The 1,129,863-nt window shown below is 41.9% G+C and overlaps 2 protein-coding genes across 2 annotated transcripts in view; both read right to left on the bottom strand.

Moving 5' to 3' along the window:
• LOC141128089 (pinopsin-like) overlaps positions 1–118,103 on the bottom strand; it is a 130,941-nt gene extending 12,838 nt beyond the window's left edge. Inside the window, exons 1-3 of the mRNA XM_073615158.1 lie at positions 117,715–118,103; positions 44,166–44,348; positions 37,386–37,531 (exon numbers count right to left, since the gene is read on the bottom strand). Of these exons, the coding sequence (XP_073471259.1) occupies positions 37,386–37,531; positions 44,166–44,348; positions 117,715–118,051 (666 nt within the window). The 5' untranslated portion in view covers positions 118,052–118,103. The remainder of the gene's footprint in view (positions 1–37,385; positions 37,532–44,165; positions 44,349–117,714) is intronic.
• Positions 118,104–155,604: 37,501 nt separating this feature from the next.
• DOC2B (double C2 domain beta) lies at positions 155,605–984,925 on the bottom strand. Its single transcript, XM_073615151.1, has 9 exons — positions 984,116–984,925; positions 741,976–742,055; positions 541,584–541,658; positions 489,319–489,428; positions 316,442–316,568; positions 305,132–305,289; positions 167,142–167,223; positions 160,407–160,503; positions 155,605–159,124 (listed from the first exon to the last, which is right to left on the bottom strand). Exons 1-9 carry the CDS (start codon positions 984,450–984,452, stop codon positions 158,985–158,987), a joined length of 1,206 nt encoding a protein of 401 aa, XP_073471252.1. The 5' UTR covers positions 984,453–984,925; the 3' UTR covers positions 155,605–158,984.
• Positions 984,926–1,129,863: the final 144,938 nt, after the last annotated feature.

Here is a 1,129,863-nt window from a genome sequence, read left to right as displayed (position 1 = left end):
TTTCATATACATCTCAAGCGATACCTTGTTTTAACATTTATTAATTATAGTGTTTGTTCCTATATGTTTTTAATTATAGGTGGTTTTATTTTTAATTTTAATTTTAATTTTATTTTTATTTTAATTATTAAATATTTTTCCTTTTTTCTATATGTTGTTGTGTAAAACCGTTATAACGAACCCTGGCTATGATATGCGGTCTTTCATTAAAAACTGTTTTGCGCAAACAACTACACCGATTAAAAACATATTAAAAGAACGGAGTCCCCAACCCAGTTTTGAGGAATAAGATCTGCGGAGTCACCAATTTGAATTTAAACCACACCTAGTGGGAATAAACTCCTAAATTGCAGTAGATAAGTAATTGACAGGGACTTCGGTCTGCAAAAACCACAGGCAAAATGGCCACCGTTAAACTGAATGAGCATGTGCAGCATGAACACCGCACACTATATAAGGGTAGGAGATGTAGCAAGCGGCACGCTCCCGTAGACGTCCAACGACGAAACGCGTAGGGCGCGGCCTGACCAACGTCTTGCGTCATCTCCTAAACAGATCGTACCTAGGATTTTTGACGGTTCAAATTCAGATCTTTCATGCTATATTGACATTTTCATAATGTGAGTACCATTCTATTTATCTTTTTTATGTTAACATAAACGCGATCCGGCAAGCCAGAGACTGCTGCACAGTGGCACAAACTGTGAACGCGCAATACCCCTGGGTGACAGTATCCGGTGAGTGTTTGCACAGTAGGAGCACGTTTTAACCACTTCAGCCCCGGAAGGATTTACCCCCTTCCTGACCAGAGCACTTTTTACAATTTGGCACTGCGTCGCTTTAACTGCTAATTGCGCGGTCATGCAATGCTGTAACCAAACGAAATTTGCGTCCTTTTCTTCCCACAAATAGAGCTTTCTTTTGATGGTATTTGATCACCTCTGCCGTTTTTATTTTTTGCGCTATACACAGAAAAAGACCGAAAATTTTGAAAAAAAATGATATTTTCTACTTTTTGTTCTAAAAAAAATCCAATAAACTCAATTTTAGTCATACATTTAGGCCAAAATGTATTTGGCCACATGTCTTTGGTAAAAAAAATGTCAATAAGTGTATATTTATTGGTTTGCGCAAAAGTTATAGCGCCTACAAACTAGGGTACATTTTCTGGAATTTATGACTGCCTATGTCATTTCTTGAGGTGCTAAAATGACAGGGCAGTACAAAACCCCCACAAATGACCCCATTTTGGAAAGTAGACACCCCAAGGAAATTGCTGAGAGGCATGTTGAGCCCATTGAATATTCATTTTTTTTGTCCCAAGTGATTGAATAATGAAAAAAAAAATTACAAAAAGTTGTCACTAAATGATATATTGCTCACACAGGCCATGGGCATATGTGGAATTGCACCCCAAAATACATTCTGCTGCTTCTCTTGAGTACGGGGATACCACATGTGTGGGACTTTTTAGGAGCCTAGCCGCGTACGGGACCCCGAAAACCAATCACCGCCTTCAGGATTTCTAAGGGTGTACATTTTTGATTTCACTCTTCACTGCCTATCACAGTTTCGGAGGCCATGGAATGCCCAGGTGGCACAAACCCCCCCCAAATGACCCCATTTTGGAAAGTAGACACCCCAAGCTATTTGCTGAGAGGCATGGTGAGTATTTTGCAGCTCTCATTTGTTTTTGAAAATGAAGAAAGACAAAAAAAAAAATTTTTTTTTCTTTTTTTAATTTTCAAAACTTTGTGACAAAAAGTGAGGTCTGCAAAATACTCACTATACCTCTCAGCAAATAGCTTGGGGTGTCTACTTTCCAAAATGGGGTCATTTGGGGGGGGGTTTGTGCCACCTGGGCATTCCATGGCCTCCGAGACTGTGATAGGCAGTGAAGAGTGAAATCAAAAATTTACGCCCTTAGAAAGCCTGAAGGCGGTGCTTGGTTTTCGGGGTCCCATACGTGGCTAGGCTCCCAAAAGGTCTCACACATGTGGTATCCCCGTACTCAGGAGAAGCAACAGAATGTATTTTGGGGTGTAATTTCACATATTCCCATGGCATGTTTGAGCAATATATCATTTAGTGACAACTTTGTGCAAAAAAAAAAAAAAAAATAATAATTTGTCTCTTTCCCGCAACTTGTGTCACTTTCCAAAATGGGGTCATTTGGGGGGGTTTGAACTGTCCTGGCATTTTATGCACAACATTTAGAAGCTTATGTCACACATCACCCACTCTTCTAACCACTTGAAGACAAAGCCCTTTCTGACACTTTTTGATTACATGAAAAAATTATTTTTTTTTGCAAGAAAATTACTTTGAACCCCCACACATTATATATTTTTTTAAAGCAAATGCCCTACAGATTAAAATGGTGGGTGTTTAATTTTTTTTTTTCACACAGTATTTGCGCAGCGATTTTTCAAACGCATTTTTTGGGGAAAAAACACACTTTTTTACATTTTAATGCACTAAAACACACTATATTGCCCAAATGTTTGATGAAATAAAAAAGATGATCTTAGGCCGAGTACATGGATACCAAACATGACATGCTTTACAATTGCGCACAAACGTGCAGTGACAACAAAATAAATACATTTTTAAAAGCCTTTACAGGTTACCACTTTAGATTTACAGAGGAGGTCTACTGCTAAAATTACTGCCCTCGATCTGACCGTCGCGGTGATACCTCACATGCATGGTGCAATTGCTGTTTACATTTGACGCCAGACCGACGCTTGCGTTCGCCTTAGCGCGAGAGCAGGGGGGACAGGGGTGCTTTTTTTTTTTTTTTTTTTCTTTATTATTTTTTTGCTTTTTTATCTTATTTTAAAACTGTTCCTTTCATTTTTTTTTTTTTTTAATCATTTTTATTGTTATCTCAGGGAATGTAAATATCCCCTATGATAGCAATAGGTAGTGACAGGTACTCTTTTTTGAAAAAATTGGGGTCTATTAGACCCTAGATTTCTCCTCTGCCCTCAAAGCATCTGACCACACCAAGATCGGTATGATAAAATGCTTTCCCAATTTCCCAATGGCGCTATACATCCGGCGAAATCTAAGTCATAAAATGCTCGTAGCTTCCGGTTTCTTAGGCCATAGAGATGTTTGGAGCCACTCTGGTCTCTAATCAGCTCTATGGTCAGCTGGCTGAATCACCGGCTGCATTCTCAGGTTCCCTGTTGAGACAGGAGAGCCAGAGAAAAACACGGAAGACGGTGGGGGCATTCTCTCCCACTGCTTGTAAAAGCAGTCTAGAGGCTAATTAGCCGCTAGGATTGCTTCTACATGAAAGCCGACCGCTGGCTGAAAAGAATGATACCAAGATGATACCTAAACCTGCAAGCATCATTCTGGTATAACCACTCAAAGTCGTGAATGCTGTACCTGAAGACAAAAATATGGTTAACAATAAAGCACAGTAAACGGTAAAGTATAAAAAATTGCAGACCTGAAAAGCAAACATGATAAAACATAATAACAATAAAACATTGCAGAATAGAATACAGTAAAAAAGAGCAGAACAATAGAGAGAATAGAGAAAGAGAGAATAGAGAGAGAACAATAAAACGACAACTATTATTTTTTATTTTATATTTTTGTTTGTGTTTTTTTTTTTTTTTTTTTTTGCACTTTTTTTGTAACTGTAACTTTTATAACTGTAACCAGTTCCAGGTTCGGGTCTCTCAAAATGCGATGGCATCTTGGGAGACCCTGTGAAAGTGTGTCCTAGTCTGTGCAATGCTGTACCCTACGCTAATACTCAGCTAGTGAATGGTAGCGTTCAAAACATTCACCAATGCAAAGACCAGGATTGTCAGGACAGGAGGGACAATAATAGTGGGTGTCACGCCTATATCCGCGCTTGCTGCAGACACAACATCTTTTTTGGGGGGTTCGTTGGGTAGGGGTACTCGGGAGGACATAAAAATGCCTCTCATGCAGCCGACTGCATTTGGTTGGGGATGTGAATGGGGGAAGTACGGGCGCTGCAGAAGTGGTGGGTTCCCAATTAGGATTGGCGAATGCAGCAGGAAGGGCACTATGGGCATGACGGGCCTGTGTTTGTCTTCTTGGTGGCAGCGGGACACTATTTGTGCTTGCCACCTCACCAGCTTGAACTGCACTTATGGGACTCGCCACGTCACCAAGTGTTACTGCAGTGCTGGTTTGACTACGACCGGGGTGTACTAGGCCGCTGGCGCTTGCCAGTTCACCAAAACGCTACCAAAAAAACTGTTAACGATCGCAGGGATCAGGCCTGACTCTGCGAACGCTGCAGTTATGCATTTAGTGTTTTGTAAGTGTCAGTGATCAATCGATACTGCACTTGGGTGGGCTGGGCTGGGCCGGGCGGAGGGGCAAAACGCAGGTGCTAGCAGGTATCTGGGCTGATCCCGCTAACACTGCGTTTTTGGGAACCCTAAACTGCTGGGGACGCCAGTATAGATCTGATCGGATCAGATATTGATCAGTTCAGATACTATACCACTAAGGGAGGTGTACAGTGCGTGCGTGGGTGTTAGCGCTACTGGCACTAACCTGACGCTGCCTGGGGCTGGTGCTTGCCAGTTCACCAAAACGCTACAAAAAAAACTGTTAGCGATCGCAGGGATCAGGCCTGACTCTGCGAACGCTGCAGTTATGCGTTTAGTGTTTTGTAAGTGACAGTGATCGATCGATACTGCACTTGGGTGGGCTGGGCGGAGGGGTAAAACGCAGTTGCTAGCAGGTATCTGGGTTGATCCCGCTAACACTGCGTTTTTGGGAACCCTAAACTGCTGGGGACGCTAGTATAGATCTGATCGGATCAGATATTGATGCGTTCAGATACTATACCACTAAGGGAGGTGTACGGTGCGTGGGTGTTAGCGGTACTGGCACTAACCTGACGCTGCCTGGGGCTGGTGCTTGCCATTTCACCAAAATGCTACCAAAAAAACTGTTAGCGATCGCAGGGATCAGGCCTGACTCTGCGAACGCTGCAGTTATGCGTTTAGTGTTTTGTAAGTGACAGTGATCGATCGATACTGCACTTGGGTGGGCTGGGCCGAGCTGGGCGGAGGGGCAAAACGCAGGTGCTAGCAGGTATCTGGGCTGATCCCGCTAACACTGTGTTTTTGGGAACCCTAAACTGCTGGGGACGCTAGTATAGATCTGATCGGATCAGATATTGATCTGTACAGATACTATACCACTAAGGGAGGCGTATGCTGCGTGCGTGGGTGTTAGCGGTACTGGTGCTAATCTGACGCTGCCTGGGGCGACGCATATCACCGCCGGGCGATCAGGGGGCTAAATCTTTATTCGGTAATAAACGGCGGGTGCCCTGACACTATAAAAAATAAACAAACTAACCAGCGTCACCCGTAACGGTTATACAGTGATCAGTGGTGAAAGGGTTAACTAGGGGGCAATCAAGGGGTTAAAACATTTATTAGATAGTATATGGGGGTCCCTGTCGCTATAAAACTCTGACGGCGAACCTAAATATTTACGTCCCTAACTAGCATCACCAGCGACACTAATACAGCGATCAGAAAAATGATCGCTTAGCGACACTGGTGACAGGGGGTGATCAAGGGGTTAAAACTTTATTAGGGGGGGTTAGGGGGGTACCCTAGACCTACAGGGGGCCTAACACTCACTGCCCTGACACTGTAACTGTCACAAACTGACACCAATACAGTAATCAGAAAAAAAAAAAAAAAAAAAAACCTGCTTGGTGTCAGTTTGTGACAGGGGGGGGGGGGTGATTGGGGGGGGATCGGGGGGCGATCGGGGGGGGGATCGGGGTGTTTAGTGTGCCTGGCATGTTCTACTGTGTGTAGTGTGTTGGTGCACTTACATTGCAGTCTTCTCTCCTCGGCCCGGAACGGAAAATACCGAGCCGAGGAGAGATGACATCATTTCCTCTGCCTCTGTGTACAATACAGAGGCAGGGAAATGATCCCATTGGCTGAGAGCGATCGCGAGGGGGGGGCCACGAATGGATGGCCTCCCCCTCACCTCCGATCGCCGGGGGAGATTTGCCGACCGCCGCAGGCACCGGGGGGGGGTCCGATCGGACCCCCCACCCGCGGGCAGGCAAGGACGTACATATACGTCCTTTTGCCTGCCCGTGCCGCTCTGTCGACGTATATAGTCGTGCGGCGGTCGGCAAGTGGTTAAAGGCACAGTCACAAAAGCACACTGGAATAAGAAGATTGTTTTTCACAATATTGTTTTACCAAGAGGAAAAAGTTTGCAGGCACAGCATAAGCTGGGCCTTTCGAATTTGGACTATTTAAAACAATATTTTTTTTTTTTGTTTTTTGGATCACCACCTGTTTTTAAGCACAAGTCACTTTATCACTGCCTGGACCTCATATTCCTTCTTCTCCCTTCCCCTCCATTTTTCCTCCACCCCCCCCCCCCCTCCACCCCCCCCCTCCCTCATGGACATTTTGATGAATGTATGTAACAATTGTACACTTTGCTCAGTAGTGCCACTTGGTAGATGGTGAGCAGGATTAGTCAGCCAGTATCTAAAGGAAATCATTCACGCAATATTTTCCTATATTTTTTATTAATATTATTTATGGTTTTGTTTTTTCGGGATAAAGTGTTTCAGGAATTCAAGTCATCCCAAAAACCTCACATTGGTCTATTAGCAGGTGATAAGCACAGAGGTATGGTACCTTGCCTGATACCAGAATAGCGCCACACCCACATCTGACTTTCTTCCAGTGTAGTGTTGTGCAACTCACGGTTAATATTGTCTCTCCTCTCACTGAAATCGAAAAGACTCCACGAGGAGAGATGACATCACTTCCTCCTGTCTGTGTTTACACTTACACAGACAGGGAAAGGTTTCCATTCGTTAGGAGCGATCACCAGGTCCAGACTATAAATCACTGGTCTGGCCCTGGGGACTGATCGGTCTTCTAACTAATCCGACCGCCACGGGCACCGGGAGGGGGGGGGCGTGATCGCTCCCCCCCACCCATGGGGAGGGAGGGACGTACAGGTTTGCCCACCCGTGCCATTCTGCCGACCTACAACGGTGTGCGGCGGTCGGGAACTGATTAAAAAAAAATTCTGATCACTTTTATTGCTGTCACAAGGGATATAAACACGCCTTGTGACAGTAATAGGTGGTGACAGGTACTCTTTATGGAGGGATCGGGGGGTCTAAAATACCCCAAATCCCTCCTTTGCACTTAAAAGTATTCAGATAGCCAAAAACTGCAATTCTGAATACTGTAATTTTTTTTAAATGGGCGCCATTGGCAGCCGAGTAATCCGGAAGTGACATTGTGACATCACTTACGTGTTTTTACATTGGAGACTAGATCTAAGCCATTTCCGGCTTCGTTCCAGTCTCAGCCTAGCCGGCAGCAGTGCCAAATGGTGGATCTGGTCTTCCGGTGGGACAGGAGGCTCGGGAAGAGTGGCAGAAGGCAGCGGGGGGGCGATCTTTTAGGATAACAGCCGAGCGGCTTTTAGCCACATCGGTTGTTATCACTAAAAAGCCGACCACCAGCTCTAAAAAACTGTACCGGGTTAATGCCTGCAGCTGCAGGCATCACTCCGGTATAACCCCTTCAAGACGAGGCCGCATATGCGTGTACGGTCGGCGCTGAGGGGTTAAGGCCCTGTTCACATCAGCAGCTGCACTAGAACACAGTTGCTGCTGTGCTGTAGAATAACCACAGTGCCAATAAGCTGATGACAGCGTATCACACTTACGTTTTTTAAACAAATTATTGAAAGGTCACAAAATGGCATTTTATTGACTTCTATTGGGTGCAGAGGGGTGCGAGATCCTGGATTGCCCCGCACTGTGCTGCGCTGAATAAAAGCATTGCATGCTGAAATTTTTTTCAGCACACACCGCTGCAATGTGGTGGTGTACACTGGCCAGGTAGAAGACATAGCATTTTGCCTTGTGTTGTGTTTGGGCTGTGCTGGAAAAGCTGCTCTTGCAGTTCTACTGCACCTGGTGTGAACAGACCCTTAAACAGGCCTGAAGCACTCACATGCTTTCAGATACACCATTCTTAACCAGAGTGGCCATCTTGACCTGCCTATGTGTGACAAGTATGCTACAATTCACACAATGGCACATTTATTATAAAAAAAAAATTGAAAAAGTGTGAAAAAATTTAGACAGTTTTTCAATGCTAATCATGCACAAATTCATTCAAAATACATATATCTGTTTATAACTTCAGGTCATTGGACACTGACTTGCCCTTTAGTGCCTCCCCTATAACCTTATCCCACTCTCCTAAGTTTTTTGCTAGCGCCCTAATGTGATAGATCTCTTCTTCTTTGCATTGAAATCACTCTTAGCTTAACTAGTTTATTATTTAATCTTTGGAATTTTCAATCATCTCTTCAGTCATCTCCATCACTGCCTTTAATTACCACAAACAGAAGCAGTGCATCTGGATTGGTACCACCTCGGTAAAACCTTAAGAGCAATACCCAGACCCCACTCTGTGGAGACAGCCTGTAATGTTGCCTTGTGCAATGCAAGTAGTTAGCTCTGAAGGCCCCTTTGTGGGTATGCCAACTGTGACAGACAAAGCCTGGACCCTATAAACAGTCTAATGTTGTTGTGAACAAGTAAGACAGACAGGGTCTCTCTGTATCTCTGACCATTACTGTAAAAGCAGGGGCTATATTTGGAATGTATTCACTTTACAGTGTAAACTTTTCAAACTTGGCACCAAAACTTAACCAGCTTATTCTTAGGTGCATGACCAGGCGTTACATAACACCACTGGTCACACACTTTACTGTCACTTCCGCTTAGAGCCCTTATAAGGTACTCAGTTGCTTCCCCCCATCCTTTTGCCTCAAGGACTTCGCTACATGATGGTCTACACCCAGATTGCGGTTGCTACATATGCCTTCCGGATACACTTATCCTATATTCAGCAATCTACTCTCTTTGCCCCACAGGATAATACCGTTGCCCGTAGCTATGGTGGAAGGAGAAAAGTAGCCATGGGAAAATCTCAGGAGAACATTCACTCTGCCAAAGGTCTGCACATCCCAATGAAGGGGCACCCTCACTTCCAAGCGTCTGTTATGCTGCGTACACACAATCGGAATTTCCGTCAGAAAAAACTTGGATGGTTTTTCTGACGGAATTCCGCTCAAGCTTGCCTTGCATACACACGGTCACACAAAAGTTCTCTGAACTTTCGACCGTCAAGAACGCGGTGACATACAACACTATGACGAGCTGAGAAAATGAAGTTCAACGCTTCCGAGTATGCATCAAATTGTTTCTGAGCATGCGTGATTTTTGCGCATCCGAATTGCATACAGACTAATGCATTTTCGGATAGGAATTTTCCCGACCGAAAAATAAAGAACATGCTCTCAATCTTTTGCTGGCTGGAATTCCGCCAGCAAAAGACCGATGGAGCATACACACGGTCACACTTGCCGACAAATAGCTCTCATCTGAGTTTTGCTGGCGGCATTTTCGATCGTGTGTACGCGGCATTACAGTTTGCCTCTCTCTGGATCACAGACCTCTCAAACCTGCGGGTTCAATCATTGGTTTCAAAATGGTACAAAATAGAGTTTAAACTCTACCTCCTCAACACTTTCTTCTCTCAAATCAGCTAAAAACTACCCAAGGACAGTCAGATTTGCAGAATGCCATGAACCATCTCTTGTACTGGGCAGTTATGATGCCAATACCCCCACAAGACAGGTTTAACCAGTTGCCGACCGCCTAACGCATATATACTGCGGCAGAATGGCACAGGCAGGCAAAATGACGTACCTGGTACGTGATTGCCTTCCCAGGGGGCGGGGGGTCCGATTGAACCCCCCCCCGGTGCCCGAGGCGGTCGGCTTTGGTCTGGCAGCGATCAGAGATGAGGGGGAGGCCATCCATTCGTGGCCCTCCCCTCGCGATCGCTCCCAGTCAATGGGAATCGTCCCCTGCCTCTGTGTAGTACACAGAGGCAGAGGATGTGATGTCATCTCTCCTCGGCTCGGCAGTTTCCGTTCCGGCGCCGAGGAGAGAAGACATCTGAGTGAGTTGCACAACACAACACACACACAGTAGAACTTGCCAGGCATACTTTACACCCCCGATGACCCCCCAATCACGCCCCTGTCACACTGACACCAAGCAGTTTTTTTTTTTTTTCCTGATTACTGCATGGTGTCAGTTTGTGACAGTTAGTGTGTTAGGGCAGTGAGTGTTAGCCCCCTTTAGGTCTAGGGTACCCCCCTAACCCCCCCTAATAAAGTTTTAACCCCTTGATCACCCCCCGTCACCAGTGTCGCTAAGCGATCATTTTTCTGATCGCTGTATTAGTGTTGCTGGTGACGCTAGTTAGGGAGGTAAATATTAAGGTTCGCCGTCAGCGTTTTATAGCGACAGGGACCCCCATATACTACCTAATAAATGTTTTAACCCCTTGATTGCCCCCTAGTTAACCCTTTCACCACTGATCACCGTATAACCGTTACGGGTGACGCTGGTTAGTTCGTTTATTTTTTATAGTGTCAGGGCACCCGCCGTTTATTACCGAATAAAGGTTTAGCCCCCTGATCGCCCGGCGGTGATATGCGTCGCCCCAGGCAGCGTCAGATTAGCGCCAGTACCGCTAACACCCACGCACGCAGCATACGCCTCCCTTAGTGGTATAGTATCTGAACAGATCAATATCTGATCCGAACAGATCTATACTAGCGTCCCCAGCAGTTTAGGGTTCCCAAAAACGCAGTGTTAGCGGGATCAGCCCAGATACCTGCTAGCACCTGCGTTTTGCCCCTCCGCCCGGCCCAGCCCACCCAAGTGCAGTATCGATCGATCACTGTCACTTACAAAACACTAAACGCATAACTGCAGCGTTCGCAGAGTCAGGCCTGATCCCTGCGATCGCTAACAGTTTTTTTGGTAGCATTTTGGTGAACTGGCAAGCACCAGCCCCAGGCAGCGTCAGGTTAGCACCAGTACCGCTAACACCCACGCACGCACCGTACACCTCCCTTAGTGGTATAGTATCTGAACGGATCAATATCTGATCCGATCAGATCTATACTAGCATCCCCAGCAGTTTAGGGTTCCCAAAAACGCAGTGTTAGCAGGATCAGCCCAGATACCTGCTAGCACCTGCGTTTTGCCCCTCCGCCCGGCCCAGCCCACCCAAGTGCAGTATCGATCGATCACTGTCACTTACAAAACACTAAACGCATAACTGCAGCGTTCGCAGAGTCAGGCCTGATCCCTGCGATCGCTAACAGTTTTTTTGGTAGGGTTTTGGTGAACTGGCAAGCACCAGCGGCCTAGTACACCCCGGTCGTAGTCAAACCAGCACTGCAGTAACACTTGGTGACGTGGCGAGTCCCATAAGTGCAGTTCAAGCTGGTGAGATGGCAAGCACAAGTAGTGTCCCGCTGCCACCAAAAAGACAAACACAGGCTCGTCGTGCCCATAATGCCCTTCCTGCTGCATTCGCCAATCCTAATTGGGAACCCATCACTTCTGCAGCGCCCGTACTTCCCCCATTCACATCCCCAACCAAATGCAGTTGGCTGCATGAGAGGCATTTTCTTTATGTCCTCCCGAGTACTCCTACCCAACGAACCTCCCCAAAAAAGATGTTGTGTCTGCAGCAAGCGCGGATATAGGCGTGACACCCGCTATTATTGTCCCTCCCATCCTGACAATTCTGGTCTTTGCATTGGTGAATGTTTTGAACGCTACCATACACTAGTTGAGTATTAGCGTACTGCATTGCACAGATTAGGCACACTTTCACAGGGTCTCCCAGGATGCCATCGTATTTTGAGAGATCCGAACCTGGAACCAGTTACAGTTATAAAAGTTAGTTACAAAAAAAGTGTAAAAAAAAAAAAAAAAAAAACACAAACAAAAATATAAAATAAAAAAAAAATAGTTGTCGTTTTATTGTTTTCTCTCTCTCTATTCTCTCTCTATTGTTCTGCTCTTTTTTACTGTATTCTATTCTGCAATGTTTTATTGTTATTATGTTTTATCATGTTTGCTTTTCAGGTATGCAATTTTTTTATACTTTACCGTTTACTGTGCTTTATTGTTAACCATTTTTTTGTCTTCAGGTACGCCATTCACGACTTTGAGTGGTTATACCAGAATGATGCCTGCAGGTTTAGGTATCATGTTGGTATCATTCTTTTCAGCCAGCGGTCGGCTTTCATGTAAAAGCAATCCTAGCAGCTAATTAGCCTCTAGACTGCTTTTACAAACAGTGGGAGGGAATGCCCCCCCCCCACCGTCTTCCGTGTTTTTCTCTGGCTCTCCTGTCTCAACAGGGAACCTGAGAATGCAGCCGGTGATTCAGCCAGCTGACCATAGAGCTGATCAAAGACCAGAGTGGCTCCAAACATCTCTATGGCCTAAGAAACCGGAAGCTACGAGCATTTTATGACTTAGATTTCGCTGGATGTAAACAGCGCCATTGGGAAATTGGGGAAGCATTTTATCACACCAATCTTGGTGTGGTCAGATGCTTTGAGGGCAGAGGAGAAATCTAGGGTAGACCCCAATTTTTTCAAAAAAGAGTACCTGTCACTACCTATTGCTATCATAGGGGATATTTACATTCCCTGAGATAACAATAAAAATGATTAAAAAAAAAAAAAAATGAAAGGAACAGTTTAAAAATAAGATAAAAAAGCAAAAAAATAATAAAGAAAAAAAAAAAAACACCCCTGTCCCCCCTGCTCTCACGCTAAGGCGAACGCAAGCGTCGGTCTGGCGTCAAATGTAAACAGCAATTGCACCATGCATGTGAGGTATCACCGCGAAGGTCAGATCAAGGGCAGTAATTTTAGCAGTAGACCTCCTCTGTAAATCTAAAGTGGTAACCTGTAAAGGCTTTTAAAAATGTATTAATTTTGTTACCACTGCACGTTTGTGCGCAATTTTAAAGCATGTCATGTTTGGTATCCATGTACTCGGCCTAAGATCATCTTTTTTATTTCATCAAACATTTGGGCAATATAGTGTGTTTTAGTGCATTAAAATGTAAAAAAGTGTGTTTTTTCCCAAAAAAATGCGTTTGAAAAATCGCTGCGCAAATACTGTGTGAAAAAAAAATGAAACACCCACCATTTTAATCTGTAGGGCATTTGCTTTAAAAAATATATATAATGTTTGGGGGTTCAAAGTGATTTTCTTGCAAAAAAAAAAATTTTTTCATGTAATCAAAAAGTGTCAAAGGGCTTTGTCTTCAAGTGGTTAGAAGAGTGGGTAATGTGTGACATAAGCTTCTAAATGTTGTGCATAAAATGCCAGGACAGTTCAAACCCCCCCAAATGACCCCATTTTGGAAAGTAGACACCCCAAGCTATTTGCTGAGAGGCATGTCGAGTCCATGGAATATTTTATATTGTGACACAAGTTGCGGGAAAGAGACAATTTTTTTTTTTTTTTTTTTTTTTGCACAAAGTTGTCGCTAAATGATATATTGCTCAAACGTGCCATGGAAATATGTGAAATTACACCCCAAAATACATTCTGTTGCTTCTCCTGAGTATGGGGATACCACATGTGTGAGACTTTTTGGGAGCCTAGCCTCGTACGGGACCCCGAAAACCAAGCACCGCCTTCAGGCTTTCTAAGGGCGTACATTTTTTATTTCACTCTTCACTGCCTATCACAGTTTCGGAGGCCATGGAATGCCCAGGTGACAAAAAAAAAACCAAATGACCCCATTTTGGAAAGTAGACACCCCAAGCTATTTGCTGAGAGGTATAGTGAGTATTTTGCAGACCTCACTTTTTGTCACAAAGTTTTGAAATTTGAAAAAAGAAAAAAAAAATGTTTTTTCTTGTCTTTCTTCATTTTCAAAAACAAATGAGAGCTGCAAAATACTCACCATGCCTCTGAGCAAATAGCTTGGGGTGTCTACTTTCCAAAAAGGGGTCATTTGGGGGTCGGTTTATGCCACCTGGGCATTCCATGGCCTCCGAAACTGTGATAGGCAGTGAAGAGTGAAATCAAAAATTTACATCCTTAGAAATCCTGAAGGCGGTGATTGGTTTTCGGGGCCCCGTACGCGGCTAGGCTCCTAAAAAGTTCCACACATGTGGTATCCCCATACTCAGGAGAAGCAGCTAAATGTATTTTGGGGTGCAATTCCACATATGCCCATGGCCTGTGTGAGCAATATATCATTTAGTGACAACTTTTTGTAATTTTTTTTTTTTTTGTCATTAAATCACTTGGGACAAAAAAAAATGAATATTCAATGAGCTCAACATGCCTCTCAGCAATTTCCTTGGGGTGTCTACTTTCCAAAATGGGGTCATTTGTGGGGGTTTTGTACTGCCCTGCCATTTTAGCACCTCAAGAAATGTCAAATTAAAGGCTGTGTAAATTCCAGAAAATGTACCCTAGTTTGTAGGCGCTATAACTTTTGCGCAAACCAATAAATATACACTTATTGACATTTTTTTTACCAAAGACATGTGGCCGAATACATTTTGGCCTAAATGTATGACTAAAATTGAGTTTATTGGATTTTTTTTATAACAAAAAGTAGAAAATATCATTTTTTTTCAAAATTTTCGGTCTTTTTCCGTGTATAGCGCAAAAAATAAAAATGGCAGAGGTGATCAAATACCATCAAAAGAAAGCTCTATTTGTGGGAAGAAATGGACGCAAATTTCGTTTGGGTACAGCATTGCATGACCGCGCAATTAGCAGTTAAAGAGACGCAGTGCCAAATTGTAAAAAGTGCTCTGGTCAGGAAGGGGGTAAATCCTTCCGGGGCTGAAGTGGTTAAAGGACTCTATTTTAATCTGTTCACAGTACGAAAGTCCAATGGGGGTATTTGTCCTATTCTGGGCCTAAAATCCCTCAACAAATACCTATAGATTCCAAAATGTCACATAGAATCCTCAGAGTTGGTTATTGCCTCTCTGGGACAAGTGGAATACCTGACATCCATAGAAATGCAAGATGGATATATTTTTTTTTTTTTTTTTTAAACAAAGTTTTTTATTGAATGTTCAGTGCATACAATAAGAAAAATTAAAGATTACGTTGTCATGTTAGTACTATGCCAGTATTGTAATTGTTGTCATTGAAAATAAATAAAAGAAAAATAAATACAGGCCAAAAAAAAAAATTCTATATATCATTGAATTTAAACATTTATGGCGTATCTCGACTTTCAAAGTATACATATTTTGTTTTTAATATTATCTATCCATACTTATATCTATATATCACTGTACGTTCTTGCAATTGCATTAGACACAGGTAGCAGATTCTTGAAGCCATCTATCCCAGATCTTATTGTATTTTGCTGGGCAACCTCTATTGATATATATACATTTCTTGTATGGTAATGTATTGTTTATCTCCACCTTCCATTCCACAATTTTGGGGGCCTCTTGTCTCATCCACTTTTTGGCTATAACCTTTCTTGCTGCAAAAAGTGTTTCGTGCAAGAAGGTTTTCATATATTTGTCTGTTATATCTGAGAAAATTGAGTACTGTCCGTGATACTTTTTTTATTTGCACTAACATACAATTTTTCAGGACAAGCTTTCGGGGTATGTCCCCTTCTTCAAGGTCCAAGCAGTCAATTGAGTATTGACAGTACTCAATTTTCTCTGTCACAATTGCACTAATACGGCTACAACAAATCAAGTCTGTTATATCTGGAACTGTACCCCAGAGACACTGTTTGGGGTCTATGGTTAACAAGATGGATATATTTATATTCACATTTATCCACCTTATCAGCACTTTCTGCACTTTGCAGTCACAGACAGTTTTTTCTAGCTCAGTGCACTGCCTTTTGGCTTCCCTTTCAATCTGAGAGCATTGTTTTTCTCAGAACTCAGGGCATCCAGGTCAAATGTTATCTAGACCAGCTTTTTTCATGGGTGCATTGGAAAAATGCCTAAACATTGCCCAAGAATTGTATACAAGCCAGCAAGTGGATGAAACCTGCCTTTTAGTTACACAAAGCCACAGGTTTTCATTTTGCACCATTACAACCTTCCAGCCCTTCTCTGCAACACTGTACCCCCCTTCTGCATAGAACCCCAATCAGGGTGAAGTCAGTCAGTGCCCTGGCCGTGGCATACATCAACCATCAAAGGGGAACCCATAGTCATGCAGACTTTGAAGCAAGCAAGACAGACAATCTCATGAATGAAGACTCACTATCCAGCGATCCCTGCAGTCCACATCCCAGGAGTGGACAGCTGGAAAGAGGATTACCTCAGCCACCACTGCCTGGATCAGGGGAAATGGACCATTCATCCAGATATCCTTAACCAGCCGTTGTTTGTAGCCAGGACTGAGGAACCTGTAGCACTGGCATCATATTTCTTGATAATCTCCTGGTCTCTGTTCAGACTGATTTGTGCCTTCCACAAGTGTGAATTCTACCTCTTCTGCTCCACAAGTTACAGCAAAAGAAGAAGCTGGTCATTCTCATTGCACTAAACCGGCCCAGAAGAACGTAATAAACCGACATACTCAAACTACTAGGAGGCAACCCCTGGCCTCTTCCCAAAAGGCAATACAATCTGCCCCAGGGCCCTCTTTTCCAGTCTGCTTTTATTAAAGCATGGATGTTTTGAAGCCCATGTCTTGAGAGACAGAGGGGTCTGAGTCTGTCTTTGCTAAAGACAAGAAAGGCCACTTTCATTAATATCTACTATCGTACTTGGAAATCCTTCTTTGCCTGACGGGCACTTCAGTCCCAGCGGTTACTTTGTGCTGTGCATTCTGGCCTTCCTACATCCAGATCTTGACCAGAACTTGGCCTTAAGCACTCTGAAAAAAGAGGCTTTAGCCTTGTCCATTCTTTTTCAAAATCCTATGGCTTTGCTCTCCCTTGTCGAAAACCTTTACCCAAAGTGTGTCAAACACAATCCTTTGTAGAACCCTACTTTCCTTGTGATCCTTACTCGGTTCTCTCTGTCCTGCAGAAACCACTGTTTGAACCAGGGCTGCTATTAGAAATCATGGCGCCCCTGTACAGCCGACCTGAAAGCCCGCCACCCTCCCAAAAAAAATCTTAAATTACATATTTGCTAAAAATACACTAACATCATTATTATCGGATGCAAAAACAAAACTCCTGCTAAAGCTGTCAGAACCTGAATCTGAACCTGGGACCTCGTTTGTGTCTGGCAGTAACTCTTGCTGAGACACCTAAGATCCTGGGCATCTCCCTGTCTGATCTCATAAGACAACAATTGCCTTGTGAATTGTTTGTCTTGAACCTTGAACCCTTTGATTCTTCCATAAACTTCCTATTAAAGCCATGCCTTTGCACTTCCTATTTTCCAGATAATTGTGCTCTCTCCCCAGCTAATATCTGTATGATCTCTTAAAGGCTAAGTTCACTTTTTTTTCTAAATTCCAGCTTCGCTATGTACCAATATAGCAATAATGTACTTGCAGAGAAGAAAAAGCTTTCTATTTTTCCGACACCAGCCCTTACATCAGCATCCAGTTTGTTGTATGGAAAACTTCTACATTACTTCCTGGGCGTACCTTAGGTTGCGAAACCCAGTAAGACACAAGAAGGAGTTCACTAGCTGACTTCTAAGACACAGGAAGTTGTTCCTCAGCTGTCCTCATTAACACACATCCTGCACCTGCCCTCAACCCTCCAGGAGATTGTTCTCACCCACCTCTGCAGGTGCAGGCATTTTCAATGCAAGTAGCGATCACCGTTCTCACTGAATACACAACCAGGGTCTTACTCGTTTTGTAGTTCTCCTTCTCCCTGCATCGATCGCTCAATTGGCAGAGTGGGCAGATGTTGAGAAATTAGATAACAGCCTGTGGATAGAGCTGTAGTATTGAAAACAGGAGAAGTGTGTCTTGGAAGTATGTAAAGCTCACCATACATTATACAATCTGATTGTACAATTTCCTTTAGATCTACCATCAACTATGTAGTGCAAGGGTTTGCCGGAGTTGATACAGAGTGATTGGATGTCTCATGAGCTACTTTGCCACATGTTGACACCAATAGGATGCCCTATGCGTGTCACGGTTAAAACAACCTAAAAAATTTGCGCTCCCACTACACTAGGTGTGAAAGGGGCCTGAAAGTGAAATTGGTGTGTTTACACAAGAACAAAGAGGCTCCATTCGCATCTGCGCATCTCTGAACACACAGAAAACTGCATAGAAAGTGCAAACGCACATTGCACTTGCATTGCTGTTGATTGTTAATAGCAGCCTATGTGCAGGTAGCAGGCATGCATTTGCCGTGTGACAAATGAGATGCAACTGCACAAAAAAGCGAGGTAAAAGCAGCACCACACTCCGCTCCTAAAGAAGCAGTGGAGCTTATTTGGGGCGATTGTCACGCGTAGGGCGGCCCATTCAAGTGAATGGCTGCCCTATGCATAATGAGTGAAAATGCTCCAAAACGCCCAAACCGCGTGCAGTTCCCACTATACAGAAATGTGAATGGGGCCTGAGAGCTGAGTGTCTCATTCCACTCCCATGTATGTACTTGTATAAAGATGGCCGCCATATACTATGCAATCTGATTGTACAATCTCCTTTAGATGTACCAATATTATGGAATAGGAGGACAGACCTGAACAATACATTCAATTTGTATCAAATCAGACAGGCCCTTGCACTTTATAGCTGATGTAGCTTTAAAGGAGATTGTACAATCAGATCGTACAGAAAGTGGGTGGAAGGTGGTTTAGTAATGAGGGATCTGTGGTCCAGAGTGGTGAACACGCAAGGATTCAAAGCTTCCAGGATGTCACGTGATCTACAGGAAGTGATGGAAGCAAAAAATATTGTTCAAATACTGGACTAAACAGATCAAATTCCAAAGCTGCTATAGACGATGTAAGAGAAAAGCACGTTGGCATGGGTGGGGCAGAAAAGAGATTACAAAAGGCTTCTAGTTATTATTAAAAGTGAAATTCTGTTAAAAAAGATGATCCTAGCTTCTTTGAGGTGCTTTAGGAGCGGGGTATACCCCGCTCCTAAAGTGCCCCTGCCCATTGAAATCAGTGGGCAGCGCCACCGAAGTGCCAGCTGCTGCGGCGCTTTGCCAGCATTTTAAACCTTTTTTCGGCTGCTAGCGGGGGTTAAAAGCTCCCCACTAGCGGATGAAAAGTGTTGCTAAAACGACAGTAAAGCACTGCACTGCGAGTGTGAAAAGGGGCTGCGAGTGTGAAAGGGTTCTTAAACCCTTTGCTTCTCTCATGAACTTCCTATTACAGCCATGACTTTGCACTTCCTGTTTGTCAGAATAATGTACTTTCTCCAGTCACCAACCTTTGGCTTGTTCCTTGGTTATGCTTCTGCTTGATCCCAACCTACAACCACTTGTTACTGACCTTCAGCTTGTTTACTGACTACACTTCTGCTTGATCTCTACCTGCTGTATCTGCTAATAGACCCCAGCTTGCTCATCACCTGGTAGGGAGATCCTGAGGACCACATCCTGGTACTAACATGCAACAAAACCCATCTCCACCATTAGGAGCTCCGGTAAATACAGGTTAGTACTTAGACCATGCACCTCAAGTGACCCCACGCCATCCACCATGGTGACCTGCTTGTATACCTATCCTACTGGTCAGTGGGATTTTCTCCACTGCAGTAGCTACTGGTCTCCAAGTCTGGCCCTGGACAAAAACTCTGTGTGTGAATGAGATCTTGGGGCTTATTCACATGGGTGCTGTGGCCTGTACAGTGTAATTTAGAGGTTTGCTGGAGCTGTGTGCAGGCAGCCTATTTTTCTCTACAGGGTCACAGCATCTGCACGAAAACAGCCACAGGTCCTAATTTGACAGGCATGTGGGTGCAGGTGTACATCCCCTAACAAAGACAGTGTGCATTCAGGGCAGCTCACTTATGCCTGCACACCTGTCAATTAGGACCTGCATCTGTGTTCATACTAATGCTGGCCATACACTATACAGAAAATCGGCCGAACCCATTTTCGAAAAAAGAACGTTCGACCGTGACCGCAAACGATCGTGCCATCATATAATGACCGATAAATTGTTCAGTGGACATGAATAAATAATTTTTTGTTCGTTTTTTTACATATACCTAGTGCAGACAGTTCGGACGGGAAACACATTAACCTTGCAATTTATCGTACGTTCGGCAGAAATTTTCCAAACTTCCCGTTCGTTTTTTCCCCACAAAAACGTCACAAACGATTATCGATTTGTGCCCATTAACTTGCCGAAAAACGAACGAAGTGTCTATACGAACGATTTTTCGGCCGATTTTTCGTATAGTGTATGGCCAGCAAAACACTGTGTCCCCTTAGAGCAGTGTTTCTCAACCTTTTTTACTGTGGAGGAAACCTTGGCAAAACGTTTGAGATCTCAGAGAACCCCTAAAAAAAATTGCAGATCTACAGCTCACGGAACATTGGATCTGATTAGCAAGCTGTAGATATAACCACAATTATTGTAGAAATATCTTTAAATATTGTAATAAATATTAGAACTCACCTGACACCAACATTATAGTGTGAACAGGGAACATAGAAATCGTTTTATTTATGTCCTTACAGAGACCTACATTAGAACAAGCCCAAAATTTTCTATGCAAGTCAAATCTACACATATTTTTCATCAGTTTTTTTGCACATATGCTGTGAACGAGGTCTTGCTGAACTTGAACAAAACTCCCAAATATTGTGATCCATAAATAAGACAGCAGACTACGGGAACAGTTTGGCCTTGTTCACAACATACATGCATAATTGATGGGATTGATAGAAAATTGTGCAGATTTGACCTGCATAGAATACTTTGGTCTTGTCCACATCAGGAGACATGCATTTTCCTAACATAGTTCTCTGCAAAGACATAAAGAAAACAATTGGTTACTATGTGCTGTTCACACCACAATGTTGGTGTCATTTGAGTATATTTCTCTGCAGAAAAATGCATACATGTTGCATATTTCTGTGCAGAAAAAACGCACAATACCAATGTTGTTTTCAATGCACACTGTTAATGCGCATTGATACCTGGTGCCTCCTCTATAGTTCCAGCTCCACTGAACCTGAAAGGGTGGTGCCAGGAGGAATGCTGACGGTGGAAGCACATGGCTGATTGTTGCAGGAGGTGAGATCCTGTGTATGGTAGTGCCTGAATGCAGACTGCACAAGGGGGAGCAGAGAGTAAGGGCACACAGCTGGATCAGCCTGAATGTAGCAGGAGGTGCGATTATAATAGCATTATGCAGAGCTGCTGATAGAAATCATGGGGCCCCGTGCAGCCTACGTGATGGGGCCCCCTTTAGCCCCACCCCTGGTCCCTCCATCAGCCCCACCCATGGCCCTGCCCCTATACCGAGAGGCTAGGGTATATAGACAGGCTAGAGTATATAGACAGGCTAGAGTATACAGAGAGGCTAGGGTACACAGAGAGACTAGGGTATACAGACAGGTTAGGGTATACAGTCAGCACCCCCCCCCCACACCAATTTAACACAACTATAGGATGATTGAATGAGATGGAATCAGTATACACTGATTTACTTCTTCTGAGAGATATTAAAGGAACACTCTAACCACCATGACCACTTCAGTGATTTGAAGTGATCAAGGTGGTAAGAGTCAGTATGTGGGATGGCATGAATATACTAAGGTGGTCTAATGATTGGCTTCTAACAGGGAGGGCTACACAGAGATCAAAATTTGGCCGATCACTGCTAAACTGAATTCTGATGTGTGTGTACCCAGCTTTATCTAATTCCTTGCTTTAGCTGGCTTCTTCCAGCGCTGACTGGTTCCCCAAAGTGCCCATGTATGTTTTACTGACTATTCTCAGTTGCTCACACTTCATCCCCCTTATCATACCATACAGAGTTAATGTTCCTGTATGGTATATTATGAGGCTGAGGTTTTGGTGGAGGAAGAGGGCTCTGCAGCTGGATGGAGCATGCAAACAGGTAGGTGAAAGAGTGTATTCTCCACCTCCACACACACATACACACATACTGCAAGATTGGGCTTTATTTAATTTCCTGGAGATGGGCTGTATCTCATATATATATATATATATATATATATATATATATATAAATATATATACACATTCTTTGCTGTTAATGCCATACACATATATTAAAAAGAATGATTTTGTGAAATGCATCTGTGTGTAGTACCTGAAAAGTTCCATTATATTCCTAACATATTCAGGAATTTTACTTTCACTTTCACCAGACCTGTCCTGCTAAGGTACAGTGCAAGTTTACAGCACACATTTGTATGGAGGCAGAACAATGGTGACTCACAGGAGAAGAATACAATCTGTCACCTGTTATCTTGCCTTGAGGAGAGCTCCAGTGTGTTGTCCTGCCTGCTCTGTCCTTCCCGAGGAGGGGGGAGGGAGGCTCGGGTTCTGACAGGAATACAAGTCCACTCTTCTCTTATCCATAGACCCGAGGGGTGTCTTATCTGAGCAGTGGCTATGTCCATGCTCCTGGGGTGACACTCTCCTCCACCCTCAGTCAGCCCTGTGCAGTCACAGACTTTTTTTTTTATTCCAAACTCTGTTCAGATTGCCGGGCCTGGTACAACAGGGCCAGTTGTACTGGCTTATCAGCGGCCCTGGCATTATGTACAATTATGGCATAACATAAAGCTATTATATTCTCATCTTCTGCGACATATAGGGCTGATCCAACTGTGTGCTCCTGTTTTCTGCAGTCTGCATTCAGTGCTGAAATATATACACATAGGATGTCACCTCCTGTTCTCCGTCCTCTGCTCCACCCCCCCCCCCCCCGCAGTCTACATTTCTCCTTTCTGTACACAGGGACTCACATTCCAATCCAGCCATGTGCTCCTTTTCTCTGCTCCCCTTCTACAGTGTGCAGCACTGCTACTGTACAGACAGGATCTCACCTTCTGATCTGGTGCTTCCTTCCTCCATTCTTGGCTCTTGTCACGACTTCCCCTCTGTGCTCCCCGCCTCCTCGGTCTTTTATCACAGCTCCCACTCTGCAAACCATGGAGGTAGGAGCACAATCTCGGTTCCCTCACGGCTCCCTGCCTCCACAGTCTGCATTCTCAGCTCCATGCTCTGCCATTTCAGAACTCCTGCTTAGACGCTCTGCATTCCTCTTGACCCCGCCTTCTGAGTTCTCTGAGCCGGAACTACAGAGAAGGCATCGGGTATCAATGCGCGGTGACAGTACTCACTGTCAGCGCACATTGGGAACAATGGAAACAACATTGGGCGGATATACATCCACGGAACCCCGGTTGAGAAACACTGCCTTAGAGTAGCAGGTGGCTTCAGCCACATGAACAGTCCACTCATTCACACAGCCAACATATCTTGGGGATAGGGGTGGTTAAACCCCATGGTCGAGCTGCACTTTTATTGCCCACCAATAATTACCCCTTTAGCAACAGAGGCAGTGGCTAGGGGTGTACACATGCCACAGGTGTGATGCTATGCTTCACAGCCATGGCAGAGATTATAGAGAGCAAAGCATATGTAAAGGGGTCCTTCATTTTTTTAAATAATTTTTTTGAATTTTATTTTTTCTACTTTTTTTTACAATTTTACTTTTGTTTTAAATTTTTTGACTGCCCTTTTACGGGAGCTTTGGCAAAATATCAGGGGTCTAAATAGACCCCTGATATCTCACATTTGAGACTGAGGACATAAATTCATCAGTCCCTTTCATCAGTCCCTTTCTCTACAGCCTCCAATAAACATCAAAATAGCAAGAAATGCTAGCAACTCGACTGCTTCTTCATAAATCTTTTTTGAGCACTAACAGCAGTGCGACATCTATGCTTTACTATGCTTCAGTCATGAATAGACACAGGAGTGATTGCTCACTGTGTTCATTCAGGAAATGAAGAGGCTGGTAAATATGACATATTTACTGCCCCCCGCCGCTCTCCATCCTGAAATGTCTCCTGTGTGCCCGCAGCAGCTGCCAGTGGGAGGGACGAGAAGGAAAGCTGTCAGCGCTGCTGAGGAAAGGGGCACATTGGGGGGCCTTGGACAGTAGGGGGATGGGATGAAGATGCTAGAACCAATCCCCCTGCAGCGCAGCCAGAAAGGGAAAGAGGAGGAAAAGCTGGAAGCATTGCAGGGAGAAGCACAAGAGAATTTGTAAATACAAAGAAAAAACTGTGCTTGGAAAAAAAAGAAGAACAAGCTGCGATTACAAGTGTGGCACACCAAAATGAAATAAAAAAAACAAAAACCGCGCTGAAAAATGATGTGAACAATAGTCCAACTATGAAGTCCCATATATAAAATAAATAGTCCAAAATGTGATCCAAACAAAAAGAAGAAGGTAAGTTTATCTTAGGTGAATGACGTGAACTTCATCCAGAGAAAAAACAGTGATAATAGACATATTTATCCGGAACACACCAATAAGTATTGCGCTTACCAGAAGTAAGCCAAAAAGGGGCGAGTGGCTTGAACCCAGCCAGGGCCTTTTGGTGAGCAATCCAGGTGAGACAGGATGAACGCCCTCGTCCCGTAAATCCACAGAATATGATCCGAAAATATATGACAAAAATATAGCGTAATACTGTTGACATAAAACACTCCAAACCAAAAAATTATATGTGACACTCAACTTACCATAAATCATATGTGATCATATAAAATCCCGTGCCAGTAGCCAGGGTATTATAGTGAGTATCATGCAATCATGCAAAATATAAGGTGAATAGGTAAAGGCCTGAACGACACCCAAAATCTGCTTACCAGATATAAATGGACAGTCAGCGTATATCGATCACCCCACAAAATGTGTGAAGAAGATCCCACAGAGTGCTGTAAACTAATAGTGCAAACTGCTTACCAGATGGCAAACCCTTGTGAGCAGACTAAATACAGCCAGGGACCACCAAGTGGGCAAACACAGATAACAACGAACCTTAGGGAAGACCTCCTTACCAGATATGCAAACAAAGTGGGCAGATGTATTGGGGTACAAGCCGGACTCCTGACTGGAACGTCAACGTATGACGAAACGCGTCTGGGAGGGGCGTGCTGACATCACCACATTGTTCTGTTGAGGACAGGAGTGTGTCCGGAGGACGGCTGGCTTCGTTTTACTTTTCCTTCAGCTTTTAATCTCCATATATATGTAAGTGTTACTCTTAATAAATAAATAAGATTTATGCAGTATTACACTATTGGCTCTTTCATCATATATGCACCGCTGAGTTCGGGTTGAGTGGTCAAGATGTATTTACACCGTTCGTGTCAGGAGTCCGGCTTGTAGCCCAATACATCTGCCCACTTTGTTTGCATATCTGGTAAGGAGGTCTTCCCTAAGGTTCGTTGTTATCTGTGTTTGCCCACTTGGTGATTGGTCCCTGGCTGTATTGAGTCTGCTCACAAGGGTTTGCCATCTGGTAAGCAGTTTGCACTATTAGTTTACAGCACTCTGTGGGATCTTCTTCACACATTTTGTGGGGTGATCGATATACGCTGACTGTCCATTTATATCTGGTAAGCAGATTTTGGGTGTCGTTCAGGCCTTTACCTATTCACCTTATATTTTGCATAATACTCACTATAATACCCTGGCTACTGGCATGGGATTTTATATGATCACATATGATTTATTGTTAGTTGAGTGTCACATATAATTTTTTGGTTTGGAGTGTTTTATGTCAACAGTATTACGCTATATTTTTGTCATATATTTTCAGATCATATTCTGTGGATTTATGGGACGAGGGAGTTCATCCTGTCTCACTTGGATTGCTCACCAAAAGGCCCTGGCTGGGTTCAAGCCACTCGCCCCTTTTTGGCTTACTTCTGGTAAGCGCAATACTTGGTGTGTTCCGGATAAATATGTCTATTATCACTGTTTTTTCTCTGGATGAAGTTCACGTCATTCACCTAAGATAAACTTACCTTCTTCTTTTTGTTTGGATCACATTTTGGACTATTTATTTTATATATGGGACTTCATAGTTGGACTATTGTTCACATCATTTTTTAGCGCGGTTTTTGTTTTTTTGATTACAAGAGAATTTGTGTCTGCAATAACGCAGTACAGCTAGCCCTCTTGCTAGGCAAGCGCACGAGCCCCCCTTTTGAACCAATGGGGCCCAGTACAGGAGGGCCGGCTGTACTACCTTATCAGCAGCCCTGCTTTGAATCCATCAGGGATATTCCCTTATATCAGCCCTCAAAATGAATGGAGTGGAAATAAGCTAAGGGTGAGAGTAGCACCACATCGGAGAGGGCAGTGGGTGCTGCCCAGGGCCGTCTTAATGATCAGGAACCCCTGTGCACTACCCAGGGGCCCCAGCTGCTTGGGGAGCCCCTGCACTGTCCCTGTCCTCTTGCATCTTGGCCAAGTCGATCAGGTCAGCTGGCGGCTCAACAGTGTGGGAGAGGCTACCTGTAACACTCCCCTGTCATCCAAAGAAATTAGGCTGTCCCTAGGGGATCTTCAATATCTCCCGAGGCAGCTAGAGTTGGTGGGTGGAGCTCCTCCCAAAGTCTCGTTCATTTAAGCTGAAGAGGAGAAACCACAGCAGCGAGTGTGTTCATATTATAAGTGACTGAGCAAATTGTCACGACATACAGCCCTAACGTGCCACTATTTCACCCTATACTATCCAAACCTGCCACTATACTACCCAAACTGCCACTATACCACCCTAACCTGCCACTATACCGCCCTATACTACCCAAACCTGCCACTATACCATCCTATACTACCCAAACCTGCCATTATACTACCAAACCTGCCACTATACCGCCCTGTACTACCAAAACCTGCCACTATACTACCCAACCCTGCCACTATACCACCCTACACTACCCAGATCTGCCACTATACCACCCTATACTACCTAAACCTGCCACTATACCGTCCTATACTACCCAAACTTGCCACTATACCGCCCTATACTACAAAAACCTTTCGCTATACTACCCAAACCTGCCACTATACCACCCTATACTACCCAAAGTTGCCATTATACCACTCTATGCTACCCAAACCTGCCACTATACCATCCTATACTACCCAAACCTGCCATTATACTACCAAACCTGCCACTATACCGCCCTGTACTACCAAAACCTGCCACTATACTACCCAACCCTGCCACTATACCACCCTACACTACCCAGATCTGCCACTATACCACCCTATACTACCTAAACCTGCCACTATACCGTCCTATACTACCCAAACCTGCCACTATACCGCCCTATACTACAAAAACCTTTCGCTATACTACCCAAACCTGCCACTATACCACCCTATACTACCCAAAGTTGCCATTATACCACTCTATGCTACCCAAACCTGCCACTATACTACCTAAACTTTCCACTATACCGCCCTATACTACCCAAACCTGCCAAACAGTGCCTACAGTAGGCAATCATATTTTATCCTTATTTTATTTATCACAGTTGTTAATATTTATTTTCATTTTGCATAAAAAATTTAACAGTGTCATTTCGTGAGATCATTTACGAGGGCGTGTTTAGGGGCAGAATTAGGGGTGGGGCAGGATAGGGGGTTGGTTTGGGCAACTGGTGGCGAGTTACTCTTAAGGCCTGGCTAGTAGCTCAGGATTTAAAATTTTGAGCCCTTCCTTAGATGACCTCTTTTGCAAAGTGGCCTTTTTGGTTGTTATCATGTGTCAGGGTTGGTGGCTGTCTCTTAAAAGAAGATGTTTTTCATTTTTTACAAAGACAAGGTAGCCTTATGCCCAAGACCTTCCCTTCTTCCTAAGGTGATATTGGTCTTCCACCTCAATGAAGACTTTGGGGTTAATTCACTAAAGGTTACCGCATGCGATATGAAGGTCACGTGGCCCTATTTTTTAGAAATATTGCATGAGAAATATCAAATGTGAGGTACATTTTGCACATTTGTTAAAAATGTGAGATAAATACCACAAAAAAGATAAATCATTAAAGTCAATTCACTAAAGAACACACATTTGTTATTTATCACCTGCCAGTAGGGAGTCGGCATTCCATCAAAGTACAAAATAACAATAAGGGTAACTGCACTTGCCAGTAAATTAAAAGTATACAATGTATTAGTGTGGAAATATTTTGCCCTGAGCTCAGAACTGAAAATAGATTGTAACATTTCACAAGAGGAAGATCCTTCTGTGAATGAAAGCACACTAGAATGTTTTCACAGTTAGGCCCCTTTCACACAGGCGTGTCCGTGTGCAGACTCCGCCTTGCTCAGCGGGGATCGCTCCATTGATCCCCGCTGAGCAGGCAGATAACAGGTCCGTCTCTGCATACTGTGCAGAGATGTTCCTGTCAGAGCTCCGCTCTCCTCTATGGGGGATCGGATGAAAACAGACCGCCTGTCCATATTCATCTGATCTGCCAGACGGATAGAAAATAGGGTTTCCATCCGTCTCCGTCTCTGTACGGTACAATTAAAGAGGAGTTCCACCCAAAAGTGGGTTATACGCCCCCCCCGTGCCACATTTAGCACCTTTCAAGGGGGAAAGGGGACCTGTTTATGACAGGTTCCCTTCCCCACTTCTGGAGGGGGTGCCACGGTCCGATCTCCCGGAAGTTTGGCCCCCCTCCTCCTTACCCCACCGCCGGGCCAAGTAGAAAGTGCAGCGATCCGAAGATCGACTGGGGTGCAGAAAACATTGTGGGCTCCCTGGACAGGTAAGTGTCCTAATATTAAAAGTCAGCTGCTACAGTATTTGTAGCTGTGGACATTACATTTTTTTTCACCCAGGCTGGACCCCCTCTTTAGGATAAGAGAAATTTTGCCTTACCTGTAAATTCCATATCTGGAAGTACAGTACCGGACACTGGTCACCCTTCCTATCAATCCCTTGGTTACTCTGCACTGCTTGCTACAAAACTGAGGACTCATGGATTGGGGTAAGGTTATAGAGGAGGCGCCCAGAGGCATGTCCAGGTAATACCTTTGTGTCAGCTGTGGCGACCCAGACAGGAGTGGGTACCTGTCAAAGCCAGGTACCTGCTCCCACCCCAAAAAAAAAATTATACCAAAAATGGCAGAGGACATGGGAGAAGTAGGGGATCGAAACTTCCCCCATTTGGGTAAAGTTCTGCTTTCAGTACAAGGTATTCTGACCAGTAATATGCACAGTTCTAAAATTAGTATAAGCCTCTGTAAATCTCTATAGAAAGTAAAATCTGATTTTTTTTTTAAAAACCAGTGCAAAACACACCCAAAAACTTCCACCCGGTGCCAAAAAAAGTGCACACACATAAAGAGTGACACACAAAAACTTGAAATGGGTGTTACACTGATCCTCCACTAGGGAAGGACCTTACCCTGATCTCCCGGGGCGTTAGGCTCCAGACGGGGCATGAGGTACTTCACATGGGTCCATCTGGCCGAAACCAGACAGACCCCCGTTCTCTGGAAGGTCTGCCGAAACAGACCCACCCAAGTACTAGGTGGGACTCCCCCGAAGGGATACCCCATGAGAGAGGGCGAACCAAGCCAGAAGGCCTATATCCACCCCCTCCCAAGACTTTCAGAGTAGGCTCGAGGACCCACACCCTACTCATCACACTGTGACAACACCAAACAAAAAAATACAAAAAAGTAAAATCTGAATGAAATGATGTAAAGACAAATAGGGTGTCAGGACATGTCTTGTCATTGGAGGAGAGCAGGCTGAGTACGCAGTTAGAGAACTGACCACTGTGTGTTCTGCCTAGTGTGATCAGCTTTTAATTGGGAAGCAGAGGAACTGGCAGAAACACCAGAGATTTCACACAAAGGAAGCAATGCAAAAAAAAACAAGATACTTTTTCATACAAGTACATGGTACAACAGGCACATACCAGGTATATGAAATGTTGGGTTTACATATTCTTTAAAGTTGAACTTCACTCTCCCAATCACAATTGATTATTTTTAATCCTCATTGTGCTAGCATTAGTAAATAGGAAAACACATCATGATTTCTTATGACGTCCTCCCAAAACACACCTCGCTTGCACCCTATGGGCCACGTTGCGGCACGATCTGTCACACAACAGATGACTGTTCAGTGTACCAGCTGCTGCTATTACCATGTGATTGCTGTGACCAATCACAGCAGATCACATGACAATTGTACACAATAGATGGCTTTCATTTATACCATCCATTGTCCATTATTGTGTTGATTTTTGTAATTGGTCGCAGTGATCACATGGTACAGACAAAGCCAATCATATCCCATCTGTATCATCTGATTAGCTTTGGCCAATCACAGCTAACCATAATAGTAAACACTGAATGAATCAATTTAATTCAGTTAAATGGTTAACCCCTTCCCGCCGACCGTACGCAGATATGCGTACTCGGCTTTTCTTTTAGACCCCCGATCCCTCCATAAAGAGTACCTGTCACCACCTATTACTGTCACAAGGGATGTTTACATTCCTTGTGACAGCAATAAAAGTAAAAAAAAAAATTTTTTTTTAAAACACAATTTATAAAGTAAAAAAATAAATAAAAAAAATGTTTAAGTGCCCCTGTCCCCGCGAGCTCGCGCATCGAAGAAAACGCATACGGAAGTCGCGCCCGCGTATGTAAACGGTGTTCAAATCACACATGTGAGGTATCGCCGCGATCATCAGAGCGAGAGCAATAATTCTAGTCCTAGACCTCCTCTGTAACTCAAACCTGGTAACTGTAAAAAAATTTTAAAGCGTCGCCTATGGAAATTCATAGGTACCGTAGTTTGTCGCCATTCCACGAGTGCGTGCAATTATAAAGGGTGACATGTTTGGTATCTATTTACTCGGCGTAACATCATCTTTCACATTATACAAAAAAATTGGGGTAACCTTACTGTTTGGATTTTTTTTAATTCATGAAAGTGTCCCTTTTCCAAAAATTTGCGTTTAAAACACCACTGCACAAATACCGTGTGATAAAAAATATTGCAACAATCACCATTTTATTCTCTAGATTCTCTGCTAAAAAAAATATATATAATGTTTGGGAACTCTAAGTAATTTTCTAGCAAAAAATACGGATTTTAACTTGTAAACACCAAATTTCAAAAATAGGCTTAGTCATGAGGGGTATTTTAGAACTGTGCCACAGTGTGTATAGTTCAAAAATGTGATTAATAAATAAATACAAAAAGCAATTAATGCACTGCTGCTATCTTGCTGGAGCATAACCCAACTTAAATCTGAAATGTCAAAAGGACAGTGCTGTGCTCAAATATATGTTTTTTCTATTCTCAGTGCTTTATTCCTATAACTAAAAATCAATACACCATAGTGTGATATATCCACATATGTTAAAGTGCCATTGTGCAAAACATATTCAAATCAATAATCAGTTTAAACAGTTTGTGCAATAATTAAAATAAAAGTGAAAAAGACCATATAATTCATATATATTTTAAAATGTCTTAATATGATAAATTCAAGTGAAAATGTTCTCCTTTTAAATCTTCTTTCTTCCACCACACCACAAGTGAAATTTACCACCAAATGTACTAAGTTAACTCACCAGAGGTAGATGCTGGTAATATAAACCAGCTAGCAACTCAATCCCCTGTGGGAGCAATAATCTGCAGGCTCAGCAAATTTCTCTTTAGACTCTCACAGCCATCAAGCAATAATCTGCAGGCTCAGCAATTTCCTCCTTAAACTCTCATAGCCATCATTGTGTAAATCCCAAAGGAAAGGAAATCCTTAAAACCTTTATACATAAAACTAAGTTTTATAAACTCACATTTCGGTGTGTCTCCACTGACACAGTATGATGCGCATAGATATAAACCCAGGGTCGCTCCGACCAACAATTCATGTCCAAGAGTGTAGTCCTACCATACGTGGTGATGTCACGCCCAAGCCCCGCCCTACGTGTTTCGTCATCCAACTTCCTCCAGGGGTGGTAGGACGTACACCACCAACCATGCAGGTTATTTACACACATCATCAAACCTTATCCACAAAAACATATATAAAACAGAGTGGTATTGAAATAAAATATAAAACCAACTAAAATAGAAGCTGAAAGGCTGATATTACTATGTATATATCACAGCTTTCTAGTTCCTGCTATCCTCACATTCTCCAACAAAATGGAGGAACATTTATAGGGGCAGTACTCAACAAAAACCTAAAGGGACACTCTCCGTTATCCCAAAAAATATATATAACCAATATATATAATTCTTTGGTATCAAAAATATGTTAGAAAACAATTCAAATCTATATCAATATTAAAACCTATTTGCTGTAATGTGTCCATCTCAAATATCATTTTTCTTTTAGATACCTCTATTACTTTATCTGTTCCTCTCCAATGGGGACAATTTTTTCTATCCCATAAAGAGTCAACAAACTGAGATCTTTATTGCGTTTTAATTTAAAATGTTTAGATACGCTGTGATTCTCAAAACTCTTTTTTATATATTATTTATATGTTCCCCTGTTCTGTTATTTAATTTTCTAGTGGTTCTCCCAACATGCTGTGTATGGCAAGGACATTCCAGCACATACACAATGTGGGAAGCATCACAATTAACACATTGTTTTATGTCATACTTTTTCATTTTTAATTTTTATTGTGTTAAAATAAAATGTGTCCTCTTCGTCTCTTTCTTAGTGATCTTACAAGCTTTACATCTGTTGCATTTATGAAATCCTTTCATCTCAAAGAACATTTTGGGTTTTTTGGAGGGGTTCAATAACATTATGGTCAATTTTATACCTCAGGTAGTGATTTTTCCTATAGATAAAATTTTTTCTTTTTTAGAAAAAAATCCTTTTATGACATCATCTATCGATAAGATTGGGAAAATATTTTTAAATTATTTTTCTCAGTTTTCTAGACTGTATTATAATCTGTTATAAAACCACAAGGTATATCATTCTTTTTTTTTTTTTTTTTTTTTAATTTTCTCTTTAAAAACATTTTTTATTGAATCTTCAAAAGTAGCAGTTGTACATTAAATAGAGAAATTATAGTAAATAACAAAACATTTATCGTGTCAAATAGCACATTAATCATGCCATAAAACAGAATCTTTTTCTGTTTTCTAGCAGAGAGTATCTATCCTTTTCAAAACATGTTTTTCTTTCTTCTTCTAGAAACAACTTTTCATACCCTTTTTCTCAAAATCTATCTATTAATATGCTAGTTTGTTCTAAGAAATTGGAATCAGCATCACAATTTCTTCTCTTAAATTGTCTTCTAGGTGTATTGTAAATCCATCTTGGATGATGACAGCTGGTGGCTGGAATGTAACTGTTATGCCCTGTACACGCGGTCGGATTTTCCGACAGAAAATGTGTGATAGGACCTTGTTGTCGGAAATTCCGACCGTGTGTAGGCTCCATCACACATTTTCCATCGGATTTTCCGATGCGCAAAGTTTGAGAGCAGGCTATAAAATTTTCCGACAACAAAATCCGTTGTCGGAATTTCCGATCGTGTGTACACAAATCCGACGCACAAAGTGCCACGCATGCTCAGAATAAATAAAGAGATGAAAGCTATTGGCTACTGCCCCGTTTATAGTCCCGACGTACATGTTTTACGTCACCGCATTCAGAATAATCGGATTTTCCGACAACTTTGTTTGACCGTGTGTATGCAAGACAAGTTTGAGCCAACATCCGTCAAAAAAAATCCTAGGATTTTGTTGTCAGAATGTCCGATCAATGTCCGACCGTGTATACGGGGCATTACAGTCATTATCTTTAAAATGAATTTTTGTGCACATCCTACCTTTTTTTAAAAAAGAGTATGATCTTAATAATTGACCTGTTTACAGTCTCCGTATAAATTTTAGGCTATACTTATTATGGTTAATGTTGTTTAAAAGCTAATCCAAATTGGTTTGTGGCCCCTCCAACACCACCAGGATGTCATAAATACAACTTTTATTTAACGCCATCTTTGGCCATTTACCATATACATTTTCCTCCTCCAATCTTGCCATTGGTGATTCGTCAGACTGGGAGCAAATTGTTCTCCCATGGCTATGCCCTTGAGTTGTTGTAAAAAATCTTTATTGTAGCAGAAGAAATTATTCTTCATAGCAAATTCTAAAAACCCAAGGATGAAATCTCTCTGCTACTTTTTTTAAGTTAAACTTTTTTTTCTAATCTTACGATTTCTTGTAAAAAAATAATCTATGTATTCCCCCACTCTAGAAAACAAGGAATCAATCCCACTTACAATGGGTCTTCCCAGGGGTTTCACTTTATTTTTTTAAATCCTAGGAAGGTAATACATTGTGGGAATCTTTAGCGTTTTTGGAAGAAAAAATCTTGCTTTCTTTTCTGTTAATATTTTTGATCCTTTTTATTTCCCTTTGTTATGATTTTCTTCAGCTTATGTTTTAAATTTATAGTAGGGTTCCCAGATAATTTTTTATATGTATTCTCTATGGATAACAATCTTTCCATTTCCTCTCCATAATCTTTCTTATCTGGAATTACAACCCCCCCCCCCCCCCCCCCCCTCCTTATCTGCCGCTCTCACTTCTATGTTCTTTTTCTTTTCTAGCTCTTTAATACCCTGTTATATATGATCAAGATATCTCTTGCCCTGCTTGGTATTTATTTTTCTTATATCAATTTCAACCATAGTTGTGAACACTTTTAAAAATAAATTCCCTTTATTTTTCGGTTTAAATATGGAAGTATTTCTAAGATTACTATGTTGGTATTCTGTATCATTCTATTTGTATTTCTTTACATAATTTTTTTTCAGTTCAAAAAACATTTTAATATTTAACTTTCGTACAGATTTATGTAAATTAATGTATGTGTACATTTGTTAATATTTACATGAGGTATATACACTTGGCTACTTTATTAGGTAGTCATAAAGGATGCACATGGTCAGCAACAATACTCAGGTAAGCTGTGGCATTTAAACAATGCTTAACTGGTACTAAGGGGCCCAAAGTGTGCCAAGAAAATATCCCCCACACCATTACACCACCACCACCAGCCTGAACTGTTGATACAAGGCATGATGGATCCATGCTTTCATGTTGTTTATGCCAAATTCTGACCCTACCATCTGAATGTCGCAGCTGTAATCGAGACTCATAAGACCAGGCAATGTTTTTCCAATCTTCTATTGTTTAATTTTGGTGAGCCTGTGCAAATTTTAACCTCAGTTTTCTGTTGTTAGCTGACAGGAGAGGCACCCGGTGTGGTCCTCTGCTGCTGTAACCCGTCTGCTTCAAGGCTTGATGTGTTGTTTATTCAGAAATGGTCTTCTGCATACCTTGGTTGTAACGAGTGGTTATTTGAGTTACTGTTGCCTTTCTATCATCTCAAACCCATTCTCCTCTGACCTCTGACATCATCAAGGCATTTTCTTCCACACAACTGCCGCTCACTGGATATTTTCTCTTTTTTGGACCATTCTCTGTAAACTCTAGAGATGGTTGTGTGTGAAAATCCCAGTACATCAGCAGTTTTTGAAATACTCAGAGCAGCCCATCTGGCACCTATAACCATGTTCAAAGTCACTTAAATCTCCTTTCTTCCCCATTCTGATGCTAGGTTTGAACTTCAGCAAGTCATCTTCACCACGTCTAGATGCCTAAATGGATTGAGTTGCTGCCATAGAATTGGCTAATTAGCAGTTTGTGTTACCAAGCAACTGAACATGTGTACCTAATAAAGTGGTCGGTGAGTGTATTTCAGCCCTAAATCTAAAACCTTAATTTCAGCTTCTGATAAAATAACACTGCTCAAATTAAAAATGCAAGCTTCTAATTTTCTCTCTTCCTTTTTCCTTCTAATTCTCCTTCCTCCTCTCTTTCCTCTTCTCTTTCATTTTCCCTGCTCTCTGCATATGTTCTCCATCCCAAAATCTCTCCCTTTGGTTCTGTATAATGGTGGACATGAATTCCATCCCCCCTGTAATACCCTTGACAGCCTACCCTGTGATTGTTCCCCGGGTATCTTCCTCTGTTCTGTAGGCCTCCCCTTTGGCAGTAGGTGGCCCTGTTTCTCTGAAAAGCTCTTGGCGGATGACCTTGTAGTTCCATTTGAAATAAATGAACTCTCTGATATCTATAGGGTGATTTTTCTGGGGTCCTAGTTCCTACATGTCTATTTGTTGTGGATGCTTTTGGTTCTTTCTGAAACTGAACTTTATATGTATTCTTCCGAGGTGCTTCTTTCTTTTTATGTTCTCTATATTTGTAGTCATGTTCCCAAGACTTAATAAAGATATCTATGGACTCGCCAAAGAGTAAAGCCTCGTACACACGATCAGATTTTCCAACGGGAAATGTGTGATGACAGGCTGTTGGCAGAAAATCGGACCGAATGTGTGATGACAGGGTGTTGGCAGAAAATCTTCCCTAACTCTTCTCCCTAACTTCCATCTCCGGAGTGGATTCTTTCGAATCGCAATCTTCGAATGAGAGATTTCACTTTTATTTAAATTATTGCATGAACTGTTTACACTGATTATTGATTTGAAAATATTTTGCACAATGGCACTTTAACTTATGTGGGTATATCAAACTATAATGTATTGATTTTTAGTTATAGGTTTAGAGCACAGAGAATAGAAAAGACATATATTTGAGCACAGTGCTGTCCTTTTGACATTTCAAAAAAATAAAAATGGTTGTTTATAACAGTGAAATCCACTGGTATAAGCAATCATAATGTGTAAAAAAAAAAAAAAAAAAATCTGATCGTTTCCCCAGAGTAATACTATGGTAACATTGTATTGCTCTGGTCACAGTGTATCGAAAAGGATTATTAAAATTTGTTTTGTTTTTACATACTGTCTCCTGTCAGTGTCCTTGATCACCGCCACACCAGTTATATAATGACGCTGTACCGCACTAGTGACAATGTATAAAAAAAAAAATTGTGAAAAATATATATTTTTTTTAATTTCTTCTTTTTGCCAAAAATTGTGACAAAAAATTACAACTTCAAAAAACTCTTATTAATTACCTTGGACAGTCTGCTTTCCAAAAAGGGGGCATTTGGGGAGATAGCCATGGCCAGAAATGCTAGGGGGTTGTTTTTCAAAGTGATCTCCCAGCAAAATAAAGCATGGAGACATGGATGGATGGGAGAGTTTGCTTTGAATATTAAAAATTAATTAAATAGTGTTTTTGGTTTGTGGTACTCAAATGCAGTGAAGATTTGCTTTAAGATCTTCAGGCTTAGTAGCCTTTATTTGTGTTTTTTCATTATGATTTTTAATTGGAGCTGTGCTATGTAATTTAAACAAAATGACAATATGGCACATTATATTATTTTAAAATATTGTAAATGAAACTCTTTTAAAACAAGATCCCCCTTAATATTACATTGAGCAAACATAAATCAGTATGAAAGTACATGGTAGTAACTTGATATGGGAAAAGTGTATTTTCAATACTTACAGCCCGTAGTGCCATTAGAAGGTTAGAATAGGAGAATATGATGGTACAAAGAGGCATAACGAAGCAAGTCATAAATAAAGCCATTATATAACTGTTATTGTTTGTACCTCCGGAGTACCAGTTGGGTCCACATGACGTCCTCAGACCTAGGTAAGAAATACTAAAAGTATTAAGATGTGAGAAAATAAGATCTGCAGATTTGTAAAGACAAAATCATTGAGCATATTAAATGCTACCTAATACCAAAATAAAAATGAAGACTGGTTCTTTAAAATCCAACTCCAGCAGCGATAGTGTACATTAAATAATTTTTTCTTTTTAAATATAGAACCTCTGTCAGGTTTCAGTTCCTTTCATTGCTTGTTCACGGGTCACTAGGACATGAAGTAAGGGGAAATCTCAACCAGGTGGGACAGAGACAACAAAATGCATCTGGCAAAATTTTAGCTTTTCCCCACTGTATGTTAGTAACTCTTTTGCTATTTCTTAATAGTACAGTACAGAACACAGGCTTCCATCAATCAAAACCATGAGTTATGTGCTGCCACCTCTAGGTGAGTACTCTCATGAACAAAGTTGTTAAAGCCCATATAACCTCTTCAGTTATCAGCAATACTCCCATTTTTTATTGCTTTTGTCCTTAGGTGATAGACAACCCACCCAATTTCTTCCTGGAAGATTGGGAAGCCTACACACTATTCTTCACACAGAGAAGTCCTTTATCCCCCTAGATGTATCTATAGCCACTGGAAGTCTTGCAGCTTCCAGATCGATGACCCCTGCTGCATTGAAGATGCAAGGCTGTACCTCCGGTACTGGACTCTGAGTTTGGCACGCACCCTTGGTACAGCGTCACAATATAGTACTATTAGGTGCTCTACAGGTCCAGTCACTGGCAGGTCCAATCCAGTGATGATTCACACTGGTGTGATCCAATCCATGAAGACTCCCTTCATATAAGAGGAGGTATTCCTTCTTGAAGAGGCCCTCCTAAAAGCTTTTCTGCCCTGTCAAGCTTGGCCATGCAACCAATGGTGTATTATGTGACCGTTTACAAATGTAGCAATCTGGGCCAAGCACATGGCACGTAACCCTGGACTGATCCTGATGGATCTCTCATTACGTTGGGGCTCCTCCCAGTAGCTCTATAGATGGTTTGGTGAACTCCCTTGGTCAAAATTCTTGCCTGTTCCTTATGTCAGTCTAGATGTGCAGGATTCTCTAAACTGGTCTTTGAAGGCTGTCTGTAAGAATCATTTGAAAGGAATTCCATTTGATGGAGAATTAAGCCTCGTACACACAATCGGAATTTTGTCCGAAGGGCATTGGCCCAAACTTGTCTTGCATACACACGGCACAGAATTGTTGGCCAACAAATACGAACGTAGTGACGTACTACGTTGTTTTTCAGCTCTTTAGCGCCACCCTTTGGGCTCCTTCTGCTAATTTCGTGTTAGTAGAAATTTGGTGAGTGTTGATTTGCGCTTTTCATTTCGCGCTTTTCATTTCGCGCTTTTCAGTTAGTTTCTGAGCGGCCGTTCATCAACCAGACATGTTGCGGAATCAGAGGAGATAACGTGTTATTTATTATTGGCCTTGGAGTTATTGCTTTCACATTTTTTTAGTTGAATAATGATTTGATTTGGTATATTTTCTATATTTTTGGATGCATAGAATACACTTTTTGGTTAAGTTCTATTGGCAGATAGCATGTTTAATTTTGTTTGATTTTGTTTTTTAATGCACAATAAAAAAATTGTGTAAAATAATACTTGGCTATGTGTTTTACTTCAAATGACATTTTGGGAGTAGGCAGTTGCATTTTAAAAAATACAATGTAAAATTAACAGGGGACACCAAGATAGTTGTCCTGGACTTATCCTGGACTCTGAACTTATCCTGGACTCTGAAATCTCCTTTCAGCCCCACATCCAATCACTTTCCAAATCTTGCCGCCTCAACTTCCGCAACATCTCTAAACTACGTCCCTTTATAACCAATGAAACCACAAAGCTCCTGATTCACTCCCTGGTTATCTCTCGCCTTGACTACTGCAACTCACTCCTCATTGGCTTACCTTTAAATAGACTATCCCCCCTTCAGTCCATCATGAATGCTGCTGCCAGACTCATCCACCTTACAAACCGCTCAGTGTCTGCTACCCCTCTCTGCCAATCCCTCCACTGGCTACCACTCGCCCAACGAATTAAATTCAAAATACTAACAATAAGTTACAAAGCCATCCACAACTCTGCCCCCAGCTACATTACTAACCTAGTCTCAAAATACCAACCTAATCGCCATCTCCGTTCCTCCCAAGACCTCCTGCTCTCTAGCTCCCTCATCACCTCCTCCCATATCCGCCTCCAAGACTTCTCCCGAGCCTCGCCCATCCTCTGGAATTCCCTACCCCAATCTGTCAGACTGTCTCTAAATTTATCCACTTTTAGGCGATCCATGAAAACTTTCCTCTTCAGAGAAGCCTATCCTGCCTCCATCTAACAACTGCACTATTTTCTCCATGAGCTCATCCCCCACAGCTATTACCCTTTTGTATAACTGGACCCTCCCTCCTAGATTGTAAGCTCTAACGAGCAGGGCCCTCTGATTCCTCCTGTATTGAATTGTATTGTACTTGTATTGTCTGCCCTAATGTTGTAAAGCGCTGCGTAAACTGTTGGTGCTATATAAATCCTGTATAATAATAATAATAATAGTTGTATCTTTGATACACACTCAGAAAACCCGACAACAGACATTTGTCCGCAGAAAATTTATAAACCTGCCATCCAACATTTGTCCGTGGAAAGTTGGCCAACAATTGTCTGATGGAGCATACACACGGTCGGATTTTCTGCCAACAGCCTGTCATCACACATTTCCCGTCGGAAAATCTGATCGTGTGTACGAGGCTTTACTCTTTGGCGAGTCCATAGATATCTTTATTAAGTCTTGGAAGTAACGCGCAAACTCATACTCACAGGAAAGCTAAGGTGCCTGCACAAAATTGGCCTCTTCTATAATTTGTAAATATTCTGTTTATCCCTCCCACACCTTGTCTTCTAAATTAAAGTACTTTACTCAGTTTCACTGCAAGTCCTAAATGTCCAAGCCAGCCAAGTCTTCCTCACAATCAAGGAGTGCTCCCACTTCTACATGTGTGGGGAATCTATTGGCCTTTTAGCACGCTTGGACTCAGGACATTTGGGATTTTTGCATCCTAGACATGGTGTCTCAGGTGTACAGGCTCGTAATTTTATCTTTGCCTTCTCCTCCCTGCTTTATGCCCCCAACACTTCTCCAGAGCGATTGCAGGCCCTTCAGACTGCCTTGCAGCAACTGCACTCTTCAGAAGTGACTGTTCCAGTTCCCTAGGAGGATCGATTTTGGGGCTTTTATTCACTGCAACAAGGGGAATTTCTAGCATCAAGGATTTGGATTTATACATCCCCTCCAATAAGTGGTTACTTTGATTTGCAGTGGGTGAGCAGCATTTCCATTTTTTGCTCTTCCCTTTGGCTTGCAGCTCAGTTTGCTGACTGCATTGGACCTTAGTAGCTGGACTGGCTCATGCGCCTGTCTCCCCAGACCAGGATATTACTGACCTGGTGGCTGAACAGCCCTGCACTGGAATCGAGGAAGTCCTTTCTCTTGTTAACCTTGGCAGCTCCCACAATGGACGCCAGCCTGTTGGGCTGTGGTGGAGTCCCAGGAATGGAAACCGTCTAAGCACCATGGTCATTGGGAAAATCCAGACTTCCCATTAATACTCTCAAGCTAAAGGACATTTGGCTATCCATTGTGGTGAACCAATCAACTTCAGAGATGACCAAGGAGAGTTCAGTTAAACAAAACCATAGCCGTGCAAAAAAGTACAATCCAGCCTCATCTACAGTCCATATACCAAAAGTAAACAGTTGGCAGGCAGGCTTCCTCAGTCATCAGTGCCTGAAAATGGGGAAATAGTCTCTTCTCCTCTAAGTGTTTCAGGACATCTGTCACGGTTGGAGGATGCAGGACATGGAGCTGTTGGCACCCACTTTAACAACAAGGTGGAAAGGTTCATTGCCTGGGATCCAAGAGCCTTCTCAGTGGATGTGCTGGTGACCCCATGGGATCAGTTTCAGCTAATATTTGCCTTCCCTCCACTATAAATTCTTTGTCAGCTGTTTTGCAGGGTCAAGATGGAGAACATGCTGGTGACCTTAGCACCAAATTAGCTCAGAAGCACTTGGTACTCCTCAGAGACACTCTGGCACTTCCTAACCAACACAACCTGTTGCCTCAAGGGCCACTCTACCATCCTGCTTCAAGTTTGCTGGCTTTGATGGCTTGGCTGTTGAAGCCCAAGTCCTGAAGGATTGGGTTCTCTTTAACTCCAATATTCCAACACTGCTTTCAGCTATTAAATTGACCTCTCGGAATGTCAATCATTACACTTGGAAGGCTTAATTGGCAAAGCACAGAAGTTTTACCCTAGACTCTGTGCGGTCTGTCCTTTCTTCAGTTTAGGCTGGATCAGTACTTGGCCTTGAGCACCCTAAAGGGTCAAGTTTCAGTCTTGGCTGTTCTCATTCAGAGACCTCTGACTACTTTTTTGCTGGTAAACGCCTTTGTTCAGGGGGTGGCTTATATAGTGTCCCTCATTCATTCACTAGTCTCAGTATGAGATCTTAATGTGGTTTTGTCACTTTCACAGAAACCTCCTTTATAGCCCATTTGGAATACTCCTTTGGCTGACCTTACCTGTATCTCGTCAGTGAGGCAGGTCTTGAAACCGACAGCCTTATCTTGTACAAAGTCCTTTATTGTTCTTCATAAGGACAAGGTGGTTTTGAAGCAGCGGGCCTCCTTTCTTCCCAAGGGGGTTTCTCCCTTCCATCTTAATCAGGACATCATCCTGCCCTAGGGTTAGGATCAGCATGAGTTTTCTTCTCGACCACTGCTTCAATATTCAAATTCTTTATTTTCAGCCTGTCTGCTCCCGCAAGGGCTGTCCTGCATTGCCTCCCACTATTTGTAGGTGGATTAGACATATTTTCGCTAAGGAGTCTTTTTCCTGGTAAAACTCATTAGGCTCATTCAGCTGGTACTTCTTGGGCTTTCAGAACCAGTTGTCTATTTCTCAGTTTTGCAAAGCCACCACCTGGTTCTCCTTTCACATGTTTAAGTTTTACCAGGTGGGTGTTCAGGCCTCTATTAATGCCAGCTTCAGTCGTAAGGTGCTTCAAGCCACTTTTTCAGTTTGGAATATGATTCCCTTATTTTGGGCCTGTTGGCATTGTTTACCCACCCTTTAGTTGTATTGCTGGGAGGCATTCCATGGTCTTGATTCATCACTTGCCCTACCAGGGCATTTTTTTATATTTTTTTCACACATGTTAAAATCAGCATTTTTTGCTCAATATTACTTAGTAGTTGCAATTTTTAATGTCATATGATATTTGTATAGCTAATTATCAAATGCATATTTTCAGGAAAAATACACAAAGATAAGTTTTAGTGCAAACAAACACAATATTGTACCCAATTTTTAGTAAAATATAAAAGATGGGGTTGTGTTAAGTAAATAGATACCAAACATGTCAAGCCCATGAAATTTCAAAAAATTATGGTACCCAAAATTCTCCATAAATTATATTTTAATAGCTTTTTACTGGTTACCAGTTTTGAGTTAATAAAGGCCTATATCCAGCAATGTATGATTAATAAATAATGATTTTTGTAATTGATTTTGCACCTGTAAAATCCTTTTCTTATAGGATATTACTTAAAAAAAAAAAATCTGAAAAATGCTGGTAATGGGAGGGGTTATATGGGCTGTCCTTACAGCTTTGTTGGGTAGTGTCCTCCCCTGAAGGTGGCATGATATAATCCATGGTCTTGATTAATGTAAGCCTGTGTGCAATATTGTACTCCAAGAGAAGTATTTTACAGATAGGATAGGAAAAAATAGGAAAAAAAAATCTCTTTGCATTACCTTATAGAATAAACCTACGTATTGTAAGAGACTTTTATGCAAAGTAATATTAAGTGTCACTAGTAAGGCTTAATTAACAAAGTCATTGTGCAAAGTATAAAGTGCATGTAATCTAGAACAACCATACAGCAGTCATTTGTAATTGCAATGATTTACAAAAGGTGAAAGCTGATTGGATGTAATAGGTTACTGCACTGTACATGTCGACAGTGATCTTTGTATTATTTGTTTTCAAGTTCTCTAAACAGAGTACAATATTAGGCTTAATGTACAAGGGACGTTTTAAAACCTCTCCTGAACGATTTAACTTGACAGATAGTAACCAACGTGTAAAAAAGTCAGTTTTGCCATGTTTACATGACACGTTTAGCCGTATTTGCGTTTAAAACAAAAATATATATATTTCTACTCCAAAGATCCTCTCAAAAATGCGAGTTTGGTGGGCTTTTTTTCTGCCTGTAAGAGCATATGCCTGTAAACTTCTGAAAAGGCCATAATGTGCATGGACACGTGGGCTAACATGGAGGGGAGTTTCCAGGCAGAAAAAAATGAGAGCTCAAAAAAGCTCAAAAGCCTGTAGAAGCCGCTTCTTTGAGCTGCAGTGTGCATGAGCCCGTAGGGATCATCTGTCATATACTTGATACAAAGTTTTCAGCAGCCTAAAAGCAGTTGAGATTCAGTGTTTGCGTTACACAGTTAAAACAAAGATGTTTTGCACTGTGGTTATTTTTAAATGGTGCCAGATTGCAAGAAATAAATATTAATTTACCTTTATTGGTAAGAAGAAGAAAAAAACTTACCTTCAGGAACATAGCTGCACCAGCCAAACAAAGGTGGAGATGTCCATATGCTAGCCCAAATCCAGGTAAAGGAACACCCCATAACAGCATGTTTCTTCTGAAATCGGAAATCCCCCATGGGTTTACAGATTACTAGGTATCTCTCAAAGGCTAATATTGCCAGTGACCAAAGGCCCACAATACCTACAACACAATATAGAATACTGTGCATTACTGATGCAATAGAAAGACTAGCTTCTCACTTTGTGTTAATCCATATCACTGGACAATAACATTTTTCTTACTGAACTCTTTTGTGTGTATATATAGATTTTTGACTGCTAATCACAAATAATCTGTAATTTAACCTATCATGTACTATTTTATAGAAATCTTCTGTTTTGCAACTTCTTCTATATATTTTAAGTTTACTTTTTGCTTGCGTTAGAAGATGCTTTGTGTAACTCATGCATGTCCAGGCATTAATTCAGGGCATGTTCTATAACCCTTGTGGAACTGGTACAGTTTGAACATGCCTACCTAGGTAGGGATTAATGGATGCTGCGTGGAAAGGCTAATAAAAACGTCTTGCATGCTCAGATGCTACTCATTTAATTGATGTCAGTTTCCATGTATTTTGACATAAAGTGTTTCAAGGCATAGCATTGACTATGTAAATGTAATTTACCGTACAAGTAAGCCAGTTATAAATTTACTATAGGACGATTGGTGACAGCAGAAATGTCTCGCCAATGTCTGATACCATCATGATGCTTTCTGATACATTTGTGTACACACTCAAAGTTGCACCATGACTGGACTTAGTAAGGAAGCATATAAACTGTACTTTGTTTATAGGATCAGTGGTCAAGACGAGGTCTCCTCACTTTTGTTGTGTAGATGTACTGCAAATTTTAAAGCTTGGCTCAGAGGAACTCGGAAGCCAGTGCCATTTGCTTTCCTGATGATATGGTGTGAACAGAATGATCACTTGACAGACTGTTACTTCTGTCTAATGTCACTGGTTTCTATGAGAAAAATCAATTGAATACCCACCCCAATCCACCTTCAATCATGAGATCAGTGTCACATGATGACAATCTGACAGTTCAAAAGCCACTAGATAAATGAAGCTTGGACAAAGCAGGTGAATATGCTGCAATACAACAGTCAGGCATGGACAGTGACAATTATCAGGATTTTGAACTGTGTATGTCTGGTAAGCCTTATCTCATAACACAGTAAGCATTAAATGTACCTGGACCCAATCAATACTTGAATAGATGTCGACCTAAATTGTTTCTTAACGAACGATTAGTTTGTGATCTATTCTTTTATCCATTAGATCTGCCCATATATTAAAATAGGTAGACTTGAATGGTATTGTACCGTATAACACCTATTCAAGTATTGATTGGGTCCAGGTACTATATATGGTTTTACACAAATAACACAGTATATGCCCAATCCTAGTTATTGGGCATATTATTTAGCAGCAATACAATATTTAGTTACTAAAGTTATTGATGTTGTACAAATCGAGGTAGTTAATATTTTTATAGTTACTAGTTCACTTAATACATTTTTATTCATTGTTTAGACAATTGTTGCCATCTATTTACAGATTGTCTATTATTAAAGCAAGCCAGGTCAATTGCGAACAGCGATGCCTATTGGTTTTGCTTGAGGCGGTAGTGTTCTTCTTTTTTATCCACTAAATGGCACCAGCAATAGGATGCTATTTAGTTATTACAAACAATCTTATTGCGCCAATAGAGGTAGTTTAATATTTATTTTGTTTATAATTCGACCTAATAGTTCATATCAAAACATATATATTTTACCTATAGTCAAATTGTTGTCATCAATTTCTATTATGTTTAATATCAACGTTGTAGCCAGGTGAAGAGTGAACAGCAGTGCTCACTTTTGCTTGAGGCGGGAGTATTTCTTATCACCCACTAGATGGCATCAGTCCTTTAACACCTATTTGACTGATTCCATCGAATCTGGGAAAATAAAAACTTACCCACTAGATGGCATCAGTCCTCTAGCACTCATTCGACCAATCCCATTGAATCTGGGGAAATAAAAACGCAACCCATTCAGTGACTGGGACGCTTCCTGACGACATCATCATGACGAAACGTACGTCGAGGCACATCCCGGTCACATTATCATTTCCGGCCACTTCCGAGTTTAGCTTTCCAGGAGGTGGAACGCGCGCCGATCTACAACAAGCGCGAGCAAGCGAGGCAGCTGTTTCCCAACACACCTGACAGTGCTAAGCCTGTACCTTCAGTGCCAAGGAAAGGCACTTTTAAAGTAAGCAGCCTGTTGTTTTTATATTTTTCTTTTAAATAAACGGAATTACGCTATGGTATTGCCTTTTTCCATTTTTCTCTGAACTTCATTTTGGCGGAGCTTCTCCTGGCTTATCCATTTGGTACCAGTACATATCACAGATCATTATCATATATATACTCTGCATTCAGTGTGGCCTATATCTACATTGCATTCTGTGGTGTACAGTTGCTAATACAGTGCAGGCGGTGCACACAGTATCTAATACAGTGTGTACAGTTTCTAATACACTTCTGGTGGTGTACACAGTATATAATACAGTGCAGCCATTGTACAGTTGCTAATACAGTGCAGGCGGTGTACACAGTATCTAATACAGCGAGTACAGTTTCTAATATACTGCTAGTGGTGTACACAGTATATAATACGGTGCAGCCGTTGTACAGTTGCTAATACAGTGTAGGAGGTGCACACAGTATCTAATACAGCGTGTACAGTTTCTAATAGACGTCAGGCAGTGTATTAATATATATATACAGTCTAGTATATACAGTGGGGACGGAAAGTATTCAGACCCCCTTAAATTTTTCACTTTTTATTATATTGCAGCCATTTGCTAAAATCATTTCAGTTAATTTTTTTTCCTCATTAATGTATACACAGCACCCCATATTGACAGAAAAACACAGAATTGTTGACATTTTTGCAGATTTATTAAAAAAGAAAAACTGAAATATCACATGCTCCTATGTATTCAGACCCTTTGTCCAGTATTTAGTAGAAGCACCCTTTTGATCTAATACAGCCATGAGTCTTTTTGGGAAAGATGCAACAAGTTTTTCACACCTGGATTTGGGGATCCTCTGCCATTCCTCCTTGCAGATCCTCTCCAGTTCTGTCAGGTTGGATGGTAAACGTTGGTGGACAGCCATTTTTATGTCTCTCCAGAGATGCTCAATTGGGTTTAAGTCAGGGCTCTGGCTGGGCCATTCAAGAACAGTCACGGAGTTGTTGTGAAGCCACTCCTTCCTTATTTTAGCTGTGTGCTTAGGGTCATTGTCTTGTTGGAAAGTAAACCTTCGGCCCAGTCTGAGGTCCTGAGCACTCTGGAGAAGGTTTTCATCCAGGATATCCCTGTACTTGGCCGCATTCATCTTTCCCTCGATTGCAACCAGTCGTCCTGTCCCTGTAGCTGAAAAACACCCCCACAGCATGATGCTGCCACCACCATGCTTCACTGTTGGGACTGTATTGGACAGGTGATGAGCAGTGCCTGGTTTTCTCCACACATACCGCTTAGAATTAAGGCCAAAAAGTTCTATCCTGGTCTCATCAGACCAAAGAATCTTATTTCTCACCATCTTAGAGTCCTTCAGGTGTTTTGTTTTTTTTTTCTTAATCAAAAACAACGTTTATTGAGCATAAAACATAAAAGTATACAAACATTCAGATAGACGGTGCAACCGGCACCACAGTGTCAAATCAATCCAATTGACATTGTTTGTGATCTTATCATATACATTATGGTACTCTACAATTCAGGATGAGAAATTACTTGTGGGAACAAAAGGCTTTTTCCAAGAAGAGGAAGATATCAGGAATTAGGGTTTATGCGGTTACCTTCTGTGAGTGCAGCTATACCTCCGCATCACAGGAGGAAGCGTCCTCCACCCATCTGTCCCAGATTTTATGGTGTTTGTCAGGGCAACCCCTATGAATATAGAGCAGTTTTTTTATAGGGGAGGGTGATGTTGACGGCCCTGATCCACTGTTCAATTGTAGGAGGGGTCCTCTCATCCATGTCCTGGCTATCTGCATTCTAGCAAGGAATAGGGTTTCCTGCAAGAGGGTGTTCAAGTATTTTTCGTTTTCAGGGAGTGAGAGGAGTCCCAATACACATTGACGGGGGCAGAGGGACACCGGAGAACCCATGCGGTCATGAAGGAACTGAACCACCTGGGTCCAGAACCCCTGTACCGACGGGCAGGCCCATATTAGATGGTAGAATGCCGCATTAGGGTGGTTACAACTGGGGCAGTTGGGATTATGGCCTGGTCTGTATTTAGAGATGCGATAGGGCGTTAAGTATGTTCTGTGGAGGATATAGAGGTTGGTGAGGCGATCGGATAGTTTGGGGGACACTGTTTTACAGTTGGCAAGGGCTTCTTTCCAATCCTCATCGGACAGTGCACCCAGATCTGACTCCCACCGGGACTTCAACTGATGAGCTGTGGACTCTGCTGTGGGTGTCATGAGGTATGTATATAAGAGAGATATCAGTTTTTGAGAGTCTTTACCCATAACAATATCCACTAGGAGCGGAGTCTCAAGATGCGGGAGTGAGCCCCTGAACTGCGTACAGAGTGCATGTCTGAGTTGGATCCTTCAGGTGTTTTTTAGCAAACTCCATGCAGGCTTTCATGTGTCTTGCACTGAGGAGAGGCTTCCGTCGGGCCACTCTGCCATAAAGCCACAACTGGTGGAGGGCTGCAGTGTTGGTTGACTTTCTACAACTTTCTCCAATCTCCCGACTGCATCTCTGGAGCTCAGCCACAGTGATCTTTGGGTTCTTCTTTACCTCTCTCACCAAGGCTCTTCTCCCCCGATAGCTCAGTTTGGCCGGACAGCCAGTTCTAGGAAGGGTTCTGGTCTTCCCAAACGTCTTCCATTTAAGGATTATGGAGGCCACTGTGCTCTTAGGAACCTTAAGTGCAGCAGAATTTTTTGTAACCTTGGCCAGATCTGTGCCTTGCCACAATTCTGTCTCTGAGCTCTTCAGGCAGTTCCTTTGACCTCATGATTCTCATTTGCTCTGACATGCACTGTGAGCTGTAAGGTCTTATATAGACCGGTGTGTGGCTTTCCTAATCAAGTCTAATCAGTATAATCAAACACAGCTGGACTCAAATGAAGGTGTAGAACCATCTCAAGGATGATCAGAAGAAATGGACAGCACCTGAGTTAAATATATGAGTGTCACAGCAAAGGGTCTGACTACTTAGGACCATGTGATATTTCAGTTTTTCTTTTTTAATCAATCTGCAAAAATGTCAACAATTCTGTGTTTTTGTGTACATTAATGAGGAAAAAAAATTACCTTAAATGTTTTTAGCAAATGGCTGCAATATAACAAAGAGTGAAAAATTTAAGGGGGTCTGAATACTTTCCGTTCCCACTGTGTATATATATATATATATATATATATATATATATATATATATACCATGTATATATTCTTTGCATTCAGTGTAGCCTATATCTACAGTGCATTCCGTGTTGTACTGTTTCTAATACACTTCAGGCAGTGTACAGTTTCTACTACACTTCTGGTGGTGTACACAGTATACAATACAGTGCAGACGTTGTACACTTTCTAATACACTTCAGGCAGTGTACACAGTATCTAATACAGTGTAGTTTGGTGTAGCAAAACAAAATATACATCATGTCCGGAAGGCCACCAAGGAGAGGCAGACAGGCCACTAAAAGAGGGCAAGCAGCCTCTGTGTCTACAGTCAACAGTGGTGGTCGTGGACATGGTGCTTCCTCTGCAGGTGGCAGTGTGGCACGCTTGTCCTTTTTTGCTGCTGGCCTTGTTATTGAGCCACAACATGCAGAAGAGTTGGTGGAGTGGATAACTAAGCCGTCCTCATCCTCCTCATCCTCTGTCACCCAGGCTCAGAGTAGTTTGCCTTCCAACGCAGCTACCAAAGTGGCCTATTACACCGTCTCCTTGTCCACAATCACTCCTTCTGTAGCCCCACCATCATGCACGGAGGAGTCCCCAGAATTATTCAACCACAGTGTCGGTTATATGCTGCTGGAGGATGCGCAGCAATTTGAAGGCTTCCTGGTTCCCAGGTTGAGGAAGGGAGTAACGTGAGCCTGGAGAGAGGGGGTGCCACAGACGGACAAGAAACTGGCAGTCATGTTTCATAGCAGGGCCCGTTCCTGCGCCCAACAAAAGTATCTGTGAGGGGTTACAGTGTTGTGGCACCACCACCACCCAAGGCCCAATTTTTCTGCCTCTGTTTAACAGGGGCATGTAATTACAACTTTTGATATAATATTTCACATCAGGGCCCGTTCCAGCACCCAACAGGAGTATCTGAGTATGTCATTTTGCTGTGGCACTGTTATAAACATGGGAAAGATGCACTACTTTACAGGCATACTAAGGACACCCCCAGGCACGATATTTAAAGGAATATTTAACCACTTACCAACCGGCCCATAGCCGAATGACGGCTGCAGGGTGGTTGGATAACTCTTCGAGGGCGTACTATGACGTCCTCCCAGAATTCCCCTCTCGCGCACCCCCTGGGGCGCTCACCCGAACACATCCATGACCGCCGGGTCCAGAGGACCCGGCGCATCACGGATCCCGGTAAATGGCCGCTGATCTAATGACGGCGCGATCATCTGATGACGCCGGTTCCTCTCCTCCCCTCCTGTGTACCGATCGGTACACAGTGAGCGGGGAGGGGGATGGATGGATGTCTGCAGCGCTGTGGGCTGTATGTGTAGTGCCCATAGCGCTGCACAGAGACATCCAACCATCCATCCATCCATGCTCAGCCATCCCTCACTACTCTGCAATGGCCTGCAATGCTGTGCAATACTCTGCAATACCCCCACAATACTCTGCAATGCTGTGCAATACTCTGCAATGCTGTGCAATACTCTGCAATACCCCCACAATACTCTGCAATGCTGTGCAATACTCTGCAATACCCCTACAATACTCTGCAATGCTGTGCAATACTCTGCAATGCTGTGCAATACTCTGCAATGCCCCCACAATACTCTACAATGCTGTGCAATACTCTGCAATGCCCCCACAATACTCTGCAATGCTGTGCAATACTCTGCAATGCCCCCACAATACTCTGCAATGCTGTGCAATACTCTGCAATGCCCCCACAATACTCTGCAATGCTGTGCAATACCCCCACAATACTCTGCAATGCCCCCACAATACTCTGCAATGCCCCCACAATACTCTGCAATGCTGTGCAATACTCTGCAATGCCCCCGCCATACTCTGCAATGCCCCCGCCATACTCTGCCATGCCCCCGCCATACTCTGCCATGCCCCCGCCATACTCTGCCATACCCCGCCATACTCTGCCATACCCCGCCATACTCTGCCATACCCCGCCATACTCCGCAATACCCCGCCATACTCCACAATACCCCGCCGTACCCCGCAATACTCCGCAATACCCCGCCATACTCCGCAATATCCCGCCATACCCTGCCATGCTGAGCCATGCTCAGCTGTACTCGCCCTCTGTATGTGGCCAGGCTGTGGAAGTCTCACACATGTGGTATCGCCGTACTCAGGAGGAGCACGAGAATCTGGGGGGTCATTTGGGGGGTATTTGTACTTTTCTGGAATGTTAGGGTCTCAAGAAATTAGATAGGCCGTCAGTACTTCAGGTGTGATCAATTTTCAGATATTCGCACCATAGCTTTTGGACGCTATAACTTTCACAAAGACCAAATAATATCCACCGATTTGGGTTAATTTTACCAAAGATATGTAGCGGTATAAATTTTGGCCAAAATATATGAAGAAAAATTACTAATTTGCAAAATATTGTAACAGAAATGAAGAAAAATGTATTTTTTTACAGATTTTTCGGTCTTTTTTCTTTTACGGCGCAAAAAATAAAGAACCCAGCGGTGATTAAATACCACCAAAAGAAAGCTCCATTTGTGTGAAAAAAAGGACAAAAATTTCATATAGATACAGTGTTGCATGACTGAGTAATTGTCATTCAAAATGTGAGAGCACCAAAAGCTGAAAATTGGTCTGGTTAGGAAGGGGGTTTAAGTGCCCAGTTGTCAAGTGGTTAATTTTTATTGTTTCACTTTAAGCATTATTAAAATCACTGCTCCCGAAAAAACGTGCGTTTTTAAAACCTTTTTTTGCATTGATAGGACCCAGGTCCCCAAACACTTTTTATGGCAATTACTTGCATATAAGATTTTTAAATGAGCACTTTTGATTTTTCACATCCGTGTCCCATAGATTTTAATGGTATTCGCGTGTTCGAAAAAATGTTTTGCCTGTTCGCATGTTCTGCTGCGAACCGAACCGGGGGGGTGTTCGGCTCATCCCTAATAACCAACTTGGAACTTTAGTTAGTCTTATCCTTCTTATTTAAATGTAATCATTCTTCCTTATGAACACTCCAGTTTGACTGCAACAAATGTATTCATTGAAAATTCTGTATGAGTTGCATTCTGGATTACATCAAGTGATGGACAGTTTGCATCGCTCATGCCGCGTACACACGATCGGACATTCCGACAACAAAATCTATGTTTTTTTTCCGACGGATGTTGGCTCAAACTTGTCTTGCATACACACGGTCACACAAATCTTGACGTAAATTCCGAACGTCAAGAACGCGGTGACGTACAACACGTATGACGGCACTAGAAAAGGTACGTTCAATACCAAGTGTGCCACCCTTTGGGCTCCTTCTTCTAATCTCGTGTTAGTAGAAGTTTGGTGAGAGATGATTCGCTCTTTTCAGCCTCGTGCTTTTCCAATCGTTACTGCTCTTCAGTTTGTGCTTGTGGGTTTGTTTCTGGTTTTCAGTGCTTGCCCCCCCAAAGCGCATGCGAGGTCTATATAAAATATATGGAGTACTTTGCGGGTAGGGGGGCCATTGATATGACATAAAATGTTTAATAAACATTTTAAAAATATTTTTTTTTATTTAAACTGAAATAATATTTCCTTTGATTTACTGCTTGTGTTTCTTTTAGCTGTCTCCTAGGTTCTCCAATGGGCTTTTATTTTTTGACAATTTCTTCAATAGTGCAAATGTAATTTATTTGATACATGAGACAATCTCTTCTTCAGCAAACTATTATTATGTTGTGGGTCTGCTACACACACACCTTGTTTTTGTTGTTAATGTATGTAATGCATTACTGTTAAAAATATACATAATTTTCAGCACCATGAATTAATTTTGCAGACTCACGAAAATGGCATGTTTATGGCAAATTATAAAGCACTGTGGGAGTTATTTAATAAAGAAAAATCCACTTTTGCACTCCAAGTGCACTGCAAAACTGCACTTGGATTTGCCTTTAGTAAATAACCCCCATTTCAGTGTAAACACCAACTTAGTCCAAAAAATGATATTGAGCATTGATGGTAGAAGGCACACATTGTTGAGTAGAAAACTTTTTACTCTGTGCACATTCACATGTGCGTTAGAAAAGGGTTTTTGAACAAACCAACATATTTTAGTAATAACATTTTTGTTTTTGAGAGTACAAAAAGCCTTTTTTGTGTTAAAACAGGCATGTTTAAAACCATAAAACAATACACAACTCAAGACATTACAAAGTTCAACGTTGACAAAGTGAAGCTAATATCAGACATTAGTATGTCTAAACTGTGTTGATATTGCCTTCATCAGATGAGGTGATGTCACCCCTGTGAAAGCCAAATTTTGAATATGCACACAAATTGAGAGTCAAAATGGGGATTTCCCTCCTGATCCCATACCTAATGTCAACATGTGCTAGCTCGCATCATGAGGGATCAATGGACGTGTTTCGGGGGTGCAACCCCTTCCTCTCAGCTACTTTGGTTGTGAGGAAGGGGTTGCACCCACCAAATGCATACATTGATATCCCGTGAGGGCAGATAGCACATGTTGACACACTGTGTGCATCTTCAAATTTTGGCTTTCAAGATACTTAAAAACTGGTGAAAAATATCAACAAAATTAAGACATTAGATGTTTTTTTAGATTCGACCTAAAACATCAATGATGCTTTTGAGCCTTTTTTCAATATCATTGATGACTTCCTCGATCTTTTGTAAATCACGATTGCACACCATGATATCCCCGATGAGGACGTGTGCACTTGCACTTGTGAAATGCGAATCTTCTTCCACAACATCCACATCACCTAAAATTAAAAATCACACCATGTATTAAAAATATGCAGGCATCCATCTATTACTTGAACCTGAGGTCGCTCACTCACCTGTTGTGGTCACTATTTCGCCCACTTCATAAACCTCTCCTTCCTCCACATCTTCTGGTTGGGGTGTGGGGATTTGCTTTTCTTTCGGAGGTGGGGGGTCCCTGGTGTCCTCAGATGTCCCGAGTCTTTTCTCCCCTATGTGAATAAAAAAAAGGTATACTTAGCACACAGATATTTGAATGCCAGAAATAGTAATATGTAACATTGCTTGGAGGTGTTGTACAATTGTCTTTTTTTGGCAGAGTTCCAAGCTGAAGACATAATTTTTTACCCTTTCTAAAGCTGGAATACTTACTTTTTTTGTACAATTTTCACACATGGAGACACCCCTAGTATCCACTGGAGCACCTGTGTGGCACACCCTAAAAAGTTTGTTCTGGTGTCCCACACTAGTGCTCCTGCGTCCAGATGTGTAAACAGCTGCTGAGTGTCCACTCCTTACACTGAATCAAGCTTGCATTTCATTCTAGTCCAAACTCATCTAGACAACAATGTACTAAACTTCTTTAAATACAAACAGGCCTGAACAAATGTAGTTAACCTGTATCTGCCAAAAACATTGTGTTAGTGAGCGAACGAACGATTACTGTGCCCACGAACCTGAAAGTTGCAATTATAAACTGTACAACAGTAAAGAAAAGCACATGGAGCAGCATGCAAGTAATATTAATAATAGGAACTCACGACAACTACTTACTTACTACTTTATCTTTCTGTACTGATCCTGCTCCCTCAACTTCAGGTCTGACCAGCGTTTCCTCAGTTGATCCTTGGATCGTTGTACCCCAAAAATCCTGCGCAGACTTTTCATAACTTTAGTCATGATCTTGGCCTTTCTGACATTTGGGTTTTGGTAAGGTCCATCCTTCCCATTATAGTCGGCCCTCTTCAAGATGTCCACCATCTCTACAAAAGACATATTTGAGGCCTTAAATCTCCTCCAGGATCGGGACGTTTGTGGCTCCGGGCTTTCGTCGTTGCTGCTCTCCTCTGCATGCACTTGCTCTTTCTCTGCCATGTGCTCTCCCACTGTGCCGAAAGACAAGGGGCAGGGAATAGACTAGAAAGAACGTCAGGGGCGGGCAGAGTTTCACACATGCACAGTGTGTATAAAGCGTAACACGCATGCATCGCACGTACGATCTGTGAGAGGATGAAGGAGTATCAGAAGCGCCGATCGTTTGAACAAAGGTACAATTTTAACTTGGTGCATCAGTGGCCTATACTGCTTATAGATTGAGGCCTATATTGGGACAAGATTAGGAGAGCTTAGCCTGACATTAGAGTTTGTCTTGTGTTGTGTCTTGCAGAGAAAATGGATCTATTGAATGATCAGGACTTTATCCACATATTCATTGATATGTACAGGGAGCTGCCATGTTTGTGGCAGGTAAACCACCCCTTTTATAACAATAGAACAAAGAGGAAGGCAGCGCTGGATCAATTGCTGCAATTTGTGAAGCCGGTGATCCCCATGGCAGACATCCCCTATTTGAAGGCCCTAATTGGTGGCATGAGGAGCACTTATAATAGGGAGCGCAAGAAGGTCCAGGATTCCCAGAGATCACGTGCTGCAGCAGATGACATTTATGTACCCAGGCTTTGGTACTAGGACAGACTGCATTTTCTGGCAGGCCAGACTGAACCCAGGCCAGCACTCTCCAGTCTTCCTTCAAGGCTTCCCTCCACCTCAGCTGAGGCTTCCGACGTCCAACCTGGGCCTTCAAGCCAGGAAGAAGTGGAGGAGCCCAGCTTGAGCCAGGTATAGCATTGTTCAACATATTTCTTGTCAAATAATTAATGATGTTAACTAGATGTTATGTAATGATCAGTAATTTCACAAAGTGTTTTACATATCAATAGACAGTAGTGGCCACAAATGATTGGGACAAGAATGAAAAATGCTGGGGTCAGAATGATAGTCTTTTCTATTTATTAACATTCAATTTGCAACAGTCATGAGCTGAAAATTGTGTGTGATTGATAAACCAAAAACTAAAACTATGTCCCTTTTTCATACACAGGAATGTCTCAGCCAGGAGGAGGCTGTAGAAAGTGGCAGCCAGGAGGTGGCCGGGCCCAGTAGCCTGCCCGAATCCCAGGTCCTTCCCTTCTGCTTTCCAAAAAAAAAGTTCCAGGAAGAGGAGTAACCTGGAGGAGGCAGCACTTGGCCTATTTCGGAATACTACTGTGGCCCTCAGAACCCCCCCAATATTCAAGAGGACTATGCCTACATAGCAGCCTGCAAAATGCAGGAAATGGAGGAGGGCCAACGCCTCCTTTGTAAGGAAGTTAACTTACAAGCCCTAAATAAGGGGTTGAGGGGTGAAGTCACAAGCCAAAGCCACGTTTGTGAGTTCAACCATGGTCCTCCTCCTCCACCTCCTGCCACAACTACAACACCAGAGCCACAGCCTGGAAGCACGTGTGGAAGGACGCATGGAAGGAAGACAAGAAAGTGATGGCCTGGGTTCAGTCTGGTCTGACAAAAGATGCAGGCTGTGGTAAGACCACAGCCTGGGGACAGATATGTCACCTGCTGCTGTTCCTGATCTCTTGTAGTCCTGGACCGGATTGTTCTCACTATTATAAGGACTTCTCAGGACACCCATTTTGACTGTAAAATAATTGATGTGTGCCCTGGGGTACAAAGGCTTCGCAAATTTCACCAGTTTCTCCAGTGTTGCCTTCCTCTTTATTTTGTTATGACCCATAATAAATGGCTATTTATTTTTCAAAAATACTTGGCTATGTGTTTTACTTCAAAAGGGATAGTTTGTTTGTGAGTAGGCAGGTACATTTCAAAAATACGTCAAATTAACAAGGGACACCAACACCAACCTCCTTGAGGTTAAAAAATGCAAGCTAATAATGGTGTTGTGGTAACTTGACACAAAACGAAAGAAAACAATTATGGAGATCACTATAAAAAAAAACTAAATAAAAATAGGAGATCTGGATAAAAAAAAAAAAAAATTAAAAAAATATAAACAAAAATTCTAACTTATTATGGAGATCTGACGAAAAAAAAAAATTATTCATGAGATCACGAAAAATAATAAAGAAATCAGTTTGTCAGAACTCTGTGTGAATATCAGCAGCAAAACAACTTAATTATTCTAGCATTATAAAGAAGAAGAGAATGCGCTGCATTAAAAGATTTTAAAATTTGCAGCATGACAAATGTGCTATCTCCATTACAAATGCTAGTTTTACCAGAACGAGCGCTTCCGTCTCGTACTTGATTGAGAGTATGCGTGGAACTTTGTGCGCCGGAATTGTGTACACACGATCGGAATTTACGAGAACGGATTTTGTTGTCGGAAAATTTGAGATCCAGATCTCAAATTTTGTGTGACGGAAATTCCGATGGAAAATGTCTGATGGAGCCTACGCACGGTCGGAAATTCTGGCAACAAGCTCCCATCAAACATTTTCCGTCGGAAAATCCGACTGTGCATACGGGGCATCAGAGTAAAGACAGCCTGTGGTTCTACGAGTAAACTCCTTGGACCACTTTAGCAGTTCGCATTAGCAAATCAGGTTCATTTGTGAAGCATATTGGTGCTTCCTGTCTACTCTGGATTGGAGTGAACCAGGCAGATTTTATGCAAGTTTTACCCCGTGCAAATCAATTTGCTCATTTGTGTAAAGGAGTCTTATAAAATGATACATGAAGACACTAAACTAAACCCCATGCTCCAGAGTAGTGGATTAAGTTAACGGAGATAGTATTTTCATGTCCTTCTCCTTATAGCACCAGTGGAGCATGACAAAGTTCTTAGGTTTGTGGGATTTGGATGGAACGAACATAGTTCTTGTCTGCCCTGTGTGATCTCACTTAGTGCTTAAGTGACATACTGTCCAAACACTGCCAGGAAGGACGCCAGTGGGCACTTGCAAATATTGACTTTCAGAGAGTTGTAATTATTTGTAGAAGGCTACAGAGACAATATGATGAGGGGTATAGTACATTAGACCTGTAGATATCATGTAATATCTAATGCTGATAGCTATCCTTGGTCAAAGGCTCAGCTTAACTGCTTGAGGTTCTGCACCTGTGTACCATTTATGGATCGCAGCAATTTATACACTTCAGCTATGGGCCTGTTTATTTGTAGAACTAAAGAGAAACAAGAAAAAAAGGAGGGTGCACCGACCTAGTGCATTACCGATATAAAAGTTTTATTAAAAGTATGTAAAAGTAATGGTATTACTCACAAACGAGCATAAATACAGGCTTTTCTTATCAGTCAAACTGCATCCCTTGGCACCTGCAGACAGGACCTGATGACGGGAGGTATCAGATGGCACCCCAGTAGTACCATTGCTTTTACATACTTTTAATAAAACTTTTATATCGGTAATGCACTAGGTCGGTGCGCCCTCCTTTTTTTCTTGTTTCTCTTTAGTTGTATGAATACCCATTGTTCTGAGGAGGGCGCAAGATTATAGACTTTGCCTTATACCAAAGAATGGATCACACCACCCGTGTATAGCGAAACACTGGAGTGCAGGAGACTATTGTTTTGCTGTCCTGTTTATTTGGCAATAATGATAGAATTACTCATCAAATTGATGTTTTCTAGACAAAAAAATGCTTTCTTTTGAAAATATTGTATTAGAAATATATTTTATTTTATATGTATTTCAAAGATGAAAAAACAAAAAGTCTGCTGTGCTACTTTTGGAGTATCTTTTACTTTTACTGCTGCAATTTGATTATATTGAAAATAAAGCAATTTGTTGCATCAACAAAGTGCAAGCCCTCTGTGCAAATCACCTTGCTGGAGAAAGAATGCCATTACAGCCCTAATAGTGCCAGTGAGAAACTTTTTAAAGAAAGACAGAGCTATCTTTTGGTGGTATTTTCTCACTACTGTTTTTTTTTCTTCATATTTTAGTATATAAAGGATAAAAAGGCAGACAATTTAAAAATAAAACACGTTTTTCTTAGTTTCAGTTATAAAACTTTGCAAATATAACTTTCTAAAATTTAGGCAACATTTACTCTGCTACATTTCCAACAAAAAAAAAATTGGTTTCAAAGCTTTAGTCTGCGTAAAAGGTATAGCGTCGTCTACAAACTATGGTGTACACCAGGGGTAGACAACTTTGAGAGTTGGAGATCTGAACAACATTATTATTATTATTATGCACAATTTATATAGCGCCAACAGTTTACGCAGCGCTTTACAATGTAGAGGGGGGACAGCACAATTGCAGTACAGTTCAATACAGAAGGGACAAGAGGGCCCTGCTCGTAGAGCTTACACTCTAAATGGAGGGGATGGTGATACAAAAGGTAATAGATGCGGGGAATGATTTCATGGGGGTGGCTCGGGAACAGTTGTTAGGTGGGTGTGGGATAGGCTTCCCTGAATAAGTGAGTTTTCAGGGATCTCCTAAAGGTGGGCAGGTTAAGGGCTGATCGGATATACCGGGGCAAGGAGTTCCAGAGGATGGGAGAGGCTCTGGAGAAGTCCTGAAGCCGAGCATAACAAGGGAGCTAGAGAGCAAGAGGTCCTGGGAGGAGTGGAGGGGACGATTAGGGCGATATCTGCAGATGAGGTTGGAGATGTAACTGGGGGCGATGTTGTGGATGGCCTTGTATGTTGTGGTTAGCATTTTGAATTTTATACGGTGGGGTAGGGGAAGCCAGTGAAGGGATTGGCAGAGAGGGGCAGCAGTCAGGGATTGGTCAATGAGGTGTATTAGTCTAGCAGCAGCATTCATAATAGACTGAAGGGGGGATAGCCTGCATAAGGGTAGGACATTAAGGAGAGAGTTGCGGTAGTCAAGGCGGGAAGTAATCAAGGAGTGAATAAGTTGCTCTGTGGTGTCATTGGTCAGGAAGGGTCGAATTCTGGAGATGTTGCGGAGGTTAAGGCGGCAGGATTTAGCCAGTGATTGGATGTGGGGGCTGAAGGAGAGGTCAGAGTCAAGGATAAGATTACACCCAGCACCCTGGCATGTGTGGAGGGACCAATGATTGTGCTGTTGATCTTAATGGTAAAGTCATGGGGGGGCGGGAAGGAGGAAATATAACAAGCTCAGTTTTGGAAAGATTGAGTTTGAGAAAGTGGTGTGACATCCATACCGATAAGTCAATCAGTAAGTTTGAGATCCGTGAGGAGATCAAGGGGATGAGTTGAGGAGTGTAGAGATAGATCTGGGTATCATCGGCGTAGAGGTGGTATTGGAAGCCATGGGAGGTTATCAACTGACCCAGGGAAGAGGTATAGAGCGAGAATAGGAGGGGCCCAAGGACGGAGCCTTGGGGTACCCCAAGAGAGAGAGGAAGAGGAGCGGAAGAGATGGAGTTGTAAGTGACACTTGGAGGCAAATGGTAGCAGGGAGATGGGTCTTAAGTTATTCAAACAGGTGGGGTCTAGTGAGGGTTTTTTAAGTATGGGGGTAACCAGTGCTTGTTTGAGCGGGGAAGGAAAGGTGCCAGAGGAGAGGGAGAGGTTGAAGATATGGGTTAGGGAGTTTAGGATAGTGTGGGGAGGTTGTCGCAGTAATTGTGAGGGGACAGGGTCCAGGGGACAGGGGGTGAGGTGGGCCATGGAGAGGAGTTTATCAACTTCATCGGTGGTAACTGGGCAGAAGGAGGAGAGTATTGAGCGTGGTGTTGGACCGGATGTGTTGGGTCAGGGAGGAAGTTGAGTGCTGGATATCTCCTTGTGAATTGTGTCGATTTTGCTTTTGAAATGGTTGGCAACCTGTTGAGCGGTAAGCAAGTTGGTGGGTGGGGGCAGTAGGGGCTGAAGTAAGGAATTAAGGGTAGAAAAGAGTTGACGAGGTTTGAATGAGATGGTTTTAATGAGAGTGTTTGTTAGCAGTGTGGAGGCAGGAGATGTATTTGAGAAGGGTGGATTTGTAGAGGGTAAAGTCTTGCAGGGATTTAGATTTACGCCATGCTTGCTCAAGAGCACGGCTGCGTCTCTTGAGACTTCTGGTGTCGTCTGTTTGCTAGGGTTGTGGCAGATGGAGCCTGGTTCTGCGTGTAGAAAGAGGAGCAAGTACATCTAGGGAGGGTGACATTGTGTTGTTGTAGATGGAAGTGGTTAGGTCTGGGAAGGACAGGGGTGCAATTTTGTTGTAAAGGCCATCAGTAGCAGAATGAAGAAGGGAAGGGTTGAGGTTGCAAAGGTTTCTGTGGGTAATGGTTTGTGGGTTGGCAGCATGGGAGGTAGGAGACAAGGAGAGTGTGAAACGGATAAGGTTGTGATCAGAGAGAGGAAAGGGGGTGTTAGAGAGGTTGCAGGGAGTGCAGTGATGGGAGAATACGAGGTTGAGAGTATTACTTTGCGCAAGGAGTGGCCAGCCCAAACCCTCGCCAGCTGTCCCAAGAAATGAACTACATTTATACAGGTATGGTGTGGGGGAAGATTCACAATTTTTCAGTTAGGAGCTGATAAAACCAGGCTTGTGGGTGGGGTTTACAACTGGCCTGGACGGAGTGCAATGCAACATGAAACAACATGAAAGAGATCAAAGATCTAGTAGTAATAGTAAGGAAAACTTGTAAAAATGTAAACCTACCCTACCTTAAAAGTGGACAGTGTCAGTCAGTAGAGCAGTGTGCAGTATCAGTAGGGAAGTGGACAGTGTGTGGGCAGTGTCAGTAGGGGAGTGGACAGTGTGGAAAGTGTCAGTAGGGCAGTGGTTGTTGAGAGGACAGTTTTAGTAGGGAAGAGGTTGGTACCTGTAGGGCAGAGGAGGGAGTCAGTAGGTCAGTGGACAGTGTCAGTAGAGCAGTTGACAATGTCAGCAGAGCGGTGAACGTGTCAGTAGGGCAGAAGTGTATGTCAGTAGGACAGTGGATGGTGTCAGTCAGTAGAGCAGCATATGTGTCAGTAAGGCAGAGGTTGATGCCAGTAGGACAGTGGTGTAATGGATGTGGCTGGAATATCATGATGAAATGTCTATTCCAATATATATATAAGTACATGCTTTATATGCCTGACATATATCAGCTTCTGCTTATCAGCCTTAAAACATATTCAGTAGATATCAAAGCTTACCCCTCCCATACTGTGGTACTGAACTGCAAGAGTTAAAAGAAGATCGCACCTCCTTTCCGAGAATACACCCGAGAAATATCTCAGAAGGAAGCTACCCTAAAATAGCTATGATTAATTGCTACTCCCTTTTATGGATATGAAGCTTATACATCGTCATACGATATATACATTTTGTGGTTGTTTTGTAGTTTGCATATGCCTGCCTTATCTGATAACGAAATGTCCAGCTGTTAGTACATAAGTTTTGAAAAGAGGAAATAATAAACAGAAAGTAATTTTACACTGAACTAAGTGTCTCAGCATGAGTTGCTTCAACGTGCACACTTCACATTAAAAATCAATTTGGCCAGGAGGCAGATATAAGAATACTGGACCTTGGTTCCGGTCCAAAACATCTGGCACCCAATGTGGGGCTATTTGGGTTCTGTAACGAGGGATAGCCGATCGAGAAGAAACCGGGACAAACCAACACGGGCAGGACGGAGACTGATCACCTCTGAGAAAACGGTAAGACACTTTTTGATATCTCGTCTACTGTTTATCCTGTACCCGTGATTGGCTAATCTCTGTGTCTATATTGGCTCTCCATGGTCAGCAAAGACAGGTATATATCTTGCCCATAGCCTATTGAACCTGTACTAACTATATCTGCCGCCTGTTTTGTTCTGTTCTTTTTTGTTGATCGATCTTGTGTCTTGTCGCGGCTGCTGGGAATGAGGGATTGATTGTATAGTCACGGATGGAAATAGTTGACATGGTTAAACTCCTCCTGGGGGTATAAATAATTGTATTGTGCAAGGAAGCACGGGCGATGACCAGGAGGATGCCTCAGGAATATACCCAGTGGCGTGGGGATCCTGTGAGGATCTGAGCAATCCTGTATTTCACTGTGACCGTTACACATTTCTGTAATGTCATGTCCTAAGTGTGTTTGTGGACTGTTGCTTGGCATACATGAAGAAGGTTGGGGTCTGATCGAAGTGGTAGAGCCAGGATATAGGACTGAGTCTCTTGGTTATAAACCCCTATGCCCGGAGATCACACATTCCCGGAGGTGTTCAGATTAAATGTACATTATCCAGTCAAATTTGTTTGTGGTAAATCATTGAAAGTCATAGAAGCTGAAGCTAGAATAAGAGGACAGGGAGACGAGAGGTGCCCCTTACAACTTGAACAACCAGAAGGACTTGAAGAGGTGGAAAAAGACAGAGTGAAAAATTTGGGCTTTGAGTTGGGACATGTAGATGACATTTAAAGTGGTGCATTATTGAATTTTTTTTTTCTGTTTTATCTGTTATGTCTTGTTGAGAGTAATAAGTGGTCACATATTACTCGGCTCCCCTACCTGCGGCCACCTCGGGTGGACAGGGCTGTGACTAGTCTATGTTTTGGGAAGGCGCATGCAAGGAGGCTTGCGTGGCAGCCGAACACTGTAGATGTTCCTTTCTCTCTTTCTCTCTCTCTCTCTCTCTCTCTCTATATCCTTTTGTCCTTGTTAACTTGAGATTGTGATATAGTCTGAACCGGTACCAGGTGACAAATAGAGGAATTGCCAAAACCCTGTCAGAATTTAAGGCAACCTTGTGACCCATCTAAAATCCTGAGCAGACACATAAATATCACAATCATCAAGACAGAACGTAGTAAGACAGCGTTATATATTGGAAAGTGGTCCGAACGAGGACAGGTGTCGGTCAGAGGATTGTCGGACCCTTGAGTCCAATACAGCTTCATAAAACCGCCATACAAACCCTGAGCCCGGACACATACATTTTCCAATAGCTAACGATGGGGCAGAGGTTAGAGTGACCTAAGGAGGGTAGCCTAGCTTGTGACTTGGTGTTGGAGCGAGAGGGAGAGGACGCTGTAAAAAAGGGAAAGGAATTGGCAAAAGTGTGTGGGGTTGATATGCATTTGGGTGGACAGCTACAGCCAGATGTATGGCGCACTATTTTGAAACGGAAAAAGGGTCTATTGTTAGACCACGGACTGCTACGAGCAGCAGATGCTTGGTTCAATGTTGCAAAGGCTATTCATGAGGAAGGGTGGACAGAGCAGGAAACCAATCAAGATGGTCGTATTGTATATGTGTATAAAAAAACAGAAAAGAGGAAGCTAAGTAGTCAGCCACCGCCCGATAATGGCATCTGTTCCCCAGGAAGTAGGTACTGCCCTTCATCTACCGCCCCGCCCCTCTGTTCCAAGAAACACCTCCCCCTACTGCCCCTCTGCTACAAGTGACAGAGGAGCCTCTGACACCTCCCCCGCAGTGCCTAACAGTAGACAAGGCACACTTGTCTTTGTACAGCCCTGTCAGGGTACCCGGAGCTGACATACATGCCGGAACAGGTACAATCCCAAAATGACAGACTGTTACATTTCAAACCACACCCTGCATTGAATCCATTCCCCTGTATGACTCACAAGCTGAAGGCCCACTGTCCGGTAACCTGTTTGACAGCTTGCCACTTGACAACCCACTCTGGCCATTTAGTAGTGACTCACTTCCCCAGTTACGTCCCTCACAGCAGCCCATGGGCCTTTGAGCCAGAAATGAACCACCTCTCACGCCATCGAGACCATCACACCACCAAAGACAATGGCCCCAATACGGCCCCTTCATTTCACCACCATTTCACCACCGAGAGGAATGCCTACGGCACAAGGGGCTCCCCTGATGTATGTAAATTTCACCCCCTCTCAGGCTGCATCTCTTGTCGCGAGCCTACCAGACCCTGAAAAACAGCCCATGCCATTTTACAGAAGGATCACCCAAATCCAAAAGACATACGCGGCTGCGTGGCGGAATTTGGTGAGCCTGTGTGATATAAAGGCAGGAGATGCCTACTGGCCAGTGATGGAGAAACGCTTTGATCAGTAGTACTGTGACGATACTTATGATTCAGGATGTGGCTTCGTGAATCAATTAAAAAAGTGGGCTCAAGAGCGCTTGGCAGACCAAGCGACTAGTATACAAGAGGTCACACAAGAAAAAGATGAATCCGTTGAGAAATATCACAATAGAATAGCACAAATGTTTACTGATTTGGGTTTTAGCACACTGACCAAAGCACATAGACACATGCTAGCTGCCGCATTTGTCTCAGGTCTTAAAGAATCAATCCGAAAGGGTCTGAACCTATCATGCCCAGAGTATAGAGTAATGGATCTTGAGACGTTGTTAGTGACAAAAGGCCTAGAATCTGCACAGGGCAGCAAAAAGATAGCTCCTCTCATGATGGCCTCTGACACACCATATCTGCGTCCACTGATACCAACTCCGCATGTCTGTTACAACTGCAGAAGACCTGGTCACTTTAAAAGGGAATGCCGAAGCCCCCGGAAGTTCACCCACAATCAACCAGCCCCCAACCGTGGTCCACATGAGAATGCTCAGTATCCAACTCATGACACCCCACCTCGCCCCCCGGATCACATGAACCTCCTCCGCTAGGATTCAGGCAAGCCTGTGTCACCTGCCCCTACCATGATATCCTTTGGAGACTCAGGAGGCCCTCTTGCAAAAATAACCCTGCCCATCGAGGGCCACCCCACCACTTTTCTATGTGACACAGACGCGGCCAGATCCGTGATTAGGGCAGAAGAACTACTCCTGTACTTTGCACATCCCCGTGTAATACACCACTGTTTCCGGTTAAGAAACGAACCGCAAAAGGTGAGCCAGAGAAATACAGACTGGTACAGGACCCCCGATTCAGTGAATGAAGCTTCCGTACTGGAAACGTCCATCGTGTCCAACCCCCACACCTTGCTGGCAGGGATACCGCCCACAGCGAAGTACTTTACAGTGGTGGAATTAGTGAACGCTTTCTTTTGTCCCCCTCGACCCCTGTTGCCAGTACCTGTTTGCCTTCACCCACGAGCGGCGGAGCTACACTTGGACTGTTATGCAACAAGGGGCCCAGAACTCCCCCTCCCAATTCGCCAAGACAATGGCCCTCATTCTGGACACCTGGATGAAGTTACACCCAGACATTGTACTCCTTCAGTATGTAGATGACCTCTTGCTTTGTGCAGATACCCTTGGTGAAGCCTCAATATTCTCTGAAAGCCTCCTCCACTACTTGGCTGAGCAAGGATGCAAGGCCTCAAAGCAAAAGGTTCAGTGGTGCAGAGAAAAGGTGGTTTTCTTAGGCCACTGCATCTCCCAAGGCACCTGACATCTCACTGAAGAAAGAGTTGCTGCAATCAAGGCCATCCCTTTACCTCAAGGTCAGAAGCCCCTTCATGCCTTTCTAGGGTTGATCTTCTACTGCCGTTCTTGGATCCCAGGAGCCTCCCTCTAGATGCAACCCCTTTATGATGCCCTGAAATCTGATCCTTTCTCGCTTTCCCCAGAAGCTGTGGACAGTTTTGAAACTCTGAAGGAGATCCTCTCAACAGCCCCTGCTTTGGGCCTTCCAGACTATGAAAAGACTTTCAAACTGTTTGTCTCAGAGAGACAAGGGCATGCTACAGGAGTTTTGGCTCAGGCCCATGGCAACAGACTCAGACCCATTGGGTATTACTCCTGTCGGCTGGACTCAGTGGCCAGGGGGGGACCCTCCTGCCTCAGAGCCGTCTTTGCAGCCCAAGCCCTTTTGGACAAGACCGCTGACCTCATGTTGGGCCATCCTTTGATCCTCCCTGTCCCTCATGACATAACTGCCATACTAAACCAAGTACGGACCGAACACCTGTCCTTGCAGGGGCACCTCAGACTCCAGTGTGCATGGCTTCTTCCCGATAACATCACCATCCTCCGATGTGATACCTTTAACCCATCCGCTCTGCTTCCTCTTCTTGAGGGGGGAACCTCTTTGGAGAAGAATGACCCTCATCTCACCGCTCATGACTGCTTTGAAGTGATGAAGATGGAAACAACACACCTACCGACAGTCAGCGAAACAGCCCTTGAGAATCCTGACCTGACAATTTTTGTGGATGGCTCCAGGTATGCAGACAGCGCTGGACAGTACCACAAAGGATACGCAGTCACCACCGAAGATACAGTTCTTCAGGCTTCAGCATTACCTTCCTCCATGTCTGCCCAGGAAGCAGAACTCCAGGCCCTAACCATGGCATACAAGTTGGCAGAAGGAAAAAGAGCCAACATTTATACAGATTCAAGATATGCTCTTGGCGTTGCCTGTGATTTCGGTAACATCTGGAAAACCAGAGGGTTCCTAAGAGCAGCAGGTACACCTGTACAACACAGTGCAGCTATCAAGGACCTAATGGATGCCTTACTCCTCCCAACCCAAGTGGCTATACTTAAGGTGAAGGCACACAGCAAATTAATATCCCAAGAAGCACGGGGCAATCACCTGGCAGATACCACTGCAAAACAAGCTGCAAATGGAATGTGAGAAGTGGTCAGTAGAGTGAATGCACCCATCCTGGATGACCCAATAGATACCCCTGAAGAGACTGTGCAAATCACCATGATTCTACAAAACCCTCCTGTGGACAGGACTCACCTCAAAGAGCAACAGGAGGTAGCTGACAAAGAAGAAAAACAAGTGTGGATCAAAAAAGGAGCCACAGAAGTTGAAGGAATCATGGAATTAAACAAGAGACCGTGTCTGCCATGATCAATGTTTCCTGTAGTGGTACAGTGGGCCTATGGTGCCTCTCATCTGTCAAAAACCTTGATGAACGCCCTGATCAACAAATACTACTTGGCTCCGGGGATCACCCCACTCACCAACAACTTCTGCAAGTCGTGCACTATCTGTGCTAAGTGCAATCCAGGAAGGACAGAGAAGGTACCTTTGAAGCATCTAGCAAAAGCCCAGTACCTCTTCCAAAGGATACAGATCGACCACATCCAGATGCTGAAGAGTGGCCGATATGAATATGCATTGATTATCATTGACATGTTCTCCGCATGGCCGGAAGGCTATCCCGTTACCAACATGATGGCAAAGACCATGGCTAAAAGGCTTCTAACAGAAATAGTGTGCAGATATGGTGTCCCAGCGGCAGGCCTGTGCTGGCCATCGGGACTACCGGGAGATTCCCGGTGGGCCGATTGGCAGCGGGCCACTACACCAATGACTCTCTCTCTGACTGTGTCACTGTCTCTCTCTGTCCGAGCGTCGCCGAGCGGCTCCGCTCCAGCACTCGGCGGGCGGGCGGGCTGGCCGCCGGCGTCACAAAAGAACAGGCATTGACACTCCCCCAGGCACTCCCCCTAACAGCTATCAATATAGCCATTTGGGCGGCCTCTTTGTCCCGGCACCGTGACGTCACTCACGGACGGAGGGCGGAGGCGGCCCGGGGACATAGGAGGAGGCGGAGCCAGGGCGATGTCACAAGCAAATGGAGATGGACAAGAAAAGAGGAGGAGGAGGGGCCGCCGGGGGGAGCAGCAGCAGCGTGACATGAGAAAGAACTTACTACAGAGGCTGCCTGTGCTACTCTGCATGTGAAGAAAACAACAAGTAAACGCTGTGCCCTGATGTGCCCTGATTGTACCCCATGTGCCCTGAATGTACCCCATGTGCCCTGAATGTGCCCTGATGTTCCCTGAATGTGCCCTGATGTTCCCTGAATGTGCCCTGATTGTACCCCATGTGCCCTGAATGTACCCCATGTGCCCTGAATGTGCCCTCATGTGCCCTGTTGTTCCCTGATGTTCCCTGAATGTGCCCTGATGTACCCCATGTGCCTGATGTGCCCCATGTGCCCTGATGTTCCCTGAATGTGCCCTGATGTGCCCTGAATATACCCTGATGTACCCTATGTGCCTGATGTTCCCTGATGTACCCCATGTGCCTGATGTGCCCTGAATGTACCCTGATGTTCCCTGAATGTGCCCTGATGTGCCCCATGTGCCCCATGTGCCCTGATGTTCCCTGAATGTGCCCCATGTGCCCTGATGTTCTCTGAATGTGCCTGATGTGCCCTGATGTGCCCTGAATGTGCCCTGATGTGCCCCATGTGCCCGAATATGCCCTGAATCTGCTCTGATGTGCCCTGCATGTGCCCTGATGTGCCCCATGTGCCCTATGTACCCTCATGTGCCCCATGTACCCTCATGTGCCCCATGTACCCTGATGTGCTGTACCCTGATCTTGCTGTGTTGTGTTGCCCCGATGTGTGCTGTTCCCCGATGTGCAATGTACCCTGATGTGCTGTGCCCTGATGTGCTGTGTTGTGTTGCCCCGAAGTGCGCTGTGCCCCGATGTGCGATGTACCCTGATGTGCTGTGCCCTCATGTGCTTTTACCCTGATGTGCACTGTGCCCTGATGTGCTGTGCCCTGGGCCATTCTGGATAAAGTCCAGGGCCACATTTTTGTCCCAGTCCAGCCCTGCCCAGCGGTCATAGAGAGCGATCAGGGGTCGACTTTCACGGCCTCAGTGACCAAGGAAATATGGGCAGCTTTAGGGGTCACACTAGCTTTCCACACCCCATACCATCCTCAGATCAGTGGGAAGGTGGAAAGATTGAATGGCACAATACAATCTAGGATGCTAAAAATGTCTCAGGAAACAGGAATGAGTTGGCCAGACAGCCTACCCATTGCTTTATTCAGTGTTAGGTACACTCCAAGGGGAAACCATGGTCTGTCACCCTATGAGATATTGTTTGGTTCAGCCCTCAGACTGGGTTGTTACTTCCCACAGCAATTACAGCTCCAATCTGAAGTATTGACTGATTATGTGACTGCTTTATCTTGAGAATTAACCCGTATCCATTCGCAAGTGTTTTCTTCTATTCCAGATCCTGAGCTAGATACAGGAACACACAAGCTGGTCCCCGGTGATTAGGTCCTGATGAAGAAGTTCGTGAGAAAACATACTCTTGAACCCAGATATGGTGGTCCTTTCTAGGTTCTCCTAACAACTGCCACATCAGTCAAGGTGGCCGGGAAGAACATGTGGATACACGCCTCCCACTGCAAGAAAGTCCCTGTACCCGAGGAAGAGGCAGAGGGGACCAAACCATGATTCTGTATATCCTTTTCATTGTAAACATTGTTCAGGCACAGGAGGTAGCCATCAGACAGAAAGATGGTATAACACAATTCTGGTATAATTCATCCAATACACATGTTGCCACCTTTATATCCTCTTATGAAAAGATAATACCAGGTACTGAGTACATGGTTCGATCCAATGAAAGAACATTGGGCCCCATGACTGTGTATGTATGTGTTGCTGATTCCTATTGGGGTAACAACAGTGATTGCTGGGGAGCAGTGGGTTGGAACACTGGAACAAACTGGGGGTACAAACCTGAGAGTGCCCAGGATAGAAAGGATAAAAATGGGAAGTCACTCTTAGATAGAATGACAATCAACAAACACACAGATCAATATTTCATCAAGGAGTTCAGGCTGACCATTGAAAATCCTAGCCCAGGAGACAGTGGGACCTATGTTTTGGGCCTATGATGGGGGAGTGGGTATTACAGTTTTAGAAAGCCTTTCCAACTGAAAGATATGTGCAATAATCCAGAGTGGGGAGTTCCCCAATCTACATCTAGCTCCAACCCCCTGAGGCCCCATATACAGACATTAAAGTATATGGTAGCCATAGCAGGCCCTACCTTTGAGGACACTATGGCTGCAGAAATCTGGTTCTCAGATGTCAACTTGTGGCTCGAGTGGATGAGGTACAGTGCAGGAAAGCACAATAAAACCAATTGTTATGTGTGTGTGGGGGGGCTAGACCACATTTAGGAACAGTACCCCTAAACATACCCCCAGAACATGAGACATGTTTTCTTAGCCTGTTTACCAACACAACCACTAACCACTCCCTGTGTGAACATTGGAAAAAGGAGTATCCCATAGTTACCAAGACCCCCAAGCCAGGAGAGGGTATTACCATATACCCTGGCAATTACACATGTTATGGACAGTATCAAGGATGGGAACATTTCTGGGGAACTTTACCACAGGTTACTGTGGATCTTATAGTGAGGCCTCTGCAATCAAGTCCAGTCTTTGGGAGACGTGTACTGGATCTGCGGAGGCATGAAAATCAGAAGCAGATTGACAGGACATTGGACAGGGGAATGTGCATTGGCTAAGGCCATAATGCCTGCATATTTTCTCAGAGGCCACTCCACAGTTAGAACCAGAAGCAAACAACACACCCAGGCCTTATAGGAAATGTAGGAGTGCCCCAGCAGGGAGCTTTGACCCTCATGTATACATAGATGCCATAGGGGTCACAAGGGGGTTACCAGATGAGTTCAAAGCAAGAGACCAAGTAGCGTCAGGATTCGAATATCTGATCCCCATCATCACCATAAACAAGAATGTAGACTGGATAAATTACATCTACTATAACCAGCAGAGGTTTGTCAACTACACTAGAGATGCACTCCAAAGTTTAGCCGAACAATTAGAAGCCGCTTCACACATGACCTTCCAAAACCACATGGCCTTAGACATGGTCCTAGCTGAAAAGGGGGGTGTGTGTAAGATGATACCCGAAACAAGTACATGCTGTACCTATATCGTAGACAACACAGGCCCAAATGGTAAAGTGACCTTAGCCATCCAGAAACTTGAGGATTTGTCCAAAGAACTAAAAAGGAATTCAGGGCTCTCCAACCCCTAGGATCAGTACTTCACCTGTATCAAGGGGGGATGGCAGGGAATTTTAACACAGATCGGAATAGCCATTCTGATAATTTTAGTGACCCTAGCTGTCATGGTCTGCTGTGTTCTTCCCTGCCTTAAAAAATTGTGTAGAAAAAGCTGTTGACCAATCTACTCCCATGTTTGTGAACCAAGAAATACCAGAAGATGATGATGATTATGTAAGATTTACTGGTAATTACTGTGGAACTGAACTGCAAGAGTTAAAAGAAGATCGCACCTCCTTACCGAGAATACACCCGAGAGACAAGTCGATATCTCAGAAGGAAGCTATCCCAAAATAGCTATAATTAATTGCTACTCCCTTTTGTGGATATGAAGCTTATACATCGTCATAAGATATATACATTTTGTGGTTGTTTTGTAGTTTGCATATGCCTGCCTTATCTGATAACGAAACGTCCGGCTGTTAGTATATAAGTCTTGAAAAGAGGAAATAATAAACAGAAAGTAATTTTACACTGAACTAAGTGTCTCAGCGTGAGTTGCTTCAGTGTGCACGCTTCACATTAAAAATCAATTTGGCCAGGAGGCAGATATAAGAATACCGGACCTTGGTTCCGGTCCAAAACAGTGGATGGTGTCAGCAGAGCCATGGATGTGTCAGTAGGGCAGTGGACTTTTACTGGTACTGATCTCCTTTCCCCCTACGGCAGCTGAATGCCGAGAGAGAGAAGAGGAGAGGCGGCTTTCAACGTCTACAGATAGGTAACAGTAAATGCTGCCCCTCCTGTCCAGGTTCCAAGGGGTCGGCAAGAAAGGAACCTGGTCTACCCATCACCTACCTGCGATCGACGGGTTGCTGACCCCCAGTATACAGTATATATATATATGGAAATTTATCAACCCTGATATACTGGCAGCCTATCTCATTTCTCAAGGCCCTAAAATGCCAGGACAATAGAAACAGCCCCAAAATGACCCATTTTTGGAAAGTAGTTAGACTTTAATAAATATTTAAATTGTACTTAATAAGAGACATGGTGAGTTTTTTGAATTTGTCATGTTTGCCACTATTTTTTGGAAAATGAAGAAAGTAAATAAAATGTTATTTTATTTCACAAAGTTGTCATTTTAACATTTTTTTTGGCCCCTTCAATCTTTCAAAGGGTGCAAATTAGGCAATTTCCAGAATACCTATCATGTATCATGGAGAGCCAGGACAATAGAAATCCTACAAATGGCCACATTTTTTAAAGTAAACACTCCATGGAATTCTTTGTGAGGCATGGCGAGTCTTTTCAAAATTAAATTTTTTACCACAAGCTTTTCAAAAATGCGGAAAGAAATTTTTTTTTTTTTTTTTTACACAAAGTTGTAAATTAGTAAGATTTTTCTACCAAGCAGCATAGGCATCCTCAGAATTACACCCCAAAAAACTTTCTGTTACTCCTCCTAAATATAGGGCTACCATATGTGTTATGCACTGTACACACGGTCTGACATTGATCGGACATTCCGACAACAAAATCTATCGTTTTTTTCTGACGGATGTTGGCTCAAACTTGTCTTGCATACACACGGTTGCACAAAGTTGTCGGAATTTCCGAACGTCGAGAATGCGGTGGCGTATACCACGTACGACGAGACTATAAAAGGGCAGCTCAATACCAAGCACTCCACCCTTTGGGCTCCTTTTGCTAATCTCGTGTTAGTAAAAGTTTGGTGAGAGACGATTTGCGCTTTTTCAGACTCGTGGTTTTCAGATCGTATTTCTGGTGTTCAGTTTGTGCTTGTGGGTTTGTATCTGTTCTTCAGTGCGTGCAGTGAGTTCCCATTGATTTATCATTGTGTTCTTGTCCGTTCGTTACTGATTTTCAGGTCGCTCTTCACAGGCCTTGCTGTTCTTCAGTGCGTTCTGTTACTTCGTTCTGACCAGCCGACCGTTTTCTAGCCATGTTGCGTGTACGTACTCATCGTAGAGTTTGTGCTGTGCGGGGGCTTGGTGTTGGGGTTCTTATTTTGACACAAGCCCAGTCCATAAACAGGGCAAGGAGGAGTTCATGGACCAAGAATTGGTTGCTCCAGCATGACCAATTCTGTCACATGCCTTTGCTCCGTGAGATCCGTGAGAATAATCCTGACGATTTCAGGAACTTTCTCCAGATGATGGACCCCGTTTTTCACCGTTTGTTGGCTTTACTGACCCCTTATATCAGCAGGCAGGATACCTGCATGAGGCAAGCCATCACTCTGGAACAGAGGCTAGTTGCCATGTTGCGGTACATGGCGACAGGAAGAAGCCTGCAGGACCACAGGCATCTCCCCCCAGGCTCTGGGGATCACTATCCCGGAGACCTGTTCTGCCATCATCCAGGTCCTGCAGAAGGACTATATTAAGGTAAGATTTTTATCCTTTAACATCACATTTTTTTGTATTTAATGTTTGATAATATATTGTATGTGTTTCCTCATTCCCTAAGTACCATGATTGTAATATGCTGTGAATGTCCCCTTTGTCCTCATGCATGCTGGATTTAAAAAAAAAAAAAAATTGTCCTTCATACATATTTTCCTTCACTAACCTCCCCAGGATGCTCTCCTGGGCCTATATCCACCTCGTCTAGTCACTTAACAATGTATTTTGTCAGCTCCGTAGTAGTGCTTTACCCTAAAGAACCCCTAAAATGTGTAAAAATGTTATTTGTGCTTTAAATTCAGGCAGAGTGCCAGAGGTTTTTTTGGGGGGTCCCAAAATCATTTGGAACCCTCCCTCCCCCCCAACTGCTAAGTCAGCTGATACCAATCCTGCTGTCTTTGCCAAACCCATACACACTATACCTACCTCTTTTGTGGTCAGATATTATGAATTCCCCAAAGCATTTAGTGCAAGGGCCTGCCTGATTATTTTAAAATGGTACTGTTTAAAGTTTTTGTATCCTATTATTATCTTGATAGGTAATAGCAGAATGTAAAAATGTGCTAAAATGTGTACAGTGTGTATTTATATCTTTGTATTATGATGCTTCTTACCTGTCCAGTGAGCTGCCAATAGTGTAAGTAAGGAGGGGCTGGCCAAAGTAATACACATTATTTAGGCATTCATCTCTCAATGAAGTGGAGAAGGTTACCTGTCCAAAACATCTCCCTCCCCTAAAATTTTTAAAGTGGCCCATGAGAGGGGGGGATCTGATGGGTGGACCTTTTGTCTTTAAATACTCCCTAAAATAAATGTTATACTGATGTTTTCCAAGAATGTTTGTGTCTAATCTGCTTTCAATGTTTCTGTGCAAAATGATTTTTTTTTTCTTGTTTGACTCCACAGATTCCTTCCAACCCTCAGGAATGAGAGACTGTGGCCTCCCACTTTGCTCAGTGGTGGGACTTTCCCAACTGCGTCGGGGCAATTGATGGGAAACACGTCCACATCGTCCCACCCCCCAACTTGGGGTCATACTATTACAACTACAAGGGGTTCAATAGTATTGTGATGTTGGCGGTGGTGTCGGCTACTTACGAGTTCCTGTATGTGGACGTGGGGAAGAATGGCCGGATGTCAGATGGTGGAGTCATCACCCAGACGGAGTTCTACAGGCGTCTCCAGGATGGCAGCTTGGGCTTGCCACCTCCAGAAGACAATGCGGAAGGACTCCCATTCGTCTTCGTTGCGGATGAAGCGTTTGCGCTGGGGGACCATCTTATGTGGCCATTCCCTATTAGGACCCTCACCCCGGAGCAGAGCAGAAGAGTGGTGGAGAACACGTTTGGAATAATGACCAGCCGGTTCGGAATATAAACTCAATCACATCATCTTGGCTTGCTGTGTTCTCCACAACTTTTTAAGGAGAAATTCTTGGAACTATGCTGGCTCAGTTGGGCCTGAGGCCGGAATTAATATTAATGAACCAACCCTGACGGCGCTTGAAGCTGGCCTTCCTGGCTTGCCCCCCCAGAGTGCCCGCGAGGTCTGTATAAGATACATGGAATACTTTGCGGGTAGGGGGGCCATCTATATGCTAGACAATGTCTGAGACATTTTTTAAATAAAAATATATTTTAAACTGAAAAAATATTTGCTTAGATTTACTGCTTGGCTTTCTTTTAGCTGACCATGACCGAAATTTGGGGAGTCATGAAAATGGCGTGATTGTGTAAAATTGTAAAGCACTGTTGGGTGTTATTTACTAAAGGAAAATACACTTTGCACTACAAGTGCACTTGAGACTGCGCTGATGCTGCACTTGTAGTGCAAAATGGATTTGCCTTTAGTAAATAACCCCCATTGTCACTGAAAACAACAACTTTACTCCAAAAACTGCTTTTGAGCATTGAAAGAAGAAGCCACACATTATTGATTATCAATTTTTTAATCAAAGCACAATCACATGTGCGTTTCTAAAAGGGTTTTTGAACAATCCAACATGTTTATTATATAACAATTTTTTAGGTCACATTAATAATAAGTAGTAATTGCCTTTTAAGGTAAAACAGGCATGTTTTAAACCATAAAAAATACACAACTCTTGAACTTACAAAGTTCAAATTTTATAGAAAGTGAAGGCAATATCAGACATGAGTATTTATAAACTGTGTTTGATATTCCGTTCAGCAGATGGGGTGATGTCACCCCTGGAAAAGCCAAATTTTGAAGATGCACACAAATTGCCTAATGTCAACATGTGCTAGCTGCCATCATGGGGGATCAAGGGATGTGTTTTGTGGGTGCAACCCCTTCCTCTCAGCTACTTTATTATTGAGTAAGGGGTTGCACCCACAAAATGCATACATTGATCTCCCGTGATGGCAGATAGCACATGTTGACACACTGTGTGCATCTTAAAAATTTGGCTTTTCTATAATATGTCAAAAATTTGTCATAAAAACAACAATAAACCTGCAATAAGTTAGGGATTTCTGGGTGTTTTATATTCGCCCTAAAACAACAATGATGTTCTTCATTTTGTTTTGAACATCATTGATGTTTTGCTTTATGTTTTCTAAATCCCTATTACACCCCATTATCTCCCGATGAGGATCTGGGCACTTTCACTTGTGAAATTACATTCTTCTTCCACAACATCATGATCACCTAAAAAAAAAAACACCATGTAGACTGACATTAGGGTTTGTCTTGTGTATTGCAGATAAAATGGATGGCTTCAATTATCACAACTTCCTCCCCCTGTTCATAGACAAGTACAGGGAGCTGCCCTGTCTGTGGCTGGTCAAACACCCGCATTATAATCATAAACAAAAGAGGCAGGCAGCGCTGGAGAATCTGCTGGAGTTGGTGAAGCCGGTGGTCCCCACGGCAACCATCCTCTATTTAAAAGCCAAAATTGGTGGCCTGAGGAGCACTTATCTTAGGGAGCGCAAGAAGGTCCAGGATTCCCAGAGATCCGGAGCTGCAGCAGATGACGTTTATGTCCCCAGGCTGTGGTACTGTGAGAGACTGCGATTTCTGACAGACCAGACTGAAGTCAGGGAATCCCTCTCAACCCTTCCTTCCACTCTTCCTTCCACCCTATCTTCCACCCCAGCTGAGGCTTCCGATGTCCAACCTGTGACTTCCAGCTGGGAAGAAATGGAGGAGCCCAGCTTGAGTCAGGTATAGCATTGTTCTACATATTTCTGGTCAATAAATAAATTATGTTTACTAGATTTTAATATTGATCACTAATTGCTGATTTAATAAAGTGTTTTACATATCAATAGACAGTGGTGGGCAAAAATAATTGGGACAAGAATGAAAAATGCTGGGCTCAGAATGATAGTCTTTTATATTTGTTAACATTCAATTTGCAACAGTCATGAGATGAAAATTGTATGTGATTGATGAAGAAAAAACTAAAACTATGTCCCTTTTTCATACACAGGAAGACCTCAACCAGGAGGAGGCTGTGGAATGTGGCAGCCAGGAGGAGGCTGTGGAATGTGGCAGCCAGGAGGAGGCGGGGGTTAGTGGCAGCCAGGAGGAGGCGGGGGTTAGTGGCAGCCAGAAGGTGGCCGGGGTAAGTGGCAGCCAGGAAGTGGCAGGGCTCAGTAGGAGCCTCACAGGTTCCTCCCCTCTGCCTTCCAAACAAAAGACCTAGGAAGGGGAGTAACGTGAAGGATTCAGCACACTGGCTGATTCAGGAGGCTTCTGCGTCCCTCAGAGCCACCCCCACTCGTGAAGAGGCCTTTGCCTGCATGGCTGCCACCAAACTGCAGGACATGTAGGAGGGCCAACGCCTCATGTTTGAGGAAATCCTTTATAAAACATTAACTAAGGGGGTGAGGGGCGAAATCACACCCAATACCCATCTGTGTGAGTTACATCATCCTCCTCCTCCTGCCACAACTCCGACACCACAGACACAGCGTGGAAGGAAGAGTGGAAGGAAGACAAGAAAGTGATGGCCTGGGTTCAATCTGGTCTGACAAAAGATGCAGGCTCTTGTATGACCACAGCCTGGGGACATGTATGTCATCTGCTGCTGTTCATGATCTCTTGGACTTCTGGACCAGATTGTACTCCCTTATATATGGACTCCTCAGGCCAACAATTTTGCATTAAAATAGTTGATGTGTGCCCTGGGGGCTAAAGGCTTTGCTAATTTCTGCTATTTCTTCAGCGTTGCCTCCATCTTTATTTGGTTATGACCCCTTAATAATTTTTTTAATAATACTCGCCTGTGTGTGTTTTCCTTCAAAAAGGACAGTTTGTTTGTGAGGAGGCAGGTACATTTCAAAAATACAATGTGAAATGAACAAGAGACACCAACAACAACCAACCTCTTTGAGTTTAGGTAGGATAAAAACACGATTAGAACTAGAAGAAATCAACGGGTGGAAGATAAACAAATGGAATTTTTGTCAACTAAGGCATTTAGTAAATACATTACCAGATCTACTAAGAGAAGAAGAGAAGTTAAGCCCCTTGGAAAAACTCTGTTTCACCCGAACGCCACTGAAAAATGGAATATCAAAAATCTATGGAATATTGACAGACTTATGCCCTGTACACACGGTCGGATTTTCCGATGGAAAATGTCCAATCGGAGCGTGTTGTCGGAAATTCCGACCGTGTGTGGGCTCCATCGGACATTTTCCCTCGGATTTTCCAACACACAAAGTTGGAGAGCAGGAGATAAAATTTTCCGACAACAAAATGTGTGGCCTGTTCCGACGCACAAAGTGCCACGCATGCTCAGAAGAAGTTCCAAGACGGAACAGCTCGTTCTGGTAAACTTAGCGTTCGCAATGGATACAGCACTTTCGTCACGCTGCAATGTTAAAAATGGTTTAATACAGCGCAATCTCTTCTTCTTTATAATGTGACAAGAATTAAGTAGTTTTGCTGCTCATATTCACACACACTTCTCACAAACTTATTTCGTTACTATTTATCGTGATTCCCTCAATATATTTTGATTTCTCACATCTGACAACATATTTTTGTATATTTTTTATATATTTTTTGGCTTTAATGTAGATTTTTTTTTGTGTTTGTATTTTTTTTATTTTTTTTATTTTTTTTGGGGATTTTGATTTGTACTCCTGAAAATGTTTGTGTGTGTTTTTTGTGACAAGTTCCCACAACACCATTGATATGTTGTTCTATTTAATCTGTAGGAGATTGTTTGGTGTTGTTGTCCCTTGTTAATTTCACATTTTATGTTAGAAATGTACCTGAATCGTCACCAACAAACTGTCTTTTTTGGCTGAAAACACACACAGGAGAGTATAATTTCCCATAAAAATTTTTATTAAGGGCTCACAACTAAACAAAGAGGGAGGCAACGCTGGAGAAACTGCAGAAGTGGGTGAAGCCTTGGACCCCCAGGGCAGACATCAATTATTTAAAAGCAAAATTGGTGGCCTGAGGAGTCCTTATCTAAGGGAGTGCAGTCTGGTCCAGAAGTCCCAGAGATCATGAACAGCAGCAGATGACATCTGTGTCCCCAGGCTGTGGTCATACAAGAGACTGCAGCTTTTGTCAGACCAGACTGAACCCAGGGCCATCACTCTCTGGTCTTCCTTCCACGCTTCCTTCCACGCGGTGGCTCTGGTGGTGGAGTTGTGGCAGCAGGAGGAGGAGGAGGATGGTCCAACTCAACCACGTCGGTCTTGGGTGTTAGTTCACCACTCACCCCCTTACGTAGGACTTTGTACATAAGGTCCTCACAGAGCTTGCGTTGACCCTCCTGCATGCCCTGCAATTTGGTGGCAGCCATGCAGGCAAAGGCCTCTTCAGGAGTTGGTAAGGCTAGTAGGGACGCCGAAGCCTCCTGGATCAGCCTGAGTGCAGAATCCTGCACGGGACTCGGAGTGGCCTTCCTGGCTCGTTTATATGGCAGGCGGAGGGGAGGGACCTGAGACTCAGTCAGGCTGCGACTGGTCCCTGGCTTCTCCTGGCTGACACTTAGCCCCGCCTCCTCCTGGCTGCAACTAATCCCCGCCTCCTCCTGACTGCCACATTCCACAGCCTCCTTCTGGCTGAGGTCTTCCTGTGTATGAAAAAGGGACATAGTTTTATTTTTTTTTCATCAATCACACACAATTTTCACCTCCTGACTGTTGCAAATTGAATGTTAACAAATATAACAGACTATCCTTCTGAGCCCAGCAGTTTTCATTCTTGTCCCAATTTTGGGTGCCCACTACTGTCTATTGATATGTAAAACACTTTCAAGCAGCAATTAGTGATCAATAATAACATCTAGTAAACATTATTTCTTTATTGACCAGAAATCTGTAGAAGAATGCTATACCTGACTCCAGCTGGGCTCCTCCACTTCTTCCTGGCTGGAAGGCCCAGGTTGGACATCAGAAGCCTCAGCTGGGGTGGAAGGAAGTGTGGAAGGAAGAGTAGAGAGGGATTCCCTGAATTCAGTGTGGTCTGACAGAAATCGCAGTCTCTCATAGTACCACAGCCTGGGGACATAAATGTCATCTGCTGCAGCTCCGGATCTCTGGGAATCCGTGACCTTCTTGCGTTCCCTAAGATATGTGCTCCTCAGGCCACCAATTTTGGCTTTTAAATAAGGGATGGTTGCTGTGGGGACCACCGGCTTCACCAACTCCAGCAGTTTCTCCAGCACTGCCTGCCTCTTCTGTTTGTGATTATAGTGGGGGTGTCTCACCTGCCACAGACAGGGCAGCTCCCTGTATTTGTCAATGAACAGGGGCAGGAAATTGTGGTCGTTGAACCCATCCATTTTCTCTGCAAGACACAACACAAGACAAACCCTAATGTCAGGCCAAACTCCCCTAATCTTGTTACAATATAGGCTTCCATTTTGAAGCAGTATAGGCGCAAGTTTAGATCTTACCTTCGTTATCACGATCGACGTCTCCGATGCTCCTTCCTCTGCTCACAGATCGTATGTAATACGCACGTGTGTTAGGCTTTATACACGCTGCGCATGCGTATAACTCCGCCCGCCCCGACGTTCTTTTTAGTCTATTCCCCGCCCCTTTTCGTTCGGCGCAGTGGGGGAAGAGCACATGGCGGATAGACAGCAGGTGTGTGCTAATTGTAGCAACGAGGAGGATGAGGAGGAAAGGCCGGATCCGGACACGTCCCAATCCAGAAGGAGATTTAAGGACTCAAATATGTCCTTTGGGGAGATGTTGGAGATGGTGGACATCCTGAAGAGGGCCGACTATGATGGAAAGTATGGGCCTTACCCCAACCCCAATGTCCGAAAGGCCAAGATCATGGCGAAAGTGGTCAGGAGTCTGCACCGGAATTTCGGGGTACGACGATCGAAAGATCAGCTCAGGAAGCGGTGGTCAGACCTCAAATTACGAGAACATGAGCAGTACAAAAGACCTGGAGAGTGCTGCAAAAAAGTAAGTAGTTGTGCTGTGTTCCTATTCTTTATGTTTATTACGTTCGTGCTGCTCCATGTGCTTTAAGGAACTGTTGTACAATTTAAAATGGCAACTTTCATGTTCATGGGCACAATATTCGTTCGGATCAAACATTTTTCTTTCCAACTATAAAATACCATTGTTTAGCCCATATGCATTTGGCCACCATTTTGACGCCCTATACTTGTCTTCAAAGAATTGGGTTGTGTAGATGGCTTTGTTACTAGAATGAAATGCAAACTAGATTCTGTGTAAGGAGAGGACACTCAGCAGCTGTTTACACATCTGGACACTGGAGCACTAGTGTGGGACAAAAGAACACCATTTTTATTAGGGGGCCACACAGGTGCTCCAGTGTATACTATGGGGGGGGGGCTACATCTGTGAAGCTTGTACAAAACAGGTAAAGTATTGCATGTTGACAAAGGACACTAAAAAAGCTACATCTTGGAACTCTGCTAAAATTGCCAATTGTACCCCACTTCCAAGCCATGTTTCATCTTTATAGTTCTGCCATCAAATATCTGTGTGCTAATTATACCATTTTGTTTTACATAGGGGATAAAAGACTCGGAGGACACCCCTCATCTGAGAAGACCAGAGCCCCCCCCCTGGAAGAAGGGGAAATCCCCCCAACACAAGCTGAGCAGGAGGAAGAAGATGTGGTGGAACTAGTCACCACAACAGGTGAGTGTCTGCGACCACAGGCTCAGATAAGAGATGGATGGCGGCATTTTTATGAAACCTAATTTATTTTGGGGTTCCTCTCTTTTTAGGTGATCGTGAGAGTGTGGATCCAGATCCTTTCACATCCGAAAGTGCCCAGATCCTGATCAGGGAGATCATGGGGTGTAATTTTCAATTGGAAATCATCAAGCAAAACATCAATGATGTTATTCCAAAAAATAAAAACATCATTGATGTTTTGGGGCGAGTTTAAAGCCCCTCCAAATCACTTTCTTCTTTTGTGTGCTACAATGTGCTAAATGTTTTTGTGATTTTTCCCAAAGCCAAATTTGGAGGATGCACACAGTGTGTCAACATGTGCTATCTGCCATCACGGGAGATCAATGGACGCGTTTTGGGGATGCAACCCCTTCCTCAATTATAAAGTAGCTGAGAGGAAGGGCTTGCTCCCCCAAAACACGTCCCTTGATCCCCCGTGATGGCAGCTAGCACATGTTGACATTGGTAAATTGGCGTGCATCTTCCAAATTTGGCTTTTCCTGGGGTGACTTCACCCCATCTGAACGCTATATCAAGCACAGTTCCTAAATACTCATGTGTGATATTGCCTTCAAATGCGACCAAATGTGACGTGTGTAAGTTCAAAATGTGTGTCTTTTCTTGTTGGTTTTACACATGCCTGTTTTATCTAAAATGGACATTTTGAGTTTTGATAATGCCACCACAAAAATTGGTATACAACAAACATGTTGGTTTGTTTGAAAAACCTTTGGTAAATGCACATGTGATTGTGCAGGTATTAAAAAGATTGTTAATCAAGAATGTGTGGATTATTGTCTCAACGCTACAACACTTTTGGGGTGATGTAATTGTTGTTTTCTGAGAAAATGGGGGTTATTTCCTAAGGGCAAATCCACTTTGCACTACAAGTGCAGGTTCAGTGCAGTTGCAAGTGCACTTGTAGTGAAATGTGTTTTTTTGCATTTAGTAAATAACAGCCAACAGTGCTTTGTATAAGGTTACACAATCACGCCATTTTCTGCACTCAAAACATTTCTGTCAGGGTCAGCTAAAACAAACACAAGCAGTAAATGTCCACAAAGAATTTTTTTTTTTTTTATTATAAAAAGGCTTCACAGATTTGCTGGCATATTGATAGCCCCCCTACCCGCAAAGAACTCCAGGTAGCGTAACCGGACATCACGGGCACTCAGGGAGGGCAAGCCAGGACGGCCACTTTCAAGCGCCGTCAGTGTGGTTTGATGTATCATTCTGGCCTCAGGCCCAACTGAGCCAGCATAGTTGGCCGAATGTTTCCTTAAAAAGTTATGGAGAACACAGCACGCAAGTATAATATGGTTCAGTTTATACTCCGCCATATGGATGGGTGTCATAAATAGGCGGAACCGGCTGGCCATGATTCCAAATGTGTTCTCTACCACTCTTCGGGCTCTGGCCAGCCGGTAATTAAAAACCCTCTGTTCCGGGTTGAGGGTCCTCATTGGGAATGGCCGCATCAGGTGGTCCCCCAGCGCAAACGCTTCATCAGCAATGAACACAAATGGGAGTCCTTCAACATTGTCCTCTGGAGCTGGCAAGTCCAAGCTGCCATTCTGGAGACGCCTGTAAAACTCCGTCTGGGCGATGACTCCACCATCGGACATCCGGCCATTCTTCCCCACGTCCACATACAGGAAGTCTTAATTAGCCGACACCACCGCCAACATCACTATACTATTGAACCCCTTGTAATTATAATAGTACGACCCCGAGTTGGGTGGTGGGACGATGTGGACGTGTTTCCCATCAATTGCCCCTCCGCAGTTAGGAAAGTCCCACCGCTGGGCAAAGTGGGAGGCCACAGTCTGCCATTCCTGTGGCGTGGAAGGAAACTGTTGAGGAAAAAACAATAAACATTACTATTTTTTCACAGAAACATGGCAAGCAGATTAAACACAAACATTATGGGGCAACCTCCAGATAGCATTTAGTAAGGGGAATTTAACAAGGCCAAAGTATAAGGTACACCTATCATATCCCCCCTCCCCCCTCTCATGGGCCATTTCTAACATTATAGGGGGGAACTCTTGGACAGGTAACCCTCTTCACTTCATTGAGAGATGAATGCCTAAATAATGGGTATTACTTGGAACAGCCCCTATTGGCAGACCACTGGACAGGTAAGAAGTGTCATAATACAAAGATATAAATACACATTGTACACATTTGAGGACATTTGGACATTCTGCTATTACCTATCAAGATAATAATAGAATACAAAAACTTGAAACAGTACCATTTGAAAGTATACAGGCAGGCCCTTGCACTACATGCTTTGGGCAATTCATCCATAAATCTGACCAGTAAAGAGGTGGGTATAGTGTGTATGGGTTTGGCAAAGTCAGCAGATAACGTATATGGTGGTGTTCTGCGCTTAGGACGGGCTTGTGACTGAACTGCAGCCCCCCAGATAAAGAAAGCCCCAAAGGTGCGATCCAGTAGTTATAAAATCTGAATTAGGGGATTGGCGCTGTTCACTAGTATGAGATAAAGAGATCCACTATAAACAAACTGCTACTCCCAGGAAAACATTTTACCCCAATTATAAATGAATGAAAAATGTAGCACAGTATAAATGCTGTTAGAAAAATAAAAATAAGTGCTAGGAATGGTCACCAAAATGTGCAGACTACCCAAAGTAAAAAAGAATATAATACATAAAAGATATGTAAAAAATGGAACTCCAAACAATGAGTGATCGGTCAAGTGTGTGTAGAAAGTGGTTGTCAGAGTCCACTGAGAATGAATGATGTTTATGCAATAAAAAGTGCGATAAAAAATATAAGTGAGTTATACCTAAGAGTGGGGGCAAACACACTGTTGCCCACTATAAATAAGTGTGTATACTGGTGTAGCCAAATATTAAAAAATTATATTGTTTGGAAAAAATGTGTTGAAAAAAAGTGAAAAAACACAAAACAAAAATAAAAAACAAAAAAATAAAAAACAAAAAAAATAGGAAAAAAACAAAGTCCAGGTAACCACAAAATTGTTATCAAAAAGCAACACAAAAACTACAAGTGCCGTAAATATTAGTTCTGTCGTTCAGTAAAACAGTTCTAGTGCAACAGGCTAGTGCATCTTCAGAGGTTACAGGTAAGTCCGTCCCAATAGTTGTATACTGTCCAGGGTGGAGTCCCCTCTAGTGCCCCCACTCACCAGAGTGCCCAACCCCTGCAGGGGTAATGAGCATGTAGATCCAAATCTGATGATCCAATCGGTCGGTGTCCCCCTCACCACCTTTTATCACTTGTGTCACCAGATCGTTCTCAGAGGACATCCATCCGGAACAGTTATCATGTGCAGGGAGAAGAGAAGAGCCTCATAGTGTAATTCCGAAAGTAAATTTATTAAACTTAAGCTCACAACAGGAATAAATAAAATCCGAAGATTAAAACAAATAGAAACAAATGGCACTCTGCCGGCTGACTCCACGTGAGAAGCCGCAGACAGAGCAGTGTGAGCGGCGTGCGTTCCACAGCCGTCTGCCGATGCCGGAAGTGCAGGACAACAACGAAAGGATAAAAAGACGTATGCGTACCAAGAGACCACGCCTTACGCGTTTCGTCATCAAGACGTCATCTGAGGCGCGGCCATCTTGGTACACCATACGTCTATAAATACTGCACGGAGGCGCCACGGAAACCAATCGAAAAAAGCGGTGTATGACGAGCACATCCGCCCTGTTAATAAAAAATGGGAGGATTCGATGTAGTGCAAAATGGGGGATATGCTGTCGGACACCCCCTAGTGGGAGTTAAAGCAATAGATAATAGGTTCCAGGTAAAGTGAGAAAGAGCGCCTCCGTGTGTACCAATAACTTAATGCCACCATTTTAACAAAACAATTCATACTACAATGAAATAGATATCTAATATATAGTACAGAAATCCATGTAGCAGAAGGGAAATGAAAAAAGGAAGGGCCTTATCGATACAAACAATATAATGTCATATACACCAGATCATATATAATGCCATAATGTAAAGACTGGCCTATTAATGAGATGCCTGTATATAAATACTCATGAGTAAATACATATATAAATATTCATAAAAAACACATATAAATGGTCATCAAAAACTATCTTAAACATTTTTTCAGAAAATTCTCTCAAAAGATTCTTTGATACAAAAAGATTATTCTAAATATCCCTAGTTCCACAATAAGTTAGACAATTAAGTAGATTATAAAAATAAAAAGGCCGAATAAAACAAGAATAAAAATAGAAAGTTAAAAACGGATACCATATAAGATAAAAATCCAAAAAAATTTTTTTTAAGATAAAAAACCGGAGAGAATATGGTCGAAAATGATTGTAATATTTCTAATGTGAGGCCTGGGACATGCCCTATGGAAAGTGTGCAACCAGGCTCCGGATACCAAGGGATGTGCCCTTAGATCCAAGTCTGGGATCATATATACAGCAACATTACCATCCACATCCAAAAACATATTTAGTGTATGAGTAAAGGAAAGGTACTATAGCTTAAAAAATATATGAATGGGATACACCATAGAGTAAAATTTAGTTAGGAAGGGGGAACATAGGTGCCCAAAGTACACTAGCTATCCCACGTGACATATATTGTACTATAATAAGAACCAGAAGGGGGGAATATAGTCATGGACCCTATATAATTATATACATGTCATACTGTATGCCGTAAACGGAGGGGATGAAGTGGAGTCCCTATGTGCGTATGGATATTAAAAATTAGATAAAAAACAGTTAAGATCAATGTCCACATTAAGTCCTTTAGGGACCAGACTGTCCAAACGGTATATCCATCTAGTTTCGTTTTGGGATATCAATACCTTCTTACTCCCCCCCCTCCAATTATCCTTGATCGTGTCTATACCGTAAAACACCAAACCCGATGGATCTCTATGATGGAACTCGTCAAAGTGCCTGGAAAGGTTATGCTTAGGAAACCCCTTTCTTATATTAGTAATGTGCTCCCTAATACGCACACGTAGGGGTCTCGTGGTCCTGCCCACATATTGTTTCCGACAGGGACACTCAATGACGTAGGTCACATGGGTGGTGTTACACGTGATCAATTCTCTAATGTCAAACTCTGTACCTTTTCTAGAAAAGAAAGAGGACCTTTTCTTCGGTTGCTTTTTGCTAACCCGACATCCCAGACAATTCTGGCATCTATAAAAGCCTTTAAGGCCTGAGAACAGCTTAATGTTTTTTGGAGGGTCTATAACATTATGTACCAATTGGTTCCTGAGGGTAGGGGCCCTTCTGTAAATAAACCGTGGTTTTCTGGTAAGAATGTTCCCCAGCGTTCTGTCAGATTTTAAAATGGGCCAGTATTTCCTCACTATATGTTCTATATTCCTGTATTGAGTGTTAAAACCCGTGATAAAAGCTATGTCCCCTGGCGAGTCCCTTTGCGTGTTGTTTCCCTTAGTGACTAAGAGGGAATCCCGGTCCAGATTCATTATCTCATTTTTCAGTTGCCGTAGGGAATCGATATGGTAACCCTTATCAGTGAATTTTTTAATCAACATATCAGATTGTTCACAATAATCCTCAACATTCCGACAATTCCTCCTTATTCTCAACAGCTGTCCCTTAGGGATGTTATCTTTCCATTTGGGGTGGTGACAGCTGGAGATGGGTATATACCCATTACGATCGGTGGTTTTGAAGTATGTTTTCGTGAACAATTCATCCCCTTCCTTAAAAATTTGAAGGTCCAGATAATCAATCGTGTAAAAGTCCGATTTTCCAGTAAGCGAGATGCCAAAAGTGTTCTGATTAAGTTCATCAAGAAATTTTTGAAATGTGTCCGGGTTGCCTTCCCATAGAATGATGACATCATCGATGCAGCGGCGGTAAAATTTAATTTCTGGTCTCGAAATCCCATATATGTAGCGTTCTTCCAACATGTCCATAAATAAATTCGCCACACTGGGGGCGTATTTAGCCCCCATGGCTACCCCTTTTTTCTGAACATAGAACTCTTTCTTATACCAGAAATAGTTGCTCTCCATGGCCAGCTCCAATCCTTCCAGAATAAATTCAATCTGTTCATGTCTTAATTTAGATCTTTCATGCAAAGCTTTTTTTACCCCTCTCAGTCCGTCTTTCTGAGAAATACTCGTATACAGGGAATTCACATCTATGGTGGCCAATAGCCATTGGCCACTCCCTGAAATAGTTTTTAATTCATTAATCAACTGGGTGCTATCCCTAAGATAAGACTTCCCTTCCACCACTAGGGGTTTCAGGAATTGATCGATATATTCCCCCAGTCTAGAGAATAGGGAGTCCACTCCACTTATAATAGGCCTCCCCGGTGGTTTGTTCAGTCTTTTATGTATTTTGGGCAGATGGTATATGACCGGGGTTTTGGTGGATTCGGGAATCAAATATTGAGCCTCTTTCTTATTAAGAATACCTGTTTCCAACCCTTTCTTTACGAATTTCTTCAGTTTCTTCTTATATTGTAACTTAGGGTTATGTTTCAGTTTGTTGTAGGTATTTTCTACTTTCAGTAGGTTTTCCATCTCTTCCTCATAATCCTCTTTCTTCAAAATGACTAGTCCACCCCCCTTGTCGGCAGGTCGTATCACCACTTGCTTCTTTTGACCGATTTCTTTAATGGTTTTCCAAATGTGGATGCTTCTTGACTTCTTAGTTTTCATTTTGGCCAGGTCACTCTCCACCATACGCTTAAAAGCCCCTATACACTGATCCCCTGGAACTTTGGGATTAAAAATTGAATTATTTTTAAGATGGGTATGGCTGTAGACTTCTGGTTCGGGTGGGGGGGTGGGCTTATTGTTCAGAGCAAAGTGCTTTTTTATCTTCAGTTTTCTGATAAATTTCTGTAGGTCAATATATACCTCAAATTTATCGATGCTTTTCTCGGGTGCGTACTTAAGTCCAAGATCCAATATCTTGAGTTCCTCCCTTGAAAAAACTACCTCACTAAGATTTTCAGTGGACTCTGACAACCACTTTCTACACACACTTGACCGATCACTCATTGTTTGGAGTTCCATTTTTTACATATCTTTTATGTATTATATTCTTTTACTTTGGGTAGTCTGCACATTTTGGTGACCATTCCTAGCACTTATTTTTATTTTTCTAACAGCATTTATACTGTGCTACATTTTTCATTCATTTATAATTGGGGTAAAATGTTTTCCTGGGAGTAGCAGTTTGTTTATAGTGGATCTCTTTATCTCATACTAGTGAACAGCGCCAATCCCCTAATTCAGATTTTATAAAGTCAGCAGATAGATGATTGAGGATACATAGAGAATTGGGATCAGCTGAGTTAGCAGTTGGGGGAGGGAGGGTTACTAAAAATTATTTGGGGACACCAACAAAAAAAAGCCTCTGGCACTCTGCCAGAATTTAAATCAAAAATAACATTTCCAAACATTTTAGGGGGTGTTTGGGGTAAAGCACTACTATGGAGCTGATAAAATACATTGTTAAGTGACTACATGAGGTGAATATAGGGCCAGGAGACACCATGCTGGGGAGGTTATTGAAGGCAAATATGTATGAAGGACCTAAAATAATAATTACATAAAAATCCTGCATGCATGAGGACAAAGGGGACATTCACAGCATATTCCAATCATGGTAATTAGGGAACGAGGAAAGAAATACAAGATATTAGCAAACATTCAATACAATAAAATGTGATATAAAAGGATAAAAATCTTACCTTCATATACTCCTTCTGCAGGACCTGTATGATGGCAGAACAGGTCTCTGGGATAATGATCCCCAGAGCCTGGGGGGAGATGCCTGTCGAGAACTTCAAGTCCTGCAGGCTTCTCCCTGTTGCCAAGTACCGCAGGGTAGCGACCAACCTCTGCTCCGGAGTGATGGCTTGCCTCATGCAGGTATCCTGCCTGCTGATATAGGGGGTCAGCGAAGCCAACAAACGGTGAAATACGGGGTCTGTCATCCTGAGAAAGTTCCTGAAATCATCAGGATTATTCTCACGGATCTCACGGAGCAAAGGCATATGACAGAACTGGTCACGCTGAAGCAACCAATTCTTGGTCCATGAACTCCTCCCCACCCTGTTCATGAACTGGACTTGTGTCAAGGTCAGGACCCCAACACCAAGTCCCCGCACAGCACGAACTCTACGAGGAGTACGCATACGAAACATGGCTAGAAAACGGTCGGCTGCTCAGAACGAAGTAACAGAACGCACTGAAGAACAGCAAGGCCTGTGAAGAGCGACCTGAAAAACAGTAACGAACGAACAAGAATACAATGACTACTTAAAGTCACGCGGAACTTGCTTGCATGCACTGAAGAGCAGATATAAACCCACAAGCACAAACTGAACGGCAGAAAACGATCTGAAAGCCACGAGTCTGAAAAAGCGCGAATCGTCTCTCACCAAACTTTTACTAACACGAGATTAGCAAAAGGAGCCCAAAGGGTGCCGCGCTTGGTTCTGAACCGGCCTTTTCTAGTCTCGTCGTACGTGGTGTACGTGACCGCGTGGTTGGCGATCGGAAATTCCGACAATTTTGTGCGACTGTGTGTAGACAAAAAAAGTTTGAGCCAACATCCGTCGGAAAAAATCCTAGGATTTTGTTGTCGGAATGTCCGAACAAAGTCCGACCGTGTGTACGCCCTATTAGATGGATAAGAAAGACACGATTACATCGAATAATGGGAAAGAGAACTGGACTTAAAATTTGAAATCAGAAAGTGGAAAGGATGATAGAAATGGGATATAATAATGCCTGGGATATGAATACCATCGAAATTAATTACAAATTCTTAGCAAGATGGTGCTTGACACCAGTGAGAACTCATAGACATCAATAAGAGAAAACATCTTTGTGTTGAAGAAACTGCAATCAGAGAGCAACAATGACACATATATGGTGGGAGTGTCCAATAAAAAAGGTCTACTGGCAAGAAGTATTAAAGAATATAAGGGAGATAACTGGCGAGAGACTGGAACAAAACATATGGACCTGCTTGTTCCATGATCATAAAACTCCAAAGAAACAATATCAATGATCAATGGTCCCAAAACTCCTGAATGCCGCAAAAGGTCTGATCCCCAAAAAAATGGTTAAAAAGTGAAAAACCAGATATAAGAGAGTGGTATGAAAAAATAGATTATTATTGTAAAATGGATTTGTTGAGAAGTAGGGAGAGAGGACATTATAATAAGTGTATTAGCCTCTGGGAGGGTTGGAAAAGATTTAAAACCTTGGACATATATTTAGACAAGATGAAGGAAGGAGTAGGTACTGAGTCAGAATGTTAAGGGATTTGAGGGAAAACAAACCAGATAGAAGAGGGGGGAGGGAGGGATGAAGGGGATGACAGATAGAGAGACTAGGAATGGATAGAGTAACAAGGGGTAGTTTTATATATATTAACTCTTTTGCAATTAAAATAAACTAAATATTTGGAAGAATTAATAAAGATAATTTTGAATAAAAGCACGATGATGTGAAAAATGAGATGGGACAAAATTTGAACTGTGAAGTTAAAATAACGTCTCTATGAAAAATATCGCTGAAGTGGAAAAAAAGAAAAAAAAAAAACAACCTCCTTGAGATTAAATAATACAAGATAATAATGGTGTTGTGGTAACTTGACACACAAAACAGATGTGACTAATCCAAATATTATATTATTATTATATATTATTTAATAAAGAAAGAAGTTTGTGAGACGTCTGTGTGAATATAAGCAGCAAAACAACTTCATTCTTCTAGCATTATAAAGAAGAAGAGAGAGCGCTGCATTAAACAATTTAAAACATTGCAGCGTGACAAAAGTGCTATATCCATTAGGAGCGCTAATTTTACCAGACCGAGCAGTTCCGTCTCGGAATTTATTCTGAGCATGCGTGGCACTTTGTGCGTTGGAATTGTCCACACACGTTCGGAAATTCCGCGAACGGATTTTGTTGTCAGAAAATTTTATAGCCTGCTCTCAAACTTTGTGTGTCAGAAATTCTGATGGAAAAAGTCCGGTGGAGCCCACACACGGTCGGAAATTCCAACAACAAGCTCTGATCGCACATTTTCCGTCGGAAAATCCGACCATGTGTACAGGGCATAAGACTTTTTAGGAGCCTAGCTGCATAGAGGGGCCCAAAATTCCAAGCAGCACACAAGAGGCATAAAGTACTCATCTAATTTTCTGATCCTTTCACAATTTGCAGGCCCTGGAGCACCAGGCTAGTCGAAACACCCAAAAAATGACCACATTTTGCATTTTGGAGAGCAAACACGCAAAAAAAAAAATTTTAAGTTGCATGGTGAGTCTTTTGAACATTTTAATGTTTGCCACATGTTTTTGGAAAAATTTTAAAAATGTTTTTTTTTTTTACACAAAGTTGTCAATTAATAAGAAATTCCTAACAAGCAATATGGGCATGCTTAAAATTACACACCAAAACACATTCTGATACTCCTCCTGAGTATAGGGATACCACATATGTAAGCCTTTTTTGCAGTCTAGTCACATAGAGGGACCCACATATCAAGGAAAACCTTTAGGCTATCAAGGGACATGAATTACACATCTAAATTCTTGACTAAATGTTTTTGGAAGCCCTGGAACACCAGGATAGTAGAAACCACATTTTGGAGAGTGAACACCCCAAAGTATTTTTTTTTAAGACTTCATTTTTTGCCACAAGATTTTGGAAAATGTGGAAAGAAAATAAAAACGATTTTTTTTTTGTCAGTTTAACAAGATATTTTCACACACAGCATTTCACCCCAAAACACATTCTTCTACTCCTCCTGAGTATGGGTGTACCAGTTTTTTATTGTTCAGCCTGACTATGTACCGGACATTATACCTTGTGCATTACAAACATCAACCAATTGTGTCAAAACCAGTGTACTGTAATAGTCCAATCTATATGAATGGTCAGGGAATATAGCCTAATGTTGCGTCACCTATAGCAGTCTCCGATCTTATAAGCCAAGCAAGCTTCGCCTACTGGTACATGGCTGCCCCCCCAGGAATGCCATCTTTACTGGCCAGGAGGTACAGGAGGCTGAAGAAAGGAATAACAAAAGAGTTCCTGTATTTCCAGGAGTGCAGGTGTCTGCAGGGGATGCCTGGGACTGTAGGAATGTAGTCAGTGGGATGTGCAGATGGGTCAGTTCAGGCAAAAGAGTGTTCCAGACAGCAGACAGGAATGTGGTCAATAAAAATGGCAGTGTCAATACAAGGTAGCAGGCAGAGGCAACACTGCATTGATGTGGTGGTGATCAGGGCCAATACCGATGGCTGCATTGGCTCTGGTAACACTGGCACTATGGTGGCTTGCAGTCAAGAACATTTTTGCTGGCTACCCTGGTCTGTGACATTTTCACAGATGTGGCAGATATCAGGAACACTGCTGATCGCTTACACTGGTCTGGTGACACTGAGACTGGTGTGCCAGCAAACAGGAACATTATTGATGGCTGCACTGGTTTGGTGACACTGGGACTGGTGTAGCAGCAATCAGGAACACTATTGATGGCTGCACTGGTTTGGTGACACTGGGACTGGTGTAGCAGCAATCAGAAACACCGTTGCTGGCTTACACTGGTCTGGCAACACTAGGACTGGTGTGACAGCAATCAAAACATTGGCTTGCACTGATCTGGTCAAACTGGGACTGATGTGTTGGTGATCAGGGACGATATTGCTGGTTTCACTGGCTGTGGTGAAACTGGTATACACTGGCCTGTTGACACTGGGACTAGTGTGGTGGCAATCAGGAACACTTGCTGGCATACACTGGGCTGGTGACACTGGGACTGGTGTGGCGCAATCAGGAACACATTTGGTGGCTTATACTGGTCTGGCAACACTGGAGACTGGAGTGGCAGCAATCAGAAACACTGTTGCAGGCATGTACTGGTCTGGTGAAACTGGTGTGATGGAGATCGGGACATTGTTGATGGCGTACGCTGGTCTGGTAACACTGGGACTGATGTGGCAGTGATCAGGAACACTTTTGCTGGCTTACACTGGTCTTGTGACACTGCAGCTGGTGTAGCAGTGATCAGGAACAGTGTTGTTGGCTTACACTTGTCTGGTGATACTGGGACTGGTGTGGCGACGAGCAAAAACACTGCTGATGGCATACACTGGTCTGGTTACACAGGGACTGGTGTGGTGGCAACCAGGAACAGTTTTGATGGTTTACATTGATCTGGTGACAGTGGGACAGGTGTGGCAGGGACCAAAAAAGCTGTCGCTGGCTGCATTGGTCTGGGGATACTGTGACTAGTGCGGTGGTGATTGGGGACACTGTAACTGGCTGCACTATTATGGTGATACTGTGGTGCAGTGATGATTGGGAACACTGTGACTGGTGCAGTAATAAATGGAGACATTCTGACTGGCTGCTTTGGTCTAGTAACATTGTACTGCTGTGTCAAAGACAATGGCTGGCTGCACTAACATTCAGTGATATAAGAGCAGCCAGCCATTGTATATGATCACCGCCACAGCACTACAATGTCACCATAGTGACACTACACTGCTCTGATGACATTGTGTTAAAAAATATATACAGTGGGGATGGAAAGTATTCAGACCCCCTTAAATGTTTCACTCTTTGTTATATTGCAGCCATTTGCTAAAATCATTTAAGTTCACTTTTTTCCTCATTAATGTACACACAGCACCCCATATTGACAGAAAAACACAGAATTGTTGACATTTTTGCAGATTTATTAAAAAAGAAAAACTGAAATATCACATGGTCCTAAGTATTCAGACCCTTTGCTGTGACACTCATATATTTAACTCAGGTGCTGTCCATTTCTTCTGATCATCCTTGAGATGGTTCTACACCTTCATTTGAGTCCAGCTGTGTTTGATTATACTGATTGAACTTGATTAGGAAAGCCACACACCTGTCTATATAAGACCTTACAGCTCACAGTGCATGTCTGAGCAAATGAGAATCATGAGGTCAAAGGAACTGCCTGAAAAGCTCAGAGAAGGAATTGTGGCAAGGCACAGATCTGGCCAAGGTTACAAAAAAATTTCTGCTGCACTTAAGGTTCCTAAGAGCACAGTGGCCTCCATAATCCTTAAATGGAAGACGTTTGGGACGATCAGAACCCTTCCTAGAGCTGGCCATCCGGCCAAACTGAGCTATCAGGGGAGAAGAGCCTTGGTGAGAGAAGTAAAGAAGAACCCAAAGATCACTGTGGCTGAGCTCCAGAGATGCAGCCGGGAGATAGGAGAAAGTTGTAGAAAGTCAACCATCACTGCAGCCCTCCACCAGTCAGGGCTTTATGGCAGAGTGGCCTAACAGGAGCCTCTCCTCAGTGCAAGACACACGAAAGCCCGCATGGAGTTTGCTAAAAAAACCTGAAGGACTCCAAGATGGTGAGAAATAAGATTCTCTGGTCTCATGAGACCAAGATAGAACTTTTTGGCCTTAATTCTAAGCGGTATGTGTGGAGAAAACCAGGCACTGCTCATCACCTGTCCAATACAGTCCCAACAGTGAAGCATGGTGGTGGCAGCATCATGCTGTGGGGTGTTTTTCAGCTGCAGGGACAGGACAACTGGTTGCAATTGAGGGAAAGATGAATGCGGCCAAATACAGGGATATCCTGGGCGAAAACCTTCTCCGGAGTGCTCAGGACATCAGACTGGGCCGAAGGTTTACCTTCCAACAAGACAATGACCCTAAGCACACAGCTAAAATGTCTTCACAACAACTCCGTGACTGTTCTTGAATGGCCCAGCCAGAGCCCTGACTTAAACCCAATTGAGCATCTCTGGAGAGACCTAAAAATGTCTGTCCACCAACGTTTACCATCCAACCTGACAGAACTGGAGAGGATCTGCAAGGAGGAATGGCAGAGGATCCCCAAATCCAGGTGTGAAAAACTTGTTGCATCTTTCCCAAAAAGACTCTGGCTGTATTAGATCAAAAGGGGGCTTCTACTAAATACTGAGCAATACTGAATACTTAGGACCATGTGATATTTCAGTTTTTCTTTTTAAAAAATCAGCAAAAATGGCATCAATTCTGTGTTTTTCTGTCAATATGGGGTGCTGTGTGTACATTAATGAGGAAAAAAAATGAACTTAAATGATTTTAGCAAATGGCTGCAATATAACAAAGAGTGAAAAATGTAAGGGGGTCTGAATACTTTCCGTCCCCACTGTATATCACAGTCACCACAGCAGTGCAGTGTCACTATGGTGACATTGTACTGCTGTGGCTATTGATCATAGACACTGGCTGTTACACTGGCATACAGTGTCATCAGTTCTGCCTCCTGGAATATGTACGTCACATATCCCTAGAGGCTTAGTCCTTCATTGAGAAAGGAGGAGGGGGCCTAATGGCATGTCATCAGGAGAGTCTCTGGCTGAACCCGGAAGAGGTGGCAGCTTCTCAATGACATCACCGAAGAAGATGAAAGTGTGGGGCTGAACCGGGCAGAAGAGAGGTGGATTTCAGCAGGACAATGCTGGGCCGGTGAGTGCCTTAAACTGTGAACGACTGGCAAGAAGGTAAGTGTGAGTTTAAAAAAAAAATTGTGTGTGGGGGGGGGGCAGAGTAAAGAGCTGTATTAATGCTGAGATTAAATTACACACAGGTGGACTCTATTTACTAATTTGGTGACTTCTGAAGGCAATTGGTTCCACTAGATTTTTCTGTCATTTTTATGCATGAGGTATTTAACAAGAAGTGGAATGGAGTGCGCTTCAGTGAATATTAACTTTCCTGATTTTGCACACAGACTGATTCCTCTGCACATAGAACATTCTTTTTTAGTTTCATATAAATATAATGAATTAATGCACACTGCACAGTCCTATTAAGAAGTGTTTAAAATCTATAAATACAAATATATAAAATCACTTATAGTGCCTTGAAAAAGCATTCATACCACTTGAAATTTTACACATTTTATCATGTTACAACCAAAAATGTAAATGTATTTTTTTGGGATATCATGTGATAGACCAATACAAAGGGGCACATAATTGTGAAGTGGAATAAAAATGATAAATGGGTTTCAATTCTTTTTACAAACAAATATGTGAAAAGTGTGGGGTGTATTTGTATTCAGCCCCCCTGAGTCAATACTTATGCCCCGTACACACGGTCGGATTTTCCGATGGAAAATGTCCGATCGGAGCGTGTTGTCGGAAATTCCGACCGTGTGTGGGCTCCATCACACATTTTCCATCGGATTTTCCGACACACAAAGTTGGAGAGCAGGAGATAAAATTTTCCGACAACAAAATCCGTTGTCGGAAATTCCGATCGTGTGTACACAAATCCGACGGACAAAGTGCCACGCATGCTCAGAATAAATAAAGAGATGAAAGCTATTGGCCACTGCCCCGTTTATAGTCCCGACGTACGTGTTTTACGTCACCGCGTTCAGAACAATCGGATTTTCCAACAACTTTGTGTGACCGTGTGTATGCAAGACAAGTTTGAGCCAACATCCGTCAGAAAAAATCCTAGGATTTTGTTGTCGGAATGTCCGAACAAAGTCCGACCGTGTGTACGGGGCATTAGACTGTACTGTAGAACCACCTTTCGCTGCAATTACAGCTGCAAGTCTTTTTGGGTATGTCTCTACCAGCTTTGCACATCTAGAGAGTGACATTTTTGCCCATTCTTCTTTGCAAAATAGCTCAAACTCTGTCAGATTGGATGGAGAGCGTCTGTGAACAGCAATTTTCAAGTCTTGCCACAGATTTTCAATTGGATGTAGGTCTGGACTTTGACTAGGCCATTCTAACACATGAATATACTTTGATTGAAACCATTCCATTGTAGCTCTGGCTGTATGTTTAGGGTTGTTGTCCTGCTGGAAGGTGAACCTCCGCCCCAGTCTCAAGATTTTTGCAGACTCTAATGCCGTGTACACACAATCGCACATTCCAACAACAAAATCCATTATTTTGTTTCTGATGTTGGCTCAAACTTGTCTTGCATACACACGGTCACACAAATCTTGTCGGAAATTCCAAACATCAAGAACGCGGTGACGTACAACACGTACGACGAGCCAAGAAAAATTAAGTTCAATAGACAGTGTGGCTCTTCTGATTGATTCCGATCATGCGTGGAATTTTGTGCGTCGGAATTCTGTACACACGATCGGAATTTCCGACAACTGATTTTGTTGTTGGAAAATTTGAGATCCAGACCTCAAATTTTGTTTGTCGGAAATTCGGAAAATGTCCGATGGAGCCTATACATAGTCGGAATTTCCGACAACAAGCTCTTATCAAACATTTCCCATTGGAAAATCCGACCGTGTGTACGCGGCATAACAGGTTTTCTTCTAGGAATTCCCTGTATTTGGCTGCATTTATCTTCCCATCAACTCTGATCAGCTTCCCTGTCCTTGCTGAAGAAAAGCCTCCCCACAACATGATGCTTTCACCACCATGTTTCACGGTGGGGATGGTTTGTTGAGGGTTATATGCATTGTTAGTTTTCCACCACACACCACTCGCAAACTGCAAATGGGACTTCTTTTGACTTTCTTTCAACAATGGCTTTCTTCTTGCCACCCTTCCATAAAGGTCAGATTTGTGGAGTGAACGACTAATTGTCCCACCTGAGCTGTGGATCTCTGCAGCTTCTCCAGTGTTATCATGAGCCTCTTCTTGGCTGCTTCTCTGAATAATTCGGTCCTTGTCCAGCCTGTCAGTTTAGGTGGATAGCCATGTCTTGGTAGGTTTGCAGTTCTGCCATACTCTTTCCATTTTGGGATGATAGATTGAACAATGCGCTGTGAGATCTGGGACATTTTTATATAACCTAACCCTGCTTTAAACTTATCTCTGAGCTGTCTGGTATGTTCATTGGCCTTCATTTTGCTGTTTATTCACTAAGGTTCTCTAAAAAACCTCTGAGGGCTTCACAGAACAGCTGTATTAATACTGAGATTAAATTACACACAGGTGGACTCTATTTACTAATTAGGTGAGAAAAGATATGCAGCAAATGCAGCAAGGGCCACCCCCTTGGACTTCTATGGCAGAAATGGGAGTAACAAAGTAAATAAAAGGCAACAGAGTGCCACTTTTATTGAGTACAAAATATGATAAAATTTGTGAACATAAACAATAACATTAAAATATACAAAGTATACCAATGAATCGATTAATACATAAATGTATTTATCAAACCCAAGGCGGATAATACAGCCACTGCCAGAGTCAAGCTGAGGCAAGAGCGGGGGCCTCCCATTTATCCTACACCTCTCATGTCTCTTCACAGTTGCAGACTAGAGTCACGCTCAACAGGGTCTTCTTTCCCCACTGATTCCGCCAAGCCCGTTCCCTTGGCTGTGGTTTCGCTAGGTAGTGGGTAGGGACAGTGGGAATCTTGTTCATCAATTCATGCACGTCACTAATTAGATGACGAGAAATTTGGCTACCTTAAGAGAGTCATAGTTACTCCCGCTGTTTACACGCGCTTCATTGAATTTCTTCACTTTGACATTCAGAGCACTGGGCAGAAATCACATTGCGTCAACACCCACCTTGGGCCTGCACGATGCTTTGTTTTAATTAAGCAGTCAGATTCCCCTGGTCTGCAGCAGTTCTAAATCAACAGCAGACGTTTTGTCTCTTTACAACATTATTCTCCATTATCAAGCATGTGAAGCCACAAAATGGGGGCTTAGGAAAGTCACATATCTTTCTTGTATGCAAAGAAAATTCCTTGTCAAAAACCTTGCTTTTGTCTTATTTTTGGTACTGTCACGAATACTATCAACAAAAAACTAGGGAGGCTATGGGAGCCAAGTTTGCCCCTAGTGTAGCAGGATTATTCATGTCCCAATGGGAAGAAGAAAACATTTACAGCAATCCACCTGTTGAACTCATTTTTTATAGAAGATTTATCAATGACATATTTGTGTTATGGAAAGGGGATCGTGATGAGGTACATAATTTCTTCAATGTGCTTAATAATAACGATAGAAATATTAAACTATCTTGGCAAATTGATGAAAATAGTATATCCTTTCTAGATTTGGAAATATCCAGAATTAATGACAAGTTTATCACTAAAACTCATTTCAAAAATGTCAATCGTAACAGTTATTTACCAATCAAAAGTTGCCACCATAATAATTGGCTGTTTAACATACCAAAAGGACAAATTATGCGACTTAGATGCAATTGCACTCAAGTAGGAGATTTCCTCACACAGGCTAATATAATTGGTGACAGATTCATACAAAAAGGATACGATAAGGAATTTATTAAAGAGCAGATCACAGGTGTAACACACATGCATAGGGGAGATCTAATTAAAGATAGAAAAACTGAGTGCCAATCAGATCTTGTACCTATAGTATTGGACTACAATATCCAACACAAAAAAATTGAAAAAATCATACGCCATTTGCACATCTTGAAGTCCGATAGACTCCTTGAAGATTTATTGCCAAAAAACCTAGGTTTATATATAGAAGAGCCCCCACTCTTCGTGACCAATTGGTCAAAAGTGTGATTGATCCTCCAAAAAAGAGTTTTACATTCTTCACGGCAAAGGTTTCTATCGTTGTAAAAGGTGTTATGCATGCACTCGAACGAAACGTCCTAATGAAAAAAAGCTACAGTTTCAATCCACCAGCAATGGCACCACCTATGATATAAAAGATTTCATAGGGTGTAATACTGAAGGAGCTGTGTACGCTTTGGAATGCGGTTGCGGCCTTCAGTACATTGGCCGCACAAAAAGATTGCTGAGAATATGCTTAAAAGAACACGTACAAAATATCTTAAACAGTTATGACAAACACAGTGTGTCTAGACACTTTGCTAAATGCCACAAGAAAAATCCCACCCATTTAAAAAATTTTGGGGATTGTACCCTATACTAGACCTTGGCGAGGGTGCCACAAGGTGTGAGCTCTCAACCAACTTGAATCTAAATGGATCTTCCAGATGGACACTTTCGCACCTAATGGACTTAGGGGGTCATTTACTATAACGCCAGGAAGTACTGGGCACTATGGCAAATAATAGCATCCATTTTAGTCAAATGGAAACAAAACCGGCGAATTTGCGCATGAAAATTAGCAATATAAGCGCGGAACAACCGTTTGTAAATTCTAAATTGCCGCTAATTAGCGCTTCTGCATATATACAAATGCCAATTCTTATCAAGTTGTTATATAGCACTGTACTGTAGCCATGATCCATGTATGTGAAAGAAACATTTTTATCAGAGATGTGCTCTAGTTCCCGTGCATCTATTGATTTATATTGCAATTAGTATTCCTAGTTTTTTTTTCCTTCTTTTGCTAAGAAATGCAGTTCTGAATGATTATTACATAGTAATGTCTGCTATTCTGTAAAGTTACATGTATTAATCATTTAGGTTACCTATTTGTTGTATGTTGTTTTTTTCATGTTTTTGATTTATTATTTATTAATTTAGTTGATTATAAAGCAGTAATTATTTATGTTCATTCTTTAATAATACTACACTATTATGCAGGTCTTGTACTTAGCACAATGGCTTAGTAGTCTGCTTGGATATCTCCACACCACTCATGGTATGAGTTCAAACAACAGCCAACCTACCATCCACCAGCTGTGTTTATTTTTTCAGTGCACAAGTGAATTAAAATAAACAAAGAAATGTAAACTGCCCTTTAGCTAGTGTGTGGTGTTTGGAGATTCACACCATAATATTAGTGAATACTTACATACCATTGCAAGCATTTGAAGAGTTAATACAATAAAATCAACCACATTAAAGTGTATTGGCTACTTGGCATTCACTGTATGCTGCTTTGGTTAATTGGCTAACAGTAATTCTCCTTTTCTCCACCAATAGTAATCTTTTAGGATTCTTCTGTGGGATTTGAACCCTAGAGTCTTTCAATACCTGAATTTTTGAAGGTAGAGGTGCTAACTGCTAGCCTATTGGGCTGAGCACAATTATATATACAAAATACTTTTATTAGTGTTTGATGGTTTATATACCATACAATAAAGTTTATCAAATGTAAACTGCTTGTTAGCTAGTGTATGGTGTTTTGGAGATTAACACCATAATATTAGTGAAGACTTATTTATTTAAGGGACTTCTATAGTGCCGTCAATTTATGCAGTGCTTTACATATACATTATACACTCACATGGGCCCCTACCCTCAAGGAGCTTACACTCTAAGGTCCCTAACTCACATTCATATACCAGGGCCAATTTAGACAGAAGCCAATTAACCTACCAGCATGTCTTTGGAGTGTGGGAGGAAACCAGAGGAAACCCACGCAGGCACAGGGAGAACATGCAAACTCCAGGCAGGTAGTTTTGTGGTGTGGTTGGGAAACGAACCAGTGACCCTTTTTACTGCTAGGTAGGGATGAGCCGAACAACCCCCTGTTTGGTTCGCACCAGAACATGTGAACAGGAAAAAAGTTTGTTCGAGAACGCGAATACCGTTAAAGCCTATGGGGGTCATTTACTATAGCACCAGGAAGTACTGGGCACTATGGCAAATAACAGCTCCCATTTTAGCCAAATAAAATTTCAACAGGCGAATATGTGAATGAAAAATTATCGCTATTAGTGAGAAACACATGTTAGTAAATTCTAAGCCGGCGCTAATTAGCGCTTCCGCGTATATGCAAATGCCAATTCCTACCAAGTTGTTATATAGTACTGCACTGTAACCTTGATCCATGTATGTGAAAGAAACATTTTTATGTGAGATGTGCTCTACCTCGTGTGCATCTATTGATGTTTGTTGCAATTAGTATTCCTAGTTTTTTCCTTCTTTTGCTAACTAATGCAGTTATGAATGATTATTACATAGTAATGTCTGCTATTCTGTAAAGTTACATGTATTAACCATTTAGGTTACCTATTTGTTGTATATTGTTTTTTATTTTTTAATTTAGGTGACTATAAAGCGGCAATTATTTATATTCATTCTTTAATCATACTACACTATTATGCAGGTCTTGTACTTAGCACAATGGCTTAGTAGTCTGCTCAGATGTCTCCACAGCACTCACGGTACAAGTTCAAATACCAACCTACCATCCCCCAGCTGTGTTTATTTTTTCAGTGCACAAGCAAATTAAAATAAACAAACCAAAAAATTTAATCTGCCCGTTAGTTAGTGTGTGGTGTTTGGAATTGCACACTATAATAGTATTGAATACTTACATATCATTGCATGCATTTGAAGAGTTAATATAATAGAATCAGCCAAATTTAAAGTGCATTGGCTAATTGGCATTCACCTATTTTCAGCATATGCTGCTTTGGCTAATTGGCTAATAGTCATTTGCCTTTTTTTCACCAATTCAATCTTTTGGTATTTCTCTGTGGGATTTGAACCCATGAGTTCTTCAAGGTAGAAGTGCTGACCGCTAGCCTATTGGGTGTAGCACAGTCATACATAGAAAATACATTCACTAGTGTTTGATGTTTCTTCTCCCCGAGCTGTCTCTTCTGCTGCCACCATCTTCTCCCGCTGATGTGTTCTTCAGCGCAGCCGGCTACCCACTAATAAAAAAAAAGCCGCTCTTCTTGTGGCGGTCTTCTGTGGCCATCCGATAATGTCACCCGGAGAGTCCGCTCCATGGCTATGTAAGAGACGCCACACAGCAGGTGACAACACAGCAGAGGAAGACCGCCATGGAAGAAGAGCAGCTTTTTTTTATTAGCGGGTAACCAGCGGTGCGGAAGAACACAGCAGATGGAGAAGATGGCGGCGGCAGGAGAGACGGCTCTGGGAGAATACAGCTCGGGGAGAAGATGGAGGAGGGAGAGACAGCGTCTGGAGAAGATGGCTCAGGGAAGAAGACAGCTCAGAGCTATTTTACAATAAAGGACTTGTCAAAAACCGGCTATTGATTTTTTTTACATTTCACTGCTTTTTTTGGTGAATGGGTAGGAGTAAAATATACCCCATACCTATTCACATAGGGGGCAGGATCTGGGAGCCCCCTTGTTAAAGGGGGCTTCCAGATTCTGATAACTCCCCTGCCTGCAGACCGACAACCACCAACCAGGGTTGTCGGGAAGAGGCCATTGTCCCCATCAACATGGGGAAAAGGTGCTTTGGGGCATGTGGCCTGGTAAGGTTCAGAAGGGGAGGGTGCTCACTCGTCCCCCCTATCCTGACCTCCAGGCTGCATGCTCAGATAAGGGTCTGGTATGGATTTTGGGGGGCCCCACATCAAATTTATTTTACATTTTGGTGTGGGGTTCCCCTTAAAGTCCATACCGAAGGGCCTGGTATGTACTGTGGGGACCCTACGACATTTTTTTCCTTGAATTTTGGAATTCCATACCATAATATTTTTGAATAAGTACATACCATTACCTGCATTTGAAGAGTTAAAATATTGAATAAAGCAAGCTGATGTACTTTGGCTAATTATGCTTCTGAGTACAATGCACACTTCCAGGAGGTGATGCTGTCAGTGGGATTTGAATTCATGGCTTGAACTTTTGGGGGCAGCAGGGTATACCGCTATGCTACAGAGCTGAGCACTTACCTACAGAGAAAATACATTTACTAATGTTTGATTCTATACAATAATGTTTTGCATTTCAGGCATTAATATTATAGTAACAACAATGCTCATGCCGATGTGGCATTGGCTAATAGGCATTCACCTCTTTTCAGCATATGCTGCTGAGTAAAATGCAAGCTTTCAGTAGGTGATACCATCTGTGTGATTTTCAGCCATTTGAGCACAATTATATTGAGAACATACGTTTACTAGTGTTTGATGGTGGGACTACTTTATATTCTAGGTATAAAATAGTACTCAGCACAGTGACTTAGGCACCTTTCACACTTGTGCGACCTGAAAGTTGCGAGATTTTAATGCGACTTTAAACAATGCCTGGGTAATCTTGAGGTCTATGGACGCAGGAGTCACGGGGAAAGGCACACAACTTTCCCACGATTTTGCATCAGCAATTTTGCTGCAATTCCAGGGAATGCCTGTGTAAACTTGAGGTCTATGGACCTCAACTCGCATCAAAGTCAGACCAAAGTAGTACAGGGACTACGTTGAAGTCAGTGTTACTTGAAGTCGCACAGATATGAATGGTACACATTGAAAATCATGGGGTATGACTTGTCATGCGACTCTGATGTCCAAAGTTGCACAAGTGTGACTCAGCCCGACTTTGTCAGCGATTTCAGAGACATCAGTGCACTTTCCTGCACAGATGTCTAGTGAAATCACATAGGTAATTAGGTCACATAGGTCACACTTTTGCTAATAGGTGTCCCTTATACCCATCTCAAAAAGTTGAGAGGTAAGAAATCATCCCCTGAAGTCGCCCAAAGTAGTGCAGGAACTACTTTTGGGAATCGTTGTGGTGTCGCACCAATTCGGACAGTTCCATTGCCATCAATAGGCGCCGATTTGGCCTACAATTTGACACGTCAATTCAGACCTACGTGAACATGGGTGAAGTTGCATAGATATTAGAGCTGCACGGTTCTGGCCAAAATGAGAATCACAATTTTTTTGCTTTTTGCTTAGAATAAAAAGATCACGATTCTCGCGACGTAAAATCTTTCACATTATCCCACAAAAAATTGGGCTAACTTTTCTTTTTTTTTTTTTATTAATTAAAGTAATTTTTTCAAAAATAAATTGCATTTGAAAGGCACAAATACAGTGTGACATAAAATATTGTAACAACCACCATTTTATTCTCTAGGGTCTCTACTAAAAAAATATATATATTGAACCCAGACCCTCAGAGATACTAAGCAGAAGTTCTAAACTCTAAGCCACGGAGCTGCCACGTGTGAGACCCTCCTACACATAACTACACATAAATACACATAAAAACACATAAATAGTGCATTTCTATGGACATACAAGTGATGGAATTACATTACTCAAGAGTTATTCTTCTTGATTTATTCTGTGATATTTGGTGTTTTTTTGTGGGTGAGAGTAGAATATTACCCTCAAATTTTTGGGAATTACATTTTGATTTCTGATGTTGGTACATATCACATTTTTTGGGCTCAAATTATGAATATTTGGAAATAATAAAAAGCACAAAAAATTGTGATTCATTTTAAATTTGCATCAGCAATGGTATTGTTTGTGGATTATAAAGACACCTGTGTGAGTTTGGGGCAAAGATTGTTGTGAGATAGAGAGTAACAAGTGAAAGTAACAGAGAAAAATATATTTTACCAAAACATCAAAACATTCCACATTGTAACATTCTTAAAATTAAAATATTTTAAGTAGAAGCAACAATGTTGCAAAGGAAAATTTATTTCACAAAAAGATACATTTCATCTCAACATTAAAAGGTTTTTTTGTGAAAGTTAGAATTGTTCCATTAGAATCAATGACTGAAACTTGTTGGGGGGTTTTAAGTAATTTTCTAGCAAAAAAAAAATGATTTTAACCTGAAACCAACAAATGTCAGAAAAAGGTTTAGTGTTTAAGTGGTTAAACTTTCCTCACTTCCACAGAAGTCTATTTAATTGACAAATTGTTACAATGTTTCTAGTTAAGTTCACTGATAAAGAAATTGCACAGCTTTGTCATGACTTGAAGCAATGTCTGTGTAATCATGTGGTGTATGAACCTCAAATTGCATCAAAGTCAAACCAAGGTAGTGCAGGGATGAATTTGCTACACTTTCAGGATGCACAAGTGACAATAGGGCCAAATTCAAAGGTGTTATCCTTGAATCACTTACCCGGCCAATGAGCAGCACCTCGTCTTTGCTAAAGAGACCTCGCCATGTCCACCTAGATGAAGATCCTGACCAGCACAGGAACTTCCGGGTGCATACAATGACTAATTTCCAGGTCAGAAGGTGAAACCACGCTTTTGATTGCAGCTGCGAATATTTGATCTCAACCATGATTAGTATTTTTTATTTTCAGATATGCAAATCTGTATTTCTACATATATTTGAAGGTAAACTTAAGGGAGTTTGATAAGAAATGGTGTCCCTGGGTTAGCAGCAGGTGAATTACAAAGACAAAAGGCCCAGTTTGAGCCCTGGTTCACACTGACAGCGGGAGGAAAGCGTTCAGCTGAACTCCCACAATTTCATTCCTACATGTCCGTCCCAACTGTGGGGGCAACATCAGAGACATCAGTGCAGGTTTCTGCACAAATATCAATACAAATCGCACCAATTAGAACAGTGCAATTGCCACAGATTTGACATGTCAAATCACACCAATGTGAACCGGAGCTGACACATTCAAACACTGCCTATCCACCAGCTGAATTCATTACCTGCAATTCTCCACAGCTGATATATATATATATATATATATATATATTCCACCTTTATCATTAACTTGCAGTTGTGCAGAAGCCTAGGTTTACATTGGAGCTATTGGTCATGCGATTTGAGAGATCAAATCACATGACTATTGGCAATGGCACTGTTCCAATCGATGCAACTTTTTTTTGTGGCGCCGCACCAATTTGCTAAAGTAGTTCCTGCACTACTTTTGCCGATTTCAGGTGCGACTTCAATAGACATTTGTGTATAAAGCCACCTGAAATCACGCTGACCTTGCTACTTTGAAATCGTGCTACTTCAAGTGAAGTAGCGCGATTTCAAAGTAGCATCAATGTGAACCAGGGCAAAGAGATTAGTTTTTTGGTGCACAAATACATATTGAAATAAAATATGATAATATGATAATAAGAGATATTTCACTTTCCCAAAACCACCACCCACAAAAACTAAAGAAAGAAAAGTAGAAGAAAAAAAAACACCACAACAAAAGCTCAATAATGTACTTTTATTTTACCAGCAGAAAAAAAATAAATTTACATTCATTTACTAGAATCAAAAAAATTTGGACAGGATATATGGTGCTACATTTAGCAATGGAATTTGTAAGGGCCCTGCTCATAGGAGCTTACAATCTAAAATTAGACAAAACCTTAGAGTGGACACAGCTTTAATTTCAGTGTATAGCGGGCAACACATCACATTATTATTTGCAAGATTATAGAAACATACTTAACAGTCATTCTTACAAAGCATTTCCACATAATATTACAAAAGACTTATTCAAAACACCCACCACCAGCCCACAATCCACACATACATACATTGGTGACCATGTTCTGCTGGAAGCTGCATTTCGGTGTACACGATTAAACGAGATAAAAAAAGAGTAGGTCAGCAGATGCTTCCAAATGATGTTTGCATGATCAGACAGGAACTTTACACACACAACATTGACAGCATGGCCACATAAACCCACTTTTGATTGAAAAAATGCACAAGAATTTCATCAAATCTCCCAATTTCATTCCTTCTCCCACCACAAATCACAGCAAAAAACCTGACCTTCTCAGGCCAAATGAACCCCCCTACTGCAGGCCTTTATATAAGAGACGTTGTATTGTTAGCACACTGACACACCCAATAGAAGTACACGCCCACCAGTATCTTTCAATCTGTCTCTTCATGTATGTCTAAAGTGATTGCACCTGATGAGCAGGAACACATAATACTATTTGCAACTGTGTTAGTCCTTGGCTATGTGCATCAAATCTCCAACTACAGGCCAAAGATCAAAGTCCATTTGCATCCACATAAACAAAGCAACAGTTTTCTAAGTATATGTATCCGTGCAGTGTAAACCCTAAAATTTGAAATGTCCAAGTCCCTGGGCATGATTAGTGCTAATAAACATTAACGTCAGTCCCTGGCTGCAATGAGCTTCCAATATAAAGTCCAAAATTAACTTTCCTACATTAGAACCTATTATGACAGGAGACAAATATAATGCCAGCATGTCTTTAGATTGTGGTGAGAAACCCACCCAGGGAGAACATATAAACTTCAACACAAGGATTAGCATGTTGGGCAATTGAACCAACATCCCAGGTACTGCTAGACAGAACTGCTACCCACTTAGCCACCAGACAGCCCCACACATGTTCTCTGCATCTCTGTGGTGTGAACCAGCCCTAAGTCCATAGCCATGCTCAGTGTCACAAGCAATATACAATATATTTGCCTAAGTACTGGGACGCCTGCCTTTAAATGCACATGAACTGTAATGGCATCCCAGTATTAGTATTGGGTTCAAAACTTATTTGGCCCACCCTTTGCAGCTATAACAGCTTCAACTCTTCTTGTCCACAAGGTTTAGGAGTGTGTCTATAGGAATGTTTGACCATTCTTCCAAGTGCATTTGTGAAGTCAGGCACTGATGTTAGACGAGAAGGCCTGACCTACAGTCTCCTCTCTAATTCATCCCCAAGGTGTTCTGTTGTGTTGAGGTCAGGACTCTGTGCAGGCCAGTCAAGTTCCTCCACCCCAAAATCACTCATCCATGTCTTTATGGACCTTGCTTTGTACACTGGTCCAAATTATTTGGTGGAGTGGGGATTATGATGTGGGGTTGTTTTTCAGGGGTTGGGCATGGCCTCTTAGTTCTAGTTAAGGGAACTCTTAAGGCGTCAGCATAACAAGACATTTTGGACAATTTCATGCTCCCAACATTGTGGGAACAGTTTGGGGAAAGCCCCTTCCTGTTCCAACATGACTGCACACCAGTACACAAAGCAAGGTCCATAAAGACATGGATGAGCAAGTTTGGGGTGCAGAAACTTGACTGGCCTGCACAGAGTCCTGGCCTCAACCCGATAGAACACCCTTTGGCAGAATTAGAGTAGAGACTGCGAGCCAGGCCATCTCATCCAACATCAGTGCCTGGCCTCACAAATGCACTTCTGGAAGAATGATCAAACATTCCCATAGGCACACTAAACCTTGTGGACAGCCTTCCCAGAAGCTGTTCTAGCTGCGAAGGGTGGGCCAAATCAAATTTTAACGCTATGGACTAAGACTGGGCTGCCATTAAAGTTCATGTGTGTGTAAAGGCTGGCGTCCCAATACTTTTGGCTAAATAGTGTATCTGGAAAAGACTTACAATGGTGGTGGAACCCTCCTACACATAACTACTACATTTAGACATAGTTATAGGACCTGGGAGATGAACCAACTTCTCTACATGAAGTAACATGGTTGGGATTTCGAACCCAGACCCTCAGAGATACTAAGCAGAAGTTCTAACCTCTAAGCCATGGAGCTGCCACACTTGAGAACCTCCTACACATAAATACACATAAAAACACATAAATACTGCATTTCTATGGACATACAGGTGATGGAATTACATTACTCAAGAGTTATTCTTCTTGATTTATTCTGTGATATTTGGTGTTTTTTTGTGGGTGAGAGTAGAATATTAACCTCAAATTTTTGGGAATTACATTTTGATTTCTGATGTTGGCACACATATCACATTTTTTGGGCTCAAATTATGAATATTGGGAAATAATAAAAAGCACAAAAAATTGTGATTCATTTTAAATTTGCATCAGCAATGGTATTGTTTGTGGATTATAAAGACACCTGTGTGAGTTTGGGGCAAAGATTGTTGTGAGATAGAGAGTAACAAGTGAAAGTGACAGAGAAAAATATATTTTACCAAAACATCAAAACATTCCACATTGTAGTATTCTTAAAAACAAAATATTTTAAGTAGAAGCAACAATGTTGCAAAGGAAAATTTATTTCACAGAAAGATACATTTCATCTCAACGTTAAAAGTTTTTTTTGGTGAAAGTTAGAATTGTTCCATTAGAATCAATGACTGAAACTTCATTTGGACTAAAATAGAACAGATTTTAACTTCCAAAAAATGTTCTCTAATTAGCTCTCATTTTGGTATTTACTATAGCTCCAGGTAAAAAAGACACTTGAGTTAAAATGAGAGTTATTTTCAGGTCTGAGCATGCTCAGTTGTGTTGGCACCTAGTTGTCCAAAACAGGGAATTTTTCACTTTTCAGACTTTTAAAGATATTTCAGCGTAGAAATCACTTTTTCACACAGTTTAAAAGCAGATTATCTTTAAATAATATACCGCATATTTTAGTACCATTTAGGCAATTATATCATGCTCTAAACATTATTTCCATGTGCAATTCTCTAGGTTTTAGCAGAGTAAGGGTTTGGGCGCTATTTAGTTTCAGGGAGCTATAGTAAATTCGATTTTGGGAGTATTCTCTCACCAGCGCTATATTGAATACCGTATTAGCGCTAATTCACGCTAAATTGCCGCGAATTAGCGCTAATTCACAGCAATTTGCTCGAATTAGCGCCATGGCGCTATAGTAAATGACCCCCTTAATATCGAATTTGATTTAAACTGTTTCATCAGTGATTTTTAGTTGCCTATTTATATGCATCACATCCCCCTCTCTTTATTCTCCCCTTTAGTAGGATGAAATTATTAGCGTATGTTTCATCTTTGTTTCACCTCTCCCCTTTTTTATTTATTTTGTTGTATTTTTTCTGGTTCTTATATTAGGTATGGTTTACCTGATTCATACTATTGAGTATTTCATATGTATTCTATTCCTCATTTTAGTTTTATATGTTAGATTAATTTTTTCTGGTATCCCTGAGGCTCCAGTATTTTTTCCGTGCTATTTTTTCTATTTTGTAATATTTTAGTATATTTGAGATTAATTTTAAATTATTTTAGGGGATCCTCTCAACGTTCCATCCACATCCTTGGAATGGACTGCATTGTCTTGTTCCATATTCTTTCTGCAAGACATTCTAATTGATTGTTGAGGATCTTATGCTCATGATTAATCATAAACAGTTTTTTAATCATGTTTTTAATTTTATTTTTGCCTTTTTAAGATATATTTTTGATTTCCAATAATTGGGGTTCACCCATTGGTTTTTAATATATGTGTCCCGATCCTAGTGGATTTTTTGTATAATATCCTCTTTATGGGTTGCGAGTCTGGAGCATCTACACCCCCCTTTTTTCTAAATATCTGGTTCTACATGCATTTGTCCGGACTATAGCTGACTTTGCTCCAATTATCACCTTTGTGTGACATGCATTTGCCAGCTTGTTTGCTGTATTTCCATGCTCACTATGCTAATACATGCAAAAACTAACAGAAAATGGCCGTCCCATGCTTCCCTATGGGAGACCAAGGCAAAATGGCCGCCGTCACTTATTTCAATAGCGGTCTTCGCGAAAATGGCCGCCGGCCATTCAATCAGACATACTATTTAAAGACATGAATTAGTTCCTATTGTTATCCCTGATGAAGTCACGTGATGTGACGATACGCGTCGGGATTGGAGCAATAGATTTAGCAGGAACTGGTTGTTAAATACAAGCTCTGCGCTCGTGGATTGCTGCTTTTTTGTTGCTTTTAAATGTTAGTATTTGCTTTTACTCTGTTTGTGTTTAATAAACCATTCCCTACGGGATTACACTATGGGCATTTCCTTTCTTTGTGCCTAAATATAACCCCCCCGCACACCGAGGATACTAGCGGAGTGACTTGAACATCTAACAACATTATCAAAATCTGGGCAGAAGGATACAAGCTCGGCGCTCGTGGATTGATGCCAGTCATTATATATAGTAAGTGAGTTAATTTATTATGTGTGTCATTATCAACCCCCTTATATGGGATCACGCTATGGGCTGTCTTTTCTTCTTTTTTATCTAAATCCCACATTCTGAGACCACGATCGTTAAAACTGATCGGAGCTGATCAAAGGGAAGTTTGAAGATCATCTATGATTCCTTTTATGCCGTATACCTTACGGCAGTAAGGTGAAAGGCTTCTGCACACAGAGGTGCCATCAGTGAAAGATTAGCTGGGCACCGGTTGATTTGCTGTTCACAGTGGAGAGATTCACTATTTGCGTGGAACATTATTTCAGACTGTCATAGTGGAATTTGTTTTTTTGCTTTATCACTTCCATTACTGGATTATTATTGGTTCTCTGTCCAGTTTGGTTTTATCGCACACTCAGTGGTGCATATTGGACTTTATCACACTGTTTTATTTATTTGTTCACTTATTATTTGATGTCACATTTTGCTATATAGATTTCATTTATTTGGATTTAGTTTTAGGACTTTATCATGACATTTGTATGTATTTTATATATTTTTATATATATCCTAGTTGTCATTTTTTTGATACACATTTTTACATCACACAGCGCAACGCCATCACATATACATTTATATTTTTTCTGCTTAGGATCAGTCAATCAGGTGCTTGCTGCAGTGTATTTCAGCCCCTTATCTTCATCTTCATCTTTTGACAGTGCAGGAGTTACTTACCTTTATAAGTCAGCTGCTAGGTGCTGGCCGAGGAGCCGTCCCCTGGCACCCTCACCACACCCGCTGGCTCCCCCTTCCCCATGTGGGGTTGAGGGTGGTGAGCTTGAAAGGGGCGGGGGAGAGATGCCTGCCGCAGCTGGGGCGCTCCACGGGAAGGGCCCGGCGCGCATCTAGAGTTGTCGCCCGCTCCCCACCGTGCCGGCCCCTGCCGCCCGCCTCGCCTCAGGTGTTGACGCAATGTGATTTCTGCCCAGTGCTCTGAATATTAAAGTGAAGAAATTCAATGAAGCGCGGGTAAACGGCAGGAGTAACTATGACTCTCTTAAGGTAGCCAAATGCCTCGTCATTTAATTAGTGACGCGCATGAATGGATGAACGAGATTCCCACTGTCCCTACCTACTATTTAGCGAAACCACAGCCAAGGGAACGGGTTGGTGGAATCAGCCACGAAAGAAGACCCTGTTGAGCTTGACTCTAGTCTGCAACTGTGAAGAGACATGAGAGGTGTAGGATAAGTGGGAGGCCCCAGTCCTTGCCTCAGCTTGACTCTGGCAGTACCTGGATTATCCGCCTTGGGTTTGATATATACATTTATGTATTAATTGGTTCATTGGTATACTTTGTATATTTCAATGTTATTGTTTATGTTCACAAATTGTAGTGTAATTGTGTACTCAATAAAAGTGGCACTCTGTTGCCTTTTACTTACTTTGTTACTCCCATTTCTGCCTTAAAAGTCCAAGGGCTGCATTTGCTGCATATCTTTTCTCTCCATGTTCAGGATGTTGGCAGTCCCACACATTCAATTCCCATAAACTAGTTTTTCTCTTTACTAATTAGGTGATTTCTGAAGGCAATTGGTTCCACTAGATTTTAGTTGGGGGTATCAGAGTAAAGGGGGCTGAATACAAATGCACATCACACTTTTCAGATATTTATTTGTGAAAATTGTGGAAAACCATTTATCATTTTCCTTATCATTTTCCTTCCACGTCACAATAAAATACATTTAAATTTTAGGCTGTAACATGACAAAATGTGGAAAATGTCAAGGGGTATAAATACTTTCTCAAGGCACTGTAATATTATACATCTACAAATTCATTTTTTTTTTTAATATTTTGTATGCAACATCTAATTGTGAGTTTATGGGTTGACTTTTTTTTTATTTGTTTTGTGTCTCCCCACTTTTTTATATGTTATAGTGATCACATTTTTGTTTGGATTTTGCAAGGACTTGTCTGTTTGGTAATTGGAGGAGATTATTTAAAGATGTCTTGGGGTTGCTTTCTTTGTATTGCATGCTTGAAAATTAATATGTCCATTGGCTTGAAATGCTGCACTTTTGCAGGATTATGCATTTTATTTTCTGCTGCCTGCTTGTTTTGCACTTTAAATAAGAACTATGGATGGAACATTCTGGTCCAGTCCTCGCAGCACACTTCACACTTCATGAAAAGATGCCTCACATCCACCCCTTCTCCCCTCCACTGAACAAATTGGTCTTTCTGTCTTTTTTTTTTCACTATTTACATTTTTTTCATATTAAAGGATAAGTTAACTTTTTAGAAAAAAATAATAAATGCATATTTTTTTGCAGGTAAAAAAAATGTGCTTTTATTATTATTTTTTTGGAGCATGTAAAGCATTGCACAAGCGATCAGTAGATCGCTGGTGCCATGCAGGTCTCCAGCAGATCTGCCAGTGTATCTGCTTGTCCATACATCCCATACGGGCAAGCAGATAGATTCTGACAGGAAGAAAGAATGAAGTACTACGGTGCCACGGTGCTCCACAGCGCCATGGTAGTTCAATGAAAACTACAAGTCGACAGCCGCAGAGGCTGCCGGACCTTGTAGATTTCCAGTCACAGGTTACTGTGAATGAGTGACACGGCCAGGCAGAGACCCACTCGGCCATGTTTTTTAAAATTGTAACAGCTAACGGGGTGGTAATCGGGGATCGAGCTGTCAGATCAGGGATTGGGGAGGTGCGGGGGTCGGTCTATTCGTAACATGAGTATGGGTGTAACATGTAGTGTTACGAAAGGGGAACTTATCCTTTAAATCTCTCTTCCTGTACTGGTGACAAAGATTTCACCAGACAGGAGCTGAAAGTGATACTAAAGTCTATTTTCTTTTCTTTACCCTGAGCCGAGCCACAGCTCCGTGTGTCCAATTAGACAAGGTTCAGCCCCACCCCCTCTCTCTCCTGATTGACTAACTGACTTTGATTGACAGGAGCAGGAGCCAGTGGCACCACTGCTGTGTCTCAGCCAATTGGGAGGGAGAGTCCCGGACAGCCAAGGCACTCGTGCATATCACTGGATAGAGATAGGGCTTAGGTAAGTATTAGGGGGGCTAAGGAGCGCTGCTACACGCAGAAGGGTTTTTATCTTAATGCATTAAGATAAAAAAAAAATCATTCTGCCTTTACAACCACTAAAAGGTAAATACCCAATAAAAATATAAAAAAATGTTGGTACAATGGGGGAAATAAAAAATCGTTTACCTTTCTATCGCTGCCTATTTCTTGATTGGACATTTTCATGTCTAAAAAAGCTGTTGTCAGCAGAACAGAAAGTCAGCGGAAATCTCTCCAATAGAACAGGCATACTAATCCTTCCCCACTATAGTTTTTACTGTATTATGACGTCTTTTGATGACGAAACGCGTCGGGCAGGACCCCATTGTCGCCACTTTTTCTCAAACAAGCGCTGTTTTAATATTTGGATCTACATGTGAGTGTACATCTATTTTACCTTAAATAAATATTTTTAGTTTTTTCGGATTCACACTATGTGGCCCTCTTTTTCTTTTTCCACCCCTCTGCATCCATTCCTGGTCCACTGAATGTTGGATTTGAGGGGTCCTCCTACGGAACACCCTACCACTCTTTTGAGATCTACATGACCTCCTACATCCGGGGGACCACCTACACTTCTCAAGCTCCTGGTACCATCCGGATGAATACAACCAATCCGTGAGACCACCACGTCCCTTGAGTACATACAGCCACTCACCACCTAAGCTTTGTTTGACCCAATCCGGCGTACGCCCCATTGGGTCCACCATATCCGGTAAGCCTCCTCAACTCTAGGTGGTAGTGAGCGGATTTCCAGTCAAGATGTTAATATAATTCTTCAATATTCTTCCCTAAATATATTGCCACATAGACTATACATCTTTGAGGTTCATATGAGGACTATATGTTCAAAAATAGTTATTTACGATCCTCCCTCTTTGTCCAATTTGTCTGTTTTCATTAGTATATGACATTGTCTAGCGCCACACTTTTTGTTGCTTTTTCATTATATTTTAAGGCTGATGCAGAAAAAGAAGCAATCACTTGCATGGAATTGCAGCATGTATGGTGTGTTCTTTTCAATAAGATCTTTTAGTGTAAATAGGAATAGCCACAGTTTTAAACCTAATTTGGATTAAATAGATAGAAAACACTTTACTGCTAGAGGTCATTAGAATAATAATGACAGTTGGTACAATATCAAAAAAGTTCTTCTCCACAGTCCTCAAATGCACAACTAAGATGAGATCAACAGTGCTCGTCAAGAAAGTAGTCCATAAATATAGTAAGAACCAATTGAATAATAGACTTTAGCATGCATATACTGTATGTAGTAGAAGGTGGCATATATTGCATAGATACATAATCCTATATAATGAACACTGCTACTATTACACTACAACTAGCTAGTATATGTCTAGCCTAATAACTTAAACATTTTTATGTCTAGTATGTTAGGCAGACAGAATACAAACCCATATAAAAATAAATACTTTTATACAAATTTGTATTTTACCAATTGATTCAAATGCTATTAAGACATCATAAATTTTCATCTTACCTGTTAAGGACACCATGAATCCTTCAAATTCACACAACGCTTTGCCAAGAGTAAAGTACCCAAAGATATTGTTGTGGAAACTAACACTGCTCCCAAAAATAGTGACAAGCAGATCAGCTATGGCCAGATTGACTAGTATGTAATTCAGAGGGGACCTTAGCTTCTTGTACTTAATTGTGACCACTATAACCATACAATTAGCAAAAGAAGCTAGGACCACCACAAAACCCATGAGGACTGCTACCATCAAATAGGCACTACGAGGGGCAAGATGAGGCCACTGGGGTCCTTCAAAGGGTCCAGGAATCTTCTGAGCTGACATATTCGCTGCCCTCATTTTGGTAATTGACTTACAATAGCAAGTGCTTTTGAGACATAGAAAAGAAGAGTAAAAATAACTGGCCAAGTTTATATAGCCTAGGAGATTTAAAGTTCCAAAGAGGATCTTTTTCTTAAAACATTTTAAGCTTATGATTTTGAATCTGTAATCTACTCTCTTTTTCTTTACTTAAATGGAGATCAACTAAGAGAGATGCAAGGTGACCTAACTCAAAGATACATAACCTAATTAACAAAGTTAAGTATGTGGAAATGTTGTGCTTTTGTTAACAAGATTGGTGCACACAAGAGGATTTACTGCTTGGCTTACATATGGCAGCAGCAATGCAATGTTGCTGATTTTCAACCCGAACAAAATTTATAATAGGTAGTTTTTGCAAAAAGATTTCCTGTGTAGAAGTAATAATTGAGCGTTGAAAGCAGAAGAGGCAAAATAGCCAAAAACTATAATTTTATAGGTATTGTGTAAACTCTATAAAACGCTAAAGCTATCAATGTCATGTAAACAGGGGCAAAACAAGTCAAAGAGCATTTTAAAAAAAAGGTGTCTTTTTTGGACACTGACAATGAAAACAGTATCTAGATAAATAGGTGCGCTTCTGAGATTAGATTAATGAGTAGTCTCCTCATGTATCACAAAGTGCAAGTGCATTTGTAAACAATAACTGTGAATACATCATACACTTTTTAGTGCATCCTCCAGATGTTTTATCCTGTGCTCCTTATGGAGGAGCAGGATGAGCTCTGCAACTTTCCCCTTGTAACGTAGATCAAGAAGGGATGCCAACCAGTAATTGTCTCTCTTCTTAAAGCCACAAATCCTAGGGTCCTTTTGCAGGCTCTAGAGCAAGAGGTAGTTAATGCTTTGCAAATTACTGGAGACAGGTGAGCCAGAGTTCTTGTGGTCCCTGAAGATCTTCAGCTACCTCCCCGCAGCCACATACCACTCCTAGGGTTTGGGAGGCATGAAACCCACCCCTGGAAGACTGCCCCTTGTCAATTCAGCCTCAATGTCCCCACAGCAAACATACTCATAGTTACATAATTGGTAAAGCTGAATATAGACACCAGTCCATCCAGTTCAACCTTTGTGGGTGTGTGTATGTATTTATGTCTCTACCACTTCCCATATCCCTGTATATTGTGTACGCTAGGATGCCTATCTAAAAGTTTATTTAAACTGACGACACTGCCTGATGACATCACCGAGTGTGGAAGGGAGTTCCACATCTTTACTGTTATAACAGTAAAGAACCCCTTGCGCAGTTTACGGTCGCCTAATCATTTCTAATCCAACTTCATTGAGTGGCCACTTGTCCTCTTGAGTGATCTGAGACTGAATGGTTTTCTCCCTATGCTAGAATCACCATTTAGATATGTATATATTGCAGGGACGTGCAGTTAGGGGAGGCACTGCCTCACCTGCCATGAACATAAAAAAAAATTAAATTAAAGGAAAAAAAAAAAGATCGACTTGGAGGGCTGTAGTTCGGCAACCTGGGGTCAGAGAGACCCTCAATTTGCAGGGTATGTAGCTGAAGTCCTACCCTACCACTGGTCAAAATGGGGCTCCTATGACCTTTGGTTCCCGAGATACAGCCTGTCAGAAGCTACATACAGAGTGGCCAGTTTAAATACAAGCTGGCACACTCTGTTTGCAGCAGACTGAGAGGATGAGCTCACAATGCCTCTCCTCACTTCTTGTCAGAGGCACTGAGCTCAATGGACAGCTTGGAGTCTTGGACCAATGGTAAAGTACCATTAGCCCAAGCTGTCCAATAAAAATGCTGTCAGAGAAGGGGGAATGTGTCTAAAAGACAAATGCTCCCTTCCAGCCCAGCCCTCTTATCTATAAGGAAAAAACATGTGTTTATGGGTATAAGATTTACCCACAATCCCATGTTTTTCTCACACAGTTAAGAGGGAGAATGAGAATCTGCTGCTGCTGAAAAGGAACAAGCTAAATCATATATTATTATGTTATAAGATAATAATTTATAAGTTATAATAAATAAGTTATAACTTCAAACTTCAGTAATTTGTCCATTAAGTCACCTGCTTGAGTACAGTTTTTGAAAATATAGTAAATTACCTTAAAAACAATATATAATAATTATTTGTATATTACTTACTTATGGTAACTAACCCCTTGCCACCCAGGCCAATTGTGACACTTCTCTCCTACGTGTAAAAATCATATTTTTTTTGCTAGAAAATTACTCAGAACGCCCAACACACTATATATACTGTTTTAGCAGACACCCTAGGGAATAAAATGGTGGTTGTTGCAACCTTTTTTGTCACACTGTATTTACGCAGCAATTTTTCAAATGCATTTTTTTTTGGAAAGAAACTGTTTAATGAATAAAAGAAAAGCAATAAAGTTAGCCTGATTTTTTTGTATACTATGAAAGATGATGTTACGCCGAGTAAATAGATACCTAACATGTCACACTTTAAAATCTCGCACACTTGTGGAATGGCGCCAAACTTCAGTACTTACAAATCTCCATAGGCGACGCTTTAAAATTTTTTACAGGTTACATGTTTAGAGTTACAGAGGAGGTCTAGTGCTAGAATTATTGTTCTCGCTCTAACGGTCGCGGCATATGTAACCTGTGTTATTTTGGGTCTGATACTAGCCAGTGCCTCACCAGCCACTGACCTCACCGCACGTCCCTGATATATTGTGATCATATCTCCTCTTAAGCATCTCTTCTCCATTGAAAATAAGCTTAATGTGTGTAGCCTTTCCTCATAACTGAGATCCTCCAGTCCCCTTATTAGTTTTGTTGCCCTTCTCTGAACTCTCTCCAGTTCCAGCACATGCCTCCTAAAGACTGTTGACCAGAACTGGACAGCATACTCAAGATGTAGCTGAGCCAGAGTTTTGTAAAGTGGTAGAATTATAGATTTATCTCTTGATTAAATACCCTTTTTAATGCATGCTAATAGTATGCTAGTTTTGTTTGCTGCTCCTCTCCTCCTGTGCCTTTTGTGGCCCCAAAGGGATAGCATCTCGATAAAGCAGGCCCTGAAATGCAAGGTAGTCTGCCTTTTCCTGATTCTGCTATGCCCCGAGTGCCCTGTCCATAATGGCACGCAGGAATACCACTGGTACAGTGTCGCTGATGCATGCATCATTATTGCTCATCATGCTTGTTTCCTTCTTGAATGATGACAATACAGTGCATCCTGTATCAGTAGCCACTGGCATGGGAAAAAAAAGCCCAGCTCCCCCAAGCCTGTCATTGTGTCATAGTCACAAAGGTACTTGTTATTGGCCCCCTGCTGCATATGCAGCCACTGCATTAAAACCAAAGTTGAGTTCCACTTGGTGGGCGTGTCACAGATTAGGCTGTTTGTGGGCAGGTGTAATTCCCGCTGATTTTCACCCAGCGGAACATTGGCTGGGTAAAACTGCCTGAAGTGTCTACAAGCTCTTCTGGCCTGCCTCAGACAATATTGTAACCCTGATACCTATCCAGGAACTGCTGCACCACCAGACTGAGTCAACTTTCACTGCCCAAAGGCATACAGCAGGGAAAGTTGGCCGAACGAGTTCTAGTTGTGTTCCCATGTCCTGCATCTCCCCGGCAGCCAACAGAGTCAACCAGTGGGCCTTAAATGATATATCCTGCCCCTGTCCATACTGGATCATGTGTCTGTAGTAATGTGGACCTTACTACTGACTGTGGTGTCCAGCGACATGGAAACTTTGCCTTTCATGTGATGGTTATGGGCAGGGAAATAGCAGAACCTGCCATTGCTTTGGTATATCACAGGCTGCAAATTCCCAAAGGGAGCAAAATCCAACAGCTGGAAAGGCAGGAGTTTTAAAGCCAGCAATTTGGTCAAGCTGGCATTTAGGTGCTAGGCATAGGGGTGGCTGAGGTGTATTTTGTTTCACGCTTTAGCAGCTGGGACAGAAAAACTTTTCTGTTTATTGCTGAGTGGGGTTGGCAGAATCAGAGCAAGGTTGCGGCCTATGCTTGCCCCTACTCTAATTGGCCCCATGCAGATGCTCTCCCCCACTGGGGGAGCCAAAAGGTCATCCCTCTCACTGAAGGCTGCTGAGGGGGAGTCATGTATACTGGGGGTAGAAATGGAAAGGGAGAAGGTGGAGGAGGGAGAGGTTTGTGGTCCTTTTTCTGACCTAGAACATTCTGGTGCTGTTCCCACTGAGCTGTATGGTGAGAGGTCAGATGTGTCTTCATACATGTGGTACCCAAATGGCCGATGGCATTGTAATACTTGATACGCTGGAGGCAGAGGCTAAAAGTAGCAACAGTGCAGTTAGCTGCATGCATCGTAAAAAAGGCCCACATGAGTGATCTCTGAGGAGTGAACTGGAGGACAGCAATGCGCTGCACCAGTGAAGCTCTGCGATCCAGTGGAACACGGTAGCTTTTCCCTCACCATCCCTGTGAGCTGCCCCAGGTAACATCCTGCCTCATTGGGGTTGTACTTCTGCCTCTCTTTCATCCTCCACTTTATTAGGCATCCAGGTATGGTCAGAGACCTCATCATCATCCCCCCCCCTCATCGCTGGAGCCAACTTGACTGAGGCTTTGGGAACATCATTGCCAATTGATTCTCTCTGCCTGGTGTCCTTTGCTTTTAGGCTTCTGTTACGCTCCTTCTTTACCTTGGAGCCCATTAATTACTGTGTATCCTCTTGCAGCAAACAGCGCATGCTGTGATCAAATGATTTAGCAGCCGCCTTCATCACAGTTTGTGGAGCAATGGCAGGAGTAGCTGTGGATGAGGAGGCAGAATAAGGTGCCTAGGCAGCTGTGTGAAATGCAAGCTAGTCTATACCTGGGAGACAGAGGAGAATGATGAAGACTTGGTTAGGCACTCCACCACCTTCATGTTCTCTGGCTGTACAACATCGATATACATATTCACCAGCACACCATGGATCTTCAATTGTAGTCCAAAACTTTTATTGTAAAGAGATCACATCACAAAGGAAAAAGTGCAATGTTTCGGAGCCATGCAGGACCCCTTCCTCAGGCATGTGACAATGCCTGAGGAAGGGGTCCTGCTTGTCTCAGAAACATTGCACTTATTCCTTTGTGATCTCTTTACAATAAAAGTTTTGGACTACAATTGGAGATCCATGGTGTGCTGGCAAATATATATATTGATCTGTACTATATCCAGTGTCCAGCTGATAATCACTACAGCACAGATGAGCCTGTGATGCAGAAATGTGTGCAGTGGGAATATAGACAAGATTGCCTGTACAACATGTCCAGCACCTGAAAGAAATAGCAAACATGCCCTGCCTGCAGATGCACCACGTCTATGACCACTGCTTTGGCCCGTGGACACAGAGGCTGCTCACCCCTTTATAGGTGCATGGCAACTTCTGCCTCTGTTTGTAGACCTGCAAGACATGATAATGATAACATGGGGCATATTCCCTACTTTATTTGTAGTTATAGGAAGAGCTATGTGAGGGGATTGTAGCTTGGGCACACTATAAACCGAGGTACTTGGGTGGACTAAATAACACCTCATTAATCTGTGGTGCCCCACTGCAAAAAAAGAGCACATATTGTGGTGACGCCAACAGATTCAAGTTGCTCTTGCAGCTGCTGACCCTGTAATAGTAAAAAAAAAAATAAAAGACCCTAAAAAAAAATAAAGTTAAAACGCAAAGTTTGTAAAGAAAAAAACAAACACCTGCCTGAAAACGCTACAAGCAAAATAAAACCCTTTATTTTTCTCTTTATTTATTTGTTTTAAGGAGATGTACAGCCAAAGCTGGATCACAGGAGTGCAGTTAGTTTTGCACTCCTTTGACCCATTTTCAGCAAAGAGCAGGCTGCGCTCCACTCTCTGCTGACATACAGAAGTTGGTCCAGGCTCCACGTCATCATGACCACGGAGTCTGGATCCGCCAGATCCCTGGACCGACTCAGCCTCTCAGTGGCTCGCTGAGAGGCTGAGAGCCTGAACCGGCTGCCCCCCTCCACAGCTCAGCGATCCAGTGAGCGAGGAGGGGGCAGAGCAAAGAGCTGTCAGCAGTCCTCTGCTTGGTTCTCAGTGTAGAGGCGCCGGAGGAACAGATGCAGCATCAGACCGATGCTGCATCCACCTAGGTAACTATGAATCTGTAAAAACCCAGAAACCCATACTTCTCTTTTGAGGAAACAAAAAGAAAAATTACTATTAATGAAAGGCAACCCCCCCCAAATAAACAGGGGGGGGGGGACAGCATAAACACGGCAATAAAACCTGCCGCTGACACACACACAAAAAAATTAGTCCTAACAAGGACTGCTGGGTCCTAGGAAATCACAGTGAATGAAGGTGGGCTTACACTGCACTCTCGCTAGCCACACAAATTGCAATTAATGGCAAAGATTCAGTAGCAAATATGCAGTACAGGATATAGTACTGTATATAACACTGCTTATGTAAAGCACAAAACAGTAGTAGCACACTACAGTGACCAACTCTTTTAAAGCAATATCAGCTGTCCATCACTCTCACTAAACTCTCACACTGACAAACGGCTGTTGGGAGAACAGCCTTTTATAGTGTTTGGGGTGCAACTTAGGTGTAAACCATCACTGGCTAAAGTTTTGCAGCTGACCAGAGGTCAGCTGCAAAATAAAGGCCAATCATGGCTTTGGCAATGCATTATGGGGCGTTTGGCAAAGCAAATCCCACCAAATGTCCCTAAAGTTCAGGATTTGTCTAAATCAGGGATATGCAATTAGCGGACCTCCAGCTGTTGCAGAACTACAAGTCCCATCAAACATAGCAAGATTTCAACAGCCACAAGCATGACACCCAGAGGCAGAGGCATGATGGGACTTGTAGTTTTGCAACAGCTGGAGGTCCTCTAATTGCATATCCCTGGTCTAAATGGTCGAACAGCGACCTTAGGTTTGGACCAGTCAGCTCATCCCTAGTGCTGTCAGGGGGCATGCAGTGAGGAGAACAGAGCACAGTGGACAGATTATTGACTCATCAACATGCTTCTGCTTATTTATTGGCCAATAAACAGGCTGGGGTAAATTCTGGGCCAACATTAGGGACATTACAGAAGATGAGTTCAAGACGGACAATTTTTGATATACAGAAAATTAGAAAGGATTTTTTTTAATTTTTATTAAACTGTTGAAAAACAATGTTTTTGTGTACGGAAATCACAGTAAATAAGGAATATTATATTGCGGAGATACAGGCATAAAGTTATTAGCCTCAAATTGACCTTATTTCTTTTATAGTAAACAAATGTCTGTGTTTTCACACAAATTGACGTTTTTCTTATCTGTTGTACAATATGTTTGCACAGCAGATAATTCTAGTTTAAATACCAGATTACATTTACAGCAAGGAATCCAATCTTGCTAAATCAAGCCAAATGGTCTGGCTGTATCAAAGAAGATAAGAGCATGTCTATGTGCAAGGATTTTCAATGTGTGTTATGTGTGTTGTCCTATGATTTACATTTTTCTTGTACATGCTATGATAATATTGGATGCAAAGATTTACAAATTGCTTTTATGAAGCCAAGTACAGGCAAATGTTTTAAGTAGTGTGCCTTGGAAAAGTACCCCTTAAAATGTTCCACATTTTGTCATGTTACAACCAAAAACATAAATGTATTTTATTGGGATTTTATGTGATAGACCAACACAAAGTGGCACATAATTGTGAAGTGGAAGGAAAATGATGAATGGTTTTCAAACTTTTTTACAAATAAATATGTGAAAAGTGTTGCGTGCATTTGTATTCAGCCCCCCTAAAACAATGCTTTGTAGAAACACCTTTCGCAGTAATTATAGCTGGACGTCTATTTGGGTATGTCTCTACCAGCTTTGCACATCTAGAGAGTAACATTTTTGCCCATTCTTCTTTGCAAAATAGCTCAAGCTCTGTCAGATTGGATGGAGAGCATCTGTGAACAGCAATTTTCAAGTCTTGCCACAGATTCTCAATTGGATATAGGTCTGGATTTTGACTGGGCCATTCTAACACATGAATATGCTTTGATCCAAACCATTCAATTGTAGCTCTGGCTGTATGTTTAGGGTCGTTGTCCTGCTGGAAAGTGAACCTCCGACCAATCTCAAGTCTTTTGCGGACAGGTTTTCTTCTAAAAATTGCCCTGCATTTGGCTCCACCTTCCCATCAACTCTAACCAGCTTCCCTGTCCCTGCTGAAGGAAAGCATCCCCACAACATGATGCTGCCACCACCATGTTTCACGGTGGGGATGGTGTGTTCAGGGTGATGTGCAGTGTTAGTTTTCCACCACACATAGCGTTTTGCTTTTAGGCCAAAAAGTTCAATTTTGGTCTCATCTGACCAGAACACCTTCTTCCACATGTTTGCTGTGTCCCCACATGGCTTCTCGCAAACAGCAAGCAGGACTTCTTATGGCTTTCTTTCAACAATGGCTTTCTTCTTGCCACTCTTCCATAAAGGACAGATTTGTGGAGTGCACGACTAATAGTTGTCCTGTGGACAGATTCTCCCATCTGAGCTGTGGATGCAGCTCCTCCAGAGTTACCATGGGCCTCTTGGCTGCTTCTCTGATTAATGCTCCCCTTGCCTGGCCTGTCAGTTTAAATGGACAGCCATGTCTTGATAGATTTGCAGTTGTGCCATACTCTTTCCATTTTTGGATGATGGATTAAACAGTGCTCCGTGAGATTTTCAAAGCTTGGGATGTTTTTTTATAACCTAATCCTCCTTTAAACTTCTCCACAACTTTATCCCTGACCTGTCTGGTGTGTTCCTTGGCCTTCATGATGCTATTTGTTCACTAAGGTTCTCTAACAAACCTTTGAGGGCTTCACAGAACAGCTGCATTTATACTGAGATTAAATTACACACAGGTGGACTCTATTTACTAATTAGGGAATTTCTGAAGGCAATTGGTTCCACTAGATTTTAGTTAGGGGTATCAGAGTAAAGGAGGGTGAATACAAATGCACTCCACACTTTTCACACATTTATTTGTAAAAAAAAAAAAATGTATCATTTTCCTTCCAATTCACAATTATGTGCCACTTTGTGTTGCTCTATCACATAAAATCCCAATAAAGTACATTTATGTTTTTGGTTGTAACATGACAAAATGTGGAAAATTTCAAGGGTTGTGAATACTTTTTCAAGGCACTCTATCTACAATAAGTTATAAAGCTCATTTCCAGCTTATGTTATAGCTATATTGGCCAATGTGTCTTTAACCACTTGCCGACCGCCTAACGTAGATATACTGCGTCAGAATGGCATGGGCAGGCAAAATCACGTACCTGGTACCGGTGCCCGAGGCGGTCGGCTTCGTTAGGGGAGCGATCCAGGCTGAGGGGGAGACCACTAATTCATGTCCACCCCCTTGCAATCGCTCCCAACGAATGAAAATCTTCCTCTGCTGCTGTAATGTAAACAGCGGCAGAGGAAGTGATGTCATCTCTCCTCAAGTCGGTATTTTCCGTTCCGGCGCAGAGGAGAGAAGGCATCTGTGTAAGTGCACAAACACTACACTAACAGTAAGACACACTAGGCACACATTTCACCCCCCGATCACCCCCCTATACCCCCTGTCACAGTGACACCAATAGCATTTTTTTTTTTTCTGATTACTGCATTGGTGTCAGTTTGTGACAGTTATAAGTGGTGGGGCAGTTAGTGTTAGCCCCCTTTAGGTCCAAGATAACTCCCTAACCCCCCCTAATAAAGTTTTAACCCCTTGATCACCCCCCATCCCCAGTGTCACTAAGTGATCGTTTTTTTATCGCTGTATTAGTGTCACTGGTGACGCTAGTTAGGGAGGTAAGTATTTAGGTTCACCGTCAGCATTTTATAGCGTCAGGGACCCACATATACTACCTATTATAGGTTTTAACCCCTTGATTGCCCCCTAGTTAACCCTTTCACCAGTGATCACAGTATAACTGTTATGGGTGACGCTGGTTAGTTAGTTTATTTTTTATAGTGTCAGGGCATTACCTAAAAAGGTTTAACCCCCTGATATAAGTTAGGTTTTAGGGTCAGATAGGGTCTGCATCGCCCCAAGCAGCATCAGGTTAGTGCCAGTAGCGCTAACACCCACGCACACAGCATACACCTCCCTTAGTGATATAGTATCTGAACGGATCAATATCTGATCCGATCAGATCTATACTAGCGTCCCCAGCAGTTTAGGGTTCCCAAAAACGCAGTGTTAGCAGGATCAGCCCAGATACCTGCTAGCACCTGCGTTTTGCCCCTCCGCCCAGCCCACCCAAGTGCAGTATCGATCGATCACTGTCACTTACAAAACACTGAACACATAACTGCAGTGTTCGCAGAGTCAGGCCTGATCCCTGCGATTGCTAACAGTTTTTTTGGTAGCGTTTTGGTGAACTGACAAGCACCAGCGGCCTAGTACACCCCGGTCATAGTCAAACCAGCACTGCAGTAACACTTGGTGACGTGGCAAGTCCCATAAGTGCAGTTCAAGCTGGTGAGGTGGCAAGCAAAAGTAGTGTCCCGCTGCCACCAAGAAGAAGACAAACACTGGCCCGTCATGCCCATAATGCGCTTCCTGCTGCATTCGCCAATCCTAATTGGGAACCCACCACTTCTGCAGCACCCGTACTTCCCCCATTCACATCCCCAACCAAATGCAGTCGGCTGCATGAGAGGCATTTTCTTTATGTCCTCCCGAGTACCCCTACCCAACGAACCCCCCCCCAAAAAGATGTCGTGTCTGCAGCAAGCGCGGATATAGGCGTGACACCCGCTATTATTGTCCCTCCTGTCCTGACAATCCTGGTCTTTGCATTGGTGAATGTTTTGAACGCTACCATACACTAGTTGAGTATTAGCGTAGGGTACAGCATTGCACAGACTAGGCACACTTTCACAGGGTCTCCCAAGATGCCACCACATTTTGAGAGACCCGAACCTGGAACCGGTTACAGTTATAAAAGTTACAGTTACTAAAAAAAAGTGTAAAAAAAAAAAAAACCCACACAAAAATATATAAAATAAAAAAAACAAAAATAGTTGTCGTTTTATTGTTCTCTCTCTCTCTATTCTCTCTCTATTGTTCTACTCTTTTTTACTGTATTCTATTCTGCAATGTCTTATTGTTATTATGTTTTATCATGTTTGCTTTTCAGGTATGCAATTTTTTATACTTTACTGTTTACTGTGTTTTATTGTTAACCATTTTTTTGTTTCCAGGTATGCCATTCAGCTGCAGCACGGATTTATTTATCTTGACAGCAACAGCGTTTGCTCCCACGATACATAAAGCCGTGACTCCAGCGCTGTCGGAGGTGATATATGCTGAAGCGATTTGCTAGTAACTTTTGGGGCGGATGCCCCCATGCTTCAGCATATATAAATGGTGCATGTATGCCTTTCATTAGAAGTGGATGGATGAAGGGAGGTATTCTAATGGTGGGCATACCCACCAATCAATCTCTTTTTTTCATGCAGCCCACAGGCTGCATGAAAAAAAAGATTACAATATATGCCCAACAAAGACCAGCAACGTACTGGTATGTTGCTGAATTTGTGTGGTTATACCAGAATGATGCCTGCAGGTTTAGGTATCATCTTGGTATCATTCTTTTCAGCCAGCGGTCGGCTTTCATGTAAAAGCAATCCTAGCAGCTAATTAGCCTCTAGACTGCTTTTACAAGCAGTGGGAGGGAATGCCCCCCCCCCCACCGTCTTTCATGTTTTTCTCTGGCTCTCCTATCCCAACAGGGAACCTGAGAATGCAGCCGGTGATTCAGCCAGCTGACCATAGAGCTGATCAGAGACCAGAATGGCTCCAAACATCTCTATGGCCTAAGAAACCGGAAGCTACGAGCATTTCATGACTTATATTTGGCCGGATGCAAACAGCGCCATTGGGAAATTGGGAAAGATTTTTATCACATTAATCTTGGTGTGGTCAGATGCTTTGAGGGCAGAGGAGAGATCTAGGGTCTAATAGACCCCATTTTTTAAAAAAAAAGAGTACCTGTCACTACCTATTGCTATCATAGGGGATATTTACATTCCCTGACATAACAATAAAAATGATTAAAAAAAATAAATGAAAGGAACATTTTAAAAATAAGATAAAAAAGCAAATAAAAATAAATAAAAAAAGCAAACCCCTGTCCCCCTCTGCTCTCGCGCAAAGGTGAACGCAAGCGTTGGTCTGGCGTCAAATCTACAAATGTAAACAGCAATTGCACCATGCATGTGAGGTATCACCGTGAAGGTCAGATCAAGGGCAGTAATTTTAGCAGTAGACCTCCTCTGTAAATATAAAGTGGTAACCTGTAAAGGCTTTTAAAGGCTTTTAAAAATGTATTTAGTTTGTTGCTACTGCACGTTTGTGCGCAATTTTAAAGCATGTCATGTTTGGTATCCATCCAGCCTAAGATCATCTTTTTTATTTCATCAAATATTTGGGCAATATAGTGTGTTTTAGTGCATTAAAATTTTAAAAAGTGTGTTTTTTTCCCCAAAAAATGCGTTTGAAAAATCGATGCGCAAATACTGTGTGAAAAAAAAATTAAACACCCACCATTTTAATCTGTAGGGCCTTTGCTTTAAAAAAAATATATAATGTTTGGGGGTTCAAAGTAATTTTCTTGCACAAAATAAATAATTTTTTTCATGTAAACAAATAGTGTCAGAAAGGGCTTTGTCTTCAAGTGGTTAGAAGAGTGGGTGATGTGTGACATAAGCTTCTAAATGTTGTGCATAAAATGCCAGGACGGTTCAAACCCCTCCCCAAATGACCCCATTTTGGAAAGTAGACACCCCAAGCTATTTGCTGAGAGGCATGTCGAGTCCATGGAATATTTTATATTGTGACACAAGTTGCGGGAAAAAAACAATTTTTTTTTTTTTTTTGCACAAAGTTGTCACTAAATGATATATTGCTCAAACATGCCATGGGAATATGTGAAATTACACCCCAAAATACATTCTGTTGCTTCTCCTAAGTACGGGGATACCACATGTGTGAGACTTTTTGGGAGCCTAGCCGCATACGGGACCCAAAAACCAAGCACCGCCTTCATGGTTTCTAAGGGTGTAAATTTTTGATTTCGCTCCTCACTACCTATCACAGTTTTGAAGGCCATAAAATGCCAGAACAGTTCAAACCCCCCCAAATGACCCCATTTTGGAAAGTAGACTGCTGGGTTAGACTAAGTAGTTGCTGGGTTAGACTAAGTAGGGTGTATTGGAATTCACACAATTATAATTTCTTTATAATTGTTAAAAACTATATATTTATTTATATTTTTTCATTATATTTTTTCATAATTTTTTTCACATAATTTTGTTTGTTTCAATTTATTCACAAGAACAGTGGTAAATCATTTTTTGGATTTGTATCCCGGGAAGTCTCTAATTAGACAATCACATTAGACATTTTAACACATTGTATTTATATTTATTTATATGTGCAATTCACTGCTTATGTTTTGTATAAGTTTGCAACAATGTATCCACATTTAGAAAGTGACCTGTCAGTACATTGAAAGAGTAGGATATCCTATAGATATTACGAGCGCATCACTTTATCTATTCATTCATTTACAAGCGGGGTGTCACTGAATGATTGCAGCTGCAGTATCTGGATATTTGAAGTCTCTTTTTTTATTTATTAGTTTATCTATATTTTTTTACACAATTTTATAGTTTTATATATTTACTTCAGCGCTTGCGTACTTTATCACTTTTATTGACATAGAAAGGTTACCTATGTCATCAGTGCAACTTTTTATATCAAGGCGGCCTATTTTTCATCTAGCCCGGTGCACTGTCCTACTCAGCTGCAGTAGCTAATTCCAGCAGTTCTTATAAGATCACAGAAACATAAAAAGTAATGAGGCCAAAGGAAAGGGCAGAAGACAAGTAGTCTGTCATTCACTTATCTCTCAAAGCTCACTCTTACCTTGGAAACAGCAGACTGGGCCTGTCATTTCCTGTTAGCATTATGCACCTTCTAGGCTATAGAGACAGAGTTAGACTAGAGAGAATTAGAAGGTTAGCTAGAGGAGGATCAGAGCTGCTCTAATAAACCAGACCCCCTGCTTTTGAAGAAAAGCTTACCTATTACAACTGTTCAGTATGAGCAGACGGGCAATTGTGACATATATGGAAGTTCAGTACAGCAGTTTTCTCAGAAGTGAATGTTTCTCTTTAAAGGATAAGTTCACCAGCCCCCTCCCCCCCCCCCCATTGTGACAGTAAGTGGGGGATCTTCTCCCCCCTTGCTGTCACATTAAAAAAAAAACAAACCTGGCTGAGCGGGGCTACGCCTAACTGGCCACGTCGTTTATTCACAGAGTTCTGTAAATGTGAAAACTACAAGTACCGACAGCCATTGCAGCTGTCGGCTTATAGTTTTCAATGAACTACCAGGGTGCAGTTGAGTGCTGTAGTAGTTCATTCAGTCTTTCTGTCAGTGTGAAACTGCCTGCCCATACAATGTACGGGCAGACAGCTTACACTGACAGTCTGTAGGAGTCCTGCATGGCAATGCTTTCCAGGCTCCTACAAAAAAAAAAAAGCAACTGCAACTTTTTTTTTACCTGCAAAAAAAATGCATTTATTTATTTATTTATTTTACGTTATCCTTAAATACATTTTCTTTACATTGGTTCAAATGGACTGGCATTCCAAGATTGCAGGAGTGATGGTAGTTTATATGACACATATCTGTAAAATACTATCCTCTTCCCAGTGACCTTTACTGTGTGGCTTCCTTCTTCCAGATTCCAACAGAGAATCAGTTTCATAACTGAGCCATGGGAGATTCTTACAGTCTTGAGTCTTGAACGTGAAAATTGCTTTGTGGGGATAGAAGGATTCCAGTTCCAGCTCCCTTTCATCAATTGGGTCTGGGTTAGTGAGCCAAGTGGGAACCATTATAAAAGAGGGCAGTTGGCAAAGCAGAGTTAAATTTCTGAAGCCAGGTTTTAGTAACAGCAAGTATGTAAAAGAGTTGTAGATAAAAAAAACTGATGGATAGAGGTGAACTTGTCATAGAAAGAGTTGGCATTCCAGAGGGTACATGAGAGGGGAGGCTGGTTCTTGGAAGCAGGGGAATATAAACCAGACTTTGTGGATTGCAGCTTTTGCTAGGGGAAGAAGGATACAAAGTCTGGGGGTGAAAGTTAGATAGTGGAGGGCCAGGATTAGAGAAAATATCCCCCAGCAGTTAAGAGAACCAGGAGGATGGTGGATTAAGTTTGAAGGAATATTTATATGCACATACCCTGCAGTTTCCTAGAGGTTATGTCAGCATGTGGGTTCAGAATTAGCAGGAGTGGATGAGTACATTAATAGGGAGAGGACAGAAGGTGGGTGAGGGTGCTATATTTAAGCTGTGTAGTGGAGAAAAGGATGAATACAAAATGAAAAAGAAAGGGGGGGAGTAGAACAAAAATCATACTGAAAAAGAAAGCTCTTGATGAGGAAATACAGGTTAACTACTTCCCGACCAGCCGCCGCAGTTGTACTGCGGCAGGTTGGATCTGCTGCGTGAATCGCCGTCATTGTACATCGGTCCGTACACGGCGATCTGTGGGCGCGCACATGCCCATTTGCTAGCGGGGGAGCCAATCAGCGGGTCTGCCGGACTTGATGTCAGCTGGTTACCCGTGATCGCTCCACAGAGAGGCAGAATGGGATCTGTCAGTGTAAACAAACAGATCCCCGTTCTGTCAGGGGAGTAGAGTGAGATTGTCTGTTCCTAGTGATTAGTAACAGCGATCTCTCTCTACTGTCTGTCAGACCCCTCCCCCAACAGTTAGAAAGCACCTCTCTAGGGACCATTTAACCCTTGATCGTCCCCTTATGTTAACCTCCTTCCCTGCCAGTGTCATTTATACAGTAATCAGTGCATTTTTATAGCACTGATCGCTGTATAAATGTCACTGGTCCCAAAAGTGTCTGATCTGTCTGCCACAATGTCGCAGGCTAATAATTGCAGATCACTGCCATTACTAGTAAAAAAAATAATAATAAAAATGCCATAAATCTATCCCCTATTTTGTATACGCAATAACTTTTGTGCAAACCAATCAAAATACGCTTATTGTGATTTTTCTACCAAAAATACAGTTGTGCTCATACCCTGGCAGAATTTATGATTTCTTGGCCATTTTTCAGAGAATATGAATGATAACACAAAAACATTTCTTTCACTCATGGTTAGTATTTGGCTGAAGCCATTTATTATCAATCAACTGTGTTTACTCTTTTTAAATCATAATGACAACAGAAATTACCCAAATGACCGTAATCAAAAGTTTACATACCCTGGTGATTTTGGCCTGATAACATGCACACAAATTGACACAAAGGGGTTTGAATGACTATTAAAGGTAACCATCCTCACCTGTGATCTGTTTGCTTGTAATTAGTGTGTGTGTATAAAAGGTCAATGAGTTTCTGGACTCCTGACAGACCCTTGCATCTTTTATCCAGTGCTGCACTGACGTTTCTGGATTCTGAGTGATGGGGAAAGCAAAAGAATTTTCAAAGGATCTGTGAGAAAAGCTAGTTGAATTGTATTAACAGGAAATGGATATAAAAACATATCCAAGGAATTGAGAAAGCCAATCAGCAGTGTTCAAAATCTAACCAAGAAGTGGAAAATGAGGGGTTCTGTTGAAACCAAACCACAGTCAGGTAGACCAACTAAAACTGCCAGGAAAATTGTTCGGGATGCAAAGAAAAAAACACAAATAACTTCAGGTGAAATCCTGCTCATCCTTGAGCTTGCCACCTTTTTGCTTGCTGAAACTTAAACCAAGTGGAACTGGAGTGTCCCACCTTTGATGCGATTACTGGGAGTTGTAGATCTGTGAAGGAAGTTATACGGAGGTTGCTGTCCGTGATGAAGAGGGGTTCTTGCTGGATGTTATTGAGGAATATCCATACATGCCTAATTTGTACAGCCTTCTGGTAAGCAGACTACATTATCACGTGGTGATGAGTGCCCCTTCACATCTGCACTATATCTGGTGATTGGACTTCTCCCATTCTTTAGACCTTTCTGGACTGTTTTTTAGCTATTTAGCGCCGCAACATATTTATTATTGAAATACTGGATTCTTTGAAAACATGTAGTGTGGCTGTTTCAAGATGCACAATAAGGAGGCACTTGAAGAAAGATGGGCTGCATGGTTGAGTCACCAGAAGAAAGCCATTACTATGCAAAAGCTACAAAGTATCCCGCTTACAATATGCCACACAACACAGAGACAAGCCTCAAACCTTCTGCCACAAAGTCATTTGGAGTGATGAGACCCAAATTTAGCTTTTTGGCCACAACCATAAACGCTACATTTGGAGAGGAGTCAACAAGGCCTATGATGAAAGATACGGAGGTGGATCACTAATGTTTTGGAGATGTGTGAGCTACAAAGGCACAGGAAATTTGGTCAAAATTGATGGCAAGATGAATGTTATCAAAAATACTGGAGGAACATTTGCATTCATCAGCCAGAAAGCTGCGCATGGGACGTACTTGGAGGAAAAAAAACGTTGCTAGAAATTACCCTGGCGAATGCCCTTGACCCTGTGGAATAGTGTGTTTCCACCAAGGGTTGTTCTTCATTTATGGGGATATGGGGAGGGAATAAGTGTCAATTAAACACTTATGAAAGAGGAAATTTTCACACTAAAATAGAGACAGAAAGATAACATCAGCTCTCTAATCAAACAAGACAACAGGATAGTACATTTATTTCAATAATATAGATATAGGTTTAACAGTTGTAGATTAGATCAAAGTACAAATGGTGCTAGATGACAGTTTCAGACAAAAAGCAAAGCAGTGGTTAACCCCCCTGGCGGTATTCCCGAGTCTGGCTCGGGGTGGATTTTACATACCAAAAGCGGTATCCCCGAGCCAGACTCGGGCTTGCATCGTAGGATCCAGGAAGAGTTTACTTACCTTGTCCCCTGGATCCTGCGATGTCTCCCCGCTGTGATCGGCGAGCCGCTGTGTCTCGCTCGATTCACAGTGCCGAGCTCCGTTCCCTGCGAGCGTTGCGACGCACGGGGACGGAGTTCGGCGGTAAATTCAAAAGTGAAACACACAGTACAGATACAGCATACTGTAATCTTACAGATTACAGTACTGTATCAAATAACTACACATCCCCTTTGTCCCTAGTGGTCTGCCCAGTGTCCTGCATGCAGTTTTATATATATAAAACTGTTCTTTCTGCCAGGAAACTGGAGATTGTCCATAGCAACCAAAACTGTCTCTTTACATCAAAAGTGGCTTTAGACCAGCTAGAAAAAAGCGATAATAAATTATAATCACTTGCAGAATTGAGCGATAGTGATTTGTGGGGAGATCCGTCATCAAACACTAAAAGTAATAAAAGCTAAAATTCTGCAACTGAGCAAATTTCAGTGTTTTTGATTTGATTACATTATTATATAATTTTTATTATTATTATATTATTATGTGTTTTAATTATTTATAGTTATTTATTATATTATAATTTTTTATTTCGTTTTTCAAACTTTATCATACCCGGGATGTCTACTAGACTCTTGTTTGGACAGATTTAAGTGAACTATTCCTAAGAATTACAGGTCTACAATATAAAACGCCAAATTTCTGTGCAAAATAATGGTACCGCTTTCAGCACCTAAAATCTGAAATAATCATACCGCCAGGGAGGTTAATGTAACTGTGAAAGACCACAGAAGAAATGATGAGAAGATGAATGTGTGATCTGTGTGCAATGTTAAACTTCTATGTCACAAAAATAGAAATGATCACTTTGTTATTATTTCTTTGAAATATATTATCATGGCGGATACCTTTGCCCCCTTGGCATATTACTTGTTAGGAATATGTAAATACTTTGATGCCCAAAGTCTGAATAAAGGTGCTCTTTACATATTAATACTTCACCATCTTTTCCCTTGTGTGGCAAACAGATATTTTGAGGCTACGGAAGGTTGGCATGTTAAGTAGATTTGATTTAGTTTCTGCCAATAGTGTATCAAAATGGACATACAGGTATGGCGTTTTGAAATTAGGTAAAAAATTGCACCAACTCCTACAAGGAAATATAGTAAAGCAGCCAACACAACAACCTGGCTATTGTGAGTGTATAAAATAAAAATAAAGTGTGGCGCTAAAGGTGATGTTGTTAAAGGAATAACAGTGATATCTAAAAAAGGGAAGGTACAAGGCCCTGAAGTGTGTACCAAAATGAACTAGTGATGGTTATATAGAGTGTGTAAAGAGATAGTGAGGTCTCTTCATAAAACACCATAAACACAAATAAGCAAAAGTACAAATAAAAAATTGGATGGACAAATGTGTAAACACATACAAACAGTGAAAGACGTATCTGTGTCCAATGTATCAGTATGGCGTTTTCTTTTTTCTTTACATGTTCTAGACATTTTTCTATACTGCAGGTTCAATATAAAATAGTTTTAAAATGCAATGTTTTAATAAAATAAATGTTAAAAAAATACTGCTAACAAGTTAGTTAATTTGTTATATTTATTTTATTTTCATGTTTATAAATAGTTTAACAAAGCAGACAAAAAATACACATTTAGGGTTAATAATACTGAAATACAAAAGTCTGAGGGATGCAGTTTTGACATAGGTCTGCAGCCTTCACATTGTAGCAAAACATTAGTATCAAACATTTAACAAGTCATTGCATAACAACACTCTGCATGCAGTGTTATGTACATGTAAGATAAAAAAGGCTTCAGTAGAAAGTGGACAACACTCCTAAAACAGTCATCCCCTTGTCTAAGTGTATGTATTACCGTAGTTCCTTTTCAGTGACAACTATGCACCATTAATTAGATATTCCTAGATCTTGCAAGGCATATAAGGACATACTACTGCCACAGCAGTCCAAATGTTTGTACAACGACCTACCCCATGTTGACAGAACCCCCCCTTTCACGTGTGCAACAACACTTGCAGGATCCAGTTTGCTGGTAACACTGACTGCTGTTGAGCTATTCATAAATTTAAGTCTATGAGTACAACATAGATCAGAGGGAGGCAGCACCACCAGTACATGTAGTACTCGAGATGCTGCCTGTATGTGTCATATAGGTAAACAGAGGTTTCTGATGTTGGGGTTCTCCATACCAGACTCAGGTCTAGATACTCCTGTCTTTTATCAATCTTCAGGTAGGAATATGACCATATCTGTTTCCAAGTAATAACCTCAGTGACTGACAGTCACCACTCTCCACATACAATAATGACAAGAGGTAATTCAGAGAGCTTGTGCCCTTCCTGTAATTAAGATTTAACTGCTATAATGGAGAGGGACTGAAGGTGCCATCTGAGATAAGGATTTAAAATCACCAGGATCCCTACAAGCTGGAAACCATTTTTTTGTCAGAATGATGCATTGTGGGATAGACATTTCTTAAAGGAAATGAAGTGGTTTTCCTGAATATTTTCCTTGGTTGTGTATTATTTAAGAGTAACATTTTTGGATTTTTTTTTTTACCTTTTCAGCCAGGTAAATCTGAAAGCTTGCATATGACTTTTCATATCCACCCTTTTGCAGGTGGCAAGTGCAAGTTTGGTATTTGATGATTTTTAGACAGCTGGTTTACTGCTGACTACAGGCGTTGGAAGCAGGATTCCAGGTTACCAGAAACAGCTAGAGAAGCCAGCTGAATAATTCCGAGGAAGACCACACTTCTGTCTACCTGTTCTGTAGAGACGGTGCTGCCTAGGTCTTATTAGAAAACTCAGTGTGCGCTGCACACACTGAATCATGAGAACGCCTTGTATTGAATGATTGGTTGCAAATCAAACTTTGTTGTTTTCTTTTACAAATAATAAAAATAATGGTATAAAATATCAGTTTATAAACTTTGAAACGTTAAAAAAAGTGAAAAAAATTTACCAAAAACCACAACACTCTACCTCTAATCTGTGAAACACAATGGTTATACTACATGTTTTTTATTAGGATAAAAAAATATATATGACTACAAATTGTAATGTTAACAAAGGGGATGCTGCTTTACAGCTGCCAGTGCTTAGCATAGAATTACAAATGGCAGCCAGGGCTCTGTGGATCGCCTGCACACATTCTAGTGTTTTGTTTGACAAGAGAACCTTCACATAGTGTCAACATTTTTTTTTTTTTTTTTTCTTTACAAAAGCATTTTTTACTTTCATCAAGGTAATCCTAAATGTCTGGCTTCAAGGTGTACACCATAGATCTGACACAGGTAGACAAATAGGCAACATAGGAGCTTGTTTTCATTTACTAAGCATACCAGCTTTGCATTCAACTAAGAGTCATGCATATTCTCAGCACGTACCACAAATTGTACAAATTATTTAGGACTCGACAAAAGATGTTTTTTTGTTTTTTTTTAAATTCCACGCAATACAAGATATTTTCACTATTTTCAAAAAATAAATAATTCAGACCATATGTCTAGAAAATAAAGACATCTGTGCACTCTCTTTGTTGCGTCAAAACATTTTAGAATGTTGAAAAGTCATTGCACCAAAAAGGAATCGGACACAAAAGTATCACATTATGCTCAGGCAGCGCGCTGTCATAAAATATACAAACTGTAGACAGGATGTGAAATTGTACTAGAGATTAAAGGCTTCTGGAAATGTGACACTACTGTGCCAATAGCAGAAAACATGCAGCATTTTTCCAGTACGCATTTCAGAACTATCTTATTCACATATTGTTTCTACAACCTGTGAATTTGCTGTATATTTGGATTTACACAAGTTACAAATTAATATTTATAAGAGCAGATGTTTTAGATTTTAAGTAAAAGATAGTTTAATGGAGTATGTATAGTAGAAATAGACACGATATAGCAAATAAATGTTTGTATGAAAGCTTTTCTTGTAAATATACAATAATATGCATCAAATGCTTTCTAGATGATCTAAACTAGTAAACATGTTTACATTGTGTTCTTCTTGATCTTTAGCTACCTCTGTATAAACGTGCATGGGGTATACATTTACATAATGTATGCGTTTGTGTATTTATATATATATATAAATCTGAATTAACTTTAGCTTAGCTGCAGTTTTTTCAAGATGTATATGCATTCAACATTCATATGGTGATTTTTACTAATATAATTGGATTACAGGAAAAGTTGAGGAGCTATACATAGCAACCACTCATATTACAGCTGTCATTTTTCAAGCATGAAATAAAAAATTAAGTAATGTAACCAACTATATGCTACTAGCAACAGCTCCACTCACCCTAGTTATCCAGTGACTCATAGCACTACCAATAATGTAGAAAAGTCATACCTATATTAATCAAACTAAACAGATTTTGCTGTTTTAATAATCCACATCCCTGAATTACAACTCTTTTTAAATTTAGCCCTTAGCTTCAACATTAGTTACATCAGGGAATTTAGACTAGTTGGGATGTTGTTGGAGTAGTTGTTTGTATCACATAAAAAAGTGGGTCCATAAAGTACTAAATACATTAAACATAGATGTTTTGAGATTTCTGTGGTATAAAATGTATTTTTATGTCTGTCTATAAAATGAATAGTTGTATAGGTCTCTTGAGCATATTTTGTTTTCCTGAATCTTTCACGTCTGAACAGATCAAAGTGTTGTACAGCAGAATGACAAACTGTTGTACAGACTGAGAGAATGGTAGCAGTGGAAATGATCAGCCCTGGAAATCATTTTATTTAGATATCTACCTAGATACCTATCTAGATATTTACCTAGGTTCTCAACACATCTTCTGCCTGGACACTACAGAGAATATTTGTCTTCAGAGGCAATTCTGTTTTATATGTTAAGGCTTCATGTATTTTGACCGCTGGCTGCGGGAAAAATGCAAAACGTGTTTTGCAGCCGGCGGTCAAAATGTTCTTCTGCGTTCAGGAGAGGGAGGTTGAAGCCCCACTAACCGCAGAAGCTCCTAAACTCTGGTAAAATCCTATGTGTACATTGACACATAGGAGGTTATTTACTAAAGGCAAATCCACTTTGCACTACAAGTGCACTGCAGTGGATTTGCCTTTAGTAAATAACCCCCATAGGCTTTTATGGAGTTGAGTTTAGGAGCTTTGGCAAAAAAAAAGCCAAATGCTCCTAAACTCAAGTTTAGGAGCTGTAATGTACATGAAGCCTAAGATTAATTAGGTGGTCACTGGCAGATCTGGGGGAACACGTTACCCATTTTATCAAATTAGTGAACTGCTGTGTTTCACAGAAGATTCTCACAACTTTCACCCATTTTTCCAGTTGACTCCAATTATAAAATGTGTGAAAGTTGTAGAAAGCTTGTGTGGAAAAATGTATAAATAGACCCATTTAAATAATATTTTTTTCATACTCTTAAGTCTACCTGGCTGTTTACAAAACATATGTGACTGAATTGAGATTTTTTAGCAGAATAAAAATAATACATTCAATTAATTCAGGATGCAGCTAGCATTTTAGTAGTGCGGGGTAAAAAAAACATGCATCTGATTGGCTGAAATGGGAAACACATCTATTTTTCCTTTATCTATATACTGTAATCTCCTACCCACTATATACCTGGCTGATATACTCAGAGAGGAGTGTACTGTCCCCAAGGACTACTAGAGAAGATTGTAGGGTAGCAATATTGAAAAACGTGTATATGTGGTTCTTTGTCCCAATTTGTCAGTTAAAACCTGATATTTTAGTACAATATTCATGTCCAGGGAGACCATAAAACAAGTACAAGGAAAGAGTTTAATGTAGACACCTGATCAACTACAATCCTTGAAAGCCACTATACAAAATTATGTCTGCTTTTAATAATTGCATAGGAAGGCTGGAGGTATACAGAAGAAACAGTGTATAATGACTGGATTATTTTTATATCTTTGCATCAACCACAGTACAATATTATGGTAATGAATTTGTGAGCTTTTAGAAAATTGGCTTATTTGAAAAAAAAAATAGGCAAGTCAGTAGCAGCTAGGACATTGGTTGGCCTGCATTATAAAGCAAAGCACCTTTGTGATTGGGCTCTTCTGTATGGCTGTCATAGAAGCAGACTTTTTTTGGCTCAAGTGCTTCACACTAGTTTGAGAGCAGTTATTCAGTGAATGGCTGCTTCCATCAGAGTCTAATCACACAGGTGTTTTGATTCTTCTAAGATTTCCTTTTAAAAGAATCAGCTACATAACCCATCACTTGTATTATACAAATTATATGCTGCTGGAGAGTGATTCATAAAACAATCTTTATGTGGCCTAATGTGGTTCCATCCAGTTTCCAGAAATATCTTTCACTAAAATCAGAGAAAGTTACAGGAACAATATTATGTCAACACACAAATAGGATCACCAGGGAGCTCTCTGCCAAGCAGGACAATTGTTGACAGGTTTTGAAGGCACTAGAGATATGAGTCAATTAGTTGAATCTCCTGTGGGTATGTGACTGCTCACAAACGAAACAAATGAAAATCAAAAACAATAGTGTCTGATTAATACACAGGATTAGGAGCTGTCATGCCAGTCTGTAGTCTCTGCTTTGCAGTGACTTGTGTGAAGCTCTAAAATGTGTTTCAACTATAGATACCATAGGGAATCAAAATTTATTGACAAGCCACTGTCATTTTGTAGGCAAAGCTTCCTATTAAAATCATAAGCAAAAGCAACCTCATTCTGTTTCGCTTTCTGCTGTCAACTGTTCCAAACCTCTATCCACCCTAAAACCTCATACACATGACCATCAGGTGTACAGTGCACTTAGCTTAGTGTTTTAAAACTCTTGTGTCAGTCCGGTCATCAATGCTGTCCTGAGTTTGGGATGCTTGTATAGCAAGAGGCATTAGGTATGACAAGGGCTGCCGTATGCGTATCAACACTGACAGATGCTACAGCTTGCATTCAGTATAGCTTAGCTGAGTCTTTGTTGATTAAGCCATACTACTTAATACATTCAGTTTAGCCCAGGTGTCAAGGATAATACCTATGTGGAAGGGCCTAAGTACTGGCCATTAGCAAGGCATCATGTTAAGAAATCCCACAGATTTTGCTATTTAGCTTTGGTCTGGAAAATAAATACCATTACCAAGTTCAGCTTATTTTTTCACAGGATGAAGAAACAGTTAATGTGCAAAGCCACACATGCACGGCTGGGATGCCAAAATGGTCAATGCATAGTGATGAAAGGGTATGACATCCTTTTATGCTAAAAGTAGAATACCACCGGACCCTACCTTCCCAACCTGTTGTGTAGGGGCCTGCTCAACCCTTCCTAACCTCCCCTCCCCCCTACTATACCTATTCCCCTCTTCCTTTCCTCACTTCCTTTTTTTTGTTCTTCTCTTTCCGTCTCTCTCTCCTCCTTTCCCCCCTCCTTCTTTCCCTATGTTCGAATGACTGCTACTCAGATGTCTAATCCCCCATACTCTATACATTTGTTATGCAATACACTATAGTTCTCAACACTTTTGGTTGGGTAGGCGAGTACGCTCGCGTGCCACACTAAGGGGCATACAGACGTGTATTTGATATGAATCCCACACTGTATTGCTGAAATGTACAGAACATCTGATCATTACCCATGTACTGTTGTTTTTCTTCTGTTAAATGCAATAAAAATAATATATTTGACCCTAAAAGTAGAATACCCCTTTTTTATGTATTTTCATTAAGCAAATTAGGGAAATACTTTATCTGTTGCTGTTGAATTAGGTTTTATACCAGTCAGTCCGTGGTTGAAATACTGTATATTTTCAATCAATGTACATATTCATGAAAATATAAGTTAAACAAAAACTTTTCAAAAAAACATTTCCTCTGAAATGCCATCTTTAATTTTACCAGACACAATGGCCAAAATGCATCAATGCAGTGAATTAGATGGAGAGACAAACAGTGTGTTGTAAAAGCTTGTTTTAGTTTTGCTAAGAATAGGCAATGATTAAGTCCTTTGTTTGTGTCTCATCTGGGATATTCCCCTAGATGATAGGCGTTATTTCCCTTCCATATTTTGACAAAAACTAAAAAGAAAAAATGTTTTGGTTTTACATGCATTTTATTATCTGTACATACAAATCCAATTCCATACCATGTAATAACATTATAATTTCCACATTATGGAGCTATAATTGGTATGGATTTCATTAGTTCCATTGGATATTGTTTTCGTAGTATATTCCGTTCTCTAATTGTATATATTGATTGTATAATGTCTAATTGTATATATATATATTGTTTAGATGCCTTTTGATTATGGGTATAATTTACTGTTGTTTATATCACTTAAAGTGGTTATAAACCTTAGTCATAAAATCTTAATAAAGCACATACTGTATATCTGTAGTGTTTACTTGTCTTTCGCCAGTGTCGTTTTTCTCTGGTGCTTCATTCCTCTGTTATTAGCATGAGTCACTTCTGACAAGTTTTCCTGACACATGAGATACAATTTGTGTTGGGGAGGAGAGCTCAGCAGACAGCTTTTCTATTCAGAACACAGTTCTTCTGTGTGTGAAGGGGGGGGGGGGGTGTTCCTTTCCTCCAATCAGCTCTCACACAGTGTTTAAGAGCTCTAAATACAGCTTCCCACCCCCCTCCTCTGTGATACTGAAAAATGCAGAAGGATTTTGTCTAAAATCAGCACTTTTGAAGGGATGTACAAAAAAGAAGACTGCAGACAAACAAGTAAAACGTATGTAGGGAGATTTGTTTAATCTCTGTGTATCATCTGAGGCTTCTCACTTCACTGGGCATATGAGAGGGTTTACATCCACTTTACATTGTCCTAAAATTGAATGTTTTTCTGGCCTTCCTTTACCACATTTTATGAAGCAGGCTCAGTGTCAGGTCTTATTGATGTAAAGACAGACAACCAAGTACATCTATACACAACTGTGCAGTTGATTGTACCACTGAGAAATTCTTGCTCCAGCCCTTTTCTTTAAAGTGCTCCCCAATCTGCAGAAATTGCTTCATCATCATATCACGTGGAAGTAAAAATACTGTAGTTTTTATTTTGCTTCCACATAATTGAGTATCGTTTGCAAAGTGGATTCTCAGCACACAAGGGAAAATGCCATTGAAAAATTTAAAATTTCCTTGCAAAGGGAAAAGTCTCTTTAACTTTAATAAATCAACCCTAATAAGTCTGCTTGGCTGAGTGACTCCCTGGCTATTTTGTTTCTTGGAGCTTCAGCTTTATTTCTTTGCTAAACAAGCAGACACAATAATTAAGGGCATTCAAGCAAAGTATATTTGAACCTTTTATATTCAGTAACTTACAGAGCCTACTTTATTAGCAGTAAGCTAAACCACATGCTTTCTGTGGATAATGATCAGATATGTGTCTCTCCCTTTGCATTTTAAATCACAGGCAGCCTGAAATTCTGCTGTAAAATTTCCTATTTGACCTTGAAATTCTTAAAAGTCTTAGTAAATTGCTAGACATCCTAAACAAGGAAGGCAGCTTCAAATCATATTACTCCCCCACCATGCTTTACAGTTGGGATGAGCTCTTGGGGATAATATACACTAGGGTTGATTTACTAAAGGCAAATAGACTGTGCACTTTGCAAAGTGCAGTTGCACTCTGCAAGTGCAGTTGCTCCAGAGCTTAGTAATCGAGCAGAAGCTCTGCTGGCTTCCATCATCCAATCATGTGCAATAAAAAAAATGCATTGTTTTTATTTTCCTTGCATGTGATTGGGTATTCTTTGCAAAGTGAAGATTTACCTAATTTACTAAGCTCTAAAGCAACTGCACTTGCAGAGTGCAACTGCACTTTTCAAAGTGCAAAGTCTATTTGCCTTTAGTAAATCAACCCAATTGTATTGTGTTCTCCACAAAAATGCTGTATGCAATTACTAGAAAGCTAAACTTTTAAATGTATTTGCCCAAAGAACATTACTCCAGGTATCATTTAGCAAAGTTAAGATAGGCTGCAGTGTAAACATTTGTGTGTGCTTGCATATTTTGACGTAAGTTCCAGTCACACTTGTGTGTTGAGGCAACAAGCACATTAATGTGAATTTCCACAACATATGGCAACACACCTGCTCTTTGTGCAGTGATTTGTGGTGAATGGGACACTTAATACACTGTACACCAGCGAAAAGCCTAGTGCACAATGCACAGCAGCACTACACAATGCAAATACCATGTGTTGTGGTTCACTGCAATAATAAAAATGGCCATGCATCTATGCATCTTTTCTATCTATCGTGGTGTGTTGGTAGCTGATTTGTAATAAAAGAGCTGCCCTAAAGAGATTTTAAAGTAATAATTTTTTTTTGCTAAATGAGCTTCCAATAGAACAATTTTTTTGCTCTTGTTGTTGTTTTTCTAATTGTTCTTCTCTGAGCATTCTTCCTAATGCAGTGAGGGAAAAAAGTATTTGATCCCCTGCTGATTTTGTACGTTTGCCCGCTGACAAAAAAATGATCAGTCTGTAATTTTTATGGTAGGTTTATTTTAACAGTGAGATACAGAATAATAACAAAAATATACAGAAAAACGGATTTTCAAAAAGTTATAAATTGATTTGCATTTTAATGAGTGAAATAAGTATTTGACCCCTTCGCAAAACATGACTTAGTACTTGGTGGCAAAACCCTTGTTGGCAATCACAGAGATCAGACGTTTCTTGTAGTTGGCCACCAGGTTTGCACACATCTCAGGAGGGATTTTGCCCCACTCCTCTTTTCAGATCCTCTCCAAGTCATTAAGGTTTTGAGGCTGACGTTTGGTAACTTTAGGCTCCCTCCGCATATTTTCTATGGGATTAAGGTCTAGAGACTGGCTAGGTCACTCCAGGACCTTAATGTGCTTCTTCTTGAGACACTCCTTTGTTGCCTTGGCTGTGTGCTTTGGGTCATTGTCATGCTAGAATACCCATCCACAACCCATTTTTAATGCCCTGGCTGATTGAAGGAGGTTCTTTTGCTGATTGATAGGGGATCAATACTTATTTCACTCATTAAAATGCAAATCAATGTATAACTTTTTTGAAATGTGTTTTTCTGGATATTTTTGTAGCTATTTTGTCTCTCACTGTTAAAATAAACCTACCAGTAAAATTATAGACTGATCATTTCTTTGTCAGTGGGCAAATGTACAAAATCAGCAGGGGATCAAATACATTTTTCCCTTACTGTATGTGCTACCCAATTCAAGGTAGGTAGGTGCCCCCTGTGCCTCCTGTAACTAATGGAATCCTGTTGGGGTCTCCACTAAGGCTCGGTTCACATATCTGTGAATTGGATGCGGTTTACACCACATCTGATTTGCATAACATTTGAAATAGCATTGGTTTTAATGGATGCTGCTCACATATGTGTGGTGCATTCGCACTCTGAATTTAGGAGTGCGCTCCCGCTTAGAACTAAAATCTTAAGTGCAGCTGTTCCCAGTGCCACACACAGAGACAGAGCTAAAGCCATGTCTCTCCTCCTCCTCCACAGCAGCTATTGACAGCGGCTCCCAAGTCAATTTGGCTGTGACTCTGTGCCTCTCTTGGAAATAGCTGCATATAAGTTTGCAGTTCTAAATGGGAGTGCACATGTAGTGGAGACTCTGGTGGTACTCCATAGGTCCTGGCAGGCACTGGGGGCACCCACATACCTGGAGTTGGGCAGTGCGGTCAGGGTATGAGTAAGAAACTCAGAGGAGAAAAAATATAAAAACAACACCAAGAGCATACACATCTTGCAATTAGCAGCTCATTTAGCAAAAATAATAATTTGACTTTAATATAATTTTAACGCAATACATGTTAAACCAGGCCCTGAAGCACAAGAATGTGTGGGCATTAAAATACCACAAACTGAACATTACCTAAAATGAAGATTAGCAACAGAACGCAAGCCTATTACTTTCAGCATGTTATCATTTTCATTCTTTTAGTGTGTGCTCATTGCATGATCATGGATGTACAGCCCTGTTTTTTATGTCATGGAAGACAAATAAGGAACTATAAATAGGCTAAAAAGAATATACAGAGAGTATCTATTCTGTTTATGTTCTATATATCTGTGCAGAAATTACATGAAAGACACAGCATCCCTCCATTGTTAAGTGTAGTGGCAGCCTGTCAGTATGTACCGCACCTAGTAACACAGGGTAGGAAGGACATAAGTGATAGAAAACGGGAAACAGGTCCACCTGCTGTATCATGCCCTAGGAAGATGCAATGGACAAAGCAAATCACAACAGTAGAGAGTGTAACTTCAGTTCAGTGCTTGAAGCTGGGTTCTGCACTAGCAGCACTATGCCTAATGAGAAATCAAGCCTGACAGCAGAGCTAGTGAGTTATATCCAAGAAAATGTGAACTTAGAAAATGTATACTTTTTTTACAAAGATATAATTTTGTAAAATATGCAGAGAACCATGAATATTCCATTATAAGCTCATAACTTTTAGATAAAATGGTTTTCTGTTTATTAGTCATTAGCTGTGTATCTGAATTACACATAATAGCCACAATTTACACAACTAACATATGAGTATAAGGATCTTATTTTCAAAATGAGTGATGGTTATTTTCTAGAGAGTCCTAGGACACTTTATTATTACCGTTGCATGGATGGAAATGAATACTATTATCCTTGTGTAGATGTTTTGTGAGTTTGAGCCTAATATATTAATATATTAAAATAACATTAAACCTAATACTCACTTGCACCCTCCACATCAAAACACCATTTTAAACAATGCAGTTAAATGCCTCAGTTTTTAAGTGCAAATTATTACAATATTTTTGCTTCAGATAACAATAATTAACTACAGTTTTTGTAGATTTATGTTTGCACTTTAAAAGCCCAAGCCACCAAAAGCATTTACCTCTAAAATTTTACTACATTTGTTGCAAGATTTTTGCTGTTTTTTTTTTTTACATACACAATTTTCATGCTTGTGCTACATCTGTTTCTTGGGAAAAGTGATGTGTTTCTCCGTGTCTTTAGGTGATGTATGGTAGTGGTATACATAAGAAATATTCAAATATTGGTCCATTAGCTAATAAAAGCCCAAAGCTAATAAAGTTTTGATGATAAAAAGGTTTGTTCTCTGGTCCTTATGCTAAATGCCAAATGGCAAACAAAACAAACTACAGGAATACATACCATATCCCTGAGAATAGGCTGAGGCTTTCTGCATAGTCAATGTGAACAGATATTGAGGAAAAGAGCAATGAATATGTACAGATCTACAGACTTCTCAAACTAAATTATGATTCATTTTCTTTCTAAATATTAGAGATGGAGAATATACAGAAAATTCAGTAGTGCCTTCATATTGTAAAACTGTAACAAACATGAAGGATATAAAAAAACATATATATGTGTGTAAACTACTCCTGAAGTTTGTACTCCTGAGGTGTTTGGTAGTATGAGGGCATTAGGTTGTTAAGTTAGTCTTCAAACTGAACTCCAGGAATGAGACAAAATGCTTGTTTAGTCTAATGCCCCGTACACACGGTCGGACTTTGTTCGGACATTCCGACAACAAAATCCTAGGATTTTTTCCGACGGATGTTAGCTCAAACTTGTCTTGCATACACACGGTCACACAAAGTTGTCGGAAAATCCGATCGTTCTATACGCGGTGACGTAAAACACGTACGTCGGGACTATAAACGGGGCAGTGGCCAATAGCTTTCATCTCTTTATTTATTCTGAGCATGCGTGGCACTTTGTCCGTCGGATTTGTGTACACGCGATAGGAATTTCCGACAACGGATTTTGTTGTTGGAAAATTTTATCTCCTGCTCTCCAACTTTGTGTGTCGGAAAATCCGATGGAAAATGTCCGATGGAGCCCATACACGGTCGGAATTTCCGACAACACGCTCCGATCGGACATTTTCCATCGGAAAATCCGACCGTGTGTACGGGGCATAAGGGTGTAGGGTTTTCCTATAGTTTATTCCTGGCTTCGACAGGGTTCCTCAATTCATGCGACCAGCCCCCCACAGCCCCCTCCCCCCCTCAAAAATTTAGAGATCTTATTTCAATTTGAGGTTATTTTACCAATGTATGAAAAAAGTAATTTTGCCTTTCTGTATGTATTTGTGTGCTTCTTCAATACAGTTTAATGAACTTTGTCATATAAGTAGTGGATTCATTTGGGGCACCCTCACTGGTTAAAAAGTCTGCAAGTCTGAGGGTGAAATTATGCCCTCATGGGCCTTTGTTCTCTATAATTATTGTAGGCAGAACCCAGCAGAGGCATATATTGAATAAATCTAAATGGATGCTGGCATCTCCTCCAGTATTTCTTTACTGAAAAAATCACCTGTACATACAGAGCAACCACTAATGTGTTTCTGCCTTAGGCAGCCTTAGTAATAGCTAGTTATATTATACAAAAGCATTGTTATCATAGCTTCCCACCCCATTGCAACAAATTAATAAACAACACATTGAGACAATTACAAACAATATCTAAAAACATGCATACTGAGAAAAAGACATAATATAACAATTATGTAACCTTCTGTGAAAATCAACTTCACTAGGATGGGGCAGCATTTTTTCTATCCCATGAATTGAGAATGAGCAAATTTTTCTGCCATGTACATCCCTAACATGACAAATGCACATATTCACCAGCACACCACAGATTGTCAAATACATCCAAATCTTTATTGAAGAATGATCACATTGCAGAAGACAACATTTCAGAGCCACACATGACCCCTTCGTCAGGCTAATCCCTAAAATGACAGACACATTTGAAATAGAAAATGGAGAAGGACTAAAACTCCTGCAAAATGCTCCCCAATCCTAGTGAGTATATGCCTTGTAATGTACCTTACATATTGTATTTTGAGCATAAAACAACATATACCACATTTCTGGTTCCACAATTTTTAAAACGCTTTTTTAGAAATATCTCCTGATATTGCAGAGCAAATCTCTATCAACCCTGCAATGTCTACCAGTTGATACTACACATTTATAAAAGCCCTGCACTGACAGTCATGTTCTTTCCCTACACCCAATATTAGGATCATAAAATCAAGTGTAGGTACTCTGCAGCGAACAAACTAACAGACCTTTAACAGAAATTCCTGAACCTTATGCATATAATATTGTAAGTTTCCTTTTTATGACTGCCACATTAGTTGTAACCTCATGTGATTTTGTGTTGGTAGTTTTGCATTGGAGGAGCTCCTTCCTAGGTTTCCACATTGCTCACTGTTTTCCTTTCTTAATTAAACAATCTGGATACCTTCTAGCCTATTGAAATGCGATAATATTGTCTTAATTGTCAAAAAGCTCCCCAGTAGAGAAATGAGGTAAAGCTTTCACAAATTCATCCATATGGATAACCCATATAGTGTGGTGTAGGTGACAGCTTGTGGTGCTTATTGTACAATTACCTGCAACAGACTTGCAGGAAGTCACAGTAACAATAGTACCTCACCCTACTTCACCCAGCAGGGTCAAATCCAAAAAGTTGATTGACACCGCTTCCCAAATACATGTAAATGAAAGGGTAAGGTTTTTGTCATTAACATTTGCTGTACCAAATTCTACAAAGATTTCTGAAAGGAAGCAGTGGTGGTATCATCAACAAGTACATGGTAGATGGCTGCATTACTCAAACATTTCAAAGCTACAGTACAGCTTTACACAGTAGTCTGTACTATTCATAAAAAACACAGACCTAGTTACATAGTAGGTAAGGTTGAAAAAAGACACAAGTCCATCAAGTCCAACCTATGTGTGTGATTATGTGTCAGTATTACATTATATATCCTTGTATGTTGCGGTCATTCAGGTGCTTCTCTAATAGTTTCTTGAAGCTATCAATGCTCCCCGCTGAGACCACTGCCTGTGGAAGGGAATTCCACATGCTTGCCGCTCTTACGGTAAAGAAATACTTTTATTCATGTTCTTCACTGTAATCTCCTTCTTGCACCTGGGTGTGTAATATATAGATAATCTTCCTATTTCCAAATTGTGGAATCAGAAAAAAATTTATATGTTGTTTTATGCTCAAAATGCAATGCGGGTGATTAAATTCTTCTGCATTGTGTATTTTGAATGTTTCCCATCACTTTAAGGATGCACATGGCTGAGAAATGTCCTAATTGAAATCGAAAGAGGCATCAATCTCATTGATTGAAAGAATGCTGCCCATCTTAGAGAAGGTGATATTTATGGGAGGTTACTATTCCACGAGGCTCTGTGGATCTATAATTTTCAAACCAGAGGTCCACTAGAAAATAGGCTTATACTATAGAGGCCAAAATGAAGAATTATTATTATTCTATGTTCACCGACTCACCCCTATTTGGGGGTGTGGAGGATGCACCCCAACACAGACCAAAGCTACAATAAGGAATAAAGTACCTACAACATCAGGTGCTGAATGTCTGTCAGGAATTGTTTTTCATTTTGACAATGCTGTCAATTCCTTTTAGCGAAGTGGGTTGGAGGTTATTATTCTGTTGTTTGGTAATCAATTGAGGTAATTATTTGTATAATATTTAATAAAGGTAATTTTTTTAATTGGCATACTGCTTGGACCATGTGTAGCACCTGCTGTTTTAGGAACTTTATTACTTATTGTAGTTTCAGAGCTCCACAAGTTGCTAATCACAGATAGGGGCCTGATCTTATATTTGAAATTATTTGTTATATAATAGTTTTATTTGCATGCCTTTACTAAGTCCATTTCTCAGAATGCTTGTTTTTAAGTACTGTTCTTAATTGTCAATGAGGTATGTTGTTTACTGATGGAATAGTTGCCCTGCTAAGGGTGGGTAGCAATTTTAATAATGCTTTACTCTATTGCATCTAGCTTTGCCTAAAGCTGTCTAGGGCAGAAACATGTCAACTGTTGCTCTGTGTGCTTTTCAATAATTATACACTGTAGGAGATGCTTGAGTGCTGGCAAGTCATTGGATTCATTCAGTTTATGCCTTGGAAGAAAGACTTCCGTGCACTACAAATAGGGTGTAAGGCATGATGTGGGAGTAAGCTGTGCAGGCCTTGTATTTGGACTATAACCCAACAGAGCAAGTGATGCATGCACTTAGGATGCAATACAAGTGGAAAAAGTAATTATTCTGTGGGCAATTAATTTGCTCTAGTTGTCTTTTGAATATAGACAGAATACTACAAGTAAATGAATGACAACTATATTAATTAATTACAACAGCTGTGTATATAACTAAAAGTGACTAAGTAATTACACTGACTTTTCAAGACTGTTACTTGTATATTTCTAAAAGGCTATACTAAACACAGTTTTCTCTGCAGCGGAAAAAAGTACTGTATGATCCTGTTTTTCTGGTACTATGTGACAAGCAATTATTAGCTGTCAGTGACAGTTTCAATGAGACGGTGTTATCAAGCCAGCTAATTAGTCTCTGTGGCTTTGTCCTCTAAAAGATTCACTTACATATTTGGAATTATATCATTTTACTAAATGCTTAATATCCATTGCACTAAGACACTGGAACTTAAAAGGGTACTTTTTAAAGAAATAATGAGAAACTGCATAAGGATAAAATCATCGCTGTATTTATAATATATATATATATATATATATATATATATATATATATATATATATATATATATATATATAAACCCTAATTCAGGTGAAACCTAAAGCACAGCTAAATATACAGTAGATATATTTGTGATTTACATACATGTTCCACACTGGACAGGTGACACATCTCCCTATGTCACCTCACTGCATCTAGTCTCCTCATTGAGCAGTAAATCAGCACCATCACTTCTAGCAGAGTGATCTTACTGACTTGTAGAGCTACGCCTGTTATTAGAAAGACTGGCTAATAATACTTCTGTGGGTAAACCATGAATTTCAACCCTGTATTTAGTTGTTGTACCAAGTTCCATTAAGTTTTAAATATCTACTTTAAAGGCAATCACGCATCAACCAGGGAATATCATGATTTGAAATGTGTGAATATGCCCATATGCTCCATTATTCAGATAAATAGTAGATGCATCTGCTTCTCCTTGGGATTTCAGTATATAGAGCTGGTATACACAGGCAGATCTTTTGGCACTGTGCTGAACAATCAGCAAACACCCAAGAGGGTCCAATGCACTTTCCTTTCCACATAAATTATTTGACATTGCATGGTTTTGCAGTAAAGTGTCAATGTAGTGGGATAAATAGGTTTTATAGAATCCCGAAGTGTGGGCAATGCATTTTGCTATACAGCAGCTATACCTTTGTTGCCACTGTATAGAAACTGCCACACAGTTCCACTAGTTTTGGGCTACTCTTATGCTGAGCATACTGGGAGCAGAGTTCCTCAGCAACCCCCTCTTGGTTTCCACCTTCCATCTGTATTAACTTGTCAGGACCCTACTATAGTGATTCTGGGTAAAAATGCTTAAAGTAAACCAAGTGGATAGCACTTTTTACACTAAGCATTCTTAATTTAAAAGGAAGGTTAGTCACTCTTCTGTCCTTATCATGGTCACCCACTCTATTTAGAGGCAGGATATTAGCATCCTATAAATTGCCACCTGTGATAGGATATATGGACAGAGGTAATTTGCCACTTAGATTTTTCTCTGCTAGGCTGTGTGTACTAATAGCAAATTACTCTAACAACATAAGAGTATGCAATACATTGCTGTGGGTTGGAAAGTAAAATTTAAATTAGACCTACGTATAGTAAAATGTAGATGTAAGGTGTAACTGTGATTAGAACATGGATTTTTAAATACTTACATATTCTAAACAAACTGCAAGTGAGGTGCAAAACAAGTCCTCAACAATCTTGATAACTACAGGCATCATGGAAAATGCGCCTCAAAGTTTATAATAGGAACGCTGATGTTCTTCACTCAGCAGATCATCTCACCCTGTTCCCAACTCCGAGCAGTGACTTGGCAGCCTTTTAGACCTCTGATCAATATTGTGGACACGCAACAGGGGCTTGCAAGGCAGGGGAGCTAAGCTGCAGAGAGAGATGAATTTAAAGGCTAAGTTTACCTTTCAGGTACAAATAAAAAATGCCCAAAATGCAGAAGAAAAATGTGCATTTATTATTTTTCCCTACAGGGGCCTACGAAACATGATCATTGGATTGTGTGTACAGTGTCATGCTCCTGTACACTCTCCTTCCAGCTTTCTTGCCCTTACCTCTATATGGCTTTCACTTTGAAAACTGGAGGAAGTGTCAATAAACTATGATGGCGCTCATCAGCACCCTCTTAGTTCACTGAGGACAAAGACTTTATTCACAGATCCTTGTGAATGAATAACAGCTGTGAGGTGCACAGCCACGACAATTATAAAATATGACAGCAGACTGCATGGAAGAAGAACCACCACCCGCTGTTGCAGGTAAGAGGGGGGCTAGGCGGTGCTGCCGGAACATGTTCCAAAGATGAACATATCCTTTAACGACTTCAGTACTCTTGTTTGAAATTTTGAGGATGAGTTGCTTACTGTTTACAGCTATAGGGACAATTAAGGGCATATTTGAAAGGTTGTTTATTTCTTATTTAAAATTTGACAATTATTAAATGTCTATAGTCTGGTCACCAGACATCACAAGACAATATTAATTGTCTTGTGATGTCTGACACACCCTAAACTGTTTGCAGAAAATGGGGAAGTGGTGCCGAAAACACAATGCCACCCTCATTTTCCCACTGTTCAAAAATCAGTAACAATATGGTGAGCCAAAGACATATTTGAAAGAGTATGAAAGTTAGGTGAAATATAGAGATTTTATAAACCTTCACTATCCAGGGTCTGCAAAGATCTGATGAGGCCCTATCATAAACGGTCACATTGTAAGTAGTCTCGTATGCAGTTTAAAGTGTATTTCTACCATTGAAGCCAGATATTATAATCCACTACTATAGTCAGACAGGATTAATCATTGTAAACTCAACTCCCCCCACCTAAAAATACAAAGAAAGGAAATGCTAAATAGGGATTTTCAGTTTTGGAATTTTCAGAAGAGAATAAGTATAAAGGTAAGCCTTAAATTTTATTTTTATTGTTCATGTTATGCTATGTGAATGAGAACATGTAACAAATATAAAGCAGGTGTTACCCAATTTGTCTGCATAGGTTAAAATACACTTTAACAAATACATATCTGTGAGACTGGGATAGTGGTCTATAACAAAACTCCATCAATTTAAATTCTATCCATATTGCATAACTACTATGGTAATGGAATTACATTCCTAAAAAGAGGTCAGATTATTGTAGGAAAACATACCACTAAGACACCAAACATGAGTATACTGCAAAGTACAAAAGGCTAGTAAAACACATAAGACCTGCTAGGAGAAACATACATGAGAGACATATCATGTTTGGTATCTAAATCATAATTTAATTCTGCTAAATAATATTCTGTTTGCGATTTGTTAAACCTTTCATATGGGAATATAGATGTGCCCAAGATAATTGACATTAGGGATGTGTCCACTGGACATAATAAAACACTCCAGCACACTTACAACATACCCCTCAGACCAATTGATTGTATGGATTTAGTTCTGTAACAGCCATCCCAGGATCAAGAAACAGTTGTTGCCTTAGCAGCTGTGGGTCTTATTTTACAATCTGAAGTACTAAAGGTTATGAGTCATGACATGATTACCAGTGACTTCTGCAACATCAGATTGGACTTAATCTTCCAGTGATCCAAACTCTGCACTCTATCAAAACCTGACAGACTCCACTTAAGTATTTTTCATTTTTAAACCCTTTTTTTCTACTGTTGCTTATTTTAGTTTTGGAATATATTCTCTGTAAATATTACTTTTTTTTCCTTTTTTTGTTAAAACTATATTTAAAAATCATTACGCTGAAACTCGGAATGCACTAACTAAAAATTAAGAACCTTTTGAAGGCCATACCTGACCACCGACTTTTTAGTTGTCTGAATATGAGTCATGGTTTTTCTGTGGGAAGATTGAGATTGAATAAATTCCAGCATCCTAGTATATGGCAAGTATATGATCTGGTGCAGCAGATCATATTCTTGCTATATGCACAACATTAAATATTTTCTAAGGTGGTGCCTAATACCTCAAGGGAAGTAGGGGATCTGAGGTTTCATCTATTTTCGTATATGACTTTGAACCTCCAGCAAAGACATACAGATGAAGAGGAGGATTCAAAAACACATGTTGGATTTTTGAAATTTGACTGTTCTGCATATCAGAGGCTGTTCAAGTTATGTAGACCCACTAAAACAGAAAGAGTTTTTAGAGAAAAGGTTGTTCATTCACTATAGTTGCAATGGGATTTTTGCAGGGAGCAGTTTTGATAAAAAATACTTCATTCTGGAGTTCTTGCTTTAAATCTGTCTTAGGAATCTTCTTTATTAAAAAACACATCATATTATCTGTTTTAGCAAAAATATATAATTTTATATTCAAGATTGTGCTGTTTGCACTTGTTTGTACGTTTTGCCTTTTTTAAGCATTTTTTTAAAATGTTTCAATAATTTTGTCATGAACTTAAAAAATAAACAATCCAGCAATGGAGGCATTCATTAAAAACACCTGGCACATTTGAAAAGACAGTTAGCTCAAGGACTGAGTGGTGCATTGCAAAGCAGTGGGTCCTATTTTTACCATCATGCCTTCTTTTGTAATGCATACAAGAAACAGGCATACCGTTTACCTGGTTCTTCAGACACTATGGAGTTGATTTACTAGAGGCAAATAGCCTGTCCGCTTTGCAGGGAAAATTGCACTTTGTGAGATAATTTTTCCCAGAGCTTAGTGAATGAGGTGAAACGCTGCTGACTTCCACCATCCAATCATGTGCAAAAATTGGATATTCTTTGCAAAGTGAAATTGTACCACATTCACTAAGCACTGTCAAAGATTCCCTTGCTAAGTAAATAGCCTATTTGCCTTTAAAACTCAACTCTTATGTGCGGCATTATCTTGATTTAATGTGTGCTTACTGAATGTCCAGGGGCTTGGAAAATGTAGTAATTCCTGGGCTTCAGAGCTGCATATCTGAGCCACCATTCTCTTTGCACCATAATATGGTATCTGTGCTTGGGGAGGCTTACAGTAAACTTATTTATCATATAAAACTTCTCTAAAACCATATGAACAGACTGCCTATCCATATACAGTAAGTACAGCATGATAACTACAGTATGTGCATTGTAAATGGCGACATCATTATGCTACGTCCATGGTGCTGCCTTCAATTGATCATGGATCAGCAGTCGTCTATGTCAACATGAACTCTGTCCACCTATAAAAATGCTACCATTTTGCTTTGCAAGGCCATCTGTGCTGGCACAAAATGGCACATGTGATACCACAACATATAAGATAAAGATTTTAGTATGCTGTAAATGAACTTAATGCTTTGTAAACACAAAACATCTATACATATGTGCATTGTGATAATGAATGAGCAATGTTAAAACTTAGAAAAAAATCTGCCAGTGGTATCTGCATCCAAAATAAAGATTGCTATTGTATTGATCAAAATATCAATGCCAATCAGGGTAACATTTCTCTAGAATGTATTTGTTTTTCTGTCGGAGATCATGCTGGTGGATTATTTCACCACTGTCTTGAATACGTTTACGCCCTGACTGTCTCACAATCATTAAAAAAATATTTTCTTTTACAATCATAAATCCAGCCTGTTAGCAAAATTGTATTTCTTTAGTAATTAATTGTATTCAAGACAACAGCATGAGAAGAAAATCCATGTACTAATGTTATACCTTCAGTGGGTGAATTTTCTATGATAAGTTACCTTTACAGTTACCCTGATTGGCACTATTGCATCTTAACTGACAGGTTGAAGTAATGCTCTTATCCCTATTCATCTTTCTTCTTGGTTATGGTTATGGTAAACTGTGGCAAGGGCAAAGGCATAGCTTGTGTCTTGTTCCTTTCCAGCTGTGCTATCTCAACACAGAGAGGCATGCTTAGGTCAGTCACTGAGGACGACGGCTCCTGGTAGCTCATTAGTTAACGTGTGCCAGCGTTCAATTTTCTTGTCTTTGTTTTTTAGGCAGTCAAACCAGTGCTTAAGACGTTCTCCTTTTGCATTGATTCCCAATACAACTCCACCTATAGACAAAGGCAAATGTAATTAATCTTTTCAGCACAGCATGATTCTAATATTGACAGGTTAAAGTTGTATGTGGTTGAAGACATACATCTTCTTAAAAAAAAAGAAGTACTTCAAACAAAAGTTAAGGCACTGAAGTTCGGAAGAAAACTGCACTTATAAAAACACCTAATGAAAGAAAACATTCAGTAGCAATGATACCAGGAGGGACTATGCTGTCAATCAGCCCCTGGGGCTAAAAGTTGATATCATTGGGCTTCACCAACAGTGCACCTTCTGAACTATGGTGGCAGTGGTAGAAGCAAACTTGCTGCCATTTTATTTTGGTGCCAACATTATAGCTTATAGGAATCCTTACACAGATCAAAGTTGAAAGTTATGGCCTTGTATATGAAGAATGCGGGCCTCAGAACAATAAAGCAAAGGTAAGTTTTTAAAGTTCATCATTTATCCAGATCATGGTATATTTGTAGTAGTTGGTCACATTCAACTTGTTATGTAATGTTGAAGAAAGTTTGCTGCTTATCTATGCAGCTTCTACAGTTCAAATGCGGGACATACTCCACTATTTATATCCACACAATCACCTTAATCCAATCACCACGGAATGTGTCAAGGCAGATGTTGCTTAATCAAAAACAATCCACCCAAAGCAACTATAATTATCACTGATAAGGGGAAAGGATTGCTATAAATAAAAAAATGTCACATTTACTTCCACTTTAACCATTTCAGGATTTTAAAAGTGTAAGATATGTCCTAAAAAATTTCTTCCATCTTTCTAAGACACATTCCCTACCTCCTGTTCCTCTTCCCCTGACACAACTTTCCTTCCACTATTACCAGCAATTACTGGCTGCCAAAATGACAGCAGGGACAAACAGGAAGGTCACACTCTGTTACATAGAAAAGAATTCTTGCATGATAATATTGCTAAAAAAAAATATTTTTCCCTGCTGTTATTATAACTAATAACAAGGTTATTGCCAAAAAAACATGTGCTTGGTGGAAATGTAAAAATTACTTTAGTCCATAAGGGGTATAAAGGTACGATGGCTGAAGCACAAGTCATAGTGTGGGGTATTAAAGCAATCTTTGTGTGAATTAACCAGTCCCAAATTCTACTATATTTGTTGAAAACCAAAACCAGCTATCTAAGTCAATTCATCTCTTAATTCTGTAAATATAATATTAAGATTAGTGATAATATTCTAGCATGTACTTTAGTTCACTATTGCACTGCAGACTTCAATGTACTTGTTCATACACAGTACTACTTACCTATAAAGTCATTTGATTTTCCAATATCATAATCCCAGACCGTGACTTCTAAAGTCTTTTTTGCAAGGTCGCTGTGTTTTATTTCATAACAAAATTCCTGCAAAGGTAAATTACATTAGCAAGAACTGGAACAAAAAACTATAAGAAGAAACAACAACGTTTTACTTTAAAACTTTAAAAAATAGGTTAACATTATTACATTGCTGAATTTTCTGTTTTTCCAGAGTCACACTTTAGCTGGAGGTATTTGTCAGATGTTAGGTTTCTGCTGATGTCAGGTAGAATGCTGATTGTTTTACCAGGTTTTCTCACTTACATAATATGCATAAAGTACTGTTCACAGCTACTGTATGCAACACTTGTAATATGTTATTGTTTAATAAATATGTAGCGCAAAACTATGCCCTTTTTAGCTGCTGATCGATTGTATTGGATGCAATAGAAGCCCAATTGCTGAACATCACAGTACAGATGATGGTAATGGTAATGATGACCATGATTCTTCCCTGATTATGCCAGCATACACGCCACACCCATTTCAAGCACACTGACCCAACAATCAGTCTAGGGGTTGTATTAACTGCGGTGGGGTATAGGATATAGGATGCTCCAAATTATGCTAAGCTCCAAAGTGAGAGGACACTATCTTCTCAATTCTTCAATGTCACACTACCCACTCAAGACTGAAGCGAATGGCTCATCTCTAAGAAAATGCCCCTGAATATTATGCTCACTGAGGAAGACATTTAAAGGAGCTTTGGCTATACTTCTTTCTTTCATGGATCACAGAAGTGCACTTAGTTGACCCAAAGCCCGCTGTTGACTGACACCAGAGAGCTGGTCCAGTCTCTGCAAGGATCCCGACAATAATGCAATAATGCTGAGATCCAACCAGATGCCTGACTGGCAACTGGCTCAGTCTCTCAGTGCACTGCTGAGAGCCTGAGCTAGCTGCTCCTGCCCTTCCACAGTGAGCACTCAAGGGGCAGAGCAGAGGGACAGTGACTGACAGTCATCGGCTCTCTAGTCATTGAAGACCGAGAACCAAGCAATCTCTGTATGTAGCCAGTGGGAAACAGCTGCAGCATAAGATCGATGCTGCAGCCATCTAGGTGAGTGTGAATTACTTTTTTATTCCCATACGTCTCTTGTAAACATTTTTTATTTAATTATCAAAACTCTCAGTTGATACCACTATCTGGGGAAGAAATAATCATATTTTTACTGCTCTAACAGTATTAAAGACCTTACATAATTTAGGATTAAACCTCCTGTAGCCCTCTTTTTGGGAGTGTTATGACAAATGGCCCACCCAAAAAGGCTATTGAACTAAAGCGGTAGGTAAACAAAAGAACCAGAACCTTCGCTAAGTGGAAGAGTTGGTTTGGTAATAAAGTTTGCAATGCCTCCACCCAGGACAAGGCCTCTGTGAACATAGGAGATTCCCTTCTTGGGAAATTAACCAGTAATCAAATCAAAGTAACTGGGAGCAGAGAAACCACTGCAACCAGCATATAACATTGACCATAAGTATATAGATGCGCACTGGTATGGAAATAATACAATAATACAAGTTTTTTTTTATAAGAAAAGATAATTGATAGTACATACATCCAATGTACAAACAGGTATTATCAGCAAGGGCCCAACAAGAGTCCTGGTGATACTGTGCCCATATACCTGGGTATATATGCATACCTACTGATACCTCTAGATGAATGCTGCAGCAAAGTCCAGTTGCAGGGTCCCCTTGAGGATCATCACGCTGTGGCATTTATCTTGGTGTGGGAGACATTAAGACAAGATAGGCGGTATTGAGGAGGCACGCCAGTCATTGTCACACTGAGCTGGAATGCAGCTTTTCACCAACAGAAACTGTGGTGTTACACTGTAACTCAGAGTCAACCCATCTACTCTGTGCTTAGTCCCTAGTAGATTCTAATCTGTCATGCAAACGGATCTTTTACTACCAAAAGATGCCTAACCTGGTTCTAGCTGGTTATTAGAGCTCTAAGCTAAAACTAGCTATAGAATCCCAGACCAGGAAGGACAGGGTTAACTAAAATAATAGGAGCTGTTTATAAACCTACTAATATACTGGATGGTTACCACTACACGCATACAGTGGCATAGACCTAGCTATCTGGCACTATACATGTGGGATAATAACAATAGGACAGAAATACGGCTGTCACAAGGATTTAGATACACACCCAAGAAGCTATTGGCAGTTACAGTTAAACTATTTATAATGGGAATACTTTCCAAATAGTCTTTGCTTCCACTTTTTGGGGTTTCTGACTCTACACACAGAAGCAGGAGATGATGTACATAAATAATTTCTGTGAACATTAAGCAGAAGAGCCACTTACAGACAGTAGATGGCGGCAGATCACTACACTCCTTTTCTTTAATCTCAAATTCAGGCCTCCTCACTTACACCATCCTCAAGTGGTGGGTCTTTGACACACTGGAAGTTATTTAACAAAGCTGGAGAGTGCAGAATCTGGTGCACAGTAACCAGTTAGCTTTCAGGTTTTATTGTCAAAGCTTAATTGAACAAGTGGACATTTGAAGCCGATTGGATACCATGCACAGCCGCACCAGATTCTGTGTGCACCAGCTTTTGTAAATCTACCCCAGTATGTCCTCAATCTCCCTTATTGAATGATGCAAGGTGTAATTCAACCCAGACTGAGAGCATCTAGTGGTGAAGAAGAGGTACTGCAGGGGGCAGCGCCAGAGAAGAGGCAAGTATTGTAGCAATAGCTGTCTTTTTTTGTTTTTTTTTACAAGTCCGGGGAAATCTTTTCTATTACCTTAGTCTGAAGTCTGACATTAGTCTGAAGTTGGGCTTTGCAATCTCTAAGGTAGTTAGGGCTCAGCTACATTGGGATATTTTAATTGCACTTTGTTCTAAAATTGCAATTGTTTTTATACTAAAATTATATTGTTTTTTTATGTCCTTTGCCTTGCTTGCAACACATAGAATTGTGAAATACTGCGAACAAACAATAGTCAACAGGGAGCTAATCGAATACTAATATTTTGTTTTAATGTGCACTTGTCTTTTGAATATTTTAAAAGAGTTACCATGTTAACCACTTGAGCTCTGAAAGATTTTACCCCCTTCATGACCAGGCCATTTTTTTCTCTTCGGCACTGCGCTACTTTAACTGGTAATTCTGCGGTAATGCAATGCTGCACCCAAAATAAATTTAGATTTTTTTTTTTCACATGCATAGACTTTAATTTGGTGGTATTTGATCACCACTGGGGTATTTATTTTTTGCAATATAAATGAAAAAAAGACTGAACATTTTGAAAATAAACCCCCACTATTTTTTACTTTTTGCTATAAAACATATCCAATAATAAATGTTAAAAATCAAAATTTCTTCATAAACTTTGGCCAAAATGTATTCTGATACATGTCTTTGATAAAAATAAAAATCCCAACAAGTGTATATTGATTGGTTTGCAGGAAAGTTATAGTGCCTACAAAGAAATTGCGTGAAAAGACTCCTGTGCTGTCAGCTGAATCCTATACTATAGGGGCACTGCTGCAACACCTAAAACTGCTCCAAAACAGACAAAACTATAGTATAGATAGGGGGTGGTAGTTGCGCTGTGATAAGGAGGGGGGGGAGGGGGGGAAACTAAACTATAATGAATACAACAAAAATATCAGATGACCTAAATACATAAGTGAAATATGTAAAGGAGGGCTCACGGGTGCAAATATATAAATAAAAGGTGGAATACAAGCACAAAAATTACCACTTAGTGGTGCATACCAGAAGTGCTATAATCAAACATAAATTAGAATAAAAGTATATACCAGCAAGCAGTGTACAAGGGTATGTGGATCAACTACAAAGAGTGCGTAAATCCAAAATATAACAAATATCACATAAACTATCAAATAAAATCACTTAAAGCGTGTATAAGTATGCTAACATTATGATCAACTGATGGCATAAAAAACGAGTGGGTAATTAATAACGAAAAAAGTGGATAAAATGTAAATATTTATGAAAATATTTTGAAAGTACATAAGATAGTCCTAGTGGTCGATGTTGGTAACACGCCAACACTTGGTGACTTGAACATACAATCCAAAGATGAAAAAAATGAAAAAAATGAAAAATAATATGACAATAGTCCCACCACCAAATGTGACACTTCTCAATGCAGATGGAATGCTAATGGTGGGAAAGGGGGGGAGGGAAGAGTGTTCTTCAAGCAGGGGCACCTCCCTGTTCACAGGCCCCTTACCTTACAGCTGTAAGGTATACAGCATATGTAGTAGAAGCCCAGCAAATGGGGAAATCCAAAGGTACAGCGGATGGCGTTGATTGAGGATGCAGTATGTCATATGCAGAGACAAAACGAACAGCATATGGTATAATTCCGTTTGATGTGAAGGACACAGGAGGGGGGGAGGGGAGTTGCACTCACTTGTAAACAATGAGCACATGCCTCAACCCACGAGCGCCGAGCTCGTATATTCCCAAGCTCTGGATCTTCCAAACTATCCCCGCTTCCTGCTCCTCACCGCCCATTATGCAGAGTTCGAGTGTGCGGTATAGAAAACAAAACCGCACATAGCGTGATCCCATATAACATATACTTTTTTGTATGAGTAACGAAATAACATGCACTTACATTTAAAAACAGAGGATGAAGAAGTCACGTGACGTGACGACACGCGTTAGGAGCACGGGACGCTGCCATACACTAGCTGGATGTGACGAGCTCGGCGCTCGTGGATGTTTTACCCCCCAGCTGTTTTTAAATGTAAGTGCATGTTATTTCGTTACTCATACAATAAAGTATATGTTATATGGGATCACGCTATGTGCGGTTTTGTTTTCCCCTGCTTGAAGAACACTCTTCCCTCCCCCCTTGCCCACCATTAGCATTCCATCTGCATTGAGAAGTGTCACATTTGGTGGTGGGACTATTGTCACATTATTTTTCATTTTTTTCATCTTTGGATTGTATGTTCAAGTCACCAAGTGTTGGCGTGTTACCAACATCGACCACTGGGACTATCTTATGTACTTTCAAAATATTTTCATAAATATTTACATTTTATCCACTTTTTTTGTTATTAATTACCCACTCGTTTTTTATGCCATCAGTTGGTCATAATGTTAGCATACTTATACACGCTTTAAGCGATTTTATTTGATAGTTTATGTGATATTTGTTATATTTTGGATTTACGCACTCTTTGTAGTTGATCCACATACCCTTGTACACTGCTTGCTGGTATATACTTTTATTCTAATTTATGTTTGATTATAGCACTTTTGGTATGCACCACTAAGTGGTAATTTTTGTGCTTGTATTCCACCTTTTATTTATATATTTGCACCCGTGAGCCCACCTTTACATATTTCACTTATGTATTTAGGTCATCTGATATTTTTGTTGTATTCATTATAGTTTAGTCCCCCCCCCCCTTATCACAGCGCAACTACCACCCCCTATCTATACTATAGTGCCTACAAACTACGGAATATAAAAAAGGTCATATGACTGAAGGTGTTATTGTCATCATCCCCTGTCAAACACTTTAATGCATATCCTTTCTTGTTGGTATTTTTAAGGCGATCAAACACATTTTAATGAATATATATAAAATTGTATTTTATTATTATTTATTAAAATTATTTTGCAATTTCATGTAATTTTGTAAAATAATGTTAAGAAATATTAATAAAATACAATGTAATATATATTAATTAAAATGTGTTTGACAAACTATGGTGTGTATATATATAGTGGAATTTTTATTTATTTATTTTATACTACTAATGGCGGTGATCAGTGACTTATAATGGGACTGTGATAGTGCAGCGGAAAATCTGACACTAACTGATGCTGGGGAGCTGACTAACTCCCACTGACCTCACCAGTGACATCAATACAGTGATATAATACTATACACTGTCACTGTACTAATGACACTGGCTGGGAAGGGGTTAACATCTAGGGTGATCAAGGGGTTAAATGTATGCCTAACAATGTGTAAAGTGTGCTGTTTTTACTAAAAGATTTCTCAGTTTCTTATCCATTTGCAGGGATGAGAAACTGAGTGATCTCTCCCTCTACAGAGCTCTGTGTTGTTTATCGACACAGCCGATTAGCAGGTCCTGGCCATGAATCATTGGCTGGGACTTGCTGACAGGCTCCCACCCTGTACAATCACATGGGGTGCCAGGAGGGGGGGCACATGCAAGTGCTCTAAACCCAGATGTAGGCAGCAATGTAGGTGTACGTCGCTACACAGGCTGCTCGCCCACAGTACATTGCAGGCAGGAAGTGGCTAAAGTGATTTCAAAAGTATTTTTTTGATCTTCAGCGTTTATTAAAGTTCCTGGTGACCTTGCTATCAAGGTCCTTGCACAGGCACTAATAGGTTGACAACGCTCTGCCCATGTCTCCTAGTTGCTCTCCTGTGTTGTCACCCTGACACACCCTCTACCAAGAGAAAATATAAGTGACTTTTTGCTACAATGGCATTTGTTTTATTCATACCATTACTGTATAGCACTGCATGGGTGACTTTGATCTCTGGTTTGCATCATATGGAAAGAATTGGATGTTTAAATGTATAGTGAAGGTTGCGGTTTAATTGCTAAATGTTCTCACTTTTTGTAACCACCTGCTGCACTCACCATACAATGATAAAAAACAAAAAAACAAAAATAAGATTATAGTTACCTCGTTAAACTCTGGATTTAGCGTTTTCTTCTTCACAGCAGTTTTATGTTTTGATTTCTTGTCCTCGTCTGGTTTCAAGTATCTGAAAATACATATGACACATTAATTAGTTATTGGCTATACACTAATGAGGGTAAATGGTTTGCATCAATTAAAAGTTTATTTGCTAACACTTCCCAGCAGATGTGACATGGGTTGATAAAACATTCGCCTCATGGGGTTGATTTACTAAAGGCAAACTGTGTATTTTTGAAAGTGCAGTTGCACTCTGCAAGGACAGTTGCTCCAGAGCTTAGTAAATGATGGAGAGCTCTGCTGACTTCCATCATCCAATCACGTGCAAGGAAAATTACAAAAACAGCATTTTTGCTTACACGTGATTGGATGATGGAAGTCAGCAGAGCTTTCTATTATTTACTAAGCTCTGAAGCAACTGCCCGTGCAGAGTGCAACTGCACTTTCAAAAATGCACAGTCTATTTGCCTTCAGTAAATCAACCCTTATGTGTCCTTTCACGAATCTGGAAAAAATCGTCCTTTATCATAGGCTTGGAGGACAAATGCAGAGCCATTTCCATTAGGGATAGAAAAGACACAGAAGTTTATTTATTTATTACAGGTACTTATATAGCACCATCAATTTACACAGCGTTTTACACATACTGCATTTTGTACATGCACATCAGTCCCTGCCCACAAGGAGCTTGCAGTCTAAGCTCCCTAAATCACGTTCATACATACACATATATTAGGGCCAAGTAACCTACCAGCATGTCTTTGGAGTGTGGGAGGAATAAGAAAAACCAGACAGGCACAGGGAGAACATGCAAACTCCAGGCAGGTAGTGCTGTGGTTGGGATTCAAGCCTACAATCCTAGTGCTGCTAGGCGGAAGTGCTAAACATTTAGCTACTGTGCTGCACTACTAAAGAAGTTGGAAATGCTCACTCAAAAAAGAGAAAAAGAGTGAGGATTCACTTTAATTATCCAGTCATGTGCAGCTGAAATACAACGTAAAAAGATCCCCAAAAAGTAGAATTTACTTTTAGTAAGTCAGTCCACCATGGATCATAACAATAAATGTTGCTTTTAAAGCTAAACTCCAGCCTTACCATCAGTCTTGTACAAGTAGTACAGGCTCCTCTCCTCCGTTGAAATAATTACTCTGATTTCACTGAAGCTGAAGTAAGAGATCTATGCATGTTGCTTTTGAGGCTTTCTACAGTGCTTTCCACTTTTATTTACTGTAATTTTAGGCCTGGTTCACACCTATGCATTTTTTAACCACTTCCCGCCCGCCCCATAGCAGATGACAGCTGGGCGGTGGTTCAGTTATCCTGACTGGGCGTCATATGACGTCCAGCAGGATAACATGCCGCCGCTCGCCCGCGGGGGCACGCATTGCGGTGATTGGTGGATCGGTGTGTCAGTCTGACACACTGCTACACCGATCTTGGTAAGGAGCCTCCGGCGGAGGCTCTTTACCACGTGATCAGCCGTGTCCAATCACGGCTGATCACGATGTCAATAGGAAGAGCCGTTGATCGGCTTTTTCTCACTCGTGTCTGACAGATCGGCGGTTCTCCTGACGGGGGGGTCTGCGCTGATTGTTTATCAGCACAGCCCCCCCTCAGATCACCACACTGGACCACCAGGGATCGCCAATAGGACCACCAGGGAAGGGGCAACATGTGGATGGCCAGGTATATACCCCATGGCCATCCACATGTGCCCAATCAGTGCCCAATCTGTGCCAATCAGTGCCCACAAATGGGCACTGATTGGCACCATTATATAGCACTGATGCCCAGCAATGCCACCCTTAGGGGCATCAGTGCCATCAATCAGTGTCATCAGTGCCACCCATCAGTGTCCATCGGTGCCACCTGTCAGTGCTCATCTGTGCCCATCAGTGCCCACCTATCAGTGCCCATCCGTGCCACCTATCAGTGCCACCAATAAGTACCCATCAGTGCCACCCATAAGTACCCATCATTGCCACCTACAAATGCCCATCAGTGCCGCCTATGAGTGCCCATCGGTGCCACCTATGAGTGACAATCGGTGCCGCATATCAGTGCCACCTATCAATGCCCATCAGTGCCGCCTATCAGTGCTCATCATCAGTGCCCGTCAGTGCCACCTCATCAGTGCCACCTCATTGGTGCCACCTCATTGGTGCCCATCAGTGCAGCCATATAAGTGCCCTTCATTGAAGAAGAAAACATACTTATTTCCAAAAAATTTTAACAGAAAAAAAGAAAAACTTGTTTTTTCTCAAAATTTTTTTATTTGTTACGCAAAAAATAAAAACTGCAGAGGTGATCAAATACCACCAAAAGAAAGCTCTATTTGTGGGAACAAAATGATAAAAAAATTGTTTGGGTACAGTGTTGTATGACTGCGCAATTGTCATTCAAATTGCGACAGTACTGAAAGCTGAAAATTGGCCTGGGCGGGAAGGTGTCTTATGCCTCGTACACACGAGCGGACTTTGCAGCAGACTTGGTCCGACGGTCTTTCCGCCGGACTTTCCGCCGGACTACCTGAACGGATGGCTTGCCTACACACGACCGGACTTTCCGGCAGGCTAGGTCCGCCCGTCTTTCCGACTGACTTTCGCCGGAGTTACGGCGGACTTTCAGAATGAACGGACTTGCCCACACATGGACAAGTCCATTCATTTTGAACGTGACTCGGGTACGACAGGACTAGAAAAGGAAGTCAATTTTGCCGCTTTTATCGGCGAGATTGACACCTTGCGAGCCCCGTCACGGGTCATACCAGGCCCTTAGGTCTGGTATGGATTATAAAGGGAACCCCCTACGCCGAAAAAACTGCGTGAGGGTCCCCCTAAAATCCATACCAGACCCCGATCCGAGCACGCAGCCCGGCCGGTCAGGAAAGGGGGTGGGGACGAGCGAGCGCCCCCCCTCCTGAACCGTACCAGGCCACATGCCCTCAACATGGGGGTGGGTGCTTTGGGGGAGGTGGCGCCCTGCGGGGCCCCCCCACCCCAAAGCATCTTGTCCCCATGTTGATGAGGACAAGGGCCTCTTCCCGACAACCCTGGCCAGTGGTTGTCAGGGTCTGCGGGCGAGGGGCCTATAATAAGAGGGCCCCCAGATCCCGGCCCCCACCCTATGTGAATGAGTATGGGGTACATGGTACCCCTACCCATTTACCTAGGGAAAAAGTGTCAATAATAAAACACACTACACAGGTTTTTAAAATAATGTATTAAACAGCTTCGGGGGGTCTTCCTCCGGCTTCTGGGGTCTTCCTCCGGCTTCGCGGGTCTTCTTCCGGCTTCGGGGGTCCCTCCGGTTCCTCTTCTCCCGGCATCCGGTTGGTTCTTCTCCACTCTCTCTGGCCTCTTCTCCCGGTGTTCCAGTTCTTCTGCCGGCTCCTCCGCTGTTCTCATGCCGCTCTTTTGCCAGCGGAGGTCCGGACTTCTTGGCTTCTTGTCTTCTTGTCTTCTTCCCTCTTCTCTTCTCCAGATGTTGACACGACGCTCTCTCCGGCTGGACTGCTCTCTGAGCGCTCCGCTGTGACTTATATAGGCGGAGACCCCGCCCCCTTATGTCGTCACAGTCCCTGGGCATGCTGGGACTGTGACATTTTAGGGGGCGTGGTCAACATCACCCGGAGAAGAGGAACCGGAGGGACCCCCAAAGCCGGAGGAAGACCCCCCCAGAGCTGTTTAATATTTATTTTAAAAACCTGTGTAGTGTGTTTTATTATTATGATCCTTGAAAAAGTCACGTGACTGTGATGCAACGCGTGGGAGGAGCCAAGGACGCTCTGTGCAGATCAGCAGTATCACACAGTGTACTGCAGTGAATCTGCTCCTGTCTAAGGCGGCTGACTGCTATAGTAAAACCTGCATATGCCTTATCATTATAAGGCACACGTGAGTGGATTGAAGTTTGCCTGTGTACCTTGGTATCCTAACTATTGCACAATGATTGGTTTTTTCTCTTATCTGCCTGTCAAATGAGATCTGTTTATGATTCTCACATTGGTTGTGAACAGAAGCAAAAGAAACATTGTTACTATAAATGTCAATGAGCACGGGGTTAAGCAAGGGGTTTTAAAACAGCTTTGCTAGTGGGACCGGATCAAAGCTCTATACCAATCGGATTCTACACTTGTATAATTGAACCTTCTGAATACATCCCTATATATTTGTTTTTATGTTGATTTTTTATGTGGATTTTTTTACACATTTGGTAGCACTAATAATTTTACACTTTTTTGATTGCTGGATTTTTTAGGAATTTCACCGCTGGATTTATTTGAGTATTTATATTTATTTATATTTATTCATATATACTCATTTTTATGCACATTGTGAAGCGCTTCAAATATAATTATTTATTCTTTTTATGTGTTTTATTATTGACACTTTTTCCCTAGGTAAATGGGTAGGGGTACCATGTACCCCATACTCATTCACATAGGGTGGGGGGCCGGGATCTGGGGGCCCTCTTATTATAGGAGGCTCCTGGATTCTGATAAGCCCCCCGCCCACAGACCCCGACAACCAGCGGCCAGGGTTGTCGGGAAGAGGCCCTTGTCCTCATCAACATGGGGACAAGGTGCTTTGGGGGGGGGGCCCCGCAGGGCGCCCCCTCCCCCAAAGCACCCACTCCCCATGTTGAGGGCAGGTACGGTTCAGGAGGGGGAGCGCTCGCTCGTCCCCACCCCCTTTCCTGACTGGCTGGGCTGCGTGCTCGGATCGGGGTCTGGTATGGATTTTAGGGGGGCCATTTTTTCGGCGTAGGGGGTTCCCTTTATAACCCATACCAGACCTAAGGGCCTGGTATGACCCGCGCTCGCTGCAATAGGAAAATTTGTTTTTCCTATTGCAGCGAGCGCGAGATGCAATACCCTGCCCTTGCGTCGTATCTGGTCCGTCGGACCAGCATACAGACGAACGGACTTTCCGTCAGGAACTGAGTCCGATGGAAAGATTTAAAACATGTTTCAAATCTAGGTCCGGCAGACTTTTAGGGAAAAAAGGTCCCCCGAAGCCTACACATGGTCGGATTGTCCGGCGGACTCTGGTCCGGTGGACCAAGTATGCCGGAAAGTCCGCTCGTGTGTATGCGGCATAGGTGCCCTGTATTGAAGTGGTTAAAGTATTTTCAGTTTTGCAGAAACACACTACAGTTCAATATGGCTTACTATGGATGTAGTTCACAACTGTGCATTTAATGAAAAGGGCCAGGGATTTTTTTCTGGTTTTTGGTTCCATAGACTTCAATGGATCAAAAATGTGTATTGAAAAAAAAACCCCAAGTGCACCTGGAATATGCAAACTGCAACCTGCATAGATGTGAATCAGGCCTTAACGCAATTTTGCTGCAATTTGCATTTTTATGCTTTTTTTTTGGGGGGGGGGGGGATTTGTTGTTGGGCAGGTTTGAAAATGCAAATCACAGCAAAATTGTGTCAAAAACACGGTAAAAACGCACTACATGCTTTTCTGCAGCTTCTCCATTGAAGTCTATTGAACCAAAAAAAGCAAAAAAGCACTGTTTTGCGTTTAAAAAAGTCCCTGACCCTTTCCAAAAAGGCAGAGGCACAAAAATGCATTGATGTGAACATGTTCCATGGGGAACCCATGTTAAAAATGTCCTGCATTTCTGCAAAAGGCAAAAAGCATGAAAAAACGTATTGGTGTGAATGGAGCCTTTGTCAGAGCCTGCTGCATTTCCTGGCTGGAGGATGTCCAGCATTATATATTATATATATATATTCTCTCCCAAACGTAATAAGTAATACTGAGGCTAAAAAACATGTCTGCTTCACAGACTTTGTGTGTAAAACTTCTATTGCTGAACAAAAATTTGCTTGTGGAATCATTTTAACTTACATATATATATATCTATAGATCTATCTATATATAGATATATATATATCTATATATAGATAGATCTATATACAGATATATATATGTAGCACTGGTAGATTTGCGATCTACCATATGTTAGGTAAATTTAGTAACTTGTTCGTTAAATAGGTTAGGTTTGCCTCTGTTTCAGCTTGGATGACGTTGTGTGTGTTTCCATACTGACCGGTGGGTGTCGCTGTTATCACTGGCCAGTGTTGGAAGGGCAACGTGTCGAAGCGTATATATGCTCTTCTGTCCCAGAGACAATTCGGTGGAGGTGGTCCTCTGAGTTGCATTCTGGGCGAGGGTATTTATGGGACAGACGCCATATTTTGGGGTTCTTTTACAGCCACCTGCTGGCCCTCCTGGCCAACAGGTATGCGTTAGAGAGCAATCTCGTGATCCTCCATTCCGGAGGCCTACACCGCTGCGGCGCAGGGGTGGGCCTAGAAGCTTGTCTGGGGCCTACCACAGCAGCCGAGGAATGGTCCTAAGCTGTCTATCCAGAAGGGAAGAAGCTAGACAACCAAGGAGATTCCAGGGGAGGACCCGTCATGGAAGGATCATGCAGCGTGCTGGTCTGGAGAGGGGCCTGGTGACTCGGTTGGAGGACGTATCCTAAAAAGTAACTATACAGCATAGTGTTGCCGGGTTGGCTTAAAGGTTCAAGCACTGTGACTGACGTTCATTGCAGAAAACCAATACATCCTGTGGCAGAGGATTGTACAGGTTTATCCCCAAATAAATCTGTGGCAGAGACTTTTGTTCGTGCTACGTGCTGGCTGCTAGGCAAGTGAGAGAGGCCTATCCAGGCGAGCAAAGAGTGTGTCCCACGAGCGGAGCGCAACCTATTGTAATATCCAAATTCTACCAGGACATTTATCAAGAATCTTATAAGAAGATATTTGAGTTTCTTCTGTGGTTTCCCTTCTGCCTCTTTCCTGCTACTTCCTTAGTAAATCGTTTAATAAAGCATTGAAAACGTATTCAAGTGTTGGTGCGTGTGTCGTCCAGAGGTAAACTCAACGGAACCCTAGACACGGTGCCGGTAAAACAGAGGGAAGGAGAGTGAAGGTAACAAGCCTGTTTAAACCAGCAGCTCCACCGAGAGTTAGTGCTACATGTGGGGGCATCGTCCGGGATTTGTTGACCGTCAATTCTTGCAAACCAGAGAGGTGTTTTACCGGGAGTTTACGGCGAGAGCTGGACTTTGAAAAAAAATTCTTCAGGAAGAGAAAAGGCTAAACTACAGGAATTTATTTATAAATGCGTAGACGGCGGGCGCCAGTGAAGGTACGGGAGCTACGTGACCAGAACAAGTGGGAGGAGCCTACCCTACTTGTTACCGCGTGGGACGCGTGTATGTCTTTGGCGCGAGAGGAGAGGCCTCGTGATCGTGCTGAGAAGATCAGAGTGTGGCCATGTCTTTTCCGGCGATGCAGCCAATCATGGGACCGAGAATGTTCCCTACAAGCACCGTGATGAATGCTGTGCTATCTGGAACTCTGCTTATGGATACTGGAGTTCGTTTGAAGCCGCAGGGGAGGTTTGTCCTGTATACCTCAGGAGATATTGTGAAGGATTGGCCGTACATCTCCGTCCGTTTGGCCGATGTCCGCAATGTGGAGAGTACTTGTTTGTGGTGGAGCAACCTACCACGTCGCCCCATGCTAATCGGATAGATTGGGCAACAGGTATCGCCACAGTAGAAGCTGCTACCGCTACGGAGAGAGAACGACAGGCCACCACTTTGCCTGTTGTTGCTGATAATGTTTCGGAAAGAGACACTGCTGCTGTTGTCTCGTTAGGGGACATTACTTTGATTTCTGCGTCCACTACACCTACTCCTGTTGTACCTACTCAAAGGAAGGTGGGATATGTGAAGGCTTCCAGTGGCCGTGGTCGAGGCCTACCCCAGAGGTTACCTGAAACGGAGCTACCAGAGTCCACGTCAGTAACGGGTAAGCCACTGATGGGGAATGTATCTGGGACTGTGAGTAAATATCTACCAGCAGAAGAGTTGAGAGACTCGGAATTAGAATCCATGTCGGATCTTTCTGGGGATGATGACCTATTTGAGACTATGTCACAAGAGCTGTTATGGTCACAAGGTGAAGATGTTGCCTCTGCTATGACTTTCCCTGAATGGACAGCCCTGAGTTCTGGGAAGACGTCACCCTGTGTGGAGCCACACAGTACTGTTACCGGGACTTTGCCAAAAGTTGCTAGTTCACTGCAGACACCGGCTGGGTCTATGGTGAGCAAATCATTGGATTCCTGTGTACCGCCTGGTATGGGGAGAGACAGATCTTTGCCCAAACTTGCACGTTTGCAGAGGATGTTAAACAAGCGTGTAGCTGGCGAGTATGGTTTGGAGTTCCCCTATGTGCCCCAGGATATAATGCAGGTGATTGAAACTAACCGAGAACTTTGGTACAGTGAAGCTGTTTGGGACTATTTGTCTGTGCCTAAGCCTTTCCGAAAGACTGGATGTTCTGTTAAGATGGATGAACGTTTTAGTGGATGCTTCATGCACTGGAACTTCGGTCGGCACATCTATGCTGACAAAGCGGTTATCTGCAGGCCGGGAAAAGATGATGTTGTCTATTTAATTACCACCCTAGATAAAACGGGAAAAACACTGACATTGCCAGATCCCCGGTTTTATTGGTAATTCTGGACAAAAGAACTTTGTAAGTAGCTAGCTAGTTAGTGTCAGTGTAAAGAAATCTGCGTGGTCAAGATTTACATATTATGCTCAGTGTTTTAAATCCAAGGACTTCTTTTTTACTAGCCGGATTTAATTTTTCTTTTCTCTTTGTTTGAAGAAATCATAGTACAGGGATGCACTTCTTAATTTTATTCTGATATGGATAAAAGGAAGAGAGGCTCATTTTCTCTAGAAATGAGGCTTTGCTCCTAATATTGTACAATATACATATGTGTGTGTTTAACAAGTTTTCCTTTTCAGGAATTATTGGATCTCCTATCAAGCTGGGAGGCTTTTCAGCTAGATAGATAGTGAGGTTATGTACAATCGTAGGATGGTTTTGTTTGCGGATGTGAACATAATGTTTATAGATGTAAGTCTTATAATATCTTTCCACTATCTTTTCCTCTCTCTTTGTCTATCCAAGTTATAAGAAACTCAAATACTTACTCCCAGGCTTGGGAGTTACTGTTACTGTTTTGGACAGACGTTGGGGACAATGTCTATTGTAGTGGGGGGAGTATGTAGCGCTGGTAGATTTGCGATCTACCATATGTTAGGTAAATTTAGTAAATTGTTCGTTAAATAGGTTAGGTTTGCCTCTGTTTCAGCTTGGATGACGTTGTGTGTGTTTCCATACTGACCGGTGGGTGTTGCTGTTATCACTGGCCAGTGTTGGAAGGGCAACGTGTCGAAGCGTATGGATGCTCTTCTGTCCCGGAGACAATTCGGTGGAGGTGGTCCTCCGAGTTGCATTTTGGGCGAGGGTATTTATGGGACAGACGCCATGTTTTGGGGTTCTTTTACAGCCACCTGCTGGCCCTCCTGGACGACAGGTATGCATTAGAGAGCAATCTCGTGGTTCTCCGTTCCGGAGGCCCACACCGCTGCGGCGCAGGGGTGGGCCCAGAAGCTTGTCTGGGGCCTACCACAGCAGTCAAGGAATGGTCCTGAGCTGTCTATCCAGAAGGGAAGAAGCTGGACAACCAAGGAGATCCCAGGGGAGGACCCGTCATGGAAGGATCATGCAGCGTGCTGGTCTGGAGAGGGGCCTGGTGACTCGGTTTTAGGACGTATCCTAAAAAGTAACTATACAGCATAGTGTTGCCGGGTTGGCTTAAAGGTTCAAGCACCGTGACTGACGTTCATTGCAGAAAACCAATACATCCTGTGGCAGAGGATCGTACAGGTTTATCCCCAAATAAGTCTGTGGCAGAGACTTTTGTTCGTGCTACGTGCTGGCTGCTAGGCAAGTGAGATAGGCCTATCCAGGCGAGCAAAGAGTGTGTCCCACGAGGGGAGCGCATCCTATTGTAATATTCAAATTCTACCAGGACATTTATCAAGAATCTTATAAGAAGATATTTGAGTTTCTTCTGTGGTTTCCCTTCTGCCTCTTTCCTGCTACTTCCTTAGTAAATTGTTTAATAAAGCATTGAAAACGTATTCAAGTGTTGGTGCGTGTGTCGTCCAGAGGTAAACTCAACGGAACCCTAGACCCGGTGCCGGTAAAACAGAGGGAAGGAGAGTGAAGGTAACAAGCCCGCTTAAACCAGCAGCTCCACCGAGAGTTAGTGATATATATATATTTATATATATATATATATATATATATATATATATATATACATGCATAAAAGCCAGCGATGATGTAAATATCACGGGGCTACCTCTGTGACTAACACTGATACACAGAATACAGGTCAACATTTTTTATCTTTACAGTGAATATTCATATAATAAAATGTATCATTTCTGTAGCATTCGTTTCAGATAATATATATCACCTCTATCTGAACTTACAATAATTGTGGGCTGCCTATAGAGGTCACTAGTGTTCCATGTTCAGTGAAACCCATATTACCATTCACCAAATACCTGCACTAAATGGAATCATTTTGCTTTACATTTTTCATTGATTGCCTGCAGGGATTTGCCGGACATATTGGGCAACATTTAGCAACAATCTTGTCTACAAACAATTACATTTGTAATAAGTAATTTATTTTAATCATACTGTATGGCACAACTATAAAAATGTGTTTATATAACAATTATAATTAATGGCATTAGAGAAAAAATAGAAATGAATTCGCATGTCCAATATATGAAAACAAACTGCTAAACTATAAAAATTGGTGAATTTAGGTTTTCATGGTATCATGAATCCTAATACAATCATAGATGTAGGATGAAGGTCACTTGGTTGTATATCTAAGGCCATCTTGATTGACCTACAAAAAAAAATCGTAATGCAATGTATTTTTTATAAATATTGCTATCATTTTCCTGCATTTATCCAAACTTGTTATGTTTTCAGAAAATGAGAACAACTGCAGAATCAGAAATAGGACACATTGGTTCCATAGAACAGTGGCGGCTGGTGCTCAAAATTTTTTGGGGGGCGCAAACTGAAAAAAAAAAAAACATCAATTGCAGCCTTGATGGGCACAGTAGCTTGATGGGCACAGCTACTGTGCCCATCAATTGCCGCCCCTGTGCCCATCAAACGCAGCCACTGTGCCATCAAACAAAGCCCCTGTGCCATCAAACGCAGCCCCTGTACCCATAAATTGCCACCACTGTGCCCATTAGACGCTGCCACTGTGCCATCAAGCGCAGCCACTGTGCCCATCAAGCGCAGCCACTGTGCCCATCAAACGCAGCCACTGTACCCATCAAACGCCGCCACTGTGCCATCAAACATAGCTACTGTAACCATCAATTGCTGCCAGTGTGCCCCATCAATTGCCGCTGGTGTGCCCCATCAATTGCCGCCAGTGTGGCCATCAATTGCCGCCAGTGTGCCCCATCAATTGCCGCCAGTTTGCCCCATCAATTGCCACCAGTTTGCCCCATCAAATGCCACCAGTTTGCCCCATCAAATGCCACCAGTTTGCCCCATCAAATGCTGCCAGTGTGCCCCCCTGCCCGGAACTTACCTGTCTCGGGTCAGCACTGTCCTCCACGCTCCCTCAGAGTCCTCGATGTCTTCTTCCGTCCTCTTCTGCTATGATTGAACGTCTGATAGGCGTCCAATCACAGCGCCTGTCGCTTCAGCCAATCAGGTGACAGGTAACCAGACCCGGTGCACCTGATTGGCTGAGAGGCAGGTCAGTGTTAGGGTCAGTGTTATTTGATTCCCTAACATAACACTGTGTAAACAGCGAACACACAGCAGTGCGCCCACTGTTCACCAATTTGGAAGCCTATTAGAGCCCATGGCTCTAATCAGGACGCCTATTAGAGCCGACGGCTCTAATCAGGCACTTCCAAAAACACCCCCGCCGCTGTAATTCAGATGCCCGGCGCCTGACAAGGGGCCGGATACCTGAATAGGGGGTGGCAGAGGCGGCAATAGTTAGATCCATGCAAAGCATGAATCTATCTATTGGAGTTTGACGAGTGCAGGAGAGAGGAGGCGGCGCTCCTGCGCCCTCTATGGCCACACCGCCACTGCCACAAAACAATAGGTACCAAAGAGAGTGCATCACAGCGTTAAATTCCTGGCCTTAACCCAAGCTTTCCAGATTTCATCAAACTACTTGGGGAAATTGCAGCCCATATACGTGAGCTTATACAAAGATATGCATTAACCTTAGATCTCCAAAGATGAAAGGTGGGAGGTTCTTGCAATTTCCACTTGATCAGAATGGTTTTCCTAGTATAAAGCAGTGTTTCTCAACCTTTTTCCAGTCGGGGTGCCCTTAAAAAGTATTTTCAGTCTTGAGGCACCCCTGTCCAAGACTTGGTTCATGTTACTGTGTGTCGCGGAACACGCGCAAAATCATGCTATTTCCTGACACATAGGCAAATACTCTGCTCTTTGGGGGGGGGGGGGGGCTTTAATTCTTAATGGTACCTCACACATTGTCAAACGTGGGGTGCTTTTGGTGCGGCACAATTTTTAAAAAAAGGGTCATTTCTGCGGGTAGGGGAGCCCATTGAAATGAATGGGCTTTCCAACTCTTCTTTTTGATTTATTTAGTTTGATATTTTTGATGAACTATCTGTTCCATGCTCTGAGGGCATTACTAAGGGGAGGGAACTGTTATGGTCCCTACTGTGCCTTGCAGACAGCCAGACGTGGTTGCACCCCAAGTGGCTCTGGGTGGTATTGAACTCATGACTATCTGTTCTTGCGCCTGTTTCTTTACCTCTGAGCCACACCTCAGTTCTACAAAAGAGGAAGTTCAAGAAGATCCGTGGGAGTGTTTATTCCACCGGACCAAAACACCAGTTAACCAATATTTGAAAACCCTGGTCCCCTCCTGAACGCAGCCAAAAGTTTAATCCCCAGACATTAGCAAGATCCAGATAGCTCTACGTTGATGAACTGGAGCAATAGAGTAGATGATATCTAAAATTTGGAGTACCTGAGACTCAGTGGAGAAGAGGGTTGGGCGGGATTTGAGAGAAAATGGAAGGACTGGCACTCATTTAAGATCACTTTGAAGTTCACAGAGATGGTAGGAGCCTGATTGGTTTAGAAGTCGGTACCAAGATAGATGTAAGCGATATCAATGGTCGGTTCTAGAGCAGGGGAGGGGAGAGGATAGTATGAGGGGGGGGGTTTAAAAAGTTTAGAGGCAATTTGTATCTAGTTGTAGAGAAGAAAGTCTTTGGGTGATGAAACGTTATTAAACTGTATTGGAATTTCTTTCTTTTGTACCAAAATTTAGGAATAATAAAAGATGGTTGAGCTGTTTTTACCACCCCAACTTCTCCCCCTTTAGCTGCAGAGGCAGCAGCTGGGGATGTACACATGCTGTGGCTGCAGCTATACTTAGGGTGAATGGGGCTGCACTGCAACCACCCCACAAATGTGTGCATAGCACGGTTGCGGTGTGGTGATGCTGCATTTATGGGCTTAAAATGGGTGGCGAGGAGGCAACATATTGCCTCCTTACTGCCTGAGTGTCAAATGCCTCTGAAAAGCGATCGGAGCATGGATTCCTTTTCAGGGGAGCAGCAGTCATTGCTGCTATTACAAACAAACCCTAAAAAAGCAGTTCTGATGGTACAGGAATAGGGGGGTCAGGATTAAAAGTAACATACATGGAAACAGACACACATACACGTACACACACATACAAAAACATGTACAAATACACACACACATACATGCAAATGCACACACATGTATACATGTACACATACAGACACATGCACATACACACACACACATACAAACACATGCACACACATGTATACATGCACACATACAGACACATGTACACACACACACATACAAACACATGTACAAGCACACACATAGACACACATGTACATACACATACAGACACAAATGTACACACGCATACAGACACATGTACACACACACACATACACATGTACACACATAGACACATGTACACACACACAGACACATGTACACAGACCCATGCACATGCACACATACACACACACAGACACATGTACACGTGCACATGTACACACACACACGTACACACAAAGGCACATGTATGCACATGTACACACACACATGTACACACAGACACATAGACACTTGTATAAAGCCCTTTAAGAAGTTCCAGTACAGTACCTTTCCTCAAACAGCCTGGTACTGCACTGTAGGGGAAGCAGAGAGCACAGCACACTCCCCCACCCTTTAGTAGTGGGGTATTGGGATGCTAGAGTCTTAGCCCTAGCCAGGTTGATTTGAGATTGACAATTTTAGCTATGGTAAGTTAATATTGGCTATGTACATACACCTTTAAAGCATTCCAAACCACTGGAGGACCAGCAGTATGCTAATTATGCAGCCAGTAATCCTAAAGGGCCAACACTATTACGACTTCAACTCTAGCATTCGAAAGCCTGTTGAGTGAGCCTCTAGAGATTATTTGCTGGGGTAGAGATAGTATTCAACCTTAACTGCATGGGGGAATGGTCAGATGGTCAGAGATTCCATGAGGGAGGACAGACACTTCCTAAACTTGAGAAAGGACCGCTTTACTAACAAAGATAAGATCAATACGAGACATGGTGGAATACCTAGATGAGTGACAGATGTATTGCTTCAGTGCGGATCTTTCCTTTGCCAAACATCAGAAAACTTAAAGACATCCGCCCACTTAGAAAGGGCAGAGTCCACAGCCGTGTCAGAGGTAAGTTTGTCTAAAAGCCAGCGGGGGTGTCTATAATGACATTTACTTGTTTTTCAAATATTTAAATGCTCTAGCGGTTTTTGCTAACCCACTTTTAATAAAAGCAAGCACGGAAAATCAAGGACAAAGCTAAAATTTCCCATTCGTAATTTCAAAAAGCAATGCTAATATTTCTCACATATCTGGAATCAGTGAATATTTAATATAAGCGATGCATATTATAACTCCATTACCATTTAAACAATAATAAAGCAATAAATGGGATTATGGTGACTTTTTTATTCATTTAGCCGAACATAAGTGCTTGTTCTCTGTGGCCTGGCAAGTGTATGAATAAGCTTTGCACATCCCAGACTAACAGCTTAGAGGATTAGTTACATAGATTCATTTATAAAGAAAGCTGACAAAAGGCAGATATTACTGCAGAACAATATTCTATTCCATCCACAGTGGTCATGAAAAATAATTGCTATCTTTTTATTACTTTAGTTTAACTTGGCATGCTGAGGATATAAAACTAAAATACCTATTAGAGAGGTGCCCATATCAATAGAAACAGAAAAAAGAACAATTATAAGTAATAAACATAAGTAATACTGTCGTTAAGAGGAAACCAGGAAAGCAATATTTGTAGGAAAATAAAAGCATATTGGGGCAGATGTGCGAATGTTCGGACTGTAACATCCCACAATTTTATTAGAGAGGGTGCACTCTGTGACGTGTATTTGTAAAAAAAATGCACACTTGTTCATCCACCGAACCTGCATGTAAATTTGTTTTGTCCAAATAAGGCTAAATCAAATGCTCCCTGGCTATATTCTTTGCAAATCAAATGTGTGGGTGAAGAAAATATCGTAATATTGCCACTAGACTGGGCAAAGGAGCATACTTATTTCCTATGCTAGTATGCTATAATACGGAATTGGTACAGTCAAAACAATGGATGAGCTGATTAGTTGCAATGGGAACTTAAAAATAAAGGGTGATGTATGTGAGGGAACGCTCAGTTATACCAGGCGTTTGTGTGTTTTGACTAAAAACTATAAATCACAGAATTAATTTATCTGATGACATGTTTGGTGGTAAAGTATTGTATGGGGAAGATAGACACTATAAATCAGTAAGGCATGTATTGTAAGTAACTAACATTTTTCAGGGTCTATTTTTGGTAACTGAGCGATAACATAAAAGAAAAAGATAATGTAGCACCGCAAATCTAGAATAATAGTATGTTGCCATTTAACACCATCACCTGTCCTGTTATTGTTAATATAAAAGAAAAAGTTCTGTTGGAGGTTTATCTATAGCTTTCAGATCGGTCATATCCTTCCTCAGAATATAAATAATCAGATTTATTGTGTTTTCAATTAATGGCTTTCAAATCATCTCTATGGTTGGGCATGTGCCAGGCAAGCTGTTGGTATTGTAATGCTAATAGGCTTCATGTCATACTTTTGCAGACTGGTTTTGTTTGTGTATTGATGGTCTTTCATTGATAAGATGAACTGTTTGTCCCCATTGTAAAATATATGCTGATGACTGCCACCACCTCTTTCTGGAAAATACACATTTATGTCTTTCATTTCTAATTTGATATTAAGATTACATGAGCTGCAGTTGGAAACAAATATTTATTTATGAACACTACATTTGTGTAGTTTGTTGGTTCTCAGACTGTTAGCCGGCTTAGTTTACCAGACTAGTGAGGCCAGACTGGTGGCCTTTACATATTGCGCCATTCATTGTAGGGCTGAGTCTGGCAACTACTTTTCTAACACTTACAATCCATTAATCCCCAACCATATTAATACATTAAAATGGAACTTTATCTAAAAAAGGTAACTAAAAATGCCATTTATTTATTTTTAATATTCAAAGCAAACTCACCCGTCCATCCATGTCTCCATGTTTTTTATTTTGTTGAGAAATCACTTTGAAAAACACTCCCCCTAGCATTTCTAGCCATGGCCATCTTGAGTAAGGGCAGATGACTTATGTAGCATTTACCTTCCACAATCCCTCTGCCCTTAGCTCCCCTCTTATGCCGCGTACACACGATCAAATTTTCCAACGGGAGATGTTGGATGTGAGCTTGTTGGCTGAAAGTCCGACCGTGTGTATGCTCCATCGAACATTTGTTGGCGGACTTTCCGCCAACAAATGTTGGCTAGCAGGTTCTCAAATTTTCCGCCAACAAAACTTTGTTGTCAGACTTTCCGATCATGTGTACACAAGTCCGTCACACAAAAGTTCACGCATGCTTGGAATCAATTACGAGCCGGAAGCACTTGGTCTTGTAAAACTAGCGTTCGTAATGGAGATATCACGTACATCTTGTACGTCACTACGTTCGTAATTGTTGTCCAACATTTGTGTGACCGTGTGTATGCAAGACAAGTTGGAGCCAACATCCTTCGAACAAAAATCCACGGTTTTGTTGTCATAAAGTCTGATCGTGTGTATGGGGCATAAGAGATGATAAAAAATAATATGCCCTTGAAGATTCCTGGGATGTATGATATCATTTTGGAATAAGCCAGAAACCAGGAAGCAATTGAACAAATGTAAAAGGAAAAAGGTTAAAACAAGTCAATATAATATACCTTCACATCTATTTACTAATGCTGAGTAAAAAAAAGTTAATGTTGATTGAGAAAGTTTAATTCCACTTTAAGTAGCAGAGCACAGGGTCAGCGAGAAGTACATCTCACTTTAACATGCACTGGATAGGGAGATCCTGTACAGAGAATGGAGTCTTTCTGAGCATTGAAGGGAAGTGAACCCACATGGAGGCATTTCGCCATTGCACATACACTATATTACCAAAAGTATTGGGACATCTGCCTTTACACACACACAGAGGCGTATCTAGTGAAAATGGCACCTATGGCAAGCACTCCAGCTGCGCCCCTGTCAAAACATTTGAAACCCATCTTTCAGATTACCTTAACAAAAAAAAACCTAACAAAACGACAAGGCAAAATTTCAAAATATAAAATTGTAGTATATTAGTGATGGTGACACCCCCTATTGTTGTAAGTGGAGTTATTTTATTTCTTGAGGGGGTGTTACCATCATTTATATATTGCAACTTGTTATCAAAAATCTTTTGAGGGGGTGTCAATGTCACCAATATGCTGCAATTTTATATTTTGATATTGTTATTTGTTTGAAAGATATCAAGTAGTATATTTGGTTTACAGGACACCACATATACAGTATATGGTATTTAGAGGGAGGGCTCCACCGTCACTTAAAGTGGAGTTCCACCCACTTTTACAACTCTTCACCATCCCTCACTAAACTGTGCACTGTAAACAAATTGGATATTTTTTCATTTTTTTTCTCAGCACCTACTGTATATCTGCTGTATTCATTTTTCACTTCCTCCTCCCTGGCCGCGGCCCATCACAACATTTCCTGTTTGCAATGCCTTCTGGGAAGGGGCAGCAACTTCCTTTGAAACTGCCGTTGCTATGGAAACCTGACCTGAAATCTATTACACTGCTTGTGCTGCACTGAGCATGTGCGAGATCTGCAAGGATGAGATCCAGGAAGAAATACAGTCTGGCTTCAGATGCCCACACTTAAGATGGCCACGGCCTGCTGTAAGTTTATAGAATAACAAACTACTGATATAAACTAACAAAACAGGCCTTAGTTTACAGACTAACTTTACTAGAATACATTAAGCTTGTGTATTATAGGGGTATTTTTATTTAAAAAGTATAATTTCGGCCGGAACACCACTTTAAAGTGAAAGTAAACTTCCTTTACTGCCTTTTACATATAGGTAAGTCTATAATAAGGCTTACCTATAGGTACAGTAAATATCTCCTAAACATGTACAGTTTAGAAGATATTTACATTACATGGAGCCAGTGACGTCACTGGCGCATGCGCTCTGAAGGAACGTCCAAGGGTGCTGTTCCTTTAGAACCCTGTGCCATAAACGGTGACTCCCGTGCGCATGCATGGGAGTGACTTCATCATGGCTCAGGCCAGTCACAGAGCCTGCGAACCCAGAAGCAAGATGAGTAAAAACAAGAAAATGCATTTCCTGGGGAAAATGCGTGGGAATGCTGAATAGCTGAATTGCTAAAACGGCCCCCAGCAAAACTGCCCCCATCACATTGCCCCATAAAAATTGTCCCCATCAAAACTGCCCCATCATATTGCCACCATCAAATCTGCCCCCATCAAAACTGCCCCATCATATTGCCACCATCAAAACTGCCCCATCAGAATTGCCCCATCAAAACTGCCCCATCATATTGCCACCATCAAAACTGCCCCATCAGAATTGCCCCATCAAAACTGCCCCCATCAAAACTGCCCCATCAGAATTGCCCCATCAAAACTGCCCCATCATATTGCCACCATCAAAACTGCCCCATCAGAATTGCCCCATCAAAACTGCCCCATCAGAATTGCCCTATCAAAACTGCCCCATCATATTGCCACTAGGGCTGGGAGATTTTCTTTAAAAAAAAATCTTCGATTCTCTTAAAAAAAACTCGATTCACGATTCGAATCGAGTTTTTTTTTTTTTTGGAAACCGCGCCGGTCCCGAGGCGCTGCGGGCATGAGCTTTTAGGCGAGGCCGCGGCTTCGGCCTAGTCCGCAGCGTCCGGCCTAGCGGACTAGGCCGAAGCCGCGGCCTCGCCTAAAAACTCCTTGCCCGCAGCTCTTCAGGCCCGGCGCGGTGTCCGCGCCGGTCCGGAGGCGCTGCGGGCATGAGTTTTTAGGCGAGGCCGTGGCTTCGGCCTAGTCCGCGGCGTCCGGCCGTAGCCGCGGACTAGGCCGAAGCCGCGGCCTCGCCTAAAAACTCATGCCCGCAGCGCCTCAGGACCGCCGCCTGTGGAAAAAAAAAAAATCTAAAAAAATCGATTTGCTTAAATTTTGAATCGATTTGACCTCTCAACTCGATTCAAGATTTAAATAGATTTTTTTCCCAGCCCTAATTGCCACCATCAAAACTGCCCCATCAGAATTGTCCCATCAAAACTGCCCCATCATATTGCCACCATCAAAACTGCCCCATCATAATTGCCCCATCAAAACTGCCCCATCATATTCCTCTATTATAAATCAGTACATGGTGTGTCTGTCCCCTCCCCCGGGCTCAGTAATCAGAGCTGAGATGCTCCAGCCACCCCCCCCTGTGTATAACAGAAGCTTTGGTAACCATGGCAACAAAAGCAACACAGTACACTCTGATTAATGGCTAAAATTTCCTGAAATGACCTCTAAACAAAAAGCTTTTTCACAAAAACTGTAAATGATATCAAACTGAAAAGATATAGCCAGATAGCTGAATATTTTGTGAACATTTTAAAGTTTGTTTGGTGTCCCTAGGTGAAAGTATGAAGGAGCTGAAACTTTTGGGAGCGGAAGAAGATTTTAAGGATCTGAAGCATGCTCCCATTGACTTCAATGTTAAAAAAAAGTGATAAAAAGCTTAATATTTTTAAAAGTATAAATGGTAGAAAAAAAGTTGAAAAAGTTCCACCATCAGCTGAAAGAGACGAACATTTTAATAGTTGAATGGTTTTAATAGCTAAAAGTATGCAGAAGTTATGCAGAGCCAAAAAACGTACGGAATAAAATTAAAGAATAAAAATACATAAAATCGAATAACAATAGTGGGACTGCTAAAGCATTGCCACTAATGAGAGCACCTTCTGCGCTGACTTCTGGGTGCGGAAGGGTTTGTTTTAAGGTAAGTTTAACATAATGTGCTAGTATGCGATCCATACTAGCAAATTATACCTTGACCTTGCATGGTAAAAAAAAAAAAAAAAAAAGTCCAGCAGTATACAACCGCTTTAAATTATGCCATTACATTTAAATTGAAACACTAAGGGCTCTTTCACACTGGGGTGGTTTGCAGGCGCTATTGCGCTAATAATAGCGCCTGCAAACCGACCGAAAGTGCCGCTGCTTTGTCTCCAGTGTGAAAACCCCAAGGGCTTTCACACTGGAGAGGTGCGCTAGCAGGACGGTAAAAAAAGTCCTGCTAGCAGCATCTTCGGAGCGGTACGCTGGCAGGACGGTAAAAAAAGTCCTGCTAGCAGCTTCTTCGGAGCGGTGAAGGAGCGGAGCGTATACCGCTCCTTCACCGCTCCTGCCCATTGAAATCAATGGGACAGCGCGGCTATACCGCCGGCAAAGTGCCTCTGCAGAGGCACTTGGCGGTGATTTTTAACCCTTTCTCGGCCGCTAGCGGGGGGTAAAACCGCCCTGCTAGCGGCCGAATACCGACGGTAAAGCGCCGCTTACAATAGCGGTGCTTTAGCGCCAATGCCGCCCCGGCCCCAGTGTGAAAGGGCCCTATGGTGAAGAAGGAAGCACAGCATTGTATTTTATTATAACATTTATAGTTTTTATACTGATTATGGCAAGAGGGAAAAAAAGGGAGGGGGGGGTGGAAGGGGGATGAGAGAGAACTGAGGGGGGGGAGAGGAGAGAGAGAGAGAGGGGGGGGCAGGGGGGAGGGAGACAGAAGAGGAATACAGAATGCATCAGAAAGTACAGAGAGATTAAAGAGAGGAGCATTGTAGTAAATGTCTCTTCCTGTGCACATTCTCCACATTACCTTCACCTGAATACATTCTTCTGCTTCTCTTGCTCATTTCTCCTCCTTCTCTGCCCCCTCCCCAGTCCCCACAGCAGCTCAGTTCTTTCTCCAGGCTCCAGCATGGCTCCAGTACTCTGTTTTTCTCAATCAAAGGATGCGGCTTGAGAAGGGGGCGTGTTACAGTAGCGCCCATTGGCTCAGTTAGCAGCAGGAGGTGGATCAGCTCCTGCTGTTAACTCTTTCTTGTCCTGTGGCAGCCGTTCCTATATTACGAGGCTGCTGGCTCCTTTCTGCTGCTTCTACTGTATATAGTCAATGACAGGACAGTAGGGGGAATCCGCACACACACACAGAGCCACTGGGAGAGAAGAGCTGCAGTGTCAGGACTGTGAAGATGGAGAGGAGGGGGAGCACAGCTCACCTCCTGGCTCCTTTCCCCTCTCCTGCATGGTAGCCTATTTTGCAAATAACCTAGGGGGACACTACTGCCTAAACTCCTCTCTCCCTTTGATTCTTCTGCATGTCGGAGAAGATGCAGGGAGGAGGTGGGCGGAGCTAAGCAGTGGGCACGGAGGAGGAAGTTAAATCTCCGCTCTGATTGCTAATCTCCGCCTCTCTCCTCCGTGACGTCACTGGTTGTTAGACGCCAGGCGGGCCGTGCTTAGCAACCAGTTTAGGCAGTGAGCCAGGGGCCAGTGGTGAAGGACCTAAAGCAGTCTCCGCTGGCCAGGATCCCACCCCAGGCTGACATTGAGTAACAGTGACGATATCAGGGCCATTTTAAGAAGAGATCTCTGCTAGTGCCTTGCTGCCCAGCCACTCAGGAGCGCCCCCTTCATATGGCGCCCATGGCACTTGCCATATCTGCCATACCCTGGATACGCCACTGCACACACATGAACTTTAATGGCATCCCAGTCTCAGTTCGTAGGGTTCACTATTGAGTTGGCCCACCCTTGTGTGTGCACTGGTGTGCAGTCATGTTGGAACAGGAAGGGCCCATCCCCAAACTGTTCCCACAAAGTTGGGAGCATGAAATAGTCCAAATTGTCTTGGTATGCTGACGCCTTAAGAGTTCTCTTCACTCGAACTAAGTTGCCAAGCCCAACCCCTGATAGACAATACCACACCATATCACACTCTTCCACCAAATCATTTGGATGAGCGAGTTTTGGGTGGAGGAACTTGACTGACCTGCACAGAGTCCATACCTCAACCTGATAGAACACCTTTGGGATAAATTAGAGCAGAGACTGCGAGCCAGGCCTTCTCGTCCACATCAGTGTCTGACCTCACAATTGCGCTTCTGGAAGAATGCTCAAACATTCCCATAGACGCACTCCTAAACCTTGTGGAAAGCCTTCACAGAAGAGTTGAAGCTGTTATAGCTGCAAAGGGTGGGCCAACTCAATATTGAACCCTACGGACTAAGACTTGGATGCCATTAAAGTTCATGTGCATGTAAAGGCAGGCGTCACAATACTTTTGTTAATATAGTGTACACTTCAATTGTTGTGTTCTTGTAAACTATAGTTATAATTTAATGCAACTGTTAACAGATATATTAAGAGTTCTTATGCACCTTTAAATCAACTATTGTGATAACATTAAGGCTTGAATTTGACTTGTTCCAGTTACCTGGTCCCTAACTGTGATGTCAAACTGACAATTCTACAGCTGATAACACATTGTGAGCAGTAGAATCACTCAGTGAAAATAAACCCCATTGGATTTGCACCCTCGCTAGACCAGAATGCTCCAGAATTTTACTTGTTAGCGAGGGGACATGGTGGGAATGATGTCTCATCTGTGATTTTACCTATCATCACATCTGTCTTATAATCCTTAATACTGAATGGCCTAAGTCATTTTCTGTTCTTTCCTGAGGTTCAGCGTTTTATGACTTTGCAAGTTGTGAGTGTTGTAAGTTATATGTCTTATGGGTCATATTCGTTTCTAAAGTCTTATTGCAATTTCTAGTGTAATATATATATAGTTAGCTTATCTATCATGTTACTGGTCACTGAGCACTTATTTAGGACAGGTTCAGAATTTTATTATAGACATAACACAGTTTTATATTGCTTGTTTCCTAAAGCAGTATTAAAGAGAATGTAAAGTCTTGTTTTTTTTTTTTTACTATAAAAATAACAAACATGGTATACTTACCTGCTCTGTTGCAGTGGATTTGCACTGAGCAGCCCAGATCCTCCTCTTCTCGGGTGCTTCTTCTGTGTTCCTGGCCCCTCCCTCCTGTTAAACGCCTCCACAGCAAGCAGATTGCTATGGGGGCACCCAAGCCAAGCTGCAGCTCCATGTGTCCATTCAGACAAGGAGCTGCGGTTTGGCACCACCCCTCTCTCTCCTGATTGGCTAACTGACTTTGACTGACAGCAGCAGGAGCCAATGGCACAGTGTCTCAGACAATCAGGAGATAGAGTCCTGGACGGCCGAAACACTCGTGGACTTCGCTGGACAGAGAGGGGGCTCAGGTAAGTATTAGAGGGGCTAAGGGGGGCTGCTGCACACAGAAGGCTTTTTATCATAATCCATAGAATACTTCTGATTTTACAAACCCCTTTAACCACTTCAGCCCCAGAAGGTTTTTCCCCCTTAATAACCAGGCCATTTTTTTTTAGCCGTACGGCACTGTGTTACTTTAACTGACAATTGCACAGTCGTGCAACGTTGTACCCAAATAAAATTGATGTCCTTTTTTTCCTACAAATAGAGCTTTCTTTTGGTGGTATTTGATCACCTCTGCGTTTTTTTTTTTTTGCACTATAAACAAAAAAAAGAGCGTCAATTTTGAAAAAAAACAAACATATCCAATTAAAAAAATTTAAAAAATCAGTTTAGCCCAATATGTATTCAGCTACATATTTTTGGTAAAAAAAAATCCCAATAAATATTTATTTGTTTGCGCAAAAGTTATAGCATCTATGAACGATGGGATATTTTTATGGAATTTTTATTTTTAAAATTTTTTTTACTAGCAGTTGAGGAGATCAGCGATTTTTAGCAGGACTGCGACATTGCGGCGGACACCTAACTGACACTTTTGACACTTTTTTGGGGACCAATGACACTAATACAGCAATCAGTGCTAAAAATATGCGCTGTTACTGTACTAATGACACTGGCAGAGAAGGGGTTAACATCAAGGACAATCAACGGGTTAACTGTGTGCCTAGCTGGTGCTTTCTAACTGTGTGGGGGATGGTCTGACTGGGTGAAGACAGAAAACAGTGTTCCTGCATAGCAGGAACACAAGATCTCTATCGTCTCCCTGTCAGAACGGTGATCTGCCTTCTTTACATAGGCAGATTGCTATTCTGCCTCTTCCCAGGAACAATCGCCGGCGGCCAGCAGACATCGGGTCCACTGGACCCGCTGATTGGCATTCCCTGGGTCCAATCAGCGTGCGATCGCCCCCAGTGGCTATTGCACGAACTGATGTACAGGTAAGTGATTTCGCAAAATAGAACAGTAAATATGCGGAACAGAACAGTAAATATACGGTAGGTGGTCGGCAAGTGGTTAAACCCAAAAACAAACATTCAATATATTCTAATGTATCATATCTTAGATGTGATGGCTGCATTAGTTTTCTCTTTTAGACTTTCTGTCTTCTATTTTCACTTGGTGATTCAGCCGGTAAGTCTGTTGTTTTTCAAAAGAACAAGCTCTCTTCCAGATGTATCAGTTACATGAATGTGAAAAAGGACCCTAAAAAGGGACACTAGTACCTCCCGGTATAAAAGGGACTTTGAAGGCGAACTTTGAAAGCAAAGAATTTTTTATAAAAACATATTATTTATTTGAAAAAATGCTTAAAAACGCATAGATAAAAATAGTAATCTATACAGAACATTTGTGCGAAAATAAACAATTTATACATAATATACTCTTAACGCATTCAAAGGTGAATACAAGTTCCTCCATAAGCCTAACATGTTTCAGGACGATGTCCCTTCTTCAGAGGCGTTTTTTAGGAGAGAAAATGAACGTATTCTGGAAGACAAGTGAAAATAAATTTAACGTAACATTTTGTTCAAAGCAGAGACAATACATTATCTGAGGGTGTCCAGTATACATACCAGTATTGAATTGTATAAAAGAGTGTAATGCCCTGTACACACGGTCGGACATTGATCGGACATTCCGACAACAAAATCCATGGATTTTTTCCGACGGATGTTGGCTCAAACTTGTCTTGCATACACACGGTCACACAAAGTTGTCGGAAAATCCGATTGTTCTAAGCGCTGTGACGTAAAACACGTACGTCGGGACTATAAACGGGGCAGTAGCCAATAGCTTTCGTCTCTTAATTTATTCTGAGCATGCGTGGCACTTTGTGCGTCGGATTTGTGTACACACGATCGGAATTTCCGACAACGGATTTTGTACCCCAGGATTTTATTGTCTCCCCAAGGTCCACAAAAATCTGTTATCTCCACCTGGGAGACCCATAGTATCAGGAAATGGTGCCATTACCGAACATCTGAGCCTATATGTTGACTCACATCTTAGACCATTTGTTGAGAATTTACCTTCCTATGTACGCGATACTATTCATCTTTTGCAAAGTCTGGAAGGTCTTCATATATCTCCACAAGCTCTACTTGTAGCTATAGCTATAGAAGCCTTATATAGCTCGATCCCTCATCATCTGGGACTGGTTGCATTATTTCCCAAACGCATAGAGACGATAAAAAGTGAGTTTTTTAATGATAAATGAGTTTATCATTATGGCATTGGAATTCATACTTTACCATAATGTTTTCTCCTTTGATGGCTCCCATTTCCTCCAGGTGTAGGGCGTGGCGATGGGGACATCGTGTGCCCCATCGTACGTGAACCTGTACCTGGGGGAATGGGAGCAATCTTTCTTGGCTGATGTTTCGGCAGGATCCTATACTCACCATGTAGCGGCTTGGTTCCTACTACTATGGGAGGGTTCTGTGGTGAAGCTGGAAGAATGCATCTCGGCAATGAATCACAACACATTCAATCTTAAGTTCACTGTAACTTATAGCAAGACCAGTGTTACGTTTTTGGACACCATCATAACTAAAAACAAGGATGGCAGTCTCTCATGCGGACTTTACCGTAAGTCCACAGTTTGCAATACTATATTGCATGTCTCCAGCTCACACCCGCAGCCCCTCCTCAGTGCAATTCCGTATAGTCAATATTTGAGACTTAAGCGGAATTGCTTGAGTCAAGAGTCTTTTCTTCAGGAGGCTAACTCCTTGAGAAGTAGGCTCCTTGCGAGAGGATATTCTCATACCACTTTGAAGAAAGCATTCAGGAGGGCCAACGGTCAGACTAGACGTGAGTTGCTGTTTTGTCATAAGACGAAAATGGACGATCCTCAGATTATTAGAATGATTACAAAGTATAATAATCAACACCAAGCTGTCAGATCAATTTTCAATAAATATTGGTACTTACTACATGCAGATCCCACATTGAGCCCCCATCTATCTAAGAGTCCAGCGATCACTTATCGTCGCGCAGCTTCACTGAAGGACCAGTTGTTTCAAAGTGAATTTGTGAGTGAGTTTCGGAAAGACCCATGTAAGAGAATGGGCATGTTCACTTGCGGTGGATGTCCTGTATATCAATATATAAACAACAGACGAGACATTGTGCTCCCCAATGGACGACCATATAGACCTCACCACTTTTTCAACTGCAAAACCGAAGGGGTGGTATATCTTCTCACATGCCAATGTCAACAATTCTATGTGGGAAAAAACAAATTACAGTTTTATAAACGTGCCTCTAGACATATAGCTTTGATGAAAAAAGCCAATCCAGAGCTCCCCCTTGGAAGACACGTGATTAATATGCATCAGGGTAGATTCCCTAGGCTCAATTTTGTGATCCTGGATAGAGTCCATCCCAATCCGAGGGGTGGGGATTGGAACAAGGTCCTCTTGCAGCGGGAGGCCCGCTGGATTGCGGACCTTGGGGCAACTTCACCCCCCGGACTTAATGAACATCTTAGCTATAGACCTTTCTTGGAAGGATTCTCCTCTGGGGATGTGAGAAGGAGTGAGATACCCCCCCCTCCTATTATAGAGTCTTTACAGTTCTTTTTTTTTTGTCAATATTGTTTTAATTTTATTTTATTTTTTAGTTTTATTTTTGGGATTTTTGCTGTGGGGCTTCAATTAATTAATGTTTAATTCTTGTTTATTACATCCAACAAATTCTCTATCCACCCCCTTCTTGGTTCCATGATTGTGAGCTCTCTTCACTTGGAGCAGTGGCGGCCCTACGGATCTAGTGACATCCTGTGTGGGTCCTTTTTTATCCCGCCCGGTGCATGTAGGCCCCTTATTATATTTTGGGGGGGCGTCCTTTTGTGGCCGGTTTGGGCGGCCGCCCTGCTGGGATACTTCGGTATCCTCTCGGCTGCCGCCTGCCTCGTGGGCCACTTACATGCGTTGGTGGGCTTTCTCTGCATGACACCTTTCCACAGTATGTTCTCTCTGTGCTGCAGGTGGGCGCCGTGCAAGGTGGGCTCAGGGTCCTCCTTGCGCTACACCTGGTTAGCCCTAGGGTAGGTGTGTATGCCTGAATATAACACTAATATCTCCCCTCTTTATGGACTTGTATTTGTGTGAAGGGATAAGGGCTTTTCTTCGTTTGAATTTTTTTGTTGCACTAGAAATCCTCGGTCCCAGGTTGCTACGCAACTGGGGCTTCCACACTTCCTGATTTCTGTCCCGCACATGCACATAGATATCCTTTGGAGCTGAGCAGATTAGGTGATTTTAGACGCAGGGACGTTATGCCTCCTCTATGACGATGCCGCGCTATACGTCGTTTTCGGCAGCCTATTTAAACACAGTGCCAGACGGAATCGTGCTGTCACTGCTGTGAATGGCAGTAGGCGGGACGGCGATCTCAGGCCTCAGTAATTGCCGCTTAGCACCTCATCCTCTTGAAGGTTAGTACTGACTCTGTGGGACATTTTTGGATACCGTTTTCCCTTTGGTTCATTATATTACTACTCAGTAAGATAGATTTCTTTACCTCTTTATATATATATAGCCCTGTTTTAAGATATGGGGTTTTCCCTTGGCTAGTCATCTTTTTGATGCTTATCCCTCCTCTTCTATTTCTATTGCAGCGAGTGTGGGTAAACTTTAATCATCCGGAACACCTGCCCACACATCCTCCCTTGCAATTTGCAAGTCAGTTTTTACTCCTTTGGCTGAATCCGTTTAAGGTAGGTCTTAATAATGCTCACAGAGTAAATCATGATCTTCGGATTCATGTAACCTTTAGATATCGCTTTATATATTTTTATAGATTATGACCACGTTTCGCAGTCTGGCATCTTCTATATGGGCCCCTTTGGTTAGTGCTTTTGGGGTGGATCAGTGTGGATGAGACTGGACCCTTCCTTTACCTCCTTGTCTTTTTGACATCGAGGTATTTAATTTGCGTTGTAAGCGCCGCAATTGCTCCAGCATTGAGATCCATATGGTGCCCCCTTTTGGGTATGCTCTTTTGATGTGATTATTTCACTTAGAGCAGCTGTTACATTTATGTGTACATTATGTTGTTTAATTTGTTTTCTTTCCTATTTTTGATTTTATTGCACAGTGTGATCCTGTCCTATGATTTTTTCCCTGATGAAGGGACGTCTTTATAGTTCCGAAATGCGTCGGTCCATCTGGACAACCTATATGTATCATTATTATCGACACCAATGTTTTAAGTGATTTTCGGTATATTTTTGTCCTTTTGTATTATGTACACTGTGCTTTTTTTGTATTTTTCTAGTATATTGTATAATCTGTATTTCTAATAAATCTTTTTAATTGTTTATATTTTTTTGTTGCCGTTAAAGTCCCACTCATTTGGGGGTACCCTCTCTATATTGTATTTGAGGGTTGTTGGCAACTTACATGGTCCAGTTGGGTGTTCATTCTCTCTTTAGTACACCATACATAAGTATTCATCATAATGCTCACATTGGCAAGCGTGTCTGGTCTGGATGGGTGGCCAGGATATTTGGAGTTAGTTCACCTTTTTATTTTTCGTGAAAAGGTGAAGTTACCCTTTAGGGCTGGATTCACACAATTGAAGTTCATAATATATGGTTAACTGCTTATAAAAATCAATGTTACCTCCACATGGATGCGGTAGGAAGCCAACAATAATACAAAAAATTTCAAAACCATTATAGGCAGAAGCAATAAATATAGATATACGGTAATCATTGACTTTTATTGAAAGTTTGGGAAAGTTCCTTGGCTTTGGACCAGAAAGGGGTTAAGATTGGGCATGATCATAAAATGTATTGTGTTCTTCCATGCTGTGCGCTCAATATTTATCAGATTAATTTGGCGCGGTAAACACTCACGTCTCTGCAGAGCATTACTACTACGACCGAAGATTAAGGGAGGTATCAGGTTTCCGGATCCAGCCCTATACTACACTGCGGCACATATGATCAGGGTCGTGGACTGGTGCTGGCACAGCGACTTGAAACTCTAGGTGTCGCTGGAACAGGAGGAAGCCCAGGCCCCACTCGCGGGTCTACCTTGGGCAGGGAAAACTTCTGCCACCCACTTGAGTACTCACCCACTGATTGGACCAACTCTCATGGAACTGGAATGGTCTTTCCGTCTATCCTCACTAAGAAACTTTCCATCCCCAATGACACCACTTGTTGGTCACCCGGACTTTATACCTGGCCTCACTGACCCATGTTTTCTCTTGCAAGCCCCACAGGGACTCATGAGGGCCTCTTCGCTGTTATGTTCCTTATGTTGGCTAACTACGGAGAACTTGCTCTGTGGACGGGCCCCTCTCTCATTAGATCGCTGGAGGATTAATCAACTACCTCACTTCCTCAGCTCTCTGCCCAAACCAACCAATTTTGTCAGAAAGCTCCACTCTTTTGAGGAACTATGCTTGGGTGATGGACCGATCCAGAGGTCCTTAACCTCCTACAAATCCCTGCTAGACCTCCACGCTACTGAAGACCCCCCATTCTTGGCAAAATGGGAGAGGGACTTGCAAGTCACCTTCACAGAACCCCAAAAAGAACGCATACGCATTTTCGCACAGAAATCTTCGCTATGTAGCAAATATCAGGAGACCACATATAAAATAGTGATGCACTGGTATAGAACCCCCTTTGCACTGGATAAGATATTTCCTCTACAAACTGATCATTGTTGGCGCTGCAACCTACACTCAGGTACCCTCTTACATATTTTCTGGGATTGCCCTGTGCTCCAAACTTTTTGGCAGCCGGTGCTCAAGCTCATACAGAAACTCACAGACATCTCGCTACATGATAACCCAGCTGCAGTCCTCCTTAACCGTACCCCCTTATCAAGGAAATGTTATAAATCCCTTCTCAAGCATCTTCTTAATGCTGCACGGGCCAGCTTCCCACCTCTCTGGAAGCAACAGTCAGCGCCAACGGTAGGCCAATGGATCGCAAGAGTGAAGGACATTGAGCAAATGGAAGATCTGACCTCTGCTTTGCGGGATAAGTCAGAGGAATATAAGTCCAGATGGTTCTATTGGGATCTCTTTCGCTTCGCTTCCACCAACATATGTTAGGATCCACCATTTAGGATCTCCATCGCCGGTTCAATGCTATCGATCTTGGCTCCCTGGGGGTGATCCAGCCCCCCCGCCCCCCCTCCCCTTGTGTGTTTTTTTTTCTCTGTCTCTCTCTCTCGTCTTCCCTTTTTCTCCTTCTTCTCCGTTTCCATCTCTCCTTCAACTAAAAAACAAAAATGGATGGGCACAGAAGCTTATATTTACCCTATATTAGACTTTAGCTAGTGGAGTGAGCCTGACTGAGTGGCTCCCTTCACTCACATGCAATCGTTTTGTATAATTGTTGTGCTTGATGCGCTCATCACAGTTTATATGCAATGCGAAGTTGTCTTTTTGTTTGTATCTGTGTCACATCTTTAAATAAAGAATTAAAAAATAAAATAAAATGTATTGTAGCAAACCCTTGTCTCTTTGACATCTCAGGGACGTGTTTGGCACATTTGGGTAAGATTTGTATAGAACTTCTGGTGTTTTGTATTTTATGATTGGTCTCCTTAAGTTTGATGTTGATTGAGAATGTTAAGAGAGAGATGTATGATCTTATGAACCTAATTGGATGTTAGATATAACTGTTAAATCTGACTGGTCTTTTTCCCACTTGGTGAAAGAAAGGTGTCCTTATGTTTTCTTGGTGTTGTGGAGGGTGTGGATGCAGGTTAGGAAGTGATGGAGAGGGCCCTTGCCATCGCACATTGGGGACCTCCTGCGAAAATGTAGGGTGCATTTTCAAGGTTTTTGGTATAGAGAATTGGCACCGTGGTAGTCGGCATAGTGGGTATTGGAAGAAAGTTTGCTCCAGGGTGATCCTGGTCTGTTATAGGCGCATTGACATTGCAAGTTTCTTTTATAAGTGCAAATAAGCCCGTGGAATGGTTTATACAAGCTGGTGTTAGTGTGTCTGCAAGAGGCTGTGATCCAGGTTTCATTTTGAAGTTTACAGGAGATATCTCAGAAAGCTCATAGCATTGTTTCAGATAATGTATCAGTTTAGTTTATAGGAATTTACAATAACACTTGTTTTCAATTCTGACGGGATCAATGTTTTATTTTTTTCTGTGCTTGCAGAAAATTTACGCGGCCTTACAAAAAAGATGTGTCCACAACAGGGGACTGGTAAACTGCAATATATTGTAGTTTTGCTCTTAGATCAAAATAGATCAAAGAGAAGATGGCTGTTTGGTAGGCAGCTCCACACTTTCCAGCTGAAGGCCAGCTATGTGGAAGGTGTCTGTGCCCCATAGGAGTCATTATGGTAAAAAGTAAGTGCATTAGCAAATGAACACAGATTTATATACATAAAATCTTTATTTTCTAGCCTGTCATTTCTAAACTGTGGATTTTTCAGAACCTTGAAGTGAAAGGCTGATTTTTATTAAAAATGACAGCGAGCAGGCAGGGAGAGAGACAATGCTAATCCCAGCAATCACTAAAGCAGCAACAAGAAAAATCACAGCTGTCACAGAGCCATAGAAAACACATTTCAATGTAAACAAAGACCTTTAAGAAAAATCTCTGCAGAAAGAAAGCTAGATTAATGAACACCATACATATTTTCTACAACAGCAGTAAGTGCTAAGAAAAATGAGTCTGAAGGCTCATTAATTACCATTTCTCTCTCAATAACATTGTTCTAATGAAACATGTCCAGAAGTTCCCATTCTATTGAAAATGTTTAAATATACAGTAATTTATAACTCAAGCAAACATATACTGGCATCTTATCTACATTTTATTATAGCTTTGCTGTCAGCCAGTACAAAATGCATACTACGAGTGTCTACTCAGGGTTCACACTCACGAACTTGGCAGCTAACACACAGTGTGAAAACAGATGCCATGCTCAGTGCTTTACAGCCAACAGTACAAGTTACCATATAGTACGATGTCTACACAAAAAGTGCAACGCTAAATTATTTTAATTCTTAACTAGGTGTTATTTTTTAAACCTGTAGCGCTAAATACATTTACTGCACACTGAAGAATGTAGGATGTGTGTCAATCATCTCTTTTTAGATGCCATTTTGTTTATATGATTGCTAAAAAGGGACCGATATCCAGAAGGGAATGGAACCAGTTTGGCTTTCCGAAGAAAGTAAAAATACAGGTACAGGTAACTACAAAACATAGGATGTACAGGCAGTCCCCGGGTTACAAACAAGATAGATTCTGTAGGTTTGTTCTTAAGTTGAAGTTGTATGTAAGTTGGAACAGGTACATTTTTTTAAGTTAAACTCCAGCCAAAAAAAAATGTTTTCAGTTTCAGTTTTTTAGATAGCATAGGGAAGGTTTAACATCCCTGTAACATATGTTTTGCTGTCTGTGCCTCTCTTCAGTAGATCTCACCTCATTTTCTGGACCATTGGATTTTAAATAACTTGGGTTGTCATGGAAACAAGGATTGGTGATAAAGCTTCAGTGGAGACACCTTTTTTCCCCATGATAACTCTTACAGGAGTGAATTTCCCTTCCTAGGGGGAGATTTCCTCCCACTTCCTGTTGTCTCCCTCCGTTTGTAAGTATGAGTCGCTTGTAAGTCAGAGGTTTGTAACTTGGGGACTGCCTGTATTTGAGCTATGATATCTTTCCGCTATACACTTCAGCCCTTCCTCTCCTCGATCAGAGGCAATTCCTAAAAAATAATATAAAATCACTTATCGGTGCAGCCAGATCATTTATACGTGATATACAGAAGATACCCAGTTTCTCAGCATCAGAATACTGGGATTATTGCATGCTTATGATTACAGCCACCTCCAGCCAATTTTTTTATGTTTTGAATATAGTAAGGAAGAACATCTATAAATAAAAAAGCAGTGCAGCGCTCAGATAAAACTACTAACTGAACACAGAACAACAGCAAAGAGTCCCAGAGTGTGAAATTTCTGAAGCAGGGAGGTGTCATCAGCCGGTAACCAAACAGGAAGAAAGAAAACTCCTGGATAGTAGACAGGGTGCTTGAAAACAGTATAAACCACTGTGCATCCACTTCAGTGTTGACCACCACCAGAGGTACATGCCGCTCACCTTAATGAATGGACCTCTGAGCTAACAGACAGGTCATTCACGCAGTCCCTTAATAAGGGTAATAGTAAAAGTTGAGCGGACGGGCTTCCTGTATGGTCCTTCAGTAGATCCCCACATTCGTTCGACAACCAAAAGTAACACTCTTAGGCATGCATTGTTCATGTAAAAGTCAAACAAAAGAAATATAGTGCTCTCCGTTTGTATAAAAGACACAAATTTAATGAATAAAAAATATTACTCACAAAAACAGCACTGAGTCCCAGTGCTTGGATACAAGACATATAAAGTGCATAAGAAACCAGGTAGGTGGCTGTACTGACGTCGCATAGTCCCCCGCACGCGTATCGTCCATGGGTAAGAACTTCCTCAGCGGAACAGAGGAAGAGGAAGAACATCTGTCAGGTTTTTGCTGTTCTCTGTGTCTTAACACAAGAGTTTTTTTCCTTACTTCCCCATGATGGGAAACCTCTCCAATAGGGACAATGACAGTAGAAAAAGCTTAATTTCTGAGAGTTGAAAGGGTTAGCACCTCTTGCAGGATTTTATTGCTGCCTGTGCAGTGTGTCTTTCACTCTTAATCTCTTCTCCTGGTTGCAGACAAACATAAAGTAAAGGAGATTTCCCCGGTGGTGTCACCAATAGCAATAAAACCTAAAATGGTTCTAAGACAGGTCCACCCTATTTATAATAATACAAAAAAAAAAAGATTTGCCTGAATGTGTGTTTAAACTTGTAATGGGGGACTTTCACATTAGAATGTAGATCTCTTCACCTATAATTAACCCCTTCACTGACATTCGTTTATGTGAATTTTGAGATTTCTCCCTTCCTAATATTTTTCCCTTCTTATTTTCTCCTTAATCTTGCTTTCCCTTGTTTTCGTCATTGTAACTTTTCCTTATGGAGATGATTTATTAAAATCGGAGAGTGCAAAATCTGGGGCAGCTCTGCATAGAAACCAATCAGCTTCCAGGTTTTATTGTCAAAGCTTGATTAAAGAAGCTGACGTTAGCAGCTGATTAGCTATCATGCACAACTGCACCAGATTTTGCACTCTCCAGTTTTAGTATATCAACCCCTATGTGCCTTCTCTGTTGTTTTATGCTAAAGAGATTCCCAGTACAGGGGGTCCCCTAGTTACAAACATCCGACTTACAAGCGACTCCTACTTACAAACGGAGGGAGACAACAGGAAGTGAGAGGAAATCTACCCCTAGGAAGGGAAATTCACTCCTATAAAAGCTGTTATGGGAAAAAGCTACCTCCACTGATGCTTTATCACCAAGGCTTGTTTCCACAACAACCCAAAATTTTCAAAATCCAGTTGTCAATGGGACAGAAAATGAGGTGAAATCTTCTGAAGAGGAGCACAGACAGCAAAACAAATGTTACAGGGGTGTTAACCCTTCCCTATGCTATCCAAAAAGCTTAAAATTTTTTTTTTTGGCTGGAGCTACACTTAAAAAATGTACCTGTTCCGACTTACAAACAGATTCAACTTAAGAACAAACCTACAGTCCCTAACTTGTTTGTAACCCGGGGACCCCCTGTAACTGTTTTTATGCAGTACTACTACACTTGACAAGCATTTGCACTTTTTTTAGTAAATTTTGTTTTCTTTTTCGTGTGGATTATATATAAAAATATATTTGAAATCAGGGGTAGGCAACCTTAGAGGGGTAGAGATCTACCTGAAAAACATGGGAGAAATCAGAGATCAGCGGGCACAACGCACTATTTTTGGGAGCTAACCTAGCAAGGCCATTAAAAAGTAAAGCAGTTTTGAGGAAAACTTGGGGCCAATTCACTCCTGGATCACACGGTAATGCGGCACGCACTCCTGTGCATTTCCTACGTTTTGCCCGTGTAGTGCATTTTGACTGGGCTGCAAATCACACTGGAATGCAGAAAAAGTAACACATGCATTATTTTTAAATGCATGCTGCAGCAAACGGCATGGTACTACATAAACCATTCGATATGGTGCCCACAAACGCACTGCGTTTGCGATCTGCATTTGGGGTCCTGTTACCAATACATTGGCACCTGCATGCAGATCGCAAAGGCAATGTGCTCACCGGCAGTGCAGGAAACGTGTATGGAATGCATGTTTCCTGCACCACATTCTTTTGTGAACCGGCCCTTAGAAAAATATAATACAAATGTCAATGTAAAAATATGAACTTATCCAGGTCAGGAGTAACTAAAGTTCACAGGTCATGAATAACTAGGAAAAGCAAATCTCCCAGAATCAAATTCACTAGACTTACTCTACCCAAAAATAAGGGGGGAATTGCATTACCTGATCTAAAGAAATATCATCAGGCTGCTCTCCTAGCTCGAATAGTAGACTGGAACATCCATCATACAGCGAAAGACTGGGTATCCTTAGAGCAAAAACAATTCTCCCAACAGCTTAAATCTCTCTCATGGATTCATCCTAAAAATCACTCAAAAGATATCAAAGCCCATCCTCTAATAGGCCCTACATTAGAAACCTTTCGCAACACCTTTAAAAGAACGAATCCTTCTCCTTGGCTTATTATTATTCAGGATTTATATAGCGCCAACAGTTTACGCAGAGCTTTACAATATAAAAGGGAGACAATACAGTTATAATACAATACAATAGGATTAAGAGGGCCCTGCTCAGAAGAGCTTACAATGGCTTAGCCCCCTTACACCACTTAGAAACAACCCAGACTTCCCCCCCGGGTTTAGAACAAAACTTCCTCGCAAATTCCTGGCCTCACAAAGAAATCTTGGTCAGTAGTTTCTTTAAGAGTAGGAGAATTCTGTCCAGAGATGAACTAAACAAAGACATTAACCCAAACCAGATTCCACAATGGAACTATATACAAATCAGACATTTTTTGACCAGAAACGAGACAGCCCAATCATGGACAAGACACCTCACGACGCTACAGGAACTATGTACAAGAAAAACCCCACAAAGACATATTATATCTATCCTCTACAATTCGCTTTTTGGAGACAAAACGGAGTTCTCCAGTGCGTCGTGCCAAGCTTGGGAACAAGAGCTTGATATATCTCTTACTGAAGCAAACTGGGAAACAATATACATGTATGCACATAAAGGATCTCTTAATGTAGCCACCCAGGAGTGTGGCTTCAAACTCATTACCAGGTGGTACAGAACACCCCCCTTACTGCACAAATTCTCCCCATGCATCTCAGACAGGTGCTGGAGATGTAAACAGGAGGAGGGCTCGATGCTCCATATTTGGTGGTCATGCCCTCTATTACAAAACTTCTGGAAAATGCTTCACGAAACCATTACCTCACTCACTTCAGAGAACATAAGTTTTAATCCAGCACAATACCTCCTACACTACAATTCAATCCCCAAAAAACAATATTTAAAATCTTTATCCATGTTCATGATAAATGCAGCAAGACACTGTATCCCATGCCACTGGCGTTCAAACACTATTCCATCGAAAAAAGAATGGTTCCGGAGAATAAACAATATAGAAAAGATAGAAGAACTTATAAATATATCTCAGGAGAAGATTTTGAAATTTGCATCAACTTGGTACAATTGGATTGAATTCAAAAACTCACAGACTTACAAAGCATTTATTAATTAATAATAAGATCCCTCCACAAACACAAATCATACAGAAATGCCAAAGAGACTACTAGACTACTGTAATAAATAAATTGTCTTTACTCACCTTCTCCCCCTCCCACTTCTTATTTTATTTTTATTTTTTTTCTCCCCCATCCCACCTTGTTCCTATAGTGAGTCATCCCACCTCAGTATTCATTCGTAAGAAAGCTTAGATATATGATATGTATTTGCTTTAAATCTAGCTATTAACACTGTCCAGAATCATTTCGACATCATTATCTAATGTAAATTTCATTACAACCCAAATGTGATTCAGATGATTATGTGATTATGCCAATACTATGTTGTATTATATTTCTATGTTCAATCAACAAAAAATTTATGAAACAAAAAAAAAAAAGAATAACTAAAGTTCACAGGTCAGGAATATATAGTGCAGCATTCACAGGTCAGGAGTATATAGCTCAGCATTCACAGGTTAGGAATATATAGCTCAGCATTAACAGGTCAGGAGTATACAGCCCTGCATTAACAGGTCAGAAGTTTATAGCTCATCATTACCACATACCTCCCAACTTTTTGAGATGGGAATGAGGGACACCTATTGGCAAAGGTATGTAGACATAGGACACACCCCCTGCCATGCCCCCTTAAAGGAGAATTAGGTAAACAGATAAGTTCTTTTTTTACCACTACTATTCCTTTATCTTGGCTTTAAAATTGAAATTGAATGAAAGGTTTAGCACTGGGAAACACTTTTTGAAAGATAGATAGTGCATTTTAAATACAACTATATAGATCAGACCAAAATGAGGGACAAATGGGGAGGAAAGAGGGACAGAGGGACTTTGTTCCAAATCAGTGATAGTCCCTCGAAATCAGGGACAGTTGCGAGCTATGTTACCAGGCCAGGAGTATACAGCTCAGCGTTAACAGGTCAGCAGTATATAGCTCAGCATTAACAGGTCAGGAGTATACAGCTCAGCATTAATAGAAACAAAACTTAAACAAAGTGCATGCGTGCAAAACATAAGTTACGGCAACAGCACAGCTTGCGTTCCACAAGCTGACCACAGACGTCCCTTCCTCTGGCGCGTCGGTTGCTCTTGGCTCTGCTCGGCTCCTCCGGTTCCCCTCAGTTGTGGTGTCACCACCGAGTGGTCTGACCCTCTGAGCCCTGTGATTTGGCCACACCCAGGCAACATCACACATTCCCAGTCCGGACATATGCGGCCCTTTATCCTCCTGCCCCTAGCGCCTTTATCCATTTTGGACCCGGCTATATCACCATCTTTTACAGCCTCAGCGGGTCGGCACTGTGGACACGAGATCTACTCATCACCCTCTCGCGATCGATGGGTTGCCGACCCCCGTTCTAAATCATTTGATGGGCTTGGTATTTTTTTTTTATTCCGCACGTAATGTCATTTTATGTTAAAAAGCTGTAAGCCATGCTACCCTGTATATAAATAGGTATGTTTTGATGTTACTTGGGTGTTAAGAAAATGCATTAGGCCCAGCCATTGTGCACGAGTCTCCTGGGTAGCAGATGGACAGGATTTTATTGAGTACAGTATATTGTGCATTACTTCTAAGTCATTTACAAGCAGAAAAAATGGCAGTATCTCTAGACTATAGAAAGGTAATATAATATATAATAAAACATTTTTTTATAAGGATGAGCATGTTGTCTCCTCTTTGCATTACAAACCTTTTTTCCTAATTTACAGTCAGGTTCATAAATATTGGGACATCGACACAATTCTAATCTTTTTGGCTCTATATGCCACCACAATGGATTTGAAATGAAACAAACAAGATGTGCTTTAACTGCAGACTTTCAGCTTTAATTTGAGGGATTTACATCCAAATCAGGTGAACAGTGTAGGAATTACAACAGTTGGTATATGTGCCTCCCACTTTTTAAGGGACCAAAAGTAATGGGACAGATTAACAATCATCCATCAAACTTTCACTTTTTAATACTTGGTTGCAAATCCTTTGCAGTCAATTACAGCCTGAAGCCTGGAAGGCATAGACATCACCAGACGCTGGGTTTCATCCCTGGTGATGCTCTGCCAGGCCTCTACGGCAACTGTCTTCAGTTCCTGCTTGTTCTTGGGGCATTTTCCCTTCAGTTTTGTCTTCAGCAAGTGAAATGCATACTCAATCGGGTCAGGTCAGGTGATTGACTTGGCCATTGCATAACATTCCACTTCTTTCCCTTAAAAAACTCTTTGGTTGCTTTTGCAGTATGCTTCAGGCCACTGTCCATCTGCACTGTGAAGCGCCGTCCAATGAGTTCTCAAGCATTTTGCTGAATATGAGCAGATAATATTTCCCGAAACACTTCAGAATTCATCCTGCTGCTTTTGTCAGCAGTCACATCATCAATAAATACAAGAGAACCAGTTCTATTGGCAGCCATACATGCCCACGCCATGACACTACCACCACCATGCTTCACTGATGAGGTAGTATGCTTTGGATCGTGAGCAGTTCCTTTCCTTCTCCAAACTCTTCTCTTCCCATCACTCTGGTACAAGTTGATCTTGGTCTCATCCGTCCATAGGATGTTGTTCCAGAACTCTAAAGGCTTTTTTAGATGTTGTTTGGCAAACTCTAATCTGGCCTTCCTGCTTTTGAGGCTCACCAATGGTTTACATCTTGTGGTGAACCCTCTGTATTCACTCTGGTGAAGTCTTCTATTGATTGTTGACTTTACACATACACCTACCTCCTGGAGAGTGTTCTTGATCTGGCCAACTGTTGTGAAGTGTATTTTCTTCACCAGGGAAAGAATTCTTCAGTCATCCACTACAGTTGTTTTCCATGGTCTTCTGGGTCTTTTGGTGTTGCTGAGCTCACCGGTGCGTTCTTTCTTTTTAAGGATGTTCCAAACAGTTGATTTGGCCACACCTAATATTTTTGCTATCTCTCTGACGGGTTTGGTTTGTTTTGTTTTTTCAGCCTAATGATGGCTTGCTTCACTGATAGTGACAGCTCTTTGGATCTCATATTGAGAGTTGACAGCAACAGATTCCAAATGCAAATAGCACACTTGAAATGAACTCTGGACCTTTTATCTGCTCCTTGTAAATGGGATAATGAGGAAATAAAACCTGACCATGGAACAGCTGAGCAGCCAGTTGTCCCATTACTTTTGGTCCCTTAAAAAGTAGGAGGCACATATACAAACTGTTGTAATTCCTACACCGTTCACCCGATTCGGATGTAAATACCCTCAAATTAAAGCTGAAAGTCAAACTGTTGTAATTCCTACACTGTTCACCTGATTTGGATGTAAATACCCTCAAATTAAAGCATTTCAAATTCATTGTGGTGGTGTAAAGAGCCAAAAAGATTAGAATTGTGTCGATGTCCCAATATTTATGGACCTGACTGTATATCACATAACACAACTACATGTATGTGTTTTGCTTACAGTTTTCCCTCATACAGCAATACAACAATGCAACCAAACTTCATACTAATTTTCCGGCATTAGCTTCATAACAGTTTTATGTGAGTTATTTTAAAGCCTCTTAAAATAATCTTGAAAGCTACTGTAAGAAAGGCAGTTTGCTTTCTGCTATACAATCATAAGGTTGGGCAAGAGGGCTAATCATGAATTATTCATTAGTTTAAAAATATGAATTATTCTGCCCCTACACAATATGTTTGAAAACAAAACAGCTTACAAATTGTGCATATATAAGCCCTGTAGAAAGCCTAAAGTGTGTGACATCTGGTAGATCCCAGGGCATCAATTTCTAGGCAACACAATTTCCATATTAGCTTCATATTTGTCCTAATTGCTAATCAACTGCTGTCCTGGCAATTTGAATTTAAACACATTAAGAACTTTAAGTGAACCATGTTAAATATTCCATTGCTGAGGCTACAGGAATAATTATGATGCACCATAGTAAAATTATTATCAGTGACCCTTTGCTGAACATCAGTGTCTTGAATCTATTTCATCTACCAACAGCTATCTATAAAAGACTTAAGTTTAAAGTACTGTATGTTCAGATCAATGATAGATAGATAGGGGCATATCTCTCAGCAATACATCTCTTTCACCCTAGCAGTACATTTATAACCAATCCCAGTAGTTTCTGATGACTCATGTAGCCCCAGGGGCTGTGATCAGTAAATCTACTCTAGTGCCTTGAAATGCCATCATCAACTTCATAAATGCACCAGCCAAATTAAGGGCTGGATCTACAGCAAATTACCTTTCCTCCAAGGGGACAGAGGAGAATTGACAAAACTGCTTTACCAATTGCTATATCTTCATGAGGTGAGAATGTATTCAAAGCTTGCGGTGGTGGTCAGGGATCCAGGGCATAGATCTGATAGCCTGTCTGGTCTTCCCCTAGTCCCACAAAAGCTGCAATGACTACATTTATGCCTGGGATGAAGCACAGTGCCCACCACAGTGATCAGAGCATAATTTTGATTTTATATGATTAACAGTGAGAGTAGAAATTTGAGAAAATATACTAAGACAGTAATGCTCTTTTGGTTGTACAGATATTGATTAGGGCAGACTTTCTCGTAGTCAGACTCACACAAGTTTTTTTTTCATCTCTAGGTGTGCATATCAAGCTGTCCTTGCATTAAAGATACATTTTCTCTTCCAGGCCCATATCCTGTTCATCATTCCTTTAAAAGTTTGGCAGCTATGAAATACAGTATATTTTGTCATCCCATGGGTATCTCATTTATATTGACTTAAGTTAAATGAACACTAGTTAGATTTCCTCTAGCTTTGAGCTGGGAATTTAAAAAAAAAAAATTGCCAATAACTACTGTAGTGCTGGTAGATTTACAATCTACCGCAGATTAGGTAAATTTAGTAAATTGTTTGTTAGGAAGGTTAAAAGTTCGCCTCTGTTCCATCTTGGCAGACGTTGTGTGTGCTTCCGTGCTGACCGGTGGGTGTCGCTGTTACCATTAGTCAGTGTTGGAAGGGCAACGTGTCAAAGTGGACAGATGCTCCTCTGTCTTGGAGGCAAGCTCGGTGGAGGTGGTCCTCCGAGTTGCATTCTGGGAAGGGGTATTTATGGGACAGACGCCATGTTCTAAGGTCGTTTTGCAGCCACCTGCTGGCCCTCCTGGCTGACAGGTATGCATTAAGGAGCTACCTCGTGGTCCTCCGATCAGGAGGCCCACGATGCTACGGCGCAGGGGTGAGTCCAGATACTTGTCTGGGGCCTACCACCGCGGCCGAGGAATGGTCCTGAGCTGTCGGTCCTGTGTGATGAAGCTGGACAGCCGAGGAGATCCCAGGGGAGGACCTGTCTTGAGAGATCACGCAGTGTGCTGGTCTATAGAGGGGCCTGGTGACTCGGTTGGAGGACGTATCCAAAAGAAGTAATTATACAGCATAGTGTCACCGGTTCGGCTTAAAGGTTCAGGCACTGTGACTGACTGTTCACTGCAGAAGATCTGATACATCCTGTGGCAGAGGATCGTGCAGATTTACCCCCCCCCCAAGTAAGTCTGTGGCAGAGACTTTAGATTTGTGCTGCGTACTGGCTGCTAGACCGGTGAGAGAGGCCTATCCAGACGAGCAAAGAGTGCATCCCATGAGGGGAACGTATTCCACATAATTATCTGAATTCTACCGGGACATTTGTCGCTAAGATCTTGTAAGAAGATATTTGAGTTTCTCCTGAAAGTTTCCTTTTCTGTCTCTTTCCTGCTACTTCCTAAAGTTTGACTGCTCAATAAAGCATTGAAAACGTACTCCAGTGTTGGTGCGTGTGTTGTCCAGTAGTAAACTCAACGGAACCCCTAGACCCGGTGCTGGTGAAACAGAGGGAAGCAAAGTGAAGGTACCGGACCCATTTAAACCAGCAGCTCCACCGTGAGTTAGTGCTACACTACTGTATGTAGTGAAAGAGTCTATTTGACTGGATATAACTTGAATACAGAGTTTCAATAGGCCCTCACACCGCATAGTTATTAGTTCATTTTACTGATGAGCGGCCAACTTAAAGCTCAATTGCACATTTGTAGTTAAGTATAAAAATAAGTAGCGTGTGCTTTTTTACAACTCTTACTGCAATACTCACCTCCTATTCAATGCTTTCGTCCATAGACTTAAAGGAGAAGTATAGTCAAAACTTGTTTGGCTGTACTTCTCCTATGGATCACAGAAGTGCAATTCCTTTTGCACTCCTGTGACCCGTTTTCAGCAGAGAGCGGGCTGAAGCGCGTTCTTTGCTGAGAAGCTCAGAGTGAGCAGTTAACGTGGTTCTGAGTGCAGCTCTCCCCCCTCCCCTTATACTTACCCAATCCAGCGATGTGCATGAGAGCAGCAGCTCTCCTGGGTTTTTCTCTCCTCATTGGCTCACACAGCCACGGGGGCCATTTGGCTACTGCTGCTGTCATTCACAGCCAGTGAGACAATGGGGGGGGGAGCCGCACTTTCACAGGAGCATGGCTTGGGAGCAAGCCTACTCGAGTGACCCTATAGCAAGAGGCTTGCTATTGGGGGCACTCAGCTGGGGAGGAACCAGGACCCCTGGCAGGGTCCCAAAAGTAAGAGGATCTGGGCTGCTCTGTGCAAAACCATTGCACAGAGCAGGTAAGTATAACATGTTTGTTACCTTTAGAATCACTTTAACTCAAAGTTAACAATTTCAGTACAGGACTAAGGTAAGGTTGGAATTCAGCTTTAAGGGTAGGGAGTACTACAGATTATGACAAAAACATTGCCTTTATCCATTTCCATTATCCTAGTTATTCTTAGTTCTACCGAGTCTGTTGCCTCAGCCACAGAGTCAAATGGTGACTTTGGAGCATAGAGGTGTTTTCAAGGACAACTATCAGATATTGCACACTCATAGAAAAGAAAAGATATGCAACTTATGACTCCACATGCTTGCTGCATAAACGTAAATCTATCTACAAATCCTTCCATTTTCTAGTATTCCTGATTGTTTTAAATGAAGTGCCCAGTAATAAGGGAAATGATCGGCGGCATGATTATGAAGGGAAAACAAATCTAACAGCCTGACTTCATTACATTAAGAAGAAGCAGCCCAATGCACAGCCATTCAACCCTTGCTTCTAAGCAGCACTGAAAGCTTGGCTTATTTAATGACCCTGTGCTCCACCTAGCTAAAGTGCAGCATTAATCATACACAAGATGACAGTAATACGGAAAGCAGGAAAAGGATCAGTATGGCGGTGCCTCATCCACAGACCGCTGTCAGGAGTAGGCCAGCAGTAGGCTTTGAAAATAAACTGATTATGTCCTAAATAATAACAGCTGCATCCAAATAGGTTGCTATTTTAAATTCCTATCTATTCCTACCTGAAGAAAGTAATTCATGTATGCCAGAGAAATAGCATGTCAGGAAACCATTCCATTTGTACACTCTTGTGTTTATTGCTCTAGCTAAAAAGAAACTACATGTAAGTACCAGATCTCTGGTAATACTAGATGACCACTGCAGTAGCAATTATTCAAGTACATCCAGCAAATTAAAGTGATTCTGTGCCCAGATTCAGCACATTAAACTATTTAGATAATCTGAACACGCAGTTAAAGTACAAACCCTCATTCATCTCTGTATTAATAAGCACTGTGAAGAACTTAATTTTCCAAGCTCACAGCACAAGTGGTGTGTTTTGCTATGAGAACAGATCTTGGCAGCCTGCAAGCCTTCTACTATAAACAGCCAGCAGTTATCTGTTAAAAAACTAATGAAACCCATCTCTAGACTTCTTGTTCTGTTCTCTGAGAGTGTATAACTTCACATTAAGCCCACGTTCACATCGGGCTGATTTGGCATGCGATTTGACATGTCAAATTGCATGCCAAATAGACAAGTATCGCCGGCAATAGCACCTCCTGAATTGGTGCGACGCCGACACCAGCTCCCAAAAGTAGTTCCTGTACTACTTTTAGCGAGTTCGGGGGCGATTTAAATAGACATCTGTGCAGGAACCTGCACAAATATCTGTCAAATCACCCACAAAGTCGGACTGCATTGCCGTTTTGAAACTGTGCGAGTTCAGCTGAACTCATACGATTTCAAACCCGCAGTCAGTGTGAACCTGGGCTAAAAGTAGCCACAGAGGTCAGTGCCCAGATAGCAAGCAATTCTGTTTCAAGTTTGAAAATGACTTACTAAGTCCGCATTGCATGACTTCAGATCAACTTTCTATGCAAACATTCTGCAAGTCTGCTGCAAGTTCTGGTTCAGTTTATGTTGTGCAATATTCATCCCACCACAGGGGTCACTGTGGCTGAATTTTCATGCTGTAGACTTGTAGAACTCACTACTACAACTTTGCTCTTGCTAGAGACTTGCCATGCAAATTTGCTACAAATTGGAAAAGTATCAACTAGAACTTGTGCTTCAAGTGCTCTGCAAGTGTACAACTTGCAAGTGAAAATATGCAGCAAGTTAACAGACTTAAGCCCCGTACACACGGTCGGATTTTCCGACGGAAAATGTGTGATAGGACCTTGTTGTCGGAAATTCCGACCGTGTGTGGGTTCCATCACACATTTTCCATCGGATTTGCCGACACACAAAGTTTGAGAGCAGGCTATAAAATTTTCCGACAACAAAATCCGTTGTCGGAATTTCCGATCGTGTTTACACAAATCCAACGCACAAAGTGCCACGCATGCTCAGTATAAAGAGATGAAAGCTATTGGCTACTGCCCCATTTATAGTCCTGATGTACGTGTTTTACATCACCGCGTTCAGAATGATCGGATTTTTCTACAACATTGTGTGACCGTGTGTATGCAAGACAAGTTTGAGCCAACATCCGTCGGAAAAAATCCTAGGATTTTGTTGTCAGAATGTTCGATCAATGTCCGACCGTGTGTACGGGGCATTACAATTCAACACTGCCAAGAAATTTGTGGCAAGTTAGCCTTGCTATCTGGGTGATGGCTTCTTTTAAAGTTGTTAGCTGATTGTTAAGAATATTTAAATATTTTATTGTTTATAGTCTTGGCACAGGTTGCACTTTAAGCAAGGCATTATCTGCTTTTCACAATGAGAACATTCCTCAGCAAGGGTGAACTAAAACACAGCATAGTTGAGCTGAGTAGGCAAAGGTCATTGCCAGTGGTAACTAAGGATGGGCGAACAGTTCGGCCCGAGCATAAGTTTGGGCTGAACTTTTGTTGTTCAGTCGTTCGGCGAACGGCCAAACAAACAGGTCGTTCGACCGTTTGTTCGGCCCCCTGAACCGACCAAAATGCATTGCAGCGCTGAACAGTGCATTGCAAGCCCTGATTGGCTGAAGCAGTGAAAGCTTCAGCCAATCAGGGCACAGAGTACTGTCAGACTGTCAGAGTCATGACTGGACACTGTCATCATGACTTTATCCAATCATGGCTCATTCCTGCCCCACAGTATAAAAGTATTCTTTCAATGGCAGCCATTTTCAGTGTGATTTTGGTGTGGAGAGAGATAGAACAGAGCTCTGTTCAGTGCTATTAGTTAGTCAGTGTGGTATACTGTGCTATTTTGCTTCAATTACCAAATTAGTTTAGTGTCAGTCTAGGGATAGTGTGAGTGTAGCGAGGAGGACCATCATTCAGATTAACAAAGTGTGCATCTAGAGCAGGGACAGCTCAGATAGTTTCACTGTAGTGTAGTGAGACCGTGCCATTCATACATACATTAGTGTAGAGTAGGGACAGCTCATATAGTTTCAGTGTAGTGTAGTGAGACCGTGTCAGTAATCTTTACATTAGTGTATAGCTAGAGTAGGGACAGTTCAGATAGCGTCAGTGTAGTGACGATTGAACACCATCTATTTGATTGCGTTACTGCCAGTTTAACGCCATTTACTTCTGTGTGCGTTACTGCCAGTTTAACGCATCTACGTACAGATTTCAACTTCTTCTTTACATTTGCTTATAAGCACAGCCCCCTCCCTCCCAATAATATCTGGAAGGACAACAAGGAGAGGCAGACGTTCCCTTGGCACTGTAGGGGGGCCAGCAACAAATGTGTTCGTGGAAGTGGACGTGGTGGTCAGTCCTCAGGCAGGGCATCATTTCCTCTGTTTGGTGAATTTGACCATGCTATCCAGCCACAGCATACAGAGGTGGTAGACTGGCTTACTAAACCTTCCTTATCCTCCTCATGCAAGCAGAGGCAAGTGTGCAGTCCCCTGCAGTTGTCAAAGTGGATAAACCTGCCTCCTTGTCCACATCTATTCCTGCCATAGCCCCAACATCAGCCATTGAGGAGTCAGCTGAGTTATTTGACCACAGCATCAGCCACTTGCTCCTTGATGATGCCCAGTCATTACTGGATTCAGATGTTGTTTCTGAGGATGAGGATGACAGGAACATGAGCCTAGAGAGAGGGAGGAACACTGATAGACAAATTGGCATTCATGTTCCCCAACCCGCAGCATATTGCCAAGTTGTCTCCAGTGGTAATGATGAAGATGGAGGAGATGGAGATGATGATGATGAGGTCACTGATGCGACTTGGGTGCCAGATAGAGCAGAGGAGGAAACTGAAGGTGAGGCGGCACAACCCTAAGGAGGCCAACATCAAGAAAGAGTAGAGAGCAGCCACCCTATTCCATCACATTCTGCAGCTGTTATCTCCCGGCCCATCCCCAAAGCTCAGCTGTTTGGGCCTTTTTCAGCACATCTGCAACAGATCGCACTGTTGTTATCTGCAAACTGTGTCTCAGGCACATCAAACGTGGCAAAAACACCAACAATTTGGGTACCACATGCTTAACAGGGCATTTAACGTCCAACCACTCAGCCCATTGGCAAGAGCACCTAAAAGCCACACAAAAGGGGCACAAATCTGTCCCTCCTGCTCCTCCTTACCTACTTCAGTCTGCCCCTGCGATACCGAGACATTATCTTTTATTAGCCTCCACTGACAGGGATGATGGTATAGCACAGAGTGTCCCAGGTCCTAGCAGCACATCTGCCAGCAGCACACCAGCTGTAGACTGTAGTCGGCAAATTTCTCTACCCCATCTGCTGCAGCGGAGAAAAAATACAGTCACTGCCACCCACATGCCCAGCATCTGAATGCAAGCTTGTCAAAGCTGTTGGCTCTCCAACTTCTCCCTTCCAGCCTGGTGGATTCTGTCCCCTTCCGTTAATTCGCACAATGTGCTGTACCACAATGGCAGGTTCCCAGTCGCTACTACTTTTCACATAAGGCCGTTCCATCTCTCTACCATCACGTGGAAGGGAATGTTCTGGCATAGTTGGGCAAGGCAGTCAGCTGTAAAGTCCACCTTACTGCTGACACATGGTCCAGCAAGCATGGGCAGGAAAAATATATTTAATTCACAGCACACTGGGTAATGCTGCTTACAACTCGAAAGGATGCAGGACAGGGCTCAGTGCTGCAGCTTGTTGTGCCTCCACGTCTCCATACACCTGGTGGTGATAATGCCAGACCTTTGAGCTCTACCTCCTCCTCCGTCACCTCCATGCCCTCCTCTGCAGAATTGTCCTATGAACATCAGGTACCACTTAAGCGTTCAAAGGGCTATTCCATGAGTCAGGCTAAAAGGTGTCATGCAGTGCTTCAGCTGGTGTGTTTAGGGGACAGGAACAACACCGGAGCAAAGATTCTTGCATCTCTGCAGGGAAAGGCCCAGAGGTGGTTCACACCACGCCAGCTGGAACCAGGAATGGTGGTGTGCGATAATGGCTCAAACCTCCTATCCGCCCTGAGAGAGGGAAAGTTGACACATGTGCCATGCCTGGCACATGTCCTCAATTTGGTGGTGCAGTGTTTCCTAAGTACGTACCAAGGGTTGCAAGATGTACTAAAGCAGGCCAGAAGATTCTGTAGCAATTTCAGGTGGCCAATTTCAGCCAGTGCTCATTTGGCTGAAATTCAGCGGGAATTCCACCTGCCCGTAAACTGCCTGATTTGTGACATGCCCACCAGGTGGAACTCAACTTTGGGAATGCTGTAGTGGCTATACATGCAGCAGAGGGCCATCAACTAGTACCTGTGCCAGTACAGCACAACGACAGCCTCGTTTTTTTTTCCCCACGCCAATGGCTGATCATTAAGGATGCATGCACTGTATTGTCACCATTTGAGGAGGTCACAAGGATGGTGAGCAGTGACAGTGCATGCATCAGTGACACAATCCCTGTTGTGTTCCTGCTGGAGCAGACTCTGCGTGGCATTATGGACACAGATAGGGATGAGCCGAACACCCACCGGTTCAGTTCGCAGCAAAACATGCAAAATCGTGTTTGGGGACCTGGGTCCTGCCCCAGGGGACATGTATCAATGCAAAAAAATGTTTTAAAAACGGACGTTTTTTTAGGAGCAGTTTTTAGGAGCAGTGATTTTAATAATGCTTAAAGTGAAACAATAAAAGTGAAATATTCCTTTACATTTCGCACCTAGGGGGTGTCTATAGTATGCCCGTAAAATGGTGCATTTTTACCGTGTTTTGAACAGTTCCTGCACAAAATGACATTTCTAAAGGAAAAAAAAAGTCATTTGAAACTACTCGTGGCTATAATGAATTGTCGGTCCCGGCAATACAGATAAAAGTCATTGAAAAAAACAGCATGGGATCCCCCCAGTCCATTACTAGGCCCTTTGGGTCTGGTATGAATATTAAAGGGGAACCCCAAACCAAAATTTAAAAAAAAAATGCATGGGGGTCCCCCCAAATTCCATACCAGGCCCTTCAGGTCTGGTATGGATATTAAGGGGAGCCCTGCACAATTTTTTTTTTTTAAATGTCATAGGGGTTCCCCTCAAAATCCATACCAGACCCTTATCCGAGCGCACAACCTGGCAGGCCACAGGAAAAGAGGGGGGATGAAAGAGCTGCCCCCCCTCCTGAACTGTACCAGGCTACATGCCCTCAACATGGGGAGGGTGCTTTGGGGTAGTCCCCAAAGCACCTTGTCCCCATGTTGATGGGGACAAGGGCCTCATCCCCACAACCCTTGCCTGGTGGTTGTGGGGGTCTGCAGGCGGAGGGCTTATCGGAATCTGGAAACCCCCTTTAACAAGGGGACCCCCAGATCTCGGCCCCCCCTGTTTGAAATGGTAACTGGTACATTGTACCCGTACCATTTCACAAAAAAAGTGTCAAAATGTCAAAAAAAACCCACAAGACACACCTTGAGACAAGTCCTTTATTAAAAGATAAAAAAATAAAAAATGTCCCACAAAGTCCATTCATCTTCTTCTCTCGCTCTGCCGACGGACTGAAAAAATAATTAAAAGTGATCCACCTCCATGAGAGGCACCCACCGTATGCCACTTCAGCGCTGATGACAATTCTTTTATAACTGAGGGTGGGGCCACACGGTGACGTACCTGGGTGACCCCGCCCCAATGGTTCCCCGTGGTGTCAGAGGGGGCGGGGCCATCAATTTACGTACCCGTACATTGTTTGCTATTCGGCGAATAGGCAAACACCCGATGTTTGAGTAAACTTACGTTGGACTCGAACATCGGGCTCATCCCTAGTCACAGAACACACAGGAGGAGAGAGGGGAGGAGGATTCTGGCACTTTCATAGGCTTCGAAGAAGAGGAAGACATGCGTCAATCTGTAAGCGATGGCTTTTCAACCCCAGGACCCTTGGGAGTAGTACGTGGCTGGGTGGGGGAAGTTCCAGATGCTGTCATCCTGAGTGACCCAGAGGAGTCTGCTTCTCAAGCCTTGACAAATTTGAGGCGCATGGGCAACCTCACGCTTCAAAGCCTGAGAAAGGACCCAAGAATATGTGGCATAAAGGAGAAGGATAATTACTGGTTTGCAACCCTCCTTGACCACCGTTATAAGGGGAAGGTCTCAGAACTCATCCCATCCCCACAGAGAGTGCAGAAGATAAAATCTCTTTTTTTTATTGAATGTTTTTCCTGACTTCAGTAGGTTACAGTGTCATGGAAAACATAGTTTTGAGTCTTCTGTTGGTCAAGAGAGGAGCGTTGGAGAAGGCGTCCGCCTAAGTGAGGCATTTCAGAATTTTTAAAATCCTTGCTGCCCAGGGCTGTCAGCTTCTACTTCCCATCGGCAGCATCTGCATCACATGGTGGACGATTACCTCGGGGCCAAAACAGAGATGGAGAGCTTTCCAGCTGACGATCCACTAACTTACTGGGTCATGAGAATAGACCACTGGCCAGAACTCGCCCAGTAAGCTATTGAGTTGTTGGGCTGCCCTGCATCCAGAGTGCTTTCAGAAAGGGCATTCAGTACTGCAGGAGGTTTTGTTACAGATCATGGAACGCGTCTGTCCATGCGTCTGTGGACCGCTTGACTTTTATAAAAATGAATCAGTCCTGGATTACCAGCCCCTGATGCAGATGTCACTGATTAAGTTTCTTTGGGATGTGGAATTTCTGCAGGACTTCGAGGCTGCCTAGCTTTAAGGGTGTTCAATCATTTCATCTGGAAGAATGTTTTTGGTATAGGTTTCATGGGCACAATTAACACCCAAAGACCATTTTTTCCAGCACCTGTTTGACAGGTGCATAGCATTGCAATTTTTTACAGCAAGGCATAGTCTTGCTTTCATCAAGAATACCTCTATAGGGTTACGGTGGGAAGGCACCCCCGAAGCTCAATGAGTAATTTTTCTGTAATTTTTCTTTTCATATCATTGCAATTTTTTACAGCAAGGCCAATTCTTGCTTTCATCAAGAGTACCTATATTGGGTTATGGTGGGAAGGCGCCACCGACACCCAAAGACCAATTTTTCGTCACCTGTTTGACAGGTGCATATCATTGCAATTTTTTTTATAGCAAGGCTAATTCTTGCTTTCATCAAGAGTACCTCTATAGGGTTACGGTGGGAAGGCGCCACCGACACCCAAACCAATTTTTATGCACCCATTGCTTCTATCCAAAGACAAAGTGACACCAAAATGTATCCAAAAAATCTCTAATCTTGTTCCCAGTGCACTACATTGTGGCCTCATCATACACACACTGGCGCCCCAGCTGTTGCGGAGCAAAATAAATTAAATAAAAATTTTTTTTGGCTTTATAAATGCAATTATTTCTGCAGCAGATTCTAGACATGGTACAGATCTGCCACTTTACAGGTAGACTAAGGGAACCCCCTAGGCACTATATTGGAAGGAATTTTTCATTTTTATGCTTTCACTTTAAAAATCAAAAAATCACTGTTCATTTAAAAATGACGTTTTTCACAAACCTTTTTTTTTTTATTGATACATGTCCCCCAGGGCAGGACCCAGACCCCTATAACTATTGTATGCCCAATTACTTGTATATAAGCCTTCAAATTGGGCACTTTTGATTTTTGACATTCGGGTCCTATTGACTTTAATGGGTTCATTATTCGGGTCCGAACTTTCGCAGTGTTCGAAAGTTCTGGGGCGAACCGAGCAGGGGCCCATCCCTAGTGGTAACCATAACCAAGCATTAAGAATTGGTACATTATAAGTAAAAGGTATAATTTTATTACATAACAAGGAAAAATATATACAAATCAAAACAGAAATATACAATGTACACATGGAATAGGATAAATATAAATATGGATACAAATTGGAATATAATGGAAAAAAGACCATCAATGGAAGTGGGTAAGTCTCACTGAACCGACGCGTTTCAGAGAATCCTTCATCAGGGTTCATTGAGTGAGAATTAGCATCTGGGGGATTACAGAGTAAAAAAAAGGTGATTAATACTAAGTATAAAACCCCCCTAGAGCGGACCAAGGAACATAGAGATCACTTACTTCCAATATACTGACAATACATAAGTATCTATAGCATTAAAAGCAGCTTCACGGATGTCTCCCCGGCAGTGTCCACTTGAAAATGAATTAAAAAAAATTCCCTATGCTATGTCAAAAAAATGCCATAGGGAAAAATGCCCCTAATTGCGCTGAGGGTCACCGCACCCTATGACCAGGTGCGGTGTCTGTGTGCAGGCTGGGGTCCAGAAGGCTAAGGACCTGGGAACAAAAAAACACACATAAGAGACGGGGTGGGGAAGAAAAATTGATTTGTAGTCCTAAAGTACATCAAGATAGAACCAATATATTAGAATAAAAAGCAACCTACCTATTGTGAATGTTCAAAAATATATCCTTGAATGATCAGGTAAGAGGGGGAATGGGAGTCTAGGCTTAAAACCAGAGTGCTGTAAAAAAATGGGTAGCCTGGTTAAAGGTAGGCATCACACAAAAAGTAAAGGAGAGGCAGAGCAAAAGCCCCAAAATTGCATTTGTGATTTAAGGCCCCTTTCACATGATCGGACCGTTCAGGTCCGCCTGTCAGTTTTGACGGCGGACCTGAACGGGCACTCCATGTTAGCCTATGGAGTGACGGATGTCAGCGGAGACATGTCCGCTGACATCCGACCCCGTCCGATCCACTAAAAGCAGACGGATGGCCCTACGTCCAGATCCGTCGTTGGCGGATCCGGTGAGATCCGGTGAGGACATGCTGTCCGTTTTCATCCGATCCCTCCATAGGCAGCAGTGGCGCCTGACAAGCCCCTCCCCGCTCAGTGAGCAGAGAGGGACCTGTCATCCGCCGGCTCAGAGGCGATCAACGGAGAGATCTCCCACTGAGCCGGCGGACCGAGGCAGGCTCTGTGGAAACAGAGTCCGCCTCGTGTGAATGAGGCCTTAAAGAAATAAATCACATGAGTACAACTAAAGAATTTATAGAGACTTCACTTACTTTGGGCAGCCAGATGGACAAGTACAGACCGAACATCCCAATCCTACCTGAAGGTCTGTTTGAATGAGCTGGGTTATTTAAACCCCATGAGAACAAGCCATCAGCTAATTCCTGAAAGGAATCAGCTGGATGGGGGTGTATCTGGGGTCAGTCCCACCCAGACCACCATCAGCGCCAGTCAAGCTGGAACGCAAATGCGGACATACATCACGGCGCAGCACCGCGGAGTGACGCACCGCAGCCAACTCCCACTGGCACGGTAAACCCACCATGGAGTCAGTCGAAGACTGATCCAGGGCTGGAAATGAGGAACATCAGGAATAGCTGCCCCTCCCATGGTGTCCCCATAGGGAACATCTTTGCCGTGCCGGGCTTGCACACAAAACTCAGCGCCCCATAGAGACATACTGTATATAGCGCAGCTACACATGTCAAATAGTGTACCCAAAGAAAACAGTGGAAAGGTGGAATCCACTGTACAAGGTAGTAAATAAGTGTTACCAGACAGCCAGAAGAAAAAGGGTGAAAGGTGGTGGAAAACCACCAAACCTGTGAACCCACCCACCTTACTCTGTAAAAAGTTATTTTGGTAGTGATAGTGGCTGAACTAATCGCCTGAAGCAAATAAGGGGCCACATTGGGGAACCACCAGGTCTGTAGACCTGCTTCCCACTGCAGACATTGGATACATGATGGTTGGTAGATAAGAAACAAAAAATAAAATGGTAATTGTTAAATTACTGAGTGCACAAAACACCTCAAAAAGTAATGAAAATAATCCTCGTAATAGAAGAAATACACAACCATATGGACATGTATAAAAAACTACTTGCTGTCAGAAAAAGGGGCGGGGGCTGGTATTTGCTACCAAAATGAAATAGAAAAAGAAAGAATCTGACAGGAAGTAGGTTCAATGGGTGTGCCACATCCCAAGTACATGGAAAAAAGCAATGGTTCCCCTGGAGCGGGATTTTAAAGGCACTACCACACAATTGGTACAATATAAGTAAAAGGTATACAAATCAAAACAGAAATATACAATTGTACACATGGAATAGGATAAATATAAATATGGATACAAACTGGAATATAATGGAAAAAAGACCGTCAATGGAAGTGGGTAAGTCTCACTGAACCGACGCGTTTCAGAGAACCCTATTTTACCTGATGGCAGTACCTTCAGGCCTAAACATTTTGCTTACTGCAAGACTGAAGGTGTCGTATACATGCTTCGGTGTGACTGTTGGTGCTTCTATGTCGAGAAGACCAAACTTGAGTTTTGGCATAGGGCATACCGTCACATCCGGAGCATGCAGACATGTGATCCCGATCTACCATTGGGAAGGCATACCACCTTGCTACACCAGGGTTTTTTTTTCAAAAAGTAAGTTTTTAATTTTGGATCGGGTACACCCCAGTCCGAGGGGGGGGGGATTGGAACAAAGATCTCCTCCAGCTCGAACTGTGATGGATTTACAATCTGCGACCTACCAAACCCCCTGGACTCAACGACGCAGTCTGCTTTAAGCCATTCTTGGAGGGCTTTGATTTCGGGGGCATGGAGAGATAGGGTTTCTTTGGGATCACTCTCTGCCCTATACCTTTTTCTCTTCCCTTTATGGCTATCGCTGTTCTGGTCCTTGTTCTCTTGGTCCCTTTCAACAAACTTTTTTCCCTTTCCCCCCCGTCCCACTCCTTTGGGCAGGAGTGGCCGTTGGTCTCCGCTGCCTTGCCTATATCAAATGTAGCATATTAGTACTAGTTTTTGACCCTTTTGGGTCTTTATTTTTATTTTATATTTAGTTACCAAGCACTGAGAGCTTGGGCTGGGTGTATGATTTTTTGGCAGCATTGGGACCCTATACCTGGCATATGTGCTCTTTGTTACCTCTTTGTTCTGTTGTATAATGGACTCCCCTTTTTTTTGCATTACTAATTCATTTGGACTGTATATGTTGTTTCCCATTTTATTATTGTCTCCCTGTATGGCTGCTTCATGGGTGTCTCCCCTGCATGTGACCCGCTTACGTTGAACATGCTCCATGTTACTTATCTACCAACCACCATGTATCCAATGTCTGCAGTGGGAAGCAGGTCTACAGACCTGGTGGTTCCCCAATGTGGCCAACTTTCCTTATTTGCTTCAGGCGATTAGTTCAGCCACTATCACTACCAAAATAACTTTTTACAGAGTAAGGTGGGTGGGCTCATAGGTTTGGTGGTTTTCCATCACCTTTCACCCTCTGGCTGTCTGATAACACTTATTTACTACCTTGTACAGTGGATTCCACCTTTCCACTGTTTTCTTTGGGTACACTATTTGACATGTGTAGCTGCGCTATATATGTCTCTATGGGGCGCTGAGTTTTGTGTGCAAGCCCAGCACGGCAAAGATGTTCCCTATGGGGACACCTTGGGAAGGGCAGCTATTCCTGATGTTCCTCCTTCCCAGCCCTGGATCAGTCTTCGACTGTCTCCAGGGTGGGTTTGCCGTGCCGGTGGGAGTTCGCTGCGGTGCGTCACTCCGCGGCGCCATGACGTATGTCCGCATTTGCGTTGCAGCTTGACTGGTGCGCATGCACGGATAGTCGTCGGGGCTGGCTCTGCGGGGAGGCGGGGTGCAGCCGACGCTCAGGGGGCCCATTGGATGGGATCGGCACACACCTCCATCGAGCTGACTCGCAGTCAGCTGATGGTGGTCTGGGTGGGACTGCCCCCAGATACACCCCCGTCCAGCTGATTTCTTTTAGGAATTAGCTGATGGCTTGTTCTCATGGGGTTTAAATAACCCAGCTTATTCAAACAGACCTTCAGGTAGGATTGGGATGTTCAGTCTGTACTTGTCCATCTGGCTGCCCAAAGTAAGTGAAGTCTCTATAAATTCTTTAGTTGTACTCATGTGATTTATTTCTTTTAAATCACGAATGCTATTTTGGGGCTTTTGCTCTGCCTCTCCTTTACTCTTTGTGCGATGCCTACCTTTAACCAGGCTCCCCCATTTTTTTACAGCACTCTGGTTTTAAGCCTAGACTCCCATTCCCCCTCTTACCTGATCATTCAAGGATATATTTTTGAACATTCACAATAGGTAGGTTGCTTTTTGTTCTAATATATTGGTTCTATCTTGATGTACTTTAGGACTACAAATCAATTTTTCTTCCCCCCCCCCCGTCTCTTATGTGTGTTTTTTTGTTCCCAGGTCCTTAGCCTTCTGGACCCCAGCCTGCACACAGACACCGCACCTGGTCATTGGGTGCGGTGACCCTCAGCGCAATTAGGGGCATTTTTCCCTCTGGCATTTTTTTGACATAGCCTAGGGAATTTTTTTGAATTAATTTTCAAGTGGACACTGCCGGGGAGACATCCGTGAAGCTGCTTTTAATGCTATGGATACTTATGTATTGTCAGTATATTGGAAGTAAGATATCTCTATGTTCCTTGGTCCGCTCTAGGGGGGTTTTATACTTAGTATTAATCACCTTTTTTTACTTTGTAATCCCCCAGATGCTAATTCTCACTCAATGAACCCTGATGAAGGATTCTCTGAAACGCGTCGGTTCAGTGAGACTTACCCACTTCCATTGACGGCCTTTTTTCCATTATATTCCAATTTGTATCCATATTTATATTTATCCTATTCCATGTGTACATTGTATATTTCTGTTTTGATTTGTATATATTTTTCCTTGTTATGTAATAAAATTATACCTTTTACTTATAATGTACCAATTGTGTGGTAGTGCCTTTAAAATCCTGCTCCAGGGGAACCATTGCTTTTTTCCATGTACTTGGGATGTGGCACACCCATTGAACCTACTTCCTGTCAGATTCTTTTTCTAAGACCAGAACATAGAGCAGAGGCATAAGTCAGGAACACAGCAAGGTTAATACAATTGGAGTATTGATAAGTTAAGTTAATGCAAAAAAATGAGATTCTTGGGGTCCAAAAGGTCAGTAACAGAAGTTTACAGGATAAGGCAGTGTTTCTCAACTCCAGTCCTCAAGGCGCCCCAACAAGTCATGTTTTCAGGATTTCCCTCAGATGAAATGGCTGTGGTAATTACTAAGGCAGTGAAACTGCTCAAATCACCTGTGCAAAATAATGGAAGGCCTGTTGGGGCGCCTTGAGGACTGGAGTTGAGGAACACTGGGATAAGGGATATCAAGTAAAGGAAGGCAACAGGGTTAAGGGAGACTGAGAACAAGAGTCAAATATAGAAAACAACACCAATAATACAGAAATAGAAACTTGGCAATGACATGGTAACTAGGAAAATTCTGCGGACAGGATAACAAAAGCAATGGCAAACATAAACTGGATCATGGGATCATACTAAAGTACACAGTGGTGACAGCAATCTAAAGTACAGTACAGTAGGAAACTAGTGTATAGACTTTGGTGTCCTTTTAGGGGACCATTGCCAAGCCTGTGCATGTGCATGGCAAACTTAAACAGATAAACAAAGTAGTTAAGCCGATTCTTGGACATAGGAAAGAGGACTAGTGATAACTAGAAAGGGCCACAGGAAAGCCAGCAACCAGAGATGGGGAAACAGGCAGACAGCATGACCCAAACAAGACAGGAGAACCAACGGCAGAAAACTGAAGCCTCAACATGTGAACACAGCAGAGCTCGCCAAAAGCCAGGTGCCTGAAGGTCACACCACAGATGGGAAAGTAGGCCACCGAGTGCCACATATACATGTGGCAGTGTTTGGCATAATAAAAATGTATACATGTCAATGTTTTAAAAACTTTTTTCTGTGTATACATATTCATTATATGTAGTATGTACAATGGAGAGGCCATATATTGCCTATCCTCTAGGTTACATGAAGGAGGATGGAAGCAGCTTTTTATATGTGGCAAGAAACGGGTAATTTGTTTATTAGGAATGGGTTCGATCAGGGATGGGCTTGATGTTTGAGTCGAACGTAAGTTTGACTTGAACATCAGCGTTTCATTTGTTCATAGAACAAACAAACATATGGGGCGCTCTCGGCAAGTTCGCCCGTCGCGGAGCACCCCATAATGCACTGCGAGATCACAGTGCATTGACGGATGCTGATTGGCCAAAGCATGCACCTAACCTGCATGCTTTGGCCAATCACAGCGTCATGTACTCTGAGAGCCATGATTGGCCAAAGGCAGGGTGCTTTTGGCCAATCATAGCTCAGGGGCTAAGTCCACGCCCCACACAATTTAAGGCTGCTGCTTACACAGCGGCCGTATATAGTGAATCAATAGAGATTAGGCAGGTAGTGTATATATAATACAGTTCAGAGTATATAGTGCAGTCAGTGTAGTATATATAATACAGTTCAAAGCAGTCTTGAACTGGCCATCAGGTGGGCCGATGGCTCAGTGGGCCAGACAGGCGCAGTCTTGGAGCTGCTCCCCACTGACAGGAATGATCACAATATCACTCCTGTCACCAAGGAGCAGCTGCTGACACTTGCTGGAGTGAGGATTAGGCTTTCTGCTCCCACCAGCCTGCAGAAGGATATAGACAGCTGGCAGACTTTCCTTCCACTCTCCCCTTATCACTTGTCACTTATCACATGACTGGAAAGAAGAACGAGAAGTTGCCTTCATTCTGGAGAGCTGTGAGTACACGTGGGAGGGGAAGGAGAGGGGTAAAACCTGCTATAAGAGGATACTGATGGGGACACTCTGATGTAAGGGGATGCTGATGGGGACACTCTAATGTAAGGGGACGCTGCTGGGGACACTTTGATGTAAGGGGACGCTGATGGGGACACTGACGTAAGGGGACGCTGATGGGGACAATCTGATGTAAGGGGACGCTGATGAGGACACTCTGATGTAAGGGGGATGCTAATGGGGACACTCTGATGTAAAGGGACGCTGATGGGGACACCCTGATGTAAGGGGACGCTGATGGGGACACTCTGATGTAAGGGGACACTGATGGGGACACTCTGATGTAAGGGGGATGCGGATGGGGACATTCTGATGTAAGGGGACGCTGATGGGGACACTCTGATGTAAGGGGATGCTGATGGGGACACTCTGACGTAAGGGGATGCTGATGGGGACACTTTGATGTAAGGGGACGCTGATGGGGACACTCTGATGTAAGGGGACGCTAATGGGGCACTCTGATGTAGCTAAGTTAGGTGTATCAGAGTAAAGGGGGCTGAATACAAATGCACGCCACACTTTTTGATATATTTATTGGTAAAAAATTTTGAAAAACATTTATCATTTCCCTTCCACTTCACAATTATGTGCCACTTTGTGTTGGTCTATCACTTAAAATCCCAATAAAATACATTTACATTTTTGGTTGTAACATGACAAAATGTGGAAAATGTCAAGGGGTATGAATACTTTTTCAAGGCACTGTATATGAATGACTAAAGTGTATGTGTAACACTACCCATCCCCTACACCCATGGAATGTGTCAGCATAACTAAATGTTGGAAGGAGAAGCTCTTTTTGGCAGAGAGTTACATTTATTGCCTTTCAATATGTGGGTAGAACTACTGGACCCAGCTCCTCTGAGAGGAAGAAGGGATGGAGAGCCTCGAAACTAAAAGAACAGTGGTGGCCTGTGCATTGTGGGCGCACGGGCCCCGCCCCCCATCCATGTGCCTGGCCCCTTTCAGGACACCAGACGCACGGATTCCTATGGCAGGGGCGGGAGAGGGTGGTACTTTTTGAAGCACCTGATTAGAACCATAGGCTCTAATAGGCTTCAAAATTGGGTGGGCTCGGGGCACAGAGAGTGTGCCCTGATCCCACCCAATTGTGTGACAATAGTGAATACATTTTCGCCATTTTCACACTAACCTTCCTCCCCGCCAATCAGGAGGCAGGGCGTCAGACCTGTTTCCTGATTGGCCAAAGCGCCAGGCCACCCTATTGGATGCCTGGCGCTTAGGAAGAGGAGCAGAGGAGACACACGCTGGAGCGGAGGTTGCCGCCACTCTGGTGCATTGGAGAGGAGCTGCTACGGTAAGTCCCCTCTGTCAGAGCCGCGAGCCCCGTGAGTGGGGGGGGCTGTGGGCACAGTGGCTACATATGATGGGCACAATGGCTGCATATGATGGACACAGTATCTGAATTTGATAGGCACAGTGGCTGCAAATGATGGGCACAGTGGCTGCACATGATGGGCGCAGTGGCTGCATTTGATGGGCACAGTGGCTGCATTTAATGGGAACAGTGGCTGCATATGCTGGGCACAGTAGCTGCATATGCTGGGCACAATGGCTGCATTTGATGGGCACAGTGGCTGTATTTGATGGGCACAGTAGTTGCATATGATGGGCACAGTGGCTGCATTTGATGGGCACAGTGGCTGTATTTGATGGGCACAGTAGTTGCATATGATGTGCACAGTGACTGCATTTGCTGGGCACAGTGGCTGCATTTGATGGGTACAGTGGTTGCATTTGATGGGCACAGTGGCTGCATATGCTGGGCACAGTGGCTGCATATGATGGGCGCAGTGACCTTATTTGGTGGGCACAGTGGCTGCACAAGATGGGCACAGTGGCTGTATTTGCTGGGCACAGTGGCTGCACATGATGGGCACAGTGACTGTATTTGGTTGGCACAGTGGCTGCATTTGGTGGGCACAGTGGCTGCATATGCTGGGGCACAGTGGCTGCATATCATGGGCACAGGGGCTGCATTTGATGGCATAGTGGCTGTATTTGATGGGCACAGTGGCTGCATTTGATGGGCACAGTGGCTGCATTTGATAGGCACAGTGGCTGCATATGATGGGCACAGTGGCTGCATTTGATGGGCACAGTGGCTGCATTTGATGGGCACAGTGGCTGCATTTGATAGGCACACTGGCTGCATTTGATGGGCACAGTGGCTGTATTTGATGGGCACAGTGGCTGCATATGATGGGCACAGTGGCTGCATTTAATGGCACGGTGACTGCATTTGCTGGGAACAGTGTCTGCAATTGATGGCACAGTGGCTGCATTTGATGGGCACAGTGGCTGCATTTGCTGGGCACAGTGGCTGCATTTGATGGGCAAAGTGGCTGAATTTGATAGGCACAGTGAGGCTGCAATTAATGATTTTTTAAAAAGTATTTTTCAGAATTTTTCAGTTTGCTTGCGCCGCCACTGTAAAAGAACAAAGAGACATGGACACACTTAGATGAGACGATGAGCTGGGCAGACATGTTGCCACAGCTCCACACACACATTAACACATGCTTTAACAAAGAAATCATATGTAACATACATTCAAGCAAACATCGTCTATTTCTTTATTTTATTTTTAGCTACATTCCTTTTTATTGTATTTGAAGCTATTATTTTTCTATTGACTTTGTACCTTCAAATTTAGTCACACTTATTTTACTTAGCTAATTGTTACAAAGAATATATTTCCTACAATCATCTAAGACAGTAAAAATATTCCAGGAGAAGTCAATCACCTGACCTGAATCCAATTGATTAAAGCTGAAAGTCTGCAGTTAAAGCACATCTTGTTCGTTTCATTTCAAATCCATTGTGGTGGTGTATAGAGTCAAAAAGATTAGAATTGTGTTGATGCCCCAATATTTATGGACCTGACTGTATTTAACACCAAGCTTTTGCGACAGTTTGTTTTACCACTAGTAGGACTTATGTAGCCAAACTGAATTGGGATCTTGTGAGGCCTGGAGGTTTCAAATTCAATAGGATGTACCAAGGGTCCCTGGGAAAGCATGGAAAACAACTACCATGTGTGGAGTATGTCCCCTGGGAGGGAGAAGCCCGAAAACAGGTGCCGGAAGAGTTAGGGCAAAGGTGTGCTAAGCAGGTTGGGATCATATACCAGGTCATGTTCCCACTTATATATATATGCCTTTAGAATTTTTAAGATCATTCACCTGCAAACAGATAATTGAGATCTCATCTGTCCATAGGATGTTGTACCAGAACTGTGAAGGCTTTTTTAGATGTTGTTTGGCAAACTCTAATCTGGCATTCCTATTTTTGAGGCTCACCAATGGTTTACATCTTGTGGTGAACCCTCTGTATTCACTCTGGTGAAGTCTTCTCTTCTGGACCCTCCCCCCGTCACCTAGTTTAAAAGCCCCTCTAACTTTTCAGCCATTTTCACTCCCAGCAGATCTGCACCCTCCTCATTTAGGTGCAGTCTGTCCCTTCTAAAGAACTGGTGACCTACTGAGAAGTCGGCCCAGTTCTCCAGGAACCCAAACCCCTCTTTACTACACCTGCTCCTCAGCCACTTGTTTACTTCCTAATCTCCCTCTGCCTTTCTGATGTGTATCGAGGTAATGGTAGTATTTCTGAGAATAATAGCTTGCAGGTCCTTCTCCTCAATTTAGCTCCTAAGTCCCTAAAATAGTTCTGTAGAACACTCCATCTGCCTCTGACTTAGTCATTGGTGCCAGCGTGCACCATGACAGCTGGGTCTTCCCCAGGCCCTCCCAGTAATCTGTCTACCAGATTTGTGACGTGCCTAACCCGAGCACCGGGTAGACAGCATACAGTTTGGTGCTTCAGGTCTTTGTCACAGATTGCCCTCCCTGTTCTTCTAAGAATTGAGTCCCCTACCACCAGAATCTGTCTTTCCTTTCCCTTCCCTTCCTTTCCCCCCCCTCACACTGGAGGAGTTCTTACTCTGGCAGCTAGGGGCATCCCTCAGCTCCAGCAGTGCTGTAGGTTGTGGGAGCAGAGCTCATTGGGGTAAAATATTCTGGCTGAGTTATATACAAGCTGTGCTGCAGTACCTGTTCCCAGTGATGCTCATGGGGAGGAAAGGAATTGTATGGACAAATTCAGAAGCATTTGCAAGGATGGTTGTCAACCCTAGTGGACAGCAGTTTGCTGCAAAGAGGCTAGAGAAGATCAACAATATTGAGATGCAAAAAAAAAACCAAAAAAAACTCCATTTTATAAAAAAAAAAAGTTAAAACAATAACATTTATAATACACAGTGCTTTAGAAAACTAGTTAGGGTTCACTTCTACTTGAAATTTTGTAAGAAAGCCAACCTCTATTTTCCCAGCATTCTAATATTTTCCCACTTTTGCACTGAAGCTTGGTGGTACCTTAGGACTAGTGAGTATCTGGAAATTATAAAATGGCCAGCTTTTCCCACACAGATATTAAGCATCATGACAAAGGTCCTTGCAGTATGAGGGAGGAGAAGTGATAAACAATTTAGTACTAACTGTGATTAGTGAAAATGAGCAGGTGGCTCCTAAAAATAATTTCATAGGATCAATGCAGGCTACGTGCAGCTACGTGTCTGACATCTCCCCCTAAGCCATTTACCAGGGGGAAAGCTCAAAAAAAACAATTATTGGTAGTCACATCAAGGGCAGTTGTAGCATCTTCGTTTAGCTTGCTAATTTTAGATGTAACAGTAATTGTGTTTTGTTTGCTGTGTGATTAGCTTAAAATATCATTAGCATCTTTAAATTATTTTGAGTAAAAGATAAAAATAAATCTTGCATGAATAATTTATTACCAAATATGTTTTCCTTTTTAGCAATATGTCCTAATCATGGTTTTAAATTCAACCCTTTGTTGGTTTTGTTAAGTGTTTTTGACTGTGCAAAATCTAGAGTAAAACCTTAAGAAAGTCAGGACATCTCATCTGGCCTGGAAATGTATTAAATGCCAGGAAAATAATTGAGGCATATCTTTCAGGGTCATCCTTGACTTTCAAGACCAACAGATGTACACTTGGATTTCAAACATCTGGTATGGACGAAGCAGATTCTGATGTCTGCATCACCTCATATATGTGGTCCTCCTACTAGAAGTGCTTTTAACTCCCAGATGATCTGTTCATTCTGTGAGTGTAATAATCATTTGGATTGGCGAGATTTGTGGATGGCCAAATCTATTATATATTGGGATAAATGCCTAGGTATAGAAGGTGGCTTGATATATTTTTGCAAATTTACCTTGAGTCTTGCCAAACACCAGCATCACGCATTCTGTCTTGCCAAATTCTAAGTATCATGTTATTCAACACCCGGCTAAATATCCTGATACTGATACAGTAAATATGATCACTGTATAACCAAATTTTCAGTTTTTTGCCTTTCCATATCAATCATTCCTCATTGCCAAGCAGGGACTAATATGCATCAAGGGAGATTATTAGTTAGGTCTAATTAACTACAATTATGTTTTCAAAGTGTCAATAAAGAAAAATGGCAAGGTAATATTCTGTGTGTATTTTAATAAGACTGTTATAGATCTCTCAGATCCTAATAGCTTCTATAGATTCACAATTTTTCTTCTGAACAATTGTATAAAATTGTGCTGATTCAAAATTTATAGTCTTTAGCAATGCTCAATTCAAACCAACCAACCAGACACAGCCTGCAACTATATAGAAGCAGCACAGCTGGAAATTCCTCCCGAAGACCATGCAGTGCCCTAGCTACTCTCTAACTATGCTTGTTTTTGTTGAATGTGTAATTTTTTATAGAGAAAATAATCAAATATTTTATACTGAAGTGATTTCTTCTTTATTTAACAGTACCTACTTATTAAAGTGATATTAAAGGCAGATTTTTTTTTTTAAATAACACACATGTCATACTTAACTACTCTGTTTACTGGTTTTGCACAGAGCAGCCCCGTTCCTCCTCTTCTTGGGTCCCCAGTTGGCGCTCTTTGCCCCTCCCTCCTGCCCAATGCCTTGCTATGGGGGCACCCAAGCAGGCACACGCTCGAGCTGCTACTCTGTGTGTCTATTTACACACGGAACATGACTCGGTCTGTCCCTGTTCTCTCCTCATTGGCTCACTGGCTGTAATTGACAGGAGTGGGAGCCAATAGCAAGAGAGGAAGGGGACTCAGGACAGCCACTGCATTTGTGTACACCGCTGGTAGACTGGATTGAGATGGGGCACAGGTAAGTATTGGGGGGTGGCTGGGGGACCTGCTGCACACAGAAGGTTTTTTACCTTCATGAAGATAAAAAACCTTGAGCCTTAAGGCTTCTTTCACACTGGGACGGTGCCGGTGTCAGCGTTAATGCGCCACTAGTTTTAGTGGTGTTCTATCGTCATTTTGGCCGCTAGCGGGGCGCTTTTAACCCCCGCTAGCAGCTGAAGAAAGGGTTAAAAGCACCCGTCTTGCGGCGCTGCCGAAGCTCTTTGCAGGCGCTTTGGAAGCGCTGCCCACTCATTTCAATATACACCGCTCCCTAACCACCCCAAAGATGCTGCTTGCAGGACTTTTTTTTCCATCCTGCAAGCGCACAGCCCCAGTGTGGCACTCGGGCTTTCACACTGGGGAGGCTTGAGAGGCAATTTTCAGGCCCTTTACAGGCGCTATTTTTAGCGCTAAAACGCCTGAAAAGCGTCTCAGTGTGAAAGGGGTCTTAGAACCACTTTAAATGTAAACAACTGAAGACTCCTACAGTATATTTCCATTTGGTATAAAGCAGCCAAATTCAACACAAGTCAGGTAAATTAATTGAACCTAATCCAATAAGGCCTGGTGTTATCAAGCAAAAACATGTGCACTGACATCAGCCTCCTTCATAATTTCCATTAATGTCAATCAATGGCATTTATCAAGAGATCAGTGGTTTTTCAGCTTAGTGGACGCAAGGCTTCCAGAGGAAAAAGATCTTGCTACTTAAAATAATAAATGTAATGAGCCTAGCTAGCAGCAGGGATTCATGGAGCCTAATCCAGCAATTATCCGGATTTCTTTTTCTATCATAATCTCACACCAATGATGGAGATTTTAAAAACATCAAGCAAATGCAAGTAGGATTCCTGTTTATTTCCCTTTTATTTTAACAGGATAAATGATATAACAGCATGTTTAAAAAAAAAATCTCATCCGTTATTTGTAAGACGGATAACAAGTTGCTTCATTCATACAAAACAGCACATTATGGATTTTTTACAAATGACAGAGTTTTCAGCATTTGTTCCAGTTGTTCATTAATAACCAGCCCAATCCCCTTTTTATTGAAATCAGTGAACTTTTAGAACATTTTCTACCTGTTTAATGCCAAGAGAGATTGAGTACCTCAATGTTTCAAACCTTTGCTAATTATTCCCAGCTTTTCCCGCTAGTGCAAATGGGGTAAACCAAGCAGTTTTAATACTGGTGTATACATTTTCCCCCAATCTGCAGTGACAATCAAATGGTACCTTAAACACATAAATGTCTCCAGCTGAAATGAGATGGTGGACACTTTAAGCCTCTACACCAGTGATGGCGAACCTTGGCACCAGGGCTGTAGATAATTTTTTTTCCTGGGGGGGGGGGGGGTGTTTCAGGTCTTTCAAACTTACAGGCATCATTTACACTTTAATGTTGGGGGAGGTACGGTAAAAACACGTGACAGCAGAGTGGGGCCATGAGACTTTGCAATGCAGCGCAGCAAAAATTATCCCCATTCAACTGAATACAACTCAATGCACATGGTTGTGGTGCGTTAGTGTACCCATTAGTACAGTGAGCTCCTCCTAAGCTCCCTAGTTTTTTTTCTCCTTCAGCCCACTGGGCTGAACTAAAAAAAAACTTACCGTGCGAACCAGGCTTTAGATCTCATTCATATGTTCTAAATGGCCATGGAATGGCAAATATACCATGAATACCTACAGCCAGGATCCCAGATGTTTCAATTTTTGTCAGCTGCTCAGCCTGTTCACCTGAGTGATGGGCTGAAAAGAGCCACTGCTGTTAAAGTGGTTGTAAGCCCTCCTTATTGACTTTTAACTATAGGTAAGCCTAGAATAAGGCTTACCTATAGGTAGTGGAAATATCTCCTAATTGTCCATCATTTAGGAGATATTTCACTTGAGTGTGCCGATGATGTAATCGGCGCATGCGCTGTGAAGAAACGGACCCCTGTGCCGTTTCTTCCCCCAGAGTGTGCCGGTATTGACAGCTCCCAGATGCGTGCGCGGGAGTGACATCACGAGGTTCCGGACAGTCACAGAGCCAGAGTCTGCGAACCCCCGGAAGGAAGAGGGGCGAAGATGGTCGCAGCCTGCACAGGGGACAGCGATGGATTCATTTGCAGGTAAGTGTCAGATAATAGGCTAGTATGTGATGCATAGTAGCCCATTATGCTTTTAATTTGCAGGCTTTGCAGGGAGCAAAAGAGGAAGTAAAACCCATCAGGGCTTACTTCCTCTTTAACATGTATCTGCACATCCAGTGGTCCCCATGTTTAAGCTCCAGGGGACAAAGCAAAACACATTGGGGTGTGGCCTGGCGGGAACCCAGGCTGAGGTCTCTCCCATCACTATTACATTACCATAGGACTCAGTGGATGTGTGGCACCAGGGATTTTTTTTCTCTCTTCCCTTCAGTGACTACAGGAGCTGGGATGAGCTCCATCCCTTCCTGGCACTCCTGCAGCACATTCGGTATCATCTACATTACTCCCCACATCGATTAAGCCTGAGGGACACACTAACAAACCGTGGGTCACAGTGGTTACCTGCTGTTAGGGACACATTTCTGACCCTGGATGCAGAAAGATTTTATCCAAGGGCAAAAATGTATCCCTACCTGCAGGTAACCACTTGATGTGCAGATACAGGTGTATACATGTTTACAGCAGCCTGACAGCCTTGGCTCTTTTCAGCCCATCACAGGTGTACAGGCTGAGCAGAGATTAGAACATCTGATCCCGGGTGCAGGTTTTTGCAGTATACTTGCTGCACCATGGTCATGAAGGATATATGAATGAGACCCAAGACTGGATTTTAGCTAACCTTACTGTGCAAGTTGAGCAGGTGCAAGGGGCAACATATTGTGGTGGGCAGTAAATTCAGTGATTTATTTAAACCTTAAAAAATGTGTTCTAAGAAATTTTCTGAAATGTTTTAAGAGATGAAAAAATAAAAAATATTGTGCACTGCCTACCACAAGATGGTGCCTTTTGCATCTGGTCAATATGGTTGGCTTTTACTCTTAAACTGTAGCAAACCCAGCTTTTTAACCTACAAGTAAGCCTATAATAACGCTTACCTGTGATGTCACCAGTGCATGTGCTCTGAAGGGACGGCATACCTCCTGGGGAGGAGTGCGGTTCGTTCTGCACTTTTGTGACCCATTTTTAGCCGTCAGCCAGCTTTAGCCAGCTTTAGCCCGCTGTCAGCTGACATCGCTCAGCAGGTCCAGACTGTGGAAAGATCCTAACTTTAAAGTTAGAATTCACCCAGATGCCTGGACCAGTAGCTCGCTCAGCCTCTCAGTGAGCCACAAAGACCCTGAGCCAGCCGCTCCTGCCCCCTCCACAGCCAGGCATTCCAGTGAGCTTGGGGGAGAGGGGCAGAGCCAGGGACTGACAGTCACCACTCTTTGCTCACTGAAGGCTGAGAACTGAGTAATCAGCGGTCTTTGATCACTCTGTAGTTGGGCTTAGAAGCAGCTGGGGACAGATGCAACATTGGATCGATACTCCATCCACCTAGGTAAGTAGAATAAAAAAAAAAACATCTCTTTTAAAGGAAAAAAATCCCCCTCTCCCTCCTAAGAACCCTCTCTCCCCAAGCAAAGATTCCCACTGTAAAATATCTCCCTCCCTCAAATATCCCTCCAAAAAAACCCCCTGCCTTTAAACCGACCCACAAAAGCAAAAATATCTCCCTCAGTCAATACCCTCTACCCCAGAAAAGATTCCTAATTATGAAGAAAATCTCCCTTCATCCAATCAAACTCCCTCCCAGAAGCAAATCCCTGCCATTAACCACCCCTGTAAACTTCTCTACAAGAAACTCCCCCCTTCTCCAAAAGCAACCCACCCCCTTTCCTTAACCCCCCACCTAAAGAAACTTCCCCAGACTGGAATTCTTACTTCCTCCTTCCTAAAACAGAGAATTGATGCCTCCCCACTTACCAGACCTCAAAATTCAGCATGGCACAGAAGTAGGAAAACTTCTGTATCCCCAGTCTCCCTTCGACTGTGTCATATGATACCTCGAGGAGGAGTCTAGGAGTTCCCTCAACTGTGCACTGTCAATTGTCTGAGACCTCGCAGTAATTTCATGCTTTTCAAGGGGGCCCCTTATTAAACTGAGGGGATGGGGCACAATAGAAGGGGGGCTGGCTGCTGCACTCTGAAACTCTGATTGCTTCTACTGTGCTGATGCTGAGGCTAAACAGCAGGGACACTGTGTGGGCATTTTGCCAGGATGCTCTGGGGGGGTTTGAACACCTTATCTATGCCCCTGCTTGGCACCCGAGATTTTTTGGAACTACCTTTCCCATGATGCTCATGCACTCTGCAGTGTAGTTAAACATCATAGGAAATGTAGTTCCAAAACATCTGGGGTGCCAAGGTTCGCCATTACTGCTCTATACAATCAAGTGGGCACATTGGGTGACTGTGAATTAAGTGCTCATTTTTAGATTGGTATATATGATTCCTATGATTTAAAAAGTGTGGGAAAAACACACCCTGTAAAAGAAGATTCTTTATATGTATCCATCTCACTGCCTGTTCCTCAAATCTTCACCCTCTTACCAATCTGAGTACCTGGTTAATGCACACAATGAGGTTATCGGACAAATGATCGTCCGTTTTTTTTTGCATGCTAATCTCAGATCAAATCCGAAGAGTTTACTAAAGTCCTGAAAATTCTCGAACGACAGAATAAAAATTTGGAAGGGATGTCAATGCATTTGTATTGCATTTTCGACCGACAGCTGTACCGATTAAACAAAAATCATACGATCTGGCATCGCACAAAAAATTTTTTCATGCATGTCCGTTCAGATTATATTGGATGAACTGTCATGATCGGCTCTCGAAAGCTCTGTACTAACGATCCGATTATCTTACAATCGTTTCGAAAGCAGTATTTTTCATACGATTTTCTGATCGTGTGTATGGGGCTAAAGTCTTCAAGTTCAATCTTCAAACTTTCAGGTGAATAAGGTGTCTGGGGCTCCATCATATGCTGTGGTTCCATCCTTCAACACCTACATTACTACAGTACGCAGCAGTGATGTTAGGGCCTGAGGGTGAAACCACACAGCAGGCATCCAACACACTTGGAACTGTGTTGTGTGTGAAGATTCTGCTAATGGCTTTGCACTACAAAACAGCAAAGATACAGTAATACCCAGTACACACAATGAGATTATCGGACAAACGATCGTCCGTTTTTTTTTTTTTGCATGCTAATCTCAGATCAAATCTGAAGAGTTTACTAAAGAACGACAGAATAAAAATTTGGAAGGGATGTCAATGCATTTGTATTGCATTTTCAAATGACAGCTGTGCTGATTAAACGAAAATCGCATGATCTGGCATCGTACGGAAAAAATTTTGGTGCTTGTCCGATCAGATCATATTGGATGAACTGTCATGATCGGCTCTCGAAAGCTCTGTACTAACGATCTGATTATCGTACGATTGCTTCAAAAGCGGTATTTTTTGTACAATTTTCTGATCGTGTGTACGGGGTTAAGGCTGGCCATGCATGATTCATTTTTTTTGTTGTTCAATCAGTCTAATAATTGAAAAAAAATAAAAATTGCCGATTCCCCCATCCACACATTCGAGTTGGATGGGGGAATCCTTCACACTGTTTTATTATATTCTGACAGAGAGAAGCCTTCCTCACCAGCAGAATACACTGATCAGTGTTGCCGGCTATAGCCGGTGGCACTGATTGTTCGGGAAAAACACAACAGGCTGGTTAGTTAGTAAGTACTATGTCTATAATGTTTATTTAATGGGGTGCTTTTTTAATTTTTAAATTAGCAACAAGGTTGTTTTAGGACATAAATGGACTCAAAGTAAAGGTTACACTGGAGTCAAGCATATTACGATTTCTCAGCAGTACATCAAGGAAAAAAAGATTTATAAAGCATTAAGGGCTCAAATCACTAAAACTAAAATACCGCACCAAAAATCGCGGTAAAGTAGTGCACGAGGTATTTCTCAAAAACATTGTTAAACGTGAAAAACATTCCTAAAATACCGCATGTGCTATTCCTTTAAATGGTGAAGTATTTTAGTTGTAAAATATGTAATCTTCTTACTATGGTACTATGTACTTTTAGGGAGGCTGGTATCAGACGGCCCCTTATTGGTAAAGGGGACTTCCATATTCCAATAAACCTGCAGACCCTTCACAACTGCCCAGCCAGGGTTATGGGGTAGGAGCCCTTGTCCTCCTTGTACCCCCCATGGTAAGGGAATGGCCTGGTATGGTTCAGGATGTTGAGGGGGGCATGCTTGTCCTCCTTTTTTCCTGGTCTGTCAGACTGCATGCTCAGATAAGGGTCTGGTATAAAAAAAAATTGCGGGGGGGACCCATGCCATTTATTTTTACTTTTTGGTGGTCCCCCTTAAAATCCATACCAGTCGCAAAGGACCTGGTAAGGCTTGTGGGGAGATCCCCCATGCCATTTTTTTTTCATTTCATACATTCATTAAATAGCACGTGGCTAGACCTTGACTTATTTAACAAATGTATTTACCTATTTATTTTAATTGTGATTTTAAATATTGCATGCAATATTTGGATCAAATAAGTCTTGCAATCCAAATAATACATGCAAATTGAGCACTAAGTCACCACAGTTACATTCTTTTATTTAACAAATGATGTTGTACAAGCATGTGCATCACATAAACACAAAGACAGATTCCCCGCAGCTTTTTAGTTTGCTAGGTGGTCTAATCATGAATTGATTTTTTGGGATATTCGCCCAGTGAATACTTTGGAGCTATTCACCCTTTTAACACTCAATGGCATTTGTTTGCCATATCACAGCCACATTCATCCTATTTATAAAAGGATGAATGTTCAGCAGAAGAATGTGGCAAGCAGGTGAATTCTCCATCATGCTGATGCAATGAGAGAGATTTACTAAAACTGGTGCACACAGAATCTGGAATCAGCTTTCAGGTTTTAGCTGAACTCGCACTCGCATTTCAGTGTGAGTTTGGGGGCGATTAGAAAGACATCTGTGTGGGGTTCATGCACAGATGTCTATTGAAATCACCCCAGAAGTCGACAAAAGTAGCGCAGGATCTACTTTTGAAAATCGATGCGGCGCCTCAAAGTCGGCATCGCACTGACTGAGACAGTGGCGTTGCCGGCCATAGGCTGCGATTTGGCATGCGATTTGACATGTCAAATTGCGCCAATGTGAATGGGGGCTTATTGTCAAAGCTTAATTGAACAAGCTGAAGTTAGAAGCTGATTGGTTACTATGCACAGCTGCAACAGATTATGAGTGCACCCTGGGACCTTTCTAGCAGCCTGGAGAGAGATGCCAGCAGAAGCTGGAAGAGGAAAAGAGCAGTGTAATAAACATCACATATACTGTACTTTTGCAATGGGCATATTAGCAAAAGGCGGCTTTCACACTGATCCACAGATGCAGCGTTGTGCACCTGCGGCTTTAATGTGGGTTGGCTGCACTGAGCCATAGACTTCTATTACATCCTGTGGGTTTGGTGTGCTTTCTGAAAGTGAACCACACCCGCAAGATGTAGTAGAAATGTATGGCTCAGTGCAGCTAACCTGCAGGAAAGCCACAGGTGCACGGCGCTGCACATCAGTGTGAAAGCAGCCATATAGGGGACTCAGGACAGTAAGGGCTCATTTATATTTACAGTTGGGGGGGTAAAATACCAAAGTTCGTTGTGGCCTGTGACCAGTTACCAAATCGCTTAAGTGGCCCTCGTTCTTCAAAAGGAGCACCTGCCTTAATGTTATTTCCTCCACTTTCACCATGATATTATGGATGGTGGAAAACTTTACACCTGTACAGCATAGAGCATTTAGAGGGCAAGCGTGAGATATATCTTCCAACCTCCTGTATCTAGAAATAATAGGGAATTTTGACACAATTTACTGGCCTTCACTCAGAATTCTTTATAGCAGCATCTGATGAAGGGGATGGCTGACAAGCAGAAAAGCAGTGCAGGTGCCCTTAGAAACTGATACAAAGGTCCTTGTCCCAGATAGTGGAGCCAGGTGTGGTATCTCTGAATTATCCCTCCTTAACCGGAACCTCTCCTTAGTGCTACATACACTTTCCCTAGCCAGAAGGGATCCTGTCCCTACACCATCCACTGGGTGAATGTGCTCCAACCACAGTGGGATAGTTCTATTAATTAGCATTGCCCTCACTAGAGGATTTCAGCCAGGGCAGCAGCGTCCAAATTGAACCACTGCTCACCTGATGACACCAACGGTGGTTTCAGAGGAACGAAGCTCCTCTCAATCTCCATTCCTTTCTGCACAGCTGCCAGCTGAACAGTGCCACCTACAGCAGGGAGGACAAACTGTACCTGCTACATGCATTGTTAAGATGTGGCCTCCTACCTTTATTTTAGACTCCTCATTGGCCACTAAGCTTGAAAGGCAGCTTTGTGTGCTAATTGGAAGACTAAAAAATGTGAAGGAGAAAACAATGCATAATAAAGCATCTTTGGATTTAGGAGTAACAGGGCTTTGTATTGTCTGCAGTGCATTCTCACTGACAAGGTACTGCATCCTTAGAACCCACAGGTTTTTAAAACTTTTACTACATACTTGTACTGAATTCATTATGAATTATATACCTCACTAGAAACACAGTACTTTTAGGTGACAGAACAGCAATCGTAATCCACCCAGAGTGCCGCAAATTGTTTTTAACACTGTAGAGTTAATCTCAGCCAGAGACTCACTCTTGCTTCAAGCCATTCTGCTCCACTAATGAAGACAAATCTATGTACACAGATAAAGGTATATTGTTTTCAAGCAAATAATAGGATACAGAGCCCTCCTCAACACTCTCATTGCTGGGGAATCCAGGGAACACATCTATATTAATGACTGAGCTGTCAATGTGCCAGTCTCATTTTCTGTGAGATTGGCACCTTGACCTGCATTACACCTGTCTAATAGACTCTGCTGTTTTTACTTTTCTGAAGCAGCCACCATTAACTACATTGCCAAAAAGAAATGAATGTGGTTCTGCTTGCTCCTGTCTCCCTCCTCTATGTTTCATGGTATCCCTTAATTCTCTCATTTAGTTTCTGATCCTGTACTTCCAACCAGTTTGCACTTAACATTATACAACCTTCAAGAAGAACAATGACCATCCCTTGTGCAATTATTATAACATTAACTTTCAAACTTCTTTTAACTAATATGTGCTAATTTATAGTTTCTAGCAATGGTAGCAGACATTTGCCTTCTACTATTTCTAATGAAAACATATAAGCTAATAGTTTTTTCAGAGGAAAAATTTTCAATAATAAATATTAATATAAATATTTAAATAGAGTTCAGTCCCAGACCCCAGGCACTATTGATAAGCTGTTTGATAGAAGACAGTGAGGTAAGGAGACCAAGTCCAAGAGTAAGAAGAATGTTACTGATGCTTTTCCTGTTCCATTTGTGTTCCCTGTGTTTGATGTTACTGTTTGCTAGCCTGTTGGTGAGTTGCCAGTAGTCACTGCATGTAGTTGTAACAAGTAGGATCCAACAAGCTGCACTTCAGATACTGTGGAAGCAGGGAAAAAAGTCAACGTGTTTTGCGCTACCTATCATTTACTCGTGACGTGTCATGGGTGTCATGAGTAAGAGCTAGCTAGCATGAAACGTGTTTACCTGCTCTCACAGTGTTTTTCTTGCTGTTTTTGTGGCTTTTCTACATTGATAATAAAGCGGATGATCCAATGGATGTGCAGCTTGTTGGATCCTACTTGTTATTACTACATATGGCTGGAAAAGCGGAGCTGGAACCTGATGTATCCCAAGGTGGAGGGGATGGATTAGCGGACTCACCTAGGGCAGCAGCCTACACTGAGTAGTCACTGCATGTCCCTGACAAAAAGTTCAATGACTGTGGACTGCAAGTGTTCAAGTTAATTTGTATTTCAAAGAAGACCAATGCCTTGTACACACGGCCGGACTTGCCAATGGGCTAAACTCCGTCGGCATTTCCAACAGAAAGATTTAGAACATGTTCTATATCTGAGTCCGTTGGAAATCCCGACAGAAAAAGTCCGATGGGGCATACATGCGGTTGGAATGTCCGACTGATAGCTCCCTCAGACTTTTTCTGTCGGGAAGTCCGGCCGTGTGTATGCGGCATAAGACTTCTATACCCCGCCCTGTGTTTAGTTAGTTAGAATATGTTCTCTCTGAGGAGTGATCTTAGTGGCAAGCTGCTAACTACTTCTGATACACTGCTACTGCTAAAATCTTCTTCAGACTGGTCTGATACTAAACTATGTTAAAACTTCTTAAAGTGACTTGCACCCAATTTATTCTACCCCACAAAGAGTCAAGGATTCTACCCTTTGGTGAAATGCTAGCCCACCTGGGGGTCCTTACCTTCTTTCCTAAGGTAAAGGGTTGCTGTTGCATCCTAGTTTTTTTTTTTTTTTTTAAATGGCACTGGCTTGGAAACACTGGGAAGCAGTAGGAGAAGATGGTGAAAGATAACAAATTCTTTTAAAGGCACTGAAGCCCACTGCCAGCCATAGTTTTATCTGATTTCCTCTGACTTTCTTGTGTGAGTTTGTAATGCAATGAAGCATGATTTACAGGCATGATTTTTTTTCTGTTCGGCAGTACTTGGAGTGCCTTGTCCTTCAATACATCTTGTACTGCTTTTTCTATCCTGAATACATAAATGAAGAAGAAAAAGAATATCTTTGAAAAGCATTGTAGCAAGCCATGTATAGGAATAATTCATTGCAACACTTTTATGTGGCTGGACACAAGTTGTCCCAGATTCTTTAATACTGAATAGTAAAGTACAGCAACCATGAAAAGGGGAAAAAAGGTTAAGACTACTCAAAAAGTATGAAACCCATGGGATTTATATTTTGGATGGGACTGCTACTATGAACATAAAAGATGAAAGATGATTTTAAACTCCAACTGAATTGTATGGTTGTTTTCCTTCAATCTTGTTATCAGTTTACCTTATGGTTGGATATGCTAACATGACTTGTGCTGTCATTTTGTGTCCCAAGTTGCAATAATGACCATGCCTTTTCCCATGATGTTTAAACATGTCTAAAATATTTCTCATGGTATATTTTGCAATTCTAAATGCTACTGATTTCCTTTATTGGAGTTTTGAGTTTGTTTTCGAGTTGTCATGAAGATGCAAGTTGTACTCTATGGACTTGTGCAAAAAAGCCATAACCTAATCTCTGTTGATGACGTGCACTTATGCTGGCCAGTCCTTCTCTCACATGCACATTTTGATATACTATGTTGTATGTCTATATATGTTGAACTGGGCAGGTGCATCATACTCTATTGTCTCTTGGATGTGCACTCTGCGCAATATAATTTTCATTCCAAACATCTTATAAATGAACATAGCTTTTAGCTTTTCCATTTAAATGTTTTCAGCTGCAGCTGGCATATGCTTTACTCTTATATTGCTATTGGTATTTTTTTAACTTTTTATAAAACTTTTGTAAAACATTTTGCTCTTCTGTATATACAGCATTTGCTTATAGTATTCTTTGTGATGCTAATATCATTTTCTGAATATGTAAAGCCTTTCTTGGTAGCGCCTTAGGTGTGCTATTTTTCATTTCACTGCATCTGCTGGGTTTTTCTATAGCACACATGCATCCCTAACTTTCAGTCATTCTTTCCTTAATGGTGTTCCCTCTTTGATTCTTTGTCACGAATAATGTACCTAGGAGAAAAAGTAAACCAACAGCTGTAGCAGATAAGCTGCCAACACAATTTTTTTCATTTAGCTTGTTCCATAGCAGTACAACCTAAATTCTCAGAATACCTGGGTTCTGGGCATACATCCCTGAACATAAAGGGCCCTAAATATGAGTACCACTAAGTAAAGTATTCAGATCCAGCCACAACACATTTCAACCTATCATAGACTTCAACAGGCTTCAGGCAGCAGGGCTGAAAGATGCATCTGTGCCTTCCTGATGTACTAAAACGCTTGGATTGGGCACACATGGGCTAAATGATCTTTGCGCAAATAATCTTAAAAGAGAAGTGCAGGATTTAACACCTTTCGATCCAGCCTATAGCAGAATGGCGGCTTGGGGGTGGCTACGCCACTCTGCACCCCGTGAATGCCTCTGGGGGTGCGCAGCGCGGCTATCGGTGGTGAGCTTTGTCCCTCGGACACATCACAATCACAGCCAATCACATGTAAACAAATGCCAGTTATCGGCATTTCCTTTCCTCAGCGCTGTCAATGTCTGAGGAAAGGAAAGCCGATAACCGCCTTTCCAGTTACAGGGGCATTTACACTGATAATGAAGGAATTGATCATCAGTGCCCTGATTATCAGTGCAGCCCCATCAGTGCAGCATATCAGTGTCTATCAGTGCAACATATCGGTATCCATCAGTGCAGCATATCGGTGTCCATCAGTGCAACATATCAGTATCCATCAGTGCTGCCTATCAGGGCCCATTAGTGCCACCTTATTAGTGCAGCCTCATCATTGCTCATCAGTGCCCATCAGTGCTGCCTCATCAGTGCCCATCAATGCAGCCTATCAGTACCCAGCAGTGCAGCCTATCAGTGCCCATCAGTGCAATCTCATCAGCAAACATCAGTGAAGAAGAAAAATTACTTATTTCTCAAAATTGTATAACAGAATAGAAGAAAAGGGTTTTTTGTTTTTTCTTTCAAAATTTTCAGTATTTTTTCATTTGTTTAGCAAAAAATTAAAAGCTCAGTGGTGATTAAATGGCACTAAAAGAAAGCTCTATTTGTCTGAAAAAAATTTCATATGGGTACAGTGTTGCATGAACGCGCAATTGTCATTTATAGTGCAACAGCGCTGAAAGCTGAAAATTGGCCTTGGCAAGAAGGGGGTGAAAGGCCCTGTATTGAAGTGGTTAATGTTGGGATCCACCCAGGTGCCTGACTGGCAGCTGGCTCAGCTTCTCATTGCTGCTGAGATCCTGAGCCAGCCACTTCCACCTCCTCCACAGCCCAGGGCTCCAATAAGTACTGGAGGGGCAAAGCAGAAAGTCGGTGATTGATAGTCACCACTCTCTGCTGAGTGAAGCCTGAGAACTAAGTGATCAGCAGTTATGTAATTGCTCAGTTCTTGGTCTTAGAGCCAGCAGGGGAAAGCTGTAGCATTGGATCGATGCTGCAGCCACATAGGCGAGTATGATTGTTTTTCTTTTCTTTTTTTATCCACAATACTGGACACTTTCACCCCCTTTCTGCCCAGGCCAATTTTCAGCTTTCAGCGCTGTCGCCCTTTGAATGACAATTGCGTGGTCATGCAATGCTGTACCCAAATAAAATTGATGTCCAAAATTTTTAGCATTTTTTTTTAGATAGATAGAGTATTCTTTTGGTGGTATTTAAACTCTTCAGCTCCGGAAGGTTTACCCCCCCCTTCATGACCATGCCATTTTTTGCGATATGGGACTGTGTTACTTTAACTGACAATTGCGCGGTCGTGCGACGCTGTACCCAAATAAAATGAATGTCCTTTTTTTTCCACAAATAGAGCTTTCTTTTGGTGGTATTTGATCACCTCTGCAGTTTTTATTTTTTGCGCTATAAACAAAAAAAGTGCGACAATTTTGAAAAAAACCCAATACTTTTTACTTCAGAGATTTATAGCAGGACTGCGACATTGCGGTGGACAAATCTGACACTAAGTGACACTTTTTGGGGACCAGTGACACCAATACAGTGATCATTGAAAAAAATGCACTGTCACTGTATTAATGACACTGGCAGAGAAGGGGTTAATATTAGGGGCGATCAAAGAGCTAAATGTGCTTCTAGGGAGTGCTTTCTAACTGTGTGGGGGATGCTTTGACTGGGGAAAGACAGAGATCCCTGTTCCTTCTTATCAGAAACAAAAGATCTCCATCTTCCTCTCACAGAACGGCGGTCTGCCTTGTTTCCTTAAGCAGACCGCCATTCTGCCTCTCCTGAGAACGATTGCGAGGTGCCGGTGAACATCGGGTCCACCAGACCCGCTGATTAGCTCCCGCTGTGTCCAATCACAGCGGGAACGGGTCTCCGATGGCGCGCATGTGCGCCCCTGACCTAGTGCACAAAATCACATACATGTACGTGATTTCAAACAGGAGGGCCACCCTGCCACAGTATATCTGTGTGGAGCGGTCCAGAAGGGGTTTATCACCCTGAGTTTTTCAATTTTTTGCTAAACAAATGAAAAAAGACCGAAAATGTTGAAAACGTTTTCCTTAGTTTCTGTTACAAAATGTTATAAATAAGTAATTTTTCTCCTTCACTGATGTGCCCCCATGAGGCTGCACTGACAGGTACTGATAGGCTGCACTGATGGACACTGATGAGGTGGCACTGATGAAGACGCACTGATATGCAGCATTGATGGGCATTGATAGGCGACACTGATATGCAGCACTGATTGGCACAGATAGATGGCACTGATATGCAGCACTGATGGGCAGTGATGGGCAACCTTTATGGGAATGGATAGGAGGCACTGATTGGCACTGATAGACGGCACTGATAAGTGGCATTGATGAGGAGGCATTGAAAGGCATCACTGATGGGCACCGATTAGCACCACTGGTGGGCACAGGTGGGCATCACTGATGGGCACAGGTGGGCATCATTGATGGGCATCACTGGTGGGCACTAGCAGGCATTGCGGAAGGGACTGCACTGATAATCAATGCACTGATTATCAGTGCAGACCCCCCTGTCAGGAGAGCCATTATCGTCTCTCCTCTACTCACAGGAATGAAGATAACTGGCACTTCCTATTTACACTGTGATCAGCTGTGATTGGACACAGTTGATCATGTGGTAAAGAGCCTATATGATAGGCTCTTTACCGCAATCAGAATGTGGTGTGTCCAAACGACACACCGCACCCCTGATCGCCACACTGTGTGCCCCAGGGGACGCGCACTAGCGGCTTGTTCTGCAGGGAGCGCCATATGATGTCCAGTCAGAACAATGGAACCCCCGCCCAGCCATCATTTTGCTATAGGCCGGGTGGGAAGGTGTTAAGTTGACTATTAGTAATACAACAATCCATTGTGAAGAGTTAGGGGCTGGAAACCTAGAGAGACAGCCAGTGTACAGAATAAAGCGGAATGTAATATGTAAATACTAACATTATTAAAAGTCTCTACTATGAACTGACAATAGGAAACAGATGCTTTGTATAGGACATAGACCTTTATTTTGAAACTCTTTATATTAAATATTCACTCTTTGCTCACAATGATTTTATTGAGTTCAGTGTTTGAGGACATTTAATTACACTATGAATTAAAAACAATTGGAACACTAATCAAAATGCTTTGGGAATGACGAGTATTGTATTATTGTATAGGAGAATGATTTAGTGCTCTGTGGCCAAGACCAACTACCAATAAAACAAGTTTCTTTTTTCAGTAATAGTGTTTTGTCACAGTTTGAATTTTAAAAACATACAGAGAGGAATTTATCGGTTTTGTCACATAGCAAGGCAGTCCAAAACAGAAGCAGATTATGAAACAGATTTACTATAAGATCTCAGCTTGAATAATACATTTTCTGCTGCTGCTAAACAGTAGCATTATTAAACCTGCCTCTGACCACTTGTTATCTGTGTGTACTTAAAAAAAAAAAAAAAAAAAAAAGAAAACTATTACAAATCCGTTTCTAGGAGTTGCAGCTTGACTTGCCATAGATACATGCCTGATTCTGTTACCTTGCTTAAAATATCTTCCACTTTGTCCCTCCAGCAAAATAATTAATAGCTTAACCAATATCCAGGAATAAGGAATGCACACTGAAAGGCCTTTGGAACCTCGAAAAAAAATAATAAAATCTTTGGTGTGTATTTATCTATTTTGTATCCATCATGATTTAAGAAACCCTGATGAGACTCAAAGATGCTTTGAATTTACTTGCAGTTATGTTCATTTTGCATGTGATATTACAGAGACATGCTGGCATTGTTAACGATCGCAAGAAAAAAGCTTTCTGTCAATATTCATTATTTTCTAATTACAGCACACATTTCATTTCTACAAACTATTTCTCGGCGCTTGTAGGGCTCAAGAAATAATATGAAGAAGTTTTTTTTTTTTTTTAAATTTAAAGCAGTATTAGACCCAAAACCAAAAATGTAAATTTGGTGCTTACCAGTCATTAGATACAGTGGCTGCATTAGTTTTATTTATTTTCTCTATTTTTCTCTCTGTTTTCACCTAATGATTTGGACAGTAACACTCCTCTTGTATTAGAGTGCTTACACTTCGGATGAATGGGGGAGGGGAGTGTTAGATGTACTGGCAGACTTAAACACACTAACAGATTGAAAACAAACTCCAGCTAACAGGAGGCATTTATATGTTTTGCTCCTTTTGGGATAAAGGTTTTACATAAATAAAACTGATCATTGTAATCAACCCTATCAATGGTAAATAATTTATCTCAACCCTGTAATTGCAACATCTGCAGGAGAACTTGTTGAAATACAACAGCCTTACTGGCGGGATCACCAGGTGAAAATAAAGGAGAAAAAGCCTAAAAAAAAAACAACTCATATCTCATCCAAGAATTGGTAAGCTGCAATATATTAAATGTTTACTTTTGAGATTAATATGTGTTATAATGGGTCTTCCATTCTTGTAAATTAGCTTGTAATACCTTTGTACACATCCATACATCATAAACTTTTAGTCATTCCTTCATTAGCAATTTAAAGGAGAAGTCCAGCCTAAGCTCGTTTGGCTGGGCTTCACCTATGGCTCTCTGCTGACGTCACAGTAATCAGTCATTGCGAAAATGGAAGTCGGGATCCGCCAGGTGCCTGGTCTGACTGCCATCTCAGCATCCCAGTGAGCCGCTGCGAGCCTGAGACTGCTGCGCCGCCCCTCCACAGTTCAGTGTTTCAGTGAGCGAGGAGGAAGCAAAGCGGAGAGATGCTGATTGACAGTCAGCAGCCCTCTGCTCAGGGAGCTGTGAGAACCGAGCCATTGGCAATGTTCGATAGCTCAGTTCTCAGTGTAGAGGCGCCGGGGGACAGATGCAGCATTGGACCGATGCTGCATCCACCTAGGTAAGTATGATGGGGAAAAATCCCAAACCCATACTTCTCGTTTAAGTAAATACACTCTATTTTTCAACAAGTTTTCTACTTTAATAAATAAACTACTGGTGTTCATGTAAAACCCTTTTTAGGAGGCTTTTGACTCCCAGTAGATAAAAAATGAAAACAAACATAAATTAGCACTTCCGCCTAGCAGCACTCGGGTTGTCGGTTCGAAACCCAACCACAGCACTACCTGCCTGGAGTTTGCATGTTCTCCCTGTGCCTGTGTGGGTTTCCTCTGGGTACTCCGATTACCTCCCAGACTCCAAAGACATGCTGGTAGGTTAATTGGCTTCTGTGTAAATTGTCCCTAGTACGTGTATGTATGAATGTGAGTTAGAGACCTTAGATTGTAAGCTCTATGAGGGCAGGGACTAATGTGAATGTATAGTATATATATATGTACCTGTAATAAATTAAATAAAACGAAATGCCTAACTTTACTCAACTGCTACAATCACACATAAGGATGTATGGAGTAGGATCCCCCCCCCCCATATAATGTATTTAGGACAGGAGTTAATTTGTGTGTATGTATGTACCTTTTTAGCAGTAGAGAAAAGGCACATTGATGCTTTAACAAAAATGAATTACGTGCTTCACATATGAATACAGGTGTCACATCGAAGTATACTCTGGATACTAGAGTTGCAGAAAACTGTGAGAGGGATGTCTCGTAAAGCTCATAATGGTCCAAGGCCCATATAAAAAGGGGGGGGGGGGGTCTAGAACAATAAAGAGTAAAAAAGCAGGAGGAATAGATAGAGTGACAGCAGGCATGTCAAAGGCAGAGGAGGTAGAAACACCACCATTATTAGGAATAATTCTCAGGGACATTTGAGGGAGTGAAACAGCCCCGATTTGTTTCAATGGGGAATCGGGCAGGAATGGGACCCTTTAGGAGGGCTTTTGAGGCAAATCTAACATTGAAAAACTGTGTGCATGTGAAGATATCACATATTCAGTATAAACCTTTAAGGATTGCAGAGGTTCTGTTGACATTGATTTGGTATCCCCATGACATTTTCAATCAAGAACAGCTGACGTCAGAAGCACAGGAGGAGATGTCAGAATCGTTGCAGCTAGTCACAGATCTAAATTTGCAGGCTGTGCAGAAAGGAGAATTTTATTTAGCTGTCTTAGTGGTGTATATATATTGCCCTCAAAGCATTTGGTCATCTCTGCCAGAACTGAAAATAATCCTTGATGATTTTTAACCTTGGCAACCTATCTACATAATAGGTAGCTAAACTGTCTGTAAGATTTATTCCAGACATCAGATTTTTCCACTGTGGTACCCTTCTAGTGAGGCTGCTAGGTAGACTCAGTTTTTAGCTCCTTCTGTAAATGGGGGAGCAGCGATTGTTTAGTCTGGTCTGTTCGGGGCATCACAGGCTGGATGTTTGATTGCTGGAATTTAGGGAGAAAGAATTCAAATGACCTGCCTGAATATTGAGCAGGGCTTAGCCAGCCCCTGGGGACTGTACCCAGAAGGTGACTGGGATGCTGTTAAATAGCCAGGAGCCAAAAGGAGATTGTTTTTTCCCTGCTGAGGGAATGGCTCTGTTAGCTGGGGGGGGGGGGGGGGGCTGCTTGCCTCCTGGAGCCCTTTGGAGTGAATGTTGGACTACTCTGCCAGAGGCTGTGTGCCTGGCTGCCTCTGCACTGTTTTGGGAAAGAACCTGTTAAAACTACAGCGGCACATCTGGGGGTAGCGCTACAGCCCAATTGAAAAATGTTCAAAATTTAGGCTCTATGCATTCCATTTTGGGGTACTGATGCAATATACATTTTTCACAGTGTAATGTATTTTGTGAATATATTATTATTAACTTAATCATTTGTATTATTTCCCTTGCTATGTGGCCCCATGATTTGTAGATAACAACCTGGTGAAACAGCATCAGAAGACTGAGCTGTTAGTCACATTGCCCAAAAAAGGTGATATCTCAAACTATAACATATGGTAGGACATGATCTTGTTGTCCACAACCAGCACAGTTTTTAACATATTTATCCTACAAAAGGCAGGCAGGTCTGATTCATACTACAGCAATTCCTACAGAAAATAACAGAATGAAACACCTAATTTGTATGTGAACTACACAGACACAGAGAATGCACTATTGAATGCCGTATTTCTGTTCCTCAGAATTAGTGAATATTGTGTAAATTCTGTAAAGGGATTTTTCTTCTAAAGTTATCTGTTATCTTCAACAGTGAACTGGCAGATGCCTTTGGAATCATCATCATTGGGTTGAATTCCCCTTTTCTGATTATTCTTTAAATAGAATGGATAATAAAAAGGACAGTCAGTGATGCTAGGCATATAAAACATATATGGTATGCGTTTAGGGTAGACCCCTATAAAGGGCTGTGTAAAAACAAGTCCAAGTACTTATCACCAGGTTCTGTAAAAGGTGATGTGATATCAAACAAGGTTCATAAGAAGTCTAATTAAAAGGTAATGCAGGACCAATGGAAAAGGGCTGGGCCACAGGTGGAAGTCTGTAATGCTTGTATACTCAGGGCTAAGGCTTTTCTCAGAAACAGAGTTGACTCTGTAGTGGATGCATGTAAAGACAGAACGAAAAAGCGCCTCTAAGTGTAGCATTTATTTGACATGGCAAAGATAACAAAAAAAAAACTCACAGGAGGGAGATGTGATATCCTCTCATCTTATAGAAGAAAGTGTCCCGATGAGAGGGGTTCAGCACGACCACTCCAGGGGAGCCAAGACCATGGTGTCACAGGGAAGTAAGCCAGAAAAGTCCATGTGGTTCCGGGTATGATTGTGTGGATGCAGCATGCAGCACAGAGCCCAGGATAGTGTGTGGCGTCACCAGAGGCTTGGAAACGTGTTTCAGAGTATGCGCGTCACCCACACTGAGCATGTGTGCTCCTTTGTCAAGACACTTGACAAAGGAGCACACATGCTCAGTACGAGCATGATGCATGTTCTGAAACGCCATGCTCGGCGCTGTGCTCCATGCTACCATGTACATGATCATACCCGGAACCACACCGATTTTGCCAGCTTCCTTCCCTGTTACACCACGGTCTTGGCTCCTCTAGATCAGCGCACTAAACCCCTCTCATCGGAACGCTTCCATCTATAAGGTGAGCCGATATCATATCTCCCTTCTTTGAGTTTTTATCGTTATCTCTGTCATGTCAAATAAACGCTACACTTAGAGGCACTTTTCGTTCTGTCTTTACAGTGATGCTAGACATGGGCTTTGTTAAAGATTTATTATCTTCTTAGAAAATGTAAATTTTTGTGGACAACATTCCACAATGCTAGGACTCTTGCAGCAGAACACATAGGGCTAAAGATCAATACCGACAAAAGTAAACACTTAGGAATGATCAAGTTCATACACCCTATATACTCTAGATGACACTGTGGAGAAAATAATGAAGATGTTAGACACCTTGCATATATAAGCTCTAAAGCCTCGTACACACGATTGGATTTTCCACAGACAAAACCTCAGACTTTTGTCCGAAGGCGTGTGCCTGGATTTTGTCTTGACAAACAAAATATTTGGGGGGCATACCCTAAAAGATGCATTAAAGATGTTGCAGCCATAAGACCATACAACAGAACAAAATATTACAGCGCACACATGCAAAAAAGACATTTACCTCCTGCAAGGCTTTTTTGGATAGCATACAAACGGCAAGGAATTGTCGGCCAACAAACACGAACGTACGTGGTTTTTCAGCTCTTTAGCGCCACCCTTTGGGCTCCTTCTGCTAATTTCGTGCTAGTAGAAGTTTGGTGAGTGTTGATTTGCGCTTTTCATTTTGAGCTTATCAATTTGCGCTTTTCATTTCGTGCTTTTCAATTTGTTTCTGAACGGCCGTTTGTCAACCAGACATGTTGCGGAATCGGAGGAGATAATGTGTTATTTATCATTGGCCTTGGAGTTATTGCTTTGACCCAAGTCCAGTCCAGGAACAGAAGGAGGAGGAGTTCTTGGACCAAAAATTGGTTGCTCTATTAATCGTGACCAATTATGTCATATGCCATTGCTGCGGGAGCTCCAGGAGAATAATTCAGATGATTTTCGGAATTATCTCCGGATGACGGACCCATTTTCACCAACTCTTGGTATTGTTGACCCCCTATATTAAGAAGCAGGACACATGCATGAGGCTTTTATTTTATTTTTTTGGTTGAATAATAATGATTTGATTTGTTATATTTTCTATATTTTTGGATGCATAGAATGCACTTTTTGGTTAAGTTCTATTGGTAGATAGCATGTCTAATTTTATTTGTTTTCTTTTTTTAATGCACAATAAAAAAATTGTGTACAATAATACTTGGCTATGTGTTTTACTTCAAATGACAGTTTGACAGTGAGAATAGGCAGTTACAATTAAAAAAATGCAATAATTAAAATAAGTTGATTGACAAGGGACACAAACATAGTTGTATCTTTGATCTTAAAAACTACAGGATAATGGTGTTGTGTGTGGTAACTTGCCCAAATAAAAAAAAAAAAAAAGCATAATAATATTATTCTTGATATCACTAGAAAAAAAAAGCCTTTGAAATTTTATTTGCAATAACTCCATCAGTATCACCAGCAAAGCAGCTTCATTATTATCCCATTAAAGAGAATTGTGCGCTGCATTTCGAGATTTGTTAATGTTAATTCCCCTTTACGAATGCTAGTTTACAAGACCGACCTCTTGTGGCTTGTCCTTGCTTCCGAGCATGCATGTTTGTACTTTGGACTTTTGTCCAACGGACTTGTGTACACACGCTTGAAAATCTGACAACAGACATTTGTCCACGAAAAATTTTAAAACTTGCTATCCAACATTTGTCCACGGAAAATCCGACAATTGTCCGATGGAGCATACAAACGGTCGAATTTTCTGCCAACAGCCTGTCATCACACATTTCCCATCAGAAAATCCGATCGTGTGTACGAGGCTTAGGTTATCAAAAGAGATTCAAAGTAAAATCAAAGAGCAAGCTTCAAAGACTGGTCAAGTCTTTGCAGCAACACCATGTCCAATAACTAGCTATCAAGAGACCAAAAAGCCTATTAACCAAGAAGTCAAAATTAGTCAAGATGGTTCAGATGGGTGCTTTATAGGCCAGGAAAACCTTTGACAACCAAAATCCTCAGGTGGAGACAAATGGTCAAAGACACTGAAACAGACTCAAGGGGAACTGGAGCAAAATTATGAAGATGGAGATGAAAGAAGTGGAAAAGGAGTGATATGACTCAGTTAGGTCAGAGATTTTATTCAGAAATTATTCTTGATTATTTTTAATCTTGAGATCCCATCCACACAATAGGTAGGTAAATACACTGTAAGATTTAATCCTGACATCGGGTATTCCCCCAATTCATCGATACAGGACTCAGGTAAGTGTTAGGGAGGGGAGGTAACAGGCAGTGCAAGGTTTTTTACCTTAATGTAGAGATTGCCTTAAAGTAAAAAAAATAGTGTTTAGAACCACTTTAACTTCAGCTCCTAAGTAAGACCTTTAACCTGCACCTCTCTACTGAGCTCACATCTTAAACTGGGAGATCAATAGCAAGGAGTGGGTGAGCTAAATATATCATCTGAAAAACTAGGCACCCTGTTTCCATTTGCTTGACTTAATTTCTTTAAAGATACACTTTAACCAGAAAAAGGAAAGAAGTAGATGAAGACTAATCTATCAGTTTCCACAGATTCCAGATTTTTGGTTTGTTCTACCTTAGTAAAAGGATACATTTCAGGGTATGTGATTTAGCCTGAGCAAAAGCTAATTTTCTAACTGTTTACAAGTAGTTTTTGACAAAATGTAAATGTCTGAGACTGCAATGGGTTTCCCTGGGATTTATTCATAATTAAACACAAAAAAAGGTAATACATACACTTGGGTGTAATTCTTAATCAAGGTGTGATTAACCCTAATTGAAACAACTTGATAAACTGAGAAATACAGACTTCTATATGCATATTCATATACATATAAAAAATCTTCATAATGGCACTAAGATCTCTAAACTCTTGAGATCTCAACAGATAGACTGCTGGGCTATTGTATTCTGACAGCCGCTGCTGGGAGCTGCTAGAATAACTGAACAGCAGCTGATTGGAGCCAATGCAGCCACTGTTTGTCTGACAATTTTCTACCCTGCTAATTTGATTTTTCAATTAAAAGATAAGAGGTCCACCCACTAAGTGAATTTCCTTATCAAACCCACTAAGCGGATATCCTGATAGACTGGCCAACATCCACACAGTGTATGGCCAGCTTAAAGCAGAACTAAAGGTAAAACATTAAATTTAAATTAAAGGAAACTCTTGGGGCCCCTAGGTCACCAGAACTAATTTCCCCATTGGACAATTTCCACTTTATTACTGTCCTGGGGAAAACCCAAAATGTGGGGTTTTCTTTTTTTCGCTTTCAATGATAATGATAAACAGGACAAATAGAGAGGGTGAATCTTTCCAACAGAGATAGAATCAGCAAAAAACACCTGACAGGTATTCAAATCCACAAGGAGGGGCCAGGACGGAGAGACTGACACAGACTTTACACCAGCGCTGTCTCAGCACAGCATACTGCACCAAACTTCCACTAATTTTGCATAGAAAGCCGTTATAGTATGGTGCACTGACGCACCAGTGCCATGTGAGTACCCCGGTGTGGGGAGCGTTTTCTTTTAATAAAAGCATTTTGACTATATTACACTATATAGTTTCCTTTTCATTCTATGTATGGAGCCACATTGTTTCCAGCTGGAGGAGTGGAGCAGACACTGAGACTGAGCCCAGGGGTGGCTCCAAAGCAATTTTGGACTCAGGGTAGAAGCTGAGTCACACGCTCTGAGGTGAGCACATTAGCTTAAGGGGGTCACGAAGGAGCACAGGAACATGTTTTGCAGCACTCAGGATATCTTCGGCATGATGTTGGATTGTTGTCACAGCTGAACACCTCCTGCACACATTGTTTTATTATCACTGCTGGACATTGTGCCATAGAGAACTTTTTTTTTTCTCATTTAAGAAAAGTAGGTTACTGTGTATTGAGCACGAAGCACACTTTTTATGTTGATTAAGACACTATGTATGGTGTAAAAAGCACTAATAAGCACTAATTTATGGTGTAACAAGCACTTGTTTTTTCACACCTTGTTTATTTATTCTACATTCATATTATTTGTATTTAATATTATCGCACTAGTAAGCACAAAGTTGGTTACTATTAATTTTGTTTTTGGGGTCACCCAAGCGCAGCGCATAACTTGTAAATTTATCCTATGCACGTTATATGAAGCGTGATTAGTGCATGCAGCTGGAGGTAGCACAAGCAAGGCATAAGATCATTGTGGCTCACAGAATTTTTCCAATTTGATAGAGGTATTCAAATCCATCCCCACTCTGTCCAAAACGAAATAAAGGTTTGCCTTTAGTTATATTTAAAGGATGTTTTAGGTATTAGTTTAGACGTTAACAGCTAGTTGGCCAGACTGCTGGTTGGAAGCTAAACAGTGGGGACCTTGAGTGGAGAGTGTGAAAAAGTTTTGCTTTTGATTGCTGGTGATTGCTGTGTTGCATTTTTAGGTTCTTTTTGCAGCTTTTTAACACCTTTTTTTTCTTTCCTTCCTTCAGCCTACTAATTAAGGGGAGTGGTTAATTGGTCACAGGTGCTTGAGGCCTATACAACTTTCTGTAGAACTCATTGTGAAGCTGCTCATCTTTGAGTTTGCTGGAATTTAGACCAAATGGAACTGGACTAAGTGGTGAGTTAAAAAACAGAGTTGAAAACAAGAGGTTATAACAGGGGTCAAAGTACCTGTGTAGTGTGAGTGTGTACCTGTGTATTGTAAGTACATGAGTGTTGTCCTAGTAGTGCGTGTGGATCGTTAGTACTTGTGTATTGTGTGTGCACGTGGGTCTGCAAGTGCACATTGGTCTGCGAGTGCACATGGGTCTGCGAGTGCACGTTGGTCTGTGAGTACCTGTGTATTGTCTTGTTGAGTACCTGTGCATTGTCTTGTTGAGTACCTGTGTATTGTCTTGTTGAGTATTAGTGTTAGGAAGCTAGTTTTTAGGTAATTTGGACAGGGTATAATCCCCAATCCTCATTAAATTAGTAGGTACGATGCCCGGCGGGTGTGGAGATGCGACTCGGTGTACATCTTGTGGCATGTATGCGTTCCTTGATCATCCGATCAGGGGCGAATACTGCTGTGCAAAATGTAAGCACATTGTTTCCCTGGAAGCCCAGGTTCTGAATAATGGGGAAGCAACTGTCAGCACTGAGAAGACCCTCCATACTAAAGGAGAGCCAGGAACGTACCCAGCAGGTGCCAGCAGGGGCCAGCACAGAGACAGGTGGAGACAAAGAGGTGCAGGTGCTTGAAAAGAGTAGATGGATGACAATCGGGAAGGGTAGAGGGGGAAGTGCCAGGGAGGGCGTTCCAGGGCTGGAGCATCCCAATAAGTACGCTCCATTGAGTGACATTGGTGAAACCAGTCAGGGACCAGCAGTGCTGGAGCAGAGGGACTCTCCTAGCTGCTGGGGGAAGAACTCCAGTGAGAGTGGGGGGGAAGCGAAGGGAAAGGAAAGACAGATTCTGGTGGTAGGGGATTCAATTCTCAGAAGGACAGAGAGGACAATCTGTAACAAAGACCTAAAGCGCCGCACTGTATGTTGTCTACCGGGCGCTCAGGTTCGGCACATCACAGATCTGGTGGACCGAATACTGGGAGTTGCTGGGGAAGACCTGGCTGTCATGGTGCACATTGGCACCAATGACAAAGTCAGAGGTAGATGGAGTGTTCTAAAGAACGATTTTAGGGACTTGGGAGATAAATTGAGAAAAAGGACCTCCAAGGTAGTATTCTCAGGTATACTACTGGTACCTCAAGCCACACCAGAAAGGCAGAGGGAGATTAAGGAAGTAAACAAGTGGCTGAGGAGCTGGTGTAGTATGGAGGGGTTTGGGTCCTTGAGGACTGGGCAAACTTCTCAGTCGGTCACCAGTACTATAGAAGGGACGGACTGCACCTAAATGAGGAGGGTGCAGATCAGCTGGAAGTAAAGATGGCCAAAATGTTAGAGGGGTTTTTAAACTAGGCGACGGGGGGTCCAGAGGTAGAGATAGTCAGTGCAGAACATATTCCAGAGGGTAGTATTGGGGGCATTAGTGGTAGGTTGACTAAAGCACATAAACCCAAGGTACAGTGGGGATGGAAAGTATTCAGACCCCCTTAAATTTTTCACTCTTTGTTATATTGCAGCCATTTGCTAAAATCATTTAAGTTCATTTTTTTTCCTCATTAGTGTACACACAGCACCCCATATTGACAGAAAAACACAGAATTGTTGACATTTTTGCAGATTTATTAAAAAAGAAAAACTGAAATATCACATGGTCCTAAGTATTCAGACCCTTTGCTCAGTATTTAGTAGAAGCACCCTTTTGATCTAATACAGCCATGAGTCTTTTTGGGAAAGATGCAACAAGTTTTTCACACCTGGATTTGGGGATCCTCTGCCATTCCTCCTTGCAGATCCTCTCCAGTTCTGTCAGGTTGGATGGTAAACATTGGTGGACAGCCATTTTTAGGTCTCTCCAGAGATGCTCAATTGGGTTTATGTCAGGGCTCTGGCTGGGCCATTCAAGAACAGTCATGGAGTTGTTGTGAGGCCACTCCTTCGTTATTTTAGCTGTGTGCTTAGGGTCATTGTCTTGTTGGAAGGCAAACCTTCGGCCCAGTCTGAGGTCCTGAGCACTCTGGAGAAGGTTTTCATCCAGGATATCCCTGTACTTGGCCGCATTCATCTTTCCCTCAATTGCAACCAGTCGTCCTGTCCCTGCAGCTGAAAAACACCCCCACAGCATGATGCTGCCACCACCATGCTTCACTATTGGGACTGTATTGGGCAGATGATGAGCCACAGTGATCTTTGAGTTCTTCTTTACCTCTCTCACCAAGGCTCTTCTCCCCCGATAGCTCAGTTTGGCCGGACGGCCAGCTCTAGGAAGGGTTCTGGTCTTCCCAAACGTCTTCCATTTAAGGATTATGGAGGCCACTGTGCTCTTAGGAACCTTAAGTGCAGCAGAAATTTTTTTGTAACCTTGGCCAGATCTGTGCCTTGCCACAATTCTGTCTCTGAGCTCTTCAAGCAGTTCTTTTGACCTCATGATTCCCATTTGCTCTGACATGCACTGTGAGCTGTAAGGTCTTATATAGACAGGTGTGTGGCTTTCCTAATCAAGTCCAATTAGTATAATCAAACACAGCTGGACTCAAATGAAGATGTATAACCATCTCAAGGATGATCAGAAGAAATGCACAGCACCTGAGTTAAATATATGAGGGTCACAGCAAAGGGTCTGAATACTTAGGACCATGTGATATTTCAGTTTTTCTTTTTTAATAAATCTGCAAAAATGTCAACAATTCTGTGTTTTTCTGTCAATATGGGGTGCTGTGTGTACATTAATGAGGAAAAAAATGAACTTAAATGATTTTAGCAAATGGCTGCAATATAAGAAAGAGTGACAAATTTAAGGGGGTCTGAATACTTTCCGTCTCCACTGTAAGTATAGTAACAAGTCCTAGTTTCAATCTCGGAACCCCCAATAGGAGGATAGTATGCAACCGCACTACGTGGCATGTTCACCAATGCCAGGAGCCTGGCGGACAAGATGGGTGAACTAGAGATAAGATTGTATGAGGAGGATTTGGATTTTGTGGGAATTTCAGAGACCTGGTTCAACAGCTCTCATGATTGGCTAGCAACCATTTAAGGGTATACCCTTTACTGCAGGGATAGAGAGGGTAAAAAAGGGAGAGGTATGCCTATATATCAAGAATAATGCACAAGTGAATGTAAGAGATTACATCACTAAGGGAGCTAGGGAGGAGGTGGAGGAGGGTAGAGTACCAAAGGGATGAAGCTAAGGGGAAAAAAATACTGGAAGTATGCTATAGGCCCCCTAACCTGAGGGAGGAGGGGGAGATTGATCTCTTATCACAATTTGGATTAACAGCAAGGATGGGAAGTGTTATCATAATGGGGTATTTTTATTATCCAGACATAGACTGGGCAGAAGGAACCACGCATTTGTCTAAGGCTCGCCAGTTCCTAAATGTCTTGCAGGACAATTTCATGGTTCAGATGGTAGACGCACCAACTAGAAATAAAGTGTTACTGGATCTACTGATTACCAACAATACAGACCTGATCACGGATGTGGAAATACGGGGCAATTTAGGAAATAGCGATCACAGGTCAATTGGCTTCAGTATAAATCACACAAATAGGAAACATAAGGGGAATACAAAGACACTGAATTTCAAAGGAGCCAACTTCCCTAAACTACAAACCTTGCTAAAAGGCGTAAATTGGGATAAAATATTAGGAACAAAGAACATGGAGGAGAGATCGGTTTGCTTTAAGAGCATATTAAATAAGGGCATTAGCCAATGCATCCCATTGGGTAATAAATTTAAAAGAGGGAACAAAAGTCCTGGATGGCTTAACTCCAATGTAAGGGCAGGGCAATAACTTCTCCGCAGGATGTGGAAACCTTGCAAAAAAGATCTGAACAAATTAATGGGGTGGGCAACTACATGGCAAATGAGGTTTAATGTAGAAAAATTTAAAATAATGCAGTTGGGTGTCAAAAATATGAATGCAATCTATACACTGGGGGAGAACCTCTGGGGGAATCTAGGATGGAAAAGGACCTGGGGGTTCTAGTAGATGATAGACCCAGCAATGGCATGCAATGCCAAGCTGATGCTAATAAAGCAAACCGAATATTGGCATGCATTAAAAAGGGGATCAACTTCAGAGATATAACCATAATTCTCCCACTCTACAAGACTCTGGTCCGGCTAAAGTATGCTGTCCAGTTCTGGGCACCAGTCCTCAGGAAGGATGTACTGGAAATGGAGCGAGTACAAAGAAGGGCAACAAAGCTAATAAAGGGTCTGGAGGATATAAGTTATGAGGAAAGGTTGCGAGCACTGAACTTATTTTCTCTGGAGAAGAGACGCTTGAGAGGGGATATGATTTCAATTTACAAATACCGTACTGGTGACTCCACAATAGGGATAAAACTTTTTTGCGGAAGGGAGTTTAAGAAGACATGTGGCCACTCATTAAAATTAGAAGAAAAGAGGTTTACCTTAAGCTACGTAGAGAGTTCTTTACTGTAAGAGCGGCAAGGATGTGGAATTCCCTTCCACAGGTGGTGGTATCAGCGGGGAGCATCGATAGTTTCAAAAAACTATTAAATAAGCACCTAAATGACCACAACTTACAGGAATATACAATGTAATACTGACATATAATCACACACATAGGTTGGACTTCATGAACTTGTGTCTTTTTTCAACCTCACTTACTATGTAACTACAGTATGTAAGTTCAGTTTTAATAAATGCACATATTTTTTGTTGTAACAAAATGTGCATTTATTATTTTTTCACATTTTTTTTCCAAAGTATTGCACCCATGATCTACTGCTGCAATGACAAGTTAGCTCTCTGCCTGTACCTCTGTATAGGCTTTCAGTTAGATAGCTGGAGGGAGTGTCAATGAACTATAAGGGCAGTGATTACCGCACTTCTATTTCATTCAGAACTTCAAGTCTAACTGACAAGGTGGAAGATGGGACTTGTTTATTCATTCACAGATCTCTGTAAATGAATGATGTGACTGTGTGGGAACAAAGACAACAATAAAAACCTAACAAGGGTTCTGGCATTTTCTGTCAGGATCCTGGTCGGAACCTGCAACCTTTGCTGTGTCTGACGATGTCTCTTCTTACTGAGCCACATGGGATGCTTAACAGCTCTGTGGACTATCCCTCGGATAATCTAGCCTTGTACCTTGTTTCTTGTGAAACTTGAACCCTTTGCTCCTCCCGTGAATTTCCTATTTAAGCCATGCCTTTGCACTTCTCATTTGCCAGATTATTGTGCTCTCCCCAGCCATTATCTCGTTCTTGTCACTCCTGCTACTGTCCATATCTTCACTATACTGACCTTTGGCTTGTTCCTCGACTACATTTCCATCTGATCCTCTCCAGCTTCTACTCGATACTGACCCTTGGCTTGTTGATTGACTACACTTTAGCTCCTTCCTTATCTGCTTCTTCTCCTACATGGCTCCCACTTACTCTCTCCCTTCTTAGGCAATCCTGAGGGCCACGACCTGGCATTGGCATGCGGCGAAACCCATCTCTACCTACTGTGTCTCACAAGTTTTGACCACTATCTGACAATTCATCTTTTTGCTTCTCCCAGCCACAGCACCCTCCCAGTCTACAGAATTTAAAGACCTTAATAAAAACAAGTCAAGACTGTTTCAGGCTCTGATATAATTCTCTTCTTCTTCACTATTGTTACATTTACAGTTGTTTACATAATAAGGGGTGAGGCTTGGGTTCAGGATGAACATAAGTTTGGTTTGAACTTTACATGTTCACTGGTTGGCCTTAATACCAAACTTTGTGATTGTACATCACCAACCTGAATGCCCCATACTGCATTTTAGTGCACTGTGAACTCTGGTCAGGTGGCCATTATTGTGTTTTGGCAAAAGTCACAGCCCCACTATAAAAGTCAGCTCTCCCAGCCACTCCTTGCCAGTGTGGTAGAGTTAGTAGTGTGAGGGATAGCAAGGAGAGAGAGTTTAGTGCTACTTACCTTTAGTTGTGTTCTGCCACACAGCTAGATAGTGCTAGATATATATATGTGTATTCATTTGTTATATTTTTATCTTTTATAGAAAAAAAAACCCAAAAATGTACCAAATGTAGAAAAAAATACACTGTTATTTGTTACAGATGAAATCTGCCTGCTTTCTACCTCTGATATTGCATCTTAGCAAAAAAAGCGTAGATAAGGTCCAGAAAATGAGTCATATTTATCTGGCTTTAGTCTCTCACTCTTTCATTGCAGCCTAGTAAGAACGCTTACATGTTGTGCAGCATGTGCGTGCAATATTTCTGACTGTTGACTATGACATTGTCACTGTCAGTTATTAAACTGACATATTCTTTCACAATAAAATATGCCTCATCTCATCCTCTAACATAGTGGCCAAGTACTACAATTGTTATTCCTTGATAAAAAAAAAAATGACTGCTGCCCAGTTCACAATCAAACTGTTTACATACTCCACAGCCACGTATATGTTTGGCTGTTGTCTTTGAAACATGGTACTGTAATTTGTTATTTTGCCATAACAACAATATACCTTCTGATAGATCTTAGCCCAATTGTGGCTGCTTCTTCCAGGGCTTCTAACCTATTGCTTGTTTGTCTAATTTACTGCTTCTACATAAAAAAAGAGGAAATCCTGGAGTGGAAATCAATCATATTGGTTTGCTGCTGCTCTATGTAAGCCACCTAATAATGTAAGAGCAAACACAATTATTATGCATGCAATATTTGTGATGCCAGAATATAGCATCCCTAATGCTGTCCCTGAGAATGGTAATATTATGTAAAACCATATACAGTTTTAAAGCATCTCAAGCATGTTATTTGAAAGATTTTTGTATTTTCATCCCTTCTCCTTAAGCCACCTGAAAAGGCCCTCATTTTTTCCTTTTTTTTATTTTACATTGGCACAGATTCTTCAGGGCATTTCCCAGCTCCCCATGTTTTTTTCTTTTTTTCCATAACCAATAAATTATTAGAACTGATTATTAATGTTTGGTTCCCATTGATTTCAATGGGGCTCAAACTGACATCTGAACTTTTGAGCAATTCAGCAAACATCCTGCAAACCGAACGTGGGTAAGTTTGGCTCATCCTTAATATTTAGACTCACAACATACCTATTGGATGGTCACATGTTTACCCAGGGCTGTCCAGTCTGCATTACTGTCCATGAACTGCCTAGAGATACAAAGAGATGAGCAAGCCTAGTAACCAATCACAAGAACATTAGCACTTCAGAAGCAGAAATATCCATGTAAGATAAAAAAGCCTATGGCATGCTTGCCATAAGCAAGAACAAAAACAGAATTATAAAAGGAAAGAAAACAACCGCCATCATAACATTTTTTTAAAGATTATATATCTGAAACGAGCTTCAAAAGTAGTCCTATGTGACTCACTGAGAAAATGTGTCAGTATCTAAAATTTAAACATTACATAAGTGCTGTATGCTCAGAGACTACTCACTGGAGTCTTGCTGTGAGCAAATTGCATTACTCTAGCCCTGTGATTTCTTCAAACAAAAAGAGAATTAAGCTACTTAAACACATTGCAATATTTATTACTAACCCATAGCTTATCATACATCTCTGTAAATGGCATGATTATGAAGCAATCATATAGGCACATATTCATAAACACAGATAAAGGGGTTTACTAAGACTGGAGCAGACAGAATCCAGAGCAGCAGTGCATGGCAAGCAATCAGCTTCTACCTTTCTGTTTCAAAGTTTAACAGAACATGCAGAGGCTAGAAGTGAATTGGTTATTGTACTGGCCCATTTAGCTTATTTGCTTACTGATGGATACAGTTCGTTTGGGGGAAGTTCAAAATAATTTTTTCATACACTAATGGGATAGTTATGTGATCCATGAACATATGTTGTTACTGCTTAACAAAGCGAATCATATTTGTGAATACATAGAATCTGGCCTAATTTTCAGCAGTGTAGGGGAATATTTTTACGCTATGTACCTATAGGAAATACAAGATGTGCATATAAGATCGTGATTTTCTCAATTATAAAGATATGCTACTGGTAAGGCTTATATACTGTATAATCCATACTACATCTAGATACAAGTGTGTCAAAATATATGTTTTTACTACCAGTTATTTTCTTATTTTGGTAGGGGTACCACTATTTTAAGATCAATAGTCAGTGTCTACTAACAAGTAAATAATGTTACTAGTGGGATTAGTACATTAAAGCCCACATTTATATATATATATATTTTATATATATATATTTTTTTTTAATAGGTTGCCCACTGACTGAAGAAAAAAAAAAAATCTCTTGCAGCAATACTCACCTCCTTTCTATCCAGTGATTGTACTATTTTGGGATAAATATTGCCAAGTGTCATTTAGCAGACTCACAGGAGAGTAAAGCATCATGGTCAGCCTTATTCTTGATTGTTCTGATGATAAATATAGGGATATTATAATAATAATACTCAAACTGTTGCTATACGGAAAGACATTTCATATGCTGAAGCACTGTGGATACTGTAATTATCAACTGCTATGTTTTTGGTTGTCATGAAACTCTTGTTTTCCCATTTTACATCTCAGTAGTGCTGATCTCTTTTGGCCACTTCTTGTCAACTTTCACGCATTCCAACAGTGCCGCTGATAAGGCAGTAGAACCGGCCATTCTGGGCTCCTTTAGTTCTACAAGGGGGCCCGGGCTCCTCACATGCAGGAGGGCAGGTTCTACTGCCTAGAAAATATAAAATAAGGAACGCTTCTAAGAGTAAGCACAGTTTTTATTGGCTTTTACTTGCATGGCACAGGACAGCATTCAGGATTGTACAGCATAGCGCTGCAGTTAGGATTCTGTATCCTCGGTCTTTGATCTTTACAGCTGTTTTAATCCCTGAAACAGATTCCTCTGGGATTCCCCCTGCAGCACAGCCGGCGACTCCTCCTCTCCCTCCCGCACGGCTTTCAGCTGCTGCTGCAGGGGAAGCCCCAGGGGAATTGGTTACAGTAATTGTGACAAGGGGTATAATTCCTGCCACAGCCACAAACCAAAGAATCATGACAATAGCATGTGTACACCCCCAGCTGCTGCCTCTGCAGCTAAAGGGGGTAACAGTTGTGGTTAATAAAGATGCAGCTCAACCACTGGGTTTTACTGACACCCAACCTCACAACTGAACATGTCCTAAGGGCTTATTCGCACAAGTACTCTGGTCATGTGAAAGTGTACTTTGTTTATGTGGCTGCAGCTGCCACAAAGCCTAATTTGCCACATGTGTGGGTGAGTGGCCAGGATGCACACTGTCTGTATTCAGGTTTGTACACCTGCAGCCACATCACTTAGCGGTGTATTCACTTTTGTTGCCAGCAGTTTAGACATTAATGACTGTGTTGAGTTATTTTGAGTGGACAGCAAATTTACACTGTTATACAAGCTGTACACTCACTACTTTACATTGTTGCAATGTTTACATTTTTTCAGTGTTATCACATGAAAAGATATAATAAAATATTTACAAAAATGTGAGGAGTGTACTCACTTTTGTGAGATACTGTATGTGTGCAGAACCTATGTGCGTGTTCTCATTTGCATGTGAGCAAAAGGGCACTTTAAAAATGTTTTTTGTTTTATTATTTATTTTATTTTATTTTTACTCTGTACCTTTATTTAATTTTTTTTTAAACTTTATTGCTATCACAAAATCCTTTGTGATAGCATGAGCCACGGCAGGTCTTCTTTATGGAGAGAGCTGGGGTCTAGTAGAGCCCATATCTCTCATCTTGCCTCAAAAGCAACTGATCAAACTGAGATCAGTAGACAAACAAACTGAAACTGGAAGTAACTAAATCCTTGTTGTTTCCGGTTTCTGATGTCAAAGAGGGTGAGGAACAATAGAAATTCCTCTCGCTCTTTCTAGTGCATCTGAGACAGGTCACATCGGTTGTGGGCTCCCCGGTAGAATAGGATAGCTCAGTAAAGGTGATGGGGGGACCCCCTCCCACCACCTGTGAAAGTGAAAGACAGCTGTATAGCCTCTCAGATCACGTTTACCTTCTAGAGAATTGCTGCCCCAAAATAATTATATCAGGATCATGGCTGCAGCTGTAACTTTAGTTACAGACCTCTAACTTTTTTTCCCACAACTCCCTGGGTTCTTGGACACACCAAGGCTAGATATGTTTCTCTGCTTCCTCCTCTCCAAGAGGCCACCCATGATGAGGCAGAGATAGCCGAGCAAATGATCTGCAGCCAGGTGGGAGCCCTGCTACTATCATAACCTGAATACTGTAATCACAGCCAGAGTCTAATAGAATGCAGCTTCTCCAAAAGACCTAGCTATTGTGGGGAGCCCTGCCCTGATTGCTACCAGAGTACTCCAGTGCCAATGGGATAGTATTTCGTCCTTGGCCCTGGATCTCTCCAGCTGTTCACCTGTGTTACCAGAGCTACCCTAGACTTGACTACGAGGGACGCCGTCAATGAGGATAATCAAAAGTGTTCTGAACTGTTTTACTGCAGTAGTGATTCTCAGCTTGGCTCTTGAATAGACTGAGCTATGCAGCCACATGTCACCCTGTATGAGGGACTTTGCTGTGAAGAGTCCATGTATGTGCAGCTGTTATTATTCTGCAGTGTTTGCATCCTGAACCTATGTTGCATTTTTACTTCCAACTTTGCACTTGTTTTGCAAGTTATACTTACTCTCTGTCTAATCAAAGGGCCAATGACCTATTCTGCTAAACAGTTCCTGTTTGACTTTCCAACACAGTGGCTTTGCTGTACTGAAATGCTAACCAGTGTTGTAAGCCCCCATGTCTTCTGAATGACATGTAATTTTGTCTATCCCCGACTCCCTCTGTTCCACTCTACAAGTACACATTAATTTCTTTCTCAGGAGAACAATGCTGCTGCCTTTACTACCAAGAACCTGCCTACCCACTGTGTGTAGGGAAAGGGCTCTTGAGAGATGTAGTCTTGGGTGGCTTGTCTAAGTCAATAGGAACCAACCTCCTAAAAGCTGTCCCTGCATGACAATCCTGGTGATGTCATATGGAGTAATAGAAGCTGTTTCTCACAAGGACAATGAAGAAAAACGTAATATTGGAACATGTTCTAGAAGGCAAGAAAATCAATTAGAGGTAAATATGTGTAATATCTGAACAAACCCTTCAATATGACACCACACCCAGGTTCACTAAGCTTTTTAACTACCTAAATCATATAAATCCGTCCACACTGATATATCACTTTTGTGTAAATGTTAGTATGTTTAATCTCCCACTGCCTTCTTATATTTCTGAGAAGCTTCAGCATAGAGATCTCATTATGGTCATCGCAAAGCTAAGCAAAGCTATTTTGTTCTTTCAAATCTTTCCAGTAATGAACAATAAATGCATAAAATAAGTATTTAGCAGAAAGAGTATGATAGTCTCATAATTGAGACATGCAAAGTTGACTGCTAGAGATCTTATTGCTGAATTCCCGCCCCACAAAAAAAAAAAAAAAAAAAAAAGAGAATCCTGTAGCTTATTCATTATTTATGAATTTTAGAAAATTTACAACACTTTGATAATAAAAAAGAGTATCAGGATAAAATGCTTGTTCTATTTTCCAAATAGCTGTACAGTAGGAATGAGTGAGTTGTATGTGGTGTTATGGAACGACTCTAAGGACAGTGTCAGTGACACTGAATTCTGACAACATATATTTTAGCTCTATCATTGATTTTTTAAGTAGTACCTTTAGCTTGGTTTAAATACCAATCTTGATTCATTTCAACTTGAATTTTTTTTTTTAGGTAATTCTAGCTGCAGGACCATTTTTTTTTTAACTAGCTGTAATAGGCCTGAATTCAGTGATGAAAGTAGCAGCCACCACAGAGCTAGTTTCCTCCTACAAAAAATAAATGAAGCTAAAGCCCTCAGCTTCATACCAATCAGCCAGTGGCAAAACAGTTTCGTAGTATAGAGATCTTATTTTTTTAAAGTACCACACTGTATTGTATTATAAGTATAGTAAAATGTCAAATTTAACACAGCATGCAGTTTGTCATTACAAAATTACATTACACTAGTGTTCTATAGAGTGTATGTACAATATATTGTCAAAAGTATTGGGACGCCTGCCTTTACATGCACATGAACTTTAATGCATCCCAATCTTAGTCCGTAGGGTTCAATATAGAGTTACCTCACCCTTTGCAGCTATACCAGCTTCAACTCTTCTGGGAAGGCTGTCCAGAAGGTTCAGGAGTGTGTTTATGAGAATGTTTGACCATTTTTCCAGAAGCACATTTGTGAGGTCAAGCACTGATGTTGGATGAGAAGGCCTCGCTCGAAGTTTCCACTCTAATTCATCTCAAAGGTGTTCTATCGGGTTGAGGTCAGGACTCTGTGCAGGACAGTCAAGTTCCTCCCCCCAAACTTGCTCATCCCTGTCTTTATGGACCTTGCTTTGTGCAGATTCCTACCTTTTGTTATTCTGAAGAAATAGCTTTTTATTTGTATGTGTGGATGTGTAAAGTGAACATTAATGGGTGTGACTTTTTGATTATTGATCAGCTGCTGCACTTGCAGGGTTCTATTGAGGAAAGTGACAGGGTCTGAGTCACTTTAGACATGATTAATCCTTTGTTAGTGCAGACTTCAGGGAAAATCAGTGAGCCAATCACACAAGCAGGAAATTACATTTCTGGGGGGTGTTCTGTACACCATCTGTGTTCAGAACGCCTCCTGGTTGCCATATTGCATTGCATTTTACAGAAAATTTCAGCACTGCAGATTGAAAAGGAAAGATAGTTTTTAATAACATTATTTTACAATATGGCTTGTGTCACAATTGTATATGCTATATATATTTTTTTTTTCTTTGAAAAAGAAGAGTCCTGAGGTGCTAGATCTAGATTGCTGAGTGCTGACTAACTAGTACTGTTCCAGCAAAATGAGATGGTTAACTACTTCCTTTTTTGTCTGGTCCTTAACAAAACTTTTTTTTAAATGTTCCAGTAATGAGTTAGAAGCACAACAGTAAATCCAGTAACAATATATGACAGAAGATAATTTATTTTCAAAAAAAGTTATTTAGGTGTTTTTAAGTTAATTTTTGAGTTTTTATGCAATTTGTTATGGAGGTCCCAGTTTCCAACATCCCTAAACAAAGTCTACTGAGGGTGGGAAAAATGAAACAACTCTCTTAAGGTAGGAACAGTACAATATCATATGTAAGACTTGAGAATGAGATGTGGTCTCCCTCATATGAGAGGTTGAGAGGTCTCCTGAATGAGTAACATGCAAGGACTAGTTTCAACAGGATACATAGCCCTGGGGACCCGGAGGACTCTTCTAGGTAACTAGAAGTGAGTGAGTAAGACTTTCCTAGGGAGCAGTGACATCACTGAATTAAGGTGTATTATGTGTTGTATTGTGTTAGGGCAGTCTATTCATTTTAGGGTGCACACCACACTGTGTTATGGTATGCCAAAATGTGCATTGGCATGCTGCATTAGGGCGTCATTAAAAACTAAAGCTACAATTTCTAGGGAAATTGTGTGAAGTGTTCTTGCCTCTACAACTGGAGTGGGCGGAGTAACTGGGTGGAGTGGCTTGAGTAACTTTGAAAAGTGTTAAAAAGCTTAATATTTTAAAAAGTATAAATGGTAGTAAAAAAGTTAAAGAAGTCCCATCATTAGCTGAAAGAGCTGAACATTTTTTTTCTAAAATGATTTTTTTTTTCTAAAAAGATTTTTTTTTTCAAAAATGATTTTTTTTTTATTCATGGGGTGGTCATAATGTTTTGGCTGATCATGGGGTGGTCATAATGTTTTGGCTGATTATAATGTTTTGGCTGATCAAGGGGTGGTCATAATGTTTTGGCTGATTATAATGTTTTGGCTGATCATGGGGTGGTCATAATGTTTTGGCTGATTATAATGTTTTGGCTGATCATGGGGTGGTCATAATGTTTTGGCTGATTATAATGTTTTGGCTGATCATGGGGTGGTCATAATGTTTTGGCTGATTATAATGTTTTGGCTGATCATGGGGTGGTCATAATGTTTTGGCTGATTATAATGTTTTAGCTGATCATGGGGTTGTCAGCTTTTGTCACCTCCCACTCTAGTTTTGAACATTTCGCCATTCATTCCTATGGGACCAATTTCGCCACAAAAACGTTGATATTTCGTGAACCATTCGGCGAAATGTTCCACAAAGTAATAGCACACCAATTGGGAACAATCCACACGTTTCGGTATATTACTTGTCTATGTAGTGTAAAAGCTGTGGGGGGGTGTTAGGGTGGTAAATTTGGCTATAATAATAATAATAATATATATGTGAGATAACAGTAAGTGGTCTTGCTATGCAAGAACACTTAATAATTGGCATATCAGTACCATAATGCAAAACACAACAGTTTTTTTTTTACAATTTTTTACAGTGCAAAGATATTACTTTAGCCCAAGTAAAATCAATAATAACAATTTTTCTCTACGTGTTTTATATTTCTGTAAATAGTGTGTAATTGTATTAGTCACACAGCATAAAAACTCTTCGCTCTTCAATATGAATACATAACAGTAATGATATTATTATTATGCCACACAATTTCAAAAGTTTTCATCAAACGTCAGAAAGAGAAGCAATAGCACAATGCAACACAAGTGTTTGTGTTGAAATGCTCAAGAACCGCAGCTAAATCCCAGTTGGCAAACATATAAATAAACATCAGCTTAGATGATTTCAAGTGGATTTATACATTACTACAAATTAAGCACACCAACATTGCATTAAATCCCTTGTTTCATCATATGAATATTTCCCAGCATATCCCTATGGTATTTCAGTGCAGTAGGGTTTGCCTGTATGCAGAAAAAATGCAGTTGGTATGTTGAATGTATTTCCATTCATTAGAAATGACTTAAGAGTTTCCTCTGGGTGACACTGTAGTGCTTCAGTATTTCTCTTGAGATCCAATTATCACAATATAAAGAAACTGTTTTAGATTTTATTATATTTTTAATAAAATATGCTTGAATTAAGACTAGAGCCATGATCTTCCACCTAGGTTCAATGAGGCATGTAAACTTAGTAGGATGTACATTTGTGGCCCCAGTGAAAAATAATGATATCACTCAAGTGTCACTGCTTTACAATCTTCACTGTCTTTATCGCTGTCACCCCCAAGGAACACTTCAATCATTAGCATTTCTAGGAGCTCAGCATCAGTCTAACTGAATAGTCACAAATATATCTGCAACAGAATAGCATTTGGATAGATTCCTTGCTGCCAGTCCCTTGATGTACTACCTTTAAATATTCCAGTAATAAATACTGAGCTTGGACATACAGTATCTCACAAAAGTGAGTACACCTCTTACATTATTGTCAATATTTTATTATATCTTTTCATGTGACAACACTGAAGAAATGACACTTTGCTACAATGTAAAGTAGTGAGTGTACAGCTTGTATAACAGTGTAAATTTTCTGTCCTCTCAAAATAACCCAACACACAGCCATTAATGTCTAAACCGCTGGCAACAAAAGTGAGTACACCCCTAAGTGAAAATGTCCAAATTGGGCCCAAAGTGTCCATATTTTGTGTGGTCACCATTATTTTCCAGCACTGCCTTAACCTTCTTGGTCATGGAGTTCACCAGAGCTCCACATGTTGCCACTGGAGTCTTCTTCCACTCCTCCATGACAACATCACAGAGCTGGTGGATGTTAGACACCATGCGCTCCTCCACTTTCGGTTTGAGGATGCCCTAGAGCTGCGCAATAGGGTTTAGGTCTGGAGACATGCTTGGCCAGTCCATCACATTTACCCTCAGCTTCTTTAGCAAGGCAGTGGTTGTCTTGGAGGTGTTTGGGGTCGTTATCATGTTGGAATACTGCCCTGCGGCCCAGTCTCTGAAGGGAGGGGATCATGCTCTGCTTCAGTATGTCACAGTACATGTTGGCATTCATGGTTCCCCCAATGAACTGTAGCTCCCCAGTGTAGGCAGCATTTATGCAGCCCCAGACCATGACACTCCCACCACCATGCTTGACTGTAGGCAAGGCACACTTGTCTTTGTACTCCTCGCCTGGTTGCTGCCACACATGCTTGACACCATCTGAACCAAATATGTTTATCTTGGTCTCATCAGACCACAGGACATGGTTCCAGTAATCCATGTCCTTAGTCTGCTTGTCTTCAGCAAACTGTTTGCTGGCTTACTTGTGCATCATCTTAGAAGAGGCTTCCTTCTGGGATGACAGCCGTGCAGACCAATTTGATGCAGTATGCGGAGTATGGTTGGAGAACTGACAGGCTGACCCCCCACCCCTTCAATCTCTGCAGAAACACTCGCAGCACTCATACGTCTATTTCCCAAGAACAACCTCTGGATATGACGCTGAGCATGTGCACTCAACCTCTTTTTTGACCATGATGAGGCCTGTTCTGAGTGGAACCTGTCCTGTTAAACCACTGTATGGTCTTGGCCACCGTGCTGCAGCTCATTTTTAGTGTCTTGGCAATCTTCTTATAGCCTAGGCCATCTTTATGTAGAGCATCAATTCTTTTTTTCAGATCCTTAGATAGTTCTTTGCCATGAGGTGTCATGTTGAACTTCCAGTGACCAGTATGAGAGTGAGAGCGATAACACTAAATTTAACACACCTGCTCTCCATTCACACTTGAGACCTTGTAACACTAACAAGTCACATGACACCGGGTAGGGAAAATGGCTAATTGCGCCCAATTTGAACATTTTCACTTAGGGGTGTACTCACTTTTGTTGCCAGCGGTTTAGTCATTAACCACTTCAATACCAGGCACTTAGACACCTTCCTGCCCAGGCCAATTTTCAGCTTTCAGCGCTGTCGCAATTTGAATGACAATTGCGTGGTCATGCTACACTGTACCCAAACAAATGTTTTATCATTTTGTTCCCACAAATAGAGCTTTCTTTTTGTGGTATTTGATCACCTCTGCGGTTTTTAATTTTTGCGCAACAAATAAAAAAAGACCGAAAATTTCGGAAAAAAAACATGTTTTTCTTTGTTTCTGTTAAAATTTTTTGTAAATAAGTACGTTTTCTCCTTCAATGATGGGCACTGATATGGCTGCACTGACAGGCACTGATACGGCAGCACTGATGGGCACCGATGAGGTGGCACTGATGAGGTGACACTGACGGGCACTGATGATGGGCACTGATAGGCGGCACTGATGGGCACTGATAGGTGGCACTGATGGGCACTGATAGGTGGCACTGGTATGCGGCACTGATGGGCACTCATAGCTGGCACCGATGGGCACTCATAGGCGGCACTGATGGGCACTCGTAGGTGGCATTGATTGGTACATATGGGTGGCACTGATGCGTACTTATGGGTGGCACTGATGGGCACTGATAGGTGGGCACTGATGGGCACAGATGGGCACTGACAGGTGGCACTGATGGGCAATGACAGGTGGCACCGATGGGCAATGACAGGTGGCACTGATAAAACATATTGGGGGCATTGCTGGGCAGATCTGGAACATAATGGTGCCAATCAGTGCCCATTTGTGGGCACTGATTAGCACAGATTGGGCACATTGGGCACATGTGGATGGCCATGGGGTACATACATGGCCATCCACATGTTGCCCCTTCCCTGGTGGTCCTAGTGGCGATCCCTGGTGGTCCAGTGTGGTGATCTGAGGGGGGGCTGCGCTGATAAACAATCAGCGCAGACCCCCCCGTCAGGAGAACCGCCGATCGGCTCTCCTCTCCTCGCGTCTGTCAGACGCGAGTGAGGAAAAGCCGATCAACGGCTCTTCCCATTGACAGCGTGATCAGCCGTGATTGGACATGGCTGATCACGTGGTAAAGAGCCTCCACCGGAGGTTTTTTACCAAGATCGGCTGACACACCGCTCCACCGATTGCCGAGATGCGCGCCCCTGGGGGGTCATATGACGCCCAGTCAGGATAACAAATCCACTTCCCGGACGTCAATCCGCTATAGGGCGGGTGGGAAGTGGTTAATGGCTGTGTGTTGCGTTATTTAGAGGGGCAAGCAAATTTACACTGTTATACAAGCTGTACACTCACTACTTTACATTGTAGCAAAGTGTCATTTCTTTAGTGTTGTCACATGAAAAGATATAATAAAATATTTACAAAAATATGAGGGATGTACTCACTTCTGTGAGATACTGTATATCAAATCTGCAATAGCAGCAACTAGGGAATAAACCTTTCTAGAATTTCATATTTTATCAGACATTTATGTATTTCTCTTTGTTTTCTTATATTATACAAATAACAACAATACAGGTCTAGATAAATAACAGTTATTAACAGAATCTTCTTTCTAGTTGATTTTTTTTTTTTTTTTTAGAGCCTTAAAGTGTTTGTTACATCAGCATTTCATATTCCTGATATGTGCCTGCTGTACCATGTACTTCCTGTTCTCTTTGTATTGCTTTTTTGCGTGAAATCCCTGGTGATCCTGCCAGTCCCTCTGCATTTCTATTAAAAACTAGCCACACTAACGGACCGCACTAAAAATGGACCACACAAAAGCAGGAGAACATATTGTGGTCAGTTATCTAGCTGTGCTGGGAACTCAGCCTGCTCACCTCCAGTAATCAGACTCGTCCTGACACCCCCCCCCTCCCCTGCACAGCCATTCACTGGGAAGCTCAGTGTATTGTTGCCTCTCCTCCACCCGGCTCTTATGCAGAGTGAGCAGAGGGAATGTGATGCCATATTTCTCAAACCAGAAAATATGTGCTCTTCTTCAGTAGATTAATTTAATCTATGCTTTATCCTAAAATTAATTCGTTCTGTAGCTGGAAGCCCCAGAATGAAGCTATGGGAGAGCTTTGTTTTTACCCTAGAAGGAATATTTAATAAAAATGCAGCTGAGTACTGCTTAGACCAAAAGGCGGGAGTGGATCTCCCAAAGGTTTGTATTGAATATGTTGCCAGGCTGTTACCACCGCACTATACCCACAGCTTCAGCCCCACAATAGACCAGGGTGGCTGTGTCTCTGTAGGGGAGTGAATGAAGGTGCACAGAGCAGGGGAGGAATCTGGACCCTCATAGTTGCCAACATTGTAAAAAAAAATGTGGGACACTTTTGTGGCTGTAGGTGGAGCTGTCCAATAATTAGGGGGCGGGGCATTCGTCAGCAGGCGTGGCCTGGCAAAAACAGACAAGTGCGGCGCGCAAAGTGGGCCGCGCCGAAAAATGGGCGTGGTTTACGCGAAATTGTGGGCGTGGCTTAAATGGGCGTGGCTCTAGAGGGTGTGGTTAGAGTCTGAAATGAATGAGGGATGGAGAGGGGGAGAGAGGGGGAGAGAGGGGGAGAGAGAGGGAAATGACGGGACAGCAGGCCCAGATCCTACACAATAGAAATATGTGTATTCTAGAAAGTTTAACAATCAGCAGATAAAGATACTCCAAACACCTGGTGTTAGCACTTCAATCATCCCGGCACCATGGTTGTTATGGTGTCAGGATGATTGAAGCGCATTATTTCTATTATTACATTGTAATATAAAATGAAATCATTCAACTCACCATAATGCAGAATCAATGGGATCCCTGAGCGTGTCACCAGCCACGTCGCCTGCCACCAGCCGTCCGTCCTTGCTTCAGATGTCCGAGCAGAGTCCGTCCTTGCATCAGGTGCCCCCAGCGGAGCCCCCCTCACACCAGGAGTCCCCGGCGGAGCCCCCCTCACATCAGAAGTCCCCGGCGGAGCCCCCCCTCACATCAGGAGTCCCCGGCGGAGCCCCCCCTCACATCAGGAGTCCCCGGCAGAGCCCCCCCTCACACCAGGAGTCCCCGGCGGAGCCCCCCCTCACATCAGGAGTCCCCGGCGGAGCCCCCCTCACATCAGGAGTCCCCGGCAGAGCCCCCCCTCACATCAGGAGTCCCCGGCGGAGCCCCCCCTCACATCAGGAGTCCCCGGCGGAGCCCCCCCTCACACCAGGAGTCCCCGGCGGAGCCCCCCCTCACATCAGGAGTCCCCGGCGGAGCTCCCCCTCACACCAGGAGTCCCCGGCAGAGCCCCCCCTCACACCAGGAGTCCCCGGCGGAGCCCCCCCTCACACCAGGAGTCCCCGGCGGAGCCCCCCCTCACATCAGGTGTCCCCGGCGGAGCTCCCCCTCACATCAGGTGTCCCCGGCGGAGCCCCCTCACATCAGGTGTCCCCGGCGGAGCCCCCCTCACATCAGGAGTCCCCAAGGGAGCCCCCCTCACACCAGGAGTCCCCGGCGGAGCCCCCCCTCACATCAGGTGTCCCCAGTGCCCCCCCCCTCACATCAGGTGTCCCCAGTGCCCCCCCACTCACATCAGGTGTCCCCAGTGCCCCCCCCACTCACATCAGGTGTCCCCAGTGCCCCCCCACTCACATCAGGTGTCCCCAGTGCCCCCCCCACTCACATCAGGTGTCCCCAGTGCCCCCCACTCACATCAGGTGTCCCCAGTGCCCCCCCCACTCACATCAGGTGTCCCCAGTGCCCCCCCACTCACATCAGGTGTCCCCAGTGCCCCCCCACTCACATCAGGTGTCCCCAGTGCCCCCCCACTCACATCAGGTGTCCCCAGTGCCCCCCCACTCACATCAGGTGTCCCCAGTGCCCCCCCCCACTCACATCAGGTGTCCCCAGTGCCCCCCCACTCACATCAGGTGTCCCCAGTGCCCCCCCACTCACATCAGGTGTCCCCAGTGCCCCCCCACTCACATCAGGTGTCCCCAGTGCCCCCCCACTCACATCAGGTGTCCCCAGTGCCCCCCCACTCACATCAGGTGTCCCCAGTGCCCCCCCCACTCACATCAGGTGTCCCCAGTGCCCCCCCCACTCACATCAGGTGTCCCCAGTGCCCCCTCCACTCACATCAGGTGTCCCCAGTGCCCCCCCCACTCACATCAGGTGTCCCCAGTGCCCCCCCACTCACATCAGGTGTCCCCAGTGCCCCCCCACTCACATCAGGTGTCCCCAGTGCCCCCCCAGTCACATCAGGTGTCCCCAGTGCCCCCCCCACTCACATCAGGTGTCCCCAGTGCCCCCCCCACTCACATCAGGTGTCCCCAGTGCCCCCCCCACTCACATCAGGTGTCCCCAGTGCCCCCCCACTCACATCAGGTGTCCCCAGTGCCCCCCCCACTCACATCAGGTGTCCCCAGTGCCCCCCCCACTCACATCAGGTGTCCCCAGTGCCCCCCCACTCACATCAGGTGTCCCCAGTGCCCCCCCACTCACATCAGGTGTCCCCAGTGCCCCCCCACTCACATCAGGTGTCCCCAGTGCCCCCCCCACTCACATCAGGTGTCCCCAGTGCCCCCCCACTCACATCAGGTGTCCCCAGTGCCCCCCCCACTCACATCAGGTGTCCCCAGTGCCCCCCCCACTCACATCAGGTGTCCCCAGTGCCCCCCCACTCACATCAGGTGTCCCCAGTGCCCCCCCCACTCACATCAGGTGTCCCCAGTGCCCCCCCCCACTCACATCGTGTCCCACAGCGGTGCGCGCGCTCACCCCCCACCTAGAACCCCCGCCCCTTTCCATATCAGACTGGCAGCGGGGCGGGGGGTAGGCGGAGCGGGGCGAGGCGGAGCGGGGCGGGCCGAGGCGGAGCGGGGCAGGGGGTGGGCGGCGACGCAGAAGCTTCATCTAGCCTCCCCCCAGCCGTCTTCCTGAACTTCAACAAAATGGCGGCCGGCGGAGACAATGTCTCCGCCGGCCGCCGACCTCTAGCGGCGGCGGCGGCGGCGGTTTCAAAAACCGGAACCGAATTTTTCGGGACATTTCCCGGGACACCACAAATCCAGGAATGAAGTCCAAGTCCCGGGAATGTCCCGGGAAATTCGGGACAGTTGGCAGCTATGGACCCTACAGAGCATATGCGCATCAGTGCAATTCAACTGCTTTGTTAAATCTGCTCTCATATGACTACAATCAGCTTTAATAAAAAGTAGATCCGTGTGGGATAAATCCTACTGAATATTGTTTTTTTAAATAATAAACTGGAGAACTTCTTTCAATGTCAGTATAATTTTTTACCAGTTTGCGTGTAGGTAGCCTCCTCACATACAGTTAACTGTGACAGGACAGTCTTGCTGGCTGAGAGGAGAAGTGGGACTACAATTGTGTCATACTTACTTCCTCATGCAGAAATGTCACGTTATATTCAGAATGTGTTTTCCTGCTGTTTTGTGAAATCCTGTTGAGACTGTAACGTTTCTGAACTTGCCTCCAGCAGCCATCTTGGAGAAGCCTCATGTTCTGGTTGGTACCAAGTTCTCTCGATATTTTGTCCACCATTTTCTGTTAGCTTCCATATAAAAGAAGGCTCAGCCACCATTTTGAGGAGACATGTGTGTGGAATGATTGAGGGAAAGGTGCACTGCTTGTGAGGGAAAGCTAGGCCTTACTCAGTGAGAGTGTGCCAGCCTACATGGACATAACAGATATCCTCAGAAGTCCTGCCTATCAGCACTACTGCTGTGCTTGTGATAGAAGTTCATCTAAGACAGTGTGTCTTCCTGTAAATCATCTCTGCTGCATCTGTGGAACCTACTTATGGACACCAGCCTATGGCAAGTAATTAAAATGTGCCTTGTATACTACTGATGTGCCTGAAGAGAGGAATAATAACTACAGTGCCAGTTTACTGAGCTGCATTCTGTATCTTTGGTAAATGGACTATGAATCTTTGCCTTATATGCTAACTGTTTACTCCACTTTTGTAAATACCATTTTCCACTGCTGCTTATCTGGCAATTAACGTTACTTCATTTACAATACCACATAGTGTGTTTACCTCTATAATACAGCCATGCTAATTCCCGCGCTTACATGCGTGACAACTAAGTGTCTAATAGGGCATTTCCCTCACTTTGAAGAGATTCCCTCATACTTTTCTGTTGTGTTACCATTAAAGAAAAACCACCAAAAAAATAAAATAAACAATTGCAGTAGTTTTACACATTTCCAAACAAAACAGGAATTTTTAGCATTAGATATACTTTTAAATACAATTTTTAATGTTTATTTTGTTCACGGTGAAGTACAAGGGGTAATGGACCTATATAGCAGATCACCTGGTGAGACTTGCTGGATGATGTGAGAGGCTGGAAATGCTGGACACTGTGAGTGGCTGGATGGTATGGGCAAAGTGGAGCTGCCACCAGGGATGGAACCGAGTGGGAACCAAGCAGAGCAGAGTGGCAGCAGTGTGAGCTGGGGACCTCAGTGGTTTGGAGTAGAGCAGGGGCAGTGGGGCTGAGGTGTGAGAGAATTGCTGGAGTGGGGTGAAGAATCACTGGAGTGCCACTGTGTGTACTGAGGCACTGTGGGTAACTGGGGTGATATGAGTATTGAGGTACTGTGAGAAACTGGAGTAACTTAAGGCATTGTGAGTACTGAGACATTGTAAGTAAATGAGGCACTGTGGTTAATGGGGCATTGTGAGTACTGAGGCACTGTGAGTAACTGGAGCATTGTGAGGGCTGAGGCACTAAGAGTAACAGGGGCACTGTGAAGACTGAGACACTATGAGTAACTGGGAAACTGTGAGGACTGAGGCACTTTGAGTTACAGAGGCACTGTGAGTAACTGGGGCAGTGTGAGGACTGAGGCACCAAGAGTGACAGGGGCACTGTGAAGACTGAGGCACTAGGAGTAACTGGGGCACTGAGAGTAACTAGGGAACTGTGAGGACTGAGGCACTGTGAGTTACAGAGGCGCTGTGAGTAATTGGGGCACTGTGAAGACTGAGGCACTATGAGTAACTGGGGCACTGTGAGTAACTGGGGAACCGTGAGTACTAAGGCACTGTGAGTTACAGAGGCACTGTGAGGACTGAGGGACTATGAGTAACTTGGGCACTGTGGAGAACTGGGGAACTGTGAGAACTGAGGCGCTGTGAGTAACTGGGGAACTGTGAGGCCTGAGGCACTGTGAGTGACTGCAGTACTTAGTACAGAGGTACTGTGTGTACTGAGGCACTGTGAGCAGCAAGAGAGGACACTGGGGGCTGTGTGATCAGTCAGTGGGAGTAATAGGAGAGGACGCCTGGGGCTGCGTAACCAGTAAGCAGGAGAGGGGCAAAAACGCGTCAGGCTACTGCGTGTGGTGATGTCATTTCTGGCCAGTGATACCCACGCTGTTGAGGACTTCTGGTTTTTCCATGCTTGTATACCTCTACACAAATGTGAGTGGATATGTTTTAACTTGTTGATTTTAATTAATAAATGAAATTACGCTATGTGGATTTCTTTTGCCATTTTATCCACACATATGCACGAGCACCTTATTTCTCCAAACACTGAGGAGCCGAGCCAATGAGGAGGACAACAAAGACCAGTATACCAAGGATATTTATAAAGCGCATTTGACTCCTGTCATTGGGAGTCCATAGCAGCTGTTGAGTGAGTGGGCACACTAAAGGGGAGCACGATCAGCACTTTATTTGAAATTTCAGCACTTTTTGCACAATAGATAACTTTATTTCACAATCATGAAGATTTAATATCACAGAAAATGATGTTGATGCTTTGCGTTGATGTTTATTTATGTATTATTCATTTATTTATTTCTGATTAATAGGAATTGTTTGGTTTACACACTAACCACAAAGTTTTAGTAGGGGGAAGGTACCCCATTTTAGGTAGCGCTCTACACAAATGTTTTCATAATTTAAAGGAGAAGAGGATGCCAGAGGCTGTGTGATCAGTGAACAGGAGGAGAGGATGCCAAGGGCTGTGTCATAAGAGAGAGAGATGATGTTGAGATGTCCTAAGTGCTGGTAGAGAGCCACTGAGTATTGAGAAGTACTGAGGGGGTCTTGTTACAGCCCAAAACAGAAGAACAATTCAAGGGTGAATACTGCTGCACAAAATGTGAGCAAGTTGTTTACTTACTGAAAACCTAGATCCTGAATCTCAGGAATCAAGTGCAACACTGTGAAGCATCAACAACCTGAAAGGGAGTTTGGACCGTACCCATCAGGTGCTGGCTGGGGCATGTATAAAAGAGGAAAGTAATATGGAGGTGCAGGTACCAGAGGAGGGTGGTTGGGTGACAGTTAGAAGATGGAAAAGTGTTATTATTGAGCTGACCCATCCTAATAAATATGCCCGGTTTTGTGATGTTGGGAATCTCAGTTCAGGAGTGGCATTGCTGGAGCAGAGCACATCCCCTAGCTGCCAGGAGAACAACTACTCAAGTAAGGATGGGGGCAAAGTTACAGAAAAGGAAAGACAGATACTGGTGGTGTGGTGATAATGGGATTTAAAGTGATACTAAACACACACTGTTTAACTTACATTGTACCATCTATTTCTGTATATGGATGATGGCACTGTAATTATTAAAAAAAAAAAATCTAAGTACCTTTCCCTAATTGATATACAGCTGTCACATGACTCAGCTGTTTCCCAGCCTGTCTGCAGGAAAACATAAGCAGGACGAGTCTTTGGAATACAGTGTAAAAAAAATACTTAATATCAATAAACTGACCACAAAGTCATACAAATATATATTTGAAATCAAATCTTTATTATTTTTTGGCAATAACATGATGTAGGCGGATTTCTGTCAGTCACAGGCTGTGTCAAGTCCCTCCAGCCGGTGTCTTGGAATAACAGGGAGGACAGGGCAGGAGGCGGAGCCTAGCAGAGCAGACATGCATTGTTAGAGCTCCACACCGCTGAGGAGAGAAGAGAAGGACAAAGCGGAGCCTGCAGGCTCAAAAGGTATCCATTTGAACCTTTTTGCCCCAGGGAACAAACTGTGAAAGTTTGGGCAGGAAATATGGTACTGGGAGGAAACCGTGGCAGAAATAAAAATCACCTCACAAAGAGCTCACAGGCACTCACTGCAGCTGAAGCAGCTCCAGTCACCTCACAAGATACAGCATCAGGGCGCTCTCACAGACAGAAAATGTCACAGCAAGACTCTCCATTTGAGTCAGATACAGAACAAATCCTCTCACAAACTTCTCCACAAGCCTCCTCAGTATCCCCAGTAATATTATTACAATTTGAAAAGATGCTTCATAAGGCTTTAAAACAAACCTCAGACCAAATAACAAAAAGCCTAACCAAAGAAATAAGAGAGCTGGGAAACCGCACAGCAGCCTTAGAAATAAAAATGGATGAAATTGAAATTACAACCCAAGAAAATATAACAGAATTGGAACAATTAAAAAAAGAGAATTTAATACTTCAAACTAAGCTCGAAGATTACGAAAATAGAACCAGACGTTCAAACTTGCGCATAAGGGGAATACCTGAAACTGTGACAGACCTGCAATCTACTATTACTGCTCTATTACAAGAACTAAAGCCAGATATCCCTATGGAACGTTTAGAACTGGACAGAGTACACAGAGCCCTCACAGCCAAAAAGAAAGATGGACCCCCACGTGATATAATCACAAAATTTCATTATTACAGAACGAAAGAACAAATACTAATTGCTGCAAGAGAAAAAAAGGAACTTAATTTTCAAGGACACAATTATCAAATTTTTGCTGACCTATCCCAACTTACTATTACTAAAAGACGATCCATGAAACCCCAACTAATGGAACTGCAACGCCACAACATTATGTATCAATGGGGCTTCCCCTTTTCAGTCAGATTTAACTACCAAGGTACAATTTACAGAAGCAGATCAGCAGATGAACTACAACAAACCCTTTTAAAATTAAATCTGACAGAACCCACAAGCAGCAACACTCCCACACGCAGAAGAATAGCGTCATCTTCACCTTCAGGCAGCACCCAGAAAATTTCAGAACAAAATGGGAATCATCATTCTCACAAAAGAGGCCGTTATGCCACATCATCCATGGACCAAGAAGATTCAATGGACTGACATCCTAATTCCTGATATCTCTTCATTTATTATACTAAGAGATGGTTCTCTATAAAAAATCTATATTTATAACTGAATGTAACTGCATTCTGATAGTCACACACTGTGTGGGATCATGTTACATTCCAGTTATATTTCTTATTACTTCTGATTCATATAGCCTTAGAATATATAAGTGAAATAAGGAAATTCTTGTTCAGTTATATATTATCAGGTAATAACAATAGATTTATTACTTTTTAGGACAAATATGTTCAATAATCCAGAAGTAATGGAAGCTTTTTCTTTCTTTTCCTAAAACAAATATATTATTACCTAACTAGTTCCTAGAATTATGTTTTTGTTTATTCTAATCTGAAGCAATACAACCTCAATTTTATGAGTTAACATATCTAAACAGTTACATATGAATAAAATATGTAATTGTTTACTCTAAAAGGGTTAAAATCCCAAAATAATTCAAACTATCTTCATCAATACCAAAGTTATTAACAGTACCTTTCTAACTGAATTATTTAGCCTAGGGCAAGACTAACCATATACAACCACCCTGGAATAAATAATTTCAACAAAAACTATATTCTGCACTCCAATTAATGAAACATCATTTTGATGTCTTTTGACATAGCACTTCTCTCCTGTAAGCGGAAGATCCGTGTACCCCCATTAGCCCTCCTCATTCTCCCAACCATATTATGTGGGAGTGTGACGAAGGCACTTATTCCCCTGAGAGAGATATTTATTCTCTTTCACGGGTAAATTGTGATTACTTGCAAAAAATAATTTATACAATGTATCATCTAATCTCATATGTTTTTTGTTTACTCTTTACTCCAGAATTCACTGGTTTCTTTTCTATCTATTCATCTCTTCAGTCCACACAGGTTGATCTGCGCAGTCAGCTCTGCATAACAAAAAGTAAGTCAAAACTATTTGATCTATTGCCATGGCACCACTGAATATACTTTCCCTGAATGTTCAGGGAATAAATGTCCCTCAAAAAAGGACCAAAGCCTTCCGTACTTTCCATAACAAGAAGGCTCACATAGTATGCCTCCAAGAAACACACTTCACCAAAGATTCTACTCCAAAATATATTTCTCCTTTTTATCAACAAATTTACACGGCTTCTGCCTGTACCAAGCAAAGGGGAACTCTAATTGCATTTCACCGATCCACACCATTCACCTTATCATCAGAAATTAAAGACCCAGAAGGTAGATACCTGATACTCATGGGTTATATAATGGATACAGCAATCACGGTGATTTCCTACTACGCTCCTAACAAACAACCTACACCATTCCTCTCACATATATTACAAGTGATTAATACACACAAAATAGGAACAGTGATAATGTGTGGGGATTCGAAACAGGTCCTCCTCCCATTTCTAGATAAATCACCTTTTACACCATCCAAAATAACCTCTAGATTACCTTTTTCTCAACTTCTTTCCAAATACAATTTGGTAGATTCATGGAGAGAAAGTAACCCAATGAAAAAGAAATTCACTTATTTCTCGCACCCTCATCAAACCTTCACCAGAATAGATCATATTTTTCTAACAATAGGAATGATACCAGAAATTATTGCATCAGATATAATTCCGATTCCGTGGTCTGACCATAATGCAGTATACACTACTATAGCCTCAGCCATACCAAAAGCGCATGACCCAACGTGGTACTTACCGGACATAATGCTCAAACACCCACTACATCAGATGGCCATTGAACAAGCTTTAAAGGAATACATATCAATTAATAATACAACAGACATCTCCCCAATAACACTGTGGGAAGCTCATAAGCCTGTCTTGCGTGGTACAATACAAAGACAAATGGCGCTATTTAAACGGGAACGCAAAAATCTAGCAAAAAAACTAGAACTCAATTTTAATGCAGCCTACATATCATTTCAAGATAATCCATCTCAGAGTACAAAATCTCATCTGGAAAAATCTAGATTGGAATACGATCTATTTCTCACTGAGTCAGTTGATAAATCCCTCAAACGCTCCAAACACAATTTCTACATGAATACAAACAAACCAGGTACATATTTGGCTCGGGCATTAAATTCAACTAACAAATCTTTCAAACCAATACGTTTGAAATTATCAAAAAATGTTTACACTTGTAATCCAGTTAAAATAGTCCATAAATTTCACTCACATCTCGCAACTTTATACAAGACAAACAATGAATTTAATCCTACAGAAGCTGAATCCTTCTTCTCAAAAATAACCTTACCTGAGTTATCTCAGAATCAAAAAAGCAGTTTGGATGAGCCTATAACTATAGATGAAGTTGCTAACGCCATAAAAGACCTAAAACTTAACAAAAGACCAGGCCCAGACGGCTACTCGGCTTTATACTATAAAACATTCTCAGAAATACTCTCTCCCATTCTCACTGAAACTTTTAACAAACTTCTAGATGGACATTCTTTTCGGCAAGAAACACTAATGGCAATTGTTTGTATGATCCCAAAACCCCTTTCTGATGATACTTCCTGTGTGAATTATCGGCCTATCTCTCTGTTAAACCTCGATATTAAATTATTAGCAAAAATAATAGCAAAACGCCTCAATAGCATTATAGGAAAATTAATACATAGAGATCAAGTAGGCTTCATGCCAAATAGACAGGCAGGCGATAATATACGCAGGGCAGTGTTATTGGCACATATTGCTAAAAAACGGAAAATCCCTTTATGTTTTCTATCTCTCGATATTAAGAGGGCATTTGACACAGTATCCTGGCAATATATGCAATATTCATTACAAAAGTGGGGTTTTGGACCCCACTTTTTAACATGGATCAAAGCATTATATAATAAACCCAAAGCCTATATAAAATATGCTGGATACAAATCTGAAGCCTTTAATATCGAAAGAGGTACCCGACAGGGTTGCCCATTATCTCCCTTATTATTTGCCCTTATACTCGAACCCATGGCCCAATACATCAGAACAAACCAAACTATAACTGGCATTGAAGTAGGAGGTATTACACACAAATTATGTATATTTGCAGACGATATATTACTTTTTCTATCATCACCACAGGTCTCTGGTCCTAACTTAATACCAGCTCTTGATGGATTTGCAGCCCTATCCGGCCTTATGATTAATCCTAAGAAATGCCTAGTGCTTAATATTTCACTCACAAACATGGAATTGATCCCGGCTAGGGCTGCACTCCCATTCACATAGGCAGAAAAATCAATCCCATATCTTGGAATTCATTTAACAGCATCTCATTCTGACTTATTCTCAACCAATTATCCTCCTGTATTAAGACAGATCACAAATCTAATAAAACAATGGTCGCAACTTCCTTTATCCTGGATAGGGAAGATTAATGCAATCAAAATGACTATTCTACCCAAATTGCTTTATCTATTCAGAGTCCTCCCTATTCCAATTCCTTCCTATTTTTTGAGAATAGTACAAAAAAGAGCAACTTCTTTTATATGGGGATCTTCTAAACCACGTATACCTATACACACACTACATCTTCCCAAAAATAAAGGAGGCCTGGGATACCCTAATTTTACTAACTACTACAGAGCAGCACATTTGGCCAGTCTGTCCAAATACCATGCAAAACAGGAAATCCCATTATGGGTATTTATAGAGGCTTCAGAAAATGACCCTCTATTAATATCAAATTTATTATGGCTTGATCCTAAAGACCGCTTTAAAATTCATAATCCCATAACTAAACACTTCTTATCTCTGGGATAAACTAAAAACCAAATATCAGTTACAATCTCCACACAATCCTCTCCTTTCTTTTATCAGAAATCCGGCCTTTTATCCGGCATGGATCTACCCAAATTCTTTTAAAGCTTGGACAACATCAGGCATTCAGACACTAAATGACTTCATAGCATCTAAATCATTCCTTTCATTCCCATCGCTTAGAGAAAAATATGATCTACCAAACTCTGAGATATTTAGATATCTCCAAATCAAAAATTTCTATACACCATTCCTAAAGGGGGATACACCATTATCCCAATTATCCATTTTTGAATCAATCTGTACAAAAGATCCATTTGCTAAAGGTACAATTTCATCACTTTATAATCAATTATATGGAGTAGCAAATCTTAATAGACCCTCTTACGTTCAGAGGTGGGAGGAGGACCTGGGACGAACTTTAGAAGACACGGACTGGTCTAATATATGGCTCACATCTAAGTCATCTTCACCCAACATCTTGGCACTGGAGACAAATTATAAAGTCCTAACTCGCTGGTACCTTGTACCCGCTAGAGTGGCAAAATATTCACCTAATACCTCAGCTCTTTGTTTTCGAGGTTGCCCAGAAATAGGCACATATTTACACATATGGTGGACGTGCCCAGTAATCCAAACCTTCTGGAAGGAAGTCTTCGTGATTGCATCTAAAATATTTAAAAAAATAATACAACCAGATCCATATTTAACTTTACTTAATCTAAAACCGGAATGGTTAACACTCTCTCAATTCAAACTTATGATCCAACTAATAACGGCTGCAAAACAAACAGTGGCCAAGGCATGGAAATCTCCTACATTGGTATTAGCAGAAACAATTCACAGAATGAATAATACAATGTCCCATGCTAAGATGGTAGCCATCGATCAAAATCAAATTCCAAAATTTGAAAAACTCTGGCATCCTTGGATAAAACAACAGTTCCTGTCAAATTTCAATGACTCTGTCCTGTTGCCATGGTAACAGATTAAATGACTTACAGAGACACCCATTCTAAGGCTTCAAAGAGAACTAAAAAGAATAATAAACTGACGAGCGGGACAACCTTTTGGACCATACCTCTACCTTTCAACCCTTTTTCTTCTTTCTCTTTCCTTTTCTCCACCTTATGATTAAAGCTCATTATCAGAATTTATTTGACCTATATACACTCTACTTGTAAACAATATGTATAGTAGGTATAAATCATTTAAATACCTACAAAACTAAGGAAATGATATATATCTTTAATTTAGGTTTACGTGAACCCAATGTTTAATCTTTGAAATTTCATGATATTTACCTATATAAACCCTACTGTAGAACAATGAGCTTACTTTATAGATCCTTGTAAACTTACTTTATGTATCTTTATGTATCTTTATAACATTGTATACTCAATAAACTTCTTTTGACAAGGAATAACAGGGAGGTGTAGTATCCCACCCCATTGTGTTTAGCTGATTAGTGGGCATGGAGGAGGTGGGAGGGAGCATAGAAGCACATTGAAAACTGAGCATATGCAGAGCTGCCAACACTGCTCTGCAAAATCCCTAGCTGAACTGGGGACTTGGACAAAAGAGGGAGAGAGAGAACATCAGGATCAATCAGCTGTTTTGCAGTTTACAGAAAATGAATCTCATAGTGACTAAGTGAGTATGAACAGCATGTAATACAGCATTATTGATAGTTTTTTTATGATGTGGGTTTAGTGACACTTTAATTATTAGAACAACACATAGGGCAATTTGTCACAAAGACTGCGATTGGTCAACATGATGTTGTTTACCGGGTGCTTGGGTTTGGCACATTGCAAATCGGATAGACAGATTGGTGGGTGGGGAAGGGGAGGACCTAGCAGTCATGGTACATACAGGTACAAATGATAAATTTAGAGGAACTTAGGTGGTAAATTAGAGAAAAGGACCTCCAAGGCAGTATTCTCAGAAATGGCACCTGTACCTCAAGCCACACCAAAGGGGCAGCAGGTGCATAGGGAACTTAACAAGTGACTGAAGAACTGATGCAGGAAGAAGGGTTTTGGGTTCAAGGAAAACTGGGCTGACTTTTCAGTCGGTTAACGACTCTATAGCAGAGATGGACTGCACCAAAATGAGGAGCTCTGTTGGGGGAGAAAATGGTCAGAATGTTGGAGAACCTTTCAAACTAGGTAGTGGGGGGAGAGATCGGATGAAACTAAACCAGGCAGTGAGCAAGGGTCAGAGGATGCTGATGTGGGCAAAGTTGTAGTGTAATTAGAGTACCTAAGACCAATGCATGTAAGCTTGCAGAATCCTATTACAGCCTTAGAACAAAGAGAAAAAAAAAGATGTGCTTGTACAAAATTAAAAGAAATATTTACTGCTAGACGTTTGTTTAATATAATGGAATAACTGGAGCTGCTGAGACAGGAGAGGGATTTCGGCTTCAAGGGAATATCAAACCTGGTTTGACAGCTCACATGACTGATTTGCCACTGTCCGGCAATACATCCTGTATCGGAGGGACAGGGTAGGTAGAAGAGTAGGAGGACTGTGACTGCATGTTAAGAGTGATTTGATAGTGAAGGAATGACATTACTAATGAGGCAGTGGAGGAGGTGGAATCCTTGTGGTTGGAGCTTCAAAGGGAAGAAACAGTAAATTAATAGTTGGTGTATCAGGGCCGTGATATTGTGCAGGCACCCCTGGGCAGTGCCCAGGGTCCCAGGTAAACATAGGGTCCCATCAGGGCTGATTCTCCTGCAATAAATGATCTTGCGAGAATGAGGCAGTGTAGAGATTAGCTGGAAGGAAGGAATGTGTCTGCAGTCTGGTCTCTGCACACTGGCACTGCACAGACAATGGACTGCTAGCAGCTGGGCAGCTGGGCTTGGGAGTCGGGCTGAGCGGGCACCAGTTCTACTTCTGCCTTCCAGCTGGACTCCCTGAGTGTATGTGAATGCCAAATTTCAGCGGCTCCACCTCCAGGGTCCGCCCACAGCCCAGCCAGGACTCTGTGACTGGAAGCTGGATATGTGCACAGTGAACTGTGCTGCCTGTGCCAATCCTGCACTGTCACTCAATATCTCACTCCTGTGAGTGAGATTTTGGATATAGCAGGATTCAGAGTGAACCGCACAGCCCCCCAGGATGCTGAAGACCCCTTGTATAGTGATCATTCCCTTTAGAAGAAATGGCGGCACACCATTGTACTAAGGGTTTATTGATCGCAGCTGCTGCATTACAACATGCTGTGCTTTTTTATTTTTAAACAAACTTTATTGCAATGTCAAACTGACATTTCATAAAGTTCAATTGGCCGCAGTGCCGTGAATGCAGTGGTGTGAATGCACTGGTGTGAACTGGACATACCGGATATGAGGCATTTTGCCTTTGCATGTGGTGGGACTGTGCTGGATTAACCACCCACCACAGTCCCACTGTATCTGGTATGAATATACCTTAACCACTTGCAACCCACCCGCCGTTGTTTTGTTGAGGGTAGGCGGCATAGTAATTCTTTTGTGCCATCTTTATTTGTATAGTATAGCACAGAGGTGTAACTAGAACCTTCAGGGTTCCAGTGCAAGAAACCATGAAGGCGCCCCCGACCCCCAGGCTTCCAGTTCTGGGAGGGCATCCTTGGACACCCTCCCAGAACCCTGTTTCCCGCGTGCCCCCTGGGGCGCAGATTCAGCGCTCTCTGTGACTGGGACACAGCTGATCACAGATCACAGTAAAGGACCAATCATAGTGGCCCTTTTCCATGTGATCAGCTGATCAGATGTAAACAGAATTGCTAGTTATATTAGCAGTCCTTTCCTCACATGCTTTGTGTGAGGAAAGGAGAGCCATTAACTTGCAAGACTGCCCTGATTATCAGTGCAGCCCAATCAGTGTCACCTGTCAGTGCCCATCAGCACCGCCTATCAGTGCTCATCAATGCTGCCTATCAATGCTGCCTATCAGTACCCATCAATGCCACCTATCAGTGCCGCCCATCAGTGCCACCTATCAGTGTTCATCAATGGTGCCTATCAGTGCCTATCAATGCTCATCATTGCCTGTCAGTGTGGTCTATCAGTGTCCATCAGTGCTGCCTATCAGTGCCACCTATCAGTGCTCATCAATGCAGTATATCAGTGCCCATCAGTGCCTCCTCAGCAGGATTCTGAGCTAAGGGCATCTCTCCCATACAATGCAAAGCCTGCACCGTGGGAAGTGTGAAGCTAAGCAGCTGAATTTAATCATTCACACTCATGGTGGTGCATACAGGAGGAGAGGGGCAGGAGGAGAAGGAGCAGATTGGCTTTCTCCTTTCCTATCTATGCGAGGGTAGAGGGGGAACTGTCAGTGCAGGCTCTGGGCTGTATGAGAGAGACGCCCGACAGTGCGACCTTTGCGACCCTGTGTCAGAAACCATGATTTAGACAAGACAGAAGTACAGTTAAATCGCACTTGTTTAATAATAAAAGTAAATAGAACAAATGTAGTCAAAACATAGCCAAAGTTCGGTAACCGGAACGGATAGTCAGACAAGCTAGAAAGTCAGGAAGCCAGGGAACAGCGTAGTACAAGGATATGCAATTAGCGGACCTCCAGCTGTTGCAGAACTACAAGTCCCACGAGGCATAGCAAGACTCTGACAGCCACAAGCATGACAACCTGAGGCAGAGGCATGATGGGACTTGTAGTTTTGCAACAGCTGGAGGTCCGCTAATTGCACATCCCTGGCGTAGTGGAACAGCAAGCAGGATCTGGAGCCAGAAGGAATGTCAGCCAAGCAAGTCTTTAACAAGAACGCAGGAGATAGCCTTGGTCAGCATCACAGAGACTAAGGCAGAGATCATCTGGGGTGGACGGCTTAAGTAGGCCGGACTGATGAGCAGGATATCATCAACAGCTGAGTAACTGTGGAGAGAGATAGGAGCTGGCGACAGCTAAGAGGCCAGCTCAGAGAAGGAAGGGCTGAGCCCAGCCAACACCCTGGTAGTTCCACCACTGGTATAACAACATATTGTGTATAGGGTGAAATTTTTGTTCTTCAAAACTTTTTATATCGTTTGGATAGTTGTGTTGATTAGTGTTTGATTTATGGCATGTTTTCTTATTGCTTTAAAATCAATTTTATTTACAGTACTAGGAAATATAAGCTCAAATCTATCAACTATTTACGGTTGTGCTCAAAAATTTGCATACCCTAGCTAAAATTATGGAATCGTGGCATTAATATTGGAAAATATGACTGATCATGCCAAAAAAATTTCTTTTATCTAAGGATAGCAATCACTTGAAGCCATTTATTATCACATAGTTTTTTTAAAATCATAATGATATCAGAAATCACCCAAATGGCCCTGATCAAAAGTTTACATACCTTGGAATATTTGGCCTTGGTACAGACACAGAAGGTGGTGCACACAGATTAAAATGGCAATTAAAAGTTAATATCCCACATTTGTGGCTTTTTATATCACAGTTAGTGTCTGTGTATAAATAGTCAGTGAGTTTGTTAGTTCTCACATGGATGCACTAAGCAGGCTAGACACTGAGCCATGAGGAGGTAGAAAAGAACAGTCAAAAGACCTGTGTAACAAGGTAAAGTAACTTTACAAAGATGGAAAAGGATATTAAAAAAATCCAAATCCTTGAATATGCCAGTCGGTACTGTTCAATCACTTAATAAGAAGTGGAAAATTTGGGGATCTCTTGATACCAAGCCAAGGTCAGTTAGATCAAGAGATCAAGAAAGATTTCAGCCACAACTGCCACAGCAACTTTTGGGGATACAAAGAAAAACCCACAGGTAACCTCAAGAGAAATACAGGCTGCTCTGGAAAAAGATGGCGTGGTTGTTTTTAAGGAGCACAATATGAGAGCTGCATGGTCAAGGTGCCAGAAAGAAGCCTTTTCTGTACAAGTTCCACAAAAAAGCCTGGTTACAATATGCCCAACAACACCTTGACATGCCTCATTGGCTTTTTTGTGGCATTGGCGCAGTAAAGGCTTCCTTCTGGCAGCTCAACCATGTACCTCTTTTTTGTTCAAGTATCGTTGAATTGTGCTCCTTAAAAACAACCACACCGTCTTTTTGGAGAGCAGCCTGTATTTCTCCTGCGGTTACCTGTGGGTTTTTCTTTGTATCCTGAGCAATTCTTCCAACAGTTGTGGCTGCAATCTTTCTTGGTCTACATGACTTTGGCTTGCTATCAAAAGAGCCCCTAATGTTACCTTGTTAGGCAGATCTTTTGACTGTTCTTTTCTACCGCCTCTTGGCTCAGTGTCTAGCCTGCTTAGTGCATCCATGTGAGAGCTAACAAACTCATTAACTATTTATACACAGACACTAATTGTGGTTTTAAAAAGCCACAAATGTGGGAAGTTCACCTTTAATTGCCATTTTAACATGTGTGCGCCACCTTCTGTGTCTGTCCCAAGGCCAAACGTTCCAGGGTATGTAAACCTTTTTTAGGGCCATTTGGGTGATTTCTGTTATCGTTATGATTTAAAAGGGATCTAAAAAACTATGTGATAACAAATGGCTTCATGTTATTGCTATCCTTAAATAAAATAGTTTTTTTTTGCATGATCAGTCATATTTTCAATATTAATGCCAACATTTTACAATTTCTGCCAGGGCATGCAAACTTTTGAGCACGACTGTATACTGTCATTCTTGAGAGGAAGGATTCTTGGGGAAGGCTTGTAGGGGCCCCAGTGCATTACTTTGCCCAGGGGCCCCCTGATGCTATTAAGATGGCTCTGGGGAGACCAATCTCCTTTCACAGTTAGAAATAGTTGCAATGAGGCAATGTTATTATAATAGGGATTTAAATTATCCTAATACTGACTGGGCAGACGGAACTGCTCTCTCATCTAAAGCTCATCCTTTCTTGAATGTCGTACAAGACAAATTCATGTGTCAGTTGGTGGATGCCTCAACTAGAAATCACGCTCTGAAAGACCTACTATTTACAAACACCATGGAGCTGATTGCAGATGTGGAAGAATCACAGGAAATTCAAAAACAAGGGTAGGACAAGAACACTGAGTTTCAAAAGCACCAACTTTATTAAACTGTGCTCCATACTACACAACATCAAATGGGATCAAATTCTAGAAACAAAAAGTGCTTTCAAGACATATTAAATAATGGTATTAGCCAGTGCATTCCAATAGGCAACACATATAAAAGAACTAAAGGTAAACCTGGGTGGCTAAATACTAAGTGTAAACATTCTAAATACTATCATAAAAAGGCATATTCATGGAAAAAAACTGTTCTTTAACCAGCCTCAGAAGGATTTACCCCCTTAATCACCAGGCCATTTTTTGTGATACGACACTGCATCGTTTTAACTGACAATTGCGTGGGCGTGCAACGTTGTACCCAAACAAAATTGATGTCCTTTTCTTTCCCACAAATAGAGCTTTCTTTTGGTGGTATTTGATCACCTCTTGGTTTTTATTTGTTACTTTATAAACAAAAAAAGACCGACCATTTTGAATAAAAAAACAATATTTTTTACTTTCTGCTATAACAAAAAAAACAAACAAACAAAAAATGTCTTCATAAATTTAGTCCAATATGTAATCTACATATTTTTGGCAAATAAAATCCCAATAAGCCCATATTTATTGGCTTGCGCAAAAGATTAGATATAGATTTAGGTACTTAATTTTTTTAATAGTTTTTACTGGTAATGGTGGTGATCTGCGATTTTTAGCAGAGACTGCGACAAATCTGACCCTAGGTGGCACTTTTTGGAGACCAGTGACACGAATACAGTAATCAGTGCTAAAAAATGCACTGATCAATGTATACATGACACTGGCAGGGAAGGGGTTAACATCAGGGGGGCGATCAAGGGGTTAACTGTGTTCCCTGGGTGTGTTCTGTGTGGGGGCTGGGCCCAGTGGAACAATACAGAGATTGCTGTACCTGATCACTAGGAACAGCAGATCTCCATGTTGTCCCCTATCAGAATGGGGAGCCGTGTTGTTTACATAGGCAGATCCTTGATCTGCCTCTCTGTACCGCCATCGTGGGTGACCGGCTGAAATCGGGTCCGCCGGACCCGCGCGCGTGCTCCCCCAATGCGCAGCGGGCGTGCGCGCCCACGCTGTCACATGCACAGACCGTCATACAGGTACATCGGTTTACGCAGCCGAGCCGCCTTGCCACAGTAGATCTGCGGAAGGCAGTCGGCAAGTGGTTAAAAAATATAAGGCCAAAGGGACACTCTCAGCATTCCAACAATACAAATGATGCATAAGAAATGCAAGAGCATGATTAGGGCAGCCAAGTTTGACTACAGAGCGGAGATAAGTAAACCCCCCCCCCCCAGACTTTTTAATAATACATTATTCTCCTCAGTTTTTATAAAGGAAAGGAGTATAATAAACTTTACAGTATTGTTAGTAACACAACATGGAAAGTGTCTTTGTGGCTAACAGAAGCCAGTGTTAAAAAAAGACTCGAAAACCCAAGTGTCCTCAAGGAACTTAGCCATGTTATAGCCAGATCATTATTCTTAAGGAAACAAAACAGCTTCCTGACTGGAATGGTGCCAGCTGAGTGGCGAAAAGCTAACGTGGTACCATTATTCAAAAAAAGGGCTTAAATAAATACCTGAAAATGACAGACTAGTCAGCCTAACATTAATAGAATGTAAACTATTGGAGGGGATAATAACGGAACATATTCAAGCATTTTCTGATACAAATAGTATCATTAATAGTAACCAGCATAGATTTATGAAAGATCTTTCTTGCCAGACCAACCTCTAAACACTATTTGAGGAAATGAGCTGTAATTTAGATACAGGAAGGCCTGTGGATGTGGATTTCGCCAAATGTTTGATAAAGTACCCAATAAACACTTAATTTACAAATTGAGGTCTGTTGAAATTGATCATAGTACCTGGATAGAAAACTAGTTACAAAAGCACGTCCAGAGGGTGGTGATAAATAGCATATTTATATATAGGCTATGTCTTGGGACCAACTCTGTTTAACTTGTTCATAAATGATATTGAGGTGCGTATGAATAGTTCAATCACAGTGTTTGTTGATGACACAAAGCTAAGCAGAGTAATAACTTCACAACAGGATATAGCATTTTCTACATAACGACCTTGACAAAGTGAAAATTCTTAAACCATAATAAAAAAACAATACAACAAACTGCAGAACAAAAGATAGCAGAAAAAATATTTGTGGAAAAAAGAAATAAATATAAAATAAAGGCAACTAAAAAGCAATAAATATATTATATTTAGAGAACAATAGGACTTTTAGAGAAAAAAAATAATACTTGTGATATTGTAAGCATCCAAAATGAATGAAAAAGAGAGAAAAAAACCCAAGCCAAATCATAAGAAAGGTTAGGTCACATAACCAGTAGCATAATAATAACATTGTAAAGTAACAAGGGACAAGGGGACATATACATATGCACAACAGGTTATAGTCAAGGAAGAGCACTGTGTTGAAACCCTTGAAAACCAAGGGTAAAAATCCAGAAAGTATCCCTTTCACATAACTTCTTAAATCTTGTAAACCATCTGTGGACTCATTTCAGAGAAGTGTCTAGGGACACTATGTTTGGTGTTACCCTGTTCAAAAAATCTCAGAAGTTCTTAGAACCTGGCCTGAATAATATGACCCACATAAAGCAGGCTGCAAGGGTGGGTCAAACAATAAACTACATAATCAGAAGAGCAGTTGTGGAAGGCCAAGATGGAAAAATAATTAATATTTGTAAAAAAAAAAAGTTTTTCGACCGTGCTTTACAAATTTGCAGGTTAAACACGTTTTTTTTTTGCAATGTAATGTCATTATCAGGTCACCAAACATGTTGTTTTGCTTGTACTTAGGAGAAAAGACTATAATTTTACCACTTTACAAAACTCTGGTTAGGCCTCATCTTCAGTATGCCGTCCAGCTTTGGTCACCAGTCCTTAGGAGGGATGTGCTGGAACTGGAGAGAGTCCAGAGAAGGGCAACAAAACTATTAAGGGGACTGGAGGACCTCAGTCATGAGGTACAATTACAAACATTAAATTTATTGTCCCTGGAGAAGTGACACCTAAGGGGGGATACGATAGTGATATACAAATATCTTAATGGTGATTCTAGTATAGGGAGAAATCTATTCAGTTTTAGGTCTCATGAGAAGGCACACAGCCACTCAAGTTGGACAAGAAGTGGTTTTACCTTAGACTGTATAAGGGGTTCTTCACTGTTAGAGCAGTAAGGATGTGGAACTCCCACAGTTGGTGGTTTCAGCAAGGAGTGTGATAAATTAAAACATTTTTTAGATGTGTTTCTTAGCAAAAGCAATATACAGGTATATGGGAAATGGCAGTGACGCAAACACAAGTTGAACTGGATGGACTGGTGTCTTTAACCCTTTCATGACTAAGCCATGTTGTCATGTTTGACATTTAATGTTTACAAGTTAAAATCCGTATTTTTTGCTAGAAAATTACTTAGAGCCCCCAAACATTATTTATATATTTTTTAGCAGAGAATCCGGAGAATAAAATGGCGATTATTGCAATATTTTATGTCACATAGTATTTGTGCAGCAGTGTTTTAAACGCAACTTTTTGGGAAAAGGGACAATTTCATGAATTTAAAAAAAACGAAACAGTAAAGTTAGCCCAATTTTTTTGTATAATGTGAAAGATTATGTTACACCAAGTAAATAGATACCAAACATGTCACGCTTTATAATTGCACGCACTCATGGAATGACGACAAACTACGGTACCTAGAAATCTCCATAGGCAACGCTTTAATTTTTTTTTACGGTTACCAGGTTAGAGTTACAGAGGAGGTCTAGTGCTAGAATTATTGCTCTCGCTCTGACGATCACGTCGATACCTCACATGTGTGATTTGAACACCGTTTACATATGCGGGCGCGACTTCCATATGCGTTTTCTTTGCTGCGCGAGCAGCGGGGACGGGGGCGCTTAAATTTTTTTTCTTATTTATTTTATTTATTTTTATATTAATAAATTGTGTTTAAAAAAAAAAAAATTTTGATCACTTTTATTGCTGTCACAAGGAATGTAAACATCCCTTGTGACAGTAATAGGTGTTGACAGGTACTCTTTATGGGGGGATCGGGGTCTTTTAGACCCCTGATCCCTCCTTTGCACTACAAAGTATACAGATCGCTGTTTTTGGCGATTCTGAATACTGTATCTTTTTTTAAAACTGGCGCCATTGGCACCCGAGTAAACGGGAAGTGACGTTGTGAGGTCGCTTCCGTGTTTACAATCAGGAGACTGGAACAAAGCCATTTCCGGCTTCGTGCCAGTCTGTCCCTAGCCGCCGGAGGTGGCGGATTTTCGATTGGGTCTCCTGGTGGGACGGGAGGCCTATTGAGAGCGGCGGGAGGCGGCGGGAAGGAGGGACGTCCCCTCCCGCTCCTCCGGTATAACAGCTGAGCGGCTTTTAGCTGCATCGGTTGTTATACCTGGAAAGCCGATCGCCGGCTCCAAAAAACGGTACTGGGATGATGCCTGCAGCTGCCGGCATCATCCCGGTATAACCCCCGAAAGCCGAGGCCGCGTATCTGCATAGACTCGGCAGCAAGGGGATTTTATTTAAACTTACCATCTATGTAAATATGTAACCTGGTAAATCTACAGCTTTCCGCTTAGAGCAAGTGATGAACTATCAGGTGTAAAATAGTCTGCTGATGGACTCATATTTCAAGCACCAACTCAATAGTGACAGGTTGTTATCCTCTCATTATATGGTTGACATGCTTTCTAAAAAAAACAAAAAAAAGGAAAAAAGGAATCAGTCTGGCAGACTGGTTAGCCAACTGGTTATTGTTTGCAAATGGATCTTAAAGTAAGTGGATCTTTTCACACATCTTTTCACACATCTAGAATTCACTGCCATTTGACAAATAAAATACAGCAATATTATGGGGGTCTATTTAAGAAAAGTCACTGGGCAAATGTCAAAAGCATTCATCGAATTATCAGGAATTCTGACCATATTTTTCTTAATATGTTGATTTCCTATGATCAGCTCCATCTAGTAGCCATTTTCCTGAAATACCATGATCAAGAAAATAGTGCATTGTGGCCACTAGATAGAGCTGGAAAGCATAGGAAATTAACATATTAAGCAAAATATAGTCAGAACTTGTGAGGATTGGGCAAATGCTTGTGACATGCTTATGTCTGGGCAATCTTTTTTTAAAATATGCTGTACATCTCTGCAATATATATAAATTCCTCTTTATTTTGTCATTTTAAATATGCTGCAAGTACAGAAAATGTCTGTTGATCTGCCAAAAATCCAGTGAGCTCCTATTTTCCTGCAGTGAACTGACAACTCTAACTCTGCACTTAAAGCGGAGTTCCACACAAAAATGGAACTTCCGCTTTTCCGAACCCTCCCCCCCTCCGGTGTCACATTTGGCACCTTTCAGGGGGGAGGGGGGTGCAGATACCTGTCAAAGACAGGTATTTGCACCCACTTCCGGCATAGACTCCCATGGGAGTCTATGCCTCTTCCCGTTCCGACCGCGCTGTCTGCTGGGAACACACAGCTCCCAGGAGAGAGCGGGGACCACTAGGGACGCGCAGCGCGACTCGCGCATGCGCAGTAGGGAACCGGGAAGTGAAGCCGCAACGCTTCACTTCCTGATTCCCTCACCTAGGATGGCGGCGGCAGCTGCCGAGAACCGAGCGGGTTCTCGGCGTCCCCTGCCGACATCGCTGGACCCCGGGACAGGTAAGTGGCAATGTATTAAAAGTCAGCAGCTGCAGTATTTGTAGCTGCTGGCTTTTAATATTTTTTTTTTTTGGCGGTGTGGGTGAACCCCCGCTTTAAATTCCAAGCAGTAATGTCATTGCGGGCCAAATTCTCCCCTACTACAACACACTTCTCTTTCTTCTCATGTTCGTAACATAAGGGATTTTTGGTCCATAAGGGGAGAACTCTGGCAGGGCTTTCAATACTGTTTGGGATTTCAGTGCAAGAGAAGCTACAGTCAGCCCACTATGGGAAGTTAGATGCTTACTGGACTTTTGGCATCAACAGGTAATTTTCTGTGCTTGCTGTGTTATAAAGAGCTAAAACATGGGGAAATAAGTGTGTATAGCAGAGATGTACTGAATGTTTAAATAATGTAGTAAGTTTGACATGTGTTGCGTCACAATGCACATTAATGTGTGCTGTCTTAAGACAACCTACTTATTTGAATGGGCTGCCTAGGGCACTACAAGGGACCAAAAATTCTGCATGCGCCATTTTTATTAATGCAGGGCATGGAAGCACACAAAGATTCACAATGAATGGAACTGCAGTGCACCAAAGCATGTTAATGAGCCACATTGGTTTGAATTGGTCCTTGACGTAACTTAACTGTAGCAGAGAAAAATCAGCACTCCTGCCATGCCAGACAGGGTTGTGCTGTGTGGCATAACTGTGAGAATCACAGGATTGGATGTACAGAAATATAAATATATTTCCAGATAAAACTGCTACCATACAGTATATCTTTTTCACCTGTGTATTTAGCTCTTTGCCTATAGTTCAGCTGTATTGTCAGAGGAATTTTAGATATACTGCTTTCATGCTTGAGGTGATTGTAGCCGTATTAGTGCACTTGCGACAGAGTCAATTGAATACTGTGATACCTTTTTTTATTTGCACTAACGTACAATTTTTCAGGACAAGTTTTTGGGGTATATCCCCTTCAAGGTCCCAGTAGTACTGATGAATCAGTACTGCTGGGACCTTGAAGAAGGGGACATACCCCAAAAGCTTGTCCTAAAAATTGTACGTTAGTGCAAATAAAAAAAAGCATAACGGAAAGTACTCAATTATCTCTATATACTGCTTTCAAAAATTATGATTAGAAACAATGTTTATAAATTCACCCACGCAGTATAAAATGTAATAATAGGTTACAAAATATATTCCATCTGAATTAAAGCAATAAAAATGTAAAAGCTAAATGATAAGTCACTGTAATAACACATGATAGAAGAAAATATCTAATAAATATCAATTCAATTGACAGGCAAATTCAAATAACAAAATAAGGTAAGCTAGACGTAAACAGTGTTTATAACAGGTTAATAATAAAGGTAATCCCAATAAGAAGCCATCATGCAGCCTTTAAAGATGCTATAGCTGACTTTTTCCACTCCCTTTCTGTAAAAGCCAATTAAAATATATCTCTTGGAATTGATTGCAAACGTAAGAAGAAATTCAGTAGTTTGTTTTATTAAAATGGGATAATCAATAGTTAATAAACACAATAAGGCAGAAGTAAAGGTTAAAATAACCTATGGTTGAAACATTGCCTACCCACTGATTTTATACATGATGCATAAGTTTTTATGAAATCTCAGTGTAAATTTATGTCTTGTGTGTGGTCACATGACCACTAAGCTTCTGCTGCTCGGAAGTATGGGATCAACCGTTTAAGCATCTTGTGTCAGCCAGGGATAGGTTGATTCAATTTAAATTTCTTCACAGGAGTTACTACACTCCGGCAAGAATAGGAAAGATTTTTGGGTCAGCATCAGCGGAGTGCTGGAGATGCTCTTTTTCCCCGGCCGATGCTGGCCATGTATTCTGGGACTGTCCACAAATCAAAAGATATTGGGAGGAGGTCCTTTCATGTGTTTCGGGCCTTCTCACAATCCCTATTCCATTAAGTATTAAGGTGTGTCTGTTGGGTTTAGTACAAGAGGTGGTGCAGACCAGAGCTCTAAGAACACTGCTCACTATTCTGCTTTTTTATGCCAAAAAGGCCATCCTACTAAAATGGAAAGATTCTCAAGCTCCAGATGTCGCATTTTGGAAGAAGTTGGTAAATAATATGATGCCTTTTTACAAATCCACTTATCAAGCTAGAGGATGTAAAAATAAATTTGATAAGGTATGGCAGGCATGGTATGGAGATGAAAGTACAATAGGATAGCCATATTAATATATTGTTTAAAAGGTGGCAGGAGGATGGTAAATCATCACTGAGGGAAAACACTACTTAACATAGAACATGGGAGGACTGAACGGAAGATGAAAGATTGAGGAAGTATAATGTGATAAAAACAGGCTCAGCGGTGTGATAACTTCATATTATAGGAGTGTTAAACATACATTGGTCATTCTGAATTCTGTATTTGGGCTGTGACAGGGAGGGAAGGGAGGGGGGGTATTAGGGGGGAGGGTGGGGGGAGTCATGGGGTAGGGATTCATTGTTAGGTCCTGCGAGGCCAAATCTGGGCTCTGCCATGTTGGCGGCCTAGTGGTTAATGTATATAATAAAAAATTTCAATAAAAAGAATTTTCAAAAAAAAAAAAGCTTCTGCTGCTCTGTGTAAATGAGTGGCTGCTGCAAAGGAACTCTCTGCCCTGCCGACAACAGCTAGAGCTGTGGAAGCCGGAGAGCGACTAATTTAGCCCTATTGTTGGCTCATGCTCTATCACACAAAGAAGGCAAAGCTTTACAGCCACGTGGTCTCTCAGAAGAAGATTCAAAAAAAGGCATTTACACTAAGATTTTTTTTTACATACTATAAGCGGTTATTTTAGCATGCTCTTCTACTTTAATTCCTAAACCTGAGTCAAAACTACATTCTGTGTACTGGTACATTCAACGTACAAGTGCCTAAAATGCATTATTTATATATCTGTTAGCATATCTATGTACGCATGACATGATTTATTCTGTGTGCTATTTGAAACAGGTTTAGGGTAAACCAGCCACAGCCTGGGCCATAGAAACTGAGTAGGTAAAGATAAAGGGGGGGATTTACTAAAACTGGAGTGTACAAAATCTGGTGCAGCTCTGCATAGAAACCAGTCAGCTGAAGATAGAAGCTGATTGGCTACTATGTACAGCTGTACCAGTTTCTGGGTGCTCCAGTTTTAGTAAATCATCCCCAAAAAGTAAAAAAACGTGCCAAAATGATAATGTTCATCTGGAAAAAGTGGTTCCAGAAATATAAAAAAAATCTGAAGCTATAGGTAAATCTTTTTACTTTTCTCTAAAAACTTGAACCTGGCACCACTTCTCTAACCAACAAGCCTCATTTGGTCCTTTAATGTGAAGGATGGCATCGATGACTAATAGGGAGGCTCTACTGGTGGAAGGAAAGTGACAGGCTAAAATTTACTTTTACAGGAAAAAAGGAGATTTGCATAGAACTTTACTCTGGATTTCTTAAGTGACGTGACTTTTTCTGGAGGTAACCTCTAAATGTGCTATTTTTCCTATACTCGGTTTGAATTCCCCTGGCTTGTAACAGGTTTTTATTTAATATGCTTACAAGTTTGTTTTAGGTGTAGCAATCTCCTCCTATATATACTGTATATATATATATATATGTCATCTATACATAGAATGAAGAACTTACGTTTTTACATAGGGGTCGGAGTATCCATTTGCATCCATAGCTGCTAGATGTGCACATCTAATGATGCCTACTAAGAGCCCTGATTTTTGTGAGCTGTATTTTAAGGATATAAGAATTCTCCCACGTTCCTCCAAAGATTTATCTTCTGTTTTATCTATCTGTGGATGGAAGCACAAATGTTAATGACGATATAAAGAAGTTCATGCACAGCTGTCCCAACAAAAAACAGATTATCCATGGAGAACCTGATTTGTAAGTATAGAGGTTATTAAAGAACCTGACATCCATTAAGCAGCAGGTGTACTTGTGCAAGTTGAATCTATTACCTATTTTCCCCTTCATGTTTGCACAATAAAATAATTATTGACCTTGTTTAAGCTAAAGGGTTAACAGAGATCGCTTTAGCTCTTTCAGGTAATTGATTTTAAAGAATAGGAACAATACAACATTATTCAAAAATAAAAACAACATAAATGTTTAGTAGGTAACAAAAGGACCAGGTTCCTGTTGCACAAAATTTGCAGTACTCTTTTGGGTGTACAGCCTTATACAAAAGTTTGACTACTCCTATTCAAATCACACAGTTTAATCATTTGCTCAAAGAAGAGAAGGTAATACAAACTTTGTAGGGAACAAAATTAGACATGGTGAGGTTATGCAAAGTTAACAGGACAGGAAAAGCTGAACATGCTGTATGTTTTATCCCCTCTTTACATATACTTCCTAGGATTTATTCAATTTTGCAGACATTACTTTGCATTGAGTGAAAAAGCGATTGATGAAGTGGTTTTGGTGAAATTATACCATGTGGACTGCTCAGGCAAAATTTTCTTGAAAACAAATGCGCTTGGCTTTGTTTTATAACAATATAATGTGATTGCCATGTCAGTGCTGAGACAGAGATCAATGGCTTTGTTAACAAACAAAGCCAACTTTAGTACTGACCTCATCCCCAGTGTTAACAATAACCCTAATCCTTTGTTTATAAACAAAGTCATGTGATTGCTAGGTCAGCACTGAAATGGCAATAACATGACTTTGTTTAAAAACAAAGGATTTGGTATAGCATTAGTGTCAGAATTAGGGGTGCCTTGATCCTCTTTAGTATCTAGCATAGTGTTACTAGCTAAATAAAAAACATGTTTTGGCTCAAGAAAACGCCACCCCCCCCCCTTCCAAAAAAAGAGAAGGCAGAGGGAAAAAGACTAGTCACCAGTTTATTATTATTATTTCAGGTACTTGTATAGCGTCGTCAATTTACGCAGCGCTTTACATATATAATATATATATTATGCATTCACATCATTATAAACTGCATGTTGGTAACAATCACACTCTCTATTGTCTTTAAAGTGGATGTAAGCCCGATTCATGAACTCTAACCTAGACAAATATACTGTATTTGTAGAGTTTACATATCTCTCTCCAAAGCCCTACGTCCCCTGTCTTTATGCTGCTACATTTCTCTGTTATCAGCATGATAACTTCTGACAAGTTCTCCGACACAGGAGATAAAAGCAGCTGAAAATTTGTGTTGGGGTGGGTGCTATAAAAAGATTAGCAGAGAGCAGTGGTGGCCTGTGCATTGTGGGCGCAAGGGCACCGCCCCCCGACACCTCCGCCACCCTCCCTATTCATGTGCCCGGCCCCTTTCGCCAGACACATGTAATACTATGGCGGGGATAGGTGGGGGGTGTGTATTTTGAAGCACGTGATTAGAGCCAGAGGCTCTAATAGGCTTCAAAATAGGGTGGGCTCAGGGCGCAGAGAACTGCGTCCCAATCCCACCCTGTTGTGTGGCATACTTTCGCTATTTTCACATTAACGCTCCTCCCTGCGAATCAGCAGGCAAGTCAGCGACACCTGTCTCCCGATTGGCCAAAGCATTAGGCTATCCTATTGGATGCCTAACGCTTTGGCGGGAGAGGAGACATGGCGGAGGAAGCCTGAGGAGCTGAGTGGACACAGGAGCCGCAGCCTCCACTTCCTGCCAAGGAGGAGAGCCGCCGCTTCCCGCTGAGGAGGAGAGCCGCCAAGGAAGAGACCCACTGCTTCCCACCAAGGAGCAGAGCCCCGTCACTCCAGGAGAGGAGCAGAGCCCCTCCAAACAAGCCGTAAGTGCCGCCGGACCGGCCGCGGGGGGGTTAGTGATGTGACAGCCGGGGGACGCGCCTGGCTGCATTTGATGGGCACAAGTGGCTGCATATGATGGGCATAAGTGGCTGCATTTGACAGGCACAAGTGACTGCATTTGACGGGCACAGATGGCTGCATATGACAGGCACAAGTGGCTGCATATGACGGCCACAAGTGGCTGCATATGATGGGCACAAGTGGCTGCATATGAATGGCACAAGTGGCTGTATTTGATGGGCACAGTGGCTGCATTTGATGGGCACAATGGTTGCATTTGATGGACATAGTGAGGCTGCAATTGATGGGGGGTTCAGTATTTTTCAGTTTGTTTGCGCCCCCCCCCCAAACATTTTGAGCACCAGCCACCACTGGCAGAGAGTTTGTCTTTACACAGCACAGCTCTGCAAGTATCTTCCTTCCTCTGCCTATGTGGAGGGGGGGGTGCCTTTCCTCCAATCAGCTCTCACACACTGTATGCCAAGACTCCACTGCCACAGCTGAAACAGGAAGAAAAAAATCTCCACTGGGTAAAGAAGAGGGTTTACATCCACTTTAAATAATATATGGTAAGTTATAGGTGCACCCTTGTAAGATATTAAAAAATACTATATTATTATATTCCCTTATTCTTCAATATTAGTTTCTGGTATATCAGATTCATGTCAAACCAGGGACAAACTTTTCTGTTAAAGCCCCTGGAGAGTCTTCACATCACTGTTTAAATTACAACGCTGCCTTCTTTATTGCATTTGAATTTCACTTCAATTAAAGAGCAGCCTTGCAGCTACACAATTTATGGCTTTTTAAAGCACAAACAGAGGAAATGAAAATTAAAATGTTAGCTATTTTCATGAGATGAAATTGATAAGGAGAAAAGGCACAACAAATTGACTTTTTTGGACATTTCTTTTCTAATGATTGCTAATAAAAATGATATAACATTGAGAAAGAGTTTGAGTGAAATATAAATCAGTGATTTTGCCATTAACACCATTCACAACTGTTAAACCTGTACTGTGTTACTGCCTGACTTTGTATCCGTGGAACTGTTAAATAAAAAACTTGAAAAGGATAAACTACTACATGTAGGATTTGCTTCAATGTACTGTTTCCAATAGAAAAAAACACAGGGATATATTGTCCCTTTATAGCGGGCCACTATTCTGAAAGGAGCCACCTTGAAATATTTTCTACACATGAAAAATATTGCACTTATTGGCCACTTTATAAGTGATCTTTAGGACAGATAGCTAAATAGTTTGTACACATAAGACCCCTTAAAGGAAGCCTGTGCTAATAAAATATCCAGGTTACTAATCTAACTCATTCTGAAAATGTTGTTGCCTAGCTGTTATGGTATTCACGTGCCTTCAGTCCTTTGTAAGTCACTGACTTCGTTTCCAGATCAGGAATTTTGACTTCTCTCTAAATTTAACATACTAAGTTATCAGCAATGGCAGCCTATATACATAACAACATAACAAAAAGCAGCTCACACATTATGAGACATCTACCATAGCCCTACGATATTCTTACTGCTGTGCAGCACTATACATTCCAATAAACGCAATAATTGCTCATGTAAACTCATGTAAGCCCAATAAATATCACGTGAACACAATCAACAGTTAAAACCATAAACAATCAAACAATAATTATGTTGAAGTGCTACATGGTGTATACTAAAAGCCCCAGAGGACATCATTTCTGATGAAATGCGCCATGCAGAGCTATGTGCTGTGACATCACTGTGTTCCAGGAAGTGTCAATACATTGTCTCGGGCCGTTATTTCTTTAACAGCGCTGTTAATAAATGGACCGTGTAAGTGCATCTATGTGTATTTAATACATTAACCATCTGGATTTCCGACTATGTGGAATATTTGGCTTCTTTTGTTTTCTTTACATGTGCATATACAGTATCTCACAAAAGTGAGTACACCCCTCACATTTTTGTAAATATTTTATAATATCTTTTCATGTGACACTGAAGACATGACACTTTGCTACAATGTAAAGTAGTGAGTGTACAGCTTGTATAACAGTGTCAATTTGTTGTCCCCTCAAAATAACTCAACACACAGCCATTAATGTCTAAACCTTTGGCAACAAAAGTGAGTACACCCCTAAGTGAAAATGTCCAAATTGGGCCTAATTAGCCATTTTCTCTCCCCGGTGTCATGTGACTCATTAGTGTCACAAGGTCTCAGGTGTGGATGGGGAACAGGTGTGTTAAATTTGGTGTTATTGCTCTCACTCTCTCATACTGGTCACTGGAAACTTAACATGGCACCTCATAGCAAAGAACTCACTGAGGATCTGAAAAAAAGAATTGTTGCTCTACATAAAGATAGCCTAGGCTATAAGAAGACTGCCAAGATCCTGAAACTGAGCTGCAGCACGGTGGCCAAGACCAGCGGTTTAACAGGACAGGTTCCACTCAGAACAGGCCAACCAAAGAAGTTGAGAGCATGTGCTCAGCATCATATCCAGAGGTTGTCTTTGAGAAATAGGCGTATGAGTGCTGCCAGAGGTTGAAGGGGTGGGGGGTCAGCCTGTCAGTGCTCAGACCATACGCCGCATACTGCATCAAATTCATCTGCATGGCTGTCATCCCAGAAGTTAGCCTCTTCCAAAGATGATGCACAAGAAAGCCCGCAAACAGTTTGCTGAGGACAGGCAGTTCATTGAGGGAACCATGAATGGCAACATGTACTGTGACATACTGAAGCAGAGCATGATTCCCTTCCTTCGGAGACTCGACCGCAGGGCAGTATTCCAACATAACGACCCCAAACAAACCTCCAAGACGACCACTGCCTTGCTAAAGAAGCTGAGGGTAAAGTTGATGGACTGGCCAAGCATGTCCCAGACCTAAACCCTATTGAGCATCTGTGGGGCATCCTCAAACGGAAGGTGGAGGAGCGCAAGGTCTCTAACATCCACCAGCTCCGTGATGTTGTCATGGAGGGGTGGAAGAGAACTCCAGTGGCAACATGTGAAGCTCTGGTGAACTCCATGCCCAAGTGGGTTAAGGCAGTGCTGGAAAATAATGGTGGCCACACAAAATAATGACACTTTGGTCCCAATTTGGACATTTTCACTTAGGGGTGTACTCACTTTTGTTGCCAGTGGTTTAACATTAATGACTGTGTGAGTTATTTTGAGGGGACAGCAAATTTACACTGTTATACAAGCTGTACACTCACTACTTTACATTGTAGCAAAGTGTAATTTCTTCAGTGTTGTCACATGAAAAGATATAATAAAATATTTACAAAAATGTGAGGGGTGTACTCACTTTTTGAGATACTGTATATTGGACGATGACCAATGGTCAGATCTTATTGCTGGCGTTTGCCCACCCTCCAGGCTGCTAGCTTGGCATACTGAAAGGGTTTACTGTCAGTCAATAGTTGTGATCGTACCAATAAAAAATCCCAATCACCCCCCAGAGTAGTATAGTGTCACTATATATATATATATATATATATATATATATATATATATATATATATATATATATGTATATATATATATATATATACACACACACACACATTTGTCACTAGTCAGAGTCCTTAATAACCGCCACCTAGTCACAGTGTCCCTAATCACTGCCACACCAGTTACAGTGTCCCTGGTCATCCTCACACCAGTTACAGTGTCCCTGATCATCCCCACACCAGTTACTGTGTCCCTGATTATCGCCACATCAGTTACAAAGTCTCTGATCACTGCCACACCAGTCATATTGTCCCTAATGAGCACCACACCAGTTATTGTGTCCCTGATCGTCGCCACACCAGTAATGCCCCGTACACACGGTCGTAATTTCCGACAACAAATGTGATGTGAGCTTGTTGCCAGAAATTCCGACCATGTGTATGCTCCATCGGACATTTGCTGTCAGAATTTCGGACAACAAATGTTTGAGAGCAGGTTCTCAAATTTCCGAGCGTGTGTACACAATTCTGAAGCACAAAAGTCCACGCATGCTCAGAATCAAGCAGAAGAGCCGCACTGGCTATTTAACTTTTTCTCGGCTCGTCGTACGTGTTGTATGTCACCGCGTTCTTCATGTTCGGAATTTCCAACAACATTTGTGTGATCGTGTGTATGCAAGACAAGTTTGAGCCAACATCTGTTGGAAAAAAATCTACGGTTTTGTTGTCGGAATGTCCGATCGTGTGTACAGGGCATTACAGTTTCTCTGATCACTGCCACATCAGTTACAGTGTCCCTGATCACCACCACACTAATTATGATGTCCCTGATCACTGCTACACCAGTTACAGTGTCCGAGATCACTGCCACACCAGTCCCAGTGTTCCCGATTACCAGTCATATTGTCTCTAATCACCACCGAACCAGTTACAGTGTCCCTGATCACTGTTACATCAATTACAGTGTCCCTAATCACTGCCACCCCCCTTATGGTGTCCCTGATCCCAGTGTTTCCAATTATCATCACACTAGTGCAGTGTTGCCTTTGCCTGCTGCCTGTACCAATCCTGGCCTGTTTATTGACCACATTTCTGCTTCAACCAGTCCTTTGCCTGCTTGCTGACCAAGTCTGTGCCTGTGGCAAGAACTGTGCCACCTGCACATCCCACTGACTATGTTCCTGTGAGACACCAGTCCCAGCCATTCCCTGCGGACAACTGCAGTCCTGGAACCACAGGAACAATTTTGTTTTTCCTTTCTTCAGCCTCCTGTACTTCCTATCCAGTGGACATGGCATTTCTGGGGGCAGCAAAATACCAGTAGGCTAGGCTTGCTTGGCTTATAGGAACTGGGACTGCTATTGGTGACACCACAATAAGCTATATTCCCTGACCACTACAGTACAGTACATTGGTTTTGACACAATTGGTTGATTTGTGTGATATAAAAGATACCATGTCCGGTACATAATCAGTCCAGACAGTGAAAACATGTGGTATCACCATACTCAGAAGGAGTGTATGGGGTTTGGGGGGTAATTCTAAGTATGCCCTTACTGTGTACGAGAAATAGCCTATTAAATTGACAGCTTGGTGTAAAAAAAATTCTTTTCATTTTCTTGCACTTCTCATACTTTCCAAACATTTGTGGCAAAAAAAAAAAAAAGTCTTCAAAAGACTCAACATGCCTCTAAAAAATTCATTGGAGTGTTTACTCTCCAAAATGTGGTCATTTGGTGGGTGTTTCCATTGTCCTGGTGTTCCAGGGTCTTCAAAAATGTGATAGGTAGAAGGAAGTGTAATTTACACCCCTAGAAAGCCTGAATGCGCGCTATGGATTTTGGGTCTGTCTGTGTGGCTGGGCCAGGGGTGCTCAACCCGTGGCCTGCCAACTCACCATCCCAGAGCATCCCAGTCCAGTGATCCGGCACTGGCAGGCACCACATAAGCCATTGCTTTCTCTGTAGCACTGGCGCCTCTCCCAGGCAGAGTGATACCAAGTGTACTCTGCCTCTAAGCCTTTCAAGCATCCAGGAGAGTGATGCCAGCAGCAGTTGCAGGAGGAAAATAAGGTCACTATATTAAACAACTCATATATTAGGCATAATAGCTTTTGCAATGGGCATATAGCACCTATTAAGGGGTTAACAACTATTGGGCTCCTTTCACACTGATCTGTGAATACAGCGCAGTGCACTTGTGACTTTCCTGTGGGTTAGCTGCGCTGAGCCATAGGCTTTTATTATATCCTGCGGGTTTGGTGCACTTTCTAAAAGCGCATCAAAACTCCTGAATGCAAGCGTGTGATAGAAGCCTATGGCAAAGTGCAGCTAACCTGCAGGAAAGCACTGCGCTGCACTAGCGGCGCAGGTAAATTGCAGTGCATCAGTGTGACAGCAGCCTTATAGGGGACTCGGGACAATAAGGGCTTGTTCACATTTGTGGTTTGGGGGGTGGGCAGTAAAACCCTATAGTTGACATATGTTTTTTTCCATACCTGTGAACAGGGTCTCCACTTAGGAACAACTGACATAAAAGCTGACATAGAGTCCCTTGTAAAAAGTAAACAAAGTCAGTGTTCACACTAGTGCCATCCACTCTTTAATTTTTTGATTGTGATTAAAAACAGGGTAAACATCCAACATGGACTGGTCCTACAGAAAATGATGATCTTAAATGTTGTTTAAAATCTTCATTATGCTATTAAAAAAAAAATATTGTGAACCATTTTATTTAATTGCCACTGCGACTGGTTACCAAATTACTTAAGTGGCCTTCACTCTTCAAAAGGTTGAGCACCCCTGGGCTAGGCTGTGAAAAAGTCTCACATACACTATATTACCAAAAGTATTGGGTTGCCTACCTTTACACACACATGAACTTAAATGGCATCCCAGTCTTAGTCCGTAGGGTTCTGTATTGAGTTGGCTCACCCTTTGCAGCTATAACAGCTCTGTCTATAGGAATGTTTGACCATTCTTCCAGAAGTGCATTTGTGAAGACAGGCACTTATGTTGGACGAGAAGGCCTGGCTCACAGTCTCTGCTCTAATTCATTCATATCCCAAAGGTGTTCTATCGGGTTGAGGTCAGGACTCTGTGCAGGCCAGTCAAGTTCCTCAACCCCAAACTTTCTCATCCATGTCTTTATAGACCTTGCTTTAAGTAATGGTCCAAAACATTTGATGGAGGGGGAATTATGGTGTGGGGTTGTTTTCAAGGGTTGGGCTTGGCCCTTTAGTTCCAGTAAAGGAAACTCTTAAGGCGTCAGCATACCAAGACACTTTGTACAATTTCATGCACCCAACTTTGTGGGAACAGTTTAGGGATGGCCCTTTCCTGTTCCAACATGATTGCGCACCAGTGCACAAAGCAAGGTCCATAAACAAATGGATGAGCGAGTTTGGGGTGGAGGAACTTGACTGGCCCACGCAGAGTCCTGACCTCAACCCACCAGAACACCTTTGGTATGAATTAGATCAGAGATTGCGAGCCAGGCCTTCTAGTCCACATCAGTGCCTGACCTCACAAATGCACTTCTGAAAGAACGGTCAAACATTCCCAAAGACACACTCCTAAACCCTGTGGATAGCCTGAAGCAGGCTATTAGAAGGCATCAAACTGAAGCAGACTATTAGCAGGGACTGTATCATAAAGTTCAGGAACAATAAAGGACACTAAGGACATGGGGCAAGGCTTTCTTGCTGGTGAATAATTAAGAACGGGAACTGAAATCACTATTGGATAATGTTCAGTGAAGATTAGACCGATTTTTGGAGTTGTGCATTGATAAAATGTGAGGGATTAATCCACCTGCACTGAAGACTGGGTGCTGAGGGCTTAATGCATATGTGCTGCGCATAGAGGGGTTATTACAGATGTACTAGGAACTGGCAATTGAGCGATTAATACACATGCTGGTGACTGTCCACTAAGGGGTAAAAGCACATGTACTGGGTATTGGTAACAGAAAGATTATTGCCTATAAACAGAGTACATAAGCAGAAAAACAGATACTAAGAGGTTAAAGCGCATATGTTGGGAACTGAGTGCTGAGGGGTTAGTCTACATGAACTGGGTACTGAGTGTTTAAAGTACATGCCGAAGAACTAAGCATTGAGGAGATAAGACACATAGGTTGAGGACTGGGTAGTGGTATCACATATTGTATGTGCAGAAGATAGGGGACTGAGAGGTTATATGCCTGATTTGAGAACTGGAAACTAAGGGGTTAATGCTTATACTTTGGGAACAAGTTGCACAATAGTTAATGTGCGTACACTGCATTACAGCTTCAATCTCTAGACATCTGTGGGAGATTCCAGTAGCAGAAATAAAGGGGAAAGTGAGCAGAGTCTGGTGAAAGCAATCACAAGAACCTCAAACTCCACTAGCATCCACTGGCACAAACATGTAGGCATCATTGTGTACCCTGTGCCACACACATTTTCTGAGCACTGTACTATATACTCTATACTATACTTATTGTACATTTTATACTAATGACCACAGCTGGGCTATATATGACAACCCCCTGACCCCTGCATTCTATGTACCAATAGTAATTATATACTGATGGCAAAGGGTTTAATATCTCAATGGTTGCTGGTTGAGAAAATCTTTAAGGTGAACTTACACTGGACCCTCTCCCCATCCCCCTGGTACTTCTGTACAAGAGTCCCGCGATCCCCCGCTGTGAGACATTGAGACGCGGCCTCCTGGATTTCTCTCCTCTCCTCCAGTGCTGACAGGACAGGCTAGACGGAGTCTTATTGGTCAGCGCCATCCATGTGACTGTGCTGACCAATTGGAATGCCTCCTATCCATACAGGCTGAGAGGCACAAATAGGTGATTAATCCACTGGGATTTCAAATCTCCGGACCGGTGCAGTGGCGTCCCGGTGTCTGACAGCGGGAGATATCGCAGGGACTCCGATACAGCAAAACCGGGGGCGATGGGGAGGGGGTCCAGTGTAAGTTCACATTACAGATTCTTTTGTAAAGGTGAACTTACACTTTAAGTTAGGTTGAAAAGTCATTTTCTACAAAATGACTGTGCCAAGTGTCCTTATTGTGCGGATACAAGGACTTTGATATATGTGTGCTGTGTATACAGAGCTACCCTACATTCAGATTTTATCTAACCATGTTCAGTGGTTCAGGTTTAATGTCCTTTTAAGCCCCTCACGCAGCGAAAGGAAGTTGTGAGTACCTATGTCTATTCCCTGAGAAATAAAGCCCTGGTTTTATCTTACTTTTTCTTGTTTTTGGCAAATAGCGGTCATTGACTGAACTCTGGCATTAAAGATAAAAGTGGAGACTGGGGAAAACTGCAATAATTTAATTTTTGCTTTTAATGCACAATATAAGTTTAGAAATGGCTGCTTCCATCTGACTTTCCACACATGTCTTGCTTTGGGCCAGATTTTTCCAGCTAGTGATGTGTTGCTTTATCACTGACCATAGGATGAGAGTAGACCCTTTCACACTGATGCTGTGTGTTTTTAGCTCTGTGTACTCTGGGGGCTTCATGTGGGTTACGTGCACTTTGCCATATAGTTCTATTGCATCATGTGGTTTTGGTGAGTTTTTTTGAAAAACGCACCAAAATTCCTACATGCAGAACAGCTACACATGCTTTATGGGAAAACCTCATTACATCAGTGTGAAAGTGCTCTAATATGTAAACGGTACCAGTCCAACTGTTAAAGTCACAAAAAATTACTTACAGGCAGTTGTTTTTCTAGACAGATGCTAAAATTTTTGGTTTGGTTGGGCTTCAGTTTTTTCAGAGGAATTCTTGTTTCACCAATGAACTCATTGTGTCGGAATTTATCCTCATCACATACTGAAATTCTAGGTGACACAAAGAAAAAAACACTTATAAGAACTCTTTTGTGCACAGAAAAATTTTGGAATTTTTGCACGATTGTTTCCATTTTCTATGCTAAAGATAAACATTTAACTCTATTTAAAGAAAAATCATGTAGTTAAGTATTTATGCATTATAAATGAAACAATCAGTGCACTAGAAACGTGAAATCATGCTGAAAATAACACATAGATAAACATCCAGAGAGGAGATAATACACGAAGAAGCCAAGATCCCACAGAGCGAAAAGTAAAAATGCTTAAGTCCTAATGCATCCTATTTAGTTAACTAATACAAAAGTAAATAAGTCAGCAGTAACATTTTTATTTTAATCTAGTAAACTTTGTCATTTTTCATTTTTGACAAATTTTTCATTATAGTTAAAATTTTCATAACTAATAAGTTATACATATTCTTAGGAGCTATGCTCTATTACATCAGAAAGTATAGAACGCATTAAAGTGACAATAAAGGCTCTTTTTCTTTTGATAAACTAAGAAAGATGTTATACTTGCTGGCTCTGTGCAATGATATTGCACAGAGTGATCCTTTACCTCCTCTTTGGCAGTGCCCCTCCAGCGTTGTCTGCTTCTCTCTCCTCCGGGTTCCTCCTCAGCAAGCCTGGTGCTATGGAGGCACCTGTGTCTACGTGGTCCCCACACACACAGCCCAGTAAGCCCAGTAAGCTACACCTCCACTCTTATGTCACAAGGGTTTAACTGACAATAGCAGGAGCCTATGACAGTGCTGGGGTTGTGACAGGAGTCAGGAAAGTGTTGGTTCTAAAGGCAGAAGTTTTTTTTTTATCTTACTGCATTCTATGCATTAGGATAAAAAACCTTCTGTGTGTAGCAGCCCCCCCTCAGCCCCACCTGATACCTACCTGAGCACCATCTCAATAATGCACGAGAGCCTCGGCTGTCCGGGGCTCTCCCCCTCATTGGCTGAGACACAGCAGTGGGCGCCATTGGCGTCCACTGCTGTCAATCAAAGTCACTGAGCCAATAAGGAGAGAGGGGGGGCAAGCCACAGCTCTGTGCTTGAATGAAAACACAGAGCAGCGGCTTGGCTCGGTTTGCCCCATGGCAAGCTGCTTGCTGTGGCAGGAGGGAGGAGCCAGGAGTGCTAGCGAGGGACCCGAGAAGAGGAGGATCTGGGCTGCTCTGTGCAAAACCACTGCACAGAGCAGGTAAATATAACATGTTTGTTATATTTAACTAAAAACAAGACTTTAATATCACTGTAAAGCTTGAATTCCAAGATAAGCAAATATTGTCTAAATACAAAAGCCATATGTATTCTTACTGGATTCTTGGTTTGTTTTATCTATTTTTCCAGATTTGTGCAGTATTCATTATCGAAACTTTGCCTCTGTACAGGAGCTTCCTGTAATAACATATACACTTGTGCTCATAAGTTTACATGGCAGAATTTATAATTTCTTGGCCATTTTTCAGAGAATATGAATGATAACACAAAAACATTTCTTTCACTCATGGTTAGTATTTGGCTGAAGCCATTTATTATCAATCAACTGTGTTTACTCTCATGACAACAAAAACTACCAAAATGACCCTGATCAAAAGTTTACATACCCTGGTGAGTTTGGCCTGGTAACATGCACACAAGGTGACACAAAGGGGTTTGAATGGCTATTAAAGGTAACCATCCTCTCCTGTGATCTGTTTGTTTATAATTAGTGTGTGTATATAAAAAGCCAATGAGTCTCTGGACTCCTGACAGACCCTTGCATCTTTCATTCAGTGCTGTTTTTGGATTCTGAGTCATGGGGAAAGCAAAAAAATTGTCAAAGGATCTGCGGGAAAAGGTAGTTGAACTGTATAAAACAGGAAAGGGATTTAAAAAGATGTCCAAGGAATTGAGAATGCCAATCAGCAGTGTTCAAACTCTAATCAAGAAGTGGAAAATGAGGGGTTCTGTTAAAACCAAACCACGATCAGGTAGACCAACTAAAATTTCAGCCAAAACTGCCAGGAAAATTGTTCCGGATGCAAAGAAAAACCCACAAATAACTTCAGATGAAATACAGGACTCTCTGAAAACATGTGGTGTGACTGTTTCAAGATGCACAATAAGGAGGCACTTGAAGAAAGATGGGCTGCGTGGTTGAGTCGCCAAAAGAAAGCCAATAATACGCAAATGCCACAAAGTATCACTTACAATATGCCAAACAGCACAGACAAGCCTCAAACCTTCTGGCACAAAGTCATTTGGAGTGATGAGACCAAAATTGAGCTTTTTGGCCACAACCATAATTGCTACATTTGTAGAGGAGTCAACAAAGCCTATGATGAAAAGTACACCATTCCTACTGTGAAACACAGAGGTGGATCGCTGATGTTTTGGGGATGTGTGAGCTAAAAAGGCACAGGAAATTTGGTCAAAATTGATGGCAAGATAAATGCAGTATGTTATCAAAAAATACTGGTGGAACATTTGCATTCATTAGCCAGAAAGCTGCGCATGGGACGTACTTGGACATTCCAACATAACAATGATCCAAAACACAAGGCCAAGTCGCCCTTTCATTGGCTACAGTAGAATAAAGTGAGGGTTCTAGAGTGGCCATCTCAGTCTCCTGGCCTCAATATCATTTATGCCCTGTACACATGGTCGGATTTTCCGACGGAAAATGAGTGATAGGACCTTGTTGTCGGAAATTCAGACCGTGTGTGGGCTCCATCACACATTTTCCAGCGGAATTTCCGACACACAAAGTTCGAGAGCTTGCTATAAAATTTTCCGACAACAAAATCCGTTGTTGGAAATTCCGATCGCGTGTACACAAATCCGACGCCCAAAGTGCCACGCATGCTCAGAATAAATTAAGAGACGAAAGCTATTGGCTACTGCCCCGTTTATAGGCCTGAGGTACGTGTTTTACGTCACCGCGTTCAGAACGATCGGATTTTCCGACAACTTTGTGTGACCGTGTGTATGCAAGACAAGTCTCAGCCAACATCGGAAAAAATCCATGGATTTTGTTGTCGGAATGTCCGATCAATGTCCGCCCATGTGTACAGGGCATGAGCCACTCTGGGGAGATCTCAAATGTGCAGTTCATGCAAGACAGCCCAAGAATTTACAGAAACTGGAGGCTTTTTGCCAAGAGGAATGGGCAGCTTTACCATCTGAGAAGATAAAGAGCCTCATCCACAAATACCACAAAAGACTTCAAGCTGTCATTGATGTTAAAGGGGGCAATACACGGTATTAAGAACTGGGGTATGTAATCTTTTGATCAGGGTCATTTGGGTAGTTTCTGTTGTCATTATGATTTAAAAAGAGTAAACACAGTTGATTGATAATAAATTATTTCAGCCAAACACTAACCATGAGTGAAAGAAATGTTTTTGTGTTATCATTCTCTGAAAAATGGCCAAGAAATCATAAATTCTGCCAGGGTATATAAATGTATGAGCACAACTGTAACTAAAGGCAAAACTTTTTTTTTTTTGGATAGTGTGGAGAGGGATTAGAACCCCTGTCAGGTTTTTATTGCTCCCTGTGCCGCCGTTAGGGAGAGTCGCTCTCTCTATTTATCTTGTTTACCATTATCATTGTAAGTGAAGGTAAAACAAAAGTTGGGTTGTCCTCAGTAAAGTAATAGAGGAGAAATCTTTCAATGGGGAATCTAGTTCTGGTGACTTGGGGGCCTCCAAGAAATTCCTCCAGTTTGCAGGGATTTCCTGTCACTTCCTGTTTTGGCTATGAGACAGATATAAATGGCAAAAAACTGACAGGGGTTTTAACCCTCCCTTACTCTATCCAAAATAAAAAAATCTTTGCCTATAGTTCTACTTTAAGATTGGTCAGTGCTGCTCTTTCTCATGTGACTGGTTTTGTAGCCCCCCCCCCTTTCCATTACGAAGAACTCAGTATGGAGGGCTACATTTACTAAAGGAGAAGACAATATTTGTTTAGCCTAATAATTATTATTTACTTTGAATGCCAAATCAACGATTTTTGCCTGTGATAGGATGATTCAGATTGGAACAGCTTTATATTATACCTTAAACAGAAGAACAATGGGTTTTTCCTAGTAATTAGAAAACCACTCACTGGATCAATATATGCCACTATTTTATTGAATCTTCTCTATCTTCATACAGTTCTCTTGCAGAAGAAAACCTGCCCTTCGATGAATGAAAATTTGTCCGGGTCAGCTACAGTATGACCATTCTCGCAAGAGAGAAGTTGATCTAACGATCAGCTTCTCTCGAGCTGGAATGTTGGAAAATTCCCACTCGATCATGCTGCAGCTCTGATCAGTGTATTCTGACAATGGAGGAGTCCCCGCTGTCAGAAAACAATGGTTTAGCGGGTAGGATTCCCTCATCAACCTCAAATGTGTGGATGGGGAAATTGGTTCAGTTTTTTTTTTTTGATCAGCCTGAATGATCATAAAAAAAATAAAAAGATCTTTCTATGGCCAGCCGGGAGCCAGACCCGATGACGTCACATGCCGCCCTTTGGCAGTGTGTTGACGTTAATTGTGTTGAGGTGCATATAGGCAGGCTGCAGCCTGCCTGTAGGTATAGTGGATGCCAGCTCCAAGGGGGGGACACGTGTTTTTTATCTCTTCAGGTAAGCTTTTATCCCGACGCAAGGCCTCTATCACTTTGTATGTTACCACATACTAGATTGGGCGACTAGGGGTGTTTGCGTATATTCTGAACCAATAACCTATACTGACCCTGTCTATCCTCTCCCCCCTTGGACTTATATTCATTTGCCCTGCCACATCAGGTGGGTTATGTTATCTCCTTCTTCCCTTCTCTTTTCTCCTTACAACAATATACTTTTTTATCCTCTATATACATATTTTATTTAGGCACTGCAAAAGATACATTATCCACCTGTATACATCCCATATATCCGCCATAGGGGAACCCTGTGGTGTTCCGGCTGTGCCTCTGCCTTTGGACTCTCAGGTATGTGTTAGTGCACCCGTCTGTTTTGTCCCTCCCCACTTGTTATTGAAAAAATCCTCATATTTAATTTGTATATGTGTGTGGTTTCACTATACTTATATACAATTATGTCTTACTGTAATTATGATTGTGTTACTTAATTTGTCACTTCTATTATAGATTTATCCTCCTGATGAAGCGGTCTTAGACCGCAAAACATGTAGAGGACCAGTTGTCCCGTGAGGACCTTTCATACTTAGGAGTCCAATCTTGGGGTATACTAAATATCTACATAACTGTATCCACATTTTCTGATTTTATATCACTGTCTTGATTATTGGAAATTATGTATTGTCCTTTTTTACATGTAAAATAAAATAAAAATGTTATTCATATGTGTAACTCGTCCTATTGGTACCGAGTTAGTTCTTATTTTTCACAGTGGAGACTAGTTTGGGGAACTGTCTCTAACCCCCATTTTCTCTATGGCCAACTTTAATCACATATGTCGAGGGGTGGACAGAAACCAGAAACAAGATTAAGAATGAGTTATCACAGTTTGGGCCCTGTGTCAAAATGAGGCTTTAAAATATTAACTACGGTATATTTACAAACACTCCTTATCTGTGTGGCTTACACCAATCAATAATTTTTGGACTCATTCAGGAATAAAAAAGGATACCCAGTAAACCGTTACCATGACATAAATATTAAAATATGGTGCATGATTAACAAATGCTTATGTTCTGCTTTGTAAATATGATCTACAGTGTAAGAAGCTAATCGTTGTTATTGAAGTGATGGTCTATATTGAAGAAAATATTGAAACTCATGAAATTTGAACATTAAGTTAATCAAAGATGGTACATTAATGATTATTTTTTTGACTAGCATTCATTTGATGTGTCTTTGATCATTTTCAGCTGCTTTCTAGATGTTTTCTGCTTAGGAATTACTTCTATCCACTGCATTTTCAATTAAAATCTTCTCATGCATAGATAAATTTCCATTGCTCTGTTTGTGAAATACCATTTTTCAGTGAACAAAAACATGTACTCTGCTATCCATCTGTGACTACTACATTATTATAATCCAAGCCAACCACACATAAAACACTAATTACAGTTATTTGTGATGACTTGTATGTTTGTGAATTGTTCTGTGTTCTCATATTATTTGTATGAATGGTTTTCTACGGATCATTTATCAGCAACACCTCCAGTGCATGTTTTGGGTGTGCTCTCGATAAACAAGCATCCACCTATCCTATGAACACATTTTTTGATCAATGACTTTTAAATATTTTAATGCCTCCATGGAAACAAGTTTTAACTTCTGATAATACTAATAACGTCTGATTTAAAGTGTCTTTTAATTCAATGTGTGTATGGTCAGCCATCACTTGTTTCAAAGAAGCTAGCTACAGTGGATAGAAAATCTTGGAATCTTGAAAACTAACCAAGCAGCAATACCAATGTCATTATGTATTATTCTGTTGTATTATGTTCCTTGGCAGTCAGGTGTTCCATGCACATTATAAAATTGAACTAGGATGACCTATTCAGCTACTGAAAGTTCCTGTGCATGCACCATTGACAGGGGATGACAACTTGCAACTGTAGGCAAATGGCATAAAATAACAATCTTTATAGATTTTCCAGTGGCTGGGAGTATGGACAGTAAAGGTTTAAGGTTTAAGGACTATTTAGGATGTTTGTTCCCATCAGTCTAAGGTAAATCAATAGTATAAGTCCTAGAATTTTTCAATGAGAGGGCAGGCCCACTTAATGTGGATCATGTTTACTTTTAGAGAATGTCCACCTCCAGTGGCTATCAGCAAGAGAGGGGTAAAAGGTGTTATTTTTACCCAGGATTTTGCATAAAATGTATGTATCTAATCCAATTGTGTTGCAGTTTCTAGGGAAATGTCTTAGGGATCTCTATCGAGACAGCTTGGAAAAAGTAAAGGAATCTTAAAGAGATGTCCATTTTAAGAATTTTTCCAGCCAGGAATAATGTTTATGGTCATATCTGGTCAAGTCTGTTATTTTTTTTTGCAAAAATGAATGTTAAAGTCATAGAAAACAGTTGTGAGATATTGGAAGGTGTTACTATCCATAACTATTTGAGAGCCTTACTGCAGATTTTAAATGGGAGAGTTTCTTATAGAAGAACTATATAGGAAGTGGGGCCACGGAGAAGCTAAAAACTTTTTTTTACCTTAATGCAAACAACGTATTAAGGTAAAAATGTTTTTAGGTTTAGTAACACTTTAAGTTTACATTTTTACACATATAGATGCAAAACATATAACAAACGTCCTTACAAAACAACACACTAATAAATAAATATAACAATAATTTATTCCGGTATATAGCAGTCATCCCTGAGGAATGTTAATGATGCAACACAATCAGTAATTTAGTTAAGTTCCCCACCATAGACCCATCATAGAACAGCATCCCTATCGACAGAGTTAGGAAGATCTTTCTCACTAGTGGAGACTATGTATGTGGAAGATAACCAAGAGGACCAGATCTTATTAAATTTAGCCATACAACCCTTGTGTTTCTAAGCAAGTTGCGCTCTATCCAGTACATCATTCACCACTGAACACAAGTTAGAGGGTCAGAAGACAGCCAATGCTGAGAAATCAACGTAGAGCAATAAGTAACAAACGGGTACATTTTCTGAGAAAAAAATAGCCCATCCAACAGTACAAATTTAGTATCAGGAGTCAATTGGATTTAACAAAGTTCCAATAAAATAGGAAATATATCTATCCAGTATTGAACTAACTTAGGACAGTGCCATAACCTATGGATTACCATGCCCGTTTGCATACTACAACAAGGGAAACTAGGTGAAGGTTGGTGACCCCAAGAATACAATTTTTGAGGGGTATAATAGACTCTATGGAGTATGAAAAGCTACGTCAGCTTTTGGGAGGTGGAAAGTGAAACTTCTGGAGGGAACTTTAACGCTGATGCCCCCAGATCCTCGTTTAGATTGCGTACTGTATATATTGACCCCATATCTGTCTGCATTTAATCAAGGTTTTAGAGCTGACTGCCCTCACTAATTCTTCATATACTGTAAATCACCAACTAGACCCTTTTTAGAAAGCACCATAGAAAGAATGTTCGAAAAAGTACAATATATGGGATCCAAACGAGTCTGAGACTGTAATGCATGGCAAACGTGTAGATACTGAAAAAAATACTCATTTTGACAAGTGATACTACTCTACAATAAGGTCAAATGATAGCATAGTGCCTCTAATATACAATTGATGAAGAGATACAAGACCAGATTGTTTCCAGCGCTCAAAACCAGTAAGTTTATTTACTTCTGGAAGTTTAAAATGATTACAGATAGGCATATACTGCATGTAGCCTGTATAACCAAACTGCATGCACAGCCTAACAAACCTTATGTATCAACAAAAAGGCTGGAGAGGAACGGTGTATCCAAAAACGACCTGCCTCCAGCAAGGAAACAAGGGGGTCCGTAGACAAAGAGAAGTACTCTCTGAATTGTTTCACGAAGGTCAATTTCCACCGACCCTGCCACTATTGCATCTGAGGTGCCAAAAAATATAATCTAGCATTGGGAACCCCACAGTAAATTTATTGTTCCAGAAGGTAAATTTGAAGATCAAATATTTCCCTAAGAAGTCCATGTGTTGACTGATGAGCTATAATAGGAGATTCGTATGTATAGCAGTCCAGATGACCTTGGTTTTCCGTTTTGGGTTGGTACTGTGGTAATCGGGAGTATTATCTTTTGTGGCAGGTAGGAGTATGTCCCATCTGGAAGTGAGTTTCTTGGAAAAATAATATACCCTCCTGGGCCTTATGCATTAAATAAAGAACTTAAGCTTTCTTTGAAGGGTTGTTCAGGCCTTCCACATGTATGAGCAAAATTTCACCTCAGAGGGCAAGGTACTGGTCCTGGCTATGGTGGTGTCAGGACCGGGATCTGAATGCATGACCTCTGCTGCATCCAGCAGTAGCTCTTCTTGTTGGCCCACCTGAATTGCTGGACAGCATCCTGTCTGATCCCTTAGATAATCTTGCCTTGTACCCTGTTTCTGATGAACCTTGAACTCCTTGCTCCTCCCATAAACTTCCTATTTAAGCCATGCCTTTGCATGGCAACCAAAATCAGTATGTCAAGGCCACTTAAACTAATAATCCAAGCATCAGCCCCATCAAGAGGCTCACAAGGATAGATCATTTCTGTTTAGGTAAATTGATACAATTGATTGATATTGAGGAAGACAGCGAGACGCTTGCCACAGTGCTGATAAACCAATTGGTCTCTCGAGGCTGCCATTACAGAAAGTTGGTAAATCAGAAACTGATTGCAAATAGGGATTCAGGTATACTAGAAACAGAGATAGTACTGAGCAGGAGTTGAGTAAGGTATTTTCCTGCATTAGGTGGTATGAGAGTGCTGGGAGCAATTAGGTGTCAGTTAATTAATGGACAGGACCACCAGGAGGTTGTCTGTTGTTTCTTGACATGGAGTAGCAATGTGGCTAGGTGTCATTGAAGGGAGTCCTGAGGTTGTAAACAGGTTGAGCATATCTTCTGGGCTTCTGAGAATAAGATTTTTGCCTGTCCTATAGATCCGGAGAGTGAATGTGAAAATCCTAACTATAACATCCACCCCATTCATTAAGTAGGTTGAGAATAGGTTTCAGGGCACTTCTTTGGTCTGCAGAAGTCTGGGAGTAGGAGGATTTTTAGGTCCATCAAAGTCAATAGATTTTGAGCCTCTTTTACATTTAAAAAGTGTATGAAACAGATGACATCACAGAATCTGGTGAGATCTGAGTTCTGCAGACCTTGTTGATCTTTAGGTACTTAAAATGGTCTGGGTCATCGAGGGTTTTCAAGAATAAAGTTTTGACCATGGGAAGAAGGTCCGAGGTGCGCTCTCAATTCTGATGTCATATGCTTACTCTGTTTTCAATCCCATTTTGCAAGAGTAGCATCTTATTATGAGCTTCATGGGTATCCAGATTCTGTGTCTGTGTAATTATGACAGCATTTTAAATGTAGCAGGTACACGCCAATTCAGATGTTTTGAGTGTACAGTTTTTATATCCGCATTTAGATATCAAATATTTGCCTCAGGACCGGACCTTTGTATGCATCTCTCCATCTTAAATCTGGTGGGTAGGCCTTTTTTTTTAAACATTCTCCAGTCCCAGTAACCCTTTTGCCCATTTGTATGATTTGAGGAGGTAGTTGGTGGAGAATGGTACTGATGTTCTCCTGAATCCATAGATGTGGGATCCAAGCTGGATGTAAGAAAATGCTCACTTTCTGAGGATGCTACTGAAGAACTGGCCCCACGTGGGGGATCAGCCATAGTTAGTGAGTCATACTGTTGCACGGTAAGCTCATTTGAGGTGAAAAAAGGCAGGTAAGGTTTGCCTTGTTGCAGGGGTCTGAGTGGAAAGGAAGTCTAGAAGAAGCAGGAGCTCTTGATCTGTGCTGCTTACTGTGCCATGCATCAGCCACCTTACCTGTCCCCCCCTCCAAAGGTATTAGCTAATGCAATGCAATAATAAGTGAAATAAATCCATCTCTTGATGTTATTCTTTGTTTTAATACTTTGGCTTGCAGTAACTTAAAAGTTAAATGAAATGCATTTTTCATTATGCTAAGTGATTAAAAAATCACTGTTGTCCATTATTGTTTGATATTTTTGTCTGTTCGATGACTTCTTATTAACCTTGGCTGTCTGTGAAAGCTCACTCATATGCATCCATCCAATTAAACAAAAATCCATTATTGTCGGAGGCACTGAAAAGGGAGCATTAAACATCACTTAATGTGCCAACAGCACTGTCTTATTAAGCCCTGTGGCTAGTGAGAGCATACCACTTTGTCAATACTCTTTGTCACAATAGTTAGCCATACTAGTTTAAAGAAAAAAATATATTTTCTGGACATTCTGTAGTAATATTTAAGTTTTATGTATTGAACGTTACCCTCAAATCTCCCAAACCAAATTATGTGCTTGTTCCTGCTATATGTGTTTAATCCTACTACTGCATCTGCTATTACTGTTTTTCACTTATGAGTAAAGGAAAAGCAGTGAAGGAGGATGATCAAAGTTTGTCTGAGAGTGATTGAAATCAATATTGTGAATTTCCTGCCTTAGTTCAAGTCCCAATAGACAGGCCAAGGAAGTAATAATGAAGCAAAAGTGAGATAAACGATAGCACCATATTAAATCCTACATAAGCACAACACGCTGCCCACCAGAGAACAATAGTTGCTTTTTCCCCTAACTAATAAAGAAAAGTCAGGAGGACATGATGGAAATTGAGTCTATTTTTTCTTTAGCAATTAGCCTAGCTGCTTTTGCTAGTATTAGTACAAAAACAACACTACTCTACTAGTACAAGCACCACATTCATACTTGAAATTTATCTGAACCCAAGGACAAAATTTTGTATAAATTGCAGCTTACCAGTTCTTAGGCTTGATGGCTGCATGTACAGTATGCGCAAAAAAATTTGGGCTGCGGAAATTAACAAATAATTTCTTGATTAATCGTTAATTTTTTTGAGCGATCAAAATTCTTTTGATTGGTACTCACCTCTCCGCCGGCTTCTGGGTCTTCAGGGAGTTCCTTCGGGAGGAGTCCGGTGACGTTGATGTCCGTGATGTCACCGGACTCCTACCCCTTCCCCAAGTGCCTCCATCTGCTAACGAAGGGAAGGGGGGAGGAGTCCGGTGACGTCGATGTCTGTGACGTCACCAGACAGCCTGGACAGTGATGGTAAATATGGATGTGGTTAACTGGGATCATTCAGTAAGCTAAGTGTAGGCAAATTTGATAACCTCCGTTTTTAACATTGTTGTCCTTAGAGGCTGATAAGCTGTGATATTTTTGCTGTGTGGATCGGCTTCTGCTGTTGTCATGATGGCGGCACTTGCTTTTGATTGACGTGTGACGTCCTAGCCATGCCCCGCTATGTCCAGCCTTGGCCGTTGCAATATACTAGATAAGTTTTATAAATAAAGTTAAACTAACTTTCTGCATTTTTCTTAAAGTTTAATAAAAAAAAATTACTTATGTCAGTGCTACAGTTTGAATTTAAAACGTATTTGTGTGAACTGCGAAACTAAGTCATGGATTGTGGAAACTAACTAGTGTCGGGTGATTGTATATAGTGTATACCACATTTACCACTGACTAATGCAGAGTTGCAATGTAAGGAGATCAGCTAAAAGTAGTTGGATCTGTATGTGCGTTATAATTAATCAAAATTAGTCGATTAATTGATTTTAAAAAAAAATCGATTAATCGAACACGAAAATTTTAATCAGTAACAGCCCTACAAAAAATACTAACTGTTTTTTTTTTTTTTTTTTTATGTCTTTGTTGTTTTTTTTAGTTATAAATATAGAGGTAAGAAAGAGTTAGACGCTTAAGGAAAATATAGATAGAACCCCCCAGGATGGAGTTGGAGATATATTTTGATTAGGGACGGGAGAGGATCTCTGCCTTAATGCGTTTGGGGGATTGTAATGAGGTTTTGACTTTGTTGTAATTAGAGAGCATGGTCTTGGCTTTAGAAGAAAATTAATTTATTTGTATATTAGATTAGCATATAGACATGCATAATATGCTATATTTGATGTTGGTAAAGTGTATGCCTTTCTTCCTCTTAAATCAGTAATAAAAATATTAAATATGAAACAAAAAATACTAACTGTCAACTCAGATTTCTGTTTTGTATTTTTTTTACCCATCTTTAACCAGAGTTTATGCGCCTCTATGTACAAGCACATTGAACAATGGGCTGCATTTAGAAGAAAAAGGCCTATATGCCTAGAAATGCTGTTTTTTTTCGACAGCAGGGAGCAAGAGGATTAATAATGTAATACGTATGATCCAGAGGTCTTTGCTGTTTCCTGTTTTATAGAAATCCTCTTCTTTAAAAATCTTCAAAGTCTACACCTAAGGGAACAACATTCCCAACCCAAGTTATAGGAAATTTCTCCAACAGGGACACACAAAAATGCATTATTACTAGCGTAAAGTAGGGAGGAAAAAACTCAAAGAATTTATAACTCTCCCCCACTCTATCCAAACCTAAAAAGGTTAATAGGTGGCAAGAAAGCAGATGATTCCTTGTATAAGACACAGATAAGTGGAACTCCCTGAACCTTAGGGACAGGTAAGTTGCACATAAGCACCCTTCTCCCAACACATACACCTCCATCGGGATACTAAGGCGCACAAAACTTGGAGTCCCTATTTTGAGAAGGACAGCCCCCTTTTTTAAACAACTACCAAGTGCATAGTGGAGGCATGTCTAATCATAGGAAGCAAGCTTATATGGCCGGTGCGTCAAGCTGCTATTTGTTTTGAGGGACATTTGCCTGTTTGGAAAACAAAAGTCAAAGCATTAGTACCACTGTGCTGTTTTTAATCACGTAAAATAAATGGTAAATTCAGATATAGTGTAAAGTGGTATTAAACATACACTGTTTAATTTTCATTGTCCCTTTTATTTCTGTATGTGGATGATGGCACTAATTATTTAAAAAAAAAAATTAAAGTACCTTATTCCTAATCAATTTACAGATGTCACATGACCCAGACCTTTCCCAGCCTATCTGCAGGGAAACATAAGCAGGAGGAGTGTCTAGTCCTCTGCTGTGGGTCACATGTTCAAAATACAAAAAACAGCCTTTGGAATACAGAATAAAAAATAAATAATTTCAATAAACTGTTTTCAATTGGCATACAAATATATATTTGAAATCAAATCTTTATTATTTTGTGAAAATAACATGGTGTGGGCAGATTCTGTATCATGCCCCTCCAGCCTGTGTCTTAGAATAACAGTGAGGTGAAGCCTCCATTAATTTACATGTAATATCCCACCCTTATTGTGTTTAGCTGGTTAGTGGGCATGAAGGAGGAGGGACTGGGCTGTCCTTTACCACTGTGTATATAACCTCATGTGTGACTCTATAGTCACACGGGCTGCTCAGATGTGATAGGGAGGAAATGCTCAGCATAGAAAACACTGAAAACTGAGCATGTGCAGAGCTGCCAACACTGCTCTGCAAAATCCCTAGCTGAATTGGGGACATGGACAGAAGGGGTAGATAGAGAACAGCAGGATCAGTCAGGTTTTTTGCAGAATACAGAAAACAAATCTGGTAGTGACTGAATGAGTATGTACGGCATGTAATACACCATTTACTGATTTGTTTTTTATGATGTGGGTTTAGTGACACTTTAAGTATTTCTTTTAATTATAGCTTAGTATCGCATGCAAAGTTTCTGTCACTGACTTTTCATGAACCAAGAAATATTTTGCAAGCAATGCTCATTGATAACTACAGCAGAAATATCTATATTTTTGTCAGAATTTGATGCATCAGGGCCAATGAACTGTCAAAAAATGTGAAGTTTGTAGGCATTAAAAAAATATTATTCTTCAAGCTGTAAATATTTTATCCCATACCGTAGACTCCCTGTTGGTAACAGTATGGAACAATGTTACTTAAGATTGTGTTTTTGTAAATTATCTAGGGCTAAGCTGCCATAATATTTGTTAAATATTAGCTTTTTTATTTATTTTTAAGTCTTAAAAATCACAGTTTGTTCACTGCTATAGCAATCATTAAATTCACCTAATTTGATATTCTCTGCAGTACTATTTTATCATAACTTGCTTGTAGATCTATGTAAATAAGCAGTCTTATTTAATTACGTTTCAGTTTCACAGTAAACTCCAATTTAGTGATAATCAGCAAGCCAGAGGGTGGTGATTTGTGCTTGTTAGGATATATGCAAATGAGCTGTGTTACTATCTCACACTATTCCATTTACAAAGAACATCTGCTATAAGGCATTTCCCTCAGCAGAAAACTCTTGAAACACAAAGCTATAATAAGGCCAAATTTTTAGCATGTAGGAGGCTGGAAGACAGTTATATTTTCCTCAGAAAAAAATCCTATTCTTTGCTATTTGTTTTATTCTGAATTGTCTTAATCATTTTAACCTTTTTTTGTTGCAGAATGCTCAACGTGGTTGACTTCTGTTTGCATGCCTAACTATTTGTCCCTCGTCACGTGCTGGAAGATTTTGCACCCAGCAATATTGGGGGCTGGGGTGGCAACCTACATCCACTTTAGTTAAGCCACAAACATTTTTTGCCACGGTGTGTGCCTATCAAAATGACCAGATCAGGCAATAATCCATTGTCTTTGGGGCAGCATATGACAGCTTTGATTGTGTGCTATTGTGGAACAGAACAATTAAAGCAGAAGTAAAGCAATAGAGTTAACAGTTTAAAAAAAAGTAAATTTTCTCCGGCACATGCCGGGAATGTAACTATCACATTGGATGTGCTCTCAACCAAACTGTGAAACCATCCAATGGTTGGTGTCATGACTGATCACATGTGCAGCATCATGGCAGTTGAAGATTAAGAACAGAGGCCAAGATGGCAGCTTCCTTGGCTGAAAACGATAGGAGCATTTTAAGCAGATTCAAATAAATTACTTAAAGCAGAGTTCCACCCAAAAGTGGAACTTCCACTCATTTGTCTCCTTCCCCCCTCCGGTGCCACATTTGGCGCCTTTTTGGGTGGGAGAGGGGAGCGGATACCTGTCTTTGACAGGTATCCTGTCCCCACCTCCGGGAGTCTCGGCCAAGGTGCATTACGTCAGCGCTCGGCTCCCTCCTCCTTCCCCGCCACTGGGCCAGTAGGAGTGCGCAGCAGGTGCCTCACGCATGCGCAGTAGGGACCTGGCATGAAGCTGTAATGCTTCACTACTGGGTTCCCTTCCTGGCTATGGCGGCAGCACCACCCAACCAGCACCCGACAGCTGATGGAAACATCAGCTGCGGTGCCGACAACGCTGGACTCCAGGACAGGTAAGTGTTCTATTATTAAAAGTCAGCAGCTGCAGTATGTGTAGCTCAGTGTTAATTTTGGCAGCAAATTTCGATTTAGTTTTAGTCCAATTTTAGTCTTTTAAAAAAGTGTTTTAGTTTTAGTCTTAGTCTAAAGTTTTAGTCCCAGTATTTTAGTCGACTAAAATCTCCAGTACAGGCCCCACCCTCTGCACAATACAAAGCCCCCCACAGTACACAGCACAGCCCCCACCCTCTGCACAATACAAAGCCCCCCACAGTACCCCTCACAGCCCCCACCCTCTGCACAATACAAAGCCCCCCACAGTACACAGCACAGCCCCCCACCCTCTGCACAATACAAAGCCCCCCACAGTACACAGCACAACCCCCCACCCTCTGCACAATACAAGCCCCCCCAGGACACATCACAGCCCCCCAGGACACATCACAGCCCCCATCCTCTGCACAATACAAAGCCCCCCACAGTACACAGCACAGCCCCCCACCCTCTGCACAATACAAAGCCCCCCACAGTACACAGCACAGCCCCCCACCCTCTGCTCAATACAAAGCCCCCCACAGTACACAGCACAGCCACCACCCTCTGTACAATACAAAGCCCCCCACAGTACACAGCACAGCCACCACCCTCTGAACAATACAAAGCCCCCCACAGTACACAGCACAGCCCCCTCCCTCTGCAAAATACAAAGCCCCCCGCAGTACACAGCACAGGCCCCCACCCTCTGCACAATACAAAGCCCCCCACAGCACAGCCCCCTCCGTCTGCACAATAGAAGGCCCCCCCAGGACACAGCACAGGCCCCCACCCTCTGCACAATACAAACCCCCCCACAGTACACACACAGCACAGGCCCCCACCCTCTGCACAATACAAAGCCCCCACACTACACAGCACAGCCCCCCACTATCTCCACAATACAAAGCCCCACCCACAGTTCACAGCACAGCCCCCCACCCTCTACACAATATAAAGCTCCCCACAATACACAGCACAGCCCCCCACCCTCTGCACAATACAAAGCCCCCCACAATACACAGCCCACCTGCATTCCCAGGAGACCCCCAGTCTTCTGGGACAGTACTGTCAGCGTACTCTAAAGTTAAGAATAAATCACTGCCAGTCCTTTCTCATACACAGCTCCTCCTGTGTCACTCTCATTGTAAATCAAAGTCTCTAAATTTACCACATAGCTTCGTTCTTGCATGGACCCGGTCACATGACTGCTCTCCTCTGAAGATTCATGGATGGTCATGTGACCGCTCTCCTCCTCTAATCTAAAGCAACACTCGGAGGACGAGGAGCAGAGCGGCCAACAAGAATGAAGCTATTGAGGTTGTGTTACAATGAGTGACACAGGAGGAGGAGCAGTATAGGGGAAGGGGCTGGCAATGATTTTTTCCTAATGATAGACTTTGCTGGCAGTGCTGTCCAAGGGCCAGAGAGGTGGGGCGGCTGGCTTGACCACCCCCCAATGTGTGGCACCCAGGGGCAGACCGCCCGATCCCCGCCCCCTATTGGTAAAAAAACAAATATCTGTGTATACACTGTGTTATACGCCGATAAATACAGTAAACTCATGAGGGTAAACGCCCCACCTTGCCATTAACGTCCCGTTTCCGTTCCTTAACGAAAACAGATTCTATTTTCGTCATAGTTTTCGTCAGTTGACAAAAGTGTGCTGTACTTTTAGTTTAGTTTTCGTCACTGTAAAAAAGCCTCTGACGAAAACGTTTTCGTTGACGGAATTAACACTGGTGTAGCTGCTGGCTTTTAATTTTTGCAGCGGTGGGGCGGACCTCTGCTTTAATATATATTGTTTTCCTCAATGCTGGATATGTCTGAACACGGCTTCCTCTCTTTCTGAGAGTATTGTATGACAAGAATGCTACATTCTATGCATTAAGGTGAAAAACATTCTGTGATGCAGCAGCCCCCCAGAACCCCCCTTTTATTTACCTGAACCTGAATGTTCCATCGATAGGGATGAACACAGCACTCCAGCCACTGTTTCGGGGCCTCATTGGATAGATTGATAGCAGCGCAGCCATTGGCTCCCACTGCTGTCAATCAAATCCAGTGACACAGGAGCCAGGGGCGGGGCCGAGTCCTGCTGTCTGTGTCAATGGACGAGCAGCAGGACTCAGGAGCGCACCCGCATGGGTGCCCCCTTGGAGTGCGGGTTTCTGAGTGGGCACTCGATGCGTGGAGGACCCAGGAGCGCTGCTGGGGGACCCCAGAAGAGGAGGATCGGGGCCACTCTGTGCAAAACCCTTGCATAGAAGAGGTATGTATACCATGTTTGCTATTTTTAAAAAAACACTAACCTTTACAACCCCTTTAATTATTTTGAGCAAGAATACCATTGATTTTCTATTAATTTATTATATGTATTTATTATATTTATTTAATATTCTAGAAAACAAGAATGCCTATACATCTTCTACAGTATTGTATACATTTTTTCTATTTTGTGGATTTACTTCTTTTCTAATAAATATGAATACACATACTAGCCCATTTTTTATAGTAGCTTGCAAGTTTCTGTTTTAACCATCAGTGCACCATCGTGTACAGTATAGGAGGTCTTGGTATCCTCAGTTACATAGTTAAATAATAAGTGAGGTTGAAAAAAAGACCATCCAGTTCAACCTGTGTGTGTGCGTTTATGTTAATAGTACATTGTATACCCCATGTATGTTGTGTTAACCACTTCGCGCCCGCGCTATAGCCGAAAGATGGCTACAGCACGGACGCCAATTGCCGGGAGCGCACATCGGGGAAATTCTGTGCTGGTCGTGTACCTTGGACACAGCCAGTCACAGATCGCTGTAAATGGTCAATCACAGCAGCTGTTTACATCGCGATCGGAGCTTCCAATGGGAGATGATCTCAAATGTAAACATATGAGATCATCTCTCATCGCCGCCTCTCCCTCCTCACACAGAGACAGCGTATGAGGAGGGAGAGCAAACAGCTGCAGCGGTGAGTGTCAAAAAAAAAAGGAAAATAAAGTGACCACACTGCCATCTGTCCCCACTGCAATCTGTCAGTGCGACCTGTACCCACTGCAATCTGTCAGTGCCATCTGTCCCCACTGCCATCTGTCAGTGCCATCTGTCCCCAGTGCCATCTGTCCCCAGTGCCATCTGTCATCAGTGCCACGTATAAGTGCCATCTGTCATCAGTGTCACGTATCAGTGCCATCTGTCATCAGTGTCACATATCAGTGCCATCTGTCATCAGTGCCACCTGTCAGTGTCACGTGCCATCTGTTAACAGTGTCACGTGTCAGTGCCATGTAACAGTGCCATCTATCATCAGTGTCACGTGTCATCAGTGCCACGTATTAGTGCTATCTGTCATCAGTGCCACATATTAGTGCCATCTGTCATCAGTGCCACGTATTAATGCATCTGTCATCAGTGCCACATATTAGTGCCATCTGTCATCAGTGCCACGTGTCATCAGTGCCACGTATTAGTTCCATCTGTCATCAGTGTCACGTATTAGTGCCATCTGTCATCAGTGCCACGTCAGTGTCACGTGTCATTGTCCTGGTGCTCCAGGGCCTTCAAAAGTGTAATAGGTAGTCAACAAGTTACAGCGTGTCTCTCTCTGGTGGTGTGGGTACAGCGTGGCTCTCATGGCTTTCTCTGGTGGTGAGGGTACAGTGTGGTGCTCTGGTGGTGCGGGTACAGCATGGCTCTCTCTGGTGGTGTGGGTACAGCATGGCTCTCTCTGATGGTGCGGGTACAGCGTGGCACTCACTGGTGGTGTGGGTACAGCGTGGAGCTCTGGTGGTGTGGGTACAGCATGGCTCTCTCTGGTGGTGCGGGTACAGCATGGCTCTCTCTGGTGGTGTGGGTACAGCGTGGCTCTCTCTGGTGTTGCGGGTACAGCTTGGCTCTCTCTGGTGGTGCGGGTACAGCGTGGCTCACATGGCTCTCTCTGATGGTGCGGGTACAGCGTGGCTCTCTCTGGTGGTGTGGGTACAGCGTGGCTCTCTGGTGGTGCGGGTAGAGCATGGCTCTCATGGCTCTCTCTGGTGGTGCCGGTACAGCGTGGCTCTCTGGTGGTGCCGGTACAGCGTGGCTCTCATGGCTCTCTCTGATGGTGCGGGTACAGAGTGGCACTCACTGGTGGTGTGGGTACAGCATGGCTCTCTCTGGTGGTGCGGGTACAGCATGGCTCTCTCTGGTGGTGTGGGTACAGCGTGGCTCTCTCTGGTGTTGCGGGTACAGCTTGGCTCTCTCTGGTGGTGCGGGTACAGCGTGGCTCACATGGCTCTCTCTGATGGTGCGGGTACAGCGTGGCTCTCTCTGGTGGTGTGGGTACAGCATGGCTCTCTGGTGGTGCGGGTAGAGCATGGCTCTCATGGCTCTCTCTGGTGGTGTGGGTACAGCGTGGCTATCTGGTGGTGCGGGTACAGCGTGGCTCTCATGGCTCTCCCTGATGGTGCGGGTACAGAGTGGCACTCCCTGCTGGTGCGGGTACAGCGTGGAGCTCAGGTGGTGCGGGTACAGCGTGGAGCTCAGGTGGTGTGGGTACAGCGTGGCTCTCTCTGGTGGTGCGGGTACAGCGTGGAGCTCTGGTGGTGTGGGTACAGCATGGCTCTCTCTGGTGGTGTGGGTACAGCATGGCTCTCTCTGGTGGTGCGAGTACAGCGTGGCTCTCATGGCTCTCTCTGATGGTGTGGTACAGCGTGGCTCTCTCTGGTGGTGCGGGTACAGCATGGCTCTCTCTAGTGGTGCGGGTAGAGCATGGCTCTCATGGCTCTCTCTGGTGGTGTGGGTACAGCATGGCTCTCTGGTGGTGCAGGTACAGCGTGGCTCTCATGGCTCTCTCTGATGGTGCGGGTACAGCGTGGCACTCACTGGTGGTGTGGGTACAGCGTGGAGCTCTGGTGGTGTGGGTACAGCATGGCTCTCTCTGGTGGTGTGGGTACAGCATGGCTCTCTGGTGGTGCGGGTACAACGTGGCTCTCATGGCTCTCTCTGATGGTGCGGGTACAGCGTGGCACTCACTGGTGGTGTGGGTACAGCGTGGAGCACTGGTGGTGTGGGTACAGCATGACTCTCTCTGGTGGTGTGGGTACAGCATGGCTCTCTGATGGTGCGGGTACAGTGTGGCTCTCTCTGGTGGTGCGGGTACAGCGTGGCTCTCTCTGGTGTTGCGGGTACAGCTTGGCTCTCTCTGGTGGTGCGGGTACAGCGTGGCTCACATGGCTCTCTCTGATGGTGCGGGTACAGCGTGGCTCTCTCTGGTGTTGTGGGTACAGCGTGGCTCTCTGGTGGTGCGGGTAGAGCATGGCTCTCATGGCTCTCTCTGGTGGTGTGGGTACAGCGTGGCCATCTGGTGGTGCGGGTACAGCGTGGCTCTCATGGCTTTCTTTGATGGTGCGGGTACAGAGTGGCACTCACTGGTGGTGCGGGTACAGCGTGGAGCTCTGGTGGTGCAGGTACAGCGTGGAGCTCTGGTGGTGTGGGTACAGCGTGGCTCTCTCTGGTGGTGCGGGTACAGCGTGGAGCTCTGGTGGTGTGGGTACAGCGTGGAGCTCTCTGGTGGTGTGGGTACAGCATGGCTCTCTCTGGTGGTGCGGGTACAGCGTGGCTCTCATGGCTCTCTCTGATGGTGCGGGTACAGCGTGGCTCTCTCTGGTGGTGCGGGTACAGCATGGCTCTCTCTGGTGGTGCGGATACAGCATGGCTCTCATGGCTCTCTCTGGTGGTGTGGGTACAGCATGGCTCTCTGGTGGTGCAGGTACAGCGTGGCTCTCATGGCTCTCTCTGATGGTGCGGGAACAGCGTCGCACTCACTGGTGGTGTGGGTACAGCGTGGAGCTCTGGTGGTGTGGGTACAGCATGGCTCTCTCTGGTGGTGTGGGTACAGCATGGCTCTCTGGTGGTGCGGGTACAACGTGGCTCTCATGGCTCTCCCTGATGGTGCGGGTACAGCGTGGCACTCACTGGTGGTGTGGGTACAGCGTGGAGCTCTGGTGGTGTGGGTACAGCATGGCTCTCTCTGGTGGTGCGGGTACAGCATGGCTCTCTGATGGTGCGGGTACAGCGTGGCTCTCTCTGGTGGTGCGGATACAGCGTGGCTCTCTCTGGTGGTGCGAGTAGAGCATGGCTCTCATGGCTCTCTCTGGTGGTGTGGGTACAGCATGGCTCTCTCTGGTGGTGCGGGTACAGCGTGGCTCTCATGGCTCTCTCTGATGGTGCGGGTACAGCGTGGCACTCACTGGTGGTGCGGGTACAGCGTGGAGCTCTGGTGGTGCAGGTACAGCGTGGAGCTCTGGTGGTGTGGATACAGAGTGGCTCTCACTGGTGGTGCGGGTACAGCGTGGAGCTCTGGTGGTGTGGGTACAGAGTGGCTTCACTGGTGGTGCGGGTACAGTGTGGAGCTCTGGTGGTGCGGGTACAGCGTGGAGCTCTGGTGGTGCGGGTACATTGTGGCTCTATCTGGTGGTGTTGGGGCTATTAGCTCCCCCAGCACAGTCCTCTTTCTTTTTTCATGTCTCCTGTAGTACCTGCTACAGTGTAGCACTACTCGGCTTGTTTCCGAGTTTTATCTTTTCCCCCAGCACAGTGCATGCTGGGGACTGTAGGCTGTAGCTGTCTCCCTGCTGAGATCAAATGGGCCTCCTATTTATGGGACTACATTTCCCATGATTCCCCACTATTTTTATCTGATTGGCCCTCCACTGTGGTCAATTGGGAGGAAAGAAGAACAAGCAGGAAGCTTTCTTCTCTCCCGTGCTGCCAACATGAGAAAGGGGGAGAGGGGGGGGACAAGTTTACAAGTTAAAAACTGTTTTTTTTTGCTAGAAAATTACTTAGACCCCCCAAACATTATACATTTTTTTCTAACACCCTTGAGAATAAAATGGCAGTTGTTGCAATACTTTCTGTCACACCATATCATGCAGCAGTCTTACAAGTGCACTTTTTTTGGAAAAAAATACATTTTTTTTAATTAAAAAATAAGACAACTGTAAAGTTAGCCCAATTTTTTTATATTGTGAAAGATGATCTTACACCGAGTAAATTGATACCCAACATGTCACGCTTCAAAATTGCGCCCACTCGTGGAATGGCAACAAACTTTTACCCTTAAAGATCTCCATAGGCGATGCTTAAAAAATTCTACAGGTTGCATGTTTTAAGTTACAGAGGAGGTCTAAGGCTAGAATTATTGCTCTTACTCTACCAATCACGGCGATACCTCACACACATTTTCATATGCGGGCACTACTCACGTATGCGTTCGCTTCTGCACGTGAGCTCGGCAGGACGGGGTGCATTTAAATTTTTTTTTTTCTTATTTATTTTACCTTTTATTTTTTACACTGTTCTTTTAAAAAAAAATGTTTTGACGTTGCTTCCACCCTGCAATGGTATGGAGACGGGTGGGGGCCATCTTCCCCTCATCTCCACACCCAGCAAGGGGCAACATCCGATCGCCTTTGCCGCTGCTGACAGCTCCGGTAAGCGGCGGAGGGCACCGGAGCACAAAGGGAGGGCCCCTCTCCCGCCGCCGATAAAAGTGATCTTGCGGCGAATCCGCCGCAGAGACCACTCTTATCGGAAAGCGGTCCGCCGGCCAAAGAAGAAGAAAACTGGGGTTATGCCAGCTAGCTGTTGCCATAACAATGATATTTCTCTTCAAAGTTAGGGCGTATATCGGTGTATGCGGTCCGTAAGTGGTTCAAATTTTGATTTGGAGGGAGGGGCAGGACAACGAGCCAATCATTTGTGCTTCAGTGCTCAACTACTAAAATAAAACATTTTGATAGGAGGAGAAAGCAGAGTGACAGAGATGAGTTCATCAGTATGTTGCTTCTCCTTTCAATGTCTAATCACAGCCTGGTGGAACGGCAAAATCTATTAATATTAGTTAACTGCAGGAGAAAAATCTGATGTCCTGCACTGCCAGACAAGACTTTACTATGTGCAAGAGCTGTGTAAATCTTGTAACTGGGTGGACAGAATTACAAATCATTTGGCAGGTAATACAACTCTTATACAGTATATTTATTGTATCTGTGTATTTAACTGTTTGCCTAAAGTTGAGCTTTCAAAGAGAAGTATGGCCAAAGCTTTCTTGGCCATACTTCTCTTGTGGGTCACAGGAGTGCACTTACTTTTGCTTTACTTTAACGCAGATTCAGCTTGTAGTGGGCTATAGCCCCCTGTCAGCTGATATGTCAGAGCCACTCCCAGCTCCAGGCTCTAGATAGGATAGATAGATAGCATATTGTTGGGATCCAATCAACTGCTTGGTTGACAGCTGGCTCTAGCTCTCAGTGTGTGGCTGAGAGCTAAAGCCAGCTGTGCCCACCACCTCTGCAGCCTGGTGCTTCAGTAAGCTCTGGAGGGGCAGAGTGGAGAACAGTGACTAACAGTCACCGCTCTCTGCTCTGAGCAGACCAAGAATTGAGTGATCAGTCTGAAAAAACGTAGTTGTGCTCTTGAGCGCCTGTGGCATAAGACTAAGTCCCAGAGAGATTTCAACCAATATAAATCTGCCCTCCAAAAATACAATTCCAGCCTCCTCTCTGCCAAGCAGACCTATTTTACCACTCTCATTAGCAACGTATCATCCTGTCCCTGTCAACTCTTCTCCACCTTCAACTCTCTACTTCGTCCTCCACCGCCTCCACCCGCCAACTCACTCACTGCACAGGAGATCGCCAATCACTTCAAACAGAAGATTGATACTATTCGCGCTGAGATCTCTACTGTGCCGACACTCTCCACGCTTTACACTTCATGCCCACAGGCACAATCATTATTTCCCTCTTTCAACCCCACCACTACAGACGAAGTTGCTAAACTACTTGGTAATGTCCACCTTACCACTTGCTCTCTGGATCCTGTTCCCTCACAAATGCTACGTTCACCCTCTGGCCCTATACTACACTCTCTAACCCACATCTTCAATCTCTCCCTCTCTTCTGGCATCTTCCCCAACTCTCTAAAACATGCACTTGTCAGACCCATACTTAAAAAGCCCTCACTGGACCCATCCAGTCTTAACAACCTACGCCCCATCTCCTTGCTCCCCTTCTTATCCAAACTCCTCGAACGTCTGGTCTACAACCGACTGAGCGTCCACCTCACTGATAATGGCCTTCTTGATCCCCTTCAGTCTGGATTTCGTCCTCAACACTCCACAGAAACTGCTCTCCTAAAACTAACAAACGATCTACTAACGGCCAAAACCAATCGACACTATTCTGTACTCCTACTCCTGGACCTCTCTGCTGCCTTTGATACGGTTGACCACCCTCTCCTCCTCAAAAAACTACACGCCTTTGGTCTCCTTGACTGTACACTTCGCTGGTTCTCTTCCTACTTATCCAACCGCACCTTTAGCGTTTCTTATAACTCTACTTCCTCCTCTCCTCTTCCTTTCTCTGTTGGGGTCCCTCAGGGTTCTGTTCTTGGACCTCTACTATTTTCAATCTACACCGCCTCCCTGGGTCAACTGATAGCCTCCCATGGCTTCCAATACCACCTCTACGCTGACGACACCCAAATCTATTTCTCTACCCCTCAGCTCACTCCCTCTGTCTCCTCACGTATCAATAATTTACTCTCAGATATATCAGTCTGGATGTCACACCACTTCCTTAAACTCAATCTATCCAAAACCGAACTTATAATTTTTCCTCCCCCATATGCTTCTTCCCCTGATCTCTCTGTCAAAATCGATGGCACAACTATAAGCCCATCCCCACATGCCAAGGTTCTAGGTGTAGTCCTAGACCCTGAACTCTCCTTCAAGCAACACATCCAATCACTGTCCAAATCCTGCCGCCTCAACCTCCGCAACATCTCCAAAATACGCCCCTTTCTAACCAATGACACAACAAAGCTCTTAATTCACTAGCTGGTCATCTCTCGCCTCGACTACTGCAACTCCCTCCTCATTGGCTTACCTCTACATAGTCTATCACCTCTTCAATCCATTATGAGTGCCGCTGCCAGACTCATCCACCTTACCAATCGCTCTGTGTCTGCCACTCCTCTCTGTCAATCCCTCCACTGGCTTCCGCTCGGCCAAAGAATTTAATTCAAAATTCTAACTACGTACAAAGCCATCCACAATTTCGCCCCCCCCCAGCTACATCACTAGCTTAGTCTCTAAATACCAACCTACTCGTTCTCTTCGTTCCTCTCAAGACCTCCTGCTCTCTAGCTCCCTTGTCACCTCCTCCCATGCTCACCTCCAGGACTTTTCCAAAGCCTCTCCAATCCTATGGAATGCCCTACCCCAATCTGTCCGCTTATCTCCTACTTTATTAGCTTTCAGAAGATCCCTGAAAACCCTTCTCTTCAGAGAAGCCTATCCTACCCCCACCTAACAACTGTATATTCATTTTTTCCATCAGCTCATCCCCCACAGTTATTACCTTTTGTTTCCACTTGACCCTCCCTTCTAGATTGTAAGCTCTAATGAGCAGGGCCCTCTGATCCCTCCTGTATTGATTTGTATTGTAAGTGTACTGTCTGCCCCATGTTGTAAAGCGTTGCGCAAACCGTTGGCGCTATATAAATCATGTATAATAATAATAATAATAATAATCAGTGGTCATGGTATTGCTCAGCCTTAGAGCCAATATGGAACAGCTGCAGCATCACAGTGATGCTGCAGCATAGAGTTGAGTATGTATGTTTTTTTTTTTTTATATACCCCATACATCTCCTTTAACTGCTTCCCGACCACCTCACGCAGATATACTGTGGCAGAAGGGCACGTACAGGCAGATTAACGTACCTGTACGTTGCCCTTTAAGAGGTAGCTTGCGGGCACACGTGCCCGCCGGGAGCTCCGTGACCGCGGGTCCCGTGGACCCGATGTCCGCGGGGATACCCGTGATCGTCTCACGGTGAGGAGGAACAGAGGGATGCTAATGTAAACAAGCATCTCCCCGTTCTGCCTAGCGGCACTGTCACTGATCTGCTCTCCTTGTAATCGGAAGCGGTGATCAGTGACATGTCACACACAGCCCCTCCCCCCACAGTTAGAATCACTCCCTAGGACACACTTAACCTCTACAGCGCCACCTAGTGGTTAACCCCTGCACTGCCAGTGACATTTTCATAGTAATCAATGCATTTTTCAGCATTGATCGCTGTATTAATGCCAATGGTCCCAAAAATGTGTCAAAATTGTCTGATGTGTCCACTAATATGTCGCAGTCTCGATAAAAATCGCTGATCGCCGCCATTACTAGTAAAAAAAAAATTATCAATAAAAATGCCATAAAATTATCCCCTATTTTGTAGACACTATAACTTTTGCGCAAACCAATCAATAAACGCTTATTGCGATTTTTTTTTTTTTTTTACCAAAAATATGTAGAAGAATACGTATCGGCCTAAACTGAGGGAAAAAAAATTTTAAAAATATTTTTTGGGGATATTTATTATAGCAAAAAGTAAAAAATAATGCGTTTTTTTTTTCAAAATTGTCTCTAATACCTATTAGTGCCATTTCTGAAATTGTGTTTTCACAGTGAAGAGAAGTGCTGAAAAGCATCACTATTTCAATGACAAATTACATTTTATGAACGTGCAAATATGCTTTATCCCTGCTCTCTGTACTTTCACAGAAACACAAATATATATTGCATTGCATTAAGATCATGACACAATATACACACTATGCATACAGAAATGACACAAGTACTGCGGCCCACCTGCTTCCCAACCCACGCTGCCTCTTCTCCCACACTACTGAATTGAATTATTATCAGCTGCATCACTGCTTTCGCTGAAGAATTCCAACACCCAGTATAGAGTGCATCCTGCCCACCCTATATTGCCACTGTTCAAGGAATGGCTGTTTCTAATAATAAATAAGTAATAGGAAAAAGATGCTTTCCTAATTCTGCATTTTTGGATGTCCTATTTTACAAAATAACAACCCGCATTCAAGCGGTATTAAACATGAAAGAAAACATTTAATATATTGCAGCTAACAGCTTTTTATATGTGGTGGCTGCATTCGTTTTCTTCTTTAGGCTTTCTTCCTTTTATTTTCCCCTGGTGAGCTTGCCAGTAAGTCTGTAGCAGTTAGAGGGCTAAACAAACCATTTAAAGTGGTGTTAAACCTGAAAGCAAACATTTATTATATTGCAGCTTGCAACAAACCATTTATCACTGATGGGGTGCTTACAATATCAGTTTTTTATTTTTTATGTTATGTAACAGCTTTAACCGAAAAGGAAATAAAACTGTTTCTTGTAACTGCTTATAAAGTGAGCTGGTGTTTGCCCTCAATTTGTTACTGTATTTAAATCTGCTAGTACATCTAACACTCCCCTCCCCCCAGACTGATAATGCCGAGCACAGGAGCCCCCTGTGCTCCTTCATCCAGAGTGGTGGAATACTAATACAAGAGGTGTGTTCCTGGTCAGATCTCCATCTAGCGGTGGGTGTGCACACTGCTTAGTTCAATGTTATCCTACTAGAGTACTCGCATGAGAAATCTCCAGAAACCTCGAGGAGGGGGGCTCCAACATTTAAAATGCCTAAGGGCCTCCACAGAGTTTAATCCAGCACTGATAACTTCAAGTTCTAAGATGTGGAGAAACATTAGAAAAAATAGGTACCCAGGTAGCAAGGATAACGTGCCACAAATTTGTGGCAGTGTTGAATTGTAAGTCTGGTAACTTGCTGCACATTTTCACTGGCAAGTTGTACACTTGCAGATTGCTAGGGTTGCCACATCATCCCTTTAATCCAGGACACACATTAATTACACAAGTTCTGTGGCTGATTAAGGTGGTAATTAAACTCACTTGGTGCAGTTGAAGCACAAGTTCTAGCTGACACTTTTCCAATTTGTAGCAAAGTTGAGTGGCAAGTCTCTAGCAAGAGCAAAGTTGTAGTGGTGAGTCTACAGCAAGAGCTCTGCAAGTCTACAGCATGAAAATTCAGCCACGGTGACCCCTGTGGTGGGATGACTATTGCAAAACATAACTGAACCAGAACTTACAGCAGACTTGTAGAATGTTTGCAAAGAATGTGGATTTGGAGTCATGCTATGCGGACTTGCTGCAATTGTGCAACAAACTTGTGAAGCCTGGCAAGTCTAGCATAAGCTTAGCAAGTCATTTTCAAACTTGCAGCACCATTGCTTACTATCTGGGTAATAGAGGTGACAGACAGGTTGTAGGTAATGGGTACTTTGTGGTTCACACAAAGAGGGAGTTGGAGATGTTCTGGATGTGAGGAGTTCAGGTTAGGGCCAGGGGACAACAAGGCAGCAAGGCTGAGTGGTAGATAGGGTGGCAGTGCCAGTTATGTCAGGTAGTGCTTTGGATGGTGAAGGACGAAAAAGATTTAGTTATGTTATATTAAGCTTGAGTTTTAGGTAACTCTTAAAGCGGCATTAAACCCAAAACCAAAAATGTAATATATTGCAGCTTACTATCAATAGATGAAGTTGCTGCATGCCAAAACCATGAAATGGCTGGTGTCATAATGAATCACATGTGCAGCACCATGGCAGTTGCAGGTCAGAGGCCAAGATGCAGGGATGTACCTAGAACATGTGGCACCTGGGGCGGATCCTATATCTGGCACCCCCCCCCATTTAATATGTAAAGACACGCACAAAAATTTGTCATTGTAAAAATATGAGATTAGCCTACCTTAAAAGTGGACTGCAGGGCTGGTGCAAGGATTTTTTTTCTACACAAGTGAAAGTGTAGTTTGCATTACAGTTGCTCCACGGATATTACCTTATGCTCCACCACTAATATTACATTATACTGCTCCACAAATAGCACCGCACACCCCCATAACCCCTCAGCACATCTTTGTACCCCCAGAACACCCCCGTACTCCCCAACACATCTCTGTACCCCCAGCATGCTTTTGTACCTCTTTGGACATCTCTGCACTCCCAGAATGCCTCTGAACCCCTTAGCATGCCTCTGTGCCCCCAGCACATCTCCATAGCCACATTTTATCTTGGTACCCCCAAGGACACACCAGTACCCCCTTGCTCATCTCTGCACCCCCACACACATCATTGCACCCCTTCACAGCCCCCAGCACACTTCCATCCCCCCCCACAATCCTCGGTACCCCTCATATGTATCCCCAAGTACACCTCTGTAACCCCAGCATACCTTTGTATCCCAGCATACCTCGGCACCCCCAGATATCTTTGTACTCTCCAGCTGGGCCACTGATAGGCCAGTACAACTGGCCCTGTTGTACTGGGCCCGGCCAGCAGGGGGGCCCGGGCAATCTGCACAGAGACCGAATTGATGCAAAATAAAAAAAAATATATTCCTTTAGCCAGCACCCCATGACCCATCATCAACCGACCTTACCCATTCCATCCAAACGCCCCCCCCCTGACTTTTCAGTGTTATTTTGTCACCTCCGTAGTGATGTCCTTGTGGGTGGGAGGGACTACTTCTTCTTTTTCGGAAGCATGTCTCTTCCGCACCCGCTCCTCATGCTGGCTCAAGTCCCGGCCTGCATAATTTGGTGGAGTGATTCCTCTTGCTTCGCTCATGGCCCTCTGCTCTGCTCTACACTCGGCCTGAGACAGTGAGACTGGAGAAGAGGCATAATGTCCTGCAGACAGTGCCACCCATGCCATAATGTACTGCAGACAGTGCCACCCATGCCGCCAATGCCATAATGTGCTGCAGACAGTGCCACCCATGCCACCAATGCCATAATGTACTGCAGACAGTGCCACCCATGCTATAATGTGCTGCAGACAGTGCCACATATGCCACCAATGCCATAATGTACTGCAGACAGTGCCACATATGCCGCCAATGCCATAATGTACTGCAGACAGTGCCACCCATGCCGCCAATGCCATAATGTACTGTAGACAGTGCCACCCATGCCGCTAATGTCATAATGTACTGCAGACAGTGCCACCCATGCCGCCAATGCCATAATGTGCTGCAGACAGTGCCAGCCATGTTGCCAATATCATAACGCATGTGCTGCCTGCAGAGACAGTGCCACCCATGCCGCCAATGCCATAATGTACTGCAGACAGTGCCACCCATGCCGCTAATGCCATAATGTACTGCAGACAGTGCCACCCATACCATAATGTGCTGCAGACAGTGCCCCCAATGTTGCCAATATCATAACGCATGTGCTGCCTGCAGAGACAGTGCCACCCATGCCGCCAATGGCATTATGCCATTGGTGACAAGGGTGGCACTGTCTGCAGCACATTATGACATTGGCGGCATGGGTGGCACTGTCTGCAGTGATAAATATCACTTGAAGATTAAACCTGCGCTTTATTTCAAGTCGGGGTTTAGGGAGGAGCCAGGGGTGGATCTGAAGGAGAGACCAGGGGTGGGGCTGAAGGGGGCCCCATCAGGTAGGCTGTAGGCCCCATGATTTCTATCAGCGGCCCTGCTCCCCTGCATGGCTTTGTTACCTCCAGGAGGCCTCTGCACCCCCCCAGCCTGCATCTGCACCCCCAGCACTAATCTGTATACATCTGTATCCTTCAGTAAGTCTCCATAAGTTTCTGCACCCCCCCAGCACATGTACTCCGCTGAACATCTCTGCAACCCCCCTCCTCCCCCCCCACACACACAAAACTGCACTGCTGCACTAACGATTAGCAGCTCTGTGATGCCTGCTATAGTGGCCGAGCAACTCACACAAGCCAGTGCCTGTCCCGGTCAGACAACCCCCCCTCCACTGTAAAGTATGTACTGCTGGCCGGAGGTGTAAAAGGAGATGCGGAGCACCATAGAGCTTCTCCCCATACCACTTTATAGCAGGCTTGAGTCCTCTCCTGACTGTCTGCCTTTGCCTGCCTCCCTCCCTGCACATCGCTCGGCTGCACTGAGAGAAGGAGCAGAGCTGCCAGCCCACTCCATGGGGACTGCTAATGACAAAATATAAAAATGAATTTACTGCACGGTCTGCACCCCACTCAATGTGTGGTACCTGGGGTGGACCGCCCCCCCCATTGGTACCCCACTGCCAAAATGGCAGCTTACTTGGCTGAAAAGGGTAGGATGACTTAGTTCCACTTTAAACTGTTATTGGGTACATTACATTATTACAATATTTTCTCTATAGTCGTCAACCACTTGACCTCCAGAATATTTACCCCCCTTCATGACCAGGTCATTTTTTAATAGACAATTGCCCGGTCATGTGACACTGTACCCAAATAAAGTTTATGCCTTTTTTCCCCACAAATAGAGCTTTCTTTTGGTGGTATTTGATCACCCCTGCGGTTTTTATTTTTTGCGCTATTAACAAAAAAAGACCAACAGTTTAGAAAAAAAACAATTTTTTTTAACTTTCTGTTATAAAACATATCCGATAAAAAACTGAAAAAAAAAAAAATTTCTTCATAAATTTAGGACAATATGTATTCTGCTACATATTTTTGGTAAAAAAAATATCAACAAGAATATATATATATATTGGTTTGCACAAAAGTTATAGTGCCTACAAACCATGGGATATCGATTGGTTTGCGCAAAAGGATATTTTTATTTATTTTTTTACTAGTAATGGCGGCGATCAGTGACTTATAGCGGGACTGCAATATTGCAATATATATAATATTGCATTCGGACACTAACACTTTTGACACTTTTTGGTGACACTAATACAGTGATCAGTGCTAAAAATATTCACTATCACTGTACTAATGACACTGGCTGGGAAGGGGTTAACATCAGGGGCGATCAAAGGGTTAACTGTGTGCCTAGACTGTGTTTTACTAAACTGTGAGAGGTGCTTATACTAGGGAAAAACATGGATCCTAGTCCCTGCTTTGCAGAGACACAGGATCCATGCCTTCCCACCTTATTTACATTCTGTCTCTGGCTGATGATCGGCTGGTGCAGACAGACATTAGGTCCACGGTGCCTGCCGAAAAGCTCCCGCTGTGTACAATCACAGTGGAAGTGAACCACTGGCGGCATGCATTTACGCCCCATACCCGGAACTGCAGGATCATGTATACACAGTATCTCACAAAAGGGAGTACACCCCCCACATTTTTGTAAATATTTTATTATAATTTTCATGTGACAACACTGAAGAAATTACACTTGGTACAATGTAAAGTAGTGAGTGTACAGATTGTATAACAATGTGAATTTGCTGTCCCCTCAGAATAACTGGCAAAAAAGTGAGTACACCCCTAAGTGAAAAAAAAATCTGAAAAAAAGAATTGTTGCTCTACACAAAGATGGCCTAGGCTATAAGAAGATTGCCAAGATCCTGAAACTGGGATGCAGCACAGTGGCCAAGACCATACAGTGGTTTACCAGGGCAGGTTCCACTCAGAACAGGCCTCGCCATGGTCGACCAAAGAAGTTGATTGCACGTGCTCAGCGTCCTATCCAGAGGTTGACTTCAGGAAACAGATGTATGAGTGCTGCCAGCATTGCTGCAGAGGTTGAAGAGGTGGGGGTCAGCCTGTCAGTGCTCAGACCATACGCCGCACACTGCAACAAATTGGTCTGCATGGCTGTTGTCCCAGAAGTAAGTCTCTTCTAAAGATGATGCACAAGAAAGCCTGCAAACAGTTTGCTGAAGACAAGCAGACTAAGGACATTGATTACTAGAACCATGTCCTGTGGTCTGATGAGACCAAGATAAACTTATTTAGTTCAGATGGTGTTAGGCGCATGTGGTGGCAACCAGATGAGGAGTACAAAGACAAGTGTGTCTTGCCTACAGTCAAGCATGTTGGTGGCAGTGTCATGGTCTGGGGCTGCATGAGTGCTGCCGGCACTGGGGAGCTACAGTTCATTGAGGGAACCATGAATGCCAACATGTTCTGTGACATACTCAAACAGAGCATGATCCCCTCCATTCACAAACTGGGCCGCATTGCAGTATTCCAACATGATAACAACCCCAAGACGACCACTGCTTTGGTAAAGAAGATGAGGGTGATGGACTGGCCAAGCATGTCTCCAGACCTAAACGCTATTGAGCATCGGTGGGGCATCCTCAAACGTAAGGTGGAGGAGCGCAAGGTCTCTAACCAGGGCCGTCTTTAACATTGATTGGATCCTGGGCAAACATTTTCTTGGGGCCCCCTCCATGCAATTTCGCTTTCCACCTGCCAGCACACCGTGGACTGGGGTGGTGAGAGGACCCATCAATAGACAGAAAACTCCTAGGGAACTAGTACTCCTGGGATCAGTGCCAGTGCTGGGAGGGAGGGGAGTTTGTGAACAATGGCAATACTGATTTTTTTACCGACTACCAATATAAAGAGGAGTTTCAACACTGGCCACCAATGTAATAGGGTTTACACTGACCACTTATGTAATAGAAGCATTCACGGTAAACACCAATGTAAGGAGGGATTTACACTGACCACTAATGTAAGGGGGACCTTCACACTGGCCACTAGTGTGAATAAAAGCATTTTACAAGCCCCAATGTAATGAGAAGATATACATATGTATGCCACCTCTATTTACATATGAATGCCGCAGGTCCGCAGCTTTTTACATATGAATGCCGCCGATATATACATATCAATGCCAGTTATTTACAAGTAAACACAGGGTCTGCAGGTGAGTCATCTGTACACAACAATAAGGCAGAGCTTGACAGCATTAGTAGCAACACTTCACACTGAGATATCGGGACACATCAGGGCACTAAAACCTCAAGGGACAAGGGAATTTAAACCAGGATAGTTGGCAAGTATGAGGTAGCTGCTTTGGGCCCTACAGCAATGACAGGGCCCAGGGCAGCTGCCCCTTTTGCCCTGCCTTAAAGACGGCCCTGTCTCTAACATCCACCAGCTCAGTGATGTCATCATGGAGGAATGGAAGAGGACTCCAGTGGCAACCTGTGACGCTCTGGTGAACTCCATGCCCAGGAGGGTTAAGGCAGTGCTGGAAAATAATGGTGGCCACACAAAATATTGACACTTTGGCCCCAATCTGGACATTTTCACTTAGGGGTGTACTCAATTTTGTTGCCAGCGATTTAGACATTAATGGCTGTGTGTTGAGTTATTTTGAAGGGACAGCAAATTGACACTGTTATACAAGCTGTACACTCACTACTTTACATTGTAGCAAAGTGTAAATTCTTCAGTGTTGTCACATGAAAAGATATAATAAAATATTTACAAAAATGTGAGGGGTGTACTCACTTTTGTGAGGTCCTGTATATATATGTAATACTGCGCACAGCTGCCACCCTGTAGCAGTAAAACTGCTATAGGGCGGTCGCTAAGTGGTTAATATGAAGTTTTTGTTTCTTTGAATTTATTCGTTTTTTTTTCTATCTTTTTTGTAAACAGTTTAAGAAAGTTTCATTGTAATTTTCTTTCAAGATCAAATTAATATTATTTTGGTCCATTGTCACGAGGCCCTTAAACAACATGGGGCCCATAGGCCAGTTCCTTCTTTGTCTATATAGTCCTGGAGCTTATATGGACAATACCCTTTTAGTATTATATTGTGCTTTTTAATACAAACAATAATAAAAATAGAAATAGTAATACATCAAGGCTATAAAATACTCTTGGATAGGATGCAGTTATTAAGATGCAGTCATTTAAATGAGTAGATAATAATAAACAAATATCCATACAAACACAATGACTAATACACTGACAACAATGAGGCACAGCTGGCAGTCACTAAACTCGTTTAGATGAGAACTAATTGGACACAAAGCTTCAGAGAACCAACAAGAACAGTCCCTCTTGTCTAGTTAAGAAACACACGTAATACTTACTAAAATCATATAGGAAATCCCTAGTTTCACCTCCCAGTTACCATCAGAGCAGCTGTATTGACAAGTCTCTTACATTCTGGCACGCTCCTCTCAAGCGCAACTTAGTTTGCGCTAGGCCATATGGGATTATGTAAAGTTTGTTCCTATTTTTGATGTACTTTCCTGATGTGTCCTCTGCTTCTGCATTTGTTTATGCCACTTCAAAGCTTCCCACTGATCAAAACAAACTCCTCAGGCTAGGGACATGAGTGCCATGCTGGGAATCCTTATTTGACTGTGTTTCATAAAGCTGTAATTCATATAATAAAAGTGGTCATGTGACATATTAGCAACTGTGTATCAAAGCAAGTCCCATCAAACAATTGCCATTTTAATAGCAAAACAACACTTTTGTTTGGGAATGTATAATGCTTAAAAGGTATAGGCATTTCATATATTTCTAGTTTAGTCTCAATGTACATTATATGATGTGTTATAAATTACTTTTGTCTATATTTTCATGTTAATAGTCTACTTTCTCTACGCAGTTTTTCAAATTGCTGCTCAAAAGTTATTTATGTATTTATTTATTACAGGTCCTGTACACACACCAGTCCCTGCCCTCAAGGAGCTTACAATCTACGGTCCCTAACTCACATTCATACAGTATCTCACAAAAGTGAGTACACCCCTCACATTTTTGTAAATATTTTATTATATCTTTTCATGTGACAACACTGAAGAAATTACACTTTGTAACAATGTAAAGTAGTGAGTGTACAGCTTGTATAACAGTGTAAAATAGCTGTCCTCTCAAAACAACTCAACCAAAAAAGGAAAACCTAGTGCCCAAGGCACGGTAATACCCCTCCGGATTTTATAGACAGACCAGGTAATGTAGTAGAAAAAATAATACATTTTATTATAATAAACATACAATAAAAATGCATAAGCAAAGGAGTAGAAATGACATATTACATATAACATGTATATATAGCAAATGGCAATATACTCAAAGTTACATTGGTTTGAAGCTCAGATGCCCTGTAGACAATATTGGGCTAGCAAGAACGCATACTGCAAATGACGCCTAACATGTTTCGGACCTTGTAGTCCTTCTTTGGAGGCATTTGTAATTTTTTTTGAGAGTCATGAGTATGCTATAATATAAGAATAATAATACATTAGTAAAATAATGAACTAGTATATCAATTTGTCAATAATGGTTAAACAAGAAAAACAATCAAAAGGAATATGCATATCTAAACACGTTTGGTAAAAAATGACAGAAAAGAGACTATACTTACAAGGATGAGCGAATCACTGATAAAACCAACCAGGGAGCCAAAGGCTGTATTCCCATAGATTGAGCGCAAAACCGTGGTGGACCCCAGATGGTAACCGAGTGGGGGGGGGGGGGCGTGCACAGAGGGACGGGAGAGAGAAAAAGGTGGCACCTGTCCCAACTACAAGGACCCTAGGCATATGGATTCAAGCTCCTGCCAAAATTCTGACCAACAATCGATAGAGTCTGGATGGGTACTGCAGTAGAGTGCTGTATATGTTTATCAGTATATATACAAGAGAAAAAACGGGAAGAGGGTATAAGGGTAAAAGCACACATAGTTCATTGCTGAGATGCAGGTTAGTAAGTGTATAAACGAGGTATAGGTTGTTATCAAAAAGTTTCACCCCTAGCCTAGGTATACTGAATAGGGTGAAACAGATGAAAGAAAGTATATTTAAATTTGAAAAAGTAAAGACAATGTTTACTAATCACATACCTCTGCATTTTGTCCTGTAATGTATAATCCCGCCACCACCACAGCATCACTATGGATGTCTGGGGTGCGGGCTAATGACAATTGGGGTTGCAATTGGTCAAGCGCCGCGATGTGTCATGCTGACCACGAGCTGATTCCAATTAGACAGAGTGCAATTGATTTCAGTCAGCCTCACCAGGGGAAAATGTCTAATTGGGCCCAGTTTGGACATTTTCACTTAGGGGTGTAATCACTTTTGTTGCCAGTGGTTTAGACATTAATGGCTGTGTGTTGAGTTATTTTGAGGGGACAGCAAATTTACACTGTTATACAAGCTGTACACTCACTACTTTACATTGTAGCAAAGTGTCATTTCTTCAGTGTTGTCACATGAAAAGGTATAGTAAAATATTTACAAAAATGTGAGGGGTGTACTCACTTTTGTGATTTACTGTACATACACATATTAAGGCCAATTTGGATAGGCACCAATTAACCTACCAGCATGTCTTTGGAGTGTGGGAGGAAACCGGAGTACCCAGAGGAATCCCACGTAGGCACAGGGAGAACATGCAAACTCCAGGTAGGTAGTGCCGTGGGCACAAATTCTACACATATACATATTCAATTTTTGTGTGATTTGGACAGGAGGATGAGAGAAAGTGAGGGGAGAAAGAAAGGCTTAGTTAGACTTAATTTCATGTACCAAGTCGTTGAGCCGCAACTTTACTGCCCACCTAGACATTAATATACAGTTGCTCGGTGCTGTACACATGAGACTGCAATGCTGTACTTCACGGCAGCAGCAAAAATGAAATAGGATGTCACACTTTGTGCACCTTACTGATGTTGAATATAATCCATGAAAGTCTATGTGGCTGTGCTCCAATGGCCCCACAACTCTGTGCAATGCATGCAATTGTGGTGCAGTGTTGTGGCAGTTTACAGGGTCAAATCAGGCAGTGAAGAGGCAAAATATCACCTCCAAATTGCCAGTAAAACACCTCTGAACAGTGACCCACTGCAGATCACTTTTCAGAGGGATGGTAAGGGCTGCACAAGCCGTAACAGAGATTGAAAGAAAGATTATGTCAGCAGCAGTTGCCTCCATATTGCTGTCAGCATAGCTGTTCTTCATTTTAAACTTTACCCCATAATGTCATTCTTTTTACTCCCCCTTGCTCACTTTTTCTCCCTCTTGTTCTCTTCTCTCTTTTTTTCACTAACTAAAAGAAAAAAAGGATTCCAGGTTTTGCCTTGGACAGGGAAGGAAGCTGCAAAGCAAGTTTCATTTGCTATGCTGACTCATAATGCTTTGGGATTTCCATTTTGGGAATACCCTTTAAATGTGTTCCATTCTAATACATTTCTGGGGCAATTTCATAATCATGCATGGCTGATCTTATGAGTTTCTCAACACAGACTATTTTATGAAAATTATGTAATTTACATTTTATGACTGTGTGCAATCTGCGAACTAATGATCTTGGGCATGGTGACTGTGCAGAAAGAATGCTAATCCATATCCTATTGTTGAACTAGAGGAACGCACCTGTGAGCATTCCTGTTTCTTAGACATTGTTACTGATAGCTATAAGTCAGGACCAATTAGGCTCGGTTCACACTAGGGGCGGCACGACTTGCAGGTCGCCTCACCGAGGCGACCTGCACACAACTGCCACGGCAACTTGCAAAACGACTTCTGTATAGAAGTCTATGCAAGTTGCCTCAAGTCGCCCCAAAAGAAGTACAGGAACCTTTTTCTAAGTCGGAGCGACTTGCGTCGCTCCTATTAGAACGGTTCCATTGTACAGAACGGGAGACGACTTGTCAGGCGACTAGGTCGCCTGACAAGTCGCCCCCGTGTGAACCGGCACTCAGTGTGCTTTTTGGTCATGTGTATTCCATGATAGCCAATTATGGTGATTGCAAAAGATTTGCTTACAAACAAAATTGTCAGTTTCAGCTTTCCCTGTACCCTGCACACAGTGAGGTACAGTGACAACTAGCACCAGCAGGCAACAGATGACACAATGCAATACATAAATTAAAAAGGTTTAAAATGTATTTATAATTGTTAAAGTGATTGTAAAGTTTTGTTTTTTTTTCTCTTAAAATAACAAACGTGTTATATTTACCTGCTCTGTACAAAGGCTTTGCACAGTGCAGGCTCGATCCTCCCCCCTGCTGAAAGTCCCCACAGCAAGCCACTTGCTATGGGGGGCACACGTGCATGCTTGCTCCCGGCCCTGCTCTGTGTGGTCCACATGACAGACAGGGTGGTGCTTGGTTCCACCCCCTACTCCATTATCACTGGCTCTGATTGACAATGGCTCCCGCTGCTGTACCTGAACCAATGAGGAGTGAGAGAGCCTTATATTTCATGCACATCGCTGGATCGAGATCGGGCTCAGGCATGTATTTTGTATTTGGGGGGGGGGGGGGGGTGGAGTATGGGGGAAGCTGTATTCAGAAGGTTTTTTTTACCCTACTGCATATAATGAAGTAACCCAGATAGCAAGCAATTGAGTTGTAGGTTTGAAAAAGACTTGCTAAGCTTTTACTAGACTTGCCAGGCTTTACAAGTTTGTAGCACAATTGCAGGAATTGCATGACTCCACCAGATCAATTTTCTTTGCAAACATTCTGCAAGTCTGCTGCAAATTCTGGTTCAGTTATGTTGTGCAATAGTCATCCCACCACAGGGGTCACTGTGGCTGAATTTGGAAAATTGTCAACTAGAACTTTCAAATGCTCTGCAAGTGTACAACTTGTCAGTGAAAATGTGCAGCAAGTTAACAAGACTTACAATTCAACACTGCCACAAATTTGTGGCACGTTATTCTTGCTATCTGGGAAGGTAAAAAGCATTCTGCCTTTACAACCACTTTAAATGTAAACTGCATTTTTTTAAATTCATATTACCTTAAAACCTTATAACAAAAAACATGAGCAGGACAAGTAATAAGTATACCTTAAAAAATAATGTAAACCAGTGGTTGTCAATTTATGGGCTATAGGGGGCCTCAACTGGGGCCCCTGACATCACCAAAGGGCCACATATAATGTTCAATATATGTAATAATTGAATACTGTATAACAAATAAAGTGCAGTGCTAAATATGTATGCAATTGTGTAAACAATTAAAGTGACAGAGCAAGAAATATAATACGGCCAGTGACTGGCACATGTGACATATACAGGTGGTCCCCTAGTTACAAACATCCGACTTACAAACGATTCCTACTTACAAATGGAGGGAGACAACAGGAAGTGAGAGGAATTCTACCCCTAGAAAGGGAAATTCACTCCTGTAAAAGTTATTATGGGAAAAAGGTACCTCCACTAATGCTTTATCACCAAGGCTTGTTTCCACAACAACCCAAAATTTTCAAAATCTAATTGTCATTGGGACAGAAGGCGAGATGAAATCTTCTGAACAGGGGCATAGACAGCAAAACAAATGTTACAGGGGTGATAACCCTTCTCTATGCTATCCAAAAAGCTTAAAAATAGTTTTTTGGCTGGAGCTACACTTAAAAAATGTACCTGTTCCGACTTACAAACAGATTCAACTTAGGAACAAACCTTCAGACCCTATCGTGTTTATAACCTGGGGACTGCCTGTATAGATAATACAAGATGTACAAAAATACAAACAGAAAAGTGACGGTGCTGTGATTATATTCAGGCCAATGACTGGCACCTAATATATAGTGACATATAAACAAAATGAATCACAATATTCATCTAAAAAACGTATAAAAAAAAATTCAAATAACATATGTGAGTCAGAAAAAAGGAAGAATGGCTTCAAGCTAGAAAGAGTTCATAAGCGTAGACGAGTGGGCGTTCCATTTAGGAGGGTAAGCCACCATGGAAAAGATTTGCTGTGCCCCTTGGAAAGGACAACGACCAGGGAAAGGATTCGCCAACCAGTGTGTAGCCACCACCACATGGAATAGTTGGGTACTCTTCCTGGATATTGTGGGCCTTCTGCCAGCAACAAAGTGCCAAACGCACAAAAGCACTGCAGCATGAATCCAACATCCAAGGTGGTTAGGCTTTTTTCCTAATTGATATATAGCGGTCACATTAACTGAGATTTTTCTCAGCTTGTCTGCAGGGAAACAGTGGCAGGAGGAGTCTCTAGTCCTTTGCCCTACCTATGCTAATCCTCAGGAGCAGATAGAGCAGAATAGGTTTTTTTTTCAGTGCTGTTCTCGTTTCTTGTAATTTCTTTTCTTGCATCTCTTCTGTTTCTTATTTGATGGTGCCGGTGTTCTCCAGACCTGCTCTGGGTCTCAGCTGTGATAATTAGTGATGAACAATTCTCAGCTCCTAGGAAGTCACACTCACTACAATTACCAATTGTAGTGAGTGTGACTTCCTAGGAGCTGAAAATTGTTCATCACTAATTATCACAGCTGAGACCCAGAGCAGGTCTGGAGAACACCGGCACCATCAAATAAGAAACAGAAGAGATGCAAGAAAAGAAATTACAAGAAACGAGAACAGTACTGAAAAAAAAAAACTATTCTGCTCTATCTGCTCCTGAGGATTAGCATAGGTAGGGCAAAGGAATAGAGACTTCTGCCACTGTTTCCCTGAAGACTGGCTGAGAAAGATCTGGGTTAATGTGGCCGCTGTATATCAATTAGGATAAAAGCCTAACCACTTTGGATGTTGGATTCATGCTGCCATGCACTCCTGTATGCTGGTTCCTGGAAAATTCACGCTTTTGCGTGTTTGGCACTTTGCTGCTGGCAGAGGGCCCACAAATATCCGTAAGAGTACCCAACTATTCCATGTGGTGGTGGCTACACACTGGTTGGTGAATCCTTTCCCTGGTGGTTGTCCTTTCCAAGGGGCACTGCAAATCTTTTCCATGGTGGCTTACCTTCCTAAATGCAGAACATCTACTCGTCACCGCTTATGAACTCTTTCTAGCTTGAAGCCATTCTTCCTTTTTCGGACTCACATATAATATTTGAATGTTTTTAGATTAATTTTTTAGATGAATATTGTGATTCATATTGTTTATTTGTCACTATATATTAGGTGCCAGTCATTGGCCTGAATATACACACAGCACCGTCACTTTTCTGTTTGTATTTTTGTACAACTTGTATTATCTATATACGCATTTGCGTACATATTTAGCGCCACGCTTTATTTCTTATTTACTTTGCACAATTTGTCTAATTGTAGTGTTGGCAGCTTGTCAATTTTTTTGGTAGTGCAGTATTTTTCCATATTTCACATATGTAATAATTGCAAAAAGACTGTCAGAGACTGCAGACTTAATAGAGAAAATGATGGTCAGAGACTGGACATGCTACATTTGTGGCTGGAGATATGCTGCAGAAGATAATACAAAACTGGGAACATATTAAATGAAGCTAGTAGATATCACTGCTATTACCACTAGTCAATGCTTCCAGTACAGACTGCTGAGGTCCGAAGTCCACACATCATATGGCACATATGCAAAAGAGCCGAATGCGGTCCTTCGGCCACAGGTTGGGCATTAAAGGTGTAAACGTTATTTAGCTAGCTGAATTAGTTGTATAATTATTGTCAAGATAACAAGTTCATTTTGATGCTGCTAAATTTGGTCAGGGCATCTATGCATCAATGACTTCTGACCATGAAGCGCTTAAACAAAAAAAGGCTTTATACAGTTATATCTTCACTATCTCTAGTCTTGATCCTATCCATCTTTATCTGGGGAATGGTAATGTCTGTTACATGCATAGAAAAGCCATCCCTGGATATTTTGAGTACACAAAGTTGTAATTTATTTTAGGAGTATGCAAATCTTCCAGAGCTACTTTGCAAACATTACATTTTAAAGCAATAAAAATGATGATTTAGGCATCATTTAAATAGGTTATTCTGTTAAAGTATAAATTCAGTCTTTCTGTACTTATGATTGTCAGAGCTGTCAGAACTAATCGAATATAATGTTTACAAATATTTGTATTTGTTTTAATTCTAGTAAATATGATATAAAGAATCTTAGTAAATGGAGTTCTGCTTTTACATCAGCAGATGGAGCTTTTGGATTCTTGTCAGGTTTTAGGTCCCTTTCACGCAGGGCATATTCGTTGGACGGACTCCGCTAGCACAGCGGGGGATTGATCTGTTGCTCCCCGCTGAGCAGGCGGTTGACAGGTCTGTCTCTGCTCACTGTGCTGAGATGGACCTGTCAGAGCCCTGTTGTTCTCTATGGGGAGATTGGATGAAAATAGACAGCCTTCCTGTTTTCATCTGATCCCATCCAATCTGATCCACTGAATAGATGACGAATGTATCTTCATCTGTCTGTTTTGAGCGGATCTTGTCGGATCGGATGTCAGGTGGGTGTCAGCGGACACATATTTGCTGACATCTGCCTGCCCATAGAAGTCAATGGGTGGCCCGCTCGGATCCGCCTGAAAAACGGACAGGCGGATCCGGGCCGATCATGTAAAATGAGCCTTAAAGTTTCATGGTTGTTTTCTTTTAAATAAGAACATTTTGTTTATACATCTTATTATTACTCATCTGCAGTTACTCATCCCAGTGACTTACCCCATTTCAATTAGAAGTTTCAGGCCTGGTTCACACTGGTGCGACATGCTCTCTGACTTTGAGAGCACATGTTGCATGACACGTAAAAATCAATGTTTCCCTATGAGAGCCATTTTAACTGGTCCAACTTGTGTCGGTCTGACTTTGAAAAATGTTCCTGCTCTACTTTAGTCCAACTTCTGTCCAATTTCAGCCCATAGAATTGAATGGAAGTTGCATCCAAGTCGGATCCTCATCTTAATTAATGTGATTTGGATCCAACATTACAGGAAGATTACACAGGCATTCCCTAAAGTTGCTTTGAAGTTGCTTCTAAGTCACGTTAAGTCGCGTCACGATTGTCTGCCAAAGTCGCGTGACTTTCATGTCGGAGCACTGCTAATTTAGCTAACACATAATGCTCTAGAAATAATTTGCCATGCATTATATGTTTATTTGCCCATATAGTAAAACTTAAAAATGGTTAAAACGTGCTTAAATAAAATAAAAATGGACCAAAACCATTAACGTTTCCCTTTAGTGGTTCCAAAGTGGTTCCAAAGACAAATGTTTTTTTTTTTACCTTTTATGCATTCTCTGCATTAAGTTAAAAAAGCATTCCAATAGCAGCGCTCCCCAGCCCCACTCTTAAACACTTGCCTGAATCCTCTATCTATCCATCTCTGTACATATCTGTAGGTATTCTCTCCCTTCTTTCTGGTCTCACAGGCTGCTCTGATAGCAGAGGGAGCCACTGTCTCCTGCTGCTGTCAGTTAAATCCTTTGAGTAGGGAGCAGGGGGCCTACCCGAGTCTATGGCTCCCGAGTCTATACAGCCTGGCTTGGGAGCGTGCTTGCATGTGTACCTCCACACCAGCCAGCTTACTATGGGGGCTGAAGAGGAAGGGTAGACAGCGCCAGTGGGGGACCCCAGGAGAGGAGGATCGGGCCACTCTGTGCAATACCTAGAAAGTGAAACACCCTACTTTTTCAAATAAGTATGCTTTTCAATGGAAAGTTGGCATAGTGAGATTTACTTATTCACTGCACCACCTTTAGAAGGTATCCTTTTTACTAGCAGAAAGTTGACACAGGGAAAATGATTTACTGGACTACCTCCAGGAGTTATGCTTCTAACTGGAAGTTGGCATAGTAACATTTCATAATCCACTAGACCACTTTCATAAAGAAAGATTCCACAATTCATTGAACCACCTGCAGGAGGTATGCTTTTTACTGGGAAAAAGTTTTCACAGTAGGATTCAAGAAATTACTGGACTACCCATCCATACAAGGTTGGACCTGTGTAAAGAACCTTCCAAGGAACAGTGGTTCAGGTTACATTTCACTGCACTAATTGGTGAGTAAAGTGCACACATGTATGCATAAATATGACAACATAAAGGAATCAAGATTTGGGGTTTTTGAAGATGAGTTTCAGACTCATAAGCAAGCAATTACATTATGCTTTCAAGTGCATCTCAGGTGCTTTGCCTTGTGTTTGACCTTCTTCAATTTGCCTTTCAGTTGTTCAAAGAGTTGCTTCAAGTAGCATCTGAATTACATTGAGCTGCTTTACTTATTTTTTTTTAATTCTTGCTGACTTCTATTGGGAGTAAAACAGGCACAAGCAAAAGCTCATGTACATGAGCCTTTAGAACATGGGTTTGCAAAATTTTTAGTATGAATGCCACACTGTACATTGTACAAATATTCATGGGTCAAAAAGAATTCCCATCAGAGTCCCCCTTACATCAGAGTCACCATCATAGTCCCCCTTATATCAGGGTTACTATCAGAGTCACCCTTATATCAGAGTCTGTGTCCAAGTCCCCCTTACATCAGGAAACCCTCAGAGTCCCCCTTAATATCAGAGTCCCCATCAGATTCCCCCTAACATCAGGGTCCCCACCAGAGCCCCCCTATATCAGTATATAAAAGAAAAAACACCCATCAGTCAAGACGACTAGGGGTATACAGAGGCCAATAAATAGAGCTTACGTGGCTTAAATCCAACCAAATTCAACCAAAGGGCAGATATCAAAAAGTATGTCTACATACTGTAGTATTTAAAGCGGGGGTCCACCTATCTATCGTTTTGTTTTTTTTGAGTTCATTCACAAACTTTTCTTCTCAGCATTACATACTCACATATTGTGTGTAATATGTCCGCCTGTGTCAGATTTCGTCGGAAAGAATAACTTATATTATTCACTGCAGGCGGTTTCCATCTTCATTGTGGGCATTTGAAGCCCACAAGCATTTATTTCCTGGATGTGGTGAATGCTGTGCTCCCAGCATTCACTGCTCGTTCCTGCACATGCTCAGTGGCATCCTGGGAAGCCTGAGACTAGCTCCCAGGAGTCTGGGAGAGGCTAGAAACACGCCTACTCCCACGGGAGGAGAACCAGGAAGTGCAAAGAAGAATAGAAAAATAAAAGGTAATTATGGCGATTTAAATTTTTTTAAACGGCATGTCAGCATCTAGGCAAGGAAGAGAATACATACAGATATTGTTCAAAATGTGGGTGGAACCCCGCTTTAAGATGGTTAGCAGCCTATGGTTGTCCACTTTTTTGATTGTGGCCAGCAGTCACGTTTGGATGCATTTGTGTGTCAAGACAACCTTGTCTTTTTATTGTCAGTGGAGGAGGGTTGTCTTGCAGAACAATATTTTTCAAATCTTTTGTAAATTGTATATTTGTGGAAATAAAGATTTAAACTTTTTGATATCTGCCCTATGGTTGAATTTGGGTGTCCCTGCCACACTGCCCCCCTACATCAGTGTTCCCATCAGAATCCCCACTTACTTCAGTGTCCCCATCAGAGTCCCCCCTTATCTTTGTAAGCGTGGCTGTAGCAACAGGATAGGAGTCGGTGGCGGAGCAGGTCTGGATGGAATACGTTCTGTCCTTATGTAAATGCTAGGGAAAGCATGTCATTGGTTACTAGGATGTCAGCGGTCCTAGCAACTAATAGCAGGGGAAATTACATCAGAGCAGTGAGAAACCTGCATTGAAGACCGCAGGAAGGTTGGTGGGGGAGCTGAAGCAAAAACTATAGGCAGCCTTTGATGACCATAATCCTCAATCTGTGAACATTGAGGCCACTGATCCTAACTGGGGCTGGATAAAAACTTGCGGTGGGTTGGTTATAGTTTGGAGACCCCTGCTTTAGAAAACTGTGAGTTTACCTTATAAGAGAAATAAACCTTTAAATGTTTTATTGCATTGTACAAGTGTAATCCCTTTGCATTACTAAACCTTGATAAATAGAATTGTAATTCAAAAATAGTCATTTCTAGGCTGCCATCTAGCATAGTTTATATAAACCTTATCGCTTTCAGTCACAATAATCTTGTCACTCACAATCAGAAAGGTAAAAAAGGTACACTACAATGCTTCCTGGGACTTGACATTACCTGCTAGTTCAGCGACTGGCAGTTCCAAGGGAGACTTAAATTGCTATACTCATTGACATTTTTCTTTCTTCTGTAAACTTAGTAGCAAGAATTGTCTTTATGTAGCACTTTGTTTCATTAAAAGTGGTAAGGTCACACAGTAAATGGTTGCTGGCACATCCCATAAGCCTCTCTATACCTCGGCTACAGATCAGAGTCAAATATCAATTAGAATACATAAATAGACACTTTATTGCTTCTGTGTCCAGGTTGTGAGTCATTAGAAAAACGCTGACCATATAAATAGTGTTAACAAAAATAAAATTTCAGATTGAGCGTACATGTCATAGATTTATATTTAATGAACTGCTAAAGAAACACATAAAGTGATTATGGCACTAAAAACAGCTTACACAAAGCCTTGTGAAGTCTGTTAAATTCTAAAAGTGCCCTTAGCTAATATCTATATTCACACTAAATAATATGCTGTTGCTGGTGTTTGATATATTTGATAGGATGTACAAGCTTTGGGAACATATGATGGGGTGACCATATGTCCCTGGATTGGGGACACTGTCCCCGGAGCCTGTCTGTCTCTGCATTTGTCCCCGGATCGCTATGGGAATGGAGGGGGCGCATCGCTATGGGAATGGAGGGGGTGAGCCGCACTGGGGTGAATGGCTAAGTGGGGTCAGTACTGTGCTCCTCTTATCTCCCTGCCTTATGCTTAGATTCTGAACGCTGCTGAGTCCACGCTGCTGAGGCTGTGCCGTGCTGCTGGGCTAGGAAGAGGATGTCCTTGAATAAGAATCTGGGAGGGAGCAGGCTTTACTCCTGCTGGAGAGTCTCCTCTGTCCCACCCACTTCTGTTCTGCACCATCTTCTGCCTGCATGATGACTTTGGATCAGTGAGTCTAGGAAACTGCACTGACCACAGTGCTGGAGGGGGACACACAAGTTCACTTGACTACATCTGGGGTCCTACTACTGAGGTGTCTTCACTGGGGAGGTGGGTTCTACTATTAAGGGGTCTGTACTGGGGACAGACATATAAAACCCTCCTCACCAACATGAAGAAACAACGACAGCAACTTCCCATCACAATGTCCCTTAAACCTATCAGGAAAAGCTAGCACGAAACCCCACCAAAAGAAGACCTGTCAGAAGATACGACTCCTCCTGAAGCGCCTGAAGAGGACCCGAGGAGCTGTAAAGCCTCGGCTTTGCTGTGCAGTCATTATCGTACTGCACAGCTAATTCATCATCATCATCTTCAATCAATATCATTATTGATGAGTACCCATACGTTTTACTGTATTTTTATTATATTAAATTATTACTGTACAGTATTTAGTCTAAAAATAGACATTTTATAGGCATTTTTTTTTACCACATCCAAAATGTGCAGGTTTGCGGGTGCTCTACGAATGTATCCCTCACGAATTTCAGGGGTTGAATGTATATTGTATATACACTGGGTAAAACAAGTATTGAACACAACACCATTTTTCTAGGTAAATACATTTCTAAAGGTGCTATATGATATTAAACTGTTACCACATGTCGATAGCAACCCATGCAATCCATACATACAAAGACACCAAAACAAATACGTTCAGAAAGTAAGTTATGTGTAATAAATGGAATGACACAGGTAAAAAGTATTGAACACATGAAGAAAGGGAGGTGCAAAAAGGCATGGAAAGCCAAGACACAAGCTGAAATCTATCAGTAATTAGAAAGCAATCCTGCCCCTCGTCAGTGCAAATTAATATCAGCTGGTTTAGTCTCAACTGATGGCCTATAAAAAGGTGTCTCATTACCAAAGTGTCACAGAAGAAAAATCTCATGATGGGTAAATGCAAAGAGCACTCTCAAGACCTTTGCAACCTTGTTGCAAAACATACTGATGGCATTGGCTACAGAAGGATTTCAAAACCTCTAAATGTTCCAGGGAGCACTGTTTGGGGCCATATTTGGAAGTAGAAAGAACATAATTTCACCATAAACCAGTCACAACCAGGTGATCACAACAGAAGAGTTGTCCAAGAGCCAAGGACCACCTTTGGAGAGCTTCAGAAAAACCTGAAATTAGTAGGTACAATTGTTTCAAAGAAAACAATCAATGCACTCAACCGCCATGGCCTGTATACACACTCACCAAGCAAGTCTCCATTGCTAAATAAAAAGCATGTTGGAGCTTGTTTAAAGTTTGCAGCACAACATTTAGACAAGCCTGTGAAATACTGGGAGGATATAGTCTGGTCAGATGAGACCAAAATCAAACTCTTTGGATGCCATAATACACACTATGTTTGTAGGTGAAATGGCACTGCACATCACCCCAAAAACACCCCCATATCAACAGTGAAGTTTGGAGGTGGGAACATCATAGTATGGGGCTGTTTTTCATACGGTACTGGCAAACTTCATTTCGTTGAAGGAAGGATGAATGGAAAAATGTACCAAGACATTCTTGATAAAGATTTGCTGCCATCTACCAGGATGATGAAGATTAAATGAGGATGGACATTTCAGCAAGGATATTTTAGCAAGACAATGATACCAAACACAAAGCCAAGGAAACTCTCAATTGGTGTAATTCCATTTTATTACACATAGCTTAATTCCTGAATTTATTTGTTCTGGTTTCTTTGTATGTATTGATTGCATGGGTTGAAACTGACATGTGGTAAAAATTTCATGTCAATAGCACCATGAGTGAAAGAAAAGTTTTTTGCCGCGTACATTTTCCGACGGAAATGTTGAATGTGAGCTTGTGGTCGGAAAGTCCGACCGTGTGTTTGCTCCATTGAACATTTGCTGTCAGACTTTCTGCAAACAAATGTTTGGTAGCAGGTTTTCAAATTTCCGATTGTGTGCAAAAGTTCACGCATGCTTGGAATCAAGCAGAAGGAGCCGCACTGGTTATTGAACTTAATTTTTCTTGGCTTGTACGTACTGTACGTCACCACGTTCCCACGTTCATAATTGTTGGCCAACATTTGTGTGACCGTGTGCATGCAAGACAAGTTTGAGCCAACATTCTTCGAACAAAAATCCAGTTTTGTTGGAGGAAAGTCCGATCGTGTGTATGCGGCATTAGTGTTATCATTCATAGTCTCTGAAAAATGGGCAAGAAATCATAAATTCTACTAGGGTATGTACATTTATGAGCACAACTGTGTGTATGTGTATATATATAGATATAGATATCTATATATCTATATATCTATCTATATATATATCTATATATATAGATAGATATATATATAGATATATCTATAGATATAGATATATCTATATCTATAGATATATCTATATCTATATATATATCTCTATATCTATATATATATATATATATATATATATATATATATAACATTAACAATCCTTACATTATCTAGATGTGTGCTGGCAAAGAAATGCTGGCAAAAATGCAGCCCGAGGATACCATGTCACAGCCAAAAGTGTGCTTCCTTACTCTCCCTGGCGGTAATCCCGAGTGTGGCTCGGGGTGGATTTTCAATACCAAAAGCAGTAACCCCGAGCCACACTCGGGATCGCATCGCAGTATCCTGGTACAGTTATTTACCTTGTTCTCAGGATCCTGCGATGTCCTCCCGCTGTGTCCGCTGGCTGTGTCTCCGCTCGATGTATCACAGCGCCGAGCTACGCTCCCTGCGAGCGTTGCGACACACAGGGACGGAGAACGGCGCCAAATTCAAAAAGTGGAACACACATAATACATACAGTACACTGTAATCTTAAAGATAACATTACTGTATCAAATCATTTTGCATCCCTTTTGTCCCTAGTGGTGTGTCCAGTGCCCTGCATGCAGTTTTATGCCCTGTACACACGGTCGGACATTGATCATACATTCCGACAACAAAATCCATGGATTTTTTCTGACGGATGTTGGCTCAAACTTGTCTTGCATACACACGGTCACACAAAGTTGTCGGAAAATCCGATCGTTCTGAACGTGGTGATGTAAAACACGTACATCGGGACTATAAATGGGGCAGTAGCCAATAGCTTTCGTCTCTTAATTTATTCTGAGCATGCGTGGCACTTTGTGCGTCGGATTTGTGTACACACGATCGGAATTTCCGACAAAGGATTTTGTTGTCAGAAAATTTTATAGCAAGCTCTCAAACTTTGTGTGTCAGAAATTCCGATGGAAAATGTGTGATGGAGCCTACACACGGTCGGAATTTCCGACAACAAGGTCCTATCACACATTTTCCGTTGGAAAATCCTACAGTGTGTACAGGGCATTATATTATAAATATTGTTCTTTCTGCCTGGAAACTGGAGATTGTCCATAGCAACCAAAACTGTCCATTTACATCAAAAGCGGTTTTAGATCAGCTAGAAAACAGCGATAATAAATTAGAATCACTTGCAGAATTGAGCGATAGTGATTTGTGGAGAAATTTGTCATCAAACACTGAAAGTAATGACAGCGACAACTCTGCAACTCAGCACATTTCTGTGTTTTTGATTTGATTACATTATTGAATAATTTTTATTATTATTATTATATTATTATTAGTTATAATTATTTATAGTTATTTATTATATTATAATTTATGATTTCATGTTATCATACCCAGGCTGTCTAATAGACTCTTGTTTGGACAGATTTAAGTGTGTTATTGCTAAGAATTACAGGCCTACAATATAAAACGCCAAATTTCCATGCAAAACAATTGTACCGCTTTGAGCATCAAAAATCTGCAATAATCATACCTCCAGGGAGGTTAAAGGTGGTGGTAGTATCAGTCTCAGGGCCAGAATCGTGCGTACCAGAAGTGACGCGCCGGAAACGACTTCACAGCCACTTGACTTAAAAATGTGCAAACACGTGAAACTTGTTGCTATGGTAACTAGCCCTGTTGCGCTCCAAGCCTCCTTGCTATTCTGGCTTACGGCTCAATCCCTGGTGTTTTCCGGTGGCCCTGTGAAGTAATTTCTGGTGGAATTGGATTATGCTTTGACTTCTTCCACCCCTTCAGGTGGTTACACTAATAGCAGCTGGGAACTACCACTATACCCTGATTATCATTCCATACAACTAGTTGTTTGAATCACTGCTACAGGACTTAGCACCAGACATTCTTATGGATTATCGCTGTGATTCCTTGTGGCTTCACAGCTGGCTTTCCAGTGTGCATGTGCGAGCGCATGGTCCCGCAACCTTCTGGGATCTATGACGTGTCCCAGAAGGTTGTGGGTGAAGAACTTCGGGTGGAATCGCCATGGCAATAAAACTGAAAGTGTGAGCAGGTTCCTGTCAAAACCAGGTACCCGCTTACCGCCCCCCCAAAAAACTGCCAAAAGTAGAAGAGGAAAGGGGGGGGCCTAAAGCAGAACTTCCCCTTTAGGGTAAAGTTCTGCTTTAAGTTTAAAATCTTTACTTGTTAACAAATTGCTTGAGCAATTTGGCAGTCACCTATAATTCCTTGTTGCAATGATCTGTGGGCTCATAGAGCCTCTACCCTGTGTGGCCACAACACTGCACATGCTACTTTTCATCTGTGTATGTATGGATATTTCGGTAGCTGTGTATAAGAATATGAACCGGGTCGCATGTCCTGTGATGTCGCCTCAGCTTTTTTCAGGCCCTCTTCCCAGGCTGTGCAAAGTAGATTGGAGCTGTCAGTCAAGGATCTGATCTGGCCAAAGGCATTGGTGGGTGGATTGGATCCTTGACTGACTGCTCCATGGCCTAGGGGGGAGGGTTTGAAAAAGCTGAGGGGACGTCACAGGACATGTCACCTGCTTCAATTTAGTCCCACCCCCAATCTGTTCCGTGCTTCAGTAAGAAAGAAAACAATGTGAACCAATTATGAAGGCACTGAAAAATGTATTGATTTATTAATATAAAAGGTATAAAAATATCATTACTAAAGCGGTTCCAGTGCAGAATAAAGGCTGGTAGTGTGCCCTGTCATCTATGTGTTGTTTAATAACGGCCGCCGTCCGTCTCCCACACGGGGGTGATGTTAGTTTAGGCTCCCCCCCCCCCCAGGGGATAACCTCATTGTTTTTCTCTTTTCCTGTTGTGTGGTTAAACTTAAAACCTATACCTATCCCCGAAACTCTGCACTCCAAAGCTACAAACCCTTCTGTATCTTGTGAGATTGTTCTGGGATTTAAAAAACTCTCAGGTCCCATGTATCTAAAACATGTTCCGTAGCTGGGTGCTGGAACTCTTGTTTCAGCACCTGGCTTTGGATATATGCTGTCTTTATTTCTCCAATTCCAAATTTGGGAGGTATTTAACCCTAACCTTAACATTAAACCTTAATTTATATTCTTGAAATAGTAGTAAGGTTCCCCTGGACACTTCTACCTACAGGTGACATCATCGTGGCTTGGCCACTCAAAGGACCGCAGCCCACGAACCTGGAAAGGAGACCGGGTGACAATGGAAGCCCTGTCAGCAGTGAGGGCTTCACTTCAAGGTACGCTTTTCATAATGTGTTAGTACCTTGCACGGAGATTTTTTTTTTCCAACTTTGCTTCAGTTTTAACTCCAACCTAACACCTGTTTTAAATTTAAGGCCTTGTTCACACCATAAATAGGCCGTTTGTGTATCAGCTGGAGCAACCAGATGCTGCATACAATGCCATGAGTAAGGCCAGATGGTTGAAACATGTAGGCGTTTTTAAAATCTGTACCCCACTATTTTTCAATAAAGGACATTGATTTCTGCTGACATATCGGAGTGCTGGCTTTTTCCTGTGGATTACATAGCAATGGAGGCTATCAGAAGCTGCTTTGCCTGAGCATGCAGTACTTGGAGCTGTGAATATTAGCGAGGTTGTAGCGCTGTTTTACCTGTTCACATGGATGCTGCGTACAGGCAGCCCATGTAAGTCTATGGGGATACAGGGACTCAGCCGCTCATCCAAATTTGACAGGTGTGCAGGTGCGATGAAGTAGATAAAGCCTAATAACTAAAAAGTTGTACTTTCCTTTTTGATAACAGAACCTAGCAACTATGCACTGAACTCTGGCATAGCAGGCCCCTTATGTCAAATCAAACTGTTTTGTGGTTCATCCACCCAATTACTTCAATACATTTTTAAGACTTGTGTAAACAGTTTGACTTGCTGGAGAATAGCAGCAAACCAACAGGGTAATGTGCAGTGAGGAGAGAACATTAACATAAGGAAAGTGAAGCTCTAGAAAAGAAATTCCTGAAATAATGTTGTAGGTTTTTTTTTAAGCATTTCTTATGTTTGTACAGAAAAGTTTTATGAAAGAAAAAAACACAACTTTTACAAAACATTTGCTACAAAATTCACAACATTCATAAACATGGAAGACCTTGCCTGAGGTCAAATTCAGTACTTAAAAGGAAAAAGACAATTTAACAGAAGCATCATGTCAGCCAGCAGGAAAGTAAGAACGGTTATTTGCTACCCATGCTCATATAAACAAAATCATTTCATTTACGTTCTCTGGTTTTGACAAGCAATGACTGATTTCTGTATGATGTGTACAAAAATAGCTCAGTAAGAAAAAAATCTGATAAACTAGAAAAAACTGACATCCTAGGTACATTTTTGAAAAAAAATAAATCTATCCTTAAGTATCTATAAATATATCCATCTAGATAACAATTATTTAGTACTGTGTATTATAAACAATTGCTTTCTTTTTTTATTTTTTTTTTATAAAATACAGTTTTTAAATTGTGTTAATTCTCCTTTACATTTTAGTGATGTTGATCACCTCCAGTCTCTTTCAGCCACCTCCTGTCTATATTTGGGAGGAGAGGGACGTACTTTTAGCCAGTTGTCTTTCTTTTTATGCTGTTTTATATGCTCCTACGAGTAAGTGCATTACTTTATTTAAATATATGTTTCACTGGTTTTTACACTGTGGCGAGTCTTCTTTCCTTTTTGGGTTACTTTTGAGTCCCCTCTTTGAACAAAATTGGCTCCTTTGGATTTTCTTTTAAGTCCTAGACCATCCGTCCTGCTCCATTATAGGAGGATTTCTCGGATGTGAGCTGTCATCTGAATCTGATCGGTGATCAAGGCCCGGGCTGGGTAATTAGACACAAGCACTACACCGCTTGCTATCAGGTAAGCGTGAAATCTATGTGGTGGAGGGATTTGCCGTGTTTGTGAGTCACTGACACCTTCAGAGGACTCTGAAAAGCAATCCATTTGTTTTTCAATATACTTAGTAGAGTGATTCACAGATTTGCACCTTTCAGTTTTTGGTGTTTATGCTCACTATGTAATTTCTTCTTTTTTACATTTATTTTCTGGTGTTCATGTTCACTATGTCATTTTATTATTTTTCATATTTAGTTACTGCACAATATTGCTCTGGATGGACTTTCTGATAGTGACAACAGTGTACCATGCCCATAGAATGTGTGTCAGCTTAGCCACCTGTAAACTGCACCAGGGCCACGTGTAAAGGTCACAATAAAGGATCAGAGTAGGGACAGTGTTGTCACCTCATAACAGGAAATTATCCATATAGATAAATCCAGGCACTTATGATCAGGACAGGCTTTCTGATAGTATCAGTATTGTACCAGGCCCTTAGAATGTGTGTCAGTTTGACCACTTATAGATTCCACCAACATAGTTGCCATCTTTTCAAAAAAGTTTCCAGGGACACCTTGTACTTTAATTAGGAGTGGGGCATATCGTTAACCCATTAATTTAGTTATTGCAGACAAATATATAGCGCTGACAATTTTTTGCAGTGCTTTACATACTGTATGTAACAATTTTTTAAAATACTGTATATATAGGGCGATAATAATAATGACAGAAGAAGCTTTTCTTCAGGTGAGCACCAGGGCACAGTACTGGGGGTTCAGGAGGGCAAAGAATAGGAGGCACCAAGGCACAGTACTGGGGGGTCAGAAGGGAAAAGGACAGGGGGCAGCAGGGCACATTACTGGGGGGGTCAGGAGGGCAAAGTACAGGGGGCAGAATGGCACAGTACTGGGACCTCATGAGGGCAAAGTACAGGGGGGGGAGCAGCAGTCTATAGTACGTAAGTGGTTTTCTCCACAAGCAGAAGGACCCATCAACCCCTTATGTTGCAGGAGCTCAGTAAACACATAGAATAGATATAGCCCCTATTGGGGGCTCTGATGAGAGATCAGTGATCTTAACAGACCAGACCACTGATGTCTCCTTTTTCCCCGAATCCTTCCAAGAGAAAATTAGTTTTGTGAACATCCGGGGTGTCTGCATTCATCCAGGGCATGCTGCATGTCAACTAATTTCTTGATTTCAAACCGCACATAATATAATCTCCCCACAGTACACCCACCCTGTTGGGGGCGTTCCTGTACCCGGTCTTGCTGGGCCTATGTGGTTGAACCTATAGGTGTGGTGAGTTGGTTTTGGATCTCCAGCCACCCTTGGATGAAGTTTGCTGCTTTTAAATTGTTGTGGTTATTATATTGCTTCTCATTCATCAACATTGTGATTGTTGTCCATCTTTCATTGTATATCAAACAAAAACACCTCTGAAGAAAGAAGAAATTCTGAAACGCGTTGGTTGCAGTTCAAGGACTCCGTTTTTTCACCACGGTGATCCGGAACCCTTAAGTAGTATACAGCCTTGTTGTGTCATTTTGACGTGCATATGCACAGCCACGTATTATGTCTACATGTATTTTGACAAAATTTTTTATCTCTCCATACCAAAATTATATTTTTTCATACTTTTTTCTACTTATCTACGTTTTACTATGATTATGTAGTATTTGTGGTGACTGTACATACAATCACCAGAGCCTCAAAAGTCCTGTTAGGGGGAACCCTTCCTTTTTCTAATATCAGATTTAGGGGTACATTTATAAATCAGTAAATATGACTTCACTAATCTTCCAGGGCATGCTGCATGTCAACAAATCTATTGATTTCAAACCGCACATAATATATTCTCCCCACGGCACACCCACCCTGTTGGGGGCGTTCCTGTACCCGGTCTTGCTGGACCTGTCAGTGTGGTGAGTTGGTTTTGGATCTCCAACCATTTTTTCATACTTTTTTCTACTTATCTACTTTTTACTATGATTATATAGTATTTGTGGTGACTGTACATACAATCACCAGGGCCTCAAAAGTCCCATTAGGGGAACCCTTCCTTTTCCTCATTTCCATTTGGGATGTTGGCCCATTTTTAGTTCGACCTATCTCAACCTTCTTGTTTATAAATCCGATATTGCAGCTACTATATGGAGGCAAACTGAGAGGGTTCTTGCTTTCTTTGCTGCTGATCTCTTGCATTCTTTTCGCAGTCACTTTCTGTTTTCTGATTTAAAAATATTGAAAATGACTTTTGAAAATACATTAACATGTTAACGCTTGCCTGTGATTTTAGAAATTGGGTTTACATTTAACTCCAGCCCTTTATATGAGGCCAAAACGTGGTCAGCTGTAAAAAGCAAATTGAACATTAAGCAAAACTGCAATTTTCAGCACTATATACTGCTTTTTGTGATAACAATATATTATCAAATTAACAATAATTAGTATTTCACCTGTGCATTGTGCATCAATATAAAAAGCTACCAATTAAAGTAAATGACTGCCAAACAACTCACTGAAAATCAATAAGCTATGTGTAAAATTGTTGTTGAACTAGGTTTTCAAAAGGATGTTTTTTGTTGACAGAATATAGAGCAGTCTTCCTGTGCAATGATGATTCTGGCTAACAAATTCAATTTTCATCCCCACATTACAAATTCTATTTGATTTTGTTTGTAATTATTATGCCAACTAAGCATCCAAACATTATCCCAATTATCACAGTGGAAAGCAAAATCAGCATTTAAAAATGTATTTGCAAACATGTTTTAATAAAATAGAATGTTGTTTCTATTGTAGTGCTTTTCCATTTTTAAACACTTTTATTCAGCTGATTATTATTATTCATATTCAGGATTTACATAAGAATAGGAAAACATCCTTTGTCAAATTATATTTTTGAAAGTTCTGCCTAACAAGATGACTGGCAATCCATAGGTTTCCCTCAGTTCATGGATGTAAGGTTCTTGTTGACATGCCACTCTAAGTGAATTGGGAAATTTGGATTGTTCCCGTTTCAATAAGCCTGGTTTCTTAGTCCTAATGAGAGATCTGGGCTGAAAGTGTAGTTCTCTTACACCACATTTCTGATCAGGATATGCCTCACTTTTATCTTGTTCTTTAACAATCTTAGCAATGGATGATTTCAGAGGCACTGGACTATATGGAAATTCTATGTCTGCAACATATAGTCTAGTGCACAATTGTCTGTCATATAGTAGTTTAGCTTATGATGCTTCTGTAGTTGTATGTCTAGTTGTTCTGTAGACGTCTTTTTTATTGGTGGAAGAAGGGTAATTATATACGTGTGTGATTTTTCATACTATTTCAATATTTGACATTTATAAAGATATTTTGTATTTTTTCCTTTTTGCCTCTGAAGCAGCCGGTTTGGGTCCGGCGAAACAGGTCAGGCTTAATTTCACATTCCAGATCCACCCTCCCTCCTGGGGTATTGGTGATCCCCATCTCTGTGCTTTGGGAATCTCCCTGAAATGGCATTTCTTCCTAGACGTCTGGACTGCTAAGTATAACATGCATGCATGCACCCTATGGAACATTTCATGACAATTTGGTCTCTGTGACACACATGGACATTTAAGACATTGCGGATTAATTTCCAAGTTGATGATGGAATATACTCACTTTGTACAACCTGGAACATGATTGGTATGTGAGGGAGGTGATATCCATGTTCACACATATCTTTTTCTGATTCATTATTGCTGTGGCTATATGCCTGTTGTCAGGTCACCTGAGACCAGGTGACAGATGCACTCCGTAGGAGTCAGAAGTGCACCGCTAAGGTAGTGGACCCTAGGACTGACTGCTGCGGATTGAACGCTGGGAGGTTCAGGAAGCAGGTCTACAGGATAACTAACATGTATCCCAGTGGGAGCTAGAGCATAGATTCCTAAGAGCCAGCAGGTGTTCACCAGAGCCTCTAGTGGTGAGGATGGACTGCGCTGCAGTCTGGCTCCAGGTCAAGGCCCCCAGGGTCTTACAGTTCATGCCCACAGTAGACTACAGGAGATAGAGGAAGGAAGCAGCAGGCTGGAACAACAAGGATAGTAGGGGGATAAGCCAAAGTCGGGGCGACTAGCAGACAAGGACAACAGAGTACACGCCAAAGTTTCAGGGTCACAGGCAAACAGGGATAGTCGGGGATACGCCAAATGGTCAGGGTTACGAGCAGACAGGAATAGTCGAGAACACGCCAAGGTCGGTAACAGAGACAAACGTAGAGCACACGGCAAGCAGGAAACAGGAAGCCAAACACACAATGGTTGATCAGCAAGCTTGGCTTGCAATGCACAGGTTAATATAGTGTTCCTAATTAGAGGCTGAGGTGGAGCTATGCTGAGGGAAGATTATATATGCAGTCAGGTGAGAGTGGCTGGCCTCTAAAGGAACACATGGAGAGAGGTAAGCTGACAGACACACATTACTGCTTAACCATGACACCTATATACCTACGAAGCTGACATAACTGTACACATTCAGTAAACATTGATCCTCCTCTGGACCACATCATACCTTGATTCACAAACTAACTGAGGATTTGGTCATAATTTCATCATATATCTTGAATCTATCTTGGAACTTCAAATGTGTTGCCCGACAGATGTGCTATGAACTGTTACTTACATGCATAAGAACTCATTTGTGACCAGAATTTAATCCCATCTATCATTAGGATCACCAGCCCTACCATATATTAGAGATTATAGCTAATTTGCATAATATAGGGGAAATGTTTTTTGTTATGAGAGACAGGTGTATATGTGTGATTGTAGGTGTGTTTGTTGTGTGTGGTACCAATTTTAATATATGGATTTTACAGTTCATTGCACAGTCTATTCTCCTTAAAATAGAACCACAGGCAAAACTTTTTTTTTCATTTTGGATAGCATGCATTTCATTATTTATTTCCTTCTGTGGATTGACTTTAACCCCTTTCCATGCGGTATTTACTGAGCGTTTTCAGCGTTTTATGGTAAATACTGCATTGTGATTTGACAATTTCAGGATCGCATGCAATATTTAGGGAAAATGTATCTGGATACCTAAATACCACATGTAATCTGCTTTAGTGAACGAAGCCCAATGTGAATGACCGGTAATACATTTTTATATACACATTTCAGATATGAATTTTGTTGTTTACCTTCAAGTCCACTTTAAACATACCAGCTTGTTTAGAAAATATTTCAGCTGTCCATATTGAAATTCCACGATTTTTACAAGTTAGAAAATTTGTACAGACATTTGCCAAGTAGCCACTGGCAAAATCACAACTTTTACTTTGTATGAATGCTTGAAAATGAGCAGCGTAAAAAGTATAAGGTTAATGCTAAAATAAGGAGCAAAATAAATACTGTTACTTTAAACAGGTATAACTTTGGGTATATGTATCTTGGGTGTATCTCATACTAGGGCTTTTCTTACTTGCTACTGCTATTTTGCTTGCTGAAATTGCCAGGACTAACTGTCCGTTTGCCAGCAGAGTTTTGCTCTGTGTGTTTGGAACGCTAACAATAGCTCCTGTACATATAAAAAATCTGTGTACTTACCATTTTTAATCTGTGCAGTCACACGATCCCACAGCTCAAGTTCTCCTGTGTCAGCCAGTGGCTGCTGCAGAGGAGAGGAGGGAGCGCTAACATAGGCTGGGCCATTGGAGCCTATGAATTTGCCACAGTTGCCGGAATCCACAGCTGTAGAGTGCTTCCTTACACAGAGCTGCAGGATTACATGACCAGACCAGAGCAGATTGAAAAGAGGTAAGTACTCAGATCTATTTTATACAGGTTAGGCAGGATAGGTAGGAAGTGGGGGGAGGGAACATTTTTAAGAATATAGTATATTTAGGATCTTCTTCCACTCTAATAATCTTTCAACAGATCAATAAAAAGGTTCCAGAATTCCACCATATTCTGTTAATAGTACCGCGACTTTAAATATCAACTGTCAATAAAAGCTCCATAACATAATCTGCTCATTGGTCTTTTTAGGTTTCGGGTTTATTGTCAAATCAATAGCCTCCCAGCTGAAATGTGAGCTTGCCACTTGCCAACCATGCTATACGCAAATGTCGTCTATGGTGTAGTCGCCCAGTTCTGGGAGGGCGTCTATTGATGTCCTCCCAGAACCCACGCCCGCTGAGGTGTGCTCTGTGATCGCTGTGTCCTTCAGACACAGCTGATTCCAGATCGGGTAAAATGTTAATCACAGTAGCTCTTTACTACGTGATCAGCTGTGCCCAATCGGCTGTCAGTATTGGTTATCGGCATTCATTTCTTAAACTGTCACAGCATGAGGTGAAGAGAGAGTCAGTAACCGGCTAGTGTGAAAGTGGACATCTGCACTGATAATCAGGGCACTGATCATCAGTGCCTTGATCATCAGTGCAACTCAAACAGTGCCCATCAGTGCTGCCTATTAGTCATCAGTGGCGCAAACAGTGTCCATCAGTGCTGACTTATCAGTGGCGCATATTAGTGCAGCCTCACCAGTGCCTCCTCACCAGTGCCTATCAGTGCAGCCTCACCAGTGCCTATCAGTGCAGCCTATCAGTGCCGCCTCATCAGTGCAGCCTATCAGTGCCGCCTCATCAGTGCCCATCAGTGCAGCCTATCATTACCTATCAGTGCTGCTTATTGGTGCCCATCAGTGCAGCTTCATCAGAGCACATCAGTAAAGGAGAAAAATTACCTGTTTGCACAATTGTATAACAAAAACTATAAAAAATGTATTTGTTTTCAAAAGTTTTGGTCTTTTTTCATTTGTTTAGCAAAAACAAAAACAAAAAAAAACAGTGGTGATTAAATACCACCATAAGAAAACTCTATTTGTGTGAAAAAAATTCTGAAAATGTAATTTGAGTACAGCTCTGCATGACCGCACAATTGTCATTCAAATTGCGACACAGCTGAAAGCTGAAAATTGGCCTGGGCAGGAAGGGGGTAAAAGTGCCCAGTGGTCAAGTATTTACAGGTGCAAAAGCTGAAGTGGGATGTCACACTAAAAAAACGGAGACAACTGTGAAAGAAACGACAGAGAACAGGAGCTGTACAATGACTGCTGTACTTTGCACTGCAAGGCTGGGTACCACTATAAAAATGATCACCATAGTAAAAGCTTATGTAATATAATACCTAGTTACCTAAAGTAAATGTTATGTTTTATCACTTGAAAATATTGCTAAACATACTGTATATATCAATAGTCAATCTTTTTTTTTGGCGAATATAAAAACACAAACACGTTCTATGAACATCTGCAAGATGTAATTAGTATAGCAATGCTTAGTTAAATATAAAAATTGGCAAAATGCAAATAATGAAATGAAAAGTGTGAGATAGAAATGATGTCTTGTGGAGCCATAGAAAACTTAATTTACTTTAACCTGCTGAAAATAACAGCTATTTATATTCCATTAACAGACAACATTAACAAAAGGGATTATGGCAGTTAGATTATGTTAAAACCTTGGCCTAATACTTTCTTATGACTGCATACAGTGCTAGAAAGATTCATTTTCGTTAGTAAAATGAAAAGTCAGGATTAATTAGTGTGGGCAGAGTTGTACAGTGCACAATATTTCTATTTTAGTTGTATCCACCCCACTCAACCCCTGTGTTTTATTCAGTCAGTCCTTTTTTCAGTTTTAGTTTATAGCACTAAGCCTCTCTTGCTATTCTGTACAGGACAGCCAATTAGACATCTAATTTAATTGCTAGCCTCTTCCCTAGCGCCATTATGATATGAGTGACTTACTAATGATAATTCAGTTTGCTTTAGAGACAACCATGCTAAACTTGATGTGTTTGCAATGGCTTCAGAAGAGATTTCCATCAAAAACATGACACCGGGGTCCCACTGATATGAAATGAATTATAGGCATCATAGAATAGCAAACTCATCTTACAAAAAGTATCATGCTGCAGCATGTGCCAAGCAATTGATAGTGCCTGTTTTGCCATTATATAGCAGGCATTATGTTCACTTAGTGCTGGCTTTTAAAAGTTGGTATGCACATTAAGTTTGATAATGTTTCCTAAATTACATTGTAGAGCTCATTTAAGAGCACAAACCAACTCATTGTACAGGCTACTGCTCTTCACATGGTCAAGTGAAAAATATATGTCAATGCCAGGCGCTCATAATAAAGTAGAAACTACACTGCATCTGAGCACAACAAACCAAAAACATTATTTAACCACTTGCCACCTGGCCTATATCAAAATGACTGCCAGACAGTGGTTTAATTGTTCTGACTGGACGTCATATGACATCCTTCAGAACAAGCTACTCGTGGGCGCGCAGCGTGCAGTGCATCTATGATCATGGAAAAGAGCCTATGACCTATGACTTTTACCATGTGATGAGCTGTGTCCAATCACAGCTGATCACAGTGGTAAATAGGAAGTGTTGGTTATCGGCATTCCTCTACTCATGCTGACAGCGCGTGAGTAGAGGGAGCCGATAAGCGTCTTTCCTGACAGGGGCATCTGCACTGAACATTAGTGCAATAATTATCAGTGCAGCCCCATCAGCGTCGACTGCCAGTGCCCACCAGTTATGCCTGCCAGAGGCCACCAGTGATGCCCAGCAGTGATGCCCATCAGTGCTGCCTTTCCATGCCCATCAGTGCTGCCTGTCAGTGCCTTTTCATCACTGTCAATGGCCAGCATTGGGTTTTTCCAGCTCCCAGCTGGCCACTGTTGCTCCGTGCTGTGTGCGGTCCTCCCCTTGGAGGATGCGCCGCCTATCACTTGACGGCGCTCCTGACCGAGGGGCGCGCATGCACACTGGAAGCTTTTGGCCGGTCCAAATGATGTCACGTCGGCAATGCCGATTGGTTGACTACGGACGGGACAGGCATTCAAAACGCACGGCGTCCTCACTGTTTACTACCCGTTCCAGCCTACGGACAGCACCACACGCTGCTAACCTTCTCCCCCTGGGACCCAGGTACCTTTATCTATAGCTTTATGGAGATATGGGCCAGATAGTAATCTTGCTATTTGTTCATTATTGTCCCTTGCTCTCCCTGCTGTTTGTATTGCAGGCGGAGGTAACTACTGTGGTTTTGGGTATCTTTACAATTGTTGACTACGTGAAGCTCTGCTCTCAAGCCCCTATATTTATCTGAATTAGCTCTTTACTGTCTACAAGATATATACCCCATTAAATAATGAAATCACTGGTGAGTCAGTTGCCTGTTACTGTGTTAACTTAATAACCGTTTGCTTATTTATTACTCCTTATTAAATCTAGCTCTATATCCCTTTATAGGTTTTAACATATGTCCCTTAGATCTTTATTGGATCTACACGTGTGGTGCTATTTTGCACCGTCTGCTTTTTTCAAACTCCTGCGGGTCACTTCTATGACTTGATACATTTTTACTTAGTAAGTAGTGATTGTCTCTACCCCCTTCTTTTTCTTTTCCCACCCTCTCTCTCCCTCCTTCTCTGTTTCCCTGCGGGGCTTTTTTCTTTTTTCCTCTTTCCCCTTTTCCTCTCTCCCTCTCATGTCTCCCTGTTTTTTCTCTTTTCCCCACCCCCCCCCTCTTTCTTTTTTTCTTTTAGTCCCGGTTTCGTTTTGTCTCTTTCTTCCCCCTGCTTTCTATTTCTTTTTCCCCCTTGTTTCTATTTTTTCTCCTTTTCCTACTTCTAATATATGGTCCACTTTTGGACTTACAGCTCTCTACTTTGATATCCCTTGGAGTTATAGCTTAATATTTTGTTCTGCACGTCCCGTGGTGACCTTTCACTGCCCCCTCTGGCTTCCTATCCTTTGCCGCATTGATCTAGCCAGCACTAGTTCCTTTTCCTAACTGTATGATTACATGTTTTGTAGCGTTCCATATGTTTGGTTTTTATGGTGTTGTATTTTAATCATATGTTATGTACTTCGTTAGCCACAACACAGTGTTCGCTCCTGAAGAAGCGTGAAGACACGCGCAACTAGTTGAGCACTTATGCGATACGAATCTATTATCCTTTGATCTGCTATTCAACCACCGCCTCGGACCTGCCGCTACCCTGGATGGCTATCCTCATGTCTGAGCTGTGTATATAGATGGTTTTGTATAGCAATCGAGCTACTCAATATCTTGTTGTATATTTTTGTGATTTGTGGTTTTTAACCAATAGTCTATGTAAATGTTTTTCAATAAATTAGTTTTGATGTAAATACCTGGTGTTACTGTGCCTACAAAGTCCAAAGTCCCCCTATCTTCTCTTTTGCCTTTTCATCAGTGCCGATCAGTGCCACCCATCAGTGCTGCCTATCAGTTCCCATCATTGCCGCCCATCAGTGCCCATAAAGGCTGCCCATCAGTGCCACCTATAAGTGCCGCCTATCAGTGCCCATCAGTGCTGCATATTGGTGCCCATCATTGCTGCATATTAGTGCCTCCTCATCAGTGCCACCTCATCATTGCCGCCTCGTGAGTGCCCATCTGTGCAGCCTATCAGTGCCCATCAGTGCAGCCTCATCAGCGCACATCAATGAAGGAGAAAAAATTCTTATTTACAACATTTTATAACAGAAATTAAGAAAAAAAAATTTCCAAACTTTTCAGTCTTTTTTTTCATTAGTTTAGCAAAAAATAAAAAATCCAGTGGCAATTAATTACCACCAAGAGAAAGCTTTATCTGTCTCAAAAAAATGATAAAAATTTTGTTTGGGTACCGCATTGCATGACAGGGCAATTGTCATTCAAAGTGTAACAATGCTGAAAGCTGGAATTTGGCCTGGGCAGGAAGGAGGTGAAAGTGCCCAGTATTGAAGTGGTTAATTCATTTTTAATATTTAAATCACTATGAAAAGCACCTCCCAGCACTTCTGGATGTGGCCATCTTGAGTAAGGACAATGATTCATGTAGCATTTACTTCCTGGAATCCATCTGCCCTTAGATTAGGCATGCAGACATGAAGATGTGCTTAGCTGAGAAAACCCCTCCTTCCAACCCTGAGGGCTCCTGAGACGTATGACATAATTTACCTAGGTCTGGAACCAGAAAGTAACTGAAGAAATGTTGAAAACAAATTAAAACATCCAAATATGATATACTTTCCTATCTATTTACTAATGTTAGCAAATAAATACTGTAGTTATGCTGATTCAGAGAGTGAGGATCTGCTTTTTAAGTAGATGTTTACCCAAACTTGTTGCATACTGTTGGAAAGGGTTAGACTTTTGTGATGTTTACTGCAGTCTGTGCCCCCCTTGGAAACATTTCCAGACTTTGACTGGGGCCACCCTACATAGGAAGTGATAAATTAGCAATGAAACATTCTATTACTAGAGGGAAAGAGTTAGAAACTCTGTCATGTTTTTGCTGTCTTAGACCATGTGGGGAGATTAGTTACTGGTGCCACCCGACACAGGAAGTGAGCTAAAATGTACCAGAAAGTGACACGGGCAAAATTAAGAAAAACTGACACAGATGCAAATTCTTCCCTACCCTAAAACAGCAAAGCTTGAGGTAGGCTTACATTAAAACTTGAAAACAAATTAAAATACAAAACAATCAATTTGATGTTATCCTGCTAAATTTAAAAAGGGAAATATGGATTCATTGGGTTATATCTGAATTCAACCTAGAATGTGTGGAAAGGTTTGAATTAGGTAGGAACAATAAATGATAAGCTACAATGGGGCAGGGATTGATATGAATGGCAACACAAATATTTGTTGGAGCCTGCACTCTCATCACAGGGATACTTGTTAGACAGTATTTGTTCAAATATTGTTTTTATGTCCTTCCACAAATAGAAAATGCTTTTTTTTCAAGCATGCAGCAAACTTCTAAGTTAGCAAGGTGGCTTGCATAAAAAGGCAATCTTGTATTACAATAAAAAAAATGCAATCTTGTATTAAAAGAGACACGGATGAGAGAGAGAGAGAAATAATCTTACCCCTATATAAGGCAATACAGTAAGACCTCCTTACGCCCCCGATATAGCCGAAAGATGGCTACAGCGTGGGCCTAAATTGGTGGGAGGGCGTCCACGTACATCCTAATGAGCATGTGCGCCCTGTGATCAGCGAGTTCACGAGACTCGGCTGATCACAGATCGGAGTAAGGGGCCCATCCTTGCCCCTTACCATGTGATCAGCTGTCAGCCAATGACAGCTGATCACGTGATGTAAACAGAAGATCGTATTCGATTACCGGCTTCTGTCAGAGGAACATAGGTCCTGCACATGGACATCCACTGCTGCTAAGCAGTGTCTACCAGTGCCCCTGCCAGTGCCCACCAATGCCACCTACCAATGTATATCAGTGCTGCCTATCAGTGCCCACCAGTGCTACCTATCAATGCTAACCAGTGCCACCTATCAGTGCCCATCAGTGCTGCCAATCAGTGACCATCTGTGCCACCTATCAGTGCTGCCTATCAGTGTCACCTACCAGTGCCTATCAGTGCCACCTATTAGTGCTTCATATCAGTGCCCTTCATTGCCGCCTATCAGTGGCCTTCAGTGCCGCCCACCAGTGCCCATCAGTGCTTAAAGCTGAAAATTGGCCTGGACAGGAAAGGGGTTTAAGTGCCCAGTAAGCAAGTGGTTAATATGCAGTTCAGTTCAGTTTTTGGCACCAGATCAGAAACAGGGGCATGGATGACTTCACCTATAAGAAAAAATCAGCTGTCTCACTTCCCTCCAATGACTGATTCCTCTCACAGGTTTGACTGTAACACTAAAGGGGGATTAGCCCTCCTGGTCTGACAGGATTTGATATTAATTAGGTTATCATATCCTTATAAGTTTGCACACCTGGTTTGAAAAGCCCACGTGGAACCTCATGGCTGTATGTCTTGATTTTCTGGCGTCAAAGCTATTTTATGTGTTTTCACAGTTGTATATTTCCATGCTGCTGTAACTTTGTAAACCTTTAAAAAAAAATGTATTGACACAGAAAAAAAAGATGAGCTGAACTGAATATATTTAGCTTTGAGAAGAGGAGTTTAGGAGGATATGAACGCTTTGTACATAAATGACCCAAACAGAACATTTTGAGAAAGTTGTTCACATGAAAGTCACCACAGGGCACGATGTGGCTCTAGGAAAATAGGTTTAACCTTTGCGTATAAAAATCGTCTAAACTGAATGAGCTGTGAAAATGTGAGATGGTCTTTGACTACACCAGCTGTTCTAGCGAACTCAATAGATTGCTTAAAAAAAAGGCTGGATGTGTTTCTAAATGCACAACAATTAAATGGCTACTATTAATACGATTTAATATGATATAATAACATTGTAGAATGTTGATCTAGGAAATATCCTTTAGAGATTAACCACTTGCCACCTACATAAAACATATGTTAGGCTTTAATGCCGACACACTGCACATAGGTCTGTCAGGTTATTACTGATATAAAATTATCAATGATATGAATATCAGTGGGATCTGCAGTCTAACTTCATACCTACTCAGCATTTCAAGTGTTTACCAGTCTCAGAACTGAAAGACCCAGAGGTATTGAGTTCCAAGACAGTTAGGGCTCGTTCAAATATGTGTTGACTATGAAAAATGAAGCAATGCTCATTAACGTGCCTATAACATTTATGATGTGTTTATAAAGTGTTTTCATTTTGTTTGTGAAGTGTTGAAAAAAGCTTCAAGATTGAAGTTAATTGACCATGAAAGTGTTGCTTTTCTAGTGGGAAGTGCTTAAAGGGGAAGTGCTTGTAGAGAGGAAATGATCTACTTTGAGGCCTGATTAGGTTTTGTTGTGATAGGAGACATTTTTGAGAATTCTTAGCAAGATGGGTTAATATATTTTGATCTCTTTGACACTTGGCTTGGTCCAGCTCAGCTTTGCTGAAACAGAAAGGTTTGCCACTGTCAATAATGCTCAGTGCCTCTGCTACTGCTTGGAACTATCAGTATTGCTGACTGGCTTGTTGCTTCTCCCTGCACACAGAAGGTGTTACCACACAGCTGCACTGTACAAACAGGATGTGGCTGGAGCTGCTCTGTTCTAGTTCTTTATTATTTCCCAGTGCATTCTGAGATACAGGAACCTCCACTGTCTCTCCCCTCAACACCCAGCTAACACTTTATTAATGCTTCACTAAGCAAACAAAGACAACCCTTACCCCCTAGCGAACAATGATGCATAGTTAAAAAAAATCCTCTCTAATTTAAAACTTATTCTAACATATGAATATTATTAAAGGAAAGACAATTCCAAATCTTCTTCTGTTTCCCGGCCATTAGCAAACACCAACCAGTTTGATCACGTGGGAAATCCAAACTCTATGTATCCCTACATCTATAGCCCAACAAGAACCAAAACTTTTTTGTATGCTCATCATAATATCAGCTCATTCTCTAACCCTTCAGAGATGCTAACAAACTGAGTTTGGACCCTAAATTATTAACAGAGTGAAACTTCTCTGTAACTTCTCCGTAAATGGAGAAATCCAGAGAGAGGTCAAATTATGCCACGTACACACGACCGCACTTTCCACCAGAATAGACTCCGACGGTCTTTCCGACGGAGTTCCGATGGAGTTCCGCTGAAACTGACTTGTCTACACACAATCACACCAAAGTCCGATCGTTTAGAACGCGATGACGTACGACGGAACTAGAAAAAGGAAGTTCAATAGCCAGTAGCCAATAGCTCCCCTTGCATCGTTTTTGGTCCATCGTAATAGCATACAGACGAGCGGTATTCCCGATAGGAACTGACTCTGTCGGAAAGATTTGAAACAGGTTCTATTTCTAGGTCTGTCAGAATTTTAGAAAGAAAAAGTCAGATGAAGCCCACACACGATCAGAATGTCAGACGGAATGATTCCGTCGGACCTTTTCTGCCGGAAAGTCCGGTCATGTGTATGCGGCATTACAGTGAACTGAATTTATTCTACTATTTTGATTGGCTATAACTTAATTGACCGATTCAGAATAAAACAGTACAGAGACCTGCTGGACCCCAATGGAATTGGCAAAAACTGTAAAGTGTTCAAACACTTTCAATTTACTTATCTACAGTGCATCATATGATATGAAGGACTGAATCATGATATAAATAATTGAATCAAAAACATGTATTGTAGTAACACTAACAAATGGGAAACGTATGATTTATTGGTATGAATGATTCAGGAATAAGCGGGAAAATTATGATGCGATACTTAACAAGATATCCTTTGAGGACAACAATTACCTCAAAATTGATATCTTGATCAGTCTCACATCATTTGCAAAAATTTCACAATTTAAATAAGAGAACATTAAATCTAGAAGGCCAAAAGTAATATTATCCACTTTTTTATCCATAGTGAGTTCCATATTATTATGAGAATAATATATATTAAGTTATGGAAAACAATATAATGTCCCAAAAGAGATTAATTGATCCACTGAGTCAATCCGAATCTAAAGGTTTTCTTTATGTGTTTGTTGGGTATATATAGGGGAGGTGATCAAGAAAGATGCCCACTGGAGGGTATTATCCCTACAGTAAATATATTGCAACAAATGTTAGGTAGTAGGATTTTAAATACCCCTCCAGTGATCACACAAGTACACTTATGTAAGAAAAAATATGTACAAAAGCTATATTTTAACAATAAAATATTAAAAAAAAGTGTCAAATTGTGATGGCTTGCATACTGATACCAGCAAAACATTATCCACTACAAACATGTACAGCTGTTTGTAAAGATGAGAAACTAGGGTCAATGTGTTTCGTGGAAATGACCGCTTCTTCAGGACCTCTTAAATGTACATGATCACACAAATGGATTCTAAGAACAAAATATAAATATATCAATATATAAGAGTGCAGCGCTGAATCATGAAAAATAAACAAATACCAAAAATCATTGACTCAAACAACATATATTGTGCATAATTAAATGTCCATACATTAAAGTGCAAAAAAGTCCATATTGATAAACAACTAAATATAATTGTGAAATCCTATATATAAAGCTTCAGTGCTGCACTCATATATTTTTGTGCACATGCATATGGGGATGTGATCAGTGCTAGCAGCTGGTCTTTTGAATACCTTTCACACACACACACACACTGTATTTCTAGTACATATCTAATTAGTTTTGGTTTTTGGGTAGCTCGCAAGACTCTATCACATATAAATATAAATATAATTTGAAAAACATCAAAAAATAATTACATTTATTTATAATAATCATTGGGTCAGGGAAAGAAACAAAGAACAAATAAGGGCAAACGATCTAAATAAGAGTTATAGGGGACATATTGAGGACACTCCCTAATATATTCACATAATTGCTCAGCTACTATCATTTGCTCCTTATTTTTTACATTTCCTGTAGAGGTCTACTTTGGGGATGATCTTTCTCACATGCACTGGTGAGACTGTACCTCACTGGATATTCCACCAGTACATCTCAGTATACTGTGCGGTCTAGTTACAAAATGCATGAAAAGTATATGAATTGAAATCTCTGAAAAAGGTATCATATTTAGATATATTGTTTTCTTTCCCCGCAAATCTCCCCCCTCCGCTCTCAGCCTCCCCTTCTTTCCTTGACACAATGATTATTATAAATAAATGTAATTATTTTTTGATGTTTTGCAAATAATATTCATATTTATACTTTGTTTTTAGAATCCACTTGTGTACATTTAAGAGGTCCTGAAGAAGTGGTCAAACAGCTATACATGTTTGTAGTGGTAAATGTTTTGCTGGTATCAGTATGCAAGCCGTCACAATTTGATATGTGTTTTTATTTATTTATGTTAAAATAAAGATTTTTTTTACGTATTTTTTCTTACATAAGTGTACTTTTGTGATTACTGGAGGGGTGTTTAAAATCCTATTACCTAACTTTTGTTGAGTAAATCCAAATATATTTCCAGAGACCCAAAATAGAAATCCCTGGTCTTAGAACGCCATCTGATGGACAGGTGCTATCACCCCCTAAATAAATATTAGGGTAATCAATATAAATGCTTACTAATCAGATGTGTAAATATTATAAACTACACCTTTTTCGTTAGATAAGGGGATTTTAGAGATAAAAGGGGACGTTTTGAGAGAAAAGGGGCTGTTTGACACACTCGACGATCATCACACAGACACTCATCTGATCATCACCATCTCGACTCTCCATCACAAATCCAGACTCCTTACACCAGATCAGATTCTATTTTGAGCGACCATTGCAAATCCTTGTGGTGTGGTCCTATAATTCATCACAGTTATCTTTGTGTTGTAAAGTATAAATTAATCTCTTCATTGAATCTGGCTGAATTTGGGCCTTCATAGTTTTGTTTAATAAACTTTTGGCATTAAAGCAATATTAAACCCAAAAGCAGTATTAAACCCAAAAGCAAACATTTATTAACCACTTGCCGCCTGCCATATAGCAAAATGACGGCGGCAAAGTGGTTGCAATATCCTGACCTATGACGTCGCCAGGATATCAAGCCAATGCGCGCCCCCAGGGGCACACAACACGGTGATCGTTGTTGCGGGGTGTCAGTCTGACACTCCGCAACACTGATCTAGGTAAAGAGTATCTGACAGAGATTCTGTACCACGTGATCAGCCGTGTCCAATCATAGCTGATCACAATGTAAACAGGAAGAGCCGTTGATCGGCTTTTCCTCACTCGCGTCTGTTAGACGCGAGTAGACGGAGGGTCTGTGCTGATTTATTATCAGCGCAGCCCCCCGAGGATGCCCACACCAAGATGACCACCAAGGACGCCACTAGGACCACCAGGGATGTCACCACCAGGTATGCCACTCTAGACCACCAGGGATGCCAATCAGTGCCCACAATGGATGCCAATCAGTGCCCACAATGGGCATCACTGATTGGCAGGTATTATTTGGCATCCATCTGTACCATCAATTAGTGTACATCAGTGCCACCTATCAGTGCCCATCCATGCCCATCCGTCCCCATCCGTGCCACCTATCAGTGCCCATCAGTGCCACCTATGTGTACCCATCAGTGCTGCATATCAGTGCCAATCAGTGCCGCCTATCAGTGCCCCATCAGTGCCGCATATTAGTGCCCATCATCAGTGCCTATCACTGCCACCTCATCAGTGGCACCTCATTCGTGCCACCTCATAGGTGCCCATCAGTGCCGCCTTATCAGTGCCCATCAGTGAAGGAGAAAACATACTTATTTACAAAGTTTTGTAACAGAAACAAAAAAAAAACATTTTTTTTTAATTTTCGGTCTTTTTTTTATTTGTTTATTAGAAAATAAAAATCTCAGAGGTGATCAAATACCACCAAAATAAAGCTCTATTTGTGGGAACAAAATGATAAAAAATTAGTTTGGGTACAGTGTAGCATGACCCCGCAATTGTCATTCAAAGTGTGACAGCGCTGAAAATTGGTCTGGACAGGAAGGTGTATAAGTGCCCTGTATTGAAGTGGTTAAATTGCAGCTTACCAATTCTTAGATGTGATGGCTGTATTAGTTTCCTTTTTTAGGCTTTCTTTCTTCTATTTTCATCTGATGACCCAGCCAACAAGCTCAAGCAATCCAGCAGAATGTATCAGTTTACATGGATGAGACAACCCAATTAACACTTGCAGGGGTGATTAAAATAATCAGGTTTCATTTATTCATGCAAACCGTTTATCCCAAAAGGAAAAAACTGTTTGCTATATCTCATTACAAAGTGTGAGCTAGAGTTTGGCTTCAGTTTGTCATCATATCTAAATTGGCTAATGCATTTAACCCTTCCCTGCAAACTGATAATGCTGCTGTCTGCTGTGCCTCCTTTTCTCATTCCTCCAGAGCGGTGTCTCACTAATACTGAAGTTGTGTTACTGGCCAGATCATTAGGTGAAAGCAGGGGATAAAAGCCACCAAAAAGAAAACTGGTGCAGCCAACACATCTAATTATTGGTTTAAATCATATTCATTCAATATTCAAAGGTGTCATCTCCACTTACAGAATCAAAGAAGTTAAGTTACGCTGTGTCAAAGTAACTAGTAGTATAGACTCAATCCTTGCATTCTGCTCAAGAGAATTTGAGGGGAGGGATTGATTGGGGTGGACCATGTTGTCTACCAGCACAGTCTAAATTACTTGTATTTCGAGATGGTGGTGATTATATCTACTGAGTGAAAAATATGGAATCTGATTTCTCCTAAGTTCCTAGGCCCCAATATATAGGTATACTTATTACTGCCAAAGCAATGTGCTATTGATATAACTGTGATTTTGCTTATCTTAATAAATCAGACATATATGATGACATACTGTATATGATTGTTAGTGCCTTGATGGTAAATAGACATTTGTTTTATCATTAAATGGTTCATACTTTCATTGAAAAAATTATTGTGCTAAAAATCTCTAAATAGACTTAAAAGAACTATGTTTTACCAATACATTTTATACGAATTAAGTTGGCACACTGGAAGACTGGACTTACTGTCTTATATCGATTAAATAAATAGTTAGTATTGCTGTCTTGATTAATATTTTAGACTTCTTGACAGATACATGGGTGGTAAAGCTTTCTGTACTGAGATTTTGCTTAAAGGGGGGTTCCCATTTAAAAAAAAAAAAATTAAAAGTGAGCAGCTACAAATACTGCAGCTGCTGACTTTTAATATTCGGACACTTACCTGTCCCAGGGTCCAGCGATGCGGGGGATCGAAGCCCCGCTCGCCCCCCCTCCGCTAAGTGGCGCCAGCATTTTAACTGTGGGCGCCCAGCTGTGGCTTCACAGCCGGGCACCCACTGCGCATGGCCGAGCCGCGGCGCGCGCCATCACTGGCCGCGCAACCATCTGGGACCGGTCACGTGTCCCAGATGATTGACAAGAGGGAGGGGGGAGAGGTGATCTCCCTTCCTGCGCCGAGGGAAGTAACTTCAGGAGCCCAGGCACCGAAGGAGGCAGACTACGAGGGACCCCCTAGTAACAGGCATTTAGAGGTGAGTAAAAAAAAAAATTTTCTCTAAATTTTTTTTACATTTTTTTTTCAAGCACATTATTATTTTTTTTTGGGGTGGAACTCCACTTTAATGCACACTCTCAGCACTGACCGAGCTGTCAAATACAGCTCTTGGTCTTTACTAATGATCAGGAGCTGCATGAGTTTGGCTCCTAATCATGTGACCGCTGTGACAATTACAGTGGTCAAGTGATCGGCCAGTCTTTAAAGCCCCTCCTTCAATCGCCTTATAGGTGTAAACACACTATTAAATAGGTGACTATATAAAATAGACCATTTACCGTTAACAAATGCTTACCACGTTACCTTATCTCTCTTCTTAATCTTAAATGTGGCCCCCCTTATACCTGCACATAAACCTAACTAACTGTATCATCAAAAATTAAACTATGACCTCAACTATTGGGCAAATACATTAGCCGACCCTGCACCAACCATATCCAGTCAAAGTACTGAAAATTCCTGCTCTGCCGAAAACTCACGCTATACTTGGCAGCCAATAAATCCATCTGCAAACTGATGGAGGAGGGAGGTGATAACTTCAGTAACAGAATAGGAAGTGGCTTAACCACTTGCTTACTGGGCACTTAAACCCCCTTCCTATCCAGACCAATTTGTTATAAAAAATTTAAAACAGGTAATTTTTCTCCTTCATTGATGTACGCTGATGAGGTGGCACTGATGGGCACCGATAGGTGGCAGTGATGGGCACTGATGGGTGGCAGTGATGGGCACTGATGGGTGGCAATAATGGGCACTGATCAGTTACACTGATAGGCAGCACTGCTAGGTGGCACTGATTGGCACCACTGGTGGGCATTGATAGGTGGCACTTGTGGGCATTGATAGGTGGCACTTGTGGGCATTGATAGGTGGCACTGTGGGCACTGTTAGGTGGCAATGGCAGGTGGTTACAAATGAGGCAGATGTGCCTCTTCCTCTTCGGGACCGATGTCCCTTGCAGATGAGCCAGTGATCGGCTTTTTGTTCTCCTCACGCTGTCAGCGTGAGGAGAAAAAAAAAAAGGTTACCGAGTAAGGAACTGGCCCCTTACTTGGATTGGTGATCACCTGAGTCTCAGTGACTCAGTGATCACAGCGCGGATCCCGCGAAATTCAGGTCCGCGCTGTGGCCGTCATTCGGCTATAGCACGGATGTCAAGAGGTTAATCACCCCATCAAAACATCATTAGAAAGACAATAATGTAATGCTTCTTGAAACCCATATGACTGAACAAAATCAGGTTTGCTGCTATGGGCTACTAACCCTGAATTGTGCTTTGCACTGTTTTGTCAAATAAGCTTGTTTAAATTGTTTAGTAAATGTTTCAGAAAGACGTACATAAAATAGTACCCTGAAAAAGAGTAGATATTTCAGGCTCACAATTTTTGAACTCGAGGTAGATATAATAAATGCACACCTTTTGCAGTTCTAAAATTATTAATACACCACTTAATGTAATTTTTAATACAATCAGTGAAAGTACATGAATTTGACCTTGTATTAGCCATTTGTGGTTCATGTATAACAAAGCCCAAAGTGGGACAGAAAGTAACAGCAGAATGAGCAAAAAAATTCAAGTGCTGGCAACCAGAATGCTGATAGGAGGAGAGAGAAGAATGACAAAGAGATTGCCCAGTCACAGGCCAGGGGTATTTCCATGAGATCTTGGTCTCAGAGGATATTGAAGGATGCTGGCTGTGATGCAACCTGGAAGACGTCTAGTGGTTGAAGAAAGAGGTACTCAGGCAGACGGCTCTGGATTAAAAGGGTGAGTATTATTGTAAAAGCTGCTTTTTTATTTTATATTTTAATGGGCTATTCATGTTTTGTTAGTTTTGACTGGAGTACCGCTTTAAGGATTCATGTGCTATCAAATTGCAATAAAACATAATGCAATAATAAAAATCAGAATAATATATGTTTTTCTTTTTTAGTGGTGAGAGATTACTGAAGCCAGGAAATTACTGTGCTAGGGAATTTTATGAGCTTGGTGATTCATTAACTTAGGACAGAGAGACATATAAAACACCAAAAAGACCTAATCTTCAAGAACAATTCCTGCAAACTTATGGGCCTTTTAGATAGAACGCTGCTTTAATGATACAATTAGGGTGACAGCTGGTGACAGCCCAGTGAAAGGCATTACCTGAAAACTCTTCCTAAAATCTAGCTTGTAATGTTTTAGTATCCCAGACAGATAATTGGCAGAGTTAAATCTAAGTAATTAAACTTTTCATGTTTAATGTGTTCGTACATTTAGACAGCTATCTTTCAATCATACATAAAAGGAAGAGGAAAATCAACCAGTTATGCAGATAAATAATATGACTGTTGGCTTTAGCATGCTTGGCTGCTGCAGCTAATTACTTTGAAAGGTTTAAAGGAATTAACCCCTTCAGTTAGTAACCAGAAGTGTCAATAATGCACTTAAAATAAAAATGTAGACAGGCTATGAATATTCAAGTATTTACAGTTCATAGCTTAACAAAGTGTCAATGAGCTTCAAAACAAGCCCTCACTAACCTCTGGAGCTGCTGCCACAGTGGAGCAATGCACCCCTAAAATTCAAAGTGGAAGCACTAAAGTTGTCATTTCTCAGCAGCTCAGCTTAACCTGCCACCCCCCCTTCCAGAACACCAGAGTTTCAAGAGAATGGAATCCATGCTTGTGCTGTGAAGTTTGGGGATGCATTTCTCCACAGTGCCTTCAAATAGAGAGATCTGAGAGATTTTTTTTTTTAAAGTTTGTTAGGAATATGTAAATACTTGAATGCTCATAGCCTTGCTAAAAGTTTGCTTTAAAATAAAATAAGAGTTTTAACAGTGGAAAAAAAATATGAGAATAGTAGTGCCTTCATTTGTCAAAGTTTTTGGAATACTTTGAGGCAGAAAAATCTAGGCCCCTTTAGCCTTCTTCAAAAAATGTACCACACTGCAACGCCATTTTCTTTGGGCAGGAAAAATTCCAAGAATTAAACTCAACTTAATGACCATGTCAAAAATTTTGGGTGGTATGGGACTCCCAGACTTCAAACTCTATTACTTGGCAACACACTTAACAAGAATAATGAAATGGCCGTGAACACAACAAAGATTGGATAAACTTAGAAAGCACATGGTCAAACCTACCCTTAAAATTCTTACCGTGGATACCAAAAAGATCTTTACCCCCAAAAATCAAACACCCTTTGATCTAAACAACATTAGACATTTTTCACAAAATCTCTAATAGGTCTTTTTCCTCTAGTCTGGGCCCATTGACTCCAATAGCTAATACTCCAGATTTCTCACCAGGAATTAACAACAACGCCATCCCAAACAAAAACCAAACTACCCCCCCCCCTTCTTGCATTCCATTGCATATACAGAGGTAAACTAAAAAACATGAGAGACACTCCAATTAGAGTGCAGTATTGCAGCTTTCAATCAATGGCTCTACATACAGCTTAGTGATTACTTTTATTTGTACAAAACCCTTGATAGATTGTAGCAGTATATTTTCTACTAATTTTTCAATCACTATGTAACTTAATAACCTTTTATATGTTATTTTTACTGTAATTGAAACCTCTTATTGTACCACAAGTTAAACACAATTAAAGTTTGTAAACAAAAAAAAAATCATAAGCAAAAATATGCTTTTTCCAGACCTCATTTTGAAAAGATATGTATTCTAGGTCAGCCCTTACAAAAAGCAACCTGTTTGTCTTATTGACATTGAATATGGCATGCTGTTTACTGCATGTCAACCAACTCTCCTTCAAGAAATATAAAAACTCACTGGAGAGACACCTACTAAATGCTGTCAAGACAATAATACCATGTTATTGGAAGTCTGCACAAACCCCAACTGTCAAAGAGTGGTTGACGGAAGTAAATAGCCTCTACACCTTGGAAGAGACTTTGCAATTGCTAACGAATCAACTTCACGCTTCTACTTTATCAGAGGTGACCCCGCAAAAAAGTCCCGTTAGAGGAATTGCACTCCGATAGGGGGTGCTTGTGTTTGGCAACTTCACGCTTCCATAAAACCTGGCGAGCATGGAATATTTTTATACTATCTGATAAATATAAATTTCGAATGAACACCTGAGCTTATAGTAAGATTTCCTAGTATATATTATATTATTTTCTGTTTGTATTACTATAACCTATTTCAATAAAACCAATTGTGAAAAAAAAAGAAAAATCTAGGCATACAAACTCAGATATCAGATGAAGGCCTCATACACACGGACGTTTTTATACTTCTACATCTCTTTGGTAAAAATAACCCAAATTAGTGGATATTATTTAGTCTCTGTGAAAGTTATAGAGTCTACAGGCTATGGTGCAAATCATTGAAAATTGATCACACTTGATGCACTGATGGCCTATCTCATTTCTTGAGGCTGTAAAATGTCAGGAAAGTACAAATACCCTCCAAATGACCCCTTTTAGAAAAGTAGACAGTCAAAGGTATTTAGTAAGAGGCATGCTGAGTTTTTTTAAGTTGAAATTTTTTCCCACAATTCTTGGGAAAATGAAGATTTTTTTAACAAAATTAACATAATGACAAGTTATTTCTCACACAGCATATGCATACTTCCAATTACACCCCAAATACATTCTGCTACTCCTCCTGAGTATGGTGATACCACATGTGTGTGAATTTTATACAGCCTGGCCACACAGAGAGGTCCAACATGCAGGGAGCACCATCGGGGGTTCTAGGAGCATAAATTACACCTCTAATTTCCTAACGACCTATAACATTTGTGAAGGCCCTGGACCACCAGGACAGTGGAATTACCCACAAATGACCCCATTTTGGAAAGAAAACCCCCCAATGTCTATTCTATGAGGCATACTGAGTCTTTTGACGGTTCATTTTTTTCCACAAGTCTTTGGAAAACGTGGAAAGAAAATTAAAACATATTTTTTTTTTTTACACAAAGTGGCCATTTTATAAGATATTTCTAACTCAAAGCATGTATATAGCAAAATGACACCCCAAAACACATTCTGATACTCCTCCTGAGTATGGCAATACCACATGTGTGAGACTTTTACACAGCCTGGCCACATACAGGGGCCCAACATGCAGGGAGCACCATCAGGCGTTCTAGGAGCATAAATTACACCTCTAATTTCCCAATGACCTATTACACTTTTGAAGGCCCTGGAGCACCAGGACAATGAAATTACCCTCAAAATCACCCCATTTTGGAAAACAAACACCCCAACATATAGTCTATTTGGCATTATGAGTCTTTTGAACGGTTAATTTTTTTACACAAGTCTTCAGAAAACGTGGAAAGAAAATTAAAGAAATTTTTTTTACACAATGTTGTCAATTTATAAGATATTTCTAACACATAGCATGTATATAGCAAAAATTACACCCCAAAACACATTCTGCTACTCCTCCTGAGTATGGCGATACCGCATATGTGAGACTTTTACACAGCCTGGCCACATACAGAGGCCTAACATTGAAGTAGTACCTTCAGGCGTTCTAGGAGTATAAATTATAAATTTAATTCCTACCTATCACACTTTTGAAGGTCACTGAGCACCAGGACAGTGGAATTACCCACAAAATGACCCCATTTTGGAAAGCAAACACCCCAACATATATTCTATGAGGCATGGGCTGCAGATAGGTACTCGGGTACTCTGATGGGCTGGATACAGGTACTCGGTTATTCTTATGTGCTGGTGACAGGTACTCGGTTACTCTGATGGGCTGGTGACAGGTACTCGGGTACTCTGATGGGCTGGTGACAGGTACTCGGGTACTCTGATGGCCTGGTGACAGGTAATCGGGTACTCTGATGGCCTGGTGACAGGTACTCCGGTACTCTGATGGCCCGGTGACAGGTACTCCGGTACTCTGATGGCCTGGTGACAGGTACTCGGGTACTCTGATGGCCTGGTGACAGGTACTCGGGTACTCTGATGGGCTACAGATAGGTACTCGGGTACTCTGATGGGCTGGTGACTGGTATTCGGGTACTCTGATGGGCGGTAACAGGTACTCAGATGGGCGGTGACAGGTCCTCAGATGGGCTGTGACAGGTACTCAGATGGACTGTGACAGGTACTCAGATGAACTGTGACAGATACTGAGATGGGCTGTGACAGGTGCTCAGGTACTCATGTACTTAGATGAACTGTGACAGATACTCAGGTACTCGTGTACTTAGATGAACTGTGACAAGTACTCAGGTACTCGGGTACTCAGATGGACTGTGACAGGTATTTAGGTACTCAGATGAACTGTGACAGGTACTCAGGTACTCAGATGGACTGTGTCGGGTACTCGGTTACTCAGATGAACTGTGACAGGTACTCAGGTACTCGGGTACTTAGATGGACTGTGACAGGTACTCAGGTACTCGGGTATTTAGATTTGACAGGAACTCAGGTACTTGGGTACTCAGGTACTCGGGTGCTCAGATGGACTGTGACAGGTTGGTGTGGTTGGTGTACACTGTAAGCGGTAACGAGATGTTACCGCAATCTCCTTCTCACACACGATCAGTGTGTGAGGAGGCAAACCCGGTAACATCTTGTTACCACGGTTTGTTGACATTCTGTGACAGGCTGTGATTGGACACAGCCGGTCACATGGTAAAGAGCGATTTAAATGCGATTTAACGAGGCTTAACGCTGTATAAACAGCGTTAAGCCTCGTCCGGCGTTTCTCTGCCCCTATTCAAAATCAATAGGGGCAGAGCCCATTGATTTGAATAGAAGTCGCACCAGAAGTCATATCAAGATGATCCGACTTGAGGTGCGACTTGTGTGCTGAGAATCTTGAAGGTGAGCCCCGCCAAAATGTAAAAAAAAATGCATGGGGTCCCCCCAAGATCCATAACAGCCCCTTCTCCGAGCATGCAGCCTGGCCGGTCAGGAAAAGGGGGGACGAGCGAGTGCCCCCCCTCCTGGATCATACAAGGCCAAATGCCTTCAACATGGGGGGTGGGTGCTTTGGGGCAGGGGGGCTCTGCGTTGGTTGCTGGGGTCTGCGGGTGGGGGCTTATCAGACTCTGGAATCCCCCTTCAACCAGGGGGCCCCCATATCCCGGCCTCCCACCCTAAGTGAATGAGTATGGGGTAACGTATTTTATTAAGGCAGTTCTGGCTCTTCTCCCTCTTCTGGTGACGTCTTCTTCCTCTCCAGTTCTTCTCCGCAGAGCCCCCCCTGCGCCAAAGCACCCACCCCCCCATGTTGAGGGCATGTGGCCTGGTATGGTCCAGGGGGGGGCTTGCTCATCCCCCCTTTCCTGACCTGCTGGGCTGCATGCTCGGACAAGGTACTGGTATGGATATTGGGGGGACCCCCATGCCTTTTTTTGGCGTAGGGGGATCCCCTTAAGATCCATACCAGACTGAAGGGTCTTGGCGTCTGTAGTAGCTTTACATCGCATTTTTTAGAACGTCCGTGTGTATGAGGCCTTAAAGTGATCTCTATATGAAAACTATTTCAGTGTTACCTACAGCAACCATAGTTCAACTGTCATTTTACTTGAAAAAAAAAAACAAAAGTTGGTTGTGAGTAAAGTCAATTACCTCCTCAACATAAAGCTGGTAATTTGTCAGTGTTGTCAGCATAATCATACATTCATACATATATACAATGCATGCAGTTGGTATGGTTGGTACTATGAAGGTATAATATGCATAGCATTAAACAGAGTTGATTTTGTCTCCTGGTTTCATTTAATTAATGCATTTACTGGTGCTTGATTTGCCAAAGGAGTAGAAGCTTTACACCTTGCAAACTGAACATTAGTAAATAAGATGAAACTGTGTTCACTTTTAATACTTAATTATGTGGTAGCAAAAATGCTGTTTTTATTTCCTTTGCACATGTTTGGGTATGGGGGGGGGGGGGAGTGTGGACAATTTGCAAACTGAACATACAATACACTTTACAAAGTGCACATTCAATTTGCTAAGTAAACAGCATCTACTCCTTTAGTAAATCAACCTCTATGTGTCTAGAACAGTGGCGGCCCATCCACAGGGGGCGCCCGGGCGCTGCCCCCCCTCCTATAGTCACAAAACGACCCCTTTAAGAAAAAAAAAAAATCCTTTAACATGCACTGTGCACTGTGGTGCCGGACGCAGTGCACTATGGGAAGCGCCACGTCAATGCAATCACGAGATTGCAGACATGGTGCTTCATTTGCGGGCCTTTAACCCGCTTTGTGGCACAATGCAGAACACAGAGTAGCTTCCGCCCATAAAATCACTGTGATTCTATGGGCGGGAGCATTGTTGTTAAAAATCTTGAGGTCACTTCCGGGTTTTCTGAAACTGACAAAAGCCGGAAGTGACGTCGTCACGTCTGCAGCTCCGTTCTTCGGAGCTGCAGTAAGGTGAGAGACTGCTCGGACAATGGAGTGGACTATTAGCAGCGGGGCAGCTGGGCTTGGGAGTCGGGCTGAGCGGGCACCAGTTCTACTTTTGCCTTCCAGCTGGACTGTTGGGTGTCACCTGTCCTGAACCTCCCTGAGTGTATGGAAATGCCCTTTGCCGAATTTCAGCTGCTCCGCCTCCACGGTCCACCCACAGCCCAGCCAGAACTCCGTGACTGGAAGCTGGATGGGTGTACAGCAAACTGTGCTGATCCTGCAGTGTCACTCAATATCCCACTCCTGTGACTGAGATTTTGGATACAGCAGGATTCAGAGTGAACAGCACAGGCCCCCAGGAATCGGTTGCTGAAGACCCCTTGTAGTGGCCAATCCCTGCTGTGCCCACACTAGCAGCCCCACCCTCTGATGTACACACACAGCATGGTGCTAGATAGATGTGTGTGTAAAGCTGCAGCAGGCCAAAACATCAATTGGAGGACATAATAGACTGCAAAATTGGTGAGTCCACTGTCATAACTTGACAAATGCATATGTCCCTCTCCTCTGATGCTCTGAGTCTCTTACTACTTACTATAAAAGACTGCCACTCCTCTGAAAAGTTGGCTGCTATATACTATTTGTGGTGCTGATCTATATACTATCTGTGGTGTTGGCTGCTATATACTATCTGTGGTGTTGGCTACTATATACTATCTGTGGTGTTGGCTACTATATACTATCTGTGGTGTTGGCTACTATATACTATCTGTGGTGCTGATCTATATACTATCTGTGGTGCTGGCTACTATATACTATCTGTGGTGTTGGCTACTATATACTATCTGTGGTGCTGATCTATATACTATCTGTGGTGCTGGCTACTATATACTATCTGTGGTGTTGGCTACTATATACTATCTGTGGTGTTGACTACTATATACTATCTGTGTTGTTGGCTGCTATATACCATCTGTGGTGTTGGCTACTATATACTATCTGTGGTGCTGGCTGCTATATACTATCTGTGGTGCTGATCTATATAGTATCTGTGGTGTTGGCTACTATATACTATCTGTGGTGTTGGCTACTATATACTATCTGTGGTGTTGGCTGCTATATACTATCTGTGGTGCTGATCTATATACTATCTGATGCTCTGAGTCTCTTACTACTTACTATAAAAGACTGCCACTCCTCTGAAAAGTTGGCTGCTATATACTATTTGTGGTGCTGATCTATATACTATCTGTGGTGTTGGCTGCTATATACTATCTGTGGTGTTGGCTACTATATACTATCTGTGGTGTTGGCTACTATATACTATCTGTGGTGTTGGCTACTATATACTATCTGTGGTGCTGATCTATATACTATCTGTGGTGCTGGCTACTATATACTATCTGTGGTGTTGGCTACTATATACTATCTGTGGTGCTGATCTATATACTATCTGTGGTGCTGGCTACTATATACTATCTGTGGTGTTGGCTACTATATACTATCTGTGGTGTTGACTACTATATACTATCTGTGTTGTTGGCTGCTATATACCATCTGTGGTGTTGGCTACTATATACTATCTGTGGTGCTGGCTGCTATATACTATCTGTGGTGCTGATCTATATACTATTTGTGGTGCTGATCTATATACTATCTGTGGTGTTGGCTGCTATATACTATCTGTGGTGCTGATCTATATACTATCTGTGGTGTTGGCTTATATAATATCTGTGGTGCTGGCTGCTATATACTATCTGTGGTGCTGGCTGCTATTTACTATCTGTGGTGCTGGCTGCTATATACTATCTGTGGTGCTGGCTGCTATATACTATCTGTGGTGTTGGCTGCTATATACTATCTGTGGTGCTGGCTGCTATATACTATCTGTGGTGCTGGCTACTATATACTATCTGTGGTGCTGGCTGCTATATACTATCTGTGGTGGTGGCTGCTATATACTATCGGTGATGTTGGCTGCTATATACTATCGGCGGTGTTGGCTGCTATATACTATCGGTGGTGTTGGCTGCTATATACTATCGGTGGTGTTGGCTGCTATATACTATCTGCAGTGCTTATCTGTATACTATCTGCGGTGCTGATCTGTATACTATCTGCGGTGCTGATCTACATACCGTACAGTATCTGTGATGCTGAGCTGTATACTCTGTCCTGTAATTCTGAGCTGTATACTCCTGACAATATGTATGGAAGCAAGTTCAATACAGAGGACGGAGTGGGTGGATTATATAAGGGGTGGGGCTTATGAGAAGTAGGAGGGGTCAAAAAGGAAGGGCGGGATCTGGCACCCCCATCCTAAAACTTCACCAGCCGCCACTGGTCTAGAATCAGATTGTGATTTTAATGTTGTCACTATTTAAGTACTGAAACTTTTAGGTGGTCCATAATTTTTGTGGGCCAATAATCAGACTTTCAGGATGATAAGGGTTAAAAAGTAAAGTGTTTGTAAACCTCTGAAATGACAATGAAACAAAGCTTATCCTTCTAAAGTGTGTACTTGCCTTGGTTTATAGTACCTGGCTTGAGTCCTGGATGCTCTCTCCTATCTCTGCTATCTGCATGACTCACTTCAGGCAGTTTATGCTGACACCAAGCAATTCTGAGAGATGGCCCTGCCCCCCCCCCCCCCCCCCCCCCCATCACACAGCAGGTGATTGACAGTCTCAACTGGGCATGCTTCCATATAAAATTGTGTAAATGGGGGGTGGCTTTTCCCTGCACTCAGGACTCAGATTACACTCAGCTTCCTACTCTATGCTCTGCAGTGTGTGAGGTGTCACATCCCTGTCACCTGCCTCCTGAAGCTCAGAAATTCTATGTAAACTGTATACTTTGAATGACTATAGAGAAGGGATGCAGATAAATAGGAGGATGTGCTTCATCTCTGTGTATCACCTGAGGCTTGCCACTTCAGTGGGTATATGTAAGGTTTTAAAACCACTTCAAAGCACATCAAAACCCATTTATTAATGTAGGGTTTTTCTTACCCTACCTTTCCTTTCTAACCTAAGATGCAAACATCTACCCCCTTTCACTACTTACCTAACAGTGGCTGGAGTCCTGGCTTTTATACTACAATAAACTACTACTACTGATGGGTTGCTCATGCAGACACTGACTGCTCACAGCTCGTGCTCCATGTGGCATGGTATAACACTAATGCCCTGTACACACGGTCGGACATTGATCGTTCATTCTGACAACAAAATCCATGGATTTTTTCCGACAGATGTTGGCTCAAACTTGTTTTGCATACACACGGTCGCACAAAGTTCTCAGAAAATCCAATCGTTCTGAACGTGGTGACGTAAAACACGTACGTCGGAACTATAAACAGGGCAGTAGCCAATAGTTTTCATCTCTTAATTTATTCTGAGCATGCGTGGCACTTTGTGCGTCGGATTTGTGCACACGCGATCGGAATTTCCGACAACGGATTTTGTTATCGGAAAATTTTATAGCAAGCTTTCAAACTTTGTGTGTCGGAAATTCCTATGGAAAATGTGTGATGGAGCCCACACACGGTCGGAATTTCCGACAACAAGGTCCTATCACACATTTTCCATCGGTAAATCCTATAGTGTGTACAGGGCATAACATCTGAGTAGAAGGGAGTCCAGAACTTCTGCCTGGTATAGGTAAAATAAGTCATTTCTACAACTTGGGTTGTAAAGTATAAGGAGTGTGAGCTATTTCGAGGTTCATAATTGGGTTTATGTTTGCTTTAAAGAGTAACTCCACTTTTGTTGAGAAAAAAAACATTCCCCTCTGGGGGATCTATGTACATTGCAAGGATTATAAAAACCTTTGTTGCAGATTCCTATCTTTTGTTATTCTGAAGTAATCCCTGTATGTTCCTCTGAGCCTCAGTGATGGTGTTATCTATCAGGTGTGCACCTGCAGGGCTCTAATGAGGAAATCTGCTGGGCCTGCATCCCTTTAGACGTGCTCCTACTGGGAGTGTCTCTCCAAAATTGACATTTTTGTTGCAAGGGATGCCTGAAATCTGACTTGTATCTTAGGCAGACTTCTGGGAAAATTGGTGAGCCAATCACACAAGCAGGAAATTATGTTTCTGGGGGTGGTTAGTACACACAACTCCAGGTAGCCATATTGCAATGCATTCTCAAAAAATTACAGAGCTGCAGATTGAAAAGGAAAGGTCATTTTTAATAACATTCAATTACAATATGACTTGTGTCACAATTGTATACGCTATATTATTTTTTCTTTATTTGCAATTTTTTTCCCCATGAAAGTGGAGTTATCCTTTAAGTAGGTCCCAGACTCCTAACCTAATGTTTAAAGTGTTAGGTTAAGCATAAAGGGCATGGATAGGTGTCATTTTCATAGGATTAGGTTAGGGGTTAAATTTACATGTTAGAGGATAGTGTTCATTTTAAGTGTTAAATGTACGGGTTAGGGGAGGGATAGGATTAACTGACTATGTTTAGGATCAATGCTAGGCATAAATCATATATAAGGGACATGGGTGGTACTTACATTTGTTTGACACAGAAAAGCTGGTTGCCAAATATACAGCATCAGGTTTCCAGAGACTAAATAGATTCAACTGCCATCTGTTCATATTGGTTTCTTTAGAACCCTGGTTCATAATTCTAGTTAATTCTAAAAATGTGGATTTTATACAGTCCTCAGTGATTATTAAGCAAAGTAATCCGATTACGTTCCATTATAGTGTTTATATATTGCAGTATGTGTGTCACTAAGTATCTTCAAAACTATCTTCATAAATAGGTATTGAAAGATAGACAAGATGGTTTACTTGAGGGCAGATACAGTATGTACCAGCAACATCAGCAGACATGTCACTTTCCATGACCAACACACACCTCTCTTTGTTTGACAATGAAAATGACCTAAAGTCTCCTATACCTATGCAAACTCTGCATCATGCATCTTGTGTGAACCTGATCCCTGTTATACTGATTTACTGATATGAATTTTAAATCCTCTTTCTACATGCATAGAGAGAATTCTGATTATATGATTATTATTAGCTCTTCATTGCATCAGAACAGAAGCATTAAGAGCAAAAAGCCTACAAAACAAAATGCACAGCACTGAATATAAACACTCTTTTACATATTCAGTTTTTTACTTCAAAAATAAAATTGTTTATTCTTAATTTTTTTTTCTAGGGAAGTTGGTCATGCCAAACAGTCACAAGAAACAGCAGTGTTAAGAAACAGAATAAACTCTTTCTTTAAGCCATTTTACTGACCTTTTGTCAATCATTTATCATTATAAAGCTTATTTGATTTTAATAATCAAACTTTGAACTGTCCTTTTTCTAACTATTAGATTCCAGCTGTTTCACAGTTTGAAAAAGATTAGCTGTATTTATAAAGCACCCTTGCAATGGTGAATAAAACAGGAAAATGTAGATATGTATTATTTAAATAAAGAGATTTCTGTTAAACATGCTTGCACATGTAATTCTACAGAGAGAAATCATTCCCCAATATGCCTATTCACCATAGCATTAAAGTGTTTGTCACCGCAACGCTTCATATTTCTGATATGTACCTGCTGTACCATGTACTTGTATGAGAAAGTATCCTGTTCTCTTTCTATTGCTCTTACTTTATGTGAAAAAACCCTGGTCCCTCTGCTTTGCTATTAAAAAAAACTGACCACACTAAGCAGGAGGGCACAGCATGGTCAGTTCTCTAGCTATGCTCTTCTCCAATGATCAGACTTGTCCTGGCATACCCCCACTGCAAAGCCATTCACTGGCAAGCTCAGTGTGCTGCTGCTTCTCCTCCCCCCCCAGCTCTTATGCAGCGGAGGACAGAGGGAATGTGATCACTTATAAAAAAGGGAAAAAAATCATTTTTTTTATATCTATACACAAATGTTTTGCCTTTCATTACTATTGTAAAGTAAATGGGTTGTTTTACAAGGTGATTGTTTACAATCACTTTAAAGTGTTTGTAAAGTCACTATGTGACTTTACATGAATGCCTTGCAGATATGCAGCCATTAACAATAGTGTATGTGTTTGTTAGAAATGAAAAGGCTAAATACAGTTTCTGACACCGCAGCTGTGCGGTCACTTGATCCCCTGTGATGGCCGGCCTTGATCTATGGAGAGAAGCGGGAGGGGCGGAGATTCCCCTCTCCTGCCCGGCTGACGTCACAGGGGACCCCCTCCTGCTTCTCCCCATAGATCGAGGCCAGCCAGCACAAGGGGATCACGTGACCGCACAGCTGCGGTGTCGGAAATGGTATTTTACCTTTTTCTAACAAACAAATACACTTTTGTTAATGGCTGCATATTCGCATGGCATACATTGATATATGCTGCATTATGCAGCTAAATAGAGGCGGGAGGGGCAGGGAGGAAAGCGATCGCATGCTGACAGGGAGGGAGGGGGGAGAGACTGTCAGAGGAGAGATGAGAGCTGCGCATGACGGAGGCATGTAAACTGACCACGGTAGTCTGGGCTCAGCAGCCATGATTATCATGGTCAGCAGAGGCAGAGGGACACAGGAACTGGCAGGATCAACCAGGTTTATTTCAAATTAGGAAGAGAAGAATAGCACAGCACAAACACTGTTAAAGTGTTTGGCTTAAAGGCCCCTTTTTTTATGGGTTTGAAGCCTACAGCCATACAACCTTTAGAGCTAGAAGTAACATTACTTTGCTAAAATCAGTTCTTTTACACAAAAACATTTCCTACTTTTCCAGGTTCTATTTGGCTTGGAATGTAGCAATAATGTGTGAATGTGGAAAATAGCTACAGTGTATACTGAGAAAAGCTGACTGCTGCATGTAGTCACATGTCTAATAAGCCTTATTGAAAAGCCCTGCATGGGTTTATAAACAGCTGCAAATATGGCTACTGTCTGCAGTTGACTCCTAGGCAAACTGATTATGCCTGGATTTGTCTTCTACTTATAGCTAAACTCTAGGTCAGTGATGGCGAACCTTGGCACACCAGATATTTTGGAACTACATTTCCCATGATGCTCATACACTCTCCAAAACATCTGCAAGGTTCACCATCACTGCTCTAGGTGAACAACTATATACATAGGTAAAATACATGTATGTGAGCTGTTTTACATGCTGAAGAATTTGTATTCTGATCAGTTTGGTGACCTTGCCAGATAGCACAGGCAGGTCCTGGACCTCTCTGTAGACTACAGTATAATTAAAGGCACTCTGTCAGTTGAGGCAAGGGGTGAAAGTCCCGCTTAGGAACGATACGCGTGCGAGAGGACTTTATGACGTCACTGCAGCCACCTTATCCACCTATGTATACCAACAATATTACATGCCATTCATCCTAGCACTGGGGTTACAGTGCTCTTTAATAGCGACAACGTGCGGTTGTTAAAAGTGGTTGGACATCGTATCTTATTCATCTGTACAATCAAGCTTCCATCTGTGACCACTGTAAGTGGCGAACGCCTGTTTGATCCATCTGTTAGCTCAGGGGTCCAGTGATTGAGGTGAGCGGTTTGGCTAGCTGGTGGAGGAATCACTGATTAGGAGATATCACATGAATGTCTATAAACACCCTTATCACCGCTGAGGAGATCTTATCTGTCAACTTTTATATCCATCTTTTATACCAAAGGGGACTTTTTAACATCTTATGCTATGAGCAATCTGTTATTTTGTTTCTGTATATATTCTTAGCGCTGCACTGTTATTTACCTATTACATGTTCAGAAGGATTTTCATATATTGACCTTTTAGTGTACAGCTGCTTTTATTTTGTGAGTTTCTGTATATCGTCTTGCGCTGACTGAACCCCCATATTTTACATTTGCCTATGATGGGAAGGTTTTGGAGGCTGCTGCATGCATTTACAGGATTATTCTGGCAAGCAATGCTTTGCATTTCCTCCCTCCCCTTTTCTAGTCGGGTTGGCCATCATAGTGATTTACCAATAGGAATATGTAGTGGCAGGAATTAACGGTAACTCCAACCTTGTCTGGAAATACTGGAGCATTTGCTGTCAAAACAGCTCAGCATTTGGCCACAACAGGATGATTATGAGAGGCCGCCATAGGTACAGTATGTACAGACTGCTCTAGATGCCTGCACTTCATTCCTGCAGCAGTTTTCCCCTTTTCCTCAGTGTCTATTTAATGCACTATTTCAGGCTGCTGTTGAAATGATTCATGCAGTGTGGTTCCCCCTGTAGTGCATGGTTTAAATGCTCGTTTAGTAAGGGAGAAAAAGGGATAAATACAAGTACTTACATTATTCCTTGCTCCCCTGGAAGCGGTGCCCTTCATTTCCATAGCCGATGTTCTCAGGTTGAGAACATATCCTCTAGATCCTCATATACAATGCAGGACTGCTGGTCCTGAATTGTATGCAATAAGTCAGAGAGCAGTGATCAGCTGGGCAGTGAAGTGAAGCAGCTTCGGGGGAACCAGCTGCACAGAGATGAGAAAGCTTGCGGAATTGAGCAATAAGCCTAGCCTAATCCCCAAGTAGAATCAAGCCAATATATCAAGACAAATTTAGGCACACGTGCTGGTTTTCTGTAAAAACATATTTTATTGATATTTCATTATGGTTTTTTTTTTTCACATCAGCCTGGATTTCAGTCAAAAACTGGACTTTTAAATACTTTTCAGCACACTACCACTGGGTACAATGTATTGTCTTTCCCATGTTAAGACTGAATTCCAGGGAAACAACTAAACACATAGATGAAATGCATATGAAGAGTTTTCCTGACCAAAGGATTAGCATTTCTGTTCATACAGCCATACAGCACTGCAATATGAGAGAAAGAGATATCACTGCTCCAGGCAGGTCAATCAGGAACAAACCTTTCCTTTAAGCTGGAAGACACAGGTGCTGGCAATGTTTATAGCAATGAAGTATTGAAAGAGTCCTGGACAGCCGCACTCAAAAAAATTATTTTCGCCTTTATTGAGTAAAAAAACCACAAAAACATGCCACAGCAGAACGGACAGAAGAGCTGACGCGTTTCACACTACAAACAGTGCTTAATCATAGCAATAATTAGCCTAGCTATGATTAAGCACTGTTTGTAGTGTGAAATGCATCAGCTCTTCTGTCTGTTCTGCTGTGGCATATTTTGTGATTTTTTTACTCAATAAAGGCGAAAATAATTCATAGCTCTGCAATGTGGCAGAGATTAGGAAGACTGGTTCCTCTCCCAACCTGTGAAAAGAGAAGCACCAACAAGGTCATCTCTCTTTCACTTTGCTCTCTGTCACTGTAATTCATAGGTCAAGTTATAGCTTGATACTATACAACAGATCTTTATTAGTTGACAGACAGGGAATAGATATCTTACATATATTTATGCTATACAACAAAAGATTCAATGTTCTGTTATCCAATGTTGCTTTTTTTAATGATGATAAACTTTAGGCCTGAGTTTATAAGGATTATTTCATGTTTTAAGCATCATGCGTTCATATTTCATATAGAAGAAACAATCAGTTTATGACAGAGAACAGCTGACTAAAATCAATAAAAAAACACCCTACGCTGTCATCTGATCCAAACGACATTTATCACTGTCTCAGGGGAGATGCTCCTCTACTGAGAAAGCATAAATGCTTCTTTGAAACTACTCTGCAAGCAGCGTAGACAATGATTGATTGCAATTATGGGACAAAATGAGTTAGCAGTCATAGGCTCAGTACCAGTTTGTTGGAACATTCTGCAGGTAAACAATTTCAGGCACACTCATATGTGATCATGTTCAGGTTAAAACATTTCAAGATTCATTTTAGTTTTATATATGAACACTTCTAACTGAAATTGTAGCCAAATGTGTGTGTGTGTGTGTTTTTTTTTCTTTTTTTTTACTGAAAAATGGAAGGGATAGAATCTCTGTTATAATTGTATTGCTCTTTGTGTCCCCTTAGGATAGGGTCAACTTTCTTCCTGCCCAGAGACAAATAAAGTAGACCTTCAATCATTTTTTCATGTTTCCATCTACTAAATCTTCTGCCCTTGTTGTTTTAACTTTGGATAGTAAAACGTTTTTTTTCTACCAGTAAATACCCTATACAGCCCACTTCCTCTTTCTTGGTAATTAGCCTAGGCGTATGACATCATGCTGCACAGCTCTCTCTTTCACTATCGTGAGAGTTTGCCAGCAAGGGAGGGGATGGGGGGCAGGAGAGTGGAGGCGGGATGAGTCATAGGAGAGTCAAGGAGAGCTGCAGGGCTAGAGGGGGCTGTATGAGGGAGGCGATAACAGGAGACTGCAGAGATGCAAGTGTATTCATCGAGAGAAGAGAAATGTGCAGGCAAGCAGTGGTGTGAATGTGTCTGTCTGTACAGTATCTCACAAAAGTGAATACACCCCTCATATTTTTGTAAATATTTTATTATATCTTTTCATGTGACAACACTGAAGAAATTACATTTTGCTACAATGTAAAGTAGTGAGTGTACAGCTTGTATAACAGTGTAAATTTGCTGTCCCCTCAAAATAACTCAACACACAGCCATTAATGTCTAAACCACTGGAAACAAAAGTGAGTACACCCCTTAGTGAAAATGTCCAAATTGGGTCCAAAGTGTCAATATTTTGCGTGGCCACCATTAGTTTTCAGCACTGACTTAACCCTCTTGGGCATGGAGTTGACCAGAGCTTCACAGGTTGCCACTGGAGTCCTCTTCCATTCCTCCATGATGACATCACGGAGCTAGTGGGTGTTAAAGACCTTGTGCTCCTCCACCTTCCGTTTGAGGATGCCCAACAGTTGCTCAATAGGGTTCAGGTCTGGGGACATGCTTGGCCAGTCCATCACCTTTACCCTCAGCTTCTTTAGCACGGCAGTGGTCGTCTTGGAGGTGTGTTGTGTGTCTGAAGGGAGGGAATCATGCTCTGCTTCAGTATGTCACAGTACATGTTGGCATTCATGGTTCCCTCAATGAATTGTAGCTCCCTAGTGCCGGCAGCACTCATGCAGCCCCAGACCATGACACTCCCACCACCATGCTTGACTGTAGGCAAGACACACTTGTCTTTGTACTCCTCACCTGGTTGCCGCCATACACACATGACACCATCTGAACCAAATAATTTTATCTTGGTCTCATCAGACCACAGGACATGGTTCCAGTAATCCAAGTCCTTAGTTTGCTTGTCATCAGCAAACTGTTTGCGGACTTTCTTGTGCATCATCTTTAGAGGAGGCTTCCTTCTGGGAAGACAGCCATGCAGACCAATTTAATGCAGTGTGCGGCATATGGTCTGAGCACTGACAGGCTGACTCCCCACCCCTTCAAACTCTGCAGCAATGCTGGCAGCACTCATACGTCTTTTTCCCAAAGACAACCTCTGGATATGATGCTGAGCACGTGCACTCAAATTCTTTGGCTGACCATGGCAAGGCCTGTTCTGAGTGGAACCTGGCCCGTTAAACCGCTGTATGGTCTTGGCCACCGTACTGCAGCTCAGTTTTAGAGTCTTGGCAATCTTCTTATAGCCTAGGCCATCTTTATGTAGAGCAACAATTCTTTTTTTTCAGATCCTCAGAGTTCTTTGCCATGTTGAACATCCAGTGACCAGTATGAGAGAGTGAAAGCGATAACACAAAATTTATCATACCTGCTCCCCATTCACACCTGAGACCTTGTAACAAGTCATATGACACTGGGAAAGAAAATGGCTAATTGGGCGCAATTTGAACATTTTCACTTAGGGGTGTACTCACATTTGTTGCCAGCGGTTTAGACATTAATGGCTGTGTTGAGTTATTTTGATGGGACAGCAAATTTACACTGTTATATAAGCTGGAGCTGTACACTCACTACTTTACATTGCAGAAAAGTGTAATTTCTTCAGTGTTGTCATGAAAAGATATAATAAAATATTTACAAAAATGTGAGGGGTCTACTCACTTTTGTGAGATACTGTATATATGTGTGTGTGTGTGTGTGTGTGTCTGTGTAAAGCCAGGAAGTGAACAGGCAGCAGCTTCAGCTGCCCACAGTTAAAATGGATGCAGCCAGACTTAGTGGAGGGAAATTTCTGCAGCATATTTGGCAAGTACAGAATTACAGAATGTATAAAATAATATGCAACGAGGTTGGGGGGACGCTTCATAATGGCAAACATGTTTTTATTACAAATTATGTGAGCAGACTGGAGGTTCCCCTTTAAAGTAAAACTAAACATTTTTTCGCCATTTTTTTGTCCCATTATGGAGATATCCCTTCACTTCCTATCCCATAGCCAAACAGGAAGTGAGAGGAATTCCCTGCAAATTAAGAGATTTCCTCGTGGACCCACAGGTCACTAGAACTAGTATCCCCATTGGAAGATGTCCTTTCACTTTCAATGATAATGGTAAACAGGACAAATATAGAGGGTGAATCTCTTTAACAGGGGAAAAGACAGAAATAAAAACTGTCAGGTGTTCTAATCCCTCTGCACTCTATCCAAAACTAAAAAAAAAAGTTTTGCCTTTACTTATAATTTAAGGCAAAATAGGGTCCTATTCAATGTAGAAGCTTTGGCCCCTCCCATTCCTTTAATTGATATTGACATGAATTGCAGTAGGTATTCAGAATCCACCCCATTTGCATTGTCTGTACTGGTATTGCCTGCTCCATGAGACACCAATTGCCTTTAAAAGCAACTGTATATCCACTGGACCCTAAGCAACTTTCTAGGTTGTCGTGAGGATAATACCTGTTTGTTCCTGCCCCAGTTACGTTGTAGCAAGTAACAAGAAATCTGCTCTTGTTGATAGTCCATGTTTTTACAACTGTCACTGGGATAGCATTGATCTCCCCTCAGCTTTTATAATGGTGACAACTATCAAAGTTGGGATTTAACCTTACTTTTGTGTCTCACTCCTAGGCAGATTTTTTTTTTCTTGTTCGATATTTGTATTGAAAAGATTGCATTGCGTACATAACAACAGTAGTGCTTGAAGCGCTTGAAAAGACAAAAAAGGCCTGCATACAATGTCACAACAAGACAGAAATTGAAAACTAACAAAACAACGCAGTTGTTGTGAATGAAGCAGTTGGTCTTAAATAAAAAGGGAATGGGGGCTAAGGGCCTCCGAGCACACACGTTACATAAGTCCATGCAACTGGAGATATAATTCCAAAAGGTTAGCCGGTAACGAGAGACATAAAATAGTCAGATAGGAAAATCCCTAAGAACATATTGAAGAAGTAGAAAAGAAGAAAAGAAACAAAGAGGGAAAAAGAAGAAAGAAAAGAAGAGGAAGGAGAGAAAGGTCAGCCACTCAGACTGGGCCATGGTCACCATCAAAAGCCTCGACATAACCCCAAGCATCAGGGCTCAAGGACAGAAGAGTCAAAGCCAGGTTGTATGAAGTGGTCTACCAGGGCTGCTAAACCTTGCAGTGACTTCTAGGTAGATTTTAACTAACCTTCTGTGAAGTGCACCAGTAACTGAAATGTTAAAGGGATTCTTATGCCCCGTACACACGGTCGGACATTGATCGGACATTCCGACAACAAAATCCTAGGATTTTTTCCGACGGATGTTGGCTCAAACTTGTCTTGCATACACACGGTCACACAAAGTTGTCGCAAAATACAGGTGTTAGGCTACAGTAGCTAACACAGGGGTTGAAATCATAAACCGATAACTAAAATGTGAACAGAAATAACTTGAAACTCTACATGTATGGTCATCTTAAACCAACCTGGAATAAAAGAGAACCTACAGTTACAGAGATAATCACTGGTTTTTCACCACTAGTTGTTTTTATTGTACGGTGCTGATGCAGTTACTATAGCATTATACTATGTTAACAGACAACTTATTGACCTGGACTGACAGATGGAATTTCAGAAAAAGTAGGAGTATTCATTGAGGTAGTGCATGGAACAGAAATGATGCACAAAATGCATTTTTTAATGACTTATTTTAGTTTATTTCAATAATGAGTTCTGATTTGTTGTATCTTTTCCATGGGTTGCTGCACTTTGTGCATTTTCAGTGCTATTTGCGTTTTCTTACTGAAAAAGCCTAAAGATGCCTAGATTAGGAGTCAATTTTTTTTGCCTTAGATTTTCATCAAAGAATGTTGGCACATTATTTCCCACTTTAGTAATAGGGTTAATAAGTTATGCCAACCAATTAAAAACTTTCCAAATCATGTAGCATGACTCCATAAGGGTCAGGATTCATACTACTAAGAATGTGTGCCTCTAGCAAAATAAAAACCACAACATTTTTAGGATTATAATACCACTTATATGTTGATTAAAAGCACAATTTAAATGTCAAGCGTTTTTTCATTATAGATTATTGCCACCTTCATAATTCCAACGCTGATAAATGTGAAAGGCATTTTCTGAACTACTGAACTGCAAAATGATGTAAAGCAGTGTGGGCTAAAGGACCAGTTGAGCAGTTTAGGGTCTTAAAGTATATCCAAATAAAAAAAAGTTATATTTCTTTCAGTTTATTTCTGGATTTTTAACTGTTGAGACCAGACCTAGGATGACAATGCTCACATAGTTAAACAAACACAATTTGGTGTCACTACCAATGGTGACACCATGTTAGGAAGGAAATCAGATCATGAATCCACCTTAGCACCAAATCAGGAGTGGGTCTCCGTACCCAAAAATCACAATAATTCTAAAGAAAAAGGGGGAGAAAGTCCCTCAAAGGAAAGCAGGTATTAAATGCGACCTCAGATGGCATTGTAAAAATATTATCCTTATTATGGACTTCAAAAATTGTAAAAAATGCATACAATGCAATGCAATCAACTCTCCAACTGACACTGAATATGACAACGTTGTCGATTCTAAAAACAATGCTCACCTACCCTACTGTATCAGCAAAAAAGAAACATAACAAGCAAGCCTAGATTTCCCTAGTTAAGCACCTAATAAAAAATTATTAATAGTAAACATATGCAAGTATAGACTCCAAACAAATTGTTTTTCTATAGATTTTAATATTTCAGAATATTATAGAAGATTAAAAATATTTTTGATGTATACTCCCATCTTTCCAAACACATGAAAGTACAGTTTAAACTGTATTCTCATTATATGATTCATGCTGAGTGCACAAATAGATGTTTCACATTTACGTGTAATGTTGTAGGTAGATACAGTTAAGCAATTTAAGCCATTATGTAATGTATTTATTGCAAGAAAAATAAAACAATAATTTCTTCTGTTCATTTTCCAAATGTAGTAATTGCTTAAAAGTAGCCTTTAGAAGCAGTAACATTTATGCAAAGTCACATTCAGTAAAATTCCATTTGGTGCAGAATGCCTTCTTACCAAATAAAATACATAGAAAAAAATGATGTGGTCTATGAAAACATGTAGAAAACTGAGCGTCCCAAATACAAAACCAAGAAATGATAACACCCAGGCACTCTCTTAGCCCGACTGGTGACAGAACACTAAAACGTAGAATTGTGTGTTTGTTTTGGGGAACACATTAGGGGGCACCCGTTAGTCAGGTACTGATACAAGTTTAGTTAGTAGGTAAGGCGAGCTGATGGGTTTTTTTTTTTCTGTTTTATGCTATGGACTTGCTTTACAAAGCCCTCTTGCAATGAAATTGTGTTTATTTGCTACCTTGCTAAATAAAAGTGCAGGACAAACCTGTTCAAACTATTCCTGGGTGTCCTGGTCTTATACATGGTTTACCTCTGGCAATATCAGTTCAGCCAGTCCCCCTTAAAAGATATATATAAAATTAACACTAGATATTAAATGTAAATCACAAAAACTTCTTACGCTATTAAACAGATACAAAATTCCTACAGTATTAGAGTTTTCATAAACCTGGACTGTCATGGTATGTCAGTCAGAATAACATTTTAGGCATAAACCTTAAAGTGCAGGTTCTATGTATAGTGTGAACTAGCTCTCGCTGCTCAGGCACATATCAGGCTGACAGACTGATGGATTTTATCCCTACTGCGTGAGTTACTTAAGTTTCTACCCACAGGAAAAGCCACTGGTGTCTCCAGTAAAATTATTCAGAAGCAACAGTCATTACAGCTGTATCCTGTGAGCCTGACAGTGCTGCACTGGAGGCTTACATTAAATGCCTTCTAACTGAAGATATAAATAAGATTTCAGTCAAATCCAAATCTTTTTTTATTATATGTAATAAAGTTCTGTGTCTCTAGAATTCCAGCTTTGGGGTCACACAATATGTTGCATTATATGGACCAGCTAAAAAAAAAAAGACTCATCTTCAATTCTTTTTATAGATGTCATAATGCTGCTGACTGAAGGTTGTTATGAGATGAGGAGTGGCAACTAGGATAAAACGGATTTGTTGAAATGGATTTACATTGGAATAATGTAGAAAACCATGGTATGATTCTATTTTTGCTGACAGGCACATGAAAGGACTAATAACTGGTGAATATTGACAACATGGCTAATACAAAATTTTCCTGGTGTAAATTGTTCCTAATGGAATCTGTTCATGGGGTTTCTGCCTGAGAATGCCATAAAAAAAGACAAATTAAAAGATAAAAAGTAGATTGGTGAAATTTCCTGTTAAAAATAACCCAACCTGGCAATTGCTTAACTGCCTAACAAAGGCCCAGGGCTTTCTAGAGAAAACACGTCTTGAGAGAAATGCAAGGCTTCTTTTTCTGTTTTATATATATATATATATATATATATATATATATATATATATATATATATATATATATATATATATATATATATATATATATATATATATATATATATATATATATATATATACACTGAGCAAATTTATAAATGGAACACTTTTGTGTTTGTGCTTATTTATCATGAGCTGAACTCAAAGATCTATGACTTTTTCTATGTACACAAAAGGCCTATTTCTCTCAAATATTGTTCACAAATCTGTTTAAATTGTGTTAGTGAGCACTTCTCCTTTGCTGAGATAATCCATCCACCTCACAGGTGTGACATATCCAGATGCTGATTGGACAGCATGATTATTGCACATGTGTGCCTTAGGCTGGCCACAATAAAAGGCCACTCTAAAATGTGCAGTTTTACTGTATTGGGGGGGGGTCCATAAAACAGTCAGTATCTGTGGTGAGCTACATTTGCCTCACGCAGTGCAGCACATCTTCTTCGCATAGAGTTGATCAGATTGTTGATTGTGGCCTGTGGAATGTTGGTCCATTCCTCTTGAATAGCTATGCAAAGTTGCTGGATATTGTCTGGAACTGGAACACGCATCGTATACGCCGATCCAGAGCATCCCAAACATGCTCAATGGGTGACATGTCCGGTGAGAATGCTGGCCATGCAAGAACTGGGATATTTTCAGCTTCCAGGAATTGTGTACAGATCCTTGCAACATGGGGCCGTGCATTATCATGCCGCAACATGAGGTGATGGTCATGGATGAATGGCACAACAATGGGCCCCAGGATCTCATCATGGTATCTCTGTGCATTTAAAATGCCATCAATAAAATGCACCTGTGTTCGTTTTCCATAGCATACGCCTGCCCATACCATAACCCCACCGTCACCATGGGCCACCGCTCACCCACACAATGCTATTAACGCTGTCTGCCATCTGCCCTATAAAGTGAAAACCGGGATTCATCTGTGAAGAGAACACCTCTCCAAAGTGCCAGATGCCATCGAATGTGAGCATTTGCCCACTCTAGTCATATACAATAACGAACTGCAGTCAGGTCGAGACCCCGATGAGGATGACGAGTATGCAGAGGAGCTTCCCTGAGGTGGTTTCTGACAGTTTGTGCAGTAACTCTTTGGTTATGCCAACCGATTGTTGCAGCAGCTGTCCAGGTGGCTAGTCTCAGACGATCTTGCAGGTGGAGATGCTGAATGTGGAGGTCCTGGGCTGGTGTGGTTACACGTGGTCTGTGGTTGTGAGGCTTATGGTAGAGAAATGAACATTCAATTCAAGGGCAACATCTCTGATGGACATTCCTACAGCGAGCATGCCAATTGCACGCTCCCTCAAAACTTGCGATATCTGTGCCATTGTGCTGGGTGATGAAACTGCACATTTTAGAGTGGCCTTTTATTGTGGCCAGCCTAAGGCACACCTGTGCAATAATCATGCTGTCTAATCAGCATCTGGATATGCCATACCTGTAAGGTGGATGGATTATCTCGACAAAGGAGAACATTTTTTTAGGCTTTAGATTTATGCCTATGTTGACTGGTGGAATTAACAACTGCAAAAGATTCATAAGCTATGGGAAGGTTTTCTCTTAAACAAAACTAAGCTAAAGCCCTCAACTTTGTACAGATTGGCCAGTCTCAAAACAGTTAAACAGGTATAATCTATGAGCTTATTTTTTCACAGTTCCACCTTGCATTGTCTTAAAAGTTAGAAAAATCGTCAAAACATTAAAACACTTCAAAACCACAATACTGCATTCCCTGAACAACCCTCCCACCTCTATACTGCAATTATTCCTGAAATATTCAAAATTTAGACTTCAAGTATGTGTTCAGTATAATTGGCTGCAGGGGTGCAAGCACTTGAATAGGTAGCAAATATAAGTAAATCTACAGGTTTTGACAAGTTTTTTCTTGCAATAAAAATTAGAGTGTGCTACCTGAGAGACAATATCCACAAATATTGTTTAGTGACTGGACAGTATGCAAGCAGCTTGGTTAGGCCGCAATATAAGAGGGAGACAGCTTTTATGTTAAACTATAAATTATAATGTAATCTTTAAGAGACAAAAGCCACAGATATTGCTGTTAGGGCCTGGCTTTGAACCCGGAACCTCTGCTGTGTCAGGTAATATCTCTTCTGGCTAGGCTACCTGGAATGCTGGAAAGCTCCTGGGACAATTCCTTGAATGATCCTTTCTTGAACCTTGTTTGTCTTGAACCCTGAACTCTTTGCTCCTCCCATTAAATTCCCGATTTAAGCCATGTCTCTGCACTTCTTGTTTGCCAGATTATTGTGCTCTCTCCAGCCAATATCTTGCTCCTGTCTTCCCTGCTGCTGTCCATATTTTGCTCCCACTCGTTATTGACCCTTGACTTGTTCGACTACACTTCTGCCTGATCCCAACCTGCAACTACTCTTTACTGACCTTTGGCTTGTTTACTGACTATGCTTCTGTTTGATTCCTACCTGCTTATCTGCTACTGGACCCCGGCCTGCTCACCTCCTGGTAGGTCGATTCTGAGAGCCGTGACCTGGTATTAAAAAGCAGCAAAATCCATCTCCAGGAGCTCTGGTGAACACCAGTTAGTACTTAGACTCTGCACCTCAGGGTGACTGCCTGTGTACCTATCCTGCTGGTCAGTAGTAGTACCTCTACTGCTATAGCAACTAGTCTTCGAGCCCGACCCCTGATTGTGACAATTGCACAGTGGTTGAACAGTATGTAAGCAGCTTGGTAAGGTTCCAATGTAAGATGGAGAGATGAGGCAAGTTTTATCTTTAAAAACATATTAAAGTATTATATAAGAGAAACAATAGACACAGTTGGTCCAGACACAGAAAAAATGTGTGGCACCTTTACGGTGCAGGGGCATTTGATTAGGCACAAGTTTTGAGATATAACACAGGATTTACTCTACAGCAAATACCAGAAATTTGTCAGCTGAAGTCTAGCTGCAGAAACAATATGCGGCAACTTTACAATACTGAAGCATCAGAATAGGCTGCAAATTGTAAGGCACAATACAGAATTTAAAACATAGGGACTATCTGCACTAAAATCTACATGACATGTATAAATCAGTAGCTAGCATCACATTTGTTGCTTACAAATAAACAATAAATATATAAAACATGCACCGCTTGATAAAAGTCTGTAAAACAGCATATAGAAAAAAAAGTCTTTGGGAGAAAAAGCCGGAAGAGAGAGTATCCCAGCACCAGCTTTGGAGTGACAGATGGAGCCACACACCACCATAGTGATCAAGCAATTCTACTTACCAGAAGGACTGGACCCTCATATTGTAGAGAGGTCACACCTCGCTGGATTAACATCAGATGGAGTCCTCAAACCAGGGGATCAGTGACACTTCATATGGGAGACACCAACAGGGATAATAAAGCCAGTACCCTAAGGACCACCTCATAGACCTCCAATCTCCAGCAGTCAAACATGTATCCACTTCTGATAATGCAGTTGACCTTATTTAGCTGTAAAAAGCAAGTTTCTGTGTCTGTGATGTCACTCCTCCTTCTGTCTGAATTTCAAAGTTCTCTGACAGAGAACTTTGAAATTCAGGCAGAAGGAAGATTGAATCACAGACACAGACACAGAAACTTGATTTTTACAGCTAAATAAGGTCAACTGCATTATTATCAGAAGTGGATATGTGCTTGACTGCTGGAGATTAGAGGTCTATGAGGTGGTCCTTAGGGGACTGGCTTTATTATCCCTGTTGGGGTCTCCCATATGAAGTGTCACTGCTCCTCTGGATTGAGGGTTCAATCTGATGTTCATCCAGCTAGTTTGACCTATCTACAGTATCTCACAAAAGTAAGTACACCCCTCACATTTTTGCAAATATTTTGTTATACCTTTTCATGTGACAGCACTGAAGAAATGACACTTTGCTACAATGTAAAGTAGTGAGTGTACAGCTTGTATAACAGTGTACATTTGCTGTCCTCAAAATAACTCAACACACAGCCATCAATGTCTGAACCGCTGGCAACAAAATTGAGTACACCCCCAAGTGAAAATGTCCAAATTGGGCCCAATTAGCCATTTTGCCTCCCCGGTGTCATGTGACTTGTTAGTGTTACACGGTCTCAGGTGTGAATGTGGAGCAGGTGTGTTAAATTTGGTGTTATCGCTCTCACTCTCTCATACTGGTCACTGGAAGTTCAACATGGCACCTCATGGCAAAGAACTCTCTGAGGATCCGAAAAAAAGAACTGTTGCTCTAACTAAAGATGGCCTAGGCTATAAGAAGATTGTCAAGACTCTATAACTGAGCTGCAGCATGGTGGCCAAGACCATACTGCAGTTTAACAGGACAGGTTCCACTAAGAACAGGCCTTGCCATGGTCGACCAAAGAAGTTTAGTGCACATGCTCAGTTTGTCCCTCCAGAGCTCCAGAGGTTGTCTTTTGGGAATAGACACATGAGTGCTGCCAGCATTGCTGCAGAGGTTGAAGGGGTGGGGGGTCAGCCTGTCAGTGCTCAGATCATACGCCGCACACTGCATCAAATTGGTCTGCATGGCTGTTGTCCCAGAAGGGAGCCTTTTCTAAAGATGATGCACAAGAAAGCCCGCAGTTTGCTGAAGACAAGCAGACTAAGGACATGGATTACTGGAACCATGTTCTGTGGTCTGATGAGACCAAGATAAACGTATTTGGTCCAGATGGTGTCAAGCGTGTGTGGCGGCAACCAGGTGAGGAGTACAAAGACAAGTGTGTGTTGCCTACAGTCAAGCATGGTGGTGGGAGTGTCATGGTCTGAGGCTGCATGAGTGCTGCCGGCACTGGGTAGCTACAGTTCATTAAGGGAACCATGAATGCCAGCATGTACTGTGACATAGTGAAGCAGAGCATGATCCTCTCCCTTTGGAGACTGGGCCGCAGGTCAGTATTCCAATATGATAACGACCCCAAACACACCTCCAAGACGACCACTGCCTTGCTAAAGAAGCTGAGGGTAAAGGTGATGGACTGGCCAAGCATGTCTCCAGAGCCAAACCCCATTAGGCATCTGTGAGGCATCCTCAAACGGAAGGCGGAGGAGCGCAAGGTCTCTAACATTCGTCAGCTCCGTGATGTCGTCATGGAGGAGTGGAAGAGGACTCCAGTGACAACCTGTGAAGCTCTGGTGAAGAGGGTTAAGGCAGTGCTGGAAAATGGTGGCCACACAAAATATTGACACTTTGGTCCCAATTTGGACATTTTTACTTAGGGGTGTGCTCACTTTTGTTGCCAGCGTATTAGACATTAATGGCTGTGTGTTGAGTTATTTTGAGGGGACAGCAAATTCACACTGTTATACAAGCTGTATACTCACTACTTTATTTTGTAGGGTTATACTCACTTTTGTGAGATACTGTATAATATGAGTGTCCACTCCTTCTGGTAAGGAGAATTGCTTAATCACTGTGGTGTTGTGTGGTTCCATCTGTCACACCGAGGCTGGTGCTGGGATACTCTCTCTTCTGGCTTTTTTCCCCAATGACTTTTCTCTGTATTCTGTTTTACAGACTGATATCAACCGCTGCATGTTTTATATACAATACAGAATTTACCTTGCAGTAAACATTAGAAATTTGACAGCTGTGATCCAACTGCAGAAACATTGTGTGGCACCTGTAAAGTGCCAAATCACTGGATTAGGCCAGGGGAAGCAGGAGCTGGTGATGGTGGAAGGTATCATTTCTGGGGAGCAGATGAACATTAAAAGCGTAGTCTGTAGCATCCGCAGCAGGGGATTTGTAGTCATTGGTATTCCAAGGCTTGTTCACTTGAATGCAAGTGAGCCAGTCCACACAGACAGAGGACTGGCAAAGTTGCTTGCTATGCTGAAGGACCTCCCAGAAAGCACACTGGCTACAGGGGAAGCCAGAATCTTTAGCTCATAATGTGCAAGCTTCAGCCAGTGGTCCAGCCTGGACACCCAACAGTCCATAGGTTCCTCAATTCTAAAAGTGTCCACTGGACCCTTGTACCATAATTGCACTGCTACTAACTTTTGGCATGTTGCTAACCTGTTGTTCCGGGGGCTGGGGGATTCACAGATGAGACAGTTGGCAGGCAGCTTATGTTTGCACTGCATTTCTGCTTAACCCCTTCCAGTCTGGGCAATTCTAACATTTCTGTCATACATGTACAAATCAGCATTTTTTTTCTAAACGATTACCTAGAACTCCCAACCATTATATATTTTTTTCTGGTACAAATATTTTTTATTCAAGTTTTAAGAGAATAACAATGAAGCATTCAATCCGCCCACACAGGGGCTTGGAATGACAACAGAAAACAAAAGAGAGCTGAAGATGTATTGTCACAACATTATATGTTTTTTTTTTAAGCAGAGACCCTGGAAAATAAAATGGTTGTTGCTATTTTAGTTTTGCACAATATTTATGCAGCAGTTTATCAAGCACACATTTTCAGGAAAAAAATTATTTTAATGAGTTTTAGTGAGTACACAATAAAATACCCAACTTTTTGGTAAAACATAAAAGATACACTGAGTAAAAAGATACCTAACATATCATGCTTTAAAATTGTGTACACCCGTGGAAAGGCGCCAACCTACGGTACCTAAAATTCTCCACAGATGATGCTTTAAAAGCCTTAACTAGTTACCTGTTTAGAGCTTATGGTGCTAGAATTATTGCTCTTACTCTGACAGTACCTCACATGTGTGGTATGATCTCCATTTACATACGAGTGGGCAACCTACATAAGTGTTTGCAATTACGTGTGAGTACGGGGGGAAAGGGAGCCTTAAAATGTTTTTTTTATCTTATTTTTTTTTCTACACTGTACCTTCAATTTTTTTTTTTTGGATCAACTTTATTGCTATCATAAGGGATGAACACATTCCTTATGATTGCATGGGCTATGGTGGGTTCTCTTTTTCTTAGATTGGTTTGGTCAGATGCTTTCAGAAGACTGTAATGGCTTGTTTGCATCAGATGGAAACCAGAAGTGACAAAATCCTTGTCGCTTCCGCTTCCTGATGTCAGACAGTGCCCCTGGCAGCATCCATACCAGGTTCCCATATGGACGGGACAGCCCGGTAAAGGCGGCAGTGGCAGCGGGAGGGGGGACCCTTTCCACCACCTGTAAAAGTGATGCAGCGCCTCTATAGCTGCTTGGATCACTTTTACTGTGTAGGGAATCATCTGCTGAAAAAAACAGAATACAGGGATCATGGTTGTAGCCTCAACCATGATCCCAGTATAACCACTTCAACCTTAGGCTGTTTATAAATGGCCTAAGGATGGGAAGTGGTTAAATTAACCACAAACCTTTTTTGGCCAGAAGAAAGAGCTTGCGGAATCTTTGTACCACCAGGTTAAAGACATGTGCCAGGCATGGTACATGCGTGGTTCAACCCAGGTCAAGAAAGACCAGCATGTTAGTGCCATTGTCAACCAATGAAGATGGAGTAGGGTCAGCAACCTCCTAGCCTGGGTCTGTAGGGCTGCCAGCAGCTCTGAGTCAGCACTGGGTCAGTGCGTCTTCCAGGCATATGATCTGCAACACAACCTGGGACAGCGCATATGCTCTGGGGCAGCTTACGGGGGACTGGTGTTTTCAAGAGGGGAATGTTTTCTGGGCAAAATAATGGCAGCTGGGTACCTTCCACTGTGGTGAAGCACAGGGTATTCACTCGCAAAAGGGGGGCGATTTCACAAGCTAGAATAGGAGTAGCTGCTAAGCCAGGGATCCCACTTTGATTTTTGAATTTCAATAAATGTGGCCAAAAAAAACAAACATACTACTCTTGACTGCTGCACTGAGCAAAATTGATCATATAAACAAACAATAGGCATTATTGATATGTTAAAGGGAATCAGTTAAGTGTTGGAATTGCATATGTTTAATCAGCAAACTTTTCATTCTATTATTAGCTGCAAACATAGTTGGAGTAACAAAATAATATTAATTATTGAGAGTTCACGTATAAATCTAAAACATCTTGATCTTTTTGTGACAAAAGGCTAACTGTAAATCCATTGTAATTCAATCCTGTTAGCAGCATAGCACAACTTGTATTCATGCTGGAAGGCATGAGTCACATCACTATTATCAAGTTTGGATAAAATATATTGTTGCTGCTAATGCTGGTGTGCTCATACGCCATGTGTTATTTTTAAACATTTATGTTAAAGTAATGGCCATGGCATTTCAAAGGAGTGACTAAAGCCTGGTCTTTACTTCCTACAGCAACATTGCTTTTGTAACTAATGTGATGTAGTTAAGTTGCTCTGGATTCTCTATTTTATCACTATTCAAGAGGAATCTGATATAAACCAGTGACAGCTCTTAAAGTCCCTAGGCTGGTGTTTATTCTTCTATAACACTACACTAAAGCACCATGGAGTACATCATCCATTTGTGTTTTCTAAACTTCTGCAAGATGGATACAGGGGTTACATTGTGTCAGGCAGACTAAATGGTAGGTTTCTTTGTAATCAAACACTGCTTTTCGCCTTTTTAGGAACATTAAAATACTTTACCTCCTGTCAGAATTGTTATCAATATCCTGGTATCTACAATAGTGCTGGCCCAATTTAAGTATGGTAAATGTGAAAGTGAAAGAATCCTTTTTTAATGTATGTTCTTGTCTATGAGAGCTTATTCTTTTTGACTGTTCCTGCTGTCCATGACTGCTCAGGAAATTGCAGCAATAAATAGGAATACTTATGTATACCTTGTCAAACAAAAAAAAAAAAACATGGAAAAGTATAATTGTGATATGCATATGTACTAACATAATAGATGAGGTGTGGCATGCTATTGCTGATGTCTATGTACTGTACTGTACCAGAAACATCTGTTATTTGGGATCAGAAATTGCCATATTGTGCAAAGGTAAATAACAGAAAGTTAGGGTCGGTTCACACTGGGACGACTTGGGATCCGACTTGTACGCCCTCAAGTCGCCCCAAGTCGCCCCAGAAAGAGATTCACATTTAAGTGAATGGGAGCGTCTTAATAGACACTACTGAAGTCGCTCCGACTTCAGAGCGTACTCCCTGTACTACTTGGATCCGACTTGGTAGGCGACCTGTACCATAGAAATCAATGGAAGTTGCCTCCAAGTCGGATCTCTCTCTCAAAGTCAAGCGACTTTGCAGGGAAAACCCCTCCCTCCCAGAGAGCTGATTGTCCTGTGATTGGCCACAGCCAAAGTCGCCTGTCCTTGAAGTCGTGTTGTAATTTGCTAAAGTCGCGCTGAAGTCGCGCCGAAGTCGCGTTGAAGCCGCGTTGAAGTCGCCGTGCAAAGTCGCGTTAAAGTCGTGTTGCCCCTGTGTGAATCGAGCCTTAAGGGTAGAAAAGGTAATAGATTGCCTCAATACACTGTATATTAAACATCATAACATTAGAACAGCAAATCTACATCTGACTGGATTTGTCCTTGCACAATTTACATATGGAAGGTATTTTGAATATAGGCTGTTTTGCTACAGTGTTTGGATAAAAAGTCAAATACTCCAAAACATTTACTTGGATATCTTCCTTTTGCAGTGACCCTGGAATTAGAGAAAAACATATGCTGATAATACCACCCATCCTGACAATACTAATTTCCAGGCTCTTATACTAAACCTCTGACTTCACTACTTAGTAAGTTACTGACCAAAAACAACCCCACAGGTCAGACATTCAAAACTGACTAGTTGCATATCTACTCCAGATTCTATAGTGCCCAGTACACACGGTCGGATTTTCCGACGAAAAATGTGTGATAGGACCTTGTTGTCGGAAATTCCGACCGTGTGTAGGCTCCATCGCACATTTTCCATCGGATTTTCCGACACACAAAGTTTGAGAGCAGGATATAAAATTTTCCGACAACAAAATCCGTTGTCGGAAATTCCGATCGCGTGTACACAAATCCGACGGACAAAGTGCCACGCATGCTCAGCATAAATAAAGAGATGAAAGCTATTGGCCACTGCCCCGTTTATAGTCCCGACGTACGTGTTTTACGTCACCGCGTTTAGAACGATCGGATTTTCCGACAACTTTGTGTGACCGTGTGTATGCAAAACAAGTTTGAGCCAACATCCGTTGGAAAAAATCCTAGGATTTTGTTGTCGGAATGTCCGAACAAAGTCCGACCATGTGTACAGGGCATTAAATTGCAAAGGCAGATGATCAACATGATATTTGGTCAAATAATATTTTCAGAAGGGGCTTGGAAAGAGCAGCAAAGGAAAGTGCTCCCTGGTTATATCAGAATACATACAACTACAAGGCTGTAGGATGCGTAGAGTGATGGAAAGATGTGTAAAGTGGAATCAAGAGAGAAAAAGGATTCTTAATATCACATTTATTGTTCTATATTAGATAGAAACCTAATCACTAAATCACAACCATAAAGCAAAAGGAATGCCACTACAAATGTTCAGATCATAAAGCACAGTTTACTGTATTTATGGTACTCACCATGCAAACTATTGTGTACTGGTATATCAGGAGCAACAATGGGCAATTTAAACTTGTGAATACAGATAACGCTGGCTAATTTATAACGACAGATAAAAATAATTTATAAGCTGTACAGCATAAGTATGATGATGGTTATTCTTACCTGAAATTTACTACATCAGATTTACAACTTGCCAATTAGGTACATTCAACCGAGTGTAAGTTACACAATCCACTCCCCAACTCAGATTCTCTACTCATCTATTTTTACAATGTACTTTAAAATAAAGTTGCCCTTTAAATAAAGACTACATTGTCCTCCTTTACCAGATGCCTACTTATTCATTTTAGCTTTGTCACCGTATTATACCAAATATAATACAAATATAATGCAAACACTATGCAGCGTATTCAGCTTTTAACAATCCTTCAGATAATAGGTTTTGTAGAATATACTCCATGAGCCCATTTGGCCTATTGTACAAAAGATTCTCTAATGCCATGAGAAAATGTTTTCAGTCTGGTAAAACCTTATTCTGGTCTAGAATCATTCACTTACAAGTGCAGCCCAGTTGTTTGCCATGAAATATTTAATAACTCATCAGAGTGTTCTAAAGGTACTGTGTTTTTGGCTTGATTTTAAGCAGTGACCTGCTGGATGGATAACATTTAGCTATCACAAAAGCACAGAAAGGTCTTTCCATTTCTATAGAAAACTTCAGTTTGCTACATTTTACTAAATGAACTTTCACTCGCTGGTAGCTCTATTCTTCTCAGATGATACTGAATAATTTAATCAGTTAGTCTATCCAGGTCAAGTACATTGATAAAGATATAGGAATGTTGATGTACAAATTTAGGCTAGTTAACATATCAAGATGTTTTTGTCTTTGGCTAACAAATTAGGTGTACTGGTAATTAGTGTAGATGTGGCTTATTGTAGATTTTTCCCATATTGTTAGCACAGTATATTTTTCCTACAAAAGATGTACACTGCAAATCTCAAGAAATTAAACCACTTAAAAATAAAGATTATATGCATTAATGATTGGGAGGGTTTTCAAACGACACCGTAGGTGAAGTAAAACTTTTTAATATGACAAATACGTATAAAATGAAGCTAGGTATTTAAATACATTTTACATAAACATTATTTCTGGGTGTATCATTTAACAGACTCTTAACTTTTCCTACTACTTGAATTTAGTCGGAACTCCTTTTGGTTCTGCACCTGCACTTTATACAGCTTTGACAAGGGAAAAATGAAAATCACTAGATAATAGCATGGATGCATAAACCTTTTAATGGTGATGGCAAAGGTAAATTATAGTGAATATTTTGTCAATGAACTTGAAATCAGCCTATTCAAAAGGGCTTTTTAGTGCAGATGACATCTAGACTTTATAAGTGGACTGTGTGTTTGGTATGTGCAATACGGATGGCCATTTGTTTTGCTAGAATAAGGTGAGCATGCCTTCTTGTCACAGCTATATATTGCCATATACAGTAGGCAGTGGGTGTATGTTCCTTCGAATCAATATAAAGATTTATAGTATAATAGAATAACATTGAATCATAAAAAGAATGCAAGGTCATGCCTCTCAAGTTTGCTCCATTGTTTATATGAGTTTCCCAACAGAGGACCAATGCAAAATGATCAAATTGACAAGCAGATGTAAATTAAAGGAGCCAAGCACTGGTGGGGAAGACAGCGCTTAAACAGAACTGAAAGCAAATTGAATCTGGACTGAGTCACATTCATCTGTTCCAGGCTCCAGGGACTTTCCCTCTGGGTGCAGCAGCCGGTTTCCAGCCAATCCCAGAGCTGTGCTGTTTTAAAAGAGTAGCATGTGCCTTGCTCAGTATTCGAGCAACAGGTTCACATGCTAGTAGCTGGACCCTTGCGTTCCCCAGTGACCCCCCTCAGCATAACAATCACTGCAGACAAACACCAAAATGATATAAAGGGCCTATAGGAACAGTTCTTGTTCAAGCACTATCCAAATGCACTGTCACAGTTCTTGCTGCCACGGGAGGTTCCCTCATCCATACTGCTTAATGCAGATGGAAGAATACATTAGATTTTTCTTGTGTAGCCTGTGGGCTGAGCAAGAGAAGTCTGTATGTGTATGGCTAGCCTAAAATGGTTCTACAGGCAGAAGGCTTTTTTACTGTAATGCATTAAGGATCAAACACTGTAATGTATATCTTTTTATAACAGAGGAGATGTCATTAATTATTAAAAAAAAAAAAAAAAAAAAAAAAGCAGAATATATTTTATACCTGTTGAGATTAAAGGGCATTTGTCATGTGCCACAGCTGCTTTCTAATTAAACATGAACATTTTAATTTCATATGGAGATTTTCCTAAAACATCTCAGTGAAGTATGAATAACCTGTAATGAAGGTTGAACTTTGGAGGAAGAGTTCAAGTAAAATTAGTATACCCTGCTTACCTCTAACAAAGAAAGAGTCTCTGCATAAGAATATTCACATTACACCTAAGAAGGAAATTGAATATTTTTGTTAATATCTGGACAAAGTGACACACTTGAACATCTTGTTCTAGCAGTAATTACAAACCTGTCATTTGACATATTATATTGGTTGTTTAGTGTGAGGATGACTGAATATATTGTTGCAGGAACTGGTTTTGAATGTCATTTAAGTTATCCATATTTTTTAATGAAAACTTCTAAGTGTTTTAGATTACTGGTAAACTGTTGATATATATATATATATATATATATATATATATATATATATATATGTGCGCTTTTGCAAAATGCAAAAGATAAAGCTGCCCCTGACCTACAAGTTTATTTTATGGTTCCAGACCTTTTATTTTCTTACATGTGTTGCACCTGAATTATTTTTTTTTAGTCTCAAGAAAACAACAGGTTTTGTACAAGATCAACAAAACCTACTGTATATATCTTAGAAGTTCTGAAGTCTAATTTTGCTTGCTTAGTCAATCACTAATTAGTAATATAAAATGCTCTTACAGGTGGTCCCTGTGCTTTTCTCATCAGTATTTTTCACTCTCCATTTTAGAAGAATAGTTCATCAAAAGACAGGTCACCTACAGATGAAACTGTCATCTACAATAGACACACTTTCCTTTTTTTAACATCTTAAATATTTTGGGCAGAATTTTCATAACTTGTGGTTAGGATATTTGTGGAAGTGAAAGGAGAATAATAATAATAAGAAGAAGGAGACACTGCTAAAAATCCACTTTGCCTACTGCATGAATGGTGAAGTAAACCGCCTCTACATGAATAAGAAATAGGGTGGAAAAATGGTGAAAGGTCTGAGGGATACAACATATCAGGAGAGAATACAGGAACTGAATCCCTGGAATTCATAAAGAGTGTCAAATAAATATGTCACCTAGTGGTGCAACAAAATGGCAGAACTTGCATTAGATTCATGTAGATGTCGGTAAGGTGCATATAAATCTGTTAGAAGTCTGACAGAATTTCTCTTGCAAAGTGGCAATGTTTTACAACCAGATAAGTTTGAAGAAGTTGGGAGAGTAATGGAAACATCAAATATCAGTTCCAGAGCAACTTATTAAACACAATTTTTAGCATTATTGTCTCAAAATGTTACACAAAAAATGTATGTATGATACAATCAACAATTTACACCAACATGGAAGACGTCCTATTCACTTCTACTTTTCTTACCATCGATATTTGCAGGAATTTGTCACAACATAAGCGCCATACAGTCTAAGCTTCGCAAATAACTACTGTCACATGCGTTGGTGTACGTTTTACTAACAATGAATGATGTAGTGTTTTTTCATGAATTGGCACAAGGCTTACAACTACTTACACACTTACACACCTCCGCAATTGTGTAGCAACTGCCTTATTTAACTGTCCCTAGTATATTTTCTAAATACAGTACATTAAGTCTTTCACCGCCAGAGTCATTTTTGCATAAGTGTTTAAATGTACATTTTAGGCCTGAAGATTAGTTACACCCCAAACATTATATATTTTCTTATTTAAATGTATTTTTATTAGAAAATGTTCACAGGCTGTAAGGCATAATATTGCATTTAGTTAGAGAACTAAGCACTTCCAGTCCAAAATTGGAGAAAACACTACTACTGTAAACAAGTTTGAGACAATCGGAAGAGTTACCAAAGGACATAGAAATCAATAATGCAGTAGTAATAAATAGTTTGCTTGAGGCATACAATTCATTGGTCAGCAAATATTACAATATAGGAGGACATGATTTGCTCCCCAAAGAATGTATTCAGTCATAAGAACGAATACCATAAAAAATAGAAGTTTAACGGTTGAGTCCTAGTAATATACTACAGGGGTAATTGCACCTTTCTGCCATCAAAGAATGTGAACAACAAGAAAGAAGACAGGGAAGTTATATACCAGTATGTGGGTAAGAGGATGGATAGGAAGGCACAGAAAAAAAGAGGAGAGATATAAAGAGTTGGGAGAGAGCAGGACAACCAGAAGGGAGCAGCATCCAGGTATGGATCTTATACAGTAATGTCAAAGAAGACTCAGGGATCCCACATCTATTTGACTTCTCAAATTCTGACAACTGCAGAAGTGATTGGGTGGCTGTGAAGCCCTTACATTAGAAAGCCTACAGTCAGCTTGACAAATGTAAAGGTAGTCCCCAAACGTGTGTAAATACTCCCACTGCTGCTGACATAAACCTTCCATTGGTGGCAGTAAAAAGATTAAAGGTGTAAATAAGGTACAGGAGGGTCCTATTTTCAATATGAAGCTAAGATCAAGAACACAGGGATATGACCTCAAACTAGTAGGAGGAAAGTTAATATCTAACCGTACAAAGTATTATTTTAAATAACAAATTAGTAGATGCTTGGAACAGTCTTCTAGCAGAGGTAGGGAGTTAATCAACAGTAGACGAACTTAAAACATGCTTGGGGCAATATATATATATATCTATACTGAAAAAAGGCTATTAAAAATGAAATAAGGGACAGACTTGATAGACCCCTTGCTCTTTTTCAGCTGCCACACTTCTATGTTCTTATGTTTCTTTAGCAATGTATGAATGTATTTTAGCACAACAAAGGAATGGATACAGATCCTGGTGGTGTTTGTGGGAATGCCGTGAAAGGTGGGTATCCTATCTGCTTGTTATTCGGGGTTTTCAGGTTTACTGGATTGATCAGATTAAGTAAAAGTTTAGCAGTCGCTACTTGTTTGTTTTGCTCTAGACTGGAAATGGAGGTGGGTAGTTCTGCCTATCCATTGTCTCTGCATAGAACCATCTTGCAGACCATTAAACAAAAAGTATAACATACATTATGAAGTCTGAATGGCATCATACAATGGAAAAACAAATACATTTGTAGCTTCTGCAATTACAATTACCATATGAATATTCCTCCTATATTTAACATTATATAGAGATTTTCATGTAGATAGATGATGAAATAAAAAATATAGCACATAAATAACAAATGCAAATCCCTTTAGTTTAGTAATCATACAAATCTAATCATACAACTTCCTGTTACTTTAAGTCCCATGGTATCTTCACTGTGCCTTCTAAAAAGTCTTTCAAAAGGCTCCCAGTATACTATAAACCTCAGATCTCCCATCCTTACGCAGCAGGATTCATGTATCATTAGGTACCCTGCTAGCTGCTGTATTTTATCCCTTCTGTGGTCACGTTTATTTTTTATACCTCCTGTTGAGACTTTAATAACAGGTCAGAATGTCAAAATGAAGAGCAGTCAAGAGAAATTAATAAAAATGTAAAGTTAAAAAAAATGTAGAGCAGTCAGAGACGTGCTGTACCATAGAAACTGGGACTTCAGAAAAACATTTTTCCCCTATACAGTGGGGAAAATAAGTATTTAATTCCCTGCAGATTTTGTAAATTTGCCCACTTACAAAGAAATGAAGGTTCTATAATTTTTATCATAGGTGTATTTTAATTGATAGAGACAGAATATCAACCAAAAATCCAGAAAAAACACATAAAACAAATGCTATAAATTAAGTTGCAGTTCAGTGGGTAAAATAAGTATTTGATCCCCAAGCAAAACATGACTTAGTCCTTGGTGGAGAAACCCTTGTTGACAAGCACAGAGGTAAGATGTTTCTTGTAGTTGGTTGCCAGGCTTGCCCACATCTCAGCAGGGATGTTGGTCCACTCTTCTTAACAGATCTTCTCTAAATCCTTAAGGTTTCTTGGCTGTTTCTTGACAACACAAAGTTTCAGCTCCTTCTAAAAAAGGTCTGGAGACTGACTAGGCCACTTCATGACCTTAAAGTAATGTTGCATACAATGGAGTGGCTGAAAATCACTAAAATATACCTATGGTGAAAAGATGTAGAATTATTCATCCTCTTCATCAGTGGTGAATGGTGTTTTTCTTTTTTTTTGGGGGGGGGGGCGGCTAACAACCACCACCCTGGGTGGCCAGCGGCACGGCATTTCCATCCCCCAGCGTCGCAGCACTACCACCCCCCGGCGACGCAGCACTACCACCTCCCCCCCGTTGTATGCGAGTCAGTCCGGCACTTAGCCCATCAAGGTGGTGGGTTGCGTGGCTGCTGACAGTGGCTCCAGTGTCCTCTGCTTGAGCGGCTTCCTCCACACCTTCCACCCTGCATCTCCTTTCTCCTCCTCCTAGGCGCTAGGCGTCCAATAGGGCTGCCTGGCGCTTTGGCCAATTGGGAAACGGGTCTTGTGACCTGCTTCCTGATTGGCGAGTAGGAGATTTAATGTGAAAATAGCGAATATTAATTCTCTATTGTCATACAATTGAGTGGGATTGAGCCCATCCTTTTTTGAAGCCTATTAGAGCCTCTGGCCACTACTGCGTCTTCATACAACCCATGAAATTGCCCCACCTACCTCATATATTTATTGTATGAAGAAAACAATACTGTAATTCTGGTAAACCTGCATAATTGTTCCCTGTCTTCATGTTAGTTAATAGATGACAGTTAAGATAGTTAATTACTGGGGAAAATATATGCCTTTCACAGAACAAAAATAATGGCAAGTAATAATGTTGATGCACAACTGATCTTTCAACATGACCTTATTAGAATGTCTATGCCATTTACACAGACATTTTGCCAGTTAACTGGGATACGTAATGTACCTAAATGGTTTCAGCTGAGGGAGTCTGTATTTACATTAACATCTAGCAAATGCAGACTTTTTTAAATAGCACATTACATAACTTATTCATGCACAATTAATACCACATTAGCAATTAAACAACTAAGAGATTAATATCAACTATGACATTTTCATATTGCCTAGGAGGTATAAATAAAACCATATTACATCTGGCGATGAGATGAAAAAAGTACAAGAGAAAATATTTGTGGCTGTAGAGATTCCTATATATAAATATAGTATCCAACTCTTTCTTACAGAGCTTGCCATTAGTTTACTTCTAAAAGGGTTTGTAACCCTAAATTATGCTTTGCTGCCAGCCCCCCTATTTTAAGCTGCCATCCTGCCCTATAAGTGTTTACCTTCAATCAAAGCCTCTAAATACCTTTTTGTGAGGTATCTTCAGGCCGATCCCCTGACTCCTGGCCATTCTAATACTCCGATCCAGGGCTACAGCAGGAGGAACTGAGCTCTCCCTCTGAAGTCTGCCGGGAGTCATGTGACCACTTAGCTGGCCACTCAGCCCCTCCTGCTGTAGCCCTGGATCAGAATAGCAGAGCAGCCAGGAGTCACGTGACCGGCCTGAAGATACAGCACAAAAAGGTATTTAGAGGCTTCATTTCTAACAAACACTTATACAGTGCAGGGTGGCAGCTTAAAAGAGAGGGGCTGGCAGCATTTTTTTTTAAATTGTAGTTTTTTTACTAACAGCAGAGGGGGGGGGGGTTGGAGACAAAGACACAGACTCCTGAGCTGACAAGCAGAGAGGGGAGGGGGAGAGGACGGGGGGAGAGCAGAGAGGAGAGACAGTGGATGATGGAGGCACGTAAACTGACCACGGTGTCAGGGCTCAGCAGCCATGATAAACCATGGTCAGTTTTTTTACAGATTCCAGAGGGACAGGTTAGATAGCACAAGTACTGTGCTGTTTAACCTGCTATAAGGAAACAGGATCTCTATTTTTTTTTTTTTTTAGGGTAACAACGACTTTAATTAATTACTTCTTTTACTACTTTTCAAAGCTATGTGTTACAGAATAGAACATGGTTAAAGTGACCTACAATGGCTTGTACTGTATAGCACCTAGTTTTGTTAAGAAATGGGGTATGTGTTGTAGGAGTGTCTTGGCTGACCAGGACTCCACTCCTCATTTTCTGAGACAGCAGTGCGGCACCATTGGCTCCTTCTACTGTCAAAGTCAATCAGCCAATTAGGAGAGACAGGGGTGGGGCCGGGCCGTGGCCAGCTCCATGTCTGAATGGACACAGGGAGCTGTGGCTCAGCTCGGGTGCCCCCATAACAAGCTGCTTGCTGTGGGAGCACTCAACAGGAGGGAGGGGCCAGGAGCACCGAAGAGGGACCCGAGAAGAAGAAGGATCCAGGCTGCTCTGTGCAAAACCATGCAAAACATGCATAACATGAAACGAGACTTTACAACTGCTTTAATTTAAATTTTTAAGCAAACCCTAACACATGATCTTATTCCCCTGAAACGTAACGTAACCCCATAAAATTAGCACCTAACATTCAAACCCTTCAATTAATCTGACCATAACACTTCCCCACTTCCCCCCGTATAAACTTGGCAGTTAACCTAATTCTTTAGCTTAAAAAAAAATGTTTTTTAGTTTTGGATAGAGTAGTGAAGAATTAAAGGTCCAGTTGGGTTTTTAATGCTATCAATCCCTCTGTTAGAAAGAACAAGAATCTGACAAAGGTTTTAACCCTTCAATACTCTACTAAACATAAGTATTTTTAATTTCTGTCTGTGTTGCGATTATAGTTTTTCTTACACCATGTCTAGTAAAATGTTGTATGCAGAACAAGGAGTAAGTATACATCTCTCTCAAGCCTCATACACACGATTGGACTTCCATCGGACTTTTCCATGGATTTTTGTCCGAATGGGCATTGGCCGTGAACTTGTTCTGCATACACACGGCAGAACATTTCAGCCAACTTTCACCAAATCACGTGGTTTTTCAGCTCTTTACAGCCACCCTTTGGGCAACTTCTGCTATTACTCAACAAGCGTGATCAAGATGTGTGATTTAGGGGAGTGCACATGAATGTGTGGATTCAGTGTGAAGATGAAACAAAAATTTTTATAATGAATTGAAATTAAACCAACTATAATAAAGTGTCTAAATAAATTATCTGAATAAATTGTTTTAATGAACTGTTCCAATGAACTGTGAATATATCTAATAAATATATAAACACCTTAAATAGTTGGCGAATAAAATGTGATAATCACTAAATATTTTAATGAAAAATAAGTGACTCAATTATAATTATAAATCTATGTTAATGATAATAATGAAAATATGTATATATAAGTGTGCCAAAAGAAATTTAGTCACACAAATATATCTAGATAAATGAATAAATAAGTTCCAACTATGTGTAAGGAATGTGTAATCATATGTATCTCGTGTATATATTTATTTATTATGAGATACACCAGGTCTCTGTTGTTGTATATGCAATAGATGTATCATGAAGTCACATATGTTCCTAAAAATGTATACATGGACACATGCATATATATATATATATATATATATATATATATATATACACATATAGACAATCCTTATTTACACAACTAGCTGTGGATGTATACTTTAAATATGAGTAAGTATTAAAACATTTATCATTATATAAAAAATGTATTAATTGCCTATCCAATCAAACGATTATCATCATTGAAATATTTATAAATATTATTATTATCACAAAATGTAAAAATATTTCATTTATGTATAAAAAAAACTGTATCATAATGTATACACCAGATGAAAACATATATATACATACACCTATGAGCATTCTTGTAATGTCCTAAAGAACTATCAAACAAATCCAGCCTATAAATCATTCTATTTATTAAACTATGAAGACTATGTTACGAATGTTCTTTATTATGTTTGATGGACAAAACAAGGAAAATGGTCATGGGAAGAAGGTATAGCAAGAACCCTCATTCTAGTTATGATGACGATTTGGGAGATCCTGGGACTACCTTTAACGAGAAAAAAGAAAAAATAAGGAATGGTAGCTGATCAAATAATCGAGAAAACAGAAGTCACCATACCTCAAGCAGAAAAACAAAAAAACAAAAAATCGATAAAGCTAAGAAACAAATAAAGCAAAGAAATAAAACCCAGAGAGGAGTTGACATCGTAAACCACATAATCAGGATTGTACTCTAATGAAAAACCTCCATATACCTATGTACACATTATATATGACACTGAATATCCATATGTCCGCATTCCTTATTTTTAATTTACAAAGCCATGCATAACTCTGCCCCCAGCTACATTACTAACCTAGTCCCAAAATACCAACCAAGACGCTCTCGTCGGTCATCCCAAGACCTCCTACTCTCTAGCTCCCTTGTCACCCCCTCCCATGCTCACCTCCAGGATTTCTCCAGATCTTCTCCCATCCTTTGGAACTCCCTACCCCAATCTGTCTGACTGTCCCTTAATCTAATCTATCCATTTTTAAGCGATCCCTGAAAACCCTTCTCTTCAAAGAAACCTATCCTGCTTCTAACTAACACTGTTTTACTTCCTCCATCAGCTCATCCCCCCACAGCAATTACCTTTTGTATCAATTGACCCTTCCTTTTTAGATTGTAAGCTCTAACGAACAGGGCCCTCTGATACCTCTTGTACCAAATTGTAATGTAATTGTAATGTCTCCCTCATGTTGTAAAGCGCTGCGCAAACTGTTGCGCTATATAAAACCTGTGTATAATAATAATAAATTCCTATCATTAACGCAATTGACCAAATGTGTAATGGCCGCTAGTGTTTGGCATACATGCAGCGATCTGCAACGATGTCGACATCACAACCATTATAAAACTACATCTATTAAACAAGGTACTAGATGAAGAACTTGCATTCTCATGCTGTAAAGCTGTAAATATACCTATGAAAATATACATACAAGATGTCTATAGGAGCAAACCTCTAATGAGAAAAATCACTATTCATGTCAGTCACACGAACCACAATCTGTACCCATGCCGGCATCGCAAACCTTAAAGGATTGCAAAATGTCGGCTGCTAGTAAAAATATTGGATTAGATACAAGCCATTGTCAATAAGTGTGTCTAACATGAAAGCAGTATCAAATTGTGTGAATGGATACAAATGAATGCAAAGCCAAATGAACTACTCTACATTAGCAAAGGGTAAAGGGGAAAAAGGGAGGAAGAATACAAGAACCGGACAGAGGGAAAAAAGGAGCAGCGGAAAGAAACTTTTATCTAAAGAAACAGACAATTGAAGACATGGCCATATACAGCCGATACATTTGTTGTCGAAATGTTTGAGAGCATGCACAGCGAACATTTGTCCATTGAAAAAGCAACAACGAATGGGGGCAGGAGGCGGAGCCTAGCGGAGCAGACATGCATTGTTAGAGCTCCACACCGCTGAGGAGAGAAGAGAAGGACAAAGCGGAGCCTGCAGGCTCAAAAGGTATCCATTTGAACCTTTTTGCCCCAGGGAACAAACTGTGAAAGTTTGGGCAGGAAATATGGTACTGGGAGGAAACCGTGGCAGAAATAAAAATCACCTCACAAAGAGCTCACAGGCACTCACTGCAGCTGAAGCAGCTCCAGTCACCTCACAAGATACAGCATCAGGGCGCTCTCACAGACAGAAAATGCCACAGCAAGACTCTCCATTTGAGTCAGATACAGAACAAATCCTCTCACAAACTTCTCCACAAGCCTCCTCAGTATCCCCAGTAATATTATTACAATTTGAAAAGATGCTTCATAAGGCTTTAAAACAAACCTCAGACCAAATAACAAAAAGCCTAACCAAAGAAATAAGAGAGCTGGGAAACCGCACCGCAGCCTTAGAAATAAAAATGGATGAAATTGAAATTACAACCCAAGAAAATATAACAGAATTGGAACAATTAAAAAAAGAGAATTTAATACTTCAAACTAAGCTCGAAGATTACGAAAATAGAGCCAGACGTTCAAACTTGCGCATAAGGGGAATACCTGAAACTGTGACAGACCTGCAATCTACTATTACTGCTCTATTACAAGAACTAAAGCCAGATATCCCTATTGAACGTTTAGAACTGGACAGAGTACACAGAGCCCTCACAGCCAAAAAGAAAGATGGACCCCCACGTGATATAATCACAAAATTTCATTATTACAGAACGAAAGAACAAATACTAATTGCTGCAAGAGAAAAAAAGGAACTTAATTTTCAAGGACACAATTATCAAATTTTTGCTGACCTATCCCAACTTACTATTACTAAAAGACGATCCATGAAACCCCAACTAATGGAACTGCAACGCCACAACATTATGTATCAATGGGGCTTCCCCTTTTCAGTCAGATTTAACTACCAAGGTACAATTTACAGAAGCAGATCAGCAGATGAACTACAACAAACCCTTTTAAAATTAAATCTGACAGAACCCACAAGCAGCAACACTCCCACACGCAGAAGAATGGCGTCATCTTCACCTTCAGGCAGCACCCAGAAAATTTCAGAACAAAATGGGAATCATCATTCTCACAAAAGAGGCCGTTATGCCACATTATCCATGGACCAAGAAGATTCAATGGACTGACATCCTAATTCCTGATATCTCTTCATTTATTATACTAAGAGATGGTTCTCTATAAAAAACCTATATTTATAACTGAATGTAACTGCATTCTGATAGTCACACACTGTGTGGGATCATGTTACATTCCAGTTATATTTCTTATTACTTCTGATTCATATAGCCTTAGAATATATAAGTGAAATAAGGAAATTCTTGTTCAGTTATATATTATCAGGTAATAACAATAGATGTATTACTTTTTAGGACAAATATGTTCAATAATCCAGAAGTAATGGAAGCTTTTTCTTTCTTTTCTTAAAACAAATATATTATTACCTAACTAGTTCCTAGAATTATGTTTTTGTTTATTCTAATCTGAAGCAATACAACCTCAATTTTATGAGTTAACATATCTAAACAGTTATATATGAATAAAATATGTAATTGTTTACTCTAAAAGGGTTAAAATCCCAAAATAATTCAAACTATCTTCATCAATACCAAAGTTATTAACAGTACCTTTCTAACTGAATTATTTAGCCTAGGGCAAGACTAACCATATACAACCACCCTGGAATAAATAATTTCAACAAAAACTATATTCTGCACTCCAATTAATGAAACATCATTTTGATGTCTTTTGACATAGCACTTCTCTCCTGTAAGCGGAAGATCCGTGTACCCCCATTAGCCCTCCTCATTCTCCCAACCATATTATGTGGGAGTGTGACGAAGGCACTTATTCCCCTGAGAGAGATATTTATTCTCTTTCACGGGTAAATTGTGATTACTTGCAAAAAATAATTTATACAATGTATCATCTAATCTCATATGTTTTTTGTTTACTCTTTACTCCAGAATTCACTGGTTTCTTTTCTATCTATTCATCTCTTCAGTCCACACAGGTTGATCTGCGCAGTCAGCTCTGCATAACAAAAAGTAAGTCAAAACTATTTGATCTATTGCCATGGCACCACTGAATATACTTTCCCTGAATGTTCAGGGAATAAATGTCCCTCAAAAAAGGACCAAAGCCTTCCATACTTTCCATAACAAGAAGGCTCACATAGTATGCCTCCAAGAAACACACTTCACCAAAGATTCTACTCCAAAATATATTTCTCCTTTTTATCAACAAATTTACACGGCTTCTGCCTGTACCAAGCAAAGGGGAACTCTAATTGCATTTCACCGATCCACACCATTCACCTTATCATCAGAAATTAAAGACCCAGAAGGTAGATACCTGATACTCATGGGTTATATAATGGATACAGCAATCACGGTGATTTCCTACTACGCTCCTAACAAACAACCTACACCATTCCTCTCACATATATTACAAGTGATTAATACACACAAAATAGGAACAGTGATAATGTGTGGGGATTCGAACCAGGTCCTCCTCCCATTTCTAGATAAATCACCTTTTACACCATCCAAAATAACCTCTAGATTACCTTTTCCTCAACTTCTTTCCAAATACAATCTGGTAGATTCATGGAGAGAAAGTAACCCAATGAAAAAGAAATTCACTTATTTCTCGCACCCTCATCAAACCTTCACCAGAATAGATCATATTTTTCTAACAATAGGAATGATACCAGAAATTATTGCATCAGATATAATTCCGATTCCGTGGTCTGACCATAATGCAGTATACACTACTATAGCCTCAGCCATACCAAAAGCGCATGACCCAACGTGGTACTTACCGGACATAATGCTCAAACACCCACTACATCAGATGGCCATTGAACAAGCTTTAAAGGAATACATATCAATTAATAATACAACAGACATCTCCCCAATAACACTGTGGGAAGCTCATAAGCCTGTCTTGCGTGGTACAATACAAAGACAAATGGCACTATTTAAACGGGAACGCAAAAATCTAGCAAAAAAACTAGAACTCAATTTTAATGCAGCCTACATATCATTTCAAGATAATCCATCTCAGAGTACAAAATCTCATCTGGAAAAATCTAGATTGGAATACGATCTATTTCTCACTGAGTCAGTTGATAAATCCCTCAAACGCTCCAAACACAATTTCTACATGAATACAAACAAACCAGGTACATATTTGGCTCGGGCATTAAATTCAACTAACAAATCTTTCAAACCAATACGTTTGAAATTATCAAAAAATATTTACACTTGTAATCCAGTTAAAATAGTCCAAAAAATTCCACTCACATCTCGCAACTTTATACAAGACAAACAATTAATTTAATCCTACAGAAGCTGAATCCTTCTTCTCAAAAATAACCTTACCTGAGTTATCTCAGAATCAAAAAAGCAGTTTGGATGAGCCTATAACTATAGATGAAGTTGCTAACGCCATAAAAGACCTAAAACTTAACAAAAGACCAGGCCCAGACGGCTACTCGGCTTTATACTATAAAACATTCTCAGAAATACTCTCTCCCATTCTCACTAAAACTTTTAACAAACTTCTAGATGGACATTCTTTTCGGCAAGAAACACTAATGGCAATTGTTTGTATGATCCCAAAACCCCTTTCTGATGATACTTCCTGTGTGAATTATCGGCCTATCTCTCTGTTAAACCTCGATATTAAATTATTAGCAAAAATAATAGCAAAACGCCTCAATAGCATTATAGGAAAATTAATACATAGAGATCAAGTAGGCTTCATGCCAAATAGACAGGCAGGCGATAATATACGCAGGGCAGTGTTATTGGTACATATTGCTAAAAAACGGAAAATCCCTTTATGTTTTCTATCTCTCGATATTAAGAGGGCATTTGACACAGTATCCTGGCAATATATGCAATATTCATTACAAAAATGGGGTTTTGGACCCCACTTTTTAACATGGATCAAAGCATTATATAATAAACCCAAAGCCTATATAAAATATGCTGGATACAAATCTAAAGCCTTTAATATCGAAAGAGGTACCCGACAGGGTTGCCCATTATCTCCCTTATTATTTGCCCTTATACTCGAACCCATGGCCCAATACATCAGAACAAACCAAACTATAACTGGCATTGAAGTAGGAGGTATTACACACAAATTATATATATTTGCAGACGATATATTACTTTTTCTATCATCACCACAGGTCTCTGGTCCTAACTTAATACCAGCTCTTGATGGATTTGCAGCCCTATCTGGCCTTATGATTAATCCTAAGAAATGCCTAGTGCTTAATATTTCACTCACAAACATGGAATTGATCCCGGCTAGGGCTGCACTCCCATTCACATGGGCAGAAAAATCAATCCCATATCTTGGAATTCATTTAACAGCATCTCATTCTGACTTATTTTCAACCAATTATCCTCCTGTATTAAGACAGATCACAAATCTAATAAAACAATGGTCGCAACTTCCTTTATCCTGGATAGGGAAGATTAATGCAATCAAAATGACTATTCTACCCAAATTGCTTTATCTATTCAGAGTCCTCCCTATTCCAATTCCTTCCTATTTTTTGAGAATAGTACAAAAAAGAGCAACTTCGTTTATATGGGGCTCTTCTAAACCACGTATACCTATACACACACTACATCTTCCCAAAAATAAAGGAGGCCTGGGATACCCTAATTTTACTAACTACTACAGAGCAGCACATTTGGCCAGTCTGTCCAAATACCATGCAAAACAGGAAATCCCATTATGGGTATTTATAGAGGCTTCAGAAAATGACCCTCTATTAATATCAAATTTATTATGGCTTGATCCTAAAGACCGCTTTAAAATTCATAATCCCATAACTAAACACTTCTTATCTCTCTGGGATAAACTAAAAACCAAATATCAGTTACAATCTCCACACAATCCTCTCCTTTCTTTTATCAGAAATCCGGCCTTTTATCCGGCATGGATCTACCCAAATTCTTTTAAAGCTTGGACAACATCAGGCATTCAGACACTAAATGACTTCATAGCATCTAAATCATTTCTTTCATTCCCATCGCTTAGAGAAAAATATGATCTACCAAACTCTGAGATATTTAGATATCTCCAAATCAAAAATTTCTATACACCATTCCTAAAGGGGGATACACCATTATCCCAATTATCCATTTTTGAATCAATCTGTACAAAAGATCCATTTGCTAAAGGTACAATTTCATCACTTTATAATCAATTATATGGAGTAGCAAATCTTAATAGACCCTCTTACGTTCAGAGGTGGGAGGAGGACCTGGGACGAACTTTAGAAGACACGGACTGGTCTAACATATGGCTCACATCTAAGTCATCTTCACCCAACATCTTAGCACTGGAGACAAATTATAAAGTCCTAACTCGCTGGTACCTTGTACCCGCTAGAGTGGCAAAATATTCACCTAATACCTCAACTCTTTGTTTTCGAGGATGCCCAGAAATAGGCACATATTTACACATATGGTGGACGTGCCCAGTAATCCAAACCTTCTGGAAGGAAGTCTTCGTGATTGCATCTAAAATATTTTAAAAAATAATACAACCAGATCCATATTTAACTTTACTTAATCTAAAACCGGAATGGTTAACACTCTCTCAATTCAAACTTATGATCCAACTAATAACGGCTGCAAAACAAACAGTGGCCAAGGCATGGAAATCTCCTACATTGGTACTAGCAGAAACAATTCACAGAATGAATAATACAATGTCCCATGCTAAGATGGTAGCCATCGATCAAAATCAAATTCCAAAATTTGAAAAACTTTGGCATCCTTGGATAAAACAATAGTTCCTGTCAAACTTCAATGACTCTGTCCTGTTGCCATGGTAACAGATTAAATGACTTACAGAGACACCCATTCTAAGGCTTCAAAGAGAACTAAAAAGAATAATAAACTGACGAGCGGGACAACCTTGTGGACCATACCTCTACCTTTCAACCCTTTTTCTTCTTTCTCTTTCCTTTTCTCCACCTTACGATTAAAGCTCATTATCAGAATTTATTTGACCTATATACACTCTACTTGTAAACAATATGTATAGTAGGTATAAATCATTTAAATACCTACAAAAGTAACTAAGTAAATGATATATATCTTTAATTTAGGTTTACGTGAACCCAATGTTTAATATTTGAAATTTCATGATATTTACCTATATAAACCCTACTGTAAAACAATGAGCTTACTTTATAGATCCTTGTAAACTTACTTTATGTATCTTTATAACATTGTATACTCAATAAACTTCTTTTGACAAGGAAAAAGCAACAACAATTATCCGATGGAGCATACAGACGGTCGGATTGTCCGATAAAACAGGTCTGTCGGACCTTGTTGTCGAAAAGTCTGATCGTGTGTATGGGCCTTAAGGGGGCACCAGGTAGCAGTAGAAAACAGTATTTCAAAAACTAAGAAAAAAGTTTTAGCTGGTGTGACAGTGCTACACCCTGCCACTGTGTGAGTATAGGCAAAATGCACACAGGGTTCTTAAAGTTACAGCTTGAGGGGCTCTGGAGTATTGTTTCTGAGTGCAGAAGACTGGTTTGTCAGTATTGTCAAGGTTTGTAAACCCGAATCAGGGTCTGGAGCTTCAAAGAGATTTGGGTGGGAAGAAGTCTCCTATTCTGTTTCCAGGTCTTACTGGAGATTTGCAGTTTGTGTGAGTGCGCAGGTGTGCACACTTGTTATAAGCAAGGCCTGGTCATAACTAAGGGTTATGAAAAAAGCCAGGGGGTCAGGAGGTCCCTATTGTGAGGCTAGGGAGTGGGCCAGTACAGCCGGACAGTGGCGTAGCGTGTGTTGTCAGCACCCGGGGCAAGGCAAGTAATTTGCGCCCCCTAACCTGCGGACTTTTAGCACTCCCCGAGTCCCTTCAAATACAATAGTACTGACCTACCTGATCCCTATACTGACCACTACACTAACCTACTTGATTTCAACACTGACCAACCTGATTCCTTTACTGACCATTACACACTACACTGACCACTATACTATACTGTCCACTACACTGAGAACTACACTGACCACTATACTACACTGACCACTACACTACACTATACTGTCCACTACACTGACCACTACACTACACTATACTGTCCACTACACTGACCACTACACTATACTGTCCACTACACTGACCACTACAATGTCCACTACACTGACCACTACACTGACCACTATACTATACTACACTGACCACTATACTACACTGACCACTACACTACACTGTCCACTACACTACACTGACCACTACACTACACTGTCCACTACACTACACTGACCACTATACTACACTACACTGTCCACCATACTACACTATACTGACCACCATACTACACTACACCGACCACTACACTGACCACTACACTACACTATACTGTCCACTACACTGACCACTACACTACACTGACCACTACACTATACTGTCCACTACACTGACCACCATACTATACTACACTGACCACTACACTACACTGACCACTACACTACACTGTCCACTATACTACACTGACCACTATACTACACTACACTGTCCACCATACTACACTATACTGTGAGTATAATGTAATATAGTGGACAGCGTAGTATAGTGGTCAGTGTAGTTTAGTATGGTGGTCCATACTTCTGACCAACCTGATTCCTTTACTGACCATTAAACACTACACTGACCACTATACTATACTGTCCACTACACTGAGAACTACACTGACCACTATACTACACTGACCACTACACTACACTAAACTGTCCATTACACTGACCACTACACTACACTATACTGTCCACTACACTGACCACTACACTATACTGTCCACTACACTGACCACTACAATGTCCACTACACTGACCACTACACTGACCACTATACTATACTACACTGACCACTATACTACACTGACCACTACACTACACTGTCCACTACACTCCACTGACCACTACACTACACTGTCCACTACACTACACTGACCACTATACTACACTACACTGTCCACCATACTACACTATACTGACCACCATACTACACTACACCAACCACTACACTACACTGACCACTACACTACACTATACTGTCCACTACACTGACCACTACACTACACTGACCACTACACTGACCACCATACTATACTACACTGACCACTATACTACACTGACCACTACACTACACTGACCACTACACTACACTGTCCACTATACTACACTGACCACTATACTACACTACACTGTCCACCATACTACACTATGCTGTGAGTATAGTGTAATATAGTGGACAATGTAGTATAGTGGTCAGTGTAGTTTAGTATGGTGGTCCATACTTCTGGTCAGGGATGGCCTATGTATTCTGTCATGAACAGGTGTGACCAGAACTGCATGGACAGCAACAGAGGGAACCAAACGCGTGTAAAGTGAAGTAATGTAATTTGTTTAAAGTAAGTGAATATAGATACAAACACCTCCAATACAACACAGTGCACAACAATCTACCAGAGACCCACAAATAACAACAATCAAACAGGTATATACAATAGATGGGGAATACCAGAATCGTAAACGTAGCCAGGCCAGGGACATCAACGGGAGATCATGGGGGCAAGGAGAAAACAGGACAGGGATAAGGTGGACGGGATCAGGCTGCAGGGCAAGGGTTCAAGGTAACAGGGCCACAGGAGGGACAGGTTCAGGTTCAAGGTTCAGGTTTCAGGTTCAGATTCAGGTACAGAGGATCACAGGTACAGGTCAGGGCTCAAGGACAATACCAAGGCAAGTGTGTGAGTGCTTGCCGGGTATGTACTGCAGACCAAGTATCAGACAGTGCCACCAGCAGGTGCAACCTTTCCTGACAGTTCCAGACTGACAGGAGACACCCACTGGTGGACACCAGTACTGCAAGCCAAAGGTCTGACAGCTCCACCAGCAGGTGAAACCTTTCCTGACAGCAGCACTCCCTTGTTCCCGAATCCAGAGATGCCACTAGTTGCCTGACAGTTCAACCTGTATCCACCAGCAGCCAGAATGTAACATCAGGTTACCAGGAGGTCCTAAATGTCTTTGATAAAAGAAAGGCTGATGCTCTACCACCCCACCAGCCATATGATTGCCCAATTGAATTTCTCCCAGTGGCTGAGATCCCGTTTGGATGCATATTTCCCCTCTCCGAAATGGAGCTTGAGACATTGCGGCAATACATAGATGAGAACTTAGAAAAAGGATTCAGCTGCCCTTCTTCCTCTCCTGCTGGTGCCGGTATTTTCTTTGTTGAAAAGAAAGACAAGACATTAAGACCATGTGTGGACTACAGGGAGGTCAATAAAATCCCTATCAAAAATTGCTACCCACTTCCTCTAGTCTCTGAACTCTTTCAGAGGTTCCGTACAGCTCAGATGTTTACCAAGCTTAACCTACGGGGGGCTTACAATCTTGTCCGAATCCGAGAGGGGGACAAATGGAAGACAGCGTTCAGAACATGGTTTGGACAATTAGAATATTTAGCAATGCCATTCAGACTTTCTAACGCCCCAGCCACGTCCAAGCACTTTGTTAACTATATTTTTCGGGAATATCTAGACCATTTTGTTATCATCTACCTCGATGATATCCTGATATTCTCAGCCACCCTATAGCTTCATAGAACACATCTGAAGAAAGTGTTGCACACCTTGAGAAAGCATGGACTGTATGTGAAAGCTGAAAAATGCAATTTTGATAAGAGATCAATACAGTTTCTGGGGTTTATCATCTCCACTGATGGAGTGGCAATGGACCCACAAAAGGTATAAGCAATTCTGGACTGGCCAGCTCCATTTTGATAAAAAGGGTGTGCAATATTTCTACAGGAGATTTGTAAAGAACTTTTCTGCCATCATCTCACCCATTACCCAAGTAACCCACCTGCATGCCCAATTCCAATGGTCTCCAGAAGCACAACTTGCTTTTGACAGCCTGAAATCTTTTTCCATCTCTGCACCAATTCTACAGCATCCTGATCCTGCTCTGCCCTTTGTCCTGGAGGTCGATGCCTCAGAAGTAGCCACAGGGGCAGTACTGTCACAGCGCCAGGGGCCTAAGTCATTACTTCACCCCGTGGCCTTTTCCGCATGAAAGATGAGCCAGCTAGAAAGAAATTACGACATCAGTGATCGAGAACTATTGGCTATTAAAACAGCCTTGGAAGAATGGAGATACCTTCTAGAAGGTGCTACGCACCCTATTATGATTTTTACAGACCACAGGAACCTAGAATACCTTCACACTGCCAAATGTCTAAGACCTGGACAAGCTCGATGGGCCCTGTTCTTTTCTAGGTTCAACTTTCACAGCTCCTCACACCCCGCGTCCAAGAATGGGAAGGCCGACGCTCTGTCTTGGATGTTTCCCAATACTCCGGAAGAGACAGCTCCCAGTATAATCTTGTCACCACAGAACTTTCTTTTAATCCAACCTGATCTGAGGGCCTCACTCGAAGAGGCTTCAATCCAATGCACGGAACCAGAGCCATTCTCGTTAAGAAGCCAGGAGGGGTTCCTTTGGCACCAAGACAAGTTCTTTATTCCACAGCAAGCCAGAATCCTGCAAGCCAGTCTTAAAAACATTTCATGATCACCAACTTGCTGGCCACTTTGGGGTGACAAAAACAACTGAACTTATCCAACAGTCTTTGTGGTGGCCCACTTTGAAACCAGACTGTAGGGAGTATGTTAACTTCTGCACTACCTGCCAGCGAAACAAGGGGTCCAACGCTAAGTCTTGGGGCTACGACCACTGCCAGTTACGGAACAACCATAGAAGAAAATATATATGTATTTCATCGTGGATTTACCTCTCTCAGAAGAGTTCACAACTATCCTGGTGGTAGTGGACCGCCTGTCCAAAATGGCATTCTTTCTGCCTATGATGGGAACACCATCCGCCATGGACACGGCAAACATTTTTGTAAAGGAGATAGTCAGACTGCATGGCCTACCAGACAACATTGTGTCCAATAGAGGGGTACAATTTATCTCTAGATTCTGGAGAAAACTCTGCCAAATGCTGTCAATTGAAGTGTGCCTATCTTCAGCTTATCACCCACAAAGCAACGGCCAAACTGAAAAAACTATCAAACCCTAGAACAATACCTACGTTGTTTCTGCTCTTTTTCCCAAGACAATTGGATCTCTTTACTCCCATGTGCAGAGTTTGCATACAATTATTCTGTGCATACAACCACTAACCAGTCACCCTTCAGGGCTAATTATGAATTTCATCCCTAATTCCTGCCTAACGTCATTCTGGAAGCTTCAGTCCCGGCAGTTCAAGACAGAATAAGTTTTATCCAGGCCAACTATCAGACCCTCCAGGTAACCATGCAAAAAGCCCAAGAAGACTGGAAGAAACAATGTGATAAAAAGAAGAGAGGAAATCCTATCTTTAAAATTGGAGATAAAGTGTGGCTCTCTTCAGCAAATTACTTTCTTGTCCCCCCCCTGGGGCCAAAATGTATTGGTCCATTTGAAATAAGACGAGAAGTTAACCCGGTGGCATTCGAACTGGCACTGCCAAGTTCTTATAAGATTCATTCAGTGTTCCATGTTTCCCTGCTCAAATCAGCTATACCTAGTCCCTGGGAGAGAAGAAGTTCCACCACCTCCAGTCTCAGTGGGAGATGAAGCAGAGTTTGAAGTGGAAGCCATCCTGGACTGTCGGAGGAGAGGTAGGACAATTCAATTTCTTATTAAATGGAAGGGGTACTCAGCAAAGGAAAATTCTTGGGAACCTGCAGGCAATATACATGCCCCTAGGCTTTTACAAAGATTTTGTATCAGATACCCCGAAAGATGGACTTGTTTGGGTATCCGGAGGCTGCCCCTTGCGGGGGCACTGTTAGGGAAATGGCCGAAGAACTGGCAATCCTGCCAGCACTCATCATGGTCACGCCAGACGGATTCCCACGCGCATGTGCACACGCAGATGCGCAACGGCGCAAGCAGGTGCACGCAGATGCGCAACGGCAGGTGCACATAGATGTGCGTGCACGACGTGACAGATGTTGGTGCCCTCTGGCCTATTTAAACCTGCCACTGACACATGCAGATTGCTGGGTTACCTTCAACTTCCCGTATCTCCTGTGCTCTCTGTATCCTGATCCTTGGACTTCCCACTACTGACCTTGATGATACCCGCTTATCCTGAACTCCTGGCTTGCAACCTGACTCTGCTCCTGCCTGTTCCCTCGTGATTGACCTCAGCTTGGCTTACAACTCTGCTATCCCCTATCTACTGTGTATGACCCTGGCTTGCTCCAGTTCTGCCAATCAATCACAGGCTGATTCACTGTGTATGACTCCTGGCCTGGCTTCTGACTCCGTTGCTGGTTCGCTCTGCTGTCTTATACCTGTGACATCACCTAAGCACGGCTGCCATACAGTATACTCAGCTCGCTCCAGACAGTCTCTGCTCTGGTGACCAGCTCATCTAACAGCAGTAACCATGCTTCTTTGGGCACTGCATTCCCTGTACCCCTGTACCACTCCCAGGGGTGAGCTGCACTTAGCTGCAAGGGGTGCCCTCTCAGCAACTTGGCCTTACACCTGAAACCTGACAACAAATAAAAGTAAAGCACCCAAAGCTGTCTTTTGCTGGCAACCTAAATGGCATGGTTTCTTAGTAAATGTCAGTTTTGCTACAATAGGTTGTATACATCATACAGATGAGCCACTTCATAGGTAGGAGAATTTTGAATTTGTAATGTTAGCCATAAAGCATTATTAAAATTGCTGCTCCCCGACAAGCGTAATTTTATTTTTGCTTTGTTATATGTTCTCGCAGTGCCAAGCCCCCCATGTGCTTTGTTTGACATTCCCTTGCCTGTTGGTCTAGGAAAATGGCAATTACTGTTTTTTTTAAACATTCAGCTACCATTGACTTCAATGGGGTTTGGATTCAGAATCTGAAGTGTTGTTCGTCCAACTTGCCTCAAACCGAACCCAGGTACATTCAGCTCATCACTAATCTAGTTAAAGTGGTCGAACCTCTGGTATGAAATATGAACAAAGCTTATCCCTCTATAGTGTGTACTTAAATGTGTGTGTCTCAATCCAGAGCACTAAGTGCCATATTTGTCCGCTGCCTCAATTCTTTGCTACCACACTGAGTCACCTCTGCCAGGTTTTCCTGATGTAAAAAAGGTAAAAAGGTGACAGGGGAAGAGCTCCAGCACACAGCCTCTATTCCTGTGTGCTGTGTGAAGGGGGTGTGTCCCTTCCTTCTAATCAGCTCTCAGAGCTCTCCTCACTGAGTGTAACTTCAGCCCCCCACCCCTTCTTTCTGAATGCTTAGACAAGCGGGATAAATTCTGGACTTTGAGCAGCTGTAGAAGAGTGGACAGCAGATAAACAGGTACCATTTATGTAGGAGGATTTGTTCATCTTTGTTCGTATCACCTGAGGCTAGCTACTTCACTAGGTATATGTAAGGGTTTACAACCACTTTAAGTGTAAGATGTAAATTGTACTTGCAGTTTATTAAAAAGGTGCAAAGTTAGAAGCTATAATGCAAAATGGTTCAGAAGGACAAGGAACATACAGTACATACACTGAAGAATAAAGAAAGCTGCAAAAACATGGACTCTTCACAGCAATGTCTTTGTGACCCAGTCAGGGTAACATGTGGCTGCACAGCAGAGTCTCTATAGGACTCTTTAATGACAGAGAATAGACATGAGAATCAATAGTTCAGAACACTGCTATTTGTTATTATCCTCATGAACAGTGTCCCTCACAGTGAAATCCAAGGTAGCTCTGGTAACACAGGGGAATAGCTGGAGGGATCCAAGGAATAGGGCCCCCCACTGGAACTAGAGTACTCTGGTAGCAATCAGGAAGCCCCCCCCCCCCCCACAGACACATTGGCTGGGTCTTCTGGAGCTGCGTGCTATTGGTCTTCTGTAAGTCTGACTGCACGCAAGTTCTGACAATGGATGGGCTTCTCACCTGGCTGCAGATCACTTGTTCAGCTACCTTTGCTGCATCAGGTATGGCCTCTCTGAGCTGCAGAGGGAGTGAATTTGAAGAAATTATTACCTACGACACTGTTCCAGGAAACTAGGGGGTTGTGGGAAATAAAATTAAAGAGGGCTTGCACCTGCATCTTAATAAATAGGTACATTTGAGGTTTTCATGGTAAGATGTTACCTGTTTTTTGGACAGCTTGCCATAGCCATATATACATTTGATTAGTTTTATTTACTTATAACTGGTATTTATATAGAGCTAACAATTTACACAGCACTTTGCATACTGTACATGCACATCAATCCGTGTCCCCAAGGAACTCACAATTTAAGGTCCCTACATCACATTTATAAATACAAACATGTGGACTGTTTATGTGATTACATCCGCACAAGGTAAAATCTATTAAATAATAGTTACACTGTTAATAAAGCAAGAGGCAACATACAGCTTCCCCAATATATTTTATCTATAATATTATAATAATATCTATAATATTATCCTTCAAACCATTCTGAAACCATTACATCAATGATTCGGCGTAAGCCCCACAGCAGTTATTCTCAGCGTGGGAAGTGAGGAGTGAAATGAGACTTTTTAGTTTAGCCAACAGGCATTAACGGGAGTTCATCTTGTTTTCAAGATACAGTGCAGGATGCTTTCATGCAAGCAATTTTTGTGTATTAAATCTCCTGCAAAGTACCCAGCTCAATTGATATATACATATACATTAAAAGGCATGCCAAAAAAGACAGACAATGCCCTCATATCAACAGCATAATCCCTCATCTGCCTGACTATACCACCTAAAGTAGGTTGCAAGTATGTACAAACAAAGATAACTTATGCCGCGTACACACGGCAGACTTGGTCCGGCGGATCGGAGTCCGTCGGATAATTAGATCGTGTGTGGGCTCCAGTGCACTTTTTTTCCCAAAAGTTTGACGGACCTAGAAATGAAACATGTTTCAAATCTTTCTGACAGACTCGAGTCCGTTCGAAATGTCCGCTCGTCTGTATGCTAGTCCGACGGACAAAAACCGGTGCTAGGGTAGCTATTAGCTACTGGCTATGAACTTCCTTGTTTTAGTCCGGTCGTACGTCATCACGTACGAATCCGTCGGACTTTGGTTGATCGTGTGTAGGCAAGTCTGTTCATTTGGAAAAGTCCGTCGGAAAGTCCATTGAAAAGTCCGCCAGACCTAGTCCGTTGAAAAGTCCGCCCGTGTGTACGCGGCATAAGAGTTTAGCATTAAAAGCCCTTTCAAGGAAGTAATCTCTTAAAAAAATCAAAGCATTATTATTTTGCTGCGGTCACATGACTGATAGATCTGGTTTCTTCCACTCTGGGCAGTGGACGGGGTCTACTGAGTAGAGGAGAAGATATTAAAGTGGTTGTAAACCCCATTCATAAAATCTGACCCAGGCACATACACTATATTACCAAAAGTATTAGGACACCTGCCTTTACACACACATGAACTTTAATGGCATCCCAGTCTTAGTCCATAGGGTTCAATATTGAGTTGGCCCACCCTTTGCAGCTATAACAGCTTCAACTCTTCTGGGAAGGCTGTCCACAAGGTTTAGGAGTTTGTCTATGGGAATGTTTGACCATTCTTCTAGAAGCGCATTTGTGAGGTCAGGCACTGATTTCTCCGTACGTACTGTAGAAGTACCCAATATTTTCTTAACTTCATGTGATCTGTTCCCTTAAAATTATATCAATATATATTACTGTGTAATCAAAAAATAAATACTCCAAATATTCAAACATTTCACTCAATTAAAAATAATTTCAATGACTTGATTTTGGCTAATTAGATCTACAATATTTTGCTTATAAAGCATATGACTATTCATTTCTATTCCTAGCCTATGATCCGTTAACACTCTTCAAAGCTGACTTTTGGGCACAAAAAACTTTAATATAAACATATTCTTCAATGGCCACAAATGATATAAATCAATTCTGTGTAATCAAAATGTGCAAGCACGGTTATACAGTTATCACTTTGTAAACATAGTAGATACATCATCACTGTGCTACACACCTTGTGAATAATGCAGAGCTGTGAGTGGGACTCAACAAGGCCCCATTTACTACAGGCTGCCTGCAGAAAACCTCAGGAGGTGGGTGCATACAAGACCAGTCACCCTGCACAAGGACAGATAGAAGCAGTGACTGATTCTTATTATAGGAAGCTCCCGCACAGAGGCAAAGCTTCTCAATAGATTACTGCACAGATGTGGAAGAAATATACAAAGCACACCAAGATCTAAGTATGCCTTTTATGTACAGACAATATATTCCTAAGCTGGAATTTAGCTTTCAAGTTAGAATTCCTGCCTAACAATAACTAGTTCCCCCACCCCCCTCCCTCCCCATCACTACCCTTGCTGCTACCTATGCTGCCTAACCTGTGTAAAAAGATGTGTATACTTACCTATTTTTACTCCACTCCGGTCCCTTGATCTGGAGCTCTGGCTCCCCTGTGTCAGTGTCAACAGCAGGCAATGGCTGGAGTATAGGAACCTGTGGATGACATCACTGCTCCCAGAATTGCTAGCCATTGGCATGCGTTCTCTCCTCTCCCCTGCAGACACTGCTCTCTACTACAGGAAATCACATTACCGGACTGGAGCAGACATAAAATAGGTTAAGAATACACATCTTTTTTACACAGGTTAGACAGTATAAGTAGCAGGAGGTGGGGGGTTAAGACTAGATTGTTTTTAGGCCGAATTCTACTTCAAGATTTAATTATAGCAAGGATTTTAAATTATAAAAAAAAAAAAAGCAGGTGTAAATAACAAGTATCGAATTTGTAAAAATCCACCAAGCCCCCCCTTCCTAACTTTCCTAGATGCATACTATTTAAAGTGGTTTGAAAACCCTTACATATAACCAGTAAAGTGACTGGTCTCAGATGATACACGGAGAGGAGACAAATACTCCCACATATTTTGTACCTGTTTATCTGCAGTCTTCTTTTCTCTACAGCCATTCAATGTGCAGAATTTATCCAGCTTGTCTGAGCTCTCAGAAAGCAGGGGGCAGGGAGCTGAAGTTACACATTGCACAGCTCAATGAGGAGAGCTCTGAGAGTTGATTAGAGGGAAGGGGCATACCCCATCCACAAAGCACACAGGAACGATGCAATCACAGGCTGCATGCTCCCTCCCTTGACATTTTTTATCTCTTGGAGTCGGGAAAAATTTACAGAAATAATTCATGCAGATAGCCAAGGAACTAGATAGCAGAGAGAAAATACACTTGGTGCTTTGGATTAAGACAAATGAACGCTATAGAATGGTGTGCTCTATTCATATTTTAACCACTTTAAATGAGGTGGATGACAACTAAAGTGCAATGTGCAGACTTGTATGTATGCTATCATAATGCTTAAAGCTAATTTCCATTCTCACTGAAAATTATCTCCCCTTAATCCATAAAGTAGACCTTTGCATGATGGTCTCCAAGGGACAATTACATGTTCTGATTAAGGATCATAGTTATGTGATGAATAAGGTAATGCAGTGATGACTACTTTTTTCTTGTTATTTGAATTGCAGTTTTAGCCATTTGGGCCACTGTTGGTATGTTGATGGAGCAATCCACTCCTTGTAGCCTACATAGAGGGGGGTGATACTCCTGACAGGACCTCTTTAAGAGACCTGTTTGTGGGGAAGAACAATTTGTTTTACACAGCAATGTATGAAAGCACATTGGAAGTGGGCTATAACTTTTTTTCAAATAATACATTTATTTATATGGCTGTAGTTTAGTTTATAAGTGCCTATAAAAATGTAATATATGTGCTCCATTCAGCAGTTGATGAGTTATGAAACATTTGGTTACATTTGCAGTAACAAGAGACTCACTAATGATACTGATAGGCAGTAAACCATGCAAGGACATAATGAACTATATGTTCAGTGTTGAAAACACTTTGTTATTAAAATATGAATGCACATTGGTTGATTAGTCTTCATGTCTGCATCCTGTTAATTGTACATATTTATGCAAGCTTAGCCCATGCTGGCTTGGTATACCTTTGAGACACTAGAAATGGGAAATGGGAACAGTTTACCTCTTAGTGACCTGAGATAATTGATGCATAGTCACCCAGACCATATTTAGTAGCTCAATATGTATCAATTTATTTGACAATAACTCTACAGGGCTTATTTATAAAGCAAAAGTGGGAGGGCTGCATTAATTTACCAACCAATGCTGTATACACCAGGTGCCAGGTTAAATCGGCACTTTACAAAGTGAGTGTAATTTAAACTTTAAAGTAATAAAATTGAATAATAGTACCAAACAGTTTTATACTATGAGCTTCTTTCCTGCCATCATTTAGAACCGGGCTATAAAAGTCACACTAAGCTAATTCAAGAAGAACTGGATTTTTAAGGGTACATGCCCCACAAGCGCATTTGACCACACTAGCGATAGTTGGCCATGTCCATTTGGTGAGTGAAAATCCATGTGGGGCACTATATGCACAAGTGGAACAAAGCACCAAGTTTTAAGTTTCAAAGAGCACCTGCACTTTCACACTTGGGAAGTTTTTTATGGAACTTTGATATTATATTAATAAGAATTTGTTTATATCGTGTTATTGAATGTGAAACACATTAATGGTATGAGCATTTTTCTTTACCACACTAGGTGTTAACGTGACTAGCATGGTTTATCATAAATTATTGGTCAAGTTTATAAAGCAGTGAATGTGACTTTCACCATGTATTCATTGGTGGTAAATCAATCCCTGTCATTTAAAATGTATGCTCCAGGAAGATACACATGTAGTTATTGTTTTTTGAATATCATATTTGCTGTTTTTTTTTTAAATATAATTTGCCCACATAAATCATTTTCCTTGAAGCCAACATGGCAGCATACTAGTGTTAGAGCTCCGCCTCTTGACCACTCCCTCAGGACCAGTGTTGAGGGAGTGTGTGTTCCGACCTCCATCTTGCTTATGGGCAAAAGTTCGCTCTTGCCAGCAATGAGGGATGCAGCCTTGGGGGAGCTCTCCTGGGACAATGTGAGTGGCTGACTGCCTTTGGTGCCTGGTAGGATAGAGCATCCTTTATCTGGCTCAGAATCATCCACCTGTCTTTCACCTTATGGTTCCTGGGACAGGCAGGCTTCTCTCCAGTGCCCCCTGCTGCTTTTTAATGGGTAGGACACCCCCCCAAAAAAAGAAGAGATGTATATATATCAATTTTTTTAAATTTTTTTTTCGTTTAAAAAAAAAACTTTTTTATTTTCTGTTTTCTTTTATGAAGGTCATATATATATATATATATATATATATATATATATATATATATATCTATATCTATAGATATAGATATATATATATGTATCTATCTATCTATCTATAGATAGATAGATAGATATATATATATATATATATATGTATGTATTCCTCTCTCTTTCATGTCAAAAGCCCTTCTCTCTAGTGCTATTTTCCTTTCTGGCTATCCTCATTTCAGCTGCCCATCCTATTTGTCCTCAAGTCATGAGTCAGTCACCGCTTATGCAAAAAGACCCTCAAATTTAAAGGTATGGATGGAAACACTGTGTTGGTAAGTTTGCAGGAAAAGAGTGCCTCCTTATATGTATTGCTTTGAGTTTTTTCTCTCAAAGATCAAGAGCCAGGGAAAGGCAGACGGTCTTCGGAAGAGCGTAGCCCTAGATGCTGCACCCACTCAAGGGAGAAAAGTTCCAAGGAAGACAACTTTTCGCCTGTTCCCCAGAGCAACGCTAGCATCCCAGCAAGAGTCCTCCAGGGCCTGTGGGGCAGCACCTGTACCCAACAGGATGGTGAGTAAAGACTGGCTGGAGGTGTTCGCGGTTAACAGGTGACACCTATTGTCTTTATTATTTATGGCGCGAGTATCTATTTTGAACTCACTTCAATTATCCCAGCCAGGCAGCCCCCTCCTAGTTGCTACTCTAGCCACTAGAAGAGCAACCTGGCACCTTGACATGTGGCGCTCAACCACTAAGTTCTGCTATGCTGGTGAATGGGCAGTCTGCAGATAATAGTAGCCCCTCTTCATCAGAGGAAGACTCGGAGTGCATGGCCAATACATGGTTAAAAAGATAAAGTCATGTTTACCCTTTCTTCAAAACAGCAATCCCTTCTCCGTTTTTGGAAGAAATGTAATCAGAGAGATGGCAAAGTCCGGAGAGAGTTTCTCATTTGATGGTCTATACAAGTTTTATCCCTGTCAGAGACTGGTATAGCATCACTGAAATCCATGCCCACAGTAAATGCGACTGTAGTCTAGTAACAAGGCGATCAACAGGGGTCTGCGGTCCGGCAGTTGCCTTCTCCTCGGTGATTAGTACTTTAGATTTCTGGTTCCAGGAGCTAGAGACAGCAGTTGGAGAGGAAATCCCTGTCAGAGACTAGTATAGCATCACTGACATCCATGCCCACAGTAAATGCGACTGTAGCCTAGTAACGAGGCGACCAACAGGGGTCTGCTGTCCGGCAGTTGCCCTTACCTCGGTGATTAGTGCTTTAGATTTCCGGTTCCAGGAGCTAGAGACAGCAGTTGGAGAGGAAATCCATAAAGCGGATATCATTCGAACCCTAGCCAAAATGAATGTGTCAGTGAACTTTATTGCAGAAGCAGCAATAGTCTCAACCAGGTGCCTGGCCAAGGCAATGCTATACTTGGTCACGGCTAGGGGGGCCCTCTGGTTGAGACCCTGGGCTGTGTCTTACTTCCTAAAAACAAGATTGGTGTAAGTCACTTTATGGCAGAAGATCTCTGTTTGGCATGTTGTGCAGATCTTTGGAGGAAGGTATCAGGCACTCGTGGTCACTTCGGGAGGTTCCTCATTGCTCCTCCTCCAGCAAAAGCAGATGGGCTGCTACAATACTTGCAGACACTTCAGACTTTCTTCATCGTACCGGTCCCATTCACAGGAAAGATTGCAGGTTTTCTGCCCAACCCTGTTTGTAGTTCGCAGGGGATGGTGGCTAGCATCCAGTTGCAGATCAGAAGAGGATGAACCTTTTTGGCCCTCTTATTGATCTTTAAGAGGGAGTCCATTCAATCAGTGCAACCAGATGGCTGGATGCTACTGCTGGATTTTCAGGATGCCTATCCACACTTCCCACATTTTTTCTTTTCCTTTTCTTCCAAAATAAGTACGTTTGGCAATCCGTTAGACTCATCTCCACTTTAACAGCCTACCTTTTGACCTAAAAAAATTCTCTAAGAATGTTTGCAAGGATCTCAGTGCTGTGTCAGCTCAACTTGGAGAACAGAGTCTCTGAGTTCGCCACTTACTGGACGTCATTCTTCTTCTATCCAGACGACTGAAACAATTGCTGTCACACCAAGAGGTCCTCATATATACCCTGCAGAGATATGGCTGGGTTATCAACTTCTCCAAGCTGGTCCACAGGTGGGGCCTACCACAGACAGACCTCTTTTATTCACAAACTTTGGGTATGTCTGATCTTGTTTCAGCACCCCCAAGGCGCAGGGGGCAAATGATCTGGTCTCTTCTTGGGGCTGCAATCTAGCCTATATATTTTTCCCCCAACATCTCTCGTAATGAGATTCCTCTTGAAGCTGTCAAGGGAAAACAAGGTTGTCATGGCCTCCATATTGGCCACAAAGCCCTCGGTTTTCCCTGGCCATTCACTTTAGGGTACAGAAGATATTTCCCTGCAACACATACGCAGACTGCAAGCAGGGGAGCTAAAAGGGGAAGCTGGGGAACTCAGGTTGCTCCAGAATTGTTCCAGATCAATCTCTACTTTGTTGAGTGCGAGAAGGCACTCTGCTTACAACATCCATGCCTAAACAAGGAACAAGTTTGCGTTGTTTCGGTAGGGCGAGACATTGATCCTACTGACCCTCCAGTGGCAGCTGTTCTGTACTTACTCTAGGCCGGATTGGACATGAGCCTTGGCCTATCCCCATTAAGCTTGCAAGTGTCGGTTATATCGGCAATAACACATTTAAATGGCCCAAGAATCCTTCAGTCTGCATGACTTTTGAAGGAAGTCATGAGGATTCGGTCACCAAGAAAAGAGGCTTTCCCAGTGAGATCTATTGATGTTACTGGATCTCATGTCAGTTCAACTGTTTGCTCCAACAGAGCAGTGTTCAGTTCGGGCCATTACCTACAAGGCAGTATCTATTGCAAGAACTTTAAGCAAAAGTTTTTCTGAGATTCAAGCTCTTGGAGTTCCAAAAAGCAACAGCCCTCTATTGCCTGGGCATTGCCTAACTTTCCAGAACATCACACAGAAAAGTCACACGAACTGGCCATTTTCAGAACTACCTGTCCACAATTGCTCTTTCAGGTCATCTAATAAGCCTTTTGTCATTCCAGCTGGATATCATCAAGAAAAGGGGTTACTGCCTGGACTGGGCTTGGTTGTGGATACAGGAAGAGGTGCCGTGAACCTCCATCAGTGGCGGTGCACTCTACCAGAGCGGTTGCAGCCTCATAGGCAGCCCATTCAAGAGCATCTATGGTATGCATCTGTGGAGAGGTATCATGGTCATGCCAGCATACCTACTCAAACTTTACAAAGCAGACCTGGGTGCCTTGTCATCAGTGGACTTTGTAGGAAGGACTATTCAGTCCTTTGTCCCATCTTAATAAGAAGATTGGTTTGGCAAGTAGAACTCACCCTGTCAGCTAGTTATTTATCACCAGTATGCTGCCATGTTGGCGTCAGGAAAATGAAAAATTGTATCAAATACTTACCGTAATTTTCCTTTCCTGACGCCAAACCATGGCAGCATATGGACCCACCCTGTACATTTCGGAATGTAGCTTGTGAGAGTGGTCTATCACTAGTATGCTGCCATGGTTTGGCATCAGGAAAGGAAAATTACGGTAAGTATTTGATACAATTTTGCTTTGTTTCATTGTTTCTGAAGGACATATCAGGTTGTTTTTTTTGGAACACTATTTTAATCTGCTAAGATTTCTTATTATAGTATGAAAAACTGACAAAAATGAAAAAATAGCTCTAGCTGATTCACTGCAGAGAGACCTTAGTAATCTTGGTGCACCCTTGACCCTAAAATCTGACATAAATGAAGAAGCAATCTATCTGAGAAAAGAATAGATAATTTTAAGTAATGCCCCTTTCACATTAGAGGTCCAATCAGGTTCGGCTCCCCATTTTTTGGCTCCCCATTTTTCAGCCAAACCCAACTGGACCCTCCATTGTCCTCTATGGGCAGTATGATGTAAAACAGACTTGTGTCCGTTTACACCCTGCTACTGTACCTCTGGGTCCGATCTAATCTGGTGAAAAAAAAAGGAGGAGGATCTGTTTCCCTCTGTCTGGATGGATTAGATCGGAGGGCAATTGGACATAAATGGACAGTCGGTCCGTTTACATCAGACTGTCCATACAGGAGCGGGCTGTGTCCATGCCATCTCTGGCAAGAGGAGCAGACATGGACCTGTCATCCGGCCATTCGGCTCAGCTCAGCAGGTGTTCAGCAGATGGATCTCCTGCTAAGAAAAAAAGATCCGGCCTGTGTGAAAAAGGCCTAAGGGGAAAGGAATCTTATGTTTTGATATTTTTTTTAGCTACCAAAAAAAAAAGATTTTAATAATATCCTCTTGGACTATATTTTGTATACATTAATACATTCAGATTTAGATTAGGGAGTTGTTTGTATCCCCTTTCCCTTTTAATGTTTATTTTACTTTTGAGGGACGAATACACAGATACAAAATCTTATTTCCCGATGATTTTAAAATATATATAAACTTAGAAGTTTTGAGGTCTTTTGCTGAATTTAAAATGAATCAGAAAAAAGAAAAATTAATAGGGGCTTTCCTTGGGTATAGTGGAGCTTAAAGTTAGACATTCATTCATAGTGGCATAATTTCACACATTCATATTTATGGCTTCAAAAGTCAAAGGCCAGAATATTCAAGTTAGATTATAATACTGTTATCAACTATATGCTGAGTTTGTGAAACGAGTGGTGCACAAAACTTATTTTACTGTCGAAGAGCCTGTTTAATTAAATTTTACATGTTTCTGAAACTGAAGAATTCCTTGTTTTTTTTTATTTTAGTAAGTTTTGGGGTGGTGACAGAAGAGCTAGAATTTGGGGAAGGATGCTTTATAGAGATTATAGTTATGAAGGAGTAATGATACTCAGGTCTGTTTTAATACAATATTTCATCTTTGGTTATGTCTTTATTTTTAGCCTTTTAAGTTATGGTTAATTTTCTGCTCTTGTTATAGAAGAGAAGTTATATAATGCCCCATCTTTGACCTTTCCCTTATATACAAGTGTTAAGGATATCACTAGAGAGATCTGGGACTTATATTGGCTGAATACCCTGAAAGCTTTACTGTATTTTTGATAATTACCAACTTTACTACCTGGATTATCTATTTTTAACCATTTATCTGTAACCCCATGTTTGAACCTTGCTTTATTTACAGAAATAACTGGAACAGCACAGAATTTACCAATGTTATGATTTTTTAACTAATTAGTTATATCAATTTATAACATCATCCTTATTTATATTACTTTAAGAGCCCGTTCACACCTGAGCGTTTTGTAGCTTGAAGCCTCAAGCTACAAAACGCTTGAGGGGAAAAAATCCATTATTCTCTATGGAGATGGTTCACATCTCCACTCCAAGTCGCCTGAAGCCCTACGCCTGAAGTTCAAACAAGTTCTGGACCCTTTTTTGTTGCGCAAGTCAGGCAGATTTGGGCGTTTTTGGAGCAGGAAGCAGATGATAAAATCTAACAACATAGCAACAAATGATGAAACAGATGATCATTTTTCCTATTGGCTAATAAAAAAAATGCCAAAGCTCAAAAACGCCGGACAACACTGCATGGAAATGCGCAAATATGCCCGAAAAATCACGCGACAAAACGCTGGAAGAAACGCTCAAAAACGCTACGCTCAGGTGTGAATGTAGCCTTCCAGCTCTTCCTAATGTGTAGATCTAAGCGAAATTTAAGGTTAAGAGTAATTTCTTCTAAATGATAACATTTTCTTTTTTTAAAAGGTGTTTATTTTAGTTTTCACAACAAAAGGTACATAGAAAAGGAATTACATTTACAGGCACTTAAGGTACTTATGGTCATACCAAGTCAAGTATTCCCGGATGGTCAACAAACAGATAGTACCGAAAACAAAAGAAAACCCCAAGCAACATTCACGCATACACATTCATACCAGCACCACATACGACCCCCTATCAGCGTCACATTCTCAGGTTCCCCTTTTGTAGCGGAGAGTTCCGCGCAAAACAATACCTGGCCAGTGTGTTGCCGTCCATCAAATCATTGTTCCTAAGCTACATCAGTGGAAGGAAACTCACTGAGTAAGCTGCGATGAGAGGACATCCCCCCAGAAATCCTTAGACACATCCAACCATGGTTGCCAAAAAGATAACAATTTCAGTATGTAATATTTTTCCTGACATAAGCAAGCTTACAAGAAAATTTCTCAATTTTACATTTTAAATAAGTTTACAGTTTAAGGGTCTATCACACTAATCAGCTTTTGATCTTTTTTTTTGGTTAAAAAAGCAGAATAAAATGCATGAAAAATGCACCCCTTTAAATCCTATGGAACTCTTCGCACCAGTCAGTTGTGTTTTAGTTGCATTTCTAAAAGTCCTGCTTACCGCATTCTTGGTGTGTTTTTCAAAACTGCACTAAAAACAAAGCTCCCCATTGAAATTAATAGAACACAAGTCAAAACATGTTAAAAATGTATGTTATGCAGTAGTATTTTTGGTGTATTTTTGATACAAAACACACCCAAAGAGCCCTTGCACACTGGGGCGGGGGGCGGCGTCGGCGGTAAAACGCCGCTATTATTAGCGGCGTTTTACCGCCCGCTAGCGGCCGAGAAAGGGTTAAATACCACCGCAAAGCGCCTCTGCAGAGGCGCTTTGCCGGCGGTATAGCCGCGCCGTCCCATTGATTTCAATGGGCAGGAGCGGTAAGGGAGCGGTATACACACCGCTCCTTCACCGCTCCTTCACCGCTCCGAAGATGCTGCTGGCAGGACTTTTTTTACCATCCTGCCAGCCCATCACTCCAGTGTGCAAGCCCTCGGGGCTTGCACACTGGAATGAAAGCAGCGGCACTTTCGGGGCGGTTTGCAGGTGCTATTATTAGCGCAATAGCGCCTGCAAACCGCCCCAGTGTGCAAGGGCTCAAAAGGATATGACATCTACAAGAAACTACAACACAAAAGTGTTTATTTTCAACACTGTATAATGGACATATAACATAAAATACCTCCAGTGAGTAAGCTAGATCCCATACCCTGGTATCCTCCCCTCCTTCCCACTCGACTTTCAACACTCCCTCACCTCCACCAATCCAACCTGGCCCCCCACTTCCCTCCCTTTATACCCTCACAACCCCTATACATGAAAAAATGCCTTAGGCATTGCACAAGGCCAGCAGTATGTAGGATAAATGCCACTGATATTCCAGATAGAGTGAGGATCAGCGAAGGCCGGCCCATAGGGGACATGGGGCGCCGCCCCCTAATCTCCATGTGCCACCTCCTAATCTCCATGCAGGGTGCTGGACTAATAGGTTTCTATGAGTTTTTTTTAAGCATATGATTTGAGCCTGAGGCTTCAAAAAGGTTGGGTTTGGGGCGGAGAGCCAAACCCACCCACTTGTAACATTAGTAAATCAATATTCGCTATTGTCTTCCGGCTTGTCCTCCTGGCCAGGACAGGAGGCGAATCTTAAGGCCAGGAGGAGTAGCTGGGGAAGCCACGACCTGGATAGGGTAAGTGCAGACCTGCCGCCCCCGAAAAATGAAGCACCAGCTGCCACTGGTGAGGATATGTCTCAATGTGTGCCCGAGAATGCATGCAAGGATGTCGTTTGACAGCCCCCTTCAACAGACAAAAGTCCACCATTAGGATCTCATGTGTCCCCCACTGCCTCTCTGATGACTCTACACCAGGGATCCTCAAACTACGGCCCTCCAGCTGTTGCGGAACTACACATCCTATGAGGCTTTGTAAAACTCTGACATTCACAGACATGACTAGGCATGATGGGAATTGTAGTTTCTGAACAACTGGAGGGCCGTAGTTTGAAGACCCTTGCTCTACACCCTCTGTTTAAAGCCAGGTCCAGCCTGCATAAGTAAGTAGTAATGCTGGGTAAAGCTGTGACTGTGTATAACAGCTGATATGATCATTGACTCTATGAGTCATACGAGTAGGCTCTCTTTGTCGAGGGCTAAATGCACAATGCACGGTGTCAGCATGACTACATGCATCTCACCACATCCTGCTCCTCTGTAGGATTCTCCTTCCTCATCCTCTAATAGGCATAGCCATCTTGAATGCAGCTATAGCAGTAACCTGCTGTGCATTCGAGCTGATCGGCCGCACTGGCGTGTGCTCATGGGGGTGGCATGTCCCCTCTGTCAACACGCTTTGCCTCACACACTTGGGATTGGCTTCTGGTGTCTATCTATATAATAAGGGGTCAGTCAAATTCTCCACCCCTTAAAGCCACAGCCTAAATAGGTACCCAATATAATACACAGTGCTGGTGCTTAGCCATTACAAAGTACCAAGACCATATGTTCCTTCTTAGCCCTGTCATATTTCAACCAGGGGCTCAAAGGGGAGCTCATTTATTGCTGTCCCTTGAGATCCACTACTTGAACTGGTCTAGACACTGCTTCTATCAGAGGAATATTTTGGATATTCTTCTGATATAATCATAAGCTCATATAAATACAATAAAATATCCAAGCTCTCTGTAACAAAGTTATTAAATGATTTATACATAAATATAAATGTGTTTTTGAAAGAATGGAAAATGAAGAAATGCAACTGACTTAAATTATAAATTTTGATATGACCTTTTTAGCTTTAATCAAAAAGGATGTGTGATTGAAAGGAATATGGTTGTAAAACATTTAATATGCATTACTATACATACAGGTCTATTTAGAAAGCAGAGAACATGACTTTCACATATTTTTGTGGAGAACCATACAGATGCATATGTTTTAAATGGGAGTGATTGATTCTCCACCAGCGAATGTTTGTGAAAGTCACAGTCTCTACTTTATAAACAGACTCCTTAATATACTGTATGTAGTATAATAATGGTTTATGCTAGTACTGTCAGCGATAATTTGTAAAAATGTTTACATTTACATTTTCAGGACAAGCTTTTGGGGTGTTCCCTTCTTCTCATTCTAAGCAGTACTGATACACAATGTTTTATCAAAACGTTAAGTAGTATTATCCCAAGGCAACCACCCAACCTCAGACATACCTGAGCTTGAAACTTCAATCTGATTACAGTGATGCAAGAAACAGAATCAAACTTTGAAACAACAAAGTCTGTTTGTTTTAGTTCTTAAGGGCAATACTTTTGAACTATGAATGATAATTACTTTTGAACTATGAATGATAATTACAATTGATAGGAGAAATAATAGACTAAAAGTGGACCCCAGTTTCCCAAATCACTATCAAACCAACCATTCTCACCTCTGTGACTACAGAGAATTTATGTAGCGACAACAGTTTGCACAGTGCATTACAATATATGTGAGTTTGAGTCCAATATGTAAGAAACTTTTTCAGATTTTTTTTGTTATTATTACTTTTTACTTTGTTAAACGTTACTTTAGTACTGTAAGAAAAGGACAGTAGGCTGCCCTGCAAAATATGACAAGGTATGGTCCAAATGGTTAGCTGACCACCTACTACTGCTGCATAACTTTTGATTTTCACTGAGTTGATGGACGCCTAGTCTTGGAATATCTCTGGGGGATATGGACCAGTATCCTCGTTGCAATATTTGTAAAATAAATAAACAAAATTCAATAAAAAAGATTAAAAAAATAAAAATAAAAAGGACAATGTACATGTCACACAGGAGCACTTCCAATATACATTAGCGACACGTGGTTTTCTGGGATTCCATGGAGTGATCATATGACCCTGTAGTCAACATTTAACTCACAGAGAGATGAAGTTCATGTCATTACACAGGAGCGCAGGTGCCTTGAACTTGCCCTGCAATGGTGGAGACATTGAGGTCAATATAGATCTATCATGTCTCCTTTCTGTGCTGCATGTGGTGATTTAGTACAGAGAATTGTCAACCTCTCCTTACCTTCCTTGTGGTAGTGAAACACTGATCATGAACCCATAAGTGCACAGGAATGAATACTTCTGGATTCAATTACTGCAAAGGAAATAGGCAAATGGAAGTTTGGCATTCCCCTTGGCTTTATCATCCTGCTGCTGACATCAATACTTACGTTCTAAGCTGATTTTCAATGTACTAAAGTTTCTGTTTTCTTCTTGAATCAGATGGCTCCCCCAGCACTGGCCCATCTGCTAGGGTAGCTCCTTTCCTTTGAAGGATCCTCCAGAACCACTCCCAGATGCACACTCCCACCATTAGACTGTGGGCATTGGCACAGTCAGCGGCCTCACATGGCAAAATGAAGAGGCATGCATGTGCTCTTGCGCTAGGCATGATCGGACATGTAATCCTGATCAATCTAAGATGGTAATCAGTAATAATAATATTAGGTGTGCAACTTTCTGACAGGAAGTTTGGGGAAGTGGTGCACAGTAAGCAAAAGTATGTTGTATACAGTAAGCAATATCTGGCCTAAGCAAAAGATCATGAATTTGTGTTAAAAAAATATTACTACACTAGGTAAATATTTGCTGATAGTAATAGATACAAATTATATTTCTACAAACAGATTATATACATTACAACTTAAAGTGGTTGTAAACTGTATAACCACCTTTACCTACAGGTAAGCCTATAATAAGGCTTACCTGTAGGTATCATGAATTTCTCCTAAACTTGCACAGTGAAGGAGATATTCACTGTACCCGCATGTGCCGACATCATTGGCACATGCGCACTGAAGAAACAGCCCGCTTGTGTCGTTTGTTCAGCTGCTGTGCCGTTACCGGTGGCTCCTGCGCGCATGTGTGGGAGTGACGTCATCGTGGCTCTGGCCATTCACAGCACTGGAGCCCGCAAACCAAGAAATAACTCTGGGATGACATATCGCTGGTCCCAGCAGTGTGCCGGGACTGCTGCAACAGCATTGTTCTAAGTTAAGTCTTGTATTTATCGGCGTATAACACACACTTTTTCCCCCTGAAAATGGGGGGCAAATCATGGGTGCGTGCTATACGCCGATAGTGTACCTCGGAGGGGAAGGAGGGGGACGAGCGCCGCTGGAATTCACAACGTCATCATCTCCTGTTTACTCGGCTCTCACTCGACTCTCAAGTCAAACACACAGTCCCGCCCCCGCCACCGGCATTAGACCAGTGTTCTGTCCATCACAGCTTGTCCAATGCCGATGGCGGAGGTGGGACTGTGTATGTGATGGCCGACTGAGAACCTAGTAAACAGGAGATGATGGCTTGGTTATTTCCTGCACTGCATTGATGCGAGATGGTGAGGCTGCAGATGGGTGCAGATCAGGCTGCAGATGGGCACAGATCAGGCTGCATTGAGGCTGCAGATGGGCACTAATCAGGCTGCACTGAGGCTGCAGATGGGCACTAATCAGGCTGCATTGAGGCTGCAGATGGGCACTAATCAGGCTGCACTGAGGCTGCAGATGGGCACTAATCAGGCTGCATTGAGGCTGCAGATGGGCACTAATCAGGCTGCATTGAGGCTGCAGATGGGCACTAATCAGGCTGCAGATGGGCACTAATCAGGCTGCATTGAGGCTGCAGTTGGGCACTAATCAGGCTGCATTGAGGCTGCAGTTGGGCACTAATCAGGCTGCATTAAGGCTGCAGTTGGGCACTAATCAGGCTTCATTGATGGGCACTAATCAGGCTGCATTGATGGGCACTGACCATTATTTTGGAAGTTTTTTTCCTGAAACTTCCCTCTTAAATTGCAGGTGCGTGTTATACACCTATGCGTGTTATATGCCGATAAATACGGTATTTCATAATGAGCTAGTATGAGATGCTCATTATGCCTTTGTCTTTCAGGGTTTTTTTGGGTTTTTTTCATCTGAGTTTACAACCACTTTAAAGAAAATAGTACAAGGTGTCTGCTATTACCTCTAATTAAAACAGCCTATTACATTTTTCACTATATTCAGGATGTCATTTTGCATCCCAGTTAGCTTAAACACATACAATATGTACACAGTGAGGCTAACTTACTAAAGAGGTTAGGAATTTTCATTATAAAAAGTGACACTATATTTATCAAGTCACTTGCAGATAAAATAAGGAATTTGCTTTCCACATAATAAATTAAGTGACTCTTTACTTTTTTGTGTGAAGGTTCTCAAATCCTTTAGTTAATCAGTGTCACTATGTTGTGATTAGTTCCACTAACAATTGCATATGCAAATTCATTGCCTGTCACGAAAGGCAGCATTGCTTAACACACTACCATGTTTTTTTTTTTCCTGCCCTAAAAAACATTTTATGCAAAAGAGATATTGTATTCAACAAGTATCCATTTCCACAATTAGGTTGTTATGTCTACATTGAGCAATGTTCAGTACAAGTAACAATGATAGACAAGGCTCATTTTTTGGATATAAAAAAAAAAACTGCACGGAACCTAACCACTGAGTGTCTGAAAGAAAAACCATGTGGCCTGTAGCAATTAGTCAGTTATCTACCCCTGATAAAACAGTCAATATGTAGTTGCTATTGACAACAATTATTTTTCAGAAAATTCCAGTCGTGAAGTTGGGTAGAAAATACATACAAAAATAAAAGTGATAAGGAATATTTCTTACATACTCAGTGAAAAGAAGCAAAACTCATAATCTGACAGAAATGTTCAACCAGTCATGAGAGTTTGACAGGCACAGTGGGAAATCCCAGGGTGATCCTGTCATGTACTGCTGGCGGGAGATTGCCAGAATTTCACACCAGGGGTATCAGCTAAAGTGCATTGCTACAAACACAATAGAACTCCCACACAAAGGTGAAACTGTACATGTCACAAAACGTTAAAGTATCAGATGCTAAATCACCTGAAGTAGTCAGCATGAGTCTGGGTTAAACATACTTTTACTTCATTCATTTCACAAAAATGTTTTTAATTGAAGGAGAATGTTAGTCAATGCAAAGTCCAGTAAGGGCCCATTCACATTGTATTAATGTGAATGGGCCCTTACATAATGCATTATTGTGATGCATTAACAGAGACACATTGACGTGCATTTTTAATGCATTGTTCTGTGTTGTTTTAAGGCAGCCCATTCATTTTTAAAGGGCTGTCAATGCACCGCATGAAAAAAAAACGAACAAAAAAAACAAAACACCACAACACACATTGAGGAAAATTATTTATCAATTTTGTGATAATTTAAGACAATGCTGAACAGCAGCAGTAAAACACATTATAAAACAGATTTACTATAAGAGTTAAAGTGATTCTACATTTTTTTTAATAACAAACATGTTATACTTATCCACTATGTACAATAAAATAGAATTAGGATTTGACTGACAGCAGCGGGAGCCAATGGAAGAGGGGAGAGCCATTAACCACTTTACGATCGCCCACCGCACATATACTGTGGCAGGGTGGCCGCTCTGCGCCGGATCACGTACCTAGGTACATGATTCATGCGCCCCCGCCACCCTGGCTGTGCTGCGATTGGCTGCAGTACCAATCAATTAGCATCTCCTGGCCGCTGATTGGTCGCCAGCACTTGACGATCTGCTCTGGAAATTACCGGAGGGAGCCCTGCGTAGGAAAAGAAACACAGGGCTCTCTTCGGACAGGAGCAATGTGCTGTTTTCTTGTTCCTGTAAAGCAGGAAGTAAAAAACAGCACATTGCTTCGTAAAAATAACACACAGCACACACAGTAACACATGTTGGCCACATATTTAGCTCCTTGATCACCCTAGATGTTAACCCCTTCCCTGCCAGTGTCATTAGTACAGTGACAGTGCATATTTTTAGCACTGATCACTGTATTGGTGTCACCGGTTCCTGAAAAAGTGTCAAAAGTGTCAGTTAGGTGTGCCCGATTTGTCTGACAAAATATTGCAGTCCCGCTATGTCGCTGATAACCGCCATTACTAGTAAAAAAATAAAAAATAAAAAAAATTCCATAAATATAGCCCATAGTTTGTAGATGCTATAACTTTTGCGCAAACCAATCAATATACGCTTATTGGTATTTTTTTTTGGCATAAATTGATGAATAAATTCAATTTTTTTTAATTGGATGTGTTTTATAGCAGAAAGTAAAAAATATTGTTTTTTTTTTTCAAAATTGTTGGATGATTTTGTTTATAGCGCAAAAAATGCAAGGAATGCATTAAAGTAAAAAAATATTCAGGCTTTAGAACAATGTTATTCTTCATTCTAATATAGTACAGCACAAAAGCCCCTCGTATATTTTCTAGAATATACTCTTAACCCTTTTGCTGCCAGGCCCTGTGCTTCATTTTTACACTCAGGAGGCCAGGCCATTTTTGCAATTTTTCCATTGCTTTTTCATGTTTCCCTTACAAGTTTCAGAGTTTGTTAAAGACCCTCCAAACCATACATTTTCTGAAAGCACATGACCAGTAGAACACAAATAAGGTGCTGCTGATTTTTAGGGCACAATAATATTTGCGCAAATGTGTATAAAAACAATATTTTCGGTAAAAATACACTAAAATCATTATTAGCAGATAAAAACACAGTACATTTTACAAAATTCCTACTAAATATAAAAGCTTAACATGTATTGAGTTAATAAATAACAAATATTTGTATTTTTTAAATGGTGAAAACTGAAAATATGCACAAATGTAAATAACCACATTTCTCTAAAAATCTGAAGGTTTTCATTGTTCCCGTACAGCTTTCAGAATTTGTTAAAGACTCCCCAAACCATATGTTTTCTGAAAGCATAGGACCGGTAGATTAAAAAGAAGGTTCTAGTGATTTTTAAGGCCACACAATATTTGTGCAAATGTTTATCAAATCAATATATTTGCTAAAAATTCTCTAAAACTATTTTTAGCAGATATAAACACAGCAAATTTCGCAAAATTCCTGCTAAATTCCTACTAAATATAAACGCTTAACCTGTATTGAGTTAATAAATAACAAATATTTGTACATTTTAAATTGCGCCTATTTGAGAAATAGTGAAAATCGGACTACGCAAAAAATTCTTTTAAAATCTGGAGGCTTTCCTTTTTTCACTTACAGCTTTCAGAATTTGTAAAAGACCCCAAAAAAACATACATTTTCTGAAAGCACATTGCCAGTAGAATAAAAAGAAGGTGCTACTGATATTTGCGCAAATAGTGGATTCATACATGGCAAAATGTATAGAATTCCCGATAAATTCCTAGTAAATATAAATGTTAAAACTGTTTTGAGGTAATAAATAGCAAACATTTGTACATTTTAAATTGCACCTTTTTGTGAAATGGTGAAAACTGAAGGTACGCAAAACTGTAAATAACTACAATTTACTCTAAAAATCCAGATGTTACCATTTTTCTTTTACAGCTTTCAGAATTTGAAAGGACCCCTCAGATTATACATTTGTTGAAAGCACATGGCCAGTAGAAAAAAAAAAAGTGCTGCTGATTTTTTGTGCCCGTACAGGCAGTCCCATTTATGTCAATTGGGATGCAACGGCTGTGGGTGTGGGTACATGACCCCGAATGCAGACAGACATGCATGCAGACCTTCATGGATATAAAACTGGGAGCAACGGCTCTGTTTGTGCAGTTGCTACATCCCAAATGACATCAAAGAGATGCATGTAACACCTGTGCATCCCTGTAAAGGTACTCTGTGTATGCCCTGTGTGAACAAGGCTTTAGGCCTCTTTCACACAAGCAGACCGATTGGGTCTGCCTGTCTTTTTTTCAGGCAGGCCCAATCGGACCACCCATTGTTCTCTATGGAGAAGCTGATGTAAATTTAGGTGGATCTGCTTGATAGAGTCTGCTCCATGTGAAGGGGTTTTAACTGGAGCGGCCGGTCCATTAGGGGCACAGGGGCGTCACTCCCCTGCAGGGCTCCGGACTCATACGTTTGTATGAGTTTTTTTTTTTTTTCAAGCCACGTGATTAGAGCCTGAGGCTCTAATTGGCTTGAAAAATGTTGGGCTCGGGCACAGAGCATTGCGCTTGGAACCCATACACTTGTGACAATAACAAATTAATATTCGCTATTGTCTTCCGGCTTCTCCCGAGGAAGCCGTGGAAGGGTGAGTGTGGGGGGAGACCGTTACCGTAGAGGGGTGAGTACGGGAAGGGAGGGGGGTTGCGTCACCGTGGAAAGACATGCAGTGCGGCAGATCCTGGGGGGGAGGGGTTTCCCTCAGCCAAAAAAGTCACTGGGTCTTACTATGTTTTTGTTTTTTTACGTTTTTTTTCCTTTTTACTTTTTTTTCCTTTTTACATTTTTTTACAGGTATATTTAAATATTTTTTTGTTGCATTTTTTTTTTGGGGGGGGGTCTTTGGTGAGATAACAGAACTAAACAGACCCCCATATCTCTTTTTTTTGAGACAGAGAAAGGGACTGAAGATAGTCCCTTTCTCTGTAGCACTTTACTTAAATTAATAAGGAATCTGTATAGAGATTCCAAACTCATTAATAAAATGACAGTCTGATGCATTGGGGGTTATTTACGAAAGGCAGTGCAAAGTGGATTTTCCTTTCGTAAATAACCCCCATAGTAACACTCACGGTTTACTATATATCAGCTGTCAGTAGGATATATAGGGGCTATCTGTAGTGATCGCTGCCTGTGCCCACTCTACTACGGGGGGGCTTGGTAAACACATATTTACCAAGCCCCAACTTCACCCCCACCCACACCGCTCCCCTCCCCTCCCCCGGCCACGCTCCACTGCATGACAGCTCACTGGAGCTCAGTGCAGGGAGCAGCTGAAGGCGACGGGACGGAAGGAGGGATGCCGCTCTGAGCAGTGATGGATTGGGGGTGTAGGGGCAGTATGGGGGGGGTGATGTGACTGGCGGAAGAGGCAGAGGAGGCATGCCGGCTAATGATGGTAGCTGCGGGGATCCGGTTTGCGGGGGGGGGGACGGATCGGGTGGAGGAGGGGTAATTAGTGCTGGGGGGAAGAAGGGGGGTGAAGGGGATAGGAAAGAAGAGTGGGGGGAGTAGTTTTAGGTGAAAGTTAGCGGCAGGAGGTGGAGAGGCTAGGGACAGGGAAGCGGCGGCATGGGTGGGAGGGGGGGGCGGTCATATTTAAGGTTGATAACTGATCAGTGGGTTGTAATTTGCTAATCAGAGTTATAGAATTGTTCAGGAGAGTCTGCTAAACAATTCCAATATAAGTTATGGTCATTGAAGTGACCATGAGCTTATAGCAGAGGGAGAAATTAGGTCCATACGGCGTACAGGCTTAGCCACCTGCGGGCACTTCTGTAGGTCCGTACAGCGTACAGATCTGGCAGTGAAAGGGTTAATGTGGAATTTAGTCAGAAAATTAAGTTCTGCTAGATCACTTCAGGCTGGCCCCCTTTGCAGGTATAGTTATGTAAAACAATAAAATAAATGCCTATACTGTTTCAAATCCAGTAATACACTGTTTCACCCTGCTCTGTACATGCTCAGGTGCTCTCCATTTTTAGGCATTGTGACGAAAATTAGAGCACTAGAGGCCAATCTGCTGCCAGCCTAAAGATTACTGCTGCTCAGGGGCTCTGGGATTCAGCAAAATGGCAGCCTCTGGCAAGAAGAAACAGGAGCAATGCTGGAGGCAATTTACAGCACACATTCATTGTGGTAGCATAATTATTAATGTAGAATGTATGTTTTTTGCTAAAGAGCATTATTTTTTATCAAGTTGTTAAATCTGTTTTGGTTGGCTACCCACACTTTTAAGTGCAAAGGTCACAAATACAGTCATGGCCAAAAATATTGGCACCCCTGCATATAATCACCCAGAAAATTGTTGCAATTACAAATGTTTAGGCATTCACATGTTTATTTCTATTGTTTGTTTTGGTGTGACACAAAAAAGTGGAGAAACAAAAAGCCAAATCTGACACATTCCATGCAAAACTCAAAAAATGGACTGGACAAAATTTTTGGCACCCTCAATTTAATATATGGTAGCACACCCCTTGGAAAAAAATAACTGAAATCAATCACTTCCTGTAACCATCATTGAGTTTCTTACACCTCTCTACTGGAATTTTGGACCACTCTTCTGTTGCTAACTGCTCCGGGTCTCAGATTGGAAGGGTTCCTTTTCTCAACTGCTGTTTCGAGATCTCTCCACAGGTGCTCTATGGGATTTAGATCTTGACTCATTGCTGGTCAGCTCAGTACTCGCCAGCACTTTGTCTTAAACCATTTCTGGGTGCTTTTTAATTTGTGCTCTGAGTCATTGTCCTGCTGTAAGACCCATGACCTCTGATGAAGCCCCAACTTTCTGACACTGGGCCCTACATTGCACCCCAGAATTATTTGGTAGTCTTCAGATTTAATAATGCCATGCACGCGGTCAAGACATCCAGTGCCTGAAGCAGCAAAGCAACCCCAAAACATCAGTGAACCTCCACCACGTTTGACTGTAGGGACTGTATTTTTTTCTTTAAAGGCCTCATTTCTTTTTCTGAAAAAGTAGAATGATGGGCTTTACCAAAAAGCTGTAATTTTGTTTCGTCTGTCCACAGCACATTCTCCCAAAAAGATTTTGGCTGCCTCAGGTAAGGTTTGACAAACTCTTTGATCATTTTTTCTATTTCGTCCATATCTACGAAGATTAGCTACAGTGACATGGACTGTAAACTTCTTGACAATGTTGTGCACAGTGGACACAGGAACATTAAGATCCCTGGAGATGGACTTGTAACCTTGAGATTGTCAATGCTTTTTCACAATTTTTGTTCTCAAATCCTCAGACAATTCTTTGCTGCTCTTTCTCTTGGCACACAGAGACACAAAACAGAAAGGTTAAGTACATTTTTCACCATTTTAACAGGTTGCTAGTGTGATTTCTATATTGTCAGCACCTGTTTGATACAGGTAACTTTAATTACAAATTACAAGAGCAACACAAACTTGGAATGCAGCTATTTTTACAATTTTGAGAAGGTGCCAATAATCTTGTTTCAGTCTATTTTTGGAGTTTTGCGTAGAATGCGTCAGCTTTGGCTTTTTGTCTCTAAACTGTGTTATACTAATACAAACAAATTAAATAAACATGAGAATGCCCAAATATTTGTAATTGCAACACATTTCTGAGCAAAGTGGTGCATTATCTGACAGAAATGCAGGGATGTCATTTTTTTTGGTCATGACTGTACATAAGTAAACTGTTGAAATTACTTTGTTAAACAAATTTGCAAAATGGAAAAAAACCTAGGAATCACATACAAGCTCAACTGGAGTTACAGTTCGAGGGTGAACCTCTTTGTAAACAGATGTGTGCAAATCTTACACTAGAAATTTGAAGGTGCAAAATGCAACACTGAAGGAAACTGACCAACTTGAGAGAAGTTCACTGATTACTGTGCAGACAGTTAATGAGGTAGTTATGGTGGGTGAAGGATGATCAGGTAGGGCCACACTTCAGCTAAATGGGGTGGTTGAAATAATCAGGCATTCAGCACTATCACTCCAGAAATCTTTAGCTCCAAACTCACCCAGCTAACTGTGCCAACCTATACCTGTCAGTAGGATTACCGACCAGATTTCCCGATAGGCAGGAAGCAGCACGTGAGGCTAGAGATAATCATATAAAGCATCCAGACAGTGATCCCCAAAGGTGTTTGTTCTCCCCACCAAACTTTTCCCTATATACCAGTGTCTGCACCTCAGGGATCTAATTTGTTAAGGTGTTAAAATATGATGACAAAATCGTCATTGGTCTTTTCAGGGATGGCGATAAGTGGCGTTAAGTCCTGGCCCTGTGGTGCAGTCATCACAACTTGGAACTCAACACACTCAAAACGATGGAGATGACAGTGAATTTTCAAGAGAATCCTCCCGACACTGCCACCTCATTACACTCAACAGTACTGTGTTGACTTTAGAGACCTTCAGATTTCTGGGATCTTTAAGCAATAATCAAGTCTGTTTTTTGCTCTTTCATCTATGTTTGGTTTGGTTCAGTCTCCAAACAGATAGGAACTGACTACAGCAAACAGTAAGGCCAAAAACAAAAAAACGGCTGCTGCGTGAAAACAAATTGGAGCACCCAAGTGTGATGATCTCTAACTCTAGGTTAGTTTTGGGAGTGTGGTTTTTAGTGTTAGGTGTTCTTTAAATAACACAGCACTGGGAACAGCATTTTAGAATCCAGTTTTATTTTATACACCTGGGGGCTTTACAATGCAGGTTAAAAAATAGCACTATGGTTTTTTAATCTTTTCAGAAAAAAATGACACATCAATTATTCAACACCATATAAAACAACAGAAGGTTTTACTGGCAGTGTCAGCGATGAGTGTGATATTAATGAGAAAGGTAGGAGAAGGAAAGAGTGAATCAACAAAAATATGGATCAGATTAATCTTTCCTAAATTGACTGCCACCTGTGCTGACCCATTCATTGCTAGCGAGGACAGAAATACTGCACAAGGTCTGACATCGTAATGAGTTACATCTTGTAGAAGAATTAGAAAATAGACAAACATATGATATGTAACTTAGTTCCCAGAAAAATTGTACTTGAACCAAAGTCTTAACATTCATGATAAGACAAATAGAAAGCCTAGACCACCAGTTCATGAATGACTGATAGCTATTGTGATAAAAAAGCTAAATTTGTCATGAGGTATCAAATGCTAAGTGGATTAAAAAATGAATGACTTTCATGAATTTGCAATGCTTGAGGTCTGTGCAATGGTTTTCCTGAGATAAACACAAGTATCTCTTTGAGGTCTCTTAGGCTACATTCACACTGGGGCGGGGGGGCATTAGTTTTAGTGGCGCTTTACCGCTGTTATAGAGGCGCTTTTCGTCTGCTAGCGGGGCGTTTTTAACACTGCTCGCCCCACTGTCCAAAAAATGCTGCTTGAAGGACTTTTTTCCCATCCTGCAAGCGCACCGCCCCAGTCTGAAAAGCACTTGGGCTTTTACGCTGGGGAGGCTTAAGAGGCACTTTTCAGATGCTATTTTTAGCACTAAAACGTCTGAAAAGCGCCCCAGTGTGAAAGGGGTCTTAGATACATACCTTTTAACACTAACTTGTTTAGCCTGTGTAGAACAAAAGTCCAGGTATACAGCTAAACATTAAAAAACACATGTGAAGTTTTTCATTTACCAATTATTTTAAAATGTACACTTATGATGCACATGCCATGATACACAGCTCAGCATCATGGGAAAATAACTCCAGCCGAATAGAAAGACTGCCCCATACAGAGAATGTCACAGCCTACCCAATACAGCAACATGGAGGAACCCTTTAAAAAACTTTCCGGTCTCAGGGAACCCTTGTTAAAAGTTACTATATCTACAACCCATGACACATTAGTGTGATGATTAGTGGGAAGAATGCTCCTTACATTTGTGATCATTGGGAAGAATTCTCCCCTTACAGATAGCGAAAAAGATCAATGTTGTCAGTGGGAGCTTATCTAAGAGGCAGAAACAGCTAATTGTTCAAGGAACCCCTGGCAACCACTGGAGGAACCCTGGGGTTCCATGAAACCCTGCTATATACAGAGTGTCAGTTAATTCAGAGCAACACCAGGAGGCCTATCATGTATATGTCATTCAGTGTTGGTGGAGCATTACTTACTGAATGTAACATAACCTAACACACAGGGCCCATGGGAAAGCATTACCTGCCCTTACTAGAGTCAACTTGTTAAATACTGTATAAAATGATTCATATCATACTGTTGCATGTTATTAATCTATACTTACAGGAGGCAACTGATGTAATTTCCCCACTGTATCTATTAACATTGTGCAGAAATTCCTTTTCCAGGTTCACAGCAGGGGCACTGACATCTTAACTTATTTCTTTATAAGCAGATCTTGGCAGCTGGACGGACTTCTATTGTAAATAACCAGTATGTGTTTTTAAGGTTTTAGAAACCCACTTAACTGACATCAGAGTGTTCGTTTTGATCTTTAAGGATCTTTGAGAATGAGATACTTTATAGTACAAGCTGCTACAGAAGTAAGAAAAGGTTTTTGCTCTACTTTATGGTTTGTTAAGAATAGGTAAGCATCTAGAAAAGAACACAGCTTACACAAAAATGTGCTTTATCATACATTCTGTTGGCTAAAATTTGTATTTTTTTACTTTCACTTCTTATACATCCTATGCTTCTCCTTTCTATACCTTTGCCTTTCCAACATCTATACCTTAAAGGTCACCCAATACTTTTTAGACATGGCAACAGGACATCCCCACACTGACAAACGGCGATTGAGAGGAGGATATCCAACATTACTTCCTACTTATGATATCGACAAGAGATAGATAAGTGCAGCTAACATTTCTACACAGGGTATATTATCACAGTGTTTCTCCACCATTAATAAAACTGTAGATGAGTCCTAAATGCCGTACTGAACTTGGTACATTTATCCATATGGTGTGGTCTTGTTCACTCATACAAGAATTTTGGTGGGGGGTGGTGGAAGATATTCATTCAGTGAGTAGTGTGGTAATTTTTTTTTTAATCAACAAAATAGATTGTTATTGAGTAGAACACAAGGCATTACATGGTACAATTGACTAGGCATACAATCCAGAGAAATCAGGAGATGCAATCCTCATAATAAAAAAATATTTGTAATAACTGCATAGCCAACTTATCTATCAAAAGAAGAGGAGGCATTGCATATGTAGCACTGGTAGATTTTTAATCTACTGCTGATAGGTAAATTTAGTGGGTTATCTGTTCATACATAGTCAGATTTGCCTCTGTTCCAGCTCTGTTGAGTTGCATGTAATTTCACACTGTGCCTGTGGATGTTGTTGTTACTATGGGCCAGTGTTGGAAAGGCAACACGTTGAAGTGTATAAGTGCTCCTCTGTCCCGGAGATAACTCGGTGGAGGTGGTCCTCCGAGTTGCATTCTGGGAGAGGGTATTTATGGGACAGACGCCATGTTTCAGCGTTTTTTTTTCCGTCCACCTGCTGGCCCTCCTGGTCGACAGGTATGCGCTAAGAGTACTACCTCGTGGTCCTCCAATCGGGAGGCCCATGGCGCTGCGGCTTGTGGGTGGGCCCAGAGGCTTGTCTGGCGCCTACTACAGCGGCAGAGGAATGGTCCTGGGCTGTCTATCCTGTGTGAAGAAGCTGGGCAACTGAGAAGATCCCAGGGGAGGACCCGTCATGGAAGGATCATGCAGAGTGCTGGTCTGGAGAGGGGCCTGGTGACTCAGTTGGAGGACGTATCCTAAAGTAATCCTACCGCATAGCTGTGCTCGTTGTTCATCGAGAACCAATACATCCTGTGGCAGAGGATCGTACGGGTTTTGTTTCAATCAAGTCTGTGGCAGAGACTTTTGTTCGTGCTGCATACTGGCTGCTAGGTTAGTGAGAGAAACCTATCCAGGTGGGCAAAGATTCAACTCTACAGAGAGAGTATATTCAGCTACAAGTTTTCAATCCCTAATGTTACACAAAGAACATTAAGAAAAAGGTATTTGAGCTTCCCTGCAACTTTCCTTCTACCTCTTTCCTGCTACTTCCTTCAATTTACGTTTATTAAAGCATTGGAAAAGATACTCAAGTGTCCGCTGCCTACATTGTATATGGTAAACTCAACGGGACCCTAGACCCGGTTCTGGTGGTATGTACCCGTGGCACATATCTGGTTCCCGGAACCAGTTGCCAGCACACAGGAATGACATCACGCCCCTCCAGGAAGTTGATTGTACTGCTGCTAATTTCTTCCCACCACCATGCCCCGCTCACTGTTCTATAAGGAAGAGATAATCCTTATTTGCAAATTAAGATATATTTTTATTTATTTTTACATGGGGTGGTGTTTGTGTGGGTGGTGTTTGTGTGGGTCATGTGTGTGGGGTGGTGTTTGTGTAGGTCATGTGTGTATGTCTAAATGATTTGGCCTCAAAACACACACCTACTTCCTTTGTACATATTCACTTCTGGGCCAATGTATATTGCTTCCTGCTTCAGTGTGTGTGAATATATAGATATAGCTATATATATCGATAGATGTAGGTTCTTGTGTTCACCAGCAGAGAGAAGTTGGGCAGATGCCACACTCCCAATTCTGGAGGTATAATAATGGTCTAGCACAGGGGTCTTCAAACTACGGCCCTCCAGTTGTTCAGAAACTACAATTCCCATCATGCCTAGTCATGTCAGTGAATGTCATAGTTTTACAATGCCTCATGGGATGTGTAGTTCTGCAACAGCTGGAGAGCCGTAGTTTGAAGATTCCTGATCACTCTAGAATGTCTTGAAAAAAAGGTGTTTTTTCATGTGCCTTGTATAATGCCTAAGAAATATCGATTGGAAAATACAAGTGGGTCATGGCACATCTACATTCCAAATTTGACACTTAAGATGGCCATGCACTATGCAATCTGATTGGCCAATCTCTGTACAACTCAATATTTAGGCAAAATAGGTAATAGGAAGATGCACTTGAACAATTAATTCAAATTATAGGAAATCACTACAATCTTGCACTAAATCTAATTTATTTAAGATCTGATTGCAGTGCATGGTCACCTTTAAAGATCAAGATCTGAAAATATTAATTTATTGGGTTTAGAAACACTTCTCTGTCCTTTGTAATGTATTGAAAGACTTGGGTAAAAAAAGAAAAAACACATTTCAAAGATATATTAGAATTAATAGGAATGAGATTAGCATCAAAAGGGTTAATTAACTGAGTACACCTACTAACTGCCTAACAAGACACATCCATGAGATGAAATTAACCAATTGTATTGGGCGTGCGCTATTATCAATGAGAAAACGGCAGTTACCCTAGCGACAGTTGCAGTTTATATATGCAGGTATTTATTATCGTCATTTGTGCTTCAATGTGCGCCGGTTCGCACGTTCAATTAATGACTTTTCCGGCACACCAATTAATGTATGAACTGGTGCATCACCTTATTTTTAGTAAATTACCCCCACTATCTCTTAAAAATATGAAAAGATTGTCAATCACATTTACCCTTTCCCAGAAGGTGTGTGTTAATTCTTATTTTCCTTTTTAATTATTGAAATTTCTCAACTCTGTAGAAATACTTTTATTATTCATTGTGCTGATTATTATTATTCATTGAACGCATTTGTGTTGTAAATATACAGTATATAGCTTCTTTAAAATTTAAGATCCTCTATTATCTTTCATATGAATTCTAGGAACATTCTCAATACCCATTGGATACAGTCCCCTTCATGAACCTCTCTTGTATGATCAATAAAGAATGGAACCCCCAAGTCAAGTTATTACATATATACAGAATGCACACATATTCATCTACATTAGTACAGTGCTGTTAAACCTTGGCACAGAAAACAAATGAAAATGAATTAGTATCCTAGCCATTTACCCATCCTTAAAGCTTAAAGTATATCTATGTAAAATGTATATGTATTCTACTCCACTTTGGAATTCCATTATTTATATCCTACTCCTGTTCATCTGAATGATCTTGAAGCTTGGAAACGAAACAAAAAATCTCCTATATGCTATATAAATAAATAAAGTTTTCATTTAAAATAAATAAAGTTACATACAAGCACCCCCCCCCACCACAAATTGTGAGCTTGCCCCACCTCCACATATATGCACATATCAACGCAAACACACCCAAGTGTCGCCTATGTAAAATATTGGGGAATTGAAGTTTATCATTTAATGGATGCGTACAATTTTGAAACTTGACTCTGCACAACCGTATCTTTTATAGCTTACAGAAAATTGCATAACGTATTTCATCTGTGTGCCCCAAAATGAACTTTAGTGTATTTTTTACAGAAAATTTGCACTTGATAAACTGTTTTGCAAATATTATGTACATTAAAAAAAACTGGAGCTACCACTATTTTATTCTATAGAATGTCTGCTTTCATAAATGTTTGGGAGTTTAAACTAATCTTTGGGTCTAAAATAGTTTTTTAAATAACGTTTACAAAAAAATCCACAAAAACAGCCCTGGCAACAATGGGGTTAACCCCCAAATCAAAAATTTAATATATTGCAGCTTACCAATCATTAGATGTAATGGCTGCATTCATTTTCTTTTCTTAGGGTTTTTATCCCCTCTCTTTTCCCCTTGTGATCTGATCGGTAACACTCCTCCTTCTGTATATTATACAGACACCACTCTGGATGAAAGAGCACAAGAGGGCAGATTTGGACAGCAGCTTTGTCAGTCTAGGGTGGAATGTTACCTATACTAGCAGATTTAAATACACTAGCAAAAAAAAGCTGATAATTTAAGCTACCCCTACCAGTGTTAAATGACCTGTCCCATCCCTGTTACTGCAAGCGAGCTTTTCTGTTGAAAAACAACAGACTTATTGGCTGGATATAAATAAAGGAAAGGAAGCCTAAAAAGGGAAAGTAATACAACTATCGCATCTAAGAACTGGTAAGCTGCAATATAATAAATGTTTGCTTTTGGGTTTAATTCTGCTTTAAATTAAGTTACTTTTTATCTAATTTCCATTTTTTATACACGTTTGAACTATATTTTTTTAAAAGGAAGCTACAATTGGCCTTAAACATGTTCAATAAACCCCATTATAGGTGAAACTAGGTAAGTGTTATGGCTGATGATTTTGAAAGCAACAGCAAAGCTGATAAAATCTTGGACAAAAAAATAAATGTTTCCCATTTTGCAGGATATGTGTTCATCTAGCATGTACACAATATCACAGTTAGTACAGCCTGTAGGTAAATTAATAATTCAGCTTTTTGCCTGTCATCATCAGGAGAGCTTGAAACAAGGTCACAAGATACAAATGAAGATTAGACAAGTAAATCTATCTTTGAGCATCATATACAGTATTTCATAACTTCTTTTTCTTTCTAAATGTACAGTAGTTCACTATATTGGGAAAGAACATTTATCAAACTTCCTTTACAGATAGTTCCTGGGTTACAAACAAGAGGTTTGCTCTTAAGCTGAATTTATTTGCAACAGGTAAATTTTTTAAGTATAACTACAGCCAAAAAAAATCATTTTTATCCACTCCAGCCCCGGAAAGGTTTTACTCCCTTAATGACCAGGGCATTTTTTGCGATACGGCACTGCGTTGCTTTAACTGACAATTGCGCGGTCGTGTGACACTGTACCCAAATAAAATTGATGTCCTTTTTTTCTCACAAATAGAGTTTTCTTTTGCTGGTATTTGATCAGCTCTGCAGGTTTTATTTTTTTGCGCTATAAACAAAAAAAGAGCGACAATTTTGAAAAGAAAAAACAGTATTTTTTACTTTTGCTATAATAAATATCCCCAAAAATGTTTTTAAAAAACAAATTTCTTCATCAGTTGAGGCCAATATGTATTCCTCTACATCCGGGATATGCAATTAGCAGACCTCCAGCTGTTGCAGAACTACAAGTCCCATGAGGCATAGCAAGACTCTGACAGCCAAAGCATGACACCCAGAGAAAGAGACATGATGGGACTTGTAGTTTTGCAACAGCTGGAGGTCCGCTAATTGCATATCCCTGCTCTACATATTTTTGGTTAAAAAAAATCACAATAAGCGTATATTGATTGGTCTGCGCAAAAGTTATAGCGTCTACAAAATAGGGAATAGATTTATGGCATTTTTTACATTTATTTACTAGTAATGGCGGTGATCTGCGATTTTTTGCAGGACTGTGACATTGTGGCAGAACAGATTGGACACTTTTGACACTTTTTTGGGACCATTGACATTTATACAGTGATCAGTGCTAAAAAATGCATTGATTGCTGTGTAAATGTCACTGGCAGGAAAGGGGTTAACACTAGGGGGTGATCCAGGGGTTAAATGTGTTCCCTAGGTGTGTTTCTAACTGTGAGGGGATGTGACTGACTAGAGGAGGAGCCAGATCGTTGTTCCTACTTAGTAGGAACAGACAATGTGTTTCTTCTCCCCTGTCAGAACAGGGATTGTGTGTTTACACACACAAATCCCCATTCTGGCTCCCATGCCCGCGATCGCGGGTGGCCACATGCATCGGGTCCCCCGCCGTGCAGCAGGCGCGTGCACGCGTCTGCTATGGCTCTTAAAGGAGCCGCCGTAAGTATACCATGATTCACACAGCAGAGCCATCCTGCCGCCGTATATGTACAGGAGTTGGCCGGGAAGTGGTTTTTAGATAGCATAGGGAAGGGTTAACAACCCTGCAACATTTGATTTGCTGTCTGTGCCTCTGTTGAGAAGATCTGACCTCACTTTCTCTTCCTGTGACAATTGGATTTGGAAAATTTTGGGTTGTTGGTTGTTGTGGAAACAAGGATTGGTGATAAAGCTTCAGTGGAGACACCTTTTCCCATGGTAAGTCTTACAGGAATGATTTTCCCTTCCTAGGGGTAGATTTCCTCTCACTTCCTGTTGTCTCCCTCCATTTGTAAGAGTTGTATGTAAGTCGGATGTTTGTAACTCGGGGACTGCCTGTATCTGCAATGAGATTATTTGCCTTATTCTGTTGACTAGGCAAGTGAAAGTAAATTATTCTGGTACCATAAAGAAAGTTATTTATAACAAGTCTGTTGGCAAGTAATCAACATGATAGCTTATTATGTGGTCTGCAGGATAATAAAATATATCTACCTACTCAGAAAAACACAGCCTATACATAGAACACTGGCTGCATGCAGTCTTAAGATTTTGGTCTGTAAATAATCCAGCAGCCAAACTGGAATGGATGTTTGCCCATACTCAACCAGTCTGCAGCTTATTAGAGAGTAAAGCAATAATAATCATAAAATCCCTGACAATGACATTATAATATAAAACCAGCAATGGCTATGGGATCATAGACAGTACCAATTTATCAAACTAATAATAATGCACTTCAACAATAACATATTAGTGATAATAAAAACACTACACATACTTTTAATAGATCAAAATTGGCCGTGGCCCTTTATTATTGGCAATAAAATGATTTATTTGATCTTACAATCCAATTTCATAACACATACCTGGATATAACAGTCTTGCCTTCTGACCAACTATTTTACACCAAACTAAAATATTATAATACAGTATCTCACAAAAGTGAGTACACCCCTCCCATTTTTAAAAATTTTTTATTATATCTTTTCATGTGACAAAACTGAAGAAATGACACTTTGCTACAATGTAAAGTAGTGAGTGTACAGCTTGTATAACAGTGAAAATTTGCTGTCCCCTTAAAATAACTCAACACACAGCCATTAATGTCTAAACTGCTGGCAACAAAAGTGAGTACATCCCTAAGTGAAAATGTCCAAATTGGGCCCAACGTGTCAATATATTGTTTGGCCACCATTATTTTCCAGCACTGCCTTAACCCTCTTGGGTATGGAGTTCATGACGACATCACAGAGCTGGTGGATGTTAGAGACCTTGCGTTCCTCCACCTTCCGTTTGAGGATGCCCCACAGATTCTAAAAAGCATTTAGGTCTGGAGACATGCTTGGCCAGTCCATCACCTTTACCCTGTGTTTGGGGTCTCTAAAGGGAGGGGATCATGCTCTGCTTCAGTATTTCACAGTACATGTTGGCATTCACAGTTCCCTCAATGAACTGTAGCTCCCCAGTGACGGCAGCACTCATGCAGCCCCAGACCATGACACTCCCACCACCATGCCTGACTGTAGGCAAGACACACTTGTCTTTGTGCTCCTCACCTGGTTGCCGCCACACAAGCTTGACACCATCTGAACCAAATAAATTTATCTTGGTCTCATCAGACCACAGGACATGGCTCCAGTAATCCATGTCCTTAGTCTGCTTGTCTTCAGCAAACTGTTTGCAGGATTTCTTGTGCATCATCTTTAGAAGGGACTACAGCCATGCAGACCGATTTGTTGCAGTGTGCAACGTATGGTCTGAGCACTGACAGGCTGACCCCCCTCCCTTTCAACCTCTGCAGCAATGCTGGAAGCACTCACACATCTCTTTCCCAAAGGCAACCTCTGGATATGAAGCTGAGCAGGTGCATTCAACTTCTTTGGTCGACCATTGCAAGGCCTTTTCTGAGTGGAACCTGTCCTGCTAAACTGCTGTATGGTTTTGGCCACTGTTCTGCAGCTCAGTTTCAGGGTCTTGGCAATCTTCTTATAGCATAGGCCATCTTTATGTAGAGCAACAATTCTTTTTTTAAGATCCTCAGAGAGATGTTTGCCATGAGGTGCCATGTTGAACTTCCAGTGACCAGTATGAGAGTGTCGGAGCGATAACACCAAATTTATCACCTTCTCCCCAATCACACCTGAGACCTTGTAACACTAATGAGTCACATGACACCGGGAAGGGAAAAGCGCTAATTGGGCCCTAATTGGACATTTTCACTTAGGGGTGTACTCACTTTTGTTGCCAGCGGTTTAGACATTAATGGCTGTGTGTTGAGTTATTTTGAGAGGACAGCAAATTTACACTGTTATACAAGCTGTACACTCACTACTTTACACTTTATAGCAAAGTGTAATTTCTTCAGTGTTGTCACATGGAAAGATATAATAAAATATTTACAAAAATGTGAGGGGTGTACTCACTATCCTATCCTTACATATATATATATATATATATATATATATATATATATATATATATATATATATATATATACTATATCTATAACTCAGCCATTAAAGCTCAAGTTATAACAAGTCATAACCAAAGAAGGGCCCCCTTTCAGCAGAAAAGGACGGATGCCACACGATAAGGACCGCGACGATGGGCGGGAGGGTAAGAAGCTACTTCTGTTGTTAACTACCTACTGACAGCTATTGCGTAGATTTTTTGTTTAAATAGGTGCTAGTAGTTCGTGCCAAGTCAGTTATGTCCATGTGACCTTATATTAGGCCAATTAAATTTAAATATTTAAAACCGTCTGACTTCATCCCTGTTTGATATGTGTCACACTCCCATAGGTGGGTAAGGCAAAATAATTGCTCCCCCACTTTCATTCATATATTTCTATCCAGAAACAAAATTGCAAATTACAAATTCATTACAGTAAACAAGACACAGAATCTGGTTGCATTGATACCCCAATTTAAAGAGGATGGTATTATTATCAGGCTTACCTGAGCGTCTTACGAATCATATCTTCATCTGTGATCCCATAATATGTTAGCGTTTCATTCCATGTGGGGTTAAGCGTATTCCTCAAGGTCTTTGTTCGTAATTTGTTTGCCTGAAACAAGACCAAATGGGTTCTGTTACAAACTGAAGCTCAAAATCATTTTAACCTTCATCCTAGCCTGTTTAAAAAAAAAATGATATGCCCTCATAGGTCTCTTTTACTGCAAAACCTCCATGGCACTGTTATTTGTGGCTGAAGAGTTTCATGCTCTTTCTGAATAATATATAAGCAATAATGCAATGTACAAAAACATTAATTGAATTGTATTTTATATTAGCACAGATAAAACAGATAATATCAGTGATACAGCAGGCGGCACCTTGGCATATAGTGCTTTTTAACAATTTAGGTCTAAATTTAAATATTTTGCTTTATCGTCTCCCTTTATATTGTAAAGCACTGTGCAAACTGTTGGCACCATATAAATCCTGTATAATAATAATAATAATAATATTAAAAATGAATACTTATTAAATTAATGGAACTGAGACCACATTATATTATCAGTAAAGTAGCAGGATCTAAATGATTTTCCAGATGTTGTATTCTTAAGGATACATTAAACTTTTGTCTTTTAATCACCAGTCTTTAAGAGCATATATAGACTTATGTCCACATTTTAATAAAAAATACTCTTTATTCAATATACTGCATTACATTCCCTCCATAGCCAAAAGGCAATAGGTAACACATAATAAAATGTTCAGTGCATCTCATTATGATTAATTAAATCTCACACAATTCCTCAGACACCAGGATATTAATGGCATTTTACTTTACTGTCAGAGCTTTGTGAAGCAGTTCAGTGAAAATAATACCATTGTACTTCTTTATTTTCTAATAAAAAAACTAAAAAACTAAAATAAAATATATAAATATATATATATAAAATATATAAATATATATAATTATATATATATATATATATATATATATATATATATATATATATATATATAGTCAGGTCCACAATGGATTTGAAATGAAACGAACAAGATGTGCTTTAACTGCAGACTTTTAGCTTTAATTTGAGGGTATTTACATCCAAATCAGGTGAACGGTGTAGAAATTTCAACAGTTTGTATATGTACCGCCCACTTTTTAAGGGACCAAAAGTAATGGGACAATTGGCTGCTCAGCTGTTCCATGGCCAGGTATGTGTTATTCCCTCATTATCTCATTTACAAGGAGCAGATCAAAGGTCCAGAGTTAATTTCAAGTGTGCTATTTGCATTTGGAATCTGTTGCCGTCAACTCTCAATATGAAATCCAAACAGCTGTCGCTATCAGTGAAGCAAGCCATCATTAGGCTGAAAAAAACAAAACAAACCCATCAGAGAGATAGCAAAAACATTAGGTGTGGCCAAATCAACTGTTTGGAACATCCTTAAAAAGAAAGAATGCACTGGTGAGCTCAGCAACACCAAAAGACCTGGAAGACCATGGAAAACAACTGTGGCGGATGACCGAAGAATTCTTTCCCTGGTGAAGAAAACACCCTTCACAACAGTTGGCCAGATCAATAACACTCTCCAGGAGGTAGGTGTATGTGTGTCAAAGTCAACAATCAAGAGAAGACTTCACCAGAGTGAATACAGAGGGTTCACCACAAGATGTAAACCATTGGTGAGACTCAAAAACAGGAAGGCCAGATTAGAGTTTGCCAAACAACATCTAAAAAAGCCTTCACAGTTCTGGATCAACATCCTATGGACAGATGAGACCAAGATCAACTTGTACCAGAGTGATGGGAAGAGAAGAGTATGGAGAAGGAAAGGAACTGCTCATGATTCAAAGCATACCACCTCATCAGTGAAGCATGGTGGCGGTAGTGTCATGGCGTGGGCATGTATGGCTGCAAATGGAACTGGTTCTCTTGTATTTATTGATGATGTGACTGCTGACAAAAGCAGCAGGATGAATTCTGAAGTTTTTGGGGCAATATTATCTGCTCATATACAGCAAAATGCTTCAGAACTCATTGGGTGGCGCTTCACAGTGCAAATGGACAATAACCCGAAGCATACTGCAAGAGCAACAAAAGAGTTTTTTAAGGGAAAGAAGTGGAATGTTATGCAATGGCCAAGTCAGTCACCTGACCTAAATCCGATTGAGCATGAATTTTACTTGCAGAAGACAAAACTGAATGGAAAATGCCCCAAGAACAAGCAGGAACTGAAGACAGTTGCAGTGGAGGCTGGCAGAGCACCAAGTATTAAAAAGTGAAAGTTTGATGGATGATTGTTAATCTGTCCCATTACTTTTGGTCCCTTAAAAAGTGGGAGGCACATATACAAACTGTTGTAATTCCTACACCGTTCACCTGATTTGGATGTAAATACCCTCAAATTAAAGCTGAAAGTCTGCAGTTAATTCTTCATTTCAAATCCATTGTGGTGATGTAGAGAGCCAAAAAGATTAGAATTGTGTCGATGTCACAATATTTATGGACCTGACTATATATATATATATATACTGTATATATATATATATATATATATATTATATATAGGCAATAATGAAATGAATTAAATGAATAAAGTTCCTTCAGTAATGCAGCAGCGCTGTATGCCCCAAATTAATAGGGTCTCCTTCTCAATCAAGTTCATTGAGTTCAAACATGGAACAGATGGTAAAAGTCCCACTAATATTGCTGTATTCTGTGAGGGTAGTAAGTTCTTTCACCAAGCGATACACCACGTGCTGGGACCCCCAATGAAAAACACACTCACCAGAAATCCGACCAATATGAGCCTTGATCAATAATAGCAGGTCTGCACCACTTTCCAAACGACCACCAGATTGGGGCATACAGCGCTGCTGCATTACTGAAGGAACTTCATTCATTTAATTCATTTCATTATTGCCTATATATATTATCTGTTATCTAAGCAGCTGCTATCCATTTTTTCACGTATTTATTTATGTGCTATATATACTGTTAGATATATCGTACTAAGCGCAGAGCATTGTTGTTTTGGGGCGGGCATATACACCATTTTATTTGAGATATACTGTATATATATATATATATATATATATATATATATATATATGTGTGTATGTGTGTGTGTGCGTAAATATATATATATATATATATATATATATATATATATATATATATATATATATATATACGATAAGTGTGTAACGCAACTAATGTGGGATATATACAAATATTGTAGTTTTCTGATAAATTTGTGATTTGCATAGAATGAGTATGTTTTCTCCTTTTTTATTTGAGATCTGAACCTTGGTAGTTGTAGTAAAGAGGCCTTTTATGTTTACTAAATATGAAAAATTATGAATAAATTGACTGATATGAGATGAGTTGAGAGTAAATGTATTTTTCTAATCTTCTGTTATTGTTTATAAAATGTATGCATATTCTTGTGGATGTGAATGTTTGTTGGAAGAGGCTCTATAAAAAAAAAAAAGAGGATGGTGCGGGAAGGCTAACAAGTGTAAGAAATGTCACCTGGTTGAAGTGGCACTTCAGGAGTACAAATTTTTATTGTTTCACTACAGCATCTTTTGGGATATTACCATTTGGTGTAACATTATAAGTATCAGTAAAAAGTTCAAAATACTTCACTCCTTCTGCAATAAACACCATTAAAACAGCACACGAAGACAGCTTTTTCAACATGATTTACTGAAAATGTTAATTTGCTCTGGGAAAACCATGCTAAACATATTGAATTCACCTCTTCATAATTGAAGTAAAGCTAATCTCCCACAACAGAATTCTTAGTTTTGTAGAGAACATAAAACCTTTTTTTTTGTGCAAACATTCAGTTTTCTCTTTACCTTGTTCATATTTTTGCTCCCTGAGCATTGCACACACTGTATAGTCTCTATAGGAACTTACTATGAACATGTGCACACTCCAGTGGCAGCTGAATGGCACATATTTACTGTGGCAACTACGATGGAACATGACAATGCACTGTGCACTGAAATCGTTTTTGTAGTCCAACACAGTAACAACATCACAGCCAACATCCACAGATCTTCTGTGAATGTAGGCTGCCTCAGATCCTTCTGTCTCTTCATCTAATCCCAGACAGACTCAATGATATTGAGATCAGGGCTCTGTGGGAGCCAAACCTGCACTTCCAAGATTCCTTGTTCTTTACGCGGAAGATAGTTCTTCATGACATTGGCTGTATGTTTGGGGTTATTGTCCTACTGAAGAATACATTTGGGGCCAGTAATACACCTACCTGATGGTATGGCATGACGGGTAAGTATCTGCCTGTATTTATCAGCATTGAGGACACCATTGATCCTGACCAAATCCTAATTCCACTTGCAAAAATGCAGCCCAAGCCTGTAAGGAACCACCATCATGCTTCACTGTTGCCTGCAGACACTCATTGTTGTACTGCTTTCCAGCCCTTTGGTGAACAAACTGCCTCCTGCTACTGCCACATATTTTAAATTTTGACTCATCAGTCCAGAGCACTTGCTGCTCTTATTTTTCTGCAACCCATTTCCTATGTTTTTGTGCATAGATAAGTTGCTTAGGTTTGTTTCCACATTGAAGATTTGGCTTTTGGTCCATGAAGACCACTTCTGGTGAGACCTCTCTAAACAGTAGATGGGTGAACCTGAGCCCAATGGTTTCCAGCAGTTCTGTGCTGATGACACTGCTGGACATCTTCCAACAAACCCAAAACCTACAGCCAGCGTTATTAACAAGTATCTTCAGCGTAAAGAAGAACAAGGTGTCCTGGAAGTGATAAGTTGGCCCCCAAAGAGCCCTGATCTCAACAACTTTGGGTCTGTCTGGGAATACACGAAGAGAGAACAGGATCTGAGGAGGCAGCCTACATCCACAGAAGATCTATGGTTAGTTCTCCAAGATGTTTGGAACAATCTACTTGCCAAGTCCCTTCAAAAACTTATTTTATATATTTTTGAAAGTATTTCTTCACTAAAAATATTGCACAGTACTGTATATCTGTGCGTATATACAGTGGGGACGGAAAGTATTCAGACCCCCTTAAATTTTTCACTCTGTTATATTGTAGCCATTTGCTAAAATCATTTAAGTTCATTTTTTTCCTCTTTAATGTACACACAGCACCCCGCATTGACAGAAAAACACAGAATTGTTGACATTTTTGCAGATTTATTAAAAAAGAAAAACTGAAATATCACATGGTCCTAAGTATTCAGACCCTTTTCTGTGACACTCATATATTTAACTCAGGTGCTGTCCATTTCTTCTGATCATCCTTGAGATGGTTCTACACCTTCATTTGAGTCCAGCTGTGTTTGATTATACTGATTGGACTTGATTAGGAAAGCCACACACCTGTCTATATAAGACCTTACAGCTCACAGTGCATGTCAGAGCAAATGAGAATCATGAGGTCAAAGGAACTGCCTGAAGAGCTCAGAGACAGAATTGTGGCAAGGCACAGATCTGGCCAAGGTTATAGAAAAATTTCTGCTGCACTTAAGGTTCCTAAGAGCACAGTGGCCTCCATAATCCTTAAATGGAAGACATTTGGGATGACCAGAACCCTTCCTAGAGCTGGCCGTCCGGCCATACTGAGCTATCGGGGGGAGAAGAGCCTTGGTGAGAGAGGTAAAGAAGAACCCAAAGATCACTGTGGCTGAGCTCCAGAGATGCAGTCGGGAGATGGGAGAAAGTTGTAGAAAGTCAACCATCACTGCAGCCCTCCACCAGTCGGGGCTTTATGGCAGAGTGGCCCGACGGAAGCCTCTCCTCAGTGCAAGACACATGAAAGCCCGCATGGAGTTTGCTAAAAATACACCTGAAGGACTCCAAGATGGTGAGAAATAATATTCTCTGGTCTGATGAGACCAAGATAGAACTTTTTGGCCTTAATCCTAAGCGGTATGTGTGGAGAAAACCAGGCACTGCTCATCACCTGTCCAATACAGTCCCAAAAGTGAAGCATGGTGGTGGCAGCATCATGCTGTGGGGGTGTTTTTCAGCTGCAGGGACAGGACGACTGGTTGCAATCAAGGGAAAGATGAATGCGGCCAAGTACAGGGATATCCTGGACGAAAACCTTCTCCAGAGTGCTCAGGACCTCCGACTGGGCCGAAAGTTTACCTTCCAACAAGATAATCACCCTAAGCACACAGCTAAAATAATGAAGGTGTGGCTTCATAACAACTCCGTGACTGTTCTTGAATGGCCCAGCCAGAGCCCCGACTAAAACCCAATTGAGCATCTCTGGAGAGACCTAAAAATGGCTGTCCACCAACGTTTATCATCCAACCTGACAGAACTGGAGAGGATCCCCAAATCCAGGTGTGAAAAACTTGTTGCATCTTTCCCAAAAAGTCTCATGGCAGGATTAGATCAAAAGGGTGCTTCTACTAAATACTGAGCAAAGGGTCTGAATACTTATGACCATGTGATATTTTAGTTTTTCTTTTTTAATAAATGTGCAAAAATGTCAACAATTCTGTGTTTTTCTGTCAATATGGGGTGCTGTGTGTACATTAATGAGGGGAAAAAAATGAACTTAAATGATTTTAGCAAATGGCTGCAATATAACAAAGAGTGAAAAATTTACGGGGGTCTGAATACTTTCCGTCCCCATATATATATACACTGTATATAGATTTATGTGAAAAATTCGGTGCACCACATGAAAATTGTTGACTCTGAACAGGCATACAATAGATTCAAACAGTGCCAACAAATAAAGGTGATATACTTGTATAGAAACGCAAATAATATGCCTTTTCAATAATTTATTATCATACAGGCATCTTGTATAACTGTCGACCTGTATGTGACACCATGATATTTTTGACCACTTCTCTAAGTTCCTTCAGTTGCAAGATGTTTGTAAGTTTCCTTGCATGAATTGCCTGTTTCAAAGTCCCACTACAAAATTGTATTGGCAATCAAATCAAGGCTTTCTATCACCGTCATGGTGATGATAACTTTACAGTCTTAAGTGCCTGGTATTTTGATATTTTGTTACCTAATTTTTAAATTGAATATACATATTTGCAAAAAAAATCAAGGCTTTCAGTAGGCCAGTCCAAAACCCCATATTTCTTCTTTTTTGAGACTTTCCTTTTGCTAGTGTGCTTCAGATCATTATCATGTTTAACCAGTAGCTGACCAGCTGCCATCGTTATACTGCGGCAGGTTGGCTCTCCTGGGCAAATCGCCGTAGGTATGCATCAGGCGTGCGGCAGCCTACGGGGCGCATGCGTGCGCACCCGGCGCACTCGTGGGGATCGGATTCACTTCAGAACCGATCAGTCTCCAGGCCCAGGCCAACGATTTCTGGCCTGGACCTGGTTAGTCAGTTCTGGCGAATGAGAGACTGTCCTCTGCCTGTAAGTGTATACACAGGCAGAGGAAATTATGTCATCTCCCCTCGTTGAACTCTTTCCCGATCCAGAGAGAGGAGAGAGAACATCTTACCATGAGTTGTACAACATTGCACTAACACCAGTACAGGTAGGTACACTTGTCACCCCCCGATTGCCTCCCCAGTTAACCCCTTCACTCCCTGTCACAGTCTCACCAAGTGCAGTTTTCACCAATTACTGCACTGGTGTCATTTGTGACTAATAAGTGTTAGGGCAGTTAGTAGTGGGCCCTGTTAGGTCTAGGGTACCCCCTAAACCCCCTAATAAAGGTTTAACCCCTTGCTCGCCCCCCAGTTAACCTTTTCACCCCTTGTCACCAGTGTCACTAATACAGTGTATAGATCTATATTCTGATCGCCGTATTAGTGTCACGGGTTAGCCAGTTAGCTGGTTAGTTTCACCGTCAATCTTTTATAGCGTTAGGGTACCCCCATATATTACTGAATAAAGGTTTTAACCCCTTGATCACCCCCAGTTAACCCTTTCACCCCCTGTCACCAGTGATCACCGTATTAGTGTCACAAGTGATGCTGGTTAGTTCGTTATTTTTTTATAGCATCAGGGCACCTGCTATATATTACCTAATAAAGGTTTAACCCCCTGATCACCCGGCGGGTGACATCAGTTAGGTTTTAGCGTCAGTTAGGGTCTGCATCACCCCAGGCAGTGTCAGATTAGTGCCAGTGGCATTAACACCCACGCACGCACCATACACCTCCCTTAGTAGTATAGTGTTTGAACGGATCAATATCTTTGATCTGATCAGAACTATATTAATGTCCCCAGTAGTTTAGGGTTCCCAAAAATGCAGCATTAGTGGGTTCCATCCAGATACCTGCTAGCACCTACGTTTAGCCCCTCCACCCAGCCCAGCCCAGCCCACCCAAGTGCAGTATCAATCGATCACTGTCACTTACAAAACACTAAACACATAACTGCAGCTTTCGCAGAGTCAGGCCTGATCCCTGCGAACACTAACAGGTTTTTTTGGTAGCATTTGAAGCAGTCGCTGGCATTCAGGTTCTCTTTTTGTTTGTGAGTCTCATTAGTTGTACCAGTAAATTTAGAGGCCACAAAGTCAAATCGAAGGTACACTAGTGAAGAAGCATACACATTTCTGAGCATGACAGATGAGAGTGAAGAGGAAGTAACCCATCTGTCAGATTCTGGCTCAGAATACGAACCGCTAGACAGCAGCGGCACCCCAACAGATAGCTCTGATGACGGAGTAGTGGTCCCTGCCAAGGTCAGGCGTACCCAACCCCGTTCTTCTTTTGTTGTTGAGGTGCACGAACTGCAGTGCTCTCATATGGAGCAGAGAGCCAGTACTAGTGCCGCTTATCCTTCCGGTGAACTGGCAAGCACCAGTGGCCTAGTACACCCTAGTCATAGTCAAATCAGCACTGCAGTATCACGTGGTGACGTGATGAGTTCCATAAGTGCAGTTCAAGCTGGTGCAGTGACTAGCACAAGTAGTGTCCTGCAGCCACCAAGAAGACAAACACAGGTCCGTCGAGCCCATAGTGCCCTTCCTGCTGCATTTGCCCATCCTAATTGGCAGACCACCACTTCTGCAGCACCCATACTTCCCCCATTCACTGGCCAACCCAGAATTCAGGTGGAAACGTCACTTGATTTTTATTCACTGTTTTTCACGGAAGATCTCTATAGATCTATTGTGGACCAAAGCAATTTGTATGCTGGTCAATTAATCGCTGCTAATCCCCAGTTGACCCTTGCCAGAGATTGGAAACCTATTACGGTTTCTGAATTTAAAACCTTCCTGGGCCTATCCCTCCTCGTGGGTATAACTAAAAAGAGTGAGTTGCGGTCATATTGGTCCACTGACCCAATTCACCATATGCCCGTGTTCTCTGCATCCATGACCAGGGCTAGATACAAGCAGATCTTGCGATTTATGCACTTCAACACCAATGAACTCTGTCGTCCTTGGGGTGACCCTAGATTTGATTAGCTCTACAAAATTCGGCCCTTCATAAACCACTTCAACCAACAGTTTGCAGCCTTGTTTACTACCGATCAAGTTGTCTGGGTTGATGAGTCCCTGATTAAGTTTTCTGGCTGCTTGTCTTTCAAACAGTATCTTCCCAGCAAGCGTGCCAGATATGGGGTCAAGTTGTATGAGCTCTGTGACAGGGCAACAGGCTATACATATAGTTTTATGGTTTACGAGGGAAAAGGTCTCATGGTCCGGGGAACTGCCCAGACTACATAGGGAGCCCTGGTAAGATTGTGTGGGACTTGGTGTCACCCTTATTCGGAAAGGGGTACCACTTGTATGTGGACAATTATTACACAAGCGTGCCACTTTTTAGTCACCTTTTTGATTGTGGAATTGGTGCATGTGGCACTGTGCGATCTAATCGCCGGGGCTTACCCCAGCGGCTTGTAGATTCCCGTCTTAGGCTTGGGGACAGAGCCTGCCTGAGATGTAATAATTTGCTTGCAGTGAAGTGGAGGGATTCATGGAAAGTTTTCATTCTGTCCTCCCTTTATGCAGATACGACAGTCGAAATTCCAATGGTGACTGGTGTTGTGGAGAAACACCTCTGTGTTCCTGAATACAACCTAAATAGGGGAGGGGTGGACCTCAACAACCAGTTGATGGCGCCGTACTTAATTGCCTGTACAGCCAGATGCTGGTACAAAAAAGTGTCTGTATACCTATTTCAATTGGCTCTGCTGAACGCTTATGTGCTATACAAGGCGTCAGGACGAACTGGATCCTTCCTTAAATTCCAGGAAGAGGTCATCACAGCCCTTCTGTTTCCAGATGATGCTGTGCCCAAACTTCACAATGCAAATGCAGTGAGCCGGCTGCATGAGAGGCATTTTCCGTATGTCCTCCGTGGTACCCCTACCCAACGAACCCCCCAAAGAAGATATGTCTTTAGGAAACGAGGATACAGGCGTGACACCCACTTTTATTGTCCCTCCTGTCCTGACAAACCTGGTCTCTACATCTGTGAATGTTTCCAACGCTACCACAAACTAAGGGAGTATTAGTGTAGGGTACAGCACTGCATAGTCATAGGATACACTTTCACAGGGTCTCCAAAGATTCCATCGCATTTTGAGAGACCCAAATCTGGAACCGTTACAGTTACAAAAAAAAACAAACATATATATATATATATATATATATATATATATATATATATATATATATATATAAAGCCAAAAATAGTTGTGTTTTTCTTGTTCTTCTCTCTTTATTCTCTCTCTCTATTGTTCTGCTCTGTTTTACTGTATTTTATGCTTAACTGCAATGTTTTATTGTTACTATGTTTTATTATGTTTGCTTTGCAGGTATGTAATTCTTTAATACTCTACTGTTTACTGAGTTTTATTGTTAATCATTATTTTCTTTGTAGGTAAACCATTCAGCTGCAGCACTGATTTATCCATCTTGACAGCAACAGCGTTTGCTCTCACGATACGTAAATCAGCAACTCCAGCAACCAACTGTGTTGGTGATTTCACCAACACAGTTGAAAAAAAGAGCTTATATGCCAAAGCATGGAGGCAGGGGTGGAGGGGCGATTTGCCCCCATGCTTCAGCATATATTTTTTTACTCTTTTTTGGCACAGATTGATTTGGCACAGATAAAAAAAAAGTTGTTTTATTGAGTTAATGTTTTATTGTTACCATTGTTTGCTTTTCAGGTACACCATTTAGCTGCAGCACTGATTTATGTACCTTGACAGCAACAGCGTTTGCTCTCACGATACTCAAATCATCGACTCCAGCACTGTAAGAGGTGATTTCACCACCACAGTTAAAAAAAACGGTGCATGTATGCCCATCATTAGAAGTGGGTGGGTGCAGGGCGGTATTCTAATGGTGGGCATACCCACCCATCAATCTCTTTTTTCGTTCAGCCCACAGGCTGCATGAAAAAAAAGAACATTACAATATATGCCCATCAAGGACCAGCAACGTACTGGTATGTACTGGTATGTTGCTGGACTTTGAGTGGTTATAACAGAATGATGCCTGCAAGTTTAGATATCATCTTGGTATCGTTCTTTTTAGCCACCAGTTGGCTTTCAGTGAAAAGCAATCCTAGCAGATAATTAGCCACTAGACTGCTGTTACAAGCAGTGGGAGGCAACGTCCCCCCTCCCACTGTCTTCCATGATTTTCTCGGGCTCTTCTGTCCCACCGGGGAACCCGAGAATGCAGCCGATGGTTATGTCAGCTGACCATAGAGCTGATCAAAGACCAGAATGGCTCCAATCATCTCTATGGCCTAAGCAACAGGAAGCTACAAGCATTTTATGACTTCAGTTTTGATGGATATAAACAGCGCCATTGGGAAGGCATCTGATCACACCGATCTTGGTGTGATCAGATTCTTTGAGAACAGAGGAGAGATCAAGAGTCTAATAGACACCAATTGTTTTTAAAAAAGAGTACATGTCACTACCTATTGCTGCCATAGGGGATATTTACATTCCCTTTGATAGCAATAAAAAAAGAAAGCAACAGTGTAAAAATGGAAAAAAATGCAAAAATAAAAAAAGCACCCCTGTCCCCCGTGCCCCCCCCCCTCTGTACATCTAAAGTGGTAACCTGTAAAGGCTTTTAAAGGATGTTAAAAATGTATGTAGTTTGTCGCCGCTGCACGGTTGTGCGCAATTTTAAAGCATGTCGTGCTTGGTATCTATATAATCAGCATAAGATCATCATTTATATTTTACCAAACATTTGAGCAATATAGTGTGTTTTAGTGCATAAAAATTCAAAAAAGTGTTCTTTTTCCAAAATTGCGTTTGAAAAATCGCTGCGCAAATACTGTGTGGAAAAAAAATTGTAACACCTACCATTATAATCTGTAGGGCCTTTGCTTTAAAAAATGTATAATGTTTGGGGGTTCAAAGAAATTTTCTAGCAAACAAAATATATTTTTTCATGTAAACAAAAAGTGACAGAAATGGCTTTTTCTTCAAGTGGTTAGAAGAGTGGGTGATTTGTGGCATAAGCTTCTAATGTTGTGCATAAAATACCAGAACAGTTCAACCCCCTCCCAAATGACCCCATTTTGGAAAGTAGACACCCTAAGCTATTTGCTGAGAGGCATGTTGAGGTCATGGAATATTTTATATTTTGCCACAAGTTTCAGGAATATTACATTTTTTTTTTTTTTTTACACAAAGTTGTCACTAAATGATATATTGCTCACACATGACATGGGTATATGTGGAATACATAAAAAATACATTCTGCTGCTTCTCTTGAGTATGGGAATACCACATGTGTGGGACTTTTTGGGAGCCTAGCCGCGTACAGGACCCCGAAAACCAATCACTGCCTTCAAAATTTCTAACGGCATAAAATGGTGATGTCAAAATAGCACAACCCCCCCAAATGACCCCTTTTTGGAAAGTAGACACCCCAAGGTATTTTCTAAGAGGCATGGTGAGTATTTTGCAGCTCCCATTTGTTTTTGAAAATGAAGAAAGAAAAAGAAAATTGATTTTTTTTCCTTTTTTCAATTTTCAAAACTTTGTGACAAAAAGCGAGATTTGCAAAATACTCAACATGCCTCTCAGCAAATAGCTTGGGGTGTCTACTTTCCAAAATGGGGTCATTTGGGGGGGGGGGGTGTTGTGCTATCTTGACATTTCAGGACCTCTGAAATGGTGATAGGTAGTGAGGAGTGAAATCACCATTTTACGCCCTTAGAAAGCCTGAAGGCGGTGATTGGGTTTCGGGATCCTGTACACGGCTAGACTGCCAAAAAGTCCCACGCACGTGGTATCCCTGTACTCAGGAGAAGCAGCAGAATGTTTTTTGGGGTGTAATTCCACATATGCCCATGGTACGTTTGAGCAATATATCATTTCAGTGACAACTTTGTGTAAATTTTTATTTATTATCAACATGCCTCTCAGCAAATTCCTTGGGGTGTCTACTTTCCAAAATGGGCTCATTTGGGGGGGGGTTGTACTGCCTTGCCATTATAACACCTCAGGAAATGAGATAGGCAGTCATAAACTAAAAGTTGGCATAAATTCCAGAAAATGTACCCTAGTTTGTAGACGCTATAACTTTTGCGCAAACCAATAAATATACACTTATTTAATTTTTTTTTTACCCGAGACATGTGGCTGAGTGCATATTGGCCTAAATATATGACTAAAATTGAGTTTATTGTATTTTTTTTTAACAAAAATTAGAAATATAAATTTTTTTCAAAATTTTCGGTCTTTTTCGTTCATAGAGCAAAAAATAAAAACCATACAGGTGATCAAATACCACCAAAAGAAAGCTCAATTTGTGGGAAAAAAAGGACGCAAATTTTGTTTTGGAACAGCATTGCATGACCGCGCAAATACCAGTTAAAGCAACGTAGTGCCAAATTGTAAAATTTGCCCCCTTCCTGTTCAGGAAGGGGGGCAAATCCTTTCGGGGCTGAAGTGGTTAAAGATCAATTTCTGGCTTAACTTAAACTTTTAGACAGATGGCATCACATTCTGATCAAACACACTTAGATACTATGCAGAATGTATAGTTGATTGATAACTGCAAGCTACACAGGCCTTGAAGCAGCAAAGCAAACCCCAAAACACAATATCTCTAGCACCATGCTTCACAGTTGTTATAGGGTTCTTCTCTTGAAATGCTGTCTTTGGATTGTGGCAAACATGTCTACTGTTATTGTGACCAAAGCACTCCGTTCTATTGATAAATCTTCTGCACATTGTTCTAGATTGACTTATCTTTTCTATATATTGTGTAATTGCCACCTGTAGTCTTGTCTAATGTTCTTTTTGAATAGCATTTTGAATACTTTTTCCTAACACCCCTCTCATCCAGGTTAAATTAAGGCAATCTGTTTCTAACTGTTGATACATACACATAAACCTCCAACTGTTGCAATATGTACCTGAACCCCCCACAATTAAATATGGGGTTCTTGGGTTCTCTTAGCATCAAATAATCAGCTCTTGGGTTGAATTTGTTGGGCTGGCCAGACCTGGACAATTAGCAGTAATTTGAAATCTACATTTTCTTTCCTTAAACTGGAATGACTGATTTTAAATAATTTGACAATCCTTTGAAATTCCTTGCCAGACACAGAAGCATCCACAACCTTCTTTCTGATGGCCTTAGAGAGCTTTAATGATATTGGCATGATGACACCACACACGTCAATAGCAAAAAGAACACCAGACCCAGGAAGTTTAAATAGGACAGGTTCTAATTAATGACACCAAATATGGAACACCTTATTCTAATTTTATGAATTTTAAATAGTGCTCAATGTAGTAGTGTTGCTTACAAATATGCATTTTCATTCATTTAAACCAGGGGTCTCCAAACTTTCTAAACAAAAAGCCAGTTTTTTTTATTCCTCAAAGTTTAGAGGGGCCAAACTGTGGCCAGTAGGAGTAGAAAATGTCCTGGCATCGGTAAGAATGCCCTGTCATTGGTGTCAGTGAGAGGATTAGTGTCCCATCATTGGTGTCAGTAGGAGGAATAGTTCCCCATAGTTGGTGTCAGTGAGAGGAATAGTGTTCCATAGTTGATGTCAGTGGATGGAATAGTACCCCATAATTTGTGTCAGTAAGAGGAATAGTGCCCTCTAGTTGGTGTCAGTGGGAGGAAAAGTGCCCCACAGTTGGTGTCAGTGGGAGAAATACACAGTTGGTGTAATGGAACTAATTATGCCCCATTGTTAATGTCATTGGCAGGAATAGTGCCCCAAGGGTCTATAATTTTAATGGTAGGTTTATTTTAACAGTGAGAGAAAGAATAACAACAAAAAATATCCAGAAAAACGCATTTCAAAAAAGTTATACGTTGATTTGCACTTTAATGAGTGAAATAAGTATTTGATCCCTTCGCAAAACATGACTTAGTACTTTGTGGCAAAACCCTTGTGTGCAATCACAGAGGTCAGACGTTTCTTGTAGTTAGCCACCAAGTTTGCACACATCTCAGGAGGGATTTTGTCCCACTCCTCTTTGCAGATCCTCTCCAAGTCATTAAGGTTTCGAGGCTGAAATTTGGTATCTTGAATCTTCAGCTCTCTCCACATATTTTCTACAGGATTAAATTCTGGTGACTGGCTAGGCCAATCCAAGACCTTGTGTTTCTTCTTTAGCCACTCCTTTGTTGCCTTGGCCGTGTGTTTTGGGTCATTGTCATTCTTGAATACCCATCCACAACCAATTTTCAATGCCCTGGCTGAGGTAAGGAGGTTCTCACCCAAGATTTAACGGTACGTGGCCCCGTCCATCGTCCCTTTGATGCGGTAAAGTTGCCCTGTCCCCTTAGCAATAAAACACCCCCAAAGCATAAGGTTTCCCCTTCCATGTTTGACAGTGGGAATGGAGTTCTTTCGGTCATAGGCAGCATTCCTCCTCCTCCAAAGATGGCGAGTTGATGCCAAAGAGCTTGGTTTTGGCCTCTTCTGACCACAACACTTTCATCCAGTTCTCCTCTGAATCATTCACATATTCATTAGCAAACATCAGATGGGCCTGTATATGTGTTTTCTTGAGCAGGGGGACCTTGCGGGCATTGCAGGATTTCAGTCCTTCACGGCGTAGTGTTTTTACCAATTGTTTTCTTGGTGACTATGGTCCCAGCTGCCTTGAGTTTAATGACAAGATTCTCCTGTGTAGCTCTGGGCCAAATGCTCACTGTTCTCATGATCATTGAAACTCCACGAGGTGAGATCTTGCATGGAGCCCAAGACTGAGGGAAATTGACAGTTTTTTTTTTTTTTATTCCATTTGCGAATAATCGCACCAACTGTTGTCACCCTCTCACCAAGCTGCTTGGCGATGATCAAATACTTATTTCACCCATTAAAATCCAAATCAATTTATAACTTTTTTGAAATGCGTTTTTCTGGATACTTTTGTTGTTGTCCTATCTCTCACTGTTAAAATAAACCTACCATTAAAATTATAGACTGATTATTTCTTTGTCAGTGGGCAAATGTACAAAATCAGCAGGGGATCAAATACTTTTTTCCCTCACTGTATATATATATATATATATATATATATATATATGCACACACAAACACACACAGTACCTTGAAAAAGTATTCACACCCCTTGAAATTTTCCACATTTTGTCATGTTACAGCCAAAAACGTAGATGGATTTTATTTGGATTTTATGTAATAGACCAACACAAAGTGGTATATAATTGTGAAGTGAAAGGAAAATGATAAATAGTTTTCCAAAATTTTTCCAAATAAATATCTAAAAAGTGTGGCGTGCATTTGTATTCAGCCCCCTTTACTCTGATACTCCCAACTAAAATCTAGTGGAACCAATTGCCTTCAGACGTCACCTAATTAGTAAATAGAGTCCACCTGTGTGTAATTTAATCTCGGTTTAAATACAGCTGTTCTGTGAAGCCCTCACAGGTTTGTTAAAAAACCTTAGTGAACAAACAGCATCATGAAGGCCAAGGAACACACCAGACAGGTCAGGGATAAAGTTGTGGATGGTTTAAAGCAGGGTTAGGTTATAAACAAATATTCCAAGCTTTAAACATCTCATGAAGCTCTGTTCAATCCATCCTCCAAAAATGGAAAGCGTATGGCACAATTGCAAACCTACCAAGACATGGCCGACCACCTAAAGCAAGAAGAGAATTGAGAATCAGAGAAGCAGCCAAGAGGCCCATGGTAACTCTGGAGGAACTTGAAATATTCACAACTCAGGTGGGAGAATTTGTCCACAGGACAACTATGCACTCCACAAATCTGGCCTTTATGGAAGAGTGGCAAGAAGAAAGTAATTTTTGAAAGAAAGCCATAAGAAATCCCATTTGCAATTTGCGAGAAGCCATGTGGGGAAAACAGAAAATAAGTGGAAGAAGGTGCTCTGGTCAGATGAGATCAAAATTGAACCTATTGGCCTAAAAGCAAAACACAATGTGTGGCAGAATGCTAACACTACACATCACCCTGAACACACCATCCCCACCTTGAAACATGGTGGTGGCAGCATGATGTTGTGGGGATGCTTTACCTCAGCAGGAACAGGGAAGCTGGTCAGAGTTGATGGGAAGATGGATAGAGCCAAATACAGGGCAATCTTAGAAGAAAACCTGTTAGAGTCTGCAAAAGACTTGAGACTGGAGTGGAGGTTCACCTTCCAGGAGGACAATGACCCTAAACATACAGCCAGAGCTACAATGGAATGGTTTAAATCAAAGCATATTCATGTGTTAGAATTGCCCAGTCAAAGTCCAGACCTAAATCCAATTGAGAATCTGTGGCAAGACTTGAAAATTGCTGTTCACAGAGGCTCTCAATCCAATCTGACAGAGCTTGAGCTATTTTTCAAAGAAGAATGGGCAAAAATGTCACTCTCTAAATGTGCAAAGTTGGAAGAGACATACCCAAAAAGACTTGTAGCTGTAATTGCAGTGAAAGGTGGTTCTACAAAGAATTGATATTTGTAAAACATTTTGAAAACCATCTATCATTTTCCTTCCCCTTCACAACTATGTGCCACTTGTGTTGGTATATCACATAAAATCCAGATAAAATACATTTTTTTGGTAACATGGCAAAATGTGGAAAATCTCAAGGGGTATGAATACTTTTTCAAGGCACTGTATATATACAGTGGGGAAAATAATTATTTGATCCCCTGCAGATTGTGTAAGTTTACCCACTTACAAAGAAATGAAGGGTCTATAATTGTTATCATAGGTGTATTTTAAATGATAGAGACAGAATATCAACCAAAAATCCAGAAAAAAACATGATACAAATGTTATAAATTGAGTTGCAGTTCAGTGAGTAAAATAAGTAAAAGGTATTTTCAGAACAAAGATCTGTTAGGTGTAATTGATCTCCACAACACAAACAGGATTAAAATAAGTAAAAGGTATTTTCAGAACAAAGATCTGTTAGGTGTAATTGATCTCCACAACACAAACAGGATTTGCTAGAAAAGACACCTGTAGTTGGAAATTATATAAAGTCTTTGTACTCCTCACCTGGTAGCCACCACACACGCTTGACACCATCTGAACCAAATAAGTTTATCTTGGTCCCCTCAGACCAAAGGACATGGTTTCAGTAATCCATGTCCTTAGTCTGCGTGTCTTCAGCAAACTGTATGTGGGCTTTCTTGTGCATCATCTGTAGAAGAGGTTTCCTTCTGGGACTACAGCAATGCAGACCAATTTGATGCAGTGTGCAACTTATGGTCTGAGCACTGACAGGCTGACCCCCCACCCCTTAAACCTCTGCAGCAATGCTGGCAGCACTCATACATCTATTTCCCAAAGACAACCTCTGGATAGGACGCTGAGCACGTGCACTCAACTTTTTTGGTCGACCATGGTGAGGCCTGTTCTGAGTGGAACTTGTCCTGTTAAACTGCTGTATGGTCTTGGCCACTGTGCTGCAGCTCAGTTTCAGGGTCTTGGCAATCTTCATAAAGCCTAGGCCACCTTTAGGTGGTGCAACAATTCTTTTTTTCAGATCATCAGAGTTCTTTGCCATGAGGTGCCATGTTGAACTTCCAGTGACCAGTATGAGAATGTGAGAGCGATAACACCAAATTTAACACACCTGCTCCCCATTCACACCTGAGACCTTGTAACATTAACGAATAACATGACTTCGGGGAGGGAGAATGGATCATTGGGCCCACTTTGGACATGTTCACTTAGGGGTGTACTCACTTTTGTTGACAGCAGTTTAGACATTAATGGATGTGTGTTGAGTTATTTTGAGGGGAGAGCAAATTTACACTGTTATAAAAGCTGTACACTCACTGCTTTACATTGTAGCAAAGTGTAATTTCTTCAGTGTTGTCAGATGAAAAGATATAATAAAATATTTACAAAAATGTGAGGGGTGTACTCACATTTGTGAGATACTGTAGATCAAAGTCTGAGTTCAATCCATTAGGTGATAATGTATCCAAACAGTGGATCCATTGTACTTCCCCTTTTCTCAGGGTTAATTCTCCATTACCCCTACGTCTATTTCTCAATATCCCATCTATTACCATAAATCTAATTTATAATAGATCTAACACAGGATTGCCTGACACAAGTACTCGATTAACTCACTAAGTTACCTTTGGAAAGACACTTTATTGAACAGGGTCACACTATTTGTGAATCAGCTTAGATTTATGGTAATAGATGGGATATCGAGAAATAGACACGGGGTCATAGATTCCAGGTGTTTATGTATATATATATATATATATATATATATATATATTTAATGTATATTAGATTAAATCAGCGCAACCTACACTATTAGTGATATGTGTAAAATATATTTAAAATGTTCTTGTGAATATGTACTAGTGCTTAATACTCAGTTGCAGCTGTACACTCATTGGTGATTCCACCACACTAAAATAAAATCTCAATAACCAATATAGTGCAGCGTTACTGAAAAATATATTATCCTCTTAATCATCCCCCATTTATATAATAATAATAATCAAGTCCTTTAAATATAAACCAAAATTCATACAAAAAATAAAAATCCATTCATATATGTGTTAATTCACCACTGTGCTCTTCACTTCATGCTATGATAGGGTGCACGCCAACACCAGGTGAAAAAAACCTTTTCACCTCACAGCAAATCAACAGGCTTCTCTTTATAACTCCTGTGATTCCCCTTGGGCTTCATCCACATAGCCCAAAACTGTTATACTGAACACTGATGCAGCATTTTTTTTTGTATGTCGTTTTTCTATATTAAATTTTACCGGGAGCAATCCTTTCTTTGTTTTTGTTTTATATATATACTGTGTATGTGTGTATATATATATATATATATATATACACACACAGTTGTGCTCATAAGTTTACATACCCTGGCAGAATTTATGATTCCTTGGCCATTTCTGACGTTTCTGGATTCAGAGTCATGGGGAAAGCAAAAGAATTTTCAAAGGATCTGCGGGAAAAGGTAGTTGAACTGTATAAAACAAGAACGGGATATAAAAAGATATCCAAGGAACTCAAACTCTAATCAAGAAGTGGAAAATGAGGGGTTCTGTTGAAACCAAATCATGGTCAGGCAGACCAACTAAGGATTCAGCCACAACTGCCAGGAAAATTGTTCGGGATGCAAAGAAAAACCCACAAATAACTTCAGGTGAAATACAGGACTCTCTGAAAACATGTGGTGTGGCTGTTTCAAGATGCACAATAAGGAGGCACTTCAAGAAAGATGGGCTGCATGGTCGAGTCGCCAGAAGAAAGCCATTACTACGCAAATGCCACAAAGTATCCCACTTACAATAACAGCAGAGCGACAAACCTCAAACCTTCTGGCACAAAGTCATTTGGAGTGATGAGACCAAAATTGAGCTTTGTAGCCACAACCATAAACGTTACATTTGGAGAGTAGTCAACAAGGCCTATGATGAAAGGTACACTATTCCTACGGTGAAACATGGAGGTGGATCGCTGATGTTTTGGGGATGTGTGAGCTCCAAAGGCACAGGAAATTTGGTGGCAAGATGAATGCAGCATGGTATAGAAAAATACTGGAGGAACATTTGCACTCAACAGCCAGGAAGCTGTGCATGGGACGTACTTGGACATTCCAACATGACAATGATCCAAAACACAAGGCCAAGTCGACCTGTCATTGGCTACAGCAGAATAAAGTGAAGGTTTTGGAGTGGCCATCTCAGTCTCCTGACCTCAAAATCATTAAACCACTCTGGGGAAATCTCAGACATGCAGTTCATGCAAGACAGCCCAAGAATAACCATCTGAGAAGATAAAAAGCCTCATCCACAAATACCACAAAAGACTTCAAGCTGTCATTTATTTTCAAGGGGGCAATACACGGTATTATGAACTGGGCTATGTAAACTTTTGATCAGGGTCATTTGGGTAGTTTCTGTTGTTTCTATTGTGTATATATATATATATATATATATATATATATATATATATATGATTTTATTTTAGAAATCTCTTTTAGGTACTAAACATATATACAGCGCTTTGACCAGAAAATGTACACAAGTTTTTTTATCACATGTTCTGTAAAATAGTTTTACAGGGCGGTGAATTGCATTTAAGGAATGGTGGAGCAAGATATATTACCCTATTATGGTTCTTAAATCTTAGCACTTAGACATCACCAATTTATAACATTGTCTGATATCCACTAAAAAAGTAAACTACCGAGGCATGCCTTAGTAGAAGAACACTTTCTGTGCAGTGACAGGTAATCAATTTGAGTTTGTTTTGCTACATTTGGGAATTAATAATTGTATAAAATGTAGTTATATGTTTTCACTGTAGGGATTCGTTGGCTAAGATAATAAAAAAGGAGCATAAGGCAAATACTTCTTTAAATGATAATATATATCTGGAAAAAACTCTTTTGAGACATAGAATGAAAACATTTTACACCTGAAAAAGGTAATTAAAGTGCTAGGCAAAGAACCAGCTAAATAAAAGGTACATCAGAGGTGGCTGCACATGGAAGTACCACTAAACTGCCCATCAATTTAAAACAATATTTTTTTAGGCCTCATGCACATGGGATGTTTTGCAAACTCTCCTAGAAGCCTTTCCTCCTGGCAGCAGTGCTTTGGCAGAAAACACGCCTAATGCTTGTAAAAGTGTGTAATGCATTTAGGTGCATTTACAGGTGTCAAGCACTTGGGCGTTAATTCATTTTTTTGGCCAGAATAATAATTTATTTTGGCCACTGAAATGAGTTAACACTCAGGCACTAATGCGCCTAGTGTTAACGCTCATTTAGTGGTGCCCACTGGAGTTGCTATATTTAACTTCCACATCCAAGGTTTTAGTTTGACAGGGAGATTGGTATTGTTTCGGATACTGACAGGGATCTTTCCGTGATTTCACTGCATGTCCTTAGTCGACATTACCTCAGGAATCAGCTCCAACTCAGTGTCCTCTCCCCCAGAATCAGCAGATTCTTCAGAACTGAGTCTCCAGAGCTTTCCCACCCCTTCCACTGGGGTCTTCTCAATAGATCAATGTTTGTCCCTATCAACAAGGAGTTCTGTTTTGCCCCAGAGGGATGAGGACACGTGACTGCTAAGGTATCGAAAGTCTGTTTTTCCGACTGTTATAGGACTGAATTGAACTGGGAGGTACCCGTCATATGGGAACTTCTGTGTCCCAATGCCACATATCTCTAAGTCTTCCAACTTCCATAGGGGCAAGTGTTTCAGATACTTGTCATAAAAGTCCTGATACAGTAATGTCACTTGTGCATCCGCATCCAGCAGAGCCTTGGTATAGAAAACCTCTACTTGGATGGGAACTACGGGCGAGGGACCCACTAGCTGTTCGAGAAACATGCTGGATATAGGTTTGGTGGCTCAGACTTGCACATTCCTCAAACTTTGTTTCTGCTCCTCTTGCCATGCTATGATAGCCCTGCGGGAATGGTATGCATTGCCTTTCTGTGCCTGTTTGCCAAAAGGCATAGAGCGCCAGCTGGGCTGTGAATCAGGAATAACAGAAGAAGTTTGTCTTGATGCTTTGAGCCCTTGTGAGAGTGTCGCTTGTGAGAGTGTGACTCCTTTAGGTTTAGAGCTCGCAGTAGTAGTTGGGCCTTCAGATATCTCCTTCACTGATGCCCCTTTGGAGTTTCCCTCCAGCTTTCCAACCTCGGCAGTTAAGTCAGCTACAGTCTCCCCCTTTGGGCATTGTGCCTTAAAGTGGTTATAAAGCCTAACATTTCTTACCTTAATACATTCCTTGCATTTAGGTAAAAATGTTTAGGTAGTAGTACCCCTTCTACTCCCCCCTTACACTTACCTAAGCCCTCATTCGATCCACTGAACACATCTGTAGGTCTTCTCTCCGCTCAATTGCTAATCACACAGGCTTTGAGGAGGCAGTGCAAGCCATCCTGCTGCTGTCAGTCAAAGCCAATGACGAGGGAGCAGGGGGCAGGGCAAGCCCTGCTGTCTGTGTCTGTGCCCCCTATAGAGGCACTCGGCAGGGGGGAGGAGCTACTTCCCACTCTTCGACTGCTTGTATAGCTTGATCAATCCAAATTGCAAATGTATCTTCTTCCAAAGGGGTTAGGGTCTTCCCAGAAAAGAACCACAGCTTCCTGCACCCGTGATTGACCGGCACAGAGACATTCTTCTTAAGGCTTTGTATCAACTTCCCGTTTTGATGCAAATGGAGGTAGAAGAAACCTCTGGGAGTGCCACAGATGCTGAGGCAACCACCTTGGGTTCTGACATGACCCGTGCAAAACTCTCTGGATCTGCGTCTGACATTCCTACCTGGATCATTGATTAGCTGAAGGTTAACCTCCTGGAAACTGGAGATGATCCCTTTTTTCACTCTATCAGAGCATGAGGTGCTTTGATTTGTCTTCACGTCGAGGATAAACACTGTTCTTCTGGTCAATGGATCAATGGGATCCCTGAGTGTGTCACTTCACACCATCGCTTGTCACTTGTCACATCGCCTGCCACCAGATACACTTGCCACCATCGCCTGCCACCAGATGCACTTACCATCATTTCCTGCCACCAGATGCAGCTTGTCACTAATCATGCCTCCTGCCACCATATGCGGATTGTCACTTGCCACATCGCCTGCCACCAGCTGCGTATTGCACTTGTCACGTCACCTGCGAATTGTCACTTTTTTTTTAGTCAGAAAGGTTTTTATTTTGCATAAAGAAACAAATACAGGTAGCATACAGATACTCGTATATGGCATGTACAAATTTCGGGATTCTCATAAAGCATGTCACAGGAGCAGTTATCAACTACCTTAGATTATTGTAGACTGTTCCAATGATATGCTACCAGGAGCATCACCTGTCTTACTTATGTCTTTTAATTATAATAGGTCTAACACACAATATATTTCGCAGGGAGTATGACTCCATACAAGGTACAGATTTAAGCAAATACCAGCTATAATAATAGTACCCTTATATGCTGAGCGCTTAATGATTTCCAATCATATTAGAGTATAAAAAATAGTGAACCTGTTGTTCATTCAACAGCAATATCAGAATCAACTCTTACTGTATTATAATTCCGACAACCTTAACTTGATTCGTTATGTTTAGTTCAATATTATATTCATCTTTGAAGTAAGGAAATAAAAAAGAAGGGAAAAACAGAAAAAAAGGGATAGAAACAAAACAGAGTAAAGCCTTGCCATGCAGTACCTCATCATACATACTGTTTCATATTCCCCAAGGGCTGTCTTTTTTTTTTTTTTTTTTTTTTTTTAAATTTCACGTTTCCTTGCATGCGCATAGTTACTATACAGTAGTCAAGTCTACATCAACCCAAGAGTAACCTATCCCTAACTAGTTGATGCGGGGCCAAACCAGGAACGTCCAACCACGCCTGCCATATGGAGAGGAATTTTTGTGGAGCCTTTCTACGTTGGTAGGTTATTTTTTCTCTTATTAGGATCCTATTCACGCTGTCTATCCATTGCCCCCTGGTGGGAACTCGCGGGGTAATCCACCACTGGGCAATTAATTTCTTTGCTATGTATAGTAAACGAAGAAGCGCTATACGTGTAGGTGGAGGTGCAAACTCTTCGTCTATTCCCCCCAGTATACAGACCACCGGAGTTCTCTCAAGAGATACCATATATACTTCTGAAATCGTGTCCAGTACTTCCTTCCAATATCTGAATAGCTTGGGGCATTTCCAGATCATGTGGAGTAGATTTCCATGATCCCGTTCACATTTTGGGCACAGGGGTGAATCTCTAATTCCCCATTTATAGAGTTGAAGAGGGGTTCTGTACGCCCTATGTAGAAGGTAAAGATGTGAAAGTTTCTGTGATGCAGAAAGTGACACCAAGGGGGCATTCATAAGGCATATCTCCCAGGTGTCTCCATCTATTGCTCCTATATCTTCCTCCCACCGCTGTCTGGATGGTAATCTAGAGGGGTCTTGTATTCGTGCTATAAGTGTATTATAACATCTAGATATCATGCCCTTTTTAACTTCATCCATAAATACATCCTGTATAATCGGATGTTCTGTCGGTTGGATTCTAGCATTTCTATTCTGGGTTTGTAAGGCATGTCGCAATTGGAGGTATTTATAAAAATTATTATGTGGGATTCCAAACTCTGTGTGGATCTGTTGAAATGATTTGAGAGTGTTGCCCTGGTATAACTGTGAGATATATTTGATGCCTGCGTCCTCCCAACCCTTGAAGTCTTTTAGTTTTTGTATTTCTTTCAGTTGTCTATTTCGCCAGAGAGGCGTGCTGGACAGAAAGCCCGTGATGCCCATTAGTTTTTTGACATAGGCCCAAAGTGAGTTTAATAATTTAACTGTAGGAGCTTCCGGGTCTAAGTGTAAGAATCCCGCCTCCAAATTTGTCAGTGCTGAATAGTTATTGTCTTCCAGCACTACAAGTTTACGGATCGGGTCTTTCGGGTCCAGCAGGCCCCATCCTCCTAGTTGTTGTAGTTGGGAGGCGAGATAATACATCCTAGGATGAGGGACTGCAAGTCCTCCCTCTTCTTTGCCGTATTGTAACGTTGATAATTTTATCCTCGCTATTTTTTTTCTCCATATGAGCTCTCTGAATTGGGTCTCTAATTTATCAAACCATTTTTTTGGTATCCAAACTGGGGAATTGTTAAAAATATAAAGTAGTTGTGGTGCCCAGACCATTTTAATAAGGTTAATTCTACCAACAACAGACAGGGGCAGTTTACACCAGGCCCTGCTTTTTTCGCGGAATTTGGTTAATAAGGGTGTTAGGTTCTGTTCAACATAAGTGGCTGGGTTAGGGGTCACCTGGATCCCTAGATAGCGGAATGAGCCTACCTGTTGTATCATCTCTGCACCTGGTGGTAATGGAATGTTCAGGGGGTCAAGCGGCATCAGCACTGACTTGTCCCAGTTAATGGAGAAGCCCGATAACTCCCCGAAGTCCTTGATGAGGGACATAACCGTTTCTAATGAGTCTTTTGTGTCTCCTAGGTAGAGCAGGGTATCATCTGCGTACATGGACACTACATCTTTATTCATACCTCTTTGGAATCCCGCTATTCTAGAGTCTCCTCTGATTTTTGCTCCCAGAGGTTCCAGGGCCAAGGCAAACAGCAGGGGCGACAGTGGGCACCCCTGTCTGGTGCCTCTAAACAAAGGAAAGGATTCTGAAAGTTCCCCATTAATCCGTATTCTGGCCGTGGGCGCAGCATACAAAAGCTGTATCCATCGAATAAAGGTATCTCCCAATCCCATATTTTGTAATGTTTTCCACAGATAAGGCCACTCGACACTGTCGAAAGCCTTAGCTGCGTCCAGCGAAAAAATTGCTCTATTGCCTGTGTTGTCCACTGGGAGCTGTAAGTTCAGGAATAGTCTTCTTATATTTTGGGCAGTGGATCTCGTGGGGATAAACCCGGATTGGTCTCTATGCACTATTTTATGAATTACCTTGGCCAATCTGTTTGCTAACATCCGGGCCAGCAACTTGATATCGGATGTGAGCAGTGAGATGGGTCTGTAAGATCCTGGGGAATTCACATCTTTACCCGGTTTTAATATAACAATAATGATTGCCTCATTCATTGAGCTTGGCAATGAACCCTCCTTAAATGCCTCATTGTATACCTTCAGCAGTGTGGGGAGCATGGAGTCTGCATAGCGTTTGTATATCTCTGCAGGGAGGCCATCTATACCTGGTGCTTTATTGTTTTTAGTTTGAGATAGGGCAACATCCAGTTCTTCTGCAGTTAAAGGGGCATTGAGCATGACCCTATCCTCTAGTGAGAGACTGGGGAGTTCACAGCTATCTAAGAAGTGTGTTATTGCACTATCAGTGGGCGTAACTTTAGACGTATATAGATCAGCATAGAAATCACCAAAGACCTTCAGAATATCAGGAGTAGAGCATTTCAGAGCACCCTGTGCGTCACATATGGCGGAGATGAGAGAGGTCGACTGTTGAGACCGCGCCAGTACTGCAAGCATATGGCCAGTCGTCTCCCCCTCCTCAAAATATGACTGTTGGAGAAAAAAACGTTTGTTCTCCGCCAGCTGCAACGCCAGTTGTCCAGACATTGTCTGTGCACTCAACCATGCTCTCTTATTGTCTCCTGTGGGATTGTTAATATAATCGTTTTCAGTCTCGGTGACTCTATTTCTTATCAATAGTTCCCAAGCCTTAGTGTCAGTTTTAATCTGTGATATTGTTTTGATAAGTTGTCCTCTCAAAAAGGCTCTCGCTGTATCCCAAACCAGCCCCAGCCCAGCCGTGCCAATGTTATCTCTCAGAAACAATGTAAGTGCTCTGGCTATAGGATCTGGCTCGGCAAACAACGAGAGCCAAAAGGGATTAAGTTTCCACATTGGCCGTTTGTACCTACTTGGTAATGAAATGGTTACACAAAGTGCCGAGTGATCAGATATGTGCCTGTCTGCATAGTCAGATTCCACTATTAAATGTAGCATCTTGTCATTCCCAAGGCCCAAATCTATTCTGGATAACCCGTCATGTGAAGCTGAGTGGCAGGAGTATTTTTTATCATTTGGGTGTTTGGATCTCCAGACATCTATCAGCCCTGTTTCTTCAAGTAGTCTGGCAAAGGGGGTACTGCTTTTCATCTGAGATGTGCCAGCAGTAGGTACAGGAAATCTATCTTTGAGAGGATTTAAGAGATTATTGTAGTCCCCCATTGCCAGTAAGGGTACTTCTGGGTATTGGGCCATAAAACCTGTTAGGTGTCGGATAACCTCTGAGTTATACGGTGGGGGTATATAGATACTAGCAAGAATACATTTGAGGCCTGTAATTGAGCATAAAAGAAAGACATATCTGCCAGCCGGGTCAATGCGTTTTCTAATGCATTTGAACTGAATATCTTTTCTGAACAGTATACTTGCTCCCCTTGAGTAAGTGGAGTGGGTTGCATGAAATTGGTTAGTATACAGTCGTGGACAGAGGCTTGGAGGAGGGTCTGCAGAGAAATGGGTCTCCTGCAGGCAGACTACCCCCGCATTCAGCGACTTGAGATGTCTAAGGACCGCCCCCCTTTTAACTGGATTTCCCAGTCCTCTGACATTCCAAGTCACAATGGACAATTTAGTCATCCCCATTTTGTTTCAGGATTATTGACCAGGCCGGCATAATTCTCAACAAGACTCCCGGGTTATACCGTGACATGTTATCTGGAAGGGGGGATAGGCCCCTTTTCTCCAAATTATGCTTGTTTTCTCCTTTCAGAGAACATGTAGGCATTTGTAGACATGAAATCATGTTGCAAGGCAGAGAGAAATACACTATTAGGTTAGTACATAGGTACAGAAGACAGTAAATCATTGGGTTAATGCATGTTACTCTGCATGGCAAGAATCTAAAGGTCAACAGTTTACACAGCCACTTGGCTGCAGCGTTAACTTTTCCCACACAACAGGTGTGGGGGGGGTAAAAGCCTTGAAAACTCCTAGACAACCAGTAGGTTAGTTTCCATAGGGGTTTCACAGCTACGGTAGGCATGTATTGCTTCATTATTTGCAGGCAAAAATGCGGACAGAAAAGGGAGCAAAAGGATAAAAAATAGAAAAAAAAAAGGGGGAAAAGAAAATCCTGTGGGGAGGAGGGTGATACAAACAAACAGTTCTCCTCGGCCGCCTGAACATCGGATGTGAGAGTAAAAACTGTCCTCCATAGACAACAATTATTTTGAATCTTAAGGCCTCTTCATGGCCCAGGGATTTATCCCAACAAAAATAGACCTGGTCTTGCCAGGTCATTGCATATCCAGGACTTATCTCTTAAGCAGGGACATCTCTTTGTGGTCTGGCAGCTTTAAGGGCCCTATCCTCACGATCTAGCCATTGGGCCGCCATGTCTGGGCGTTCAAAGAAGCGGGTTTCTCCGAGTGCGACTACCCTAAGGCGGGCAGGATATAGCATCGCATATGGCAAGTTAAGGTCCCTTAATCTTCGTTTGACATCCATAAACTTTGCTCGCTGCTTCTGGAGTTCAGCTGAAAAGTCCGGAAACAGGGAGATTTTGGAGTTTTCAATGGATAACTTACTGCCCATGGTTCTGGCTTTAGCAAGGATGACATCTCTGTCCTTGTAGTTTAAAAGCTTAAACAGAAAAGCACGCGGGTGATTGCCAGGGGGTAGTGGGCGAGATGGCACTCTATGCGCTCTCTCCACCGCAAATAGCGGAGAGAATGCTTCTTTACCAAATGTAGTGAGGAGCCATTGTTCGATGAAAGCGACAGGGTCTTTACCCTCTATCCTTTCTGGGAATCCTAAGGCGCGGACATTGTTGCGGCGCATGCGATTTTCCAAATCATCTAAACGCGCAGCATGCTGATCAGCAAGATGGCAGTTATACTTTAAATCTCTCTGCATGGGTACTAAGTCATCTTCAATAACACTGACCCTACTCTCCACTGCAGCTGTGCGCTCTCTCAGCTTTTGCATGTCCTGTCTCACATAGGATATTTCAGCTTTAACACCCTTCACTTCATCAGTCAGGGTTGAGATAGATCTGTTGCATATAGTCACTGCGGAGAGGATATCTCTGAGAGTGGGTTCAGGGCCATCCAGGGGGATACTTGGTGTCTGAGTGCCTTGATAGGGATGTGATACTGTACTCACTGTGGCCCAGTCAGATGGGGATCCAGCGCCATCCTCCAGTGGCATAGTATTATCCATCTCCAGCTGGTTTGCTTCTTCCTCACTGAGGTCAGATGTGGGTGATGGTATTTCTTTTGATGATTTATTACCAAACAGGAGTTTCTGGGCTGCTTCCTTATATTTTTCCTTTTGAGATCGCTGTGGCAGAGCGCCATCTTGGGCCTGTGCTGCGGGCAGGCCGCCACCGTTCTTGTCCCGTTTTGGCATGTTTTTCTGCTGCTGATCGGTCGGGTGGTTGGGTCTGCTGTGGCCCGGATAGCGTGCGGTTCCGATCGGAGGTGTCAGCGGGTTGGATGAGTGATCTGGAGGATGATTACCAGGATTTTCGGCGGAGCTGAGGAGAAGTGTGTCCTTCTACATGCGCTGCCTGGCCACGCCCCCCCTCGAATTGTCACTTTCCACATCGTCTGCCACGAGATGCGGATTGTTACTTGCCACGTCACCTTCCACCAGACACAGCTTGTCACTTGCCATGTTGCCTGCCACCAGATGTGTATTGTCACTTGCCATGTCACCTCTTTCCTAGTGCGGCTTATTTGACTTCAGAGCAGGAGATGCTGACTCCTGGAGGGCAGTAGAGAGAGGAATGTACATGGCCTGCAGTGTGGGACAGACTGCTGCCTGATAGAAGGTATGCTGGCTGAGCTGAACAAAATTTTTTCTTGTCAGTGCTTACCCTGGAGAGCAGAGGGGAGGGGGAGGCTGTGTTTCCTCTAGCAGGGCTGCTGAGAATGTTAGATCGATTTTCTGTGTGAAGAGAAGTGCACTGCTTCTGGAGGAAGGACATGTTCTGAACTTCTCCCCCAATCTCTGCTACATTGAGTCCCTACTCATTACCTGCTCAACTCCTCCTCTCCTGCATTACCACATCCAATGTCTGTGATCTGCTGGGACACTACAAGTACTAGCATGCCAGGAGATGGGGGTAGCAGGAGTGTGTTCCATCAGGCTGAATTTTAGATGAAAAGTGCTGGCAGCTGGTGTGTGTGTGTCTCTGTATGTATACTGTGTGTCTCGGTCTGTATGTAAACTGCGTGTCTGTATGTGTGTATGTATAATGTGCATGTGTGTGTGTGTGTGTGTATAGAGTGTGTGTATACTGTGTGTGTCTGTATACTGTGTGTATGTGTGTATGTATACTGTGTGTGTATACTCTGTGTTTGTGTGTATACTGTGTGGGTGTGTACTGTATGATCCATGTGTGCCCATTGACGCTCAACAGAAGTCGATCTAACAATCGACTTCTGTTGAACAGACATGGTGGAAAAAAGCCACTCAATCAGGGGCTAAGTGTCACGTCTACCCCAACGCAGGTGGTCAGACACTATAGCTAGCTACTGTGTGCTTCACCTATAGCAGCCCCCTTTCTCTTAAGGCAAGCAGGCCTACCGGTACTTGGTTGCCCCCAGGACTTATACACAATGCTATAGTGCCTGGCCACCACACCAGGGCAGATGCGAATGGAGCAAAGCCAAGAGATACTTGCAGTTAGCAGACAGGTAGCGTGGTTCTGACAGATCAGGTAAAAGGCAGGCTGAGTTCAAGGACTAGTCCAATAATCCGGTCCGAAGTCATACACAGTAAAATCCAAACTAGTAAAGCAGGGAGCTTGATCAGGAACAACACAGGTATCACTCACTATCACAAGTAACGGACAGAGCGTTTGGCTTGCCTATTACAGGTCACTGGCCACATCAATCACCTAGCAGGTGGACACAGACAGGGAGAATGCCATAGCCAAAACCCGGATGCTGGAATGAGGAATAGGAGCACTTAAGTGAGTTGCCAACTGTCCACAGAGAGGAGAAAAATGCCTGTGAAAAATCTAGTTGTTGCCATTTGGAGCTAGCTGAATGGTGCACTGCTGCACTCAGCCTCGCATCCAGCAGCAGGGCAGGTCTGGGTGCACACCTGTGCAGTGATATTATGGCACACATCAATTATGGCTTTTATTCACATTCCCCACTGCCTGATCTGAGGCCAACCGCAGCAATTCTCTTTTCCGCTGCTGGCTCCACGACAGCTGCCTATCAAACCAAGCACTAAGGTAAAAAGGTTTGTGTAAGGGGACTCTGATGGAAGGTGGCACACTGTGGGCTCTGCCATAAGGTGGCACTCTGTGGGCTCTACCTTAGGATGGCACTCTGTGGGCTCTGCCGTAGGGTGGCACTCTGTGGGCTCTGCCCTAAGGTGGGCTCTGCCGTAGGGTGGGCTCTGCCGTAGGGTGGCACTCTGTGGTCTCTGCTGTAATGTGGGACTCTGATGTAAGGGGGGACACTGCAGACAGTTATGTATAGGGAGAATTTTGGAACTTAAGGGTAAGGGAGGCCTCTAATGTGATCGTAGCGCTCATCTTAACTGCTGTACTCTATCTCGTTCCGTTCGGTCTATAGCAGAATGACGGTCAATCAGTGGATTAGTTATCCTGACTGGGCGTCATATGACCTCTAGCAGGATAATGTAGGCTGTGACGTAGGCTCTTTACCATGTGATCAACTGTGCCCAATCAAAACTGATCACATCGTAACAAGGCAGTGCCGGTTTTTGCTTATCAGCTCTCCTGATTGGGGAGGGGTCGGCGCTGATAATCATCGCATTAATTATCAGTGCAGACCAATCAAGGATGCACACCAGTGCCCCACCAGTGATGCCCACTAGTGTCTGCCAGCAATGCCAATCTGTGCAGACCTATTGAGGGGGAAAAAAGATAAAAATATTATATGGGTACAGTGTTGCCTGACCGCGCAATTGTCATTCAAAGTGTGACAGCGCTGACAACTAAAAATTGACCTGGGCAGGAAGGGGTTAGAGCGCCCTGTATTGAAGTGGCTATATGTTGCTTTGTTTGTTACTTCTGACTCACATACTCTGTACATTATACTGTACATAGACCTGACCAAGGTGTTCATTGCCTCAACAGTTGCTGGTTTTAAATAAGTTCTTCTGTAAGGTAGACTCAGTAAGACAAAAATATCCTTTTTTGTGTGTGCATAAAAACATTTATTATGGAAACAATTATTTTAAAAACAAATGATCCTTTGACTGAAATATATTTGTGTCTGTGAGATTATCAGTTGCGACACAGTAAGTAGAATTTTATGGGTACAATGACTGTGGTATGTGTTTACATTGTGTACAGCAGATGTAGATTCTGTTCAATCCTCCTTTAAGACTCTCCCACTGGCCATGCCCATTGTTTGCCATGATGCGCTATGCATGCCGCAGGTCAGCATCTCCCTGGTGGGGGTCCAGGTGCATTATTTTGCCCAGGGCCCCATGATGCTGTTAAGGTGGCACTGCCCATGAGAGGCTCCTGGTGTCTTTACTGGGTCACCAGCTTTAAGTCCCCTGCCACATTGCATGTCACTGAGCTTTGTGCCCCTCCGCATGGGTATGCCCACATTAATGTTGTGTCAAAAAGATGGCTGCCGTGTGGTGGCCATCTGTAAGCCTGGGGGCCCCATAATCTACTATTACCCGGGGGCGCCATGAGTTGTCAGTCGGCCCCTGCTTGCCATGTCACCTGCCACCAGATGCAGCTTGTCACTTGCCACGTCACCTGCCACCAGATGCAGCTTGTCACTTATCACGTCTCCTGTCACCATATGCGGATTGTCACTTGCCATGTTGCCTGCCACCAGCTGCGTATTGCACTTGTCAAGTCACTTGCCACCAGATGCAGATTGTCATTTTCCACATCGCCTGCCACCAGATGCGTATTGTTACTTGCCACGTCACCTTCCACCAGATGCAGCTTGTCACTTGCCACATCGCCTGCCACCAGATGCAGCTTGTCACTTGCCATGTTGCCTGCCACTAGAAACGTATTATCACTTGCCATGTCACCTGCCACCAGATGTGGATTGTCACTTGCCATGTCATCTGCCACCAGATGTGGATTGTCACTTGCCATGTTGCCTGCCACCAGATGTGGAATGTCACTATCCTGCCACCAGCTGAAGCTTCCCACTGTTGCCTGCCACCAAAAAATACCAAATGCAGCTTGTCACTTTTTAAATGTAAAGGCAATTTGGTGGCAGGCAACAGTGACAGCAGAGAAAGAGGCTTTTGGCAGTTTCTCCCCAGCTTTTCAGCATCTGAGCGAGAAACTGGCATGTGCACATTGGCTGGGTCACAGAGTGAGGGCAGGCAGTGAGATATGATGTAATCTGCACATAACAAAGCAGCCTTTGGCTGTGAGGGTGGAACTGCAGTGATGCAGGGCGGGTGGTGAGTGATTATGCCGGCCTGCCCCCCCCGCCGCACATGTAACAGAGCAGCCTTCGCAGCCGGCTGCAGAAAAGCAGCAGCCTGGTGGTTGGGGACCCCCGCTTTAAGGAAATCAGCTATAATACTATACTAAATACGATATATAAATGCACCTGTAGAGCTTTTAACAGTAAAAGTTATTCCAAAGAAGAAGAAATAGAAGAACTTTGCTTCACAGATATATGATACTTATACTGTAAAAAGCTACAGGCTACAGTTATACTAGACTCAAAGGTTAAATCCAGTCCAAGCTGCAAACCCTTCAGTCCCCACTAATTTGAAGTCCAGATATGGTTTGTGCCCTTGGCTGTTGGCTCCCTAACAGACAGCCCAAACAGAAAGCTATCATCCCCTCCTGTTGCAGTTGGAGGTTTGGCTCGGCTGAGCCCCCATTTAGTTTGACTGTTTGCCAACTTCCAAGCGAGGGTTTGAACCAAACCAGAAGATCATCCCTAATCACAACAAACATAGTGGGGTTGCTTTTATAAAGGAACAGAAAATGTTAAAGTGGAGTTCCACCCACTTTTACAACTCTTCAGCATCCCTCATTAAACTGTGCACTGTAAACGAATTGGATATTTAAAAATTTTTTTTCTCAGCACCTACTGTATATCTGCTGTATTCATTTTTAACTTCCTCCTCCCTGGCCGTGGCCCATCGTATCATTTCCTGTTTGCAATGCCTCCTGGGAAGGGGCGGCAACTTCCTTTGACACTGCCATTGCTATGGAAACCTGACCTGAAACCTATTACACTGCTTGTACTGCACTGAGCATGTGCAAGATCTGCAAGGATGAGATCCAGGAAAAAATACAGTCTGGCTTCAGATGCCCACACTTAAGATGGTCACGGCCTGCTGTAAGTTTATAAAATAACAAACTACTGCTATAAACTAACAAAACAGACCTTAGTTTACAGACTAACTTTACTAGAATACATTAAGCTTGTGTATTATAGGGGTATTTTTATTTAAAAAGTATAATTTCTTCCGGAACACCACTTTAACTTTGCAAAGAAAATGTTGACTGAGCTTGGGAAATAATTGCCTATGCTCACTTCAATCTAGCAACCATGTGTTAGAAAATAAATTCTTTTTTTAAATTTCTTTGACATGTGCTTGGGTATTCTCCTTATTTACCTTCATTCACTTTGCTAAGTGAACAGTCTTTATTCCTTTACTAAATTAACTAAAACACTGATCATAGTTTCCCTGTAAGCTATAGCACAATAAGGAGCCATTCTCATTGAATTCAGTAAGTAATTCCCTTTTCCTCAAGCAAAGCAGAGACAATTGACTATGCTTAATTGCTGATGAAGAAGTCCTTGGAATGTCTGCCATCTGCTGGCTTACTTTAGTAATTGTGAAGATTACATATTGTTGCAGCATAGTTGATGAAATCAACGGCAATAATTTAGTGTAAGAGCAGAAAATACCAAATTGTAAAACATACTTGTATAGGAAAAACTCTCTGTAAGGGGATATATCCTCATAATTGGAGGATCAATGCATTTCCTAAGGCCTTAGTGTTCCCATTTGTCATTCTTTGAGTTTTCAGAATGCTAGAGAAAATGACAGCACAAATCATGCCTTAAACGAATATAAGCACCAGCCAACTGTTGTCATGAAGAAGAGCGATTTCACAACCAGAGGGTGCAACCATATGAATTCAGCTGAAGCTTTAATTAAACCAGAGCTGCAGGAACTGCCTAACTGTGGAGCAATTTCTACTTCAGCTGCATGAGGTACTCACATAGCTGCCAGCACTGACACTTCTCACTTTAATGAGTTTTGATTAGATCGATAAATAAAAGTTTTCTGCTATGAATTAACTGATAGAAATCAAAACTTTATGGTTTTAATAAAAAGCTGTTGCTTGCCAATTGTGCTAACACGCATTCTTCTAAACAGTGGCAAAGGAATCTTTTGTGGAAAGACTTTGTTTCTTTACACAAAGGTGTCAGATTAGGAGACAATCGAAACAAGGTAAACAATCTTTAATTCATAGACAGCAAATTCAAAATGTTACACAGAAAATAAAATAAATAAAAGGTCCTGATTATTTTAACAAATAAACATGTCTGGGGGAAGTTTCAAGGATCCACAACAGAATGTAGCGGTGCTATTTACAGTGACATCACAGGAAGTCATGTACAGTTCAGTGTATGATGAGCACCCCTTCTGTTTATAAAATGAACCTGAAGTTAGCCCCAATCACTTGTGGCTAGGGATAAGAAAAACTGACAGTTTTGAAGGTTTTGCGGGACATTTCAGTAAAATTTGTCATTTGGAGAAATCAATTGAAGTCAACGGAAAAGGCATAACTAAGATTTTTTTTAGCAGTGTTTAATGGTACAATATTTGTAAATGAGTGCTCCTGCGCTATCACTAAGTGTGCGGGATAGTTAACTGCCGCAAACACTGATTAGCTAATCCATGGCTAAAGAAAGTTATATTGAATGCGGTATTGGTGTTGCGCTGTTAGAAACTATGTGATGTGTAATATGAATAAATGTGTTTAATATAAATCAATAAAAAACAATAGAAAAGGATCAAAGACAAACAGAATACAAAAATAATTTATGTGCCATCCAGTAAACATATAAATTCTAGCCTGGAATCAATTCACAAGATTGTGTAAACAAAAACTTGTGCTAATGCGCAAATAAATAGTAAAATGAGCTATTGCATACATATACATCCACAAAATAAAAAATCTTTAAAGTGATCAGTGCTTGAAAGTGAATGGACAACTGAAAATCTAAACACGTAGTGCGACTAAAATACATCCACCAATGAACTGTGACTGTAGTGCAATCGATCAAAAAAATCCAAAAAACTTGTGAGCCAATAAAGTCCATATAAACGATCAGTGCACTCTGCTGTGGTGCTGTCTGGTGTATCCCTTCACTGTTCAGAGTGGGTAAATAAATGGTGTCTGTTCTTTCAAATGATGTGACACCTATGTGATTCCTAGCCTCTTGCCTTACTGCTGTAAGGTAACAGCATGTGTTGGTATCTTTATCTGGTGGTCCATATGCTTCTGCTTGCCTCTAGGGGTCCTTTATTGGTCTGTCTGGCCTGAGGGTCTCTATGGTAATGATCTCTCCTGTATGGTGGTCCTGGGGTTCCCTCCTGGTGTCACCCATATTATGTGCATATATAAAAGAGACTGCCCATAGCGTAGTATTGTTTAAAAGATTTATTTACAAGAAACAACTTATTTCCTCACTTTTTAGAAATTTAAAATGTGTATATCATCCATGAGCGACAAGCTCGTATACTGAGATCATCTAGGTCACAAGGGCATGACGTAACGTGTAGGGCGTAAGCGAAGGGAAAACCGGAAGTGAGGTATACATAAATAAGTTGTTTCTTGTAAGTAAACCTTTTAAATGATACTACGCTATGGGGAGTCTCTTTTATATGTTATATGTGTGAAATATCTAATTTTAATATTTATTTGCGCATTTGCACAAGTTTTTGTTTACACAATTTTCTGGATTGACACCAGGCCTGAAATTTATATGTTTACTGGATGGCACATGAATTATTTTTGTATTCAGTTTGTCTTCGATCCTTTTCTATCCTTTTTATTGATTTATATTGAACACATTTATATACTATCCCATCACATAGGGGTTTATTTACTAAAGCTAGAGAGGGCAAATTTAGTCACAATTCTGCAGAGAAACCAATCAGCCTCCAGGTCTTATTGCTAAAGCTTAAATAAACAAGCTGATGTTAGAAGCTGCTTGGTTTCTCTGCAGAATTGTGACTTATTTTGCCCTCTCTAGCTTTAGTAAAAAAACCCTATAGTTTCTAACAGCGCAACACCAATACCACATTAAATGTGGTTATAATAGTCTCATGGTATTGTACATGTTACACATACCGTAACGTTTCTACATATAAAACAACTGCATCTGGAGGAAAATGGAAGGCAGATCGTCTACAGTTGTGGGAAGTAAAGTTATTGAGATACATTAAACATGAGAAGGCTTGGTCTTGTGGGATATCGCAACTCTCCTCCCTTAGCTATTTATTTGGGGTGAAATATGTACCAAACTATGGGGAATACGAAATTGGGGGGAAGGGAAAGGGAGAGGGAAGAAAAATAAATGAAGATATAGAGAGTAGAGGAAAAGAAGCTTGAAGAAGAGAAGGAGAAAAAGGGGGGAGCTGGGACAGAAGTTGGATGTATGGGAAAGTAGAAAAGAGCAACATGTTCACTTTTTAGTTGGCAGTGAGTATGTGGGTGGGGTGCAGCATGGTGCAGCGGCAATAACACACACACTGCAATGTGTGCAATGCAAAGAACTTGTATTGAAGTAGAGCAAAAAAAGTGAAAGAAAAACATAACCAATAAATCCTATGGAACTCTTCACACTGGTCAGTTGTGGGTCGGTTGCATTTTTCGAAGTCCTACAAGCTGCATTTTTGTTGCATGTTTGACGTCGTAAAAAATCTGCACCAAAAATGCACCTCCCCATTGAAATGAATAGAAAACAGATTCAATATGGTCATTCTGCTATACCTACAGCCAGTTATGCGCTGCTGTAGGCACTTAATATTTCGGCTAGGTTATTCCCAATGTCCTCTCCATTCTCTTTTCTTCACCTCTTTACATTTTTCCCCTTTCTATTCTCTTTGGCCCTCCTGCAGGGGAGGCCTCTGTCTATGCATTTCTTTGTTCTCCGCATAGCAAACATAATGCATTTACATCTAACTCATGAGCACCTATTACCTTGTTACTGGCGCTCAGTTCCTGTTTCTATATACACTGTTAAACTGTTATTGCACCTTTAACGTGTACTTATTGCTCTGCCTTGTGTAACTCCTTTTCTACTTGATGTATGATTGCTACTTTTTGTAAGTCGCTGATACTCCAATTTTACTTATATACTTGTATAAAGTTATACTTTTTAAAAAAAATCTTTAATAAAAATGTATATCTAAAGAGAAATTAACGGAAAACGCATCAAAAATTAACCCACAGTTGCATTTTTGGTGCGTTTTTGAGTCACGTCCATTTTCCCATGTGTAAAATGCACGGGAAATGCAACAAAATTGTGGCAAAAATGCAGAAAAGACACATATAGCCTTAGAAAACCAAGTGATGTTATTCTTTTTTATAAGCAAATTCAGCATGAGCAATCTGAATGACTACACTGGAGGCTAATTCTGTCAGTATTGCAGATTAGTAGTGAAATCACTTTATCCCTACTTAGGCCATCCTTTCACACCAACTAAATGAATGGGACCAGTATTATACTCCAGAGTACAATTACACTGAAACTGGCCTGCAACTTAGAAACCATTATATGAATTATTTTTCACAACACGTGCATTAACCTCCCTGGCGGTATGATTATTTCAGATTTTTGATCCATGGATTTTTTCTGACGGATGTTGGCTCAAACTTGTCTTGCATACACACGGTCGCACAAAGTTATCGGAAAATCTGATCGTTCTAAACGCGGTGATGTAAGACACATACGTCGGGACTATAAACGGGGCAGTAGCCAATAGCTTTCGTCTCTTAATTTATTCTGAGCATGCGTGGCGCTTTGTGCATTGGATTTGTGTACACACAATCGGAATTTCCGACAACGGATTTTGTTGTCAGAAAATTTTATAGCCTGCTCTTAAACTTTGCGTGTCGGAAATTCCGATGGAAAATGTGTGATGGAGCCTACACACAGTTGGAATTTCCGACAATAAGGTCCTATCACACATTTTCCGTAGGAAAATTCGATCGTGTGTACAGGGCATTAGGAATAGCTCACTTAAATCTGTCCAAACAAGAGTCTAATAGACATCCCGGGTATGATAAAGTTTGAAAAACGAAATCATAATTTATAATATAATAAATAACTATAAATAATTAAAACAAATAATAATATAATAATAATAAAAATTATTCAATAATGTAATCAAATCAAAAACACTGAAATTTGCTCAGTTGCAGAATTCTTGCTGTCATTGCTTTCAGTGTTTGATGATGGAGTTCCCCACAAATTACTATCGCTCAATTCTGCAATTTATTATTGCTGTTTTCTAGCTGGTCTAAAACCACTTTTGATGTAAAGGGACGGTTTTGGTTGCTATGGACAATCTCCAGAAAAAACAGCATTTAAAATATAAAACTGCATGCAGGGCACTGGACAAACCACTAGGTCTGTTCAATTAATAAATTTAAAAAACTGTATGTGGATCCAGTCAACTACTGTAAATGTTGCCGACTCTCCATACAAAGTGAACGGTTTTTAAAAATATAAATGTACACACCAAAAAGAAACTGAATCCAAATTATATATAAATGGGATGTAAGAATTATATAATATTGATCAACTCATCAAAAATGGAAAAAATGGTATATATATATGGCAGTAATAAATTTCATCTAAGGGAAGGTGAAAATTGATAAGTGTTGAATACTAAGTGACACAATAACTAAAAAAAATATATATAAAATATAATATATAAAAAATAAAAGTAAAAAATGTTGTGGTGATCTCAAATAAGCATATTCAAAACATCAATAGCAAGTGATACCGAATCACCACTCGCACATGACATTCCTTGGCAGAAAAAGAAATGGATGTTTTCCATGCCTTAACTGCATTCAATGCAATCTTATGCTTAAGGGCAATCACTATATCCATCCTATAAGTAGAGATAAAATAATGGTAAATGGTTTCTATACCTGTCAGACCTCTTATGTGATATATATCCTTGTATGCCCCTGTAATCTCATTTATGTGGAGGAAACAACTCAGAAAATTAAGGATCGCATAGCACAACATCGTAGCATGATTAGACATTTACAACCTGGTCTCCCTGTGTCACGTCACTTTTTAGAAATGGGACACAAGGAATCCGAAATTGCAGTTCATGGTTTTGGAGGAAGTGCTCCGTGACAAAAGAGGGGGTGACAGAATTTTGAAATTGAAGAAGCGTGAGGTCTGGTGGATTAATAGATTACAGTCCCTACATCCTGGTGGGATGAATAGAGACTATGATCTATATTTATTTCTATAGATTAATTATGAGAAATGTTTTTAGTATATACACAGGGATTCTAGTAATAGATACATATGTATATTTTATGTTTCCCTTCAGATCCAGTGGAATGAGTCCCCGTTTGAGAAATTGGCTAATAATAATTATTATATATTCAGTATGAAAAAGAAGCCTGAGACTACACTATTGTGAATTGGGTAGATAAACAGCTCTTGAACGAAACCCTCGATCATACTGCATGTTGCCAATTTAGATATCCTGATGAGATGTAAATGATATTTTTTGTAATTAGATGTATATAGGTTAATTTTGTATATATGTTTATTTACGGATTCACAATATTAGGGGGTTAAACTTTTTGAATGCTGTTGGCTGCTAGTGGTAACGATTAGATTGTACACATGTGTGGTAATTTGCTGGGTGTGAATAAAGGAGAGGGATTGTATCAGTGTCTTCACACACAGCCAGAGAAGCCTGAGGAAGAGCGATCTATGCTCGATACTGTACAGTTGCTGCTGCTTGCACGTTTGCACTTTTATGTCTTTTGGTAATTTCAAGTAAAGAAATATTGCATTCAAGCATCGGTCCCATCGTTTTCATTATATAAAAAAATGTATATATGTGAACTTAAATAAACATGTTAAAAAACAACAAATGTAAAGCACACAGTATCGTGTGCTACTCTGCACACAACAGAAATAGATAATTAAAGTGACAAGTGCTGATTCAAGGTAATACGTCCCAAAAAAAAACTTCAGACAAAACCACTTGGACAAGTGTCCCTGCCTTCTTCTGGCTTTTAATCGGTATAAATTTAACTTAGGCATACCAAATATAGGGTTTAATTTACGGAAAAGGTACAGATTGTTTAATCAGCAAATTGAATGTTTACTTTTCAAAGTAAATGCTCACTGAGCTTAGTAAACAAGGTGCAAAAATAAGGTTCAATAATGTGCAAAAAATTTTTTTTTTAATTGTTCCTTGCACATGATTGGGTACCGTATATACTCGAGTATAAGTCGAGTTTTTCAGCACATTTTTTTGTGCTGAAAGTGCCCCCCTCGACTTATACTCGAGTCAAGCACTTTTCTGCAGCAAAAAATTTCATTTTCCGAACCGAATTTGGGGCCCCGTATCTCAGGGCCACTTTATGCTAGGAACCCCAAATTTGGTGTGCAAACCCAGTGGAACTGGTACCACAACATATCCAAAGCTGGGGTTCCTAGCACTAAGTGGCCCCGAAATACGGGGCCCCATAATCGGTTCGGAAAATGTCATTCTCTGCTGCAGAAGTGCTTGACATTTTCGGAACTGACTTTGGGGCCCCGTATCTCAGGGCAACTTGGTGCTAGAAACCCCAGCTTTGTATATTTTATGGTGCTAGTTCCATTGGGTTTGCACACCAAATTTGGGGTTCCTAACACTAAGTGGCCCCAAGATACGGGGCCCCAAATTCGGTCAACTGTGTCCATCTGCAGCAGTGTCATTTCGGGACCCTTTGGGTTCAGAGACCCCAAATTTTGGCTGCAGCTAGGGGGCATCTAGGAACCCTTAACTACCGAGTTTGAAGTTCGGGGGACCTATGGCTGCAAATGGGCACAGTGAGGCTGCAAATGGGCATTGTTGACCCTCTTTTCCACTTACAGTAGCTGTGCATTTCTCACACTCGTCTTATACTCGGATCACTAAGTTTTTCCCATTTTTTTGTGGTAAATTAGGGCCTCGACTTATACTCGGAACGACTTATACTCGGGTATATACGGTAATCACAGTGAGCACAGTGTTACCTTATTTAATAGCTATAGTCACTTGTCACATTTCAAAGTGAACTTTTTCTTCTCCTTTTATTGTCCAGTTACAGGCTGGTGGCAGGGGCCAAACCTCGATGTATTACTACACTGCAGCAGAGAAAATTCAAGTCTCCAGGCTGGCTGTACTGTGTGGCAGAGCCATTTATCCCTGGAATGAATGGACAAAAATACAAATCCTTTGGCAGGTAAAGCTCCCTTATATGTATTCCATCTGTGTATTTAGTGGTTTGTCTGGAGTTCAGCTTTGAACATAAAATCAATCCAAGCAATTGGATGGATACACAAGACTTGGAGCAGATCTATCACCAACAGTGTTGAATTTCAAGGATACGTTTTGTATTTATGACATCTTTACAATGTGAATTCCTTCATTCTGTTCTGTGGGTAACATGATTTCTAGAAATACAGTAATAAATTACCTAAACAAATATTGCTGTAAAATCCACACTTGCTTGAAGCTAAAACTCTGATAAAACATTTGAAGAAGAAAATAGAAAAAAAAGGCCTGAAATTAATAACCATGAATAGGAGAACTTACATACTGTTCCACAGCAATGTATTTATTTTTTCTAAAATTGCCTTTGAAGTTCACCAATTTGTCTGCTGCATTTATAGCTATATAAAAATTACTGTTACCATTTGCTGTTCCTTTCAATAAGAAAAAGTTCATAATTTTAAAAGAAGGAAAAAAGTTGGATGAAAAACCTTTACATGCTTTAATAACAAAGATAAACTTTAAAAATTGACATAACGGAAACAACGTTTAACCACTTGCTTACTGGACACTTAAACCCCCCTCCTGTCCAGACCAATTTTCAGCTTTTAGCGCTGTCGCACTTTGAATGACAATTGCGCGGTCATACAACACTGTACTCAAATGAAATTTTTATCATTTTTTTTCCCCACAAATAGAGCTTTCTTTTGGTGGTATTTGATCACCTCTGCAGTTTTTAGTTTTTGTTAAAAAAAAATTGAAAAAGACCGAATTAAAAAAAAAAAAAAAGGTATATTTTTTTATATTTTGTTATAAAATTTTGCAAACAGGTAATTTTTCTCCTTCAGTGATGTACGCTGATGAGGCGGCACTAATGGGCACTGATGGATGGCAGTGATGGGCACTGATGGGTGGCAGTGATGGGCACTGATTGCTTACACTGATGGCAGCACTGCTAGGTGGCACTGATTGGCACCGCTGGTGGGCACTGATAGGTGGCACTTGTGGGCATTGATAGGTGGCACTTGTGGGCATTGATAGGTGGCACTGCTGGGCACTGTGGGCACTGGCAGGTGGCAATGGCAGGTGGCACTGGCAGGCACAGATGAGGCATATGTGCCTCCTTCCTCTTCGGGACTGATGTCCCTTTAATATAAGCCAGTGATCGGCTTTTTTTTCAGCGTGAGGAGAAAAAAAAACGACTACCGAGCTTTTGTTTACATCATGTGATCAGTTGTTATTGGCTGACAGCTGATCACATGGTAAGGGGCCGGGATCGCCCCCTTACTCAGATCTGTGATCATCCAAGTCTCCATGACTCGGTGATCACAGCGGGCGCACGTGCACAGGGGAGGACGTCCCATGATGGCCTCCCGGAAATTGAGGTCCGCGCTGTGGCTGTCATTCGGCTATGGCCCGGACCTCAAGTAGTTAAGCTAAATTGAACCACTCCTGTGCATGTTTATAAATCAATCTAACAAACCATTTTTTTTGCAATGGCTGAATGCTTACTCTCTAAAAAACTTTGAATCAAATAACAGGAGTGATCAAATATATATATATATAATATATATATATATATATATATATATATATATATATATAAATGTTCTGTAAAAAAATGTGCCTTTGTGCTTGTAAATGTAGATGCCAGTGTAATCCAGGTTTAGGCCTCAGGCACACTGGACATTTTTGGACGTTTGTACAGCAGCTGTTTTTGGCAGCAGACATTTTTTTCTATAGTCATGAAACCCTCCATCATGTTATATATATATATATATATATATATATATATATATATATCTTTTAAAACGCTAAAAAACGCTAATGCGGGAAAACGCTAAAAACCGCTAAAAACCGCTATTGCAAAAACGTTGAAAAAAGTAGAAAAACTCACTGCAAAGCTACTGTCGTTTTTATAACGTTATTTTAACGTCCAGTGTGCATGAGGCCTTAATCTCAAATTGTTTTGTTATTATGCAGAGACTTGGCTTATTGTAAAACTCAGAGCTGTCCTTTGCCTGGATGTTCACTTTTTTCAAATAATTTCTTAGCCCTAGACAGCAAATTACCATGATGAAGCTAAACATGGTGCATTGTGGTATTATGGTGGCACCCCAAAACATATAGCGAGTGGACAACACATGGACATTTTAGAGCAGCACAACACACATACATTTTTAATTTTTCTTGCACATGATTGGGTAATTACAGTGAACACACTGTTACTTTATTTAGTAATCATAGTGCACATACACATTTCAAAATTAACTATTACTTTTCTGTCTTGTGATTACAATATAATTTTTGAAGCCTTCCCAGGACACTGAGAATGTCCTTATTCCTGACTTACTACAGTCCTGGGCATAATTTATTACACAAAGATGATTTTTACATGAATTTGATCTTTATTTGTAATGTTCTTCTGTATAGGAATTGCAATGTATTTACTACATCTTGTCATAGCTTCAAAATGAATGTTTCATAAATATAACTGGATGGGGTCTAGTTAGTAAGCGCATACAGACAGGTGATTAGGGAAGAGCGGTTTGTAATTACTTTTCAAAATCATAATGATCCACTTTAATTAGACAGGAATTTACTTAAGCGTTAATTAGAAAATGTACAGTTTAATCACAGCCTATTTTTTCAGCTAAGCTAGTTGGTAATAGTTATAGCAACAATATGTAAAGTTGTAGCTAATACAAAATGCTTGAAGGATAATCGTAGTTTCAACAACTGTATATAGATGATGGCTATTTTACAGCTCCCCTTTTTAATCAGCACTCTACTACAGAAGAAGAATATGAGGCCATCAGGTGTAGGTAATGCCTGGCTAAGGAGCAAGAATGTCCTATTGGGAGTCCTACAGTATATGTGCCTCAGCAACTTTTTTAATCCTGAGTCAGGATAAAATAAAATCTAGCAAACAGACCTCCAGTCTACCAGTCTATGGAACTAGAAACTGGAGCAAAAAATATAATATGTAGGACTCAATTCACTAAGGAATATCTCGTTAGATAATTGAATCCTGTGACACATTTTTTCAATTATCTCATGAGATGCTGAAAATGTCAATTCACTATCACCCCTATGGGTTATTTACCTCGCACACCAAAAAAATTAGATAAATAACTCATAAAATGACATTAAAGTCAATTCAGTAAAGGAAATAAATAAATGTGTGCGTTAAATAAGTAGAGGTCCAGGCATGAGGTATTTAAGGAATGTAAAAATTGAATAGCCAAAGTGGAGTAGTCTCTCTCAACAGTAATGCACAGAAACCTAAATATGGAAAAACACAGCATCACCGGGGCTGATTTACTTAAAGTATAACTAAAAGCAAAACTTTTTTTTTAGGTTTGGATAGAGTGGAGATGGATTAGACTCCCTTTTTATCACTGCCTGTGTCCCTGTTAGGGAGATTAACCCTCTCTCTATTTGTCCAGTTTACCGTTATCCTTGAGTACCCGTCATATGGGAACTTCTGTGCCCCAATGCCCCATATCTCTAAGTCTTCCAACTTTCCTAGGGGTAAGTGTTTCAGATATTTGTCATAAAAGTCCTGATACAGTAATGTCACTTGTGAATCCGTATCCAGCAGAGCCTTGGTGTAGAAACCCTCTACTTGGATGAGAACTAACGACGGGGGACCCACTAGCTGGTCGGGAAACATGCTGCATGTAGGCTTGGTGGCTTGGACTTGCACATTCCTCAAACTTTGTTTCTGCTTCCCTTGCCATGCTATGATGAACATAAATCCCACATTTTGGGTTCTCCCCAGAAAAGTAGTAGAAGGGAAATCTATTGGGGAATGATGACATTAGTTCTGGTGACCTGGGGGGCCCAAGTGATTATTTTAATTGGTAGGGATTTCCTCTCACTTCCTGTTTTGGCTATGGGATAGGAAGTGAAAGAAAATCTCCCAAATGGCAAAGTTGTCTTTTTTTTGGATGGAAGAAGAGTACTTATATATGTGTGTGATTTTTGATACTATTTTCATTTAGTATTTGACATTTATAAAGATATTTTGTATTTAGTTAATTTAACTTATGTCTACATACGTATGTCTACAGTGTAAACCATTTTACCTCTTTTAACACTAAAAACTGACAGGAGTTCCTTGGCCACTGTATCCATCCCACTGCATATCACATGAGATAAAATACTGCATGGTTTTATGAGTAAAATACCTCACATTTTGATGAAATAACTCATGCTTTATGTTAGTAGCGATTTTTTTGTCAATTTCAAAAAATGTTTGAGAAAAGCCATGAGTTATTTTATCGCAAATTTTAGTCTCCATGCCCATTGGCATTTTTTTTTAAATCTAAAAAAACGCTGGAAAAAACACTGGATAAAAAACGCTGGTGACAGCTGTTTGTAGTAGCATTTTAGCAGTGTTTTAGGAGCGTTTAGATATGTTTAAGAGTGTTCATGAGAGTTTAGGAGCAGAAAAACAATTTACTGTACTGTGCATGGACACAAGGATAACACTATTTAGCTTCTAGGAGCAGAAAAAAAATGCTAATAATAGTTTCTAGGAGCTTAAAAAACACTAGTGTTCATGGAGCCTTATGAGGAAAATAACTTTTTGTGAATTGAGCCCAGTGACACTAAAGATGAGTTATGCCCCGTACACACAGTCGGATTTTCTGACGGAAAATGTGTGATAGGACCTTGTTGTCAGAAATTCCAACCGTGTGTGGGCTCCATCACACATTTTCCATCGGAATTTCCGACACGCAAAGTTTGAGAGCTTGCTATAAAATTTTCCGACAACAAAATCCGTTGTCGGAAATTCCGATCGTGTGTACACAAAACCGACGCACAAAGTGCCACGCATGCTCAGAATAAATTAAGAGACGAAAGCTATTGGCTACTGCCCCGTTTATAGTCCCGACGTACGTGTTTTACGTCACCGCCTTTAGAACGATCAGATTTTCCGATAACTTTGTGTGACCATGTGTATGCAAGACAAATTTGAGCCAACATCCGTCGGAAAAAATCCATGGATTTTGTTGTCAGAATGTCCGATCAATATCCGACTGTGTGTGCAGGGCATTACACTGTACACAGACCTAAGTGAAATCTGATCACTAAAATCTCGTATAATGTTTAATGTATTAACATCAATTTAAAAGGTGTTTTCAATATTTTTAAATCTATAGATTTTATTAAAATAAAATCTGGTGATTCTGCCATAAGGGTCCTTTATGCACTTTGTTATAGGCTGACAACACTTTCTCCTTGTCTTTCATTTGTGCTCTTACATTGTCACCCTATCCCTTGGGTTTGCAATGAAGTGTCTGTTTCAACACTCATGCAGATGTGGTCCAAGCTTGTCGCCACCAGAAAACCCAGGAACAAATATGGTTAAAACAAATATTTTATTTAAAAAAATGAAAAGTGCTTAACCTCCCTGGCGGTATATCAGATTTTTTAATCTCAAAGCAGTACTCAAAGCATATTTCTCAAAGCATAGAAATAAAAATATTGGCGTTTTATATTGTAGGCCTGTAATTCTTAGTAATAACACATTTAAATCTGTCGAAACAAGAGTCTAGTAGACATCCCGGGTATGATAAAGTTTATAACACAAAATCATAAATTATACTATAATAAATAACTATAAATAATTATTAAAAAATAATAATATAATAATAATAAAATAAATTTCCCCATGATTCACTATCGCTCAATTCTGCAAGTGTTCAAATTTACTATCGCTGTTTTCTATCTGATCTAAAACCGCTTTTGACATAAAGGGAGACTTTTTGGTTGCCATGGACAATCTCAAGTTTCCAGGCAGAAAGAACAGTATACTGTATATAATATAAAACTGCATGCAAGGCACTGGACAAAGCACTAGGGACAAAAGGGAGGTGAAATGATTTGATACAGTAATGTAATCTGTAAGTGTATGTGTTATGTTTTTTGTACTTTTTGAATTTGCCGTGGGGCTCCACCCCCATGCATTGTGACGCTCGCAGGGAACGGAGCCCAGCACACAGAGGCATTGGGCGCAGGACACAGCCCGCAGGCACAGCAGGGGAACATCGCAGGATCGTGAAGACAAGGCAAGTAACCTGGACCAGGATTCTGAGATGCAATTGCGAGTGTGGCTCGGGATTACCACTAATGGTACTGAAATAAACCCAGAGCCACACTCGGGATTACTGCCAGGGAGGTTAATGACACACAGCGGGGGATTTACTAAAAATGGAGAGGGCAAAATCTGGTTCACTTAAAAAAAAAGCAGGTAAAAAATGTGCATTTACTATATTATTTTTTAGAAGCCTGGAAATAATTGCTACAGTGGGAGCTTACACAGGACCAAGGGTTAAAGTGATTCTAAAGGCTGAATGTTTTTTACCTTTGCACATTCTATGCTTGATGGTAAAAAAATCTTCAGAGCCACACTGTATGTGTCAATAGATGCACAAAGTGCAGCTCGAGATCGAGACAGCACAAGTGCCCCTCATATCAAGTGGCTTGCTATGGGGGCACTCAGAGAAGAGAAGGAGCCAGGAGCGCCATTGGGAACCCTAGAAGATTTTTGTTTATTTTTTGCTATTTCTAACTTTTTTCAGTACCCCTCAAATTGTATTATCAGGAATGATATGTATAAAGGTGATTTCTTCACCACTTCTGTTTTATTCTATTTTACTCCACATAACATCAGAGGCGACTGATATATCGTACCACCCTAATAGCATAATTCATTGTTTTCAATGGACTACTATTATGATTAGTATTGTATTTTTATAACTGTATGCAATTAACATAATTGTATATACATTGCAGTTATATAATTATAATATGTATAAATAAAACTGCGCTTGGAATAAACAACCTCCAGGGAGGTCAGTGCGTGACCATACAGCAACCAGATGTGACCTGCGCATGTCACGGACAGAGAGGAACAACCAGTGCAGCCAGCATGATAGATGGTGCATTCTCCTACTGACCAGTGATAACACTTTGTTATATTACAATACTTGGATATTATTGATGAGTGTAAGAGCTTTTTCAGGGAAGGTTTTTAAACCAATAACTGTGGATGAACAGGATCACGCTATGTGGAGTTTTTCTTTTGCATGACTGACTATCCCTGGAATGATCATTAGCTTAAGCGACCCCCATGAAACGGATGACACTATGATGACTAAAGGCCTGTGATATTCATCATGATGGTGAGTTTGAACCCCTAGGGGTGTGTGACCCATGTGGTGTAGATCTTGGTGTATGGTGCACGATATTCAACAACGATTAGGTTCACTACCTTCTAAAGAGACTTTTAAATCACAAGTTGTCAGCTATCAATTCTCATATGGTTAACATATGAAAGCCGATCATGTTTTTTAACCATTGGCAGGAGCGCGGCTATCAGTTTTAGATTTTTCATAAGACTGAGCTTTTGATTTTATTCATTACTATTGTGTAGTATTATTTTGATTGCTTATTACAGGGGTGTACAACCAGTGGCTCACGGGCTATGAATGCGGCCCAACACAAAATTGAAACTTACTTAAAAATGTTGATTTTTAAAAAAAAATATTTTTGTAAAAATGCATTTTCACTTAGCGAAGAAAAATTTGTCAGTGTCTCTTTACTGGACTTTTATAAGTTTTATGTTCCCAAATTAAAATATCCCACTCTTCACAATTATGCCTTATTCATTTCATTCGTTTTCAGCAGCACCTATATTTATGAGTAGAGATGTGCATTACAGAAAGATATCTTTAGTTTCAGTTCATATTCTTTCGTTAAATTAATTATTTTCTTTCGTCATACTCGCTATGTTAGAATGATTCATTTTCGGAATTACTTTCATATATTCAGATTCATTGCTTATATTCGTTATTTTAAAATCAATTAGGAATTAGAAATGTGAATTTCAGAAGATGGCTATATTTGTTCTATTTTTTCTATTCTATTCTTTTTTTTCTATGCTATTCTTTCATTTTCTTTTCTATTATTTTATTTTATTTTCTATTCTATTCTATTATTTTATTTTCTGTTGTATTCTGTTTATTCTATTATGTTTTATTCTATTCCATTGTATTTTATTCTGTTTTATTCTATTCTATTCTATAAAGCAGCCTACATAGGAATCTTCATCTTATTTCACTTTTATACCTTACTGTATTTATTCATATTCAAAATAATTTTCAAATTCATTTTCAAATTTTCTAATTTGTTTAGTTATAACTTACTTCAGATTTGTTGAAATTCATTACTATTGTTATTAGAATTTTCGTAACAAAACAGATCACACATGATTGTCTATTTGTGAGCAACTATTTTCAAGGATGAAGCACACATAGGACAAAATTGGAATCAAAATATCTGATGAGAACCTTAGGAATTTATTGAGAAATGCAACTACATCCATCAAAGCAGATATCAAAAACAGTGTCAAGCACTGCACTAGTTTTATGTTGCCCTTACTTTTTATAATTAAGAAAAAAAAAAAAAAAAAAAAAAAAAGCTTTGATACAGGTACATTATCTTTATCAGTGATCATTAACATGTGATCTGCCCGACTTTTTCTGCTCATCAGCTATCCTTATTGTTAGTGTATTCTACGTGTGACCCAAGACAATTCCTCTTTTTTCAATGTGACCTAGGAAGGTCAAAAGGTCGGACACCCCTGGCTTATATTGTCTGTTTGCAGGTAGGTACCCTGAAAAAACAATTACATTTCTACTAATTTAAATATGAGTAGTCATCATTAAAGTGATCAGTGTTCTCTAGAGACAGAAGAGAAACTATTATAATATCAACATAATATTATGATTAACATATGAGAACAAACAGTAGAATTTGTGAATGTGAACTCACCTTACTAGCACCAGGAAGTAAATGTAATTTTACATATGGGTCTGCCAGTCCATTGTGATCCATTGGCTTCAGGCCCTAAAATATAAAGCGGACAATAAGAATACGTCAAACAGTATATTTAAACACCCAATCAATTAAATCAATCATGCGCATTTCACTTAAAATGTTGTTTTTTTTATAATGCTTGATCTTTTGTTTATTCGAAAAAAAAATTCCAACATGTTCATTAATTTTCGATCATGGAAATCGACTGTTGCAGTAAGCACACTAACCATACAAAAATCGAATGATTGGTCTGCCAACTTGATTTTCCATTTGAACCTTTTCCACTCTATGCAAAACTAAAAACAATGGCGCTGTTAGTTTTAGCGGCGTAGCTTTGGCACCACTAGCGGGGCACTTTTAACCCCCCAGTAGGGGTTAAAAAAGGGTTAAAAGCGCCCACTTAGCGCTGCTTTCAAACCGCTTTTAAAGTGCTTTGAAAGCGACGCCCATTCATTTCAATGGGCAGGGGCGGTGGAGGAGCTCCCACACCACTCCAAAGATGCTGCTTGCATTCTCAGGAGTGAGAATAAATTGGACCAAGTCTGTGTTGTTTCCTCTCGACCCCTTGGCGCGGGCCACGGCGGCCCCCACTCAGTTGCAGTGGGTTTCGAGTTTCAAATATCTGGGCATTCAAATAAGTCGGGACCCCTCGGAATTCTACGAACTAAATCTTCGCCCTGTTCTGACGCAATTTAGAGCTAAGTGTGCCTCCTGGGGAAACCTTCCACTTAATTTGTTAGGACGCATAAACTTGATAAAGATGGTTTTCCTTCCCAAATTCAATTACTTATTTAGAAACTCTCCAGTGTTGATCCCAAACACATTCTTTAGAGAACTGGATAGATGTATTGGGTCCTTTATTTGGGGAGGCTCCACCCCTAGACTGGCACGATTCACCCTATGTCTTCCGGTGCGGTGTGGGGGACTGGCTTTGCCCAACTTCCGGGTTTATTATTGGGCGGCCATTTTGGTTTCGGTCAGATGGTGGTTCCTCCGCTCTAGAGCCAATGCGGCGGTCTGCCTCGAGGCGGCTTTTCTGGGATCCCTGGGAGATCTTGGGAATCTAGTGTATAGAGGACCTGGGGCCTATCTTAGTCTGCCGCTTCCAACTAGGACGACACTTAGAGTGTGGGTGGTAGCTAGAAGGAGGTTTCTCAAACCAAATCGCTGGTCACCCTTTCAACCTTTGTGGGGTAATACTAGTTTCCCACATTTCCGTACAATCCCGGACCCACAACTTTGGGCAAAGTATGGGGTGAAGACTATTCGAGACATTATGCCTGCTGGGAAATTATTGACGTTTAAAGACCTTTCAGACAAATTTAAGCTTCCCAGGTGGATGTATTTCCGATATCAGCAATTGCGCCATGCAGCGAGAGCACAGTTTCCAGGACCTATTGCCCTAACCATGGACCCCATAGAGGAGCTTTTGGCCCAGGAATCGCTTTCCAAGCCTCTCTCCTCCCTGTACCTGTCTCTGCTCAGCTTGGACTCTCCCAGACTGGAGAGGCTGTGGGAGACTTGGAGGGCGGACATTCCCACCTTGGAAAGAGAGGATTGGAACGAATGTTTTGAGGAGGGCTTTGGGTTGGTAATCTCATCCCGGGATAAAATTATACAGGCCAAGTTTCTTCATAGGGTATATTACACCCCACAGCGACTGTACAGACTGTACCCCTTGAGAGACCCCATCTGTGGTAGGTGTAGGAGGGATGAGGGAACATATTTCCATATGTTTTAGACTTGTCCTGAAGTGACCAAGTTCTGGGCTGCAGTATTTGAAGCCATTAATGAGCGTCTCGGGTTAACATTGAGGCCATCGCCAGAGCTGGCACTACTTGGGATACAGGAAGACGATCAAACACCAAGATACACTAAACTCCTAATTGGTTTTTTGCTTTATTATGCAAAAAAAACCATTCTGCTTAGGTGGACATCTGTAACTCCTCCCACCATGACGCTTTGGGAAGAAACTATTAATAAGGCTCTTCCACTGTACAAAATGACATATCTGAATAGGAAATGTCCCAAAAAATTCGAGGGTATTTGGTCACCCTGGACAGCCTAGGGGTTTAGCCTAAATTACATGATGATTGGTGTACATGACTGCTGTCTGGGTTGCTCTGGTCTCCCCTCCCCCCCACCCCCCTCCCCATTTTTCCCCCTCCCTTTTCCATCCCTCCCCCTTTCCTCTACCCCGCCCTTCCCTTCCCCCCTCCCCCCCCCCCTACCTAGTGTTACTCCATCCGGGTCTATGATGGTAAAAATTGGGGAATTTTTCCCTTATTTCTTTGTTTTCTAATTGACTAAAATAAATTACGCTCTATGGAAGGTTTAGACTGCTAAATTACATGATATGCGAGTTGAGGGATACCAATCCTTGTATTCTTGTGACTTTACCAACCATATATGACATGTATGACATAACATTTATTTATTTCTGTCTGTACCACGTTGATCTTTTTATCAATAAAATGAGATCTTTTGACCGTGAAAAGATGCTGCTTGCAGGACTTGTTTTTCCTGTCCTGCAAGCACACCGCCCCAGTGTGAAAGCACTCAGGCTTTCACACTGGGACTGCAGAAGAGGCAGTTTACAGGCGTTTTACAAGAGCTATTTTTAGCACGAAACCGCCTGTAAAGTGCCTCAGTGTGAAAAGGGTCTAAGGTTTGCATGTTCATGCTGTAATAAACATAAAAAATTATTTTAATAAACCATAATTTGCCTACCTCTGGATGTAGAGTTTTTTTGTCAGTTGGGTTTTAAAGAAAGTAACCACTACTTATGCAATATTTCCTCATATGCTCTGTTTATTGGGCCAGGTATGTAACAGGTTCACATTAACATACCTCAATTAAATTAAGCTTTCAACACAATATAAATTGCAATTCAACAGTCAGCATTATAAAAAGGGAAATGCAGCACTGAAAAAAGTAGTTGTTTGCTACATAGAGTAAGTAACAAAATAATGTATTGATTGCCAAGGAACAAAAGGATATTATTTACTATTGTTTATTAGTGACAAGTTAAAGTGTTACTAAACCCAGGAGCCTGCATTCACTATATCTGGTCTCCCACAGTACACAGAACATGGAAATGCAATGGTTTTAGTAAATATAAACTGCTAAATACCTTTTCTGATCAGCAGTATATAGCAGTCTTGTGACATTTATCAGTGTCTGGTTACTGCTTGTATGAGGAGTTTTCATTTAACTCTGACTGTCCTATGAGGCTGCATGATCCCTGATCGTCTGTCTAGACAGTGATAATTGGCCCTGTGCCAATAGCATGCACACTTCCAGGAAAAAAAAACTCCCTAGCAATAAACACCAAACTGAGCATGTGCAGACTGACTGCAGAGGCTCTGCCTTATCAGGAGATGAATTGGGACAGTGGAAAGGGGGGGTGGGGGGTTAAGAGAAGACCGGATCAAACAGCCTTTTTACACAATGCGGAGGTTTAACCCCTTAGGTTCCACAATGAGTATAACAAGCATTCTTTACTGCATATACACACTGATTTTACTGTTGTGGGTTTAGTAACACTCTGATTTACCCAAACCAGAGATTTACATAGTATCGTACTAATGCATGGTAAGTATGCCTTCTGCCACCATGCCGTTCCAGAGCCTAGGTCCCTTTCCTGCCCTGCCCTGCCCTGGACAATTATGTCAGGAGTGCACCCATAAGGCTATGGAGTTGATCTACTAAAGACAAATAGACTGTGCACTTTGCAAAGTGCAGTTGCACTCTGCAAGAGCAGTTGCTCCAGAGATTAGTAAATGAGCAGAAGCTCTGCTGACTTTTATCATCCAATCATGTGCAAGCAAAAATGCCATTTTCTTTATTTTCATTGCACGTGATTGGGTATTCTTTGCAAAGTGAAGCTTTACCTCATTTACTAAGCTCTGGAGCAACTGCACTTGCTGAGTGCAACTTCACTTTGAAAAGTACACAGCTTTTTTGCCTGTAGTAAATCAACCCCAATGTGAATCGCCATTATTATATGACAGGTAAACACCTGCTGACAGATAGGAGGAAACTTGAGTGGATTTTTTTACCTGTTTTCTTATAGCTGGTCATCAAAGGTATATAATTTGCATAAACAAGTAGATTACAGGTTTACATTTGATGTATTGTTGGTTTATCAAATTAAATCCTCGTGGATTATTGAATTGGATTATTTATAACAGATGTAAGATATAACTTAAAATCTTTAGGGCGTTTTGTGGATTTCTACATTAAAGATGGACTCCGGGAATTATGAAACTGTATTTCATTATCAAAGCTCTACCTGTAAGCAGAAACCAAAAGTTGCCTGCTATTACCTTTATGAGCCAGCAAGGTTTCTACTGTCAGTGTTTCTATTGATAATAATATTTCTAAAGGATTCTAATATTCCCTGACCTTGTAAGCACTGCCTACTGCTCTTATACTGTCAAATAAGATTCCATTACTTGCCAGTATGGGCATTATTATTATTTAGGTGGCATTTACAAATTGGAGCTTTATTAGAGACAGCAAAAGAAAGGCCTTCTGGCCATTATTGTATCAGAATTAAATATTATGTACTCTCAAAATAAGAGCACTTCCTTTTTTTTTTACATTAGAAGACTGGAACACTGCCTAGTCACTTTTGGGAGAGAGAACAGATAAGGCACCTAATAATCTAAATACAACCCAATCAGCGAACCTTTCTTATGAAATGTGGAGATGAATTGTTTTACAGTGGCTGTAGCTACAGCGGTCTGCTTGTTGAGCATATGCAAATAGATGAATGTCCATAGTCTGCCCACAGGTTCATTTAACATTTTCCCAGCAAATTGCCTGTGGCATGACACCGTTTTTGCTAGGTGGCAGCTGAGCACTCAATTGTGGGACATGTTACTATTAGCAGCAGAAGGTACTGCAGCAAAGGAAAGAAACCACTCTGTGTGATTCCCAATCACGTGATCACCATGATTGGTCATGTGATCACGGTGGTAACTGTGACACTATAACATATTTGCCTTGTTTTGAACTAAGCTGTACACTTTGTGAGAGGGCTCAACTCAAGGTCCAGGCTACATCTTGCAGTCTCAGATCCTAAAAGAGGATCAGGAACTGAACTGTAAGTTTTCCTTACACTACTTAAACCCCCCTTGCACCCGCATAACACCTATGCTAACTAACCTGTGTAAGAAAGATGTATATACTTACCTATTTTCAGGCAACTCTGGTCTGATCACATGATCTCACTCCTCTGTGTCAGCCAGTACAACTTCAGGGAAGAGGAAGGAGCGCAAAAACAGATGTGTCATTAAAGCCCAAGGGATACATCATGGCTTTAAAGCACAAGGATTTACTAGTAGAGATGGGCCGAACACCCCCCCTGTTCGGTTCACACCAGAACTCCTGAACAGAGAATAAGTTCTGACCCGAATGGTGAACCCTATTAAAGTCTATGGTACCCAAACGTGAAAAATCAAAAGTCCAATATTTAAGGCTTATATGCAAGTAATTGGCCATAAAAAGTGTATGGGGTCCGGGTACTGCCTTGGGAGACATGTATCAATGCAAAACATTTTTTTTTTAAAGTTTTTTAGGAGCAGTGATTTTAATGATGCTTAAAGTGCAACAATAAAAAATTAATTTAAATATAGTACCTGGGGGGTCCCCCTAGTCTGCCTGTGAAGTGGTGCATCTGTAACATGTACAGAACATTCTACAGCAAAAATTACATTTATAAAGGAAAAAAAAACATGAAATGACAATTAAATTTCTGGCAATACAATACCATTCCCAGCAATAGAAAAATGTAAAAAAAAATACACTTTTTTGAATTAAAAAATAAGACAACAGTAAAGTTAGCCCCAATTTTTTTTTTACTGTGAAAGATAATGTTACACTGAGTAAATTGATACCCAACATGTCACGCTTCAAAATTGCGTCTGCTCGGGGAATGGCGACAAACTTTTACCCTTAAAAATCTGCATAGGCGACGTTTAAAAAATTCTACAGGTTGCATGTTTTAAGTTACAGAGGTCTAAAGCTAGAATTATTGCTCTCGCTCTACGGATCGCGTTGATACCTCACATGTGTGGTTTGAACACCGTTTTCATATGCGGGCGCTACTCACATATTCGTTCGCTTCTGCACGCGAGCTCATCGGGACAGGGCACGTTTAAAAAATTTTTTTTTATTCTTATTTATTTTACCTTTTTTTTTTATTTTTACACTGTTTAAAAAAAAAAAAATGTGTCACTTTTATTCCTATTACAAGGAATGTAAAAAAGCATGAGATATGGGGTCAAAAAGACCTCAGATCTCATATTTACACTAAAATGCAATTAAAAAAAAAAAAAAAATCTTCCCCTCACTCATCCCCATGTCAGGCCGCAGGAAGGATCTGATCACTTCCGCCACTGCTGACGGCTCCGGTAAGCGGCGGAGGGTACCGGATCGTGGTGGGAGGGGGGCCCCTCTCCCGCCGCCGATAAAAGTGATCTTGCAGCGAATCCGCCGCAGAGACCACTTTTATCTTAAACCGGACCGCTCACTGAAGAAGAGGATACCAGTGTTATGGCAGTTAGCTGCTGCCATAACAACAATACCCTCCTTCAAAGTACCGACGTATAACGTCAGTGGGCGGTCCAGAAGTGGTTAAAGAAGCACCTTGTCCCCATGTTGATGGGGACATGATGATGTCACAGCTACTTTTACCAGATAATATCTGGGCTTGCAAAGGTGTTTGGTGCAAGTGTATTTATATCCTTTGTGGCTATTTAGGATTATATTTAAATGAAAGTGTTTGTGCCCAAAGCTCAGCTTTAAGATAACAAAGTAATACATACAGTATGGCATATTTTCAAGACAACAAGGCTTTCTTGTTGAAAATGTATGCCATCAATAGACAAAACATACTGTAAAATCTAAATCTAAAAAATGTAAAAAAAATTTTTTTTCGAATTTAGTGTTTAATTTTAAAACAACTAGTGTTACTGTGAATAAAAATGCGTACAAATTACATTATAATGTATCCTGCTTATAATAACACTAAAGCCAGCTATACATGGATTGAAATTCGGCAGCAGGGACCAGACGAATTTTGATTCATGTATGGGCAGGCTGGCTGTACACAAATAGATGTATCAAGTGATTTGTGTACAATCAGCCTGTCATGTTTTTCCCAATCAGTGCCACAGGTTATAGCCGACAACACTTGTATTGATAATTGTATTCTGTTGGTGGAGAAGGCTCCTTGCTGGCAGAATACACTACTACAGCGGGAAGGATTCCCCATTCCACATTGAATGTATGGATGGTAAAATTGGATCAACCAGCAGGGAGAGTAGCAGGAAGTGTTTAAGTTTTTAGGGCATATCTCCTATGCCCAAGGTCCTCAAGTGGTTTTTAACAAGGTGTTCCTGGTCCCTTCCCCTTGCTAAATGCCCCCATAGCAAGCTACTTTCTCTTGGGGCACTTGTGTGTGCTCCCTCCCGAGCTTGGCCCTGCCCCCATTTCCTACTCACTCACACTGGCTCCCCCCTGCTGTGCCTCAGCCAATGAGGAGGGAGAGGCTCGGGAGAGTTTCTGCTCTCGTGTACATCGCTAGATCAGGATCCAGCAGCGTTTTTGCAGAAAAAATGCCTGACGCTGGTAAAAATGTCTAAAGCTTTTAGGAGCTTTTACAGGCATCAAACTCTTGGGCGTTATTTCATTTCATTAGCCAGAATAAATAATTTATTCAATCAAGTGTTTTTTGTGTCTCTAAAAGCCCCTACCACTAAACACTGATAAAAGCCTATGTGTGCATGGACACAAAGGCTAACATGCAGAGGAGTTTAGAGGCAGGAATAAAACACCAGATGCCCCTAGGAGTAGCTGTAAAAACATCCAGTATGCATGATGCTAATTAGCCATCAAAGCTCTGCAAGTAAGTAAAGTTAGGATTCTCTGCCCACTGGACAGGTAAGTATTGATCTTCTTTTGCAAGTTTGCCCATTTGTTCACTTTTGCTTTTACGTTTCTCACAAGGTGCAAAATAGATGTTTGCCATTCACCACCTTCATTAACCGGTTTCTGATCGGCTCACGTCTTTTTACGGGGGGCAGAATGGCGCCCCTGCACGAAAATCCATATGGGTACGGAGTTCCCTTTAAGGGCTGCCAGAAGCACCTGCGCACGCCCGCTGCACAGCAGGGGACCCGATGAGCATGGCCGCCGGTCGCGATCGATTGCGTGTACGAGGGCCAACACACAAATCCCTGTTCTGTCAGGGAAGAGGAACAACTAAGTAGGAACAACTATATGTCTTCTCCCCTAGTCAGTCCTATCCCCATATAGTTAGAACACAGTGAGGGAACACACATTTAACCCCTTGATCGTCCCCTAGTGTTAACCCCTTCCCTGCCAGTGACATTTATACAGTAATCAGTGCATAAAAAATGTGTCAAAAGTGTCCGATCTGTCCATTGCCATGTCGCAGTACCGCTAAAAATCACAGATCACTGCCATTATTAGTAAAAAAAAAAAATTATAGTAAAAATGCCATAAATCTTTCCCATACTTTGTAGATGCTATAACTTTTGCGCAAACCAATCAATATACGCTTATTGCAATTTTTTTACCAAAAATATGTAGAAGAATACATCTCGGCCTAAACTGATGAAGAAATTATTTTTTTTAACAAAAATACCACCAAAAAAAGCTCTATTAGTGAAAAAAAGGATTCAAATTTCGTTTGGGTACAGCGCCGCATTACCGCGGAATTTTAAGTTGAAGCAATAAAGTGCAAATTGTAAAAAGTGTTCTGGTCACAAAGGGGGTAAAATCTTCTGGGGCCGAAATGGTTAAAACATTAACTTACATACGGATATGTTTCACAATATTATTTGATTTTGCTGCTTTTCTGTCATAACTGGGCATCAGGATAAACAAAGAATACTTTTCACTTTCAGAATAAAATCAGTTATGAGAACTTCACATTTTGGAACATTCAAAGGCAGACTCAGTAAACAGGATGGCAATAAAGTGGATTTGGAAACATCAAATCAAGGCTCTTATTTAGAAATGTGGCTTTAGAATATAATGAGTTCCATTATAATTTTAAGTTCCATTGTTAAATGGCTTTAAAATAGATTCAGCAAAGCGGATGTTTGGCATACTGCCATTTCTCACTGGAATTCTGACTATGTTGCTGTTATTATATTACAAAGAATGTAAGCTTTTCTTTATTGTCCTCTTTTAGATATAATAATAGTTAATAAATAATGTTTCGAGCTCCAGTGAAATGATTGTGTCTGCCCCAGGACATAGTCTGTATGCCACCCTAAAGGACCAGAGCTAGACAGTACAATGAATATATCTAGTGATGAGTACATTTTAACCCTTTTGCTGACACCATGATGTTATTCTCTAAAGACTGTTGAATCTAAATAAAGCTATCAAACTATTAAATACTGTATGTGGATAAGGAGGAAGAGAATATATTATATTTTATAGATAGCTCTTCTTACTAAAGGTCCATTTATTAATGTTTTCATCCAAAATTCACAAATTTTTCCCCAGATTCATACATTTTCCATCTAAAATGTATTCATTAGGAAAATGTTTAGAATCTTTGGTAATAGTTATGTGAAGCTTGGGTGAAAACACTCATAAATAAACTACTAAAGCTGGCCATATATGGCTCCAACAGCCAGCAGGTTGATTAAAAAAAAAACTGAATAGAATTCCCCATCCACACAAGTGAGGTGGATGGGGGAATCCTCCCGCTGTGTTATTATATTCTGACTGTGGGGCTCCTCTGCCATCAGAATACACTAATACAATCTTCAGCTTATTGGCTGCAGTGATGATGAAACACAAATTTTCCAACAAGCCTGTTCATGAAAAGTTGATCATTAGTTTGACTTCTCACAAACAGGAACAGCCATAGATGGATCAAAATTCTACTGGTCCCTGCTGAACCGTCCGAATTTTGATCCATCTACTGTATGGACAGTTTAAGCAATTATCCCAAAAGCATATATGAAAATACAACAGTTTAGAAGTCTCAAGCATGAAAAGAATGTTAAATCAACAACAAAATGTGGAACATTCTACTTTATTAAACAAAAATAATCTGATACTGCATTAAATTATGTCTATCATGAATCATTTCCAATCATAATAAAGACAAAGCACAGTCATTAAATTTAGCAAGCATTTTTAGCACAGGCGTCGCTAGGGGGGATGGGGGGTGCGGGCCGCACCCGGGTGACACCCGTGGGTAGCGGCATCGGTAACACTGCCCGCTGCTCTACACTAATCTGCCTCTTGAATCTCGCGGCTGTGTCCCTCAGCGGAGCGGACTGAAGCCGACTCCCCCTCCTCTCTGTTTACATCCACACAGGAAGAGGAGAAACCCGAGGGACACACACCACTCTCCGCTGTGTATACCGTCTGTGCTGTTCTGAGGCCTGTACACTACTACAGTATATGTAGATGGACTAGTGCAGGGGGGGGGCGCTATGGGAGGGGAGAGGGGGGTCTATACTGATGGGGTGGTCTGCACTGAGGGGGGTCTATACTCATGGGGGGATCTGCACAGAGGGGGTGTCCATACTGATGGGGGGTCTGCACTGAGGGGGTCTATACTGATAGGGAGGTCTGCACTGGGGGGAGGTGCCTATACTGATGGGGGTCTACACTGAGGGGGTCTATACTGATGGGGGGTCTGCACTGAGGGGGTGTCTATATTGATGGGGGGTCTTCACTGAGGGGGGTCTATACTGATGGGGGGTCTGTACTGAGGGAGGGGGGCAGTACTTAGTGGGGCTTTGTCTATATTGAGGAAAGGGGTTCTGTACTTAGTGGGGGAGTCTCTACTGAGGAACTACTCAAAATAGATCCCCTTCACTCAGTACAGACCCCCCTCCCTCCGTTTAAACCCCCTACTTAGTGAGTGCGGGAGGGGATCTGTACTTAGGAGAGGGTCTATAGGTAGTGGAGGGGGGTCTGTATTGAGCGGGGTCTGTACTGAGGGGGGAATATAGTTGGTGGTGGGGGGGTGACACCAATTTTTTACACACTAGGTGACACCAACCCTAGTGATGCCACAGATTTTTAGAGTTATCTTCCTGCAAGTACAAAGCTATAGTAATAAGCTACGACTAAGGCTATTGCCAAAACACGTCAGCTTTATTGTTTTATTGTCACTCTGATGTACCAATAAACAACACTTTAAGGATTACAGTTTTGCCGGCTCTCCTTATTACTGTTGCATTGGAGTGTGTTGGGACACATTGAGCCTCGGAACCTGTGAGTGGACCTGGTATATGGATTGAGTTGTCCCTGAAGAGAGTGCTGTAACCCTTCTTCTACCCTTCTTTACCAAGTACAAAGCTATAGTCGTAATAGATTTTAAACTGCTGGGGAAGACTTGGATACTGGAGAGTCCTTGGACTTCTCTAAGACACTGAATGGGATTCAGTCTGGATGACTGATTTTAATATTCTAATATATTAAATAATATTACATTTTTGTAAATATTTTATTATACTTTTTCATGTGACAAAACTGAAGAAATTACACTTTGCTACAATGTAAAGTAGTGAGTGTACAGCTTGCATAACAGTGTAAATTTGCTGTCCCCTCAAAATAACTCAACACACAGACATTAATGTCTAAATCGCTGGAAACAAAAGTGAGTACACCCCTAAGTGAAAATGTCCAAATTGGGTCCAAATAGCCATTTTTCCTCCCCGTTGTTATGTGACTCGTTAGTGTTACAGGGTCTCAGGTGTGAATGGGGAGCAGGTGTGTTAAATTTGGTGTTATCGCTCTCCCTCTCTCATACTGGTTACTGAAAGTTCAACATGGCACCTCATGGCAAATAACTCTCTGAGGATCTGAAAAAAAAGAATTGTTACTCTACATAAAGATAGCCTATAAGAAGATTGCCAAGACCCTGAAACTGAGCTGCAGCACAGTGGCCAAGACCATTAAGCGGTTTAACAGGATGGGGGTTTCAATCAGAACAAGCCTTGCCATGGTCGACCAAAGAAGTTGAGTGCATGTGCTCAGCGTCATATCCAGAGGTTGTCTTTGGGAAATAGACGTATGAGTGCTGCCAGCATTGCTGCAGAGGTTGAAGGGGTGGGGGGTGTCAGCCTGTCAGTGCTCAGACCATACGCCACACACTGCATCAAATTGGTCTGCATGGCTGTCATCCCAGAAGGAAGCCTCTTCTAATGATGATGCACAAGAAAGCCCGCAAACAGTTTGCTGAAGACAAGCAGACTAAAGACATGGATTACTGGAACCATGTCCTGTGGTCTGATGAGATGAGGATAAATGTTTTTGGTTCAGATGGTGTCAAGCATGTGTGGCAGCAACCAGGTGTGGAGTACAAAAACAAGTGTGTCTTGCCTACAGTCAAGCATGGTGATGGGAATGTCAATGTCTGGGGCTGCAGGAGTGCCGCCAACACTGGGGAGCTACAGTTCATTGAGGGACACATGAATGCCAACATGTACGGTGATATACTGAAGCAGAGCATGTTCCCCTCCCTTTGAAGACTGGGCTGCAGCACAGTACTCCAACATGATAACAACCCCAAACACTCCTCCAAGATGACCACTGCCTTGCTAAACTAGCTGAGGGTAAAGGTGATGGACTGGACAAGAATGTCTCCAGACCTAAACCCTATTGAGCATCCGTGGGGCATTCTCAAACAGAAGGTGGAGGAGCGCAAGGTCACTAACATCCACCAGCTCCGTGATGTTGTCATGGAGGAGTGGAAGAGGACTCCAGTGGCAACCTGTGAAGCTCTGGTGAACTCTATACCCAAGACGGTTAAGGCAGTGCTGGAAAATAATGGTGGCCACACAAAATATTGACACTTTGGGCCCAATTTGGACATTTTCACTTAGGGGTGTACTCACTTTTGTTACCTGCGGTTTAGACATTAATGGCTGTGTGTTGAGTTATTTTGAGGGGACAGCAAATTTACAATGTACAAGTTGTACACTCACTACTTTTCATTGTAGCAAAGTGTCATTTCTTCAGTGTTGTCACATGAAAAGATATAATAAAATATTTACAAAAATGTGAGGGGTGTACTCACTTTTGTGAGATATGTCGCGTACACACGGTCGGAATTTCCGACAACAAATGTTCGATATGAGTTAGTTGCCAGAAATTCCGACCGTGTGTAGGCTCCATCGGACATTTGTTGTCGGAATTTCCGATAACAAAAATTTGAGAGCTGGTTCTCAAATTTTCCGGCAACAATATCCGTTGTCAGAAATTCCCATCGTGTGTACACAATTCCGACGCACAAAATACCACACATGCTCAGAATCAAGCAGAAGAGCCGCACTGGCTATTGAACTTCATTTTTCTCGGCTTGTCGTACGTGTTGTACGTCACCACGTTCTTGAATTTCTTGAATCTTGAATTTCCGACAACATTTGTGCGATCGTGTGTATGCAAGGCAAGTTTGAGCCAACATCCGTCGGAAATAAATCCAGGATTTTGTTGTCCGATCGTGTGTACGCAGCAATACTGTACATCATCATCATCATCATCAGTTGTGTTGAAGTATCCAGTTCTCCTAAAATGTGTTTTCCCTTCTTTGTCTGATGCAGTTATATGGTTTGGGTTGGCATTTTAGTTTTACATTCTTACTGTGGATGGAAAACTGCCCTACTGTATATTTGTCACCATGAGTACAATTTATTCTATGTATTTTCTGCATATCTTTAGTATATACCAATTCACTCAGACACATTCTTACTATTTGTATAAAGAATATAGTCATGTTGGGTTACACACCATATTGTTTTTCTAAAAACTATTTGTGGTGGCCACAGGCTTCACAGTGAAAATGATGGAACTGTGTTTTGAACATAATCTTGGAAGGAAAACTCCACTATGATTTGTTCTTCATAATTGTCTATCCTTTTCCATCTGAAAATCTGAAAATTTCCATCTGAAAATAGCAGCAATTTGCAAAACTGCTATAAATGTTGATGAGATGATGGTAAAGATAAAAAAACACAAAAAATGTGTAACAATGCAGCGCTATCCCTGTAGTGTCCGGTGGTAATAGCTGGTTCTTCCCAAACAGTACAGAGGCCCGCCCGTCCCCACAGGCACAAATCCATACACACTGGCTGCTATAACTCAGTTTAGTGGATACCTTTTTGAACTGTATTGCTTGAAGAACTTTAAACAGGAGGGGTTAAGGCAGTTCAGTACTCTCCAGCAATTTGTCTTAAACCATTTATCTGTGCTTTTTGACGTGTGCTTTGGGACATTGTCCTGCTGTAAGACCCATGACCTCTAACGCAGACCCAACTTTCTGACACCGGGCCCTACATTGCACCCCAGAATTCTTTGGTAGTCTTCAGATTTCATAATGCCATGCACACGTTCAAGACATCCAGTGCCTGAATCAACAAAGCAACCCCAAAGCATCAGTGAACCTCCTCTATGTTTGACTATAGGGACTGCATTCTTTCTTTAAAGGCCTCATTTATTTTTTCTGAAAACAGTAGAATGATGAATGAGAATTACCAAAAAGCTTTAATTTTGTTTCATCTATCCACAGCACATTCTCCCAAAAGGATTTTGGCTTCCTCAGGTAAGTTCTGGCAAACTCCAATCTGGATTATTTATGTTTTTGCGTCAGCAGTGGGGTCCTCCTGGGTCTCCTACCATAGCGTCCCTTTTCATTCAGATGGTGACATATAATGCGAGCTGACACAGTTGTACCCTGTGCCTGAAGGTCAGCTTGAATTTGTCTCGAAGTTTCTCAAAGTTCTTTATCCACCATTCGGACAATCCTTTGTTTCAGTTTTTGATCAATTTTCCTCTTTTGTCCACATCCAGGTATGCAATGGGCTGTAAACTTCTTGAAAATGTTGTGCACAGTGGACACAGGAACATTAAGTTCTCTGGAGATGGATTTGTAACCTTGAGATTGTCCATGCTTTTCCACAATTTTTGTTCTCAAATCCTCAGAAAAATATTTTCTGCTCTTTCTGTTCTACATGCTCCGTGTGGCACACAGAGACATAAAACAGAAAAGTTGAGTCTATTTTTCACCATTTTAACTGGTTGCCGTGTGACTTCTATATTGTCAGCAACTGTTAATTGATACAGGAGAGTTTAATTACAAATATAATAATGAAAAATATCATGCTGGATATCTATACTGATATGGATTGGGTAAAGTGTTAGGAACGAAAGGATGCCACATCATTTGATGGAAATGAAAATTATTAACCTACAGAGGGCTGAATTAAAAGACACCCATAAAATCAAAGTGAAAAAATGATGCAGCAGGCTAGTCCATTTTGCTGAAATTTCATTGCAGCAACTCAAAATGGTACTCAGCAGTTTGTATGGCCCCCATGTGCTTGTATGCACGCATAACAACATTGGAGCATGCTCCTAATGAGACAACGGATGGTGTCCTGGGGTATTTCCTCCCAGATCTGGACCAGGGCATCACTGAGCTCCTGAACAGACTGAGGTGCAACCTGGTGGTGTCGGATGGACCGAAACATAATGTCCCAGAGGTGTTCTATTGGATTTAGGTCAGACGAGCGTGGGGACCAGGCAATAGTATCAATTCCTTCATCCTCCAGGACCTGGCTGCATACTCTCACCACATGGGGCTGGGCATTGTTGTGCCCCAGGAGGAATCCAGGACCCACTGCACCAGCGTAGATTCTGGTGTTTAATGGCAAATGCCAATCGGGCTCTACGGTGCCAGGCAGTGAGCACAGGGCCCACTAGAGCATGTCGAGCCCTCAGGCCACTTCTCATGAAGTCTGTTTCTGATTGTTGTTCAGAGACATTCACATCAGTGGCCTGCTGAAGTCATTTTGTAGGGCTCTGGCAGTGCTCATCCTGTTCCTCCTTGCACAAAGGACCAGATACCAGTCCTGCTGATGGGTTAAGGACCTTCTACGGCCCTGTCCAGCTCTCCTAGGGTAACTGCCTGTCTCCTGGATTCTCCTCCATGCTCTTGAGACTGTGCTGGGAGACACAGCAAACCTTCTGGAAATGGCACGTATTGATGTGTCATCCTGGAGGAGTTGGATTGCCTGTGCAACCTCTAAGTCCAGATATCCCCTCATGCTACCAGTAGTGACGCTGACCCTAGCCAAATGCAAAACTAGTGAAAAACAGTCAGAAACGATGAGTAGGGAAAAAAATGTCAGTGACCTCCACCTGTAAAACCATGCTAGTACACCTCTTAATTTCATTAACACCAAAGCAGCTGAAACTGATTAACAACCCCCTCTGCTACTTAACCCAGGAGTTTAATTAACTTGATGCTACACTCTGATTAAAAAGTGTCCCTTTATTTTTTTGGAGCAGTATATATATATATATATGTGTGTGTGTTTTGCCTTTTACAGGTTCAGCTAAGCAGCTAACCCTTTGTGTCATAAACAGCTGATTGCAAGGTTAGTTGCCTCCTCTTACAATTGAACCACTTTTGGAATGTTCATTACAGGCTGACATGAAAAATTTCACCCTGGTGGCTTTATGTGGGGTTACTCAAAGTTGCCAGGTCAGTTCACATATGGTGTCAAACACTGCTCCTGTGCATCCCCACTATTGCTCTAAGTATAGCACTAAGTTTTTATAATTTAGTGGGCATGATCAGTCTGACATCTGACATGATGACGTTGACATGTTTCACCTGCAAACACACATGTGCTTTGTCAGAATGAAAAAACATGGCAGAATCAGTGCAGCATGTTTCTAAAAGCCAGAGACAACTTTGATTTTAGCTTGCAGCTATCTTGATTGGACATGCTCTAAATCCACATGAATGTTACACAAAGTTAAGCTGAAAAACTACTAATTGGTCTATTTATGTTTAAATTGTGATATTTGCCTGAACCTCCCCAAAGACTCAAACTCATTTATTAATTTGAATGGTTATGGTATCTTTATTTACTATAGCAGTGTACAGTATATATCATATACTGGGGTTAACTGAGCTCTATAATTCTCCTATGAATTGTTAATTCAGCAGCACAATTCACTTAAATGAAACTAATTATCTCGATGGTACCTGAGAGAATTACAAAACAAGACTTGTATCATTCATTGCTAATGTGTCCTGCCAAATGTAAGAGTAAAAAATGTAACATTTAGTCTGCTGAGGCTTGTGCCACTTCTTTCAAGTATGACTCCTCTTATACATAAAAATTACAGCTTCTTATCCACTTTAGAAGGGTATTACATTTTAACAGTTTTATACAAGTTTATGCTATTTCATAACTATTCTGTAGTAAAATGCACTACTGCCTATTTCCAGGATGCTTTGACTATATTTTATTGTTCCATAGATATTAAAGAATACACTATTTTAGCATGTACCAGCAGCTATAATCTCTTAGGGCCCATTCACACCAATTGCATTGGGTGGCATTGGACAGCCTTGCCCAGCCTTGACAATTTGAGTTCTATGAATTGCTCTGTGTGGTGTTAGCTAAAAAAAGTGGGACATGCTGCATTTTTCACACTGCAATGCACTACAGTGCATAAAGCTGAATAAAATCCCATTTTGTGAAATTTCAAAAAAGTTAAAAAGGGTAAGCTATATGATGCAAAATTAAAATGCATCAGAACAGCTAGCTTCACAGCATACATCAGCAATACATCAATATTTGGGTAGTTTTCTTTAAACCAATGTTGATGTGTAGTTCTCAGCAAGTGCCATTGGTTGTTAAATTGCAGATGGTTGCATGAGGGGAGATTTATATACTCATTCACACAGGGTGGGGGGCCAGGATCCGGGATCCGGGGGCCCCCTTGTTAAAGTGGGCTTCCAGATTCCGATTAGCTCCCCGCCCCCGACAACCAACAGCCAGGGTTGTTGGGAAGAGGCCCTTGTCCCCATCAACATGGGGCAAGGTGCTTTGGGCTGGGGGGGCACAGGCCCCCCTGCCTCAAAGAACCCCCCCTCCATGTTTAGGGCATGCGGCCTGGTACGGTTCAGGGGGGGGGGGCGCTCGCTTGTCCCCACCCCCTTTCCTGACCTGCCGGGCTGTATGCTCGGATAAGGGTCTGGTAGGGATTTTGGGGGGAACCCAATGCCGTTTTTTTGCGTGGGGGTTCCCCTTAAAATCCATACCAGACCGAAGGGCCTGGTATGCTCTTGGAGGGGGAACCCATGCTGTTTTGTTTTGTTAAATTTGGCGTGGAGTTTCCCCTAAAGATTCATACCAGACACAGTGCCTGGTATCGTCGGGGATCAAAGTCAGATCCCTGTTCATTGAAGTGGGATTGATGTAGGACCAATGTAGGATTAATGTAGGACTGATGTCGCAGAGCAGGATCTGGGCAGCCATTAGAAATTTTGGGGCCCCTCACACAGCTTTAGGTCTGCCCAACCCCCCTCCGGGCCTGACCACAAACATTCATCCAGGCCTGCCCACTGGCTGTCCCACCAAGTCCACTCACTGGCCACCCCACCAAGCTTTCAGTGCACCCACTTTTATTGTAATAATCTTACAACCCAATATATCCTCCATCCCATGTCCTCTTCCTCCCCCACTCCCATATCCTCCATCTCATGTCCTCCTCTGTCTCCATCCCATGTGCTCCTCTTCCAATCCCATCTCCCCCATCCCATGTCCTGTTCCTTCTCCAGTCCCATCTCACCCATCCCATGTCCTCTTCCTTCTCCAGTCCCATCTCCTCCTTCCCATGTCCTCCTGCTCCTCCAGTCCCATCTTCTCAATCAAACATCCTCCTCCTTCTCCAGTCCCATCTACTCTATCCCAGGTCCTTCTCCAGTTCCATCTCCTCCATCCCATGTCCTCTTCCTTCTCCATTCCCATCTCCTCCATCTCATGTCCTCTTCCTTCTCCATTCCCATCTCCTCCATCCCATGTTTTCCTGCTCCTCCATTCCCATCTTCTCCATCCCATGTCCTCCTCCTCTAGTTCCATCTCCTCTATCCCATGTCCTCTTCCTTCTCCATTCCCATATCCTCCATCCCATGTCCTCTTCCTTCTCCATTCCCATCTCCTCCATCCCATGTCTTCCTGCTCCTCCAGTTCCATCTCCTTCATCCCATGTCCTCTTCCTTCTCCATTCTCATCTCCTCCATCCCATGTCCCCCACCTTCTGCAGTCCCATCTTTGCCATCCCATGTCCTTCTCCTCCTCCATCCCATGTCCTCCCCCTTCTCCATTCTATGTCCTCCTCCTCCTCCATTCTATGTCCTCTTCCTCTTTCTCCATTCTATGATCTCCTTCTCCATCTCATGTCCTTCTCCTCCATCCCATGTCCTCCTCCATTCTATGTCCTCCTCCTCCATCCCATGTCATCCTTCTCCAGTCCCATCTCCCTTCTATGTCGATTCTCTCTTGGAGTGTCCTCCCTCTGTAGTCCTTCAATCCCTTCTGTGCCCTCAGTACAGCCCAAAACCAGTCCAGTTTAATCCCTCCAGTATGAAGAGGACAGGAGTGTGGAGGGTATGACAGTGGCAGAATGGGGAAGGATTTATTTTAATGGCAGCCTGTGGGGTGACCAGGGAGTGATTTTGGGCAGATAAGGGTCCGAGTGATGTCCGTCAGCTGGATGTATGCAGTGGGCTGGGGGTGATGCAAGCTGGGGGGAGTAGGGGGCTGAGATGTGGTCAGATAGTGATGTTTATAATAAAAAAAACGACTGTGCTCATCTACTAATATATACAACAATACATAACACAACATTAGCACTCAAAGAAAATATTGTCCTGTTATAAGATGTAAATATGTATCTATATCATCCAGCCCCTAGCACTCTGTATGTCCAGATAATGTGAAATTAAGTTATGACCATTCATGTAACCCTGTGTTATCCAGGCTCAATCAAAAGTGTAAACTCACCACATAAACACAGGGTTACATAAATGGTCATAAATTACTTTCACATTATGTGGATAGAGTGGTTGGGGATGTTTATATAGATAGGGTTGTGTGCTGCTTGGGAGATATCTGTCACACTGCTGTCTCTTCACTCTCCTAGTCTTCTTATCACTGAAATACCTACAAGACAAATCCTCTAACAAAAATTTTGGCATCCAAGGAGACTTTACTGAGAAAAAACTCCTCTCACCTCCTCCCTGTAGTGTAAGCAGCCCTCCCGGTCAGCAGTAGCTACAGTGTGCTCCCCCTTAGTACACCACACTGGTGATCGGAGGAAGGAGGGGTTCGGGGCAGAGATCTCACAGTGCAGGAGACGGGGGAGAGAGGAGCTTTGGACATTCTAAATGCATACACTCCCAGCACAGTGTATGTATTTAGAAGCAATGGTTCTGCTGCTGTCCCCACAGTGGCAAGTATACCCCCCCACTTACCCTGGGCCCTCAGTCTGCCCCTGGTCAGAATGGAGGAGGAGCCTAGGCTCAATTCGCTAGGTGTGCTGTTGTGATAAGCACCAGACACCTGCCACAGAGTGCTTCATTGCGGCGCCGGTCCTCAGATGATATGCAGGAAAGGTGCCTAGAGAATAAAACTCTGCCCGGGCCCCTAGGGACGTCTGGGCCCCATACAGGTGTATGGGCTGTACCCCCCTGATGGTGGCCCTGAGTAGGATGATAGTGGTATGACTGTCGTGTTGTACCAGTGTGAACCCAGCCCCAATGTCGGAGCATTTGTCGTACAAGTGTGAACCCAGGCTGAAACTTAGAAGCTAATTGGTTGCTATGCACAGTTGCACCACATTCTGTGTGCACTAGTTTTAGTAAATCTCCCCAATTAATGTCATTGTTGGCTAGGTTGCTTATGAGCAAACAGCGTTTGATCAATTATATCAGCTAGAATATCTGGTTCTCTTCTTATTCAGCTGCTACCCAAAGAAATGTCATTAATGGCAAGAGTATTGGCAGAAGCAAGCCATTGGCGCTGATTGTCATGTTTGTGTTGTGGGGTATCATAAAATTGTGATTGCCAATGGATCTCCGTCACTGGAAAATGTCAGTGACATTAGATGTACAGTGCATTGTAGAACATTATTTGAGGATTTTTTTATAACATTTTTTTTTTAATGTGTCTGTGTTTTTATTTACTATTTTTTTTTGTTTTGTGAATGAGTTACCAGGGGTAATATGTACCCCTTATTTATATAGGTGGGACAGATATCTGGGGGCCTTCTTTCCAGATTCCATTATTTCTCCCCCCACAGACCCTCATGTCTACAAGGCCAGTGGTGTAGGGAAGAGGCCCTTGCCTTCATTAATAGTGGCAGGGTACCCATCCATTGTATGTATGAGGCATGTGACACAGTATGGTTCAGGAAGAGGGGCATTTCCTGACCAGCTAAGTGACATGCTTGGATAAGGATCTGGCATGGATTTTAGGGGCAGTGGCACTAAACATTTTTTTAATCCATATTAGTTTCTTATCAATGATAAGAGTCCCCTGGAATGTTTTGCTTTGTGTGGGGTTCCTTCTTAAATCTTTAACACGCTCTTATTAAGGGTAAGGGTCTAGTATGGATGTTGAGTTTAATTCCCTGGCTGCTTTACAAATGGAACGCAGAGGCTGGGAAATGTAGTTTCGCCTCATTTTTATTTTTCCAATTGTCACTTTTGCTTTAGTTGTACATAGTACAGGTGCGCCACTCTGTGCAACTTTTTTTTTGTTTTGTTTTTTTAATAGTACAATATAGTACATTAACACAAAAAACAAACACTAATCCGGAAGGCAAGATGCCGTCCGAATTCGGCCACGCAGGGCCATCAACAAGGAACTAACAGAGTTCAACTATTCCATCCACCCCCCTTGCCCAACCAAGTGCCATGTTTGATAAACTTACATATGTGCACCTTGAAATTGTATACATTCATAACATGCCCCCTATAGAATAGGTATTTGCTTAATCATGGAAGCGGAAAAGCATTCTATTTCTCATGAGGGGAATCTAACACTTAAGAATAGTCTATATTCTCTCAGTGCCATATTCTTTTGTATAAACAACCATATTCTTTCTTATTCACCCCACTGTATCTGAAGTGTCAAGCCAAGCTTGCCATATCTTTTTGAATTTCTTTTCACAGCCTCTGGATCTGTATGTAGCCTTATACAGAGGTATTACAGAGTTAACCAGACCTTTCCAGTACGATAGTGTGGTTGCAGCTGATTTTTTCCAGTTTAATAGTATAGCCTTTCTACCATAAAACAGCACAATATTCATGGCGCGGTGCACCTTATATGGAACTACTTCCTCCACCAACCCTAATAGACAGACTCTGGGAGTTGCAGGAACAGGTATGCTGAGTACCTCGGAGAGGCACTCAGTAATACCAGACCCGAAAGTTTGAATCTGCGTGCAGCTTCAAAAGACATGCTCTGAATCAGCTGGGGAGTGGGAGGAGCATCTCCAGCACTGATTGCTAACAGATGGGTATATGCGGGATATCCTGGCAGGAGTAAAATAAATGCGATGGAGAACTTGAAATGAAACAGGCGGTCCCTCGCGGACACTAAATATTGGAGATGGTGATCCCACATATCCTCCCAGTCCTCCCCCTGTATATCTGTAATTTCCCTCTCCCAACGTTCCCTGCATTTGGATATTCCCGGTGGTGTCTTTTTGAAGAGAGATTTATAAACAGTTGACAGAGGTTTAACCAACTCCTCCTCAGACAGAAGAGTCTCCAGAGCTGACGGCAGGGACTCAGTTCTTTGGCCAATGAACTGCGCCTGAAATGCGTGGCGCAGCTGCAAATAGCGAAAGAAGGAGGAGTTGGGTAAGTTATGCCTGGCCTTTAAATGGTCGAATGTACAAAGCTCTCCTTCTCTAGTGATGTCTCCCAACACCTTAACACCCCCGCACACCCAAATCATGGGATCAGGGAGTGAGTAGAAGTGAGGGAGAGTCGGGTTCATCCACAATGGGGCCAACGGCATGACTCCTAAATAGCTAGGGGACATTAGAGTGGTGGTGGTTTCCCATGCCTTAATGGTCGCTTTCATCGAGTCAGTCAAAGGTAGGCATGATTTCGGTCCTCTATAAAGGGCCAGCCTCAAACTCTCATAAGACCCCAAATGTGCCGCTTCCATGACAGTGGCAGAGTCCCCGTCATCCACCAACAGCCACCGCCTAGCAAACACCATCTGGCTGGCCAGATAAAATTTTTGCCAGTCAGGTAGAGCTAAACCCCCCTGTCCCCATGGCTCTTGGAGTATTTTGATACTTATACGAGGTGACTGCGGGGACCATATAAAAGAGCCTATTATACTGTTCAGTGTTCTAAAAAAGGATTTTGGGATCCATAGGGGAGAGTGATGTAGGAAGTACAATATTACTGATAAAAACTTCATTTTTATGAGGCTAACTCGCCCTATTAAAGAGAGGGGTAACTTCTGCCAAGCTTGAGTCTTTAATTTTAGTCTATTCACAAGCGGAAGGAGGTTTAATGACATATAGTCCTGAATATTGGCGATTATTTTGACTCCAAGGTAGGTAATTGAGGAGACCCACTGTAAAGGCAATGTGTCATCCATAAGGGTTCAAGCCTCCGGGCCTAATGGCAGAATTGAAGACTTGCTCCAGTTTGCTCGTAGACCCGAAAAAGAGGCAAACCTGTCCAAGATCGACAAGGCTGCTCTTAGGGAGGGCCCTGGGTCCCTAAGGAACATGAGCAGGTCGTCTGCATACAGCGCTACACATTCTTTAATGTTCCCAACCTGAATTGCACCCACTGTCTCAGATTGTCTTAGTGCCCTAGCCATGGGCTCCATCATCAAGGCAAATAGAAACGGGGATAGCGGGCACCCCTGCCTCGTACCCCTCACTCTATGTGCAGCTTAAGGGTAAATTTATATTAGTGCATCGACTGGTGTTTTACCTCACTCTAAAATGTCAGTCACGGCTAGGACACACAGAAAACAAGTGTTTTCTGTGTGTCCTGTTCACACTGAAAAGCTTCCTGGAGCTACAGACTTGCTGCATTTTATTGCAGTACACTGGACAGGATCGCATGTCACTGTACAGCAGTGCAGCACATTGCACTGCTGTACAGTGACATAAAACAAGTGTAACTTTTGTGCACTTTATTTACAAGTTTATTTGAAAAAAATATGAAAAAAGGGAGCTGTGTGATGTGCTAAAACCCGCACCGCACTGCCCCCTATCTCTGGCTCACTGCAGTCAAGATAGACAGCTTCCAGACAGTTAAACTGCTGCAGTTTAACTGTGCCATATCCAAATTTTGAAAAAAAAACAAAAACATTTTTCAGAGTTTGTTATAAAATTTTGGAAACAGGTAATTTTTCTCTTTTACTGATGTGCACTGATGAGGCTGCACTGATGGGAACTGATAGGCTGCACTGATGGGCACTGATAGGTGGCACTGATGAGGCGGCACTGGTGAACACTGATGAAGAGGCACTGATGGGCACTGATAGGTGGAACTGATGGGCTTTGATAGGTGGCACTGATAGGTGGGAACTGATAGGCACTGGTAGGTGGCACTGATGGGCACTGATAGGCAGCACTGGTGGGCACTGATTGACAGCATTGGTGGGCACCGATTGGCAGCAAAGACGGGCACTGATTGGCAGTACTGGTGGACACTGTTGGGACTGGGAAAGTAAGCCTACGGTGTAGCCGTCAATCGGCTATAACATGGGTGGGAGAGGTTAATGTTTAATTTCAAAGCAGCACTAAACCCAATGATTGAAAGGTTTTCTAAAACATTTAAATTCAAGGCATGCTATAAATGCTAACTGGTGCATTTCCTTGTGCTCTCCACCAAACTGTCAAACCAGTAAACAGGCTAAGATGGCAGCTACCTTGGCTGTAAAGTACAGGAAGGTTTGATTCTATTTTAAGTCTTTTATTAAAAAAACTATTCCCCACTGAATGTTTACTTATTTATTTTTTGCATTGGTACATATCTACAATAGCAGTGCCCAGCTATCTATGCCCTTCTTTCCAGAAAACCTGCAAACTTGCCTTGAAAAAGAAAAAAAAGAGATTTGGCTCAAGAAGCCTTTAATGGGGTTCGTGTGCTCTGTTTGAGGTTCGCGGATGTCAGGCTGGGTTCAGTGAACGGCATGCAATTCGAACCCAGCCAAATTGCTTTTAACTAGTAACTGCTAAGAATAAAAAATAAGATAAAATTAACGTGGCAATGATGGGGAAAAGCCAGGATTTTGGAGGGATATATTCCAGCCAGAGCTCCAGAAAGCACTCACTGTAGTCGGAGTTCCAAAAATGTATTCATACAGTAATAGGAAAGTACAGTATATCAGAAAATGATATGTCTAGTATATATTTCTAAAGTAAGGTGGCTGGAACATAATGATATATTTTAATGTCAGAGCCTAAGAAATAACTGTACTTTTCTAACTTATAATGTAAAATGTTACTGCAAAGAGTATTCCATGTGTCAGGTTTCTATAATATTTTTAATGAAATAAGTTGATTTCAATTGCTGTCTATTCAGTTGCATCCAATGATGAAAACCACTTGCTTTTTCAGCAAACCTTTTACAACTGCCAGCAGCAGATAGAATGCCAGTTTTGCCTTCCCACAGATCTGCAAAGACTGACGTGCAAGCAAGGAGAAGATGAACTATGCATTAAAAACATCTAAACATTAAAGGGCAGAAATGAAATAAAAAAATAAATACATGGGGAATGTTTTTAAGCTTTATTCTTTCTTAGCTTGTACCTCATATATGCAGTTATTTTAAAATGATTTGGAAGCTTCACCCTCTAGTTAAAATAAATGTTTATTTTCATGGCTGTACAATGGTGATGTGTAGCTAAAAAAAAATGTCACTGTATAAACAATAATGCTGCCTTTCTGGAGCTTAGAAAATGAATATATGATTCAAGCCCAACGTGTTTATCACAAGTAGGCTATAACCTCAATCAGTATTCCAGCAAGAGGGCTCCGGAGATCTAATTGAATTGTTACACCTGCAAAATGGAACAGGATGCTCAACTTACAAAAGGCATATTCATTCTTATCTCCTGATTCCTTTCCGGTTGACTTTTCCCAGGTGGTCTTATGTAATTTCACATATAACCCCAATTACACTACAAGATTATCTTGTGCATTGGATCCTCTTAAATGTAAGAGATCAGGGCTAAGATGTACAATATATTCTATGATGAAATCACAATGCTGTTTTTTTTTTTTGTTTTTTTATTGTTATTCCTACACTACATATAAATCCAGAATTATAGATTATGAATAGAGAAGAATGAATAAATTAAATCAAATGCACCAAATTAGCTTTTATTTCTCATCCTTGGAAACTATTCAATTCCCAGGAAATAGTGAATTTATAAAAGCTGTGATTTAAAAAAACGTAGGGCCCATTCACACATACTTGCCTTGTTGTGACACACATGCCGCAATGCACTTCACATTTTGAATGGGCCCATACCCCAAGAACAATTGCTCCTGCTCCATTTTTTGCATCACAGAGCATTGGAACATACATTGTGCATTGTAGAATGTTGTAACACAGCTGCGTTTTGGAGATGCACTGGGGTTATATTCAAAATAAAGCAAAATGCAGCATCTAAGCAAACTCCAGCTTTGCTGTTAGTTATGCTTCACAGCAAACCAAACTACACATCTCCACTTAGAATCATATAGGCTAAGATGCCAAGGATGTGTCTGATGGGGCATACTGCCAGAGTTGCAATATGATCAGGAATTCCATATTTAAAAAGACGATCTACTAATTGACATGAACCCATGCTCAAATGTCAAAGTCCAACTCGAGCAGAAAAAAAAGATCCCTTCCAGTGGGGCTGTGCTTGCAATGCAAGAGTTAACAGCTTGTTTTTTTTTTCCATTAGAGAGGAGAAACAGTTTTACTTACCTGATCCTCCACTCCCCCAGCAGATGGCGCTCCCCTAAGATCCAGTGCTGGACTTTCCCTTGATGTCCTTTCATCCAAAACAGGGTGCTGGCGTTGATGATGCCAGGACTCTAGATTGCTAGAGTGCTGGGTAGCAGAATCTGCGGTGACCGGTCTAGTATATTTCCTTTTTTTGTTCCCCTTGACCAGTGGTCTTCTAACTGCAGCCCGAAGGCCAAATGTGGCTCTTTGCATGCCTTGTCTGGCCCTTGAGGCACTATTCCTTCTACTGACACTAATGATGAGGAACCATTGATTTCACTGACAACAATGATAAGGCACCATTGCTTTCACTGACACCAACAGTAGGGCACTATTCCTCCCACTGATACCAATGATGGGGAGTCATTCCTCTCACTGAAACCAATGTTGGGGCACTGTTCCTGCCACTAATACCAATGATGGCACATTATTCCACCTCCTACTGACCATATTTTTTTAAATACTACTGACCACCAGGCCTGAACTCCCATCGATGCTCAGGCATTTTCTACTATTGGCAACAATCCAGCCCACCTAAAGTGTGAAACACAGGAAACTGGCCCTTTGTTTAAGAAGTTTGGAGACCCCTGCCCTAGACCAAAACAAGCAATTATCCCTTGCATATGGGCACAGCCCCACTGCAAGGGAACATTTTTTATTTGCCTGGAGTTGGGCTTTAACAAAAAAACTTTGTTAGCAGTCTTACTGGGTTGGAAATACGACCAGTAATAGAGTAAGCAGGAAATCTTTGCTAGGCAAAAATGCAGCTCTGACTTATTTCCCAGCTAACATCGATATCTAAAGCTTTATCTATATATCTGAATAACAGATCAATAATTTAGCATATGGGCACAAGATCCTATGCACAGACCATTTTTTCCAAATACACTCAGCCCAGGAGTGTCTGAAAGCTCCCCTACAATTTTCGGGAAAAGCTTTTAATCTCTTGAGTAAACTGACAATCAACCTTATATTAAAATCTGCACAAATAACTATAAAGTTTTTTTTATGATTAATCAAAACTCAATTATTAATACACTTTGGTAGAGTGGCTGACAGCTGAAAATCAATTGAGCCGAAATGAAAATATGAACTTGTTTTCAGTGTTGTTTAACAGTATGATTTTATTATGCTCCTAATATTAAACCGGAAGAGTTCTAAAGTATCACAGGACCCTGTAATCCTGTAGGTATAATTGAGAAAAAGGCGCCACTACTCAAAATACCGCTACTGCGTCTCTGGATAGATATAGAGTATGTGGAAGCTGCCACTTAAAAGGATCAAATATGAAAGCTGAATTTTAACTACTGGTCAATCTGGGATAATGACACAAAGTCAAAATAGCGGCGCTAAATGTTTGTGCACAAGGAGTATTAAATCCCCTAAAGTGATAAGTGACTCACAATTTACAAATGAGAATATAACTGACATGTGCTAAAATATAATAAATGCTAAAGCAGTAAATTGACAAATAGCACTAAACACCCTGTGACAAGTGAAGTGATATGATGTAGCTAGTGAAGCTACAAAAGAAAAAAAAAAAAATGTATCCAAAATATAAAAAATAAAGTCCATAAAATATTGAAGAAGTTCTATAGTCGATGTGAAGATCTTTTAATCCATTCACCACACCAATGTGTCTGTGATTCCACTCCCCTAAAGAAACACACTCAACGAATTCCAATACCTACATTCTCATGTTAGGGTAAAGCGCATTTAAACCACATGGATAGGGTTTTAGAGCAAGCATCCAAACTCCAGCCGTGCGTCTCATATAATCTCCACATGTGAATAAAAAAGTGTACCAATAGTGTAATACAAACAAACAAAGCTTTAATGAAAACACTAAACAGCCTTCAAGATTTAAACTCACATGGTACAAGTTAAAAGACAGCAAAAGTGACTAAGGTAAGCCTTTCAAAGCCTCCAGAGCAGCGGATAAAATGGCCACAGCGGACCCAACGTGTGCAGGCATAAGGTTGAATCTCACCCCTCCCTTGGACCTGGATCTAAACCTGCTCGTCAACTTGCTGGTGTGTCAAGCAACGTCCTGCCTCAATGATGTTGATTGCCGTACAGCCACGCCCCCGACATGTTTCGTCACAAGGACTTACTCATGGGATTCATACTCATATACTTTATTTTTATTGTGAAATCATACTGCACTTTAGTATTGATGCATTTATATTCATGTTGATTTTTGCACTTTATATAGATATGTGACTAATGTTGCACTTTGTAATTAATTGTTGTACTATGATTATGTGGCGCTACAGGTGAGTATCTTTATCTTAATGCTGGCCTCTAGGTTTCTCCCAACACAAGTCAACTACCCTTATCAGAAGATGGTCATATATTAATTGAGGGTTGAATAACTCAAACCCTTTTTTCGTTCCACATTTACTTTAATGTTTATATGCATTTGATTATCAAGGCTCTAGGCCAGAAATGTTTGGTTAAAATTTTCATTTTAGGCGGTTTTAGATTACTTTTCCCACAAGAGAATGCTATACAGGAGATGTGTGTATTGTGTATTAAAAATGAATGCATTTATCTGTAGACATTATTCTCTTAACAATAACCCGACTGCATACTACTTTACCCAATCTACTGCACAGAATTTTCCAATATATCTGGGCTAACAATTAACCCGGAGATGTCCAAAGCTCCAAATTTAAATCTGCTGCGACATACCGTATCACTTCCTAAACAGAACTTCCAGTATTGGTACCTTTATTGGGATAAACCTTACATTCAAATTGAACTACCAAACAAAACATAAAAAACTACCAAGCTATACAAATCATCAGTGGCGGCCCGTCCATTAAGGGCGCCCAAGCGCCGCCCCCTCTATCCATGGCCGCCTATTCATGCTCTATCTATGGCCATCACCCCCTATTCATTCATCCGGCCCCTTTCAGGACGCCGGGCACCTGAATTACAGCGGCGGGGTTGTTTTTTTGAAGCACCTGATTAGAGCCAGAGGCTCTAATAGGCTTCAAAATAGGACAGGCTCGTGGAACAGAGCATTGCGCTACAAGCCCAGGTGTTACAACAGCAAATTAATATTCACTATTGAAACACTGATCCTCAATCCAGCCAATCAGAAGCGGGTCCGAGTTCATTTTCCGATTGGCCAAAAAAAGAACTGGCCGCTGAGGCGGAGGGAGGAAAGGGAAGCTGCCGCAATGCCTGTGGAGAGTACAAACAAGGCCATGGATAAATCCATGGAAAAAACCAAGCTTTACTTACCACCAGCTCACAGACAACCAAATAACCTAACAGTACGCATTAAAAGCAGGGGTTTAGTCTGCACACATTTGCAAATCTGCTTTTAACGCATAGGGTTAGACAGGTTATTTGGTTGTCTGCGAGCTGGTGATAAGTAAAGCTTGTTTTTTTCCATGGATTTATCCATGGCCCTGTTTGTACTTATTGTTAGGCCTCCAATGCTTCTTACTGCGATAGCCAGCTATAGATGTTAGCAAGTGGCGTCTTTTTGTATCACTGTCGTGTTTTTTGGTCAGGCAATGCACTTACACCTTTGCTGCCATTGTGCTACATGCTGGGTGCTCAGTGTGCTCCTGTACCTTTAAGAAGGGGTGGGGCTCCCCTTCAGACCATCTGCCCTCCACCTATCCATCAGAATGCATGTGCCTCCAGTGTGGGGACACTCATAAGTTAGTGTTAGGTACCACAGATAACGGGGTGCCTTGATGAGGCTCTGTGGCTTACGCATGCATTTGTAAATGTGTGCAGACTAAACCCCTGCTTTTAACGCATACTGTTAGACAGGTTATTTGGTTGTCTGCGAGCTGGTGGTAAGTAAAGCTTGTTTTTTTCCATGGATTTATCCATGGCCCTGTTTGTACTTGTTGTTAGCCCTCCAATGCCTCTTATGCCCCGTACACACGGTCGGATTTTCCGACAGAAAATGTGTAATAGGACTTTGTTGTCGGAAATTCCGACCGTGTGTAGGCTCCATCACACATTTTCCATCGGATTTTCCAACACACAAAGTTTGAGAGCAGGATATAAATTTTTCCGACAACAAAATCCGTTGTCGGAAATTCCAACCGTGTGTACACAAATCCGACGCACAAAGTGCCACACATGCTCAGAATAAATAAAGAGATGAAAGCTATTGGCCACTGCCCCGTTTATAGTCCTGACGTACGTGTTTTACGTCACCGCGTTTAGAACGATCGGATTTTCCGACAATTTTGTGTGACCGTGTGTATGCAAGACAAGTTTGAGCCAACATCCGTTGGAAAAAATCCTAGGATTTTGTTGTCGGAATGTCCGAACAAAGTCCGACCGTGTGTATGGGGCATTACTGCGATAGCCAGCTATAAATGTGAGCAAGTGGCGTCTTTTTGTATCAATGCCTGTGGAGAGCAGGGGAAGGGGAAGCCGCCGACGCCGCCGAGCAGAAGAAGCCACTGGTGAAGCCCGGGAGAAGTGCTGCCCAACATAAATGGGGTAAGTGCTCCAGACCTGACCAAGTGGGGGGTGTTACTGATTGCCGCCCTCGCAAAAAAAATTACCGGCCACCACTACTGCTATCATGTCCACAACCATGCCCTGCTTTGGACTCTTTTAGAACTTTTAGAATTACCTAACTGCAACTCTACCACTATACAGGCCATATTGTAGCTGCATCCACCCAACAGGCAGACTGACCTAAGCTCTTTTAACCCCCCTAGCGGTATTCCCGAGTCTGGCTCGGGGTGGATTTTCAATACCAAAAGCGGTATCCCCAAGCCAGACTCGGGATCGCATCACAGGATCCATGTAGAGGTTACTTACCTTGTCCCCTGGATCCTGCAATGTCTCCCCGCTGTGATCGGTGAGCCGCCGTGTCTCACTCGAGTCACAGTGCCGAGCTCCGTTCCCTGCGAGCGTTGCGACGCACGGGGACGGAGTTCGGCGCCAAATTCAAAAAGTAAAACACACAGTATAGATACAGTATACTGTAATCTTACAGATTACAGTACTGTATGAAATAATTACACATCCCCTTTGTCCCTAGTGGTTGGTCCAGTGCCCTGCATGCAGTTTTATATTATGAAAACTGTTCTTTCTGCCTGGAAACTGGAGATTGTCCATAGCAACCAAAACCGTTCCTTTACATCAAAAGTGGCTTTAGACCAGCTAGAAAACAGCGATAATAAATTAGAATCACTCGCAGAATTGAGCGATAGTGATTTGTGGGGAAATTTGTCATCAAACACTGAAATGTAACAATGTGACAATTCTGCAACTGAGCAAATTTCAGTGTTTTTGATTTGATTACATTATTGAATAATTTGTATTATTATATTATTATTTGGTATAATTATTTATAGTTATTTATTATATTATAATTTATAATTTCATTTTTCAAACGTTATTATACCAGGGATGTCTACTAGACTCTGGTTTGGACAGATTTAATTGAATTAGTCCTAAGAATTACAGGCCTACAATATAAAACGCCAAATTGCCATGCAAAATAATTGTACTGCTTTCAGCACCTAAAATCTGAAATAATCATACCGCCAGGGAGGTTAAAACATAACCTAAGAATATAAGACTTAAAAAAATCATCTGAAAGCCCCCTCTAATGCCCCGTACACACGGTCGGATTTTCCGATGGAAAATGTCCGATCGGAGCAGGTTGTCGGAAATTCCGACCGTGTGTGGGCTCCATCGGACATTTTCCATCGGATTTTCCGACACACAAAGTTGGAGAGCAGGAGATAAAATTTTCCGACAACAAAATCCGTTGTCGGAAATTCTGATCGTGTGTACACAAATCCGACGGACAAAGTGCCACGCATGCTCAGAATAAATAAAGAGATGAAAACTATTGGCCACAGCCCTGTTTATAGTCCCGATGTACGTGTTTTACGTCACCGCGTTTAGAACGATCGGATTTTCCGACAACTTTGTGCGACCGTGTGTAGACAAAACAAGTTTGAGCCAACATCCGTTGGAAAAAATCCTAGGATTTTGTTGTCGGAATGTCCTAACAAAGTCCGACCGTGTGTACGCCCTATAACTCTTACTATCTTTCTCACCAGGCCTAGACAACCATGGAGCATTAATTTGGTAGTCAGCAAATAAATAGGATGAGATAGGGCAGGGTGGGACAGGGTAGGGTGAGGTAAGATGGAGGGTAAACCCACAGAAAACCTAAGTTTCTTCTTCTGTTCTTTTTCCTCTCAAGTTCCCCTAAATCTCTCCTGCTAATTTATTGTCCCCTATTTTTGGATAGTCTATGATAATCCTGCAATATATATCCTCTCGTTCTGCACCACCTTAGCTCCTACTTCATTCTTCAGGGAAAACAAACCAACATATGTAAATGATTCATGTTATCAATGTAACCTAGTTACATTTGTGAAGTGACCCACTGGGGTTGATTTACTAAAGGCAAATAGACTGTGCAATTGCACTCTACAAGTACAGTTGCTTCAGAGCTTAGTAAATGAGATAAAGCTTCACTTTGCAAAGAATACCCAATCACATGCAAGGAAAATTTAAAAACAGCATTTTTGCTTGCACATGATTGGATGATGTTAGTCAGCAGAGCTCTCCCTCATTTATGAAGCTCTGGGGTAACTGCACTTGCAGAGTGCAACTGCACTTTGCAAAGTGCAGTCTTTTTGCCTTTGGTAAGTCAACCCCACTGTGTTGTACTCTACTTTGTGATTCTTTTGTAAAATTAGCTAGTTAAGGACACTGAGCATGCTACACGCACCCAAACTACATCAAAGTAGACAGGGCAGGTGGTCTACACCCAATCCTTCTGCCCTGCTGCTGTGCCCCCCTCTTCTATTCCCCATCGATTCTTGGCTGCGATTAATCAAAGCTGGGATTTGCTGTAAATATAGAGCAGCTCCAGCTTTAAAAAAAAAAAAGATTCTGACTCTGACTTTCGATCAACACAGCTAAGCAAAATAAAGGGAAGCAAAGAAGTAACATTGTTACTTTTTATCTACTCTGTTTCATTCATCTGCAATTCAAAGGGATGAGCTTTGATGTGTAGGTGTGTCAGTTCATGCAACCTAACAAAAATAAAGTTAAAAATAACATTTTTTTTTCATTAAAAATTTTCTTTGTTTTACCATTTCTTAATCTAAAGTTTAGCCTAATCAGCCCTAATTAACGTCTTAATCTCTTTCTCCCTTCCACCAATAATTTCCCGCTTTTTCTGTTTATTTCTATTTTATTAAAGCAGTGTTTCGTCCCCCAAAAAAATAAAAATAAATAAAAGCCAGCAGCTACACATACTGCAGCTGCTGGCTTTTAACAATAGGACACTTACCTGTCCTGGAGTCCAGCGATGTCGGCACCGCAGTTGATGTTTCCATCAGCTGTCAGGTGCTGCCGCCGCCATTGCGGGCAAGGGTGCCCAGCAGTGTAGCCTTATGGCTTCACACCGGGAACCCTACTGCGCATGCATGAGGCCCCGCTCCTCTCTCCTACTGGCCCAGCGACAAGGAGAGGAGGAGGGAGGAGGAGGAAGCCCCGCGGTGATGTCACAGGCCGCGGCCCAGACTCTCGGAAGTGGGAACAGGATACCTGTCAAAGGCAAGTATCCTGTCCCCCCTCCACTCCGAAAGGTGCCAATTGTGGCACCGCAGGGGGAGAGGAGACAAATGAGCGGAAGTTCCACTTTTGGGTGGAACTCCGCTTTAACCATTAATATTTAAACATTTATTTTCTTTTTAATTTGTTTTGTTAGTTATATTTTTAGCGTCATTTAGAAGAGGGCAGCATTGAAAATGAAAATGCTATATTTAATATGTAAACGTTGCAATGCGTTTTAACAGTATCATAATTTGATTTTAAATCAAATCAAAGGGCAAATTACTGAATAAAATGTATACTTTTTAAAATCCTTTTTTCACTCACAATGAAAAGTGCTCTATGAATGGAAGATGGGTGTATGAATGAAAGGTCCACTTCCTCTATAGGCAGAATTGAAATAAAGTGGTTGTAAAGTCTACATATTTTTTTATAATAAACATGTTATATTAGCCGTACCTTCTCTGTGCAACAGTATTGCTTAGCCTGACCCTAATTCTCCCCTTTTGTGGCCTCCACCGGTGATCTTCGCTCCTCCTCTTCTTTGTGCGCCACCATAGGAAGCAGCTTTCTCTTGACTCACACCTGCGGGCTCACTCACGAACCAGGCCCTGTGCGCCCACTGATACAAGCAGCATAGCTTGTCCCTGCTCCCCCCTCATTGGATTTAATTGACAACAGCAGGAGCCAATGTCTCCTGCTGCTGGATCTGTCCTGTGAATGCAGGGAGAGAACCACTACAGATGGGCACAGTGCTGGATCAAGGTAAGTATGTAGAGGGGCGTGATACAAATACCTGGACATTTTTTACCTTAATGCAGGGAATGCATAAAGGAAAAAATGTCTAGCTTTTCACAGCCTTTGCTTTAAAGAATTACACTCAACTCCCACTGTATTTTCTAACCATACTCCACAGAGCTCTCCTTACAGCTGAACTCTATCTTTTGATATACTTGGCTCCAGTGGCAGCCTGTGAATTGTGGGCGCATGGGCGTCACCCCCCCCAACACCTCCGCCGCCCTCCCTATTCATGTGCTCGACCCCTTTCAGGACGCCGGACACATGAAATACTATGGTGGGGATAGGCGGGGGGTGTGTATCTTGAAGCACATGATTAGAGCCAGAGGCTTCAAAACAGGGTGGGATCGGGGCGCAGGGCACTGCATTCCAATCCCACCCTGTTGTGTGACATAGCAAATTAATTTTTGCTATTTTCACGCTAACGTTCCTCCCTGCCAATCAGGCAGTGAGACCTGTCTCCGATTGGCCAAAGCATTAGGCAATCCTATTGGATGTCTAGCGCTTTGGCGGAAGAGGAGGAGACACGGCAGAGAAGGCCTGAGGTGTCGAGCGGACACCGGAACAGCCGCTTCCCGCCACTGCAGAAGAGTAGGAGCCCCGTTACTCCAGGAGAGGAGCAGAGTCCCACCACATGAGCGGTAAGTGCTGCTGGACCAGCTGCAGGGGGGTGGGGGGGGTTGGTGAAGTGACAGCCGGGGGATGCGCCTGGCTGCATATGATGGGCACAGTGGCTGTATTTGCTGGGTACAGTGGCTGCATATAATGGGCACAGTGGCTGTAATTTATGGCACAGTGGCTGTATTTGCTGGACACAGTGGCTGCATATGATGGGCACAGTGGCTGTATTTGCTGGGTACAGTGGCTGCATATGATGGGCACAGTGGCTGTATTTGCTGGGTACAGTGGCTGCATATAATGGGCACAGTGGCTGTAATTTATGGCACAGTGGCTGTATTTGCGTGACACAGTGGCTGCATATGATGGGCACAGTGGCTGTATTTGATGGGCACAGTGGCTGTATTTGCTAGGCACAGTGGCTGCATATGATGGGCAACAGTGGCTGTAATTGATGGCACAATGGCTGTATTTGATGGGCACAGTGGCTGTATTTGCTGGGTGCAGTGGCTGGATATGATGGGCACAGTGGCTGTAATTGATGGCACAGTGGCTGTATTTGCTGGACACAGTGGCTGCATTGGATGGGCACAGCGGCTGTATTTGATGGGCACAGTGGCTGTAATTGATGGCACAGTGGCTGTATTTGCTGGGCGCAGTGGCTGCATATGATGGGCACAGTGGCTGCATTGGATGGGCACAGCGGCTGTATTTCATGGGCACAGTGGCTGTAATTGATGGCACAGTGGCTGTATTTGTTGGACACAGTGGCTGCATATGATGGGCACAGTGGCTGTATTTTATGGGCACAGTGGCTGTATTTGCTAGGCACAGTAGCTGCATATGATGGGCACAGTGGCTGTAACTGATGGCACAGTGGCTGCATATAATGGGCACAGTAGCTGTAATTGATGGCACAGTGGCTGTATTTGCTGGACACAGTGGCTGCATATGATGGGCGCAGTGGCTGTAACTGATGGCACAGTGGCTGTATTTGCTGGGCACAGTGGCTGAATATGATGGACACAGTGGCTGTAATTGATGGCACAGTGGCTGTATTTGCTGGGCACAGTGGCTGTATTTGATGGGTACAGTGGATGTATTTGCTGGACACAGTGGCTGCATAAGATGGCACAGTGGCTTCATTTGATGGCACAGTGGCTGCATTTGATGGGCAGGATGGCTGAATTTGATAGGCACAGTGAGGCTGCAATTTGTATTTTTCAGAATTTTTCGTTTGTTTGCGCCCTCCCCAAAAATTTTGAGCACCAGCCGCCACTGCTTGGCCCAAATGAACTATGCCACTCACTAACATGTAAGGCCACTGGATGTGCAGTATAAACTATATGTAGCTACATGCAGCATACCGCACTGTGTTCTGGGTTTGAGACAAGACTTCCAGTCTCATATCCAAAACACAGTAGAGTCTATCACAGCGGTGCTCAGCTCAGCGGTGCTTTGTATCAATAAATACAAAGCTTTCTCTGGTTGGCTGAGTCAGTGGTTGAGAAATCATCAACCACCTCTCTGCAGGGCTAGACTGGAGTGGGCAGTGACTACTGATGTTGTGCTGAGGGAAGAAGAAAAAATGGGTCGATGTGAGTGAAGCTGGGATGCAGTGGGTTAAACTGGTTGGAGACAGGTGTGAAGAAACATTACAGTTAACATGCCAGTTGTTCAGTTCATGCTGATGTGGTTACATTAGCATGATTTGTTATAACTACAAAGTGGCATTGAAGGGTTTCCCACAGGGCAGGACCATGCGTCAGGACCCTTAGACAGGAAATGGGGTAGAGAAAGTCTCTGAATGCTCACATGGTCTAAGGCTAAACAAGGAATACTTCTAAAAACTGTGGTAAAAGGACAGAAAAAAGGTAAGAGGTTACCTAGAGTGATCCAGAGTGGGGCTTTAAGTGTTATGTCACATACACACGATCGGACATTCTGACAACAAAACCGTGAATTTTTTTCCTTCGGATGTTGGCTCAAACTTGTCTTGCATACCCACGGTCACACAAATCTTGTCAGAAATTCCAAACGTCAAGAACGCGGTGACGTACAACACATACGACAAGCTGAGAAAAATGAAGTTCAATAGCCAGTGCGGCTCTTCTGCTTGATTCCTAGCACGCGTGAACTCTTGTGCGTTGCAATTGTGTACACACGTTCGGAATTTCCGAGAAGTCTTCTTGTCGGAAAATTTGAGAACCTGCTCCCAAACCTTTGTTGTCGGGAATTCCGACAGTAAATGTCCGATGGAGCATACACACGGTCGGAATTTCCGACAACAAGCTCACATCCAACATACGTTGTCGGAAATTCCAATCGTCTGTACGCGGCATAAGAGTAGGTTAAGTATTAGTTGTATATAATAGGTGAATTTCCAGTGTTAATAGGAAGGCTAATGCCGCGTACACACGGTCGGACTTTTCGTCTACAAAAGTCCGACAGCCTGTCCGACAGACTTCCGGCGGACTTTCGGCGGACTTGCAGCAGACTTTCTAACGAACGGACTTGCCTACACACGACCACACAAAAGTCCGACGGATTCGTACGTGATGACGTACACCGGACTAAAATAAGGAAGTTCATAGCCAGTAGCCAATAGCTGCCCTAGCATGGGTTTTTGTCCGTCGGACTAGCACACAGACGAGCGGATTTCGGGGTCCGTCGTAGTTACGACGTAAAGATTTGAAGCATGTTTCAAATCTAAAGTCCGTCGGATTTGAGGCTGAAAAAGTCTGCTGAAAGTCCGGAGAAGCCCACACACAATCGGATTACCAGCCAGCTTTAGTCCGTCGGCGTCCGTTGGACTTTTGTAGACGAAAAGTCCGACCGTGTGTACGCGGCATTAGTGTTAGGAGTCAATTTTAGAAGATAAGTAAATAAGGTTAGGATGAGTAATAGTGTTAGTGATAGGTGACATTTAAGTACAGTGAAATTCACATTTGCTATTTGTGTTGAAATACGTGCATCCATAATGTAAGACACTGGCTTTGAAATGCCGAGAACTAGCATACAGATAATAATAGACCAAAGAACATTTTCTCAGTTATGTCAGTTTTCGGACTAATTACAATGTGATACAAAATTCACTGTGGGAGCATTCAACTAATTATCTGCAGTATCCAGGCACAGAAATGGAGACGAATCATAGGTTTGGATCTTTTTGATCTATTTGTATAACATATTTCCTTCAACAAAAACAAAAAAAATATTACAGAATGCTTCTAGACACATAGTTTACAGAAGACAACCTACTTGATTTTTGTCTACCTACTTTAGGTAAACTGAAAAGACTTTGCTTTTTCTGCTAAGTAAAAGGGAGGGGGCATGTCCCTCCTTTGGTTCTGCTGTGTATTTAAAATCTAATGCTATTCATTTCAATTTAACACACAAGCTATACACAGTGTAGCAGTTATGCCGTGTAGGACTTTTCAACAGCAAAGCTCCGACGGAACGAATCAGCCGGACAATTCGATCGTGTGTTGGCTTCATCGGACCTTTGCTGTCGCAAAATCAGACGGACCTTAGAAACAGAACATGTTTCAAATCTTTCCGACGGACTCGAGTCCTGTCGAAAAATCAGTTCATCTGTATGCTAGTCCGACGAACAACGACGCAAGGGCAGCTATTGGCTACTGGCTATGAACTTCCTTATTCTAGTCCGGTTGTACGTCATCACGTTCGAATCAGTCTGACTTTGGTGTGATCGTGTATAGGCAAGTCCGTTGCGTCGCAACTCCGTCGAAAGTCAGTCAAAAAGTCCTTCGGAGTTCAGTTCGTCGAAAGTCAGCCCATGTGTACACGGCATAAGTCAGCTTCAAAAAACGAAAACTATTAAATTAAATTATTAAATTATTTTTAATATTTTCATTTTTTATGCTGCAAGGAATAAAATCAATTCTAAGAAGCACATAAATGCTTTGTTAAAAAGTACTAAAGTCACAGATTTACCACTGCTTGATTATTAGTAAAGGATACCTTAAGCGGTATTAAACGCAAATGCAAACATTTATTATATTGCAGCTTACCATTTCTAAGATGTGGTGGCTGCATTTGTTTTCTTTCGTTTAGGCTTTCTTTCTTTTATTGTAACCTGCTGATTTGGCCGATTTGGCCCGTAAGTCTGCTGTTTTTCAACAAAACACACTGTCCTGCAGATGTAGCAGTTACAGGTTTGACATAAACCAATACCAATTGAGCCCAGGGCAAACTGCGCCTCCCCACCCCACCCCAAGATGTATGAGCATTATGTGTTAGCAAAAATCCCCTCACAAAAACACTGAGCACTAATCTGTATGCTTACCCCCTAGGCATAATTTCCCCCTCCACCCAGTATAAAGCTGCCCCCTTGCTGAAATACCCCCTTTCAGCACAAAACTTTGCCCCCAAATCCCCTGAGCTAAAATTCCCCCTTGAAAAAAATTCACCCCTCCTAGCACAAATCCTCTACCCCTAAAATTTCCCCTCCTAGTACACTTCAAATCCCCCCTCCCAGCACAAATTTCCCCCCAAATCCCCCCTCCTGGAAAAAAGCTTCCCCCTCCCAACACAAATCCCCCGAAATCATCACTCTTAGCACCCCCCCAAATTTCCCCTCCTAGAACAATACTTACCCCCCCGCCACCCCTCAAATTCACCCCTTCCAACATAAACCTCCTTCCCCCAATCTCGTTGTGGTCCCCCCCACCGCACATGATATAACAGTGCCCAGGGCAGCCGCCCCTCCTGCCCGCCCTTTGTCCCGGGCCCTGCTGACAAGGTTGCTTACAATGATTAGCATTTATTTATTGATGTAAAACCTTTAACCCAAAAGAAAAAAAAGCTGTTGCTGTAACTGCTTGTTTAAGTGCAGTGTTATCTGGAATTTGGCTTTAATTTGTCAGTGTATTTAAATCTGCTAGTACATCTAACACTCCCTCCCCCCAGACTGACAATGCTGCTGTACAAAAGTGCCCCCTGTGCTCATTAACCCAGAGTGGGGGCACTCTAATACAGGAGGTGTGTTACTGGCCAGATCACCAGGTGAAAACAGAGGGGAAAAAAGCCTAAACAAAGAAAAGCAATGCAGCCACCACATCTAATGATTGGTAAGCTGCAATATATTACATTTTCGGTTTTGGGTTTGATACCAATCTAAATAAAAAAAACAAAAAAAAACAAAAGGACTTCTGGGGTGTCTCAGACTGTTGTACAACACTGTGATATTCCTCACTGTACCTGGGAGGACAGAAATGTGGGTGCTACTGCCGCTCAGATTCCAAGTCTGTCAGCCTGATCCTGGATTTATGACCTAGAGAACCACTGATTTAGAACAAGCATGCCCTTAGTAAAGTCTGAAATGTCTGAACTCCTCATCCCAAAAACTTGCTCTAGGTCTGGGAATTACTAGATCGCAAAGCCAGGATAAGGATGACAGTCCCCCTTTTTTTTTTTTTTTTTTTTTTACAAGCAGCTTTTTTCCTTACAGGCTCACTTAAAGGAGTAATTATTTTGATAATCGACATAACATTTACAAACCCTTTAATATAAGTACATATCTACTGGCTGACATTAGAGCAAGAGCATACCTATTATAGTATATGTATATTTTATCTTATATCTGGTATGATTTCAAAATACACCCGGGTCTCAGCATAAAAACAATGAGCTTGTATGGTTAATATGTGTATACACATAAAAGAGCTTGTTTAGCTGAGTGGATGTTTCTTCTTCCTGATAGAATGAAGACAAATCATGGAATGATTTGTGCTGTTTGCAGGAATTTATTGAGCGAATATTTTACTTTGTCAGTGATCAGTTTGTAACAAGCTCTAACAAACTGCCTGTCTCATTCTTTTATCTGTGGGCCTGTGACTAATACCACTTTCCCTCAAGTCCATAACTTCTTTTCTGTGTGTAATTATTCAATGTATTTAGGAAATGTGCCTGTATTATTACATTTCAATTTTAGCAAACTTCTGTAATTGGTATGCAGCACACAAGTCTTCGTAAAAATTCATATTTGCAGAGCCATGTATATCATTTATATACAGGTGCATCTCACAAAATTAGAATTACATCAAAAAGTTAATTTATTTCAGTAATTCTATTCAAAAAGTGAAACGCATACATTTTATATAGATGCATTACACACAGAGTGATATACAGTGCCTTGCAAAATTTTCACCCCCCCTTGGCTTTTTACCTATTTTGTTACATTACAGCCTTTAGTTCAATGTTTTTTTAATCTGAATTATACAGTATCTCACAAAAGTGAGTACACCCCTCACATTTTTGTAAATATTTTATTCTACCTTTTCATGTGACAACACTGAAGAAATTACACTTTGCTACAAAGTAAAGTAATAAGTGTACAGCTTGTATAACAGTGTAAATTTGCTGTCCCCTCAAAATAACTAAACACACAGCCATTAATGTTTAAACCACTGGCAACAAAAATGAGTACACCCCTAAGTGAAAATGTCCAAATTGGACATTTCAATATTTCAATATTTCCATTTCAATATTTTGTGTGGCCACCATTATTTTCCAGCACTGCCTTAACCCTCTTGGACATGGAGTTTACCAGAGCTTCACAGGTTGCCACTGGAGTTCTCTTCCACTCCTCCATGACAACATCACGGAGCTGTTGGATGTTAGAAACCTTGCGCTCCTCCACCTTCCATTTGAGGATGCCCCACAGATGCTCAATAGGGTTTAGGTCTGGAGACATGCTTGGTCAGTCCATCACCTTTACCCTCAGCTTCTTTAGCAAGGCAGTAGTCATCCTGGAGGTGAGTTTGGGGTTTTCACGTTGGAATACTGCCCTCCGGCCCAGTCTCCAAAGGTAGGGGATCATGCTCTGCTTTAATATGTCACAGTACATGTTGGCATTCATGGTTCCCTCAATGAACTGTAGCTCCCCAGTGTCGGCAGCACTCATGCAGCCCCAGACCATGACACTCCCACCACCATGCTTGACTGTAGGCAAGACACTCTTGTCTTTGTACTCCTCAACTGGAGGCTGCCACACATGCTTGACACCATCTCAAACAAATCAGTTTATCTTGGTCTCATCAGACCACAGGACATGGTTCCAGTAATCCAAGTCCTTAGTCTGCTTGTTCCTCAGCAAACTGTTTGCGGACTTTCTTGTGCATCATCTTTAGAAGAGGCTTCCTTCTGGGATGACAGCCATGCAGACCAATTAGATGCAGTGTGCGGCGTATGGTCTGAGCACTGACAGACTGACCCCTCACCCCTTCAACCTCTGCAGCAATGCTGGCAGCACCCATACATCTATTTCCCAAATACAACCTCTGGATATGAAACTGAGCACATGCACTTAACTTCTTTGGTCCACCATAGCGAGGCCTGTTCTGAGTGGAACCTGTCCTGTTAAGCCACTGTATGGTCTTGGTCACTGTGCTGCAGCTCAGTTTTAGGGTCTGAGCAATCTTCTTATAGCCTAGGCCATCTTTATGTAGAGCAACAATTCTTTTTTTCAGATCCTCAGAGAGTTCTTTGCCATGAGGTGCCATGTTGAACTTCCAGTGACCAGTATGAGAGAGTGATAGCCTGAGACCTTGTAGCACTAACGAGTCACATGACTCCGGGGAGGGAAAATGGCTAATTGGGACCAATATGGACATTTTCACTTAGGGGTGTACTCACTTTTGTTGCCAGCGGTTTAGACAATAATGGCTGTGTGTTGAGTTATTTTGAGGGGACAGCAAATTTACATTGTTATACAAGCTGTACTCAAACTGTAGAACAATATATTTACAAATACGTGAGGGGTGTACTCACTTTTGTGAGATACTGTATGTGATGGATCAGAACACAATAGTCTAAGTTGGTGAAGTAAAATTAGAAAATTATATACATAAAACTATTTTTCAGAAATAAAAAAATGATAATTTGCATGTGCGTATGTATTTACCCCCTTTGTTATGAAGCCCATAAAAAGCTCTGGTGCAATGACCTTCAGAAGTCATATAATTAGTAAAATGATGTCCATCTGTGTGCAATCTAAGTGTCACATGATCTGTCATTACATATACACACCTTTTTGAAAGGCCCCAGTGGCTGCAACACCTAAGCAAGGGGCACCACTAACCAAACACTGCCATGAAGATCAAGGAACTCTACAAACAAGTAAGGGACAATGTTGTTGAGAAGTACAAGTCAGGGTTAGGTTATAAAAAAATATCCAAAGCTTTGATGATCCCTAGGAGCATCATCAAATCTATCAGAACCAAATGGAAAGAACACGGCACAACAGCAGACCTGCCGAGAGACGGCCGCACACCACAACTCACGGACCGGACAAGGAGGGTATTAATCAGAGAGGCAGCACAGAGTCCTAAGGCAACCCTGGAGGAGCTGCAGAGTTCCACAGCAGAGACTGGAGTATCTGTACATAGGATGACAATAAGCCATACACTCCATAGAGTTGGGCTTTATGGCAGAGTGGCCAGAAGAAAGCCATTACTTTCAGCAAAAAACAAAATGGCACGTTTTGAGTTTGCGAAAAGGCATGTGGGAGACTCCCAAAATGTATGGAGGAAGGTGCTCTGGTCTGATAAGACTAAAATTTAACTTTTTGGCCATCAAAGAAAACGCTATGTCTGGCGCAAACCCAACACATCACATCACCCAAAGAAGACCATCCCCACAGTGAAACATGGTGGTGGCAGCATCATGCTGTGGGGATGTTTTTCAACAGTCGGGACTTGGAAACTGGTCAGAGTTGAGGGAAAGATGGATGTTGCTAAATACAGAGATATTCTTGAGCAAAACCTGTACCACTCTGTGTGTGATTTGAGGCTAGGACGGAGGTTCACCTTTCAGCAGGACAATGACCCCAAACACACTGCTAAAGCAACACTTGAGTGGTTTAAGGGGAAACATGTAAATGTGCTGGAATGGCCAAGTCAAAGCCCAGACCTCAATCCAATAGAAAATCTGTGGTCAGTCTTAAATATTGCTGTTCACAAGCGCAAACCATGCTACTTGAAGGAGCTGGAGAGGTTTTGCAAGGAGGAATGGGCAAAAATCCCAGTGATAAGATGTGGCAAGCTCACAGAGACTTATCCAAAGCGACTTGGAGCTGTGCCAGGTTGCTTTGATAGCAGCCTTCAGCTCGTCTGCATTGATGTGTCTGGTGTCTCTCATCTTCCTCTTGACAATACCCCAAAGATTCTCTACAGGGTATAGGTCAGGTGAGTTTGCTCACCAATCAAGCATAATAATACCATGAGTGGCGGGAGAAGAGATAACCGCCCGCTCTAAAAAAACTGTACCAGGATAATGCCTGCAGCTGCTGGCCTCATCCCGGTATAACCCCTTAAAGCCGAGGCCAGATATGTGCGTACAGTCGGCGTTAAGGGGTTATGCTGTGCATAAATAGAAAACAAAACAAAAAAAAATATATAGAGTTCCCTTAAAAATCCATACCGGACCCTTATCCTAGAAAGAGGTCTGACATGCATTTTAAAGGGAGACAACATGCAGAACAAACAAACAAAAATCTATAACAGACCTTTCTCTGGGCATGCAGCCTGGCTGGCACGGAAGGGAAGGAGGGGCAACGAGGATGCGTCCCCTCCCCCTGAACCATACCAGGCCACATGCCCTCAACATGGGGAGAGAACCTTGCCAGGGGACCACGGGGACAAGATCATCTTCCACATATCCTTGGTCCGGTGGATGTGGGGGTCTGCTGGAGGGGAGGGGGAACCTACTGGAATGCGGTTGCCCCTTTTAAAAGTAATTGTGCATTTTTAATGATTCACTTTAAACCTTATTAAAATATCTGCTCCCACTTGCTGTAGGTAATTTAAAAAAAAAAAATTGTTTGCAATGGTACATGTCCCCCCAGCAGTGCACAGCTCCTCCTTTCTCTGTATGTCAATTTGTGGTTTATTAGCTATAAAAATGGAAAGAACTCATTTTCAAGGTTTTCCTTCAGTTGACTTCAGTGGGGTTCATATTAAAGTTAGCAATTTGTGGATTTTTAGTACATGTTGGCAAATGTGCCCGTGAAAGCAAGCAGATTCGCCCATCATGTTCATATGTACCAAACTTCTATCTTAGCAAAACAATGCTAAAATGTACACCTATAAATAAGCTTTTTGGGGTTGTTTGCCAACAAATCACTAATTCACGTAATTATTATCTCACCTGAACTATTCTAACTTCCTTCTCCTTGGCCTACCTCTACACAAGGTATCTCCCATCAGTCTATCATACAATTCAAAACATCACATGAAACTAACCACAATTCTGTCCCTTGCTACATCACAAACCTTGTCTACATATACCCCAGCCTGTCCACTTTGCCATTCTCAAGATCTCCTGTTCTCTAGCATCCTTGTCAGTTGGGAATTCAGCTTGCTTTCTCCTCTGATTATCACTGCGATCTAATGAGGCTGCAGAACGAGCCAATCAGTCCTTGGTTCCTTCCTACATTGCTATATTTCTGACTATCATAACAACTGGTCAGACCTCTTACCGTGGGCGGAGTTTGCTCACAATAGTACCTTGAATTCTGCTTCCCGATTGTCCCCGAAACTATGGTTTCCAACCTTCCATGTTGCCTGACGCTTTTGTTTTGCAGAGCATTTCTGCATTAGAGGAGCATCTCTGTGGTCTTCGTTCGACTTGGGCACAAGTCCAGGAGGCTTTGCGACATGCTAATGATAGGTACAGACTCCATGCTGACCGCAGATGCCTGTCTGCACCTTCTTACCAGGTGGGGGACAGGGTCTGGCTGCTATCTCGCAACCTCTGACTTAGTGTTCCTTCTTTGAAGTTCGCATCTCGGTTTATTGGGCCTTTCCGTATTCTTTGCAGGATTAATCCAGTGGCTTACGCATTAGACCTTCCTTCTAATATGCGTATCTCAAATGTATTTCATGTCTCCTTATTAAAACCCTTATTTGGTCTGTAACCGCTTTACCACCTTGGTGCCACATCCTCACCCTGTACAGGTTGAGAACTATGAGGAGTATGAAGTACAGTCCATTGTTGACTCCCGTAGGTTCCGTGGGCCCATACAGTTCCTGGTGCATTGGAAAGGGTCCTGGACGGAGGAACACTCTTGGGTCTCATTCTCGGACATACATGCCCCTGTTCTCCTCCGTGATTTCCATAGACATTTTCCCCTCAAGCCTGGTGGTCCTCTGAGGGGGAGGGGTCATTGAGGAAGGGGTACTGTCAGGGCTGGGCTCAGCCCTTCCTTCTCTGAGCTGGCCGCTCAGCTGTCGGCTAATTGCCAGCTCCTATCTCTCCACAGTGACTCACCTGTTGATGATATCCTGCTCGTCACTCCTGCCTACTTAAGTCATCCAGCCCAGATGATCTATGCCTTCGCCTTGGTCAACATCACAGAGACTATCTCCTACATTCCTGTTAAAGATTTGCTTGGATGACATTCCTTCTGGCTCCAGATCCTGCTTGCTGTTCCACTACGTTGATCCCTGGCTTCCTGACTCTCTGGCTTGTCTGACTAACCGTTTTGGTTACCGAACTTTGGTTATGTTGTGACTACGTTTATTCTATTTACTTTTATTATTAAACAAGTGTGATTTAACTGTACTTCTGTCTCGGTCTGATTAATGGTTTCTGACAGATATTTTATATAACCTAACCCTGCTTTAAACTTCTCCACAAATTTATCCCTGACATGTATGGTGTGTTCCTTGGCATTCCTTATGCTGTTTGTTCACTAAGGTCTCTAACAAACCTCTGAGGGCTTCACAGAACAGCTGTATTTATACTGAGATTAAATTACACACAGGTGGACTCTATTTACTAGTTAAGTGACTTCTGAAGGCAAATGGTTCCACTAGATTTTAGTTAGGGGTATCAGAGTAAAGGGGGCTGAATACAAATGCACACCACACTTTTTACATATTTATTTGGAAAAAATTTGGAAAACCGTTTATAACTTTCCTTCCACTTCACAATTATGTGCCACTTTGTGTTGGTCTATCACATAAAATCCCAATAGAATACATTTACGTTTTTGGTTGTAAAATGACAAAATGTGGAAAATTTCAAAGGGTATGAACACTTTTTCAAGGCACTGTAGTATGTCCTAACGGGGCTTTAATGCAGCCAGTAATATCGAATTCAGAAGTGAATGGATAATCAAAAGTAACTTTATTGGTACACAATATGAATTTGATTTCGTGTTTCCCTATGCATTTTGTGGGGTGCACAGCCCTTTTGTCTGTACTCCCTTGAGTGTCTCCTTTTGTCATTGGCACTGTAGTATGTATATACATACTGTAAAAGTCTAACAATTTATTAAGATAATTTTGCAGATTGGCACCCTTGCCTCTAAAGTTTTATCAAAATACTTTCATAGACCCTTAAAACTATTTTGTGCAATGTACTAGTAATGTCTTACAAAACAAAAAGGTTTAAAATAAGCCTGCCATGCGAGAGTTACAGGGGCTGCCATGGCTGACCTACTTTTTATAATGCGAGTGACTTGGCTGTTATTCTGACCCACTGGCTCAATAGTCACAAGTGAAGTGAGACTGAATTCAGAACTCCTGATTTTCCATTTGCTCCAAATGAGTTCCTTAACCACTTCCCGCCCAGCCTATAACAGAATGATGGCCGGGAAGTGGTTCTGTTATCCTGACTGGGTGTTGTATGATGTCCAGCAGGATAACAAGCCGGCGCGTGCCCGCGGGGGCACGCAGCGCGGCAATCGCGAGTGCGGCGCGTCAGTCTGACACACCGCATCTCCGATAGTGATAAGAAGCCTCTGACAGAGGCTTCTTACCACGTGATCAGCTGTGACCAATCACAGCTGCTCATCGTGTGAACCAGGAAGTGCCGGTAAACAGTTTGTGCTGACAGGGAGAGCCGATCGGTGGCTCTCCCTGTCAGAGGGGGGTCTGTGCTGATAATTAGCACACTGATTATCAGCACAGCCCCCATCAAATGTACCAATAAGCTGCCAATCGGTTCCCAGTCAGAGCCCCATCATAACCCCCTGCCAGTGCCCAATAAAGTGCCAATCAGTGCCCACCATAGTGCAAATCAGTGCCCACCATAGTGCCAATCAGTGTCCATCACAGTGCCAATCAGTGCATAGCATTAACACCTGTCATTACCTGCCCAATCAGTGCTGCCCATCAGTGCCATCTATTAGTGTCCATCAATGCCACCTGTCAGTGCCAATCAGTGTCGCCTATCAGTGCCAATCAGTGCCACTGGTTAGTGCCCATCAGTGCCACCAGTTAGTGCCCATCAGTGCCGCCTGTCAGTGCCGCTTGTCAGTGCCCATCAGTGCCGCCTGTCAGTGCCCATCAGTGCCACCTGTCAGTGCCCATCAGTGCCACCTGTCAGTGCCCATCAATGCTGCATATCAGTGCCACCTATCGGTGCCCATCAGTGCTGCATGTCAGTGCCGCCTATCGGTGCCCATCAATTCTACATATCAGTGCCTCCTCATCAGTGCCACCTTGTCAGTGCCAACTCATCAGTGCCCATTGCTGCCGCCTCATCAGTGCCCATCAATGCTGACTCATCAGTGCCCATCAGTGAAGGAGAAAACAACAGAAACAAAGAAAAACTTTTTTTTTTAAACGTTTGTTTAGCAAAAAATAAAAATTGCAGAGGTGATCAAATACCACCAAAAGAAAGCTCTATTTATGGGAAGAAAATGATAAAAATTTAGTTTGGGTACAGTGTTGTATGACTGCGCAATTGTCATTCAGAGTGCGACAGCACTGAAAGCTCAAAATTGTCCTGGGCAGGAAGGGGCGAAAGTGCCTGGTATTGAAGTGGTTAAGTAAAAGTCAGCATAATAGGTAAGTAGGATTTTTAGGAAAGGTCAGCGATGGAAGGCTCCATGTTTCTCTAATGAAAGGTTTTCTTTAAATGTGTAGAACTACAATAGTGTAGCATTACCACAAAAGTGTGTTTTGTCAGTGTAGCTTAGTATCTGCCTTCAGCAGAAATCCTTCATCACATTGCCTGGCCTCCCTGGCCTCATAGTCTTTACTTCTGCTCTGGAAAACATACATCCAGGTGGGGACACCATACAAGGATAAAAATTATGGAGTTGGCCCTACCAGTGGAATGACTATAGCAAACTTAGCCTCTCTTTTCTTTGATCCTTCATTGGTGCCTATTCCTCTTTAATGGATGACAGCTAGAGCCAATGTAAACATTGAAAAGTTTGATTATTGTGACAATATTGTGACAATAGATTTTTTTCTGTAAATATACCGTAGAGTTCACCTTACTCCAGATTCTGATGTAGTGGATGATTTTTTATATTCATTCACACTTTCCCCGTATAACCTACCATATTTATCGGTATAACACGCACTTTTTTTCCTGGAAAATAGGGGGAAAATTGCGGGTGCGAGTTATACGCCGACAGCGTACCTCGGAGGGTAAGTAGGGGGACGAGTGCCGCCGGAAATCACCGAGGCATTATCTCCACTCCACTCGGCTCTACGCTCGGCTCGCACGTCACACACACACAGTCCCGGCATTGGACCAGTGTTCTGTCTATCACAGGAGCTGGTCCAATGCCGATGGCGGAGGCGGGACTGTGTATGTGACTGCCGACTGAGAGCCGAGGAAACAGACGGCTCGGTGATGTCCTATGAGAGATGGTGAGCTGCATTGATGGGGCAGATGGCCGCAGAATAGGCTGCAGATGGGCACAGATCAGTCTGCACTGAAGCTGCAGATTAGGCACAGATTAGGCTGCATTGAGGCTGCAGATGGGCACTAATCAGGCTGCATTGATTCTCACTGACCATTAGTTTGCTTCAAAGTGGTTTATTTAAAAAAAAAGTTTTTTTTCCTGAAACTTCCCTCTTAAATTGGGGTGCATGTTATACGCCGGCACATGCTATACGCCGATAAATATGGTAAATGTTTGTATATACTAAAATTTGTAACTACAAGCCTGCTGTGAGTTACTGTAGTTTACAATTCAGCTTTGCACTTTAAGGCATCCTAGTAAACATGCAAAAAAAATACATCTTTTTTTCACAGAACAGGCTCTTTCTTCCTTGAGGCCTGGTCATAAACAGGACAACTTCAACTCCTCTTCTAATTCCAATGGAGAACAGGTAAAAGTCTCTACAGAGAAATTCCCTTCAGACTGCATGCCTAAATGTATTTTCACATTATATTATAATAAGCCAGAAATACATAAAAGGGCTCATGCACACAGGACGTTTTAAAAATGCCAGTGCTACAACGGCACTAAAACCGCCCATTTTTTCGCATTTAGCCGCATTTTTACATTAGCGTTATTGCTCGTTTGGCCACGTTTTTTGACATTAGCGTTTTGGGACGTTTTTTCTTTAAAAACACTCCCTGTACTATAAAAACACCTAAAAACGTCAAAAATTCAGCTAAACGCGGCTTGATGCATTTAGCTGTGTTTTTTGTTGTTTTCGCTTTTACAGCTCGTTTTTACTGCTCCTGGAAGCTGTTTTTTTCTACTGCCGCTAAACACTTATGCCTCCAAACACCTCTGACAGTTTATATGTGCATGGACACAGAGAGGCTTTAGAGGCAGTCAAAAAAACGTCAAACGCCCCTAACAGCAACTGTAAAAACATCCTGTCTGCATGAGCCCTCAAAAGATATTAATGATATTTTTGACTTAAAGTGTTACTGAACCCAGGACCCTGCATTCACTATAGCTGGTCTCTCACAGTACACCAAACATGGAAATACAATTATTTTAGTAAATATAAACTGCTAAATACCTTTTTTTCCATCAGTAGTTAGAGCAGTCTTGTGACTTCTATGACTGTCTGGTTAAAGCTTGTAGGAGGAGTTTTCATTCTCCCACGATTGCCCTATGAGAATGCAGGACCCCTGACCCTCTGTCTAGACAGTGCTGATTGGCCCTGTGCTGATCACATGCAATTTCCCAAGAAAAAAACATATCTCTAGCAATATACACCAAACTGAGCATGTGCAGCCTGACTCCAGTAACTCTGTCTTATCCGGACATGTATTGGAGTCAGTGGAAGAAAGAGACGATCAGAGAAGACAGGATCAAACAGCCTTTTTACACAGTGCGGATGATTAATCCCTTAGGTTCCACAGTGAGTATAACAAGCATGCTTTACTGCATATACAGACTGATTTACTGTTATGGGTTTAGTAACACTTTAAACTTATCCACCATTGAGGCAGTCACTTATACAACCTTCTAATACACGTTTCTACTTTCCTTAAGGGAACAAAGTCATGTCCCTTACCTTTTTGTAGCAAACGTTTGGCAGCTTCCCGCATCAAAGAGCACATGGTAAGGGTGAAATGTGAGCAAGTGGATGGGAGGAGACAAATGGGACAGGGAGAAATGAAGAGAGAAAGCATGAAATGAGCTGTGACACAGTAGAATGGAGACATGATCACCAAACAATGCTATGAGTTACAACAATATGGTTATAACAATACTTATGGAAAAAGAGCAAACTAATACAAAGTCCTTAGGCAACCCTGTGGTTATTTATCATTAGTCATTCCTTACAACTGTAGTTCATTATGTTCACTCATTAGTAGAAAACTGACTTCTGTACAGCATATTTAATGGCAAAATCATTCACAGAAAAACATTTATTACACTGTTGTAATTTTCCCTTTGACTAATTGTTGATTTGTTATTAACCACTACAGTTCCCCCTATGTGTACTGTTCTTATGCATGTATATTATACTGACCAAATATTATTATTATATTATTATTATTATTATTATACAGGATTTATATAGCGCCAACAGTTTGCGCAGAGCTTTACAACATGAGGGCAGACAGTACACTTACAATACAAATCAATACAGGAGGGATCAGAGGGAAAAAATTGAAAAAATGAATATACAGCTGTTAGGTGTGGGTAGGGTAGGCTTCTCTGAAGAGATGGGTTTTCAGGGATCAGCTAAAAGCTAACAAAGTAGGAGATAAGCAGACAGATTGGGGTAGGGCATTCCATAGGATTGGAGAGGCTTTGGAAAAGTCCTGGAGACGAGCATTGGAGGAGGTGACGAGGGAGCTAGAGAGCAGGAGGTCTTGAGAGGAACAAAGAGAACGAGTGGGTTGGTATTTAGAAACTAGGCTAGTGATGTAGCTGGGGGCGAAATTGTGGATGGCTTTGTACGTAGTTGTTAGTATTTTGAATTAAATTCTTCGGCCGAGTGGAAGCCAGTGGAGGGATTGACAGAGAGGAGTAGCAGGCACAGAGCGAATGGTAAGGTGGATGAGTCTGGCAGCAGCATTCATGATGGATTGAAGAGGTAATAGACTATGTAGAGGTAAGCCAATGAGAAGGGAGTTGCAGTAGTCGAGGCGAGAGATGATCAGCGAGTGAAATAAAGGGCAGATAGATGATGGGAAAAAAAATCAGCATGTACACACAATTTATATACACATGTAAGATAGTATATGAAGCATGCAGCCACATCACATGTTTGTATTAGGTGAACAGCCTATTAGTCTCAAAATCCCTGCGTTTTCCCATGGATAGTCATTGGGATTGTGTGCTGTAGTCAGAGGGAGGGTAGCATTATTGCTTCCTACTCTTAACTAAATATGAAGGATCAAGCAATAACTATATAACATTTCTGGGGAACCTTTTTAGGTAATGCTGGAAATTTCAAGAGAGAAAGCCATAGAGACTGGAGCTAGTAAGTCCTATATGCCCCTTCATATTTGCCATTCATTTGATCACCCTCTTAACTTTTCATTGTTCATCATTAGTACCACCATTTCACTCATTCAACTCCTAATAGGGCTTAAATGCTGACTAGTCCAGTTCACACATACATTTCTCCAGTCACAAACATAATCTCTAAGGATTTCAATATTTTTTGGCAAACTGTGTGACATAACTTTTTTATGTGCTCCATGTTTCCACTCCTATATGGATCAGGTGCAGAATTATATGAGGGTAGCCATGAACAACTTAATGGCAGCAAACGTGCAAATTATTCTAGACTCTTACATAATGTACACAGGCTAATATTAAAATGATCATGAACAGTCTCACAATGGCTTACAAAGATTTTATGTTTTACTGATATAATTCTACGTAACTAATGTTCCATCATTACCTTTAAAATGAACACTCATCACTATACAGTGCCTTGAAAAAGTATTCACACCCCTTGAAATTTTCCACATTTTGTCATGTTACAACCAAAAACATTTTATGTTTTAGACCAACAAAAAGTGGCACATAATTAGGAAGTGCAAGGAAAATGATAAATGTTTTTCAAAATTTTTTAAAAATAAATATCTGAAAAGTGTGGCGTGCATTTATATTCAGCCCCCTTTACTCTGATACCCCTAACCAAAATCTAGTGGAACCATTTACCTTCAGAAGTCACCTAACTAGTAAATAGAGTCCACCTGTGTGTAATTTAATCTCAGTATAAATACAGCTGTTCTGTGAAGCCCTCAGAGGTTTGTTAGAGAACCTTAGTGGACAAACAGCATCATGAAGACCTAGGAAATCACCAGACAGGTCAGCAATAAAGTTGTGTAGAAGTTTGAAGCAGAGTTAGGTTTTAAAAAAATATCCTAAGCATTTGAACATATCACGGAGCACTGTTCAATTCATCATCTGAAAATGGAAAGAGTATGGCACAACTGCAAACCTACCAAGACATGGCCATCCACCTAAACTGACAGGCTGGGCAAGGAGAGCATTAATCAGAGATGCAGCCAAAATGCCCATGGTAACTCTGGAGAAGCTGCAGAGATCCACAGCTCAGATGGGAGAATCTGTCCACAGGACAACTATTGCAAGTGGTGCACTCCACAAATCTGGCCTTTATGGAAGAGTGGCAAGAAGAAAGCCATTGTTGAAAGAAAGCCATAAGAAGTCCCATTTGCAGTTTGCGAGAAGCCATGTGGGGGACAGAGCAAACATGTGGAAGAAGGTGCTCTGGTCAGATCAGAGCAAAATTAAACTTTTTGGCCTGAAAGCAAAATGCTATGTGTGGCGGAAACCAACACTGCACATCACCCTGAACACACCATCGCTACCTTGAAACATGGTGGTGGCAGCATCATTTTGTGGGGATGCTTTTCTTCAGCAGGAACAGGAAAGCTGGTCAGAGTTGATGGGAAGATGGATGGAGCTAAATATAGGGCAATCTTAGAAGAAAACCTGTAATGCCACGTACACACGACCGGACTTTCTGGCAGAAAAGGTCAGACGGAATCATTTCATCGGATATTCCGATCGTGTGTGGGCTTCATCTGACTTTTTCTTTAGAAAATTCTGACGGACCTAGAAATAGAAAATGTTTTAAATCTTTCCGACGGAATCAATTCCTATCAGGAAAACAGTTCATCTATCTGTATGCTATTCCGAGGGACCAAAAACGAGGCAAGGGCAGCTATTGGCTACTAGCTATTTAACTTCCTTTTTCTAGTTCCGTCGTACGTGTTGTACGTCACCTCGTTCTAAACGTTTGGACTTTGGTGTGATCGTGTGTACGCAAGTCCGTTTCAGCAGAACTCCGTCGGAACTCCGTCAGAAAAACCGTCAGAGTTTATTTTGACGGAAAAACCGGTCGTGTGTATGCGGCATTATAGTTTGCAAAAGACTTGAGACTTGGGTGGAGGTTCACCTTCCAGCAGGACAATGACCCTAAACATACAGCCAGAGGCATAAGAATGGCCCAGTCAAAGTCCAGACCTAAATCCAATTGAGAATCTGTGGCAAGACTTGAAAAATGCTGTTCACAGATGCTCCTCATCCAATCTGACAGAGCTTGAGCTATTTTGCAAAGAAGAATGGGCGAAAATGTCACTCTCCAGATTTGCAAAGCTGGTAGAGACATACCCAAAAAGACTTGTAGCTGTAATTGCAATGAAAGGTTGTTCTACAAAGTAATGACTCAGGGGGGCTGAATACAAATGCACGCCACACTTTTCACATATTTATTTGTAAAAAATTTGGAAACCATTTATCATTTTCCCTCCACTTCACAATTATGTGCCACTTTGTGTTGGTGTATCACATCCCAATAAAATACATTTGCATTTTTGGTTGTAACATGACAAAATGTGGAACATTTCAAGAGGTATGAATACTTTTCCAAGGCACTGCACATTGTTGGGAAATTTTAGGTTTAGTCAGGTTGTGGAAAACAATGGCAGGTTCAATTAGTGGGAGATTCAAGCATAGCTTTGCCGCTCTTAATTCCCCTAATGAACTATACCTTTTTATGATTCTCACGTCATCTTAGATGGTCCACTCCACATACAGAAGAAATCTCTATTAACTTGTATACCTTGATAGCTACAGTATTAAAAATATAAATTCCTGCAGTATATATTTAAAAAAAAAATAAAAAAAGTCATACAAAAATCTCTAGCTACTTTTCCTTTTTTTTTTTTTACTAAATAAACAAAGCTACAATAAGCTGCTAAATATTAGTTATAAACATCTTAAGCATTTTAGTTTGTTTTGACTGTGTTGGTTGGCTTGGAACTAGGTGATAGATTTGTTCAGATCCGGCATTTTATATTTGCCCTAAGGAGACAAGGAAAACTACATGGGGTAAGCAGCCAATAAATCGCTCAGTAATACTTGCCATTACCTCACACAGCAAGAAGGCATTAGAAGTACATTTTTGTCTTTTTCTTTTCTTTCTATTAAAGACACGCTGTAGTCGTTTATCTTGATGCGTGTTTCCCTAGCTTTACTAGCATTATCTTGCCAGTCCAAACAGGAGTTATTTATCTGGCATAACATATACTGATGTTGCATGGTGCTGTTTGTGTTTTCTCATCAGGTTATCCAGTTTAAGAAATAACAGCTTTAATGTAATTGATTTACAGGTCTATACCAAATACACGATTTTATAAAAAAAAGTGTCAAATAAGTGTCAAAGTGTCAAATAATATCTTGCTTGAAAAATCCTTAAAAGAGTGCGATTGAGATATATATGTAAATTATAACCTTGGGTACATGAACCCTGATTATGTATCTGGACCAGCTCATTGGATTTCTCTTAGATGCACCAAACCTGTTAGATAACATGCTTTTATGATATTATAAGAGCTTTCAGTGGCTTCAAAAGCATGGTTGTATATGATTAAGTTATTGCAGTAAAAGTCTTTTTCTGTACCTCTACATATACTTCAGTGCATTCATAGAAATTAATATTAAAAGATCAAGGACGTTAATGATTGTTTAGACCACACATTGTACGTTTTCAGCATAATAAGTATTCAGACAGCAGATTCAAGCAACACTCTCAAACTTTTTTGAATTACAGATGACCTTTCTATGTCTTTATGGAATATGTTCCAAGTGTTACCTTATAAATAACAAAAAAAAAAAAAAATATATATATATATATATATATATATATATATATATATATATATATATATATCACCTCATGTATGTATTAATATCATGGATACAAATAAAAATAAAAATTACCACATGATTTAAGCAGCTGCAGTGTAAAATTGGTGTAAACAATTGATAATGAAAAATAAATATACCAAGCTAAATGCTATATGCAATATATTGCTACATACAGAAAGATAAATGTGAAATACTGAAAACAATCAAAAAATAAAACAGTCCCCAGTGAAAAGTGCTTTTGGAACAATGATGAAAAACTCACTTTCTTTATGTGCTTAATAGATGTGCAAGATAATGGATGTGCACTCACCCTTGGGATTGGACCAACTATCGCTAGTTAGGTCAAATGGGTGTGTGGGGCGACCCCAGTAGATATCCTCTGGACCGTTGGTTGACTATGATGAATGTTCCTCATATAGATGGATATAATAGAGAAAACCTCATTGCGCAGTACCGTTTAAAAATAACTTTTTTGAGGGGCTCGATTTACGGGTATGGGTGGAAGTTGTCACGATCACGTGACTCAACCTCTATGCATTTCGGCCTATGAGATTGCCATCTTCAGGAAGTTACAATTCCGCCATTTTAGTTAAGGGCATAAATACCCTCAACATAGATCGCGTGTTATAGTGTAGCCAATAACATTAATTTACCTGCTATTAACTTGGGACTGCTCACAATCTAACTACAAATGCATTTAGGCAGAGTAGAATATATTTAAAAAATATGATTGATAAAATACAATTAGAACTGATGAAGAAATAATTGCAAGTTATAAAACATTAATAAAATATTACAGAGATACCCAGTGTGGACAATATATAACTCAGCTAGTGTATCAATGTAGCGACTAGGACACCCTAGGACACACTTATCCCCTTAATGACTCCTGGTGTTATCTCCTTCCTTGCCAGTGTCATTTATACAGGGTTCGGTGCACTGATCGCTGTATTGGTGTCACTGGTCCCCAAAAAGTGTCACTTAGGGTCAGATTTGTCTGCCGCAATGTCACAGTCACGCTAAAAATCACTAATTGCCGCCATTACTAGTAAAAAAAATAATAATAATAATTAAAATTACATAAATCTATCCCCTATTTTGTAGACCCTATAACTTTTGCGCAAACCAATCAATATACGCTTATTGCAATTTTTTTTACCAAAAATATATCGAAGAATGCATATCGCCCTAAACTAAGGAAAAAAAAACTTTTTTTTTTAAATTTTGGGATATAATATAGCAAAAAGTACAAAATATTGTGTACAAAATATAATTTTGTTGCCTTTTTGGGTCTACAAGACAATTAGAACAAATCGTATCACTGACTGACACGTGTCCTTCTCCTAACTTTTCTATACCTTCTTTGCAGTGGGTTACTAAGATTAAATACTTTGGTATAGTGCTCACCAACTCTGTATTAGATTTTATTTCTCTAAATGACTACTTCTGTTCCTGTTTCTTAAGTATAAATCAAATGCCTGGCTTAGTTGTGAGCATGTGGTTTGCCGATTGTGCCACCTGCTGGCTCCTGCTCTTCTCTGAGTGCACCCATTTTAAGTGGGTCACTCATGCAGCCTCGATCCCAAGCCATGCTGTGTGCCTCCACAGACACACACAGCAAGGCTCGTCCCTGCTCCCTTCTCACTGAACATAAGCCAATGACTCCCACTACTCACATGATTGGAAAGCTTGGAAAATGTATTATGGGTTAGATCAGTGTTTCTCAACTCCAGTCCTCAAGGCGCCCCAACAGGTCATGTTTTCGGCTGTGTTAATTACTAAGGCAGTGAAACTGATCACATCACCTGTGCAAAATAATGGGAAGCCTGAAAACATGACCTGTTGGCGTGCCTTGAGGACTGGAGTTGAGAAACACTGGGTTAAATCCAAGTGGCCCTACTGCCATATCTCCTAACACGCCACTATTGAAGAAGCCTTCCTTATCTAATTTTTTTGCTATCTTGATCCCTTCATAAGGACCAAATATAGGGTGAAACTTCTCCAGGATGTAGTGAGAGAGGTAAGTTTGATGTCATTTGATGAGTTGAAAAATTTGCACCAGATACCTAATTCCCATTTTTTTGTTATATATAATTTTGGCATGCTTTCTATGTGCAGTTTAGTATATTCCATTTGCCCATCCAGTCAATTAGACCTGAATCTCTACTGCAGAATGCTGATCTTACTAAGACTTTATCCACTAATTACAAGCAATTGTGTTCAGAAACCAGTAGGCTCTTACAGTCCTGTTGATCAGCATGGGTAATTAATGTTCCAAATTTAGATGATGATGACTAGGAAGAACTTTAGGAAGCCCTCCAAGGCTGGTACCAGCTAGGAATCACCTGATTCAACATGAATTTGTTAACCTTAAAGCCAGGGACAGCTAAACTTACCTAAAATATTTAGAGATTAAGAGATCAGTCTTCGGTGTGTTGGAGCTGTTTGCAATTACATGAAAACTTTATACACATATTTTGGGAATTCCCTGCTATACAACTGTACTGGAGGGGTGTTATAACCTGTTATAGCACTCACCATTAAATCTATTTATCTATTAACCCTTCTAGAAGTTTGGCTTGATGGATGCACTAGCTCCTACTATTGCTATTCATACTTTACCTATTCGGTAAGGCTTTAGTCAATGCAACATTATCCTATTACATACCTACATATTCCAGTAGAAGAACAACAGCTGAGTTTTTGTATTTTTATCAAATAATTTTTTTTATTTTTGTTATTGCTTGTTACATACTAGGATAAGACAAGAAAAGCAAGCTAACTCCAACCATATCTTAAACATTATAGGGGGAATCCCCCTAGGTAAGCAGAAGGAGTAAATCACATTATGGTATACATGAAATAAAGTAAATTAAAATATACAAAAAAAAAGAGAAAAAAAAAGAACAACTAACAAGACAGACAACACCAAACTAACACCTCTCAGATTAGGATAACTGAATTTCAGTAAGCAGTAGATAGTATTGCCGTGAGTCAAAGACTCCCCTCAACCTTTCTCCACTCTATTTGACTACTTTGATTGTGTAGCAGCATCTCGTCTCTTATGAACTCATCTCTCCTCCCCTGTCCCTTTCCCTCCCCTCCTCTCTGCTAAATGAGCCAGCATATAATGTGTTGTTATGGTTAAGCCAATAGGACCATATTTTTAAAAATTTTTGGGGTATTCCTCTGTGTTTGTACGCTAACCTTTCTCTTTTTAACCACTTCCATACCGGGCCTATTCTGGCACTCCTCTCCTACATGTAAAAATCATAATTTTTTTGCTAGAAAATTACTTAGAACCCCCAAACATTATATATGTTTTTTTTAGCAGACGCCCTAGGGAATAAAATGGTGGTCATTGCAACTTTTTATCTTGCACAGTATTTGTGCAACAATTTTTCAAACACAATTTTTGGGGAAAAAAACAGTTTCGTGAATTAAAAAATAGCGAAACAGTAAAGTTAGCCCAATTTTTTTGTTTAATGTGAAAGATGATGTTACGCCGAGTAAATAGATACCCAACATGTCATGCTTTAAAATTGCACACACTCACGGAATGGCGCTAAACTTTGGTACTTAAAAATCTCCATAGGCGACGCTTTATGGCAATACCTCACATGTTTGGTTTGAACGGCGTTTACATATGTGAGCGGGACTTATGTGTGGCTTTGTTTACAACCGCAGACCCATCGTGACATCATAATGTCGTGCCCGGGCCTCCGATGGTCATAGAGATGACTGGTGACCATCCATTTTTGTAGGATAAGTTTACGTGCTAGATATAAGAACCTAGTCCACATGGTGGACATCTCTGCTGGTAGTTCTCCATCCGGGATTATTCCCAGTATTGCAAACTTAGGGGTTCCTATTATTTCTGTCAAACATAGTGAGTTCAGAGTTGAAAACACTCTTTCCCTATACCAATGAAGCTTGGGACAACGCCAAAGCATATGAATAAGAGAACCATTGGATAAAGAACAACGAGGACATAAAGGTAATGTATATTTTTCCCAGGTATAGAGATTTTGTGGGGTTGTAATGCGCTCTATGTAAAATTAAAAAAGCTGAGACAATTTCTGAGATGGTGAGAGAGATATCTCAGTTAGAATCTCCATTGCCCATATCCATTCTTCTTCATTTAAATCTATATCTTTTTGCCAATGGGTAAAACGATTTATCTGTCTCTCTGTGCTCTCTGCAGTTTGTAGAATAAGCTCTATTAGCCCTCATTTCATAGACTGTAGTGAGGTTGCCTTCAATAATATCTCAGAGGGGTCATATTGTAATTGGAATTTTGAGGTCTGACTTTGTAATGCGTGGCGTATTTGGAGATACTGAAAGAAATTACTGTTTAGTAATTGAAAATGGTCTTTCAGTACATTAAAGGGCAATAAGATATCCCTTTCATATAACTGATATAAGAATATTATGCCGGATTTTTTCCATTCTAATAATTCTGGCAATTTCTTCAACTCACTTAAACAGTAATTATCCTATATAGGCATATGTCTTTTATAACCCTTATGCTAAGTGATGGTGCGTACTGACTCCCATAACCTATGAGTTAGATGGAAGTTAGGAAACCTTCTCTTCTTATAAAAATGATGAGATACTATTATACTATGATACTATTTTGTACTAGTGGAGATATCTTAAATTGAGAGATTATAATATTCTGTATAGGGTCCTGCATGTCTACCTCTTCCCAACCATGCCAATGTTGAAGTTGTGCTGCTATAAAATATAGTGTTGAGTTGGGTATCGCAATTCCCCCTCTATCCTTTCGCCTGTTTCAATATTCCAAGTCTTATTCTAGGTTTCCCACATTTCCATATAAAGTCTCTGGAAACCGCGTCTATAGTCCTAAATAGTTTTGGTGTCAACCAAACAGGGCAGTTTTGTAGTGCATATAACGATTGGGGCATCCACACCATCTTCACCAAATTCGCTCTCCCTTTCATAGTCAACGGGAATCTACACCAGGTTTTATTTTGTTGTCTAAATTTATCGACAAGGGGAAGTACATTCTTATCTATGTATTCATTGACATTTGGGGTAACATCGTCTGCGTAGAGTGCTATTTTTTCTTTACCTGAATACCTCCGAAACCCCACAATATCTGTGCGGCAACAGACAGCTTCCACCAGAGGTTCTACGGCTAATGCAAAAAGGAGTGGAGACAAGGGACAACCCTGCCTTGTTCCTCTATTCAATAAGAAAGGGGCCGAGGTATATCTGTTTATCTGTACTCTTGCACTCGGATTACCATATAAAAATTGTATCCATTTTATATATCTCGGCCCAAATCTGAAGCATTTTAAATAGTTCCACAAGAAATCCCATTCTATACTATCAAATGCTTTAGCCGACAATATGGCTCTGTTTCCACTATTATCTATGGGAAGTTGTAAATTTAAGAATAAGAATCTGATCTATTAGGGATAAATTCAGACTGATCACGATGAATTTGTTTTGTAATATACTTTGACAGTCTAGTCGCCAATAACTTTGGTAACAGTTTGATTTCTGATGTTAACAAAGAGATTGGACGATATGCATCAAGGCTGGTTGGATCCTTACCAGGTTTCAGAAGCCCAATAATCATTGCTTCATTCATCAAAAGCTCACCTCCATGGCAGTAGCAGTACATCCCCATAATTTGAAAATGGCACTCTGGGAGGAGGAATTTGTCTTTGGTAGCAGACCTGCACAACTGGTCTGTTACCAAAGATATATAGATGACATCTTTCTGATCTGGGAGGGTGATATGATCAGTCTCCAACTATTTATGTCCCGGCTCAACGGGAACACTAAGAATATTCACCTTGCATGGAAGGCTGATGCTTCCAGCATAGCCTTCCTTGACTTGGAGATTTTCAAACATGAAGGGTGTTTTAGGACTAAGAACTACTGCAAACCCACAGATAGGAACGGGTACATCCCCCTAGAAAGCTGCCATCATAATTCATGGTTGCTTAACATCCCCAGGGGGCAGTTTATTCGCCTTCGGCGTAACTGCTATCTGGACAATGACTATTTCTCACAAGCCAATCATATGGCAGAAAAATTCCTACAAAAAGGATATTCTAGGTCCCTCATAGCAGAGGAAGTCCAAAAAGTGGGTAGTATGGATCGATCTTCCTTAATAGCAGACTCTGATAGAAGAAAAAATATGAACATAGAACAGCAGGGTCCCCAATATAGGATTATTTTAGACTATAACATTCAACACAAGAAGGTTGAAAAGATTATTCTAAAATATTGGGATATTCTAAAAAAAGACAATATCTTAGGTCCCACCCTTCCTACCCGCCCCAGATTTGTTTACCGGAGACCACCCACCTTGAGGGATATTATTGCCCCAAGTGTGGTTGACCCTCCTGTAATTAAAGAAAGCAGAATCTTTAATTTTATGTCAGGATTCTATGCATGCGGTAAATGTCCAGCATGCAGGCAATGCAAATCCAATGTTAAGAAAAGGAAAGACTTTCGTGCCACTGCTACTGATAGAACCTACCAGGTTAAAAATGTAATTACCTGCGACACAGTAGGAGTAGTGTACATGCTTCAGTGCGAGTGCAGACTCCAATATGTAGGAAGAACCTCCAGACCCATGGGAGTCCGCATAGCGGAGCATGTTAATAACATCAAAAAAGGTTTAAAGACACATTATGTATCGAAACACTTTAGAATTTGCCACAATAGGGATCCCAGGAAATTGCAGTTTTGGGGCATAGAAAAAGTCTTGAAACATTGGAGGGGCGGAAATTTTATTAGGCAACTTAGCTGCCGAGAATCTCTATGGATTCATGAAACAAAAGTAGCGGTCCCTAGAGGGTTAAACATTGAGTTTGACCTTAATTGTTTTATTCCCGATAAATAAGTTTATATTTCTTATTGTTTTACTGATTCATACATATGTGTTTTGAAATGTATATATTTTTTTCTCTTTTTTGTGCTTAATGGTTCTATAAAAAAAAAAAAAAAACATTTTTTGTGCAATTTTAATGCATTTGTTGCCTTAGTATATTGAATGACATTTTTCTTATGTTTATTTGCATTGTATTGTATAAAAGAGATGGCCACGGGTGATAGTATGTATTATTCATGAAGTAAATAGTGCATCTATGGCCGTAATGAAGATCGGTAATCACTCATGAATTTATTTATTATTATTTTAATTGATCTGGTAACCTTTACCAAATTGCCACAGTCTCAGTAAGTGTCCCTGCTCAGGAATCATCCGATCCTGTATCATGCTTCTGATTCCGGCTTATGACACATTCCTTGCTGACAGTCGGCAAGTACTTAAGAACCCGGGTGACAGCTAGACTCCACCCCCGCTGACGAAGTCCTGTGGACGTAACGCCGCGTACAGGGGGCGGAGTCTCACGTCACCCGCTGCCATCTAAAAGCTGTTCGGACGCGAACAGTCTGTGTCTACTCCGCTCCAGATTCTGATTTTATCGTTTTACTAGTGCCATTCTTATGCGCTTTTAAATGGATTGTATCCCATTTTTTATAATAAAGTGCTGCTGATTGCATCATACGGAACGCTCTTAGATGTCCCCTTTGTTTTCTCCTTTTCTTGCTACATCGCATTTTGGAGTTTATTCATACATCTGCCGCATTGGACAGCTGCTGGCCATCAGTGAGGACAACCAGATCATCCGATCCGTGTGTATCTAGCATCTGTGGTATCTACGCCTATATGATCTTCCATCTGGTAAGCATTTTCATATGCACAGTAGTGGAGAAGAGCTTGCGGTGTTTTTTCATATTAAGAAGAAGGATTACAGGAGAACTGTGTTTCCTTATTTAGGGACTTTATATTTTTTTGCGCTGCACTTTTATTGTTTTTTAGAATGGTTTGATATACCTCGGGCCTCATATTTAATTTCACAGAGATATGGTAATAGAGAATGAGTTCCCAAGGCCAGATCTATTCTGGATAAAGTTTTATGAGTACTCAAGAAACATGAAAATTGGCTACTTGTAGGATTACGCTGTCTCCAAAAATTGATCAACCCCATCTCCGCTATATATCTAGCAAAAGCCATAGTCCCTGGCGCATACTGCTTATCCGGTAAGTGAAATGTATCCATTGAGGGGACCATATAGTTGTTAAAGTCCCCTATTAATAGCCAAGGTCTATCTGGTATATCTAATGCAAACCAAATACATTCCTTCAATATTTCCGAACAGTAGGGCGGTGGAATGTAAATATTCGCCAACACATATGATCGCCCCACCAGTTTGCAATACAAAAAATTAAGCAGCCTTTACTATCTTTCTTAACCTGTCTGCATTGGAAATCCATTCTATTAGATATAAGTATAGAGACTCCTCTGGAGTAAGTATGATGTATATGTAGAGTGAAATTTAACCTTAAACTAATTCCTCTTTAAATAATGTAGGGTATTGGGAAGTAGATGGGTTTCCTGCAGACAGATTATTGAAGGCGAGAATCTCTTCAATGAGGAAAAAAATCGCTTGCCATTTACGAGAGGTACCGAGACCTCTAACGTTCCATGAGACTACTACATCACTCAGAGGGAGCATAAAACACCATTAACATATAGTTTAACCAAAGATATAGCCCAGATGCGAGCTATATCATCTTTTTTCAGATTTATCCATCCAAAGCCTCTCACCCTCAAAATCCCAGAGGAGGGAGATAAGGGGGCTGAACAGGGTAAAAGGGGAAAGGAGACAAGAAAAAAGAGAAAACAAGGAGAAGGGGTTGATGAGCCAATGTCTACCAATAGGTGTACACAGACTAACATACAAGACAAACACAGATAAACACAAACATAACTGACATAGTAAAACATAAATACATTCATAGGGGCTATATGAGTGAGAGAGCCTCAAAAATAGTGCTCTCCTTGACTTTTCATTTCCCTTTTCCCTTCCTATTTCTCTCTATATTTTCCTTCTTTTTTCCTTGACCTTCTCTTAACCACAAAAACACTATGCAACCCTCCCCTAAAAGAGTAGAGGGAGCAGGGAGAAGAAAAAAAAAGGTCAAACTGTCTTGAGGAATTCATTTGGCCGCATATAATCCATCCACTGAGTCGCTAAGTCAGGTGATGCAAAAAAGAGTGCATTATCCTTGACCTTTACTCTTAACCTGACTGGAAATAGTATAGAGTAGGACAACTCCATCTGCCTCAATCGTCGCTTCACCTCCATAAATCCCACCTACTGGCGCTGTACAGCTGCTGAGAAGTCAGGAAAAAAACGTATCTTTGAGCCATCCACCCGAATATCTGATAATTGTCTGGTTCTCTGCAATATAATATATCTATCCTTATAATTTAACATTTTCAAAATAAAAGTTCTGATCTTGATTTTTCTCCCAAGGGCGGGGGTCTAGCAGGGACTCTATGTGCCCGCTCCACAGAAAAAAGAGAAGTAAAATGTTCTGCTCCCATAGTGGCTATAAGCCATTTCTCTATAAATTCCACTGGTGTATTTCCTTCCACCCGTTCAGGGAGGCCCACTATCCTAACATTGTTCCGTCGGAGGCAGTTCTCCATGTCCTCCAAACGAGATTCATGTAAAGATAGTTGTTGTGATCAGATTTTATATCTATTTGTAAGGAGTCTTCAAGTGTACTTATTCTTTCCTCTGCTCCTCTCTTTCTTTAAGGCCCCTTTCACACTGGGGCGGGGGCGTTGTCGGCGGTAAAGCGCCGCTATTGTAAGCGGCGCTTTACCGTCGGTATTTGGCCGCTAGCGGGGCAGTTTTACCCCCCTGCTAGCGGCCGAGAAAGGGTTAAAACCACCGCAAAGTGCCTCTGCAGAGGCGCTTTGCCAGCGGTATAGCTGCGCCGTCCCATTTATTTAAATGGGCAGGAGCGGTGAAGGAGCGGTATACACTCCGCTCCTTCACCGCTCCGAAGATGCTGCTAGCAGGACTTTTTTTCCCATCCTGCTAGCGTACCGCTCCAGTGTGAAAGCCCTCGGGGCTTTCACACTGGAATTAAAGCAGCGGCACTTTCGGGTCAATTTGCAGGCACTATTATTAGCGCAATAGTGCCTGCAAACCACCCCAGTGTGAAAGGATCCTTAAGGTGTGCATATCTTGTCTAATCAGACTTAAATCTTCCTTCATTCCCTCTAGATTGCAAGATAGAGAGTTTGCGGAGCTATTGCATGTGTTAATAGCCTTCATTATATCTGTCAGCATGATTACATTCTCTGTATTTGGACTATTTAAAGTGTTTAGTGTATTAAAGGATTTAGCTGAGATATCATGTGGGTCACTTTCTGAAGCAGCATTACTCAATGTGTAATCTGGCTGATTCCACAAGGATGCCTCACCTTCCACTATAACTGGTCCAACAGCGGTTTCCTCCATAACTGGTCCCTGCGGACCCTGTGTTGAATTGGATATTATAGCCTGAGCTGTAGCAGAGGTATGAGCAAATTTTTCATGCCGAGCAGTTATGTCTTGTTGCTTATCTTGAGATTTGCTCTGGTGTTTCTTATCTGCACTGTTCTGTGAGGAACACTCATTAGAAACATGATCAATACACCCCGTATCCTTCTTGCCTTTACGTGTCATCTTTACAGGCTGATGGGCTCCCACTGGCTCACTGATTCACAGCTCACACTAGTAGGCACATTCAGAACTTTTTCTCCACTTTCTCTCCGCTTTTCCACGTTTATTAATCTAGTTTTCCTTCACCTTGGGCAACAGTGCTAGATAGTATAATACATCAGCCAGAAGGTATACACTGTATAGACTTACTTGAACCATATGAAGGTCACTTATGATCTTGAGGGCATGCTGACTTGAGAGGACTGACAGGTAGCCTAGTAGCGGCGGTTAGTGCTCCAGTAGTGCTCCGATCCAGTACACAAATCACTGCATGTGGCAGGGAAGGAGGGAGACAGAGCTGCAGAGTGGACAGGCGTAGCTGGGATCCAAGAACCGGGTAATGGCCGTGAGTGCTCTAGAGGTACTACGATAGTGCTCCATTCTCCGGTCAGCTACACAAGATGCTACACGTGGCCAGAGTGCAGGGGGATACAGCTGCGGTTTAGCCAGACATGAACATGAGCCGGGAGCTGCGAGCCGAAGCCGCCAGTGAGATGTACATGGGGGACAAGAAGCCATCACAGACAGCAGACAGGGCAGACAGAGCCGTAACTTGGTTGGGACTGTCGCGGCTATGACGCAGCTCAGTGATTCAAAGATTCCGGTCAAAGGATAAGGAGAAGGATCAATAGGAGAGCTCCATCCCTAGCTTCCTCTCACATCTCACGTTCTCTCACACAGACGTGCCCCGCCCCCCTGCTACTGCCCTCTACCTGCATACCTCCCCACGTTGTGATCACTTCAATCAATGGATTTTATGTTTGAGTTTAATAAAGTTTGGAGAAGGTGGACAAGCTCTGTTTCCACTGTGTCCGACTAGGCACATATGATATTTACATGCCTTGTTATACATTTGGCCCTTTATGCTGTCTGTTTATTACATCTCTGGATCCTGGACTCAACTCATCCTTATTTCCATGTGTACTCATCTCTTTTGGAATACTTTGATGTCTTCAGTCGATGTGGACTTTACTGGTACTGGGATATATGTGGTGGTTCGCCTTATCTGGATATCTCAAGGAGTGCCCTTTTTATTTTCTTCTTTTGTATTATTGGTTACCTTTTTGTCTTTCAAACCAGCCAGGATCGTACTGTGTTAGTCACAGGTGCTAACTTGTTGTTATGAATGTTTATTTGTTTTGTACAATGCATAATAAAAACAAATAAAAAGAATTTTGCACAAAAAACAAAAAAAGTTGCATGTTACATTATATTAATATTGACCCAAAACTAATATATATGGTGTAGAACCTGAAACGTGTCACCATAGTAACCATCCAAACAAGAAGTTCAAGCCTTCTAAGCTAAGGACACCAAGGGAACAACTGACAGGTCTGCTTTGTGCACCATCCTTTCCTTACTATATAGCTTCTTCGGTGGCCAAATAGAGTTGCAGCATTGTTTCCTAAGCAGCACACCACAATACATAGTAGTGCATTATTATGAATTGTGGTGTGCTGCAATGCCTATATGTTGAAGATCTTTTGGGGTACCACTAAAATGCACCACACAGTGGTGTATATGTACACTTACAGGAGCTTTTTTTTTTTTTTTTAGTGACTCACGTTAAAGATTTACTGGGTAGTCTATAGATAACAAAAAACAACGGTGGCAAAATATTTATATGTTTACAGCTGTGGCCAAAAGTTTTGAGAATGACACAAATAATAATTTTCACAAAGTCTGCTAGTTCAGTGTTTTTAGATCTTTTTGTTAGATGTTACTATACTGAAGTACAATTACAAGCATTTCATAAGTGTCTAAGGCTTTTATTGATAACTTAATTACATTAAGTTTATGCAAAGAGTCAATATTTGCAGTGTTGACCCTTCTTTTTCAAGACCTCTGCAATTCGCCCTGGCATGCTGGCAATCAATTTCTGTGCCACATCCTGACTGATAGCAGCACATTCTTGCATAATCAATGCTTGGAGTTTGTCAGAATTTGTGGGGGGTTTTTTGTTCACCCGCCTCTTTAGGATTGAACACAAGTTCTCAAAGGGATTAAGTTCTGGGGAGTTTCCTGGCTATTGAACCAAAATTTCGATGTTTTGTTCCCCAAGCCACTTGGTTATCACTTTTGACTTATGGCAAGGTGCTCCATCATGCTGGAAAAGACATTGCTCATCACTAAACTGTTCTTGGATGGTTGGGAGAAGTTGCTCTCGGAGGATGTTTTTGTACCATCCCTTATCCATGGCTGTGGTCTTAGGCAAAATTGTGAGTGAGCCCACTCCCTTGGCTGAGAAGCAACCCCACATATGAATGGTCTCAAGATGCTTTACTGTTGGCATGACACAGGACTGATGGTAACGCTCATCTTTTCTTCTTCGGACAAGGTTTTTTTCCGGATGCGCCAAACAATCGGGAAGTGGATTCATCAGAGAAAATGACTTTACCCCAGTCCTCAGCAGTCCAATCCCTGTACTTTTTGCAGAATATCAGTTTGCCCCTGATGTTTTTCCTGGAGAGAATTGGCTTCTTTGCTGCCCTTCTTGATACCAGGCCATCCTCCAAAAGTCTTTGCCTCACTGTGCATGCAGATACACTTACACCTGCCTGATACCATTCCTGAGCACGCTCTGCTTTGGTGCTGCCCCGATCCTGCAGCTAAAACAACTGTAGGAGATGGTCCTAGCGCTTGCTGGACTTACTTGAGTGCCATGAAGCCTTCTTCACAAATGCAGTGGAAATTTTTTTTATGGGATTAAGTTAATTTTCAAGGCAAAGAGGGACTTTGCAATTAATTGCAATTCATCTGATCGCTCTTCCTAACATTCTAGAGTATATGCAAATTGCCATCAAAAAAACTGAGGCAATAGACTTTGTGAAAATGAATATTTGTGTCATTTTCAAAACTTTTGGCCATGGCTGTAGAATGGAATATAATGTTCTTTTTCTAAATGCATGTAGGCAGAATATGTAAAATGTTATGCTTGTGCATTGAAAATTTGGTTTAATTTCTTCCATGAACTGTGGATACAAATTTACATATTTAAAAAGCTTTCAATATAGGTGGTAGCTGGTTATACAAACTAAATTAAAAAGCAATAGAGTGGGTTCCACTGCTAATAGCTATGTTAGATGACTGTTTTCCTGGATTCAGGAGCAAACGTTTAACCCCTGGTTTGTTCAAGAAATATAAGAAGCTGAAGTGTAATTCACTCAGTTGATATCTACCCAAAAACCTAAAGAACAGTTTTGGGCTAGATTTCAACATATTGTTTATTAATAATGTTATATCTTGGTTTAAAAGAAATCAAAAGAAGCACATCAGAGCTCAATATGGCTCCTTTTGGTTTTAAAATGCCATTTATTCTGCAATCTGTACAAGAGCTACATGTAACGTCAACAAAACACAGATGAAGCCTTTATTGTTCTCTCAGTCTTTGTTGAAAAATTAGCCTATAATGACCTCATATTGAGCACAAGACACTCTTTATATTGTTTTCACCGCAGGATTTTATGTTTTCTTGGGATAAACAAACCACTTATCTTCATGGGGTCTAGAAGGTGATGTGTTTACTAGGTTATTCCTTTCTCTCTTGCTGCAATAAAAAAGGAGAGATACTAGCAATGTTTATTTTGTGCAGTAGTTATATTCTAAGATACTATGCGACTTCATTATATTTTAAGATTGGTTTATAACATTTTCCTCAGAAACATTAATTCTTCACATAAATACCACAACAGTGAATACCCTGAGCATTTTTTGATAAACTGCTTTGAAGATATCAAACATCTAATGCATAGATAGGTGTATCTGAAAGCATAACAGTTTAGAGGCGTGAATAGGATTAGAGCTACTCTATTTGAAGTGATGGGGAACACCTAAATGCCAGTGTTAACTAGTGATGTACTGTGTTAGCCAACTGATTACTGAATATATTTTGACATGCAAGCTTTCGGCAAACACTTAGGAGTTGATTTACTAAAAATGGAGAGTGCAAGATCTAGTGCAGCTCTGCCCAGAGAAACCAATAATAGATTTTGCTCTCTCCAGTTTTAGTAAATCAACTCCTTAGTCTCCTTCTTAAAAAAAAAAAAAAACTTTTAAAAACTAAGCTTTATCTTTATGCCGCGTACACACGGTCGGACTTTCCGGCAGGAAAAGTCCGATGGAATCGTTTCACCGGACATTTCGATCGTGTGTGGCCCTCATCAGACTTTTTTTTCCGAAAATTCTGATGGACCTAGAAATAGAACATGTTTTAAATCTTTCAGAAGGAATCAGTTCCTATCGGGAAAACCGCTCGTCTGTATGCTGTTCCGACGGACCAAAAACTACGCATGCTCTGAAGCAAGTATGAGACGGAACTAGATAAACCCAGTAGACCACTTGTTAAATCAGTCAAAGATGAATGTCCTTGTTCCTATATTCCACACATAGTACAGAAAGCAAAGAAAACAGTTGAATGCTTTAGAGACGTTTCTAAGGCCCTCTACAACCTCTCTCAATGTAGTGCAGTGCAGTCTACACCCAGTGTGGATCACACCCTACTTATTATGCCACTGCCTATAACAACAACCGAGCTAATGAAAGCACTCAATGCAGCCAGGGAAGAAGCTGATGGAGCACAATCTGTATTACATTTCCTTTAATGGATGGAAATATCAGGGATCTAAAAGGATCTGAGAATCTGTCTTAAAAAATATTACATCACCTAGGGAATTTCTTGTCCCCTACGTGAGCTGAAGTTTAGTAAAAATAAAAAACCCCACAAAAAGTAAAAAAAAAACAAAGTTACACCCAAACACCTAAAATCCCCCCCAAAAAAGGTTTAGCCCACAATACCAACGTATGCACACATGTGAACGTAAATGCACCTGCTGGGGCGACTAGTTAATTCTAGGCCCATTATTCATGGTTAACTCTGAACTGATGACCTGTATGGGTTTTTAAAACGTCACTTATAGAAAATATAGGTTACCGAAGTTTGTCAACATTTTGCAGGCACAGATTTAAAGTTTAATATGCTGAGTATCCATTTACTGTACACATCCTGGGTAATATATTGTGTTTCTTCTAATTTTAATGAGTGGCCACGTGTCTTATTAAACCCCCTTCCGCAGAAAAGTTTTATCCCTATTGTGGGGTCACCAGTATGGTATTTGTAAATTGAAATCATATCCCCACTCAAGCGTCTCTTCTCCAGAGACAATAAGTTCAGTGCTCGTAACCTTTCTTTATAACTAATATCCTCCAGTCCCTTTATTAGCTTTGTTGCCCTTCTCAGTACTCGCTCCATTTCCAGTACATCCTTCCTGAGGACTGGCGCCCAGAACTGGACAGCATATTCCATGTGAGGCCGGACCAGAATCTTGTAGAGTGGGAGAATTATCGCTTTATCTCTTGAGTTAATCCCCTTTTTAATGCATGCCAATATTCTGTTTGCTTTGTTAGCAGCAGCTTGGCATTGCATGCTATTGCTGAGCCTATCATCTACTAGGACCCCAGGTCCTTTTCCATCCTTGATTCCCCCAGAGGTTCTACTCCCAGTGAGTAGATTGCATTCATATCTTTGCCACCCACATGCATTATTTTACATTTTAACACATTAAACCTCATTTGCCATCTAGTTGCTCACCCCATTAATTTGTTCAGATCTTCTTGTAAGGTTTCCACATCCTGCAGAGAAGTTATTGCCCTGCTTAGCTTAGTATTGTCCGCAAATACAGAGATTGAACTGTTTACCCCATCCTCCAGGTCGTTTATGAACAAATTAAATAGAATTGGTCCCAGCACAGAACCCTGGGGGACCCCACTTTCCACCTCTGACCATTCAGAGTACTCCCTATTTATCACCACCCTCTGAACTCGAACCTTGTCGCCAGTTTTCAATCCATCCAAATTCTGGCAAACTTTGCAACATTTTCTGACCAAAATAAACTACACACACCAGGTATAACTGACTATGGGAAACTCTGTCTGGACTCAAGTACAATATGGTATGCACTGTCCTTTGTGTATAGCATCCTTAGTTGCCCTGACAAGGAATTCGTTATTGGGTTAAGCCTTACACAGAAACAGAGGTAGTCTTTACTACTCTTTGCACAAGATTCTTCTATTTCTAGTAAAATTAAAAATCAGGCTACAAAGTTTTGAGCAGATGGTACCGGGTGCCTACGCTTAATAATATAAAGCGCTATATAAAATATACCCTACAGTCTTTCCCATGTGCAAGAGATGGAATAAGGCACAGGGAACAATCCTCCACAGTTTTTGGGAATGCCCAGTGATACATCCATTTTGACAAGACATTAAAAGATTGACCACTCACTTAACAGGGATCTCTCTTGAGGACAACCCCACAGACCTTTTACATCTCACTCCATTACCTAGGAAGCATATAAAAAGTTCTTTACTTTTTCATTTTCTAAATGGCCCCAAGGCCTGCATACCCCAAAAGTTGAAAAGCACTGATTCTCTCTATATCAGCCAATGGATATCTATGGTCAATGAGCTCCACTGTATGGAAAAACCTACAGTTTTTCTAAAGCAGAAAGAAAAGAAATTCCTGGACAAATAGTTCTAATGGAACAATTTCAAATTCACCCAGAATCATCAGTCACTTATTCCAAAGAAATATAAGACACTCCTTAATACTCTCCCTAAATACTTTGTTCAGTCCTTACCTTTCTTTCTAGGACATAGAAGGAGATCCGGACAAGGGATTATTACCTATCACTAATGTTCCCACTAGATATATATATGCCCCCCCCCCCTTTTTTTTTTGCTCTCATTATTTCCCACACTTCTGACCCACCATCACCTTCAAAATTCATTTTGAAAATGTTGGTATTGTGGATATATGTCACTAACAAATGTTTTGTACAACCTATCTTGACATGCATTGTATTAAGAGATGCATGGAGTGACCACATAAATAAAAAATAATTTTGAAGTCTTAGGGAACTCTAACTAAAAAAAAAAAAAATGATTATATCTACAGCTCACTATGCATTAGCTTGATGAGTACATTTTAGAAAAAAAACAATTGATAAAAGAATGGCATATTTAGATAATTTTACACCTAGATTCGAGCATTTTAAACACCACCCTACATTATATGGCAGTGTAGAAATAAAGTGCCACTTTACATTGGTGGTCGGTAAAGTAGGGTCCTCTTACATTTGTGACCTTGGTGTTCACGAAGAAGAATGCCCCATTACATTGGAGCTCAGTAGTTAAAATCAGTGGTGGCCCATCCATAGGGGGCACAAGGGAACCATGCCCACTATCCATGCGTCTGGCCCCCTGATCTGCATGCAGGGCGCTGGACGCATTGATTCCAATCGGGGTTTTTTTTAAGCACATGATTAGAGCCAGGGGCTCTAAAAGGCTTAAAAAAAAAGGGTGGGCTCGGGGCGAAGAGCACTGCGCCTGAAGCCCACCTAGTTGTGTGACAATAGCGAATAAATATTCACTATTGTAACACTGATTCTCCTCCCAGGCCAACCAGGAAGCAGGTCCTGAGACCCATCGCCCGACTGGCTAAAAAGAGATCTCATCAGATTGGCCACCAGTAGGAGGAGGCAGGAGAAGCAGGGGAAGCAAGGCAGCGCTGCCCGCAAGATGGGGTAAGTGCGGGGCCCCGACTACTGACTGGCTGACCCAGGGGGTGCTGCCCATGACCCCCGTGACCGACAGGGGTGTGCTTGCCATCTGTGACCCGACCGACTGGGGGGGGGTGGCGGGTGGATTGTTTGCCGCCCCCCACCAAAAAAAACAAAAAACACCAGCTGCCACTGGTTAAAATACACTTACTTTGGTAGCAAATAGGAAGAATGCCCCCCTTACAGACAGCTAAAAAGATGCATGGCTCTGCCATGTGATGTTGGTTCCCGAACTATGCAGTCAAGAGATCAGTTGGCAATTTCTCACTGGAAGGAATCACTAGCAAACTCTGGAGGAACCCGCAGGTTGTACGGCACCATGGTTAAAAAAAGCCTGATCTAGTACATGCAACCCACTTTAGAGAACTTTTTTTTTTTAAATCTGATTTTATTTTAGATTTTTTTATAAACACATAAACATAGAAACAAAAGACAAAGAAAGCATTTCACAAAGAATAATATCAGGTCTGAAACAAAAAAAAACAAACAAAAAAAAACACCATTATAAACATTGCAGATGGGACCTATTTTGACAGCACACTTATGTTTGAACTGGCCTATACCCTAGCTCAATCCCAAACTCATGTGGGCTAGCCACAGTGACCAGATTGAGTTGAACCTTTAGAGATGAGTTTCTAAGAAAGAAAATATGTCTCTCATAGGAAATGCACCTATTAAGATCAAATACCAAATTAGATTTGGTCGGGGAATGTGAGGAAATCCGAGCTACAAACAGCACACGTATGACAGTAATCCGCTTTTGTGGCTTAAGCAATGAACAGTCAACATAGCCCAGTAAACATTTAAGAGGATCCACTCGAAGGTTTACATCTAAAATCCCATTGAGTGTGCCCACAATCTCCCCCTAATACCCTTGGAGTTTTGGGCAGCACCATAATAGGTGTATCAGAGACCCCAAATTACTGCATCTAAGACAACAGCACACAGAAATTCCGGATTTCTATACACCCTATGCAAATTTAAAAATATCCTAAGGACTAAGCATGGAAAAAGAGTCCCACAATAATTTTGACAAATACTGATAGTTTCATATAATTGGCTGAACAATATTGCTATCTGTTTAAATTTTGCAACAGTTTCAATAATAATTGTATCTATTTTATTTGGATTACATTCATGTTGTTTTATGGACCCTTCTCAATACTGCAGTATTGCCTTTTTTTTCAGAAACCAAAAACATTGCCTATTGACATATGAAGATAAAACATTTTAAATGCATTACAAAATGTGATGCTTAATGTGCGCATGCGCACAGGCTCGGGATCGGACATGCTGTAAAAGAGCTGAACGAAGCACACACAGAGGGCAGAGGCACAGCTGACAAGTACCCAAGCACCATCACAGCACCCTAGGAGGGTGATGCAGCGGCGGGGATCCGGGCAGCGGAAAAAAACGGCAATACAAACAAGTAATCAGAGCAGCACAACCCCCTCCTGGCCCTTCACAGCCTTCCAAGATGGTGGCAGCCAGACAGGGGACACGAGGCAGCCCTGGACCAGACCCCTCTCAGTCCCTGTCTTCTTCACACCCATCCAGATATGGACAGCAGGGAGAGACTGTGCGAGATCCATTCTCTTCACAGTCCTCTGGGGAGCAGGATGCTAACAGGCAGGGTGAGTCATATTCAATGTCATCCTCCTCTTCTTCTCCTAATCTACTCTGTGCTGCTGAGATTGCAGACTCCCCAGCGTCCTCAATGGACAGGAACATGGCGGAAATGGCAGATCTGCTGTTTAGCCAACCCAGCCCTGAACAAGCTGAGCCTAATCCCCCACAGGTCCCATATGCTGGAGATGCAGTCCTACTAGCCCGATTCTTTACCATGCTCCAGCAGCCTGTTCCATCATCACTACTGACCTTAAGAGAGATATCCAGAGCATAGGAGACAGATTTGAGGCCATTGAAACCAAAGTAGATGATACCTCCGCACAGGTCAATTAAAATTCTACCATGCTCACCGAACTCCAGGATAGGCTGGCGGACGCTAACGCAAAAATAGAAGATCTGGAGAACAGATTGCGCCGGGATCCCCGAAACCATCACGGACCTAGAAGGCGCCATGCAGACGCTCATGAAGATCCTGATTCCAGATATTTCTCCTCATCAGATGGAGATAGATAGGATCCATTGTGCACTGATGGCTCCTAGAGAGGATGGCCTGTCGCGCGATGTGATCGCTAAACCGCACTACTACAAAATAAAACTGATGCTGGCAGCCAGAAATAAGCAGGACCTTCTTCTCTTTAATGTACCCATACAACTATTCAACGACATTGCTCCTTCGACTGTACAGAAATGAAGAAACCTGAAGCCACTACTATAGCAATTACTATACCGACGGATCAAATATAGATGGTCATTCCCGTTTAAACTATCCTTCAACTACAAAGGAAAACCTTACTCCTTCGTCACGTTCCAAGAAGGAGAGGATCTACTGCTGGAGCTGGGTATTATTTCCAGGGAACCGCTCACATCTTCCCCACAACATCAGATGAACCGCCCCCTGTCTTCACTGTGGTCCTCACAAAGGTCGCAACTAGCTAGAAGATCCCCACCGGACACCTGAAGGAACTGCCGCCTCCTTCTCCCATCATCGTACCAGGGAAATATGTGATTCTACACTGTGTAGGGGATTGTCTCCTCCTGCTGATCCCAGTGGGGTGACCGCCGCCACTTCGGACTTCGACACGCTCTTTTCCAGTTGAGAGTTGACGCGTTCACTGTTTTATTAACTGATAACTCGGTTATGGACTAATCCTGGTTACTCCCCTTGGGTTTTGTTGGTTGACCCGGGAGCTACAGGATGTGTAATACCTGAATTGGGTTTACCCCAGATGGTCTTTAAATAACACCAGATCATTCCATAACCATTAGAGAAATTTCTGTTCAGAATTGGCTTGTTAGTTTTCTTATCTATGCCTGCCTTACCTCTGATACTTTATAATTAGAGCTCTTTGATGTCAAGCCGGGGGGAATACGCATGCCCCTTCCGTGATCTTGCCTTCACCAGATGATGGAGGCAACCTCATGTTTTGAGCCCTGGGCTTTGATCCCAGGGTGGACCTCGGCCCCTTGCTATTTGTACGAACTAATGACCATATTATTTTGCGTAATAATCTGTTGGCTTAATAACACGTTCTTCCTTCCGCTTTCATCTTTTTTCCTGCTTTCTATCTCTCCCTCCTCACCCTCGCACTGGACCCTGACCCCGCGGTCTGGTATTGATGGCCCACCACCACGGGAGAAGAGGACGTCACTATCCAACGATGGGCTCCTAAACACAGACTTCAATATTCAGGTAAGAGTGCTCTGCCCTACCACGATGGCACAGAATTCCACATATTCTATTGCCACCCATAACATACATGGATTTAATTCCCCAATCAAGAGGAACATGGCCTTCCATTATTATTCCAAACAGAAAATTGATATCCTGTTATTACAGGAGACACATTTTTCCAACACCTCAACCCCCAGGTATCTTAGTGCCAAATATCCGCAATATTACCTCTCATCAGGCAGTGAGAAGAAAAGAGGGGTGGCTATATGCTTCTTGAGAAGGACTCCCTTTAGTGAAGGATAAGGTTGGGAGATATATTATGGTGGTTGGCCGTATTCACGACCAACTCGTTTCCCTTATCTCCTACTATGTCCCTAATTCGGGACAAGTGGAATTCTTCACCTCCATGCTCCAGATCCTTATGCCTAAGGTCTAAGGACAGGTGATTATTGGAGAAGATAGTAACATCCCGCTGGAACGCACTTTAGATAGATCCAATCCAGTGAGGGCAGTCCTCAAACAAGTAGCTAGGAACAGCAATAAGATAGCCCGACTGTTACATTTGTATGGTCTGGCGGACGCCTGGCAGGAAGACAACCTATCCACCAGGGACTACACCCATTTTTCTCACGTGCATAGAACGTATTCACGTATAGACCATATATTTACTTCCACAGCGTTATTACCATATATGATATTGACAAAGATCTTGACTGTTCCCTGGTCAGACCACTCCCCCGTTAAAATATCACTCTCGAGTATATGGACGAAACCCTCCCCATCCCCATGGCGCTTAAACGCTTCTATGCTAAACGACCCCATTTTGTATTCAGAAATAGAAACTGAATTACGGGGATTTTTTCAGGAAAACCTATCTTCAGCGAAGTCTCCTGCCATAAACTGGGCTGCCCATAAGAATGCCATACGGGGGAAGCTTATTCAGCTGGCAGCTAGATCTAAACGTAATCGAGACGGCACCCTCAAACAGCAAGAAACAGAGCTACAACACCTCCTAGATGAACAGAAAAAAACCCCGTCAATAGACATCAGACACAAAATCGATTCAGCTAGATTGGCCCTAAATCTGACCCTCACCACCCAGGCGGAAAAATCCATTCGATGGTCAAAACATAGATACTACACTATGGGTGATAAACCCACTACCCTCTTAGCCAGGAAACTAGTACCCAGGAAATACTCCCCGACCCTACCCAAATTAAAATTGAGTAACGGACAACCGACCCAGAACCCACAATTGATAACACGAGAATTCCAAGATTTCTACTCGACACTGTACCGCCAACAGACTCAATTCTTGACAGAAAGAACAGATGAATTTTTTCGAAATATCCCTCTACCACAGCTCCTACAAGCTCATACCGAGCTTATGGAAGGAGAATTTTACAGAGTCGGAAATTAAAATGGCCATTAAATCCCTACACCCATTTAAGGCCCCGGGCCCGGACGGCTTTTCGGGTCATTGTTACCGGAAATATCAAGAAATTCTCATCCCTCACTTATGCACTTACTTCAATGATATCCACAGGGGTAATTGCATCCCAGCTCATGAAAACACAGCGTACATTCATGTCATACCAATACCGGGGAAAGACCATGGAGCTTGCTCCAACTACCGCCCAATATCCTTAATAAACGTAGATTTGAAAATAATGTCCAAAATATTGGCCTCTAGACTGAATACCTTTCTTGCACGATACATACACCCGGATCAAGCAGGGTTTATTCCTGGCCGCCAGGCGTCTGACCAGACCAGAAGAATAATAGACATTATCTCAGTTGTTCGGTCAAATTGGGATGGAAAAGGGCCTAGACAAGCCATGTTGTTATCTTTAGATATTCGGAAGGCCTTCAATTCCCTGTCGTGGGACTACCTCTTCTATGTCTTATCAAAATATAAATTTGGTCCGCAGTTTTTGTCGACCCTAAAAGCCCTGTACAGTTCCCCTGCAGCATCAATGATGATCAACGGCTACTCTTTCCAATTCAACGGGGGACTCAACAGGGAAGCCCATTTTCACCTTTATTGTTTGTAAAGCCTATAGAAGTGCTAGCTATCAAAATCCGTGAGTGTCCAGAGGGGGATGGAATGTGGGGGTAGGGAACACAAAACCGCATTTTTTGCGGAAATCCTACTTATGGTTTCCATGCCCATCACCACTCTTCCGAATATCCATAGTATATTACAGTCCTTCTCTAGGCTCTCTGGCCTCTTTGTTAATCAAGACAAATCTAGAGCGCTAAACATCTCCCAACCGGATCGGACCATAAAAACCCTCCAAACCTCCTATAAATTTGTTTGGGAACCCGTAGCCCTCTCCTACTTAGGAATTAACCTAACTTGCACGATTCATATCCTGTACTCCCAAAACTATCCTGCACTCCACAAAAGATTAGCGACAGACCTGATTAGCTGGCAGGTCAATCCTCCATCGTGGTTCGGCATGTTGTACTCTATAAAAATGAACATCCTTCCTAGGACCCTCTATCTTTTTCGCGCTTTGCCTGTTGCTCTGGTCAGAACCGATTAGTTTCAAAAGAAGCTATTTCAGTTTTTCTGGGGTGACAAGAGGCCCAGGGTGAACAGACGTACACTATACACTCCAAAAATGAGGGGCGGTTTGGGAGTACCTGATCCGCTCAAATATTTCTATGCAGCTCAACTATCCCAACTCATCAGGTTTCACTCCTCTCAACCTCACCCACTATGGATGCACATGGAATCACAATCATGTCCAGCCAAATCGATATCTCATACCATATGGTTACCGGATCGGGACTGACCTGCGATTTTATGCCCATCCCTCTCCCTATCGTTTAGCATCTGGGACAGACTATCTAAACCTCAATTATTCAAATCCCCACATAACCCATTAGCTCCATTGCTACAAAAGAAAGAATTCACCCCAGGCCTCACTCCTCATGACTTCAATTGGTGGACCAATAAAGGTCTCCTGCGTATAGCAGACATCTGCGATCACAATGGTATGTTCACTAAACAGACCCTAATAGATAAATACCAGATGCCAGACTCAGAACACTACCGGTTTGTTCAACTGAAACATTACCTCAATACTTTATCTCGCAAGAGTGACCTGACGACTATGTCGCCCATGGAATACATATGTCATAAATATGTTAAAATTAATAGTAATATTTCTGAATTGTATAATATTTTAACACATACTTCAGCTAAACAAGCTTACATGGTCAAATGGGAGCAAGACCTCCAAGAAAACCTCGAATTAGAGGAATAACTCTCAACTGCCCAAGCAGCTTCCAGATCACTCATCAATACCTCCATCATAGAGGCAAATTACAAGGTCCTTTTAAGATGGTGTATGGTGCCGTCCAGGTTGACTTCATATGTCCCAGAAGCTTCTTCAAAGTGTTTTAGAGGTTGTGGGCAAGATGGAACGATGTACCACATATGGTGGCAATGCCCCAAGGTGCGAAGATTCTGGATAAGGGTCCATAACTTTATTTTTACCCTTACCCAAATCAACCTCACTAAATCCCCCAAACATGCCCTGCTGGGGCTTAAAGTTGACGCGGCCTAAAAAACCCAGAGAAGGATAATCACTTTCATATTTATCTCTGCCAGAATAACTATAGCCAGAAACTGGAGATCAGCCGCCATCCCATTTGACCAACTTAAACACAAGCTCTGTGAGCCTGGGGTCTTCCCCTCCCCATCCCCCCCTTCTCTTTTCTCTTTTCTTTTCTTTCCTCTTTTATCTCTATTTTATATCTTTGGGATTTAAAAGAAGTTTGACGAGTATTATCTGAGTGCTAAGAAAGAGGTACCCAGTGTTCTTCCTCGTATAAACAAACATCAGGTACTCTGCAACTGATATATTGTTTACATGTTTGGTTATTGTTAAATCTGACGTGGATACGCCAATAAAAACGTTGAAACGACAGTAAAAAAACGTTAGGGCTGGCCGTGTTGCCTCCTACCCTATGACACAGCTTGCGCCCAGATGGGGTGTCTGGGGGCGGGGGCAATACCCCAGCCAATCGATCAATGCGAATATTACATTTACTTTACAAGTCTAAGTGCAATTTCTGTTGTTTCAAAGCAACCACTCAAGTAGTTCTCTGTTACTATATGTTCTAATGCATAATAGGCATTGAAATTATCCTTCTATTTTTCTGTACTTCTTCTTTGTGAAAAACTTAATAAAAATTATTGAAAATGAAATCTACAGTATATTACTCACTACAAATGGGTTTGATCTTGTACAGAACGTAGCCTTTACAGAGGTTTAGTAAGTGACTCGAAGGATTAAATCAAAATGGTTTTGTTTAAATATACCCCAGGTTGCTTTTAGAGCAAGGGTTCAAAAGCATGGCTACATGCTTTGGCTTTGGATGAGGCTCGGTTTACACTACTGCAACCTGAAAGTCACTCTACTTACAGTGTGACTTTGCCAGGTGACTTTCTGACGATTTGCTGGCGACTTGAGTAATTTGATGTGACTTGATGTGACTTTGAAGGGAGGGAGGGGCTACAACACAGAGAATGCCTGGGTAATCTTCCTGTAATGTCGGTCCCAAATCACATCAATATAGATGAGGATCCGACTTTGAGGAGACGTTCATTAAAGTCCATGGGCAAAAGTATGATATAAGTCGCCTTGAAGTAGTACAGTAACCTTTTCTAAAGTCGGAGCGACTTCAGTAGTGCTAATTTAGACAGCTCTCCATGACTAACATGGGATTTCACATGTCACGCGACATGGGGTCTCACAAGTTGGATCCCAAGTTGCCGCAGTGTGAACCGACCCTAATTGAGTATAACACCAGCAAGCATTCAGCTTGTAATATTTTTTTTTTTAAATCAGGGTAAAAAGTTTATTGAAAAGTCAACAAACCAAACAAGAAAAAAAACAACATTCCAGAGAGTCCATACAGGGTGACGCTCATCATCAGAGAGTGACTACATAACAATATTATGACAGTTACATGTACATAGTTCAACAATGAAAGATTCGCTTCACGCATAGTACATTACAAGGAACAGCAGCACACTTAAGGAACTCCTGCTTCACATTTCCCCATCCTCACCATTAAACCAAAAGTTCTTGTCACTAAGGGCCTAATTCGCAAAGAATAAGGAGAAAAAATTGTTGCTCTATATTTAGACACTCTCAATTAAACCAATTAAGACCTCAAGTAGGGGAACATGCGAACGGAAATTTGCATAGAAATACGCGAATATGCATTAGTAAATTCCAAATCGGCATAGTAGCGGTTCCATAACTGCCAGTTGTGAACAAATTTTCTATATGGAACTGCACTGCAGTACTTAGCGATAATCATGTGTGTACATGTATGCCAATAAGCTGTTCTTATATGGGATGTGGTCTACCTTGTGTGCGGCTATTTATTTATATTAAAATTATTGTGCATAGTTTGTTTTCTTCTTTTGCTAACAAATGCTGTTCCAAATGATTAATACAGAGTAATGTCTGCTATTTGGCAAGGTTACATGTATTGAACATTTACAGTTACATACCTGTGTTTATGTTAATTTATTTTTATGTTAAATTTATCTTTTATGAGACTACTAGAGTTCTAATTATCTATGTTCATTCTTGAATCATACTAAACTATTATGGAAGTCTAATTGTACTCAGCACAATGGCTTAGTGGTCTGCACTCAAACCGGGCAAGGACCCCACACATTGCTTGTCATATAGGCCAATAGCACTTCTTAACGCTGATCTCAAAATACAAAGATCCTGGCCACTAGGTAAGCCACGGTTCTCTCTGCCCTGGTAAATATTGATCAAACTGGCTTTATGCCAGGGAAATCTACAGATATCAATCTCCCTACTCTTGCAAAGAGGATCTGAGACCCCCCTGACGATAATTATGAGAGCCACACTTAAAGCATGGGACTGTGTACAGGACCTGCTGCAGCCTGCCTCTGACCCCTTCTCGCTGGCCTGCCCATTGTGGATGACCCCCCCCCCCCCGTCTCCCTAATTTCCTTACCATTTCAGATCCCATAATAAGGGCAGCTAAATGGACAAAGACATTAGGGGATATCACCAGAAGGAGTGAACATTTGTCCTTTGAAGTCCTCAAGTTGAAATTCCATTCACCCCATCCCTACCTACCCTACCTACCTACAATTACGACATGCTTTTACCTCACAATTTGGCTCTGTTAAGGTGAAAATTAAGCAATCAAGCTTAGAAAACATTTTGCTAGATGAGTCTTTGAAGAAACCACTCTCTGAATTATATACAAAAATTTTTCCCTGTGTCTCCTCCTCCCTCGGTGGTTAAGTGTAGAGAGCAATGGGTTGAAGAGGTTCCGGATCTTGGGGGGAAGGGCTGGGATGACGTGTGGAGTTTCCCCTTTACTCATCTGGTCTCGGCAAGAGATCGGCTAATCCACTTTCCTGCATAGGAAAATGGCATGCAAAACTAGCCAGAATCTACCCAGGGGTATTGGCAGAGTACTGGTGCTGCTGTTCTCTGATCACCTTTGGTTATGTGTTTTGACATTGCCCGGTGGTCAGGGATTATTGGTCTGCTATTCTTCAGTGTATAACAGAAGTCACCTCTATAACAGAAGACTGCCACTATCATCCCCATGACAGTGGCGGTCTGCCTGCTTGGGTTGATGGAGAATTTGGCAGCTACCAGGGCTCAACGTACGTTGTTGAATTTGCTGTTGTATTATGCCCATATGGAATTGATCTTACATTGCAAAACATCGATCACACCTAGTATTTCCTGCTGGAAAGGATTGGTTAATAAAGCATTGACACTTTATAGGGCTACATACTTAAGCAGGGGTTGTCCCAAGAAATTTGAGAAAGTTTGGCAGATCTGGCTTGATAGCCCTTCAACCGTTACTCTGGACATTTAGGGACACAATTAGGGTATGATTACATACATGGGGTAGTGGTTGCTGAGGTGAACTGTGTTAGAATTTATTTCACACCTGTTGCATAGTACCCTTTTTCAGTCTTATTTGATCCTTTGGTCCATGGGGCCTCACTCTCTGGTATGATCTCCCCTGAAGGAACAAGTTGTGGTTGCTTATGCTTCTATTGAGGGAACTGCATTATGTCTTTGGTTATACTGATATTCTGTAAATATGTTCTTCACTCCTGATGGATGCACAGCATTTGATGCTTCAGACAGATTTCCTGAGGTGGTGACTGGTGGTGGGGGGTGGGGGGTGAGTGGGAGTTTTATTGGGGAAGTTTTTTGTTTCTGTAATGAGCCCTGTGTGGCTGAAACCTAGTTTGTTTTGCTAAAATAATCAAAAATAAATAAAAAAGAAAGAAAACCTTTTCTTCACTTATGCATTTCTAGATTTGCCATTGAAACTTAGACAGCACTCCTGACCTGAGTGCGAGCTCAGACTACTAAGCCACTATGCTGTATACAACTCTACCTGCAATATCCATGAATAACATAATTAAAGAGTAAACAATCTAAAACAAATTCACAATGCTCCAGGCATGCAATCCCATATCAACCTACCCCACTCTAAGGCATACAGCTTCTGGCTCTGCAGGACATGATGAACAATCGAGAAATTGCTGGATGGCCAATCTCTGAAATCAATGTCTATTTCAGACACTCCCATAAGCAATCAGATGTGAGTGAAAACACACAAGTGGGAAGGACATCAAGGAAATAAAAACAAGTAAAACACCAAGACTAAATAAACATTGTATCCCCTTAGAAATCAAGACACTTCCCAAACCAATCAACAAAAATAAATATAAAATTGATAAGTAAACAACATTATATACGTAATAAAAACACATATATGCATTAGATTTGTGCTTTCTCTAACCACTGACCATCGGAGGACAATTAAAATTATAATTTTTAAAATTAATTAAACAAAGTAAAATAAATTGTATTAAATTGTCAAAAACGCTCCTTTGGTGTCAGTGGTGTAGAAAAGGGTATTTTCTACACCACTGACACCAAAGGAGAGTTTTTGACAATTTATTTAAATTTTTAATTGTCCTCTGGTGGTCAGTGGTTATAGAAAGCACAAAACTCACATCTGATTGCTTATGGGAGTGACCGAAATAGACCTCGATTTTAGTTGGTCCCGTATTACTACATATTGTACAATCAGTTTGTGTTCCTCAGCTATGATTAAGCACCTTCCAATGGTGTGAAACATGTCAGCTGTTTAGTTCCTGCACCTCTGTAACATGTGGATTGACAGCTTGGATTTTACTGATTCTGCAAATAAAGGTGTTACATCAGAGAACGGCCATCCAGCAATTTCTTGATTGTTAATAAACAGATCTACATACAACTCAGTGTGATTATAGATACTTTTTAAGTCGCAAACTTTTAGGCGCGACCACGAATATTTATTAGCATACTGTATATGCGAATATACATTTGTACATCAAACAAGATATTTTTTGTGAAAAGTTTATGACAAGAAATGGTGCCCCTGGGATTGAAGCAGGTGAATTACAAAAACAAAGGCCCAGCTTGACACGTACAACACTCTGCCTATCCACCAGCTGAATTCATTATTACCTGCAATTCTCCAGAAACTCCACCAAAACACCTTTATCATTTACTTGCAGGTGTGCTGAAGAGTTTTTTTGGTACCATTGTATCTAATTATAATTTATATGGGTTTTAGTAAGACATTCCATTTCCCCAACCCCCCACCCCCCCCCCCAAAAAATTAAAAAGATATGAATATAAAAAAATCTATCTTCAACAGTATATATGGTGCTACATTTAGCAAAACATTTTACAATTGGGTTCTAGGGGCCCTGCTCATAGGAGCTTACAATCTAAAATGGCTCTACAGCTTTACTTTCACAGTGTATACCAGGCAACACATTTCATAGTACAACTACTCTCACCACCCACCAACCCCCATCAAATTTTTAGCTGCAAGATTATAGAAAAATACAAATCAGTCATTATTCTTAAAAAAAATGACAAAATAATATTAAAAAAGGCACATATTCAAACTATAACAGTGCTAACACCCACCACCACCCCACATTTCACGCACATACATTGGTGACTATGTTCTGCTGGAAGCTGCATTTCTGTGTACATGATTAAGCAATAGGTTCAAAGAGTAGGTCAGCAAATGCTCCCAACTCATGAATGCATGGTCAGACAGGAACAATACACACAACATTGACAGCATGGCCACAAAAACCCACTTGTGATGGACAAAATGCACAAGAATTTCAGCAACCAAACAGCCCTAGTGGGGTGTTTGCCATTATGCACATTATCATTCCATCACCCCCAAAAATCACAGCAAATAACATGGCCTCTTCTCAGGCCAAACAAACCCCCTACTGCAGTCCTTTATATAACATGTTAATATAAAAACCGAATGGTTAACGCTGCGCTTGAAAACAGTATAAGTGAAAAATGCAAAATGAAAAGCTAAATACAGCTGCCGGCTCCTAAATACTGAACTCAAATCAGTGAAAAACATGGGGTGGGTGCAGCGCTAAATGTGTTGATAAAAAATGAAAAGATGTTATATAACATGTGTTGAATTGTTAGCACACCGACACACCGACACACGTTCAATGGAAGTACACGCCCACCAGTGTCATTCAATCTGTACAGTATCTCACAAAAGTGAGTACACCCCTCATATTTTTTTGTAAATATTTTATTATATCTTTTCATGTGACAACACTGAAGACACTTTTCTACAATGTAAAGTAGGGAGTGTACAGATTGTATAACACCGTATATTAGCTGTCCCCTCAAAATAACTCAACACACAGCCATTAATGTCTAAACTGCTGGCAACAAAAGTGAGTACGTCACTGTCATGAAGATCCTGCCAGTAACAGGCAGATTAGACCCATCGGTGCACGATTGAGGGCGTCTATGCGCACGCGCACATGCACTCGTTAGTGTCTGGCGGGTTATTTAAACCTGTCTGGCACTTGCATCATTGCTGTTTGCTCTGCAGCTCTGTGTATGTGTTCCCTGAAAACCTGATATCTGCTCCTGTTTTGACCCGGCTTGCTTTGAGACTGTTCCTGTTATCCGCCTGTACCTGATCCTTGGCTTGTTTGATGATCCCTCTGCCTGCTCCTTTTGTACCTCTGCTGCCAGCCTGCTTTCCGACCCGGCCTGTCTGACGTTCCTGGACCTCCATCCAGTCTGCTGAGTCTGTCTGCTGAGCCATCCAGGCTGTTCACCTGTCTGCTGATCCATCCAGTCTGCTGGGCCTGTCTGCTGAGCCATCCTGGCTGCTCACCTGTTTGCTGATTCATCCAGTCTGGTGGGCCTGTCTGCTGAGCCATCCAGGCTGTTCACCTGTCTTCTGAGCCATCCAGGCTGTTCACCTGTCTGCTGATCCATCCAGTCTGCTGGGCCTATCTGCTGAGCCATCCAGGCTGCTCACCTCTCTGCTGATCCATCCAGTCTGCTGTCCTGTCTGCTGAGTTGTCCAGTCTGCAGTTCCTGTCTACTGATCCATCCTGTCAGCTGTGCCGGACATCTGATCCTTCTGCTGTTGATCCTGCCAGGCACTCATACCACTCCGCACTCCAGCACCCCTGTCACCACTACCAGGGGCCCTCGAGTCAGAGGCATAGGAGAGGCCATCCTCTGCAAATTGGGCTCACCCTTTAGGTACATAACAGTAGAAACAGCCATGTCTGAGCCCGAGCAGGGAACCTCTCCTATTTGTTTGCACTTAGCAGGCCTGACCCAGGCTGTCAAAAGCCTTCAGGAAGGATACATCCGGTTGGAGGAACGGGTCCAAGTACTGTCTTCTCCCACTGGAATCCAAGAAACCCCTCAAGCCTCTACCTCTTCTACAGGCACCGCATTCTCTCCTACGGTGGTGATGCTTCCGCCCGAACCACGTGTCCCCACATCCGAAAAATTTGCTGAGGAACGTAGAAAATTCAGGGTGTTTCGCAATTCCTGTGAACTGTACTTCGCCCTCCAGCCACGTACCTTCTCTTTGGAAGCCACCAAGGTGGGCTTTGTCGACCCCAAACCTGGGCCCATTGCCTCCTGGAACAGAAAGCCAATGTGTTGACCAACCTTACCACATTCTTCAATGCCATGGCTCAACTGTATGAAGACCCTCAGCTTTCTGCAACTGCTGAAGCCGCACTGCACGCCCTTCAGCAAGGGCGCCGGGCGGCGGAAGATTATGTGGCTGAATTTCGGTGGTGGAGCGCATACACTGACTGGAATGATGCTGCGCTCCGTTACCAGTTTCGCATGGAACTGTCTGACCCTTTGAAGGACGAGCTAGCCCGAGTTGGTGTGCCCCAGACCCTAGACGCATTAATCAATCTTGCCATACAGATTGACCGGCGGCTGAGGGAACGTAGGTCGGGAAAAGCAACTGGATTTTCCCAACCAACCTGGATGTTACCTAGAGTGCCCAGTCACCTGCATCTGGCCCCTACCTCTCAGTCCACTTCTACAATGGACACTTCGGAACCCATGCAGTTGGGGATGCTTCGCCCTTCTCTTACTATGGAAGAGCGCCAACGCCACCGGGCAAATAATCTATGTCTCTACTTCGGGGAACCCGGTCACTATGTCAAGAATTGCCTTACTAAACTTTGTAAGTGTTTCCGAAAATCTCCTGAACATGTGCTTACTGGAATCCAGACCTCTTCTCATCTTGCCCTCTCTAGCTTCCAAGAAAGACTCTGTCAGTGCCCGCCATTATTGATTCAGGAACCTGCAGCTGCTTTATGGACTCATCTTTTGCAACAAGACATCAGATTCCTCTGCTTCCTAGGACCCAAAGACTGTCCATTCACCTGGCTGATGGGTCCACTATTAAATCTGGGCCGGTTATCCAAGAGACTTCCCCTTTGCCAGTCACCATTGCCGGTGCCCACCATGAACTGCTTCGTATGGACATTATCTCCTCACCTCTGTTTCCTGTAATTCTTGGAATGTCTTGGCTACAAGCCCACAATCCTGGTGTCAACTGGGCCACAGGGGAGGTCACCTTTTCCTCTCCTTATTGCCAGCAATTCTGTGCCTCAAAGGACCCCCATGGGCCCTTTCCTTTGCTATGTCTGGACACTGAAGCTGAGCTATGCCAATCTGTCCCGTAAGCCTACCATGACTTCACTGACGTGTTCAGCAAGAAAGGAGCAGAAACTCTACCTCCCCATCAGGCTTATGATTGCCCTATCGAGCTCCTTCCGGGGGCCGAAATTCCCTTCGGAAGAATCTTCCCATTAACCGAGTTAGAACAGGTGGCCCTTAAGGACTATATCGATGAAAACTTAAAGAAGGGTTTCATTCGTCCATCCACTTTCCCGGCAGGTGCGGGTATCTTTTTTTTGTAGAGAAGAAGGATCACACACTTCAGCCTTGCATAGACTACCGTGAGCTAAATAAAATTACCGTCAAGAACCGGTACCCCCTTCCCTTGGTCCCCGAGTTATTCCAGAGACTGGGAACAGCTACTATCTTTACTAAACTTAATCTTCGAGGAGCCTATAACTTGGTCCGCATCAGGGAAGGAGATGAGTGGAAAACGATGTCCCACACCCGTTTTGGGCACTTTGAGTACCTAGTAATACCCTTCGGGTTATGTAACGGTCCTGCCACGTTCCAGTCTTTTATTAACGGGATTATTTAGATCTGTTTGTCATCGTCTATTTAGACGATATTCTAATCTTTTCTTCCTCCCTAGATGCTCATCGCAGACACGTCAGGTGTGTTTTGACATGACTTCGACAGCATGGCCTGTACGCCAAGTCAGAAGAATGTGAATTCGAACAAGAGAGTATACCATTCCTGGGATTAATCATCTCCATAGAAGGTATCAAGATGGATCCGTAGAAGATCGCTGCAATACTTGACTGGCCAGTTCCTGTTGACAAAAAAGGAATCCAACTTTTCGTTGGATTCGCTAATTTCTACCGGAAATTCATTAAGGGGTTTTCTGCCATCATTGCCCCTATTACCCAACTAACCAAACTGGGAGTTCGCTTCCATTGGACCCCAGAAGCTCAAGTTGCCTTTGTATCTCTCAAAGAATTGTTTACATCTGCCTCCGTTCTAAAACACCCTGATTCCGCCCTGCCATTTGTACTTGAGGCAGATGCTTCTGAGATCGCTGTTGGAGCAGTACTCTCCCAACCTCAAGGAACCAAGGCACTGCTCCACCCAGTAGCCTTCTTCTCCCACAAACTTTCGGCTGCCGAAAGGAATTACGATGTGGGGGATCGGGAACTGCTGGCAATCAAATCTGCACTTGAAGAATGGCGGTACTTACTTGAAGGAGCAACTCACCCAATCTTGATCTTCACTGATCGTAAGAACTTAGAGTACTTGAGGTCGGCAAAGGGGTTGACTCAGTTAAATTGATGATAGGCAACTCCTATCTTCATATTGATTAGTGGTTCCAAATTAATAATAACTACTGCAGTAGGGAACAGACACAAAAGATACGCTCAGCATCTTTCCAAATTACTGTTCTGCTTTATTATGACGCAATTGAAGGTTTTTATGCACATGATTACATAGGTATCACATTAATATTACAATTGTACATTTATGGTAACAAGGGGCGTTACATAGGCAGGCTAATTCTAATCAGGACTCGAAAGAATGTAAACATTTACTGAAAACATTATTAGTGCCGTGTGCACAGTGAGGGCAGAGTGCAATACATACAAAATACAATACAATTATATACAGAACTTACAAATTTCCATTACAGTCTCCCCTCTTTTGATCAATATTTTGATCACTAACCATACCTGCTATCACCTTTAACCTGGAACCTCCACACGCTTAGGTGGAGGTAGTCCTGGCCATAGAGGCAAAAAACTCCATTGTGGAGAAAATAATAGCTGAGCAACTTTTTCATTACAAAATGACTTTTCATTGTGAAAAACAAATGATTGATAAGACATATTTACAGAGTACTGGCTGTACACTCCTGTGGCCAGAATGGCCTTCTAGCTGAATTGTGGACATGCTGACTTATCAGCATATGTAAACACAGACAATTCTACATAAAATGGAAGACATATAAAAGACAAATATGACTTTAACATGGCTAAACTATTTTTCAAATATATATATCCCTTACAATAAAGTAATTGAATCAAAAAGTACCCTAGACTGTGATCACAAGAGGGAAACAAATCAAACACAGAGATTTCTTTAATTAAGTCATTTTTGCAGTGTCTGGTGTGGATCCAGGTGACTTTTCCTTCAAGTTTTGCAAAAACTGTACATGAAATAGATGCTGTATTGAGTCTCCAAACATTTCCTTATATATAAATGTCTCTTAACAATCCAAAAGTCACCTGGCTTTAGTTTTAGATCCTTCCAAACTTTTAGGATCTGGAATTAGGGAGAAAACACATAAATGAGTTTGTAAAAAACCTTAAAAGATCATCAGCATTCTCCGTGAGATCCGAATGGAGGACTTCAGCTGCTGAGACAAAGTATACGCAAGTGAGTAACACACTCCCTTTCCATTACAGGGTTGAAGACACGGCAAGCCAGATGGGCGTTGTTTTTCTCCAGGTTCTCTTTTCATGTTACTTACCGGCCAGGCTCTAAGAATACAAAACCTGACGCCCTATCCAGAATGTTTCACAAATCCAAAGAAATGACTTCCCCCGATACCATTCTTTCCCCAGGGAATTTTCTTCTGCTGCAGGAAGATTTGCTCTCCCAGATCAAGCAGGCTACTCTGGGGTGGATGCCCCCCGCTAAATCAGAACTACGATCAAAAGACGGGTTGTTCTGGTACAGGGACAAGATTTTTGCACCTGAAAATGTACGAGTCCCTATATTAAAACTCTGTCACGATCACGCACTAGCTGGACATTTTGGCATAATTAAAACCACCGATTTGGTACAATGTACCTTCTGGTGGCCTCAGGTAGGCAGAGACTGCAAGAAGTTTGTGGAATCCTGTGTCACTTGCATTAGGAACAAGAGCAGTAGAGCCAAGGCCTGGGGATTATTGAGACCACTGCCTGTTCCGGATAGACCCTGGAAGATGTTATCCATAGACTTCATTGTAGAGTTACCCCCAGCAGAGGACCATACCACCATCTTTGTGGTGGTAGACCGGTTGTCAAAAATGGCACACTTTATCCCTATGAAAGGCACTCCCTCTACTTCCGAGACTGCACAGGTATTCATCAGAGAAATCATCAGACTCCATGGAGTACCGGCCAACATTGTCTCAGATCGGGGGGTACAATTTACTTCCCGATTCTGGAGGTCCTTATGCAAAGTCTTGAAGATCGAGCTATCTTTCTCTTCCGCTTATCACCCCCAGACAAATGGGCAAACAGAGAGGACCAACCAAACCCTCAAACAATACCTCCGCTGCTCTTCTTCATTTACTCAAGATGACTGGATCTCTTTGCTTCCGCTGGCTGAATTCACCTACAACAATTCTACACACTCTGCTACAAAACAAACCCCATTTTTTGCCAATTATGGCTTCCATCCATCATTCCTGCCCAGCTCCATCCCAGAATGTCCTGTACCAGCAGTGCATGAAACAATTAATTTTTTTTCTCTCAACAATCAGCTCTTGCAAGCAACTATGGCCAGGACACAGGAACACAATAAAGAAGTTTTTGATAAAAAGAAATGTGGAGAACTGTTACTGGCACCCGGTAATCTAGTTTGGTTGTCTACACTGAACCTGAAGATGGCATGCCCTTCGAAAAAGCTGGGTCCTAAATTCATAGGCCCATTTCCTGTGAAGTGGCTTACGAGTTGGAACTTCCTGAGTCACTTAAAATTCATCCTGTTTTCCATGTAACACTATTAAAACCCTCTGTTGCTAATCCCTTTCCTGGCCGAAGCTCTGACCCTCCTGATCCTGTATTAGTAGATGGGGAAGAGGAGTTTGAGGTAGAAGCAATAGTGGATTGCAGGAGGAGAAACAATCAAACTCAATTCCTGATCAAATGGAAGGGATATGGGCCCGAGGAGAATTCATGGGAACCTGAAGAAAACATCCATGCTGAGAGTCTGGTTCAATCCTTCAAAAGGTCCCATCCTGAAAAATTGGCTCGGATGGGCATCCATAGGCTGCCCCTTGGGGGGGGCAATGTCATGAAGATCCTGCCAGTAACAGGCAAATTAGACCCATCAGTGCACGATTGCGGGCGTCTATGCGCACGCGCACATGCACTGGTTAGTGTCTGGCGGGTTATTTAAACCTGTCTGGCACTTGCATCATTGCTGTTTGCTCTGCAGCTCTCTGTATGTGTTCCCTAAAAACCTGATATCTGCTCCTGTTTTGACCCGGCTTGCTTTGAGACTGTTCCTGTTATCCGCCTGTACCTGATCCTTGGCTTGTTTGACGATCCCTCTGCCTGCTCCTTTTGTACCTCTGCTGCCAGCCTGCTTTCCGACCCGGCCTGTCTGACATTCCTGGACTTCCATCCAGTCTGCTGAGTCTGTCTGCTGAGCCATCCAGGATGTTCACCTGTCTGCTGAGCCATCCAGGCTGTTCACCTCTCTGCTGATCCATCCAGTCTGCTGGGCCTGTCTGCTGAGACATCCAGGCTGCTCACCTGTCTGCTGATCCATCCAGTCTGCTGTCCAGTCTGCTGAGTTGTCCAGTCTGCAGTTCCTGTCTACTGATCCATCCTGTCAGCTGTGCCGGCCATCTGATCCTTCTGCTGTTGATCCTGCCAGGCACTCATACCACTCTGCACTCCTGCACCCCTGTCACCACTACCAGGGGCCCTCGAGTCAGAGGCGTAGGAGAGGCCATCCTCTGCAATTCGGGCTCACCCTTTAGGTACGTAACAGTCACAGTAAAAATGTCCAAATTGGGCCCAAAGGGGTTGATTTATGAAAGGCAAATCCACTTTGCGCTGCAAGTGCATTGCAAGTGCACTTGGAAGTGCAGTTGCTTTAGATCTGAGGGGAAGATATGAAATGAGGGGAAGCTCTGCTGATTTTTATTATCTAATCATGTTCAAGCAAAAATGCTGTTTTTTATTTTCCTTGCATGTCCCCCTCAGAGCTACAGCGACTGCACTTCCAAGTGCACTTGTAGTACAAAGTGGATTTGCCTTTAGTAAATAAACCAAAAAGTGTCAATATTTTGTGTGGCCACTATTATTTTCCAGCACTGCCTTAACCCTCTTGGTCATGGAGTTCACCAGAGCTTCACAGGTTGCCACTGGAGTTCTCTTCCACTCCTCCATGATGACATCACAGAGCTGGTGGATGTTAGAGACCTGGCGCTCCTCCACCTTCCATTTGAGCATGCCCCACAGATGCTCAATAGGGTTTAGGTCCGGAAACATGCTTGGCCAGTCCATCACCTTTACCCTCAGCTTCCTTAGCAAGGTAGTGGTCGTCTTGGAGGTGTGTTTGGGGTAGTTATCATGTTGGAATCTTGCCCTGCGGCCCAGTCTCCAAAGGAAGGGGATCATGCTCTGCTTCAGTATATCACAGTACATGTTGGCATTCATGGTTCCCTCAATGAACTGTAGCTCCCCAGTGCCGGCAGCACTCATGCAGCCCCAGGCCATGACACTCCCACCACCATGCTTGACTGTAGGCAAGACACACTTGTCTTTGTACTCCTCACCTGGTTGCCATCACACACGCTTGACACCATCTGAACCAAATAAGTTTATCTTGGTCTCATCAGACCAAAGGACATGGTTCCAGTAATCCATGTCCTTAGTCTGTTGTCTTCAGCAAACTGTTTTCAGGCTTTGTTGTGCATCATCTTTAGAAGAGGCTTCCTTCTGGGACTACAGTCATGCAGACTAATGTGATGCAGTGTGCGACGTATGGACTAAGCACTGACAGGCTGACCCCCCACCCCTTCAACCTCTGCATGTCCTGCGGTAGACACTGCTGAAAATCCGCCAACCTCAGATCCAACGAAGGTGAGCCATAAATGCCAAAAGAAAAAAAGACTCCACTAGTGCAGAGAATCTCTGGCTAGTTTATTAAAGCTTAAAAACATTACACATAAAACTCCTAGCAGGGACCTCTGCACTAGTGGAGTCTTTTTTTCTTTTGGCATTTATGGCTCACCTTCATTGGATCTGTGGAAGCATATATTGACTGCTCTATATGAAGTGATCCTGGGACTACATCCTGTGAAGTACTCCAAGTTGGTGCTGAGTAGCTGTCTATGAAAGAGGTTGGCGGATTTTCAGCAGTGTCTCCCGCAGGACATCCCTTGTGATCCATATATTTCTACTAAGCCTGTTCTGACCCCCCTGAATAAGGGTGGTCGCAGGCTTTCCGGTAAGCCTCCATTACTTTATCTCCAGGTGGTGGGCAGCACTAACGGTGGAATACTGATCCCGGGTCCCGCATGGAATACCATTAATCTTGGATTTTATTTTCACCTTCACTTTCACCATATGAACTATTTTTTCATTATATGAACTATTTTTCATTACATTTTATTATGTCTTTGCAATATTTCATGAGCACCTAATTAATTTATTATATATTAGCCGATCTGATATTAATGATATTTTATTGGATGTTATTTGTAGGTTGTTTGATTCATTGATTTATCACTGTTCACAATTTTTGTGTCATATATCCAGCGCTGCACTGTCTATTTTATATCTAACCTCTGGATATGACCCTGGGCATGTGCACTCAACTTCTTTGGTCTGCTCCACCAGAGGCCAGGAGCCTCCTTTCCCAGTCGATGCCTATTACGGAGAAACGCAGCGTCGGGTGGAGCCTTAGGACCTGACGTCACCACGTTCCAGCTGACTGGCCTATGCTGCGGCTGTGACTTTCGTTTGAATGTTTTTCTGCTAAATGCCTGCATGATGTCAGCTGTCCATGATATGGAATAAAAGGATTTTTTAATCTACTGCACCATGAGGCGCTTTTCTTTCCTCCCCTAAATACTATACCATACCTCACGAATGATCCTATGTTAACAAGGAACACAGGGAGAACACTGCAGCCTTTTGAACCGATATTATTCCGAAGTGCCTGGTGAAGAGGGAATCCAGGTGGATGTCGGAAGCAGCCGTCCCTGTCCTAGATATCTGGTTTGTCTGAGCCCATAAGATCTCTGTAGTGGGGGTCCTACTTATCTGGTAAGCTGCCCCTTTTTAACACCATTATAGCTCCGCTCGGGAGAATACTTGATGAAGATAATATTCCCAGTTTACTGAAAGACTTTTCTCTGATGAAGTCTTATATATATCTTCTAGGTGGTATAAAGACAATATTAAGCCCTCTGATGGATTTCACATTTATATTTAAATGAACTATTGTCCAGTTTGCATATTAGGTTGATATTTATTTTCACTGATTTTTCACATATGTATTTGTATACTTTAGGTTGCGCACCTTTTTTCACTTATTCTTCCAATCTAAAGCCCAAAACGAACTTTCTTACAGTAGAGACAATTTAGACAAGAGTCAAATAAAATGCCAGCATGTCTTTGGATTGTGCCAAGAAACCCACACAGACACAGGGAGAACATATGAACTTAAATGCAAAGATTGGCATGTTGGGGATTTGAACCAACAACCCCAGTCGCTGCTAGTGCTAGCCACTTAGTCAGTGGGCAGCCTCACACATGTAGACTGCATCTTCTAGCCATGCTCAGTGTCACAAGCAATATACAATATATTGTCCTAAGTATTGGGACACCTGCCTTAACACGTATTTGAACTGTAATGCCATCCCAGTTTTAGTCTGTAGGGTTCAATATTGAGTTGGCCCACCCTTTGCAGCTATAACAGCTTCAATTCTACTGGGAAGGCTGTCCACAAGGTTTGGGAGTGCGTCTATGGGAATGTTTGACCATTCTTCCCAAACCAATTCTGTGAGGTAAGTCACTGATGATGGACAAGAAGGCCTGTCTTGCACAGTCTCCGCTTGAATTCCTTACTAAAGGTGTTCTATTGGGTTGAGGTCAGGACTCATGCCAGTCAAGTTCCTCCACGCCAAACTCGCTCATCCATATCTTTATGGACCTTGCTTTGTGCACTGGTCCAAAATATTTGGTGGAGGTGGGGAATATGGTGTGGGGTTGTTTTTCAGGAGTTGGGCTTGGCTTCTTAGTTCCAGTGAAAAGAACTCTTTTGGGATGAATTAGAGTGATGGCTGCCGAGGCAGGCCTTCTCATCCAACATCATGCCTGACCTCACAAATGTTCTTCTGGAAGAATGGTGAAACATTCCCATAGACACACTCCTAAACCTTGTGGACAGCCTTCCCAGAAGAGTTGAAGCTGTCCAAGCTGCAAAGAGTGGGTCAAATCAAATTAGAATCCTACGGACTAAGACTGGGATGCCATTAAAGTTCATGTGTGCCCCAATACTTTTGGCAAGATAGTGTATATGGCAAGATTTGCAATGGTGGTGGAACCCTCCTCCACATAAATACTACATTTATATCTAATTTGTGGAAGAACGTCAGTCAGGAATTATGTTTAACAGAGGAAGAACAGACAACGTCTCTACAGGAAGTGCCATGTTCGGGATTTGAACCAATGACCCCAGCGCTGCTAAGCAGAAGTGCTAACCTGTTAGCCACTGTGCTGCCACATGCATGGAGCCTCCATCTTGTATACTCACCTATCCATGCTCATACATCTGGCACTGGATGAGTGCCTTGCTTGTAAGTTTTTACCTTGTATCTTACCTCATTAAAGTTTTTTACGGAGAGCACTATGGTCTACCCCCTTTTTATATTTACATGGCATATACGTTTGGGGATTGATTGACTATGCATATTGCTTATCCACTACCGCTGCTGACTAATTTGGATCGGCTGCTTACCTGCTTCATATGACCCATATGGGAAAGCGCATCTGACCCTCTATAACTAAACGGTCCGGTTGGTGAGGTGAGGAGCCACGTCATATGTTGGTGGAGGGATCACTTTTACCCACAAAGTTTTCAGCATGATGTCACATCACTTATGAAAGCTTGAAGTTTATGGACTATTTCTTTCATCATGTATTATCTTTTTAGCACTGCACCATCTGCTATATATAAGTCCCAGGGGTGCAATAAGTTAATCAATGCAGATGTACTCCGGAAGTCCTGAGAGCCATTGAATAACCTGTTTCTGTGATATGCCATCTGTTTTGAGGGCTGGGTATGGCTGATTACTGTCAGCATACTGCTACAGAACCATCTCTAATTTTGGGGCTTTTTGCTTGATAAGAGGCTGCAATTGGTGCTGGTGGGGAATTCATAAGGCTGATTATTGTCCTTTTCTACTGAAAAACGTTTTTATACGATTTTCAATGGCGGTGGGACCCTGCTACACATAAATACACATAAATACTGCATTTCTTTGGACATATACCTATAGGTGGTGGAATGACATCATTTAGGAGTTATGTTTCTTGATTTATTCTGTGATATTTGGTGGTTCTTGGTGTGTGAGTGTAGAATAGTGATGTTACCCTCTGAATTTTGGGAATGACATTTTGATTTAGATTTATGATGTTGGTACACATATTCACATTTTTGTGTGAAAATGATGGTCATTTGGAAATACTAACCAACACACAAAATTGTTACTCATTTAAAATTTGCATCAGCAATGGTATTGTGTGTGGTTTGTGAAGACAGCTGTGGGAGTTTTGGTTTAGATTTATGTGAGATGGAGAGCAACAAGTGAAAGAGAGATAGAATAATATATTTTCCAAAAAAATTAAAATATTACACATTACTAGCATTCTTAACAACAAAAAAAGGAATAAGAAGCAACATAAAAACACAGCAAGGACAATTTATTTTAGGAATTAAACAGTTCATTTCAAAATTAAAATGAATTTTTGGGTGGAAGTAACAGTTGTACAATTAGAATCAATGGTTGAAACTTGCATTTAGCTATCTAATGCACAATTTCACGGTCGCGAACGTATGTTTCACATTCGCAAAAAAACTGAATGCGAGAAGGATTGTGACTATTTTTCTTTTCTGAGCATGCGCACTTGTGCTGGTACATAGTCGTAGAAAGAGGGAGAATTCATCTCCTCTCAGACTTTCAATTATATTTCTGTTTACACATCAAGTCATTAAAGCGGAATTCCACCCTGAAATTTTTTTTGCATATTCACAGACCTTTAATAGTATTAAGAAACATTTGGGGGAAAAAAATTGTCTTACTTACCAGAAACAGCCTCTTGCTATGTAGTGGCTCCTAATCTGCTACTTCCTTGTCCGCCGAGCTCCTCGTCACTTCCTCCCTCGCCTGTGCTCCTGGGAAATGTGAGTAATTTCTCAGGAGTCAGTGGGCAATACCGTGAGCAAAAATCGTGTTATTTCCCAAGAGGAAATGACGCGATTTAAGGCGGTTGCCATAACAGGGAGGGGCCTTCCTCCGTCGCCACCCGTTGTTATGGCAACTTTCTAAACAATCAGCGATACGGCTGCCGGAGCATCGCGCATGCGGGATATCGAGAGGTGCATGCTGGTTACCCATCGGTAATCCAGGAAGAGATTGCGATTGGACTTCACATGCCCACAATCATCATGGCAACGGCCCGAAGAGGGTTTTTATTAATAGTAAGTATAAAAAAAGATATAATTCAGACCCATTAGCAAACATCTATAAACTTTAATTGTGTAATTAAAGCATTATGATGGGATGCTTATAAAAAAAAAAAAAAACAACTAAATCTGTGGCCAGAACTCCGCTTTAAGCAGTTTAAAAGCAGATCATCTTCAAACAATATACCACATGTTTAAGAAGCATTTAGGCTACTATATCATGCTCTAAACATTATTTCCAATTCTTGTGCTTCTACTATGACTACTGATTTAGACCGTTGCTGTGTCTGTGACCTATAGTAAATTTACCTTTGCGACCACTTTTTTGCGAGTGCTATAGTGAATACCATTTCCGCGTAAATCTACCCAGTTTTAGCCGATTGTGACCATGCGTATGCACATTCACCAACTAGGCATTATAGTAAATTAGGCCCTTTGACTGGGAGCATAAAACATAACATTAAGAGTCTGTCCAGTATCAAGTCTACAGGGGCCAGGCCCGGAATGGCCAACCAACTCCCCCACACCTTTTCAAATTTGAATGGCTTGCCTCTATGTTTATATATCAGTTCTAAGTGTGGTACCCATATTATCAACCCACATCTGCAGTGTGGGTATGGTCTGAGAAATCCAGTGCACCAGGATAAGTTTACATGCCTAGAAAAGAGCTCTGCCAGCTGCCTCTCTGATATACACATCCTTCACCAAATGATCAAGAATACCTAGGGGACAGGGCTTGGGATCTAGAGGTATATCTATATGAAACGTATTGTTAAAGCGGTTGTATACTGCGCTTGGAGATTTTGACCTACAGGTAAGCCTATAATAAGGCTTACCTGTATTAGGTAAAATGAATATCTCCTAAACCTACGTGGTTTAGGAAATATTCACCCTGCATTCAGCCTCTGAAGTCAGCAGCACATGCGCAGTGAAGGTCCAGCACATGCGCCACTCACAGCGACAGGGCCTGCGCCCCCGGAAGAAATGACGAGACAACATGCCAGCCCCCTCAGTGCTGACCGGGTCAGGCTGCGGGAGCTTTGTTCTAAGGTATTTTATAATGTGATAATGTGCTAGTATGGGATGCATACTAGCACATTATGCCATTGTCTTGCATGTTTTTTTGTTTTTTTACTTCAGCAGTTTACTACCAATAGTTGTCACAATTATATTCCAGTATCTGTGAAGTTTTGGGAAATGCCAAAATAGGTGTATAAGCAGATTGTAATATTTTAGTCTCTCTAAGGCCACAGCTGTCCTGATCTCCACCTCCCATTGGAATCCTTCATTGTTAACATCAACATGGTCACCTTGGCATGTCTGTTATACAGGAAGCCACCCTAATGTCCAAGGTGCAAAATGGATAAGCTGCTAGGTAAAAGGACATACCAATCCATATTTATTAGACTGTAAGCACTTATGAGTAAGACCCTCCTAACCCTCTTGTATTGTATCTGTATTGCACATGCGGCAGCGTCTCCCTTTATATTGTAAAGTGCTGCACAAACTGTAGACACTATATAATTACTGTAGTATATTAATAATAAAAACAATAATAATAATAATCATGTCTATGAGGAGCTATCTTGATTCAGTGTAGAGCACACAATGCTACTAGTAGGAAAATTATCTTTGTTATTAACCACTTGCTTACTGGGCACTTAAACCCCCCTCCTGTCCAGACCAATTTTCAGCTTTCAGCACTGATGCACGTAGAATGACAATTGAGCAGTCATATAACACTGTACCCAAATTATATTTTTATCATTTTGTTCCCACAAATAGCGCTTTCTTTTGGTGGTATTTGGTCACCTCTGCGTTTTTTATTTTTGTTAAAAAAATTTAAAAAGATTGCATTTTTAACATTTAAAAAAAAAAATTTTTATATTTTGTTATAAAATATTGGTAATTTTTCTCCTTCATTGATGTACGCTGATGAGGCAGCACTGATGGGCACCGATAGGTGGCAGTGATGGGAACTGATGGGTGGCAGTGATTGGCACTGATGGGTGACAATAATGGGCACTGATCGGCACTGGTTGGTTACACTGATAGACAGCACTGCTAAGTGGCACTGATTGGCACCACTGGTGGGCATTGTTAGGTGGCACTTGTGGACATTGATAGGTGGCACTAATGGGCATTGATAGGTGGCACTGGTGGTCACTGTGGGCACTGGCAGGTGGCAATGGCAGGTGGCACTGGCAGGGGGTACTGGTGGGCACAGATGAGGCAGAATTGCCTCTTCCTCTTCAGGACCGATGTCCCTTGCACATAAGCCGGTCATCAGCTAACAGCGTGAGGAGAAAAAAGACATTTACCAAGCTTTTGTTCACATCATGTGATCAGCTGTCATTGGCTGACAGCTGTCACCTGGTAAGGGGCCGGGAGCGGCCCCTTACTCGGATCTGTGATCACCGAGTCTCAGTGACTCGGTGATCACAGCACGCGCCGCGTGTACCCTGCAGGGCGTGTGGGGAGCGTGCAAAGGGGAAGACGTCATATGACGGCCTCCCGGAAATTCAGGTCCGCGCTGTGGCCGTCATTCGGCTATAGCACGGATGCCAAGTGGTTAATACACAAGTCTCTTTGTAGTTCTATGAAGTCAAATCTAAACTATATTGCAAAAAGTATTGGGACGTCTGCCTTTATATGCACATGAATTTTAATGGCATCCCAGTCTTAGTCCGTAGGATTCAATATTGATTTGGCCCACCCTTTGCAGTTATAACAGCTTAAACTCTTCTGGGAAGGTTGTCCACAAGCTTTAAGAGTGTGTCTATGGGAATGTTTAACCATTCTTCCAGAAGCACATTTGTGAGTCAGTCACTGATCGTGGACGAGAAGGCCTAGATGCAGTCTCCGCTCTAATTCATCCCAAAGGTTTTCTATTGGGTTGAGGTCAGGACTCTGTGCAGGCCAGTCAAGTTCCTCCACCCCAAACTCGCTCATCTGCACTATATTGCCAAAAGTATTGGGCCACCCCTCCAAATCATTTGGCGGAGGGGGTGTTATGATGTGGGGTTGTTTTTCAGGGGTCCCAACTTTGTGGGAACAGTTTGGGGATGGCCCCTTCCTGTTCCAATATGACTGCGCACCAGTGCACAAACAAGGTCCATAATGACATGGATGAGCGAGTTTGGGGTGGAGGGACTTGACCGGCCTGCACAGAGTCCTGACCTTAACCCGATAGAACACCATTGGGATATATTAGAGCAGAGACTGCGAGCCAGGCCTTCTCGTCCACATCAGTGCCTGACCTCACAAATGTGCTTCTGGAAGAATGATCAAACATTCCCATAGACACACTCCTAAACCTCGTGGACAGCCTTCCCAGAATTAAAGTTGTTATACAGTAACCGCAAAGGGTGGGCCGACTCAATATTAAACCCTACGAACTGCCTGTAAAGCTCATGTGCGTGTAAAGGCAGGTGTCCCAATACATTTGGCAATATAGTGTATGTCTTCATATTGTTGAAAAAGGTCCATATTCTTTGGAAAACCTCCATAGGTTTCTACACGTGAAGTTAATAACATGTTTTCCTTTACCAAATCAAAGTCTTTATATTTTGTACATAAATACAACAGGTGTTAAACGTACAGTGAAATTTAATATTTTGAACTATCTAGACAGTACTATTATTCATTTTGTTAATTCTGTATTTTCTCCTGGGAAAATGAGATTTACTAGAGTAATTAAAGATATTAAAGTGGGCATAAATTAATCTGGCTACTGGAGGCACAACTGACATATTTTATTATGAAGATAAAGGGAAAAGGATTAAACATTCTGTGAGCTGAGCAAGCCGCTTTGTCAATATTGTATGCAACTGCTCTTTGCAAGGCTGATGTTGATAGCATCAGCACAACAATCTGACAGGTCAGTGGTCACATATATTGCTATGTGTGCCTTCCAGTCAGTATGGCACAGTTAAAAGTCTTATGCATTTACAGATGTTTCCTTCGATCAAAAGGAGAAGCGTTGCTGCATTAAAAATTTTGAGTAACACAATCAAAATAAAAATCATATCCAAAGTATAGAATGTAAAAAAGGCATAGTCCAGCTTTGTAACAACAAAAAAAGAGATCAGGTGCTTGCTAAGAACCTTATATGGGGTGATTAGTTACCGTCCTGAAAGTCTTAGCAGCTGGGAATGACTCCTTCTTGTCACAGATCCCCAAAAAAAACAAAAGGAACTGTAAATGGATGATGTGACTGTAAGGGCAGAGTCACGTACAGCTGTGCCAAATTCGAAAGAATATAGAATGCTGCAATGAGAAGAACTCTACTATTTGGACTAATAAACATGGCCACAAAGGTGGACTATGAACCTCTTGGACTCAGGTGTATTGCTCCGTGGCAGTGAAAGAAATTGGAGCTCAGTCTTAATGATTTAAACAGTCTGTGTAACTGAATTGATAAAAGTAATTTATTGACACAAAAATTGCAAACTTACATGGGAACTGCCATCTCCTAGAGCCAATAATCTGTCCACAGATCACAATTAGCCATACAGCCATGCCTGTACTTGGATGGAAGGGACCTCGGTGTGTCACAGAGGAACCCAACAATGTTGTGCCCCAACGGAAGGGTGGATAGTAACTGGGGAGCCTAAGGGGCCTCTGCTCCATTCTGAGGATGATGTTAACCCAGCCGGGGGCTCCACTAGTGTTCCTGCTGAAGTACCGTACAGTCACGGCTTCTGGCGATGACGTCACTCGCCTGCGCCAAGGGACCAGGTGAAGACCAATCGGAGAGGTGGAGGAAGAGGGAGGCACAGGGAGGCATTCCATGTTTGTAGTCCCGTCACTGTGACGACATGTTTCACATCCAGTGCTTTGTCAAGTCATGTTATGGCACAGATCAATGGGGGGTGAGAAGTACCCAAAAAAGGAAATAAACTAGGAATCGGGACGTGAGCTGGGCTGTGAGCACACCTATGACCCTTCTCTCTGGGACTGCATGTTGAGATGCTAATGCTATGTAGCCATGCTTGTGTTAACTTAATGTGGGAACTACTAAACCCTCAATGCCAAGTCACAGACCCACAAGGCCAAGTTACTGCACTGCATGCTGGGAGCAGTAATAAAAGGAACAGCGCGGCCATATTTCGGTCTCTTGGGAAGCCATTTAATATCTGCCTGCAATGAGGTCTGTGTGTGTGACTGTGAGACTGAGGACTGTGAGGCACGGAGTGGAATCGATTGGCTTCTGAGGCGTTCCAGAGCACAGCCAGCTGGACCAGTGTGTGAATGGACCGGAGGACCCAAGATTTCTGGAGGTTTCCTGCATTACAGTCATCAGCCATCAGACGGTGCAATGTGACGGCGCCAGCTTTGGAACGGACTGAGATATCAGGAAAAGAGCCTTACAAACATCTGGGCCTGTGGTGAGCGGGCACTTGCCCAGATCAATATAGCGCACTGTTGCGGTGTGAGTTAGTTACAGACTGCTGGTGAGACTTGTAGTCCCACAGAAGTGATCTCACTTATCCACAGGCTGCATACAGTTGTACTTTAGGATTTGTTTCCCTGTGCTATAAAGTCCATATTGAAGCACATCCACTGCTAAGGAGAAAGTATTATAAGTGCCTTATATTTGCAAGTACACAATTACCAGTGCATCACTTATCCTACAGTCTGCTGTCTACCTGTTTCCCTGTTTGGATTTCCAAATACTGCAGTCTAATACTATAAGCTAGCTGAAAATCAAGAAGATAAGGGACTTTTATCATCTTCTACAAAGCACCACAGTTCGCTTTGCATTTGGAACATTGCATTACAGTCTAGGGGGAGCACTTGAGTACAGGATAAATATATATATATATATATATATATATATATATATATATATACATATATATATATATACATATATATATATATATATATATATATACATATATATATATATATATATACATATATATATATATATATATATATACATATATATATATATATATATATATATATATATATATATATATATATATATATATATATATTGTATTGTACTATTGCATTTGCATAAAATTTACTGCAGATTTGGTGTGTATGCTTTGAGGTCAGTGGGAAGGCGCTTAATATACATTTTTTTTTAGTATATTGGACGTTTATCCCATTGGTCACCTGTCTGTATACACTCATTATGGTAACTATTTGATCTACAATTCTCAAGTTTATAATTAATGTTATGCATTGTTACTTATTGTTTACACTGAATTGTATTTTCTTTTATCTTCAACATGTATTGCAGTAAATTACTTAAGTGGTTCAGTAAATCTGCGTGTGGTTTTCATTGATAACAAAAAACACTATTCATTCACTCTTCACACTCCCTTCTCACAAAAAAAAATGTGTTTATCCTCATCACCACTTGATAGAGGATTAATATCCAGAATTTACAAAAGCCTAAATGAATTCAACATGCCAGATAAATCACAACCTAATGGGAGTCCAACCTGGACAAATCTTTCTCACCTGAACAATGGGATGCTATGATAGGACATTTGCAAAAATGCACCAAAACAACTTCCAATAGAGAGTCAGCTATAAAGCTACATTACAGATGGTATCTTACCCCCACAGAATAAATTTATTTTATCCATTAACATCCCCCCTTTGTTTTAGGGGTTGCCCCACACAAGGAACATTATTGCATACCTTTTGGGACTGCATACATCTAAAAACCATATGGCATAATGCAAATCTCAGGATAGAACAAATAACAGGAAGAAAAATACCTTTAACACTACGGATATGCCTTTTATTTACACCCATACCAGATATACCTATAGCCTGTTCTAGATTAATACATACCTTGTTTATCTATCCACTGGACTATAGCATTCAACTGGCACTCTTCTACCATCCCTTGGCCTCAGGTAATAAACCGTATGGTAAATATAAAATTATCAGAACGTATGCATCACACACTTTATGACACTATGCATATATATAAGAAAATATGGACACCATGGGAAATATCTCTATTGGAATGATGCTTTTTACAGATACTCTGTTTCTAAATGCTTTACGGCTGTAATTCTGTATGTCTGAAAATGCATTGCCCATTCATTGCTAAAAGATTTGTCATATCCCTCATGGTATACTCCACATCTATGTGAACTCAAAATTTGTTCTTCCACCTCTATTATATCTCATTGTAAGTACCCTGTGTCAAGATCTTTTCTATAATAAAAATCTTTGTAAAAATAAATGCAAAGGCTTTGTGGACAGAGGCAATGAGCTTTTCAACATTAGTAAGCATGTTTTGTAAAGTGTCCTCCTTCAATACAGTGACAATCTGGGGGAGAAAGATCTTCTTCAGCTTCCGCCAATATTGCCTCAATATCCTCTTCATTTACTTCAGTGTTCATGTCCTCTAGGACTTGCATATTGGTATCCAACTCTGGTTTAGAAACAGAAGTGGGGGAAGAGGTGTGACATTTGTAGGCCCTGGACAAAGATGTCTGTAAGAAGGCCATAATCTGAGGAAATGTGACATACTGTAGATGCAGAGAATTCTGTTTTAGTCAAATAGGCTGCTTGTTGTGTCCCTGGAATAGAGCTAGAATCGGATCCTAAGACAGGTTTTTAGAGTCGGTTCTTGCTTAGTTCCAAGGGATGCGTCGTCAATATGAGTGTTGTGCGGGCCTTCAGCATGGGGTATTCACAGAATAGGTTGTGGAGTATAGGGTACGTGTGTCCATGAGCAGAATGTTGCAATCCAGGTGCAGACCATCCTGCACGAAATCTTCATGGTGAACGGAAGGAGAAAGTACCCTAATACCTTATAAAGGGTCTAGATAGAAGTGGCGTTAAAGTGTGCGACCACTGTTTGTATGGATGATATCTTTGAACTGACCAATTTAGCTTTGTGTAACTCCTCTCTGTAGTGCATTATGTTTCTTGCCTTATCATTGTGGCCATACTGCTTAGTTGTTTGGTGTCTTTCTATCATGTGTAACAATAAAGAAATCCTTGTTTAAAAATAAAAAGTGTGCAACCAGTGGTGCGATGTAACGCCTTGTCATCCACCTGAGACTGGACTCTGAGTGGTTAAAGTTTTAGCACCAAGTTCAAAAAGTTTGTACTCTGAAGTAAATGCATTACAAACATAGCAGGGTGATCCTGTCTTACCTGTCCATGTTGCTAGACTATATAAAGTCCAGGCTTTGCTCCAATCACAGTGGGCATACCCCCAAAGGGGTCTTCAGGGACTGGGTTTCACAGTAATGGACCACAGCCCTGGATCTGTATACACTTTGAAGCTAACTTAACTCATTGCATCAAGTTCCAAGGTGAGCACCCATGCAGGATTCAGTGGCCAAAGCAATATTATAGGCTGTCCCCACTGATGTCTGAGGTTTTACCGAGGTTGAGCCAATCCAGATACACGGCTTCTATGCTGGCATTAGAAGACAGTGTATGTTTGAATGAAGAGTCGGAGGATAACATAATAAAGGAAAATAATAAAGACAAATAATAAACTAGTTAGGCTAAGGTTGATTATTTCTGTGAAGGATCACCTTCAGACACTAGCACAAAACTGAGGACTCACAGAGTGGAGTACAGGATAGGCGCCTGCTTCGCCAGCATCCAGTCACCTGAAGGTACACGCTTCTAAGCCATGGTGTATGAATATTCTGACTGTGTCATGTACTGTACGATTAAGACCAAAAAAAAAAAAAAAATGAACTAGACCTACACTTAATTGTAAAATTATACATAATGTTTCAGCACTATGGACAGCTCACCAGCTGGATTTTAAACTGATATAGCAGCTTACTGTACAAGTGACATTTACTCACCATTCACAGACTATCATATCCACCAGGTACAGCCTTATTGTACTAAAAATATAGTGCGTGTGACTGCCAAGTATGTGATGAATGTCAACAGATGTCTTAGTGGTGTGCTGAAAATGAAAAAAAAACATTCATGTACTCAATTTTTTTTAGCCACAAATAGCAGCTATTAGTATCAGATTATCAATTACTGAACCTGAGTTTGGGAACACATTCAAATCCAGCCACACACTTTGTGAAACAGTAATTTATTTCACCAAATAATGCATGTTTCAGTATATTGTGATTGCAAATTGACTGTCAGCATATGAGACTTTAATAATAGTAATGAATGTGTGTATGTGCTTTTAATCTGCCCCGTGCCTAACACACACGATTCTCTCCAGACTTCTCCCTATAAGGAGACCTGCCAATGTATCAAAATATTCAGACATACAAGAATCTTAACTGCATAGTGCACCTTTACCCCAAAAAATGCCTATGCTGATAAGGGATGTCTGCAGATAAAAACAAGTTGTGCAACATTTACCACTCCTGTGATGGTGAAGGTGAACAGTACCAGCTGGACATCTCTTAGCAATGCCCTTAGCAATGTCCTGGGAGTTTACCAGTTAGGCTTCATGAGGTACATAAATGACTTACAAGGACACTGTTCAACTTTACTCAAAGCTGCACAGTTTGTTTTTATCTACAGATGCCCCTCATCTGCATAGGCAGTTTTTTGGTAAAGATGAACTTATATAGGTAAAGGAAACCAGTAGATGCATTTCTCATTCCTAGTTAGCTGTCCAGGGACTTGTATATACTCCTTCTGAGGCACAGGTACAAACCCATGAGTAAAGCTATAAAATATAGCTCATCCATTGTTCTTTGCTTTCAAGAAGTTATTTCCATCATACATTGTAAGCGGAATATAATGATACATACTGCACACAGAGGAAGTGAACTGAAATCAATGGTTACTTACACAGGTGAAGAAGTTGTTTATAGGAGACATGAGTCAGATGTTTCCCAAGAACAAACATTATCCACAGCAGCAGTAAGGCCTGTCTTCTAAAGCATAAAGAGCTTTATATTACAAGAAGTGCTTTATGTCTCTGTTATATGTAGTGCTTTACACTTCTGTATTACACACAATACCTAACACTTTTAATTACAGGTAGTGTCACATAACTCTTTTGCAATCAGTGTCACATGCTTCTTTTATATACAGTGCCGCAAACCTTCTGTAATACAAAGTGCCTACATCCACACCTACCTACATGCCATACCTCTCTGTTACATTTCTCTCATACATAGGATTCTGGGTGCTTCTTTAACATACAGGCCTTATTCATCTCTTTTGTACACAATGTATCTTGGATCTGTGTTGCATGCAGCACCTTGTGCCTCTTTATTACACACATCACCCCACACCTCTGTATCAAATCATATCTCTATAACATGTAGTGCCTCATATCTCTGTAGCACATGGTGTCACACGCAGTGCCTCATGCCTTACATGCAGTGCTTCACAGACATTTGTTACACGCAGTGTCTCATGCCTCCACTGCATATACAATGCTTCACTCCTCTCACCTCTTGCCTATTACAACCAGTGTCTCTCATAAATTTCCTTTTGCTTATTTACTCCATGCAATGTCCCATTCCACTATTACAGGCAGTGCCTTATACCTCTGTAATTGCAGTTGCATTGGATGAATATGCCTCTGTATTACAGACAATGCCACATACTAAGAAATAAAACACAATGTTTGATACCACCATTACATGCAAAGCTTTATACTTCTCCATTATATGCAGTGACTCATATCTCTTACTGCCCCCTTGCACCTCCTCCACTTTCCAAGACTTTGCAGGAGAGTTACTTAAGCAATACTGAAGCACTTAATTTCCACATGGGTTAAAGTGATATTAAGGTCTTTTTTTTTTCTTTAAAAATAACAAACATGTTATCTTCCTCTTCTCGGGTCACCTGCCAGTGCTCCTGGCCCCTCCCTCCTTCCCCCACAGCAAGCAGTTTATTATGGGGGCACCCGAGCCAAGCCGCTACTCTGTGTCCATTCAGACACAGAGCCGTGGCTCAGCCCCCCCCCACTCTCTCTCCTCATTGGCTCACTGATTTTGATTGACAGCAGTGGGAGCCAATGGTCCGCTGCTGTGTCTCAGCTAATCCGGAGGGAGAGTACTGGACAGCCAAGGCTTTCATGCACATTGCTGGATTGAGATGGGGCTCAGGTAAGTATTAGGGTGGGGGAAGAGGAGGGCTGCTGCATACTGAAGGTTTTTTTTATCTTACTGCATAGAATGCATTGGTTAAAAAAAAAACCTTCTGCCCTTAGAACCACTTTAAACTCACCACAGAAATTACAGACTGTTTGCACAATCTACTAAGACTGGGTTAAATGCTACACAAATTTAAATATGTAACAGGAAAAATGGAAGCAAATCACATTAAAGAAGATACTGTGTGCCCAGTGTTAAGAAAATAAGTCATACAACATTTACAATGTAAGTGCAATCTCCTTTAGATTTAACAGCTATTTAGTACCAAGTCCTACCTAAACAGTTACCTTTTTTATACCCAATCAGGTAGACTTGGCACTGCATGGGTATTAGTATTTTGAGGTCATCAGCACATTTGCCAGTGACAACTAAAACAGAGGTGCAAAAGATAGCAATAAGGACAGATTTTTCACATAAAAAATATGCTTATAAATGTTTTATAAATTGAAACACTTTCGGTGAAACCCCATGTACACCTGGGACAGGAACATTTTCATTAAAGTTTTTACATGTTCTTAACAAGCAGTAAACAAACTATAAAACAAGCCATCCCTGGGCTCCTTAGCTTTTAATGTGAAGTAATTAATTCCCCAAGTTCTTCAAAGATCAAATCAAAGACTAATTCGGCTTTCAGTCAGTTCCTCAAAGCTTAGAAACTACCTGCTGTGTATTTATATGAGATGCCATATTTGTGGTGTAAATTTTTAGAAAAAAAGCTAAGATTTCAATGCCTCTGTTCTGAGCCTTCATTATTAATTTCTTTACAATGTCTATAGCTACAGAGGTGAACAAGGACTTGTTTTAATGTGCTTTTACCTCTTGGAATATGTAAATATGTTAGTTTGCATAGTCTGGGCAAAGAATCACTATACAAAAGATTAGAAAGTAAATAAAAGGCTTCTGGGTTTTTTGCACCTTATACTACTTACAGTATGTGTGACTTGTTAATGCCTAATTTTGGAACTCCTTATAAAAAAATGCTGCAATTGCACCAGGGTGGGCACTTATTCAGACACAATATCAGTGTCAAAAACCCCATATATAACACTGTAAAAAATATTGTGCTGGGTCTACTCAAAAAAATCGAGGCAACTATTTGCATCAGCTTTTTAAGTACTGTCAACTAAACTTATTTTTGTCTGACTCTTTGATTTTCATGTTTTCAACTTTGTTGTTTTAAGTAAAGCCAACTCATTTTTTTCAGTTTATAGAACATAGTGTTTTAAGTTAGGAATACATACCTTAACTTGTCTGGAACTATAGTTTTAAGTAAAGCCAACTCAATTTTTCCAGTTTCTAGACCAGTGTTTCTCAACTCCAGTCCTCAAGGCGCCCCAACAAGTCATGTTTTCAGGATTTCCCTCAGATGAAACAGCTGTGGTAATTACTAAGGCAGTAAAACTGATCAAATCACCTGTGCAAACTAATGGAAAGCCTGAAAACATGACCTGTTGGGGCGCCTTGAGGACTGGAGTTGAGAAACCCTGTTCTAGACCATAGGTTTAAGGAAAGCCAACTCAATTTTTCCAGTTTCTAGACCATAGGTTTAAGGAAAGCCAACTCAATTTTTCCAGTTTATAGACAATAGGTTCAAGTAAAGCCAACTCAATTTTTCCAGTTTCTAGACCATAGGTTTAGGTAAAGCCAACTCAATTTTTCCAGTTTCTAGACCATAGGTTCAAGTAAAGCCAATTACATTTTTCCAGTTTCTTAACAATAAGTTCAAGTAAAGCCAACTCAATTTTTCCAGTTTCTAGACCATAGGTTTAAGGAAAGCCAGCTCAATTTTCCAGTTTGTAGACAATAGGTTCAAGTAAAGCAAACTCAATTTTTCCAGTTTCTAGACCATAGGTTTAAGTAAAGCCAACTCAATTTTTCCAGTTTCTAGACCATAGGTTTAAGTAAAGCCTACTCAATATTTTCAGTTTATAGCCCATAAATTAGGAATACATACATATATGTATTCCTAACCTAAACCTATGGTCTATAAACTGAAAATATTGAGTAGGCTTTACTTAAAGCTATGGTCTAGAAACTGGAAAAACTGAGTTGGCTTTTACTTAAAACAACAAAGTTGAAATGTGAAAAGTGTAATGAGTCTGACAAAAATAAGTTTAGTTGACAGTACTTAAAAAAGCTGATGCAAATAGTTGCCTCATTTTTTTTTGAGTAGACCCAGCACAATATTTTTTACAGTGCATCAACTTGTCTGTAACCATCGTTTTAAGTGATATTAACTTATTTTTTCTTGAAACTTACTCAATTTTAAGTTGGTAAAACTTATTTTCCAAATGTATTTGATATATGTTTGAAGGTTTTTATATAATAATAATAATAATAATAATAATAATAATAATAATAATAATAATAATGTTTTTTAAAAAAGGAATAGTCCCATGAAACAGGCTTTCAAAACAAATTACCATAATTATTTTTTATAAAGTATTACAAATGTAATATTATTAAAGCAGCATCAAATGTTAAACATCTTTAAAAAAAAATAAAAAATAAAAGGAAAAAGCTAACAAATTTCTTTCTCAGCTAACAAATCAAACTGAAACACACACATGTAACATACAGTATATCTGAGAACACAGAATCTATTAACTTTTTTAAGCCATTTAGGAAAGTAATTTGCACTTTAAAGTGTGAACGTTGAATGTCCAATATCTCAAAAAACGAACAAACAAGATTTGTTTTTGTGGTACAACTCAGCACAAGCCAATAGTATTGTCACGATCAAGGGGTCAGGATTGAAGACCAGTTGCTATAGCAGTGGAAGCTCACACAGGAACCAGCAGGATAGGAAAGCAGGCAGGTCATAGGCTTATTTGAGGTGCGGAATCTAAGTACTAACCGGCATTTACCAGAGCTCCTGATGGTCAAGATCGATTTTGCTGCATGTTAGCACCAGGTCCAGGTCCTCAGGATCGCCCCACCAATAGGTAAGCATCACTGGGTCCAGTAGCATATATAGCAGATAGGGATCAAGTGGAAGCCTAGTCGAGGAACAAGCCAAAGGTCGGTAACGAATAGCTGCTGGTTGGGATTAAGCAGAAGCATAGTCGAGAAGTAAGCCAAATGTTGGTAACGAATAGTAGAGAAGATACAGACAGCAGCAGGAGAGACAAAAGTGAGATATAGGCTGGAGAAGGCACAATATTCTGGCAACCAGGAAGTGCAGGTTGTTCAGGAAGTTCATGGGAGGCAACAAAGAGTTCCAAGTGGCTCAGCAAACAGAGTCGTTGCCAGACACAGCTGAGGTCCCAGGGTCAAGTCCAGGTCCTGACAGTTATCATTGTTTGTAAAATGTAATAACATTAGGTGCAAAGTGGGAGAGGTTTCATCAACTATAATGTGCAAAATCTCTGAAACCAAACAAGCACATTCATTTGTTTTTTTCAGCACAATAATGCTACCTTTATTTTTCAATTTTAATAACATGGGGTACAAATTGGGTGAGGCTTGAGGTCACATAATCTACAATTGAATATGCAATAACTTCAAAACCGAATGGTTTTGGTGAATAAACAACTCAACTAACATAAATATAAGGGCTTTTTAGACACACAACAGTACACCAAAACAGATAAAATACAATAATTTTATCCTTAATCCTTAAAGTGAAATAAAATAGGAGGTTGATATTATGACCTATCCAATCACAAATACGTTGATTCTTTTAACCCACACATGACAAAACATCACATTGTCAACATATCAACTTTTATTGTGGTTGTTTGTGTGAGATTTGCCAAATATTTGTGATTGTCAGCATATTTGTGATTTGATATGTCATAATGTCAGCCTACTATTTTATTAAATTTTAAAGATTTTGTACAAATAAAATATTTTTGTATTTTATTTAGATTTTGGGGTACCATTATAAGTGCTGAAAAAGTCAAAATATTTCTGTTAGTTGAGTAGTCAGACACCTTAAGTACAAAAATGGCATTTGTTCAGAAGTACTTTTTTTAAAAAAAGTTACCAGAGTATTGATCCTAACTAGAAAAACCTGGGAACTGTTTTGTCTGGTTTCCAGCAAAACACACAGTGTATTTTCAATATTTTTATGCAGATGTTTCAGCAGTTGTGGTAATCACATGGCATTAATAGAGATTTAAAATCAAAACAAATGCTGCTATTTGTTTTGAGTTTATTTGCACATTTATATTGGGAGTGTGTTACTTGCTGCTTGCATATATTACTCAGAATGTATTTTAGTTGCTCGCAAGACTACGTATTATATTTATAATTCATAGAGATTTACAATTTATTTTCCTATGCCTCTGGTTCATGCATGATGTACAATACTGTGTTCCCATTAACTGTAGAAATGAACCTATAATGTTTTGGTAAGTTTGGTTGTCACCATCTATCCTTTGCTGAGGTCCTTTATATATATAAAAAGTCCTATTTATAAATGTTCTCAATCTTTATTCCTATGAAAAGAGTACTCATCATTGTAATTTTTTCAAATTGGCGAACTATTAGAGCCGGCAACCGCTGACTTCAAAGTCCTTTTCGTGCTTCCAAATTATCAGTGCATAAGAATAGCTAATTCTTCAGAAAGATAAATTATAACTATTGAAAGGCAGGATGTAAATAGGTACACCAACATTAACATCGTAGTATCATTTTAAGCTTGGATAAAGAATCAAAACTTTCAACAATTATATTTTGTTTAAACATACAAAATAATTAATGGGGCTAAATACAACTATATTGGCTTTGAAAACTTTATTATATACTAAGCTGGGCTAATTTAGTAAAGGAGAAGAAACTGTTGACATAGAAAAGTATATGTATGTAAAGCTTCACCTTGCTTGTGAACATTCACTTTTCTAATTGACTTTTCTTTATCCCTTTTAGTATATGTTTAATAAACATAACATAGGGGGTAATTTATTTGAGCACGTGCGCTAATTAGCGCTAAAATGCTGCAATTGCAGTAATTAGCCTTAAAACTGAATTCACTATAGCGCTGGCGCAAGAATACTCACAAAATCAAATTTACAATAGCTCCCAGAAAACAGATAGCGCCCAAACCCTTACTCTGGTTAGGACCTGGAGTAATGCACATGGAAATAATGTTTAGAGCATGATATGATCGCCTAAATGGTACTGAAATATGCGGTGCATTTTTTAAAGATAATCTTCTTTTAAAGTGTGTGAAAAGTGATTTCTACACTGAAATATCTAAGTCTGAGAAGAGATAAATTCCCCATCTCTCACAACTAGGTGCCAGCACAACTGAGCATGCTCAGACATGCAAACTACTCTCATTTTAACTCCCATGGCTTTTTTACTAAGTGTTTTAGTAAATGCCACTGGGTTAACCACTTGCCGCCCGCCCACCGTCAAATGACGGCTGGGCGGTGCGGCTCTTGTTCTGACTGGGCGTCATATGATGGCCTCCCAGAATGACCGCTCTCGCGTGTCCCCTGGATCGCGGCCACGCCGTGTTGCTAGGACACTAGACATGTGCACCATCAATAAATTTGTTTTGTTTCGTTCCGTTCCATATTAGCCGTTAATTCGTATTTTGTAATTCGTGTCCGAAATTCCATTTGGATTCGTACGAAATACGAATTTTCTTTAGGTTTGTTAACTTTTCGTAACAATTACGAACGTTCGTTATGATGAATTTATCATTATGAGGGGCTCCCACCATCCCTGTGCTGTGTTGACTTCCTGGGTTTTTAACTTCATCACAACGAATAATCGTAATTAACATACATTCTTACTTTGTCCGATTCTGAATCTCCCATCGACTACCAGTACCAGTCTCCCACTTCCATATTAAAAAAGGTCATTTTCCCAACCCTCACTCAGCAGCAGAAGAAAACCTCTGATTGGTCAACAAAACACCAGTAACGTTTCCGTTGTAACAGAATTTGGATCTGAAATTCATAAACGACATTTCGGATTTCATACAAAATTCAGTAGCATAGCAATTCATATTTCGGATCCTCCCGAATGTACGAATTTACGGAAATTCCTACGAATTTTCGATTCGTACAAAACTAATCGCACATGTCTATAGGACATTGGCGTGACCCCGATCTGTGTAAAGAGCTGTGGCCGCGGCTCTTTAACCATGTGATCGGCTGTGTCCAATCACAGCCGGTCACATGTAAACACGAAGAAGTACAAGTCAGGGTTAGGTTATTAAAAAATATCCAAATCTTTGATGATCTCTAGGAGCACCATCAAATCTATCATAACCAAATGGAAAGAACATGGCACAACAGCAAACCTGCCAAGAGACAGCCGCACACCAAAACTCACGGACCGGGCAAGGAGGGTATTAATCAGAAAGACAGCACAGACACCAAAGGTAACCCTGGAGGAACTGCAGAGTTCCACAGCAGAGATTGGAGTATCTGTACATAGGACGACAATAAGCCGTATGCTCCATAGAGTTGGGCTTTATGGCAGAGTGCCCAGAAGAATGCCATTACTTTCAGCAAAAAACAAAAAGGCACGTTTTGAGTTTGCGAAAAGTCATGTGGGAGACTCCCAAAATGTATGGAGGAAGGTGCTCTGGTCTGATCAGACTAAAATTGAACTTTTTGGCCATCAAGGAAAACCCTATGTCTGGCGCAAACCCAACACATCCCATCACCCAAAGAACACCATCCCCATAGTGAAACATGGTGATGGCAGCATCATGCTGTGGGGATGTTTTTCAGCAGTCAGGACTGGGAAACTGTTCAGAGTTAAGGGAAAGATGGATGGTGCTAAATACAGGGATATTCTTGAGCAAATCCTGTACCACTCTGTGTGTGATTTGAGGCTAGGATGGAGGTTCACCTTCCAGCAGGACAATGACCCCAAACACACTGCTAAAGCAACACTTGAGTGGTTTAAGGGGAAACATGTAAATGTGTTAGAATGGCCTAGTCAATGCCCAGACCTCAATCCAATAGAAAATCTGTGGTCAGACTTAAAGATTGCTGTTCACAAGAGCAAACCATCCAACTTGAAGGAGCTGGAGCAGTTTTGCTAGGAGTAATGTGCAAAAATCCCAGTGGTAAGATGTGGCAAGCTCATAGAGACTCATCCAAAGCGACTTGGAGCTGTGATAGCTGCAAAAGGTGGCTCTACAAAGTATTGACTTATTTTGTTATTATTTGTTCCAGATAAAAAAAACATCTTCAAAGTTGTGGGCATGTTCTGTAAATTAAATGATGCAAATCCTCAAACAATCCATGTTAATTCCAGGTTGTGAGGCAACAAAACACGAAAAAATGTCAAGGGGAGAATACTTTTGCAAAGCACTGTATATATAGGAGGGTTCCACCACCATTGCAAATGGTGTCATATGTTTTCCATGGGCAAGGACTCTAATCAACCTTAACATTTCCCCACCAGCACGAATTGCAGCCTCTTACCAGGCCAAAACCCACAAAATGACAGCTGTTTATCAACCAGCCTTCAAAACAGATGTCATATGCCAGAAACAGATTGTTCACTGGCTCTCTGGTCTTCCACAGTACATCTGCATTGATTAAGTTCTTGCACTCCTGGGACTTAGGACTGTTTTACACCACAGAGATACAGGCTAAAAACATGTGCCAGCACAGTGGCTCACAAGCTAGCTCATCTGCCTAACAGCACTGAGTTTGAATCTCAATTCTGACCTGAGGTTTGTATGCGGTGGACAAATCTAACCCCAAATTACACTTTTTGGGGACCAGTGACATTACTACATTGATCAGTGCTATAAAAATGCACTGATCAATGTAAAAATGACACTGGCAGTGAAGGTGTTAACAGTAGGGGGCGATCAAGGGGTTAAGTGTGTTCCCTCAGCTTGTTCTAACTGTAGGGGGGGATGGGCTTACTGAAACATGACAGAGATCACTGCTCCAGATCACTGGGAGCAATAGATCTCTGTCATGTCACTAGGCAGAATGGGGAAGAACGGGGAAAGGTCTTTTCATTCATCTTTACATAGGCAGTTCCCCGTTCTGCCTCTCCTCACTCCGATTGCAGGCCGCCAGCACGTGCGCGCACCACGGACTCGATGTCCACCGGCGGTGTGTAGAGTGATAGAAATATATATAGATATGTTTTTTGTGGGTTTTGGGGGTGTGCATAATTCCTGAGCCACACCACACTAAGGCTATTATTGTTATTTGATGATTGCTTTTTTTTTTGTAAAATCTTTATTTTTGAGAACATTTCAGTGAAAAAACATTACATAGAGTAAGCATAAATAGTGTAGCCCAAAGAAGGTTTATAGTGACACATGCTTTTGCAACCGGCCCTTTCTCAAGTAAGATTAGATCACAATTTTTGTGGCTTTTAGATATCTTATTGAGTCCCTACATCCCCGGGAAGCAAGTCCCGCCCAGTGACGGTCCTCCCCCACCCAGGGTGCAGGTTGTTCAGGTGGGTATATGGAGCACCCCCCCCGACGACCGCTCGGGGAGAGGGGGGCCATCTGCCTCCAACAGCCTCCCCCGGACCGCCACCCTGGCGGGAGCACCCCCCGACACCTATTTTCCGGGGTGTGAGACGCGGCCCCCCCGTCCCAACAGGGTTTAGAGGAGCCGGGCCCACACCCCTGTGGTTGGCCACTGTTGTTTTGTTTCTCGCTGTTGCAGTGTATTACACAGTTATTATCCAGTCTATGGGTATAGAAATATTGCATACTCTATAAATCATAGTTAGTAATAGAAGAGAGGTGAAAGAGAGAGGGAAAGGATAGATAAAGAATTGGAGTAAGGGGGGGGGGTAGGTAGGTGGGGAAAGTGGGGAAGGTAGGTGAGGAGCATACCTTGTATTCTGAAGAAGTCACAGAACTCCGCGCCGAACGGGCCCCGACCACGGCAGGTCCTTTCAATGTTTGATGTGGGTCTCATTCTTTATGAGGTATTATTGACATTAAGGCGAGATCTTAGGGAAGGTTCTGCTAGCTCTAGCAGGGCTATGTCTAAACTGGAGTTTTCGTGATCAGGTTCGGACATATATTCTTTCCAGGTGGTCCATATAATTTCAAATCTTTCTACTTTCCCCTTACAGGTCGCTACCCAGTGTTCAGCTTCTCTAATGTCATTCACTTTCTTTATCCAGTCTGTTTTTGATGGGGTCTTGGTTTGTTTCCAATATATCGGGACGAGGCGTCTGGCTGTGTTTAGGAGATGTGGCAATATGCATTTTCTGTATCTACTGATTGGCATTTGTGGAATATGTAGGAGGAAGTATGCAGGTGACATAGGGATGTCAAGATCTAGGATCTCTTTTATTAGATTTTTAATTTCACTCCAATATGTTTGGATCAGTGGGCATTCCCACCAAATGTGGAGGAGCGTACCCTTTTGTCCACACTTTCTCCAGCATAGGTCTGATGCCAAGGGGTAGATGCGAGCTAAGTCAGCCGGTACCCGGTACCATCGTGATAAAATTTTATAATTAGTTTCTTGGGATTTGGATTCTATGGAGCTCGAGTGGGTTAGATGGTAAAGGTGTGTCAGTTGAGTTGGGGGGAGGTCCATCTTTAAGTCCTTTTCCCATGCCCTTATATAAGTTGGCCTAAGATTGTCAGTAGCATTACTTAATAGACGGTACATTTCCGAGACCATGTGGGGGATTGGGTCTTCTTCTATGAAAATTTTTTCGAAGCTTGTGAGAGTGGAAAGGTCTCTAATTGAATTCCCATTTATCTCGAAGAAGTGGTGGAGCTGCCTGTACCTCCAGAAGTTCATTCTGGAGCCCCCGTGTCTCTTTTGTAAAGATTCAAAGTCCATTAATTTACCTTTATGCATTAGTTTCCCACAGCTGGCATTTCCATCATCCAACCAAGGACCAAAGAAGGCCATTTGTTCTCCCGGTAGGAACCAGAGGAATCCCCCTAATGGAGCTAGTGGTGACATAGGAGGAGACAAATTTAGAGTTGAGTTTAATTTGTCCCAAGTGGAGAGTGCGTGGAGTGTCAGGGGGGAAGTATCTTCCGACAGTCCCCTGTACTCTCTGGGTAGCCATGGCGCATAAGCCAGGTTCCTGCCCGCTAGCCACTTTTCCAAGGAGACCCAAAGCTTGGACTGGGTGTGGAAGCGCCAACTGAGGATTCTTTGAAGGACTATAGCTCTATGGTATTTCAATATGTCAGGAATTCCTAGCCCTCCCGCCAATTTGGATCGTTTCAGCACTCTCAAAGCTATTCTAGATTTCTGTGAGTTCCACACGAAACCCGATAGTATACTATTAATCTGGGAGAAAAACTTGTTCGGTAAGGGTATGGGGATCATTTGTAAGTAAAAAAGGATGCGGGGTAAAATATTCATTTTGATTATATTGACACGTCCAATCCATGTGAAAGCGCTTAGTCCACTGTGAAAGGTCTTTTTTAATTATATTAAGGAGTGGGGGGAAATTTGTGGTGTACAGGGTATCATATCTGTCTGTCAATTGTATTCCTAGATATCTAATTGAGGATTTGGCCCAAGCAAAGGGGAAAGCGTTTTGTAAGTTACTCATCAGGGAGGGAGGCAAGTGAACAGGCAAAATTTCTGATTTAGAGAAATTAATTTTAAAGTTTGATAATGATCCGAATTTGTTTAGTTCCTTCATCAAGTTTGGCAGTGAGATCAGGGGTTCCGATAGATGAAATAGAACATCATCTGCATAGGCAGACAGTTTGTGTTCAGTCGTTCCAACCCTTAGGCCCTTTATGTTTATGTTCGCTCTGACAGTGCATAATAACTGTTCAAGAACTAGAGCGAAAAGGAGAGGGGAAAGTGGGCACTCCTGTCTCGTGCCATTCCGAATCGGGAATTGGGAGGATAGAACTCCATTCACTTTTACTTGTGCACAAGGAGTGGAATAAAGAGCTAGAATCGAGGATAGCATGCGTGTTTTAAGTCCTAGTGTCTCTAATACCATTTTAAGAAATGACCAATCAACCCGGTCGAAAGCCTTCTCGGCGTCAGTAGAGAGAATTACGTAAGGTTTTAAGTTTGGGCGAGTACGTGCCCAGTGTATAAGTTGGATGGCTCTAATTGAGTTGTCTCTTGCCTCTCTCCCTTTAATGAACCCTGTTTGATCTGGGTGGACTATATTAGGTATAAGGTTTCCAAGTCTGTTTGCTAATACCTTCGCCATGATCTTAATGTCAACATTAAGGAGGGATATGGGCCGGTAGCTTTGGGGTAGCATTGGGTCTTTGCTCTCTTTGGGTAGCACTGTAATATGTGCTAGAAGCGCCTCAGTGGGGATAGGATTCCCTTCTGCAATGGTATTGAAATATCTGCACATGTGGGGGCTTAAAAGATGTAGGAATGTTTTATAATATGTCCCCGTGAAGCCGTCCGGTCCCGGGCTTTTTTCTTTGGGCAGGGATTTCACTGTTAACTCTATCTCTTCTGGTGATATTGGTAGCTCTAGTTCAGTGCATTGATCTTCGTTTAAGGGTGGAACACCGGCTGAAGCCAGGTAGTCTCGTATGGCTGTAATCCTATTTGTCTGGGCGTCTAAAGGGTGGTCAGTGGTCAAGTTATAAAGTTGAGTATAATATTCTTGGAACCCTGCAGCGATTCCAGAGGACTGGACCGAAATGTCTCCATTTGAGGAGCGTAGTTTGTGGACATAAGTCTGAGCTTGTTTCTTGCGAAGAGCTCTAGCGAGCATGCGCCCACACTTATTTCCATGTTCATAATATTTGTGTGAGAGGCGTCTGGTTTGTTTACGAGTCTGTCTATCTAGTAGACGTGACAACAAGTTTCGTAGGTCCGTTAACCTCTGTAATGCCTCAGGGCTCTCATTTTGTTTATGTTTCAGTTCTGCTTCTTGAAGGGCAGTCAGTACTCTTGTGAAGTCTGCCTGGAGCATCTTTTTTAAGTTTGGCCCCTAGAGATATTAGCTCTCCTCTTATTACAGCCTTATGACCTTCCCATATTATGCTTTCTTTAACATCATTAGTGGTATTCTCTCTAAAATAATTTGTGATGGCTTCCGACACTCCAGCCCCCCACAGCCGCATCATCCAGCAAATTTTCATTTAATCTCCACGTCCATGCCCCACGAGAGCCAGACGGTAGCTTGAGGGTCACACCTACCGGTGCATGATCCGATATTGTGATGTTCCCGATGAATGCTGACTGTAGGAGCTCCAGCGCCCGCCGATCAACATATATTTGGTCTATACGAGTATAGACATTGTGTATTGCCGAATAATAGCTGAAGTCCCTCTCTGCAGGATGTAGGGTCCTCCAGCTATCAACAAGCATGTGTGATTGAAAGGACTTACGGAAATGTTTTAGAAAGGCGTAAGAGTGAGTGTGGCTAGAGTTGGAGGTGTCAATGGAAGGGTCCGGGCTGACGTTGAAGTCTCCTCCAAGGACAACAAATCCTTCTTTAAACTCTGTCAAGAGTTCAAGGGCCTTGTCTATGAAGGAAATTTGACTTGAGTTGGGAGCATATATCGAGGCGAATGTGTATTTGCGTTCTGCTATGGTGCCTTTCAGGAACACGTATCGACCTAGTGGGTCTATTTTGCTGTTTAAAAGTTGAAAAGGGCATGTTTTGTGGATCGCTATTGAAGTTCCTTTAGATTTGGAGGTAGGGGAAGTGCTGTGGAACCACTGGTTATATAAATGGGTTGGAAGTCTAGGTAAGGAGATATGGGTAAAATGGGTTTCCTGTAAGAAAACTATTTGTGCCTTCAGTTTTTTGAGTTCCCACCATAATTTGCTTCTTTGATGATTGCTTTTAAATCTCACATCTTAGACTTACAACTGCTATGTAATGGTTGAGATGAAAAGGAAGATTCTGGCTAATTCATTCCTGCTGTGTGTGTGTCATTGTAGTTTGTGTGCTGCCTTTTGTATTAATTTTGTCTGTTTTTGCTTATGATAATTCTGCCATGTAACTTTTTAGGGGTTTGGGGCGATGACTTCTGATCACAAAAAAGGTTAGTCATGCTTGCTAGCTTCATTTGTATCCCTGCTTTTCTAATGTGATTTGTTTAATGTGTCTAATTTTTAGTGTCTTACCCTTGTAGAGTGTAAGCTCTTTTGAGCAGGGCCTTTCTAACTATATTGTCAAATGCTGGAGCATTATTTCCATGGCTTTTCTTTGGCCCAAGTACATTAATGTCCCAAATGTTTATACTAATGTTGAAATAAACAGGTGATTGTTTTTTGCTTTATGTTTGATTTTTGCAGACTCAAAATACATATTTATACATACATATGTACAAATACATATTTTAAAAGTGCAAACAATTGCTACTTCTTCAAATCTGTATTAAATCTAGTTGCATACAAAAGTATTTGGTTGTGCAAGCCCTTGAGTAGAAAGTGTAATGGGGGAGGGGGAAGCAAAACCCCAAAAAACAAAAAACTAAATTCCTGCTCTAAAGCTGAAATTTAGGGCTTTACTAATTATTTTGTGGACTAGGTAAGCCATGAAATATTTCCACTAAATGTGAATTCTCTCTAAGCACCAAATGAAAAAAATGTTTTTTTAAGGGGAACTCAACACCAATTTTTTTTTTTCAAATTGGTGTGGGGTCCCCCCCAAAATCCATACCACTCCCTTTGGGTCTGGTATGGATTTTTAAGGAACTCATAGCCAAATAAAAATAAAACTTGGTGTGGGGCCCACCCTCCAAATCCATACCAGGCCCTTTGGGTCTGAAGAAAATGGCGTGGGGACCCCCAAAATCAATACCAGACCCTTATCCAAGCATGCAGCCCAGCAGGTCAGGAAAGGGAGGGGGCAAGCGAGCGCCCCCCCCCTCCTGAACCATACCAGGCCACATGCCCGCAACGTGGGGAGGGTGCTTTGGGGTCCCCCCAAAGCACCTCGCCCCTAGGTTGATGGGGACAAGGGACTCTTCCTGACAACCCTGGCCATTAGTCGTCGGGGTCTGCGGGTGGGGGGCTTATCAGAATCTGGAACCCCCTTTAACAATTGGGCTCCCAGATCCTGCCCTCCCCTATGTGAATGAGTATGGGGTACCCATACTCACCCACCTACCTATTCACCAAAAAATAGTGTAATGTGACAAAAGACAATAGCCAGTTTTCAACAAGTCCTTTATTAAAAATGCGTTCTTCTTCCCCACTTCTTCCTCTGGTCATCCTCCATCTTCTCCTTCCCCGCTTCTTCTCCTTCTTACTTCGGTGTTCCTCCGATTTCTTCTTTCCCCGCTTCTTCTTTCAGTCTTCTTCTTCTTCCTCCTCCACCGCTCCCCCCACTGACCCTCCTGCTGCCCACCGATCTGTCTGATTCCATAGCGCACATTTCATATATAACTATGGGGTGTGGCCACTGGATGACATCATCCAGAAACCCCACCCCCTCGTGACATCACAGGCAAATCATGCCTCGGGCGGTAAAGTCACAATCATCTGCCCCATCGCAGCACCAGAGGAGGTTCGTTTTTCAAATCTTCAGCGGGAGCGGTGGCGGAGGAAAAAGAAAGAAGACCAGAGGAGTAAGCAGGGGAAGGAGAAGACTGAGGAAGACTGGAGGAAGATCGGAGGAAGAAGCAGGGAAGGAGTGGGGGAAGAAGAAGATATTTTTAATAAAGGAATTGTCAAAAACTGGCTACTGTCTTTTGTCACATTACACTACTTCTTTTGGTGAATGGGTAGGGGTACAATGTACCCGATACTCATTCACATAGGGGGTGGGATCTGGGGATCTGTTAAAGGGGCCTTCCAGATTCCATTAAGCCCCCCTCCTGCACACCCCGACAACCAATGGCCAGGGACCCCAAAGCACCCTCCCCATGTTGAGGGCATGTGTATTGGTATGGTTCAGCGGGGGGGGGAGGCCTCGCTCATCCCTCCCTATCCTGTCCTCCAGGCTACATGCTCGGTTAAGGGTCTGGTATGGATTTTGGTTGGGACCCCTACGTCAATTGTTTTTTACATTTTGGCATGGAGTTCCCCTTAAAATCCATACCAGACCCGAAGGGCCTGGTTTGGACTGGGGGGGACCCTACATTTTTTTTCCTTGATTTTTCATCTATATTTCTGGGAGCTGGCAATACATTACAGCCGCAAGCTAGTTTAAATTACATTTTTGTCTTTAGAAATGTCATTTTGCTGTGGCACTGTTCTACACATCACACAGATGCGCCACATTACAGGCGGACCAAGGGAACCCCCCAGGCATGATATTTAAAGGGATTTTTCATTTTTATTGTTTCACTTTAAGCATTTTTAAAATCACTGCTCCTGAAAAAACAATTGTTTTAAAAACTTTTTTTCAATTGATACATGTCCCCTAGGGCAGTACCTGGGTCTCCATACACTTTTTATGGCAAATAACTTACATACAAGCCTTCATTGAGGACTTTGGATTATGTGGGTTCGAGCCCCATTGACTTAAAATATTCCAGCATATGCCGATTTGACAGGCACGTTCGCCGGCAATAGCGAGATTTTCCATTTGCGTGTCCGCCCAGTTGAAGTCTTAATTGGGCGCTATTTTCATGTGCAGTGGGATTGCATATTGGTGCTATAGTAAATGACCCCCATTGTATTATTATAGCCTCGTATTAATCACAGGTGTCAGGCGGAGAACTAAAATACATTATTGCTTAGACCAATGCATATGTACACACTCATGCATCTTTCATAAGAAATCTTTACTTTTTATAGTAAAGTATGAGTTCCTGTTAATGTTTGCTTCTATTTTATGGAACATCACCAGCCATTATACACTCTACATCAGAGGACACATTCCTACATGCTTTTTCAAAAATGTATGACTATTTCCCTAACAGGATGAAGTATTACAAAAACTGGTGTGACATATACTCTAATAATAACATTGGGAACGTGCCATTTTTAAACTTTTTATTGCAAAAGGTATAAATACAGTTTAAAGCAAAGCAAAATAATGAAAACAGCTTGTTTCACAACCGTAGAGACCAAACAACAATAAATAGGTCAGATATATCAACATTTGAGATCAATGTACAGATCATAGTTGTACAGTGACTATAATTGAAACAATGGCAGTTACCAAGTCTGGGCATTAAAATCACAGTAACATAGCATATTGTTCTATACCAGTGATGGCGAACCTTGGCACTCCAGATGTTTTGGAACTACATTTCCCATGATGCTCATGCACTCTGCATTGTAGTTGAGCATCATGGGAAATGTAGTTCCAAAACATCTGGGGTGCCAAGGTTCGCCATCACTGTTCTATACAGTCAGAGTAGAAGAGCTCCAGATATCCCGAATTGTGTTATATTTTTTAGGACATCCTCTATGTTCAAATAGTAATTTCTCATAGGGCAAAATTTTGTTGACTGATTGTATCCAGTGGTGCACTAAAGGAGGAGTAGACTGGATGTCAGGAAAGAGGCAAATACCAGTCTCGCCAATATGGCTGCCTTCCTTCACACATGCGCGGTAGAGCGGCACTCCGGTGCATCCCTGGGCACAATACAGCGAAACGGCTAATGCGCGTGCGCAATTCGGCTAAAGTTTGTGTGCAATTCAGCGAAACGGCTAATGCGCTTGCACGATTCAGCGTAACGGCGAACGCGCGTACGCAATAGCGCGCACAACATGAGCCTCCCACTGGCCTATAAAAGCCACTCTGTGCCATGACCAGATTGCTGGTTTGTCTTTCAGCTCCCCATGTGTTTCCTGCTTTGTATCCTGATTCTTGATTACCTGTTGTGACCCAGATTGACCTTGACCTGCTCTGATCTCTACCTGCATCTGACCCTCGGCTTGCCTCTCGGACTTCTCCACTTGCTTACTGTTTTTGACCCTCGGCCTGTCTACGGATATTGCTTCCTGTCTCCAGTGATTGACCCTCAGCCTGCTCCTGGACTTTGCTATTGTCTTCAGTGCTCGACCCCTGGCTTGCTCACAGACTCTGCTTCCAGTCACCTGTGTTTGACCCTCGGCCTGCCTACAGACTTTTGCTATCAAACTTCAGTACTAGTCATCAGCCTGCTGACAGACCTGCTAACAGTCCTTGCACTAGACTGTTTTTGCCTATCTAGAGACTCTTACTAGTCAACGGTGTTTGACCCCCGGCCTGTTGTTGGATCAGCTGTTCATCCTCCTTCCTGAGCTTCAGCATCTTCCAGTACTGCACAGCTCTCTCCCTGCCGGTGACCTTCACGCAAGACCTGCCCAGCCTGCTGGTGACTCATGCCTCTTTGTGACCTTCACCCCCTGTACCATCTCCAGGAGTGGAGTGCGCTTAGTCGCAAGAGGTTACCGCTCTCAGCATCTCGGCCTCGGTGAGTACTGTTATCTGAAAGAACAAACCAGCCATGTCAGAGGCCGACAGAGCGGGTTCTCCTCTTGAGGCCCTGTGCCAGCAGCTTGCAGCCCTCACACAAGTCGTCCAGAAATTGCAGGAGGGTTATGTCCAAATGGAGGGTCGTCTCCAGCATCTGTCCGGGTCGCCTGCTCCAGCTGCCGCAGCTCCTATACCTTCTTCTCGGGTCACCTCGCCTCAGGCACAGACCAGCTCTACCATGGTGATAGCCCTCCCTGAACCCAGGGTTCCTACCCCCGAGCAATTTGTTGGCGACCGGAAGAAATTCAGAGCTTTCAAGAACGCCTGCTCCTTGTACCTGGCCCTCCAACCCAGAACTTTTTCTACAGAAGTTGTAAAAGTAGGATTTGTAATCTCCTTATTATCCGAAGAGCCGCAGGCCTGGGCTCATAACCTTATGGAGCAAAGAAGCCCTATACTGAACTCACTGGACACTTTCTTTGAATCTATGTCTCAATTGTATGACGACCCCCAGCGCACCGCCACAGCTGAAGCCATCCTACACACCCTCTCCCAAGGGAAAAGACCAGTAGAAGACTACACGGTAGACTTACGAAAATGGTCGGCTGATACAGCATGGAACGAAGCTGCCCTAAAGTACCAATACCGTCAGGGTCTTTCTGAGACTCTTAAGGATGAGATGGCTCGGGTCGAGACTCCAACTACTCTGGAAGAATTAATCCAATTGGCCATCAAACTGGACAGGCGCATGCGTGAACGGCGCTCCAAGCGCTTTCAGTCTTCCCGACCTACCTGGATGCTTCCCAAGCCTTCTTCAGCCTATCCTCCATTCTCAGCTCCTTCTGCTGTTCCTGCTCCAGAGAGTGAGCCCATGCAATTAGGACTGGTCCGATCTCCTCTCACTCCAGATGAAAGACAACAGAGGTGGCAAGCCAATTTGTGCCTATATTGTGGGGGTTCAGGACACTTCCTACGCAACTGTTCCGTGAGACCCAGTAAGTCACGCTCCCAGTTTACCATGAACTCTCGTGTCACTGATCCTGCTCAAACTCATGTTATCCTTCCTGTCTCCTTACAGGTGGCGGAAGAGGGAATCCGGCTTCTGGCCATCATTGATTCGGGGGCTTGCAGTTGCTTTCTAGATGCATCTCTAGCACAAAGACTACGCATTCCTCTCTTGAACAAGAAGCAAAGCCTCCAGGTCCACCTGGCTGATGGGTCTCTACCTTGTTCAGGACCTGTCACTCAAGAGACTAGACCCATCCTCACCACCACAGATTCTGGCCATCAAGAACTCTTGTGTTTTGACATTATCTGCTCCCCAATGTTACCCATCATCTTGGGTCTTCCCTGGCTGCAGGCCCACGATCCCCAGATTAATTGGAGCAAGAAAGAGATTTCTTTTTCCTCGGATTACTGTTCTCAACACTGTCTAAACCCAGTTCCAGCTTCCTGTTTGACTGTGCAACCGATACCCGACAACCTTCAACATGTTCCTCCAGTATACCTTGAATTCAAGGACGTTTTTGACAAGAAAAAAGCCGACAGTTTGCCACCTCACTGGTCTTACGACTGTCCTATTGAACTTTTACCCGGCTCTGAAATTCCTTATGGGCGCATATTTCCGCTATCCGAGACTGAATTGGAAGCCCTCCGGGTTTACATCGATGAGAATCTGGAAAAGGGCTTCATCCGCCCATCCTCCTCGCCGGCTGGAGCCGGCATCTTTTTTGTCGAAAAAAAGGATGGTTCTCTAAGACCCTGTGTTGATTAAAGGGAACTCAATAAAATAACAGTGAAGAACAGGTACCCGCTTCCACTCATTCCAGAGTTGTTCCAACGGTTCCAAACTGCACAAATTTTTTCCAAATTAGACTTACATGGTGCATACAACCTCATCTGGATTAGTGCTGGTGATGAGTGGAAGACCGCCTTCAGATCCAGATTCGGATATTTTGAGTACTTGGTGATGCCATTTGGGTTATGCAATGCCCCGGCCACCTTTCAATACTTGGTACTAATGACATTTTTCGAGAGTACCTCGATAATTTCGTAATTGTGTACCTAGATGACATCCTTATTTTCTCTGCTACCATTGAACTACACCAGACTCATGTAAAGAAAGTTCTTACTATCCTCAGAAAACATGGACTTTACCTTAAAGCAGAGAAATGTGAATTTGAAAAAACTGTTGTTCAATTTCTAGGATTCATTATTTCCACCGATGGGGTCGCAATGGACTCGGAAAAGGTTAAAGCAATTCAAGAATGGCAAGCCCCTGCAGATAAAAAGGTGTCCAGCGGTTCATTGGCTTCGCTAATTTTTATCGAAGGTTTATTAAAAATTTTTCTTCCATTGCCTCGCCCATCACCCAGCTGACCCATCAACAAAATCATTTTCGGTGGTCCCAGGAAGCTCAAGAGGCTTTTGAGGAGTTGAAGGCCCTGTTTACTTCTGCACCTATCTTGCAGCATCCAGACCCCGCACTACCCTTCATATTGGAAGTAGACACTTTAGAGGCGGCTACAGGTGCTATTCTGTCTCAGAGACGGGGTCCCAAGTCCCTCCTTCATCCAGTAGCCTTTGCTTCATGGAAACTAAGCCCTCCTGAAAGAAATTACAGTGTTGGAGACCGTGAGTTATTAGCCATCAAGTTCGCCTTGGAGGAATGGAGATATCTGTTGGAGGGTGCGTTCCATTCTATAATGATTTTCACAGACCACAAGAACTTGGAATACCTCAGAACAGTCAAGCGCCTAAATCCCTGACAAGCCCGGTGGGCACTCTTCTTCTCCAGATTCAATTTTCACATTTCTTACAGACCTGGTTCCAAGAACGGGAAAGCGGACGCACTCTCCCGGATGTTCCCAGAGTCCCCTCAAATAACAGAACCTAGCACCATCCTTTCCCTGCAGAATTTTTGCCTCATCACCCAGTCTGACCTCAGAACCGCCACTAAACAAGCTTCTACCCACTGTACTGAGCCAGAGGTGCCTTTTTTGAAGAAACGGGATGACTTACTTTGGGCCCGGAATAAAATTTTTGTCCCACTTGAGGTAAGACCTCTGATCCTGGAGACTTTTCATGACCACAAACTGGCAGGTCATTTCAGAGCTCTAAAGACCACTGAACTAGTCTCTCGTTCCTTTTGGTGGCCTGGTTGGAGACAGGACTGCAAGGATTACGTCTCATCATGTATCTCCTGTCAGCGAAACAAGGGGCCAAATGCCAAGTCTTGGGGTCTAATGAAACCTCTGCCCATCCTGGAACAACCATGGAAGGAAGTGTCTATGGACTTTATTGCTGAATTACCACCCTCTGAAGGGTTCTCTACCATTTTTGTCATTATTGACCGCCTCTCTAAGATGGAACACTTTCTCCCCATGGTGGGCACTCCCTCTGCCCTGGATACAGCTAATATGTTCATCAAGGAAGTAATAAGGCTTCACGGGGTACCCAATAATATTGTCTCCGATAGAGGTGTTCAATTCACCTCTAAGTTTTGGAGGGAGCTTTGCAAAGCGCTGGGAATTAAAGTCAGTCTTCAGCTTACCATCCTCAAAGTGCTGACAGACCTGCTAACAGTCCTTGCACTAGACTGTTTTTGCCTATCTAGAGACTCTTACTAGTCAACGGTGTTTGACCCCCGGCCTGTTGTTGGATCAGCTGTTCATCCTCCTTCCTGAGCTTCAGCATCTTCCAGTCCTGCACAGCTCTCTCCCTGCCGGTGACCTTCAGGCAAGACCTGCCCAGCCTGCTGGTGACTCGTGCCTCTTTGTGCCCTTCACCCCCTGTACCATCTCCAGGAGTGGGGTGTGCTTAGTCGCAAGAGGTTACCACTCTCAGCATTTCGGCCTCGGTGAGTACTCTTATCTGACACTGGATCCATCTAAGTGCCTAAGTGCTAAGGATTTATGGGCCAGAAAGTGTGTTTCTCTAAGTAATATTCTCATATATCGTGGCCAAAGCTCCTTGTCAAGGATACCTAAAAGACACGCCTCTGGGGTTAAGGGCATTGGTGTGGAGAATATTGTGAACAGAACATTTCCAACCTTTCACCAATAACTGGCAATTACCGGGCATAGACAAATGACGTGGGAGAAGTGCTCTCTAAGGCAATCGCACCTTGTGCAGTTTGAGGAGGGTATACGGTGCATAGCATGTAATCTGACTGGGGTCAAATAAGACTGGTGAATCATATACAGTTGTGTCAACTCATTATTAACAGCAGAGGACACATACAAATGGAAAGAGCATGCTTCCTCCCCGTCTTTGTCAGAGAGATTAGGAATGAACGTTTGCCACTTAGTGCAAACCTCTAGCGGGGCAGTCTTTAAAGTAGCATGTAACAGGTGGGAATTGATGTCTGAGATCAACCCCTTGGGACCTTGTTATTGTAAAATTCCTATCATCAGATAGTTAGAAAATCTGCTAAGTGCTGTGCATGTAATGCATGATGGAGATATCTATAAAAGGCAGTGTGTGCTAACTTGTATTTACCCTGCAGTTCTGCAAATGAGTCTATAACATTATACTCATACACCTCAGCCAGAGTAAGCAAACCCTTGCTTTCCCAAAAGTGGTGGTCTAAATATTGTCCTAAATACAGGAACATTGGATTCCGCCAAATGAACATCTTTAAACTCGTCTAAACATTTAGCTTCCCTCCACACAGCACGAGCCAGGGTTAGTATCTGTATGTTTCTCCCAGTGATAAGTGCTACAGGCGCTTCCAAGACTATCAAAAGGTGGTTGAGCTTTAATACGTGTGCCAAAAGAGATTGCACTACCAGTGATGTAACAGGAACAACCCAGTCAATTAGATGTCTAGGTTGACCAGCAAAGGTGGTAAATAGAGCATCCAGGGATTTAGGCACTGGGACTGGCATATGCAATATAATATAAAGGCCTTTAGGTAAGAGAATCATCTTAATTAAATTCATTCTGCCAGCCACGGAAAGTGGTAGCCTTTTAGTTAACTTGGTTTTTAATTGTATGCAGAAGCGGATCTAAATTAACCTTTAAGGCTTCAGAGGGCACTACTGTTATAATGATTCCTAGGTGTTTAAAAGACGAGACCACCCTAAGAGGTCCCAGGAATACTCCCAGAGGAAGTGCATGTGCATGAAGTGGCGTTAGAGCAGATTTTTGCCAGTTGATCTTAAGGCCCAAGTAGGATCCAAACATATCTATAATACATATGCCCCCCTGCAAAGAAGCCCGAGTATCATTAGGATAGGGAATTAAATCATCAGCATATAGTCCAACAACGTCAGTCCTATTGCCCAATGTGATGCCTACAAGATAGGGGGACTGCTGGAGTTTTAATGCCAGGGCCTCAATAGCCACCACAAACAGAAGCGGGGATAGAGGGCAACTCTGGTATATGGCTCTGTGTAGCTATATAGGGGCACGAAGTAGGATTGGCGTATAATATGGCAATCCACTTACAAAATTTCTCTCCAAAACCAAACGACTGGAGGGTGGCTTGTAAAAATGGCCATTCAATGGAGTCAAAGGCCTTTGCTGTGTCAAGGGAGGTCAACGCACAGGTGTCTGGCAAATGGTCTTTAAGTTGGGCAATGATTTGGGTTCTACAGAGATAAATAGAAGTGGACTTCCCCGGCATAAATCCAGTTTAAACCAGATGTATAATGATAGGTATCATGGATTTCAAATGTTTGGCCATTATTTTTGTGAGTATTATATAGTCTATGTTCAATCTATCCAAAACCAAAACGTTTTAGCTAAATTTATACTTTAAGTCCAAGTGTTATGTGGAGGTAGTTGGTAAATGACTAAATCCTCCGATGCTATATTTAACAATCTTACACTGGAGTTTGGAGTAATACCCTGTACTTTGGGGTATTGAGGACAGCAGGAGTGTTGTCAGGTGGATGGTAGGTGATTGTGTACAAGCCTATGTAAGCTGTTCTGCAATCTGAAACATTGAAATCTTAAGTGGACAGGCAATGAATCAGGGTGTCAGCAGAAAAGGTATCATGTGAAATGGTGACATATGGAGTTGTAAAACACTTGCAAACAGCCTGTCATGGTGGTTATTTTTAGTCAAATTGATGTGACGTGACATTAAATTTTTCTGCCAATATAACGTCCAAGTTATTTTTGTTATTTTATTTTTGTCTTTCCATATGGATAGAGGTATAGCATTTAGAGGAAATGTATTCCGTTTTGATCCTTCAGTGCTCGCTACAGCCATAGTAGCCGTCTTTTATTCTTTGGGAGGTCTCGTCTTGTGTGACCTCCCCTTGGAAAGTATTTTGTTTATAGAGGTATAGCAGCATAAATAAATAAAATACGATGAATGAACATACAACTGTGAGAGTTTTATGAAGGGAAAAAATATTACAGAAACATTTCTTTTGAGTTATTTAAACTTAGGAATTGCAATTGCTACATTGCTGGTGTCCTTTTATTGTTTTATCTTCTCCCTACAATTCATAAAGCTTCAAACACTTGACTGACTTCAGTATAATTTTAGATTACTTCAACATTCTATTTGTAGGTATTTATAAAATGATAAAGATGTCAAAGTTTATTTTCATTAGTTTTATGAAAAACATCATATTATTGTAAAATATGTCTCTATTGTAGAATAAAGAAAGCTACAAAAGGAGGGAGGCAGGCAGGCCACAGCATTCCTTGAGAGGAAGGGTGAGTGATATTGGAGATGTACTGTATATGTGACGCTTCACAATGGAAAAAGGGTTGTGGCGTGTGAGGAGAATGTTGGCATTGCTCACTGGATAGTAAGAGCGTGAAGGAGAGTGTACTGCACAAGTTAGGGGTTCAAACTGGTATTTTATCTTATGAACCAGTATATTAATCATCGCTCCTTTTTTTGCTCTCAGCGATATACAGTGCATCCAGAAAGTATTCACAGCGCTTCACTTTTTCCACATTATGTTATGTCACAGCCTTATTCCAAAATGGATTAAATTCATTATGTTCCTCAAAATTCTACAAACAATACCCCATAATGACAATGTGAAAGAAGTTTGTTTAAAATCTTTGCAAATTTACTAAAAAAAAAAAAAAAATCCCATGTAAGTGTTCACAGCCTTTGCTCAGTACTTTGTTGAAGCACCTGTGGCACTAATTACAGCCTCAAGTCTTTTTGAGTATGGTGCTACAAGCTTGGCACACCTATTTTTGGGCAGTTTCTCCCATTCTTCTTTGCAGGACTTCTCAAGCTCCATCAGGTTGGATGGGGAGCGTTGGTGCACAGCCATTTTAAGATCTCTCTAGAGATGTTCAATTGGGTTTAAGTCTGGGCCCTGGCTGGGCCACTCAAGGACATTCACAGAGCTGTCCCATAGCCACTCCTTTGTTATCTTGGATGTGTACTTAGGGTTGTTGTCCTGTTGGAAGATGAACCTTTGCCCCAGTCTGAGGTCCAGAGTGCTCTGGAGCAGGTTTTTATCAAGGATGTCTCTGTACATTGCTGCATTCATATTTCCCTCAATACTGACTAGTCTCCCAGTTCCTGCCACTAAAAAACATCCCCACAGAATGATGCTGCCACCACCATACTTCACTGTAGGGGTGGTATTGGCCAGGTGATGAGCAGTGCCTGGTTTCCTCCAGACATGATGCTTGCCATTCAGGCCAAAGAGTTCAATCTTTGTTTCATCAGACCAGAGAATTGGGTTTCTCATGGTCTAAGAGTCCTTCAAGTGCATTTTGGCAAGCTCCACATGGGCTGTCATGTGCCTTTTACTGAGGAGTGGCTTCTGTCTGGCCACCCTACCATACAGGCCTGATTGGTGGAGTGCTGCAGAGATGGTTGTTCTTCTGGAAGGTTCTCCTCTCTCCACAGAGAAATTCTGGAGCTCTGTCAGAGTAACCATCGTGTTATTGGTCACCTCCCTGATGACTAAGGCCCTTCTCACCCCATCGCTCAGTTTGGCCTGGCGGCCCACTCTACAAAGAGTCTGGGTGGTTTCAAACTTCTTACATTTATGGATGATGAAGGCCACTGTGCTCATTGGGACCTTCAATGCTACAGAAATTTTTCTGTACCCTTCCCCAGCTCTGTGCCTCCATACAATCCTGTCTCAGAGGTCTACAGACAATTCCTTTGACTTCATGGCTTGGGTTGTGCTCTGACATGCACTGTTAACTTTGGGACCTTATATAGATAGGTGTGTGCCTTTCCAAATCATGTCCAATCAACTGAATTTACCATAGGTGGACACCAATCAAGTTGTAGAAACATCTCAAGGGTGAATAGTGGAAACATGATTCACATGAGCTCAATTTTGAGTGTCATGGCAAAGGCTGTGAATACGTTTATGTGATTTTTTTTTTTTTATAAATTTGCAAAGATTTCAAAAAAACTTCTTTCATGTTGTCATTATGGGGTACTATTTGAAGAATTTTGAGGAAAATAATGAATTTAATCAATTTTAGAATAAGGTGAAATGTTGAAAAAGTGAAGCTCCATGAATACTTTTCGGATGCACTGTAGACTTATCTGAACTTCAGAGATATCCCCAAACAAAATCTAGAGTAATATTTTAAGAGGGAACCTATAATTTAATCATCATAATATTTAAATGTTCACTTTAACATACACTTTTATGGTAACACGTGCTTTGGTAATTACATCGATAGCATGGTATTTAATTTGTGAACAAGACAGTGCAACATTTTTACACAAAACGTGAAAACAATGCTAAATAAAAAATATAACACATACTGTATAATAAAGTATTATGACCTGACCATCGTCATCCTGTGTGCAGTGAAGATGTTGTCTTTTTTTGCCCTTCATACTGCATACATTTTTGCAGTTAGCAATTGACCCTGCTGCTTTTTCTACATTATCTTAAATAATTGAGGCCATCGGGAAGCTTAAAGTGTGCTGTTATGATGGATTTTCAATAGTGTTGGCAATCTTTACAGTTGCAGTAGATCTAAGCCCTGTAGTGAAGCCAGTAAGCATCAGCCATTAATGCTACAATACTAAATCCATGATGACAATAATCTGAAATATACTTCCTGAACACAGAGATATGAGCAAATGAATAGGACTTTCTGAAATTCTGAATAGATTGACGTCGGTGACATGATTCACAAATAAACATTAGGGCCAATTCTTCAGACTATTTCAATGGTATTTAGACCATTTATATAGTATACTCCCACTAATCAGCATTTACACACTATCAGTTCTTTTGATGTATGGTCAGAAAGAGAGCTAGCCTTACAAATGCATGCTAAACAAGCATTCTGTCATAAATTGTCTCCATATTTCCCTCAAAATTTTAAAAAAGAGCTGCTGTCTCAGTTAAACCTGGCTTCTGGGAACATTTCATGCATTGCACTTACTGACTACTGCTGCTATTAAAACATCTAAGCCATGGTTAGGATCACAAAGGGATTCTTTGACAGAAAACTATTGAACATTCCAAAGCACATAAACCAGAAAATCCATATTGTGGTATGAGTTACTTAGTTTAATGACCATGCACATCCCCTTCATCCAAGGTTATTATCGTTTGGCAAATACAGAGATAAAGTTATTTTTTGTATACCGATTTGATGGACTAATGAGAGTCAGTAATGTGATGTAACAACCATGCTTATACTGTATGCTACAATCAAATAATCAAATTGTGATGCTCTAATCAACGTGTGTATGTATGTATGTATAGAGCTATTGAAAGGGTGTTCTCTATTCAATTTTGCTTTCCTGTCAAGTCTATGTCAGCTTTTGGCAATCACATGGATTGTGTTTCTGTAAAATTATCGGTCTTCTGTCTTTTTCTTAAATCTTACCAATGGCATGTTAGTATATTATGTGACTGCATTCATCCACCTTATTGCTGACTGCTCTTTTTCTTCCAAGCACAATTGACTTTTACATTGATTGGCTCATAATATGTCCAAAATAACACAGCTTCAGCCTAGTTATTTGAACTTCAGGTGAAAGTTTGGGCTTGATGATCCATTTGTTTGTTTTCCTTGTTGTCTGTGTTAGGCTTAGAATTATTCACCAACCCCAAAGTTCAAAGGTAGGGTGTCAAGGTTGGTGAATCTGGTTCAAACTTTGAGACAAATCTCATTGAATTCTTTGACAGGTGAATTTTTCTTTAAAATCCTGGACATTCTATGGGCTAATAAGCAATAGTCAAAAAGTATAGGGAGATGGATACTGTCATGGAGGAAATTAAAGAAAAAAAAAAAAAAAAAAATATATATATATATATATATATATATATATCATACAGCAAATACAGCAAGGTATTTTTAGATAGTTTGGGCCTTGTTAAACAGTAATAGGTCTGAACTGAGTGGGGAAATAACAAAGCTAAAGCCCTCAACTACAAAATGGCCAGTGGCACAACAGTTTTTTTCACTTTACCAGAGTGCATTGACTTAAAAATCTGCAGAAACTTAGCGTAGCACCTTTACAGTGCCAAGCACCAGATTAGGTAAGGAGAGCTAGTAGAAGCTGGTAATGGTTGCAGGAATCTATCCTATTTTGTTTTTGTTTAGCCCAGTTTGATCTGTAGCATCAGCAGCAGGGTTTTTGCAATCATTGGTAATCCAAGACTGCTTAATTGTAATGCCCCGTACACACGGTCGGACTTTGTTCGGACATTCCGACAACAAAATCCTAGGATTTTTTCCGACGGATGTTGGCTCAAACTTGTCTTGCATACATACGGTCACACAAAGTTGTCCGAAAATCCGACCATTCTGAACGCGGTGACGTAAAACACATACGTCGGGACTATAAACGGGGCAGTGGCCAATAGCTTTCATCTCTTTATTTATTCTGAGCATGCGTGGCACTTTGTCCGTCGGATTTGTGTACACACGATCGGAATTTCCGACAACTAATTTTTTTGTCGGAAAATTTTATATCCTGCTCTCAAACTTTGTGTGTCGGAAAATCCGATGGAAAATGTGTGATGGAGCCTACACACGGTCGGAATTTCCGACAACAAGGTCCTATCACACATTTTCTGTCGGAAAATCCGACCGTGTGTACGGGGCATAACACAAGTCTACACCATCAGGGGACAGGAGGGATTTCCTCTTTGCAAAAAAAATCCTACTGCACTGAAGGCCCCCTCAGACAGCACACTAGCTTCAGGGCAAGCCAGAATCTCCAGCACACACTGTGCGAATTTTGGCCACTGCCAGACTATTTCAAGTGACAATACTGTCCTCAATAATCTCACCCCACACATATATATAACTGTGGGTTTGGGAAGGGTGAAATGTTACTCTTGAACCCTGTCCCATTTTCTCCTCCCCATTTCTCCTTGCTGTCAGTACTCCAACCCTCCCTCTCAGATTCCTTCTTATCTTCTATCCTTCCTGCTGCCTTTGACTCACCGGGATGGAGGCAGTAGGTCAAAGTTCCTGCTGGCCCCAAGACAGCCTCTTTCCTGCCCTTGTACCATATTAGTACAAGTTAGTATTGATGGCACACTGCTGCTGGTGCCGCCTCTGCAGCATGGCCAATATTGAGTTATATCACATAGAGGTGTTACAGATAAGGCGGTTGGTAGGCAGCTAATGTTGGCAATGCATTTTCAGTATGATTAGGTATGAAAAAAAACCTCTGCGCTTAGCGAAAAAAGAAAAATGTTGAAAAAAGGCAAATGGTAATTCTCAATAAAAGCTGTAGTCTAAAATGTGTTTGAATATACCAACAACACAAATAATATCTAAAACTAATTAGGTGCGCTATCTCTTTAAATGCCCACATCCATGCCAAAATGCAATTTGATAAAAACAAAATCAATAATAAAATCAATAATCCATATGACAAATTTCATATATAATAAATATATGTGCCATACAATAATACATTTGATGCAAAATGTGCAAAAGTGCTATCAAGCATTATATAAAAAAGAGCAAAGTTCAATAAAGTGACTTGTACTATAAATAACTAAAAATGTGTATCAATAAAGTTCATCATGGGATTTGGATTAATTCATTTTGGAAATCCCATGGTGAACTTTATTGATGCACATTTTTAGTTATTTATAGCAGAAGTCACTTTTCTCTTTTTTTTATATATAATTCTTGATAGCACTTTTGCACATCAAATGTATTTTTGTATGGCACATGTATTTATTATTATTGTATGAAATTTGAGATGAATGCTGCTGGAAATGGCGGGGTGGGCGTGGGAGAATTCTGCAAAGGCTTAACCTTCACTAGATCCTTCTAAGCCTGGCCCCATAACACTCTTTCCTGTGGCACGTCCTAAGCTTCTGAACCCCCTTGCGACACTTCCCTCCTAGTCACCAGAGGCAGATGTTGCAATGGATGCAGCAGGAGAACATTGTGGAGCTGGGGTTAAGCAGAAAGTGAGGAATGAGGAGGAGACATGCAGGCCTTTTGCTTTTGACTTGTCTTCTTAAAGTGGTTGTAAACAGTTTTGTCTTACCTTTATCTATAGGTAAGCCTAGAATAAGGCTTAAAGTCGTCATAGGTGCATTTGCTGTGAAGAACCACAGTACCGTTTCTTAACCACCGTGCCGTTTCTTAATATGCGATGCATACTAGCCCATTATGCTTTTAATTTGCAGGCTTTGCAGGGAGCAAGAGCAAAAGAGGAAATAAAACCCATTAGGGTTTACTTCCTCTTTAAGGCATTGCTCCCAATGAGCTCTGTGGTACAGAACCATGTATTTCCCCATGTGATAACGAATTAACTGTTGCTTTTACAAAGGTTGGTACACTACACAGGCTGCAGACCAAAATGGTGCTGTTGGCAGCAGATAAGTTAAAAAAGACCGACACTAGAGAGCTCTGTGGACTAGCTCTGGGGAAAGCAGTTTCCTATACCTGTGGGAAAGTGACAACAAAAGGATTAGAACAGCTACTCCCTTCAGTCCTCTGCAAGTTGCCCCTGCCCCTGGACAAAAGCCTCCCTTGCCACTGCTTTGCCTCTTCCTCAGAAATGTCCTCCTCTTCAACTGGTGACAATCATGGATAGTCTGCCACCTCATCATCTACCTCCTCCTCATTGTTGAGGCCCACTTTGCAGTAGGCTAAAACTGCCTCTTGCTGCTACCTCCTTGATATCTCCTAGCTACTCTGTGGCTGAACCCTCCTCTCCCTCTGTGGTAATGGCGCTATCTTCCTTATTCTCTATATCTGAAAGGAGGAATGCTTGTACATGACCAGGATGTAGTAAGACTTTATTGACATCGGTGCTGACATCCCTACTGGTTGGTTGTACTGAAGTCAATACATAGATTGACTTCAGCACAACCAGCCTGCCCATGCATGAATTGAAACTTAGATCTGTCTATGACCGGCTTAAGTAAACAATGGTCTCAACATTGTCTCTGCTCCTCCACTGCTCAATTTACAGGATGGAGGTTGTTCCCTGACCAAGATGTACTGCTTACAAACAGTGGAAAAAAGTGAGGTCAAGAACCTTTCTATGCTGTTGAGAAGGGTACTTAAATCAACAAACTAGCAGAACTACAGAATTACGGATTTACAAAACCTTGATAGAGAAAAACTATTTCCCTATATTATTTTATAGTGTGTATTCAGCTGTTTGCCTGAAGTTCAGCTTTAGCAATCTTAATTCTGACTTTATTATTATATTCCGTTCAAATACAGTAACATTTGGTATAATATTTAATAAGGAACTATGAACAGTTTATCATTGGTGACACCTGTAACAGATGTGCTGCTTATATTCCCTTTAGTATTAAATGTCATGTAAGATACCTTACAATGTCCACCAACAGTAAGCAAAGGTTGTTTATTACAAAAGCTTTGTGTCCATACTAAATTGCATACAGAACTTCAGTAATTTTATAAACTTAACTAAGCAATACATATATTATAATCCGATTTAGATGCATACCAAACTATTTTTTGTCTTGACATAATACACAACATCTGCTATATTTAATTAGCAGAAGTTTAATCAACATCTGTATAGCTCCCAAAACAACTGGAAAACACATACACTAGTGAGTGAGTTGGCATCAATTCGGTAGCAGAGAGGCATATTCATTAGAAACCTTATTAGACATCTGTCTGAAACTCACACTGTTTTATAGAAATGCACAAGAGCACGTTAAAGGTTTAAAAATTATTTTATATTCAAAATCTCCTTTTGAAACCTAAACAAACTTAAAACTATGCATACGTTGAGAATGTTAGCATAAATTGTTATTTTTCTTGCTTTACTTTGTAATTTCATTTATTCTGCGTTCCTGACATATTAACATATTTAAACAGTTTAGCCAACACATATCTGGTAATGTGTGCCCTACACATAATACACGTTTGCCAACATGCTTGCCAGGAGAAAAAAATATTCGCTGATATTTGCTAAGACATGTTTTTCAGTGGGAAAACTGGTTACAGTAACATTCTCCAAGTATAGAAAAAAGCAGATGTTACATTCAGTGCACATTCACCAGTTACAACTGATTTTTACCATTAGCTCAGCTGAGATGGCGATTCTTTCCATCTTTTATACAGGTTCCACACCTGGAGGTTTTCTTTATTGTATACCCCCAATAGGGACCCCAGTGCCATTTAATAAATAATATTTAAATTTAGAATGTCTGGATTTTTTTTTTATACTGTGTCCATCACCAGTGGGGGAGGACTTCAAGCTGGCTGGTGTGCTAGTTGTGGGAAGGTTTATTATAGGATCACTATCTTCATGGAGTTTATGTCCCTAGCCTCTGGGTAAGTTTAAAAAGAAACTGTATATCTTAAGATCCCTGGCTGGGGTGATAGCCATTGGCTTATTGTGGTCCCCTGTAATAAGGGACCACTACGATCTGGCTGAAGAGTCCATTGTATACCTTAAAGATCCCGGGCTGGGGTGATAGTCATTTGCTTATTGTGGTCCCCTGTAATAAAGGACCACTACGATCTGGTAAGCGGCAGTGTTTGCTGTGGTGGAGGCACTTCTATCTGGTCACACTTTTTTGCTGTGTTTTCATTTTTATCACCTACAACTTTTTCACACATTGGGGGTTATTTACGAAAGGCAAATCCACTTTGCACTAAAAGTGCACTTGGAAGTGCAGTCACTCTAAATCTAAGGGGTAGATCTGAAATGAGTAGAAGCTCTGCTGATTTTATCATCCAATCAAGTGCAAGCTAAAATGCTGTTTTTTATTTTCCTTGCATGTCCCTCTTGGATCTATAGCGACTTTACTTTTAGATAAAATAGACTTATAGATTTTCCTTTAGTAAATAACCCCCATTTTGTATGGACTCATCCATTAACTATATTTGGTTATCCTATCACTATTGGACTTTTTGCTTTTTATATGTTAACCTATGTTTACCATATATCTTTAGTCACTATTTTATTGTCTAATCACTAGACATTTTTTGAGTTTTGTGATTAAATTTATCATTCACATTAAGTCACTATTTTTCATTCAGTCACTTGATATGTTTTTCTCACTGTAGTGTTGCAGTCTATTGTGCATTGTCATTTCATACCAGTGTATCCTTAATGGGCAGATATTGTGATTTACATCTTGGTTCCACCTGCTGTGGTATACTGGCTCTGAAATTGTGAGTGTATTTAATATTGTTTCACAGATCAATTAGTTTAAGCGCAGCTCCCCCTGTTTTTTATTAAGTTTAAAAAGACGTTGTCTTTTGCCCCTGTGCTGCAAAAATCTAATAACAATCAAAATGGTCTTTAGTAAAATGGTCTTAATTTGAGTGCTCACATGACTGAGTGTAGAAGAGACATTACTTGTAAATTCTACTGGGTTGGCACTAATATAAAGGATTATGTGTACTTTGTCAAGCTCTGTAGAATGTGTTGGCTCTGTATAAACAAGATGAATCAACAGTAATGGTGAATTTTATGAGCTGCATATGTAAGTGGGCCACCATATGACCACAACCATTCCTTTTCGCATTATTAAAACAAATGCAAATTATTCATACATAATAGAAACCAAGGTGTTATACAGGGTAGATTAAGATCTACTTTTTTAAATAATAGTTTCAACAATTCTTGAACAGATGTTGCACAAACTTAATGGGAAATTTCCATAGCATCTGCGACATTTATGAATGAAAGTGCTGTGGTTAATGATCCACACAGATACCTGCATAATGCACTTGGTTCATTTGGGTGCTAATAGCTGGCATTTCACATGCACATTCTTACTAATGACTGGGATTACTGTGTCTTTACAGTAAAGAATATGCTAATTATAACCATAATCAGTAGCCTAAATGACCAACTTCCTATTAGACCTTACACTGTTCAGCATATTGACATCAATGTTCATTAATCCAATGATTATGGGAGCATCAGTAAGTCACAAAATTCTTTGCAAATGCTGCAACAATAATCTGCTGTGCGCTCATTGATTTTTATTTTTCTTGTTGCTGGCATCATGCTTGCTATGAGAAATATTGATATTTCTATTTAAATAATAGTAAAGACAGTCTTAAAGACCAGTATTCATTCTTTTGTCTGCATTGATCTTCATGCTCACAACAGTCAGGGGGCTTTGCACTGATTACTACAGCAGTTATCTCGATTTTTGTCACTTTTTGTCACTTTCATTCAGTACTATACAGCTGCCGACTTCATGCATTTCCTAATTGGCAGTGCTAGTTATTATTAACTCATCTTACATTTTGCTCCCTCTAGCATAGTAAACTCTCTTCCAAGAATTGGGTAAAGCAACAGGTTCAGATACTCCCTTTTCCTTTGCATTGGACCAATCACAAGGTTCCAGCCCAGTCACATGAGAAAATTGTGGCGGTGACTGAGTAGCACAGTGTGTGAAGGGAAAGTCCTGGAACTTGCAGCTAATTGAAGAAAGTATATCAAAGCGATAATAATAAATCATGCTCCTTGCCCTGTATGTAACCCCCTTGTTAATAGAAATAATAATAAAAAGTATTAGTGCATAATATAAAGCAAAGCCAGTGCATATGGGGGTATTTTGGCTCGTGGGTACCGCAATGTGTTCTAAAATGATAATAGTATTCAAAGGTTATGCTTTGCCTGCAGTTTTCAAGCCTTTCTATTCATGCACAGCTGTACAGCACTTCTACACTACCTCCACAATCTTCTCATGCTTGAAGCCACCATAGGGTTGCCACCTTTTCTTCAGCCCAAACCCGAACACTTTCTTGGCGCAATTTTTTTTCTGTCTCGAAAGTATAAACTATAGTATTATAAAAGACCTGGGACACTTTTGGGTGGCCCAAGTATAGTAATATTGTGGCATGCAAACAGCCAGTGTGCCCAAATTGCTCTTGCTGACATCATCACCCCACCCCCCCCCAATGATGCTGAACCTGCCCCAGAGAGCCGCCCACAGGTCCCGGACGGCAACAGATTTTTGTGTGACTTTCTTGGTTACTTGGGGAGCCACAGTCTAGTTTAAATAATGTGTTCGGGTTGCAGGCAGACTGAAACCCGGACACGATTCAAAACCTGCACAAAAACTGAATCCTGGACAGGTGGCAACCCTAGGCATTCTATGGATGAGCAATGAATGATATAGTAGTGTGTGATCAGAGGTTGTCCAGCTAGGGGGCACTGGTGGTGTATAAAGTCTGCATTACCTCCCAGTACACAGCACAGTGGACATACTTTAAGAGCATATAAAGCAGTCACCCGGGGCTCCTCCAATCTATGGGATCCATTCAGAATATACAGGTCACAGCCATCCCACCCTCTATGTGTGATCACTGCTGGATCAGAGCAAATAATCTCTGCCAGGAAATCCATATCATCCTGTCTAGCGCTCCCCAAAAGGAATTCAGGGGATTCCCAGAATGAAGCAGCTAATGGAGGAATAAGAGAACTGACTAAACTATTCCCCCTTCAGTCTGCATTCACCAGTACTGGGAGAGGGGGGCATAGAGGCTCTGGTTGGACTTCCAGCCTACACCATGGAATGTTCACACAGGACCAGCTGTGACATTTCACTTTCAGTTTGATGCACACATACACCGTCATGTGTTCTTACTGATGGGGAATGATCATTGCAAAGCACTGGAGGACGGCACACCCTGCCAGAGCCGAGGTCTCACCCCACATGTCATCCATCACAAAGACAGGAGCCCAGCATGTGCAGCCACCTCTGGGTGTCCTACACTCACCACACTGCAACAAGAAGCCAGCCCATAATCATCACCCCCTCTCTCTCTATCACTGTACCGCTGTCATCACCACTGATCCCCACTCTACTCCTCCCCCCTCTCAGTCTCTGCTCTGGATGGAAGAGACCATTGTGATGGGGGGCAGGCAGTGACAGACCACAGCTGGGCAGAAATGAAGACTCATGGCTGCCAACACAAACGACATCGTCCACCAGGGATACATGAGGATAAAGAGCTGGAAACTGGGGCGGGAGAGGGACAACAAGGACTGTCTGTCCCATCATCCCCCGACAGACACTGAGCACTCCAATACTGCTTATCCCTCAGCCATAGTCTGGTCTGAATAATGTGTCCGGGTTTCACGCGGACTGAAACCCGGACACATGATTCAAAACCCGGACTGTCCGGGTGAATCCCAGACAGGTGGCAACCCTAAGCCACCAACTCAGAGGACCCTCCTCAAATCTAGCAGTCAGTTTTACCACCACCAAGGTCTGGCAGAAAAGACGATCAGGAGGGTCACATGCTTCTCCGCAGAGGCGTAACTAGAATCTTCAGGGCCCCAGTGCAAGAAACCAAGAAGAGCCCCCACCAGGGGCGTTGCTAGGTTTACAAAAGATCTGGGACTATCCCATAGCAGCGAAGTAAAGAAAGTCATACGCTTGGGTGGGCATACACATGTATATATTATACATGTGTGTGTATGTATTTATATATATTATATATAAAATATCATTACATATCTGAGTGCGTATCCCCCCTTACATCAGGGTCTCCAGAGATCCCCGACTTACATCAGGGTCCCCAGAGACCCCCTCATTACATCAGGGTCCCCAGAGAGCCTCCCCTTACATCAGAGTCCCCAGAGAGCCTCCCCTTACATCAAGGACCCCAGAGGGTCCCCCTTACATCAGGGTCCCCAGAGAGCCCCCCCTTACATCAGGGTCCCCAGAGAGCCTTCCCACTTACATCAGGGTCCCCAGAGATCCTCCCCCTTGCATCAGGGTTCCCAGAGCCCCCTCATTACATCAGGGTCTCCAAAGAGCCCCTTCCTTACATCAGGGTCCCCAGAGAGCCCCTTCCTTACATCAGGGTCTCCAGAGACCCCCCTTACATCAGGGTCCCCAGAGAGCCTCCCCTTTACATCAAGGTCCCCAGAGAGCCCCCCTTACATCAGGGTCCCCAGAGAGCCCCCCCTTACATCAGGGTCCCCAGAGAGCCCCCTTTACATCAGGGTCCCAAGAGAGCCCCCCCTTACATCAGGGTCCCCAGATGCCCCCCCTTCCAGAGGTTCCCCTGTACCTGGCTGGTCTCCGCAGTGCACCTCCAACCCCCAGCACATCTCTGTGGGAGGCGGCGACCAGCAGCTGTATGGTGCCTGCCGGCCACGGGATCTCCATGGGGCTTGTAGTCCTCCTCCCGGGTGAACAGTGGAGATGGGTATGTTTTCACAAGAGTGTACAAGCAAAGCCGACTCACTTGTACACTGAGTGATGCGGATACATGCCTGGGTCAGAGGCCCCTCCCCTCTCCACTGTATACACTTGGGAGGAGAACTACAAGCCCCAGGGAGATCCCGCGACCACTATACAGCTGCCGATCGCCGCCTCCCACTCCCCCCACTGCATCCCAAACTGACAGCCAGAGGTGCAGGGGGAGATGCTGGGTCTTGGGGCCCCCCCACAGTGGCAGAAAACCAGAGCCCAGTCGCAAGTGCGACTGCTGTGACCCTGAAAGTTCCGCCACTAAATCTCCGTACTCAAGTAATGGGTATTTTCTGTGCTCCCAACAAAGTGGTGAGAGAGAGAAGTAAAGGTGAATACGTGCTGCTGGGTAACCCAGGCAATTAAGCAAACCTGTTGCTTTGCCCTGTATTAGCAAAGCCCAAGGTTGCTGTAAACAAACTGCAAGCAGACTTCAAATGGCTTTCATTAAAATCCAGCACTACTAAAAATGTATTAAAAGCTACAAAAACACCTGCTGGCAGCTTGATTAACGTGGCAAAATTCTTACTAAGCCCAGGTTCACACTGAGCTGTGGAAATGAAGCCGCACGAACTCGCACGATTTCACTCCTGCATGTCAGTGCCGATTTTGCCCACGATCTCAGAGACATCTGTGCAGGTCTCTGCACAGATGTCAATGTAAATTGCAGCCCGAAATTGCAAAAAAGTAGTGCAGAAACTACTTTTTTAAATCGGTGCAGTGCCACAGATGCGGCGTCGTAACGATTAGGACGGTGCCAATGATGGCAACTGCTGCCGATTTGTCATGCGATTTGACATGTCAAATCGCATGTCAAAATGCTCCAGTGTAAACCAGGGCTAAAGGCTTCAACAAACCTGCTTCATGATTGACAAAATGCTTTCCATGCCTACAAATGCTTTGTAAATGCTTACATACATTTTGCTCTTATATGAAGAGAAACTTGCGTGTAGGACACCTAAAAGTCTGTGAATTCATGTACTCTATGTGATAGGGATAGTAGTAGGAGTAGGGGTGAAAAATGGATGTCTAGAATTACAGCTCAATGATATTGTGATTAGGTGAAATTTCCATAATGGAGCAGCGCTCCAATAAGTGAGATTTCTATAATAATTCACTGCACAATCACGTGAGTTTAAAATCCTCATGCACTGGCCCATCAAGTGAGATTGTCTTAAACATGCACTTCCTCATCAAGTGAGATTTCCCTACTCATGCACTTCCCAATCAAGTGAGATTTACATACTAATGCACTGCCTCATTAAGTAAGATGTCCATACTCATGCACCTCCCTATCAAGTGAGATTTCCATACTCATGCACTTCTCCATAAAGTGAGATTTGCATGCTCATGCACTTCCCCATCAAGTGAGATTTCCATACTCATGCACTTTCCCAACAAGTGAGATTGACATACTCATGCACCTCCCTATAGTTATGTAGCAATAACTCTCGGTGGAGCTGCTGGTTTAAGCGGGCATGTCCTCTTATCTCTTTACCCCTCTTAAATTGTTCAATCCCCTTGGCACAGCTGTAGTGCAGTGTTGTAATGATATGAGTATTGACTTTAACCCACAATATACACTTATATTTAAATATTTACCTCTACCTGGGTGTCTGTAGCTCCACCTACAGGAGAAATAACAACACTGCACACAAACTTCAATAATAACCAGAAATAACTTCTTTCTTTGAGTAAGTAGTATATTTATATAAAGGGTTATTACAATGACACCAACGTAGTGCAATAGTATAGTAAGTCGTTATGACAATTGGTAACATACACAAATATACCTAATTGTATATATATCTATACCAGGGAGCTCCCCCTGCTCTAAACTGTAAAGTCACTATACTTAGTAAATAAATGCAGAGCCCTGCAATAAAAAAGATAGTCTTGACGTCTTCAGTCTTCGCTAGCTAAGAACTTGTAATTGTAATCCACAAGGGGTTCCTCTTGGGTGTTACGCAGTGTAAGGTAATACACTAAGGCAGTTATAACTGACTAAGTGTTCTCATATGAAGAAGACAAACATCTAGCATCCGCTCTTGAATACTGAAGTCTATGCAGATGTACTGTTTTCCAACTTAACTTGTTCTGTGGGACTATCAGTCCCAGCAACACTCTGTAACAGTTCTAAGTGTGTGCAGTATTAAACAAACTTCCGGGTGTTAACCCTCTCACCACACGGGATCCAGGCAGATGGATGTCTCCGTTTCAGCAGTTCTCAGTCTGTATGGAGGCACCACCATGCCGTCACACTGTTCCGTTCACTAATGACCAGGAGTCCACGGTTACCTCCCCACGGGTCTCTGGAACGATCACTTCTGCTGCTCCAGCACACTGTGATACAACGGCAAGATTTTTGCAGCTGCTCCGCTCCTTCTCAAAGTAGAACCCTGTGGGACAGACACACCCACAGAGTCCTGCTGGCAGGGCACGCGTCCCAGGAACAAGAGACCTAAGATGGCCGCTCCTTACCCTTTTATATCCTCCCACAATGCAGTTCAGTTCTCCTCTTGTCCAGGAGCATTGTGGGTGGGTCAGAGTTAAAGTTCCGAAGTAAACAATCAATCACTTCCATGTCACTTCACTTAATAATGAAACGTAAAAGTATTGTACCTTTTCAATTATCCACAAGATGGCACTATAACAACTTACGTACTGCATAACGCACATATGGCTAAACACAAAATTTGTCAGCGCTACAGTTGCATAGTAGATGAGGTCAAAAAAAGGACACAAGTCCAACCTATGTGTGTGATTATATGTCAGCATTACATTGTATATCCCTAAATGTTGCGGTCGTTCAGGTGCTTATCTAATAGTTTTTTTAAACTATTGATGCTCCCTGCTGAGACCACCACCTGTGGAAGGGAATTCCACATCCTTGCCGCTCTTACAGTAAAAAACGCTCTACGTAGTTTAAGATTAAACCTCTTTTCTTCTAATTTTAATGAGTGGCCACGAGTCTTGTTAAACTCCCTTCCGCAAAAAAGTTTTATCCCTCTTGTGGGGTCACCAGTATGGTATTTGTATATTGAAATCATATCCCCTCTCAAGCGTCTCTTCTCCAGAGAGAATAAGTTCAGTGTTCGCAACCTTTCCTCATAACTAATATCCTCCAGACCCTTTATTAGCTTTGTCCTTCCTGAGGACTGGTGCCCAGAACTGGACAGCATACACTAGGTGCGGCCGGACCAGAGTCTTGTAGAGTGGGAGAATTACTGTTTTATCTGTGGAATTAATCCCCTTTTTAATGCATGCCAATATTCTGCTTGCTTTTTTAGCAGCAGCTTGGCATTGATGCCATTGCTGAGCCTACCATCTACTAGGACCCCCAGGTCCTTTTCCATCCTAGATTCCCCTAGAGGTTCTCCCCCCAGCGTATAGATGGCATTCATATTTTTGCCACCCAAATGCATTATTTTACATTTTTCTACATTGAACCTCATTTGCCATATAGTTGCCCACCCCATTAATTTGTTCAGATCTTTTTGCAAGGTTTCCACATCCTGCAGAGAAGTTATTGCCCTGCTTAGCTTAGTATCGTCAGCAAATACAGAGATTGAACTGTTTACCCCATCCTCCAGGTTGTTTATGAACAAATTAAATAGGATTGATCCCAGCACAGAACCCTGGGGGACCCCACTACCCACCCCTGACCATTTCAAGTATTACCCATTTATCACCACCCTCTGAACTCGCCCTTGTAGCCAGTTTTCAATCCATGTACTCACCCTATGGTCCATGCCAACGGACCTTATTTTGTACAGTAAACATTCATGGGGAACTGTGTCAAATGCTTTTGCAAAAACCAGATATACCACGTCTATGGGCCTTCCTTTATCTAGATGGCAACTCACCATCTCATAGAAGGTTAATAGATTGGTTTAGCAAGAACGATTCTTCATGAATCCAAGTGAGATTTCCATACTCATGCACTTCCCCATCATGTGATATTTCCATAGTCATGTACTTTCCCAACAAGTGAGCTTTCCATACTAATGCACTTCCCCATTAAGTGAGATTTCCATACTCATCCACTTCCCAATCAAGTGAGATTTCCATACCAATGCACTGCCTCATCAAGTGAGATTTCCATACTTACGCACTTCCCCATTAGGTGAGATTTCCTTACTTATGCACTTCTCCATCAAGTGAGATTTCCTTATTCATGCACTTCCTCATTAAGTGAAATTTCCTTACTCATGCATTTCCCTATCAAGTGAGATTTCCTTATTCATGCATTTTTCCATCAAGTGTGATTTCCATACTCATGCACTTATCCATAAAGTGAGATTTGCATGCTCATGCAGTTCCTTATCAAGTGAGATTTCCATACTCATGCACTTCCCCATCAAGTGAGATTTCCATACTCATGCACTTCCCCATCAAGTGAGATTTCCATACTCATGCACTTCCCCATCAAGTGAGATTTCCATACTCATGCACTTCCCTATCAAGTGAGATTTCCATACTCACGCACTTCTCCATAAAGTGAGATTTGCATGCTCATGCACTTCCCACTCAGGTAAAATTTCCATACTCATACACTTCCCATCAAGGGAGATTGCCACACTCATGCACTTCCCATCAAGGGAGATTGCCATACTCATGCACTTCCCATCAAGGGAGATTTCCATACTGATGCACTTCCCCATCAAGTGAAATTTCCATACTTATGCACTTCCCATCAAGTGAGATTTCCATACTGATGCCCTTCCCCATGAAGTGAGATATCCTTACTCATGCATTTCCCCCATCAAGTGAGATTTCCATACTCATGCACTTCCCATCAAGTAAGATTTCCATACCGATGCACTTCCCCATCAAGTGAGATTTCCTTACTCATGCATTTCCCCCATCAAGTGAGATTTCCATAATCATGCACTTCCCCATCAAGTGAGATTTCCTTACTCATGCACTTCCCCATCAAGTGAGATTTTCATACTCATGCACTTCTCTATCAAGTGAGATTTCCATACTCATGCACGTCTCCATAAAGTAAGATTTGCATACTCATGCTCTTCCCCATCAAGTGAGATTTCCATACTCATGCTCTTCCCCATCAAGTGAGATTTCCATACTCATGCACTTCCCATAAACTGAGATTTGCACACTCATGCACTTCCCCATCAAGTGAGATTTACAAACTCATGCACTTCCCTACCAAGTGAGATTTCCATACTCATCCACTTCCCAATCAAGTGAGCTTTCCATACTAATGCACTGCCTCATCAAGTGAGATTTCCATACTCATGCACTTCCCCATTAGGTGAGATTTCTATACTTATGCACTTCCCCATCAAGTGAGATTTCCTTACTCATGCACTTCTCCATCAAGTAAAATTTCCTTACTCATGCGTTTCCCCATCAGGTGAGATTTCCTTACTCATGCATTTCCTCATCAAGTGAGATTTCCATACTCATGCTCTTCCCTACCAAGTGAGATTTCCATACTCATGCACTTCTCCATCAAGTGAGATTTCCATACTCATGCTCTTCCCCATCAAGTGAGATTTCCATACTAATGTACTTCCCCTTTAAGTGAGATTTCCATACTCATGCTCTTCCCCATCAAGTGAGATTTCCATATTCATGCTCTTCCCCATCAAGTGAGATTTCCATACTCATGGTCTTCCCCATCAAGTGAGATTTCCATACTCATGCACTTCCCCATCAAGTGAGATTTACAAACACATGCACTTCCCTATCAAGTGAGATTTCCATACTCATGCACTTCTCCATCAAGTGAGATTTCCATACTCATGCTCTTCCCCATCAAGTGAGATTTCCATACTCATGCACTTCCCTATCAAGTGAGATTTCCATACTCATGCACTTCTCCATCAAGTGAGATTTCCATACTCATGCTCTTCCCCATCTATTGAGATTTCCATACTAATGCACTTCCCCTTTAAGTGAGATTTCCATACTCATGCACTTCCCTATCAAGTTAGATTTCCATACTCATCCACTTCCCCATCAAGTGAGATTTCCATACTCGTGCACTTCCCTATCAAGTGATATTTTCATGCTCATGCACCCCCCGCATCAAGTGAGATTCCATACTCATGCACTTCTCCATAAAGTGAGATTTGCATACTCATGCACTTCCCACTCAAGTGAGATTTGCATACTCATGCACTTCCCATCAAGGCAGATTGCCATACTCATGCACTTCCAATCAAGTGAGATGAGATTTCCATACTCATGCACTTCCCCATCAAGTGAAATTTCCATACTTATGCACTTCCCATCAAGTGAGATTTCCATACTGATACACTGCCTCATCAAGTGAGATTTCCATATTCATGCACTTCCCCATTAGGTGAGATTTCTATAATTATGCACTTCCCCATTAAGTGAGATTTCCTTACTCATGCACTTCTCCATCAAGTGAAATTTTCTTACTCATGCATTTCCACAGCAGGTGAGATTTCCTTACTTATGCATTTCCTCATCAAGTGAGATTTCCATACTCATGCACTTCTCCATCAAGTGAGATTTCCATACTCATGCTCTTCCCCATCAAGTGAGATTTCCATACTTATGCACTTCGCCTTTAAGTGAGATTTCCATACTCATGCTCTTCCCCATCAAGTGAGATTTACATACTCATGCACTTCCCCTTTAAGTGAGATTTGCATACTCATGCACTTCCCCATCAAGTGAGATTTCCATACTCATCCACTTCCCCATCAAGTGAGATTTCCATACTCGTGCACTTCCCTATCAAGTGATATTTTCATGCTCATGCACCCCCCCTGCATCAAGTGAGATTTCCATACTCATGCACTTCTCCATAAAGTGAGATTTGCATACTCATGCACTTCCTACTCAAGTGAGATTTGCACACTCATGCACTTCCCATCAAGGCAGATTGCCATACTCATGCACCTCCAATCAAGTGAGATGAGATTTCCATACTGATGCACTTCCCCATCAAGTGAAATTTCCATACTTATGCACTTCCCATCAAGTGAGATTTCCATACTGATACACTTCCCCATCAAGTGAGATTTCCTTACTCATGCATTTCCCCCATCAAGTGAGATTTCCTTACTCATGCACTTCCCCATCAAGTGAGATTTCCATACTCATGCACTTCCCTATCAAGTGATATTTTCATGCTCATGCACCCCCCACCCCCAAACAAGTGAGATTTTCATACCCATGCACTTCTCCATAAAGTGAGATTTGCATACTCATGCACTTCCCATCAAGGGAGATTTCCATACTGATGCACTTCCCCATCAAGTGAAAAGTCCATACTTATGCACTTCCCATCAAGTGAGATTTTCATACTGATGCACTTCCCCATCAAGCGAGATTTCCTTACTCATGCATTTTCCCTATCAAGTGAGATTTCCATACTCATGCACTTCCCCATCAAGTGAATTTGCTTACTCATGCACCTCCCCATCAAAGGAGATTTCCATACTCATGCACGTCTCCATAAAGTAAGATTTGCATACTCATGCTCTTCCCCATCAAGTGAGATTTCCATACTCATGCTCTTCCCCATCAAGTGAGATTTCCATATTCATGCTCTTCCTCATCAAGTGAGATTTCCATACTAACACAATTCCCCATCAAGTGAGATTTGCATACTCATGCACTTCCCCATTAAGTGAGATTTACAAACTCATGTACTTCCCTATCAAGTGAGATTTCCATACTCATCCACTTCTCAATCAAGTGAGATTTCCAAACTAATGCACTGCCTCATCAGGTGAGATTTCCATACTTATGCACTTCCCCATCAAGTGCGATTTCCTTACTCATGCACTTCTCCATCAAGTGAAATTTCCTTACTCATGCATTTCCCCATCAAGTGAGATGTCCTTACTCATGTATTTCCCCATCAATGAGATTTCCCTACTCATGCACTTCTCCATAAAGTGAGATTTCCATACTCATGCACTTCCCCTTTAAATGAGATTTCCATACTCATGCACTTCCCCATCAAGTGAGATTTCCATACTCATGCACTTCCCCATCAAGTGAGATTTCCATACTAATGCACTTCCCTATCAAGTGATAATTCCATGCTCATGGCCCCCCTCCCCATCAAGTGAGATTTCCATACTCATGCACTTCTCCATAAAGTGAGATTTGCATACTCATGCACTTCCCACTCAAGTGAGATTTCCATACTCATGCACTTCCCATCAAGGGAGATTGCCATACTCATGCACTTCCAATGAAGTAAGATTGCCATACTCATGCACTTCCCCATCAAGTGAGATGAGATTTCAATACGGATGCACTTCCCCATCAAGTGAGATTTCCTTACTCATTCATTTCCCCCATCAAGTGAGATTTCCATGCTCATGCACTTCCCCATCAAGTGAGATTTCTTTACTCATGCACTTCCCCATCAAGTGAGATTTCCTTTCTCATGCATTTCCCCATCAAGTAAGATTTCCTTACTCATGCATTTCCCCATCAAGTGAGATTCCCATACTCATGCACTTCCCTATCAAGTGAGATTTCCATACTTATGCACTTCCCCTTTAGGTGAGATTTCCATACTCATGCACTTCCCCATCAAGTGAGATTTCCATATTCATGCACTTCCCCATCAAGTGAGATTTCCATACTCATGCACTTCCCCATCAAGTGAGATTTCCATACTCATGCAGTGCTCAATTAAGTTTTCCAAAATCCACAGTAAAATTAGCTTGTCACATTTTAGTATTTCTGTTTTTTAAATATATATTTATATAATATTTATATATTTTATACTTATATTTCTGTTGTAGTTTTTAAATTTAAAGTGACATACATTACATACAAAATTACAGCATCTGGATCTGTCTTGTGAAGAAACTGGTTTGTAATGGCCAACTTTGACACCAGAAATGGGTTACACACAGATAGATTTTTTGGATTACTTAAAGTGGCTGTAAAGTCTTGTTTTTTTTCTCAATAAATATAACAAACATGTTATACTTACCTACTCTGCTGCAGTGGTTTTGCACAGAGCAGCCCGGATCCTCCTCTTCTCGGGTCCCTCTTCATTGCTCCTAGCCTCTCCCTCCTGTCAAGTGCCCCCACAGCAAACAGCTTGCTATGGGGGTACCGAGCCGAGTTACAGCTGCATGTGTCCATTCAGACAAGAAGCTGCGGTCCGACCCGCCCCCTCTTTCTCTCCTGATTGGCTGACTGACTTAGATTGACAGGAGCCAATAGTGCCGCTGCCAATCAGGAGGGAGTGTTTCGGATGGGCGAGAAACTCGTGAACATCGTTGGACAGAGATGGAGCTTAGGTAAGCATAGGGGGTGCTAGGGCTGCTGCTACACACAGAAGGCTTTTTATCTTAATGCATAGAATGCATTAAGATAAAAAACCTTCTAAATTTACAACTCCTTTAAGGACAAAACCTGATGTGCAATTTTATCATCCAAAGCCCAAACATCAAGCTATTGCTACTGAGTAGCACACGTTTGTGTTCTGTTTGCTTTAAATTTAGAAAAACTGTTACATTTTCACAAACATTGACACAAAATAATTAGTTTTCATACTTCCAGTGAGTGAGCTGGTTCAAAAACTTTTCACATTGCCTCATTACACAAGAATATTTTTAACAGTCAAAATGCATTTAATTAGCTCTTATAGCCTAATGATTTAGAGGAGTATCCTGGCAAAATTTAAAAAAGGTTTTACTCATATAATTCAAATTAAAGAAAATGAGTTACAAGTAGCCCACAGTTTTCAGCTCCCAAGTGATTATTTCTGTGAGAATCTACTTAGCCAAGTCTGGGAACTAACACAATTAGTAACATTAAATGAAACAACATGCACTCAGTTACAGCTGGGAAAAGTAATCTATGATCAGCCTAAGCAATGTCAATAATTAAAGTACCATCGATTGTGCTGTTCAACATATCCCAGTACAAGAAATGATTTGGTTAACCATTTCTTAGCTGAAACAAATACACTGATTACACATCTATTTAATGCACAGTACACATAAGAAGAAACATGCACCAATATAAAAAAAAAAAAAAATTGCCTGTAGAAGACAGAAATTCTGCTAAACATAGTCATCCAGCTCCAATTGTTCACATTTGGTCTTACAATTTATTCCAGAGGGGCATAGCCCATGTACCCCTTCTCTACCAAAGTACGTTTATAAACAGTATGGTAAACCAGCACCAGTGGCTGAATTACAGCACCTTTGCAGGGGGCTCACCTCCACATCCGGCTCGGATCAGCCACCACTTGATTCCTCTGTAAGCATCCTAATATACACCACTAAAGTGGCGGATATCCCTACAGAGCTGGAGGTGGCAACTTTTGCCAAGTCTAACCGTCTCTTCCCCACTTATGCTTTGATTCACAAAAATCTGGAACAAGTCTAAACAATTACAGCAGGTGACAGGTTTTACCTGTTACAGCCCAATCTGGCAGAATTATAATTACCCTGAGTTGCCAAAGCTATAACAGATGGCGTAAGTGGGGAATAACTCATTTACACCATAATTTTAAAGAGGGTGTTTTGTGTCCTTTTGAGGAACTATGTGTAAACTTCTCACTGCCGAAGTCCATGTTGTTCTACTATGTCTAGCTCAAACATGCCATAGAAGCCCAGGGCTCGGCAGTGGAGTGGCAACAATCCCCAACGCCAGTGTTTCACATGATGGCTGAATCAGTCTCCACAAAGGGTTTTATTTTGCATTGATATGCAATGCTGCTTCATGATTTTTTGATGTTTTTCCTCTGAAAGCGAGCAAGAGATGGGAAAGAGATATTGGCCCCTTTGTGGAGGATCAGTGGGAGGAAACATTACAGGCAATACCCCAGTGTGCCCTAAATGTGACACAAATTATATACTTCAAGAGTGCACTATACCCCAGTTAGGTTGCACACAATGAGCATTTTAGATTTAGCCCCACCTACAGCAAATGCTCCAGGGATCATGGGAACTTGACATTACCCTAAGCTTCACGCCTATTAGACAGGAGTATTACAAACAATAAATATGGTATTTCAGCTTTCTATACCACTAGATTATAAGCCATGTCTTTAGGGTATTTTGGATGATTTCCAACTTGATGTTTATTGCAGAGAAGCGGTGGCCAGGGCTCTTTTCCAAGCTAGAATGGTCATATTTAGAAACTGGAAGTCTACTGTTCCCCCATCCCAAAAGAAATGGGTGCCACTCTTAGACTCTTAAAAACGTGTGTATTGGTAGTAATGATGTGATATGTTTATCCACTCTGCCAGTTATAACTTATTAAGCAATTACACTATATAGCTGATTGATTGATTCAGTAATAGTGCGCTTGTTCCAACCCAGGTCCAAAAAAAAACTTCTATAATACAAATGTGAAAAAATACATATGCACAGTGTATCAAAGATATATTGCACAGAATCCCATCAGTAAAAAATAAAGAAATTATTATATAATAAATGCATGAATAACTAAAAAAAAAAGAATAAAATATTCTTCAATGATAAGAGTGACTTGTTGAAGTGTTAATCAACGTGCTCATCCAAACTAATTGTGAAAATTTTCAGTGACACTACCTCCATCGCCAGGTGCAATGCCTGCTCACCTTAGGAGGAGACCCCAATGGGTCTAATCGTGCTTTTAGATATATCCCAATCTCAGAAGTGAACATCTGGACTGTGCCTTGGTAACAGATCTTTTTCCAAAGAAATCCTGGGTTATAGAGAAAATAGCTGCTCTCTAGCGTAGATCAAAGCAAGAAAAATAAAAATTTCATTACGCAAAATTGTATATAACAGGTATGAATTGATTAAAAAACAATGGTCCTACTCACAAGAATATCATCTTGTATAAAGCATGGTAAAACAGAGTATACATCACATCCAAGAGGGACAAGAGGCTCTCCTTTTCACCGCTATTGCCGGGTACAGAGACACTGGAAATGACGTCACCAGCTCCTTCTAACGTGTTGCGTTACAGATCACGTGACTTCTTCAAGGGATAAGGAGTCTAGTGACGAGCGCCTGGGTTTAAGAGCAAAAAACTCTGTACAATGTTGCTATGGTGACGGGTGATTTATTGGGTCATAATGCCTTTCCATCAAAGTAAATCATAGTACTACTTAACAATATTTATACATCCTAAATACCAATGATGAAAGGAACAGACCCTAATAATGATGCATATAAAATCCCCAAAATTTTGTAAATGTGAGACAGGAAAAAAATGGCAATATTAGGAAACAAAAACCCCAATGGTGACTACTAGGTACTACATTTAAAGTACATAATGCAACAGGCACCTTGGAGCAATGCCATCGAATAGGCATACCTTAGAAATGTTAATAAAAAATATATACAAATATGGTTAATGGATTTATATTCCATATTAGACATATTATTGGAAAATGATTTAATGATAAAAAACACGGTTAATAAAATAAAATAATCGCAAAGGGCACATAATAAAACAAGAACTTTTTTTTTTTTTTAAATATAAAGCAATTCAGATCAAAGTCCACATTAATTCCTGACAGGTGGAGGGTATTTAATTCAAAAATCCATTTAAACTAATTTTTACTCAATTCTCTAATCTTGTGGTTCCCTCTCCAATGTTGCTTATATTTTTCAATAGCCCCAAATTTAAGGCCAGATGGATCTTTTGCATGAAATTTGGCAAAGTGTCTAGATATACTATGCTTGGGGAAGACACTGCGAATGTTCTGAACATGTTCTCTAATTCACTTTCACATGGGGCGCTTGGTTCTGCCTACATATTGCAGGGAGCATGGACATTCCAAGATATATACCACACCCTCCTACATGAAATAAAATCTTTTGTTGGGTATTCTTGATGAGTGGTGTTAGACATAAATTTATTGCACGTTTAGCCATTCATTTTGGTATATCTACAGGCATAACACCTCCTGCAGGGGAAAAAAAACCTTTGCCCTGAAAGAAGGCGAGAATTCCTGATTTTTTAGGGGGATCTGGTATATTTTTAGAGATTAAATCTCTCAATATAGGTGCTCTTCTGTAGATAAATCTTGGCTGTTCAGGTAGTATTGTGCAGAGTTGTACGTCTCCTCTCAGAATAGACCAATGTTTTTTTTTTTAATTTAAAAAAAACTCTATCTGTCTGAACTGTATGTTGTAATCCAAAACAATAGTTACATCATGTCATTTTTTCTTCTCTTTCGGTTTGTCACTGATGAGAACTTCTCTTTCCAAACCAAATACCCCCTCTATTTTCTTCATAATAAATGCTTCACTGTATCCTTTTTGGACAAATCGTTTACCAATCATTCTAGCTTGCTCTGTGAAGTCTTCCATCTTACTACAATTCCTGCGTAATCTGATAAATTGTCCTTTGGGGATATTTATAAGCCATGAATCGTGATGGCAACTATCCACCGGTAAATAACTATTTCTTTTCACCAGTTTGAAAAAAGTTTTGGTGGTGATTTTCTGTTCTTCCAACTGTATAATGAGATCCAAAAAATTAATAGCATGTCAATCATACTCCAACGACAAATGTACATTCTTATAATTAGCATTATGTGACTGAACAAAAATCTTTTAAACTATCTTCATCTCTTTTCCATAATACAACCAGATCATCAATAAATCTTCTGTATAGTACCAATTCTGCTGGACGATTGCTAAATACCATTTCTTCTTCTCATTTAGACATAAATAAATTTGCTATGCTCTGTGAAAATTTAGCTTCCATTGCTATGCCTTGTAGTTGTTTATAATAGTCAGAGTTGCACCAAAAAAAATTGTGTTGTAGCCCAAACTCCAAACACTTCAAAATGAATTTATTCCGTTGTCTCGGGAGACTCCCATATTTGTCAAGAGCCCATTTTGATGATTGGATGGCCTCTTCATGATTGATAATCATGCATTTATTATATAATAATTTCCTTATTTTTACTGATGGGATTCTGTGCAATATATCTTTGATACACTGTGCATATGTATTTTTTCACATTATGTAAGTTTTTTTTTTTGGGTCTGGGTTGGAACAATCGCAGTATTACTCAATCAATTAATCAGCTATATAGTGTTAGATATCACTGTTTCAAATAGTGCAGCTGTTCTGACTGATCACACTATTGCTTTTACATATAGAAGCGCTTTAGTCTTCTTTTATCACAAGCAATTACACTTTTGCAAAAATGGTGAACTCTGTACGTATTACTGCGTATGCTATATACTGTATTTGCTGCTGTACTGGGAGGTGTGTGCAATCTTGGAAGGCTGTCCTGGGGTTGCTGTGCATGTATGTCAGTTATCTTGTTTGCAAACTGTTCTTTTCAATAAAACCTTATTTCATTTAAAAAAACAAGCAGCAGTGAGCTTGATATTTTTCTTTACAGCCGGTGTTCTGCCGAGAAAGTTCCCTTCGGCGCATCGCTTGTGCAGGAGGAGCCGGCGGAAATAGCCGAAGCCAAATACAATAGAAATCAGCTGCAGGCGGCGCCTGTAAGAGGGCCCCTCGCGGGCTTGCTTTGCTCGCCACGCTTCGGGCACAGCCTCGCTTCACTCTGCACTTTTTTATTCTCCCTCTAGGTCCACTTGGATGGTGGGGCTTGAACCTGGACCCAGGGCGCAGGCGCCGTGTACAGCTGATTGAAGTTTTTCATCTTCGGCTATTTTCAACAGCTCCTAGTCGTTCGTACTGCGCAAGCGCTGTGCCTGTGCAGTACAGGGGGGTCCTTACACGCCGGGGGAACTTTCTCGGCAAGACACCGGCAAAGAGCTTTAAAGTAAAAGTGATCTGGGTGGCTCCAAAGGTGCCCCCCCCTCCGCGAGTGGCATCTGCCTTGGATCCCAGTCTCTCCTGTTCCTCCAGGGAGCCTGGAATGGGGGTAAATGGTGGTAACTAAGAGAGCAGAAAATGACTAGGGAGCATCCGTTTCCCGACTCTCCTGCATCTAATGAGCCCAGAAGCAATGTGTATTACATTAACTTCTGGCTTCACAGCTGTCATTCCTCAGATACTGTAGCTGAGGATGCAGCAAATCGAGCATGATCTGTGCTTGATTAGCTGCAGTGGAGGGTGTGGGAGACATTGGTGAGCCCACTGAAGTCTCCATAAGAAAGACATGTCACTGGCCCATGCTATCGTATAGAGGGCATGTTAGCTCCCATGTGATAGCAATAATATTAAATGAAAAAATGTAAAAACAAACAAATTGTAATAAACAAATAAAAAAGAGAAAATATATAGTTGTTTTTCAGGTTTAAAGTAATTTCCAGCAAAAAAAAAATGATAAGAAAAGAAAAGATATTAACATGTCTTTGAAAATGTAGTCAATTGTACTGATAGGGAAGTGGTTAAAGGATCACTAAAGATATATATTTTTTTTTTAATAACAAACATGTTATACTTACCTCCACTGTGCAGCTCGTTTTGCACAGAGTGGCCCCGAACCTGGTTTTCTGGGGTGCCTTGGCGTCCCTTGGGGACTCAACACCTTCATGCGAGCTCCCTCGCATGGTGTTGAGTGCTTGCAGGCGCGCTCCCGTGATACGTCATTGGATGTGATTGACAACAGCGCGAGCCAATGGCTGCACTGCTTTCAATCCATCCACTGTAACCAATCAACGGCCAGGCTGAGCGGCGAAGAGGATGTCAGGGGCAAACGCGGGACTTTCAAGGGGTCAGGTAAGTAAAACGGGGGGCTGGGGGGGCGGTATTATCAGATGTTTTTTCACCTTAATGCATAGAATGCATTAAGGTGAAAAAACTTTTACCTTTACAACCCCTTTAATCCTGTGTCAGGATAACAATGTCCTAATTTTCTATTAACGGCTGTTTTTAAAGCCCCAAATTTTCAACGAAAATTTATCATGTTCTATTTTCATGGGCACAGCAAAAACTAGTCATGGGATTTCATTCTAGAGTCCTTCTGATGTGGAGTCTGAGCAGCAACAGACTGTTTAATTCATTAGCACTTAAACTTATTGTACATGTAATGCAAAAATGATATGCCTAAGGACTGGCACCAGGTACATACAGCACTTATGGTTAAGATGGCCGCCGCTGCCCACAGGTGAGAAGCTGACTTGCGCTCCAGGGATTGGATGTAAAACATTGGGCTAGGGAACATTGCACTGCCAGTTTTTAGGCACATATACATGTAAGTGTAGTGTAATTGTAAGGTTTTATAGCGTTTAATAAAGTCACCTGCTTTGCACAATGAACCTTTTCCCCCATACTGTTTTTTGAGTGGCGGTGTATAGCACTGGAAGGAATCGCATCCTGGTACATGTGAATGGTCAAGTTGGTGACACACAGTGGGTCCAACCCAAAAAAGTGCTGTGCCACCTATCTAGTAATAGAACGTCCATCCATTGTGGTGAGTGCATATCCATGTGGGGTCACCTGGAGCACCTGGGAGTGGTCACGTGTTTATCTGTTACTAATGGCACAGAACTTGTTTACTTACCTTTTATTCCTTTTATTTTTTAAGCAACTATAATTTGAATGGGACTTTTTGATACATTGGACATTAGTTGCATTTTTTGGTGTTGTTCATTTATTTATTTTTTCAGCACTTTTATATGTGGTAAACTGTTTAGTAATCATGATTTACATTTTTGGTAGCGCAATCTGTATACACATTTATAGAGTTATAGGGTTATAGGGTTCACAAATGCATTTTAAAGACTGCAGCAGCCATAATCACATTCATATGTGTTCCCCTTTTTTGTTTTTCTTATTTTGTCTGTGGTGCAGAATTTTCACTGTTATTTTTCTTTCACTGGTTTTGCATCGGGTTGGATAAATAAACTTCCATGTATCTCACCAATTCCACCATGCACTATTTCACTGATAAAGATTGATGTACATATATGTTTACAAAATACTTTTGTGATATATTGGAGCACATTTTGTATGACAATTTATTAATTTTGTTGTTTTAAAGAAACAGCACAACGCAATTTTTGTTCATATGTCTTAGCTGGTACTGTATTTGGGTACCATTGAGTGCTGCTTTTCTGTATTAAAGTGGTTGTAAAGGCAGAAAGTTTTTTATCTTAAAGTGGATGTAAACCCTCTTCTATAGCCAGTAAAGTGAACAGTCTCAGATGATACACAGTGATAAAACAAATCTCCCTACATAAGTTTTACATGTCTATCTGCTGTCTTTAGCTTGCTATATTCTTTAGAATTCTTACATCGTGTTAGAATTTTCACTTCCTGATTCAGCAGCAGGAGTGGATTCTTGGCTTACACTGTGTGACAGCTGATTGGAGGAAAGGCACCCCCCCCACATAGGCAGAGGAACGAAGATACTTTCAGAGCTGTGCTGTGACAAGACAAGCTCTCTGCTAATCCATTTATAGCAACCAACCCCGACACAAATCTCAGGCTGGTTTTATCTTCCATCGCGGAGAACTTGTCAGAAGTTATCACGCAGATAACAGAGGAACGAAATAGCAGAAAGACACGGGACTTAGGTCTTTGAGAGAGATAAGTAAATATTACAGATATATGAGCCTAGGTCAAACTTCATGAATCAGGTTTACATCCACTTTAATGCATTCTATGCATTAAGATAAAAAAAAAACTTCTGTGTGCATCAGCCATCCTCAGCCTACCTAATACTTACTTGAGCCTATCTCTATCCAGCGATGTTGCAGGAGTGTCTTGGCTGGCCAGGACTCCCCTCCTCATTGGCTGAGACAGCACCTTTTGTCTAAGATCAAGTGTAGTATCTGTTCTTATCAGTTGCCAGGAGGTGGCAGTTGCTTCCGTCCCTGATCAACGGCGAGGTGGTATCAGGGATAGCTGTGGCTATGCAAAACCTACTGGTGTAAAGGTAACCTGGAACAGTTCGTAGCTGAAAGGGAAGCCTTCTGATGGGGATGGAGAACCATTGGGTCTGGCCAGAGGGTCGGGTCCCTGGCCTTCTGGTCTAGATTGGGGTAGCTCTAGCTCCGGTCATTTTTTCGGGAGAGAACACTGGCTCCCCTTTCCCACCGGGGGAGCGATTAGTATTTCCCAATGTAATTAGGTAGGAGGGATGGGAGCGATGGTGAGGCCTGATGGTAAAGGGCTCTCTCCAAGCTTCCAGAACTTCAGGCCTTCCTGGCTGGGGTGGGGGCTGCTGTGGTCTGGGTTGGTGGTCAGGGTTGCATGAAAAGCCAGTGGAGAATGAGCCCCCGAAGTGGCAATTCAGGGGTGCCGTACAGTCACAGTGTTTAGGCACTTGATTTATGGCACCACGGTCACTTCACCACAACACACATTTTTCGCACCTGCCTCTAGGGCCGAGCCTTTTGGCTAGGACCAGGGGAAATTTTTATTCCTGGCCGGAGGGACGGCCATTTTATTACACAATGGTCACTTTTCACTCTCCTACTTCCTTATCCCCACTTTCTTTTTATGTATCCCTTGTTTGTCACTTTTTTCTTGTATGTTTTTGTTTGGTGCATACACGTTTGTCACTGTGTGATGAGTAGGGTGTGGGTCCTCGGGCCTACTCTGAAAGTCTTGGGAGTGGGTGGACATAGGCCTTCTGGCTTGGTGCGCCCTCTGTCATGGGTTCTCCCTTCGAGGGAATCCCACTTAGTACTTGGGTGGGTCTGTTTCGGCAGACCTTCCAGAGAACGGGGGTCCGTCTGGTTTCGGCCAGATGGACCCAAGTGAAGTACCTCAGTCCCCGTCTGGAGCCTAATGCCCCGGGGTATCAGGGTAAGGTCCTTCCCTAGTGGAGGATCAGTGTAACACCCGTTGCATGTTTTTGTATGTCACTCTTTATGTGTGTGCACTTTTTTTGGCACCGGGTGGAAGTTTTTGGGTGAGTTTTGCACTCCACTGGCTTCTCAAAAAAAAAAAAAAAAGTAGCGGGGCGCCATTGGCTCCCGCTGCTGTCAATCCAAGTTGGTCAGCTAATAAGGAGAGAAAGGGGATGGGGCTGGGTCATGGCTTCATGTCTGAATGCTGTGGCTCGGTTCAGGTGCCCTATAGCAAGCTGCTTTCTGTGGGGGCACTCAATAGGAGGGAGGGGCCAGGAGCACCAAAGAGGGACCTGAGAAGAGGAGTATCTGGGATGCTCTGTGCAAAACCCTTACACAGAGCAGGTAAGTATAACATGTTTGTTAAAAAAAAAAAAAACGACAATTTAGCAATTTAGTATTACTTTAAGGATTTTATAATCACATGGTTCTTGGAACTAAGCGCAGGTTCTTTCTATTATTTTATTGTAGTTTAATTATTTTTTGATGAATTGGCAATGTTGTGAGTTAAAGATTCAGGATGGCAAATTCTACTTCCCTTTTTTAAATGTTATATATTGCAGCATTACAAAAGAATGGACTAATATGCAAATTGTAGCCACACCACCCCAACCAACGGATCATTTGCGATCAGTATAAATAGAATTTTTGTGGTTCTGCAAAGAATTATACTGTTGATGGGTGGAGATAGAAGGGGTGCTCTGTGGGTGGAAGCCATCTGGACCACTTGCAATATACAGTATATGTCAAATTGACTATACATGTGTTTTGATATACATTTTTCTGGGTTTATGATCATCTTTTATAATAAATATTGAGAATATTATATTATATAATATATTATATATAATGTTTATTTAAAAAAAAAAAAAGTTTCTCTTTACTCCCCAGTAACCCTAGAAAAGTCCCAAGCTTTACTATTTTTGTATTACTATGCAAACATGCAAAACAACCATCACGCGTGACTTTGAAATATAAATGTGTTTAGTCACTTTCCAAATATTTGTATATAATCTGATTGGTCTTCTGAATTAATCATTTCGGGGGGGGTGGTGACACAGAAAAGGTTTACCTCTAGCTGATAAAAATTTTATCAAATATAAAATTTTATAAAAATAGGTTCAAATAAAACCTTAATGTTTCATTGCTGTCTTATATTCAACATGTTATAACGTTGTATAATATTGTTATCATGTCATCCATAGATATGTTATTGTATCTGGTATAATTTTGTTTTACTCTCACCAGTATCATAACGTTGAAGAGTCACATGCTATACATAATGGCCAGCAGGGCAAATCGCCAGAAGGGAATCCCAAAAGACCAAATATTCATGACAGCAAATGCCAGGGGACAACATTACGTTGCATGGTATAATAACCTACAGGCAACTCTCTAGTCTGTGAATCAAGTTCAAGAGCCCGCAACAGTATTAACATCACTCCTACTACAAAAATACAGAGCTGCCAGAGAAATATAGTTCTCTGGCATTTATCTGGCGATGGCGATGATTGCTGTGTAGCATAGGTATATTTAGTATTAGAAATAAAAATAAAGAGTTTGATACCATACTTTGCAAAATAATGAAAACAACACACAAACTATTTAATCCACAAAAGACATGCACAATCAAAACCTTCTGAGACTTTGTTTTTTGACATTTTGGAAGTTTGATGTTACTTTCTTGCTCAATTAATAGTAAAGCAACTCTGTAAAGAGAAGTAACTTACAGGTTACATACTTGACCAATATTGGCAAATACATTACTAACAACTAGTCAGCTCAGGTAAATGTAACCTCTGGTGTGAAGTTGGAGAAGCTGGACCCACAGTGGTCTCCTGTCTGGTTCCTGTGGGGTGGTCTGTAGAGACACCACAAAACTTTGCTGTAGATTTTCCAAAACTGCTTACTGGAACAGCAATACACCTCTTAAGCCCAGATGAAGGAAGTATATGTACCTCTGAAATGAGTTGGATACCATCATAAAAGTTTAATTTAGCACACCCTAAATTTGACTTTGATTTTATTTGATTGATTGCTTGCTTGAAGTGAACACAACTTTGCTGATCTTACGATGTGTAAGTTTTTCTACTTGATTACAGCTTTTGTTGTAGAAACTAGCAGAGTAAGATGGGAAGAACTGGCACTCGTGCCTCTTGGCATGTGCTTTTTATACATAAGGTTTAGCATTCAAACACGAGAGGATTAAAAAGACTTGTTATTGAGAATCTAATGAAAATCTAAATGCGTTTTCTCCTTTTTGTGCACTGGCACTGTAATGCACTTGTTATAACAGCAGTCTTATTTTGCAAAATACATCTTATATGCAAATACAGATTTTAAATATTCGCATATTGGGCATGATTCATGAAGCTTCAACAGCCCTTATTGTATACTAAAAGTGTTCTCTCTAGCAATAATTTCAAATGTGATTATACTGCTTGTTTTACCAAAGAGAGAAAAGTTGCAGTTTGCAAGGGTTAAGATAGCATTCACTTTTCATCTGCGAGAAGCCTGTTATTGCACCAGCTGACAATGCTCATATCACACTACAGGAGCACTGCTGATCTTTAAAAATTAACTTGTGATTTTGCTCACTGAGGGCAAACTAGTAGTTTCTCTTGATAGCCCACCACCTTTGTGGCCAATACTTGCCTTCCCACACTTACCTCTTGACCATTTACATGTTTCAGAGCTTACACAGGTCTATAGACCTCCCCTCTGCCTCACATTGGGCTACATGTACACTACAGCTCCTGAACTTGAGTTTAGGAGCTTTTGGTGTTTTTTTGCCAAAGCTCCTAAAATCAACTTCATAAAAGCCTATGTGTCAATGTACACATAGGCTCTTAGCAGAGTTTAGGAACTGCTGTGGTTAGGGGAGCTTCAACCTCCCTCCATCTCCCTCTCCTGAAAGCTTAATAATTGCGTTCAGGATTTGACCGCCATCAACGGTAAAATGTACACTGCAGGAAAACCATGATTTTGCTGTGCCAGTGGTTAAGTAGGCTGGGTGTACATAAAGCCTTAAAGAGTCCAGGCCTAACAATTGGCTACTCGTGCATTGAGCACCGCATGAAAGAAAGAATGGGGGAGGTAGTCATGCTTTCTCATTCCCACAGGTACCAGATATCTCACATGGCTTTGACTGGTGGGCAGCACAAGGAATCACTAAACTAGTGGTTTACTCATGCCTGATGGAGATATACTAACAGACAAAAGAACCAACTGCTCCTGTGGGAATAAGAGAACTGTCAACTAAGCAATCATTTTATGGGTATAAGAGACTGGGGTCTAATAACATTTTAACCACTTGCCACCTGCCATATTGCAGAATGACGGCGGCAAAGTGGTTGTGATATCCTAACCGGACGTTATATGACATGATCAGGATAACACAGCCGACGCGCGCCCGCGGGGGCGCGCATCGCGGCGCTCGGAGCTGCTGTGTGTCAGTCTGACACACCGCAACTCTGATCGTGGTATGGAGCCTCTCACAGAGGCTTCTTACCACGTGATCAGCTGTGACCAATCACAGCTGATCATCGCCTGAACCAGGAAATGCCGGTAAACAACTTTCCTCCTTTCACTCTGACAGGGACAGCCAATCGGCGGCTCTCCCTGTCAGGGGGGGGGGGGTCTGTGCTGATAATCAGCACATTGATTATCAGCATAGCACCTATCAAAAGGTGCCCATCAGCTGCCAATCAGTGCCCAACGCCTGCCAGCCTGTTCCCATAATAAACGCCTGTCAGTGCCCACAACAGTGCCGATCAGTGCCCACAACAGTGCCAATCAGTGCCCAAAAACGTGCCAATCAGTGCCACCCAGTAATTCCTGTCAGTAGCTCCTCATCAGTGCTGCCTATCCAGTGCCACCTATCAGTGAACATCAGTGCCGCCCATCAGTGTCCATCAGTGCCATCAGTGCCACCTATCAGTGCCGTTTTTTTTTTTAAATTGTCGGTCTTTTTTAATTTATAGCGCACAAATTAAAAACCGCAGAGGTGATCAAATACCACCAAAAGAAAGCTCTATTTGTGGGAAGAAAATGATAAAAATTGAATTTGGGTACAGTGTAGCACGACCGAGCAATTGTCATTCAAAGTGTGACAGCGCTGAAAGCTAAAAATTGTCCTGGGCAGGAAGGGGGGGAAAGTGTCTGCTATGGAAGTGGTTAAGGACCAGGGTCAACAGACTTTGAGTTAGTGTTGATGGGCAAATGCAGCATGCTTGCATTTGAGATCAGTTTCATGCACTTCTGAGATCATTCATAGTTCACTTACAGATACATTTGAGCTACAGTTAAATTCTTTCTGACCTACATTTGACATCTGTCTAAGTTGCGCAAGCCTGCTTTATACTGCACTTGCTTTCCCATTGACTTGTATGAGAAAATATGCAGTTTGATGCCAACAGTAACCTGTTGACACCATCCCTAAAGTCCAAGCTTAGTAATGGCATGAAGGCCATTTTCTGCAGAATTATACTGTGAAAGAGACCCAATGATTCATCCTCAGTAGGTATATCATTTATGCCCTGGATTCACAATAAGAGAGTTGAATGCTGTTCAGTGGCATTTGCCTTGGAAAAGAACTGGTGCAGGTGAGACAACACAGGCTAGAAAGGTGTTTATTTTTTCAAAAACATTTAGTTGGAATAAGTTTTTTTATGCAACAATAAATAAAATGTGTTCTATTAGCTTCTTACAACTGGACAAGGTTACTATGGTCTATATATTTTAACAAATCAAAACTTTATTTGATTGTAGCAAATGTGATCAAACAAACAAATCAAAAGAATGTTGAGTTAGGATTTGTCCACTTCAGCCCTGGACCATTTGGCTGGCCAAAGACCAGAGCACTTTTTGCAATTCGGCACTGCGTCGCTTTAACTGACAATTGTGTGGTCGTTTTTTCTTTTGGTGGTATTTGATCACTTCTGCGGTTTTTATTTTTTGCGCTATAAACAAAAAAAGAGAGCGACAATTTTGAAAAAAAAAAAGCAATATTTTTTACTTTTTGCTATAATAAATATCCCCAAAAAATTTATAAAAAAAACTGTTTTTTTTCCTCAGTTTAGGCATATACGTATTCTTCTACATATTTTTGTTAAAAAAAAAAAATCGCAATAAGCGTATATTGATTGCTTTGCGCAAAAGTTATAGCGTCTACAAAATAAGGGACAGTTTTATGGAATTTTTATTAATATATTTTTTTTTTACTAGTAATGGCGGCAATCAGCAATTTTTTTATCATGACTGCGACATTATGGCGGACAGATCGGACACTTTTGGCGCTATTTTGGGACCATTCACATTTATACAGCGATCAGTGCAATTAAAAATGCATTGATTACTGTGTAAATGTGACTGGCAGTGAAGGGGTTAACCAGGAGGGGGGCGCTACAAGGGGTTAAGTGTGTCCTAGGGATGTGTTCTAACTGTGGGGGGAGAGGGGCTATGTGTGACATGACACTGATCACCGCTCCCGATTACAGGGAGCAGTGATCAGTGTTCTTGTCACTAGGAAGAATGGGGAAATGCTGGTTTACATCAACATTTCCCTGTTCTTCCTCTCCGTGAGACGATCATGGGTATCCCCGCAGACATTGAGTCCGCGGGACCCGCGATCACACTCACGGAGCTCACAGCAGGGTCACGCGCCCCGATGGCGGCGTGCACGCGACCATGCAGCGGCAAATTTAAAGGGACATACCTGTATGCCCATTTGCCTGTCCGTGCCATTGTGCCGATGTATATGTACATGCGGCGGTCGGCAAGTGGTTAACTTCTTTTTTTTTGTTGCATAGTTTATCTACAATCTATGAAAAAGGGAAATATAAAGATAAGTGAAAGAAGGTGATGAAACAACGGGACAAAGAAAAACTCAAAGAGGAAAAATAAAAAGGGACCAGCAAAAAGAAGAAAAAAGAATTATAAAAATGAAAAAGGATAAAGGAGGGCACAATTTACATTTTGTACTTGTACAAGCTGTTACATAAAATTTACAGTGTCAATATATTCACACAATTGTGTTTTACTAGAAATAATATTTCTGTGCAGACTTCTTAATTGTTTCCATTTCATAGTCACAATACGTTTTCAGCTACAACATCTGTAACTGAGGGACTTCAGATGTAAACAGTTCATAAAATTATATCAGCAATTCTTAGAAAATTCAACATGAAACACTCTAAAAATTCAGCTTTACTTGCCAGTGAATAATATTTAAAAAACAAACTCGTAACACCTTTGTTTAACCAGAGGCTGTGAAAATACAGTAAAGCCCAAAATAGAACAAAGCTGTTACTTGTGATATTTAAATGGTATTGCTAAGCATAAGGTATTTTTTTAATAGAAACTAAAAGACAGTCACTTGTAAAAATAGAAAAACATATTTGTTTTATTAATGTTTTGGCAGTCAGTACGTATTACAAATAAGTTGTTTAAGGGGGATTCAATTTTAATGGCTCTGATGGGTGTGCATATGTGGGAATATAAGTGAAGAGGATTTAACATCACATCTTTAAGATAAATACAAATCAGATGGTTTTGCTCTCCAGCAGAACTGACATTTTACTCACATGAGTTTAACTCTTTATTATTAAAAGAGAATTGGGGCATACTTAACATTTTTTGTCTATTCTGTGCTTTATTCTTGGCACAACATTGCTAATCAAGGTCGTATTCATCAAAGAGAAAAGCTGTAACTTTGTTCCAAACTTCAGTTGTTTTACTATAAGAGGTAAGAGGGATATGTGTAATTTCTGCTTTGATAAAATGGTAAAGCTGGAAAACATTGTCTACCTACGGAATACTGTACTTTTTCATCACAGTTTCAAAATATCAGTTGTACTTGTTCCAGACAACAAATTGGTTGTTAATACATTATAACATTTATTTATTACAACACGATCATTTTGTATTAGCTTTGTATTTATTGTAATATTATGATTAGGCAGATTTGGACAAGTGATTAAGTTGTCTTAGGGGTTAGGGCTGAGGGGGATGAGTGTTAAAGATAAACTCCAGGCAAACAGATACACTAAAATACATACACTATAATACCAAACGTATTGGGACACCTATTGTGGTGCCTGCCTTTACACGCACATGAACTTTAATGGCATCCCAGTCTTAGTCCGTAGGGTTCAATATTGAGTTGGCCTGCCCTCTGCAGCTATAACAGCTTCAACTCTTCTGGGAAGGCTGTTTACAAGGTTTAGGAGTGTGTCTATGGGAATGTTTGACCATTCTTCCAGAAGCGCATTTGTGAGTTCAGGCACTGATGTTGGCCAAAATAGCCTGGTTCTCGGTCTCTGCTCTAATTCATCCCAAAAGTGTTCTATCGGGTTGAGGTCAGGACTCTGTGAAGGCCAGTCAAGTTCCTACACCCAAACTCACTCATCCATGTCTTTATAGATCTTGTTTGTGCACTGATGTGTAGTCATGTTGGAACAGGACAGGGCCATCCCCAAACTGTTCACACAAAGTTGGGAGCATGAAATTATCCAAAATGTCTTGGTATTCGGATGCCTTAATAGTTCCCTTCACTGGAACTAAGGGGCCAAGCTCAACTGCTGAAAAACAAACCCACACCATAATCCCTCCACCAAATGATTTGGACCAGTTCACAAAGCAAGGTCTATAAAGACATGGATGAGTGAATTTGGGGTGGAGGAACTTGACTGACCTGCACAGAGTCCTGACCTCAACCCGACAGAACACCTTTGGGATGAATTAGAGTGGAGACTGCATGCCAGGCCTTCTTGTACATCAGTGCCTGACCTTACAAATGCACTTTTGAAAGAACGGTTAAATATTCCCTTAGACACACTCCTAAACCTTGTGGACAGCCTTCCCAGTTAAAGCTGTTATAGTTGAAGCTGTTATAGCTGCAAAGGGTGGGCCAGCTCAATATTGAACCCAATGGACTACGATTGGGATGCCACTATAGTACATATGTGTGTAAAGGCAGGCGTCCCATTACTTTTGGTAATGTAGTGTATTTTACTTTACAATTTCTACATACTGTTTCACTGCACATTTGCCAAACCCATCAAGAAGTTTTCATATACTAAGCCATGCTAAAATCTATGGGAGCTGAACCTTGTTATTTTTTTGGCCTTTATGAAGTCTAATGTGCAAATCAAAAATGATAGATCCCCAGTGCCATTTGTATGTAAACAAGCAATTCTAACCCGACTCTACTCCCATTGCAAATGACAGATCCCCACCAGTTTTGGTTTGTAATGGAGCTTTGGGTTTGTTATTATCACATGTGATCAATAATGTCACCCAGAATCCTAGAAAGTTTGTTTACAAGCAGAAGCTGGTTGGGGATCTGTCAGGTAATTTAGTGGTGGTATTGCTGAAATTTGGCCAGTTAACCCGCTCAAAAAAATCTGTTTGTAAATAAACACCAGCTATATTTTTGAGCAGGCTAGTTTGCTAAAAACTGAATTTTTGCTTGCATATGATTGGATGATGGAAGCCAGCAGAGCTTCACCTCAATTACTAAGCTTTGGAGCAACTGCAGAGTGCAACTGGACTTTGCAAAGTGCACCGTCAATTTGCCTTTAGTAAATCAACCCGTTTCTCTGTTAGGAAGATTCACTTTACTTATTTGTCCTGGAAATTAAATTTGGATTTTCATCAGAACAGTAATAGAAGGGAAAATCTTACAATGGAGACACTTTTTCCAGGTGACAAAGGTCTAAAAGAGAACTTCCCTCACATTTAAAGAATATCCTGTTGAGTATACAGGACTGGAGGTGAAAAGATGAAAATAAATTTCTATAATGGGACCCAGATGGCAGCCCGGCCCCCCCCCCCCAAAAAAAAAGTTTGCCCTTTAGATATACTTTAAGCCTGGTTTAATCCTGGGTCAAATAAGCCTGGCTTGTAATATAGACAGAAACAACAACAATTTACTAAATTGTGCTGAAAATGTATGAATCAAGTGTAATAAATAGTATTTTGAGAATGTGAGTCAGGTTATGTACCATTCTGAGGACTAGTAACTAGGGGCACCTAACTATGCTTGTATATACAGTACATTATCAACTGTATACATTTATTATATTTTTATATATTTAAAATAAACCTGGTGCAGCAAGACCTGACCCTTACATAAAATCACATTAATTAAAATAAGCTTGTTAGTATAATTATGTTTCCTATAATGTAGTATGCATCATAATGTATTCCTATATTAGTTACCTAGTAGAACAGTTAAATATATGTATATACCAGGGATATGGAATTAGCGGACCTCCAGCTGTTGCAGAACTACAAGCCCCATGAGGCATAGCAAGACTGACAGCCACAAGCATGACACCCAGAGGCAGAGGCATGATGGGACTTGTAGTTTTGCAACTAGAGGTCCGCTAATTGCATATCCCTGGTATATACTGTATATGTATGTGTATGTAATATATATATATATATATATATATATATATATATATATATATATATATATATATATATATACACACAGTGCCTTGAAAAAGTATTCATACCCCTTTAAATTTTCCACATTTTATCATGTTACAACCAAAAACGTACATGTATGTTATTGGGATTTTATGTGATAGACCAACACAAAATGGCACATAACTGTGAAGTGGAAGGAAAATGATAAATTGTTTTACATTTTTTTTTTACAAATAAATATCTGAAAAGTGTGGCGTGCATTTGTATTCAGCCCCCTTTACTCTGATACCCCTAACTAAAATCTAGTGGAACCAATGGCATTCAGAAGTCACTCAATTAGTAAATAGAGTTCACCTGTGTGTAATTTAATCTCAGTATAAATACAGATGTTCTGTGAAAACCCTCAGAGGTTTATTAGAGAAGCTTGGGAACAAACAGCATCATGAAGGCCAAGGAACACACCAGACAGATTGGGATAAAGTTGTGGAGAAGATTAAAGCAAGGTTAAGTTATAAGAAATTATTCCAATCCCAGAGCACTGTTCAATCCATCATCAGAAAATGGAAATAGTATGACACAACTGCAAACCTACCAAGACATGGTCGTTCACCTAAACTGACAGGCCGGGCAAGGAGAGCATTAATCAGAGAAGCAGCAAAAAGTCCCATGGTAACTATGGAGGAGCTTCAGAGATGCACAGTTCAGGTGGGATAATCTGTTCACAGGACAACTATTAGTCGTGCACTCCACAAATCTGGCCTTTATGGAAGAGTGGGAAAAAAAAAATCAATTGTTCAAAAAAAGTCATAAGCAAACACCCACTACATCAGATGGCCATTGAACAAGCTTTAAAGGAATACATATCAATTAATAATACAACAGACATCTCCCCAATAACACTGTGGGAAGCTCATAAGCCTGTCTTGCGTGGTACAATACAAAGACAAATGGCACTATTTAAACGGGAACGCAAAAATCTAGCAAAAAAACTAGAACTCAATTTTAATGCAGCCTACATATCATTCCAAGATAATCCATCTCAGAGTACAAAATCTCATCTGGAAAAATCTAGATTGGAATACGATCTATTTCTCACTGAGTCAGTTGATAAATCCCTCAAACGCTCCAAACACAATTTCTACATGAATACAAACAAACCAGGTACATATTTGGCTCGGGCATTAAATTCAACTAACAAATCTTTCAAACCAATACGTTTGAAATTATCAAAAAATGTTTACACTTGTAATCCAGTTAAAATAGTCCATAAATTTCACTCACATCTCGCAACTTTATACAAGACAAACAATGAATTTAATCCTACAGAGGCTGAATCCTTCTTCTCAAAAATAACCTTACCTGAGTTATCTCAGAATCAAAAAAGCAGTTTGGATGAGCCTATAACTATAGATGAAGTTGCTAACGCCATAAAAGACCTAAAACTTAACAAAAGACCAGGCCCAGACGGCTACTCGGCTTTATACTATAAAACATTCTCAGAAATACTCTCTCCCATTCTCACTGAAACTTTTAACAAACTTCTAGATGGACATTCTTTTCGGCAAGAAACACTAATGGCAATTGTTTGTATGATCCCAAAACCCCTTTCTGATGATACTTCCTGTGTGAATTATCGGCCTATCTCTCTGTTAAACCTTGATATTAAATTATTAGCAAAAATAATAGCAAAATGCCTCAATAGCATTATAGGAAAATTAATACATAGAGATCAAGTAGGCTTCATGCCAAATAGACAGGCAGGCGATAATATACGCAGGGCAGTGTTATTGGCACATATTGCTAAAAAACGGAAAATCCCTTTATGTTTTCTATCTCTCGATATTAAGAGGGCATTTGACACAGTATCCTGGCAATATATGCAATATTCATTACAAAAATGGGGTTTTGGACCCCACTTTTTAACATGGATCAAAGCATTATATAATAAACCCAAAGCCTATATAAAATATGCTGGATACAAATCTGATGCCTTTAATATCGAAAGAGGTACCCGACAGGGTATATTTGCAGCCGATATATTACTTTTTCTATCATCACCACAGGTCTCTGGTCCTAACTTAATACCAGCTCTTGATGGATTTGCAGCCCTATCCGGCCTTATGATTAATCCTAAGAAATGCCTAGTGCTTAATATTTCACTCACAAACATGGAATTAATCCCGGCTAGGGCTGCACTCCCATTCACATGGGCAGAAAAATCAATCCCATATCTTGGAATTCATTTAACAGCATCTCATTCTGACTTATTCTCAACCAATTATCCTCCTGTATTAAGACAGATCACAAATCTAATAAAACAATGGTCGCAACTTCCTTTATCCTGGATAGGGAAGATTAATGCAATCAAAATGACTATCCTACCCAAATTGCTTTATCTATTCAGAGTCCTCCCAATTCCAATTCCTTCCTATTTTTTGAGAATAGTACAAAAAAGAGCAACTTCGTTTATATGGGGCTCTTCTAAACCACGTATACCTATACACACACTACATCTTCCTAAAAATAAAGGAGGCCTGGGATACCCTAATTTTACTAACTACTACAGAGCAGCACATTTGGCCAGTCTGTCCAAATACCATGCAAAACAGGAAATCCCATTATGGGTATTTATAGAGGCTTCAGAAAATGACCCTCTATTAATATCAAACTTATTATGGCTTGATCCTAAAGACCGCTTTAAAATTCATAATCCCATAACTAAACACTTCTTATCTCTCTGGGATAAACTAAAAACCAAATATCAGTTACAATCTTCACACAATCCTCTCCTTTCTTTTATCAGAAATCCGGCCTTTTATCCGGCATGGATCTACCCAAATTCTTTTAAAGCTTGGACAACATCAGGCATTCAGACACTAAATGACTTCATAGCATCTAAATCATTCCTTTCATTCCCATCGCTTAGAGAAAAATATGATCTACCAAACTCTGAGATATTTAGATATCTCCAAATCAAAAATTTCTATACACCATTCCTAAAGGGGGATACACCATTATCCCAATTATCCATTTTTGAATCAATCTGTACAAAAGATCCATTTGCTAAAGGTACAATTTCATCACTTTATAATCAATTATATGGAGTAGCAAATCTTAATAGACCCTCTTACGTTCAGAGGTGGGAGGAGGACCTGGGACGAACTTTAGAAGACACGGACTGGTCTAACATATGGCTCACATCTAAGTCATCTTCACCCAACATCTTAGCACTGGAGACAAATTATAAAGTCCTAACTCACTGGTACCTTGTACCCGCTAGAGTGGCAAAATATTCACCTAATACCTCAGCTCTTTGTTTTCGAGGATGCCCAGAAATAGGCACACATTTACACATATGGTGGACGTTCCCAGTAATCCAAACCTTCTGGAAGGAAGTCTTCGTGATTGCATCTAAAATATTTTAAAAAATAATACAACCAGATCCATATATAACTTTACTTAATCTAAAACCGGAATGGTTAACACTCTCTCAATTCAAACTTATGATCCAACTAATAACGGCTGCAAAACAAACAGTGGCCAAGGCATGGAAATCTCCTACATTGGTACTAGCAGAAACAATTCACAGAATGAATAATACAATGTCCCATGCCAAGATGGTAGCCATCGATCAAAATCAAATTCCAAAATTTGAAAAACTTTGGCATCCTTGGATAAAACAACAGTTCCTGTCAAACTTCAATGACTCTGTCCTGTTGCCATGGTAACAGATTAAATGACTTACAGAGACACCCATTCTAAGGCTTCAAAGAGAACTAAAAAGAATAATAAACTGACGAGCAGAACAACCTTGTGGACCATACCTCTACCTTTCTACCCTTTTTCTTCTTTCTCTTTCCTTTTCTCCACCTTACGATTAAAGCTCATTATCAGAATTTATTTGACCTATATACACTCTACCTGTAAACAATATGTATAGTAGGTATAAATCATTAAAATACCTACAAAAGTAACTAAGGAAATGATATATATCTTTAATTTAGGTTTACGTGAACCCAATGTTTAATATTTGAAATTTCATGATATTTACCTATATAAACCCTACTGTAAAACAATGAGCTTACTTTATAGATCCTTGTAAACTTACTTTATGTATCTTTATAATATTGTATACTCAATAAACTTCTTTTGACAAGGAAAAAAAGTCATAAGAAGTCCCGTTTACAGTTTACGAGAAGCCATGTGGGGGACACAGCAAACATGTGGAAGAAGGTGCTCTGGTCAGATGAGACCAAAATTTAACTTTTTAGCCTAGCAGCAAAACGCTATGTGTGACGGAAGACTAACACTGCACATCACCCTAAACACACCATCCGCACTGTGAAACATGGTGGTGGCAGCATAATGTTGTGGGGATGCTTTTCTTCAGCAGGGACAGGGAAGCTGGTCAGAGTTGATTGGAAGATGGATGGAGCCGAATACAGGGAAATCTTAGAAGAAAACCTGTTATGCCCCGTACACACGGTCGGATTTTCCGATGGAAAATGTGCGATCGGAGCGTGTTGTCGGAAATTCCGACCATGTGTGGGTTCCATCGGACATTTTCCATCGGATTTTCCGACACACAAAGTTTGAGAGCAGGCTATAAAATTTTCCGACAACAAAATCCGATCGCGTCAATTCCGACCTTGTGTGGCCAGTTCCGACGCACAAAGTGCCACGCATGCTCAGAAGAAATTCCGAGACGGAACAGCTCGGCCTGGTAAAATTAGCGTTCGCAATGGATACAGCACTTTCGTCACGCTGCAATGTAAAAAATGGTTTAATATAGCGCACTCTCTTCTTCTTTATAATGTGAGAAGAATGAAGCAGTTTTGCTGCTCATAGTCACACAGACTTCTCACAAACTTCTTTCTTTTTTATTTATCGTGATTCCCTCAATATATTTTGATTTGTCACATCTGACAAAATTTCTTTTTTGTTGTTTTATTTATTTTTTTTTTCAAGGCTGTTTTTTTTGGGGGGGGTTTGTATTTTTTTCAAGGCTGATCTTTGTTTTATTTTATTTTTAGTTTTACTCCATAATATTTTTGTGTGTGTTTTGTCAAGTTACCACAACACCATTATTATCTTGTATTACTTAATCTCAAGAAGGTTGCTTGGTGTTGGTGTCCCTTGTTAATTTCACATTGTATTTTGGAAATGTACCTGAATCCTCACAAACAAACAGTCCTTTTTTAAGGAAAACACACATAGGAGAGTATAATTGAAACAAAAAATCCTTTATTAAGGGCTGAGAACAAAGAGGGAGGCAACGCTGGAGAAACTCCGGGGGCGGAGTCTACCTTGTGACGTCACCCACAACCTTCTCAGCTGTTCGGACGCGAAGAGCTGAGTGTCTCACTGGACGGCTTTTTGCTTTTTTACATTGCACTGTAGCGCTTTTTACTGTCATTTGCCCTGGAGGTCTTTATTAAAGTAGCAAACAGTCTGCACTTAGAGGACTCTTCTTTTATTTTATTTTTGGGCATCCCACCGATGTTGTTTCCTATACACCTTACTGAGGATCTTGTTAAGGATATCCAGAGTGCTGTGATTTATGAAGGATACTGTCTCCAGCTTGCATGAGCGTATTGGCGGATGAGGTTTATTTCCAAGGGATCCAAGCCGCTTTGCTGAAGCTTCTGGTTATCAGGCTCGCATGACCTCCTATAATCTAGAGGACCATCACCTCTGGTAAGCGCAAAGATTTAAATTTGCAAGAGTATCTGTGAAGAAATCATCTGTCCTATTTCGATGAAGAGCGGGATTGTATTCCATTTATGATTATTAAGGACTTTTATTTCCACAATTCATTTATAGATATCTTATCATTTTTCTACATGTGTTCATTTCTATTGCGCTGCACTTGTTTTTTATATTTTATATACTTTGGGTTGGTGAATCCTTTAGTGTTCAGCCTGCATAGTCTATTCATTTGTCAGTTTTTGCGCTGATTCCTTTCCATTTTGAACACTTGAGAAACATCAGAAATTGGTGAAGCCTTGGACCTCCAGGGCAGACATCAATTATTTGACATCAAAATTGGTGGCCTGAGGAGTCCATATCTAAGGGAGTGCAGTCTGGTCCAGCAGTCTCAGAGATCCGGAAAGCAGCAGATGACATCTGTGTCCCCAGGCTGTGGTACTACAAGAGGCTGCATCTTTTGCCAGACCAGACTGGACCCAGGGTCATCACTCTCTGGTCTTCTTTCCACGCTTCCTTCCCGGCTGTGGCTCTGGTGTTGGAGATGTGGCAGGAGGAGGAGTAGGACCTGGAGGAGGAGGAGGAGGAGGAGGAGGAGTAGGACGTGGAGGAGGAGGAGGAGTAGTAGGACCTGGAGGAGGAGGACTATGTGTGAGGTTACAAATGTAGGTAGCACATGTTATTTGGCCCCTCAACCCCTTATTGAGAGCTTCCAAAATTAAGGACTCACACAGGAGTCGTTGGCCCTCCTCCATCTGCAGCATTTTCCCAGGCCAGCAAAGTCCTCCTCCACACTCTGGAGGATTCTCAGGGCCTCTGTAGCCTTCCAAAAGAGGCCTATGGCAGCCTCCTCCAGGTTACTCCTCTTCCTGCCACTTTGTCTTTGAAGGTGTAGGGGAGGGACCTGGATATCAGGCAGCCTGCTTGGCCCGGCCACCTCCTGGCTGAGACCTCCCTGTGTATGAAAAAGGGACATGGTTGTAGTTTTTGCATCATCAATCACAATCATAAATTAGTACTCCAAACTAACATCTAGTTAACATCATTGATGGGACAACCAGAAATATTTAGAGGAATGCTATACCTGGCTCAAGCTGGGCTCCTCCACATGTTGCTGCCTGGAAGGCCCAGGTTGGGCTTCAGAAGCCTCAGCTGGGGGGGGAGGAAGCATGGAAGGAAGAATGGAGAGTGCTGGCCTGGGTTCAGTCTGACCTGCCAGAAAATGCAGCCTGTCATAGTACCACAGCCTGGGGACATAAATGTCATCTGCAGCTCCTGATCTCTGGGAATCCTGGACCTTCTTGTGCTCCCTTAGATAAGTGCTCCTCAGGCCACCAATTAGGATCTTCAAATAGGTGATGTCTGCCGTGGGGATCACCGTCTTCACAAATTCCAACAAATTATCCAGCGCTGCCTTCCTCTTTGTTTGGTTCTTATATTCAGGGTGGTTTATTTCCCATAGACAGGGCAGCTCCCTGAACATATCAATGAAGATTGCCATAAAGTCCTTATCTTTCAAGATATCCATTTTCACTGCAAGACACAACACAAGACAAACCCTAATGTCAGCCTAAAGTCTTCTAAACTTGTGCAAATACAGGCCTCAATCTAGAAGCAGTATAGGCCCAAAGTTAAATCTTACCTTCGTTATCACGATCGGCGCCTCCGTTACTCCTTCCTCCGTTCACAGATCGTACGTACTACGCACGCATGTTACGCTTTATAGACACTGCGCATGCGTGAAACTCCGCCCGCCCCGGACGTTCTTTCTAGTCTATTTCCCGCCCCTTCTCGTTCGGCGCAGTGGGGAAGAGCACATGGCGGAGTCAGAGCAGGTGTCTGATATTTACACCAACGAGGAGGAGGAAAGCCCGGAGGCAGAAACGTCCCGATCCAGAAGGAGATGATTTAAGGCATCAAATATGTCCTTTGGGGGAGATGCTGGAGATGGTCGACATCCTGAAGAAGGCCGACTATGACGGGAAGTATGGACCTTACTCCAACCCCAATGTCCGGAAGGCCAAGATCATGGCGAAAGTGGTCAAAAGTCTGCACCGGAATTTCGGGGTACGTCGATCGAAATATCAGCTCAGGAAGCGGTGGTCGGACCTTAAATTAGGAGAGCACGAGCAGTACAGAAAGATCCAGAGAGTGCTGCAAAAAAGTAAGTAGTTGTGCTGTGTTCCTAGTCTTTTTGTGTTTATTACGTTTGTGCTGCTCCATGTGCTTTTCTTAACTGTTATCCAGTTTAAAATGTCAACTTTCATGTTCATGGGCACATTATTCGTTCGTATCAAACATTTTTCTTTCGGCCTATAAAACACCATTGTTTTGGCCATATGCATTTGCCCACATTTTTTAGGGCCTACTTGTCTGAAAATAATTTGGTTGTGTAGATGGGTTTGTTATTAGAATGAAATGCAAACTAGATTCTGTGTAAGGAGAGGACACTCAGCAGCTGTTTAGACATCTGGATGTTGGAGCACTAGTGTGGGACACAAGAACACTCTTTTTATTAGGGGGCCCACACAGGTGCTCCAGTGTATACTATAGGGGTGTCTCCATCTGTGAAGCTTGTATAAAACAGGTAAAGTATTGAAGCTTGACAAAGGACACTAAAAATTCTACATCTTGGAACTCTGCCAAAACAGACAATTGTACCCCACTTCCAAGCAATGTTTCATATTTATAGTTCTTCCCTCAAATATCTGTGTGCTAAGTATACCATTTTTTTTTTTTACATAGGGGAGAAAAGACTTGGAGGACACCCCTCGACCAGAGACCCCCCACCTCTGGAAGAAAGGGAAATCCACCCAAGACAAACAGAGCAGGAGGAGGAAGACGTAGTGGAAATTGGCACCACAACAGGTGAGTGTCTGCGACCACAGGCTCAGGTAAGAGATGGATGCCGGCATATTTATAATACATGTTTTTTTTGGTTTCTATCTTTTTAGGTGATCGTGATGTTGTGGATCCAGATCCTTTCACCTCGGAAGGTGCACAGATCCTGATTGGGGAGAACATGGGGTGTAATAGGGACTTGGAAAACATCAAGAAAATCATCAATGATGTTCTTCAAAAAAATAAGAACATCATTGATGTTTTGGGGAGAGTTTAAAACCCCTCCAAATCCCTTTGTTTTATGGTGTGCTACAATTTTAACATTTTTGGTCAAATTGGAGAAAAGCCAAATTTTGAAGAGGCACACAGTGTGTCAACATGTGCTATCTGCCATCACGGGAGATCAAAGTTTTGGGGGTGCAACCCCTTCCTCAATAATAAAGTAGCTGAGAGGAAGGGGTTGCTCCCCCAAAACACATCCCTTGATCCCCCATGATGGCAGCTAGCACATGTTGACATTCGGCTATTTGTGTGTATCTTCAAAATTTGGCTTTTCCGGGGGTGACTTCACCCCATCTGAACGCAATATAAAACACAGTTTGTAAATACTCATGTCTGATATTGCCTTCAAGTTCTACCAAATGTGAACTTTGTAAGTTCAAGATTTGTGTCTTTCTTGTTGGTTTTAAACATGCCTGTTTTATCTTAAATGGACATTTCTACTTTTTCTAATGTGACCCCAAAAATTGTTATACAACAAACATGTTGGTTTGTTTTAAAAACCTTTTCTAAATGCACATGTGATTGTGCAGGTATTAAAAAGATTGTTAATCAAGAATGTGTGGATTATTGTCCGAACGCTACAACACTTTTGGGGTGCTCTAATTGCTGCTTTCTGTGACAATGGGTGTTATTTCATAAGGGCAAATCCACTTTGCACTACAAGTGCAGTTTCAAGTGCACTTTTAGTGCAAAGTGTCTTTGCCTTTAGTAAATAACACCCAACAGTGCTTTGTAAGGTTACACAATCATGCCATTTTCAGGACTCACCACATTTCTGTCAGCTAAAACAAACACAAGCAGTAAATGTCACCAAAGATTTGCTTATTTTGTTTTTTTTATTTGAAAAAGGTTTTACACATTGTCGGGCATATTGATAGCCCCCCTACCCGCAAAGAATTCAAGATATCTTAGCCGGACATCATGGGCACTCAGGGGGGGCAAGCCAGGATGGCCACTTTCAAGCGCCGTCAGGGTTGGTTCATTTTGAATTCCGGCCTCAGGCCCAACTGAGCCAGCATAGTTGGCAGAATGTTGCCATAAAAAGTTGTGTAGAACACAGCACGCCAGGATAATGTGATTCAGTTTGTACTCCGCCATATGTATGGGTGTAAGAAATAGGAGGAACCGGCTGGCCATGATTCCAAACGTGTTCTCCACCAAACTTATGGCTCTGGCCAGCCGGTAATTAAAAACTCTCTGGTCCGGGGTGAGGGTCCTCATTGGGAATGGCCGCAAAAGATGGTCCCCCAGCGCAAAAGCTTCATCCGCAACGAAGACGAATGGGAGTCCTTCCACATTGTCTTCTGGAGGTGGCAATTCCAAGCTGCGATTCTGGAGACGCCTGTAGAACTTCATCTGGGCGATGACTCCACCATCGGACATCCGGCCATTCTTCCCCACGTCCACATACGGAAATTCATAAGTAGCCGACACCACCGCCAACATCACAATACTATTGAACCCCTTATAATTATAATAGTACGACCCCGAGTTGGGTGGTGGGATGATGTGGACGTGTTTCTAATCAATTGCCCCTCCACAGTTAGGAAAGTCCCACTGCTGGGCAAAGTGGGAGGCCACAGTCTGCCATTCCTGTGGCGTGGAAGGAAACTGTGGAGTAAAACAAAAAAAATTAGTCTTTTTGCACATAAACATGGAAAGCAGATTAGACACAAACATTCTTGGCCAACATCAAGATAACATTTATTTATGGGAATTTTTAAAGACCAAAGTATAAGGTACACCGATCATATTCCCCCTCCCCCCCTTTCATGGGCCATTTCTAACATTATAGGGGGGGGGGACTCTTGGACAGGTAATCCTCTCCACTTCATTGAGAGATTAATGGCTAAATAATGGGTATTACTTTGAACAGCCCCTCCTTAGTTACACTATTGGCAGCCCACTGGACAGGTAAGAAGTGTCATAATACAAAGATATAAATACACACTGTACACATTTGAGCACATTTGGACATTCTGCTATTACCTATCAAGATAATAATAGGATACAAAAACTTTAAACATTACCATTTTAAAGTACACAGGCAGGCCCTTGCACTACATGCTTTGGGGAATTCATCCACACATCTGACCACAAAAGAGATGGGTATAGTGTGTATGGGTTTGTCAAAGTCAGCAGATAGATGATTGAGGATAGATAGAAAATTGGTATCAGCTGACTTAGCAGTTGGGGGAAGGGAGGGTTCCAAATGATTTGGGGACCCCCCAAAAAAAGCATCTGCCACTCTGCCTGAATTTAAAGCACAAATCACATTTCAAAACATTTTAGGGGTGTTTGGGGTAAAGCACTACTATGGAGCTGATCAAATACATTGTTAAGTGACTACATGAGGTGAATATAGGGCCAGGAGACCATGCTGGGGAGGTAAGTGAAGGCAAATATATATGAAGGACAACAAAAATAATTACAAAAATATCAAGCATGCATGAGGACAAAGGGGACATTCACATCATATTCCAATCATGGTAATTAGGGAATGAGGAAAGAAATACAATATATTATCAAACATTAAATACAATAAAATGTGATATTAAAGGATAAAAATCTTACCTTAATATACTCCTTCTGCAGGACCTGTATGATGGCAGAACAGGTCTCTGGGATAATGATCCCCAGAGCATGGGGGGAGATGCCTGTTGAGAACTTCAAGTCCTGCAGGCTTCTCCCCGTCGCCAAGTACCACACGGTGGCGACGAGCCTCTGCTCCGGAGTGATGGCTTGCCTCATGCAGGTATCCTGCCTGCTGATATAGGGGGTCAGCAAAGCCAACAAACGGTGAAATACGGGGTCCGTCATCCGGAGAAAGTTCCTGAAATCATCAGGATTATTCTCACGGATCTCACAGAGCAAAGGCATATGACGGAACTGGTCACGCTGAAGCAACCAATTCTTGGTCCATGAACTCGTCCCCACACTGTTCATAGACTGGACTTTTGTCAAGGTCAGGACCCCAACACCAAGCCCCTGCACAGCACGAACTCTACGAGGAGTACGTATATGCAACATGGCTAGAAAACGGTCGGCTGCTCAGAACGAAGTAACAGAACGCACTGAAGAACAGCAAGGCCTGTGAAGAGCGACCTGAAAAACAGTAACGAACGAACAAGAACAGAATGACAAGAGTCACGCGTCACTTGCTGCACGCACTGAAGAGCAAATACAAACCCACAAGCGCAAACTGAACAGCAGAAAACGATCTGAAAACCACGAGTCTGAAAAAGCACGAATCGTCTCTCACCAAACTTTTACTAACACGAGATTAGCAAAAGGAGCCCAAAGGGTGCCACGCTTGGCTCTGAACTGGCCTCTTCTAGTCTCGTCATACGTGGTGTACGTCACCGCGTTCTTATCGATCGGAAATTCCGACAACTTTGTGCGACCGTGTGTACGCAAAACAAGTTTGAGCCAACATACGTCGGAAAAAATCCATGGATTTTGTTGTCGGAATGTCCAATCAATGTCCGATCGTGTGTACGGAGCATTAGAGTCTGCAAAAGACTTGAGACTGGGGCGGAAGTTCACCTTCCAGCAGGACAACCCTAAACATACAGCCAGAGCTACAATGGAATGCTTTACATCAAAGCAAATTCATGTGTTAGAATGTCCCAGTCAAAGTCCAGACCTAAATCCAATTGAGAATCTGTGGCCAGACTTGAAAATTGCTGTTCACAGATGCTCTCCATCCAACCTGACAGAGCTTGAGCTATTTTGCAAAGAAGAATGGGCAAAAATGTCACTCTCTAGATGTGTAAAGCTGGTAGAGACATCCCAAAAAGACTTGCAGCTGTAATTGCAGCGAAAGGTGGTTCTACAAAGTATTGACTCAGGGGGGCTAAATATATATGCACAACACACTTTTCACAAATTTGGAAAACCATTTATCATTTTCCTACCACATCATAATTATGTGCCACTTTGTGTTGGTCTATCACATAAAATCCCATGTAAAAACATTTACATTTTTGGTTGTAACATGACAAATTGTGGAAAATTTCAAGGGGTGTGAATACTTTTTCAAGGCACTATATATATATATATATATATATATATATATATATATATATATATATATAAAAAATAACTTATGGATTTTCACTAGAAAAATGTCTGCACATAGATTGCTTTCTTAAAAAAAAAAAAAAAAAAAACTTATCTTAATATTTTTGAATAGAAACTATACTAGCTTAAATGTGATTATGCAACAAAGAAGTTGGCAGATTTTCCCATTGAAGGGAATTTTTTTTTCTGCCTTTTAAATATTGGTAGAGTTGCCAAAACTCAAACTATCCAGTGCTAGATGTGTACTGTTACTAAACTTCTCAACAGAGGTATAGAGTCTTTCTCTGGTTATGAGTATATAGCTGGGTGGTTAAGTAAAACACAATATACAGCAATATTTTCAAACGCTGTCTGCATGACTCGTGCTTTTGGCGGAATTGATTTATTATGTCTTGCAAAAAGCTAAACTGTGCTGGCATGCACAATTAATTCTCATTGCCTATAGCAATGAAAGTATCACAAATCACACTTCTTACCTACTGTGTTAAAAAAAAAATTAAAACAGCTATCATAGTACCAAGTTTACAACACCACATGCTTGCAGACAGAATTAACCACTTGCCGACCTCCTGCCCTCGTTATACGTCGGCACTTTGAAGAGGAATGTTGTAGTTATGGCAGCAGCTAGCTGCCATAACCCCGGTATCCTCTTCTGCAAAGGGCGATCGGCTTTCAGATAAAAGTGGTCTCTGTGATGGATTCGCCGCTAGATCACTTTTGTCTTTTTGACCCCAGATCTCATATTTAAGAGGTCCTGTCATGCTTTTTTTCTATTACAAGGGATGTTTACATTCCTTGTAATAGGAATAAAAGTGACACAATTTTTTTTTAAAGAACAGTGTAAAAATAAAGAATAAAAATTAAAATAAATAAGAAATAAAATTAATAAATTTTTACCGTGCCCCGTCCCGCTGAGCTCGCGGTGTTCAAACCACACATGTGAGGTATCACCACGATCGTAGAGCTATAGCAATAATTCTAGCCCTCCTCTGTAACTCAAAACATGCAACCTGTAGAATTTTTTAAACATCATCTATGGAGATTTTTAAGGGTAAAAGTTTGTCGCCATTCCGTGAGCGGGCGCAATTTTGAAGCGTGACATGTTGGGTATCAATTTACTCGGCATAACATCATCTTTCACAATATAAAAAATTTGGGATAACTTTACTGATGTCTTATTTTTTAATTTAAAAAAGTGTATTTTTTCCAAAAAAAAGTGCGCTTGTAAGACCTCTGCGCAAATACGGTGTGACAGAAAGTATTGCAACGACCGCTATTTTATTCTCTAGGGTGTTAGAAAAAAATATATATAATGTTTGGGGATTCAAACGTAATTTTCTAGCAAAAAAAAAAACAGTTTTAAACCAGTAAACACCAAATCTCAAAACGAGGCTCTGTCCTTAAGAGGTTAAAAAGTAATATTTAATTTTATCATCTAACTTCAAAACATTGTTGACTGTGCCATTGGTCAACTCTCTGAGCTATTCAGATACTGATCTTAGAAATGTTTTTTTAAGCAGCATTAACAAGTTTGTGACACAGACATTATCTACAGACAAGATTTACAGTAAAGTTAGAAATGCCCAGTTTGTTTGGGATCTCTCATTGTAGCAACATGGAGAACCACCCCTGCCTTTTTCATTTCTTAACATAAAAAGCTGTAGTTACAGCTATTATTTCAGTTCGAATATCTGATGGAATGTGGTACTATGGTATGCACTAAGGATGGGCCGAACGGACCCCTGTTCGGTTTACACCAGAACTTTCGAACACCGTGCGTAAAGATTGGTCTTTGGGTGTCGTGGCGCCTTCCCACCGTAACCCTATAGACATAATCTTGATGAAAGCGAGAATTGGCCTTGCTGTAAAAATTGCAATAATATGCAATTTTATAAACCCTATAGAGGTGCTCTTGATGAAGGCAAAAAAAATTGCAATGATATGCACCTGTCAAACAGGTGCAGAAAAATTGGACTTTGGGTGTTGGGGGCGCCTTTCCAACGTAACCCTATAGATGTACTCTTGATGAAAGCAAGAATTGGCCTTGCTGTACAAAATTGCAATGATATGCACCTGTCAATGAGGTGGAGAAAAATTACTCGTTGGGTGTCGGGGGCGCCTTCCCACCATAACCCTATAGAGGTGATCTTGTTGAAGGCAAAAAAAATTGCAATGATATGCACCTGTCAAACAGGTGCTGAAAAATGGGTCTTGGGGTGTTAATTGTGCCCATGAAACCTATACCAAAAACATACTTCCATATGAAATATTTGAACACCATCAAAGCTAGGCAGCCTTGAAGTCCTGCAGAGATTCCACATCCCAAAAAGACTTAATCAGTGACATCGGCATCAGGGCCTTCATAGCTGGTAATCCAGGACTGATTTATTTTTTAAAAAGTCAAACAGTCCACAGAGTCTGTGGACAGATGCGTTCTTTGATCAGTAACGAAACCTCCTGCAGCACCGAATGCCTGTTCTGAAAGTACGCTGGATGCAGGGCAGCCCAACAACTCAAAAGCATACTGCGCAAGTTCTGGCCAGTGGTCTATACTCATGACCCAGTAAGTTAGTGGATCGTCAGCTCAAATGCTCTCCATCTCTGTTTTGATCTCAAGGTAATCGTCCACCATGTGATGCAGACGCTGCCGATGGGATGTGGAAGCTGACAGCCCTGGGCGGCGAGGACTAAAAAAATTCCGAAATGCCACACATAGGAGGTGGCCTTCTCCAAACGCTCCTCTCTTGACCAACAGAAGACTCAAGACAAAGTTTTCCACGACACTGTAACCTACTGGAGCCAGGAAAAACATTAAATAAAATCCTCTTTAACGTGTCCTCAAGAGATTTTATCTTCTGCACTCTCTGTGGGGACCCTTATAATGGTGGTCAAGGACGGTTGCCAACCAGTAATCATCCTTCTCCTTTATGCCACATATTCTTGGGTCCTTTTGCAGGCTTTAAAGCATGAGGTTGCCCATGTGCCTCAAATTTGCCGAGGCTTGAGAAGCAGACTCCTTGGGGTAACTCAGAATGACAGCATCTGGAACTTCCTCCTCCCAGCCACGTACATCTCCCAAGGGTCCTGGGGTTGGAGAGCCATCACCTAAAGATTGGCACATGTCTTCCTCTTCTTCGAAGCCTATGAAAGTATCAGAATCTTCCTCCTCATCCTCCTCCCCTCTCTCCCCCTGTGTGTTCTGTGACATAGGAATTATGGTGTCTGGATAAAGTGGGCCTTGAGAGGAAAGAAAGTCCTCCTCTTCCTCCTGCTGCTCTGCCTCCAGTGCCTTGTCCATAATGCCACGCAGAGTCTGCTCCAGCAGGAACACAACAGGGATTGTGTCACTGATACATGCACTGTCCTGGCTCACCATCCTTGTGGCCTCCTCAAATGGTGACAATACAGTGCATGCATCCTTAATGATCAGCCATTGGCTTTGGGGAAAAAAAGCTGAGGCGGCCTGAGCCTGTAGTTGTACAGTATTTGCACAGGTACTCGTTGACGGCCCTCTGCTGCATGTATAGCCGCTGCAGCATTGACAAAGTCGAGTTCCACCTGGTGGGCATGTCACAAATCAGGTGGTTTATGGGCAGGTGGATTCCCGCTGAATTTCAGCCAACCGGGCACTGGCTGTGTATGACCGCCTGAAATGGCTACAGACTCTTCTGGCCAGCTTTAGCACAACTAAATCCTGGGTACATATTTAGGAAAGGCTGCACCACCTTATTGAGGACATGTGCCAGGCATGGCACATGTGTCCCATTTCCCTGAGCTTTGCTAATGGTTCACTAAAAATATAAAGGCTGCCTTTAGTTGTACCTTTAAGAGTCTCAGCCATGCATCAAGGTCTCCCACAGTAGGCCATGTTTGCAGTTTTACCGTGACAATTACAGCACCATACTCTGCACGATGTTAATATTGGTTGTTTTTAACATACACGAAAAAACAGGAAAATAAGATAAACGTTTATTTTCCTATTATATCCTTTTCTGAAACATTGGGGGAATATATACAAAGCTGTAAATATGACATTCACCAAGCATTGAACACAGGTAAATCTTCTTCTTGCATGTGTTTTATATTACAGTAATATATATTTCACCTGCAAAAGTTTGGTGAACACCATATTTACAGCTTTATAAATTGTTTACACTATATAAATATATTTTGTTTGCGATTAGGAGGGGGCATTAAAGCATGTGGTTGAGCCATGTTTGTAACCCCCCCAGCAACTTTCCCTTAAGGCCTCTTTCACACTTGTGCAACTTGTCCTGCGACTTGGGACTGCAAAGTCGCATGACAAGTCGTACCCCACAATCTCCAATGAGTACCGTTCATATCTGTGCAACTTCAAAGTAGTCCATAGACCTCACGATTACACAGGCATTGCTTCAAGTTGCGATGAAGTAGAATCAAAGTCGCATATCAAAGTCACGTCAAAGACGCAAAATGTTCAGGTCGCACAAGTGTAAAAGGGGCCTAAGCTGCAGGGGACAAGGGTTCAGGTCGCACAAGTGTAAAAGGGGCCTAAGCTGCAGGGGACAAGGGTGTACAGCTTTAGCAGGAATTAAACCCCATTTTGTGTTCAGCATATACTACCACCCCTTGAATAGCATCTATTCAACTTAATGAAGCTGTGCTAATACCGCCCTACAACTGCCTGTAATGCATGCAATTGTGCCGCAGTGGTGTGGCATTTTACAGGGTTAAAACAGTAAGTTGTCTCCTCACCTCCTGTTTAACTGACTTTGGATTGCTTTTCAGAGACATGGCAGTTCTTGCCGCATGTAAAAACAAGCCGTAAAAGTCTAATTTGGTCAAAGAAGAAAAAACTACCTCTAGTTATAAAATGCACATAATGAACATTACAAGAAGATCTATTGTGTCTAAAACCAAAAAAAGTACTTGACGTACCATTCAATTTTGCCACTGAAAGCAAATACTTTTTTTTAGAAACCAAATTTGTATTAAATTTCTTCTTAATGTTTGATAAACTTTTACACCTAATGGCCATATGGTAGTGAATTTCTCACTTAACACTCATACATAAAAAAGATTATTATACTTAAAACAGAAATATTAATATTAATAATATGTCACGGACTATAACTTTTGCTGGTAATATGAGGCAGTGATGTGTTTATCTTTTTTCAAGCCCAACGAATGATGTCCAAACTATGGCCCTCCAGTTGTTAAGGAACTACAACTCCCATCATGCCTAGTCATGTCTGTGAATGTCAGAGTTTTACAATGCCTCATGGGAAGTGTAGTTCCGCAACAGCTGGAGGGCCTTAGTTTGGACACCCCTGATATGTATTTGTATTGGTTCGTCCTATTTACCAGCATTAGTACCAGTCTATATTATGCACGTGTAATGGTTTATGTTTATATGTTATACGTTTATATAGTATGTACACTTTTATAATGCAGTACTTTTAATTGATTTGTAAATACGCCTTTTTGTATGTGTATACCATTTTTGTAACACAGGCTTGCATGGTAAAAGTTTTCAATAATTTTAGATTGAATACAAAAACAGAAATATTATGCTTAAAAAAGGAATAAACAGATTTTAAGCTAACAATTGGATCTAAAATGCATTCGTAATGATAAAACAGTGCTTTTCCCAAGACCAATACACTTTCAAAGGCATCAACAATACAGTCAAATCAAGAGTAGTCAAAACTGTGTTTATATTAAAATCAGCAGAAATGTACATTTATATCATCAGCGGACATTTAATAAGAAATTGTATTCCCAGGGCACGGTTTTCCACCCTAATCCCAATATATTTCAGGCAGTATATTTCCAGCTAATTGCTGCAACCACTCCAATTGTACATATTGTATTACTTAAAACAGTGGCATATAAGGTAAAAATATAACCACCTAAATTCCTCAAATGTAGACCACATGCCCCCAACCTCACAGGTAAGTCTAATGATCCTGAGTTTCATTTATTTATTTTTTTACTCTATACCCTTTCTCCTTAGGTCCTTGTGCAGATAACCTCTTATGCCGCGTACACACGACCGGTTTTGGCGTCGTAATAAACTCCGAAGGTTTCTCTGACGGAACTCCGACGGAATTCCATTCAAGCGATCTTGCCTACACATGGTCAACCCAAAGTCTGACCAAAGTCCGACTGTCCAGAACGCGGTGACATACAACACTTACGACGGGACTAGAAGAAGGAAGTTCAATAGCCAGTAGCCAATAGCTTCTGTCTCGTACTTGCTTCAGAGCATGCGTCGTTTTTGGTCCATCGGAACAACATACAGACGAGCGGTTTTTCCAATAAGAATTGGTTCCTTTGGAACTAATTAGAACATGTTCTATTTCTAGGTCCGGCAGAATTTTCGGGAAAAAAAGTCTGATGAGGCATACACACAATCGGAATAGACGACGAAAAACTTCCGTCTGACTTTTTCTGTCGGTCATTCCGCTCGTGTGCATGGCTTTATAGTTCTACCTCTGCTACCAGTTCTGTGTTTTAGTAGCTCAGCTGCTGAAAATAGTATACAATGCAGAGAATTTAATAAAGCTGTAAAATATACAAACATATGCATGCATAAAAAAGAATACTATTGGAAGCCCTAGTAACTAATCAGGCCCATATTCTCTATAATATTGGCACATGAAAATTAAGCACTTACATTGACCTTATACATTGGTGTATATTAGGAAACACTTACAACATGCCATCATGCATGTGGTAGTCCAATAACTAGCTACCGGGGGGGGGGGGGGGGGGAAGCAAATCCTATTTTTGAAGAACGGCAGAAAATTCTATTCTTCCTACCAATATCAGCTGGTTGAAGTTATTGTGTGGGTTTCAATCCTTTATAGCTTTGCACTGTGTGTGGTAAAATATTATTTAGTAGAGTGGTTTAGATTTCGATTTTTTCACAATGTTTTTTCTAGCCCTGAAGTCAGATGGGTGGATATGAGGGAAAAGTCTCCCCAGTGGGGTTACAGAGCCATTGGCTTCTGCTACTGTCAATCACAGATAGTGAGCCAATGAGGAGAGAGCGGGAGCGCTTCATGTGTGAATAGACACACAGAGCATAGTCTCAGGAGCGAGCTACGGGGCACTCGGAAGGAGGGAGGGACCAGGAGTGTCGGCGGAGGACCTAAGAAGAAGAGGATCGGATCTGCTCTATGCAAAACCACTGCACAGAGCAGGTAAATATAACATATTTGTTATTTTAATGAGAAAAAAAAAACGAAGCTTAGGTTTCACTTTAACATTTTGTTCTCTCTGACATGAAATTTTATTGGTAATACCCACCATTGCCATTCCTAAGTGTAAAGAATAAAAGCACTAACCTAGTCCGTTGGCCACCCACAATCACTCCCCAGAGAGACAGGACGACGGTCTGCCGATGTAAACAGGGCAGATCGCCGTCCTGTCAGGTATGAACAGAGAGATCTTGTGTTCCTGCCAAGCAGGAACACGAATCTCTCTGTCCATACAGTTAGTCCATCCCCCACACAGTAAGAAAGCATCCCCTAGGGAAACACTTAACCCTTTGATCGCCCCTGGTGTTAACCTCTTCTCTGCCAGTGTCATTAGTACAGTAACAGGGGCATATTTTTAGCACTGAGTGTCAAAAATGTCAGTTAGGTGTCCGATTTGCCTACAGCAGTCCTGCTAAAAATCACTGATCACCGCTTTTACTCTTAAAAAAAATAAATAAAAATGTCATAAAAAATCCCATAGTTTGTAGACGCTATAACTTTTGCGCAAACCAATCCATATACGCTTATTGGAATTATTTTTTACCAAAAATATAAAGCAGAATATATATTGGACTAAATTGATGAAGAAATGTTTTTTTTTAATGTTTTTTATTGGGTATGTTTCATAGCAGAAAGTAAAAAATATAGGATTTTTTTTCAAAATTGACACTCTTTTTTTGTTTATAGTGCAAAAAATAAAAACAATTTTGTTTGGGTACAGCGTCACACGACCTTTCAATTGCCAGTTAAAATAACGCAGTGCCATTTTGCAAAAAATGGCCTGGTCATGAAGAGGGTAAATCCTTCCGGGGGGTAAAGAGGTTAAAAATTACCATTCAAGTCCAGTCAAACATGGCTATGGGGTCATTTAGTGCACTATTACAGAACGTCCTCCAGAAATATCACTTTCTGCATGTGTGATTGGCTCACTGTTATTCTTAGCATTTTTTGCTCTTAATACAGCTCTGGGACTGTTTAAAAAGTGGCTGCAGGAAGTTTGCTCAATTCTGTCAAAGTAGTATTACTGACTTCTAGAGGAGTGCTTTTTCTCAGCAAAATCAGTATATGCCCCAATTTATAACTCAGTTTTTCCCTAAATTACAACAGCAATCCTAAAACTGTGAGAGAATCATGATTCTTATGGACTGAGCTTGTATGCCCTGATATATAGGTTATTAAAAAGCAACATATAGGCCTTTTAGATATGTTTCTCTATGCTCTGGGTTTAATGCAGTTATGCACTATCAGGGGTTACAACCTATCATTTGACCAAGTGGAGTGATCCTTGGACAACTGACTGCCATTCCATCTAAATCCTTTCACTTGTTAATGTTAGGTTTTGGAAACCATAAATCTGAGCCTATATTCTTTGGTTACAGGTTCTGTCTCTGTCTTTTCATATGCGTTCATGTTAGCCAAGCCTACATACACTGGAGCATGATTAAAAGCCTGTGCAGTAAAATTGCATGTAATAATAGTCTGTCCACCACCTTGAAGTAGTCATGGGTTATATAAAACTCAGGTAAGGGTAGATCGATTCAATTTATTATCTTAGGACAGCTGCAATACTTCCTTTATAGCATTAACAGTCAACTTACCGATTGCATCTGCTACCTAGAGCTACTCTTTAAAGGTAGCCTGAGGGATCCAGCGGGTAGCTGAGAGTCCAAGAAACCCAGCAGGTAGCGTGGGTGAAGCTTGAAGAGTACAGTGGGAAGCTGTGAGTGAAGCTTGAGATGTCCAGCAGGTAGCTGAGAGCTAAGCTTGAGGATCTACAGTGGGATACTATGAGTGAAGTTGTTTCCATAGGAGACAGCAGATACAGATCACTGCATTCAGCTTAAAGGCCCATTTTCTGTATTGCTGTCTGCCTAGTTCTATTTTTGTCTGCGGAGTCTGCCTAGTTACTATTGCATTTGCCTAAGGGTGTCCTGCGCCCTAACCCTCTTTCCCACATTTCCTGTTAGGAGAAATAAAAACCTCTTTGTTCATTTTTAAAAGTGACTGGCGCCCATCCTTCTATCTTGCACTACACCCACCATGCCTAGTAACCTGCACCCTGAGGCGAAATGTCAGCTCTCCCTGGCTCTGGGAGTCACCATCAGGCCCTTGGAAGTCGGTGAGACCACTGCACATTATATTTTGTTCTTGGGTTTAGGTACACCTTTATATTTTAGAGTGTGATTTTTTTTTGTTTCAAATTTTCTATAGTTTATTTATTAGCAGCTCAGTAAATGAAGTGGTTTATAGAAATATTATAGAAATAACATATACAGTATATACACACTATATATATATATATATATATATATATATATATATATATATATATATATATATATATATATATATATATATATGTATATATATATATATATATATATATATATATATTTTTTTTTTGCATACTACTTTATGTTTTATGTTTAATGTTTTTACATTATGTTTAAATTATTTTTACTGATGCCCATTAAGATCAAAATAATTTGCATAATTTGATACATATATTTTTTACTTTGTACATTGACACAACGCTATTAGCTTTTATCAAGGAATTAATTAAGAAGCACACATTGACACAGGAGCACATGTAGTAGGTACTGTATATATTGAAAATGAAAACAGGCAAAGGGTGCTGACATATGAAGACAATAACCAATGAAAAGGATTGAAGGAAAGATTGAACTAGAGGAGCTTGTATTAATGACAGCATATAAGGAGGACAGTACTGTGTGGAGGTTAATTGAGGACAACTTCCTCTTGGTACCTACAATGGATGCTGCATGCAAAGTAGACTGGAACGTACCTTTGCTTTATTGATTGTGCAGTGCAGAGCATTGTTTTCATGATCGTAGAGCAAGCTAAAATCCAATGTCCCTAGAGTGGCTAAGAAAAAAGAAAACGACACAGTTATTATCTTTGGATCAAGTACAATTATTTTATTACTAAACGTAAAACTTGAATAATAAATAATAATGAATAAAATGAATAATTATAAAAATAAAACTAGTAAAAAAACAAAAAAAGTCTATAAAAGCTACCATAAAGTAGCTTGATATATTTCCCATTGATTTAACATAGCTTTCTAGCAGAGTGTAACATATTTTTGGAGATAATTCAAATTCAAGAATGCAATAAACACATCATAGAAGAAACCACAAAATACCTGCACTCGTTAAAGGACTAATAAATAAATCACTTATGTAAGCAGCTGGCAAAAAAGTTTCCTGGGAAAACCATAATATAAATAACAATAAAAATGCAGCGCTTATACTGGCAGAAACAAAATTCAACAAGTGAATAGTGTGTAAATTTAATACAATGTTCTAGATATAAATGTAGTCCATAATATCATGAATCAAAAAATTCATCAAAGTCCAGTGATGATAATCCAAACAATGGGTGTCAAAGTGGAGAACTACCATTGATGAGAAGGACACACACTGACCCTTTATTTAAAATAATGGGCTTCAAGCTGTCAAGCTCCTTAGATTCCACAGTAACTGTAATGATCAGGCTATGTCTCCTTCCGAGATGTTATACAGTATCGAGTCTCACATAAAGGCAAAACATAAACACTTCATTGTGCAGTATTACTGATAAAGTGCTTTTAATGAAAAAGTGCCAAAGTACAAACATCATAGGTAAAATCGCATTTGTGTCAATTAGACAACAAAAGAGGATAGGAAGCGACTGTTTTCAACCAGCAAATGTCTGATATCAAGCGTGGTGATGTCACGTAGCTTAGCTTCTCCCTACATGTTTCGTCATCATAGATGTCATCACCTGATCAAAATTGGATTCATGATTTTATAGACTACATTTATATCTAGAACATTGTATTCAATGTACACACTATTTACTTGGTGGATTCTGTTTCTACCAGTATTAGACCCCTTTCACACTGGGGCAGTTTGCAGGTGCTATTGCATTAAAAATAGCGCCTGTAAACCGACCCGAAACAGCCACTGCTGTGTCTCCAGTGTGAATGCCCGGGGGCTTTCACACTGGAGCAGTGCGCTAGCAGGACGGGAAAAAAAGTCCTGCTAGCAGCATCTTCGGAGCAGTGAAGGAGCGGTGTATACACTGCTCCTTCACCACTCTTGCCCACTGAAATCAAAGAGTCTCTGCGGTAGTTTTTAACTCTTTCTCGGCCACTAGCGGGGGTAAAACCGCCCCGCTAGTGGCCAAATACCGCCGCTAAAACTATGGTAAAGCACCGCTAATAATGGCGGCGCTTTACCAACGACGCCGCCCCAGTGTGAAAGAGGCCTAAGCGCTGCCTTTTTATTGTTATTTATAAATCAACACATCATGCTGTTAAATCTGTATTCACATCACCTGTCAACTGTCTCCACTCCCATCAACTGTCAATGTGAAACAACTGGAAGGTGTACAGGGGGGCTTATCTGACCTCTCATAAACTGCCATCATCAACTGCCACTGCAGACATTATTTAATTACATAATGAACTTACCAATGATGTATAACCACTCTCAATATCATTTACACAAACATCTTAATGCATCTGTAAGAGAATTATGTAAGCTGCCATTGCTGATCTCCTTCTGAAATAAAGTAAAACTCTTTAGTGCAGCATTCCCACTTATCCCCTCTCAAAATTCATCCACGTGTATATATAGTATAATGATCACAAATGAATATCATGTTTCCATACAAACAGCTCATTCACTCATTCATACTTCTTTTATTTAGCCATCATGCACACTGGAGCTTTTGCAATTGCTTTTTTCCTAGCAGGAGAAAAGCAGCTGCAAAAATGCTTCTAAGCTGCATCTTACAAGAAGGCAGGAGCAAAATCTCATATAAAACAATCAATCACATGCAAACACCCTAGCGGGTGTAATAGTACCCTCCTTTATCCCTTGATAATGTTCTTTTAAACAAAACTAGCTGGGAGGAGCTACAGCGGTGACATTATTACACCCGCTGGGGTGTCTGCATGTGATTGATTGTTTTATATGCAAATTTATTCCTGCCTTCTTGTAAGTAGTTTTAACCTTCATTAAAAAGCCTAGATTTTAAATTACTATGCTATGAGTTCCTCCTTTGTCTCTCCCTTTTGCTGAGCCCACAGTTGAACATCCTGGTTGTATGGTAACCCATCCTGAAATCTTGGCTCCTGCTATCCATCCATCCCATAGGGATACTGGGATAAAGTGCAGCCAGACCCCCATCTTGGGGTCAGAGTAGCTGGTAAGTGGCTTGAGAGTTGGGTGTGCACTTTTGGGTGTGAAAATGTTGCAATTCACACTGAAATATGGATTTTTGTTGATACACAAGTATAAATTAACTTTTTGCACAAGAGCACTTCTTTTCTTTTTTCTAACGGACTTCAGTGGATAATTTATGAATGGAATCCACTTGCATATTTAAAAGCATATATCAGCAATGGCAGCATACATTTTCCCTTAATAACGTAGCCAACAGGTAGTAGATGTACCTACATGTACTCTTTAATGTCATGCAAAGTGAAACTTTGTTTTTATGTACAGTATCTCACAAAACTGAATACACCCCTCACCCCTAAGCCCTCATTCAAACAAGGCGGACTCCGCTTCCATGGAGCACACCCCGGTCTGCCAGTTCAGCGGGAGATCTCCGCTGAGCTGGCGGATGACGGGTCCCTCTCTGCTCACTGAGCGCGGAGGGGCTTGTCAGGCACCGCTGCTGCCTATGGAGGGATCGGATGAAAACGGACAGCATGTCTGTTTTCATCAGATCTTACCCGATCCGATCCGCCAGCGACGGATCTGGACGTAGGGCCTTCCGTCTGCTTTTTGCAAATCGGACCGAGTCGGATGTCAGCGGACATGTCTCCGCTGACATCTGCCGCTCCATAGGCTAACATGGAGCGCCCGTTCAGGTCCGCCGTCAAAACTGACAGGCGGACCTGAACGGTCCGATCGTGTAAAAGGGGCCTTACATTTTTGTAAATATTTTATTATATCTTTTCATGTGAAAACACTGAAGAAATGACACTTTGTTACAATGTTACAATGTAAAGTAGTGAGTGTACAGCTTGTATAAAAAGTGAGTATGCCCCTAAGTGAAAATGTTCAAATTGGGCCCAAAGTATCAATATTTTGTGTGGCCACCATTATTTTCCAGCACTGCCTTAACCCTCTTGGGCATGAAGTTCACCAGAGCTTCACAGGTTGCCACTGGAGTCCTCTTCCACTCCTCCATGATGACATCACAGAGCTGGTGGATGTTGGAGACCTTGCGCTCCTCCACCTTCCGTTTGAGGATGCCCCACAGATACTCAATAGGGTTTAGGTCTGGAGACATGTTCATTCCACTAGGAAATCAACCTCACATGATTTTAACTGTTAATTGATTTTAAATTGGATTGTACCGCCCCTTTTTTGGAGCAATTGATATCTTTTCTATATAAACTTAATTTATTGTAAACCTGTATGCTATGAGGAAGGCTCATACATAAAACATATCAGCATTTTAGAAGTTGCACTGCTGTTAGTGCTCAATAAAGATTTAAGAAAAAGGAATCGAGTTGCATTTCTTGCTATTTTGATGTTTTTGGGACACAACAAGCCTAAGCACCGTTATTCAGCTCATCATTCTACAACCATGTGGTAGACCTTGGGTGAGTTTTTGTCTACCTTATCATCTGAGCACTGACAGGCTGATCCCCCACCCCTTCAACCTCGGCAGAAATACTGGCAGCACTCAAATTTAACACACCTGCTCCTCATTCACACCTGAAACCTTGTAATACTAACCAGTCACATGGCACCGGGGAGGGAAAATGGCTAATTGGGCCCAGTTTGGACATTTTCACTTAGGGGTGTACTCACTTTAGTCAGTGGTTTAGACATTAATGGCTGTGTGTTGAGTTATTTTGAGGGGACAGCAAATTTACACTGTTATACAAGCTGTACACTCACTACTTTACATTGTAGCAAAGTGTCATTTCTTCAGTGTTGTCACATGAAAAGATATAATAAAGTATTTACAAAAATGTAAGGGGTGTACTCACTTTTGAGAGATACTATATATATACAGTCAGGTCCAAAAATATTGGGACATCGACACAATTCATTTAATCTTTTTGGCTCTATACACCATTACTTTTGGTCCCTGGGAGGCACATATACAAACTATTGTAATTCCTAACACTGTTCACCTGATTTGGATGTAAATACCCTCAAATTAAAGCTGAAAGTCTGCAGTTAAAGCGCATCTTGTTAGTTTCATTTCAAATCCATTGTGGTGGTATATAGAGCCAAAAAGATTAGAATTGTGTCGATGTCCCAATATTTATGGACCTGACTATATATATATATATATATATATATATATATATATATATATATATATATATATATATTGTGTAAAAAAAAAAATAATATATATATATATATATATATATATATATATAGTGACAAGCCAGGGTAAGATGCATATCGATTGGTTGGCTTTTTTTGGTACATCATTTGCCCATTGCCTGCCCAGATGCCCTGCTCAGTGCTGTCTCACTCACCTCGATCTAGCAGGCTGCAGCCACTCGTCTGCGGCTCTCCAGTCTCTGCTAGTCCGCTGCTTCTAAGGGAGAGAGAGGCCGCAGGGGAGGGCAGAGTGCAGATGTAGATCACTCCGCCGGCGCCTGCAGGACCTGCAGCCGGAACTATAGAAGCTGCATTGGCAAATGCGACTGGGTTACTCCGCAACTGTAGTCCTAGTTCCCTGCTCAATCACCTCCCACTCGCAGCACAGCTGTTTTTGCCGGCCGGACATAACCCCAGTGGTGGTGACTGAGTTACACAGGGACAGGACAGACATTTTGCAGGCAGACAGCACTAAAAAAAAGGAGTGAAACACCGACAGAGCACAGGGATGATTAGGGTGTGCCTGGGCACACCCGGGAAATCCCGTGGACACGCCTATGGTGCCCATTCTGTCCCTATACTAGTATCCATATTTAAATTGGGCAAAGCCAGTTAGACACCTCAGTAGCACACACTGGTTTCCACCCACCACTCCTGACAATTACATTACCATCAGCAAAGTATAGTACCTAGCTATAAACCACAAATGGTCCTCAGACAGAGGTTGTAGAATATACTGTACATCTCACTGGTATAGAGATGTGTTATTTATACTGAAATTTTTCACTGTCTTTATAAACAAAGTAGAGAATTCAAACTTGGAACCATAGACATCACTGCCTAACAGTATCTGATGTTTATTAAAACTTATCAGCAAACAGAAAAAAAAACATATATAGCCTAAAATATTTATCATAGCTACCTTTTGGAACAGCTTCAGTACAGTACATGATAATAAACTGTCATGAAGATTGATTTAACTTTTTAATTATCTACATTTAGCTCAGAGTTTACAACAATTTTTGGGAAATACCAAAGTAATAACTTCCACATACAAGGATAAATTGTGAGTCTGGTGTCAATGTCCAAAAAGTGCTGTAAAATCTAACTAGTGTTACCAGCCCAAATTTTGTGCATTCCTATGGCTTCTTAACAAGCAAAAACGATCAGCTCTGTAGAGAGATGTAAAAAAATGCACATATACAAACTGTCGTAATTCCTACACCGTTCACCTGATTTGGATGTAAATACCCTCAAATTAATGCTGAAAGTCTGCAGTTAAAGCACATCTTGTTAGTATCATTTCAAATCCATTGTGGTGGTGTATAGAGCCAAAAAGATTAGAATTGTGTCGATGTCCCAATATTTATGGACCTGACTGTAATTGTTTTATTCCAGGTAAACAATTTACTAAACAGTTGAAATACACATACTTGTATGTAAGTTGTTTTACCTGCCAAATGCAATAAGATTATCAGACGAATGATCGTCCAGTTTTTTTTCTGCATTCTAGTCTCCTATCGAAAATGAAGGGTTTACTAAAGTTACAAAAATTCTCATACGTGGAATAAAAATTTGGAAGTGATATAATGTGTTGTAGTGTATTTATATTATATTTTTGAACAACTGTACTGATTAACCAAAAAGCATACGATCTGTTATCGTACAAGAAAAATTTTCGTGCTTGTCTCTTTGGATACTTTAACATGAATTGTCGTGATCGGCTCTCCAAAGTATTGTACTAACAATCAGATTATCGTACGATCGCTTCAAAACCAGTATTTTTCAATCAAATTTCTGATTGTGTCTAGAGACCACAAGGCTTTATTTTTTGCAGCCAGTCTTGTGATCATCAAAGATAAACTTGGGGGGCACACCCTAAAAATACATAACACTAGCTTTTATGCATTTTTAGGGTGTGCCCCCCAAGTCTATCTTTGTTTTTCCATTGTAAGGACTCTGACCAGATCCCTTGGGCTGGAGCACCCCATCCCCCTGCCATGACCTCTTATTAGTGTCCACCGTGATATAGGAGGAGTCCTTTAGTTCTCCCATATGGAGGAGTGTATTTCTCTCATGGTTCAGAGAAGCAGGATCTTTCATTCTACAAACAGCGTAGGACCCACTGATAATGGGGTACTGTACTTTGACGCAGTAAGTGGGCTTAAGCACTATGTGGCCATATAGTGTCACAAAATCCCCATATTTTTTGCTTATTTGCTGAATATGTTCAGGTGTTTTAAATTGCCTTGCAGAATTGAAATGTAATTTTAGCATGTGTGCGCTGTAATCTTTTCTTCACTCTTGTGATCATGACACCTTGTTAAAACACAGAGAGATCCTGAACTCCCTGATTTCTTTTTTAAAAGACCACATTGCAGTAGACCAGTTCCTTAGCAGTACTTTGGTCTCTCATTCTGTGATTGGACAATAAAGGAGCAACAATATATTGATTTAAGCCATTACTCTGCTCTCTCCTCCCATCAGGAGTGTGCAGTATTAGGCAGACAGCACAGGTTTACGCAGCAGAGCCTTCCTAATCCAGTATGAGGTTTATTTTATGAGTAAGGTCAGGTAGCTTTGGCAGCTGTATGCAAGGCCGCTGACAAGGGAGTATCACCGGCTTTCCAGTACTGGGTCCAGCCCTGCTAATTCAACAGGGGGCAGAGGCAGATGGGTGACTCCCAGTACTCTGCAGTAATAAAAAAATACTTTCCTCTGCCCCTATTTGTTCAGTGTGGGGGGGGGGGGGGCAAGGATAGAAAGGGCTATTTAAAGACTTCCGGGTGCAGCCGTTGGTGTAAACCAGCCATTAGGGGATAAAAATATATGGAATTATGCTGTTGTAGAATAAATACATCTGGTGGATCTGCAACAAACTGGACTGAGTTCTTCTTTTCACCAATGTCTAATGTCAGTGAGAAGCTTTACAAATAAAGTATGGGATGTATGGGAAAGCGAGAAAGTGAGAGAAAATACACATTAATTAATCCTGTACAGAGATCAGCAGGGAGAAAGAAATTGCCTGGTGATTCTGCAAACAAATAGCACAAAAATTACATTTATACCTTTTAGTTCTGTTAATTCTGCTTGCAACTGCTATTTATATTTTATATTGCATCTATATGGTAGATGTTCTTTACCCTTCACTTTCTTTTTAAAAATGATAAAATATATTTAAAAAAATCACTTTGCAGACAGTTTTATTTATATATATTTTTTAAAGAGAAAGTTATGACTCATGCAAGAATTTTTAGATATATGTTTTCATTTAGAAGGCTATATTTATTTTGTAAAAGGCAGAGGTCCTGTTCAGGTGCTGCCCTGTCAACTGCCTAATTTCACATGCTGATTCCCAGCTCCCAATAGTGTATAACAAAGTCAAATTATAGAGCCCTGAAGTTTTTTACATTCCTTGTAAGTACAAGCTGCTTTTATTTGACGCTGTTATTCAGTCCCAGGAGCTGAGAGGGAATGTGTTAAGTCACACATTTGACAAGGCAGTAACTTCAGTAAACTTTTCATGACTACTTTTAATCACAAGTATCCTTCTCAGCAAAGCAGAAAAAAAAATATGACAAATATATATATAAAATTGTCCCTGACTACTTCTACCTGGCCCTCACATGCTCCTGAGTACTGTCACTAGCCTCTGACTACTACTGCCTTACACCTACCTGCCACTACCAACTGTCACCAGCTGACCCATACATGTCCCCAACATTAGATGACCCTTTCCATAGGTACTGTGGTGCTTGAAGTGAGACTTTGTCCTTGTGAACACCAGTATTAAAATATGGCCACCACAAATAGGTAAGGGTGGCAATTCACCAGACAGATTGACCCCAAATATTTGGAGGTCACCAACCATGGCATTTTCTCCAATCCTAGCGTAATATCCTGCTGGGAACCGTATTTCAATGCAGTACCTTCCAAGCTCCCAAAGATGTTACCAAAAAACAACAGAATTAGTACAAAAGTACTAGCAAAACTTGGACATAGAGAATGCTACCAACCTCTACGAGTGCTGAGATGAGCAATACCCAAAGCTCTGACCTATTTGTTTTATCTCAGTGGACATCCTCAGGGCCACAGACACTGGCTTACACTATAACTAAACACCAACTTTTACAAATCTTTGAACATGTAGTGATCTCTAGATATTTGGGGTCCAACTGTCTGATGAGTTGTCCTTATGGGTGATCATGTTTTCATACTGTTCACAAGAGTGAAGCCTCACTTCAGTGCTGCAGTGGCTTTAGAAACTTGATTCAAAATTCGATTTCAGAATTTGATTCAAAATTTGACTTTTGCAAACTGCTTTTTATTTTGGACCATATTAGTTCTGACTATAGACTTTATGTAGGAAACTCCTTTTGTTTAAATCACTGGATTTAACCATCTTATTTCAAACATGAACATGCAAAAGAGGGGTGGCTGTGGACGTGGTATACTTGGATTTTTCAAAAGCGTTCGATACAGTTCCCCACACACAACTAATGTGTAAGATAAAGTCTACAGGCTTGGAAAGATCAGTTTGTAAATGGATAGAAAACTGGCTAAAAGACAGAATTCAGAGAGTAGTGGTTAATGATTCTTACTCTGAATAGTCTAGGGTTATCAGTGGTGTACTCCAAGGTTCAGTGCTGGGACCCTTACTCTTTAATATCTTTATAAATGATATTGAGTCTGGGATCAAAAGTAACATTTCTGTCTTTGCAGATGACACCAAGCTATGCAGTGGAATAACGTCCTTACAGGATGTCTCCAATTTACAAGTCAACCTCAATGCACTGTCTAATTGGGTGACTATGTGGCAGATGAGGTTTAATGTTGAGAAATGTAAAGTTATGCACTTGGGGGCTAAGAATATGCATGCATCATACATAATAGGGGGAGTGCAACTGGGGGAATCCATAGTGGAGAAGGATCTTGGGGTTTTGGTAGATCATAAGCTCAATAATAGCATGCAATGCCAAGCTGCGGTTCCCAAAGCGAGCAAAGTCCTTTCTTGTATTAAAGCGGGGGTCCACCTATCTATCGTTTTTTTTTTTTGAGTTCTTTCACAAACTTTTCTTCTCAGCATTACATACTCACATGTTATGTGTAATATGTCCGCCTGTGTCAGATTTCGTCGGAAAGAATAACTTATATTATTCACTGCAGGCGGTTTCCATCTTCATTGTGGGCATTTGAAGCCCACAAGCATTTATTTCCTGGATGTGGTGAATGCTGTGCTCCCAGCATTCACCGCTCATTCCCGCACATGCTCAGTGGCATCCTGGGAAGCCTGAGACTAGCTCCCAGGAGTCAGGGAGAGGCTAGAAACACGCCTACTCCCACGGGAGGAGAACCAGGAAGTGCAAAGAAGAATAGAAAAATAAAAGGTAATTACGGCGATTTAAATTTTTTTAAATGGCATGTCAGCATCTAGCCAAGGAAGAGAATACATACAGATATTGTTCAAAATTTGGGTGGTACCCCGCTTTAAGAGAGGTATGGACTCCAGAGAGAGAGATATCATTTTGCCCCTGTTCAAATCATTAGTAAGACCTCATCTGGAATATGCAGTTCAGTTTTGGGCACCAGTTCTCAAAAAGGATATCGGGGAACTGGAGAAAGTGCAGAGAAGGGCAACCAAACTGATAAGAGGCATGGAGGAGCTCAGCTATGAGGAAAGATTAGAGGAACTGAATTTATTCACTCTTGAGAAAAGGAGAATAAGGGGGGATATGATCAACATGTTCAAATATATAAGGGGTCCATATAGTGAACTTGGTGTTGAGTTATTCACTTTATGGTCAACACAGAGGACAAGGGGGCACTCTTTATACCTAGAGGAAAAGAGATTTCATCTCCAAATACGGAAAGGTTTCTTCACAGTAAGAGCTGCGAAAATGTGGAATAGACTCCCGCCAGAGGTGGTTCTGGCCAGCTCAGTAGATTGCTTTAAGAAAGGCCGGGATACTTTCCTAAATGTACATAATATAACTGGGTACTAGCATTTAAAGGTAAAGTTGATCCAGGGAAAATCTGATTGCCTCTTGGGGGATCAGGAAGGAATTTTTTCCCCTGCTGTAGCAAATTGGAGCATGCTCTGCAGGGGTTTTTTGCCTTCCTCTGAAACTGGGGGTATAGAATTTGGTATACTGGATTGTACAATATTTTTTTTTTATGGTAGAACTGGATGGACTTGTGTCCTTTTTCAACCTGACTAACTATGTAACTATATTTGTAATATTATTGCACTGACTCTTGCCATGAGCTGACATTCACATCCCCCAACTGCCATGAGCTGATCTATACCTGTCATCACCTTCACTAGATTCTTAGTAGCAGTCACCCACACCATCCCTGACTACCAAAAGCTGACATAAACCTGTCCCCACCATCAGCTGAATCTTACCATAAGCTGACACTCATACCATCCCTGACTACCACCAGCTGACCTCCCATACCACCCAGCTACCATAAACAAATCTATACCTAAATATGAATATTTTTTGTTCTGCAATAATATAGGACTGTCTATTCAGATCTATGTATAAGCCCATTTGTGACTGGTTTTCCTTAAGGAAACTAAACTTTTAAACATGGCTGCTGCAGTCAGAATAGTAAAACCACTGATTAACATTCTGTAATCAATCAGTGATGATCTCAAATCTTAAAAGTGTTTAGCCCTGTCTGTAAACATCAGCTGTGATGTCTTTGCTATGATTACTAGTATTCATAGCGGGAGTCTGTGAAGAGGTGTGCTTAGCGCTGTGGAACAGGTGTTATTATGGATTTGTTAATAGCGGATTCTCGATTACTGCCCCTTGAGCTTCTAGTGTGTCGTCAACAACTAAGTGAGTGATTGCTGAGGACATCTGTCATAGAACTGATGTGCAATTGATTATTTACATTATTAATGAATGGCTTCCAGAGTAAATCATAGACAAATATATGGTAACATATTTTTTGGGAATTTCATATCACAGAATATATGTAAAAAAAATAATGTCAACATCAGAAATTCAAACAATACCAAACTAGAATTATAAAAATGATGGATGAAATGTAGAATAATTACTTTTTTTTGTAAAAGCTGTAATCTTGTGCTACAAATTATAATCCTGTGAATTTCAGTTAAGCATGTTATCTAAAAAAATACACTAAAGGATTTTGGGCATCTAAATAGCAGTTTGCAAGTTTGCACGTTCATGTTTGAAATAAGATGGTTAAATCCAGTGATTTAAACAAAAGGAGTTTCCTACATAAAGTCTATGTATACACTTCAGTACAGAAGTCTTCTCTTAAGGGTCCCATTCACACAACAATGCACATAAAAATGCACCTACAGTTAACTGTGTATTGGCATGTTGTATGCACATTTATCTACGTAGTTCTTTTTTAAGACACGTTTCCACCGTTGCATAATATTTCACATCTCTGGAGCGCAGATAAAAGCAGTGTTCTGGTGTGAACACGCCGTCATTGCAGTTACCTGTGTTCATCCATGAGAAAAACTGGAGGCAACTACACATAGTGTGAAAGGGCCCTACAATTCTCCATCTTCCTGCTCCAATTCTCCTGGATGATCCCTCCAGTTGGGACAAGGCTTGAGGGATCATCAAGGCAGTGAGGATCCTTTCACTGTGGTATCTTTACCAAGGAGAAGTCTTCTAGACTCATCTAGAAGTTTGTATCAACATCTAACATCTTCCCTCAGCTCATACCACTGGACAACAATCCCTAGTTAATGGCTAAGGCAGATACATATTCATAACTTATACACTGTTACCACTAACACTAGATACTGAAGAATACTCAACAGCAGTAGGCAGAAATAATAAATATCCTGAGCATAGCAGAAACGTACAGGACACAGAAATTGTAAACACGCTCAGGATGACTATAGCCTAGTTATAAAAAGAACACTAAATTTAACTAGGGCCATTCCAGCATAAGGTAGGGCCTGTACACTAGCACCCCTTTTCCCTTAAGGATTTTAGGGGATTTAAAACATGGTGGGTTATAAAAAAGGATAAGTTTTGATCTGAACACAAGGTCGGACTGAACTTTGGCTGTTCAGGCATTTGGACCAATTCCAGAACATTTACCCATTCAGCAGGAGCAGAACATCATGTATAATAGTGGTAATACTACTGCTAATATTCATGGCAGCTTCCCACTAATGACCCTGGTGAGTCCTTAACAACCAGTTATGTCACCAGCCCTATTCACTTATATGGTTGGTAATCCTCAGCGATATAAGCAAAGGGGGGGGATGCCAGTGATGTCATTGTGAATATATATTCACACCCATATTTGGCCAATGATGTCACCGGGAGACCTTGCCCCCTTGTATATAACAGCTGTCATCCACCAGACTTTCCAGGGGTTCAGGTTTAGCATCTGAACTTCTTTGAAGCCAGGGCAGTTTGGCTCATCACTAGTTGCAAATGATAGTTTTTTCACCCAAATGGTCAGCCAAGATGTCACAGTTTGGTTGTGGAATGTGTAAAGTAGGGACTAAAATGGATGATTTCACTTTTCCTTGAAAAGAGCTGGACGGTTTTTACAAATTTCGTCCTTCATCTATCCTTCACAAAAGCTTTCATGGTTGTAAAAGTTAAGTTGAAAATGTTGGTAATTATTTTTATGACCTTCACAAATGTAGTATCTTATTTATTAAGCTTGTTTGGGATTCACACAAAACAATGAGGATTGCAGCTCCATTAAGGATAAGAGATTTTAATCTTTATCCAGTGCTTTTGATTATTGAAGTCTTTAGCTCTCAGGCCCTGGATGATTAATAAATATGAGACTGGGGCATGGCCTGGACATGGCTGAATGAGGACGTGCATCTCTTGAGCTCCCGACCCTCTCCCGATTACCCCAGCCTATTTTTAACACAATCCCTGCGGTATGCCCTCTGTCAGGAAGAGGAAGACGAAGGGCAATAACAAGGCAGTTAAACCTGTGAAGGGGATCGATTGCTATTTCCCGAATTCTCAAATGTCCTCTCCTGCTCTCAAGATGGCGGCGCCATGCGGCCCATCACGAGCGACCCCGGACCCTGTTGCTTACCCTGCCTTTCACAGCCTCTGTGGCTTCAGATTTCTGTTTAGATACTCCAGCAGCTTTTAGTTTGAGCCCAGGTCCATCATCCCAACTGCTTACCCTGTGTGTGGATACTGAGCTCCGAGCATTGCTCCATGCCCTCCCGACTAAGGCAGACATTGAATCTCTTATTGGCCGACTGGAGGAGCAGCACCGTAAAGATCTCCTCGGGGTCAGGCGGCATGTGCAGTCCCTCTCATCTAGACTGACCACCGGCGAAACATTCTTAGAGACTCTGCAGCAACGTGTGACCTCCCTGGAGTCCCTCCAGGATGCCCGTGTACAGGCGGCAGAGACCCTACAGCTACACATGGAGGATATGGAGGACAGGAGCCGATGCAACAACTTACGGCTCCGGGGCCTGCCAGAGCCAACGGGGCCCGAGGATTTGGCGGAGGCAGCAATAGCGATCTTTTAGAGGATAACTAATGACTCCCTCCCCACAACCCTAGAACTGGTTCATATCCACAGGGCCCTGGGCCCCCCACCCACGGACCCTAACCGACTATGAGACATGATCTGTCGAGTCCACCACTACACGTAGAAAGAAACAATCATCCGCAAGGCTTGGGAGACGGGTACTATTGACTTCGAAGGAGCAACAGTGAAGATCCTGTCTGTTGTCTCCAAGGCTACCCTTCACAGAAGAGCCCTGCTCTGTCCGCTCCTGGACTTAGCCCATGGGCTCGGTACCACATATAGATGGGGTCACCCTCTCTCTGTCACCTTTCAGAGAGTTCAACGCTCGTTCACCCTCTGCACACCTGGGGACCTGCTGACTTTCTTCCTCTTCATGGATTCGGAGCCCATCCCTGTCCTGAACTGGCTAATGTTCCTCCAACAGCTGGCGGGCCACCTGGTTGCCCCAGCATTCTGGACGGGCCCCTGGCCTCGACCACAAAGAACCGGACGGAGATCCCGAGTGCACTCCCTGGAGGAGCCACGTGAGTCCTAGAGCGTACATTGCTGATTTTTGCTGCAATTCTTCCCTTTTACTAGCACTGACTTCCTTCCCCGTACCTAGAAATTCATCTGTCCCATCATGTTGCACAGGTAGTATGTGACATAGCTGTTCTCAAATTGCACAAAAGTATATACTTGAACAGTACTGTCAGAGCTTACAAGGACTGGCTTTCCTAATGTGTTTTTTCCTTCCTCTCACCTTATGCCTCACTGAAGATGTGACTTGACATGCTCCACCAGTGACACCCCCTGGAAGCAGCTGGCCACTTGCTCAGGCCCCCTACCTAGCAAGCCAAGGAAAGGTCTTGGTGCCTTAATGTTTTTTGATTGCTGCAAATGATTTACTTCACTGCAACTTTCTCCTTTGACACTATGATTGTGGATGTTTTTTCTGCATTGATGATGTGAACTCTTAGATATGACAGTCAAGGTTACTACTCATAAATGGTAGGTATACCCTGGCCATTCCTCCCTGCACATAGCTGGACCGGTGAGTTACATCGGAAGCAGACAGCTCACCCTTTCCCCTGCTAGTTTAAGGGGGGTGGACTCCGTCTCCTGGGATAGTGATGGGGACGACACTGTCCTAGAATAGTCTCTATCGGAAGAGCGAGCTGTCTGGCCTTGCTATCGGGCTGCTGTGCTCCACGGCGGTCCCTCTGGCTAATGCTCAACAGCTATGGGACCCTTCTTCTCTTACCCTTTGCTCGGCTCACTGCTGCGGATGCATAAGCAGTGATTGGTAAGACTAGCTTGTACTATACCTATATTGCCTGTAACTTCCATGACATGCATATCTGTTTGAGCCGCTCATCTGTTATATGCCAGACTGCTCCAATTTGGCATAGATTGTTTATCTGCTTAGCTGTACATTCTGACATACCAGCTACTTGGTTGGACAACCATGGTGGATGGAATGTCTTTACTTACTATACAAGTGACTGGGGAATGGGGGGTCTGCGGTGTCTACCTCATGTCTTCGGGGGACCACTTCCCCTTTTTCCTCTTTTGAGGGGATGGTCGGCTGAGGATGTGACGCGGACGTCGGTGCGCCCTACTAAGGTAACCCAATACCCTTTTTTTTCTTTAAAGAAAAATGAAGGAAAAGGGGCTGCTGTTTATGCTTTATGTTTGCTTGAGTTCTATTTTGTTATGGTATTTTGGCTGCGGTGGTTTGGGGTGGGCTGGGGATGCTTTCCAGGAGCCTGCTCTGTCCATTCCCCCTAGGCCAACACACGATTCACATGACTAAGGTTGGGGTACGTGTGTTTTTTCTTTTGTATATTGGTGTTTACAAATTTGAGCTATAAGATGTAGTAAGTGACGGATTGTGTCCCCGTGCCTCACTCCCCTTCTTCTTTTTTTCTTTTTGCTTTCTTAATCTCTCCCCCCCCCCATTTGGCGTTGGACAAATTAAAGATTTTCTCTCTAAATGCAAAAGGTCTTAACATACCAAAGAAAAGGAGAATGCTATTACATGGCCTGAAATCCTCTCATGCTGACCTAGCATTCATACAAGAGGCCCATTTCAGAGAAGACAGATTGCCCATGCTTAAAAACAGATTTTACCCACTGACCTATCATTCTACTAACAGTGCTACTAAATTTAAGGGAGTCTCTATCCTGTTGTCTAGTAAACTTCCATGGACCTGTAAGGAGACTTGGCTGGATACGGAGGGACATTTTGTATTTTTTTAAGGACTTCCTTGGGCGGGTATGCTTGACACTGGGGACGATTTATGCGCCTAACGATCACCAGGCTGCTTTTGTCCGTTAGATTCTAACCAAACTGCTAGACTTTACAGAAGGAAAATTGATTCTGGGTGGTGACTTCAATGTCCCCCTGACCCCTACAGTGGACACCTCCTCGGGTTCATCTTCTGTCCCCATTGGCTCCCACAAAGGAATCACGCAATCCATAAACAGGGCCCAATTGATCGATGTATGGCAGCTTCAACACTCAGGAGAAAGAGATTATACATTCTACTCCTCCCCCCACAGGTCTTACTCGAGAATCAATTTTTTTCTTATCCCCCATGCTCAATTACATGCGGTACATGAAACCACCATTGGTTCCATAACGTGGTCCGATCATGCCCCTATCTTATTGACCTATGCCTTATCAAACACCCCTTCCCCAGTAACCCACTCCTGGAATCTTAAAGAAAGCCTCTTACAGGTACCCACAGAGATTACTAAAGAATTACCATTATACTTTCAAACAAACCGTACACCGTATAGTGACCCAGGAATACTATGGGAAGCACATAAGACAGTTATTCGGGGCATTCTCATTAAACATGGTTCCCGAATCAAGAGAGAAAGGGAGAAACAATTATCTCTACTTTTGGCCAAACTGCACATCGCTGAATCTCACCATAAACATGCCCCTTCTACTGCCCTGGATACTGACCTTACTGTTCTCCACGGTCAAATTAACGAATTACTAGGCTATAAGGCCAGAAATGCCGAAGGATTAGTCATGAATATGGAGACAAATGCTGGAAAACCTTAGCTAGGTCAATTAGGGAACAGAAACTCCAAACCTATATACCCTACATTATGTCTTCAAATGCTCAAAGGACCACTCTGCCCACGCAGATCTCACATGTTTTTCAGGACTTCTACGCCTCCCTTTACAATCTACCCCGTTTCGAAGTCCCAAACCATAATAGACGACTATATTCAATCATCTCAGATACCCACGATTTCGCCCAAACTTTGTGAAGAGCTAGATGCACCAATAAGGTTGGAAGAATTAACACTGGCCGTTGCCTCGGCTAAGCCGGGAAAGGCCCCAGGCCCAGACAGGGTCCACTTGAACACGGACATTTAGGGCTTATTTATTGGCGATACCCAATACAAAATCTCGGCCTATGCGGACGACTTATTTTTCTCCCTGACGAACCCTGCCATATTGCTCCCCAATCTTCTCCAAGAATTTGAGCTCTATGGATCTCTATCCAACTTAAAAATAAACTTTGCTAAATCAGAAGCCATGGGGATAGGGCTACCCCCTGCCCTTCTGTTCATGCTACATTCCAGTTTCAACTTCAAATGGACAGAAACGGCCCTGAAGTACTTGAGTACTTATATTCCTACAAATCTGTCCCGGACATTAGCACTCAACTCCCCACCTCTGTTGGCTAAAACTCGTATATTGTTAGAAACTTAGCATAAGTGCCTACACTCTTGGTTTGGAAGATGCAACCTACGAAAAATGTGTATTTTACCAAAATGTCTCTAGCTATTCCAAGCATTACCAATTTAAACAGGTCCACTCTCTTTTTATAAAGTTTGTCTGGGCACACAAAAAAACACGCCTCCCTCGCCTGTTACTATCCCTACCCAAACACTATGGTGGTCTCACCCTCCCTGATATTCGAAAATATCACCAGGCAATTCAACTTGGCAGAATCACTGACTATTGTCGTCCTCGCCGTTCTAAACTGTGGACACATATAGAGCAAGCTCAAACGGACATCCCACTCCCAGGAGCTTTGTGGTGCCATACCCACTTACCGCCACCAGTGAAATTACACCCCTTAATGGGCACAACACTCCGCATATGCTCATGGGTTAGTGAACAGCACTCTCTCCTCCTTAGACTCCCTGCTGTTCCCTATTATAGGAAATCCAAGGTTTCTGCCTGCCCTTGATCCCCATACATTTTGGACCCTGCAACTGGCAAGACCCAGGCATCCCATTTTCTAATGGGCAGTAGATGGCCTTCCATAGAGGAGATGATGAAAGACACGGTCCCCTTTAAATTATTCTTCTGGACAGCACTCCAACTGCAACATTTCCTCAAATTATATCTAAAACTTACTTTTTATTGAACAGTCCGGCTACCCAACCACATTTACCATTTTTAGACCAATGGGAAAAAGATTTGCAGTGTAAATTTACATTTGCCCAAATACAACATATTCTCAGATTCGCACTAAAATCCTCGGTCTGTACGAAAACTCAAGAGACCAACTATAAAATGTTAACTAGGTGGTACCTCACCCCCCACCTCCTACATCAGTACTACCCCACCACTTCTAATCGCTGTTGGCGATGCCAGGGAGACAGGGGGATGCTGCTCCACATATTTTGGTCATGCCCTAAACCAACCCAATTTTGGACAGCAATCAGAAATGTTACCCAAAAATTTATGGAGTATAAGATTCATGGTGATCCGGCCTTTTTCTTGCTACACGTCTCCAACATCTCAGCCAAACACTATAAAAACTCCATTATACGACATCTCCTGAACACTGCAAAGTCCTGTATACATTGGAAGAAACAATTACCGTCGACAGTGGCAGACTGGCTCCATAAAGTGGAAAAGGTTAGTAGAATGGAGGATCTAGTGTTTACTGTGCAACAACAGCAGGAAAAATACTCTACAACTTGGGGACTTTGGAATCAGTTTGTCCTCTCTGCAGAGGGTAAGGCCCTTCTCGGAACATGATCTCACATGTGCACATAACCCACCGAACATTTTGGTTGTCCGGAGCCATTGCCACCCCACCCCCTTCCCCCCACCCCCTACCTTTTCCCTTTTTCCCTCACCCGCCTTCTCTCCCCCCTTTTTTCTCTTTCCATTACCCCCTTTTTCTCGTCTTTTAATTTCTTTCTTTGTTGAAAATAGGAAAAAGGTTAGGGGCGACTACGGGTCCGATCCCATAGTCCACTTCGTTGATGTTTCTATCGGATAATAGTTAGTGGAACTTGATAGATTTCCTAGGTAATCTTCTACTGCCATATTTTTTTTTTATAGATGCTTGTTAATGAAATCCATATAGTATTCATATTGATGTGTAATATATATGTTAGTTCCTTATCTGATGCATTTACTGACGTTCTGCAATAAATGTAAAGACCTGTTTTCCCCCTGTTGTGGATGTTAATAAATATTAAATTGGAAAAAAATAAAAATAAATATGAGTCTACTGCAGAGGAATTTTCCCTTTGAAGTGCTCGTAATCATCAGACCTGTAGAGGATATTGGTCATCTACAAGCAGTCCTTAACTTTTTAGTTCATGTGGTAGAAATAATTGTTTCAGTCCTACTATTGATTTCTCAGACGACAAAAAGTTGATTGCATTTGAGATTGATTAAAGGTGTTGCAGTGCTTAGACCTGGATATACAGTAATTTTGCTAGGGATTAAGTGCCCCTATTGTCTCTTTTTTTCATTTGGGAAACATACAATTGATCTCAGACATTTACCAAAACATATCTTGCTTGTTGGCATTATAGGAGGAGCTGTCTCTCATACATATTTTAGACTCCCTGTTATCTAAAACTCCATTAGGTTCTTACATTCAACTTCTGGTGTTTGAATTAAGACTTCTGATGGCCCTGTTTCAAAGTATGCTTTTGTAGCTATACCCCCAGAGATGCCACTGAATTGTTTTGTGATTTCTCTGCAGTTGACACACCTTGCTCACCCATCACTTACGACACAGCCTGAGGTATTTCAAAGAATTTATTAGGCCAAGCATAGCCTACAGAAAGAGGGCATTAACAGCTACACTTACACAATCAAAAACACAATAATGTCACTCGAAGAGTTGGCCAAGCAAAGTTAGAGCCCTTGAAGAAAGCACAACATTTCACAGCAGACAAAAGATTAACTTGTATAATGTTAGTCTCTTACAAGACACAGTGCACCCTCCTCTGGGTTCCCAGACATGTACTCTAATTCAGTAAAAGGCAAGTTCAAGTCAGACAGGGATAGAGGTTGCTGTGAGCTCTCTCTTTTAATCCTGTTAAGACAGTTCCTCTTTTCCTTCCTTACAAGTGATATGGGTGCTCTCTAGTACAGTCTTTGTAATCCAAAGGGGCACTGGATTGTTCCCAAATAAAGAGGAGTTAAGGCAACCCTCCCAGGGCAGAATTATTTCATCGAACCTGGAAACAAGAAAAGCTAGTGGCTAAGCGCTGTCTCACCAAAGTAATCACTCTCTGGACTCCAGGCGTTTCCACCCAGGTTTGCAAAAGGGTCCTCCCTTGCAAGCTAGCGCAGCAATCGGGCAGTTAGTAACATGTACTGCTACCAGCTCATCGCCCTAAGTTTTGCAAAGTTTTGCCTTTGGATAAACCTCAATGTACTTTAATGAGAGTTTGTTTATTGTAGCGCTTGATTTGCTTAGTATTGTTTGTCCAAGATGAAGATTCATGTGTATGGTACATTGTGAATAGAATGTTGTGGAATGTAAAATAACCACTACTGAGAATTGTGCACATACCTTCATAAATATTACATGCATGTCTACATTTTAAAAACATTAGCTAAAACCCCTATAGGATTAGCCCTGGTTCATTTTGTGACATATGCCACATCACCAGAAATACATCCTCAGAATATTTGAATATATGCATTTAATCAATTATGTGATGCACGTAATAGATACACTAATTACCCAGATGTTCAGCAAATGCAGCTTGCATATGGTGATGTAAAACATGAAAACTGCAGGTAAGCTTTTGGGGAAGAAGTTAATGCATGATGAAACTCAGAATCCTTAGTATGAGTTGATCTGATAAGACTCAAGCCCAGCAGTAGTAGCCAGTGGTCCTCTCTTGATGGTCAGGAGTCTGCTGATGGTCACAGTCACTCACCACGTCCAGCAAGTGAAACACCAATCCCCAGTACAAGCTCTCAGGATCCAGGTCCCCTCATATATAACATTGCCCAGAGTATAATGGCAGTAGCAGTCTCTGATCAGCACTCTTTTCCTGGGCAGCACAGCATTGTGGTACTCTCTGTTAGCTGCTCAGCACAGGAAATATTTGCAGCAGTACATTGCTCTCACTGTGGCTTCCACCCTGCATTCTGCAGGCTGATGGAACAACAGAGCTTCCTTTCTCCAGAAGCACAGATCACTGCCTCCTTGACCTGCTTCATCATCCAATCACTCGATCCAGATCCAGTCAAAATGGCTGTCCCCTGCATTGGAGACACTCTATAGATGAGCATTGCAAAGTGGTCTCTTTAAAGATGGCTACAGAACTTCTATATTAATGAATATTCAGTTTAAACATGTCCACGCTGCAAACTGTACTGTAAATTGTTTGTTATCTTACTAAGGGAGAACTTGTGACTAAAGCAAAGACAGTACTGACTTATTTATTGCTTCCATTTTAGAACTATCTATAGGGCAACCATTCCTAGAACAAATGATTCATTGCAGATCGGAGAGTCCTGCAAACTCCCCATTCTCTATCTTTGTTCAAAACTACTGTCCGACATACAAAGGTTTGATCATGGAAATTGTGATGTTGAAGTAAAGAAAACTGTGAAAGGCAGAATGACTGGTGAAAACTTTGCAAAAGAAAGAAAAAGTGAAACATTACAAAATTAATTAAATTAACTAGTTTCCATACCAGCATGCCTGCATTGAAAATAATATATTATACTTTGTTAAAAGTGACATTTTATTTTTGCAATTTAAGAAGTGACAGATCTTGAAGACCGTGAAATTGAAAAGTGCGGAAATTGTCAAAAAGAACCTTACAAATAAAACAAAATATTAAGTCACATTTCCCTTAAAAAACTGCAAATTACAGTGGATATACAAAGTCTACACACCCTTGTTAAAATGACGGGTTTCTGTGATGTAAAAAAATGAGATCAAGATAAATAATTTCAGAACTTTTTCCAACTTTAATGTGACCTATAAATTGTACAACTCAGTTGAACAACAAACTGAAATCTTTTAGGTGAAGGGAAGTAAAAATAAAAGAATTAATTAATATGGCTGCATAAGTGTGCACACCCTTAAACTAATATTTTTTTGAAGCACCTTTTGATTGTATTACAGCACTCAGTCTTTTTGGGTATGAGTTTATCAGCATGGCACATCTTGACTTGGCAATATTTGCCCACTCTTCTTTGCAAAAAAACTCCAAATCTGTCAGATTGTGAAGGCATCTCCTGTGCACAGCCCTCTTCAGATCACCCCACAGATTTTAATAGGATTCAGGTCTGGGCTCTGGCTGGGCGATTCCAAAACTTTATTCTTCTTCTGGTGAAGCCATTCCTTTGTTGGTTTGGATGTATGCTTTGGGTCGTTGTCATGCTGAAAGATGAAGTTCCTCTTCATGTTCAGCTTTCTAGCAGAAGCCTGAAGGTTTTGTGCCAATATTGACTGGTATTTGGACGCTTCATAATTCCTTATATCTTGATTAAGGCCCCTGTTCCAGCTGAAGAAAAACAGCCCCAAAGCATGATGTTGCCACCACCATGCTTCACAGTGGGTATGGTGTTCTTTTGGTGATGTGCAGTGTTGTTTTTGAGTCAAACATATCTTTTGGAATTATGGCCAAAAAGTTCAACGTTGGTTTCATCAGACCATAACACATTTTCCCACATGCTTTTGGGAGACTTCAGATGTGTTTTTGCAAAATGTATCTTCTATATTTTTCTTTGTAAGAAAAGGCTTCCGTCTTGCCACTCTAACCCATAGCCCAGACATATGAAGAATATGGGAGATTGTTGTCACATGTACCACACAGCCAGTACTTGCCAGATATTCCTGCAGCTCCTTTAATGTTGGTGTAGGTGTCTTGGCAGCCTCCCTGACCAGTTTTCTTCTTGTCTTTTCATCAATTTTGGAGGGACGTCCAGTTCTTGGTAATGTCACTGTTGTGCCATATTTTCTCCACTCGATGACAACTATCTTCACTGTGGTCCATGGTATATCTAATGCTTTGGAAATTTTTGTACCCTTCTCCTGACTGATACCTTTTAACAATGAGATCCCTCTGATGCTTTGCAAGCTGTCTGCGGACCATGGCTTTTGCTGTAGGATGCGACTAAGAAAATGTCAGGAAAGACCTACTAGAATAGCCAAAGTTTATTTGGGGTTAATCAGAGGCACTTTAAATGATGGCAGGTGTGTAATGATTCCTATTTAACATGAGTTTGAATGTGATTGCTTAATTCTGAACACAGCTACATCCCCATTTATAACAGGGTGTGCATACTTATGCAAATACATTATTTTATTTTTTTTTTATTTTACTCCTCCCCCCCTAAAAGATTTCAGTTTGTTTTTTATAATTAAGTTGTACAGTCTATAGGTCACATTAAAGGTGGAAAAAGTTCTGAAATGATTTATCTTTGTCTTTTTTTTTACATCACAGAAACCTGACATTTTAACAGGGGTGTGTAGACTTTTTATATCCACTGTAGGTACTGCATCCAACTGAAACAAAAAAAAAAGAAAAAACTGAGAACTGGTTGTGAAATGGGCAGAACGCCACAGCCAATACCTACTAGCAGCAACTAAGTCTAACTGGACCACTTGACACTATAGCAGATCAGGACTGGGTTTATGCCACTAAACACTTTAATATATCAAGAACTCTGTGTACTATAACAAACCCTTCCAACAGTCAAAAGGACATGTTATTTCCCAACAGAACTCCTACATAGTCCATTCTTCTCCCATTAGTGTCAACTGATCTTCCCTTTCTGTGCATTTCTGGCTCTAAACTGGCATCCTTACAACTCATTTTACTATATACTGAATTCTTATCAGATCAATTCATACTAGGGAATCTGAGTTCCATTGTGTAGTAACTTCTTCTCCAAAAGCTTACCTGCAGTTTTCATGTATTGACATCACCATATGCAAGCTGCATTTACTATATATCTAGGTAATTAGCTTATCTAATACGTGCATCACATAATTGATTAAATGCATTTATTGAAATATTCTGGGGATGTATTACTGGTGATGTAGCATATGTCACAAAATGAATCAGGGATAATCCTAGAGGGGTCTCAGCTAATGTTTTTAAAATGCAGACAGGCATGTAATATTTATGAAGGTATATGCACAATTCTCAGTAGTGGTTATTATACATTCCACGACATTCTATTCACAACTTAACATACACAGGAATTTTCACCTTGGACAAACAACAGTAAGTAAGCCAAGTGTTACAATAAACAAACTCTCATTAACCACTTCAATACAAGGCATTTTCACCCCCTTCCTGTCCAAGACAATTTTCAGTTTTCAGCGCTGTTGCAATTTGAATGATAATTGGTCATGCAACACTGTACCCAAATGACATTTTTATAATTTTTTCCCCACAAATAGGGCTTTCTTTTGGTGGTATTTGATCACCTCTGAGGTTTTTTTGCACTATAAACAAAAGAAGAGCGACAAGCTTGAAAAAAAAACACAATATTTTTTACTTTTTGCTATAATAAATATCCCAATTTAAAAAAAAAAAAAAAAAACAATTTTTTCCTCAGCTTAGGCCTATATGTATTCTTCTACAAATTTTTGGTAAAATAAATCGCAATAAGCGTATATTGATTGGTTTGCGCAAAAGTTATAGTGTCTACAAAATAGGGGATAGTTTTATGGCATTTTAATTATTATTATTTTTTTTAATACTATTAATGGCGGCGATCTATGATTTTTATCGTGACTGCGACATTGCAGTGGAAATATCGGACACTTTTGACACCATTTTGGGACATTCACATTTATACAGCGATCAGTGCTATACAAATGCACTGATTACTGTATAAATGTCACTGGTAGGGAAGGGGTTAACACTAGGGGGTGATCAAGGGGTTAATTGTGTTACCTAGGGAGTGATTCTAACTGTAGGGGGAGGGGACTCACAAGGGGAGGAGACCGATTGGTGTTCCTCTGTACTGGAAACACATGATCGGTCTCCTCTCACCTGACAGGATGTGGATCTGTGTGGTTACACACACAGATCCACAGTCCCGCTCTGTTAACAGGCACGCACATTGGTTCCCGAGTGACGCGCACGCCCCCCAGATGGCCGGGAAGCCCAGGACATCATATGACGCCCGCCCAGGATGAGAGATCCCTCCTGCGAATGTCATATAATAATGGGTGGGATGGGAAGTGGTTAAAGTACATTAAGGTTTGTCCAAAGGCAAAACTTTGCAAAACACATTAGGGCAATGAGCTGGTAGCAGTACATGATACTACCTGCCCTACTCCTGTAGCAATTCTGTTGTGGCAGATACATTAGTATCCATTGATTTCAAATGGTTAAGAAATACTTCTTACATATTTGACTTAACTAGAGGTTTAGCTCTAAATGCCTGCACTCCTTTGCAAAATTTTCACTGAGCATTTGAAAACTGCTAACCTATTAGCAACTGTTTCAGCAAGACCTGGACTTTTGTAAAGAGACAAAAACCATTATTTTTGCTAGAACTACCAATCAACAACCTTAATTTTGAATGTGTGTTTTGGCTAGGAAACAGAAACAATTTTCAAATGCGTAATGTATTTCATTTTTATTAACAGACAATTTTGTCTGAACGCAAAATGTAATTAACTTAAATAGTGTAGCACTAAATGGTTTCACAAATAATAGAGCAGTGTGTTGTAACGATTATAAAAAAAGGTCAATATCAGTTACAATGAAATTACATCATCATTCTTGATGAATGGAAAAAAGGAAAATTATTTCTTCTTATTATTATTATTTCTTTATCCCTTATGCCCCGTACACACGGATTTTCCAACAGATTTTTCGTCTGTACGGAAATTCCGACGAAAAATGTTTGATGGGAGCTTGTTGTCGGAAATTCCAACCGTGTAGGCTCCATCGGACATTTTCCATCGGAATTTCCGTCACACAAAATTTGAGATCTGGATTTCAAATTTTCCGGCAACAAAATCCGTTGTCATAAATTCCGATTGTGTGTACACAATTCCGACGCATTAAAGTTCCACGCATGCTCAGAATCAACGCGTTCTTGACGTTCAGAATTTCCGACAAGATTTTTGTGACCGTGTGAATGCAAGACAAGTTTGAGCCAACATCCGTCGGAAAAAATCCACGTTTTTTGTTGTTGATATGTCAGATCATGTGTACGGGGCATTAGTGTTATAAAATATCCAATCAAATCTCTAGAGACCTGTCTTGGATTAAAATATTTTAATCATCACCCAATAATATGTACAGTATATTGGCCTTGAGGTAAGGTACACATTGCACAAGTAATGTAATCAGGTCTGCAGTAAAGTATTTACAGAAAAGAGTACGTATTAAAGTATGGGGAAGGGGTAAACCCTTGCAATTTATTTTTTGCTGTCTATGCAACATCTGGGATATTTTCTTGTATTTCTTGTCCCAAATATACAACAAAGATGTGTGAAAAAATATCCACAAAGTGAGGAGATTTCTTATTAAGACACTTGTCACTTGTTCCAACTACTTTCTTTTTTGATGGCAGCGATCACTAGGTGAGAGTCTAGTGGGGACATAGACAACAATAAAAAATTGACAGGGGTACTGTCAAGTATCTTTTCCCTTAGGAAAGCATAGACCATGAGCCATAAGTGCAATTAAGTAAGTAAGAGATTTATTCAAGAAACATATTGTTTTTTACAAATACGGTCTTTAATGTAAGAGCTATTCTGGAAATGGATACCAGAAGAAATCTAGTTTATGATGTGCATTATACTCCCAGTCATCCTACACACCAAATATAAAACATAACATGCACCAAACATGCACCATAAATGCAGCAAGCAGGACTTTTACGCAACTGAAATGCAAATGGCCGGTGTGAAGAGTTCGATAGGATTGAAAGGGACGCATTGTGCATTTTTACAACAGAGCAGTGTGAAAGTAGTCAAAAACACAACTAAAAAGCAACTGACCGCTGTGAAGAGTTCCATAGGTTGTAAAGGGATGGACTGTGCATTTCGACAACAGCGCAGTGTGAAAGCAGCCAAAAACGAAACTGAAACGCAACTGACCACTGTGAAGAGTTCCATATAATTTAAAGGGATGCATTTTTCCTCTGCTGTTTTCAACTGAAAAACTGATCAAAAGTGTATCAGTGTAAAAGGGCCCTTAGGTTAAAATGGAGCTCCACCCAAAAGGGGAAGCTCTGCTTGTTTGCTTCCTCCCCACCTCCACTGCCACATTTGGTACCTTTGGGGGGGGGGGTTACCTGTTTTTGACAGGTGCTCGTCCTCACTTTTGGGAGACCTCACTGTGCCCTGGAAGTTCAGCCCCCCTCCTCCTTCCACCGCCATTGGGTCATTTAGAAAGCGAAGCGCACTTTGCAAATGCATAGTAGGCAACCGGCTGTAAAGCCGTAAGACTTCACTGCCGATTTTCCTTACGAGAAATGGTGGCTGCAGGGCTCGAGAGCCAATTGAAATATCGACAGGGGTGCTGACATCGTGGAATCCGTGGACAGGTAAGTCTCCTAATATTAAAAGTCAGCAGCTCCAGTATTTGGAGGTGGGGCTGAAGCTCTGCTTTAAGCAGCAGAAAGAAGTTTTCCCACTGCCTGTCCTATTTTACTAGGAATATAAATTATTGTTTTTTTAACATAGGATGGAATCTTTCTCTGACTGTTCAAATTGCTTGATGGATGTGTTAACTGATACCACACCATACTAAACAGCACCCAGGTAAAAATGAATTAATAAGTCCAGCATTCTATGTATGACATTTAAAAAAATACATCTTTTTTTGAGAAACACTTTGAACTCTTGTCAGAATTATAAAAATTATTCTCAGACATGAGCTATGTTTATCTTGTCATCATACCAAAGTGTCTACATTTTTCTTTGCTACTATACCAAACTGAATTATGAAAATGAATACATTTGTCAAGCAGAAATAATGAGGAAGGGTTTGGAAAAAATATGTAGTTGAAAAAGCTGTCACTACCAATAAAAGTTGCCCCAGAGGCCAGTTCATTCATTATTACACTAAGTTTCAACCATTAGCTTCTAGCCTCAAGGCTAGAACACCTACACTTGTGTATGAAGAACCGGTATAAGTCATTCAATTTGTAAACAGAAATTATCACAAGAATATTCAGAACACTTTGTAGCTTGCAGTCTTAATGAGAGGCCATGTTGATAATGTAAAGCACACGCTCAATAGATTTGATTAGTCATTATTGCTAATTTTGTTTGCCTTTAATGGGAATAAGGCCATTTTGTGCTAATCGGATGAGATAAGTAATTGGTTTAAAGCAACATGTCAGACCATCTATTTTATGTCCTGAACAGACGTCATTCTGTTTTGTGAGTTATTTGAAGGCCTGTAAGAGATTCAGCTTTGGTTAGGTTACATGTCTGCTCTTCAAAGCTAGAGCTTCAGTCTAACCATCAAGATGTTCCTTAGACATTCAAGTTATTAAATCAAGTATCTTCTAGGGGATTCTAAGAGTTTCACCAATCACTAACTGCATTAAAACCTTTCATATATAGATTATAGATTACTCCTATTTTTTAAATATGTCTGGCAACTGGTAACAGAAATGTCATCTTTTTTTATCCACTATCCAACCATCTCATGCAGATATACTGTGGCTGGTTGGCTCTCCTGTGCGAACCGACTTACCTGTACGTCAGTCCGTGCAAGGAGGATAGCGGGTGCATGCGCACTGCGGGAGCATGTCCGCGGGTCCTGCGGATTCGATGTCCACCGGTGACCTGCGACTGCGGTGAGGAGAGGCTGAATGAGGAACTGCATATGTAAACAAGGCAATTCCCCATTCTACCAGCTGACATGACAGAGATCTACTGTTCCCAGTGATCGGGAACAGTGATCTCTGTCATGTTCCAATAAGGTCACCCCCCTACAGTTAGAACACGCTGAGGAAACACACTTAAACACTTGATTGCCACCTAGTGTTAACCCCTTCCCTGCCAGTGACATTTTTACATTGATCAGTGCATTTTTATAGCACTGATCAATGTAATAATGTCACTGGTCCCCAAAAAGTGTCCTTTGGGGTCAGATTTGTCCGCCACGTCGCAGTCCTGCTAAAAATCGCGGATCGGCATCATTACCAGTAAAAACAATAAAAAATAAATAAAAGCACCTAAATCTATCCCGTAGTTTGTAGACGCGATAACTTTAGCGCACATCAATCAATATACGCCTATTGCGATTTTTTTCTACCAAAAATATGTAGAAGAGTATATATCGGACAAAACTAGAAAAATTGTTGGTCTTTTTTTGTTTATAGCGCAAAAAATAAAAACCGCTGAGGTGATCAAATACCACCAAAAAAAAGCTCCATTTGTGGGTAAAAAAGACGTCAATTTTGTTTGGGTACCGCGTAACAGGACCGCGCAATTGTCAGTTAAAGCGTTGCAGTGCCGTAACGCAAAAAATGGCCTGGTCATTAAGGGGCAAATCCTTCCGAGACTGAAGTGGTTAAAATAGCATATAAGCAACCGTGAGGCAGATGTATGGTTCTGTGAAGTCTTGAACTTCCTGTGTATCAATACACATACAGTATCCCACAAAAGTGAGTACACCCCTCACATTTTTGTAAATATTTTATTATATCTTTTTATGTGACAACACTGAAGAAATTACACTTTGCTACAATGTAAAGTAGTGAGTGTACAGCTTGTATAACAGTGTAAATTCGCTGTCCCCTCAAAATAACTCAACACACAGCCATTAATGTCTAAACCCCTGGCACCAAAAGTAAGTACACCTCTACATGAAAATGTCCAAATTGGACCCAATTAGCCATTTTCCCTCCCCGGTGTCATGTGACTCGTTAGTGCTACAAGGTCTCAGGTGTGAATGGGGAGCAGGTGTGTTATATTTGGTGTTATCGCTCTCACTCTCTTACTGATCACTGGAAGTTCAACATGGCACCTCATGTCAAAGAAGTCTCTGAGGATCTGAAAAAAAGAATTGTTGTTCTACATGAAGATGGCCTAGGCTATAAGAAAATTGCCAAGACCCTGAAACTGAGCTGCAGCACGGCGGCCAAGACCATACAGTGGTTTAACAGGACAGGTTCCACTTAGAACAGACCTCGCCATGATCGACCAAAGCAGTTGAGTGCATGTGTTTAGCATCATATCCAGAGGTTGCCTTTGGGAAATAGACGTATAAGTGCTGCTAGTACTGCTGCAGAGGTTGAAGGGGTGGGGGGTCAGCCTGTCAGAGCTCAGACCATACGGCGCACACTGCATCAAATTGGTCTGCATGGCTGTCGTCCCAGAAGGAAGCCTCTTCTAAAGATGATGCACAAGAAAGCCTGCAAACAATCTGTTGAGGACAAGCAGACTAAGGACATGGATTACTGGAACCATATCCTGTGGTCTGATGAGACCAAGATAAACTTATTTGGTTCGGATGGTGTCAAGCGTGTGTGGTGGCAACCAGGTGAGGAGTACAAAGACAAGTGTGTCTTGCCTACAGTCAAGCATGGTGGTGGGAGTGTCATGGTTTGGGGCTGCATGAGTGCTGCCGACACTGGGGAGCTACAGTTTATTGAGAGAACCATGAATGCCAACATGTACCGTGACATACTGAAGCAGAGCATGATTACCTCCCTTCAGAGACTGGGCCGCAGGGCAGGATTCCAACATGATTACGACCCCAAACACACCTCCAGGACGACCACTGCCTTGCTAAAGAAGCTGAGGGTAAAGGTGATGGACTGGCCAAGCATGTCTCCAGACCAAAACCCTATTGAGCATCTGTGGGACATCCTCAAATGGAAGGTGGAGGAGCGCAAGGTCTCTAACATCCACCAGCTCAGTGATGTTGTCATAGAGGAGTGGAAGAGGACTCCAGTGGCAACCTGTGAAGCTCTGGTGAACTCCATGCCCAAGAGGGTTAAGGCAGTGCTGGAAAATTATGGTGGCCACACAAAATATTGACGCTTTGGGCCCAATTTGGACATTTTCACTTAGGGGTGTACTCACTTTTGTTGCCAGCTGTTTAGACATTAATGGCTTTGTGTTGAGTTATTCTGAGAGGACAGCAATTTTACACTGTTATACAAGCTACTTTACATTGTAGCAAAGTGTCATTTCTTCAGTGTTGTCTCATGAAAAGATATAATAAAATATTTCCAAAAATGTGAGGGGTGTACTCACTTTTTTTAGATACTGTATACTAAGTAAAAGTTGAATGCAACATGAAGGACCATATGGAAAAATTCTCTTTGTAATATAAAATCTGAAACTTTTTTTTAATTTGAGAAATGAAAAATATATCCGTGATTTCTTTTAAACTGTGACACATACAATGAACAAGTCAACATGGAAAAAGTAATGTTACTTAAAGATGAGCAAGAGCATAAATAAAAGTCTTTCCTACCCACTATTTAGCAACAAACATGTAGGAATAGTTGAGTGTGTATATTGAAATGTATGTGAACTAGTATTTATCATACATTAATTATGTCATTTATGCAGTACTTTACATTGTGTACTTTTACATCAGTCCCTGCCCTCAAGGTACCTATCATATGAAGTCTATTTACATGTTATTATGGTTAAGTAAATTCAACCTCCCCATAGCAACAGGAAATTCTAAAGCCAACAATCACAGACTAAGGTCATGATGGTACAGGAAAGGAGGAGGCTGGATGGTGGGATGGTGTGCAGGGTAATACTGTTCATAGCATGTACTTAAAAATTAACCAGCACACTGGCAGATTATCACACAAACCTAAAGTTCACCAGTCCAGACACAGGTAGCAACTAAAACCAGCACACACCGGCACGAATGCAATACTGCCAGCCACTACTAGAGTGAATATGATCTCTAAAGGTTGTGTAGCCACTTTTGGGATTCCCCAAGCTATCCTGCAAACTACGATCCTTGCGTGATCACTTTTCCCACTGTCTACATGCACACACCAGACACAGGACCCATGAAGTAGACTAATGCCCCGTACACACGGTCGGACTTTGTTCGGACATTCCGACAACAAAATCCTAGGATTTTTTCCGACGGATGTTGGCTCAAACTTGTCTTGCATACACACGGTCACACAAAGTTGTCGGAAAATCCAATCGTTCTATACGCGGTGACGTAAAACACGTACGTCGGGACTATAAACGGGGCAGTGGCCAATAGCTTTCATCTCTTTATTTATTCTGAGCATGCGTGGCACTTTGTCCGTCGGATTTGTGTACACACGATAGCAATTTCCGACAACGGATTTTGTTGTCGGAAAATTTTATCTCCTGCTCTCCAACTTTGTGCGTCGGAAAATCCGATGGAAAATGTCCGATGGAGCCCACACAGGGTCGGAATTTCAGACAACACGCTCCGATCAGCCATCGGAAAATCCGACCGTGTGTACGGGGCATTAGAGTTGCGACTTTTTCTTCAAGCCAAACCTGAACACTTTTGCGGCAACACAGCAACATTTTTTTTTTAGTATACACTAGAGGGATAACAGACCTGGAACACCTTTGGGAGCTCCAAAGAAAAAAGTAATGCAGCGTGCATAGTGCCCCTTCACCCTCCTGTCAGGCCCTGTTCGATCCAAATTTATGACTGAATAATGTGTCCGGGTTTCAGGGTGACTGAAACCCGGATACATGATTTAAAACCCGGAGTGTCCAGGTGAATCCCAGACAGGCCCCTTAGTAGACTGCCACCACCTGCAGTATTTTAGCTGACAGGCTTGCTAGGCAACTTTAAACACATATACACAAAGAACCCTGTTGCTGGCATTAATATCCGTCCCTGCCTATTCCAGACACAATACTGTTCACTCATTGAAGCTAATCTGCATACAGTCAGGTTGGCCATCTCATTCTCTGACAGCCAACCACTGCAATTACAAAATAGGTTGCAGCCATACGAAGTAATCTTACACAGATTAGTAGCGACTAGGGATGATCCCGATTTTCGAGTGTTCACCCGTTCATCAAACAGCAAACATTGTGGGGCGTTCGCGGCAAATTTGAGAGCCGCAGAACGCCCCATAATGCACGGCGAGATCGTGCAGATTCTTAAAGTCTATGGGACAGAACATGAAAAACCAAAAGTGCTCATTTTAAAGCTTATATGCAAGTTATTGCCATAAAAAAGTGTATGGGGATCTGATCTGGGTCCTGCCCCAGGGGACATGTATTAATGCAAAAAATAGTTTTAAAAATGACCGTTTTTTCAGGAGCAGTGATTTTAATAATAAAAGTGAAACAATAAAAATGAAAAAATTTCTTTAAATATTGTGCATTGCGGGTCTTTTTAGTCTGCCTGTAAAGTAGCGCATCTTTGTGATGTGTTTTACTATGCCACAGCAAAATGATATTTCTAAAGGAAAAAATGTCATTTAAAATTGCTTGCGGTTATAATGTATTGCCGGATCCTGGCAATATACATAAAAATCATTGAAAAAAACGACGTGGGTTTCCCTCCCCAGTCCATAACAGGCCCTTCAGGTCTGGTATGAATATCAAAGGGAACCCCGCGCCAAAATGAAAAAAAAAAATGGCGTGGGGGTCCCCCCAAAATCCATACCAGACCCTTATCCGAGCATGCAACCTTGCAGGCCGCAGGAAAAAGGGGGAACGAGAGAGCGCCCCCCCCTCCTGTACCATACCAAGTCACATGCCCTCAACATGAGGAGGGTGCTTTGGGGTCCCCCAAAGCACCTTGTCCCCATGTTGATGGGGGCAAGGGCCTCATCCCCACAACCCTTGCCCGGTGGTTGTGGGGCCCCCCATGTGAATGGGTATCGGGTACATTGTACCCCTACTCATTCACCAAAAAAAGTGTCAAAAAAGTAATCACAGCGTCCGACGTTCCCAAGAAAACAAAAAGAAGGAAAACTCTGCCTCCATGGGAGGCGTCCCCGCGACTGCCGTCTTTTTGCTTTGACAGCTGTTATATAGCTGGGGACGGGGCCATCCAGTGACGTAAACGGATGACACAGCCCCCTCTGATGTCACGTGACGTCACATGATGTCAAAAGGGGGTGGGGTCACCCAGTGACCCCGCCCATGCCTATATAACAGCTGTCAAAGCAAAAAGATGGCAGTCACGGGGACGCCTTTTTCTTTTTTTTTTCTCAGGACTGTCAGACGCTGTGTTTGAAGATGAATGGACATCGCGGGACACTTTTTTTTTTAATAAAGGACTTGTCTCCTGTCATTTTTACTTTTTTGGCACTTTTTGGTGAATGGGTAGGGGTAAAATGTACCCGATACCCATTAACATGGGCCTTTGTTAAAGGGGGCTTCCAGATTATGATAAGCCCCCCGCCCGCAGACCCCCACAAGCACCAGGCAAGGGTTGTGGGGATGAGGCCCTTGTCCCCATCAACATGGGGACAAGGTATTTTAGGGGGGACCTCAAAGCACCCTCCACATGTTGAGGGCATGTGGCCTGGTACGGTTCAGGAGGTGAGGCGCGCTCTCGTCCCCCTTTTCCTGTGGCCTGCCAGGTTGCATGCTCGGATAAGGGTCTGGTATGGATTTTGGGGGGACCCCCACGCCATTTTTTTTTGCCGCTGGGTTTCCCTTAAAATACATACCAGACCTGAAGGGCCTGGTGTGGATTTTGGGGGGGACCCCCACGCAATTTTTTAAAAAATTTTGGAGCGGGGTTCCCCTTAATATCCATACCAGACCTGATGGGCTTGGTATGGATTTTGGGGGGACCCCACGCCATTTTTTTTTACATTTTGACATGGGGTTCCCCTTAAAATTCATACCAGACCCAAAGGTCCTGGTAATGGACTGAGAGACGAAAGCCGTTTTTCAATTACTTTTATCTATATTGCTGAGATCTGACAATACATTACAGCTGCAAGCAGTTTTAAATGGCATTTTTTACTTTAGAAATGTCATTTTGCTGTGGCATAGTAAAACACATCACAAAGATGCACTACTTTACAAGCAGACTAAGGAGACCCCTCAGGCATGATATTTAAAGGAATATTATTATTGTTTCCCTTTAAGCATTATTAAAATCACTGCTCCTGAGAAAATGGCCATTTTTAAAACTTTTTTTGCATTGATACATGTCCCCTGGGGCAGGACCCAGGTCCCCAAAATCTTTTTATGGCAATAACTTGCATATAAGCCTTTAAAATTAGCACTTTTGATTTTTCACATTCGTGTCCTATTGACTTTAGCAGTGTTCGCACAAATTTTTTGCCTGTTCGCATGTTCTGCTGCAAACCGAACCAGGGGGGTGTTCGGCTCATCCCTAGTAGCGTCTTTACAACCAAGCATACAAGCACAGGTAATACAACAGTCCCTCTAGGAGCTGCAAATTCTTTGCATAGTACACAGAAGGTCAACTTATTAATGTTTTTATTTAATATCCCTAGGCAGGCTGTGCGTGGAAATATGTATGGAAGTAAGAAATATAAAAAAAGAAGAACATGACATACAGCAATGGCTATTTGCTATAAAAACAAAAGGGGAGAAAAACAGAAATAAGCTTTAGCATTTGGGCAAGAACATTTTATCCAGCTAGTGGGAGCATCCCAGAAATGTGATAACCTTCTCCAGACAGGGTTGTGGGATAGGGTTGCCACCTGTCCAGGATTCACCTGGACAGTTCAAGTTTTGAATCATGTATCCGGGATTCAGTTCACCTGAAACCCAGACACATTATTCAGACCAGATTGTGGCTCCCCATGCTCTAGGGAGCCCATGCGTCCTCCCTGTCACATCTGAGGAGGGGCAGTGGGGCAGCATTTATTAAAACTGATTGGCTATATTTTCCTCTTGCAGCAGCTGGAAGTCAGCTTCTCCTCCTCTCCCTTCCTCCATCATTCAGCGGCTGCAGGAGGAAAATACAGCTGATTGGTTCTAGTAAATGCCACCCAGGTTGTGCAATAGCTGCTGACAGGTCAAAGTTAAACTTTGGAAAAAATAAATGTCCTCTGTTTATAAAAAAACCTCAAAAAAACCCTCCAAAAAAACTTTTTCCTCTTTTCTAGCAATTGTGCACCAAATTACATCAGAGGTCTTTGAGCTGCTTTAGAAGTGGCAAACCAATAGCAAAACAGACGAGCTGGGAGCCCAGAAGAAGAAGTGGAAAAGAGAATTAGTGGGGGACAGCTTTCATCTGTCATCACTGAAGGAGGACAAACAGACAGATGAGTCTGCCATATTGTGTGTGTATATATATATATATATATATATATATATATATATATATACTGTATATATATATCGTATTTTTCTATTTTTCGCTCCATAAGACGCACCTGACCATAAGACACACCTAGGTTTTAGAGGTTGAAAACAAACAAAAAAAAAAACATTCTAAACCAAATGGTGTACTAAAATATTTTCCAGTGCCCATGAAATGCAGAGTGACCATTGCCATAGAAAATGCAGAGTGACCATTGCCATAGAAAATGCAGAGTGACCATTACCATGACCAGTGACCATTCCCATAGAAAATGCAGAGTGACCATGCCATAGAAAATGCAGAGTGACCATGCCATAGAAAATGCAGAGTGACCATTACCATAGAAAATGCAGAGTGACCATTACCATAGAAAATGCAGAGTGACCATACGATAGAAATGCAGAGTGACCATATCATAGAAATGCAGAGTGACCATTGCCTTACCTGATGTTATCCCAGCGGCCTGCCTATTATTTCACTTTAATGTCTCTAGTTTTACAAACCAGTGGAATCATACCCTGTTAATTTATCCTGTACTACCCAAATGTAACGGTAATAACTTAAAGTAGAAAAATATGTGCTCTGGAACTTCATTGCATGTGTTTTCGTTTTCATTTGGTTTCAGCAAAGTCTTAAGACCTGTTGATCCTGCCAATGTAGTCAAGCTCATGCATCTTTCTGTGATGGGGTGACAATGCTGCTGCGCCGGTCCTGATTTCAGAACAGTATGATCAACCTCATGTAGGCTGTGCCTGTCTGCACTGATAGTGGAATAAGAAGACGTTGCAGGGGGCATCTTCTCTGGATCTTTTTTGGATCTACTGCTGAAACCCTCTTACTGCGGGCCGCTGTGTTTACAAAGAAGCCTTAAGCCAGCTATACTTGGATTGAAATTCAGCTGGTTCAGCAGGGACTGGCCAAATCTTGATCCATGTATGGGCAGGCTGGTTGTATACAAGTTGATCTATCGACACAGCCTGGCTCAGAAGCAAGCCTGCCTGAGTGCCCCCATAGCAAGTGGCTGAAAGTACACATGCCACATGTGACACCTAACACATTTCAGTGAATGCCTACATAAACATGCCCTTATGAAATCTACATGCTGAGAATGTTTTTTTTAATTAAAAGTGATGTATTGTACACAAAATGCCACTTCATTTGGATTATATGTAAGAAAGACAAAAAGAAATGTACTGTACATATGCTTCTAAAATGCCAAGACAGGCAACCCAATAACCACACTAATTAACAATTTCTAAGCAAAAGGTTTTCCAAGCAACAGTATTTATTACGAAATATAACTGGTACTTTTATGTTACAGTTCTTAGTACAGAGAAAGAATTCAGGAAATTGTTGAAAATAGGCTTTTTGTTCATAACTAAAATACTGTATTATAAGATTTTGAATTCAAGAAAGGAAATGAGCACCATTTATTTTAATAAAATATCACTTTGTCATTAAAGCACAGCTCTGGGCAAAGAAATCCATTAGTCCAAGTACACATATATAAAGGACGGCAAAAAATGTTTTTTTGTCACTCACACAGCTGCCTGAAAGCTATGTTCACGCTAAATCAAGTGTATTTCTCACCCAAAAAATGAACATGCTTTTTAGCACTTTTTCAGGTTCACACATGCCTGGCGTACATAATAACCAGGCAGGTGACCCCATTTTTTATTCTGCAGCTTATTAGGCTGTAAGTGAAAATCACACTGTTGAGTTGAGTGCATTCTGTGCTCGTCTTTAACTTTAACTACCTGACATCATGTTAGACTGGCACTCCTGTGTAGTGCACTGATTGGCTCCCAGTACAGAACCTCCAGCATGTCAAAATGATCACATATAAATAGCTGAAATTACCGGTATATGCAAATCTTGAGAATTTCTGTAAAATGTAGGTTGGCCGAACCTCTTTTTGCTTCAAACGTGATAGGAAACTGACAGATAAGAAGGCTAAGGAGGCTGATCCATGTAGCAGGTCAGAAGGCAACTTTCACTGGAATTGTTGGCCTAACAATTCTGCTGTTATAATGTTTTAATCAAAATAACCCTGTGCATTTTTTTTTTATTTTATACATCAGTGCTGGCTTCCTGCTAATGCTGGCTTGCATCTGGATTTTTTGAACATAAGTGGGATTTTGAACTAAAGTGGAGAGTTAATAACCAGGAGTTGTGTTTTTGAATGCTTGTGGTTGCAAGGGTTTTTGTTTTTCTCCTTATTTGATAAGTTTACTATTAGTTTTTAACCACTTCAATACCAGGTACTTACCCTCCCCCCCCCTACCCAGGCCAATTTTAAGCTTTTAGCGCTGTCACTTTTTAAATGACAATTGCACTGTCATGATACACTGTACCCAAACTAAATTTTTATCATTTTGTTCCCATAAATAGAGCTTTATTTTGGTGGTATTTGATCACCTCTGCAGTTTTTATTTTTTGCTAAACAAATAAAAAAAGACTGAAAATTTGTTTTTGTTACAAAATGTTGTTAAAAAGTAAGTTTTCTCCTTCACTGACAGGCACTGATAAGATGGCACCGATGAGGTGGCACCAATGAGATGGCACTGATGGGCACTGACGATGGCCACTGATAGGCGGCACTGATATGCAGCACTGATATGTGGCACTGATGGGCATTGATAGGCGGCACTGATGGGCACTGATAGGCGACACTGATGGGCACTGAAAAGCTGCACTGATGGGTACTTATAGGTGGCACTGATAGGCGGTACTGATGGGCACTGATGGCTGGCACTGATAGATTGCACTGATAGGCATCACTGGCGGCACTGGCAGGCATTTTTAATGGGCACTTATTGGCATATCCCTGGTGGTCTAGGGTGGCATACCTGGATTTCCTGTGTGGTGGCCATCCCTGGTGGTCCTGATGGCATCCTGGTGGTCCTGGGGGGGCTGCACTGATAAACAATCAGCACAGACCCCCCCCTGTCAGGAGAGCCACCGATCGTCTCTCCTCTACTCGCGTCTGTCAGACGCGAGTGAGGAAAAGCCGATAAACAGCTCTTCCTGTTTACATCGTGATCAGCCGTGATTGGACATGGCTGATCGCATGGTAAAGAGCCTCAGTCAGAGGCTCTTTACTGGGATCGGTGATGCGGTGTGTCAGACTGACACACAACAGCGATCAGTGCGCTGTGCGCCCCCTAGGGCACGCAATTGCGGCTTATCCTGCTGGACGTTATATGCCGCCCAGTCAGGATAACTGAACCACTGTCCGGTCGTCATTTTGCTATAGGCCGGGCAGGAAGTGGTTAAAACACTTTTTTCCCTCCTTTTCTGACACTATTTAAACAACACATTTTTTTTCCTCTCTGCTAATTAAGGGGAGTGGTTAATTATTCACAGGTGTATATAAGGGTCTGTACAACTCCCAACTCCCTATATATATATACTCTGCATCCAGTATAGCCTATATCTACAGTGCATTCTGTGGTGTACTGTTTCTAAAACACTTCAGGCGGTGTATTAATATATATATATATATATATATATATATATATATATATATACACACACACACAGTCTTGTATAATATATATATATATATACACAGTATATATATATATATCTATATATATATATATAGATATATATATATATACACACACACACACAGTCTCGTGTATATAAATATATGTTTCTAATACACTTCAGGCAGTGTACACAGTATCTAATACAGTGTGTACAGTGTCTACTGCACTTCTGGTGGTGTACACAGTATACAATACAGTGGAGCCATAGTACAGTTGCTAATACAGCGCAGGCGGTGTACACAGTATCCAATACAGTGTGTACAGTTTCTACTACACTTCTGGTCGTGTACACAGTACAAAATACAGTGCCGCCATAGTACAGTTGCTAATACAGTGCAGGCAGTGTACACAGTATCTAATACAGTGTATACAGTTTCTACTACACTTCTGGTGGTGTACACAGTACACAATACAGTGCAGCCATAGTACAGTTGCTAATACAGTGCAGGCAACCAAAAAAACAGTCAGCGCAAAACTCAATGACTACTCACAGCAGCTGAACACTAAAGGCAAATATATAAACCCTTCAGAACTATGTAGATAAATCAGTGCAGCGCTAAATTGATAACTAAAAACAATTATTGAATCAGAATACAATAAATGAAAAGTTCATAGGTTCGTGTGTTGAAACTTATATGTAGATAGAGAGGCACACAGACGTCAATGGTGATAAAGGGTGCTTCATGCAAAAGTTTGGGGTGCTCCTTGATCCGTGCTCACACCATATGTTTAGCCAAACTGCTCACCTTGTTTATTAGACCCCTGAGCTAACAGGAAGGTCATAAGAGCTTTCACCACCCCTGGTGGTAATGGTAAACTTGTGGATGGAAGCTGGGCACCTCTCGAACTCCTGCAGATAAGCCTTTTGATTCTAAATCTGAATCAAAAGGCTTATCTGCAGGAGTTCGAGAGGTGCCCAGCTTCCATCCACAAGTTTACCATTACCACCAGGGGTGGTGAAAGCTCTTATGACCTTCCTGTTAGCTCAGGGGTCTAATAAACAAGGTGAGCAGTTTGGCTAAACATATGGTGTGAGCACGGATCAAGGAGCACCCCAAACTTTTGCATGAAGCACCCTTTATCACCATTGACGTCTGTGTGCCTCTCTATCTACATATGAGTTTCAACACACGAACCTATGAACTTTTCATTTATTGTATTCTGATTCAATAATTGTTTTTAGTTATCAATTTAGCGCTGCACTGATTTATCTACATAATACAGTGCAGGCGCTGTACACTGTATCTAAGTTTCTACTACACTTCTGGTGGTGTACACAGTACACAATACAGTGCAGCTATAGTACAGTTGCTAATACAGTTCAAGGGGTTTACACAGTATCTAATACAATGTGTACAGTTTCTACTACACTTCTGGTGGTGTACACAGTACAAAATACAGTGCAGCCATAGTACAGTTGCTAATACAGTGCAGGCAGTGTACACAGTATCTAATATATTGTGTACAGTTTCTACTAAACTTCTGGTGGTGTACACAGTACAGTGCAGTCGTAGTACAGCTGCTAATACAGTGCAGGCGGTGTACACAGTTGCATTGATACATGTCCCCTGGGGCAGGACCCAGTTCCCAAACACTTTTAATGGCAATAACGTGTCCCATAGACTTTAGCGGTGTCCGCGTGTTTAAACAAATCTTTTGCCTGTTCGCATGTTCTGCTATGAACCAAACTGGGAGGTGTTCGGCTCATCCCTATTTAAATATTACAAAGAATGTAACAGAATATGTAAAAAGGAAATCAAGGATGCAAAAATTTGAAAGGAACGAAAAAGATAGTAGGACAAACCCCATTCTTCAAATATATTAATAGTAAAAAGGTCAGGTCTGAGCATATTGACTCTTTACAAAATAATCTACAGTGGGTGACTGGGGACAAAGAAAAGGCAAATTTATTAAATACATTCTTTAGCTCTGTCCATACAAAGGAGCATGGGGGAGCTCAAGTCCATACTGGGGATGGTATTGACAGAGCCCCAAATGATCCACACTGGCTTAAAAGTGAGATGGTCCAGAAATATTTAGACAGAATAAAGGTTGATAAAGCACCTGGACCAGATGGCATCCACCCACAGATCCTAAAAGAATTGAGCTGTCATTTCAAAGCCATTGTATCTAATTTGTAGGGACTCGTTAATGACGGGAATGGTACCACTGGATTGGCGTAGGGCCAATGTGGTGCCTATATTTAAAAAGAGAACAAAGTCTTTACCAAGTAAATATAGACCTGTTAGTTTAACTTCTATGGCCGGGAGGATACTGGAGAGTTTAATAGAAGACCACATTGATGAGTTCTTGCTGGAAAAAAATATTTTAAGCAACAGACAGCATGGGTTCACGAAAGACAGAAGTTTTTAAATAAATCTGATTTATTTTTATGAAGAGGTAAGTAAAACCTTGGACAGAGGGGTGGCTGTGGATGTGGTATACCTGGATTTTGCAAAAGTGTTTGACACAGTTCCCCACACACGGCACATGTGTAAGGTAAAGTCTACAGGCTTGGAAATAGTTTGTAAATGGATAGAAAACTGGCTAAAACACACAATTCAGAGAGTAGTGGTTAATGATAGTTACTCTGAATGGTCTAAGGTTATCAGTGGTGTACCCCAAGGGTCAGTGTTGGGACCCTTACTTGTTAATATCTTTATAAATGATATAGGGTCTGGGGTTAAAAGTACCATTTCAGTCTTTGCAGATGACACCAAGCTATGCAGTGGAATAACGTCCTTACAGGATGTCTCCAATTTACAAACCAACCTCAATCCACTGTCTAATTGGGCGAATGTGTGGCAGATGAGGTTTAATGTTCATTTGGGGGAATCCGTAGTGGAGAAGGATCTGGGGGTTTTGGTAGATCATAAGCTCAATAATAGCATGCAATGCCAAGCTGCAGTTTCCAAAGCAAGTTCTTTCTTGTAGTAAGAGAGGTATGGACTCCAGAGAGAGCGATATAATTTTGCCCCTGTACAAATCATTAGTAAGACCGCATCTGGAATATGCAGTTCAGTTTTGGGCACCAGTTCTCAAAAAGGATCTAGGGTAACTGGAGGAAGTGCAGAGAAGGGCAACCAAACTAATAAGAGGCATGGAGGAGCTCAGCTATGAGGAAAGATTAGAGGAACTGAATTTATTCTCTCTTGAGAAGAGGATATTAAGGGGGGGATATGATAAACATGTACAAATATATAAGGGGTCCATATAGTAAGGTGACTAGATTTTTAGAATGAAATCCGGGGACATATTTTTTTTTTTTTTTTGGCAAATGGTAAACTATTTTATAAGCGTATTTTCCTAAAATTATATATGCAGTGTATGTGGTATGTGTTCACCTGTCCCCAGGTGAGATGGGGGTCCCTGTCCCCAGGTGAGAAGGGGTCCCTGTCCCCAGGTGAGAAGGGGTCCCTGTCCCTAGGTGAGAAGGGGTCCACGTCCATTGTGGAGATAGGGTCCCTAACTCCAGGGGAGATGGGGTCCCTGTCCCCAGGTGAGATGGGGTCCCCTTCCCCTGGTGAGAAGGGGTCCCCGTCAATAGAGGAGATGGGGTCCCCGTCCCCAAGTGAGAAGGGATCCCCATCCCCAGGGGAGATGGGGTCCCAGTTCCCCACCTGAGATGGGGTCCCTGTCCCCAGGTGAGAAGGGGTCCCTGCCACAGGGGAGATGAGGTTCCTGTGCCCAGGGGAGAAGGAGGTCCCTGTCCACAGGTGAGATGGGGTCCCTGCCCCCAGGGGAGATGGGGTCCCTGTCCCCTGGGGAGATGGGGTCATTCTCCCCAAGTGAGAGGAGGTCACTATCCCCAGGGGAGATGGGGACCCTGTCCCCGGGTGAGATGGGGTCCCTTTTCCCAGGGGGGTAGGGTCCCCATCCCCTGTTGAGAAGGGGTACCTGTCCCCAGGGGAGATGGGGTCCCTGTTCCCCAGCTGAGATGGGGTCCCTGTCCTCAGGTGAGATGGGGTCCCTGTCCCCAGATGAGATGGGGTCCCTATCCCCAGATGAGAAGGGGTCCCTGTCCACAGGGGAGATTGGGTCCCTTTCCCCAGGGGAGAAGGGGTTCCTGTCTCCAGGGGAGATGGGGTCCCTGTCTTCAGGTGAAAAGGGGTCCCTGTCCCCAAGTGAGGAGTGGGGTATGGGATGGTGTGTGGGGGGGATATGGGGTCACATCGCTCACCATGACCAAGCTCCAGGGCACTCATTCATGGTCACCTGGGCTCCCTCCAGCACCACAGACAGAATGATCAGCATACAGTATCTCAGACTGTGAGGGAGACCTGTATATAACAGGGGGAGGGGGGCTGGCCTGGCAGACAAGCCTGCGGTGTCCACCTGCTCTCATAGGGCTCCTGCACTGCAGCACCTGAGTGGTTAAACTTTGTTGCGCGGGAGCCGGAATGGATGCAGCCAACTCAGGGATCGGGACTCTGACTGGGGAGGGCACTGGGCTGAGCGGCGCTGCATGGAACAGGAGAGAGGGATCCGGAGGAGCTGGCTGAGCACACAGGTGGGGAATGTGAGACTAAGAGCAGCCAGTGTGGTAGAGCAGGGAGCTCTGCTACCCACCCCAAGAGGCGGCTCTTTGATTAGCCTAATGAAAGAATTGCCCCTCTCAAATCGCCGCCTGTCCAATGGGCCCAGCAGGACCCATGGCAGGACCACCTTGCAATCTGGGGACAAAACCGGGGACAGATTTGGTCCGGGGACAGTGTCCTCAGTCCGGGGACTGTCCCCGGTGACCGGGGACGTCTGGTCACCCTACCATATAGTGAACTTGGAGTTATTCACTTTACGGTCAACACAGAGGACAAGGGGGCACTCTTTACTCCTAGAGGAAAAGAGATTTCATCTCAAAATACGGAAAGGTTTCCTCACAGTGAGAGCTGTGAAAATGTGGAATAGACTCTGGCCAGCTCAGTAGATTGCTTTAAGAAGGAAATTTTTCCCCTGCTGTAGCAAATTGGATCATGCTTTGCTGGGGTTTTTCGCCTTCCTCTGGATCAACTGTGGGTATAGGATTGGGTATATAGGATTGTTTGATATTTTTTATTTATTTTTAGGGTTGAACTAGATGGACTTGTGTCTTTTTTTCAACCTGACTAACTATGTAACTACAGTATGTAACTATGTATTAAGTTAGCTATACTAAAGGATTATTTGTTATATTTACCGTATATACTCGAGTATAAGTCGAGTTTTTCAGCACATTTTTTTGTGCTGAAAGTGCCCCCCTCGACTTATACTCGAGTCAAGCACTTTTCTGCAGCAAAAAATTTCATTTTCCAAACCGATTTTGGGGCCCCGTATCTCAGGGCCACTTTATGCTAGGAACCCCAAATTTGGTTTGCAAACCAATTTGAATTGGTACCATAACATATCCAAAGCTGGGGTTTCTAGCTCTAAGTGGCCCTGAGATACAGGGCCCCAAAATCAGTTCAGAAAATGTCATTCTCTGCTGCAGAAAAGTGCTTGACATTTTCTGAACCGACTTTGGGGCCCCGTATCTCAGGGCCACTTTGTGCTAGGAACCCCAAATATGGTTTGCAAACCCAGTGGAACTGGTACCACAACATATCCAAGGCTGGGGTTCCTAACACTAAGTGGCCCTGAGATATGGGGCCCCAAAGCCAGTTCAGAAAAAGTGCTTGACATTTTCTGAACCAATTTTTGGGGCCCTGTATCTCGGGGACACTTGGTGCTAGAAACCCCAGCTTTGGATATTTTATGGTGCTAGTTCCACTGATTTTGCACATCAAATTTGGGGGTTCCCAGCACTAAGTGGCCCCGAGATACTAGGCCCCAATATCGGTCAACTGTGTCCATCTGCAGCAATGTCATTTCGGGACCATTTGGGTTCATTTGGCTGCAGCTAGGGGGCATCTAGGAACCCTTAACTACCGAGTTTGAAGTTCGGGGGACCTATGGCTGCAAATGGGCACAGTGAGGCATGCAAATGGGCACAATGAGGCTGCAAATGGGCATTGTTGACCCTCTTTTCCACTTACAGTAGCTGTGCATTTCTCACCCTCGTCTTTTACTCGGGTCACTAAGTTTTTCCCATTTTTTTGTGGTAAACTAGGGCCTCGACTTATACTCGGAATGACTTATACTCGAGTATATACGGTATATGTATTTCCAGTTTTAATTGAGCAGTATTCAATGGGGTTGATTTAATAAAACTAGAGAGTGCAAAATCTGGTGCAGGACTGCAAAGAAATCAATCATCTTCCAGGTTTTATTGAAAAGGTTTAAAGTGTTACTAAAACCACAGCAGTAAAATCAGGAACTTAAGGGGTTAATCCTCCACGTTGAAAAGGCTGTTTGATCCTGTCTGCTAGAGAGTTTTTTTTTTCTTGGGAGGATGCGTGTGATCAGCACAGGGCCAATCAGCACTGCCCAGGCAGAGGGTCAGGGGTCCTGCAGCCTTATAGGACAGTCAGAGTAGAATGAAAACTCCTCCAACAAGCTTTAACCAGACACTGATAGAAGACTGCTATATACAACTGATGAGAAAAGGTATTTAGCAGTTTATATATACTAAAATAATTTCATTTCTATGATCTGTGTACTGTAGGAGATCAGATCTAGTAAATGCAGGTTCTGGGTTTAGTAACACTTTAATTGAACAAGCTGGAGTTTAACAGCTGCAGCCCCGGAAGATTTTACCCCCTTCCTGACCAGAGCGTTTTTTTGTGATTCGGCACTGTGTCGGTTTAACTGACAATTGCGCGGTCGTGCGACATGTCTCCCAAACAAAATTGACGTCCTATTTTTCCCACAAATAGAGCTTTCTTTTGGTGGTATTTGATCGCCTCTGCGATTCTTATTTTTTGCGCTATAAACAAAATAAGAGCGACAATTTTGAAAAAAACGCATTATTTTTTACATTTTGCTATAATAAATATCCCCCAAAAATATATAAAAAAAACATTTTTTTCCTCAGTTTAGGCCTATCGTATTCTTCGGCATATTTTTGGTAAAAAAAATATCGCAATAAGCGTTTACTGATTGGTTATAGCGTTTACAAAATAGGGGATAGTTTTATGGCATTTTTATTAATAATTTTTTGTTTTACTAGTAATGGCGGCGATCAGCGATTTTTATTGGGACTGCGACATTATGGCAGACATGTCGGACATTTTTTACATATTTTTGGGACCATTGTCATTTATACAGCAATCAGTGCTATAAAAATGCACTGATTCCTGTGTAAATGACACTGGCAGTGAAGGGGTTAACCACTAGGGGGTGGGGAGGGGTTAAGTATGTCCTAGGGGAGTGATTACTTACTGTAGGGGGATGGGCTAACAGTGTCATTACACTGATCTCTGCTCCGATGACAGGGAGCTGTGATCAGTGACACTTGTCACTAGGCAGAACGGGGAGATGCTGTTTACATCAGCATCTCCCCGTTCGTCCTCTCCGTGAGGCGATCGCGGGTATCCCCGCGGTGATCGAGTCCGCGGGACCCGACTCACGGAGCTCCCGGCCGGCGGCGCGCACGCAATGGCACAGCGGGAAATTCAAATGGACGTACCTGTACGTCCATTTGCCCAGCCGTGCCATTCTGCCGACGTACATCGGGTGCGCCGGTCAGGAAGCGGTTAAGTCGATTGGCTACCATGCACCATTGCACCAGATTTTGCACTCTCTAGTTTTAATAAATCAACCCCAATGTCTTTTAAACTTCTAAACTTCCTAATGCGGATATACTTTATGAAATAAATAGAGATTACACATATTTTTTTGGTGTATTTTTTTTGAACTGCACAAATATAGGTTTTGCCAAAAGCACAAGAAATGCTGACATTGGCTTTTTCGTCTGATTCACCTGCTTCAAAGCCTGACATCCCTTTCAAGATAGCGCTTCAATCTATTTTAAAGAAATATGTTAGATATATATTTTTCTCTTCAATAAGAAAGGGATCAGAAAGCAACCTACAGCAGTTTTGTCAGCACTATGGCTCGGAAAACAATTTTCAATAAATTGAAAAATTACAGCCACGTCTGCAAGTCTGATGGGAAAAAAGCAATGTTGACTCAACACACTCAAACTCATAAGGGAGCTTTGATTTCTCACATATGCTGATTTCATATTTGTTTTTTCTGCAATTGTTTTCCTAAACATTCTTTACATTGCTGGCAAAAAAAAAAAGAATTTTGCTATCCATCTTTTGTAAGCACATTTCTGTCTTTTTCTCCTCATAGTCAATAACACGGTGCATATTTATAGTATGTGGTCTGTTGGGTTAATTTAGTAATTTGTGCTTGCCATTGCTTCTTTAAAGCGTAACTCCAATTTATGTACATTACAAGGATTTTAACAAACTTTGTTGCAGATTCCCACCTTTTGTTATTCTGAAGGAATCACTGTGTGTTTGTCTGTGTCCATGTGGTAAGTAGATCTAATGGGAGTGGTTTCATAATTTTCAGTCAGCTGCAGCACGTGCAGGGCTCTGAGGAAAGCTGCTGGGCCTGCATTCCTTTAGCCGGGATTTCCTATTGGAAGTATCTCACCAAAAAATTACATTTTTGTTCTGGGGGATGCCTTTAATATGACTTGTATTTTAGTGCAGCCAATCACACAAGCAGGAAAATCAGTGAGCCAATCACACAAGCAGAACATGACATATCTGGGGGGCGTTCTGTACACATTCTGTGTACAGAACACTTCCAGGTAGCCATATTGCATTGCATTTTCAGAAAATTACAGCCACTACAGATTTAAAAGGAAAGGTCATTTTTTTTTTTAAAGGGTAAATTTTTATTTGGTTTTGTGGTACAGAACAGACATACAAACACACAAAAAAAAAAAACACATTTCGAGCAAACATTGCTCATTGTAATACAGAGTATAAGACAATGGTATATATTTGGCATACATATTTTCATTTTGTACATTTGCATATGGCTATTCAGTGTTCATCAAACTTGGTATCATTGACTGGAGCTTTTTTATTAGCTTTGTATGGTAGGTGTAATAGTGTTTTCGGAGCTAGTCCACAGACCCCATATTTTGTGAAATTTTTTTGGGCATCCTCTGGCTTCGTATGTTAATTTGTATAATGGTATAGCCTGATTAACCATGTTCAGCCAGAATGCTATTGTAGGTGGAGATTGTGATTTCCAATGAATAGTAATAGATTTTTTGGCATAAAATAATACAATTCTCAGGAAAGTTTGCTTGTTTTTAGGTATACTCTCATCGTCCACATATCCTAGTAGGCATCTCAGGGGATTGCAGATATTAGGCAGCTGGGTCAGGGAACTGATAAAAGCAGTAACCCCTGACCAGAACTGCCTGATCTCGGTGCACTCCCACATCAAGTGGAAGAAGGTGGCCTCTACAATGCTACATCTGGAGCACATTGCCGATGGTAGTTTTCTGAGTTTAAATAATAAGGATGCCGTAAAGTATGCTCTGTATAATAGTTTGGTTTGTATGACCCTGTCCCTGGAGGAGATGACAGAGGGGACCTGGAGGGGAAGTATGTCCTGCCAGATATCCTCCGTCAGCTCAGGGATATCAGCTTTCCACTTGGTGAGCGTGTTGCTGAGTCTGTGCGTTGTGGTATGCAATAGAGTCTTATAGTATGTGGAGATCAGTTTGTCATGGGAAGGATCTATTAGTAATTGCTCTAGCGGAGATAATCAGACAGTTATATTGTGCAACCCAAACTGGGTGGTTGCTGTTTGGCGTATTTGTAAGTAATGAAAATAGGCTGTGCGTGGCAGCTGGTGGTCCTGGCGAAATTCCTCAAATGACTTAAACGTATTATTTGAGAATAAATGCGTTATGGTTTTTACCCCTTTTTTTGACCAATATTCCCCATCTGTCCTACGGGCGAATTCCTGTAAATTTGGGTTCCCCCATAAGGGAGTATTTGGAGAATAGGTACGGCGTTCAGTATCCGGCAGCATTCTAGTTAGTTTGAGAATCCGTAGAGTCATTTCGAGGATTTTAGTGCTTTCCCTCCCTCTAAGAGATAGACGGTGTACCAGATATTGCAGGGATTCGTACGAAGTGAGTATGGCTGCTTCTAATGACGTAGCCGCATTGTTGGCTTCAGGGAAGAACCACCAATGGGCATGAACCAGTTGTGTGGCTATGTAGTATGTCTGAAGACATGGTAGCGCCAATCCTCCCTCCAACACCGGCAGTTGAAGAGTATTTTTTGCAATTCTCACTGCTCCCCCCTTCCAAATGAAGGCAATAAGAATAGAGTCAATCTCCTGAAATTTAGTTTTGGTGATATATACTGGTGAATTGCATAGGAGGTATAGGAAACGTGGGAGGAATATCATTTTAGAGATATTTATCCTACCTAATATCGTTAAGGGAAGATTGGTCCATGTCTTCAGTGTGGTCTTCATTCTGTTAATAAGTGGGTCTAGATTATATTCGCTATAGCAGGACAGAGGATGTTGGATTATGACCCCCAGGTATCTGAAAGAGTCAACTATTTGTAACGGGCAAGAGGAAGGGGGCGTAAACACCATTTCCTGATCTATTTTAAACATAAGGGATTTGTCCCAATTGACTTGAAACCCTGAGAAGAGGCCGAACTGTCGAATAATTTCCAGCAGGGTTGGGAGAGACGATTGGGGGTCCGCCAAATATATTAACATGTCGTCAGCGTATAGAGATACTTTCTCTTCTAGGCCCCCAATCATCAGTCCCTTTATTTCCCCACTGGATCTTATCAGTGCCGCCAGAGGTTCTATCGCAATTGCAAATAGCAACGGCAACAGGGGGCAGCCCTGCCTAGTACCCCTTTTAATCAGGAATGGATCGGTTACTGATGTATTTATCCGCAGCCTAGCAGTAGGCTGCGAGTATAAAAGTTGAACCCACTTGATAAAGGTATTTCCAAACCCAAATTTCGCCAGGACCTCCAGCAGATAAGGCCATTCGACCGAGTCAAATGCCTTATGTGCATCTAAGGCCAGCACCGCTCTATTCCCCACGACATCATGGGTGGCCTGCAAGTTTGTGAACAGTCTCCTTAAATTTATGGATGTTGATCGTCCTGGAATGAATCCAGTCTGATCCGCCCCAATAATAGTGGTGATAACTAACTACCGGGCGAGCACTTTGGCTAGAATCTTGACATCTGAGTTAATTAGTGATATTGGTCTATATGACTCACATAATAGGTGATCTTTATGAGGCTTGGGAATGAGGACAATCAATGCTTCTGACATAGAGGGTGGTAACTGTCCCGTTTTTATAGCAAAATTATAAACTCTCAGTAAATGGGGTATCAAAAGTTCCTTAAACTGTATATACCATTCTATGGGGAAGCCATCCAGTCCCGGTGTTTTGTTTCTGGCAAAGGACTGTATGGCTTCTCCAATCTCTTCCTCCGTCAAAGGGTCATCAAGAAGTGAGGCCTGTTCTTCCTGGAGCCTTGGTAGCGTGATGCCGGCCAAGTAGTCGTCTAATTCTACAATAGTATAGTGAGCTTTGGTAGCATATAATGAGGAGTAAAATTTCACAAAAGCATCAACTATTTCCCCACTCTGTTCCACCACTGTACCTATTGTATTCTTAATTCTTGGAATACTGCACGGTTGATAATCAGGCCTAGATAAATACGCTAATAATCGGCTATTTTTGTCTCCAAACTCAAAGATTCGCTGGTTTTGATACAGCAATTTCTTCTGAGTGCGCTCTAAAAGGACTAGATCCAGGTCTCTGGATCTATGTTTCCAGGTATTGTGTGTTACTGGGGAAGGGGTGGCTGAGTAAGCAGCCTCGGCTGCCCTAAGATCCTTCTCCGCGTCCTTTAATTTGGACTGGGATGCCTTACGAGCCTGCCCAATCGCCGCAGCAAAAATGCCACGCGTGGTGGCCTTAAAGGCGTCCCAGGTCAATGGGACAGAGACACTCTGACGGTTACGTAACCAATATGCTTTCATTTCTACTGTGCCCTGATCCACCACCATCTGATCTGCTAACCACAGTGGGCTTAGTCGCCACATGCGGTATGAGGTGGGGGGGCCCAGGGCAAGATCCACCATCAAGGGGGAATGATCAGACACCGCCCTTGGGAGATATCTGGCCTCAGTCACCCTATTCAATAGCTCGGATGAAACCAAACACATGTCTATTCGGGACAGAGTACCATGCGTTTCAGATTGACATGAGTACTCCCTCCCATCTGCGTGCTTCCACCTCCAGGTCTCCACCAGATCAAATTGGGCCAGAAAAGAGCACAGGGGTGTGGGGGGTAATGTAGAACACTTGAACCTGTCTATGGAATTGTCAAGTACTGTGTTGAAGTCCCCTGCTATCAACAGAGGTCCTTCTGCTATTGCCAGGATGGAGCTCATTACCCGTTCAAAGAACAATTTAGTGAAAGGTGGTGGGACATAGAGGCTTGTGACCGTATAAGACTTACCCCATAATTCAAGTACCACAATAACAAAACATCCATTAGGGTCAGTTTTAATATGTTTTATGGTGATAGGGGCCGATTTTGCTATAAGAATAGACGTGCCTCTTGCATATGTGGAGTAAGTAGAATGTATTGCATAGGCGATTTTAGCTCTCTTTAAGGCCATTACTCTTGATCCCTGTAGGTGGGTTTCCTGGAGGAGGATCACGTGTGGGCTGTGTCTTGCCAAATAATCAAACATCAGTGACCTTTTGACCTTGGAATTAAGCCCCCTAACATTCCATGAAGCTATACGGAGCTTAGACATGCGCATAAACAATTTATAACTATTCGTGTCCACTTCCCATTGCCCGCCAGAGCCCAGCCCCGGACAAGGTCCAGCGAGCCCTGAGAAATGGACCCAAACATAAGTATCTCTAATATGTTACTCATCAATCCATGAGTCTCACTCCAAGATTGCAAAAATTGTAGAACCAAAGAAACATTTTTAAAGTATGCATATACCATTGAATACCAGCGTCTTTTATAGAAAACCTTGACGTTGTAACAAAACCCCTCAAAGTATACCCCAACAAATTTTCCGCCCTCCCTAACCCTCCCGGCTCTCATCCCCCAACATATGAGAGCTTTGTTCCCATAACCAAACCAATTTGGCATGAGGGCCATGGCTGAGACCCCTAGCCAACTAATTTCAGGAAACGTGGAAAGGTCCACAGCTCTGGGCCTCCATCCGCGTTTGTCCGCACAAAATAAAGAATGTGTGGTGTCTCTTGGCCTGTAGAATCACGGTGATAAAAAATAATAATAAGAATAATAGAAAAAGGAAAAATAAAATTCAGGAAGGATGATAGGTTGCTGAGTGGCATCCGAGGGTGACGTGGGATATGTCTTCTTCTTCAGAGAAGTGTAGGATTTATAGTCCCGTCTTGACTGTGTGTAGTTGGAGATATATTTTCTGCTACTGGGGATGCAGTAAAGAAAGTCCCCTAACAGTTGCAATGGGGTGTAGCAAAGGCCGCCCGATGGGCTTCATGTAGAATGCGGCTCTATCGGGGAGGAGATCTCCTATCCTGGTTCCTGCGATTCGGATGTGCTAAGGTGTCCACCCATTGTGATGCCTCTCTGGGATCCGTAAAGAAATAGGCCTTGCCCTGGTAGATGATGCGCAAATGTGCAGGATATAACATACCATATGGAAGGTGAAGTTCACGTAACCTGCGTTTAATTGCCAGAAAAGTGGCTCTCTGCTTCTGCGTAGCTACGGAAAAATCTGGGAAAATGGTGATGTTGTTGCCATTAAAGGAAACTTTGCCCCTCTCTCTAGCCACTCTGAGAATAGCCTCTCTGTCACGGAAGTGTAGCAGCTTTATAATCATGGCACGTGGTGGGGACCCAGGCGGTAAAGGGCGCATGGGGATTCTGTGTGCCCTTTCTATGGCGAACATTGGTGAAAAGGTGTTTGCCCCGAACTCATTCAGTAGCCATCTTTCTGGTGTTTTGCCCTCAGCACCCTCGGGGAACCCCAAAAAACGTAAATTGTTCCTTCTTAGGCGGTCTTCCATATCCGTGAGCTTATCTGCAGTATATTCATGGGCCTGCCGCAGTTCCCTTACAGAGCCCTGTAAGGGACGTGTCTCATCCTCCATATCACTAATACGTTGTTCAGCATTAATCACTCTATGGCGAATATTGTGGACATCCTGTTTCAAAAAGGATAATTCTGTTTTGATGGTGTCCATTTGTGTAGTGAGAGATGCATGGCTGTGCTGGATGGCTGCCATAATCTGGGCTAGTGATGGCTCTGCAGGGCCTGCATCATCCCTGTCTGCTCTGGGGGATTGAGGATCTTGTCCCTCTGCAGGGGAGAATAAGAGAGGGTCTTCTGAGCTTAAGGTAGAGGGGGATCTTTGTGACTCACCCTTCCCCTTGAGCTGCTTCCAGGGTGTGGATTTGGAGGCTGCCTGCCGCTGTGTGTCTCCCTCATGTTGATCGGCGCCATTTTGGTGCGGCCTGCATGGCGGTACCGACGGCCCGATTCCCGGGGCCTCCTCCATCGGTGGGCCGTATTTGACCATCCCCGGATGGTCTCAGTGCTTTCCGGGTACTGTGGGGGTATGTGGGACCCTCGGATGTCGGCCTGAATCGCAGGATTTTGGCAGGATCTGTGCGGTGTGGACGGAGCTAAGGCTGAGCACGTCCTCACATCCCAGGTGCTGGCCACGCCCCCCAGGAAAGGTCATTTTTAATAACATTTAATTACAATATGACTTGTGTCGCAATTGTATACGCTATATTATTTTTTCTTTATTTGCTATTTTTTTTTCCCCACGAAAATGGAGTTACCCTTTAAGCCTTTTCAGAAAACTTGTGATACATAATGCAATAAAACTACTATACCATCTTATCTAAACAAATGTTTAATTAGGGTAATATAATGGTGCTACACACATTCAACATTTACCATTTAATATGCTTCTGTAGCTTGTAATACATGGTTCCTAGGTCTATGGTCCTAAATCATCCAACCTTCATTACCCTCCCTCTACATGTTATAATAATAATAATACATTTTATTTATAGATGCCTTTCAGAACATCCAAGGTCACCACCACTTTGCACAGTATACCCCATGCCCTCCAAAGGAAGCATGCCTCTACCAGGAGTCCCCTAACTCCATTTACCCTTTGCTACCCCTGTTTTTGACAATACTGGTCTGATATCTGTGAATTTTATGTAGGTACCCTCTAGAGCTGCACAATTAATTGTCAAGAATCGTTATCGCGATCTTGACTAAAGTGTTTCACAATTCTTTCTATGCAAATAATTCTCTCTGCTCTTCTGAAGCCACAGCCATCAAAAGAAAGGAAGAGAAAAACTGGGCAGTCTGCCAAGAATCAAAACATTCTTTATTGGTTGAACTTAAAGCGGGGGTCCACCTATCTATCATTTTTTTTTTTTGGGTTCATTCACAAACTTTTCTTCTCATGATTATCTACTCACATGTTCTGTGTAATAAGTCCGCCTGTGTCCGATTTTGTTGTAAAGAATAACTTATAAAATTCACTGAAGGCGGTTTCCATCTTCATTGTGGGCATTTGAAGCCCACAAGCATGTATTTCCTGGATGCAGTGAATGCTGTGCTCCCAGCATTCACCGAGATGTTGTGATGATGCTGTTGCACAATGCATGCTGGGAAGCCTGAGACTAGCTCCCAGGGGGCTGTGGGAGGTCTGGGAGAGGCTAGAAACATGCCTACTCTCATGGGAGGAAAACCAGGAAGTGCAAAGAAGATTAGAAAAAAAAAGGTAATTACGGCGATTTAAATTTTTTTACACAGCATGTCAGCATCTAGGCAAGGAAGAGAACGCATAGAGATAATGTTCAAAATTTGGGTGGAACCCCGCTTTAAGTATAAACATTGTAACAATTTGTCAATGAAATAGACTTTGTGTGTAAGTGAAAAAAGTTTAACCACTAAAACACTAAACCTTTTTCTGACATTTGTTGGTTTCAAGTTAAAATCATTTTTTTTGCTAGAAAATTCCTTAGAACCCCCACACATTATATATATTTTTTTAGGAGACACCCTAGAGAATAAAATGGTGGTTGTTGCAATATTTTATGTCACACTGTATTTGCGCAGCAGTCTTTCAAATGCAATTTATTTGGAAAAAATTACTTTAATTAAAAAAAAAAAAACTAACCAGTAAAGTTAGCCCATTTTGTTTTTTGTATAATGTGAAAGATTTTATGTCGCGAGAATCGTGAAAGAATCGAGATCTTTTTATTCGAAGCAAAAAAATTGTGATTCTCATTTTGGCTAGAATCGTGCAGCTCTAGTACCCTCTTAGGTAGGTGGTAGTGAGTGTATATAGTTTTCTCTGCTTAACAAGGAGGCAGCTATGCAAATTCAGGCGCTGTGTGCTTAACAGAGAGCTATTGTTGTTTAATTGTTTAATATAATCTGCTCAGTGTGCTCTGGTGCTGCTCATGCTGTCTTGCAGGTTTCCCATTGGTAATGAGACATATAGGACAGTGGGTGGAAACCTAACAGGTGAGAGCATGGATGTATATACAGCCCTGGCCAATTAGAATGGGATGTGCCCCAAGAAATGCTGGGTACCTGTATTTAAATCTGAAGAGCACATGGGCTCATGGTCCAGTCTTCCTCTGAGAGAGGTCCAGGTGGGTAGGAGGCTGCTGCCTCTCTCCAGCACAGGCTGCCAATTGGCCTCAGGTGGTCAACCTGAGGGCCTGAAAACTCAAAGCTACAACCCATGGTTCCATTGCAAGCCGACTGAGGGAGGATGTCCATGGATCTGGTCTGGTATCACTGGTATAGAGTGTTGCTTGGAAGTTGGAAGGAGGCTACCAGCTGTCGCTGTTGTCACTTTCAGTGTCTGATGACAAATTTCCCCACAAATCACTATCGCTCAATTCTGCAAGTGAATTCACTATCGCTGTTTTCTAGTTAGTCTAAAACCACTTCTGACGTAGAGGGATGCTTTTTGGATGCCATGGACAATCTCAAGTTTCCAGGCAGAAAGAACGGTATATATAATATAAAAGTGCAGGCAGGATACTGGACAAAACACTGGGGACAAAACTGAGGTGAATGATTTGATACAGTAATGTAATCTACAGATTACAATGTATTGTGTGTGTTATGTTTTTTGTACTTTTTTGAATTTACCGCCGGGCTCCGCCCCCATGCCTTGTGGCGCACGCAGGGAACAGAGCCCGTAACGTTGATGCATCGGGCAGAGGATACGGCGGAGGATACAGCGGGAGGGCATCGCAGGATCCTAGGTAAAAGGTAAGTAACCTAACCTGAATACTGCGATTCAATCCCGAGTATGGCTTGGCGTTACCTCTATTGGTATTGAAAGTTTACTCCAAGCCACACTCGGGATTACCGCTAGGGAGGTTAATTTGGAGTATCCTACTAATTCCCTTCTCCTATCCAAGTTCTCCAAATAATACATAAAAACACAACCCCTAGACTGGTCATTGGAGACAACGAGCGGAAGAGTGTGTGCACCTGGCTGTGAGAAAAATACAGTGTAACTGGATGTGGATTAATCAGTGGCAGACCTGGGTACAAATATTCAAGCAGCTCCTGCGAGGGTAGCACTACATTTAGAAGTTTATTAATCAGTCAAGCTGTCTTAGAAATGTAATTGCAGCAGATATCTTTAACCACTTGCTTACTGGGCACTTAAACCCCCCTCCTATCCTTACCAATTTTCAGCTTTCAGCGCTGTCGCACATTGAATGACAATTGCGCGGTCATACAACACTGTACCCAAATGAAATTTTTATCATTTTTTCATCACAAATAGAGTTTTCTTTTGGTGGTATTTGATCACCTCTGCAGTTTTTACTTTTTGTTAAAAAAATGTAAAAAACTGAATTTTTAAAAAAAAAAAACATTTTTTTTTTATATTTTGTTATAAAAAATTTAAAACTGGTCATTTTTCTCCTTCATTGATGTACATTGATGAGGCGGCAGTGATGGGCACTGATAGGTGGCAATGATGGGCACTGATGGGTGGCAGTGATGGGCACTGATGGGTGGCAGTGATGGGCAGCACTGCTAGGTGGCACTGATTGGCACTACAGGTGGGCATTGATAGGTGGCACTTGTGGGCATTGATAGGTGGCACTTGTGGGCACTGTTAGGTGGCACTGTGGGCACTGTTAGGTAGCACTGTGGGCACTGTTAGGTGGCACTGTGGGCAGTGTTAGGTGGCACTGTGGGCACTGTTAGGTGGCACTATTCGGTGGCACTGATGAGGAATGTGTCTCTTCCACTTCGGGACCGGCCCCTTACTTGGATCAGTGATCACCCGAGTCTCAGTGCACAGGGTAGGCCGTCATGTGAAGGCCTCCCAGGAATTCAGGTCAGCGCTGGGGCCGTCATTCGGCCATAGCGCGGATGTGAAGTGGTTAAAGTACATCAAACTTATCAAAGGTCCATTGTGTGGTTTGGCATATTTGGTCTGACAGTCCCTTGTGTTCCCTTATTATCATAAAGATAAGTGTGATGGGTCACAAACCATACAGTCCCATGGAACATGAACATAAACATATGCATCTGGTGAACAATCTGGTCTCATTACTTCATAACTAAAATGAAGTCTCTGATGGTATTATGCTTGAATATTGGGAATACAATACTGATCTTTTAGAGTGGCAGTAGTTGCGCGTTAAACTATTAAAGTGGTTGTAAACTCCCCTGCCCAACTTTACCACATGTAAAGCGTTTTGCAATCACTTACTTGTAGGTGGCTTTAAAAATTTTACAAACTGCGCTGTTTAGGAGATATCGCCGATATCTGTTTCAGTGACATCACTTGCGCACACGCGTTTTGTTCCTCACTTATGGCACACTCAGAAAGACATCAGTCAATGCATTTATGTGCCATGCCTCTGATAGCAGAGCTCGACAGCATCACAATCCCACGAGATCCTGGTGTTCTTGAAACACCCCATGTGACCAGCTAAGGGAGTGAGAACAAGGACATTCATGGTTAACACAGGGAGGATATTTGCAAGTTTGCTCTTATTGGTTTGCTGGGCTGTTGCCATGGTAACGGTATACTAAAATGAGGCTTGGTTCATCTTTACTGATCATGCACAAGATTCTGGCTTTGACAGAGAGGAAAGGGTGGAAGTACAGATGAGGCTGGAATCGGAAGGCAACCGCAAACATGGCGCCGGCTTAGGCAGGAACAGATAAAAAAAGAAACCAAGCTGCAGAAACACTAAGAAAGATCCTAGAACGCTTATTCTTATCCTGGTGAGTTTATAAATGGTATACATAGTGGCCATATGATTACTGGGAATATTTCTTCTGAGTTTATTTTCTCTTTAAGGAATGTATAAGAGAAAGTGATATTTGCTTATACCTGTCTTTACAAGGAAACATAAAAAAGGCCTCTTCTATTGCACCAGCATCTTTATATAATAGTGACACAATAAATGCAGTTGTTATCATTTTGGCAATATATCAGTGACCATTAAATGGGTGTTTTTTTACATTCAGTCTGGCTTTTCCAAGGTCAGAACTACCATGGTGTCCAACTGCATTACAGAATAAGAAGGAAAAAATTCTCTTTTCTAAATAACAAATATGCAAAATGACAGCGGTGTGCAGAGAATGTTCAAGCACCTGTCACTATCAGAATCTGGAACTGTGGAGGTGCAGTAATCTCTGCCTGGCTGTCGAACAATAGTCCCAGGTAAGTAAACAAGAATGCTGGGGTTAGTATTAATGTTACAGTCAACCACTGACCACCAATGCTGGGGGGAGTTATCTATTTTTACAGTCAACCACTGACCACCAACACCACTGATGCTGGTGGGTGGTATTTTTACAGCCTACCACTAACAAATTTTGCTGGGAGGGGTAGGGGTAAATATTAAACCCTCCCAATGACCACTAATGCTGGGTGTGGGGGAGGGGGGTTAACATTACTACCACTGACCAAAAATGAAGAGGGAAGTACTGTGGCCAGTGACACCAAGCATGGGAATTACTATTACTGTCAATGACACCAATGCTGGAGCTTATTTTACCCCCCACACTACAAGCCATAAACCAATAAGTGTCCACACATCCAGGAGATCCAGCTTACTATACTTCTATTCTTCACCTAAACAATACATGATATGTAATTTTATGTTTATTACTCTAAACTATTTTGATGTATAGGGGGGAGGTGATGTTAAAAATAGTATCCATCCTGGGTGTCAGATATGCTAGTGTCAGTAGACAAGATGGCTCCTCAGGGGGGACTTCTGTGCATCTTCACAAGCTAATCCACATTCCTTTTTGTGGACATAGGAATTGGGCACATGCTAATACTTAATGCGCATGCGAATAGTCGTGTGCGCGCATCCATGTGCTAAGGTGCAAAATTCTGCGCTGTGTTAAAATCAGTAATAACAAAAGGCAGCTAGCATATAAGTCGTTTAGCCAACTTCAAAACCATAGAAATGTAAAGTGTAGCACCAAAAATAAAACTAAATTATAATAATAATTAGAGCAATCATAAATGCAAGAGATCCATGCACACAAACATGAAATAACATGAAATTGATCAAATTGAGTAAAAAAGGGACAGAATAAATAAAGTGTCTAAATATTTAAAGTAAAGTGACAATCATAAGTGCAGATAGTCCATGATTAGGTACATATAGCACCAAAAAATCGTCCAAATGCATGAAAGGGTAAAAAGTTTGGATGGGATGCCACTATTCCAGTGAAATTGAAGGTGTACAACAACAGTGTCCAAACGAATAAAGCACCACCATCGAGTGAATTGAAAACTCACTGGAACAAATGGCTCCTTTTACAGCAGCAGAGACGCCTTACAACATATGTGGAAATCCTTCTGGAAATATCACAGTGAATAACTCCTGCAGATAGCTCCAAACGGAGTCCAGCTGAGAATGAAAAAAGCTCACTAAGAGCCCAGATGGATTTTCATAGTGTAGTAGGTTTATTTGTTCCAATATTAAAAACAGCATAAAACAAAATGCAAAGTGTCTCGCCTTGATGCATTTCGTCCAATAGGACGTTATAAAAGGGGTCATTTGGCCTTGACGTCTGGTTAAATATATAAGCAATGGTGTCCCCATCTGCAGGTGCATCCAATTTCACTAAAAGGCCATGACCTAGGCTATTTAAACCTGAGTCATTGCTCAGGTTCAGCGCTGCTTTGTCTTCAGTCTTCTGTGTCCTGAGAACCTGTGATCCTGTATCCTGTCTCCAGTTACTGACCCGGCTCGTCTGACTACTCCTTGAAGTCTGTCTGTACTGACCTTGGTTTGCTTTCTGACCATCGCTTCTGCCTGCTCCATTTGCTACGTTCCACTGATTGGCTCCTGACCCAGCTTATATCTAGAGTAGACCATGCTTTTGCCTGAGCCCCTGTACCTGATCTGTTTTGCCAGTGTATGACCTGGCTTGCCTGACTTTGCTATTTCTCCTGCTCTCACAGGACCTACCTGTAAACAGGCTGTGCCTGCTTAACCACTGTTGCCTGTAACCAGTGTACACCTCAGCTGCCTGCTATTGCCGGTATCAGCCTGCTTTTGTCTGCTGCTCAGCCAACCTGCCTGCTTCATTGAAGACCACTGGCGACTACCCCTGCCTGGCCTGGACACCTGCTCTGCTAGCAAGACTTTCAGGCACTTTGCACTCCTCCTCCTTCTGTTCACACTATCAGGGGCCCAAGGTCAGAGGTGTAAGAGGAGTCTTCCTCATTATATCAGGCTCTGCTGCCAGGTACTGTATGTGATAGCTAGGTACCCCACTGCTTTGTAGTAATACCTTGCTACAATGTACTGTAATTATGAATTGTAAACATCTCTGCATACCAGGAAATTTGTATTTGTTAATAGGCCATATGCATTTTAGCAACTAAGCTACAGAACAACTAAGCTAAAGTAGTGGTAGCTAGAAGAACACAGTACAACAATTACTTTTTAAAGAGCAAACATTTAAATATGACAGGTGGAACTATGTTTTTAAGTCATAAGAGATCAAATAATAATTCTCACAAACAGAGAAAATGTTTTCTCTTTTTTATATACTTAACAGCAATGTACCTAAATAGGTAGAAATATGAAAATCTTTCTGCATACTCTATATCTTACCAAGGAAAGCTTTGCTCACCTATGCAAGCCACCTGTGGTGTGTCAATTGAAATTTCCTCAGTACATTCTTGATTCTATTTTGCAAGTATTTGATTAATGCCAGAAATAAAAAGTATTGACTTTTCTTTTGCCTGATATATTAATGTCAGGGCTTTTCATCTTAGAGCTAGAAGGAGCTCTAGTAATCACATATTATATAAAACTGACTTTGTGAAAAAAAAAAAAAAAAATTATATTTGCAATTCCAATTAAATTCAAGACATATATTTATATATTACTTATACCTATTCAAGTTCCTCTGAGATCACCACATTTCGCCTCTTATCCCTTACCATCGGTCTACACTGTAATGCCTCAATGCTCATCCATTTCCTTTTCCATCCTCCATGGTTCTATGGGGATAATGTCACTGTAGCAAGAACATATCATGTTTCTTTTATTATACTCTTTTCTGCATTTAACTAAACACCTACAAATGATCAACCTTTTTTTTTGTAGAAATATAATGTATCTAAACATCATACACAGTAAATGGGCCAATGAACGCCAGCAAATTAATTTTATATTAATGATTCTTTGTTGATGTTTACCCACACCCAAATTCAGAGCTGTCATTATATAAAATATGTGTGTATAACACAGGCTTAGATACTTTTTTTTTAATCAAGCTTTTACTATTGTATTTACTTATCCCCACAGATAAGATAAATATGACATTTTAGATACATGTGGACACTATAATTGCTGCCATTCTCAATGCTGTAGGAATGTCAGTCATAGCAGTTGCAGAGGTTATGAGCGTTATGCTTCATGCCACCACTTCCCACCACATAAGAATTTTTATTTTCACTCTTTTTAGAAGGTAAAATCACTCAGCTGATTCTTATTTCTCTCAGTGACTCTGGACAAAATGACTGTATCTGTATCTCCATGTTTGCACTATCGGTTCGCCCATAATAAGTGAATCTCTCTTTCCCTGTTGGATTTTTGCATTCTCCTTTTATTTTTTGCATTATGCATAATGAGAAGGTGGATTGGATCTCTGTAACCTGACAACAGATCTGGAATTTGTGCAGGGAACTCTACAGCGTAATAGCATGGTGAGTATGTAGATAACACTGTTGACTTTCAACTCTGGCTCCTGTGTTCAAATCATGGCATGTGCACAATCAGCATTAAGGTCCAATTGAACATTTAATTTTACATTTTCTAAATACTTTCCAGGTGTAGCAAAAAAAAAGAAATCTTATAGTTAATTTCCTTTTTACAAACGGTAGGCTCTGTACACAACCTCTGATGCAGCTTGAATTTCTTAGCTGATTTAAACTGACGGTTCAAGCAGATTTTAGGTTTGATTGTTCTCCCCATGCTTACATCAGTGTGCTCTGGTTTCCACCCAAAAACGTACTGATCGGTTAATTGGTGCCTGGTATGGTTTTTTTTGGGACTACTTTACACTGTAAACTTCTTTGGAATGTAAATCAGACTTCATAATATCAGGGCAATATATACTGTATATTTCAATATATTGTATATGCAGTATATATACAGGAAATGTAATAATGGCTTGGGTCCCAGTGGATTAAAAATTACCTATAGGTTGCAAAATGTGTACAAAGCAGATGCGTGACTAGTGGAATGAATACTATTATATTTTTCTTTTCCACCATTAATCTGATATAACCTAAAAAAAAAACCTTCCAACACCTGTCCCCCCCCCCCACCACCACCAAACACTTACCTGTGTTCTCACTCGAACCAGTGCTGTGCCTGGCTGCAGCCCCATACTCCTTCTCTTCCTCTTCTCACAGGAGATTCCAACAGCAGAGAAAATCATTGGCTCCTGCGGCTGTCATTCAAATCCTGTGAGGATGGAGCAGGAGGCGTGGCCGAGCTCAACTGTGTGTGTCTATTGATGCCTGGGAGTGTACCTACACAGGTGCCCCCTCAGGACCCAGGCTTGCTAAGGGAGAACTCAAAAAAGAGTGCACAGTGCCGGCAGGGGACCGAAAAAGAGGTTTGACATTTACAAGAACATGGTCCGAGGGACCACATGAGTCCTTCCGACTAATAGAGTGTATTATAATAATAAAGTCAAATAATGAAGCATAAAGGTTTTAAAGCACATTATTTTTAAACCAAGTGAGCCAGGGGGCATACTAAAATGAAATGATCTAATACAGTAAGGAAAGACAGATAACATATTCCATAATATATAGTAATGTAGCTCAGTTCATGTTTTAGGGATTTTGATAATGTAATACATCTGCTACACATATTTCATTATTCTTAAATATATTTGTAATATGCATTTTACACTGTGACTTTTGGTTGTATTACTGCTGCAGTGTACTTAGATCACTAAATCAGGGGGTTTTCTAGTAAGTATCAGGGCTTTTGCTCCCTGTCTCTTTACAAGGACTCTTGATCTCTGTATATTCTAATGGGGCGTACACATGGTCGGACTTTTCGGCTACAAAAGTCCGACGGACGCCGACGGACCAAATCCGGCGGACAATCCGATCGTGTGTGGGCTTCCCTGGACTTTCAGCGGACTTTTCCAGTCGCAAATGTGACGGACTTTAGATTTGGAACATGCTTCAAATCTTTACGTTGTAACTCCGCCAGACCCAGAAATCCGCTCGTCTGTATGCTAGTCCGACGGACAAAAACCCACGCTAGGACAGCTATTGGCTACTGGCTATCAACTTCCTTATTTTAGTCCGGTGTACGTCATCACGTACGAATCTGTCGGACTTTTGTGTGATCGTATGTAGGCAAGGCCGTTCGTTAGAAAGTCCGCCGCAAGTGCGCCAAAAGTCCGCCAAAAGTCAGTCGAAAGTTTGTCGGATGGACTGTCGGACTTTTGTAGCCGAAAAGTCCGATCGTGTGTACGCCCCATTACATCCTTTTTTTTCTCTTAAGCCCAGCATCATCTAGGCATCAAAAAAAATCAGAATCTCCAAAGCTTCCAATTACTGCTATTACCTTACCCAAGGAGACAATTGGAGTGCAAGGTCGGTAGGCAAAATACAGATGGAACAATTTTCCCTGTCTGGAGTGAAGTCAGGGTGGTCCACAATAGACAATCATGGAAAGGGGAAAGGATCAACCCCGTATTTAGTGAAGGCCTGTTTGCAATATTTCCAGGTTGGGACGACAGTCGAGTGGGCATTAAGGTCAGGATATGAGACTGCTGGAATTTTTTAAAAGAGCAGATATGGGGATGGGAGATACAGTTGTGCTCATAAGTTTACATACCCTGGCAGAATTTATGATTTCTTGGCCATTTTTCAGAGAGTATGAATGATAACACAAACTTTTTTTTCACTCATGGTTAGTGTTTGGCTGAAGCCATTTATTGTCAATCAACTGTGTTTACTCTTTTTAAATCATAATCACAACAGAAACTACCCAAATGACCCTGATCAAAAGTTTACATACCCCAGTTCTTAATACAGTTTATTGCCCCCTCTAACATCAATGACAGCTTGAAGTCTTTTGTGGTATTTGTGGATGAATGAATGAATGAATAACTTGTATAGCGCTACATATGCAAACGAAATCGCCTCAGGGCGCTTTTGCCGCGAGTGTCCGTCTGGGTCTTCAGAAGAGATGGGTCTTGAGCTTCTTCCTGAAGGCCAGATGGTTTTCTTCCAAGCGGATGTCCGCGGGTAGAGCATTCCATAGCTGTGGTCCTTGGACTGCAAACCTTCGTTCACCTTATAATTTATAACGGGTCTTGGGGATGTGGAGGAGGTTCTGCTTAGTTGACCGGAGAGGGCGACCTGGGGTGTAGTGCTTTATTTTGTCGCAGAGGTATTGCGGGGCTTTTCCTTGTGTACATTTGTGAGTGAGGCAGAGTGTCTTAAATGTAACTCGGTCCTTCACGGCTAGCCAATGGAGGGTCCTCAGGGATGGGGTAATTGATTCCCAGGGTTTTTCTCTAGTTACCAGTTCTGGCTGCTGTGTTTTGGACGGTTTGTAGGCGTGAAATTTGGCATTTTGGAAGTCCTAGGTAGAGGGAATTTGTGTAGTCAAGTCGGGAATAGATGATTGTTCCAACTACTGCTGCTGTATCTCCTTCTGGGATGAAGGGGATGAGTCTACGCAATAGGCGAAGAAGGTAGTGGGATCCGCTGACTACTGATCCTATTTGTGCATCCATCATCATGTTTGAGTCAAAGATGACTCCAAGGCTTTTGGCTTTAGTGCTGGGGGTGATGGGTTGTCCGAGGATGGTGAGTGGTGTGGACATCGTGCCAGGGTGTTTCGGTTTGCGTGGAGGAAGAGGAGCTCTGTTTTGGATCTGTTGAGTTTAAGGGAGCTCTCCGTCATCCAATCGTTGATCAATGAGAGACAATTTTCCAGTGCCTGGTATTGGTCTTTTTTGTTGGTGATGCGTAGGTAGAGTTGGATGTCATCCTCATAGGAGTGATAAAGTAGGTCCTGGTTGCTGATGATTTTGAGGAATGGGCGGAGATAGATGTTAAAGAGCACGGGCGACAGGGGTGATCCTTGAGGGACTCCGCGTGTCATTTTTCATGCTTCCAAAGTGTAAGCTCCTAGTTTCACTTTCTGAGATCGGATCTCTAGGAAGGATGCGAACCAGGGTAAGTCTGAGTCTGGAACTCCAGCTACTTCTGTGAGACGAGTGAGCAGGGTTTGTGGTCTACTGTGTCGAACACTGCACTGAGGTCCAGCAGCAACAGGAGACACGATTCTCCTTCATCTGCTGCTTCAAGGGTGTCATCCCAGATTTTGAGAAGTGCAGTTTCTGTCCCGTGGCCAGTGCAGAAACCAGATAGTAGTGGTTTCAAGAGTTTATAGGTGTCCAGATGGAGTTGTAGCTGTTGTACTACTGCTTTCTTGGTTCTTAATTTTGGAGATGGTGTTGACGCTTGTGACAGGTCTGCAGTCGTTTGGGTCTTTGGGATCGAGGTTGGGCTTCTTTAGGAGGGGTTTGATTGTGCCTTGCTTGAGGAAGGTCGGGACAATTGCTTCTTTAAATGACTGGTTTATGAGGTATGTTATGATGGGTGCCAAGATGTCCGTACATTCTTTCAGAAGTTTTGTGGGAATAATGTCGTTTGGCGATGTGCTGTCTCTGAGGTTTCTGATGATGGTTTTGGTGGTGTCTATGGTGATAGGACCAGAGTAAATATCAGTGGTTGTAGAATCTTTGTGTGGTTTTTGTCTTCTTGCTCTGGCTGAGTGGGGTTACTTGCTATGTTCTGCTGAATTATTTCCCGAATGGTTGCGATTTTGTCAATGAAAAAATCAGATAACTTATTGCAGAATTCTTGTGTTTCGTTTGCTGGAGACTGTAAACAGGTGGGGTTCATAGTCTGGGCGACTAGTTTGAAGAGTGCTCGAGGGCGGTTTATGGCTTTTGAGATGGTTTTGGGGAAATGTTCTTTTTTTGCTATGAAGTTGGCTTTGTGGTATCTTGTGGTGAGTGATTTGTAATTTGTGTGGTTTTCCATTGATGTGTTCCTTCTCCGTGCTCCTTCAGCTCTTCTGCGTTCTTGTTTCAGTGATTGTAAGAGAGTCATTGAACCAGCCCAAATTGTTTTTGCGGGTGGGTGCTCTGCGTATTGGTGCGACTATGTTTGCTGTCTGTAATAATGCTGTGTTAAGGGAGTTGAGTGTGTCTTCCGTTGAGTAGTTTTGGGTTAACACCGCTATTTTGTTGGATAGTGTAGTTTTGAAGAGTTGTGAGTATAGTTTCTTCTGTGATCTTGTCCAGTGTTGAGTGTGTTGGTATTTGGTAAGTGATGTTTATTTTGAATTTGATCACGTTGTGGTCAATCCAAGGCAATGGCATGTTATCAAGTGTGTTAATATCAATGTTTTGTTTGAAGATGAGGTCAAGGGTATGGCCTGAAGCATGCGTGAGAGCATTTATCAGTTGCTGCAGGCCTAGTGCTTCCAGTTGGTTGATGCAAGCGGTAGCGATGGAGTCCTGGGAGGAGTTTGCCCAGAGATTAAAGTCCCCAAGTAGAAGGAGATTTTTGGTTTTCAAGGTGTATGTAGAGATGAATTTGATAAAATGAAATGCAATGAAGTGTGTTTTTGGTCCCGGTGGTCTTTAGCACAGTAGTATGTGAATGGTGTCCTGGCGTGTTGTTTGACATTGAAGTGTGAGTGTTTCCATGAATGGCAGTGAGCTCTGTAAAGTTGGTTTTGCGAACGTGAGGTGAGATTTGTAGATCGACTCTGTGCTCAGTTAGGATGCGGTAGTTCTCAGGCACTAAATCTGCTAGAGTGGTGTTATAGTCACGTGTTAGCCAGCTTTCTATGATGAAGAGACAGTCTGTGTTGTGTTGAGTGATAAAATCACAAATTTTGTATTTGTGCTTGACTGCTGATCTAGTGTTCATCAGGGAGAATGATAGGTGTTGTCCTGGATGTGGTGTATTCCTGTTTTGGATGGTTGGTTTCAAATTTGTTCTTAAAAGTTGTTCTTTTCGTAATATTGTTTGGGTGGTGGTTGGTGATGTTATAGCGCGGTATTCCTTAGGCTGCAGATGGTGTCAACTGAATAATTGATGGCGCACCTGATGGAAGAGTTCTCTGGGGTACATGTTATGGAGTGAGTGGCTCGAGGTGCCATGGCGCTGCTCAGGCTCTGTCCCGGAGCAGAGTTGGTGGTGGCAGTGATTGGTTGTGTGGTGGTGGAAGGGGTATCGGCGGCAGGGGCTGCAGGGTTGGGCAACCCGGGTAACGTCGGGAGGAGCTGTCCACTTGAAAAGTTAAAAAGTTAAAGTAAAAAAAAAAAAAGTTTAGAAAAAAGATGAGGCTCTTTATCTTCTCAGATGGTAAAGCTGCCCATTCCTCTTGGCAAAAAGCCTCCAGTTCCTGTAAATTCTTGGGTTGTCTTGCATTAACTGCACATTTGAGTGGCTCAATGATGTTGAGGTCAGGGGACTGAGATGGCCACTCCAGAACCTTCACTTTATTCTGCTGTAGCCAATGACAGGTCGACTGGACTTGTGTTTTGGATCATTGACATGTTGAAATGTCCAAGTATGTCTCATGCGCAGCTTCCTGGCTGATGAATGCAAATGTTCCTCCAGTTTTTTTTGATAACATACTGCATTAACCTTGCCAACAATTTTGACCAAATTTCCTGTGCCTTTTTAGCTCACACATCCCAAAACATCAGCAATCCACCTCCATATCTTTCATCATAGGCCCTGTTGACTCCTCTCCAAATGTAGCGTTTATGGTTGTGGCCAAAAAAGCTAAATTTTGGTCTCATCACTCCAAATGACTTTGTGTCAGAAGGTTTGAGGCTTGTCTCTGTGCTGTTTGGCGTATTGTAAGTTGGATACTTTGTGGCATTTGCGTAGTAATGGCCCTTCTTCTGGCGACTTGACCATGCAGCCCATCTTTCTTCAAGTGCCTCCTTATTGTGCATCTTGAAACAGCCACACCACATGTTTTCAGAGAATCCTGTATTTCACCTAAAGTTAATTCTTGTTTATTCTTTGCATCCTGAACAATTTTCCTGGCAGTTGTGGCTGAAATTTTAGTTGGTCTACCTGACCATGGTTTGGTTTTAACAGAACCCCTCATTTTCCACTTCTTGATTAGAGTTTGAACACTGCTGATTGTCCTTCTCAATTCCTTTGATATCTTTTTATATCCCTTTCCTGTTTTATACAGTTCAACTACCTTTTCCCGCAGATCCTTTGACAATTACTTTGCTTTACCCATGATTCAGAATCCAGAAACGCAAGTGCAGCACTGGATGAAAAATGCAAGGGTCTGTCAGGAGTCCAGAAACTCATTGACCTTTTTATACACACACACTAATTACAAGCAAACAGATCACAGGTGAGGATGATTACCTTTACTTAATAATGTGCCAACTTGTGTGCATGTTATTAGGCCAAAATCACCAGGGTATGTAAACTTTTGATCAGGGTCATTTGGGTAGTTTCTGTTGCCATTATGATTTAAAAAGGGTAAACACAGTTGACTGATAAGAAATGGCTTCAGCCAAACACTAACCATTAGTGAAAGAAAAAGTTTTTGTGTTAGCATTCATATTCTCTGAAAAATGGCCAAGAAATCATAAATTCTGCCAGGGTATGTAAACTTATGAGCACCACTGTATAGCTTGCTCCATTTATAAACATTGTTTCATTCTGGTATGGCGACAACCGTCAAGGGCTCTTGTGAGGTGTGCAACCAGGTGATAGAGTCTAATATCAGGAAGCGATATCCTGCCGTGGGTTTTGGGGCCTACGTAGGGCAAAGTGCTAGGTTTATGTCATTTACTCTATAAACAAATGACACAGGCAAATCTATGTCTTTTTGTAATATGTAATAAGATCACCTGTGTGGTACAGGTTGTATATGTTTTCACAAATTTACATGTTACCATTGAAAAGCGCTGGTCTAAATGATGAACAAACCAGAGCAAAATAAATATTTCTTAATAAAGCTAACAAACAGCCACCACTGTTATTTAAAACAGAATATAGTAATATGAATAAAACTAGCTATTTACCCTAAAAGCTCAAGCGTACATCAGAAAAGCCTGTTACAGACTGTGAATACAAAACTTGCCAGGAACGATTTCCATTTACCTTATCACTGTAAGCTTATAACCTTTGCTAGGGATTTACCCAAGACAGCAAAGCCTGCCATAGAACATATTTCCTACCAAGTCAAGGTGAAAACCAGCAACGACTAGAGGACAAAACACTTATGAAATCCCAATACTGGAAGACTAATCAAGTGGCAATCTCAAGGATCTGCCTGGTCAGCATGTGCCAGTGTCCAAAACCAGCTGCTGTGTTTGCCCATGCGGCATTAATATAAGTTTAGTTTGTGTATCTAGAATGTCAGCAAGAAATATATAGCTGTGATGTGACTGTTCCCCAAGGGATAAAGCTATTGTTTTACTATTGTCATTATTCACAGAAATGTTAATAGAAATTAAATAATTTGTGAGTTTCTTATATGTACGTATGTAAGTCTTGTGCTGCCTAAGAAAGGCACCTTTAACTAGGAAAGGCACTTCCATATAAATAGGGTTTATATACTGCAAATTCTGTCAAAAAAAACAAACAAACACATGTTTAGTGCTGGTTCACACTACAGCGACTTGGGATCCGACTTGTAAGGCCTCAAGTCACCCTAAGTCGCTGGACATAAGAAATGCCATAGAAGTGAATGAGAGCCGTCTTAATGTACACTACTGAAGTCGCTCCGACTTCAATAAAGGTTCCTCTACTACTTCAAGGTGACTTCTAGGCGACTTGTACCCATAGATTTCAATGGAAGTCGCCTCCAATTCGGATCTCTATCTATATTGAAGCGACTTTACAGGAAAAAGAAAATAATTTACCCAGGTGCTTCCCCCGTCTACCCAGGTTTTCTCTCTCCCACAGAGCTGATTATTCTGTGATTGGCCACAGCCAAAGTCGCCTGTCCTGGAGGCGACTTTAAGTCACGTTGTAAGTTGCTCAAAGTCGCGCTAAAGTCATGCTGAAGTCGCTGCCAAATCGCCCTGCAAAGTCACGCTGTAAGTCGGGTTGCCCCAGTGTGAACCGGCACTTAGGGATCTGTAATTTATTGCCTAATTGTTCAAGTTTTGTCTGCAGAGGACTGCATCAGAAAGACTCTAAGTTTATAAAATCGGATAGCAATCAAGGGCATATTCGGTAACACAGTGCAAGGAGAAAAGAACTAAATATAGTAGCCACAGCAAAAAAATTGGACAGCACCACAAAAAAGCAAATACTCTTGCGCACAGGTGTGTTGATTAGGTAATCCAAGGGATCAAAATGGACAATAGCTTTCGGCCTTGCTGCCCTCCAGGGTAGGGATAGCCTAGTGATAGATAGAAACAAAGAAAAGAGGGCACACCAGCCTAGTGCATTATCCTTTAGTACATTTATTCAAAAAGCAAAAATAGAACTACTCACAAAAGTAGAAAGAAAATCGCGCTTATAACAGTCTTTGATGTATAGCAAATCAAAATTTAAAGGCTGCGCTGCAATAAATGACATAAAACAAATGAAATAATAAATGCATTTTGACAAATATCCATTTCTATGCGTGAATTATAGCAGTGATAACATGACCCACACAATAATAACCAAAAAATTGATAAACAACGTAAAGTCCTGACGTCACCACGATCCTCGCTGATCCCGGAAGATACGGGCAGCAGTGTGCAGCCGGCCGGCAATTGTTTATGCGATTTTGATTTCTACTATAATGTGAGTGTGATTCTTTTACTTTTTTTTAAATAAAGTGTTTAAACTTGTTACGCTATGGGAGTCTTTGTCACTTATTTTTCATGACAATTGAGTGACCATTCGCCACACAGAGGACTTCCATCCTAGAAGTTTTATGAGTATCACCTTCCGGGTCCATACCCGAGGCTGGGGTTATACAGCCATATGCCTGCTTGATCTCCTGAAAAGAGATCTTAGGAGTCGGTAAGGGGACATCTTTCTACATAGGTGGAGGAGTACTTTCTATCATCACTGAACCCTGAGTGTTTTAATCATATGCTATACACCATTCGGATGTTCACCACTCTCTTTCTGGCATAAATCTTGCCTCTATATGAACTATACACTTTTGTGCACTTTGCAGTTTGGACTTTACGTTGTTTATCAATTTTTTGGTTATTATTGTGTGGGTCATGTTATCACTGCTATAATTCACGCATAGAAATGGATATTTGTCAAAATGCATTTATTATTTCATTTGTTTTATGTCATTTATTGCAGCGCAGCCTTTAAATTTTGATTTGTACAACAGATGGATGTGTCTCACATTGTATGGTTGCAGCTTGTTTACATATAATACTTTTTTTCACTTGGGGATAGCGCAGTAATTTTTTTCAGTTTACAATTTGATGTATAGCAGTCTGTCCACTGGTAGCAGTCTCCGAGTCCTAGAGAGGGGACATGCGAACTGCTTCTGGCTAATGCGTTTCAAAGGTTAAACCTTCTTCATCAGAGCCTAGTAGTGTTATGCCGCGTACACACGGTCGGACTTTTCATCTACAAAAGTCCAACGGACGCCGACGGACTAAAGCTGGCTGGTAATCCGATCGTGTGTGGGCTTCTCCGGACTTTCAGCAGACTTTTTCAGCCTCAAATCCGACGGACTTTAGATTTGAAACATGCTTCAAATCTTTACGTCGTAACTACGACGGACCCCGAAATCCGCTCGTCTGTGTGCTAGTCCGACGGACAAAAACCCATGCTAGGGCAGCTATTGGCTACTGGCTATGAACTTCCTTATTTTAGTCCGGTGTACGTCATCACGTACGAATCCGTCGGACTTTTGTGTGGTCGTGTGTAGGCAAGTCCGTTCGTTAGAAAGTCTGCTGCAAGTCCGCCGAAAGTCCGCCGGAAGTCCACCGGAAGTCTGTCGGACAGGCTGTCGGACTTTTGTAGACGAAAAGTCCGACCGTGTGTACGCGGCATTACTCTCTTGCAGCTACTTACACATGTGGTCATCTGGGAAACACATCCCAGTGCTGTTCAAAGGCCCCTCCCCCAAGAAATGAAGGCGGACTTAGACCAGATATGGCTAAATACTAATATATAAAAATTATTAAAATTATTATTAATAAAATTTTAATAATTTTAATAATTTTTATATATTAATATTTAGCCATATCTGGTCTAAGTCTGCCTTCATTTCTTGGGGGAGATAAACGCACATGTGTATACACACTCAGAACATCTCCACATATGTGTATGTGGAGATGTTCTGAGTGTGTATACACATGTGCGTTTACTCCGTCGTAAAAACCTTTAGAGTTTATTCCAACGGCAAAATCGGTCGTGTGTACAGGGCATCAGGCTTATTGTAAGTCTATTATCTGAAGCCTGAGCTTTTTGAAGCACATCTGCTGCCAAAATGTACACCCCACCTCCTTTCCATGCCATTCAGCACAGTGTTTTTTGTTACACCTTGTGAAGCATTTTATACTCATCTATGTCCTCAGCTTCTGTCCCTCTTATCTGTCTCTCACCAGTGCAGCTTCCAGGTGTGGGGGGACTGCTAGTCCAGCTCTGTAGAGTACTAATAAATTTAGTAAAAATATAAGGTTTTCTGTTTGTTAGTGTACCACCCTCCTAGTTAGGTGCTAGGCAAATTTTGTTCTTTTTAGGCTCTTCTGTAATCAGTGGAGCAGTGTCCGATTGACTGATCAGGGTCTTACAAGCTGCAGGCTTGATTGCTTCACACTTCCTTCTAGAAAGTTCCAGAACATAGCAGTGGAGCAGGTCAAAAGAGCAGCCTGAATATTTACAGTATGAGGTCTCAGCCAATCCATATCAGCTGAAATTTACAAATTTACCAAGCTCATCAAGGTCCCAGCTATGCTAGAGCTGGAGGACCTGCTAAAAATCTTTGAAGCTAAACAACATGGGATTTTACCTAGGATCTGGTCTGGAAAGTTCACTAAGGAAATGTCTGCCTAACACAGGAGGGAGACATCCAAGTACCAAGGACTTGTTAATACAGACCTGAGTGCAGGATCTGGGTGACTGTTGCTGTTGTTAGCTCCTTGTGCACAAATACTAAAGCCTCGTACACACGATTGGATTTTCCGCAGAAAAAAACCTCTGACTTTTGTCTGAAGTTTTGTGCCTGGATTTTGTCTTGCCAATGAACGGCAAGGAATTGTCAGCCAACAAACACGAACGTAGTGATGTACTATGTGGTTTTTCAGCTCTTTAGCGCCACCCTTTGGGCTCCTTCTGCTAATTTCGTGTTAGTAGAAGTTTGGTGAGTGTTGATTCACACTTTTCATTTAGCGCTTTTCACTTCGTGCTTTTCAGTTTGCGCTTTTCATTTCGTGCTTTTCAGTTTGCGCTTTTCATTTCGTGCTTTTCAGTTAGTTTCTGAACGGCCATTCGTCAACCAGACATGTTGCAGAATCGGTGGAGATAACGTGTTTTTAATTACTGGCCTTGGAGTCATTACTTTGACCCAAGTCCAGTCCAGGAACAGGAGGAGGGGTTTTTGGACCAAAAATTGGTTGCTTTATTAATCGTGACCAATTATGTCATATGCCTTTGCTGCGGGAGCTAAGGGAGAATAATCCGGATGATTTTAGGAATTATCTCTGGATGACGGACCCTTGCTTTCACCAACTCTTGGCATTGTTGACCCCCTATATTAAGAAGCAGGACACATGCATGAAGCTTTTATTTTATTTTTTGGTTGAATAATAATGATTTGATTTGTTATATTTTCTATATTTTTGGATGCATAGAATGCACTTTTTGGTTAATAATTAATTTAATCCATTTGGGAATAAGGCTGTAACATAACAAAATGTGGAAAAAGTGAAGCGTTGTGAATACTTTCCGGATGCACTTTATATAATGCTTCATTGATTTATTTCTTGTTAGGCTTGTTTTGTCATGCCTTTGGACAATGGACCTCAAAAGGTATTCATTTGTATACAGAACTGCAGAGAGAGTGCCACAACAGCACTGAAAAGTGGCCCTCAGCATTCCTGGAGTACTATCATGGCTTAACTTTGTAACAGCAAGTGCTTTCCTGAGCATCAAATGCTGTTGTTGGTGATATATTATAACGGAGCAATCAATTTCAACTAAATTGATAACATTATCTAAAAGAAATAAAGGTAATCAAAAGGCAATGAAACGTTTGATGTTATTTATAGTACTGTGGCAATAGCTTGAAGAACACAACAGATCTGTTCCCACAGATATTATTTTCAACAACAGGTAATCAACTCATCAATAAATAGTCATACTCTAATACCTACGTAATGTCTTCAGCTACAAAACATCTCTTTTCTCAAGGATGATAGTAAGCACTGTTATATGCTGTAAACAAATGCAGCCATTTAAATGAGAAGGTATTTTCAAAATCATAGTTCTAATAAAGCTTTAATAACCAACTAATCTTCAGCTGTATAAATACGGGAATCATTTGCTCCACTGTTAAACTCCTCTCTCCTTTGTTGGTCTCTACTGTTCCCTAATACCTTCTCTTCTATTTGCTATAAGGCATTCACCACCCATCCAATTTATGAAGTGCACTCGAAGGCCCCATTCACACCTGAGCGTATCATTTTCAGGCGGAAAGTCACGTGTTTTTACTGCGATTTTGCTGCGATTTTATACAGGTCAAAAGGTCACCAATGTAAAAAGCAGTAAAACGCCCAAATCTGCCCAAATTGAGCTACAAGAAAAGCTCCAGAACTTTTTTGAGCTTCAGGCTTTTGGCTTCAGGTGACATTGAGTGGAGATGTGAACCATCTTCATAGAGAATAATTGATTTTTTCTCCTCCAGAATTTTGGAGCTTCAGGCTTCAAGCTTCAAAACGCTGAGGTGTGAATGGGGCCTTAACCACTTGCTTACTGGGCACTTAAACCCCCTTCCTGCCCAGACCAATTTTCAGCTTTCAGCGCTCTCACGCTTTGAATGCAAGTTGCGCGGTCATGCAACGATGTGCCCAAATGAAATTCTTATAATTTTTTTCACACAAATAGAGATTTTTTTTGGTGGTATTTCATCACTGGATAAAATAAAAAACAAGCACGCATCCACTACTATTCAATTAAGAAAGGTGAATAAGTGAAAAATTGAAAAAGTGATATCAAAAAAGTGTTGCAAGTGTAATAACTCAAAACACAAGACATTCATATAACATGCCAAAACAAAAAAACTCATATAAAACAATTAGTGAACTGATCAGTATAAAAAGTGATCAAAGAAAATATTGCATATGCTCAAAAGAATTAGTCCATATAAGTGTAATTACCGCGATATGAGACAGCATATATCCTCCAATATTCTGAAGTCAGGAAATAATATCAATGGCGCTTACCAGATTCGTAGGATCTCAGATTATAGAGATCATAGACGTCTGTGCACAAGCCTGCCGGTGGGAATACCATCCTCCTGTGGTTTTTTTCAGGGGAAAATACTCCTTCTGCAGCAGCAGGATATCCAATTTTAGAGAGAAGGCTTCCGGACGAGAATCATCCCATATTTCCAAGTAATCCTGGATGGTCTCATTAAGTAGAGGATAGAAGAAAGGACTTCATGGTGTAATATGTCTAAAGTGAATTTATTTTTAAAAAATGCGGTAACGCTTACATAAGAATATTTTAAAAACAGCTGCGGCTCAAGCCAGCCGACTGTTAGTGCAATGACGTCAAGGGCCAGTGCTCCACCCTAAATTCACTTTGGACATGATACACCATGAAGTGCTTTCTTCTATCCACCACTTAATGAGACCATCCAGGATTACTTAAAAATATAGGATGATTCTCGTCCGGAAGCCTTCTCTCTAAAGTTGGATATCCCGCTGCTACAGAAGGAGTATTTTCCCCTGAAAAGAACCACAGGAGGATCGTATTCCGTATTTGATCTCTATAATCTGAGATCCTACGAATCTGGTAAGCGCCATTGATATTATTTCCTGACTTCAGAATATTGGAAGATATATGCTGTCTCATATCACGGTTATTACACTTATATGGACTAATTCTTTTGAGCATATGCAATATTTTCTTTGATCACTTTTTATACTGATCAGTTCACTAATTGTTTTATATTAATTTTTTTTGTTTTGGCATTTTATATGAATGTCTTTTGTTCTGAGATATTACACTTGCAACACTTTTTTTATATCACTTTTGAAATTTTTCACTTATTCACCTTTCTTAATTGAATGGTAGTGGATGCGTGCTTGTTTTTTATTTTATCCATACGTTTTTAGCTTCAGTATTTAGGCTATTTGCATGCTGCAGCACCCCGTTCTTGTATAGGTTAGCGCAGATATTTACCCATTATACTTGGTATTTAATCACTGTTGGGTTTTTTTTGTTTTTTTTTCTGCTAAAAAAAATGAAAAAAAAGACCAACAATTTTGAAAAACAAAAAACAAAAACTGTTTCATAGTTTGTTATAAAATTTTGAAATCAGGTAATTTTTCTCCTTCATTGATGTGCGTTGATGAGGCTGCACTGATGGGCACTGATGGACACTGATAGGCTGCACTGATAGGCTGCACTGATGGGCACTGATAAGTCAGCACTGATGGGTGGCACTGATGGGCATTGAGAGGGGGCACTGATAGGTGGCTCTGAAGGGCACTGATAGGCGGCATGGATAGGCAGCACTGATAGGTGGCACTGATGGGCACTGATGATGACTGATGGGTGGCACTGATGGGCACTGGTAGGTGACACTGATAGGCAGCACTGATCGGTGGCACTGATGATGAGTCACTGATGGGTATTGATTGGCAGCACTGATGGGCATTGATAGGTGGCACTGGTAGGCACAGATGAGGCAGTTGTGGCTCTCTGTGTGAGGGACCAATGTCCCTCTGAAGAAGCCGGTGATCTGCTTTTTTTCTCCCTCATCCTGACAGTGTGAGGAAAAAGAAAAAAAACGATTACCGTTTTTCTGTTTACATCACGTGATTGGCTGACAGTTGATCACATGGTAAGGGACCGGGATTGGCCCCTTAGTCCGATCTGTGATCACACAGCATGCCATGTGCACCCCACAGGGGGTGAGCAGGCAGCTCATGCACGGTATGACGTCTATTGACTGCCTACCGGCAATTAAGGCCCTCGCTGTAGCCGTCATTTGGCTAAAGCATGGGCGGTAGGTGGTTAAAACTCTTTTTAAAAAGGGATACAAGCTTTATCTACAAAACCTTCTATCGCCCCTAACTACTCTATTACTTAATGTGTTATAAACCCACAGCAGGAAAGTCAGTCTGTATATGCAGTACAGCATGATGGTTATATTCACTGTAGAACCTAAGGGGTTAACCCTCTGCATTATGTAAAAAGGCTGTTTGATCCTGTCTTCTCTGATCTTCCCCTTCTTCCACTGTCCCCAATCCATCTGCTGATAGTACAAAGCCTTGGGGACACTCTGCACATGCTCAGTTTGGTGTGTATTGTTAGAGAGTTTTTTTTTGAGAGAGTGCATGTGATCAGCACAGGGCCACTCAGCACTGTCAAGACAGAGGGTCAGGGACCCTGCAGCCTCATAGAACAGTCAGAGCAGAATGAATTCCACCTACAAGCTTTAACCAAACACTGATAGAAGTCACAAGACCGCTATACACTGCTGATGAGAACAGGCATTTATCAGTTTATATTTACTAAAATAATAGCGTCTCCATGTTCTGTGTACTGTGGAAGACCAGATATAGTGAATGCAGGCTCCTGGGTTTAGTAACGCTTTAGAATTGAACTCCAGGCAAACAGCTAAATATACAGACACTTCCTGTTTATCTATTTCTCAGAGCTACAAAGCTCTGCTCTAAGGCCCTCCCTCTAAGGCCCTCCCTCTTCTGTGATACTGGCCCCTCCCTTCTGTTGAGTGTCCCCACAGCAAGCAGCCAGCTAGGCCTCACCCCCTCTCTCTCCTGATTGGCTTGCTGACTTTGATTGACAGCAGTGGCAGCCAATGGCACGTTGCTGTGTCTCAGCCAATCAGGAGGGAGAATCTCGGACGGCTGAGACAATCGTGGACATTGCTGGACAGAGAGGGGGCTCAGGTAAGTATTACAGGGAGTTGTAAAGGCAGAAGGTCTTTTATCTTAATGCATTCTATGCATTAAAGTGGAGTTCCGATGAAAAAAAAAAAAAAAAGTCAGCAGCTACAAAAAGTATAGCTGCTGACTTTTAATAATCAGACACTGACCTGTCCCACGATTCAGTGATGCAGGCGTACAAAGCCTCGCTCCTCTCCCCCTCCTCGCCACGGCACTGCCATTCTTACTGTGGGCTCCCAGCTGTGGCTTCACAGCCGGGCATGCACTGCGCATGCGCGAGCCGTGCTGCGCGCTGTGAATGACCAGGCAATCTTCTGGGACCTGTGATGTGTCCCAGAAGATTGCAGGGAGGGAGGGGGGAGAGGTGAACTGCTGCGGAGCCCTGGGAGGAAGTGGGAGCTGGATGCCTCTAAAAAGAGGGTATCCGCTCCCCCCCCAAAAAAAAATGACATGCCAAATGTGGCATGTCAGGGGGTCACCGTCACTTAAAGCAGAAGTTCCATTTTTGGGTGGAACTCTGCTTTAAGATAAAAAACCTTCTGTGTGTAGCAGCAGCCCCCTAATTACCTACCTGAGCCCCTTCTCTCTCCAGAGATGCCCACAATCCCCTCAGCCATCCAGGACACTCCTCCTGATTGGCTGAGACAGAGCAGCGAAGCCATTGGCTCCCGCGGGTTGTCAATCAAAGTCAGCAAGCCAATCAGGGGCGAGAGGGGGGTGGGCCAGGTTGGGGGCTCCGTGTCTGAATGGATACATGGAGCCCTGACTCGGCTTGGATGCCCCCTGTAGCAAGCTGCTGGCTCAGGGGCACTCAAAGGAGGGAGGGGCTAGGAGCAGCAAAGAGGGACCCGAGAAGAGGAGGATCCAGGCTGCTCTGTGCAAAACCAACTGCACAGAGGAGGTAAGTATAACATGTTTGTTATTTAAAAAAAAATAAAAAAAAACAAGCCTTTACAATCACTTTAATCTGCTGCAGTTTCACTTCCACTTAGAAGTTTCATACCCACCCTCACCTTGTGACAGGGCAGTGAAAGGAGGATGAGTGAAAAGAGCACACTGATAAGCCCATCTCTCTGTCACTCTGCTCTCTCCTCCAATCAGCATACCGTGTTTATTGAAGCACAACTGACTGGCTCCTTATGCTGCTACTCTCTCTCTCCCTCTCTGTTCTCTGTTGTACAGTCTTTAGAGTGCATGGCAAGAGGCTGATACCGAGTCAAATTTGGGTACTTTTCAGCTTTTATTAAAAAATGCATGTAATATTGTTTTATTGATTGCAAACCAGCCCTTATTCATGCATTTTAAAGCTGCATGGAGATCAGTTTTAAATATAGAACATCTATTGGCACCATTTCCTATTTTTTTGTGCTTTTGTACATGTTTTGATGCTATTTTAGAGACCCTGTGGGGTTGGTTTACTAATTCTCAAGAATGCAAAGCTTTGACAAAAAAAAAAAACTGGAAGCTGATTGGTTTCTATGCAGAGCGGCAACAGATTTTTCAGTCTCCAGTTTTAGTAATTCAACCCCACAGTGTCCTTTCTTTGTGCAAAAGTTCCCCTTGCAGACTACCCTCAATGTCAAGGTTAATATTTCATTGTATATGATACAAATTATGTTTCACTATGATATAAACTGCCTAATCTCCAAGTGAACATGTAGCACCATTAGTGGTATGGATGTTTCTGCAATCTTCTTCAATTATTTTGCTAACATGGTTCTTTGCTAACCATTCTCCAATCACTGCACCTGCTTTGCTAAGCTTCTGTGACTAGGCATATAATTACGTTTACAGTGACAGAAAACTTAAAGTATAAAAAAACTTTTCTTCTACCCCTAGATTTTTATTTTTTCTGAATTGTCTATATTTAATTATTTATCACCCCATCACTAACCAACTATAACAAGCCCTATGTAAATTTCTGACACATCAGCCAAAAGTCATTCACATCTTGCAGTAAATGCCACCATCCCAGACATATCCTATTAATGCGAAGTGGACACGCTATATTTTCTCTGTGCTGGTATTATTTTTTTCTCCCCTGATCTTCATTGAGTAATAAATTATTTAAAAATGTAAAAAATAAATAGTAAGCACCTTGGAGAAATTCTAATAAATTGCATATATTTGCATCAGTTACACATTACAATAATTATTCTGATACCAAGCAATCACTTTGCAGCTTGTGACTATTTTGTTAAGATTCCTGCTTGTGCCTTGTTAAAACGTACTAATTCTGCTTTTTTTAGAATAGATGTGTTACATTCAATTAGCACACCATCAAATCACTTACAACCCGGATCAAAAAAACGAAATAAAAGCTTTAAAACACATGTGAAGATTGTTTAATATGGTGTCTTTATTATAAATCTAAAAAAAATTCTAGTTCAGTGCTATTATATTTAACCTCTTAAAGATATTCAGTCACAGAGTCAAAGTGCTAGATGACGCAAGTGACTATGATACAATAGTACGACAATTCAAACATGCATGCAGAGAAAATGATTAGAGCAAATCAACAACCTATTCTGTGATGTCAAATAACAGAACTTGAAATCTTTATGTGATTTCTTTTAATTACTAATGAAAAATTAGTTAAAAGCTGCATTTTGCTAACATGTCCTGTTCAACCGATGTGCATTTTGCATAAAAAGTTATCATCCAGATCCCTTTTTTATAACATTTCCAAAAGCTCTCATATACAGCTAGCTAAAGGAACACAGAAAATGCCCATTGTACAACACTTGCATTTTGACCAGATCCTAAAAGCAGTTGTTGGTTGTAAAGAATACCGGAAAACAAATGTTGCACTGTTCCCTAAAATCTCAGGCCTCTTTCAAGATGTTCTGACCCCCAAAAATCTATGAGGTCTAATAGCACTTAAAACATCATTCCTCGGTGCTGTAAACCACCCAAACTGCTCATCCAGTTCACTCCTCCAGTGATACATGCATGGGTATTAAATCAAGTTATGGCCAATAAAAAATAAAAGGAAACTCCATAATGTAAAAGATTTCAATAAAAGTTAAACATTTCAACTGCTATTTTTTTTACACAATTTATATCCCACTCCTATTGGGCTATGGGATTATCACTCCAACTTGTAAATCAAATCTGTTTCCCTGCATGATATTTCTCTAATGCAGTTATTCCCATACCAGTGTGGTACAAATTTGTCATTTCTGGCTATTTTTAAACTGAATGGTGCATAATGTCTAGACTGTGACCACGAAATCCTTTATGGATGTTGGTTCACCAATTCTTACCTGCAATGCCTTTGTGGTGCACATATTGCAACCCACAAGGGCACTGCAGAAGGTAAACCACTCCTCAAGTCGAACAAGTTATGAAACCTTTAATTGTATACACTCGTTTGGTTACTTCTTCAAGGACAAATGTTTTAGTTGTAACATGGCTTTGTCCATTACACCTACAGAACTGGCATCTCAGGGATAAAAACCCATCATCTCTCCAAAAAGACTGTCCGAAAGTGTTTTGGAGGATCTAGTACATTAGGGCAAACCATATTCAATATTGACTATATTGTAAATACATTACCTGCCACTAGAGGGAACATCTGATCTTAGTCTACTAAATTTACACACATTTTTTTAAAATAATCTTTTTGAAAATATTTTTGTTGAATAAAATTTATATGAGCATATTTATCTGAAGAATTTGTATATATAGTAATATAATTGGGGATATACTGATGATCTGAAAACCATTGCACAGAGCAAGTAAGTATAGGTTGTTTGTTATTGTTTAAAGATCCTTTTACAATCACTTTAAATTGCTGTGCCCCAGAGTTCTTGCATACTTTAACAATATGATCAGTTCTAATGTTGTAAGAAGAAATATAACTCTGTCAGCATCTTTCGATGCATGCTCTATCCTCGGCAAGTACCTCTCTAAATTTGAGAATCATATTTAGTGCAGAAAACCTCAGGACATCATGAAAACGCCTGAATGTTTATTTCAGGTTCTGTGTAGGCTTCTGCAAAATATAGGGGGCTGGACTGAACATTTGGAAAATGTTATTAACAAAGTACTGTTGGTATGATTGTGGGAAGAGTATCTGATTGTTTTGCAGTTTCAAAAGATTAAAGTGGAAAGATGTTTTTAAAAAAAAAAATGTTTTTCATTTAACACTAAACTCCAGGCAGTTAGAAAAGAATAACATTAATGCAGCTGTGAATTCATCAAAACCTTATACTGTATTTTTTATATACAAGCAATGAAAGCAGCTGAGTTTGACTTGATATCAGTCACTTGCTGACCAATTAAAGTAGAGAAAAATCAGATCTCCACCTCTGCCAGAAAGAGTTTTGTGATATTCCAAAGCTGTGTAAATCTCAGAACTGGATGAACAGAAATGCAAATCCTTTGGCAGGTAAAATAGCACCCTTATAGGTATCTCATCCATATATTTAGATGTTTGCCTGAAGTTCAGCTTTAGGCAAAAATGTTGCTCTTTTACCATTTAAATAGCCAATGTCTTCTACTGTCAAAACCAGATTCTTCACCCTGAGGAATATAGCTACGGTAATGATACTTACTCAACCCCAAGGATATATCCAAGGATATATCACAATAAATGAATGTATTTGTGTCCATTTGACTGGTAGTGATGCTGAGAGCCATAATGGGCTCTGCAGGGAAACATATTTTCTGCTTCCCACCCAACCCTGCACTTGCACTCCTTAAACATTTGTGTATTGCTTCTGCTTTGTGAATTTCCTAAGTATTTTTAAGATATCCAGTGTTTAGGATTGAGCCAGACCTGGATGGTATGGAACAGTGTTGTTTTTAATACATTTAAAAAACCTTAAAATTATATATAGATTTTTCAGTGTATTAGGATGTAATAAATAAGAGGCTGCAGGAGCACCATGATTGTTTGTTAACACATTGTTTTTTGTAAATGTATATAGGTATTGACACTTTTTTTGTGTTTACACATAGTGCGGTAATATAAGAGTAATATTGTTGTTTTTGCTATACAATTGTGTTGCTTTGCGTTTATTCAACTATGTAAGTCCATAGGAATGCATGGTAAATGCAACCAAATCAACCAAGCCAATCTCAAATGAAATCAATTTATCAGTAAAAACATGCTGCGTTTTACATGCTTCTGAATTTGATGCCCTTGTGCATTCACTTTAAATGTAGAGGCCTAGTATATTCTAAGCTAGATTTGTGCTGTGTTATATACACATCATTCTCAGGATAGCAATCCCTTGTATTCTAATAAATTATCTAAAAAGCAACAAACATTGGCATGGGAGGCTGAAAGGAAGGGACAGTATTTAGTCCAATATCTAATCATTTCTCGAATGCAAAGTGCAGCTACAGCTTCAAAAGACTGCAAATAGTTTGCAGTTTCTCTCAAAGAGAGACAACTCAGCTTTTGACAGTCCTTACTGTCACAAAAGGTCTTAGACTGTCCACGACCGTAAGCTCATTGTGTTTTCCAAGAACCTGAACTCCCTGTAGTAGTGCATGAGGCAGACTCTCTCAAAATGAGAATAGGAACCTAGAGTATAATTGCAGACATTTACAGGTATGAAGGCCAAAAAAGAAATATGTCTACAATTATGGGCCTTGTGACAATTTTTGGGGAAAACTTTGATGTGACTGATTGGTGATCTCAAGTCACTAACGCGCATAATCTATTTTACAATTCCATCAACAATGTGCTCCCACAGGGATACCAGTGGAAGCAGGTGTTGTGTATGCACCAAGGTTTAAGTGTGCTAAACCAGCCTCTGATCAGAGTCAGACTAATAGAACATAAAGGGATGATTAGGAGCCTGCTACAAATTAGATTAGATGAATATAACAAAATCCTATAAAAAGTCAATGACTAAAAAGAAAATACAAGAGCATTGGATCACTGCAGTCAACTGGCAGTCAACTGACCCTAGAATTGTTATTAGGCATGTGTGACTACTGGAATGTATGTCCGGTGTTGAGGCAACTCTCATATGACATCAGAAGCTGCCAGCATTTCCCTTACGCTATAGATGTTCTGGTTCTGACAGAAAATCTTATTTTCTTGATTGGTTGGGCTTGCTCAGCAGCATATAGTTCAAGAAAGGTTGACCGCACTCCCAGGTATGAAGCAGCAATGGTTAATTTATTGAAGATAAAAATCCATCAAGATACATCATAAGACCTCTATGAAGGCATGTCAAGATTAACGCGTTTCACGAATCAAGGTTTGCTTAGTCATAACCAAATTATGACAAAGCGAACCTTAATTTGTGAAACGCGTTAATCTTGCCATGTTTGCATAGAGGTCTCATGATGTCTTATGATGTATCTCGATGCATTTTTATCTTCAATAAAGTAATCATCACTTCTTCATAACTGGGAGTGCGGTCAACCTTTCTTGAACTATTGGCTCTTAATCAGGCAAGGAGGGACTGGACCTGCACCACAAGGTTGAAGGGAGCAATCATTCCCACCTGGAGCGGCACAGCTCTGTCTTTGTATCAGTTTGCTCAGCAGTATGGCCCATCCACTGTGCATCATTCATTGAGTGATTATTGGTGCTTGATTCACCCAATTTTTCACTTGGTTGTAACACTGCAGAAGAAGATCAATCACTCTAAAACTTTAACTTTTGTATGCATGTGCCCCTGAACATTAAAATAAGAATGCGTGGTAATGATAACTCCTGATTCTTGAGTTGGCATATGGACGGCTTTTTAGACAGACTTTCAAACCACTCCCAGACAGCTCTATAGAATATTTACGGCTGTAGGGTGGCCCTCCTGTGCAGAATCACATATATATACATGATTCTGCACTGCCACCTACAGGGGTCGCGTGTACGCCACCCACAGGCCGCCCAGAAACTGTTTCTGCTGTAGTTAATCACAGCAGAAGCCGTTCTGTGGGTGCCGGGTACTGGATGTCTGCCTGCACTCGCTGATCGTCCGTAAAAACACACAGAATGGAGATCTGCCTATGTAAACAAGGCAAATCTCCGTTCTGACAGGGGGTGAAGGAATTGATTTTGTATACACGCAAAGCAGGGAATAAAATACATCTTTACCCCTAGTAAAAGTAGAACATACAGTACACAAAAACACTGGCTAGGCACACAGTTAACCCTTTGATCACCCTAGATGTTTAACCCCTTACCAGCCAGTGTCATTAGTACAATGACAGTGCACTGTTCACTGTATTAGTGTCACTGGTTCCAGCAAAGTGTCAAGAATGTCAGTTAGTGTCTGATTGTCCGCCGCAATATCGCAGTCCAGCTATAAGTCACTGATCGCCGCCATTACTAGTATAAAAATAAAAGTTCCATAAATATATACCATCATTTGTAGACTCTATAATGTTTGTGTAACTCAATCAATATACGCTTATTGAGACTTTTGTTTACCAAAAATATGTAGCAGAATACATATTGGACTAAATTTATGAAGAACTTTTTGATTTTTTTTGGATATGTTTTATACCAAAAAGGGAAAAATACATATATATTTTTTTTTTCAAAATGGTTGGTCTTTTTTTGTTTATAGCGCAAAAAAATAAAAAATGCAGTGGTGACCAAATACTACCAAAATAAAGCTCTATTTGTAGGAAAAATTACATAAATTTTATTTGGGTACAGCGTTGCATGACTGCGCAATTGTCAGTTAAATTACCTTTCTACTTTAGTTTGCACCTGTCACTTTCCAAAACCCTAAATGTCATTTCAGCCTGCTGTGTTTTGTACATCTGGTGTGTTTTGTACCCCAATCATGTAGAGAAATCTAATCCACTTATGTGATTGGCTCAGTGATTTTTCATAAAATCTGCAGTGTAATGCAGGTAACATTTCAAGCATCACCTATTATAAGATAAAATCTGCTTTTAACAATGGGTAAGCTTCCAGGATTTTTCAAGCGGGATATATACACTTTAACTAAGAACTGCAAGAAAAAAATTTCAGTGAAATAATGATCCTTGCATTGTCTCCATATAGTTGCAAACGGGGAATGCTCTGACCCCGTTTTCCATGCAGTATTGTTAGATAGAAGCAATCATGAAAAAGTCTAGTATGAACCTTTTAAAGCTGTATTAAACCCCAAAACAAAAATTTACTACCAATTCTTAGATGTGGTGGCTGCATTTGTTTTCTTTTTTAGGGCTTTTTTTCCCTCTATTTCCACCTGGTGATCCATCCAGCAAGTCTTTAACGTTTCGACTTGAAGGCCGCAATACATATAAATACATTGCAGCTTTGAAGTGGTTTACCAGAGCTATGGTTGAAGCTATCAGCCATAACTCTGGTATCTTTTTCTTCAGCTTTCAGAAGGGGACATTCCCTCTTCTCCAGTCATTCGCCGATGTTTCTTGGGCTTACTGTTCAAATTGGCAAGCTTGAGGAACGATCCAACGGTGAGGCCGGCTAGTCCCAGAGGTGATCAGAGTAGATTGTCTTTGATCACCACTATGGCCTTGGAGGACCAGAGCGACAGCATGATGTCACTTCCGGTCCATCGTGTAAGTAAACTTTTTTTTTTTAAAGCAAAAGATCAAAACAAAAAAAAGGAGAGATTTGAGTTCTTTTTGACCCCAGATCTCTCCATAAAGAGGACCTATCATCCTTATTTTTACTACAAGGGATGTTTACAATCCTTGTAAGGGAATAAATGTAATTAAAAAATAAAATAAAGGAACAGTGGAAAAATAAAAAGTAAAATAAATAAGAAAAAAAAAGTAAAGTGCCCCCATCCGTGCTTGCGTGCAGAGACGACCGCATACATAAGTCGCACACGCATATGTAAACGGTATTCGCACCACACATGTGAGGTATCACCGCAACCGCTAGAGCAAGTGAAATAATTCTAGCATTATACCTCCTCTGTAACTCTAAACAGATAAACTGGTTAAAAAATGGAAGCGTCACCTATTGAGATTTTTAATTACCGTAGTTTGTCGCCATTCCACGAGCGTGTGCAATTTTAAAGCATGACATCATCGTGTAACATCATCTTTCACATTTTACAAAAAAATGGGGTATATATTGGGGTATACATTGTGTTGTTATTTTTAAATTCATTCAAATGTATCTTTTCCTCCCAAAAAATTGCATTTTCAAAGCCGCTGCGCAAATAACATAAAACAATAAAACACCTATAACAATAGATGCTAACCAGCAATACTGAAAGTGTTAATTCCTTACCTTCATGATCTGGCAGCAGTTCTGGACACATGAGTTAGTATTGTAAAGGGCCTTGTGAAATGATGGCCGTTGTTTCCTCTCATCAGAGACTCCGCTCATTTTGAGATGTCATTGGAATGCGTATGTGCCACAATGACGTCACAAAATGGGTGGAGCCTCCAACTCAGTCTTAGAAGTCATGAGTTTAGGGCAGGCATTTTAAATGATCACATCTCCATACATTTTAAATAGCCAGAAAAATAAATGTCACCTGTTTTAGATTTTTTTTTAATTGCTACCCAATTTGTAGTGATGTTAAACAGTAAATGTACGATATTAAAAAGTTAATTGCCCACATACTGTGTAATGCCCTGTACACACAGTCGGACTTTGTTCGGACATTCCGACAACAAAATCCTAGGATTTTTTCCGACGGATGTTGGCTCAAACTTGTCTTGCATACACACGGTCACACAAAGTTGTCGGAAAATCCGATCGTTCTAAACGCGGTGACGTAAAACACGTACGTCGGGACTATATAAACGGGGCAGTGGCCAATAGCTTTCATCTCTTTATTTATTCTGAGCATGCGTGGCACTTTGTCCGTCGGATTTGTGTACACACGATCGGAATTTCCGGCAACGGATTTTGTTGTCGGAAAGTTTTATATCCTGCTCTCAAACTTTGTGTGTCGGAAAATCCGATGGAAAATGTGTGATGGAGCCTACACACGGTCGGAATTTCCGACAACAAGGTCCTATCACACATTTTCCGTCGGAAAATCCGACCGTGTGTACGGGGCATAAGAAAGAAAAAAGTCCCATGTATACATATTTCTGAATTTAAAGTCAGTTTTTGAGCACAAAAAACAAAACAAAACAAAACATAACAAAAAAAAACATTACTCCTGTAAGCTCTCTATGAGAGAGAAATCTATTGGTGAGAATAGGACACTGTTGAACACATAGCTAGGGGCTTGACCCAGATAACCACAGACAGGGACTTTTGGTCACATTGTCTGATACATAGATCACCATTACTAAAATCTATATATAAAATACAATAAATAAAACATGAAAAAGCAAACATGTAAAATGTGCCCTTGACTTCAAATATTACCTTCAGCTAAATGTAACAACACAACAGTTGCAAAAGACACAAACACAAATCACTGAAAAAGAAGTTTTAGTATCCAACTCCTCTGCCCTCCTCCTTCTTTTCTTGGTTAACTATTATGTTGCTTTTTTGCAATTGATTGACGTATATAAATATATATGTCATTGTTGGAAAGTGGTTGTATCAGGATCATAGCTGCAGCATGATTCTGGTACCATTCTTTAGTGCTGGCAATGCTCTTTTTTGTAAAAGTGATCGAAGTGGCTATACGGCTGCCCTCTCAATGACAAATATGTCATACTAACCTGCTCTGTGCAATGGATCTGCAGCCCTGATCCTCTTCTTCTGGGGTCCCACACCAGTGCTCCCTGCCCCTCCCCCTTGTCAACTGCCCCTATAGCAAGCCGCTTGCTATTGGGGCACCTGTGCGTGCTTGCTCCTAAGCCCTGCTCTGACTGTCTATTGACACACACAGTAGTGCTCGACCTCAGCCCCCACTCTCTGCTCACTAGTTGGGATTGATTGCCAATGGCTCCTGCTGCTCCCTGTCCACTGAGGAGGGTAGAGAAGATGGAGCGGGTACAACTCTGTATTGAGATTGGGCTCAGGTAAGTATAAAGGGGGCTGGAGGGGGAGCTGAACACAGAAGGTTTTTTTCCCTAATGTAGACCTTCTTCTTTCAGACTGGGGGGGTAATAAGGAGGCTTATAAGTATTGTGGTGTCTCCAATGAGATTTACATTGTATTTTGTGCATTACCGCACGTATCAGTAATGTGCAGTAATTAACAAGGCACAATTGATGATGCAGAGTGAAAACTTGGGACAGGAAAATGATTTGTGAAAACGTCACAAAAAGCTTGCAAATTGCACCAAATTATGTATTATGTGACAGTGACCATAGTTTATAAGGCGCTAAACATTGAAGTCGCATTGGTGCACCTCAGGTATTTATGAGACGAGTAGTCTTGCAGTTAGCTTCTGAAGTCTGAAATTAAACTTAGTGCTGAATGTTAGAAAATGTATGATTTTTTATCACAGAAACAAGTTTAACTGTTAGCTAATGGCAGAAAAATCAATGCTGGACCTGTTTGAGGAATTCAAGAATGCCAGCAGTTTCTGCAAGCTTCAGAAGGAAAGTCAAGTATCAGTGGAATAGAAAATAAAAAGGATGTGTGTGAAGTACCATACTATTACCATTCGATCCAACCAAAAATGTGTACAAACCCATGGAGGTTGATTTACTAAAACTGGAGAGTGCAAAATCTGGTGCAGCTGTGCAAGATAGCCAATCAGCTTCTAACTATAGTTTGTTCAATTAAGCTTTGACAAAAAAAACTGTTAGCTGAAAATTATTTAGAACCCCCAAACATTATATATATTTTTTCAGACACCCTAGAGAATAAAATGGCGGTCGTTGCAATACTTTATGTCACACCGTATTTGTGCTGCGGTCTTACAAGCGTAATTTTTTTTGGGGAAAAAACACACTATTTTGACTTAAAAATAAGACAACAGAAAAGTTAGCCCAATTTTGTTTTATATTGTGAAAGATAATGTTACGCTGAGTAAATTGATACCCAACATGTCACGCTTCAAAATTGCACCCGTTCGTGGAATGGCGACAAAAAGTTTACCCTTAAAAACCTCCATAGGCGACACTTAAAAATTTCTACAGGTTACCAGTTTTGTGTTACAGAGGAGGTCTAGTGCTCTCACTCTAATGATCAGGGTGATACCTCACATGTGTGGTTTGAACACCGTTTTCGACTTAAGACTTACGTATGCGTTCGCATCTGCGTGTGAGCTTGGCGGGATGGGGCGCTTTCAATTGTTTGTTTTTTTTCTTATTTATTTTACTTTTTTTTTTTTTTTACACTGTCCTTATAAAATAATTTTTTTGGGTTACTTTTATTCCTTTTACAAGGAATGTAAACATCCCTTGTAATAGAAAAAAAGCATGACAGGACCTCTTAAATGTGAGATCTGGGGTCAAAAAGACCTCAGAGCTCATATTTACACTAAAATGCAATAAAAAATAAATAAATAAAAATGCCTTTATTTATTTTTTTTGCAATAAATTTGTTTTTCCCCTTTAAGATTGGAGGGCGGAAGTGACGTTTGACATCGCTCAAACGAACGGGGGCCATCTTTCCCTCACTCGGCATCCAGCCTGTGAGGGGAGAGGATGCGATCGTCTCCGCCGCTACCGACGGCTACGGTAAGAGGTGGTGACAACCGTAGCACGGCGGGGGGCCCAAGAGGAACCACAGAGAAATTGTGCCTATGTCTGCCTCCAAGATCTATATGTGCAAGAATTCCATGGTATTTCTGTAATTTTTAATAATGTGGGAATCCATAGCACTGTGTGCAAATATATATGTTGTATTTTTGATAGATTGTGAATTATATGTAATTGTATATTTTTCTGTTACATATAGTGCACTACTAACCCAACCGTCCTGAAGAAGGGAATATTCTTCTCGAAACCTGTAGATGTTGTGGATTTGGAGAATTAATTGAGCGCCAGTACAGAAAAAAAAGTGAATTAAGATTTGTATGATTATTTAGGGTGCCCTATTCCCACTCCACTGTTGGGTACATTTTCTGCAATAGGTGGCCCTCTTTTCCTAAGGGTAATGTTTTCATTAATGTGATATGTTTTTACTGATTGCAATAAACTTTATGTTTTTATATAAACCATCCTTCACTCATCTTGTGCCTGTCCTTTTGGAACAATCTGTACCATGTGCCTTTGTTACGAGTCAGTACAGGAATCACTGCTTGCAGGCAGCAAGGTACCATGGGATATGTAGTCCTGGAAGTTGAAAGTAAACCAAAGGAATGAGCGGAAGAGTAGCTGCAAAACATGCAAGGAATCCAGGAAGTTGTAGAAAGAGATGGCCAGCAGACAGGTAGCACTCACAACATGAAAGGAGATTTTTGAAATAAGCTTATATTGGATTGTCATCTGCTTTAAAGATCTCAGGGCTTGGGTATGCCCATTGTATGTTAGGGAGAGGAACATGGTCACAACAAGTAAACATCTTTTAAAACAAAGGTTTGAGAAATCCTAAATGTACAGTATGTGAAGCTTCAGATGAACCACGACATGTCATTATCACCAAAAGTTATTTTTTCTACAAAAAAAAGATAAGTAAAAGACAAAAGAGATGGCCACCTGTGTAACTGAGTTAAAAGCAGAGACAACATAGGATAAATAATATAACAGGGTACCGCTAAATAGTCAGAGATAAGAAGAGAGAAGAAAAAAGGGAGGATGAAAAATACTCATCCATTCAGGTATTAAGGGAAAGAAGGGTTGCTTTGGCTCTACATGTTACACAGTCCCCTGGACCACTTCATCAGGAGCAAAGGAAAAAAAAAAGTTGAAAACCAGAAAAAAAACTCCTTAATTGGGGAACTAGCAACATTTTATAGTCAGGAAATTAGCTGTATCTTCTAGCTAGTAAAAGAAGACGTAACAAACTGCATTTCTATATCTTTTGCAAACTAGTGCTGAGACCCAAGTCTGTGAAGCCACATGGAGTTGTGAAGCAGTACTCTCCTGCTACATACATTACTGATTATCTCCTATTTCCAAAGCTCAGCAGTGGTAAAAACTTTGCACGGTAAAGACAATAACTAATTCATCCCCTTTGATGAAGTCAGATGAAACATGTCGGGCAAACCTGATGCTGGGAGTGAGTGGGAACTGGGTCCTGTCATTTTTGGGAAGGCGGTGGCTTCTCTGTATATCTTTGCCAATGCATCTGTATGCTTGATTCAAAGCTTATGCTTAAACAGCTTTTCTGAGTACCATAGGCATGCACACGGGGTGTGCCGAGTGTGCCTGGGCACACCCTAATCACCCATGCAGGCTGTCTCCCGAGACCTGCCTGTCGGAGTTCTGTGAAATTCTGCATCCAATGAGTGTGCAGCCCCTGCTGCCTGTGAGACAGTTTCACACTGAGCCGATATTGATGCTTGCCAGAGCTGCTCAGTGTGTGAAACTGTCATGTAATGTAACCTCATGCAGAGAGAGAGACCAGCTGTCAAAATTTAGCCTTGATGTCGGGGTGGGTTGAACCCAGCAGCTATTAAACACCAGCCAATGGAATGGGGTCTGGGCGGGCCGCAACGTGTATGTTCTTAAGCAGCCCAATCATTGGCTGGTGTTTGATAACTGCTAGCTGCTGGGTCCCACCCACCCCGACATCACTGCTGAATTTTGACAGCTGGTCTCTCTCTGCATGCAGTTACATTACATGACAGTTTCACACACTGAGCGGCTCTGGCAAGCGTCAATATTGGCTCAGTGTGAAAGTCCCTCTCCTCTGTCAGTGCTATCTGCCAATGCCAATCAGTGCCACCTGTCAGTGTCAATCAGTGCCAATCAGTGTTTCCAATCAGTGCCACCTGTCAGTGCCAATCAGTGCCACCTGTCAGTGCCAATTAGTGCTTCCAATCAGTGCCATCTGTCTGTGCCAATCAATGCCACCTGTCAGTTTCATTCAGTGCTAATCAGCGTTTCCAATCAGTGCCACCTGTCAGTGTTAATCAGTGTTTGCAATCAGTGCCACCTGTCAGTGACAATCAGTGCCACCTAATATCAGTGCCAACCAATGCCACCTATTAGTGCCAATCAGTGCTTCCAATCAGTGCCCTCTACCAGTGCCAATCAGTGCCGCCAATCAGTGCCAGTGCTTCCAATCAGTGCCACCTATCAGTGCCCAGTGCTGCCAGTCATTACCCATGAGTGCCACCTATCAGCGCCCATCAGTGCTGACTATCAGTGCTGCCTATCAGTGCCCATCAGTGCTGCCAATCAGTGCCACTAAATGCTGCCAATCAGTGCTGCCTATTAGTGACAATCAGTGCTGCCTATCAGTGCCATTAGTTATGCCAATCAGTTCCACCTATCAGTGCCAATCAGTGCTGCCTATCAGTGCCAATCAGTGCTGCCAATCAGTGGCAATCAGTGCTTTCTATTAATGCCAATCAGTGCACTGAGTGCAGGGATGCAGGGATGAAACTCAGCAGCCAGGTGCATTGTCCATGGGGAGGCTAGACCTGGTGAGGCACAACTGAAATCTGTTGACGTTTATTAATTCCACATACCAATATTATAATAGGTAATCACCAAACTATTATTTACAATAAACTACTGGAGGTAAAATAAAAAAGTGTCAGTAATTGGCCTGCCGCTAAGCACTGTTCCCACACCACAAAAAAAAAGTGCAGCGCTAACTTACTGGTCAATAACTTAACAATAATGGTGGAATTATTTAATGTATGGAAATCTCAATAAGCTTCAATATTACAATACTGGTCTCTGATACGCAACTTCACATATAATACATTTCAGACTGAAAATAAGACATACTGTATAAAATAAAACTTAGCAGGGATGGTGCAAACCCCTCCTATAGATATTGGCTATACAGATTACCTTCAAGTGCAACAACTTTTTGGGAGGTTCACACCATTATAGCACTTTGGAATTTTTATTTTTTAACCACTTCCCGACCGGCGCGCGCCGATGTACGTCGGCAGAATGGCACGGCTGGGCAAATTGGCATACCTGTAAGTCCCATTTGAATTCTCCGCCATGCCATTGCGTGCACGCCGGCCGGGAGCTCCATGAGTCGGGTCGCGGGTCCAGCGGACTCGATCGCCGCGGGTATGCTGATGTAAACAAACATCTCCCTATTCTGCCTAGTGACAGTCTCACTGATCTCTGCTCCCTGAGCAGAGATCAGTGATGTGTCACAGCTAGCCCATCCCCCATACAGTTAGAAAACACTCCCTAGTACTAACTTAACCCCTTCACTGCCAGTGTCATTTACGCAGGAATAAGTGCATTTTTATAGCACTGATTGCTGTATAAATGACAATGGTCCCAAAAATGTGTCAAAAATGTCCGAGTCACAATAAAAATCGCTGATCGCCGCCATTACTAGTAAAAAAAAATTATTAATAAAAATGCCATAAAACTATCCCCTATTTTGAAACGCTATAACTTTTGCGCAAACCAATCAATAATCGCTTATTGTGATTTTTTTTATCAAAAATATGTAGAAGAATACGTATCGGCCTAAACTGAGGAAAAAAAATCTTTTTTAATTATTTTTTGGGGATATTTATTATAGCAAAAAGTAAAAAATAATGCGTTTTTTCAAACTTGACGCTATTTTTTTGTTTATAGCACAAAAAAAAAAAAAAAAGAGGTGATCAAATACCACCAAAAGAAAGCTCTATTTGTGGGAAAAAAAGGACGTCAATTTTGTTTGGGAGCGATGTCGCACGACCACGCAATTGTCAGTTAAAGTGACGCAGTACCGAATCGCAAAAAGTGCTCTGGTCAGAAAGGGGGTAAATTCTTTTGGGGCTGAAGGGGTTAAATTGTTACACTCAATTGTATAAATTTACATAGTTAGTCAGGTTGAAAAAAGACACAAGTCCATCCAGTTCAGCCATAAAAATATAAATAAATAAAATAAAAAATATCGTACAATCCAATAAACCGAATTCTATACCCACAGTTGATCCAGAGGAAGGCAAAAAACCCCAGCAGAGCATGATCCAATTTGCTACAGCAGGGGAAAAAATTCCTTCCTGATCCCCCAAGAGGCAATCGGATTTTCCCTGGATCAACTTTAACTATAAATGTTAGTACCCAGTTTATGGTACCTAATCCGCGAGGCCAGACGCTGCGGACTAGGCCGAAGCCGCGGCCTCGCCTAAAAACTCCTGCCTGCAGCTTCCCAGGACTGGCGCTGACACTGCGCCAGTCTTGAGGAGTTGCGGGCAGGAGTTTTTAGGCGAGGCCGCGGCTTCGGCCTAGTCCGCGAGGCCAGATGCTGTGGACTAGGCCGAAGCCGGGGCCTCGCCTAAAAACTCCTGCCCACAACTCCTCAGTATAAAAAGAGGGGAAGCACCCGGTTTGAGAAACCGAGTAAGGGCTTACCTTAGCAACAGGTATTAACCATACCGAAAGTCTCACAGTAATTCCAAAAAATACATATAAATTTTATTAAATATGTTGTTTTACAAACATCAAAAAATAGTGAAGAAACTATCAATTAAAAAGTAGTATCAAAAAAACTACTAAAACTACTCAAGTCCAAAAAGTACCTTGTTACCGCAGCTCCTCAGGACAGGCGCAGTGTCCATCAAAAAAAAAAAAAACACTCGATTCGAATTGTGAATCGAGTTTTTTTTTTGAGAAAATCGTCAAGCTCTAACCCAGTTATATTATGTACATTTAGGAAAGTATCCAGGCCTTTCTTAAAGCAATCTACCGAGCTAGCCAGAACCACTTCTGGAGGGAGTCTTTTCCACATTTTCACAGCTCACTGTGAAGAAACCTTTCCATATTTGGAGATGAAATCTGTTTTCTTCTAGACGTAAATATATGTTTTAATTACTATTATAATGGGAATTTTTGCACTTGAAGTACATTTTCCATCAACCTTGCTAAGTCCATGTCTTTATGGACCTTTCTTTGTGCACTGGGGCGCAATCATGTTGGAACAGAAAGGGGCCATCCCCAAACTGTTCCCACAAAGTTGGGAGCATGAAATTGCCCAAAATGTCTTGGTATGATGACACCTTAAGAGTCCCATTCACTGGAACTAAGAGGCCAAGCCCAACCCCTGAAAAACAACCCCACACCATAATCCACCCTCCACCAAATGATTTGGACCAGTGCACAAAGCAAGGTCCATAAAGACATGGATGAGCAAGTTTGAGGTGGAGGAACTTGACTGGCCTGCACAGAGACCTGACCTCAACCTGATAGAACATCTTTGGGATGAATTAGAGTGCCGACTGCGAACCATGTCTTCTTGTCCAACATCAGTGCCTGACCTCACAAATGCCCTTCTGGAAGAATGGTCAAACATTCCTATAAACACACTCCTAAACCTTGTGGACAGCCTTTCCAGAAGAGTTGAAGCTGTTATAGCTGCAAAGAGTGGGCCAACGCAATATTGAACCCTACAGACTAAGACTGGGATGCCATTAAAGTTCATGTGCGTGTAAAGACAGGTGTCCCAATACTTTTGACAATATAGTATATATATACACACAAGCATGTGTGTTTGAGCTTTGGGGTGCACACCCTAATGCAATAGGCTGCGCACACCTATGCTGAGTATCTTGATTACTTATGTCAAATAGATTTGGATGTTTAAAGTACTACACTATGGGAGCCTGTTTTATGTTGTTTTTATGCTGGCTATGAAATGTAATCACTAAATAGGGAGAGGACAGCAGTGAAGGTCAAGCTGTAAAGTGGACTGCACCTGTTCGGAAAGGTGAACTGCACCTTTCCGATCATGTGACCCTGTGACAGCCAATCACGGCAGTCACATGACCAAAAGCCCCTGCCTTCGGAATTTTAAAGCCCTTAAAGGGCCAGTAGGCCTTGGCTCTGAGGGGTTAATAAAAGCTGTGTTTGCCTCATCTTGTAGTGAGATAGGTACGCACTTCCATGCATGTGCGTTTTCCTGTATTAGTGTTGATGGTCACTTTGGATCAAAGATTTTTCTACACTTGGAAGAATCATATTGGTGATGGGAACGTTTTAGTCAGTACATTATTGGATTGTTTTATTTGAACTTATTTCATTGGAAATTAATTTTGGTTAAAAATAATTTCATGTATAATTTAAAGTGCTTTATTTGATCACGATATTTATTGAATGATTTATTGTGCATGAATTTTCACAAAGAATAATTTATATAATTAAACCAGTGCTGTAATTATTATTTGTGTAATAACCAATTTATCTGCCTGATGCCAAGGCTAAGAAAAGCATTTTTTAAAATTTTACACATTCACATTTCATACCACTCTAATATATTTTAATTAAACAATAAGGTCAGATAAGAACATGCCTCCTTCTGTATAGCTGAAGGTACGGCAAAGCTTAAGATAGACGTTTAACAACTTTCTTTTTTTTTAAATATATATACTTTATTTGATTTTATATTATATGCAGCAACAATTGTCATTAACAACGTTCAGTAAGATTTTGTATTTCTAGAGAAGATAAAGGGTGCTTGTCTGTAAATTAATTAAAAAATCTCAGATACACTGACTTTTTGGCTTTTCTGTTGTACTTTTTTCCTGTTCAGCAGCACAGGGTCCTCTGAAATGTTCACGTGGCACCTTCCCTGTTTTAGCAGCACATTCAAAAATATCCATTTTATATCTCCAAATATCCATGTTCTCAGTACCCCCATTTCAATCTCATAACAGCCTCTTTCTCAGCCAACTATATAGTACTATAGTCATTCTTAGCCATCCATTCCTGATAAAAAAAAAAAAAACAGCCAGGAGGTGTAATCAATAATGCAGTGTAGAGTGTTGATGATCTATAAAGCCCTCAGCAACCAGGAGCAACCACAATTCACTTTTTAGCTGACCTGACTTCATTAAATTGAAAGTTGCTTGGTTATTTTGGGCTACTACTTTTGCACATCTCTTTCCATTGCTTACTGAGTTTGAATGGATCTAAATGTAATCTTTAGGGAAACCTATACCACCGTTGTCATGGTGATGTAATTGCCAGTAACTGCACCAAAGGGTAGACTGCAGGGACCATACCGTATTCCAGAGTAGTGATTAGATATTTTATAGCACCAACATTTGAAGAATGTAAATATGAAAAGTCACTTCAACATTTCATATTCCTTATATATGTCTGCGGTACTATATACGTGTATGTAAATGGATCCTCTTCGTATTGTTTCCTTTGTGTGAAATACTTGGTGATCTTGCCAGTCCCTGCTTTCCTATTGCAAACTGACCAAAGCATCCTAGTGTGGTCAGTTTTTTGGCTGTACTGCGAGCACAGCCCGCCTGTCCACCAATGGTCAGACTTGTGTCCTGAAACCCCCTCCTGCACAGCCTATCACTGGAAAGATCAGTGTAACGCTGTTTCTCCACCCCCACTTCTCTAAATCTTTTATGTAGCTAAAAACAAAAATTATGTGACCAATTATAAAAAGGGAAAAAAAGGTATTATTTATGGTTTATATTTATATATATATATATATATATATATATATATATATATATATATATATATATATACCGTATTTACCGGCGTATAACACGCAAATCAATTTAGGAGGGAATTTTAAGGAAAAAAAACTTTTAGGAGGGAAGTTGAAGGGAAAAAAACTTACATTTAAATGCCCATCATTGCAGCCTTCTCAGTGCAGCCTTGCCCCAGTCCAGCCTTGCCCAGTGCAGCCTTGTCAGTGCAGCCTTGTCAGTGCAGCCTTGTCAGTGCAGCCTTGCCAGTGCAGCCATGTCAGTGCAGCCTTGCCAGTGCAGCCTTGCCAGTGCAGCCATGTCAGTGCAGCCTTGCTAGTGCAGCCATGTCAGTGCAGCCATGTCAGTGCAGCCTTGCTAGTGCAGCCATGTCAGTGCAGCCATGTCAGTGCAGCCTTGCTCGTGCAGCCATGTCAGTGCAGCCATGTCAGTGCAGCCTTCCCCAGTGTCCAGTCCAGCCTTGCCCCAGTCCAGCCTTGCTGAAGCCTGTGAGCTTCAAAATCGCCAACCGCGATTTGAAAATGGCGCCGCCGGCGCCGAAATACACAGAGCCGGTCCTCGGCTCTTCTCGGCGGCTCTCGTTTACTTTCGGTTCCACTCGGACGGTGAGCGGAGCTATCCGAAACTAGCCGAGTATACTCGGCTAGGTTCGGGCGGCGCTCGAGTGAAACCGAAAGCCGCCGAGAAGAGCCGAGGACCGGCACTGTGTATTTCGGCGCCAGCGGCGCCATTTTCACATCGCGGTCAGCGATTTTTTAATTCTGACAGGTCAGGATCGCAGGGGATCGGCGTATAACACGCACCCGCGATTTTCCCCTGATTTTAAGGGGAAAAAAGTGCGTGTTATACGCCGATAAATACGGTTTATATATATATATATATATATATATATATATATACAGTATCTCACAAAAGTGAGTACATCCCTCACATTTTTGTAAATATTTTATTGTATCTTTTCATGTGACAACACTGAAGAAATGAAACTTTGCTACAATGTAAAGTAGTGAGTGTACAGCTTGTATAACAGTGTAAATTTGCTGTCCCCTCAAAATAACTCAACACACAGCCATTCATGTCTAAATCGCTGGCAACAAAAGTGAGTACACTCCTAAGTGAAAATGTCCAAATTGGGCCCAAAGTGTCAGTATTTTTTTGTGGCCACCATTATTCTCCAGCACTGCCTTAACTCTCTTGAACATGGAGTTCACCAGAGCTTCACAGGTTGCTACTGGAGTCCTCTTCAACTCCTCCATGACGACATCACAGAGCTTGTGGATGTTAGAGACCTTGCTCTCCACCTTCTGTTTGAGGATGCCCCACAGATGCTCAATAGGGTTTAGGTCTGGAGACATGCTTGGCCAGTCCATCACCTTTACCCTCAGCCAGGTAGTGGTCATCTAGGAGGTGTGTTTGGGGTCGTTATCATGTTGGAATACTGCCCTGCGACCCTATCTCCGAAGGGAGGGGATCATGCTCTGCCTTAGTATGTCACAGTACATGTTGGCATTCATGGTTACCTCAATGAATTGTAGCTCCCCAGTGTTGGCAGCACTCATGCAGCCCCAGACCATGTCACTCCTACCACCATGCTTGACTGTAGGCAAGACACACTTGTCTTTGTACTCCTCACCTGGTTGCTGTCGCTTGACACCATCTGAACCAAATAAGTTTATCTTGGTCTCCTCAGACCACAGGACATGGTTTCAGTAATGCATGTCCCTAGTCTGCTTGTTTTCAGTGAATTGTTTGTGGGCTTTCTTGTGCATCGTCTTTGGAAGAGGCTTCCTTCTGGGATGACAGCCATGCAGACCAATTTAATGCAGTGTGCGGCGTATGGTCTGAGAAATGACAGACTGACCCCCCACCCCTTCAACCTCTGGAGTAATGCCGCCAGCACTCATACGTCTATTTCCCAAAGACAACCTCTGGATATTACGCTGAGCACATGCACTCAACTTCTTTGGTCGACCATGGTGAGGCCTGTTCTGAGTGGAACCTGTCCTGTTAAACCACTGTATGGTCTTGGCTACCATGCTGCAGCTAAGTTTCAGGGTCTTGGCAATCTTCTTATAGCCTAGGCCATCTTTATATAGAGCAACAATTCTTTTTTTCTGATCCCCAGAGAGTTCTTTGGCATAAGGTGCCATGTTGAACTTCCAGTGACCAGTATGAGAGAGTGAGAGCGATAACACCAAATTTACCACACCTACTCCCCATTCAGATTTGAAACCTTGTAACGAGTCACATGACATCAGGGAGGGAAAATGGGTAATGGGACCCAATTTGGACATTTTCACTTAGGGGTGTACTCACTTTTGTTGCCAGCGGTTTAGACAATAATGGCTGTGTGTTGAGTTATTTTGAGGGGACAGCAAATGTACAATGTTATACAAGCTGTACACTCACTACTTTACATTGTAGCAAAAGATATAATAAAAATATTTACAAAAATGTGAGGGGTGTACTCACTATTGTGAGATACCGTATATATATATCTACACAAATGTTGTTTTCATTTACATGTTGAATTGAATGGGTTGTTTTACAAGGTAAGGATTTACATATCCACTTCAGCTTCAGTGACATACAGGTATGTTGCTGAACTTTAAGTGGTTATACTGGGATGATGCATGCAGCTGCATTTACAAGCAGCAGTAAGGGACCCCCCTGCTGCTTTCTGCAGCTTTCTTGGGCTCTCCTGCCCCATCGGGAGACCCAAGCGACCAGCTGGTAGAGGTAATGAAAGACTGGATTGGCCCTGATCCCCTCTGTGGTATAGGAAACCCGAAGCAATGAGCATACATAACTTCTGGTTTGCCTGGATGTAAACAGCGCCATTTTTAAATAGGGAAAGCATTCAATCACACCGATCTTGGTGAGATGAAATTCTTTTAAGGGTAGGGGAGACATCTGGGGTCTAATAGACCCCAGATTGCTCCATAAAGAGTACTTGCCACTGCCTATTTTTATCACAGGAGATATTTATATTCTCTGTAATCACAATAAGAGTGATTAAAAAAAAGTGACAGTGTAAAAATGATTTAACTACTTGCCGACCAGCCGCCGTCGTTATAAGGTGGCAGGTTGGCTCCCCTGCGTGAATCGCCACAGGTGTACGGGGACCGCTTTAGGGCAATAGGGGATGCTCGTGCTGCTAAGTGACGTAGGAGCTGATGCGCGTGCCCGGTGGCCGCTCCTGACAGAGACAGAACAGAGATCTGTCAATGTAAACAGACAGATCTCTGTTCTGTCAGGGGAATAGAGAGTGATCGTCTGTTTCTAGTAATTAGGAACAGCGATTGGTCTCCTCTCCCAGTCAGTCCCATCCCCCTCAGTTAGAACACACACTGAGGGAACACATTTACCCCTTGATCGCCCCCTAGTGTTAACCCCTTCCCTGCCAGTGACTTTTACATAGTAATCAGTGGCTATTTTTAGCTCTGATCGCTGTATAAATATCACTGGGCCCAAAAAAGTGTCAAAAGTCTCCGATCTGTCCGCTGCGATGTTGCAGTCCCGCTAAAAATCGCAGATCACCGCCATTACTAGTAAAAAAAAATGAAAATTATAAAAATGCCAAAAATCTATCCCCTATATTGTAGATGCTTTCGTACAAACCAATCAATATACATGTATTATGATTTTTTTTTACCAAAAATATGTAGAATAATATATATTGGCCTAAACTGATGAAGAAATTTTTTTTTTTTTATTTTTTTTTTTTTGGGGGGGTATTTATTATAGCAAAAAATAAAAAAATATTGTGTTTTTTTCAATATTGTCACTGTTTTTTGTTTACAGCTCAAAAAATAAAAACCGCAAAGGTGATAAAATACCACCAAAAGAAAGCTCTATTTGTGGGAAAAAAAGACATAAATTTTGTTTCGGTACAGCGTCGCACAAGCGCACAATTGTCAGTTAAATTGATGCAGTGCCGTATTGCAAAAAAATGCTCTGGTCAGGAAGGGGGCAAATTCTTCCAGGGCTGAAGTGGTTAAAGAAATAAAATATATAATTTTTAAAAATGTTTAAAGTGCCCCCGTCCCCCCTTGCTCACACGCAAGGGCTAATGAACATGTCGGTTCTGCGCACACGCAAACAGTGATCGCCCCACACATGTGAGGTATCACAGTAAATGTCAGATTGTGGGCAGTAATTCTAGCACCAGACCTCCTGTGTAAGGTCTCATGCACACGAGATGCTGTTAAACTCGTGTTCAGAGGCAGTTGGACACTTTTTTCAACTGCCCCTGAACCCATTCAATTTTATCCTATGTGTCCATGAACACAGTCTCGTTTTTTGGCAGTTGCGTTTAACCTCGTTTTTCCAGAAGCAAAAAAATGGGTTCAGACGCAAAAGTTTTCCACGTTTCAGACGCTAAATGCGGCTAAACGCGGCTAAACGTCATTACCGCGTTTAGCCACGTTTGCGTTTATAAGTGTTTTTTACCACCTGATTTTGGGGCCCCATATCTCGGGGCCACTTGGTGCTAGGAACCCCAAATTTGGTATGCCAACAGAGTGGAACCAGCACTACAACATATCCACAAATGGGGTTCCTAGCACCAAGTGGCCCCAAGATATGGGGCCCCAAATTTGGGCCACAAAATGCCATTCTCTGCTGCAGAAGTGCTTGACATTTTGTGACCCGACTTTGGGGCCCCATAACTTGTAGTGCTAGTTCCACTGTGTTAGCACACCAAATTTGGGGTTCCTAGCACTAAGTGGCCCCGAGATACAGGGCCCCAAAGTTGGGTCGACAAAAATGTCATTCTCTGCTCTGCAGACGCTTCTAGACGCAAACGCGGCTAAACGCGGCATGCAAACTCTGCAAAACGGGCGTTTCTAAACGCTGATTTCAGCTTTTAAAAACCTGTGTTCAGCAGAGTTTGCACCGGCGTCTCATGTGCATGAAGCCAAAATCTAAAGTGGTAGCTTGTAAAGGCTTTTAAAATGTTGCCTATGGATAGTAAAACTTTATGCTGTCAGTCGTGGTGGCACGGGCATGCACAATTTTAAAGCATGATTTCCCTTCACTTTCTGTCCTGTAGACACAACAGGAAGTGAAAGGATATTTTTCCAATGTTAGGGAAATCCCCTTTTAGACAACTGTCACAGGAAGTTTCTGTATTGGCAATTTAAAAATGTTGGATTTACCCTCGCCTTAATTCCTGGTCACACTAATGAGAGAGTGACACGGGAAACACAGCAGCACTATCCGAGTGTAGTAAAGGGTTAGAAAGTACTATTTAATAGATAATAGATCAACTCACAAACAGAGGATATAAACAGGCATATCACGTGTGGGGCCCTCTCAACTGCAATTCAAGTCCGAACCGCTGATGGTATTGAATCCACTGGCCACTCGGCCGCACTGTTGGTTCCCAGGGCCCCAAGTCTGTATGGTGATCACAAAGCTGTCAGCTGTGACGTCACTGGAAGAAGGGCAGGGGGACCGACTGGCTGGTGCACATTCGGAGCATGAGTGCTGTATATGTGTCCAGGTAGAGGGACTACATTACCCAGCAATGCTAGTTTAAACGGGTTCATGGCAATAACAAACATCTAGCTGGACTGTTGTTGCAATAAAATAAAATTCTAATTAAAATATTTTATTTAAAAACACAATCTCATTTTAAACATCATTATGTAAACATTAATATAATTGCAAACATCATTGGATACGAATTGATACTGGCCATATATATGCAGTTGATATATAGATCTGTGGTGTGGTAGTTTTTAAAAAAAAAAAAAATTTCAATCACAAATCATCTGCTGATCTTCAGGTCTCCCAAAAGCAGAGCGCATTCGGCGTCTCTGAGAAAGAGAAACTTATTGGATTTATACCTTGGATACTATGGCGTCAGGTGGCTTGAATGAGGATCTTGAAGTTCATTCCATTGTGTAACCCATCATGTTACCTTTAAATGTAACCCATTATTATACAGATCTTTAGGCTTCTATAGTATATAAAAAACCTCATCTGTTGCCATAATTGGTGGCCACCTCTTGTGGTTATTTACTAGCAATAGGTACCTTTTTAATGTTGTTTCCCTTATAACTTCATTCATTAGCAGTGGTGTATCCAGGGTATGGCAGATATGGCAAGTGCCATGGGCGCCATATGAAGGGGGCGCTCCTGAGTGGCTGGGCAGCAAGGCACTAGCAGAGATCTCTTCTTAAAATGGCCCTGATATCGCCACTGTTACTCAATGTCAGCCTGGGGTGGGATCCTGGCCAGCGGAGACTGCTTTAGGTCGTTCACCACTGGCCCCTGGCTCACTGCCTAAACTGGTTGCTAAGCACGGCCCACCTGGCGTCTAACAACCAGTGACGTCACGGAGGAGAGAGGCGGAGATTAGCAATCAGAGCGGAGATTTAACTTCCTCCTCCGTGCCCACTGCTTAGCTCCGCCCACCTCCTCCCTGCATCTTCTCCGACATGCAGAAGAATCAAAGGGAGAGAGGAGTTTAGGCAGTAGTGTCCCCCTAGGTTATTTGCAAAATAGGCTACCATGCAGGAGAGGGGAAAGGAGCCAGGAGGTGAGCTGTGCTCTCCCTCCTCTCCATCTTCACAGTCCTGACACTGCAGCTCTTCTCTCCCAGTGGCTCTGTGTGTGTGTGCGGATTCCCCCTACTGTCCTGTCATTGACTATATACAGTAGAAGCAGCAGAAAGGAGCCAGCAGCCTCGTAATATAGGAACGGCTGCCACAGGACAAGAAAGAGTTAACAGCAGGAGCTGATCCACCTCCTGCTGCTAACTGAGCCAATGGGCGCTACTGTAACACGCCCCCTTCTCAAGCCGCATCCTTTGATTGAGAAAAACAGAGTACTGGAGCCATGCTGGAGCCTGGAGAAAGAACTGAGCTGCTGTGGGGACTGGGGAGGGGGCAGAGAAGGAGGAGAAATGAGCAAGAGAAGCAGAACAATGTATTCAGGTGAAGGTAATGTGGAGAATGTGCACAGGAAGAGACATTTACTACAATGCTCCTCTCTTTAATCTCTCTGTACTTTCTGATGCATTCTGTATTCCTCTTCTGTCTCCCTCCCCCCTGCCCCCCCCCTCTCTCTCTCTCTCCTCTCCCCCCCCTCAGTTCTCTCTCATCCCCCTTCCATCACCCCCTCCCTTTTTTTCCCTCTTGCCATAATCAGTATAAAAACTATAAATGTTATAATAAAATACAATGCTGTGCTTCCTTCTTTACCTTAGGGCCCTTTCACACTGGGGCCGGGGCGGCATTGGCGCTAAAGCACCGCTATTGTAAGCGGCGCTTTACCATCGGTATTCGGCCGCTAGCAGGGCGGTTTTACCCCCCGCTAGCGGCCGAGAAAGGGTTAAAAATCACCGCAAAGCGCCTCTGCAGAGGCACTTTGCCGGCGGTATAGCCGCGCTGTCCCATTGATTTCAATGGGCAGGAGCGGTGAAGGAGCGGTATACGCTCCGCTCCTTCACCGCTCCGAAGAAGCTGCTAGCAGGACTTTTTTTACCGTTCTGCTAGCGCACCGCTCCAGTGTGAAAGCCTTTGGGGTTTTCACACTGGACACAAAGCAGCGGCACTTTCGGTCGGTTTGCAGGCGCTATTATTAGCGCAATAGCGCCTGCAAACCACCCCAGTGTGAAAGAGCCCTTAGTGTTTCAATTTAAATGTAATGGCATAATTTAAAGCGGTTGTATACTGCTGGACTTTTTTTTTTTTTTTTTTTACCATGCAAGGTCAAGGTATAATTTGCTAGTATGGATCGCATACTAGCACATTATGTTAAACTTACCTTAAAACAAACCCTTCCGCACCCAGAAGTCAGTGCAGAAGGTGCTCTCATTAGTGGCAATGCTTTAGCAGTCCCACTATTGTTATTCGATTTTATTTATTTTTATTCTTTAATTTTATTCCGTACGTTTTTTGGCTCTGCATAACTTCTGCATACTTTTAGCTATTAAAACCATTCAACTATTAAAATGTTCGTCTCTTTCAGCTGATGGTGGAACTTTTTCAACTTTTTTTCTACCATTTATACTTTTAAAAATATTAAGCTTTTTATCACTTTTTTTTAACATTGAAGTCAATGGGAGCATGCTTCAGATCCTTAAAATCTTCTTCCGCTCCCAAAAGTTTCAGCTCCTTCATACTTTCACCTAGGGACACCAAACAAACTTTAAAATGTTCACAAAATATTCAGCTATCTGGCTATATCTTTTCAGTTTGATATCTTTTACAGTTTTTGTGAAAAAGCTTTTTGTTTAGAGGTCATTTCAGGAAATTTTAGCCATTAATCAGAGTGTACTGTGTTGCTTTTGTTGCCATGGTTACCAAAGCTTCTGTTATACACAGGGGGGGGTGGCTGGAGCATCTCAGCTCTGATTACTGAGCCCGGGGGAGGGGACAGACACACCATGTACTGATTTATAATAGAGGAATATGATGGGGCAGTTTTGATGGGGCAATTATGATGGGGCAGTTTTGATGGTGGCAATATGATGGGGCAGTTTTGATGGGACAATTCTGATGGGGCAGTTTTGATGGTGGCAATTAGGGCTGGGAAAAAAATCTATTTAAATCTTGAATCGAGTTGAGCGGTCAAATCGATTCAAAATTTAAGAAAATCGATTTTTTTAGATTTTTTTTTTTTCCACCGCGGCGGTCCTGAGGCGCTGCGGGCATGAGTTTTTAGGCGAGGCCGCGGCTTCGGCCTAGTCCGCGGCTACGGCCGGACGCCGCGGACTAGGCCGAAGCCACGGCCTCGCCTAAAAACTCATGCCCGCAGCGCCTCCGGACCGGCGCGGACACCGCGCCGGGCCTGAAGAGCTGCGGGCAAGGAGTTTTTAGGCGAGGCCGCGGCTTCGGCCTAGTCCGCTAGGCCGGACGCTGCGGACTAGGCCGAAGCCGCGGCCTCGCCTAAAAGCTCATGCCCGCAGCGCCTCGGGACCGGCGCGGTTTCCAAAAAAAAAAAAAACTCAATTCGAATCGTGAATCGAGTTTTTTTTAAGAGAATCGAAGATTTTTTTTTAAAGAAAATCTCCCAGCCCTAGTGGCAATATGATGGGGCAGTTTTGATAGGGCAATTCTGATGGGGCAGTTTTGATGGGGCAATTCTGATGGGGCAGTTTTGATGGTGGCAATATGATGGGGCAGTTTTGATGGGGCAATTCTGATGGGGCAGTTTTGATGGGGGTAGTTTTGATGGGGCAATTCTGATGGGGCAGTTTTGATGGTGGCAATATGATGGGGCAGTTTTGATGGGGCAATTCTGATGGGGCAGTTTTGATGGTGGCAATATGATGGGGCAGTTTTGATGGGGGCAGATTTGATGGTGGCAATATGATGGGGCAGTTTTGATGGGGACAATTTTTATGGGGCAATATGATGGGGGCAGTTTTGCTGGGGGCCGTTTTAGCAATTCAGCTATTCAGCATTCCCACGCATTTTCCCCAGGAAATGCATTTTCTTGTTTTTACTCATCTTGCTTCCGGGTTCGCAGGCTCTGTGACTGGCCTGAGCCATGATGAAGTCACTCCCATGCATGCGCACGGGAGTCACCGTTTATGGCACAGGGTTCTAAAGGAACAGCACCCTTGGACGTTCCTTCAGAGCGCATGCGCCAGTGACGTCACTGGCTCCATGTAATGTAAATATCTTCTAAACTGTACATGTTTAGGAGATATTTACTGTACCTATAGGTAAGCCTTATTATAGACTTACCTATATGTAAAAGGCAGTAAAGGAAGTTTACTTTCACTTTAAAGTGGTGTTCCGGCCGAAATTATACTTTTTAAATAAAAATACCCCTATAATACACAAGCTTAATGTATTCTAGTAAAGTTAGTCTGTAAACTAAGGCCTGTTTTGTTAGTTTATATCAGTAGTTTGTTATTCTATAAACTTACAGCAGGCTGTGGCCATCTTAAGTGTGGGCATCTGAAGCCAGACTGTATTTCTTCCTGGATCTCATCCTTGCAAATCTCGCACATGCTCAGTGCAGCACAAGCAGTGTAATAGATTTCAGGTCAGGTTTCCATAGCAACGGCAGTTTCAAAGGAAGTTGCTGCCCCTTCCCAGAAGGCATTGCAAACAGGAAATGTTGTGATGGGCCGCGGCCAGGGAGGAGGAAGTGAAAAATGAATACAGCAGATATACAGTAGGTGCTGAGAAAAAAAAAAAAAAAATATCCAATTTGTTTACAGTGCACAGTTTAGTGAGGGATGGTGAAGAGTTGTAAAAGTGGGTGGAACTCCACTTTAAGTGACGGTGGAGCCCTCCCTCTAAATACCATATACTGTATATGTGGTGTCCTGTAAACCAAATATACTACTTGATATCTTTCAAACAAATAACAATATCAAAATATAAAATTGCAGCATATTGGTGACATTGACACCCCCTCAAAAGATTTTTGATAACAAGTTGCAATATATAAATGATGGTAACACCCCCTCAAGAAATAAAATAACTCCACTTACAACAATAGGGGGTGTCACCATCACTAATATACTACAATTTTATATTTTGAAATTTTGCCTTGTCGTTTTGTTAGGTTTTTTTTTGTTAAGGTAATCTGAAAGATGGGTTTCAAATGTTTTGACAGGGGCGCAGCTGGAGTGCTTGCCATAGGTGCCATTTTCACTAGATACGCCTCTGTTCATTAGTTATATGTTTACACTGCTACCTATACTTATATATATATAGTTCCACACCAACCCTTTCTGAAGACTGGGTGAGTAGCTTTGTTGATACATACAGTATACATTTTTAACCTACATAATTTATTGATATGATTAGTCTAACTATGAAAGTGATCATCTCCTGTAAGTAAAAATGACCACACCACGGATCTATATATCAACTGCATATATAGCCAGTATCAATGTGTATCAAATGATGCTTGCAATGAGATTAAAGTTTACATAATGATGTTTACAATGTGATAGTGTTTTGAAATAGAATGTTTTTATTAGCACTTTCTTTTATTGTAACAACTGTCCAGCTATATCAGGGGTGCCCAACCGCTGCCCACATTTCGCTTGCCGCACTCTCTGATGTGGCCCACTACCTCCTGCTCTGAAATTTGCAGGTCAGCAAGCCCAGATCGCGGGTTCCCTACCTGCCATCACCGAGCATCAGTGTGAAGAATGGAGCCTGCACTAGGGGAAGCAGAGCTGATGCTTCCTGTATAGCGCCGCATTCCGCCTGTGACAGGAGCAATACAGGAAGCATCGCCTCTGCTCTATACTGCAGCCGCATGCTTCCTCTAGTGCCGGCTCCTGTCAGAATGATACTCTGGCATGGTGAGTTGAGAACCAGCTAGCAACACCCACTAACCGTACCCACCAGCAGTACCCACCAACAGTACCCGTCAGCAGTACCCACCAGCAGTACCCGCCAGCAGTACCAGTCAGGTGTACCAACCAGCAGTACCAAACAGCAGTACTAGCCAACAGTATCCACCAGCAGTATCCACCAGCAGTACCAACCAGCAGTACCCACCAGCAGTACCAGCCAGCAGTACCCGCCAGCAGTACCAGCCAGCAGTACCCACCAGCAGTACCCACCAGCAGTACCCGCCAGCAGTACCAACCAGCAGTACCCACCAGCAGTACCCCAGCAACACCTGCCAGCAGAACCAGCCAGCAGTACCACCAACAGTACCAGCCAGCAATACCAACTAGCAGTACCAGCCAGCAGTACTCACCAGCAGTACCAACCAGCAGTACCCGCCAGCAGTACAAGCCAGAAGTACCAGCCAGAGATACCAGCCAGCAGTTCCCGCCAACAGAGTCAGCCAGCAGTACCAGCCAGCAGTACCTACCAGCGGTACCCAACAGCAGTACCAGCTTCCTGTATAGAGCCGTACTCTACCTGTGACAGGAGCAATACAGGAAGCATCTGCCCTGCTCTCTACTGCAGCCGCATGCTTCCTCTAGTGCCGGCTCCTATCACAATAATACTCTGGCATGGTGAGTTGAGAACCAGCTAGCAACACCCACTAACAGTACCCACCAGCAGTACCCACCAGCAGTACCCGTCAGCAGTACCCACCAGCAGTACCCGCCAGCAGTGCCAGTCAGGAGCACCCACCAGCAGTACCAAACAGCAGTACCCACCAGCAGTATCCACCAGCAGTACCTGCCAGCAGTACCAACCAGCAGTAACAACCAGCAGTACCCGCCAGCAGTACCAACCAGCAGTACCCACCAGCAGTACCTGCCAGCAGTACCAACCAGCAGTACCCACCAGCAGTACCTTAGCAGCACACGCCAGCAGTACCAGCCAGAAGTACCACCAGCAGTACCAGCCAGCAGTACCTACCAGCAGTACCAACCAGCAGTACCCACCAGCAGTACCAGCCAGCAGTACCCACCAGAGATACCAGCCAGCAGTTCCCACCAACAGAGTCAGCCAGCAGTACCCACCAGCAGTACCAGCCAGCAGTACCAGCTTCCTGTATAGAGCCGTACTTCACCTGTGACAGGAGCAATACAGGAAGCATCGGCTCTGCCCTCTACTGCAGCCGCATGCTTCCTCTAGTACCGGCTCCTGTCACAATGATACTCTGGGATGGTGAGTTGGGAACCAGCTAGCAACACCCACTAACAGTACCCACCAACAGTACCAACCAGCAGTACTCGTCAGCAGTACCCACCAGCAGTACCTGACAGAAGTACCAGTCAGGAGTACCAACCAGCAGTACCAAACAGCAGTACTAGCCAACAGTACCCACCAGCAGTATCCACCAGCAGTACCTGCCAGCAGTACCAACCAGCAGTACCCGCCAGCAGTACCAGCCAGCAGTACCCACTAGCAGTACCTGCCAGCAGTACCAACCAGCAGTACCCGCCAGCAGTACCAACCAGCAGTACCCACCAGCAGTACCCCAGCAGCACCCACCAGCAGTACTAGCCAGCAATACCAACCAGCAGTACCCATCAGCAGTACCAGCCAGCAGTACCAACCAGCAGTACCCACCACCAGTACCCGCCAGCAGTAGCAGCCAGCAGTACCCACCAGAGATACCAGCCAGCAGTTCCCGCCAACAGAGTCAGCCAGCAGTACCAGCCAGCAGTACCCACCAGCAGTACCCAACAGCAATACCAGCCAGCAGTACCAGTCAGCAGTACCCACCAGCAGTACCAGCAGCAGTACCCACCAGCAATACCAGCCCTGGAGGACAGCCAGCAGCAGCCACCAGCCGTACTCGCCTGGGGGACAGCAGCAGCCAGCGATGTGAAGATTGAGGCAAGTTGAGGTGCAGGTAAACTTCAGTGCATCAGTGTGAAAGCAGCCTTAGGGTCCGCCTGTTCGTTTTTTAGGCAGACCCAGTCGGACCTTCGATTCATTTCTATAGTGCGGCAGATGTAAATGGACTTGTGTCCATTTACACCTGCCTTTCTCCTATCTGATCCACTTAAAAAAACAGAAAGGGATCCATTCCCTTCTGTCTGGGCGGATCGGAGGGCCCATTGAGTAGAGCAGGCTGTGTCTGTGTCTGCTCTGCATATGCAGAGTGGACATGAACCTGTCATCTGCCTCCTCCGCTCATTGTGGCCCACGACTGGTTACCAAGTTGCTAAAGTGGCCCTCGCTCCTCAAAAGGTTGGGCACTCCTGAGCTAAATGGTTATTGCCATGAACCCGGTTACACTAGCATGCTGGGTAATGTAGTCCCTCTACCTGGACACATATACAGCCCCTAATGGACATGGCCATATCATGACCTGAGGAAGGAACATGCATGCTCCGAACTCACGCCTGCCAGTCTGTTCTCCTGCCCTTCTTCTGGTAACATCACAGCTGACAGCTTCACGTTCTCCACATGGGCTTGGAGCCCTGAGAAACACCAGTGCGACCAATTGGCCATTGGATCCACTCTGGGACTTAAATTGCAGTGGAGAGGTCCCCACACGTGATATGCCTGTTTACACTCTCTGTTTGTGAGTTTCTCTATTATCTATTAAACAGTAATTTCTAACCCTTTACTACACTAGCGCTGCTGTGTTTCCCATTTTTCTTTCCAGAGCTGCTTCTTCTGAGAATGTAATTTGTATGGAGTAATTTACTATACTGACACTCTTAACTCATGAACATTATTATACTTTATTACCAGTATTAATATTGATCACTTTTTTATTGGGTTGAGTCCATTTTTTATCCCTCATCTTCCTTACCACTCTCCAAGCGCCACTAGTACTTTTCCAGTGAGAGAAAGTGAGCCTCTCTAACCTGGACACAGAAATGCAAACCTGACAGTGGCCTTAACCCTTACTACTCTAGTAAAAAAAAATGTTCTGCCTTTAATTGTACTTTTAAAACGTCTATTATATACTACAATGGAATTAAGAAGGATTAACTGGCTTACAATAGCTTCAAATGGAAACACAATACTTCTGCTGCAACAGTCAGTCACCAACAAGGTCCTTCGCTGGTGCCAGCATCTTCTCCCTAAATTATAAGTATACATACATACAGCGCTTACAGAGATGCATGTGCTCATATAAAATTCTTAGGTGCTCATAAAATATATTGCTAAAGTGCTACATATGAAATGTTCAAATATAAATGCAAAAATACTGTCTCAAATATTGTGCAAAGTGCTCCAATCAAAATAATACTACTAAAAGATAGGGAGTTGAAAAGCATCTTGCCAGTTAAACCACAGTTCCTTTATACCAAACCAAGCAGATTACGTTTGGAGTTGGCACACCCTCCAAGGAAGGTTTTCACCTTTTTAGATCATACTGGTTTCTACAGTTGTGGGAAATGTGTGATCTGTAGAACCTCTAAGTCCAGGAGGAGGAAAACCACCCACTTTGAGTCCTTCTCACAGGGGAGATCCTTTGAGATAAAAAAATTCATCACCTGTGGAACCACACATCACCTATCTCCTGTTTGGTCCCTGTGGTCTCCAATACATGAGGAGAACCACAAGAAAATTGGGGAAAAGGCTGAGAGAGCATGTCAATAGAATTACAAAGGGTTTCAAGCATCATAGCTTTTCAAACCATTTTAGATTGATTAGTTTCACAATAGAGACCCTCGGATTTTGTCTTTTTGTGGATAAGGTAGAGGCGAAGTGGAGAGGATTTAATCTTAAGACGGCTTTCACACCAAGCCACCCATAGCGTCGGCGGATTTGCTGCGCATTTCAGCCGCTAGCGGGGTGCTTTTACCCCCCGCTAGCGGCTGAGAAAGGGTTAAAACCGCCCGCAATGCGCTGCCATAGCAGCGTTTGCCGGCGGTATTGCAGCGCTGCCCCATTGATTTCAAAGGGGAGCAGCGGTGGAGGAGCGGTAAACACACCGCTCCTTCACCGTTCCAAAGAAGCTGCTGGCAGGACTTTTCCTGACGTCCTGCCAGCGCACCGCTCCAGTGTGAAAACCCTCGGGCTTTCACACTGGAGACAATCGAGCAGCTGTTTGAGGGCGGATTGCAGGCGCTATTTTTAATGCTATAGCGCCTACAAAACGCCCTCGGTGTGAAAGGGGTCTTAGAGGGCCATTTCCCAGAACGAAACCCAGTGGATCCATAGGCTCGGAACTATGAGTCTGTTGGGTATGAATATAGAGCTTAATATCAATTGTTTTTTTATCCAACAGGTAAATTTTAGTTTTCCACTGGTACTATCATATATTTTTTTTATATCATGCATTGGTTATTTCTGTTTTGATTTTTGTCAATTTTTAATTTAATTTTTTTTTTTTACTTTAAATTTTTATTGTTATTTTCATTTTTATTTATATTTTTTATTTTATTTTAATTTATTTTTATTTTATTTTTTTTTATTTTTGTTTATTTTTCATCTTATTTTATTTAATTTTTCACATTTTCATATTTATCTTTTGAGATTAATTAAATGTATATTTTAAATTAAGGTGTATGTATTAATATATATGTATATATGAGTAGAATTCATTTGTATAGTACCTTTTTTCAAACTCATTATTAAATGTAAACAGGAAGTGATGTTATCAGGGTGGAGGAATTTGCACCCATCAGAATTGCTGTTTCTATTGGTTAATGAAAGAGAAGGTAATGCTCCTCGGATATAAATTTGAGCTTGTGCAGCCGAAAGTGATGTCCTTGATGACACCCTGGGGGAGGGGCTAAACGCTTTGAAGCATTTCCAGCTATTTGAACCACTCACGTCACTTCCGCCCTCTGTGGAACGCACGCCGAGCAGCAGTGAACCCGGAAGAGCTATTCTCTTTACTAATGCCTGTTCCTTCCATTCTCTAGTAAATGGTGCCTGTAATGCACTTATTGTGTTACCCTGCAATACTTCACTATTAGCTTCTCTTTTTATTTTTGGGAACCTGTTGGATTCGGTTTCTCTGGGCACCCCCAAGACCCCTTTTTATATGGAGAATTTCTGAGAAATTCATCCCATTTTACCAGATCAATAGATCACAAGCGTTTATGATCCACAGACTGCAAAGCTGAGGGTCCATAGTTTCTGGTGAGTGGGGTCACAAGAGGGGAACGTGGCACACAGCACCTGGAATTATCATTGGACAACTAAAGCACTTTATTTTGATTGGAGCACTTTGCACAATATTTGTTTTTTTGCATTTATATTTGAATGTTTCATAAGTAGCACTTTAGCCATATATTTTATGAGCACCTAAGCACTTTATATGGTGGAGCACTAAAGCACTTTATTTTGATTGGAGCACTTTGCACAACATTTGAGACTGTTTTTTTTTTTGCATTTATATTTGAATGTTTCATATGTAGCACTTTAGCAATATATTTTATGAGCACCTAAGCACTTTATATGAGCACATACATCTCTGTAAGCGCTGTGTGTGTATATATATATATATACTTATAATTTGGGGTTTTAGCACTCTGTGGACAGCTGCTGTAGTTTCTTATTATCATTATTTTTTGTCACCTAGCGCAAGTATTTAAGTTTCAGCATCTTCTCCATGGCTTCTTCCAGGTGCTAGTGTTTGGCCGTCTTGATTGGCTGGTGTGGGAAGACATTTCTCTTTCATCCTGCTCTAGTTGATCAAGTAGAACCTTTATCCTGCTTGACCTCACTCATTGTTTGCCAGCTTCTGGGTGCACAGGTGACCTATGACTAACTGGTGCATATTTGGCAAGGTCTGATAAAAAGGGGTAATTACAGTATAAGTTTCTTTGTAAGTGTCTACCATTTTTTTTAATTGAATGGTTTATTTTGGGTTCCTATACATCATCTTGGACAGACATACAGTCTGAAGGAGTCTGATATTTTCACGTTCTATATAACCACAAAACAGCCAAACCAGCAAGTTAAAACCTTTAGGCCACTGATCTGACAGTTTGAAAAATAGGTAATTTCTTACTTCTTTCTCAGTAAAAAGATGGGACATGCATGCCTCTATGCAGCATTTGACAAGTACTGTCTAGTTAATACACATGTTCAGTGATTAACTACTTCACATCCCGCCTATTGTCAAATGACATCCGCAGGAGGGATGTCCCATCCTGGGCGGGCGTTATATGACGTTCAGGCCTTCCTGGCCTTCTAGGGGGCGCGCACCCGCCACGTCTCTCGGGAGCTGATACGTGTGTCAGGCGGCCGCGATGTCCACCAGGGCTCCTGCGATTGCCAGTAATAGAGCCGGGACGTGGATCTGTGTGTGTAAACACACAGATCCACATACTGTCAGGTGAGAGGAGACCGATGGTGTGTTCCCAGAACAGAGGAACATCGATCGGTCTCCTCCCCTTGTAAGTCCCCTCCCCCTACAGTTAGAATCACTCCCTAGGAAACACATTTAAGCTCTTGATCGCCCCCTAGTGTTAACCCCTTCCCTGCCAGTGGCATTTATACAGTAATCAGTGCATTTTAATAGCACTGATCACTGTATAAATGTGAATGGTCCCAAAATAGTGTCAAAAGTGTCCGATGTGTCCGCTGCAATGGCACAGTTACAACAAAAATCGCAGATCAGCGCCATTACTAGTAAAAAAAAAAAAAATAATAACAAAAGTGCCATAAATCTATCCCCTATTTTGTAGACGTTATAACTTTTGCGCAAACCAATCAACATGCGCTTATTGCGATTTTTTTAATCAAAAAAATGTAGAAGAATACATATTAGCCTAAACTGAGGAAAAAATTTACTTTTTTTTTTAAAAAATGGGATATTTATTATAGCAAAAAGTAAAAAATATTGTGTTTTTTTCAAACTTGTTACTCTTCTTTGTTTCGTTTGTAAAACTGCAGAGGTGATCAAATACCACCAAAAGAAAGCTCTATTTGTGGGGAAAAAAATGCTAAAAATTTCATTTGGGTAAAGTGTTGCATGACCGCGCAATTGTCATTCAAAATGCGACAGCACTGAAAACTGAAAATTGGCCTGGGCAGGAAGGGGGTGAAAATGGCCAGTATTGAAGTGGTTATGGGCTAATTTGTGAATTATGATGAACGATTGTAAGCTTTATGTATCTGTATTTTTAGTACATGGCCATTGTAGGAATAAAAATGATGATTTCTATTTGCAAAACAAATACATATTTTTTTTAACTGATTGTATTTTTCAATGTATATTTGACTTAACTTGTACACATGCAGTCTACAATATCTTCCTTGTGACAGTGGCTTCTTACAAAGAACACTTGTATATTTCAGGGATCAGAAAAGCAATGCTAGCGTAATCTGATGTAGAAAATACATCTGATGTAGAAAAATATAATCAAAGTTATTGGCAGACACAATATTAAAGAAAATATAGATGCCCTATTAACAGAACAATGTCCTGTAAATGTCCACAGTTATAGGATACCTCAAAAGCAATTTTTCCCAGACAGTTGTGATTGATGGAACTTGTAATGTTCATCAGTCATGGCAGACGTGTAATTTTGTAATCAAAACGTTCCTGGGGGACCTTGTCAATGTGAAGATTTAAATCAAAAGTATGATGTTCCTAACCTACTCACAAATTAGAGAGCTGACAGTGTAAAAGTTGTATTAATCAGGTGTCTTATGTGCTACCACATAGGGATTGCGGCAATATTTCAGGGGTAAAGAATTTGCCCCTGGTTCTCGGATTGATTACTGACTGACCTATGTTGAAAGTCATTTTATTTATATTGAGTACACAGACCCCATTCATGAACTGTGTCAAGTTAAAGGAAGCTGGCAGTAGGTGCTTCTGTGCTTAGTTCAATGAAAAACTGTACTATAAGTATGGGTTCAGTATGCTGAGGCAAGATCATATTTTGTCTGATTTGATTTTGTTTTACAGCTTTAAAGTGATTGTAAAGTCTCGTTTTTTTTCTATAAAAATAACAAACATGTTATACTTACCTGCCCTGTGTAATGGTTTTGCACTGGGCAGCCTGGATCCTCCTCTTCTTGGGTCCTTCTTCTGTGCTCCTGGCCCCTCCCACCTGTTGAGTACGGTGTTGCGTCAGAATCGGTGACCCCTTCAGATGAGCGAACGGAAGTGACGTTCCATCATCTGCGCATGCGTCCACCGCTACCAGGTTTGCTCATCTGACAGAACACCTGCTGTCAGAAGAAGGCAACGGACATCTTACTACACCCAGTTATGTCTTAAATTCCACAGTAATTTTAGCAATAAAGTGGGTATATATAAATAAATATAGTATATTGACATCTTTGATGCTGTTTGGATGTTTCATTTTGAAAGCCTAAAGGTTTAGCGCTGAGCAATGTGGGGTGTACCAACATGGCCACCGCCACCTTCCTACTGCTGGTGTCCAGCTGCTTTCAAAATGTAACATCAAAACAGCATCACAGATGTCAACATACAATATTTATTTATATACGCTCACTTTATTGGTAAAATTACTCTGAAATTCAAGATGTAGCTGGGTGTAGTAAGATGTCCGCTGCCGCTTCTTATGACTGCAGGTGTTTTGTCAGATGAGCAAACCTGGTATCAGTGGAATGCATGCACAGGTGACGGAACGTCACTTCCGTTACCTAATCTGGCGGAACACCCCAACAGCAGTAACTAACTAGTCAACTAACTGACTTTGATTGACAGCAGCGGGAGCAAATGGTGCCACTGCTTTGTCTCAGCCAATCAAGAGGGAGAGTCTGGGACAGCCGAAGCACTTGTGAACATCGCTGGACAGAGATGGGGCTCCGGTAAGTAATAGGAGGGCTGAGGGGGGCTGCTGCACACAAACCTTCTGACTTTTCAACCACTTTAACCTTGTTTTGTCATTTATTTTTGTATATCTTTATTTTACAAATATACATTTGATAAAGGAACACCCATGGCACCTGTGCCAGAGATCATTATGAATTATCCAAAGTGAAAGCACTTTGGATAACAGTAGTTAACAGTAATTAATTACTATAATGCCCTGTACACACGGCCGGACGTTTTGGCATCAAAGGTCCGACGGTCTTTCGGATGGACTTTCGACGGAGTTACGATGGACCTTCGACGGACTTTCTAACAAACGGACTTGCCTACACACGATCACACCAAAGTCAGACGGATTCGAACCTAATGACGTACGACCGGACTAGAATAAAGAAGTTGATAGCCAGTAGCCAATAGCTGCCCTAGCGTCGGTTTTCGTCCGTCGGACTAGCATACAGACGAACAAATTTTTCGACCGGACTCGAATCTGTTGGAAAGATTTGAAACATGTTTTAAATCTAAAGTCCATCTGATTTTCGACTGAAAAGTCTGCTGAAGGTCCGATGATGCGCACACACGGTCAGATTGTCCGACGGATTCGTTCCGGCGGACCAGTTCGGTCGAAAAGTCCGGTCGTGTGTACACGGCATAAGACTGCTTTTCTCTAAGCTTGTATGGGACCATACAAAGCAGATGAGATGAAAGAGAGGTAGATGTGATAAAAAAAGCCTAGAGCCTTACCTGCTGGCTAGGAATCATAAATATGAGCACTAGTTCATATTTACTTAAATGTTTTCTAAACTTTTGAACTCCAGACAAGCAGCTAGACGCACACCTAATGCTAATTTCTTATACAGAAACTGTTGTACATTCAAAAGGACTGTTCAGCCAATTTTGTGATCCAGTTGCTCCTGCCACACAGTGCAGCCAGGTACTGAACCTTTAATACACCCAAATTACATTCATGACTCATCCCTGTGTTGGTATATTCACTGACATAAATTGGAAACTGCAGCAAAGTCTGACTGGCTCCTAGTGCTGGCCCTCTCTGCTAAGACCAAAATTTAACCTAGCCCAAACAATTCCAGATGAATGGAAATCTTAGAGCATTACATGTCCCATATAGCCACGTAATATGCCCTAAAAGAACACACAAGAAACATATAGCAAAATGTTCCAAAAAAAGAATAATTAACAAATTCAAAATGCTTATCAAAATAAGCTATAAACAATGCCTACCCTCAAACACAGGAGAGGAATTATAATATCCAACATCACATGCTGAGCGCTCCACCAGTATAAGATAGAAAAACCCCTAAAAACAAATCAAATACCTTATACAGTATACCTATCTCTGGCTCAACTCTGATGTTGCAGGTAAGAACGGCCCACCATAGTGCCCATGCACTAGCATGGATGATAGACGTGGGGCCATGGGGGGCAGGAGACCGTTGAAGGGCCAGCCCATATAAGAGGCCATGTGTGGTCCTATTAGATGCTAAGGCTCCATATTTGGAGGTGACACATTGCCCATGGACTTTTGTGCTGTGTAGGTATGCGATACAGCTGAGGTTTAGTGGTTTTAGGCAGAGCTTTATTCTTTTTTGGATAATTTTCCTTTTATATTTATATTTTTATTTTTCGGGTGTTTTGTACTTTTTGGTCATTTTGACATCTGGGCTATACACAAAGGTGGATCACCCATATGGTGAGTATGCATGGGGCAATATAGGTATCAACTACATTTTTTATACATATTTAATTTGTTTTTAGAGGTTTTTCTATCTTATATTGGCGGAGCACTCAACATGTGAAGTTGGATATTGTAATTCCTCCCTTGTGTTTGAGGGTAGGCATTAGTTATAGCTTATTTTGATAATCATTTTGAATTTGGTAATTAGCCCTTTTATGTAGAATGTTGTGCTAATTGTGTTCTTTTAGGAAGTACAGTAAAACCTTGGTTTGAGAGTAACTTGGTTTGAGAGCGTTTTGCAAGACAAACAAAATGTTAAAATAAATTTTGACTTGATATACAAGCAATCTCTTGATATACAAGTAGCGTCATGTTACAACTGAGTATAAAAGAGAAGAGAGGAACCTCTAAGTGTAGCAATATGGTTACATTTAATGAAGGTAGAACATTTAGCAACTCACATGGTTGATGATAATTAAAACGGGCACATCTAAGTATGTAGGCATCCGGGGTAAAGCTGTCCACATAGACCATCCTCCACACCACCATCAATGTCATCCCTTCCACAAGCGTTCAAGCCACACTTTCAAATCGCTCTACTGCAGGGAAGTCTTCATGGTAACAATTGCAGACCGACAGCAGTGAGAGCTGGTGGTACGGTGGGTGGTCTATGTGGACAGTTTTATCCTGGATGCCTGCATACTTAGATGTGCCTCTTTTAATCATCAACCATGTGAGTTGCTAAATGTTGTACCTTCATTAAATGTAACCATATTGCTACACTTAGAGGCGCCTCTCTTCTCTATTATACTCTGTAACTCCTGCTGGATTTTGCTTCTAATCCCCTTGTGGAGGCTTCCATTTGTGGATGGACATTTTATGGTTACACAACTTATCACATTGCTATAATCTTTTTATATGAACTATAAACTGAAGGACTTATGAATAAATGGTTGTGGAATGACTCATCTGAGTTTCCATTATTTCTTATGGGGAAATTCGCTTTGATACACAAGTGCTTTGGATTACAAGCATGTTTCCGGAACAAATTATGCTGCCAATCCAAGGTTTTACTGTATTCCATGGCTGTATGGGACATGTAATGCTCTAAGATTTACGTTCGTCTTAAATTGTTTTTTAGGTCTGTACTGGGCTGGGTCACATTTTGATCTTTGCAAACCCCCCTATCCTCCAGCAACTTGGGTCTTATCTTATTTCACTGATCATGGGGAATCTTTTCCTTTTCCTTCCCGCTTCCCTCTTCCCCACTCCTTTTTTTTCCCATCACAAATGTTTATATATGTGTATCCATTAATATATTTTTGATACTTTACTTCTTTTCGATGTTAGCATTCATATATGGATAAATATATACAGTATATCTTAGATTTATAACTATTGCTCAGAAGAGTAATAGTAATAGTTTTTTTATCTTGCAGATATTTAATATCTGCATTATCTACCATTGACATGGTTCATTACATAATGCATTCATAAGAAGTAAGTGAAAAGTTAAATATATGTATGTAAAGAATGGTTTAACACACTGCTGGAGACCTAAAGTCAACATGTGGCTGAAGCTACTGTCAAGAAAACCTTTGAAATCATCCATATACACGGATATATATATCCATATATATATAGATATGAATGAATATATCTATATATATACGGTATATAGATATATATATATATATATAGATAGATCTATAGATCTATATCTATAGATCTATCTATATATCTATCTATATATATATATCTATATCTATATATGTATATATCTATATACCGTATATATAAAGATATATTCATTCATATCTATATATATATATCTATATATAGATATAGATATCTCTATCTATCTATCTATCTATCTATCTATCTATCTATCTATCTATCTATCTATCTATCTATCTATCTATCTATCTATCTATCTATACAGTGGGGCAAAAAAGTATTTAGTCAGCCACCAATTGTGCAAGTTCTCCCACTTAAAAAGATGAGAGAGGCCTGTAATTGTCATCATAGGTATATCTCAACTATGAGAGACAAAATGTGAAAACAAATCCAGACAATCACATTGTCTAATGTTTGAAAGAATTTATTTGCAAATTATGGTGGAAAATAAGTATTTGGTCACCTACAAACAAGCAAGATTTCTGGCTCTCACAGACCTGTATCTTCTTCTTTACCCACTTCCTTACCAGGCCAATTCTGACATTTCTCTCCTACATGTAAAAATCATCATTTTTTTGCTAGAAAATTACATAGAACCCCCAAACATTATATATGTTTTTTAGCAAAGACCCAAGAGAATACAATGGGGGTTGTTACAACTTTTTATCCCACACGGTATTTGCGCAGGAATTTTTCGAACGCGTTTTTTTTGGGAAAAAAACAGTTTTGTGTTTAAAAAAAAACCAAAACAGTAAAGTTAGCCCAATGTTTTTGCATATTGCGAAAGATGAAGTTACGGCAAGTAAATGGATACCTAACATGTCACGCTTCAAAATTGCACACGCTCGTAGAATGGTGCCAATGTTCGGTACTTAAAAATCCCCATAGGCGACGCTTGAAATTTTTTTACTGGTTACATGTTTTGAGTTACAGAGGAGGTCTAGTGACAAAATTATTGCTCTCGCTCCAACGTTCGTGGCGATACCTCACATGTATGGTTTGAACACCGTTTTCATATGTGGGCGGGACTTACGTATGCGTTCGCTTCTGCGTGTGAGCACACGGGGACAGCGGCGCTTTAAAAGTTTTAATTTTTTTTATTGATAATTATATTTTGTTTTTTTGATTTTTACACTTTTTTGAAAAAAAAAACATTTCTGATCACTTTTATTCCTATTACAAGGGATGTAAATATCCCTTGTAATAGAAATATAACATGACAGGTCCTCTTAATAGTGAGATATGGGGTCAATAAGACCCCATATCTCACCACTAGGCTGGGAAGCCTGAAATTAAAAAAAAAATAAAACGATCACCGCTTCCCAGCCGAAGTGGCGCCGTTTTTTTGAATGGAGAGGCCGGGCGTGACGTCATAACATCGCGCCCGGCCTCCGATGATCGTAGAGACTCCGGCGACCATCTGGTCCGCCGGAAATCTCTATGATCTACATCTGGCGCCGGCGGATCCGCTCTCCGCCTCACCGATCGTAACGGTGAGTCGGAGCAAGCACCGGAGGGCGGCGGGAGGGGGGGGCTTTTAGTTTATGACTGCCTATGTCATTTCTTGAGGTGCTAAAATGGCAGGGCAGTACAAAACCCCCCCAAATGACCCCATTTTGGAAAGTAGACACCCCAAGGAAATTGCTGAGAGGCATGTTGAGCCCATTGAATATTCATTTTTTTTGTCCCAAGTGATTGAATAACCGGTTCCCGACCGGCGCACGCCGATGTACGTCGGCAGAATGGCACGGCTGGGCAAATGGGCGTACCTGTACATCCATTTGAATTCCCCACCGTGCCATTGCGTGCACACCGCCGGGTCCCGCAGACTCGATCGCCGCGTGGATACCCCCGATCGCCTCACGGAGAGGACGAACGGGGAGATGCTGGTGTAAACAGCATCTCCCCATTCTGCCTAGTGACAAGTGTCACTCGATCTCTGCTCCCTGTCATTGTGAGCAGAGATAAGTGACGTCACACACCAGCCCATCCCCCTGACAGTTAGAAATCACTCCCCTAGGACACACTTAACCCCTCCCCGCCCCCTAGTGGTTAACCCCTTCACTGCCAGTGTCATTTACACAGTAATCGATGCATTTTTAATCGCACTGATCGCTGTATAAATGACAATGGTCCCAAAAATGTGTCAAAAATGTCCGACATGTCCGCCATAACGTCGCAGTCACAATAAAAATCGCTGATCACTGCCATTTCTAGTAAAAAAAAAAAAAATTTAATAAAAATGCTATAAAACTATCCCCTATTTAGTAAACACTATAACTTTTGCGCAAACCAATCAATCAACTCTTAATGCGATTTTTTTTTACCAAAAATATGTAGAAGAATATGATCGGCCTAAACTGAGGAAAAAAAATGTTTTTTTATATATTTTTGGGGGATATTTATTATAGCAAAATGTAAAAAATAATGCGTTTTTTTCAAAATTGTCGCTCTTATATTGTTTATAGCACAAAAAATAAAAATCGCAGAGGCGATCAAATACCACCAAAAGAAAGCTCTATTTGTGGGAAAAAAAGGACGTCAATTTTGTTCGGGAGCCACATCGCACACCTGCGCAATTGTCAGTTAAAGCGACGCAGTGCCGAATCGCAAAAAGTGCTCTGGTCATAAGGGGGTAAAATCTTCTGGGGCTGAAGCGGATAATGACAAAAAAAAAAAAATTACAAAAAGTTGTCACTAAATGATATATTGCTCACACAGGTCATGGGCATATGTGGAATTGCACCCCAAAATACATTCAGCTGCTTCTCCTGAGTATGGGGATACCACATGTGTGGGACTTTTTGGGAGCCTAGCCGCGTACGAGGCCCCGAAAACCAATCACCGCCTTCAGGATTTCTAAGGGCGTGAATTTTTGATTTTACTCCTCACTACCTATCATAGTTTTGAAGGCCATAAAATGCCCATATGGCACAAAACCCCCCCAAATGACCCCATTTTGGAAAGTAGACACCCCAAGCTATTTGCTGAGAGGCATGTTGAGTCCATGGAATATTTTATATTTTGACACAAGTTGCGGGAAAGTGACAATTTTTTTTTTTTTTGCACAAAGTTGTCACTAAATTATATATTGCTCACACAGGCCATGGGCATATGTGGAATTGCACCCCAAAATACATTTATCTGCTTCTCCTGAGTACGGGGATACCACATGTGTGGGACTTTTTGGGAGCCTAGCCGCGTTCGGGGCCCCGAAAACCAATCACCATCTTCAGGATTTCTAAGGGTGTAAATTTTTGATTTCACTCTTCACTGCCTATCACAGTTTCGGAGGCCATGGAATGCCCAGGTGGAACAACCCCCCCCCCAAATTACCCCATTTTGGAAAGTAGACACCCCAAGCTATTTGCTGAGAGGCATGGTGAGTATTTTGCAGCTCTCATTTGTTTTTGAAAATGAAGAAAGACAAGAAAAAAAATTTTTTTTTTTCTTTTTTCAATTTTCAAAACTTTGTGACAAAAAGTGAGGTCTGCAAAATACTCACTATACCTCTCAGCAAATAGCTTGGGGTGTCTACTTTCCAAAATAGGTTCATTTGGGGGGGGGGGGGGTTGTGCCACCTGGGCATTCCATGGCCTCCGAAACTGTGATAGGCAGTGAAGAGTGAAATCAAAAATTTACGCCCTTAGAAAGCTTGAAGGCGGTGCTTGGTTTTAGGGATCCCGTACGAGGCTAGGCTCCCAAAAAGTCTCACACATGTGGTATCCCCGTACTCAGGAGAAGCAGCAGAATGTATTTTGGGGTGTAATTTCACATATTCTCATGGCATGTTTGAGCAATATATCATTTAGTGACAACTTTGCGCAAAAAAAAAAAATGTGTCTCTTTCCTGCAACTTGTGTCACAATATAAAATATTACATGGACTTGGCATGCCTCTCAGCAAATGGCTTGGGGTGTCTACTTTCCAAAATGGGGTCATTTGGGGGGGTTTTGAACTGTCCTGGCATTTTATGCACAACATTTAGAAGCTTATGTCACACATCACCCACTCTTCTAACCACTTGAAGACAAAGCCCTTTCTGACACTTTGTTTACATGAAAAAAATTATTTTCTTTTGCAAGAAAATTACTTTGAACCCCCAAACATTATATATTTTTTTAAAGCAAATGCCCTACAGATTAAAATGGTGGGTGCTTAATTTTTTTTTTTTTTCACACAGTATTTGCGCAGCGATTTTTCAAACGCATTTTTTGGGGAAAAACACACTTTTTTAAACTTTAATGCACTAAAACACACTATATTGCCCAAATGTTTGATGAAATAAAAAAGATGATCTTAGGCCGAGTACATCGATACCAAACATGACATGCTTTAAAATTGCGCACAAACGTGCAGTGGCAACAAAATAAATACATTTTTAAATGCCTTTAAAAGCCTTTACAGGTTTCCACTTTAGATTTACAGAGGAGGTCTACTGCTAAAATTACTGCCCTCGATCTGACCTTTGTGGTGATATCTCACATGCATGGTGCAATTGCTGTTTACATTTGACGCCAGACTTAGCGCGAGAGCAGGGGTGGGGGGGGCAGGGGTGCTTTTTTTTTTCTTTTCTTTATTATTTTTTTGCTTTTTTATCTTATTTTTAAACTGTTCCTTTCATTTTTATTTTTTTTTAATCATTTTTATTGTTATCTCAGGGAATGTAAATATCCCCTATGATAGCAATAGGTAGTGACAGGTACTCTTTTTTGAAAAAAATTGGGGTTTATTAGACCCTAGATCTCTCCTCTGCCCTTAAAGCATCTGACCACACCAAGATCGGTGTGATAAAATGCTTTCCCAATTTCCCAATGGCGCTGTTTACATCCGGCGAAATCTAAGTCATAAAATGCTTGTAGCTTCCGGTTTCTTAGGCCATAGAGATGTTTGGAGCCACTCTGGTCTCTGATCAGCTCTATGGTCAGCTGGCTGAATCACTGGCTGCATTCTCAGGTTCCCTGTTGAGACAGGAGAGCCAGAGAAAAACACGGAAGATGGTAGGGGGGCATTCCCTCCCACTGCTTGTAAAAGCAGTCTAGAGGCTAATTAGCCGCTAGGATTGCTTTTACATGAAAGCCGACCGCTGGCTGAAAAGAATGATACCAAGATGATACCTAAACCTACAGGCATCATTCTGGTATAACCACTCAAAGTCGTGAATGGCATACCTGAAGACAAAAAAATGGTTAACAATAAAACACAGTAAATGGTAAAGTATAAAAAATTGCATACCTGAAAAGCAAACATGATAAAACATAATAACAATAAAACATTGCAGAATAGAATACAGTAAAAAAGAGCAGAACAATAGAGAGAGAATAGAGAGAGAGAGAACAATAAAACGACAACTATTTTTTTTAATTTAATTTTTTTTTTTGTGTTTTTTTTTTTTTACACTTTTTCTTGTAACTGTAACTTTTATAACTGTAACCAGTTGCCAGTTCACCAAAACGCTACCAAAAAAACTGTTAGTGATCGCAGGGATCAGGCCTGACTCTGCGAATGCTGCAGTTATGCGTTTAGTGTTTTGTAAGTGACAGTGATCGATCGATACTGCACTTGGGTGGGCTGGGCCGGGCGGAGGGGCAAAACGCAGGTGCTAGCAGGTATCTGGGCTGATCCCGCTAACATTGCGTTTTTGGGAACCCTAAACTGCTGGGGACGCTAGTATAGATCTGATCGGATCAGATATTGATCCGTTCAGATACTATACCACTAGGGGAGGTGTACGGTGCGTGCGTGGGTGTTAGCGCTACTGGCGCTAATCTGACGCTGCCTGGGGCGACGCATATCAGGGGGCTAAACCTTTATTCGGTAATAAACGGCGGGTGCCCTGACACTATAAAAAATAAACAAACTAACCAGCGTCACCCGTAACACTTATACGGTGATCACTTGTGAAAGGGTTAACTAGGGGGCAATCAAGGGGTTAAAACCTTTATTCGATAGTATATGGGGTCCCTGATGCTATAAAACGCTGACGGCGAACCTAAATATTTACCTCCCTAACTAGCGTCACCAGTGACACTAATATAAATTTGAGAGTGGCTGCAGCATAAAATAGAGCTCACACCTACATATATCACAGCTGCTGTAATATATGCATCAATATCTCAATGAACACAAGAACAATTGAGTTTTATAGAACATTTGTTTAGGTTAATAATATAACTTAGATTACAAAATCTTTAGTTTTACTCAAATTAGTTGATGTAAAAATGAATACACCCCACAACAAAAACTACTACATCTAGTATATTGTATTATCGCAATATCGATTTGTAAGGACAGCACGAAGTCTTCTAGGCATGGAATGAACAAGTTGGCAACATATTGCTACATTTATCTTTTTCCATTCTTCAAGAATGACCTCTTTTAGAGCCTGGATGCTGGATGGAGAATGATGCTCAGCTTGTCTCTTCAGAACTTCCCATAGGTGTTTGATTGGGTTCAGATCAGGAGACACACTTGGCCACTGAATCACTTTCACCCTGTTCTTCTTCAGAAATGTAACAGTGGCCTTAGATGTGTGTTTTGGATCATTGTCATGTTGGAAAAGTGCCCAACGGCCAAGGGCACGAAGTGATGATAGCATCTTCTCTTTCAATATAGAGCAGTACATCTGTGAATTCTAGATACCATCAATGAAATGCAGCTCCCTGACACCAGAAGCACTCATGCAGCTCCACAGCAGGACACTGCCACCACCATGTTTCATTGTAGGCACAATACATTTTTCTTTGTACTCCTTACCTTTGCAAAGCCATACAGTTTTAAAGACATCAGTTCCAAAAATATCTATCTTGGTCAATACAGAGTCCCAGTGCAGAGTCCCTTGCAGTACAGAGTCCCAGTCTGGATTTTTTGTACATGGGCTTTAGGAGTCTTCCTTCGTAGACGACACCCATGCATGCCATTCCTCTGCAGTGTATGCCGTATTGTGTCACTGGAAACAAATAACTCCAGTTTGGCTTTCTACTTCTTTAGCTAACTGCAGTGAACTTGCATGTCGTTTTCCTCAACCCCTTTCATCAGAAAAGCTCCTGTGGAGGTGTTAACTTCCGTGGATGGACTGGACGTCTCTGTGATATGGTTGCAGTTCCGTCTTTGTTAAATTTTTTTTTAACACTTTTGCTGCAGTATTATGACTGGTAAGTAAAGCTTTGCTGATCTTCTTGTAGCCTTCACCTTTCTTGTGTAAAGAAATGATTTTCTTTCTCAGGCCTTGTGACATTCCTCTTCCATGTGGTGCCATTGCTGACAACATGAAATGGGAAGGGGCTTTCTTTGTTAAGTAACGCCCCTTTATAATCAACTGTCTGCTGGATACCTGTTTATTGAATAATTCGACTCACCTGTAGTTGAATTTTTGTTAATTAGGATTTTGTTGTCTAAAATGTAGCTTTGCTCCTAAGACTTTCATTGCGGTGTATTCATTTTTGCAACATGGTCTTGAATGAATTTGTGTGTGCAAATGAACAAATCTTGGTTGCAATCAGGGATGTACTGGCCATCGAGACTACAGGGAGTTAACCGATGGGCCATTGGCTCAGTGGGCTGGTTTCTGTGACAGAGGACTTAGAGTTAGGCAAGCACCGCCAGCGGGTGGGGTTGATCGGGAGCTGTTCTCCCAGTGATCGCCGGGGGGGGGAGAGAGCATGGAGGAAGAGGAGAGCCGTGGGATAGCCGGCTGTTACAGCTTACATTACAATTGACTCCGCTCTTCTCGTTGTCACACACAGCCCCGCCTCCTTCTGGCCCCATGCCTGTGATAGACAGAACGCTGGTCCAATGCTGGGAGGCATTCTGTCTATCACAGGCACGGCGTCAGGAGCAGGTGGGGCTGTGTATGACAGGGAGCAGAGCAGAGTTAATTGTAATGTAAGCTGTTAATGCGTACTATACTGCTCTGTGATCCCGCGGCTCTCCTCTTTCCCAGTCATGATCAGGCTGCCCTCTCTCTTCCTCTGCCCAGGTGAGGCTGCAATGGTGGACACAGTGAGGCTGCAATGGTGGGCACAGGGAGGCTGCAATGGTGGGTACAGTGAGGCTGAATTGGTGGGTACAGTGTGGCTGCAATGATGACCAGGTAACTGGCCGAGCTGGCACAACCGCATAATGCAGAGCCATTGAATATATAGCAAAGGATGTGGCGCTAACTAAATGACATCAAAATAACATCAAAAATTAATTTGGTGCAAATAATGATTCAAACAATATGCATAATCCAACGTAGCTTAAAGTTCATCAAAAGTGTCAATTAATATTGAAATGTGCAAAAAATAAGTGCATACAAATATTTTCAGCAAAAAATGTCATACATAAACAATGCTTATAATTAAAACCATTATAGCCAAACTATGTCCATGGTATTAAAGTGCAAAAAGAGTGCAAAAAAATGTGTAAATTAGTCTCTTCGATTGTGCAGAAAAAAAAAAACTGCAAAATAAGCAATCAAAGCAGTAAGAGTAAAGTGTTCCAGTGCAAGAAAAAAAAAACTCTGGGTAGTGGGATCCCACTTGTGAAAGGTGGAAGCAAGTGGGATCACACTACCCAGAGAAGCAAAGCCTTCCAGCAGCGTGCTGTCACTGCTGCCGGGGGCTTCCCTCTTCACCCGGTCTTCCTTCTGGGTTTGCGTGCTCCCGCTGTGTGGATAGCCGGGCCATGATGACGTCACTCTTGCGCAGGTGCACAGGATACTGTTTTTGTGCATGTTTGCAAAATTAAAGTGGGCCGGTCTGGATGAAGTCCAGGGCAAATTTTTGTCCCAGTCCAGCCCTGGTTGCAATCAATGGCCCGCATTTGTGTCAGTATTTTGTAGTATATTGTCCCATAGAAAATGTTCATCCTGAAAGGAAAGTAAAGGTTTTCTGATAAATCTGTTGGGGTGTACTCATTTATGCTGAGCACTGTATAAATATATATATTTTTTGGATTGACAACTATTGCTCAGAGGAGCAATAGCAATAGTTTTTTTCTTTTTAATCTAGCAGATATTTGATATTTAGAGCATTTTTTCTTTACCCTGGAAAAGGAAGCAGGATTATTATCTACCATTGACATGGTTCATTACATAGTACATTCATAAGGAGTAAGCGAAAAGCTAAATAAATGTATGTAAAGAATGGCTTAACACAATGCTGGAGACCTAAAGTCAACATGTGGCTGCAGCTATTGTCAAGAAAGCCTTTGGAATCAGAAAGGTTCAGCTGTGTTCATTTTCTCTTTGTGATCATCGCAAACTGCACAATTCTGGTTCCAATGGCACAGGAAGAAGAGAGCTGCTAAAATTATCAACATAAAAAGTTGTGCAGGGACTGCTGTAACACTGGCATAGGAACAATCAATAAAGAGATTCCATACTGTGCCATGTGCTGTCTTTTAGGTTGAAAATGAATAATAGAGGGCTTGCCATACCAAAGACCCTCATTATGTAGAGGCAGCAAACGCACAGGAACAACTAAATGATGTGGTAATTACCTTTTGCACTACACCTTTTTACCCGAGGACATACTGGGAGAAAATTTTCAGTTGTCAAAGGGCTCAATGATGAATAGGCTTTAGTTTATATAGAGGTGTAAAAATGTAAGGGAAATGTCAATGATTTTTTTTCTTTACATCCTGCATCCTATTTCATATCATTTGATAACCACAGCAACAACCTGAAATGAGCACTGTTTGCGCAACAGTTACAGGGACAGGAACGTGATAAATATCATTAGGAACTTTATAATAGTCATATTGTGCATTTACAACACACCCCTATTGGCTGTGTAAATGTGATTGGATACCCTAGGTATTAATTAAATTCTTAAAAGTAGGTGCACAGCATGCATTCGTCATGCCTGATGATTGCACTGCTGACATCCCAGGCAAAAAAAAAAGAACTAAGCAGAGCCTTTACTCTGCTGTGTGCAGCACATTATCAAAAGGAATGCAGCATCTCCGAACTCTGAAGAGTAGGGATGAGCCGAATGGACCCCTGTTCGGTTCACACCAGAACTGTCGAACACTGCGAAAGTTCAGACCCAAATAACGAACCCCATTAAAGTCAATTGAACCCGAACGTCAAAAATCAAAAGTGCCCATTTTGAAGGCTTATATGCAAGTAATTGGGCATACAATGGTTACAGGGGTCTGGGCCTGCCCTGGGGGACATGTATCAATAGAAAAAAGTTTGTGAAAAACGTCATTTTTAAATGAGCAGTGATTTTTTGATTTTTAAAGTGAAAGCATAAAAATGAAAAATTCCTTCCAATATAGTGCCTGGGGTGTCCCCTTAGTCTACCTGTAAAGTGGCAGATCTGTACCGTGTCTAAAATCTGCTGCAGCAATAATTGCATTTATTAGGCCAAAAAAAATGACATTTTTCCTGCAAGCCGCCTTTATTTTGCTCAGCAACAGCTGGGGAGCCAGTGTGTATGATGAGGCCACAATGTAGTGCACTGGGAACAAGATTAGAGACTTTTTTGGATACATTCTGGTGTCACTTTGACTTTGGATAGAAGTAACAGGTGCGTAAAAAGTCTTTGGGTGTCGGTGGCGCCTTCCCACCATAACCCTATAGAGGTAATCTTGATGAAAGCAAGAATTTGCCTTGCTGTAAAAAATTGCAATGATATGCACCTGTCAAACAGGTGCAAAAAAATTACTCTTTGTGAACATAGAGGCAGGTTTATCCACTCTGGTAACTGCAGGGGACTGCACACTTGTCTCTGCTTGCATGACAGAGGATGAGAAGGATAAGGAAGGTTTAGTAAGCCAGTCTACCACCTCCTCTGCATGTTGTGGCTGGATAGCACGGGCAAACTCACTAAACAGAGGAAATTATGCACTGCCTGAGGACTGATGACCACCACGTCCACCATAGGCTGTGGAAACATTTGCTGCTGGCCCACTTACAGTGCCAAGGGAACGTCTGCCTCTCCTTGTTCTCCCAGACATTATTGGGAGGGAGGGGTGGAAATCTGTATGTAGATGCACTTTAATCTATGTAAAGCGGTGTTTAGTGCACTTTAATTTGTGTACTCAGACTACACAGAGACATTCCACGGATACACTATAATATACTGCAATATAATGTGCCAAATGTACAGTGACGCACAGAAGTATATGGCGTTAAACTGGCAGTAATGCATGCAAAACGATATGGCGTTAAACTGGCAGTGACGCACACAGAACTATATGGTGTTAAACTGGCAGTAGCGCACACAGAACTATATGGCGTTAAACTGGCAGTAACGCACACAGAACTATATGGCGTTAAACTGGTAGTAACGCAAGCAAAACTATATGGCGTTAAACTGGCAGTAAAGCACACAGAACTATATGGTGTTAAACTGGCAGTAACCCATGCAAAACTATATGGCATTATACTGGCAGTAACGCACACAGAACTATATGGCGTTAAACTGGCAGTAACGCAAGCAAAACTATATGGTGTTAAACTGGCAGTAACGCACACAGAACTATATGGCGTTAAACTGGAAGCAAAGCACGCAAAACTATATGGCGTTAAACTGGCAGTAACGCACACAGAAGTAAATGGCGTTAAACTGGCATTAACGCACACAGAAGTAAATGGCGTTGAACTGGCAGTAACGCATACAGAAATAAATGGCATTAAACTGGCAGTAACGCACAAAACTATATGACGGTACACTGGCAGTAACGCACACAAAAGTAAATGGCGTTAAACTGGCAGTAACGCAATCAACTGTCACTACACTGACGCTATCTGAATTGTCCCTACTCTAGCTATACACTAATGTCAAGATTACTGACACAGTCTCACTACACTACACTGAAACTATCTGAGATCTCCCTACTCTAGCTGCACACTATGCAAAGCTGAATGATGGTCTTCCTCACTACACTCACACTATCCCTAGACTGACACTAAACTAATATTCTACACTGACAATTAAAGCAAAACAGCACAGTATAGCACACTAATAGCACTGAACAGAGCCCTGTTGTATCTCTCTCCATGCCGAAATCACGCTGAAAATGGCTGCCATTGAAAGAATACTTTTGTACTGTGGGGCTGGAATGAGCCATGATTGGATAAAGTCATGACGACAGTGTCCAATCATGACTCTGACAGTGCTCTGTGCCCTGATTGGCTGAAGCTTTCACTGCGTCAGCCAATCAGGGCTTGCAATGCACTGTTCAGTGTCGCAATGCATTGTGGTCAGTTCGGGGGGGGGGGCAAAAAAACAGTCGAACGAACGGTTTGTTCGGCTACTCGCCGAACGTCCGAACGGTGAAAGTTCGGCCTAAACTTATGCTCTGGCCGAACTGTTCGCCCATGCCTACTGAAGAGGAAGTAATACAGATAATTTAAAAACACTTGCATCGTGTACAACACCTAACACATAAATAGGAGGTATTACTAGGTTTTAATAGCTGCTTTGCTGTGAAAGAAACAGAAAAGCACAATTTTGATGATATTGTGTATACATGCACATCATGCACATCAGGTTTCCTGCAGTTTTCTTACTTGATTTGCATAAAGTAGACACATGAAAAAGCACCTGGGTTTACATTCTTATTTACGCTATAAAAATTCAGGAATAAAAATAATATAGTGCAAATTAGTTTTCTTTTTCTAAGCTTTGTTTCCTTCATTTTTACCTGTTACTCCTACCGGTAACCTATTTTCAATCTTAGGGCTCGTTCACACATGCGTCAATATATGCGCCATTTATTCAGCATTTTTTAGATGTAACTGCTCAGAATGGAAATCAATTTTTAAAATGTAGATACCCAAGTCCTAAATAGCATGAAGACAAAATTGGATAAAGTGGGGCAGCAGGATTTTCTGTAAAAGGACATTACAAGGTTTGTTAAAATCAATTAATTTTTTTTGCATATAATTTACATAATACATAAAAACAGTCCATCAGGACAAAAGAGTATGAACAGATCCCTCTTAACGGTTCCTACACCCCCACCGAGGGTAAACCTGGAAAACTGCCCGGGGGGGGGGGGGTTTGTTTGGTGCAGGCCGTCAGGCTCTCAACATGTTTTGTGGTTACCCGCTTCTTCAGGAGAATATAGATGGGATAGATACCCAAGGTTCAAGCCTAGCCAGCAAACAGTCGTAGATGGGCATCAAGAAAGAGGACCCCAGGCGAGGATAGGAGCAGATAGACCAGAGCCACTGGAACTTCTCAGCACAGTAATATTAGTAACCTAAATTGGTTCTAGTTCTGCCATTAGTGGAGTAAGTAGAACAGTGTTGGACCTCAATAGATTGGAGTAGAGTGGTCCATTCCCAAGATGCATAAATTATGAGATGGGTTACAATATATAGGTAGAGTTATTAGATAGTACAGCATACCTCGAAGCCTGTGCAACCAGTGAATGGCTAGTAGAGTATCATGATGGTTGGAGACAAGATCCTAATTCTTTTTTCAGAGCCACAGCCTAGGAGGGAAGGGTCCGTCCACGTGTGTCCACCGCCATCTCTTTTGCTGATGGACTGTTTTTATATATTGTAACTTGTATGCAAATGAAATATATTGATTTTAACAAACTTTGTAATGTCCTTTGACGGTACCAATAAAATCCTACTGCCCAACTTTATCCAATTTTGTCTCTATACAGCATTTTTAAGGACTCATAAATGCCCTTTAACACCTGCACTGGAAAATAACACAGGACAAATTAGGACAAAGCAGCTTCAGACACTTTCTGTTTGTACAGAGCAACCATGTGGTAACTCCATTTACTTTTGTGTGTGGGCAAAAACATCAACCAGCCAGCATTACTGCCAGTGCCAGGTATGGGCAGAGGCTTTAAGCATTGACAGTGGCAAACCTTTCTTCTTTAGCATAGTTGAACTGTACCAAGCCAAGTGTCAGAGAGATCAAAGTATATGAATCATCTTTCAGAGAATTCACAAAAATGTCTGCTATCACACCACAACCCAACCATGCCTCAAAGTAGATCATTTCTTCTACATCACCTCCCGTTTAAGCACTTCCCACAAGAAGAGCGACACTTTTATGGACATATATCAAGCATTCAAGAACAGCCAGGAGAACTAAGATCGCTGGATCAAAAAGCCTCCACAGGAGCACTGGATCCCACCGGGCAGTATTTGGTGGATCCGATGCTGACATGGAGGATTAGTGATCTACCGGTCTTACTTACATAGTTAGTAAGGTTGAAAAAGACACTAGTCCATCCAGTTCAACCTGAGTGAGTGTGGTTGTGTGTCTACAATTATCTCTATTTATTTAAGGTACCCATATAGCACCGTCAATTTACGCAGCGATCCTATCCTCAAGGAGCCCACAATCCAAGGTCTCAAACTCACATTCATATACTAGGGCCAATTTTTGACAGAAGCCAATTAACCTACCAGCATGTCTCTGGAGTGTGGGAGGAAACCGGAGTACCCAGGAAGGAAACCCACACAGGCACAGGGAAAACATGCAAACTCCAGGCAAGTAGTGTCGTGGTTGGGATTCAAACCAGCGACCCTTTTTACTGCTAGGCGAGAGTGCTACCCACTACACCACTGTGCTGCTCCTCCTGGCAGTACTTGCATGATCCTCAACTGCACTTGGAGCTGTACACAGTTTATCCAGATGTAAGTAAGAATTTTTTTCACCAATAAATGTGTACAACTTTTACTTATCCTGGCAACTTTGTGTTCTTTCATCTGAATGGTCTGAATCACTTCCAAATCAGTCTCTCATTTATCTTTCACCTGGCCATTCCACTCGTACTTTGAGCGCTGGAATTTTTTGTGCTTTTGTACATATATTGTTTTGTAATTATGTTTTGGCTACTGCAGAAAGAAGCACCACAACGTCAAACTTTTAAAGTGGTAGTAAACCGCATCAAAAACTTGGCAGACTTGCCTGAAAATTAAGCCCTCCAGCAGCACGCCGTCATTGCTGAAGACGCTTCCATCTTCACCCGGTTTTCTTTCCAGGTTCATGGGCTTCGCCGACATGAATGGCCAAGCCGGCGATGACGTCACTCCTGGGTATGCCGTTCCTTTAGAGTGCATGCGCGGGTGAGGTCACGGCTGCATCTAAAGTTAATATCTCCTAAATGGTGCACGTTTAGGAAATATCTACTGTACCTATAGGTAAGCCTTATTATAGGCTTACCTATAGGTAAACATCATACATGAGTGTTTACTCCCACTTTAAGGAAAGGTAATGAACACAAGCAGAGAATAACAGTTCATACACAAACCAGTTTATGCAAAAATGAATGAATATATAAAAATGGCTGTCCTTTTTGAATCCACATGAATAGGAATGATTTCTAACTCCCTTTTTTTACAACATTTTACATATTCATCTTGTTGTACCCCTACATTTGGCAGTAAGGCAAGCTAATATTTTGATAGTAGTTTGAATTTTCGTGAGCTCTTTGTTCACATCTCACTACAATCGCCTCTACTGAAAAAGGTGTTTAGGATCAATTTATTTTAACTTCTGCCAGCTATATGTGTACGGGAAGTCCTTGATACTAATGATGTTATTTCTGGAAATTTGAGGGGAAGCTAGCTTCAAAGTGTTATTTTCATTGCATGTTTTTATGATACAGACACTTAGCTTTAAAGACAGAAAAAAGGAAAAACTTCCATTAGCAAAAAGCATGTTTGGCTCCAAAGCCTGAAATCTAGACATCTTACAGCCAACAAACTGTGACAGATGAAAGCCGTAAATTCCTTAGTAAAGATGAAATACACTTTTCATATCACACTAACTGTGTACAACAATGCCGATGACTGTGGGCATCATTTATCAATTACCCTTCTAAGAGCTGTCTGCAATACTTCATAACAATTCACATCTACATACAAAAGCAATGGTTAAAAAATGACAATGTGAACCTGACTGGCTGCTGCGACACTAATACAGAACATATTTAGGACCATATAGTGCAAATTTCTAAACGAAAAAATTTGTATTGTTTTGTTTCGTTATTTACATAAATTCGATTAGTTAAATGTGTTATATTCGTTTATTCATTTTTGGAATTCGTTTTATTTGTTTTCAAATCAATTCAAATTTTTCTAATTCGAGTTCAGATAGATTCGAAAAGTTTTTGAATCAATATCGAATAGCTTTTGAATTCGAATAGTTTTTTAATTTCCAAAGAGAATTAAATAGAATGGAAAATAAAGGAATACAATAGAAAAAATAGAATAGAATAGAAAAGAATATAATAGAACATAAAAGAATATAATATATTAGAGTCAAACAGAACAAAATAGGACAGAAAATAAAAGAACAGAATAGAATGGAATAGAATAGAAAAGAAAATTATGGAATAAAAAGAATAGAATAAAATAGAAAAGAATAAAATTAACCACTTAAGGACCGAGCCTCTTTTTTAGATGTGTTGTTAACAAGTTAAAAACAGTTTTTTTTGCTAGAAAATTACTTAGAACCCCCAAACATTATACATTGTTTTCTAACACCCTAGAGAATAAAATGGCGGTCATTGCAATACTTTCTGTCACACCGTATTTGCGCAGCAGTCTTACAAGCGCACTTTTTTTGGAAAAAATACACTTTTTTGAATTAAAAAATAAGACACCAGTAAAGTTAGCCCATTTTTTTTTATATTGTGAAAGATAATGTTACGCCGAGTAAATTTATACCCAACATGTCACGCTTCAAAATTGCGCCTTTTATTTTTTATTTTACCTTTTATTTTTACACTGTTTTTTTTTTTTTTAAATTGTGTCACTTTTATTCCTATTACAAGGAATGTAAACATCCCTTGTAATAGAAAAAAAGCATGACAGGACCTCTTAAAATGAAATAAATACATATGTGGCGCTAACTCATCAAGGCTAAAATGGTAAAGAATATAAATATAGAAATCTTCCAAATCACTAAAAAGGTAAATAACATCAATCCATGTGCAAATCCAAGGCTAATAAATAACATAAGCTCATTACTGAGAACCGCATAGATAATTAATAATACTAATAAATAGTGATAAATAGTATTCAGTCCAAGTGAATACAGAAAAACAATCCTTAACCTGACGTGTAATAATTAAGTAGATAGCAGTAAAATACCCAAAGGTGTAATGTGCATAAAACTCCTAATGTGACAAAAAAAGGACTAAATCTAATGGGACTTAAATAAATGCGTCAATATCAAATGGATGTGCAAAGACAAAAAGTGCAATGTGCATGAAAAGCGGCGAATAAATTAAGTGGATATCCAATCACATATAAAGACCATCAAAATATCATCAAAAATAATGCATAAAACAATAAAATTCACAGCTCAAAAAATATATATATAAAAAAGTGCTCGTGCAATAATATAATCGCATATAAAGACCTTCAGAATTAGTGCATAGGAAAATAACATACAGAGCCCAAAAAAATAAATAAAATAAATGGGAAAGTGCTTTTGCAATAGTACCAATAGATGTTCAGGTAATACAGTCCAACTAAATAAAATGTCCAAGTGATCGCAGAGATATAATATGAAAAAAGGAATATCATGCGACTCCACAAAAGAAGTTTTTCTAAAGAAGGATGAGAGAATGAAAGTGCAGCGGACCACACTCAGTGACAGGACAGTGTTAAAAGGTCAGCGCAACGGTCCGAACAAATTCCGGAGTCCATTGATCGTTTCCCCCAGCCTCTCACCTGAAGTTGCGGCCCCCAATGTGCCGAATCGAGCGTGTCACCACTGCAAGCTGGGAGCAGGCTTCTGATAGTTGTCACAGCCTTCAGATGTCAAAGAATAGCTGGCCACAGTGTACCTCTCTCTTGCACTCAACAGATGTCCAAGCACTCCATTAGTTTTGTATTAGTATATGACAGCATTACCAGGAGGTGTTCCCTGGTAATGCAGTGCTGGAGTTATGGTAACAACAATATTCCTCCTCAAAGTAAGGACATATATCGGTCCGGAAGTAGTTAAAAAAACAATAGAATAGAATAAAAATAATATAACCATTTTCCATAATTCAAATAGAATTAATTCAAATTTGGTTAGAATAGAAAAGATAAGAGTAGCGTAGAATAGAAAATAACACAATAATATAGAAAAAAAACCCCAAAACAGAATAGAATGAATATAACCATCTTCCTATTCTAATCTATTCTTTTCTATTATATTCAAATTCAAACTGATTCTATTTGAAATTTGGGAAATGGTTATATTATTTCTAATCCATTCTATTCTATTGTTTTTTTTAATTATACTCTTTTTTTTATTTGTTGATTATATTTTATTTTATTTTCTATTCTTTTCGATTCAATTCTTTGTATTGGGTAGGGTGGGTTGAGCCCCCTGTGGGGATTGTGCCTTCTGCCCCTCGGTTCCTTTTACGAGAGGTGCACCATCATCCCATACAGGGTACTTAGAGGTTTTTTTTGTAAGGGAGGGGATAGAAATCTTTTTGGGGGGGTTTGGATATGTGGGGATTTTGGGGTTTGTGCTAGAAATATTTTGTATAGCTTTTTGATATAATAAATTATGCGGTTAACTCTCTAGGGTGTGTAGAATCCTTTGTTTTTTGATTTTTTTTACTCCTGTCTACTATATTTTGATTACAACCCCCCCCCCCCCCCCCATATATATAAGGTCAGTACTACACATAGTATTGGTGGGATTCCCATTTCTTCAGATTTTTGAATAATGGGCAGATATCCCTCTCACCAGTTCCCAGGATGCTGCTGTGGATGCTTGCTGTATAAGGGAGCCCCCTCAGTCTCTCTCTGAAAGCCTCCGATGATGAGAGGTAGGAAGCAGAGGGTGAATGGATGCTCCAGCCTCTCTGCGGTAGTGGTGCTGGATCTGTGATGTGGACAGTGCTGCGCTGCCCCTGGGTGTTCTCATTCTCAGTCTCGCATCCCTCTGGCAGATGAATACCCGGACAGAGTTGCACTGCTCTCCCTCTCTCCTTGGCGCCAAGAGAGAGAACTTTCCCCGTGCAGTTTACCAAAAATCCTTCCTCCACTCCTCCTACCGCAGACTGTCCATTGGGATCTGTAGTCCAAAGGGGTTCCATTATATGGCTGCCTTCCAAAACTACAACTCCCAGAAATATCAATGCTCTAATGCCTCATACACACGATCAGATTGTTCGCCAACAAAACCGTGAAATTCTGTCCGAAGGGTGTTGGCTCAAACTTGGCTTGCATACACACGGTCACACAAATTTTGGCCAACAATTACGAACGTAGTGACGTACAACATGGTTTTTCAGCTCTTTAGCACCACCCTTTGGCCTCCTTCTGCTAATTTCGTGTCAGTAGAAGTTTGGTGAGTGTTGATTCGTGCTTTTCTTTTCACGTTTTTCATTTAGCGCTTTTCATTTTGCTTTTTTCAGTTCGTTTCTGAACAGCCGTTCGTCAACCAAACATGTTGCGGAATCGGAGGAGATAACGTGCTATTTATTATTGGCCTCGGAGTTATTGCTTTGACATTATTTTTTGGTTGAATAATGATGATTTGGTATATTTTCTATATTTTTGGATGCATAGAATGCACTTTTTGGTTAAGTTCTATTGGCAGATATCATGTCTAATTTTTTTTTTAATACACAATACAAAAAATTGTGGAGAATTATACTTGGCTATGTGTTTTACTTCAAATGACAGTTTGGGAGTAGGCAGTTACATTTAAAAAAAATACAATGTAAAATTGACAAGGGACATCAACATAGTTGTATCTTTGATCTTATAAACTACAGGATAATGGTGTTGTGATAACTTGCACAAATTAAAAAAAAAGTGTAATAATATTATTCTTGATATCACTAGAAAAAAAGCCTTTGAAAATTTATTTGCAATAACTCAATCAGTATCACCAACAAAGCAGCTTCATTATAATCCCATTAAAGAAGAAGAGAATTGTGCGCTGCATTTCGAGATTTCATAATTTGCCACGTCACGAATGTTAATTCTCCATTACAAATGTTAGTTTACAAGACCAACCGCTTCTGCTTCCGAGCATGCTTGTTTGTACTTTTGACTTTTGTCCGACGGACTTGTGTACACACTATTGGAAAATCCGACAACACACCTTTGGTGGCGGAAAATTTGAAAAAATGTTAGCCAACATTTGTTGGCGGAAAGTCCGACAACAATTGTCCGATGGAGCATTCACGATCGGATTTTCCGACAACAGCCTGTAATCCAACATTTCCTGTCGGAAAGTCCGATCGTGTCTACAGGGTTAAAGTCTATGTTCTTGCATGGCTTTAGCACTCCCCCTGCTGGCCAGAGGAGAATGGTGCAGCACACCTATAGTATCTCAGTAGACGGAGAGAAGAATAAAAGACAATGGGGTTTATTTACTAGGCAAATCCACTGTGCACTGCAAGTGCACTGCAATAAAGCACTAAGTTAAAGAAGATAAACATATAATGTAAACGCTCAATTATGAATTAGGACCAACTAGGTCCAACACTTTTTTTTTAGTTTTAGAGAGAGGGGGTAAAGGTTAGACCCTCTGTCAACTTTTTACTGCTTTTTGTGTCCAAAATTTATTGTGATTAATGTTAGGATAGGATACAGGCAGCCGCGATTCTGCCTGTTATTTGAAAGCGGCGATGTGTAAATGACAAATCGCGGTACTCACATTTGAGATGCCATTCCTTTGAATGACACAGAAAAAACTGCACTGCAATCGCGGCAACCTGCATCGCATGAAGCATGTAGCCCAAAAGTAGCTCCTGAACTTTTTTGGGCGACACGCTTCATGTGATGCGGGTTGCTGCAATTGCAGTGCGATTTATTGTGGCAGACCCTCACCCCGATTTTAGGTGTCATTCAAATGAATGGCATTTCAAATGTGAGTCCCGCGATTTGTTACTCACACATCAGCTCTTTCAACTCGCGGGCAGAATTGCGGCAAATCTGCCCGCGATTCGAAACGCTGAAGTGTGAATGCAACTTTATAAATGCCTTTCGTTTCCCTTTTTTTATTATTTAGAAGTGATTACATTTCCTGTGTTCGTGGGTGCATAAGAGCTGGGGGGAGGAGAAGCAGCAACACACTGAGCTTCCCAGTGAATAACTGTGGCGGAGGGGAGCGTGTCAGGACAAGTCTGATCATTGGAGGGAAGTAGGCTGAGTTCCCAGCACAGCTAGAGAACTGACAACGGTGTGTTCTCCTGCTTAGTGTTTAATAGAAAAGCAGAGGGACCGGCAGGAACACCAGGGATTTCACACAAAGCAAGCAATACATAGAGAACAGGATACTTCCCCATACAAGTACATAATACAGCAGGCACATATCAGGAATATGAAATGTTGGGGTAAAAAACGCTTTACGTCCTCAAAAGGTTCTAAAGATTATCAGCTGACCAATAAAGTGCAAATGCGCTTTACACAAACCAATTGTATCTGTGCATAGTATAGTGTTTTTATGATATTGCAAGTCTCAGGATGTTACTACCCATACACTAGGTTTATTTCTCCCATATTGCAGATCGCCTCTGTCAACGTTTCCATACATTACATCAGAACAATTCTGTAAGCAGCAATCCACCGAGTCAGAGGCTGTACAATATATAATAATGATTAATAAATAATTCAAAATAATTTGAATGGCTGAAAGGGTTGCTGACTTGTTGTCACTAATCTGAGCATGTTAATAAAAGGAGCAGCGGGATGCCGAGTGGGTAGCCAAACCCACTGTTTGTTCTACAGCTTCATACATACATCTCAATCCTGCTGCTAAAATGTTCCAATGCACCAATGTTAAACCCCCCCCCCCCTTAGGAGTGCATATGTTATAAAGCTGAACTCTTGGCACAAAAACTTCCATTTGAATATATTCCTCAATAGCCGCAAAAGATATAAATCCACTTTGTGTGCACTTAATGCCCTTGCAAACTCAGATATTATCTTGTAAAAGTAGGAGTGGCTATGTCACTGAGCCTGTGCAGAGTTGTGGGAGGGACTCAGCAGGCTCCACCCACTACAACATGTCAGCAGAAAACTATAAGAGAGGGAGAAGGGATCGTAAGCCTGCACAAGGAGAGAGAGAGCAGAAACGGCTGGTCTTTATTACAGGAAGCTGCTGCACAGAGGCAATGTTTCATACTGGATTACTGCACAGATCTGGAAGAAATACACAAAGCACATCAAGATTCAAGTACAAAATAGACATGCTACTTGTATTTAGAAAATATGGGGTTGATTTACTAAAGGCAAACAGACTGTGCACTTTGCAAAATGCAGTTGCACTCTGCAAGTACAGTTGCTCCAGCACTTAGGAAATGAGGTAAAGCTTCACTTTGCAAAGAATACCCAATCACATGTAAGGAAAAAAAAAAAAAAGGTATTTTTGCTTGCACATGATTGGATGATGGAAGTCAGCAGAGCTCTCCATCATTTACTAAGCTCTGAAGCAACTGCTCTTTGCAAAGTGCACAATCTATTTGCCTTTAGTAAATCAACTCTATATCTGTTTATCCTGGATTGCGGCTTTAACCTCCCTGGCGGTATGATTATTTCATATTTTTGATGCTGAAAGCGGTACTATATTTTGCATGGAAATTTGGCGTTTTATATTGTAGGCCTGTAATTCTTAGGAATAATTCACTTAAATCTGTCCAAACAAGAGTCTAGTAGACATCCCGGGTATGATAAAGTTTGAAACATAAAATCATAAATTATAATATAATAAATAACTATAAATAATTATACCAAATAATAATATAATAATAATAAAAATGATTCAATAATGTAATCAAGTCAAAAACACTGAAATTTGCTCAGTTGCAGAATTGTCGCTATCATTACTTTCAGTGTTTGATGACAGATTTCCCCACAAATCACTATCACTCAATTCTGCAAGTGATTCTAATTTATTATCGCTGTTATATAGCTGGTCTAAAGCCACTTTTGATGTAAAGGGACGGTTTTGGTTGCTATGGACAATCTCCAGTTTCCTGGCAGAAAGAACAGTATATATAATATAAAACTGCATGCAGAGCACTGGACAAAACATTGGGGACAAAAGGGAGGTGAAATAATGTGATACAGTAATGTAATCTGTAAGATTACAGTGTACTGTATATGTATTGTGTGTTTTACTTTTTGAATTTGGTGCCGTTCTCCATCCCTGTGCGTCACAACGCTCGCAGGGAACGGAGCTCGGCACTGTGATAGATCGAGTGGAGGACGAGCCGCTCACACTGCGGGGAGACATTGCAGAATCCTGGGGACAAGGTAAGTAACATGTACCTGGATCCTGCGATGCGATCCCGAGTCTGGCTCGAGGTTACTGCTTTTGGTTCTGAAATTCCACCCCGAGCCAGACTCGGGAATACCGCCAGGGAGGTTAAAGTGGAACTATACTGCATCTGAGCATCATGAATCAAAAACAAAATGTTATTCATTTTTAATATTCAATGCAAGCTCATCTATCCATCCATGTCCCTAGCATTTCTGGCTGTGGCCATCTTTAGTAAGGACAGATGATTCATGTAGCATTTACTTCCTGGAATCCATCTGCCCTTAGCTCAGCATGCAGGCAGGAGGGTGTGCTTAGCTAAGAAACCCCCCCTCCCCTTTTGAAGACTCCTGGGATTTATGACATCATTTGCCTAGACCTGGAAACCAGGACGTAACTGAAGAAATGTAAAACAAGTTCTTTCTTTGCTACCTATTTACTAATGCTAGCAGCATAAGGAATAAAGATAGTAAATGGTGATTGAGAGAGTAAAATTCCACCTTAAGTGAAATGCTGTCAAGTACAATATTGATGGCATAGGAAATCTGCTGCAGTCCGTTGTCCAGATCTCCAGGTGCATTTTGCAGAGGCACAAAAAACCCTGCAAATCCTACATAAACATTAAAGCCAACATATCTCTATGTTTTTGTCATCTCCTCCCATGATCGCCTTCAGGACTTTTCCCATGCATCTCCCCTCCTATGGAACTCCCCACCCCAATCTGTCTGGCTATCTCCTTCCCTTTCGACTTTTAGGTGATCCTAGAGAACCCCTCTCTTCAGAGAAGCCTATCCTACCTCCACCTAACAACTGTATTCCTACTATCTCATACCCATTCAGGTATCTTGCACTTCTGGATGTGTTGAGTAGCTGGTCCCCCGTCACACACCATGGTTCCTCCCACTACCACCTTTGTCCTGTAGTGATTTAACAACCATTGGGAGGAACCATGGTGTGCAGCAGGGGGGTCAGGTTCTTTACACACAGATACATTTTCGATGCCCATTAGCCCTAAATGACATTAGATTCTCTTCACAATCAGTGCTATATATTTTGCCATTATAAACTGCATAATGTACAGACAGGAATTGAAAAAAAAAAAGGAAGCAATGACTGCAGTTATCTAATAATTCAAAAATAACAGAATGCAACTAATCAAAATACCCAAATTTGTTATGATTTCAGTCTCTTGCAATTTACAGCAGCACTAAAGGCTGGTATACCCGGGTCGAATATTGTCTGCAACAGAAACCAGCCAACATTTGACCCATGTGAACAGCAGCCTGTCCGACAGAAGCCGGTCCAAGGATCAGCTTTTATCAAGTGGGCATGCTGGAAAAGAAAACAAGCATTCGACCAGTGCTTTCAACCAAAATCATTTAGTTCTGGTGGGGGGAAGGGCAGTCTCTATGTTGGAACACAATAAGTTAGAGGCGGGGCGGGGGGGGGGGGGGGGGGGGGGGTGCTGTACTAACATCACTTATGTTAGTACACCAATCTGTCAGGTTTTTTGTCGTACATCCAGCTGGGGGAAAAAACTACCTGCCATAAGTTTTGAAGTAAGGGGCACATCTGCTGACAAAGAACATGCATAGAAGAGCAGGAAGCAGAGACACAATCTCATTCTTCTGTAACTGCTCCTTTACTGTCCAATCACAGGATTGGGGACAGGATGGAGATGTAGCTATGTTTTGCAAAACTGTAGAAGAGCAAGGTCAGGTCACCAAGTTGGATGTGCTATCAATTAAGGCTGTGTTAATCTTAGGACTGGATGGACAGAAATACAAATCCTTCAGGTACAACAGCTCTCAAAGGTATATTTCAAGTATCTATTTAGGTGTTTACCTGGAGTTTATCTTTAATTGCTGGGATGTGGTTTAGAAAGACATAACAGTGATTAAAAACTGGATGGTATTGCTGAGTGTAAACATTCCGGATGCAAAGACTGAAATTCTTTTTTTGAAACTCTCAGCAGCTAACATTGCTTACTGGTAAGTACACTATAATAAAGATGCTGAAGGCAGCAGGTAAGATAACAGTCAGCTATTTATACTGCTCCTGACAGCATCCACTTGATTCTGCCAGCGTCTATCAATCCATATCGCAAGCTGCTCTATTGTCCCCATGCTGTGCAGTCATTACATATAACTTTTTTGCCCTATACATTTTAGGGTTTTTTTCCACCACTTTCCACCCAGGCCAGTTCTGACATTTCTCTCTTCCATGTAAAAATCATATTTTTTTTTTGCTGAAGTATAAAAGATGATGTTACGCTGAGTAATTAGATACCTAAAAGGTCACTCTTTAAAATCGGCACACTCGTGGAATGGCATCAAACACTTAAAAATCCCCATAGGCTATGCTTTAGCACTTTTTACAGGTTACCAGTTTCGAGTTACAGAGGAGGTCTAGTGCTAGAATTATTGCTCTCGCTCTAATGTTTGCATTGGTACCTAACGCGTGGTGTGAATGCTGTTTACATATCTGGGTGCAACTTACATATGCGTTCGCTTCTGTATGTGAGCTTAAGGGGACGGGATGCTTTAAAAATGTTTTTTTTTTTTTTACACTGTCCCTTTAATTTTTTTATCACTTTTATTCCTATTACAAGAAATGTAAACATCCCTTGTAATAGGAATAAGGCATGATAGGTTCTCTTTTTGGAGAGATCTGGGGTTAATAAGCCCCCAGATATCTCCTCTACCCTGGATAAAAAAGATATCCGAGATAAAAAAAAAAAACATCTATCTCTGCTTTCCAGGGAAAAAATGGTACTTCTTACTTCTGCCAGAGCCAGTAGTGACATCATAGTGTCGCATCTGGCCTCCCAAGGTCTCCCAGTTGCACAGGAGAGCCCAGAGAGGCACCAGAGAGAGGGAGGACGCCCCCTCCCACTGCCTTTAAAAGCCATCCAGTGGCTAAACAGCCACTAGGATGGCTTTTACATGAGAGGGAATCGCCGGCTGAAAACAAAGATATCTAAATGATGCCTGTAGCTACAGGCATCATCCAGATATCACCACTTTAACCTAAGGACACCATATGATGCCCTATGGGCGGGAAGTGGTTAACTGTCAAAATAATATGAGTGAAAACCCGTTAAAACATTCATAACATAGGCAGATAAACCTTCCACATTTCCTGAAAAAGCAGTGAATTGCATCTGAAAAACACATCAAGTCTCACCCCTAACCCATCACATAGCTCAGCAATCAGATAATGTGAAGTCATTGTTTTTCTACACAATATTTGGAATGAGCTGACTGGAGGAACCGATCAGGGTATTATATTTGTGGAAGTAATCAGTCCAAGGTCAACTATAAGGACAAGATGCATATTTATAGATTTATACCACGATAAAAAAATGATTTTCCGATTTTAAATGCTGTGTGTGACCTATCGAAGTGGCACCTGAAAAGTACCAGTGCCCATTTTCTGCTGTTCTCTTTTATAGTGAATGGACAATTCTAAGTAGAAATTGATTTTAAGGGACAGTAGTGGTAGCACAAATGACTTGCAAAGGCAAAAAGCAATGTTTTTCACTGATTGTTAAAATAACAGCCGTTTGCAGCACTAAACTAGGACACACTTACACAGCACACATATAAACTATCTAGTCTATTATTCCTTGTACAAAACACATCTATCAGTAACACTGACTTAAAAAAATACTGTAATGGCTATTGCTCATGGATTGAACAATTTTACATTGGATTTACAAAGGATTCATGGTAAGTTACATCACTTATATAAAGGGATATTCTGTACTTCTTCAGCTACAAAAATCTTAAAGTGCATAGAAGCCAAAATGTTGTTTTCTAGTTTCTTGCATGGATATCTTTAAACCCAAGCCAGTTCAAGTAGAGCTTATTTATTTATCTGATGTTCTTTTATGGCGCCATCAATTTATGCAGTGCTTTACATATACAGTATATTGTACATTCACATCAGTCCCTACCCTCAAGGAGCTTACAATCTAAGGTCCCTAACTCACATTCATGGCCCCAGGACAACGTCAGGTGTGACAAAACGCGTAGGGAGGAGCTACGTGCTGACGTCACCGCTATACAAGGAAGTCCCGGAACCACGGGTTGATACAGAGAGCCAGCCGGCTTTACTTTTTACTTGCCTTGCAGCATGTACATTGCATATGATCTTATATCTAAATGTAAGTGCAATACTTTTTATAAAATAAATACTGCATGGTTTTACGCTATGGAAGCCTTCTTTTTATGATTTTTTTCTGGGAAATATCTGCCACTAACCTCCTGATTGAGCCACCAACCCCCGAAAAGGCGCTGGGATCCTGACTGAGAGTATCCAAAGACCCAGGCTGGGTATTAAGCCATATGTGTATATGATCTCCTATAATTAAGAGATCCATACGAGCTGGTAAGCGGCAGTCTTTGTGGAGGTGGAAGACAGATCCTTTCCTTTTATCACTACTCTTGGGTGTTGTGTGTGATAACTGCACCAAGGATATCGATTATCAATTTGAATAGACTATTAATCCATCACTATTTGATTGATTAATCATATTTTTTTGTTAAAGTCACTATATTTTATGTATCACTTGTTTAGTTTAATTTTGGAAAATTCATACACATACTAGGGCCAATTTAGACAAGAGTCAATGAGCTTTGGCAAAAAAGTCAGAATCCGATTCCCCAGCATCTTTTCAAAATAAAAAAGCAAGTCTCCTAACCTCCTCTCTGGCACGGTTCTCCACACATTCACTCACTGACCTAGCCTGCTAATCTTCTGGGTCAAATGATGCCCAGTGTCATTCAAAACATTTCCTGTGAGCTCAGCGACTGAGCTCAGGACTCAGGAAAATGTTGCAGACAGCACTACCACATCTTTGCTTATTCTTGATTAGGGATGCGTCCATCACTGGAGCCGAACAGAAGTTCAGAATGACTTTAGACAAAAGCCCAAACATTTACCTGTTCAGCGGGAGCCGAACATTATACAGTATATAGTAGTGGATTTTTTCTACCGCATGTGTATGTAACAGCTTATGCTGTAAAGGGTTGTTGAAGAAACAGAAACTGCTGGCACCCACCACATCCATAGTGCATGAAGTGCATCAGTGCAATTATGGTGCATTCACAATCATTTTTAACCACTCCTACATGTAAAAATCATCATTTTTTTTGCTAGAAAACTACTTAGAACCTCCAAACATATATTTTTTTAAGCAGAGGCCCTAGAGAATAAAATGGTGGGTGTTGCATATTTTTATGTCACATGATATTTGCGCAGCACTTTTTCTAATTCTATTTGAAATAAACTTTAATGCATTTTAATGCACAAAAACACTATATAATACAAAATCGTTTGGTAAAACATGAACGATCATGTTATGTTGAGTACATAGATACCAAACATGTCACGCTTGTCACATGTCGCATGTCACACAAGATTGCATACACTCATGAAATACCGCCAAACTACGGTATCTAAAAATCTCCATAGACAAAGATGTAATAGCATTTACAGGTCACCAGTTTAGAGTTACACAGAAGGTCTGACACTAGAATTATTGTTCTCACTCGTTTGCAGCGATACCTCACATGTGTGGGGCAATCGCCGTTTACATATGCATGCAGGACTGATGTTCACGTTCGCCTTTGCATGTGAGCACTGGGAGACAGGGGCACTTTAAATTTTTACAATTATTTTATTATTTATTTTACGGTATTTATCGGCATATAACACACACAGGCGTATAACACGTTTCAGGAAAAAAACGCAATTTTTAATAAAGAACTTTGAAGCAAAATAAGGGTCAGTGCCCATCAATGCAGCCTCACCATTGCCCTTCTGCAGCCTGATCAATGCCCATCTACAGCCTCACAATTGCCCATAAATGCAGCCTGATTAATGCCCATCTACAGCCTCACAATTGCCCATCGTTGTAGCTTGATCAATGCCCATCTGCAGCCTCACCATTGCCATGAATGCAGCCTGATCAATGCCCATCTGCAGCCTCACCTCAGATTACTGTTGCCTCGGAGGGGACAGGGAGGGGGGCGGGACAAGCGCTGTCAGATTACATACAGCGAGAATCTCCTGTTCACTCGGCGGCCTCTTTAATACAAAGTTCTATGATAGACAGAACAATAGTCCAATGCTGGCCCAGGAGACGGGACTTCCTATTACAGAGGCCGCTGAGTAAACAGGAGATTCTCACTGTATGTAATCTGACGGCTCCCGCCCCCTTCCCCGTTCCCTCCTAGGCAGCCCAAATTGCAGTATCGGCATATAACACGCACACACTATTTGCACCCGATTTTCAGGGTGAAAAAGTGTGTGATATACGCCAATAAATATAGTATTTAAAACTTTTAATGCTGTACCTTTAAAAAAATATTTTATCAACTTTACTGCTATCACAAGGGATGAACAACATCCCTTGTAATATCATGGACTGTGGGCTGTGACAGGTCCTCTTTATGGAGAGATCTGGCGTCTATTAGACCACAGACTTCTCCACTGGCCTCCAAAGCAGCCGATCAGACACAGATTAGTCTGATTGGCTGCTTCCCTGGCCGGTAACAGGCCAGTAAACAAAGAAAAAAACTGTAAGTGACAAAATCCTTGTCGCTTCTGGTTTCTGACATCACAGAAGAGAGGTGGGAACTTTCTCTGTTGCCACTCTTCTAGATGATTGCAAAGGAGGTGGTCATATGCTTACTGGGCTCCCTAATCGCTCAGGAAGGCCCAGTAAAGGTGACAGCAGCTGCAGGAGGGAGGGTACCTTTATCTGCCATGTGTAAAAGTGACAAGTAGCTGCTTAGCTGCTACGATCACTTTTACTTTGTAGAGAATCGCTGGCACAAGAAAATTATCTCGATCATTGCTGCAGTTATGACCGAGATATCACTGCTCCCATCCAAGGACGCATATATATGTATGGCGGACGGGAAGCAGTTAAAGCTGAAGTTTTGTATGTACTGGGGGGCTTTGTGAACCCTGCCTTGTATTTGTGTCTTACATTTGTGCAAGGAAGGTTGTACTTTGCAAGGGAACTTTCGCCAACCTTTTTTATGTTGTGAAAGTTTGCAAAGGCAGTCTATTTGCCTTTGGTAAATCAACCTCATGGGGTTATTTAGTATTTACAGAATTCAGAAATACATGAGAACATTTGGGAATTTTTGGAAATGCAGCAGTGAATAGAGAGTGATGCAAGAGATATTTTGATTTGGTTGCTAAATTCAACAGATTGCTTAAAGCGGTTGTAAACCGCTGGACTTATTTGTTTTTTTCCTTACCTACAAGGCAAAGGTATGTGCTAGTACTAGCACATTATGTGAAACTTACCTCAAAACAAAGTATTCCAGTGATGCAATGTATTGTATTTCCTGAAGTTAGCAGGTTTTGCTATACAATAGTAACACCTGGCAACCCTAACAGGAAAACTAATGACATATCATTTAGGAATTTAGCCTTATGTAAATTAATTTGCTAATATCTATACCCTGATTCAATAAGATCTTTTACTCTGGAATTGAAAGATCATTACAGAAACCTATATACCTCTTTGAGGTTATGGTCTATGTATAGATATCTAAAGTCATTGTAAAATGTGCATACTTTTGAAAATAATTATGTGTTATATTGGGAATGTTTGCGCCTATATAAACTTTTATTTTCAGTGTTCAGTATACATACTGTATATTTAAAGTGGTTCGAAAGGCAGAAGGTTTTTTTAATTTAATGCATTCTGTGCATTAAGATCTAAAAAAAAACCTTCTGTGTGCAGTAGTCCTCTCAGCCCCCCTAACGCTTACCTGAGTCCCATCTCGATCCAGCGAGGTTGCACGAGAGACTAGGATATGCGGGACTCTCCCTCCTGATTGGCTGAGACACACAGCTGGCGGCATTGGCTTCCATTGCTGTCAATCAAAGTCAGTGAGCCAATGAGGAGAGAGAGTGGGCGGGGCTGAGTCACGGCTGTGTGTCTGAATGGACACACAGAGCAGCAGCTTGGCTCGGGTGCCCCCATTGCAAGCTGCTTGCTGTGGGGGCACTTGGCAGGAGGAAGGGTCCAAGAGCACCAGTGAAGGATCCCAGAAGAGGAGGAGGTAAGTATGACATGTTAGTTATTTCTAACAAAAAAATAGACTTTAGTATCACTTTAAAGTTGAGCAATTTTTAAAAATGTAATTCCTGAATTACAACATTTTACTGAATTCCTATGACAACTTGAAATATGCATCCGCTAGCTGGTATGAATATGATGTAATGTACAATTACTATGCAACAAGACAGCATTCTGATATGAAGAAACCAGTCTTCCTTTACTCATTCTTATTAGTCTAATAATCCTTGTGAAACACTGGCTTGAAAACCAAAGGAGCTTTATGTCCCTGCTTCAAAAGAGACTATGTTGAGCTTTCCATAACACATTTGTCTTTATCACAAACTAAACCTATAACTTTAAGCTGTACCTGCTCTTTTTTAGCAAGGCAATTAGTTACAAATGGATTCTGCACTGAGCAAATAAAGGATTAACTCTTAATGTATATCTAAACCCAAGAACAGGAGTATAATATATTTCAGCTTACCAGTAGATGTGGTGGTTTCATTAGTTTTATTTATAAGTGTACAAATATTTTCTGTAACTACAGAAATATACCTATTTATTGGCAAAAATGTACACGGATGCACCCCCTCTCTGTTTCAGGAGCTGCGGTCAGGAAGGAAGCATGCTCCACATTTGGTGGACATGCCCAAAGGTAAAACGGTACTGGACAAGAATATTCAACCTGGTGTATTCAGTGTCCGGATTGAATATTCCTAAAAATGTTAAGATGGCACTATTTTCTGACCTATCAAGTGAGTTACCTAAAAATCTCTGGACTCTCGCCTTCTTTATCTTTCTGGCAGCTAAGATTACCATAGTGAGAGCATGGAAAACTCCTGTAATAAATCTAGCAATAGTGAAAAACAAAATCTCCTGAATCATGACCAATGAGAAATTAGCTAGTATCCTTTGTGACAAACAACATTGCTTTGAAAACCCCATAGTTGCCAACATTGTAAAAAAAAATGTGGAACACTTTTGTGGCTGTAGGCGGAGCCGTACAATAATTAGGGGGCGGGGCATCCGTTTGTAGGCGTGGCTTACGAAAAACTTACAAATGCGGCGCGCAAAGCGCGCAGCGGAGGAGAATGGGCGTGGTTTATGCGACATAGTGGGCGTGACTTAAATGGGCGTGGATCAAGAGGGCGTGGTTAGAGTCTGAGATGAATGAGGGATGGAGAGGGATGGAGAGAGGGAGGGATGGAGAGGGGGAGAGGGGGAAAGGGGGAAAGGGGGAAAGGGGGGAAAGGGGGAGAGGGGGAGAGGGAAATGACGGGACAGCAGCCCCAGATCCTAAACAATAAAAATGTGTGCATTCTAGAAAGTTTAACAATCAGCAGATAAAGATACTCCAAACACCTGGTGTTAGCACTTCAATCATCCCGGCACCATGGTTGTTATGGTGTCAGGATGATTGAAGTGCATTATTTCTATTATTAATATAAAATGAAATCATTCAACTCACCATAATGCAGAATCAGTGGGATCCCTGAGGGTGTCACCTGCCACGTCGCCTGCCACCAGCCGTCCGTCCTTGCGTCAGATGTCCCAGCAGAGTTTGTCCTTGCATCAGGTGCCCCCAGTGGAGCCCTCCTTACATCAGATGTCCCCAGCGGAGCCCCCCTCACATCAGATGTCCCCAGCGGAGCCCCCCCTCACACCAGAAGTCCCCAGCAGAGCCCCCCTCACACCAGGAGTCCCCGGCGGAGCCCACCCTCACACCAGGAGTCCCCGGCGGAGCTCCCCCTCACATCGTATCCCCAGCGGAGCCCCCCTCACATCAGGTGTCCCCGGCGGATCTCCCCCTCACATCAGGTGTCCCCGGCGGAGCCCCCCCTCACATCAGGTGTCCCCAGCGGAGCCCCCCTCACATCAGATGTCCCCAGCGGAGCCCCCCTCACACCAGGAGTCCCCAGCGGAGCTCCCCCTCACACCAGGAGTCCCCGGCGGAGCCCCCCCCTCACATCAGGTGTCCCCGGCGGAGCCCCCCTCACATCAGGTGTCCCCAGTAGAGCCCCCCCTCACATCAGGTGTCCCCAGTGGAGCCCCCCTCACATCAGGTGTCCCCAGTGGAGCCCCCCCTCACATCAGGTGTTCCCGGCGGAGCCCCCCTCACATCAGGAGTCCCCGGTGGAGCCCCCCCTCACATCAGGTGTCCCCAGTGGAGCCCCCCCTCACATCAGGTGTCCCCAGTGGAGCTCCCCTTACATCAGGTGTTCCCAGCGGAGCCCCCCTCACATCAGGAGTCCCTGGCAGAGCCCCCCTCACACCAGGAGTCCCTGGCGGAGGCCCCCCTCACATCAGGTGTCCCCGGCGGAGCCCCCCCTCACATCAGGTGTCCCCAGTGGAGCCCCCCTCACATCAGGTGTCCCCAGTGGAGCCCCCCCTCACACCAGGAGTCCCCGGCGGAGCCCCCCCTCACATCAGGAGTCCCCGGTGGAGCCCCCCTCACATCAAGTGTCCCCAGTGGAGCCCCCCCTCACATCAGGTGTCCCCAGTGGAGCTCCCCCTTACATCAGGTGTTCCCGGCGGAGCCCCCCTCACATCAGGAGTCCCTGGCAGAGCCCCCCTCACACCAGGAGTCCCTGGCGGAGGCCCCCCTCACATCAGGTGTCCCCGGCGGAGCCCCCCCTCACATCAGGTGTCCCCAGTGGAGCCCCCCTCACATCAGATGTCCCCAGTGGAGCCCCCCCTCACACCAGGAGTCCCCGGCGGAACCCCCCTCACATCAGGTGTCCCCGGCGGAGCCCCCCTCACATCAGGTGTCCCCGGTGGAGCCCCCCTCACATCAGGTGTCCCCGGTGGAGCCCCCCCTCACATTAGGTGTCCCCAGTGGAGCCCCCCCTCACATTAGGTGTCCCCAGTGGAGCCCCCCTCACATTAGGTGTCCCCAGTGGAGCCCCCCTCACATTAGGTGTCCCCAGTGGAGCCCCCCCTCACATCAGGTGTCCCCGGCAGAACCCCCTCACATCAGGTGTCCCCAATGGAGCCCACCTTGCATCAGGAGTCCCACAGCAGTGCACCCCCCCTACCTCAGAGGTGTCCTCCGCATGGCTAGAACCCCCGCCCCTTGCCATTTTAGACTGGCAGCGGGGTGGGGGGTAGGCGGGGCGAGGCACAGCGGGGTGGGGGGTAGGCGGGGCGAGACATGGCGGGGCAGGGCGAGGCGGAGCGGGCGGAGGGTGGGCGGCGACGCAGGAGCTCTGTCTCCCCCCAGCCGTCTTCCTAAACTACAGAAAAATGGCGGCCAGCGGAGACAATGTGTCCGCCAGCCGCGGACCTCTAGCGGCGGCGGATGCGAATTCGTGAAGAATCGGATTTCTCGGGACATTTACCGGGATGCCACAAATTCGGGAATGGCGTCTAAGTCCCGGGAATGTCCCGGGACAGTTGGCAAGTATGAAACCCCTGGATCAGATACCTTCAGTCCCCATGGGGGGGTGGGGGGCGGTGGTCTGGAGCGCGGGGATCGGTGGTAAACCTTCTCTCTTCTCCTCTTTTTCATCCTTCTCTTCCATTCGATTTCTACCATGAGTTACAATTTTGACCTGCTCTTTTTTTTTTTTTTTCTGTATGAAAAGGCATTAAGGTTGCTTATATCCTGGCCCATGTTTGGAAATGTGGTGTTTGTCAGACTGATACAGGCACCAGGTAGGAATATTGTTTCTAAATTTCCATATATGTTGATACTTAACATATTATGCCTATAGTGTACAGATCATCTTGGCTGTAGATGGTAGTTACAATATGTTTTATCGCAACAGGAATGTGTTGATTTCGATAATTTTTGGTGTGACACCATGGTTTAATATGTACTTGTACTATTTTGTACCTCATTGTTTGCCTAAAACTTTTTTCAATAAAAATTATTGAAAATTAAATATACCTGTTTATCCTGTCAGAAATGTAGTGTCCTTGTAACTTCCTATGCACTGATTGAAAGCTCAAAAATGTTATTAGTTTTCTTAGCTATCTTCCACCTCTATGTTATGAATAGAAGATTTTAGGTCGGTAGTCCTAAAACACTACCTATCCTAGGTTGACAACCAACGCTGTACCCTGGCCTAGGCCAACAAGGCCCGGGCCTAGGGTAGCACTTTGCAGGGGGGCAGCACAGAAAGTGTCCTATGGGGTGTAATGGGCTGAGAGGCAAATTGGTCTAGCGCCCCCACAAAGCGGCCGCACTGCTTCCAGTATGTGGGCGGCTGGCATTCCGCAACTGGTGGGGGGGAGGGGGCGCTGGTTCTAATTTTGACTGTCCTCATTCTGGACCACAAACCTTCCTCACTGTGCTATATGTTTTCTGCTCCACCATTGGCATGGTTATATCTTCTTAGTCCTCTCCATAAAATTATCAGAAATTTGTGCTTAAAGTAAAACTATAGGCAACACTTTTTTTTTCATTTTGGATAGAGTAAGGGAGGGTTATAACCCCTGTCAGTTTATTTTCTACCATCCCTGTCCCATTGCAGAGATTTCCCTTCACATCCTGCCCCATAGCCAAACAGGAAGAGAGAGGAAATCTATGCAAAGAACGGAATCCATTGCCCCCCCCCCCCCCCCAAGCCCTCAGAACTAGTGTCCCCATTCGAAAATTTCAGGGCGGGTCTTAAACAGCAAGGGGTGTGGCCTTGACAGGAGGGGGTGGGTCATATTTAAATTAGGGGGTGCACAAGTTACTCAGGCCTATGGCAGTACAAAATCTAAATACACCACTGGCAACACTGCTCCTCCATAGATTAGCAGTGCAAAGAGTCATTTCCCATCACCCTAGACTAGACAAAGAAGTGTACTACTGGCAGAATCACAAGGTAAAAAAAAAAGAACAAAGCAAATACAGCCACCACATCTAAGGACTGGTGAGATGGAATATATTACATTTTTGTTCTTAGGTTTATACACATGATAAGGGCACATTAATATATCTATCAATTATTTATCCAAAAAAAAAACTATCTATCCATCTATCAATATACGTCAGCAGATTTTTAGAGGTGTGCAAAAGAACAATACAACTATGAAAATCAACAATTTACAAAGACATTTTCCTATCGCAAATAAGTATAAAACTGATAAGTACATGGCCTGGAGCTGAGTGAAACTAGGAGGAGGGCCAGCTTGACTGGGGTATGCAGAAGAGGTGGAGTATTAGTGGGTGATTTTGATATGCTGCAGTCTGCTTAGCAGATTGAAGAGTTCAAAGCAGAGGGTGTGTCCTGTAGTGTGTAGAGAGGAGGGGGTGTTGGAAAAGTACAACAGAAAAGTTGTTTATAAACTGACTATATACTGCATATGCATTATGCCTGTCTAAGCAGCAGGTGGCGCTGTAGTATTATAGTGTATAGTTATGTTATCTATGATATAACAGGATGTTTGTCTATCCTCTCTCTCTGTACTTGGATGCTCCTTGTTCCTGTGTTCATGTTTCTCCATTCTGTAAAGACATGCATTGCTAAGCCATATTACTGGATACAACAAACTTCCAGCATGATTTCAATACTCTGCTAACAGGGGGATCATGTCACAGCTCAGTCAGAGCTCATCACAGCATCAGACAGTTTTTCCCACCCTCCTTCCCTTGTTTGTTTTGGTTTGGGGGAGCCTCCTACTTTCTCAAGGTGCTGGGGTATTTGTAGTGGATTTTTGGGTTTTATGTTAGCTTGCCATTCAATTTCTTGGCCCTTTTATTTTCTGTCATAGCAACAGGCAGGGGGTCTATTGGGTATTTGAAGGCAGTGCTGGTTAAATATTGGTGGAAAATTTTGGGCTGGGCCCCTCTGAGGTATGGGTGTCCCTTCCTAACCATGGAAAACTGTGGGTTGGGCCCATCTGAGGTATGGGTGTCCCTTCCTAACTGTGGAAAACAGTGGGTTGGGCCCATCTGAGGTATGGGTGTGGGTTGGGCCCATCTGAGGTATGGGTGTCCCTTCCTAACTGTGCAAAATTGTGTGTTGGGCGTTATGGATGTCCCTTCCTAACCATGGAAAACTGTGGGTTGGGCCCATCTGAGGTATGGGTGTCCCTTCCTAGCTGTGGAAAATTGTGGGCTGGGCCCATCTGAGGTATGGGTGTCCCTTACTAGCAATACGTTGGTAACATCAGGGTATTAATTAGGTTGTATCTGGTGGTACATAAGTGGTTAATTGTCCTTGAGCCGATGTAGTTGCAGCTGGGGGTCATTGACTGGGTACAAATACAACCGGTTAATAGTGGGTATATAGGCTCTCTAAGACCTTAGTCCTTATTTTCTTGCCATAGCAGCAGGCAGGGGGTCTATTGGGTCTTTGAAGGTGGTGCTAGTTAAATAATTGTGGGAAATTGTGGATTGGGCCCATCTGAGGTATGGGTGTCTCTTCCTAACAATATGGTGGTAACATCGGGGCATTAATTAGGTTGTATCTGGTAGTATATAAGTGGTTAATTGTCCCTGAGCCACTGTAGTTGCGGCTAGGGGCCTTTGATTGGGTGGCAGATACAACCGGTTACTCGTGAGTATATAGGCCTTCAGAGACCCTAAACCGGGCATAAACTGAGGTTGGTTTATTTGTTATGCATTGACTGTATTATTGGAATTAAACTTGCTTTCTTGTGAATGTTGTATTTAATGGTTTGTAATAAAAGGCTGCTATGGCCATTCGACTCCAACTAAAATGTGTCGTCTAGTCATTTTGGAAGGAGGGATTGGTCAAGTGTTTAATGTTTTATAGATAATCGGAGCCTCTACACTCGGCAGGTCCCTCAGTCATGAGTTGCAATAAAATGTACAAGGAACCCAATTTAATGATCTTAGCCCCTAGTTTTTATGAAAGTAAATTAAACCAATCATTTTTTATTTGCCAAATGTACATCAAAGAGTATGTTTCAATCGAAAATAAGAATGTCAGTTTTATCACTGAGAAATAGTATAACCTGCCTGACTCAGAATGACTTGTAATTTAATGTTCCAGCTGAAAGCTGAACTCTGGGCAGCAATATTATGCAATATATAGATAATTCATTTATTACCTTCATGCAATATCTTCGTGTTATTCAGTGCAGAAATCCAGTCACTAATAAATCACCATTTGAGGTCAGCATAACAAGGGGTCATACCCCTTTATATCCACTCTATAAGACCAGTGCCCCCAATAACTGCTATTTCAGTGGCCACTGGTCTTGTAACAGCTCAGTAGTAAGTGACAGGTAACATAAATGCATAACTGCTGGCTGTAGTTGGGGGGGGGGGTATTTACTAAAGGCATATAGGCTGTTCACTTTGCAAGGGAAGTTGCAATATGTAAGAGATTTTCCCCAGAGTTTACTGAAGTGAAGCTCTGCTGGCTTCCCTCATCCAATCATGTGCAAACAAAAATGCTATTTTAATTTTTTTTTCCCCTTGCACGTGGTTCTTTGCAAAGTGAAGCGTTACCACATTCACTAAGCTCTGGGGCAAATTCCCTTGCAAAGTAAATAGCCTATTTCCCTTTTGACAAATTAACTCCCCAGTCTGACCCATCACTTAGGATCATCTGATGGACAGGTCACTAGACTCTTTGTCTGATCGCCCAGTATTACCTCACACTTTTACCGGTCCACCTTACCCACCTACATTCACACCTGATACCCTCTTATTCACATCTTTTGTTGCTACAATTTCCATGGCATGATATCAGCTGTAGTCTGTTACCCGCTAGCCGACCAGTCGCCGCTGTTTATTGTAATTTTTTTTTACCAACTGAGGAAGAAATGTGTTTTTTTTTAATATTTTTTGGGGGGATATTTATTATAGCAAAAAGTACAAAATATTGTGTTTTTATTTCAAAAATGTCTCTCTTTTTTTGCTTATAGCACAAAAAATAAAAAACACAGAGGTGATCAAATACCACCAAAAGAAAGCTCTATTTGTGGGGAAAAAAGGACATAAACTTTGTTTGGGTACAACATCGCATGACCGCGCAATTGTCAGTTAAAGCGACGCAGTACCATATCGCAAAAAATGGCCTCGTCAGGAAGGGGGCAAATCCTTCCGGGGCTGAAGTGGTTAAAGTGGATGAACATATTCTCAGGTACTGACATTGGAGCTTATCTCCAGGTCTCTGAGTATAGCTGCAGTTTATGGTAAGGCATTTTTTTTTTTAGGTAATAGATTGTTTGCAATAAAAATAAGTAATTTTTAACATGTATTTAAGCTTAGGAAGTATGGATGACAATTAGTAAGTAGCCCCAACTTCAGCTTTAAAATGGTTGTAAACCCTTTACAACCACTTTTCACTACAGGCAAGCCTATAATAAGGCTTACCTGTAGCTACACTGGATATCTCCTAAACCTGCACGGTTTAGGAGATATCCCTGTATTTGCATGTGCCAACGTCATTGGCACATGCACACTTAAGCAACGGCACGTACGTACCGTTGCTTCAGTTAGAATGTGCCGTTACCGGCGGCTCCCGCGTGCATGCGCGGGAGTGACGTCATCGCGGCTCCGGCCAATCACACCGCCGGACCGGCGATACCAGGAAGTAACCCCCAGGAGCGATGCCGGCCGCCGGATCGGTGAACGAGGACCGCTGCGGGGGCTTCCATCTCAGGTAAGTAATTCATAATGAGCTAGTATGCTATGCATACTAGCTCATTATGCCTTTGTCTTGCAGTTTTTTTTTGTTTTTTTTGTTTTTTTTTTAGGGTTTACAATCACTTTAAGGTTTTAAACTGCAGTACACTGCTTAACAGGTGCCACTGTATGGGAACATTTTTAGAAGGAATATTTAACAGTTTAAATTAACCAGATCAGTGGTAGATGCTCAGAACAAACTAACAAATGTAATGAGTGAGTTTAAACTTGCCTTGCACAAACACAGATCTATCGTCTACTTTAGTAAGTTAAATAAAATGACACAGATTTCCTGGTATCTACGTATATGCCATCAATATACTAAAAATAATAGTAATTGGGGGAATTCAATACAGTCAAGCGTGTGTGGCAGCAACCCGGTGAGGAGTACAAAGACAAGTGTGTCTTGCCTACAGTCAAGCATGGTGGTGGGAGTGTCATGGTCTGGGGCTGCATGAGTGCTGCCAGCACTGGGGAGCTACAGTTCATTGAGGGAACCATGAATGCCAACATGTACTGTGACATACTGAAGCAGAGCATGATCCCCTCCCTTCAGAGACTGGGCCGCAGGGCAGTATTCCAACATGATAAGGTTAGCTTGATGCTAATCAGCCAAACACATGGCAGCAACTCCATACATTTAGACATCTAGACATGGTGAAGACAACTTGCTGTAGTTCAAATCAAGCATCAGAATGGGGAAGAAAGGGGATTTAAAGTGACTTTGAACATGACATGGTTGTTGGTGCCAGACGATCTGGTATAAGTATTTCAAAAACTGCAGATCTACTGAGATTTTCACGCACAACCATCTCTAGGGTTTACAGAGAATGGTCTGAAAAAGAGAAAATATCCAGTGAGCTGCAGTTGTGTGGACGAAAATGCCTTGATGATGTCAGAGGAGAATGGGCAGACTGGTTCGAGATGATAGAAAGGCAACAACTGAACGCACAAAACATCGAACCTTGAAGCAGATGGACCACATCGGGTGCCACTCCTGTCAGCTAAGAATAGGAAACTGAGGCTACAATTTGCACAGGCTCACCAAAATTGGACAATAGAATATTGGAAAAATGTTGCCCGGTCTGATGAGTCTGAATTTCAGCGGCGACACTGACATGGTAGGGTTGACATTTGGCATAAACAACATGAAAGCATGGATCCATCCTGTCTTGTATCAATGGTTCAAGCTGGTGGTGGTGGTGTAATGAGATTGGGGATATTTTCTTGGCACACTTTTGGCCCCTTAGTACCAATTGAGCATCGTTTAAATGCCATGGCCTACCTGAGTATTGTTGCTGACCATGTCCATCCCTTTATGACTACACTGTACCCTACTTCCAGCAGGATAATGTACCATGTCACAAAGCTCAAATCATCTCACCACTGAGTTCCCGAATGAGATCACTGTACTCTAATGGCCTCCACAGTCACCAGATCTCAAACCAATAGAGCACCTTTGGGATCTGGTAGAACGGGAGATTCGCATCATGGATGTGCAGCCGACAAATCTGCAGTAACTGCGTGATGCCATCATGTCAATATGGACCAAAATCTCTGAGGAATGTTTCCAACACCTTGTTGAATCTAAGCCACAAAGAATTAAGGCAGTTCTGAAGGTGAAAGGGGGTCCAACCCAGTACTAGCAAGGTGTACCTAATAAAGTGGCCAGTGACTGTATTTACAAATGCTTTCACAAGATTTATACAACTTTCAACCAAGATTCACACATTTTTCTAATTGAAATAATTTTTACAAGGTTCACAACACAGGGATTCTGTTTTTTGCGAGAGTACAATCTTTGAAGGCTGCCAACTTTTGGACCCCTTTTCACACTGAGGAGTTTTCAAGTGCTTTTGCACTAAAAAAGCACCTGAAAAGCTCCCGAAAACTGATTCTAATTAAAATCAATGGATGCTTTCACACTGGGGCGGTGAGCTGGCGGGGAGGTGAAAAAACTCCTGCAAGCAGCATGGAGCAGGTTTGGAGAGCTAAAAAGTGAGTCTCAAAATTGCCCCTTTCCATTGAAGTGAATGGGAAGCGACTAAAAAAGCGCTTCAAAAGCTCTTCAAATGGTTCTTGCAGCAGTTTTTTGAGTCACGTGACCTTCAAAAAAGTGCACCGCTAACTACTCAAAAGTGCCGCAAAAGCGCTTGCAGTTTTATAGGCAGTTTTCAAGCTCCTCAGTGTGAAAGGGGTCTAAGACCCCTTTCGCGGTAAATCGCTGCTCGCTTTAGCGGCGCTTTACAGCTGTTTAAGCGGTGCTTTTTGGCCACTAGCAGGGCGCTTTTAACCCCAACAAAGGGGTAAAAACTCCTGGGTTGCGGCACGTCTTAATCGCTTTTCAGGCACTTTGAAAGTGCTGCCCATTCATTCCAATGAGCAGGGCATTTTGGGAGTGCTAAATATAGCACTCCCAACCCGCCCCAAAGATGTCGCTTGCAGGGCTTTTCGGAATGTGCCGCAAGCGCACCGACCCAGTGTGAAAAGTCACTTTTGAATGAATGGGAGGCGGTTTTCAAGCTATTAGCAGAGGCTATTTCTAGCGCTAAAGCGCCTGAAAACCTCCCCAGTGTGAAAGGGGTCTTAATGCAAAGCTGTTAGAAACCCATTGAAACTGGACTCTAGACTCCCTGCTGTGATCTTTGCAGATATTGAGAAGAATTTGCTTCACATTAAAGAGCTGCTTTTTTAAAATCTTTTACTGCTTGATAAGAATATGTAATATGTAATATGTAATAGTTTAATGTCCTTAGTTTGGGCACAGATACACTTTAAATCCTCTCAGAGATTTGAACCCTTTTTCGCTCTGGGCTTTAAGGCCAGTATGAAAAACAGCATGAGCTTTTCCTTATAGATTTCAGTGTGGATTCATGGAAAAGGCATGACGAATACATTTTCGATCATCCCTGAACATAGTCTTGAATTAAAATGGAAACAAATGGGAAAAATATTTGGGAGCAACGAAATAGAGGGATATAGATATATCACACAAAATCCCTGATGTTTTATGTGCGTTTCTGAATTTATTCAAATGTCGGACATATCCACCGTAACGCATATAACTGAACAGCGTGAATTTACAGAACGCCAAGGTGAGCCATCTGTATGTCTATAAATTTCTGGTTACAACTGTTCATTATATGTGATCGAATGCTACCATTACCTGAAGGTGAAATTTTACTTTTCAAACCACAAATCATTGTGTAGAAGGCAAAATAAAAAAGCACAGCAGATTTAATCCAGCTGAATATAATGCAGAATGTCTTTCTCCCAATGTCAATGATCAAAAAAATCTTGCAATAAGAATTTTTGGAACCATTTTTAAACTGGATGAACTCCATATAACACATTTTTATGCATACATGGTTTTTAGCAGGAAGCATTCCCATGTGCCATTAGCTACTGTGATTTTAATAATAACAGTTATACAATTATTTTTCATGCACAAACGATTTCATTAAAACCAAGCACAAATAGAAGAATAAAAATGTTAGAAGTAAAGATGAAAGATCTGCAATATATTTGGACAGAGGTTACAGAAATTAGTTACAAGGGGATCTAATCAATCATTAAGACCTTTTTAAGCTTCCAGAGTCTAGAAAAGGCTTAGCGAGAATTCACAAATATTTATGAAAGCCTCTTGCTGAAATATAAGTCCCTAATCACAAACCTAAGATGTAATTCTATATCAAAGGAAAAAAAAATGAAATAAAAACCAAGTGCAGCATTTTCTTGAATTTAGATTTATGTTTACTAGAATAAAGCTTCACATACAGATTGTATTTGAATTTTATTTAGCCTAAAACTTAAAGTTGCTATTTATCATTTTTGAAAACCAAAACAAATTACAAATTAAGAGCGTCATCCAATTTTTAAAATGGAACTCAAGGCAAACCCATGTACAGTATTTCAGGAATGTGTTTATTAAATTTAACTAATAAATGTGCCTTTAAATGCAACTGGTGCAAATACTTAACTAGAGACAGCGCTAAATTGCTTTGTGAAAATAACAGTTAATATATATATATATATTAGAGCTGCACAATTAATTGTCAAGAATCGTTATCGTGATCTTGACTAAAGTGTTTCACAATTCTTTCTATGCAAAGAATTCTCTCTGCTCTTCTGAAGCCACGGCCATCAAAAAAAAGGAAGAGAAAACCAGGCAGTCTACCAAGAAACAAAACATTCTTTATCAGTTGAACTTAAGTATAAACATTGTAACAATTTGTCAATGGAATAGACTTCCTGTGTAAGTGAAAAAGTTTAACCACTTAAACACTAAACCTTTTTCTGGCATTTGTTGGTTTCAACTTAAAATATTTTTTTTATTCTAGAAAATTACTTAGAACCCCCAAACATATATATTTTTTTAGTAGACACCCTAGAGAATCAAATGGTGGTTGTTACAATATTTTATGTCACACTGTATTTGCGCAGCGGTTTTTCAAATGCAATTTTTTTGGGAAAAAACTAATTTAATGAATTTAATTAAAAAAAAAAATCTAACCAGTAAAGTTAGCCCATTTTTTTTAATGTGAAAGATTTTACGTCACGAGAATCGTGAGAGAATCGTGATCTTTTTATTCTAAGCAAAAAATCGTGATTCTCATTTTGGCCAGAATCGTGCAGCTCTAATATATATACAGTGGGGACAGAAAGTATTCAGACCCCCTTACATTTTTCACTCTTTGTTATATTGCAGCCATTTGCTAAAATCATTTAAGTTCATTTTCTTCCTCATTAATGTACACACAGCACCCCATATTGACAGAAAAACACAGAATTGTTGACATTTTTGCAGATTTATGAAAAAAGAAAAACTGAAATATCACATGGTCCTAAGTATTCAGACCCTTTGCTGTGACACTCATATACTTAACTCAGGTGCTGTCCATTTCTTCTGATCATCCTTGAGATGGTTCTACACCTTCATTTGAGTCCAGCTGTGTTTGATTATACTGATTGGACTTGATTAGGAACGCCACACACCTGTCTATATAAGACCTTACAGCTCACAGTGCATGTCAGAGCAAATGAGAATCATGAGGTCAAAGGAACTGTTTGAAGAGCTCAGAGACAGAATTGTGGCAAGGCACAGATCTGGCCAAGGTTACAAAAAATTTCTGCTGCACTTAAGGTTCCTAAGAGCACAGTGGCCTCCATAATCCTTAAATGGAAGACGTTTGGGACGACTAGAACCCTTCCTGCAGCTGGCCGTCCGGCCAAACTGAGCTATCGGGGGAGAAGAGAATTGGTGAGAGAGGTAAAGAAGAACCCAAAGATCACTATGGCTGAGCTCCAGAGATGCAGCCGGGAGATAGGAGAAAGTTGTAGAGAGTCAACCATCACTGCAGCCCTCCACTAGTCAGGGCTTTATGGCAGAGTGGCCCGACGGAACCCTTAGTGCAAGACACATGAAAGCCCGCAAGGAGTTTGCTAAAAAAACACCTGAAGGACTCCAAGATGGTGAGAAATAAGATTCTCTGGTCTGATAAGACCAAGATGAACTTTTTGGCCTTAATTCTAAGGGGTATGTGTGGAGAAAACCAGGCACTGCTCATCACCTGTCCAATACAGTCCTAACAGTGAAGCATGGTGGTGGAAGCCTCATGCTGTGTGGGTGTTTTTCAGCTGCAGGGACAGGATGACTGGTTGCAATCGAGGGAAAGTTGAATGCGGCCAAGTACAGGGATATCCTGGACGAAATCCTTCTCCAGATTGCTCAGGACCTCAGACTGGGCCGAAGGTTTACCTTTCAACAAGACAATGACCCTAAGCACACAGATAAAATAACGAAGGAGTGGCTTCACAAAAACTCCATGACTGTTCTTGAATGGCCCAGCCAGAGCCCTGACTTAAACCCAATTGAGCATCTCTGGAGAGACCTAAAAATGGCTGTGCACCAACGTTTACCATCCAACCTGACAGAACTGGAGAGGATCTGCAAGGAAGAATGGCAGAGGATCCCCAAATCCAGGTTGCATCTTTCCCAAAAAGACTCTGGCTGTATTAGATCAAAAGAGTGCTTCTACTAAATACTGAGCAAAGGGTCTGAATACTTAGGACCATGTGATATTTCAGTTTTTCTTTTTTACTAAAGCTGCAAAAATGTCAACAATGTTTTTCTGTCGACATGGGGTGCTGGGTGTACATTAATGAGGGAAAAAAATAAACTGGAATGATTTTAGCAAATGGCTGCAATATAACAAAGAGTGAAAAATTTAAGGGGGTCTGAATACTTTCAGTCCCCACTGTATATATATAGATATATATATATCTATATATAAAATGAAAATATAACGGTGAACATATTAATCAAAAACAATAACACAGAATAGTAACACATGAGATAAAGTGCATGTGTCTTTAAACACTATTATAATCTGGTGTATGTCATCAGTAAAAAGTCTTGTGGTATAGTTGCACGAACCTTTTATTACAATGCAAATGCACTGTAGTGAATGTGCCTTTAAATTCACACCCTTTTTTTTCTTCAATGCAATGTGATAGTGTTATGCGATGATATTGAAAATCCCCCTGTTGTATTACCCACTCCTCTGTCAAGAAATCTTCCACCAATTCACCATGCTCGAAAAAGTGTAAACTCTTACCAAAATACCATAACCCTATAAAATTGAGTGGTCATGGTCAGTATGTGCATACACCCCAAACGGCTCTGCCCCTCCTCTATAACCAGAGTTTCAGTCAGCTCTGTTCCAAAGTGTTGCCTGGATGCATAGATATAAAAGACAAATATGCCCACGATAGTGTAAAGTCTTTAAAACTCACAAATACATTCACATATTAAAAGAATAATAGCACTGTGAAAATATCTTAGATGGCATTCAGCACCAATCTGATCAGTTTGCCATACATGATGACATCAGCACGCTTGGTTCATGCACCTACACGTTTCATCAGATACTGACGTCTTCAAGGGACCACCTACATTATGAACTTACAAAGCATCAGAGTATGTACGTGATGAGCAAATAAGAAACTTGTATTTAATTAGTTGTTTCCTGTAAAGCTTCATTACAAGTCTTTGTATTATCAATAAATTCTCTTGTGCCCAATCAACTGCTTAAAATTCTTTATCAGGGTCCCTGACCAAGTCTTACTACAGTAGAGAATATAGCAATAAAGGAATTACACAGATCCCAAAAAGAACAAATGGACAGTGCTTGATTATTGTACATGGCCAGGTACACCAGTGCAAAGCATTTTCACCAAAGCATGTCCACAGTAAGACGTCTGACTTTTTTTTAAAGCAGATCTTCACTGCATCTGCACACCCCAAACCAAAAACACTATTCAATTAATTTGTAATATTCAAAGCAAGCAAACTCCTCCATCCATCCATGTCTTCATGCTTTATTTTGTTGAGAAATCACTTTGAAAAATAACCCGCTAGCATTTCTGGCTGTGGCTGTGGTAAAAACACACTGAGGTAGGGGCCCTTTAAGAGGTTTAGAATGCCGGGAGGCGGGGCGGGGTTTATGATCATGTGACCGCCGTGATTGGCTGTCAAAATGGTGACATGATCGGAAAGTTCCCGATTGCAAGTAGCGATCTGGAACTTACCATTTACTGCTGGTAACTGTGCCGGGTGCACACAGGGCGCGCGTTCTCAGTACAGCTCTATTTGCACCAATTCACACAAAAATGCGGCTGCTCAGCGCCAATGCCCACCTGAGAAGCTGCCTATTTGGGGCGCCAAGGGGTTAATTTTTTCTTATAATTTATATTTATTTAATTATTTTTATTTATTTATTTTTACTACCAGTAAAATATTAGGGGTCTGAACAGTTCCCTGAGATTTCACTTTTGAGCTACAGGAATAGATTTCAGAACACAAGGTCCTCAGTCTCTTCTCTGTTGCAGTTGTAGTTGCACTTGCACATTGAACAGGAAACGCTCTGTATATCTTGCATTCAACAAAGACAGAGATAGTAAACATGAAAGGTCAATTGTGTTTACTATGTCAGTATTTGTGAATAAACATCAGATGATCAACACTGATCAATTGCTGTTCATTCAAGACAGGCATAGCATCAATAAAAAAAGAGATGTCATATTTACTGATCCTCTGCTCGGCCATCATGAAGGTGGATCCTCTTCCTGGGCATCAAAACTGCCTCCACTGCTAAAAATTGACAGGGGGTTTGACAGGCACAGCAGAGACAGTGGGCTATGAAGTTATTTGCCAGCGCCCACCTGTTACTGGATCCTCCCACTGGGGGTCAGCTGCTGGCCACTTCTCCCCTGCAAAGACAGCTCCAGGCTGTACAGGGAATACAGCATTTTATTTTTTACCTTCATCCAACAGGCAGGATCACTGTCAGAGGAGCGGCGGGTCTTGGCGGTGGCGCACAATGAAGTTGGATGAGAAATTGTTCAGCCTTAAACTGTTTAAAAGGGTTTTTTACTTTTGGAATGATAAGGATCTGTAAAGCCCCTTTCACACTGGGGCGGTGGGGGCGTCGGCGGTAAAACAGCGCTATTTTTAGCGCTGTTTTACCGTCGTTTTTGCGGCTGTATTCGGCCGCTAGCGGTGCGGTTTTAACCCCCGCTGGCAGCCGAAAAAGGGTTAAACCCGCTCGTACAGTGCGGCTATAGCGCTGTCCCATTGTCCAAAGATGCGGCTCGCAGGACTTTTTTACCGTCCTGCCAGCGCACCGCTTCAGTGTGAAAGCCCTCGGGCTTTCACACTGAACAAACAGCGGAGGCTGTTTTGGGGCGGTTTGCAGGCGGTATTTTTAGCGCAATAACGCCTGAAAACTGCCCCAGTGTGAAAGGGGCCTAAATCTCTTCCACAGCTGGTGGTGTCAGTGGGAAGTTTAGATAAGTTCAAAAACTTTTAGATGTGTTTTTTAGTAAACACGATGTACAAGGATATGGACAACAGTAATCACACAAACACACAAAAACACACACACACATACATGCTCAGGTTGAATTAGCCACTGATCATAGCTATTCATTTAAGTAGCAGTGTCAGGAGAATCACTCTCACTAAGCGACCATGAGCTTATAGTAGAGAGAGAAATGCAGCCAACATAAGGCTCCATGCAGACTGAAGATCATAAACAGCCGTTTTTGGGAGTTTGTGGGCTGTTTTCTGAATGCCATAAAATCGCATTCAGGGGTCGTTTTTCCTTTTTTTTTACGAATAACACTTTATTCAAAGATTTTTCCACATATAAACAATCATGTAGAAAAAGAAGACAAACAAAGAAATTAACCTATTACAAAACCAACTTCGCTAAGCATATACAGGGGGTCGACGGGTTACAAACAAGATAGGGTCTGTAGGTTTGCTCTTAAGTTGAATCTGTTTGTAAGTCGGAACATGTACATTTTTTAAGTGTAGCTCCAGCCAAAAAAAAGATTTTTAAGCTTTTTGGATAGCATAGAGAAGGATTATCACCCCTGTGACATTTGTTTTGCTGTCTGTGTCCCTGTTCAGAAGATTTCACCTCACTTTCTGTCCCAATGACAATTGGATTTTGAACATTTTGGGTTGTTGTGGAAACAAGCCTTGGTGATAAAGCATCAGTGGAGGTACCTTTTTCTCATAATAACTCTTACAGGAGTAAATTTCCCTTCTTAGGGGAGATTTCATCTCACTTCCTGTTGTCTCCCTCCGTTTGTAAGTAGGAGTCGTTTGTAAGTCGGATGTTTGTAACTAGGGGACCACCGGTACATCTAATAGGCCAACATTGACACTTATTAAATTTATAAACTAAAGATATAAACTAGAGATAGGAGATTAATACAGAATATAAATTAATACGCCACCTTAATGCAAATTCACTTTGAATCAAATAATAACCTCTAAAATATGTCGATATCCATCGATTACTGCAATTGTTAACCTATATGCTTATACCTTAACTTAACTACTTTAAAATGTGAAACCTTTCTCCTGACCCCATCAATGGGGGTCCGGAGACAAAATCTACTAAAAAACAGAGAAAAAGAGAGCGAAAAAAAAGGAAGAAAAAAAAGCTGACAAACGCTCAAAAACATGGCTCCGCACCGTTTTTTAACGTTTTTGATTCATTGAAAGAAAAAATTAAAAAATTTAAAAAATTAAAACCACTAAAAAAATAAATAAACAAACGCTATTGCAAAACGTTAAAAAATGTTGAAAGACTCACTGCAAAGCTACTGGCGTTTTTATAATGTTATTTTAACTTCCAGTGTGCATGGAGCCTAAGGCATAATGACCTGACCAGCTGAAATGGTTCTGTAGGTCCATATGTCTTGGCAGTGAAAGGGTTAAAGAATAGGATCAGCCAAAACTTTTTTTTTAAGTTAAGTACAGACTGGGGAAGGATTAAATAGGTTTTTATTGCTATACCGTTAGAGGGAGTTTCTTTTGCTTACTGTCCTGTTGACAGCAGTTTTACCAGAAAGCAGGTAAGAGAAAATCTTTAGCAGATACCTAAACAGCAATAAAATGCAGGCAAGGGTTTTAGTCTTCCCTGCTTTTTACTCTAGTCTTTTTTTTTTTTACCTTTATACCTTTTTTGCCTTACTTCCTGTCTGGTGAAACTGTTGTCACTGAGTAAGGGTAAATCCTGCTAACAGAGCCCCAGAAAGCAGTATAAACCACAGAGGGGTTGTAATCCTCGCCCACTCGATTCAAAATGAATAAAAAAAAAATGTGGTTGAACATGCACTTTAAAAACTAGCAATTTTGATTGATCCCAGAGATTAATTATGATTTTTCTGAATGTAAAAGTAGGTAGATATAGACCACCATAAACTATCTGATCAAGAAAAATGCTTTAAATAATAAAAAAAAAATTTTACAGGTGATGCTGCAGCTTGAAATCCATAGGAAACATTGCAAACTATGAAATTAAAAATACAGTTGTTGTTATATCCCTCTGACTCATAGATGTAAGCAGCAGATTGCATGACATTGATTATTTTTAGGTTGAAATTGCATGTTTTCCAAGTATGTAAATGAGCTAATTGATGGTTATGGTGATTTATTAAAAAAAGGTCTGCACGTCGAGACTTGTCACATTGGGAATTCTGTTCGTGTACACAACAGACTTCAGTCTGCAACACTGATTATTTAACCACTTTAGCACCAGAAGATTTGGCTGATACGGCACTGCGTCACTTTAACTGATAATTGCGCGGTCGTGCGATGCTGTACCCAAACAAAATTGATGTCCTTTTTTCCAACAAATAGAGCTTTCTTTTGGTGCTATTTGATCACCTCTGCGGTTTTTATTTCTTGCGCTATAAACAAAAGAAGAGCGACAATTTTGAAAAAAACACAATGTGGGTTATTTACGAAAAGGCAAATCCACTTTGCACTGCAAGTGCACTTGGAAGTGCAGTCGCTCTAAATCTAAGGGGAAGATCTGAAATGAGTGGAAGCTCTGCTGATTTTATCATCCAATCATGTGCAAGCTAAAATGTTGTTTTTTATTTTCCTTGCATGTCCCCCTCGGATCTACAGCGATTTTACTTTCAAGTGCACTTGCAGTGCAAAGTGGATTTTCCTTTAGTAAATAACCCCCAATATCTTTTACTTTTTGCTATAATAAATATCCCACATTTTTTTTTCAAAAAAACAAATTTTTTCCTCAGTTTAGGCCAAAATCTATTATTCTACATATTTTTGGTAAAAAAAAAATCACAATAAGCGCATATTGATTGGTTTGCGCAAAAGTTATTGCGTCTACAAAATAGGGGATAGATTTATGGCTTTGTTATTGTTATTATTTTTTTTACTAGTAATGGCGGCAATCTGCAATTTTTATCGGGACTGCGATATTGCGGCGGACATATTGGACACTTTTGACACATATTTGGGACAGCTAACAATTACTCAGCGATCAGTGCTATAAAAATGCACTGATTACTGTATAAATGTCACTGGCAGGGAAGGGGTTAACACTAGGGGGCGATCAAGGGGTTAAGTGTATTCCCTAGGTGTGTTCTAAATGTAGGGGGATGGGACTGACTAGGGGAAGAGAGAGATCAGTGTTCATACTTTGTGTTCATACTTTGTATGAACACACAATCTGTCTCCTCTCCCCTGAGAGAACTGGGATCTGTGTGTTTACACACACAGATCCCGGTTCTCCTTCTGTCACGAGCAACCGCCGGGCACTCGCATCGGCTCCAGGCACACGCTGCGGGCGCGCGCGCCTCCAGCGGTGTGTGCGTGTCCCTAGTGGTCAAAAGGCGAAGTGACGTAAGGAAATGTTGATTTGCCCAGCCGAGCCAACCTGCTGCAGTAAAACTGTGGCGGCTGGTCCGGAAGAGGTTAACAGAATAGGTAATCAGCCAAACAGATAATCAGACAGGGAGTAACTGTAACTTGCAGTTTACTAAACAGGTGCAAAGTTACAAGCAAAACTCAAAACTCAAACTACTCAAAACAAAACATGTTCAGGTTGGCAAAAAAACCCCATAAACTTAAGAATGCTGGGAATTGGCTCAGGGTAGTAAAGAACATGCATACACTGCAGATTCTGATTATGAAAGCAGCACAAACATGGACTCTTCATAGCAATGTCACTGTGACTCAATCAGGGTAACATGATTGCATACCTTAGTTTCTACAAGATCCTATAACAACAGAGAGGCAAGTTAAAAATCACTACTTCAGTAAAACAGTTCAGAACACAACTACTTATAATTATCCTCATAAACAGTGTCCCTCACAGGGAAGTCCAGGGTAGCTCTTGTAACACATGTGAACAGCTGGAGGGATCCAAGGCCCAAGCACAAAGGGCTACCTCACTAAGACTCTGGTAGCAATTTGAGAGGAGAGGGAACTCTAAAATTGCACTGGGGCTGAAACACTATCAGTATTTACTGTAAAAAAAAACACTGAATAACAAGAAATAGTTTAACTTACTGTATATACTCGAGTATAAGCCGAGTTTTTCAGCACTTTTTTTGTGCTGAAAGTGCCCCCTCGGCTTATACTCGAGTCAAGCACTTTTCTGCAGCAAAAAATGTCATTTTCCGAACCGACGTTAGGGCCCCGTATCTCGGGGCCACTTGGTGCTAGGAACCCCAAATTTGGTGTGCAAACCCAGTGGAGCTAGCACTACAACATATCCATAGCTTTGGGACCCTTTGGGTCCAGAGACCCCAAATTTTGGCTGCAGCTAGGGGGCATCTACAGTAGGTGACCGCGATATTGTGTCAATCTCGCCGCACTTCTCGGCGAGATTTGACACCTACGAGCCCCGTCGCAGGAGCCAGCGCCGAGATGGCTCACTCATCAGGAAAGGAAAACGTTGTTTTCCTCCCGCGATGAGTGACAGGCAGCGCTGACAGCTGTCTAGTATGAATCCTGAGGCGGGAACACCGCGCCAAATTTTAAATGAAAAAACCGGCGTGGGTTCCCCCCTCGGGGGCATACCAGGCCCTTAGGTCTGGCATGGATTGTAAGGGGAACCCCCTATGCCGAAAAATCGGCGTGGGGGTCCCCCCCAAATCCATACCAGACCCTTATCTGAGCACGCAGCCCGGCCGGCCAGGAAGGGGGGTGGGGACGAGCGAGCGGCCCCCCCCCCCCTGAGCCGTACCAGGCCGCACGCCCTCAACATGGGGGGGTGGGTGCCTTGGAGGAGGGGGGCGCCCTGCGGCCCCCCCACCCCAAAGCACCTTGTCCCCATGTTGATGAGGACAAGGGCCTCTTCCCGACAACCCTGGCCGTTGGTTGTCGGGGTCTGCGGGCGGGGGGCTTATCGGAATCCGGGAGCCCCCTTTAATAAGGGGGCCCCCAGATCCCGGCCCCCCACCCTGTGTGAATGAGTTTGGGGTACATGGTACCCCTACCCATTCACCTAGTCAAAAGTGTCAATATAAAAAAAAACACACTACACAGGTTTTAAGAATAATTTATTAGTCAGCTCCGGGGTCTTCTTCCGACTTCGGGGGGTCTCCTTCCGACTTCTCCCGGTGTTCGGCCTCTTCTCCCGGGCCCCGCCGCTATCTTCTTCCAGCTCTATTGCCAGCGAGGGGCCCGGTCTGCTGCCGCTGTCTTGTCGCCGCTGTCTTGCCGCCGCCGCCGCCGCCGCTGTATCTCCGCTTCTTCTCTTCTTTTCTTCTTCCCCGATGTTGACACGACGCTCTCTCCGGCTCGAATGCTGTGTGCGAGCTGCGGAGCCATTTATATAGGCGGTAACCCCGCCCCCTTACGACGTCATGGTCCCAGCATGCGCAGGGACTCTGGGGCCACGCCCCCTTATGACGCCAGAGTCCCTGCGCATGCTGGGACCATGACGTCGTAAGGGGGCGGGGTTACCGCCTATATAAATGGCTCCGCAGCTCGCACACAGCATTCGAGCCGGAGAGAGCGTCGTGTCAACATCGGGGAAGAAGAAAAGAAGAGAAGAAGCGGAGAGACAGCGGCGGCGGCGGCGGCAAGACAGCGGCGACAAGACAGCGGCAGCAGACCGGGCCCCTCGCTGGCAATAGAGCTGGAAGAAGATAGCGGCGGGGCCCGGGAGAAGAGGCCGAACACCGGGAGAAGTCGGAAGGAGACCCCCCGAAGTCGGAAGAAGACCCCGGAGCTGACTAATAAATTATTCTTAAAACCTGTGTAGTGTTTTTTTTTATATTGACACTTTTCCCTAGGTGAATGGGTAGGGGTACCATGTACCCCAAACTCATTCACACAGGGTGGGGGGCCGGGATCTGGGGGCCCCCTTATTAAGGGGGGGCTCCCGGATTCCGATAAGCCCCCCGCCCGCAGACCCCGACAACCAACGGCCAGGGTTGTCGGGAAGAGGCCCTTGTCCTCATCAACATGGGGACAAGGTGCTTTGGGGTGGGGGGGCCGCAGGGCGCCCCCCTCCCCCAAGGCACCCACCCCCCATGTTGAGGGCGTGCGGCCTGGTACGGCTCAGGAGGGGGGGGGCGCTCGCTCGTCCCCACCCCCCTTCCTGGCCGGCCGGGCTGCGTGCTCGGATAAGGGTCTGGTATGGATTTGGGGGGGACCCCCACGCCGATTTTTCGGCATAGGGGGTTCCCCTTACAATCCATGCCAGACCTAAGGGCCTGGTATGCCCCCGAGGGGGGAACCCACGCCGGTTTTTTCATTTAAAATTTGGCGCGGTGTTCCCGCCTCAGGATTCATACTAGACAGCTGTCAGCGCTGCCTGTCACTCATCGCGGGAGGAAAACAACGTTTTCCTTTCCCGATGAGCGAGCCAGCGCGACATTCACAGTACCCTGTCGCCGAGAACCAGCGCGATGGTATCGCGCTGGAAACACAATCTCGCGGTCAGGTACTGTAGGTACACTTAACTACTGAGTTTGAAGTTCGGGGGACCTATGTCTGAAAATGGGCACAGTGAGGCTGCAAATGGGCATTGCTGACCCTCTTTTCCACTTACAGTAGCTGCGCATTTCTCACCCTAGGCTTATACTCGAGTCAATAAGTTTTCCTAGTTTTTTGTGGTAAAATTAGGTGCCTCGGCTTATATTCGGGTCGAATTATACTCAAGTATATACGGTACTCACTTGGCAGAACATTTGATAGTGATTGTACACCATCTTTTTTCAAAACGTAGCAAAAATATCTCATTACGAAATTATGTTTATTTATTTATTATTAAACCAAACCTTGTGGCGCAAAAGCAACAAATATAATAAATATGATGTAACTGTAAAGTAATAACTAAGGGTTGGCCTGCATTAACGTGATTGTAACCCCTTATTTTTTTTAATTAAAAGAGGCTTATACTTACCTGTTCTGTGCAAGCTAGGCACAGCGCAGGATCGATAAAGTGATAAAGTGTTTGGATGAAGGGGACTAGTATTGGAAGGTTTTTTTCACCGTAATACAGAGAGTGCATTAAGGTTATAAAAATCTTTAGAGCTTACAACCACCTTGAGGTCCTGGTTCCTAATTGCATAGTATTCATAAAGGGAATCTATAGTGAAAGTGATACCTTTTTATTATGTTTTTTATTGAAAATCTCAGTTGTTGTTTTTTAGTTTTTGCATCTGTTAATTTGATATTTTTGGTATTAATATTCTACATTTACCAACAGTAACCAGCAAGTAGGGAGAAGGGCCAGATCAGTAGTTTTTGGCACAAAGGTTTCAGTGTTGTAAAATCTCAGTACATGAGAGTTAGCCCCAAGACCTGATATGGCAAATATAGCATTCCGGGGATACATTTATGATAGACAATAAAGTGCCAGGGTGCGATGTCCACTCATTATTTAGACCCCAGCCACACATCCCTTAAAAGCATCACATTATAAAAAAAATAGGAGAGACATTTAAAAACTGTATTTAACATATACCCTAGCTTCTGCCTGTGGCATCTAAGCAATGTTTTTCCTGGCAAGACCATAGTAACCCTGAGGATCTCAAATATCACAAGAAGACAATCCAGCAGGTTTGTCCTCCCATTCACCCCTATGTAGGATGTATACACGTTTATACATTAGTTGGAAAATGAAGGCCCCGTTTTAAACCAGCGGACCAATGGGGTCCGCCTGTCTGTATTTCAGGCAGACCTGATTGACTACCCATTGCTCTCGATGGAGCAGTGGATGTCAGTGGACATGTATCCGCTGACACCTGCCGGCATCTGATCCGATCTGGTCCGCTAAAAAAAAAAGACGAATGGGGATACTTCGCCATCTGTCTGGAGGATCGGATGACATTCAGATGAAGACGGACAGGCAGTCCATTTCCATCCGACTACCCCATAGAGAATAGCGGGCTGTGTCTGCGTCCGCTCTGCAAAGCGGAGGAGACACAAACCTGTTATCAACCTGCTCAGCAGGGATCAATTCAGCGGAGGCGCCCCCCCCGCTGAACAGGCAGATCCACTTGACGGATTCCGCTCTGTCTAAAGGGGGTCTAATGCCGCGTACACACAATCGGACTTTCTGGCATACTTGGTCGGGCACACTTTCCGACGGACTTTGTCCGCCAGGTGTGCCGGACTTTAAAACGGACGGACTTGCCCACATACGACCGGTCTTTCCGGCGTGCTAAATCCGCCCGTCTTTCCGACGGACTTTCGCCGGAGTTACGGCGGACTTTCAGAATGAACGGACTTGCCCACACATGGACAAGTCCGTTCATTTTGAACGTGACTCAGGTACGACGGGACTAAAAAAGGAAGTCAATCTTGCCGCTTTTATCGGCGAGATTGACACCTTGCGAGCCCCGTCGCGGGGCATACCAGGCCCTTAGGTCTGTTATGGGTTATAAAGGGAAGCCCCTACGCCGAAAAAACAACGTGGGGTCCCCCCTAAAATCCATACCAGACCCCGATCTGAGCACGCAGCCCGGCCGGTCAGGAAAGGGGGTGGGGACGAGCGAGTGCCCCCCCTCCTAAACTGTACCAGGCCGCATGCCCTCAACATGGGGGGTGCCTTGGGGGAGGGCCCCCCCACCCCAAAGCACCTTGTCCCCATGTTGATGAGGACAAGGGCCTCTTCCCGACAACCCTGGCCGTTGGTTGTCGGGGTCTGCGGGCGGGGGGCTTATCGGAATCCGGGAGCCCCCTATAATAAGAGGGCCCCCAGATCCCGGCCCCCCACCCTATGTGAATGAGTATGGGGTACATGGTACCCCTACCCATTCACCTAGGGAAAAAGCATCAATAATAAAACACACTACACAAGTTTTTAAAATAATTTATTAAACAGCTAAGGGGGGGTCTTCTTCCGGCTTCGGGGGTCTTCTTCCAGCTTCGGGGGTCCCTCCGGTTCCTCTTCTCCCGGCATCCGGTTGGTTCTTCTCCGCTTTTCTTCTCCCGGTGTTCCAGTTCTTCGGCCGGCTCCTCCGCTGTCTTCAGGCCGCTCTTTTGCCAGCGGAGGTCCGGACTTCTGGGCTTCTGGGCTTCTTGTCTTCTTCCCTGTTCTCTCTGAGGGCTCCGTTGTGACTTATATAGGCAGAGACCCCGCCCCCTTATGATGTCACAGTCCCTGGGCATGCTGGGACTGTGACGTTTTAGGGGGCGTGGTCAACATCACCTGGTGACCACGCCCCCTAAAACGTTACAGTCCCAGCATGCCCAGGGACTGTGACATCATAAGGGGGCGGGGTCTCCGCCCATATAAGTCACAACAGAGCCCTTAGAGAGCAGTCCAGCCGGAGAGACTGTCGTGTCAACATCTGGAGAAGAGAAGAGGGAAGAAGACAAGAAGCCCAGAAGTCCGGACCTCTGCTGGCAAAAGAGCGGCCTGAAGACAGCGGAGGAGCCGGCTGAAGAACTGGAGCACCGGGAGAAGAAGAGCGGAGAAGAACCAACCGGATGCCGGGAGAAGAGGAACCGGAGGGACCCCCGAAGCCGGAAGAAGACCCCCGAAGCCAGAAGAAGACCCCGAAGCCGGAGGAAGACCCCCCAGAGCTGTTTAATAAATTATTTTAAAAACTTGTTTAGTGTGTTTTATTATTGACGTTTTTTCCATAGGTGAATGGCTAGGGGTACCATGTACCCCATACTCATTCACATAGGGTGGGGGGCAGGGAACTGGGGGCCCTCTTATTATAGGGGGCTCCCGGATTCCGATAAGCCCCCCGCCCGCAGACCCCGACAACCAACGGCCAGGGTTGTCGGGAAGAGGCCCTTGTCCTCATCAACATGGGGACAAGGTGCTTTGGGGTGGGGGGGCCCCGCAGGGCCCCCCTCCCCCAAGGCACCCCCCATGTTGAGGGCATGCGGCCTGGTACGGTTCAGGAGGGGGGGCGCTCGCTCATCCCCACCCCCTTTCCTGACCAGCCGGGCTGCGTGCTCGGATCGGGGTCTGGTATGGATTTTAGGGGGGACCCCACGCCGTTTTTTCGGCGTAGGGGCTTCCCTTTATAATCCATACCAGACCTAAGGGCCTGGTATGCCCCGCGTTCACCGCAATAGGAACATTTGTTTTTCCTATTGCAGCGAGCGCAAAATGCAATACCCTGCCCTTGCGTCGTATCTGGTCCGTTGGACCAGCATACAGACGAGCGGCCTTTCCGTCGGACCAGCACACAGACGAGCGGCCTTTCCGTTGGACCAGCACACAGACGAGCGGCCTTTCCGTCGGACCAGCACACAGACGAGCGGCCTTTCCGTCGGATCAGCACACAGACGAGCGGACTTTCCGCCAGAAACTGAGTCCGACGGAAAGATTTAAAACATGTTTCAAATCTAGTTTCGGCGGGCTTTTGGGAAAAAGTCCGCCGGAAAAGTCCGCCAGAGCCTACACACGGTCGGATTGTCCGGCGGACTCTGGTCTGCCGGACCAAGTATGCTGGAAAGTCCGCTCGTGTGTACGCGGTATTAAAGTTCACACTACCCTGTGCAGCAGAAAGCTGGGCAGTGTGGAGGGGCACCACACTTCATCTGAGGCTGGTGTTTGCTAGTCTAGCTAAAGAGGGTAGGGAAGCCATACATGAATTTAGCTAAATAATAACACCTGTACCATACATGCCACTGTACAAACATGGGAAATAAAAAAAACAAAAGTAGACTAAAGAAAGCATCAACAGAAAAAAAAACACAAACACTGGCCCTGTAATGCGGTGAAGCCCTAGATTAAAGAGTATAATACCCAAACGTTTCATATTTCTGATATGTACTTGCTGTAAATTGGCCACACAAAGCAGGAAAGCGCACTGTGGTCAGTTCTCCAGTGTTTTCTCCTCCAATGATCAGACTTCTGCTCATCCACCCCCGCCCCTCACAGCCATTTACTAGGAAGATCAGTGTCCTGCTGTTTTTTCTCCCCAGCTCTTATGCAGCTGAAAATAGAGGGAATGTGATCACTTATAAAAAAGAGAAAAAAGGTATTTAAAATGTTTTTTTTTATATCCTTACACAAATGTTTTGCCTTTCATTTCTGTTTTAAACTGAATGGTTTATTTTTCAAGTGGTTTACAATCACTTTAACTTACCTCTAGGGCTGTCTACAGACAAAGTTGGACAAGGCTACTACCCAATCAAGCCAAAAAACGACTGACTCTAAGAATGTTTATAAGCTTGTTGATACTTCTATGGCCCTGGCTGAGGTTGCTCAGGGGAATTGTGATGAATTTTATTTGGCTGATGCCCAGAGTGTTCCTTCTTACCTCCTCCTAGCCATAACCATGCTCAATGGGAGCATGCACAGCCAGTATTATCACTCTTGCCAGTGAAAATACGGGTAGTGGGAGTATATACTGAATGTTGAGGGAATGATGACAATGAAAGCAGATTATCATAGAGTGGGCAGAGAATATTCTTACAGTATATAAAAAAATACAGTGTTTGTGTTCCAAATGATTGATGCTAGCTAACCTATCTTCGTAGAAAAAATGGGGCAGGTTTTACATCAACCAAAAAGCTTTGTTCTTACAATGTTGCTGATATTTCTGTTTTTTCTGAAAGAACATATTTTGCTTTGTTAAAAGACCATTTTTTTTCCACACTTGCATTTTAATTAACAAGTCACCATCAGCTACATGCATAGCAAGCTGCTCAAGCTGTTTTTACTCTCAATAATTTTGAAAGGCAGACCTAAATAGTTTGGCAAGAGGATCTCATCTCTTGCTGAAGCTGACTGAATCAGGAATGTTTACATACTAGCTTTTCCTCATTCAGTAGATTTTCACTGGTTTTATAAGCTACATTTATAGAAGTCATGGACAATGTGTGCACTGTTTTAGAAAAAAAAAAACAGTACAGACACTGATTTTGGTAATTTTTTCATAAAAACATGTGTAAATTATTATTATTACTATTATTATTACTGGTTTTGGTGTAAAGAACACTAAATGTTGACAACAATGTTGCCATTGACTGTAAATACTGACCCATATTCATGACCAATCTTGGCACAATTTTAGTCATTAAACGGCCATTACAATTTAGTATTCATAGAAACACAACTAAGTATGTTAAAAACAATGAAGTGCAAATGCTATGTATATGATTATGCACAAAATGTTGTATCCATAATCACCCAATGGCATTTTGGTTTACTGTAGTTAGAAAGGTAGAAGATGAAGTCTGATTGGTTGGTCTGGATAACTGCCCTGAATGCTGGTTTAATAAACAATTTCGATTATAGAGAGACTCCTAGTTGGAATGGTAGCTATATACTTGATTGAGATTTAGAATTTTCATTTTTTTGATTTTTTTTAAAGAAAGTTATGTTGGTTATTAATATTATTAGTAGTAATGATTTTTAGTTATTATGATTGTAGCATATTTAGCAACGTTTTTAATACTTTACATTTTAAAAAAAGCAACTGTAGTTGTCCCATACCTTCATTTTTGCACTGTCTCCTGAAAAAAAAGTATTTTCCTCCATCAGATGGCAATGATTTTCTGAATTGAATAATAGCCAGTGTCATTGAACTAATTTCCTGTAAACCCAGACTGTTATGGACCCATCACCTGGGGAGACATCATGTGTTTTTTTTTTTTTTTTCTTTATTTGCTATGCTCCTTACATCACTAACCAGGTATAAAAATGTTGACAGTAGCATCTAAAATTCAGTACAGTAAGTCCCCTACTTACGAACGAGTTCTGTTCCGGGAGCTCATTCGTAAGTCCAACTTGCTCGTAAGACCAACAAAGATCAGCGCTTGCAGACAAAGGTTGCCAGTGCTAATCAGTGTGTCCTGGAGGAAGGCGGTCCCCTTTCAGAACACAATAACACAACAGGGGAGATCGCTGTATCAACATTGCTTGTGTTGGTACGGCAATATGTCTTTTTTGTTTTTGTTCAGCCCACTGGGTATGTAGGGAACTTCGGCTGGCCATATACATTGTAAATTTATTTCCTGCAGGCACAGGTTGCAGGAAAGAAATTTGAACAATTCCCCCATCAGCACAGACAGCGCTGACAGGGAAATCCCTCCTGCCGGGCCATTGTCTTCTCTGGGCTGGAGGGGGAAGGAATGGGTGGGGAAAGCTGTCCCCGCCAAGAGAAATGATTATCGCTAGTGGCTATAGCAACTGCCTGCAATAATCAGAAGCGAATCAGGTACGCCGGTTGTACCCAAGTTGATTGATTGACCTCTTAATGATTTGAATCTTGGCCAGTTCCTGCTGAATCGGCTGAGATTCGAACCGTGTGTGGCTAACTTTACTGCACTTCAATTCTACATGCTCAGGTCAGTGAATTAGGTCAGTGGATTAGTAGAAGCCAGGATGTGGATGAAAGCCTGCATCTTTCAAAGGATGGTTGACAGTGGCAGCTCCAACAATTCTATCCTTGCAGGTGCCCTTCAGGATATAAGATACATTCTTACTAACAGACACAGACAGACTAACCATGTCCCAAGGTTACATAGGCTTAGCTGTAATGTGTAAAAACTCCTTAGGCATTGCAAGTCCCCCAGGTCATTGTTTTAACATACTTCTTTGCTCTGTAAACAACCATCAAACAGAAGATATATTCCTTTGGACTATGTCGATGGGGCAGCTTGCTTTCTGGTACATTGTTTGAACTTGAGATTAATTTGAGATGTTTCTGAGATCATTTAGTTCACTGACATGTAAATTGTACCAGCAATTGGCTTTCTTCTGACCTTAAAAGCTGCATCAACCTGTTTCAAGCTACTTTGCTTTACTTTTGATAAAGCAAAATTTGTGTGCAAAACATGTAAGCCGCATCTCCCTTGCTTGTACATGTAGTGCTCCTCATGTTCTTCATGGTTTTATTTGAATAAGGGCGTTTGGATCTCAGTTTGGTGTGCAGCCATCCGGACTTTCCTTTACTATTGACTGGTATAAAGAGGCTTTTCACAGAAAATGATGCAAGAAAAAGCCCATGGACACAGGCCCTTTTAAGTACATGTATACAGTGAGGGAAAAACGTATTTGATCCCCTGCTGATTTTGTATGTTGCCCACTGACAAAGAAATGAGCAATCTATAATTTTAATGGTAGGGTTATTTTAACAGTGAGAGACAGAATAAAAACAAAAATATCCCAAAAAACGCATTTCAAAAAAATGTATAAATTGATTTGCATTTTAATGAGCAAAATAAGTCTTTGATCCCCTATCAATCAGCAAGATTTCTGACTCCCAGGTGTCTTCTATACAGGTAACGATCTGAGAATAGGAGCACTTTCCTTAAAGGAGTGCTCCTAATCTCAATTTGTTACTTGTATAAAAAAGACACTTGTCCATAGAAGCAATCAATCAGAGTCCAATCTCTCCACCATGGCCAAGACCAAAGAGCTGTCCAAGGATGTCAGGGACAAGATTGTAGACCTACACAAGGCTGTAATGGGCTACAAGACCATTGCCAAGCAGCTTGGTGAGAGAGTGACAACAGTTGGTTCGATTATTCGCAAATGGAAGATACACAAAATAACTGTCAATCTCCCTCGGTCTGGGGCTCCATGCATGATCTCACCTCGTGGAGTTTCAATGATCATGAAAATGGTGAGGAGTCAGCCCAGAACTACACGGAAGAATCTTGTCAATGATTGCAAGGCAGCTGGGACCATAGTCACCAAGAAAACAATTGGTAACACACTACGCCGTTAAGGACTGAAATCCTTCAGCGCCCGCAAGGTCTCCCTACTCTAGCCAGTTTCCAGACCCTTAACCCATAGAAAATATGCGGAGACAGATGAAGGTTCGAGTTATCAAACATCAGCCTCAAAACCTTAATGACTTGGAGAGGATCTGCAAGGAACAGTGGGACAAAATCCCTCCTGAGATGTGTGCAAACCTGGTAGCCAACTACAAAAAACATCTGACCTCTGTGATTGCCAACAAGAGTTTTGCCACAAAGTACTAAGTCATGTTTTGTGAAGGGGTCAAATACTTATTTCACTCATTAAAATGAAAATCAATTTATAACTTTTTTGCAATGTGTTTTTCAGGATTTTTGTTGTTGTTATTCTGTCTATCACTGTTAAAATAAACCTACCATTAAAATTATAAACTGATCATTTCTTTGTCAGTGGGCAAACGTACAAAATCAGCAGGGGATCAAATACTTTTTTCCCTTACTTTTTATATGTATATTAGCCCACTTTTTAAGGCCACAAATATTTGGGGTGACTGTAAAAGTGCCATAAAAATGTCATAAAAAAGCTCCTAAAATCCTGTCTTGCTTATAAAAAATATATTTTTGATAACATTTGTTAACTGTGTTTCTTTATACAATCAATTTCATATATGTGGGAATTCATTTATGATGTTCTTGAATACCAGAGAGCATTCATTTTGTCAGCCCCCAACATACAGCTTTTAAAGGAAGAGTGTCTTAGAACACTGCACATTCATCATACCCGCTGATATAAAATAAGCCTGTAAAGCAAATCTTTACATCCTTAAAATCCCACAGTTGTCCATTAAATATAAGCTGCAAATAGACTGTGACCTCTGATGTAATGATTTGATAATATAAAAGGCTGCCATATTTATGAGAGCTCATGGGACACTAGTATGAGGAATGAAAAAAATTCATCCCAGAAGATTGACAGATATAATTGTGTCACCAAAAATAGTTCTGACAATGTACACCAAAGACTAAAATATGGGTACCCCTTTGTTATAAGCAGTCTACAGAAATAGTGCCAATAACTAAAGACCCCTTTTTCGTTCCTATAAAGGCCATGGATGAATGAAGGTAGCATGTGAAATGTAACAACAAAGGGTAAAATGATCTCTTCATAGGTTTATCTATAAAATATATATAAAAAAAACAAGACAACCAAGATTTGAGCAATCTACCCTTTAACTTGTTCTTCAATCTTGCTTGTAATTTCAATCCACAGTCTTCTTTAATATATTCAATAGATATTGGAAAATTAATCAATTCTAAAGATTATCCCATAATTGCATTATCACTGTACTTCTTTTCAATGAAGATGAGTTTGCCATTTCTATTTTATTAAATTTAATTTGATTTAAAAGCCATTGTATTTTGGATTTCTTTTACACAAAGAACTTGAATATTGTTTAAATGCATGTGATTTATATGTGCATTAGTAATAGGGGTTATACAATTCCTGTATATTGTGCATTTTGTACCTGTGAACTGAATATATAATCATTTTAACAGGGGGTACTTGAGTCCTGGAAAAATATTTTAGTAAATTATTATAGTAAAGACTAATTTAAAAGGATTAAAGTGCCATTAAATCCAAAAGCAAACATTTATTATAATGCAGCTTACCAATTCTTAGATGTGATGGCTGAATTAATTTCGTTTTTTTAAGGCTTTCTTTCTTATGTTTTCATCTGGTGATTCAGCCAGCAAGTCTGCTTTTTATTACAAGCAGAAGCTCTGCAGCAGAATGTATCAAGTTGCATGAATGAGTGAGACAAACCTTTTAACATGGCCAGGGGTGTTTAAATGACCCGCTTTTATTTATTCATGTTAAACCTTTATTTCAAAAGGAAAAAACAGTTTGCTGTAACAGGTTATAAAGTGTGAGCTGGAGTTTGGCTTCAATGTGTTAGTGTATTTAAATCTGCTAATACATGTAACACTCCCCTCCCCCCAGACTGACAATGAGGCTGTCTGTCTGTTCCTCCTGCACACATTCCTCTAGGGTTTTGTCTGAGCACTGATGAGCACTGATAGGTGGCATTGATGGGTGGCACTGGTGGGCACTGAGAGGTGTCATTGGTGGGCACTGCTAGGCGGCACAGATAGGCAGCACGGATAGGCGACACTGATGGGCATTGATGGGCGGCACTGATGGGCACCGATGGGTGGCACTGATGGGCATTGATGGACAGCAATGATGGGCATTGATGGGCAGCACTGAAAGGCAGCACTGATAGGCAGCACTGATTGGCATCACTAATGGGCACTGATTGCTGACACTGGTGGCACTGATGATCAGTGCCCTGATTATATGTCGGGGTGTCCCCTGCGAGGAGATGCCGATGATGGGCTCTCCTCACCACACACTCTGTCAGTGTGAGGCGATGAGAGACCATTACCGGCATTTCTGTGTTTGCATGTGACTGGCTGTGATTGGACACAGCCGTTTACATTGTTAAAGAGCCGCAGCTGGGTCGCACCGTGTCCTAGGAACACGGTGATCGCCGTGCTGCGTGCCCCCATGGGCGCGCGAGAGTGGCCTTTCTGACGGTGGGCGGACGGCAAGCACTTAACCACATGCTGACTGCCGGCCCACAATGTACTGCGGGCCAAAGGCGCTGTAGGCAAAGCGATGTACCTCGCTGCCTACTTTCTGTGTTTTTATTCCAGGTGATTGTACACAGCAGCAGCCTGTCAGCAAATCCCAGCCAATGATTTATAGCCGGGACCTGCTGATCGGCTGCGTGCAATCACAGCCCAGAGCTCTGTGTTGATAAACAATACAGAGCACTATACAGAGGGAGTGATCTGTCAGTTTCTCATCCCTGCAAAGCAGGATTAGTTACTAAAAAGTAGCACACTTTACATACATTACATACTTAAGCACACTTTACCCCTTGATCGCCCTAGATATTAACCCCTTCCCAGCCAGTGACATTAGTACAGTGACAGTGTATAGTATTAATACTGATCACTGTATTAATGTCACTGGTGATGTCAGTGGCAGTTAGTCAGACCCCCCCCTCCAGCGTGTCGGATTGACCGTAGCACTATCGCAGTCACATTATAAGTCGCTGATTTCTGCCGTTAGTAGTATAAAAATAAAATAAATAAATACAAATTCCAGTATATATACCATAGTTTGTAGGTGCTATAACTTTCACTCAAACCAATCAATATACACTTGTTTTTTTTTAATCAAAAACATTTATCAGAATATATTTTTGCCAAAATTTATGAAGAAATTTGATGTTTTTCATTTTTTTATTGGATATGTTTTATAGCAGAAGGAAAGAAATATTGTTTTTTAATTTTAATTTTTATCGCAAAAAAAAAAAAACCCCAGTAGTAATCAAATACTACCAAACAAAAACTCTATTTGTGTGAACAAAATGATATAAATTTTGTTTGGGTACAGTTTTGCATGACCGGGCAATTACCAGTTAAAGTAGCGCAGTGCTGATTAGCAAAAAATGGCCTGGTCACAAGGTGGTAAAATCTTCTGAAGCTCAATTGGTTATGGATGGGACCAGTGGGTACAAAAAAGAACTTTATAGTAGGTGACAGCATAAGCAGAGGATAGAGAATAAAGCAGTGTTGGTCTAGTGATTGAAGTGAATGTTTTCACTAAGAGCATGCACCTGCTTTACTAAGGTGCAAAATAATACCACATATACAAAATATGAAGTTTAATGAACCTGTCTTCACTGCAAACATCCAATCGTGTGGAGAAGAAGCTCTAAATTTTTCAAATTCAGTTCCTTTTACACCAATCAATATACACTTATTGCGATTTTTTTTTTACCAAAAATATGTAGAAGAATACATATCGGCCTAAACTGAGGAAAAAAAATATTTTTTTATATATTTTTGGGTGATATTTATTATCGCAAAAATAAAAAATATTGTGTTTTTTTCAAAATTGTCTCTCTTTTTTTGTTTATAGTGCAAAAAATAAAAAGGTGGTCAAATACCACCAAAAGAAATCTCGATTTGTGGGAAAAAAGGAATGTCAACTTTGTTTGGGTGCAACTTCGCACGACAGCGCAATTGTCAGTTAAAACGATGCAGTGCCGAATCGCAAAAAGTGCTCTGGGGGTAAAATCTTCCGGGGCTGAAGCGGTTAAAGTGACCACTTTTTTTTTCTTTTTGTAAATAGCTTGATATAGTGTAAGGCGGTTAGGTACTCATTCATTTGCTGCCAAATGCAATCCAAAGGACCAAAACTTGGACCTGCAGCATTGTCGTTAGTGTAGCACACAGCAATGCTCAACAAACCTTCAATGAACATTGGGGTGCGCTGCAATGCAGGTGCATAAAAAAGGTGCATTGGTTGCCAATCACAATAAATGGCACCGCAGCTTAACAATGCACATAATAAGCAGTGGTAGGAATGGGCCCTTATGGTCCTCTGGTGTAAGGCTATCACCAGATGTGTCAGTTCAGTACATGAATATGTATACACAGACAAAATAACAGGGTGGCATCTCTTGTCTATGTATTGCAGTTTTTATTATTTCTGTGTTTTTATACTATGTGGCGTTAGGAGCCTTAGCAGGTTTACAGCAAAGAGAGTGTTTAAGTAGTGTATTTATCCTCAAGGGAAAGGTAAATATATTTTATATACCTACATACCATAACTGTCTGATAACTTACACAAGGGAGTTTACTTAACGTCTACATTATTTTCCCAATGTCAGGTGGTCAAATAACCTCAGTGTAAACATAAATGTATTATGTAGGGCCAGAATGATAGTTAAAGTGCCAAAAACGTCATACCTTTTTTCCCCTGAATGTAACAACTGAAGGGAAACTCAGTTTTTATTTGACAAGAAGAATTTCATATATTGTGTTAGGGGTGCACCGAATGGAAATTTTGGTACCGAAAATGCAGGATGCACTTAGCCAAAGATCAAAACTGAAAATTACAGTTTTTAAAAATATTTATATTTTTATATATAATTGTATTATATTCGACTTTTTAATTAATATCATCAATTTGAATTAATAAATTAATAAAATGCAGTCCACAGTCTCTGACCATCTCTTGTATCATGTCCTCAGTCTCTAACCATCTCTTGTATCATGTCTTAGTCTCTAACCATCTGTTGTATCATGTCCTCAGTTTCTGACCATCTCTTGTATCATGTCCTTAGTCTCTAACCATCTCTTGTATCATGTCTTAGTCTCTAACCATCTGTTGTATCATGTCCTCAGTCTCTGACCATCTCTTGTATCATGTCCTCAGTCTCTAACCATCTCTTGTATCATGTCCTCAGCCTCTAACCATCTCTTGTATCATATTCTCAGTCTCTAACCAGGTCTTGTATCATGTCCTCAGTCTCTAACCATCTCTTGTATCATGTCCTCAGTCTCTAGTCATCTATTTTATCGTGTCCCCAGTCTCTAACCAGCTCTTGTATCATGTCCTCAGTCTCTAACCATCGCTTGTATCATGTCCTCAGTCTCTAGTCATCTATTTTATCGTGTCCTCAGTCTCTAACCATCTCTTGTATCATGTCCTCAGTCTCTGACCATCTCTTGTATCATGTCCTCAGTCTTTGACCATCTCTTGCATCATGTCCTCAGCCTCTAACCATCTCTTGTATCATATCCTCAGTCTCTAGCCAGCTCTTGTATCATGTCCTCAGTCTCTAACCATCTCTTGTATCATGTCCACAGTCTCTAACCATCTCTTGTATCATGTCTTCAGTCTCAGACCATCTCTTGTATCATGTCCTCAGTCTCTAACCATCTCTTGCATCATGTCCTCAGTCTCTAACCATCTCTTGTATCATGTCCGCAGTCTCTAACCATCTCTTGTATCATGTTTTCAGTCTCTGACCATCTCTTGCATCATGTCCTCAGTCTTTAACCATCTCTTGTATCATGTCCTCAGTCTCTAACCATCTCTTGTATCATGTCTGCAATAACTTACTTAAACACACTGCTAAAAGTATTAGCAACATTTCCATTTGGTGCACCTCTAGCAGACATGATACAAAAGATGGTCAGAGACTGCATACATGATACAAGAGCTCAATGCAGCCTCACCAGTGTCTATCAAATGCAGCCTCACCTATGCCCATCATATGTAGCCTACCAATGCCTGTTAGATGCAGCCTGCCAGTGCCTCTCAGATGCAACCTGCCTGTCAGGTGCAGCCTCACAAGTGCCTGTTAGATGCAGCCTACCAGTGCCTGTCAGATGCAGCCTACCAGTGCCTGTCAGATGTAGCCTGCCTATCAGATGCAATCTCACCAGTGCCTGTCAGATGCAGCCTCACCAGTGCCTGTCAGATGCAGCCTGCATGTCTGATGCAGCCTACCAGTGCCTGTCAGATGCAGCCTGCCCGTCAGATGCAGCCTCACCAGTGCCTGTGAGATGCTGCCTACCAGTGCCTGTCAGATGCAGCCTACCAGTGCCTGTCAGATGCAGCCTCACCAGTGCCTGTCAGATGCAGCCTCACCAGTGCCAGTTAGATGCAGCCTACCAGTGCCTGTCAGATGCAACCTGCCTTTCAGATGCAGCCTCACAAGTGCCTGTTAGATGCAGCCTACCAATGCCTGTCAGATGCAGTCTACCAGTGCCTGTCAGATGCAACCTGCCTGTCAAATGCAGCCTCACCAGTGCCTGTAAGATGTAGCCTCACCAGTGCCTGTCAGATGCAGGCTGCATGTCAGATGCAGCCTACCAGTGTCTGCCTGATACCAGCTACCAGCTGTAACAATGTCCTGCCTCCTGTGATCACATCACATTGATTCAATGTCCTGGCATTGGATCAGTGTGCCGTCTATCACAGGAGGCGGGCGGCTGCCCAGACAATTCAGCTCGTGACACAGAGGGAGATCGCCGCTCTGCATGAGAAGGAGAGGAGGAGGGAGGAGAGAAGGTGGGAGGGGAGGACTGACTTAGCTGCCAGAATGACACCACCCCCATTGTGGAGCGCCCAGGGCAGACCCTGCCCCCTTTTGGATGCCATTATCGACACCATTTCTTCTTTCGGCCGCATGCCGAAAACACAGTTTTTGGCGGCCGAAATGTCAGTGCACCACTATATTGTATGATAATAAAGTGATGTCAACAGATATGGATGTAGATAAAGCACAATCATGATTGGTTGACCAAAGCCTTCCATTTTTTGCCAACTTTGTTAATGCCTTTGGATCTCAGACGATGGATAAGAAAAATCGCTATATGAATGAACTGACCTATCTGAGCCTACAATATTTTTCACTGAACAATGGTAAACTTTAAAACAGTATTTCATTGCGTTCCTGTAAGTTTGCAAAATTGATCTTGTTGTCCATATCTAGGAAGTAGTAGAGATATGGGGGTCAATTCACTAAAGGTTACTGCATGTGATAGGAAGATCACATGACTAATTTTTTTTGTAATATCACAAGAGATAATAAAAGAGTCAGCTCACCAAAGTAAAATACTGAATGTGAGGTAAATACCGTAAAAAAACATGGGATAAATCAAGCCAATTCACTAAAAAACACACACATTCATTATTTATCACCTGGTGTTTGCTGGTGGTATTTTAGAAAAGTACAAAATAACAATTCGTGGGACTCTGCACTGGTTGGTGCGGTGTAGGAACAGATGTGATTCTCTCACCCGCAGCCACACGCATAGGTGTGAACCTAGCCTCGCTGTTGGCAGTCTCTGAGTATCAAATGTGGTAAACTCTGCTTTAACCACTTCAGCCCCGGAAGATATTACCCCCTTCCTGACCAGACCACTTTTTGCGATTTGACACTGCGTCATTTTAACTGACAATAGTGCGGTCGTGCGACGCTGTACCCAAACAAAATTGACGTCCTTTTTTTCCCACAAATAGAGCTTTCTTTTGGTGGTATTTGATCGCCTCTGCGGTTTTTATTTTTTGCACTATAAACAAAAAGAGAGCGTCAATTTTGAAAAAAAAACAGTATTTTTTACTTTTTGCTATAATAAATATCCCCCCAAAAATATATAAAAAAAATATTTTTTTTCCTCAGTTTAGGCCGATATGTATTCTTCTACATATTTTTGGTAAAAAAAAATCGCAATAAGCGTATATTTATTGGTTTGCGCAAAATTTTTAGTGTCTACAAAATAGGGGATAGTATTTGGCATTTAAATTTTTAATTTTTTTTTATTAGTAATGGCGGCGATCTGCGATTTCTATTGGGACTGCGACATTATGGCAGACACATCGGACATTTTTGACACATTTTTGGGACCATTGTCATTTATACAGTGAACAGTGCAATTAAAAATGCATTGATTAATGTGTAAATGACACTAGCAGTAAGGGGTAACCACTAGGGGGCAGTGAAGGGGTTAAGTGTGTCCTAGGGAGTGATTCTAACTGTGGGGGGGAGTGGCTTCAACACACAGGACAGTGATCACTGCTCTCGAACACAGAGAGCAGTAGATCAGTGTCCTGTCACTAGGCAGAACGGGGAATGCTTTGTTTACATAAGCATCTCCCCGTTCTTCCTCTCCGTGACACGATTGCGGGCACCTGGCGGACATCGGGTGGCGGGCGCGCACCTCCGGCGGCGTGCACACGCTCACGCCACCACTTCTTAAAGGGGACGTACCTGTACACCCTTTTGCCTGCCAGTGCCATTCTGCCGACGTACAACGGCATGCGCTGGACAGCAAGCGGTTAAAGTAGAACTAAAGCCTTTAAAAATATGCTAGCAGGTAGCTTCAGGTTCAGACTGTCCAACATGATGGCCTAAGATGCCAAAAAAAGGAGGCAGACGTAGATTGTGGATATTGTATAGCTGGAAGGGGGCAATTTAAAGGGTAAGCGTGCCATAATGTGCAACTATGACGTGCATACTTATACATTTTGGCAAGAGCCCACTCAACGTGCAGAAGACTTTAGTTGAAGACTTGTACATTACAATAGATTACATAGCCATACTCTTCTTAAGATGGAAGTAAACCTTCCTATTGTTTTCAGCCAAGGAAGCTGCCATCTTGGCCTCTGTTTAATCTACAACTGCCATGATGCTGCACATGTGATCAGTTATGACACCAGCCATTGGATGGTTTGAGAGCACAACCAATGGGAGGGTTACATTCCCGCCACGTGCTGGAAATGTAACTTATTTGAAATGTCTCTAAATGGATGGGTTTACTTCTGCTTTAAAATGATAGACTATAAATATGAAATTTCGTGCAATCTAACATTAATAGCTAGTGACAGATAGACATGCAGAACAAAAAATGTGTTTAGTTTCGTTTTGATTCGTTATTTACATAAATTTGTTTAGTTAAATTTGTTTAATTAATTTTCAGAATTCATTTTGTTCGTTTTCGTATCGATTCAAATTTTTTGAATTCAAAAAGCTTTTGAATTCAAATCATTTTACAATTTCCAAGGAGAATAGAATAGAAAATAAAGGAATAGAATAGAAAAAAAATGAATAGAATAGAAAAGAATATAACATAAAATAAAAGAATATAATATAATAAAGTAAAACAGAACAAAATAGGATAGCAAATAAAAGAACAGAATAGGATGGCATAGAATAGAATAGAACGGAATAGAATAGAATAAAAAAAAAAATAGTATAAAAAAGAAAGATTACAACCATCTTCTGAAATTCGAATAGAATAGAAAAAATAGAACTAAAAAAACAATAGAATAGAATAGAAATAATATAACCATTTTCCAAAATTCAAATAGAATCATTTTGAATTTGAATAGAAAATAACACAATAGTATAGTATAGAATACGCATCTTCCTATTCTAATCTATTCTATTCAAATTGATTCTATTTGAATTTTGGGAAATGGTTATATTCTTTTTATTTTAATCAATTCTATTTTATTGTTTTTTTAATTGTTTTTATTCTATTCTATTCTATTATTTTATTTTATTTTCTATTCTATTGTTTTCTATTTATTATATTATTTATAATTTATTCTATTTGAAATTCAAGTTTCGGAAGATTATATTCTTTCTATTCTATTCTATTTTTTCTATACTATTCTGTTCTTGTCTATTCTATTCAAATTCAAATTGATTCTATTTGAATCTTGGGAAATGGTTATATTCTTTCTATTCTTTTTAATTCTATTCTTTTCTATTCTATTATAGCCTATTTTATTTTTTTTTTATATTCTATTCTTTTCTATTCCTTTTATTTTCTTAGAATTTCAGAAGATAGTTATATTCTTTCTATGCTATTCTATTCTATTCTATTTGTTGCTATTCTAGTCTATTCTGTTCTTTTATTTTCTATACTATTTTGTTCTGTTTTGCTCTATTATATGCTATTCTTTTATTTTCTGCTATATTCTTTTCTAGTCTATTTTTTTTTCTATTCTATTCCTTTATTTTCTATTCTATTTTTTCTCTTTGGAAATTGGAAAACCATTCAAAACCGTTTTGAATTTGAATTTGAAAACTATTCGAAAAGTATTTGAAAACAATTCAAATTCGAATTTCATTCTAATTTTTTTTTGTTATTTCGGATTGGTTTAAATTCAGTACTGTTGTAATTTGGAAATTCGGATACATCCGATTTTCCAAAAAACAAAAATTTGTCCAAATTTCAATTCAGAACGAAACATACCATCCAAAATGTTTATTTTATTTGCCGATTAATATATTTATAATAAATGGACATACATCAGTTGTATACACCTATTGTGACAACTCACTTGTGCGCACGCAATGTCTGCGCTTACTGTGCTGCAGAACACAACCAAGATGCAGGGAGAGGGACCGACAGCTGTAAAGCTTAAAAACTATTTTGTGCCTCAAAAATGAATGTTTCAGCCGGCTCAGTTTTTGAGATATTGGAATTCAAATTCAGATTATGTAACATCAAGCCCCGCCCACTTTGCACCCACTGTTATTAAAATTTAAAAACAAAGATAGCATTTGTTTGCACCTCATCTGTGCCGCATCTTGTGCTGCGATTGTGCTGATTTGTACCGTGAAAACTTTCTGTTTGTTCGGTTTTTGAGAAATTGGACATTCAACGTTACATTATGTAACCTAAAGTCCCGCCCACTTTGTATTATGTTATTACATTTCAAAAACAAATCTACAATATTTATGCTGCATTGGCAGGAAAAACAAGCATATTAGTATAGTGTATTTTTTTCATATAGCACTCTCATTTTGTATCAGAAAGAATGATTATGGGACTCATTTATGCTTTTTAGCCTGAGCTACCCTGAAAACCTAAATATAGCTTTGAAGTTTTTCAGAAGATCTTTTTAGAGCTAGATGTGGAGAATCTATCTTCAAAAGTTCACACTTTAAAGTGCAAATTACTTTCCTAAAAGGCTTTAAAAAAGTTAATACATTCTGTATTCTATGTTCTTTACAGATACTGTATACTGTAACTACATGTGTGTGTTTCAGCTGAGAAAGAAGCATTTTTTTTTTGTTTTTTTAAATGTTTACATTTACATTTGATGCTGCTTTAATGATGTTACATTTATAACGCTTTATACATAATAAATGTTAATTTGTTTTGAAAGCCTGTTTCATGAGTCTTTTCATTATTTAAAAAAAAAAAAACATATTATTTTTATATAAAAACCTTCAAACATATATCAAATACATTTGGAAATAAACCTATGGTCTATAAACTGGAACATTTGAGTTGGCTTTACTTTGAACCTATGGTCTATAAACTGGAAAACTTGAGCTGGCTTTACTTAAAACAATAGTTCCAGACAAGTTAAGGTATGTATTTCTAACTTAAAACACTATGGTCTATAAACTGAAAAAAATGAGTTGGCTTTACTTAGAACAACAAAGTTGAAAACAGGAAAAGTATAATGAGTCAGACAAAAATAAGTTTAATTGACAGTACTTAAAAAGCTGCAGCAAATTGTTGCCTCAATTTTTTTGCGTAGACCCAGCACAATATTTTTTACAGTGTGAGTTCAAAAATGTTTACTTTTGTTGTTTCTCTAAAAATGAATGTGGATTATTGCTGTGCCAGTTTTTATTGACAAAGCATTCTACTTTATGTTAATTGCTACACCGTGTGAAATGTATACTGTATTTCTCACAATACATGCTTGTACTGAATATACCACCCTGCATAGTTATAAAGCATTGAAAGTGACTTTTACCAAACATTCACTGGTAGTGAATAACCTGTTGTCATTCAAAACACTTGCATCTGGAAGATTGCCCTGCATAAATATATTTATAAATATGCCCCTGAGACAAAACTGTCTATATTAGCTGTAGAAATTCCCATTATACCAACCTAATTTGATCATTCAGAATGTAAGTTAATGCTATTTTTATTCAGGACCAGCCAATCAAGATGATCTAAGATGTCCAACCCGGAAGAAGACAAGCATGTTTCAGTCAGTATACGTAATGTTTATATTAACTACGGTACTTGATTTACCCCCTTCATGACAGGCTATTTTTTGCGATATGACACTGCGTTACTTTAACTGACAATTGCGTGGTCGTGCGACGTTGTACCCAAATAAAATTATGTCTTTTTTTCCCACAAAACGAGCTTTCTTTCTTTTTCTTTTGGTGGTATTTGATCACCTTTGCATTTTTTATTTTCCGCGCTTTAAAAAAAAAGACCGTCCGTTTTGAAAAAAAAAACAATATTTTTTACTTTCTGCTAAGAAACACATCAAAAAAAATTTAAGGATCTAATGTCTTCATAAATTTAAGCCAATATGTATTCTGCTACATGTTTTTGGTGAAAAAAATCACAATAAGCATATATTGATTGGTTTACGCGAACGGTGTAGAGTCTACAAATTATAGGATATATTTATGGAATTTGTATTTTTTTATATTTGTAATGGCGGCGATCAGCGACTTATAGCAGGATTGCGATTTTGCGGTGGACAATCAGACACTAGCTGTCACTTTTGACACTTTGCAGGTACCAGTGACACTAACTCGGTGATTAGTGCTAAAAATATGCACTGTCACTGTAATAATGACACTATCAGGGAAGGGGTTAAACATCTAGGGCAGGTGTCTCAAACTGGTGGCCCTTCAGCTGTTGTGAAACTACAAGTCCCATGAGGCATTGCAAGGCTGACAGTTACAAGCACGACTCCCACAGGCAGAGGCCTGATGGGACTTGTAGTTTCGCAAAAGCTGGAGGGCCGCCAGTTTGAGACTCCTGATCTAGGGCGATAAAAGGGTTAACTGTGTGCCTAGCCAGTGTTTTTGTGTATGTAGTGTGCTGCTTTCACTAGGGGAAGAGATCTAATCTACTCCCTGCTTTGCAGGAACCCAGGATTGATCTCTCCCTCCTGTCAGAACTGAGATTTGCCTTATTTACATAGGAATATCTTAGTTCTCTCTGTATTGCCGACGATCAGCGGGTGCCGGAGGAAATCGAATGCCCGGCACCCACAGATCAGCTTCTGCTGTACACTATTACAGTAAAATCGGCCCGCTGGGCAGGAGCCCCCTGCAGGTGGAAGTGAAGGATTATGTATATGTACGTGATCCTGCGCACAGCTGCCGCTCTGTAGCAGTAAAAGTGCCCAAAGGCGGTCAGCAAGCGGTTAAAGATGCCATTTAATGCAACTATTAAAAAAGGTGAATGTGAGAAAGCTATATTACTGTAACATGAGTCAAATATAAAATAAATAAACATGCTAAGAGCATATCTGAAATGAAATATGCCCCCCGACTACCCTCACAAAAATAGTGTTAGAACAAGATTGCAAATGTAAGCAAAGTTCTTTACTGCCCTGTTTGGGCAGCATTCTGGTAGCTATGGCAGCAGCGGGGAAACCAACATTCTTATTTCACTACTACTCAGCTACGAATGTAAATAATAGCTTTCTTGAGAATACGTTGACAGGTCAGCCATTATTTCCATTTGTGCTGTGATTATGTGCCACTGCCATGGTTACCAGGACGCTGCCCAACAGGGGCAGCAATAAAACCATGTCTGAATTTCAGGTCTTGATCATAGACATCTATTATATGAAGGGCTAGTTGGGGGCAAAGTTAATTTGAGTTATGGAAACATCACTTATCTCTTAAAGTGGCCATGCATGGGAAAAACATGTCCAACAGCGTGAACAGTTGTGTAATTTTTCATTTTGCTTTGCACATGGTGCTTTGTTTATAAAGTTCTGCATGGTTGGAAAACACCATTTGATTTTCCATCTATAGCTTTTCATAAAGTAGAATTACATAGAAAAAGGTTTTCAGTTCATGTTTGTCCCTTAGATAAAAATAGAACTATTGCTTGGCCTGCAATAATAGCAGAGTGAACAGGATATTGTGTATCTTATCTTTTTATTTCCAAAGAATCACATCTCCATACACACAGGTATTCTTGAGGCTGCACAGGCGAATAATGAAATACACAGTATAAATACACACACACATATATATAATATTTATATATATATATATAGGAGCCATTTTACCTGCCAAGTCATTTATATTTCTGACCATCTAGTCCTGGGATTTACACAGTCCTGCCAGACAGCACAGCCCAGTTTTGCTATACAGCTTGGTCAGCTACCTGCCCTGAATCTGAACTAGCCAATGAAGGAGTACCTGCAAATTTATGAGCATATGCTTTTAATCCTTCTGACTTAGCACATGGGGATACAGCATAGATGTAGTTTTCTCCCCCACCTCTCCAGTCTGGATTATACTATGTAGGGCAGCTATTTTAGCTGTATATAAAAATACATTTTGATTTAAAAACAAAATACATAAATCTCTTTCTTTTTTGGGGGGGAAACTCATTCACACCAGAACATGGAGCATTGACATGCAGATTTGTATTGCACTGCACTGTTTACAGCTCAATAAGCTGTGTTTTAATTATGTATTTTCTTGCACGTGCCACATCAATAGCTAATATCCCGGCACTTTTTTTTTTGGCATTATGATGTTGCATGCATGTACTTTTATACTTTGCGTGAAAATACAGACATGACACATTTTTATGCAACACATATACACTATATTACCAAAAGTATTGGGGTGTCTGCCTTTACAAGCACATGAACTTTTTTTTTTTTTTTTTTAAAGTAAATTTTGATTAAGAGATCAAAACAGGATACAGATGCCAAAAAGGAAAATGGGAATCTTACATAGATTAAGGCATATCACAATATAATATTTTTTCTCAAGATGGTAATGAACTGCATAGTGAAAATATGATGGAAGGTAAGTAACATTCATCTGATCTCAGAATTTAGGGGGGACAAAAACAAAGAGGAGAGTTTAGAACTGGATGGATCATCTAATATAATCTTTTGAAGAGAAAGGATGGGGAAAAGGAGAGGGATGAGGGGGGACAAGGGAAGGAAAAGACCAATAAGGATTGTTTTCCTAGTTCAATTATGTAAGTTAGAGCACTGGTACTAAGGGAAATTACCACAGTATAAAATGTACAACATAGGGCTAACGGGGGTGAGTAGTGGTGGAAAATCTAATTTGAGATAATGATAATAATGCTGGTGATAATGATATTGATAATGATGATGATTATAATGATAATGATGATGGCTGGTCACCTACAGTGCCTTGCAAAAGTATTCACCTCCTTGGCTTTTTACCTATTTTGTTACATTACAGCCTTTGGTTCAATGTTTTTTTAATCTGAATTATATGTGATGGATCAGAACACAATAGTCTAAGTTGGTGAAGTAAAATTAGAAAAATATATACATAAAACTATTTTTCAGAAATAAAAAACAGATAATTGGCAGGCCCGGATTTACTCCCTTTGCCGCCCCCCCCCCCCCTCCACACACACACACACACCACCATTCTCGTCCTTTATCGAAGACCGCTACAATAGATCAATTAAAAACATATCTCCACACACAAGAACACTGAAAATAACTGGCTTTAATTGTACAGACTGAAAATACTCTGTAATGCAGAAAATGCCCCTCACCTAAACACACCTCACACCTAAACATATCTCAGGAAATTACACTGTTAAATGTTTTATGCAGAATTAGGTTCCAAAAATAAATCTCAACAACAACTTTAACAATATCAACATTAAGCATATCAGTACACATCAGGGCAGCCTCATCAGTGCGCATTAGTACAGCCTCATCAGGGGCCACCAGTGCAGCCTATCAGTGCCCATAAGTGCAGCTTATCACTGCAGCATATCAGTGCAGCCCTATCAGTGCAGCTTAAGATTTCCGCCTCATCTGTGCCTAACAGTGCAGCCTTATCAATGCCCATCAGTGTAGTCTGATCCGGGGCTACCACTGCAGCCTATCAGTTGCCATCAGTGCGTCCTCATCAGCCTCATCAGTGCTGCTTTATCAGTGCATCGTAAGAGTGCCGCCTCATCTCTCCCCAACAGTGCAGCCTTATCAGTGCCCATCAGTACAGTGCCATCAGTGCCGCCTATCAGTGCCCATCAGTGCTGCCTATCAGTGCTCATCAGTGCAGCCTACCAGTGCCGCCTATCAGTGCTCATTAGTGCAGCCCATCAGTGCAGCCTACCAGTGCCACATATTAGTGCCCATCAGTGCAGCCTACCAGTGCCCATCAGTGCCGCCTATCAGTGCTCATCAGTGCAGCCTACCAGTGCCGCATATTAGTGCCCATCAGTGCCGCCTATCAGTGCTCATTAGTGCAGCCTACCAGTGCTCATCAGTGCAGCCTATCAGTGCAGCCTACCAGTGCAGCCTACCAGTACCCATCAGTGCAGCTCACCAGTGCCGCCTATCAGTTCCGCCGATCAGTGTTGACCAGTGCAGCTTACCAGTGCCCATCAGTGCCGCCTATCAGTGCATATCAGTGCAGCCTACCAATGCCGCCTATCAGTGCTGCCTAGGAGTACCGCCTCATCAGTGGCAATCAGTGCAGCCTTGTCGGTTTAAAAATCACAGCTCTTACTATTGTATTTTAATTGTGTTTTGATTATAGCATGGAGCACTTTGCAGTGCATGATTTTTCACTGAATGTGAATTGTTTAATGGGTTTGCATTGATTTCAGCATGGAGCACTTTGCATATGCTGGAACCTATGCAAAATTATTAAACAGTCCACATTCAGTGAAAAATCATGTACTGCAAAGTGCTCCATGCATGCTGGAACCTATGCAAACTTATTAAACAGTCCACATTCAGTGAAAGTTCATGTACTGCAAAGTTTGCAGTACATGAACTTTCACTGAATGTGGACTGTTTAATGTGTTTGAGCATGCATGTAGCACTTTATTGCAATATGCTCTGAAAATTTGCATTCAATCCATGCTGAGCAGTGAGCACTGTCACTTACAAAAATAAATGCAACTTACCTGCTGTCCTGGCCACCACTTGCGGGGGTTCCCGTCCCTCCTCTCTCTTTTCCTCCTACAGTGACAGAGAGACCCCGCCCCCCGGGACAAGGAGAACATGCATAGGGATGTGCCGCGCGGAGGAGGATAGGTGGAGCATTAGGCTCCGCCTCTGTCACTGGAAAGACACGCACCCTGTCTGGCCACTCACCGCCGGGCGTTTAATGAGGGCGTCATTTGCTCCCTCCCCCTGGCCAAGTCCGCCCCGTAGCAAGTGCACGCTAATTACAGGCCGCGGCGCCGGGGGCTATATTTGTGCAGGGAGGCTCAGGCAGCCGGGACTCGTGGGGACAGATCGGGGGGGGGGTTTCATGAGGCTGGGGGCGGCTTTCATGCGGTGGGGGGGTGGCTTTGGCACCGCCCCTGCACCACTGCCGCCCCGAGGCCTGGCCTCGGTGGCCTTGTCGGGAATCCGGCCCTGATAATTGGCATGTGCGTATGTATTCACCCCCTTTGTTATGAAGCTCATAAAAAGCTCTGGTGCAACCAATTACCTTCAGAAGTCACATAATTAGTGAAATGATGTCCACCTGTGTGCAAGCTAAGTGTCACATGATCTGTCATTACATATACACACCTTTTTGAAAGGCCCCAGAGGCTGCAACACCTAAGCAAGAGGCATCACTAACCAAACACTGCCATGAAGACCAAGGAACTCTCCAAACAAGTAAAGGACAGTGTTGTTGAGAAGTACAAGTCAGGGTTAGGTTATAAAAAATATCCAAATCTTTGATGATCCCTAGGAGCACCATCAAATCTATCATAACCAAATGGAAAGAACATGGCACAACAGCAAACCTGCCAAAAGACAGTCGCACACCAAAACTCACGGACCGAGCAAGGAGGGCATTAATCAGAGAGGCAGCACAGAGCCCTAAGGTAACCCTGGAGGAGCTGAAGAGTTCCACAGCAGAGACTGGAGTATCTGTACATAGGACGACAATAAGCCATACGCTCCATAGAGTTGGGCTTTATGGCAGAGTGGCCAGAAGAAAGCCATTACTTTCAGCAAAAAACAAAATGGCACATTTTGAGTTTGCGAAAAAGGCACGTGGGAGACTCCCAAAATGTATGGAGGAAGGTGCTCTGGTCTGATGAGACTAAAATTGAACTTTTGGCCATCAAAGAAAACACTATGTCTGGCGCAAACCCAACACATCACCCAAAGAACACCATCTCCACAGTGAAACATGGTGGTGGCAGCATCATGCTGTGGGGATGTTTTTCAGCAGTCGGGACTGGGAAACTGGTTAGAGTTGATGGAAAGATGGATGGTGCTAAATACAGGGATATTCTTGAGCAAAACCTGTTCCACTCTGTGTGTGATTTGAGGCTAGGACGGAGGTTCACCTTCCAGCAGGACAATGACCCCAAACACACTGCTAAAGCAACACTTGAGTGGTTTAAGGGGAAACATGTAAATGTGTTGGAATGGTCTAGTCAAAGCCCAGACCTCAATCCAATAGAAAATCTGTGGTCAGACTTAAAGATTGCTGTTCAGAAGCGCAAACCATCCCACTTGAAAGAGCTGGAGCAGTTTTGCAAGGAGGAATGGGCAAAAATCCCAGTGGTAAGATGTGGCAAGCTCATAGAGACTTATCCAAAGTGACTTGGAGCTGTGATAGCCGCAAAAGGTGGATCTATAAAGCATTGACTTTAGGGGGGTGAATAGCTATGCACCCTGACTTTTCTGTTATTTTGTCCTATTTGTTGTTTGCTTCACAATAAAAAAAAAAAAAAACATCTTGTTGTGGGCATGTTCTGTAAATTAAATGATGAAAATCCTCAAACAATGCATGTTAATTCCAGGTTGTGAGGCAACAAAACACGAAAAATGCCAAGGGGGGTGAATACTTTTGCAAGGCACTGTATAAAGTTCGGGCAGAAATGGATGAGGCCATGTGGGGGAAGAGTTAACAGGGCTGTCTAAGCAGGTAAGAGTAGAAAAATTCAAAAGACTGAAACCGAAAGAGCAAACTCTAGAAGATATTGTCTTTGTCGTAGAGTTGCAGCAGTCCATGGGTGCAGGTGAAAGTGCTAGAGAAGGACCTGTAGTCTTCTGAGGAGAGGGTTGCTGACATGAATGCTTGCCATCTCCTAAGGAAGCATTTTTTGAAGGGAGCCATGGAATCGTCCAGGGTTTGTGATTGAGAATCCAGGGTTTGTGATGGAGGGTCATTCTGGCAAAAAGTTGTGTCTGAGGAGAGGGATTCCAAAATCCAAAAACTAGGAGAGGGTCTTTTGGAATTTGGAGTGTGGTTACTCCTGATATAAAAAAGAGGACTTGGTGCACATGAACTTTAATGGCATCCCAGTTTTAGTCCGTAGGGTTCAGTATTGAGTTGGCTAACCTTTTGCAGCTATAACAGCTTCAACTCTTCTGGGTCACTGTCCGCAAGCTTTAGTCTATGGGAATGTTTGACCATTCTTCCAAAAGTGCATTTGTGAAGTTAGGCACTGATGTGGATGAGAAGGCCTGGCTTGCAGTCTCCGCTCTTATTTATCCCAAAGGTGTTCTGTCGGGTTGAGGTCAAGACTTTGTGCAGGCCAGTCGAGTTCCTCCACCCCAAACTCGCTCATCCATGTCTTTGTAAATCAACCCTAGTGTCTGTAGGGTTCAATATTGAGTTGGCCCACCCTTTGCAGCTATAACAGCTTCAATTCTTCTGGGTCACTGTCCACAAGGTTTAGAAGTATCTCTATGGGAATGTTTGACCATTCTTCCAAAAGTGCATTTGTGAAGTTAGGCACTGATGTGGATGAGAAGGCCTGGCTCGCAGTCTCCGCTCTTATTTAACCCAAAGGTGTTCTATGGGGTGGAGGTCAAGACTTTGTGCAGGCCAATCGAGTTCCTCCACCCCAAACTCGCTCATCCATGTCTTTGTGCACTGGTCCAAATCATTTGGTGGAGTGGGGATTATGGTGTGGGGTTGTTTTTCAGGGGTTGGGCTTGACCCCTTAGTTCCAGTTAAGGGAACTCTTAAGGCATCAGAATACTAAGACATTTTGGACAATTCCTGCTCCCAACTTTGTGGGAACAGCTTGGGGATGGCCCCTTCCTGTTCCAACATGACTGTGCATCAGTGCACAAAGCAAGGTCCATAAAGGCATGGGTAAGCGAGTTTGGCATGGAGGAACTTTACTGGCCTGCACAGAGCCCTGACCTCAACCCGATAGAACACCTTTGGGATAAATTAGAGCAGAGACTACGAGCCAGGACTGCTCGTCCACATCAGTGACTGACCTCACAAATGTGCTTCTGGAAAAATGGTCCAACATTCCCACAGACACACTCCTAAACCTTGACAGTGACCCAGAAGGATTGAAGCTGTTATAGCTGCAAAGGGTGGGCCAACTCAGTATTGAACCCTACACACACTGGGGTTGATTTACTCAAACTGGAGAGCGCAAAATCTGGTGTAGCTGTGCATGGTAGCCAATCAGCTTCTAACTTCAGTTTGTTCAATTAAGCTTTGGCAATAAAACATGGAAACTGATTGGTTTCTATGCAGAGCTGCACCAGATTTTGCACTCCCCAGTTTTAGTAAATCAACCCCTAAGAATGGGATGCCATTAAAGTTCATGTGCGTGTAAAGGCAGGTGTTCCAAAACTTTTGGTAATATAGTGTATGTGGTGTGAAGGGAACACAGTTTCTATTTTCCTTTGCACTTAGCCTGATCTATGTATCCCAACGCACATGGTGTGATTGAGCTCTTTATACTGTAGTTTAAATTGCTGCCTGCTCAGATATTTATTCTATAAATTCAGTTAAATACAGATACTATTTATTACTGAACACATTCAGCAGTAACTGATTGTAATGTTTTTTAGATATAGATGCATTTGATCCTGATTTTAGAAGTAAATTGTGAGTAAATAGGACACTTGTGAGAGCACAGTATATCATGAATAATTTCTCATGAGGTCTGTTATCAGCGAGCCAAAGCAATTCTTGTATGCTAACATTTTACAAGCACTTAGGCTCCAGACTGTTTTAATCTGTTGGTTCGCAAAGGGGTGGCAGAATAAATGCATCTGGTTATTGAACAGTTTAGTGTCATTAACTCAGCAATTGTATTTAGATTGTCTGCATAGGCAAACCTTATGACCTCTAAGAGCAGCAATTTAGGGTAATATATTTCTCCTTCATAATATGCACAAGGTGAAATGCAAGTGTGTATAGCACAGCATGAACCCACAAGCTCCTGTCTTGTATGCCTTTGAGAAATTGATTAAAACACAATTTAAAGTAAAATAAGATGTCAGATCAAAAATAAGCTCCGGTAGTCTCAGGTATTCCACATAGCATGGGTTTATACTTAGTTCCTCAAGTGTGTTGTTTCACAGGTCTTACCAAGTTCCATTGAGCAATTTATCAGAGTTTAAATTTATCATGGGCGCAATCAGGAATTTAATATATAGAAATAGCAAGTTGAACATTTAAACTCCAAACTCATTTTCGGTCATGCTGTAGCCATGTGATGTCCACTTTAGATGCTATATTACCTAACATCTACATACAAATTTAGAAGGCCAATCCATTTGTTAGACACATGCATAAATGGATAGTAAGACGGGAGTTACTTTGGGCGGCGGGCCCGTGGAACCCAGCTTACCTGGGTAAGCTCTGGAAACCCATTTTCCAGCTCCCCAGGCCCCCTCGTATTTGTAAGTCACCCTGTGTAAGTCACCCTGTGTCACAGGCTGGTCTGCTCTAACCAGACACCCAGTACAACCACCCTGGACTCAGCATTTCATTTACCCCTGTTATCCTGGGTCTTATATGTGTGGTTTGTGTTGAAAGTTGACTTGGGATGGTAATATTTATCAACAATCTCCCTCAATAAATATATGAAGATAAATAATCTTTCAGACTGCTAGAATATTGTAGGAGTGTCTCATAGACCAGTGCTAGATAGTTTGAGGTAGGGTAGGGGTTGTTATGTGTTTATTGTTAAGTGACTGTATTGTTCTATTGTTTCTGTCTGCCTTGGGAGCAAACTATTATGGACTGTTTATGCTTATGTGGATTAGCTTAAGTTAATGAAATCACTGTCAGCTATTAGTTGCTAGAGGTGGGGGGGGGGGATTTCTCCAACAGCCCTGCCTGCTGATAAGACTGTCTACTGTTGAAAAGTTTGAATGTACCTGTGTCTCTTGTTACTGAATGTAGTTTACCCCGCCCTGTGTCATTATGCAAAAAAGGGGGGAATGTCCCAGAATGTATATCTCTTTGTACCTGTGTTTCAATAAACAATCTTATGTTTCTTACCACCCTACACTGAGTTACGGCTAATGACTAGGTGCGCTAAAGGATCTTGGATCATGCTGGTACCGGCAAGAGACGCTTATATGGCAAACATACTCCTTTTGAGTACGAGGTGCTTCACAGAAAGACATCATTAATGTTGTGTTGATTTTTTATCTGGCATTGCCAAACCTCTCTTTCTCACAACATAAGCAGCTGCCTTTCCCCCAGTTATAGGTGATCTATTATGCAGTACATATAACACCTAGTGCTTAAAAAGTGCCTCAAAAAGTGCATCTGCCTATGACAGTTTTTCCCAAGGCTGGATTTGCCATTAGCCTAAGTAGGCCTCAATTTATAGGCAATAAATAAAACAAAATGCTGCTTTTTTTTCTGAATACAGTAATTATCATTTGCATATTTTACTCATTATCAGAGAAAATTCAGTCATCCTATATTAGCTTATTTTTACTTTATATTAGCTTATTTTCACAATATTCTAAGACACACCAAAATCCTTATTGTAAAACAGATGATCCTAGCAGAGGGGTATTTGCTTTGGGGGAAAAGATGACTAGAATATTCCAATTTGTTCTTTTGTTTTTAAAACCCTGGACAGAGGAGAATCAATATGCAAATCATGAAAGATCACTTAAAGTGATTCAACTTGAATTTACAAGTATACAATTCCATTTTAAAAACTGAAAAAACCTAATTTATATTCATATAATCCAAAGGGAGGTTTCATCCTCCCATCTTCTCATTTAAATGCTGAATAGGTAGTGATAACAGTAGAATGTGTAGCGTGCCAACTAAAGCACCACAGCAATAACCTGTACTGCTTTGTCTATTTTAAGAGACCCTGTCACCAGACCGTTCATTCCTACAACAATCTCCCCATAACAGTACATGTTAAATGATTATTTTTATGCACGTTATTAACCTGTAAAAAACTCCCTTGTGTTGACACCCGTCCTGAGACTGCAGCTGGGTGCCACTATCTTAAACGTGATGTCAAAAGCCCTGGCAAACTCAGAGCTGTCACTCAAGTGACACTATAGCAGTGGTTCCAAACCTCAGTCCTGAAGTACCAACAGGTAATATTTTCAGGATTTTGTTCACCTTGTACAGGTGTTTTAAATTGGTGTCAGTGGTTTGGTATTCATGACAGATATGTTATCTAAGGCCCCTTTCACACGGGACGGATCCGTGTTGATCCGCCCCGTGTTTATCCGCTGCTCAGTGGGGATCGCTCCGTTTTCCCCAGCTGAGCAGGCAGATGACAGGGCGGGACCCGTACACTGTGCAGGGACCGCCCTGTCAGATCTCCGCTCTCCCCTATGGGGGATCGGAGGAACACGGACCGTCTGTCCGTGTTCCTCCGATCCGCTCTGCAGACGGATAGAAAAATAGGATTTTCTTCCGTCCGCAGAATCAGACGAGAGCGGAGGCGGACGACATCGGGTGTTAGCGGATGTACATCCGCTGACACCCGCTATCCCATAGGGATGCATGTATGTCCGTATTTCATCCGAAAACGGATGGATGAAATACGGACATACGGTCCGCATGTGTGAAAGGGGCCTAAGGGAATTTCACAAAATTGGGTGCTCTTGAGAATTGGGGCTGAAAACCACTGCTCTAGATTATTCCCCTTCATTTGTCTCCTTGCTGCTAAATAAAAGGGGACGGAGATGTTGGGTTGGCACAGACAGCAATTAGACACTCCCAAAAAAAGGAAAGGGCTATGACATATAAGGTGGAAGGGGAAATTGTGGCTGTGCTAAGAAATTGACATGTCTTCTGGAGTGGTCAAAGATCAGACACAGATTGCAAGTGAATACAAAATAATTTACCGAAAGGAAAAACGGTGTAAGTAAGCATTTAAAATATATGAATTTTCTGTGCTTTTACCTGCAATTTTAAATAGTGACAGGGTCTCTTTAGGTCACGCCTAAAATGTTCAGTTTGTAATACTAATAACGCGTGCAGTGGAAATGAAATGCTAGCTTCTTCCAACAGCCATTCTCTTAAAACTGCTTGAAAATTATTCATTATTTTTTGTACTACAAACAAGTGACCAAGGTTCTGGACCATGAATTCTAAAAGTTTATTTATTAAACATTAGCTAAAACTTACATGTCTTGGAACACAGTGGAGGGGGTGAGGGGGAATCTGCAGACTGTCACAGCACAGATCAAGGGGAGACAGCAGGCTTAGTGGTTGTAAACCGAAGCACAATGCATGACGGCCAGTGTGGGATGTGATTATCCCCGCATTGAGGAGCCTGGTTCAAGGCAAAGATGGAATGTGGAAGCCCACAGATGATGGCCAAAAAAGCGCTGGACAGCAGGGGCAGCCAAGATCTCAATGACCAAAGCCAGAGAAGTCGATCCTCAAGCTGCAGCTGTGGTGTATCCTCACACACACTGTGCAGTCCTGTGTAGACTTTGTGCATGGGAAAGCAGTGGGTAGGCGTACACGTTTCAGGGTCGTGCCCCTTTTTCAACATCAGATGACCCCGAAACAGGTAAGCCTACCCACAATGTGTGTGAGGATACACCATAGCCGCAGCTTGAGGATCAGCTTCTCTGGTGGTTTTCACCCCGGACTTTCAGCTTCCTATCCAGGTGTGTTGGTCATTGAAATCTAGGCCACCCCTGTAGTCCAGCGCTTTTTTGGCCATTATCTGTGGGCTTCTCCATTCTATCTTTGTCCTGAACCAGGCTACTCAATGCGGGGATAATCACATCTCACACTGGCTGTCAGGTCAGCTTGCCTGCATGCATCATGCTCCAGCTCACCACCACCCAGCCTGCTGTCTTCTCTTGATCTGTGCTGTAACAGTCTATGGATTCCACCTCACCTCCTCCACTGGGTTCCAAGACATCCATGTAGGTTTTAGCTAATGCTTAATCAATAAACTTTTAGAATTCATGGTTCAGCACCTTGGTCACTTGTTTGCAATTCTCTGTGGATCTTCCCTTGATCTTGAATATCAAGAGCTGAGGATCATACACTGGAACTTGTGTTTTCCATTTTTAAGAAACTTTATGATAGTTGCTAATCCTCTGCAACCATCTTACTGCTATTTCTAGAGTTGACAATTGCTCTTTCCTCGCAACCTTTTTTTGCAGCCACTTCATATGTATGAATAACTCCCTCCAGCAGTCCATTGTGAGCGCTTAATTTGGTGTCTAATTGCACTTTTGTTTTTTTATTTCTTGTACTAGTTTTGCCTTTGTTTCATTCACCCTTTATCCCTTATCCCAAGAGCTATTTCCAAATAGTTGCTTCTCTAGGACAAGGCATGAAATAGGACACAGATAACAAAACTAAAAAACATTCCCTAATATATATTAGGGAATGTTTTTTAGTTTTGTTATCTGTGTCCTATTTCATGCCTTGTCCTAGAGAAGCAACAAGAAAAGAGAGCAAATCTCCGCAAATTGATGGAATTTCCCTTCTCAGACAGTTGTCATCAGAGCCTTATTGGAAGATTTTCTCTTAGATTTAGACTCTTATGGGCCGTACACACAATCGGATTTTCCGACAACATTTGTGTGACCGTGTATATGCAAGACAAGTTTGAGCCAACATCCATCGGAAAAAAATCCACAGTTTGGTTGTCGGAATGTCCAATCGTGTGTACATAGCATTAGATTTCTCATTTCTATCTCAGTGACAATTGTCATTAGACCATCAGAGGGTCTAATCCCACTTTACCAAAACGAAAAAAAAAAGTTCTTCTTTCATATATTTACATACACTTTAAAGCCAATTTAAGACAATTTCTTGTCCTAAAAATATCCACATCTGGTAAGCAACCACCAGCTGTGAGGGTACCACCTGTTATACAGCAAAAATGTCTATTACAAGCTAATTTCCCTGAAAACAAAACACCAGCTGGTCAAGTAAAATCCACCTTAACTGACTTTAATGCTACCAATTAAGCTGGTTTGCTTCCAAGCTATACATGAAAATGTTTCAATAGCAGTAGTTAACATCACAAACAAATGTGACATCGGAAACTTTCTTTCTACTAAAATTCAATACAGGTCCTTCTATTAGAGACTGGAATTAAGCTGTAATTAGTAGAGCAAATACCGTAGTCCAAATTAGATGCCTATAATCATTAACTTCATGGTAAAGTGATTTCACGTGCACTTTCCATCATTATTGTTTGATACTGTCACATTTATTAAGGTGTACAACACCTTGGAGAATACGGGGATTAACACTAGGCACACAAGTCTTTTTTAATTGCTTAGCAATTGGAAGCAAAGACCGATGTAGAGATATGTTTTGTCATTTTTAATGTATTAGATGGTTACTGTAAATTACATATTTTAGATGGAATTCTTTATTTAAATGCATAGTGCAATTTGTATTATGGCACATAGTGGTGACAATAGAGGGACAAGTTCTTTACGACCCAAGGAAGGGATGCTCAATGTGTACCCCAAGTAAAGGCTCCTGCTCACTGTCTTGTAACCCTGTGCATTGCTCTAATCTTCCTAAAGCTCCCCTAGAATCTAATTGTACAATCGTTACCAACAACTATGTAGTGCAATGGATACAGATTGACTGGATAGATTTGGTAGGTCCTTATTATACATAATTTTGGTAATTATACAAAGATCATACGGTTAGATTGTAATGTGTATAGAGAAATAATGGCTCCTGCAGCTCCTTACTCCCAGAGATGATATGTGCCTGTAGTAATACTTCCTCAGCTATTAACCCTTGCTTAGACTGGGTATTACTGGGTAGGGAGGGGTGAAAAATCATAGTTTCTGCCTCTGTGATCCATAGTAAGTCCGGTTACTGCGGGGCTGAGGATACGTAGATTTTTGAGTAGTTGACGTAGCGATAGGAATCATTCATGTGCCAGTAGCGGGCAGAGGTTCATGCTTTTGGTCATATCATCATTATTTAGTACATGATAATGTTAATAAACCCACCAGTGCCAAAGGTATGCTATCAGTAGTAATACATTATGGTAAATTACAAAATTTCCACTTGAGACAACACTTTTTTTATACTTAGCATATTGGCTGCATGCATTATAGACAAGCATGTTATATACTGTATGAATATTGACCCACGATATAGAACAGCAGAAGTGTACAGGATGAGACAAAATGCAAACTGTCTGCGTCCGGGGGCGCTCATCCATCCCTATACACATGTAACCACTCAGGTGTGCGGTTACATGGTTGTCAGCCCTTTATTGATTTGTACATGCTGTTGGCCACGACTGTACACAAACACCTGTGACATGTGATGTGAATGGGGCCTTACACTGCCCTACACTATGATGGCTGACTATGTTAATCTTTTATTCTCTAGTAACTTGAATATAAAAGTTACCCAACAACAGATGTGCCGGTCCCAATCTGACTATGGTCAGCTTGCTTTTATATCTTAATTGACACTGCATGCCAATATGCATTATTATTTCTCACTCTGAAAAAAATAGTACAGTCAAAGATTTATGGCATTTAAAAAAATTTTTTTTTTTTACTAGTAATGACGGCGATCTGTGATTTTTATCGGGACTGCGATACTGCCGCGGACAAATTGGACACTTTTGACACATTTTTGGAACCATTGACAATTATACAGCGATCAGTGCTATAAAAATGCACTGATTACGGTATAAATGTCACTGGCAGGGAAGGGGTTAACACTAGGGGGTGATAATGGGGTTAAATGTGTTACCTAGGATTAGACTCAGGCTGGCCAATGACAGTCATACCAGTAACCCAATCAGGGTGCTTTCTGAATTTCGTAAAAAGGCTCGCCAACCTTTATGAAGCAAAGGCCTCCTTTTCTTTGAATCAAGCAGAGACACTATTCCAAAACTTGTCAATACCAAAACTGTCGGACGCCAGTCGTGAGTCAATGGAGGGACTAGTCACAGTTGAGGAAGTCCTTATCGCTATAAAAACACTTAAACCCCACAAACGCCCCGGCCCGGATGGCCTCCCCAGCACATACTATAAAAAATTTGCAGACACTCTGGCACCCCTCCTCGCAAGTTCCTTTAACGCTCTCCTAAATCAGCACTCTTTTGGTCGAGACACATTGACTGCTATAATCTCTATGATTCCCAAACCGAACACGGATAATACCCTTTGGTCCAACTATCGACCCATATCCCTACTTAATGTGGATATAAAAATCCTGGCCATGATCCTTGCGTTGCAACTCAATCCAATCATAGGGGGGTTGATCCACAAAGATCAAGTGGGATTTATTCCCCGGATTCAGGCTAGTGACAACATCCGACGCGTTACCTTACTGCAACATAAGCCAGATCCCGTAAAATAGCAATGCATCCCCTGTCTTTTGATATAAGAAAGGCGTTTGACACGGTCTCCTGGTCATACCTACACTTTATCTTACAGCGCTGGGGTTTTGGCCCACACTTCCTACAATGGATTACTGTCCTATATACCCAACCCCAGGCATATGTAAAATATTCTGGGTTTCGCTCAGAATGTTTCCCAATCCAAAGAGGGACAAGACAAGGCTGCCCCCTATCCCCCCTTGGTCTTCGCCCTCGCGATTGAACTTGCAGCCCTGATCAGAATGAACCCAAATATCCAAGGCCTGGAGGTCGCCTCCACGTCACATAAATTATGTCTTTTTGTGGACGACGCACTACTGTTCGTTACCTCGCCACATATTACCATCCCCAATCTCATCCAACTCTTAGATAAATTTGCACAAGTTACAGGCTTGGAAGTCAGTCAAGCAAAATCCAGGGTCCTCAATGTGTCTCTATCACAAGCAGAGCTTAAACTCCTTCAGGAGAATTTCCCTTTCCAATGCTCCACCTCATCTATCCCTTACCTAGGAATAAAATTAGCTAGTAACCCGGCCCATCTATTCCATACTAAATATCTCCCTATGTTGAACCAATTGTCCTCACTGCTTAACACCTGGCAACCTCTGTGTGTCTCATGGCTCGGGCGGATTGCGGCCGTGAAGATGTCATTGCTTCCCAAGCTTTTATATCTCTACAGAGTCCTCCCGGTCGCAGTTCCCCCTCTATTTCCATCGAGTAATACAAAACCTGGTGTTCAAATTTATCTGGTGCTCCGCAAAACCCAGGGTCCCGCGACATGTTCTGCTTTGTAATAAACTTACTGGAGGCCTAGGGGTACCCAACTTTCTGCGTTACTATCATGCAACCCAGCTGGCCCAAATCACACTCTACCATGCAAAAGTTGAAACGCCTTTATGGTTCAGCTTGGAAGCAATAGATCTTCACCCTCTCACAGTGTCTAATTTGCTATGGCTACCTCCCCAGGCTTGTGGTCCCTATAACGCAGCACTCCCTAAAAATTTGGAACAAATTACGAAACTCATTCAAATTAATGTCACCACATTCTCCCTGGCTCTCTTTCCTTGGCCACCCACTCTTTTATCCGGGCTACACCGAACCAGCCTCATTCCAAGCCTGGGCCCGGGCTAGTCTGAGCCATATATATGACTTGGTCACTGACAGTGCTATAAAGACATTTCCAGCCCTACAAGCACAAACTCAACTTCCACATCAGGAGTGTCTTAGTTTCCTACAAATCTCCCACTTTGTCCAAACAATTATAGGATCTAGTTCAGAGCTGGACAACCTCTCCATGTTTGAGGGTTTATGCGAATCGGACCCACATGCCCCAGGTATAATTTCCCATCTTTATTCCCACCTCACATCTTCCTCAGCTGCGCTCCCATCATACTCTCTACAGTGGACCAAAGATTTAAGTATAGCCCTAGACACAGAAGACTGGTTGAATATATGGTCTAATACAAACATTTCATCCCAGAATATTGTCGCATTAGAAGCAAATTACAAAGTTATGGTGTGATGGTATTTGGTCCCGGTTAGGATCGCCAAATTCCTACCAACATACTCACCAGACTGTTTCCGGGGCTGTGGAGAAAGAGGCACACATGCACATATATGGTGGACTTGCCTGACAGCACAACGCTTCTGGGCGACAATATTCCAAATGGCCTCCACCCTGCTTTGAATACCTATTGAACCAGACCCATCCTTGGCCCTATTGAACTACTCTCCACAAGACCTTACTAGAGCACAGCTGCGTCTTCTCCTTCAACTCATCACTGCGGCCAAACAAACAATAGCCAAGGCCTGGAAAACCCCAACCTTACATATAGCTGAAGTGAAGAATAGGGTGACTCAAGCTATGATACACAGCAAAATAGAAGCCGCTATTCTTGACAAAATCCCCTAACATCTCAAAATCTGGCACCCATGGATAGACCACTTTTTACCTTCCGATTTTGACAAGCACCTTCTAGAACCTTAAACCCCCTTATCCCCCCACACAACTCAATTCTACATATGTGGGCGACCCATGCGAGTCAGCCGACCACCTCTTCTTAAGTCTATGTTTCTCTTCTTCTTTCTTACTCTTACTTTTTCCTGTCACCCTTCCCTCCTTCTAATCCCCCTCCTTACCCAATGATTATTACTGGTAGCATAACTTAGCGATATATGCTGTTTAGCTGAGACCATTATCTCCTCCTTACGGAGTACCATCTTAGAGGAATCTGCCCGTTAATAAGGGCCCTAGCCCCTCCCGGACATAGCAAAAATGTTATCTATGTGATTGCTTAAGATGTCTTTGTCGACCCATACTATGTGTTGCCCCTATCACCATGCTTGCGTTAAGCTCACCCACTACATTGTACTCTGTTTTTCTCGTAAGTTTTTTACGCTAGACTGTAACTGTCTGTAACTATATACTGTCTGTTGCCAATAAAAATTTTTGAAAAGGCAAATGTGTTACCTAGGGAGTGATTCTAACTGTAGGAGGGAGGGGACTGACTGGGGGAGGTGACTGATCGGTGTCCCTATATACAAGGGACACACAATCTGTCTCCTCTCCCCTGACAGGACGTAAATCTGTGTGTTTACACACACAGATCCATGTCCCTGCTCTGTGACAAGCAATCGCGGGTGATGCACATTGGCTCCCGAGTGATGTGGCGCCCACGCCCCCTAGACGGTCGGGAAGCCGGGGACGTCATATGACGGCTGCCCAGGATGAGAGAGCCATCATATGTCTATACGCGGGATGGGAAGTGGTTAAAGTAATCGTGCCGTATTGCAATAAATTACCTGATCATGAAGGGGGGTAAATCTTTCGGAGGGGAAGTAGTTAAAGGCGCTTTCAGGTAATTTTTTTTTAAATCAAGTGATTAGTGGGGGTCACGGGTAGCTTCGGGGGAAGGCATTTCCAAAGATGTAATTGCTGAGCTGTTTTCAAAGTTGTTGGTTTAAATGCGGTTATTCAGTTTATTACTTCTCCACCTAATGGGTCACTGAGCTGGAATGAGCATGTGACCTACTAGGTAATAAAACCCACCTCAGATCCTGCAGCTTTAAATCAACCTAGCTTTGATAACTCCTATATCACCATCCCTAAAGGCTCCCTCTTGAGCTTGTCATCCTTTAAATACCAATAATTATATTACGTTTAAATAAAGGGTGGAGTATGACCAGCAGTTTGAGTAAAGCTAAGCTAAAAAGGATTTCTTACATTTTACAGTTTACTAATAATAAACCTAAAGAAAATGCGTCATGAGAGGTGCATAGCGGTTACCATTGTTTTCTGTAAAAAAGCTTGTCGCCTGGCTGCTATGTTTCAGTAGTTTGAGCCACTGAATAAACTTGAAGAGTTCTGACATTTCTATGAGGTTTTTGTATACTTTAGTCAGTGACGCTATAAATATTGAAGCAAGTGGTTTAGCACAGTGGTTTAGGAAACTAGAACTGTCAGATAGAGGTGAACAATGTGACACCCCATATATTACACATGACAGGTTTACTTCAAAACCAATTGTATTGGAAAAGCAACTGTATTGTGCAGAAGTAACAATGATGTCGGCATCCAGGCGTGTTCTACTAATTACATTGCTGGAAGTAGTGAAAATAGTGTCTTTATTAGCACTTTCAGATTTTAATTGTAATGAGGAACTGTTGAGATCCTGGTTTATATCTTAATTCAATACAAATAAGTGTTTAGATTTAGATGTCATGTGATACACTCAGTTTTTCTAAGTCAACCCATTCTTTGTTTCCAGGGCTGACTAAGACTCAGTGGTATTGGTTTCAGTTGCGGCTGGTGCTCCATCGGTCGGGGGGGCGGCAGACAGACCTGACCACGGACCCTCCCGCCCCCGTCTCTCCAGCCCACCACCACGCATCGTGCCCCCCCCCACGGTTGCCGGCTCATTTACCCTGTGCAGGTCATGGCTCAGCACACACACACAGGTTAGGTGTGAGGAGTGGGGATGCCTGCTACTGGCAGAGAATGAATAGGGCCGGGCAGAGCAGGGAGGAGGACAGCTGCTCTCCCCCGTGTTTGAATCCATCAGCAGCGGCATCCCCCCTCTGTCTCCTCCATGTCCCCCCTCCATCTTCTCCTCCCGGCCAATTGGGTCTTTGGACTCCCGGCCAATAGGGTCTTAGGAGCCACTTCCTCATTGGCCGGGAGGAGAAACAAGAAGACATCAGTGAATATTAATGTCACACAAGTGGGTGGACTCGGGGCGCAGTTCCTCTGCATCCTGAGCCCTTTTTTGAAGCCAATTAGAGCCTCAGGTTCTAATCATGTGCTTCTAAAAAAAAAAAAAACCCTATTGAAATCCATGCATGTAGATCAGGGGCTGGACGCATGGATAGGGCAGGCGGCGCCTGTGCGCCCCCTATGGACAGGCCGCCACTGATTGGTTTACTAAAACTGGAGAGTACAAAATGTGGTACAGCTCTGCATAGAAACCAATCAGCTTCTAACTTTAGCTTTTTCAATTAAGCTTTGACAATAAAATCTGGAAGCTGATTGGTTTTTATGCAGAGCTGCATCAGATTTTGCATTCTACAGTTTTAGTAAATCAACCCCAGTGAACGTGCAATATGAACAGATAATCTTGATATGTTCACCTACTAATAAAATTAAAACGAAAAAAACGTGCAAGATCTAAATTAACATTAATGATTAAAAAAAGCAAGTGAATAAAATGACAAGTGAAAAATAAAAAGTCCAAAGAGCAGCAGCTTATTGCGAGATACACAAAAAACAGAATAAAAAAGAGAGAAGCTGCGGTGCGTGAAGGTTCAATCCAACAATAGCTTGTAGATAGCAAGATATGAATGGATGAGTGACAGTTCAGACGATTCCAAATAAACACCCAAGTGAAACTGATCCACAAATAAGATCCACCACCTTATAAAAAACCTGCTTACCAGATGGCAAGCAAAACCCAGCAGACGGCTATAGCCCAGCCAAGGCCTCTACTTGTATGGAAAGTACGTCTGGACAGGTGTAGATAAGGAATTGGTCTCCAAACGCCCCGATGCCGTGGAACTCCGATGGGTCTCAGTAACTCAGCGGGGTATAAGGAAAAAAACCAACCATAGCGTAATATTGCTTCAACATATTTAATCTAAAACAGTATTGCACTTACATTTAAAAGAAAGTTAAATTTGTTTGTACTAGCGCGATTTTACTTTCTTTTAAATGTAAGTGCAATACTGTTTTAGATTAAATATGCTGAAGCAATATTACGCTATGGTTGGTCTTTTTCCTTATACCCCGCTGAGTTACTGAGACCCATCCGAGTTTCACGGCATCGGGGCGTTTGGAGACCAATTCCTTATCTACACCTGTCCAGACGTACTTTCCATACAAGTAAAGGCCTTGGCTGGGCTATAGCCGTCTGCTGGATTTTGCTTGCCATCTGGTAAGCAGGTTTTTTATAAGGTGGTGTCACTTATTTGTGGATCAGTTTCACTTGGGTGTTTATTTGGAATCGTCTGAACTGTCACTCATCCATATCTTGCTATCTACAAGCTATTGTTGGATTGAACCTTCACGCAGTGCAGCTTCTCACCTACTAATATATTTACCACATCCCGACCGCCTCACGTACAGTTGGCTCCGAATCACCGTACCTGTACGTCGGCTCCTTTAAGAGCCATAGCAGGCGTGGAGGACCTGATGGGCATGGCCGGCGGGCGCTATGTCTGCCAGTCACACGTGATTGTGGGCACGAGAGCCAGAACGGGGATTTGTGTGTGTAAACATACAAATCCCTGTTCTGACAGGAGAGGAGAGACAGATCTGCTGTTCCTTCTAATTAGGAATAGTGATATGTCACCGCCTCCAGTCAGTACACTGCCCGCTTTAGCCACTTCAGCCCCGGAAGGATTTGCCCCCTTAATGACCAGGCTATTTTTTGTATAAAGGCACTGTGTCACTTTAACTGACAATTGCGTGGTTGTGCGACGCTGTACCCAAACAAAATTGAGGTCATTTTTTTCCCACAAACAGAGCTTTCTTTTGGTGGTATTTGATCCCAAAAAAATGTTATTCATCAGTTTAGGCCAATATGTATTCTTCTACATATTTTTGATAAAAAAAAAAAAAACTGTTAGAAACACACACGAGGGAACACATTTAACCCCTTGATCGCCCCTAGTGTTGACCCCTTTCCTTGCCTGTGACATTTACACAGTAATCAGTGCATTTTTATAGCACTGATCGCTGTATAAATGTCAATGGTCTCAAAAAAGTGTCCGATCTGTCCGCTGCAATGTCGGAGTCCCGCTAAAAAAATTGCCGCAGATTGCCACCATTACTAGTAAGAAAATAAAATTTAAAAAATGCCATAAATCTATCCCCTATTTTATAGATGCTATAACTTTTGCTCAAATCAATCAATATATACTTATTGCATCTGTGTGTCTGTATAAATCCAGGAAGTGAACAGGCAGCAGCTTCAGCTGGCCACAGATAAAATGGATGCAGCGGAGGGAGATTTCTGCAGCATACTTGGCAAGTACAGAATCACAGTATATATAAAATAGTATGCAAAATGGTTGAAGAGAAGCTTCAGAATGGCAAATATGTTTTTATTACAAATGATGTGAGCAGACTGCAGTTCATCTTTAATCATCTAAATTACTTCAAATTGTATCATTTTCCTGTTGATCCAGATGCCTCAATCAGTACAAACAGTACAAAGTTACATTTTGATCATTTCATCCAGTCATTACCAAACTTGTTCAAAATACTGGAAAAACTGTCACATTCATTGATAAAATGTCATAAAAAAACCTTGGGATCAATGGTAGTAAATTCTGAATTATCTGTAAGAAGTGGCCAGCTTTCTTTAATGGCACATGTAAGTTTCTATAAATTTGTATCTACACTGAGGTAAACAATGCAGAAGCGATACTTTATGTATACTTGGAACGTTATGCTTTCATTACATTGTATTTATTTTCTATAGTTTTATGTAAGTTGTTAAATTGTTACAATTTTGTTACAGATTAATGTCATTGGTGTTATTTTAAAAAACGAATAATATTAAGGTTTGCAGACCTGCGAATAGGAAAAGCAAAGAACAATGCTACTCAATGGGGTTGATTTACTAAGGGTAAATAGACTATGCACTTTGGAAGTGCCTAGTAAATAAGGTAAAGCTTCACTTTGAAAAGAATACCCAATCACATGCAGTCCAGTACATTTTTTTTTCTGCATCAGAAATGCATGGATAGCAGGCTATATGGTTTTCCAGTGCGGTCAGTTCCAATTCATTCCAGTTCAAGAAAAAAAGTAGAACCTGCTGCATTTTTTCTACCCTGAACTGTACTGGAATGTTGTAAAATAAAAACGCACTGGAATGCACATAAATGCACCAATAATGCACTGTAATGCACATGTCTCCATTAAATGCACTGGGAAGCATCAGAAATGCATCAAAAACACGCATGCAGACATGCATCCGGAACCCATGCGGACTGCATTTCTATGGTGTGAACTGGCCCACAAGGAAAATAAAAAACAACATTTGTGCATACACATGATTGGATGATGGAAGTCAGCAGATCTTCCCCTCATTTACAGAGCTCTGGAGCAACTGCACTTGTAAAGTGCACAATCTATTTGTGCTTAGTAAATCAATCCCAATATCCCATATTTTGCCTGTCATCAGTTTACAATATTTAAAACAATATTGTAGTCCCTTCAGCGATTAAAGTGTTTGTAAATGCTGAATGTTTTTTATCTTCATGCATGAAGATAAAAAACCTCCTGTGCGCTGCTACCTCCATAGCCCCCCCCCAATACTCACCTGCACCTTCTCTCAATCCAGCAAAATGCACAGGATATTGGCTGCCCCAGGTCTCTCTCTTAATGCCTGAGTCACAGTCTGTCTGGCTGTCTGTCAATCGCAGCCAGTGAGCCAATAAGGAGAGAGCAGGGGCAGGGCCAGGCCACAGCTCTATGTGTCTTATGGACACATAGAGTGGGGCTTGGGAGCGAACACGCACCAGTGCCCCCATAGCAAGCGGTATGATATTGGGGGTACTGGTCAAAGGGGAGGAGCCAGGAGCGCTGGCAGGGGACCAAAGAAGAAAAGGGTTGGGGCTGCTCTGTGCAAAATCACTGCACAGAGCAGGTAATTATGATATTATATATATATATATATATATATATATATATATATATATATTATAATATATATATATATATATATATATATATATATATATATATATATATTATATATATGTCGCTTTAAATACTTATTAGAATTGGTTGAAGCTTCTACACCACTTTTGGTCAACATTTGTTATGAAATAAACTGAGGCTGAAATTTGCTCAACTGGAATTTATGGAACTAGTAGGGAACCTTGGCACCCCTTCCATACTTTCCTTACTGGAGATGACCACTACAAGTGAGGCTGGTAAGAGAAATGAAGGACCATTTCACCTGACTGAACCAACAGTCCAGAGCAAAATCCACTCACCTCAGATTATTACTGATGTGAATACTCATAGACACACAATTACCAAGGCTGTGGTGTGCTACCACATGCACTTTAATATGCATTATGTTGTGTATTGAGATGCATTGTTGTAAGGCAGCCAATTACATTTTCATGGAGCAAATTTTTTCTCCATCACACCACAATGCATTGTAATGCATAAGGGAAAACAATGCATTGTAACGCATAATTGCAAAGCAATGCATTGTAGCGCATGAGGGCAAAAAAATGCATTGTAACGCATAAACCGTGGTGAGGTGAGTTTAAGTGCCGTCTGTTCATTTTGAAAGGCCCCCAATGGGGATCCCCAATACACTACAACTGACCTGTGTATGGGAACATTCTGTGTGCTGTGTTGTAAATAGAAGAAAAAAGAAAAATGCAGGTCTTCAGAAAGGTACTTTCTGCTGCACTGGGTTGCCTTTCTAGAACACATGTAAGAAATCTCCTTACCTACATCTGCCTTTTATATACACAGTTTAAAAGGTATTTTGTTTTCTATAAAAAAATATGACTCTAGCAAAAAAAAAAAAAATTTGAGGAATGCAGATCTTCATAGAGCTTGCTTATATATTCTATGTAAAACCCTGTGTGTATGTGAGCATCATCTGCAGAAGAGATTCAAAGCTTTCATCAAACTGTCAAAGGGATTTGTGACCAAAATGTTCACAGCAGTGAAAAACAGAATTCCCTCAAGTCTCCCTGGTTTAAAGCAATGGTCCACAGGTCAGCATAAATCAGCACAATAGCCTAGAAAATTTTATGATGAATAACAAAAATATACCAGGATTATTCAAATAAACGGCTGGGTTTTAACATTTATTTTACATTTCAAATGCTTGGGAATAAATGGTATAAGAGGCTTTTAGGCTAAATGTCATGCAAAATGTATTAACCGCTTCCGGACCGCCCCATGTACATTTACTGCAGCAGGGCGGCCCAGCTGCACAAAATCACGTACCCGTACGTGATTTCGTGCACGCAGTTTAGGGGGTGCGTGCTGTGTCCAATCACAGTGGGAGCCAATCAGCAGGTCCAGAGGCCGCGACCCACCGATCATTCACAGGAGAGATGTATAAGCCGTCTGCCTGTGTAAACGGCAAATGGCAGATCTGTCAGGAAAGGAAAGAGAGATCTTGTGATTCTTTTCCTTCTGTGTGACACTTCCCCACATAGTTAGTAAACACCTCCCTAGGGTACATTTAATCATTTGATCGCCCCTGGTGTTAACCCCGTCTCCGCCAGTTATACAGTAATCAGTGCATTCATTTAGCACTGATCACTGTGTTGGTGTCACTGGTCCTCAAAAATTGTCACTCAGGGTCAGATTTGTCCGCCGAAATGTCCCAGTCCCGCTAAAAAACGCAGATCGCCACCATTACCAGTAAAAAAAAATTAAAAATAAATAAAGGTCCCTAAATCTATCCCATAGTTTGTAGACGCTATAGCTTTTTGCGCAAACCAATCAATATATGCTTATTAGGATTATTTTTTTTTTACCAAAAATATGTAGCATAATACATATTGGCCTAAATTGATAAAGAATTTTTTTTTTTTTACTTTTTTTTTTTGGATATGTAGTATAGCAGAAAGTAAAAAATATTGTTTTTTTTTTCAAAATTGTCAGTCTTTGTTTATAGCGCAGAAAATAAAAAGCGCAGAGGCAATAAAATACCACCAAAAGAAAGCTCTATTTTTAGGAAAAGAAGGACATAAATTTTATTTCGGTACAACATCACACAACTGCGCAATTGTCAGTTAAAGTGACGCAGTGCTGTATCGCAAAAAATGGCCTGGTCAGGAAGTGGGTAAAACCCTCCAGAGCTGAAGTGGTTAAAGAGGAACTGCAGTCTGCCCACATAATTTGTAAAAAAATTATTTGCCATTTTGAAGCTTCCCTCCACCCACTTTGCATATTATTTTATATGTACTGTGATTCTGTACAAATATGCTGCAGAAATTTCCCTCCACTGAGTCTGGCTGCAACTATTTTAACTGTGGGCAGCTGAAGCTGCTGCCTGTTTACTTCCTGGATTTACACACACACACACAGAGGCACGCCCCCAGCTCTGCAGCTCTCTTTTGGTCCTCTTATGACTCACTCCCTTTCCCTTCCTGGCAAACTCTCACAAGAGTAAGAGAGAGAGCTGTGCATGATGTCATAAGCCTAAGCTTTTTACCAGACAAGAAAGAGGAAGTGGGCTGTATAAAGTATTTACTGGCAGAAAAAAAAATGTTTTACTATCCAAAGTTAAAACAAGGGCAGAAGATGGAAAGATGAAAAAAAAAATGACTGAAGTTCCACTTTAACTATTTCTTTCCATGGTTTCCAATTATTAAATCATCTTGTTAATGTTGTCATGGGTTTAACAATAGTCTCCAAATGAAATTACATCTAATTCAAAACTTAGCACTGTGTTGTATCCCAGTATAATAACAATAAACAGCAATAAAAGGCTAAGAAAGTAAGTTAGAAACTCAGGAGACCAATGTGGCATACAAGAAAAACAACAAACCATGACATCATTTTGAAAGTATCTTATTTTTTTTAAATGAAACTTAATGTTTCCTGTTGTTTTACCCAGCAAAGAAAATGTGATTAGTATGTGTGTGTGTTTGCCTTATAGTAAAAATGCATTGATTAGCAATCTCTCAACAATGAAGTGCTTTGCCTAGTGTTACATACTTTTTTAGTCTTTTTTTTTTTTTGATTTAACTTAAAGAGAAGCATAGGCAATCATTAAAACCATAGCAAGGATAAAAGAAAAACAGGCAGGTGTTCTAGAAACAGAAGGAGACACATTGCACTAACAAATAAAAGGGCCTTCCCAATGTAAGCCTGCCATAAAAATTGCTGACCATGCTCAGGAGCTAGGCAGTGAGCCAAAGAAAAGTATAGTATGTGCACTCTGACATTGCAATTGCCTGGCTCCGCTCCATTGATTTAGTGTTGTACATATAATGACACACTCATTTGATGCACCCCAGTACCCCCGATATAAATTGTTTGAATGATATGTAATAAAGCATTTTATCCTAGTACAACTAACATTTAGTTAGGTTGACAATTCATGATTGATGGTCAGTGAGCTTTGTGACTGCTGAAATGTACACTTATTTCCTGCAACCTCTCTACTTCATTTTTGCACCTTATTATTAATATTAAAGTTCTACTCTGACCAGCCCCCCACCCCACAAATATGTTTTCACATCACCCCTAGCTAATCACTGCAGCAAATTAGAAACAAGTCATCTAAATGTCCCATATACTCACCTAAATCTGAGATCATGTGACACGTTAGCTCCCAAGTTTTCTCTTCTTGGGACTGCAGAAGGGGGTCTTTTTTAGGTGTTCACTTTGATGCATGGTGATGTTGACACTTCATATTGACTATCCATCAGTGGGGACCTCATAGGTCCCGACCACTCCAATGGTGGCATACAGTGGCGGCTGGTGCTAAATAATTCAGGGGTGGCAAACTAACACCATTCACTCCCCCTGATGGATGGGAAGGCAGCGATCACTGCAAACAACCCCCGCGGGGATGAACGGTGGACGGGAAGGCAGGGATCTCCGCAAGCACACCAATGACCCCCCCGGGCGTTAGACAGACGAGAAGGCATGGCAGAAACTAACCTTAACATAGGAGGCAGGGGGAATGAAGAGCCGGGCCATTCTCCTCGTCGTTCTCCTCCGTGCTGAACAGGAAGTGTGTCCTGAGACACGATTGGGAGTCCTAAGACTGCTTCCTGATTGGGCCAGGAGGAGAATCAGGAAGACAATAGCGACTATTAATTTGCTACTGTCACACAAGTGGGTGGGCTCGGGGCACAGTGCTCTGCGCCCCAAGCCCACCCTTTTTTGAATTAAAGCCTCAGGCTCTAATCATGTGCTTAAAAAAAAAAACCCCATTGGAATCCATACGTCTGATGCCCTGCATGAAGATTAGGGGCCGGGCGTATGGATAGGGGGGTGGCGCCCCTAAAAGAAAGGTGATAACAGGCCTGGCCAGTGGCAGGCTTGAACTGCAGTGCTGAATCATCACTAGCTGACCTCCAATAGCAGAGCAGAGGGAGGGTCATGTGATGGCAGAGTCAGGTAAGAGAAGAAGGCCTTTGGAGGAATTGGTATTAATGGGTGAGTTTTTCCTAGATGTGGCCTTTAGTGGATAAATAATAAAGCATTGGTAGATATTCATATTTAGGCTTTTTTTATTATTATGCCTCATAGACCGAATATTAGATGACTCACCAAGAGCAACAAAAACTATTTTCACCTTTCAAACATTTAGATTCTACAGGACAGAAAGCTGCTAAACTATTTCTATAGGTTAAGTATAACTCTTTGCCATATTAGACTTGCCCTGTCAAATGTAAAACCATACAAAACTAGTCAACCCTATGCTGAAATCATAATATCAATGTGGTAGTTTAGATGAATAAATGATATGTGCATTAGCGATTCCCGCAACAAAAAAGGTAACTGCTATAACATGGTGATTTATAATATATTGAATATACTGATCAGTTTGGTAGAAGTTTGAAGATGAGAATGAGCAAAAAATTTCAAATTAAGAGGTTAATTTCTTCAGGATTGAATTTGTGACATTGACTTAAAGTTTCCATGCCCCCGGGAAAAAAACAGGATGAGCAACTGGAATCAATGTTTACAGCCCTTAAAATGGAGCTGCAGCCAAAGCTTTTATTAAGTTTGGACTAAATGCTGATAGGCTAGAACTTATGTCAGGATATCTATTACTGTTATTACCAATTATGATCCTATTGGAAAGAGCTCTTCTTTTATTTTCCAGTTTGATGATCTGGGCAGAACGTTGGGACAATCCTAATCCCCAATGGGGACACAGAAAACAAAAAAGTCTAAGTGATTAAACCTTTACACTTAAGTAGTATATTCAATTGAATAGTGAAACTGCCCCTTTCAAGTGCAATATATCACACTGCTGACAAAAATACATGAAATAGAAAGTGGTCGCTTTACTCCTAAAAAATAAAAAACAAATATAGTGCATAACTGGTTAAATAAACCAATAACCAAAAATCCACATGTGCCTTGGGTCAATTCACAGATCTCATATTATTAAAGTTCCATGTGTACACCAAGTAAATAAATCCAGCTACAGTGCCCAGTTGTGATTATGTTCTCCTCCAAATCATGCAAAAGTAGTCACTTCGCATTCAAGTGCTCACTCACCAGATGAATATGACCTCTTTTTAACAAGAAGGTCACAGTATGCTTTGGGTTAAAGTTCTCCTCTCTTCCTGCTCTGCAGGTTTCCAATCTCCCAGGAACTTCAAAAGCTCTTACTTCACTTACTGATGCCTGTGACTGCTTAGGGAGATGTTTTCATACTTCATAAGTGGTCAATGAGACAGGAGGAGGAAAACACTCCCCAAGAAAGAAGAACACAGCAATAAAACCTTGACAGAGAATTTTACCTTACACTATAAGTTGTGGCTTCACTCCACTTTAAAAACTGTATTTTTTGGACCTGGGGTGTATATTCTGGGTCTGGTAGAACCTTTAGAGGCTAGAAGAGCCACCATAACTCTGCTTGGTCTCCTGCTGTTTTATGCTAGAAAGGCAATTGCTCTTCAGTGGAAAGCTCAGGCTCCCCCTACTTTAGATAAATGGAAATCACTGATTAACTCTGTACATCCCATTCTAAAGTTGCATATAACAGGAGGGCATGCTTTTTTAAGCTTAAAAAGATTTGATCTCCTTAGTTGGCAACTTTGCACACTTCAGTCTTACCTTGAGTCTCCTTCTCCCTAGTAGTTTCTCACTCACCCGGTGATCCAGTGGCTGTTTAGCCCTGTTATTGGGGATACTCCTCACATGTTCCCCAGTCCAACCTGCATTCGCTTTCTTGGAGTTTTTTTAATTTTTTTTCCTAGAACATCCCCTGCTGTTAACCTCCCTGGCGGTTTTCCCGAGTGTGGCTCGGGGTTAAAATTCAGGACCATTAGCGGTAACCCCCAGCCACACTCGGGATTACATCGCAGGATCCTGGTGCCTCCTTACTTACCTTGTCCCCGGGATCCTGCGATGTCCCCCGCTGTGTCTGCGGGCTCCGTCCTCCTCCGAAGCCTCTCCATGCCAGGCTCCGTTCCCTGCGAGCGGCGCCACGCACGGGGGCGGAGCCTGGCGGCAAATTCAAAAAAAGTGTAAAATCATAACACATACAGTACTGTAATCTTACAGATTACAGTACTGTATGAAATGATTTCACATCCCCTTTGTCCCCAGTGCTTTGTCCTATGCCCTGCATGCAGTTTTATATTATATATACTGTTCTTTCTGCCTGGAAGCTGGAGATTGTCCATAGCAACCAAAAAGTGTCCCTTTACATCAAAAATGGCTTTAGACCAGCTAGAAAACAGCGATAGTAAATTAGAACACTTGCAGAATTGAGCGATAGTGAATCGTGTGGAAATTAATTTTATTACTATTTATTTTTATTTTTTTTAATTTTTTTTTTTTTTTTTTATTATATTATAATTTATGTTTTTGTGTTTCAAACTTTATCATACCCGGGATATCTATTAGACTCTTGTTTGGACAGATTTAAGTGTGTTATTGTTAAGAATTACAGACCTACAATATAAAACGCCAAATTTCCATGCAAAATAATTGTACCGCTTTCAGCACCTAAAATCCGAAATAATCATACCGCGAGGGAGGTTAATGTGTGTGCATAATTGCTTCTCATTTATTTAGGTGGGTGTTCAATCTGAGCATGTACTGAATCCTCTGTTGGCCATTATTGTCTAATACTACCTTTTTGTTACCTTCATCTGTTATTTTAAGCTTGACGTGGCGTGTAAGGGAATGGAGCACAATGTGTTTCAGTATCGACTGATATTAACGGCAATATTTGTATGTTCTGTAAATGTATTTTCTACATTGAAAAAAAAACAACAATATTTTACTGGAGAAAATGACATAGCAAATCCTTTTTCAAGAAGTAGGTAGAGTAGCACAATGTCTCAGTGCTTGGTATCACAGTCTCTGAGCAAATCTGAACTTGACTCCACCAATGACATTTTATACAGTATATGGAGCATGCTCTTTCATTGCTAGTATTAGATTGTTATCTAATATGATTTAGAGAAGTGTTATATTCATTAAATGGCAGATAATATAGGTGTATTTATTAAAGGAGAAAATGCTGACAACTTAGCCTAATGTTCACGTTACAAAGTAAACAATAGTTTTTAAGGCAAACTGATACTTTGAATACTCGAAGTGAACACAGGTTCATTTTATTATCAAGCTTAGTGAACATTCACTTTGCAAAATGAACAATCTCTGTTCCATTATGAAGTATTTTATATTCGTCTCTCTGTACTCTGTGATCAGTGACAGGGTACATGGAAACAGAGAAGGGTAGTAGGGGGATAAAAGTTTGGTAATACCAGGTTATGGCATGGGCACCCTGTTAACATAGACCAGGTCCCTTTTCTTACTCCACTGAGGTCCCTTTTCTTAACCAGAATTTATTAGCTCAAATCTTTGTTAAGCACGCTGCTGTGTTCTGATGAATTGTCCAAAATACCCCTTGCTGACATCCACCCAATAGACAACATAGGAAGGAGACAGCATGTTCTCTATTTTTCGGTTGGAAAAAGTTCCTATCCGAAAATGCGATCGTCTGTAGCAATTCCAACACGCAAAATTCCTACGCATGCTCGGAAACAATTCGACGCATGCTCGGAAGCATTGAACTTAATTTTCTCGAATCGTCGTAGTGTTGTACGTCACCACGTTATTGACGGTCGAAAGTTCAGAGAACTTTTGTATGACCGTGTGTATGCAAGGCAAGCTTGAGCGAAATCCCGCCGGAAAAGCCATATCTTTTTCCGACCAAAATCCCAATCGTGAGTACGCGGCATAAGAGTAGCACTTTCCTCTTCTTTTCTGTTAGAGGGTGGCTACATGAATTCTTGGCCCCAGTGTATGTGGGAATGTAGCCACCCCCTGTTGCTAGCTTCTAAAATGAACTGTGGACAATGAGATTTGTAGTGTGAGTAGAGCAAGTGCACTACAGGTTCCAAGAAGATGGAAGTCGGGGGCAAAGGGTGACGTTTTGGGAATGTGACAAGGAGGCAGAAAAATAAAGTACAAAACAATTTAATGAAAAACAGATTATAGTGTCAAGTAGTGGCTGTGTATCAAAGTCCAACAAAAAAAATCTTTTTTCTTGGTGCCTTGCTTTTTAGACCTGTTCTTAGGATTATTTGGGGTGCTGTCATGTTGATTCTGAGAATTGCATTGGCTAGACTGCATCATCTTACGTTAAATATGGTTGAATTTATATAATTTTTTAGTCAGTTTTTGAAACGATCTTGCTGATAAACTTGTCTTCTGTTACCTAGTTTGTGTTTTTGTGTACAAGTTAACAGATATAGTGAGAGTGTTTACGCAATTCCAACTGTAATTTTACATTGGAAACACTGGATTCTAATGTGTCAAATAATAACTGTATTACAATTCTAATCATAAAGGAGGTGTGTGTATAATGCCATTAATATTGTTTATTTTTTGCAGATTGAGCACCGTAGAGGTTATGGCTACTTCACAACGGTGCTGCGTGAATCATCCCAATGTATTTTGCAATATTTACACTCACCGGCCACTGTATTGGGTACACCAGTTCAATTGCTTGGTAACACAACTTGCTAATCAGCCAATCACATGGCAGCAACTCAATGCATTTAGGCATCTAGATGTGGTGAAGACTGAATAATAGAAAGGCAACAGTATTTCAAATAATCACTCGTTACAACCAAGGTATGCAGAATACCATCTCTGAACGCACAACACATTAAGCCTTGGGTGCCAGTCCTGTCAGCTAAGAACAGGAAACCGAGGCTAACATTCGCACAGGCTCACCAATATTGGACAATAGAAGATTGGAAAAATATTGCCTGGTCTGATGAGTCTCCATTTCAGCTGTGACATTCAGATGGTAGGGTCAGAATTTGGCGTAAACAACATGAATGCATGGATCCATCATGCCTTGTATCAATGGATCAGGCTGGTGGTGGTATATTGGTGTGGGGGATATTTTCTTGGCACACTTTGGGCCCCTTAGTACCAATTGAGCATTGTTAAAATACCATGGCCTAAGTATTGATTGGCCTGAGTATTGTTTCTGACCATGTCCATCCCTTTATGACTACAGTGTACCCATCTTTTGATGGCTACTTCCAGCAGGATAATGCACCATGTCACAAAGCTCGAATCATCTCAAACGGGTTTCTTGAACATGACAATGAGATCACTGTACTTCAATGGCCTCCACAGTCACCAGATCTCAATCCAATAGAGCACCTTTGGAATCTGGTGGAATGGGAGATTCTCATCATGGATGTCCAACCGACAAATCTGTAGCAACTGGTCCAACCCGGTATTAGCAAGGTGTACCTAATAAAATGGCCGGAGAGTAGGAGGTGTGTGCATAATGCCACTCATATTGTTTCTTTTTTACAGATTAAGCACCATAGAGGTTATAGCAATTTCACAATGGTGCTGCCTTAATCATCCCCACGTATTTTGCTATATTTATATCCTCGTCGTTTGACGCCGTTGCACAAGCGTGCGCAATTCTAGAGCGGCTGGGGTGGGATGTCCATCTTTAGTTTTGCCTAGGGCAGCACAATTTTTGAAGGGTGACCAGAGTGAAGAGTAGTATATGGCATTTATGCTGTATGTCAAAAACTAGAGCTGGGTAAAACTGGTGCCATTTTTGAAATCAGTGGGTTAAATTTACTTATGAACAGGTCTAACATTTAAGGCACCAAAATATGTGTTGGCCTGTGATTTTTAGAGAATAAGGATATTGGGGGTTATTTACGAAAGGCAAATCCACTTTGCACTTGAAATTTCACTGAAAGTGCACTTGTAGTGCAGTCGCTGTAGATCTGAGGGGAAGATCTGATATGAGTGGAAGCTCTGCTGATTTTATCATCCAATCATATATAAGCTAAAATGCTGTTTTTTATTTTCCTTGTATGTCTCCGTCGGATCTACAGTAACTGCACTTTCAGTGCAATTTCAAGTGCACTTTGCACTTGTAGTTTCCACTTGTAGTGCACAGTGGATTTGCTTTTAGTAAATAACCCCCATAGTGTCATTTTCACTTTAGAACACAGATGCCCCTGTTGCACATTCTTATATATAAAACAAAGGCAGAAAGATGTACTGAACTGATCATACAGCTTCTGCTAGGTATGGCTGTTTTGTAAGTGCATTAGAAGAATGAGGGATGTACAAGGTAAATGGGGGCAGTGTTGACAGCATGATTCCTACAAGTTATTATGCTAAACCAGGATTAACCTAGTCGAAGAGTGGCAAATCATTAGGTTGAATTGACATCTGTGTGTTTACCTGGGATGTACACAATCCTAGAATTGTTTCAGGGATTGTAAAAAGAATGTGCAGAGATTGTAATTTTTTTTTTGTCACGGAAGATAATAGTAAATGAAATTGAAAAAGAAAAATACAAATCGTTTCATCTGCAAGCTTTGGCTGTGGCTCAGCTGTTAGCAGCCTGCAGGTAATAACAGATCCAGGAGTTGCAAATGCAACTCTTGCTATCTGCACAAGCCATCTCTTATAATCATGGGTGATATAATCTAAAAAAAATTCAGCAAGACATTTCCTAAAGCATGCTGGTGGATGTTATTTATTGATACAGGGTGCATCCGGTGAGAGAGCTCTAATCCACTTTTAGGATTACACAGTTACATCTACCAAATGAGACTAATGTAACATATGCAATGTTCCTGATGACATCTTTAAAAATGATCAGCAATGATTCCTGGCATCTTTATGAGGCTCTATGTCCTGTCTGAGCTGTATGATTTGCTATTTCTTTAAGCAGTCAGCAACGACAGCAGCATTCTAGATTTTTTGTCCATATAACTTCTATTAATAAGCTGTCAAATACTGTTTATACTTTGCCATTTTCGTGAGGCAGAGCAGAAGATAAATGATTGCATGGGTTTGGAATTATCCTAACTATGATTGGACCGTTTCTAGAAGACTATCTTCTGGCCTAACAAGCATGCACAAGTCTTCCAAGTGCAGTTCCATGGCTTCTCCCTTTGGGAAGAGTTTTAAATTGAAATGACCCCAATGAACGTGAGGAGATTTACAGGGAATAAATGCACATATGTGATCAAAGTAGCTGAAGGGTTTCAGAAGTGGTAAAATCTGAAAACATGCTAAGCTCCTCATGTATGCCAAAGGTTAGAAAGGCACTGTTGATTAGAAAGTAGTCATTTTTAGCAAAATATATTCATTTCTGACACGTAGTATTAATGTTTTTACTCTTTGTATTGCACAAGGGGGCACACATAGATATAGATCGTTTTAATTCCTTCAGGTAACAGGGCCATTATAATCTTAAAGTGGTAGTAAACCACCACAAAAAAAGAAATAAAAAAAAATCGGGCCCCCAGCCTGTTTAAGTCATAATGTACTAGTACCCACCGCATACCAGCACATTATGACAGACTTACTTGCACACAGAGCCCTCCAGCGCAGCGCTGTCATGGCTCCCCAGAACTTCCATCTTCATCCGGTCTTCCTTCCGGGTTTGCAGGCTCTGGTTGTATGAATGGCTGGAGCAACGATGACGTCACTCCCCTGACTGTGCACAGGTTGACCAGTACGGAGCTCTGAAGGTACGGCACGGGTATGCCATCCCTTCAAAGCGCATGCACTGGTGGCATCACCAGCTGTATCCCATGTGATTATCTCCTAAACAGTGCAAGTTTAGGAGATATTCATTGTACCTACAGGTAAGCCTTATTATAGGCTTTCCTGTAGGTACAAGTTAAAAAGTAGACTTTACTTCCACTTTAAGGTGCAGGTGATATTGGTCGGCAGGTTTTGTCTTTTTATTACATAGTATGTATTTGCTCTTTTTGTTCCCTATGCACATCCTGATATGTAAGGCTCACTATAGTACAGTAGATGACTTGAATCTTCTGATAAACATTATTGTACCGCCATTGTTAGACCAGCCAATAAATCGAATAAAAGATTCTCATAGCATTCAACTGGAGTGGCACCACCAGCATGTATTGTACAGATAAAGATGAAAAAAGAACCTGAATGTTACTTAAAAATATATAAATAATCATATTTATTATGCATTCATAGTATATAGCATTTTGCATAAAGCATATCAAAATATAAAGCATGTAAAAATATAAATAAATGAATTGATTAATTGTAAATTCATAGTATAAAAGCATGTTATGTAAACTAAATAAAAATATAAATAAATACGTTGATTATATAATCATATTTTTATAAAACTATAAAATATATATATATCTATAGATATATATCTATAGATATATATATATAACTAAAAAAAAAAAACATTGATTTATTGTATATTCACAGTGCAAAGCATTTTGCATAACCTATATAAAAATATAAATAAGTAAACTGATTTGCTGCACAGTCATTGTATAAAGCATTTTGTATAAACATATAAGAACATAAATAAAATGGATGTAGTGTTTGTTCACAGTACAAATCACTTTGTATAAGTTTCACAGAAATATGAATATATTTTTATATAGTTATAGTATAAAGTTATAGTTATAGTATAAAGTATTTTGCATAAGCTATAGAAGAATATAAATAAATAAATGGATTTATTGTATGCGCCTAAAAGAAATAATTTTTGTATAAGTTACACAGAAAGATAAATCTATTGATTATATAGTTATAGTATAAAGTTATGGTTATAGTATAAAGTATTTTGCATAAGCTATAGAAGAATATAAATAAATAAATGGATTTATTGTATGTGCCTAGAAGAAATCATTTATATAATATAAATATGTTGATTATATAGTTATAGAATAAAGTATTTTGCATAAGTATAGGAATATAAATAAATAAAAGGATTTATTGTAGGTGGTTAAAAAAATTTATTTTTGTATAGGTTACACTAAAATATAAATAGATCTATGATATAGTTATATTATATAGAATTTTGCATAATTTTTATTTTTATCCTCTGGGGAGCGTGTATATGTTTATTGCCCAATAGTGGATAAGACAAAGAGCACAGTGGCCAATCAAAATGAATTTTTCACTGATTTGCCTACTGTAAGCAACAAATCTGATTGGTCTCTAAGGATGACTCCACTCTGCACCTAGCTATTTGCAGTATCCTATTGTAATCCTGTAACTGCAATACCTGACCAGAATTGAAGGTATCTCCTTTGAGGGGTATCCCTGTAAATGATTTTCTTTCTGTATTCTCTCTTTCGGCTTGATTCCATTTCTGATTCCTAATAACATTCTCTGAATCCTGGCCTCTCTCCCTGATGCGAAGGAAATGCATTCAACAGTTGCTGACACAGAAATCCTGCTCTCCTCCTTAATAGGAGACGGTGTGCTTCCTACTGGTTATCAAAGCAGAGCCGTGTTTGTATGGAGGAGACAAGCACCTTGAGCTGATGATCAGCAGATTTAGACAGCTATAGCTTGACACCGAATGAGGATCTCCACTCAGCCAGACAAAATAAAGGCATCCTTCTCATTAACTCAGCAACGTGCCAGTAAACACAATGCTGGATAGCAACTGGTGTCTTTTCACAAATGCAGGATTTACTCTGATGCTCACATTGCCATTTATGACCAAAGCTTGCCAATACATCAAAATGAACTTATTTCCATCCAGCACTTTAAATCCTTATGCAATAATGATCCAAGACCTATACTAGTCAGCTAACTGAAACAGGACAAATCAAGGAAAAAGCACAAAGTAACAAAAACATTACAAATCAATGGGAGGATTTTACTATGGAGCAGCTGTGCATAGTCACCAATCTGCTTCTATCATCAGCTTGTTCAGTTAAGCTTTGAAAATGAAAGATAAAAGCTGATTGGTTGCCATGGACAGCTCCTCCAGATTCTGGCTGCTCCAGTCCTAGGATCACCATGCACATTACAATCTGATTGTAGAATCTTTCTACAATCTCCTTTAGATTTACCAAAACGATGTGCTATACGAACGTACAAAGACTATCCAATTAGTCTGTATCCAATCAGGCAGGCTCTTGCATTGCATAGCAGCCATGAAAAAATATTGCGGTGCCCGGATCTACCGCACTGTTAGTGTACAACTAATTTGATTAATATTAATATAGTAATTATTTCACCATGTAGTAACAACAGCATGGCGCAGTCCACACGACCACAAAAACTGCATATAAGAAAAAAGGAAGGAAAAGGCCTTCTAGATTGCATAGCAGCCAGCAAATCGAATGGTGGCCACACATACTTCGATTTTTCATATTTTGATCAATCAGTATACGAGATTACAAAGTTGAAACAGAGATGTGAATCAGTATATAAGATTACATAGCTGAAACTGAGATGTGATCACATTTTACCTACTGATCAAAATCCACGTGTGTGTGTGGAGTATTATTTGAATGGGTTGTCTACTATAGATCATTTATTCTTATCAGAAGAGATCAATCAGAAAATCAATCAATCATTTTTTGATGCATGTACGACAACCACCTTTAGGCTAGTTTCACATTAGCCAATGATCTGAAAAGCAGCTGCTGACAGATGTTCAGTAGGTAATCCTGCCGCCTCCTGAACGCCTGCAATTTATAGTGAGGGTGATGCGCCACAACCACAAGCCAAGTATTTGGCATGCAGCTGTGTTGTGGCTCCATTGACTTGAAAGGCTGTGTTTTGACATGTGCTGCTGCCTTTCAACTTGGCACGCTGCGTTAAATTAGCCGCTGCTGAGCCATAATCCATTGTGGGCATGTACAGCCTCCTCTGGCTGTATTGTACACTTTAGTTGGGTGGCCCCCATGTGAAATCTTACAATCTGATTGTACAGTCTGCTTAAGCCTGGTATATACAGGAAGCTTTTCTTTTCTTCGTTCAACCCAGCGGGCTGAATGAAATAAAAAAAAGAGGAGGTCCATGTACTATGTGACGTTAGTACAGTGAACTCCCCTGCTGTGCTAGTGTGTTCTGATGGGGGGGGGGGGGGGCGCTGCCCCCCCTACCAGAACCTTTTCAGCGCTTGCAGGCACTGGCTGCAAGTGCTGATTCGATGCTGATCGACTGCTGGTTTCCCAGCATGCTCATTCGAGCAGCTCACGACTTGCTTCTGTAGGACGAGGAGCTGTACACACTGGCCGAGAGTCGGCCGGTAAATGCCAAACCGACCATTTTGGTTGATTTTTGGCTCATGTGTTAACATATCTAGATTCAGGCTGGGTTCACACTAGTGGGAATTGGATTCAGCTTTCCCCACATCCAATTCGCATGACAGGAGATTGTGGTTGGCTCTCAATGAAGCCGGTTCACATATCTCCGGGGTGGCTGCGGAGCAGCTTGCACAGGAGCTCTGTGCGTCTTTGGCTCCGTTTCAGGGCCGAATTCAGGCAAAAATTGGTCCCTGATTCATCCCTGAAACAGAGAACAGGGACGCACCGGTCCCCTGCTGCGAGCCGCATACGGCAGCAGTGTGAACCCAGCCTTACTGTAATCCCCCCCTGGCCTCGTTTAGTGTTAACTTTTATGTTGACACATAATATAGTTCTATTTGGCTCGTGTGTACCTGGCATTAAAGTGGAAGACCAGGATTGAACAAGCGAAGCCTAAAACTGTTCCTACCCCTATTCTAACTCCTATACTAACTACCCTGTAGAAGGAAGATGCTTTAACTTACCTATTTTGAGGATGCTCCATTCTGATCATGTGATCAGCTTTAGGGGAGAGGAGGGACAGCTGACAATTGATGCCCCATAATAAGCCTATGGATGATGTCACCACACAGGCATTCCAGCAGTTGTCAACGCTCTCCCTTCTCCCCTGAAGCCGCCGCTGGGAGCCGATCATGTGACTGGACCAGAGCACACTGAGAATAGGTGAAAGGGGTTGTAAAGGCAGAAGTTTTTTTTTTTTTTATCTCAATGCATTTTATGCATTAGGATAAAAAACCTTCTGTGTGCAGCAGCTCCCCTCATCCCCCCTAATACTTACCTGAGTCCCATCTCGATCCAGCGATGTTACACGAGAGACTCAGCTGTCCGGTACTCTTTCTCCTCATTGACTGAGACGGCAGCCTGGTGCCATTGGCTCCTGCTGCTGTCAATCAAAGTCAGTGAACCAATGAGGAGAAAGGCAGGACTGTGCTGCGGCTCTGTGTCCGAATGGACACACAGAGCAATGGCTCAGGTGCCCCCATAGCAAGCTGCTTGCTGAGGGGGCACTTGGCACGAGGGAGGGACAGGAGCGCTGGCGAGGGTCCCGAGAAGAGGAGGATCTGGGCTGCTCTGTGCAAAAACACTGCACAGAGCAGGTAAGTATAACATGTTTGTTATTTTTACAGAAAATAAACTGAGACTTTAGTATCACTTTAAGCCTGGTACATACAGGACGTTTCTTTTGTTCAACCCAGCGGGGGAGGTCATTGTACTATGTGACGCTAGTACAGCGATCGTCCCTGCTGTGCTATTGTGTGCTGACAGGGGGACTGCAAGTGCTGATCAGATGCTAATTGGCTGCTGGTTTCCCAGCAGGCTCATTTGAGCAGCTCATGATTTCTGGTCAAAAGTCGGTTGGTAAATGCCGAACCGACCATTTCGTCCGATTTTCTGCCCATGTGTACCTAACATTAAAGTGGAAGCCTGGGATTGATCTAACTAAGCCTAAAATTGCTCCCACCCCCTTCTAACTCCTATTCTTACTACCCTGTAGAAGGAAGAAGCTTATACTTATCTATTCTCAAGGCGCTCCATTCCACTTTCACATACCTTGTGTCGGATTCAGTATAGAGGAGGGATAGCTGACAATGAATGCCCTATAGTAAGCTTATGGAGGATGTCACTGCCCCAGGCATTATCAGCACTCTCTCCTCTCCCCTGAATCCCGCCGTTGGGAGCCACTCACGTGACTAGACCGGACCAACCCTGAGAATAGGTAAGCAATGCTGGGCGCTTGTGAGGCTGCATTTGATGAGTGCTCCATTAAAAAGGTAGAGGGTATACATGGGCAGGGCAAAGGAGGTGGAGTCAGGGGTGGAGCCAGGGGGGTGACAAAATTAGGTTTTGCCTAGGGCAGTGATGGCAAACCTTGGCACACCAGATGTTTTGGAACTACATTTCCCATGATGCTCAGCTACAATGCAGAGTGCATGAGCATCATGAGAAATGTAGTTCCAAAACATCCAAGGTCCGCCATCACTGGCCTAGGGTATCAAAAATCCTTGCACCAGTCCTTGTAAGCATAAGCATCTTCCTTGTACGGGATAGTTACAATAGGAGTTAGAAGGGGGATGGGGAGCAGTTTTAGGCTTAGATTGGACGATTTTCTTTCCCGCAAACACCACTGCCAATAAATGCATGAAAAATCCAACAGGTTGGTTGTATCCAAGTTGATGGATCGATCAACTTGGGTACAATCAACCTGCCCATACATGGGCCAGCTGGAATTGAAACCATTTCTGACCAGCTTTAGATCTAGCCTAGACTTCCACTTTAAGGAGACTGTACAATGAGATTTAGTAAATCCCCTTAATATCTATGTGAAGTGAAAGCTGAGTGCAGTGTATGAGTTGTGAATGATGTACTGATGAGGAATTTGATGGGTAAAGTTTTATAGAGATGATCGTGCATTCCATATACATAGTTCCATCACACACAATGACAGCTGTCACACGAATAAACAAACTTACTGCAGTCATCGGAGTCATAGCCGTCCAGATCCACCTCTTCCTCGTGCTTGGCGGCTATGCTGGGACTTGTAGTGCCGGTAGAAGTAGCTCCATAAGCCCCGAACAATTTGTCCACATCCTCCTCTTCCTCCCGGGAACTTTCCGATGGGCTGACAGATGGCTGGCTCACGTTAGACTTGAGAGAGTTACTCCGGGTGACAGCGGCGGGGATCCCGCGGGGGAATCGGGGGAAGTAGTCGGAGATCTGCTTGATGGGTTTGATGGGACCTGGGCACACGTCAATAGCCATATGCTCCTGGATGCTTATGGTCATTTTCTCCCCTTTGCGGAATGTCATGCATGCGATTCTGCTCCGAACCCCCAAAGCACAGAACGGATTCTCTAGGCAAAGGCAATGAGAGATGTGCAAAGGGAAGTTCTACTACATAAAGAAGCCCACGTCTCCCTGGGGAAGGCAAGGCTGCAGGCTATGCTGGTGTCTGGGCTGGACTTTCACATACCTTGTGCATACTGCCTGGAGCTCCCTGCAGCCACAAACCAGCCTGGTCCTCCCAATGTGAGAGAGAGGAGAGGGAGATAGAGAGAGAGGAGAGAGGAGAGAGAGGAGAGAGGGAGCTGACAGACAGGAGAGGGGTGTGGACGAGGTGATGTCACTGCCAGGGAACCAAGCACAACACAGGAAGCACAGCTATGGGGCAGGTGTACTGCAACCTGCTGCTCCACACAGCCCCACCAAACACAGCCTCACCAAACCCTGGCCACTGTTCTCCTCTTCACCAACAACTCCAATATGGCTTTCTTTTTCCTGTTCACATTCTGTTACATAAAATTAAAAATACAACACACACTTTCTGTGAGAAGTAAATGATAAAAATAAAGAGGTAGACATGCCTAAAGTCGTTTTTTCTAGTCAAACCTGCTGCTCCACACGGCCTCACCAAACCCTGGCCACTGTCCTCCTCTTCCTCCTCACCAACAACTCCAATATGGCTTACTTTTTCCTGTTAACAAAAAAAAAAAAAAATACAACACACACTTTCTGTGAGAAGTAAATGGTAAAAATAAACAGGTAGACGTGCCTAAAGTTGTGTTTTCTAGTCATTAACACAGCAGACCTGCTGCTCCACACAGCCTCACCAAACCCTGGCCACTGTCCTCCTCTTCCTCCTCACCAACAGCTCCAATATGGCTTGCTTTTTCCTGTTCACATAAAATAAAAATACAACACACACTTTCTGTGAAAAGTAAATGATAAAAATAAAGAGGTAAACATGTCTAAAGTCGTGTTTTCTAGTCAGACCTGCTGCTCCACACAGCCTCACCAAACCCTGGCCACTGTCCTCTTCCTCCCCACCAACAACTCCAATATGGCTTGCTTTTTCCTGTTCACATAAAATAAAAATACAACACACACTTTCTGTGAGAAGTAAATGATAAAAATAAAGAGGAGACATGCCTAAAGTCGTGTTTTCTAGTCATTAACACAGCAGACCTGCTGTTCCACTCACACATAGGTTGTACAAAATGGTGTTAATTGCTTGGTACTTCTAGTCAGTGTTAATATGTTCTCAATAGTGTGAGGAGAATGGAGATTTCAACAGTTGTTCTACTACATTCTCTCCCCCCCTGGAGCTTCACTGGCCTGACATTGTTAGATGGAACAGGAGGAGCTGTGGGAACATATTGTGGTCCTGAGGAAAGTTACAAAGTGACAACAAACTCTGGTTTATAAAGAAACATTCCATTCAAGTGGTTACAGTGGCAAGGAAAAAGTATGGGAGTAACTGTTTTTCTCTAGTAATCAGCCATAAAATGGGATTTAATATTCATCTGGGTTCACACTTATGCAAATTGGATGTGGATTTCCACGCATCCAATTTGCACGACAGGACTCTCAATGGAGCCGGTTCACACATCTCTGGGGCGGCCGCAGAGCGCACTGCAGAAGGGCCCTGTGCGTTTTTGGCTCCGTTTCAAGTCCGAATACAGGCAAAAATTTGGACCTAATTTGGACCTTAAACGGTGAACAGGGACGCACTGGACCCCCTGCCGCCAGCCGCTTCGCACATACTGCAAACCCAGCCTTAGTCAAGCAAAATGTGCTTCAGCTGATATCACACAATAATTCTAATTTATCATGTCTTTATTGAATACACCCATTAACCATTACAGTGCTAGAGGAGAAAGTATGTGAACCCATATGCCTTGTACACACGGTCAGATTTTCCGATGGAAAATGTGCAATCGGAGCTTGTTGTCGGAAAATTCTGATGATGTGTGGGCTCCGTCGGACTTTTTCCGTCTGAATTTCTGACACACAAAGTTTGAGAGCAGGCTATAAAATTTTCCGACAACAAAATCCGATCAGTTAAATTCCGATCGTGTGTACACAAAGTGCCACGCATGCTCAGAATGAATTAAGAGACGAAAGCTATTGGCTACTGCCCTGTTTATAGTCCCGACGTACGTGTTTTACGTCACCGCGTTCAGAACGATCAGATTTTCTGACAACTTTGTGCGGCCGTGTGTATGCAAGACAAGTTTGAGCCAACATCCGTTGGAAAAAAATCCATTGGTCGGAATGTCCGATTAATGTCCGACCGTGTGTACAGGGCACTAGTGTTAATAGCTGGTTGAACCCAGTAGCGGCTGATGGGTTCTTCTTTTGGAGGGGCGGCAAACAAACATTACCTGCAGCACAGCACTGACAACACAGCCCCCCCACCCCCACCCCCGCTGCCAGGTAGTGCGGCAGTTACCCGCTCGTGTGGCGGGACTGTGTTGTCCTCTCCTGGATTGTGGGTAGCGGCGGCTCCAGTGCCCGCTCCTCAAGGTTGTGTCTTGTGTCAAGCTTGTGTCTCCTCTTACGCCAAAGTGCTAGGCATCCAAAAGGATTACCTGACGCTTTGGCCATCCGGGAAACAGGTTTCACGATCTGCCTCCTGATTGACGGAGAGGGACTATAGTGTGAAAATAGTGAAAATTAATTCGCTATCGTCACACAACAGGGTGGGATCGGAGCACAATGCTCTGCACTCTGAGGCCACCCTTTTTTGAAGCCTATTAGAGCCTCTGGCTCTAATCACATGCTTAAAAAAAAAACACCCACCCCGCATTGGAATCCATAGTCCGGTGCCCTGATATGTAGATCAGGCGTCCGGACAGGGAAGGTGGCACCTGTGCGCCCTCTATGGACGGGCCGCCACTGGTTGAACCCACTTTGGCAGCAATGACATCAAACAAATGCTCTGGCATACTTGCCAACAGTCCCAAAGTCCCTGGACATTTACGGAAATCAGACCAATGTCCCGGTCTGAGCCTGTCCCGGGCAGAATCTGTTTCTATCACGGACAGTCAGCGGGAGTTATATTCCCTGGGCCCCATTTGTTTATCCATAGATGCCCGGATGGCTGTGGCATAGAGGGACTCTTTCGGAACACAGGCAGATTTACATATACATTTACAGTTTTGGCTCACAGTCTCTGCTGGAATCATTCATAGCTGCCTCCTTACTGCCTGTCCCCTTCACCACGGAAGTGCAAAGGTGAGGACAGGCTCTGGCTGAGGGAATCAGCTGCAGGAAAGTGGTGGGCTGTCAGCTATGATCATATTCATCAGTGCAGCAGGCAGAGCAAAGGCAGCGGTTGATCTACCCTTATTGTGAACTGCACTGATGTGATAAAAAAAAAAAAAGTGATAAAAAAAAAGAAATGTAAGTGTAACTCCACTTTTGTTGAGAAAAAAAAATTCCCCTCTCGGTGATCTACGTACATTGCAAGGAGTATAACAAACTTTGTTTCAGATGCCTACCTTTTGTTATTCTGAAGAAATCCATGTGTATTTGTCTGTGCCTCTGTACTGAGTGGGTCTAATGGGAGTGGTTTCATAATTAACTGTCAGGTGTGCAGCAGCAGGGCACTAATGAGGAAATCTGCTGGGCCTGCATCCCTTTAGACATGTTCCTATTGAAAATATCTCTCCAAAAATGAAATTTTTGTTGCAGGGGATGCCTGAAATCTGACTTGTATCTGTAGCAGGATATAATGTTTCTGGGGAGTGGTGAGTACACATTCTGTGTTCAGAACAACCCCAGGTAGCCATATTGCAATACATTCTCAGAAAATTACAGAGCTGCAGATTGAAAAGGAAAGGTAATTTTTAATAACATTCAATTACAATATGATTATTGTCGCAATTATATGTGCTATATTATTTTTTCTTTATTTGCTATTTTTTTCCCCCACGAAAGTGGAGTTACCCTTTAAGTGACAGCTGTTGGCTGTGTGAAGACTTCAGATCCCCTACTCCTAGAACTAAAGAGAAATCCTTTCCTGGTAATGTTCTCAGAATGATCTATAGAAGAAATGGCTGCAGATACACAGCTACAACTTATGTAGGAAGATTTGTTTCAGCTCCATCTATCACCTAATGTTGGTGACTTAACTAGGTATATTCAGGGTTTACAACCACTTTAAATAATAAAGTAGGCACACAACAAGGATTGTGGGGAAATGCCGCGTACACACGATCGGTTATTCCGACAACAAATGTTCGATGTGAGCTTGTTGTCGGAAAATCCGACCGTGTATAGGCTCCTTCGGACATTTTTTGCCGCAATTTCAGGCAACAAAAATTTGAGAGCTGGTTCTCAAATTTTCCCGACAACAAAATCCGTTGTCGGAAAATGACGAGCGTGTGTTCACAATTCCGACGCACAAAATTCCACGCATGCTCGGAATCAAGCAGAAGAGCCGCACTGTCTATTGAACTTCATTTTTCTTGGCTCGTCGTACGTGTTGTACGTCACCGCGTTCTTGATGTTCGGAGCTGACAACATTTGTGTGACATGCAAGACAAGTTTGAGCCAACATCCGTCAGAAATAAATCCAGGATTTTGTTGTCGGAATGTCCGATCGTCTGTACGTGGCAAAAGTGTAAGCTCTCCAAAACAAAAAAGTTGTAAAAAAAAAAAAATAAATAAAAAAATGGAAAAAATTATTATTATTATTATTTACATACTGTCACCAGTCAGTGTCCCTGATCTCCGCCACACCAGTTATATGATGATGTTGTACTGCACTGGTGACAGAATGGAAAAAAAAATTGTGAAAAAAGCAAGTTGTTTACAATTTCATCATTTTCCAAAAAACTGTGACAAAAAATTACAACCAAAAAGCTCACCATTCCTCTTACTAAATACCTTGGACTGTCTACTTTCCAAAAAAAAGGGATCATTTTGGGGAGTATTTGTAACGTGCTGGCATATTAGGGCCTCAAGAAATTAGATAGGCCGTCAGGACTGATCGATTTTCAAATATATGTCCTAGTTTGTGGACTCTATAACTTATATATTTATATATAATTTATTTATAATATATTTGTGTTATCTTTGAGTTTTTTTTTTTTTTACCAAAGAAATGTAGCAGTATACATTTTGTCCTAAATTTATGAAGAAAGATTACTTATTTGCAAAATTTCATAACAGAAACAAAGAAAAACTTTTTTTTTTCTACATGTCCGTCTTTTTTCGTTTATTTAGTAAAAAATGAAAAACCCAGTGGTGATTTAATACCACCAAAAGAGAGTTTGATCTGTGGCAAATAAATGATAAAAATGTCATATGTGTACCGTGATGCATGACTGAGTATTTGACATTCAAAGCCCGACAGCCCTGAAAGCTGAAAAATGGCCTGGGCAGGAAGGGGGTAAAAGTGTCCAGTATTGAAGTGGTTAAACACACAACAACAATTAAACTGTTTAATGAATCTAAGGTTCCATGTGTAAGAACACTAAATGTTCTTCCAGTACAGCTACTGTAATCCAAAACATTATTGTATACCGTGTAAGGCAAAGCAACAATTTTAGCTAAAAGTGGATGTAAACCCAATGTCATCCTTTCTAAACTACTGCCATAGGGGTTATCTATAAGGATATACATGCCTCCTGCTTGTATCTTTACCTGTCAAATGTCTCCCCTCTGTCTGTTATTAGACCCGAAAAACTGCATATTCTGTGGGTGGGTCTGTTGTCCGGAGCTCAGTGGGTGGAGTCGTGATGTCAGTAGACCCGCCCACCTCTACACTCCCCTTGTCAGTATGAAATTTCTCCTGTGTATTTCTAACTGAACTTCTGCTATGATCTCTAACATCCAGTGAAAAGACAGGAAAGTAACCACATGACTTCAGCATGCCAAATCATGGTGAGGTGTGGAACAGCCAATCCTTGCAGAGCTGCTGAAGAAAGGAGTGGGGGTGGGAATTAAAAAACAATGCATGTCTTAGGCTAGTGCATGAGATGTAAATCACCTGTCACTCACAGCAAGGGGGAGGATTTGACAAATAAAAGAGGATTGCTCAGAGCTGGATTAACTCTTTGTGGCAAGACTGGGCTCAAATGATAGGAAATCTTATACTCTACAGTATGATAAAAAAAAAAAAAAAAAAAAAAAAATTGGGTTTACATCCACTTTAATTTTGAAATTCTTGGCTATTTATACATAAATTCAATTTCCTGCTGCTGTGTTCAACTGCACTTTCGAGTATGGGGGCGCTTGTAACTTACTCCCCTTCAGTCCACATGATGGCGCTGGAGCTTATCAATTGGCTGCTCAGGCACCCTGCCAAGTGTTGTCAAACAACATGATGGGGAACCAAAAGTAAAGTAAGTGAAAGCAGAAGTGGTGGCCTGCATTAAACTGAATCTATTGCTATATCCTGCCTGGGAAAACTTCAGGCTTACTTTAAAAAAGATCTATCCTTACATATTTTTTTAACATTGATCTCCCCCCCCCCTTCCATGGGACAAAGTACATGTAGTACTTTGTCCAATATAGCTATGAGCTTCCTAAGTGTACTTAAGAAGTCTGACCTGCCCCTATCCTCCATGGACAACAGCTTGGAAGGAGACGCCTTAATCACAACTGCAGGCTCAGAAAAGAGACAAGCGGCAAGAGGAATGCAGAGAGATAGGAGGCTGCCAGCCACCCCCACCCTCTGCATTACTCTTGTCTTGGGAAAGTGCTCTGAGCAAGCTGCAGTTATGATGGATCTGTCTGCTTCTGAGATGTTGTCAGATTGCAGGGGGGGGGCAAGTTGGAATTGATAACTAGATTTAGGAAGCACCGAGCTACATGGGACAAAGTACTACATGCACTTTATCCCATGGTGGGGGCAGAACAATGAAAAAAATACAGTTTGTTAAATTGTTCTGCCCCCAAAGGACACATAGACTGGCAGTTCATCTTTAAACCATCATTATACCGATCCAAAAAATATGACATTGTAAGCATTATGTAGTAAAACTACTATTAACATTCCCCTCTGTATGTTAAAGTTCCAACATATGTACAAAAGACTAGAATATATGTCATTGATGTGATTTTGTTTTGCATCTTATACCTCTAAGCAGGCTGCTGTCAAAACGAATTAAAGGCAACAAAACGACAGGTGGTAGTTTTCTTCTTTGGGATTACTGTCATCTGTGTGTTGGCAAATATTACTCTCTGCAATCCTCCTCTGTTTTACATATCTGCTGTTCTGGTAATCCCCTGAAATCAGTACATGTGTGTCAATTAATGCTGTTAAAGGTAACCTCTTATACATAAGCCAGTTTATTCACGTGATATATTTTAAATATCATGGTCTTCAAGAACTAAGCAGAAATATAAAACTGTTGACCGCATCATAGTGTAGCTGTTGCAGGTAAATATGGCCATGTAATGACGACTAAAATAGGATGTAAGAACGAAGCAGCAATAAAGTTTACAAGTAGTTACCCAGCTGTTTCCTCTTTTAATTGTATTCGATTTGTTCTCCTAGTGTGAACTCAGACCTCATATTATAATTGTGAAGAGTATCTTATGCAGCATCTAGGACCACTTTTTTCAGAAACTCACATTTCGAGGAACACATTGATCAAGGTTTATAAAAAAAATAGCATAAACATGCACAATAACCATGATGGATTGTATATACAGTAAATCAGTAATCAGGGTTGTAAAAAATAATGCTGCCAGTCTTTAAAATAAGCAATAGCATTTTCTACCCTAGTAGTTCATAAGCCTAAATAAAAGTACCAATAGGGCATGTGTCAACAGGCTTTGGGCTATGGCTATGGGCTTTGGCTAGGGCTATGGGCTATGGCGATGACATCTGTTTGACATCATTTTAAGAAGCTTCTGAGACCATTCAGAAGTCATTGATAGGTGTATATAACCTGCATTTGACCTGCTTAACTTCCCTGGTGGTATTCCCGAGTCTGGCTCGGGGTGGATTTTCAGTACCAAAAGCGGTAACCCCGAGCCAGACTTGGGATCGCATTGCAGGATCCATGTAGAGGTTACTTACCTTCGCCTGGATCCTACGATTTCTCCCTGTTGTGATCTGCGAGCCGATTCACAGTGCCAAGTTCCGTTCCCTGCAATCGTTGCGACACACAGGGACGGAGTTCGCCGCCAATTTAAAAAAATAAAAAAACACAGCATAGATAAGGTATACTGTAATTTTACAGATTACAGTACTGTATCAAATACCATATTTATCGTCGTATAACATGCACAGGTGTATAACACGCACATTAATTTTAAGAGGGAAGTTTCAGGAAAAAAATTAAATGTAATAAGGATTTAATATTTAAGCAACATAAGGGTCAGTGCCCATCTGCAGCCTCACCATTGCCATCAATGCAGCCTGATTAATGCCCATCTGCAGCCTCACAATTGCCATTAGTACAGCTTCGCCATTGCCATCAATGCAGCCTGATTAATGCCCATCTGCAGCCTCACAAGTGCCATCAATGCAGCAGCCTCACCACTGCCATCAATGCAGCAGCCTCACCGTTGTCATCAATGCAGCAGCCTCACCATTACCTTCAATGCAGCAGCTTCCTATTACAGAGGCCGCCAAGTAAGCAGGAGATTCTCACAATATTTAATCTGATGGCGCTCATCCCGCCCCCCTCCCTGTCCCCTCCGAGGCAGCTAACATTGAAGTATTGGCATATAACACGCACACACTATTTGCACCCAATTTTCATGGTGAAAAAGTGAGTGTTATACGCCAATAAATACAGTAATTACACATCCCCTTTGTCCCTAGTGGTCTGCCCAGTGTCCTGCATGCAGTTTTACATTATAAAAACTTTTCTTTCTGCCAGGAAACTTGAGCTTGTCCATAGCAACCAAAAAATGCCCGTTTACGTCAAAAGTGCTTTTAGACCAGCTAGAAAACAGCGATAATAAATTAGAATCACTCGCAGAATTGAGCGATAGTAACTCATGGGGGAAATTCGTCATCAAACACTTGAAAGTAATGACAGCGACAATTCTGCAACTGAGCAAATTTCAGTGTTTTTGATTTGATTACATTATTGAATAATTGTTATTATTATTATATTATTATTTGTTATAATTATTTATAGTTATTTATTATATTATAATTTTTGATTTTGTTTTCTAAACTCTATCATACCCGGGCTGTCTACTAGACTCTTGTTTGGACAGATTTAAGTGAGTTATTCCTAAGAATTACAGGCCTACAATATAAAACGCCAAATTTCCGTGCAAAATAATTGTACCGCTTTCGGGAGGTTAAAGTAGGTGTTGCATTGGATTTTGGATTTCCATAGGCTTGTGTACCATGGTCCCCTTGAGGACTGCTTGGATTTACCTGCTCATCTGCATCACCATGACCTTGTGAACCTTCCAACCCACCTGACACTCTGGATTCAGACATATTTTCACAATCACCTTTAAATGACACGTCACACAAGTCAATATAAGTATGGTATCTCAGCTTTTACTAAGTACCAAAGTAGTATTAGTTTGTAGAGGAGGGCAATAGATCAACCGAGTTCTGAGTAACAACACAGATTCAGTAGATGAATTTCCCCCAAAGACAGCTTAAGAACGGTTTAACAGCAGGAAGATACAATATACATATATCTACAATGGCATACCACCTGTAACATGACCTGGAGGACAATGAATGATTAACCACTTCAACCCCAGACCATTTGGCTGCCCAAAGACCAGATCGTTTTTTGCGATTCGGCACTGCGTCGCTTTAACTGACAATAGCGCAGTCATGCGATGCTGTACCCAAACAAAATTGATGTCCTTTTTTTCCCACAAATAGAGCTTTCTTTTGGTGGTATTTTATCGCCTCTACGGTTTTTATTTTTTGCGCTATAAAGAAAAAAAGAGCGACAATTTTGAAAAAAATGCAGTATTTTTTAGTTTTTGCTATAATAAATATCCCACAAAAATATATAAAAAAACAATGTTTTTCCTCGGTTTAGGCCAATATATATTCTTCAACGTATTTTTAGTAAAAAAAAATCGCAATAAGCGTATATTAATTGGTTTGCACAAAATTTATACCGTCTACAAAATAGGGGATAGTTTTATGGCATTTTTATTTTTATTTTTTTTTATTAGTAACGGCGGCAATTTTTATCGGCACTGCAACTTTATGGCGGACACATCGGACATTTTTGACACATTTTTGGGACCATTAAAAATTAAAAATGAATTGATTACTGCGTAAAAGACACTTACAGTGAAGAGGTTAACCACTAGGGGCAGTGAAGGGGTTAAGTGTGTCCTAGGGAGTGATTCTAACTGTGGGGGGGGGTGGCTTGAACACACAGGACAGTGATCACTGCTCTCGATCATGGAGAGCAGTAGATCACTGTCCTGTCACTAGGCAGAACGGGGAATGCTTTGTTTACATAAGCATCTCCTCGTTCTTCCTCTCTGTGACTCGATCGCGGTCACCCGGCGGACATCAAGTTCATGGGATCCAAGGTCACGGAGACCGCGGTGGGCGCGCACACGTGCCTCTGGCGGCATGTACCCGCTCGCGACACTGCTTCTTAACCTCCCTGGAGGTATGATTATGTCGGATTTTAGGTGCTGAAAGCGGTATAATTATTTTGCATGGAAATTTGGCGTTTTTTATTGTAGGCCTGTAATTCTTAGCAATAACACACTTATATCTATCCAAACCAGAGTCTAGTAGACATCTAGTAGACATCTCGGGTGTGATAAAGTTTGAAACACAAAATCATAAATTATAATAAAATAAATAACTATAAATAATTATACCAAATAATAATATAATAGTAATAAAAATTATTCAATAATGTAATCAAATCAAAAACACTGAAATTTGCTCAGCTGCAGAATTGCCGCTGTCATTACTTTCAGTGTTTGATGACGGATCTCCCCACAAACCATTATCGCTCAATTCTGCGAGTGATTCTAATTTATTATCGCTGTTTTCTAGCTGCTCTAAAACCACTTTTGATGTAAAGGGACAGTTTTGGTTGCTATGGACAATCTCCAGTTTCCAGGCAGATAGAACCATTTTTATAATATAAAACTGCATGCAGGACACTGGAGAAACCACTAGGGACAAAGGAGATGTGAAATAATTACATACAGTAATGTAATCTGTAAGTATTGTGTGTGTTTCACTTTTTGAATTTGGCGCCGTTCTTCGTCCCCGTGCGTTGCAACGCTCACAAGGAACGGAGCTCAGCTCCATGAGAGATCGAGTGGAGGACGAGCCGCTCACACTGCGGGGAGACATCACAGGATCCTGGGGACAAGGTAAGTAACCTCTACATGGATCCTGCGATGCGATCCCTAGTCTGGCTCGGGGTTACCACTTTTGGTACTGAAATTCAATGCAAGTGGTTAAGTGTGTAGCCTCCCTGGCGGTATGATTATGTCAGATTTTTGAATCTCAAAGCAGTACATTGTTTGCATAGAAATTTGGCGTTTTATATTGTAGGCCTGGAATTGGACACACTTAAATCTGTTCAAGCAAGAGTCTAGTAGACACCCCGGGTATGATAAAGTTTGAAACGTGAAATCATTAATTATAATATAATAAATAACTATAAATAATTATAAAAAATAATAATATAATAATATTAAAATTAATTTCCCCACGATTCACTATCGTTCAATTCTGCAAGTGTTCTAATTTACTATCGCTGTTTTCTAGCTGATCTAAAACCGCTTTTGATGTAAAGGCACACTTTTTGGTTGCCATGGTTTTGAGGCAGAAAGAACAGTATATATAATATAAAACTGCAGGCAGGGCACTGGACAAAGCACTAGGAACAAAAGGGATGTGAAATGATTGTATACAGTAATGTAATCTGTAAGATTAGTGTTCTGTATGTGTTATGTATTTTGTACTTTTTGAATTTGCCGCCTGGCTCCGCCCCCCACGCGTCGCGATGCTTGCAGGGAACGGAGCCCGGAACACAGAGCTTTGGGCGGAGGATCTGGCGGGGGACATAGCGGGGGGGGGACATCACAGGATCCTGGTGACAAGGTATGTTACCTGGACCAGGATTCTGCAATGCAATCCCGAGTGTGGCTCGGGGTTACTGCTAATGGTACTGAAATTTAACCCCGAGCCACACTCAGGATTACCGCCAGGAGGGCTAATGCCAGTAGTTACACTCTAAAGCATTGGTCTCAAACTGGTGGCCCTCCAGATGTTGCAGAACTACAAGTCCCATCATGCCTCTGCCTGTGGGAGACATGCTTGTAACTGTCAGTCTTGCAATGCCTCATGGGACTTGTAGTTTCACAACAGCTGGAGGGACGCCAGTTTGAGACCCCTGCTCTAAAGGGAACCCCAGGCCGGCCTATTCAATCTTAAAATCTTAATGAGAGATCTGACAGAATAAGGATAGTGTAGGGCCCTTTAATTAGTGACAACAGCAATATTGGTGGTGCAGGCCTGATAGTCTTCACCGGCAGTTGTAGCTCATTAGAATATATCCAATAAGGCACAGTGATGAATGAACAGACTGACTATCTTAAACAGGCTAATGGTATTCCTTGAAGTGGATGTAGATAAAGGTGTCTATGTACAGTGTTCTAATAGAAGTGCAGTAAAGTGTTCCAAAGGTAAAGGTGTTTGTACACAGTGTTCCAATAAAGTAACCAGGGAAATAATGCAGAAGGTGGGCAGTTGCCCTCTCACTAACGACTGGTCCGAACTAGAGGCCTTGCATCAGAGACCTTAGAAGAGACGTCCTGCAATGGAGACACCATGATGACACACGCATGCGGAGTGTGAGCGAATGTGGTGTCGGGCTGCTACAAGTCCCACAATCCAGCGGGTTGGCTCACCAATATGATGACAGTCACTGGCGTCCAGCATTAAAGGGACACAAGAATAGATGATGAACTATTATTTATTGACTTCTTTATTGGGGCTCTGGATTTTTGTAGACTGGTGAAGATAGTGGATTGATAGGAGTGCATTTTTTTTAGTATCAAACCATGCCTTTGGGTTGTGGTATGTGGCCAGGATACTGACCCTACCCTATACACATCTCCACTCAGACAGAAAGATTGACCAATGATAGCTAAAGACATACTTGCTATCTGGTTGTCATCTCCCTATAATGAAGACAATTGTATATCTGTTCCATCATTTTGTATTTTTGCACTGGTTACACATTGCCCTATAAGGTTATACATCTGGCATTCTTATGACTTCCTTTCATTTTCTACATCATAGATTTTTAGACAGTTATGAATAAAAGTGAAGTTTTAGGTGGACATGTGCACTTTTAAAAAATTTGTTTGTTTTGTTTAATTTGTTTTTTGTTATTTTCGGGAATTCAAAAATCCAAAAATTCAAAAATTCAAAAAAATAATTAACTAATAATAACTAACTATTAAATTATAGCTATTGGAATTTCCTTTCTAATTTGGCTGTTAGTGAACGCAAGGAATACAAATTTATCTGAAGCTACGAATTATCCGAAATAAGATTCCTTGCCTAATCAGAAGCACAACGTTTGGTTACAATAGCATTCATAAAAATGTGCCTGTTTTACTGTGCTCATTATGACAATATCGCACTGGTTTAACCATATCTCAACACTGTCCCCATCCTGTTCAGTTTTTCGAAGACCAAAAGGCGGAAGCCCAGCAGCTGTCAGTCCTCCACCATGTGCCAGCCCAGCCACCATACTTGCAGACAGGGAAGTACCATCCGTCATCGCTCAGGAAGGATGTACTTTGGAATTTTCACCTTCTTGGGTGCTAGAGGACCTTGTCCGAGCACTCAGTGTTCCTACATGCAATGGGACCACGGAGAACGAACATACCAGGAAGTTAGATCACAGCAAAAAAAAAAAATGACACTGGCAATGATAGCAATATCAACCAACAGGTTTGTAGATATTATTTATCACAACTTAAGCAGCAAAATATGTTTCCTTTGCAATATATTCCATAACTGTTGTAGTGCTGGTAGATTTACAATCTACCGCAGTTTGGGGTAAATTTAGTAAATTGTGTGTTAGGAAGGTTAAAAGTTCGCCTCTGTTCCAGCTTGGCTGACGTTGTGTGTGCTTCCGTTCTGACCGGTAGGTGTCGCTGTTACCATTAGTCAGTGTTGGAAGGGCAACGTGTCAAAGTGTATAGATGCTCCTCTGTCTCGGAGACAAGCTCGGTGGAGGTGGTCCTCCGAGTTGCATTCTGGGAAGGGGGTATTTATGGGACAGACGCCATGTTCTAAGGTAGTTTTGCAGCCACCTGCTGGCCCTCCTGGCCGACAGGTATGCGTTAAGGAGCTACCTCGTGGTCCTCCGATTGGGAGGCCCACAATGCTACGGCACAGGGGTGGGTCCAGAGGCTTGTCTGGGGCCTACCACCGCAGCCGAGGAATGGTCCTGACCTGTCAGTCCTGTGTGATGAAGCTGGACAGCCGAGGAGATCCCAGGGGAGGACCCGTCTTGGAGAGATCACACAGCGTGCTGGTCTATAGAGGGGCCTGGTGACTTGGCTGGAGGACGTATCCAAAAGAAGTAACCATACAGCATAGTGTCGCTGGTTCGGCTTAAAGGTTCAGGCACTGTGACTGACTGTTCACTGCAGAAGATCTGATACATCCTGTGGCAGAGGATCGTGCAGATTTACCCCCCCAAATGAGTCTGTGGCAGAGACTTTAGATTTGTGCTGCGTACTGGCTGCTAGACCGGTGAGAGAGGCCTATCCAGACGAGCAAAGAGTGAATCCCATGAGGGGAACGCATTCCACATAATTATCTGAATTCTACCGGGGCATTTGTCGCTAAGATTTAGCAAGAAGATATTTGAGTTTCTCCTGAGACTTTTCTGTCTCTTTCCTGCTACTTCCTAAAGTTTGACTGTTCAATAAAGCAAAAATGTACTCCAGTGTTGGTGCGTGTGTCGTCCAGTAGTAAACTCAACGGAACCCCTAGACCCGGTGCCGGTGAAACAGAGGGAAGCAAAGTGAAGGTAACAGACCCGCTTAAACCAGCAGCTCCACCGTGAGTTAGTGCTACACTGTCTAAAGCCTCGTACACACAATCGGATTTTCCACAGACAAAACCTCAGACTTTTGTTGGAAGGCGTGTGCCTGGATTTTGTCTTGCATCCAAACGCAAGGAATTGTCGGCCAACAAACACGAACGTACTGACGTCCTACCTGGGTTTTTTTAGCTCTTTAGCGCCACCCTTTGGGCTCCTTCTGCTAAATTCGTGTTAGTAGAAGTTTGGTGAGTGTTGATTCGCGCTTTTCATTTAGCACTTTTCAGTTTGCGCTTTTCATTTCGTGCTTTTCAGTTTGTTTCTGAACGGCCGTTCATCAACTAGCCATGTTTTGCGAATCGGAGGAGATAACGTGTTATTTATTATTGGCCTTGGAATTATTACTTTGACCCAAGTCCAGTCCAGGAACAGGAGGAGGAGTTCTTGGACCAAAAATGTGTTGCTTTATTAATCATGACCAATTATGTCATATGCCTTTGCTGCGGGAGCTCCAGGAGAATAATCCAGATGATTTTCGGAATTATCTCTGGATGACGGACCCCTGCTTTCACCAACTCTTGGCATTATTGACCCCCTATATTAAGAAGTAGGACACATGCATGAGGCTTTTATTTTTTGGTTGAATAATAATGATTTGATTTGGTATATTTTCTATATTTATGCATGCATAGAACGCACTTTTTGGTTAAGTTCTATTGGCGGACAGCATGTCTAATTTTATTTGTTTTCTTTTTTTTAATGCACAATAAATTGTGGAGAATACTTGGCTATGTGTTTTACTTCAAATGACAGTTTGGGAGTAGGCAGTTACATTTAAAAAAATACAATGTAAAATTAACAAGGGACACCAACATGGTTGTATCTTTTATCTTAAAAACTACGGGATAATGGCGCTGTGGTAACTTACCCAAAAAAAAAAAAAAGCATAATAATATTATTCTTGATATCACTAGAAAAAAAAGTCTTTGAAAATGTGTTTGCAATAACTCCATCAGTATCACCAGCAAAGCAACTTCATTATTATCCCATTAAAGAAGAAGATAATATGCGCTGCATTTCGAGATTTCATAATTTGCCACGTCACAAATGTTAATTCTCCATTTTAAACGCTAGTTTACAAGACCGACCGCTTCTGGCTCGTCCTTGCTTCCGAGTACTTGAACTTTGGGCTTTTGTCCGACTGACTTGTGTACACACGCTCAGAAAATCCGCTAAAACACACAGTTGTCCACGGAAAATTTTAAAACCTGTCATCCAACACTTGTCCGCAGAAAATCCGACAACAATTGTCCGATGGAGCATACAAACGGTTGGATTTTCTGCCAACAGCCTGTCATCACACAATTCCAGTCAGAAAATCTGATCGTGTGTACGAGGCTTAGGCTTGAACATTAATTTGTGCGCTAGAAGATCATGATGTGTATTTAGTGTGATAAATGTAAAATAGCACCTACATTTTAAAAAAAATTAAGCATTTACTAATTCACATGGACAGCTTTTCTACAAATTGTCATCAGCAGGACGTGTTTTTAAATGTTAATGTTTGGCACAGGAGGGGAAGAGATACCGTGAACATGACATTTTGTTCAGATACGAACAGAGGTGCGAGCACTGCATATCTCTGAAAACTTGTGTAATTTGCACCTGTCAGTATGAATAAACATTTTGTGGAAGATATTTTCAGGAAGTTATTAGACGTATCAGTATGTAATGATGTTGTGTATACCAGGAAGTTTATATTTCATGTATTTTCTGTTTGGTTTTCTTTATACAAATTAAAATAACCTCATCTGTCCATTCTACAATACAAACAGCAGTTTTTTCTTGATATCTAATAAGCTTCATTGCTGGTAGTGCAAAATCACAAAATCACAAAGCCAGACTATGGCACATCGCTTACTCTCCATTACTAAACCCTCCCAGCAAAAATCTCCTTCTCCTCCAGCCGAAATCCTCCTTTTAACCCCCCCCCCCCATCCACAAAAATATCCTCTCTCCATCTATTCTCACCAGACCTCAGATACAGCAGTATCTGGCTGAGTAAAAGGAGGTCTTCTCAGTCTACCCCTCGTCTGTGTCATATGTCATATCAGAGCTGTGGAGGAGCTTCTTTTGGCTTAGGCCCCTTAAACACGTACAGACCGATCAGGTCCGTTTGTCAGGTTTTCAAGTGTTTGAACCATAAATTGCCCTCTATGGAGCTAAGGATGTAAATGGACATGTGTGCGTTTACACCCTCTGACATCCAATCCAATCCTTTTTGCTAAAAACGGATGCGGGATCTGTTCCCCATCCATCTGGCGGATGGGATGACAGTCAGATGTAAATGGACAGGTGGTCTGCTTACATCTGAAGGACATCCTTTGCATATGCAAAGCAGACGCGGGCCTCTAATCTGCCTCCTCAGTGGGGATTAATGGACTGATGGGACATGGGGTCCATCCGTGTGAAAAAACCCTTAAACTAAACTAAAGGCAATTATGTTGGGGAAACATGAAGGGAACACAAAGACACTGAATTTCAAAAGAGCCAACTTCCCTAAACTACAAACCTTGCTAAAAGGCATAAATTGGGATAAAATATTAGGAACAAAGAATACGGATGAGAGATGGGTTTGCTTTAAGAGCATATTAAATAAGGGCATTAGCCAATGTATCCCATTGGGTAATAAATTTAAAAGAGCGAACAATAATCCTGGATGGCTTAACTCCAACGTAAAAATGCATATAAAAGCAAAGGAGAAGGCCTTCAAAAAATACAAGGTTGAGGGATCATCCTCAGCATTCAGACTTTATAAAGAATGCAACAAGAAATGTAAGGGTGCAATTAGGACGGCTAAGATAGAACATGAAAGACACATAGCGGAGGAGAGCAAAAAAAATCCCAAGAAATTCTTTAAGTATGTAAACAGTAAAAAAGGGAGGACAGACCATATTGGCCCCATAAAGAATGAGGAAGGACATCTGGTTACAAAGGATGGGGAGATGGCGAAGGTATTGAATTTATTCTTCTCCTCAGTCTTCACAAGTGAATCGGGGGGCTTCAGTAACCAAAGCTGCAGCGTTTATCCTCATGACACAACACAGGAAGCACCTCCATGGTTAACAGAGGACAGAATTAAAATCAGACTTGAGAAACTTAACATTAATAAATCACCGGGACCAGATGGCTTGCATCCGAGGGTACTTAGGGAACTCAGTCAAGTGATTGCCAGACCGTTGTTCCTAATTTTTACAGACAGTCTATTGACTGGAATGGTACCAGCTGATTGGAGAAAAGCCAATGTAGCACCAATATTTAAAAAGGGCCCAAAATACATCCCTGGGAATTACAGACCAGTTAGCCTAACATCAATAGTATGTAAACTCTTGGGACTATATACAAGATTTTAGTAATAAGAACGATATCATTAGCAGTAATCAGCATGGATTCATGAAGAATCGTTCTTGCCAAACCAATCTATTAACCCTCTATGAGGAGGTGAGTTGCCATCTAGATAAAGGAAGGCCCGTAGACGTGGTGTATCTGGATTTTGCAAAAGCATTTGACACAGTTCCCCATAAACGTTTACTGTACAAAATAAGATCCGTTGGCATGGACCATAGGGTGAGTACATGGATTGAAAACTGGCTACAAGGGCGAGTTCAGAGGGTGGTGATAAATGGGGAGTACTCAGAATGGTCAGGGGTGGGTAGTGGGGTTCCCCAGGGTTCTGTGCTGGGACCAATCCTATTTAATTTGTTTATAAACGACCTGGAGGATGGGATAAACAGTTCAATCTCTGTATTTGCAGACGATACTAAGCTAAGCAGGGCAATAACTTCTCCGCAGGATGTGGGAACCTTGCAAAAAGACCTGAACAAATTAATGGGGTGGGCGACTACATGGCAAATGAGGTTCAATGTAGAAAAATGTAAAATAATGCATTTGGGTGGCAAAAATATGAATGCAATCTATACACTGGGGGGAGAACCTCTGGGGGAATCTAGGATGGAAAAGGACCTGGGGGTCCTAGTAGATGATAGGCTCAGCAATGGCATGCAATGCCAAGCTGCTGCTAATAAAGCAAACAGAATATTGGCATGCATTAAAAGGGGGATCAACTCCAGAGATAAAAAGATAATTCTCCCACTCTACAAGGCTCTGGTCCGGCCGCACCTGGAGTATGCTGTCCAGTTCTGGGCACCAGTCCTCAGGAAGGATGTACTGGAAATGGAGCGAGTACAAAGAAGGGTAACAAAGCTAATAAAGGGTCAGTGAGCTGGGATGAATGACTCCGAGGCATGCTCAGGACTGACATCTAGCCACACCAGCCAATCAAGACAGCTTTATATCGGCACCCAGAAGATGCAGGGAAAAAGAAACTGGGACCGGCAAGGGATCTCATGGGAGTTGGATTGTTTAAATTAAGGTAAGTATTGCTGACTTTAGTATCACTTTAAAGCGGTTGTAAACCGCAGATGTTCAAGAAAAAAAATACCCACAAGACAATGGCATAATGTGCTAGTATGCATCGCATACTAGCACATTAGGAAATACTCACCTTGGAACTAAGCCCTCCAGTGCTGTAAAGTCACTGCTGAGATGGCTATCATGATCCCCCTGTCTGTCTTCCAGGTTTGCAAGCCCCGGCTATGCGATTGGCTGGAGCCGCAATGACGTCACTCCCGTCGTTTTCGGCTGCATGTACTCTGAATATCTCCTAAACTGCAAGTTTTGTAAATATTTACAGTACATACAGGTAAGCCTTATTATAAGCTTACTTAAGTGGTAGTACAGAGTTTACTACCACTTTAAGCTGCTCCATAGTATCTAAAGTCTAAAGCCTCATACACACGATCGGACTTTCCAATGGGAAATGTTCGATGACAGGCGTTTATAATTGCTGGCCAACAATTGTGTGGTCGTGTGTATGCAAGACAAGTTTGGGCCAACGCCCTTCGGACAAAATTCCACGGTTTTGTTGGCCAACAATCCGATTGTGTGTACAAAGCTTTACACATCTACCTGGTACATTACCTGAACTGTAGACCCAAAAGTAATCTGACCTATAGCTTTGCAATGATGCCTCAGGGGGATGAGGGGTTCCATTCTTAAAGCAGCGCAAACACCCCCCCCCCCCAGGTTTTATGTATTGTGTGTGCTTGAGCATAGCCTGCACATATGTGATGGAGATATTTGTTCCTTTAAAGTTTTATGAAATGAGGGTTTGGTCACTAAGTTGAGATACGTTTGGAACAATTTGAGCATCTATAGTGGAGATGACCCTTGGCATGCTACATTTTGATGCTCAGGCAGTCAGTATAACAGTACAAAGTGGCATTCATACTATCTCATATGATCTAGGAAAGAATACTCTGGATATGAGTGTACAGGCATACCCCACTTTTAGGTACACAATGGGGTTTATTTACTAAAGCTGGAAAGTGCAAAATCTGCATAGAAACCAAAGAGCTTCCAGGTTTTATTACAAGAGCTTAGTTGAACAAGCTGGGATTAGAAGCTCATAGGTTTCTATGCAGAAGGGAGCCTGATTTTGCACTTTCCAGGTTTAGTAAATAAACCCCATTGTGTACTTTAAAGTGGGGTATGCCTATATATGGGCATTGTGGCATTGTATCTCTGCTTCCTGCTATCTCTCGTTTAAAAAGCACATAAGGCTGGACAACATCACTTCTACCTTCTCAAGTGTTGAACTTGTATGACATTACCTCTGAATATTGGAAAAAAAGGAACAATAAATCTATAATAGGCTCCAGTTGTGTTCACTTAAAACCTGCGCTAAAACCTTTTTCACAACAGATAGGTTTATCTGGCCTGTTCCTTTTTCTTTTCCCAGTGTACGCAGCCTTTTCCCCATCTCTCTACAGTGTTTACTGATGTCAGCAACCAGAGATAAACATGACTTTCCTCCACTGCACCCACTAATGAGTGGTTCTGACTACATCTGATGTGTTGGTGCTCTACTACTTTTCATGCAGAACAAATGTCATTGTAGGGTGTGTAATGACACAAAACAGGAAACCCTAGTCGCCTGCAGGAATAGGATGGTGGGTAACCCAGCTTTGATTGTGCACATATTTTTAATTATTTCTTCAAGCCAAGCTGCATGCCACCACTACATATAGGAACGTGGAGGCAATAAGATTTTTTTTTTAAAACATGTTTTATTTATTGAAGACGTTCACCGTAACAATAAATGAAGGTATTAAAAAAAAAGAGAGTACCCCTAAGGAATACTAAAGGACTTTTGAGGAAACTGATCAACAATTAATGAAAAAAGCGCTGAAATGTATTAATATAAAAGTATATAAATATACGTGGTGTCATATGCACCACGTATATTTATATACTTTTATATTAATACATTTCTACGCTTTTTTCATTAATTGTTGATCAGTTGCCTCAAAAGTCCTTTAGTATACCTTGGGGGGTGCTCTCTTTTTTAATATTGCTCAATTTGGGATGTTGGCAACATACGGGTCTTCTCGGTTGGATTTCTATAACATAAAAAAAAGGTAGGTCACATGATATAAAGTTAACATTCTTGAGAATGTTCAGTTACGGGAAAGTACAGATATATCTCTGAAAGAAAAAGAAGACAGCAGAATCTGACAATATACAGGATACAGGAAAACTGCAAGCCAAGGGCTCACAGGTCAAGGAAAATTTGTCAGCAGTAGATAGTCAAGGAACATCTCCATAGAAATTTTGTTTATTTTTATCAAGATTTTCTTTTTAACATTGTATCATCATAGCCAATGAGATCTTTCAACATGGTACCCATCAGCCAAGAGTCACTTACTGCAATACAAGGCACTCAATATATAGAGAAAGAAAGTCAAACAAATAATTGCACAGAAGATGTTTCACATTTGATTGTGTGTTGTTTTCCTTATGTTTTACAATGAAGTATTTATCTAACAATCCAAAAGAACTATTGTAAGCTTTGTGAAATATGTTTTTTTTTTTTTGTGGCAGTGTCACTTAAATGTGGATCTTATTTTCCTTGCACTGAAGAATGAAAAATAGATAGCGGTTTCGAACAAAAAAAAGAAAAAAAAAAGGCCTTTTCCATTAGCGTAATAATAGTAATTGCCCTCAGTTAAGTCTCGTCCTAATCCCTCCTAATGTTTTATATGACTGATAGTCAAAGCTTTTAATGATTTAGATGTGGGAAACATCTAGAAAAAAATTACTGTTTGGCACTTCTGAAATGTAAATGTTAATTATGCTTTTAGTTCCTTTAACCACAAGCTGGCTGCACTGTATCTGCTACAATTCTCATCAATCCACATATACTGGATTATAACATGCCTAATGTGATAAATATAATGTATGATCATTAGCTCAACATGGAGGCCCTCTCTGCTTACCAGCTGTGTTTGTGACAGCTGTTTGTTTTCAATCCTGAGGATAGTTTTCAGAGTTGGGATGCCATTTAACAGAAATATCAAGCTTAAAATCTAAACCCCCATATTATGCTGTTTTTGTGATATCACACATTTGAATCGCAGCTGTCCATGTAGCTGTAATATTGTTTTCTTTTTAAGTGCGGGTTTTACCTCCCATATACATTTTGCCTTGAATTTTTTTGCTTCTTTGTTTTTGTTCTTTTTTCCATTGGGCATAATTTGCATTCCTCTCCCAAAACCACAACATGGGATGTGAAGAAAGCTCTTTAAAATGAGCACAAATTCCCTGTAAACAGATATCACTGTAAGAGGTTTCCCCATAGCAAGATTTTCCCCTTATTCCTTTATGGTGGCAACTATAAATGTTTGAACTTCCATCCTTTTTTGTCCCAGTGACAGTGGTCAACAGGACATATGCAGAGGATTAAGCTGGCCATACATGGATTGAAATTCAGCCGGCTCAGCAGGGAGCAGCCAAATTTCAATCCTTGTGTGGCCACCGCACTCTACCAATCGACTTCTGTTCATCCACCCCAGGCCTGGCTCGCAGTATCTGCCCTAATTCATCCCAAAGGTGTTCTATCCGGTTGAGGTCAGGACTTTGTGCGGGCCAGTCAAGTTCCCCTACCCCAAACTCGCTCATCTGGGTCTTTATGGACCTTGCTTTGTGCACTGGTGCACAGTCATGTTGAAAGAGGAAGGAGCCATCCCCAAACTGTTCCCACAAAGTTGGGAGCATGAAGTTGTCTACAATGTCTTGGAATGCTGACGCCTTAAGAGTTCCCTTCACTGGAACTAGGGAGTCAAGCCCAAGCTCTTAACCATAATCCCCCCTCCACCAAATGATTTGAAGGGGTGGCCTAATACTTTTGGCAATATAGTGTGGATGAGTGAGTTTGGGGTGGAGGAACTTGACTGGCCTGCACAGAGTCCTGACCTCAACCTGATAGAACACCTTACACCTAACACCTAGAGCAGAGACTGTGAGCCAGGTCTTCTTGTCCAACATGGAAGGATGACAAAACATTCCCATAGACACACTCCTAAGCCTTGTGGACAGCCTTTCCAGAAGAGTTGAAGCTGTTATAGCTGCAAAGGGTGGGGCAACCCTATGGACTATGACTGGGTTGCCATTAAAGTTCATGTGCGTGTAAAGGCAGGTGTCTAAATACTTTTGGCAATGTAGTGTATGTGTATTGTGAAGGCAAGGGAGTCTTCCCACTGTCAGAATACAATGACATGATTCCCCCATCCACCCCAAATTTGTGAATGAGAAATCGGGTCATTTGTGTTCATTCAACCCGTTAGTTGAATGAAAAAAAATGACCCATTAGGGAGACAGTAAGCGAAAAAAAAACCTGATAGCTATTGTAACTTAAAGTTTGGTCTTTAGGCATAATCGAAAATCAAACTTAAAATATTTCAGAAAAATAAATCAGGAAAAAATAAAAAATAAAGATCATCGGTGCTAACTATACATCTTTATTAACCACTTCAACACCCTTCCTGACCAGAGCATTTTTTGCAATTCGGCACTTTAGCTGACAATTGCGTGGTCGTGCGATGTTGTACCCAAACAAAACTGACGTCCGTTTTTCCCACAAATAGAGCTTTCTTTTGGTGGTATTTGATCACCTCTGCGTTTTTTTTTTTTTTTGCTCTATAAACAAAAAAGTGCAACAATTTTGAAAAAAAGCAATTTTTTTTACTATTTGCTATAATAAATATCCCCAAAAAATATATAAAAAACTAATTTCTTACACAGTTTAGGCCAATGTGTATTCTTCTACATATTTTTGGTAAAAAAATTGCAATAAGTGTATATTGATTGGTTTGTGCAAAAGTTACAGCGTCTACAAAATAGGGAATAGATTTATAGCATTTTTATTCAAGGGGTTAAGTGTGTTCCCTGGATGTGTTCTAACTGTAGGGGGGATGGGCTCACTACAACATGACAGAGATCACTGCTCCCAATGACAGGGAGCAGTAGATCCCTGTCATGTTGCTGGGCAGAAAAGTGGAAATGCCTTGTTTACATCTCCCATTTTGCCTCTCCTCTGGCTGCCGCCAAGCATTCGAGTTCGCGGGACCCGCGGGCACACTACTGCGACATGAGGCGGGCGCGCTAGGCGGGTATTTCAAAGGGACGTGCCCTTTTGCCTGCCCATGCCATTCTTCCGACGTAAATCGGCGTGCCGTGGTCGGCATGTGGTTAAAATCAAAAAGAAAAAATACACAAAGGTCCTTTGGAAGTTCCACATTGTCTTAGAAAACTTTGCTCTTTCCAGCTCAATATATTTGATTCTTCTACTGAAAATCAAAGCTCTGATTGTTGTGACTCAGTACTTTCTACTTCAGTAGTTTGTATATCTACTACAATAAGTTAGGGTACCCGCACCTTTTCCAGGTATAGTTCAGATTCAGATTCAGAATCGTTGTGTACATCTTAAATTCTCGGTTATTGTCTTTTTGGAGGGAGTCCACACAATTTCACAGTCTCAGAGTTGACTAACGTAAGGACCTATTACAACAGGAACATATGCCCAGGAGCCATCTAGTTATAGCACTGAGCTGGCTTTACTTATGAACAGCAGAGTGCATACCGGTAATTATCACAATAACTCTACAAATAGGTAAACATAAAAAAAAACTCTATTCCACGGCACTATATTGTATGATTGGATTGTTCTAATGGTCATTGCATATTGCAGTCATTCATATCAAACCAGTACACTTGACATAGGACTTCTACAGCTGATTGTTTCACTTGCTTGCTTGGTCAATTTATGATTGGTTATTCATACAGAGACATAGTCATCTTTTAATGCAAACAATTTAGGCCACAATGACCTGAAGTTAAAAAGTTAAGGCTTGTTAAGTTATAGGGAAGATCCTGGTAAGTTCATTGCAACCCTGAAAAGCATACCTTTTGTTTTGAATTCTTCATTACAAATAGCAGTGTACTTCCTGGTATGTGAGGGGGCCTAGGCACTCCTGTGTATACAGCCCCATAGCTGTAGGTCTATAGTGTGAGACACTGTGGGGTTGATCTACTAAAGCCAAATAGGCTGCTCACTTTGCAAGAGTATTTTGTCTCAGTTTACCGAATGTGGTGAAAATTCAACTTTGCAAAAAATACCCAATCACGTACAAGGAAAATGTTTTTAGAAAAACAGTAACAGTATTTTTTTGCTTGTACATTATTGGATAATGGAATTCAGCAGAGCTTCAACATATTCAATAAGTTAAGCAAAAATTAGGAAAAGGTCAGTGACTCATCAAAACCATATTAAATAAATATTGGGTGGAAGCTACTTCACCTATTTGTGTAGGTTCAAGTCATATAAGAAGACAAAAGCACCCAGAAATACAGATGCAGCTGAATACATGTTGGATAGATGGTACTGTATGTTAGCTTAAACAGTAAAAAAAAAAAAAAAAAAAAGAAAAAAATCTCACACTTAGTCAAACATTTTAAAATAAGTGGTTGCAAAATTTATAACAGTAGCCAACATTTTTAGAGAAAAATACAAAATGAAAAAAAACAAAACGTATTGTCTTCACCGGCAGGTAATTAGCTATGCTTATTTATCATTCCCAGGTGGAGCAGGGCATGTGTGGATTCTTTCTGCTCAATTACTTCCATCTGTCGATCTTAACCTTACACCGCATCAGCTAAAATTTCGAATATCCATGGCTATATAATTCGCTAATCCATTCTAATGAATCCAATCTACTTTGGTCCAGTAATTATGATTTGGTAAACATTAAACACTGTTTGGTAATCTACTTGAGCATTATAAATTAGTTTGTGGTCTATATATTAAAACCAGAAATTGATGCAAAAGTGTATATTTATACAGTAGACAGAAAACTGTAGTGCACATGTCTGAGGGAGAATACAATAACAGTTGATACTGATTTCTAGATGAAAATGTCCTTGATGTATCTTGGCTGCTGTGGTTATATTTATCCTTCGACATTCAGTTACATGTCATAATAAACTCTTTTCAATAGATTCAACATTTCTGTAATAAAGCATACATACAATGATATTGAAAGACTTAAAGGGAAATGTAGGTGGTGGCTGTAGCTGACTGCTCCTTCTAAAGATGCTAACAGCTTGGATGTTATGCTAATTTATTAACTCAAAGGGCAAGGTTTTTATATATGACATGTTATTATATATCTTACATAGGGGAAACTTTAAGGAGGGGTGGGCTCCTTTCAGGCTCACCTGTCCTCTGCCTATGCATTATAATGCATGTGCTTCTACTATGGAGGCTCTCAAAAATGTATAGAGTTAGGACTGCGGATAATAATGGGGTGCCTTGTTGCAGCCTCAGCAGTTTAGGCATGTATTTGAAAATGAGTGCTAACTAAACCCCTGTTTTTAATGCAAACTGTTAGACAGGTTAATTTGGTTAGTTGCAGGCTGGCTGACAGGTTGAGCTGGGAATTTTCTTTGGTTTTGTTTTATTGCCATGTCTGTTCCCAATAGAGGGATCCACCTATACAGTTTACTCCCATGACCATTGTCAGAGTCAGCAAGTCAAGAGAAATCCAAAATGTTACAGTTGTCAACTCATAATCTCCCAGTGAGAATACCTGTTCGGGTGGCAACTGTCAAAGGTGGAATTTAACTGCACTTTGGGTAAATACACTCAGTTCATGTGTCTCTGGGACAGAATGTGTGGTAAAATATCCACAATGGCAATATAGAGAGCAGGAAAATGTTGAATTCCTAACTCCTGGTGTGTCAGATGTCTCTATCCTTCACTGCTTACTGTGGTTCCATTTGGTGGTCACTATGGTACTACTGTATCCTGTAATGACATAGTGGTTGGAGGATAAAACCACAGAACATTGCGGGGTACCAGGCATCTGACACCTTTTAAGTATGTCGGATGTGAAGACCAAAGCTTTTGAAAAGTGTGACAATACAGGGGACAAATAGTGGGAAATGTGAGTATTAAAGTACATTTAGCTGTGCAGTAGCACATGGTTTCAGGGCATTTGCAGTGGGCCCCCATGGGTTGTGTTTGATGGCAGTACTACCCATCAAATGCATCAGAGACAATAGTTGATGCTGTGGGTGTAAAGCAAAGCATTGCAGCCGAGTCATGTAATGCCCCGATCCTCTGCCTTTGCCGTCTGAGGGGCGGTTGGGGGGCTCTAAGCCACATGGCTCTTATCACCCCTATCCCCTTAACTTCAAGTCTAAACAAGCCCTTAATTCTATTCATTGAAGTTTTATTTTTATTTTTAAAGCGGAGACAGGGTCACTTTAACTCTTCCTACATGTACTTTGTACTCCAGTGATCCATCAACCCTGTGGTAAAGAGACCAAAGGACAGAAACAATACTGTCAACAGGTCAAGTCCTAGACAAAATGTTTATACAATTTTCTTATAAATGTTTAAGCACAGCAGGGACCAGAAACATATGGGCATTTATGTGTTTGGTATAAAAAGAAATCTTCAGGAAGGATAGATAGGCCACTGGACTGCAAATTGATATTGCCACAGGAACCGGCAAAGTTATAACTATGATCAATTTATATTGCTTACTGTAGTCATGCCCTCTAGAAATGTCCAGATCTAACTGCTCCCTTTTGTATTTACCTACAGTGTAAACAAGATGAAGGAGAATGAAAAGTAGCAGTATAAGTTATAGCTATGAATGGCCTTCATCAATAACATCATTTTTTAAAAATTGGCTTAATCTTGGTAGTACAAATGATTTTTCCAAGAAGTGCATTGACTTATTTTTATTACTGCTTTGCCCTTACATGTTTATATTATAAAGGATTTGAAACAATAATTTAACTCTTCAGCTCATATCCATCAACAGTAATTAGTAGGAAGCTAGTAAGTGAACATATTTATGGTTGCTTTTTTAATCTGATGCGTTTTGTCATACCAATTTAAGAGTTTCTGAAAAGAAATTTATCTTCAGACACCATATTCACAGTATTTTCCATATTGACAGCCTGTCATTTAACTTTGTGGAGCAGAATGTCTCCATGACCAGTGCCTTTCTTCAGTTTCTGATTGATGGGCGGACGTTATGCATTAATCCACTGACTGAGCTGGCTCCGTGTTTGAAAAATGTGGACTGGAGCTATAGAGAAACATTGAAAACTAGAGAGAAAACACAATTGGGCTTATTCAGTAAAGCAGTGCATTTACCACAGATGATATGTAAAGGGCAAAATATACCATAGCCTATTTTCAAAGATATTGATTACTACAGGTAGATCTGGAAATCATAATTTATAATGAGTTCTTATGAGTTTCTGCAATTTTCATATAACCACACTCTTAAATTTTATACTGAATAAGTTGTATTACCTACATTTCCAAAACCTGTTGTCACTTGTGGGGAATTAACTTGTGTGATGTAAAAGCGGGGCAGGGTGGGGGTTCTGGGGGCAAAGCCTTTACTTTTACCATACTAAAGTCAATCTTATCATCCCTAGCCTACATAAATCAATCCTAATCTAGTTTATGAAAAATGGCAAACTGCTGCTAACAAAGCAAACAGAATATTGGCATGCATTAAAAAAGGGATTAACTCCAGGGATAAAACAATAATTCTCCCACTCTACAAGACTCTGGTCCGGCCCCACCTGGAGTATGCTGTCCAGTTCTGGACACCAGTCCTCAGAAAGGATGTACTGGAAATGGAGTGAGTACAAAGAAGGGCAACAAAGCTAATAAAGGGTCTGGAGGATCTTAGTTATGAAGAAAGGTTGCGAGCACTGAACTTATTCTCTCTGGAGAAGAGACGCTTGAGAGGGGATATGAATTCAATTTACAAATACCATACTGGTAGTGACCCCACAATAGGAATAAAATTTTTTCGCGGAATGGAGTTTAACAAGACACCTGGCCACTCATTAAAATTAGAAAAGAGGTTTAACCTTAAACTACATAGAGGGTTCTTTACTGTAAGAGCGACAAGGATGTGAAATTCCCTTCCTCAGGCGGTGGTCTCAGCGGGGGGCATCAATAGGTTAAGAAAACTATTAGATAAGCACCTGAACGAACGCAACATACAGAGATATACAATGTAATACTGACATATAATCAAACACATAGGTTGGACTTGATGGACTTGTGTAATTTTTCAACCTCACCTACTATGTAACTATGTAACTATGAAGAGGAAGTGATGTCACTGTGATGCCACTTCCTCTTTATCTAGCGAATAAAACCTGTTGGTGTAACTCTGGAGTATTCTTTATTCTTTTCTACAGCCAGCCTAGAGAAAGCACAACAGGTGGATGTTGTTATTCTTATAAATAGGGAAATGCCCTATTTGAATTTTATAATCCACCAAAAATAACTTATATGTTCTCTATAAAGTGACTCTGTCATGTATTCTATCACTGTATTCATTTTCAGTAAACATATATCGTGAGTAAATATTGCACTGTTTACCTATGAGACTGAAATATTTTACAAGTTTTCTTTGTCTTTTATTTTAATATTTTTAGAAAGTAGGGTTTTTTTTTAGCCAGCAAAGGTAGTGTATAACTTCTACAATTGATTGAAATGATTAAAAGTAGAAGCAGGTACTGATCTGCCATCACTAAACTCTTCCTATAACCCTATCCCTAGATATTACTTGCGATGAACCAACAGACTGTAACAATTTTTTTTTCTTTATTGTGAATGGTTCCAGTACTGGGATCCCATTACTTTTGTGATCATTGTGGGTACCATTGAATTGATCTCCTCCCAGGGGGATGGTTTGTTGAGGTGGAGATCTTTAGTCCTTGGTCCATCGCTCAGTTGTACCAATGTAGCACACCCCCTTAAGGGCCGCAGATGAACCACAACAGCCTCTTCAGCACTCCATCTCCATCTTTCTCCCAACTGTCCCTGCTGGCATGACTCATGCCTATTTATGAGGTGGCCTGCCCCCTGCCTGTCATTTACTGGGGATTGACTGAGGTCCTCATAATTATTCCTAACAGCCCCTCCTAGCCTCCACCCACTATGTCTAGAACATTCTCCAATGTTCCAGAGAACAGGGGGAAGCACCAGAAGAGCTGTCAGAATGAGTCCTCCAGCCTTGACCTAAAGTAACCCTGACCCGGATTACACAGCTCAGGCCTAGCCCTGAGCTAACTATGTTTTGCCCACTCTAACAGCAAACCTATTTACATCTAGCATACATGCTAGAGGGTGCTACACCAATATTATGTAAGCAAACATATGTGTATGGAATTTATGAATTGTTTTAGTATAGTTAGATATTTATATGGATTTTGTAATTATGTAACAGCTTATTTATCCTCTATATTATAGTCTTCACAGACATCTGATGAAGTGGGTCTAGGAATTTACAAAACACATTGTAATCACTAGGACCACCACATATCACCAAGGTACGTGACAATATGGATACCAGTGGAAACAATGGGGCTGATTTACTAAATCTGGAGAGTGCAAAATTTTGCGCAGCTGTGCGTGGTAGCCAATCAGCTTTTAATTTCAACTTGTTCAATTAAGCTTTGACATAAAATCCTGGAAGCTGATTGGTTTCTATGCAAAGCTGCACCAGAGTTTGCACATTCCAGTTGCAAACTGACAATTGCGCGGTCATGTGATGTTGTACCCAAACAAAGTTTGTGTTCTTTGATCACCTCTGCGGTTTTTATTTTTTACGCTATAAACAAAAAAAGCGACAATTTTGAAAAAAAACACTATTTTGTACTTTTTGCTATAATAAATAACCAAAAAATAAAAATAAACAAACTTCTTCATCAATTTAGGCCGATATGTATTCTTCTACATATTTTTGGTAAAAAAATCGCAATAAGCGTATATCGATTGATTTGCGCAAAAGTTATAGCGTCTACAAAATAGGGGATAGATTTATCTCATTTTTATTATTATTATTTTTTTTTACTAGTAATGGTGGCGATCTGCGATTTCTATCTATCACTGTGACATTGCAGCGGACAGATCAGACACTTTTGACACTTTTTTGGAACCATTGACATTCAATCAGAGCTAACAATAGCCACTGATTACTGTATAAATGTCACTGGCAGGGAAGGGGTTAACATTAGGGGTGATCAAGGAGTTAAATGTGTTCTCTCACTGTGTGTTCTAACTGTGGGGGGATAGGAGTGACTAGAGGAGGAGACACATCGTTGTTCCTACTTAGTAGGAACACACAATCTGTCTCCTCTCCTCTGACAGAACTGTGAGCGATCACGGGTGCTGGGCGGACATCAGGCCTGCCATGCGATCACATACGAACGCATACATAGGTCACGCCTAAAAAATCTCGCAAAAATTACTGCGCAAATGTTGGTTCCCAGGTTGAGGAAGGGAGTAACGTGAGCTTAGAGAGGTGCCCAAGAAGGACAAGAAACTGGCAGTCATGTTCCCCCAGCTGCAGCATACTGCCAAGTTTGCTCCAGTGACGATGAGGGAGAGGATGATGAGGTCACTGACTGTACTTGGGTGCCTGAGAGAAGAGAGGAGGAGGAGGAGGCACAACTCCAATGAGGCAGGCTGTCCTCAAGGGGGCAGCTTAAGAGCAGCCACCCTATTGCATCACACCGCAGAGCTCCGCAGGTGCAAGGAACTGCTGACTCCCCACTGACTTTTAAAAGTTCCTTGGTGTGGGCCTTTTTTCGCACTTGTGCAGCAGATCGCACCGTTGTTGTTTGCAACCTATGTCTAAAGCGGATCAAGCATGGTCAGAACAGCAGCCGCTTGGGCACCACATGCTTGACCAGACATATGACGACCTGTGATGCAGTCCATTGGCAACAGCAATTGTAAGACCCACATCAAAGAAAATGGCGGCGGGGCGCGTGGCCTGACCAGGAACGAAGATGGCAGCTTAGCTTGGAAGCTCCTGCCACCTCACGACCTAAACTCACTTTGCTGGAGGTCATATCGACCCTAATCTGCCTGAACTCATGGGGACTGCTTCGAGGAACACATCGGCTTCCCAATCCCGTTCGCCCAGGGAAAAAACTGAGACTACGGGACAGATTATACCAGAAATGTTCCGCTCTGGCAGGGGAAATATGGCGTCTTCCCGCCACGGGAACTCACATACAGCGACTTTCTCACAAAGGAGTTCATCTCCGTCCGTCATCCTCCCTACTATTCCAGCAGCAGGGAACGACCCAGAAACACACTCTCTACCTCAGTTGAACATCCATGACCTGAGAGCGATAGCAGCGGACATTAAAGACACGCTCTCAGCGGCAATATCAGAGCTACGCCTTGATATCCACTCACTCAACGACAGAGTGCAGGCCGCTGAAAAAATGGCGGAATGTCAAGAGATACAGATTCGCAAGACCACACACCAGGTTGACACACATACCCTTCAAATGCGGGACATACAGAGGCATCTCGAAGACCTCGATAACCGAGGCAGACGCCATAATTTGAGAATAAGAGGAATCCCAGAAGTGATCGAAGGAAACCAATTACAGCCATCAATAACTGCTCTCTTCAATGGCCTGTTGAATAAGCCCCCGCACTCCCCTATCGAATTGGAACGGATCCATCGAGCCCTGAGACCCAGGGGAAGGGACACTGATCCCCCGCGGGACGTAATCTGCTGCCTTGCCAATTTCCAACTAAAGGAGGAGATTCTTAGGCAAGCCAGAGGCAAATCGCAAATCATTCATGAAGAGAAAAATGTTCAGATATACCAAGATCTCTCCGGTATAACGCTCCAACACAGCAGAGACCTTAGACCCTTGCTGGACATCCTCCGCTCCAGAAACATACCTTACAAGTGGAAGTTCCCCTTTTGCCTCTCAGCCTCCACACAGGGCCGTACAGCGCTGCTGAAGGTGCCGGAAGATCCTCACCACTTCTGCGAAACACTCAATATCCCGCTTGTGGAGGTGCCGAACTGGTACGCTGATTTCCGCCGGTCGGCCATGAAGAGAGATCACCCACCAGAGGAGCCTATGGAGATGCAAGGCACAAGATATAGAAGGAGACGCTCGCCTTCTACTCCGACACAGCGAAATCCCCGCCGCGATTACAGTGCCTCTGACTCCCCAAACGCGAGAAGAGCCCGGAGGGACCGCTGAATCTCCTCACACCGCATCGGTAATATAAGTTTACTGTTTCACCACATTCCGTCATGTTCAAGACGCAACCTTTTTATATTTCTCTCCCTTTTACTTAGTCCTAGTTTCTCAGTTGGACTGTTTGGAATACTTTAATTTGTTGTCTAATCCTGGTCAATCTGACAAGTCTAGGTGACAGGCTTCTTCCTCACAAATGCTCACACTGCAGGGAAGCATCACCCCCCCCCTTTTCTGTAGCCGCTGACTCAAACTTCATTGAACTACAATCCCCAAAATGCATCACGAGTGACCTCCGGATAAGCGAGATGAATACTACTCACCAGTCCCAGACTTCCTTTTCCGGCCTGTTGATCACGGAGTCTTGTGTTGGGATATGATTAGAGCTGCACCAGACGCCACAAGTGTACTCTATCCATCTTTTGAGATAGACGAGGAACGCCGACAGGAAAACAACACCCTTTCCAGCCGAACCCGATCTAGTATGAACTACACCTTGGAAGATCCCCGCTCGACCCATATAGTCACCAGTGAACGGTACTCCACACCGACGTGCATCCACCACAGACCTTCGTCCCCAACAACAGGAACTGCTCCGAATGCAAGTATGATCTTCTACTCAGCGAGCACTGCAACACCTGAATGTGCAAAAAATATCAGACTCATATACTAGGTATGATAGCATCCTGACACCCTGTTAACACAATCATAATGGTATATGGATCAACACATCTAACCACACCTACTCTCCCCTAGCCAATATTCCCTGTACCCAAGATTGACCATTTCTGATAAAAGCATACGATTTTCAATGGCAATCGTACTTTCACACTTCCATTTTATTAATCAACTTGTCTAAAAGCTTCCGCCACACTCACAAATACCCGTATTAGCTTATATAAGGGAAGTTTCTCTAACGATTGTTTTAATTCATAAATGTTTAAGATTTATTGTTTATAATAGTTCGAGGTACCGTTATGTGCCTTTATGCGCTATTTGAAGTAACCTATTTATATTCCTTTCTGTTATGGTACACTTCCTATATACCAGGATCTTTTATCTCTGGCTACAAAGCAACATGGCTTCCATGTGTATGAATATACATTTCCTGTCCCGTTCGCACCACATCTCATGGAACACCCACGATTATCTCTTACACCCTCCATAATACATCTTCTCAAAGGGTCAGAGAGTGGCAGGTGTCTTACGATAAGAGGTACTTTTAATCCTATCAACACTCTCCAGTGACAGGTCATTGTCACCCCCCATACAGTAGTGGAATACTGAGCATTTCCACAAGTTTGCGGAGTGCTCTGTATCTCTACTCTGTACCTTACCGATTCTCAAAGATCATTGAGGCAGGTGATATCTATCCTCCTAGCCTCATCGGTTACTTATTAGGGTTCCAACACCCGAACCACAGCTCAATACAATACTCGCGAAACCCCTTTCCCCTTCTTACCGTCACTCCCTCCTACCCTTAACCCCTCCTTCCACGCCTGTTTCGGACAGAAGCAGCGACTCCCACCAAACTGCTGACATGGCACAATCTAACACGCAAATTAACTTATATTCCATTAACATACGTGGACTCAATACTCCTGAGAAAAGGTCACAACTGCTCTCTTCCCTGCAAAAGTCAAAAACTCATATCGCCCTGATCCAGGAAACACACTTTCGAACGAACGCAATACCTAAACTTCAAGATAAAAACTTCCCGACGGTTTATCACGCGTCCAATAATGAGGCTAAATCGAAAGGAGTGTCCATTCTTATCTCGAAAAATTGCCCATTCACTATCGCAGACGTACAACGAGATCCTCATGGGAGGTACATCTTCCTAAAGGGCACCCTGCACAATAAAACCATCACCGTCGCAAATATTTACGCACCAAATGCTGCTCAAGTTACCTTTTTTCGTCAAACGCTCCAACAATTACTAACTTTCCACTCAGGCACCCTAATAGTTGGGGGAGACTTTAATATAGCCCTAAATCCTTCATTGGACACATCTAATGGTAGGTCAGCTCTGACATACAAAGCCCTTCGTGCAATAAAGCTTCAATGCAAGGGGTTGTTACTACACGACACATGGCGGACTCTACATCCGACGGAGAAGGACTTTACATTTTTCTCCACGCCTCACTCCAAATATTCCAGACTAGACCACTTCTTTCTCTCACAAAATGATTTATCTCTCTTATCCAAAGCGACCATTGAACCAATGATCTTGTCAGATCACAACCCCATAACAATGACCATACAGCTTCCCTTTACACAGACAGTATCCCGCATTTGGCGCCTTGACAGTTCTCTACTCACAGATACGGAAATAACACGGTCCATATCTCAAAACCTAATCCAATACTTTGCGGAAAACACGCAAGTTGACTCCCCACCAGAAGTAATTTGGGCTGCACATAAATGTGTAATAAGGGGTACCCTCATCTCATTAGCGGCAAAAAGAAACAAACTTAAGAAAGAAAAAATAGCGCAATTAACTGAACGTATTTACTCTTTAGAACAAAAACATAAAGCCTCTTTGGATGAAGGGGTTCTGGCAGAACTAACAGATACCAGAGAAGAACTTTTGGTGGAACTACACAAAAATTTAAAACGAAAATACGCACTATCTCAAAAGTGCTTCTACGAATTTGGAAACAAATCTGGTAAGCTATTAGCTAGAGCCCTACAAGCTAAAAAGGCTGCACATACTATCCATACAATCAAAGACACTTCGGGAAAGACATTCGTAAAGTCAGAAGAAATCTCTAACCAATTCGTACAATATTTTTCTAAACTATATAACTTGCCCACACCTCACTTATCTACCAACACAGACAATCGCATAACAGCTATACAAGACTTCCTTCGACAATACTCTCCCACACTTATCACAGCTGAGGAAGCCACCACTCTAGACCTTCCATTGTCATTGACAGAAACATTAACTGCACTAAAACAATTAAAACCTGGTAAAAGCCCTGGCCCGGACGGTCTAACGGTCAACTATTACAAATCCTTCCCTGACATCCTTATTCCCCATCTAGTGAATGTCTTTAACAACCTTACGCCATCCAGTATAGCAAACAAAGATATTCTTGAAGCACACGTCACCCTTATCCCCAAACCAGGTAAAGACGCGACCTCGGTATCCAACTATCGCCCCATTTCCCTACTGAACGTAGACATCAAACTGTATGCCAAAGCCCTGGCCAATAGACTCTTACCCTTACTCCCCGGGTTGGTATCCTTAGACCAAGTAGGTTTTGTCCCTGGTAGGGAAGCTAGGGATAATACAATTAAAGCTTTAAATATTCATCATTGGCTCTCTAAATCCTCGACACGTGGCTTCTTTCTATCGTTGGATGCTGAGAAGGCGTTCGACAGGATAGCCTGGGATTTTATGGCCGCTGCCCTACAGGCTGTGGGTATACCTCCTCACCTTCTCCAAATGATTCTGGCGCTATATTCTAGCCCCACGGCTAGAGTCAGGGTAAATGGCCGCCTGTCGGACGCCTTCTCGGGTTTCCAACGGTACCAGACAGGGTTGCCCACTATCCCCTTTAATTTTCGTTCTCACCATGGAACCCTTATTGCGTAAACTCAGAGAAAACCCGGACATTAAAGGCCTAAACATACACCACAAACAATACAAGTTAGCTGCTTACGCAGATGACATTCTGCTCTTCCTCTCAGACCCAATTAATACTATTCCTAATCTACTTAAAGACTTCGCTCTCTTTAAATCTCTATCTAACTTAAAAATCAACTTCGCTAAGTCCAAAGCCCTGAACATCTCCCTACCTGACACCTTGGTTGCACAATGCAAGCACAATTTCCCCTTTGGCTGGGAAACACACAATATCACATACCTTGGAATTAAAATTCCCAAGAATTTGACTGACCTCTACACAATGAACTTTCAACCGGTCTTACAGGCCATACAGGGCGACCTACAAAAATGGCACGGGGGACCGTTTTCTTGGTTTGGAAAAACTGCGATTCTGAAAATGAACATTTTACCTAGAATACTCTATCTGTTCCAAGCTATCCCCATAAATATACCACTTTCATTCTTCTCTTCATACAAACGGATGTGTAGGACACTAATATGGTCATCTAAGCCACCCAGGCTAAGTTGGACCAGGCTTACCTTACCCAAATCCCGAGGTGGTTTGGGTGTACCAGACATTCAAAAGTATCATTGGTCATGCCACCTGACTAGAATTGCCGATTGGCATTTACATCACCACAACAAAAGCTGGATACACTTGGAACAGGTTTTTGTAAAAATCCCAATACGTCACCTACCTTGGATTAACCCTCAGAAAATACCGAAAGAGGTCCAATCACACCCTCTAATCGGAGCGACTCTACTGAACTTTAAGGCGGCGTGCAAACACATGCAATTACGCCCCTCACCTGGACCCATGACGCCTCTAGAAGACAACCCAGACTTTGAACCTGGTCTCACTCTCCACACACAAACGACAGACCCGCTAAGACCCCGACCTTTAATTCGGCAATTCTTCCTCGATGAACAACTTATGACACACCATGTCATGTCCTCCAAATTCCCAGACCATCACATCCCTTTTTACAAATTCTTACAAATTAGACACTTCATCCAAAGTTTCACTCCCATGGTTAACATACACAGGGAACCATCTCAATTTGAACACTTATGCAATAGTGAGGGACCTCAGAGACACTTGATCTCCAATATGTATACCATGCTCTTTTCGACACACCATATTAAGGAAGACAAACTGATTCGTAGTTGGGAAACTGAACTACAGTTAGACCTGTCCTCTGAAGAATGGGAACACATATTCCAACATATGCACAAGGGCTCGATTAACGTTTCCACGCAAGAAAACAAATACAAAATCTTCACAAAATGGTACAGGACCCCAGACAAAATCCACAAATTTTACCACAACATTCCCTCAACATGTTGGAGATGTAATGAAGCTGACGGCACTTTCCTTCACATCTGGTGGTCATGCCCACTCATCCAACCCTATTGGACTGAAATTCACAGCCTAATTTCCAAGATCACGACCTATACACCAGACTTCACACCAGCTCAATTTCTTTTACACCACACCTCCATCCCTCAATCACATTATAAAAAATCTCTTGTGCTCCATCTTATTAATGCTGCAAACCAATGTATCCCAGTACATTGGAGACAAAGTTCTACCCCCTCGATCAAAGAATGGACACAGAGAGTTAACAAAGTGGCTGAAATGGAACAACTCATACACCAAGCCCACGACAACACATTGAATTACAACAAAATTTGGACCTGTTGGTTACACTATGCTAATTCGCAAGCAAAGCTTAATTCCCCCGCCGACTCGTTTACAGTGAATTAGATCACCACACATGAACAACTCACAAAACACCCCTGACCCCCACCCACTTCTCCCTTCATCTCCCCTGTATCCTCCTCCTCCCTGGCAACTATGCCTCTCATATCATACCTATGGTCCCTTATAGCAAGTTATGTTACTTATCTTGCTTGTCGATCCGAGAACTCTACACACAAATAGTCCCACACCGATCAAGGAATGCACTGCGTAATGTATCCCCATATTATGGGCTCTCTATCCAGCATCTCTCCCTTAGATATTACATGGGCCCTCAGTCTTTTTCTACATTGCAATCTAACGTTCCAACTTTCACGCTAATTTGACGCATGTGTGTCCCTCCTCCGGACACAAAGAGATCCCTTTAGGGGTGCCCGGAGACAAGGGATCACAGAGTTTAATCAATATCCATTGAATGCTATAATATCACGTACATGTATCATATATCACTATATACAAATTCCAGAAGGAATACCTACTAACATTATTGAAACAACATTATGTCCGCACACTCTTGCCCTATAGTATTACTAAGACTTACGCGAACCATAAGTACTCTATGTAGCCCCCATCAGAAAACTTCTACTGACGAGACTGGTACTGTTACTTTACACCTGTTTTTGCTTCTTATGTCATAGCATAAGTTTACATCTGACTGAATCTGTATTTGTTATATATTTTGCTGAATTAACTTCTGTATTCCTGTTAAAATTCAATAAAATATCTTTAAAAAAAAAAAAAAGAAAATGGCGGCCTTCTCCTTGCTTCTCATCTGGGATCTCCAACCCCACTACACCTCCAGTCCTCTCAAAAACCTGCACTGAGAGGAATGAAGGTATAGCAATATGTGCCCCAAGTACTTGCAGCCAATCTGCTAGCAGTACACCACCATCTGATTTTAGCATGCAAATTTCCCTACCCCAGTTGCTGAACCAAAAAATAAATTTGGTCCCAGCCATCCACATGCTCAGCGTCTAAATGCTAGCTTGGCCAAATTGCCAGCACTGCAACTGCTGCATTTTCAGCTGGTAGACTCTGCCCCCTTTCGTGAATTTGTGGAATGTGCTGTACCTCAGTGGCAGGTTCCAAAACGCCATTTCTTTTCACAGAAGGCCATTCCAGCTCTCTACCAGCATGTGGAAGGCAATGTTTTGGCCTTGTTGGACAGGGCGGTCAGCAGTGAGGTACATATTACCGCTGACTCATAGTCCAGCAGGCATGGGCAGGGACATTACCTTTCCTTCATGGCTCACTAGGTAACTACTGGCAGCTGGGAAAGATGCAGGACAGGGTTCAGTATTGTTGGAGCTTGTTCCACCACCACACCTCCAAAATGCTAGTGGTGATTCTGCCACAGCTCTCTCCTCCACCCCCCTCTTCTTCTTCCTCTATGGCCTCTTCTGCAGATTTGTCCTCAGAACCAGCAGTGCTCTGTAAGCGTTCAAGGGGCTACGCAAGCAGTCAGGCAAAAAGATGACATGCGGGCTTCAGATGGTCGGCTTAGGGGACAGGAGCCACACTGGGGCAGACATTCTGTCAGCTCTGCAGGGGCAGGCTCAGAGGTGGTTGACGCCACACCAGCTTCAGCCGGGAATGGTTGTATGCGACAATGGCACCAACCTTCTCTCCGCCCTCCGACAAGGACACTTGACCCATGTTCCATGTTTGGCACACATCCTGAATTTGGTGGTGCAGTGGTTCTTGAGCAGGTACCCAGGCTTACAGGATCTCCTGAGGCAGGCCAGAAAAGTCTGTGGTAATTTCTGCTGGTCATACAATGCCAGTGCTCAGCTGGCTGACATTCAAAGGGAATGCAACCTGCCCACCCACTGCCTCATTTGTGACATGCCCGCCAGGTGGAACTCAATGTTGGCAATGCTGCAGCAGTTGCAGGCGCAGCAGAGGGCCATCAATGAGTACCTGTGTGAGTATGGCAGGGAAGCTTGGCCTCTTTTCGCCACGCCAGTGGCTACTGATCAAGGATGCATGCACTGTCCTGTCACCATTTGAGGAGGCCACAAGATTGGTGAGCAGCGACAATGCATGCATCAGTGACACTGTCCCTCTAGTCTTCCTGTTGGAGCCCACACTTCATGGAATAATGGACAGGGCACTTGAGGCAGAACAGCAGGAGGAAGAGGAGGAATTTCTTACCTCTCGAGGCCCCCTTTATCCAGATAGCATTCTACACAGGAAGAAGAGGAGGAGGAGGATTGTGTCAGCATGGATGTAGAGGAGAACACTCAGCAGCAGTCTTCAAGGGATGGTTTTCGGTCCTCAGAAACCCAAGCAATTGTGTGTGGCTGGGAGGAGGTAGTTACGAATCATGTGATCCTTAGCAACCCAGAGGACTCAGAATCGAATGCCTCTGCAAACTTATGCTGCATGGCCTCCCTGATTCTGCAAGGCCTGCGAAAGGACCCTAGGATTTGTGGTATCAAGGAGAGGGATCATCACTGGCTGGCAACCCTTCTTGATCCGCGTTACAAGGGTGAGGTTGCAAAACTCATCCTGCCTTTGCAGAGGGAGCAGAGGATGAAACATCTTCAGGAGACCTTGAAGAAAGGTTTGTGCAATGCATTTCCAGACCCTGGGAGGTTACAATTTCCTGGTGCTGGACAATGTGTTCAGTCAGAGGAAGAGTGATGGAGAAGGTGACCGGCTGAATCCACAACCCAGAGGGCTTTAACCACATGCCGACCAGCGCATGACGATATACGACGGCACAATGGCACTGCTGGGCAAATGGGTGTACAGGTGCATCCCCTTTAAATCGCGGCATTGCGGGCTCGATGTCCGCCGATGGCCCGTGATTGTGTTATGGAGCAGCAGAACGGGGAGATGCCTTTGTAAACAAGGCATTTCCCTGTTCTGCCTAGCAATATGACAGAGATCTACTGCTCCCTGTCATCGGGAGCAGTGATCTCTGTCATGGTCTAGTGAGGCATTCACCCCCACATTTAGAATCACTCCCTAGGACACACTTAACCCCTTGATTGCCCCCTAGTGTTTAACCCCTTCCGTGCCAGTGTAATTTCCACAGTAATCACTGCATTTTTATAGCACTGATTGCTGTATAAATGACAATGGTGCCAAAAAAAAGTCAAAAGTGTCCGATGAGTCCTTCTCCTTTGGAATATGTAATTCCAAATCTTGATATATTATTTCACAGCAGGGCCCATTCCGGCGCCCAACAAGAGTAACTGTAAGGGCTTACAGTGTTGTGGCACCACCACCACCAAAGGCCCAAGTTTTCTGCCGCTGTTTAACAGGGGGGTGTAATTACTATTCTTGATATAATATTTTACAGCAGGGCCTGTTCCGGCGCCCAACAAGAGTAACTTTAAGGGCTTACAGTGTTGTGTCACCACCACCACAACCACCAAAGGACCAATTTTTCTGCCCCTGTTTAACAGGGGCATGTAATTACAATTCTTGATTTAATATTTCACCAAGAGTAACTGTGAGGGCTTACAATGTTCTGGTACCACCACCACCACCACCAAAAACCCAATTTTTCTGCCCCTGTTTAACAGGGGGGTGTAATTACAATTTTTTATATAGTATTTCACAGCAGGGCCCGTTCCTGCACTCACCAAGAATAACTGTGAGGGCTTACAGTGTTCTGGTACCACCAACACCTAAGGCCCAATTTTCTACAGAGTATATATAGGGCAGGCCGTATAGTATATATACTGCTGTTCAAAGTATATAGTGCCTGGGGGCCCAGGGGACCACCATGCCATTTTATTTTTTTTAATTTGGGGTTCACCTTAGTATCCAAACCAGACGCAAATGGCCTGGTAATGGACTGGGGGGAACCCATGCCGTCTTTTCAATGATTTTCATCTATATTGCCGGGACCCGACAATACATTACAGCCGCGAGTAGTTTTAAATGACATTTTTTCCTTTAGAAATGTCATTTTGTTGTGGTATTGTTTCAAACACGGGAAATCTTCGCTACTTTACAAGCATACTAAGGACACCCTCCAGGCACGATATTTAAAGGAATATTTAATTTTTATTGTTTCACTTTAAGCATTATTAAAATCACTGCTTCCGAAAAAAACTTCCATTTTTGAAATTTTTTTTTGCATTGATACATGTCCCCTGGGGCAGGACCCGGGTCCCCAAACACTTTTAATAGCAATAACTTGCATATAAGCCTTTAAAATTAGCACTTTTGATTTTTCACGTTCACGTCCCATAGATTTTAACGACTGAACCGGGGGGTGTTCGGCTCCCTATAGAACAAGATGTAAGATGATTTACAGCAGAAATGTGTTTTTTAATTATCTTATCTGCAGCCTTGACACCTGACTTGGCTCTTCTGTACAGTACCTTCTGTTTTCCATCTGGTTTCTAGTAGGAGGTTTTCTAAAACTATAAACTTAATATCCTTATTCAGCGCTGACCCTATACATCAAATAGCAATGAAAGTCTCATGTCTCTGTTACTTCAGATACCCAGAGTCTTCAGAAGCACAGATAAACATGTCTCTACAACCAACATTGATGCATTTTGGGATGGAAAACTGAAACACAATAGGATGATGAAATCTGCAAAGACTGGTCTACCTGTAGGGAGGAGCAGATAATGGAGTAAGTACAGTATCTCACAAGCGTGAGTACACCCGTCACATTTTTGTAAATATTTTATTATATCTTTTCATGTGACAACACTGAAGAAGTGACACTTTGCTACAATGTAAAGTAGTGAGTGTACAGTTTGTATAACAGTGTAAATTTGCTGTCCCCTCAAAATAATTCAACACACAGCCATTAATGTCTAAACCACTGGCAACAAAAGTGAGTATACCCCTAAGTGAAAATGTCCAAATTGGGCTCAAAGTGTCAATATTTTGTGTGACCACCATTATTTGCCAGCACTGCCTTAACCCTCTTGGGGATGGAGTTCACCAGAGGTTCATAGGTCACCACTGGAGTCCTCTTCCGTATTTTCATAATGACATCACGGAGCTGGTGGATGTTAGAGACCTTGTGTTCCTCCACCTTCTGTTTGAGGATGCACCACAGATGCTCAATAGGGTTTAGGTCTGGAGACATGCTTGGCCAGTCCATCACCTTTACCCTCAGCTCCTTTAGCAAGGCAGTGGTAGTCTTGGAGGTGTGTTTGGGGTTGTTATCATGTTGGAATACTGCCCTGCGGCCCAGTCTCCGAAGGAGGGGGATCATGCTCAGCTTCAGTGTGTCACAGTACATGTTGGCATTCATGGTTCCCTCAAGGAACTGTAGCTCCCCAGTGCCAGCAGCACTCATGCAGCTGCAGACCATGACACTTCCACCACCATGCTTGACTGTAGGCAAGACACACTTGTCTTTGTACTCCTCACCTGGTTACCGCCACACATGCTTGATACCATCTGAACCAAATAAGTTTATCTTGGTCTCATCAGATCACAAGACATGGTTCCAGTAATCCATGTCCTTAATTTTCTTGTGTTCAGCAAACTGTTTGCGGCCTTTTTTGTGCATCAACTTTAGAAGAGGCTTCCTTCTGGGACGACATTTTGATGCAGTGTGCGGAGTATGGTATGAGCACTGACAGACTGACCCCCCTTCAACCTCTGCAGCAATGCTGGCAGCACTCATATGTCTATATCCCAAAGACAGCCTCTGGATATGACGCTGAGCACGTGCACTCAACTTCTTTGGTCAACCATGGCGAGCCTGTTCTGAGCGGAACCTGTACTGTTAAACTGTTGTATGGTCTTGGCCACCGTGCCGCAGCTCAGTTTCAGGGTCTTGGCAATCTTCTTATAGCCTAAGCCATCTTTATGTAGAGAATGAAAATTGTTTTTTTCAGATCCTCAGAGAGTTCTTTGCCATGAGGTGCCATGTTGAACTTTCAGTGACCAGTATGAGAGAGTGAGAGCGATAACGCCAAATTTAACACACCTGCTCCCCATTCACACCTGGGACCTTGTAACACTAATGAGTCACATGACACCGGGTAGGGAAAATGGCTAATCGGGCCCAATTTGGACATTTTCACTTAGGGGTGTACTCACTTTTGTTGCCAACGGTTTAAACATTAATGGCTGTGTGTTGAGTTATTTTGAGGGGACAGCAAATTTACACTGTTATACAAGCTGTACACTCAATACTTTACATTGTAGCAAAGTGTAATGTATTCAGTGTTGTCATATAATAAAATATTTACAAAAATGTGAGGGGTGTACTCACTTTTGTGAGATACTGTAACTTTTAACTAACAAGAGGTACAATAGCGGGTTAAGAGTATAGGAAAAATAGAAAACCTCTTTAATCAAAGAACAAACAGAAGAAAGAAAAAAATTTCTATCAGTGTGCATATACATGCATCATTTTAATGTCCAAGGGAGTGCTGTATACCCTAGGGCTACACGGGTGACTAATTATCATTGCTACTGAAAAATGAAGCCTCTCATTGGCAGGTACCTAATTTGCAGCATACTGAAATAAATGTGCTAAGAGATGATTGCTAGCGAGGGGTTAAAGCTCTCATCAGCAGAGAGAAGAGATTTATAAGCCCATGTAGCCCTATGCTGAGAAGGTTTCTTGAAAAGATGGCTTGTTTGGAGATATCTCCTGCCTAATGCAAGGTAGATACAATATTTTTGAGGCAGGAAGTGAAGGGCAACCTCTTCTATGTTTTTTTAAATAAACTGACACCGGTTTCACCATACTCTATACTTACAATATCCAAAACTAAACAAAATTTGTGAAAGTGTAGATCTGTTATTCTTGAGACCAAAGAAGTGTACAGCCCAAATAGAAGTGCTTGCTAAATCTGCTGCAGTGGATTCCATAAAACTCAGAAAAGAACAAATTGGGTGCACTTTCTGACCTAAATGCAGTTTCAGTGTTTTCTGGATAGCATTAGTAGTTGACTGGCTGATGTTACTTGTTACTAAAGTCTCGTACACTTAGATTTTCGGACAACAGAACATCTGATTTTTGGAAAAAGTGCGTGTCCATGATTTTGGAGATAATATTGACCATCTGAAATTTTTTGTTCCACAAAGGCTAACATAGCTAAGTACTATGAGTGTATAAAGAGGAAGTTTGTTTTTGTGCGTGACCCCTCTGGGCCCCTTCTGCTAATTTTGTTAGCAGGCTTTCCGTGAATAAGCTATTTCCATAATCCATTCTTTTGTGCGAGGACCAGTTATTATGGCAGATAATAGAACTCTTGCTATTGTAGGGATAGGAGTAATTGCTCTGACGATCTCTTTGCAAGAAAAAGAGGACCTCCTGGACCAATAATTGGTTGCTCAACCGTGAGCAATTTTGCCACATTCCTTTGCTGTGGGAGCTTCAGGAGAACAATCCTGATGATTTCAGGAATTATCCCCAGATGATTGATCCCTGTTTTCACAGCCAGTTAGCTTTGGTGTCCCCCTATATCCGGAAGCAGGACACATGTATGTGGATTTCCATTAAGCCTGAACAGAGGCAAATAGTAACCTTGCGTTATCTGACCACAAGGAGAAGTCTCCAGGACCTGAAATTTACCACGGGGATCTCCCCCCAAGCTCTGGGAGTGATCATTCCAGAGACATGTTCAGCTATTATTCAAATGCTGCAGAAGGACTATATCAAGGTAGGTTTTATATTCATCCCATGTGTTTGTGCTTGCAAATGTTTTTCTGTCAATTTTTTGGATTACATAATTCTCAATATTGTAATATGTTGTGATTGTCCTCTTTGGAATCATGCATACTGTTTGGTTTTCCTGCTCCTTTTTTGGGCTACAGGCATATTTTCCTACAGTAACCTCCCCAGCATGTTATTCTGTGTCTATACACACCTAGTCTGTTAACTTCATGGTGTTTTTCCCCAGTTACATTTACTAGCTTAACAAAAATTCTAAAAAAATGTGGCTTTAAAGAGGATTTTGAAAGATTCAAAATCGTACAGAGTGCATGAGGCCTTATTATTATGCAAAAGCAGTTTGCCCCTCTGCCCCAGGCAAAATTCCAAAGTCAGTAGCTACAAATACTGTAGCTGTTGACTTTAAAGATTATGACACTTCTTACCTGTCCACTGGGCTGGCAATAGAGGAACAAAACAGTGCCAAACTGACAAGGAATCTTGCTGCATCAAGCTCTCATGGAAGTGGGAAGGGGTACCTGTCCAAAACAGGTACCCATAACCCCCTCCTCCCTGAAAGATGCCAATTGTGGCACCAGAGGGGGGGGTGAGGAAGCAGATAAGTTGATCTTCCACTTTTATCTGGAAGTCTTCTTTAGAGTAGAACAAAAGGCCAAACTTTTTGGTGCAGGTTTGCACAGAGTGGAGAGGGATTTGAGCCCCTGTCAGTTTTTATTGCAGTATGTGCCATCGTTAGGAAGATTCACCCTCTCTGTTTGTCCTGTTTCCCCTTATCATTTTAAGTTAAAGTAAACCTAAAGAGACACAAATTTGGGGTTGTCCCCCCCAAAAGTAATAGCTCTGTAATATTAAAATGGAGACACTATTTCTGGTGAGTTTGTTGTCCCCAAGAAATTCCTTATAATTGCTGATATTTTCTTTCACTTCCTGTTTGGCTATAGGACAGGAAGTGAAGGGAAATCTCTGCAATGGGACACAGATGGGGTCCCAAAATTATGACAGAGGTTAGAACCCTTTCTTGCTCTATCCAAACTGAAACACCAAAGTTTGTCCCCTAGTTCTACTTTAAGTGTATCTGTCAGGAAAGTCCTGTCAGTATCAGACGCCCTGTGCGGGCAGTCGCACGCATGCGTGCGCGCACCAGGCGGGCTATTTAAACTGATCTGTCACATGAGAATCTTGCTGTCTGCTCTACAGCGTTACGTGTGCACTTCCTGAGAACACTTCCTGTTTCCTGTACTAGACCCGGCTTGTTCCTGATTATCCTAGCTGTCTGCCTGCATCTGATCCCGGCTTGTCTCCGACCATCCCTGCTTTCTGCCTGCATCCGACCCTGGCTTGTCTGACCACTCTTCTGCCTGACCCTTTGGCTCATCTACAGTCCGCCTGGCTATCGATCCGGCTTGTCTGACCTTCCAGTCTGCTGCACCAGTGTTCCAGTCTGCTGTCCTGTGTGTTCCAGCCTGCTATCCAGTTCCAGTCTGCTGTGTGGTTCCAGTCTGCTGCACCAGTGTTCCAGTCTGCAGTCCTGTGTGTTCCAGCCTGCTATCCAGTTCCAGTCTGCTGTGTGGTTCCAGTCTGCTGCACCAGTGTTCCAGTCTGCTGTCCTGTGTGTTCCAGCCTGCTATCCAGTTCCAGTCTGCTGTGTGGTTCCAGTCTGCTGCACCAGTGTTCCAGTCTGCTGTCCTGTGTGTTCCAGCCTGCTATCCAGTTCCAGTCTGCTGCACCAGTGTTCCAGTCTACCTACCAGATCAGCTTAATCTCCACTGCACAGTGTTTCCAGAGTTCCAGACCTACCTCCTACTGTTGATCCTGCCAGGCACTCGTGCCACTCCTGACTCTTGTGCTTCCTGTATACCCTACCAGGACCCTCGAGTCGGAGCCGCAAGAGAGGCCATCCCCTGCAAGTCGGGCTCGTCCACAAGGTACGTGACAGTAGCAGACAGCCATGACCGAGCCCGAGCAGGGAGCCTCTCCTATGGAAGAACTTTGTATGCACCTGGCCGGCCTTACACAGGCTGTTAAGAGTCTCCAGGAAGGATATACACGTCTGGAAGAACGGGTCCAAGTACTGTCTGGTCCCACTGAGACCCAGGGATCTTCTCTGCCATCTACCTCTGCTAGCAGTACTACTTCCCCTACAGTAGTGATGCTGCCCCCTGAACCAAGGGTTCCCACTCCTGAAAAGTTTTCTGGAGAACGAAGTAAATTCAGGGCATTCCGGAATGCATGCAAACTGTACTTCGCCCTTCAACCTCGCACCTTCTCGCTTGAAGCCACCAAAGTAGGTTTTGTGATCTCACTACTCCTGGGTGACCCCCAAACATGGGCTCACCGCCTTCTGGAACTGAAAGCCGAGGTGTTGACCAATTTAACCACCTTCTTTGATGCAATGGCCCAGCTATATGAGGACTCACAGCTTTCTGCAACCGCAGAAGCTGCCCTGCACACCCTTCAACAAGGGCGTAGGGCAGTAGAGGTCTACGTTGCGGAATTCCGCCGATGGAGTGCAGACACGGACTGGAATGACGCTGCCCTCCGCTACCAGTTCCGTATGGGACTTTCCGACCCTTTAAAAGATGAACTGGCCCGAGTGGGAATTCCTCTGACTCTGGATGCCTTGATTAATCTTGCCATACAGATCGACCGACGGTTGAGGGAGCGAAGAGCAGAAAGAGGTGCTGGGCCTACTCGCCCAACCTGGATGTTGCCTAGGGTCCCCAGCTATACCCATCCTGCACCCACCTCTAGTCCTGCTGTTTCACCTGATACCTCTGAGCCCATGCAACTTGGAGTCCTCCGCCCATCTCTCACCACGGAGGAACGCCAACGTCGCCGGGCTAACAACCTGTGCCTCTACTGCGGGGAACCCGGACACTATGTCAGGAACTGTCCTAACAAACTCCGTAAGTGCCTGTCTGTCTCCTCTGGTGATGTGACTGCTTGGCCTAAGACTTCCGCTCACTTGACTCTTTCTATATCTTTGCAGCTCCCAGGAAAGACTTCACAGGTTCCCGCTATCATTGATTCCGGGGCTTGCAGCTGCTTCTTGGACTCATCCTTTGCAGCTAAACACCAAATCCCACTGCGTTACAAGGCCCATGGACTCTCTATTCATCTGGCCGACGGGTCTGCAATAAAATCTGGGCCGGTTATACAAGAATCCGCTCCCCTTCCAGTCACCATCTTCAACTTGCACCAAGAACTGCTTTGCCTGGACATCATCACTTCTCCTTTAATTCCTATTATTCTTGGCATGCCGTGGCTACAAGCCCATAACCCTACTATCAACTGGGTCACAGGAGAAATTACGTTTTCCTCTCAGTACTGTCAACAGTTCTGCAATTTGAAGGACTCTGGTGAATCCCCTGCTCTGTTATGTCTCAACACCGATTCTGAGTTATTCCAGGCGGTCCCCAAGGTCTATCATGACTTTTTAGATGTCTTTAGTAAAAAAGGGGCTGAAACCCTTCCTCCTCATCGGGCTTACGATTGCCCCATCGAGCTCCTTCCCGGAGCCAAAGTTCCCTTTGGCAGGATATTTCCTTTGACCGAGCTGGAGCAAGGAGCACTAAAAGCATACATCGACGAGAACCTAGAAAAGGGTTTCATCCGGCCCTCTACATCCCCAGCAGGTGCAGGCATCTTTTTTGTTGAGAAAAAGGATCACTCTCTTCGTCCTTGTATAGACTACCGCGAACTCAATAAAATAACTGTTAAAAATCGGTACCCTCTCCCCTTGGTACCAGAATTATTCCAGAGACTGGGGACTGCTACTATTTTCACCAAATTAGATCTCCGAGGGGCTTACAACCTAGTTCGCATCAGAAAAGGGGATGAGTGGAAGACAGCTTTCCGCACTCGCTTCGGGCACTTTGAATACATGTAACGCCCCTGCAACTTTTCAGTACTTCATAAATGATGTTTTCCGGGACTATTTGGATCTATTCGTCATAGTCTACTTAGATGACATTCTCATCTTTTCTTCTTCCCTGGAATCCCATCGCAGACATGTTAAATGTGTTTTAGCTCGACTCCGGCTACATGGCTTGTACGCTAAGGCTGAAAAGTGCGAGTTCGAGCAAGAGAGTATTCCATTCTTGGGGCTAATTATCTCCGTGGAAGGGATCAAGATGGATCCCCATAAGGTTGCTGCAATTCTTGACTGGTCAGCCCCTACTGACAAGAAAGGAGTCCAACGTTTCATTGGCTTTGCCAACTTCTATAGAAAATTCATTAAGGGGTTCTCAGCCATCATTGAGCCCATCACTCAATTGACCAAACAAGGGGTGCGTTTTCATTGGTCGCCCGAAGCTCAATCCGCCTTTGAATCTCTCAAAAGACTGTTCACCTCTGCTGCTGTTTTGAAACATCCCGATTCCTCTTTACCATTTGTCCTGGAAGTGGACGCTTCTGAGAGTGCTGTTGGTGCGATTCTTTCCCAGCGACAAGGGACCAAAGCTCTGTTATACCCTGTAGCCTTCTTTTCTCGCAAACTATCATCCGCAGAAAGGAATTATGATGTAGGAGATCGGGAACTACTGGCCATAAAATCCGCTCTGGAAGAGTGGCGGTATCTTTTGGAAGGAGCTGCTCATCCTATTCTGATCTACACAGATCACAAAAACCTGAAATATCTTAAATCCGCAAAGAGGTTGAGACCGCGACAAGCCAGGTGGGCCTTGTTCTTTTCCAGGTTCTCCTTCCACGTGACCTATCGGCCAGGCTCCAAGAATATAAAACCTGACGCTTTGTCTAGGATGTTCCACAAGCCTCAAGAAACCTCACCTCCAGATACGATCTGCAAGAAGACCTACTTTCCCGGATTAAGCAAGCTTCAGTAGGGTTGGTACCTGCTATGAGAACAAAACTACAAGAAAAGGATGGTCTGCTTTGGTTCGGGAGTAAGATCTTTGTACCTGAAGGCCTACGGGTCACAATTTTAGAACTTTGTCATGATCACGCACTAGCAGGACATTTTGGTGTTACCAAGACAGCTGATCTTGTCCTGCGCACCTTCTGGTGGCCCCAAGTACCTAAGTACTGTAAGAAGTATGTGGAATCCTGTACCATCTGTGCTCGGAATAAAGTCAGTAGAACCAGGGCCTGGGGATTACTGAAACCTCTACCTGTCCCAGACAGGCCATGGAAGATGCTGTCTATTGACTTCATTGTCGAGTTGCCTCTGGCTGAAGGGCACACTGCCATCTTTGTGGTGGTAGATCGGTTATCTAAAATGGCTCATTTCATTCCAATGAAGGGTACCCCCTCTGCTCCTGAAACTGCACAAACGTTCATTAGAGAAGTGATTAAACTCCATGGAATTCCGGCTAATATCATTTCTGACCGAGGAGTACAATTCACTTCCCGATTCTGGAGAGCTATGTGTAAAGCCCTAGGAATTGAACTATCATTTTCCACCGCCTATCACCCCCAGACGAATGGCCAAACGGAGAGGACCAACCAGACTCTCGAGCAATATCTTCGTTGTTTCTCTTCCTTTTCTCAAGATGATTGGTTCTCGTTGCTCCCCTTGGCTGAATTCGCCTATAATAATGCTGTCCATTCTGCCACAAAGCAAAGTCCGTTTTTTGCCAATTACGGGTTTCACCCTACCTTTTTGCCCAGCTCCATTCCTGAAAGTTCCGTACCAGCAGTCCAGGAAACAATAAATTTTTTCTCTGTCAATAACCAAATATTACAGGAAACCATGACGAAGTCCCAAGAACGTAACAAGGTAACTTTCGACAGGAAAAGACGTGGGGAATTGCTACTCGAACCAGGTGATCTTGTATGGTTATCCACTGTAAACCTGAAACTGACTTGTCCCTCCAAGAAGTTGGGTCCTAAATTCCTGGGTCCTTTTCCTGTAAAAAGGAAAATAAATGAAGTAGCTTTTGAATTGGAACTCCCGGACTCACTCAGAATTCATCCTGTTTTTCACGTTTCCCTGTTGAAACCTTTTGTCTCCAATCCTTTTCCTGAACGAAGTCTGAATCCTCCAGATCCTGTAATAGTGGACGGTGAGGAAGAATTTGAAATTGAAGCCATCCTTGACTGCAGGAAAAGGAACAATCAGGCCCAATTCCTGATCAAGTGGAAAGGGTATGGCCCGGAAGAGAACTCGTGGGAGCCTGAGGAGAACATCCATGCTAAAAGCTTAGTTCAATCCTTTAAGAGAACCCATCCTGAGAAATGGGCCCGGTTGGGCATCCGGAGGCTGCCCCTTGGGGGGGGCTTTGTCAGGAAAGTCCTGTCAGTATCAGACGCCCTGTGCGGGCAGTCGCACGCATGCGTGCGCGCACCAGGCGGGCTATTTAAACTGATCTGTCACATGAGAATCTTGCTGTCTGCTCTACAGCGTTACGTGTGCACTTCCTGAGAACACTTCCTGTTTCCTGCACTAGACCCGGCTTGTTCCTGATTATCCTAGCTGTCTGCCTGCATCTGATCCCGGCTTGTCTCCGACCATCCCTGCTTTCTGCCTGCATCCGACCCCGGCTTGTCTGACCACTCTTCTGCCTGACCCTTTGGCTCATCTACAGTCCGCCTGGCTATCGATCCGGCTTGTCTGACCTTCCAGTCTGCTGCACCAGTGTTCCAGTCTGCTGTCCTGTGTGTTCCAGCCTGCTATCCAGTTCCAGTCTGCTGTGTGGTTCCAGTCTGCTGCACCAGTGTTCCAGTCTGCAGTCCTGTGTGTTCCAGCCTGCTATCCAGTTCCAGTCTGCTGTGTGGTTCCAGTCTGCTGCACCAGTGTTCCAGTCTGCTGTCCTGTGTGTTCCAGCCTGCTATCCAATTCCAGTCTGCTGCACCAGTGTTCCAGTCTACCTACCAGATCAGCTTAATCTCCACTGCACAGTGTTTCCAGAGTTCCAGACCTACCTCCTACTGTTGATCCTGCCAGGCACTCGTGCCACTCCTGACTCTTGTGCTTCCTGTATACCCTACCAGGACCCTCGAGTCGGAGCCGCAAGAGAGGCCATCCCCTGCAAGTCGGGCTCGTCCACAAGGTACTTGACAGTATCTTTATGTTGCCTAAGCATTTGTGTGTCAAATATGTTTGCAATGTTATGTGCTGAAGTAGTAATTTTTATTTCTTTTGTTTTCTCCACAGCTCTCATCCAACCCAAAGCAGTAGCAGGAAGTAGCAGGCCAGTTTCTGGAGGAATGGGATTTTCCAAACTTTAGGGGTGCTATCGATGGAAAGCACATCCGCATTGTCCCACTGCACAACTCGGGCTCTTATTATTTCAATTATAAAGGGTTTTGTAGTATCGTAATGCTCGCTGTTGTCAATGCAAATGATGAGTTCCTTTATCTGGACATCGGCAAGAATGGGTGGCACTCAGATGGAGGAGTCATAATGCAAACTGAGTTCTATCACCGACTTCAGAACAGCTCGTTAAACTTGCCATCCTGCGCCCAAAATGTAGATGGCCCCAATTTTGTTTTTGTGGCGGATGAGGCTATTGCTCTTGGGGAACTCAAGCCCTTTCCTCAGCGCAACCTCACCCCAGAGCAAAGAATTTTCAATTATCACCTATCCTGTGCCCGAAGGGTGGTGGAGAATGCTTTCAGGATATTGGCAAACCAATTCAGGCTCTTTCTGACACCTATCAATATGGCATTATATAAGATAAACCATATTGCCCTGTGCTGCTGTATCCAGCATAATTATTTAAGGAAACATGCAGACAGGTATATCTGCTCCCTGCCAGCTGACAGGGACCCTGCAATGCCAGGGCCAAGTGAAGAGGCCGAAGAACGTCACAGTGTTGAGGAGATGACAGCCATTGAAATTGCCTGTGCTGGCTTGCCCGAGAATTGCGGTAAAAATACATGGACTATTGTGTGGGAAGAGGGGCAGTTTCATGGCAGCAATTTCTTCCTGAACCAGTGTAAACAGGTATTATTTTTTGTTCTTTAAGGTGGGGCTGTTGTTTTTTTTGTGAAATTAACAATACAACCTGTTTTTTTTTTCATCATGTGTTAAACATGTCCTTTTGTTTGGCCTTTTGTATAAATTGATAATATGCTTTATCTACTGTTGTTTCTCACTCCATGTGTATGATATGTTCCAAAATGGGAGTTTGGTTTGACACTTGCTCCAAAAGTGAAAGTGTACCTTAAAGCGTTTGTAAAGGTGTTTTTTTTTTTTTTTTAAAATAACAAACATGTTATACTTACCTTCACTGTGCAGCTCGTTCTGCACAGAGTGGCCCCGAACCTCGTCTTCTGGGGTCCCTCGGCGGCTGTTTCAGCTCCTCCCCGCAAGCATTCACCACCTTAATGCGAGCTCCCTCGCACGGTGGTGAGTGCTTGCGGGCGCGCTCCCGTGATACAGCCGGCGGCTATAGCCGCTCGCTGTATCACTCGGCCCCGCCCCCCGGCGCGCCGCGTCATCGGATGTGATTGACAGCAGCGCGAGCCAATGGCTGCGCTGCTTTCAATCCATCCACTGCAGCCAATCAGCGGCCAGGGTGAGCGGAGGAACAGATGTCGGGAACGCGAAGCTGACTTTCGAGGCGTCAGGTAAGTAAAACGGGGGGGCTGGGGGCGGCGGTTCTGTCAGAAGTTTTTTCACCTTAATGCATAGAATGCATTAAGGTGAAAAAATTTTTACCTTTACAACCCCTTTAAATTAGCCATGATGTCACAATATCCTCTTCAGCTAAGTGTTTGGGGGTGCTGGGGGGCTGCTACACACACACAATTGTTTGGTTTTTAATGTATTGAATTGAATGCATTAAGCATCAAAACATTAGGCTTTTACAACTTCTTTAAAATTTTTCATCTGAAATTAGCAAAAGATGCCAACATTTACTAAGAGCACATTGTAACATTAAATATGCCAACTTTCTAAAATTAAAAGTATAGAGCAAAGAAATAAGAAGCCACACATTGTTGTGTCCAAACATTTTTACTCCAAGCACATTCACAGGTAAGATGCTTTAACAAACAAAGATCTTTGGTGAGAACATGTATGTTCTTCCACATTTATCCTTGTTTTTTGGTAAGCAGGCATGTGAAAAAACATTAGCTACACTTCAAAAAGGTTAAATTCAACAACAAAAATAAATAAAAACTAAACCACAATAGAGGTAGGTGGCAAAAGTCCCCTCATAGAAAGTGAAAAGTGAGTCCAAAGTGAATGGAAAATCTTCAAATCAGTGTTTCATCCGCATGAAAATCTCCAAATATCAAATGGATAGAATACTTTTACCAGAGATGGTGGATTCGGATGCCAGTGACACGGAATCAAACAGGCTTAGAGATCCAAGATGGAGGTGGTCATCTCAGGGACCCCAGATCTCAATGGGGTATCCCCTCTCCGCTTAGCCGATCAGGATGGAGACAGCCACTCAGAAGAGACCATAGGGCAATGGTGTGATGTCCAAACCTCATCGAAATCCTGGAATGTAAGGAGGCAAAAAAATGAAATGCGCCAGGCCATTCATTTTTTTCAGGTTTAGTGTGTTGTATTTACTGATCTTCACATTTCTCATTTTTAGCGCTACATTTTTATTATTATACCTTTTGAATATTGGTCATATTTTGTGTAGCAGCTTCATATTGTTTATTGGGTTTGCGCAGTGTTACTTACACCTCACTTGATACTTCAAAAAGGTCAACAGGGACATCGGTATCCCAAGACTGGGTGGATGTTGCCTTTCTCAGATCGGGTGATCTGCTATAAACTCCCCAAAACACATAAATGGAAGGCACGCACAACTAGTGCCTTAGCAATACCATTTAATACCTGATCAAATTTTGCCTATGGTGGGTACCCCCAAACAGCAAATCTTCTAAGCCTAAAAATCACATAGTGTCTAAATATGTATTGTATACCACATCACAGGGTATAAACTGACACGTTTCATGGGCACACCCCCTTCCTTAGGGCTAGGCTACACTGAGGAAGGGGGTATGCCCCCGAAACCCCATAATGGGATATAGCACATGTTTAGACACTGTGTGCTTTTAAGGCTTAGAAGAGTTGCAGTTTGTGAGTACCCACTTTTTAAGAATCTGATCATGGATTAAAGGTTAGCCACTAGGTGTTTGCACCTTCCATTTTTGTCTTTTATACTACCAAAAAGAACCCAAAATACCGTATTTATCGGCATATAACACACACAGGCGTATAACACGCACATTCATTTTAAGAGGAAAGTTTCTGAAGAAAAAAATGACATTTTAAATAAGGAACATTAGGGGGCATGACCGGATAGACAGGTGTGCGCGGTGTGGTGGTATGGAGTGAGTGAGCGAGTGTGAGGACACTGTGTGGTTTCCCCCACCTCCCGCTCCTCTCCCTTGGATAGTCGGGCGCTCTCCTCAGCGGTGTGTGCTTGTTGGATAGACGCTGTCGGAAGGCGTGGGGAAAGATTCGGGCACCAGATTGCCTCCTGGTTCCTTCCCTAGTCCTCCTCGCTCTCAGCTGGCTGTGTGAGCCAAAGAAACCCCAGGAGTGACGTCACTCCCTACACGCCGATGGGTATTACTCGGTTAGCGGACCGAGAGAGGTGAGAGATGGCTGGCTGCGCTCAGTGCCCCCCGGGAGTACACTGTCAGCTGGAGCCCCGAAGGCTCCTTAAGTGGGTACAGTAAGTGGACTGCTACATACAAAACCACTCTTCATTGCAAGTAATACAGCCTGCCGCTGGCTTAGATTAACCCCTGGTAATGTGATTTTTTTTACCTGTAAAGTCTAAGTTTGTTATCCATGTCAGTATCTTTTGTCTCACTGATCTCGACTGCTTGATAAGGTTCTCTGTGGGGAGAAAGATTTAACACATACAGGATATACTGCTCTGCTTGGGCCCTGTGTGGCTCTGGTCCAGGGACTGTGGGAACAACACTTGGGGTTTTTTTTTGTTTTGTTTTGTAAGACCATTCTCCCTGGCTGCAGGTACCCCCCAAATACTGACTATTTTGCACACTTGCAAATTGGAGGGCAATCCAGACTGCAGCACCTTGATTACTATATGCTATAGAGTGTGGTGTTTACAACCTGACCTATAACCCGATACAACGGTGGAGCTTGTTGGGGGGATAGCACGTAATACTGACCCCGTTGGGGTGCATACGAACAGTGGGAGCTGTTTTATGCCTGGTCATCTTAAACAGCTGTGGCTCTCGCCCCTACATATTGGGTGGATAGGGGTATAGCCCCTTTATTTTTTCTTCATACTGGTACAGTGTCGGAAATCAACTTATTGCTAAAAGAGTGCATGATGCAGAATCTACGCTAGCATTTTTGGTAAAATATTCATAGGAAGTATACACACCATTGGAAAACACCCTGGTTGGACCCAGGTTTACATGTATAGATATGATGACAGGAAACTGGCTCTTCAATTTGTGATTGAAAAGCACTTTTGTTTATTTTCCACTTACGTATTAAGGTAGTGTTGATGTGGGTTTGTTTACACTTTTTTAGAATTACCAATGTTTAAACGGATAGAAGAGACACGGTTTCCACTGGTTAAAACCACACTTTTGGGTTGTAAGGCACAAAAAACATTACGCTGTAATGTACTCAGTTTTATGCATTGGTACCCATCTGGGCTTTCTATATTTCTCAATAATTAGATGCAGGTTAGAACAGTGAAAATAGGATCTTGGAACGTTAGGGGTCTAGGGACATCGCTCAAAAAGCTGGCAGTGCTCTCTGTGATGGAGAGTTATGGGGCAGACCTGGTCTGCCTGCAGGAAACTCACCTAACCAAAGATACAGCCCGGCATCTACAGTCGCAAAAATTGCAATGCCAATTTCATGCGGTCAACTCCTCCTATAGTAGAGGTGTAAGTATCTTTGAGAAAACTGGGGTGAAATTTTCCTGCAGGCAATCCAGGATAGACGAAATGGGCCGATACATTTTTCTACTCTGTTCTATTGACAGTGTTATGTACGTAGTAGCAAATATATATATTCCGCCGCCTTTTAATTTAGATGTTATGCTTAAATTGAATGAATTCATGTTAGACAAAAAGGAATTGCCAATTATAGCAGTAGGGGATTTTAACGAGATATTAGACAGAAAGTTGGATCGATTCCCGGTACAAACCCTCTCAGAGTATATAGAGAAGAGCCGTTTAAGTCAATTTTTGGATGAAGTAGGGTTAGTGGATCTGTGGAGGGTGCATAATCCGGGTGTGTTACAATATTCTTGTCGATCAGTGTCACATTCAGCACTCTCAAGGATAGACCTGGTCCTGGGAAATGATAGAGCACTCCAGTTATCAGAAAAAAATTTTTACGGGTCAAGAGGTATCTCAGACCACTCCCCCGTGGTAGTTACATTGAATGTAGGAGGAAATAGATCTCGGAAGGAGTGGAGAATAAGTCCACACTGGTTTGAAGTAATCAGAAAGGCGGATGGGGAGCTCCCTACCCTGAGGGAGTTTGTAGGATTCAATCAGGGAACAGTGTCACCCACTTTGCTATGGGACGCCCTTAAGGCTTTTCTTGGGGGGGTCCTAATACAGCAGATGGCCAAATTCAATAAAGAGGCTAGGAGTGAGGAAGAGAATTCTCTAAGGGAAGCACTTGAGGCTGAAAATAACTTTATTAGAAATCCAACCCCGGAGAAGGAAATAGCATGGCAAGATAAACAACAAGTGTATAAGCTAGTTATCGTGCAGAAGGCAGAGACTAGGAGGTTTCTCCAGCGACAGGTATCCCTGGTGGAGGGCGAGAGGGTGGGAAGAGTGTTGGCGCAGTTGGTGAAATCCAATACTGCTCCATCCACGGTCCTCGCCATTAGATCATAGAGTGGATTATATACTTTTAAGTACCCTAAATAGTACAAATCTTTAGGGACTACTATAAAAGCCTGTATACCTCTCAGAAAAAAGGAAAGGAAACCGTGATGGAGGACTTCCTGGGAAAGTTGTCGATCCCGGCCATATCACAAGAGGAAAGGGACTTACTAGAAACCCCAATAACAATTGCAGAATTACAACAAGCAATAGGGAGTATGGCGAGCCTTAGGTCGCCTGGTCCCGACAGACTACCAGTCGAGGCCTATAAACACTATGGTGAGGTATTACTCCCCGAACTGCTGAAAGCACTGGGAGGGGCATTTAAGGGGGGGCAGCTGCCTACATCAATGCTAGAGGCAACAATTATAGTGTTACAGAAAGAGGGGAAAGACCCCCTAAATGTGGCTGCTTATAGGCCAATTTCCCTTTTATGCACCAATGCTAAAATCCTGGCCAAGGTCTTGGCTGCCAGATTGAACAGAGTCATTCATAAATTAATCCATGAGGACCAGGTGGGTTTTTTGACCAACAGATCCACAAGTTTGAACATCAGAAGGGCCTTCTTGAACATACAGTCTCCTATGGAGAATGTGGGTCAAAGAGCCTTAATGACCCTAGATGTTTCTAGGGCCTTTGATAGTGTGGAATGGGTTTATATGTGGCGTGTGCTAGGGAAATTTGGATTTGGTCCTTCCTTTATTGGTTGGATTCAAATGCTCTACAACAGCCCTAAGGCAAGAGTAAAAATTAATAATGAGTTTTCGGATTGGTTTGAGCTGGGGCGGGGCACAGGGGTGTCCACTCTCCCCATTGCTTTTCGCACTGGCGATGGAACCCCTGGCTATCTCCATAAGAGAGAGCCACGAGATAACTGGTTTCCAGAGAAGGTTGAGAGATGAAAGGATTGCGCTTTACGCGGACGACATCTTACTATTCTTGGGGGATACTAGAAACTCAGTGCGAATAGTGGAGGAATTTGGCAGCTTTTGATTGTGATTGTCAGGGTCTTGCAATGTCTCATGGGACTTGTAGTTTCCAGACAGCTGAAGGGCCGAGTTTGCCTACCCCTGCCCTATATACGAGTTTTGGATAAGTTAATAGTAAACATAACTAAATATTTACCTACCCTGTGTCTTGTTGGGTGTAACCTGCTTGACCTTCTGACACCTACACTACTATGAATGTACACACTGCAAATATTCTGTTATCTTGGCCCTCGTGTCTTTGTAAATAAAACCATGCTACCTGTCAACACAGACAGCTCCTTCCACCTCTTTATTCTCCATGGTAATGGTTAGGCACTACCTACTTAGCAAATATAGTGAATGTGTGTTTGAATTGTCAAGTTCACTGTCAAGTTCCTCTAAAAAAGTACAATACAAGATTTAGTCCCCCAAAAGCCACATCTTTTTTGGCCATACATTATCAAGAAGTAGTCGACCAACCATGAACTGGGTGTGGTGGTAATATTGCTTTGCCGTCAGTTGACTCCACCATGCTAGACTCTAGACTCCCTGTGCCCTTTTTTGGAGCCATGGTGGTCCTGCAGGATTTTGGGGGACTAGTTCCTGGCAAAACATCCAAAAAAACAGGGAAGGTGTTGCCATTTGCCAGGGGACAAAGACTTGACAAGTGCCAACATTGTTCAAATCCTGCATCTGAACCCTCTTTGTCTCATACCCACTTCTAAATGTGTGTACACTTATTGGCCAATAGGCCTTGTTTGTCTAAATGTTGGGACACTATAAGTTATTGATCCTCTGCTCATGAGCCAGAACACACCCAATAGCCAAGGAGGAGCTGAGGTGAAGCTTTTTTGTATAATAACTTTTTATTTTTAGAACAAGACATTACATGGCATGTCCAACAGTGCAAATCATGATGTAGGCGATGGCCTCGCAGGGTCTTATCAGTAACAATCTTCAATATATAAGTTGAACAAACACATACATTACTATTAACCTAATGTAAGGTGCTAATCTAGGTATAACTCTATGAGACCCGCTAAGGGGGTGGTCAGGGGCTTAGGAAGCTCTATTTTTCCATGAAATATGTAAATGATATGGGGCCAGCCTAGGGGCTCACGAGGGTGTGTTTGAGTTGAGGGGCTCTCTGGAATGTGCGGGGTACATAGCCCAGTGACCCATGCCCGGGGCAGGAGGGGGGGGCCCAAAACCTCCATCAGTCCGCCTCCCGCTCCTACACAGGCCCCCGTGATCACGTAACAGTGGTTTGTTTATGTAGAATTTATTTAGCTCTTAGAAATCCAGAGATCTCCCCCAGCGGATTTCGGTTCTATATTGAACGGCCCATAAGTAGCTATTTTGCTCGAGTTTCCCTAGTATTATAACAAAATAACAGTAATAAATAGAGAGACACAAGAATAAGAAGGAAATAATAAAAAAGGGAGTGGGAGGGATACAATAGGGGGGGGGAAGGGGGAGTAGGAGAGGGAAGGGGGGAAATGGGAAGGGGAGAGGGGATGGGTCAGGTTACCTGCAAATACTGGTAGGCTTCCTCTGCCTCCGCAACGGACCCCTCGGAGCTGGGTTCGATATGCCTCGGGTAGGTCAGGTTATAGGGTCTTGCCTACAGGGTTGAGTTTTTGTTAGCCTAAGTACTCTGAGCGTAGGGTCTGCCAGTTCCAGTAGTGCAACGTCTAGACTAGACGACACTGTGGTGGAGTCCGAGGTGTATTCAGCCCATGACATCCAGATGTCATGGAAGCGATCCTTGTGGCCTTTGTTGGTCGCCACCCAGTCCTCGGCCTCCCGGATCTCACTGACCTTTCTGATCCACTCAGCAAGTGTGGGGATCGTGTGTTTTTTCCAGTGGATTGGGATCAGGCGCCTAGCCGCATTTAATAAATGCGGCAGCACACTTTTCTTGTATTTTCGTAGCGAGATCGGGGGGACCTGCAGGAGAAAGTGGGTCGGGGAGAAGGGTATTTCTATCTCTGTCACTATTTTGATTTGGTTTCGTATATCTTCCCAAAAGGATTTAATTTGAGGGCAATCCCACTATATGTGTTTCAGTGTTCCTCTCTGTCCACATCCTCTCCAGCACAGTTCGGACGTGGAAGGATAGAAGCGAGCCAAGTCCGCAGGTACTCTATACCAACGGGATAGTAGCTTAAAGTTTGTTTCCTGGGTCTTGGACTCTATTGAGGATGAATGAGTAAGTTGATATAAGTGAGTCAAGTCTGTCTTTGCAAATACAATGCCCAGGTCTTTTTCCCAGCGTCTGATAAAAGCAGGTGTGGTGTTAGGGAATGAGGAGCCTAGTAGTTTATAAAGTTCTGAGACTAAGTGTGGTGTAGGTTCTTCTGCGATAAAGAGTTTTTCAAGGTGGGTGAGAGCCGAGGGGTCTCTAATCTTATGGCCGTGTAATTGGAAGAAGTGATGTAATTGTCTGTATTTCCAGAAGTTCATTGGGGTACCCTGTCGGCCTGTAGGCAGAGATTCGTAGCTCAGGAGTTTGCCGTCTTTCATAAGTTTACCACAGCTGGCGTCTCCACCCTCTATCCACGATTCAAAAAAACCCATTCGTTCTCCCGGAGGAAACCATAGGAAACCTCCTAGTGGGGCCAGTGGGGACACCGAGGGAGCCAATTTTAGCAGCGGGTTAATCTTATCCCAGGTTGACAATACCTGGGTTGTCAAGGGGGACGTTGTCTCCGACAATCCTCTATGCTCTCGGGATAGCCAGGGAGCATATGATAAGTTTCTACCCGCTAAACATTTCTCTAGAGGTACCCATATCTTAGAGCAAGAGTGGAAACGCCAGTTGAGCATCCTCTGTATCGCTATAGCCCAGTAGTATCTGCTGACGTCTGGGAGGCCCAGGCCTCCGTTCTGTTTCGAGCGCCGTAGGACTCGTAGAGCTATCCTAGGTTTGCGTGCATTCCATATAAATTTAGACAATATGCTAGATATTTTATCAAAAAAAGATCGGGGTAATCGAATTGGTAGCATCTGTAAATAGAACAGTATGCGTGGTAGGATATTCATTTTTATTATGTTCACTCTTCCCAACCATGTGAAGGCCGTTTGTGTCCATTGGGATAGGTCTCTCTTAATGGTAGTTAGCAGTGGGAGGTAGTTCGCGGTAAATATGCCGTTAAAATTATCTGTGAGTTGTATACCGAGGTATCGGATAGCCGACGTGGCCCAAGTGAAAGGGAAAGCTGATTTAAGGCTTGTTGTTAATTGGGATGTCATGCAAATAGGAAGGATTTCTGACTTTGAAAAATTAATTTTAAAATTTGAGAGACACCCAAAGAGCTTCAGTTCTCTCATCAGATTGGGCAGTGAGATCAGGGGGTTTGAAACATGGAACAGGACATCATCGGCATATGCCGAGAGTTTGTGTTCCGTGTCACCAACCGTAAGACCCTTAATGTCAGGGTTAGCGCGTATTGTGCGGAGTAAAGGCTCCAGCACTAAAGCGAACAGGAGAGGTGACAGGGGACACCCCTGTCTCGTGCCATTTCCGATGGGGAAGCGAGCTGAAAGGGTTCCATTTACCTTGACTTGTGCGCAAGGTGCCGAGTATAGTGCTAATATAGAGGATAACATTCTTGGACCCATCCGCAGTGATCGAAGCACCTCCGTCAGGTAAGACCAGTCAACGCGATCGAACGCTTTTTCAGCGTCTGTTGACAATATGAGGTAAGGCTGTGGTTCAGGGCGAGCACGGGCCCAGTGAATAAGGTGTACCGCCCTGATAGAGTTGTCTCTGGCTTCTCTTCCTGTTATGAATCCCGTTTGGTCTGGGTGGATAATATCGGGGATAAGGTATTTAAGTCTGTTTGCTAGTGTTTTCGCTAAAATTTTAATGTCCAGGTTAAGGAGCGAGATTGGTCGGTAGCTCGGGGGGACGGTGGGGTCCTTGCCTTCTTTCGGGATTACAGTGATATGTGCCAGAAGTGCCTCTGGCGGAATGGTTCCTCCCTCTGCAATAGAGTTAAAATAATTGCACATGGAGGTCTCCAGGTGAGTCAGGAAGGCTTTATAGTATGCCTTAGTGAACCCGTCAGGTCCAGGGCTCTTCCCGTTGGGCAAGGAGTTCACCGTGGCACGAAGCTCATTTAGGGTAATTGGGGCGTCTAGGTCTGAGGATTGTTCCTCTGTAAGTGTTGGAAGTCTGGCTGCAGTCAGGTAGTCTCGAATCGCTTTTTGTCTAGTGTCCCGTGATGTAGGGGAGGGGTCAGAGTCTATGTTGTACAGTTTAGCGTAATAAGCTCGGAATTCAGCAGCAATTTTAGATGGGTGTAGAATCGGTGTTTCCGAAGCGCTATGTAGTTTATGTATATATGTCTGGGTTTGACGTTTCCGGAGGGCCCGGGCCAACATGCGGCCGCATTTGTTTCCGTGTTCATAGTACCTGTGTGCCACGAATCGGAATTGTTTACGTGTTTGACGATCAAGTAGGCGTAGGAACAGTTCGCGTAGCTCTGTCAGTTTTTCCAGTTCCTCAGGGCGTCCGTTGGCTTTGTGCCTGAGTTCTGCTTTTTGGAGTTCGGTGTGCACTCTCAAAAAGTCTGCCTGTCGTATCTTTTTAAGTCTACAACCCTGGGAGATTAGTGCCCCCCGAACCACAGCCTTGTGAGCCTCCCAAACCGTCCCCTCACTCTGCTCGCCTATGGGATTCTCTGCAAAATAATGAGTTAGGGTATCCGTGACCTCAGCCATCACCACCGCATCGTCCAATAGGTTTTCATTTAGTCTCCAGGTCCGAACTCCCCGTGTACCCGATGGTAAGGAAAAGGCCATCGTCACTGGGGCGTGGTCGGAAATGGAGATGGAACCAATGTCTGCAGACTGCAGAAGTTCAAGGAAATTTCGATCTACATAAATGTGATCAATTCTTGTGTATACATTATGTACTGTAGAGTAATAACTGAAGTCACGGTCTAGTGGTCTAAGTGCCCGCCAACTGTCGGTAAGCAGGTGGGACTGAATAGTCCTGCGGAAGTGCTTCAAAAATGCGTAGGAATGTGAGGGTCTCGCATGAGAGGTGTCTAGCATTGGGTCAGGGCTTAGGTTAAAATCGCCCCCTAGGATTAGGAAGCCTTCTCTGAATTCAGCCAAGCGGTCCAGTGTATTGTCTATGAAGGTAAGTTGATCTGCATTCGGGGCGTATATAGTGGCGAATGTGTATTTTTGGCCAGCGATATTGCCCTTTAGGAAAACATATCTCCCCAAGGGGTCCGTATCGTGATCTATCGGCTGGAAAGGGCATGCCTTGTGTATGGCGATAGCTGTCCCTTTAGATTTCGGGGTCGGGGATGTGCTAATAAACCATTGGTTGAAAAGGTGAGTAGGCAATTTGGGAAGAGATTTTGGTGTAAAGTGGGTTTCCTGGAGGAAAACCACTTGGGTTTTTAAGCGTTTTAACTCCCCCCAAAGCTTACTACGTTTGTGCGGGGAACATAGTCCTCGCACATTATATGTACTTACCTGTAGGGAGGCCATGGGATGGAACGTGGGTGTTCAATGTGTGTGATTTGCGAGGGGTCCGTTGCAGACAGCAAAGCGGAGCAACCTGTAGTGAAGTGGGGGGGGGTAGGAAAGAGATGGGAGGAAGAGGGAGAGAAGACAAAACATATATGAGAAGAAGAAAATGTAAACATAGTCATAACCGTCAAAACAGTATGGATGATAGCATCCATATATATAGAACAACTACTAAGGGTCATGTCGAGGAGCCCCCCCCTAGGAAAGGAAGGGACTCCAGGCCACGACCCCTTATCCCAAGGGGGATTAGTGCCCAAAAAAAAGCAGGGCGGCCTACTAGGGGGTTAGTGTGCCGTCTAAAAGAGAGGGCGGGAGGTCCTCCGTCTCCGTCCACCGCATCTGATATGGTGCGATTAGACATGGAGTAAACGGGGAAGCCTCAGGGAACTCAAAAATGTGCAAACCATCACGTAGCCTTACGGCCAATGTTGAGGGGATAATCTAAGTGCAATATTTATAAAAGAAGAACATTTGGGCGTATATGAAACAAAAAAAAGAAATAAAAAAAATCCCAATAACAGTTCGTTTGGCCCAGAGAGGCATGTTTGCTAGTTCCCGGGTAAGGACATTCCCAGCGAGGATTCCGAAAGATGTCGCCTGCGATTCCTCCTGCGATTCTGGTTTCTGGCGGGTTGCCACGGTTGGTGAGTAGGTAATTTGACATCTCCCAGTTTTGATATCTCCAGTCAGGAAAGTCTACCGGGTCCAGATCTAGGGAAGTCAGAAAGTGCGGGAGGTCATCCTTGTTACGAAGAGTCATGGTTCTACCATCTTTGGTGACTTGAAGGCTGAAGGGGAATCCCCAGCGATACGCCAGGCCTGCGTCTTGGATAGCTGTTAGGAGAGGGCGTAGTGCTCTACGTTGCATAAGAGTGCGCCTCGAGATGTCCTGATAAAAGGCCAGGTGCGCGCCATCGAAATCAAAATAGGGTTTCCCCCGCATTTTTTGCATGATGCGGTCTTTAAGCGTATATTTATGTAATTTACAGATAATGTCTCTCGGATTGTTTACATCCTGGGATGGAGGCCTCAGGGCCCTATGCGCACTGTCTATTTCGATCGTAGCAGTGGCAGGCAGTCCTAATATTTCCCTAAAGACTCCCTCCAGAGTGGGGATTATGTCCCTGGGCCCAGTAGCTTCAAGTAGGCCTCTTATCCTGATATTAGCCCGTCTGCTGCGGTTCTCTGTGTCGTCTAGCTGACATAGCAGGGCCTTAATCTGTTGGCTCTGTATGTTACACTTGTCCTGAAGCTTAGAAATGACAGGGAGAGTTTCCTCAAATTTCTGTTCCAGAGTTTCAAGTCTGCCTCCTAAATGTGTTGTATCCGCTTTGAGCTGAGCAATATCTTCCTTAAAAGCTCTTTCTATCCTGTCAGCAAAGCGTTCAAGATCAGCTTTCGTGGGTAGGGACAGGATATGGCGCCTGATATCTGCATCCGCCAGGGGATCCAGGTCAGCGGAGTCACCGTCTTGGGAGGTGGGGGAGCCTGGAGAGATCAGGGGGGCTGAGTCACTCACCGACCCTGGAGATGGAGTGGGAGAGTCATCTGGTTGCTGTGACTGGCCAGCGGAGGTCTTTGTGGCCTTGTTAGCACGCTGTGTCTTCCCGGTCGGCGCCATCTTGGGAGGCTTGCGGCCTTTCCCGGTCTGCCCAGTGTAAAAGGAATCCAGCTGGGATTGCCGCGATCGGTCCGTCCGTTGTGGCTGGGAGGATGTCCGGTGTCTCTGGGACATATTTCGCTGTGGGTGCGGGTGTTACCTCCGTTGTGGAGCTGGTAATGTGCTGCGGTGGAGCGGAGCTGAGAAGGCACACGTCCTCACTCCTCCATAGTCCGGACACGCCCCCTGAGGTGAAGCTTTTGAAGTTTGCTTGGAGCAGTGGGACAGGGGGGACATATCATGCAGGTACTGTGGACTGCAGTGGGCCTGTACCTGGATGTCCTGCACTAGTGATGGGTCTAGGGCACTGATGTACAGTACACATGTTGTGTCACTTTGTGTGACTGCAAGTACAGGGTAAGTGGCAGTGCTATGTGTAGACCAACATCTCTACTCTCTCCATGGCTGCACTAGCAAGGCTGCATTGATGGGCACTGCTGAGCCAGGCAGCAACCAGCAAGTGAGATCCAACCCTAAACGTCATCCTGAAGTCCCTGGGCTTTTTCCCACCTAGCAACACCCCTGTCTGTGGATTAATGATTTAGGAGTTAATGTTTGCACTTAGCTGTTTGTTGGGAATGTGGCCTGGCTTCTGGGAGCACTTTATGGGTTTCAACTAGTGGTGGCCGAGGGATGGTAGATTCCCTTGTTCCATTGCGGTGGCTTTGCTGGAGCTGCATTTTTTTTTCTTTCCTGTTTCAAGTGAATAAATACAATAATGAAAAAATAGGAAGGAATATAGCAAAACATTAACAAATAATATTCTTCATATATGCTTTAGATTAGCTTCATCTTTTCTAAAGAAAAAGTCATCCCAAAAAAATATTATGAGCTTAGATAGAATTCTCTCTGGCTACTTTTAAAAAGAACATATACATACACATAATTTACACATATACATATTGCTTAGACACAACTATTGCTTACTTTTGTGAAGGATATGATCTAGGTTGTCTGGTTAACGATGTTTTAGATCGGACGATCTTTTTCTGATTTGGTCTTTCGATTACTCCACACCATATTTTTCATTTAGAAATGTGATTACCTTCTCCAGAATTATGTCCTTTCTGATGTTGGGCTTTTCATAATTATGCAGCTTGCAGTCATAGTCCTTTTTTTTCGAGTATGGCCACCATCTCCACCATCTCGCCCTTACTCATAGGTGTGGCTTTAGCTCTTCTCCTAGCTCCTTCACCGCGGTGCTGGCTTGAACTGGTCAAATCCGCCATATTTAACACAAACGTTCCGCTGAGTAGCGTGTCTGTGTGTCGCATGCAGGATACTATTCTAGCTGTTCACACCCCTGCATCATCACACACCTGGGGGCGGAGCCTGACGCATGCGCAGTGTATAAAGCCCGAGGGATAGCAACATGAATCGCCATTGGAAAGATCTGTGAGTGGAGGATGATCAAGCGGCAACACACAAAACTGGTCATAAAATGAAGGTACTACTTTATTTTGTGACATAGATGTTTTAGATTGGGGCCTACATAGAGGTTTAGTGGACTAACCTGCTTAGATTGGGGCCCACATAGATGTTAACTGGACTAATCTGCCTAGATTAAGGCCTACATAGTGGTTTAGTGGACTAACCTGCTTAGACTGGGGCCTACATAGAGGTTTAGTGGACTAATCTGCTTAGACTGGGGCCTACATAGAGGTTTGGTGGACTAACCTGCTTATATTTGGGCCTACATAGAGGTTTAGTGGCCTAACCTGCTTAGATTGGGGCCTACATAGAGGTTTAATGGACTAACCTGCTTTGATTGGGGCCTACATAGAGGTTTAGTGGACTAAACTGTATACTGTGGCCTATATTGGGGACAGCTTATGGGGAAGCCAGATGAACTTGCATTATGCTTTGTCTTGTGTTGTGTCTTGCAGGCATCATGACTGACAAGATCACATCCCCGGATTTTCTGACACATTTCATTGACCAATACAGGCAGTTGCCATGCTTGTGGTGAATAAAAAGTAAAGATTACTCCAATAAACAAAAAAGACAGGATGCATTGGAGAAACTTGTGGAGTTATGTAAGCCCTTTTGCCCCAATGTGGACACAAGGTATGTGCATGGAAAAATTGCTAATCTACGCAGTACCTTCAAGAGGGAGTTGAATAAAATTAGGGATTCGGAAAAGCCAGGAGCAGCAGCAGGTGTACCAAGGCTCTGGTACTTTGACAGTCTGCGCTTTCTGACAGAGCAGTGTGACCCCAGACCATTTCTGTCAACCCTGCCTTCCACCTCTGCTGAGGGCCCATGTCCTGAATCCCAAGAGGAAGATGTGGAGGAGCCAACCTTGACACAGGTATAGCATTGAAGAACATTTTGTCTCCAAAAAATACAATGATGACAACTAAACATTATTGAGGCAATATCTCAAACTTCACATAGTAGTTTCCATCTCCAAGCACAGTAGTCAAATAACTGATTTTAAGGGTAAATAAAAATGCTGTGGCCAGAATGATAATCTTTTCTATTATACACATTCAATTTGCAACACCTAGGAAAAAAGTCTTGTTTGATTGATGACCGAATTACAAAAAAAAGACTAATAATGTCACATTTTCATACACAGGAAAGTGTCAATGTGGGGGAGCAATCTGGAAGCACTGCGTCGGTGATCCCCACACTACCTCCTGCGGCCAAAATAAGCAGAAAAATCAAGAACCTGGAGGATGCTGCTACTTCCTTTTTAACCCACGCCTCTATAGCCCTCTAATCCTGATGAGGCTGATTCTTTTAGATCCCTGACCGCAAACAAATTGCACCAAATGGCGAAGGACATACGGCACATGTGTGAGGCCATCATATTCCAGGTGCTCAACAAGGGGAGCAAAGGGCAAATGACCGAGAACACCCACATGTCAGACTACCAGCCTCCACCTCCTCAGCCAGCACAGCTACCACAGCCACCACAGCAGCATGCCACTCAGTGGCAATATCAGCCACATGATCCTCATCCACCATGTTCTTAAGGCTTTCATTATTCCCACTGATAATTTATTTTAATTCAGAATTTGTTCTTTTTACGTTTTCTATTATGCTTATTTTTTCGAGTTTTGAGCATGGAATGCACTTTTTGTTACTGTAAAATATGATTTCATTTTTGACAGAGGATCTGGAAGTTTCTTTATGTTATTTAAATTTTTCGTCCCAAAAATAAAATTGTTGAGCACAATACTTACCTATGTTTTTTTTTATGAATGTTTGGAGTAGGCAGTTACATTAAAACTAAGGTTGAAAAAAAAACAAGGGGCAACAAAATAGTTTTCTTTTTTTCTAGTAATAAATCATGGATAATAGTGTGGGGACATCTTCAAAGAACAATCATAAAACATGCATAATAGTGAATTCATCTACATTACAAGAGTACACATGCCTTTTTAAGTACGTTTTGGTAAAGAAACCAGCATCACCAGCACCAGCTTCATTCTTATCACATTCAATAAAATATGATAATGTGCTTGATTTTGAAATTTTATTTGCCCCGAGCCGAACGTTCTTTCTTTTCTTCTTTCTTCTGATTGCTAGTTTACACGCCAGAATTCTTCCGGGTTGTTCTTTGGTTCCGATCAGGCGTGCTTGTATTTTCGACTTTGGTGTGAGGATTTCTGTACTATCTGAAAATTAGACGTTCTGTTGACGTACAACAAAAATTATATAGTCTGCACATCTGGATTTTTTCGGACGAAAAGTCTGCATTGACTGTTGAAAGGACCACACTAACGGTAAGCTATTCGGACGATCGGTCATCATACCACAATTTACGTCTGAAATTCGCATTGTGTGTACGGGCCTTAAGAGTTGTTTTTGACAGTTTTATTTTCAAAATATAACACATGTAAAACAATATAATTTTTAATACAGTCCTTTATATAATTTATGATATGTGATGTTAACCTGTTCTTGTCTTCTGTCTTCAAGCTTGACAGTTCCCAGTGTTGCTTGCTTCATGCTGCTTCATTTCATTTGACAATTAAGAATAATATTTGTCCCAGACAGTCTAATTTCTCTAATATCAATGCTGAATGACCAGTTGCCATTGTAGCAACATGGCCAGGAAAATAAGTATATCTTTATAGTGCCCCATACTAGAGAAAGTGATCTTTCCTGCATGCACTCTGTAAAGGCAAATTCATTGGCATTATACTGTGTTTAATAAGAACAGTATAGGTAACTTTTTATTGTTACAAGAATGTACATAGTACAACTCATCTATACATTGACAGAATGATAAAGTACTGTACCTCTAAACTCAATCAATAAAATCTCATATAAAGCCAGCCATACACAGAGCAAATTTCTTTCCTGCAACCATGAGTTTCAGGACAGATATTTGATTGATTCCCCCATCAACACAGACAGTGTTGATGCAGGAATCCCTCCTGCCAAGACATTGTCTGCTGCCGACAGGGGGCGGGGCAGACGTCCCCACCGGGAGAAGACAGTGATTATTGCTAGCGGCTATAGCAGCCGCTAGTGATAATCGCAGGTAAAACTCGGCATGCTGGTTGTACCCATGTTGATTGACCGATCAACATGGTACATTCAGCCAGCCCATACATGGTTCAAATCACAAGTGGTTCCTGCCTAAGTGTAAAATGTTAATATTATTTTAAAAGTTGTTCTCTGTCCTTTAAATAGCTTTCAGGATCACCAGGAAGTAGCTGGTAATCCTGCTATCAACTCCATTTTTTGAGGACTTCCTGTTATGGAGTAACTACTTTATTTCATCCACTTGTGTTCTTGCATTGTCACCTTGTCACATGTGAAGATCTGTGTAGCCGTTTATCTGTCATTGATTTGAACGGGCTGGCTGTACATAACCACCTGTGCCTCCCAGTTGGGTAAACTTGGCCCTTTGCACAAGTGTACTGATTAGTGCACCCATTTGAATGAAGCCTAATGCTGTGTACACACGAACAGAAATGCCTCCAGCAAAACTCTGATGAGAGCTTTTTGTCAGAAAATGCGACCGTGTGTATGCTCCATCGGTCTTTTGCTGGCGGAATTCCAGCCAGCAAAAGATTGGGAGCATGTTCTCTATTTTTCGGTTGGGAAAAGTTCCTATCTGAAAATGCGTTCGTCTGTATGCAATTCGGACGCGCAAAAAATCACGCATGCTCGGAAGCATTGAACTTCATTTTCTTGGCTCGTCGTAGTGTTGTATGTCACCGTGTTCTTGATGGTCGAAAGTTCAGAGAACTTTTGTGTGACCGTGTGTATACAAGGAAAGCTTGAGCGGAATTCCGTCAGAAAAAACATCCAAGTTTTTTCTGACGGAAATTCCGATTGTGTGTACGCAGCATAAGACCATCCATGTTGCCTTGCACTCACAGGAAGTCTGCTCAATGACAATGGGCATCTTTCAACCACGGTTTGCAAAGTAGAAAGTCTGTGGGGGCAGCACTGGAAAGGAGGTGAGTATGGCAGTTTTTTATTTTTATATTTGGTGGGCTACCCATTATTAAAAGCAAATAAAACTAGATTTTGGCTGATTCATTCGATTGTGATCATAGCTATGTGTCAGCAACCCCGAACCCTTTATTGATCTGATAAAGGCAGTGCTCCTGCCAAAAAACTGTGAATGCAGAAACATTGTTTTAAACATACTATACATGTTGACACGCTGCTGATTCTAGCATCTAGATTTAGTATAGATTCTACAGTACTTAAGCCTAACAGTATTCTATATATTTACGATTAAGAAAATGACCCTGTTAGATGCACATTTTGTTACAGTATTCTTATATAAGTCACTGTGGAGTGTTTAATCGTCATGAACAATACAACAGTTACTGTTATTGCTTCATAATGATGACATTTACAGAGATGTATGATAAGCTTTGGGGTAGTAATAAATATTGCAATGTGTTTAAGTAGCTCAGTTCTTTATTTTGTTTAAAGAAATGATAGCATTAGATTAATGCAATTTGCTCATGGCAAGACTCCAGTTAAGTCTCTGAGTATGCAGCTCTTCCTCTAGCTCTTTGTACAAGGAGCATTTTCTCACCAATATAAATGCAATGTTTAAAATTTCACAACAATGAGTAAAATGACATTATTTTTTAAGCTGGTTTCAGCTTTACACTATTTATTAGGTTCTGCTTCTGAACTGCTGATGCCTCTTTGATTCGCCACTAGGGGTGCTCATCCCAATGTGTTTCTAAGCAGTGTATGGACAGTAATGCTTGCTGACCAAATAGCTCTGGGATAACATGTGACTCTCCAGTGCCCTAATGATCATAAAAAAAAGGTATTTTTCTGACATGTTTATGATTTTTAATCCAGTCAGAATTTCATATTTGTCTATTACAGGTACTTATATAACCTATAAATATATTTTACGGTACTTTACATATTTTAGGTACACATCAGTGCCCACCCTCAAGGAGCTTACAATCTAAGGTCCCTATCTCACATAAACTCTAGGGCCAATTTATCTACCAGCATGTTAACCTACAGACAATCAACCTACCAGCATGTTCTTGGAGTGTGGGAGAAAACACGCATGCACATGATGAACATGCAAACTTTATTAGACATGTGCATTCGTTTTCGTCTGAATGCATTTTCGTCCGAATTTCGGGGATTTTCGTGTTCGTTTTAACAAAACGATAACGAACGTGCAGAATCCGAAAGATCCAAAATAAGAAATGCTTTATTTTCATATACATTATATTTTTGTATCGTTGCGACAACAGTTCGATATAGATAGATAGAATATTCGACATGATGATGACAATAGTGATCCGTGTCTATCGAACCTGAGGTCGAATGTGCCTAACCTAACTCTATTAGTCCAAGATTATTCGACATAGAGAGAAAAGATTTGACATTATAGAGACAATAGTAAAAGAGATGTTACTGGTTGCTGCTGGAATGAGTGGGGGAAGTAAAATGATGATGGTGAATGTTATTGGCTAATTGTAATCAAAGAGGAGGAGCAGTAAAATAGCTAGAACTTATATACACACATACAGCCAACTTCTTTCACTTATGATTCCTAGCAGAGAGAGAGACACACACTGAATAATTTCAGACAGTCAATCTTAGCTGGTCCGTTTATTTGTTGAATCAGAACGGTTAGGAGCGCAGAGCGAACAGGAAGGAAGTTTTATGTCAGAATTTCGATACAACGGAATTCCATTGGCTGTTGGGGTAGACCATTCGACATGAACAGAAACAAACAAGTATTGTATCATTCGATACGATCAAAAATATGTATAAAACCGTTCGACATGAAGATTCGACGAAGCAGCTAAAATACGATCGCCGCGAGCGGACATTTATGGTCAAATGCTCCCCCCATAGGCTATAGAAGAATTCTAATGTTGTTTGACTAGTAATAATAATTATAATTATTACTAGTCAAACAACATTAGAAGTCTACTATATCTTGTGGGCGGAGCATTCCACCGGAAATGTATGATCATGGTGCCGTACAGTTTAGCTGCTTCGTCGAATCATCTTAGAATATCCAACAGACACCATAAGCCTTCAATTGACAGATTCGACCCTAACTAATTCGGATTTTCGTACGAACAAAATAAATAACTCATTTCGGGAGTACCTAAATACATTTATTTTTTGGACTAAACCAAAATTCTGAAACAAAATATTTCAGTGTGCACATGTCTAAACTTTATGCAGATAGTGTCCTTACCGGGATTCACACTTTGGACCCCAGTGCTGGAAGGCAGAAGTGTTAACCAATAAGCTACTGTAATTTTTTTTGTAAATTCTTCATGTAGTGTAAATGTCTAAACAGGTTTATAGGTACAAAACTGCTTCGAATGATCAGATGACAGAAGGGAGCAAAAAAAAAAGGCGCTTACATTTCAAATGAGGTAGAACATCATGGCTAGTGCATACACCAGAAGGCAGAAGAAAATGATCCAGCAGGGAGCTTTGTAGCCATACTGAATAATGGTCTAATGCTCAGCATTAGCTGGGACACAAGAGGACCTTGTTTGCGTTTCTTTTAGCAGGGTGAGGATGAGTAGAAAGGGGGGTAGAGAGGGAGACATTAGTAGAAAAGGGAAAAAAAAAGAAAAAAAATTGGAAAAAAGAGAAGTGTGCAGAATGGGAAAAAGAAAGAGGCGTGCTAGGCACCATTTCAGGTAGCATTCACTATGTTCATTTCTGGGGATTGCCCTTCAAAATGTTCTTATATTGTTAACAATTGAAATTGGACCAAGTAAAACCAAGTCATATTATACATTTCACATTTTTTCCAGAGTAAGGTGTTTCGTTTTCTTTAGTTCATTTACTGCCGTGACCCATTACCCTAGATCGGATGGGTAGTGTCTTTCCATTTGGTCCTAGCAGAATTTAGTAAATGAATCGCTAGGGAGAGGTGGTATTTGCTCTCAGAGAGGACTTAGGTTGCCCTCGATATAAATCCAGCAATTTTCTAGATCAGTTCACATGTCTCGCTCCAAAAGAGAAAAGTTGAATTCAGGGACAGGCTCAGAAGACAGAAGAATACCTTCTAATTCATCTCCAGCAGTTAGAGTTGACTTCAGGGAACACCCCATGTACAGTATTGTACAAAGTTTTTGTCAGGTATGAAGAAATGCTGTAAAATAAGAATGCTTTCATAAATGTGTATTTTAATTATTTATTTTATCAATTTCCAAAATGCAAAGTGAGCGAGCAGAATAAAACTAAATAAAATCACTACCCTTTGGCTTCAAACCAGCATCAATTCTTCTAGGTAAACACAGTGCTTGTACACACAGCTTTTGAAGGAATTCTGTAGGCAGGTTATTCCAAAAATCTTGGAGAACTAACCACAGATCTTTTGTATGTAGGTTGCCTCAAATCTTTCTGTATCTTCGTGTAATCCCAGACAGACTCAATAATGTTGACATCTGGGCTCTGTGGGAGCCAAACCATAACTTCCAGGACTCCTTGTTCTTGAAGATATTTCTTAATGACATTGGCTGTATGTTTGGGATCATTGTCCTGCTACAGAATAAATATGGGGCCAATCACACGTTTCCCTGATAGTATGGCATGCTGGATAAGTATCTGCCTGTATTTCTCAGCATTGAGGACACCATTTATCCTGACCAAATCTCCAACTCCATTTGCAGAAATGTAGCCCTAAACTTGCAAAGAACCTCCACCATGCTTCACTGTTGCAAACAGACACTCTTTATTGATGCAGTTTGAAGCCAAAGGGTGATCAAACTAAATATTGATTTGATTTGGATTTCCCTTCTGTTCATTTACTTTCCATTTTTTAATTGATAAAAAAATAAACTAACATTTCTATTTCTGAATGCATTCTTATTTTACAGCATTTTTTTCACACCTGCCTAAAACGTTTGCCCAGAACTGTAGATTTTGGAGGGACCCTTTACAATCTAGTAAGTAACGTATAGCTGGATTCCTGAAGTCTGCTGTAAATAGAGGATTTATGTGCAAAATTAAGTATGTAGTTTTGTTGTTCTGCTTTGAATTGTTGATTGAGATCTCTCTCCCACTTAGATAAGAATGGGGGAGTAATGAGAGCGGTATAATAGAGGGAGGAAGCATGTCAGAATAGGGCAGAATTCTTCCATAGCATTTTGAATTTTGTGAGCTGGGGAGGTTGTCAGCGTCTTAAGGGGAACGTTTTTAGGGGTGCTATGCATTTGGTCTTCAGGTCAATCCTAACAGTGGTGCCTATAGCCACTATGCTTTTAAACTTGAATGACATGTATATTTTGTGAGCTTTAATAACTAACAAGGTAATGCATGAAATAATAAAAGGTAAAGCATGAATGAATATTTATTATTATGATCTTAAGGGGCTCCAGAGTGATGGTTTACAATCAGTCTTAACATCCCTTATGTTTGCAAATGCCCATTAATATTCCTTTCAGTGTCAGTGACTCATCCAGCATAGGTGGATTACCCGTTGGCTGTATCTTTGGTTGCCCCTTTGTCTGTCTGTGGGAGATTTTTTAGCAGTCTAAAACTATTGATAAGGCAAAGTACTAATGTGCTACCAACAGAGTATCAATACAAATAAAGTGCTAATTAATAAAGTGCATACATATAAAGTATATTTCCCCCTTTTTTTTTTTTTTTTTTTTACCAGTATCTGTCTTTATACTACTTCTTGTGAGTATGTAACTATATTAGTGAGAGTCTTTTGCTTTGCCAATCTGACTTACCTAGAGTCCTTTGCTCTTATGCCTCATTTACATATTGTCCATTTACATAATTAGTATTGCTATTTAAGATCACCACCATCACCCAGCACCTATACCCTTGATGAAGTCACGTGTGTTGTGATGCAACTAGTCGGGAGGAGCTTGGTGACGTCACTTCTGGTTACGGCCGTGACCGGAAGTCTTTTCATTTGTTTGACACGTTTTTTTGCTGCCTGGCCTGCTGTTGCCATTTTTATTGTAAAGGAGTTTTTAGATTTTTTTAATAAATTACTTTTGAACCTTTAAACCTACTACACTATGGAGAGCCTTCTTTTTTATCTTCTATCTTGTGGATTGGGAGGAACTTTTTCTAGGAAAGTACAGTGGAGACCGGAGAAAAAGTTACAGTGATTCCTGGGACCTTGTGAGGAAAGCTTCAACAACAGACTGGTCGTTTATTGTTGCCCCACCTATAGGATTGTGAGGAAACTTTCTTCTAGGAAAAGACCGTGGAGACCAGACAAAAGTTGCAGTGATCCCTGGGAAACAATTTAATTTTAGTTTAGTTTTATGTGATACACTTTACTAAATTTCATTGCATTATTGCTCAGATATATATTATGGGATGCACCTTTTAGGATTTTGAACACTTTTATATGAGTTTATATTTGCCATGAGCACATGAGCATCTGAGAAATTCCTTGGTCTTTTTTTGTTTTTTTTTGACGTGCTATATTCAGCGCTACTTCATTATATGATATACAGTCTAAAGCTATTGTCAACTTCTTCTGTAAAATTTTGATGTATATATCAAATATTTAAAAGTTGTATGTAAAGGCAATTTCACACATATTGCCATTTTATTCTGTGCCATTATGTGCTGCTGTACAATCTTTGAAGAAACACTGCCATTCCTTCCTGAAGAAGCAGACCAAGAAGTTTGAGAAACACGTTACGATTTATTCCCATCTCTCCATTCATTGGATAATGTAACATATACCACACTGATAATGTGACTCTATTTAGACATAAGTTGAATCAATGTACATATGCATGGTGTAAGGTGATCGTATAGGGAAGAGTGTAGGAACAGTGGACTGTATATAATCTTTCATTATGCATTATTCATAAAAACATTTAATAATTCTCATTTTAAACATGCTGTTTTTTTTTTTTACATTCTGAGTAGAAATTGGCTGTGTGAACTCTTTGCATTAGGTAACTTTAAAGTTCAATTACCTGCTTAAGGCTACCTATGTGACTATGTAATCTAAAAAGACTGAGGAAGAAGAGAATAATATAAGAGTGAAACAGTGTTGCTTTGTTTTTATTCAAAACCTATAACGTGGTTGTAAACTCTTCCATATACCCAGTGAAGTGACTGGCCTCAGGTGATACACAGAGATTAAACAAATTATCCTACATAAATTGAACCTGTTTATCTGGGTGGTTGGCTATTCTGGCTCTGGCTGCCTGGTGCGGCTGTCTGAGTGGTCATGAGATCAGAGGTCACCTGAAGTCTGACGTTTGCTCATGTTCTGTCAGGTAGGTCAGTGTATGTGTCAGGTAGGTCACTGTAGGTGTCAGGTAGGTCAGTGCATGTGTCAGGTAGGTGTCAGGTAGGTCAGTGCATGTGTCAGGTAGGTGTCACGTAGGTCAGTGTATGTGTCAGGTAGGTCAGTGTAGGTGTCAGGTAGATGACAGTGTATGTGTCAGGTAGGTGTCAGTGTATGTGTCAATTTAGGTGTCAGGTAGGTCAGTGTATGTGTCAGGTAGGTCAGTGTAGGTCACTGTAGGTGTCAGATAGGTTACCGTAGGGGTCAGGTAGGTCAGTGTAATGGTCAGGTAGGTTAGTGTAGGGGTCAGGTGGGTCAGTATAGGGTTCAGGGGGTTAGTGTAGGGGTGTGGTATTTTAATGTAGGGGTCAGTGTAGGGGGCAGGTAGGTCAGTTTAGTGGTCAGCATGGATGGACACTGGTGAGGCTGCTTTGATGGGCACTGGTGAGCCAGGCAGAAACCAGCAAGTGAGCCTACCCCCCCCCATTATGCCGGGCTTGGACTTTAGAAGGTGGGAGAGGTTATCAAATGTGCCTTCGGGCTGAAGCCCCTGGTCTTTTTCCCACCTAGCAACACCCCTGGTGCTGGAGCTCCCTCCCTTTTCACATTTTTTCTCTTGTCAGGCAAACTTGTCAGAAGTGACTCGTGCTGGCAGCAGAGGAATGAAGCAGCAGACAGAAATTAGTGCTCTGGATTGAGACAAGAACACACTATAGAGCAGTGGTCATCAACCCTGTCCTCAGGGCCCACCAACAGGCCAGGTTTTATGTATTACCTTGGGTTAGACGCAGATTAGAATATTGCAATCACTGAGCAGCAAATTATATGACCTGTGATGCATTTCAGTTATCTTGCAAACCTGGCCTGTTAGTGGGCCCTGAGGACAGGGTTGATGACCACTGCTATAGAGGGATATGCTTTGTTCATATTTCATGTCTGAGGTTTACAACCACTTTAAAGTGCTATAGGCATCTTTGAGATGCTGCTACATAAATATGCAATAAACTTGTAAATGGATATACAATTCCATAAAATCAACCCGTTCAATCCACTCTTGCAATCTGATCCAGTAGATTTACATCGACTGATCTACTGGTACACAAACACACACCACCAGCCCTGTACACCAGGCATACATGCCATTGCTGATTTGAGCATCTCACTCTGTGCTGATACAAGCCAATGAGCTTTTTAGTATTATCAGGAGGAAGACTGCATTCTCAAAGCACTGCTTCAGATTATGTCAGAACATTGATAACAAATTGTATCTAAGTTGTATTTTGTATTTGTATTTAAATTGTATCTATAGCCATTTGTTTACTTTCAGAGTTTACTTTCAGAGGGAGGGAAAAGGACATTTGTTAGATTTGTATTGTTATCTGGGTTCCTGCTGGGGACATTCATTCCTCTATTTGGTGACGGGTTGGCACTGATACAGAAAAGCCTCGTACACACGATCAGATTTTCCGACAGGAATTGTGTGATGACAGGCTGTTGGCAGAAAATCCGACCGTTCGTACGCTCCATCAGACAATTGTTGGCCAACTTTCCGTGGACAAATGTCTGTTGTCGGATTTTCCAAGTGTGTGTACACAAGTCCGTCGGACAAAAGTTCAAAGTACAAACACGCATGCTCGGAAGCAAGGACGAGTCAGAAGCAGTCGGTCTTGTAAACTAGTGTTCGTAATGGAGAATTACCATTTGTGACGTGGCAAATTATGAAATCTAGAAATGCAGTGCACAATTCTCTTCTTCTTTAATGTGATAATAATGAAGCTGCTTTACTGGTGATACTGATAGAGTTCTGCCAAATGTATTTTCAAAGGCTTTTTTTGTCTAGTGATATCAAGAATAATATTATTATGCTTTTTTTGGGGGGGGGGGGGGGGCAAGTTACCACAACACCATTATCCTGTAGTTTTTAAGCTCAAAGATACAACTATGTTGGTGTCCCTTGTTAATTTTACATTGTATTTTTTAAAATGTAACTGCCTACTCCCAAACTGTCATTCGAAGTAAAACATATAGTTAAGAATTATTCTCCACAATTTTTTTTATTGTGCATTAAAAAAGAAAACAAATAAAATTAGACATGCTATCTGCCAATAGAACTTAACCAAAAAGTGCATTCTATGCATCCAAAAATATAGAAAATATACCAACTAAAATCATTATTCAACCAAAAAATTAAATACAAGCCTCATGCAAAAAAAAAAAAAAAACAATGCCAAGAGTTAGTGAAAGCAGGGATCCGTCATCTGGAGATAATTCCGAAAATCATCCGGATTATTCTCCTGGAGCTCCCGCAGCAAAGGCATATAACATAATTGGTCACGATTAATAAAGCAACCAATTTTTGGTACAAGAAATCCTCCTCCTCCGGTTCCTGCACTGGACTTGGGTCAAAGCAATAACTCCAAGGCCAATAAAAAAATAACACGTCATCTGCCCCGATTACGCAACAGGGCTGGTTGTCGAGCGGCCGTTCAGAAACTAACTGAAAAGCGCAAACTGAAAAGCGTAAAATGAAAAGCGCGAAATGAAAAGCGCGAATCAACACTCACCAAACTTCTACTAACATGAAATTAGCAGAAGGAGCCCAAAGGGTGGCGCTAAAGAGCTGAAAACCACATAATACGTCACTACGTTCGTGTTTGTTGGCCGACAATTCCTTGCCATTTGTATACAAGACAAGTTCCTGGCCAACGCCCTTTGGACAAAAGTCTGAGGTTTTGTCAGCAGAAAATCCAATCATGTGTATGAGGTTAAAGTGATGGCAAATCCAACATTTTATGGTTGCCAGTGGAACAGAGACAGGTGGGAAAATCTTCCAATCAATAGAGATACCTGTTCCATAAAAAAGGGTCTAAGGAAAAAATTGCCCTTACATCCTGTAGTGTCTTTGGGATAAAAGTGAAGGGAAATGTTTTTTGGTTCCCTTTTTTCTCTGAGTAAAGATCCATGTTTGCCCTAAGCATGTATGAAACCACTTACTGTTTACTGACTACCTACCTCTGATGGAAGTCCATTTGAAGCATCAACTACTCTTTCAGTAAAAAAATTCTTTCTACCGTAAGATTAGTATTGAAAGTTCCTCCTGCTAGTTTGAGGCCATGTCCCTGTGTTCTTAAAGAGTAACTCCACTTTTGTTAAGAAAAAAACATTCCCCTCTGGGTGAGCTAAGGATTTTAACAAACTTTGTTGCAGATTCCTACCTTTTGTTATTCTGAAGAATGTGTCCACATGCAGAGTGAATCTGTAGGGGAGTGTTTTTTTAATTATCAATCAGCTGCTGCATCTGCAGGGTTCTAATGAGGAAATTGGCAAGATCTGCATTCCTTTAGACTTGATTACCCTTTGGAAGTATGTCATGACATTTTTGTTGCAGGGGATGCTCAAAATCTGATTTGTACCTTGGTGCAGACTTCTGGGAAAATCAGTAAGCCAATCACACAAGCAGAAAATTACATATCTGGGGGGCCGTTCTGTTCGCCATCTGTATATAGATTGCCTCCAGGTTGCCATATTGCAATGCATTTTACAGAAAATTGAGATTGAAAGAAAAAGGTAATTTTTAATAACAATTACAATATGACTTGTGTCGCAATTGTATACGCTAGATTATTATTTCTTTTTTTTAATTAAGTAACTTTTATTGAACATTTTTTTTAAATTTACAGCAAAACTTAAACAAAAAAGTATATTCATTTAAAAAAAATTGTTTTATGGGTAGAATATGTTTCCACTCCTGCAGGCAATAGCCGATTCCCCCCACCCCCTCATTGTGAAAGAGGGCCAGGGATCTTCTCCGCGTACCCGCTGTCACAATTTGAGTAGAACACAGCCATGCGGGGCTCCCTCTATATTCATCCACAGAGATCTGTGATGGAATGAACTACAAGTACTTACAGCCTTTGCGGCTGACAGCTTCTAGTTCTCAATGAACTACCAGGGTGCTAGTGAGCACTCTAGGTTGTTCATTGAGTCTTCCTGTCATTGTGCAACTGCCTGCCTGTACAAAGTACGAACAAACATATACACTGACAGTCTGCAGGAACATGAGATTGCACCTGCAAACTGCTGTAATTTCCTGAGGGTGCCCAACGGCTGGGGAGAAAATGTGTTGGACAGGGCTTTTGGTGACATCACTTTCAACCCGTGGTGTGCACAAAGAGGCGAGACTTTCAGGTCTAGATATGGTTTTCATGTTGTATTTATGTGAGTGCCTAATTGTTATGAGAGTTTTTATAATACAAATTGCTACACTATGGCACTATTTTCCCTTTGTTTTTCTAACACTGCCTGCAGGTGGAATTGACCTACTTTGGAGGTGGTGAAGGAGCCAGGACATCATAAGTTTGCTAGAGTATATGGTCCATCTTGAAGACACCCAGGAGAGCTGGAGAGCATAGAAGAGCCCGGGAGGGGAGGATATATCCATGAGCACAGTTGACTCATATGCCATATAGCAAAGAGGTAAATATCTCTGGTAAATGTGGAAGCATGAAAGGGGGGCACTAGAGTCACAGTGGATGAACATTTCTTGACACTACTGTATACAGTATTTGGAGGACATTACTCACAAGAATGTGCACTTGATGCTGGGGGAATAAACAGACTTTTTATTTTTTTCTCATTCTATCATAATATTTGTTATCAATATTGTTATGGTTTATTGATTATTTGGTCACTTGTTGTCAAGTAAGGATAATAGGGGGCATTAATGAACCTTGCAAGGATTTTAATAAACTTTGCAACTTTGTTGCATATTCCTACCCATTTCTGCTCTCAGGAAATAGCTGACCATGTCTTTTGTATACTGATTCTGATCTGGGTCATCTGGCTTACTATAATTAGCTGATGACCTTACAAAGTTCTGATGAGAAAAATTGCAGTGTCTGCATCACACTAGAAGCAACATCTCATCAAAAATATAATTCCTATTGCAGCGGATGCCTAAAATCAGATTTTTTTCCCCAGTATTTTATTGCATAAAATTAGTGAGCCACAGTGCTCACACAAGCAGGAAAATTACATTTCTGGGGGTATTTTGTACTCCAACTGTGTACAGTAGGCCTCCAGGTTGACATATGGCATTTGAATTTTACACAAAATTTTAACAGCTGCACTTTGAAATGAAAAGGTAAATGTTAACATTAAATTATAATATGGCTTGTATAGCAATTGTACTGTTTATGCTATATTGTTATTGCTATTTTTCCAAAAAAGTGGAACTACCCTTTAAATTCATAGGTAACATATTCTGAGTTACAGTTTAAAGAAGTCAGAGGCTATTTTGATGAAGCCGGTTGATGGTTTTGCCCGTGGATGGGGCACAAATGCTCTGACTGCAAATGTTATATGGATTGAGGCTATTTACAAGATTATAATTTTACAGAGCTAATTAGAATCCTAACAGAATCAACAGTAATTGACCGCAATGGCTTTTGCACTTGCTGGCTGGAGAGCATGTTAGCTGGTTATGGGCAGCTTAATGGAGAATCATATGGCTGGGCTGTGTATGAAGTTTAGCCTGTCACTATATGCATGCCTCCCAGAAATCCAGGACTTGAACAACCAGTGATTGAAAGATAACTGATAAGTGACACTCACTTCTTGCCTTTTGAAAGTTTATCTGTCATATTCTTATTGATGACACGTTTGATCATGGTAATAGGGAGTCCTTGTATAGGTAATGGCGCACTGTTATGTTTATACCGATAATATGGAAATGTTATCTTAAGCAATCACAGTATTGCCACCTGAAAATTAATTGCTGATCTTACTGGACTGAACTTGAAACACTATAGTGCAATGTGAATGTGTGGATTAGGTTTGAGCTGGCTTGGATAAAATTTGCTGCAGTAAATCACACGGGACTGTGCTTACTGAAGGAGATAACCTATCTGATGGAGATCAGCATTAAAATTTCCCATTTTAGCTTTAACGATTCCGCAGCAGTTAAAGCCGCAGTGTAAAGCATTGGTGTCAAGTGTTGAAGCACTTCTGGAAACATGCTTCAAACTGCTCAGGTGTGAATGGGAGCTTAATCAGACCATGTTCCTTCTGATTTACTAAAGCTTATACCTGTATGCCAGTACATCAATCAATCTGGTATGGCCAAATCGTATCCTCTGAATTTTTACTATGTACCTGTGAAGCACTGAAAATGGGTCTCACTAACAGGCCAGATTTTAAGTATTACCTTGGGGAGATGCAGACTAGATTACTGCAATCACTGAGCAGCAATTGATATTACCTGTGATGTATTTCAGTTATCTTGCAAACCTGGCCTGTTAGTGGGTCCTGGGGACAGGAGTTGAGAACCACTGGCTTAGAAGTTAGCACTCCTGCCTTGCAGCACTAGGGTCTTCGGTTTAAATTTCAAACAGGATGCTACTTGTATGGAGTTTGCATGTTCTCCCCATGCTAACATGGGTTTTCCTGAGTACTCTGGTTTCCACCTACACTGTAAAGACATGCTGGTAGGGTTACTGATTCCTGTCTAAATTAGCTCTAGTATGTGTGCGTATATATGGACTTCAATTGTAAGCTCCTTGAGGACATGGACTGATGCAAATGTAAAATGTCTAAATTATCAGTCCTGGGTTGTAAGGGGGGGATTTACTAAAACTGGAGAGTGCAAAATCTGGTGCAGCTCTGCACAGAAACCAATACACTTACAGGTTTTATTATCAAAGCTTAACTGAGCAAGCTGAAGTTAGAAGCCAATTGGCTATCATGCACAGCTGCACCAGATTCCGAGTGTTCCAGTGTCAGGTCACCTGAGGCCAGGTGACAGATGCACACCTCTGGGGTTAGGCGTCCCCCGCTAAGAGCTCATGCTTAAATGTCCAGGTGTGGGGGCACGCTCTCTAAAGCTGAGACACAGATCTGAGAGGTAAGCAGATAGTCAGAGCATAAACATTACTGCAGATTCATGATATCCAGTTTTAGTAAATCTCTCTCTTTATTTCTCTGTACAGAAGACCTATGTGGCTGTCAAGCACCAGGGTTCTCTCAGTATTTGGAAGATAAATTGGAATGAAGATGTCAGTGAGAGAAAACTGCTAAAGATGGTGGAGCTGAGTGTAGAAGTGCTTCAGAAGGTATTAACGATGCTGAATAGCTGGGAGGGAATTTAAGCTATAGGGAATAAGGGCAGAAATGGCATGATGCAGTTGTAAAAACTGAAAAAAAAACATATTATTTGGTAGAGAGAAGAAAAGTTTAAGCACATCAATGGCCAAAGGCCTTTTGGCATAATATGTCTGAGCACCATAATAATGTATATTATAGTATATATTATAATATATAGCCCAGAGAGAAGGATCTGGCACAGTGGACAGATGAGGGAGTTTGGGATTGCCCCACAGTGAGTATGTGGAGAGAAAGTTTTGTCTACCCAGTACTACGCTCTGGCCTGACACCAGACCCATAGGGTCGTCTTCATAGGTACTGTGATGGCAGGACTTGAATTGGGACAGCGATAGGGGAGATTTCCGAGCTCAGCATAAGAGCCCAAGAGAGCCATCACCAGGATCACAGCCGGGAGAAAAAAGAGCGTACTGTCACCAGGACAGCCGCCTAGCAATACACCAAAAAATCAGGGAGGGTCAAGCCACCAAGATTGAGTGGTAAACACAGTGTTGTCTTAGAAAGCCTAAAGAAACAAGAAGATGATACCATCCAACCAGTTAAATAAGGACCTGGAGATAGGAGTGGGGGTCTGTCGAAATACTGCCCCCAGTACGTACTGCCCCCACCACATACTGCCCCCAGTACATACTGCCCCAGTACATATGGCCCCCATTACATACTGCCCCAGTACATACGACCCCATTACATACTGCCCCCACTACAAATTGCTATCACCACATACTGCCTCAAGTACATATTGCCCAAACTACATACTGCCCCCACTACATACTGCTATCACCACATACTGCCCTCACTACATACTGCTATCACCACATACTGCCCCCGATACTTACTGCCCCCACTACATACTGCCCAAACTACATACTGCCATCACTACATACTGCTATCACCACATACTGCCCCAGTACATACTGCCCAAACTATATACTGCCATCACTACATACTGCCCCCAGTACAAACTGCTATCACCACATACTGCCCCCCACTACATACTGCCCCCACTACATACTGCCCAAACTAAATACTGCCATCACTACATACTGCTATCACCACATACTGCTCCCACTACATACTGCCCAAACTACATACTGCCATCACTACATACTGCCCCCAGAACATACTGCCCCAGTACATACTGCCCCCAGTACATACTGCCCTCATGTCATACTGTCCTCACTACATACTGTTCCCAGTAAATATTGCCCTCACTATATACTGCTCCCACACTACATACAGCCCCCACACTACATACTGCTATCTCCACATACTGCCCCCACTAATGGAGCGAACGTTGGCAAGGAAGTGAGAAATTATCCCTGTACAGGCTGCACTTGCCGGTAGATATGTGTAGGGGGTGCAACTAGCTGGTCTTGCCTGGGGCGCAATAGTCTAGCACCGGCCCTGCAAGCCACCACGATTGAGAGGTAAACACAGGGTTGTCTTAGAAAGCCTAAATAAATAAGAAGATGATGCCATCCAACCAGTTAAATAAGGACCTGGAGATGGGAGTGGGGGTATGTTGAAAGACGTAGGTAAGAAAATCATTTTCAGTAGATTCACATGCCCAGTGGGGCTGAGAGGGAGTGAGGGAGTATGGACCACACCAAGCATTTATGTTGGAGATGGCCAAGAAGTGGGAGAAGGTTATCTGCAATATAGCAAGAAGGATCACGTTGCATTTCCGCTACTGGATACCTAAATTTGGATACCGTCTTTAAGGAGCAAAGGGGATGCACAGAGAGGAACCAGGGGTGAGAGGGAAGAGGGGAGACTTGTCCAGGGCCAGACAGGGAATAAAAACCAGCCCTGGAAAGTATTTCATACCAGCCCCATAGCATTAATATACCAGCCCAACATCAAAATGTCGTTATTCCCTTATTAATGAAAGGGAAAACAATGCATTTTAACCAAGTAAATTTGAAGAGTGTATTATATATAGAGTATATAGAAGACAGATATGAAAGCACATAGGGCTTCATTCATATATATATATCTATATAGATATCTATATATCTATATAGATATATAGATATATAGATATCTATATATCTATATAGATAGATATATATGTATCTATATATATATATCTATATATATATAGATATATATCTATATATATATAAAAGCAAATTCCAGTAAAAGTGGTAAAAGTGGTCAATCATAAAGGGGGACCCCAGGAACTCTGGGAACATGGGGGTGGGCTCTGTTGACCAGAGACCACCTTCCGCAGAAAGAATACACTAAGATAAGGGGGGTGGGTTACTGTCATAAGGGGGAAACCTTTATTCACTCCCCCTTACATCAGTGCCCCCCCCTCAGGCTGGCCTAGCGGTGCTGTCACTGACCTCCTCTCAGGTGCACCATGCAGGGATCAGTCAGTCAGCTCCCAGCTTGGTGGCTCTAGTTTTATCCTATGATCCCCTCTCCACAGTCCACACACATCTCACATCTGACTTCTCCCATGACCCCATTCTGGTGGCACTCCCACTCTTGACTCCTCTCCAGACTCCCTCAGAGACTGCAGATATTATATAAGACAAGAGATGGTTAGAGGTTGCGGACATGATACAAGAGATAGTTAGAGACTATGGACATGATACTGGAGGTGTCAGAGGCTGCGGGCATAATACAGGAGATGGTTAGAGACTGAAGACATCATACTAAAGTTGGCAAGAGAATGCAGACATGATACAGAAGATGGTCAGAGACTGCAGACTTTATACAAGACATGGTCAGAGACTGTGGACATGATACAAGAGATCAATGCAGCCTCACCAGTGCCCATCAAATGCAGCCTCACTGTGCCCATCAAATGCAGCCTCACTGTGCCCATCAAATGCAGCCTCACTGTGCCCATCAAAGCAGCCTCACTGTGTCCATCAAAATGCAACTTTACAGTGCCCATGAATGCAGCCTCACTGTGCCCATGAATGCAGCCTCACTGTTCCCATGAATGTAGTCTCACTGTGCCCATCAAATGCAGCCTCACTGTGCCCATCAAATGCAGCCTCACTGTGCCCATCAATGCAGCCTCACTGTGCCCATAAATGCAGCCTCACTGCCCATCAATTCAGCCTCACTGCGCCCATGAATGCAGCCTCACTGTGCCCATGAATGCAACCTCACTGCCCATGAATGCAGCCTCACTGTGCCCATGAATGCAGCATCACTGTGCCCATGAATGCAGCCTCACTGCTTATGAATGCAGCCTCACTGTGTCCATCAAATGCAGATTTACTATGCAGCCTCACTGTATGTAGCCTCACTGTACAGCCTCACTGAATGCAGCCTTTACTATGCAGCCTCACTGAATGCAGCCTCACTGTACCCGTGAATGCAGCCTCACTGTGCCTATCAATGCAGCCTCACTGCCCATCAATGCAGCCTCACTGTGCCCATCAATGCAGCCTCACTGTGCCCATTAATGCAGCCTCATTGTGCCCATGAATGCAGCCTCACTGTGCCCATGAATGCAGCCTCACTGTGCCCATGAATCCAGCCTCACTGTGCCCATCAATGCAGCCTCACAGTGCCCCTTAATGCAGCCTAACTGTGCCCATCAATGCAGCCTCACTGCCCATGAATGCAGCCACAGCCCATCAATGCAGCCTCACTGTGTCCATCAAATGCAGCTTTACAGTGCCTCTGAATGCAGCCTCACTGTGCTCGTGAATGCAGCCTCACTGTGCCTATAAATGCAGCCTCACTGTGTCCATGAATGCAGCCTCATTGTGCCTGTAAATGCAGCCTTGCTGTGCCCCTTAATGCAGCCTCACTGTGCCCATGAATGCAGCCTCACTGTCCATCAAATGCAGCTTTACTGTGCCCGTGAATGCAGCCCCCGTGTGCCCATAAATGCAGCTTAAATGTGCCCTCACTGCCCATGAATGCAGCCTCACTGTGCCTCTTAATTCAGCCTCACTGTGCCCCTTAATGCAGCCTCGTTGCCCATCAATACATACACACCATTGCCTGGATCATGCACACATCTCCCGCTGTGTGTCACAGAGCTGGGTCGTGTGATAGGCAGAAAACAGATGCAATCAGTGTTCCATCTACTATCACACGAGCTGGTCTAGGGGGTCCAGGTCAGGCGTCCTACCAGATAATTTCCCGGTAGGCCAGTCCAGCCCTGCACTTGTCCCAATTAGTCCGAATCCCTAAAAAGGCACCAAATACATTTTTACTTACTCAATCCTCCCCCTCCTCCAGCAGATGGTGCTACCCCATACTCCGGCAGTGGACTCTCTCGGTGATCTCTTGTTCAGTGCAGGGATATGGACCCTGCTTCAGTCTTGATGATGTCAGGACCTTAGATCACTGAAGCATGGGTGAGAAGAAGAAGCCGTGGGGACTGCTCTATCAGATAAATGAATGTACTTTTCAATGCCCCCCAGACTTTAAAGGGTAAGTTCACCTTTGTACACTTTTTCAGTATCAAAGCTTTCCATTAAATCTAGAGTCACTTACTTTTCTTGTCTAAATCTACGTTTCCAGACGTTTCCATTAGTAGTGTCTTCTTCCTGATCAGACTGTAGATCATGACACAGGAATGAGTTGACCAGCTGGCCTCATTAGCACACATATGTAACCAAGTGTAGCGCTAAAAATTGAAAAAGAGAATATTGCTATATCACATAAAATAGCAAAATGAATTGTGAAAAGATAGTGTTTTGTATACTTTGTGAACATTCATACATATAGAACACTTATATTATAAAGCCTTAGGGTCACCAAAATTGATGACAGGATGTAAAATGGCAATAAAGTCCAAAACTGAATATGCAGGTACGGTGAACATAAATATTGCAATGGTGATAAATTCCAAAACATATATTCGTGAGAGATTTCTGTATGTAATCCAACATGTGCTGACAGACACTTGTGCGAAACCACCACCTAGGATGACTGGAGGCTTACCAGAAAGTTGGGACCCACCTAGCATACGCTATATGGGTCAAACAGGCTTGGATTGCTCACTGGCAATGAAGGTAAGGAACCAAAGGCTGGTGAATGGTGAAGTAGTAACGTTGCTATCCCAAAAAGGTCTTCTTCATATGGAAGCTCGGACACCAACGGACATTACCCACATGTAATGAAGAAGGGGCTCATAGCGTAATTCCGTAAACCATAAAAAATTTTATTAAAAGGAAAAACACTTACATTTCAGAATAAAAAGCGCTTGCAAGTAAAATGGCGGCAGTGGAGTCCTCCCGACGCGTTTCGTCATACAAGACTTCATCTGGGGTACTTGCCCACTGCAGCCAGACTCCTTTATATAGGGACAAGGACCCCTCTGATGAGAATCCAGCACCCAGGCTTGTTTGCATTGGCACTTCCGGGGTCATCCAAGATGGTGGACCCGAGTGCTTTCCAAGCCTCTCTTTCATGTAATTCAATCCCCATAGGTCTAATAGTGTCATGTGTTTCAAGAGGAGATGTGATGCTGAATGCCTTCCAAGCCTCTCTATTATATGATTCCATTCCCATAGGTCTAATGGTGTCATGTGCTTCAAAAAGAGACATGATGCAGAGTCCCGGCGTCCGGAACCTCCCACTTTCACTTATTACCACCCCTTATGACCTCTTAGTGGGTGTATGGAGGGGGAGGCCGTGGCTCTGCGTCACCACATCAATGGCCTCCCCCCTAACGTGTATTACGATAAAGAACCGCGCTCGCGCATGTGCGCGGCGTAGTTCAGCGCTATGACATCAACCAAGGGTGTGTAAAGGGCGAGGCCGCCACTGTGCGTCTCAACCTCAATAACATCCCCCATAGTATAATAGAGACCGCGCTCGCGCTCGCGCTTGCACGCGACGTGGTCTAGCGCGGTGACGTCATCAAAATACGACGCATGCGTACATCACCTCCGGTCTCCGTTCGATCACACCAGGAAGTGACCTGCAGAGAGGGGAAAAGGGCCGGAAATGATGTTGTAATCCCCGGACAAGCCTACAAAGTGTACGCAATAAGTGTGCATTAAGGGGTGACCTAAACACAATCAGGACTTCATTCAAAGATGATAGATGGGACCATGAAAAACGAAAAAAAATTATATATATGAAGAAGATGAATTCTCAGCAGGAGAGAGAAGAGATGGACAATTAATTATTCCATCTCCTGACTCACTCCATGTCCCCATATAACTCATATTGTACTACTTCAAAAACGACAATACTTTAATAATAACTATCCAATTGTCAAAATAAAGTAAATATAATCATAATAAAATAATATGTAATAGATGGAAGGCACATGCGTGTAAAAAGTATCAGACATAATATACACCCTAGGTATTAGTATTCCTAAACGGAAGTTGATGCTTCTTATCTCATGATAAATCTGTCAAGACTCATTTAAAAAGGCATTAACATCTACTTCCACGTTCATGCCTTGAGGAAAAAAGGTCTGTAGTTCATACGCCCAGAACATTTCAAGGCGAGAGACCCCTCTGATTTTGGCCCCCCCCCCCTCCACGGCGGGACGTATTTGTCTATAATGACAAATTGTGATCCAGTGGGGTTACTATTATGATATTGCTTGTAATGTCTGGGTACTGTATGCTTAGAGTCCCTGCCTTTGATTAGAGCAATATGTTCCCCTACCCGTGTCGTAAACGTTCTGGTGGTACGGCCAATATATTGTCTACGACAGGGGCATGTGATAAGATATACTATGTATTTGGTACTACATGTGCAAAAAGATTTCACTGTATATCTTTTTCCCGTGACTGTGGATGTGAACTCTGTGACTTTACGTCCTTCCAGGTTATTGTGCAAACATACCACACATTTTCTACACGGGTAAAAACCTGTCATGTTATGGAAAAAAGAAGGCCGGGATGGTGGATTTATAATATTGGGGGCTATCTGACCCTGTAGAGAAGGTGCTCCCCTAAATATAATCTTGGCCTCTTCTGGCAATGACCCGCCTAGAATGTTATCATGTCTCAAGACATTCCAGTGTTTTTTTACAATGCTTTTAATTTGTTTGTGCTGGGTTGAGAAAGATGTTATCATTGCCCATTTAAACTTTTCATCCGGTTCCTTTTTTGGCTTTACCTCGAGTAAAGTTTTCCTTTCGGTATTCATGGCTCTCTGGATCTCAAAATCCAGGTTGGCGTTGTCATACCCTTTATCTATAAATTTTTGTTTAAGGACACCTGCTTGTGTGATAAACACTTCCGTGTCCGTGCAGTTCCTACGGAGCCTAAGAAATTGGCTGCGAGGAACAGCACTTAACCAGGATCTATGATGGCAACTGGTGGTGGGAATGAAACCATTACGGTCAGTGGGCTTAAAGTAGGTGTTAAATTTAAATTTTCTGTCTACTATTTCTATCTCCAAGTCCAGGAAATGTATCTTGGTCCTGCTGGCCTCATATGAAAGGGAGATGCCCCTGTCATTAGAATTCAGACACTCGAAAAATTGTTCGAGTGTCTCAAAAGAGCCATTCCACAGGAGGAGGATGTCGTCTATGAACCTAGCCCACAGAACCAACCAAGTGGTCCCATGGGCATAGACGACATCCTCCTCCCACTTGGCCATAAACAAGTTTGCAAAGCTAGGTGCGAACTTGGCACCCATTGCCACTCCCCGTTGTTGGAGGTAGTAGTTCTGGTTAAACCAGAAGTAGTTGTGTCTGGTTGCGAAGTCCAACAATTCAATTATATAATCACATTGAAAAGTTGCAAGGGACTGTTCACGATGGAGAAAATGTTTGACTGCATCTATACCTCTCTCATGGGCTATACACGTGTACAAGGATGCCACGTCAGCAGTGGCCATAATGAATCCTTCCTGTATATTGACCTCCTCTAGGAGTCTAATGGTGGAACCGGTGTCTTTAAGGTGGGAGGGTGTACGTTTCACTAGCGGTTGAAGGTAGAAGTCGATGTACTTCCCAATTCTTGCTGTAATGGAATTGATACCATTGACAATAGGTCTACCGGGTGGACATGTAGAGTTTTTATGTATTTTGGGTAAATAGTATATGGTGGGGATCCTGGGAGCTGTGGGAACCAGAAATGCCCTTTCTTTTTTATTCAAAATCTTTAAATCATAACCCTTGGTAATAAGCTGTTGAAGTTGTTTTTTGTATGTATTAGTGGGGTTATTGGGGAGTGTTTGATAAGTACCAGGTTAATTCAAAATTCTAAACATCTCCTCCTCATATTGGCTCTTATCCAGAACCACTATGCCCCCTCCTTTGTCCGCGGGACGAACAACCACATTTTTTTGTGCGCATAATGATTCCAATCCCTCTTTTGACAATGGAGAGTTTCGAATACGTTTAACAGGCAGTTTGGATAAATCACTGAGAACAAGATCCCTGAACATTTTCACAGCTGGTGCGGTGGGTACAGGAGGGGAGAAAAGAGAAGGATTCGATAGTCCTGAATGTACCGTTCCAGATGTGGCAGCCGGAAAATCCGTACGTACAGGGTTAGAAATCAAGTACCTTTGAATGTTGATTTTTCGTATGTACTTATGCACATCGATAAATGTGTGAAATTTATCTGGTTTTTTCATTGGGGCGTATTTGAGGCCTTTGTCAAGTACAGATAATTCAGCTTTCGTCAGGATGTGAGAACTTAGATTAAAGACACACTGGCCACTCAGGTTCTCTTTCTCTTTTCTCCTTTGTAATTTCCTCCCCCCTCTGCAGCCTCTCTTTGGTCTGGACCTCGTTTCCTTGCGCGTCGGTCCTCGTGAAAACCCTGATTGTTGTAATGATTAGTAGTATGTGTATATACGGGGTGATCCAAGTTCTCCCTCCTACGTTCAGGGCTGTACTCATCTCTCAAGGGTGTATAACGATTGTATGTAGGAACTGGAGAGGTGAAATCTTTTTGCACGTGTAGTACCAAATACATAGTATATCTTATCACATGCCCCTGTCGTAGACAATATATTGGCCGTACCACCAGAACGTTTACGACACGGGTAGGGGAACATATTGCTCTAATCAAAGGCAGGGACTCTAAGCATACAGTACTCAGACATTACAAGCAATATCATAATAGTAACCCCACTGGATCACAATTTGTCATTATAGACAAATACGTCCCGCCGTGGAGGGGGGGGGCCAAAATCAGAGGGGTCTCTCGCCTTGAAATGTTCTGGGCGTATGAACTACAGACCTTTTTTCCTCAAGGCATGAACGTGGAAGTAGATGTTAATGCCTTTTTAAATGAGTCTTGACAGATTTATCATGAGATAAGAAGCATCAACTTCCGTTTAGGAATACTAATACCTAGGGTGTATATTATGTCTGATACTTTTTACACGCATGTGCCTTCCATCTATTACATATTATTTTATTATGATTATATTTACTTTATTTTGACAATTGGATAGTTATTATTTTTTTTTTTTTCAAATTATATTTTATTAAAGAACAGGAGAGGACATGGGTCCCACATAGTGATACAAGGCATGTGCACAACAATATATTTGAGGACGCAGCCTCCATTTATACATAAACTGCTCGTATGGATGCCGTAATTATGATTTCTTGTAAAAAAAGAAAAACAAAAACAAATCATTGTAGGCTACTAATAAACCTTATATGTATGACTAAGAAACAATATGTGGGTGGAACCGAACCTCTCCGTTTCCGTTTCAATTTACTTAAAAAAAGAGAGAAGAAAGAAGGAAGGAGAGAAAAAGGAAAGAAAGGAAAAAAGAGGCCTGCACAATAGAGAGGAAAAAGGTAGGAAATGGGAAATGAAGAGAGATGAGATAGTAGGGGGGGGGGGGGTCCAGGGGAGAGGGATGGGAGAGGATATGGGGTAGCAGGGGGGGGGGGTGGGGGGGCAGGGAGACGACTACTACTTGTGCCGTCTTGTTGGCTTAGTGAGGATCAGTCCTATTTTATTATAACAGATAATAGCATATCAAGATGACTTCCATTAAACAGATTAGTTCCCTTCTAAAAGCGCCTGGCCTTCCGCCGAGAAGATAAATATGTTCCATCCGGACCAAGTCCTGGTGAACACTTCGCTTTGGTTTCTAGCAGTCAGAATTAAATCTTCCATTCTCTTAATATCCTCTACCCTTCTGATCCATGCACCAATCGATGGGGGTTGTGTAGATTTCCAAAGCAGGGGAATACATGCCTTGGCAGCGTCCATCAGATGCCGTATCATTGATTTTTTATACACTTTGCTGGTTGAGGTGGTGGCGTGGAGCAGAAAGAGGGCAGGATCATTTGATAATGTGCGTTCGGTAAACTTTTGTATAACGTTTCGAATGGTTCCCCAAAACCGATCTAGCAGTGGGCATGTCCAAAAAATGTGAAGGATGGTGCCACGGTCACTATGGCATCTCCAACACCTATCCGTTGTGAGAGGGAACATCTTATGTAGTTTTACAGGAGTGTTGTACCACCTAGTGATCAACTTGTAGTTAGTCTCCTGCGTTTTCGTGCAGATCGATGATCTGTATGTGAAATGAATTATGTTCTGCTTTTGACGCATAGTAAATTTGCATTGTAGGTCCTGTTCCCAGGATTCTAAACTTTGTAAGCTAAAGTTGTCGGGGGGTGTAATTAACAATTGATATGTGGCTGATAGGGCATGTGGCATGGAGTCTTCTTCCGTACAATATAGGTCATATGTCGTCAGGGGTTGGTTAAAGCTATCGGGGGGTGCCAATGTTTTGAGAAAGTGATCAAGTTGGAGGGCTCTCAAAAAATCTAATTGAAACGGTCCGGCTGAGTTTCTAAGTTCTGTTATGGTAGGCCATCTTCCATTCAGTAGGAAGTGAGAGGCTTGGAAGTGGTTAGAGTTCTTCAGAGATATAAATAGTGGGTCTGTATACCCCGGTGTGAACTCGGGTGTACCCAAGATCGGACGAATCGGGGATGTTGATGATGTAAGATGAAACCTTGCGAACAAGGTCGAGCATATGCGTGTAGTCACTCCTATGAGGGAATGTCTTTTCATGTGGCTTGGGAGTAATTCATAACACCATGGTGCTCTATTGAGGGGTATATCACATTGTAATTGTTCTAGTCTGGTCCAAAGTTTAGTAGTGTGATGTCTATTCCAGTCTATGAGTCTGACCAAATGGGTTGCGTAATAGTATTTACGAAGGTCTGGGACCGCCAAACCCCCATACAGCTTAGGTAAGGTTATGAGCTTCCTGGAGAGTCTGGGTTTTTTATTGGCCCATATGAAGTCAAAGATTAGTTTATTGGCCTGGGCAAAGTATGATGAAGGGATCTGGATCGGTAGGGCCTGTAGCAAATATAAGAATTTGGGGAGTATACACATCTTAATAATATTGCATCTACCGAACCACGAGTGTAGACCTGACTGCCATTTGGATAATAGGGACCGAATTGTATTCAATAGCGGGGGGAAGTTTAGTGCAAATATTTGGGACATTTTGGAAGGGATATAAGTTCCTAAATAATGTAGCGCTTTAGTCGCCCATTTGAAATTGAAACTTCCTCTAAGGGAAGTAAGTAGTCGAGAATTTATACCTAAACCCATGGCTTCGGATTTGGTGATGTTAATTTTCAAATTAGACAAAGCGCTATATTCCCTGAATTCCTGTAGGAGGTTGGGGAGAGATATCAATGGGTTGGTTAGTGAGAACATCATATCATCCGCATAAGCGGCCACTTTCTGTTGCGAGTTACCGACCTCAACTCCTTTTATGTTTTGGTTGGCTCTTATATTACACAAGAAGGGCTCCAATGACAGGGCGAAAAGAAGGGGGGATAACGGACATCCCTGGCGGGTTACGTTTCTGATCGGGAACGAGTCAGACAAGATCCCATTAGCTCGGATCTGGGCTGTAGGATCTGAATAGAGTGCGTTTATCCAGGTGAGCATTTTGTTGCCCATACCTATATAGCCCAGGACGGAGGTCATGTAGTGCCAGTTCACCCTGTCAAAGGCCTTCTCTGCGTCTATGCTTAGAAGCACACATGGGGTCTTATTTTTATTAGCTATGTGGATGAGGTTCAACACTTTGATCGTGTTGTCCCTTGCTTCCCTGGTTGGGACGAATCCAACTTGATCCTGATGGATCAGATTCGGGAGGTGGTTTTGGATCCTGTTGGCCAGAATTTTAGTGAATATTTTCAGGTCCGTGTTAAGGAGGGAGATCGGTCTATAACTACCACAGGCCGAGGGGTCTTTCCCTTCCTTGGGTATCACTACAATGTGAGCAGCTAGGGTGTCTCTTGGTATGGATGTGTCTGAGCCTATGGAATTAAAGAATTTAAGCATGGGACCTTCCAGTGATTGAATCAGGGTTTTGTAGTATTGCACCGTTAACCCATCAGGTCCTGGGGCTTTGCCTGATTTACTAACCCCTATTGCTGTTTTAAGTTCTTCTATGGTAATCGGTTCCTCTAGTGATTCCCTAGTTTCAGTGGGAAGTGTAGGTAAGTCTGATCTATGGAGGTATGCGTCAATTTGGTCCTGTGGGGAGGGAGGTCGTTGTAAATTGTATAGAGATGCATAGAAATCTCTAAACTCCTTTGCGATGTTTCGGGGTAATGTTACTTTCCGGCCTGAGGGGGTCACGACGTAGGGAATATAATTCGCCAAAACCTGTTCTTTCAGGGAATTGGCTAGGAATTTACCGCACTTATTTCCCGATTCATAACTCTTGCGTCGGCAGATCTGGATCGTCGCTTTGGCTCGGAATAACATTAGATCCGTAATCTTATTACGCAGGAGTAGGATTTCGGCCTCATTAGAGGGTGTTTGGGCGTGTTTGTGTCTAGCTTCAGCTGCTTGTAACTCATCTAGGAGTGATTTTATTTGTGACGTGCGTTGTCTTTTGATCCTTGCTCCGTGTTTGATTAGGACGCCCCGGATTACCGCCTTGTGTGCCTCCCAAATTACCCCGGGGTTACTGTTCGGGGTAATGTTGGTCTTAAAATAAAAATCTAATTCCCGGATGACGTCCTTACAGACTCCTTCATCCTGAAGAAGACTTTCATTGAGTCTCCATGTCCGAGTTTTGGAGGTAGAATTATCTGTCAAGGCATATGTCAGCATTATTGGGGCGTGGTCTGACCATGTGATTGAATCAATCGAGGATTTGCGGACAGAATGTAATTGCGCATGGGGAATTAGGAAGTAGTCTATTCGGGAATATACTTTGTGTGGGGAGGAGTAGAAAGTGTAGTCTCTCTCCGTTGGATGAAGGAGTCTCCATACATCAATTAATTGGGCTTTGTGCAGGGAGCGTGCAATGCGCTTCCTGGTAGTTGGTGTGACTGATGAGTGACCCGAGGAGGTATCCTCCGTGGGGATCAACGGAACGTTGAAGTCCCCACCCAGGATTAGCTGACCCCTCTGAAACTCCATTAAATCATCTATTATCTTGCTTAGGAAAGAGTCTTGGTGATCATTAGGTGCATATAGATTGGCTAGTGTCACTTCTGTTCCACCCAAGTCTCCTCTGAGGAACAGATAGCGTCCCTCTGGGTCACATTTTGCTTCCGCGCATGTCCATGGGATTGAGCGGGAGACCAGGATGGAAACTCCTCTTGATTTAGCTTCCGCAAAAGTGGAATGATATGCCCATGGATATAAGTTGTTTTTCAGGATCGGGAGGTTGTCCCTTTTAAAGTGGGTTTCCTGTAGGAACGCCACATCGACTTTGTGTCGGCGAAGATCATTGATCAACATCCTCCTCTTCTCAGGCACATTGAGGCCTTTCACATTAAGTGAAAATACTTTCACCGTCTCCATGTCCCTTCGTAATACGTGGGTTTGGGTAGTAAGGGGGGGGGGAAGGGGGGGGGGGGAAGAAGGGGGGGGGAGGGGAAAAAGGTAGAAAGGAATGAAATAGATCAGTAAGTGGAAAGGAGAGAAAGAAGATCGAATCGAATTTGCACTGTAGGGTGCAGTATTATTAATCTAAAGGAAGTAGCACACTAGTGCTAATACGCTCACCAGAGAGCTGCTGGTAAACGAGCGTAATCCTAATTGGGGGTGTGGGAAGCGATAGTCAGAATAGAACTCATCGACCCCCCTCTCCCAACTCACTTGAGAAAGGCTAACAGTATTGGTATGAAAACGACTAGTAAACCTTCATATGCAGTGTTAATTGGTAGAACAGAACATTAAAACAGTTAAACACAAACAGGTTAACAAACTGAGTATTGTATTGTCATCCAGTATACCCTGAACATTCCCAATCATCCCTCCTTCTATCTTCGGCTGAGCCCATAGAGGTAGTGGACCTGCTTCCCACTCCTTAATAAAGACCTGTATGTGTTATCTTAGTATGTTATCTACTTCTGTTACCCCCAGATTATCACCTGAAAGAGATAAGACTCCGGGGACTGTGGTCATTTTCCTATTGGTTTCCCCATCATCTATCAATATGTGAGTCATTAAGATGTCAATGTCGAAGATCCCTCCCCTCTGCCATCCCCGGCAGCGGAATGTGACTATCAAATATATTAGCCATCTAGGAGCACAAAACTATATTATTAACCTAGAACCTGTATTGTGTACTCTCCTAACAAAAGGGGGATCTGTACGAGCTGAGGCTGGCACTGTTCACTGTTATCAGCGAGGTATAGAGAGGTCAGGGGTTGCTGTCTCCGGCTGGTGCATAGAGTGGTGAGTGTCCGTGGTCGTCAACCAGAGTTCAGACTCTGATTCTCACCGATGTTGTGGGTCTGAGTACATAGTTCAGGAAGTCACTTCAGTGAACAGGGCTATGAATTTATCCCAATCACGCTCCAGCTGACAGGATCCCAGTACCTTGTATAGCTAGTGAGTGGGGTGGGTGACCGTAGATTGTGGGGTAAGCAGTTTTGTTGTCATGCAGGTGGGGGCATTGTGATCGTGTCGGGGGGCTCACTTTAGGCAAGGCATCCAGGGGATAGTGGATGTGGATGTCGGGGCTGCACTGGGATCAGAAAATCAAGCTACAACTCACGTGTACCCTCGTCGGAGGGCTCCCGGTGCCGTCTTCTGGATCGCTGTTGGCGTGGCTGCTGAGGAATCCGGCGTTGGGAGGGGCCTGGTCGATCCGTTCTTCGGGGGATCAGTGCCAGCCAATTAGGAACTGGGATCGGTTCCGCTTCCAAGAAAGTAAAAAGGTCCGGTAGGTCTTGTGGAGAGCGGAGGTTAAAGGTGTTAGATCCCTTACGGAGGTTCACCGCTAAGGGGTATCCCCAGCGGTATGTGCATCCTTGCCGGCGAGCCATGTCTAGTATGGGTTTCAGTTGTGCCCTTCTCTGCAGCGTCGCTCTTGAAAGGTCTGGCAGGATCTTAATCGTCGCTCCATCAAATTCGACCGACCCTTGGTCCCAGGCTTTTCGCAGTATAAGCTCCTTCTGTGTATAGCGGTGGATCCTACAGATCACATCTCTCGGCCTGTCCGGGTCCGTTGATCTGGGACCCAGTGATCTATGAACCCGGTCTAGTTCCAGAGATGTCGGTGGGGTTCCCAGGACTTGGTGAAAGATAGCAACCACAGATGCTTCTAAGTCCTCTGCACCTGTGGCTTCAGGAAGACCCCGCAGCCGCAAGTTGTTACGCCGACTGCGGTCTTCCATTTCCTCCAAGCGTAGTTGAAAGTCCACTGCTGTAGCTGCCTGTGAGTCTCGGGAGTTCTCCAAGGTCTCTACTCTCTATGCCAGTGCCGATAAAGACAATTCCCCTGAGTCTACCCTCTCCGAGACTGTCTGGATCTCCGCTTTGAGTTCTTGTATGTCCCGGGTGTGCGCCTCCTCCACCCGGGATATGAGAGCTTCAATGTCTGATCTAGTGGGTAAGGCCTCGATGTCTGCCTTGGTAGGTAGGGCACGTAGGATAGCGTGGAGCTCCTCTGGAATTCCAGATTGTCTCTGTGATGTGCCTGCCATGTTAGAGCCGAAAATCGCTGGTGTTTCGGACAAACAGTCTGAGGACACAGACGAAGTTGGGGACAGAGGGAAGGCTAGTACATCCGAGTCTACCATATAGTGTCCACGTGGCGCTGCAACTATGGCGCCCGGAGATCGCCTCTGATGGCCGCGAAAGTATCTCCGAATACTGCTCCGTGGGGTGGCTACTCGGTCTCCGTTTGTAGCAGATCTTGTTCTGTACCTTTTGGGGGTTAACATTCCTCCTTCATGGGTTGTAAAAGTCGTTAGTTTCTTGAGTAGGAGAGGGGATGGTCAGGAGCTCTTTGGAAACTCGTCCTCACTCCGCCATCGCTAGGCCACGCCCCGGATAGTTATTATTAAAGTATTGTCGTTTTTGAAGTAATACAATATGAGTTATATGGGGACATGGAGTGAGTCAGGAGATGGAATAATTAATTGTCCATCTCTTCTCTCTCCTGCTGAGAATTCATCTTCTTCATATATATAATTTTTTTTCGTTTTTCATGGTCCCATCTATCATCTTTGAATGAAGTCCTGATTGTGTTTAGGTCACCCCTTAATGCACACTTATTGCGTACACTTTGTAGGCTTGTCCGGGGATTACAACATCATTTCCGGCCCTTTTCCCCTCTCTGCAGGTCACTTCCTGGTGTGATCGAACGGAGACCGGAGGTGATGTACGCATGCGTCGTATTTTGATGACGTCACCGCGCTAGACCACGTCGCGTGCAAGCGCGAGCGCGAGCGCGGTCTCTATTATACTATGGGGGATGTTATTGAGGTTGAGACGCACAGTGGCGGCCTCGCCCTTTACACACCCTTGGTTGATGTCATAGCGCTGAACTACGCCGCGCACATGCGCGAGCGCGGTTCTTTATCGTAATACACATTAGGGGGGAGGCCATTGATGTGGTGACGCAGAGCTCCCCCCTCCATACACCCACTAAGAGGTCATAAGGGGTGGTAATAAGTGAAAGTGGGAGGTTCCGGACGCCGGGACTCTGCATCATGTCTCTTTTTGAAGCACATGACACCATTAGACCTATGGGAATGGAATCATATGAAAGAGAGGCTTGGAAGGCATTCAGCATCACGTCTCCTCTTGAAACACATGACACCATTAGACCTATGGGGATTGAATTACATGAAAGAGAGGCTTGGAAAGCACTCGGGTCCGCCATCTTGGATGACCCCGGAAGTGCCAATGCAAACAAGCCTGGGAGCTGGATTCTCATTAGAGGGGTCCTTGTCCCTATATAAAGGAGTCTGGCTGCAGTGGGCAAGTACCCCAGACAAAGTCTTGTATGACAAAACGCGTCGGGAGGACTCCACTGCCGCCATTTTACTTGCAAGCGCTTTTTATTCTGAAATGTAAGTGTTTTTCCTTTTAATAAAATTTTTTATGGTTTACGGAATTACGCTATGAGCCCCTTCTTCATTACATGTGGGTAATGTCCGTTGGTGTCCGAGCTTCCATATGAAGAAGACCTTTTTGGGATAGCAACGTTACTACTTCACCATTCACCAGCCTTTGGTTCCTTACCTTTATTGCCAGTGAGCAATCCAAGCCTGTTTGACCCATATAGCGTATGCTAGGTGGGTCCCAACTTTCTGGTAAGCCTCCAGTCATCCTAGGTGGTGGTTTTGCACAAGTGTCTGTCAGCACATGTTGGATTACATACAGAAATCTCTCACGAATATATGTTTTGGAATTTATCACCATTGCAAAATTTATGTTCACCGTACCTGCATATTCAGTTTTGGACTTTATTGCCATTTTACATCCTGTCATCACTTTTGGTGACCCTAAGGCTTTATAATATAAGTGTTCTATATGTATGAATGTTCACAAAGTATACAAAACACTATCTTTTCACAATTCATTTTGCTATTTTATGTGATATAGCAATATTCTCTTTTTCAATTTTTAGCGCTACACTTGGTTACATATGATTTACTACAAATTTTCTATTTGTTGTGTTAGCTGCTTACATTTATGACTTTTTTGGAGTAAGCGCATGGTTTTTAGGTTTTTTATGCTCATTAGCACACACCCTGCTTCATCCACCCTCCCATTCCCAGGTGCACGTTTTTTAAATGAAACGCAATCAATTGGTGTTCACCCTTCTCACTAAGTACACAATATACAATCAGATTGCATAGTGTAAACATCTGTCTGTAGCATGCCTAAAACATATGTAAAATGGACTTAAAATGCATCACACAGATGTTTCTTGGCCAAACCACCTGTTTGAGATGATTCTGAGCTCATTAAGAATTCATTGACAGGTGCATTTCACCTGCAGTTGATATTTTTCTGACCTGCATTTGACCTGCTTAAAGCAGGTTTCACATTTTCATTGACTTGTATGGGAATGTCAGGTCTATTTGACGCAAACCAATGCTCCCTTGACACAGGCAGTTTTTTGGATGTTTAACATACACTGGAAACTTGGGCAGCACAATATGCATTGAACATTAGTGTATGATTTGCTAGGTGGGTTTAAAGGTCACAATTGCTATGTGTGATTATATCCATACACTCATGCAAGCCCTGCTTTTATTTATTTCCTCTAGCAAATCAGGCCCTATAAGTCCACTTTTTGGTTTTTGTTACCAAAACATGACAAAGAAATAATAAGACAATCATTCTGAAATGTTATCTGACGTATTACGTGTATTTAATTGCTTTTTTCATGCTTTTCCATACAGCTATGTGGTTATGGCCAATCTATGATTAGTTTGAAAAGAAACACTCAGCAACACGTGTTTCTTGCATAATTCCATATATTAAAGAACCACCTAACGACTTGGTTCCGGCTGACCAAGTGCTGTCTCATTTTCTGTTTACTCACACTTAAGCAATGACACAGTCACTACAAGCCTATACACAGGGGACATGCGTCATCTGTTATATGGCTTCTTTGTGGCAGTGCTGACGTTCACAGACACAGTGCAGGTGTCTTGGATATGCAGGCATAATAAATCTCCTAAAGGCTTATTTTGTTCATAACTTTATTAATCTAATTGTCAAGAGTAAATTTTCTGTGTAATGGTCTATAATGTATTTTTCTGTAATTTCAGCAAGCAAATTACAAGTGTTATGGTTTGTTTCATTTTATTCTATTCAAAGAAGAGACCTAATTAATAAGATATGTGTATAAAAGGAAGAATAAGTCATACATTATAAGGGGGAAAACTAATATAAATGATGAAGGTTGTCAATAGTTTAATATAAATACAGGAAAAGCAAGAACTGCAGTTTTATCTATCTATCTATCTATCTATCTATCTATCTATCTATCTATCTATCTATCTATCTATCTATCTATCTATCTATCTATCTATCTATCTATCTATGTGTAGCGTCCTACCCTTGTTAAACTAATTTTTTTGCTCTCTGCTTTACTCGGTGGAGTAGTGATCTGGTTTTTAGGTCTGGTCAGGTCTCCCTAAACTTGATGGTTGTTCATGCCTGTCTCTGGGAGAAGCTTCCAGAAGATAGAATAGGATGGCCAATCATTGAGGTTATGAATATTTATCTATTCTCAGCCAATCCCTGGGAGGGGAACCCAGAAGGGGGCTAAGGGAGTAGATAAATATTTGGGAGGTTTTCTCAGAATGTTTCTGAGAGCTATTGTAGGGCCTCGGCCTGTAATAGGCTGAAGGTCTGAAGGAATCTGCATTAAATGGCACTTGTTGGAGGGCATTACCTGTGGAGACTGACCTAAGGAGGGATCTTGGCGTCATGAAAGAATGTTGCATGGAACCCGGTAGGCGAAAGCTATCTTGACATTGTGAGTAAGACTCTTGATAAAAACTGTTGGTGTGCATGTGCTTGGGGAAGTAGGTGCCAGAGGTTGCGTTAAAGACTGGGACTGCTCTCATAGATTAGCTGGCCATTACCCAATGGCATAGTGTGGGTTGTCAGTGCCCAGGGCAAAGCAAGTAATTTGCGCCCCTAACTTGTGGACCAGTTGTGTTTGGCGGATGCTACCACTCACCAAATGCAACCCATTCAAATAAAAGGGTCCCACTACAACTTCCCCACAATCGCATGCAATGCACATGGTTGTGGTGGGGTGATGCAGAATTTAGGGGGTTAAAAGCACAGCTACTGTATGTGTGTGTCTGTGACTCCAGGGGTGACATCCATCGAGTAATTTCAATTTTTGATATAATATTTCACAGCAGGGCCCGTTCCTGTCCCCAACAAGAGTAACTGTGAGGGGTTACAGTGTTTTGGTACCACCAACACCTAAGGCCCAGTTTTTCTGCAGAGTATATAGGGCAGGCCGTATAGTATATATCTACTGTTCAGAGTATATAGTGCCTGGGGGCCCCCCACGCCATTTTCTAAAAATAATTCTGTGCTGGGTTCCCCTTAATATCCATACCAGACCCGAAGGGCCTGGTATGGATTTTGGGGGACATCCTTGCCATTTTTTTTTTTAGTATTTTTGGTATTTTTATCTATATTGCCGGAATCCGACAATACATTACAGCTGTACAGCTTAGAAATGTAATTTTGCTGTGGTATTGTTATAAACATGGGAGAGATGCGCTACTTTACAGGCATACTAAGGACACCCCCCATGCATGATATATAAAGGAATATTTCATTTTTATTGTTTCACTTTAAGCATTAATAAAATCTCTGCTCCCCAAAAAATGGCAGTTTTTAAATTTTTTTTGTATTGATACATGTCCCCTGGGGCAGGACCCGGGTCCCCAAACACTTCTTATGGCAATAACTTGCATATAAGGCTTTAAAACGAGCACTTTAGATTTTTTCACGTTCGCGTCCTAAAGACTTTTTCTTTGCATGTTCGCGCAAATTTTTTGCCTGTTCGCATGTTCTGATGCGAACCGAACCAGGGGGTGTTCGGCTTATCCCTATATGTGACACTTGCAATGATTTGCCAGCAACAGAATTGCTATACAGGTCAGAAAAAATCTCTCGTTTCCATGGTGTCACTCCCTTGCTGGCAAGAGACATTCTGCGGCATTTCTGTCATTTCTCTCTGCCCTTTCCAGTCATCCTGTTGCTGGTAGATTGAAGTCAGAGACAAGATGGCAAGAGTGTCATGATCCTAAGTGCCCCCCCTTTCTTCTTTTGCTGGTTATGAGTGTTGGGATTTGGAAACATGCAGTTTCTTCCCTGCTCTATCCATTTAGTTAATCTGAGAAAGTAAAGCACACTGCTGCATATTAGCAGGAGAGTGCTGCACTGAGATCATACTAAAACACATACGTATGTTCACAGGCAGTTTGTGTTGTTTGTTTTTAAGAACTCCATTTAAAATTACTTGAATAACAAGCGGCAGTTCAGTATAATCAACACGTTGCACTACACCATCTGATTTCCATGATTTGCAAGAGATATTTTGGTATGCATAAACATTTTTAACAAGATTTTAAGACCCCTTCAGGCCTTCATAGTCCATTACCGTATGTGACCACAAACATGTTAAAATGTGGTATTTTGTTTTTTTTTTAATGTGCATTGTATTAAGGCATCCCATTCATTTTGAACAGGCTGCCATTTCATGGCAACGGACCAGAAACTGGAGCTGTGAAATTTTTTTGAACAGCATGTGTGTTGCAGTGCACTACAGTGTGAGTACATTTGTAGGCTGGGCCTAGGCTCAAGGTACCTGTGATGGACCACCTGACACCCCACCTGGGTGCCTCCGCCAAACCCTTCCACAAGACCTGTTGATTCTATAACCCAACCAAAAACAAAAAGGCTCCAAATCTGTATCCGGTCCTCCAGTTCTTAGAGTCTGTGTTTTGGGGAGACATGGACTTGAATCCGAATTAAAACTACTCTAAAGGTCCCCCAGGCACACACCTCCCAAAGAATAGAGCCCCCTCAAATACCAGGACCCATAGTCAGTAGGCAAGAGGCTAGCCTGCAGTGCCCTCCAAAAGCCTCTGTCAGCTGGGTCTGTCAATCCCCCCCAAGGCAAAATAACCAGATTCCAGACCTCAAACTGGTCTGAACATGCGTTAGTTGGGTAGAGTGAACAGACATGGTCTGTTCACATGATTTCCATTCTTGGCCACAGGGAAGAGTTGTCATCTGTAGGTGTGGGCAGAGGTTGTAGCCCTTTTTTCTGCCTGCCATCGCTTCTGCTGGGAGGTCTTTACCTGTCCAGGGCTTGGTCTGCTGCTGGGGAGAGGTCCCGACTGCCCGAATCCTTGGAGCTGTGAAGACACAGTAGGTGCTAGACAGAGGCCAGCAGCACTCTGCCCTGTTGCCAGCGCTTCAGCTGAGGACCCCACACCCTCTGCTGTGGCTGACGGTGGGAGGACAACTTACTCTGCATTTAAGTCCTTGATCCATCGCTTGGAGGAAAGGAAGACCACCTCCTCTCCTGGATGGAGAATCTGTCACTGAGGAGGGAGGAGGACTTCATCCTCTCTCTGCTCTTTGGCTTGTCACTGGGGAGGGAGAATTGCTTCCTCCTCTCCCTGGCCTCTGGACTGCCACTGAGGAGCTGAGCCAGCTGTCCAGTCTATGCGCCTATCCAATTAATGTTTTTAAACCAAAACCTTACATTCAAACCACAAAATTGCTTTCATTATTCAGTGACAAACTTTCTTGTGTACAATAAAATTATTGTGACAGTTCCAGATGACTATAATTCAATTAGTAGTGCTTTTCTTCTTCTAAATATTTTTCCATTTAAATGTGCTTCTCATATCCTGCAGTTTATCCACCTTCACCCTTGTGGATTTCAGTTAATACAATTGTGCAATGACTCCTACCACCTTCCAGCACTGCGCTCATCTCCAGTATAGACCTGTTTCCAAGTTTAAAATCACCTACCCCTGCTGGGGTTAATTCCAGGCTCCTCAGCTGTTCATTCTCCTTCCACTCTCCTCTCTCCTCACTGAGCTGGCTTTGTGTGGACTTCCTTTCCTCCACTTCCCCTCAGTAGAAAGATACACTTCCATTGTGTAGTATATAAAGGTTTCAAATTTATTGCATAATAACCACTTACATTAAAACTTGAAACAGTGCGATTTAAAAGATCATCCGACGGGGCAGCAGCTCCCGTATGCGCTCTTATGTTTTGTTTGCAGTTTTTGGAACACAATTATTTGGTTGCAGCCATCAGACACAAGTTAAAAGTGAGGGACACATTAGGTTAGGGAGCGCTGGATAATACACACCTGTTTTACAGTCTTCTTAAGACCCATCCAGCTGCAGAGACCACATCTCCATGGCACTGTCTTCCAGGGGCATGGACCCTTGCTGGGAAGGGGAGATGGCTTCCCCCACTCCCGAGTCATCATACTGCCACTAGGGTATTGAGCTGGTTGCTTCATCTCTCAGATCCCCATTCCGTTGCTGGACAGATGCATTCTCGTGCATCTCGTCCTGCGGAGAAACAGGTTTGTCAAAATGAGTCAACACTTGCTGCATCCACCATAAGAGCTCTGCTTCCATAGCTGTGGGAGGAAGTGGGCAAAGCATACTGTTACTCTGCCCTATAGCAGACACTTCAGCCAGAATTTCAGAGCTGTCGGATAGTACTTCCCGATAGTCCCAGGCAAAGGGAGCCCTGCCCAGCTGCTAAACAGAGTCTTGCAGCTGTCTGTAGGCAATCTCCAGCTTCCACAAACACCCCTCAAACACCAGGGCCCATAGTTAGTAGGCAAAAGGCTAGCCTGCAGTCCCCTCCAAAAGCCCTTGTTCAGGTTGGGTCTGTTACAGTACCCAATCACGATGAGACCATGAAAAGTCCATGATTGTAGTATCTATGTTGTATATTTAAATAGGTTAGTGGAAATTAATAATGATTAGCGACAGTGCTTGTAAGTGATGAGACAAGGCAGTATAACAGTTGTTATTTACACAGTGTTACCAAGCTTGGGTCTATATTACCAGAGGATGACTTCAGCTGGAAAGGTGGTGGTTTGTGGGCTACTGGAACCTGTAAAACTGTTGGGAAAAGTCACACACTACTAATCCAGACACTGGGGGATTTCCTCTAGGCAGGTGTTGTCCCTGTTCTGACCCCACATATCAGGAACCTTTCCCTGCACTATACACTTTCCTTCACTAGCATGAACTCTGCCCCTGACCAACCACTTGCTCCAGGAATGACTGAATGATGCAGGAGAACCTATATATAAGGTTCCTGGTCAAGATGGGCACCAGAGGTGGTTGGAGCATTCAATCAAGGATCTGGCTATTCTGAGACCCCGATGGAGTCCACAAGGGTTCAATTCCCTCACAGACCCCAATCCACTTGTGACCATGGCACAGTGCCACCTACAGTCTACACATTGGCTATTACATTCTTGTGCCGTTCCATATGAATGACACTCCAGTGCACCATACAAAGTACCTTTTTTTGTTAAAAAATACGCTAACTAAAAAATGATATATAATTCTGATATTAAACCTCCAATACGATTTATTTAAGCGAAAACTCAGTGTTATACTGTATGCTTTCATAATGCAGATGATGACTCAGTGCTTTTACACAATGTCTAAGTAGCAATTCTCTCAGAAAATCAGATTTCTTTTTTAATCAAATGACTGACACTCTGAGGACTGGGATATACACTATGAAATATTGTCATGTAAGAGAACAGACAAGTTTAAATCTCATATGCAATTTTGCCTGGAATCTCTAAAATAAGACTCAGAAAGGGTAGAAATATTTATTAATTTTCATGTCAAGGTTGCTCTGTTCTTGTCTGTTGTAGTGATGTGTATAGTTTAGAACTTGTAGCCAGTGGGAGGGTTAATTTAGGAAAATCAATCTTACTATGTCACTGTTCAAATCTCTGGGGGAATCAAAAGAAAAATGTACCTCTGCTCAGAATTGTAATACATTTTTAGTACTCTTGCACTTCATAGAACTCCAGCTTATCAAGGACGTGGTGATGCAGATGCTGTGAAAGATTTGCTGTACTACACAGATAAAAAATACATTCTAACAATAGTTTAGATATGATTGTTGATAATGACTGCTAAATACTTAAGTGAATCCTTCACAAAACTGGGCTATAGGTCTCTCTTTCTCTGTCTGTCTGTCTCTCTTTCCTCTTTCTTACCTACTTTCTTCTCTCTCTCCTTTTCCATTTTCTCGCTCTTCTCTCTCTCTTCTCTCCCCCCCCCCCCCCCCCCCTCTCTCTCTATTCTCCTCTCACTCACTATCTCCTCTCTGTTCTCTCTTGCTTCTCCCTCTCTCAAAATAAATAAGTTTTATTGGCATGACCAAATACATTTTTGCATGGCTAAAGAGATTCTTCCCTCTTCTCTGCCACTCACTCTTTCTCCACCTCTCTGCTTCTCTCTCCCCTCTTATTTATTCTCTTTTCTCCCCCTGTCATCTTTCTCAATTCTCTCTTCTCTCTCTTGCCTCTCTATCTTGATCTTCTTTTTCACTTCTCTCTCTCTTCTCTTTCTATCCTCTCTCCCTATTCTCTGTCTCATACTCTGTCTTCTCTCCTATCCTCCCTCTCAATCTCCCCCTCCCTTTCTCATTCTCTGTCTTCTCTTCTCCTCTCCTCTCCTCTCCATCTCCCCTCTCCCTTTCTCCTTCTCTGTCTTCTCCTCTCCTCTCCTCTCCTGTTTTCTACCTCACCTTTCTCTTTTCACTCTGTTTTCTCCCCTCCTCTTTCTCTATCTTCTCCCCTCTCCTAAAGGTTCTAATGCTGGCCAAACACAACAATCAATCATAGATTCAACCGTTATATCAAAAACAATCGGTATAAATCAGTTAGGTAGAATTCAACAGGATGGTCCAGTAGAATGATCAATTACAATACAAAATTGTGATTTCTTTAGCAAAATGATCATATTATCTCACCATTGCATTTTTAAAGAGTGTTTCTAGCCACATTTTTTAAGCAATGTTCTAGTTTTGCAGCCATATTGGTATAGCACCTACTTTATATTTGTTACATGATTCAATTAACATAGCATAACTTAAAAAATTAAAAATACTGGTTACCTTTTTAAGCTCTTTTTACTCGCTAAAATATCCTTACATATTCTACCTGCTTTGTAATGTTTAGAAGGAGGCTGTAAAAGTTAACATAATTAATCCTGTCTGTACAGGTCTTACTTATCAGCTGTAAACTAGATTTAAACACTGTATGCCATAACAAAGTTTTAAAACTTTAGAAACCACCCTGCTTTGTATGTTATTGAGGGACAGCTTAGTCTGTTTATTTAGTTTGTTTGGGACAGAAAGTGAAGGGAAAAACTCACAATTTTATAGTTGTACAACCTTTCATTTTGTTTCCATTTTGTTGTGAAATCTTCCAGTAGGGACACCACACCTACAGTGCCTTGAAAAAGTATTCATACCCCTTGAAATTTTCTACATTTGTATTTTAATGGGATTTTATGCGATAGACCAACACAAAGTGACACATAATTGTGAAGTGGACAGAAAATGATAAATGGTTTTTAAACTTTTTTACAAATAAATATGTGAAAGTGTGACGTGCATTTGTATTCAGCCCCCTTTACTCCGATACCCCTAACTAAAATCTAGTGGAACCAATTGCCTTCAGAAGTCACCTAATTAGTAAATAGAGTCCACTTGTGTGTAATTTAATCTCGGTATAAATAAAGCTGTTCTGTGAAGCCCTCAGAGGTTTGTTAGAGAACCTTAGTGAACAAACAGCTTTATGAAGGCCAAGGGACACACCAGACAGGCCAGGAATAAAGTTGTGGGGAAGTTTAAAGCAGGGTTAGGTTATAAAAAAATATCCCAAGCTTTGAACATCTCACAGAGCACTGTTAAATCCATCATCCAAAAATGTAGAGTATGGCACAACTGCAAACCTACCAAGACATGGCCATCCACCTAAACTGACAGGCCGGGCAAGAAGAGCATTCATCAGAGAAGCAGCCAAGAGGCCCATGGTAACTCTGGAGAAGCTGCAGACATCCACAGCTCAGGTGGGAGAATCTGTCCACAGGACAACTATTAGTCATGCACTCCACAAATCTGACCTTTATGGAAGAGGGGCAAGTAAGCCATTGTTGAAAGAAAACCATAAGTCCCCTTTCCAGTTTGTGAGAAGCCATGTGGGGGACACAGCAAACATGTGGAAGAAGATGCTCTGGTCAGATGAGACCAAAAGTGAACTTTTTGGCCTAAAAGCAAAATGCTATGTGTGACAGAAAACTAACACTGAACATCACCCTGAACACACCATCCCCATTGTGAAACATGGTGGTGGCAACATCATGTTGTGGGATGCTTTTCTTCAGCAAGGTCAGGGAAACTGGTACGAGTTAATGGGAATCTTAGAAGAAAACCTGTTGGAGTCTGCAAAAGACTACAGAGTGGGGCAGAAGTTCACCTTCCAGCAGGATAACGACCCTAAACATACAAACAGAGCTAAAATGAAATGGTTTGGATCAAAGCATAGTTATGTGTTAGAATGGCCAAGTCAAAGTCCAGACCTAAATCCAATTGAGAATCTGTGGCAAGACTTGAAAATTGCTGTTCACAGACGCTCTCCATCTAATCTGACAGAGCTCGAGCTATTTTGCAAAGAAGAATGGGCAAAAATGTCACTCTCTAGATGTGCAAAGCCGGTGGAGACATCCCCAAAAAGATCTGCAGCTGTAATTACAGTTAAAGTTGGTTCTACAAAGTATTGACTCAGGGCGGCTGAATACAAATGCACCCCACACTTTTCACATATTTATATGTAAAAAACTTTGAAAAACATTTATCATTTTCCTTCCACTTCACAATTATGTTCCACGTAAATTTGCTGTCCCCTCAAAATAACTCAACACACAGCCAATAACGTCTAAACCACTGGCAACAAAAGTGAGTACACCCCTAAGTGAAAATGTCCAAATTGGGCCCAATTAGCCATTTTCCCTCTCCGGTGTCATGTAACTCATTAGCGTTACAAGGTCTCAGGTGTGAACAGGGAGCAGGTGTGTTAAATTTGGTGTTTTTGCTCTCACTCTCTCATACTGGTCATTGGAAGTTCAACATGGCACCTCATGGCAAAAAACTCTCTGAGGATCTGAAAAAAGGAATTGTTGCTCTACATAAAGACGGCCTAGGCTATAAGAAGATTGCCAAGACCCTGAAACTGAGCTGCAGCATGGTGCAAAAAGACTATACCGCAGTTTAACAGGACAGGTTTCACTCAGAACAGGCTTTGCCATGGTCAACCAAAGAAGTTGAGTGCACGTGCTCAGCGTTATATCCAGAGGTTGTCTTTGGGAAATAGATGTTTGAGTGCTGCCAGCATTGCTGCAGAGGTTAAAGGGATGGCGGGTCAGCCTGTCAGTGCTCAGATCATACGCTGAACACTGCATAAAATTGGTCTGCGTGGCTGTCATCCCAGAAGGAAGCCTCTTCTAAAGATAATGCACAAGAAAGCCTGCAAACAGTCTGCTGGAGACAAACAGACTAAGGACATGGATTACTAGAACCATATCCTGTAAGCTGATGAGACCAAGATAAACTTATTTGGTTCAGATGGTGTCAAGCGTGTGCGGCGGCAACCAGGTGAGGAGTACAAAGACAAGTGTGTCTTGCCTACAGTCAAGCATGGTGGTGGGAGTGTCATGGTCTGGGCCTGCATGAGTGCTGCCGGCACTGTGGAGCTACAGTTCGTTGAGGGAACCATGAATGAAAAACATGTACTGTGATATACTGAAGCAGAGCATGATCCCCCTCCCTTCAGAGACTGGGCCGCAGGGCAGTATTCCAACATGATAAACGACCCCAAACACACCTCCAAGATGATCACTGCCTTGCTAAAGAAACTGAGGGTTAAGGTGATGGACTGGCCAAGCATGTCTCCAGACCTAAACCCTATTGAGCATCTGTGGGGCATCCTCAAATGGTAGGTGGAGGAGTGCAAGGTCTCTAACATCCTCCAGCTCCGTGATGTCGTCATGGAGGAGTGGAAGAGGACCCCACTGGCAACGTGTGAAGCTCTGGTGAATTCCATGCCCAAGAGGGCTAAGGCAGTGCTGGAAATTAATTGTGGCCACACAAAATATTGACATTTTGGGCCCAATTTGGACATTTTCACTTAGGTCCCCTTCACATTGGGGTGGTGGGTGCGTCGGCGGTAAAGCGGCGGTTTTTAGCGGCGCTTTACCGTCAATTTTGCGGAGCTATTCGGCCGCTAGCGGGGCGCTTTTACCACCCGCTATTGGCCGAGAAAGGGTTAAAACCACCCAAAAAGCGCTGTTGCAGCAGCGCTTTGCCAGCGGTATAGCTGCGCTACCCAGTGATTTCAATGGGGAGGAGCGGTATACACACCGCTCCTTTACCGCTCCAAAGATGCTGCTAGCAGGACTTTTTTTAGTGTCCTGCCAGTGCACCGCTCCAGTGTGAAAGCCCTCTGGCTTTCACATTGGAGACACAGGGCGCTTTGCAGGCGCTATTTTTAGCGCTGTAGCGCCTGCAAAGCGCCCCAGTGTAAAAGGGGTCTTAGGGGGTTACTCACTTTTGTTTCCAGCAGTTTAGACATTAACCACTTCAGCCCTGGAAGATTTGGCTGCTCAATGACCAGGCCATTTTTTGCGGTTCAGCATTGCGTCTCTTTAACTGACAATTGCACGATCGTACGACGCTGTACCCAAACAAAGTTGACGTCCTTTTTTTCCCACAAATAGAGCTTTCTTTTAGTGTCATTTGATTGCCTCTGTGGTTTTTATTATTTGCTCTATCAATAAAAGAAGAGCGACAATTTTGAAAAAACTCAATATCTTTTACTTTTTGCTATAATAAATATCCCACATTTTTTATCACAAAAACTAATTTTTTCCTCAGTTTAGGCTGATATGTATTCCTCTACATATTTCTGGTAAAAAAAATCGCAATAAGTGTATATTGATTGGTCTTCGCAAAAGTTATAGCATCTACCAAATAGGAGATAGATCTAAGGCATTTTTATTATTTTTTTTTACTAGTAATGGTAACGATCTGCGATTTTTTTTTTCATTGGGACTGCGACATTAGGGTGGACATATTGGACACTTTTGACACATTTTTGAAACCATTAACAATTATACAGCGATCAGTGCTATAAAAATGCACGGATTACTGTGTAAATGTCACTGGCCCAGCCGAGCCAACCTGCCGCAGTAAAACTGCGGCGGCTGGTCGGCAAGCGGTTAATGGCTGTGTGTTGAGTTATTTCGAGGGGACAGCAAATTTACACTGTCATACAAGCTGTACACTCACTACTTTACAGTGTAGCAAAGGGTCATATCTTCAGTGTTGTCACATAAAAAGATATAATAAAATATTTACAAAAATGTGAGGGGTGTACTCACTCAGCAGGGCAGTTGAACAAAAGTCAATTGCAAGATCAACTTCTGTTCATCCGCAGTGACCACACACGGATAAAAATTTAGCTGGTCCTTGATGAATCAGCTGAATTTCGATCTATGTATAGCCAGCTTAAGGGAGATTCCTCTCACTCTCTGGTGTATCTTGGTGCAGTCTGCAACATCATAATCAAGACAATCAGGACTATTTAATAATGATGTCCATAGCAACCAAATTGCAGTCACAACAATGAAAGTTGATTGTGGTTTGCTATTTGCTATTACACATTGCACATTCCTCTTTGCTTTATTAAATAAGGATGCACAATTACAATTATGACTCTTGGTTCTAAAAAAAATGCTGTTTTCTGAAAAAAATGCTGTTTTCTGTTCACAAAATCAAGTGTGCTTGTTTGGAGCTCTGTACAGTAAGGCTCGGTTCACACATCGGCGGCACGACTTGCAGGTCGCCTCAGCGAGGCGACCTGCAAACGACTGCCGGGGCGACTTGCGAGACGACTTCTGCATAGAAGTCTATGCAAGTCGCCCCAAGTCGCCCCCAAAGTAATACAGGAACCTTTTTCTAAGTCGGAGCGACTTGAGTCGCTCCGATTAGAACGGTTCCATAGCACAGAACGGGAGGCGACTTGTCAGGCGACTAGGTCGCCTGACAAGTCGCCCCAGTGTGAACCGAGCCTTCCTGACTAATAAAGGAAAAATCTATTGATTCAACAATGGTGCAATTATATGTAGGAAATGACACCTGTGCTGGCTCTAATATGTAGAAACCATACCAGTAGTAATAATAATAATATCCTAATCATTGTTATTAAAATGATTATGCTTTATCTACTTATAAAAGCTTTTTAGTAAGCACCTCTTGTCTCACAGCATTAGGCAGAAGGAACCTACAGTGAAATTCCAGACCTACTTCCACTATCTCGGTGCTATGTAAGTATCAGGTTTCATAGAATATAGAACTCACAAAAATGCACAAAATATGCGCTAACGTTATATGCAAATTATTTTTAGCTGCCGCTTAAATGCCATGCATAACAGTATTATAAAATAGTAAAAACAATAGTACAAAAGTCCAGCTCAAGTGTCAAAAGTCACTACAGCAGCGCTTCTGTCATAATGAATTATGATCAGCTTTCATGTGTTTAGACCACACAAGTAGATACAGCTGATAGATGGTGAGAAAAAGTCCCAGAAGACATGCAGGTGGTGATCCTACAATGATAAATACCAGTTGTAATAAACAATATAATTATTAATATTATATCTGTGTATTAATTTATCTAGTCCCTATAATTATTTGGTCTATTAAACTCTGAGCACATGCTATTGTTAATATCACAATAATACCAGGTTAGCTATGAGACCAAACACACGGTGCTGCTAGTAAAACAATATCTTATTTTATTTCCCAAGGAGTTAGGAAACTATCATAAAAGTACTAAAAGGGTATTACAATGTTACATAGCTTACAATCAGAACACACTATACTAACAGCATATCTCTACAACATATAACAACAATGAAATATCAAAGATACTTATCACACATGGTTTCCTCTGCAGGTTCTGGATGATAAAAGGGATCTGGGCCACATGGAATATAGACCCACGCCCTCGGTCAGAGCGAGGTCCCAAGATAGCAGAGGGACACCCTTACAGCAGGCTTCTCAGCAACCAAGAGAAAGAACAAAATCCTGTGTGTTCCTTTCATTCAAACATACACGCCCACTCGTAGCCACCCCCATTTGCCTTTTATCCAATATACATTGCCGAGAGGTATCCCTCCCAAATGTCTGCCCATTCTCCAGGAAGCATGCTATATTGTCCACCAGGGCCAGCGTCTCTATTAGCCCTGTGTCAGATCTTCAATAGACATCTTGGCAGCAGTGGTCTCTTTGAAACTTGTACTCACACATGTCACAGCAGGTGGGCTTGAGCCAAGGCATTGTTCTTCTGATCACAAAGCTTTGATGTGTTTCATTCCTACCTGGCTGTGTCAAACAGGAAGTGAAATACCAGAAGTAAGATATTAAACCATGTTGCTATCCAACATATGCTGCTTTGCGCCTAAAGGGCGCATACCTCCCTTCTTCAGACACGGCTCCTATTGAACAGTCCATAACTGTTTCCTCCCCAACATGTGTTTCCAAGCCAGTACCTATAGAACAGTCTTTAACTGTCTTAACGTGTTGTGTTTTCAACATGTGCAGAAACAGCCCCTATGGAACAGTCCATAAATGTCTTAACGCATGTTGCGCCTCTCAACATAGGCCTCAGAACCAGCTCCTGTGGAACAGTCCATAACGGTCCTAACGTGCTGTGTTTACCAACACGTGCCGCTTTGCTACTGTGTGACACACCAACATCATTCTTCCGTGACAGCTCCCATGTCACCATTCTGTATCTTCTTCTTTCTAACATCTTCATGAAGGGGTATAAAACAGGCAAGGGGTGTCCATACACTCATCATTCACCAGCACACATCCAGAGCAGCATCTTAACCAGCTTTCAGATATAGAGTCTCGAGGAGGGCCTTTTGCCCATGTTACTAGCTTAAAAATATACCTTTATCACACTATACCATGACATAAATCACCCATTACCATAATATATACATATATACCTATGACCCTTCAGATTTCGGGCATGTCAGTGGTATTGCAGGGCTCTGACTTGGCAGCAAAGTCTCTAACCTGTACGCAGAGACCCTACCGTCACTTCGTTCCCCAGCTTGCATAGATAACTGGGCGACCCTTCTATATAAATATCAAGTCCAACAACACATATAAATCTGCAACAATGACAAAACCCACACAATTCCATCCCTGTGCCTGGATTTAAGAGACCATGCCCAGGGTATACCATGCACCCCTACCTATTGTTAGGTTCAAAGAACCATCTAGTTCCATGACTAACGTTACATCGGCATTCTTTAGGACAAGGAAACAAACTCGTCTATGTCCCAAATAATACCCAGGTGCTTCCTTCCCAGCAATGATCCTTCCATCCCGAATACAGAATGAAATATCTTCCCAACATTTTTTTGTTCACCACCATGTATTGACCTGGCATACAAAGGACATCATGGTCATGCTTCTGACCAAGGGAAGTATCAACCTGCCTCCATCTTCCAGCTTATTTGATCATATGTGGGCAATTAGCCTCAAACGCAAGAAGATAGAATCCCCAGTCAGTAAGCCCATTAATGCCACCAAATATACAGACCGAGTCTGCACTTCTGTATTTGAGATCATACAGCATAACACCTTTCACAATCCAAACTGGTACAGCCCATCCAGGCAATCGACCACCACTTTGAATCAGTGTAAGCGACGTGTTTGGCAAAGTCTTACTGAGCGGTGATGCTAAATCAAAAGGCCTCTGTCCCTCATATGGAGACTGTACAATCAGCTCAATGCTGGTTGACACTTCCACCTGCCACTTCGTGCACGCAAGAGCCAATGACAGATTCCTGTCCTATACCATCACATTCTCTACCAATGTCTCAACATGGTTGACAAAATCTTGAGCCACTTTAACCTGGGTATTTATGTGACTTTGTTGAATGCTATCATGGATGCCACCAATCTCTCTGAGTACCAAAGCCCCGCTTAAGTTCTGAAGCTATGGCTGCGAGTTTGTTCCCCAGGAGGCCGATGTCCACCCCATTAACAACATCCATCCCAGCTCCTATTCCCCCAATATAGGGCTGAATACATCCCTCCTCTTCCGGTTACTCCTCAGACATACGCGCCCTGCATGAACCTCATTCTGTGTCCGCACATCTCTGGGAGCAAGTCACTGGTACAATGATTGCACTTGATTCAGTGTATACTCAGCACATATAGGGTAATAGGTTTTTATCAACCACTGTGAGATGTTGCAGCGCCATGTGGTGAAGGCATATTGTACCCTGGTAGCCAGCGTTTGTTCCCTTTATCTAACGGAGCGTGCTCCTGTGTGTATTCACTGGCATTACCTGTGCAGTGTTTCAACCTTTCTGGTGAGACATCAACCAGGCGTATCCCCCCATACAAGGAAATTTTCACCCCATTGATGTGTCACCTGGCCAACCTCTAGTCTGGCCAACCAACACCTTATTATGTATAAGCGCCAGTCACCTTGGCACCTGCACCATATTACTTCCGTTATGCCAATACATGTCATAAATTAAAAACCTTTTCTTCTTTCAATTCCTCCCTTCAACAAAAAACATATATTTCACATTTCATGTTCTGACGGATTGAATGTGTATATTCCTTCCCCAACCTCCAACCCATTGCACATGTATTAATAGCATGTTTGCATTCTTCAGGAGAGACTCCGGCAAAAATGTTTCACAAGTCCTGTTGATGGGCACAGTCGTTCAGATTTAGTATTAGCCCTAAATTGTCCATAAGCAAAAACAAGTATTAAACATCTGTCCCTTCTCTCCTGATGTCTATAAGAACAAATTTGCGGTGTGGTATGGCACAGACAAACTGCCAACCAGATGAACATCTGTCATCCATGTTCCAGAGACCCCTCCAATCACGCTCCACCAGGACTCTGGAATTGAAACACAAGAGCAGAATCAAATTCTTATCCATAATATCTGCTCGCTTACTACGTTTACTTATAGTTCCTTCCTTGGAACCCAGGAACTTAGTGTTCCTGGTTTCTGCAACTCTGACCAACCTATCAAAACAACCATGACCTCTTTAGGCTGAACCCACTCTAAAATGGATCCCCATGGTATGATCAAAAATTTTAAAAACATGAACTTGAACGTTACTTCTCAAAAATTCAAAATTTTAAGCATTAAAAAGACAATGCATTATCTGTACTTTCAGACCTATGCACCAACCCCCCTTTCAGGTGGACAAAGCGTACACCTTGTAACTTTTCCCACCTGAATGAACATAAAACAAAGAGAAAAAAAAACGAACTCCAGAAGCTAGAATGGCCTCCTACCAACAACTCTTGTCTTAAATCAACAAAATGTATTCAGCTGCAGGACATATCCCATGACCATCTATTCAGCTGCTAATTGACAGAATGGACAATTACTCCCCTTTCAGGTGGACTAAACAATAATTTCTCCACCTGAACAAACAAAAATAAAATGGATGACTAAACAAATACCAAAAATATTAAAAAAATTAAAAAACTTAACAAAAAAATTAAAATTCTGCCCATTATTACACAAAAACAACATGACAAGACAACCACCATAAGACAATGACAAACACTCAACTTTTAACTAAAGACATCCATGAATTTTCCTCCTGAGAAGAGTAAGTGCTCATTTCCATCTGAAAGACAATTAGTTAATGGGAAAAACAAAAAAACAAAATATCTGTACCTCATCACAACATTTGTAACTTCACTTTTAACACTTGAAACCCTTAATGCCTGACCATTGTTTATCTTATTTTTTCATTGTTTGCAAACAATTACTAATTCATGAGCTCATGGTACCATTTGATAGTCGATTATGTCTTTACCATAACCTAGCCCCTGTTTTGCTAAATGTGCCCACTGTTGTTCTCTCTTTGAAGAACCTGCAACCAAACACAGACATTAGTATCCAAACCAGTTTTATCTTCTTCCAAGGTCTCTGAAAAAGGAACACAAAGACAGTGATTACACACAATTATCATGACAATTGACTTTTTGAGTCCCCCAAGCCTTTTCCCATTAATTGCAATGCCAGGGGAACAATTGTTATGAATACGGTTTAGATGTGAGCGTCATATTTAAATAAAATATGGCAAGGAAACATTGACCATGAAATTCTTAGCAACCATGCAGCTCACTAAGTGCTGCTAACATTGTTTTCCCCAGTGCTACATTTGAATAACCATGCGGCTACCTCCATTTTGACTTTACGTAACTGTTCTACATACTGGCTATTTTCCGTTTGTAGTCTCCGCATTTGGGTCTTTAAAGGGAAATGGGTTTGATTACTATGGCCTCCATGCTTTGGGTTGCTACCCCATCGGGCAGAATACACTTCATAATACCTTGGGGTCGTTATGGGGTACTGCGACCTTCTTTTGATATCATTATTCGCTGCGCAACAATACTTAGCGATGTGACCCTCCCTTTTACACAAAATACATTTGAGGGCTGGTCCCTCTGTATCAGCCCTTTCTTGAGCATACGGCATTGGAAACTCACATTGCTGGACATTATTACTATGATTACTATGCTTGGAATATCCATACTTTACACTTTCATCATCTGAGGAGTCATCAGAAGTTTCAACTCCTGAATCACTTTCAAGCACAGTTATCGCATTTTTATTTACATCTCCACCATTGATTTCTGTCATAGCAACATCACTTGCAGCAATAAGAGCGTCTGTTTTTTCTGCATGCTCCACTTCTATTTTTGCTGAGCACTGCGCATGTGCGGAGGGTACCTTCACCATTGCACATTCAGCTTTTGCATGTTTGGAGGATAACTCCATTATGGCTGCCTGTGCACCCTGTAATTCTGGGGTTTCCTGCTCCATGCTAGCACTGTTAAGGGCTTTACAAAATGTCCATGCCTATTCCATTTAGAACGTCTGAACTCTCTCTGCCTTCCTGTACCTCTGCTTATTACGGATACACCTGCCTTTGACCCATATTCCCTATCACTGGACTCTTGACAGAAGTCTTGCAGGATATTGACAACATTTTGGTAGGATCTAGCATTCCTCAGAGCCATTCTAGTGGGATAGCTTACATAACACTTATTGGCCATTGAGTATATGAAACTTGTATCATCCTCCAATAAGTCAGGACAGTTGAACACTTTCGTATACAATGCAAGATACTCACTGCAGAACAAAATTGGGTCATCTCCTCTCCTAAATCTCATTCGTTGTAAATCACTCATACCATTATCACGACTGTCCACAATACGCTGCAACTCTTTCCTCCGCACCTCTGCATCTGGTAAGTTATCATTAACCTGTGCAAATAACTGGCCTGCCAAAGGTCCTGGTAGCCATGCTCTCAGAAGAGAACATGCATCCTCATTAGTCAAATGAAATTTAAGGACTAGAGCCTCAAATTTATTGGACAGACTCACTGGTGATTCCAGGGCATTAAATTCACCCAGAATCTGGCACAAAGTAAGTCTCTCTTGGATTGTAATCAAACTGTTATCCTGCTTCGAAGCTATGGGTGCAATAGCAGACTGTGTTTCATCACAGCCCTTCTCCTCATTGACTGTGCAGATATTGGCCAATTGGCATGTTCCTTTGTGCTCATTGAGCGATACTATACATTGCTCTTTAGTAAAAAGCTGGGAGTGTGCATTTGCTAACTTTTTTTCTAAAGACATAACCAACTCTTCCATCTCTGACAACTTTATTCGCAATGACTCTAAAAGTTTGCTCTTCATATCACAGTCCATGCTGCACCTCTGAAGCTGTTCTTGTAGCTCACTGTTTCTTTCTGAGAAATTGCCTGCTGTAGTCCGCAATTCATCCATCTCACTACTGGAGGCTGTTGCAATCTTTAGAAGGTTTTCACTGATTTTCTCTATGTCCTCCCCGAGACGTCTCCTCTCTGCTTCCCACTTCCCCTCCATTTGCTCAGATATAAATTTAATTCTGAGCAACACTGCAATTTCATTTGCCAACCTTTCTTTTTTAACTTTCTTTTTTAGCTGTTTACCCAATAATCTGCTATTATGTTGGTGACACTGAGACAATAATACATTACACTGGCTTTTAAGAGGTTCATCTGCACATGAATGATAATTGGCAGAAGCGTACTTTTTAACATATGTATACACCAGTTCCATTTCACAACCATACAATCCACACAATACACAATTCTATTTGTACTAGCGTTCCAACACTGCACTGAGTAATAAACCAAACTCAATTATCGTTAGCTCTTACAACTCACGAAAAAAAAAACTGAATCGCTCTTCTAGCATTCAATATTCTTCATTCATTACCACTTTTACCTGATATCCTTCAAAACCATTAAACTTTTGCATATCCATAGAAAAGACCCACCACACTTACTGTGGCATTATCGGCTGCCTTGTATATGAGCACTTCTGTTTTGTAGGTTCTATGTGGCTTTTAGGATTACCACATGCTTACTGGGGAATATCCATTGATATGCTAATTAGCCTACCCCCACTGAAGCTCGTCTGACCTGCTTTTACCAGAGTTGCTTACCAAAAACTGATACAAAGCCATTTAAACCTAACAGTGACTTGTAGTTCTACAGCCTACCAGACGCAAGGCACATTCTAAGACACAAGGCAGACTCTCAATCAATGCCTTCCCGTTAGGTTGCAGGCCACATTGATCTCCTATTGGAACAAAGCTATTTCACTCTCACGTGGGAAAAAAAAAAAAAAAAATTGTAAAAAAATTAAAAATTTAAAATAACAATCTATATTTCTCCCACTTTTTCCTCAAAGATGTATGGTAATTCCTGTCAATCTCTAACCAAGGGTGATCAGCCCTTTTACTCGCCAGCACCTTTGGCTGGTTACAGGCCTAAAGCATATTAATGATACAAACGTTTAACATATATACATATATCAGCGAAAGAACTCACCAGGTTCTACGTTTCCCTGATGAAATATTTCACAGAATCTTCATGACCATCCAAGCGTGGTTTCAGAATTCGTGAGCCAGCGCCAATCTTGTCCACACTAGAGATGATTTTGAGTTCTGGGTGTAGTTGAGGATTTATCCTTACAGGGACTCAAGACAAAAATACATTAGGTTTTTGTGGATTCTGTGTAAAAATAAAATTCACACTCTCTCTGGGTGCCAATTGTAATAAACGATATAATTATTAATATTATATCTGTGTATTAATTTATCTAGTCCCTATAATTAGTTGGTCTATTAAACTCTGAGCACATGCTATTGTTAATATCACAATAATACCAGGTTAGCTATGAAACCAAACACACGGTGCTGCTAGTAAAACAATATCTTATTTTATTTCCCAAGGAGTTAGGAAACTATCATAAAAGTACTAAAAGGGTATTACAATGTTACATAGCTTACAATCAGAACACACTATACTAACAGCATATCTCTACAACATATAACAACAATGAAATATCAAAGATACTTATCACACATGGTTTCCTCTGCGGGTTCTGGATGATAAAAGGGGTCTGGGCCACATGGAATATAGGCCCAAGCCCTCGGTCAGAGCGAGGTCCCAAGATAGCAGAGGGACACCCTTACAGCAGGCTTCTCAGCAACCAAGAGAAAGAACAAAAGCCTGTGTGTTCCTTTCATTCAAACATACACGCCCACTCGTAGCCACCCCCATTTGCCTTTTATCCAATATACATTGCCGAGAGGTATCCCTCCCAAATGTCTGCCCATTCTCCAGGAAGGCATGCTATATTGTCCACCAGGGCCAGCGTCTCTATTAGCCCTGTGTCAGATCTTCAATAGACATCTTGGCAGCAGTGGTCTCTTTGAAACTTGTGCTCACACATGTCACAGCAGGTGGGCTTGAGCCAAGGCATTGTTCTTCTGATCACAAAGCTTTGATGTGTTTCATTCCTACCTGGCTGTGTCAAACAGGAAGTGAAATACCAGAAGTAAGATATTAAACCATGTTGCTATCCAACACCACTGCACCTCACACCAGAAACCGTGCATCACACTCCCCTTTGGGGTTCACACTCACCAGAGAGATGAACACATCAGGCTTGGATATGTTAGCCACAACTAGCCTCAATAACATGAAGGGGGGTCACAGCTTGTCCTGGGGTCACCACCAGTAATCTAGGTAAATAAGAAAGGGTACATCTGTGGGTAAACATCCATCACACTGGTCAGTAGAAGGTATGCTGTCTCAGCTGTTTCAGCTGCTCTGTGGGTTGTCCCGGCCGGCAGGAAGATGGTATGATTTCAAGCTTGAAAAAGGAGCGCACATTCCTCCCACCACCAGGGTGCACCAGCCCAGAAACATTTTGCGATCAAGCCTGTGAGGTCATCCTCTTTAGCACTGCGATCCAGAAAGTGTTCCAAGCCTTTCTCCAGCTCTCCACCATCATACCATCTTCCTGCCGGCCAGGAGAGCCCACAGAGCGGCTGAGACAACATACCTTCTACTGACCAGTGTGATGGATGCCCCACAGAGCGTTTACCCACAGATGTACCCTTCCTTGTTTACCTAGATTACCAGTGGTGACCCCAGGACAAACTGTGACCCCCTTCATGTTATTGATTCATATCCATACCTGATCTCTGGTGAGTGTGAATCCCAAAGGGGAGTGTGATGCACAAATTTTGGTGTGAGGTGCACTGGTATTTATCATAGTAGGATCACCGCCTGCATGTCTTCTGGGACTTTTTCTCACATCTGTCAACTGTATCTACTTATGTAGTCTAAACACATGAAAGCTGATCATAATTCATTATGACAGGAGCGCTGCTGTAGTGACTTTAGACACTTGAGCTGGACTTTTGTACTATTGTTATTACTATTTTATAATACTATTAGAAGAAACAGTACCCCTACTTTTCCCTAAATGTTATAACAAAACAGAAAAACAAAAAAAAATATCATAGCAAACTGAACTAATATTAAGAGCAACTACATAGATTCCAAATAAAGTTAAAATACATGGTAGGCTGAAAAAAAGGTCATTAAAATATCTATTGAGTTCAACCCAAAAAAGGAAAATAACTTGCATTCTCAGCGCTTTAAACCTGTAGTTGATCGTGCGGACACAAATATCAGAGGCCTCAAGATAGGGAATCTGGAAGAAAAGATTGGGATGTACGCAGACGATACGCTCCTCTATTTAGCCGACTCTGGTCCCTCCCTCATTGCAGCCCTCCACTCCATAGAGCAAATTGGCAGTCACTCGGGCCTAAGTATTAATTGGTCCAAATCCCAGATCCTCCCGATTGACCATTTCCCCCCTTCACTCACATCCCCCCCTCTGACGCTCTCAAGGGTTTCTGTAATTAAGTACCTCGGAGTGCAAGTTACTAGATCACTAGACTACACACTCTTGAATATTGAACCCCTGTACACTCTGATCAAGACTAAGACACAAAATTGGGCTCGACTACCCCTGGGTGTCATGGGACGCATCAGTCTAGTCAAAATGATACTTCTCCCAAAAATACTTTATCTGGTGTGGCACGCTCCCCTATATATACCACAAAAATTTTTCAAAACAATTGAGTCTATTCTTAATTCGTTTATATGGGGACACAGCAGACATAAATTATCTTGGAGAATACTTAAGAACCCAGTGACATTGGGAGGAGCTGCCCTTCCAGATTTTCAGGACTATTATCTTGCCTCCCAACTGTCCCATTTCTATCATTTTGACAGGAGCGAGCTACCAAGATACCAACTACTACTCTGTGAACACCCTGATAACCCAGCTCACACCCCACTTCAGTCAGTCCTTAGGGCCCCATCGACAGGGCATACCCCCCAACACAAAGCGGGCATGTTGACACATCATCGGAGGGTGTGGCGGTTGGCACTTCAGAAACTTGGGACCCCACAGGTTCACTCCCACACCCCCCTATGGTTCAACACACGCCTGCCTGAGCTGTTGTCTATCCCAGACCCTACGGTTTGGATATGCAACGGGATCTTGTACATACACCAGATCATGACCACCACAGGACTTAAAACATTCCAAATGTTAAAAGACGAATTCTCACTTCCCAATCACCTCCTTTTCAGGTACTTACAACTCCGCCATGCTATACAAACTCAGTTTGCTGGTTCTAACCCATCCCTTACAGTCCCCTCCATAGTTGACACGATCACAGGTGCTGAGCCTGCCAAACTAATCTCCACTCTTTACTCCGCTATCCGTCTTCCAGACTCCACAGCCTTGGCCTATGGTGCTAAGACTAAATGGGAGGCGGACGTTGGATTGATTGAGGATGAGGACTGGGACGAGATCTTGGAAGACGCGAAAAAAGTCTCCCCTAAACTGTCAGACCGCCTAACACAATTGTATATTATACATAGGACATATTTGACCCCTCAGAGGTTAGCGCGTTTCAAACCCATGTATAATCCAGGTTGCCGTTTATGTGACCACACCCCAGGCTCTTTCTACCACCTTATATGGTCCTGCCCAACTATCCAAGCATACTGGATACAAGTGATTCGCTTCCTACACGACCAGATGGGCTCTCCGGCTACTCTAGACCCTAAGATGTGTTTACTCGGTTTGCTACCTGAATTAGACACTGACAAACCCCTCCGTACCTTTCTACATGAAACACTATTCTTGGCGAGAAAAGCGATAGCCCGCAATTGGATGCAGGCCCTACCCCCTACAATACAGTGCTGGAAAAAAGAAATTAACGACACTCTCCCATATAAGAAACTGATTTATATACATAGAGGATGCCCACATAAATACGAGCAGGTCTGGAACAGATGGTTAGAAGACGGTGAAACATGTACTTGAAACGTTGTTATGTTCATCTCTTATTTTCCCCTCTCCTCTCCCCCATTCTTTTTTCTTTTTTGTTTTTTTCTTCCCCCTTCTTCTCTATGGTGTACTGGCTTCATGTCCGGTGGATATTCCACTCTATATTACGTGGATAATTTAATGTGTTCATGTATGTACTACTGATTTTGCCATGTTGGCATATATTATTTTTATGTACCAAGCATATATTTTCTTAATAAAGTTGTTTTTTTCCAATTAAAAAAAAAACCTGTAGTTGATCAAAAATCCCTTTGTAAAGTTTGAGCCAATTTACTCCAATATTCTAACATGAAAAATGATTTCTTTTTTCAAATTATAATTTTTATTCAAACACAAAGAAGGGTACAACTCCATCACATTAATAACAAGGCTAACATATATAGCTCATCGGGGTCGTAACTTCAAGTAGATCAATCTTTCACTGTTAAGATAATAATGACGCCCATATATTACAAAACAATCAATACTACATGCCGAATAAGCCTTATCTGAAGTGAAATAAGAATAATTGGGGTTATCCCCTTCATTTTCCATTTTCAGTACATAGAGAAGAAGAAAAGACAAAGGGATATCCAGAAAATAGTGAATTGAAGAGAGAAGAGGCAAGGGGGAGTGGAAGGAGGGAAGAGGGGGGGAGGGGAAAGAGAGAGGACAAACAGGGGGAGGATGGGGAGGGACTGTGCATATGAGAGGCACCTGGAAGAGGTATAGGCCCAGAAGAACAGCTAGTGTATAAAGCAGCTAGCATTTACGCGCTGGGATCGGTGAACCCCAACCCCATACAGGGTCTGTTTATCACCTATTTATCTCTTCCCAGGAGTAGTTGGCCTTCATCAGAGTATATAAACATGTTCCATCTAGTCCAGGTTTTAGTGAATTGTTCATTGCGATTTCTAGCAGTCAGAATCAAATCTTCCATTTTTTTAATATCCTCCACCTTCCTGATCCACGCACCCACCAAAGGGGGTCGTGTGGATTTCCACAGCAAAGGGATACACGCTTTGGCCGCATCCAGCAAGTGCCGTATCAGTGATTTTTTATACACTTTACTCGATGAGTGAGCGGCGTGGAGCAGGAAGAAGGCCGGGTCACTTGAAATTTGACGTTCCGTGAACTTCTGGATTGTAGACTGGACAGTCTTCCAGAACTGCTCTAGTAAGGGGCAGGTCCAGAAGATGTGGAGGATGGTACCCCGTTCCCTTTGACATCTCCAACACCTGTCTGAGGAGAATGGGAATATCCTATGTAATTTTGCAGGAGTATTGTACCACCTAGTTAACAATTTGTAGTTAGTTTCTTGCATTTTCGTGCAAATCGAGGATTTATATGTAAAATGTATAATATTCTGTTTTTGACGTGGCGTTAATATGCATTGCAAGTCTCGCTCCCATTCCTCTATGTAGTGCAGGCTGAAGTTATCTGGTGGAGTAATGAGTAATTGGTATGTAGCGGACAGGGCATGGGGCATGATATCCTCCTCAGAACAGTAAATCTCGTACGTCGTCAGACTTTGGTCAAAACTCCTGGGGGGCAGCAATGTCCTAAGGAAGTGGTTAAGCTGTGCAGCTCTCCAGAAATCTAAGTGAAATGGGCCTGACGGGGACATCAGCTCTGCTACGGTAGGCCATTTGCCATTTGATATAAAGTGGGAGGCCTGAAACAGTCTCAAGTCCCTAAGGGATTGAAATACAGGGTCTGTGTATCCTGGGGTGAACTCTGGCGTTCCTAAAATCGGACGTAGTGGAGATGTGAGGGATATGAGACGGAATTTCGTGAATAGAGCTGAACATATGCGTATGGTCACTCCTATCAGGGGATGAGATTTCACAGTACTTGGGAGACTATCATAGCACCAGGGAGCTCTGTTCAAGGGGATGTCACTTTGGTTTTGTTCCAGTCTAGTCCACAGTTTAGTAGTCTGGTGACGGTTCCAGTCTATAAGTCTGGTCAAGTAGGTAGCGTAGTAGTATTTGCGGAGGTCTGGTACCGCTAGCCCTCCGTATAATTTGGGCAGGGTGAGCAGCCGTCTTGCTAGTCTGGGTCTTCTATGAGCCCAAATAAAATCAAAAAATAGGGCATTAATTTGGTCGAAATAGGAAGATGGGATTTGAATCGGCAGAGCTTGTAACAAATACAAAAACTTGGGAAGGATAGACATCTTTAGGATGTTGCATCTCCCGAACCACGAGTGTAGGCCTGTATGCCAATTATTTAATAAGGTCCTAACCGATGTCAGCAACGGGGGAAAATTTAGTGCGAATATCCTGGATATTTTGGGAGGAATGTTGGTGCCCAGATATTTCAGGGCCGTGGTGGTCCATTTAAAATGGAAATTATCTTTAAGAGAGGCCAGTAATCGTGGTTGAACTCCTATACCCATAGCCTCAGACTTAGTAAGATTAATTTTCAGGTTGGATAAACTACCATATGTTCTGAATTCTTGTAATAAATTTGGAAGGGAGATTGCCGGATTAGTAAGTGAGAATAACATGTCGTCCACATACGCAGCCACCTTTTGTTGGGAGTCTCCCATTTTAACCCCATATATGTCTGGATTAGATCTTATGGTACACAGGAAGGGTTCCAAGGACAGGGCGAACAGGAGTGGGGATAAAGGGCAACCTTGTCGTGTTCCGTTTTTAATAGTAAACGGATCTGACAAAACCCCGTTAGCTCGAACCCGAGCAGTGGGGGTGGTGTAAAGTGCCCCTATCCAATTGAGCATTGTATTACCCAGACCTACATGTTCCAGGACTGAAGTCATGAATTGCCAGTTCACCCTGTCAAAGGCCTTCTCTGCGTCCACGCTAAGAATAATACAGGGAGTTTTAGTACGATCAACCGTATGAATAAGATTCAAGACTTTTATCGTGTTGTCCCTTGCCTCCCTGGTTGGGACAAAACCTACCTGGTCTAAATGAATCAGGGATGGGATATGCTTTTGAATTCTGGTGGCCAATATTTTGGAGAAGACTTTTAGGTCTACATTAAGTAGGGAAATTGGCCTGTAACTGCCACAAGCCATAGGGTCTTTCCCTTCTTTCAGGATCACTGTTATATGTGCAGCTAATGTATCTCTTGGAAAGATTGTTCCTGACCCTAAAGAGTTGAAGAATTTAAGCATGGGACCCCCCAAGGAAGGTAATAATGTTTTGTAATATTGAGCAGTAAGCCCATCTGGCCCAGGGGCCTTCCTCAATTTGGTAGCCTGCACTGCTGCCTGAATTTCTTTGATGGTAATTGGTTCATCTAGTGTCTTACTAGTCTCAAAAGAAAGAGTGGAAAGCCCAGATTTACCTAGATACGTCTCAATTAAGCCCTGAGTAGATGGTGCTGATTGTAAATTATAAAGGGACGCATAAAAATCTTTAAATTCCCGTGCTACTTGATGGGGCAGAGTAATCTTCTGACCCGCGGATGACGTCACATGAGGGATATAATTTGCTAATACCTGTGACTTCAGGGAGTTAGCCAGTAGCCTACCGCATTTGTTTCCCGACTCATATGAGACACGTCTGCATATCTGAATCGCCGCTTTAGCCTGAAATAGCATTAGGTCGGAAATTTTATTGCGTAACAGCAAAATTTCTGCTGTATCTGTAGGGGATTGTATATGTTTGTGTTTAGCTTCAGCTCTATGTAGGTCGTCTAGGAGGGATCTCACCTGTGCCGTACGTTGTCTTTTAACTCGTGCCCCATGTTTAATAAGGATGCCGCGGATCACCGCCTTATGTGCTTCCCATAATATTCCAGAGTCCGTGTCTGTGGCAGTGTTAGTCTTAAAATAATGGTCCAATTCCCTGATGACGTCTTTACATATTTCTTCATCTTGTAGAAGACTTTCATTGAGTCTTCATGATCGTGTTCTGGAGGCGTGATTATCAGTCAAGGCGTATACCAGTATAATTGGAGCGTGGTCGGACCACGTGATTGAGTCAATCGAGGAGCCCCGTATGGCGTGTAATTGGGCGCGTGGGATTAGGAAAAAGTCTATTCGTGAGTATGTTTTATGCGGATTAGAATAGAAGGTGTAATCTCTCTCACTTGGGTGGAGGAGCCTCCACACGTCAATCAATTGAGCTGTGTGTAGGGAGCGAGCTATACGTTTCCTAATTGTCGGTGTAATTGAGGAGTGACCTGAGGAAGTATCCTCCGTAGGGATCAAAGGCATATTGAAGTCACCCCCCAGAAATCAATTGTCCTCTCGTGAATGCCATCAATGTCTCTAGGGTCTTGGTAATAAAATGATCTTGGTGGCTACTGGGTGCGTAAATATTGGCAAATGTTACTTCTTGACCACCTATATCTCCTCTAAGGAACAGGTAACGTCCCTCAGGGTCTTGTCTTATTTCCGCGCATTTCCAGGGGACTGATCGCGCAAAGAGTATGGAGACTCCCCGCGATTTAGTAGTCGCGAAGGTGGAGTGATAGGCCGTTGGAAAGTATTTGTTTTTCAGGATCGGGAGATTGTCTTTCTTAAAATGGGTCTCCTGAAGAAATGCCACATTAACTTTATGGCGTCTAAGATCATTAATCAGCATCCGCCTTTTTTCCGGGACGTTTAGGCCTTTCACATTTAATGAAAAAATTCTGATCGTCTCCATGGCTCTCAGCTACAATTTATGAGCCCAGCAAGGTAATACTCGTGCACAAGGGGATTGGGACTGAGGGGGAGGTAAGGAGAGGAGCGAAGAGAAAAAAGGTAAAGAGAAGAGTGCTGCGAGAATTAGAAAGAGAGAGAGTATCAGATACGCACCTCTAGGGTGCTTCAGGGCAATCTAATAAGATAGCACTCTAGTGCTAGGACGCTCACCAGCAAAATACTGGTAATCGAGCGCAGACCTATGTGGGAGCATAGGAAGCGATAGACAGAGGTGAACCCACTGATCCCCTCCCCTTCCCCAACCCAAGTGTATAAAAAATATAATTACATTGTGAAGACAATGACTGTATTACTTGTATAACAGATAAAATATTACAGACAAGAACATTTAAGGTAACTGTGCTAGATATAGTACATACCATCGTATCAGACTTCTATTCATCCGTTGGATGCCAAGCCAGATCAAAACTATAACTTCCACAACTAAGCCACACTAATACAGCAAGTGTCCCATACATATGAGATCGTATATGCAGTAAGTCTTATTAGATTCTATCACATCTCCACATATCAGTCTCGGGATAACCTAGAACACGGGAGTCCTTGGGTCGTCTAAGCTTTATAAGCCTGTAGGTTCTAGAGTATATCCCCCCGATCCGGCTACCAGGGAGACCGTAGGTTGGTAAGGGTGTAAACCCCCCCCTTTATCACCTTCAAATCGCCCATCTGGAGTGTCTTGACCTGGTATTCTCTAATCTCCAAGCATTTCACGTAAGATAACCAAGCTCCTATCTTAAGCATTCCACCTGGGCTCTTCTCTCTGTAGGGATCCTTTGCAACATACCCAAGCAGGGGAGAACTTCCAGATCCGCTCGAGTTAATCTTGTCTAGGAGGGAAGACCGAGAGCGGAGGGGAGCACCCCCCCCTTCCCCCGGAAACCCCATCACATATCAGAGAGAGGCACCGCACAGAGGGGGGGGGAGGAGCCCCCCCCGTCGGCACAACACCTCATTTGCAGGCGGTCTCTGTTATCACACAAGCCTCCCCAAACTAAGGCAATACCCCCAGGCAGTCCCATTTAACCTCTACCTTGAGGACCACTAGAGTAGTCCGGTTCGATATATGAAATCAGGATGTGAACCGAAAGTGGAGACCTGTACCGTCTAACATCCAGACAGGGGGAATGAGATGAAAGGGACATTGTCTCCGGCCTTGTGCAGTAGCAATTCTCGCAGTGTCCCAGTGTGCAATAATCATGGTTCCGGCTTGAATAGTTCTGGCTCGGCCACTGAAATTCTATCTCCCCCTGCATTCTAGTAGCCACAAGACTCTGCAACAGTGGGTTTCTTCCACTCTATCTGGTTCCTAGGATCGAGCAATAAATCCTTGTGTGAGGGGTTGGGTCGTGGATTGCGATATAGAACATATCTGCTGGTATGGGGATAAGCTTGTGCTCAATGTATCAGTTCAAACAAAAAAAAGAAAAAAACTGATAGAGGCTTTAACTCACATGGGTAAAACTGTTGTACTAGTCCTGGCAGAATTCCACAGAGATAGACTGTCACGACTCCCGTGTACCATCTTCCGAGAGAGCTTGATTCCTTCTTCTGGAGCGTTGCTGACGGGGAGGTTGGGAGCTCCGTTGGAATGAAGAACCTGGACGACCAGTTGGACGAGGGAGCAGTGCCAGCCAGTTCGGGACTGAGATCGGTTCAGCACCGAGGAAAGTGAAAAGATCTGGCAGCTCTGACGGGGATCGTAGAGTGAAGGTTGTGGTCCCGTTACGGAAATTGACCGCCAGAGGATATCCCCATCAGTAAGTACAGCCTTGATGTCGGGCCAGGTCCAGGATTGGTCTCAGTAGTGCTCTTCTCTGTAGAGTAGCTCTTGACAGATCAGGCAGGATCTTGACCGCCGCTCCATCGAATTCCACTGCGCCATGGTCCCATGCCTTTCGCAGAATTTGTTCCTTCTGCGTGTAGCGGTGGAGACTGCAAAGCACATCTCGGAGTCTATCTGGGTCTAACGATCTAGGACCCAGAGCTCTGTGTGCACGGTCAAGTTCAAGTTTAGGCGGGGAGGTCCCTAGGACCTGCTGAAAGATAGCCACCACCGTCGCCTCCAAGTCCTCGGCCCCCGTAGCCTCAGGAAGACCTCGCAGCCTCAGGTTGTTGCGGCGGCTGCGGTCCTCTAGGTTCTCCAAGCGTAATTGTAGTTCCACCGCCGTGGTCGCCTGGGCAGCCTGGGTTTGCTCTAGGGAAGCGACTCTTCGTGTGAGGGAGGCAATTGAACTCTCTCCCGTCTCCACTCGATCCGCTATCACTTGAATCTCTTCTCTTATTTCTTTAATGTCTCTGGCGTGTGCCTCCTCTACCCGAGAGATAAGAGTCTCAATATCAGACTTGGAGGGTAGGGCCTCAATGTCTGCCTTGGTAGGTAGGGCGCGCAAAATGGCACGTAGATCGTCTGGTATGCCACTGTGCTTCTGTATTGTAGCAGCCATGGTAGATCCAAAAACCGCTGGGGTCTCCGAGAGATACTCCGAAGCTGTAGATGACGCCGGGGAACCAGGTAATTCAAGCGTATCAGAGTCTGCCATTAGCTGTCCACGTGGCGCTGATACTATGGCGCCCGGTGATCTCCTCTGTGAGTCCTGGAAGTAACTCCGGATGCTGCCCCGTGGAGAAGCTGTCTGAGTCCCGTTTGTATGCGATCTTGTCCTATATCTCTTGGAGGTTAGCATACCTCTTTTTCAGGAATGTAAAGTCGTTAGGATCGTGGGTGAGGAAGGGGGAAGCCAGGAGCTCTCAAGAAACACGTCCTCACTCAGCCATCGCTAGGCCACGCCCCCATGAAAAATGATTTCTGACCCTTAAAGGGCAACATTATAAAATGTATGTTTCCCCAGGAGGATTAGTAGCTGTTCATATTTTGTATATTTATAAATACATTCAGCTCTTTTCTGAAACAATCTATAGAGTAAGCACCTGTGGAAGTCTATTACACATTTTTACAGCTCTTATAGTATTTTTTTTTTCCAGTCTTGCCTTACAGTTATCAATACAGCTTTTACAGCAAGTGAGACAAGGTTAGACTTTGCTTTCTTTTTTTAAATGCCCTAATAAAGGTATAGCCAATATTTTAGTTGGTTTTCATGGGAAAAACAATTCCCTTTCCTTAAAAATAGACAGCTAGCAAAGAACATTTTTAAGATTCTGAATCTTTACTTCTAAAAGGATAATAAAATATTTTTGGGTCAGTTTTATTTACATTTTTTAAGTATATATATATATTTTCTTTTTATATTTGTATACAGTCTATGCTTTACAAATAAAAAAAGCACAATGATTTAATAAAATAGAGAGGAGTGCAATAAACATCCTCTTTCAGGCAGACTCACAGGCTGAGTGGCAGCTGGTATCAGCAGGTTCCACAGGAACCTGCCAACACCAGAATCCAATCAGCAATCACAGCCAATGGCTGCAATTGCTGATTAGTGTGTTCTGACTTGGGGGCAGTCCCCCTGTCAAAACACAAAGCCAAAGCAGCAGGGATGGGAATAAAATGTGTGCTGCACTACCCCTATAAAGGTATTATCGGCAATGTAAAAAAAAAAAATTAAAGAATTAAAAAATTATAAATATATATGACACAAAACTTGACCAAGTTAAGCAATGGTCCAAACGAATGCATATACTCTCCAATTTGCGACCAAATCCAAATTTTCACCATGTGAATAAATGAACAAAACACAACAAATTGAAATCATATGAAAGTGGTTAATTGTCCAAATAATAAACAGTCCTCCCGTGTATCTTCAAAATTTGATTCACATCCCCTTTTTCACTTCCTGTATCTTTAGTGATATTATCTGTTAACTTTATTCCTCCCAAAAGATTCACCTTGTGTTCCTTATTCCACCACCATTACTATGCACTTACCAGAATATCTGACCCTAAAACGGGCCTAGCCACACATATAAATTGTATTCCTTAGGACAGCTCTCCTGGCCTCCAATCAGGCGCTTTCTGGTACCAATTCACCTCCGGAGATTCCCATGTACCAAAAAGAATACCATAAAAAGTACTATAGTGTATTACCCTTTTTATTAATTAAAAACATATTCCTCCAAAGTGTGCATTTTACTTCAATTAACAAAACAATTTGCATTCAAATGCCTTTCAAAGATGGTGCTTAGTTGTTACCTTCTTTCAGTAGGTGTTTCACACACCGTAAGTGACAGCAGGGGAGTTTGCTGCACTAACATCACATGTGTTAGTAAGGTGAACTGTCAGTTTTTTTGTTGTTTAGCCTGCTGGGTTAAACGTAAAAAAACTTTACGTGTGTACCGGGCTTAAATCTAAAGAAAGATTGGAAAGCAAGTATGTTATAAGACCACAATGTAGTTTATTTAAGCTGTTTTACCAATGTTGCCTTATTTCTCAGGGATCTGTGTGTGTGCTGTTATTTCATTGTATTCTCCCCTGTCAGAGTATGTCAGCCCATTGTCAAACTCTAACATACTTATGGAGGCTGAACTGTGTCCTGCCTGAGCTAGGGGCTAAAAGACAATTACTCTCAATGAATTAATCATTAATTGGGTATTAGTGTCAGTGAAATAATCTTTTTTTTTTTTTAAATCTTTTTATTGAGTATAAGACATACAAACAATTAACAACATTAAACCTGCCACAGCATTGGGACTAGACCCACGCAGGAGTAAGTGCCAGCCGGCCATTGGTTGCATCCAGCATTAATATCATACAGCTGTAGCATGTCCGAAAGAAAAGAACAACAACAAACAAACCTAGTGCGGTATTGGCTCCTGCTCAATTAAAGTATTTCAGGATCAGATTTATCAGTTGAGACCCAAGGGACAATATTAGATATCAAAGAAACCCATTTCAGAGATTACATTACCATAAAATCAACCAATGTAGCAATATCACTTTCTCCCGTAGAGTGGTATTATGTACCTGTTCAATCAGTCTGCGGTTGCCGTGGAGGCCTCAGCTAGCCATTTGGCCCACACTCTATCATATTTTTTGGGGCATCCCCTATTTTGATAGGTTTCATTATAGAGTGGTAGTACTTTATTGACATGTGTTTTCCATAACAATATGGATGGCGGGGCACGTTTTTTCCAGCAGAGAGTGATCATTTTCCTTGCATAAAAGAGCAGGAGCCCTATGAGGGTTCTCTCTGCTATCCTGGGGGCTAATTCTTCCACTAAACCTAGAAGGCAGATCTGCGGGGTTGGGGCTATATCTGTTCCCACCACTTCTTTTATTACAGATAGTACTTGTGACCAGTAGTTTTTAATTGACCAGAAAAATGTGTATAAAATCACCTGGATCCCCAGTACATCTCCAACACTCCGAGGACAGGGAGGTTCTCATCTTATGCAATCTATATGGGGTGAGATATGCCCGATGTAATATTTTGTATTGTATGAGACGGTCTCGAAGTGAGACCAGGATTTTGAAGGGGAATTCCCACATGTCTTCCCAATCCTCGGAGTCTAGTGTCGGGATATCCTGTGTCCATCGCTGTCGGAGCTTTGACAGATCTGGAGAGGAAACTCTGAGGAGATGTGCATAAAGGACTGAGGTCGGTTTCTTGGTGCATTCATATCTTGTGACCCTCTCCAGATCGGATTGCACTATTTGCATGTCGTTGGGTATTATTTGGGCTTTAAACGCATGAGACAGTTGCATATAGCGAAATAGATGCGAGGGAGGCACATTGTATTGGGATACCAGGTGATTGAAGGGGTGTATGGCGGTGCCGGTGGCGAGGTCAGACATCAGTTTAATACCGCATTTGGCCCATATTTTAGGGTCTGGTAATGAGTAGAGATGGGGTAGGGTAGGGTTGTTCCAAAGGGGGGTGTGCGGGGAGACTGCATTTCGTGGGAACTTCTCAAGTTCCAGTCCTGCCCTCCAGGCCCTTAGAGTCGTGTGCATGGAGGTGGTCAAATCATATGGAGCCTTGGGACCTCGAAGGGGTAAATGTGTAAGGGCTTCCACAGAGCGAACCACCGCAGCCTCCAGAACCGCAGCGGGGTTGGACGCAACCGGTACTAGCCACCAAATTGCCGTGACCAGCTGGGCTGCCAGAAATATTTCTGGCAGTCTGGAAATGCCAGCCCCCCTGCGACACCGGACGCATTAGTGTGGAGAGTTTAAATTTAGGGGGATTTGGACCCCAGAGGAAGGAGGAGAATATTTGGTTCAATTTCGTGAAAAATGAGCAAGGTATCCATTGTGGGGAATTAGGAAATAGGTATGTAAATTTAGGTATGATTTTCATTTTAATTAAGTTAATGCGGCCTAATAGAGATAGAGGAAGGTTCTCCCAAGCTTTTTTTTTTTTTAACAGAATAGAGTTTTATTGAACAATAAGACAGTACAAATTGAGAAGGAGTTATACAAAGGAATATCACTAAATACAGATACAGGATTTGCAATAACATGTTTATGTTTCTTCGTATGTGTAATCAGTTGTTAATACAACATCCTATTGGGTAACCAAGGGGTCTATGAGGTTTACACGTTCTAAAACAGGTGGGGTTACTGCAAAATCATACACTTGAAAACCGAGGCACAGAGGGGTCAGGAAGTTCCCTCCTGAGTGATAGTATTACGTCCTCAGGTCTCCAGCAGAGAGAAGGGGAAGGTGGAAGGGGAAATGTGGAGAACTGGGCAGGAGCAGGAGGGGATGTGGGAGGGGGGGGCGGGGGAGGGAGAGAGGGGGAGGGGAAAAAACACCATCCATAACAACACTTTTTCATAATCAGTACGTCTGTTACCCCTCCTCCCTCCTCCCTGATCTCCCCTTCTTCTTTCAGCCTCCTCACTCCAACCTCCTTGAATCTTAGCAAAGATAGGTGACCTACATCTGTAGGTCACAACCCATTATACTATCTGGATCACAAGTGTTCGTTCTCCTAAAAGGGGCCATGGACCCCTGACAGCGTTCATCCACATGTATTTACCCAATTTGACCATATTTTGTCGTATTTCTGTGGGCAATTTCTACTTTCGTAGGTAAGCCTGTACAGGGGCAATACACCATTGATCGATTTTTCCCAGGCTGCTATAGTTGGGGGTTCCTTTTGTTTCCACCTAAGGAGTATTTCTCGTCTAGCGTAGAATAGGGAGTATGTAAGGCAGAGTTTAACATAGCGATCTCCCTCTATGTCCTCCAAGTGACTCAGTAGCATAGTAAGGGGGTTGAGCGGGATTTTGGTTCCACATATGTTACCTAATATATCCGCCACTGAAGTCCAGTAAGGGCGCAGCTTAATGCATGACCACACTGTGTGAAAAAAGGAACCCACCTCTACACCACGTCTGTTACAGTTGGGACTGAGTCCCGGGTATATGTTAGCCAGTCTTTGTGGCGTGTAGTACGCCCTGTGCAGGAATTTTAGTTGAACAAACCTATCTCTAGCTGCTATCATAGTGGGGATAAAAGTCGTCAGGCACTCTTCCCATTTCTCCTCCCCCATAGAGGGGATATCAACTTGCCACTTTACCATTGACCTAGTTGTTTTAACATCGTGTGCCACTGTGAGGTGCATGTAAAGAGTTGAGAGAGGTTTGTCCAGCATTCCCGAAATTAGGACACGTTCTATCGGGTCTGGTTCGAGGATTACCTGGGAGGGGAACTGTGCTCTAAGAGCGTGGTGTAGCTGCCTATATCTAAAGAAAAAGGTTTGCGGCAACGCATGGCTCAGCCTCAACTCCCGGAACGGAATTATACCCTCCCTGCGAATAACATGTTTTAATTTGACAATCCCTTTTTTGGCCCAACTTGCCGGGTCTGGGATAGTCAGGAGGTGGGGGAGCATGGGATTAGCCCATAGTGGGGTGTGCGGGGAAATGGAGGACTCCCCGATGAGGGCGGCTCTGGATGATCTCCAGACCTGAATGGTGGCCCTCATAGGGCCTGTAGCCTCGACTCCAGCCTTTACCCCCCTGTATGGTAAATTAGACAGGGCTGCATAGGAGCCCACTATGGCTGCCTCAAGGGTGACTGCTGGGTTAAGTTGGGGTTGCGCGAACCACCACCTCACCGTTACCAAGACAGCGGCCCAATAGTACATCTGGAAATTGGGCAGTGCCAGGCCACCACTGGACAAAGGGAGGTAAAGTATGTTCTTTGCAACTCTCGGGGATTTTCCTGCCCAAATGAAGGAGACCACTATGCTTTCCATCCGCCGAAAAAATGACTTGGGGATTATTACGGGAGTGTGTCCAAAAAAATATAAAAATTTCGGGAGGTAAACCATTTTTAGGAGATTTCCCCTCCCCACTGGGGTCAGCGGGAGAGATTTCCATGTGGAGCATTTCTGTTGGAGTTGAGAAAGTAGCGGGAAGACATTCTTGTCGAGGTATCCTGCAGGATCCCCACCTACTCTCACTCCCAGGTATTTAAGTTCCTGTGTCCATTTTAAAGGGGTTCCAGTGTCTACCAGGGGCATTGTTGGACTTAGGGGGAAGAGGACTGACTTATTCCAATTGATTCTGATTCCAGAAAAGTAACCAAATTTGTCAATTATTGCTAGGGCTGATTTTAGGGAGTCAGAGGCATCCGCCAAGTATAAAAGGGAGTCATCAGCATACAATGAGAGTTTCTCCACCAAAGGACCTACACGTATTCCCTTGACCGAGTCATCCGCCCGCAGAAGGGCCGCAAGGGGCTCCAATGCCAGGGCGAACAGCGCCGGGGAGAGCGGACAACCTTGTCTCGTGCCTCTCCCCAGCGTGAACGCCCCGGAAAGTGTCCCATTGGTGCGGATTCTGGCAGTTGGGTGGGAGTAAAGCATTCCGAGCCATTTTAAAAACTTGGGTCCGAACCCAAATCTACCGAGGACCTCCCAAAGGTAGCCCCACTCGACCGAGTCGAAAGCCTTCTCGGCGTCGAGTGAGGCCACCACTCCCCGTCCATCCGAGGGGGCCCTCGCTATATGGGTGTGTAAGCGCCGGATATTTATGTCTGTCCCCCTCCCAGGCATAAATCCCGTCTGGTCCGGATGAACCAGAGCTGTAATGACCGAATTGAGTCTGTTTGCCAGAATTTTGGCGAGAATTTTTGTGTCTACATTAAGTAGAGATATGGGACGGTAAGATGAACAAAGGGTGGGGTCCTTTCCGGGCTTAGGAATGACAATTATTACAGCCTCATGCATGGAGTCTGGGAGGCGTGTTTCCTCCAATGATTCGGCAAACAGTGTTTGGAGTTTAGGGGCAAGTTGTTCGGCATAGAGTTTATAAAACTCCACCGGGAAACCGTCCGGTCCCGGTGTCTTCCCTGTCTGCATCATTTTCATGGCCTTGTATATTTCCTCGACTTTAATGGGGCTATCCAGCTTAGCAGCATATGTTGGGGTAACAGTTGGAATGTCAACCCCATCTAGGTATGCAGTGAGTTCCTCCCTTTCATAAGACACTCTAGAGGTATATAGAGACTGGTAAAAGGAGGTGAATTCTCGGTTAATTTCAGCTGGGGTGGACAGTAGTGAATTATCTGGTGCTCGGATTTGACCTATGGTCATTCCCACTGTCTGTTCCCTGGAGAGCCATGCTAAAAGGTGACCCGTCTTTTCCCCCTGCTCGAATATTTTTTGTGTTTGGTGCAGGAGCCTCTTCTGTGTGAGAGATGTCCTCAGCAGGAGAGTGTCCCGCAGAAGGGACTGCAGCCTGGTATAGGACTGTGGACTCGGTGACCTGATATATGATGCCTCCTGTCTTGACGTCTCTGCTTCTAGGCTTGTGAGTTCCTCCCTACGTGCACGACGGACCTTGATGATTATTTTCTGGTATTGTCCCCTAGAGAATGCCTTAAAAGCATCCCATACGGATGAGGCTGAGGCTGTACCCGCATTTATCCCCCAGAACGAATCCAGTTCCTCTCTGTATTTCGGTTCCACCTCCACATCCGAGACCCAATACCTCGACTGTCTCCAAAGCCTGTCCGAGGGGTCCAACTCTAGGAGGAGTGGAGCGTGGTCCGAAATACCCCGGGGAAGGATCTCAACCTCACGAACCTTAGGAAGAACCGGACTGCCCGCGTAGACAAGGTCAATGCGGGAGAAGGTTCTATGGGAAGCAGAGTGGCACGTAAAAACTCTGTCCTGAGGAAATTTCCATCGCCACAGGTCAACAAGGCCATATGTGTCAGCCCAGTCCGCAAGCCCCCTCCGGGTCGTACCAGCAGGAGACAACCTGTCCAGGTTTGCATCCGGGACAAGGTTAAAGTCTCCCAGGAGGACCACATTATCAGTGGAGAATTCAGCTATCTTCGATGTAATTTGGTTTAAAACCTGGAGGGAGGCCGGAGGGGGGAGGTAAAGGCCCACTATCACCCAGGGAACATGATGGATCAGCGCATGAATTACCACAAATCTACCATTAGGGTCCAGAGCCAGGTCGAGGAGCCTGAAAGGGAGCAATTTAAGGATTAAAATGCTTACCCCTCTGGAAAAGGTGGAGTAGGTCGAATGGTAGTGGTAGCCCACCCACGGCTTCTTAAGGGACAACGTCTTCTTACCAATCAGATGTGTCTCCTGGAACACACAGATGTGAGGGCGGTAGGACTTAACAAATTGAAATAACAAAGACCTTTTTATAGGTGAGTTGAGTCCTCTGGTGTTCCAGGAGATTATCCTAAGGGAAGACATCTAAATGACTAGTGGGTAATTTAGGAGGACCATTTTGCAAAAAGCATTCCCCGACCCGGCTCTCAGACCCATCCAGGTTCACACAGGAGACTGAATTCCATAGTTCCATGCCATTAGTAAATAACAACCGTACTGTCTTATACCATAAAAAGAAAAAAATGAGAAACAAACATAAACAATAGAGGCAACACAGGGTCTGCATCGGCAGACCAAGATAACCGGTAAATCCCCCCCCCACCCCGCCCATCCCCCAATACAGCAGGAGGGCATCTCTCCCCAGATAGAAACAAGAGCTATCTAGCTCAACTTGAGGGCACTGTGCAAAAGGCGCACTTTCTTTTTTACCGATATGCGTATAACAGTCCGGCAGAAAAAATAGAAACAAAAATAAAAAAGGAGGATTAACTTGTGTAAATCACCCGGATCCCCGGGGGCTCATTCTTCAAACCCGGGGGGAGTTAAATAAAACATGCTGAGATAACAAAGTCAAAAGTCTCCCCCCAGATTAGTACTGCTGAATCTGGCTAAAGTTCCTGGTTTGGATTGTCAGCATAGTGATGAATTCGGGCTTCCCATCAGCCTCCAATCGTGCACAGCAGAAAGTCAAGTTCTCTAGGTTGTATGGCCTCCTATCCCCCAGGGTGGGAGTGTGATGAGGTTGACATTAAGGGGTGGAAGCAACCATGAGGCTCCAGAGTCCATGACCAACGTCTCCCCCCCCCGCACCCCACCGGCACCCCACGAAGAGGAAAGGCCACATCAGAGGCACGCCCACCCAGAGAGGTCAGAGGGAAGCCGCTGCCACCGACTCCCCCCCTCCCCGAAAAAGCGGGAGCGAACTATCATGCTTGCCCGGAGGATCAGTTCAAGGGCCAGTCCTGGTAGAGAAGTAATCGCAAACCATAGTCTCACCTTCCTCCATAGGAATATAGGAGGACGGGGGGGAAGGGCGTGCATTCGCCATACCCCCGCCAAAGCTGTGCTGTTGAGATCTCTGCAGCGCATTAACTTCCTCTTACTTGAGGCTTATTGACCAGGTTCAGGTTTGGGAGCTTGAAGTGTAGACCAGCAGTACAACATAAAACAAAAGTTGCAACGTACCGTATGACGGTTCAGTTAGGTAGCGATTCAGCCCACGCTGCGGCATCTCTTGGAGAGGTGAAAAAATGGACATGTTCC

The sequence above is a fragment of the Aquarana catesbeiana genome, linkage group LG02 (genome assembly GCF_042186555.1).
Source record: "Aquarana catesbeiana isolate 2022-GZ linkage group LG02, ASM4218655v1, whole genome shotgun sequence".
Lineage (NCBI taxonomy): Eukaryota > Metazoa > Chordata > Amphibia > Anura > Ranidae > Aquarana > Aquarana catesbeiana.
This window is presented reverse-complemented; position numbering and strand designations above follow the sequence as displayed.

Excerpts from the sequence above, each read along its gene's own strand:
- DOC2B (XM_073615151.1), bottom strand. The coding sequence starts at position 984,452 with ATGACATTCCGCAAAGGGGAGAAAATGACCATAAGCATCCAGGAGCAT. Across the intron at positions 305,290-316,441 it reads GTCTAGAAAAACAACTGCCT|ATAGATAAAACAGAAGATAA; the intron begins GTAAGTAATTTT and ends TTCCATCCACAG. Across the intron at positions 159,125-160,406 it reads AAAATCAAATGACTTTATAG|GTGGAGTTGTATTGGGAATC; the intron begins GTAAGTAGTACT and ends CTTTGTCTATAG.